Below are 947,125 nucleotides of genomic sequence, written 5' to 3' on the forward strand. Positions count from 1 at the left end.
AGAACTGCATGCAGCTTCCTCCAGAATCACGCAGTGTTGTGCAAGGCCCATCCAGAAGGGGGGTGCTACACAGCAACCTCAGGCGCTTTTTGCTTATTCCTAGGACCTACGCATGCTCCTTTCTCAGCATTCCCTGGCAGACACTGCACTGCAATTTGCAGACCCAATTATTTTCATCCCAGAGGACAAATAAAAATAGATGAGAAGTTTGTTCTCAGGCCTGAGATCAAAGCCCCACAATTCTGGGATGCAGATTCAGATCGCTGCATTGCTGCTAGACTGGATCCAGAACTGGACTTGTCCTAAAGTCTCAGACACGTGGGTTAGAGCAGATCAGGGCCGTCCCTAGTTATTCTGTAGAAGCAGCAAAGAATCCTGTGGCACCTTATAGACTAACAGACGTTTTGCAGCATGAGCTTTCGTGGGTGAATACCCACTTCTTCGGATGCAAGAATACCCACTTCTTCCTAGTTATTCTGGGACCCTACACAGCCCCCCCCCCCGCTGGGGGGGGTATGGGGCCCCAGACCTCTGCGGGGGGAGCGAGGGGGCTGGCCCCAGGCCTACACGGGGGGGCAGGGCTGGCTTAGGGGGCAGGGGGAAACACCCCCAGCACTCACCAGTGGCGCAGCTGGGGCCAGGTCGCTGCACTCCCTCTGCTGGTGAGTGCAGCCCCGGCCCTGCTGCAGAGCTCAGGGGACTTGGGGTGGGGCTGGGCAGAGGTGGGAAGAGGCAGGGCTGGGGCAGGGAAGCGGCGGGGCAGGGAAGGGGCTGGAGCAGTAGGGGGTTGCGCTGCGCAGGGCACCAGGACATTTGAGGCACCAAATGTCCTGGTGCCCTACGCAGCTGCATACTTTGCGTATGGGTAAGGACCGCCCTGGAGCAGATGCTGTGGTTAGGGCCCATCTCCAATTTATAAAGCCTTAATATTTACCAAGTACATGAATTCTAATGAGGATCTATGGTTCAAGGACATAAATCCATGGTGGAGTTTGCTAACGTTACAAGTTGAAGCCTCAATTCAGCAAAGGACTTAAGCAAGTGCTAATGTCCAATTGAAGACAACAGACTTAAGTGCCTTATTGAATAGGGATGGACTTACACTCATGCTTAAATGCTGTGCTGAACAGGGATCCAAGAGAGGCACTGCACACAATGGGAGCTTCGTAGGCCAGTTTCTCCTCCCTTGGAGAGACATATGCCAAGAACCTAAGACCCTGAAACACACACAGTTTACACACAGAACAAAGCGCATGTCTGAATCTCTGTGAAGCCTGAACTGCAGAGCTGCCCGGCTTAACGCCTGCCGTCAGTGGAGCAGCATAAACAGTTATGAAAGGCAGAACTGTGAGCTGGATGTTACCCCACCATAACACATGAGAAGCAGGGAAATCGGCAGGCACCTTTATGGACGGAAATCAATGGGAGCTTTGCCTGAGCAGAGCAGCATCAATCCCTATTGGACAGATTTTGAAAAGAGTTTAGCTCTTAGCTAGGCATCTAAATGAAGTGGCCCAAATCTACAGACATGAGCCACACCCAGCAACTCCCACTGAGAACAAAGGAGAATTCACCTGCTGTTGAGAAGCAGGAGGGGTTCCTTGAGGTGGCTAAATGGGAGCTAAGCTCTCTTGAGAATACCTGGTCCTATCTATATTCCGGCTGCTTCCACTAGTGGTGAACAAGCTTCCATCTCTCACAGGCCACTGAACGTCCCCTTGCCAGCTTCCCCCTTGCTTCACATACAGCCGCTTACTTGCTCAAGAATCTCTAAAGCTACTGATTTTAAGGTGATCGTATTTTAGTCATTAAAAACTGGGCCACACCAACTAATAAGGGAGGGACCTAGAGACTGTCCAGCCTTCCCCATTAGCTGCCAGGCGCCCATTAGCTCGGATGCCGGGAGAGATAATCAGAACATTTTTTCCCTCTCACCTCTGATGCCCTGTAAGAAATTAAACTGTGGCTTCAAAAGTTATCATTTTAAAGAGCACTCAAGAGGAGCAATTGGAGGAGGGAGGGGGGATTCCATACTTAGAGATTAAAGAGACAAATTAGTTAGCATTGCTTGGAAAAAAGCCAAGCTAGAAGAGACAGGGCAAAGGTTGCTGATAGATGAGCTGAGTGGTATGCCCAGCTGGAGGCTTCTTCCCAGCCCTTCCATAACACCAAACCAACAGGAAACAGAACTGAATCAACAGGCAGCAAATTTAAAGTGGAAAGAAGAAGAATTTATTTGTGGAGCATGTAAACTCCCTGCCACAGGATATTATTGAGACAATGAGATTGGGCTCTAATCTAGGGACTCTCTTTAGCTGTGTCTTGTGCAGCATGGAGCACACCACCAATTCTTAGCAACTGATAACAAGTCAGCAGGATTCAAAAAAAAAAGAGAGAAAATAAAAACAGCATCTGCTTGTGACACAGCTAGGATAGCAATGACTAGGGCTAACAGTCCACATGCTTCAGGGCATAAATGAGTCCCCAGCTGGGGGGTCAGGAAGATAATTCCTGACCCCACCACTATGGTATAAATTGCACATGTAGGTGTCTTAAGGCCAGGTTACTCCTCCCATTAAAGGATCCTGCACTGACCACCGTTAGCAGACAACCCTAGATGGACCACTGAGTGTATGCAATGTGGCATGGGCCATATTACTAAATGCAGTACCAGCACAGACCCTCCCTTCACCCCTGAGTCCCCACTGTTTTCTTCTATGCCTGACTTAATTATCCTTTTCCTTCCTTTGTCCTCATTCCCATGCTCCCACTTTATTGTCTGCTTCTCTGCCCCCCTCCTCTGGTTTTCATCTATTTGCTCCTTGACTGTGCTCCTAGTGCTGCCCTGGGATGTTCACAAGGCACATGTGCACTGGCTTCCCACTCTGACTCTGATGGTCACTCCTGTAACTGCAGCTCTGATACAGAGCAGTGCAGGGTGTCTCTGTAACCAGCGCTGCATGTGGTGTGCAGCTGCAAGGAGTTATCCAGCAATGCAGGAGGTGGGGACAGGCAATGGGCACAGGTGCTTTTCTGAAACAGCAAAAAAGAGATTATTTACATTACAGTAGCACTGGGAGGTCCCAGCCAAGAGTGGAGCCCCATGGTGCTGGGTGTGAACAGATACGTGGTGAGAGCCAGTCTGAACAGACAAGACAGACGAAGGGTGGGAAAAAGATTATCGCCATTTTGCAGATGGGGAACTGAAGCACCGAGAGACCTGCCCAAAGCCATATAGGCTGTCTTGGCACTGGGAATTGAACCCAGATCTCCTCATTCCCAGACCAATGTCTCTTTCAAAGTATTCCCAGAAAAAATGAGCCATATGATCAACCTGGCCAGAGTCAATCATTCTCCATGTGTCCATCACCAGCAAAGGCATCGCTGATACTCAGGGGTGAAAGTAAGGCAGTACGGGCCGGTACAGCATACCGGTAAAAAGTAGCCGCCAGTACCGGCCCATGCTGCTGACTTTAAAGCGCTGCCCCCCATCGGCGGCCCTGTTGGGTCCCTTTAAATTGCACCTGGAGGCATGGGCCAGGCAGCGCAGATGGGCTGGCTGGGGGACACTGACCCCAGCCCCACCCCTTCCACCTGAGGCCCCGCCCCGGAACGGCAAGAGCTCAATTTTACTTTCACCTCTGCTGATACTGCATGGCAAGGGCCTCAAAGAGCACAATTGTTATAGAAGACAGACAATTCTCACCGATTTCAGCCGCCTCCAAACCCAAGCTGACTTCTCAGCAGATTGACAACTGGAGGGGTAGGCTCATAGGTTTTCAGTCCAGAAAGAAGCATTATAATTATTTGTATTGCAGTAGCACCTAAGACCCCCAGTCCTGTACCGGGACCCCATTCTGCTAGGTCCTGTACAAACACAGAACAAAAACGATCATGTAGTCTGACCTCCTGCATAGCACAGGCAATAGAATTTCACCCAGTGATTCCTGCATCCTGCCCTATCACTTGCAGATGAACTGTAGCATCTCTTTTAGAGAGATATTCAGTCTTTCAGGGATTCAAGTGGCTGGGGCATGAATGCACTCAGACTTTGACATAGGTTACTTGACTTCTACAAACAAGATCTCCATTACCACACAGGTCTGACAGCGATAGGGCTTAAAGCTTTTTGCAATGCTGCCGTGAAATACAATCTGTACATGAGAGCCAATGGGAGGATTTAACACTACGGGAGATCATTGAGACAAATAGCTTGGGAAGTTTCAAAAGCTATGAATCAGGACAGTGTCTCTCAGCAGGGGCTCTCAGTATAAAGAGACAGAGCCGCTGCTCTCCATAAGGGGTCCCTCACCTTTGGAATTCACCTTCGTCCTCCCTTCCAAATCTATAGGCCAAATCTGAGTGTCAGGGCAAGCTGTGAGGCCCCTCTCTTGGGGAGGGAGGGATGATCAGGGTGTGACTTTCGTGGGGTATCATCCATTTCATATTTTGGGGGGTGGTCAATTGCTGGCTCAGGAAAGTGGCTGATATTTTTTTTTAATGTCAAAGACACCTAGGGCCCAAGATAGACGCTTTTTGCTTGTTATAAATCTAAAACCATCAGTCAATCTGCACTGGGACTCACTGGGGCAAAAATCGCAGCAGCTATGAATCATTCTGGAGCAGAAATAGAGCCAGAGGCACACCATTGGTCTGGAAGGAACACTCACACTAGCGCAGGATTGAAAAACTGGGTGCATTATGTGGGAGGAGAGAGCCTCTAGAATCAGCCACTGTCAGAGGCAGTGCACCACCAAGATGCACCATAGGTCCGTTCCAATGTGCCACTCCTGAAGTTCTGGTTACTATCCACAACCCAGTAGCTATTAAACTTCATTTAGAGAGTTCACTGATAACTGCATAGCTTCCTCAGCAGTAAAGACATCAGCATGATCCATTCCGCTTATGCCACAAGTATCTGGCACCTATTTTAAGAGTGGCATGAGTGCACGCTAGAATAATATACATTTATGGGCTCTGAGCTAGCATCACACCGTTCAGTCACAATCAATTCACACCCTCTGCAAACCAGCTGTAAGAAACTTTTATTCCAGGTGATCCACAGAGGCAAGCCACTGGTTTCTCCAACTGGAAGGCGGACCCACACTGCTTTTACAGTAATGGTTTCTTTCCTCTCCCTTGAGGCTGGTTCAAGTTATCATGTCCCTGAGTCAGCAGCTGAGACATGCACATGCCAGCTCACAGGGCACCGCACTCCCTCCAGCCAGAGACAGCAGCACCCACTATAATGTGCCCTTAGCTTTCCAGAAGCCTACGTGGATTGGGTCAGGCATGTGATGACCAGATTCAATGAATGAAGACTGAGTCCTCTGTCTCTCACCTAGATGTGTGGTTATCCTCCCTGGGATACATTATTCTACGGATTCTATCACTGTCTTCCTGTTCCTCTGCTGGTGCTCAGTTTTCGCCCTGTAGTCTATCAGCTATGAGCCCTGGTGATCATTGTTATTAAATGGCTGCTCTATGTCATTCATCTGCTTGGGCAGGCAGAAATTAAAGGTCTCAAGCCAGGTTCTCAAACACCAGCCTTCACATTAGGAACTGCAAACTCTGGATGTAAATAATTGCCAGTGCAATTCTGCACCAGCAATGACTTGCAGCCACAGTTCATGTCATCCTCAACCCCAACTGCACCCACAAACCAGGTACCTGCTGGATTTAAAGCTCTTAAACTGTGGGACAAAATTCCACCTGTGTTTATTTGTACCCACAATATTGCAAGTGCAAAAACACAGTCTTGATAAAGGCCAGACTGAAAAATATGGCCCCTGGCGTACTTTCCAGCCACCCTGGCCTTCTGACCAGCGTTCCTCCTCTCTCTCAAACTAGCACCACTCTCAAGACCCAGGGTCGGGTGGGAGCCATTTGTACCTGCTGCCAAATTTCCTAACGCACAGCCACTCTCATTGCTGGACAGTTTGAGCTCAGATGCATTGAGAGTAGGCAAAGGAGGCCTGAACCACCCAGGTCTCTCTGCCATGTGGTTTGAAATGCTTGCGTAATATCCCTGAGCCAGCTGATAAGGCTGACCACACACACGTCAGTCCCATTCTTCCCTATCAGCGATCTGATTCCTTCGCCCCCTACAGTGTTTGTTACCCAGCTTGTTCTGTTAATGATACAGTACCTTACTCAGGGAAGCAGCTACCAGATCTCTCTCCACATACACCTCTGCACCTCTACCCCAATGTAAAATCTTACTGCGTTGTAGGTGAAACCATGTTATATCGAACTTGCTTTGATCCACTGGAGTGCACAGCCCCACCCCCCGGAGCACTGCTTTACCGTGTTATATCGGGTCACGTTATATCGGGGTAGAGGTGTATCTTAGGGCTAGTCTACACTTACGAGCCGGGTCGACGTGGTGAGTTCGACTTCTCGGAGTTCGAACTATCGCATCTAATCTGGACGCGATAGTTCGAACTCCGGAAGCGATAGTTCGAACTCCGGTACTCAACCACTGCAAAAGGCGGTGGCGGAGTCGACCTTGGAGCCGCGGACTTCGATTCCGCGGCGTCTGGACGGGTGAGTAGTTCGAACTAGGGTACTTCTAATTCAGCTACGCTATTCACGTAGCTGAATTTGCGTACCCTAGTTCGACCCCGCTTCTTAGTGTGGACCAGCCCTTAGGGTGTGTATATATCTTTGTGAGGGGGTATCTGTATGTGTGTGCACTGGTGTCTCTCTCTGCCTGTAGCATATGTCTATGGATAGCATGTCTGTGTATGTGTGTTGTGTATGCTGTGTGTACTGTGCATGGATCTGTGTGTGGTAGTGTCTCTCTGCTTGTAGCATGTGTGTGTTTTGTATGCCTGTGTGTATAGCACATGGCTCTGTGTGCTATACACAGAGTGTATAGCTTGTGTGTGTGGCTCTGTGTACCTGTGGCTTGGGTGTCTCTCTTCCCGGTAGCATGCGTGCCTGTGGCTAGGATGTGCCTGTTGCCTTGCGAGATAGCACGTGCCTATGTGTTGTGGGGTGCGTCTGTGCGAGGCGGTGGGTTTTCTTACGTGGCTCTGTGTGGCTGGCCCCAGGTGTCTCTTCCTGCAGCATGTGCAGACAGGTCGCTTGTGGCCCAGGGCCTGTACAGCGTGTCCCTTGGCGTGGGCGTGTGGGCAGCGAATGTGGCCAGAGGACAGGTGTCCCCCAGTGGTTTGGGCCCCCTGGGTCAGAAGGGCTGGGGGAGCCTCACGCTGCCGCGCGGGGCAGAGGGAGCCAGCAAGAGCTGAGAATCATAGAATCTCAGGGTTGGAAGGGACCTCAGGAGATCATCTAGTCCAACCCCCTGCTCAAACCAGGACCAACCCCAACTAAATCAGAGCTGAGCGGGAAAGCTCAAACCGGCAGGGGCAGGGCGTGAGCCGGGCCACGGGGAGCCTGGGGGGCCGGCCTGAGCCGGCAGCAGCCTCAGGTACCGCGGGGAGGGCGGGCAGCGCAAGGGGCGGAGCGCTGGGAGGCCGCTGGCAGCAAACTCCCCGAGCCGTCAGCTCACCACTTCCTCTGGCTGCTGCGAAACTTCTCAGGAGCCGGCGGCGGCGCCTCGGGGAGCTGCAGGTAAGCTGCTGGCGGCCGTGCCGGGGCGTGTGGACGCAGCTGCGGGGCGCTCCCCGCTCCGAGCGCGGGGTGCTCCCGGGAAGCGACTCCCCGTGGGAGCGCTCGGTCCCCGCGCCCTGCGCACGCAGCCCGGGGGCTGGCGGAGCGAGCAGTCTGGGACCCCTTTAGCCAAGGCTGCTCCCGGGGCTGGGCGGCCATCGCCGGGAACTAGCTAAAGCATTGTCCTGCTTTAGCTAAAGGGAAACTGAGGCACGGCAGCGGCGCTCAGGGGTTTCCCTGAGCTCCCCAGCGCCGGAACTCGGCATGCAGCCTGAGCGCCCCGCCTCGGGTCAGTAAGCAGCACTGAACCTATGCAGCAGCCAGCTGTCAGCGCTGTGGTCCAGCCCCTAGGGCACTGGATTGGGAGGCAGGAGAGCTGGATCTGCGACTGGCCTTGGGCACATTACTGCCCAGCTCCATGCCTCGGTTTCCCCACCCCATTTGCTGGTCTGGTCTATTCCACTATAAAATCTTTGGGCCAGGGACTGTGTAATGGGGCCCAGAGCTCCGTTAGGCCTCTGGCTACTACTGGCTTCCAAGTAAATAATAATAATAAGGTGCTGGTGCTCTGGATTCTGCACTATTTGGCTGTGAGCTTGGAAACAGCCATGCACAGCACATTCAAAAAGTGGGAGCTGCCATTCCTCAGCACTGTACTGGGAGGGTTGGGGGTAGGTTAGCTTCATTGTTAAACTGGCACGTGCTGAACCTTTGAGCACAGTTGCCCTTGTTTATAATGAACAGCTCCAGGGTTCCTGACTTGGTATTGCCCTGGGGCTGTCTCCACTATGAGCAGTTCAGACGTAAGGGGACGCATCCTCTCCCCTCTGTGAGCTGGCCAAAAGGTCTCCTCCTAATTCGAACAGGAGGGACCCTGTGTCCCCCATATCTGCCTGGGCCCTTCTCCCATTCCAGCAGCTGGAGCTCGGAGGGGTGTGGAAACTGACATGAGCTGTGAAGTAGAGTTTCTTTCTAAATTAAATTCCTTGAGTTTTAAAAGGCGAGGGGCATCTCTCCCAAAGCTCAGATGCCTTTGCTGGGAGCTGAGCCTGGTGTACCGGGAATCTTTGACCCACAGTTGTTACAAACGTTCTTCTGCCAGTCAGAGGCCCTATCTGGCCTAGCCTAAAGGACGCCAGCCTGCTATCATTCAGGGATCCTAGTTCAAGACTCAACTCATACTCAGGTTCTTGGAACGTGTATCTTCACTTTAGTAAGGCTTTTGATACTGTCTTGCATGACCTTCTCCTAAAACAAACTAGGGGAACACAACCTAGATGGAGCTACTATGAGCTGGGTGCATAACTGGTTGGAAAACAGAGAGTAGCTGTCAGTGGTTCGCAGTGAAGCTGGAAGGGCAGTTCTTAGTCCAGTTCTGTTCAATATCTTCATCAGTAATTTAGATAGTGGCATAGACTCAGAGAGTACACTTATAAAGTTTACGGACGATACCAAGCAGGGAGGGGTTGCAAGTGCATTGGAGGATAGGATTAAAATTCAAAATGCTCTGGACAAACTGGAGAAATGGCCGGAAGTAAATAGGATGAACTTCAATAAGGACAAATGCAAAGTACTCCACCTAGGAAGGAACAATCTGTTGCACATTTCCCATTTTGGATATGACTGCCTGGGGAGGAGTACTGTGGAAAGGGATTCGGGGGTCATAGTGGATCACAAGCAAAATATGAGTCAACAGTGTAACACTGTTACCAAAAAAAAAAAAAAAAAAAAAAGCAAACATTCTGGGATGTATCAGCATGAGTGTTGTAAACCAGGGGTTCTCAACCAGCCCAGGAGGCACATTAACTCATCTAGATATTTGCCTAATTTTACAATAGGTTACATAAAAAGCACTGCCAAAGTCAGTACAAACTAAAATTTCATACAATGACTTGTTTGAACTATATACTATACACTGAAACATAAGTATAATATTTATATTCCAAATGATTTATTTTATAATTATATTGTAAAAATGAGAAAGTCAGCAATTTTTCAGTAATAGTGTGCTGTGACACTTTTCTATTTTTAGGTCTGATTTTGTAAACAAGTAGTTTAAGTGAGGTGAAACTTGGGTAGGCAAGACAAGTCAGACTCCTGAAAAGGGTACAATAGTCTGGAAAGATTGAGAGCCACTGTTGTAAGCAAGATACAAGTAGTAATTCTTCCACTTTACTCCGTGCTGATTAGGCCTCAACTGGAGTATTGTGTCCAGTTCTGAGAGCCACATTTCAGGAAAGATGTGGACAAACTGGAGAAAATCCAGAGAAGAGGCAACAAAAGTGATTTAAAGGCCTAGAATACATGACCTGTGAAGGAAGACTGAAAAAATTAGGTTTGTTTAGTCTGGAAAAGAGACGACTGGGGGACGGACACACATGATAACAGTTTTTAAGTACCTAAAAGGTTGTTTACAAGAAGGTGGGAGGTAAATTGTTCTCCTTAACCTCTGAGGCTAGGACAAGAAGCAATGGGCTTAAATTTCAGCAAGGGAGGTTTAGGTTGGACATTAGGAAAAACTTCCTGTCAGGATGGTTAAACACTGCAATAAATTGCCAAGGGAGGTTGTGGAATCTCCATCGTTGGAGATTTTTAAGAGCAGGTTAGACAAACACCTGTTAGGGATGGTCTAGATAATACTTAGTCCTGCCATGAGTGCAGGGGACTGAACTAGATGACCTCTCAAGGTCCCTTCCAGTCCTATGATTCTATGCTTCCTGGAATGATGGGGGCTGGTCACACTGTGAAGGCAAAGTGTGTCAGCCCTGCCCAAGGGGAAGAGGATGGGGATGTTTCGCTTCCATTCTGTCCCCCCGCTCAACAAAATTTCATTCCCAGTTTGCAGCACTGGTGTTCAGGGCAGAGTTTTGTGACAATGCTGGATGTGCCCAAGCCCAGGGTGCACTGGTGCTTGCATTTATGGCTAGCAGCAGTGCTGCAGAACAGATACAAAACATTGTATTGACAAGGCCTCTGGGGCTGATCTGGGAGTAGCTTGGTGCACGGGAGAGGTGCAGCCATCTCTAAGCCAGGGTATTCATCAAGCAGAGGCAGGGCACCTCAGGCTTCCAAAAGGAGGCTGGAGAGAGACTCGAGAGGTGGGAATAGCAGGAGCAGGGCTGCCCAGCCTTCAGCCAATCTGAGTGGCTAAACACATTTCAGTGCTTTAGAGTTTTGTTGATGAAAATCTGCCTTTTCCCCCAGGGTACTGGAACATGAGTCAGAACAAGAGCTTTGCTGGGTTTCAGTTCACAGGGAGTGTCAAGATCTAGAGATGGGGCTGAGCCATACATTTTAGCTCCAATGTTGGGGGGGGGGAAGGGGTGGCGGGCGGGTGCAGATCCCAAGACTGCTGGTTCCAGCCAATCTCTAGTTAGAACTTTTATTGTCAGTTTCACACAGACAATTCTCAGTAAGGAGTGATGCCCCACAGCTCCAAGCAATATTCAGCTAAAGCCTCCAAGATTCACAGGGCTACCACCTCAAACCTTCAAGTAACCCAAGGGAGTCCTCCCAAAGGGCTTGCAAGCTTTGGTAAAACTTACGGCAAATCCACCCAAGTTTCAGATTAGTCAGAAAGAAAAATGTAAGCAGAGGAGTCATGTCAGGTTGATTATATGGGTTTTGGATAGATCTAGCCAGAGCTCATGAGAGCCATCAATTAAATATAGCCTGTGTAAATACACTGCTACCTCGATATAACGCCACCCGATATAACACAAATTCGGATATAACGTGGTAAAGCAGTGTTCCGGGGGGGCTGCACACTCCGGTGGATCAAAGCAAGTTCAATATAACACGGTTTCACCTATAACGCGGTAAGATTTTTTGGCTCCCAAGGACAGTGTTATATTGAGGTAGAGGTGTACATGGAACCTATTCAAGTCACCAGAAAAGCTCTAACAGACTGTAGGAAGGGATGATTCCTGTACAGAGATCAGCTGGTATCAAATAGGATCATCAATGCTTAGTAGGGCCCCACTCCTGCAATAAGCTCCATGCAGGTGAATCTCTGCTGGATTGGAGCCTCCAGGCCATGAACAGCTCAGAACACAAGTGATAAGAGACGGGAATTTAAGGCAACAGGAATAAGTGCACTAGCCGCCCGCCAGAGGCTGGAGTAGATAGATACACCAGGGGATGGTATTTTATAGCATATTGTGAAGGATAGACCATCTACTAAATCTCATTTTAGAAGCTGTTTTGGACAAAGTTCATTAATAACATTACAAGCATACAAAGTCAGATAGAAACAGTATAATTTTGTTTGAATTTATTATAAAAAGGGTCAAATTGATCGTTGTTCTTTAATTTTATTGCACTATCGGTATCTACATCCACAGATTATATGTCTGGGCCTGTGCATGCTCCTATGGTTAAATTTTCAAAATAGTTTCACTTTTAACCTTGTGTTTTTAAACATTCATAACTTCCAAATCATTCACCTCTGGGGGAAAAAATTATCTATGCTTGGCTTCTGTCTGATTTTTTCAGGGAGGCAGGGGAGGGAAGTTTGATCAAAATCCCTTGAGCTGTTTGTGAGCTCTGGAAGGGCGAAGGGAACATACTATTCACCATTTCAAAAACACCCTAACCAGGCTCTCTTAGGTAATGTTACAAGAAAACCCACTGAATGTGAAACTTGCACTGACCATAAGCAATGAAACATTTCCTTAAGTCTGCAGGTATGCACTGAAAAATAGTCCCAGTACATAGGTGTGGCAAGTTAAGTCCATGTTGGTCCAATCAAAGAACTTGCAAGTGTAACATCGACAGACTCCTGTTGTTGGCGGGCAGGATTGAACCAGGGACCTCTGGAATTTAGTGCATGAGCCTCTTCAGCATGAGCTAAAAGCCAACAGGCTATAAAGCAGACTCATCTCATCTCTGCCTTAAGTGGTCTCGGTGCCACTAGATGGGACAGAACATACCCAGAAGGTGTGGGTGTTACACAAGTTGTTCTGGTGAAGTCAGCAGAGCCATGTACCATGTTTAGTCTTTTAGACCTGTGCAAAGGAGAAGGGGGGAACACCACCAGATAAAAATGCTAGCACTTTGCACCAGTGTAATGGTGCAGGGCTGGGTAATAGAGGTTAACCCCTAAATTAGGCCTTGTCTATGTTAAGAAAATATGCGTCAGTGCAAGTGCATTGATCTGGACTGGTTGATATAGAGACTTTGTATGCAGCAAGCCAGGGTGTAAATCTACAGCGCTCTAGCCCACTACTTACTAACTGACCACATGAAATCTGCTAGTGCACTTTGACCTTTTAATACACAGTAGTGGGGTCCACCCGGTCAATGCACAACAAGCAAGTCCACTGTAGATTTACACCCCGGCTTGCCATGCACTAAGTCTCTGAGTAGAAAAGCCCTTACACTGGTGCAAACTCCAAATGCAGGCAGGTTGTTCTGGCACAAAGTGGGATATGTAGTGTAGCTTTTTGATAAATTACCCAATTAAAGTACATAATAAGTCCCACTTTGGGGCAGTGCATCCCCCCACATCTCCATTATGGGTTGCAGTGGTGTTAACTACATCCATGCAGTTACACCAGGGCAAAAATTATCTTAAATGTAGACAGGATCTTATATGTATATATTTCATAGAGTCTCAGATTCCAAGGCCAGAAGAGACCATTGTGAATATCTAGACTGGCCTCCTGCATAGCACAGGCCAGAGAACTCCTCCCCCCCGCAATTATTTCTAGAGCAGAGCTTTTAGAAAAACAGCCCATCTTGATTTAAAAATTGTCAGTGATGGAGAAGAATCCATGATGACACTTGGTGAATTGTTCCAGTGCAGGGCAGGGAATTGCTCAAGCCATTACCGTCCAGATTTTAAATTTTCTATTTTCTTCCCATTCCACTCCCTTAAAAACAGCCACCCACCTCTAGGACATTAAATATACAAAGTGTCAGCATTGTGAGAACAAGCACTCAAAAGTCACCATATTCCACAAGTTAAAGCCCCAGTTCTGCAAAGGAATCCAGACAAGCCTTCAAGGAATCCTGGTGAAATGAGACATTAGAGCATGTCTTCATGGATCAATTTGTAGGATTGGGGCTTGAGGTTGCTGCAGTCCTATTAACTTGGCCACATTACACAGATGTAGTGCTTTCCAGTCTTTTCCCTCTTGTTCAGTGTAAATCTCAAACTTCTTTTTTAAAATATAAGTTTACTACAAAATATACAGGATGTGGCCAACTCATGTTGCCGGAACAACTTTTATAATTTTAAATTTCCTGACACTTTTAGTGCTTGACCTTGCAACCTTTACATAGTATCAATGCTAATTATTTGGGGTTTGTAGGTCCAAGTTGTCAAATGAAGATCTCTAAAATTAGATGCTTAAATCCACAGTGAAGTATCTAAATAAGTGACCCCCCCCCCCAGTGCTGAGCACCTGCAGCTCCTGTTAAAGTTAATGTCAGCAATGAGTGTCCAGAACCTTTGAAAATCAAGTTATATCCTTTATTTAGGAACCTAATTTAGACAGCTAAGTTTGACAATTTATATATGAGAGACAAAAACACAAACATATCCTATTGATACATCAAGTAGGTGCCTAAAGCTCTAGTTGCAGCAAATTCTTCAAGGCCAAGTTACAAAAACTTTTCTCTGACTCATTTCTACTCCATGCCTAGTGCTGTGAAAGGGTCATTATAATGCACTCATTTCTCTCTTCCATAACTGCTTTACAAGTGAACTAAGTGGCTCTCCTGAAATCAGGACTCTGATTGCATTTGCACAGTACCTGCTTGTACCATCCTGAGGTCTAATCAGTTCTGACATCCTCCCAAAAAAACTCTGACTATCCAAATGAATCAGTCTGTAGCTCCCGCTCCTATTCCAGCCCTGAGCACTCAAGACACAGCTCCTCATTCCCAACTTCAGCAACCCCTGCTCCTCCAGAGGTGGGCCTGGAGCATCAGAGGAAAGTCAGTTACATTAAAACTTCCCTACTGGTTTGAAAGGTACATAGGTGGGGATCTGTGCAACAAACTCCTTCTGGCTGCATGGGGGTGGAGACTAGTGAGGCACACCCTTCAGCAGCCTTACTGACAAGGCTGTTTGTGACTGATCTGAGTATTGCCAGCTCTAAACTGAAATTTCATAGCCAGGAATGCCAAAAAAAATTTCAAATGATCCCCCCCAATTATTGCACTAACAATCTTCAGCTACAGAGCAAAAGGCAACAGGGGCTCTAAATAATCATTTAAAGTCAGTTGGGTGTCAGGCTTAACGGAGGATCAGATTGGGACCCTGACAACAAGGCCTTATGGATGTGCAAAGAGCCCCCTACTTCTCTGGGCCAAGTACCTGCGTTCCTAGTAGCTGTGTAGGGAGAGAACTTCTGCAGGCTCCACCTCCCACAATGCATTGCCAGCACGGGGGGGGGGGGGGGGGAGTGATTTATACCTCACCAGATCCGATGCATGTTACTTCCCTTTTGAGTAAGGGGGAGAATGAGAACCACAGTCTGGCTTCTGGTCTGCTCCTCAGGCAGCACAGCTGCACCCTGCCCCTTACTCAGGTCTTGTGGCAAGAAATTAGGGTCCACTTGGGCTAGACACTTTACACACACATTAAGAGTCACATTCAGCTATGTTTTAAAGGGAAAAGACAGCCATGACAACATTTTAAACAGCTCTGCTTTTCTGTAACCAAGTAATCACGATTTGAAAAAGAAAATTCCAACCCCCTTAAAACTTTCAAGGCAGTAAATATAAAGTGTCTCAATGCAGGAATTAAAACATACATCCTGTTTTGTCTACAATTACTTTTCTTATGGAGTAGAGTGTTATGTGAGTCTGACTTCCCGTTTATGGGTAAATGGCAATACAGCTTCACATACAGAATATCCAGACAAAAACATGATATTCTGTTTGTTTGTTTTGCAGATTGATTACTATTTTTTTCCAGTTCCACAAGGATAAAGTCAATAGGGAAATACAATCAGTTCTAAAAATTACCTTATTTACAGGAGGCTCTGGGGGTGGGTGGCTGGGGGGAGGGATGAATGTTGGGATTCTAATATTTTAAACGAGAGGCTCTCACATTTACCCCCATGATGCCCCTGTGCAGGAGGGTGGGAATCTAGACACTCCAGTGAGACACTGTTGTCTAATAGGGCACTGGTCAGAGACAAGGGTTCTATTCCCATCTCACCCGCTGGGTGACCTTGGACAAGTCGTGTCACTTTTCCTTGCCTCAGTTTGCCTATCTGTAAAATGGGGATGTTGATACAACTCTTTTGTGAAGCACTTTGAGATCCACTGATGAAAAGTTCTATATATGAGCTAGGTATGTCATTCATTTGTTTTCCTATTTAAATAAAAAAGACTTTAAATAACAATAATCAAGGAGAGAGTCACCAAACTTGACTGAAGCAACATTTTGCTGCAAGTGTTCATTCCCTGTTGTAGCTTATTAATGTTATTTGTTGTTTCCATTACAGTAACCCTAGAGGTCCCAACTGAGATCACAGCCCCATTGTGTTGGGCTCTGTACATTCACAATACTGAGGGAGTCTCTGTCACGGAGTCCCCAGGTGATACTTTGGAACTGCTCCCCACAAAGCCAGTCAGGACTTTGGGAAGCCTCCTCTCCCTTGGAGCAGACTGTCTTCAGGGCAAGAAGCTCACACGGCTTCACCTTCCTGGGTCTGACCTTGGAGCATTCAGCATATGCTCCTCTGTCCGCTTCCCACAGCGAGTCCGCCCAGGCGGGGTCCTGGGGAAGCCAGAGGGTCCTGCACGCACCCCCACTTCGCAGTCAGACGTGACTCTTAGCCAGCCAGTAAAACAGAGGTTTATTAGATGACAGGGACATGGTCTAAAACAGAGCTTGTAGGTACAGAGAACGGGACCCCTCAGCCGGGTCCATTCTGGGGCCCAGCGAGCCAGACAATCCCGTCTGCTCTCACTTCCTGTCCCCAGCCAGCTCCAAACTCAAACCCCCTCCAGCCCCCTCTTTCTCTGCTGAGTTCCTTTCCAGGGCCAGGAGGTCACCTGACCTCTTTGTTCTCCCACACCTTTAGCATCCCCTTGCAGGGGGGAAGGGCCCGGGCCATTAGTTGCCAGGAGACAGAGTGTCAGCCAGAAACTGAGGTACCCACACAGTATTCAGAGGAAACATTAAGAACAGTCCCACTTCATCACAGTCTCTTCCTCTAGATTTTGGCCCACTGAATTAAATCCAGCTCCTGCCATTTAGGCCTTCACCCTGAAGCAATGGTTCTCAGGTGCACTCCTACAGTTAGGCCCGTAAAGGGTGCACCAGAATCCAAAAATGTACCTTGGGTCTATGCCAGACAGGTACATAAATCCAGATCTGTTTTTTCCATCACCAGGGGCTACTCCCACAGTCCATCCCCAGTAGCCCAGAAATCTAGGGGCGGGGATCTTCACCCAGTTCCAAGTGAGCGAACAGACAGAAGGCAGCTTCATTTGTAACTGCCAGAGGGAAATTCCAGGCTAGATATTTTTGCCCTCCCTTCCTCAGCACCCCATATATGGTAGTTTTCCTCTATAGTCTCCTTCTTACCTTGGGCGAGGTGTGGGCTGTGATGGAGTGTGCTGTGTACACACGTGTGCCGGTATGTATGGCACACGCACACACCAGGCCCCGCATGTGTAGGGAGGCATGCAGTATGCAGGTTTTGGCCAGATTGGTCCCCTCTACAGAACTTAGTAACTGGGGTTGCCCTGTTGCGATCCAGCTGGCTTTTGCCAATAACCCATAGGCGTTGGAAGGCAAGTGGGGACATTGCATGCCCTGCGGGGACACATGGACGGATACAGGCATCTAGTTCCTCTCAGCCTTGCCAGCCATTCCAGTTGTGACGCTCTGTCTTGGTGCTGGAGGGAAACCCTCCCCCAAGCTCTTTGGGGCTGAGGCAGCTCCACTTTACCACCACCCTGCATTGCCAGGTGGTGACACTTCCCTCCTGATGGGAGGGTCCCACAGTAAGATGCAAACATCGGGCATGACAAGTTTGTCCCAAAGACTGCCCTCGGCAGGATCGTGTCACAGTAAAAGCTCCTTCTGGCTGGAATGCAGGAAGGAGGAGGAGTGGTGGCTGTGATGGTGTAATCTGTCTGACTGTTGCTAAGGAGGCTGTAGTCACTGCACTTGGCAGCCCTCGAGGCTGGAAACCGGGGGAGTAGTTGGACACCAGCCTGGTTTGCCTTCTTTTTTTCAAATCCTGCTCTACCCACTGCATGCTGTTTAACCCCTAGTTGATGTGCCGTGATGCTGTCCACACTCTATACATTGCTGCTTGCAGCATAAAGGATCCAGCCCCACTGTGACAAGGGGCTAAGATCATTGTCTGTGGACAAATGAAGGCCATTTGTGTATTTGTTAGCTAGTCAGTCCACCAGCCACAGGTGCCCACGGACACTCGGTCTGCTTGGCTAGGGTACATGGGGTCACCTGTTGATTTGGGAAATGCTGCTCCTGAACGCTTCCAGAAGTGACATCGCTAAGCCAGCCAATCACATTGTGCAAGGCAGTGATGCACTTGCTCCTGGAGGCAATAATAGCTTTCTGTGTGCCAAGGCGTGGCACCAGGTCAGGTGGCCTCATGCGCTATAAAGCCTAAAGAGAGAGAGAGAGAGAGTTTTCAGTGTAGCCCATCTTAAAACATTAATGAATTAAACCTCATGATCCCCTTGTGGGGTAGAGAAGTAGCACTATCCCCCCATGTTACAGGTGGGGAAACTGAGGCACAGAGCAAGTGACTTGCCTAAGGTCACAGAGCACTCAGTGGCAGAGGTGGGGACAGAACCCAGATCTCCTGGCTGCCAGGCCTGTGCCACCAGATCATTCTCCCCAAAAATCTCTCCCCCCTAGTTTTTTGGCATTTCTGCTTCTGACTCCAGCCACATCGAGGCATTGCAGAGTCACGTGCAAATAAAGCCCTGTGGTTCAAACATGAATGTGCTTAGCAAAGTTATGATGTGTTCACCACATGCAGATCGGGTTTGGGTTGGCATCACATAATACACCTGCTCCCAGGGACCACTCAAAATGCAAGCAAGTAGGGTCAGGAGAGTGCAAACGCCCTTCCACCCATGTTGTTTTGTGCCATGGCACAGGTTCTCCTGCTACTGCTGCTGCCTGTGAAATACACAGACAGAGGGCACCACGTCAGAGAGCCAACTCTGCACCAGAACAGTGACATGGGGCTTGGGGCCAGGATTCAGTGTCAATGATATTCAGCCAGGGCCAAAGCATCACAGAGCATTTGTGTTTGTATGTGCATGCAGTTAAAGGGGGTAGTTTGCCTAGGCTGACATGTGTCATGAGGAGGCCAGAATCAAGGGACACTACCCAGAAGAATTAATGCCCATCACAGACGCTAGCCTGCTACGGATATAAATTATAACCAACTGCTCCAGGTGGATGCTTCCTTTCCTCTTTAGGGCCTTAGGAGTTACACTGTTTGAGCGGGACAGATTGTCAGAAGAGCAGCTTGGTTGTCCACTGGGTGCTGAGTAGAGCTGGCTGCAATTTTTCATTCAGAATTTTTTTGACATCAAACATAACACAAAAAGTTATTTTTAATAAAAAAAAATTGTGTTTTGTCAAAGCAAAAATGTTTGCCAGAATTGTCTATTTCTGATTAAATAAGGGTAGGGGATGTTGTTGAAATACTAAAACTGTTTCAGTTTTTTGGCAACCAAACTCCAAAAATATTTCTGTTTTCAGCAACCAGAACCTGAAGATGTCAGCCAAAACTGTCATTAAAAAAAAAAAAAAAAAAAGCTCTTCAAAAAGTTTTGGTTTTTGGCATGTTTCTGTTTTGGCTGCTGAAAATGGATTTAAAAAAAAACAAAACCCAACCACCACCCCAAAAAAAAAAAGTAGAAAATTTAGATTAAAAGAATAAAAAGTTTGTTTTCATCATAATCTGTTGTTTTCATTGTTAAAAAAATGAAAACCATTCCCATGCAGCTGTAATGCTGCAGTGTTTAGAAAATCCAGCTGTAAGTGTCCCAGTGGGAGCAGCTAAGTCCTGAGCACTTTGGAAAAATCTGTCCCTTGTTTTGGTGTTTAAATAAGACCTGAGCTCTTTTGAAAAATCTAGCTTCCTCAGAGGGTGCTGAGCCCTTGAGAATTTCTCTCTTGGTTTTCTGTGATTCAGCACAAGAGACATGGCCAGGGATGCATCGTGGATCTGGATTCCAGACAATGTTTAATGTCCTGGGGCAGAATTTCTAATGGCAGACGTCTTCATTCGCTTTCAGGCCACGCAACGCACCATGCTGCTGTGGTAGTGCAAAATGGCAGGTCTGACTCGGTGGAGAGTAGGATGTCACTGCAGGTGGAGGGTAGCAAAGGACTGGCCAGGGTGCACACATGGCCTAAGCTGTAGTGAACAGCCCAATTTTAGGCAGACAAAGATGCTCTGTGGCAGATTAACACCTTCTGCAAGGGTGTCACATCCTCCCTGTGGCCAGGCAGGTCAGTGAAAGACTATGAATGGAGAACATAGATGTTGAGTTACTGTTTAGAAAAAGAGACCAGGTTTGCTGTTCATTAAAACAGAGGATGTGACTGCAAATCCAGAGCCCTAGGCAAGTAGCAGCATCCATCCACTAACCAGATGTACTGGCCCACTGGCCAGATGTACTAGCCAGCACCACAGACACAAGCAAGAGGGTAAAACCTTGGGTATTTTTGCTTGTGAGAGATACAGAAAGGGTAAGACAGCAATAAATGCCACCCACAATAGGACAACAGCAATACAAACATGGGTCCTTTAATAAACTAGAGTCCCTGGTGATCCCCAAAATGAACACACCGCAGCAGACATCTCCCATAGTTTAGTAGTTGTAGAACACAAGTGGAGTCCAGATAACCGGATTCTGTCTCTGCCACACAGTGTGTGTGAGCGAGGTCTGATTGTCAGAGGAGGAGAACAAGTACAACCCCCCACTGAAGCCTCTGAAGTTAAGTGTGGGTGTGTTTAAGACATCCATGGTTGAAAGATATGGACCTTCCCCTCTCTGCCTCAGTTTCCTCTTTCTGTAAAACAGGTGTTCCAATACTCACCCTACCTCCCAGAGAGGCTGTGGGACTTGAGTTGTTAATGCAGGCCAAGCCCTTTAATAAATAACAATACTTAGCTCATATAGCAGCTCTTCAGCTAGAGATCTCAAAGCACCTTGTAATCCTTGAGTGGAAAACACTCGGTGAGCACAAGGATCAATTTATTAGCCTGTAAGTCACCTGCCAGTTCTCCTAGCAGCTATCTGACCATAATCCCAGCATCATCCTTAACCTGGTCACCTCTGTGGGGAATCAAAGCCTCCTGAGGCACTGCCTTTTTAGACAGCTCAAACCCATAAGGCAGGGGTTCTCAAACTTTTTTTGCTGGGACTCTCCTTAAAAAAAAAATATTTCAAGCTGTGACGACCCTCTCCCATACCATGCTACTCTTACTTCTGCACTGCTGCTGGTAGCAGCACTGCTACTGGAGCTGGGTGCCTTGCCACCAGATGCTGCTCTTGCTCCTCCCCCGCCCCTTCCACAATAGTCTTGTGATCCCCTTTTGGGTCAGGACCCGCAGTTTGAGAAACACTGCCATAAGGGCATTACCTTATACAGCCCCTCAAAGGGCTTTGTTAGGTCTCTGGGCAGGCTGAGTGTGAACCCAAGAAGTGGAGCCAGCCCTCTGACCTTGCCCCAGGAAAAGGTAAGCTTTCCTGAGGGAACCTGCGGGTCAGCAGAACCTTGCCCTCTCCCCCAGGGAAGGAAACCTTACACAAGGCCACAAAAATGCTGCTCTTTCTCCTCCACAACCCCACCCACTTCTTGCAACAATTGCTAGATGAGTCACAGTGGCTGCATCATCTGTCAAACTCTGCCCTGGGTCAAAGAGACGCACTCATCCCACCGCATTTTCTGCCACTCTTTGTTAAGTGACTTGAGCCCTGGCTAAAAGATGCCTCTCTGATATTCCTGGAGACTGAGGTCCTCTGTTAATGTAGCCGCAAGGGCATGCTTCTCCCACCTACTTACCTACCTCCAGACACACTCCAACGCCCACTGAGGTCCATAGAAAGACTCCCACTGATTTCAGTTGGTGTTAGATCAGGCCACATGCACCTCAGGCCATGACCTGTTGGGCTCACTTTGAATTGGGAAAAGAATTGTGTCTACAGCTCATCTCCTGACCTCTCTGCTGAGCCTGCCCACCACAGCCAGTTATAGGGGCTGTGACCCAGACACCTAACCACCGTGGCTGGGTAGATGTTACTACCCTCCCTCAGACAGCCAAACAGGCATCGGTCAGTAGCAATGTTCAGTCACCACCAATCTAGACCCGAACCAGTGACCTGGTGATTAAAGGCTTTGTATCCCATCCAAGCCCACCAGGAGCCCAGCTACTGTCTGTCAGCTCTAGTCTGAGAAGCCTTCCATAGAGCTGGCTACTTGCCAAGTTAGACCAAGTAGGACAGCACTAAACTAGCAGTGGGACAAGGGGTAATAAAAACTAAAATAAACCCCACAATTCCCTAGGCACATTGGGGGATGGGACCATATTTACCTGCCCCCACACACACACACACATTCTGAGCAAATGTACCCTTGATTGAGAACCACTGGTCTGTGTCCCCATGGGGGTACGCATTGGTCTTCCAAAAGCAGCAAAGAGTCTTGTGGCACCTTATAGACTAACAGACGTTTTGAAGCATGAGCTTTCGTGGGTGAATACCCACTTCGTCAGATGCATGCACCCACGAAAGCTCATGCTCCAAAACGTCTGTTAGTCTATAAGGTGCCACAAGACTCTTTGCTGCTTTTACAGATCCAGACTAACACGGCTACCCCTCTGATAATTGGTCTTCCAGGGGGTACATCAACTCATCTAGATATTTGCCTAGTTTTACAACAAGCTACATAAAAATCCATAGTGAAGTCAGTACAAAGTAAAATTTCATACAATGACTTGTTTGTACTGCTCTATATACTATACACTGAAATGTAAGTACAATAGTTATATTCCATTTGATATATTTTATAATTATATGGTAAAAATGAGGAAGTCGGCAACTTTTCAGTAACAATGTGCTGTGACACTTTTCTATTTTTATGTCTGATTTTGTCAGCAAGTAGTTTTTAAATGAGGTGTAACTTGGGGGTAGGGAAGACAAATCAGACTCCAGGAAGGGATACAGTCATCTGGAAAGGTTGAGAGCCACTAAAATAGATGATTTTTTGGTTTGGTGGCCAAACCAGGAAATCCACACACAAAAGTTCGGTTAGTTTTGAACCGAAATTGAATTTTTTTGGTTTCTCTCACCAAAACGAAAAACCAACATTTTGTTTGGATCAAATGAAACTATTCAAATGTTGATTCAAACTCACATTTTCAGAACAAAATGTTGAAACGCTTCATTTAAAAAAAAAATAAAAGTTGAAACTAAGGCCTGGTCTACACTACGTGTTTAAACCGGTTTAAGGAGCGTAAAACCGATTTAACGCCACACCCGTCCACACTAAGAGGCCCTTTATATCGATATAAAGGGCTCTTTAAACCGGTTTTTGTACTCCTCCCTAACGAGAGGAGTAGCGCTAGTATCGGTATTACCATATCGGATTAGGGTTAGTGTGGCCACAGATCGACGGTATTGGCCTCCGGGTGGTATCCCACAGTGCACCACTGACCGCTCTGGACAGCAATCTGAACTCGGATGCAGTGGCCAGGTAGACAGGAAAAGCCCCGCGAACTTTTGAATATTTCCTGTTTGCCCAGCATGGAGCTCCGATCAGCACGTGTGGCGAGGCAGTTAAAAATCAAAATAAAGAAAGAGCTCCAGCATGGACCATGAGGATGTGATTGCTGTAAGGGCAGGCAAATCTGTTCTATCAGCGCTCCGTTACAGAAGACGAAATTCAAAATCATTTTTAAAAAATCTCCAGGCAGATACCATAGCAGGGACTCAGCGCACTGCTGCGTGACAAGCGTAACGGAAAGCCAAAGAATCAAGTGGACGCTCATGGCCTGGAGGACTCAAGCTATCCCACAGTTCTTGCAGTCTCCGAAAAGTATTTGCATTCTTGGCTGAGCTCCAAATGCTTCTAGGGTCAAACACAGTGTCCGCGGTGGGTCAGGGCATAGCTCGGCAATTTACGCACCCTCCCCCCACCCCCAGAAGTGAAAGGGAAAACAATCCTCTCTTGACTCTTTTACATGTCACCCTATCTTTACTGAATGCTGCAGATAGACACGATGCTGCAGCACTGAACACCAACATCCTTGCTTCCCCCCTGCCATGGGTGGCTGATGGTGCAATAAGACTGATATCCATTGTCATCATCAGCCTATTGGCACATAGGGCAGTGCAAAAGGACTGGTAACCATGCTGACTAGCATCAGTGAGGTCAATCAAGGGTGCCTGCCCCTAATTTTTCCTGGTAGATGGTGCAATATGGCTGGTAACCGTCTTCATCATAGCAACAGGGGGCTGAGCTCCATCAGCCCCCACCCTTCATGTGTAAAGAAAAGATTCAGTTGCCCCTGGACTAGCAGTGGGATGCTGGGCTCCTCTCCTACACACTGCTTAATGTTCTGTCTGGACTATCATAGCAGCTGGAGGCTGCCTTCCACTCATTTCTCACTAACAAGTCACTGTGTCATCACACAAGTGGGGGGACAATGCTATGGTAGCCCAGGAAGCCTGGGGGAAGAACGGAATGAACAGGTGGGGTTGTTGCAGGAGCACCCTCTGTGAATAGCATACAGCTCATAATTTCTGCAGGATCTGACACAGAGCAGCTGTGCTCTCTGGTTCTATGATACAGTGGTTCTCTAGTACACTTGCCCATATTCTAGGCAGGACTGATTCTATTTTTAGATACCAAAAAGGAGGGATTGACTCAGGGAGTCATTCCCAATTTTGGCTTTTGCGCCCCTGGCTGATCTCAGCCAGGGACACTTATGACAGCAGCAAATAGTGCAGTGCAAAAGGACTGGTAGCCATGATCATCTTATTACCAATTTATGGTATGGTAGATGGTGCAATATGGCTGGTAACCATCTCTGCTGTTATGCAAAAGCATGCTGCTGTGTAGCGCTGCTGAATCGCCTCTGTGAGCGGTATCTAGTACACATACGGTGATAGTCACAAAAGGCAAAACAGGCTCCATGATTGCCATGCTATGGCATCTGCCAGGGCAATCCAGGGAAAAAAAAGCACGAAATGCTTGTCTGCCGTTGCTTTCCCAGAGGAAGGAGTGACTGACGACATTTACCCAGAACCACCCGCGACAATGATTTTTGCCCCATCAGGCACTGGGATCTCAACCCAGAAATTCCAAGGGGCGGGGGAGGCTGCGGGAACTATGGGATAGCTACGGAATAGCTACCCACAGTGCAACGCTCCAGAAATCGACGCTAGCCTCGGACCGTGGACGCACACCACCGATTTAATGTGTTTAGTGTGGCCGCGCGCACTCGATTTTATACAATCTGTTTTGCTAAACCGGTTTATGTAAATTCAGAATAATCCCATAGTGTAGACGTACCTTAAGTGTGTTAACATTTCCCCACCCCAAAAAAAATTCAGGTGTTTTTCCAGCCAAAGCTATTCGCTTAATTCAACTCAAATTTGTTAAGCGTTTCGGTTCCCCGGAAAATGCATTTTTCAGTGAATAGTAAATTCACCCCTCCAAAAAATTAGTCCGGCTTAACTGCTGGGACCTCAGGGACTAATCAGGGTGAAGACACAACCCCTGTGGAATCACTTGAAAGCAGGCCTTGTGGATTCATTGACAACTGGCCCATACGAAACATGAGGGTAATGACTAAAGGTAAGAGTTGGACCAGGAGAGGCAGGAGCAATTCAGCAAGCTGACAAGAAGGAAAAGTGGTCTGGGCCGCTGCCAAGAATGCAGTGCTCTGCTGGTTACATGCACAGCTAGAGGAATGCCATTGTTACGTCAACCTTTGTTGAAACTTGTGGGAGACGAACCATTATACACTGTACAAGAAACCTCGACTGCGAGAAACACTCGGTTAAAAAATAAAACTGAGGGCTGCAGGGAGTGGCTGGCTTGGGGGATGAGCAGTGGGCTACAGAGCCTTTAACTTCAGAGTCACAAGTTGAAATCTAGCGCTGGTCTGCACAGGCTGAGCAATGTTACCATCTAAATGCTGTAGGTGTGTGTACACTGCAATCCAAGCGGTAATTGCATCTCCGGGAGGCAAACCCCTGCTAGGTTTACCCACGCTAGAACGGCTAAAAAATAGCAGTATAGATGCTGTGCAAGCCCGCTGGAACCCTGGGTGTGTACTTACATTGCCAGCCTGTGCCACCACTTCTACGCTGCTGGTTTTAGCCACCTTTCTACCCAACCTGCAATCACACCTTTGACTGCAGCACAGACGAACCCTGTGTGGTAGTCTGTATGCTGGAGGGGTCAGCCCACTTTCTGGTCCTCATTACGGAAGCCACCATCACAGTCTCAGCCCAGAGGTGAACTGCCAAGTGCACCGTGTAGGCTGCACTCAAAGCTCACCAGAAGCGGCAGTCATGGAAAGACTAGAGACTCCCAGCTAAAGCCTCACCAACGTCTACCCCAAGTGCAAGGCACACTTCCTCGACCTGCCTTCTCCTGCCTCAACGCAGAGCTGCATGCACTTAAAAAAACCCTACCCAAACAAACACTGCACCGCACACACACAGTTCTCTGTTGGCAAAAGGAGGAGAAAGAGAATGACCCACACATAACAAACATGAGTCATGTCACATAATGCATGACTGGAAGATGCTCAGACACTACCGTGTTGAGGGCAACATAGGAACCTGAATAGAATAGAACTGGCACCCTGCGCTAAATTGCCTTTGCAAGAGATCATTGTAGAAGCAAGTGAAGAATCAGTTTGAAAGTGTCCCTCCCCATCTGCATTGTCTACCATCACTTCACCATTTCAGTTTGTTTTTCCAGCCGCGGACACATTTTCTTAGGGAGCAGTGGCCCATATAGACAGACGTACAGCCCAGTAGTCAAGGTAGGAATGAGCAAGCCTCAAAAGGTCTCAAGAGTCGGTCCAGATAAAGCACTCACACATTTGGATAACTATCTTATCCTCTCCAGGAGGGAAACCTCATGAGACCAGCCTCTCTCATGTATTTCACTGCTTCTGGTCTCCAGGGGAACCCAGAAGCACAGAGCTCTGTGACAAGGAAAACTGGGTGAAAAACGTTGTTCAAAGTAGTTTGAATTTATTAGATATTCTTATTAATTCTTATTAGAGCTGAGCCCATAACAAAAGCCCAGACCCAAACACTCCCCAAACTCTGGAAATTCCCATATACAAACATAGTGTCTCTAGTGCTTATTGTATTCAAAGCAATACGTCCACCTGCAGCTCAGACCCTATGCTGCCATGCCAGAGGCAGGAGTTTGATGCCTGACTCTGGTCCCATTCAGCCTGACCCAGAAGGGGTATGGGAATATGGTGCAAGAAGCACTTTCAGTCTATAGGAGGAGGGGATCCATGGGCTTACTCTGCCAAAGTCCTGTCGTTCAGCAGAAGAACAGCCTAGGCAGTGTAAGCCAGCCCCCTCAGAACTCAAGCCCTTCGGGGAACTTAGTAGTTTTAGGAAGACAGCTACAGTATTAGGTTTACACTGTTGCTGCAGCCAGTGGGGAATTCTTTGGGAACCTGGACCACAGCAGGTTTGCTGGAGGCTCCTCAGCATTGCTGGGCGGAAGGTCTGCATGATTCAGCCCACAGACCAAGCATCCTGAACCATTGCCCTTTTGGGAGCTGCAAACTCATCTCTGAAGCTGGCTGAGTGCTCACCGGGCTGGCAGGCCCCATGGAGAGCGTTCAAGCTTTGTTGATCAAACGTGGATTTCAGGGCAGCCTCCTGATTTCCTGTTGTTTCCTCTGTCTTCACAGGCACTGACCAGAGCTGCGGCTGGGTTACATTTGCCTTCCCTCAGGACTGAACGCCCAGCAAGGGGACTGCACCAGCCACAGGTGGGGAGAACGGGTGTCCAGCCAGCCAACTGCCATGGAGCGGGTCAGCTCCTTCTTCGACTCACTCTGGAATTTCATTCACGCCAAGCACCAGGAGGGCATCTTCAACACTGTCTGCCTGGTCGTGCTGTTGGGGCTGCCCTTCCTCGTCCTCCTCATCGTCCTCGTCATCTGCTGTCACTGCTGCTTCTGTAGACGGCGGGGCAAAGGCAGCAGCAGCGGCAGCAGCAGCAATGGGCAGGTCCCAGCAGAGAGGAACAAAAAGAGGAAGAAGAAGAAGAAGGGTGAAGAGGACCTGTGGATCTCGGCTCAGCCCAAGCTGCTCCTGCTGGACAAGACACCATCACTGCCCGTCTAGTCGGAGGCACGGAGCAAAGATCCTCCTCCCAGTGAGACCTTCTGGCCATGTGCCGCAAGGAGCTGCTGTGATGGCTCCATCTCCTTTGATAATGACTTTAAAACCGGGACTTTCAGGACAAGCCAAACAACTAGTGAGAGCACGAAGACATCACTAGCGGGCACGCAGTCCAGCATATCTTTATGTGCACAGCCAGCATTGCACTTGGCAGCGTCCTCCAGGACACACACATCCATGTGCACAAGGGCATACATGCGCCCACACGTACCAGCATTCATGCAACTATGAGCACATGGATCTTCACCTTCATGTGCACAACATACCTGCACTCCCATGCAAACACGCCCAATGTCACATGCACAAAGCCACGCGTGCCTAGTGACGTGCACCCTGATGTGCACATGTACACAAGAACATACACACGTGCACTTGAAAACGAACCCACCCTGGCACTCCTCTGCACAGAGATGAGCACAAGGTTACAGCACAGTGAAAAGGGTTTTCCTTCACACCCTGGCAAGCTATTGCTTCACAGCTCCTGAAGACACAGGTATCCAGCCCACTGCCAGAGCTTCCCATGGGGCTTCCTAATCCAGCCCTGCCTTACAGACCAAAAGATGCTCCCCCAAGGCAGCAAAGCAGCCGCCCCTACTGCTGGCAGCCATCCCCAGAACAGAGGATGGCAAGAACAGATCAAACATGGCACAGTAAGGGACTGAAACTTTTGCACTGGCACTACAAAGCCCGTCTAAGACTGGCCTCAGTGCAGACTGGTCCTTTGGCAGCTCATTCTGCTGCAGGGAAGGTGGCTTCATTTCTGTACTGCAGTGAGAGAGGAGACTCCAGCTGATGCCGCACAGAAGCTTGGTTCCAGCATTAGAGTTATTTATTTAATGACTACTAGAAAGGGTTCATTCGTGGACCAAAGGCCCATGTATACTATTCGGGCCCTGGAACATTGACTCCATGCAATAACTTAGGCCATGCACCCCCCAGCGCTCTAGACACACACGCAGCCAGAGCCACACTCCCCCAGACACACAGACATGCCCATGTAGCACACCCAGACAGTGGTACACACAAATGGGAACACACTGGTGGGGAGTAGCTCCTGCCATCCTGCTGTGCCACTGGTCCAGGGAGCGTTTCAAGGGCAGCTGGCTCTGGAATACAACACAAAGACATAGAAGCAGGCCTGAATCCAGATACACTTCATACCTCCTGCCCACCAAAGCTTCCCTCCCTCCCTGCCCAGCCCTGAGAGAGATTGTCCCAGACAGAACCCCCCCACACACATTTCACAGATGTGTCTTCCTCCCACTCCTGAGACCTTCCTCTTCTTCTCCTCAAGCAAGGCAGCTCATCCCATCCCTGCAGGTAGCCAGTCAGCAGGCCACAACCATCTGTGCCCCCTGCTCCATCTCTGACCCCACCCACGCCCTTTTTGACAGCAAAGTCTATTTCCCAGGGGTCCTGCCTGACTCCTCCCCCTCCATGCACTATTGCAGTTATCATCAAGGCTTATTTAAGTCTCATTTACATGGTTTGCAGATAAACAGAGTGGGTGGACACCTTGTCTCATCTGCTCTTTCCAACAAGCCAGTGCAAGAGACAAATATTTTTGCTCTAAAGGCTCTGCTGGGAACATTCTGCTTTAGTTTATTTTTAGCCTCCAGAGCAGACTGCCCAGACAGTTCAGGGAAACACACAAACCCATCCGGACCAGCCCTGGCGGAGCGTGCCAAACGGCACAGCCTCCAGCATGGCAGACTCTGGTGTGGTGACCTCATCTGCAGCAGGGTGTCTCACCCACCCCCCACTAGAAGAGCTCTTTGCCTCTAGGATACCCTTCTGCTAGAGTATGCAGGCAGCAGGGAGAGCTGGCCTGGGGCTTACAGAATTAGCCACTTCTGCTGTGCCCTCAAAGTGCAGCCCAGTTTGTCCAACTTTGTGACATCACTTCATGGGGTTTGGCCCTCACTCAGCTATGTTGTTCAGAGCCTCAACCCCAGACTCCTCCTCACCCAGGCCCTTAAGTAGATGCCATTCAGCTCCTTCATTCACTTCATCTCCATTAAAAAAACAGGGACCCCCAATTTCAAGGCTGAGAGGATAAGAGTCAGATTTAAGCTTAAACAGCCTTAAGGGAAGCCTGATCCTAGATACCAACTCTCCTTAAACATCTCTGTCTCTCCCATTGCCCCAACTTCTGTTCTGGGATATTCGATTATTTCTCTTTCCATTTATAAAATGATGTAATTTTATAATCTCTCTCTATCTCTCTCTCACACACACACACTCTCTCACACACACACACAGAGTAGGTCAAAGCTAGAGGAAAACATAACTGGAGCTGCAAGTACTTACTGGCTGGCAGAGAGGAGAATATAGCTAGTTGTGACATGGCTACCTTAGGGCTACAACTGTTTTGCTCTGCCATAGTTAAAAGACTCAGAAAAATGTTTCCTGTGAGGGCGCTCAACCCTGTCAGGACCAGAAAGTCAAAGGAAAGGAAAGGGCCATGTCTGCATATCAGCACTCTGGCACGGGCCCAAACCATTAAATCCAAACACACCCAAACTTTGGGGAAGTTCAAACCCTACCCAAACGTTACAGCCCTGAGCCATCTCTTTAATGGACTGAACCCACCAGCCCAGAACTCCAGCTCCCGATGACTTGGCCCCATCTCTACCCATCACATACAGTCAAAAGAGCAAAGCTTAGGAAGCTGCTTGTATGAGAGCCATCATCTTAGCCAATACCAGGTATTGAACCAGCACTTCCAGAACTGAAAGCAAGAGCATCTGTAGCTTGAGCTGCAGAAGAACCATGTCCTCTATGGGTCTGTGTGACACACACTAACCAGCAGGTTCCATCTGCACAGCCAGTGACAAGGCAGTGTCTGATGCATGCTCAGTACACCCTGATAAGGCCCACCTGGGCTCAGGTTCCTCCAGCTAGCTCTGCTCTGCCACTATGGAGAACAGCCTCTGCCTTGCAAGCAGTTCTTCATGTGCATGGATCTGGATTTCAGCATCGGCCTCTTCTGCACAGTTCATGCTCAAGAAAAATTTTAAAATAAAACTTTTTTTTTTCGAAACTCCTGAGAGTGGTTTTGTCTCCAGATCTCAGCCATTTCTTTGTTTGGGGAAATCTTTTTACACCATCTCACTGGCCTTGGATGAGACCTTTGTTGACATCAGTCGAGAGGAATGCTGAAGGGCACCTCTTTTCAGCCAGTCACAGATAAATTATTCTTAAAAGGGCAGTTTCCAATTAGTAATGTTCAATGTGTCTCCTTGCTAATGAGTGCAGGCAAATCTCTCTTGGCAGGAAAAAAAGTGGGAGGAGGAAGAGTTATTATGCTTCTGCTCTGTATGAGTTGGGATGCACGCAATATTTTCCTTCGTGGGGTTCAGTCGATCTTAGTTCCAGTCTGGTTTAGGTCACAAGTGAGGAAAGCTTAATGGCGCTCATCCAGTCAGTCCCTCATAGCTGTTTGTATTGTACATATCACAAACACACAGACTGAAAAGCTGAGCCGAAGTGGAGAGGCCAAAAGAGCTCAGCGTGTTGGCTGTATATGAGGTGCTAAGCATTTTTCAAAATCTGACCTTATTTACATGCAATTTATTTAGGGGTCATGAGAGGAGGGTTTGGAACCAATATAAACAGTATACAAATATAAATTAAACAGTAATAGGTCACCAGGGCCAGATGGGATTCACCCACGAGTTGTGAAGGAACTCAAATATGAAATTGCAGAACTACTAACTCTGGTATGTAACCTATTGCTTAAGTCAGCCTCTGTACCAGATCTATACTGGAGGATCATTAATGTGACACCAGTTTTTTAAAAAGTCTCCAGAGGCAATTCTGGCAATTCCAGGCCAGCCAGCCTAACTTCAGTACAATAAAGAACAAAATTATCAGACACACAGATGAACACAATTTGTTGGAGAAGAGTCAACACAGCTTTCGTAAAGGGAAATCATGCCTCACCAATCTATTAGAATTTTTTGAGGGGTCAACAAGCCTGTGGATAAGGGCAATCTAGTGGATATAGTGTGCTTGAACTTTCAGAAAGCCATTGACAAAGTCCCTCCTCAAAGACTCTTAAGCAAAGTAAGCAGTCATGGGATGAAAGGGAAAGTCCTCTCATGGGTCAGTAACAGGTTAAAAGACAGGAAACAAAGGGGACAAATAAATGGTTAGTTTTCACAGAGGAGAGAAATAAACAGCAGGGTCCCCCAAAGATCTGTACTGGGACCAGTACTGTTTAACAGACTCATAAAATGATCTGGGAAAGGGGGCAAACAGTGAGGTGACAAAATATGCAGATGATACAAAGCTACTCCAGATAGTTATGTGCAAAGTGACCAAGAAGAGTTACAAAGGGAACTCACTAAACTGGGTGACTGAGCAACAAAATTGCAGATGAAATTCAAACATTGATAAATGCAATGTAATGCACATTGGAAAACATAATCCCAACTATACATACAAAATGATAGAGTCTGAGTTATCTATTACCACTCAGGAAAGAGATCTGGGAGTCATTGTGGATAGTTCTCTGAAAATATCTGCTCAATGTGTGGCAGCAGACAAAAAAAGCTAACAACATTAGGAACCGTCAGGAATGGAATTGATAATAAAACAGAAAATATCCTAATGCTACTACATAAATCCATGGTACACCCACACCTTGAATACTGCATATAATTCCTGTGGCCCCATCTCAAAATTGATATATTAGAATTGGCAAAGATGCAGAGAAAGGCACCATATGGAAGAGCTTCTATATGGGGAGGGATTAAAAAGACACGGGCTGTTCAGCTTAGAAAAGAGACAATTAAGGGGGGATGTGATCAATGTCTATAAAATCATGACTGGAGAAAGTGAATAAAGAAATGTTATTTACCCCTTCACATAACACAAGAACCAGGGGTCACCCAATAAATTAATAGACAGCAGGTTTAAAACAAACATAAGGAAGTACTTCACACAATGCACAGTCATCTTGTAGAACTCTTTTCCATGGGATGTTGTGAAGACTAAGAAGTTTATCTGGGTTCAAAAGAGAACTAGATAAGTTCATGGCGGATAGGTCCATCAATGACTATCAGCCAAGATGGGCAGGGACGCAACCCCATGCTCTGGGTGTCCCTAAACCTCCAACTTGCAGAAGCTGGGACTGGACAACAGGGGATGGATCCCTCAATAATTGCCCTGTTCTGTTCATTCCCTCTGAAGCATCTGGCCCCTGCCACAGTCGGAAGACAGGATACTAGGCAAGATGGACCCAGTATGGCCATTCCTATGTTCTCATGCATTAATGGGTGCTGCACTCCTGAAAAATCTGTCCTGGTTGTGGGTGCTGAGCATGTCTGAATATAAGGCCCTGAACTCTTTTGAAAAAAATCTAGTCCTTAACAAAGACCGAGGACTGATCGGGCCAGGCTTGGGGTGTATTGGGAGAGCTATGTGCCTCTCAGGACTGGAACGGCAGAGGGTGCTTCACATCAGGAGTGAGGAGCATAGGCAGAGCTGGGTGAGAGTATGGAACTGAATGGCTGGGAGTGGCCATGAGTCAGGACCTAGGTATATAGGCAAAGCCAGTGAGAGGAGAGGACAGGACAGGAAGTTTTCATAGCACTTACTTATGCCAGCCCTGACTTTAAGCAAAACAACTAGCCCCTCTCTTTTATGAGCTGACTTCATTAACTCCCTAGCAACAGAGCAAAATACCTGCACTGTCTGGGCTGGGCAGCAGAGTAACATCAAGATTTCTGCATGGACAGGATTTAACACTGAAAGATCTTTTCATGGGGGTCAGATGTTTCATGGCCAGATTCCCCAAAATGAAGTGGACCTAGGGTTCCATCTTATGGCCATTTGTGAGTATTGCAGTGCCCTATTCCCATATCACATGGCTTTTCCAGGGGATTAAAACATATCCCACGTTGCAGGGCCGGCTCCAGCTTTTTTGCCGCCCCAAGCAGGATTGAGCTGCCGCTGAAATGCTGCTGAAGAAGAAGAAGGGGAGTGAAGGACCCGTTGCCGAATTGCTGCCGGAGACCCGGACGAACCGCCCCAATAATGGACGGAGTGCCGCCCTTTCTATTGGCTGCCTCAGGCACCTGCCACATTGAGTGCCACTCCTGGCATAGGCGCCTACTTCCCCTCTGCCCAGTGGGTGCTCCACCCCTCCCCCCGCCCCCATTCCACCTCCTTCCCCCAAGTCCGTGCCCCACCTCTTCTCCGCCTCCTCCCCTGAGCACACCACATCTCCACACCTCTCCCTCCCGCCTGGAAAGTCCGAAGCGCCGCCAAACAGCTGTTAGGTGGCGGGAGTGGGGGCTGGGAGGGTACGGGAGGAGCAAAGACGCAGCATGCTGGGGGCAGGAGAAGGAGCTGATAGCTTGGCTGCAGAGCACCCACTATTTTTTTCCCATGGGTGCTCCAGCTCTGGAGAACCCACAGAGACGGCATCTATGACTCCTGGTGAAAGATAGGAACCCAAAATAATCAGGCAAAAATAAACTTCCATCCAGAGCTACACATAAATATGTGGTTCTCATTTTTTGTGGAGGGCCCCATTTTGGAACGAAGCAGAAACTGTCAGATGTCATAACAAAGCCTGCCTCACCTATTGAATTCTTCTGAATTGACAGCCCTCCCTGAGGTCCAGCTTTTGGACTGGACCACTTTTGCCTTTCAGATTTGCTCAGCAAGCTGCTGGCAGCAGCTGAGCCTCCTGCTCTGTGAGAAGAGATACATGAATGTCTCTATCAGATGTATCTAAATTTAGTACAGTGACATTGTGCACCTTTACAATACATTTTACCAACTCCGTGTGTATATGCTGCCTTTTGGATTTTGCTCTAGAGTCAGCAGTGGCTGAAATTATAGCCTCGTTTGCCACACACTGTCCCTTGCCCAGCCCCAATTGCACCTACTCATATCTATACAATTCCCTGAACTGGATGAGTTAGTGGAATAGCTCATCACATACAGGCCAGTGTGGGGTTGTCATATCACCATAGTAAAGAGTCACTTACCTGAGACCCTCTGACACACCCATATGCTCACCAGATAATTCTCCTTCCTTTGGGGATCTTTGATTCAGTGGCTGGGGAAACATGCTGTGGGCTTCCAAGCCTCTCCAGGTAACTGTGATAGCACCTTGCTAAGTCCCTAGTTGCTGCCCTCTGTTCACACAGCTGTAGCCTTAGAAACATCAGACCAGTAATTGGGGAAGTGGTGAATAGAGGCCTAAGTCCCCAGCTGGTGGGAATCAACATTGAAGCCAATGGAGCTATGCTGATTTACATCAGCTGAAGAGCTGGCCAGAGTCTTTAGACCCTGGAAAGCGCCCATCTGTGTATTGTCCCAGATCCACAATGAGTGTGTTAAGCAGTTTATACAGTTTTGGCCCTTTGAGAACAGATCAGGTATGAAAAACTTTTCTCATAGTGAGGAACTGCAGCAGTTCCGTGTGCTGATTTCTCCTCTCCATGGCCTGCCTTGGCTGCACTGCGCTGAGAGGAGCAGTGGGGTGAGGGCAAGAGAGCTGTGAGCAGGGGCGGCTCTATGTCTTTTGCCGCACTAAGCGTGGCAGGCAGGCGGCGCGCCTGTGGAAGGTCTGCTGGTAACGCGGATTCAGCGGCACACCTGCGGAAGGTCTGCCGGTCCCGCGCCTTCGGCGTACCTGCCGCAGAATTGCCACCGAAACCGCGGGACTGGCAGACCTCCTGCAGGCAAGCTGCCGAAGGCAGCCTGACTGCCGCCCTCACGGTGATCGGCAGGCCGCCTCCCACGGCTTGCCGTCCCAGGCACGCGCTTGGTGTGCTGGTACCTGGAGCCGCCCCTGGCTGTGAGCTAGGGAGGAGGAAGAAGGAGCCTTGGCTGCCTGCTCAGAAGCCCTGAGAGCAGCCAGCAGGGGCAACAAAGCTGGTGCCACAGCTCATTACCTGCCTGCAGCTCTGCTTAGAAGTGACATTTCCACTGGGGCAGCTCAGAGTGACAGCAGGGGCTAATGTCTCTCTGGGTGACCCTTGTTAGGCAGAAGGGAGGGGACAGTGGGAATCCTGGAGACCACTTTTGCAGGAATAGCCCCTGGCAGGAGCTGCCTTTAACCAGCAGCCTTTCTAACTGCCTCCCCACAAAGCACTGGAAGGCATTTCACTCAGAATAAGCCACCACCCACCCACACACACTTGGGGCAGGTAATCCTTTCCAAGGCTGCACCTGTGTTGGGCCCACTGCTAGGGTGGAACTGGCAATGCTCCCTGAAGCTACAGCAGCCCTGCCTTCCATGACAGATGTTGGCCCATATGACTCACTCATGCTGCCTGTCCAGAAACTAAAGCCCTGAAGAGCTCTTGGGGTTACCCAGCTCAGCCTCCTTCCAACCCCACTCCCCAAAAGCTGCCTCTAGCAGCTCATTTGAAGGGGATGAAGGGATCATATCACCCTATGCGCTGTTAATTTCAAGCTCCAGCCTGAGAGCAGGGGCTGGGAAAGCTCACTTCATTTGTATATACAGCTTCCCCCCACCCCCTTTCTTCCCCCTGACTTTCATGCTGAACCCCAGTTCTGGAGTTAGCTGGAGCTTGTGGCTTTGGTGGGTTCCCCCAGCACAGGCCATGGCAATTACCACTCATTGCTCCATACACACCTGAAAGGCAAACTATGTGTTTCCGTGGCAATGAAACCTTTTCTGAGTTGTAGGAGAGTGAGACTGAAATGTACAGAGAGCGGTTTTGAAAGCGCTTAGTAAAGGCCTGGGGGAAACCTGTCAGTGGTAGTACAGAAAGCAGCAGATCTGGAAATGCCCAGAAGCTAAATGCAACAGCTGAGAAATGAGACTAGTGGGGTTTCTTATTTCCAGGGGTCATCTCTACAGGCCAAGACCATTCACCTGGCTCCCGTGGGGTCCTGGGGCCTCTGGAGAGCTGGCTAGGACAGGGGATCTTCAGTATTAGCACTGAGGGAGAGGAAGGGGAATTCCCACCACAGTTACAATATGTCACCATGTGGAAAAAAATGCACCTGTCTCTGGCTAGCGCTGGACCACGTAGCCTGAGTGGGACAAGGGCACTTTGAAGAGCAATACGCCTTCCTCTGGCAATTGCCACCTCTCTTCCACAAAGGGTAGATCCACAGTAGCCAGCGCTTCTGGGTGAAGTGGAGTGCCTGTCTTAGGGTATGGCTACACTTGCAAGTGCACAGCGCTCCCGCGGCAGCGCTTTGAAGTGTGAGTGTGGTCGCAGCGCCAGCGCTGGGAGAGAGCTCTCCCAGCGCTGCACGTACTCCACCTCCCCGTGGGGATTAGCTCCCAGTGCTGAGGCACTGTTTACACTGGCGCTTTACAGCGCTGTAACTTGCTGTGCTCAGGGGGGTGTTTTTAGAATGGCATCCAATCATGATTTAAAGACTCCAAGAGAATTTACCACATGCCCTGGGAAGCTGTTCCAATGACCCTCAAATAGACCCCAAGGGTATGTCTACACTGTGATAAAAAACCTGTGGCTGGCCTGGGTCAGCTGACTCAGGCTTGTGGGGCTATAAAATTGCAGTGTAGATGTTTTGGGGTTCAGGAGCTGGGATCTTGAAGCCCAGGCTCAAGCCAGAAGGTCTACACTGCAATTTTTAGCCCTGTAAGCCTGAGTCAGCTGACACAGGCCTTGAGACTCAGAGCCATGGTGGGGTTTGTCACAGTGTAGATGTACCCTAGTAGTCTTAGAATATCAGGGTTGGAAGGGACCTCGGGAGGTCATCTAGTCCAACCCCCTCCCTGCTTAAAGCAGGACTAACCCCCAGACAGACTTTTACTTGAGTTCCCTAAATGGCGCCTTCAGGGATTAAACTCACAACCCTAGATTTAACAAGTCAATGCTCAAACCACTGAGCTATCCCTCCCCACAACTTGGATTGCTTCACAGCCTTCAGACATTAAGCCAGTGATTATCCCACACACGTTCCTCATCCTCTTCTGGGAACAGACACCAGGGGCCCAAGCCAACTGCAATGGTTTAAAAATCACGACTGAGACCCCCCCAAAATTCTGTGTTTATTGTGATTATATTGTGGCTTTGGCCTGGCTTTTGATATTTGAAACCCTCCCCCTGCCCATTCGCAGTGTGTGAGACAATTCATGTTGCCCATTCTCCCTGACTCATTGAGGTGAGTTGTCCCCTGCTGCAGGAGCTCTCACCCCCACATCCGTCCCTCCCCGGCCCAGCAGCTAATTCTGCCCCCCAGCCCCAAATGAATCCCATCCCCACATTAGTTGTGGTCCCTGCCCCCAGTTCTGCCCCCCAGCCTCACCTTTGTTCCTCCTGTAGACCCTGGGCTTCTTCACCCCCCGCATTCTAAACTGGGCGTGGGGCTGCCGCAGGTCCCCCTCACCCCCTTCCCAGGCTGGGTGTTGTGGGGAGGGGCAGAAGAACTATCCCCTCTTGCTTGGCGGGGGGATGGGGGAGGAAAGAAAAGGGGCCCAAAAGTGGGTGTGTGTCAAGGCCCAAGCAACATAAAGGCACCATAGTGTAAATGAGAATCATACCCCTTGTGTTCTCATTTACACCAGAGCAAAGTAGGTGTGAAAGGCTCCCAGTAGGGCAAGATTTTTGTTTAGAAGTGTCTTTATTGGTCATGTTTAAGGAGCTCCGTGTGGTCTGTGAATGATTTATGAGTCCTAGGCATTCTTTCTATGTAAGAACCATTTCAATTCAGCATTATGAACTAGAAAGAGACACCGATACACAGGATGCTCATGTTCCAACTGGCACAGCTGATTAACCCTTTGGGATAGTGATTGAATGTGACTGGCTCCCACCAGTCTTGGTGAGCTGGTTCTTCCCCCTGTTGGCTGCATCATGTGCTCCAGGATCTGAGCTTTTCTTCACAAGCAAATGATGTCGCACCCTTAAGACTGTGAAGAAAAACTTCACCTTGTGAACTGGTTGTAAACCCACGCAGTGCTGCCTATCTTAATCTGCTGGAAACAACAGGTCAAAAAATAGCGTGAACTACCCTTGTTCATGTCAATGTGCTAATTCTGGGGCCTAATGGTGACCATTTAAATGTCACCATTGTAATTATTTCAGCGCTGATGAAAAGGATGCAAGGAAAGAGAGGGACAGTCAGGCCAGGTCTACACTACAGACCTATATTGGTATAACTATGAAGCACAGGGGTGTGAAAAATCCACAACCTTGAGCAGTACAGTTAAACTGACTTAGCGCTGTCTACACGGGAGGTTTTGTCAACAGGAGAGTTTCTCCCATCAACTCAGCTACCACCTCTCGGGAAGGAGGATTAACTACACCGACAGGAGATGCCTCCTGTCAGCACAGGAGTGTCTTCACTTAAGTGCTACAGCGATACAGCTACACTAGTGCTGTATGTGAAGACAAGCCTCATCCTGTGAAAATTTTTCAGAGTCACCTGTGAGTGGCATCTTATTTTGGCATCGTGAGCAGACAGAGCTTAGGATAGTTCAACCACCTTTTTCTGCCCCTCCACCTCTTTATGAAGCCTGTGTAGGAGCTTGTGAACATGCATATACTGTACTCCTTCCTAGGCATTTGTTTTGGTTGGAAGACACCAGCTTTCCAAAGGTTACAATTAAATTATACAGAAGGATTTTAGCATAAAGAGACATGGAGCTGGAATTAGAGGACCCAAGACAACAGAGTTTAAACCAGCGTTGATTAACTTTACCAGCAGTTTAACAGAAAGCATTTCATGATGCTCAATGCCTGTACTGGTGAGACTGTACCTTTAAGAGTAGAGAACGTTCTGCATCCAGCACTAAGAGGTGAAGGAAGAGGAGACAGGTACTGCATGGACCAAGGAGAGAGAGGGATGAGTGAAGAGATTTCTCTCCTGTGAAGAATTAACTGTTGTATTCAAAATAATATTTAGTACTTAATTATCTTCAAAACGCTTTGCCAGCATTAACTAAGTAACACGCAAAACACCCCTCTGAAGTAGGTTGGTGACTATTATTCTCCCCATCTTGCAGATCAGAACACTGAGGCAGAGGGCTTAAATGAGTTGTCCGAGGTCACCAAGAGAATCCTATTCAGAGAACTCAGGTGCTCTCAGCCATTCTGATGTTGATGCCATCTGACAACAAATCCCCTATTGGTACATATTCCTCATTCCAGTCCTCAGGGGAGTGCAACAAATAAACCTGAACTCAGGGGCCTCATAACCAGTGGCTTTAAAGTGACACTGTTAGGTTTAATTTAGATGGGAAATGTAGGTTATTATAAAAAAGCTTATACAAAAACGTAAAACTAGGTGAAATGTTCCCATGTTGTTTTTAAAATTCCAAAAGAAGCAGTGTTTGAAAACCAAATCTTTCCCCACAGCGTAGACAACCCAAGGACTGTGGCATTGTGCTAGCACATGAGGATCTGAAAGAGAAAGTGACTAGAGGCTGATTATTAATAAAAGTGAAGCGCAATGGCCTCTTTTCATCATCCAAGCTGGCAACCGGGAGAAGAAAAACACAGCAAAAACAGAAGCAAGTAAACTAGACTCTTAAAATTATCAACCCATGGGGTTATTTCCAACACAGATGAGGGTGCATTTTAACTTGATGCATTTTAACTTGACAAGATGATGCATTTTAACTTCACAATGCCCCCTTGAGGCCTGAGAAGTTACAGTAGTAGCAGCTGGTAGCAATATCTAGTAGTGAAGGGCATTTGCAAATATGGGGGTCAGCAACTTGGGTTGTGGGAAGCAGCAGCATGAGTTTAAACCTTGCTTGTAAGGTTCATAATGATCAGGGAAAATAGGTCACCTGTGTGCATTGGACCAGTCAGGTCCTTGTCGAGTTCAGCCAATCAGGAGAGCTGTAAATGTTAGTATTTGCCATCAGTCCCCTCCCACTCTGTGACTGGTGACTTTTGTCAATAGTCTCCAAATGCTTAAAGTAGGCTGGGTTGTGAACCCAGAGAGCTCTGAGCAGGGGCTGAAGCAGGCTGGGCATTGGTTACATAAGTATTGGAACAAGCTGTTCAAATCCTTATACTTTGTTACAAAACAATGGAATTCCATTGTCAGGAATTGACAAGCTCGGCCCTGCTTGGAGGCCATTTTAGGCCCTGGTTGTCTTCCTCTTCCCTGCCTGAGACCTTTTTTTCCTCCCCAGGATTGGTTCATTGTTGGATGATTGAGGACGGATCTTCATTTCAGTGTAAGGGATGGAGAACAAATGGCCTTTCCATGGCTCCCAGTTGACCCCCTGGAAAGAGAACAGGGAATTCCCTTTATTAAGCATGTAAACCCTGGGGCGGGGGACTGGGATACTAGAATACATAACTCAGATATTGTGAGGGTTGTTATTTATTTGGATTTCTACCATAATAAGAAGAGGGAGTCCCTAACAGCCTTCTGGACACCCCTAACACAAGTTAATATATATTAAGTTGGGCACCTACCAGGATTGAACCCCCTACATGCATAACACATACAGAGACCTGTGTAAATAGATATATTTTGTGTCATGCCCTGACACCAACAGACCGGGACTATTTCAGACAAGTTTCTGAGAGGGAGCCCATTTCTGAGCGGAGGTTCCCCTTGTGGAGCGTGTTATACTGCCAACCACCACCCCCTTTGTAAATTAGGAAGTTCCAATTCAAACGTTCCTGCCCATTTGCAACTGTAGCAGCATGGCATAAGAGAGAGGTGGTTTCTCAAGGTGTGTCTACACTTCAGCTGGGAGGTGTGATTCCCAGGCCCCAGACAGACTCATGCTAGCTCTGCTTGAGCTAGCAAGCTAAAAATAGCAGTGGGGGCGTTGCAGCACCGGTAGATGCTGAGGCTGGCCGCCAGAGTCCAAGCCCGCCTGCCCCAGCCCCTGCCCCCAGTCCAATCTCAGGTGCCTAGTCCAAGCCACCGCCCATGCCACAATGCCCACCCTGCTTCAGTGTAGACATACCCTCAAGTAGCAAGGTCCCATGCCATCTGTGCCTTTATAGGTTAAAAGTGCCACTTTGACTTCAATCCTGAAACCAATGAGCAGCCAGCACAGAGCATGGGGCAGCAGTGACATGTGTTGCTACCACCTAATTAGGTGGGCCCCTGGCCTGAGCATCACATATACAGCGCTTTTCATATGCAACTTGTCTGAGAAAATGCCCCAGCCTTTTACCTCTAGAGACAAGGGTTCAAATCCTGGCTTAGAACACGAGAGAGGTTCCACTACTCATGCTGTCCTTGCTGTCTGGATACACACAGGATTCCAGTCTCCCATGGCTGTCAATCCAGCACCTTTCAGCACCACTAAATTCACTGTTCAGTACTGTGATCAGCTAGCTAGTGGCAGTGTGTCTGCAGCTGTGCTTCAAAGGATGGAACTGGAATCACTCAGTGTGCATGTGTCTGTCTGTCTCATAGGCCCTATACCGATTACTATAAATGGACACTTGTTTAGTTCAAGCAGTAGGCTGTGCTGTCTGGGCTGAATGCTGCAAGTTCCATCCCTGCAGTCACTCTGAAGTTACATGTGGCCATGGTGGGTACCCTAGTAACAACTGGGAGGTTCCTGTGCTGCCATGAGTTGATTACAATACACTCTTTTTAAATGGAAGAAATATGCCTGATCTGTAACCATTGGATGAGTCTGGACAGCCCTTCCTGACTGAGGCACCATCTGAGCTGTCCAGCATCACCCATGTCCCTGAAGCTGGTGAGAAGAAGCACACATGCTGCAGAACCCTGGCACTTGCCTCACTGTGCTTGTTTTCTCCATATTTGCCATTGAGGTTAGCTAAGTGGCAGTTCTTGTACCACCAGGCGCCATGGTGCGACCTCGCACAGTTGCTCAGAGCCACATCGTTGTCCCTGTCCCAGGTGGTAAATTTCCAGCCATTGTGGTAAGTCAGCGCATCCCCTAAAAGAGAGGAGAAGGAGATGTTAGGCACAGCAATCTGGGGGTGCCACTATCAGACTGTTGCGGGGAGGGTGCTAGGAAGGTGCAGTTCCACAAAGTTGGAGATCCCCAGAGGGTGGGAGTGAGGGTTGGAAGGGATGGGGTGGGGTAGGTGGTAAATGGGACAGGTGAGAGGATTGGAAGCCAAGGGCACAGGCATCATCATGGCAAGGAATACCTGTAGTACAGATGGCAAAGGCCATTATATCATCAGGATGGGAAGTAATGCTGGGTGAACTCCCAAGGAGTCTGAATTCCAGTTCAGTTGAGGATCAGGTTGCCATTTCTCCCCACATAACCCTCCTTCTCCCCACCTCCCAATGCTGTCTTCTTTGATTGGGAATGCCCAACAGCCCCTCCAACGTCTTCACAGGCTCATCTGCTGGAACCACTCCCTACTCTGGATTCTTCAGCAGGTGGCCTGCTGGCAGGGGCGGCTCCAGGCACCAGCACAGCAAGCATGTGCCTGGGGCAGCAAGCCACAGTGGGCGGCCTGGCGGTCGCTGTGAGGGTGGCAGTGAGGCAGTCTTTGGCGGCGTTTCTGTGGAAGGTCTGCCGGTCTGCAGCTTTGGCGGCAATTCGGCAGTGGGTACGCCGAAGGCATGGGACTGGCAGATCACCCGCAGAAACGCCACCGAATCCACCTGACTGCCATGCTTGGGGCGGCAAAAAACATAGAGACGCCCCTGCCTGCTGGGCCTGCTCCCCCAATCCAGTCTGAGGACAGTTCCATGGGCCTCCTCCCTCTTCTCTGCCTCTTTATCCAGTGGCAGGTTAGCCACACCTAGTCCCCCACCTTCTCAGGAGATGGCTTGGCGGGCCCACTCCCGAGGTCCAGCCAGAAATACCAATGTATATTTCTCTCCTCAGAGAAGCACCAGGAAGCAACCTGGCTTATGGGACTTCTAATGCATCCCAGTCTATTCCAACCCACATGCTGATGGGGAAACAAGTGTCCCAGATTCCAGTGCTTGCTTCCATTATGTGAGACCGAAGAAGCAAGGATACAAAGCATTCCTTACCGGCAGTGCCTTGGTAATTCCCCACAGAGAGCCTGTACTTATCCTTGCTTGAAGCCACCTGGAAGAAGTCATAGACAGCATAGGCAGAGTCATTGGAGGTTCGCAAATCCACTCGGATCTCATATTGGATGGGAGTACTGCTAGTGAGGTTGTGCAGCTTGTCAAGACCTGGGAGAAGAATCCAAGGTAATTATTCTATAGAGCAGGGGTCGGCAACATTACAGAAGTGCTGTGCCGAGTCTTCATTTATTCACTCTAATTTAAGGTGTCACGTGCCGGTAATACATTTTAACGTTTTTAGAAGGTCTCTTTCTATAAGTCTATAATATATAACTAAACTATTTTGTATGTAAAGTAAATAAGGTTTTTAAAATGTTTAAGAAGCTTCATTTAAAATTAAATTAAAATGCAGAGCCCCCCAGAGCGGTGGCCAGGACCCAGGCAGTGTGAGTGCCACTGAAAATCAGCTCATGTGCCGCCTTCAGCACGTGTGCCATAGGTTGCCTACCCCTGCTATAGAGGGAAAACCAGTATCAAAATTCATTCACTTTCTCTGTTCCAAGGTTTCTTCTTGCCACATTTGTAGTTAAATCAGTGGTTTGCTCCTTCTCATCCCACCTTCTCCCCCTACTTGATCCCGAAGTTACATCATACTGATAAGGATGAGTTTGCACCATTGCTTGTGGCTTCATGGCAGCAGAGAGTGACATCAGAAACACAGGAATCTGATGTCACTGCTAGATCAAGGAGAATAATCCAGACTCTGAAGGAACACTTACTATCTCTAAGCAAATCTAAAGACCCCCAACCACTGTCATATCTAGGGGCTGAATTCACCAATCTAAGCACAGTCAGCTGAAACAGCAGGAAAGGAGACACAGAAAATGACTTGCCAAGTACAGTACTTTTTGTTCTTATTCTTCATGTTTCAGCAAATGCCATGTTCTCCTTTAAATCAGTGCACTAGTATCTTGTGACTCCTCTCCTGGTACAGGATCACAAAACCCTGAACTGAGCCTTTTCTGAGGTATGGAAAACATTGGTTCACGCTGAGTGAAAGCCCGATGAAGTTCAGTGGGCACTGGATTTGATTAATTTGCCTATACACTTCCAAGCAAGAGTAGAAGCAGACAAGCCCAGGGCTGTACCTATAGTATTTCCACCCTGACTGCAGTCCTGAGAAGTTTGCATATTTCAGATAAATGCCAGCCAGCCTCTACAAAGGCTGTCTTTAACTGTCCACCCTTCATCTGTCACATACAGATACAGTACCAAGCCAAAATTCCCCCAGGGGATCTCCAAAGCCTTCGACATAATTCCTCCAGCGCTTGTAGAAATCCAGCTGCCCTGTGTTCCGCCTCTGAAACACCTGCAAAACAAGCACTGCTGCATGAGTCATGAACAATTGGGTAAATTATCCTCATTTTCTGAGTGTGGAATATTCACTAGCAGATGGCAATTTCCTCCCATTTATCCATGATTCCAAACTGTCCACAGAGAAGGGGCATTAATGAGTGTTCAGACTTCAAGCTGTTGGAAAAATGGGATTGGCCAGGTGATTTCACATGCTTTTTTTTTTAACGTTCCCTGATTGGTTAAGCACACAAGCTCTTCCAATGCATACACTTGTGACTGTAAATTTAAATTTTGCTTTCCACAAATGTTTGCCCTGTTATAACTCCAATCACATTCCTGTTTGTGGATAGTGAGGCTAAAAGGAACACAAACCTCCCAAATGTGGTATAAACACCTACATAAACAGGAACTAGCTATACAACAGGACCAACAAGAACTTTTTTTTTTACATGTGAATGAATATTCATGGGAAAGTGTTTGCATTATTCAGCCTTCACTAAAATAAAAAAAAAAGAGAGAGATGAAGATAATCTCACTCTAGTGGCGAATGGGGTCACTGCACAGAGAGACACTCCCAGAATCACACAGTTTTATGCTCCTGCCCAGGGCCGGCTCCAGGCACCAGCTTAGCAAGCAGGTCCTTGGGGCGGCCACTCCGGAGAGGGGCGGCACGTCCAGGTATTCAGTGGCAATTCGGCGGAGGGTCCCTCGCTCCCACTCGGAGCCGGCCCTGCTCCTGCCCTTAGGTCATGGTTTCTGTTATGTGGCCAGCAGTCCACTAGGAACTGGACTCAGGACTGCTTGTTCATTTTACATGAGCCACCATGCAGTTATCAGGTGCTATGGAAATTCAGCCACTAACACCGTTGGCCTGACTGGAATAAAGGATCAACCAGTGAAATACTTTGTATCTCAATGAACCTGACCCAGTCCCCAACCACCACACCTGTGATTGGTGTTTGCCCCACATCAGTCCCAAAAGGGTTAAGGAAGCTGAGAAAGGGCCCGATAGTGAGATAGGTCACATGAGGGGATTAGGCTGGAGAAGCAACTCCTGATTGGAAGATGGAGCTCAGCTGAGCAGGTGTGGGGCTGGGCTGGGCTAATACAAAGCCAGGAAGCTGGCAACAGAAATGGCTGCAGTGAGGAAGTCTGCATCCACCTTCTGTGTATTAGAGAGGGAAGGAGGGAGACCAGGGAAAGAGTGGGACCCAGGCCCTTAGGGAAGGGTGTACCCGGGAGAGAAAAGGGCAGAGAAGAAAGCCTACTGGAGGCAGAGTAGGAAGCATCCCAGGGAGAAAGCAGCAAGGTTGAACACTGAGCAGACTTTGGCTGCGTGTTGCAGGGGCCCTTGACTGGGACCTGAAGTAGTGGGTGGCCCCAGGTTCCCCTACCTGGCACTGACAGAGTGGCAGTGCCTGCACAGCAGGCCTAGTGAGACTTCATACCCCAGATGGGAAAACCACATAATGATCTGGCCAGAGGGCTGTGTCCTGAAGACAAAGCTGCAGCTCCTGAGCAAGGGGTGGGCTGCAGAGTGAGGGAGAGAACAATGGAGAGAGAGACCACAAAAGGAGGAGTTGGACCTGGAAGAGAGCTAATCCCCAGAACAGCCAGGAGGAGGAGCCACCTGCAGTGAGTAGAGCATGCCATGACACCACAACTGGCATCCTCACTGTTCAGTCCTTGGCCTCTGCTGAGACTGCCAGGCATACAGGCAACTATCCCCTTGCCCCTAAAGATGGTACTTCCCAGGCAAGAGTTGAGAAACACTGATGTGGAGGGATACTTCCAGTGCTGCTGCCTATGCCATGCCTGTGCTGGCCATAAACAGAAGATTTCAGTCTCCAGGGATGTCAGTGCAGCATGAGAGTCATTTGATTTTTTTTAAAAGTAAACAGATGTACAAAGACCCCAGCACCACTCACTATCCATCCGCCTCCATCGGTGGTCATGTCACAGTACACCTGCATGGGCCTGCCAGCATCACCATTCAGGTAGATAGTGTACATGCCACTGGTGGCATTCCCATTTTGCTGGGTCTGGCTGCAGTCAGCAGGATATGGGTAGAGGAAGGCAACTGTGGGAACAAGACAGGGAAAAACTCACATCAGCAAGTCTGAAAAGGAAGCTGGAGAGGCGTTCCCAACTGCGCCTCCTAAAGAGGATGTGGTTTGAACAGGGGCACAGGAACAATGACAGCCTTAGGCTTATGGGATCATCTAGAGTCCTGCACCATATGCACAGCCACAGGCACCTTGTCTGCCAGCACAAACCTGGATGCCCTGGGTCCTGCCATGTTCCTCCACCTAAGCTGCATATTAGCTTTACCTGCTGTCTACCTGGTCCAGAAATAGGGTTACTGGAAGCTGCAAGAGGCAGCCTGGTCCTCGAGAGGGTCTCAGGGAAAGGGATTTTTCTGGGGATAGTGAAGTCATAGATGTGTAGTAAGTACTGGCTCTCAATGTAGAGGGAGCTCACTAACCTCTCCCCACTTGCACTATTTATCCACAATGGGCAATGCCTTTGTGACCTTCCCCAGTAGAACAAACTCCTGCATCACATTGGCATGAAAGGCACCTTAACAGGATGCCATTTTGATGCAAGTTTCCTGGACCCTGTTAGTGAATTTGGGCACCTTTTGAATGCCACAAGCAGTGCTTGCAAGATATGAGTTGCCCCCATGCTACTGGGATGATGCAAGCAGATCCAGAGTTGGTGATCGACTTCCCTACCTCTAATCAGCTTTTCAGAATCAGTCTATCTTCTATACTCAACTAGTAGGCTCTGTAGCAACATCATCCAGACAGATCTGAATCTCCATATAAGCCATCCCACTGTGTCACCTCATGCTCTTCCCCCATTGCCTCTCCAACCTGCCATGCAGCCTGGCCCAGGGCACTGGACTGGAAGTCAGGAGATCTGTGTTCTATTCCCAACTCACTGACTTACTGAAGGACCTTTGACAAGTCATTTAATCTCTCTGGGCCTCTGTAAAGTGGAACCATCACCACTAACCTTTAACTGTGAAATGCTACAGATGAGATGTTCTAAGTATTATTAGTGCCAAGCCCTACCTGTCAAGAAGGTGTTGGCTGCCTTTCTGCTCTGGCGGTCTCCCTTAAAGGCCACCACATAGACTGTGTACCTCACTCCTTGTCCCAGGCCTTCCAGTATGAACCTTTGCTCATTAGGACCCAGTTGCACTTCCTGCCAAAAAATGGAAAGATAGTCTAAAGATCTGCCCAGCTCCATAGTCTGCGTCATCTATTCCCAGCCATACTGCTTCCATTCTCTCCATGCTTTTGGAGATGAGCAGGGCACAGTCAGAAGAATGCAGGTAGCAGGGTGTACCCTGTAAATAGCTCAGTGGTTTGAGCATTGGCCTGCTAAACCCAGGGTTGTGAGTTCAATCCTTGAGGGGGCCACTTAGGAATCTAAGGCAAAAATTTGTCCTGCTAGTGAAGGCAGGGGGCTGGACTCAATGACCTTTCAAGGTCCCTTCCAGTTCTAGGAGATTGGTATATCTCCAATTATTACCTTTAGGGCCATCTGCATATTAGTGGGTAGGTTGAGGATTCCCTGTCCCTGGAATGAGGATTTGGGGGAAAGAGTGAACTTGCAAAGACCCTACAGACAACTGTATCCACAGGGAATAGACCATATGCACAATCGTGAATGAGATACCTCACGTGCAAGGTGCCCTCTGACATGTATAAACACATTGGAAAAGCAAAGTTAAAAACACATCCCTGCCCCCAACATCAAGGCTAGTTACAATGGAACTCTTCTATTGTGTGAAGGATCTACCCAACCCACAACACCCAGCAGCAGTCACAGTGGTATGTGCCGCCTAGTAGGGCACCAGCTCCTCCCAAGTGTAATTAAGATGGAATATTCCACTCTCCGAGGCACTTCTAAGGTTCTGCATGTATTCCTGATAATGGGATCTGATTGGCTAAACCCAACATCCCATGTGCACTTTAAACTGGGGCAGTTTGTAACAAGAAGGAATTGAAGAGCTCACAGTACCTTGCTGGTGCCATCTGGAGCCTGGTAGGTCAGAGTGTAGCCACTGATCTGTGCAGCAGGCGGTGTCCAGGTAACTACACCACTGGACTGTGTCACATCTGATACATGGAGGTTCTTGGGAGGGTCAATTTCTATTTCAAACAAAAACCAGGGAACAGAATCAAACTCTCTGATTGTACAAGTACCTCTGAGAAGAAGCAACCCATAGAGTGAATCTTCAGCATTTAATTTAATAATAATAGGAGATATATCAATCTCCTAGAACTGGAAAGGACCATGAAAGGTCATTGAGTCCAGCCCCCTGCCTTCACTAGCAGGACCAAGTACTGATTTTTGCCCCAGATCCCTAAGTGGCCTGCCTCAAGGATTGAACTCACAACCCTGGGTTTAGCAGGCCAATGCTCAAACCACTGAGCTATCCCCCTCCCCCTGTAGGGCATGGAGGCATAGAGCTTTTAGTTTCCAGTATTATTAACTGGGACTCTACAACTACAGAAACTATATTTCATGGTTAACAAGGATGAATGTGTGAAGTACATTAGCAATGTGTTGAGGCCCAGAACTGAGATGGTAAAGACTGCTGCAAATCAGGCTTCAGATGCACTGGCACAGGAGCTGAAATGGAAATAGCATGGGGTGTTGTAGGTCAAATATGAGGTGGCACTCTGGACTGAAATAGCATAGGGTAATACCGGGTGAAGACAGGATCACATTGGCAGAGTTGGGAGGGCATCCAGAGCCAGAATAGCTGATGATCTGAATTTGTGTTCACTGGCAGAACTACATGGAATAAGCTCACACAATATGTGCCTGAACCTGGAGGCAAAACCAAGCTCATCTTCAGCCAGTGTTACTTGTCCCACATGTTTATCATCACCAAAATACACCCCCCCTTTCCTTAAAAACGAGCTAACCAGCCTGAAAGCAAATATCTATTTCTCACTTCTGAAGACTGAGGAGTTAAGGGTCGGTGGAAGAGATTGGGGCGTAGGTGCTCTAGCCTAGCTGTCATGGCTGGGCGGGTGGCCACCAGTCAAGGATATCCATGAGGCAGAATCAGCAAGCAGGGATCAAAGTAATCACTAGAGCCAAGATTGATAAGGAAGGGTCAGGGTCAGAGTCAGCCCAGGGTCAGAGACCCGAGATTGAATGTAGCTATCAGGCTGAAATCAGGTGGCAAGAGTCAGGCTGGGGCTGGAGGCCCGAGCTCAGAGATTGTTACAAGACTGGAATCAGGAGACCAGAGTAAGGCTCAAAGTCAGGCTGGGGTCAGAGACTGGAGATCAGAAAGCGAGGTGAGGTCCGGAGTCACAGCAGGCCAGAGATCAGTGTGGTAGTCCAGACAACTTCCTGGGGCACCCTCTAGGATTAAATAGTCAACATGGGCCAATCAGAAGGCCGCAGGGTGCTGTTGCTCTGGATCCTTTGGGTGGTACTTCCTGCAGTGTCTAATCTCCACAGTGCCCCTTGAATGTGGCTCTGTATGGCCACCTCCTGGTGATGTGAGAATGGGCTCCACAAACCCAGATTCTAGTCCCACAGATCCTTATAGTCATAGTGCAGACATATGAATTAAGATGGGCCTTCTCTTTCTCCAGAGGTAAACACTGCAACACACTTGGGGTTCTCCTCCTCAAACCTGGGGGTTTTGCATTAACAATCTCTAACCACATAACCCATCCATGGCAAAGCGGCTCCCTTTGCAGGCACCAGAAACATTTTATTTTAATATGTTTGCTTACTTTAACAATTTACAAGTACAAAATAACCCACATCTCTATGGTTCTGGTCTCTGGTATTTTGTGTGATCCAGACCGCCTCCACTAACAGCAAAGACTAAGCCATACATTCAACTATCTGTGTGGTGGTTTCCTGAGTGTGAAGAGCAAGCTGGCTTTATTTTTAACCAATACCTTTTCACAGCGATCATAAATAGCCTCTGATATTGTTCTATACTGGACATACAAGCATAAAGGGTATGAGGCATCCTTTACGACCAGGGTGGTTTCTGACGCTTGTTCCATAGAATGATCCCCTCCTAGCTCCTGAGAGAATGTTTCAATAACAGAAGCAAAGGCAGCCGCTGAAGAATCCGTCCCAGTTTTCACATAATGCTTGGTGCATTCTGGGATAGGGCTCTTTGGAAACCTGTCATTAACTTCACAAAGACCTTCATCCATTCGGTCCCTCCCTGCTTCAATCTGAGGGTGTCAGGTGGGCAGTGCTGGTATTCAGGAAAGAGCACTAACTATTGACATGGGAGCCTATGCACACGCGTGCACACACACACACACACACACACTTGCTTACGTAAGGCAGAACTATTGACACAGGACCCTATGCACACATGCATACACACACACATACATCCTCATGTATGGCAGAATTATTGACACAGGAGCCTATGCACGCGCATATATGCACACATACACACACACGTATGGCAGAACGTCATGAAGCTTGCAGAGATACTCAGCTCAATTCCCTGCTCCACAACAGGCTTCTTGTGTAACCTGGGGCAAGTCACTTACTCTCTGTGCCTTAGTTCCCCATCCATCAATGGGGCTGCTCTCCCTCACAGGGTCTTGTGAGGCTAGATAAATCCATTAAAGACTGTGAAGCACTCAGATACTAGAGTAATGGCGGCCATATAAGTACCTAAGTTTGACAGATGGAAAGAGTGGAGCAACAGTGGCTTGAACACAGGGTTGGGAGGCAGGAACACCTTCATTTTCTTATGTTTAGAGAGTTTTTTTAATAGAAACGGAGAGAAGATATCTACACAGACAAAGATCCCTTATCAGGTGAGAGAGGAGGGAACTAGTACATCAAAGCGCACATAAGGAACTATTAACGGTGAATGAAACACCATATATTTAATTAATGGGAATAACAGCTCATTGAAGTAACTATTTACAGAACTCCCGGGGTTTTATTATGCATGGAAGCGAAATCCTCTCAGATTAGTACTATGGAAGCTTAGACAGCAGAGGGAGCTGTACGGTATTGGAATCCACTGTCCTATTCCAGTGATACTGCTGTCAGCATTACCCATGCTCTCCCAATCCACAGTGCTACTGTTAAGGGTCTGAGCTGCAGGGGGCTGTTACAACTTGGACACCAACAAAAAACTGCATCTTGGCCTAAAAACTTTCCATACAAGGTCTCTGCTACGAGCGTATTATTTTAATCATTGGGAATACACAGCTGTTGTCTTGAGTAAGATTTTAAAGGTATTAGCAGAGCAGGTCGAGAATTTTCTGGCATTGGAAAAAAAATGCCATTTTGTTGAAATTGACATGCTTTGCGAGAATGTATCAATTTCGACGAAATTTTATTTAGGAAAAAATTCAAAATGTTTTGATTTTTCATTTTGAATTTTTTAAAACAAATGTGCAGCACTGGGGGAAAGCCGAAAGCCGACACATGCGGTGCAGTATGTGGTTTGGAGAGAGACATCCCTTAGGGGAGGATCTATTAATGGAGATTCTCTATGTCCTTAAGAGTAAGGAGAAGAAGATGGAAGATGATAAAATACAGGAAGGATCGGATGAGAAACAGTCAAATGGAAAAAAGTCCCATTCAATTACATCATGTAATGACAGACAGCTAAAAAGTGACAAGTTTTTAAAGTGCTTATATATCAATGCTAGGATTCTAAATAATAAGATGGGCGAACTAGAGTGCCTCATATTAAATGAATATATTGATATAATAGGCATCACAGAAACTTGGTGGAATGAGGATAATCAATGGAACACAGTAATACCAGGATACAAAATATATCAGAAGGACAGAACAGGACATGCTGGTGGGGGAGTGGTACTATATGTGAAAGAAAGCATAAAATCAAATCAAGTAAAGATCTTAAATGAACCAAACTGTACCATAGATATGGATAGTAATTCCATGATCTAATAATAAGAATATAGCAGTAGGGATATGTCACCAACCACCTGACCAGGACGGTGATGGTGACTGTGAAATGCTCAGGGAGATTAGATAGGCTATTAAAATAAAAAACTCAGTAATAATGGGGGATTTCTACTATCCCCTGGGTATAGCTCAGGACAGAATTCATAGGTAAAGTTTCTTGACACCTTAAATGACTGCTTCTTGGAGTAGCTAGTCTTGGAACCCACAAGAGGAGAGGCAATTCTTGATTTAGACCGAAGTGGAGCACAAGATCTGGTCCAAGAGGTGAATCTAGCTGGACCGCTTGGTAATAGTGACCATAATATAATTACATTTAACATCCCTGTGGTGGGGAAAACACCACAGCAGCCCAACATTGTAGCATTTAATTTCAGAAAGGGGGACTATACAAAAATGAGGAGGTTAGTTAAACAGAAATTAAAAGCAGCAAAGAGTCCTGTGGCACCTTATAGACTAACAGACGTTTTGGAGCATGAGCTTTCGTGGGTGAATACCCACTTCGTCGGCTGCATCTTGACAGAATACCCACTTCCTCAGATGCACTTGACAGAAATTAAAAGATACAGCGCAAAAAGTGAAATCCCTGCCAGCTGCATGGAAACTTTTTAAAGACACCATAATAGAGGCTCAACTTAAATGTATACCCCCAAATTAAAAAATATAGTAAGAAAACCAAAAAAGTGCCACCGTGATTAAACAACAAAGTAAAAGATGCAATGAGAGACAAAAAGGCATCCTTTAAAAAGTGGAAGTTAAATCCTAGTGAGGAAAATAGAAAGGAGCATAAACTCTGGCAAATGAAGTGTAAAAATATAATTAGGAAGGCCAAAAAAGAATTTGAAGAACAGCTAGCCAGAGACTCAAAAAGTAATAGCAAAAAATAATTTAAGTACATCAGAAGCAGGAAGTCTGCTAACCAACCAGTGGGGCCACTGGATGATTGAGATGCTAAAGGAGCACTCAAGGACGATAAGGCCATTGCTGAGAAACTAAATGAATTCTTTGCATTGGTTTTCATGGCTGAGGATGTGAGGGAGATTCCCAAACCTGAGCCATTCTTTTTAGGTGACAAATCTGAGGAACTGTCCCAGATTGAGGTGTCATTAGAGGACGTTTTGGAACAAATTGATAAAATTAAACAGTAATAAGTCACCAGGACTAGATGGTATTCACCCAAGAATTCTGAAGGAACTCAAATGTGAAATTGCAGAACTACTAACTGTAGTCTGTAACCTATCATTTAAATCAGCTTCTGTACCAAATGACTGGAGGATAGCTAATGTGATGTCAATTTTAAAAAAGGGCTCTAGAGGTGATCCTGGCAATTACAGGCCAGTAAGCCTGACTTCAGTACCAGGCAATCTGGTGGAAACTAGGGTGGGTGGAAGAGAGATAGCTCAGTGGTTTGAGCATTGGCCTGCTAAACCCAGGGTTGTGAATTCAATCCTTGAGGGGGCCATTTAGGGATCTGGGGCAACAATCTGTCTGGAGATTAATCCTGCTTTGAGCAGGGGATTGGACTAGATGATCTCCTGAAGCCCCTTCTAACCTGGATATTCTATGATTCTATAGTAAAGAACAAAATTGTCAGACACATAGATGAACATAATTTGTTGGGGAAGAGTCAACATGGCCTTTGTAAAAGGAAATCATTTCTCATCAATCTACTAGAATTCTTTGAGGGGGTCAACAAGCATGTGGACAAGGGGGATCCAGTGGATATCATGTACTTAGATTTTCAGAAAGCCTTTGACAAGGTCCCTCATCAAAGGCTCTGAAGCAAAGTAAGCTGTCATGAGATAGATAGGAAGGTCCTCTCATGGATTGGTAACTGGTTAAAAGATAGGAAACAAAGGTAGGTGTGATGGGTTGGACATCTCCTCCCCCTATCCAGGATGCCACCTTGATGTACTGGGGTTTCACTGAGCCCTCCTGCTCCACTAGCCTGGGTTCCCTCTCCCTGTTTTGCTGAATCAGGCTTTCTGGCCTCTGACAGCACACACACACACAGTTGTAATTGTTACTTAGTCAATATTCCTAACTTTTGATACAGACATGATACTTGCATACAAATTGGATAATCACATTCAGTAAATCATAACCTTTCCAGTGATACCTTACAAGACCCATCTTGCATAAAATATATATCTTAGTTATGCCATATTTATATTATAAGCATATTTCTATAAAGAATATGGAGCATCACATAACAGTAGGAATAAATGGTCAGTTTTCAGAATGATGAGAAGTAAATAGTAGTGTCCCCCAGGGGTCTGTACTGGGACCAGTACTATTCAACATATTTATAAATTATCTGGAAAAAGGGGTAAACAGTGAGGTGGCAAAATTTGCAGATGATACAAAATTGCTCAAGATAGTTAAGTCCCAGACAGACTGTGAAGAGCTACAAAAGGATCTCTCAAAACTGGGTGACTGGGGAACAAAATGGCAGATGAAATTCAATGTTGATAAATGCAAAGTAATGCACATTGGAAAACATAATCCCAACTATACATATAAAATGATGGGGTCTAAATTAGCTGTTACCACTCAAGAAAGAGATATTGGATTCATTGTGGATACTTCTCTGAAAACATCCACCCAATGTGCAGTGGCACTCAAAAAACAAACAGAACGTTGAGTATCATTAAGAAAGAGATAGATAATAAAACAGAAAATATCAGATTGCTTCTATATAAATCCATGGCACACCCACATCTTGAATACTGTGTGCAGATGTGGTTGCCTCATCTCAGAAAAGATATATGGGAATTGGAAAAGGTTCAGAAATGGGCAACAAAAATTATTAGGGGTATGGAACAGCTTCCGTATGAGGAGAGAGAGATAAGACTGGGACTTTTCACATTTAAAGATGATTTTTCGACCATTTGGGCTCTGCCTTCTGCGAGCTCTTTTCTCCTCTGCTAAGCTCGGCGGCTTCCTCTCATAACTCCAGAGACCTTTAAGTTTTTGTTTCCAGAGGCTGCAGTCCTGAGTGTGACCTTCCCAGTTGTCCACATCCATGTCCATTTCGTTGAGGTCTCGCTTGCCCACATCTTTGAAACTCAATATTAGGAGTCCTTTAGGTCTTTTTCCAGATGCCAGTTCGTCATAGAGGATGTCCTTTAGGATGCACCCATCATTCATTCGGCACACACACCCACGCCAAAGGAGGGATCTACGTTTGAGGAGTGTTTGCATGCTGAGTATGCTGGCCCACTTGAGCACCTCCGTGTTGGTGACTATGTTCGTCCAAGAGATTCCAAAGATTTGATGAAGGCAACACATATGAAAGCTGTTGAGCCTCTTTTCCTGATGAGAGTATAAGGTCCATGTCTCGCTCCCATACAAAAGTGTGCTGATAACACACGCACGATACACACAGATCTTTGTGTGTTCTGTCAGTTTGTTGTTTTGCCGTACCCTCCTGTTCAGTCTAGACATTGTTGTGGCAGCTTTTCCAATGCGGATGTTGAGTTCTGTTTCAAGTGAAAGGTTGACTACGATAGTGGATCCCAGGCATGTGAATTTGTTCACCACTTCAAGTTCATAGTTCTTGATCTTGATGGAGGATACTTCCTCAACTCCTTCGCACATTATGTTCGTCTTTTTTAGGCTTATGGTAAGCCCGAAGTCTTGGCAGGCTTTGGAAAAACTGTCCATAAAGTTTTGAAGATGAGCTTCTGTGTGAGTTGTCACTTGTGTCATCAGCAAAGAGCAGATGTTATATAAGGGCCTCCCAAGTCTTGATTTTAGATCCGAGACTTGCAAGATTGAACAGCTTTCCATAAGATATTGTGTGCCAGTAGATTCCCTCAGTTGAGGAACCTTTCAGTAGCAAGAAGATTCCAAACAGAGTTAGGGCAAGTACATGGCCTTGCTTAACTCCACTATGAATCTGGAAAGCATCAGAGACTGAGCCGTTTTATTGAACAATCCCATACATGTTTTCATGGAAGGATCGAATCATACTTAAGAGCTTGGTGGGACGTCCAATCTTTTCTAGAAGCACAAATAGTCCGCTTCTACTGACAAGGTCAGAAGCCTTTGGGAGATTGATGAAGGCTATGTAAAGGGGCTTTTTTTGTTCTCTGCATTTCTCTTGTAGTTGTCTCAGCGAGAAGATCATATTGATAGTAGATCTTTCAGCTCTGAAGCCGCACTGTGATTCAGGATAGATTCTGTCTGCAAGGGTCTGGAGTTTATTCAGGACAACTCGGGCAAAGGCTTTTCCCATAATACTAAGAAGGGAAATGCCATGATAGTTGTTACAGTCGCTCCTGTCATCCTGGTGTTTATAGCGTGACGATGTTGACATCTCTCATTTCTTGTGGTACTTCACCTTCTTTCCAGCACAGGCAGAGCAACTCATGAAGATGTTGCAGTAGAATAGGTTTTCCATATTTTATGACCTCTGATGGTATTGCAGTCTTTTCTGGGGGGCTTTCCATTGGGGAGACCATCTATGGCAAGGCTAAGCTCCTCAACAGTTGGTTCATCATCGAGTTGGTTCATAACAGGCAGGCTTTCAATGGCATTGATGGCTGCGTCTATAACAATATTTTCACAAGAGTAAAGCTCACAGTAGTGTTCTACCCAGCGATCCAGCTGCTTGGTGCAGTCGTTGATTGTTTCCCCTGTTGTTGATTTCAATGGAGCTGTCTTCTTTGAAGTTGCACCCAAGGCTTTCTTGATCCCGTCATTCATGTTTCTGATGTTGCCTGCATCAGCTGCTACTTGGATGCTTTCGCATAAGTGCAGCCAACAGTCATTAGCACAGTGTCGAGGAGTTTGTTGTACCTTGGTTCTTGCCACTCTCAATGCTTGTAAGGTTTTTTCATTTTGGTCTCTCTTGTAGTTGGTTTGGGCTGTGCGTTTGGCCTCTATAACTAGTGTCAACTCATTGGAATATGCGTCAAACCAGTCATTGGTCTTGTTTTCCTTCTTCCCAAAGACTGACAGAGCTGCATTGTAGATTGTGTTCTTCAGTTGCTCCCACTTTAGCTGAGCGCTTGTGGCACAATCACTGGAGTCCAGGGCTTGTTGTAGTATGTTCTTGTATTGCTGTGACTTTTCTTGGTCCGCTATGGCACTGATGTTAATACGAGGACATCCTTTTACTTTAGATCTGTGTATTTTCTTTGGTTTAAGCCTGACCTTGCTGCACACCAGACAGTGGTCTGTGTCACAATCAGCACTTTGATAACTGTGATAATGAGGAAGATGTTAAGGTTGGTATGCCTTGTGATGATAAGATCCAGTTGGTGCCAGTGACCAGGTCTGGGATGTTTCCAAGACACTTTGTGATGCAGCTTTGTCTGGAAGAATGAGTTTGTTACACAGAGGTTGTAATAGGAACAAAATTCTAGCAGTCTCTGACCGTTTCCATTCATCTTACCAGTTCCATGTTGACCAAAACAGGTGGTCCATGCTTCATGATCAGCTCCCACCCTTGCACATATTCGTGTTTCGGAATCCGGCTAGTCGTAGTATTGGTCCTTGATTTCAGAAGACAAGGAGAGTGTTCGGGCATACATACTCACAAGGTTGACTGGGTCCTCAGATGTGAACAAGCATAGTGTCAAAATTCTCTCCATTTGTAGGTGGCTCAATCATCCCCAGAAGTGAGTTCTTGATGGCAAATCCCACTCCGTGCTCTCACGTTTCTTCAGCGCTTTTCCCCTGCCAGAAAAATGTGTAGTCTTTTTCCCTGAGCGATCTGTTTGATGCTAGTCGTGTTTCTTGGAGGGATGCAATATCCACATTGAGTCGCTTCAGCTCATCATTGATCACGGCAATTTTATGTGCATCACTGATCTATTGAAGGTCCTCAAATAATCTGGTTGTCATAGTGCAAACATTCCAGCACCCTATCTTTAAGGATGTTTTCTTTCTTTTACTTGATTTGCCTGGTGTGTTAGTTTCAGTCCACTTGTCAAGTTATAAAACTCTAAGCTCCAAGCACCCATTGAAGCAGGCAGACTGTGGTGGGACGACACCTTATTGTCTGGAGACTGCCCAGTTTTATGGTGAGTTGGAGTTGTCCAGTGAGATACAATGATCTCTCCCACCGTTAGAGACAGCTCCTGGTGCTCAATTCTATGCCAATCGAGGACGAGCTTAGAATATTCTGCCTCCCTTGTTGTGTCGACGCTTGAGGCAAAGCTGGAGTACCTCTCCACAGTGCAAGCCTGGGCAGATGATATGGAGGCCCTGAGTTGCCCATGCATCAGGACCCCCCCTTCTCTTGGCATCACCGGTAAAATCAAGAGGAAAGGAAGAATCAATACATCTGGTCCCTGATTGATTGCAGGAGTTTCCAAAAAGATACTAAGAAGGAGTCTTTGGGACTCCACTCCAGATTTTCTGGCTGAGTTTATTCTCATAGACTTTCATTCTCCTGAATTCACGCAGGGGGCTTTTCTGTCAGGGATTGCTCCCTTAGCCTTAGGCCCTCTCTGTCTACCCACAAGGCAGTGAGTTTGATAAGCCGCAGGTAGTACCATCTACTCTCATTACGATAGCAGGCATAGCCTGACCTGAGTAACTCTGATAAAATATATGGATCCTGGTTCTCCATTGCCTTGTGCAGTCATTTATACCGGTGCTAGGAGGGTGTAAAATGCTACCAAATTCAAAGAGTATCAGGATAAGTTAGATGTCATTTGTGACAGAAATTGCAACCATATGCAATATCTTTGGGGACCACATTGTATTAAGTTTATGAATGTTTTATGTAACATTATGGACCAGGGATTGTATGCAACTCCATTAATATAATATATGGAGATATACCTATCTCATAGAACTGGAAGGGACCCCAAAAGGTCATCAAGTCCAGCTCCCTGCCTTCACTAGCAGGACCAAGTACTGATTTTGCCCCAGATCCCTAAGTGGCCCCCTCAAGGATTGAACTCACAACCCTGGGTTTAGCAGGCCAATGCTCAAACCACTGGAAGGAGGGTTACCACAGCTCCTCCAAGAACTAAAAAAGTAGGGGAAGATCACTGCCGTCCCTGAGATTGCAAACAGCTCCAGAGAAGTATCACCTCCTGGGGTGGTTTGCATATATTCATTTAGGGCAGTACCAAAGGAGAGGCAAGAGAAAAAGGAAGAACTTGGGATTTAAAAGGCTGAGTTTACACAGACTCAGGGCATGTCTACACTACAGAGACTACAGCGGCAATAGCTACAGCACTGTAGCTATGCTAGCACAACCCCATAGTATAGGTGCAACCTATATCGGTGGCAGCGGTTTTTCCATTGCTGTGGGAACATCACCTTCCCAAGCAATTGCAGCTAAGATAATGGAAATATTCTTCCATTAGCCCAGCTGTATCTACACCGGGGCTTAGGTCAACATAGCTACCATACTCAGAGATGTGGATTTTTTACACTCCTGAGCAACGTAGCTATGTCAACCTAAATTTTAAGTGTAGGCCAAGTCTTAGGGTCTTTCTTTGGATTCAGCTATCAGACAGGACCTGTGGTCCTAAGGCGGCCACAACCCTCACTGAAGGGTTGGAAGGACTTAGGGCTACCAGGGCCCTATAGGACTGATGGGCAATTTCTGTTACATTTATTGTGCATTTAGAATCTGTTTTGTTTTACCTTTTTTCTGTGATGCTTTTGTCTTTGAATAAATGTGCTTACTTTGGATGAGTTGTGTGGTCACTGGTAAAAACAGGTTTGTTGTCCTTGGAAAGAAACTAAGGAGCAGGGGCTTGACATTTGTCAGGCCTGCCTAGGATAATCACAGTAAAGAGCAGGGGTTTGCAGCCTAAAACTCCAAGTTGGAAAGGAGTGGGACATGGTGCCCTGCCCAGAGAGAAGTGAAGGCTAGAGATCTCAAACTTCAGGGGCATTGCTGGAGAGGACCACAGAGGAAGTGCAGTTACCCTTGAAACTGCACGCTTTCAGGGTGCATATAGCTCTTGCCTCATCTAGTTCTTCTCTCTGTGCCATTGCTAACAGCTCATAGTTATCCAATTATCTTCATGATGGTTTGGCCACTGCAGAATTTCAAGTAGCTAATACATGACGGCAAAGTTACCTTTATACAGAGAGATACAAAAAGAGATCATGCAACACCAGATAAGAAAGGGATAGAGATGTCTCCATCTAACTTCCCTTCACTCTTGTCCCCCATTACCTGTCACAGCTTTCGTGTTTGCTCTCTTGCTCTGCTGACCTCCCTTCTCAGCCCAGATGTAGATGATGTACTCCATGCCTGGCTTCAGATCCATTAGAGTGGTGATGCTCTTGTCTTTCCCCACAGCTATCTCTCTGGTGTCCCCATCAGCTGAGGTGTAGCTCACCATGTATCTGTCTATGGGAGCCTGGACTCTGTTCCAGGAGATGGTGGCTGTGTCCTCTGTCACTTGGTCGGTCACCAGGTTAATTGGGCTGTCAATGTCTGAGTAAAAGTGTGGATTATCAGAACATTATTAACAGATTCTAAACTGTCTCCCTGAAGCTTGTTTATTCTGGTGTCTCCATTTTATTTTCATACTCTTAGAACTTTAGTCAGGTGAAGGATAATATGTACATAGGTTTCAGTATTCATGTCTCAATGGCTAAACATCACTCTAGCTACTGGGGTTTTAGGTCTGAAATATTGGGACAACTGAAGGTCAGAACTGAGGTGCATTGGCAGATGCCTCAGCAGTGGTATTGCAAATGATGCTGCAGGTAAAGTGCAATGGCTGAACTACCTGGGAAAGCCAGGAGTGGAATTTTTGGCTAGGGGCTGCAGGTCAGGAATGAGGCCCAACAGCAGAGCCTTTGGGAGGAGGGACAGAACTAAATTAGTAGGTGTCCTACAGATTACAGTTGGGGTAGAGTGGCAGAGGTGTGAGGGAGAAGTGCACATAGCATTTACCCATGCTACATCTCACTTCTGCCAGATCTATTTCCTCTCACAGGAGAACCAGTTTCTGAGAGCTTTGGGATGCCTACAAGCACATAGCTGTGTGGCAAAAAGTCATATGTTTTATACTGTGTGTAACAAACTAGGGGGAGGACACATTCACAGCTAATCCAGTGTGAAGCCAGTCTGCTTGTAATATCACATTCCAGAAATTCCCCTGGTTACCTGTCACAACCTTAGTGTTTGTCCTTTTGCTCTGCTGGCCTCCCTTCTCAGCCCAGATGTAGATGATGTACTCCATGCCGGGCTTCAGACCCATCAGGGTGGTGGTGCTCTGGTCTTTCCCCATGGCTCTCTCTCTGGTGTCCCCATCAACTGAGGTGTAGCTCACCATGTATCTGTCTATGGGAGCCTGGACCCTGTTCCAGGAGATGGTGGCTGTGTCCTCTGTCACTTGATTGGTCACCAGGTTAGTTGGGCTATCAATTTCTGAGAGTAAAAGTCTTGATTATTACAATGTAATTGACTGATTCTCAAGTGACTCCCCCAGGGTACCATGTCTTCCAGAGTCAAACCTTTACATACCCTTAGATATTGTGTGAGATAGAGGAAAACAGAAAGGGGCTTGTCGGCCCTATCACTCCCATCTCACTGGGTAAATACTGCTCTCACTATCAGTGCTTCAGGACTCACAACTGGAGGACTCAGAACTTGGCAGAATTTTTAGGGGGTCCCAGCCTGGAGTAATAAGCTTGTTGTGGGTCAAGATTTAGATACATTGGCAGAGCTGTGCTTACTCCAGGACTCCAAATAGCAGGAGATGCCATAGGCAAAGATTGTGGTGCACTGGCAGAGCCCTGTGGGGGAAGTTTGCATAGAACCTATGTCAGGGGTGTGCAAACTATGGCCTGCGGGCCGTGTCCAGCCCATCAGAACTTTAAATACGGTCCTCGAGCTCTTGCCAGGGAGCAGGGTCGGGGGCTTGCCCTGCTCCGGCGCTCCAGCTGGGGAGTGGGTTCGGGGGCTTTCTGCACAGCTCCCGGAAACAGCGACATGTCCCCTATCCAGCTCCAGCTCCTACGAATAGGGGCAGCCAGGGGGCTCAGTAGTAGAAGAATTTTATATTTGTATTTTATATAATTTAGAATTAAGGATAAAGAATAGTAATGTAGCATCTATTAAACGTATTGGTGTATGATTTGATCAAATCCTGCCAGCCACCCTTTTTGAACAACAGAAAGGAATGGCCTAATGGGCCAATGGGTAGAGATACATCAGCCAGAATCTGTGTCTGGACTGATTTCAAGGCAATGACAGACCTTTGAGGGTCACCAATTTGTTGTACGTTTTGCATTTTAAAATAAGTAAAGGAATGCAGTGATTGTTTTTCTTTTGCATTGCAATTTGATGTTCCTGTTCAAAATGTTCTGTGTAAATTAATTCTGTTTTGTGTGTGAATGAGGAATGTATGTGTTAAGAGATAAGTGTGAAGGCCATTGCTGAACTAGATGTACGAGGGAGGAACCGGAGACAGGCGCAAGGGCACCAGGAGGCTGTAACACGCCCCTATTGAAATGTCAGAGGAGGGCAGATTGACAACTCTAAAGATGAGACAGGCACCTATCAATGGGGACAAGATAGCTGTGATAAAGAATGAGAAGGACAATTTAAGAAAACAAGCACTTGTCAAACAACAATTGATTACAGCATGACGGAGCAAAACTCATTGGTCCCAATGAAGGAAAATCACTATATAAACAGGGTGCCTTGCTATGAAACTTTGGGTTCGTCCTGCCAAGACTTCCCCGGAGCCTCGTGTCGCAACCGACGGAACCCGGCTCCTCCCTACCAGTGATCAACCTAGGTGGCCACTAAGTTGATCTGGACTGGTAACTATAACATCGACTGGCGGGAAAGTGTATGTGTGTATGGTGCGTGATTGAATGCATATGCTAATTGTTGTATCTTCAATAAATGCGGCGTATTGCTTTTTCCCCTGAAAAAGATCCCATGTGCTTCTTATAAGCATAACAACTCCACATGCTTCCCCCACCCCAAGCGCCGCCCTCCCACAGCTCCCATTGGCTGGGAACCGTGGCCAATGGGAGCTGCAGGGGCGGGACCTGCAGATGGAGCAGTGCACAGAGCTGCCTGGCGAGTGCAATGCCTCCATGTAGGAGCTGGAGGGGGGCATGCTGCTGCTTCTGGGAGCTGCGGGGGTGGCGCCTGCGGACAGAGCAGAGCGCAGAGCCGCCTGGCTGCACCCTCCACATAGGAGCTGGAGGATGGCATGCTGCTGCTTCCAGGAGCTGCTGGAGGTAAGCGCCACCCAGAGCCTGCACCCCTGAGACACCTTCCACCACGTCCCAATCCTCTGCCCCAGCCCTGATCCCCCTCCTTCCCTCTGAACCCCTCAATCCTAGCCCAGAGCAACCTCCTGCATCCCAAACCCTCATCCCCTGCCCCACCCCAGAGCCCTCACCCCCAGCCAGAGCCCTCAACCCCCCCCATACCCCAACCCTGATTCCCCCTCCCACCCTCCGAACCCCTTGGTCCCAGCCCAGAGCACCCTCCTGCACCCCAAATCCCTCATCCCCAGCCCCACCCCAGAGCCTGCTCTCCCAGCTGGAGCCCTCACCCTCCCTCTGCACCCCAACCCCCAATTTTATGAGCATTCATGGCCTGCCATACAATTTCCATACCCAGATGTGGCCCTCAGGCCAAAAAGTTTTCCCACCCCTGACCTATATGCATTATGGTACCAGTCAAGCACCCCATTAAAGTCAATGAAATTTTGCAATTGAGCAAATAGGAGTGGGGGTAAGTCCTAAATCTCAATCTTGGAATGGCCTGCAGCATGTTTGGCCACATGACAAATTGTTCTATAATGTACACTGTGCAATAAGCTGGAAGAAAACAGAACAAAACACAGCTAATTTTCAGGGAGCAGTTTGTGATATGCAGTTAGCTAGTATCACATCCCAAAGATTCCCCTGATTACCTGTCACAGCTTTAGTGTTTGCCCTCTTGCTCTGCTGGCCTCCCTTCTCAGCCCAGATGTAGATCACGTACTCCATGCCTGGCTTCAGACCCGTCAGGGTGGTGGTGCTCTGGTCTTTCCCCATGGCTCTCTCTTTGGTGTCCCCATCAGCTGAGGTGTAGCTCACCATGTATTTGTCTATGGGAGCCTGCACCTCATTCCAGGAGATGGTGGCTGTGTCCTCTGTCACTCGGTCCGTCACCAGGTTTGTTGGGCTGTCAATTTCTTTTAGAGAAGGTTTAACAGTGGAGAGATACAGTGAGGATTCTCCCCAACACTTCATTAGGAGAGACCCATCAGTCCTTCCCCTCTTTTCACGGTCCTTCCCCCTTCCACAGCTGTGAAGATGATACTGTTTCTTAGGCCAACAGCAAAGCTCCTACATTAATTACCGTATTGTCCCGAGTATCGGCCGCACTTTTTTCCCCTAATTTAAGTCTTTAAACTAGGGGTGCGGCCTATAAGCGGGATCTTGCAAAAAAAACAAAACAATAAAAATACTTTAAATCCCAGCCGCGGCGGGGAATCAGAGGGCTCTGGGCTTCCCGCCGCGGCGGGGAGCCCAGAGCCCTTTAAATCCCAGCCGCGGTGGGGAATCAGAGCGCTCTGGGCTGCCCGCCGCGGCGGGGAGCCCAGAGCCCTTTAAATCCCAGCCGCGGCGGGGAATCAGAGGGCTCCGGGCTGCCCGCTGCGGCGGGGAGCCCAGAGCCCTTTAAATCTCAGCCGCGGCCGGGACTCAGAGGGCTCTGGGCTGCCCGCCGCGGCGGGGAGCCCAGAGCCCTTTAAATCTCAGCCGCGGCGGGGAATCAGAGTCCCAGGTTTTCTGTGGCTCCACCCAAGTCACCTACATTCAGACCCATTCCAGGGTAGCAGAAACAAGTCCAAAGAAAAGTCCAAATTAATAATTCTTCTGCCCTCTTGGGCTACCGTTCTCTTCTCTACTTAAAAATCCTGTCTCAGGGCTCCCTCCCACAGGAGCCTACATTACTCCCGCTGTGAATTTCCCTCTGTAGAAAAGTCCTGCCTTCCCCCAGTCTCTCCCTAGATCTTGCCCCCATTTTTTCCAGGGCCCACCACGGGTACCAATCCTGTCCCTCTGGCCTTCCTTAGTCTGGCTACCCCAGGCCTTTCCCGGGGAGTGAACTCCTTACCTCCTCTCTCATGGGTCTTCCCTCCACAACTGAGCTCCCTCAGTTAACTTATTAGGCCTTGCTCGGCCTCTTCTGGCCAGGAGGCAGTTAATTAATCAGCCACCCTACAGATGCAGAGCATGACTAACTGGAGTGTTTGTCCCTTATCTTGCAGGTGATGGGGATTAAGCCCCATCGCACCAATCTAATCCAGGTTTTTAAACTATAATTTGAAAATATGAATTTTTTGGTGAGTTTGCACACAGCCTAAGATTTTAGTGAGAAAAATAGGCCTTTACAAATTGCATGTGTATATTTTCTTTAAGTTAAAAAAAGTTAAAAATTTATTTTTTTTAAAATAGCACCAAACTTTAAGGGTGTGGCTTATAATCAGGAGCGGCCTATACTCGGAACAATACGGTAGCACACAGGAAAAAGCCCTCATAGGGACTGGCTGCTACCCTCCATCTACCCTGAGTGCAACTGTATCAGTTCTGTTAAAAAAAACAAAAAACAAAAAACCCACAACACGTCCCACCAGCACCAGATGTGCTAAGCCCCAGCGCAGTGAGCAGCCACCAAACCACAGGGAGAGCAGCCCTTACACCAGTTATCCCTCAATGTCTTACTCTCAGGGTAGTCCTTGGAAAGGTCAGAATGGTGACCTAGGGAAGGTTTCTGAGCTTGTTTATGGCATTCTGAAGGCAAGTCATTAACTCCATGTTTAGTCGGCTAAGAAGCCTTGATGATGGCTGTTTTACTAATTGAATTACCTCCATTGTACTGATATTCATGACTAGCATCTGTGAATAGGGATCTCTACCAGCACTTGTGATTGGAATCATAGAATAGCATAGAATCATAGAATATCAGGGTTGGAAGGGACCTCGGGAGGTCATCTAGTCCAACCCCCTGCTCAATTAAAAGGCTCCATTTTCACAACTAAAGGCCAGTTTAGCCTACCAGTGAGAATTACAATTTACAGGACAGATTCTTGTCTCATTAATACCGGTGTAGATCAGAAGTAACTTCAGTGAAGTCCATGGAGTTGACAAACTGGTATGAGGTCATAATCAAGCTCCACATTTCTTCCCTTGCCATTAGTTACCTGTCTCAATCAAGCTCCACATTTCTTCCCTTGCCATTAGTTACCTGTCTCAGCTTTAGTGGGGGCTCTCTTGCTCGGCAGGCCTCCCTTCTCAGCCCAGATGTAGATCACATACTCCGTGCCTGGCTTCAGACCCATCAGGGTAGTAGTATTCTGGTCTTTCCCTATAGCAATCTCTCTGGTGTCCCCATCAGCTGAGGTGTAGCTCACCATGTATCTGTCAATGGGAGCCTGGACCCTATTCCAGGAGATGGTAGCTGTATCCTCTGTCACTCGGTCGGTCTTCAGGTTAGTTGGGCTGTCTATTCCTTTAAAAGAGCATTTGAAAGTGCAGTGTTAAAAGACTCCCCGAGCAATATTCTACCTGATCCCAACAGTCACATTCCTTGTCATGTGTAGCATTTCTGCATTTCTTTTACTCTACAGTGCTCAGCAAACCCTTTCAAGAGTTTGAAAGTATTTTCCACCACCCAATTTTATCGTCTTCTACTTGGCAAACATTAATTCTCTTCCTGACAATGCAAGCAAACCTAGCTTTATTTGGTTTACTTTTGGTCTGGTCAGCAGGAGGGCAGATAGCTTTGAGAATACAATTAGTGAGTTAAATCCTAGTGCAAAGCCAGAGAGCAGGGATCAGAGTGTATTACTGGTGGGTCCTACAAATATGGTGGCTTTTAAAAACTTGAAATACATTATCTGTGGATGAAATGGCAGAATTATCTTTTAAATAGCTGTTTTGAATGCAGGAGGCACTCCTTACTAGGCTGATACCATTTCAAGAGAACTGAAATTTGGGGAGAATAATAATACTCAGTACATTTCATTTTCAAATTACTTTACCAGCAATAACTCATCCATCCTCACAATGGCACCCCAGAGGCAAGTATTGTTATCTGCGGATGAGGACAGCGAGAGAGAAGGGCTAAGTGACTTCCCAAAGACACAGAAGTCAATATCAGGAGTTCCTGGTTCCCAGCTTTATGCTCAGAGGAATGGACTAGTCCACTTACTAAGTGCCTGACACAGGGACCCTTTAAAGAAGATATTAGTATTCTCCATTAAAGCACCACAGTGGCCCCTTTGCCTCTCTGCCCACTACCATGGGGAAGGGAGGAGAGAGAATGATCTAGAGATGGCAGGAGAACCATATTTAAGGAAAAATGGTAGCCTTGAATATTGAATAATTCATAGATGTTCAGGTCAAAAAGGACCACTGTGATTATCTAGTTTGACCTCCTGAACCACCCAGGCCAAGAAACTTCACCCAGTAATTTCTGGTTGAGCTACAGCATCTCTTTTAGAAAAAGATATCTAGTTTTGATACAAAACATTCAAGTGATGGAGAATCCCCTAGGTGAGTTGCTCCAATGGTTAGCTTCACTTAACATTTTGCACCTTAATTCCAGTCTCCATTTGTCTAACTTCAATTTCCAGCCACTGGATCTTATTATGTGTTTTGTTAATGCTTTCGGAGACCTAGTTTAAGATCACTTTAACATCTGAGATGTCCTTTATTGGGGAACTGTACCCAGTGCTGGCAATGGAGGATGATCTCCTCCACCCCTTCTCTGGTACTAACTCTGGAGTGTTGGGAGAGGCTATGCAAACAACTCATGTACTGTGCAGCATCTGTGCAGCTAACCAACCTGGGTGGGTCTCTCCCAAAGGAGCTCTTGTTTCACAAAACCACTACACAGCTAGCACTCCAGGCAGCACACTTTATGCAGCTGTGTTGCACTTATGTTCTACAAATTCCCTTAAACTTCTATGAATTGGCTGATTTGGTCACACTGAAGAGAACCAGGGAAAAATATGAGAGGAATTAATACATTCATGAAAAGCCTTGGGGCTGTGCAGCACTAGAATGGTCCTATGCAAAGCAGAGGGCGTCCAAGTAATAACCGCTAAAAATGAGACGGAATCTACATGTTCACAATGTTCGAAAACACAGATGACAGATGGAGTCATCATGTTCCAAAGGCAGAAGTGCTTCCCAACCCTACTTCCTTCCAAGGGTAACTGGAATCAGACGTCAAGAGTAAACAAGAGCTCTGATCAAAAGAAAAGCCCAGCAGACTCCGGCCAGGCAGCAGCCAACAAAAGAGACCTCATCAGTGCCACACCCACCCACCTATGCCATTAACAGAGAAGAGATGTGGGAAGGACGGAATGATGATTCTATTTGGGGATCTGTAGGTTTCCAGTAGTTGGGGAATCCTGGATTTCCATCTCACAGATGAGAAACAAATGCAGTCAGAGTGAGAACAAGACGGAATTGCCCTGCTGTCTGCATGCAGCATTTGATTACTGGCTGTCAGAGGACCTGGCCAGCTATCTGTCCTCCACACAGTGTGGTGACCAGAGCAACATCCCCCCCTATATGCCTTCCTCACTCCTCTGAGAAGAGGACCCAGCCCTCTCTCCTCCTTCCATGCATCCCAGTTGCTTCCCCTTGCTGCTTCTCCTCACCTCCCACCTGTAACCCACACGCTCATCTGGACTGATGGTATTTTACATAGTAAGTTACAATGCAATGTTGCTGAGTCTCATGCTATTTGGTGTTTGTCTTAAAGCTCCAGCTCCTGCAGTCTGCTGATTACCTGAGAATTTCAGGTTGGGGTTTTTTTGTTTGTTTTTTGAGTTTCTAACCCTTATGTTTGTGGAGAGAAGCTTGAAAACACGAATCAACTCAAAACAAGCATCATCACCTACGGACCTTGTATCCCTTTGTGTCTGTACAGCACTGAGCACAATGGAGCTTGATCCTCCTTGGGACTTCTGGATACATACCAGTGCGACCATTCACTATAGATGGTTTTCCTTCAATCTCATCCTTCACAGATATGACAATGATCTTATACTCTGTTCCAGGCTTCAGGCCTATAAGAAAACAAAAGAAGCAGTCCCAACAATTAGGGAATAAAGTACATTAACATTTTCTTAGAGAAATTGCATCTTCTGCTCTCTGATTTTATATTACAGAGGAGTTTGAGTTGTGGGACTGGGATTTGTACTTCTTGTTTGGAGAATATGTGAATTTGATGTTTTGGTTTAGGCTCATCTCTACCGGCCATACTGGTCATAAATTGTGGGGATTTCCATTTTACCCATCCTTAGTGTCCCCAGGTCTGAAATGAATGAGTAAATTTTTATTTATATGAGGGTAGAATTAAAGTTGAATGAACGTACATTGACATTTACTATCCATACCACATAGAGAGCTTTTCCATGTGATGTCCGGTATCACCCTTCAACCCACTCACACACAGAATATCCTCATGATGGCTACCTGTGAAGATGTGAACAAGTGCTGGACTTGGTGCAAAGATGCAAGTAAAGCTGTAGAGCCAGATTCGCAGCTGGTGTAAATCACTGAATTCAGTGGAGCTATGCCAGTGTACACCAGCTGAGGATCTGCCCCATATGTTTGGCAATATTGAAAGTGAGACTCCCAGCCAGATAAAAAGTAAATAATACCTTCTCTTTTGCTACAAGAGCAAGCTAAATAAAGTGCTCTGGTCATTCAAAAAGGAGTCTCAGAATCTCTCGTGACTTGAGATCAGATTGAATGGAAATGGATCCTATCCTGGGGTTCTGCCAGTTAAATTCCAGCCCCACTCCTTCATCAGCGAACATCTGTGCTGAATGGAACTCAGTATAGTTTCAAACTAACGTGACAGTGAGATATATTGTAAGAGAAACTCTTGGCTTTCTTCCTTTTAGCTTGGCCAGTAGGTGCTAGAGGTGGTTAACCTGGCAGACTTTCATCTATGTATTACCAGGTTCATGGATGAAGACTCATCTGGGTGGGTTTTTTTTTGGGGGGGGGGGGGAGGTGCATTATAGGAGTCTCACAGCAGCAGCCTGGGCATGAAGTGAAAGAGTTCTGCTAACTGTCTGTGTCTGCTCTGAGCATCAGCCACACAGAAACAAAAGAGATGCTCTTCTCAGGTTATGGTTCAGGAGTCAACCTCTCTCTTGTGTCTGTCTCTCCCCATCTCTCCCTGGCCATGTCCCGTCTGGCTATACCCAATCACTTACCGCTGATGATGTATCTGCTCTTGGGGTCACTGCTTTTAGGCACCACCACTTCCTTCTCCTGCCCTTGCGGTGAGCTGAACCTCAGTTTAAAATAGTCCGGCTCTGTTGGGGGGTTCTCCCACTCCACTTCCAGCGAGTCTTCCATCTCCTCTGTCACCCAGGCAGCGCTAACTGCAGATAGGGCTACAGAAGACAGAGTGGGGAGGGTGATGAGCAAGCAGCACATTATCATTTCAGCAGCACCAAAGCCACCTCTCCTCCATGTGTGCACACAAGACAGGAAAGAGCCAAACTACCTCCACCAGGGGTCTCAGGCCTCAGAACCAGGTACAATTTCTCCGATGAACTGAAGGGTTGTTAACTAGGCAAAATGCAATTACTCTTTCAGCAGGCCTGACTGTACTCACTGTGAAGCTCTATCCCAGCCATAGAGGACTCCGGCTCCAATGTGTTCTGTTACAAATAAATACACACTCCCCATAATCCAACTCTTTACTGGCTTTAATAAGGGCATTGAGGTAGCACAGTGTGAAGATCTCATCACCTAAGTAGGGTCAGTCTAGTTCAGGTATGGCCCAGAGATGCCTGAGGAAAAACACAGCTACTGCAGGGAGTGGGGCTGACAATTCAAAACTGGCACTCTGCCCTTTGAGTCCATAATCATAGAATATTAGGATTGGAAGGGACCTCAGGAGGTCATCTAGTCCACCCCCCTGCTCAAAGCAGGACCAATCCCCAGACAGATTTTTGCCCTAAATGGCCCCCATAATGTTACAACACTCCAGCATGATTGTTAGGAAATGCTGTGCACCTGGCATTGCCATACGCACAAGTGAAGTCCTGACTACTTGCACTCTTTCAGGATCTTCATCACATGCTGTACAGTCTAGGTAGTACCTCTCATCCCCTAGCCAAATCCCACCTGGTAATTACATTCTCCTTCTTTGAAACCCTTCTGTGTCCATTCAAATGGATGGTTCTCAGAGAGTAAGGAGCTGCAATTTCTTAGAGAGAGGTTGGCACAAATTAAAAAGCAAAATTCCTCTACCCCCAACTGCAGAGTGGGAGCAGAGAGAAGGCTAAGATCAAAAGAGTGGCATGGGGAAGTATATATGAGGCAAGAGAGCTCAGGCAGAGATTGGTGGAGTGGAGAGAGCGGGCAGAGTTATAGGTCAATATAGGTTCAGAGGTGTCAGGTGGAAAGAGTCCATGGAGAATTCTGAAGGCCAGCAAGGCATTTGAGATTGTCAGGAAGACAATGAAGGTGACAGAAGGAGGGGGGTGAGGAGCGAGATGTGTCTGTGATGGTGGTAAACCAAGTGCCAGATCTGGCCAAGGTCATAAGTGTTAGTTAAGAGCTGACAAACTCGAAGCTGGAAACCAAATCAGCTCATCTTATGTTAATTTTGTTCAAAATAGGTAGCAGCCTTATAAGAATGTATTGAGTGTTTAGACTCTATGGAAAGCTTGTAAATTGCTGCATTAATCACACTTGTAATATCAATATTCCATGCTATCAGGAAATAATTAAGTTTCACTTTATAACTTTGAAAATGTTTGCTCTGAACTTGTGAACCCAGGCACAGGAATCCTCAAGATTAAACAGGCCATTAATGAATATCAGAGTACAAAGAATTGGTAAATGGGCCTATCACGCCTTGGAAATGCCATGTGCAATGGAGCTCTTCTCTTGGACTACAAGGCGAAATGTAAAATATAAAACAGGATCACGAGAAAATTGTTACTTCTTTGCTGTTTGAACTTTCACAGGGTCAAAGACACTAAACTAAGGCAAAAACAATGAGGAGTCCTTGTGGCACCTTAGAGACTAACAAATTTATTTCGGCATACGCTTTCATGGGCTAAAACCCACTTCATCAGATGCATGGAGTGGAAAATACAGAGGCAGGTGTAAATACACAGCACATGAAAAGATGGGAGTTGCTTTACCAAGTAGAGGGTCAGTGCTAACGAGCCAATTCAATTAAGGTGGAAGTGGGCTATTCTATAGCTATAATTGAATTGGCTCGTTAGCACTGACCCCCTACTTGGTAAGGCAACTCCCATCTTTTCATGTGCTGTGTATTTACACCTGCCTCAGTATTTTCCACTCCATGCAGCTGATGAAGTGGGTTTTAGCCCACAAAAGCTTATGCCCAAATAAATTTGTTAGTCTCTAAGGTGCCACAAGGACTCCGTTGTTTTTGCTGATACAGACTAACACGGCTACCACTCTGAAACCTAAACTAAGGCAAAAATCCCCAGGGTTTACCCCTGGGTCTGCCCTGAAAGACGCATTGAATTGACAGATTACTACATCTCTATCATCTTTAGGAACCATAGATAGTAACTCATATGCGTCTTTGCTTGCTTTCACCTGTAAATAATTCTCTCATTTCTTTTTCCTAGTTATAAAACTTTAGTTAATTTATTACAGGATTGGCTACAGGCATTGTCTTTGGCGTGAGATCTAAGATGCAAATTGATCGGGGATAAGAGACTGGTCTCTTGGGACTGGGAGCAAACTGAAGATTCCATGATTTTTGGTGTAAGTGACCATTTATCACCAAGTCCAGATTTCCTGAGTAGCAAGATAGACGGGAGAGTCAAAGGGGACTGTCTGTGACTCCCTGGTAAGACTGGTATAGTGATCCAGGAGTTCACATTTGTTACTAGGTCAATGAAATCTAATTCTAGAACATACCATCAATTTGGGGTGTCTGCCCTGAGGTAGGCACTCACGGTCATGAGGCACTCACGGTCGTGACAGTGAAACATTCCTGCTTCCTGGAGTCAGAGAGTAAACTGGTCCCAGCACTGTGAACTCCCTTGAATTCAGAAGCAGGGAACAACAGCTGGGACTTTGGGGGGGGTGGGAAATTCATCCCAAAAAACCTTTTGGGAAAAACATCTTTAAATGGGAGAAGAAAGGCTTATAGAATGGGCCTTTCCAAAAGCTCAGACAGGAAGTTGAGTGTAGTGCCATACACCCTCAAAGCCTAGCAGTTTGCTCTCCCTATAGTTTGAACCTGACTTTGAAGACCAGCAAATCCTTTTTTGGAGGAAAGGGACTTTCTAGTGCTCCCACCTGTCCTTGCTTGTAGGTGTTCTGGGTTACTGGAAATCCCCTTCTTCACATAACGAAGTGTGATCTGATACTTTGTGCTGGGGCGAAGGCCCGGGATCTCATAGCTGAGCTGTCCTTTTGGCACTCGGACTTGTACTGCAGAGGCCTCGTGCCCTGTTGGATAATAGCTGAGGAGGTAGTAATCCACATTGAGCACCTGATCCCAGCTGAAGGTCAAAGAATCTTCCGTGGTCTTCAGCAGCTGCACATTCTGAGGAGCAATCACTACAGGAAAAAAGGAGAAGAAATTATAAGACTGATATCTCATCTTGGGGCATAGTCCAAAGTCCACTGAAGTCAATGAGAGTTTTTCCATTTACTTCAATGGGTTTTGGATCAGGCCCATATTTTGCATTTGTACAATGAATGAACTGCTGGTGAACAGGCCTAGATAGACAACCCTGGAGGCTGAAGTCCTCTGCTTATTCACAAAGAGGTATAGTTGCAGTGGCCAATGGGAATTGCGAACACTCAGCACTGCAATAAACTAGGTATACTTAGCACCACGTTGTAGCAGACATGTCAATCATCAAAAGAATGCCAAGAAACAACCTCTTTAAAACTCTCAGTGTCACCCATGGTACCAGGTCTGTCGAGGAAAGACGCTCCTCCTTGCTTGGCTGGACGAGTGCAGTTGCCATTTCATCATTCTTGTTCTGTGGCATTAAATAATTCTATACTGATGTTACAACATCCAGAATAAGTGCAGGACCCTCTAATTGCCTAGTCAAAGAGGCTTGTAAGACATAGTATAGACCCAGGAAGATCAAGACTGTCCTGTAGATCTGGGATCAGGAACAGAACTCTAGGAAGGGCAGCACATCTCAGTGTTCCACACTGGAGATAGCTGGTAGCAGCTTATCCTCTAAAGCCAGTGTTCTGGTGTTGCAATCTGTGGCCTACATTTTCACTGGCACCCAAAGCAGTAACTCTGCAATAGTACTGCAAAGTTTAACTACAGCTGGGGAATGATTTCATCACAGAATTCGAGCGGCAGCAAAAACGGGCCTTAATGCTTCTCGCAACATTTGATCCTGAACCACTGTGTTACCTCTCTGCCTCACCTGCCATCTCATCCAGAAACAATACAAACAATACAAATTCTGAGATCAGCTAGAGCCATTCACCCAGGCAGATGTGACAAACAAAAGCCCTTCTGGGCCTGATCAATAAATTGCAGTCATTTGTCCAGGGAAATGGCATGATGAAAACAAGAAAGGTAAACAAATGTTGCATTTTGGACACTTACTTAGAAACCACTGAAAATCCTCCTCCTTTCCCTCCTCTTTGGTAACAAACAAACTTGCACTGTATGCAGTGCAAGGATTCTTTACATAAACAATACTAAGTGCTGAGGGAAGTATGAGGACGGATGGGGTTTGAGTGACTAGATGCCAAGAGTCCATCTTGTGTTCTAATTACTATTATAAATCTCTCTCCATTAGCCAGTTGCTTCTCAGGAAATAGATTAAGGCCCTATGGCCTAAGCAAGCAGGAAACCAGCAACATGTTTCTAAATTCACTGCTGGGTTGAAAGCTCACATATCTGCCTGTTAGGAATCCTGGCCCCATTGGAAAGTCTCATCTTCTCATTCTTTAAAGCCCCCTCCACTTTCCACCGTTCCTATTGCTTCTGCTCCAACACAATGATTTTTCAAGCAAAGGCAATAACTTGATAGAAAAATTTGGTTTTAATCAGGTGCTACATTTATTTAACGAGGAGGACTTGTGGCACCTTAGAGACTAACACATTTATTTGGGCATGCTCAAATAAATGTGTTAGTCTCTAAGGTGCCACAAGTCCTCCTCGTTCTTTTTGCTGATAACAGACTAACATGGCTACCACTCTGAGATTTATTTAAGGTATCCCAAAGTGCTCTATAGAGTGATGAGATGATGTTCAAAAAGAGCACAAGTCAGTACCTGAGGTTTACCATCTACTTCCCTCCATAGCTTCTTACTGATCATAAATGAAAAAAAAAATTAATGAGTGCAAATAATTGTACACTTTGGGGAGTAGTTACATTCTAGTTGCTCAGATATGCCAGTAATAATGACAACAAATTATTAAATATGTCTTGTTGTGTGCAAAGAGATGTAAAACTGTACCACAGCGGCACTCGGTAGTAATCCTTCAGGAACCAGAAGTCTCTTTCTCAGAATATAAAAGCCAGTTTAATGACATTGGAAGAGGAGAGCTTGACGGATGCTGCAGAAATATAAACCGTTTCACACAGGATTTAGGAAAAATATTTTTCCTTTTTGTGACCTTGCTGATCTAGTTGTAAATTACAATACAAAATGAATTGTATAGCGGTGTATTAATTTTATAACATGTCCATCCTACTACTGGAGCAACAGCAACAGCATGGGGAGGAGGAAGCCAGGTTGCATTCAGACCCTTCTCCTTGGGAGGCAGGGCCAGAACCCCCTTGGGACACCAGAGACAATTCTGGCTGCCACCTTCACAGACCTGGCTGCCCCTCTGACAGCATTCATTCCTTGCTCATTTCTGTGGACAGAACAGAATGATCATTGACAGAGAGGGAAATAGAGAACCTGGAAAGAAAGACTGGGGGTTGAATCGGGTAAGGTTAAGAGTTTTGGTATAGGGGGAGAATTTTGTCTCTAGCACTTTTTTTTTTTAAAAAGGTGAACCAATGAGCACATGTAGTTTTTGAGGAGCAAGATCAGAGCTTTAATGCTGATCCAGAGCACTTACAATAATCTGCCTCAGAAGGTTGAAGGGCTGAGTTGACATGGCTGGGATATGAGCTTGCAGTTAGAAGGATTTTAAAGATATTTCAAACTGGATGACTAGGCCACTGAGCCATTTTTATGGGCATTAAGGCTTTTCAAGGATGGGAAGTAGTAATGGTAGCAAGGCCTCAAACTGGCAACTGGGGTTGAGCTGGTTGTCCAGAGAGGGATTCACTCACTACTTGATTAGGGCTCCTATGGCACTTTTTGTGCTAAAAGACCTTGAATGAGACTGAGGCTGAGATTTCAGAGGAGACCTATTGGAATGAGGTGCCCAACTCCTACTGAAAGTCAGTGGGATTTGAGCACCTAACTACCTTAGCCCCTTTGAAAATCTCAGACTACAGATTCAACTTAATAGATACATTTGGAGAAACAACAGCAACATAAAACCTTCCCTAGTAGACACCCTCCAGTGAAGGCAGACCTGCACAAGGAAGGGGATTATGGAAACTGTTTTCAGCTTTGTCATTCTGTGTAAAACCAGACAAATGCAGGCTAAGGTTAATGACCCAAAGAGCAAGGCCATGCACTGAGCCTTGAGTACAGCTACAGAAGGACTTTAGCAGACATCCTGCAGCAAGGAGCCCCACCGATAGGGTCTTTAAACTAAGGAGGTTCTGCTTCTGGCCCAGTCCAGTTGGAATCTCTGGGCAGAGAGCAGGGTCAGCTCACTCAGGTCTAATCAGTCAACCCCCACTGCCTGGTGCAGATACAGGACAAGAAATAGCTTCTTGAATGGGAGTTTCCAACAGCAGCAGTTGGAGCAAACAACCTATCTAGATTTAAGACAGAGCTTGATCAGTTTATGAACAGGATTATATGATGACATTGCCTGAGACAGCAGCAGACTGGACTTTATGACCTACAAGGTGCCTTCCAATCCTAAATTCCTAACTGCCTCAGCCTAGAGTAGATTATTGAAGGTTTTGATATACCATTGTTCACAGCTTGTACTGAATCCTCTGGCTTACTCACAACCAATACAGACTGCAGCAGGCAGGCAGGCAGACCTGGCTGACCCCCTTGCCTTTATTCCCAGGAGCGATCTATAGGCTTGGTTAGCATTCCTCCCTGGTTATAAGCCTCCATATCCAGCCTTTGGCTATGGGCTGGGGATAGCATCCTCTCCAGCTAATGAATATTGGGTGGGGTTAGCTGCAGAAGGAACCAAACAAATGCTACAATGGGCAGGAAGGAAGGAGGATACAGGGGCCACGCCAGGATAAAAGACATAGGGAAGGAATAAAAGGAAGGTGCTTCTCACCCTGGGAGCAGTCAAGCCCAATGAAACCATCGTGGCAGTAGCACTCTCCACTGTCACAGAAACCGTTGCCACTGCAGTCGTTGGGGCATCTCTTCTCACTGCAGTCATCTCCCATGAACTCCTCATAGCACTGGCACACACCATTGTTGCAGATCCCATTGCCACTGCAGTTCTTAGGGCACAGCTCCTGACTGCAGTCTTCACCAACGTAGGGTTTGCTGCAGATGCATTTGCCATCAACGCAGCGTCCATGGCCGTTGCAATTGTTGGGGCAGCTGGGGCGGGAGCAATCGCTGCCCTCCCAGCCTTCATCGCAGTCACATCCACAGATCTCTTGGATTAAAGTTCCATGGCCACTGCAATTCGAGACACCTGTCCAGTTGGGGACCCAGAGCCGACATCAGCAAGTAGCATGAAGGAGAGAAAGAGGCAGACAAAACAGCATTAGAAATAGAGCCATAGACAGATATAGAGAAGGTCTATTCAAAACCGCTGGTAGGAAAGAGAAACTAAATGGACTGATTATAGCTGCACCCACTAGTATCATATGAGACCATCACCTGAGCATTCTTCTTTGTTTTGGATAGTTAGCTATCAAAGAAAAACAAACAAATTCTCAACATTTTCCTTTAAAATGAAAAATTCTGGGACTGGAAACAAAACAAAAAACCTAGGAATTCTACAACCACACCTCCTGCTGATGTGGAATTCCAGAATGTCTCCTCTCCCAAGCTCAAGAACTCCGGGCCCTGACTTCTCAGACACTCCAGAATTCCTCTCAAAGCTGAAAGACACGTGTTAGCACATTTTGGGAACGTCAGCTTTCCCCACCAAGTCCAGGAACCTGAGCCCCACCCCACCTTGGAGATTCCAGAGTTCCACTTCCTCAAGACCAGGAAATCAAGTTATCTTGGATCTGTAGGAGTTTAATCCAAGCCCAACCACATCCAGAAACCCCAGAATTCCACATTCCGCTGCTGAGTCTGAGCTCCTTGCCATTGTGAGGACCGTTGAAATCACCCCTACCCCTGTCCATCACCACTGGGGAGCACAGCAAACCAAGCACTTCATCACCTCATAAACACTAGAATTCCTGAGCTCCCCCCAAAGCCCAGTGAAGTCAATGGGAGTTTTTCCATTGGCTTCAATGGACTTTGGATGTCTGTGTGTCAGGAACTCCAGGATTCCCCACCTCAAACTCAGGAAACTAATTGCTCCCATTAAACCCTCTTTCCATATGCCTCAGACTTCCATGCCCCAGTGTAAAAAACCTGGGCTTCAGCCTGACCAGGACTTTTCCAGTAGGGAATAGCACAGCACAGAGAGGGACATACAATTAAAGCTACTGGAGTTAGAGAGAACACACTACAAAACAAATAAATTACAGTATGTTGCACACCTTGGACTCCCCCACAGCACCTCTGTATACTGCAGGCCTCCTTGAGTACCATCATTTCTTTCTCCATCTTTTCCATCCTTTCCAGCAGATCTTTGATGTGTCCCAAAGCTTCACAGTCACCTCTCGGTGTCTGAACTCGGATGTTGTGCCTGAATATGATATTCTGCTCCTCCTCTTCGTCCGCATCCCCAGCAGCAAGCAGCACATGACTGTCGTCTTTGAGCGGCAACGGGTCCGCCTCCACCTTGATCTGGGATGATTTGGGTAGGTCAATCTTGTATGAGTGGCTGAAGGAGATTTTCTGACCATTGCTGGTACAGTTGTGAAGTTCAGTGGGGAACTGAACAGCAGCTGTTTGAAGAGCAAGGTACAGTAACATCCCCGGAGGGAAAGTAAGCCAACTCCAGACACTCATCTGGTAGTTCTTCAGAGGGAAGGCTGATCCTATAAAAACAGTGAAGCTGGTTTCAAGGAGAAAAAAAAATGATGAAAAAAATTCTACCATAAAACCATAAGAAACCCTAGCCTGCTATGATGCTATCTGGTGCTGTAAGCTCACAAGTTCATCAGTGACAGGTTGGTCAGTATTTGGATAAGACATATACAAAGAATACCTAGGGCGATATGTTTCAGAGCGGTAGCCATGTTAGTCTGTATCAGCAAAAACAACGAGGAGTCCTTGTGGCACCTTAGAGACTACAAGGACTCCTCATTGTTTTTAAGGTGTTACAGAAAATGGTAATTGTGTTGACTCAATAGGCGACACTCTTCCTTATGAGTCAGTACTGAATTAGAGTCCTGACCCATCATTAGCAGGCACTGTGCTCTGCAAGATGACATCTTTCAGATGAGACTTAAAACCATAGTCCTGATTATCATGATTATTAACTACCTGTTGCAATTTTATTACAAATAAAGGTGTTGGCCCTACCTGACATTAGGCCTAACTAAATTCCCCTGCAGTTTAAATGGATATAGTATTTGTCTCTCACTTATTACATTAAGCTGCTGTACACTGTTGCAGTGTGCTGTTAAATATAGTTCACCCCAGATATTGCTGCATGTCAGTGGTGGATGGAGTAAACCCTATACAGTGAAACATGCTTTAAGGCAGCCATTCAAGAGACTGACAAAAATCAGCTCCTTAACAGAGGTGATTTTCCAGTAAAGTCTGTAGCAGAATTGTTCTTGGAACATTCAGGCTAATATCTTGGGGCAGCCTCTTATGAAAAGAGGTTGGCTAATACAGGTGGTGTCTTGCATAGGTTTCACTGCATATAGTTTACATAGCTGTTTGTTAATTGGAAAATATTGTGGGATCCTTTGGGACGAACTGCACCATACAAATGTACAATATTTTTATTTATCGTACAGTGAATTTGGTGCTGGTGTAAGGTACCAGGCTCACAACCTGGGAGGCTGAATAGTTCTCGCCACACAACAAGTTCAGTGCGGACAATGCCAGGGCAAGACTTTCACATAATGCCCTGTCTGTGTGCCTGCACCCTGACCTGGAAGTCCCTCTTCTAAGAGAGAGAGGAAGCACAGCCTCCATGTTGGGCATGCAGGCAAGGGCACTAACTGTGATGAGGACACTTGTACATTATGAACTGGATTCAGACATCAGCTCATTTCATATGTGTCACTGAATGACTATCAACTGCTCATGATTTTGGTTACCATCAGCCTGGGTGATATTTGAACCAGGAAACTGGGCTTGTTTAGTCTGCAGAAGAGAAGAATGAGGGGGGATTTGATAGCTGCTTTCAACTACCTGAAAGGGGGTTCCAAAGAGGATGGATCTAGACTGTTCTCAGTGGTAGCTGATGATAGAACAAGGAGTAATGGTCTCAAGTTGCAGTAGGGGAGGTTTAGGTTGGATATTAGGAAAAAACTTTTTCACTAGGAGGGTGATGAAGCACTGGAATGGGTTACCTAGGGAGGTGGTGGAATCTCCTTCCTTAAAGATTTTTAAGGTCAGGCTTGACATCCTGGCTGGGATGATTTAGTTGGAGATGAGCAGGGGGTTGGACTAAATGACCTCCTAAGGTCCCTTCCAACCCAGATAGTCTATGATTCTATGATCTAAAGGTTCAAGGCCTTGTATCACCAATTCCTTAGCCATCCAGTCTATTACTCCAAAGACTCCTTTCCAGTCTAAATCATGTTATTGGCCACTGTGAAATAAAGAATAGGACTCAATTTCTGCATGCCCTTGGAAAATTAATTCTGCTTCTTCTAAGATGTTGCACATTTTGACCCTTGCATTGTCCTAAACCTGGGAAGTCAAGGTGTTACCTCACATTATATTTTAAACTACTGTATGATGACATGGTGCCATCCTGAGTTTTGAGGTCTCGTTAAGGATTTGAAGTGCTTGATTTAACTGGATGTCAGATTTGCTTTATAGTCACTGCAAAAGTTAATCCAGGAACCATACCAGGTAACCTCATTGTTAGATTGAGTAACAACAGGTCCGACAAACTAACTGATGCCAACGGGAAAGATAGTCTCTGGCAGGTTTAATCATGGTGGCACTTGTAGTTAAGAGTGAAGATTGTTATAGAAACATACACACACGTACCAGGGACAAACCTACTTTTCATGTCCCAAATCCTGCCTAGGAAAACGGATGAGATCTCCCCATGACATTACAGATCCTCACTTTGACTATCCAGAGCCTGAAATCATGGCATATGGAGTTGTCCTTTAGAGCCTCGTTGGCTTATAACCTAAGCAGGGTTCTTGAAGAGTACCCTACTTATTCAGAAGCTTGAGGCTCTGGCTCCTAAAAACAAAAACAAAACAAAACAACACCAATAACAAATGTATGTAGGGCCAAATTCTCAACACCTTACTCAGCACATGCTCAGGCAGAACACTCACTGAAATTAATAGGAGTTTTGCCAGGGGAAAGAGTGAGTGAAATAGCATAAGGACTTCAGGATTCAGTCCATGAGCCTTTATTATGTATAAAGAAAATTTAAAAATGAGAAACAATCTGTATCTTTTTCCTTCCAGCATTTGTCAAACTCTATCTAATTTTTCATCTCTCAGCACATTATTCTGCTGACGCAGGACTTCTTCATCCTTGGTCTGAGGTTTTGCAACAACCTGTTAGCCAAGGAAGGTGTGGCTTTTAATCCCTTCTCCCATCCCCAATCATCTGCTATTCCATTTCCAAACCTCCACTTTCTTAGGCAAAGAGCCACAGAAATTAACTACCTTCATCTCTCTTTAGCCTTCTGAAACATATCAAGTAATAAGGGTTGTCCTTGTCTCAAGGCTTTGAACCAACATAGTACTTGAGATCCACAGAATCTCACCATAGGCCACAGACAGAGTGTCCAGAACCTTGTTTTACAGGGTTTATTTTCAAAGCCCTGGAAATGAAAAACCCACACACGGATACTCACACACGTACACACAGCCCTTTTTTCATCTCTGGGTATCGCATGCCATTCTGTGTTGTAACATGATGTCTCTACTAATTAGGCTCTCTTGAGCACCGCAAATTGATCTCAGATTTTCCTGGGCAAGCAGATCACTCAAGGAAAAAACTCCTGAACATAGCACTTCTGTCAAGTGTAATGAAAGAGGATAACAGTACTTCTGGCTTCAACATCATGTAATAAAGAGATTTTCCCCTGCTGTTTAAGAAAAAGTGGGTGGATGTAACCAATCCTTCATTGAGGACATTATGTCATATGTATAAGATCATGTAACTGGAACTAATAGGGTGAAACTGAGCAAAGGAAAGGTTTAGGAAAAAAATGTCCTGGTATTCAATCTAACAGTCAGATCTATTAGACTATGGAATAATCTCCTAAGGAAAGTGGTGGAAGATACATTGCTTCTGACATTTAAACCTCAACTTAGTAAAACACTAGATAATAAGACACTGTAGAGAACAGACAGTATTCTCATGGGAAGGATAAGATGATCTAATCCTGTACGTCTTTTCCATTCCTAATGTCTATGCCTGTGTATTTTAGTGTACTGAATTTTGCAATTTGCTGATCTGGACAACAGTATTTCTTCAAGTTAACTGGCTGTTGTATATATTACTTGTACTGCAGTGCCACTTAATCGCCCCAGCTCCTTCATGCTAGACACCATACAAGCATAAAACAAAATAGGTCCTTGCCCCATGGAATTGACTATCTAAGCAAACATTTAAAAGGTACCATAGTTTTAACATCTACTGTGAGTGCTTTCATAGGATTTAAACCCACAGCCTCCTATGCAAGGCTGATGTACCTAAACCACAAAGCCACTTGATAGGCTGTTAATAAGGTAGCTGTACTTTCCTAACCATTTTAGATTGAAAGCTCTTCAGGGAAGGGACTAGAATTTACAATATGTTTGTACAGTGCCTATCACAATGGGGCCCAAATAGCTTCAGGCCTGTAGGTGCTAGCACAATACAAATGTTAGATAAAAGTCACTGATCCAGCTGGATGGTTCCTAACACCAACTCAAATATCTGCATCTTCTCCAAAGGTAGCAAACTCCTCGAACTAGAACATTTTTGGTTTTTAATTAATTAATTTTTAAAAAAAAGAATTTGGCAACTTTCAGTGCCTCCGAGAGCAAGAGTTTATCAATTGATCCAGATATAGTGTCAGCAGAATCTGGACAAACTGCCTCCCCAGCTCACATCATGCTCTGCCAACCCTAATGAAATGAAAGAATAATTTAAGTCTCATTTAACTAGTTCTTAAACCATACCCATAAGGATCAGTACTCCTGGGTTCTATTCCTATTTCTGTCACTGACTCGCTTTGTGACCTGGAAGGAAATGACATAACTTCTCTGTACTCTGTAAAATATAACACACCTTATCTTGGAATAGTGCTTGACATACTAATTGTACCCCAAAACACTCCATACATTAAATTCTAGATTTTAAAATAAAATAATTGCGGTCAAAGAGAGACATTTTCAGATGAAAATAGATGCACAGTCAGGAAAGTGGAGAGATGCACGAAGGTTTTTCCAGATGGCAGGAAATGCAAAGGAGAAGGGTCTTGGACCAATAATGGTGATATTGTAATAGGAGGCAGGGAGGATGCTGGCGCTAGGGAAGTGGGATGAACAGAAAGGGGAAGGGAGAGAAAAAGAGCCAGCTGCTTGGCTGGTGTAAATTGTCATGGCCTGACTGACGTTGCTGGAACTATAATGATCTACACCAGCAGAGGATCTGGCCTAAAGTCTATGCAGCAAATGTATGAAGGGTTTTTAAAACAAAGCGGTTAATTTTCAACCAGATCCTGAAGTGGAAAGAAAACAGGGATGTTGTTTGAAGATGTAGGTGATATGGCTTCATGTCTTTTTATAGGCGAGAAGGTAGTGAGCAGCGTTCCGTACATGCATGAGTTAGTTAAAGCATGGGAACACTGCAGGGATGGAAACTACTATAATCAAGGCAGGGGATGATGTAACCACAGATGTTGATTTCAGCAGAGGTGAGACTGAGAGGGACATATGCAGGGACAATGCTGCTAAGTTGGAGATGGGGAGATTCACAGACAACATAGGAAGCCTGGGAGAAGGAGAGTCCAGAGTGAAGGGTAACTCCAACATTGCAGACAGTGAAGTCATCCAGGAGAGAAACCAAGGATATGGAGTAATTTTTGAGGATGGTCCTTTCCCTCAAAGGAAGTACATCAGTCTTTTGAGACATATAGCTAAAGGAAGTTGAGACACAGTAGTCAAGACAGGCAGTGAGGTGGTGAATATGTGCATACTGTAAAAGTTAGCAGTGTTAGCTCAAATTAAAGGCAGAGGAAAAATGTCCATGAAATAGGAGAAAGACCAGAGGGCTGAGAATTGAACCTTGTGGGACTCCATAGTGCTGTGCTATTCCCAAAGAAGAGCAGTTTCTGTGATAAGGCCAGAATGAAAGTGCCAAGGATATTGTGGTTATTGGAGAGGTGAGAGAAGGCTGCTTCTAAACTTCTTTGCTGAGAAAGGGAAGGTCACAGAGAGGTCTGAACATCAAGGTCAAGGGACATTTCTTGAGGAAGGTGGTGGGGATTGGCTCCTTGAAGAGGCTGTTTTCTGGGCTAACTAAGGGGAAGTGGCCAAACATTTTCCAAGTATGTTGCAACCAATATTGTGCAAAGTAGTAATTCCATCCCTGGCTAACTGAACCTGGGAACATCGGGGTTGGGTTCAGGAGACTCATATGCTATCAGGTATGAGTAGCCACCATTAGCTCCACCTTAGTGTCCATAACACATACATTGGCTATAAAATTATTTGCTGTATTAAGACTCTAAGAGTTCAATAGCTCTGAAGCAGGGTGATGTGCAATAGCAGCTTGCAGATAGGAAAGGGGTGCATCCTCAGTGGTACATGGCAAAATCCTGTTCCCAGTTACGCTGGAGTAGATCTGAAGTAATGCCATTGCAATCAGTTAAGTTGTTCCCAATTTATCGCTTGGCTACACTTGAGAGTTACAGCGCATTAAAGGAGCCCCGGGTGCACTACCTCACTACCCGTCCACACTGGCAAGGCACATAGAGTGCTCTGACTCCACAGCTAGAACGCTCTTGGTACTCCACCTCTGCGAGTGGAATAACACTTGATCCGCCCTCGCTGGAGCAGCCCAGCGTCAGTGTGAAAGAAGTTGTGCATTACTGGGCTCTGATCAGCCCCTGGAAACGTCCCATAATCCCCTTAAGTCAAGTGGCCACTCTTGTCATTGTTCTGGATATGCCCTTTGAAAGCTCCGTTTGACAGCCAGCATGCTTAGCTGCTCTGAGACAAAGCAATCATTACTGTGGAATACTGTGTGTGAGAGAGAGAGGCGGGGGGAGGAGGAGGTCTGCTGCTGTCTGAACTTACAAGACAGCATGCTGACATGCTCTCAGCCCCCCAAAAACCCACTCTCTCTCCCCTCACATACACACAACACACTCCCTGTCACACTCCACCCAACCCCCCATTTGAAAAGCACATTGCAGCCACTTGCATGCTGGGATCCACAATGCACTGCTCTCTGTAGCCGTTGCAAGAGCTGCTAATGTGGCCACGCTAGTGCGCTGTCAGTGTGGACAGACTACAGTGCTTTCCCTACTGCGCTATATGAAAGCTGGTTTAACGCAAAGCGCTCTACATCTGCAAGTGTAGCCATGCTCTTAGTGTAAATGAGAGCAGAATCTGGCCCATTTTGTGTTATTGATATTGCCACCAATGAAAGTGCTTAAATAGACACCAGCAGCAGTGAAAAGCAGAACTCATTCATGATGGTTTTCTATATTCACTGGCACCCCACAAAATACCCAATATCCACTGTGCCCAAGTTTCACAGAATCTAGAAATGGAAAATATCTATTCAGTTCTCTAATATTCTAGTCCATCGCCCAGCCATTTGCTTCCTATTATACATTTACTCATTTTATCCAGTCTAGTGGGGCACTCAACTTGTTTCTTCAATCCACATGGCTACTTATTTTAGAGTTTCCATAAACTTAATTTAATGTAAATGACTGAATTTCTCATCTTGACTTTCTGCACTGAGGCTGTGCTGCTATTTCCAACACCATTTCCTGTAGAGAGATGCTCCTAACAATTTTATTTTCCTGTGTGGGATGATGTTTTGAATATGAGTTGTGTGTGCGTGCGCGTTTAAGTTTAGTTCTGATCTTAGTGAAACAAAAAACACATCTTGGGCTCCAAAAGGAGTGGGTTATTGTAGCTACAATATGAGCTGACCACATTCTGCTTTGAATACAACTGAATCCAACTTGGTTACACTGTTTCTTTGAGTGAGTCTATTGCCTTTTTCAAGGACATCACTCACCAATTGACTCTTTACCTAAGTCTACAAAAGTTTGGGATGATTTCAGTTATTAGAAAACAGAATGGAAACCAGTCAGGTAAATCTTTGGGCTTATTTATCTTTCTTTTTCTTCTCATGTGTTTTCTCTTCTACAAAGTCTACATTTTTATATGTATCTGGCTTCCTAACTAGTGTGAATGAAAGATTTATTTCTGAAGCCCCTCGACTGCTTTGAAAATCTCTGCATCTTTGCTTTTTTTAAAATTTATTTTCCAACTGAGTTGTTTAATATAATAAGGTTTTTGTAGCAAGGGTGTAACACTAGCTACGAGGCTTCTTTTTATTATCTATATTAGTTACCAATCAGATATTTACATTATTCATTCAGTGTGTGGGTGGCGTTTTTACCTGTGATTAATTGTTATTTTATTAAAGTAAGCCTCTCTCTTTAAGAGAAGAGAATTTTTTAAAATGCTGTATAATTAGCAATTTTTGTAATTATTATAATTGATCACTTTGGTCTATTTTCTTTAATTTTGTTTTGCTAGTGAATGTCATCTTTTTTACATAAACAGTATAATAAATAAAATACTTATTATGGAAAATAAATAAATAGTCTATTTAATTTGACCTGATGATAAAGAGCTTCAAATAATTTGGCCCTATGGAGTCTGTGAAATGACATGTGCACTGTAAGGCATGAAAGAGACTGTTGAGCAGGTAGATAATTTATATATCAAGCATTTTGTTATTAGTTTGTGTTGCAGTCATAATTTGTAAATATGGATAAACAACCTTAGTATGATCCCATGACAAGAGGAAAAGTCTTTTAAAACCAATAAAGATCATAGAAATTAGTGTCTGAAATAGAAAGTGTAAAGAACACAACAGATCCTGAAATAACCAGTCTAGGAGTGAAATCCTGACTCCACTGAAGTCAATGGCAACTCCCATCGACTTCAATGGAGACAGCATTTCACTCTAGATATTTGTTTCTTTGAAGGAAAATACTCTGAGCAAGTTTAAACCTTTTAACTTGGAACATATATTATATACTAACTAGAACACCATTTTCTGTGAAATATGTATTCTAATAACACTTACCTGCCACACAGGTGTGTTGTGAGGCTTATTTCATTAGTGTTTGTAAAGTGCTTTGAGGTCTTTAGGTGAAAGGTGCTATAAAAGGGGAAAGAATGATTATTCATGCTTCATCGAAGTCTAAGAGTATTCCCGTTTCTTGTCCTAAAGGAAACTGTAGAAAAATGTTCCCCTTACCTCTGGGATATTCTTCAGCTGTCTGATAAGCAGGAGGGTCCTTCTGTTTTGGCTGCCACCTGCAATGGGAAACTTTGGCTGCCACCTGCAATGGGGACTGGTTAGCAACTGCTCTTCTCTGCTCAGTTTCTGATGCCTCTTTTCCCCTCTGGAAGTTTAAATCTCCTTCAGACTAGATGAAAGGAGCCAATAGAGACACTTGGGTGTTTCCCTTTTGAGCTTTTCATAAGAAATAAAGAAGGTTTGAGAGATGGTGAAAAATTCTTCACTGTGTCTCACTCTCTCATTCTATCAGACCCTATCCCTTTATGTTTAGATTTTGACTAAAAACCAGCAGATGTTTATATTTTTGCAAAAACAGGAGCAGAGATCTCAGAATTGTTGTGAAGTCCCATATATGGAGAAGCACTTTTAAAGCATTATTTTGCTGAGGCCTGGGTGTATTCAACACAGAAAAAGGAAAAGTATAGTACACTTCAAAATCAGTTAAGATTAAATCACAACATTGGGGCTCGAAAGCTTGTCTCTTTCACAAACAGAAGCTGATCCAATAAAGATATTACCTCATTCACTTTACCTATCACATCGTTTGCAAAACTCAAGTACTTAAAAGAAAGCAAATTAAAAGTTAAGAATACCACTTCTTTTTAATCACCCACATAATAAAATTATATACCTACAACAAAGCAAATCCTAAATTAGAGTAAATTGGCAAAGTAAATTGGCCATAGAACCTGAGCCATTATTCTTATGAAGTACTAGAGCTGACTGAATATAAACACCCATTTTCATGAACATTTTCAGAATGTTGAAGCTCTTTTCATTTCAGAAGATTTGAATGGACCTTTTAAAAACAGATTTTAATAAATGATAAAAAAAATTCCCAAAAACCTGATTTTTGGTATACTAAATATTTCTATTCCCATTTCAATGTTTTCTACAATTTCTAATGTATCAAGAACAGACACATTTTTCACAGGAAACATCAACAATGTTGCCATTTTTTTGCAAAAATTTAATACCTTTTTAACAAAAATCTAACTTTGTATCAACATAATTACTAAAAATGTTATTGAAATGGTTCTCAAATTAAGCCTGAAGCCCACACAGATTTTGTCAGGGGCATAACCCAGCCTCCAAGACTTTGCCATTTTCTTGGGTGGAGTTTGGCAACTGTTAGGCACTAGGGAAAACCCACAAACTAATGACAAGCTTGATAATGGCAGAGGCCTTTTGAATGTATGATACTACACCACTGAAGGAGTGGGGGTTCGTAATGGGGAGCAAGGGAAAGAGGGCTCTAACACAAGCATGACAGATTTCTGCTGTGTACATGTGGAGCCATTTTGGGGGGCCAGGGAAAGTTATACCACTTTCCTTCCAGTATTCCAGATTGAACCCTATTGTAACCAGAGGCTGCCTTGGGTACTTTTATTTTTGAGGCTTGGAACTCCGGATTTACTACTTGCCTTCTTTATTCATTATCACTTGATCTTTTGCCTACAGGGAACTGATTCAGAGGAGGCAGCAGGGTCCAATGATCTAAGCATAGGACTCCGAGCCAGGAGCAGCTGCATTCTAGCCCCTTTTTGATTCTGACATACTGCGTGGCCTTGTGCAAGTCAATTAATCTTTCTCAATATCAGTTTCCCAGTTCATGACATGGTGACAATGGCCCAGATCCTCCACTATTGTGCAGTACTTTATGCCTCCCCACTAGGGGAGCGAGGCCCAGCACAGCTGGCCATTGTCAATTCTCTACTAGCCTAGTTTGTATGCCACCATCTTTTTCTATTGCTGGCACAGGGGGCATAGTGAGGAGAAAGGAGCCATGCCCAGGTTATCTCTGGGCCCTGCTGATTCCCATCTACCACACAGGCTTCTTAGAACCAATGGCAGCTGGAGCAATTTAGAGTGCAGGCTGTCCCTAACTTACAGTAGGGGACCATCCTGGCTCAGAATGGGCTCACGATCTGACCCAATCACACTTACCTGCCTCATGGAGATGTTGAGGATTCCAGCGCTCTGCAATGCAAGGCACTATGCAAATACTAAGTATCATAGACATGTATCGATCACTTCTTCTCTCATCTGCTGGGATCTGATATAAAGTATGATGCACTTTATTACACTGAGCATATTTTTCCAAACACTCCCTATGACTGCAAGTCAAGGTATCACATCTGAGCTGTTGGCGTAAATAACTCTCACCAACAATGGACTGCTAGAAGGGGGGGAAAAACGTTCTGGAAACTTTGTCAGCTAAGGCGAACTGAATTCAAAATCATATTTTAAAGAGATTCTGGACATTGTCTGAAACCACTTGAACATAACAGTTTATGCTAAAGGACATTCTGAAGATCCATATTAAATAAACTATTGGCTCTCCTGGTTTAAGGGACTCCGATATGCCATATTTGTATTTGCTTTTTCCAAATGGTTGCTGCAACAGGAGAGCAGAAAGGACTCCAAGAGAATTTCAGGAAAAGGCAAAACTGTGCTTTTTGATAAGCACGGTGGATCTCAACTTGATCTGAGAACTCCAGCGGGCTATGCCCACATAGGCAGAGAACATCACAATCACAATCCATCAGACTGCTTCGAGAGCAGTATTTACCCCATGATATTATGCTCTATATCCATGACAAACTGTATTATTCTCAAACTATTGGAGAAAATAAAACAATAATGTTCAGGGGCAGAGTCTCTCCTGTGCTGAGATTTGCCCAGGGCAGAGGAAGAGGAGTGTGACTATCAGAGATCCAGCTACAGTTCTCAGGTTTCAGAGTAGCAGCCATGTTAGTCTGTATCCACAAGGAGTACTTGTGGCACCTTAGAGACTAACAAATTTATTTGAGCATAAGCTTTCTTGGGCTACAGCCCACTTCATTGGATGCATAGACCGGAACATACAGCAAGAAGATATTTATACATTCAGAGAACATGAAAAGGTGGAAGTAGCCATACCAACTGTAAGAGGCTACAGTTCCCTGATTCTTTCCCCTGAGCGGCTCCAGCTCTAGCATGGGGGCTTTTGTAACTTACACTAGCTGGCAATCAGGGCCGGCTTTAGGAAGTGTGGGGCCCAATTCGAACAGTTTCGACAGGGCCCTGGCAGAGATGACTTAAAAAAAAAACACACGTAAAAAAACACGTGGGGCTTGTACTCACCGGGCGGTGCTCCGAGTCTTCGGCGGCACTTCAGCAGCGGGTCCTTCACTCGCTCCAGGTCTTCGGCGGCACTGAAGGACCTGCCGCCAAAGAGCCAGAGAAAGCAAAGGACCCGCCGCCGAAGACCCGGAGTGAGCTAAGGACCCACCGCCGAAGTGCCGCTGAAGATCCGGAGCGCCGCCAGGTGAGTAAAAATTAAAAAGGCGCCTCTAGCCAGGGAAGGGATTCTCACTGGGCGCAGGGCCCTCTTAGGCACGGGGCCCGATTCGGGGGAATTGGTGGAATAGGCCTAAAGCCGGCCCTGCTGGCAATGGTCTCTAAGGAACCATGCCCAGCTAAGAACTGCTGGAGCACAGCAGTATGGCTCCAGACATGCCCCCTCCTGCCCTGGCTTGGCCCCATTGCATCTTGTGAGCGGTATAAAGGGGCTAGATTGGGGAGGAGAATTTGGATCTGAGGTTTGTGAGCAGATAACTTGCTTTTTAATAAGAAATATTTTAAAATCACTAATTTAGTAAAGTCAGAGGGCAATATACAGTACTTGGGAATTATGGAACCTTCCCCACACTGTTATAGCCAATACGTCAGGAATGCATATAGGATAGCAAATATCCTGCAGATTCCTACATGCCCTGCCAGTTGTGCAATCATCATTCTGTTAGTTCAGCAGCGTTCACAGCATGTGTGCATTAGTCTGTACACATCTGCACAGTACTTGTATTAAGTGAATTGACAAATACTATTTCTTTTGTTGTTTACAGTGCAAATATTCGTAATAAAAATAAATATAAAGTGAACACTGTACACTTTGTATTCTGTGTTGTAATTGAAATCAATATATTTGAAAATGTAGGAAACATCCCAAAATATTTAAATAAATGGTATTCTATGATTGTTTAAAAGTGTGATTAATCACAATTCATTTTTTTAAATTGCTTGACAGCCCTACTTTATACCTTTAATCTGGCATCAGTCTCCTTATATATCCCCTTCCCCAGGATCATACTCATCATACACAGCACCTCCCACACTCACCTCTGTCTATTTTCCATCTGAACTCACTAGCTCCCCGTGCAGCTTCTCAAGGATAAAAGCAGGTCAAATGCTACAAAAAACAATGCACAATTACTGATTTTTTTTTAAACAAAATCTCTTTGGCTATGTCTGTGTCCCTTTTTGCATTTGCATTTCATAAATATTCTAGCAAATGAGCTCACTGGCCAGCAGGTTTTCAGAAACAGAGAATTCAAGCAAATACTCGAGAATATCTATGAAAAGCAAATTTTTCATTCTTCCTGCAAGCACCAGAAACTTGATTTTAAACATTCCATTCAGCCAGTCAGGGACCAGAAACACACCACGTAACTTAGGTGCTCAGATGCACATAGCTTGAGTTTTTAGTATCAGAAACTCACAACAAACTGCTAATAAATGAGTTACAGACCAAGAGCCTGGCTATCCTGTATTTTCAGAGCTTTGTGCTCCTCAGGTACTGGGGGATTCCCTCAGTGCAGGGGAATCTTCATTTGATGTAAGAACAGCTGTAGTGTCTCCTATACCAAACCTCGATTACCCTCTTAGGTCAGCTTTCTCACTGCTTTACTCTGCAAGCAGTGCAAAGGGGCCAGCGCCTGGGCCAGGATTTAGCCCAGAGCCTTACATCTCTGGGTTGCTGGTCCTAAGCCATCTCAGGTGAGTAGTGACTGAAAATTGCTACCATATTATGGCACTTTGGTAGCCTATGTGATGCGAGTTAGTGGTCTCAGTCCAGTGCCTAGAGGACAGATGTCCACATGAGAGAAACCATCTACCACAAGTAGCACTGAGGTTGGCAGGGAGACCAAGGATATAATAGGCTCTGGAGACTGAACTATCCTCTCAACTATAAAATCAGTCCCTTTGGGACATGGACACGGTTGATGTTCTCTGGCAGTAGTCAGGGTTCGTTATGTTACTGATTCTACTGTGCATAAAGAGACTTCAATCCCCAGGACTCAAACTGCAAGAAACTGTACTTCCATTGTAACACATTAGAACCCCTCTGCCTCTGCTCAGACTGTCACATGGACAAAAGGCAGCACATCAGGCCTGTGAAAGGAGATAATTTCAAAGGCAAGACTTTTTGGATGCTCCAGCCAGTAGATATGAATTATTAATTTCATCAAGAGGTTGAGTTTAAAGTGAAGAACTCGACATAAGTTCCACCTGAAGTCACAACTTTGTTTACTGCAGCAAAAAGTTATTTTAATGCACCTTGACTGAGATTCCACACAGTGCAAAAGGCAGTTATTCTTTATCGTATAGGCAGAAACACACCGCACATGCAGAATTTCCCAGTCATTTTTCATTGGTGAGAGGGTCATGATTGTTCTTTTGCCTGTAAACCACATGTACTTAATCAAAATTTGTGGGCTGAGGTGGTGTGAAATCTTGCCACTGTAAATTAGCTACTAAAAACCAAGAATAAGACCTATGAATAGCCAGGCAGATGAAGAGGCAGCTTGAGAGATGGGAGAGAGATGAGAAAAACAGACTGATAGATAAACCAAATGTGTAGTAATTATGGACTTGCAGCACAGACATAGTTAAATGGAAAGTGACCACATTGTGTGGTGTATTGCTTAATCACATTACATCATATTTTCCTGTTGGAACTCCATCCCCATCATTTGTACAAGCTCTCCCCTCCCAACATCAGATCCTTGTGGTCTGTACAAAGGCTTAGCCTGAGGTTTTGCAAAGGCTACCAGTTTAACCTAATGAGGGAGGTATTTATTCAGACCGACATCAGCATGAGGATGAAGTTCCTACACAGTGTAACCATCGAAAATGATTTGGGTCCCCCTCCCCCCAACACTTTAAAGTGGAGTTTCACTATTAAAGGAAAGGCATACTAGGGCAAAAGCTCCACCCCCTTTACTCCAAGAGTGGTGGCAAGAGTTCTCATCAGTCCTGCAGTGATAGGGGGTTGCCAGCAGCCTCAGTAATGATGGACTCTGAAAGTAGTATCTTCACTCACATTGGGAAGTAGCTATAGCGAGTCTTGTAGTGAAACATGCTGTGCTGGCAAACCACACACGTGTTTATTACATTTACTCCTGGCTTAAGGTAAAGCAATGCTCAGGTTATTGATTAAGCACAGACTAGGCAATAGCGCACGTAGCCCCTCCAATAGCTCACGTAGTCCCTTCACCAATTATGATATATTGCACAAAGGGAGATGGCTATGGGTGAACCAATCAATATGTTACAAGTAACTATGATCTCATGCTCTTTGTTCTAATTACTAATAAAAACCCAGCTCAAGAGAGCTCGGGACGCCTGCTTGACAAACCTCTTGACTCCGCGTCTCCTTGATCCCAACATCTGGTGACCCCGACGTGATTCACCGGATCCCGAGGACCCCTGCTCATCCGACTGGAATAGTCTAGGTGCACCCGCTGGAAACAGCCACTCGTGAGTATGGGGAGCGATTTATCAGTGCCACAAAAGGCTCATGCTAAGGAATTATTTAAGCTCATTGAGGGGAGCGGTTGCCCAGCGGTTACGCTGCGGCATGTAGAGGATTTTGTTAAGGAAATAGAATGCCAATGCCCCTGGTATCCCGAAGAGGGGTCCCTGCAGCAAGCAGATTGGCAAAAGATAGGAACACAGCTCTTTGAGACACCGAGAGCAGCAGTACAGCACCTGCTCATGTGGCAGCGCTGTACTGAGGCAGTGGGAAAACTGGGGCCACAGGCGTCTCTCACTGCCGCCCCGCTTCTCGCGCTGACGACACCGCCTCCGTACCCGCGGGTGCTACCACCAGCACCTGCGGTGTCGGATACGGGGCAGCGGCCCTCGGATCCCTCCGTTAATAAAGGAACTGATCAGCCTTGTTTCCGGGGGAATCGTGGGGGCTGCGTCCGGGCGGCGGTTGCATTGGCGCGTGAGACGGGGGAATTGAGTTTGGAGGAAGAACATCAGTGGGAGGGAGAGTTGCCCATGTTAATGCCTATAGCGGCAGGAGTCGATGCACAGGGCAATGCCGCCAGAGAGTGGACGGCGCTACCGTATACAGTACTGAGGGAGGTGAGAAAAGCTATCACAGAGACAGGCATCAGGTCTAATTTCGTGGCAGGCATCTTAGAAGGAATTGGAAATGGCTACATTATGGCTCCACAAGATTGGAAAGACTTATTTCGTATGGTGCTGACCCCCGCCCAGTATATGGTGTGGGACAGTGAGTTTAGGTTAGCTGCTGTGGGATACTCAACCCCAGCTGCCATGCCTGACCAGATTTATGGAGCAGGCCAATTTAGCACTATAGAGGGACAGTTGGAGTTAGACCCAGATACATATATTCGTACTAAACTTAGTGTTATGAGAGCTTTCAGAAGGGTTCCCGTAAGTGGGAAACCGACTAGGTCTTTCACAGCCACCCGGCAGCAGCCTGCAGAGCCGTATCCGCAGTTCATAGATAGGCTCAAGGAAGCAGTACAGCGGCAGGTTGATAACGAGGAGGCACAGACAGAGCTTTTACGGCGACTGGCCTATGAGCAAGCTAATGCTGATTGCAAGAAGGTACTGCAATCTATAATACATCGCCCCTCGTACACTTTAGCGGACATGATTCAGGCTTGCGCGGATGTCGGTAGTCAAACCCATGCTATGGCTCTTTTGGCGGGGGCTATAAGACAAGGTAATAAACCCACAGGAAATTGTTTTAATTGCAAAAAACCGGGTCACTTTAAAAGCCAGTGTAGGGCACCCGGAGGGGGAGCACATAAAGGAAGACCCCAGGAAGGGGGTAGGCCCTCCAAAAAATGTCCTAAATGCAACAAGGGGTATCATTGGGCAAATCAATGTCGATCAGGACTGGGGCAGGGAAACCAGTGATCGGGCCCTCCCCGGGCCCCGGAAAAACAATGGGGGCGGAAGAATTGACTAGACCGCAACCGGCAACGACCGGCAGTGCTGGGATAGACTTGTATAATCAAGAAGAAAAATCCTCATTCTTACCGGGGGAAGTTCTTTTAATGCCTACTCAACTAAAAGGGCCCCTTCCTGAAGGGATGGTGGGCATTATACTCCCTCGGTCATCAGCAAGTAAACAAGGAATTATGGTAGTTCCAGGAGTGATTGATGCTGATTATCAGGGAAAAATATATGTTCAGTATTGGAGTCACCTGCCTTTTACTTTAAGACGAGGGGACTCCTGGGCACAAATGATACTGTTGCCATATGAGCTCCCTGGAGAAAATCACAGGTAACACGTACAGGAGGCTTTGGATCCACCCGTACTGAAGGCGACAGCGACTCTTCCTTTCACCCACAGGTGGCGGCGTTGGTACACCGAATATCCCTGCACAAACCTCAACGTAAGTATAACCTCCAAGGTAAGTGGCTGACCGGTTTGTTGGACACAGGGGCGGATGTTTCTGTCATAGCTGAAAAGGATTGGGAACCTAAATGGCCCTCTGAGATAGCCCCTGCAGTATTTGGGGTAGGAGGAAGCCAAGCATCTAAAAAGAGCTCTCAATGGTTACCAGTAAAATCCCAGGAACAAGGTCCCATAATAGCATATATTCAACCCTGCATATTGCCTTTACAGTTTAACATTTGGGGAAGAGATTTGTTAGAACAGATAGGGGCAAAACTGGTTTTGGAAGATGAGTAAGCCTCAGGCTCTTCCGTTACAGTGGAAAACTGATAAACCAGTCTGGGTAGAACAATGGCCATTACCTAAAGAAAAATTAGAAGCTTTGCAGCAATTAGTTGAGCAACAATTGAAAGATGAACACATTGAGCATACTACAAGCCCGTACAATACTCCTGTTTTTGTAATTAAGAAAAAATCAGGAAAATGGAGGCTCCTTCACGATTTGCGGGAAATTAATAAAATATTAGAACCAATGGGCCCCCTGCAGTGTGGCCTCCCCAATCCAAATTTAATCCCTTATGACTACCAGGTGGCAATAATTGATTTAAAGGATTGTTTCTTTACAATACCGTTACAGGAAAAGGATAGAAAGTATTTTGCATTCACAGTGCCAGTCCTGAACAACGCCCAACCCACAACACGTTATCATTGGAAAGTGTTACCTCAGGGCATGTTAAATAGCCCTACCATGTGTCAGTATTTTGTAAACACTGCTCTTCAACCTTTCAGAAATAAGTTCAAAAAGCTACTTGTATACCATTATATGGATGATATCTTAATAGCCGGTAGGCCCCTACCCACCACATGGAAAAGTGAGTTAACGGCTATCTTAAGTCAATCGGGTCTGGTAGTAGCCCCGGAAAAAATACAGGAAGCCGAACCTTTTCAATATTTAGGTCATAAAATGCTTGCAGCATACTCCATGCCCATACTTCCAAAACTTACCTTGCCAAAAAAGTTAACATATGTAGTACTACAGCAAATTCTGGGATCCATAAATTGGATAAGACCGTATTACAAGATTCCCACTTCTATGCTAACTCCACTGTTTAATGCCCTAAAATTAGGAAGGCAACCGGGAGACATAATATCACTAACAAACGAACAACGGGAGGTAGTGCATAAGGTCAACGAAGCCATGGCAGAAAGGTGGGTAGATAGAGCAGTACCTGACGTGCCCCCGTCCTTAATCATTCTTGGGGACACTAAGCAATTCATGGGGGCATTACTTCAACATACAAGTGAGAGAGAATTTATCCTCGAGTGGATGTATTTACCACACACACACAAAAACACACTCGTCCCATTGTCTGGAATGTTTGCTCAATTAATCACTAAAGGACGCAATCGAGCACTAAACTTGTTTGCCATGGATTTAGTAAACATTATTATCCCCATCCCCATCGCCACCTGGGAAGTTGCATGTATGCACTCGGAGGAGGTGCAAATAGCCCTAGCCAATTATGTTGGGTCCGTAACTTACCATACTCCCAAGGATCCTCGTCTCCAAGTTGCTCAGCATATTCCGCTGAAAGTATTTTACTTGGTATCTCCCGTTCCCATAACAGAAGCTCTTACCATTTTCACCGATGGTGGCCCCTCCAGAGGGGTGGTTGCTTGGAAGAAAAATGACCAGTGGAAATCCCAGTTTACCTTACCGCAACGCTCTCCTCAGCGTGCGGAGCTGGCTGCGTTAATTCTTGCCTTTAACACATTTTCTGATCAACCAGTTAACCTCATAACAGACAGTTTGTATGCTGCCAATGTTGTTAGTAATATTGCTTCTAGTTGTGTTACTGCATCTTTGGATAATAATTTGCTTGGTTTATTTCTTTCCCTACAACTGATCTTACGTCACCGACGACATCTATTTTTTATCGCACATGTTAGAAGTCATCAGCCTTTCCCCGGAGAAATCTCGCAAGGCAATGCCTATGCTGATAACGCCTTAAAGGCTTTCCCCTGCTCTCCTATGGAAAGTCACTCCTTACATCACCAAAATGCTAGGGCATTGGCCAAGCAATTTTCCATACCACTATCTGATGCACAAGCGATTATTCAGCAGTGCCCTGAGTGTACTGGAAACCTCGCAGGACCCGCTATCGGGGTAAATCCTCGGGGGCTAGGTGCAAACCAATTGTGGCAAATGGACGTCACTCGGTTCCCACCATTAGCTCCCTGGTCCTATTTGCATGTAGTCATAGACACTTATTCTGGCTATATATGGGCAACGCCACAAAAGGGGAAAAAGCCAAACACGTCTGTAATCACCTCATTCGTTCCTTTGCAGTGATGGGAAAGCCATCAGCTTTAAAAACTGACAACGGCCCAGCCTATTGCTCTTCAGCGATGGCAGCGTTCTGCACGCGATGGGGAATCACGCATACCTTTGGCATCCCATACAATTCCCAAGGACAAGCCATTGTAGAACGAGCTAATCGCACATTAAAAACTGCCCTCCTGCGGCAAAAACAGAAAGGGGGAATTGTCCCCCGGCAGCCTGACAGAAAAGGAAGAATGGCTGGCTCAAGTACTGTTTACACTCAATCATTTAAATCTATTACCTTTCAATTCTCAATTTTTCACCAGGGCACAACGGCATTATCAGACGACCGAAGTTCTTCCTGCTCCAAAGGTAACCTATCGTCAGCTACCTGGCCCGGAGTGGAGCGGACCTGTGCCACTAATCACCTGGGGGCGCGGTTACGCAGCTGTATCAACACCAAGCGGCCCGCTCTGGGTACCTGCACGATACGTTCGACCATACAAGGATGGCTGCCAGACCTATCCTGGCTAAAGCAAATGTTTGCATATGTTGTTATTATTATAGCTGCAGGATTAATAGTTTGTTGCTGCATATTACAGTGTATTCCTTCACTTATTAGCCTATTTGTCCACGGCTGCCCTTGGCAACGACTTAATACAAAACAGAGCATTCATTATGCCTGCAAATTGCTTAAAAACAAAAAGGGGGAGATGTAGTGAAACATGCTGTGCTGGCAAACCACACACGTGTTTATTACATTTACTCCTGGCTTAAGGTAAAGCAATGCTCAGGTTATTGATTAAGCACAGACTAGGCAATAGCGCACGTAGCCCCTCCAATAGCTCACGTAGTCCCTTCACCAATTATGATATATTGCACAAAGGGAGATGGCTATGGGTGAACCAATCAATATGTTACAAGTAACTATGATCTCATGCTCTTTGTTCTAATTACTAATAAAAACCCAGCTCAAGAGAGCTCGGGACGCCTGCTTGACAAACCTCTTGACTCCGCGTCTCCTTGATCCCAACAGAGTCTAACCCAGCTGTTCTTTGCTCCTTGTGTATAGAAGCAGCTGCAACAAGATCAGGAACTAGGGATTCCTCTTCCTTGCCCAGCACAGTGCCAACTTTCCTCCACTTTGGCCTTGTCTATATTGGGAATTTGCCCCAATTCCAGATGCACACCCTTGTGTGCATCTTTATGTTCTCTACAAAGAGCCAAGGAACATCAGCCGATCCGTGTCAAAAGCTTGTGTATGGCATACATGGTGGCAATACTGATGCCCATGGGTGTGGGGGAAGTCTCAGCACATTGAGGAGGTAAAGCAGGAGTGACCCCATAATGACGCAGTGGAGGTCTGAGCAGAGAATGGGGGAGCCTTGCATGCTATATAGCTAGCTAGATTAGCAAGAGGAGCCCAGCTGCTCACATAGGTCTAATGGTTAATTTGTCACAGACACCTCTGGGCTTCATCTCTTTAGTTGAGCCCATTGTGTGGGGCATCACCGACGGGTCAGGGCCTGTTTCCCCCTTTGTTCATAACAGCACTGAGCACGCTGGCAGAGACTGACAAACTCAAAGGGTGCCACTCGGGGCTGTGAACTCCAGGCTTCATGGGGAGTCAGGACAGGATCGCCCACTCCTGGCCAGGAGCTTTCACCTCCTGTGGATTTCATGCTGTCACACAGGTCAGCAGCTTCATCCTGTGGGCCTGAAATAGGAGCAGTGCCAGGGGTTGGGCTGCAGAAGGGAAATGAACAATGTGTCCTATCATCCAAACCCATGGCTCTGCCTGGTTCCACCAAACCTCTCCCTCCCCTCAAAAATCCCCTTAAATCCCCTTCCCCCAAGCCCATCCTCCCTCCAAACCCCCCCTTCCCTCATCCCTAAACCTCCCTTCCTCCACCAACCCTCCCAAAACCTTTCCTTCCCCAACCACCCCTCCCCCAAATCCCCCCTTCCTCCCCCAACAACCCATCCCCCCAAACTCTCCTTTGTCCCCCAAAGCCTTTCCTCCCCAAACTCCTCTGCCCCCCAACCACCCCTCCCCCTCCTACAGACCCCAGCCCCTCTGCTCCCCCAACCACCCCTCCCCCTCCTGCAAACCCCAGCCCCTCTGCCCCCCCCAACCACCCCTCCCCCTCCTGCAAACCCCAGCCCACCCCTCACTCTCCCCATGCCCTGCCCAGCCCCCCGCCCCGGCGCGTGGCTGTAAGCGCATGCGCCAGGCGGCGAAGATGACGGCCTCCATGCTGGGCTGGGCGCTGCGGGCCGCTCGGCAGGTCAGGCCCGTCGGGCGGCAGCGCCCGGCTCGGGGACTCCGCGGGGCTCGCGCTGGGGCTGGTAACTTCCCCGGGCCGGGCCCCGGTCACTGTCCCGCCACCGACTGGCCGCTGAGCCCAACCTCTGTGCCTGCCCCGGCTCCGATCCGTGCCCCTCGGTGCCCCCTGCCCGTCCGCATTGGCCCCCTCGGTCCGTACCCAGCGCCCCCGCTCCCTGCCCTCGGGAACCCCCCCCAGCGCCCCCCGCTCCCTGCCCTCGGGACCCCCCCCCCGCAGCGCCCCCGCTCCCTGCCCTCGGGACCCCCCAGCGCCCCCCGCTCCCTGCCCTCGGGACCCCCCGCAGCGCCCCCCGCCCTGGGGACCCCCCGCAGCGCCCCCCGCTCCCTGCCCTCGGGATCCCCCCCCAGCGCCCCCCGCTCCCTGCCCTCGGGACCCCCCCCCAGCGCCCCCCGCTCCCTGCCCTCGGGACCCCCCCCAGCGCCCCCCGCTCCCTGCCCTCGGGACCCCCCAGCGCCCCCGCTCCCTGCCCTCGGGACCCCCCCCAGCGCCCCCCGCCCTCGGGACCACCCGCAGCGCCCCCCGCTCCCTGCCCTCGGGACCCCCCCCCAGCGCCCCCCGCTCCCTGCCCTCGGGACCCCCCCCCCCCAGCGCCCCCCGCTCCCTGCCCTCGGGACCCCCCAGCGCCCCCCGCTCCCTGCCCTCGGGACCCCCCAGCGCCCCCCCTCCCTGCCCTCGGGATCCCCCCCCCCGCAGCGCCCCCGCTCCCTGCCCTCGGGTTCCCCCCCCCCCCGCAGCGCCCCCGCTCCCTGCCCCTCGGGATCCCCCCCCCCGCAGCGCCCCCGCTCCCCGCCTTCGGGACCCCCCCCCCGCAGCGCTCCCCGCCTTTGGGATCCCCCCCCCGCAGCGCCCCCCGCTCCCTGCCCTCGGGACCCCCCCCCCGCAGCGCCCCCCGCTCCCTGCCCCTCGGGATCCCCCCCCCGCAGCGCCCCCGCTCCCTGCCCTCGGGATTCCCCCCCGCAGCGCCCCACGCTCCCTGCCCTCGGGATTCCCCCCCGCAGCGCCCCACGCTCCCTGCCCTCGGGATTCCCCCCCGCAGCGCCCCCCGCTCCCTGCCCCTCGGGATCCCCCCCCCGCAGCGCCCCCGCTCCCTGCCCTCGGGATCCCCCCCAGCGCCCCCCGCTCCCTGCTCTCGGGATTGCTCCCCAGGCAGCCTTTGTACCTTTGCCTGGTGCCCTCTCTTTGCGGCTCTGTCTGGTGGCCCATGTCCCTCCCCGGGGTTGGGCTGCAGCTACCAGTGCAGCGCACCGGGTTCGCTCACCCCTAGGTGAATTGTAGTATTCCCGTCTTTTCAGGTTGGTTAATTTAGGCGGGAAGGATTGGTGGCTTGTCTGGAGAAGCATTTTACAGAGTGTGCCACTTGGCTTTAGAGAGAGGCAGTGTTGTCTAGGACAGTGGCTCTCAGCATTTCCAGATTACTGCAGGTGAAGAACCAGCAGCAGGAGAAGAGATTCAGCTGCAGAAAAAAATCCAGTGATAAACTCTCTTCCCTTGATTTTTTTAGCAGCTAGAAATAGAAAAGGCCCTTTAGGATGTTTGATATGTATGTCGCACTCACACGATATATCCTCTATCAAGACTGTATAGGCCATTAAAACTAGATTTTGTTCTGCGGGTTCTTGGAGGTGCTAACAGCCCTTTTATTTATGATTATGATGATTTGTATTCCTGTAATGCCTACAGGCTTTAACCAAGATCAAAGTCCCCTTGTGTTACGTGCTAGTAGGGCATTTTATTAAGACTAGGGACTGTGTATTTAAATCTTGACAATCTTAAGACTCCATTGTATGCTGTGTAAGAAACACACCTGTGCTGGGATGTATAATCCTGCAGGCCTTATCTATGATACAGAATTTTGTGTCTGAACATAGCTGTCAACAACCATGTTAACACTTGAAACTACATACAGTTTGTCCTGGTCTACGCTGACTGTTAAACATGACAGATTGCCGTTGTCAACAATTGTGTCCTTAGAGATGATAGAATTTCATGACCGAGGCCAGGCCAACAAGAGAGCTAGCTGGTGTGATTAATCCTGTAGCTCAGCAAAATTCTCTGGATGGGTGAAGAGGGTGACTGTTGCCAGTATTGACCAGAAGAGTCAGAGAAGGCAGTGATTGAATCCAAATGAGGAAGAGTCTAGAAAGAGTAAATTGGAATAAGCAATATTTGGAGTTGGGTGAGTGATAAAATACTGGAAGCTGCAGATTTAACCTTTATATTTTCCCCTTTGTCAGATATTCCCCTTGCCCTGTAGAGGGCAAGTGCGGGGTTACTATGTGGACTGGAGGATGCTGCGTGATGTAAAGAGACGGAAGATGGCTTATGAATATGCAGATGAGAGGTTGCGGATCAATGCTCTCCGAAAAAACAACATCCTGCCTAAAGAACTGCAGGTAAAGTAAAGTCCATTTGTACTTTCCTGCAGGACCATAACTCTTTAGGTAGAAGGTATGTGCATCCACATTGCTGCTGCAGCAGCATTCTCTGAGCATCACAAGCTACTTTGTATGAATCTAACTGTGCAGCCAATGCCAGGCTTCAGATTCTGGGGGGTCAGTCTAGAATACCTGCATCCATTTTTTTTTCACAAGCTCACTTCACATCATGTAGCTATCTACTTAATATTGAAACTCAGCTCCAGAGCCTTGTCCCTTTTGGGTCATTCTCAAGAGAAATAAAATCTCTTGGGTGGAACTCCTTTGCCACTGCTAAAATCAGAAGTCAGAGGGTATTAGAACAGGAAGTGGTTATGTCCTGCAGGGGTACAGTGAACAGCTTAATTGTTCCTATGGATGTTCCTACAGTCTTGTTTTTCCTTCTGTAACTGTCACTAATGGATGAGTTTGAGGGCCATTTCCCCTTTAGGTATGGGAGGTTCACTATCTACCGTATATTCCGGCGTATAAGACGACTTTCTATATTAAAAAACAACCCCCCAAAATCGGAAGTCGTCTTATATGCCGGGTATAACAGCGGGTGGCTGGGCTTTAAAAGGCTCTGAGCTCCCCGCCGCAGCGGGCAGCCCGGAGCCTTCTGATTCCCAGCCGTGGCTGGGATTTAAAAGGCTCTGCGCTGCCCGCCGCGGCGGGCAGCCCGGAGCCTTCTGACTCCTGGTCGCAGCTGGGATTTAAAAGGCTCTGTGCTGCCCGCCGCGGCGGGCAGCCCGGAGCCTTCTGACTCGCGGCTGGGATTTAAAAGGCTCTGGGCTCCCCGCCGCAGCGGGCAGCCCGGAGCCTTCTGACTCCCGGCCGCGGCTGGGATTTAAAAGGCTCTGTGCTGCCCGCCGCGGCGGGCAGCCCGGAGCCTTCTGACTCGCGGCTGGGATTTAAAAGGCTCTGGGCTCCCCCCCTCGGAAGGGGGGGTCGTCTTATAGGGCGAGTATAGGCCAAAACCTATATTTTAACTGTAAAATTAGGGGGTCGTCTTATACGCCCTATACGCCGGAAAATACGGTAATTCAGTGGTGCGCATACTTTTCCAGTCATGCCCCCACTTACCATTAATGGAATCTGTCTCTGCCTCCCTCCTCCATTACTGCACAGCCAAGGCTGCCTCAGCTGCAGGCTGCTTCTACCTTGCAGACATGCTGCACCGCTAGGGCAGGGCCAATATCTGCCCCCGCCCCTCTTGGGTTTTCAGCCAGGAGGTGGAGCCAGCACTCTGTGCAGAGGATGCCAGGAGCAGAAATTGGCATGGCACACTGACCCACAGGCTAGGTGAGCCCACTGAGGTACTTGGGGGTGGAGGTGCTCCCTCCCTGCCCCCAAGGGGGCTGGCACAAGCTGTCTGGCATTGCCACTCAGTCCTGAACATTCCTCCATGCCCCCCTGAGGGGGGGTGCCCCACAATTTTGCTCACCAGAGGTTTAGTTCCTAAAGAAACCCTGTACATCCAGGCTGATTTCTGCTCCCCCACTACTTTAAAATCTTGGGGCATGAGCCTGTAAAGACTTACCCATATGCTTAATCTCAAATATTTAAGTAGTCCCATTGATTTCAACAATGTTGTGCACTGTTAAAATTAGACTTTTACAAGTCTTTCCAGGATCAGGACCTTTAGATATAATTTCTGGATTTGTATTGTCTAGTCACCACTAGACTCAGCCAACCCATCTGAAAACCCTAATATAGCCAGCAGGTGTCACCAGAGCTATAGAAATTGCTAGAGGTGGGATGGAAGGAGAAAGGTAAGTGCTGCTGATCTGACTCTTAAGTTAAAACATTCTGCTGGAAGTAGCTTTTTCCCCTAGCTGAGCCATCAGTTTCCTTATTTCCCAGTGCCAGTATTTACAACAGGAGATGCTAACTCAAACCAATGAGGGACTGAGAGAACAAGAAGCAAGACTTCCCCTCAGAACTCTGTCTTCAGCAGTTGTTTGTCTGGAATCTTTATTTATATTCTAAAATAAAGCTAGCAATCTTCTTTATAGACTTACCAGGAAATAATGCACCCAAGCTGCTGCTGTGAGGGGTGATCATGGGAATAAGTTAGGATTCTGCTCTGGCTGGTTTGTTAAAGGGGTGCAGAAAGGGTTGATTTGTAGTAGAGAACCTTCTGACTTCTCTGGATGAGTGAGTGCTCTAGTATTTTCTGGGTGATTACTCACATAACTAGCATATAAACTCATTTCCTCATAGAAATTATTCAGACCAAAGGAACAATTGATACCTCATGGGGAACATTCTCATTGTATCCTGTTTTCAGTCTCTCTACATTTTCTGTGGAGTTTCCTTTACCTACCCTTTTGAGTGAGATATAGCATGAATTGTACTCACTGCTATGAGCTGGCCTTTACATGCCATATTCACCTACCAACATTAAGGTAGCATCAGTCTGTGGTGGACATTTTGTATAAAAAACAAGGATTGCTGTTAGTTTATTTGCTCATGCTATTCCCCAGCTGGTGGTGGTCATCTTTCAGAGTCACAGCTAGCTACTGTAGTAGTGAATGTGACTTCAGGTGGGGAAATGAACTGTTCAGTATAAAATTCCCATGTCATTCTAGTGCCCCTGCTAGTCTTCAGAAGTAGGGAAGAAGAGCATGGAAAACAAGATCTATGCTGTTGCTTTCCACAACATGGTACTTGGGCTCTAACGAAACACTTAAGCAACAGACTCTAGATATGTGCCTTTCAGAAACTCTTTGAGTGGCATCAGAAAGGCACCAGTTAATTCTGAGCAACTCCACTGTACAAATCAGACTTGTCTATCTGTTCTAGCTGTGATGTGGAAAATAACTTCTTACAGCCTCCAAAAGCTGGTGCTACAAACTCCCTATTGAAAAATGGCAGTTTACATTTAATTTGCTAATTTAAAGGACACTATTTTTTATTTATTTTTTTGCTATCTATGACAAATTGTGGCTTGAAATTTATTTCCTTAAAGATTGGTTTCCCTAACTACCTACCTTCACTCCCCAATGTGGTTGCACTGGCTTGCTCTTTTAGGGTTGTTTGAAAGTATTAGGCTTTGTACATAAAGCCCTGAAGCATCTGGTTTGAAGATAAAACATAGAGTTACACTGACTCTGCAAAGGTAAGAAACAGAAGTATGTCATCTGTGCAGTTTCTTGACCTTTTGTCCCTTTGAGATCACATGGCCTTTTTAGCAGAAGGAAGTTTTGCAAGGGTACTGCAAGCCTCAGGGAAACAGTAATTGAATGCAACACCATTTACCTGATCCAGCATTAGACCCTGCCACTGCCTGGGTTTCCCAGTGTGACTATACCCAAATTCTTCTGAATCAAATACCTCTTCTTGGAGATTGGGATATAAAAACATTACAGTTCAAATGTCAACTTACTTCAAAACAAGCCTCTCCCTGACTATCAGTTTCACAGCCCTTTGCTGGGCTCAACAGTTCTTTGTCAAAACCCAACTCCTGCTGCTTTTTTCAAGCCTCTTTTTCTTACAGCTTCTTGCCCCTCCATGCAGGTTGCTTCAGCCAGGTCCTTCCTTCTGGCTGGAGTTGAGACATCTTCCCCAATCTCTTCTGACACTGGGTCCCCTTGCAAGAATTGTCCTGCTCATAGTAGGTCTCTCTCTCACCCACTGAGCAGACTCCTTTATCTGCCTGGAAGCCTCTCAGCTGGGGAGGTAGCTAACATGAAACAGGTGGGGCTGAGCCCAACTCCCTTAAAGGGCCAGTCCACCCTCTAACAGAGACACTATTGACAAGTTGTAATTGTCCAACTGGACTGTTCAGTGACTTGTGTGAAATGCATGAGGACACTTTTCGGTTCCTAATGGAGCAGGGTCCTCATCCAGCAAGTGGAGCCATTAAATCCCATGGGAAGTCTGAAGAGAGAGAACCTAGAAGAGCCTGGAGAGCAAACTGCCCTCTCATTAGTGGAGAGGTGATGGCTCCAGGGTAGGAAGGAGGCATATGCTGGTACTTGTGCTGTGGGTAAGAGAGCCTTCAGGCCTATCCATCACTACCCCCTTCACTAAACTGCCTTAGAAAACCTAACCCTGGGCAAAATACAGCATAGCAACTTCTGTGTGTGTAACTGCCCCTTCCTTTGGCTCCAGGAAATAGCTGATAAAGAGATTGCTGCCCTGCCACGTGACAGCTGCCCTGTGAGGATCCGGAATAGATGTGTCCTGACATCCCGTCCACGAGGCGTGAAGCGGCGCTGGAGGCTTAGTCGAATTGTTTTCCGCCACCTGGCTGACCACAATCAGATGTCTGGGATACAGAGAGCTATGTGGTAAATCACCACCAGGACTTGTTTGCTCAGTCAAAAAGAGGCAGACTGGGCCTAGTTCATGCTTTCCTGTAACTGAAAAAGCAAGACTGTCCTTTTTGTTTAAAGTCCTGCATAAATGTAACAGAAACAAGGGGAGGGGATAGAGAGGATGCAAACAGCAGTCATTGCAGTTCTGTCACTGGGATACCACTGTGAGGGGACTACTGCAAATCTGATGGCGAAGAGATATGGGTAGGGGCGAGTAGGAATGCACCAAGCCAGGCTGTGCTAAAGGCAGTTTCATTTTGCCATGAAGAGTTGCTACTCTTATAAAACCAAGCTGGGATTTGTAATTAAAAGGAACATCTAAATTAAAAACACATTACAGTACAGACTTGTTCAGTGATTCCTGTTCACTCTTTACATTCAGACTGCAATGACCTCTTTTGCGCAGTTATCTGGTCAAAAGTATCACTAAAAACAAGGAATCACACAATGTAGCAGGGAAGTATGCTGCTGTGAATATGAAGACAAGCTCCAACTACTGTGGCCAAATAGCTGAATGTATGCCCACCCTCAGTTTAGGTATTTAGACACTACACCTGTTCAGTTTATCTATATGTTATGGGCAGAGCACGCATAGCAGTGGACAAACATCCCATCCAGCTGCTACCCTTATATGTCCCAGGTTCAGCATGTCCCTAGCCTCACTTCCATGTTACAATTGTTCTGGTAGTAACCCACTTGATGAGCAAACCCCACAGGATTTTTGGGCGCTGCAGGGATCTTTAGCTTAGGTACGAGGAGTGTTGCTGCAGGGCAAATGAGGAAGCCAAAAAACATCTGCGGGGGAGGGGGGAAGAGAGAAGCAAACAGCATAACCATGAAAGTTATTTATTGCCAGGTAATAACCATAGGGGAGCCAAACAAATAAGAGTTATAATATTAAATCTAACTTAAATTTGATTATAAACGTCAGGTTTAGATAGGATATACCTAGAGAGAGAGATGGGTTCTCACCACTCTGTGAAGCTTGAATCGATTGGGGGTTCCAGGTGGTGGTGGTAGCTGAGTGTCCTGCTGGAGACAGGCAGAGCCCCCAGCACATGCAGTCAAGAGAAGATGAAGTCCCAATGGAACTGATGCTGATTTTGGATCCAGGCATCAGAACACTTAGCACAGGTAGGGGTTTTTGTAGGGAAACAACACACTAGATTTGTTTATGGGTGAACTGATGTCTCAAGGGAGTACACTAAAGTTTTGTTCAGGCTAGACAATAGGACCTGATCATTCCTGGCTATGGGTGGTGGTCCTTGGAGGGAGCTCACAATGCAATTAGGGAGCTTTACTATTTTGGATACCAATGAAGGATTTATTACTAGAATTGGTCCTGATAACTACTGAGCTGGGTGTGGGCAGGCGGGTTCATTAACATCTAGAGCAGCGATTCCCCCCTCATGCAGTGCTTCTCTGCTTTTCTGGTCCCAGAGTTCCATGCAGTTCTTGCCTTGGAATCTCTCTTCTCTATTCTGTATGCTAACAGCGATGCCTCCCTATCCCATCTTTGATGCAAATGAGGCTAAGGGAGGTTCCTTACTCCTGGCACCCTTGTCCCGAGGTTTAGGTGTGTCTCCTACTGCCTTTTCATTCCTTTTTGTAAGTCCTTCTGATCAGCTTTTGTTCAAGCATAGGCTGTGGGGTGGGGAAGGTCATTTGTGAGACAGACTGGGTACTGTGCCCTGGTTCCCCAAGAACATAGAGCTGACAGGTAACACCCCCACATTCAAGGAGATGTGCACAGGATCCCTGCCCCCTTCCTATTCTGTGATACCTTCCCTATCCCTCACATTGCTGGGAGGAGCATGTGTTCAATCCTACCTTTTACCCATATTCTGCCAGTTGCCAAGCCTGCAGAGGCTCCTTTTTTATAGCAGCAATGGTTGAGCAGCTTCCTGCTGCTAATACGGGAAGCTACAATGAATTCCACATTAACCAACATGGGGGCTAAGGCTTAGTTCTGTTGACCTGTAGGCTCCTAACCATCTCAAAGTAGGGTGGGAGGAAGTCAACAGTTGTACTGTACTCTAGTAGACAGCACCACCTTTTTTAAAGAAAGGGGGTCATGCCTATAGCAACTTAGTAATTCATTAGTTTGGTACAGAACCTTCCTGTCAATGATCAAGAACTTTACAAAGGGTCGAGAGTAGTTACGCTTCTGCCTTGTGCTAGTCCAAACGTTCTTGCATCTTTCCTTTCTATGGCTACTAACTGCACTGCTGTTACTCAGCTGTGGCTCCTGCATTTTGGGGAGGTGGTTGGAAAAATGGGTGGATTGCCTGCCACAGGCAGATGCTGGGTAAGCCTGTCACATTCAGCTTTTCCTGGGTGCACTTAAGCAAGTCTCTTGACTAGCAACAGGTATCTGCTCAGCATGCTTTCTACAGGGTTCTTGCCATTGCCCTTTTGTAAAGAATGGCAGGCAAGAGCTACTTTCCAGCGCAGTAAGCTAGTAACTAGAGTCGAAGCTGCAGATTCCACACCTATAATTAAGCTGGCTTCAGCAATTTAGACATGTCTGTCCTTTTGAGGTTTGTTTGATAGTTTCTCCTGCTTCCTGCATGTAGAAAGTCGCTTGAGCTGGGTTAACCCATTAGGGCTAGGAACCAAATAGCCGAAGGCAGCCAAGTGACACGTTGACTAGCACACAATAGCTTAGGATTTTTCTTCTTTTTACGTTTGCATAATTATCAGCTTTACAGACATTTCGGATGAGCAGAACAATAAAAAGCTCTTAGGGGGAAGGGGAGGGAAGAGATACAAATATTTCCTACTCCTCAGGGAAGAGGAAACCACTTGATGGAAAGAAATGCTTTATAAGTGTATTTTATTTAAATATTTTCTCCAACCTGAAATGGAAAACAGGTAAGTGTCTTTGCTTGGAAGAAGGTTGTGTAAACAATGCACTTGTAGAACTGATCTCTGCAGCACAGCAAAAGTCCCATATGGAAGGTCCATGTCAAGGCAGCCTTTGGAGTAGTTTCAAATATCTAATGGCATATCCCCTTTGCCTTGTTTCTCTCTGCTTTCAACCCAGGCCTTGTTAATGGTTCTTTTCATTTCATCATCTCCCTCTGCATACATCTTTTTCAGAAGGTTCATCAGCCCCTCACCAGGGTCTGAGGTGTCATAAGAGGCTTTCCTGTAAGACAGGTGGATATGCATGAAACAAGCTTATCACTGTATTATCATAATGCCTAGGAGCCTCAGTCATTTGTAACAATTCTCTGCCAAACTTTAAATGTTTTGCCATTTTTTTTGTGTAAGATTTGTTAATATGTAGAATTTTGCCTTGGGTTTTGGGAAAGGGTGTTATGGAGTCTCAAGCTGAGTCCTCTGAGCTTGGCATCTTCAAAAAGAGAAAGAGGGCATTGTCTAGACTAAGTGGAAAATAAAAAAACATTATGTTGGAGCTGTCTCACCTGCCCTGCCATGTGCTGCTCCTGCCCTCTGCCTTGGAGCTGCTCCCAGGAGCCTCCTGCTTGCTGTGCAGGGAGGAAGAGGGGGGCATCCCCCTCCCCCGCTTACCCCTTCTCCATATAGAGCAGGGTGGGGACACAGATGCTGGCCGCAGCTGCTGTCTCAACTTCCTGAGAGTGGTGTCAGCGTACTTAAAGGGGCAATGCACATCTCTCTCTCACACACAGGGTGTGTGTCTTTGTCTCTGTCTGCCATGCTGCCTCCCCTCCCTCCATTCCTGCTGCCTTGTAGAGTGTGAGTCTACATTAACAACAATGTGGTAACCCTTGAGGGCTCAGCCGAGCGCTAGTTCATCATTTAGCAGTAAGGCATTCCTGGGAAATATCCCGCCCTCTGACTTCACCATCTCAACCAAGCTTCACAATCATCATTGCTATGTACAGTATTAAATTGTTTGATTAAAACTTTTACTCTGTGTGTGTGTGTGTGTGTGTGTGCGCGCGCACGCGCGTGTGTATATTATATATAGTTTGTCTGGTGAAAAAAATTTCCCTGGAACCTAACCCCCACCATTTACATTAATTCTTATGGGGAAACTGGATTCCCTTAACTTTGTTTTGCTTAAAATCACATTTTTCAGGAACATAACAAACGTTAAGTGAGGAATTACTGTAGTTTGACTTCTATTTTGGATGGGCAGGGGCCAGTGGGGCTGGAGCCACCTCTGCACGGGGCTGTCCGGGGAGGAATTGCCACCTTCACCCCTGACTCACCTCAGCAGATCACCCGCCTGTCTGGGTTGGGGGATGGGGGGGAGTGGGCACAACCAAAAATTATAACTCAAGGTGGGGGGGGAGGGGAGAGCTCAGCTCAACAAGTTTGAGAACAGCTCAACAGCAGGGGGAGGGGTAGCTAGCGGCTGTATGCGGGCAGAGACGTAGCTAGGGGCTGTGTGTGGGCAGAAGGGTAGCTAGGGCCTGTTTGCTGGGAGGGAGTAGCTCAGGGTGCAGGGAGGGGGGTAGCTAGGAGCTGTGTGCTGGGAGGGCTCCCCTGCAGCTTCAACCCACTGCACTAGCAGGAGACAAGGGAATGCTGCAGCTGCCTGCTCCATGGCACCAGCCAGAAAGCAACAGCTTTCCTGCACTGCCCAGCTGTGGCCTCCTGCCTCCAACCTGACCAGTGGGTGGTGAGAGGAGGTGAAGGAAGGGGTGTGTGTGGAGCTGCCCCGGGACTGCCCTGTTCTTGCACTGTAGCTTTGGGATTGGGGGAAGGGAACATCTCCATGTCCCTCCAACTCTGCCCATGGGCTCAGGGCTTCTGCCCCGTGCGGAGTGTTGGGGTTTGGGAATTCAGCCCAACTGCTCCTGGTTTCAGCCCCACTGGGGGTTCCAGGGATTGGGGCACTAACCCTGCAGCTCCCTGCTTCAGCCCCTCTAGAGGTGCTGGGAACCTGGCTCTGGGTTTTAGCCCCAGGGCCCCCCTGAAAGGGTTCATGGACCCCCTGTTGAGAACTGCTGCCCTAGAGTGTGACAGCAAGATTGTCCCAGGTGATCTACAAAGTGGCTGGGTCCTGCAACTTTAAATAATAATAAAATAATAATCATTAATTGGAGATATACCAATCTCCTAGAACTGGAAGGGACCTTGAAAGGTCATTGAGTCCAGCCCCCTGCCTTCACTAGCAGGACCAAGTACTGATTTTTGCCCCAGATCCTTAAGTGGCCCCCTCAAGGATTGAACTCACAACCCTGGGTGTAGCAGGCCAATTATATATTGTTACTAACACCTTGAACAGGGAGTCAGTGCAGACCTTTGTAGGGCTGGCTTAGTGGTAAAATACTGCATTGCAGGAGACATATGTTCAATGACCAGTACCCAGTCCCTTGTGCAGCATGCACCAGAAGGAAGCAACAAACTGCTAACGAATTATGAGATATGGATGCAGAAAGAAGGTAGTTTTGATCAGAATTCTAACTTTTCAGATAGCCCAATCTCTACCCATGAGCCCTCAGAAGATTTGCTGGCAAAGCTGACAGGCTCCTGTTTTATTCCTCCTTAAAAGATTGCAGAACCGAGCTACAAAGGAGGGACATAAAGAGCCTCAAGCCATCAACAGAGATGTGGAAAACACTCCATTACCCCCTGCAGGGAAAAAGCCTCTAAGAGCATTTAGTCCCAATTAGAGCAGCTATTCAGAAATACAGCCTCCAAGATAGGACCATGTGGCTTGATGAACAGTTAACTTTAAGCCTCTCATTGCTAGTCTTCACCACAGTTCTCTAAACTTCTTGTGCTGCACCATTCACCAACATCCTATTAAAATCATGTAAAGGATGTACCAGGTGTATCCCACCTGAAGCATTCAAGCAGTAGAAGGCGGAAGGATTTTAGCAACTCAGTGCAAATTCCTTCCCAGTGCACTAATCTTTAGTGCCAAAGGAATCCCCAGATCAGCTGATTACTAAGATCACGAAAACAGTTATGAAATAATTCTCAGGATGTAAAGCAGCTTAAATGTTTGGCCCTTGGACCAACAATTCTCATTTTGTAGACTAGAGACGTTAAAGTCAAGTACACATCTGCTTTCGTTGGTGACTAATGCAATTTTGTTAGGGGTGGAGTGAAAGGGGGGGACACTCACTCTTTCTCCTTGCTCTCTTTTTCCACCTGAGTCAGGCAATCCCATTTTTCCTCCCGTTTCTTCCTACATAATACGAGGATCATATCTGTCTTGATCTGTAAAGGGAGGCAAAGAAAAAAAAATCTGATGGTAAGATGTGAATTAAGGATACTTATTGTAGGCGATACTCGTTGCATCCACAATAATTAAAGTAGCAGAACAGTTTCTGGTATTATTCTATTGCTGGATGCTCATACCTTTCTCAGAGAGTTGCTGTCTGGGCTAGTTTTTTCTTATATGGGGCATATTTTTATATCTATATCAAGTATTTGGCTCTGGGGCACTAAGGGTTACTTTGTTTTGAACACTCTAAAAGGGACACAGTTATGTCTAACAGCAGTCAGTATTAAAGGGAGACAGAAAATATTCTATGAATTCCAAAACATACTCCCAATGCAGGAGCAGACTGGCCCACAATACTTGAGATCCTGAAAACATTGTGGTCTGTCTGGTCAACGGCCTTTTTACCTGGTCAGAAGGACTAGACACCAATCAACGTTAAAGATCCAATACCTAGTTTCTTTCTGTGGTGGTTCAAAAATATTACACCCCAGTGGAAAACTGGGGAAAAGGATTAGTATGAGCTTTTCTAAGGACTGTCTCAGAATCAATGATCAGATACGAACTTTCTGATCCCTGAAACTCAGGTACACCACCCACCTAACCTCTAGCACTACTCAGCACCACCTGGAATTAGCAGACATTATCTGCTGTGGTCTGTGCTAGTAGTACAGCATCCCAGCTTATGACTCCAGCCAGTCCACCTCTGCACTTTTTACTCGAACACAAGGACTCAGCTTACGTTTTCAAGAGTATGGCTTAAGGACTCAAAAGAACCTACAGAGGCACACAATGCACCTCAGTCTAGACTCTCAACAGCCTCTGCTTTTCCACTTCAGACCCACAGCCCACTTCTAATCTGATCTGCAACTCCCTTTGCTATTCCAGTATTTTGTGATGAGGATAAATGGTCTAAGAGTCCAGTAATGATAACATTGAAATCAGGGGTAACTCTATTTGTACCCATATCTCCAGGGATAAAAAGCTAATCTGAAGACATCACCAAGCCTCAGTGCAGCACCCCAGTGAATTACAAGCAAGACCCTGTGTACTCAGCTGTAACTTTGACCTAAATTCTGTAATCAGACCCCTGCATTCTGCTTCAGATCAATAAAAACCTGTTTTTTAATTCAATACAATATGAAAAATGAATATCTCTAGAGTATCCACATTATTTAAGCTGATGTTAAATTCAATTTATTTTACACTGCCCTACAGAACTGTGGACCACAACCCACATTTTTAAGTTATATATGTCTAGGACAGTGTTCTCAACCTGTGGGCTGCTTGGAGCCCAATCAGCACAGATCTGAGACCATGTGACATCCTTAGGGCCATAGAAGTAGTATTGGATACGACCCACAATGGTAAATAGATTGAGAACCTATAGGTTTAGGATGACCAGGTGTCCTGATTTTAAAGGGACGGTACCGATACTGGGGGGTTTGTCTTATATAGGTGCTTATTACCTCCCAGCCCCTGTCCCGATTTTTCACACTTGCTATCTGGTCACCCTATATATGTCATTTGGGGAAGCTGTAAATGTTAGCAGTTGAGTATGAGGCATATGTGGCTTTTGGCACATAGGAATGAGAGGTGATTTGGGTCTGCAGATAGGCACACTAGCTGGAAGTTAAGATAATTAGCGCTGGAATAGTTAACGACATTTTCTATCATTCAACTTCAAAGCCAACATCCCAATGAGATAAATGGGTAGCTCAGCTCTTGTTTCAGGCTGTGTACAGATTCAGGCATCTATTTACTTTCTGGGCTTGTCTACCTAAATATTTTGTTTGTGGCAAAGAAAGCTGGGGCGTGAACCTACTCCGCACTAGCCTGCAGTGTACTAGGTGTCCATTTGGACCCTGCTGAGGCACATTAAGAGTTTGTTCAGGAGATATCAAAGCACACTAACAAATTCTTAGTGCACCTCAGCAGGGTCCATATGGACAGGTAGTGCATAGCAGGCTAGCACGGGATAAATTCACACTCCCGCTTGCCACGAACTAAGTGTTTGTGTAGACAAGCCCTCTCTTCATGTTTAGAAAATTTTTCTTTGCAACCATAAGGGCTAGATACGGGGATATTTAGGAGCCTAAAGATGCACAGAAACACTTAACAGGATTTTCAAAAGCACCTAAGCAGGTTGGGTGCTTAACGCCTATTGATTTCAGTGGAAGTTAGGGCCCAGACCATCAAAGGTGTTTAGGCACTTTTGAAAATCCCACTAAGCATCTGTCTGCATCTTTAGGAACCTCTATACCTACAAAAATCTGTCCCTTGATGTTTTAAAATAAAAGCATGAATCAATCTGGCACACAATTCTGCAGCCACAGAATACGTGAAAGTCCCCATTACAATTCCCATTAGAGGCTGGAGAAAGCAAGAGAGAAAGTTTGAGGTTAGAGCAATCCTATAAGGCTAAATTGGAGGATTCTACTGAATCGGGCTAAGATGACTCAGATGGTGAGGGGGTCTATACAAGTACCTCCAAAGATAAGATACACAGACCTTCCTTGAGCTGCATTCCACAGAGATGGGTTTCAGAAGGTTATTGAATGTCATGGAGTAATTCTTGCCATTGAGATTCTTCACTAGCAGATCAAATGACCTAGAATGGAGAAAGAAAGGAAGTGCGTAATGAATGCACACCCTTTACTTCCCTATCATATACAATATGCAAACTGAACCTTAACAAGAGAGGGATACAGCCCCACTCCTTGGGAAACTAAACCCACAAACTTTTGTTGTTTGTCCAGCACTTTCCAATTCCCTACTTGTTGCAATATTGGAAGATTCTTTGAAAGGACTATTGTCTAAAGGTTACAAGGAACTACAAGTCAGAAGTCTTGCTCAGATTTCTTTTTATGGCTCTGCCACAGACTTACTGTGGGACCTTGGGTAAATCACTTAACGTCTCAGTGTTTCAGTTTTGTCACTCATAAAATGGGGCTAATAACACATCCCTTACGAGTGTTTTACGGCTTAATTAGCATTAGTAAAATGCTTTGAGATCCTCTGAATACAGCTACATATGCATGTGCCAAAGTATTGATGGACAATTTAAGATTTTAACCCAGAAGGGGACTCAATACAACAGGCCTCTGAATCTCAGGTACAGCTCTTCCAATATGCTCTTCCTGGTACAGCATAGCAACAGTCTGGACTCACCTCTCTGTAAAGTGGACCTGCACATTCTCAGCTGGAAGCTGCTGCACTCCATTTAAAGTGATGTAAATCTTCACAAACTTATCCGACTGATCCCAACCTGCAAGGGAGAAAATTAGATACGTTTCTTCCAGCCTTCCTCTGCCTGCTCATGACTGGTGTTCCTCTGAAACAACCATAGCAACCCCAAAAGAGAGCATGCCTTCCACTATAGGCCATACAATATTAAAACTGCCTTCAGAGGGCCAGGGCCGGCTTTACGCCGATTCCCCCAAATTGGGCCCCGCGCGTAAGTGGCCCCGCTCCAGGGGTCTTCGGCGGCATTTTGGCAGCAGGGGGTCCTTCGGTGCCGCGGAAGACCTGGAGTGGACCCCTCCCTCCCCGCCAAAGCCCCGGACCGCTGCCAAGTTTTCCAATCGGGCCCCGTGGGTCATAAAGCCAGCCCTGCAGAGGGAAGCCATTAGCTACTCAAAGAAGGGTGGAATGGAAGAGGGGAGGCCAGGCATGCCCTTTGGGGCTCTGCTCCCCTGGTCCCCATAGTGCATCAAAGAGCAACTCTACCACAGCAGGGAGAAGCAAGGCACCTCTGCCTGACTTAGCGGAAAGGGGTAGGCACGATCAGAGCCGGGTGGCAGGTTTGGCTGCATCTCTTCTGACCTCCTACTTTGATGCCCACTTTCACCCAGTACTCCATTCAATTGGGGCAGGGTACTGGATTGTGGGCACTATCTCCATAGATCAGCATGTTGGACACTCCCTGCACCTTTTGCCTGGATTGAAAGTGAAGAGCACCTGCTCTTTCCCTCATATCTGCCAAGTATTGGGAGGGGTCAGGAGTGTGCAGGACAGGGACCAGTAATCCCCTCCCCATTAATGCTGGAAGATTTTGGACTGCTTAAATCTGCCACCCTCCCCACACACTGCAGCTAAACCTGAAGAGGCTCTCAATGCCCCCCCAGTGGCAGCTGCTAGGCTACCTAGCCTGCCGGATCTCCTGCTGGTGCCAGGAAAGGGGCTCCTCCTCAGATAAAGCAGGGATGGAGGCTTATTTTTGCTCTTGGGATCTCTTAACCCTTTCTCTCCTTTAAAACACAATGCCCATATTGGGCAATTATCATCCTTGTAATTTAAACACACACACACAAGGGGAGTACGAGTGACAAACTGAGTTAACCAGTTAACCACCAGTTGGCACTAATGCTCTGTTCCATTTACATCATTAATCTTAATGTGACGTTATATGATTCACATGGTCATACTTTAATCATAGTTGCTACCACTGTTATATAATTGCAACAAATCTTGTACAAAGTATGTCATGTAAGGGGTCTATGGAAAAGTTATGATTTGCTTAATATGATTATCCTATTTGTATGCATGCATCATTTTTATATCTAAAGTTGTGAATACTGGCTCTATACCTGTATTTCAAATGTGTTTGCTTCTGGGTACTACCCACAAGGTATCTAGCCAGCACATTGTGAAGGGACTATTTAAGTTGAATGGCTCATCACAATGGCCCATGGAAGATGCCTATCCACACCTAGGGTTGCCAACTTTCTTATTGCAGAAAACAGAACATTCTTGTCCTGCCCCTCTGCCCCACCCTTGCTCACTCCACTCCCCCTCCTCTCTCCCCTGCACCCTTGCTCATTTTCACCAGGCTAGGGCAGGGGTTGGGTTGTGGGAGGGGATACAGGCTCTGGGCTGGGGGTGTGGGCCAGAAATAAGGGGTTCAGAGTGCGAGTGGGGGCTCTGGGCTAGGGCAGAGGGTTGGGGTGCAGGCTCTGGGAGGGAGTTTGGGTGCTGGAAGCGGCTCAGGGCTGGGGCAGGGGGTTGGGGAGTGGGGGCAGCCAGGGGGCTCTGGGAGCTCCAATAGGAGCTGCGGAGCCAGCGCTCAGGGCAGTGCCTGTGCCAAGGAGTTGGAGGGACATGCCGGCAGTTTCTGGGAGCCGCACGGCCCTGGCTGCTGCAGCCAACTGGACTTTTAGTGGCCTGGTCAGCTGTGCTGACCGGAGTTGCCAGGGTCCCATTTTGACCATGCATTCTGGTTGAAAACTGGATGCCTGGCAACCCTATCCACACCTGATGGACTTTCATGTGATCGTTCTAACTAGAGTATGGGTAATGGCCTCTGCTATAACTCAGCAAAGCATGCAAGGGCATGTGACTAAATCATGACCCTAAATTCCATCTTGTTACCTGTATTTTTCCACAAACTGTGCGGAGGGCTTTGTTTGAAACAATGGATTTTCCTCCATATGGCAAAAACTATCAAAGGCCCTGGAAACATCCCAATTTTGCCTCTTTCCTGCTCTGATCTCTGGACTTATATGAATGGGAGCATTCTAACCAAGGGACTGAGGACCTTCCAATGATTTGGGAGCAACCAGAGACTTAACCAGTTAGCAGTTTATGCCATCACTGTTTCAAGCCTTATCCAAGAACTCTTTGCAACACTAAAGCTCACCATGTCTACTATGGCACTGATCTTAGAACTGTACTCATGTCTGTACGTATAATGATCTTTTAACAAATACTCTCTCTTTTCTTTTTAAATAAATTTTAGTTTAGTTAATAAGAATTGGCTAAGCATGTATTTGGGTAAGATCTGAAATATTCATTAACCTGAGAGGTAATGTGTAACCTTTGAGATTGGTAGAACTTTCATATTTGACTTGGCAGTCTGGGTGAAAGACCAAGGCTGGGTTGCTTTAAGGGAACTGTGTTTTGTCTTCTGGGTGACCAGTAAGGTATTATAGAAGCTATTTTGTGGCTAGCTTGGTGGATCTAAGTATTGGAATGACCACCAGCTTTGGGGATTGTCTGCTCCCATTCTGCAGTTTGCCCTAATTAAGTAAACTCAGTATGGCTGCCTGGGACTCTGGGTCACACACAGCTCTGCAGGAAGTGGGGGTGGAAGAACAATCCTACCATAACTGTTGATTTTCACTGTGTATCCCCCAGCTGGTGGTTTCTCTTCCTCCATAGTGTCTTCTTTTAGCTTGGGTGGTGGCTGGTTCTTGATTTCCATCTCTAGCTTGTACTTTTCTGCCATCAAGACATCATGAGTTCTTTTTCTTGTGGCTTTTTTCAGGAGCTCTTTCACCTCTTCCAAATCTTTCTCTAGCTGGGTTTAAGAATTGAGATCATATATGTACATTAAACACGTGCCTCTTTATCTGAGGTTTACTGCTGAGCCCATTCACTCATCTCAGTCACAGAAACTGGAGATGGATTATATGACTGAACGGGTCTTGTCCATCCCAACCCCACACCCTGGGGCCAATGTAGGACTGCTACCTAAAGTGCTTTGTCCAGTCTAATATTAAATATTGCAAAGCAACAAGAATATTGCCACTTTCCTATTCAACAGTCTGCAAATTTCTCCCAATGTTTAGCTTGCATTTTCTCTCTAAAAACTCCAGATGTTTTTACTCATTGAGGCAGAGACTTTTTCTTCTGTGTTTGTACTAGCATAACAGGATTCTGGTCCAGGACTTGGACTCCTAGGTGCTATGATACAAATAATAAATAAGAAGAACATATGAGCTCCCACACTGAATCAGACCAATGGTTCATCAAGCCTAATATCCTGTCTCTGACAGCGGCCAATACCACGGCGTACAGGATTGGGCAATTTGGAGGGATCCACCCATGTCTTCTCGTTTAGGGTCTCCCCAAGCATGGGATTACATCCCTGACCATCTTGGCTAATAGCCATAGATGGACTATCCTCCATGAACTTATCTAATTATTTTTTGAACCCAGTTATACTTTTGGTCATCACAAAATCCCATGGCAACCAGTTCCACAGGTTAATTATTTATTACATGAAGAAGTATTTCCTCTTGTTTGTATTAAACAGGCTGCCTATTAATTTCATTGGGTGACCCCTGGTTTTTGTATTGGGTGAAAGAGTAAATAATACTCCTCTATTCACTTTTCCACACCAGTCATGATTTTATAGATCTCTATCATATCCCCGCTTAATTGTCTCTTTTTGAAGCTGAAGAGCCCTAATCCTCTTAGATCCTCTTATGGAAGATGTTCCATATCCTTGATCATTTTTGTTGTCCTTCTCTGAACCTTTTTCAGTTCTGAACTGGACACAGTATTCAAAATATGAGTGCATCATGGGTTTATATAGTGGTTTATATAGTGGCATAATGATATTTTCTATCAGTTAATAGTTCCTGACATCCTGTTAGCATTTTTTAACTGCTGCTAGGCATTGAGCGGAAGTTTTCAGAGAAATATCCACAATGACTCTTAAGATCTCTTTCTTGAGTAGTAACAACCAATTTAGACCCCATAATTTTGTATGTACAGTTCATCTGCCATTTTGTTGCCTAGTCACTCAGTTTTGTGAGATTCCCCTGTAATTCTTTGCAATCAGCTTTGGACTTTACTATCTTCAATAATTTTGTATCATTTGCAAACTTTGCCATTTCACTGTTCACTCCATTTAACATATCATTAACGAATATGTTAAACAGCACAGGTTCCAGAACAGATCTTTAGGGGGCCATGCTGTTAATCTCTATTCATTATGAAAAGTGACAGTTTATTTCTATGCTTTGTTTCCGGTCTTTTAACCAGTTACTGATCAATGAATATCCCATGACTACTTACTTTACTTAAAAGTCTTTGGTAAGGGACCTTGTCAAAGGCTTTCTGAAAATCACCCTTGTCCACACGTGCTTTCTTGACACCCTCAAAGAATTCTAATAGACTGATGAAGTCATGACTTCCTTTTACAAAAGCCATGTTGACTCTTGCCCAACAAATTGCATTAATCTATGTGACTGATAATTCTGTTCTTTACTATAGTGTCTATCAATTTGCCCAGTACTGAAGATAGCCTGACTGGCCTGTAATTGCCAGGATCACCTCTGGAGCCTTTTTTAAAAATTGGAGTTACATTAGCTACCTTCCAGTCATGTGGTACAAAGGCTTGTGTGAATGGTAGGTTACAGATGACCGTTAGTAGTTCTGCAATTTCATATTTGAGCTCCTTCAGAACTCTCGGGAGAATACCACCTGGTCCTGGTGACTTGTTACTGTTAAATTTATCAATTTGTTCTAAAACCTTTTCCATTGGCACATCAATGTGGGACACTACTCCACATTTGTCACCCAAAAAGAATAGCTTTGATGTGGGTATCTCCCCCACATCCTTTGCAGTGAAGACCCATGCAAATAATTACTTTAGCACCTTTGTCATTTCATGCCTCCACTGCCTATTTGGCAGGCTTCCTTCCTCTGATGTGCATAAAAAAATTCTTACTGTTAGTTTTTGTGTCTTTAACAAGTTGCTTTTCAAACTTTCTTGGCCTCCCTTATTATATTTAACCTGCCAGAGTTTGTGCTCCTTCCTATTATTCTCAGTAGGTTTTGACTTCCAAATTTTAAAGGATGCCTTTTTGGTGGCAATTCTTTTGGTCCTTTTATTGTTTTCTCTGATTTGGGGTATACATTTAGGATGAGCGTCTTTTATGGTGTTTTTAAAAATAGTCCCCTTGCTGCTTGCAAGCATTTATCTCTTGTGACAACACCTTTTAATTTCCAACTAACAAGAGTTCTCATTTTTGTGTAGTTTCCCTTTTAGAAGTTAAATGTTCCTATAGTGGTATTTTTGGTATTATCCCACCTACAAGGATGTTAAATGTAATTGCATTATGGTCACTATTACCAACTGCTTTAACTATAATTACCTCTTGGACCAGATCCTGTGCTTCACTTAGGACTAAATCTAGAATTGTCTCTCTCCCTGTGGGTTCCAGGAGTAGCTGCTCCTCTAGACAGTCATTTATGGTGCCTAGAAATGTTATCTCTGCATCACTCCCTGAAATGATATTTACCCAGTCAAATGAGGATAGCTGAAAACACCCACTGTTATTGATCTTTCTGCTTGTGTAGCATTTCACAGTCACTGTCACCATCCTGGTCAGGTGGTCAGTAATATAGTCCTACTATCCATGGAATTTCTATCCAGAGAGATTCTTGTGGCACAGTTTGTTTCATTTAAGATTTTTACCTTATTTAACTACTTAATTTATTAAAGAAAAAAATGAATACACACAGAGAGATGATAGTGATATCCCCATGATAAATTTCAGAAACATATGGTAACTATTTATCCTGCATTTCTGGCCATCTCACCTGCACTCTGCCCACTAAATGTTTCTTGGGACACTTATTTAACCACCTGAGCACTTTCAAACAGCAGCCTTAAAAATCAACCTACTGGAGAAGTGTTTCCTCAGTTCTAACCACTTCTTAGATGTGAAATTCCCCTGCAAAAGTTATACTGCTTTAAGATACAAGACAGACAGTATTCAGTCTTGGACCAGCAACATAGTAGTCCAATACCATACATTTCCAAGGTAGAAACTGGAACTTTGTGCCAATAGAAGGGGGAAAACTGACAGATTTTTCCAGTTGGACACACAGCAACTGTTCTATTACTGGTAGGTTCTGAAGGATCAGATCTTAAAATGCAGACAAGTAGTTTTTCTCCATGACAACTAAGATTGCAACTAATCACCCCAAAGCATATTCCAGAATTTTAGCTTCCACTTAGAACTAAAGACAATAGAAATCAATATGCCCATCCAACACATGGGACATTTGCCCGAGGACCACCAATTAAGCTGAAATACACATTCCCCTGGAAAGGAGTCTTCCAGCTACTCAAAGCAGTGACTCCTACCTCTTTTCGTAGAGCTAGGGAGAGAGACAAGAATAACTCTCTCATGTCCTGTTCAAAGTGCTCTATCTCCTCCTCCTCCTATCTGTTAACCAAGAACCATAGATGAGTATAGAAACTATATAGGAGGTAAGCTGACTAGAAATAACTTGTTAGTCAACCCCAGTAAAAACCAAAGATCAATTGTGACAAACTGCCTGCTACGTCAAGAAAGCCAAACCAACTAGCCTTCACCCGAAATTAAAAGTTGTATATTTGTCTGCTTGATGACTCAAAGGCACTCACTCTCTCTACGAGGTTAACTTATTCCTTCACAATGTTTCTTTTTCTAGTGAAATGAAAGGTATTAAATGTATGGACTGTGTCCACTAAATTTAGAGAAACTGTGATAGAGTATGTACCCCTCAGAGACTTTGAAAGAGTTAACATGGGCCTGAGAAGCCAATTTATATACCAGCCTGCACCTGGCGAGTGGGCTAGGCTTAACTGAGAATGAAGCTCAGCTGGGGAGGAGCAATTATAAAGGCAGGAAGTTGACAGCAGAAAGGAGTTGTGTGTATAAAGTGAAGAACTCTGGGAGTAGAGAGATTATGAGGGGAAAACTAAGAGAGAGAGAAAGCAAGCAAGCAAGCATGCATGCATGTGCCCTGGGATCCTTTCCTATGTGGGGAAGTCTGGCAAGAGGCCAGGAGCGGGACTAACTAAGCAGGCTCTGGGAGTGCAGCAGACTCCAGTGGTAAGCCCTGATAAAAGGACAGGATTTGGACTACCAGGGGAAAGACCAGGAAGGTGCTCAGTTCAGGAACAGAGCAATAGAGATGAGGTCAAACTCAAAGAGGGCAGAAATTGGTTTTAATTTGTAATGCGGGATTTTTTTACGGGGATTCCAAGGGAGAGACCCCTCAGAAAGAGAAACAATGGAAAGCCCAGAGAGAAGAGCATGAAAACCATGAGGCCCAGAAGTGGGGCAGATGATCCTTTTGTGAGGGCATTAGACTGTTTTCTTTTGGACTTTGTTTCCGTGGAAGGAGTGGTCTAAATCGTGACCCAGCTGGAGGGCCAAGTCACAAAAAGAGACTGACCACTACAGCAGCTGTCAGCAGAGGGTGCCAGATGCAGAGAGAGACGCAACACCATGCACTCCAGCAGTGAGTGACAGAAATTATATGGAATTTTGTTTCTCTAAGTGATAGTGACACTATAGAAGGGGTATGAATTGTATGGCACAAGAAGGAAAAAAATACTGAAAGATAACCACCTGTATATAGCCTTGACATATTAAAATACATTGCTTAATGGGAAAATTCCAAATAACAGTCTGGATAATACAGAAAATTACTGAAATATAGACCTTGAAATGAATGAAAAAAGCCTCCATTAAGAAAAGTATCAAAGAAATGTTACACTGATGCCATCTACTGGATATCAATGGCAACAACAGAGAAACTGAAATCCAAGAGCCTATCTGGCAAATGGACATTACATGAAATAAGAATTACATGTGCATAAGCCCTGCCTGGCCCCCGATGAACCCTGAAACAGCATATATAGACTGAGGTCACCATGTGGGACCCCACCATTTTGCTGAATTCACAAAAGCTGCAAAATTCAGAAGTGCTACTGACGCTTGGACTAACCCCATGAAGAGACTCCCCTATCCACGTTTTTTTTTTTTTTTTTAATTTGAGCATTTCACTTATTATAATGGAACCTTCCAAGGATTATTTGTTTTGGTTCACAGCAAAGTCAAAGCCAGAACTCCTTATCAGAACATATCTAAACATAAGAAAGCAAAATCCAAATGCTCCCAAAGGTTGGGGTGAAACTTACTCATATTCAGCCCATTATAAAAACTTATTTGAGCTGTAATCTCTAATTCAAACCTGAATTTCCTTTGGGACTGTGTAGTTAAGTTTTCAAAAGATAGGAAAACATACTTAAAATATATCCAGTGTTAATTAAAAAGTGCCAAAAAAGCTAGTTTTAAAGAATTTTTGAGAAGTGGTGAGACTCACTCCAGAGATAGTAGTTTTGCTTTGTTTTTTAATGTAAGTAACTGAAAGCTCTCATGGTGAATCTACACTTTCTAGTGAGACCTCAAATAACCATATTTTGGATTTTAACTAAGGAATGCTAGATGTATGTTTCTCCTTTGTAAGTCCAAGCACATTGGCCTAAGAGAACCTCAAACAATAACTTTTAGCAATTCCTTTTGATGTTTTCAACTTGTCCAATTCAAACCAAACATTGGAAAGAACAGGAACCATATTCATAAGAGTGCCTTAAGACAAAGGTATCCCTTTTGGAAAATTACTTAAAGTGCAATAAATGCACTAGAGAGACTAAAGAACTAATGATGCCTGGTGGGAAGTGTAATAAGAAATCTCAGTGATTCCTGTTGTTCAGTAGTATAAGTGCTTGGCCTCAATGCTGTTCTATATCAACTGCTTGCAAGACAGTATGTTGTATTCAGTACATGGCTAGAATATTATATATCCAAACTCAATAACACTGTAGATTACAAACCTATGTGGTTCTTTAGGAATAAACTTATTGACTAGTTAAGAACAACTAAGGCTATGTCTACACTGCATTTCATCATTAAAACTTTTGTCACTCTAGGTGTGGAAAAAAAAAAAACACACTCCCCCAAACGACAAAAGTTTTAATGACAAAAAGTGCCGGTGTGGACAAGAGAGGTGGTTTTATTTTGTTGTCAGGAGAGCTCTCTCCTGGCAACAAAGAATGGCTACGCTATGTACCTTACAATGGGGTAGCTCTGGCAGCACAGCCAAGCCGTTGGAACATGAGCAGTGTAGACATAGCTTAAGTATCCTGATCTGAACAGTAGCATTCAAGATAAAAATAACCTTGAAAAGAACATGGCACTGAAGTTAGTAAGCTAGCATTCCCCAGACTCAATAAAGAAGGGGTTATCCTAATTAAATTCCATTCCAATATTAACATTTATCAAATAGCAAATCTATCGTCTTAGATTGTAGCTTTTAATCCTGACATCTCAACCGACTAATTAAAAAAAAAAACTAGGGCTGTCAATTAATCGTGGATAACTCGTAATTAACTCAAATTTAAAACTGATTAATCGCAGTTTTAATCACACTGTTAATAGAATACCAATTGAAATTTATTAAATATTTTGGATGTTTTCTACATTTTCAAATATATTGATTTCCATTGCAACACAGAATACAAAGTGTACTGTGCTCACTTTATATTTTTATTACAAATATTTGCACTGTAAAAATGAAACAAAAGAAATTGTATTTGTCAATTCATCTCATACAAGTACCGTAGTACAATCTCTTTATCATTAAAGTGCAACTTACAAATGTAGATTTTTGTTCTATAACTGCACTCAAAAACAAAACAGTGTACAACTTTAGCACCTACAAGTCCACTCAGTCCTACTTCTTGTTCAGCCAATCACTAAGAGAAACAAATTTGTTTACATTTACAGGAGATAATGCTGCCAGCTTCTTATTTACAATGTCACCTGAAAGTGAGAACAGGCGTTCACATGGCACTTTTGTAGCCAGCATTGCAAGCTATTTACGTGTCAGATATGCTAAACACTCGTATGCCCCTTTCATGCTTTGGCCACTATTCCAGAGGACATGATTCCATGCTGATGATACTAGTATGAAGAAAAAAAGGTGTTAATTAAATTTTGATTGAACTCCTTGGGGGAGAATAGTATGTCTTCTGCTCTGTTTTACCTGCATTCTGCCATGTATTTCCATGTTATAGCAGTCTCAGATGATGACCCAGCACATGGTGTTCGTTTTAAGAACACTTTCACTGCACATTTGACAAAATGCAAAGAAGGTACTAATATGAGCTTTCTAAAGATAGCTACAGCACTCAACCCAAGGTTTAAGAATCTGAGGTGCCTTCCAAAATCTGATCAGGACAGCATGTGGAGCATGCTTTCAGATGTCTTAAAAAGAGCAACGCTCCAATGCAGAAATTACAGCACCCAAACCATCAAAAAAGAAAATCAACCTTCTGCTGGTGGTATCTGACTCAGATGATGAAAGTGAATATACGTCGGTCTGCACCGCTTTGGATCATTATCGAGCAGAACCCATCATCAACATGGATGCACGTCCTCTGGAATGGTGGCTGAAGATGGAAGGACATATGAAACTTTAGCGCATCTGGCACGTAAATATCTTGCAACACTGGCTACAACAGTGCCATGCGAATGTCTGTTCTCACTTTCAGGTGACATTTTAAACAAGAAGCGGGCATTATCTCCTGCAAATGTAAACAAATGTGTTTGTCTGAGCGATTGGCTGAGTGGACTTTGTTTTGGTTTTGAATGCAGTCATTTTTTGTACTTAATTCTACATTTGTAAGTTCAACTTTCATGATAGATTGCATTACAGTACTTGTATTAGGTGAACTGAAAAATACGTTCTTGTTTTTTACGGCACAAATATTTGTAATCAAAACTAAAGTGAGCACTGTAACACTTTGTATTCTGTGTTGTAACTGAAACCAATATATTTGAAAATGTAGAAAACATCAAAATAAACAATAGAATACCATTTATTTAAATAAGTGTGATTAATTGCATGGTTAATTTTTAATTGCTTGACAGCCTTAAAAAAGGATCCCATGTCACACTTGTGTGGCTCTGGCTCTTCAGCACATCCTGGCTATGACTGCTCCAGTTACTTCTCTTTGCCTTCTAATCAGATTATGTTCAGCCCTTTATATTTTGGTGGTCCCGTGACCTTTTGGCCACTACAGGCCCAGCAGTTCCAAAAGCAGGGTGGATAAAAATGAGTAGTTTGTTCTTAAAATCATTAAGTTTTTTCCTCAAAGCATTTTATTAAAAAAATCAATTTTAAATAAAAATCCATCTAAAGAGGGATTATTAATTCCATAGTATGAGACAATATATTCATGTCATGTTTAAGAAAATGTTTTGTAAATGAGTTCCAATAGTTCATGGATTAGGGACCCAATCTTATGGAGTTCCAGGGGCTTCTGTATAGATTTAGGTTAAACTTTCTATCTACCCAATGAGACTCAGTGCTCAGTCTAGAACAGTGGTCCCCAACCTTTTCGTCTGGCCTGTGGCAGCGGTCGAGCATCCGCTGAAATGCCACCGAATTTCAGCGGCAATGCCTCTTGATGATATCGCTTGCCGCTGACAAGCGATGTCATCGAGAGGCGTCGCCGCCGAATTTCGACAGCATTTCAGCAGATGCTCGACCGCTGGCCAGGACGCAGGCACATTTAGATGCCCCCGCGGGCGCACCGCGTTAGGGACCGCTGGTCTAGAAGACACCATCAGAGATGCTTAGTTCTGCAGTTCTCAAACTGTGGATTTGTGTCTCCAGAGATAACATGCTTGTTAACAGCAAACATGTTTTTAAATAATATACAGAGGTGAGAAATAATAGACCTGAAGCCTATTGTCCCTCTGCAAATTTGTGTACACAAAGTCAATTCCTTACCTCTCTCTAAAAGTGCAAAGTTTCAAAACGTTCAATGAATAGAAGATTGTTGGGGGCTGAACAGATCTGGACAAGGAGAAGAAGTCTGGAGATAAATGTGAGCAGGGAGGGACAGGTAGTAGAAACAAAAGTGAAACTGTTTGAGCAGCATATTCCAGAAGTCTTGAGGTCTTTCTGAGCATAGCCTTCATTGATTTGAGATCTACCATACCATTCTCTCACTGGAAGGGAAAACCTATAACGGCAGCAGGTTGTAAAAGAGACCCAGTTTGGGAATATTTTAATGAAGTTCCTCTACTTGTGGGTAGGACAGGCATGCATGCAAAACGCAAACAGTGTAACAAAGAAATGCAAGGCCTGGCTGCCTGAATGAAACAACATCATGAGAAGTATTCCTTCTCAGGAGGAAGCTGCATTGAAGATGATGAAAGGAACATCACTTTTAAAATGTATAGTGTGTACCTTCTAAAAATGAAACCTACATCTCTGAGTTGTGAAGAATATGTATTAAGTTTATAACCAACACAAATGCACTTTTATGTACAAATCCATGATTAAATTGAGTCTTCCTGACTAGTGATTTAAATCCTGATTAAATCAAATCCACCCTATCCAAAAGGATGCTGGGCCTTAAAGAATGTTGGTGCAATGGTCTGGCCCTTTATTTTGGGCACATGCAGAAGGCATCATACCAACCTTCAGCTCAAGGTGTTTTGAGTTCAAAGCCAAAACTATGTGCTTTCTTTCTTCATCTTCTTAGCATATTGTTCAGTCTTGCCCCCGCCTGCTCAACTGGGTAGAAAGGGGAAGACTATTCAGTGTCTTCAAGAAGTGTCTGTGCTGCAAAAAGATACTGACTATAGCTAAGCCATGGACATTGTTTTGATATCAATTCCTTACACAACCTCGTCATTAGGAGGACCATGTCTAAATGGCTGACTGCATTTCAGGTTGCCATGGCCTGGCTGGCCTAAAACTTAATCTCCAGTTTCATTCTGTTTGAGACAAAGAAAAGCAGGACTACTGGATGCTTCAAGTATGTTTCTGTTTTAGACTTATGCAAAACAGCCTTTCCTGCTTGCTCTTCACTCCATACATTTACAAAGAACTATTGCTTGGACTCTGCCTCTAGGGAGGAATCCTGCTTTGTTCTGTCTGGCAGATCCTCTTTCTAAAGTCGGGGAGCCCAGTAGGACTCTTGCCTCCTAGAGTCACCCCCATCCCATCCCATCCTTCAGTTTTGGATCATCAACAGGGTAAGTATAACTGGACCAGTATAGTTATGCCAGTAACCTGCTACAACTACCCCTATGGGCCTAGAAAAAACATCTAGGCCCAGGGAGCAGAGGCCAGAAGTGAGACGTGTGCAAGACAATACTTTCACAGAAACTGAATTACAGATAAGTAATTACACCTTTTGTTCCTCCATTCTTTTTGCGGCACTCAGAGGAGAGGAGGATGGGGTGAGGACCCTTCCCATGGGGGTGATGAGCTGCTAAGTATCTGTGGGAAGCTGGACAGGTGGAGGGTTAAAGGGCAATGGGTTAATACAACGTAGTGAAGCACTAATACAATGCCTTTTGTCTTCAGAGCAGTTACAACCATTACATTCCACTGTCTCATCCTCTGGAAAAAGCTGAAATTTCCCCCCTTCTAATGGCACAAAGTTCCATTTTCTAGCTTTGAAAGGTTGTAAGATATTGAACTTACCTTAATGCATGTAGAGCAGGGGTGGGCAAACTATGGCCCAGGGGCCACATCCAGCCTGCCAGATGTTTTAATCCAGCCCTCAAGTTCCCACCAGTGAATGGGGTCGGGGGCTTGCCCAGCTCCCGGAAGCAGGGGCATGTCCCTCCTCTGGCTCACATGCTGCCCCCCACCCCAAGTGCCACTCACACAGCTCCCATTGGTTGGGAACCATGGCCAATAGGAACTTTAGGGGTGGTACTTCTGGACAGGGCAGCGCAGAACCACCTGGCTGCCCCACCACATAGGAGCCAGAGAGAGAACATGCTGCTGCTTCTGGGAGCTGCTTGAGGTAAGCACCGTCCTGAGCCTGCATCCCTGATCCCCTCCTGCCCCAGCCCTGATCCCCCTTACCCCCTCTGAACCCCTCAGTCCCAGCCCAAAGCCCCCTCCTGCACCCCCCAGCCCAGAGCCTGCACCCGCAGCTGGAGCCTGCTATACAATTTCCATACCTGGATGTGGCCCTCAGGGCAAAAAGTTTGCTAGCCCCTGGTGTAGAGTCAGCATAGCCAGTCCTATGCTTCCTTCTTCACACCCCAGTGCAGGTGCCATGAAGGATGTTCCCCAACTCAATATGTACCATCTGGACCACAGGCAGCTAGAACAAGCTAATGTGTACCCTGGCTGGAGCAGATTCATGGAGCTTCTCCTCCATTTCCTCTGTGGGAGAGGAGAGCCAGCCTTTCCAAAGCACTCCCCTTGGAGGCAGAGCTCCTAGCTGATCTCTGTGGGGCTCCCACGGCCAGGCAGGGAAGAAGGGCAGGCACTGGGAGCAATGGCAGCCAGAGGGACTTTCTTCTCCTCCCCCTGGGATGGAGCAGGCAGCCTGAGTAGCTGCAGCAGGGAAGGACCAGCAGCTGCAGGGGCAGTAAGGGGAAGGTGGGAGGAACACTGACTCCCGTGGGGCCAGGGCCAGACCCAAACCCTTCCATTTAAAACGGCAGCTCAGAGAGCACATGGTAACGCCTAATGACACAGGAAGCAGCTCAGCCAGGCAGGCGGGAGGGCCAGCAGGGCTGAGTGCCCTACAGCTCAGAGGGCCGGGAGGGGGCCACTCATTTGCCATATTTCTTGTGCTCGCAGGAGAGAACTATGGGGTGTGGCCCTCCCAGAACTCGCGTGTGCGCGCCCGGCCGGGCGCAGGGAGCTGCCCGCGCACCTGGAGCGGGGGCAGGGCAGGCTGGGGCACAGGGGGGCCATGCTTCCAGGAAGGGGTAACGGAGCCCAACCAGCTGGCCCGAAGGCAGGAGCAAGACCTGCCCCTACTGGCCCTCCACTGGGCTCTGTGTGGCCCCACATTCCCTGCAACCCCCCCGCCCCCATGGGGCTCTGTGCACTTTGCCCCGCAGCCCCCGGGCACTACGACGTCCCCCAAGACCCACTCCCTGGCACCCCCAGGCGCCCCTCACCTCCTCCCGCGCAGACGCCATGTCAGGGATGCTGCGCCCGATCTGGGGGGAGGGACAGCCGGACACTGACACAGCCGCAGCGGAGGCTGCTCCCGCCCCGCCCCTCTGGAACTTTCCGGAGCCCCCGTCCGCCACGCCCCCTAGTAACGATCCCAGGCTTCAGCTTCGGATCAGGAGCCGGGACCACGCCCCTTAGCGACCAGCGCCACATAAACCACGCCCCTTCTCATTCCCCGCAGGAAGAGGCATAGAGTTCGCGGGAGTCCGAGTGTCCTAGAAGGTCCCACTGCGGAGCTGGTATAGGCGCTCGGCGGCCATTTTATCGCCCTGCGTGCTGCGAGCGGGAACGGAGTGGGCGGGGCCGTCAAAGGCGCGACGTTTCCAGGGAGACCGCCTAGCTGAGGCGCCGCTCGGGCTGTGTTAGGGGGTGTTCGCCGCGGGGAGGCGGGCGCCTCTGGTCAGGGGCTCCGGCTCCATCACTGCCGCCCGGCTGGTGGCCATCACCCCTGCGGTAGCGAGTCTCTCTTCGGGCCGGAGCACCGGGGGTCGCTCTTGGTTGGCCAGTGGCCGCCCAGAGGAAAGGGCCGAGGAGCCCCCCACTCGCCGCGGGGGACGCGGGAGCCGGCGCTGTGCGGCTGCGCCATGCGAGGAGAGCCGCGGAGGACGGGGCTGGTCAGGTACTAGCTCGGCTGGCAGCGTCCTTAGACCCGGGTAGGCTCCCTCGTAGTCCCGCTCGCTGGTCGCTGCCCCCTTCATGTGGGACGCTTCCTCCGCCCTCAGCAGCTGCCTGCTGGTTCGCCCGTGCACAGTGGGCGCTGGTGACTGCAGCAGTCATGGACCAGTAGCCCGAGGAAGGTACGTGAGCACCTTTAACGCTAGAGACAGTTTAGTCCTAGACAGTTTTTTGAAGTGCTTATATACAAATGCTACAGGTCTAAATAATAAGATGTGTGAACTTGAGTGCCTGGTCTTAAATGATGCAATTGGCATTGCAGAAACTTGGTGGAATGAGGATAATCAATGGGACACAGGAATACCCGGGTACAAAATATATCAGAAGGACAGAACAAGTCAGGCAGGCGGAAGGGTGGCGCTGTATGCTTAAGAAAGCATAGAGGCAAGTGAAAATCTTAGCTGAACCAAACTCTACCATAGAAATACTATCCATTGAGATTCTATGCTTGAATAATAAGAATATAGCAGTAGGGATATAGTACCAACTACCTGGCCAGGATGGTGATAGACTGCAAAGTGCTCAGAAAGATTAGCGAGGCTGTAAAAATAAACTCAATAATAATGAGGGGGATTTCAACAATCCCCATACTGACTGGGTACATAGCACCTCAGGATGAGATACAGTTTCTTGACCTCTTAAATGACTAATTCTTGGAGCAGCTAGTCCTGGAACCCGCAAGAGGAGAGGCAATGCTTGATTTATTCCAAATTTGAGCTCAGGATCTGGTCCGAGAGATGAATCGAGCTGAACCACTTGGTAATAGTGACCATAATATAATTAAATTTAACATCCCTGTGGGGGTGATGACACCACAGCAGTCCACCATGGTAGCATTTAATTTCAGAAAGGGGAACTACACAAATGAGGAAGTTAGTGAAACAGAAATTAAAAAGTACAGTGCCAAAAGTGAAATAACTGCAAGTTGCATGGAAACTTTTTGAAGACTGCATAATAGAGGCCCAGATGTGCCTACCTTTAAGATGCAATACAGGCACAGTATGGTACTTGCTTTTTTAATTTTTTTTGGTCTCTGCTCCTGCCTGATTGATTACTTCCAGTTTCACATGGTGTCCAGTTGACTGGTCAGTCTGTAACTCTGGTGTTCGTATCTTTGAGGTTCTACTGTATTTAGATTTTTCAGAAAGCCTTTGATAAGGTCCTTCATCAAAGGCTCTTAGGCAAAGTACAAAATTAGTGGGATAAGAAGGAAGGTCCTCATGGATCAGTAACTGGTTAAAAGATAGGAAACAGGGTAGGAATAATCACCAGTTTTTAGAATAGAGAGCGGTAAATAGTGGTGTGTACCCCAGGGGTCTGTACTGGGACCAGTACTGTTCAACATACTCATAACTGAATTTATTTGAGCATAAGCTTTCGTGGGCCACAGCCCACTTCATCGGATGCATAGACTGGAACATACAGCAAGAAGATATTTATACATACAGAGAACATGAAAAGGTGAAAGTAGCCATACCAACTGTAAGAGGCCAATCAACTGAGATGAGCTATCATCAGCAAGAGAAAAAAAACTTTTGAAGTGATAAGCGAGATGACCCATAGAAGGTGTGAGGATACTTAACATGGGGAAATAGATTAAATTAGTGTAAAGAGATCTTGGAGTCGTGGCTAATTTTCTGAAAACATCCACTCAATGTGCAGTGGCAGTCAAAAAAGCAAACAGAATATTGGGAATTGTTAGGAAAGGGATCGATAAGACAGAAAATATATTCCCTCTATATAAATCCAGGTACTCCCATATCTTGACTACTACATCTCAAAAAAGATATATTGGAATTGGAAAAAGTACAGAAAAGAAAAAGAAAAATGATTAGGGGTATGGAACAACTTCCCTATAAAGAGAGATTAATAAGACTGAGACTTTTCAGCTTGGAAAAAAGACTACTAAGGGGAGATATGATAGAGTTCTATGAAATCATGACTGGTGTGGAGAAAGTAAACAAGGAACTATTATTTTCTCCTCATAACACACGAACTAAGGGTCACCAAATGAAATTAATAGGCAGCAGGTTTAAAACAAACAAAAGGAAGTATTTCTTCACACAGTGCACAGTTAACCTGTGGAACTCCTTGTCTGAGGTTATTGTGAAAGCAAAGACAATAATGGGGTTCAAAAAAGAACAAGATAAATTCATGGAAGATACATCAGTGGCTATTAGCCAGGATGGGCAGGGATAGTGTCCTTGGTTTCTGTTTCCCAGAACCTGGGAATGGGTGACAGGGGATGGATCACTTGATGATTACCTGTTCTGTTTATTCCCTCTGAAGAACCTGGTATTGGCCACTGTCGGAAGACAGGATATTGGGCTAGGTGGACTTGTGGTCTGACCCAGTATAGCCACTCTTATGTTAGAGAAAGCTGTTCCTTGCTTTTTCATTTGGAAAAATGTAATCTTACTTTTATTTTGTGTCTTCCCACTCCCCTTGCGTCCCAGCTGTCTGGCCCTCTTCTTCTCTGTTCCTCTCCCCCAGCACAAGCTTCTGTCCCTTTTCTAATCTGCTCCCCTGGCCTTACTGCACAGCCACCTTCTCCTTCTCTTCTTGGGTATAGTGCTTGGCTTCCCCATTGCCCGCTTCCACTGTGTATTCTGCTAGGGAGATACAGAAGACCCTGTAGCCTCACTCCTTGTATAGCATCAGCCTCTAGGAATGGTGTATACTGTATATAGACAGACTGGCACCTTTATTTCCACCAGCTTTCGTAAGCCTGTAGGATCTGAAGACCCCAGGCATCTCTAGAAACAATTGGAAAAGAGGAGCTGTGTGATGTATCAGTTCTCCAGACTGCCAGCAATTGAGCTGTGGACCACAGGTGCAGTACTGCATTACCCCATCCAGGGGTAGTCAATTATTTTTTGTCAAGGTCCAGATTTCTTGGTCAATGTATAGTCAAGGTCTAGACTCCAGAGAAAATAATAAACAACAACAACAATAATGATGATGATAAGTAAATAAAAAGCTCTTGTGGGCCATTGAAAAGTGTCTGGTGGTCTGGATTTGGCCCACAAGTCTGCCTATTGACTACCCCTGCCCCAGATCCTTTAAATTAGTTGGTTGCTAAGTAACATCCACTGGTGGACTTTCTAAGTGTGAATTCAGTGATAGGTAAGGATACGATTTAGTTCCAGAGGTCATGGATTCTGTGATTTTTTTTTTTTTTTTTTTTTAACAAACCTCTGTGACTTCTTTGGCTTCCATCCCCCACTTCTTGGGCTGTCAGTGCCTTTCTCCCCTCTTCCCCCAGGACTTGCACTTCAGTCCCCTCTGGTGGTCAGTGCCCCGTTCCCCTCTTTCCCAGTTATTTTTAGTAAAAGTCAGGGACAGGCGTCCATGAATTTTTGTTTATTGCCTGTGACCTGTCCCTGACTTTTACTAAAAATAACTGTGACAAAATCTTAACCTTAGTGATAGTTGATACACTAATGCTGCATGCCTGAGAGTGACCAAATTCAGTTGCTATAAGCATATCAAAGGTGCCAGTGTTAATCAGATTTATTGTAAATAGAGGTCAAACCATTTCTTGAGCAGACATTGAGGGTATCCGTAATGTGAGCAGTTTATGAAAACAAGCATCTCATTCCCATCTTGTTTGCATTTCTGTTTATTTTACAACGTATCATTCACACAATGAAAACAAGATACTGATCTAAACATGTCTAACAATTAAAAAAGTAAACATTTCTTGTGGTGATGTACATTAAATTACACTTTTTAATAACAAGCCTTACATATATATTTTTATATAATACATGGATTGGTTATACAGCGACTGATTGGTAGTATAGAAATGTTCCCAAATCATACGTTTAACACAACAAAGCTCCTGTATCTCCCTAGTCCATTAGCACTGTATTTCTCTTATAATTAGGGATGGACTCAAATCAAGACTGTGCAGCTGAATAACCCCAACAGGTGGGGAACCCTCACTCTGGATCCACGCTTTGCAGCTGGTCTCTGTTTCAAGAGGCTGAATAAAACCCTTGGAACTGAACCCCCTTTAAATTTTGGAAAAATATGGATCTGGATAGGGCCCATCTCTGCTTGCACTTGACATCATTGTATTTTCTACTTAAACTATAAAGAAGATTCTCTCCAGAGTTGGGCTTTCTAAAAGGTGAATGTTCTAAGTGAAATGGCTCCCAATACTGTTCTTGAAAACATCATCCACATTAGTTTCCTCCAAGGGATTGTTGAAAGGAGAGAATCAGGCAAAGAGGCCAATAACATTTTCTCTTGTTTAGATGAATTGGTAGGATCCATGTATTATATAAAATACAAAAATAAGAGAAACTGAAAGGAAATTAGTACAGCCCAGGATTCTGGTGGTTATCAAATCACACAAGTGAAATTTGTGACACTAGACCCTTCTGATGTATTTTATATCCCAATTCAGTTTCCTATATATTATTCTATATATAATATATAGTTTCCAAAGATGCATATATGCTCCTTTACAGGTTAAATAAAAACAAGTCTCACTGAATAAGAAAATAAGGGAAGGAAGTAAAGTTCTTATTTTTGAGCCATATTTTTTCCAGGTAAAAATAGGCATGAAATACATTCAACAGCAAACCACTGGGAGTCTGGAAGAAATTGACAGCTCTGTATTCCTGAAGGGCAAACCTGTACATAGTGAGTAATGGTCGTGAAATGATGATTTGCAGGCCTCTGAACTAGGAAAGGTAGGGTTGTAAATTAGTTCTTGTGTGTAGTGCCTTTAAAAAGTCCATTTTCGAGTTCTCATTATGAATCTCTTTAAAACTGGATGCTTTCCAGTTTCAGAGGGTGCATTGGTGGGTGTTCAGAAGTTAACTTGCGACATTTTCTACATTGAGTAGTTCAAAGTGAAAGAGATGTAGTGTGTGAGCATTTAGCACTATTTGGATGGAAATCCTCTTTTTAATGGGACAGCTCTCCATGGAATGGTTAGTGTAATAACCAGAAAGGGCATTTAGAACAAGTCTATATTTTTAAGAGGAAAATGTACGGTACTGCGTTAAATCTATGGGCATATGCAATGCTATATGTCTAAAAGCTATTGAACAACCGACTACTTTACACGGCATCATCCACTGATTGCTGCTGTGGATTCAAGAGAACAGTCATTCAGCTCTTAGTTAAAACCACTGCCTAGATCTTCAAAATGTAAAACGTGTACTAAAGGCTTCTCTAGGAGATGAAAAATAACATACCATTATATGACAAAGTTCACATGTTCAGTAAAATATTACTCAGTACAGGTATGTCAGAATTCAGCCCTACACACTTCCTAGCGAGAGGTTGTAGCATTAGGAAAGCAAGATTTTTCATACTTAATTTGTAAATCATGATACTGTAGCGGCCAGTACAGGCAGTTTTTCTACTCTGTTAAAGAACACTATTGCCAAGGCTAGTTGGCATATCACAAACTCAACTCCATGGGTGAAATCCTGGCCCCACTGAAGTCAATGGGAGTTTGGCCGTTGTCTTACTGGGGCCAGGATTTCACCCCAGGTGTTTGCCACAAAACCTAAATCTGTAATGTATTTGTCTCTACTTAGACTACAAGAGTCTGCTATGACTAATATACTTTGGTATCAAGGGATAAGTGTCTGCTCTGCCTGACTCTCCTTTCTTGTTCTAGTGAACAGAGATACCTCACACCTGCTTTTTGCTTCAAAATAGCTTTTTAATGAAATAAGAGAATAAAACAAAATATGCTAGCATAAAACAGGAAATTCAATGGCTAAACAAGAAGTCCCGCCATACAACTTATAATACAAAAAGATTTTTCTGCTTATCTAAAGATAACTTAGCCATAACAAATGGGAAGATGTACAATCTAATGAGCAGGGCAGAGGCTGGGATGTGGGTGTCAGCTAGCTATACTGAGTACATGGTTCAGTGCTTTCCTTCTACTGAGGACTGAAGCATATGAACCTTGAGCAATTTACCTGAATGAAGGCAAGTTAACTTTTCAATTTTTTTTAAGAGATATGAAGTATGCACTGCTGTTTGACATAATTCAATTTTGATCCACAAAGATATTAGTAAATTGATTTACAATGTAATTAATCCAACTTGATTTATCCTATGAAGCGTTTCATCCAAATAAACTTCTGCATAAAGTGAAAAAAATGTACTTGTTCTTTCTGCATTGTGCACCTCAGTGAGGCACTAGTATCCACAAGATTAATAACTGCACCAAAATATACGGTATATTTTTACAGAGATTGGTTTCTTTGTGAAATTAAGGCCATATTTCAGAATTACTTGTTCTGAATGGAAGTAAAAATAAAAATCCCCAGTAATGCTTGCTCCTTACATATGGATGGACACAAGTTACCTTTTGTACAACTGTTGGAACTGGGCATGCATTTTGATATTGAACAAACAAAAATAATTACTTCCACGCTTTGAGTTATTTTAGCTGTTTCACTGCTGTTTGAACAGATGCATATTAGCTTCAGTGAGACTTTTAATTCAGGAAGTTTCCCATTGAAAAAAAAAATCTATGCAAACATCAGCCAACCCTGAAGGTGCACATTTCCATCACGTGCCTGGTTCTGTCTTTCACCACTGAAAGGGCCAACTAAAACCCATTTTTTTTTTATCCTTATGACAATGTTAGGTTATTTGTATATACAGCCAGGAAGTTGGATTTTACCTCCTATCTTGTAACCCTACAGTCTTGTTAGCTTTCCATGTTATTGAATATCACTGTCATTACAGTCAGGAAAGTGATTTTGAAAATGACATTGAGCTATTTTATTTGTTTTCACAGATTCCAAACAAGATTTACAGTTTTTAAAGTAAAATGTTATTCATTCTTCTAATTAGAGGTGATAGACACTCAACCTGGGATTTGGGGGGGAGAAGGGAAATCAAGCCTCTTGGATCATTACCAGGAGTGAAGAATCTGTCATCAGCACTTGACCGATAATTTTATTGCTATCATGTGAAGGCAAAATAGAATCCAATTTCCTCTCCAATAACTGTCAGGGCTCAGCATGGCTTACAGGTAGCAAACATTTTTGTGAGTGGAGACATGCCAAAAAGTGCCATTTTAAATTCACTTTTCTGTTTATACTGCACTGAAGACCTTGTTTGGAAAACAGTATAAATCAACCTGTAGGCATGATTTAAATTAAAGGATTGGCATTTAAATGAGAAATTTGGACAAAACTGGTGGTTTGATACCAGTAACAATGTTGGCTGTGAGCACAGTACTCTAGGTATTACAATAAATTAATTATCCTAATGTATTTAATTGTATATAATTGTCACCTCCAGTTTATTACATAACTTAGTTCAAGTTTAATTCACTTGCCAGTGACATCTCAATGCTGAACTTAGTAATTCCACTGGACAGGAACATTGGTCTTTATCTGAATAAATATTAATAGTACTAAGCTGATTATGGAAAGTATGCCAAAATTCGGTTTCATTTGAAGAACCCTCTTATTTTGGTTCCACTCTGTAACAACATCTAGACAAAACACTGTTCTTCCAGGTAAGTTTATAAGCCATTCTAACAAGAGGAACATCCAGCTCTGTTCTTAGGAAAAAAAAGAACCTACATCACCAAATTGCAGGCCTTTTGCTGCCTAAGGATAGTGACTACATTTGGATCTCTACTTCAAACAGCTGGCTGCTCTTCAAAATGTCTCATTTGGCACAGGGTAAATGTTAAACTTGTACTATATGTAAAAATCTTCTGAAAATATGCTTGAAAATGAAGCAGGATGTGAGTATCAAACTTTATTGTACAGAGCTGATAAGATATTACATTACTTAAAGTTAAAATCAAAACAGGGCTAATGTCCCTGGAACATTTTATAACACGGGGAAACTTAATGCACAACTAACCTCTTGTCCAGCAACAATATTTATCTGTGAGATCCTCTTATAGACATGTTAAATATAATTTAATATTTCCATCAATTTTTCATGAAATAAGTATTTCTATAAACATTTATGTTCAATCAAAAAAAGTCACAACTGCTTTTGCACTTCTACAACTTAGAGATATAAAACAAGACAATCCTGTTTCCAGACAGACTCAGGAATAATCATCAGTAAAGTTTACCTCATGAGTAAAGTCTATTATCTTGCATTTCTAATATTTTCTCCTTTAAAAAAAAAATACAGCAACTTAGGGTTCCCTAATAAAGTGTCAAAAGCAAATAGACTTTTCCATGGTGTTTGTTTCTCCTGTGCAAAGAGCTTTTTGATTTGATGCTTCCATTTTGTGCCAAGTCCAATGCTTAAACCTTGGCCCAATGTTTCATGTGAAAATATTTCCACCAACTTTACACTGAAAAAAAATAGCTTTTAGTGCACGGGGTAGTAGAATGTCAAAACTAAGCAAGGTTTCAAATCTACTTATTGCCCCTTCCCTCCCCCCACAAAAAAGTAATATAGCCTTCCCTTTGTTCTAATGGAGGGAATCATTTCTCCAGTTCTGAAAATAAAACTGAATAAGAAGGGAACTAGAAGATTTCACTTTAAATTCGTGTTCAGGTGCAATGCACAAGAATTAAACAGTGCTGCCACTCAGCACCTGGAAGACCTGCGCTCCTTGAATTTGTGCAGGAAACTAATTGCCAAAAATCAAACACAGAATATTCGCAGGGAAGATAATAAACACTTGTGCTCTCTCTGGCATAGCACAAGTCTATTTTGGCTGTGACTTAAGACTTACAGTGAATGGGAAATGCTTCTCTGCAGGATGTATTCGCCACTGTAAACTTGAGATGATCCCATGGCATGAGTATAGAGCCTAGCATTATACTGTGCTTTCTTTGACAAGATTTATGCTTCAGTACTTTATGCTGCCCTCCTTCTTTCCCAAAAAGAAAACATCTGTTTTATGCAAGATAAAAATTATTGTAGTTATAATTAGTTCACATACTGAACACTTAGTTTTGATTTATTATCCATCTTAACATCTAAGCATATAAAATAAAGTGTAAAAGGATGAAGGTTATTGGAACGTGGCTTTCAGGAAGGCAGGTGGGAAATAAGTATTCAACATAAAATTGGATTCTTTAAATAACTTCCCTTTGGAAAGGGTCACACCAGAATGAGTAAAGACACTGAAGGATTTCACTTCAATACCTGCATTCCTGTCTTTTGTCCTTTCCCCAAGAGGAGACCCCCCTGGGGAAATCCTCCAGGGTTTCAGTTGCTTTGTTCTTTGTGCTCTTGTGCCAGGGGTCTGGCTGGAACTATGTACTGCTGTCTTTGGGTGGCTGGGATGGTGGAGGCTGCTGTGCTGGCTGTGTGCTCGTGGCCGTTTTGATAGAGTTCAGGGTTTTGCTAAACCAAGAGTTTTTAGCAGCTTGGATTTCATTCATAAGGGTTCCTCTCTGGTGCTCCAGTTCCTAAGGAAGTAGAATAGTCAGAGTTGATCAGAAAAATAATTGATTACAGAGAGGCATCTTCAAATTCAATCCCTGTAACTCAGTTCTTTCCGTCTACAGTCATGGGGGTGGAATTGGAGGGGAGAGGCAGTAGAACTACAGAAGATAGTACTACAAATTAGAGCCCTTTTTCTTTGAAGAATGGAAGGGAAGAGAGAAAAGGAACATCCCAGTTTCCTGGGAATTCACAAAATCAGCAAAGTCCAATTAGATTGGCATAAAATAAACCCTCAGAGGTGATGTGTGTGTGTAGCAATGGTACAGACAAGCATATGCACACAAGATTTAATCTATATTAGGGTAATAGAACAATGGTATGGTGCCTTGATGGCTTGGCAGCTGTGTGTAGAGATGTCTAGAAGTAGAACAATGGTATGAAAGGAAGGGTGTATCTTGAGCTGCCACTGAACCAATAGAGGAATGGTAGTATCTGAGGAGTGGGGGCTGCCTTGCTTGGATGAAGCTCTTTGCCAGAGGTACTGATGGATGCCACAAGGGATACTACTATCCATGATGGAGGTTGTGACTTGTGGTGAGAGTGACTCCACAAGCTTAGCAGAAGAGGAGAAGGTACTTCACGAACAAAAGGGTAGACAACAGAAAATCATATGCCAGACAGGGCTGGGGTAAGTTAGGGGCCATAAATGAGAGCTATGTTACTAAAAGGCTGGATTGTGTTTTATAGTTTCTGCCATGGATTGGGAATGGGGTACAGTTACATTTATCCCCAGCAGATCTACAGGAGGCACTGAGTTTCATACCTTTTCCAGAGCTTCCTACCATGTAGGTTAAACGTGGCCATTGTGCCACCCTTTAAGAGGGTGCAGTATGCTTTCTCTGCAGTCTTCTTAGCCCCCTTTGGCTTGGCTAGCCTTGTAGGGAGTGCAAGGACAACTGTATTCAGCTTCAGTGCAGGAATGAAAGGAAGAGGGAGACGCCTTACAATTTGGCTATGTCTACACAATGTACTTTACAGTGGCACAACTGTGCTGCTACAGTTATGCCTCTGTAAGGTCACCTGTGTAGCCGCTCTTTGCCAGCAGGACAGAGCTCTCCTTCCAGGAAAATAAAACCACCACCAATGAGCAGCGGTAGCTTTGTCAGTGGGAGAGTGTCTCACGCTGACAAAGCGCTGTCCACACTGACACTTTTTGTTGTTAAAACTTTTGTCAGTGAGGAGGGGGAGGGGGTATTTTTTCACACCCCTGACCGACATAAGTTTTACCAACAGAAGTAGCAGTGTAGACATAGTCCTTAGTGTTGCTGCATAAAAGCACAGTAGCATTCTAGCACCATCCACACTGCAGAACCAAAGTCAAGGAGACAGTCACATTGCAACTAAATTCCCCATAGGGTAGATAGGGCTTAATACAATCAGTCTTTTCTGTAGTAGGATACCTGTACATATACCTGAATTTTGCACTTTGCTTCCACAAGCTGCAGTTTGGTCTGTGCCAGTTCCAGCTCCATCTCCCTCAGCTGCTTCTTGAGTGCATCCTTCTCATCATCTCTTTCTGTTCCCTGGGTCTCTCTGCTTATAGCAGGCAGCTTCAATGCTCCTTCCTTACTGAAAATCTCACTGCAGTGTTTGCAAGCCATCACTTTACCCTGAGAACAGCCAGAGAATCCATTTTTAGCAATGTTACAGATGTCCTGTTTCCTGGAAGAGCCGCTCTTATGTTAGATTTGCTTTTTGGTGGTAATGGTAGAGCCACTAAGTGTGTGAGATTGTCACATGCGGTCTTACCTCAAATGATTTTAGAAGTTCATGAACAACAGATATGGGTGCATGCACCAAGATAAGAATTCCTAATACTTTAAGCATTTTTTCAACACATCTAGACTTTGGAAGTCACATTTACCCTCCTGTTGTCAAGACTTGTGATATTTTTGCAGTACTGCATTAATGTTAGCATAGTTGTTAAAGTAGATTGCAGTCTTTTTTCCTCTGGCTAAACCTGCTGCTTTTAAAAAAAAACTTTGATCAAATATTAAGGTTAATATGGCTTTGGAAAAGGAAATATTACAGCCATGTGATATTGCTTAGAAACCCGCTCCCATCCAGGTTTTCCCTACTCGTCACAAGCAAGCACTCCATGTTGGATGCAATGGCTGCTACTTTGCTATTAATACTGGAATGTAATAGTGATACTATCTTACAGAATGCTCCTAGTGTCAAGAACATTTGACAACAGCAAGTTCCATATTGGGTTGGCCTGAAGAGGTGCTTACAAATTGACTAACAATTTGTTCCAGTAACTTTTCAGGTATCAAAGTTAAGATTGCTGGTCTTTAATTCCCTAAGTCCTTTTTGTTTCCCTAGTTAAAGATCAGTATTATGTTTGCCTTTCTCCAATCTTCTGGGGCCTCACCTGTCTTCCATAAGTTCTCGAAGATGGTTGCTTCAGCTATTTCCTTAACTACTCTAGAATGAATTTCATCAAGCCCTGCTGACTTGAATACATCTCATTTATCTAAATATTCTTCAAACTTTTCTTTCCCTATTTTGGCTTACATTCCTTCCCTCTTGTTGTTAATATTGGGTTGAATATCTGGTCACCATTAACAACAGCCAGTGTCTCAGACCACTTAGCCAGAGTAAACAAGCAAAAACATTTACTGAAATACTTTAAGAAACTAGATGAATGTCAATCAGTCTTTATTTTTGTGAAACTAATTTTAGAACAGTAAGTAGAGTACCTGGCAGTCTCATTTCAGAAATGTCTTTTTTTGTATAAAGAGGGAAGATATGTATGTTGCTAAACTGCCAACTACTTGTAAAGCATGTGTAAAACCCTTGGTTTAATGTTTCAGAAATAGTAAGCAGCAAAATTTATAATCATAGCAAAAGGCAGACATTTGCCACTGGATAGCAACAGATTATATATTTCAGAAAGTTTGAGAACTACAGAAACAGAGGGAGGGATTCCATGTATGTTGCTATGGCAGCATACAGGTGCTGTGAAGTCCCTTATTGGGGAAAATTACCCTAGTGTGGAGACTATGTAGGACAACCAGAGACATCTCTATGCAGACCTCACAAGGCCTTGGTGTTCAGGACAGGAGGGGGATGGTTATGGAAAGTCTGGGGCAGACCAGGCCAGCCCACCATAATTAAGAGCAGCTCCCTGGCCTGCCCAGAATCCATCAGGTCCAAAGCAACCTTTGCTCTTTCTGTCCTGGGCTGTGCCTGTGTGCACTGTGCAAAATGGAGATGCAGTTCAAAAGCTCCCACAAAGGGCTCTCTTTCTCATCGTATTAGAACGTATAAAGACTTATCCCTCCATGCTTCCTGCCAAATTCATACATTTCTGCGGGGAAAAATATAGGCACTCTGCACTCCAGTTTGGAAGCTCCAGCCTACTTGATGTCCCTTCACCATGCTGTTTTGGATATGTATTCTACAATTGTTTCCATCCTGTGAAACATCTGAGAGGGTATTTTAGACCATCTTCCTGGCTCACAAGGCTGCTACTATATGGCTGCAGTTCAGTTCCTTTCAGTATCTTACTGCCAGCATCTATGAATATTTGAGTTAATGACACTTCACATACAGAGGCCTCATTCTCACCTTCACAACCTCCAGTTCCTCCTTACTTGCTGTCTGTTGTTTCTCCAGCCTGGTACTCAGCTGGGAACAAATCTGGAAGAGAGAAAACAACCCCTTTGATAAAGTTTATAAAAAAAAAAACATTTCAGCATTATTTTATTACAGCTTCACCGAAGTCATACACAGTTATTTCCTCAGAATGAATCCATTAGTGGTAGCAAGGCTGACAAAAAAAGGTCTAAATGGTAGTATTCAAGATGCAACCTCAACACTGAGATTGATTTGACTAATTTCATGGGAAGCTGGCCTACATCCTTAGCCAGGAGCAGGGCAAAAGAGGCAGTTGCACTTAGCGGGTTGGGAATAGCTTGATAAGGAGGTATTCTTCTCTACAGAAAGTGGTAGATTCCACTTGGACAACTCCAGAAAGAATATAACTGTCTACAATTCATGCTCTCAGAAAGCCTGAAATGAGACATGCCCTGGTCAAAAGTACTGGGACTAGAATGCTGAGCAGTCAGCTTGCCTGAGATAGGGAGTAGGAAGACGTTAAAAATGGTTTACAAATAACTATATGAAACAGGAGTTTTCTTTATAAATGTTACTTGTTTATATTCCGCAATAATGGCAGTGGTTTTCTTTATTTCAGATTCCGCCTTCTCTAGTTGTTTCCTGAAGATTTCCTTCAGCTGGAAAGTTCAAGGAGAGAAATCATATTAGTGGGCGGGCTTTGAGGAATTTTCCAACATGTGAATGATGACATCACTCTTGAACATACTCTGCATCTATAACAGGGGTCAGCAACCTTTCAGAAGTGGTGTGCCGAATCTTCATTTATTCACTCTAATTTAAGGTTTTGCGTGCCAGTAATACATTTTAACATTTTTAGAAGGTCCCTTTCTAGAAGTCTATACTATATAACTAAACTATTGTTGTATGTCAAGTAAATAAGGTTTATAAAATGTTTAAGAAGCTTCATTTAAAATTAAATTAAAATGCAGAGTCCCCTGGACCGGTGGCCAGGACCCAGGCAGTGTGAGTGCCACTGAAAATCAGCTTGCGTGCTGCCTTTGGCACCCGTGCCATAGGTTGCCTACCCCGATCTATAATAACGCTATAACTCTTCATTACCAATTCCCATTACTTGATAAAGCCTGGCATTCAAAAGCTTTGTTATAGCCTCTGTTTTACTCAATGTGAAGTTATCTTAGTAGTATGATTGTATTCTCAGCAATATGAACAACCATTTAAAAACAGGGACATTTATTGCATATCTCTGGTTAGGAAATTCTGCTCTAGAGTATGGGGAACATCTTTGATTATGACTGAATACAAACAAGCCCACTAGACTGCCAAATGTTGTTTAGTGTTTGGGTTCCTCAGATCCATACTCAAATATACTTTTTTCCTGGGTGAAAAGGAAGGAGGAGCATGCCAGGATTATCACAATGACCTCTCCAGCTCAAATGGCTCAGAATCACAGTACTGACCAGTGCATTAAAATACCATTAAATCCCATCTTGCCATTCAGCACTATAAAGAACACAGACCTTTCAACAGAAGTAAAAGTCTCTCTTGCCAGATGTGGTAAAACTCTAGCGACACATGGAGAGAGCCTGGGACTCTCTAGTTTAGAGAAACAGAACTATGAAGGATAGGTGTTGTTTGTTTGTTTGTTTTTTGGGTGGGAGACTGATAACCTTTTGTTAATGCAATGAAGCAAATAAGTCTCATTGCTCCAGCTTCTGCTTACAGATAGGTAGCAAAGAAATCCTCAAGGATGATGAGAGGGGTTTTTGCTATTGAAACACACTTATATGTAGGTCACTGTTCAGGATTTAAAATAGCTAAACGTTTTAAAAAAAAATTATAAACCAGTATCAGGTGAAACCCAGTTGGGAAAAACATCATTTCCATTCTGTCCTTGGGCTTAGGGCCTGGAAGCACTTAACAGCTCATAGCTTTAACTTGCTGATCCAGTATGGCAAATTCTATGTAACAGCCATGCCTCCAGCTACTTTTGTAGGCTCTGAAGAGGGTCCTTGGGTGTGGGTGTTTTACATAGTGGCAGTAAAAATGATGTTGGAAGACAGGATTAAAATTGGAAAATGGGACCCTCAGTGCTCCAGTAGGAACACAAAAGATGCTCAGAAATAGAGAACATTAATTTTTTTTCTCTTTATATGGATCTTTTATTTTCACTCTGACTTAAAGAATGAATGTTTTGAGGGGCACTAACAAATGTTTGATACTCCCTCAAATTCTTGTGGTTTGTGTGTTTGGTTAGGTGGAAACGCTTAAACAAGGCTTACCTGGGCAGTTTCTTCTTCTTGCTTCCGCTTTTCTTCCTCAGTCTCCACTAGTTTCTGTTTAGTCAGGAGAAGCTCCTTGTTCAGAACATCTGCCTTGTCTTCAGCCTGACAATCAGAAGGGATGAGCTAAAAAAACTTTATGCAACTCTTCCTCCTATGTTCTCCCACTCTCACTTTTTGCAGGAGAAACATGTTTTTTTTTTCTAGTAACTGCTTGCTTGGTTATTGCATTATGTTTCAGCTGCTGTGCAAAGGCCACACAACTATTTGATACTCTAACAGAAAATGTGCTGGGTCACATTAAGAGCAATTAAGGAGCCTGGATCATGTGTGAGACTCCTGGCTTATATTAGATGTGTGACTGATGTAAATAAAAGGAAGACTATGAATCAGAAGGGAGGCAGTATGGTATAGTGGGCTAGGTTCTCAACCAAGCTCCTGGGGCAAGTGGCTTGATCTTTCTGTGCTTTGGTTACCATATCTGTAAAATGGGGAAGATACCTACATCACAGGAGAGTTGAGAGTTTGGGTGGCACTTTACACTTTTCAATACTTAGTGTGCAGGCCAATATAAGAAGCAGAAGAGCATTATCTACCATTGTAAAAACACTGCAAAAATATTTTCTGGAGAAGTCAGATAATACATGTTGGTCAGGATGTGTGAATTTGCTCCCCCATTTGAAGAGGTAGGCATGACAATGAGATGTTCAAGAGTACCAGAAATGTCTTGGTATGGTGAGGGTAACTTGCTGGCCTAGCTGATTACCATGAAAAAGAGGTTTTGTCAGTGTTAAGTATACTCACTGGCTAGCTAACTTCCCCATTTCTTAGATAAATATTGCATCATAGCACTCACTCTGTTCGATAAGCAGATTGATGGAAAATAACTGGCTGCAAAATCATGGGAAAAAGCACTGCAAAACGATTGATTACCTAATTCAGACATTGTGCGTGTGACCTGCACCATGTTTTCCCACCATCACTGGCACTATGGCTTGCTTCTTTGCCATGCTGCCATTGGTTATTAACAGCAGTTAAATGCAGAGGATGGGTGAAATCCTGGCTCCACTGAAGTCAATGGGAGTTTTTCCAGTGACTTCAGTGGGGCCAGGATGTTACTCAAGGTGCTTTGAGACAGGAACAATGTCCCTACCTTTAGGAGCTTACATCTACAAGAATAACCAAGATGCAGTGAGGACACCCCCAGGATTTCCCCACACCCCCGGAACACTAACTCCTCTCACTGTGTTTGGAGGAGGGGGAAATCCAGGGGGCGGGGGGGAGGGGAGATGAAGCAAGTCTTTAGCAAGGATATGAATAAGAGGAAGGTGGGAGGATCGGTAGGTTTTCCCACACATAGTGGCAGTATGGAAGAGGGCACAAAGAAGAGAATAGTGAAAGGAAGAGGATAGTGATGCTAGCATCTGATGGAGCAAAGGAGGTAAGGGGATAGTAAAGGGGACCTGCCAACTTTAAAAAGAAAAACAAACAAACCGGTTTTAGATCCTAGACCAGTAACATAATACATGGTTCAACATAACCATTAAAAACACTTGAAAGAACTATCTGAATATCAGTTCCTCTTTCTGTTTGCTCAGTCCCAGGTGCTCATCTGCCTAGCACCATAATAAGTGTTATTAATTCTTGTAGGGAAGGAAGACGTCAGTTGCACATAGAGAGGCAAAGCTATTGCCCCAGCAGGGGTGAACTGCAGGTAAAAGAGCCACTTCAATCTCCTACACAGAAGACAGCTATAACATAAGAGCAGGAATGGGAAGAAAATAAGCAGCTGTGGAGCTAGCAAGTGTTACAATTTGGCATGTATTTCAACTGCTGCTGGGGAGGATACATCTAGCATTCCACAAGGTTTGATCATCTACTCATGGCCTCCAGAGACATTGCCCTTAACCTTTGCCTCTTGTGCATCTCCCCCACCAGCATGGCTCAGGCTCTTAGTCATAACTGAGCCCAAAACAGCAGACACTGACTTTCAAGAGGCAGAGTAACTGCAGGTTTGTGGCATGGACTGTATTTCTTTATGTAAGTTGGGAATCGTAAACAGTCAAAGCACAGTCATGCACAACTGGATTCAGATACCCTTACTCATAGCGAGGAGCACCTTACCCCACTACAGCACCTACTGGCTTCAGTTTGAGTAAGATGCTACTCACTGAAATAAGAGTGCAGAATCTCCTGTTTATTATTTAATACAGTAATAATTACTAACTGTTCACCTCTAAGGAATGTAGCAGAATACACTGAAGCTCTGAAGTGCACTGCATTATTGCAAAGAGATAGACAGCACCCCAGTTGTGTGTATAACCTTCCCAAAGTCAACCTAATCATGTGAACAGTTCCCCCAGCACTTGTCCTCTGTGCCAAAGCTTAGGTTTTGTAGCAACCAGATTACTGATGGAAATACTAAACATCTTAACATTTGCTGCTAGCACCGCTCAGCTTTCTTGGGAGTGCTGTCTGCTACCTTGGTAACTGGAGCTAGAATTAGATGGTTTTGGAAGAGTAGAGGAATGTGTGAGGTAAGAGACATACTGGATGACATTATAGCAAATTAAAGTTTTGAAGAGTATGGTGTACATTTTTCAAGTTAGTAGTCATATTCTGATATTTGCATGAGAGATTAAGGCCTACATTTTCCAAAACAGAGTGCAATAGCACAGGTAATTTGGTGTCCACTGGTGCCAATATTTGGGCCTACAGCTGCATCCGTTAGATACTTAACTTCTTGACGGTAGTTAGGCATCTCAATGGGAGCAGATAAAGGCACTAATAATGCCTTCAATTTTGCACTCATTCAATTGTGAATGCAAAATGCTGCCATTGTTCCTCCTCACCACCTAACATTAGGAGTTCAGACTCAGGCCTGGCTACAAATCAGTGCCTGTGTTACCTGGTCCAAGTCATTTCGGAGGGCTATTTTGCTCGTTACAAGTTCATGGGCAAGGTCATCATTCTCCTGTTCCAGCCGCATGCTGGCTTCCTGGAGCCTGCGGTTCTCCCTCTGCAGAAAGAGAGGAACAAATAGGAGAATAAGTTAATTCTTATCAATTTTAAAATGAAAGAACAAAGAGACAAGTGAATATTTTGTGGGTGTTTATGAGAATGAGAAAAAGTGTAAAAACCAAGAAGGCATGAGTGCACAGTTAAGGCAGGATTGCTGCTGTGGGAAACAACATTGAATTAAGCCAGCAGATGCAGTAGCCCATCTGTCAGGGCCTGTTTAGAAAAACTGAAACGGTGCAATGGAAATGTAACTTGAAGGGCAGTGATTCCAATTCCATCCCTGTGGTGCTCTTTACAAGTATGAGCTTTCGTGAGTGAATACCCACTTAGTCGGAAGTGGGTATTCACTCATGAAAGCTTATGCTCCAAAACGTCTGTTAGTCTATAAGGGGCCACAAGACTCTTTGCTGCTTTTATAGATCCAGACTAACACGGCTATCCCTCTGATACTTTACAAGTATATTTATGTTCAGGCCCAAATGACACACTGATTGTAAGTTTCCCTGAATTCAAAAGCACCCTTCTTACAACAAAAATACTCTGCTTCTACATGGTGATCATTAAGGAAAATTGGTTAGATAATAAAATCCCACACAAAACACAGTGGTAATGAACAAGAGCCATTTTTTAAGAGATGCTCTTAATAGTCTATTCAGGTCCAAAATAGAATCTGTCCTGCCCCATTTTACCAAATATTGATTTCAAATCTTCCATATGAATATTATGTTCTGAAAATGATGTAGAACCAACTGTCCTTCTGCTGGATCTCAAAACAGGGCGGCCTAGTAATGAACCTTTCTACAGCTCTGTTGAATTGCTTTCTCCAAAATCTGTGCCAGTGGATTCTAGTGTGTATTCAAATTACATCTGCTAAGAAAGAGTGCAAATGGGGAGATGGCCTCTCTTTTTTAAATGTATAAGGATTCCAGAACAATGATGCAGATCAACTCAGAAATGAAAAAAATATTCAGTGTATAGAAGACTAGGGCCTGATTCTCCCCTGGCTTGCACCTTGTGTAGTCACCTATCCCTGTGCAAAGTGGTTGTAAAACACTAGCAAACCACTGTAAGTAAATTAGGGGAGAAGGGAGAGAGGAATAACTAATGCATTTTTTTATCATTGGAATGATGTTTCTTGTCCAAGGACTGTAAGGCAGAAACATTTGTTAAAGATGTCTCAGGTTGAGCAGACAGGCTACCAAACATGCTCTGAGAATCCTCATCAAGCAGTTGGCTTGAGAAGAATGGGCTAAATATGGGGATCTTAATCAAATGAATTTGCAAAGAGCCACAGATTTGCTTGCCTGAGCCCTTCCTTAATGGCCTCTAGTCTTTCATACCAAAGAAGGGATGGGGGAAATCTATGAGCTATGTAAAATAAAGACAAAATTTCAAGTTTTTATGAAGAACCTCCTTATGACTGAAGAATGGAATTCTCCACATGATAACATTTTACAAAGACCATCTTTTCACTTGAGGACAGATGTCAATTTTTTCCTTTAAACAAAAATAAAATGAAATATATTACAGCCTCTAAGATAGCAAGATACTACCTCTGTAATAAACTTTCATGAGTTACTCAATCACTACAATTGCTTCAAAACAAAGAATCCTTGAACCCACTGCATAAACATGCTACTCAGCTTTCTTAATTTTCCTCCTACTCCACAACTATGTTCCTAACAATCCTAATGGAAGATATGGGTAAGGCATTAAAATCCCAACAGAGAAGGGTTGCCAACTCTTCAGGATTGCCCTGGAGTCTCCAGGAATTACAGATTAATCTTTAATTATTGATTATGTCATGATGAAACCTACAGAAAAACCTCCAACCAAAACTGGCAACCCTACAACAGAGATACAGTCCTGTTTTTGCTCCAACATCCTCCTGCTGCAAGAATATTTCATATGCTTGCCAAAACAAACAAGGAGAACTACTGCTCAAAAAGGATGTTTTAAAAAAAAGAAAGAAAAAAACCTCTCCTGTTGTTAAACAGCTTCCTCTGTGCCAGGAAGTGGAGCCTTTGCAAATACCTAGTCTTCAGTGTGACCTTATTGTGCAACAGTGCCTGAAATATTGCACTGCACAGGAAGGTAGATTTGTTTCCTTTTGAAGACATCATACATTAAACAACTGCTACATGGTTACTGAAGCCTTAAATGAAAGAACCTTGTTATGATTTGACACAAGTCAAGTAAACATCTTTTAAAGACAAAAACCTCTGCTGAGTTTTTAGTTAAATTACACTGTACTCTGCTATAAATATAAATTTGTTAAAACTAGTTCTTCAGGTAAGGGTAATATATACTTGGATGTAAAACTAAATTACAATCTTCTATAAAAAGCTATCAAGTGTCTTTGCTTCAATACTTTGTTCACACTATCAAAGGATTGCCAATTTCATTTGCAAAGATAGCTACCTGACAAGCAGATATAGCTGAAAAAGAGACATAATTAACTTAAAACTTCTCACTAGACAGAAATTACTAAGATAGCTGCTATAATGCTGATTATAGGAATACTGTTTAAAGATAAAGAAGAAATCAGCTGGATTCCTTACAGACCTGTGTGAAATAACCCTGAAAGTTGTTTGGCTTTAACATTCTTTGCTATGCTTTTGCCAGAAGCATCAGTGTCTGCAAAGCAAGCAGCATAAGGTGAGAACTCCTGCTCTGCACTCACAGACAAGTGGGAAAGCAAGCAATGTGGTTGGAAATGCACTATTCTCCTCTTAAATAGGAATCTGCATAGCAAGTTTTAAAATGTTAGATGAGTCCTATTCATTATACCAGCCAACAGCTATTTAGTCTCTGTGATTCTACATATATTTATTTTCTAGCGGAGGATAATTTATCAAGTTGCCTTTCCTTTCCCTTAGAACAAGGATACAAAGTATGATTAGCCATGACTAGGCTTCTCCAGCCCCTTCCCACCCCCTACCAATGAAGAACTGCATGCTTTCTCAGGAGCAAGTTCCCAAATCTATTTAAATCCAAAGAAACAATTATATTAACAAAAAAGAGGAACATAGTAACTAAGCTGTGCCTCTCACAAAAGGAAGTGAGCTACTTTTGCTGCCTGTCAAATGTTTTGCAGAGTTTTACACATAGACTCATTTGCAGGAGGGAGCAATCTTCAGATTCATTTTAAATACAGTTTGTTACCTACAACCAGGCTAACATCAGAACCAGCATTTTGTAACCTCACATAAGCTGACTGGTCAGACCTGCTAGATGTTCTACAGCTGTAAACAGAGACTCCTAATCACTCCCTGCCTTGTCTCTAAATACACAGCATTTATAAAAGTTTTTACTGACTGTACTAAGTATTCCCTTCTTGTTGGTATCACTGTTTCCACAAGCAGTAAAATAAAAGATGGAGCTTTCCAAAATAGTCTCCTTTCTTTTGTCACAGGAGACAGCTGGTTACATTTGGTTAGTGTCTGTAAAAGGAGGATACTGCATTTCCAATAGAGACAAACACAATACATACACGCACAAATAAACTTACCTCCTGCAAAGTCACAGACCAACTACTGCTTTCAATCATTGGTGTCAACACAGTGAAAACAGGATATCCAGTGAATTTTAAATATCATACAAAATAATTAGGACATTAAAAAACAAAACAAAAATTCCTGATTTGCTAATCCTACACTGGGATCTTCTCACTTTGTTTTTTAAAGGTATGGTCTACTCCAGCTTCCACTTATTAAAACAAACATTTGATTTAAAGAAGAAAGCTGATTTGAAACTTGCAAGCAAGTCCCAACTCAGGAAGGCTAATAAACTCCACCCTCTGCTATCAAGCTAGCATGAAGGATGAATATACATGATTACCAATCATGATGCAAATTTTTTTCACTGCTGCTACTAAAGCTGGGTGTGACTGTGTCACAAACCTTGCTGAAATCTTAATTTTCACATTTTGTTGTTCCAAAAAGCAGATATTTAAACATGGAGAGTTTCTTATTGATGGAAATGAAATGATTGATTGGAATTCACATTCCTGGATGGCAGCAGGTTGAACGCTTCATGAGTCAATCCAAAAGAGCAGTTAATTAGGTTAATTCCAAGATGGTAAAATTGAGATATGTAAGATGGCTAAAAAGCCACAAAGCTTTAAAGGAACAATTATCCAGGACAAAAGAGGTTTTATGGAAGGCGTCACAAAGTTTTACACTGCGCTCTCTGCTACTATGATGGACTCTTGGCTATGGTTTTAAAGAAACATTCCTTCAACTGTCATAGTACAGAGTTTTGGGATTTTTTAAACGAAGAAAACCACTCTAACTTATCAAATGTTTCTTCCCCTACATTCAGGAATGCCAATGCAACAACTAGCACCAAAATAACAATTCCTGGAATATTAATTTTTTACTTATTGACACTTCAGGCATACAAAAAAGCTAATACATCTGGATTATACATTAATATAGATTTAAAATTGCTCCTGTATGGCAGTGGAGCCATACAGGTGTAACTGTTCCACTCACAGATCTTGTTGCAGGATCAAGGCTATTGTGTACAAAATTAGGACATCAAAGCAATTTTGGATGTGAACAACTTTTGTTAAGAGTCATATTCTAGCAGTAAAAACTAAAGTGAATATATTTACCTTATTGCAGCAGGATCACACTGTAGGAATAGGAAACTTTCCTAATTTATTTCATTAAGATAAATAGAGCAGTGACATTTAACATTTTTGGTCCTAATCGGCTGTGAGCTCTGTGTGAGCAGACTATTTTGCCCACTGAAGTCAATGGGATTCTGCATAGGTGCAGGGTCTACCTGTAGGATTCTAGCTTTTGTTTGCACAACTGTACATGACTTTTTTTTTACTGGACCCAAGTTTTCATAACTGATACAGCCTATAAACCCATATTATATGTGAGAAGTTCTCAGAGGCTGGAAAAATCACCCAGAATATGGGGGAAATATTTGTCTGAATTATTTTGGTACTTTCCTTGGACACACAGCTCCCATTTTTTTACTGGCTTCTACTTACAATTTGTGATGTGTTTTAACTAAGAGTCAATTTATTTACTGAAGGATGGCAACTCAGGCTGTGTTTCTGTTTTAGTCTATGAAAATGTCAGATGTTATATTTGTCTGAATGTAAAAACCCAACAGTAAAGTTATTCTGCTGCAGAAATGTGCCTGTATGAATTTAGTTTTCCTAAATGAAATATTTCTAAATTAAGAAAATAAAATAAACCCCAAAATGAATTTCAGAGCACTATTTCTGATTTGTTTGTGTGTGTGGTGAATGAAATCTGTCACAATTGACTTGCAGAAAATAAGCATGCCCAATAACTAATTCTTGCATCATACTGTACATGTAACATAGTGTACTACATTGCTTCCACTCAGTCTGTGTATGATCTGGCTAGCTGATGATTAATCAGATGATGTAAAAATCCCAGTTTTAAATGATCTCAGAATTTACAGATGGTTTGAGGTTGGACAGTTCTTAGAATGTAATAATAATAAATTTACAATTCTGTCCATACCTTATAGGGATATTGTCAGTCAGTTTGGACATACCACTCTACCATATCTGCTGAAGAATGTCATGTGGATTGTTTATATCTGTTTTAAAAAAATTCTACTGCAGAGAACTTAATCTCCATGTCCATGCTTGTTCCTCTGGAGATCTGCGTTGGGGGAGAAGGAATGCTTCCTCAGCAGTCCTTTTCCCCTCACCAGAACACCCAGATGCCCCTCTGTAGGTGTACTGCCCAGAAGGGACTCTACTGGGTGTTGAGTAGGGTGGGCAGGAGAAGGAGACTAGCCATTCTGTGCATCATCACCACTTGGTGTTCATTGGATTGCTGTGGAATGTGGTTAGGCTTAATACACCTCAGTGCTGTATAGCTCTCCCAGATCTGCTCCATGACTCCCACTGAGTAGCCACCCATGCCAACAGCAGCATGGTTTTGACTAGAGCCATGTTGCTAGCAACAGGAAGAGAAGGCCCACTGAACATACAGCTCCTGGCTCTGTCAGTTTAAGAGGCCCTTTCCTGCGGATCCACATGATCTGTAAAGTTGGGAGGCTTCAATCCCTCCTCACTCTGCAGTCCCCCAAGCCCTGCCCCCCACATGTGAGGGGAGGATAATTCACACGACAGTTTTATTCTTTAAGAACCGTAATGAGTCTGAGCAAAGTGACATACAACAAGGCTGTCGGTGTGCATCTAAATGATCACCCCAAAGTTGCACAGGTAGTGAAACAAACCAAAACACATGCTGAAAATAAGGAAGAGAATAAATATGTTCTGCATCTAAAAGATGAACATGCTGCACAGACCCCTGCTCCACAGAGCTCGGAAGAAATCATTAAACAAAAGCCATCCCCACTACTGAATGGTGAACTGAAAATTATTTTTTTCTGCTAGGAAAACTGAGTTTTTAAGCCACAACCCACATGGAGAGTATCATCCCAATGGGAGCTCCTGGAGGCATCATGCAAGGACAGCATGGGCCCTTTGACAAGGTGCAGAGTGCTATCCCCCAGTTCTAGGGAGCCTAGCACTGGCAGTGGTGTGAATATAGTCCTTGCACTCCTGAACACAAAGCTGCAATGGTGTCTTTTAAGGGATGAGAAGGGCTTTGGTTTCTCCCCCTTGCACATCCATGCAGGCCTGCAGTCATAACTGACCCCTATATGCATAGTCTTCAAATGTTGTTTCTCACCATTCTCATCAAGATACACTAATAAAATTAAACATACAAAACTGGAGTTAATACACTTATCATAACAGACATGTTCTCCCATTAAGAGAGAGAACCTCTTTCCCATGTGTGAAACCTATCAGATAAAAAGCTTGAACTAAATGTGGCTCAGCTGGTTGTGAGGGATCACTCTACTAATCACTGCATCTACAAAAGGTTGACCTGATCCAATCCAGATAAAAGTTACACAAAGAGTTGCATGACTGCAAGCCAGAATCCTGAATTCTAATCCTGCCTCTGACAGTGACTCACTGTGGGTGTGGCCAAGTAAATCACTTCACCTGTTTCACGATCTGCTAAATGGGAATAATAATCCTTGCTCATCCATCTCCCATGAGTGCTGTAAGGTTTAATTAGCTAATATGCTTGCACAGTGGTTTGAAGATGAACAGTACCCTACATTTTCTAAGTATTATTGTAGTTCTGTGTTAGTATGAACAAACTGAAGAAAGAAAACAATCCGAATTAACAAGCAGTAAATATGGTTATTTCCATATAGGGAAATTAACTAGCATTCTCTTGGCCATGAATGCAGTCCTAGTTCTGACAGAAAATCAGATCTATGCTGGATTAGAGTTATGTTAAAAAATGTTAATTTGCAGTTTAGCCTCAGAAATCAAGAAATGCCAGTTACACTTTCAAACACAGCCTTAACTCTGCCTCTTCACATGTATCATTATAACAGTCTTTCACTACATGACTCTGTACTATTCCTCAGCATCATACATTGTTTTCTATAACCTTAGATACTGTACACAATTGTAGTACACCTCTACCCCGATATAACACGAATTTGGATATAACGCAGTAAAGCAGCGCTGGGGGAGGGGGGAGCTGTGCACTCCAGCAGATCAAACCAAGTTTGATATAACGTGGTTTCACCTATAACACAGTAAGACTTTTTGGCTCCCGAGGACAGTGTTATATTGAGGTAGAGGTGTATCTTGTAGAACTGTTTACTACTCTATGTATGCCAGACAGAATTCATTTAGAAAGTACATAGAAAGTGGCACTTATATGTTATGTATAATATTGAGTAACAGTAAAAAAGTTGCTGGCATATGCTGGCCACATAAGTTCACAGCTAAGTCACCCAATAGGCAGTTCAGTGCCTCTTCCTTGAGAAATGCACCGAAGGAAAGCTGAGCTGCTGCTGGAAACAAAGAAAAAGGTGTAGTAGAAGGGTCCTCAATTTTAAATGAAATACAAACCTTAGAAAGAACTTACCCTATAAAAAAAAAGTCTAAATCAATAGAATATATCATTATGATAATGATAATGAAATTCAAATATATTACAATAAAAAATATTACACGGTGCGACATGTTTATTAGGGCTTGTAGACAAAAATTGACATATTACTATATTGTATTATCTGAGGAACATCATCTGGGCATGTAATCAAAGCTCAGAGGCTCTAGTCCAACTGAACTGTGCTAGGAGTAGGACCTGAGTGCAGAAAGGTGACTTTATGAGTACCGAGTTCATCCTCAGCAAAGTTTTTCAAGATCTGTTGTGTTGGCTTATCTGTGCATTTTCTGCAACATTCCTGACAAATTTTCCCTCAGTATGGCCAACATTGGTACAAGCAAAATAATGCTTTTCCAAACCCCATTCTGAAAGAGTGGCAAGCTACCCTACATGTGCAATAACGTTTTTCCAAGTTTTGCCATAAACAGGGCAATTACTTTTATAAAGTAAAAAGAACCAGCCCCCCAGCTTGAGCAAAATTTGCTTTCTAGGCCCAGATCCTACACTGAGAACTGCATGGACAAACCCCCTCCGACTGCACGGAGCCCCACTGAAGCCAACGGGGCCCTATGCAGGTGCAGGTGTCTGCATACCTGGTTTTCAATGCAGGATCTGGGCCATAATTTGTAAATTTATTCAGCACATTTTTGCCTTTTCCCCCTGTTCATAGCTGTGCATGAGTAGATCATGGAACTGTCAAATTTATTCATTATTTGAAATTATTCACAAATTGCTTCACTGAATGATTCCTGATCTGCCTGTGTATGCAGCATTAGAAAACAAACAAGAAAGGATAAGATCATGCATGCTTATATCTGCTTGTACATAACACAATACTGGCAAGATATTGGATAGTCACACAGTGAGGCCCCCATCCAGCAAGATGCTCTGTGTGACTGGAGCTACATGCATGTGGGGGCCTGCCTGCAGAGAGCGGCTTTCAGCACTGGGGCCCAATTACCCTGGAAGTCAGAAATTCAGATATACTGTTAAGCTAATGCTTTTTTTGTGAGCCATCAACCTATCAGACTAACAACTTGATTGCTCCACAGTAACCAAGACATTTGACTTTGAACCTGTGGCCATATGTTGTTGATCCCTTTAAGCTGTAATTGATATTCATTCAAATAAATGTAATAACTACCAACATTATTCTGCTTCACACATCATTGGGGCTTTATTTTTCTCCTGTTCATTATTATGTCTACTGCAGTAGTATCAAGGGACCCCAAGCAGGGACCAGGGCCCCCTTGTACTAACAAAAATTATTAAATCTTGCTACAAACAGAGATTAATGACAAGGACCATGTCAGTCTTGGATGAGTTCACCTTCCTAAAGTCTTTGCGGATGTGACCATGCACAGTTTTTGCTAAACAGTATGTATTATTTCCTCCTTTTTGTGTCAGTAGTTGAGAATCACCCTCAGTCTCACAGCGTCTCATGCAGATTCCCAGTAAGAGCGCAACAGCAGGAGAGTTACCTACAAACATATAAACTGAAAGAAGAAAAATATTATATGTGGCTATTTGAGGGCTTTTCGAGTGTTCAACTTTTTTGACTGAAATATTCCTGGAAAATCAGAATGTCTCCAAGTAGCCAATGTGATCATTAAAGAAATTAGATGAATTGGACCCACCACTTTAATTCCCAATATAGTTTTCTGTACTGTATTGGCATATCCCAGTATGTGTGAAATACTGACATAGGCACCTCTTGCTGACTAGTGAAATCTGATCACTAGTGCATGTGATTTACCCAATGGAGTAGGTTTCCATATAGTGTCTCCTTTACCTTGTATCTGTCCATTGGGTCTTCCTGCTGCAGCTGACTCTCTCGCATTGTCTGATACTCTCTCTCATATTTCTTCAGCTTCTTTGTGGGCACCTGTGGAATACATTCAGACAAACATGCTCTTAGAGAATCACAGGAAAAGGCTTCCAGAAGACTTTAAATGCAAACATGAAGTAGAGGAAGCTCTGGATATTCTCTACTGAATAATTAATTCCTTATCCCACTGTCACCAGAAAGATGGTGTGAAAGCTGGGGGAAAAGTAACATTTTTGCACTCTACTTTTGTTGACAGTAAAAAGAGGCACACCAAACAGTTATCAATACAGCACATGCAGAGAGGATCCTTACTAAGCTTAATGGCATTTATTTTTAAATACTTCAAAAGGAAAACAGAATTCCGAAGTAGAAACATTTTGAATAAAATCAGGAGAAGGAGAACAGGGTATCAATATGGGAAATAAAGGAAGAATGGCGAGAAGAACATGACCGAGGTGGCTCTGCTCTCATTCACCTGCCCACACCAAGTCTGGGCATCAGTGTCCCGGAGTTAAGTGATGCCCCATGACACTGATAAAGCTGCATTGCTCACTTCCAGCCACAGCAGGGATACAGTGAGTCAGCTACACAGATGCAAATCACATACAGATTTGGTAAACAACTGTGCAAACAGGTCAAGTCACAGACAGCTGGATTTACACAAAAACATCCATCAGCTTTTTTGCAAAAAAATCAGTCAAGATATAGAAACAGCATCTGTATGTTTCTAAGGTGTAGAATGGAGATACTCAGCTTTACATTTATTTTTTAATTGGCTATAATGTGGCTTTGTGTATACTCCCATTATTTTCTCCCTTGACAAGACATTTAACAGCACTCTAATGTCCCCAACAACCCAGAATAGGCAACAACAAAGCTGCTAGCTGTACGGCATACACTGGCATCAGGCAAGGACATCAGTGGAAGAATACATCACAGTGATTCCTGTGATATTTCTGCCAATCTTCTAGTCCCTGACCCCCTTGTTATTAAGCAATTGACTAAAATCAGGAGCATTTCATGCTAGTACAGAGCTTCATGTGACATCCACGTTGCAGCTACTGGCAGGACGGGGCTGCACCACAACCACCCTGTCATAGTGGTTGTTGGGAAGAGAAGGTGGCCATTGGTCCATGTGGCCACTAGAGGGTTCAGCATGTGTGTGTGCGCACACGCATGAAGGTGGGGCTTAATATAGTTTCTCTTTTCAATTTTCCATTTATCGATTTTCTTCCCCTGCCATAGGAAAGGGCCAAGGTGGTTCCCAAAGTCACAGCAGAAAGGGTCTGGGGAGTTACAGCTGGGAGATGTGGAAGCCAATCCTGCTTGCAAGGTTCAGTACACTGCCACAGGGAGTTTCTGTGTTAGACGCAGAAAAGGCTAATACAGCACAATGGAACAGTTGCAGCCTATTGTTAAACGTAAACCTACAACCCTAAAATATAGACTTTGAAGAGAATAAGAACAGGGAAGAATACAAGCAATGCAATAATTTGGGAATGTTCATGAGAATTCTACTTGGATGCCTCTTAAATAAACATCTATGAAAAGTGCTAAATGATAAGAGAAGATGGTATTATTATTATTACCTGAAAACATATTTGAATGAAAATAATTTAATAGGAGATGCTCATTTATATGTCAATTGACCCCATTAACTATATGAAAAGCAGGGCTTCCTGGGAAAGTACAAACCATTTCATCTTTCCTACCATGCTATGGCTGTTAAGGCTACCTTAACATTCAGCGCTAAATATACACTTCAAAGTAAGATTTTAAGGAAATGAACCAATCCTACACAAAACCCAATCTATTCCCACCCTGCTGTGATTCCATGATGTTTACTTGATCTTGCTTAGAGAAATAGAGCGGGTTCCCAGAATGACGTGTCGCTAGGATACCTTCCAAGCTTATGTCTCTTGTGCTGTTGTGTGATGCTTTGCATCTACCAGCTATTGGCACAAAACAGAGAGAAAAAGAAGGGAAAGACAGGCGGAGAAGCATGTACAGATATAAAAAGCATGAGTATTTATGAAGCAAAAGGAGAATTAGACTAGAAATTGCTGCACCTTGAAGTGCTGTATTGCAAGGTAAACAATTCTTTTAGACAATGTTGAAAATTTTAGATCTTTATTGGAAATTTCAGATCAATGACAGGACAAAGCCACCAGATCCCAAAGAAAGGGGCACAGTGAGGGAGAAAAATAGTAAATGAATTGTTGTACCAATCAATTTACCCGCTTCTTAATATTTTTAATTAATAGTGGATCAAATCTTTAAGCTGCACATGCAAAAGTGTGCGTGCTAAATCTCATTACACTCACAAGGTCTGGGTTTGCATATATGCATATATCCAGGGGTGAGCTGCAGCCGGTTCGCACGGGTTCACGCGAACCCATTGTTAAATTGTTAAGGGCTGCTAAATTTAACAAAAGTTCCGGCCCAAACTCACTTCCCGCTCCTCTCCTGCTCCGCCCCCTTCTCCTCCCCCTCCCCTGCTTCCCGCGAATCAGATGTTCGCGGGAAGCCTGAACAAGCAGCATGGAGGCAGGTAAGCTGGGGCGCGGAGGGGGAGGGGAGGTGCGGCTGGCTCAGCAGCTCCCAGTCCCAGACCGCGGCTCCCTCCAGCCCAGCGCCGGCCCGGGGAGTCGGGCCCCGCGGCTGCCGCCGAGCGGCTGGGCCCCGGTGCCGGCCCGGGGAGTCGGGCCGAGCGGCTGCCGCCGAGCGGTGCCTGCTCTGGTCCGGCCGGGCTCGGGGAGTTGGGCCCCGCGGCGCCGGTCATGGTCCTGGCAGAGTGGACCCGGTCCCCAGGCAGTGTGGTAAGGGGGCAGGGAGGGGGTGGGTTGTGGGGGGGTGGATAGGGGTCAGGGCAGTCAGAGGGCAGGGAACAGGGGGATTGAATGGGGGCAAGGGTCCCGGGGAGCAGTCAGGAAAGAGCAGGGTTGGATGAGGTGGTGGGAGCACTCAGGGACAGAGAGAAGGGGTAGTTGTATGGGGTACGGGTTCTGGGGGGCCATTGAGAATGAGAGGAGGGGTTGGGTGGCGGCAAGGGGCAGTCAGGGGACAGGGAAGGGGGGGATGGGTCAGGGGTCTCGGAGTGTGTGTGTCAAGGAACATGAGGGGTTGGATGGGGCACGACCCCCCCCCCGGAGGGGGGGGGAGGAGGGAACCCGTTGTTAAAATTTTGGAGGGAGGAGGGAACCGGTTGTTAAAAATTTGGAGGGAGGAGGGAACCGGTTGTTAAAAATTTGGCAGCTCATCACTGCATATATCTACAGTCATTCACTTACATACCTCCGTAATGAGCACCCATTCTATATATATAGGGTGGATACAAATATATTAGATTGGCTAGACAGGAAGATAAGCAGAAGAAGCCAGAGAAGAATTGCATGGTCACCTGTACTCCTTACTTTCAGGTATTTGTGAGTTTAAGTCAAACCTTAATGACATATGAACGTTTATTTTGTATTTAGTGTTCAACAGAACTACCAATTAAGCAGGCCCATCATCAATACTTTCTATATTATGCACACTTCTATCGCATCCACCACTGCAGTCCTCCTGGATGGTGAAAGGGACTTGCTAGAAGGCCGTGATGGTTAAAGCATGGCCTCAAAGCAGACTTACCAGTTCCTCAGAGGTCCAAACATCTAAAAGAGCTGGGGGAGTTTCTGCATAGCTTACAAAGGGCATGAGGCCCAAATTCCTGTGTTTTATATCTTGATATCTAACTAGGTACTTATATGGCCATGATAACTATAGCATCCAAGTGCCTCACAAACATTAATCACTTCTCCACCTCACAGGCGTATAGATTATTACCCCATGTTACAGATGGGAACTGAAGCTCAAAATAGCCAAAGTCACACAAGAAGTTTGTGGTAGAGCTGAGAATTGAACTCAGGTCCCCTGAGTCCCAGTTCAATGCAAGACCAACCTTATTCTCTTCTTTGTAATACCAGATAGCCAGGCAGAAGAAAGGCAGTAAAAAGATATGGGCTGGGTAAGCAATAACCTATACTAGGATATTTGGAGGAGGGCTGAGAGACATTGCCGTGAAACACACAACTACAAAGAGTACTGTATGGAGGCTTTATGGCATCATTTTAGTGTTCTGTAAGTGAAATGGATGAGGACTAGTTCTCCTTATTGGGACTGTGTTACAGGCCATTAACAGGAACCTAAACACACTAACCAGTAGTATGCAGCACTCCTTGTTAAATTTTTAAAACATAATTGGCCACCTGCTAGGAGCAGCCTTACTTGTTCGGTTTAGGGTATTGTTGTGAGCTGGCTGAAACCTTGTTATGGGATGCTAAAGCCACATTGAGATTGAGAGGTGTGAACACATCCTTCAACTAACATGAGGCTAAGACCCCACCTAGGACAAAAGTAAAATACCCCTGATCCAATGGTACATAAGGAAGCAATGTGGCCAGCATCATGTCCACCAGCCATAGCCAGCCCTAACCTGAAGGAGCAGGTACCAATTTGCAGCTGGGTAAACTGGAAGTCACCTTTCAGCATGAGATTGAGCAAGACTCAAACCCACTGTACCTGTGAATCCACCCAAGTTTTTGCTGAGTATTGTTTTAGGTAGGTGTGTGTGTGCAGAAAAACAGAACACAGGAACTGAGAACAAACAGATTAGAGAGAGAACCAAAAACAAACAGCAAGAGAGTCAAGCAGTAACCTGTGGGCATAGTGTGACCCTGGGAAAAGCTAGAGAAAGAAATTCTCTTTCTGCTGGCTGGAGAGGCTCGAGGGCTGTAAGTTAAGAAACTGCTCCTTTTTGGTCTTGATTACTCCTGCATTTGTAGAAGCAAGACTCCATACATTCCTTGTGTGACATAATGTACCTCAAAATAGCATCCTGTAACCCCCACATTCACCACTTGTAGATGGTTATGATATTTGTACAAAGAATGCTTTCTAAGGTATCCTAGGAAAAGTCATGATTTGCTGGAACTTGTTCTGTCAAAATATGTATATCATCATTGTATATGGAGTTATGAGATTTTGCTATTTTTCCACTTATGCCACATTCCTATCATCACTGGAAAAGAATACCCAAATACAGCAAAATACTGTTCTGGCAATTTGAGAAAAAGCTTCCACTAGGAAAACATTCCACTCCAGAACAATAATCCCATATATTATAAACTTTACATATGCATAACAACTGACATGCGGTCTCTACTACTATCCAGTAGTAGTATTCTCCAAGGAGTCTGACAAATTATTATAGCTCTTTCTTTTCCTGGATCCATGCTGTTTTGCACTTTAACTCCTTGATACAGTTTGCCCAACACATGATCGCAAACTGTGATCTATTAGTTTACAAACATCTGACATATCTCTAGGCCAAGGGTTCTCAAACTGGGGGTCGGGACCCCTCAGGGGGTCACAAGGTTATTACATGGGGGGTTGCGAGCTGTCACCCTCCACCCCAAACCCTGCTTTGCCTCCAGCATTTATAATGGTGTTAAATATATAAAGTGTTTTAATGCATAAGGGGGGTCGCAATCAGAGGCTTGCTGTGTGAAAGAGGTCACCAGTACAAAAGTCTGAGAACTCCTGCTCTAGGCCCTTTAATTAGCCATGTTTCACTTTTCATGGATTGTGGCTGAACTGAGTATGCTCATAAAAGTGTCCATGAAAGCTTCTGAAATATTGATTTCTTCTTTCTTTAACACCTTGAGGCATATGCTGGCTGGATGGCACTGTATCAAATTTAGGATTTATAAACCTTGCTTAACCATGTATCTCAATATCTCATATTCCATTCCTGTACATTTGATTTTTATTTTATTGTATTGTATTCTTCATAACCAGAGACACACACAGAGCCAGTCATGCAGTAGATCTCAATAAAACTCAAACACAAGGAACTGAACAAACAAAACTTCCCTCTGAAGAAGCACAAGACTCTCACTCGGGCAAAAACAATGCCATTATCAAGTCAAGTGAACATTCAATGATCATTACAATGAGCTGTCACATGGCAGGTGAGGAAAAATAATACAATGCATCTTTAGCTTGTTCTCCAGGTTTACAGGAACAAAAAGATCTACAACTGCTATAAGGTCACCCTCTTTGAGGAGGAGTCTCAGGCATGGCAGCACACTGCTCTCTACGAGCTATGGGTGGCCAGGACAAGAAGGGATCAGTGTCCACTCAACTTCTGGAGAGTTTTAATTCATCCAACAATAGTTTTAGTAATTTATGGACAATCCAGACCGATCCTGCTGTATTAATGAATTCCACATCTACATCCGCTTTTCTCCAAGGATCTCAGAATGCTTTACAAACAGTCATTAGGCCTCAGTTCTATGTGAGTTTGTTATGCTCATTTTATAGATAGGGAAACTAAGGCAAAAAGATGCTATGTGACCTGCCATGGCTTCAAAGTGAGCAAGTGGCTGAGCCAGAGATAGAATTCCCAATTCCTAATCTGCAGCTCTAACCACTAGACCACGTTAAGAAGAGTATTTTCATTCTTTACCTGTTGTTTATTAGTGGTCTTCCTTTAACCATAGACCCACCTTTCTATATACTGCTTCATATACACTAATAACTGAATAGCCAACTCAATTTGCTAACTTCTATATTCCGTTAGATTTATTTCTGCACTCTTCTACCGCTCTCTGTGGTTTCTATATGGAAAATAAACCAAACATTTAATATTTTCCTCTCACTTTCTTTGAAGTAGGCGATTAAAGTTTTCGGCTCCACTTGTTTGTCTTTTCCTTGGTATTAGGGTTGTCAAATGTCTAATCACACAAACCCAAACATCCTTGCCCCGCCCCTTCCCTGAGGCCCCACCCCACCACTTCATCCCCCCTCCCTCTGTTGCTTGCTCTCCCTCACCCTCGTTCACTTTCATGGGGTTAGGGCAGGGAGTTGGGGTGTGGACTGTAGGCTGGGGCCGAGGAGTTCGGAGTGTGGGAGGGGGCTCTGGGCTGAGCCTGGGGCAGGGGGTTGGGATGCCAGAGAGGGTGAGGGATACAAGCTCTGGGAAGGAGCTTGGGTGCTGGAGGGAGCTCAGGGCTGGGGATTAGGGTGTGGGAGAGGGTGATGGGTGCAAGCTCTGCGAGGGAGTTTGGATGTAGGAGGGGGCTCAGGGCTGGGGCAAGGGGTTGGTGCAGGAGGGGTTTGGGAAGCTCTGGGAAGGAGTTTGGGTGCTTACCTCAGGTGGCTCCCGGGCGGCAGCGCAGCAGGGCTAAGGCAGGCTCCCTGCCTGCCCTGGCCCCATGCCGCTCCTGGAAGCAGCCAGCACGGCCCTGTGGCCCCTGGATGGGAGCCAGGCAGCCCCTGCAGCTCCCATTGGCCACAGTTCCTGGCCAATGGAAGCTATGGAGTCAGCACTCTGAGCAGCATGCGGAGACACCCTGCCCCTCCCACCCCCAGGGGCCACAGGGACGTGCTGGCTGCTTCCGGAAGGGGCGTGGGACCAGGACAGGCAGGGAGCCTGCCTTAGCCCCGCTGCGCCGCCTGACTTTTAGCAGCCTAAAATCTCTCAATTTGGCTTCAGTAGCCTCTGGGAGATACAGTTCAATTCCGGGAGACTCCCAGCGAAACTGTGAGGGTTGGCAACCCTACTTGGTATTTCAAGATTAGGGGGAGAAATTAAATTACTTCAAAGTCAAGATGCCACCACAATCTAATGATTTCTTAGATGAATGAATGCTTAACTTTCTACACTTACAGTCTAACAATACCTAATAGTAAATGTTTGGCTTATTGAAGTATGTCAGCTGAGGACCAGAAGGTTTAGACTAAATTCCTAACCAATACTCAGAATACAGAGTAGTGAAAATGAATTAAGATCATATGTAGTGTTTTGGCTTGTATTACAAGTTATTGTACCAGTTTCTTCCAGTTAATATCCTGTATTAAAAAGAATGTATTCAGCCAAACTAGGGCCAAGGAAGGATAATACAGCTCCATTCAAACAGCTGATTAAACTTATTTAACGCTTGAATGTAATAGTCAAATTTACAATGAAACTGTCTTAAAGCTTCACTGCATTGTGTAATCATTGATGCAGATCACTGAATTGTCCTTTCAATAACAATAAGATTTCTAAGAGGGCTCTAACAGTACCTGAGATATTTGTCATAGTGGATTAGATTCAAAATAAGATTCATCCTTCTTGTAATCTACAAGAAATCTAATCCAGAGGACTAATATACCAGACATGATACCATACAAGGCAATTTAATCACATGCATAAAGTCCCCATGGGAGAAAAAGGGCACATTTGAACTGGCAACATTTAATTTTTATTGGGTAAAGTTAAGGTTTATAGTGAAAAACTTCTGACTCACTGTTAAAGAAGAAATATGGAGATCATAACAAGTAGCCTGTGCACATGGAAAATTCACAGGTTGGAACAACAACTGGGACAGAGGTAGAGAAATTCCGCATTTCTCCTTTTGTCACTGTCTTGAGAACAGCTCACTGGTGGCTCAGAGACCATGCTGCTTTATAGTAGTCTTGAGATCAAACTACAGACAATGCTTCCCTCAGAGAGACTGCTTCCCTCTACCAAGCGCCCTGAAACATGCATTCTAAAAAATCCAACACTGGATGCCAACAACCTAACTATTGGCTAGTCTCCTACCTCTCTTTCTCAGGCAAGATTATCAAGGAGGTGGCAGAGAGCAGTTTCCAACAGAACCTCACCTTCAGCAATACGCTTCACAGTCTGGCTTCAGGCCAGGTCATAGCACAAAAAAAGACAGTTACCTTTTCTATAACTGGTGTTCTTCGAGATGTGTAGTTTATGTCCATCCCATATTAGGTGTGTGTGTTTGCCACATGCACTGGTGCTGGAAGTCTTTCCCTCAGCAGTATCCATAGGGAACTGGCTCTGGTACCCTCTGGAGTGGCACCTACATGGTGTGATATAAGGGGTGCCAGCTCCCCCCACCCTCAGTTCCTTCTTGCCAGAAACTCCGACAGTAGGGAAGGAGGGTGGGTCATGGAATGGACATGAGCAACACATCTCAAAGAACACCAGTTACGGAAAAGGTAACTGTCTTTTCTTCTTTGAGTGCTTGCTCATGTCCATTCCATATTAGGTGACTCCAAAGCAGTACCCCTGGAGGTGGGTAGGAGTTCACAGACGTGTAGATTGCAACACAGCTCTGCTGAACCCAGCATCATCTCTGGCCTGCTGAACGATGGCATACTGAGCAGTAAACCTGTGAACAGAGGACCACGTTGTGGCTCTACAGATGTCCTGGATAGGGATGTGCACCAGGAAGGCCACCAAAGACACCTGTGCTCGTGTCAAGTGGGATCTGACAATCAGCGGTGGCGGTGGAACCTCTGCCAGGTTGAAACAGGTCCGTATGCACGAGGTAATCCAATTAGAAATCCTCTGTGAGGACACTGGGTGACCTTTCATCCTATCTGCTGTAGCGATGAAGACTTGAGTTGATTTTTTAAAAGGTTTGGTACAACACCAAGGCCCTCCGCATGGCACATATATGTTGCTGGGGGAACACTGCGCATGGAGGCTGTGGTGCTTGGTGTGGAGTTGGTCCTCTGCTCCGGTGCCGGAGTGCCGACTCGATTAGGAGCACTCTTAGATGGATATTGCGCTCCTTCTTCGTCCTAGGTTTGAAGGACTTGCAGATATGGCACTTGTCACTTATGTGCCCTTTGCGTAAGCACTTTAGACAGCTGGTATGGGGATTGCTGATGGGCATAGGCTGTTTGCAGTGATCACAGGGTTTAAAGCTTAAAGCTTGGGGACCGGGGCATGCCCCGACCCCAAGCTGGGTCCCGTTCAGGACTAACAAAGAGTTTGAGAATACGATTAAGGGTAACTAAGAAAACTACTAACTACGTATAACTATTTTACAGGATTTCAAAGTTTGCAAGATCAGAGATGGAATCAATGCTAGCCGAAACAGCAGACGTTCCAGCACTGTCAATGGCAGCAAGAAGGAACTGAGGTTAGGGGGAGCTGGTGGCACCCCTTATACCGCATGATGTGGGCACCACTCCAGAGGACACCAGAGCCAGTCCCCTACGGATACTGCTGAGGGGAAAACTTCCGGCACCGGTGCATGTGGCAAGCACACACACCTAATATGGAGTGGACATGAGCAAGCACTTGAAGAAGAACAGTGCTTGTTGCTCTGTTTAACAGCCTCCGCATAGTGAAGGATAGAGGTGAATCAATTATGCTGATACTCTAATCTAGTCTATTCAGGTTCTTGCACAGCATGCATCACTATGAAATCTGAGTGCCTCATGCTATTCTACCTTCTACACTATCAGCAGGGGGACATTCCATTAAAGCTTCCTGGCGAGATAGGTTCTGCTGCATAAGCCCAACTGTTTTGTGTAAACCTATATGAAAAGGCTCCTTTACATGTAGCATGAAGCTCCATTTAGTATTCCAGAAAGGAGGAGTTTACACAGATTCTCCTCTTATAGCAGCAAGGCAGTCTTAGCAATCACACCTACTAATATTCTTTCATTTCAGTGAGAGAACTTTTTTTTTTAAATTTTTAACAAATCACCTTATTTTTCATGTTGTATGCATAGATTTCATGAATAAGGAATCTGCAGACAAACCACCCCATTCAAATCCTAACTGGAAGCCAAGGAAAACTGGTTGGGCTGAAGTTTGGGTCAGTTTTTATTTTATGCTAACAACAGGATCATCAATTCATTATCTAAATGCATAGGTTCTAATTAGACTAGAAAGAGGAACACATGGAATTCCAGAGAGACATTTTGAAAATATTCTACTGTACAGTGATGAGTTATCCTGATTCCAGATGGCAGTCTCCAGAGCCAGTGGCATGAGATGCTTTGGACACTTCTAATGTTGGGGGTTAATCCTTACAAAACATTTCAATATACCTAAAGCCAGCGGTCAATGGCATGTGCATTTCTATAGCCCTTTCAGCTAAGGATTTTATTAATTAGGCCTCAGAATGCCCATGTGAGATAGTTAAGTAGCAGGCGAAAAGAATATTTTTATTATCTATCATTTAAGGAAGGCCAGGACCAACATTCCAAACAAGGTTCCTTTCTCCAAGATCGTATAATCTAAGTAAGTTTATCCTGGGGAACATGGCGTAAGATCAGATAATTAGGGGAAATGTCACTTTGTTTAGGCACTGGGGACAGGATCCTGTTCAGGATAAGAGAGTTGTGGATAACTGCGGTTGCACCATCATCAGGTTTGTCCATTGGTTCATATCAATCCACTGCCACGTTTTAATTTTTGTAAATGTCATGTTTACATATATTTGAATTGCTGCTGTTGCTCCCGTTTATCTTATGTGATTGTAGCATCACATTTAAACTCAGTATGAGGGATGTCTCTCACTTTTAAAGTTTAGACCATGTCTACATTAGCAAGCTTATGGTGGCATAGCTGTACCGATGCAGCTTGTGTAGCCGCTCTATGCTGATGGGAGAGAGCTCTCCTATTGACATAATTAAACCACTTCCAATGAGCGGCAGTAGCTGTGTGGGCAGGAAAGCATCTCCTACCATCATAATGCTGCCGACACCGGCACTTCTGACTCAATTTCCCCCCAGGCCCAAGTCAGTGAAAAGTCTTAGGGAATGTTACGCAGGAGCTGCGATTGCTCCCTCGGCAAGTTCACAAGGCTCACAAAGGAGTGGAATTGCTGGGGTTCTGCTACACTCTGCATGGGGAGAAAAAACACAGAGACACTGCAGAGGGAGGCTGTCACACTGTATGCCACAGAGCACTGCTGTATGGTAGCTCTACCCATGGTAATGCAGGGGTCGGTGAGGGAAGTTGTCAGTAGGTCCCACCAACACTGCAGGTCCACTGGCCAAATATCGAATACAAAAGGCATGTTACATTGTAGGCTGCAGCCACTACTCCAACTTGGAGACTGCCATAGTGGCCATATCGTGGTAACACTACTACTCTGTACCTTGGCTCCAAGTTGGTTTATGCAGGCTCTTCATGGGACTCAGAATTTGGCTCTAAACTAAAGAAATGGGTTCCAGTAAAAGGATCACTCAGGGCTAACTAGAGAACAGCACTGCTGGCTCTGCTGACAGACCCGTCAATTCTTCAGAAGAAAAGGAGGAGGGCAATATATACAGTCCAAAGGAGCTGGGACTTTCTTCTCCCAGCTTCCCCTGTTCCACTCATCCTTCTGCTAGTCAGTGCAATGAGAAGGAGGGCAGCTGGGGGCTAGGAGAGCACGGCAGAACTGTCACAGTACACAGGGAGGAGGAAGCAGTGCTGTAACATGTGAGTTAAATACAGTGCTGAACCCAGGAGAAGGAGACAGTCCCAAGGACCTCTAACTTACAACAGCTTCCCAAAGAATAGCCAGAGTTCTCCAGCCATCTCCTTTCCTCTCCAGACAGACAGACACACCCCATGCCGGGAGCTGCACAGGGCCAGCCCCACTCTGTACAGTAAACAACCCTGTGCTAGGTATTCCTAGATAACCGGTTAAACTGGCTTTCCAATCCCCTTCACAACAGCTCAGAGTCCTTGAAGGAATTGCAGGGGAATGTAAAACTGAGGCCAGTGGTGTTGCAGCTAACATATGTGATAGGAGAATTGGCCGACTCAGCAAATTCTGGATCCTATTCACTTTACTATGGCGGAGCTGGTGTGCCTGTTAATTTCTCACAGCACCAGGGCAGAAGCACTGGTTGGAAAAGAAAAAGTTGATTTTGCAATTGGTAGTCAGAGCAAACACAGAAAAGAGCAAGAATGCTAGAAAATTAGGAAAATACCCTCCACAATGTTTTTGAATCATGCTAGGAAGGGGAAAAAAATCCCTGAAGCCAAGAGACCACAACTAAACTGAGTGAGGTTTAACTTCCCAACCTCTTACTTCCAGTATGTAAAACCAATGCAAATTAATTTTGTCATCTTACAACTTGTGGGCACAGTGTGTATGCAGCCACTATCCTATTAACAATGGGCCCTTAACCAGGTTCAGTGACATCTAGATTGCAAAAGCTGTAAACACTCCACATTAAACATATTTAGCACAGCCAACAGCTTTCAGCTAACAAGCAATCAACTGAGTGCATCTTGTGAAACCTGCAATTAGATTGGTGAAAACCATCTGCCCAGCAGACTGGATAAGCAGATGCTTTTGAATGATACAAGCCATAATACATGGCTTGTGGTCTACAGATCGCACAGAAAAGGCTATTGAAAACCGCAGTTCTTGACATGAGGGAGATTTAGTGGTTACGGCATTAACCTAGGACTTGGGAAACCCAAGTTCAAGTCCTTGCTCCACCAGACTTCTTATGTGACCTTGGGCAAGTCACTTAGTCTCTCTGTACCTCAGTTCCCCCTCTGTAACATGGCAGTAATATCACTTCCCTGCCTCACAGTGGGGTTATGAGCACACAAACATTAAAGACCATGGTGTTCAGATATTCCGGTAAAGGAGGCTATAAGCACCACAGATGGACAGACAATTTGTGAACCGAGTGCCTGGGTTTGTGGATAGCAGGTGCCAGAGGAGAATTCACAGTGATGTTCTCTATGGAAGATACCAGCTGTATCCCTTCCTGCATCTTCTGGCTAGGGGAGCAGAGCAAATAGATCCAGATTGGATCAATGATGTGCAGTGAATGAGGCACAAAAGCACAAATTGAAGAGCAAGGATAAAAAAACCCTGAAGCACTGTTCAACCGCCATACTGATTAGCAACGTGATCAAACTTTTTGCAATATATGGATTCAGAATGAGTGAAAATGGTATCATAAAACTGAGGGCTAAATGAGAACGTTATTTTTAACTCAGATTTTCACCTTGATAGGTGAGCGTTTATATTTTGTTCCATCCACCAGTTAGGGAGAAGTCAGGCTTCTATAAAAAGTTTTATTGCTTTTTCCACTGGAAACTGGTTTCAGATAAGCTTGTTTTTGTCATCCTAGCTAATTCATTTTCTTATGAAAATCCCTCCAAAGTTGGTGGTTTTTAGCTAACAAACAGAGAAGTGAAGCTTGCATTTGTTATTGTCTTATTTATGCAAAACATACTTAGTGCTTACAGCAGTGAAGCATGTTTCATCTTCCAAGCACCCTGTAACGCACAGAAAGAAAAATGCTGCTCCTACAGGAGACTTTAGTTTGAGAGACATATGCTGGAGGTCTCATGTAGCCATCAGTGAAACATCATTAGCGCTTCTAAAAATTATGGATGATCATTTTCTAACATAAAAGGCATAGCACCCAACACAAAGTACTATTTTGGACTTCATTATGATACATAAGGATTAATTCATCACTGGACTGGAAGTTGGTGGTTGCCTAGGAACCAGGGATCATGACCTGATTACATTCAATATGGGCAAACAGAGGACAGTCCCAACTAGTAATATACACACACACACACACACTCTCTCTCTCACTTGGGTACTTCAAAAGGGCTAATTTCCCAAAGTTGAGGAAAATTATGAGTGAAATTGAGTGGGAGGAAATTGTAGACCGAAAAAAGTGAATGAAAACTGGAAGTTCTTTAAGAAGAGTTCATTAGATGGCCAAAAAGCCACAAATCCAGAACCAGGAAAGAGGACAGCGTTGGCTAAACGCCTATCCTGGTTAGTGGTGAAGTGAAGGCAGCATTAAGAAATAAAATATATATATATATATATATATATATATAACAAAAGGAAAAAAGGGGAAATAGATGGCTATCAATATAAATTGGAAGTTATTAAGTGTAGAAAATTGATAACGGAAGCTAACAATATCAAGGAAAAATCCAGGCTGGCAGAGCTAAGGACAATAAGAAGGATTTTTTAAAGTTTATTAGGAATAAAAGAATTCTTAGCAACAGCATAGGCCCTGTACTTGATGGAGATGGTAACATTTTTATTAATGACATAGAAAAGGCAGAAATATTCAGTAAATATTTATGTTCTGTATTTGGAAATAAGTAGGATGATGTACTCATATCACAAGAGAATGATAAAGTACTTTCCAGTCCACTAGTAATTAAAGAGTTAAACAATATCTACAAAGGGATAAACATTTTTAAATCAGAAGGCCCAGATAACTTGAACCAAGAGTCCTAAAAGACTTGGCTGAGGACATCTGTCCCACTGGTGTTCATTTTTAATAAATCTTGGACATTCCAGAAGACTAGAAGAGTACTAATCTTGTGCCAAGATTCATAAAGGGCAAGTGGGATGACCCAGGTAACTATAGGAAAGTTAGCCAGATATCACTCCTTGGCAAAATAATGCAAAAGCTGACATAGGGTTCAACGGATACAAAATTAAAGGACAGGAATATAATTAATGGCAGCCAACGCAGTATTATGGAAAATAGGTCTCATCAAACAAACCTGATTTCATTCTTTGAGGAGGTTACAATTTTTGGTTGATATAATATATTTTGATTTTGTACCACATTACATTTTGATTAAAAATTAGCACTATACAATATTAATAAAGCATAAGATACACTGATTAAGAACTGGCTAACTGACAAACCTAAAAAAGGAGTTGTTGATCAGTGAGTTGGGATGTCTAGTGGGGTTCCACCAGGATCGGTACTAGATCTGATGCTATTTAATATTTTCATCAACGATCTGGGAGTAAAGATAAAATTTGCAGATGACACGAAAATTGATGGAAAGGTAAATAATGATGAGGATAGGGCAGGCATACAGAGTGACCTGGACTACTTGGTAAGCTGGGCCAATTTAAACCAAATGCATTTTAATACAGCCAAATGCAAAGATATACCTCTGGGAACAAGGAATGCAGGCCGGCCACACCGACAGAGCAGGGGATTGTATTCTGGAAAGGATTTAGAGGTCATAGTGGACAAGAAACTCAACATGAGCTCCCAGTGTGATGCTGTGGCAAAAAGGGCTAATGCAATCCTTGGATGTATAAACAAGGGAGTAGGAAGATGAATTTACCTCTGTAAACCAGCTATTTCACTATAGAGCATTTAAAAGAAACATCAGAATCAGCAAGCTAATGTGCTTATCCATAGATACTGGAGGCAGTGGTATATATCAGGGCAGGAGGGAGTGGGGTAAGTTACTGCTGTGATGGGGAATGAGGAAGTCAAGTTCCTCCCTGTAAATTTCAGGTTTCTTCCAATGAGGAAGAAGGCAAAGGGAGATGCATTTCTACCCCACTGCCAAAAGGCTCAACTTCTTGGGTGCCCAAAAGTTAAGTAGACTCCTTTGCTTTTCCAAGTACTAAAAGTCCCAACTGTCCCGCGCCCAGCTGACAAAAGCAATTGCTTCACCTCTGACAGTTTGTACAGTGTTTTAAGAATACATAATAGCAAAAATCTGCTTTAAACATTAAAAATTTGAGGCAGCATAAAATAAATCAAATTTTATGTAAAAAAATAAAGAATGACATAATGATTATTCCCTTCCATATTTAATTCAGTAGGTTTTTTTCATTTACTTAAATATGCCTCAGAATTTCCACCCTGCTACAGAATTCAGCCTCTCAGAGCCATAAAACATAGGGCCAGAGAGAATCGAGGTCCACTTTACCACAGAGTTCACAGGTAAGTCAGTGGTGAAAGCAAAATATACACTGGCAACTGTCACACTATTTACCACCTACATGTACGTGAGTATTATGGAAAACATATGCTTATCCACTATTTCCCAGTTCCATGACTGGCATTAAATATACATGCATATGCAAACATTTCTGAAAATTTTACTAGACAGGTGTCTGCATCACAATTATTTCCTTGTTGTCAGTCCCAGGAGAGAGGCCAAGAACTGAATGGTTGCTGGAGAATTAACTCCCCCTTTGGCCCTTAGAGATCTTCACATTAGGGTTGAGGCACTGGCAGTGTACATGGGATGATCTGCACTGCCACTGTGTATGCTATACCAGTTTCTCTAGATAAATGGAAATCAGCAAAGAATCTAAATATGATTAATTTGAGAAGGGAAAGGAATTATGTTTAGACTGTTTAATCCCAGAGGCTGTCAGTACAGTACCTTTCATGAGCAACAGTTACTCAATTAAAAAAATAAATAAATAGCCAAAGAAATCATAATAAGTGAAAATATTTTCACTTTCAAAGACTCTGAAATAAAAAGGTAAGCTACTGAACAACGAAATAAGCTGAAGTCTTTCTATAGCATCCAGTGACTTTGGCCCCAATCCTTTAATTAGCTCCATACAGGCACACCCCTACACTCAGAGAACCCCACTGAAGTCAATGGGTTTGTGCGTGGTAGAGTTCATGATAGGCTTGAGGCCTCTGTACATAACAAAAGGATCTAAATTTCACAGGTTCTCTCTGTGCAGTTGACGTTCTTTGTGATGCTGTTAAGGGAAAAGTGTTGTGTCATCATGGTTACATGGTTAACACCACTGGCATCACAATGATCGTAAAATAGTATATGTAAATACAACATTAGCACCTTACTCAAACCAAATAATCTAACCAGCCTCCAGTGGATAGGTTAATTATTCCCCTGAAATCTATCCAACAAATAAATACAAGGCCTCCCTTGTCACAGGTGGATTCAGAGGGTGCAAGTAACATGTGAATATATTTGTGAATGTTTAACAGAATCTCTCAGATGAAGTATCTATCTCACACATCGCTGTGGCCTCTCCAGGAGTAGATAATTGAGAAAGAACAAATAGAGAACAAAGAAAACATGAGGCCTATGTTTGCTTCTTTCAGGCTTTGTCTATATTAGGGTATTTAAAGCCAGGTCTACACAGTTTTTGGACCAGTGTAACTATTACAGTCTTTTCATACAGGATTTATACCAGTACTGTATAACTGTGTCCACACTAGGGGGACTGTACCACTTTAAGTTAAAGGAGTGCAACTTTTGTGTGCAGACAAGGTCTTAAAATAAATAAAATCCCAGTACGAACTGTGGGAGCCCTAATGTACATCAATCAATCCTTAACTAAAAGGGAAGCCACTGGAGCCTTGTCCAAATGAGGGCTCATCCCAGAACAGCTGTCAGTACTAGTGGAATTACTAGGAAAATTCCAAAGTGTAGACATAGCCTATGTGGTATGTTGGAGACCATCACGGGAGATGGTAACAGGGAAGTATTTGGTGGATGGAAAGGTCAGATTGGGTCAAGGAGTTTGCACTCTGGAGAAGAGTCTTGGCAGTTAAAGAGATTGGGTGAAGTCTGTCATAGGGTGTGTTTAAGAAACAGAGGGATGGTGATTGGTTTATGAAATCACAGAAGTCAGAAGATTAAATTCTGAGCAATTGGGTGGCCAGGGAGTGGGGAGAAGATGGGGGGACAGAGAGAAACAGAACGTTTTTTTTTTGTTTGTTTTTTTAAAAACACCAGTTTAACACAAGCTCATGAAAAGCACCTAGGAGAGAAGCGCTCTAAAAATTTCAATAACCTTCCCCTTCAGAAAACTCCCACTCCATTTTTCTAGTCCTCCTAGAAGGCCTCAGAAAACAACCACCACCGCCACAGTGGAGATAAACCTTGACACTCTTGATACTGCTAATATTAAAAAAAAGGCTGGAAAAAAAAATTTTTTTGGTGATGGGTGCGGGGAGAAGGAATGAAAGAAGAATAAAAAGGGCACAATCAACATTTTTCCTTTGCAGAGCAACTTTACAAATGAGCTAAGGCCCACAACATAGCAGCTATCCGTATAGGAGACAGGCCAACACAGATGACTAAATATTATGGGACTTCACTAAATTCAGAATGAAAGTCCCAATTTCAACAAAACAGGTCTCAATACCAGGACACCCACCTAACTGGGATGTATATTAACCCCATCTGTAACAGGCTAACTCCCTCACTTGGTGTGGCTGTCCTCGAACTTGATCTGCAGTAGGTACCCCAAAATGTTGGCTATAACCTGATTAGTGTAAATTTTGGTTCCATGTGATTTATTCAGAAATCAGTTTTACTTAGGTTGCTGCACATACAAAATATACTGGCAGAAAAAGCTGAGCCCTATAACGCCACAGCACCATTATTCTTACACACTCTGGGTAGAAAAAGCCTGAGGGTCAAAAAGAGCATTTGCAGCATATATTTTAAAAATAGCCTTTTACGCTGCATTGTTTGCTTGGAGAGAGTGTCCATGAAAACCATTATGATGGTGTTGGCTAGTGGCTAACAACAAATGAGTTCTATGAAATGAATAAATCCTCCCAAAAGAGGCGCAAAACAATAGAACAGGCAGTCAAATGAAAATACGACTAAAGCTTTCCAATGGAATTTACCTGAACGCTGGATTACATTGGATTATACCAGTTAAACCTCTTTGATCCAAGTTTTCTGCAGCTAAACTGAGAATTAAAATTCCCTAGAGTAAAACCACTCAGTTATGGTACAACCTGCACAATGACCAACTTTGATTTGTTTCTGTCAAATTCAGAATATTAAGTGCACAATGGTTCCAAATAGTCATCGTTCCCCTTTAATGACACTGAATTAAAAGAAAGAGATGCATTCCAGCCTTATGCTTGTTGTTTGCTCAAAATATTTTGCTCTTTTCCTCATATCTTTTTATTTAGCAACCTATGCAACTGATTCTCCATTGCCTTGCACCTGCCGTAGGTATTTACACCAGTGCAAAACAGGTATAAAACACTACTACATCTTAACAATAGCATTTTACACTCACTTTGCACAAGTGTGACTACACAAGTGGAAAATGAGGCCCATAAACCTCTTTTTAATTTACTACACGGTAATAATAGCTATGTAACTGCAGTATAGTAAAATATGTTATTTACAATATATGATAAACTTTCAGCATGAAAAACAAACAGAAGTATTGCTCTCATAGTGATGGTTTTGGAATGTAATTTAAGAAGAGCTTATCTGAAATCTTCCACGTATTTGGCACTTTGTGTATTCAGTTATTTATTATTTGTATTGTGGGACTGCCCAAAGGTCCCAATTAGAAGCTGGACCCAGAGACGCTGGAATAATTTTTATAGTGGGGTGGCTGAGATCCATTGAACCAAACGTGTATATAATGGAAACCACTTCAAGCCAGGGGGTACGGCAGTACCCCCAGCGTCTCTGGTTCCAGAACCTATGGCTGGACCTCAGTGTGTTAGGTGCTGTACAAACACTAAGACATTGCCAATGCCTTAGAGAGATTTCTTTATACGATAAGTACTGTAATCCCACTTAACTCACTAGTATTTTTCTGAGGCAAAAGAAAAGTTGTTCCGTTTTCTGTGGAAACTGTGGCTGAAATGGATGTGAGCTGGGAAATAGCTGAAACTGAATGGTAGTGCGGGCGTGGTTTCCCCTCTTGCGGAGGGCTCATGCAAGATCCTTACTGTTACAGTGATTAGAACTCAACAGCACCAGAAGGTTAAGTAAAGCTGGCCTTAGACAACAGTCTGTGGCCCCATAGTCTTATGCTAATTTGGCAACTCAAAGGCTAGGCTGATTCCCTCCTGTATATCTTGGCACTGGGACCTATAGCAAAAGTCTGTGTTTGTTATTTTTACTTGGCATTAACCTTTTGTGACCCTGACCCATGTCAGATGACTGTCTTACTAGTACTCCTGCATGTCACACACTTACGGGAGGACTTATTGAACAAGAGGAATTAGAATGAAACTAGTTCTGCCAACCCTGCACATTCAAAAATCATGACTCAGGCCTCCAAAATCATGAGATTGTCTTAAAATATCATGAGATTTAAAAAAATAATGTATTTTGGAATCTTTTTATTTGCTTTCCAATGCTGGAGCTTTAAAGTTCATGTTTTCAAGCTTTTCTCCACAAGTTCTCTCTGGGAGAAAAAAAAAAAAAGAAAGCTGAAATTCTCATGTAATTGCATGAATCCTGAAGCTGGCGCTTTAAGAAAATCACCAAGTATCGCTAGTCTCGTGATAAAGTCATGCAAGATGCCAACACTAGAAACTCATAATCTGATGTACTTTACCCCAATCCAAAAGTGAGACTGGAAAGGGGAAGGAAGTCACAGAACAAACCTTTGCTGGAAGCTTTGTGAGGCACTGGAGTTCAGATAAACCACATTGGGTTAGTTTGTAACTTTGGGATTTCTCCCTCCATTGACCTTCCCCCTCCCTACATGGAATGGGGGATAAACCACCTTCACAGCAGCATTCTTCCTTTTCCCTGGAGAGGGCTCATGAGAAGTCCAGGGATCTGCACCTGGGGACAGGCTATGGGGGCGGTGGGCAAGCAGCAGTCTGAGCCAGAACACCTGGTCACTTCTGTGCAAAGGCAAAGCCTGGCATTAAAGAGGAAGAAGCAGACGAAACTGTAAGAGGAACCTTACTCCCACGGAGGGGTACAATTAACTCCACAGGTAAATTGTTATGTCTGACAGTAGAAGAATTTAATGTTGCTTTCTTTTAAATGGTAAGTTAGTTTAGAAGCAAACAAACTTGTAACCATTTCCAAAGGCAAATCCCTACAAACCACTTCTGCAGAATCTTGTTCAATGTAGCAAACCCGTCTTGTGGGGCTATCTGGTACAAGTGACCAAAGCAGACTCAACAGGATTTGCTATTTAACTTCATCCCAAAATCACGTGCTGTTCAGTCCAATATGAGACAGTTAAATGTATTTTAAGGCTGATTGAAATCACTAGCAGAAATACTCGCAATTTACTGTCTTTGCCTTATATCATCAAAATGGAGCCTGACATGACTAAAAATTAACCAACTTCAGAAGTGTCAAGTGTCTGCATTTTGCAGTCCCTCCACTAATAGCAGAGATGAAAACCTGTAGCTAAGGATTTGGCCAGTGTGCTGAAACACATGCAGCAACCTGTGCTTCAGAACCAAACCCTGTACACTTGATAAGCACATATGTTCTGTTATGTTAAAATAAATAATATAGTGATAATAATACTTTGTCCTTCTACAGTGTATTTCATCCAAAGATCGCAATATACTGCGAGGTACTATTTCCATTTCACAGATGAGCAAAAAAAAGTGACCACAGTGTTATTTTATCATACAGAGAGAGAAAGTGGTAGAATCAGTCAAGGCTGTAACTCAGAATGTCTGACATCAATTCCTCCTCTAGATCAATTCTTCACTCAGCACTAGTGACTCACATCTGGCAAGGGGAACAAATGTAGAAAATCCAGACTAAACTGTGCACAAGGTGTTGTCTCTGAACTTCTCTGAATCTGTACAAAGCATGGATGCAATTGCTAGATCCATGTTAGCGAAACTTCCCAAGTAATTAAACTGTAGGCTTGGGCTCAGATGCAGTGTTTCTTACCACAAAAATTTTATCTAAATGATTCATGCGAAATAGCCTACTAGCATGGAAGCAATTCAGCACTCAGGAAAATATTCTTGGTTCTGGGCTGGTGAAACTCAAGAGCATGACAGAGTTTGAGAACCCAAGTATAGCTATGCACATGACAACCAACTGCTCTAACGGTGCTTCTGCTAGCCAATTTACAGCAGTGCTAGTTGTCTTAGGCTTGTCTACACTAGCAATTAACAGCGCTGCAACTTTCTCGCTCAGGGGTTTGAAAAAAACAGACCCCTTAGCGCAGCAAGTTGCAGCGCTGTAAAGCGCCAGTGTAGACTGTGCCCCAGCGCTGGGAGCCGCGTCCCTCATGGAGGTGGCTGCAACCACACAAGGCACATTAAAGCGCTGCCGTGGCAGCGCTTTAGCATTGCCAGGGTAGTCTAGTCCTTAGAGAAAGATCTTATTCTGTGTTGTTGATCAGGAAGACAGTTGCTGTTATAGCAATTGCCTAAGACAGGGAGGAGGGCTTTGTCTAGACTAAGATTGAATGGTGTGCAGTTAGAACATGTTAGCTAACACATTTTAAAAGCCCAGTGTAGACAAGGCACACAGCCTGTAACGTGCTAAGCTGGTCATGTGAAAGCTTAGGAGGTGCTTTGGCTTTTACTCAACCAAGCTTAGCACATGTTAAAGAATGAAGTGTCTTGTTGACAGTAGACTTTTCAAACATGTTAGCTAGGGCAGTGGTTCTCGACCAGGGGTACACGTACCCCTCGGGGTACATAGAGGTCTTCCAGAGGGTACATCAATTCATCTAGATATATACCTAGTTTTACAACAGGCTACATAAAAACCCCTAGCGAAGTCAGTACAAACTAAAATTCCATACAGACAATGACTAGTTTATACTCTCTATACACTACACTGAAATGTTAGTACGCTATTTATATTCCAATTGATTTATTTTATAATTATATGGTAAAAATGAGAAAGTCAGCAATTTTTCAGTACTAGTGTGCTGTGACACTTTTGTATTTTTACGTCTGATTTTGTAAGCAAGTAGTTTTTAAGTGAGGTGAAACTTGGGGGTACACAAGAGAAATCAGACTCTTGAAAGGGGCACAGTAGTCTGGAAAGGTTGAGAGCTATTGAACTAGAGTGATCAGATAGCAAGTGTGAAAAATCAGGACGGGTTGGGGGGGGGGGGGGGAGAAATAAGTGCCTATATAAGACAAAGCCCTAAATATAGGAACTGTCCCTATAAAATCGGGGCATCTGGTCACCCTAACGTTAGCTAATATGTTTCAACATATCTTAAATCTTAGTCTAGACAAGACCTAATGGCAAGGAAGAAAAATGGCACCAGAATGAATGTGACTGGACAAAATCTAAGGAAACTGGCTTAGCTTTGGAGTCCTAATCAGGTGTAATGAAGAGAGGTCATTTGCACATAAATTGCAATTTCCACTGGTGGGGAGGGAAACTAAAGTAGTCGTGAATTTAATGTATTTTTAAAATACATGGATATGGCATATTTTTCCTCTTATGAAGATTATAGATCTGCCACATATGGAGGAATCCAGGCCCTGTTTCCTAAATAAATTCTCTCCCTCTGATACTTACTTACACAGATAGTATACACACAGTGACCAAAAATTGCAAACAGGGTGCCTAAACATAGGCTCCTAGATAAGAAGCCTGATGTTTAGTGATGCTTAGCATCTGCACCTGTCAATAAAAAGTTAAGCTCAACATTTCTGAAAAATCAGGTTTGTATTTTCTAAACCCTCGATCTCACCAATGACTCAATGCCGGCAGACCCTTGCATGAAGTCATTCACAGAATCTGACTCTAAAAAATGTGGAATTGGGAGCTCAACTTTGGGCATTCTTTGAAAATCCTAGAGGAGACAAGGTGCAGAGGGCTTTTACTTTGACAAAGCTAGGTGAGGTCAACCCTATACCTCCAACCAGCAGTTGAGTTCACCTAATTACAGCACAGTAAAAGCTCCCTGTATCTTGTCTGGACTAAGATTTTACAGCAGGATAGCTAATGCTTGACTTATCGCGCCTTTTATTTTTATTTTTTTTGTTGGTATTGAAGACAAAGCTGTTAACTTCAGTGGTACCCCACATATCCACAACAACAGATCCCAATGCAGGATCATGACCATACTATGCTTATAATGTACATACAGGTCTCTAATATGCTTTAGAACAGTAATTTGGTGCTGTATTTTAACTAAAAAGTTTGCATAGATGCTATATTGATTTTAAAATAGGATATATAAGAACAATTCCTATAAAATGAGTGTGAAGTCTATGAACCATCATGTGGGCCAAATTCACAGCTCAGATTCACAGGAACTATGTTGGTTTACACCAGCTGAGAATCTGGCTTTGAGTCTTTAACGGACATGCTAGAAGTGTTGAGGTTATTTAGCACTTGCTCTGTTTTTAGGAGAAAAATACTTTGGAATTAGTTCCAGTCTCATTTTTACTTCTTTCAGAGAGCTCAAAACACTTGAGAACCATAAAAGTTCAAATCAAAATTACACAAAAAACGTATATATTATACACACCACAAAACTAGCTTTTTTACTGAGCACTTCCTCCTCTCTTCACCTCAGTCTCTGAGAAAGACATTAACTCAATATGAATGTTGAAATTATTACTGCAAATTACTATTATCATTATTATTACTATGTATGCTATTTCTCAGTACATATAAACAAATCACAGAGAGATTTATATATTTTTTAAGAACTGTATTGCTTTCAATGAAAGGGCTCCTCTCCTGTAGGAATATAACCATCACATGTTACAGTAAAAGGATCAACAACCTGTGAACAAGAGTTCACAATCACAACAGCAACACCTACCACAGATTTGGGTTTGCTGATTGCCACCAGACTGGCCAGAAAATCTTCATCATGCAGCTGGCTAAAAATATGGGAATTGTAGGCCACCACTATGGAGATTTCTTCCATCATTTTGTCAGCAAGCTCCCAGCCCTTAGCAGCAGCAGCAGCAGGTTCACTATCCAACAATGAACTTTATCTCAGTTCTTTGTGGGTGATGGTCGCCCACACCCACCTGAAGAAGCTAGAGTGGGTGGAGTATCACAAGAAAAACCCCAGCCAACCAAAGCAGCTCCTGTATGTAGTTTGTTTCTTGAGGTGTGTGTGTGGGGCGGGGGTCCTCTTATCTTTACAGGAAATGTGTATTATAAACGCCTGCTCACATTGTCAGAGAAAGCAGAAAAGTAATTTACTGAAGTTATCTCAAATCCTAGGAAACTATTTAATTCTCTCTGTTCATCCCAAAGTTCTTTGTAATGATTCACTCTTTAAGTCCAATATTTATCCACAGGCAGATGATTCTTCTTGTTGGGGGAGTTTGGTTTTCTACTGAATTCTTGTTTTATGCTTATTCTGCAGATTCAAAGGAAAGGAGTGTATAAATGACCTCTTGTATGCCCTCCATGGAATTTTTCACAAGTTTATAAATCTGTCCTCGGAAATACTTGAAAAAGTAGTCACTTTCTTCTGCACAGTTTTAGGTGGTTGTTTGTGTCATTTAGGGTTTTTTGGAAAACTTGTACTAAAATTAAAGCATAAGTAGGGCTGCTACAGCAACGATATCAAATTACAAGCAAGAAAGAGTCCCAGCTATGGTGGAGATTGAACAGATGTTAGTTTCCTTTTGTAACCCAGAGAGTAAAACGGTCACCTCAAAAAGAGAAGAATATGATGAAAAAATCAAGAATCTTTTATCTAAACTATCTATACTCTAAAAAGGAAATATACATTTTCAAGCAAAAGAAAACCAATAGAAATCCACATTATTTTTCCCAGGCTTGATTGTCCTTAGCATGAAATATTCAGGACTTCTATTGCTTTTAATTACAAAAGTGATAGGGTCTCAGACAGACAGTGTACAGTAGCCCTGTTGGTTGCTTCCCGGAGAATCAGTCTTGTCAAATCATTTGTTTAAACATCCATATGACAAAGAAAAACTGCCAAAACAGAAAAAAAATAGTTTGGAAAATGATAAAGAAATTGAAAGTCATCAAACTATAAATGAAAATACAGTTCTACAGAAAAGTATGAATTGTTTTAAAGAAATAAAACACATCCTCTGAGAAAAACTCCTTTAAGCTCAGTTTTACAAGGAAAAGTAATCACTGCCAAATGAACACCCACTAAAATTATATCGGCTGTGCTTCTATTTAGCCCCATCTATTACATTTTTACCCTCTCTGGTAACATGTTGTTCCAGCAATGAAAACTCCGACCTGTGCAAGAAATGTAAATGGATTCAGTTGGGTGTTTTTCCCAAATCAGAGTGAATGCTGGATACTGCAAACCTTACAGAGATTTCCAGTCCGAATTGCCAGTAGCATATTGTCACACGCTTGCTTTCCAGAACAAACAGGATAAGATCAACATTGCTCTTCTCTTTTTCCTGTTTTTCCTGAAGTATCTTTCAAAGATTACATGCGTATTTAAATAGCACCACGTGCTATTTGCATTTGAATAGGAAACTTGAGCGACAGCTGTAGTGTTCAGGATTAAAAACCAACATCTCTTTTGCTTAAATAGGGGAGGAAAAAAATTACATGTTATTGCTAGGAAACAGAAGAGTGTTCTAATAGGCTTATGGCAAACAAAAATGAGGCGTTTGAGGTGAAATCCTTGAGATTAAGACAGTTTCTGATCATGTTTAACCCTTGCAGGAGAAAGAAAAATATTTTCACTTGAAATTTATCTGCAATGCAGCTTTTGTGCTGTAGATTTCTGCTTTGTTTAGATGAGGTTGTCTTATAATATTTCTTGTACTTGTTTCCCTCAGTAGAGGTAATTCAGATTAAAAAATTAGAGTGATATCCAGTAAACAATTCGTGTATCAAGGAGTCCAGCAGATAGCTCATACCTTGTATTCTAAAATCTTCTTATATTTTCCGAAGTGCTGTAAATTGTACTGGGAACTTCTTCACGTATGTTCTCTTCTGCTTCATGGCTTCAGGTTTTTCTTATAGCAACACTTGCTGGCACTGAAAGCAGTTCTTCCTGCATTCACATTTCTCTCAGTCATGGTGACTCAGTGTTTGCAGATAGTATCTGTATATGAGGTGTGCTGACAAAGACACCTGTTGTAGGTGGTGAAGAAAGAAACTTCCCATAATTCCATACTCCTTGCTGGCAGCTGTTCAGAGGCTGCAAACAGGGACTGAAATTACATTTGAACAGTCATGTATGTACCGAGGGAGCGAGCACACAGTACAACAACAACCATTCCTGCATTAGTGAGAGCACAACTTAATTCTACAACAAAGGTAGGGGGTAGAGAATGCAGATATGCAAAATAATACCCAGCTCAGATCATTAAATCCTTCTAGTTAACTTTTTGCTGGTCAGAGATTATGGGCCAGATTTTACTCTCATTTTACAAAAAGAACAGGAGTACTTGTGGCACCTTAGAGACTAACAAATTTATTTGAGCATAAGCTTTGGTGGGCTACAGCCCACTTCATCGGATGCATGCAGTGGAAAATACAGTAGGAAGATTATATATATATATATATATATATTATACACACAGAGAACATGAAACAATGGGTGTTACCATACACACGCTAATGAGAGTGATCAGTTAAGGTGAGCTATTACCAGCTGGAGAGAAAAAAAACTTTTTGTAGTAGTACGCAAAATGGTCCATTTGCAGCAGTTGACAAGAAGTTGTGAGGAACGTGGGGGTGGGGGGAGAATAAACATGGGGAAATAGTTTTACTTTGTATAATGACCCATACACTCCCAGTCTTTATTCAAGCCTAATTTAATGGTGTCCATTTTGCAAATTAATTCCAATTCAGCAGTCTCTCGTTGGAGTCTGGTTTTGAAGTTTTTTTGTTGTAATGTTGCGACTTTTAGGTCTGTAATCGAGTGACCAGGGAGATTGAAGTGTTCTCCAACTGGTTTTTGAATGTTATAATTCTTGACGTCTGATTTGTGTCCATTTATTCTTTTATGTAGAGACTGTCCGGTTTGGCCAATGTACATGGCAGAGGGACATTACTGGCACATGATGGCATATATCATATTGGTAGATGTGCAGATGAACGAGCCTCTGATAGTGTGGCTGATGTGATTAGGTCCTATGATGGTGTCCCCTGAATAGATATGTGGACAGAGTTTGCAACGGGCTTTGCTGCAAGGATAGGTTCCTGGGTTAGTGTTTTTGTTGTGTGGTCTGTGGTTGCTGGTATTTGCTTCAGGTTGGGAGGCTGCCTGTAAGCCCTGCAGGTGATAGCTCACCTTAACTGATCACTCTCGTTAGAGTGTGTCTGGTAACACCCATTGTTTCATGTTCTCTGTGTATATATATATCTTCCTACTGTATTTTCCACTGCATGCATCTGATGAAGTGGGCTGTAGCCCATGAAAGCTTATGCTCAAATAAATTTGTTAGTCTCTAAGGTGCCACAAGTACTCCTGTTCTTTTTTGTGGATACAGACTAACACGGCTGCTACTCTGAAACCTCTCATTTTACAGCAGAACAGTTCACTGACTTAAACGGGTATTTCTTCAACCACGTGAGCTCAGTCGAGTTAGCCTGATGTGACTGAAAAGTCCTATTAGAATGCAGGCAAGTTGTGTTGACTGGCTGGGTTGTAGCCCAGGAAGAGCCCAGGTTGAAACATGGCTAGCACCTGCACCTTAACAGGGCTTTTCAGTCATGTTAAAATAATCTGACTGAGCTAACACAATTAAAAACACAACCTGTCTGCCTATCAAGACATGGCCCAGATTATCATTTTACTGAAACTGGGAAGAGGGGATATGCCTTTTCTACAGAAACAGATCACAATCTCTTCCGGTCTGCCCACGTGTTTTCTGATCTTGAATACCGAGCCCCTTAGCAACAAAGATTTTTAAGCACTCCTTTGATGAATAACATATCAGACACATGATGTAAAAACTATGTGCAGACTAGAGCTGCCTCACGTTCTTCCCCCTCCTTTGTAACAAATGCTGCTGCTTTGCATAACATCACACAAGTATTGCAGAAGCAGTCATCAAGGAAGTGGTAAAGCAGTTTTCCTGTGTCATTTGTATTTCAACCAGGTGGTCATGGGGAGGCAGGAGGGCAATCTTAGCCAGCCAGCAGATGGCTAGGACAGCAGCACAAGACTACACTAGCTAATATAACTGACCTGAATCACATTTGCTGGGCTTTTACACATTTGGAGGAAAAGAAAATATGAATGGAATATTTCTGAATTTTGCATAACATTTGCCTTTATGCAGCAAAATTCTGCTTATTCACCGGATAAGATTCCCTCCCACCCTACCTCCAGCAACGTCTTATTGCTATATGACAAGGGACCTTTCCACTGAATGACTGAAAAGCATTATTAGAGAGACAAGGTGGGTGAGGTAACTTCTGTTGTTGAGAGACTTGAAAGACAGTGCAGCTAGAAAGCGTGTCTCTTTCATCACCCACCTCACCTCTCTAATATCCTGAGACCAACATGGCTCGACCATCACCGAAAAGAGTTATGTATGCTGAGCAAGGGCCTTCTCCAGATTTTTGCTAAGCATTCACTGCAGCCACTCCTTTTATGAAGCAGAGTTTAGAGTTTCCTTCAGTCACTCCAAGCTGGATTTCATATGAACTTCCCAGATTCATTAACATAACAGACTTCAGATAATTAAATTCAAACCTGTTTGTATAGCACTTGAAGTGCTACTTGGCCGCATTTAAGAGATTTTTGCATAGTTTTTCAACCAATACAGGATGAACAATGGTCCTATCATACCCCTTTCTTAACTTCCCACCATCTAATAAAAGGTAAGATTTGTTTCAAATGCAGCCATTAAAGTGGAAAACAGCTGATTAGAAGAGAAAGCTTGTTTATCCCACATTAAAGGTCTACCCTGCTCTTTACCCCAAGAGGATAACTGGCAATTAAGAAGCCAAAGGAGTGGACAAAAAAAAAAATCTAGCTCTTAATTTGCACAGGGAGTAATATTATTTCCCCAAAGAGCTAAATATCACAGAAAAACCACTCAGGACTATAAAATGGCTGATCATATTTGGGCAATCCCAGACAACACTGCTGCCCTCCAGAAAAAGTTGAATGACACCCTCTTCATTAGGCTGATTCCTAGAGTAAATCAAACTTTTGTAGCCTGGGGAATGCCAGACCAGCCTTGATTTAGGTGTTAACTACCTCAAGTTAAGTGATAATCAATACAGTCCTATGCAGACATACCTTTGAGAAGGAATATTAACCATTAAATAAGTAACTGTCTGGAAACGATCATAGTATGAACTAGTTCAAATTTTAAGAGAAACATAATGAATTAGGAACCTCTGGGGATTTTCTGTTTTTAAACAAACATTAAGTATAAAGTGATATTCATGGAGAGTGTCATATGTAACTTCATAGCAGTGGTGTATATTGCACCAGATGCTTATTGCTGGACAATAAGCTTTTCACGGTTTTACTTTTAAGTATCAGATAACATGGCCTAAATTTTTAAAAATGTGTGTGAGAGCACCTGAGTTGTGCCTGCAAAAATCCTGTCCGCATGTGTACAAATCAGGGTTGTACATGCAGTAAGATATGTATGCATGCAAATCCTTGACTTTTGCAAGTGTCTTGCCTTCCTTGTAATTTGGGTGCAGGCAAAATTGTGCACTCAATCTTACAGATTTAAGCCAGCAAGCCAATATACTTTAGAGAGTTACTGTTATTCTTCTGGTGGTAGCAGGTTAGCAGGATTGGAATTGCTGAGTCAGGGCCTTTTCCAGCGAGCCGGTGACTCTGGAATTCTCTCCCCCTCAATATAAATCTGTAGCAAGTTTTAGAGAAAAGGTCAAAACTTTTGCTTCTTTTTATTTTATGGCTGTTCTCTGGCTGTGTTTGAATTATTTACTGTATGCGTGGGTGAAGGGGGTGAGATGAGATTTGTTTCCCTTACTTTGTTCTACTCCTATTTTAAAGTTAAAAAAAATACAAAAAACAAAGCAAAAAAAAAAGCTTTTAAATTGTTCAGGTCTTCTCTATAGATTATAAGGAAGCAAATTCACAAAACCCAAACTCTTCCTTTCCTTCCCCCATCCTTTGCAAATCATCAGAATGCCACACAGAAAGCTAATACTGACCCAGGTTCCCACTGTAGTTATTGCTGAATAAAGATCTGTCTACTTCAGTGGTCCCCAACCTTTTTGTGGCCAGTAGCACATTCATGTTTTCAGAAGAGCGTGGCGGGCACCAACAATTTTTCAAGACTTATTTTGTATTTGTACATTAAATAATAAAAAAAATCATATTTAATATTACATAACATATGAATCAAGAGAGAAGCCGGAGAAAAGCGAACACTGGCGCCTGCAGCCCCGGAGTACTCTGTCCCCAGCAGGCATGGGGCCCCGGATTCTCTCCTCTGCTGGACACTAGGCGGGTCCCGCGCCTGCCAGGGACCGAGAACACCGGCGCCCACAGCCTGCAGCCCCGGAGTTCTCTGTCCCTGGCAGGCATGGGGCCGAGCTTCTCTCCCCTCCTGGGCGCTAGGCAGGCCTCGCACCTGCCGGGAACAGAGAACACTGCACCTGCAGCCTGAGTTCTCTGTCCCCGGCAGGCACAGGGCCGTGGGTTCTTTCCCCTGCTGGGTACTAGGCGGGCACACATAAATGCCTTGGCGGGCGCCATGGCAACCACGGGCACCACGTTGGGGACCACTGGTCTACTTTCCTCTCCCTTCTTCAGCTTTCTCAATAAATTAATGGTGAATTTCTCACTTCATGTCCTTCTGTCTCTAATAAATATATATATTTTAAAATCATCATCTATGCAAACCATTGTCCTGAACACTGTGTGTGTGTGTGTAGCAGTCCTTCCCCCCACCTTCCACTACGTTTTGGGTGGGATTTTCAAGGAAGCCTAAGGCTTAAACTGCTACAGCAGCACAACTGCAGTGCTTCAGTGTGGACACTCAGGGTATGGCTACACTTGCAAATTTGCAGCGCTGCAGCAGGGTGTGAAAAAACACCCTCTGCAGCGCTGCAAATTGCGGCGCTACAAAGCGCCAGTGTAGTCAAAGCCCCAGCGCTGGGAGCGCGGCTCCCAGCGCTGTCCGTTATTCCCCACAGGGAGCTGGAGTACGGACAGCGCTGGGAGAGCTTTCTCCCAGCGCTGGGGCTTTGACTACACTTAGCGCTTCAAAGCGCTGCCGCGGGAGCGCTGCCGCGGCAGCGCTTTGAAGCGCTAATGTAGCCATAGCCTCACTCTGGTTGGCTTAACTACATTGCTCAGGGGTTTGGATTTTATGCACCCCTGAAAGACGTAGCTGGGTCAACCTAAGTTTTTAGAGCAAACCTGGCCTAAGTAATTTAGGAGCACAAGTCTCACTGAAAGTCAATTGGACCTACGCTCCGCCGTGACTTGGGTTACATTACATCTATGCAGCAATTGAAGGTATGAGTGCAGCTCGGGCAGACATACTCACACTAGCTTTAATCTAGCTACCACAACTAAAAACAGCAGTGAAGCTGCAGTGGCATGTGCTGTACAAGCCCACCTGGCACCCCTATGTACTCACATTCCTAGCTCATGCCACTGCAGCTTCACTGCTACTTTTAGCCGTTCTTTCTAGCTAGATTAAAGCTATTTTGGGTATACCTATCCATGCTGCAATCATACATTTGACTGTAGAATAGACATATCTGCAGGCTTTTGAAAATCATACCCTTTCTCATCTGTAAGCTAGCACTACAATTTGAGGGTGGGGTGGGGCGATATTGTAGAGTACCTAGCATAATCTGTGGTATGACAGAGAACAGTCTGCCATCCACTCGTCTGATTCATTATGCGAAACCAATATGGCATTTTTGCTACTTGCAGCAGCTGAGAGGTTACCCAGTTATGCTGCATGATAAGCAAAGGCTATTCTACACATATTTCACTCTCAGTGTCAATCTTAGAGCAGAGCAAGCAGGTCCACGTGGCAGGTCCATGTGGTAAAGGCACCAAAAAATCTCTGTGCTTCACCTGTACATGTGGATAATAGTACATACCTACCTTATAGAGGATATTAATCTAAGAACTAAATAATACGTGCATAGCTCTTTGCACATTTTAAGCACTAAATAATAAACTGATCCAAAACAATAGCCTTTGAAATGAAAACTGTTTAAAACGGCAACATTTGCCAGCTGATCTAATGTTTTAAAAGAGTTTTGAGGCTCAAATATATTTTTGTAGACAAATGTAACACCACAATGGTTTGCAGTTGAAATTTTTTAATTAATTCTGGTTTAGCCCAGGTAGCTGGCTGCATAGTTTGATTTAGGGACTCACTGTGCTATCTGAATGGGGCTCCTCAGAAATCTGAATGACCAGAACACAACTGTATCAAACAGAAGTCTTGTTAGGGCAAAGTGAACCTGCAGCTGGTATGGGCTCCTCACAAACACTCATAAGCATGTATCTATGTTGTTACCTTTGTCCTTGAATTACAATGATTGTCGTCATATACTGTTTTTGAATAGCAAATGAGAACAGATATTAACATTAAACAACACATTATAAAGTTTAAATTTGCAAATATGAAGAAGCTTGAAGTTAGCATGGCACCGTGGGCCAGGAGTCCTTGGTTCTAATCCAAAGTTTGCACCTGACTTGCTGTGTGGCCTTCTGCTAGTTGGACTGCTCTGATTCTGTTTTCCCATCCACAAAATGGAGGTTAGATTACCTGCCTATTTAGTTGTGAAAATTAGTTAATATTTGCATTGAAAATATAAAATGCTAAGTATAATTATTTGGAGATTGCCTGTCAGGTTCTCGCCAAATTGCTGTCAAAACAGCTTATTACCTGGCAGACTGCCACATTGTGCAGGGTGAATAGGACACAGAAGAAGAAATATTTATTTGGATGCCTCATAGCACAACTGGTTTCAATTTTAATTTGATCATTTAGGGCAGGGGTAGGCAATCTATGGCATGCGTGCCAAAGGCGGCACGTGAGCTGATTTTCAGTGGCACTCACACTGCCCGGGTCCTGGCCACCGGTCTGGGGGGCTCTGCATTTTAATTTAATTTTAAATGAAGCTTCTTAAACATTTTAAAAACCTTATTTACTTTACATACAACAATAGTTTAGTTCTATATTATAGACTTATAGAAAGAGACCTTCTAAAAACATTAAAATGTATTACTGGCACGCAAAACCTTAAATCAGAGTGAATAAATGAAGACTCGGCACACCATTTCTGAAAGGTTGCTGACCTCTGATTTAGGGCATGTCCACAAAGCAGCTGGAAGGTGAAATTCACCGTGTGGGTAAATGTCCACATGCAGGCTCTGCTTGAGCTAGCACCTAAAACAGTGCAGTCGCCATGGCATAATCCTGCTCAACCCGCTGGGTACATATTAGGGTGGCTAGCATGAGCTGCTGCTCATGCCACTGGGGCCACACTGCTACTTTTAGGGGCTATGTCGAGCAGAGCTAGCATGCACATATACACACACACTGGGAATTACCCCTCCAAACTGCTGTGTAGTGTACTCTTAGGGTCAGATCATACCGTGCACAAGGGAAGGAGAGGGAGCAAAAGGGGAGACCTGAGGGACCAGGTGCAAAGAGAAACTCTTTCACTCACAGGGCTTGTCTCAACTGCAACAGTTAGGCCAGGTCTACACTACCACTTATGTTGGCAAAAAACACCCCCGAGTGGCATAAGTTTAGCCGGCATAGGTGGTAGTGTGAACCGGTTCATTCACTTGCATGTCCACCAATGTAATATATGCCATCATGTGCCAGCAATGCCCCTCTGCTATCTACATCGGCCAAACTGGACAATCCCTACATAAAAGGATAAATGGACACAAGTCAGACATTAGGAATGGCAATATACAAAAACCTGTAGGAGAACACTTCAACCTCCCTGGACACACAATAGCAGATTTAAAGGTGGCCATCCTGCAGCAAAAAACCGTCAGGACCAGACTCCAAAAGGGAAACTGCTGAACTTCAGTTCATTTGCAAATTTGACACCATCAGCTCAGGATTAAACAAAGACTGTGAATGGCTAGCCAACTACAAAAGCAGTTTCTCCTCCCTAGGTGTTCACACCTCAACTGCTAGAAGAGGGCCTCATCCTCCCTGATTGAACTAACCTTGTTATCTCTAGACTGATTCTTGCCTGCATATTTATACCTGCCTCTGGAAATTTCCACCACATGAGTCCGATGAAGTGGGTGTTCACCCACGAAAGCTTATGCTCCAATACTTCTGTTAGTCTATAACGTGCCACAGGACTCTGTCGCTTTTTACAGATCCAGACTAACATGGCTACCCCTCTGATACTTTCAAGGGGAAATGTTTATATTAAACTCACTTCTAAAAAATTCACAAGATTTTTGAGAGGCTTTTTTTGTTTAATTTTCAGTGACTATTTTATTCTAGTTTTAAACACTTTCCCTTGGAAACAATTTAGATGTTAAATTATATACACAATGACCAGCAACACCACACTTTAATCTAAGGCCTGGTCTACACTACGTGTTTAAACAGAATTTAGCAGCGTTAAACCGAAGTAACCCTGCACCCGTCCACACAACGAAGCCCTTTATATCGATATAAAGGGCTCTTTAAACCAATTTCTGTACTCCTCCCCGACGAGGGGAGTAGTGCTGAAATCGGTATTGCCATGTCGGATTAGGGTTAGTGTGGCCACAATTCAACGGTTTTGGCCTCCGGGCGGTATCCCACAGTGCACCATTGTGACTGCTCTGGACAGCAATCTGAACTCGGATGCACTGGCCAGGTAGACAGGAAAAGCCCCGCGAACTTTTGAATTTCATTTCCTGTTTGCCCAGCGCGGAGCTCTGATCAGCACGGGTGGCGATGCAGTCCCAAATCCAAAAAGAGCTCCATCATGGACCGTATGGGAGATACTGGATCTGATCACTGTATGGGGAAACAAATCTGTTCTATCAGAGCTCCATTACAGAAGACAAAATGACAAAGCATTTGAAAAAATCTCCAGGCTATGATAGACAGAGGCCACAGCAGGGACTCAGTACAGTGCTGCGTGACAAGCGTAATGGAAAGCCAAAGAATCAAATGGACGCTTATGGAGGGAGGGAGGGGGGACTGAGGACTCCAGCTATCCCACAGTTCCCGCAGTCTCCAAAAAGCACTTGCATTCTTGGCTGAGCTCCCAATGCCTGAAGGGTCAAAAACATTGTCCGGGGTGGTTCAGGATATATCTTGTCAATTTACCCCCCCCCGCCCCCCGTGAAAGAAAAGGGAAAAAAATCGTTTCTCGCCTTTTTTCAATGTCACTGTATGTCTACTGCATGCTGCTGGTAGACGTGGTGCTGCGGCGCTGAACAGCAGCCTCCCCTCCCCTTCCTTTCCTGATGACAGACGGTGCAAAATGATGGAAAACCGTCCTCATCATCCCGTGAGTGCTCCTGGCTGGCCTCGGTGAGGTCGGCCGGGGGCGCCTGGGTAAAAATGGGAACGACTCCTGGTCATTCCCGGCAGATGGTACAAAATGCTTGGTAACCGTCCTCATCATAGCAGCTGGAGGCTGAGCTCCATCAACCCCCGCCCCCTTTCATGTCTAAAGAAAAGATTCTGTACTCCCTGGACTATCATAGCAGCGAGAAGCTGCGCTCCTCTCCCCCCACCCTTTAATGTCCTGCCTGGACTATCATAGCAGCTGGAGGCTGCCTCCCCCTCATTTTATCTCGCTAAAAAGTCAGTGTTTCTTATTCCTGCATTCTTTATTACTTCATCACACAAATGTGGGGACACTGCCACAGTAGCCCAGGAGGGTTGGGGGAGGAGGGAAGCAATGGATGGGGTTGTTGCAGGGGCACCCTCTAGAATGGCATGCAGCTCACCATTTCTGCGGGATCTCTGGGGCTCTGACCCGGAGCAGCTGTGCTCTCTGGTTCTCTAGTACACTTGCCCCATATTCTAGGCAGGACTGACTCTATTTTTAGACAAAACATAAAGAAGGTAATGACCCGGGGAGTCATTCCCATTTTTGTCCATGCGCCCCCGGCCGACCTCATCGAGGCCAGCCAGGAGCACCCATGACAGCAGCAGACAGTACAAAATGATTGATAACCGTCATTGTCAACTTCCAGTTGCAAACGGTGCAAAATGACTGATAACCATCATCTCATCGCCAATTTACAATGGCAGATGGTGCAATAGGGATGGTAACTGTCTCTGCTATCTTGCAAAGGCAAATGAATGCTGCTGTGTAGCACTGCAGTACCGCCTCTGTCAGCAGCATCCAGTACACATACGGTGACAGTGACAAAAGGCAAAACAGGCTCCATGATTGCCATGCTATGGCGTCTGCCAGGGCAATCCAGGGGAAAAAGGGTGCGAAATGATTGTCTGCCGTTGCTTTCACAGAGGAAGGATTGAGTGATGACATTTACCCAGAATCACCCGCGACACTGTTTTTGCACCATCATACATTGGGATCTCAACCCAGAATTCCAATGGGTGGGGGAGACTGCGGGAACTATGGGATAGCTACAGGATAACTACCCACAGTGCAACACTCCGGAAATCGACGCTAGCCTCGGTACATGGATGCACACCGCCGAATTAATGTGCTTAGTGTGGCCGCGTGCACTCGACTTTATACAATCTGTTTTAAAAAACCGGTTTCTGTAAAATCGGAATAATCCCGTAGTGTAGACATATCCTAAGAGTCAAGTTTTCCTTTGCCACCAAGTCTCTGTTCATCATTGCACTCTATAGTAAAAGGAATATAGTCCACATTTGGAAGAAAAAAAGATTTCAGAAGCAAAGACAATTTCTCCTCAAAGGTTTATTTTGTCCGAGGGTCAGTATGCAAGTTGTTTCAGTCCTTAATTGTGTTGATCCAGTTTCCTAATGTGGAAACTGTATCTACTACCCGATGGTTCAATAAAACGTAATACAATTAGAAAAAGCTACGATTTTTTTCAAGATACATTTTTCTTGATTTGACACAACAGGCTTATCTTTGGACTTGGAGTGGTATGAGAGGGGGAAGGGAGCATCTTGCGCAGTTTAGTGAAGCAATTCTTTCCATGCTAATGAAATATTTCTTTACTCAGACTCGATCAAAGAGATTCCAGGCATTTTCAAACATTTGTATGTCCTGTTGGCATCTCCTCAGCTTTTCTCCTCCGACTCCATTTTGCTTTTTTATCCAAAGAAGATACGATCTGGACCATTACACCAGTATCATCACTGCTATAAAGTCTATATAGCTAATGGAAATGAGCCTAAAGAAAGACAAAGGAATATACCCAGTCCAGTGCAGGCGCCCACAGGGGAAGAGATGGGAGTGTAGGGAGTCTCTTCTCCTTGCATCCGTCTGCAAGGGCTGGACAAAGTCTACCATTTGGACTACTAAAGGCTAGTGCTTTTGCCATGTGGCAGAGCTGCCCGGCAGCAGAAAGAAGAGGACACTGCACTTCCATCAATGGTGTGGCTGTGCTCCCTCATACTCACTGGAGGCTCAATGACTCCTAGAGATCCTGCTGGTGTGGTGTCTCCCCACAGCACCCCAAACAGGGCTATGTCTCAAAGGCACAATAGAGCTATAATATCTAATCCTACTTGGCATTTTCAGCATGCCTTCTACAAGCAGAAAAACTCTTCAGGCCTAATTCTTCCCACACAGATTACAATGGGATTGTCAGATATAATGGAGGGTAGATTTTGCCTCACATAGATACCCTCAATGATTTTTCAAGGGACATCATCAACGTAACCTCTGCCTGTTACAAGTAACGCCTAGGATTATTGTAACTACATAGTAACACCTAGGGTTACTCTAACAGATGAGAGAAATAAATAAAAAAATTTCTCTCTATATATATATGTGGAGTTTGTTTACTTTCTGAATTTGACAGCACTTTGTGTATGGTCAGTGTCACTATTTTCCCGTTGTTTGTTTGGGTCTTTCACAAAACTTCAGAAAAAATTTTTAAAAGAAGAAAATTTGGTTTGTAAAACCATCAAAATGTGCAGGAGACTCTGAGGCAGGTGTGTACCTGACAACTTTTAACACATTTGCTTTAAAATTAGCTACATTTCAAGTTGACAGTATTCCCTTTAACCCTGATTTGCTCTTCTGCTCCAACCAGTCAGCTTCTAGGCTGGGTAGGAACTGTAAGAATGTGGCAGTTCCTGTCTAACATCAGTTTGTATGTGTCTGTTACAGCTCTATTTTGTTTCTTAAAGCTGTCCCCTTACTCCATTTTGTTCTTGTTTTTCTCCTGTGGCCGCCCCTCCCTGGCTGTTAAGTTGTTTACCAGGGCCTCTGCCCTTCTCAAAGGGAGGGCCCCTTAAGTTGTCTAACCAGAGCCATTGCCCTTCTCAAAGGGATGGCCACTTATGCTAAGTGGGACCACTGCCCTGTTCAAAGGGTTAGTCCTGTTATCACCTTGTTAAAACCTGGGCTTGGTGTAGGGTAGGCTCTGTCCAGAGCTGCAAGACCTATTGTGTTTTTAAGATCCTGGGCATGAGTCATACCTCTGGGCTAGTCCAAACATGCCTCTGTGGCTGCCTGCAGTTTTTCCCTGCCTGCTCTCCTCCCTGTGAGAAGGGGAACCAATCAGAGTTACTGGCGGGAAGCTGCCAGGGTTTGCCTTTAAAAACAGACATTTTTGAACAGACTTCAGAAAGGTTCCTGCATTGCTGCCTGGTCTGATCAACCAGAGGTTCTGGGGGTCCTTTCTCCACTCTCGTTTTATTTTTGAGCGTACCCCCGTTTTTGAACCCCCCCCCACGAAGAACAAATTGCTGCCTGAGAGATCTCCTGATTATCAAGACTGTACCGAGCCTTCTGATGTGCTTGCTGTTTCTGCCTCTGCTGCTGCCTTGGGGGATGGTAAGAATCCCTCTGTGAAACTTTCTATACTTTTATTTTATTATTTTAGCTGCTGGCTCTGTCTCCCCAGCACACAGACTCAAGCTAAACCTTGGTCTGTGTCCTAAAACCTCTCTTACAACCCCACCCCCCATCCTGGCTGCTGGCTCTGTCTCCCCAGCACACAGACTCAAGCTAAACCTTGGTCTGTGTTTTAAAACCTCTCTCTTAAACCCTGTGGCACTCTGCCACTGAAAATAAGTTTGTGCTGCTGCTAAGTTCTGCTCCTGTGGGCTTTGCCTTGGACTGTTTTCAGCTGTATCCACTGCTGCAGTCACCCCCCCCCCCCCTCTTTGGAGCTGTGTCCTGGACACACACCACTCAGCCCTCTGGAACTATCCTTAGCATAAGGTGCACCCATTAAGTTAAGTTTAGCATTATACTTTGTAAGTTAGGCTTAGAGAATTGTTGCATTGGGTTTTAATTTGTGTAGTCTTGCTTAAGTTAGCTCATAGATAAGATTTTGCTGTGTTCTGTATAATTGTAATTGTCTGTCTTCCGTGTGGTAATTGCTCCCCAAGATCCCATATACCTGCTGGCAGGGACAGTATGCAGAAGGTTCAAGTTTTATTAGATTCCAAGTCTGTGTTCACCACTCAAATTAAGGAGGGAAAAATCAGTCTTTATCTTCTTTTGTTTACAAAAGGCTCTGTTTGGGATCTCAAGAAAAAGCTCTGAGAATTCTGTCCCTATAACAGCACTGCTTTAAACTAACATGAAGTTGATCAGAAAATGAGGTGCTTTCAAGCAAATGTTAAAATTAATGTGAAAAAAGAGACATTATTTTGCTGTCTCCCATATGACCGACCACATATAATGTAAATCTAGTGCCGTGGATACCTATGGGGCTCTCAGAACAATTTTTTGGGGGGCCTCAGAGTGTGGCCACCAACCTTTGCTGGGGGCCGCTCTGAAAATTTGTCCAAACCCAAGCCCTGCTGCCCCAGGCTGAAGTCCAGAGCCGGAGCCCAGGTCCCAAAGCCCGCTGAGCACACACACTGACCCCAAATGTCTGCGGAGGTGCTGCCTGGAGCCCCCTGGAGGCTGCCTGGTGCAGACTGCTGATGCCCTGCTGGTGGTGCCAGCAAACACCAAGGCAGCCAGGAGCAATGGCTAGGCAATGCAGGGAGGGGCTTCCCCCCACCCCCAAATCTCCACCCAAGAGGCTGTCATAGCCTCAGAAAAATCCCCTGCTGGCCACATGCGGCCAAAGTGGCTGCATTTGAGAAACGCTGGCCTATAACATTTAGAAGACTTACAAATGTCTGTCTTCTCAAGAATTGTTCCTGCTATGTTTGTGGGACAATGTCTCAGTTTCTAATAATGCTGTGAAACAGGTGAGGGATTTGATCCACACTGCAAAACATGCCATGGCTCCTTTACAGGAATACTCCACCGGCATTGCTTCTGTTGAAGTAGCTGTCCCGGAGTGAAGTGTCTTGCTGCAGCTGGTTGTAATAGTATGGAGGACTACAAATCAACTTGGCAACTCTTCTGGCATTGAGGGAGCCCCTCTAAGGACAGGTGATTAATTCAGCAGATACATTAACTGGACTTTCCGTGGCGTTTGAGTATGAAAGTAGACATTCACACTGGTAATTCTTCTGATGCAGCCTGTTCTATTTCATACGTTTCATAATATTATGATTATTGCTATGGCTAAATTCTCTACTGATCTTGTCATGAAAGAGAAAACACCAAGCTCCTTTCTTGTCCTCAGATGCCCCAGGAACCTCTCAGACTCACTCTGTTGCGTGACAACTTTGTGTGATTTATTTATTTTCCCATCACCAATACTAATACAATCCCATGCAGCGATATTATATATAAAGCTTCTCTACCTTTAGCCCTTTCCTACAGGACCAGAGGTCTCTCTTTTTTTAGATCTCTGCACACACTCGGCTCAACTAGCCCTGGTTACTCCTTCTCTCCCCCTGGTACTTCCTTCCTGTCTTTCTTACACCCCTCAGCTGACAGACTAATTGGCTCATCCAGCCTCTGAGCCCGATCAGCCAATTAGTTTTCATATCCCCAATCAGTCATCTCCCAGGGAGTTGACTGATGCCTAAGTGATCAGAGTGCTGGCTCACCTGATAGCTCCCAGCACTCTGTCACACACGGTTTAAAGCTGCAACACACAGAAAGCACAGAAATTTCAGAGATAAGTTCATATTTGTCCCTTCCCCCATAATACCAAATAACAGCAGCAACAAAGAATCTTGGGGTGGGTTAAGGGCTGAGAGTCCTAACTTGGCATCTAAGTCCTTTTGGTCATTTATTATTTATTTATGACTTGTAGGGCTGTCGATTAATCGCAGTTAACTCATGCGATTAACTCAAAAAAATGAATTGCAATTAATTGCAGTTTTAATCGCACTGTTTAACAATGGAATACTAATTGAAATGTATTAAATATTTTGGGTGTTTTTCTACATTTTCAAATATACTGATTTCAATTATAAAACAGAATACAAAGTGTAGAGGGGTTATTTTATAGTATTTTTTTTTATTACAAATATTTTCACTGTAAATATCCAGACCTCTGAACCCACAATGCTGGAATACTGTACTGTATGATCTTACAGTGCTAAGGCCCAAATCTTGAGTGAATCACAGGCAGGCAGAAAAGCATTTATCTGCTTCTCTCTGTTCTTCTCAAGAGGGAGGCAAGTGAGAGAGACAGCATGAAAGCAGAAAAATGTTTTCCTACCAAAAAGGAGTATAAGCTCAAAACTGCCATGGACAGACAAGGAAAGAGACAGTGTCTCGCCAAAGGCAGTGTGATGCAGGGCACCAGAGAGTATGAGTCACGGGACAAGCACAGTCCAGAGATGCAATTCATGAATGCCATGTATATGTTTTTTAAAAAGTATTTGTTTTAAATAACTCTCCATAGGATTCAGCTTTCCCTTTACTAATCGGATACAGTATTATCCTACAGTTGTGGTGCAAACAACTGCAACTTATAATAGTATTCATACAGTGCTTGGAGCCTTTATAATATAGTATTTTAGTTGTTGTAAGGCAATAGGTATTGTAACCTAACAACTGTGATTCCATAATCAGGGTTCCCATGACTCTTACAGCCAGATTCTCTGTTGTGTTACAACTCTTTTTGTGCTGCTCTGTTGGTATAAGGTGACCATTAGGTCAGTGGACCTCACCACTGGGGAAATACCTCTGGCAAAAGGGGATTCTAGTGTAGGGGCTATGGCCAGGGAGAAAGACGCATGACAAACACCACTGCACTCATTGTCTGATGGAATAGCACCACATGCAGCTGAGCATAAGTTAGAGCAGCCAGAGAATAAAGGAAGCACAAATGTGGCATAAAGCCACCTTTGTTCCCATCCCCTCGTTTCCTGTATCAAGAATCGCTGGGACTGAACAGAGATTCAGGGCTGCTATTTCTTGTTGAATGAGACACTCACCCCAGCTGTGGCAGGCTATGCTCTAAAATTCACATTCAGCATCTTTGGAGAGAATCTCTTGCTCAGCAAACATGACAAGAAGTTTGTTAAGATGATGGACAGGAAGAAAAGGATAAAAAATTGACAAATAATGCGGTTAGAAAGAAGACACAATGATATCCAAATAAAGTTAACATGTTCAAACACAGAGGCTTAGAGCCTTCTATGTAAGTTAAGGACAAATCTGTTCAGCTCTGGTGGCTAAGAACTATAAACAAACAAATAAATAAAAAGCTCCAAGCAAGAAGCTAGATATTGGCCAATTTGTTATTTTGGCGGTTGCTAAGTAACAGGCTCTGCTCTGCAGGACTAAAGCAGCATGAAATTAGCAGCTTTTCAGAAAAAGACAAATTTAATATAAAATTGGGGATGTGTCATTTCAATGGCAAAAGAGAGACAAGCATCAACTTGTTAATCAGATAAGGTGGGCATCTTCTGAGTGTTCAGGGACCTTAAATGATGTGGCAAAGAGGTTTTGCTCTGGATGCGTACTGATAAATTCCAAGGCATGAGTAGTAAGTAAATAATGTAATCATTATTAAAATGATGTCCATTATAGTCACCTAATGTGCTTATTAAATTACCTTGAATAACAAACTCCATCACCATTAAATCATTAAAAAGGGGATAGAGAATAAGACTGAGAATATATTATTGCCCTTATATAAATCCATGGTACGCCCACATCTTGAATACTGTGTACAGATATGGTCTCCTCACCTCAAAAAAGATATTCTAGCACTAGAAAAGGTTCAGAAAAGGGCAACTAAAATAATTAGGGGTTTGAAGAGAGTCCCATATGAGGAAAGATTAAAGAGGCTAGGACTCTTCAGCTTGGAAAAGAGGAGACTAAGGGGGGATATGATAGAGGTATATAAAATCATGAGTGATGTGGAGAAAGTGGATAAGGAAAAGTTATTTACTTATTCCCATAATACAAGAACTAGGGGTCACCAAATGAAATTAATAGGCAGCAGGTTTAAAACAAATAAAAGGAAGTTCTTCTTCACGCAGCGCACAGTCAACTTGTGGAACTCCTTACCTGAGGAGGTTGTGAAGGCTAGGACTATGGCAGTGTTTAAAAGAGAACTGGATAAATTCATGGTGGTTAAGTCCATAAATGGCTATTAGCCAGGATGGGTAAAGAATGGTGTCCCTAGCCTCTGTTCGTCAGAGGATGGAGATGGATGGCAGAAGAGAGATCACTTGATCATTGCCTGTTAGGTTCACTCCCTCTAGGGCACCTGCCATTGGCCACTGTCAGTAGACAGATACTGTGCTAGATGGACCTTTGGTCTGACCCGGTACGGCTGTTCTTATGTTCACCTTAGACTACCCCCTGCTGGAGTGACAGCTGACTATATACCACTTGTACCAGAGATACATGGATGACATTTTCATCCTCTGGGCAAATGACCTAAACACTCTATACATTTCCACCACAACTTCAACAACTACTACCCATCCATCAAACTCTCTAGAACACACCCGCACCAACATCAACTTTCTTGACACCACGATCAGCTTCAACAATGGAACCCTATAGAAAACTATATACAGGAAACCCAAGGATCACCACACCTACCTTTGTAGATTCAGTAACCATACCAAGGAATCTGTTCTCTACAGCCAAGCACTCAGATACCACAGAATATGTTCCTAGGAGAAAGCCTGGGATACATACCCTAGCACACTTAAAATCACCCTCACCAAAAAAGAATACTACACCAGGGAAGTAGTTTACATCATGGAATGGGCCACCCAAATACCCTGAGAGAACCTGCTTCAATACAGGAAAAAAAACCTCTGACTGCATACCTCTAGTTGTCATGTGACACCCCACACTGGAACTCATACAAGGTATCATTGAATAATTAAAACCCATTTACAATGGGGACCACATCTTGAAAGAAATCTTTCCCAAACCCTCTCTTCTGGCCTTCAAACAACCCCCCAGCCTTACCAAGCTCCTCATCAGAAACAAGTTCCTCACAGACCAGGACCCACCAACTCAAAGTGGCACCAGAACCTGCCAGAACAACAGACGCAAAACCTGCAGACATATCTCCACTGCTACAATGATCAACAGCGCCCACAACACACCTTTCAAGATCCATGGTCCTACACATGCCTATCACAACGTGTGGTGTACCTCATCCAGCGCACCAAATGCCCCAATAATAATTAAGTGGATGAAACCAGACAACCACTGCACTTTCGAATGAACTCACACAGAAAAATGGATAAAAGACAAAAACACCACATCACCTCGGGGTGAACACTTTTCACAAAACGATCACTATGTATCTGACCTCTCATTCCTCGTCCTCAAAGGAAACCTGCACAACACCTTGAAAAGACAAGCATGGGAGCTTAAACTCATAACTTTGCTAGACATTAAAAATTATGGACTGAACAGAGACACTGGATTTATGGCTTATTACAACAATCTGTAACCCACTAACCCCATTTTTTTGCTTCTATGGCCACAGAGGTGACAATGGGCCACTTTACGTTGAATAGTCTGTTAGAATGTATGTTTACTTAGGCTAAACAACCTGTTCCACCTCTTAAGTCTGGTCTACACTACAGACCTATGTCGGTATAACTATGTCACTCAGGGATGTGAAAAATCCAAAACCCCGACCGATGTGGTTATACTGACTTTAACGCCCCGTGTACACAATGCTATGTCGACATAGGTACCGCCTCTCAGGGAGGTGGATTAACTATTGGCATAGGAGTGTCTTCACTTAAGAACTGCAGCTGCACCATTTTAAGTGTAGACCTGTCCTTATTTAGCTGTAGCACTCTGAGTACCTTTCCCAGACCTGAAGAAGAGCTTGTGTAGCCTGAAAGCTTGTGTCTTTCCCCAACAGAAATCCAATAAAAGATATTACCTCTCCATATCACCACATTCTTAGGCCTGGTCTACACTAGGAGTTTATGTCGAATTTAGCAGCGTTAATTCGATTTAACTGTGCAACCGTCGACACCAGGAAGCTAATTAGTTCGACCTAGAGGGCTCTTTAGTTCGAATTTGGTACTCCACCCCGACGAGGGGAGTAGCGCTAAATTCGACATGGCTATGTCGAGTTAGCCTATGTGTGGACGGAAATCGACCTTAGTAGCTCCGGGAGCTATCCCACAGTGCACCACTGCGTTGACGCTCTGGACAGCAGTCCGAGCTCAGATGTTCTGACCAGCCATACAGGAAAAGCCCCGGGAAAATTTGAATTCCTTTTCCTGTCTGGCCAGTTTGAATCTCAATTCCTGGTTGGACATCGGGGCGAGCTCAGCAGCACCGGCAACGATGCAGAGCTCTCCAGCAGAGGGGTCCATGCAATCTCAGAGTAGAAAGAGGGCCCCAGCATGGACTGACCGGGAAGTCTTGGATCTGATCGCTGTGTGGGGCGACGAGTCTGTGCTTTCGGAGCTGCGCTCCAAAAAACGGAATGCAAAGACCTACGAGAAGGTCTCCAAAGCCATGGCACTCAGAGGATACAGCCGGGATGCAACGCAGTGCCGCGTGAAAATCAAGGACCTGAGACAAGGCTACCAAAAAATCAAAGCGGCAAACGGACACTCCGGAGCCCAGCCCCAGACATGCCGCTTCTACGAGGCACTGCATGCCAGTCTCGGTGGGTCTGCCATCACTGCCCCACCAGTGACCGTGGACTCTGAGGATGGGATAGTGTCGACGGGCAGTTTCTCGGCAATGTTCGCGGATGGGGAAGATGAGGAAGGGTTTGTGGAGGATGAGGCAGGCGACAGCGCTTACAATACTGCTTTCCCCGACAGCCATGATCTCTTCATCAGCCTCACAGAGATCCCCTACCAACCCTCCCCGGCCGTTAACCCGGACTCTGAATCAGGGGAAGGATCAGTCGGTAAGTGCTATAAACATGTAAACATTTATTTTTTTAAAAACAGGAATAAAAACTATATGAAAAGAAGGTCAATGCATATGGGGATAGAACAGAAATCCTCTTGGGAGAGTTCCACGAAGCTCTCGTAGAGGTACTCGAAAAGCCGCCGCAGGAGGTTCCTGGGGAGAGGTGCCTTATTGGGTGCTCCGTGGAAGCACACTCTTCCGCGCCAGGCTATCCTCACGTACAGTGGGAGCATTGCCTCCACGAGCATGGCAGCATAGGGCCCTGGTCTGTGCAGGGTTTCACGCAGCATGCGCTCTCTGTCTCTCTTAGTGACCCGCCTCAGGGTGATCTCGCTCGGCGACTGCTGCATCTAATTAGGGGAATTAGTGTAATGTTACTATTGGGAATGCTTCACTTTTCCTTTGCATAACAATAAGCGTCGTTTAACAGCCACGTGGTGGAGGCTGCAGAGGGGAAGCATACAGGGATCTTTCCCGGGGACAGCCGCGAGGGGGTGGAACAGGGTCAGAGTTTATGCTTTCAGGATTGCCTGCAGCAGGAGAGCACTGCTATACATTAACTTTTAAGCAGCCTAAAGTTTACGGCTTACCAGGCCTGGCTGCTACACGGATTCTGCTGTCCTGCCCCGCTTGTCTGATCTCCAGTGCAAGACTCCAGGCAATGAAAGCGAATGCCGAAAATTCGAACTTGTCCTGAGAGCGCATGAGATAGGTACCGTGTATGGTCTTGTTCACAGAGACAGACTAGACTGTGTTCAGTGTTCGCAAACATGTATCTTTGCAAGGAAATCACTTCCTTTTTCCCATCACACAGCTGCGGCTCTTTCACGAACTGCCCTGGCATCCCCCTCACAGAGGCTGGCGCAGATTAGGCGGCGAAAGAAAAAGACTCGGGACGAGATGTTCGCTGAACTGATGGCCTGCTCCAGAGCCGAGGCGGCCCAGCAGAGCCAGTGGAGGGAGACCCTCTCTCAGTACGAGCGCTCACACAGCGAACGGGAGGACAGGTGGCGGCAGGAAGACCAGCAGTCGACTCAAACGCTGCTTGGCCTAATGAGGGAGCAAACGGACACGCTCTGGCGCCTTGTGGATGTTCTGCAGGACCGCAGGCAGGAGGAGAGAGCCCCCCTGCACTGTATCTGCAACCGCCCTCCCCCGCCACAAAGTCCTGTCCCCCCTCACCCAAAATAACAAGAAGGAGGGGCGCTAGGGGCCGTGAAAACTGTCACTCCACCCCAGCAGAGCGCTCATGTACCAAACAGCTCTCATTCCCTAAAGTTTGAGAATTGCTTGCCTTCCTGGCTCACCCAATCCCAAATCCCAGTTTCATCTCCCAACTGTGTAGTTGAGTATTAAAAGTAGTTTGCTGTTAATTCCTTTTTCTGTCATGTTTCTTTGCAGAAGACTGTGTGTGAAGGGGGGGAGGGGTTTGTTAATTGCATAGGACAGCCACCATTACCAGGGTACAGACATGGGGGCAGGATCAACAGCAGGTCACACACAGAGTGCAGTCACTAGGCACCCGGGTCACTCTGGGAGGTGTCTGCTGCCCCAGATCAGTCTGGGAGGTGTATGCTGCCCCAGGGTCCTAGCGCCTGGCATCCACAAATGGCAAGGCAGGCTGCCCTTACCATCCCCTTCCACCCTAGCCATGAGCCTCTCCGATGCCCTGAGCCCCAGCCAGAGCCCTCATCCCCCTACACTTACTCACCCTTCCCACACACCCCTCACCCCTTCCTGCAAACCCACCCCTTCCTGCACACCCTCCTGTAACCGTCCTCCCCCCAGAGACCGCTGTAGGAGCAGGAGCCTGTCAGTCCTCGAGTGTAGAAGCGGTCTGTACATCACTGCACACCGTACCCACCACAGTCTGCATCCCTGTTTGAACCCTTTAACGCGAATTCATTAGTAAAGAAAACTTTGTTAATTAACAATGTTCCATTAACTTTATTTTTAAACGTCTGTTGGAAGGGGGGAAACCTGGTGAACGGGGTATGTAACCGCAGAAAAAAGTCAACAGTAACTGAAACAGGGGCAGGTTCAGCTTCTCTGTAAAGAGACTGGACAGTCATAGGTTACCCTGCTCTCTGAGGAACCTAGCTTTCAAAGCCTCCCGGATGCACAGCGCTTCCCGCTGGGCTCTTCTAATCGCATGGGTGTCTGGCTGAGTGTAATCAGCAGCCAGGCGATTTGCCTCAACCTCCCATCCCGCCATAAAGGTCTCCCCCTTGCTCTCACAGAGTTTGTGCAGCACACAGCAAGCTGCAATAACAATGGGGATATTGGTTTCGCTGAGATCCGAGTGAGTCAGTAAGCTCCTCCATCTCCCCTTGAGACGTCCGAAAGCACACTCCACCACCATTCTGCACTTGCTCAGCCGGTAGTTGAAGAGTTCTTTGTCACTGTCCAGGGCGCCTGTATAGGGCTTCATGAGCCAGGGCATTAGCGGGTAGGCTGGGTCCCCGAGGATCACTGTAGGCATCTCCACATCCCCAACAGTTATTTTGTGGTCCGGGAAGAAACTACCTTCCTGCAGGCATCTAAACAGACAAGAGTTCCTGAAAACACGCGCGTCATGAACCTTGCCCGGCCACCCGACGTAGATGTTGGTAAAACGTCCCCTATGGTCCACCAGTGCTTGCAGCACCATTGAAAAGTAGCCCTTTCGGTTAATATACTGGCTGGCCTGGTGGGCCGGTCCCAGGATAGGGATGTGAGTCCCATCTATAGCCCCACCGCAGTTTGGGAATCCCATCGCGGTGAAGCCATCTATGACGACCTGGACGTTTCCCAGGGTCACTACCTTTGAGAGCAGTAGCTCAACGATTGCGTGGGCTACTTGCATCACAGCAAGCCCCACGGTAGATTTGCCCACGCCAAAGTGGTTCGCTACTGACCGGTAGCTGTCTGGCGTTGCAAGTTTCCAGAGGGCTATGGCCACTGCTTCTGCACAGTCAGGGCTGCTCGCATCCGGGTGTCCTGGCGCTTCAGGGCAGGGGACAGCAAGTCACAGAGTTCAAGGAAAGTGCCCTTACGCATCCTGAAGTTTTGCAGCCACTGTGATTCATCCCAGACCTGCAGCACTATGCGGTCCCACCAGTCCGTGCTTGTTTCCCGGGCCCAGAATCGTCGTTCCACAGCATGAACGTGACCCATTGCCACCATGATCTCCGCGGTGCGGGATCCCGTGCTTTGTGAGAGGTCTGTGCCACTCTGACACTTCATGTCCTCACCACGCTGCCGGAGCCTCCTCGCCCGATTTCTCAGCAGCTGACTGTGGAAGAGGTGGACGATAAGGTGTGAGGAGTTGACAACGGCCATAAGTGCAGCGATGATCGCAGCGGGCTCCATGCTCGCAGTGCTTTGGCGTCCGTGCTGTCACTGACCAGAAAAGTGCGCGAACAGATTTCCCGCAGGCGCTTTCAGGGAGGGAGGGAGGGCGGGAGTGACGGTTGAATGACGAGTTACCCAAAACCACCCTCGACACATTTTTCCCCCAGCAGGCATTGGGGGCTCTACCCAGCATTCCAATGGGAAGCGGGGACTGCGGGAACTGTGGGATAGCTGCCCAGAATGCACCACTTCCAATGTCGACGCTTGCCCCGTTAGTGTGGACTCACAAAGTCGAATTAGTGTCCTTAGTGTGGATACACAAATTCGACTTCATAAGGTCGAATCCACAAATTCGACCTAAGTTAAATCGAACTACTCTTGTAGTGTAGACATACCCTTAGTTACAGACCATCTCTCTTTAATGTAATTCCCCAGCACTTCAACTCAAGGTTGTCATGATGTGGTCTTTGCATTCACCCGAGGATTCCTCTCATTTTATGTCATTAAAGTAGCACAATCTCAGCCTCACAGGTCTGCCCCTTCTGCCCAAGTAATTCTTCTATACCACATTCTTTCCATGTTTGGAATTCTCTCTGGCCTTTCAGAGCATCAAAATACCTATTTATGCACACACTGAGAAATCATTACACAGAGAATAGCTAGTATTATTGACTGAAATAACTGAACAGCAAGAAGAGTAGCTTGGGTACATGTTTCCTAAAGGAATTAAAGAAGTATTTGAAAGAAAGATTGCTCTAGGGGTTCAATTATTAAGTATGGCCAGATTGTAGCAGTTAATAGCTGCCCAGAGTTATGAAGCTGTCCTGTCCCAGCAGGTCACTACAGGCAACTTACTAACTGATATAGAGTGGGTCAAGCCACAGGAGCAGAGAAAATGACAACTGTGGCTGGCCCCTGCATGAAGTTCAAGGGAGAGGAAAGGCAACTTGCTCCCTCTCCCCTTTCACACCCACAAACAGTCAGTGATAATCTAGCCCAGGGGTAGGCAACCTATGGCACATGTGCCGAAGGCAGCACGCAAGCTGATTTCCAGTGGCACTCACACTGTCCTGGCCACTGGTCTGGGGAGCTCTGCATTTTAATTTAAATGAAGCTTCTTAAACATTTAAAAAACTTTGTTTACTTTACATACAACAATAGTTTAGTTATATATTATAGACTTATAGAAAGAGACCTTCTAAAAACATTAAAATGTATTACCGGCACGCGAAACCTTAAATTAGAGTGAATAAGTGAAGACTCGGCACAGCACTTCTGAAAGGCTGCTGACTCCTGATCTAGCCCATTATTATTGTTATTATTAAGGTTCATTTACGTAGTACCTTTAAATCCAGTGGCTCTCCATAAACAGAAAAACACGCATTCCTTGCCCCAAGAGCTTATTACCTATAGGCCAAATCCTGCTCTTATGCACAGGAACAATCCCATTGACTTCATTTACATTACTTGTATAAGTAAAGCCAACAACACTCAGCACTGGGGCAGTGTTCCCTCTAATTTTTCCCACGTCTGTGCGGAATGAATTTTGTTATGTGCACCAATATGGAGGTGATGTGTGACACATCACCTTCATATACACATCACCTCCATATTGGTGCACATAACAAAATTCATGTGGTGGTGGTGGTGGGGCTGAGGTGTTCTTTGTGGGAGGGGGCTCAGGGCTGGGGCAGAGGGTTGGGGTGCAGAGGGGTGAGGGCTCCAGCTGGGATTGCAGGCTCTGGGGTGGGGCTGGAGATGAGGGATTTGGAGTGCAGGAGGGTGTTCCAGGGCTACGGCAGGGAGAGAGGCCTCGCCCCAGCACTCTCTCCCTGCAGCAGCACCTGGGTGGGGGAGGGCCGTGCCTGGGGCCGACCCATGCTGAGCCAGCCGCGCCTGGGTGGTGCTGCTCCAGCTGCACCTGGGCCCGATCTGGCCACGGCTGGGTCCCCTGTGCAGCACTAAATAGCCTGCTGCACGGCCACGCAGCTTACAGGGAACTTAGACCTGGGTGGATATGAGAGGGTGCAAAAGATGTTCAGGGCTAAATCAGGGAAATTTAGGTGAGAGATTCCCAGCCCTATTTTATGCACCAGAGCTATACCCCCATCATCCCTGTGAATGATGCTGAAATGTACACAGACCACAAGCAGCTGACCAGGCAACCAATTACTGATCCCAGAAAATTGGAACATTGACTCTTTTGAATCCTCATGATTGTAGGCAGGGTTTGTGGGTTCTTGAGAGATGAAGGCCTGAGGGGCATTACAGTAGAACCTCAGAGTTACGAACACCTCAGGAATGGAGGTTGTTTGTAACTCTGAAACCTTTGTAACGCTGAACAAAACTTTATGGCTGTTCCTTCAAAAGTTTGTAATTGAACATTCATGTAATGCAGCTTTGAAACTTTACTATGCAGAAGAAAAATGCTGCTTTAAACCATCTTAATTTAAATTAAACAATCACAGAAACAGTTTCCTTACCTTGTCAATTTTTTTAAACTTTCTCTTTATTTTTCTAGTAGTTTACGTTTAACACAGTACTGTAATTGCTTCTCCCCGGTCTCTATTGCTGTCTGATTGCCTGCTTCCAGTTCCAAATGATGTGTGTGGTTGACTGGTCAGCTCGAAACTCTGATTTTTGTAACTCTGAGGTTCTACTGTATTTCAGTTTGTCTGGGGTCTGATGGAAGGCAGCTGAGGCTCACTGGTGAGGTGAATAGTTAGGACAGGTGGCATCCACTTCCTTAATGAGCCAATTAAGAGAACCTACCAAAGGGGTCTATCTGATCTCACAGGAAAGAAACACGCGTTTAAACCGAATTTAGCAGCGTTAAACCGATTTAACCCTGCACCCGTCCACACAATGAGGCCCTTTATATCGATATAAAGGGCTCTTTAAACCGATTTCTGTACCGGGAGGAGTAGCGCTGAAATCGGTATTGCCATGTTGGATTAGGGTTAGTGTGGCTGCAAATCGACGGTATTGGCCTCCGGGCGCTATCCCACAGTGCACCATTGTTACCGCTCTGGAAAGCAATCTGAACTCGGATGCACTGGCCAGGTAGACAGGAAAAGCCCCGTGAACTTTTGAATTTCATTTCCTGTTTGGCCAGCGTGGAGAGCTCACCAGCACAGGTGACCACGCAGAGCTCATCAGCACAGGTAACAATGCAGTCTCCTGAGAATCGAAAAAGAGCTCCAGCATGGACTGCACGGGAGGTACTGGATCTGATCGCTGTATGGGGAGAGGATTCCGTGCTAACAGAACTCCGTTCCAAAAGACGAAATGAAAAGACATTTGAAAAAATTTCCAAGGCCATGATGCAGAGAGGCCACACCAGGGACTCAGTACAGTGTCATGTGAAAGTTAAGGAGCTCAGAGAAGCCTACCAGAAAACCAAAGAAGCAAACGGAAGGTCCAGGGCAGGGCCGAAAACATGCCGCTTCTACGCTGAGCTGCATGCAATTCTAGGGGGATCCGCCACCAGTACCCCACCCCTGTCCGTGGATTCCGAGGTGGGGGTGGTAATCTCAGCCATGGCTGAGGATTCTGCTGACGGGGAAGATGAGGAGGAGGAAGAGGAGGACGAGCTTGCAGAGAGCACACAGCACTCCGTTCTCCCCAACAGCCAGGAGCTTTTTCTCACCCTGATGGAATTACCCTCCCAGCCTTCCCAAGCCACTATCCCAGACAATGAAGCCATGGAAGGGACCTCTGGTGAGTGTATCTTTGTAAATATAAAACATGGTTTAAAAGCAAGCGTTTTTTAATGATTAATTTGCCCTGAGAACTTGGGATGCCTTTGCGGTCCAGTACAGTTACTGGAAAAGTCTGTTAACATGTCTGGGGATGGAGCAGAAATCCTCCCGGGACATCTCCATGAAGCTCTCCTGGAGGTACTCCAAAAGCCTTTGCAGAAGGTTTCTGGGCAGGGCAGCCTTATTCCGTCCTCCATGGTAGGACACTTGACCACGCCATGCATGTAGCAAGTAATCTTGTATCATTGCATGACAAAGCCTAGCTGCGTATGGTCCCGGTGTTTGCTGGCATTCAAGCAACATCCGTTCTTTATCTCACTGTGTTATCCTTAGAGAGAGTTCATGGTAACCTGGTTGAAATTCAGGAATTTAATTAAGGGGACAGAGATGGCTATTCCTACTGGGCTGTTTGCCTGTTGCTTAAAAGAAATCCTTCCTTGCAGGTAGCCAAGCAGAGGGAAGTGGGGGGTGATTGGCGGTGAGCTTTTTCACATTTGGCTAGCAGGGATCTTCCCTGCTACCAGCCACGTGGTGGGGGGGGGGGGAAGGGTGGTGTTTAGCAGTGATCTTCCATGATACCAGCCACGTGGTGGGGGGAGGGGTAAAGCGATCATCCCAGAGAATTGGATGGGGGGTGGTTTCTGCTGCTGCATGTTAACAGGAAAGAAGCAGCACTGAACGGGCTTAGTTTGGTATTTGGGAAAGGAGGGCACTGTGTATATGAAGGCTGCAGAAGCCGAAAGCCAATGGCTTACCATGGCCGCATGCAAACCGAATTCTGATGCCTGGACCTGCGTCTGTGAGATCTCTAACACCAGAGCCGCAGGCACTCAATATTAAGATGCAAAATGCGACCTTGTAGTGAAATCACATGTGCTATGTAAGGTGAATAGTGTTGTTCACCGTGAAAGAGTATAACCATTGTTCTCTAAAATGTATCTTTTTAAATACTTCTCTCCCTTTTTTCCCTCCCTCATGCAGCTGCAAATTTTTCAAGCCTCCCTACACCATCCCGAAGGCTATCTCAGATAAGGCAGCGGAAAAAAAAGACGCAAGACGAAATGTTCTCGGAAATCACGGAAGTGACCCACAATGAAAGAGCTCATCTGAATGAGTGGAAGGATGTGGTATCAAATTACAGGAAAGATGCCAGTGAACGTGAGGACAGGAGGGACGCTCGAGATGAGAGGTGGCGGCAGGAAGATCAGAGGTGTAGGCAGGAAGATCAGCGGTGGCGGGATGCAACTCTGGGGCTGCTGCGTGATCAAACTGACATGCTCCGGCGTCTGGTGGAGCTTCAGGAACAGCAGCAGGATCACAGAGTGCCGCTGCAGCCCCTGTAATACCACCCTCACCCCTCACCATGTTCCACATCCTCCTCACCCAGATGTGTAAGAACGCGTGGGGGGAGGCTCTGTGCACCGCCCACTCCACCCCCGTGGACAGCCCAACCAAAAGGCTGTCATTACTTTGAAATTTTTTAGTGGCCTTTTCCTTCCCTCCTATCCTCCTCCCAAACCACACCTGGGCTACCTTGTCAGTTCTCTCTCTCTTTTTATAATGAATTAATAAAGAATACATGATTTTTAAACGATAGTGACTTTATTTCCTTAAGCAAGCTGTAATCGAAGGGGGAGGGTGGTTGTTTACAGGGAATGAGTCAGTCAAGGAGGGGGGGAGTTCATCAAGGGGAAACAAACACAGCAGTCACACCGTACCCTGGCCCGTGATGAAACTCGTTTTCAAAGCTTCTCTGATGCGCACTGCTTCCTGGTGTGCTCTTCTAATCGCCCTGGTGTCTGGCTGCGCGTAATCAGCGGCCAGGTGATTTGCCTCAGCCTCCCACCCCGCCATAAAGGTCTCCCCCTTACTCTCACAGAGATTGTGGAGCACACAGCAAGCAGTAATAGCAATGGGGACACTGGTTTGGCTGAGGTCTGAGCGAGTCAGTAATGTGCGCCAGCGCGCCTTTAAACAGCCAAAGGCACATTCTACCACCATTCTGCACTTGCTCAGCCTGTAGTTGAACAGCTCCTGACCACTGTCCAGGCTGCCTGTGTATGGCTTCATGAGCCATGGCATCAAGGGGTAGGCTGGGTCCCCCAGGATAACTACAGGCATTTCAACATCCCCAACTGTTATTTTCTGGTCTGGGAAGTAATTCCCTTGCTGCAGCCGTTGAAACAGAGTAGTGTTCCTAAAGACGTGAGCGTCATGAACCCTTCCTGGCAATCCCACGTGGATGTTGGTGAAACGTCCCTTGTGATCCACCAGTGCTTGCAGCACCACTGAAAAGTACCCCTTGCGGTTTACGTACTGGGTGCCCTGGTGCTCCGGTGCCAAGATAGAGATATGGGTTCCATCTATCGCCCCCCCACAGTTAGGGAATCCCATTGCAGCAAAGCCATCCACTATGACCTGCACATTTCCCAGAGTAACAACCTTTCATAGCAGCAGCTTAATGATTGCTTTGGCTACTTACATCACAGCAGTCCCCACAGTAGATTTTCCCACTTCAAATTGATTCCCGACTGACCGGTAGCTGTCTGGTATTGCAAGCTTCCAGAGGGCTATTGCCACTCGCTTCTCAACTGTGAGGGTTGCTCTCATCTTGGTATTCTGGCGTTTCAGGGCAGGGGAAAGCAAGTCACAAAGTTCCATGAAAGTGCCCTTACGCATGCTAAAGTTTCGCAGCCACTGGGAATCGTCCCAAACCTGCAAAACTATGCGGTCCCACCAGTCTGTGCTTGTTTCCCGGGCCCAAAATCGGCGTTCAATGGCTAGAACCTGCCCCATTACCAGCAGGATCTCCAAAGCGCAGGGACGTGCAGTTTGAGAGAATTCTGTGTCAATGTCCTCATCACTCTCGTCGCCGCGCTGCCGTAGCTGCCTCCTCCTCGACTGGTTTTGCAGGTCCTGGTTCAGCATAGACTGCATGATAATGCGTGAGGTGTTTACAACGTCCATGATTGCTGTCTTGAGCTCAGCAGGGTCCATGCTTGCCGTGCTATGGCGTCTGCACAGTTCACCCAGGAAAAAAGGCGTGAAACGGTTGTCTGCTGCTTTCACGGAGGGAGGGGTGAGGCTGTACCCAGAACCACCCGCGACAATGTTTTTTGCCCCATCAAGCACTGGGATCTCAACCCAGAATTCCAAGGGCAGGGGATACTGCGGGAACTATGGGATATCTATGGGATGGCTACCCACAGTGCAACGCTCCGGAAATTGACACCAGCCTCGGTACATGGACGCACACCGCCAAATTAATGTGCTTAGTGTGGCTGCTTGCACTCGACTTTATACAATCGGTTTTAAAAAACCGGTTTCTGTAAAATCGGTATAATCCCGTAGTGTAGACATACCCAGAGATGGAGACTCCAAAAACTGTCCTGAGAGATTCACAGGGCATACAAGCCAGAGAAGTGAGTTATGCAATATAGTAGTTAATTGGTAGCAGTGTGGTCTTGCGCCTAAAGCAGCAGACTATATGTCAAGATACCTGGGGTTCTACTTGTAGCTGTGCCACTGACTGATCTGCTGTGACTTGGAACAGGTCACTTCCTTTCTCTGCTTCAGATTCCCCCTCTACGAGACGTGGATAACAATATTTCATCTTCCAGAGGTGTTGTGAGGCTCAATTCATTAATATTTGTAATGTATATTGTGATAGTTAAATGTCTGGCAAAACTGCAAAGTACTGTCAGCTCTATGTATTTGAACAATGTGAGCAACTGAACTGAGACAATTTTCTTTTGAGTCACAAGAACTGGTGAATACATTAAAACCACAGGGAGAGCTTTTCCTTTATCCAAACGGTTTGTTCAGCATATCTCTGCAGCTGTGGTACCCCTGGCCTTCCTCTGCCATGTTTCTGGGACAGCTTATGAGACTGGACCCAATTACTGTCAGCACACTGCCCCACACCTCTGCCTTTTGCACAAAAACTTTTATTCCCCAAAACTAAAAATGATTCAGTGTGGCACGTTTTCCAATGTTTTGCCAATTTTTTGTTCTTATAAACTCAACTTACATGCAGCACACTGTGCCACTAGACAGCTGATATTGTAAAGTGATACCTCAACTGCATTACACATCTTTTTCAGGGAGGCCAGCTTCCCCTCCAGAAATGCCATCTCAAATGGACACATCCCTGGGCTAGAAAGTCATCTTCTGTCTCGTCACTTCTTATACTCCTAATATTTTTAATGATGTCAAATGTACTAATGGCTTCTCAACCCACTTAACAACAAACCTAGTAAATAAAAACATACCGACTTGGATTTGTAAGGGGTCTAGGGGCTTAGATGCCCAACTCCTCTAGCCACAAGTATTACAGTATTTTAAGGAAGATTAAACAATTATTTTTACTACTCAGAGGCTTCCATGAAAGAGTCTTCCCCATTCAGTTTCATGAACCCACACCAAGTTAAAAACTCGAATTTCAAGTCACAAGGACATACAAACAATCACATCATCCTTGCCCTACACATTTTTCAACAGGTTTCCCAGCTACTTATTTTTATTTATATTGTGGTAGCACACAGCGGCTCCAGTCAGGACTGTGCTGGGCACTGAACAAAGACAGAGATAGTCCCTGCCCTGCAATCTAAGAATCATAGAATCATAGAATTGGAAGGGACCTCGAGAGGTCATCTTGTCCAGTCTCCTGCACTCGTGGCAGGACTAATTATCTAGACCATTCCTGACAGGTGTTTGTCCAACCTGCTCTTAAAAGTCTTCAATGATGGAGATTCCACAACCTAACTGGGCAATTTTTCCAGTGCTTAATCACCCAGACAGTTAGGAAATTTTTCCTTATGTCCAACCTAAACCTCCCTTGCTGCAATTTAAGACCATTGCTTCTTGTCCTATCCTCAGAAATTAAGAAAAACAATTTTTCTTCCTCCTCCTTTTACATACAGGGCTGGGGCAGAGGGTTGGGGTACAGGAGAGGGGTGAGGGCACTGGCACTTACTTGGGCGGCTCCCGGAAGCGACCGGCATGTCCCTCCAGCTTCTAGGCTCAGGGATGGCCAGGTGGCTCTGTGTGCTCTGTGGCCCAGGCACTGCCCCCGCAGCTCCCATTTGCAGGAGTTCCTGGCCAATGGAAGCTGTGGAGTCAGCCCTCTGGGCAGGGGCAGCGTGCAGAGACCCCGGTCATCCCTGCGCCTAGGAGCCAGACATGCCGGCTGCTTGCCAGGGCAGATAGGGAGCCTGCCTTAGCCCTGTTGCACTGCCGACTGGACTTTTAGTGGCCTGTTAAAATCTCCCGGATTGCTTTCAAAAGTCACTGGGAGATCGATGCCAATTCTGGTAGACTCCCGGCCAATCCAGGAGGGCTGGCAACCCTACCTACCACAGTGGAGGGAGTGGAAGTTAATGCAGGTAGGAGCCATGGGGAAGCCCCCTCCTCTGCAGGCTGGAGACAGAGGGCAGTTGCTGGAGTCCGCCAGGGAACTGTGGGGAGTGTACATGAGCCTCTGGTGGGGAGATTCTGAGCAGTGGATTGGAGTCAGGAGGCAGTCAAGGCAGGGGCACAGGGGTGCCAGGGCCTAAATCTGCACATGTGCATGTTTAGGATCTTTGAGGTGCAAAAAACCAGAACAACCCAGATGACCTTGAGCCAATAAAACTGGACCGCTGGCAGCGTGCCCTGAGCACCCTTACAGATTTCTCAGTACAAAAGGGCTGATCCTGGGAAAGCCTGGACATGTGGCAACCTTAAGTCTGTATGCATTGACAGTTGTATTTTCAACCTGTAATTGTCACACACACATTGGGGTGGTCAGGGGAGTTCAAAAACAAACTATACTAAAACATCATTTCTTCTTCATCTCTTCCCCCCACCCCCAAATCTCATGATTTCTGAACTCTTGGGAGTGGACAATACTGATAAAATTACATGTATTATCAAATTTAATTGTATTGTAAGTAACTTACTATATCAACAGGCACAAAAAGGAAAATCCAACCTTTTCCTATTGTATATCCTGTATAAATTATTTACATTTATGTAGCAGCAGCCAATCTCTCCTCTTCCAATGTCAACAAACTGGTCTTTATGTTCTCAGACTGACTTTTGGAGCTTGAAGGATTTCTAAGTCTCAGATTTTAAGTCTCTGTGTACTAGCATAAGGAACATTTAATCGTTTAGTACCCTTACTACTGGCATTTCTGAGCAGTTAGACATTATCTACCTTTATTATTTCCAAAGCACATAATTATTATAGTCTCACTAATCCTTTACTATTTGTTTTTGATCAGTAAAGGGCAATAGAGGGAAACCCAACATTAAAACCTGGATATATATGGTCTGACTCATGCTCACCTTGTTCTGAACATCACCTCATCATTCTTGAAAGTTCTTTGGGAACCCTAAAATCGGTGGCCACCAACCGGTCAATCGCGATCGACTGGTCGATCCTAGAGGATATCCCAGTTGATCGTGATCTCCGATGGTGCAGTGGGGCTGCTGCTAAAGCAGGTTCCCTGCCTGCCCCAGCCCCACACTGCTACTGGAAACATCAATGTGGACCCAAGGGCAGGGCTCTCCCTCCATGCGCTGCTCCTGCCTGAAAGCACTGCACCCGCAACTCTCATTAGCCAGGAACAGGGAGCTTGCAGTGTGCAGAGCCACGTGCCTCCCCCCCCCCACTACAGGCTGCAGGGGCACATCAGCCCTCCCGGGAGCGGTGTGGGGCCAGGGTAGGCAGGGAGCCTGCCTTTGCGGCAGCCACGCTGCACCACCAACTGGGAGCTGCCAGAGGTAAGTGCTGCCCGGCGGGAGGCCACACCCCAACCCCCAGCCCCCTCCCAGAGCCAGCACCTTATACCCCCTCCTGTACCCTGAACCCACTCCTGCACCCCAAACCCCAGCCCTGAGACCCGTCCCAGAGCCAGCCCCCCAAACCCCCAACCCTGACCCCCCTCTCAGAGCCAGCACCCCATACCCCATCCGGCACCCCAAACTCCCTCCTGCACCCCAAGCCCCAGCCCTGACCCCCCTCCCAGAACCAGCACCCTGTACCCCTCCTTCACCCCAACCCCCTGCTCATCCCACAGCCCCCTCCTGCACCCAAACTCCCTCCCAGAGCTTGCACCCCTCAGCCCCTCCTGCACCCCAACCCCCTGCCCCAGGCTCAGACCAGAGCTACCTCCCACACTGCAAATCCCTCAGCCCCAGCCCAGAGCCCGCACCCCTCCCGAACTCCAATCCCCGACCCCAGCCCAGTGAAAGTGAGTGAAGGGGGAGGAAAGCAAGCGACCGAGGGGTTGATGGAGTGAGCAGGGAGGGGCTTTCAGGAAGGCGCGGGGTAGATCCTTGGTTGCCCTTAAATTCAAAAAGTGATCTTGGGCGTAAAAAAGTTAGAGACCACTGCCTTAAATAAATAAAACACCAGCTAATACCCAAGTTATTCTATCAAATGCAGTTAAACCCCTTCAATACAGTATTATTCTCACTAAAAATTCTATACTTGGAAATCATAGCTCAGAATCAGATGCAATAGGAACCACTCAAATGTGGAGGGGGTTTTAAGGAATGAAAAGATTCTCTCCATTGGAGCCAGGATTCCCTACTGGCAGATACATGAGCTTCCAATCCAGCAATAAATCTATAAATATGATGCTCGTTTCCTGCTTGCTTAGGCCATTAGGCCTTAATCTACTTCCTGAGAAAAAAATGGCTAATGGAGAGAGATTTATAATAGTAATCAGAACAGAAGATGGACTCCTGGCATCTAGTCACTCAAACCCCATCCGTCCTCATATTTCACCTCAGCAATTAATATTGTTTCTGTAAAGAATCCTTTCACTCCATACAGTGCAAGGTTGTTTGTTACCAAAGAGCAAGGAAAGAAGGAAGATTTTCAATCGTTTCTAAGTGTCCAAAATGCGGCATCTTTCTTGTTTTCATTGTGTGATTTCCCTGGACAGATGACTTCAAGAAATGAACTGAAGAAGAGCTCTGTGTGTAGCTCAAAAGTTCTCTCTTTCACCAACAGAAGTTGGTCCAATAAATGATGTTACCTCACGCACCTTGTCTCTGCAATTTATTTATCAGGTGCGTCACATCTGTCTGGGTGGATGGTTCTGGGTAATCTAAGAATATGGCACAAAAAAGTGAATTAAAAATATTGTTTCTGGACTAGATGGCTCCTGCCTCTGCGTCCACACATCATTAAAACACGCCAGTCTCACAATGCAGAACTGAAAAGCCAGAAAGGGGAAATGACGACAGCCTGGTTGTTGTTCTCAACATCCCAGGCATTGGGCTAACAGAAAACTTTCTGTGCTGGGTCCTTCACTTTAGGGAGAACGGATACTGCCTGTTCCAAACTGCACTCATGCATAGGACAAGTTCTATCCTGTGTGTATGAGGTTTTTACTACAAGTAAACCCAAACCTCACTTTATATTATGAGGCAATGAAAGGCCATATTCTGCCTTTCTGTGTACACAGCTTCCACTAAAGGCAATGGGAACTGGGTATGTACATCTAAGGATGGAAATGAGTCCAAGTGAAGTTGAAGGGAGAAGAGGAAAATTACCCTACCTCATGGGGGCCAAGAGTAGGGTTATTAGTCCAAATTTGGAGTTATTTGGGAAAAGGGTTCCCAAGATACAGCACCTCCTAAAAACAGATTGTGTACAAAATCACCTGGTTCTTCTAACCATTTTGTGCTCATCTGGGGCTCAAACTATGGCTCACCCCTTCCCCATACTGACCTCAACCACTCAAGATTTATCTCAGCTGGTGCACGGCACCCAATATTGAAAAATTAGGAAGGGTAAGACGTAGAATTTAGGTCAGCATGACATATACTGATGACCTAAAAGAGTGAAATGTGCATGTGCAGCAAGACCAGGGCTCTGCAGGCAGTCTGTTTTCATAGTAACTGGGTGGCTCAAGGTAATATGCCCTGGTCATTGAACCTGAGCTGTACCTGGCACTGGGAAGTTAAGGTTCACCCTCTGCCAGCTTTCAGAGAATATATGTTGTGTATTTTGTTCTCTGCCTCCATTCTGCTGGGACTCCTTCTGGATGTTTTGCCCAGAGACCAAAAGTTCTGGTTTAAGAGCTATGTTTTAAAGTTCTTAAGTAAAATTTTAAAGAAGTACCAAGGAAATTCACATTAATAAAATACAGGGAAGATGAAAGACTCTAGTATACGGTTAAGTAACATATTTCTTGAACAATGGATCTGACTGTAATCAAAGGAATGCAAGTCACTGGGTCATTTGGTCAATGGATTTCTGCTATATAGCCCTCTAAATGTGAACTGCTCATACATTTTTAGAGTTGTATAGATTTTGTTGTAGCACAGCTAAGGAATATGGGGGTTGGAGCAGGGGGAGGGAACGTGAGGGTTGTTGGAGCAGTGTGGCCAGTGTGGAGGTTGAGAGAGTGCAGGATGACCACTCTGCGCCTTCAACCACCTTCACCTTTTAGGGTTGTGTTCTGGCACAGCCACTGACAGGACAGCACACCCTGAGATAATGACCCTTATGAGTGTCAGGATTCATTTCAACACTGCTTTTGAAAATCTTGTTTGATGACTTTGACAAAGAACTGGATTTCCAAAAACTGGCCATTCCGCCTGGAAAAGCTGCAGGAGTGGATGTGAAGTAGTCTTGGGGAGATAGAGAGAAATGTCCTAGTATATTGTGGTCAGAAGTTGGCATCAAAGTGGATTCTCCCTGCCCAGGTGCCGTACAGAAAAATCAAACTATAATAATATATGCTAATAACAACAAGATAAATATTTCATCTTTAAACAATGCTAGAGCCCCAGGAAAAAAGGGGGAAGGAGTGAAGTCCTACACAGGCTTCTCAATTAAAAAGAAACACCTCTGTAAAAGGTGAAAAAAAATACTGTGACTTTTCCATCTAGCTAGTTACTTAAGCAACCTCTTTTCTGAAAATTTCAGCACCTCAGCTGTTAGACACATTCTGTCTCAGTTCAAAAGCCCTGCCTCCTATCTTTGCACTTGTGTTCCAGCTATGGCACATTTTTTTTTAATACACAGGTTATAAAGAAGGCCCATTTTAACCGTATCATGTGTGTCTCATTTACTTCCCCACAGAAGCCAGGGCTGTTAGAAACTAGTATTAGTCACATAGGCCTGGAGAAAGCCACAGCAGTAATACGAGGGGAATCTGAAAATATTACTATCACTACTATGAAACTTCCAGCCAGACTTCTAGTCTGTCAGAGATGTCTTAGACAGTGTAACAAATTATTCTTAGCACTTAATTCTGAAGCCTCCCAGAACAGGTACTAATAATGACTGAAATAATATCTGAGGTATGTAAAGGAAAGTGACTTCCTGGAACTGAAATTCTCAGAGTACATTGTCAATGCAAATCCTTATAACACTTGGAATGTGCCCTCACCATTCCATGCTCAGAATTATTTGGAAAGCAGTGAACTTCAACTTCAAGTGCAGTTCCTAGCTAAACCAAACATTCACTGAAAAGGGTAGGTAATAAGGACCCTGGCCCCAACGGTCCCTCAGCATCTTTCTTAACTCCATCAGCAATGGAGCTGAAAACACAATGGACCTCTTTCTTGTTAATCTTTTTGCCTTCTATGTTTTTAAAAAAAATTAAATAAAACCATAGCATTAGGTTTCTTATCTTACCATTGAGTCAAATCAGAATACATTGGTTCATTTCATTTGTCCACACCATTGCACAGGCCTGGACACTTTCCTCCTCTGTATCGGAATGTGAGACTAAGGGCATGGCTACACTTGCAGATGTAGAGCGCTGTGAGTTAAACCCGCCTTCGTAGAGCGCAGTAGGGAAAGCGCTGCAGTCTGTCCACACTGACAGCTTCAAGCACATTGGTGTGGCCACATTTGCAGTTCTTGCAGCGGCATTGGGAGCGGTGCATTATGGGCAGCTATCCCAGCATGCAAGTGACTACAACATGCTTTTCAAATGCGGGGGGGTGGAGTGTGACAGGGAGTGTGTTGTGTGTATGTGGGGGGGAGAGGGCGTGGGATTTGGGGTGCTGAGAGTGTGTCAGCATGCTGTCTTGTAAGTTCAGACCACCCTCCTCCCCCCCGCCTCTCTCTCACTCACTCACAGCAAACAGTAAATGCTTGCTTTTTCCTCGGAGCTGATAAGCAGCCGACTTCTCCGAAACAGAACTTTGAAAGGGCATTTCCGCATTCCTGCAGCTGGTTTCACAACAATGACAAGAGTGGCCACTTGACTTAAGGGGATCATGGGAAGTTTCCGGAGGCTGATCACAGCACAGTAACGCAACACCTCATTCACAATGGTGCTGCAGCACTCCAGTGGGGGCGCAGCAACGTTTTTCTACTCGCCGAGGTGGAGTACCAGCAGTACTATAGCTGCGAAGCTGCTCTACGTGCCTTCCCAGTGTGGACAGGGAGCAAGCTAGGGTGCCCGGGGCTGCTTTATTGCGCTGTAACTCACAAGTGTAGCCAAGGCCTAATTGTTGTTCTTTTCCTGAGCTATTCTGTGGCATCGGTCATTGGTTCTGATTACTTGACGTTGTGCTTTGAGTGCTATGAGGCCTACGGCAATAAAATATCGATTACAAATGAGGATTTGGAGTGCTTAAAATATATGGATGAAGGACATTCACCGAAGGGCTGCTCAGTCTTTACAGAGCAGGAGACTTCACATTCTCATTCAAACTCAATCAGTTCCAGGCTCCACTCAATGCTGTGGTGAGCGGGAAGGGCCTGGATCAGATGAAGATCTTATGGAAACCGCTATCAAGTGCCTGTGAAGACTGAACTCCCAGGATTGCCTATGTGAGAGGGGAAGGAGCGGTGGATCTCACACTTGGAAGGGATATCAGATTCCCTGAAGCAGTAGAGGCAGATCTTGTGCACGTCGCTTACCAAGAAGACCAGAGGGGAGGCAAGGCAAGGTTTGAAGCCTGGGACTTTGGGCATAAGTAACCTGGTCATAGGGGAAATGGGGGGGGGGGAGAAACCCTTGCTTTCCACTAACTACTATTTTAAAAGCACTAACTGACAAACAAACAATGAGTAAAATAACAAAACTTAAAACTATGTACAATATTTACAGATAATGGATCAAGTAGAAGTTAGAAGACTAATGGATACAGGAGGGTTCTGTCCCAGATAGCCAGTGACAAAAAGGAACTGGAGAGATGGTCAATCCACGCCACCATTTATACACTCATATTGCAGCATACGAAATGCAAGGCATAGGTGTGGCCCAATGAGAATGTCTGGTCCCGGGCACATGAAGTGCATGCACAGCTACAGCAAATACCCATAGGGACCAGCACTCGAAAAAGGAAATGGTTTTGTAAATAGAAGACTCTTGGTAACTAATTTCAAACCACTTTTGATGTTGAGACTACTACAACAGAATTAAACACCAGATTTGATGGGGGCCAGTGATGCTTTGATCTGTGCAATCCCATCTTTTTGAAACAAAGAAATACCAAATATGTATGATAAATTATATGTTGCTAGACAAATATATTTGTTTATGCAGAAATAAATGTATGGCATCCTAATAAAAAGGATCTATCTTAGCTGAGTTAAGGGAAATTATGAATCTAGAGGCTTATGCAAGAAAAGTATTCTTCTTTTGTAGAGCTTCAATCTGACATTCAGAAGTGCCTGTTCATTGCATGATGCTATACCATGAATCAGAGACGTAGCCCAAGTAGAGAACAGAGTGCGCAGTAAAAAACATGACCCTCCTTATTATGACGACAGGATTGCAGTTCTGCAAACTGGAGATAACAGCACACGGATAATAAGTGGAATTGAAAATCAGCTTTTAATAAGAAATCCCACATGACACGGCAGCACTTTCTATAGGCCTGAAAACAATTCTCTCCAGTTTGATTTGACTACTTCTTCAGAAATCGATAAACGAGCAATTTTTTTCTGTCCCTTATGTCGGAAAATTAATTTGATGCAGCACTGGCAGAGCTCTTGCATCCTTGGAGCCTTTCTACAAGGAGCTCTTTCACTTTTTTCTGGGTTTTGGGTGGGCTTTTCCCCTCTCATGGCAAAAACAAGATTTCTAGCCCTTCCCATTGCAAAGATAGATTCCCTTACACACAAATCAATGCATGGTTACTTGTTAATCCAGCCCAGCAGGAAGCTGTTTCCAGGCCAAAGAGCAGTTTCAATAAAGGTGTGAATATTATCACTCATTCACCTCAGACAAAAAGAACAGGAGTACTTGTGGCACCTTAGAGACTAACAAATTTATTTCAGCATAAGCTTTCGTGGGCTACAGCCCACTTCTTTGGATGCATAGAATGGAACACACAGAAAGAAGATATTTATACATACAGAGAACATGAAAAGGTGGAAGTAGCCATGCCAACTGTAAGAGTCCAATCAACTGAGATGAGCTATCATCAGCAGGAGGAAAAAAAACCAAAAACCTTTGAAGTGATAATCGAGATGACCCATAGAAGGTGTGAGGAGAACTTAACATGAGGAATTAATGTAATGACCCAACCATTCCCAGTCTCTGTTTAAACCTAAGTTAATTGTATCTAATTTGCATATTAATTCGAGTTCAGCGCTCTCTCTTCGGAGTCTGTTTTTGAAGTTTTTTTGTTGCAAAATTGCCACCTTCAAGTCTGTCACTGAATGGTTAGAGAGGTTGAAGTGTTCTCCCACTGGTTTTTGAATGTTATGATTCCTGATGTCAGATTTGTGTCCATTTATTCTTTTGCGAAGAGACTGTCCGGTTTGGCCAATGTACATGGTAGAGGGGCATTGCTGGCACATGATGGCATATATCACGTTGGTAGATGTGCAGGTGAACGAGCCCCTGATGGCGTGGCTGATGTGGTTAGGTCCTATGATGGTGTCACTTGAATAGATATGTGGACAGAGCTGGCATCGGGCTTTGTTGCAAGGATAGGTTCCTGGGTTAGTGTTTATGTTGTATGGTGTGCGGTTGCTGGTGAGTATTTGCTTAGGTGTTAGCTTCAAAGGCTAGTTGGAACTATTTAAATAGCAACATTATTAATGAATGTTGTTTTAAGCTATGTAAAGAACAATTTCCAGTTGAAACAAGTTTAGCATAGTCGCTACTAGTTTAGTTTGTTCTTTTTGGCTCAACTAGTAAAACTATTAGCTATGTACCACATAGCTCAAGGCAGAGCTAAGGTTATTCGCAGGATGCACAGATCACCTTGTTAACGTACACCTGTGACAAGAGTTTGGGTAACTGTTTCATATAGAAAAAGCCACAATTTTGTTGAACTTATCAGCTGCTGTTCATGTAAGGTGGTGAGAGCAGCACTCTGTCCTCTTACACTACCAATCCAATGGGAGAACCCTACACTTGCTCTGAAGTGTGGATGGAAAAAACATAGTTACAATGTTCAATGGGGCTGCTCTCATCAGGGCCTTAATGTGCTGCTATTACCAAGTCTTTTCTCCCACTGAGAAGAGGGTGAGGAGGGATTAGAAGAGAAGCCGGCTGTCATATGTGAGCTATGCAAAGGAAGAAGAGCAGCCATTAATCAATATGTTTAGACTGCAGGAAAGCAAGCTCATAGAGTTGAAGGCCAGAAGGGACAATTATATCATCTATTCTTAACCTCCTGTATTGAGCCCAATTACTTGTGTTTGATTAAAGTATAACTTGTGTTTTGGTTAATGCATATCTTCCAGAAGGGAATTCAATTTTGTTCTGAAGACATGAAAAGACGGCTACGCCACCACTTCCCTTGGTAATTCCAATGTTCCAATGGTTACTTGCCATTAACATTTGAATAGCTTAGTAAGACTCAAAAAGAGACAAACAACATATGAATAAGAAGAGTATCTTCAATCAGACTCAGCAGTATAGCAATTAGAAAGGCTCTCATTCCTCATGCTGGAGGTTATAAATGAATGGCTAGCTGAGATCAGGAAGAAAATTCCATCCCCTCCAACTATTTTATATACTTGGCCAGATACACTATGGAAGGTGTTTCCCTTCCATATAGAACAGACTATTGCCAGAGGCAAGATATCTGACTACTGTTATCTTCTTCTGGTAAGGTAACTGTAATGGACTGGGAAAAGAGCAGGAAACAAAAGTGAAAAATCCTTCTTCTCCCGTAGTGTCTTACATCCTACTGGGAGATTGAGCATTTACCTTGTTCTGTCTGGCAAATTCAGCTGTAAACAAGACTGTGCTTTGCCCTTAGATTCTGATCTGATAACTTTACAGTGCCCAGGCCCACCGGCAGCAATTCTGGGCTCCAGAGCAGAATAGTCAATGGGCCCCCATGCATGCACAAGCTGCGCTGGTGCAGACGTGATCCACCTGACATTTGGGTGGTGCTACGCCTGCGCTGGCTGACGCCCAGCAAGCTGCCGGCTGCATTGCTGGGTGCGCTCTTCTGGCATGGCCAGGGCTTCCACATGCCTGCCCAGAAGGGTTACCAACTGTCTAATCACACAAACACAAAGACCCTTGCACCATCCCTTACCTGAGGCTCCTCCCCCTGCTTACTCCATCCCCCCTCCCTCCATCGCTCGCTCTCCCCCACCCTCACTCACTTTCAACAGGCTGGGGAGGGGGTTGGGCTGTGGGGTGCAGGCTCTGGGAGGGAGTTTTGGTGCAGGAGGGGGTGAGGGGTGCAGGATCTGGGTGGGAGTTTGGGCTCTAGGCTGGGGCAGGGGGTTGGGGTGCAGGAGGGAGTCAGAGGGTCAGCACTTACCTTGGGCGGCTCCTGAAAGCGACTGGCACACGCCTCTTGCAGCGGCTCCTAGGCGGGGGGCCCAGGAAGCCTCCGTGCACCGCTGCCCGCAGGCACTGCCCCCACAGCTCCAATTGGCCGCAGTTCCTGGCCAATGGGAGCTGTGGAGTCGGCACTCGGGGCGGGGGCAGTGCACGGAGACCTCCTCCCCAGGCTTCAGGGACACACTGTCGGCCGCTTCTGGGAGCAGCATGGAGCAAGGGTGGGCAGGAAGCCTGCCTTAGCCCTGCTGTGCTGATGCCAACCCCCAGCCCTTTTAAATCACCCAGGTCCCTCGGCAATTGCCCGCTCCCCCCCCCCCACCCAGTCTGCAGGCCTGATAGTACCTAGCCTCTTAAAGTTTGGAACAAAATAAATCACGTCTTAGGTTCTACAAATGTGGGGCAAATACATAAGCCAAATTTGCCATTGGCTGTTAAGGTGTATGCTGACTTTGGAGTTATGTAACATGTATGAGTTGTGCTAGATGCAGAATTATGTAAGAATTTCTGCAAATCTAATAACGTAGTACAAGTTACCTCCAAAGTGTCCCCCAAATGCATGGAATGCTATCCCACAATTGCCTAAAAAAACAGTAGTATTTCTTGCAAATTTCCACTGACCCTAATCATTAGTGAGCTCCTAACTAGTGAACCATTCAATTCCAGAACCGTCATACTTAGTGCCAATTAATGTGTTCCAGACTGGGTGGTAAGTCACTGCTAGGGAGACACCCTAAATGAATGAGACAGCCTCCATCACACTTTACACACAGTCTTCAATTAACATAGCTTCTCTATTTTTGCCAAACTATCCTCAAGACACAGAGTGGTGCCTGTGCTTTCAGACTTGTTTTAAAGTTATGACTGTGTTTGGTTTCACTGTGTCTAGGGCAGTCTCTATTTTAAATCCTAGAATGAAGATCGATCTCAGTCTGGGAGACTCTACCAGTGTTTAGACAAATGGTAACTTGTCATTTTCTTCCCAAGTGCAAAACTAGTACTGACAACCCAGAGCATTCAAAAACCAGGAATCAGGCTTAAAGGTAGGCTTTAAAAAAAGTGGGTTTCTTTTTATTTGTTTTCTGGTTATTGAACCTGCAGGGTTCATATTTTCAAGCTTTTCTATGAAATCATGAGGGCTAGAAACCTACTTTCAAAAATAAACAATGAAAGCTGAGATTCTCATGTATTAACATGACTCCAGGAGCTGCAATTTTAAGAAAAACATCCACTCCCAAAAACCTCGTGGTAAAATCATGAGTTGGCACAGTTGTGGCCCTGCTTTCAGGTTTGTTATTTAGTCTCAAAATAACTGGAATGCAGGAGAGGCCCCAAGTCTCAAGCAGCACATTAGACATAACATAAATGGCAAAGATGAACAACATAAAGGACTCAGCACCGAGGGAGACCTTGAATCTTTATACTTGTCAGTGATTGCTGGAGCTATTTGAATTCCTCTCCAGATAAGACCTTCCATTTACCCAGTGTCTGAATACTAGCTCCCACACCACAAGGCACCCAGATGATATTTCTATGTGACAATGTGGAAGAAAGATGAGGCCAAAACAAGGTAGCACAAAGTCATGGCCAAGTTTGACTGATGGGTCTCTGGCAGCCAAAGATTTGATCAGTTTCTGTAGCCATCTGATGGCTGTTGCTGAAACTTAGGCAACATGGCTTTTCTCCCTACAGAAAAAGACCGCGGAGCCTCCAAAATCCTCTTCAGAGGAGCTTCTATTGTTCTGCTGAAGGTGACCTCAGCTGCTGTGCCCAGATTCCAGGGATATGGTATTTCTCTTAGCTGCCCTGGAGATAGTTACATTCACTTTTGGTTTCCTCAGGACAGTTTGAGAGTCATCTCTCAAAAACTAATGAAGGGACCTTAGCAGCCTGTTATGCTACTTTCTAGCCGCGATATTGAAGATGGAGGATAAGGGGGCCAAATGATTAATTCACTGAAATGTTAAGTTATTTTCAGCAGTTATGCATTTCTCACATTTGTGCTACTAGGATGAGAAAGCACTAAGAGCAGCACTGATTAAAAACAGGAACGTAGGAAATAAAACTTTAAAAAGAGCTTGTGCCATTAACAGCAACCTCACTTTTCACATATGTTTGGGACTGGGCCATTTGGAACACTTCAAAATTTAAGACAATCAAAGAACAATAACTTTTTGCTAGAACTGGCTGTGTAAATGTAAGGTACTAGTCATGCAATCTGTCTCCAAGTAATCTTCAGTATTGTTTTATACAACACATTTTTAAGATCAAGGAATAAAAAAACTTTGCTCATGTTAGTTTCAAAGATCAGAGTATTTTCCAATTATCCTTTTGGGTACAACTACAGAGGGCATTGGGTGTATTTAGAAACAGTCCTGTTAATCACTAGTTTAGCAATTTACAGAAAACGCTCCATGGCACTTACACTCTGAGATTCATAAAGAGAACCATATTTGTTTGATTTATCGACATAGCCACTTTCCAATTCAGTATTAGTAAAACACACAGTCTCTCTCTCAGAACAGATGCATGATCTTATTTAAAAAAAACAAGTCAGTTTGCTGCTTACACTCTGTGGATCCTGAAAGGAATTTCATTCTGGGGAAAATGAACTCATTTCTTTTAGTGGACATTCCGGGCCAGATTCTCCCACCTTGCCCCTTTACAATAACTTAGACCTAGGCAAAGTGGCAGTAAAATGCTGAATAGCAGCATTTTATACCCATTTTTCAAAGGTGCAAGAAGCAAGGGAGCAGAGAATCCTTTATGTATATTTCCAAACACTCAGAAAATTGATGTTTTGGGACTAAAGGAAACCTGCAATAACAGGGTTTTTTTGGGTCTCTGTTGCTACCTGACTGTGTACTTCCAGTTCCAAATGAGGTGTGTGGTTGTTCTGTCTGTTCGTAACTCTGAGGTTCTACTCTAAGACTTTCAGTGCTTACAGTGGATGATGGCAGAGGAGCTAAAGAGCATTAAGATACATATCAGATTCTTTTACTGCTGGTCCATATTTCAGTTGTGAAATGCACGGCTCTCCCACAGCCCCTAGTGCTTGCCCAATAAAACCACAAAACACTGAAATATTTTGGGAATTTCAACAAAAGTGAACTTGCATCTCAAAGAAAATATCCAGAAACTGTTCTTTGCTACTGCTAAAAATTAAATAAATTTGATAGTGACCATCTCATATACCTCAGTGAGAGTAACAGATTTGTCATGAGTTTTAACAAAGCATTTGTCCTGCGAAGTATTTGTTGAATTAACTGCTTCCATTTTTGCACTGAGGCTGGCAACAACTGTAGCACAATCTGAGACAGACTCTGGGTGTTAACGACATACACAGCAGCAAATAAAGGGGCTGAGTTGGTAACAATTGGGCAGCTAATATAGTATTTTTCATCTCAGAAATGTCATCACTATTGCCCACAATGTCCTGTCACTCACTAGCACGTTTCTCACTGTCATAGCTCCAGGCAAGATGACAGGTTCTTAAAATAACAATGTGGTCTGAAAAACAACTATGCTTGCTCTTACTCATCTGAAGCAACCAGCTACAAAGAAAGGAAATAATTGCTTTTAAATATCATGTATAAATCTTCCAAATCAGGGGTTTCCAGTCTCATTTATACATTGTGGCATATGAAATCAAAACTATCTGGGTCTATCACACAATATCTCAGTGGATGGGTTACTTACCTCTCTCCTCAAAAGCTGAGAGAAACTTGTCCTAGCTGACAGTTAACTTCTTTGGCCAATAGCCCAGACACAATTATCAGTGATTTCTGCCGAGAAAGGCTAAAACTGATATAAACGGGAGCAGCAAAGCATGCAGTGGCTCTAAACTATTCTCCTATTTGCCCTTGATTGGCAGAAACTAAGGAAGAAGTAGCTCTGAAGTCCTCTGTAGAGTAACAATTCTATGAACAGTGTTCATTAAGTGTCTGTCTCAAAAGGAAATGGAAGATGTATCTGGCCACATCTGGGCAGAGAGACCATTTGTGGTGACTCAAACAATCTGCTCAGGTGGTCTTCTACGCTGTTCTGTATGCCTGGCAGAGAAGACGCTTCTAGATTTATCCAATAGGCAATACAGAGCTCCCACAGTAAAACGTCTTCCTGACAGAGTGGAGAAGTGTAGGTTCTCCCATGTTTGTTGAGGTAAAACATTGCTGCTGCGCTATCTGTGAGGACTAGCAGGCTGCTTCCACTGAGCTGCAATATAAATACTTGGAATGCCAGTCTCAAAGCTTTCAGTTCTCTGACACTGATGTGAAAAGCTAAGTCTTCTAAGGACCACTGACCTTGTGTCGGCATGGCAGAGAACTCAGGTTGGCTCCCCATCCCACAGCATAAGCATCTGTCACTAGTGTGAGTCGGTTGTGGGCGGGCACACAGAATGCCTACACATACATCGGCTGGGTTTGTCCACCAATCTATGTGAGGCCCTGGGAGGACACTCTTATCACTAAGTCTAACTGAGGGCAGCTTGGCGAGTAGACTGATAACAGCCAGCCCTGCAGAGTTCTGAGGCACAGTTTGGCATATTGAACCAGGTGCAAGAGTACATGTAGGTGCAATAGCCCATGTGACTTAGAAGCCTCCAACAGTTTTGTGCTGTTGTGACTGGGTGAACTGTCAAACATATAACAATTGATCAGATGGCCTGGAACTTGGAGTCTGGAAGAAAGGCACTCAGTTGAGATGAGTGCAGTACTGCCCCTATGAACCGTATATCCTCTGGACCAGGAAGAGGAAAGATTTTTCTGTGTTGATTAACAGTCCCTAAACATTGAACATTGACTGAATCAGAGCAACAATGTTATGTACTTGCAGTCTGGACTGGCCCCTGACCAGCCAATTGTCAGGGTAAACCTGAACTCCCAATCTTTGGAGGAATGTAGCTACTATTGCCATTACTTTTGTAAAGACCCGGGGAGCTGCTCCAGTGAACTGGTAATGCTTTTGACTTACCAGAAACTGGGGTACTTCTTTTGAGCTGGATTGACTGCCACATGGGAGTAGAGAGAAGTTGAGAATGGCATACCAGTCCCCAGGATCCAGGGAAGGGATAATAGAAGCTAGGGTGACCATGTGAGCCTTTATCTTTTTAAGAATCTGTTAGGTTGATGCAGGTCTATAACTGGTCTGAGACTCACCCTCCCCCACCTTCACTTTTGGGATTAGGAAATATCAGGAATAAAATCCCTTCCCTCTAAAACCACCTGGAACCTCCTCTGTGGCTCCTAAGCAAAGAACCGATTTTTCTTCATGGATAAGGAGTTTCTTGTTAAAGTGGACCTTGAAGAGGGGTGGGGAGGGAGGAGTAGAAGCAAACTGGAGAGTATATCCCACTTCCACAGTGCTCTAGATCCACTGGCCTGAAGTAACTGGGGACCAAGCACTGCGGAAGTGGGACATATGGCTTGTGAAGATGAGAGAGTTTGGGTCTAGAGAGATGGAGACTCTCATGTTGACCTTGACTGGCCCATCAAAATGACCACTTTGCACTTCCTGGGTGTCTTGAAGGGCCTGGAGCTGGTACAAAACAGCAGGACAGGGAGGCCTACACCTATCACCCCTGGACGTCTTTTTTGACAGGTCCTTGTCGAGGCGGATGAGTGGAATATTGGTGCATATGCTGGGGCTGAAAGTGCTTCCAGACAGGGCAGATGTTACTGACCTATGGACTTCAAGATGGCTTTAGTGTCCTTAAGTCCATGGAGCTTGCTGTCTGTGTGGTCTGGGAATTACAGAAGGACTCTCAGATGGCAGGTCCTGAATAGTATTCTGGACTGCCCAGGGAAGGCCCAAAGGATGATCTATGTATGGCAGCTGCAGAAGCCAGGGTTCTAGCTGCTGACTCTGCTGCGTCCAGCCACACCTACAACATAGTTCTCACAACTGATCTGCCCTCATTGACCAAAGAAGAGAACTCCTCCCTAGTGTTCTCTGGGAGAAGCTCCCTGAACTTTTTCATGGAGTCCCACAAATTAAAATCACACCGCCCCAACAGAGCCTGTTGGTTAACAATGAAGAATCCTGTGGCACCTTATAGACTAACAGATGTTTTTGCAGCATGAGCTTTCGTGGGTGAATACCCACTTCTTCGGATGCAAGTCTTGACTTGCATCCGAAGAAGTGGGTATTCACCCACAAAAGCTCATGCTGCAAAAACATCTGTTAGTCTATAAGGTGCCACAGGATTCTTTGCTGCTTCTACAGAACCAGACTAACACGGCTACCCCTCTGATACTTGGTTAACAATATGCAGCTGCAGTTGAATAAATCTTTCTGATGAATAAATCCAACCTCATAGCATGTTTTGATTTGGGGAAGTGGCCGCCTGGTGCTCCGTCACTCTGATTAGCTGCTGTGACAACTAATGAGCCCAGAGGTGGGTGAGTATAAAGGTACTCAAAACCTTGGGACAATACATAGTACTTTCTTTCTGCCCTGGTAGTGGTGGGAGGCAAAGAGGATGGAGTCTGCCATAGGCTCTGGTATTGTCTCATAAATTGGCAGAGCTACCTTGGAAAAAGACCCACAGATGATTAAAATGTCAGCCAGGCAAAGTGAGGACTCTCTAACCTCTTCAACCTGTGCACCTCAGTCTGCAGCCCCTCTCCTTAATAACTTCTGATAAACATTAAAATCATCAGGATGGGGTGGAGTTGTCCTGGATGAAACAGCCTCATCTGGAGTGGGCAAAGAGAAGGGAAAGACTGGAGGTGGTAGAATCTCTTCCACCAGCTTTTGCTCAGGTCCTGGAAACCTCTTCTTGATGCTCAATACCTGCTCGGTACCAGACTCTGGGGACTGAACCACTCAGTGAGCAGACTCTGCCCTCCTAGATGAAAGCACTGAGTATGCACTGTGTGGGAAAGATCTGGAAGCTGGGGGGAACTCTCCAGGGTCCAAAATAGCCACCGATATAGGGCAGGGCCCCACTGTCCTGGCCACATTCCCACAGTAGATCCTATTGAAGAGTCATGGTGTTAGGTTGACAAAGAGGATCTTAGAGCAGTGGGTCCTGCTTCAGGATTCTGAGATGTAAGAGCCCTCCTCAGAGTCCAAGGACAAAGATTCCCCTTCTTCTGACCATAATGGGGCTGATCCAGTCAGTCTGGGGACCAGTGCTGAGAGCCTGGTGATAGGGGGTGCGCTGCAATCCTTGCAGGCTTCCTCTTGGATTGTACCGAGGACCCGTGTGTCCCAGAAGCAGGCAACTGTGAAACCGAAAGTTGAATCAATGGCAGATGTGGCATCAGTGCCAAGGGATCGGACTCCTCAAGGAAGGAGATACCAGCACCAACAAGCAGAGCAGATTTCCTGCTGCCACAAATACCTCCGACGTAGTCAGCAGCAAGAGGATCTCTTGTTCCAGTGCTGAAGAAGTTGATGGTGCTGCTTCCGGCATCAGGTTCAACAGTGCTCCTTATGGCGTCAGAGCCGACTGAGCCAACTTAGGCACTGATTTGGAGAAAGAATGCTTAGGTTTCAGGTGCACTGTACTCAATTCATAACAGACTTAGAGGGTGGAGACCTTCCCCTAGCTGGGGTCTCACTGGAAGTTTTGTATTTCTTCCTTGGTACAGGCAAGAGAGAATGGTGCTGAGATTCTGCTAAAGCTGGAGGCAAGTTTCTCACTGAAGCTGCAGCATTTGGCATCGAATCAGATCAGGACGGCTCCAACAGTGAACTGAGCGCCACCTCCATCAGCAGGAATTTCAGCCTAGCCTCTCTGTCCTCCTTCATTGTAGGTCTGAACTCTGCAAATCTGACACCAGCCCTTTATGTGTGCGGTTGCTCACTAGCATCAGCCTTAAGCAAGAAACGCACGGCTTGAAGCTGGTGACGAAAGTTTGTTTTGTGAATAGGAAACCACCCTAATGGGGAAAACAACAAATCTGAAACATGCATCCGACCAAGTGGGTATTCACCCACGAAAGCTCATGCTCCAATACATCTGTTAGTCTATAAGGTGCCACAGGACTCTTTGCTGTTTGTTTAAACACATCTAAAACTTACTAACTATCCTAACTATACTGAAGACTAGACCAACTATATGTGTGTGTGTGTGTGTGTGTGTGTGTGTGTGTATACACACACACATATGCATACATACACACACACACACACACACTATATTTACAGAGAGAGAGGGAGAGAGCGAGCACTGTTCTGGTATTGAACAGAGTTCCAATGACTTATAGGTGCTAAAAAGGAACTGAGGGGGGTTAGAGGCGGCTCTTCCCTTTATAACTGCAAACGGTGGTGCACAGCAGCAGGGGGGAGCTCGAGCTGCCCAATGGGTACCGCTAAGAGAAAAAGTTTCTGACGGATGTAGGCTGGGCACGCCAACCCAAGAGTGGAATGCACATGTGCCATCTCTCAAAGAAGAAATTAATGATAAGTGAAGTTCAGCTGAAATCTTTTCACCAGGCTTGGCTGCTCCTAGGCTTCCTTTAACAGGATTGCTAGATCCCTGCCCACCTCTCTTATGTTTGAGTAAGCTAATGAACCACTTGCTTCAGTGAGTCAGCAGAACCCACTTAACATTCCTTCGCAGGAATAATACCTTCTAATAGGGTGGTGTGGGGTGTTTCACACACACACTGCCAGCCTGTGACACTAAATCTAAATTGACATTTTTCTTTTAATTTAATTCAGTTCCATTTCCCTCCACTGCCGATGACCTCGGCATCATTCTTAACCTTGAGTTGTCCTTCCCCTCCCTCCAACACTATCTGGATGTGCATACCTCTGCAACATAGCCTAAGAAGGACAGTGCCTTGATTCCACCTCTGCTGAACTAAGTTGTGCCTTTATCTCACCCTTCAAATTCCAGTATGTGCAGAATTCTACTTTCTGCCTTCTTATCCATATAATAAACAAGTGTGTCCACGTCACAACAACTCAAACAACTCAACAGACTTCCAATTCATTTTGGAATTTAGTTCAGAATTCCCTTCCCTGTTTTAAAAGGACCCCATGCTCTTGCTAGTGTCGACCTCACAGACTTGGTTTCCTCCTCCCTTGCTAAACTAGTATTGGGCTCCATTTCTCTGCACAACATGGCTACCTTTCATGAAAGAACATTCCTTTCTGCAGCTCTTGCTATCTGGAAGAGCATTCCTCCGCACGTCTGCTTCATTTGATCTCCCTCCCCTTTTCACAGGTCGTATCTGTTCTCCCTGGCTTATCCCTCCTAATTCCTCTTTCCCTCTGTTACTGGTCTTTTGGCAGACTGCTTTCATCTATTCACCACACACCATTGTTTCTTGTAATGTATACCATAATATTATCTTGTATTAATTAATGTTGTGACTCATTTAAAGATACAGTTTGCTATCCCAACAGATATAAAAGATGTTCTTATATACAAAATAAAATTGTACTCTATTGAAATTTATTTTTTTAAACTAGGATTAACTATTCTAAGAATAATTAATTTGAAGACATACTGCACTGTGCTTTTTTGGTAATTTCTACTAGTTTGGGGATTGCATTTATGTGTGATGCAAAACTTTGTAACAATTTTTAACTTCAAAATAGGCTAATAGCTTTGGCTGCATACCAGCAAATAGGCACTCAGCTAGAAAAGCTGCAGGAGGACAAAAACAATGAATGACAAAAGATTTTAATGCAAAATCCTTTAAAAGAATAATGAACTGACTGGAAGAAAAATTGACATGGCATGAGTATGCTGAGAAATCCATACTCTGCACAGATTTAATTTACCAAATAGAGTGAAAGCCATTCTAAGTTTGAAAAAAAAATATGACTCTTATTACGCATATCTAGCCAAAATCACAATAGTCATCAGATTGGGTGGTAATAATAACAAAACCGTATCTGACACAGTAAGTTAATAACAGCATCATTAATATACTTATACCTTCTACATTGAATGATTCCAAAATAATTCACAAAATCAATCAAATACAATCAGCTGGCATGCAATAAATTGCACAAGAGCAAAGTGAGGGAAATTTGGGCCTAAGAAAATCGCCCTCCCCTTTTCATACAAATCGCTATGATGCCAACCCAGAACTATGGCACTTCTATATTTAAGGTCTCTGAAAAATGCATACAAAGTAAACAGCATAGAAATCAATTTATTTAGCTCAGCAGAAACCAGGCCTCAAATTATTCAAACCAGGATTTGAACTGTGGTCTGACTGAATATAGGTATGTCAAACCTGAAGCTTAATCTTTTAAGCCTTTCCCTCCCATACTTTCATCTCTGAAGGGAAGGATTCAAGTCCAAGCATAGGTGACAAGTAAAAGGGATTTTAGTCTCAACCTTATGTTCACTTTACAAACCTTGTCTTTGCGCAACTAAAAATAGTCAACCAATGTGACACAGAAATGGTTACCTACCTTTCTGTAACTGTTGTTCTTCAAGATGCATTGCACATGTCCATGCCCAGCGCATGGTTGTCAAAGATTTTCTCCTCCAGCAATACCCATTGGGGTGGTTCAAGCATCCTCTGCTGCCATGTGCCACTGCATGCAGGTATAAAGGGCGGAGCTGCCCTTGACCCCCCTCAGTTTCTTTCTACTGCATAGACTCCAATAGAGAGGGGTGGGTCATGGAATGAACATGTGCAACACATCTCAAAGAACAACAGTTATGGAAAGGCAAGTAACTGTTTCTTCTTCTTTGAGTGATTGCACAGGTCCATTCCACTGTAGGTGATTTATAAGCAGATCAATCTGGAGGTGGGCCTGGTGTCTATTTGAACAGTGACTGTAGAACAACATGCCCAAATCTGGCATCGTTCCTGGACTGAAGGGCTCTAGTGTAATGAGAAGCAAGTGAGAGGACGGATGACCACGTCCAGAGTAGCAATTGTCCCAGGAAAGCCGTAGTTGTGCGTATGCCCTTGTTGAATGTGCTAGCATGCTAGCCGGTGGAATGACATGAGCCAATTGGCAACATAAACACATATACAAAGAAATCCAAGAGAAAATCCTCTGAAAGGATACCGAGTGACCTTTCATTCTGTCAACTGCTGTGACAAACAATTGTGACGATGACCTAAATGATTTAGTCTGGTCTAGGTGAAAAGCTGAAGCTCTTCTGACATCTAAAGAGTGGAGCTTTTCTTCATCTCTATGAGCATGAGGCTACTGGAAGAAAGTTGGCAAATAGATTGCCTGATTAAAGTGAAATTTGTAAACAGCTTTTGTCAGGTACTTTGGGTGAGGGCAAAGGTAAACCTTGTTCTTAAAAAAGACCTTACAGGAGGCCCTGATACCAGACCTCTCAGCTCGCCCACTCTTCTAACTGAGGTAGTTGCAATAAAAAACAACACTTTAACAGAGACGTTGAATAGAGAACAAGTCTTGAATGGTTCAAAGGGTGGTCCCATTAACTTTGCTAATAGGAGGTTCAGATCCCATGGGTGGATAAGTTCTTGTACATGTGGGATGTGACTGGAAAAAAGAGATCTGTTATTCATGGATGAGTGGAAAGCAGAGATAGTTGCCAGATGAACTTTGATAGAGATAACTGCTAGATCTTGATGTTTCAAGTACAGAAGATAGCCCAACATGTGATGGATGGGGACTCGCTTCAGAGGAACAACTTTCTGGTAGGTCTAGATGGAAAAACGCTTCCATTTAGCCAGGTAATTACTCTTAGTTGAAGATTTTCTACTATTTAGAAGTACTTCTTCCATGTTCTTTGAGCAAGTCTTTTCTAACAGTGTTAGCCATGAAGCATCCATTCTGTCATGTGGAGGGCCCACAGGTTGGGGTGGAAGAGGCGGCCATGGTCCCGTGAAATTGTGTCTGGATCAGCGGGTGAGACAATGTAGGTCTGACTGACAAGGTTACCAGGGTCGAGAACCAGTGCTGCCGATGCCACACTAGTCTCATTTGATCTTGGACAAGACTCTGGGCAGTAACAGGATCGGAGGGAAGGCATACAGTAAGGTGTTCTTCCAGGACAACAGGAATGCATCCGTCAACAAACCGGGCTGTGACCTCCTTGGGAATAGAACTGATGACACTCTCTTTTGGTCCTTGCTGCAACCAGGTCCATTTGGGGAGTGCCCCAGTCAGAAGATGGACCTGGCCATGTCTGGATGATGTGACCATTTGAGAAGGACTTGATCAATTGATCTGCTAGCATATTCTGCACCCCTGGAAGAGAAGCAGCTCTGACGTGAACAGAGTTGGCTATGCAGAACTCCATGCAAAATCAAATCGAATGTGCTCATCCTTGTCTGTTTACATAAAACATGATGGCTATGTTGTCTGTTAACACTAGCAGATTTTTTTCCCTTAATATGTGGAAGGAAGGCCCAATACACAAGATGGACAGCTTGCAATTCTCTGACATTTATATGAGCCTTTAGATCTTGGGAAGACCACTGACCTTGAGTCTTCAGTGACCCCATATATACTCCCTAACCCAGTGATGATGCATCTAAGGCCTGGTCTACACTAGGACTTTAATTCGAATTTAGCAGCGTTAATTCGAATTAACCGCGCACCCGTCCACACCAGGAAGCCATTTAATTCGACATAGAGGGCTCTTTAGTTCGAATTCTGTACTCCTCCCCGACGAGGGGAGTAGCGCTAAATTCGACATGGCTATGTCGAATTAGGCTAGGTGTGGATGCAAATCGAACTTAGTAGCTCCGGGAGCTATCCCACACTGCACCACTCTGTTGATGCTCTGGACAGCAGTCCGAGCTTGGATGCTCTGACCAGCCACACAGGAAAAGTCCCGGGAAAATTTGAATTCCTTTTCCTGTCTGGACAGTTAGAATCTCATTTCGTGGTTGGACATCGGGGCGAGCTCAGCAGCACCGGCAGCAATGCAGAGCTCTCCAGCAGAGGAGTTCATGTAATCTCTGAATAGAAAGAGGGACCCAGCATAGGCTGACCGGGAAGTCTTGGATCTGATCGGTGTGTGGGGCGAGGAGTCTGTGCTTTCGGAGCTGCGCTCCAACAAACGGAATGCAAAGACCTACGGGAATGTCTCCAAAGCCATGAGAGACAGAGGATACAGGCGGGATGCAACGCAGCGCCGCGTGAAAATCAAGGACCCCAGACAAGGCTACCAAAAAATCAAAGCGGCAAACGGACGCTACGGAGCCTGCCACCACTGCCCCACCAGTGACCGTGGACTCTGACGATGGGACAGTGTCGACGGCCAGTTCCTCAGCGATGTTCGCGGACGGGGAAGATGAGGAAGGGTTTGTGGAGGACGAGGCAGGCGACAGTGCTTACAACGCTGGTTTCCCCGACAGCCAGGATCTCTTCAGCACCCTCATGGAGATCCCCCAACAACCCTCCCCGGCCGTTAACCCGGACCCTGAATCAGGGGAAGGAGCAGTCGGTAAGTGCTTTAAACATGTAAACTTTTATTATTAATGGAACAGGAATCTGAAGTATGTGAAAAGGAGGTCTCTCTATATATGGGGATAGAACAGAAATCCTCCTGGGAGATCTCCACGAAGCTCTCCTGGAGGTAATCGAAAAGCCTCCGCAGGAGGTTCCTGGGGAGAGCTGCCTTATTGGGTGCTCCATGGTAGCACACCTTTCCGCTCCAGGCTTTCATGAGGTACTCAGGGAGCATTGCCTCCCTGAGCACGGCTGCATAGGCCCCTGGTTTGTGCTGGCTTTCACGCAGCATGCGCTCTCTATCTCCTTCAGTGACCCTCCTCAGGGCGATCTCGCTCGGCGACTCCTGCATCTAATTAGGAAAATTACCGAAATGTTACACCTGGTCCAAAGTATTTTTAAAAAATCTCCGGACAGACGGCGTAGCAGAGAGTCGGCACGCTGCTGCGTGACAAGCGTAACGGAAAGCCAAAGAATCAAATGGACGCTCATGGAGGGAGGGGGGGGGAATGAGGACGCAAGCTATCCCACAGTTCCCGCTGTGTCCGAAAATCATTTGCATTCTTGGCTGAGCTCCAAATGCTTCTAGGGTCAAACACAGTGTCCGCGGTGGTTCAGGGCATAGCTCGTCAATGTACAGCCACCCCCCACCCCCAGAAGGAAAAGGGAAAGAAATCGTCTCTTGACTCTTGTAAATGTCACCCTATGTGTACTGAATGCTGCTGGTAGACGCGATGCTGCGGCACGCTACGGTAGCATCCTCGCCCCCCCTCCCCCGCCTCATGGGTGACTGACGGTGCAAAATGACTGGTACCCATCCTCATCATCAGCTTTGCGGTAGATGGTATAGTGCAATAGGACTGCTACCTGTCCTCGTCATCAGCCCATAAGTAGACGGCCTGCTAACCGTCTTCATCATAGCAACAGGGGGCTGAGCTCCATCAGCCCCCGCCCTTCATGTGTAAAGAAAAGATTCTGTACTGCCTGGACTATCATAGCAGCTGGATGCTGCCTTACCCTCATTTCATTTCCCTAACAAGTCACTGTTTCTTATTCCTGCATTCCTTATTACTTCAGCATACAAATGGGGGGACACTACAATGGTAGCCCAGGAAGGCTGGAGGAGGAGGGAAGCAACAGGTAGGGTTGTTGCAGGGGCACCCCCTGTGAATGGCACACAGCTCGTCATTCCTGCGGGATCTGACACAGAGCGGCTGTGCTCTGTAGTTCTCTGATACACTGCAACCCTAGTACAGTTGCTCCATATTCTAGGCGGGACTGTTTCTATTTTTAGATACCATAAAGGAGGGATTGACTCGGGGACTCATTCCCAGTTTTGTCTTTTGCGCCCCCGGCTGATCTCGGCCAGGGGCACCTATGACAGCAGCAGAAGGTGTAGTGCAATAGGACAGCTACCCGTCATCACCTTGCCAATTTACATTGGCGTGGTTGATGGTGCAATATGGCTGATAACCATCTCTGCTGTCATGCAAAAGCAAATGAATGCTGCTGTGCAGCACTGCTGAATCGCCTCTGTCCGTGGCATCTAGTACACATACGGTGACAGTGACAAGAGGCAAAACAGGCTCCATGGTTGCCACGCTATGGCGTATGCCAGGGCAATCCAGGGAAAACGGGCTCGAAATGATTGTCTGGCATTGCTTTCCCGGAGGAAGGAATGACTGACTACATTTACCCAGAACCACCCGCGACAATGAAATTTGCACCATCAGGCACTGGGATCTCAACCCAGAAGTGCAAGGGTCGGGGGACACTGCGATGGGGTGGAACAGGGACAGAGTTTATGCTTTCAGGATTGCCTGCTGCAGGAGTGCGGACGAGATAGGTGCTGTGCATGGTGTTGTTCACAGACACAGACTAGACTGTGTTCATTGTTCGGAAAAATGTATCTTTGCAAGGAATTCACTACCTTTTTCCCATCACACAGCTTCGACTGTCTCCAGACCTGCCACAGCATCCCCCTCACAGAGGCTGGCAAAGATTAGGCGGTGAAAGAGAAAGACACGGGACGAGATGATCGCTGAAGTTATGGGGTGCTCCCGAGCCGAGGCGGACCAGCAGAGCCAGTGGAGGGAGACCCTCTCTCTGTACCAGCGCTCACACAGCGAACGGGAGGAGAGGTGGCGTGAGGAAGACAAGCAGGCGACTCAAACGCTGCTTGGACTAATGAGGGAGCAAACGGACACGCTCCGGCACCTTGTGGATGTTCTGCAGGACCGCAGCCAGGAGGACAGAGCCTCCCCGCAGTGTATCTGCAACCGCCCTCCCCCGCCACAAAGTCCCATACCTCCCGTCACCCAAAGTAACCAGAAGGAGTGGCGCCAGGGGCCGTGAAAACTGTCACTGCACCCCAGCAGAGTGCTCAAGTACCCAAAAGCTCTCATACCCTAATTTTTGAGAATTCCTTCCCTTCCTGACTCACCCTAGCCCCAATCCCAGTTTCATCTCCTGACTGTCTGGTTAATTATTAAAAATACTTTGCTGTTAATTACTGTTTCCGTCATGGTTTTTTACACAACGCTGCGTTTGAAGGGGTGGGTGGGTGGGGAAGGGGGTAGGGTATTGCATAGGACAGTCACCTTTAGCAGGGTACAGAGACGGGGGCAGGATCAGCAGCAGGTCACACACACAGTGCAGTCAGTAGGCACCCTGGTCGGTATAGGAGGTGGTTTGCAGGTTCTGTGTGGGTGGGGGGGTACGTGACTTTGTAGCGGGGGAGAGGGGTTACAGATCTCATGCAACGGTCCCTGTCCTGGACCACAGAGTCACGCAGCAGAGGAATCTGTATCCGTCCTCCCCCGCCACAAGGCCACATAGCCCCCGCACACAGAGTCCCAAAAAGAAAGGATGGCAGGCTCCGTTGAAACAACCAGTCCGGCACTGCAGACAGCAGGAGCCTGTCATTCCTCGAGTTTAGAGGTGGTCTTTACATCACCGCACACCCTACCCAGCACAGTCCGCGTCCCAGTTTCAACCCTTTAATGCAAAGTCATCAATAAAGAAACCTTTGTAAAGTTACAGTGGAACATGTATTTTATTTTTAAACGTGTGTTGGAAGTGGGGGAAGCGGGGTGGACGGGGTATGTAACTGCAGATGCTAGTCAACAGTAACTTGGTAAAGAAACAGGGGCAGGTTCAGCTTCTCTGTACAGAAACTGAACAGTCACAGGTCACGCTGCTCGCTGGTACTTGAAGAGTTCCTTGTCGCTGTGCAAGGCGCCTCCATAGGGCTTCACGAGCCAGGGCATTAGCGGGTAGACTGGGTCCCCGAGGATCACTGTAGGCATCTGCACATCCCCAAGAGTTATTTTGTGGTCCGGGAAGAAACTACCTTCCTACAGGCATCTAAACAGAGCAGAGTTCCTGAAAACACGCGCGTCATGAACTTTGCCTGGCCACCCGACGTTGATGTTGGTAAAATGTCCCCCATGGTCCACCAGTGCTCGCAGCACCATTGAAAAGTAGCCCTATTTCTCAGCAGCTGACTGTGGAAGAGGTGGACGATAAGGTGCGAGGAGTTGACAACGGCCATAACTGCAGCGGGCTCCGTGCTTGCCGTGCTGTGGCGCCCGCGCTGTCACTGAGCAGAAAAGTGCACGAACAGATTGCCCGCAGGCGCTTTCGGGGAGGGAGGGAGGGAGGGAGGGAGGGCGTGATTGACGGTTCAATGATGACAGTTACCCAAAACCACCCTCGACACATTTTTCCCCCCAGCATGCATTGGGAGGAAATCCCAGAATTCCAATGGGCAGCGGGGAGTGCGGGAACTGTGGGATAGCTTCCCACAGTGCACCGCTTCCAAAGTCGACGCTGGCCCCGTTACTGTGGACTCACACAGTCGAATTAGTGTATTTAGTGTGGATACACAACTTCGACTTCATAAGGTCGATTCCACAAATTCGAATTAAGTTGATTCGAAATAGTCTTGTAGTGTAGACATACCCTAAAGAGTGTGCTGGTTGCAGGGGAGCAGTGGGGATGCCCCACAAACTTTCAGAGGGTCTGTCCACTAGTCCAGAGATGACAAGATTAGCAGTGGTTCTTGCGCCACCATGTCTAGATGATGGCGGCTCAGGAAATACACTGAAGCTAGCCACCCGTATAGCTTTCTGAAATGCAGTTTTGTGTGCATCACTCTGTGCATAAGTACACACTACCATGTGCCCAAGGCAACTGCACTCTCGGTGACAGGATGTGCTTTTAGTTGCAGAACTAAACTCCGCAGCATTTCAAATCTTGATTGTGGCAGAAAAGCTTTGACTTTTGTAGAGTCCGGGACTGCTCTGATAAATGTTATTCGCTGTACTGGTTTCAGAATTGATTTGTCCAAGCTGACTAGGAGCCCCAGCACATCAAAGGTAGACCAGATAATGGCTGCACTGGCCAGTACCTGAGACCTAGACTGGCCTCTCACCAGCCAGTCATCCAGGTAAGGGAACACACATACCCCGACCTTTCAAAGGAATGCTGCTACCATTGCCATGCATTCTGTGAAAACACAAGGAGCTTCCAACAGTCTGAATGGAAGCACTGTAAATTGGTAGTGGATACCCTTTACCATGAACTTGAGAAACTTCTGGTGGTTCTGGTGGATTACCACATGGAAATAAGCATCTTTCAAGCTGAGGTCAGCATACCAGTCCCCTTGCTCCAAGGAAGGAATAATGGAAGCTAGAGTAACCAGGCAAAAGTTTATTTTCTTCAGGAACTTGTTTAACTCTCTTAGATCTAAGAGAGGCCTGAGACCAACTTTTGCTTTCAGACTAAGAAAAGAGCAGGATTAAAAAACCCTCCCCATGAAGAAGAGAGTAACTTCCTCTACTGCCCCTATTTGAAGAAGAGATTGGACCTCCTGTTGAAGAATGGTCTCGAGAGTGGTCCCTGAAGAGAGAGGGAGAGGGGGATTGGGAAGAGGGAAAAGAAACAAATTGGTGGGTGAATTCCAAATGCACCATGCTTAAGACCCATTGAACTGAAATGATGTGGGACCAAGCACTTAGGAAGTAGGGTAAACAGTGGGCAAATGGGGGCAGGGGTAGGAGCAGATGGCACTCTGGGGACAGGCAGTCTGTCCTTGACCAACACTTATTTGGACTAAGCCACTAGATGGGGGAAGCCAAGTCTGCAGAAGAGGAGGGTGGCAGTGGTCACCTCCTGTAATTTCTGGGTCTGAGATATAAAGCCTGGAAATCTGTGGGTCTGCTGTGGGCAGAACTGCTTCCTTTTCATCACCATCATGTAACTTCCAAGCAACTTCAGTGTCTTGAATCCTTTAGGCTACAGCGCGCCTATCTGATAAAAGGGAAGGACCTACAAATGGGAGGTCTTGGATGGTCTCCTGAACCTCTGGAGGGAGACCAGAAGACTGCAGCCACAAACACCTTCTGATAAGATATGGCAGACACCATGACTTCAGCTGATGAGTCAGCTGCATCCAAGCCAGCCTGAAGAGTTGTTCTGGCCACCAGCTTGCCCCTGTCCACCATCACATTTAAGTCCTGCCTCCAGCCGTCTCGTAACCTGTCCTTAAACTTCAACATGTGATTCTACAAGGTGAAATCATACCGACCTAGAAGTGCCTGTTGATATACAATCCTAAACTGCAGAAACTTACAACTAACCCTAACTAACTCATTACTATTTCTAAGAAAATGGGTATAATTTACACTGGAATGAGGTAAGAACTTGCAGTAGCAAGATTGAATCCATTCCAACAATTGTCCTGGGCAGTTAGAAGGAACTGAGAAGGGTTGGGGATGGCTCCACCTTTTATACCTGCACACAATGGCGCACAGCAGCAGAGAGCACCTGAGCCACCCTGACAGGCTCTGTTGAGCGAAAAAATCTCTGACATACATTCACTAAGTGCACATTCACCTACAGTGGAATAGACATGTGCAGTCACTTTGAAGAATAACTGTCAATCTTCGTTCAAATGCAGAAGTAAATTGGAGTTAGTGGTGTTCCAGATGAAGGCTGAGGTGCATTGGCAGCATTGTTTGGAAAAATTTGCATAGCATTGGCCTTCTATAGGCTGGACTCAACACCTAGTCTTGAGAGTCTCTCACTTACATGACATAAGTGTTTTAATATTAATACATACAAAGGACGAGCCTAATAAAGTATTAAACTCGAAAAGCAGAAAGAAACTAGTTCTCAGTAGTGCACTGTGATTAAATAAAAGCTTCATTTTCTAATTTTTTTTCCCAGTGGGAAGATCATACTTTCTGGTGATAGATTCTCAGTCCATTTTGCTGAGCATTACTTACACAATTCCAATTAATAGAAAAGCCTCAAGACTTGAGTTAAGAATACCCCTTTGTATTTAGGACCAAAATTTGCTACCAAATGGTTAAGCTCTACTTCTATAATCATTCCAAAAGAAAAATGCCAGATCGAAGAGACCACTCCCACAACATCTCATCTCTACATCCTCTTGCCATTTTACCCACTTAAAGTCATTATTTCCCCTAGCATAGACTTATGGAAGAATTGTGAGAGTTTCCCCAGGTTAACCATCCATCACTACAAAAACACAACCCTAGTGCAGAGCTCCTAAAAAGCCCATTGCTTACAGATAAGGCTTTGGCTAGGGTACCATTTGGACAGAGGACCATTGTCTCAGTAAGCATGAACTGCAAGAAAAATGGTCTTCTACTCCAAAATATTTACAATATAAAACAATACCTGGCAGACAAATAGCCCCAAAGGCAAGACACCTGGTAGCCCAAATTGACAAATGGCTGTGTGAGCCTCTGACATACCATCCAGCTTTTTAGTCTTTTGACTATTTACAAATTAACTAATTAAGTGACATCTCTACTTTTACTTTTCCAACTATAAATCAATTTCCCTATTCTACTTAGTTGCTTTATTCAAAACAGATTTTGAGGGAAAAAAGCCTGATGCAATATTTTGTTTAAATATAAAGAGTAAAAATTAGAGATAGTGAAGACTTACCTTAATGTTGCAGGCCTGTTCCATTAGTCTTCTAGCATTCTCTTCTGCTCTGTACCTCTTTGGCAGCTGAACTCTGAAGAATTTTAAAGCCCCTTCAAAATCAGCCTGTAAAAGGTCCTCCTTTGAGGTCTGCAATGAAATACAGATAAGAACTATTATAAACACACAGAACATCCATACCTGCTCTATTATTGGATTTATCATCTATTAAATGTATTCCGAACAGCCAGTGTTCACATTAGCTCAAAAAACATTCTCTAGTACAATGATTCTCTAACTTACATCTTATAAGATGAAATAAAAAGTCAAGAGCACATCCAGAAAAATCCCAGACAAAGTAGCATGATAAGAGGAGTTTAACAAGCTGATGTACTTATCTTTCTGTACCTGGAGGCTGAGAAAGTAAATCTGGCAAAGTCTGTCAAGATGGAACTCAGGGACAGAAAAACTAGGAGGAGAATTATGGTGTTTTTTAGATGGTTTGTGCGTCTTAGATTGTTGCTGATTTCAGTAACTCCCTGCTAGAAAGACAGTGTATGTGGCTGCAGACATCATCATCAGATGTAAAAGTGCTTCTGAGTTATAACAAGTATCAGCAAATCATTAATGTGAGGGAGCCTGTGATACTAAATGTCATATGTAGCACTGTGCCAGAAAAAGCATTACACCCCCCCTCTATATTTTTCAATTTAATGCTTATCACAGTGGTACTGAGCCACAAACATAGCCAGTACTGTACCTGGAAAAGGGAAGAGATTAAGATTCAACAGAAATCCAGTAGTGCTGCTGACAGGGCAATATGAACAGTATCACGGAGATTAGTATTTGTTTCTGTTACTCACATCCTACTAAAAATGTATGTAAAATTTAATAAGATTAACTTCTGCATTTGAGAGAATACAAAGGACTACAGCTAATTAATTAATTAATTGTTAATGGGCAGCAGGTTTAAAACAAATAAAAGGAAGTTCTTCACACAGCGCACAGTCAATCTGTGGAACTCCTTGCCTGAGGAGTTGTGAAGGCCAAAACTATAACAAGGTTTAAAAGAGAACTAGATAAATTAATGGAGATTAAGTCCATTAAGGGCGATTAACTAGGAAGGGTAAGGAATGGTGTCCCTAGCCTCTGTTTGTCAGAGGGTGGAGATGGATGGCAGGAGAGCAATCACTTGATCATTACCTGTTAGGTTCACTCTGTCTGGGGCACCTGGCATTGGCTACTGTTGGTAGACAGGATACTGGGCTGGATGGACCTTTGGTCTGACCCAGTATGGCCATTCTTATGTTCTTATGTACAATTTTCAAATGTGAATGCCCAACTTCCATGTGTACAATGCACTACGTTTGCACAGTGGTCAGGGTTGCACATATGCAATAGGTGCGTGTGTGACAAATCCCCAAAGTGAACTACTCAGTTTCCCAAATGTAGCCTCACCAGTCCAAAATCTCTTGAAGTCTTCAAATGAAGATTGAATGCCTTTCTGGAAGATACGCTTTAGTCATACACAAGTGATTGGGCTCAATACAGGCATAACTGGATCAAATTCTATGGCCTGTACTAGATGTTCTAATGATCCCTTCTGGTCTTAAAATCTGTGAAAATCTAACTGGAGAAAATGATCCTGATGCTTTCAGTTATGAATCAGTGCTACACACCTTGTGAACCTGGATATTCTTATTGCAAGATTGGCTCATTTACATATAAATAATTAAATCAACTATATAAACACTTTTTTTAAAAGAGCAAATATAATTTTTCCCAAATGCTTTAAATTATATTTCAACAAAAAGCTGCAGGCTTTAAAGGCATGTACCAGAAACAATCGAGCATAGGAAGTGGCCCAGCTGGCCACAAACAACAGCCCTTTGAAAGTGCAGTAGCAGCTAGGCCCAGAAAAGATGGAAGGAGGGGCCTGAAAGGAACAATCTAGTTAAGCTTAATACGATTTTTAAACAGTACTCAAGATTGTGCAGGTGTTTTCATTTCTGCTCTTATTTCTATTACAAACTATTTTTCATGGTGAGAGAATACAGTGCATAGATCAGAAAAAAGGCTTTAAAATTCCTTCAAATCTGTTAAAGTGGTAGAAAGAGCCAGGGTGAATTTTCCTGGTCACTAATCTCTTGAGTAGTTTAGCGCATGAGGATGGTACCTGAAGTATGCCACTTCAACACTGACAATGTTGCCAGTTATTGACCTGTTTTCATCTCCCTTTTTGGGAAACGTCATGGAGAAGGCTGTAGTAGGGGAGCCCTCAGATTTCCTCAGTCAGGCTCAAGGCCCATGAATGGGGGACAAACTACACTGGATGTGTTGACTAATGATCTCCTCCTAATGACAGAAGAAGATCAAATGTCCATGCTGATTTTTTGGGTGTGTTGGTAATCTTTGCCACCACTGATCACAAGATATGGTTGATAGGTTCATGACCCCTCAAGGAGTGGCTTAAGTTGCTTGAGTAGCACTGTTCCTTTGTGTGTGTGATTCCAGAGAGCAAGTGTTGTTCTGCCCCAAAAACTCTCACGTAGGGTTCCATAGGGATCTATCTGGCTACTCCTCTGTTCATAGTAGATGAGGCCGCTGGGATCATTAGTGAAGGAACATGAGAAAAGGTACCTTCAGCAGGTTGATGACATGCAGCTCTACAAACCATCATAGGTGCTGGAACTAGGGGTGCTGCTGCACCCCCTGGCTTAAAGTGGTTTCCATCACATACAGGGTCTACAGTTTGGTTCAATGGCTCTCAGCATCTCCACTACACAAATTGTTCCAGCAGCTATGCAAACAATCATATCTGGCTCTGGCTGAGGCTCGATCCAGACAGGAATATGGCAATGTTGATGGAATGCTGATGCATTTAACTGATTTGGGGCTGCTCATCAATGCTGCTGTGGCCAAAAAAATATATGGTTTAAACTGTACCTGCAACCATTTCTTTTGGATGCAGGCTTCACCTGAGCTATCTGTATTTTTATCACTCAAGACAGGGTGACTGTAGTGTATTCCACATAGGGCAACACTTTTGGGATTATTATATGGAACTTGTAGAATGTGTTGGCTTGCTTATTAAGCAGCCCCGCATACAGAGAGCATGCAGTACCAAAGATCTGCACTGGGTGCCTATCAGCTTTTGGGTACAAGTTCAAAGGGTTAGTGTTAACTGAAAAAACATAAATGATTTGGTAAATGGCTACCTGAGTGATCACCTCTCCCCATGTGTGATACTGCCACATTTGCAATCAAGGGAGGCATCTGAGCTGCAGTCACTCATTATATTGCAAAACTTTCCTCTTTGAGAAAGTATTTCCACAATGCGTGTCATTCACAATTTATTCCCAAATCCCTCCCCCCTCAAAAAACCCACACAAACAAACAAAACTTACCCCCAAGTACAGTTCTGACCCCATAAAGGGAGACGTGCCAGAGACTCTATGAAGTCCACTAAGGACTTTTCTATTGCTATTGATTTTATGTAGAAGGATCTCAGATACTACCCTGATGGAGCTCTAATGGATGGAGGGACTGCTGACAGAAAGTTTTCCATCCAGGTTCTGGACTTCAAAAGTTAATGCCAGAGCCTTGATTTCTTAGCCTTCCAGGCACACTGCAAATCCCATCTTTTTGCCAGGCTATGATAAGGAAGGGGATTGAGTGCTGGAATTAGATTATCCTAATTTTAGGTGACTTTTTAGTTTGAATTGGCCTGGGTTAGTCTGTTCACTTGTGTTGTCTGTACTGTATTCTATTTGTATTTTTTAACTAATATATTGCATCAAGAGCTCCAGATAGGTGCCCTGTAAATCAGTTAAATCAACAATTGCAACAATTGCCCCAGTATGTCTTAATATGATATAGGAGTAGCAAAGAAGAGAAAGCACTATTTGAAAACAAGCACAAAATTCAGTCTTCAAATACGCTGTGAGGCAATTTCCCCCCACCCAGTAATGGGACTTTTCAAATGTATTCCAAATACATTTGGGGGGTTCAGGACATTGCCGGGACCATTCTGAATGCAATTCTCCTAGGCAGTTAGAACATCAAGCCCTTGGAACTCCAAAAGCACCACACTCCCAAAGTAATGGTTCATTATAAAAAACACTCAAAACATTGAACCAAACTTTGATGCAAGGAACTTGCTAGGAGAACCAAATTGTGTTTTGTATAATGTACATCTATTATTTTGTTGTTCTCCCAAGCTATTCATTTACTATTATTCACTACTCATGTAAATAAGAACTATTCATACGAGTAAGAGTTTGCTGGATTGAGTCTATAACCATTGAAAAGTACAAGTTATGAAGTTTTCGAGCAGATACACAGTGTTTAGCTGAAGCCTTAATATTTGGACTTTTCTACTTCACTGTGCATTTTTAATTTTTTTTAAATGACCCTGTTAATTGAAATGTTAAAGTTTCGCAGTGAAAAATCACATGAAGTCAAAAAATACCAAAGTAAAGATTCTAAGAATAATGTTCACTGACTGCATTTGTGTATGTCTTATGCTCTAAATTGTTCAACCAACAGAAATATTTAGCTACTCATTAGAACAGGAAAGAAAAAAGCAATAGAAAATAGTGTGTGTGTGTGTGTGATGGGGTGTCCACCCCACACAAAACTGGAAAGAGTTAAGGTGGGCCAATTAACTGCCCAGATTGCACCTGGACCAGGATCAAGGGATTGATTAAATGAGGCTCAGCTGGGCAGGAACAGGAAGAGCCTGTCTGTATAAAAGTCTAGGACAGGGGTAGGCAACCTATGGCACGGGTGCTGAAGGCGGCACACAAGCTGATTTTCAGTGGCACTCACACTGCCTGGGTCCTGGCCACCGGTCCAGGAGGCTCTGCATTTTAATTTAATTTTAAATGAAGCTTCTTTAACATTTTGAAACCTTATTTATTTTACATACAACAATAGTTTAGTTATATATTGTAGACTTATAGAAAGAGACCTTCTAAATACGCACGACCTTAAATTAGAGTGAATAAATGAAGACTCGGCACACCACTTCTGAAAGGTTGCTGACCCCTGGTCTAGGAGCTGAGAACAGGAAGAGGATGCAGAAGAGCATTCTACAATCGCCTTCTGGAAGGTGTGTTTGGGGCTAGAGAGAGTAGCCTACAGATACTCCCGGGGCGGAGGGAGTTTGGGCTGGCACACCCAGACAGGTGGGAGAGCCAGCAAGGTAAGAAAGGCACAGGAGAAAACAGGAACAGGAGGGCAGACCTTGACTGTTGATTAGAGGGCCCCAGGCCAGGGGTTTCCCTACCAGCTACCCAGGAAGTGGCAACAGCTCAGGCACTCTTCCTGCTCACTGCCCAGCCGGTGCCACTCCCTCAAGTCAGGGGACTACTTAGCCACCTGATTCCCCTCAGCTGTGGCCTTTTGGGTTAATTAGCCCCCTTCTCAATCTGTATTAACCCTTTCAGGGTAAGTGTGGGGTGAACACCCATCACAATGTGTAATACAAATTATACTGGTGTTGACACCGTAAGCCTTCCATTTTTTGACTTTTTGTGATCCTTAATGATGGATCAAGGAAGAATTCTGGAGCCATTCAGCATACAAAGATCTGTAAACTCCTTGGTCTGGAGTTAATCAGCTCGTAGAGCTGACAAACAGCTCATTTTACAAAAAAAGTTTGTAAGCTTGGTGAACCATCAAGTCCAGCTTAATTACCTGCATATCCATGTTGTGTTTTTGTGCATGTGGGGACTTAAGGACACTTTCTAGTACTCAATAAACAGCTTTCAAATCGTTGTGTTTGTTAAACTGATTTTTCTTTCAAACCAAACAAAAATAGTAGATCTCAAAGATGTCCATGGCCATATCAAGTTGAAGTTTCAAACTTCAGCCTGTTTTATCATAGCCATGTCTTTAAAAGGGTGAGTAAAACATTTTAGGTTTTTTTAAATGGATAAAGTGTGTTTTTGTAGATGTGTAAATGCCCTTCAAGGAATTTTGCTGAAACTCAGAAAAAGCACTTTCCACTGCAAAAGTGCAGTTTTGGAAAACCCTAAGCATGAAGCAGGAGAAGAGAATGCACACTGTTTTGAAATTATGGGCAGTATAACATACCCACCTTGATTACCTTTTTTGGCAAGTACACAATGTCACAATGAAGCTCCCCAAAATAGTTAACAACATGCACAGTGGAAAATGTAACTGACTTGTTTTTCTTTTAATTCAATTACTCTGTTGTGCTTTGCAGAAATTTCCAGCCTGCTTCAGTAATGTCAACATCAACTCTGACTCTAATTCTCACCTAAGAAGTGATGAGGCATATGGACTTGATCCTCCACTGTCTTGCATCTTGTATAATCATTTACACCTACTTGTACAGAGGATAAAACACTACCACGTCAAAATGGTAGCATTTTACACCCTCTTTGACCAGAGATCAATGTCTACCCAGAGTGCAAGGCAGGGGAGAGTCAGACCCTGTTCTCTCTAATTCCTTACTAAATTCCCTACCATTATATCTGTTTCCTATGCCAAATACTCTTACCCTATACAGTTTCCCCATCTGTAGAATGGGGATAATGATATTTACCTCTTTTTGCAAGGTGCTTTAAGCGCTATGGATGAAAAGTGTGTAGATAGGAGCTAGGTATTACTATTATTATTGATCTCACACACTATAAAATGTACTCTTCTAAGACAAATAGGTCAGACTGTATGTCTCTTATTTAACCTCTTTCATATTCTAAATCTGGTAATCTAAAATTAAGGATTATCTGCTATTTTTTTTAAAGTTTTGAATCCATTCCTTTTCCATAGATAGGAGAAAGTATGCAATGCTATATGTTCCCCATAATACTGCCCTGTAAGTATTAGTCATGGATCCAGCATCATTAGCCAATAAGATAAAGCTGAACTACTGTACTTTCTACCACTGTAGTGAGTAAACTTTCTGAGAACCAAGGCCTTGTCTATGTTAGAAAATGATCTGCCTGTATATTCTTCTAGTGTACATGCAGTTTAAACCGGCAAAAGAGTGCATTTGCCAGTAGAGCTTACACTGTTTCCTGGAACAAAACAAGCTATACTGGCAAAAGCACTTTTTCCCAGTATAAAAATGTTGTTTAAAAAAAAAGAATCACAGTGCTAACCAACAGCACCAGCAAAAGTTTTCGTGTAGACCTGGCCTAAGTCTTATATACAATGTATTGACATCCACAAGTGCACTACTAATAACTCTGTGACTGAAGATCCATGATGGCTCTTGCCAAATCTCTCCAGTTCAGCTATGTGTACTCACGGACTTCTAAAAGGCACTGTAAGTTAAGACTTGCAAAATAATCATGAAAATGTATAGGCCCAAACACACATTCATGGACTAGACACACACAGTCTAATCATGATGATAATGAAGGGAAAAACCCAAACAAAATTAATGCTATTTCAGTTGCCTTTCAACAAGTGTACTTGACTCAGGTGAGAATTTTATAGGCTGATGTAACTGCTATAGAGCATATTTTTCACATAACTCCTTAATGGAATACATTCTGCATACAGCTCAGGATTTGGGCACATTAGGAGTGGTACGGGGGGAAGCTTGGATAATGTTTATAGTTTGATTGATTCAAACCTGTTATTAGCCTCTCTCTATGATGAGCACTAAATCCATACCCACACCAAATGATGTTATTCAAATTTGTCATCACTTTTCATTTCAAGTAATTGAAACTACTTGGTTTTTGATTGAATGTCTCACAATGCAGAAGGAAAAGAGTATTCTGGTGAACTTCTTATGCCTTACACATCCTCTAAGAAAGATTGTCACTTATCTGGGTCTACTGCAGAAAATGGAGATCAAGAATAGGTTTCTAAAGTACTTGTAAAAAACCTAGCTTAGGTCACTCTAGGAATAGTACAGGATTAGTTGAGAGTATGGCAATAAAGAAACCCCCCTATCCCTCTAGAAAATCAATTTCCCATTATAAAACTGCCTGGGTCCGGCTAAAGAACTCTCTCCAACACACAATAACCAGATTAGTTGGAATATTTATGTTCAGCTATGAAATACTGGATATTAGACAACAGAACTGCTTTAGACCAATTATACTACAGAACTGTAGCCTGGTTTAGTTACAGAGCCATGGAAGAGAACTGGGCAGAACGGGCTAGTGATTTTGTCTTTTACCTTAACTATTTTGTGTGTTTGGCTTTGTTCTTGTGCTGCTGTACAAATGATAAGCAGGTCAGACGTCTCTGTATCATAACAAGCCACACTAGCTTCAGGCCATTTCACAGACACACAGTTCAGGTGCTCCAGCAGATAAGAGCATCTTTAACCATTTCCTTCTCAGAGATAATTTAGACATTTTACACCTTGCCAGCTGGATTTTCACAGTCAAGCACAGAAACGTTAGAAGTAAGCAAATATACAGCATCACTGCTTCAAATTATGGATGAAATTGCCTGCATGTCTGAAATTAATTGGCATCAGGAGTTAGGAATTCCAAATGCTAAGCACCAATGCATTCTGCATTAGTATTTGGGAATGAGTAAGACATACTACACTAGCAATCACAATGAAATTGAGAACAAAAACATTAATGCAGCCCTATGACCCCTCAAACCAGTTAAGGAGTGGCACTGATGGATCAGAAGGGAGTATCCATCCAGTTTTCCTTGGCTAAAACAGCAGTGAGCAGGATTCAGTGCTTCTTAGGTGGGCTGTGTAAAGCAGAGGGAAAATGGGGGAATCCTCATGTATCTAACAGCTGCAGAGGATCCTTGGAGGCAGAGGGAGGGGAAAGGAGGATGGCAGATAAGCTATGAATTAATTTCAAGAAAATGTGATCTCACCGCAAGCAGCCGAGGCACAAACAGGCGATGCCCCATCCCCAGAAGTTCCAGCACACGACATGCATACTCATTCACCAGCTTGCTCCTCTCGTCATGCATGTCCTGTGACTTTTTGACGGGTGGTGTGAGCTTGGCAGCTGGGGTGGTGCAAGGTACCCCTTCTTCCATGAGCAATAAGCAGTAAGTATCCAGAGTGAGAAGCGCTGTCTCTTAGCCACAATCTGAAAAACTACAATATTATAGGAGCTAGCCTCAGGTCTCCCAAATAGGTTCACACTTCTGCCTACAGCAAGGACTGTCAGCTAATGTCTTAGAAAGAGCAAGGCATCTTGCTATGAATCAAAGAAGAATATGATCCACTGTGATGGCTTAGCAGGAGTCCAAAGTAGATTACAAAAAACAAACCAAAGAACAGATGCATCTAAATATATCTGGAAAGCAGGAAAATGGCAGAGAATGAGAGCAGGAAAGCTCTGATGGGAGAAAGGCAAAGGATAGCTAGCAGGGCCCAGTGCATCTATGAATGTGTGTGTGCGCAGACAGGAGCAGCAATAAGAGCAATAAAACCAGGGCAGTTATGAAGCTGCAAAGAGAAAAGGATGAGCTCATTGCAATCCCTGATTCGTGACAATCCTGGCTGCTGCTGCCGCTGCTGCCTCTTGCTGTGAATCAGTAATGAAGGGGTAGGAAAGGAGGGGGAGGGGAGAGAAGGAGGTAGGTGAATGAGCATGCAGAGTGTGTCTCGGGGGAGAATGCTGTAATAAGAAGCCAATAGTGAGCTGTTGAATCGATGAGCTCCCCCTCCCAGTCTACCTTAAATCAATGTTAGTCAGACAGTTTCTGCTGTTGAATCCCGAACTCACAGATACATGAACTGCATCCTCTTACCATTTGATGCTTAGAGGAAATCAACAGACTGCCAACCAATATATACACTGTATTCATATCTGCTTTCAAAAAACACAAACCTATTCAATACTTTCCACATACATGTGGGTAGGACAAGACACTCCAGTCCCTCCTAGATTACTGCATGGAACAGTGAGAGATGCCAGGGCGTACTGATGGACAGGATCGAGAGAGCACAGCACCCAGATTCTAAGAAGCTGGAATGACACGGCCTATGTCTGTCTGTATAGCACTAACTACAGTTTCAGGTAGTATGACTTCAGGAGGCATTTCTGAATGTGGAGAAGATTTGCACTGATGGAACAGAATTTCTACAATGTATAAAATATGATGGGGAAAAAAAAGAACTGAAAATTTGTCAGGGGAAATGCTGTGATGTCACATCTTCAATTGTCTTGCATTTCTCCCATGCATGGAACAGGCCAGGTACCTCTGCCATATGGCTAGATATATTGTACCATGTTCTGCTTCATCTCATTGGGAGTGAGCTTGAGAAAGCTTGCCTTTTATGAGGCTCTGCCTTTAAATCATTCAGTTAGAAAATGGACTGTACAACAGAGCGTATCTTTGGAACAATTCACACACTAGACTGAAAACTAAAATAATATCCCTGCCTAAGCAGAAAGATAATGGAATTCAACATATTTCTAATTTATAGAAAGATGGTAGATTTTGAAAATATCTAAAATGACAAAGAGATATGATCCTTGAAAATTGCACACATTTCTGCAAATACATATTAGCTTGTAAAAAGCATTTGTCCCTGGACTTCCTATATCCAGGATAACCCCCTTTAGCAGAGCTACTGGCCAAAACATTATTTGATAAAAAGTGAAATTCCACAATACAGGGTCACAACATTGAAATCACAATCAGAATGCTCTGATTGTGTATAGACTATAAGTAGTCTAAATGTGAAGAAGATTTGACTTATTAAGACATGTCTGGATAAACTCTGCAACAGCAGTGAAAAATACTAAATTGAAGTTGATACAATTCAGGCTAATGCACCATCTATACTGAACTCCATTAAAACATTTTCTTGGACTGACAAAGAACTTTACGGGAAAGGTGTTAGCAAAAATAACTCCATCCTCATAGGTCATCTTGGTTTACTGGTACAGACGAAGTGCATGGGAGAATGGCTGGAGCAGCAATGGAAGAAACTATGGGCTAATGACGGCTGACTTGGTTAAACCAAGATTCCTTAAACTCTTATGTATGGCTGTGCAGGAGGCAAAAAAGAAATTCATCATCTTACCCACAGCACCTACAGATTTGCTTTAGCAGTGTATAGCCTATTTAATCCAAGCAGTTCTCCTGGCAGTTGATTTGAGTACATCCTGCTGCAAGGAAATACCTTATTTTGCACAGCAAATCTTTCATGTTTGGACTGGACTGTCTGGAGAACAGAATTTTGAAGGAGTGGAGGCTAGATCATCTCTGACTTAGTTAAGGTTAGTGATCCCCATTGAGGCTTGGGATGTACAGGGAGTACTTTGATCCACTCCCTGCACCTGGCTGTTGAAGGCTGGTAAGGAAATAGTAGGTCCATGATTGGTAGAGATTGTCCTAGCACTCTTAAGAGAAATTGTGTATGACCTTTGCACAAGAAATCTTTACTTGTAACAGACAATATGACCAACTATAATCTTCCATTTTGGTTAAATTTATGGAGAAAGCTCTGATATTCTAGAATCCTCAGATCTTTGATCCTTGCCAATCTGGCTTTAGATCAGTTATGGAATTCAGATTGCACTGGAAGTACTGGTTCTAAAGGACTAAAGATCAGTAGTCCACATTAATAGATTTATAAGCGGACTTCAGCACTGTTCATCATGAGGTGGTCCTGACTTGCTTAAGGCCCAAGAAGGAACATATAAGGCTACCTTGTAACAGGATTCCAATGAATGCTCTTGCGTAATTGTTCAGTGCACGGAAGGTCTCATGTGTTGTTACCCAAGGTTCTACTTTATCATGTCTATACAATGTGTGGGTAGGTCCACTGTGGGGGCTAGCAAGAAAGGGATGTGTTAACTGGGTTGGGAAAAAGCTGGGGGATTCCACTCAGGAAAACAAAAACAACAACATAGTGGGATTATTTTTCCAATTTTGTTTTTGCATTTTTTAAATATTTACATGAACATAACATATGTAGAGAGTTCGAAGATACTAAAACATTAGAATCAAGTTTCAATCTGTGATTAGATTCATGGATGACAAAGCTAGAAGGGACCACTGTGATCTTCTGCTCTGCCCTCCTGTATACCACAGGCCATAGGACTTCCCCAAAATAATTCCAGTTTGAACAAGAGAAGATGTTTTAGTAAAACATCCTATCTTGGTTTAAAAATTGCCCATGATGAAGAATCCACCATGACCCTTAATAAATTGCTCCAAGGGTTAATTCCCCTCATTTTTAAAAATGTATGCCTAATTTCCAGTATGATTTTTCAGTCTTGTTAGACCTTTGTTTGCAAGGTGAGGAGCCCATGATCATAATCAAAGTTTTCAAAATGAAAACTTTACTCTCAAAACATTAAAAAGGAAACAATATGACTATGAAGGTTCTTGTTATGCCTACTGGGAAACATGAAGGAAAAAACGGTTATCTACCTTTTCGTAACTTGTTCTTCGAGATGTATTGTTCACGTCCATTACACATTAGATGTGCGCGCACCGCATGCATGGACATCGGAAACTTTATCCCTTAGTGGCTCCCGTCGGGCCGGCAGCAGGGCCCCACCAGAGCGGCGCCCCACTCTAGTGCATATATACCCCTGCAGGCCCGACCCTCCCTCAGTTCCTTCTTGCTGGAGACTCCGACAGAGGGGAAGGAGGGTGAGAAGTGTAATGGACGTGACCAACACATCTCGAAGAACAACAGTTACGAAAAGGTAGGTAACCGTTTTTTCTTCTTCAAGTGATTGTTCACGTCCATTACACATTAGGTGATTCACAAGCTTACCATAGGAGGAGGGTATGAGTCAAGGAATAATTGATTGAAGCATAGCCCTGCCAACTGCCGCATCCTCTCTGGCCTAATGATGGACTGTGGAGTGGGCTGTGAATGTGTGTACCGACGACCAGGTGGCTGCTTTACAGATCTCCTGGAGCGGAACCTGAGCCAGGAAAGCCGTCAAGGACGCTTGAGCCCTAGTCGAGTGAGCTGTGATCGCCGGGGCTGGCACTTTGGTGAGCTCATAGCAGATGCAATCCACGATCCACGATTATATCCGTTGCGCCGAGATAGGGAGGCCCTTCATTCTGTCTGCAATGGCGACCAACAACTTGTGTCGACTTGCGGAAAGGCCTGGTTTGTTCCAGGTAGAACGCCAGGGCCTTACGGACATCTAGGGTATGCAGGCTGCGGTGACTCGGATCCATGTGTGGTTTGGGAAAGAATACCGGTAAACAAATGATCTGACCCATGTGAAACTGTGAGACCACTTTAGGGAGGAATTTAGGGTGTGGCCTCAGCTGCACCTTGTCCTTATAAAAAACTGTACATGGTGGTTCCAAAGTGAAGGCCCTCAGCTCTGACACCCTCCTAGCTGACATAATGGCCACCAAAAATGCCACCTTCCATGAGAGGTGCACGAGAAAGCAAGAGGCTAGGGGTTCAAAAAGTGGTCCCATGAGCTTAGTTAAGACCAGGTTAAGGTTCCATGGGGGAACCGGTGGGCGCAAGTAGGGAAACACCCTCTCCAGCCTCTTGAGAAATCAGACTACTGTGGGGTTGGAAAACACGGAATGCCCAGACTCCCCAGGGTGGAACGCCGATATGGCGGCCAGATGTACTCTGATTGAGGAGGAGGCAAGACCCTGATTTTTGAGGTGCAGAAGGTATTCTAGTATAGATGGGACGGAGGCCTGAAGAGGCTGTATGAGCTTAGGTTCGCACCAGTAGTTGTGGGGAACCATTGCACAGAGATTACGGTTCGCTGAATGGCTAGGAACCTGGGAACCGGTAGGCTTGCTCGTGCCTGTACCAAGTCCAGGACTGCCCCTATGAAGTCCAGTCTTTGTGTAGGTATCAGTGAGGACTTGGGCACATTGACTAGAAGACCTAGCTTGTGGAACAAGTCTAGTGCCAATGTCACGTGATACACACTTTTCCTTTTTCGAAGAAATGCTGCCAACACGGACATGCATTCCGTGAACACCTGTGGGGCCGTCACCAGGCCGAAGGGTAGGACCGTAAACTGGTAATGGTGCTGGCTTATGGGGAACTGCAGGAACCGCCGGTGAGCGAGGTGAATGGTGACGTGAAAGTACGCATCTTTCATATCGAGGGCAGTGTACCAATCCCCCGGATCCAGGGAAGGGATAATAGAACCAAGGGAGACCATGCGGAAGCAGACCTTGACTAGGAATTTGTTGAGTCCGCGTAGGTCCAGAATGGGTCGAAGACACCCCTTTGCCTTGGGGATAAGGAAGTATCTGGATTAGAACCCTTTCCCTCTTAGGTCTGGAGGGACCTCCTCCACCGCCCCTGCCCTGAGAAGGGCCTGAACCTCCTGCATCAGGAGTTGCTCATGAGAGGGGTCCCTGAAGAGGGATGGGGATGGGGGGTGGGAGGGAGGGGGTGAGGAGAACTGAAGCGTGTATCCCATCTTCACCATGCGCAGGACCCAATGGTCCGATGTCATATTGGACCATGCACGGTAGAAATGGGACAAAAGGTCCATGAAACAGAGGGGAGGATCTGGTGAGAGGTTTGGTGTGCTGTCCTCGAGCGCACCTTCAAAATCCCTGCTTGTTGCCGGGTTGTGGCTTGCCCTGGCCCTGGCCCTGGCCTTGGCTAGGCATGTTGTTCCACCTATGCCTATTATCTCTGCCCCTTCTGCAGTAAGGTTCCTGCCTGGGGCGAGGATGGTACTGTCTTTGTTGTGGCGGCTGGGGTTTAAAAGGCTTCCTCTGCGGGCATAGCCAGAGCGGCCCAAGTCCACCTTGGAGTCCATGGACGGTGACCTCGGGGGCCACGGTAGTGCCGAGGAACAGTGCCGGTCAGGGACTAGGGAGCGATATCGTATTGACCGGGACTGGGATCGGGAGTGGCGCCTGCCGACCAGGACCGGGATCAGTTCCGGTACTCTGGAGACCAGGAACGATGGCCAGCGGTCGAGCCCGGCCTTGAAATGTCCCAGTGTCCGCTTGGAGAAGGAACCGGGGAACGCTAGGGTGGCGAGGCCGGTGCAAAGCGTGAACTGGGACCAGACACCTTCGAGGCCCACTGAGTCAATGGCAGCCAGGAGTCTACTGAGGCGGAGCTCGACCATGACCGACTGCCTCAAATGTGTCCGGCGTGGAGGGTTGTTCTGGGAGCTCCTCCAGCCCTTCCTCTCACTCGAGGTGCTTACCCCGGGGCTTGACGGACCTTTCGGTGCGGGAGCCACCGGTACAGGGGGTCTGTTCTGGGGGTTCCAAAGTGAAGGCCCTTTTGCGCACTTGAGGCCTTCATGGGCGCTGCTCTCTTATGTGGGGAGCGCCCTCGGGCCTTGGGTAGGCCCTTTGACCGGGTCGGTGAAGTCAACCGGTGCCAGGGCTGGTCGTGTTGTCTCAGTGCCCTAGGCTTAGGTTGTCCCACCAGTGCCGGGTCACGAACCAATGTCGGGGCACTCCACACCGAGGCCGCCGGAGCCGTGGGATGGTCCAAAGCTGAGGGCTGTAACGCAGCCTCCGTGAGCAGCTGCTTCAGTCGAAAGTCTCTTTCTTTTTTAGTTCTTGGCTTGAAAGCCTTACAGATTTTGTAGAGTTCTGTCTGATGCGATTCCCTCAGGCAACGGAGACACGAGTCGTGGGGATCACTAATCGGCATAGGATTGCGGCACGTGGCACAAGCCTTGAAGCCTTGGGCGTGTGGCCTTCCCCGCCGCCCAGGGCCGGTGCCGGAATTTATCCACACCTAGAACAAAGGAAGCTTAACTATCTACTAAGAAACCGTAACTACTAACAACCAACACTGATAACTGCTAACAATGCTAAGGGACACTCTCAGTCGAGAGATAGGAGTTGTTCCAACAAGCCACAGATGGTGGTAAGAAGGAACTGAGGGAGGGTCGGGCCGGCAGGGGTATATATGCACCAGAGCAGGGTGCCACTCTGGCGGGGCCCCCCTGCCGGCTCGACGGGAGCCGCTGAGGGAAAAAGTTTCCAACGTCCGTGCACACAGCGTGTGCACACCTAATGTGTAATGGACGTGAACAATCACTCGAAGAAGAACTTACAGAACTATCTAGAAGCACAGAGAGTGGAATGACTGGTGAGAGAGGCAGGGCTAGTGGGTGGAATCAACAGGAGGCAGAACAGTTCCATTCAGCATTTGTCAATTTTTGAAAGACCTGCACTCTGATCAACAGACCTCAAGCTAATTTTAATAGATGGGGGCCTCACCTATTGCGTTCTTTTGTTTTACTTACAGAAATGCAGACTTTTCATTTTGGATAAGGCTTGTTTCTTTTCATGTATGAAGAATGAATATGCTTGTGAAGTGAATACAAAGTTGTCTCTTTACTCTAGCAGGCAAAGAAATAATGAGATCCAATTGCTGGGAGCTGAAGCAAGATAATTTCAGATTGGAAATAAGGTGCGATTTTTAGCAGTGAGGATAATTAATCACTGGAACAGCTTCCCAAGGGAGATGGTGTATTCCTCATTCCTTGAAATCTTTAAATCAAGATTGATGGTCTTGCTACAAAGAGACATACTCTAACACTAACTCAACTAAGTTGTTATAGGTTTGATGCAAGGGGTGCAATCTATGGCCTGAGTTGTGTGGAAGGTCAGCACTGAATATCATAATGGTCCCTTTTGGCCTTAAAATGTGTGACTGACATAGTGTGTCTTTTGCATTTCATTTTACAACACCTTTAAGGGTTTTTTATTTTGTTTTTCAATGCGCGCCCCCTCCCAGTTTTTTCCTTGGGAAAATAATCTCTTTTTTTGGAGGGGTGTGTGTTTTTCTAATAAGCCAATGATATTCGAACCAGAGGGTACAGTGGAATGTTTCCCTCTGTGGACTGAGTACAGTATATGCAGCTTATTAGACAGCCAAAAGTTGCCATTAACCAGCAGTTGTCAGTAAGCAAAAGGCAGATTTGTAAGGCTGCAGCCAGGGAAGGAAGGGCTGGGGCTACAAGGTACCTCTCCCTGCACTTTCCAGGCTGTGTTCTGCCTTGGCACAGGGGGCCTGGGCTTGGCATACGTCAACTCTTTCTTTCTTGGCTGCAGCCTCACAATCCTGCCTGCAGCTGGGGCTTTCCAGGGGAGCAGGGGTGCTGGGATTTGTGGAGTCCAGGCCCTGGTGCCAGGGCACGACACAACCTGGAGAACGCAGGGAGAGGTAACTGTGCAGGCCCCTGGGCCCTCAGTGTCCTGATCCCTATGCAAAGCCCTGGCATCTGGGCATCTGCCTGGGGCATGGGCTCCACATGTCCCAGCACTTCTATCCCTGGCTGCAGCCCCCACAAAAAAGTTGTCAATAGCCAGCATGCCTGTTGCCAGTATCCAGACCAATTAACGTTGTAGCCCATTGTACGGTATCAGTTCCAGGCAGAATGGTTCTATTAACAGAAAGCTGTTATTAACTAGGTCGTTATTAAGCAGAACCTTCCGCAATTGGCACACGAACGAGAGTGAGTGGGCTGAGGCTCAACCTGGACTGAGCTGATATTAGGCTGGAAGAAACAACCAGAAGATATGGCAATGATTACCTTAACCCTTCAGACTGAGAATGGGTCTGCTGCTTGTCATTCAAATTTGCAATTTGGCGGTCTTGTTACACTCCCAGCTGCTGCAGTTTTACAGCACAAGTAAGCAGGACATCTTATTTCCATCTGTTTCTTGTCAGGAAGTTCCAGCCCTCTCTCTCTCTGATGCAGACCTTACTGCCATTCATGCAACATTAGACTATTACAATGCACTCTTCAAAGGACCACTCTTTAAATCAACTCAGAAACTGAGGCTGGTACAACCAGGAACAAAGCATGCAAGTTAAGCAGCTTGTCTTGCAGTCAGCACACAGCACTAGTACTCTGAATCTCCATATGCTGCTCATTAGCTTCTTAGTGGACTTTAAGGTATTGGTTCTGACCTATGAATCCCTAACTGGCCAAGGGCTTTCTTTTCCAAGAGACTGTCTCTCTGCCTATACGACAATGCCACAGTTGAGCTCAGCAAAGATGGGGGGAGGGATAGCTCAGTGGTTTGAGCATTGGCCTGCTTAACCTCAGGGTTGTGAGTTCAATCCTTGAAGGGGCTATTTCAGGATCTGGGGCAAAAATCTGTCAGGGGATTGGTCCTGCTTTGAGCAGGAGGGTGGACTAGATGACCTCCTGAGGTCTCTTCCAACCCTGGCATTCTATGTTTCTATAATGAGGAGCTTCCCTGCTAGAGAAGTAGCTGCTGGCAGGGCATTCTCTGTGAGGGCTCTTCAACTTGTTTTCAAAATAGGGTGACCAGAAAGCAAGTGTGAAAAATCAGGGTGGGGGTAATAGGAGCCTATACAAGAAAAAGACCCAAAAATCAGGACTGTCCCTATAAAATCAGGACATCTGGTCACCCTATTTCAAAATCACATTTGTTGACCTTTAGAGCATGGTTCAAAGCCATCTCTCTGATGTAGCTTTAATATACAATTGTATTTGAAAATGTGTCAAGGAGCCCCTAAAACAAAGGATGGGTACTTCTTTTATGGAACTAGTATATAAATCAAAACAAACATATATATGGGAAGGAATCTGTGGATGGATGAAGTTCAGGAGATTCTAAGATGAGGTTGTGGATTTCTATCTGGGAGAGATTAGGGTTCTGTGATAGTTGAGGAGGGAAATTTTAGTTTAGGACAAACTGGAGAAATGGTCTGAAGTAAATAGGATGAAATTCAATAAGGACAAAAGCAAAGTACTCCATTTAGGAAGGAACAATCAGTTGCACATATACAAAATGGGAAATGACTGTCTAGGAAGGAGTACTGCGGAAAGGGATCTGGGGTCATAATGGACCATAAGCTAAATATGAGTCTACAGTGTAATGCTGTTGCAAAAAAAGCAAACATCATTCTGGGATGTATTAGCAGGAGTGTTGTAAGCAAGACATGAGAAGTAATTCTTCTGCTTTACTCTGCACTAATTAGGCCTCAACTGGAATATTGTGTCCAGTTCTGGGCGCCACATTTCAGGAAGGATGTGGACAAATTGGAGAGAGTCCAGAGAAGAGCAACAAAAATGATTAAAGGTCTAGAAAACATGACCTATGAGGGAAGACTGAAAAAATTGGGTTTGTTTAGTCTGGAAAAGAGAAGACAGAAGAGGGGACATGATAACAGTTTTCAAGTATGTAAAAGGTTGTTACAAGGAGGAGGAAGAAAAATTGTTTTTCTTAACCTCTGAGGATATGACAAGAAGCAATGGGCTTAAATTGTAGCAAGGGAGGTTTAGATTGGACATTACAAAAAACTTCCTATCAGGGTGGTTAAGCACTGGAATAAATTAGGTATTAGGAAGTTTTGTGCAAAACAGTTGTTGGTTTGCTACTGCTGTTCTTTACTCTAAGTATTTGTCATGTGCTCAGAGCCTGGCGACAGGGGGTCTTATGTCTTACATGTTCATACTGAGTTCACACTCAGATACTACGATAATGGAAGCCATATGAGTACCTAAGTGTAAGCTAGACAGATAGGCATTGAAACAACAAAACAAGCATCACTAATAGTTCCCACATCATAAACTATTGCTTTTGTATGATAGTTTCTGAGCTATAGAGCTGTCCAAAGAAAGCATCTCTTTGGATTACCATTAGTATTTTAGTAGAAAAAAGACTGAGTCACTAAAAAGCTAATGAGAATCTAATATTGAAAAAATAGATGTTGTCTTTAATGAAAATGCCTTCCTATGAAAAGATAAAACACAGGCTGCAATGAGAATAAATTTGAAAATACCTGAAGACCATGTTTTTTTACACTGGAAGACAGGAGAATGAGCTAGACTCCTTCCTCCCTCTCATCTTACCAACCCCTTTCTTTACACATTTGGTTCTACGGTTATGCTCATGGTGGTGCGGTATCATTGGATTATTATTTACTTTATCATCCACTTACATGTCCCTACAAATAATTTTCACCAAGGGAGTCTAAAGATTTTCCTAGGATTCCTAAATCTTAAAGTGCAGGACAAGACCTGGCCCTGGAGCAGCTCGTTCCAATTTACATATGTAAATTCTGATTTGTCACCTAAGAAAGGACAGCAGAATGAGGCGGAATGAGACCAGAATGGTGGGCAGGAGTTTTCACAGAATACTTTATCAAATGATCCAGGGACTTGGAGCCACTAAAGGGCTGAATTCTGGTGAATTTTGAGTTATTTTTCCTGCTTTCATTCTCAAACCCTTTTAAAGGGGGGGAAAAAAGCTTAAAATTCACATAACCGTGTACATGACACTCTAGCACAGTGGTCCCTAGATCCCTAGCTTATTAGGACAAATTGTCCATGACAAACATTTCCACACTGGAGTTAAAGGGTTCATCTACAGACTGTCTCTATAAAGAGGCAATTTTCAATAAATACACTCAGTAGAGCTGGGCTTTGAAACCCGCAAAACCCACTGCTGTTGACCTTCCTGAGTTAGGGGAACTAGAAACGTAAAGGAGAATCTCAGCCTTGTTTTTTAAAAAAGATAAATTTCTAGACCTCTCCCTTGTGAAGACAGCTTTGAAAACACAGAACAGTAGTCACTGATCACTAATGCTGAACGGAATAATTAGCTGGAATCCACTTCTGCAGCAGGAGCCTTGGGAAAGAACCTAACAAACCCCTGTGCACCTGCTCCCTCTGCACACATTTTTTATGTAAAATGAGCAAGTTTAACTTTGTTCTGCCTCTCAAATAACCATCTCACTAGCCCTGCCTCAAATCCTTAGGCCAGCCCTGTGCACAGTAGTGTGATAATGGTGGACACGAATCGGTTACACTTTGGAGGTTGAGGGGGAAAACAAATTGTTGTCACTCTTTTGCAGGGCTACCCAAAATGTTATGGGGCTGGCTCTGCACTTAGACAGTTCTTGTAATTTGCTGAGAATTCAGAGGTATCTCTTGGATGTGTCTAAAGACACAGCCAATGTTGGGCTAAGAGGCCCCAAAACAGCATCTTTGAAAAAACTACTCATGGAAATCCTTGTGTCTCACAGTTCCTGCCAAGCAAGTTACTGAGCCTGTATAGCTCACCACAAAGAAAATCCAACATGATATCAACAGTGTCAACAAACAATCAAGAGAGGAGTGACTGTCAGACATCCTCAACAATGCTCAGAGAGAGCCTGGAGTAAACTAAAGGTAAGGAAAGGACAAATAACTCCCATCTCCCAGAACACACAGACTTCCTGGGGAAGTGGCTTGTACCAGCCTAAGCCTCAGAAATACCCCATCCATTTGCAAGAAGTGAAATTAACTCCATCTCTCACAGCCGCATGCTGAAGGCCAGTTAGGGTATGTCTGCACTGCAGCTGGGAGCCTGGGTAAATAGACACATGCTAGCTCTGCTCAAGTTAGCATGCTAAAAAGACAATGTTGTGGCATGCGTTAGCCACCCATGTATGGACCCAAGGGGCAATGTAGGGTTCTACATGGGAGGCTAGCTTGTGTTGCCACCCATGCCATAATGGCCACAGTGCTATTTTTAGTGTGCTAGCTCAAGCAGAGCTAGTGTGTGTGTCTCTACCCAGGCTGGGAGGCACACTCGTTGCTGCAAAGTACCCTAAGAAGCGTATATGCAGAGCTTAAGTGGGATTTAAGTAAGAGACACAAGTGTTGTGCTGGCCTAGTGTTGCCAACTTATACAATTTTATTGCGAGTCTCACAATATTTTTAAAGCACTTGGAGTCGTGTGATTGCATGAGAATCTTGGGTCTCATTAAAAAAAGCCTCCAACCCTCTTGGTTGCAGAGAAATCGTGAAAAGTGATATTTGTATACGCTAAAGGCTCAGAATCAAAAGACAAATAAAAAGAACACAGAACATATATTTTAAAATCTCAAGAGTTTTCAGGGCTGACTCATGATTCTTAAACATTTGGGGTTGGCAATATTGCAAATGTTATCCAGAGCGAGCAAAGAGATGCAATGCCTCCTTATCTCCTGCTTATGCTTCACTGACATACCTGTAGTCCTGCTGGTAGAATTCCAAGAAATCAATGTTTATTTTAAATAAACCATGGGAGAAACTCATTCCGACAACTTATCAGTCCAGTTCTCTCCTTTCCTCCCCACTTCACCCCACTCCCCTCTCTGTAGTAGTGATTACTAGGCCACTAATACCCCAGGCCAAACACATCAACTGGCAAGTGATGGGATCTTGCAAAAGACAACGGTAGAATCTTGAGGTTCTACCAGAAATCGTTTAAAACAACAGAAACTAAAAATACATAACTACTGTAAATGACTAGCAGATTTGATACCTAGGGCCAAAAGAGCCCTGGATCCAATCTGGAGAGATTTCCCCTTGGTGCAAGGCAATTTATGCTGTCCTGAGAGGCACCCACTGCAAACCCTGGCATAGGAGTAGTGGCTGACAATGAAAGGGGGGTTGCCATAACAGACATTAGTATGGTCATTCTGGCTTGCACTGCAGTGCTATGTTGAAGTTGGTCGCTTTCACTCAAGCGACGCTGTCCCAAATGCAGTAACTCGAGTGTACTACATCGAGCTGACCGTAGCAGTGAAGACAAGGCAGAGAACAAAATCTTATCCTTGATTTTTAAAGTCCTGGTACCTTCCAGAGGATGAGACACAAAATTTGGGACTGGGTCCACCAAAGGAGTGTCCACCAAAGGAGCTGACAAGGTACCATGAGAGCAGAATGAAAAGGGCTCCCTGCATTACTGGCAAGATGTTTGCTACAGAGGAAATTTACTCCTATGCAGAGGGCCAGTGTAACCCTTATGCTTCACTTGCCTCCCACATAAACCCTGGCTTTAAGAGGTGCACCAGTTGTGATGACCCTCTGCTTAGTGATAAATTTCACTGCATGAGACCAAGTTGTCCCTAAAAGGCTGGCTTGATGAGTGAAGGTCGCAAAGGATAGAGAAGGGAAAGGAGAGATACAGAGGAATAATGATATCAAATAATCCACCCTTTTCATTCTAGTTTTCATTTATTTTTGGAAATGAGAAGCCACCAACACCAGCTAGCTGTCTGAAATACTCCCTATCACTAACTTTTAAGACACTCTAGATAACAAAATATGTTATGGGGGAGGGATAGCTCAGTGGTTTGAGCATTGGCCTGCTAAACCCAGGGTTGTAAGTTCAATCCTTGAGGGGACTGCTTAGGGATCTGGGGAAAAAAAAAAAAATTGGTCCTGCTAGTGAAGGCAGGGGGCTGGACTCGATGACTTTTCAAGGTCCCTTCCAGTTCTAGGAGATTGGTATATCTCCGATTATTAAAAAAAATTATTAAGATTTCCAACCCCTGTACATTTGAACTTAGTATCTTTTTACAGACCAAAGGATGGGGCTTGATCTTTTAGCAACCAACCAATATTTTCTTAGTGGTTACCTACATCAATGCACTTGATCAATAGCCAGGGTTTTGGGATTTTTATGAACTGTGGATAACTTTTGTGTTTTGTCCACAGCCTGTAAGTAGCTCATTTCCATAAAGAGAGTGTGCATGTCCAAGAAGTCACGGTGTTTTGTGACACTTTTAGTTATTGCACATTATTTTCTTTGTGTTTCAGTTTCTTGTATTTTAATTTAAACTTTTACTTCTGTATGATGATGTATTTTTATACTTGCCTCATTTTGCTAGCCCCAAAACTGAATTGAAAAGTGTGCATTTAATTTTCCAGGTAACAGAGTGGGAAGATTAAAGTAAGGCACAGGAGCCGGCAAACAGAGCTGTAAACGGGAGTTTGAGTGGGAGTTTGCAGGAGCAGTTGGAGGGAAGACTAAGAGAGGCAGGCAGAGGAACAGACAGGCTACTGAAGGGAGTGTGTGGTGTTGTAGCAGTGTCTTGGTGCTTGTTGGGGGTTTGTTTTGCTGTGGGTGGTGGTGTTTTGGTTTGGTTTGTGTTTCTCAGATTTACAGGAGTGAGGTGGGAAGCCTATGACAGACACAGAGGCATCAGTTGTAGTGACCCAAGCAGTGGAAGACACAATGAAGATGACTGGATGTGGAAGCTGCAGCATGTACGTGATCCTGGAGGGGGTACCTGATAAAAGTTTCATCTGCATGAAGTGCTGCCTGATAGAGCTGATGGTAGAAAAGATCCGAGGACTGGAGATGCAGGTGGAAACTCTGGTTGAGTTTAGAAGGTTCAGCAAGGACAAGTGTAGAGTCCTGCACTTAGGACGGAAGAATCCCATTCACTGTTACAAACTAGGGACCGAATGGCTAGGAAGCAGTTCTGCAGAAAAGGACCTAGGGGTTACAGTGGACGAGAAGCTGGATATGAGTCAACAGTGTGTCCTTGTTGCCAAGAAGGCTGACGGCATTTTGGGCTGTATAAGTAGGGGCACTGCCAGCAGATCGAGGGACATGATCATTCCCCTCTATTTAACATTGGTGAGGCCTCATCTGGAGTACTGTGTCCAGTTTTGGGCCCCACACTACAAGAAGGATGTGGAAAAACTGGAAAGAGTCCAGCAGAAAGCAACAAAAATGATTAGGGGGCTGGAGCACATGACTTATGAGGAGAGGCTGAGGGAACTGGGATTGTTTAGTCTGCAGAAAAGAAGAATGAGGGGGGATTTGATAGCTGCTTTCAACTACCTGAAAGGGGGTTCCAAAGAGGATGGATCTAGCCTGTTCAGTGGTACCTGATGACAGAACAAGGAGTAATGGTCTCAAGTTGCAGTGGGAGAGGTTTAGGTTGGATATTAGGAAAAACTTTTTCACTAGGAGAGTGGTGAAGCACTGGAATGGGTTACCTAGGGAGGTGGTGGAATCTCCTTCCTTAGAGGTTTTTAAGGTCAGGCTTGACAAAGCCCTGGCTGGGATGATTTAGTTGGGAATTGGTCCTGCTTTGAGCAGGGGGTTGGACTAGATGACCTCCTGAGGTCTCTTCCAACCCTGATATTCTATGATTCTAAGTGGATTCGAGCGGATGATGGAGCAAAGACATGAGGAGACTGAATGGAAAAGCTCAGACTTGTAGATGGAAGCAGGACCAAAGAACTCTGAGGGGAGACTGCTGGGTGAGGAAACTGGACAGTGGAAGCATGTGACTAAGAGAACCAGGCAGAGAAAAAGACGGGCTAGTGAAGGAGAAATAGAGCTCAGGAACAGGTTTGCAGAGCTGGAAAATGAAGAAGGGGCATAGTAGATGGTTGCTGAAGGTGAGAGGGCAAGGAAGAAGAGAAGAGCAGCTAGTCCTATAAGAAGAGGGGAAAAGTCAATGGAGATAACACCAAATATGAGCCCCAGGAGGATAGCAAGGGCGAATAGGAATCGAGAGGACTTGCAGCCAGAGGGAACAGGGGATATACCGGAGAATCGCACCATCACCAGGAAAAGGCAGGTCTACGTGACTGGGGACTCCTTACTGAGAAGGATAGACAGGCCTGTAACCAGAGCTGATCCAGAGAACAGAAGGGTGTGCTGTCTGCCGGGTATTAAGATATGGGATGTGGACCTGAGGCTGAAGAGGATACTAATGGGAGCGGGAAAGAATCCACTGATTGTCCTTCATGTGGGAACGAATGATACAGCTAGATTCTTGCTGGAACGTATCAATGGAGACTATGCCAGGCAGGGGAAGACGCTTAAGGAAATTGAGGCTCGGGTGATCTTCAGTGGGATTCTGCCTGTTCCTAGAGAAGGGCAACAAAGGTGTGACAAGATTATGATGATCAACAGATGGCTCAGGCAGTGGTGCTATAAGGAGGACTTTGGGATGTATGGCCACTGGGAGGCATTCATGGACAGAGGATTGTTCTCTCAGGATGGACTTCACCTGAGTAGGGAGGGAAATAGACTTCTAGGATGGAGGCTGGCACAACTGATTAAGAGAACTTTAAACTAGGAGGGGAGATAGTTGGGAAATGTCCAGGTAATCTCCATGCTGGATTTTAACATTGAGAGGGAAGAAAACCAAGAAAGAAAGGATACAGCCATGGGTAGGAGAATGGACATACAGAGGAAGGGTAGTGTAGATACCATTCTAATAGGTGATACTGGTGGTAGAATGTCTGGGCCTAATCGGGTATAGAATGTGAGCGAAGCCAAACAGCAAGAATTAAGATGTTTGTACACCAATGCGAGGAGCCTAGGTAACAAAATGGAGGAACTAGAGTTACTGGTGCAGGAAGTGAAACCGGATATTATAGGGATAACAGAAACATGGTAGAATAGTAGTCATGACTGGAGTACAGGTATTGAAGGCTGTGTGCTGTTTAGGAAAGACAGAAATAAAGGCAAAGGCAGTGGAGTAGCATGTATATCAATGATGAGGTAGACTGTAAAGAAATACGAAGGGATGGAATGGATAAGACAGAGTCTGGGCAAAAATCACATTGGGAAAGAAAGCTACTAGAGCCTCCCTTGAGATAGTGCTTGGGGTGTGCTATAGACCGCCGGGATCTGATTTGGATATGGATAGAGACCTTTTTAATGTTTTTAATGAAGTAAATACTAATGGGAATTGCGTGATCATGGGAGACTTTAACTTCCCAGATATAGACTGGAGGACATAGGGCTCAGATTTTCCTAGATGCGATAGCTGATGGATTCCTTCACCAAGTAGTTGAAGAACCAACAAGAGGGGATGCCATTTTAGATTTGGTTTGGGGGAGTAGTGAGGACCTCATAGAAGAAATGGTTGTAGGGGACAACCTTGGTTCGAGTGATCATGAGCTAATTCAGTTTAAACTAAATGGAACAATAAACAAAAATAGATCTGGGACTAGGGTTTTTGATTTCAAAAGGGCTAACTTAAAAAAATTAAGGAAATTAGTTAGGGAAGTGGATTGGACTGAAGAACTTGGGGATCTAAAGGTAGAGGAGGCCTGCAATTACTTCATGTCAAAGTTGCAGAAACTATCAGAAGCCTACATCCCAAGAAAGGAGAAAAAATTCATAGGCAGGAGTTGTAGACCAAACTGGATGAGCAAGCATCTCAGAGAGGGGATTAAGAAAAAGCAGAACGCCTACAAGGAGTGGAAAATGGGAGTGATCAGCCAGGAATGCTACCTTATTGAGGTCAGAACATTTAGGGATAAAGTGAGAAAGGCCAAAAGCCATGTAGAGTTGGACCTTGCAAAGGAAATTAAAACCAATAGTAAAAGGTTCTATAGCCATATAAATAAGAAGAAAACCAAGAAAGAAGTGGGACTGCTAAACACGGAGGATGGAGTGGAGGTTAAGGATAATCTAGGCATGGCCCAATATCTAAACAAATACTTTGCCTCAGTCTTTAATGAGGAGTTTAGGGATAATGGTAGGATGGCAAATGGGAATGAGGATATGAAGGTAGATATTACCACATCCAAGGTAGAAGCCAAACTCGAACATCTTAATGGGACTAAATCAGGGGGCCCAGATAATCTTCATCCAAGAATATTAAAGGAACTTGCACATGAAATTGCAAGCCCATTAGCAAGAATTTTTAACGAATCTGTAAACTCAGGGATTGTACCGTATGACTGGGAAAAAAGTGATCTAGGCAACTACAGGCCTGTTAGTTTGACATCTGTAGTATGTAGTCTTGGAAAAAAGTTGAAAGAGAAAGTAGTTAAGGACATTGAGGTCTATGGAAATTGGGACAAAATACAACATGGTTTTACAAAAGGTAGATCATGCCAAACCAACCCGATCTCCTTCTTTGACAAGGTAACAGATTTTTTAGACAAAGGAAACGCAGTGGATCTAATTTACGATTTCAATAAGGCATTTGATACGGTTCCACATGGGGAATTATTAGTTAAATTGGAAAAGATGGGGATCAATATGAAAATTGAAAGGTGGATAAGGAACTGGTTAAAGGGGAGACTACAATGGGTTGTACTGAAACGTAAACTGTCAGGCTGGAGGAAGGTTACTAGTGGAGTTCCTCAGGGATCGGTTTTGGGACCAACCTTATTTAATCTTTTTTATTATTGACCTTGGCACAAAAAGTGGGAATGTGCTAATAAAGTTTGCGGATGACACAAAGCTGGGAGGTATTGCCAATACAGAGAAGGGCCAGGATATCATACAGGAAGATCTGGATGACCTTGTAAACTGGAGTAATAGTAATAGGATGAAATTTAATAGCAAAAAGTGCAAGGTCATGCATTTAGGGATTAACAAGAATTATTGTTATAAGATGGGGATGCATCAGTTGGAAGTAACAGAGGAGGAGAAGGACCTCGGAGTATTGGTTGATCACAGGATGACTATAAGCTGCTAATGTGATATGGCCGTGAAAAAAGCTAATGCGGTCTTGGGATGCATCAGGTGAGGTATTTCCAGTAGAGATAAGGAGGTGTTAGTACTGTTATACAAGGCACTGGTGAGACCTCATCTGGAATACTGTGTGCAGTTCTGGTCTCCCATGTTTAAGGAGGATGAATTCAAGCTGGAACAGGTACAGAGAAGGGCTACTAGGATGATCCAAGGAATGGAAAACCTGTCTTATGAAAGGAGACTCAAAGAGCTTGACTTGTTTAGCCTAACCAAAAGAAGGTTGATATGATTGCCCTCTCTAAATATATCAGAGGAATAAATACCAGGGAGGGAGAGGAATTATTTAAGCTCAGTACCAATGTGGACACAAGAACAAATGGATATAAACTGACCATCAGGAAGTTTAGAGTTGAAATTAGATGAAGGTTTCTAACCATCAGAGGAGTGAAGTTCTGGAACAGCCTTCCAAGGGGAGTAGTGGGGGCAAAAGACATATCTGGCTTCAAGACTAAGCTTGATAAGTTTATGGAGGGGATGGTATAATGGGATAGCCTAATTTTGGCAATTAATTGGTCTTTGACTAATAGCAGTAAATATGCCCAATGGCTTGTGATGGGATGTTAGATGGGGTGGAATCTGAGTTACTACAAAGAATTATTTTCTGGATGTCTGGCTGGTGAGTCTTGCCCACATGCTCAGGGTTTAGCTGATCACCATATTTGGGGTTGGGAAGGAATTTTCCTCCAGGGCAGACTGGCAGAGGCCCTGGGGGGTTTTTGCGTTCCTCTGCAGCGTGGGGCATGGGCCATTTGCTGGAAGATTCTCTGCATCTTGAAGTCTTTAAACCATGATTTGAGGACTTCAATGGCTCAGACACAGATTTGATACAGGAGTGGATGAGTGAGATTCTGTGGCCTGCGTTGTGCAGGAAGTCAGACTAGGTGATCATAATGGTCCTGTCTGACCGTAAAGTCTATGATTCTATGAATACATAATGTGTAGAACTTAAAAATCTGATTAAAAAACCTGATTTTCCTGAGTCTCCTTATGTTACTTTGATGTTTCGTAAACCATAAACAAGAGAACACTTGCTCAGAAGTCACATTTTGTGATATAGCTACATAAGTTTGGATGCAATTAATCAAAAATGTAAATTCCACTGTAAACCTTGCTTTACACTTTCAGCTCACTCAATAAGAGTTTTTGAGTAGGAATAAAAAGGCTTACCATGGCTAAAATTGCATTCCATATTTGTCTAAAATGACGTGTCAAATGACACTTTTTAATGGAACAGGTTTCCTAACGGATGCAAATATTTTAATGTTTACTTTGCAATCCACAACAAGGAAGCTGACTGTCTGGGTGATAAAAGGCATTTGAATATGTGCCATGCACTGGAATGGGAATGTATTTTCCTTTTCACCATTCTAAATCTATAATCTTAATGAGTTCCTTTTTATGAAAATGTCAAGATAGCAAATTGCTTGTGAAAGTGCTTTAAACTGTCCTTCATTAACAGTGTATCTGCCATTTAAACATGAATGTTCATTTTACGCTGCTGTGCCTTTGTCTGTCTCCCTCTTGGTAACTGGGAAGTAAGAGCAAAGAAAGTTGTTTACATCAATGAGCTCAACTTATTAACAATGCTTCAGTTACAATTACAATATTAAATATCTAAACAATAAGCAATTGTATAATACTGCCACCAACAGGACAAAATTATAATTGAGAATACTTTGTGGATGCTATATATCAGGGGTGGCCAAAACACCGCTCGTGAGCCGCTTTCCAGTTAAAGAGCAGCTCGCAGAGCCTCCCATCCCCCAACCCTCCCACTCTCCGCCTACCAGCCTTGGCAGGAGGGAGCTCTGGACTTCTGCCCTGCAGCAGGGTGGTGGCTCTCAGTGCTTCTGCCCAGTGTAGAGGGGGTTCTCAGGGCTTGAGCCCCATGGGGCACACCTGCTGGGGTTTGGGGCTTGAGCCCCACTTTTGCTGAAGCCCTGATCCCTGAGATAACCCACCTCCCCGCCAGGCAGAAGTCCCAAGACCTGGCAGGTGTGCCCGGCTCTCGAACTTCTAAAGATTATCAGATGCGGCTTGGAGGGTCAGTAAGTTTGGCCACCCCTGCTATATATTCTACATCAATATCTAAAAGGTAGTAACTGTTGGAGGAAGATGTGACTAAATGGAACACTTACAACTTGGACACTGTAGGGAAAGTTTATTTCCTTCAACACACTATTTTCCATACTGGATCAGACTAATACTCCGTCAGGTCTGGGAGTCTATGGCAGTGGCCAATGCCTGTTGTTCAGAGAAAAGCAACCAAAACACATAATGATTGTGCCTAATCAACTGTGTATTGCTGTGAATGTGTTAGATCATGGAGGTGTGGATGGGAGCAGGTTCCTCCCTGATTCCTGTAACTATCATTTTATTCCCTGAAACAGGTTAGCATGCCCAGGTTATTGGTCAGAGGAACTTCACTGCCATTTAAAACTCTAGCAAAAGCTCAGTTTTAATCTAAGCACCTGGTAGAGCAGACACACCAAATTTACTAGGCTAGTAGACAGTTCAGGACCAGAGTTATAATTCAGTTGGTAATTAGAGGACATTACTGAACATTACTCACAGATGCCAGGAAGAAATGACATTTACTGGGTAGAAGAGACTCTTTAATAGCCTGTTGATTAATGATTCCTAAAATTAGAAATCACCCAAAAGATTGTGGGGGAGAAAAAAAGAGTAAAGTTTTATAGATATAGATATATATAGATAGATAGATATATCATAGAACTGGAAGGGACCCCGAAAGGTCATCAAGGCCAGCCCCCTGTCTTCACTAGCAGGACCAAGTACTGATTTTGCCCCAGATCCCTAAGTGGCCCCCTCAAGGACTAAACTCACAACCCTGCCATTAATTATGCCTGGGGTGAGGTCTACCTATACCAAGCCCCCAGAGCTGTTGGCTACATGCAGTATCCAACTCCAGCTCTGGTAAGGAACGAGCTCCTCAGAAGCACATGGTTTCATAAAGATGTTGTTCTGAAGCACTCAGATTTGGTTACTGTTATTTGAAAGACAGAAACTAAAAGCATATTGTTTCTAAGCTATAAAAGTTGGAGACAAATATATTTAAGTGGCAAATATTTATTTCAGAACTCAGAGTACAAAAATCCTCTCCTCTCAAATAGGAGAGCAATTGCTGCTGAAAGCAAGCCATGCTCTAATTTAGATCATCATTTCCATGTTGCTGCTGCTATGGAAGTGAAGTCTTCTGTAACAAAGTGAAAGGTACATCCTTTTAAACTAATAAGTGATTTCTAATTTAGAACCTGATCTTACTTGACTATATTCTCTTTGTGGTTATTTTCTGCTTTCCAGTAGGGAAATATTTTATCAAGATAACTTCTTTATTACTGTTTAGTGCCTATTACTGCCACAACATGAGGATGGATGCAACATACTGTATTATCTTAAGAGTTGCTAAGAGCAGAATAATAAACCAAAATGCAGACAGTTACAAGCTTATAAAGTGCTTATAATAAAGTGATTCCAGAATACCTTCTTAAAAGTTTTCCCTTCTAATATTCTGGGGTAGTCAATACAGAACTGACTCAGTGGGCAAGGGAGATAATCATCAAGTAATTAGATTGAGTGCTTTATGTTACAGATAACCAGGGCTAATTTTTTAAAACAAGAAGTCTCCTTAATCGTAACAAGGCCTTTCTAAAGGTAGATGTTTAGGGGTTCAATCCTCTTGCTAACATAACACCAAGGCCCTTGCCTACGCTTGAAATTTTTTCTAGAAACATACTACTGTTGCTAACATCAGCTCAGCTGCATAAGTGTTAGCAACGTTGGAAGCACTACTGGACACAGACGACTGAGCTGATGCAGATGTTTTTAAAACCATATCACGTAACCCTGTTCAGAGCAAGTCTAATCAACAAGGTGTTAAAACACTCCCAGCAGCCTACCCATATGTCTATGATAGAAACGTCATGGAGGCATGCAGCTGAAATATCTTTGGATGTAGCAGAGTATGTTCCAATACCCCAAATAGTGAAACATCTGCCAGCTCACAGCACATGCGTACATGTAACCTAGTCCATTAGAGGGACTCTGTGCTGAGATAAATTGGCCCCTAGCTTTAACCCCTAAGAGCAATGAGAAGACTACCACGTAGGGTCGATCTAAGATATGCAACTTCAGCTTCGCGAATAGCGTAGCTGAAGTCGACGTACTTAGATCTACTTACCGTGGTGTCTTCACTGCGGTAAGTCGACAGTTGATGCTCTCCCGTCGACTCCACTTGCACTTCTAGTTCTGGTGGAGAACCGGAGTTGACGGGAGAGTGCTCAGCAGTGGATTTATCATGTCTATACTAGATGCAATAAATTGACCCCTGCTGGATCGATCACTGCTCGCTGATCCAGCAGATACTGTAGACAAGCTGTTTAAGTGTTTAATTAATTGGCTTTGTCTTGTCTAGGAAATAAGTAAAAGCTCTCTTAATATTTAAGGTGTATAATCTAATGTCTCTCAGAATCAAATGGGGTTTAGGGAAGAAGACGGGTAAATTAATGAGCTGATTAAGATGGAAATAAAAGACTACTTTAGTAAAATAAATTTTGGGTGAGGATATAGGAACCAACTATCAGGATTTGGAACTCACTGGGAAATCCATATAGAAAAGCTATTCTATTTCAGCATAAACAGCTGTCTATGAGAAGGTTTTTGCTTCCAGAAATGATCTCCTGAACTTTTGCAGAACAGTCAGAGCTGAAACCTCCTGACAGGCCAGTAGCTAACCTGTAAGACTGAGCAACTTCCATGTGAAGAACACAGCTTTGATCCTGAGACAATACACCCAGGAGATTGAGAAGTGAGACTTCAAGGTCCAATTCTAGATCCATGAGATCCAAAAACCAGAGCTGTTTGGTCCAGTTTTGAGCTATCAATAACACTTTGTCCCACTTGCTCTTTCTGATGACTCTGGAAACTAGAGATATTTGGGGAAAACATGGAAGAACTGTTGAGTTCAATTGTAAAAACAAATCCCTTGAGGATCCTGGGATTATTCTGCATGATTTTTACGTTTGAAATCTCAGGTATCACATATCTTATCTTCCTTGTTTTTGCTGGAGGTCTCCCTTGGAAAACCCAAAGAAGTGGATTGGGTGCTCTCTCAGCCCTTCATTGCTATGACGGGGCGCTGAATCTTTGAAAAAGGGAGCTTGCCTGTTAACTGTTCATTAGGCATACCACTCATTTAACAATGTGTTGTAACAAAAAAAACCAAAAAAATCATTCAATACTCTGGATAAAAATGACTTTCCCCATTGCAGGGCTTGTCTTCACTGATTCATGTTATAGCTCAAGTAATCCTGTTAATTTGACTCCCATTCACACTGAAAAACTCCTCTCTTCTGTACTGCCATACTAGTAACACAAGTTGGCCATCATGACTAAGGGCATAGGCAAAACCCTAGTGACCAACTCACATCTGCTAACATGACCATTCTGTCTCATGGATGCAAGCTAGCACTACTAAATTGCTGCTGATCCTCCAATACTCTCCCACAATCCTGCTTGACCATTTGGGACTTAATTTTCACAAGGTATGTGTCATGTCAAACTGCTAAATTTCCAGTAATCCACAGAATCTCTCAGAGAAAAAAACACACCAGGTAATCAAGTTCTCAGTTTGTAATGTAAGAAACAAGCAGCAAACACATGAGGTTTTTCTGTTGTTTTTTAAAACCTTTCAGGCCTCTCTCTCTCTCTCTCTCACACACACATACACATACATCCCAGAACAGTGCTGGGCAACCTGCGGCCCATCAGGGTAATCTGATTGTGGGCCACAAGAGATTTTGCTGATGTTGACCGTCCGCAGGCACAGCCCCCCTGCAGCTCCCAGTGGCTGCGGTTCACCGTTCCCGGCCAATGGGAGCTGGCTGCCGCTTCCCACAGCTCCCATTGCCCGGGAACGGCGAACCGCAGCCACTGGGAGCTGCGAGGGGCCATGTCTGCAGACAGTTAATGTCAGCAAAATGTCTCGTGGCCCACAATCAGATTACCCTGATGGGCCGAATGCAGCCCACGGGCCACAGATTGCCCACCACTGCCCAAGAACTATAATAGAGCACAAACATTTTTTCACCTTTTGCAGTCATTTTGAAAATTGAGAGTGGAAGCTAGTGGCATTGCAGACTGACAACTCTCTGGAAACGCATGTGAAATTAATTTCCTTGTTCCAGGCTGTTCCTTGAAGATGTGTCTATTTAACAAAGTAACCACACAATCTGGCACAAACTGGCTATCTGCTAAGGAAACTCCAGTTACTGAGGATACATCTTCACTGCAAAGCTAATTCGCGTTGTCTTCGTTTGAGTTGCATATCTCACATTAGCATAGCTCAAGTGACAATGGCCACACTGTGAAATAATCCTCATGTTGGTTTGTCCACAAAGGTGCTGTACTCACTCATGTGTCATGCTATGATTTCTGGGGGGTATATCCAAGGCTTCTTTGAGCTACAGTAAACTGAGCTGTCTATGAATTATTTCCCAGTAAATTGTGAGAGAACTTGTCTGTCCTTTCTAGACACATAGGGAATTGTGGGAAGACATTGGAGGACTAGTGATAATTGAGTGGCGCTAGCCTGTATCCACATTACAGAGTAATTATGTTAACAACTGATGAGCTGTGCTAATTTGAGCTGTAGTCTCTACCCCTTGAGGGGTCAGCCCCTTTCAGTTAAAAGCACCATCACACATAAATTAAGGGTTTGTGTGTGTGGACAGGATTTGAATCAGGATGTGAGTTATAACTTGAGTGAACTGCAGTGAAGACAAGGTCTTAAACAGCAGACTGTTGGACAATACAGAGGTTTTTTGACAGTAGCGTGTTGGGAATACTACAGAGCACTTGTCCAGTTCCAGCACCACTTCCATTTCCAAACAAAAGCAAAGATGAAGTCTTGGCCCTGATGAAGTCAATGTGAGTTCTGCAATTGACATCAACTGAGCCAGGATTTCACCCCAAATGTTCTGTCAAGTGTAATTTTTCTGTATCTAAGGTAGTCATAAGATAAAGATTATTTTCATCTACACTACAACAGACTTCTAGTTTCTCCCTTGTCATTACAGATGTGTTTCATATGCAATTATACATTTCCTGGAGGAATAACTTCATGAAATACCTCAGCAAGGAAGTATAGGACTGTGAAGTGAAGCAAAGTTGTTTTCTTCTGAGCAGGTACATTTATGAGGCATCTTAATCACCATATTACCTTTGTCTCCAGGAACTTTACTGCATGATGAAGCAGTTTAATACAAACAACAAAGCTGACATTTTTAAGGACAACCCCCCCATCCCCCAACCTCACCTGTTACAGTATTTTCATTTTCCTCCATGATAACTCTGAGACACCAACCACCATTCCCTGAGGCTTTTCAATGTGGTTTTATTACAAGGTGTGACATATTCAATTAAATAATCCCTGATTGTGAATATCTCATACTGCTTTATAATAAACAAAAGGGTTAAAATAAATGACTTACCTTTAAGAGTGCCAAGGCTACATGAAAGATTATGTTCAGACCCTGAAAAGGAGAAGAAGAAAAGAAGAGAGTTGAATCAGTCCCACTGTACCAGGTTTTAGTTCTCCCTTGGGAGATTTGCAAGATTTTTGTCAGAGTCCTGAGGCACCCCCAGTTTCCCCCACTTCACATCCCACACTTAAGGCCCCATGATGCAGCTTCCAAACTTCTAGCTGAGGGGGACCGAGACTCTTTGGACTCCAGTGATTTTGCTCTCTTATTGGTCAGACAGGTGCTTTTGGACAGCCCTCTGTCCCTTGGCTGAATATCAGTCAAATCTGGTCTCTCATGGAGCAGTACAGAATAATACCAGCAACTGACCATTGGGACAGCCTGTTTCTTCAAAGCCAACAGAACCAAATATTCTAGTTAATACAATTTTTGCCAGTCAAAGAAAGCAGCTTGTATCTAAAATCTTTTGTATTAAACACCCACAAAAATCCCAAGTCTTAAACACACAGATTTTCTGATATCAGCTCAAATGTAAGACAGTTCAGAGATCAGGCAGCTAGATGTGTAAACCAGACCTGTTGTGCTTGCCACTTTCACTACATTGCAAACATATGGCTCTATATACATGAATATATATAATAAAGGAAATAATGATAAAATAAAGATGCTCCACAGATTTCAGATCCCCTGAGAGAAGACAGTGCTGGAATTGCTAGGCTCAGTGGAGCTGAATTAAAGGTACCAGTGCTCCCTCCTAGACTTTCTAACAGACCTTAAACAGGCCAACTCTGCCTTCATCTGGTGCCATTCTGAGTCCAAAGATAAAGATCTAGAGCCTCTTTCTGACTACACATAAAAGTTGTACTGCTTAACTGGTATAGTTAAAGCGGTGCAATCACCTTCCGGTGGAGCTTGAGGGGGCCATTTAGGGATCTGGGGCAAAAATCTGTCTGGGGATTGGTCCTGCTTCGAGCAGGGGGTTGGACTAGATGACCTCCTGAGGTCCCTTCCAGCCCTGATATTCTATGATTCTATGACGCAGCTATGTCGGTATAAAGATGTTTATACCAGTAAAGATATTCCTATATGACAAGGCATCTTTATACCAGTATAACTGCATCCACATGAGGGCTTGTCCCAGTATAACTATATCAGTAAAAATATCACACCCCTCACCTATACAGTTATATCAGTACAACTTGCAAGTGTAGACCAGGCCAAAGAGCACAATACAGCTGTATTTTGCAGGATCAAACATTCCCTCTATCAATAAAACAGGGTCTACTAGCTATGACTACTTTGCCATACGTAGCTCCATTTAACTTTATACAGGGCTTTGTGATACCCTGGCTAAGGTAGATACTGTACTATATAAAACCCACATTTATTGTATTATTTTGACTTTCCTTTCTATTTATCACTATAACTTTACATTTTTTAGCAAATGTAGATAGTTCAACTGCAGGTTACCTACTACATTGCCTCACTCAGATTTAACATATGAAAGAGTTCCAACAGACTTGCTCAGAAATAATGTTGCCAGTATAATACACACTGTTATGGGATTATCACAGGATTTCCTTAGTAATCTCCCCTTGTACAATAACAAGATTTCAATGAGTTCCTTGCTAATTTCACTCTGTAATTTGTTTTAACAATATCATAATGGAGTTTCTGAGGTAATCTCACATATTTTTATTAATTAGGGTTGAGTGAATTGGTTTTTGCAAGAATAAGAGCCCTTAAACTTTTGCCAATCCCTTGAACCAAGCCTTCTTTAAGGTTCAGAAATATTGATGTAAATTCCCTCCATCACATTTCACCTCCAACAATTTGCTGTCAAGATCTTTCCTGTCGTCTAAAGCTTCCCCGTTAACGTCATATCAGATTGCCTAGCACTCCTGGGAAACTAGCTCACATGTTGTCAGGGGCTTCCAGGCATGCTGTGTCATTTATAGGAGTGGGTTCTGTTAGGAAAACCCAGGGATACAAAATTAAAGAGGCAGCATGTAACCCCTAAGGTCCAATAGCATAGGGAGGGCTGTGGAGCCATCTGCTCTGTCCTTAGAAAAATGCTGCTGGTTGGGAGAGGTAGAAGTAGCCTCCTCCTCAAGAAGCTTGCTGATTCCGTGATGAGAAGTCCTCCAAACCTCCCCCTAAACGTGATGCTCTATATCTTAGGTATAAATGTAAAATCGTGGAGTTTGTCGTGTCCTGCACAATCCAGACTTCATCAAAAGCTGCAGAACCTTTTAAAAAGAAGTTTTCTTAGAATGTAAGCTCTGTCAGGCAGGATCGGTCTTTTCTGTCATGTTTATGTAGTGCTAAGCATAATGGGGTTGTGGTACATGACTGGGGTTCCTGGGTGCTACCAAAATAAAATTAAAAAAAATTGCATTAGCTAGCAAGTTGTTTGGTAATTCTATATTTAATCACTATGGCAACAGATCACACATCTTTCACCAGAGGTCAGAATTGTAGCAGCATTGAAACCAGAGGAGCATTTATTGAACCATCACTAGTTCCATAGGCAACAACAGCAGTTTAAATATACACCAAAAGTGATTTTGTTTATTTTCACTAGAAAAGTGTTTGACTGTCAACCATGCTAACTGAAATTCATGCAACAGGTAAAGTGCTGATAGTAACAGTCGAAGCTCCCAATATTGCCATTCCAGAATCTCTCAACCTGATTCTAGACAGAACATTTTTAGAGGTAAAAAGAGTATTTCAGGCTCCATAGCCTCTCTCTGCTGAGAATGCGATCAAGACTGCCAAAAAGTATGGAATTTTCTGTAATTTGTGATATCAATCCTTTAAAAATGTAACTGAAACCAACAATTCATTTCACATAGTCATCGGTTGGTAACAACTTTCATCCACAACTGAAGTGGACTAGGTTTGAGCACATGGTCTATAAATGAAAAGCTCTGTACTCGTAACTGCCATCAGAATGAACAATGATGTGCTCAAACAAGAAACTGTCAGGACCCCAGTATCAAAGCCAGGCTTGCTAGGTCCATAGGCTGCATCCCAAGCTGCTGCACCACAGCAATGCACTGAACTACCACCTTGACCAACAGTCTTCGTGCTAAAGGCCTACAGACCCACAGCAGCCTTCCTCAGGCCCCTGATTGGATGGAGTGGCCACATTCTCACTGGGCACTTGGACTACATAAAGACCCCAACAGGAAGAGGAAGCTATCTGAGCAACAGACCATTGCCTGCTGGTTGCTGCCTAAACCACCTTGCCTTGCTGCTTTGCCTGACCCTACCTTGTTGCCTGCTGCCTCGCCTGACCTCATCTCCTTAACCCACTGACTCAACCCCTTGGATTGGATCTTCCAGCTACTGACCTCTGCAAGAACTCCGACCACTGCCCCAGAATACCTCTGATACCAATCCATCTCCCGGCTGCCTGACCACCCGCACACACTTGACTACTGCTCTGGACTGCCACCTAGCCTACCTCGGCCAATGGGCATTACAAAATCCCACAATCAGCACAGATTGACTGGCGAAGCAGATTTTGTTATCGTATGCCAACACACAGTCCTACTCCTGCAGAATTACTGACGATTACTGTCTTGTGTGCAATTTCAGGCACTATAAAAGTCCCATGAAAAAATCAAGTGTTGGTTTGTCTTCCCAAGAACTCTTCTCTGTCACTGGCAGCCTTGGCTCTAAACGTATACTGTTTCCATCTCCCCTCTACCATGTTCCTGTTATTGAGGTCAGTGTAACAGTTCTTATATCACCTCTCTTCCACTAGACAGCAAAAGGGACATGATGAGGACCTCCCTGTGCCCTGAAGATCCCCAGCTGCTTTAACAGCCCCTTGGGGCGACTGACAGCCAGTGTAATTGACAGCAGCCCTGGCTTTGCTCCAAGTTACATTGGGCAATCAGTCAAACACATAGGCAGCCCAGGATCAGGAGAGGACAAAGTAACTTAAAACCTCCTATACATACAGCCCTCCTGAGGGCATGTCTACACTTACCTCCAGAGCGATTAATCCAGCAGGGGTCCATTTATCGCATCTAGTGAAGACACAATAAATCGACCGCCGAGCACTCTTCCGTCGACTCTGGTACTCCACCGGAGCGAGAAGCGCAGGTGGAGTCGACAGGGGAGCGTCAGCAGTTGACTTACTGCAGTGAAGACACCTTGGTAAGCAGCTCTAAGTATGCTGACTTCAGCTAGCTTATTCACATAGCTGAAGTTGCGTACCTTAGATCTATCTACCCCCCTAGTGTAAACCAGGCCAGAGATACGCTCTGTGCTCCTTGACTGCAGCCAGTCAAGTAGTTGTAAGTCAACCATCTATGTCAAGAGCCCTGAAGCAGAGGGTGTGGGAATTGTTCCCCTAGGATCCATGCCTGGAACTAACCCTTTGTGCACTGACCTCCCACACTTCTTCCACAGAGACAGAAAAAGGTCAGCAGACTCCATGGCATCACATGCAACCCCTCCTTGGGGATGGCCCTCTGCATAGCATGCCCCTCCCCCCTCCAAATCTATCCTGAATTTCCTGTAGGGCAGCATATTCATACAGAGTACAACTTTAAGGTCACAGAGGTAGTGTGAGTAAAAACAGTTTTAGAAAAGAAAGCTCATTGACTCTTTGTGCACAGCTGGAGATAAGGAAATGAAACTGAAGCAAGGAGGCTGCTGAACAGGTGTATGGGCTTGTCAGGAAGTGATGTTGATAAAATATATACTAATGAATAGTATTCTTGAAACAAATGTAACATGAATTGTAAACAATATACCTGATGAAATATGGGGATTATTTTTCTAATATTTTTGGTTCTGTAGTAAAAGACTGATGTTCGGTAAAATAAAAAAAAAAAGAAAACATTTCCCTCAGCTTGATCAAAACCCAAGGTAAATGCCATCTGTGCAAGTTATTTCAAACAGAGGAGCTTGCTGACACGCGGGAGAGTGTGAAATTCCTGTTGTTGGCTGAACATAATTGTTGACTACTTCATACTCCTGCCCAGTTCATTGGGTTCAATTTAAATATTTTCTTTTCACAAGTCAAACCAATTAATCCTCACTGAGGCTCTGGGGCAGAATTTAGGCTCAAATAATTCTAAAATAAGAAAACTCATAGCAAGAAGCTTGGCCACAAGGAGCAAGAAGCTTGGCCACATTCCCTTGTGGAGCTTCCTCTGTATTGTTCTCTTAAAAAGACTAGGAGAGGGACCCTTCTGGTACAGGCAGGGAGTTCAGTCCCCAAGCCTCTGGAATTCAGGGGCTTAGCTGAAAAAGCATAGGTGTCTTTGTGAAGGTCTTGGGGCGGGGGCATGGCTTCAGTGGACCCATGATTCCACAGACTCTCTCACTGGCTACCATGCTTTGAATCTCCCCTCCCCACCTCTCAGGTGGCTTCCACAGAGTTGCACACACAAGTCAGAGGGATGCAGTATTAGTCCTGTAAAGCAATAATGGTGGGGCGATGATGCATGAAGAGAGCTCATCCCCTGTCCCTGCCCACTCCACAGCTCAGATTCTAACACCATGGAGGGACTACCGCAGTGCCCAGCTAGTACTCTATGCTACTCTGCATGTGAAGGTATGATCAGGCCCTTAGTTTAAGGTTTCAAAACCAAATCATTATTGACTTGTTTGAACTCCAAATATGCCAAAAGACTGATTTCCCAGGGAATTCTGGGTTCTAACCAGCAAATTTCATCTAAGTTGTAAAATATGTAAAGTTTCAGCTGAAAATAGTATGTGTGTGCGCACACTGAAGTTAAGACTGGAAATGAGAGAGTTTAAATGGAAACTTTTAAAAAAACTTTACAGTTCTGTTCCCCTATATGTGTGAGTGCCCTGCAGAAGGACTGTGTCTTTTTTTTGGCGGGGGGGAGGGACGGACGATAAGAGGTGGGGAGTTCAAAGGGAGGCAAGTTAAAATCACCTTCAATCAAGTTTCCCTCTGCATGGTAGTAACCCACTTCAAACTCAGCACAACACAAGGAGAATCCCAAAAGAGGATCAAGCAATCTTCAACAATCCTCAACTTTTAAATCATGAACATGGCATTAATATCACTTAATCCAACATAAGTAAGTGCATCCTTTAGTGAATCATAAACTGCTTCTGTATATAAGTTCTGAGACTATTTTCTCTATCCACTCCATAAACACCAAAACATACTCACTAAAGTGCATAAGTAAACTACAATCACATGTGATTAAAACCCCCTTTAAATACAAAGGAACTCGGGAATAATTAACCATTTCATTACAAGAGCAATCACGTTTCTTGGATTGATGAAGCTGACCTTCCAATAAGAAAAAGAACTGTATGTTTTTTTCCCTTGGGCATAAAAGTAACCTAATAGTCAGAGTTCATGGGACATCATATATTTCTCTTTCAAATATAATGAGAGGGTAAGATTAAGTGAATACTACGGATATGTTGATTTTTTGTTATGGACTAAACTGTTGCGGACTAAAGAAGTTTTAATGAAAAAAATTAATTTGTTATCACAATTTACATGTCAACACTTAGGGTAATTATGAATGAGACAAATATACAATGCAACATGTTTGCTTAGTGCATTTCAGGGTTTTAACCTTTTCACTCCAAAACTGGAAATGCAGAAGAAAGTGCAACTACTACTATGGCAGAAGCAGATATGGGATTAAAAACTGTTTGGCCTGGAATGCTGATATGCTTTCTTTTACAGAACCAATGAGCTGGATTAAGTTACTCCTTTATTTATGTTTTATTTCACTGCTTAATTTAGTATTTGAGCTCAAATTAACTTGTTATGAAGATCAACAGGCTGGTGCCAAACTGCTGGCAACCTCCAATAACCCAGTGTGCAGCTGGCTTGTGCAGCTGGGAAGTGGGTGGGGCCAGAATAATAGAATTATAGAAATATAGGGCTGGAATGGATGTCAGGAGGTCAACTAGTCCATCCCCCTGCGATGAGGCAGGACCAAGTAACCTAGAATACAGTGATGCAGCACATCTCCTGAAGAGCATTTGCCTGTGGGGCTTTTATGGAACCCATGTCTGATTTTCAATCTGTTCTCACATGGCAGAAGTCCGAAGGGAAGGTAGTGTTGGTACTGGCACCTCCTCTCCCCAGGAGGCATCACCACTCTGACACAGATGCCTCTGTGGTCACAGAGCAATGCTCTTAACACCACCACCCACCACCCCAGAGGGTGAATCTGGCCGAACAGATTTAATGGAAATTCATTCAATATATTCATCTCTGATTTGGGAGTGCACGGAGGTGAATACATGTGGTTTTACTCCTATATAAGGATGGGTTCTAGGAGGAATTAAAAAGGAGATATTGACAAAACATTCTCTACAGCTCATAGACTCATAGACTTTAAGGTCAGAAGAGAGCATTATGATCATCTAGTCTGACCTCCTGCACAATGCAGGCCACAGAATCTCACCCACTCACTCCTGTAACAAACCCCTAACCTATGTCTGAGCTACTGAAGTCCTCAAATTGTGGTTTGAAGACCTCATATTCAGATGCATCAGGTATGTGTTAGAGAAGTCTGAGTTGCTCCTAAATAACATTTGAAAAATCTCAGGCCAAAATGGATAGTATCAAGAGAACCAGTCACTGTAACTCTGTTTCAAAATTCTGATATTAAAATGTTTCTAATCTGGTTTTTAGAATTTAGCTATTCATTAGAAGCTAATTTGAAGCTGTTCTGTAATTGTGTGTTCAGTTGAACTTTTTTCAAAGGTGTCATAAAGGGTAATTGAGGTTACAGATTCTAAAAGGGAATTACAATTCTATTTAAATTTTGGATTGGGTCGAGTTGAATGTTTGTTTGGTGGCTATGATTTGTGGGGCGCAAATGATGGGGCCTGAGGAATAAGTTCTTCTTTTTGCTGACTATAACTATGTAGAGTAAAAGGTCTGTGGCATAGTCTTCAATTTGTAAGTCATGGAGGCCTGCTGAACATTTTGCAGGGATTGGTTTTGAATTAATTTAATAAACAATAATACACCTCTACCCCAATATAACGCTGTCCTTAGGAGCCAAAAAATCTTACCGCATTATAAATGAAACCACATTATATTGAACTTGCTTTGATCCGCTGGAGTGCGCAGCCCCACCCCCACCAGAGCGCTGCTTTACCGCGTTATATCCGAATTCGCGTTATATCAGGTTCGTGATATCGGGGTAGAGGTGTAATTTGCACTTACATACCACTTCTCATAGCTTGGTAATCACAGCTGTGCCTCAGTTGTCTCATCAGTAAAATAGGGATAACTGAGGTTAAATCCACTCTGAAAAGTGACTATGTAAAAATGGCATCTTCTTACTCACAAGATCTATCTGTTCCTTGTGTGTATTCAGAGTTAGAGCTGCTTGCTTTACTGACTAAAATAAGTTGTTAGTATTGTTTATTGCTGTTAGGGAGAAGTCAAGGAGAGAGAGCTGGATTCTATTTTGGCTTATCTATCATTAACAGAATTGCTAAATTTCAATTGCAAAATATTTGTTACTGTTCTGATAGCCAGAAAGAATCCTACTTGACTCTCACATTCCAGGGTGAAAAAAACATTTAACTTGTAATTCTGTAAGAGAGTAAGCCTTGGGCAGGCAACAGACACAGCTTTCTTAGTAACTATTCCTCATCTGTGGAACTCACTTCTGAAAGAAATCAAAATGACCACAAACCCCAATGTCTTCATAGTAGAAGGCATAACTTACTTCTTCAACCTAGCCTTTTTCAATAGCCTCACCAAAATCACCTATTATAAAAACAACATAATAAAAAATGGAGTCCCTATAGTAAGGAGGAAAAGAAAGGAAAACACTGAAATCTTCATGTCTATTTTTTAATATACAGTAGAACCCTGTTCATCCAACCCTCTATTAGCCAGCTCTCACAACCAGCAGACACAGGTCCAGAAGCGGGGATCTCCCCTATGGCCACTAGATGGCGCTGCAGACTCACACTTTCCCATTCCTTCAATTATCCAAATATTTGATAATCCGATTTTGCCCCAGTCCCAATTAGATCGGATAAACAGGGTTCTGCTGTATTGGTACTTCTTTCAGATACCACGGTGATGGAAATAGTATAAGAATATAAATTAGATTCAACTGACTGGATTAAATAGGCAACTAAATTGGATAACAATAGATAACTGAGATTGTAAAAACAGTATTAAGGGATTCAATATTTATTGTCACTTTTCAGAACAGAACAATGCCCTAAGGGCCAAATTTTCAACATGCATAACTGGGGATGGATTTTCAAAAGTGCTCAGCCCCCCAGCAGTCCGCATTATGGCATTTTTTGCCAAATTTAAAAAAAAAAAAAAAAAAGCTCAGCACCTAACTCCTAGTTCTTTAAAAAACGTGGCCCATTATTTTGTTGACTAACTAGGAATTGAGCTCATTTGAAAATCTTGTCCCAATTGTGAGTTCTTCCCAACATGTGATTTGCCTAAATATATATGAATCATTTGCAAGGTAAGAAAAAGAACCCATCATTCCAGATTTATGCCTAATCCACTAAACCACAGGCACCCAGTACAGGTTTTCTTTCTTCCCTGTAAGTGGAACATTACCCCAATTCGTCGTTCTGGGTTTTAATTTAACGGGTCATACTGAGGGATACATGTTTTGGTATAGTGAGTTTAAGAGGTATAGATTAATTCAGTCAGTGAATGAGTTTAACTTGCCTATATTTGATTTATATTCACTGCATGTGAAGGATCTCAGAGTGACAGTACAATGGACGCCATTCAAATCTGTATATTTCCCATTTCAAAAGTAATTGCTGTACCATAGTTTCTCTGTTTCAAAGTACAGGAAGATACTGCTGTGATTGTAAGTATGGTAAATGGAACAATGCATGTTGAGTTTTTAATTATACCAAATGCACTTGGCACACTCAAAGGACCTGCTCCTACCTCTTTAATGAAGTTTATATACCTCTCATCATAGCCTCGAGATGCATTTTACAATTACATTAAAAATACAATTATCAAATGGATTCCAAAGTTGAGAAAAGATCTTCCGATCAGCTGCCTTCAGTGTCTTTATATTATTGAGGGGTTGATATTACCAATGGTATTTTAAACCATAGTAACTTGTGCCAAAGGTTCGCAGTCCCTAAAGGCTACATTATCAGAATCAGCAGGGTGAGACCCACTATTAGAAATAACATTAGGGCAGGAGACTCTAGGAGCACATGAGGAATGATAATAGTGACCACAACAGCATTCACAAGTTATTAATATTCCCTTTATTAAAAACTTTACTACACAGATAATTAATGCCACAGTTACAGACACCTAAGTGAAGTGGAGGAATACCATAAGATGTCCAGCATCTATGTTTTCATACTCATATCCCCAAGGTTACCATAAGGACGGGAGAAATTTTCAACAAGTGGTCATCTGTGGAGGGTCTGCTGATGCATTCTTCCCCACTATTCAGTCCTTTTATTCTGTTACACTCACGCTCATAACCCATATACATATGCTTGAGGGTTCCAACTCCTTTTCCCTTAACTGGACTTCCATACCTATAAAATCTGGGATGCCCCACTTTTCAGAGGCTATCCTCTTAGGACCCCTTATTTTCATTAACATTTACAAGTCCCCATGGTAACCTGTGATTGCTGCAGTATTTCCCAAGATGTTACAATCGGGCATCATGTGGTACATTGTGGCATATTTTTCCAATCACCACCTATTAGCATATATTTTACAGTAATCTTGTAACTTCACAGGTACAGGGTTACTCTTGGGTTACGTTCTCATGGCCTAATGTGGCTAAGTTAAAACCTTACAGGCCTCAGCCTGGAGACCTTGCATTACGGCCTTACTTTGCTTTGCTTATATACTTAATCACTCATAAATGCTTGTCAGCCTTATACCCCTATAATACAATCCTACTTATTCCTATACCTCCAATTTAAATCTATTCATCACACATTGATTACATATGAATTAACCACAACAATAGTTAACACAATTAAATGATTGTATAAGGCGATTATCTACAAATATGAGGGCTGAAATGCAAGCATCCCAGTAAATCTCAAGTTTCAAGGTAAAGGATGTCGTAAACTAGGTGCCTACACTGGTATCTGAGAGGCTGGCAGTATTTCCCCATATTCAGAGTAAGAAATATAGCCTCATCCTCAAAAAAAAAAAAAAAAAAAAAGAGCAGCTGATCTTGTTGGACTGGTTAATATAACAGAGACAAGGCAGGTGAGGTAATGTGTTTTATTGGACCAATTTCTGTTGTGGAGAGAGACAAGTTTTCGAGCTTACACAGAGCTCTTTTTCAGGTCTGGGAAATTAACTCAGGGTTGAACTCGGAGTTAGTTTCCCAGACCTGAAGAAGAACTCTGTGTAAGCTCGAAAGCTCATCTCTCTCACCAATAAAATTTGGTCCAGTAAAAGATATTAACTCATCCACCTTCTCTCTCTAATATCCGGGGACCGACATGGCTACAACAACAGTGCATACAACAATGGTTAATATAATGCAGGGGTTGGCAACCTTTCAGAAGTGGTGTGCCGAGTCTTTATTTATTCACTCTAATTTAAGGTTTCATGTGCCAGTAATACATTTTAACGTTTTTAGAAGGTGTCATTCTATAAGTCTATAATATATAACTAAACTATTGTTGTATGTAAAGTAAATAAGGTTTTAAAAATGTTTATGAAGCTTCATTTAAAATTAAATTAAAATGCAGAGCCCCCCGGACCAGTGGCCAGGACCCGGGCAGTGTGAGTGCCACTGGAAATCAGCTTGCGTGCCGCCTTCGGCACGCGTGCCATAGGTTGCCTACCCCTGATATAATGTCATTTCTCCATTTGTAATATTTATTTAGGTTCTTTTTGAAATTGTGGTTTTGCTTTATGTACTGCCTGGAATGACTAGAATCTGCTCCTATCCACAAGCAGCAGATGGCAGTACATGTTAGGTAGGAATAATAGAAATGTACTGTACTCCTAGAAAAATTGTCCATAGGGAGACTAGCTAGAAAGTGGCTCAAAAGTGCTTTGAGTAAAATTATGGAGACAGAGGTCAAAAGCAGCAGTGGCTCCAGGCACCAGCGCTCCAAGCACATGTCTGGGGCAGCAAGCTGCCGGGGGAGCCCTGCCGGTCCCTGTGAGGGCAGCAATCAGGCAGCCTTCAGCAGCTTGTCTGAGGGAGGTCCGCCGGCCCCGCGGATTCGATGGCAGGTACGCCGAATCCGCGGGACCGGCAGACCTCCCACAGGCAAGCCGCCGAAGGCAGCCTGCCTGCCGTGCTTGTGTCGGCAAAAAAGCTAGAGCCGCCCCTGGTCAAAAGCATATTGTGATAATGCACTACATGGTTCACAGCTGGGTGCTGAAGAAAATAAAGGAAAACCTATATAGTGTTCTACAAAAATAAAGAGAAAATATATACAGATTATATATATATTAGTAACAATAGAGTATCCACCAAAGGACAATGAATGCTCTTCTGCTCTCAGGGCCTTATCTGGGTCTGACCACAGACGGATATATTTGAAAGGCACTACATTTTTATAATGCTATCTCTGCCTCTATAAAGGCCTGATTCTGGCAAATTAGGAATTGGTTTAAATGGAATCTGTATTAGACCCTTATTCCAAGTATTACCAGCACTCCTACGGTACATAATTCAATGGGAATTTAACAGGCATGCTCAGTAACTTAAAGACATTCTCACCAACTACTTTCTTGTACTTGGGAATTATTCGACTTCTGAATAGTTCCTTTTTGTGGAAGAATACCTGTCTAATGAATGTCAAATGATCACAGAGCAAGTAAGTTTAATACAGGGGAAACTAATAAAACTCACAGCCAGAGAAGGAAAGTGTGAGGCAAGTTAAATAGGGTGCTCACACCTCAATGGCAACTTTTTACTTAGGCCTGGGCTGGGCTACACTTAGAAGTTTTGCCAGCATACCTATCTCAATTAGGAGCGGGGGGGAGGGAGGGAGAGAAATCACTTCCCTAATCAACATAGATTTGCCCAGCAAAAGACAAGTGTAGACACAATTATACCATCAAAAATATTTTTGCTTGTATAGCTTTTTTTTTGGGGGGGGGGGGGAAGAGAGAGAACTGGTATAAAGCTAAACCAGCAAAGAACTCTTTAATCTGTCTCCCCTGTAGAAGGGCTTGCTGGTATATCTATCACGGTATAGCTGTTCTGTTAAACACTTTATAGTGTACACAAGGCCTTAAACTCTGGCCAAAGCAACAGTCTTAGAAAACATTTAGAGGATTTTTATTAATGAACTACAAAAGAAAGTTAAAAAGTAAACCAAGATCAGAAATGTGTGCTCAATGTCATTCAAACTATGGGGTGCATTCAGCACATTATAAAAAATATATATGTATACTCTTCATGTATGTTAGCAAGAGGCCCCTGAATGTGTTTTTCTTGAGCTTCACCAAATCAGGAAATTTTACTGTAGCAATGACCAGACTCTTGAGAATTAACGTAAATCCCAGTTTAATCTTTAGGTTTAAATTAATAATTAAAAAGAAAAAAGACAAAACGTAAAAATATACTACTTAAAAAAATAATAAGGGAAATGTTCTCAGTCTCCCATGAGACTGCTCAATGATACAGCAAAGATTTCCAGCAGGATAGCACTGAAGCCATAAAAAGATGAATTCTGGGACATCAACGAAGTACTGAGATCCACCCAGTTGATTTAGAATCAAAGACTTTTAAAAAAGTTACTTTTTACATGTCTCTCTCCTCTCCACCATAATTCAGGGCATTCAGCACAGGACACAGAAATGTGCTAAATTTTCAGCCACATTGTGACGGGGTGTACTTACCCCGCATTGGTTCAGGAGTGATTCATTCTGTGGGCTGAGGAAGCTGGGCATGCTCCAGCTGAAACCAGAGTATAAACGGGAGTAGCTCAGCTCAGACTGGGCTGGCCGCTGACAAGAGCAGACGTGTTGCAGGCTCCTACAGTGAGACAGCCAGCACCCGGAGGGGTAAATGGCACAGAAGGACTGCCCTACTGACCTTAGCCATTGGGCCATACTGCTCTGATCTACAGAGCTGCTATATTGACTCTGGCCGTTGGGCTGCGCTGCCCTGCACAGAAGGGCGGCTGCATTGCATTGACTCTGGCCGTTGGGCCATGCTGTCCTGGGAGCCAGGGCAGCTGTGGCAATACTGGAGGTGAAGCCACTTGGGCCGCTAAATCTCTGTTCTCATCCCCCCACAACCTGATGCCCCACACCTACCCAATGACACACATCTTCAAAAAAAGGAATATTTTTTAAAAAAAAACCAAAAGCCGCCAAAGCAATTTACTCCCAGCCCTTCTCCCTTTCATCTGCTCCACCTCATAAAATCAACAAGACCAAGAGGGCAACTTCTGCTCACATAAGTTATCCCGAGTTACAGATTGGTCTGTGACAGTTCTCACTTTGCTCACATTTTGTCATCAGCTTTGTCCTGAAACTGCACATTACTTTTGGGATAAATAAACTGCATCTATGAATTAAAGGTACCTAAATTACAGATGCACATAGGGCTAGTTGGATGGCAACAAAAGTGGTTTTATCGAATCTTGGGTCTTCTTGTGGTCACCTCATGCCCTTCTGGGTGTCCTCCATTAAGTAGTCCTTTCTTAGAACCAAGTTTTGATTTTTTTTTCTATACAGTTTTAGAGGTGGGTAATTATGGTCTGTTTTATGATGATCCAGTGGCCATGAAAGAGACTGGTACTGGGTGTGGCTAAAGTTTTATATTCATTCACTCAAGCAATTTAGTCTTCCTCTGTTTTTGTGAGCATTAGTTTGAAACTAGTTTTAAGCCTTTTATGATTCTAATCTAAAACATTTAAAACAAAAACTTTAAAGGTGCATTAAGCCATATACTACACCAATTGCTGAATTGTTTACATTTATTTCTGTTCCAGTACTGGAAAACTTCTCCCCCACCTTATGGGGCAAAGCAGTAACCATAACTACAGTTATGTTTAAAATAGGTCCAAGTGTCTGATGTAAACCCAAGAAAGCAAGAAAATTCAGAGATAGCAAACTTGACTTAACTCCACTACCTTAATTGGGGGGAAGGGGGGCACGAATGAAAGCCACTGGCTGTATAATTCTAATCTCAAAATTGACAATATAAATATGTCTATATAAATATATGTATATAAACACACACCTTTTTATGTATCAGATATGTAGTTCTGATACAAAGTCCTAGCATTTTAATATTTTAAGACACATTACACAGCTGTAGTGACTTTTTTTTTTAAAGGAATTTGTAATCTTCAATGATCTTTTAACACTGAGCAAAACTGATGGATTGACAGCCTTTTAGATGAAAGCCCTCTATTAGCCACATTACAGATACCAGGCCTATTCAATACTTTACCCTGTGAGACTGCAAAGAGCAGTGTCAATTAATGCCTGTGGTAATGGAAGGGATGTGATATGGAATCCTGCCAACTAGCAAATGGACTAACAATTCATTTCACCTGTTCTGAGAGTGAAATAACTAATTCTTTTACTCTTTTCTTTCAAACTAGTAAATAGTGGGTCTAGTGGATCTAGAGTACCATATTGGACATACAGGTTCAAATCCTACCCTTTAGTTCCCTAAGCATGAGTGCTGCTGATAACCTACCCAGCCCACCCTGGAATAAACTCTTAGGTCTATTAAGGACTAATGTTACTAGGCTCAGAAGAAAATCCCACCCAGTTATCACTAGATGCTATGAGGATGGTTGACACAAGAAAAGAAAATGCCTCCACAGGGTCTGAGAGATGTGGAAGAAGGACTGAAGAGAAAAAAAAGTGGCAAGGGCATTTAGCCTAAAGTCTGATAATCTATACCAATGGTCCCCCAACTTTTTCTGTCACGCCCGCCCCTACCCATAATGGAAACTGTCCAAGTCCTCCTCCCCCACCCCCCCAGGAGCCATGGACGACAGCAGGGCTGAAGCTGTGGTCAGGAGCCAAGGCCAGGACTGCAGCTAGGAGCAGGGCTGAGGCTGGGGCCCGAGCTGTGGCTGGGGGTGGGCCCAGAGCAAGCTGGAGGCAGAGTGGGCCTGGGTGGTGCTCCCTCCCTGCGCCCCATAGGGATGGGCCCAGGCCCCACTGCGCCCCCTGAATGTTCCTTGGCGCATCCCCCAGTTTGGGGACCACTGATCTACACCCTTTTTATTTAAAGCAAATAAAGTTGTTTTTGACTTACAGGAGTGAAGGAAAACAGAGTCCAACACATCTGTGCAACTGTTGCAATGGTATATTTTCATGCTGAAACTTTCTGCACAGAATTTTGATCTAAAGCTAGTTTTTAAGTCTAAACTGTTACAGCTCTAAAATAGGGTTTATTTTTAGAGAACCCTCTCTACCATTTAATAAGCTTTAGTAAACATGCATAATGGAAATGCTAACAGATGCTTAATTACAGTTTTGATAGACAATATAGCAAATTGTGAAAAGTTCCAGCATTTTTGTCAACAGAACCTTGCTAAGATAAAATACTGTACACTATTTCTTTAAATTCACATTTTACCCCACTGTAAATTTGGGGAGGAAGTGGATTTGTTCCAGATCCAATTCCTGAGGAAGTTTAACAGGTTAAAATATTAATCTGTTCTTTTTCAACTTGGCTTTGTTGATGGAATCACAGCAGAGTTTGACAACAACAGATAAAAAATAACAGGCTATTATGACTTCTAGTACTAGAGTCAGAACTAATGTGCCGAGTCTACCAGTCTTATAGTCTGAGCTATATCATTCTGCTTAGTGTTTCCCAGCACCTACATTCCCAGCAAGACACTGCACTGGAAAAAATCAAACCTTCCATGCCCATGTGTATAATCCCTATGAGACTTTAACTATTTCATTATGAAACCTAGCGCTTCTCAAGAACCATAGTTATACAATATAGCTCCATAATTTAACTCTGAAGTCATGCCCACTCACTAGATTTAAATAACATTTTCTAAGATTTATTTACAATCAAATATATCAGTCAATTATTTTATACAAATAATCTACCAAGGCTGATTCTGAACATTATTTTACACAAATTCTGGGCTGAATATTTATGGAAGGAGAATGGTCCAGGGTTATAATATAGGACAAGGATTCACAAGATCTGTTCTATTCCCAGCTCTACCATTATGTTGCTGTGTGACCTTGCAAAAGTTAGCTTCAACTCTCTGTGACTCAGATTTTCCAGTCTCTGAATACTATAATTACAATACACATAATTTACAAATAACAGATTGAATTCCCAGTAACTCATTTCTACTCAGTCCTCAGAAATGTTGATCCCAAAATGGCAGCTCGAAATCCAGACCATTTTTGTGACAACTGTCGCTTTCTGGTATGATTGATACTACCGAACATGCACCAAGGCCCACCAGATGTGTGCTAATATTTAATGTATACCCTTTAGAAGGAGAGAAATGTTATCCTTATGCACTTCAACATCCTCAAAGTTTTGCACAAAAATGGCCTTCTGTAATGAAAAAAATGAACATAAGATTTCAAGTTATTATTAACGTTGTGACACAAACCAACAAGCTCCTGGAAATTCAAAGTTAATAATGGAGTGACAGCTTTAGCATTGAACTTCCTGGCTTTTGACAATACTGCTTGTATCACGACTCCTTGTACTGAACATTTTCCTTTAAAAGAAAATGTCATGAAAGGTTATAAAAGGCATCTAATTTACTTGTCAGGATTTTTTTTTTTTGCTCCCTAATAAATAGGTAGGTAGACTTGTGTAAACACATTTTTTTAAAATGCATATTTATGAAAAAATATGTAAAATGTTAATTCACCTGAGATCCAATACAATTATCTAAATATCTATTATACATACATACATGGACCAAGACTTCAGTGTTGTGAAAGAACTGAGTGTGTGGCAAAAGGTACTAAGAAAGATCACTCATAAGAAAGCAACTTGTCAAATAGAAACAAAAGAGTAAGGTAAGAGATCCTTGATCTATTAAATATGATCTTTAGTATTTCTAAGCCAATTTATGTACATCACAATAAGAAAGCCCTACACAGAAAATACAACATTTTTTAAAAAGGAAAAAGTACAAGTTCTCCTGGGATCTCCACAGTGATCAAGGAGGGATGGCAAGTTTGACTTTAATATGCAAACAATAGGGAAAAAAGTGTTGGGATAAGCCAATTTGAGTAAGTGTTTAAAGAAGGCAAGCAGTGAAGAATCAGGTTACTGGAGATAAAATGAGATTGAGGAATGTGAGTCTCAAGGATTGTCAACAATAAAGGGTGAGCCTATTTTACTTACTTTTATGAGAACTGCATTGAAAGGCGAGCACTTCTCGTTTCGGGTTGGGGCAATCTACCCAAAAGTAAGCTATTTAAGAATGTTATATTGAAATCTATTAGATGAGGGAAACCTTTAGTTCTCCTAACACTCTATTCCACCAAGTAGAACTCCACACTCCTTAAATCTAGGTTTAATTTAACCTAGATTTAATTCTTTGCTGCTCACCTTTCAACTATCAATATCCTGCAGACTGGTCCAGAGAGGCCCAACTTGATGACATTCTGGTTAAGCTCAAAAGCCATTTACTTCACAGGGTTTGTGGAAAAGGTTTAGGATATGGATATGTTTCTTTATGCATGAGCGTTGTTCTTGTATGAGGATATGTTCCTGTTACTTTGTTACAGTTTCTGATTGTTTAATTCTACTGACGGGCTACATTTGCAACCCATAAGTGATTTTTTAATTCTGCTGTGATGTATGATTAATTATTCAAAATGCCTAGAGCATTTTGTATGATTTCTTACTATTGTTAAAATCTAAATAAATAAATAAATAATCAGCAACAGTGACAAGTGTACCCCAACCCAAATCCTCTCTAGCCATCAGCAACAATAGCCTCTGCTCAAGTCCCTCAAGCCGTAAAATCCTCCCCATTCCAGGCAGGGCTTTGACACCAAGGTGACAAATAATGAGGAATCCCTAGGAGGCATTAGTGCAGTGACATTGGAAATATGGAGCACCCTAGGCCTACATCACATCTTCAACAGTTGGGAGATGGGTAGAGGGGAAGCTGATGACTGGAGGTCACAGGGAGGATGTTGGGGGGGAGGGGATGCTCAAAAAAGGCAGTGGTTTGGATACACATCTGAGCCTTTGAACGCACATTCAAACCTAACCATTTGATATTCTCCCAACATTCACTGTGACCTTGCACGGCAAGTTCCAGACTGCTATGAATTTTAACAAGGAAGATATTATCTCCATCAAGCTATATATAAGGAAAAGATTAAAAGACCTTTGCTGTAGAGGCACAAACACCACTATAATGCTAGAAAAAGATATCCTGAACATCAGTTCATTATTTATCACTATATTACCGGTTTGCCATTTGGTTTCTCCTCTTTCCTATCCTCCATTACCCAAAATTCTTATTTCCCCCACATATTAAGGTTCGTTAGTGACCTCTTCCATGAGACTTTCAGTGGAAAGCAGCATACTTGCTCGTTATAAGTTGCTGCAGTCACCAAAAAATGCTTTTCCTTTCTGGAATGAGGATTTAAAATACCTCTTTGAATTATCAATGTTCTTCCCTCTCCCAGCACAGATAAAATCAAAACTGATAAACCCCATCTGAAATTATCCCTGTCTGGCACAAAGTGTTAATCAATTAGCACCATAATTAGCATCATTTTCATGGGGACCAGAGAATCTCATTGCCAATGACTGGCTCTGACCATCTATAAGCATTTTGTTACCTATTTTTCTTTCTTCAGACATTTTTTCCTGCATGAAAGAGTTACTTCGGATGTAAATATTTTGTCAACTACAGGCAGGATAGAGACACAGAGAAAGCACAGCCAGGAAGGAAGTTAAAAGCTATTCAAAATTCATCTGTATTTATGATAAAGACAAGCTAATGAAAAGGCTGGAAACCCATAAAAAAGCCACAACACAGCTCACTTCAAAAGGGTTTTTTTAGACGGACATTTTCCATTGTTAAATGCTGCACCTAGTTTTTTCCTTCCAGTTGCTGGAATTACAGATATGCTGAGAAATAAAGGAAAGAGCTATTTAATGCAGACAATGCTATGCTGCATAGCGCTTCTTGGAGGCTGCTTGGGGACATAGCTTTACAATATGACTGGAATCCTAAATTAAAGGCCTATTTCTTGTCTTTTCTTTCAAGCTCCATATGCCCTTAGGTTTTATTTTCCTTCTCTGTTGAGGGCCAGACACATTTTTGATTTAACCACAGACCAACCCTAATACTATTTTTGACCATTATCTCCTCCAACAAATTCTCAGGAGCCCAAGTATTTTTAGGCTGGATTCTTTCTGGAAGTCAGTGTTATTTTCTGGCTGTTCTGTACTGTTGCTTGGTTTTCTGCCTGAGCTCTGATCTACACTACAGGGTTAGGTCGAATTTAGCCATGTTAGGTCGATTTTATAACGAATGTGTCTACACAAGTAACCCCGTTCTGTTAACTTAAAGGGCTCTTAAAATTGACTTCTGTACTCTTCCCCGGGGAGGGGAGTAATGCTAAAATCGACCTTGCTGGGTCGAATTAGGGGTAGTGCGGACGCAAACTGACGTTATTGGTCTCCGGGAGCTCTCTCAGAGTGCTCCAATGTGACCGCTCTGGACAGCAGTTTCAACTCCGATGCACTAGCCAGGTACACAGGAAAAGCCCCAGGAACTTTTGAATTTAATTTCCTGTTTGGTCAGCATGGTGAGCTCAGCAGCACAGGTGACCATGCAGTCCCCCCAGAATCGCAAACGAGTTCCAGCATGGAGCGAACGAGAGACACTGGATCTGATCGCTGTATAGGGAGAAGAATCTGTGCAGGCAGAACTCCAATCAAAAAGAAGAAATGCTGATATATATGCCAAAATCGCAGAGGGCATGATGGGCAGAGGCTACAACAGGGACACACAGCAGTGCCGCGTGAAAGTCAAGGAGCTCAGGAAAGCCTACCAAAAGACAAAGGAGGCAAACGGTCACTCTGGGTCAGAGACTCATACATGCTGCTTCTATGATCAGTTGCATGGCATTCTGGGGAAGTGAGGGGCAGGTGTCCACTACCCCACCACTGTCCGTGGACACCTGCAACGGGGGAGTCTCACACAAGGAGGATTTTGTGGATGAGGAGGAGCAGGAGGCAAGCGTTGAATCCATTCTCCCCGGCAGTCAGGACCTTTTCATCACCCTGGAGCCAATACCCTCCCAAGGGGGGTACCCCCGACCCTGAAGGCAAAAAAGGCACCTCTGGTGAGTGCACATTTGTAATTACAGTACAGGGTTTAAAAGCAATAGTGTTCAGTGTCTGATTCGCCCTGAAGACTTGGGATGCATTCGCAGCCAGTACAGCTACTGGAAAAGTCTGTTAACATGTCTGGGGATGGAGCAGAAATCCTCCAGGGACACCTCCATGAAGCTCCCCTGGAGGTACTTTGAAAGCCTTTGCCGAAGGTTTCTGGGGAGAGCTGCCTTAATTCATCCTCCACGGTAGAACACTTTACCACACCAAGCCAGTAGCAAGTAGTTTGGGATCATTGCAGCACAAAGCATGGCAGCAAATGGTCCTGGGTTTTGGTCATATTCAAGCAACATTCGGTGTTTATCTTTCTGTGTTAGCCTCAGGAGAGTGATATCATTCATGGTCACCTGGCTGAAACAGGGGAATTTTTGTAAAGGAACAGTAAAAGGACCCCATTCATACTGGGCTGTTTGCGCTTGGCTAAAAGAGATCGTCCCTGAGAATAGCCACGGGGCGGGGGGAGGGGTGAAGGGATCATCCGAAATAGCCATGTGGAGGGGTGGGGGAAGGAGTGTGCCTCACATCCACCCAAAAACCACAGCACCTCCTTTTTAATGGCAAACCAACCAGCAATGCTTGCTATGGGAAAGGAGGGTGCTGCAGTTTGAAAACATTCCCAGATGTTATGAAGGCGTTAGAAGCCAAACCTGCATACCCTTTGGCTTACCATGGCTGCCGAGAAACTGAATTCGGTTCCCCAGCCGTGTGTGATGTGTCACCATACTGGAAGGCACTCAATATAAAAGGCAAAATGTGACCTTGTACCTAAAGCACATGCGCTGTCTGCTGCGAATTGCTTGATTCACTGTGAAAGAGTCTCCTTTTTGTTCTCAGAAATGTATCATCTTAAATTTTACTCCCCCTTTTTATCCCCTGCAGGTGCAAATGTTTCTATGCTCCCCCTACAATCTCCATCCCTGAGGTTATCGTAGATTAGAAGGTGAAAAAAAACGCACTCGCAATTACATGTTTTCCGAGCTCATGCAGTCCTCCCGCACTGATAGGGCACAGCCGAATGCAGTGGCAGAGTCCAGGAAAGCATTAAGTGAGCATAATGAGAAGAGGCAGGATGCAATGCTGAGGCTAATGGGGGAGCAAACAGACAAGCTCAAGTGTCTGGTGGAGCTGCAGGAAAGCCAACAAGAGCACAGACCGCCGCTGCATCCACTGTACAACTGACTGCCCTCCTCCCCAAGTTCCATATCCTCCTCACCCAGATGCCCAAGAACGTGGGGGAGGCTCCGGGCACCCAGCCACTCCACTCTAGAGGATGGCCCAAGCAACAGAAGGCTGTCATTCAAACAGTATTGATTTGTAGTGTGGCTACAATAAGCAATGTGGCCTTGTCCTTCCCTCCTCCTCACCCGGGCTACCTTATCAATTATCTCCCTTTTTTTCAATGAATAAAGAAAGAATGCATGGTTTCAAAACAATAGTGACTTTATTTCCTTTGCCAGCTGTGATAAAGGGGGGAGGGTGGTTGGCTTACAGGGAATTAAAATCAACAAAGGGGGCAGGTTTGCATCAAAGAGAAACAGACAACTGTCACACCCTAGGCTGGCCAGTCATGAAACTGGTTTTCAAAGCCTCTCTATGCGCAGTGCGCGTACCTGTGCTCTTCTAATCGCCCTGGTGTCTGGCTGTTCAAAACTGGCAGCCAGGCGATTTGCCTCAACCTCCCACCCCACCATAAACGTCTCCCCCTTACTCTCACAGATATTATGGAGCACACAGCAAGCAGTAATAACAATGGGAATATTGGTTGTGCTGAGGTCTAACCTAGTCAGCAAACAGCACCAGCGAGCTTTTAAATGTCTAAAGGCACATTCTACCACCATTCTGCACTTGCTCAGCCTACAGTTGAACTGCTCCTTACTACTGTCCAGGCTGCCTGTGTCTAGCTTCATGAGCCATGGGAACAAGGGGTAGGCTGGGTCTCCAAGGATAACTATTGGCATTTCAACATCTCCAACAGTAATTTTCTGGTCTGGAAAGTAAGTCCCTTCTTGCAGCTGCTCAAACAGCCCGGAGTTCCTAAAGATGCGAGCGTCATGCACCTTTCCTGGCCATCTCACGTTGATGTCGGTGAAACATCCCTTGTGATCCACCAGCGCTTGCAGCACCATTGAGAAGTACCACTGGCGGTTTATGTACTGGTTGCCAAGGTGGTCTGGTCCCAAGATAGGGATGTGAATTCCATCTATGGCCCCACCACAGTTAGGGAAACCCATTGTAGCAAAGCCATCCACGATGACCTGCACATTTCCCAGAGTCACTACCCTTAGTAGCAGAACGTCAGTGATTGAATTGGCTACTTGATTCACACTAGATTTGGCCACTCCAAATTGATTCCCGACAAACCAGTAGCCATCAGGCGTTGCAAGCTTTCACAGGCCTATCGCCACTCACTTCTCAACTTTCAGGGCAGCTCTCATCTTGGTACTCCTGCGCTTCAGGGTGTGGGAAAGCAAATCACAGAGTTCCAGGAAAGTGCCCTTATGCATGCGGAAGTTTCACAGCCACTGGGAATCATCCCATACCTGCAACACTATGCGGTCCCACTAGTCTGTGGTTGTTTGCCGGGCCCAGAATTGGCATTCCACCGTATAAACCAGGGGTCTCAAACATGCGGCCATGCGGCCCGCGGAGCTCTTCCCTGCGGCCCGCGGAGCTCCCCCACCAGGGCCAGCTCTAGAGTGGGGAGCCCAGAGCCTTTTAACTCCCAGCCGCGGCTGGGAATCAGAGGGGGCTCCGGGCTCCCAGCCGCGGCGGGGAGCCCAGAGCCTTTTAACTCCCAGCCGCGGCTGGGAATCAGAAGGCTCCGAGCTGCCCGCCGCGGCAGGGAGCCCAGAGCCTTTTAACTCCCAGCCGCGGCTGGGAATCAGAGGGCTCCGAGCTGCCCGCCGCGGCGGGGAGCCCAGAGCCTTTTAACTCCCAGCCGCGGCTGGGAATCAGAAGGCTCCGAGCTGCCCGCCGCGGCAGGGAGCCCAGAGCCTTTTAACTCCCAGCCGCGGCTGGGAATCAGAGGGCTCTGAGCTGCCCGCCGCGGCGGGGAGCCCAGAGCCGGATAACTCCCAGCCGCGGCGGGGAATCAGAGGGGGCTCCGGGCTCCCAGTCGCGGCGGGGAGCCCAGAGCCTTTTAACTCCCAGCCGCGGCTGGGAATCAGAAGGCTCCGAGCTGCCCGCCGCGGCAGGGAGCCCAGAGCCTTTTAACTCCCAGCCGTGGCTGGGAATCAGAAGGCTCCGAGCTGCCCGCCGCGGCAGGGAGCCCAGAGCCTTTTAACTCCCAGCCGCGGCTGGGAATCAGAAGGCTCCGAGCTGCCCGCCGCGGCAGGGAGCCCAGAGCCTTTTAACTCCCAGCCGCGGCTGGGAATCAGAAGGCTCCGAGCTGCCCGCCGCGGCAGGGAGCCCAGAGCCTTTTAACTCCCAGCCGCGGCTGGGAATCAGAAGGCTCCGAGCTGCCCGCCGCGGCACTGAGCCCAGAGCCTTTTAAATCCCAGCCGCGGCCGGGAATCAGAGGGGGCTCTGAGCTGCCCGCCAGGGCAGGGAGCCCAGAGCCTTTTAACTCCCAGCCGCGGCTAGGATTTGCTGGGGCGGGGGGCGGCGCTCTGGCGGTTGCGGGTCGGCGGCTCCGGTGGACCTCCCGCAGGCATGCCGGAGGGAGGTCCACCGGGGCCATCTGCCGCCCTCCCCAGGATGCCGCCCCAAGCAGGTGCTTGGCCCGCTGGTGCCTAGAGCCCGCCCTGTCCCCCACTTACTGCCTGTCGCCGCCAAACTCCCCTCACCCCGCCCCCCCTCCCCGAGTTATTTTCTGTGCCTAAGCTCCCCGCGCGCTGCTCCCCAATGTTTGGGGCCGGGTCTCTCCCCTGGCCCCACCTGCTGCCCCCACGCGCCTCCCCCCAGTGTTTCCCGGCCCCCACTTGCTGCCCCCTCACCGCCCGGGAGCCTGCCCGGGAGCTCAGGCTGACTCCACTCCTCCGCTATGCCGGCTTCCGGCATCACCTGCTGCCGCAGGGTCCTAGCGCCCCCCTGCACTAGGGCCAGGGCAGGCTGCCCTTCCCCTGCCCTTCTGCCCTAGTCCTGAGACTCTCCAATGCCCCGAGCCTCTCCAATGCCTCAAACCCCTCACCCTCAGCCCCACAGCCCTCACCCCTGCACCCCCTCCTATCCCCAAACTCCGTCCCAAAGCCTGCACCCCCACCCCCTGCCACAGCCTGGAGCCTGCACCGAGCCTGCACTCCAGACCCCCTCCCCCACCCCCACCCAAACTCCCTCCCAGAGCCTTAGGCAGTAAATTTAAGTGCGTGTTTTGTCCTTTGAGTGAGGTGCATTACTGAGTGTATATATTTATTAAAACTGTAGATTATACATTAAAGTGTCAACCAACACTGTCACAATGACATAACCAAAATTAGTACAAAATTTGACAAAACGTCAAAATTAGCACTGACTTTTCACATTACAGTTAAAGAAGTTAATAAAAAAGTTAATAAATTGACTTTTAATAGCATACTATATTTTAATACTATACTACTATATTACTCTTCTTTTTTTTTCTGCCTACCTCCAGGCGCTTCCTGCCGCCAAGCCGCCAAACAGCTGTTGGTGGCGCTTAGCACTTTCCAGGAGGGAGGGGGGAGGAGCGGGGAGCCGCGCACTTAGGGGAGGAGGTGGAGAAGAGACAGGGCAGGGGCGGGGCCTCATGGAAGGGGTGGATTGGGGGTGGGGCCAGGGGCAGCAAGGGGGCGTGTCAGTGATGCGGCCCTCGGGCCAATGCACTAGTCCTCATGCGGCCCTCGGGGTCATTTGAGTTTGAGACCCCTGGTATAAACCAACCCCACTGCTGCCATGCTGTCCCAATTGCCACATCCCATGCTTTCAGGAATGTCTGTGTCCATGTCCTCCTCACAATCGTCCTCATGCTGCTGTCTCTTACCCAGGCTCTTCACATACTGCAGTATAATGTGCGAGGTGTTTACAATGCTTGCAACAGCAGCAGTGAGCTGAGTGGGCTCCATGCTTGCCGTGCTATGGCGTCTGCATGGGTAACCCAGGAAAAAAGGCGCAAAATGATTGTTTGCAGTTGGTTTCACAGAGGGAGGAAAAGAGGGGAGACTGACGACATGTACCCAAAACCACCTGTGACAATGGTTTTGCCCCATCAGGCATTGGGAGCTTAACCCAGAATTCCAATGGGCGGCGGAGACTGTGGAAACTGTGGGATAGCTTCTCCCAGTGCACCGCTCCGTGAATTGATGCTAGCCACGGTAGTGAGGACGCACTCCGCCAACTTAATGCACTTAGTGGGGACATACACAATCAACCGTATAAAATCGATTTCTAAAAATTGACTTCTATAAAATCAATCTAATTTTGTAATGTAGACATACCCTGAGACATTTTCCTGTCGGGGATTGAGATTTCTACACGACTTCCTACTAGCCCTTCATTTCTTTAATATTTCTGATTATTGTTTAGCCATTAGGCCCCTTTCATGTTAAAGGGTTTTCCTCCCTCGAATGCTAGGTTTACTTTTTCTAGCAGATTCCAATTTTTCCTCTTACACAGCTTTACTTATACTCCCAAAAGGAAAAAAGGGTTTTCATCTTTTTTCCTGTGTGTTTTCACCAAACAAGATGAGACAGAGGCTACCAGATATGATATCTGTATTTCAATGTTTCTAGAGCTGAGTTAAAAAAAAAAAATCTACATTTTCTTCAGCATTTATACTTTCTTATTGGGGTTAATACAATAAAGGGTGAAGTGTGGTTCTACTGTCAGACGGGCAATCACTGCTCTGATAAGCTGTGGATTCTTGTCTGCACTGTTTCTTACAATAACTGTGTCTGAAAGAGACTGGAGTGAACAGACATGACTTTCTCTTCAAGAAACAGAGTGTAGGGATACATTAGATTGACAGAGACTGATCGCACTCGCAGACACAATTCTGTTTTGAAAATAAACTTGCTAACTTAATTCCAAAGAGATCAAAATGCTGAACTCAGTGTATGATTTACTCTGTAAGGAATAGGATGCATGCAAGTGAAATGGGTGGCACTGATGTTCTCTTCTCCTCTGTTTGTTTTACTAACACAACTAGAAATTGTTAGAGAAAGAAGACTAAATGGTTTGAGCCCACACTGGAACACACTGTGATCATGAAAAGTAAATAAAATAATCTTTACCCCATGTCTGCTGAAGCTGTGAAATTGACAAAAAAGCCAGCTCCCCAGCCAGCCTGCTGCCTGGTCTCTGCTCCACACTCCCACTGACCGGACACCAGGCATAGACCTCCCCACTGGGAGCTCAGCTGTCCCCGACCCTGACCCCCGGACTCTCAGCTCCCCGCTCCCCACTGGGAGCTCAGCTGCACCAGACCCTGACCCCCAGACTCTCAGCTCCCCGCTCCCCACTGGGAGCTCAGCTGTCCCTGACCCTGAGCCCCGGACTCTCAGCTCCCCGCTCCCCACTGGGAGCTCAGCTGCACCAGCGGCACCCGGCTGGGAGCTCAGCACCTGGAGTCTGGTTTGCTGCCATGCTCCCAGCAGTAAACCAAGGGCATCCGACGAAGTGGGTATTCACCCACGAAAGCTCATGCTCCAATACGTCTGTTAGTCTATAAGGTGCCACAGGACTCTTTGCTGCCTTTACAGATCCAGACTAACACGGCTACCCCTCTGATACATAGGAGCCTGGTGGGGCAGTCAGGCTCCTGGAGGGGAGCTGAGAAGCCTGGTGCAACCTCCCCATTCCCAGCGGGGAGCTGAGAAGCTGGGTATGTCTGCCTTGTTCCCAGTAGGGAGGGGCTGCCAAGCTTCTGGCGAGTAGTGGACTACCAGTGGGGAGATGCATGCGGTGCTGAGCGCCCTTGCTGTCAGCCCCCCTCGCCACTGCCCTTCTTAAGTCGGTGGAAGTGCACCTGGTGAGGATGCGTACCATCAACAGAAGAAGAACCGTGTGGACATGAACTACCGCAGTAATTACTGCAGTGGCTGTAAGCTGATCTAACATAGGTCGACTCAAGTTTATAGTGTAGACATGCCCCAAGAAACTGCAACTCTGTTCTCTGGAGAAAGGCAGTGCTTGATTATTTTCTAACCGTCAGACCTAAGAGTTTAATGTACAGAACTGTCTGGTAATTCTCCACTATCTGTGAAATACCAGGCTATCAGAAACAACAAGTAATATTCACCCTGTCTTTGGATGCTCTGATCTGGGGAAACAAAGTAAAGTTCTACCACAGCAGTCTTATCTGAGCAATTGGTTGGTTGCCAGAAGCCAGATTTATTAAACTTGGATGAACTATCCATTAAAAAAATTAAATGGCTAACTAACTGAACTTACACTTATTTAAAAGTCCATCCTGAAAAAATTAATCACTTGCAGCTAGTGCAAAACTACATTTATAAAGAGCAAGGTGCCTTGCTAGCATCTTCAGTTTAACACATTCAGCATTCATTTAGAAATTAATCTGATAGAAACTGAGCAAAAAATGACTAAATCTTCCAACAAAATGAGGTAAAAAAGGAAAATTAACAACATTTTTTGGACAAAAAGCATTTTTTCTTATTCAAAGACGGTGTCATTTTACCTCACAGAGTAGTAAATCAATGATGTGGAAGACCATGCAGAGTGGGAACTTGGCAGTAAAGAGGGTGAGAAACCACTGGGATGCATACATATGAGCTTCCAGGTTCAAGTCTGCAAAATGGCTATATAAATCAGGTAGCTGCTCCTAGAGTAAGAAAAAAAAAAGGGGGAGGGGGGAAATGCTTAAATGGCACCCAAGGATCCTCCAGCTTCAGAAACACACTGCCAGCAAGGTTATTGGAGGTTTGAGAAAAGAGGAAAGTGAAATCCTGGCTCCATTAAAGCCAATGGGCATTTTGCCACAGACTTCAGTGGGGACAGGATTTCACCTTCAATTTTTGGCGGCTTCTCTGTGTTACCCACCACAGATTCTATCATGCTAGTTATTAAAAGCAAAATCAAATCAATACTATACTATGGGATTAGAGAGAGAAATTATAGGACATTAAATATGGAAAGGTAGAGTAGTTGTACCATGTATAACGTGTGTAACTATCTATTTTAAAAAATTGTTAATGCTTTTGTTCTAAATGGTTTATTCTGGGAAAACAATGAAATTATGGACATTGGAGCAGGGAGTTTAAATCAGCCTCAGGGATCATGAAAGATCAGCAGAAAACTAAAAAACATTAACAATCAGACAACGAGGCAAGTTCCACAGGCCAGGAATGCAGTATACACCAACTACGAGGTATGTAGTAACGTCAATTGTAGATTATATAAATTGGTCATTACAAATACATTTACTTGATAAAATTCATTGTAGCTGTTTGGTACAAATATTGAAAAAAACATACTGAGGACAAATTAATGTATTTTTTTTAATGTAGCACCACATAACACTTTATTGAAAAGTATCAGTAAATTGTAAACATACACAAATTGTCATCCTGGAAAGCGAGTTCAAAGGGGTTGTGTGCCCAAGATTGTATTTTAGTTTTTAAATCTCAGAAAGGAAATTTTGCAGAACAGTTGTATTTTTACTCTGGTTAACTGAATCCAACAGCAAGCTTCCATTATTGTAACTGCACCAGAGGTCAAATCTTAATGGACTGTTAATAATGGCTTATTAGTCAGGACACCAGCGTATAAAACTTGTAATGGTTTAGTCAGAGTTAAACTGCTTTTAATATGAAAAATTAAAATGTGAGGAAAAACTAGATGCATATTGAGTCACAATAAGATGACCCATGGCCTGCAAAATGATCTGTGGTGGCCTTATTTTTCATATTCATAGAATTGTCCCAGCTTGTATAATATCTTAACTCATAATGCAAGTCATATAAACTAAGACAATCCTATACCATAATATTCTCATATTCTGTTAGAACTCAGAAGTTCTACTGTAGTCACATCAATTTAACAAATAAAAAGAGAAGGGGAGAGAAGACCATAAATATCCTCTCTTTGAATCAAAAAAGTTTGCAAGAGTAAGTATATGGAAGCCAAAAGAAAACAGACACAGACCCAACCACAATGTTTGGCTTCAGATCTTAAATGTCCTTCAATTTGGGGCTCTTAGGATTCAAGAATTTGGTCCAATACACTCCTGAAAGGAGAAAGTTGTATTTTTCTAAAGCTGTAAGAGAATAGTTTACCTCTTCCCCACTCAACATTACCACGTATGAAAGGACAAGAGTTCTTGATCCTGGTCCTACCTGCATTAGTTTCTCTAGTTGGTAAAATTTGCAGTGAAGATCTTCAAAGTTATTTTTGTAGAGGTCTCGCAAGCCATAGTCATACATGATCTTCACCAGCACACAAAAGGCCTGCTCCTCTGGCATCTGCAAGGAGAAATACACAAAGAGTCTTTGAATGACAATGCAGAGATTTGAAATATCATAGCTGTAACATTTCAAAATTCCCTTTGCCCAAGGGATGGTAAGAGATTCTGAAAAAAATCTAAATGTTTCAATTTTTTAAAATTCAAAATTACTTTTAATTTTGAAATTTTCTGAAATTTTATTATTTAAAACATTAGAAAGCTTGAAATAAAAAACAAATGTTTTTGTTTATTCAGTTCTATTAGGTACCAAAAAATCTTGGGGGAATAATTTATTCTCCTTGAGGAAAACATTAGTTAGGCCTTGTCTATACTGATTTGAAACAGTGTTAGGATCTTTCTTCAGAACCTTATTCAAACACAGTGTAAACAGTATTCTAGTCTCAATTCAATGCTTGGGGCTGTAAATGCACAACTGCCATTAGCATTCCCACTACAAAGGTAAATGAGAATATTTAGCTTAGCTGGTACATAATTCTCATCTAGAAAACCACAGTAAAAAACAAATTGTCATCAAAACAGTCTTTGTCAACTGGACATTAGAAAAACACTTCTCAAAAATTCTAGGCTATATCAGGCCCTCATGGGAAAAAATGCAGAAAGGGAAAATTACAGCCAACTTTCAGGTGCATTAAGCAGTCCCGGGTCAGGTTTTCCATGACTGAGGACGCAACAATGAGCTTGGCCCTCCAAACATGTGACCATTCTGAGACCTCTCCAAGCAGCATGACTCCCTCAGAAGCCCTGCTACACCATGTCCATACCTCCTCATCCAAATGATACTGAACGCTTTAATCCCTGCTGGGGCTCTACTCAAGACCCACTTAGGGGCTTCACTAAATCAGCCAACCTCACTTTTGGAGTTGTGCTGGCTGGCTGCATGCCCTAATGGGAGGGGAGGTTGTGAGAAGTCTTGTGTCATCATAACTTCCCTTGACAGTATCCCTGACTTCAGGGGATACCGTAACAGGGTATGTGTGAGCGGAAGCTATTGCAGACACAAATCAGGACTTTAATCACAAGAATGTCTTACTTCTGCAAATACCACATAAGTGCCAATGAGCAGAAACTACTTCTGAATATCTGAGTGACAACTCTTGACCTTTTACTATTTCCGCTTGCACGCAGAATCTCTCTCTAGACAAATGTCAGCAGTGGATAAAAGCTGAATAGTTTTCTTCAAAGAGAATTTCAGTCCCTTTTTATTGACTTCTAAGGTTTCACTTTTTAGTGCCCAGACTAAGATCACGCCTTGCCTCTAGGCCAAAACTGGTGCTGAGTCCTTTCTCTTTAGCCAGTTTACATGAAAGTAGCTGTTGAACCTCAAGAACTGCCAGCCCAGCTGCCAGGTGTCTGTGCAGACTAAGATCAGACATAATAAGCTGTTAAGAGATCTCACATCTCTTGCCACAATTTTATCTGAAAAGATGAACCCCTATGGGTTAAGAAGAGAAATTAATAGCTTTCTCCTGCATGAAGAGCTTGGGGACTTGGGTCTGTTCTTTCTAAAACATAAATGTAAACTTATTTTACTTGTTCATATGCTAACAAGGAAATTATGTTTACACACATGTGCATGTTCACCCAGACATGTGCATGCACACACACATTCATCCCCATCCAACACATATGGTGTGTCAGCACTGCAAAAAAAAAAAAAAAAAAAAGTGTGTTCTTAACTCAGGTTAAAATAGCAGGGAAAACATAGTAACTCAGGTTTTAACTTGGGTTAGCAGGTGAAGTTTAAACCTCTAAGGGAACCTGGGGTTGAACTCAAGCTGCAAACCCAGGTTAAATGCCAAATTGCTGTGTATTCACTGGTATTTTAAGCCAAGTTAAGAATAGACCTTTTTTTGCAATGAAGACATACCTACAGGGAGTAGGGAGGGATTGAGAGTTTGTTGTGAGGCCAAGTCTTTTACAGAGAAGGCCATGGAGACTTCACTCTTAGGGGATAAGGATTTCCCCAGTATTATCAATCCCAAGAGTCCAAAATCATGAATCAATCCCCAAAATTTATGTTGTTATTAAGCCAATGAAATTTAAAAAAATAAATTTTGGTTTCTTTTAATTTGCTTTGTTTTTTGAGCCCCTTTTCCAACCATGATTGCTAAAAACTTACCAATTTGTTAATAATGAGAACTAAGATTCTCACATATTCACATGAATGCAAGAGCTGGGCTTCAAGAAGCACACAAAATATTGCAAGATCTGTGGTAAAATCACAACAGCTGGAGACAAATGGTCCCCTGTGACTGGGAAATCTCTGCTCATATTTTGGTGGGGATTTCTCCAGAAGAACTATGAAGACTCAAGATGGAGGTTCAGGCTACCCAGCCACCCCTAGAAGACAACTCAGGGGAAGGAAAAAGCATCCCCTATCCCAGAAGAATACAAAAGGCCTGGGGACCATGGGACCATGTAGAGATTAACAAGGCTTAGGCCTGGTCTACACTAGGCTTTTAAACCGATTTTAGCAGCATTAAACCGATTTAATGCCGCACCCGTCCACACCACGAGGCCCTTTATATCGATATAAAGGGCTCTTTAAACCGGTTTTTGTACTCCTCCCCAACGAGAGGAGTAGCGCTAATATCGGTATTACCATATCGGATTAGGGTTAGTGTGGCCGCAAATCGACGGTATTGGCCTCCGGGCGGTATCCCACAGTGCACCACTGTGACCGCTCTGGACAGCATTCTGAACTCGGATGCACTGGCCAGGTACACAGGAAAAGCCCCGCGAACTTTTGAAATTCATTTCCTGCTTGCCCAGCGTGGAGAGCTCATCAGCACAGGTGACCACGCACAGCTCATCTGCACAGGTAACAATGCAGTCTCCTGAGAATCGAAAAAGAGCTCCAGCGTGGACTACACGGGAGGTACTGGATCTGATCGCTATATGGGGAGAGGATTCAGTGCTAACAGAACTGCGTTCCAAAAGACAAAATGAAAAAGTATTTGAAAGAATTTCCAAGGCTATGATGGAAAAAGGCCACAGCAGGGACTCAGTGCAGTGCAGAGTGAAAGTTAAGGAGCTCAGACAAGCCTATCAGAAAACAAAAGAAGCAAACGGAAGGTCCGGTGCAGGGCCAAAAACATGCCGCTTCTACGCTGAGCTGCATGCAATTTTAGGGGGCTGCGCCACAACTACCCCACCCCTGTCCGTGGATTCCGAGGTGGGGGTTGTAATCTCAGCCATGGCTGAGGATTATGCAGACGGGGAAGATTACGATGAGGAAGGTGACGAGGACGACCTTGCAGAGAGCACACAGCACTCCGTTAGCCCCAACAGCCAGGAGCTTTTTCTGACCCAGACGGAATTACCCTCCCAGCCCTCCCAAGCAACTATCCCAGACAATGAAGCCATGGAAGGGACCTCTGGTGAGTGTACCTTTGTAAATATCAAACATTGTTTTTTTAAGCAAGCGTTTTTTAATGATTGATTTGCCCTGAGGACTTGGGATGCATTCGCAGCCAGTAAAGTTACTTAGAAAAGTTTGTTAACATGTCTGGGGATTGAGCGGAAATCCTCCAGGGACATCTCCATGAAGCGCTCCTGGAGGTACTCCAAAAGCCTTTGCAGAAGGTTTCTGGGCAAGGCAGCCTTGTTCCATCCACCATGGTAGGACACTTTACCATGCCATGGATGTAGCAAGTAATCGGGTATCATTGCATGGCAAAGCATAGTTGTGTATGGTCCCGGTGATTGCTGGCATTCAAGAAACATCCGTTCTTTATCTCGCTGTGTTATCCTCAGCAGAGTGATATCGTTCAGGGGAACCTGGCTGAAAATCAGGAATTTAATTAAGGGGACAGAGATGGCCATTTTCCTACTGGGTTCGTGGACTGCAGCTTAAAAAAAATTCCTTTCCTGCACCTAGCCAAGCAGGGGGAGGGGAGGAGTGAAATAGCGATGAGCTTTTTTGCGTTTGGTTAGCAGGGATCTTCCCAGCTAACAGCCATGAGGTAGGGGGGGAAGGGGCGTGATTAGCAGTGAGCTTTCATGGTACCAGCCATGCGGTGGGGGGAGGGGTAAAGCACTGCTGAAGCCCAAAGACAGTGGCTTACCATGGCCGCATGCAAGCTGAATTCTGATGCCCGGACCTGTGTCTGTGAGATCTGTAACACCAGAGCCACAGGCACACAATATTAAGATGAAAAATGCGACCTTGTAGTGAAATCACATGTGCTATGTAAGGTGAATAGTGCTGTTCACTGTGAAAGAGTATAACCATTGTTCTGTAAAATGTATTTTTTAAATACGTATCTCCCTTTTTTCCCTCCCTCATGCAGCTGCAAATTTTTCAAGCCTCCCTACTCCATCCCAAAGGCTAGCTCAGATAAAGCGGAGGAAAAAGAAGACGCGAGATGAGATGTTCTCAGATATAATGGAAGTAACCCGCAAGGAAAGAGCTCATCTGAATGAATGGAAGGAGGTGGTATCAAATTACAGGAAAGATGCCAGTGAACGTGAGGACAGGAAGGACACCCGAGATGAGAGGTGGTGGCAGGAAGATCGGCAGGAAGATCAGAGGTGGCGGCAGGAAGATCAGTGGTGGCGGGATGCAACTCTGGGGCTGCTGCGTGATCAAACTGACATGCTCTGGCGTCTGGTGGAGCTTCAGGAACGGCAGCAGGATCACAGAGTGCCGCTGCAGCCCCTGTATAACCACCCTCATCCCTCACCATGTTCCACATCCTCCTCACCCAGACGTGTAAGAACGCGTGGCGGGAGGCTCCGTGCACCCGCCCACTCCATCCCCGTGGACAGCCCAACCAGAAGGCTGTCATTACTGTGAAATTTTTTTAGTGGGCTTTTCCATCCCTCCTGTCCTCCTCCCAAGCCACACCCAGGCTACCTTCTCAGTTCTCTCCCTCTTTTTATAATGAATTAATAAAGAATACATGATTTTTAAACTATAGTGACTTTATTTCCATAAGCAAGCTGTAATCGAAGGGGGAGGGTGGGTTGCTTGCAGGGAATGAGTCAATCAAGGGGGGTGGGTGTTCATCAACAAACACAGCAGTCACACCCTACCCTGGCCAGTGATGAAGCTCGTTTTCAAAGCTTCTCTGATGTGCACCGCTTCCTGGTGTGCTCTTCTAATCTCCCTGGTGTCTGGCTGCGTGTAATCAGCGGCCAGGTGATTTGCCTCAGCCTCCCACCCCGCCATAAAGGTCTCCCCCTTACTCTCACAGAGATTGTGGAGAACACAGCAAGCAGCAATAACATAGGGGACATTGGTTTGGCTGAGGTCTGAGCGAGTCAGTAATGTGCGCCAGCGTGCCTTTAAACAGCCAAAGGCACATTCTACCACCATTCTGCACTTGCTCAGCCTGTAGTTGAACAGCTCCTGACCACTGTCCAGGCTGCCTGTGTATGGCTTCATGAGCCATGGCATCAAGGGGTAGGCTGGGTCCCCCAGGATAATTACAGGCATTTCAACATCCCCAACTGTTATTTTCTGGTCTGGAAAGTAAGTCCCTTGCTGCAGCCGTTTAAACAGAGTAGTGCTTCTGAAGACGCGAGTATCATGAACCCTCCCTGGCCATCCCACGTGGATGTTGGTGAAACGTCCCTTGTGATCCACCAGTGCTTGCAGCACCATGGAAAAGTACCCCTTGCGGTTTACGTACTGGGTGCCCTGGTGCTCCGGTGCCAAGATAGGGATATGGGTTCCATCTATCACCCCCCCACAGTTAGGGAATCCCATTGCAGCAAAGCCATCCACTATGGCCTGCACATTTCCCAGAGTAACAACCTTTCGTAGCAGCAGCTTAATGATTGCTTTGGCTACTTGCATCACAGCAGCCCCCACAGTAGATTTTCCAACTCCAAATTGATTCCCGACTGACTGGTAGCTGTCTGGCGTTGCAAGCTTCCAGAGGGCTATTGCCACTCGCTTCTCCACTGTGAGGGCTGCTCTCATCTTGGTATTATGGCGTTTCAGGGCAGGGGAAAGCAAGTCACAAAGTTCCATGAAAGTGCCCTTACGCATGCGAAAGTTTCGCAGCCACTGCGAATTGTCCCACACCTGCAACACAATGCGGTCCCACCAGTCTGTGCTTGTTTCCCGGGCCCAAAATTGGCGTTCAATGGCTAGAACCTGCCCCATTACCAGCAGGATCTCCAAAGCGCAGGGGCCCGCGGTTTGAGAGAATTCTGTGTCCATGTCCTCATCACTCTCATCGCCGCACTGCCGTAGCCGCCTCCTCCTCGCCTGGCTTTGCAGGTCCTGGTTCACCATAGACTGCACGAGAATGCACGAGGTGTTTAAAACGTCCACGATTGCGGTATTGAGCTGAGCAGGGTCCATGCTTGCTGTGCTATGGCGTCTGCACAGTTCACCCAGGAAAAAAGGCACGAAACGGTTGTCTGCTGCTTTCACGGAGGGAGGGGTGAGGCTGTACCCAGAACCACCCGCGACAATGATTTTTGCCCCATCAGGCACTGGGATGTCAACCCAGAATTCCAAGGGGCGGGGGAGACTGCAGGAACTATGGGATAGCTTCGGGATACCTACCCACAGTGCAACACTCCAGAAATCAACGCTAGCCTCGGACCATGGACGCACACCGCCGAATTACTGTGCGTTGTGTGGCCACGTGCAATCGACTTTATACAATCTGTTTTACAAAACCGGTTTATGTAAATTCGGAATAATCCCGTAGTGTAGACGTACCCTTAGAGAGGTTCAGAACAGAGTCAGTAAGCATTCAGGACATTGGATTGGTTGGGAATGGACAATCTGGGGGAGCTAGGAGCTTGAAGGATGTGATCTTCTTCCTCTCCCCCACCGGAGCTCCTAAGCGACATCAGAGAGAATTTGCTTCCTCCCCTTCTCTGATCATTTCAGTTTCATTTCTTATTAGGAATGTATGTATTATATAGGCATATTAAAATGGGTGTAGTTGACATTTGGTGGTCCCTAGAAATACCTTTCAAATTTAATCACAAACTCTAAAAACACTCAAAGGCAATTTTACACAGTAATGCCAATGTAACATCACACATTTGGAGATAAGGGGAGACAAACGATAATTCATCATATTTGGAATTTGGCAGCTTATTCATTTTTTGAACACTTGTGTCTCTACAAATAGCTTATCTTATCTGAACCAAACTTTAAAAAAAAGTCTACTGTTGGGTAAGAAATGCCATGTAAAATATCTGATGGCATGTTTGATTCTGGAATATATGGAGGTGAGGTGGCGGGGTGTGATAATGTCGTTCTAGTTTCAATTGTGTCTATAAAGAGACTATCATCTCTCCACAATGCTCTTATTGGGTATCAGCTCCTTAGATCTTCAAGACGTCATAGTTGTATTTTAAGAAGATAATACTTATGCCTGAAACCGTCTGAATTTTTCTTTTAGACATCTTACTTAGTAACTTCTTTCCTCTTGGGCTGTCCGTGTGAGGGATAAATCTTTAGAGGTCTTCTAAAGAACCATACTCTAAATGGAAATAACTTCTGAGAGTGATTAATGTGATGTTACCAACAAAAGCCTGGCACTGAAAACAAGCAATAGCCTGCATAACTGTTTTTTTAAAAATGCTCTTCACAATATCCCATTTCTTAACTCCATAGATGTATCAATACATTTGTTTAGCAGCTTGTAAATATCTAATATTTTTCAACTATGCTAGTATCTTGGAAATTAAAGATGACAATACAAATTAACAATCAAGTATGTCTTTCAATGAATGGGTCAAATCCGTTATTCAGTTTTTGCTCATGAGGAGATTTCAAAACTGCTCAAGTGACTTGGGAGCACAAGACATATTGAAAGTCAATGGCACTTATGATCCATTTGGGTGAGAATCCCACTCTCAGACAAGCTCCCACTAACTTCAATAAGAGTTTGCCTGGTGAGAACCAGGTTAAAAATGAAATGAAAATCCATTAAAAACTTCAGGATTTGGCAAACTATTCAAAAAAGTATCCTTTACCATCAAATAAAAACTGACCACTACAAAATATATAATAGGTTTTGTTATAATAGAAGCTAATTATTCCTGACCTAATGGTTTCTTAAGAACATAAGAATGGCTATAATGGGTCAGACCAACGGTCCACCTATCTAGCCCAGTATCCTGTCTTCTGACAGTGGCTGGTGCCAGAATCTTCAGAGGGAAATGAACAGAACAGGGCAATTATCCTGTGTTCAATTCCCGTTATCCAGTCCCAGCTTCAGAGGCTAGGGACTCTCAGAGCAGGGGTTGCATCCATGACTATCTTAGCTAATAGCCATTGATGGACCTATCTAATTCTTTTTTGAGCCCACAGTCATACTTTTGGCCTTCACAACATCCCCCAGCAAAAAGTTCTCCAGGTTGACTGTGTGTTGTGTGAAGAAGTACTTCTGTTTGTTTTAAACCTGCTGCCTATTAATTCATTGGATGACCCCAGTTTGTATTGTGTGAAGGGATAACTAACACTTCCTTATTCACTTTCACCACATCATTCATGATTTTATACACCTCTATCATAGCCCCCACCCCCCACTAATTATCTCTCTCCTAAATTGAACAGTCCCAATCTTTTTAATCTGTCCTCATATAGAAGCTGTTCCATACCCCTAATCATTTCTGTTGCCCTTCTCTGCACCTTTTCCAATTCTAATATAACTTTTTTGAGATGGGATGACCTGAACTGCACAAAGTATTCAAGTGTGGAGGTACCATGGATTTATATTGTGGTATTATATCATCTTCTGTTTTATTGTCTATCCATTTCCTAATAATTCCTAACTTCATGTTAGCTTTTTTGACTGCCACTGCACATTGAGCAGATGTTTTCAGAGAACTAGCCAAGATCATTCTTGACTGGTAACAGCTAATTTAGACCCCCAACATTTTGTATGTATAGGTGGGATTATATTTGGCAATGAACATTATTGTTCATTTACTAACATTGAATTTCATCTGCTATTTTGTTGCCTAGACACCCAGCTTAGTGGGATCCTGTGACGTACCCATGTACCCTTTGTAACTCTTCACTGACAGCTTTGGACTTAATGATCTTGAGTAATTTCGTATTGTCTGCAAACTTTGCCACCTCACTTTTCACCCCTCTTTCCAGATCATTTATGATTGGGGCCCTACCAAATTCACTGCCATGAAAAAAGCATAACGACTGTGAAATCTGGTCTCTCTCCATGAAATCTGGTCTTTAGTGTGCTTTTATTCTATACTATAATGATTTCACAGGTGAGACCAGCATTTCTCAAATTGGGGGTCCTGACCCAAAAGGGAGTTGCAGGGGGGTCACAAGGTTATTTTAGGGAAGTTGCAGTATTGCCACCCTTACTTCTGCACTGCCTTCAGAGCTGGGCAGCCGGAAAGCGGAGAGCGTTGGCTGTTGGCCGGCGCCCAGCTCTGAGGGCAGCGCCCCACCAGCAGCTGTGCAGAAGTAAGGATGGCAATACCATACTATGCCACCCTTACTTCTGCACTGCTGCCTTCAGAGCTGCGTGACCAGAGTGTGACGGCTGCAGACCAAGGACCCAGTTCTGAAGGCAGCAGCGCAGAAGTAAAGGTGACAATACCATACCATGCCATCCTTACTTCTGCGCTGCTGCTGGCAGTGGCTCTGCCTTCAGAGCTGGGCTCCCAGCCAACAGCTGCCACTCTCCACCTGCCCAGCTCTGACAGCCGCACTGCTGGTAGCAGCAGTGCAGAAGTAAGGGTAGCAGTACTGCAAAGCTCCTCTACAATAATCTTGTGACAACCCCTCAACTCCTTTTTGGATCAGGACCCCTAGAGTTCCAATATCTGATTTAAATATCTGAAATCATGAAATTTATGATTTTTAAAATCCTATGACCGTGAAATTAAGCAAAATGAATTGTGAATTTGGTAGGGTCCTATTTATGAATATGTTGAACAGCACTGGTCCCAGTATAGATCCCTAGGGAACCCTGCTATTTACCGCTTTCCATTGTGAAAAATGACCATTTATTCCTTGCCATTGTTTCCTATTTTTTAACCAGTTACTGAGCCATGAGAGGGCCTTCCCTCTTATCCCATGACTGCTTACTTTGCTTCAGATCCTTTGGGGAGGGATCTTGTGAAAGGCTTTCTGAAAGTCCAGGTATACTATATCCACTGGGTCACCCTTGTCCACGTGCTTGTTGACACCACCAAAGAATTCTAATTGCTTGGCAAGGCATGATTTCCCTTTACAAAAGCTGTGTTGACTCTTCCCCAACATATCACGTTCATCTACGTGTCTGAAAAATGTGTTCTTTACTGTAGTTTCAACCAATTTGCCTCGTACTGAAGTTAGGCTGACTGGTCTGTAATTGCTGGGATCACCTCTGGAGACTTTTTTAAAAATTGGAGTTACATTAGCTATTCCCCAGTCATCTGGTACAGAGGCTGATTTAAGCAATAGGTTACCTACTACAGTTAGTAGCTCTGCAATTTCATATTTGAGTAGTTCATATTCTTATTTGTAGATGAACCACACATTTGTAGAAATAAGCCACATGTACTGTCTCTTGGCATCAGGCAAAAAGGATTCCACAGGGAAGAAAAAGATGAACAGACAGAAAAACTAGCACTGGTGAATATTTGACGGACACCAAGTTACGGTACTACATTTTAAAAAACTGCTTCAGCTTCATCATATCAGAGCTTTCACTTTGTAATTTACTCACATGCAGCAGCAATACCGCAGCAAGGAAGGACTGTCCCTGACAATAGCCAATGTCTTCATCATAAACAGAGTATGCCTAGAAAAAAATAAAGGCAAGTTTAATTTCTTTACTGAATATTTAAAATCCAAGTATCTTTTGTCGCAAAACACAGTATAACTAATGCAGTATTCAGATCATGTGATATTCTGGAGCTAGAGGCACTGAAGTGCATGGAATTGTAACCACTTTGGTGTAGGCTTAATGTGCATTAAATAAAACATGTATAGATCGCTGCTTGTCCTTTACTGACACTGTATATTTTCAAATGTGCTGAAAATGTTGGGCCTTATTCTTCTCCCACTTAAACCAGTGTGAATCAGCAGTAATTTTACTGAAATCAATAGAGTTACATCAGTGTAAAACTGATAAAAGAGGAAAATTAGAACAGTTACCTTTAAAAAAGCCAAACAAACTGTTACATGATAAAATTCTGGGCCCTGAGAGTGTTAAGAAGAAAACCACCAAGGGTAATTTGAAACGGACATTTTCTCTGTAAGACAGCGGTCCCTGCCTTATTAACATACTGAAAAGGAATAATAATACTCAACTTGCAGATAACAAGGTTGTAATTCCATGGAGGATTTTAGATGACATCATAGGAATGAGGCTTAAGACAATGTTTTCCAAAGATTTGAAAGCTTCCTTTCAGGAAATGAAACCAACTGCACCTCCGTTCAAGCCATCCTGGCATTGTTAAAAGTCTACCAATATTTTAGAATTTTAATTAAAGGTCTTTAAAATACAATTTGATCTATGTCTTTATATTTTTTATTTTGTAGATCTTAATGATACCTACTCTCCTTTCCTACATGCTTTGAAAAGCAGTGAAACAGTTACTGTAGACACGAAAAGAAAATATCATCAACATCTGAACTGGAACTCACTGAAATGAATGGTTCCGTTCACACCTCAGAGCTTTCATTTCAAGTTCTCTGAAAGCTTAGGAAGACATCACATCAGTTGCATTTTAGCTCATGTTTTGAAAAGTTAACTTCACAACTATAACAGCTAGAGACTACTAAAAAAAAAAACCAAAAAAACCCAACCCCACAAACCTGGAGAAAAACTGCTTCACCTAATCCTCCACTGGTGTAAGGTTCCTGAGAGATCGTATGCCAATCATGAGGTTAGCATTGCACCTGTGTAGCTCTAACTTGTGCTGGAGCTGGGTATTTCTGAATCAGGGAGTTGCAAACAGCTCCCTGCCTAGCCCTCACACTCTATGTGAAGAATTAAGCTCCTCAGCCATAAACTCTAAAGATATGTTATGAGCAACTGGGTACCATGAGTAACCTAGCCCTGGTCTACACTATGAGTTTAGGTCGAATTTAGCAGCGTTAGATCGATTTAACCCTGCACCCGTCCACACGACGAAGCCATTTTTGTCAACTTAAAGGGCTCTTAAAATCGATTTCTGTACTCCTCCCCCACGAGGGGATTAGCGCTGAAATCGACACCGCTGGGTTGAATTTGGGGTAGTGTGGACGCAATTCGATGGTATTGGCCTCCAGGAGCTATCCCAGAGTGCTCCATTGTGACTGCTCTGGACAGCACTTTGAACTCAGATGCACTAGCCAGGTACACAGGAAAAGCCTGGGAACTTCTGAATTTCATTTCCTGTTTTGGCCAACGTCGCAAACTCAGCAGCACTGGTGACCATGCAGTGCCCCTAGAATGTTTCTACATTCCCCCTATCATCTCTGTCCCTGAAGTTATCGCAGATTAGAAGGCGAAAAAACTGCACTCGCGATGATATGTTTTCCGAGCTCATGCAGTCCTCCCGCACTGATAGGGCACAGCGTAATGCATGGAGGCATTCAGTGGCAGAGGCCAGGAAAGAATTGCTGTGTTAGCTTTATGGCAAAAATATCATGCCTCACTAGCGATTCTGCCTGAGCCAGGTCACTGTGTCAACCTTGGGCGGGGGCATGACCGCTTTGTGAGCAGGAAGGCCATAGATATAGACATTGCATTAGGTAGCTTCTGTAGCTAGAGAAAACATTCCTGTGCATTCAGCAAAGTCTGTGGCAAAAAAGAGAAGCCCCGTAGTGTAGTGGTTATCATGTTCTCCTAACACACAAAACATCCCTGGTTCAAAAGCTGGTGGAAACAGGTGGCTGTTCCTTTTTCTGACTCCTCTCCTTAGTCAGAAGAACAGACCGCGCTGTGAAATTTTACTTTTAATTATATCAATTATGAGTCAAATAATATGGAAGCTCTCTCTAAGTTATAGTCCCGGGTTCCTTACTCTTTCAGCTACTCTGATAAATTAACATTTTTGTTGGGGGCGGGGAAAAATTTTCATGAAGCTTTTTATAGGGACTAATGCTATCTAGGACTCTGAAATAATCTTAACATGGCCCATAGAGTGCAATCCTTTGTTCTGGATTTGTCATTCCACAAGTTGAACTGCTCCTTACTACTGTCCAGGCTTTATGAGCAATGGGAGCAAGGGGCAGGCTGGGGTAGGTGCGACCGCGCGGTCCTGCCAGCTGGGAGAGCAGCCTGAGGCAGAAGCTGCATGATATTCCAGGCAGGATCAAATCACCATGAGATGAAACTTAAAGAAGAGAATGACCTGGAGTCACTCCCATTCGGTGCTCTAAGAGGAGGATAGCCATGTCTGTCCAGGCACCCCCGATCGACCTCACTGAGGTTTGCCAGCTGAGCGGGACCCCAGCTGGCAGAAGCCAGCGGACGGAGCCTTGCTCACCTTGCTGCCGGTCTGGGGCTCCATCTGCCGGCCCTGCTCAGCCCATTGCCTGCCTGCAGTTCCGATCATCCAGGCAGGCAGTGGGCTGAGCAGGTCCAGTGGATGGGACCCTGGAAAAAAGGCGCAAAACAATTGTCTGCCGTTGCTTTCACTGGGGGGAGAAGGGGAGGGGCTGACGACATGTACCCAGAACCACCCGCGACAAAGTTTTTGCCCCATCAGGCATTGGGAGCTCAACCCAGAATTTCAATGGGCGGCGGAGACTGCGGGAACTGTGGGATAGCTACCCACAATGCAATGCTCCGAAAGTCGATGCTAGCCTCGGTACTGTGGATGCACTCCACTGACTTAATGGTCTTAAGTGGGGACACACACAATCGACAGTATCAAATTGATTTCTAAAAAATCTACATATTAAATCGACCTAATTTCGTAGTGTAGACATACCCTTCGTGATATAATTCACATGGAAGTTTCATGTTGCCTGTATGCCTGAGGGTACAATTAATGACACGCAGCAATAGTTTTATTATAGCACTATTCATCCAGTTCATCCAAATATCTGACTAATGTCCCAGATGTTGCTTTGATTATGTTGTTGCATCTCCAAAACAAGTAAAACATGTATTGTAATTTTAAAACAAAACCACACCCACACAACATTCTCATTAAACCATCAATGTAAGTGATGCTTTGCCTTCTGTACACAAATGATCTGCTATAGAGATAAAGTACAGGATAAACACAAGACTAATCAAAAAGAAATTTTCAACATCTATCTCTGATTCTCTGCTAACATTTTGCACTTTGCTTCAGCTGAGAGTGGTTTTTTAGGAATTTTTTTCTTCTTTGGGAGATATAACATTTTGAACACCCAGAAACATGATAGTACCTCACAAAATAAAACAGACAGTCCTGCTCCAAATAATAAATTTAATTTTAATATGACACAAATAGCAAGAGCCATAGACATAGGCTATGTCTCCACTGCCATAAGTGCAAATCATAAAAATGTCTCCACACCCTCACAAACATCTGATCTTGTAAGATAATGGTTTGAATTGGGACCCTACATTAGTGTTTTGTTTCTAAGCCCTGGTCTACACTACGAGTTTAGGTCAAATTTAGCACCGTTACATCGATTTAACCCTGCACCCATCCACATGACGAAGCCTTTTTTCCGACTTAAAGGGCTCTTAAAATCGATTTCTAGTCCTTCCCCGATGAGGGGATTAGTGCTGAAATTGACCTTGCTGGGTCAAATTTGGGGTAGTGTGAGGGTAGTGGGGTCGCAATTCGATGGTATTGCCCTCTGGGAGCTATCCCAGAGTGCTCCATAGTGACTGCTCTGGACAGCGCTCTCAACTCAGATGCACTGGCCAGGTAGACAGGAAAAGCCCCGCAAACTTTTGAATCTCATTTCCTGTTTGGCCAGCGTGGCAAGCTGATGAGCGCAGGTGACCATGCAGAGCTCATCAGCAGAGGTGACCATGGAGTCCCAGAATCACAAAAGAGCTCCAGCATGGACTGAACGGGAGGTACTGGATCTGATCACTGTATGGAGAGATGAATCCGTGCTATCAGAACTCTGTTCCAAAAGGCGAAATGCCAAAATACTTGAAAAAATCTCCAAGGGCATGAAAGACAAAGGCTATAACAGGGACCCGCGGCAGTGCCGCATGAAACTTAAGGCGCTCAGATAAGCCTACCAAAAAACCAAAGAGGCAAACGTCTGCTCCGGGTCAGACCCCCAGACATGCTGCTTCTATCATGAGCTGCATGCCATTCTAGCGGGTGCCCCTACAACTACCCCACCCCCGTACGTGGACTCCTGCAAGGGGACAAGGAAGATGATGAGGAGGAGGAGGTTGAAGATAGGTAAGCAGAGAAACCATTCTCCCCGACAGCCAGGAACTGTTTATCACCCTGGAGATATTACCCTCCCAACCTGGGCTCCCGGACCTTAAAGGCGGAGAAGGCACCTCTGGTGAGTTTACCTTTGTAAATATAATACATGGTTTAAAAGCAAGCGTGTTTAATGATTAATTTGCCCTGAAGACTTGGGATGTATTCGTGGCTAGTAAAGCTACTGGAATGCAGTCAAGCAACATCCGTTCTTTATCTCTGTGTTATCCTCAGGAGAGTGATATCATTCATGGTCACCTGGTTGAAATAGGGGAATTTTATTAAGGGGACATTGAGAGGTGGCTGTTCCTGCTGGGCTGTGTGCCTGTGGCTAAAAAGAAACCATCCCTGCTGTTAGCCACATGGTGGGAGGAGGGGTGAAGCGATCATCCCAGAGAATTGGGTGTGAGGGGGAGTTACTAGGGTTTGTGCTGCACGTTGACCCAAAAACCGCAGCCCCTCCTTTTAAATGGCCAACCCATTTTAAATGCTCAACCCAACTCTCCCTTTTTTTCCTTCCGCAGCAGCAAATGTTTCAATGCTCCCCCTATCATCTCCGTCCCAGACGCTAGGGCAGATAAGAAGGTGAAAAAAATGCACTTGCGATGAAATGTTCTCTGAGTTCATGCAGTTGTCCCACACTGAAAGAGCCCAGCAGAATGTGTGGAGGCAGACAATGTCAGAGTACAGGAAAGCACAAAATGAATGCGAGGACAGATGGCTAGAGCAAGAGGAGTGGTGGTGGCAGCGTGATGAGAGGAGGCAGGATGCAATGCTGAGGCTACTGGAGGATCGAACTGATATGCTCCGGCGTATGGTTGAGCTGCAGAAAAGGCAGCAGGAGCACAGACCGCCGCTGCAGCCCCTGTGTAACCAACCACCCTCCTCCCGAAGTTCCATAGCCTCCTCACCTAGACGCCCAGGAACGCAGTGGGGGCGTGGGTCCCCTCTGGGCACTCAACCACTCCACCCCAGAGGACTGCCCAAGCAACAGAAGGCTGGCATTCAATAAGTTTTGAAGTGCAGTGTGGCCTTGTCCTTCCCTCCTCCCCCACCCCTCATAGAATCATAGATTATTAGGGTTGGAAGGGACCTCAAGAGATCATCTAGTCCAACCCCCTGCTCAAAGCAGGACCAATCCCCAAATGGCCCCCTCAAGGATTGAACTCACAACCCTGGGTTTAACAGGCCAATGCTCAAACCACTAAACTATCCCTCCCCCCGGCAGAAGCCAACCTCTCCATCCCGCACACGGAGTGGCCAGCATGGGGCATGAACCCATGACCTTGGCGTTATCAGCACCACGCTCTAACCAGCTGAGCTAGCCGGGCTATCTTGGCAGTTATCCCCCTACTTGTGTGATGAATTAATAAAGAATGCATGAATGTGAAGCAACAATGACTTTATTGTCTCTGCAAGCAGTGATTGAAGGGGGGAGAGGAGGGTGGTTAGCTTACAGGGAAGTAGAGTGAACCAAGGAAGGGTTTGGGGGGGTCATCAAGCAGAAACAAACAGAACTTTCACACCGTAGCCTGGCCAATCATGAAACTGGTTTTCAAAGCTTCTCTGATGCTCACCATGCCCTCCTGTACTCTGCTAACCACCCTGGTGTCTGGCTGCCATGATGTCCACATTGCCGGGGCCCATACTTTGAGAGAAGTCTATGTCCATGTCCTGATCACTCTCATCACCACACTTCCGTCGCCTGGTTTTGCTTTTGCAGGTTCTGGTTCTGCATATACTGCAGAATAATGCGCGTGGTGTTTACAGTGCTCATAACTACCACGGTGATCTGAGCAGGCTCCATGCTTGCCGTGCTATGCTTGCCGTGCTGAGCAGCGTGTCTGCGCTGAAAAAAGGCGTGAAACGATTGTCTGCCATTGCTCTGATGCAGGGAGGGGCAACTTGGTTTACGGGGAATTAAAATCAACAAAGAGGGTGGGTTTGTATCAAGGAGAAACACACACAACTGTCACACAGAATGGCCCCCTCAAAGATTGAACTCAAAACCCTGGGTTTAGCAGGTTAATGCTCAAATCACTAAGCTATCCCTCCTCTCACATTCAGGGAGGGAAGGAAGGAGTGGGGAGCAAATGAATACAAATGAATACAAAACAAATCTGGACTCTTTCTTGTTTAGATCCACTCCATCAAACTTATACATCTTAGGCTGGTAGCAGATGGTGCAGTACGACTGCTAGTCATCCTCGTCTCCTGGCTGCTCGCCAGAAGACGGTGCAGTACGACTGCTAGTCATCCTCGTCTCCTGGCTGCTCGCCAGAAGACAGTGCAGTATGACTGCAGGCAGGACTGAATCTCCATGAGACTAAACTTAAAAAGAGAATGACCTGGAGTCACTCCCATTTATGTCCAGGTGCCCCTGACAGACCTCAACGAGGTCTGCTAGGAGCACCCATGTCTGCCCAAGTGCCCCTGACCAACCTCACTGAGGTTGGCTAAAAGAGCACCCAGGAGATGACGACGATGGCTACCAGTCGTAATGTACCATCTGCTGCCAAAAGGCAATGAGTTGCTGCTGTGTAGCAATGCAGTACCACGTCTGGCAGCACCCAGGAGATGTACAGTGATGGTGAGCCGAGCGGGCTCCATGCTTGCCGTGGTATAGTGTCTGCACAGGTAACCTGGAAATAAGGCTCAAAACGATTGTCTGCCATTGCTTTCATGGGGGGGAATGGGGCTGATGACATGTCTACCAGAACCACATGTCTACCAGAACCACCCGTGAAAATGTTTTTGCACCATCAAGCATTGGGAGCTCAACCCAGGATTCCAATGGGTGGCAGAGACTGCGGGAACTGTGGGATAGCTACCACAGTGCAACGCTCCGGAAGTCGACACTAGCCTTGGTACTGTGGACACACTCCGCCAAGTTAATGGTCTTAATGGTCTTGAGTGGGGACACACACAATCAACTGTATAAAATCGATTTCTAAAAAATCGACTTCTATAAATTCAACCTAATTTCGTAGTGTAGACATACCCTAAGTCTCAGATGAGACGAGGTTGCAAATTCCACTTAGCTGGGGATAAACTGGATAGTGTGGGAATAGGATAGTGTAGGCAATATTCACACGCAGCTTTTTAAAAGGTGTGGTAACTCATGAAAGGTAGAATTATACATTGTAGTCACATCTTGGCCAGATTTTTTTGGACAACCATTCCCTTGCTTTGTATCGAAAAGGATATTCACAGCATTAGGACCACAATGTTTTCACAGAAACCAAATTCTGTATTTTCTGTTCTTCTGGAGCCCCTCTAAACTAAAAAGTACAAAAGATTCTGCGTGTGAAGTTGCCATCATCAAGCGCAGTCAGTAGCAATGAACCCTTTTCTCACTCCCGGGGAGGAAAGCCATTTCCACTTTTGTTTCAAGTTCTTTTGGCAGATTTTTATTGCAAAAAGACCCATCTAAAACTTTCATGTAGTGCATCTTCATTGGGGTCTTGTTGCAGTGCTTTCAGTGGATGGTGGCAGAGGAGCTAAAGAGCATTAAGATACATATCAGATTCTTTTACTGCTGGTCCATATTTCAATTGTGAAATGCACGGCTCTCCCACAGCCCCTAGTGCTTGCCCAATAAAACCACAAAACACTGAAATATTTTGAGAATTTCAACAAAAGTTGAACTTGCACCACAAAGAAAATACCCAGAAACTGTTCTTTGCTACTGCTAAAAATTAAATAAATTTGATAGTGACCATCTCATATACCTCAGTGAGAGTAACAGATTTGTCATGAGTTCTAACAAAGCATTTGTCCTGCGAAGTATTTGTTGAATTAACTGCTTCCATTTTTGCACTGAGGCTGGCAACAACTGTAGCACAATCTGAGACAGACTCTGGGTGTTAACGACATACACAGCAGCAAATAAAGGGGCTGAGCTGGTAACAATGGGGCAGCTAATATAGTATTTCTCATCTCAGAAATGTCATCACTATTGCCCACAATGTCCTGTCACTCACTAGCACGTTTCTCACTGTCATAGCTCCAGGCAAGATGACAGGTTCTTAAAATAACAATGTGATCTGAAAAACAACTATGCTTGCTCTTACTCATCTGAAGCAACCAGCTACAAAGAAAGGAAATAATTGCTTTTAAATATCATGTATAAATCTTCTAAATCAGGGGTTTCCAGTCTCATTTATACATTGTGGCATATGAAATCAAAACCATCTGGGTCTATCGCATAATATCTCAGTGGGTGGGTTACTTACCTCTCTCCTCAAAAGCTGAGAGAAATTTGTCCTAGCTGACAGTTAACTTCCCTGGCCAACAGCCCTAGCACAATTATCAATGATTTCTGCCAAGAAAGTCTAAAACTGATATAAACGGGAGCTGCAAAGCATGCAGTGTTTCTAAACTATCCTCCTATTTGCCCTTGATTGGCAGAAACTAAGGAAGAAGTAGCTCTGAAGTCCTCTGTAGAATAACAATTTTAGAACGTTTTTATGAACAGTGTTCATTAAATGTCTCTCTTAAAAGGAGCCCACAAGTGTCCTGTACAGGGAGTCTCATGCACTCATATTTCATACTGCATTTATAGCTACCCTTGCTGGAAACTAGCTGTGGCCCACAGATAGTATCTTTGTATCTATATAGCTTACTAATCTTTTGTTTGTATTAAACACAGAGTAACCAGAACAGAGACCACAACAGCCCAGATCCATTCTTTTTATCATCTGCTCAAATGCAAAGAGATTAACATCCTCAGTTAGATAAGGAAACAGATTCACATAAACAGCTTAATACTAAAACTGAAACCTGATTACTAATTTCGACAAATTTAGCTGCTGAGGTTACAAGGTAGGAGAACTCCATCGTGCTTAATAACTGTCAGGAGCTGTCATTCTTGTAAATGGATGCTAGTTTGGGTAAGTGTTTAATTAAAATTGGTCTCTTGCTCTACTAACCCAAGCACTGGATCAATATAAAATGTTTTTTAATTAAGAGTTAAAATGGAATGGATTCTGGACATGTCCTAACCAGTGCCAGGATTTGTTAAAAAAATAGAGTGTTAATTAAGAAAAAGCAATAAGGGAATATGTTTTTTTCATCTGAATTCCCACATGTCTACCAGTCTGTGGGTACTTAATCCCTTATTTATTTAGTACTTCCGAAAGTTGTTTCATATATGCCTTTTAAAGGGCAGTGCTGTTCAGTAGAAAATACACAAAGAAATAGCCAGTCATTTATTTTCAGCATTATAACATCATTCACTATTTTTTTTAAAGTTATCTAAACTGTAACACAAAACTACTAACAAAGGATAGACATACACAGGATTCTATCGGTGGTGGACAATAATTACATAATAGTTACTTGGTTTAAAAATAGTAACAGCTAACTAGTTCAAAGAGATTTTAAAACAAGTATCAAGTATCAGAGGGGTAGCCGTGTTAGTCTGGATCTGTCAAAGCAGCAAAGAGTCCTGTGGCACCTTATAGACTAACAGACGTATTGGAGCATGAGCTTTCGTGGGTGAATACATGCATCCGACGAAGTGGGTATTCACCCAAGAAAGCTCATGCTCCAATACGTCTGTTAGTCTATAAGGTGACACTGGACTCTTTGCTGCTAAAACAAGTATGTTCTAAGTCAATTAATTATTGTTAAAAAATCCTGGTACAGAAAACAGGAAGTATTCGTGAGATAAATGTTCCTTTTTCATCATCAGATTTTCATTTCATGGTACAGAACTTGTAGACAGAAACAGAGAAACTGTGATAACAGATCAGACTAATGTTTCCTCTATTTCAGTATCCTACCAGATGCTTCAGAGGAAGGTGCAAAAAACCACAAAATGGATAATTATGGAGTAACATGCCCATCGGGGGAGTTTCTGCCTAACCTCAGGAAGTCAGAGGTTGGCTTATACTCTGAAGCATCCCTTGTAATTTTTTTAATCTTTCCTTATATAACTGTGTATATGTTCTTATTGTTCACATTTTTGTCTAACCCCTTTTAAATTCTTAATACACTCTTGGAACTCACTGCCACAAGATATCAAAACCACAAGTAAATGACACATGTAAATAGTACGGAAAAGATGAAAAACTTCAGTAGCGGCTAGTGATCAATTAAAGAAATGACAGGCAGTCATATTTAGGCAGGATTTGGGTAATTTACCTAGCACCTGCTAGTCTGAGCACTAAGCCTTCTAGCCAGGCTAAAAGAGACTTGTGCTGCCAGGTAACCAAAGACACAATCATGAGGGCTAGAGATTTTTTTTTTAATGAAACATTTGATTCTGAAGAAATTAATAGCATTTGCCCAGGAAAGTTTCATACTCATCCCAGGTGAGTGGATTTTTCAAGCTTCATGTTTAGGATATTTCAAAATACAAGGTTTTATTTTGTTTGTTGTTGTTCTTGTTCTTTTGTTTCAGTTGTTTTTTGTTCAGTTACTTGTAAAACTTTACATTGCAGAGCATCAGTACAAGCTTTACTTCATCAATTTACCCTCAACAATAAGGGTGCTACCTACAGGGACTATCACAATATTATGCAACTAACAAGACCATCCACAGGAATTTTTCAAGGTAACATCCTTTTAGGAGCACCTAGGTTGTTTTCCAGACCTCGTGACAAAATCATGCTCCCAGTGAAGTTAATGGGACTTTTATCATTTACTTGAATAAGGACAGGATTTGTCCTTTAATGACTTGGGACAATTTAGCAAACCTTTATGCTGGTATTCTTCTCTGACTGCTACTCAGAAATCGTTGTTTACTGTCGTAAGAGAAGAGTGAGATTCCTACACCTTCCCCTCCTCCCACAATGATATAGGATTTTTTTAAATTAAAAGAACAGACTTCTGAACAGACAGGCTGTAAGTCTCTACTGGGCAATCCTGTTCAACTCATTAATAACAAACAGAAACCGAGCCACCTCTACACGATCAATAGCTTCTTTATAACAGCTATCAGTCTTCTAGAACTTGTAAGGGATTTTCAAGTTATCACAACATCTATAGCACCTTTTGGGATCAACACAGCCTCCGAAAATAGCACTACTGATATGGAGTAGTCTGCTGATCCAAACAGAAGAATGCAGAAGTCTACGGTCAACAGAAATGCTCTTTAAAAAAACTATTATAGAAAATTGATTGAGATCCGAACCCTTAATAGAATTAAGTAGATTTAAAAATTCGAAATATATCCATTTCAAAGGTGAACAGAAAGGCTTCTGGCCTGAACTTAAACCCTCAGATTTCTGTGATTCTGCTGCTACTGTGGATGATGTCACTAACATGAAAGCAGGCTAAGGAATGCATATCAAAGCTCCAAAGTGAGATGGACTTTGATCACTTTGCCTTCCCAATCAAGAAAATTGATTGAGACACGATAGCTCAACTCTCCCAAGGTTCCATCGTACTCAGAACCCATAAAACTTCAACATACTAACTAGGAAATGTGAAATTACAATCATATTGCCAATGTGCCTTTAACACAGTGAGTCAGTCACACTAAACTACAATAGATGACATTCAAATATCCTTCTATACCTTCTGCTCCGGGAAGATCTGCATTTTTTCCAGAGCTCGCATTTACTCCCCATCTTCACACCAGTGTAGGCACACAACAGAACTACCCTCTTTCTGGCAAAAGGCATGGATGGAGCTTCCTTAGAATTGGGTAATAGCATCTTTCTCTCATCTGCAAGGGTCACTGGTGAACAACACAGCAAGCTCTCTCTCCCATGAGTAAGTATCAAGCATACTGGACGCAGAGGACACCAAGAGACTGGGAGTCAAGGGCAAGTTTTCAGGACTACTGCGATCCCAGCTTGCTTTTTATTATCTATTTTTGTGTCAGTACCATATTTCTAAGCAGGGTCGGCTCCAGGCACCAGAATTCCAAGCAGGTGCTTGGGGCGGCAATTTGCAAGGGGCAGCAGTCCGTGTGTTTTTGCCCCCAAGCAGCATGCTGAATTGCCACCGCGGATGGCGGGGGCAGTCCCTGTGCTATTAGGGCGGCTTGCACATTCCCACGGCGGCGGCAATTCAGCAGCAGCTTCTATGTTCAGCTGTCCGCGGCGGCGCAGCTTCTGTTTTCCGGCTGAAGACAGAAGCTGCCGCCGAATTGCCGCCGCTGCAGAAACACGCGTGCCACCCTAACGGCACATGGACTGCCCCTGCCGTCAGCAGCGGCAATTCGGCACGCTGCTTGGGGCGGCCAAAACAGTAGAACCGGCCCTGTTTCTAAAGATGGTCTGAGGGATATACCAACAATTTGTGATGAAGGAATTAAACCTTTATATTACCACAGTTTTACTCAATAGAACTGGCTTTAGATTATACTTGTAGTAACAGAATTACACTGCACTTCAATGACACCGTACTTCCAGGGGCTGATTTTGAATTAAGTTTCTTTTTTCTGTGCAACAGTGGGTCTTATATAAGAATCTGAGCTCTTTGCCATTTCCTTATACACAGGCATGCTCCCACCTAAAGCAGTGTCAAAGTGGGAGCAGTAGAGTTTTCACCTGTCTTTGCTCTGAACTGCCTTTTCTTACCCTCATATAATTCACCTCTTTTCTTCCTTCAGCTCTGCCCACAGCAAAAATCCGTATATTGCTCTCATAACTGGGTTTCAGGAGAAAGCATATTGCACAGAAAAAGCAACACTGCTTTATCATCAACGGCTAGGACAGGGGTCGTCAACCTACGGCACACATGCCAAAGGTGGCACATGAGCTGATTATTGATGGCAAGCGGCGTGGGCTGAGCTGCTCAGCCCGCTGCCTCTCTGGGGTTTCCGCCGCCAGCTTCTGCCAGCCGGGGTCCCACTGCCGGTCTCACTCAGCACCACTGCTGGCCTGGGTGAAGGAACCCCAGTCTGGCAGCGGGCTGAGACCCCGGCTGGCAGGAGCCGGCAGCCGAAACCCCAGAGCGGGGGCGGGCTGAGCCACTCAGACCACCCCTGCTCTGGGGTTCCCACTGCTGGCCCTTTGCCAGCCAGGATCCCCCCTGCCGCAGCCCCACTCAACACCGGCTTCTGGCCTGGGTGAAGGAACCCCAGGCTGGCAGTGGGCTGAGACCCTGGCTGGCAGGAGCCAGCTGCTAATACCCCAGAGTGGGGGCGGGCTGAGCTGCTCTGGGGTTCCAGCTGCTAGCCCTTGCCAGCTGGGGTCCCCCTCTGCCGCAGCCCCACTCACCTTGCGCAGGTCCCCTGCCAGACAGGGTCCAGGCCTCCGGCCCTGCTCAGCCCTACCAGCCACCAGCTCCACTCACCTCAGCTTCTGATCTGGGCAGGGGCGGCTCTAGGGTTTTTGCCGCCCCAAGCACGGCAGGCAGGCTGCCTTCAGCGGTTTGCCTGCGGAGGGTCCGCTGGTCCCGCGGCTTCGGCAGTCCTCCAAAGCCGCGGGACCAGCGGACCCTCCACAGGCATGCCTGCGGGAGGTCCATGAAAGCCACGGGACCAGTGGACCCTCCGCAGGCAAGCCGCCGAGGGCAGCCTGCCTGCCGCCCTCGCAGCCCCGGCAGAGTGCCCCCCACAGCTTGCCACCCCAAGCACACGCTTGGCGTGCTGGGGCCTGGAGCCGCCCCTGGATCTGGGGTTTCAGCTGCTGATCTCCTGCCAGCTGGGGTCTGGATCTCCAGCCTTGCTCAGCCTGCTTTCCGGCCTGGAGTCCCAGCAGGCCACCCTGGGCTCTGCTCCTGGCCTTGGATCAGTGCTGTGCAGCCTCCCCGCTGTGGCCCACTGTCCCCAGCCTGGGACAGTGAGGGTTGCACATGAGGCAAGAGGGGGTGCAGCACAGCACCCCAATCTTAAAATTGCTTATATCAGACCACACTGCGTTTGACTTTGTGCCTGCCCTCTATCGCCATTTTTTTTCCCACTGAGAGTTGAAGGGAACATTTGACAAAATGGCAGCTCCTAAGAAAGTGAAGCTAGATGTCCGACTATTTCAGCCTGCTTGGACAGATGCATTTGGATTTATTGAAGGACCGTGCTATTTGTGCTTTCTGTTATGAAAGTGTTTGTCGCATATCAAGCGTTTGATGACATTTTGAAACGAAGCACGAGAAAACCTTTCTTGACGAAGCAGACAAGACTGAATCAATCAAAAAGGCAGTAGCAGCCTATGAGAAGCAAAGCAGTGTTTTTAAAAGCTTAAGTGTAAGTAAAAATCAAGCTACAGAAGGAAGTTACAAGATTGCACAGTGCATTGCAAAAACCAGAAAGCCGTTTACAGATGGGGAATATATAAAAGAAGTTTTTCTCAGCGGTTCGGAGGTTTTGTTAAATGATTTGCCAAAGAAAGATACAATCATATCTAGAATAAAAGAACTGCCCATCTCTGCCAGAATAGTTGAGAGACGCACAAGTGAAATGGCAGAAAACATTAAGGAAAAGCAGACGACTGCATTGAAAGACACAGCAGTGTTTAGTGTTGCAGTTGATGAGAGCGTGGATATAAACGACGTTCCACGTTTGGCAGTTATTGCAAGATATTGTGCTTCCGATGAAATCCAAGAGGAAAGAAGGCTGAAGGGAGATATGATTGCTCTCTATAAATATATCAGAGGAATAAATACCAGGGAAGGAGAGGAATTATTTAAGCTCAGTACCAATGTGGACACAAGAACAAATGGATATAAACTGGCCATCAGGAAGTTTAGACTTGACATTAGACAAAGGTTTCTAACCATCAGAGGAGTGAAGTTCTGGAACAGCCTTCCAAGGGGACTAGTGGGGGCAAAAGACATATCTGGCTTCAAGACTAAGCTTGATAAGTTTATGGAGGGGATGGTATAATGGGATAACCTAATTTTGGCAATTAATTCATCTTTGACTACTAGCGGATGTTAGATGGGGTGGGATCTGAGTTACTACAGAGAATTCTTTCCTGGGTGTCTGGCTGGTGAGTCTTGCTCACATGCTCAAGGGTTTAACTGATCGCCATATTTGGGGTCGGGAAGGAATTTTCCTCCAGGGCAGATTGGCAGAAGCCCTGGGGGGTTTCCACCTTCCTCTGCAGCGTGGGGCACGGGCCACTTGCAGGAAGGTTCTCTGCATCTTGAAGTCTTTAAACCATGATTTGAGGACTTCAATGGCTCAGACACAGGTTTGATAAAGGAGTGGGTGGGTGAGATTCTGTGGCCTGCATTGTGCAGGAGGTCAGACTAGATGATCATAATGGTCCCTTCTGACCTTAAAGTCTATGATTCTATGATTCTTACTTTGTTGCCTAAAACCCCTGCATGGCACAACAAAGGGGGAAGATATATTGGAAAGTTTTGCAAACCATTTTGAAAAACGAGGCGTTGACATCAGAAAAATATTTGTAAAGTTACTTGAAGATCAAATTGGCCATCCAACAGTCAAATTTCACTGTATCATCCATCAAGAAAACCTGTGTGCTAAAATTTCTAATTCAGAGCTTAATAATGTGATGAATACAGTGGTGCAAATTGTGAATTTCCTTGTTGCTCGATCTGCTTTGACTCACAGACAATTTCAAGCACTGCTAGAAGAGATGGACAGTGCTTATAACGACATCCCACTTCACAGCAACGTTCGGTGGCTAAGTCGTGGAAAGGTTTTGGTGCGCTTTGTAAACTGTTTTGATGCAATCAAGACCTTTTTGTCAAAAAAAGAACAAAACTACCTCGAACTGGATGATGACAAATGGCTGTGTAAGCTCATGTTTCTAACTGATATCACTGCTCACCTAAACAAACCCAACCTCTGTCTACAGGGTGCAGGGCAAACAGTTCTGGATCATTATGAAGCCTGGAAAGCATTTGTTGTGAAACTAGCAGTTTTTTCCAGGGATATTCAAACTTCTACTTTCTGCTACTTCCGACTCATAAAAGAACTATCAACACATTGCACTGTCAATGTCGATGAGATTGGAAAGTACATGCAAGAACTGGAATCAGAATTTTCTGACAGATTTCAAGATTTCCAGAGATTTGGCCCAATGCTTTCTTTTCTAATTAAACCTGAAAAGTTCAAGAAAAGTGACTTGGATTTGTCTGTATTTCAGTGGATGGGTGTTGATTTCAAAATGCAACTCATTCAGTTAAAAAGCTCAGAATTGTGGACATCAAAGTTTGTGGATCTGCGGAGCGCACTTGAAGCTATCGAGAGAGATCATGGGGCCTCTATTCTGACCTGCTGGACATCCCTGACAGTGAAATTTAACTGTTTGAAGAAAATTGCATTTGCAATGCTTTCAGCATTTGGATCCACATACCTGTGTGAACAGGTATTTTCACACATGAAATCTGTCCTCTGTCCCTCTCGGAGCCAGTTAACAAGTGATCACTCAGAAGCCTGTGTGCAGCTTAAAGTATCCAAATACGTGCCAGACATTGGAAAACTCAGCAAGGAAAAGCAAGGGCAAGGATCACACTAAACTGATAAGACCTGCATTTTAATTTAATTTTAAATAAAGCTTCTGAAACATTTTGAAAACCTTGTTTACTTTACATATAACAGTAGTTTGGTTATATATTATAGACTTATAGAGAGACCTTCTAAAAAACTTGGATCTGTGTCTCTTATTTAAGAGTTTATAGCGCTGAGAGGCTAGGAAGTTATTTACTTCATGTTTGGTCTCTTAATAATTTTGGTTGTACAGTAATTTACAACTCTGCACCCAAACCAGTCGAATAGCTAATTGTACGTCCAGGTTGCAGAATAACAGTATTCCTAATACTTTATCTAACAAGCTGGGATATCTTGGATATATCATATAATACACCCTCCCACAACACTGCGTTTACGCAGAGCTATGATTATTGAATTATTTAATCCACTTATGAAGTACCCACTGCAAGGCATTTCAGTTTCACACAATAAGCCTCATGCAGAGCCGTAACTACAATCTGAGACTGGGAGAATGAAGAAATATTTACAATCTCTTCAGGCAGGCCTCCTAGCACAATAAATCATTTATTTTCCTTCCAGCACTGTGGCTTCACAAACCTGACCTTTTAACTGGTGCAGTCTCAGCAGAAAATTCATATGTGAGACTAGCATTACTCCTTCCTTGCTGATGCACAGAGGGAGAGTCTTATTAATATGTACATTGAAGAGGACAAGATAATATTACAAAATGTTTTTGCTTAAAACATGAAAATGTTTACAAAATTGCTTTTCAACCCTGGAGTAAAAAAACAAAAATTATATTTAAAATATCCTTAAACTGATACTGTTTATGCTTTAAGCATCTCCACGGGCTGGCACAACAGGCTGTTGTAGGAGTCAGGCCTGCCCTCTGACTAGCAACAGAAAGGTAGTAGATGAAGGCAGCAACTTTTCATACTGTAACTTATGGGAAACAGTAGAGGGAGACAATTAGGAAAGTTGCAAGTGTGATGTTTTGGGGTTCACCCAGGCCACTAAGAGATTCAGTCACCCAAGGCTAGCCTTAGGGGTGGGCAGGGTGGGCGAATGGCCAGGGCACCATGGTTGGAGGGTGGGGGAGAGAAAACGCCATCCAAGTGCTGCAAACAGGCCTGGGTTGCTGGAGCTGGGGTGAGTGCAGCAGAGCCCGGGGCTGGAGCCCTGGCCAGATGGGCACGGGGTGGGCGATGCCGGCTGGGGCTGCCAGCCTGGCTGGGAGGCGCAGGCACCAGGGTTTGTCCTGCGGAGCCAGTGGGCCAGCCCCGGGTCTCCCCCAACCCCAATGAGGTAGGCAATGCCAACAGCCTGGCGAGGAGGCGCAGGCAGCTGGACTCGCCCTTCTGGAGCCAGAGGGCCAGCTTCTGGGTCCCCCCTTCCCATGGACACAGTTGTCAGGGGGCATATGGCTGGGCTCAGAAATGCCTCCTTCCGCAGCCCTTCCTGCAGGTGATGAAGGCGGGAAGCCCAAGGAGCCCCGGGGGACCAGGGGCGGTGGGGAAGGTGCGCCCACAGGCACCAGGGCTCCAAAAATAAAGTTCACCCAGGGCACCATTTTCCCTAAGGCCAGTCCTGCAGTCACCAACTGCTATAGCCCTGGGTGTTTTGTGGCTGTGCAGCTTTGGTCCAGAGCTCTGACCCCAACAGCCTGCCAGCAGGACACAAGCCTCATGCTGGCTTTGTCCAACCTCGTTACTACACCTGGCAGGCAGACCTAAGCACCCTTCTAGCCCTGAATTGGCTCCCAAATCATCCTACTGCAGGGACCAGAAAAAGTGTTAGGTTTGCTGCCTTTACAGATACAGTAAAACATTCCAACCTGTTAGCTTTCTAGAAGCACACATGGTACAGGTCTTACACACCACTGATGATTAATAATGAAAGCAAAACAAGTTTGTTAACAAAAGAGCATGGATTAAGTGATACCAAGTAAAAAGGATAAAGGTAGAGATGGTTACAAGCAAATAGTTAAAACATGCATCTAAAAGGCTAAAACTGAATCTAGAATGATAGTCTTTTTTCAAGATGGTTTCTCTAACTCAGTCTCCTTTCCACTTTTTACTGGCCAGGACCTATCACAGAGATCAAATTGCTTGGTTTCTTTGTCTCGTAAGGTGAAGGATGGAGTCTCTCCTTTATATCCCCAAAAGGATTCTCTTTGTCTTATAAGTCTGGAAGGCCTCTTGGGGATCCAGTCTCCTGTGCGTCTCTGGGATACAAGACCCATGGTAATTCTCTGTCTCTTGAGTTCAGGATCAGGATAACCCCCACCAGTTTAGCTTGACAGCTTTGTTTATGGCCAATCTACAAATCAAGATAAACCCACATTCCTTTGTCTAGGACACACCTGTTTATCACCTTTACCTAAGATAGGCTGTCTGGTCTTAAACATGTTCTAGTAACATCACAGAAAGGAAATTCATAACTTCATAAATAGCATTAAACCATGCATTTTACAGTGATATTAATAACCATTGTGTTATTAACTTTCACATGATATCTCCCAAGGCATATTTTGTCCAACCATTATTGCAGTAGTGTGTAAGTTGTGAATACAGGGATGCCTAGGGTTGCAGTAAGGATATATGCATATAAAGAAGAAGAGAGCACTGAAGGAGAGGACACTATAATAGAGTGAATCAGGAAAGAGGTTTGAAGGATAAACAAAGGAGAAATCGACTGGATAGCATTATGGAGCAGCTTTGCCACACTGAGGGATAAGCCAAAGAGCAAACAATCAAAATAGGCGAATCATGGTATAAAAGTTACATGTCATGATAGCACGAATCAATACAGCGTTTCCATTACATTATCTCCTATAGCTAAGAGAGTCCAAAGGAAAGTACATTGGGCATGATCAGTACTAGCTGCTCCAGAGAAACAGCTTGTAATTCTCTCTCTGAGGACCAAACACACAGAGATTTGGTCAATTGCTGCAGTGGGATTATGTTATTCCATTGTAAACCAAGTGCTGTGCTGAATAATTCATCCCCATTTCTACAAGCATGGGTAGGATTAAGAATAAACTATAAACTAGATGAGGAAAAAAAAGAAAGTGTCCAGCAATGAAAGGTGCCATGTCACAAATGACGCGGATCCGCCTCCAGTTCCTCAGTTTTCATTGGAAACATTGACACCCACTTTGAGCCTGTGAAATAAAACACAACCATGTTTGCAGAAACAGGTGAGTGCTGCATTTATTTTTGTTTGGTTCTTTGTACAATAAGATTATTAACCTAAACAAACTGGGATATTGATTTCTCTGCAACATATTTGATTCTTCCTATTAAAAAGTCACAGCAGTTGTTTCTCCATCAAATACAAGCTGCTTTAATCAGAAAATGAGAAAAAACAACATGCCTCAAATTAAATTGTGCACTGCAGATACTCCAAACCAAACAGCTGAGAGGACTATTTCTGCCAATTGGTTTGTATCCCTATAGCACAGAGCCTTTAACTAGATGTGTAGGCATGGAAGTAGGCCATCAGCACTATTCCATTATACCCGGTGACACAGAGAATGAACTCTCCAAAAATTGTTCTAATTTTCATAAAATTAACAAAAATGCAAGAGTGCAAGAAATGAAAACACTTGCTCTATAAAATACTAGCCAATCTGAAGCCCCCCAATGAAATTTATAGAGTCAGTCACTGCTGGTTCTTTTCTCATCACCCATTACCATCTTCAGCCTTACAAGTTCATTTCTAGAGTCTTAATTTCATCACACAAATGTGCCGCAACAGAAAAAGCATCACGCTTTCCTGATTCCTTTCTATTCTGAAGAGATTAAGAGAAGAAACAAGAACTGACAGATCCATTAAAACATGGCAGTGAGCTTTTAAGTCTTCCTTCTTATCTGACAGTTCAGATCATTTCTCATTTCACTGGGGCACAGAGAAACTCACTCCTCTCCAGCTTTCTACTCTCCTATTGAAGAAAACAGAGACCTTTCCTGGCCCTATTAAACAGCAGCATTCTTCAAATGTCTCCTGTTTTCACATTAGGAGAGCAGCAAGAGTGCACAGTATCTGTTAAAAGACTCTCTCTACTATAAAGCTGCCAAGCCATTGCTTTCAGCACTGAAGGTTTTCATGAAATCATCTCTCTTGTAAGCAACTTCATTAACTTTTAAAAACGGTTCTTCTAAAACTTGACAAGGCTCTTGTACTATGTAACAAACACAGGCAGGGCCACTCAGAGGATTCCGGGGGCCCGGGGTCTTCGGCGGCGGGGGGCCCTTCTGTTCCGGGACCCGCCGCCAAAGTGCCCCGAAGACCCGCGGCGGGAGCCCCCCGCCGCTGAATTACCGCCGAAGCGGGACCCGCCGCCGAAGTGCAGCCCGGTCTTCGGCGGTAATTCGGTGGCGGGGGGGGGTCCCCGCCGCGGGCCTTCGGGGCACTTCGGCGGCGGGTCCCGGAACAGAAGGGGCCCCCCGCCACCGAAGACCAGGCTGTGCTTCGGCGGCGGCAGTGGGTCCCGCTTCCCCACCGCCCCGGCCCCAGCCTCTTACCCGAGCGCGTCTCTGGCGGGGCCAAAGCTCCGTCCCGCTCAGAGCCGCGTGGTGAGGGGGCGGGGCTGGGAGCTCAGCCCGGAGCTCGCAGCCCCGCCCCCTCCCCACGCTGCTCTGAGCGGGGCGGGGCTCAGGCCCCGTTGGAGCTCCCAGCCCCGCCCCCTCATCACGCGGCTCGGATCGGGGCGGGGCTCAGGGGCTCGGCCGGAGACTTGGCGCTTGATGCGCTGAGGCTCCAGGAGAGGGGCGGAGGCGGGAGCCTCCGGTCTTCTCTTGGGGGCCCCTGCGGAGCCCGGGGCAAATTGCCCCCTTTGCCCCCCCCCTCTGGGCGGCCCTGAACACAGGACCAGATTAGATATAGGCACAACAGGCACATTCCCAGGGCCCTGGCTCGCGGAGACATGTGATGATGTTATACTAAGTCCTGAGGTTTGGTTTTTTTAAATTATGTTTCTAGCCCTTATAGTACTGTCGTCAGGTGGCTGTCTCCTGGGTGCCCCTTTGTGGCCTCAACAGCCCCCAGCCTCAATTTCCCTCTTCCAGGCACTGATCGCCTGCCCATATTCTCCACCATATGTGATAAAGTGGCCATGTCTGGCAGGAGTACCTGAAGCAGGCAACAGCACAACCAGTGCACTAGCCTCAGTTTTGTGTTTCTTCCAGAGTCCCCAGTAACTCCACACAAGCTTTCCAAGTATAAATAGCTATTACCAGGGTTAATTTATTACAAACGGTCCCACACAAACACAATTCAGATTTCCTCAGCACAGTCAGAAGAGCACATTCATTCTCTCAAATCCCAACACACCACGTACAGCTCTGAACATCTCTCACCACACTCCAGCATCTCTCTTTAGACTCCCAGGTACAGGCCTGGCATTTCTCACCACACCTACCCCAGGTATGGCTCTGATGTCTCACACTATGCCTTGCCCCAGCCCCATTAACTATGGTGCTTCTCTGCCCTGCTTCATTCTCAGGTCTGGCTCTAGCTCTCACACAGAGACATCAGCAAGTTCATCATTCACCAGCATTCAGCCTGGTCTGGCCCTTTGGCTTCAGCTCTCTGGCTCAGAGAGCCAACAGACATCTCCGTCCTCTGCTCGCAGCCTTCAGCCCTGGGCATAGCTTTCTGATCTGGAGACGTTTGTAGGTGACTCCCCTAATTTACTTTCTGCCTTCTGCTTTCACCAGCCTGATTTGGCTCCACTGTTCATCAGTGAACTCTCCCTCCTTCAGCGACATCTCCTTGCTAAAGCTCTCAACCTAGTCCTGCTCTTCCTTATGAGCTTTGAACTCTCTCTTGACTTTGGGCTGTTTCCAACTAGCATGCATCTGGACTAGAACAGAATAATTGAGACCGATTTCATATAAAGGGCCAGTTATTCTGTTACAAATGTGAATAAGAGCTTGAAAACATGACCTTGAGTGCAACTAATACAGTGATGTCTGCACAAGTCTGCACGGAGCCTGCAGCAGAGGTAGGAGCATCGCTCACTGGGGCCGACCAAACTATTTTAGGAGGACACTATGCCAAGGTTTAAGGGGCCCCCCTCCATTGCTCAGAGAGCCCTGCCAGTACTCTCAGCAAGGCTGGAGGGTCAGGAAGCAGCCAAAGTCAACAGTCCAGAGGAGAGGGAGCCTCCTGGTTCCTCCAGGCAGCTGGGGTAACAACAGGAGCAGCCTGGAGAAGAAGCAGGCTACTGCTGCAGGGGTCCGTATGAGCAAGAGCTCCAGTTACTGGGGGAGATGGCAAGGGTCATTGGTTCTGGCACTCTACAGGAGGTGGAAAGGGAGCCAAAGTCACTGTCACATCTCCCAGTGGTCAGAATAAGGGAAGGTCCAGCATCTGCAGTTCTTGGTTGGCCAGGAGGAGCAGGGGCCACTACTGCCTGCAATTTCCAGCTTTTTTGGGGGGGGGGCAAAGGGGGGTGTCCTCTACTACTGCTCCTGAGAGCCTGACATCTCTGCTGCTCCCAAGCTAGCTGGGTGGAAGTCTAGAGCTTCCCCTCCCGCTTGTCCCTCCCTCCCCCTTTTTTTTCTGGATGCACAATATCTGTCAGCAGTCAAGTTGAAAAACTAGAAGCAAAAGCACTGGTGAGGAGCTGATAATTAAGATGGAGCAGGAAATGGACAGGTCGGAGGAATAAGTTTATGAGAAGGTATATAGATTCATAGATTTTCAAGCCAGACTTACTGTGATCACAGAATCATAGAAATGTAGGACTGAAAGAAATATCGAAAAATCATCTAGTCCCATTCCCCAAACTGAGGCAGGACTGAGTATTATCAAGGCCATCCCTGACAGGTGTTTGTCTAACCTATTCTTAAAAACCTCCAACAACAGAGATTCCACAACCTCCCTAGGCAATTTTATTCCAGTGCTTAACTACCCTGATTGTTAGGAAGTTTTTTCTGCTGTCTAACCTAAATCTCCTCTGCAATTTAAGCTCATTACTTCTTGTCCTGTCCTCAGTAGCTAAGGAGAATAATTTATAACCCTTCTCCTTATAACAACCTTTTAAGTATTTGAAGACTTATGTCCCCCAACTCAGTCTTCTCTTCTCCAGACTAAACAAACCTATTTTCCCCCTCAATCTTTCCTCATGTCATGTTTTCTAGACCTTTAATAATTTTTGTTGCTCTCCTTGGGACTTTCTCCAGTCTGTCCACATCTTTTCCGAAGTGCAGTGCCCAGAACTGGACACAATACTCCAGTGGAGGCCTTCTCAGAGCTGAGAAGAGTAGAAAAATTACTTCTTGTGTCTTGTTCACAACACTCCCGCTAATACATCCCAGAATGATGTTTGCTTTTTCTGCAACAGTATTACAGCGTTGACTCATATTTAGTTTGTGATCCACTATAACCCCAGATCCTTTTCTGAAGTACTCCTTCCTACGCGTCATTTCCCATTTTGTATTTCTGCAATTGATTATTCCTTACTAAGTGTAGTACACTGCATTTGTCCTTACTGAATTTCATCCTATTTAATTCAGACCATTTCTCCAGTTTGTCAAGATAATTTTGAATTTTAATCCTGTCCCCCAAAGCGCTTGCAACCACTCCGAGCTTGGTATTGTCTGCACACTTTATAAGTGCACTCTCTATGCCATTATCAAAATCATTTATGAAGATATTGAATAGAACCAGACCCAAGACAGATCTCTGCAGGATCCCACTTGACATGTCCTAGCTTGATTGTGAGCCACTGATAACTACTCTCTGAGTATCATTTTTCTCTAAGGTCTAGGCTATATTTCTCTAGTTTCTTTATGAAACGCTCATGTGAGACAATATCAAAAGCCTTACTAAAAAGTCAAGATATATGACATCTATGCTTTCCCCCTATCCACAAGGCTTGTTACCCTGTCAAAGAAGAAGATTAGGTTGTTTTGACATGATTTGTTCTTGACAAATCTATGTTTACTGTTACTTATTACCTTATTTTCTTCTAGGTGCCTACAAATTGCTTATGTGATTATTTGCTCCATTATCTTTCCAGGTATCTAAGTTAAGCTGACTGGTCTACAATTCCGTGGGTTGTGCTTATTCCCCTTTTTATAGATATAATCAAAGGCCTTGGTTAGGTCGATGAATGCCATGAACAGTTCCTGGTGTTGCTCTCTGCACTTCTCCTGAATCGGTTGTGCCACAAAGATCATGTCAGTTGTGTCTTGGGATGGCCTGAAGCCATACTGTGATTTCAGGAGGTGGGAGGAGGAGGGGGAGAGGGAGGAGGCCGTTTAGTAGGATCCAGGCAAGGATCTTCCTTGCGATGGAGAGGATGGTAATACCTCTGTAGTTCCCGCACCAAGATTTGTCCCTTTTCTTGAATATTGTAACAATGGGAAAGCCGCTTCCCTGATCGTGATGCCCTATGGAACGTGCTGTGTAAGTTTGGCTGTTCACAGAAATTCATTTCCATCAGACTATTCCATGATGGGATGACTGCCACCATTCTGTGCAACAGCTCAGAGACCAAACCATTCATCATTCATGCTGTTGTCAAGCAGGGCTATGTCACTTCTCCAACACTCTTCTTCATTTACCTTGCTGTGATCCAGATTTTCATCTGCAACCGCCTTCCTGATGGAATCGGAATTGAGTATTGGATGGATGGCAACTCCTCAATCGCCAACGTCTCCAAACAAAATCTAAGATCATGAGAACTGGCATCACTGATCAGTATGCAGATGACTGCGTCATTCTCTCACACATAGAGGCCGATCTACAAAGCACCCTAAATCTTTTTGCAGATGCCTATCACAGCCTGGGTCTTCCTCTCATCATCGGGAAAATCAAGATACTCTATCAGCCCTCATCAGCACAGACTACTCTTCGTACTCCACAAATCATCATCGGCGGAGAACTCCTGGAAAATGTGGACCACTTTCCATACCTTGGTAGCCATCTCTCCCAAACAGCCAGCATTGACACAGAAACTGAATACAGGATCTGCTGTGTGGAACACTACTCAAATGAGTCTTCAATGATAGGGATCTGCTAACAGGCACCAAGATCTTGGTTTACATGGCAGTTGTCATCCCCACCCTTCTCTATGGGTGTGAGACCTGGGAAACCTACAAATGACATCTCAAGTGGCTGGAGAGGTTCCAGCACTGCTGCCTCAGGAGGATTCTCGGGATCAGCTGGGAAGACTGACGCACCAACATCAGCGTGCTCGCTGCAGCCCACATCAGCAGTACAGAAGTGTAAGTCATGAAAACCAACTCCGCTGGGCTGGCCACTCTGTACGTATGCCTGACACTCACCTCCTGAAGCAAGTACTCTTTTCTCAGTTAAGTCAAGGAAGAATGGCTCACAGAGGGCAGCAGAAGCGCTTCAAAGGCATACTGAAAGTACATCTTAAAAAGGGAGGCATCAACCCAACAAACTGGGAGGACTCAGAGCGGAACAGAACACAGTGGCATCACACCATACGCCAAGCCACAGCTCATTTTGAGGAGAACAGCTGTGCTCATGAGACAAAGAAGTGGCAAAGGAGGAAAGAAAGGGCACAATTGTCCAACCAACAACTATATCTCCTCCAAGAGTACACCTATCACGTCTGTGGGAAAATCTGCAGGGCATGTGTGATGGATTGCTCCACTTCAAGGTGCCATCTGATGTGCTGAGATACCACTGAGCCCATGTGTTCTGCCAACCTGGGCCCCCCTTACCCTGTCTTGTTGAGCCAGGCTGTTAAACCTCCTCTAGCACACACATAGGCAGGGCCACACCCAGCTGCAGAAAAACACAGACACTGAGATTAGCTCTGGGAAGACTCAGTTTCAGGGACTTGCCTCAGCACTTAGGTGCCCACTTGCCTTAGAGTGCAGACCCAAAGGTATATTGTCTTGCACTGTATAAAAGAATCTGCACAGCGCGAGCTCCTAAAAATTTACCCTCGTCCTCAATATGAAGAGAGATATGCACCCTTTCTTGCCCCCCCCAGTTAAAAATTGCACAAACTGGGTTTAATAATAAACAAAACAAATGTATTAACTATAAAAGGCTGATCTGAAGTGATTATAAGGGATAGCAAACAGAATAAAGCAGATTATTAAGCAAATAAAACAAAATATTCAAACTAAGCTTGATTCACTAAAGAAAATTGATTACAAATAGTAATTTCTCACCCTAAATGTTGTTTCAGGCAGATTACAGAGATCCTTGAAAGCCCGCTGCACTGGCCTGCAGCTTGTAACTTCAGGTATTACTATTCACAGGTTAGACACCCTTCCAGCCTGGGCTCAACTCTTCTCCCCCGCTCCCGGTTCAGTTCTTGCTTCCAGATGTTTCCCAGTGTCTCTTTGGGTGGGGAGGCAGAGGAAAACCACAATGATGTCACTCCCCTGCCTTATATAGCTTTTGTGTATGGCAGTAACCCTTTGTCTTCCAGTGGAAAAACACTGGCATTGCAAGGGCGGGGGGAGGGGAGAGTCCCAGTACCAGGTGACTCAGACCCATGTCTCTGCAGGGTGGTAGCAGCTATTACTCACAGGCTGTCTGGAGCATCCACAGGAAGACTAAGCTCTTTCACAGTCAATTGTTTTTACTAATGGGCCATCAGCCCTGTCTGGCTTTTTCATTGTTGTACCTGAAGGGCTAGTTGTGGGTGACAACCAAAGTAGCACATTTGAAATACAGATACATAGTCAATATTCCTAGATTCAGACACAGAAATAATAAAGGCATACAAATTGGATAATCACATTCAGTAAATCATAACCTTTCCAATGATATCTTACATGAACCATCTTGCATAAAGTATATCTTAGTTATGCCATATCCATATCATAAGCATATTTCCATAAAGGATATGGAGTGTAATATCACAGCATGAATTGGGCTCCTCAGCCACTTAGAAACCCACCAATGAACCCCCTTGGCAGACATCATCCTCGCATCAAGGGATATCCGAAGAGTTTATATATAGGTATTATATTTTCCCTTTTTCAGTCTTCAGGTATCTCTCCGATCCTCCACTAGTTCTCCAAGGTAATCGCTAATGGCTCAGAGATCTCTTCAGTCAGTTCCTTAAGTGTTCTAAGATGTATTTCCTCAGGCCCTGCCAACTTGAAGACATCAAACTATTCTAAGTAATTCTTAACTTGTTCTGCTATTTTAGCCTCTGATCCCACTTCATTTATACTGTTGTTCTCTATGTTAGTCATTGATCAATGCTAACTTTTTTGGTGAAAACTGAAACCAAAAAAAGGCATTTAACTCTTCAGCCACTGCTGCATTTTCTGTTATTGTCTTTTCCTCCTCATTTAGTAATGGGTGTACCCTATCTCTGGTCTGCCTCTTGCTTCCTATGTATTTGTAAAATGCTTTCTTGTTACCCTTTATATTCTAGCTAGTTCAATCTCGTTTAGTGCCTCAGCCTTTCTAATTTTGTCTCTACATACTTGTGTTTTTTAAATACTCATTCTTTTTAATTTGACCTCGTTTCCACTTCTTGTATGAATCTTATTTGAGTTTTAGGTCATTGAAGATCTCTTGGTTAAGCCAGGGTAGCTGCTTACCATACTTCCTATCTTTCATATGCATAGGTATGGTTTGCTTTTGTGCCCTTAATAATATCTCTCTGAAAAACTGCCAACTGTCCTTAACTCTTTTTTCCCTTAGACTTGCTTCCCATAGGATCTTACCTACCAATTCTCTGAGCTTGCTGAAGTCTGCCTTCTTGAAGTCCACTGTCTTTACTCTGCTGTTTTCCCTCCTGCTGTTGCTTAAAATCAAGAACTCAATCATTTCATGATCACTTTCACCCAAGCTGCCTTCCACCTTCAGATTCTCAACTAGTTCCTCCTTGTTTGTCAGAATTAAATTCAGAGTAGCCCCTGCCCTAGTGGCTTTCTCCACTTTCTGTACAAGAAGTTCTCTCCAATGCATTCCAAGAACTTGCTGAATAATCTGTACCCTGCTGCAGATGTCTGGATAGTTGAAGTCTCCCATCATCATCAAATCCTGTATTTTGAATGATTTTGTTAGTTGTTTAAAAAAAGCCTCATCCATGTCTTCTTCCTGGTTAGGTGATCTATTAAAAACCCCTACCATGATATCACCCTTGTTCTATACCACTTTTATCCTTACACAGAGACTTTCAATTGATCTGCCTTACACTTCTGTTCAACCTTGGTGCAAGTGAATACATCTTTAACATACAAGGCAACACCTCTTCTCTAATTGTCCTTCCTGAACAAGCTGTATCAGTCTATACCAATATCGTCTAGTCTGACCTCCTGCACAGCACAGGCCACAGGACTTCCCTGAATTAACTCCTGTTTGAATTACAGTAGATCTTTTAGCAAAACATCCAATCTTGATTTTAAAATAGTCAGTGATGGAGAATCCACGACAACCCTTGCTAAGTTGTTCCAGTGATTAATTACCTTCACTGTTAAAAATGTATGCCTTATTTTCAGCCTAAATTTGTCTAGCTTCAACTTCCATACATTTGATCTTGTTATACCTTCACTAAATTGAAGAGCCTTGTACTATCAAATTTCTGTTCCCCATATAGGTATTTATAGACTGATCAAGTCACCCCTTAACCTTCTCTTTGATAAGTTAAATAAATTAAGCTCCTTGACATTACTACTGGAAGGCATGTTTTCCATTCTTTTAATCATTCTTTCGACTCTTCTCTGCACCCTCTCCAATTTATCAACATCTTCCTTGAATTGTGGACACCAGAACTAGACACAGTATTCCAGTAGCGATAACACTGGTGCCAAATACAGATGTAATATATAACTTCTATACTCCTACTCAATTTTCCCAATTATACATCTAAACATCACACTAGCCCATTGACCACAGCATCACACTAGGAGCGCATGTTCAGCTGATTATCCACCAGGACCACCAAGTCTTTGTCAGAGTCTCTGGCTCCCAGGATAAAATACTGCATCCTGTAAGTACGGTCTGAATTCTTTTTTCTTAGATTTATGAATTTGGCCATACTGAAATGCATATTTGCATGCATCCAGCTTACCAAGCAATCCAGATCACTCTGAATCAGTGACCTGTCCTCTTTATTATTTACCACTCCAATCTTTGTGTCATCTGAAAACTTAGTAAGTAATGATTTTATGTTTTCTTCCAGATCATTGATAAAAACCAGGGCTGTCGATTAATCACAGTTAACTCACACGGTTAACTCAAAAAAATTAATTGCGATTAAAAAAATGAATCATGATTAATAGCAGTTTTAATCGCACTGTTAAACAATAGAATAACAATTGAAATTTATTAAATATTTTGGATGTCTTTCTACATTTTCATATATATAGTATTTTGTGATATAATTGAAATCAAAGTATTTTACTACAAATATCTGCACTGTAAAAATGATAAACAAAAGAAATTGTGTTTTTCAAATCTCCTCATACAACTACTGTAGTGCAATCTCTGTCATGAAATTGCAATATACAAATATAGATTTTTTTTGTTATATAACTGCACTCAAAAACAAAACAATGTAAAACTTCAGAGTCTACAAGTCCACTCAGTCCTACTTCTTGTTCAGCCAATCGCTAAGACAAACAAGTTCGTTTACATTTATGGGAGATAATGCTGCCCTCTTCTTATTTACAATGTCACCAGAAAGCGAAAACAGGCATTTGCATAGCACTTTTGTAGCCGGCATTGCAAGGTATTTACATGCCAGGTATGCTAAATATTCATATGCCCCTTCATGCTTCAGCCACCATTCCAGGGGACATGCTTCCATGCTGATGACACTAGTTAAAAAAAATAATGCATTAATTAAATTTGTGACTGAACTCCTTGGGGGAGAATTGTATGTCCCCTGCTGTGTTTTACCCAAACTTTGCCATATATTTCATGTTATAGCAGTCTCGGATGATGACCCAGCACATGTTGTTCATTTTAAAAAACACTTTCACTGCAGATTTCACAAAACACAAAGAAGGTACCAATGTGAGATTTCTAAAGATAGTACAGCACTCAACCCAAGGTTTAAGAATCTGAAGTGCCAAAATCTGAGAGGGACGAGGTGTGGAGCAAGCTTTCAGAAGTCTTAAAAAAGCAACACTCTGATGCGGAAACTACAGAACCCAAATGACCAAAAAAGAATATCAACCTTCTGCTGGTGGCATCTGACTCAGATAATGAAAATGAACATGTGTCGGTCCACAATGCTTTGGACTGTATCGAGCAGAACCCATCATCAGCATGGACGCATGTGCCCTGGAATGCTGGTTGAAGCATGGACGGACATAGGAATCTTTAGCGCATCTGGAATGTAAATATCTTGCGACCCGGCTACAACAGTGCCATGAGAACGCTTGTTCTCATTGTAAACAAGAAGCGGGCAGGATTATCTCCTGAAAATGTAAATAAACTTGTTTGTTTGAGCAATTGTCTGAACAAGAAGTAGGACTGTGTGGACTTGCAGGTGCTAAAATTTTCCATCGTTTAATTTTTGAATGCTTTTTTTTTTTTTTTACTTAATTCTACATTTGTAAGTTCAACTTTCATGCTAAAGAGATTGGACTACAGTGCTTGTATTACATGAATTGAAAAATACTATTTCTTTTGTTTTTTTACAGTGCAAATACTTGTATTCAAAAATAAATATAAAGTGATCACTGTACACTTTGTATTCTGTGTTGTAATTGAAATAAATATATTTGAAAATATAGAAACATCCAAAACTATTTAAATAAATGGCATTCTATTACTGGTGGCACTTAGGACTTTCCAGGAGGGACGGGAAGGGGTGGGGACACGGCACGCTCAGGGGAGAAGGCGGAGAAGAGGCAGGGCAGGGGCGGGGACTTGGGGGAAAGGGGTGGAATGGGGGCTGGAAAGGGGCAGAGAGTTTGGGGAAGGGGTTGAATGAGGGCGGTGCAGAGGCGGGGCCAGGGGTAGGTTGAGAACCCACCGGGAAGAGGGGAAGTCGGCACCTATGGGACCAAGAACTGATCACTGCAGGACTCCTCTAGAAACACTGATGATGATTCCCCATTTACAATCACATGTTGAGACCTATCACTTTAGCCATATTTAATCCATTTGAGATATGCTGGAGTTTTTTGTGCATTGTTCTAGTTTCTTCATTATAATGTTGTGTGGTACCAAGTCAAATACCTTACTGAAGTCTAATACTTTTCCCTTTTTATCAACCAAATTTATAATCTCATCCAAAAAAAGGTATCAAATTAGTTAGACAAGATCTATTTTCCACAAAACTGTGCTGATTGGCATTAATGTGTTACTCTTCTTTAATTATTAATTGAGTCCTGTATCAGTAGTTTCATCATTTTTCCCAAGATTAATTTCAGGCTGACAGACATATAATAACCCAGGTCATCCTGTTTATCAATTTTAAATAGTGGCATATTAGCTTTCTTCTAGTCCTTTAGAACTGTCCCAAGACTCACTGAAAAACAATATTAACATTTCAGTGAGCTCCTTGGCCAACACTTTTAAAACTCTTGAATGCAAATTATCTGGACTTGCTGATTTTAAAATGTCTAAATTTAGTAACTGATGTTCAACATCTTACTGAATTACTGTTGGAATAGAAAGAATTTCACCATTGTCATATAATTTGTATACATCATCCAGCTATTTCCCAAATATAGAACAGAAATATTAATTGAACACTTCTGCCTTCCTGCATTATTATAGACAATTTTACCATTTCTGTCTAGTAATGGAATGGAGGATGAGACAAGTAACAGGGAGAGGGAAGGGGAGTGGCAGAGGCAGTGCCTAGGCAGTTATTCATTCTGCACACAAAAAAAAATTAAAGGGAATACTGGATGCAACCTCCACTCCCTTGCAAAAGAGGTCCCTAGGAAAAGGTGCCAGCCCCGTTTTTAGGAGCATGGACCACTATGTCAGAGGTCCCCCAGTGATGCCACCCCAGCAAAAGTCTTTTTGGGGACATAGGTTGTCACTACTGCTCCCCACTCCATCCTTATAAAAGGAGGGAGACACAATTAACACACTTCTGGCTGCCTACCGGAATAGGTATATATGGTTTAAAGCAGAAATTTAAGATCTCTTGGGATGTAAAAATATGAAGAGTGTGTGAAATTTGTCACCTGCTCAAACTGGCTTTAGACAAGTGACTTATATAAATATATGGGGGATGGAATCCTCCTCCCCAACCCACAGAACACCTGCACAGCCACTACATTTCTCATAAACAGTGAAGTTTTAGCAAGTGGCTCCATAAAGTTTGTAAATCTACTGGTTATCCAGCCACTCCATCTAAGCCCACATACAACTCCACTCTGACCTGTCCTGGAGAGAACTGCCAAAGAATGCAGCACTCCCTGCATGACCTCTCTTTGGCCTGTTCCCCATACAGCAGAATCATAGCTCTCTTGCTCTCATTGCAAACCTGTGAAAGGGGCAGATACGAGCCCCCTGTTTTTGATAATTGGATAAAATCAAACATTGTAAAGTGTAAAGGGAAAGACCTTTGTACAGGTTACACTCGGTTACATTAAATCAGATCTCTGAAGTTTTTTTTGTGACTATGTATCATAGGGGTGGGCAAACTACAGCCCACGGGCTAAATCCAGCCCACCAGCTGTTTTAATCCGTCCCTTGAGTTCCTGCTGGGGAGTGGGGTCTCGGGCTTGCCCCGCGCCAGCTGGAGAGCAGGGTCGGGGGCTGCACCATGCAGCTCCTGGAAGCAGCGGCATGGCCCCCCCTCCAGCTCCTGGAAGCAGCGGCATGGCCCCCCCTCCAGCTCCTACACTTAGGGGCAGCCAGGGGCCTCCACTCTGCACGCTACCCCCACTCCAAGCACTGCCCCCACAACTCCCATTGGCAGGAACCGCAGCCAATGGAGCCAGAGAAGGGACATGCCGCTGCTTCTGGGAGCCACTTGAGGTAAGCGCCGCCCACAGCCTACACCCCCGAGCCTCTCCCTGTGCCCCAACCCCCTTCCCCCTCCCACCCTCCAAACCCCTTGGTCCCAGCCCAGAGCACCCTCCTGCACCCCAAACTCCTCATCCCCAGCCCCACTGCAGAGCCTGCACCCCCACTGGAGCCCTCACTCTCCTGCCCCAACCTCCACCTCCCCAATACCCTGAACTCCTCATTTCTGGCCCCACCCTGGAGCCTGTACCCCCAACCAGAGCCCTCACCCCCTCCTGCACCTTAACCCCAATTTTGTGAGCATTTATGGCCTGCCATACAATTTCTATTCCCAAATGTGGCCCTAGGGTGACCAGATGTCCCGATTTTATAGGGACAGTCCCGATTTTGGGGTCTTTTTCTTATATAGGCTCCTATTACCCCCCACCCCCATCCCGATTTTTCACATTTGCTGTCTGGTCATCCTATGTGGCCCTCAGGCCAAAAGGTTTGCACACCCCTGGTGTATCAGCTCAAATTGCATGTTGAAATTCATAGGATAGCCAGTAACTGACTCTATTTTAGGACATGTCAGTTTGCAATAGGATACCTAAACTTGCAAGAAGCAATTTGATGAGATATAACTCAGCATAACTAATAATCCCACACCTTCGCCAAAATAATTCCTGATGACAAAAATAAAATAAAATCTAATCTTATTTCCCACCCCTGGCTGAAAATTACAATGGTGGAAGAACATAACTGATCTAGCTGTGATACCCCACTTTGCGCATCTCTCCACTGTGGCAGGTCCGTTTTTTGTGCCCGGGAACAAGTTACTTCACTTAGTGCCTCAGCTTCTTCATCTATAAAATGGAGCTGATGATACCCTCCTCCATCAAGTGCTTTGAGATCTATGAGTGAAAGTGCTACGTAAGAGTTAAGTGTTATTTATGGGAGTTACTCTCTGAGTAGCTGCTTCGGAGAGGCTCTTTGCTACTGTCACTGCAGAACTGGCTCTGGAGGCTCAGACTGCCCTGGCAGCTCTCTACTGCAGACCAAGTGACAAAGCTCAATTGCCCTGTGCCTCTACAGCAACACACCTGTGAGACCGTACTGCCCATCAGCAAAGCTGACTTGAGACCGTAATATTCCCACAGTCTCACTTGAGGAGATACAGAATATGAAGTTACAAGATCTACTTTAGTAGGTCTAATCCTGAGGAACACTGAAATCACATCTCTAATTCAAAATAAGTTTTAAGATCTAACTGACCACTGATTTGAACCAGACCAGAGTTACAAGGAAGTAAAATCACAGCAAAATCTCAAACAACTTTTTTTTTTTAAAAACAGAAAAAACTGACCATACCTTACATATCTTGTACAGTGATTCCTGCCCGTCTCCTCCTGTGTCTTTGAAATAGTCATGTGCTGGAAATGTTCGATGAATGTCTCGTGTAATGACGCTCTCCTGGACAGAGTCCTAGTGAGAGAAAAAAATACTATTAGCAGTTACAGTATAATTAAATATGCAGAATGTAAAATTATATCTGCAGTCAACATGGATGTATCACATAACTGCCTTACTGACTCGTCCCCCAAAAATGCACTTAAAAAAATTCCACTCCTATAACCAGTTGACAGCTGCTTTAGTAAGAGCAACGTGGCAAGTTTTTCTTCCTCCAGGCTTAGGGTCCAAAAAGCTTAAACTCTGGTAGCACTTTAAGGAAATGGTTAGTCATTTAATTGTAGCTGCTTTTTCCCTGGAAATGTTGCGTACTATATCCCTCTGAATATTAAGAAAACAGAATCAGATTGCCTTGAGCAACCTTACAGATGCATTTCTTCAAAACATATCAAGCCAACAGCAAAACAGTGCTAATTACAAATTAAAACTAGTAGTTTGAACCTGGCTGTTTGAAAATACTTAAAATTGATCATTAATGCTCTCAAGAGAAAAAAAAATCAGAAAATGTTGTTATACTAGAATCCATAATGACCACACACAACTATTCATCCTGCCTCTCTCAAAACAGAAAAAAGGAAGGATTAAGTGATTGTCAGACAAGTCCATACTTTCCCTTGCTACCCGTACCTCTTTAATTCAGCTCAATTTTCATGCTGGCTAGTAATTAGATATGTCTGTCTGTGTGCAAAAGGAAGGAGACTGCTTGGAAAGCTATGTGTCTGTCAAAAAACATCCAAATTATTGCAAATCAATCCTGAGAAAATTCTACTAGCATACACTAAGCAGAGATGCCAACCTGGTTCTGAAACTTTTAGGGATGTTCGTGAAAATAATTAGGAAGGAATTGGGGAGCTTGCCTGGACCTCTCTCTCCCCTCTTCCTGCAGAAACTGGGAACTCTCCCTCTCCCCATAGGCACCAACTTCCCCTTAGCCAGGTGGGTGTTTGACACCCCCCCGGCCACGCCCCTTCCCTGCCTCTTCCCGCCCCTGCACTGCCATCGCCCTGCCCCCATTCCACTCCTTCCCCCAAGTCCTCACCCTGCCCTGCCTCTTCTCCACCTCCTCCCCTAAGCACGCCACATCCCGTTCCTCCCCCTCCCTCCCAGGAAGTCCAAAGCGCCACCAAACAGCTGTTAGGCAGAGGGAAGCGCGGGGCGGGGGGAGGAGTGAGGACGCAGCACGTTCGGGGGAGGAGGTGGTGAGGAGGGGATGGAGGGAGCTTGGCTGCCGGTGTGTGCTAAGCACCTGCTAATTTTTTCCCATGGGTGCTCCAGCCCCGGAGCACCCACGGAGTCGGCGCCTCTTGTTCCTGTCTATGCCCATGGGCTGTGAGATACCTGGGCCCCTTGAACCCCACCCCCAAACATGGAGAAAGGGAGGAATAGCCCTAGGTAAGCTGTCCTCCTATGCCACTAGGGCTCTTAACTACCTTGGCCAGTCCCAGGCCTAGACTGCCTTCCTGGGATGATACTCATCTTCTCATTCTTCTGTTGCGTTCCCCTCCTTCCTCTGCCATTGCAACCTCCTCCTCCCCTGGCTTCTCTCCTCTAGACTGTGCAGCAAGTGTCAAGTGATAGCAGGCAAGCCGCAGGGATTTCAGTCGGGTTTGGCATGCTGGATTCATCACTCAAACCGCAGGCTGCATGTTGTGCTCTATCTGCCCTATGTGGACCTTGCTGGCACACTCCAGGTGCCTAGAGGGTACTAACATAGTCCAGCGAGCCCACACAGTGCAAGTAAAATGCAACACATAGCCTGGGACTTGGGCAGTGAATCCAGCAGCACCCAACACATTCAAAATCACTGTGGCTTGCCTCCTATCAGAGCCACACTATGCAGTCTGTGTATTGCCAGAGAGGTGGTGGAGAAGAATGCCCTCCCCCGTGCTACAGCATTATTAGCTGTGTTTGTCAGATCCCGGTGGTGGTGAGTGAGACACACACACTTACAAAATTAGTAGATTTGCACCTGAATTAATAATTTCATAATTACATGTAAAAATCAGGAGGATTGTGGAAAATTAGGGAGGGTTGGCAACTCTGTACCAAGAAGCACTAACCAAGCATTGGTGTTATAGCTACAATAACAGGAGAACCTAAACCTCCTTCTATCCTAACAACAGCATACTGGGTCACACCAAAGGTCCATCTAGCCCAGTATCTTGTCTTTTGACAGTGGCCAATGCCAGGTGCCCAGGAGGAATGAACAGAACAGGTAATCATCAAGTGAACCATTCCCTGTCGCCCATTCCCAGATTCTGACAAACAGAATCTAGGGCCACCATCCATGCCCATCCTGGCTAATAGCCATTGATGGACCGATCCTCCATAAATTTATCTAGTTCTTTTTTTAACCCTCTTATAGTCTTGGCCTTCACAACATCCTCTGGCAAGGAGTTCCACAGGTTGACTTTGTGTTGTGTGAAGAAATACTTTTTGTTTTAAACCTGCTGCCTATTAACTTCATTTGGTGACCCCTAGTTCTTATGTTATGAGAAGGAGTAAATAACACTTCCTTATTTACGTTCTCCACACCCATCATTATTTTATAGACCTCTATTATATCCCCCCTTAGTCGTCTCTTTTCCAAGCTGAAAAGTCCCAATCTTATTAATCTCTTCTCATATGAAGCTGTTCCATACCACTAATCATTTTTGTCGCCCTTTTCCAAACCTTTTCCAATTACAATATATCTTTTTTGAGATGGGGCGACCACATCTCCATGCAGTATTCAAGATGTGGGTTTACCATGGATTTATATAGAGGGAATATGATATTTTCTGTCTTATCTATCCCTTTCCTAATGATTCCCAACATTCTGTTATCTTTTTTTGACTGCTGCTGCACATTGAGTGGATGTTGTCAGAGAAGTATCCACAATGACTCCAATATCTCTTTCTTGAGTGGTAACAGCTAATTTAGACCCCATCATTTTATATGTATATTTGGGATTATGTTTTCCAATGTGCATTACTTTGCATTTAACAACACTGAACTTCATCTGCCATTTTGTTGCCTAGTCACCCAGTTTTGTTAGATCCCTTTCTAACTCTGCGCAGTCTGCTTTGGACTTAACTATCTTGAATAGTTTTGTATCATCTGCAAATTTTGCCACCTCACTGTTTACCCCTTTTTCTGGATCATTTATGAATATGTTGAATAGTACTGGTCCCAGTACAGACCCCTGGGGGACACCACTTATTTACCTATCACCATTCTGAAAACTGACCATTTATTCCTAACATTTGTTTCTTATCTTTTAACCAGTTACCAATCCATGAGAGGACCTTCCTTCTTATCCCAGGACAGCTTACTTTTCTTAAGAGCCTTTGGTGAGGGACCTTGTCAAAGGTTTTCTGAAAATATTAGTATACTATATCTACTGGATCACCCTAGTCCACATGCTTATTGACCCTCTCAAAGAATTCTAGTAGATTGGTGAGGCATGATTTCCCTTTACAAAAAACATGTTGACACTTCCCCCAACAAATTATGTTCATCTATGTGTCTGACAATTCTGTTCTTTACTATAGTTTCAACCAGTTTGCCCGGTACTGAAGTCAGGCTTACTGGCTTGTAATTGCCGGGATCACCTCTGGAGCCCTTTTTAAAAACTGGCATCACATTATCTATCCTCCAGTTATCTGGTATAGAAGCTGATTTAAATGATAGGTTACTAATCACAGGTGTTAGTTCTGCAATTTCTCATTTGAGTTCCTTCAGAACTCTTAGGTGAATACCACCTGATCCTGGTGACTTATTACTGTTTAATTTATCAATTTGTTCCAAAACCTCCTCTAATGACACCTCAATCTGGGACAGTACCTCAGATCTGACATCTAAAAAGAATGGCTCAGGTTTGGGAATCTCCATTACATCCTCAGCCATGAAGACTGATGCAAAGAATTCATTTAGTTTCTCTACAATGGCCTTATCGTCCTTGAGTGCTCCTTCAGCATCTCGATCATCCAGTAGGCCACTCGTTGTTTAGCAGGCTTCCTGCTTCACTTACAATTTTTTTTGCTATTACTTTTTGAGTCCTTGGCTAGCTGATCTTCAAATTCTTTTTCGGCCTTTCTAATTATATTTTTACACTTCACTTGCTAGAATTCATACTCCTCATTTTCCTCACAAGGATTTAACTTCCACTTTTTAAAGGATACCTTTTTGCCTCTCACTGCTTCTTTTACATTGTTGTTTAGCCACTGTGGCACTTTTTGGTTTTCTTACTAATTTTTTTATTTTGGGGTATACATTTAAGTTGAGCCTCTATTATGGTGTCTTTAAAAAGTTTCCATGCAGCTTGCAGGAATTTCATTTTTGGCACTGTACCTTTTAATTTCTGTTTAACTAACTTCCTTATTTTTGCCAAGTATCAGAGGAGTAACCCTGTTAGTCTGTATCCACAAAAACGAGGAGTCTGGTGGCACCTTAAAGACTAACAGATTTATTTGGACAAAAATTTCATGGATAAAAAACTTCACTTCTGCATCTGAAAAAGTGGGATTTTTTTACCCAAGAAAGCTTATGCCCAAATAAATCTGTTAGTCTTTAAGGTGCCATCGGACTGCTTGTTGTTCCTCATTTTTGTGTAGTTCCCTTTTCTGAAATTAAATGCTAACATGGTAGGCTGCTGTAGTGTTTTCCCCACCACAGGGATGTTACATTTAATTAGATTATGGTCACTATTACCAAGCAGTCCAGCTACATTCACCTCTTGGACCAGACCCTGTGCTCCATTTAGGACTAAATCAAGAATTGCCTCTCCTCTTGTGGGCTCCAGGACTAGTTGCTCCAAGAAGCAGACATTTAAGGTATCAAGAAACTTTATCTTTGCATTCAGTCCTGAGGTAACATGTATCCTGTCAATATGGGGATAGTTGAAATCCCCCATTATTATTGAGTTTTTTTATTTTTTTTAGCCTCTCTAAGCTCCCTGAGCATTTTGCAGTCACTATCACCATTCTAGTCAAGTGATCAGTAGTATATCCCTACTGCTATATTCTTATTATCCAAGCATGGATTTACTATCCATAGAAATTCTATGGTACAGTTTGGTTCATTTAAGATTTTTATTTGATTTGATTCTACACTTTCTTTCACATATAGTGCCACTCCCCCTCCTCCCCCCCCCCCGCCCCGCACGACCAGTTCTTCCTTCCGATATATTTTGTACCTTGGTATTACTGTGTCCCATTGATTATTCTCATTCCACCCAGTTTCTGTGATGCCTCAATATCCTCATTTAATATGAGGCACTCTAGTTCTCCCATCTTATTATTTAGACTTCTAGCACTTGTATATAAGCACTTAAAACTTGTCACTTTTTAGCTGCCTGCCATTACATGATGTAATTGAATGGGACTCTTTTTCATTTGACTGCTTCTCATCAGATCCTACCTGTATTTTATCATCTTCCCTCCTCTCTCCTTACTAGGATATAGAGAATCTCTATTAATAGATTCTCCCCTATGGGATGTGTCTGTCTGAATCACATGCTCCTCCACATCTGTTGGCTTTCCCCCAGGCCTGAGTTTAGAAGCTGCTCTATGACTTTTTTAATTTTAAGTGCGAGCAATCTGGTTCCAATTTGGTTTAGGTGGAGCCCATCCTTCTTCTATAGGTTCCCACTTTCCCTAAAGTTTCCCCAGTTTCTAATAAATCTAAATCTCTCCTTCCTACACCATCATCTCATCCACGCATTGAGACCCTGCAGTTCTGCCTGTCTAATTGGCCCTGCGCATGGAACTGGAAGCATTTTAGAGAATGCTACCAGGGAGGTCCTGGACTTCAATCTCTTACTGAGCAGCCTAAATTTGGCCTCCAGGACCTCTCTCCTATCCTTCCCTATGTCATTGGTACCTACATATACCACGACTAATGGCTCCTCTACTGCACCACACATAAGTCTATTGAGATGTCTCGAGAGGCACGCAGCAAGCAAGTCACCATGCGGTTCTCCCTGTCATCGCAAACCCAGCTGTCTATGTTTCTAATGATCGAACCCCCCATAACTATTACTTATCTCTTTCTACTAAGTGGAGTTCCCTCCCCCGGAGAGGTATGCTCAGTGTGAGAGGATACTACTGTAACGAACTGGGAATGTTCTTAATGTTTTCTCTGAATACTGTGTGGGGGCCTCAGTTCCTGGCTGACCCTTGTCACCTAGCAACTAATGGCCAGGCCCTTCCCCACAGCAAGGGGATGCTAAAGGTGTGGGAGACAAAGAGATCAGGTGACCTCCTTCACCTCTGCTCTCATTTCCTTTTTATGACCTCCTAATCCTCACTGAATAGCGTAGCTGAAGTCGAAGTACCTTAGCTCGAATTACTTACCCGTCCTCACGGCGCGGGATCGACGTCCGCGGCTCCCCCGTCGACTCTGCTACTAGATGAGACGCGATATATCAAACTCCAAGAAATCGATTGCTACCCGCCGATCCGGCAGGTAGTGAAGACGTACCCTTACACAACCATCTCTCCCTCTCTTCTCTTTGAAATCCTTCCTTAAAACCCACTTCTTCCATGATTCCTTCCCATACTAGACTCCTCACCAATGATTCCTAACCCTCAGTTGTCTGAACAGCTGTTTTGCCTTTGTTTAACTGTAACTCTTCAATGCAGGGACTTTGATCTATTCCCTATTTTATAAAAAGCATCTTGTTTGCTAATCTATGCTAAGTATTCCTAGGGTACCTATCACTGTGTTAACTGACCACGCTACATAAATAAATAACAAAACAGCGACGAAACCATAGTTAATAAACACAGTTTCTCAACAAGGTTCTCATCCCAGTGTGAATGTCTAGCCCCCTTTTCCAAATGAGTATTTTCCTAGTTATAGCTCTCAAACCATGCAAGGGAATAAATTCTTAAGCACGACTGAGTTAGGGTGACCAGATAGCAAGTGTGAAAAATCAGAACATTTTTTTTCAGGGGTAGGTGGGGATGTAAAAGAGATATCTAAGACAAAGCTCCTAATATCAGGATGTTTGGTCACCCTACACTAGGGTGACCAAATGTCTCAATTTTATTGGGACAGTCCCGATATTTGGGGCTTTTTTCTTATATAGACACCTATTACTCACCTATTGCCCCCCACCCCATCCCAATTTTTCACACTTGCTATCGGATGTCCTGATTTTATAGAAACAGTCCCGATATTTCGGGCTTTTTCTTATATAGGTGCCTATTATGCCCCACCCCCTGTCACGATTTTTCACACTTGTTATCTGGTCACACTACCCTACCCTACCCTAGACTGAGTTAGGACAAACTCTCTAAATAAACTGCAGCCCTTCTCTTCTCCCTCACTCAGTTTGAGTCTATCAGTTTTGTTACATGGTTATGTAATTCCTTTAATGGAAGTTTAGGTCAAGAGGTAGAACATTTTCACTAAAATAGCTCATTGACAAGAGCTGCTTATCCTTTTCTGGCTAGTGAATAATCAATAGGTCCAGTATGTAGTCCTAGGATAACAGGTCAAATAGTAGTTCACTTCAACAATTACTGTAGCAATCAAACCACACTATTGCTCTATTGAGGAAGAAATTTAATTGATGCATTTCAGCATTTAAAAGCTCCCCCTGAAAAAGAACAGTTACTGTTCCGTAACTGGCGTTCTTTGAGATGTGTTGCTCAGGTGTATTCCACAGTAGGTGTGCGTGCTCGCCATGTGCACCGGTGCCAGAAGTTTTTCCCTTAGCAGTACCCATATGGGGGGGAGCACCGCTGCAACCCCTGGAGTGGTGCCTCTGTATCACGCTATAAAGGGAGCTGTGCACTCCCCCCACCCTCGGTTCCTTCTTGCCAGACAACTCCGACAGAGGGGAAGGAGGGCGGGATGTGGAATAAACCTGAGCAACACATCTCGAAGAACGCCAGTTAAGGAACAGGTAACTGTCCTTTCTTCTTCGAATGATTGCTCATGTGTATTCCACAGTAGGTGACTCCAAGCTATATCTGATGGAGGTGGGTAGGAGTTTAAGGGTTTCCGGGACGGAGTACCGCCCTACCAAACCTGGTGTCATCCCGTGTTTGGGAGACGATAGCATAATGAGAAGAAAAGGTGTGGACAGAGGACCATGTGGCAGCTCTACATATATCCTGGATAGGGATGTGAGCTACATAGGCGGTCGACGAGGCCTGAGCTCTCATAGAATGCGCCTTAACCATAGGTGACGGGGGAACCCCTGCCAGGTCATAACATATGTGTATGCATGAGGTGATCCAGCGGGAGAGGCGCTGGGTGGAAATTGGTTGCTTCCTCATACGTTCGGCCGACGCAACAAACAGCTGCGAGGATTTCCGGAATGGCCTGGTACGGTCCAAGTAAAAGCCAGCGCCCTACGCACATCTAGCGTGTAGGTGGCGTTCCTCGTTGGAGGAATGGGGCTTAGGACAGAGTACCAGTAGGAAGATGACCTGATCCACATGGAAGGCAGAGACCACCTTCGAGACAAAAGCAGGGTGTGGGCGAAGCTGGACCTTATCCTTGTGGAAGACCATATATGGGGGTTCCAAGGTCAAGACCCTAAGCTCCAAAACACGACAAGCTGATGTGATAGCAACAAGGAATGCTACCTTCCATGAGAGGTGGGACCAGGAGCACATGGCCAAAGGTTCAAAGGGAGGACCTGTGAGACGGAATAACACTAGGTTTAGATCCCATTGCGGGACAAGGGGACTGGCATACGGAAATGAACAATCTAGGCCCTTTAAAAAGTGGGAGGTCATATGGTGGGAAAAGACCAAGTGGCCCTGTACCAGGGGATGGAAGGCCAATATGGCCGCCATATACACCCTGACGGAGGCGGGCACTAGCCCTTGGGTCCTAAGGGACAGGAGCTAATCGAGAATGAGTTGGAGCAATGCGGACGATGGGGAGGTTCCCCGCTCCCCCGCCCACCTAGAGAACCTGGACCATTTGGCTAGGTATGTCTGTCGTGTGGACAGCTTTCTGCTTTCCAACAGAACTCATTTGACGTTCTCAGAACACCTCCCCTCCTCCTCATCTAACCATGGAGCAACCACGCTGTCAGGTGAAGCACGGCCAGGTTGGGGTGGAGGAGGTATCCCCCCTCCTGGGAGAGGAGATCCAGGTGAAGCGGCAGCCACCGCAGGGTGGCCGCTAAGAGTTGCAGAAGGGTCCTGTACCAGTGTTGACGGGCCCAATCCGGGGCTATGAGGATGACTCACGTCCTGTCTGCTTTTACTTTCTGCAGGACTTTGCCTAACAGGGGGAGCGGTGGGAAGGCGCAGAAAAGCCGGCCCGACCACCGAAGGAGGAAGGCGTCTGTGATCGCCCCACTTCCTGCTCCTCCCCTGGAGCAGAACTGGGGGCAGCGTCGATTCTGGTCAGTTGCAAAGAGGTCGACCCGGGGAGCTCCCCACTCTCGGAAGAGCTGCAGGACAACCTCTCAGTGGAGCAACCACTCGTGTTGGTGGGAAAAAATCCTACTGAGGTGATCGGCTCTCACATTGGGCACGCCAGATAAGTGGAAGGCTCTCAGGGAAATATCGTGGGCTATACAGAACTCCCATAGGCTCAGGGCTTCCAGGCACAGGGCAGAGAAGCACATGCCCCCCGTCTGTTGATGTAATACATCACAGCCATATTGTCCGTGAGGACTCTAATCACCTTCCTGCGAAGGTGCACACTGAAAGCTACGCACGCCAAGCGTATCGCCCTGAGCTCCCTGACGTTTATGTGTAGGGATAATTCCGAGGCTGACCATCTCCCTTGGGTTTGAATGTTCCCTATATGGGCTCCCCAGCCCAGGTCAGAGGCATCCAACACTAGGTCTAGTGAGAGGGAGACTTCTCAGAAGGGGATCCCTTGTAGCATGTTGCACAGGAGGGACCACCATTCCAGGGCAGCCACTACGTGGGGCGCTAACGAGACAACCTTGTCCAGCCCGTCCCTGACCTGGGAATACTGGGAGGCTAACCAGAGATGGAGGGGCCTCATTCTGAGCCTGGCATGGCGGACCACGGACGTGCATGCTGCCATGTGACCGAGGATCTGAAGGCACACCCTCGCCGTCGTCATGGGGAATGCCATGACTGAGGCGATGAGACCTTTGAGGGTCTCGAATCTGTCCTGGGGAAGAGAAGCTGTGGCCTCTAATGAGTCCAGTAGAGCCCCTATGAATTGTATGCATTGAACCGGAACTAATGTAGACTTGGCCTCGTTCACCACTAGGCCAAGGTCTGCGCACGTGGACAGAAGTCGTCCTGCCTGGGCCTGTACCTGGGACCGAGAGTTGTCCTTTAGGAGCCAATCGTCCAGGTAAGGGAATATTTGTACTACTAAGGCTAACTAGAGAAGCTGCAGCAAAGCTGGAGAACGAAGTTCCGACTACCTTCACTGGCAGCAAAAAGGAACGGAGGGTGGGGGGAGTGTGCAGCTCTCCTCATGGCGTGATATAGAGGCGCCACTCCAAGGGTCGCAGTGGTGCTCCCCCCGTACGGGTACTGCTAAGGGAAAAACTTCCGGCACCAGTGCACGTGGTGAGCACACACACCTACTGTGGAATACACATGAGCAATCACTCGAAGAAGAACAGCTTTATTTTCTTCTACTCAAAAGAGAATGTCTCACATTGTAAACTTACATTAAACAACAGTGAATGCTTGGTCTATTTAAAAAAACATCACAGTACAAATGTTGAAGGAAAATTCCGGGATAGCACAAGCTATTCTAATCACTATGTCCAGTTAGAAAGAAGACAGTACCTCTGTATTTAAAAAAACCCAAATCTTTAAAAGCTTATCAAATATTGGGCCAAAGTGTGGCTTTGCTAGCATGGCGGGGCAGCGGGGGTCAAAGGAGCACACGGTGCCCCCTTGCACCCAGGTGCTAGCTACTTATACCATAGGTAGCAGCGCAGGAAGGGAAGCAGGCTCTCAAAGTTGCTATGTCCCCTCCCCATGCTGGTGGGACAGCAGGGCAGAGCCGAGGCCCCACTTCCCCCAAGACACCCAGAGACACAGCTAAACCAGCACATCAGGGAGTATATACCGTACTAGGTATAGAAATGATGCAACTTATTCCCTCCTCAGAGCAGCAGGGAGGCCAGGAGGAAGACTGTGACTCAAGGAGTCATAATCTCCATCTCAGGGCTACCCTGTATTCAGGGCAGATTGTAAACTCAAGATTTATCACAGAATAAAGAGAAATTGTTCAAAATAAATTGGAAATCACCTTATTGACTATGTGCTGATGTAGGTCAACTGGGAGCCACTTACCACTAGAAGTCACGAGAAAGGAGGAGACTTTCAGAGCAGATGGAAGGTACATCATTCTCTTTCTACTTTTTTAAATATAAATTAACCAAATTTCAAATACTGTAACTTACAGCAGCAGTTTCACCCATGCTTTCCAATGCTGAACTAAAGGAAATTTTTGTGACCACTTATTTCTCAAGCAGGAAGGCCAGCAAAACGGTCTTCTCCTACATAAACACTAAGACACTAATGCTGTTACACACAGAAAAGAAGAGTGAGCAGTTCTGCATGGCCAAAGGGGGATAACATACAAACACTTTTCAGGAAAAGCTAGTACAGCATCAGGTTGTATTATCTTTCCTGCTAAGCCTCCTCCATAAGGAGCAGTCATTAGCAATTGCTGCACCCAGATAAGTCCCTAACTGTGTAGCTCCCAGTGATCTCATGCTGGTAGAGATGAGAGAGGGTGTCAAGTGCCAGTACTAGAGCAGAAGAGGCATACATAGTTCAATCTCCAATAAATCCCTTGGACCACGCAGGGTTTCTAGGCAGGCTCCACAGTTAATTCCACAGGGCAAGCTGACCCACATTCCCAATGGAACAACGTGAAGAAATCTCTGTAAGATTTTTGTGGATTTTTTGATAACTTCTGTGGCTTTACCCCACAGGTAAATCCAGCCCTCTAAAATTGAGATACAGGAAACCTGTTAGGTCAGAGTCCTCCCAACTAGAGCCAAATTGAACCCTACAATATACTTCCAGTGCCTTGTTCACTCTAGCTACAATATTTTCTAGTGCTTTTTCCAGTGGAACTACAACCCAAATTTGTCTCAAGAATGCTGTCAGGGAATATATTTTTTTTTCTTTATTGGTTCAGACATAGTGACAGTTCTAGCACATAACCAAAACATTTAAACATCATGCAAACAGTAAACAAGACTGAAAAGAAGATATTGCCTAACAATATGATAGTGTGATAAAATATCTAGAATGTGCCATAGATTGCTTTAATTTCCCTTTCAGCTACCTCTCCTACATACCAACCTAAATTAACACCCACCTACTCCCATACGCACTTCATATCAGTATCTTTCTAAAGAACAAGCTGCTTTTCCATATTAATACACTCATTTCTCCCATTCATTCTTTAGATGTACTTATACAAGAAAAGCACATGGATATTTTAAAGTAAGTTACAGGAAAGCTGCCAGACTCAGTTTTTTGTTGTTGTTCTATCTGGAAGAGTGTTCAGGTTCCGCTTCCATCTCCCCCCATCCCCACCCTTATTAAGAACAGAACATTTAATTAGGTATATAAGATTTAACAACATGGGGGGCGGGGGAGGAAGAGAGAGAGAATAAAATTTTCTGGCTGTATAAAGGCCCAAATTCAAATCTTTTTTTACTGAGGGAGACCTAACAGGATTCAAAGTGGGATCACCCAGCAGTATTGAATGGGTGTTTCTAGAATAATTACAGGGAAGCAATTAGATAGTCCTAAAATAATCTGGGCCAAATGGCACAGAAACAAATTTATTCTCAAAAGACCATATGAGTCTGAAGTGTGATAAAACCTATGTTCCAACAAAAGCCATTATAGACTCTGTGACAAAGGCCAGTGTAGGAGAACATTATAAAATGTACGAAAAGCACCTCGTTAAACTTTCCAGTTCACATGAGTTCACTTTACAATTCTGCTACTAGGAGAATCACACTAACTATACTGCAAAGATCTGGGATATAAAGCAGTTTATGATTATCGTAATTTGTATACTTAGCGGGTTTCTTTTATCGTTTTGAAAACAGTTACTTTCTTGTGAGAAAGAGAAAAGAAATTCAGGTGCCCTGGCATTAAGAACAAGAGTTCTGATGATCTTGATTATATTTCATACAATGGTTTCTGTGCTGCCCACTCAGAGAAATGATTGGGGAAGGACTATTTTCATATATCCCCTATATAGCAGATTTATGAAAGTAAGATCCCAATGAACTCTCTGGCTGTACTTTCCCAAAACAGCTAAACATCATCTACAGCGGCATTAACTGAACTGAGATACTCCCAGGCACTGCTAGTACCTTAAACTTTCAAATGCTACTTCACATTGTTAAAGTGTTGATAGCAACAGACTTGTTTTAAAATATGAATCTTAGTATATAAAACTACTTGGTTATTTTATAATTATAGTTATTTAAATTAGCTCCATATTTGGGATCCATGCGAACCTCATCTTTAGTTTTAGGTTGGAGGCAGGTCTACTCTGAAGTGCCACTGGTAAGTGCACTTGGAGTATCCTCTCATCACACTTACAATAGCAGATCCAATTTGCACAATAGACATAGAAATGTTAGAATTTTTGGTTACATTCATCTTGCTGGGGATGGAAGGAGCATTTTTCTCTGCAAGTTTAATCAATCATTTTTAAATTATGTGAATACTGAAGCAGGTAAGACAGTAAAATAAATTATGTTAGGAATAAGTTCCAAATGTTACACTACAAAATACAACCTTCATTGGAGATTGTCTAAGACAGTGGTGCCCAAACTTTTCCTGTTGCCTCCACACCCCCTCTTACCAGTAACAGAATCTGTCTGCACCCTCTCTCCATTATTGCACAGCCAAGGCTTCCTCAGCAGCAGAAATTGAGCTGAGGGTGGAGCTGAGGGTGGGAGGAAAATGGGGATGGGGGAGGAGTTGGTATTAGAGGCAGAACTGGCCTGGAGTTGAAGTGGAGCTGCAGCTGGAGCTGGGTTGATGGTAGAGCGGGGCTGGATGTGTGATGCTCCCTTCCCGCCCCCCGGGGTGGGGGGAGGCTGGCTCATGCCCCGCCACATGCCTCTCCGAACGTTTGGGGGGTACATCCCACAGTTTGGGACCACTGGTCTAAGACATAGCAAGAAGATGAATCAGAGGACTGGGGTATAATAGGCAGCATCCAGACTCCACAATATCTACCATACAAAGACTAAAGCAAAATAGACCCCAGAACATTAAAAAAAAATTGCAATACAACTATAACCAAGCATTTTTTAATGCTAGGACAGGGAAATAATTTACCGTATCAAAAAATACCATAAACACAGGCATCGAGGACAGTGGTCAAGTAACAAGTAACATGGAAGCCAGGGGTTATGTGGTTTGTTTTTTAGTTACCATACAACAAGAATGGGTCTGTGACCCAATTTACATAAAGGAAACATTAAACTAAAGAGATATTCCTAGTGCTTACACATGAGAGATCCTGGTGTGGCTTAGCACCTCAGTTCAATCAACAGCTCCTTTCGGAGGTAATGAATTATCTACCTACACATCTCAGATTTATGACTTGTTAACACTTTATATGTCAATGGTAGAGCTGGAAATAGAAACTCAAGGCTCTTTATTTACCATCTGGTATCCTAGCCAGAGGATAACTCTTCTTCCCAGGCAAGATGTATATATGAGATATAATTGCACACACTCTATACACATGGCAGTGATATCCATATGATAAACCGCAGAGCCTTATGATAAATTAAAATGAATATATACGATGGGCAAGATCCTCAACTCTGCTCTGGCCCATTTATGCCAGATAAAAGGGTTGCAGTGGTATAAAGGGGCCCTAAAAGCCTGGATTTGGCTGTCAGAGAAATACCCTGGTGCAGACACTGTGAAGCCTCTTAGACCATCTTACAAGCTTTGGCATACAGGATGTGCCAGGGTCGGAGAATGCAGCACCACAGACATTCTGAACAATGCAGCAATCCTCAGGGCAGGGCAGAAGGCTGCTGCAACTTCTGACAGGCTCTTGGGGCTTACTAAGTTAAATCAGGGGCTTCCTAGCCCCCAAAGCAGCGCAGGGTCAAGAAGGCACAATACCATATTAGTATCTTCCTCCCCTGCTCTTACTGGACTGTGAGTTCTGTGCTGTGCCTCTTAGAGGTGAGTACAAAACCTTACCAAATATTTATTTATATTATTATTATAATAGGTGGTCTGGTAGCACCACCTTTTATTAAGGTTGCCTGACATATCCCATTTTAAGTCCCTGTTTTTAGTTGCTTATAACTTTGCCAAACTAACTGTTTGGGCTGAAATTTTCCATGCTATGTGTCTGCCTCCAGCTGGATTTTTTTTAGAAAATGTCAGCCAAAACGGTTCAGCCATTTCTGAGAATGAGGCTAGAGAAAAATACATGTTTTTGCCCATGTTAAAAAATTCTGGTGACCTTTTCTTTGAAAAGCTGCAAGCCCCCAAGCTTTGGATCAGGTACTTGAAATTTGGCAGGGGTGTGTGGCTTTTACCACCCACGTGAAAATCTGTCCAAAATTGGCCAAGTTATAAGTCTTTGAAAAAATCACAGTTTACACCTGCTGAGCAGAAACTTGCTAGAGTTTTGCAGATAAAAGCACTGAAGATTCCATCTTCACTGAGCATGCTCCTACCTGGTGCAGAACAGTACTTTCCCTGCAATTGCTGCTAATGGGCTGCTGCGAGCTCGGCTGGGCCCAGGCATCGGAACTGAGAGTAGCAAGCTGCCTCTCCTATGCTCTCAGTGACCCCGCTGCTGGCAGAGCCCAACCAGTGGCAGGAGGAAGGGGCCTGACTCTAATACAGAGGGGATAAGAGGTGGACTGAAGGGGGGAATCAAATTGGCACAAGGAATTGAAGGATGGGGGGAGATACGACTGGGACTGGGAGTTGGGGGAGACAAAATGGGGTGGGTGGAGCAAGGGAAGAGAGGGACTTGCTAGGCAGGGAGATTCAAACTGGAAGCTGGGTAGGGGGAGAGGATTGATAGATTTTAAGGCAAGAAGGAACCATTATATCATTTGGTCTAACATCAAAGCACTGGGACTGGCTGGGCAAGGAGACTGGAACTGGGACTGGGAGCCAGGGAAGGAAATAGAGGGGGGGGGGAAGAGACTGGGATCAGATGAGGAGCCAGCAAGGGAGAGTGGGACTGGATGAGCAAGAAGATTGGGAACCATTAGGGGAGAGAGGAGTGAAGGGAACATAGATTTTATGAGGAGCCAGGGTGTAGGGGGAGAACTGGGACAGGCTGGGCAAAGAGACTGTGACAAAGAACCAGGGGGACAAAAGGAGGAAGAGACTGGACAAGGAGGAAGAATGGGCCTGGGAGCCAGCAGAAATAGAGAATGTTGGCCAGGGAAGGGGTGACTGGAGGCCAAATAGAAAGAAGAGACAGAATGTATGAAGAGTAGTAGTTGGGGAACTGGGACTGACCGGGCAAGGAGACTTGGGTCAAGGACCTGGGAAGGCCCTAGAACAGATGGGCATGGAGACAGAGTGGGAGCAGGGGGAAGGAGGAAGAGAGAAATAGATGGGAAGGGGGGCAGAAAGGCTCACACTTGCAGGGAACTGGCAGAAGAATCTGTGCCCACTGGAGCACATTCCTCCAGGACCTGGAATGGAACCCATGAATTCTGAGTCTCCTCATTCCTCTGCTGTCCACAAATATCTGTGAAACTCAATGGCAAAATGTCCAATACCCCTCTAATGCTGTTTCAAATAAAGAATGACAACCTGCTACTGCTATCAGTTATTCCATTAGCTCAGGTGGTAAAGGCCCGAGTGGTGGATCTAAAGGTTCTGACCCTGCTGATGACCTACGTGTCAGTAGGAAGCCACATGATGAAATTTTTGGTTTTTCAGTTTACTGGTTTAAAAACCTAGGCTATGTTAAAAACTAGGTTAAAATAACATATTACAGTTGCAAAGTCACACACCCAAAAGTTTGGAAACACAAGAATTAAGGTTGCCTGTACCTTTGACAGTCTCTAATTACATGATCATGCACTTTTTTTTTCTTTTTTTTTTTTAAACAGGACCCTCACTTCATTCAGTGCACATAATGGATGGCCTTACTTAATAAACAGATATACTTTATGAAGAAAAGTCGATGTGACAAATTGCACAGGCATGTATTTTAATCATATACCTATGCCAGCTTCACCTATCCACTAATCCATCTGCCTGGGACCTATTCTAACACTCCAGACCTCTAAGTAACTTCAAACAACTGATATTTATTTGTGAAATTATCTCAGCAATGTTTCCTTCCTTCTGGCCCTCAAAACCACAGCTTCTGGAGGCCCAGGAAAAGCAAGATTCAGTCCTGAACCAGCTACCAGATTTCTCTATACAAAAACATAATACATTTGAAGTCTGATATCTCATGCTCCTGCAGGGCTAGAAATGGAAGCTTTACATCTTTGAAAAGGGAATTCCTAGATTTTCATTGGTGCTCATTACTTGTTTCCAGTTCTGGAAGGTCCAGAGATATTGATCTTTGAAGTGGACATTTTCAGATATTAAAAGGCTACTTTAGGACACTTTCAGAAGTTTTTATGGCTCCCTCTGAGCCCCACAGAGTTGAGCGAGAGAAACTAAGGCATCTGGCTTTACAGGCTCAGGAATATGAAAAATTCTCAACATATTTTGTTAAAATTCCCTAAAATATTTGTAAAATATGACAGACACACACTATATGAAGATGTGGTGTAGTATAAAGGTTTGTCAGCATTGGTTTGGGATGACAATATGTCTTTGCCACTTGTGATTATTATGGCTTTCACAAACTCGTTCCTCAATAAAACTTTACATCACACAATCCCTTATGCACATTCTCTCAGTCCCCTTCCTCTCCTCATTCTCCACATTTTTATATAAAAATATATAAAATTGACCCAGTGTGTACATAATCCCACACAATCCCAGGTTCACTATCAACTATTTTAAAAATTCAGTAGTCTTTTTCCTTTTAAAATATCTCACATTAGAATTTGTACGTCACATGCTGGAGTTTTGTGTATTGAGTGAAAGATTTTTATAAGATTTTTTTGTGTAGTTCAGTTCAGCTCCTTTCCATAAATAGACCATCTCTCAATTATCATCATCTTTTATTCATCTGGGAGTATAAAATGCACCGATCAAACAGTACTAATTAACAGAGAGACAGGAATTGAGAAAAAGCAGAAGGGGATATTCCTGGGAGGCTTTTTAAACAGAGTTAGATATCAAGATACTTGGATGAAGAGAATGGTTAGGTTAGCCCAATAAATACATTGGTCAATTTAATTCTGTAGTATGCTACCTTAGTCTCAAACATATTAACTGCTGTCATAGCAAAAATAGCTTGTACTGGCATTAGAATACAAGTCTTGCTAGAAATGAGCACAAACCAAAACCTCAGATCTGAACAGCCCTGAACTTCGGAGAATTCAAACCTGACTATGAACTGTGTGTGGATTGGTCCGGAGTAAAACTGACAAATTCAAATTAGATTCAATTTTTTTTTTTAAAACAGTGAGGGTGATTAACCAATGGAACAAGCTACCAAGGAAAGCGGTTGATAACCGTTTCTTGATGTCTTCAGATCAACAGCAGATGCCTTTCTGGAAAATATGCTTTAACCAAACAGAAATTATGCTTTAGCTAAACACAAGTGGGCTCAATACAGGAGTGAAATGTAATGGCCTATGATATACAGGTCAGACTAGATGATCTAGATGTGGAGAAAGCTAGTGTACTCAATGCTTTTTTTGCCTCTGTCTTCACAGACAAGGTCAGCTCCCAGACAGCTGCACTCTGCAGCACGGTATGGGGAGGAGGTGATCAGCTCTCTGTGGAGAAAGAAGTAGTTCGGGGCTATTTAGGAAAGCTGGACGAGCACAAGTCCATGGGGCCGGATGCGCTGCATCCGAGGGTGCTAAAGGAGTTGGCTGATGAGATTGCAGAGCCATTGGCCATTATCTTTGAAAAATCATGGCAATCGGGGGAGGTCCCGGATGACTGGAAAAAAGCTAATGTAGTGCCCATCTTTAAAAAAGGGAAGAAGGAAGATCCAGGGATCTACAGGCCAGTCCGTCTCACCTCAGTCCCTGGAAAAATCATGGAACAGGTCCTCAAGGAATCAATCCTGAACCACTTAAAGGAGGGGAAAGTGATCAGGAACAGTCAGCATGGATTCACCAAGGGCAAGTCATGCCTGACTAACCTAATTGCCTTCTATGACGAGATAACCGGCTCTGTGGATGAGGGGAAAGCAGTGGATGTACTATTTCTGGACTTTAGCAAAGCTTTTGATACAGTCTCCCACAGTATTCTTGCCAGCAAGTTAAAGAAGTCTGGGCTGGATGAATGGACGGTAAGGTGGATAGAAAACTGGCTAGATGGTCGGGCTCAACGGGTAGTGATCAATGGTTCCATGTCTAGTTGGCAGCCGGTATCGAGTGGAGTGCCCCAAGGGTCGGTGCTGGGGCCGGTTTTATTCAATATCTTCATTAACGATCTGGAGGATGGTGTGGACTGCACCCTTAGCAAGTTTGCAGATGACACTAAACTGGGAGGAGTGGTTGATACGCTAGAGGGTAGGGATAGGATACAGAGGGACCTAGACAAATTAGAGGATTGGGCCAAAAGAAATATGATGAGGTTCAACAAGGACAAGTGCAGAGTCCTGCACTTAGGACGGAAGAATCCCATGCACTGTTACAGACTAGGGACCGAATGGCTGGGCAGCAGTTCTGCAGAAAAGGACCTAGGGGTTACGGTGGACGAAAAGCTGAATATGAGTCAACAGTGTGCCCTTGTTGCCAAGAAGGCTAATGGCATTTTGGGTTGTATAAGTAGGGGCATTTCCAGCAGATCAAGGGATGTGATCATTCCCCTCTACTCAGCACTGGTGAGGCCTCATTTGGAGTACTGTGTCCAGTTTTGGGCCCCACACTACAAGAAGGATGTGGATAAATTGGAGAGAGTCCAGCGGAGGGCAACAAAAATGATTAGGGGGCTGGAGCACATGACTTATGAGGAGAGGCTGAGGGAACTGGGATTGTTTAGTCTGCAGAAGAGAAGAATGAGGGGGGATTTGATAGCTGCTTTCAACTACCTGAAAGGGGGTTCCAAAGAGGATGGATCTAGACTGTTCTCAGTGGTAGAAGATGACAGAACAAGGAGTAATGGTCTCAAGTTGCAGAGGGGGAGGTTTAGGCTGGATATTAGGAAAAACTTTTTCACTAGTAGGGTGGTGAAGAACTGGAATGGGTTACCTAGGGAGGTAGTGGAATCTCCTTCCTTAGAGGTTTTTAAGGTCAGGCTTGACAAAGCCCTGGCTGGGATGATTTAGTTGGGTTTGGTCCTGCTTTGAGCAGGGGGTTGGACTAGATGACCTCCTGAGGTCCCTTCCAACCCTGAGATTCTATGATTCTATGATCTAATGGACCCTTCTGGCCTTAAACTTGATGACTTTATGAAAAACTACAGTATTGCCAAGGTACCATTTACAGGTACTTTTACTGCATATCTGGAAGCACATTCCTCTTCTACGGTAAATGGGATTATTTTGTAGACCAGTAGACATAGGGCCAAATTCAGAAGCTGTCTCTAAACAAGTCAGTTGAGGATGTCTGTCTAAATTGCTGTAAATTGTACCTTTCTCCAGCCCTCTCAGCCTGTACAATCTGTTCACACTCTCTCTCTAGGCTCTCTTAGAGCTACTTATACTCAGAACCATCTACCATCTTGTAACTTATATCACCCACTGCACATCATCTCTGAATTTGGCCCAGTAGAGTCTAACTAAATGTAAGTGCAATTTAAGAAATTTAGGATGGTATACACCTTCCTTGAAGAGGAATATGAGGGGGTTAGAAAAGAAAACAACAGAGGATTGAAGGGTATGCTTGTGCTCATTTTGGATAAAATTTGGTTTGCAGGGTGCTTATGCATAGGGAAGCATGCTGTGGCTCACCACCCTAGGAAATTCTAGAGAAGGCTGAGTGAGGGGGGTGAGCTCAACATGTGGAGTGCAGAATTATGGGCATGTGATGAACAAATCCATATATAGAAAGGTTAAATATGATTGGTTAGAGGTTTGTGTTATGTAACTTGTTATGTTAGTGCCATGTGCTATAATATAGCAATGGGAGGGGCTCCTTGCTGGAGGGTCTCTGCCTGATTTTTGGTACCAGGGTCTCTCCCTTTGTGCACACTGAATAAAGCCTTGTTGAATCAAATTGAATTGAATCAAATTGAAGACCCTTGATTCTGCCCAGCATCTGACTCATTGGGAACCACAAAATCCCAACAGGATGTAACAATCTATATGTGAAAGCAGGACCGCACCTTACTTTAATTCATACCATCTCACCACTGCTTCCTGCTACTCGGCTTGTACTTACACCAGCTCTTCCTTAGAGATTAGTAAACTGGTCTGAGAAAGTAACCTATACCACCCTTATACATCATGTGTGAATTTCACCTGCAGTGTACAATGCACCACAAGAATGCTGTGAAAGTAAACACTGGCACTGCAAAACATGGCCTCATCTGGAGTAATGTACAAGTACTGGTCACTCATTCTCAAAAAGGATATTGCAGGATTACAGGGGGTTCAGAGAGGAGTGACAAGAATGATCAAGAACATGTGAAAAAAGAGAAATTGTAAAGATTAGGATTAACTTCATGAAGAAGAAGAGGAGACATGGTTAAACTATATAAAACAAGAAATGGCCTAGAGAAGGTTGAATGGGAACTTCTGTTCTCCCTGTCTCATAACACAAGAGCAAAGGGACATTTAACAAAATTCAAAAGGTCAGAAATTCAAAACAGATAATTGAAAATACGTTTTCACACAATGCATAATTAGACAGTGGAATTCATTGCCACAGGAAGTCATTGAGGCAAGGAACTTAGCTCGATTCAAAGACATTTGAATATTTATATGGAAATCAAGAAAAGAACTATAATTAGAAAGAAACATTTTGGAAGGGATATTAAGACAATCTCTAACTATCAGAACTCAGAATGGGACCTAATGTGGGGGACAAATACCACCACATCTGCTTACAGTGAGGTTTCCTCAACTTTTCTCTGGCACATCTGGTGCTCACTTCTGGCAGAGAAGGATAGCAGACCAGATGGACTTTCAGTCTGATCTAGTCTGGCAATTCCTACATTCCAAAGAACTTTACAAAATACAAACTTATAATGCTAATAGTTTAAAAGAGCTAAATACATATGCAGATACTGTTTCATGCTTGTCCATTTTTTCAGAACAAAAAAAGAAGATAATATGCAGAGTTCAAAGGGGTCAGGTAACACCTGGTCAGACCCAGAGAAAGATTACCATCCAGCTACAAGGCTACGTGAATTTTTATTTTTTTCCTGTAAACATTCATTATACTATTAGATCTGATACAAAACAAGTAATAATGCAACATTTCTTCAAAATAAAAACAAACAAAAAAACCCCACAGCCCTTTACTCTGCCTGAGTTTTTCTTCATTCTTTCCCTTTTCTCTCTCTATTCTTCACTCTCTTTTTTCTGCTACATACTGATACTTTTAGTCTGTCTCAATCCATCTGCTCTTTCCAAAAAAATAAAAACAAAACAAAAAAACCACAGGTCCCTTTTGCTTCAACACATTAGGGTAAATCTTTGAGTGCTGGATGGTCAGTTTGTCCCACTGTGATGGAGTACTGTAAATTTAAAAGCTTATCAAGGAGACTCTTGAAGTTGCATGCAGAAGACAAAGACTCTGTATACCACAGAGTGTTTGCCTGTGGCATAGGCGAGTTGGAGGTGTGGTTTGCAAAAAAAAAAAAAAGAGGGAGGGGGTATCTGTCCACTGGAAGTTACCCAGACCATGGTGTGTATGCTCAGTGTCATTCAATATTTCTTATAGGCATAAAGCTGGAGCAGCCTCTAGTTCTTCTGGAAGGCTCTTTTCTACTTCTACTTTCCTTATTTTTACATGATTCTGTGGCAGCGAGATTCTGAATGGCTGGTATTGGGAACCCTAAGAAATCTAATTATAAAAAATAAACAGATGACAATCCTGCACTTATTATTATTATTTATTTGTATTACTGTAGTGCCTCTTGCTAAATATTTTATATTTTGCTCTCATGCTGCTTCCATTAGCTGGGCGTTGGGATTGCTTCATTCCATTAGAAGATATTGATTTGATTTATCAAGCTGATGATTTTACTTAGTAAAGAATCAGCAAATATTACTAAAAAGTTCAAGTGACTGCACTGGAGACAGAGTTAAGAAGCTTTGGTTTAAGACTGCAAAAGGAAAACTGAGGGCATGGAGATAAATGATTGAGAGTACCACTCTCATTCTTAATGAGAATACCAAGGCTGTAAACCACTGAGAAACTGAATGGATGATCTGAAATTTAAGACCAAATTCTGAAATAGCAAGCTGGTTTGAGGTTTTTAAAGACAAGAGGGCATGTAGTACTGATCCTTTTCATCTCCAACAGATAATCAAGATGTAGAGGGGAGGGTATCTCTTCTTAACTCCTCTACAGGCGTGACACCCCAATTAGCCATTACCTGAATGGTAACTGTAGACCAGGAAGGGCAGGTTTGGTATTCATTTCAAAACTGCCCCTCATAGTCTACAGTGAGTGTATGTGATCAATTAAAAAATCATAATAAAAACACACTTTCAAAACTATAAATAATCCTCCCCACTTCAGTGAATGCCAGAGATAATCTGAGAGAGACAAGCTGGGTGAGATAATATCTTTTATTCAACCAACTTCTGTTGGTGAAAGAGAAAAGCTTCCGAGCTCCTGAGAGCACTTCTTCATACATAATCTGTGTTGACCGAACTCAAGCCCGTTTTGGTTTCTTTTTTAATTACACACGACCTCAGTGTAATCACTGTACGTGGAGAAGAAATGACAAAAGTTTATTTTCCTTTTTGTCCTGCCCTGTGCTTTATTTGGGTCACGATGAAATTTGATAAATACATCTTTTAATCTTCTTTAATTAAAGTGAAGAGATGCTTTTGAGCAGCTCTGAATATTGAAAAAAATAACATTGTTATTAACTAGGAAGGTCTGATTCAGTATATGGAAGACATTTAAGGCCCAAGTAAAGCATGACCCAGCATGCTTGCTTACACTTTTTATACTGCTCTTAATTCCACCAGCCTTCTTAATCCCTTCCCTTCTCCAGAAACAAATCTCGGCAGTTCTTCCTGAACAAGCAATTGAAAATAATTTTTTTCCAAGTTCCTGATTTTCTTTTTGTCTCCTAATTTTTATATAATGTCTCCTTCATCAGACTAAAGAATGTAGAGGATAACCAGATTCAAGGAATTTAATTGAAGGAGGTTCTTGCGGTTAAAGCACTGGACTGAGTCAGAATACTCCTGACTATGCCACTGACTCACTGTGCCACTCTCGGCAAGTCACTTCACATCCAGTTAGCCACCTTAACTCACAACAAATAGTACTTTACTTCACTGATATCGGATTACTGCAGAGTATGGATTTCTTATTAATTGCAGAGTATGGCAATGGTGACAGATTTGGGCCCTTACTTCCTATACACCTCAATTTCTTCATCTATAAATTGGTGATGTTGCAAGGCTTACCAAGTTTTATAAGGCGCTTTAAGAGTTCCACTGGAAGACACTATACAAGGGCAAAGTATTTTTATTGCTTCAGAAGACAACTTTAGTCAAATAAAAAAAGAAGTTAAGGTCAAATGTTTATTAAAGTGAGGGTATTTTTTAAACATGTTAGTCAACACACTGAGAGGCTGTTCAACTGGTTGTGTCTCTTTCTGCATGTTTATGTGTGTTCCAAAATTAAACCTAGTTTTGGAGATGAGAAGATTAAGATTAAGATTTCAAGGAACTGCTGCTTCTCCAGAGTTGGCTGATTTTTCACTTGCAAGTTGAGCAACTCTAGCTCTGAGAAATGGCCCTAATATAATTCAAATGCATGGCAGCCAGTAACATTTGTACTGCCTGCTGCTAGCAAAATATTAATATTTGATGTTACAGCATTTTCATTTTAGAACTCTATTAAGCTTGTGTCTTCAGTGTTTCTGGGTTTTGTCATGGAACAGCATTCTTTAAGCTTTACACAGACTAAAAGAGTTGCTGATAGACTGATTTTAAAATATGTTTATCTGCACATAGTGATCCTTGTCAAAAGGAGACATGAGACTTTTTGTATTTTTTGTTTCTATCTTTCTAGGAGACAGCTCAGTTTCCCCCATAATCCAAGCAGAAACTCTACAACAGTATTTCCAGTTGACTGGGTATCTTATTTCAATCAATAAGAATACCCAGCTGATCACCTGTCAGCTCTCCAGTGCTAGGCATACAGTCCAGCAAGCATTCTGATACCCCAAATATATTCCTATCGATATTTGCCATCACAACATTGCTTTTTCAGTCCCCTAATTTGGAAACAGACAAGCTATTCTAAAACATGTTCTACTCTCTTGAATCCACCCTTTTCCCAGAATGGTTAAGGATCAACAATCTCATTATAGGTTAGAGCAGGGGTGGGGAAACTTTTTGGCCTGAGGGCCTCATCAGGTTTTGTAAATTGTATGGGGAGCCGGTTAGGGGAGGGGGTCTTGGCCCAGCCCCCACTTCCTATCTGTCCCCCCTCCCTGGGACCCCTGCTCCATCCAACCACCCCTGTTCCCTGACAGCCCTGCCCCGGGACCCCTGCCCCTTCCAACTACCCCTTATTCCTGTCCCCTGACTGCCCCCTGCCGCCCCATCCAACCCCCCTCCTTCCTGACTACCCCCCCAGGACAATCCCCTATTCCCCCCCCCGACTGTCCCAACCCCTATCCACACCCCTACCCCCAACCACCACCCTGAACTCCCCTTCCCTCTATCCAACCCCCCCGCTCCCTGCCCCCTTATTGCACTGCCTGGAGCCAGGCCATGCCACAGCACAGAGACTGAGTCAGAGCCACTCTGCAGATGCACTGCCCCAGGAGCTCACAGCCCCGCCGCCCAGAGCATTGTGCCGCCGGCGGAGCAAGCGAGCTGAGGCTGTGGGGGAGGGGGAACAGTAGAGGAGGGGCCGGGGCTAGCCTCCCGGGCTGGGAGCTTGGGGGCCAGGTAGGACAGTCCCATGAGCTGGATGTGGCCCACGGGCCATAGTTTGCCCACCTCTGGGTTAGAGTAAATAAAAAATAAATAAATATATGGAGATATACCCATCTCCTAGAACTTGAAAGGTCATTGAGTTGAGTCCAGTCCCCTGCTTTCACTAGCAGGACCAAATACTGATTTTGCCTAAATGCCTCCCTCAAGGATTGAACTCACAATGCTGGGTTTAGCGGGCCAATGCTCAAACCACTGAGCTATCCCTCCCTGACAAGAAGGTACAATGACAGGAGATCAGCTGAAAAATCTTTGGAGAAAGGGAAGAATTATTTGGTGTCAATCATCTTTGCATTTTATAGAAGAAAATCCAGTATCAGTGGTGGCCTGGTGTTTCTGTGTTGGGTTGGCAGCTTTTTGCATTACTTGCAGTGACACTGGCTTTGGAAGAAATTAAGACTCCAGCTCCTTAGGCAGGTGGAATGTTGCTGCAATGTTCAGTCATTTGTGTGGTTTTGCCTAATGCCTTCTTTTCCCTTTTTTAATAACAGTGATTGTTATACTTGGATTCGGGAGGAGGGATAGCTCAGTGTTTGAGCACTGGCCTACTAAACCCACGGTTGTGAGTTCAATCCTTGAAGGGGCTGCTTAGGGGAGGCAGGGGGAGCTGGACTCAATGAACTTTCAGGGTCCCTTCCAGTTCTAGGAAATAGATACATCTCCATATATTAAGACATGTAAAAAAATGCCCATAATTAAATAGTGAGAACCACACCCCTGAGCTGGTGGTCAGGGAAACAATTAGTAGAGCCAGCCTACCATTTCTTGTTCTTCTAAACTAAATATTTTTAGTAATTTCAAAAATAAAATTATCTGCCATCCAATAATTTAAAACTAACCCTTTTGACCCTACATTCATGATTTTTGTCAAGCTGTATTTGGATGGAAATTGGAATTCAATTAAAAATGCATAAAACAGCATTTTAAATTATTAGTTTAAAAATACTTACTTTAATTGGGTTGGATACAGTAGAAAAAAAGTTTATCAAAACAAACATTGAAAACTAATTGATTTATTAAACAAAAGAAGCATTATCTGTAGGTCGTGAAATGAATTGCTTGTTGCTAGTCACCACGTCTTTCAAGATTTTAGACCTAGATGATCAGATTCTGTCATACCCCATTTGTATTCACAGATCAGAGGATGAAAACAAGCTTTCCTGTGTTTTCAGCACCCAATTGGTTTCTCAAGTTTCAATTATCTAGTCATAGAAATGAACTGGTTCAATAAACTGAAAAAAATATCTCTGCTCCTGCACTTTATATTTATAAAAAAATATTCTCTCTGTTCCTTAGCACTTCAACAAACTGGGGACCAAGGTTCTTTACCAGTGACTTCCAACAGTTTAGAAGTCTGATTTTATTTAAAACTTCAGCAGTAAACAAGTATTAACTGAATATTGTGGGGTTTTTTATTTAAATTGAAATGATTTTATTAGATTATAGTAAATTCATCAAGATCAAGGAAAAAGAGTCCAACCCAAGAAAAGTGACAGGATGTCATAAAGGTCATAAAGTGTAAGCAGAGTCAGGATGAGCCCCACCCTGACATCTGGTGGTAAATTATGGGGAGTGCGGAAAGTGTTGCATTGGTATTTCGGTTATTTGCATGGGCACTCCCACCCCACTTAGCATACCGCAAAGCAGCATGGGATGGTTACTTTCACAGCTGTGGGAGCCCCCAATTTCGTTGTTATTGGGGCAGGAGGAATGAAATGTTGTCACCCTGATTGGGTAAATGGGGAACTACAAAATTGTCTTGTGATGGGGGGTTTCATTGTCAGCTGGATAGCGCTTGCTAGATGGGGCACATGGGTTCCAAAACCCATTGAGAGGAGAGAGGCTGGGGGCCAGTATCTGTACTTGGTGGTGCAGGCTCCTTGTGTGAGCCAGAAGCACCAGTTCCACCTGTGCCTCTCTCCACTGTGGAATGTCAGAGTTAACTTTTGATTCCCTTAAGAATCTAGATGCAGGTTACTGAGCTGAATTCACTGGGGCTCCCCTACTATGAGCTGAAATCACTGAAGAGCTGGACTTGCTGAGCTGGACTTGCTGAGCTGAGAGCACTGTGCTAATGAGTGGAGCTGAAATCACTGAAGAGCTGGCCTTGCTGAGCTGAGAGCACTGTGCTGATGAGTGGGGGAGCCTGAAGCAATACTGGCAGAGCAGAGTGGAGCAGTTTGTGCAGCCACTGGGTGAGTGGAGCTGAGCAGCTCGTGAGGATGGCTGGAGCGGATCGCAGGACAGCTGGTGGACCAGAGCAGCTGGCAGAGTGGAGCAGCCCACAGAGTAAGCGGAGCTGAGCTGTTTGCGGGGACGACTAAGGGAAGCAGAACCCCACGAAGAGGCAGGGCAGCTGGCCCCGAACCACGTAAGGTGCCCCTTTCTACCTAGGCTGGGGAGGGGGACCTCTGCAAAGAGACTCTTGAACTCTGGGCTGCCTGACCCGGGACAGAGACTTTTGAATTGTGGGACTTTTGGGACTGTGGGTGATTTAGGGGGGTTGCTGGACTCAAGGGCCCAGAGAGAAGGACATGGCCCAAGTTGCTGGGGTGGGTCTTTGCTCATGGTTTGACCTATGAACTCCAGTTGAGGTATTTTCCAAATTTCATGCTTGTTGTTGTTTATCTTATGTAATTAAACCTTTTCTGCTACACCAAGAGTCTGTGCTTGCGAGAGGGGAAGTATTGCCTCCTTGAGGCGCCCAGGGGTGTGTGTAAGATTTTCCCAGGTCACTGGGTGGGGGCTCGAGCTGGTCTGCATTACGTTGTGGGGAAGGGACCCCTAGGTATTGAACCTGGCCCTTGCTGCTATCGTTTCAGCCTGGCAGAGGGGTTACAAAGGAAAACATGTTATGGGTTTCAGAGTGGTAGCCATGTTAGTCTGTATCAGCAAAAACAACGAGGAGTCCTTGTGGCACCTTAGAGACTAACAAATGAATCTGGGCATAAGCTTTCGTGGGCTAGAACCTACGAAAGCAAATAAATTTGTTAGTTTCTAAAGTGCCACAAGGACTCCTCATTGTTTATGTTATGGGTTGTGATAGAGGATATGGCATTGAAGAGCACTTTGGAGGGAGAGGACTGGTACAGTGGACCCTATCTGATGGGATAAATACAAGGAAGAAGAGTAATTTTATGCCTTACCACAGATTGTTATAATTTAAAATTTACTTTAAAATAACTTTTTTTGAAAAGTATTTAAATTTAAATTTAAAAATCTTGTTTTAATCACTGATTTTAATCCATCTATTTCTATATCACCCATCATCATAATATCTAAGCACTTCCCACATAAACTACATGGGCATAGCGAGATTTCTAGTGGATTTCAGGAAGCCTTCTTTTCGTCTCCTTTCCTTGGTTGTAAGTACTTCTTTTCTTTTTCCTTCTCTATTTTATTTATTAACTTAATTTATTCTAATCACTCTGGTTATGTGGGGAGGCTCTCTCATTAGACAGTACTGTCATTTCACAGTTGCCTCTCATTGAGTGACATTTTCAAAATAATAATACTTAGCGCATAAACATACTCCTTGAATATATGAATGTTCTGCCATGACTAATATAACCCAGAATCTGTTTAAATATGCAAATTTATAAATTAACTGACAATACCCTTTTTCTTAGTGCCCTTGAACATTCATGTCAGTCAGCAGCAGTGATATAAAACTGCTGATCTCCTACCTCAACAGAAGCAAAGAATAACCCTAAGATGTATGAAAGCTGCTACTTTATGATCAGAAAATGCAGTGAACTACATTCAGTTTGTCCCTCAGGCATGGAGGAATGAAGAAGTTATAGTATAAAATAAAAACAAACCACGCCAAAAAAAAAAATCTAATCCCTTCACATAAAGGATATTGCTGGGAAAAGATCAGAAGACAGGCCTGCTTTGAAAGCTATAGAACCAACTTTCATAAATTTAACAACATAATATCTCCCAGTCACACATTTTCCTACATCACAGGTTAACAACTATTCAACATGTCAATGTAAAGCTACATTAATAAACAGATTAAAAACAGAGATCTGGAGTTAAACAAAGATTTCATTTTCTTTCAATATGTTTAAAGGGTCACCATCAATTAAAAACACGTTTGTCTAATTTATTTTTAACATAAATTGTTACTAGAATACTATGACTGAAAGACAATTTTTTTCCACGTTTTTATAAATTTATTTACTTTGTGTACTTGGCATTTTTCCATAGTCAGTTTAACTATTTCCTCTAGGTAGATAGATAGATCACTATTTCTGTAGGTCTTTCACACCACAACAGGGAACAGCTTGTTTTGTTTTTTAAACAGGGAAATGTGGTTATAAGTGTAGCATCTGAGACTATTTTTAACTCAATTGGTGTAACTGATCAGGTTTCAAGAAGGTGTCCCTTTAAAATACAATTTATCATCAGAATTTCACTCCTTTCCAAACCAGTCAACATAAACCAAAGGGAAACAAAACCCTTCTAGGAAGGCTGGACAACATTATGATTATTTGAGAGATACCTGGTGAGCTAAAAACAGCCCCCTGTTAATTATTATTATTATTATTATTATAAATATATCTGCATTGCCAGGGGCAGCTCTAGGTATTTTGCCGCCCCAAGCACGGCAGGTAGGCTGCCTCTAGGTGCTATGGCTTAACTTGTAAAATCAAAGGAATAAAACATCAAACAACATTTCTATATTTTTAAAACTTATAAAGGTATCAAAGAATGTTGCAAATCAAAAATAAATTAGTTTTTGCCACTGTGGAGTCTGCACTCTCTTGCATTTGTATTTGTATGTAGAGATTATTTGACTCACATAACACTTGTATTTTTCTGGTTTTTAGGATATTTAAGAACTCTCCTAGGTAGGCTTGCCTGAGGCTTTATAACTAGCTTAGCTCAGATGATATCTGTCCAAGTTTGGGATCTTTCAAGTCGAGGAGTTTACACTGGAAAGGTCAAAGGGTTTATTAGGATTCCTATTATTTACAGATGCTTAGTTCTGTTTTGAAACACAAATACTGTATAAACTATTCAGAATAGGATTCTGTGCAGACATAACTGTCAGAGATGCACAGAATATGGTGTAAGGGCCAAATGAGGCCCACAGAGTCACAAAATGCTACCCCAAGGTACACTCTCCCTGCAACTACAAGTCAGGGCAAAATTAGTTTACTGATGCTATTTTTATTGCTGATAAATTTAAGCAATTCATCTATCATAAGAACATAAGAAAGGCCGTACCAGGTCAGACCAAAGGTCCATCTAGCCCAGTATCTGTCTACCGACAGTGGCCAATGCCAGGTGCCCCCGAGGGAGTGAACCTAACAGGCAATGATCAAGTGATCTCTCTTCTGCCATCCATCTCCATCCTCTGACGAACAGAGGCTAGGGACACCATTCTTACCCATCCTGGCTAATAGCCATTTATGGACTTAGCCACCATGAATTTATCCAGTCCCCTTTTAAACATTGTTATAGTCCTAGCCTTCACAACCTCCTCAGGTAAGGAGTTCCACAAGTTGACTGTGCGCTGTGTGAAGAAGAACTTCCTTTTATTTGTTTTAAACCTGCTGCCTATTAATTTCATTTGGTGACCCCTAGTTCTTGTATTATGGGAATAAGTAAATAACTTTTCCTTATCCACTTTCTCAACATCACTCATGATTTTATATACCTCTATCATGTCCCCCCTTAGTCTTCTCTTTTCCAAACTGAAGAGTCCTAGCCTCTTTAATCTTTCCTCATATGGGATCCTCTCTAAACCCCTAATCATTTTAGTTGCTCTTTTCTGAACCTTTTCTAGTGCTAGAATATCTTTTTTGAGGTGAGGAGACCACATCTGTACACAGTATTCGAGATGTGGGCGTACCAAGGATTTATATAAGGGCAATAATATATTCTCAGTCTTATTCTCTATCCCCTTTTTAATGATTCCTAACATCCTGTTTGCTTTTTTGACCGCCTCTGCACACTGCGTGGACATCTTCAGAGAACTATCCACGATGACTCCAAGATCTTTTTCCTGACTCGTTGTAGCTAAATTAGCCCCCATCATGTTGTATGTATAGTTGGGGTTATTTTTTCCAATGTGCATTACTTTACATTTATCCACATTAAATTTCATTTGCCATTTTGTTGCCCAATCACTTAGTTTTGTGAGATCTTTTTGAAGTTCTTCACAATCTGCTTTGGTCTTAACTATCTTGAGTAGTTTAGTATCATCTGCAAACTTTGCCACCTGACTGTTTACCCCTTTCTCCAGATCATTTATGAATAAATTGAATAGGATTGGTCCTAGGACTGACCCTTGGGGAACACCACTAGTTACCCCTCTCCATTCTGAGAATTTACCATTAATTCCTACCCTTTGTTCCCTGTCCTTTAACCAGTTCTCAATCCATGAAAGGACCTTTCCTTTTATCCCATGACAGCTTAATTTACGTAAGAGCCTTTGGTGAGGGACCTTGTCAAAGGCTTTCTGGAAATCTAAGTACACTATGTCCACCGGATCCCCCTTGTCCACATGTTTGTTGACCCCTTCAAAGAACTCTAATAGATTAGTAAGACACGATTTCCCTTTACAGAAACCATGTTGACTATTGCTCAAGAGTTTATGTTTTTCTATGTGTCTGACAATTTTATTCTTTACTATTGTTTCAACTAATTTGCCCGGTACCGACGTTAGACTTACCGGTCTGTAATTGCCGGGATCACCCATAGAGCCCTTTTTAAATATTGGCGTTACATTAGCTAACTTCCAGTCATTGGGTACCGAAGCCGATTTAAAGGACAGGTTACAAACCTTAGTTAATAGTTCCGCAACTTCACATTTGAGTTCTTTCAGAACTCTTGGGTGAATGCCATCTGGTCCCGGTGACTTGTTAATGTTGAGTTTATCAATTAATTCCAAAACCTCCTCTAGTGATACTTCAATCTGTGACAGTTCCTCAGATTTGTCACCTACAAAAGCCAGCTCAGGTTTGGGAATCTCCCTAACATCCTCAGCCGTGAAGACTGAAGCAAAGAATCCATTTAGTTTCTCCGCAATGACTTTATCATCTTTAAGCGCTCCTTTTGTATTTTCATCGTCAAGGGGCCCCACTGGTTGTTTAGCAGGCTTCCTGCTTCTGATATACTTAAAAAACATTTTGTTATTACCTTTGGAGTTTTTGGCTAGCCGTTCTTCAAACTCCTCTTTGGCTTTTCTTATTACACTCTTGCACTTAAGTTGGCAGTGTTTGTGCTCCTTTCTATTTGCCTCACTAGGATTTGACTTCCACTTTTTAAAGGAAGTCTTTTTATCTCTCACTGCTTCTTTTACATGGTGGTTAAGCCACGGTGGCTCTTTTTTAGTTCTTTTACTGTTTTTCTTAATTTGGGGTATACATTGAAGTTGGGCCTCTATTATGGTGTCTTTAAAAAGGGCCCACGCAACTTGCAGGGATTTCACTTTAGTCACTGTACCTTTTAACTTTTGTCTAACTAACCCCCTCATTTTTGTATAGTTCCCCCTTTTGAAATTAAAGGCCACAGTGTTGGGCAGTTGAGATGTTCTTCCCACCACAGGGATGTTGAATGCTATTGTATTATGGTCACTATTTCCAAGCGGTCCTGCTATAGTTACCTCTTGGACCAGCTCCTGCGCTCCACTCAGGATTAAATCTAGAGTCGCCTCTCCCCTTGTGGGTTCCCGTACCAGCTGCTCCATGAAGCAGTCATTTAAAGTATCGAGAAATTTTATCTCTGCATTTCGTCCTGAAGTGAAATGTTCCCAGTCAATATGGGGATAATTGAAATCCCCCACTATTATTGGGTTCTTAATTTTGATAGCCTCTCTAATTTCCCTTAGCATTTCATCATCACTATTACTGTCCTGGTCAGGTGGTCGATAATAGATCCCTACTGTTATATTTTTACTAGAGCATGAAATTTCTATCCATAGAGACTCTATAGAACCTGTGGATTCGCTTAAGATTTTTACTTCATTTGAATCTACACTTTCTTTAACATATAGTGCCACTCCTCCCCCTGCACGGCCTGTTCTGTCCTTCCGATATATTTTGTACCCCGGAATGATTGTGTCCCATTGATTGCTCTCAGTCCACCAGGTTTCTGTGATGCCTATTATATCTATATCCTCCTTTATCACAAGGCACTCTAGTTCACCCATCTTATTATTTAGACTTCTGGCATTTGTGTACAAGCACTTTAAAAACTTGTCCCTGTTTATTAGCCTGCCTTTTTCTGATGTGCCAGATTCTTTTTTATGTGACTGTTTATCATCTGACCCGGCCCTTACATTATACTTCTCAGTCCTCTGCTCCTGACTATAACCTGGAGATTCTCTATCATCAGACTCTCCCCTAAGAGAAGTCTGTGTCCGATCCACACGCTCCTCTGCAGCAGTCGGCTTTCCCCCATCTCCTAGTTTAAAAACTGCTCTACAACCTTTTTAATGTTTAGCGCCAGCAGTCTGGTTCCACTTTGGTTTAGGTGGAGCCCATCTCTCCTGTATAGGCTCCTCCCATCCCAGAAGTTTCCCCAGTTCCTAATGAACGTGAACCCCTCCTCTCTACACCATCGTCTCATCCACGCATTGAGACTCTGAAGCTCTGCCTGCCTACCCGGCCCTGCGCGTGGAACTGGGAGCATTTCTGAAAATGCAACCATAGAGGTCCTGGATTTCAGTCTCTTCCCTAGCAGCCTAAATTTGGCTTCCAGGACATCTCTCCTACCCTTCCCTATGTCATTGGTACCTACATGTACCACGACCACCGGCTCCTCCCCAGCACTACACATAAGTCTATCTAGATGCCTCGAGAGATCCGCAACCTTCGCACCAGGCAGGCAAGTCACCATACGGTTCTCCCGGTCATCACAGACCCAGCTATCTACATTTCTAATAATCGAATCTCCCATTACTAACACCTGCCTTTTCCTAGAAACTGGAGTTCCCTCCCCCGGAGAGGCAACCTCAGTGCGAGAGGCAACCCCAGCACCATCTGGAAGGAGGGTCCCAATTACGGGAAGGTTTCCCTCTGCTCCCATCGACTGCTCTACTTCCCTGGGCCCTTCTTCCTCCTCAACAGCACAGGAGCTGTCTAAGCGGAGGTGGGACAATTCTACAGTGTCCCGGAAAGCCTCATCAACATACCTCTCTGCCTCTCTCTGCCTCTCTCAGGAAGTACTGAAACACTATGGTTTATGCAAATACTATAGCTGTGTGATTTTTTTCTTAAAAATGTGAAACACATATAAATATTTAGGGGAGCAACCTCTCCCTTCACAGCAAGTTACCAGTTCAGACCTCAGTATCAAAAAGTTTGGACTTATCTGACATACATAAAGCTTTGCCATCCCTTGTTAATCTTATATGTACCTTCCCCTGAGATTAGGTAAAGCTTTCAAAGCAGTTGCTTTACACTGTGGAGCTCATCACCTTTCAAGATTCTAAACTGGCTTATTGAAAACTGTATTTGTTGCTATTTTAGGTGTTCTTTGTATCCTGCCTTATTTCTCTTATGCATATATCTAATAAGTAATAGAAAGACAACATTCAGTTTGGGATAAGTAATCATTTATATATTTTACTTCCTAAGAACATTGTTTAACACAAATATCCTATTACAATATTATTGTACTAAAATTATTTAAGTGTTACTGTATGAGATGCAGGCAACCAGCATTTTAAATCAAAATATTTATTTCTGGGAAACAGAGCTGTGATTCAGCAAAGTACTGCCCTGCTTTGCAGAATTGGGGCCTAGGTGCCAGGGTAAGAGATTTTGTCCATAGTTCTAAAAGCCTATTGACATCTCTGTTCCCAGTACGCAGAGCAGTACCTACATAAAAGACGACACTAATACACAGAGGGCATTGAAATATATCACTCTGAGAAGTACTGAGAGGTTTTTAAAAGTGACAACTGATTTTCTAGTGGCAGCCAAACCTACAGTAACAATTTCTTTGTCTACCCATTTAATGCTGCTAGAATTAATGAAACAAACTGCAGGGCAAATAGATGGCTTCTTATAGGTTTCTGTATCGCTAATATCAGTCTATGCAGAAAATCAGGCATACTCAGTGATCGTTGCTTTGTTACACAGAAGGCATTAGTAAATTTTAATACTTGCTATAAATGTAAAACAATAGAATTAAAAGGCACTAGCACTCAAATAGTTTTGTTTTCTTATATCACTGTTGTGCTCTGAAAGTATTATTCTCCAGAGGACCACACTGATGAGTGTACACGGGGGAGGTGCAATGGCTCAAGCCTCTAGGGAATATATCACATGAAAGCTCTCAAATATCAGGTCCATTTGGACTCAATACTGGCTAGGAAGCAACTGAAACCTCCACATGGTAAAAATAGTTAGGGAGGATAGACCTACTGTTCTCAGAATAATACTTTCAGATAAGGACTCATCCTTGGAGATTGTGTAACTAGAATGATGCCTATTCCAGGTGAAGGTGAAATAAATAGACAACATATGTTTCCCTTACAATCCATAATCTCCAAAGCCACACCCCACAATTTACTATGAGAAAAATCCTGCCTCCTTCACCATGGATGGAGTGAATGCACTAGCAGTGTAACTGATGCAGTTCCAGTGCACACCATGGATGTGCAGGATTAAAGGGGGAGGGGTGGAGACTACATGGGAAATACATGGCCCTTGAGTGGAATGGAGCCCTGCTGTGCAAGGGCTCTCACACAGCATCAGGGAGGACACAGATGGAATCTGAGGCCAGAAGATCTACCACTGTGCTGATCCTCTGGTGTTCACTCCCGCAGAAGAAGGGCCATGTACTGTAGGCCACAGGGCGCCATTGGTCTGAAATAGCCTCTGCAGCCTGGGAAGAGGATTTCTTCTCAATACTCCATTACACACCTGTTCATTGACCAGGCCAGCTACTAGGGCTCAAGATGCTGTTGAGATTTTGGCCTTGGGTGACCAATGCCTTCAAAGGGGACACAGTATATACAAATAGTGCAAAGGATATTATAAAGACAAAAACAAATTCTACCTCTATTCAAGAAAATCTTACATTATGAAAACAAAATTTTAAAAATCTTTAAAAAATTCTCCATGTATACCCTTAATTTTGCTTTCTTGTCAGACTGAGCAATGAAACTATATCTGCCAGTATCACTTTTTCCAGTTCTCAAGCATGGTGCTGTCAAGCTTGGATTCCAAACAATGCAGGAGAATTTGTTACACACAATTTTGTGTAATCATTCCTATTTATACTGGGTTTTGTAAACCTTTTTTCTTACAAAATCTAAACTTTGGGTCAAAACTACTTGACAGTATTTCTTTAAAAAGGAAGTGGGAAAAGGTGAATTCTCTAGAAGAAATAGAAAGAATGAAACTTGTGACAACAGGAGCAGGACATAACTCTTTCAAAATAAGGAATGAAAATGACTTGATTTGAAATAACTCAGCTCCTTCACTGATAAACAAAGGATGGAAAGATTTTACCCAGAAATTTATCAACATGGCAAATGTAACTGTCCAACTCACAATACACACTGAAATAAATATAATCACAGTTACATGAAAGCTTGGCACTGTTCTCTAGGGATTTTGTGTTTGATCAAAAAAGCAGCGTTTAAAGTTTTCTAATACATGAATTATACATTTTTAAATTACAAAATTATAGACATTAAGTGTTGCATACAGATTAAGTCCTGCTCAGCACAGACTAAGACCATAGTTATCTAATGAAGTAAATGCTTAAAAAGTCACCCAATGAAAGAAATTAAACTCAGACTACAGTAGTTCGTGAAATTAGAGACAGAAAATGTATACCTAAAAAGGGTAGGTATAAATAGCCAGTTTTCAGAATGGAAAGAGGTAAATAGTGGTGTCCCCTAGGGGTCTGTACTGGGACCAGTCCTATTCAACATATTCATAAATGATCTGGAAAAAGGGGTAAACAGTGAGATGGCAACATTTGCAGATGACACAAAATCACTAAAGATAGTTAAGACTCAGGCAGACTACGAAAAACTACAAAAGGATCTCTCAAAACTGAGTGACTGGGAAACAAAATGGCAGATAAAATTTAATGTTGATAAATGCAAAGTAATGCACATTGGAAAGCATAATCCCAACTATACATATAAAATGATGGGGTCTAAATTAGCTGTTACCACTCAAGAAAGAGATCTTGGAGTCATTGTGGATACTCCTCTGAAAACATCCACTCAATGTGCAGTGGCAGTCAAAAAAGCAAACAGAATGCTGGGAATAATTAAGAAAGGGATAGATAATAGGACAGAAAATATCCTTTTGCCTCTATATAAATCCACAGTATGCCCATATCTTGAATAGTGTGTGCAGATGTGGTCGCCCTATCTCAAAAAAGATATGCTGGAATTGGAAAAGGTTCAGAAAAAGGCAACAAAAATGATTAGGGGTATGGAACAGCTTCGGTATAAGGAGAGATTAATAAGATTGGGATTTTTCAGCTTGGAAAAAAGACGGCTAAGGAGAGATATGATTGAGGTCTATAAAATCATGACTGGTGTAGAGAAAGTACATAAGAAACTGTTGTTTACTACTTCTCATAACACAAGAACTAGGGGTCACCAAATTAAGTTAATAGGCAGCAGGTTTAAAACAAAAAGTATTTCTTCACACAACACACAGTCAACCTGTAAAACTCCTTGCCAGAGGATGTTGTGAAGGCCAAGACCATAACAGGGTTCAAAAAAGAACTAGATAAAGTCATGGAGCATAGGTCCATCAATGGCTGTTAGCCAGGATGGGTAGGGATGGTGTCTCTAGCCTCTGTTTGCCAGAAGCTGGGAATGAGTGACAGGGGATGGATCACTTGATGATTACCTGTTCTGTTCATTCCCTGTGGGGCACCTGGCACTGGCCACTGTCGGAAGACAGGATATTGGGCTAGCTGGACCTTTGGTCTGACCCAGTAGGGCCATTCTTAGGGTACGTCCATACTACCCGCCCGGGTCGGCGGGTAGCGATCGACTTCTCGGAGTTCGATATATCGCGTCTCATCTAGACGCGATATATCGAACTCCGAACACGCTCCCGTCGACTCCGGAACTCCACCACCGCGAACGGCGGTGGCGGAGTCGACGGGGGAGCCGTGGACTTCGATCCCACGCCGTCAGGACGGGTAAGTAGTTCGAACTAAGGTAGTTCGAGTTCAGCTACGCTATTTGCGTAGCTGAACTTGCGTACCTTAGTTTGAAACCCCCCCCCCCAGTGTAGACCAGGCCTTATGTTCTTATGTTCAAATATTTGACCAAATCTGTGGCATTTTAAAGTATTATACACAATTCGAGACCTACTTTTCTGAAAAGCAACACAAATTATTTGAAATGAATGGCCTGTGATTTTCTCATGAATTATGATTTGGAGACTATAAATCAGCCAGATCCAGCTATGAATAACAGCTTTATAAAGAAAGTTTTCTACAGTAACACAAGCTCTAATGTAGAAACATTAAATTACTACTAAATTCCCTTAGGTGCCCTGTCTCCACAGCCTTACTTTTTATAATATACAGTACAAAAAGACTGTTAGAGGCAGCACTACCAGTTCCACCAATAGTTAACCTGACACATCACACTATAACACCCTAGTTTCAGTTGCTTACAACTTTGTCAAACTTCAGCTGTTCAGGCTGAAATTTCCAATGCCAGGTACTTGACTGCCTCAGGTTGAATTTTTATTTGGAAAGTGTCAGCGAAACTGGTTCAGTCATTTTGAAAACAAAATTAAGAAAAATAAATTGGCTTGCTCATGTTAAAAAAAAGTCCTTATAACCTTTTCTTTAAGAAGCTATAGCCAAACATGTGCCTTTTTCTGCTTCTGTGAAAAAATGCCCAAATTTGGCCACTCTCTCACTTGTTCAGGACAGTTTGGCAGCTAGATTCTCTCAAGAGTCCATCCGTGCTAGGAATGCTCAAACCTGGGGCTGAACAGGACATTCCCTGCAACTGTTGCTCCAGCTGCAGAGGGGCTGCAGTGGTACTGGGGACTGAGAGAAAAGAGACACTTTCCTCTGCTCTCAATGCTTCCCCTGCTGGAACCCAGCAGCATGGAGGAGGAAACAGACTGACTTGCATGAATAAAGATAAGACCCAGATCAAAGGGCGATAGTACATAGGAGCCAGGGAGGTGGAATTCTGCTCCACATCCCATGCAGGAGAGCAACACTGGTTCCACTGCCATATACTGTAGTTGAAAAGGCCTGGGCAGGATTTGCCAATAGGAACCCGAGTTTCAAGGTCATTCAAGTCTTCCACTGAAAATTTTGATTCCTTAAGCAAAAAGTTGTGGGTTTTCCTCCCCCACTCCCATTTTGGTGTGTGCAAAATTCTGTAATTTTACTGTCTTGCCAACTTTCTTTTGAAAAGGAAGATGTTTTGAGCCCTTTTTCATTCCTTCTCTTTCGGTGCTTAAAGGATCATAGTATTTTCTGAATGTTGCAAACAACTTATTTTATGTTGGTTCTTTTCTGTCAAGGTGTGAGGAAATTCTTATCCCGTTTTTATATGGCCATAGTGCAGCTGAAGGGTTTCTCTAGGAACAAAGTAGCGTTCTTTGATTTTTAAAAACTTCTTAAGAAATGTTTGCCATGTGATGAAGGACTATAATTTTCTCTTCTATTTCAGTACTGCAAAGCAATCCACAGCATTCAACATCCACCAGCTTGCTGAATGAACTGAAGTAAAACCTTTGAAGTAAATTCTGTTTTTAGTTTCTTTGTCTACAGAACTGCATAAGCTAAGCTTCATTGGTCGGGGTCTGCCCAGAGGGGGGGGCAAAGGAGGCAATTTGCCCCGGGCTCCGCAGGGGCCCCCAAGAGAAGAGCGGAGGCTCCCGCCTCCGCCCCTCTCCTGGAGCCTCAGCGTCTCCGGCGGGGCCCCTGAGCCCCGCCCCGCTCAGAGACGGTCCCGCCCCGGCCCCGGCCCCAGCCCCAGCCTCTTACCGAGCACGTCTCTTGCGGGGCCTGAGCTCCGTCCCGCTCAGAGCCGCGTGGTGAGCGGGGCGGGGCTGGGAGCTCCAACGGGGCCTGAGCCCCGCCCCGCTCAGAGCGCCGTGGGGAGGGGGCGGGGCAGCTGCCTCCGCTCGGCGTGGAGCTCACAGCCCCGCCCCCTCACCACGCGGCTCTGAGCGGGACGGAGCTCAGGCCCCGCCGGAGACGTGCTCGGTAAGAGGCTGGGGCCGGGACCGGGGCGGGGGGGAGGAGCGGGACCGTCGGGGGCGGGACCGGGACCCGCCGCCGCCGCCGAAGCGCAGCCCGGTCTTCGGCGGCGGGGGGCCCCTTCTGTTCCGGGACCCGCCGCCTAAGTGCCCGGAAGGCCCGCGGCGGGGACCGCCCCCCGCCACCGAATTACCGCCGAAGACCGGGCTGCGCTTCGGCAGTAATTCGGCGGTGGGGGGCTCCCGCCGCGGGTCTTCGGGGCACTTTGGCGGCGGGTCCCGGAACGGAAGGGCCCCCCCACCGCCGAAGACCCCGGGCCCCCGGAATCCTCTGGGCGGCCCTGGGTCTGCCAACAGCTAGTGAGCTGGGAGCTCCCAAATAATGAGTCTGCTATCATTTTAAAATAACACTCTTGGTAGAAAACACAAATTGCAGTATCAACTGTTTCCCTAGGGAGGCAATGCAGTTTTTATAGGCTTCTGTGCCTTCCTCTATGACTTTATGTAAAGTTCTCTAGTGTTACCCTAAATCTAAGTGTATATCTATACTACCCACCGGATTAGTGGGCAGCGATCGATCCAGCGGGGGTCGATTTATCGTGTCTAGTCTAGACGGGATAAATCGACCCGAGCGCTCTCCCGTCAACTTCTGTACTCCACCACCACAAGAGGCACAGGCAGAGTCAACGGGGGAGCGGCAGCAGTCGACTCATCGCAGTGAAGACACCGCGGTGAGTAGATCTAAGTACATTGACTTCAGCTATGTTATTCACGTAGCTGAAGTTGCATAACTTAGATCGATCCCCCCACCCACGGTGTAAACGAGGCCTTAGAAAGATCTCATTCAACAGTAACCAGACTATAAGTTACCTCCCCCACAGCACATTCTGGCCCCAAATCACTAAGATGTTTGTCAACCACTGTTCGGATTCCTAAAACTGTTTGGGAAGCTGGCCTTCTGCATTATCAGCATTGAACAGTTTTGCCTTAAGCATGGAATAAATATGTTTGGAGGGACAGTATTTGAGCTAGAGATGTGCAAGAGTCCCCAGAAACTGAAACAACTCATTTAGCATTTTTCTTACATTCAACAATTTGTACTTGTCGCACATGCCATGATTTCAAAATATATTCTTGAACTGTTAAAATAAACTGTGTTAATATTTACATTTTTAAAGTCTTAGAAAAGTATTCTAAGAATACTATATTATCATATTGTCTTTTGTTTATATGCTGCTAGGTACATTTCAGCATGGAGGTTAGCAATGAGGCAAGTACAGTAATTCCCAAAATTAACAATTCTTGTGCTGAAAATGTTGCCCTAAACTCAAAGCTCATCAATGGAACATCTACATATTTAAAACAAAGCACTTAAGTCATTACATTGGAATAAATAAGTAGAATGTAACCTTTGTTATTATAATGTAGTTAATGGTCGGTTGTAATTTTAATAGTTTTGTAACAAGTATTTCTCAATAGACCTGTACATTTATAGTAGCCCTGTCAACTTCATTCGGCCCAAGATCTGTCCCCTCTAAAAACCAGTCTACTTGGTGAATTCTGTAAAATAGCCCGCTAGTCTCATCTGGTCCCAAAGCATCACACCCATATCACAAAAATCCTGACATCAATGGAACTGCACTCACTTGTGTCAGGACTGAATTTGATATTTAGTAGACATTTTCTACTGAGTATTCAGGGGCACCTCTGGGGGTAGGGAGTAAAATGGGGCCCACCCAGGCACATACCTTCCCACCCCTAAGACTCAGACTTATACAGGGAAACCCCTTCCCTGAGGGCACTAGCACCCAGATACCTCCCCCCTCCCCACATCAAAGTGGTCTTGGGGGAAAAGGAACAGTCAGCCAGAGACACAAGCTGGAAGGAGTAGCTGAAGCAGCAGCTTAAGCAGGATGTTTTGGATACTGACAATGACAGAGTATTTTCTATGGTTTTTACTGCACTTTCTCAGCTCAGTGATGACTGGCTGTTTGCTCCAACCTCTACGTACCATCTCCCAAACAGCCTGTAGTCAGCCTCCTCGCCCAAGTGGCCTCGCCCCTCCTTCCAGAAGTATACCACCAGTACAGGAAGTATAAAGGGTGGGCCTCCCACTCATTTGGTGCTAGGACACCGAGGGAGGCAGACGGATCCTGCTTGCCCCCAGCCACGGACCCTGCTGCTAAGCCCAGCAACACCCTACCCGCCAGGGAACTTGCTTCTCCCATGGACCTGCTGGGACTGCTGGGGGCCACCTACCCAGAAAAGCCAGAAGACGACCTGCTGACCCAAGTACACCCCGAGGAGAGGCAAGGAAATGGCCCAGGGATAGCTGACCTTAGTCTTGCTACAGCTCTGCCTGAGGTACAGTCAGCGTGTTGTGGTTGGGATCCCCGCTGACCCAGTGGAGGACCATGCTGTCACTGCTAAGGTCCTGGGTCGGGGACCAGTGGAGTAGGGAGGGCCTGGACTCCACCCGCCACCCCACCCCTGAGGTAGCAGCCTCCCCTCACCAGGACCAGTGGTCTGCGTTCGTTGGTCGTCCACCAGAGCTAGGACGCCCAATCCCTGGGGCTGCTCTGTCTCTGAACCCAAAGTCTAGAGCTGATTGACTACTAGGTGTGCTCTGTCTGCAACTGGAGGCCAGAGCTGATTAAGTACTGGCTTTGCCCTGGCTCTGTATCAAGAGACCAGGGCTAATCGACTGCTAGGTTTGCCCTGTCTCTGCCTTGAGAGACCAGGGCTAATTGTCTCCTGGATGTGCTCTGTTTCTGAACCAAGAGAACAGAGCTAATTGTCTCCTGGGTGTGCTTGGTCTCTGAATCAAGAGACCAGGGCTAATTGTCTCCTGAGTGTGCTCTGTCCCTGAACCAAAAGACCAGAGCTAATTGACAACTGGGTGTGCTCTGTCTCTGCATCAAGAGACCAGGGGCAATTGATTCCAGTGTTTGCACAGTCCCTGCTTAAAAAGACTGAAGGCTATAGACTCTTGACTGTTCAGCCCCCACCTCAGGGCGAAGGCATATGGGCTCCTAGGAGAACCTGTTTCTGCCTACGGGCCAAAGCTAACTGCCTATCTGGGAATTCAACCCCGTTAGGCCAGTCGGGATACGAACGCCTAAATGCTAATTCCCCCCAAATACTAGGCCAAGGTCCCAATGGCATAGTGAGGCAGCATAGCCTCCCTCTGACCCAGAAGGGGAGGGACAACCACCACCAAAATACACAGCCTCTTCACCTGGCCTCACTTCACCTGCCCTTACCATCCTTTCATCCCCTGCTTTGTCACCCCACCTCCCCCCTTTAACATCTCCTCTCCCTTTCCTTGTCTTTCCATTTAGCTAACCCTCTCCCAGCTAAACCCCAACAACAGCAACAAAAATAAACCAACATGATGTTTGCTGCCATCATATTGTTCAATCTGCTTGTGTGTTATACCCCTTCGCCCATCATCTGTCTCATCCACTTAAACTGTAAGTTCTTTGAAGCAGGGACTGTCTTTTACTTCATGATTGTAAAAGTGCCTAGCATAATAGAGTCCTGATGTTCATTGGTCCCTAGGCAGTACCACAGCAAACACAGATTAATAATAAATGATAATTTAAATAAGGATACCACAAAGCAGTCATTGTCAGTTAAATCCTAGAATCATTTACAAAAAATCTGAAGATAAGATCATATACTATCTACATAGCCAACTTCTGACAACAAATGATTGGCCTGCAGAAAGCATTTGTTCAGCAAGCAATACCTAGCAATCTTCACTTTCACAGTCCAAGCACATGAACTCAGAGATACACTTGAGCCCTGACAACCTGAGATCCAAACCTCTGAACCAGGTTTCCCCACCCTGAAATGCATTGATGCTCTTCTCATCCAACTGCCAGGCTGCTTCTGAACCAGGTTTCCCCACTCTGCAGTGCATTGATGCTCTCATGCAACTACCAGCGTAGCTCAGAATAAAGGTTTGGTAAACAATTTAAAGTGTCCTTCCTTACATGGTCTGTGCTAAAACAGAGTTTATATAATCTGAGTAAAGATGTTTAAGAAACTAAAGGCTAGATGGTACTGAACGAAGTGCAGAAACATCAAGGTTGGTATAAAAAGACATGTTGCCATAGAGACCATCTTTGAGCTACTAGTTGCAATTACAATTGTGCTGTGTGACTAGATACATCATCCCAAGGCCAAACTAAATTTAACCTTGCTTAACAAAAAGCAAAACAAATGGAATACTTCCCTAGCACCACACAATAGAACTATAATGAAACATTCTGTGCTAGGTTACATACTAATGCTGAAAACATGTATCTATATTTCAAGGAATTATTCCATGCCCCAACTAGAGCACACTATTAATCTTACTCCCAAAATTTACTCAAGGTCACATCACACAGTATGAGAAACAATGGTCCCTTAGCAGTAATTATATTTTTTTCAGCAGATTGTGAATATCATTCCACAAGAACTCTAAGCATTGATGTGATGAGCCCCTCAGAGCCTTTTCTTCAAATTCTACTACCAATTTGAGAGAAGGCGGGGATTACATTCCTCTAATAGAGTCACTCTGTCTCTAGATATTGCTAAATTTTCCTTCCATAGATATCTTACAGTGGATCCATAATAAGGTACAAACATTCTGAAGAGCAACCAGGGTACACCTCTTACTGATGCGTTTAGAAAAAGCTTTGTAAGACTATGATGCCTAGGGCTTCCTTACAAGGTCTTCACCACCACCAGTTTCAAACAGCAAAATTTTACGCTGTGCTTCGATAGATTCAATATGTTCTTTCAGGAACAAAACAAATAGTATTAGCAAATTTCAGTCACATTCTTGTTTGCTAACATGGGTTATGGTTATAATTTTGTTGTTTACATGGAGGAGTCACCAACCCTCAACTCCCTCTCTCTGCAAGTATTAGAATCTCTGGGAGCTAGATACAGAAACAAAAGTCTCTGCTGGCACAATGTTACCAGCTGGCAAAACTGCCCCAGCAAATGCATCCTCAGGTTCCTGCTATAAAACATTTGGTATCTCCTGGTTTCTTTATAAATCTTAATGGCAATTAGATCTAGAGCTGGTAGAACTTACTTCATGGTACTCTTCCAAACCCTGTTTTCAACTTCTCTCTCCCCTCCTCCCGCAAACTGATCCCTGCATAAAGACCTCCTGCCTTCCTGTCTAAGTATGGTGGCATAGATAGATGACTTCTGGTGAGAAGAATAAGCACAGAAGCAGATGAACATTTTTGCACATAAATGTCCTTCAAGAGGCAAAATAAAGGAAGGAAAACATTGGAAATATTATATACAGACAGATTTGATTTTAAATAGAATGTAGTACAAAGTTTTCCACGAAGTATCAACAGCTCTATCTGGGAAAAATCAGTAAATATAAACATGGATTGCTATTTATAGGCTACTCAAAAAATTTACGTCAGGAAAACACCTGGGATCTCTCATTCTCAGATTCTGTGTCCTTCACCTCTACATGACAAATATCAGAAGGGGGAAAAATGCTTTCAGATTAAAAACATTCACAGCTCTTCTACTTGGAAACGTGAAAAATCATTTTTTTTAAATAACTGACTTTTGTGTATCCAAGAGAACTTTATAAACCACCATTTCATAATGAATACTACTAGTAGTTGTAGTTAATAGTAGGCCCTTTTATGCTACCTTCCAAGGATCTCAAAGAGCTTCATAAATAGCGATTAAACCTAACAATACCCCTGCAAGATAGGTATGCTAAGTATTATCTTCATTTTACAGGTGGGAAAACTCAGGCATACAGCATTTAAGTGACTTGCCCAAGGCCACGAAGATGGGAATAAAACATTGCTCTCTTAAAGTAGAGTTGCCTCCTTTTTTTTTCTATAAATTCCCTTTATCATAATCTTCTGACACCTTCTTTATCCTCCCCACATTGCTGCCATATGTCGAATTCTACCCCAGGATGCAAGATGTCTGATGTCACGTTATAGTCAATAAAAATGGTATTTGAAGAACAAATCAGCCAGTACTTTCCTTTCTAAATGGTTAAGAATATGACAACCTACACAGGGTGAAAGAGTATTCTCTCCTAGACTTGATCCTGGATTCCTGAACAGCACCATAGAATACTATCAAAACACCACATCTTCCAGGTTCTCTCTTTCTTAATTACACTTATTAAAAAAAAGTAAATGAGACCAAAAACTCCAACAATAAATACATCATATTCCAGGGCAGGGAGCTGGTTACTTAGGGAAGATTTTACTTAATTTATCAAATCCTGTTAAGTGACTGTGTAGTTTGGTTTTCTTAAAAATATGTACTGTGACAGCAGCTCATTCAGCAGTCACTCACATTTAGGTTTAAGATCTATTTTTAGTTCACTTTTGCTTTTTATTATAGAAAAACAGACAGACCATAAAAGTTCAGCTTGAAGGAAGGGTTTAAAATTACCTTCATAGTTTTCCTGGGACAAAATTCACAGCTTAAAAGCAAGCAGTAAAAAATCGAGATAAAAGCGTTGGCTAATCTAAGGAGCAGTGCCAACTATGGAAAAAGAAATGGGAAATTTAAAGTGGTTGGCCATTTACTTTAAGAAAAAATGCTCCTGGGTTGAAATTCCAGACAGCACTGGCAATATCAAATATGGTACAAAACTTATTTAAATTTTAAATTCTTTCAGAGTGATGCATACATGCTGCTGTTTCTTCAATTGATTCACAAGTGGAGCAGAGGAGTGAAAAAAACCCACATCTCTAGCATCAGTGATTTGTTCCCCAAGGGTGATTCATCCCCAGGAGAGGGCAAGTATTGTTTGCATTTACTACCATCCCTCAGGAGGGCAAAAGAGATGGCAATAAAACCTAAGAAGGGCCTGACTCTACCACCTTCCCCACCAATGAAGGCACTTGTTAGTTGTGGCTGACATTCCATACACGCACACAAAATTACAGGTGGACAATGTCCGGGAGACATGTTAATTCAGTACATTGCCCAGCTACCCTAGCCACACCCCTTCCCAAACCAAGCACTGCTCATTTTTTGAGCAGTGTTATCAAGAGCAGAAGCAGAATGCAGCACCACAGAGTCATGATTCGAGCCCTCTATCTGTAAAGAAAAGATAGGTAATTAGATAATCTAGTCCCTAAATCCCAGGCCTGCCATATAATTAGTCAGTGTTCCAGGTTTTAATTAAATTCTCAAGGGGACAACAATCCCCTTTGCACTGAAAGTAAATAAGCAAATCTTGATTTAAAAGGCAGAGAAGCCATGCTGTCATAAAAATTTGTTTCTGTTTACTTGATTTTCTTAGAAGTATCGTTTCTGGAAGATGATTTTTACCCCTAGAAAAATTTATATTCTTCTTGGTCCATCCTCTGCTACACACATAACATTGCTTGTTTGAATGAAAAACAATAAAAAAGTGAAAGAAATAAAGTGCTCGAGTGACATAAAGGGACAATGTTTTTTTATTTGGGAATCACACAACAATTTTTCATTCTTAGTCATTGTAGGTATAGGTCATGCATTACAGTTTTATAGAAGAAATATACAGTACACATTACATTTCAAACAAAACAAATTGCTTCTGCTTTGGAATTTTTCATTCCCAACTCAGCACTCTAAGAAAAGGCAATATAAAACATTACAAAATGACAATACGTTAAATTTGCCAAGTGGTTTTTTTCTGCCTTTGGAATTATTCATTATGAACAAATGGCCCAAGTGCAGACTTCATCAATAATTGAAAAACTGATAGAAGGAGACTTGCAACAGAAAAAAATAAACAGTAGTTGAAAGATCTGGAGTGAAGTAAGGACACAAAATGCTTACAGAAACTACAGGACTACCATTCAAGCTAATATTCCCGGATGTTATTAACACTTCAGTGGTCACGTGGTAAAGTTGTGAACCAGATGCATCCTTTCTGGATCATAAAGAATTCTATGTTCATGAAACTATGCAAAGTCTGATAACTAACAAAAAAGCACGTTACATCCTGAGTTCACTAAAAAAATGTTCACACTCAACATGTTGAAAGAATCGAAAGGTACTGACAAATTAAAGTGACAAACAATAGTCACTATATTTTTCATAATTTTAAGATATATTTTTCACGTTGCATTGTTATTATAGGGTTTCTTTCAATTGCTGGGCTCGTGGTGTGGATTTATATTTTAAATAGACAATTTATTTTGGAAAAAAATAAAAATGATTACTGGTTCTTTGCAAACAGAAGTCCCAAATATTGAGCACTGTTAGCCTTCTCACAATTAATACTTTAAGATTGACATTTCTTTACCCTTCACCTTTATGCTTAGGTGTTATATTACAGCTGGGCCCTGCATGGTTGCACAAGCGGAAAGGGGCAACCCCCCACACCATGGCAAGCCAGAGTTGCACTTCTGAGACATCTTAGCTTTGACGTTTAGAATTGCTGAGTACTCACAACCCCAACTGAAGTCAATGGCAGCTGCAGGAGCTCAGAATCTCTGAAGGTCAGCCCAAGGTGTACCAAAGTTGAGAACCAAAAACCAGCGGTACCCAAAGTCATCAGTCACTTCTGAAAATTTGGCTGCATAACTATACATAATGATCACATTCTACATCAGTGGTTCTCAACTGGGGGGCCCATGGCCCCCTGAAGGTCTGTGAGCCATTTCAGGGGTTCCACGAATCCCGAGCCCCCCACCCTGCAGCACTAAAGCCAGGAGCCCCAAGCCCCGACACGCCACATGGCTAAAGCTGAGGATGCTGAGCCCTGGCGCCCCATAAGGCTAAAACCAAGAGCCCCGAACCTCAGCTCACCGTGGAGTAGAAGCCAGGAGCCTAGAGCTCCAGCACCCCGCAGGGCTAAAGCCAAGAGCCTGAATCCCAGCACCCTGCACATCTAAAGCCAAGAACCCCCAAGCTCAGTGCCAAAACCTCTCACCTCCTCCCCCACTCCACAGGACTGAAGCCCCGAGCCCCCCACCCCAGAGGGCTGAAGCCCCAAGTCCCCTGTCTAGCAGCTGAAGCCCAGACCCCTGAGACAGGCCCCCTGCACCCTGCAGGGCAGAAGCCTTAAGACCCCTGCCTGCAGGGCTGAAGCCCTGAGCCTCAGCTATCCCCCTACTGGGCCCTGTTTTTTATAGCCTGTTAGGGAGCTCTCAGAAACAAGAACGGTGAGAACCCCTGTTCTCCATTACTACATGCAGTCAAAAGATGAAACAGACAATTGCCAGCTACATTACAAAAACTCTCTTCCAGTTGCCCCTGGAGAGAGAAATTTAGGTCATCAGACTGTACTTACCCAAACTGGAGTTTGAGTAGGACATATGGGTTTGGCATCCTGAACTCCTGTGAAAACTGCCACTGTGACACAGCCATGCTCCAACATGCCCAGGCATGTCCTGGCAGAAACAGTATATCTGTGTCTGACCACTTTCTCAAAATTAAACCAAAGGGTGTTGTGTCATTCCCAGGATATGAGAGAGAGGTGGGTGAGGTAATAGCTTTTAAAGGAGGTTGTTATTGTCATAGTTAACGTGAGATGTCTGTATGGGAAACAATTTTAGAGCTATGCAATATGTAGGATATTATGTTCCAAGTCTGCTGGGTATGAAACCTATCACATGAGGAAGGGGAGTCTGCAAAAAACAAACAAAAAAAAACCCCCACACCTTGGGACCCATTCAAGCTGACCCAATCAACATTAAAACAATGGACAGCCATGGAGACAGCCTAGGTTTATTATCTGGAGTAGAGAGACAAGGTTGGACCAACTTCTGTTGGTGAGAGAGACAGGCTTTAGAGCCACACAGAGCTCTTCTTCAGGTCTGGGAAAGATACTAAGGCCATGTCTACATTAGGAAGCTTATAGTGGCACACTTGTACCGATGCAGCTGCGCCGCTGTAGCCACCCTATGCCAATGGGAGAGCTCTACCGCTGACATAATAATAAAACAATGGCAGTAACTATGTTGGCAGGAGAACATATCACAGTGCACACTAACTGTGATAAATGAAGGGGCGGGGGGTAGCTTCCTTTTATAGACACCCAGCCAGACAGTTAGCTATAAAATTCCTCTTAGTAGCTGTTCTCTACTTGCTTTACCTGTAAAGGGTTAACAAGCCCACAGGTAAAAGGAAAGAGAGTGGACACCTGACCAAAAGAGCCAATGGGAGGGCTAGAACTTTTTAAATTGGAAAAAAAACTTCCCTTTGTCTGTGTTTTGCGGTTCTCTGGGAAAGAGGGGAACAGGGAGCAGTTATGCTGTGAGAAACTGAAGGCCAGATATGAAAATCATCAGATCATATCTAGAACTACTTATTTAACAACCCAAATATGTAAGTAACTCAGGAATGTTTAGAAAGACGTGATTAGGTTTATTTCTGTTTATTTCTTATGGGCTTGTGGACTTCTCTGTGCTAACCCCAAATGCATTTTGTTTTGCTTGTAACCTTTAGGCTGGACCTCAAGAAGGTTATTCTTAATGTTTAAGTTTTGTAAGTGATTTTTTTAAATCTAGCAAAAGCCCAAGTTCCAGATGTATTTTCTTCCTTGTTGTTTTTAATAAAATTTACCTTTTTTAAGAACAGGACTGGATTTTCTGGTGTCCTGAGAGGTTTGTGCATAAGTTGTTCAATTAGCTGGGGACAACAGCTAATTTCCTTTGTTTTCTTTGGCCTGGTCTACACTAGGACTTTAAATCGAATTTAGCAGCGTTAATTCGAATTAACCGCTCAACCGTCCACACCAGGAAGCCGTTTAATTCGACCTAGAGGGCTCTTTAGTTCGAATTCGGTACTCCACCCCGACGAGGGGAGTAGCGCTAAATTCGACATGGCTATCTCGAATTAGGCTATGTGTGGATGCAAATCGAACTTAGTAGCTCCGGGAGCTATCCCACAGTGCACCACTCTGTTGACGCTCTGGACAGCAGTCCAAGCTTGGATTCTCTGACCAGCCACACAGGAAACGACCCGGGAAAATTTGAATTCCTTTTCCTGTCTGGGCACTTTGAATCTGATGTCCTGGTTGGACATCGGGGCGAGCTCAGCAGCACCTGCAACGATGCAGAGCTCTCCAGCAGAGGAGTCCATGCAATCCCAGAATAGAAAGAGGTCCCCAGCATGGACAGACCGGGAAGTCCTGGATCTGATCGCTGTGTGGGGCGATGAGTCTGTGCTTTCGGAGCTGCGCTCCAACAAACGGAATGCAAAGACCTACGAGAAGGTCTCCAAAGCCATGGCACTCAGAGGATACAGCCGGGATACAACGCAGTGCCGCGTGAAAATCAAGGACCTGAGACAAGGCTACCAAAAAGTCAGAGCGGCAAACGGACGCTCCGGAGCCCAGCCCCAGACATGCCGCTTCTACGAGGCACTGCATGCCATTCTAGGTGGGTCTGCCACCACTGCCCCACCAGTGACCGTGGACTCTGAGGATGGCATAGTGTCGACGGGCAGTTCCTCGGCGATGTTCGCCGATGGGGAAGATGAGGAAGGGTTTGTGGAGGACGACGCAGGCGACAAGCGCTTACAATACCGCTTTCCCCGACAGCCAGGATCTCTTCATCACCCTCACAGAGATCCCCTACCAACCCTCCCTGGCCGTTAACCCGGACTCAGAATCAGGGGAAGGATCAGTCGGTAAGTGCTATAAACATGGAAACATTTATTTTTTAAAAAACAGGAATAAAAACTATATAAAAACTATATAAAAACTTTTCCATATAAAACTATATAAAAAGAAGGTCTACACATATAGGGATGGAACAGAAATCCTCCTGGGACACTTCCACGAAGCTCTCGTAGAGCAGCTCGAAAAGTCTCCACAGGAGGTTCCTGGGGAGAGGTGCCTTATTTGGTGCTCCGTGGAAGCACACTCTTCCGCGCCAGGCCATCCTAATGTACAGCAGAATCATTGCCTCCACCAGCATGGCAGCATACGGTCCTGGTCTGTGCAGGGATTCTCGCAGCATCCTCTCTCTCTCTCTCCGAGTGACCTGCCTCAGGGTAATCTCGTTCGGCGACTGCTGCATCTAATTAGGGCAATTAGTGTACTGTTACTATTGTGAATGCTTGACTTTTACTTTGCATAGCAATGACCTTCGTTTAACAGCCACGTGTTGGAGGCCGCAGAGGAAAAGCATACAGTGATCTTTCCCGGGCACAGCCGCGAGGGGCTGGAACAGGGTCAGACTTTATGCTTTCCAGATTGCCTTCAGCGGGAGGGCACAGCTATCCATTAACTGTTAAGCAGCCTATAGTGTAGTGCTTACCAGGCCTGGCTGCTACACGGATTCAGCTGTACCGCCCCGCTTGTCCGATCTCCTGTGGACGACCGCAGCCAATGAAAGCGTATTCCGAAATCTCGAACTTGTCCTGAGAGCTCGTGAGACTAGGTGCCCTGTATGGTCTTGTTCACAGAAATTGACTAGACTGTGTTCAGTGTTCGCAAACATGTATCTTTTCAAGGAAATCACTTCCTTTTTCCCATCACACAGCTGCGGCTCTTTCACGAACTGCCCCGGCTTCCCCCTCACAGAGGCTGGCGCAGATTAGGCGGCGAAAGAAAAAGACTAGGGACGACATGTTCTCGGAACTGATGGCCTGCTCCAGAGCCGAGGCGGCCGAGCAGAGACAGTGGAGGGAGACCCTATGTCAGCACCAGCGCTCACACAGCGAACGGGAGGACAGGTGGCGGCAGGAAGACCAGCAGGCGATTCAAACGCTGCTTGGGCTAATGAGGGAGCAAACGGACACGCTCCGGCGCCTTGTAGATGTTCTGCAGGACCGCAGGCAGGAGCAGAGAGCCCCCCTGAACTGTATCTGCAACCGCCCTCCCCCGCCACAAAGTCCTGTCCCCCCCTCACCCAAAATCACAAGAAGGAGGGGCGCTAGGGGCCGTGAAAACTGTCACTCCACCCCAGCAGAGCGCTCATGTACCAAACAGCTCTCATGCCATAAATTTTGAGAAATGCTTCCCTTCCTGGATCACCCAGTCCCAAATCCAAGTTTCATCCCCCCACTGTGTAGTTGAGTATTAAGAGTAGTTTGTTGTTATTCACTGTTTCTGTCACGTTTTTCTTGTCAGAAGACTTTGTGTGAAGGGGGGGAGGGGTTTTTTAATTGCATAGGACAGCCTCCATTACCAGGGTACAGACTTGGGGGCAGGATCAACAGCAGGACACACACAGACTGCAGTCACTAGGCACCAGGGTCAGTCTGTGAGGTGTATGCTGCCCCGGGTCAGTCTGTGAGGTGTATGCTGCCCCAGGGTCCTAGCGCCTGCCATCCACAAATGGCAAGGCAGGCTGCCCTTACCATGCCCTTCCACCCTAGCCACGAGCCTCTCCGATGCCCTGAGCCCCAGCAAGAGCCCTCATCCACGGACACATACTCACCCTTCCCACACACCCCTCACCTCTTCCTACGCCCCAACCCCCAGCCCAGAGCCTGCATCCAAACTCCATCCCAAAGACGGCACCCCTCACCCCTTCCTGCAAACCCATCCCTTCCTGCACACTCACCTGCAACCGTCCTCCCCCCAGAGACCGCTGTAGGAGCAGGAGCCTGTCATTCCTCTAGTGTAGAAGCGGTCTGTACATCAGTGCACACCGTACCCACCACAGTCTGCGTCCATGTTTCAACCCTTGAACAGGAATTCATAATTAAAGAAAACTTTGTTAATAATCAGTGTTCCATTAAATTTATTTTAAAACGTGTGTTGGAAGGGGGGAAACCTGGAGAACGGGGTATGTAACCGCAGATCGAAGTCAACAGTCACTGAAACAGGCTCAGGTTCAGCTTCTCTGTAAATCAACTGGAGAGTCATAGGTTACCCTGCTCTCCGAGGAACCTAGCTTTCAAAGCCTCCCGGATGCACAGCGCTTCCCGCTGGGATCTTCTATCGGCACGGCTGTCTGGCTGAGCGTAATCAGCAGCCAGGCGATTTGCCTCAACCTCCCATCCCGCCATAAAGGTCTCCCCCTTGCTCTCACAGAGATTGTGGAGCACACAGCAAGCAGCAATAACAACGGGGATATTTTTTTCGCTGAGGTCCGAGCGAGTCAGTAAGCTCCACTATCTCCCCTTGAGACGTCCGAAAGCACACTCCACCACCATTCTGCACTTGCTCAGCCGGTAGTTGAAGAGTTCCTTCTCACTGTCCAAGGCGCCTGTATAGGGCTTCATGAGCCAGGGCATTAGCGGATAGGCTGGGTCCCCGAGGATCACTGCACATCCCCAACCGTTATTTTGTGGTCTGGGAAGAAACTACCTGCCTGGAGGAGTTTAAACAGACCAGAGTTCCTGAACACACGCGCGTCATGAACCTTGCCCGGCCACCCGACGTAGATGTAGGTAAAACATCCCCTATGGTCCACCAGTGCTTGCAGCACCATAGAAAAGTAGCCCTTTCGGTTAATGTACTCGCTGGCCTGGTGGGCCGGTCCCAGGATAGGGATGTGAGTCCCATCTATAGCCCCACCGCAGTTTGGGAATCCCATCGCGCCGAAGCCATCTCTGATGACCTGGACGTTTCCCAGGGTCACTACCTTTGAGAGCAGTTGCTCAACGATTGCGTGGGCTACTTGAATCACAGCAAGCCCTACGGTAGATTTGCCCACGCCAAAGTGGTTCGCTACTGACCGGTAGCTGTCTGGCGTTGCAAGTTTCCAGAGGGCTATGGCCACTCGCTTCTGCACAGTCAGGGCTGCTCGCATCCGGGTGTCCTGGCGCTTCAGGGCAGGGGACAGCAAGTCACAGAGTTCAAGGAAAGTGCCCTTACGCATCCTGAAGTTTCGCAGCCACTGTGATTCATCCCAGACCTGCAGCACTATGCGGTCCCACCAGTCCGTGCTTGTTTCCCGGGCCCAGAATCGCTGTTCCACACCATGAACTTGACCCATTGCCACCATGATCTCCACTGCGCGGCGTACCCTGCTTTGTGAGAGGTCTGCGCCACTCTGTGACTTCCTGTCCTCACCGCGCTGACGGAGCCTCCTCGCCCGATTTCTCAGCAGCTGACTGTGGAAGAGGTGGACGATAAGGTGCGAGGAGTTGACAACGGCCATAAGTGCAGCGATGATCGCAGCGGGCTCCATGCTCGCAGTGCTGTGGCGTCCGAGCTGTAACCGACCAGAGAAGGGCGCGAACAGATTTCCCGCCGGCGCTTTCAAGGAGAGAGGGCGGGAGTGACGGTTGAATGATGACAGTTACCCAAAACCACCCTCGACACATTTTTTCCCCCAGCAGGCATTGGGGGCTCTACCCAGCATTCCAATGGGCAGCGGGGACTGCGGGAACTGTGGGATAGCTTCCCACAGTGCACCGCTTCCAAAGTCGACGCTGGCCCCGTTACTGTGGACTCAGACAGTCGAATTAGTGTATTTAGTGTGGATACACAAATTCGACTTCATAAGGTCGATTCCACAAATTCAAATTAAGTAGATTCGAAATAGTCTTGTAGTGTAGACGTACCCTTTCTCAGCTCGTCCCTGGAGGAGGAGTGAAAGGGCTTGAGGGTACCCCACAGGAAGGAATTCCCAACTGTGCTTTCCTGGGTTCCAAGGGGGTTTTTTGCACTTGGGCAGTGGCAGCATCTACCCATCCAAGGTCAGAGAGAAACTGTGACCTTGGGAGTTTAATACCAGCCTGGAGTGGCCAGTATTAATTTTTAGATCCTTGCAGGCTCCCACCTTCTGCACTTGAAGTGTCAGAGTGGGGAATCAGCCTTGACACTACCACTTATGCCAGTGAAGCTTATGTTGCTCAGGGGGATTTTTTTTTAAACCCCTGAATGATATAAATTTTGCTGACATAAGTGGTAGTGTAGACATGGCCTAAGAGTGTCACAGCTAAATACAAGATTGAACAGATAGTTTAGCATAAGTAGTCAGCAGATATTCTAAGGGACCATTCAAGGTGAAATATCTTATTAACACTCCTGCAGTCATAGGACAAAAACAGGAGTTAGTGGGTACAGATTGTTGTAAACAACCATAAATCCAGTGTCTTCATTAAGACCAGGATTTTGAGTGCTTAGCAAAATTATGAATTTAAGCTCCCAAGCTTATCTTTTGAAAGTGTTGTGCAGGTTTCCTTTGAGGATGAGGACTGAAAGGTCAGATACAGAGTGATAGTTTTGTGAAAAGTGTTCATCACAGACAATGTGGTGTTTTTGTCTTATCATTTTCCTGTGTGAGTTCATTTGAGAGTGCAGTGATTGTCTGTTTTCACCCACATAGTTGTTATTGGGGCAGTTAGTGCACTGGATGAGATATATCACACGTTGTGATAGGCATATGTAGGACCATGAATATTGCAAGGTGTGTTGTGGGGGTGTTGATCATTGTAGCATTGGAGATATGTCTGTAGGTTTTGCATCTGTTGTTCTGACAGGTCTGGTGCTGCTTTGAGTTGGTGTGTCCTGATCTGTGGGGACCTTGCTTCTGATGATCAACGAGGCTGGGAGTTTGTTCAAAGGCCAGAGAAGGGGGTTCAGGAAACAATTATTTCAGGATGGGGATCCCATCAAGTATGGGTTATAGTTGTTTCATGATACCCCGTATGGAAACCACTGTGGGGTGGTAAGTGACAACTGGGGGTGTGCAGTTGAAGGGGGTTTTATTTCTGCATTGAAACAGATTCTCTTGGGGTATTTGGCTGGCTCATTCCATGATGCAATGTACTTCTCTGGTGGAGTGTCCTTGTTTGTTCAAGGAGGCTTTGAGTGTGTCAAGGTGTATATTCCCTGGACTTTCTCCTCAGATCATGTTCTGCGGCATCTGAGTGCCTGGCTGCAGATAACAGATTTCTTGATGTGTTTGGGGTGGTTATTGGATCTATATCTGGAATAGATGCAAGCTGGAGAGCAACCGATATAAATGAACCCCAAGTAACTTCTCAAAAGAGGGGGGCCGGTGGGCTAAGAGACTCAGACCCTAATGTCAGAAGGAACCATCATGATCATCTAGTCTGACTTCCTGCATATTGCAGGCCACAGAACCTCACCCACCCACTCCTGAGACAATAGCCCTAGGATTGTATAAAAGTAGAAGATTGTCCCACGTGTTATCCATTACAGGAGGGGACCCTCTGTGAGGGGAGATGGAGGTGTCACCAACAGTGGATCCCAGCTTTAAGGGCTGGACAAGCTCTGGAAGAACTAACCATAGGATGAGAAATGCTTTATTAGTCAGGAAAGTAACTTGTTAATAAGTATAGACTATAGATTGCATTTTGTGTTGTCATTTAGTGGTAACCTCATGTTTTCAAATTCTTTTACTTGCCTTTATTTTGACTCCTTATTTCGAGCACTGTTAAATAAACTTTAATTTGGTTTTACTATAAACCTAAGTGCCTTGTGCTAAGGAGAGTGTTCAACAGATATGAAACCAGTGAACTGTGGTGCCCTGTTTCCACGGAAACAGCAGTCCAGTATACACTGCAGGTGTCCAGAAGATAGAGAAGTGGGCAAGGGTGTGTGTGTGTGTGTGCAAAGGGGTGTGTGTGTAAATTGCTAGCCTGCAGAGAGAAAGAGCAGGGCTCTCAGAGACTGGAGTAGAGCACCTGCATTGCAAAGCAGCCAGTGGCTAAGGACTGTTTCCCCTGGTGGGCACAGACAGAACTCCCTTCTGCTGTAAGCAGATGTCAAGGCTGATTTCCCACTCTGGCACTTCGAGGTGGGGCCTGTAAGGATTCTAAAAATTAATACTGGCCACTTCAGGCTGGTATTAAACTCCCACAGTTACAAGCTTCTCTCTGACCTTGGATGGATAGATGCTGCCACCACCCAAATGCAAAATAATCCCTTTGAAACCAGGAAGGTGCACTTGGGAATTCCTCCCTCTGCAGTACCCTCAATCCCTTTCATATGCACCCCTCCAGGGAAGAGCTGAGAAAGAAAACAAAGGAAATCAACTGTTGCCACCAGCTAATTAAACATATGCACAAACCTCTTAGGACACAAAAACCCAGTCCTGTTCTTAAAAAAGGTAAATTTTATTAAAAACAAAAAGAAAGAAAATACATCTGGAACTTAGGCTATTGCTAGATTTAAAAAGAGCAAATATAATAATTAAGCATCAAGAATGGTTTTCTTGAGGTCCATCTTAATGGTTACAAGCAAAACAAAAGCATTTGGGGGTTAGCACAGAGGAATCCACAAGCCATAACAACATAAAAGAAATAAATCTAACCATGCCTTCCTAGACATTTCCTGATCTACTTACATATCTGGGTTTTCAAATAAGTAGTTTCTAGGTATGATTTTATGGTTTTTCATACCTGGCTTAAAGCTTCTTACAGCATAGTCCAGCCCTCTCTGGGAGAACAACCACAGACAGACAAAGGGGAAGTTTTTTCCAATATTAAAAAGTTCTAGCCCTCCCATTGGCTCTTATGGTCAGGTGCCCACTCCCTTCCTTTTATGTATGGGCTTTTTTAACCCTTTACAGGTAAAGCAAGTAAAGAACAGCTACTAACAGGGATTTTGTAGCTAACTGGCTGGCTGGCTGTCTATAAAAGGGAGTTACCCCTCCCCCCCTTCATTTATCACAGCAGGTGTCAGCTATTCACCCCGGACACCCTTGGTAACCTCCAAAAGTATCACAGCCACTACATTTTTAAAGATCATATTACCACACATTGAAATCATATTCAAAAGATCTGAGCCTCCAGCAGCACAGTTCTCCCTTAAACCATGCAGGGGCCTTAGTGTAGTAGTAACTTTGAGTGAAGCATATACTGCTCACAATATAAATAATATTCAACAACTTTCTGCAGCATCTAGATTCTCCTCTAACATTGCTGTTTACAATTATCATTTGGTTATGTCAGTTTTCAGTCTCTGTCAGAGTGCTCATATCCATGCTACAGACCAATCTGAATATATTTTATGTAGGATTTTGAGAGAGTCTGTATTAAATATTTTATTGGAGTCCAGATATATTATATCCCTTCATCCACTAGTTTTATCACTCAGATTGCACTGTAAATGCCAACAACGTTCTACCTCTGAAGCACCATGTCAATGGACAGCACTCTATAAATAATAAATAGGCCAGGTTTGTTTAGCATAAATTATAAATTCACACAATTTATCATCATTTATAGGTCCACTACTTAGATTTTTGTATAATTCTTTTAGAGATTTTTTCCTCTCAATACTTTTTCTACTATTTTACTTCATATTTAAATTAGACATTGCTATATACTGAAAAATCAATACTACATTTGATGTTTTCCAATCCTCTTGTAGTTCTCCAGTTCTCCATGATTTCTAATAATAATTGTCAGTGGTTCACTATATTTATTAGCTAATTTATTTAGCAACTCTTGGCTCATGATCTAAAGCAGATGGTTTGTATGCTATTTTTTTCCAAATGGATTTTCATACAGTAGCTGCTATTTAAAATCAGTAAATATTTTTTGTTTTCAGCTCTTCATAATAATCTACTTCATTATTTGCTTCACTAAGAAAATATTGTTTAAAAAGTATCTCAGCCATGTTAGAATTATTTTAATCTCCATAGGGTATTGCTGTGTTCCTCAAACCAACTCTGTATTATGTTGAATCCAACAAGCCTGAGGTACTTATTTAAAAGGAAGAAAAAATGTAAATTGTAACCACTTACGCAGGAGGTCAGAATCTGCCACAAAGACTGTATTACAAGTTAACTGAAGTCAAAAATAAACTCAGAAATTGACTTAATCCAGCTGAGTTAATTTTGTGCTAAACCACCCAAAATAAAGGCCACTATATCATGAGAAAATTGCAGCTGATTTCAAATCTAGCATCTTTTATATAAGAGATGTACAGTACAGATGGCACAAACTCAGCCCTAATCAAAACTAATGAAATTGAACTTGACACACAACTGTAATGAACTCTTGCTTTCCTATCAGTTTGAAAAATATCAGAGAGCCTTGCAAACCATTACTCTAGCAAACTAAATGCACGATGGTAATAGATGCACTATTCTGAGAGATACAGTCATGACAGAATAATGAATGACATTAATTTTTTCAAATTACATTAGAGAGCGCTTTTCCTGCTTAATAATGAAGTCATGAAGAGGCATTTACAAAGCATTAACACTTAAGAAGAACAGATTAATAAAAAAGAAAAGAAAAGAAACGACAGCTTTGAAAGTTAACATACTTTCAAAATAATCAACGACAAAGAATTAAACTAGAAGCTAGTACCACGGTCACCATTCTGGCTAATTCATCTAATTTACATATATAGCCTTCAATAATAAAGTTTTTTTATTTTTTTTAAACTGAAATGTAAAATACAATACAGCAAAACAATACTAATTACAAACAAGACAGAATTAAGGGTTACAGACAAGAAAAAACCGTTACCTACCTTTCTCTAACAGTTGTTCTTCAAGAGGTGTTGCACATGTCCATTCCACTGTAGATGTGTGCGCGCCTCATGCACAGGTGTCAGACATTTTTCTCTCAGCAGTTCCCACTGGTGCCTCGCACCACTGCACGCAGGTTTAAGGGGATGTACTGCCCCAACTCCCCTTAGTTCCTTTCTACTGGAAAGACTCCAATAGGGAGCAGAAGGAGGGAGGGGTGTCGTAGAACGGACATGTGCAACACATCTCAAAGAACAACAGTTACAGAACAGTAGGTGACCATTTTTTATTTGAGTGATTGCACATGTCCATTCCATTGTAGGTGATTCACAAGCAGTTTGAACTGGAGGTGGGCTCGGAGTCTACTTGAAGAGGGATTGTAGGTCCATTCATCCATATCTGGCATTGTCTCTAGAGTGACAATGGGCGGTCTTGAATGGCTTGTTGCACCTCCAGGGGAAGACTTTATGACTGCAGCCAAGATGAATGCCGCATAGTGATGGCAGAAGCCATAGCTCAAGCCGCAGAGTCCGCCACATCCAGGCTCACATGCAGTGATGTTCTGGCAACTAATTTTTCCTCCTCCACCATAGCAGTGAACTCCTGCTTTGCCTCAGCAAGAAACTTGTCTTTAAACTTCAGGGTATCATCCCACAGGCTGCTGGTTCACGATTCTAAGCTGTAAACCTCCTATGAAATAAAGTTACCTGCTAAACAGGTCTAGCTTTTTTGCTTCTTTTCCTTTAGAGGTAGAGGTAAGGTGTCCCTGTCTTTCTTTTTCATTACCAGAGAGCTTGGAGGAGAGTGATTATAGAAGAGCTCAAATCCCTGTGAAGGGACATAATATCTCCTCTCCACCCTTTTAGCAGTGGGAGGCAGGGAAGATGGGGTTTGCCATAAATCACTGACAGGTTCCAGCATAATCTCATTAATAGGGAGAGCAGCCCTAGAGAGTTCTGCAGAGACTAAAACATCCACGAGCCTGTGTGACCTTTCTTGCACCTCTTCTGGTTGGATATCCAGAGCTGCAGCCACCTTCCTCAACAAGTCTTACTAAGCAATGAAATCATCAGGAGAAGGGGGAAGTAGATTCAGTCACTACCACCTCACTGGGTGACAAAGAGGAGGCTATGGGTTGTTGAGGAGGTGCCTCCTCCAACTCCTCCACAGGACAGTCCTGAGTATGTGGTTCCCCTTGCACGGTACTGGTTCCAGTTCCAAAGGAGGGAAGAAGATGACCTTGTTGCAGATGCTCCTGGTGCATAGCTCATGTAGAAGGGCAGGAAGGGAATGGAGTGGCTCTAGAATGTGGAGGGAAGACACAAGGGGTCCAAAAGAGGCATTGATGTGGGGGTGGAACCCAACAATGTGCAGGCCATTGGTCCTTAGAGTGCTGAGACTGCAGCTGGTACCACGGCGGGCAGACATTTCACTGGGGCTGCTGGGCATGCTTGGGTTGAGACACCTTGGATTCTGATGAGGAGTCTGCTTCCTCAGACCATGATGGAGCTGACCCTGTTGGTACCAGGGAGACCAGCTCTGAGTCTGGAGATGGGGGTATCTGCAAGATCATCGCTGGCTTCTCTCTAGATGGAATTCTACAGAAAAGGGAGGCAACTATAGAAACCACTGGTACTGAATGGTGCTCTGGCACTGGAGCCAGGACTATGACCTTCTAATCCTGGTACTGGGCGAGATTCGTGAACTGCAGGGGAAGTTGGCATCAACAGGTTAAGCAATTCTCTGGCTGCCTCAAAAGCCTTGGGTGTAGACGACTGCAGAAAGGGCTCCTGAGTCTGTGATGCTGAAAAGTGTGCCAGTCCTTCAGGGACTGGTCTTGACAGACCCTTCTTGGGCTCCGGACTCAGCAATTCCTCCTGAATTATGGTCTGTGTCTGGGGGTGCCTCTTCTTTAAGCACACTTCTGAGTCCTTGCCTCCACTTGGTGACTCACCATAAACTTCAAAGGCCCCGGTACGTCATCTATGGGAGACTTATGTTGTCTTTTCTTAGGTACCACCACCAAGGGTCTGCTGCTGGACTCAGTCAGAACAGGGAGAGCACTCCTAACCAACTCAGACATGCTCTGTACCCGTTCCAAGCAGGAAGGTTCCAACGACAGGCGAAGTGCAGACTACATAAGCTGGGAGTTCAGTCTGGCAGCCCTGTCCTTTTTTGATTGGGGTTTGAACACTCGATAAATGTGACATTTTTCAGTTTCATGCACATCTCCCAGACACTTAAGGCAGCTGTACTCTGGGTCGCTCAGTGGCATAGACTTGTTACATGAGAGACAGGCCTTGAAGCCGGGAGAATGAAGCATTAGTCTGGTACTGAGCCTGGTACCCAACTGGGAACTGATAACCCCACTCTAGAAAATTACTATCCTAAACTTATTCTTATATCTAAATATAGATTAAAAACTAATTCTGTAGGCACTTATATACACTAAAATAGGGAAGACTTGAAGATGCAAAAGATCAGAGCTTCAACAACCATTACTGGCGGTGGGAAGGATCTGACAGAGGTCAGGGGAGCACAGCCTTTTATATCTGTGTGCATATGCTGGCATATGCTGCCCAGAAAAGGAATGGTGAGGGGAAAATCTATGACAACCGTGCACACGGTAGGCACACAACTACAGTGGCACTGACATGTGCAATCACTCCAAGAAGAAAGGGAAATGTTTTAAAAGATATTCACCAGTCTTCAACTGCCAAATTAGATTAAATGAGCAAATCAGTTCATGCAAGGTCTCAGGTTAAGTCTACAGGCTCTAGATTACAGATATTACAATGTGCCACCATTCTGAGCAATTAACAGAAAACACTGTTTGTCTGATTCTGTTTCATCCTATCAAAACATGGCACAATGTACTGATGACAGGGATGGGGCAAGAGGATACTGGGAGTCACTTCTACATAGCATACTGCACAGAAGCAGATCAGGAGATGGACTGAATACTAGATGGGAAGTTTGGTAATGCACCCAGGATTGCTCCATGGTCTCAATGGGGAATGGTTGAACAGCTTAGGGAAGTGGACAGATAACTGGTCCCCTCTCATAGGGTACTGTTAACAGCAGGTATTAAGGGGGGAACATGCACGCATCCTTTCCAGAGCAGTAAGAAGTGCTGGTGAATGAGTTGCGCTTTTTTCCCTCTCCTCCCCAAGACATTCTCCCAGGTGCCCACACACAAAGGCTTGCAGACCCTCTATTTAGACATTACTGCTCCATTTCCTTCCCTAAGTAAATTTACACGCAAAAGCAGACTTTTGTTCATAGTTCAATAGGAATCTGTACTTTCAACGAGACAGATGATTATATGAAACAAAAATATGAGGAAAAAAATTGAAGGTAATGTATGTTTGCTGTTATAATACCTAGATAATTAAAATTAATGCTATCAAGTCCTCTTTTTCACACTACTTAATGGCCCCGATTTTCAAAAATGCATGCATCTGACAGCATACCCAGAATGCCAGATGTGCATATGCAACTAATTATTTACTGAGGGTGGGTCGCCTGCCCAGTGCTAATGAGCCTCCAGACAGAGCATGAGGAGGGGAGATCACATATGTATCCCAAACAAATACTGCTATCAAATATCTCTGATCAGAAGCAAAGGGATGCACATATACCTACAGTGGAGCACCCATAGGGACACTACTCAAAGAAGAACCTCAACTTGTACATAAAAGCCAGAATTTGCATACTAAGAAAAGTGTGTTCCAGATTTACATGGGTTTGAAAATCTAGGCCTATGTTTTTATATGAAAACAATGTTTAGGAAAGTGGACATATGGATGATTCCTCACAAGAGAACAATTAAAACTAGGAATGAAAAAAAGTTGTCCCTCCATTCTCTCAAAACTAACAGGAGTGAAAGACCCAAGTAGGGAAGAGAACTATACCAGTAGCACCACTGAAATCATCCCCAATATTAATTTTTGATTAGTTTTTCTCATAAACCTACATGGTGCCTTGCAATTAAAATGCAGTGTGCCTAAGTTGCTATGGCAGCCGTATTTCCAGAGAACAATAAATTCCTCTAGCTCAGTCATGAATAGTGCTACAAAGCTGAAATGATGTCTGCATTTGAAAGGTTTGTGGGGGATTGGCAGGCGGAGGAAGCAAGAGGAAAATATTTGATTTTTCCAGTTATGAAATAGGTAATAAGTACTTTGAATTACTTTCCCATCCCCAGCAAAGCTCCTGAGGCCCAGGATCTCTGGCTTTTTATCTGGTTTTCTTTTTCCTTATCCCTTTAATAGCTGAAAATATTCCTGACAACCATTTCAGCATCATTCACCTCAGGCAGATTGGCTCAAGCTATAAATAGCACATTCTGCCATCTGCCTTTCTATTCTTGTGCTGAATGCAGTGCTGGCATTGTGTTCACACTTCAGTGATGCCAGGCCTGATGCTGTATAGCCAGCAGCATTAGAAAATAATAGTGCAAGACAGAGATAATGAGGTGAGGAACAGAAATGGTACTACTATAATTAACTGTGTTTTGATATTCACCACTGTAAAGAATTCATACTGGTGCTAAGCGAACCTTAAAAGCATATTTAGCAATATTGTGTATATCCTGTCAGTAAGACATACTAAAGAACAATTCTGCAGTCTAACAGTATTCACTCAAGCAAATTTGCTTCAATCATCACATAATCAGTAACAAGTACAATAACACACCTCAATACTGACCTGTGGCCACCCCCGATACTCCAATCAGGGGAATAAATCTAACCTTGGTGCTACTCTTTTGAAATAAGAGCCAGATGCCGCATTTTTGGGTGGGTTTACAAGGTTTTGTCCCCTCCAACAAGTATCCACCATTATACACAGAGCCAAACTATGGATTTTAGGAAGGTTTCGATAAGATGATTTTCAAATCCCCAAATTTATATGGATATATTTTATATAAAGAACAATATTGCTATGTTTGACTGAGCTGAGCAAGACCCAGGACCTGAGAAACGGGGTTGGCTGGGGGGAGGTGCTCCAAGACCTAGAGGCCAACCTGGCCCCCAATGTAACTTAGAGCAGCAGTTGGTTACAGTTGTCCCCTGCTGGCTGTTCAGGGTTTGCCAATGTAGTGTGCTCCAGACACACCCCATTCCACCGCCTCATGCCCCTGGCCTTCTTTGGCATTCTCTCTCTATATGAGGAGGGAGAGGGGCAGAATGCAGGTGATGTCGAGAAAACTACGCTGGCCTTAGGTCACCCATGCGTTCTCCTATGTCAGGAGAATCCCCAGCTGCCGTGTTCAGGCAGCTTTCCACTCCTACCAGTGACCAGGATCTGGCCCAAAAATTGTGTCCAGGAACATAAGGGAAGGAGTTCTCTTTAGTCTCCCCACACTAAATCTACAAAGCAGAATTCAGCTGCTCATTCCTTTCAGCCTTAGAGATCCATTTACAACAATCTATATTTATGCTTTCAATGCCATCTTTCCAAGGAAATAGGTTAGAAATTTAAGCCCTGACTCAGCAAGGTACTAAAGCATGTGTCTGACCTCAAGGTGACTACTTACATGCATAAAGTTAGACCCCTGCCTAAGTACTTGGTGAATTGGGGCCTTTGTTTTGTTTTTTAATGAAAGCTGAGAATTTTCTTTATCTTTCCAATTCCTTCAAATCAACAGCAGCATGTTTTACAGGGCCAGTGGTTGGCTCTCTCAATTGACTTCAAGATTTGATTGCCAAACAAAGACTGATTTCAGCCAATTTTCTTTTCACATGTGGAGAAATGTCAGCCAAGAAAGATTGGTTATCTCAGCCTAACTTATTCTCATTTCTACATAATCCAGACGGTAACGCAGGACTTCAGAGGTAAAAATTTAGTGTATTAATTCACTGCAGAACTTACTACCCTCCACCCCAAGAACTTTAATAAACACTGGAGTTTACAAACAATTAAGCAATACATTTCACATGGAACTATCTTCATGCATAAAGTAACATTACTACAAAACCACAGCCTGATAAACAAGAGACCCAGTTCTAAAGTTAATAACAATGTTAATTGCAATGGTATTATCACAATTGGGTCTGTGTCTCTTCTTCAGTTGGTTTGGCTTTTAATCGCTGAAACCTATACTTACTTTAGTGGGGCTAAGTGGAAAAGAAATGTCTTTTTTTAAAAAGTGTTTGGGACTTGATCCTCCCCTCATTCTGGTTAATGGCAAAACTCTCATCGACTTCCAACAGAAGTGGGATCAGGGCACTAGCTAAGCAAGCTATCCCCCGAGACCACTTCTGAAATCGTCTGGAAATTGAGTATGGTTTATTAAATTTATTTTTTCCATTTTTAAATGTGTATGTGGAGTTTTTACCAATGCATGTAATTGGATATATGATGCCTTGATTTGCTTTTTTAAATACACTATTGCTTTTCTTTGCGTAAATGTGCCATATTTCACATATTCCCCTTCACTCTTTGTGTACCTTCGAAGCATAATAGCCTTCTGGTAGGTTGCCACCTATCTAAATTAAACTAAATTAAAATATCAGTTACCTGATATCAAATATATTTATATTATTTAAAAGGGTCCCAAAATTATCATCTGTTTTGTTCCATTGGTACTTTCTGTTTTTATCCAGAAAAATTATTTCACTGTTTTAGAACCTTTATTATAAAAATTGTTTTACTCCCAAAGCATAACTGCCTTAAGCCAATTAATTTGATATGGAAACCATGACATTATTGTATTTTCTTTATCATGATAACACGATCTTTGAAGAATGAGAAATAGTTTTAAAGACCTACCTTTTATAAATCCATGTTGGCTGTATCTACTGAAGCTATATGTTGCAAAGTACTGTAGTTAATTCACTAAATCAAGCAAACCTGTTTTTAATATTTTCCTAACAAGTGATGTTAAAATTACTGTTCTATAAGGTGTATTGTAACTTGCACCTCCTTAAATTAATCGACTTAAACTGGCATCTTTTCGGTCCTCTGGAATCTGAACAGTAAAAAAATATCTATTGCCTTTTCCATTAAAATCCCAGATAAATACAGCATGTTATCAGAACTTAGCCCTACCTCAAGTACTTTACTTAACCTATACAATCCAGGAATCTTAAATTTCCACCTACCCTGCATGTGGTAATCCACTGAAAACTTTCAACCCCTGTAAAAGACAGACACTCCCTTTATGCAGAAAAGACAGAATTTTACGACTCCATCATTATTTTTATGAAAGAAGTATTTCCCCCAGTTGTACATTCACATTAGCATGTTATTACATCTTCTTAGTGAGAAGGTAATATATCATTTCTAAAATGATCACCTGGAGTGTCTGAATATAAGTAAGAGGGTCATGTCAGCTGACTTGGTCTCCAGCCTGAGTCCAGACATCTTCACTGCAATTTTATAGCCCCACAAGCCCATATCAGCAGACACAGGCCAGGTGCAGCTGTTTTACTGCAGTGTAAACATACCCTTAGAGCTCTCTTTTTAACAACATCTGAAGTAGAGCACAGAATATACTAAGTCCATAAGATAGGGATAAAACCACAGAACATTCCACGTACACTCAATAGAACTGTAAAATGTTTTGTTCAAAAGAAAAATAATACCACCAGTTAGGTGCAATGCTGGACTAATATGACCAAAACTAATTGGGTTACAAATATTTTAAGCAGCTAAATTCTGACATTAGTATTTTACAGAAGTTCCAGAAGGCTCCTGAATAGGATCCGTTGCACTAGGCAGTGTACAGACATGAAGTAAAAAGAAAAAGAACCATACAATTCTAGTTGCTGACAAGATGCAGCAGGTGGACAAAACAAACACCAGACAAGGTAAAAGGGAAGGATGAGAAAAGAGTGAAATGGGGCTACATTTTCCATGGTAGACAGTAATCACAATTTACCATCTGCCTAGCCGTGGTCAGCCATCAGGGTTTTGTAGGCATCACAAGAGAACAAAAACTGGAACACGTGTATCAATGGCAACAATAATTAAGTTGTAGTGCAATCATTAATATAAAAAATTACATGGCAATGACAGTAGGTTAAAAGTGATCAAACTTTTCATATACCTTGGTCATGATGATACGATGTTATGTTTGTGTCATACACTGTCTCGGAAATAATTTACAATGAATTTTTAGAAGACTCAGTTCTCTAAGTGGATTGCATGTACAAAGAAGCATTAGGCCCAATTCTGTGGTCTCTTTATATGCTTAACTCTAGTTGAACACAATGGAAATTGTGTGCAAACAGCCTGTGGGATCATGCCCATAGAGTATATATTACATTATGGTTTATGGGCTTGGATTTCTTTTTTATAGCAGGAGTAATTCCAACTGAAGTCAGTAGAGTTATACTAATGTAACACTGGTGAGACAGGACAATCAGGTCCTCCATGAGATGCACAGCAAAGTGAGCAACCCAATTAGCACTAACAGATGTTATACACATCAGTCCCAGTTCTGCAAGTAACTGTGAAGATGGACTACTGCACGTGGGTGGAACCCCACTGGTTTCAATGGGACTCTGTACCAAGGCAGAGGTTGTCCTCATTAAGTCACTTGTAGGACTGGGGCTTTAATACTCTATGTTTGGCACAGTAAATTTACCATCAAGTCTGCCTTCTGTACAACACACACATTTTGGACTCCAATTACTAAATGAATTAAAAAGTTAATCTTCAGCTAAAAAGAAAATGAACGTCAACGCTTTCACAAAGCAAATGGAATACCAGCATGTGTTCTGAGCTTGTTTCTTCTCTGATTAAATTACCTGACTCTCCTAGTCCTCTGTGTAATTTCTCTCTCAAGTGGTCCAATAAACAGCATTGTACTTTTTCTCACTTCTAATAATACTGTAATGATAATGCATCCAGATTTTTCTAGTGCACAATAAGTTAACCTTAAATAGAACATGAGAGGAAAAACAAAGACCAATTTTTAAAAAAACAAATCATATAAAATTTATCTCAAGAGCACTTTTATGGAAACACAGAACTTGTCATATCAGATCATTTGTCCACCTAGTCCAGCACTATACCTGTGGCAGTGAACACCAAAGGCAACACTCAATTCAGCATACAGCCCCCGAACCCACAATATAATGCACCTATACAATTGCAACATGTTTTATTCATCTGGAGGGAAAAACAATTACTTAAGACATTCTTAAACATGATGTTCGATCACCCTTCTAATTCTTTGAGTTTGAGTAACTAGAAATATTAACAGTCATTAAATTACCTTTGGGGTTTTTGTTTATTGTTCAATGTTTTTCTGAAGTCCAGTCACTGCATTTGTCTTGACCTCCTGGAGCTTTCAGTGCTACAGGTTGACTATATGTTATCTAAAAACACATTTCCTTTTACTTATTCTAAAAGGCACTGTACTTTAATTTCACTTTTCACAGTAAGCAACATCCTGGGCAAAAAGCCACATCCTAATCCTGCAAACACTTGTGTATTTTAATAACTTTACTCAAATCAGCAATCCCAGTGAAGTCAATGCGACTACTCATGTGAAGACACTTAAGCAAGGTCATAAATATTTGCAGGGTCACAGCCTTTTTGATTACTTCTCAATTTACCGTTCATCATTTTGAAAACCTCAGCCAACTTTCTTAAGTCCTTTATGCCCTAACATTATGCTCTTAGTCTTTTGCAATCTCTTTGTATGCCATAGCTCTACGTATTTTTACCACCTCTCCTTGGGACTTCTTAATCTCTGCTGCATCTTTCTTGAGAGCGTTTTTCCAGGACTCACATGCAGGTATTAAGAGAAGACAGCCTCTCTGTAGACATTTCACTAAGCCAGAACCACTGCGTTTATCCAGATTCTTGTAATGACATGTTATTTGCTTCATCACACAAATGGATAACTGTTTTTTGGTAACACCAGTAAAGGCTATTCCTGGAAATCATGTCAACTTTTTATCTGATGACTCCAGTAGAGTGGCCTTCCCTACCTAGCCTCAACAGAAAATGTCTGCTTGTTTGGGAGAATTACATACATTTCTATTTATAACTAGTTTTAAAAGGATGGCAGGCAGGCAGGCCTGGACAGGGAGGCAGGATTTCTCTGTTGAGTCATCCTGATTGTCAGGCATTTGAACCTTACATATGAACGGCAAGTATAATTACTGCTGATTCACACTACAGATAGACTGTTAACTCCAACCAGGATGTAAGAGGCCCTGTAAGGAAAATTCTACAGCCAAGTTTGGGGAGAAAGATTATGCTTATGTTTGGTTATTATTTGAATGACCAAAAAAGCAAAATTCCAGGGAGGGACAATGTTGGGACTATATGCAGCATGTACACCACTACCTTGATATAACGCCGCTACCTCGATATAACGCCACCCGATATAACACAAATTTGGATATAACAGTAAAGCAGTGCTCCGGGGGGGGTGGGGCTGCGCACTCTGGTGGATCAAAGCAAGTTCAATATAACACGGTAAGATTTTGGCTCCCAAGGACAGCGTTATATCAACGTAGAGGTGTATATTATATATTCTGCTCACAGCGGAATTGGAATTGTATTTGCATACAATGAGACTTATGGACATTCATGGCTATAGCTACTAATAACTGATGCTTTCACAAGAAAGCAACCATCCAGAAATATATTTATGTAACCATACCACATTCCTTTTAAATATATTAGCAAACATATAAGAAAAGCTATGAAGACATGTAAGAAAAGAATAAGACGACATTTTAAAAAAATATTTTAAGAGGGCACTTTCTTTTTCACAAGGAATAAAATAATATTGACATCAATGCCTATCATATAAAACTTATGTATTATTACTTTTTGTGGAGATATATTTCATTAAAGATATGTTAGATGTGATATATCCGATAAGTTTATACCAATCTATTTCCTTTTCTGCAACAAGTTAGTTAGTTTCCATCACAGTGATGCTTCCAGGGCTTGAAGCTAGTTTTGATTGTAAAACACTAGGCCTGAAGCAGTAAAGTAGAGCAGCAGAGAAAAAAGGTACATATCATTACTCTTCATGCTTTAATTACCTTTCTCAACAACCTGGGACTGGCTATTTTTAAAAGATTGCTTCTCACCAGTGATGCTGTAATTACCTTCCCTTGAAATAGATTAGTTCAACCCTACCTATAGAGCTCACTACATATTTAAAAATTCTGAATTCATTTCTGTACAGATATTTATCCCACCTAATTTAATTCAAAACACCAATTTGTATGTTTTCTTAATTTCAGAAATCATGCTGGGAGATGGTTAGGCTCTCAGAATAACAGACACACAAAAAAAGTAAAAAGGAAATAAATATATGTTAGTAAAATGATTTAGCATTACAACAGTTTAATAGTAGGTGATTTTTGTTTATAAAGTGTACTTAGTATCATTAAAGAGATATGGTCAAGTTAAAAATCTTATTTTAAAATAACATTACATATGCTACAAATAAAACTTGATATTAAAATTAAATGTCATTAAAACTATTTCTACTGCTTGGTTTTTTCATGCCTCAGTCTGGACAATTAAAACAAAAGTCAGTTTTACTTTTGTTTACAGTCAGTTTCTAGTCAATTTCACTTTAGACTAAACTTTGGGTTGCAGAAAATCTTATTTGTCAATAACTACAGGTATGGAAATATTTATTGAGAAAACTGTTTTCCACTGGAATTTTTTCTTGAAAAAACACTAGTAACATTTTTATTAATCATAGATTTTTTTATTTGTTTTTTAAAAGGTGGGTTTGTTTTTGTTTATTTTTAAACAAAACCTAAATTTTGGAACAGATTTAATCTGGAATAGATTATATCATTTCAAGCCAACATAATAGAAATGCGTCCCGCATTTCAGTCAAGTTCACTGATGAGATGTTAGATGAATTTATACTTGTGGTGTACCTAAAAAGGAAAATCTCTCTCTATGAGGAACTATAGGTTAATAATTATAGTAGTATGACTAGTATTTCTGATAGAGGATTAACCTCTTTGTGTAAAGTTGGATGTCATTCTCCTCAGTAGAAAACATGGCCAAAATATAAAACATGTATTGGACAGGTTACACAATTGCAAATAATGTGCTAATTCACAATGTGTCATCAGATTTTAACCAATTTATCCTGGTCTGTAGGTCCCTTTAATTGCAGAGGTCAAAAACATCAAGAAAAGTAGCAGGAAGAAATGATGAGGGCTATCTTACAAGATGAAAAACTAACCAATTAGATAGAACAAAGTAATTGGCTAACTGAGACGGAAGAGTGGAAATAGGATGTCAGAAAAACACAGGATAGATAAGTAAATTCTACAAAGACAGAGCAAATACCCAACTGAGAGGCAAGTAGAGATACCACTCTGCATAGAAGATGAAAACTAAGGGCAGCAAAAACTGAGAAGGACAGTTTTAATTTACATCAAATAGTTTGCTGAATTAGATCATAATAGGCTGGGTATCTACACTTTGTGCCTCATTCTGCATACACATGCACAACCCCTACTCACTTCAGTGGGAGCTGAATATTTGTAAATGAGAGCAGGAAGGATGATTCAGTGGTTAGCGTGGGACTCTGGAAACTCAAGCTCACTCCTCTGCTCCATCACAGACTTCCTTTATGATCTCGAGCAAGTCTCTATGGGTATGTCTACACTATGAAATTAGGTGAAATTTATAGAAGTCGATTTTTTAGGAAGCAATTTTATACAGTCGATTGTGTGTGTCCCCACTAAGCGCATTAAGTCGGTGGAGTGCGTCCACAGTACCGAGGCTAGTGTCGACTTTCGAAGCGTTGCAGTGTGGGTAGCTATCCCACAGTTCCCAAACTCTCCGCCACCCATTGGAATTCTGGGTTGAGCTCCCATTGCCTGATAGGGCAAAAACATTGTCGTGGGTGGTTTTGGGTACATGTCGTCTGTCGCCACTCCCTCCGTGAGAGTAACAGCAGAAAATCGTTTCACACCTTTTTTCCACGCAGACCCCATAGCATAGCAAGCGTGCAGCCCGCTCAGCTCAGCCGCCGCTGTTGTCTCCTGGGTACTGCTGGCAGCAGATGGTGCCATAGGGCTGTAGACCATTGTCATCAAACGACCAAACAACCGCTTCCGCTGCCACTCTGCTCTCCTGCTCTGGCTACAGATGGTGCAGTAGAGCTGCAAACCATGGTCACGCTTCCGCTGCCACTCTGCTTTCCTGCTCTTCTACAGACGCCATACCACGGCAAGTATGGAGGCCGTGCAGATCACCGCCGCAGTTATGAGCACTGTAAACACCTCGCGCATTATCCTGCAGCATATGCAGCACCAGAACCTGCAAAAGCAGGCCAGGAGGCGACGGCAGTGGGGTGATGAGAGTGATGAAGACATGGACACAGACTTCTCTCAAATCACGGGCCCTGGCAATTTGGACATCATGGTGGTAATGGGGCAGGTTCATGCTGTGGAACGCCAATTCTGGGCCTGGGAAACAAGCACAGACTGGTGGGACCGCATAGTGTTGCAGGTCTGGGATGATTCCCAGTGGCTGCGAAACTTTCGCATGCATAAAGGCACTTTCATAGAATTTGGTGACTTGCTTTCCCCTGCCCTGAAGCGCAAGAATACCAAGATGAGAGCAGCCCTCTCACATCTCACAAGTGAGTAGCGATAGCCCTCTGGAAGCTTGCAACGCCAGACAGCTACCGGTCAGTCAGGAATTAATTTGGAGTGGGCAAATCTACTGTGGGGGCTGCTGTGATCCAAGTAGCCAATGCGATCCAAGTAGCCAATGAGCTGCTGCTATCAAGGGTAGTGACTCTGGGAAATGTGCAGGTCATAGTGGATGGCTTTGCTGTAATGGGATTCCCTAACTGTGGTGGGGCGATAGATGGAACGCATATCCCTATCTTGAGACCGGAGCACCAAGGCAGCCAGTACATAAACCGCAAGGGGTACTTTTCAATGGTGCTGCAAGCACTGGTGGATCACAAGGGACATTTCACCAACATCAACATGGGATGGCCGGGAAAGGTATATGACGCTCGCATCTTCAAGAACTCTGGTCTGTCAGAACAGCTGCAGCAAGGGACTTACTTTCCAGACCAGAAAATAACCGTTGGGGATGTTGAAATGCCTGTAATTATCCTTAGGAACCCAGCCTACCCCTTAATGCCATGGCTCATGAAGCCATACACAGGCACCCTGGACAGTAGTCAGGAGCTGTTCAACTATAGGCTGAGCAAATGCAGAATGGTGGTAGAATGTGCATTTTACTTACTCGGTTAGACCTCAGCAAAACCAGTATTCCCATCATTATTACTGCTTGCTGTGTGCTCCACAATATCTATAAGAGTAAGGGGGAGACATTTATGGCGTGGTGGGAGGTTGAGGCAAATTGCCCGGCTGCTGATTACGCACAGCCCGACACCAGGGCAGTTAGAAGAGCACAGCAAGGCGCACTGCACATCAGAGAAGCTTTGAAAACCAGTTTCATGACTGGCCAGGCTACGGTGTGAAAGTTCTGTTTGTTTCTCCTTGATGAAAACCCGCCTCCGTGGTTCACTCTACTTCCCTGTAAGCCAATTCCCCTCCCCCCTTTGATCACCGCTTGCAGAGGCAATAAAGTCATTGTTGTTTCAAATTCATGCATTCTTTATTAATTCGTCACACAAATAGGGAGATAACTGCCAAGGTAGCCCGGGAGGGGTGATGGAGAAGGGAAGCACCATGTGGGATGGTGGAGGAGGGGAGGAGAGAAGGACAAGGCCACACTGCACTTCAAAACTTATTGAATGCCAGCCTTCTGTTGCTTGGGCAGTACTCTGGGGTGGAGTGGTTGGGTGCCCAAAGGGGACCTGCCCCCCCACATTCTTGAGCATCTGGGTTAGGAGGTTACGGAACTTGGGGAGGAGGGTGGTTGGTTACACAGGGGCTGCAGCGGCGGTCTGTGCTCCTGCTGCCTTTCCTGCAGCTCAAACATACGCCAGAGCATATCAGTTTGATCCTCCAGTAGCCTCAGCAATGCATCCTGCCTCCTCTCATCACGCTGCCACCGCTCCTCTTGCTCCAGCCATCTGTCCTCACGTTCATTTTGTGCTTTCCTGTACTCTGACATTGTCTGCCTCCACACATTCTGCTGGGCTCTTTCAGTGTGGGACAACTGCATGAGCTCAGAGAACATTTCATCGCGAGTGTGTTTTTTTCGCCTTCTTATCTGCGCTGGCCTCTGGGACAGAGATGATAGGGGGAGCGTTGAAACATTTGCCGCTGCGGGAGGAAAAAAAGGGAGAGTTGGGTTGACCATTTAAAATGGGTTGGCCATTTAAAAGGAGGAGCTGCGGTTTTTGGGTTAACGTGCAGCACAAACCCAACTAAACCCCCGCTCACACCCAATTCTCTGGGATGATCGCTTCACCCCTCCTCCCACCATGTGGCTAACAGCAGGGATGGTTTCTTTTCAGCCACAGGCACACAGCCCAGCAGGAACGGCTACCTCAGAATGTCCCCTTAATAAAATTCCCCTATTTCAACCAGGTGACCATGAATGATATCACTCTCCTGAGGATAAGACAGAGAGATAAAGAACAGATGTTGCTTGACTGCATTCCAGTAGCCTTACTGGCCGCAAATACATCCCAAGTCTTCAGGGCAAATTAATCATTAAACACGCTTGCTTTTTTTAAACCATGTATTATATTTACAAAGGTACACTCACCAGAGGTGCCTTCTCCGTTTTCAAGGTTCGGGAGCCCAAGTTGGGAGGGTAATATCTCCAGGGTGATAAATAGTTCTTGGCTGTCAAGGAGAATGGTTTCTCCGCTTGCCTGCTGTGTGCTATCATCTTCCTCGTCCCCCAAATCCTCATCCCTGTTGCGTGAGACTCCCCTGCAGGGAGTACAGGGGTGGGGTAGTTGTAGGGGCACCCGCTAGAATGGCATGCAGCTCATGATAGAAGTGGCATGTCTGGGGGTCTGACCCGGAGCAGACGTTTGCCTCTTTGGTTTTTTGGTAGGCTTGTCTGAGATCCTTAAGTTACACACGGCACTGCTGCAGGTCCCTGTTATAGCCTTTGTCCTTCATGCCCTTGGAGATTTTTTTCAAATATTTTGGCATTTCGTCTTTTGGAATGGAGATCTGATAGCACGGATTCATTTCCCCAAACAGTGATCAGATCCAGTACCTCCCGTTCAGTCCATGCTGGAGCTCTTTTGCGATTCTGGGACTCCATGGTCACCTCTGCTGATGAGCTCTGCATGGTCACCTGTGCTCATCAGCTTGCCACGGCCAAACAGGAAATGAAATTCAAAAGTTCGCGGGGCTTTTCCTGTCTACCTGGCCAGTACATCTGAGTTAAGAGTGCTGTCCAGAGCAGTCACAATGGAGCACTCTGGGATAGCTCCCGGAGGCCAATACCGTCGAATTGCATCCACACTACCCCCAAATTTGACAAGGCAATGTCGATTTCAGCGCTAATCCCCTCGTCGGGAAGGAGTATAGAAACTGATTTGAAGACCCCTTTAAGTCAATAAAAATGGCTTCATCGTGTGGATGGGTGCAGGTTAAATCGATCTAATGCTGCTAAATTCAACCTAAACTCGTAGTGTAGACCAGGGCTTTGTATCTCCATTTCCCATCAGTAAAATGGGAAAAATCATACTTCCCTACCTAAAAGGGGTGTTGTGAGGATAAATACATTAAACAATCTAAGATGCTCAAATACTACGGTAGTGGGGAGCACATTGCCCCTGGGGGTCCGTGAGTCCAGTCCCCCCCCCGCCCCAAAGCTGGGACTGATGCAGAGCTGAAGCCAGGAGCCCCAGCACCCCCTACCCCACCCCGCTGAAGCTCAGAGCCATGCAGGACTGAAGCCCCAAGTCCTGGCGCTTCCCACGTGCAGAAGCCATAGGCCCATGGGCAGAGTTGGGGGGGAGGGCCACAAAGGTGTTACCCCCTCCAAACTGCAGTGTCTTACCCAGAGTGGGGCAGTCCAGAGGCAGCTCCCTCCCCCTCCCACATACACCCCTCCTCCTCTCCCCCAGCACCCCTCAGGCCAGGTTGTAGGTGGGAAGCCATAGCTGCTGATGGTGCCATGTAGTGGGCAGCTGTGGCATTCCCCCATCTGCTGCTGGTAACCAGGGTTGTGGCTGCTCCTTAGCTTCCTACAAGGGCTTAAGAGCCCTCAACTCTCTTTACAATTCAATGGGGCTAGGAACACTTAGCACCTTGTATGTCAGGTTCTAAGTTAAGATAAATATAAATCAATATCTCCAAATCCAATTAATAAAACCTAATAAAACACTAAATGAAGATATCTGATCTGCAAACGTGTAGATTTAATGGAAAGAAATGAAATAAAAAATAACTCTAATGAGGTTGAGTCTGCGAAACTAACATGATTTAGGATCAAATCAAGTCTGTAAGGCAATGCGTTTGCAGGCCTTTTGTCTTCCCTTCTGGGAGAGACTGCTGTAATTACTGTATTGTCCTGGTCTTGAAGATGGGGATAAGAAAGAACAGAATTAATTTCTAAGTAATCAATGTCAGAGTTGCTAATACCACAACATACATCTCCCTGACATTAACAGAGACTCACGGCCACAAATAAAGTGGAGACAGCTGATAAGCAGCTTATATTTTTAGTCAGCATCTCTAGTGAAGAATGTAGTTTGTGAAACAGAAGGATTGCTGGGATCTTTATCTGGGTGCAACCCTTCTGCAGTTTTTCAACACTAACTTAACAGTAGCAAAGAATCCTGTGGCACCTTATAGACTAACAGACGTTTTGCAGCATGAGCTTTCGTGGGTGAATACCCACTTCTTCAGATGCAAATCACTTGAAGATGCAAGTCACTTCTTCAGTCACTTGCATCTGAAGAAGTGGGTATTCACCCACGAAAGCTCATGCTGCAAAACGTCTGTTAGTCTATAAGGTGCCACAGGATTCTTTGCTGCTTCTACAGAACCAGACTAACACGGCTACCCCTCTGATACTTAACTTAACAGTGTCTGATTATTTCTCCTGTGAAAATAAGGAAAATATCTGTCCCTGTAAACAAGGATATCCAAAGTTATGCATCAAATCCCATTTATGGCATACACTTATCGGTAAAGTAGTCAAATAACTGTCACTCTTTCGAATTCCAGTAATGTGGATTTTATCAAGGCCTTGTAAATCAAAGAATTCCAAAGGCTGATCACATCCTGAGAGTGAAAGCCCTAGGCTATTTAATCTGGATTTTATTTTTTAAATTTCCAGGACTGGCCTTGCATGTACCTGTAGCAGATTAGTTAAATTTACATAGCTATCTAAGTTAATTTACCCCATTTGGGGGGGGAACCTTAAAGAAATTTCTAATTTCCTCCTTTTCTAGTGAGAAGGTTCCGATCACCTGCCAGAAGCTACCACCTACTCGTACATCATCAGCAGAGAAAGTGTCAGCAACAGCACCAGAGGCAGCTGAGGCTCTGACAAAAGCTGTCTCTGGCTGCTGTTGTGGCTCTCTAAGGCCTGGTCTACACTACGGGTTTATACCAAATTTACCAGCGTTAAACCGAATTAACCCTGCACCCGTCCACACAACAAAGCCCTTTATATGGATATAAAAGGCTCTTAATATCGATATCTGTACTCCTCCCCAACGAGGGGAGTAGCGTTGAAATCGGTATTGCCATTTCGGAATGGGGTCAGTGTGGCCGCAATTCAACGGTATTGGCCTCCGGGAGCTATCCCACAGTGCACCATTGTGACCGCTCTGGACAGCAATCTGAAGTCGGATGCACTGGCCAGGTAGACAGGAAAAGCCCCGCGAACTTTTGAATTTCATTTCCTGTTTGCCCAGCGTGGAGTGCTGATCAGCATTGACTGTACGGGAGATACTGGATCTGATCGCTGTATGGGGAGACAAATCTGTTCTATCAGAGCTCCGTTACAGAAGACGAAATGCCAAAGCATTTTAAAAAAATCTCCAGACAGAGGCCACAGCAGGGACTCAACACAGTGCTGTGTGACAAGCGTAACGGAAAGCCAAAGAATCAAATGGATGCTCATAGAGGGAGGGAGAGGGGACTGAGGACTCCAGCTATCCCACAGTCCCCACAGTCTCCGAAAAGCATTTGTATTCTTGGCTGAGCTCCCAATGCCTGAAGGGTCAAAAACATTGTCCTGGGTGGTTCAGGGTATATATCGTCAATTTACCCCTCTCCCCCCTTCCCTCCCCCGTGAAAGAAAAGGGGAAAAAAATAGTTTCTCGCCTTTTTTCAATGTCACCATATGTCTACTGCATGCTGCTGGTAGACGCGGTGCTGTGGCGCTGAACAGCAGCATCCCCTCCCCTTCCTTTCCTGATGGCAGACGGTACAAAATGGTGGAAAACCGTCATCATCCCGTTAGTGCTCCTGGCCGGCCTCGGTGAGGTCGGCCGGGGGCGCCTGGGCAACAATGGGAATGACTCCCGGTCATTCCCGGCAGACGGTGCAAAAGGATTGAAAACCGTCCTCATCATAGCAACTGGGCGGCTGAGCTCCATCAGCCCCCCCCCCCCTTCACGTCTAATGAAGGTTCTGTACTGCCTGGACTATCACAGCAGTGGGAGCCTGCCTCCCCCTCATTTTATGTCACTAAAAAGTCAGTGTTTCTTATTCCTGCATTCTTTATTACTTCATCACGCAAATGGGGGGACGCTGCCACAGTAGCCCAGGAGGGTTGGGGGAGGAGGGAAGCAACGGGTGGGGTTATTGCAGGGGCACCCCCTAGAATGGCATGCAGCTCACCATTTCTGCATTATCTCTGGGGCTCTGACCCGGAGCAGCTGTGCTCTCTGATTCTCTAGTACACTTGCCCCATATTCTAGGCAGGACTGACTCTATTTTTAGACAAAACATAAAGAAGGGAATGACCCGGGGAGTCATTCCCATTTTTCTCCATGCGCCCCCGGCCAACCTCAGCGAGGCTAGCCAGGAGCACCCATGACAGCAGCAGACGGTACAAAAGGACTAATAACCGTCATCACCAATTTCCAATTGCAGATGGTGCTATAGCTGGTAACCGTCACTTTAACATTGCAAAGGCAAATGAATGCTGCTGTGTAGCACTGCAGTACCGCCTCTGTCAGCAGCATGCAGTACACATCTGGTGACAGTGACAAAAGGCTAAACGGGCTCCATGGTTGCCATGCTATGGCGTCTGCCAGGGCAATCCAGGGAAAAAGGGCGCGAAATGATTGTCTGTCGTTGCTTCACGGAGGAAGGATTGAGTGACGACATTTACCCAGAATCACCTGCGACATGTTTTTGCATTGGGATCTCAACCCAGAATTCCAATGGGCGGGGGAGACTGCGGGAACTGCAGCACTCCGGAAATCGACGCTAGCCTCAGTACATGGACGCACACCGCCGAAATGTGCTTAGTGTGGCCGCGTGCACTCGACTTTATACAATCTGTTTTACAAAAACGGTTTATGTAAAATCGGAATAATCCCATTGTGTAGACATACCCTAAGAAAACAGCATGAAAGAAGGAACACCTCCAACAAAGGAGGGCTTCTCGTAGTGAACTGGGGTGGGGGAGAAGAAAAGCAATCTCATCCACAACCTGCACAAAATAGGGAATAGGTAAGAAGGGCAAGAGAAGCTCTCTTCAGAGAAGGAAGCTAGAGTGAACTGTATTGGAAGAACCAGAGTCAGTGAGTAGGATACAAAGGGATACTAGATGGACTGAGTAGCAGGCAGTGAAGTTGGAGTGAATTAGCTTTACCCCACACCCTTGTGAATCCAGCTACAGAACCATTACCACCCACTCAAATCCTCTCCAGATGATCTTTTTATCTGCTGTTGGGAGAAAACCTGGGCCTGGTTTCTCTCCCTCTGTGGAGTTCTGAATCCCCCCGCCCTGAGACAGGACACGAGGGAAAAGATAGGACAGAGGGTCCTATCAAGAGATCAAAGGGCTATCAGGTGGGAATAAGAGGTGGATGGACTTGGCTCAATTCTGCAATGAGCAGAACCATGAGAGCTCAGTGACCTTGCTAATCTCATTGCTTGCTGAACTCCCAGAATCAATACTCTGAGCATCCTCTCTAAAGCAGCTTCTCCCCGCTGCCCCCTTACTGCAGAGCTGTTCTCTATACAGCTCCCATCTATTGTAGGGGCAATAGTGCTTCTTGCCATACCCCCCAGAATGGGAAGTGTTCACTGTACAAATGTCTTTCTTAGAGCAAGAGCACCCGCTTGAGCTGTCCGTGGTGCTCCTGGTCCTAACCTAAGATAACAACTATTAGCAAATCCCAGCAAGAAGCATGGTTTCTCTCTAGAAATGGGGCACTGACCTTCAGGGCACCACATGCGGGTTAAATGAATTATTAAAGCGTGGCCTGTTACTTCTCCACAAACTTCACTTTTCTAAAGTGTGAAAACAGTCAAACCATCAGCCTTTCATTACTATTAAGTCCATGGAATCTTTGATCAATTTAAGTTACTCTTTCCAAGTAATTAATATTACCACAGTATTCGCAATATTCCCTGTTAATATCATGGATATATTAATTAGGAAAAAGGCAAAATTATAAAGATTTGAGTGATGAACTTTATCAGCTCTTCCCTGGACTTCCCTAGAATTCACACCTCCTTTTGCAGTTAGGGATCAAAAAATGGACACAGCAGCAGCAGGGATCTCACCGTGTCCTTGTACAATGACATATTTCCCTGCCCTTGCTCGTCATTCTCATTTTGATGCAGCTCAGAATCCTATAGGCCTTATTTGCAGCAACTGAATACTTTATGTTTCCATTATCATGTTTTTCTAATACAAATCCCTATATATTTTCAGTTACTTTTCAATATGTATATGTTTTTAATAAAAGTAATAGCAACAAAAATACATAATTACTTTTCGTTGTCTTTTAAGACTGCCCAATAAAAAAATTAGTTCTCAGAGTCCTAGAGACAACCATCTCTCTCTTATAAACCTCCTTTTTCTAACCTGATGAGGTAGTTTAGCAGCTTTAAAATTCTAAAGCTTAAGGAATTCCTAACTGTTCTTCCTGCCAGCAAGTAACAATGTAAGAAATGATAAACAGTAAATGGGAGGGCTGGAAAAGACATTCAATAATTACTATTTATTAATCATCTAGCAACAATCCAGCCTTCAATCCAGGCTTGCAGGGTGAACAGTAAATGTATAACCACCTCCTCCAAGAGTCTATCTATACAATAACTCCTGAGTACCTATTTCAATTAAACTTTCATTAAAAATAATGTTTGAGATTGTATGACAAACATCAGGACTTGAAACCTAATGCTGTGGCCCACGATGGGGATTGTAACTGAGCAGATTAATAAACAATGAAACGTTGGCTTACATGTAGTGTTCTGACAGAACTGTCCACAAATGTTCCTTCTGGAGGAGAAAGTACAATTACTGTGCCCTCCATTAACATAAAAAAACACAGTACATTGAATTTGTGTGAAAGCCTAAGGCATCCCTTATCTCAAACAGGAACAAAACAGCACTTTCTTTAAAAAACCCAAACTACAATACATCATCTGATACTATTTTGTGGTTATTTACACAGTTATTAAGAAAACCCAACCTTTTAGATCCACGCAGCATTCAATAAACCGTGTTCTGCTAAGAAGCATTCCCTATATGTATATTAAATAGGCATTTTTGAGCTTCTGCTTGTGTGTTGGTGAAAAGCGACACCTCCTATGATAGTAACTATAAGGGTCCAGTGTCAGCATGTGCCAACTAGTTCCTATATTATCTAATTACGTACACACACACACACGTCATTAAATGAACATGATTAAGATTGCAAAGTCAAGCACTCAATGGTTAGGAAATCTCCTTGTGTGTATGCATTATGATGCTCTGATCATATGCTCTTTTTCAACAGGAACCCTGCTGCATTCAACACACAGGATGGAGCTGTGGTAAGGCTGAATCAGGGTTGTGTAGTGATGGAAGGTGTCGTCCACAAGCAAAACAACATAGTTTTCCCTAGCCTTGTTCTTGGAAACAGCTGAACCTTTTTTGCTGAAGTATTGCAAAGAAGTCAGCCTCTGGCAGACACATGAGATGAAGAATTTCAGCCCAAACAGTTAAAATTTGACAAAGTTATAAGCCACTGAAAACAGGATCTTATACTGGGAACTGTCAGCAGCCATAATAAAGCCTTGATGAGGGGGCAGGGCTAACTCAGGAAGGCCAGAGGTTTAAAGAGCCAGCTCCTAAGTGCAAGCAGGGGACTTGTGCGAGGGAGTTCTCCAGGTGAAGGAGGAAGGACTACATGATCCTTAGGGTGAGTTTGTTTATTGCGTGCTTGCTTACTTGCTTGCTGATTCTAGGAGCAACAAACAGGAGTTTTGCAAGGGAGTTTAGAGAGGGCATGTGAGAGGCAGATATACCTTAAAATATACTCTAAACATAGACCAATAACACCCACCCCCAACACACAAAAAAACACACTGTAAGAATAAAATTAATGCAAGCAGCAGAGTGGGGGCTATCCCGTTAATTGCACTGAATGCAGTATGTATACTATCTGCCTTGTTGGCAGGTGTTGTAAGTGTGCATTCAGTGCAAGCAATTCATGACCCTCAGGGTATGTCTACACTACGGGATTATTCCGATTTTACATAAACTGGTTTTTTAAAACAGATTGTATAAAGTCAAGTGCACGCGGCCACACTAAGCACATTAATTTGGTGGTGTGCATCCATGTACCGAGGCTAGCGTCGATTTCCGGAGCGTTGAACTGTGGGTAGCTATCCCGTAGCTATCCCATAGTTCCCGCAGTCTCCCCCGCCCATTGGAATTCTGGGTTGAGATCTCAATGCAAAAACAGTGTCGCGGGTGATTCTGGGTAAATGTCGTCACTCAATCCTTCCTCCGTGAAAGCAACGGCAGACAATCATTTTGCGCCCTTTTTCCCTGGATTGCCCTGGCAGACGCCATAGCATGGCAACCATGGAGCCCGTTTTGCCTTGTCACTGTCACCGTATGTGTACTGGATGCTGCTGACAGAGGCGGTACTGCAGTGCTACACAGTAGCATTCATTTGCCTTTGCAAGGTAGCAGAGATGGTTACCATCCCTATTGCACCATCTGCCATTGTAAATTGGCGATGAGATGATGGTTATCAGTCATTTTGCACCATTTGCAATTTGAAATTTGCGATGATGGTTATCAATCATTTTGTACCGTCTGCTGCTGTCATGGGTGCTCCTGGCTGCCCTCGATGAGGTCGGCCGGGGGTGCATGGACAAAAATGGGAAGGACTCCCCGGGTCATTCCCTTCTTTATGTTTTGTCTAAAAATAGAGTCAGTCCTGCCTAGAATATGGGGCAAGTGTACTAGAGAATCAGAGAGCACAGCTGCTCCGGGTCAGAGCCCCAGAGATAACGCAGAAATGATGAGCTGCATGCCATTCTAGGGGGTGCCCCTGCAATAACCCCACACGTTGCTTCCCTCCTCCCCCAACTCTCCTGGGCTACTGTGGCAGTGTCCCCCCATTTGCGTGATGAAGAAATAAAGAATGCAGGAATAAGAAACACTGACTTTTAGTGAGATAAAATGAGGGGGAGGAAGCCTCCAGCTGCTATGATAGTCCAGGCAGGACATTAAAGGGGGGGGGGAGAGGAGCGCAGCCTCTCGCTGCTATGATAGTCCAGGCAGTACAGAATCTTTTCTTTAGACATGAAAGGGGGGGGGGCTGATGGAGCTCAGCCTCCAGTTGCTATGATGAGGACGGTTACCAACCGTTTTGTACCATCTGCTGGGAATGACCAGGAGTCATTCCCATTTTTACCCAGGCGCCCCCGGCCGACCTCACCAAGGCCAGCCAGGAGCACTCACGGGCTGATGATGAAGACGTATATCAGTCATATTGCACCATCTGCCACCGGGAAGGGGATGCTGGTGTTCAGCGCTGCAGCACCCCGTCTACCAGCAGCATGCAGTAGACATAAGGTGACATTGAAAAAAGGCGAGAAACGATTTTTTTCCCTTTTCTTTCGGGGGGGAGGAAGGGTGTAAATTGACGACATATACCCTGAAACACCCGGGAAAATGTTTTTGACCCTTCAGGCACTAGGAGCTCAGCCAAGAATGCAAATGCTTTTCGGAGACTGCGGGGACTGTGGGATAGCTGGAGTCCTCAGTCCCCCCTCCCTCCCTCCATGAGCGTCCATTTGATTCTTTGGCTTTCCGTTACGCTTGTCACACAGCACTGTGCTGTGGACTCTGTATCATAGCCTGGAGATTTTTTCAAATGCTTTGTCATTTCGTCTTCTGTAATGGAGCTCTGATAGAACAGATTTGTCTCCCCATACAGCGATCAGATCCAGTATCTCCCGTACGGTCCATGCTGGAGCTCTTTTTGGATTTGGGACTGCATCGCCACCCGTGCTGATCAGAACTCCACGCTGGGCAAACAGGAAATGAAATTCAAAAGTTCGCGGGGCTTTTCCTGTCTACCTGGCCAGTGCATCCGAGTTCAGATTGCTTTCCAGAGCGGTCACAATGGTGCACTGTGGGATACTGCCCGGAGGCCAATACCATCGAATTGCAGCCACACTAACCCTAATCCGACATGGCAATACCGATTTCAGCGCTACTCTCCTTGTCGGGGAGGAGTACAGAAATCGGTTTAAAGAGCCCTTTATATCGATATAAAGGGCTTCGTTGTGTGGACGGGTGCAGGGTTAATTCGGTTTAACGCTGCTAAATTTGGTATAAACCCGTAGTGTAGACCAGACCTCAGAGAGAGAGAGTGGTAGCTCCTGAGGCCAGAGTGGCTGAACTGGAGGAGCTAAGGGAGAGAGAGAGGTACATAGATAAGACACAGTAGAATGGTCCCACCCTCAATCTGATAGCCTCTGTGCTGTTAAGGAGGATGAAAATCTTGGAGAAGGAAAGCATCAAAATGGAGGAGAAGGAAACAATCCCATAGTTGGGATCCGCCTTCCAGATGATGTCATGGTATCCTCTTACCATGACTCAGGGGTAGGCAACCTCTGGCACGGGTGCCGAACGCGGCACACAAGCTGATTTTCAGTGGCACTCACACTGCCTGGGTCCTGGCCACTGGTCCGGGAGGCTCTGCATTTTATTTAATTTTAAATGAGGCTTCTTTAACTATTGTTGTATGTAAAGTAAATAAGGTTTTTTAAATGTTTGTTATATATTATAGACGTATAGAAAGAGACCTTCTAAGAACCTTAAAATGTATTACTGGCTCGCAAAACCTTAAATTAAAGTGAATGAATAAAGACTCGGCACACCACTTCTGAAAGGTTGCCAACCCCTGCCATGACTCTACCCTGCTGTGGGAGGGAGCCCCAGTTACTACGGAGAGCCAAGAAATAGTAATGGGTATTCAATTATTACAAATAGAGATAGCTGGGTTTGTGATGAGTGGGAGAATCACATGGTGAATTGCCTGCTGGGTGCAAAGGCTGCAGATCTCACACTAGACAGACTTCTGTGCAGAGCTGGGGAGGAGCTGGAAGTCATGGTACATGTAGATAGCAATGACATACAGAAAGGTAGGAAAGAGGCCCTGGAGGCCAAATTTAGGCTGCTTGAAGTCCAGAACCTCCATGGTAGCATTCTCTGAAATGCTTCCAGTTCCACATGTAGAGCCAGGAAGACAGGCAGAACTTAAAGCATGGATGAGACAATGGTGTAGGGAAGAGGAGGTTAGGTTTATTAGGAACTGGGGAACCTTTTGGGAAAGGAGGCAGCTATAGAGGAAGGATGGGCTCCACCTAAACCAAAATGGAATCAGACTGCTGCCATGTAAATAAAAAATCCTCTACAATATTTTTAGTAAGTAAGATCTGAGAGAAAGCCAACAAGTGTGGAGCACACAGTTCAGGTGGAGACATTTATTAGGAATTCATTTATTAAAGGGGGAACTCTATATCCTAAATAAAGAAGATAGGAAACAAGTTGGTAAAGTACAGGTATCGAGAAACAGTCAAATGTCAAAGTGTCTCATTTAAATATAGCACATGAAGGCACACGAGTACTGAGAAAATGTACAAATGCTTATTTACAAATGCTTGAAGTCTAAATACTAAGATTAGTGAACTAGAGTGCCAGGCATTAAATGATATAACAGGCACCATGGAAACTTGATGGAATGAGGATAATCAACAGAACATGGTAATATCAGGGTACAAAATACATAGGAATGACAGAGTAGTTTGCACATGTGGGGGAGTGGCACTATATGTGAAAACAAGCATAATGTCTTAATGAAATAAACTGTACCATAAAATCTTTATGGATAGAAATTCCATGCTTGCACAATCAGAGTATAGCAGTTGGAATATACTATTAACCACATGACCAGGATGTTGATGGTGATTGTGAAATACTCAGAGATTAACGAGGGTGTCAACAAGCATGTGGACAAGGGTGATCTGATCAACATAGTGTACTTCAACTTTCAGAAAGCCTTTGACAAAGTTCCTCACTAAAGGCTCTTAAGCAGAGTAGGAAGTCATGGTATAAGAGGGAAAGTCCTCTCCTGGATGAGTAATTGGCTAAAAGATAGGAAACAACGGGTAGGAATAAATGGTCAGTTTTCACTATGGAGAGAGGTAAAAAGCAGATCCTCCAAAGAACTGTATTGAGACCTGTGATGTTCAACATATTCATAAGTGATGTGGAAAAGTAAAGTGACAAATTTGCAAATGATACAAAATTACTCAAGATCATTAAGTCTAAAGCTGACTGCAAAGAGTTACAAAGTGATCTCACCTGACTGGGTGGCAAAATGGCGAATGAAATTCCATGTGGATAAATGCAAAGTAATGCATATTGGAAAAATAATCCCAACTATATATACATACACATGATGGGGTCTAAATTAGATGTTACCTCTCAGGAAGTCAATGTGGATAGTTCTTTGAAAACATCTGTTCAATGGGCAGCTCAGTAAAAAAAAGCTAACAGAATGTAAGGCACCATTAGGAAAGAAATAGATAAGACAGAAAATCATAGCATACCAGGGTTGGAAGGGACCTCAGGAGGTCATCTAGTCCAACCCCCTGGCTCAAAGCAGGACTCAACCCCAGACAGATTTTTGCACCAGATCCCTAAATGGTCCCCTCAGGGATTGAACTCAACCTTGGGTTTAGCAGGCCAATGCTCAAAACCATTGAGCTATCCCTCCCCCTCTATATAAATCCACAGTGCACCCAGACCTTGAATACTGCATGCAGTTCTGGTCACTCCATCTCAAAAAAATGTTATAATTGAAAAAGGTACAGAGAGGGGCAAGGAAAATGTTTAGGGGTATGGAAAAGCTTCTGTATGAGGAAAGATTAAGAAGACTGGGAATGTTCATCTTAGAAAAGAGACGACTAAGGGGGAATATGACAGCAGTCTGTAAAGTCATAAACGGTATGGAGAAAGTGAATAAGGAAGTGTTATTTACTCCTTCATATAACACAAGAACTAGGGGTCCCCAAATGAAATTAATAGGCAGCAGGTTTAAAACAAGCAAAAGGAAGTACTTCTTCACACAATGCACAGTCAGCCTGTGGAACTCATTGCCAGGGAACGTTGTGAAGGTCAAAACTATAACAGGGTTCAAAGAAGAACTAGGAAAGTTCATGGAGGATAGATCCATCAATGGCTGTTAGCCAAGATAGTCAGGGATGCAATCCCATGTTCCAGGCAGGGCCGGCTTTAGGTAGTGTGGGGCCTGATTCAAATACCCGGCGGTGGTCCGGGTCTTCGGCTGCACTTCGGCAGCGGGTCCTTCACTCGCTCTGGGTCTTCCGTGGCAATGAAGGACTTGCCACTGAAATGCCAAAGACCCAGAAAGAGTGAAGGACCCGCTGCCAAAGTGCCACTGAAGACCCAGACTATCGCCAGGTGAGTAAGAACTGAAAAGTTAGGCACTCTTCTGTAGGGCATGGGGCCCTCTGAGGCGCAGAGCCCAATTCAGGGGAATCAGCCTAAAGTCGGCCCTGGTTCCTGGTATCTTTAAACCTCCAACTACCAGAAGCTGAGACTGGATGACACGGGCTAGATCACTTGGTAATTGCCCTGTTCTGTTCACTCCCTCTCAAGTACCTGGCATTGGCCACTGTCAGATGCAGGACACTGGACTAGATGCACCATTGGTCTGATCCCGTATGGCTGTTCTTATTTTCTTACATGTTCTTATGCTAAATGTATGCACAAACAGTTGTGCGAATAAATTAGTCTACAGGCCTCCATCTAAATATTATAGTTGATTGTGAAACAATATTAGTTCCAAAAAAGCTCACTTATTCAGATATTATATTTTAATATATATTAAAATGGTTGAGCAAAGTCATTACAGTTGGCAAGTAAAAGCACTTTTGAATTTTCACTTGGTCTAAGGGAGACAGACACCTAAATCCCACTGAAATTCAATAGAAGCTGGATGCCAAGCCCCCTTTTTGCTCCTTTGAAAATCCCAGCCTTTATTACTAAATTCCATGGACAGTGGGAATGCAGCGTTTGCACTGCAGTACTTACATACAGTTAAACCCTCAAACTAAACATCTATTTTCCTAAAGGGTACTGCGGTTATCTTTTTAACATACTAACTAATATAATATACCACCGTATGCCCTCAGCCTTGTATTACTAGAAGGCCAAGAGACACACCATTCTTCTTTGATTCAACTCTGGTTAGCAAAAGCTCAGTTATGATCCTGGGATATCACAACGCAGCTTGTAAGTAGGAGGAGGAGGCAGGACAGGCAAGGGTGCTGAGAAGGGAAGGAATTGATCCTATGTGAAAAATGCAGCTTCACACCTACAAGAACATAAGAACTGCCATATTGGGTCAGACCAAAGGTCCATCTAGCCCAGTATCCTGTCTTCGGACAGTGGCCAATACCAGGTGCCCCACAGGAAATGAACAGAACAAGTAATCATCAAGTGATCCATCCTCTGTTGCCCATTCCCAGCTTCTGGCAAAGAAGCTAGGGACACCATCCCTGCCCCCAAAGCTTAGAAGGGGTAAATACGTATGGACTTTGTGGTAGTCCCAATATCAGTAACGCTGTGAACAACTTTAACAGCTTCCTTATGCATTTTGGAAACTCCTTAGATGTTTTCATAGAAACCAAACTGCAGTTATAGCAAATGCAATTCTCTGTTAAGGAGATAAATGTCAGCACTTCTTCACCTGTCTCTCTTCCTCTTCGGGATACCACCAGAACTAGTGACAGAAGAGGTAAGCAATTTTGGTAGCACAGAATGGTAGCAGCAGCTTACAGAGTCTGCATTAAAACATCAGCATTTACCAACAGTTACAACATCTTATTTCCTTATCAAATTACAGGAAACATTGCAGTTTCATAACAATAAATGCTGCCTTTTTAATAGTAAGCACTGTGCTAGTGGAGATAATAGCTGGCAGAGAACTGACAGGAGTAGCAGTGACTAGACTGCTACCCTATTTTTTTTTTATTTATATATATATATGAAGTAAAGCTGATCACATGGCGAGGAAGGCAGGTGTGAGATAAACCAATGTATTTCTTTTTCTATCGCATCTTCCATGCATGTAGTATCCCTAAATGGCTCCCAGACTGTTGATATGTCTAGAAATCAAAATAATGAGACCGCATCCTATATTACTACCTATGAAATTGAATCAGTAAATCTGACCACTACATAGCTAGGCACGCAGCGCACGTAGATTAAAGAGAACCATGTTACATGCAAATAGATAATAATACAAAGGAGATTTGGAAAAGTTCATAAAGAGATGAAAAAGAAACTGAAGATATAAAAGGTTTGATTATGATACTAAAATAAATGTGTACAGCATAAAAATAATAAAACACTTAGAAATGAAATGCCATTCATCCTGTTAGAGCAGAATGACTTTTTGGTTGTAATTATAGCAATTTACTTCAATTTATACTACACATTAGATAACGTATTCAGAATATTAGCAAGTGTTATAGGATTTTCAACATTTAAAATGAATAATCCTTCTTAATAGCAGATCAATGTCATTTCCAGTTGACTACTACTAATTCTCTCTTTGAAACAACCTGAAAACATTAATGATGATAGATGTTCCTTGGAGCATACTTTTTTTTTTTTTAAAGAGAGAGCTGCAGCTGTAGGCAAGTAACTTTCTCTATTCCATTCTTATCTGCTAGAGAACTGCACTACTGAAGACACAGTTACAGAAATTTGTCTGCAACACAACAGCATGTCAGGGAAGATGCACTTATTCCTGTGATAAAACAAACTACACTACTAAAACAGCAGTAAGCACGAGGAATTTGTGAACCAACTACTGGTGACCTTGCCAAACAAACTGCAAACAGTCCCTACTGTAGGGTATTTAAAGAGTGTGAATGTGGACCCTTGAAATTAAGTCATGGATATTCCATTTCCTTCCCCCTCTCAATCCCTACCCACCACCGACACAAGGAGGTGCCCACAAATACTCAATGGGGAAAAATTAAGTTTGAATGAAATATAAAAGATATTGTAAAAACCGAGGAAAATATTTATAACTTTATGTATTCAAGATGGCAGTTGCCATACGGCTCAAGCTCTCATATGGACTGAATATCAGCATAACCTACTGGGGAAAATTCAATCCTGCTGTAAGCTGGTACAACTCCGTTGTTTACAAGAAATCTGCACACACATTAGGGCTTAATTTGACTCACTGAATTTCAAACAGAAGCCTCAGAAGGTAACAAGTTGCAGCATATATAAAGGAAAGGAACATTTTAAAAGGAATTATAAAAATACCTTATGTAGACTGGAGTTTAAGCTTGTAGGGAAAAGCTACTGTCCTTAAGGTCAACAAGTGACCACTAGTAGGGAATAATGACCTGAGCTTGTGTCTTTACTTTTACCCACCAGGTATACATTTTTAACATCAGTTGCAGTCTATATATATTATATTTTTACTTCCATTCTGATATTTTTATTATTTTTATTTTCCTAAGTATCGTTTTCTTGAATCAGATTATAGAAAAATGTTGCTTAAATATTTTAGAAATATATTTAATTTCCATAATTTTAATATTCCTTGCTAAGTTTTAGCTCTGGTGACATTCATATATTATCTTTTCAATCAAAAAACTATATAGTTCTGTATATACTGACCACATTTTTCATTATTTTAAATCTTCATCACCATTTTAAATTGCAGCAAGAGAGATTTAGGTTAAATATTAGGAAAAACTTCCTAATGTAAGGGTTGTTAAGGACTGGAACAAATTACCTAGGGAGGTTGTGGAATCTCCATCATACAAAGTTTTTAAGAACAGGTCAGACAAACACCTATCAGGGACGGTCTAGATAATACTTGGTCCTGTCTCACTGAAGGGGATAGAACTAGATGACCTATCAAGGTCCTTTCCGTCCTACATTTCTATTATTTTCAGAACTAACCTATATATCTTGCCGTTTGTATGGTGTTTGTTATGTTCACTGATGCAGCAAGTATATCCCTTGCTTACAGTTCTCAACTGTAGGAACAATATTATTTTGTATACGTATGCAGCCTTGCACAGGCAAACTTTAAACTTACAGTCATCTTTTACATTCATCTTTATTAAAGCAATTATTTATATTTTATTAGCATTTGAACATTTAAAGGAAAATTATGGCTGAAGATAAGGCAATACCATGTTACGTAGCATAAGAATTCCTATACTACTCCAGATTTTCATCAAGCCGCTGATGTGGATTCATCTTTTTATACCGAGACTATCCAGCAGAAAGTCATTTTATATAAAATGCTTGTGATTAAATATGAACAACAGTAAAAAGATTGCAGGAGCATTTGTCCCATAAAAGGATACATTTCATCTGTCTTTTCAGCAACCATACTGAGAGCGAGTATGCCAGTTAGTTCATTCGTTCTCGGTACTTCGTATTCTGATATGCTTTATTTTTAGCTAGAAAGATTTGGGACCATTTTACAAAAACAAAAAAATCTGCTAGTCAGTATAATACTGATATTATTACTAAATCTGTTTTTTCTGGTCTCTCCAATTACCCTTCAACAATAAAAATAACAAATGCATTAATTTGTTTTACTACTGATGAAGAATTCCTTATTTTCTAATGTCTAACAGTGATGTCTGTTAGGTACTACCTCCTCATTCCTTAATGTCTAAATCCTGAGGATGAAGTTTTAAGGGGTGCAGTAGGGAGGGAGAATTTGTTCTGTTTTTATTTTTATTTTTTACTTCCTAATCCATTAACTCCTCATAAGGATTTGTCTCAAGGTGTTCAGTATGTTTGCCAAAAAGTTCTTCATCCTCATAATATAAGAGGTAATCATACAGGTCTTGTTTGAAGATTATGTGATCCTGGACAAATTGTCCTTCCACCCAATTCTTTATGCAGGTCATTTCTCGATAAAGTACAATCTTTTCTAAAATCCAGTCTAGACTGTCTAATATTTGGAGTCTCAAATCCTTCCATGAGGTGGTCCACAACTTAGGCCTTGTCTACACTTGCAGTGGTGTATAGGATACATGTAGCTACACGTGGCAATAAAAGCCTCTGGCAGATGGGAAATGTTCCAGCAATCGAGACCTGCTGAAACCTTTCCCTGCTGTCTATCCCTGCTGGAACCTTTCCCTGCTGTCTACTCCTGCCAGAATCTTTCTCCACTGCTGGAGCCTTTCACTGCAGTAGGGAAAGGCTCCAGAAGCAGTGGGACACTACACCGTTAAAAACAGCAGTGTGGATGTGAGAGGCTCTGCTTTGTTTTGTAGAGAGCCATGTATGGTATAGACCAACCTAAGGTTCTAGCATTTCTATATTCTACTTGCCTAAGCAGTACCTCACCGTCTACATTGCTACTTATGCCTGTGCTAGCTGGGCATGCAGTGTCTGTACTCTAAACACAACCATAAGTGTAGTCCTACCCTACATGGAGAACTTGTCTCATGCACATTTCCTCCCCCATTTGCACTTTCTCCTCCCTTTCCAGGGCCACCTGCCCTTCAAATGGTTATCATAACACATCTCTGTGGCAATGTGCTTAATTTTAAGAAAACATTTACTGCTTTTTGAAGTTGTCTTTTAGTGTGATTTAGCAGCCAGAGACAAGGAGAGCCAGACCTATGTGACCAGCCAGCTCTACTCAAGATCACCAGCAAATTCCCTGCAGAGCAGTTTGAGAAAAGCCACTCTAGTACATTCAGAAATTACCTATTCACAGTAATAATATCTTCTTTCTGGGTAAAATCTACAGAGAAAACGTTTGTGAGCTCCCTACAGCCTGAATGAGAGTAAGATCATTAAGGATAGTACAAACCAGATCATTTAGAGATATTCTTATTCAGGCTTAATTAAAGCAACATCTACAACCAATCTGTCCATCAGAGCGCAAGGAAATAACTGCAAGTACAGAAAATCAGGACAATGAATTTTCAGATCTTCCACACACTCCAATAACCAGGGCCGGCTCTAGGTTTTTTGGCGCCCCAAGCAAAAAAATTTTTGGCTGCCCCCCCGCCCCCAGACATGAGCCCCCCCCACCCACCAGTGCCCCCCACTCACACCCCCTGTTGCCCCAGCACTGGGCTCCCCCCCAAATGTGGGATCCACTACCAGCACACTGCAGCCGAGCCCTGGCCCAGCTGCGACTCTGTCCCCATGCGGGTAGAGCTGCTGGGCAGCACGGAGCGGGAGTCCTTCCAGGTGGCGGCGCGGCTACGAGGTGGCGCAAAGAACACGGCCCCCTCCCTGGGCTTTGCAGCACTGCTGGTGGCCAAGGTGGATCAGTTCGCGCTCACCGCCCTCACCCCCGACATGCTGGCGGCCGAGGACCTGGAGAGCCCCCCGGACCTGCTGCTCTTCAGCCTCACGGTGCCCTGGCCCAGCCCCGGCAGGAGGGAAGGCAAGGATCTCCGGCTGCGGGGCTACCTGCTCAGCACCGACGAACCCAGCCGGCCGCTCACCTCCTCATACACTCCAAGAGCCCCTCGCCGCCATCGCAGCCCGGGCTCGGCTCCAGGAGACCCCGTTTCCCTCCCTCCCCGGCTCCTCACACACACTGGGTAGGGCCGCCCAGAGGATTCAGGGGGCCTGGGGCAAAGCAATTTTGGGAGCCCCTTCCATAAAAAAAACTTGCAATACTATAGTAACATGTATTTGGAAATGTAAAAAATAACTAGTGAAAATTAATTTGTAATAATTTGAAAATACACCAAATACATTATTTAAAAATATTAAATACTTTACTGGTCTGTATACATTTGCAATTACATAATGGGCTGTTGCTGGGTGATGGTGATGGTTGGTGCCAATGGGCTGTCGCCTGGGGGTGGTGCTGCTGTTGCCCAGGGCTGGGTGGGGAGCTGGGCTCTGGGGGGTGCTCGGCTCACAGGGGCTGGGCTCAGGACTGTGGGGAGATGGGGTCGGAGGTTGTCTGGCTCAGAGGGGCTCGCCTCAGAGCTGGGGGTCTGGGGTGGGGGGGATGGGGTTGGAGGGTGCCCAGCTCAAAGGGGCTGGGCTTGGAGATGAGGGTCTGGGGTGAGGGAGATGGTGTCGGGGGGTGCCCACCTCAGAGCAGCTGGGCTCAGAGCTGGGGGTCAGGGCTGTGGGGGATGGGGTCGGGGTGCCCAGCTCAGAGGGGCTGGGCTCAGAGCTGGGGCTCAGGGCTGTGGGGGGAGGGGGTTGGGGTGCACAGCTCAGAGGGGCTGGGCACACAGGTCGGGGTCAGGGCTGTGGGGGGAATGGGGTGAGGGAGGTGTCCAGATCAGAGGGGCTGGGCTCAGAGCTGGGGGTCAGGGCTGTGGGGGGAATGGGGTCAGGGGGGTGTCCGGATCAGAGGGGCTGGGCTCGGAGCTGGGGGTCAGGGCTGTGGGGGGAATGGGGTCAGGGGGGTGTCCAGCTCAGAGGGGCTGGGCTCAGAGCTGGGGGTCAGAGCTGTGGGGGGAATGGGGTCAGGGGGGGTGCCCAGGTCCGAGGGGCTGGGCTTGGAGCTGGGGGTCAGGGCTGGGTGGGGAGGATGGGTTTGGGGGGGTGCCCACCTCAGAGGGGCTGGGCTTGGAGCTGGGGGTCAGGGCTGGGCCTGGGGGGTAATGAGGTCGGGGGGTGCCTGACAACCCCCTCCCCCGAGACCTCCGCAATCCAACCCCCCCTTCACTGGCCCCTGACCGCCCCCCCCACAGAACCTGTGCCCCCTCCCTGTCCCCTGAGTGTCCCCGGGACTCCCTGCCCCTTAGCCAACCCCCCGCCCCGGCTGCTTACCCCCGGCTCAGCGCGTGCCTCGAGAAGCGGCCCTGCCCAGCGCTGCAGCCGCGTGGCTCTGGAGGGGGCTGAGCTCTTCCCCGCTCAGAGCCGCGTGGTAAGGGGAGGAGCCGCTCGGCCCAGAGCTCGCAGCCCCGCCCCCTGACAACGCGGCTCTGAGCGGGGTGGAGCTCAGCCCCCACCCCACCCCGAGCCACGGGGGGAGGGTGGCTGTGGCGCGAACAAGCGGAGGAGGAGCGGCCCGTCCCCTGCAGCCAGGCGGGGCTGCGCTACCGGTAAGGGGCCATCCCTCTCCCCCAAGCGGAGCCGGTAGCGCGGCCCTGCCCCGGCTGCAGGGGACGGGCTGCTCCTCGGCTTTATGCCGCCCCCTACATTTTGCCGCCCTAGGCACCAGCTTGTTTAGCTGGTGCCTAGAGCCGCCCCTGCCTATAACTTATGTTTAGGGCCCTACCAAATTCACGGTCCACTTTGATCAATTTCATGGTCATAGGATTTTTAAAATCTTAAATTTCACGTCAGCTATTTAAATATGAAATTTCAGTGTTAAAATTGTAGTCTTGCAGTCCTGTAATTGTAGCAGCGCAGAAGTAAGGATGGCATAGTATGGTATTGCCGCCCTCACTTCTGTGCTGCTGTCTGCAGAGCTTGGCCCTCAGTCAGTAGTCACTACTGTCCAGCCACCCAGCTCTGAAGGCAGCAGCGCAGAAGTAAAGGTGGCATGGTATGGTATTGCCACCCTTAGTTCTGTGCTGCTGCTGGCCACCCAGCAGCCACCACTCTCCAGTCGCCCAGCTCTGAAGGCAGTGCAGAAGTAAAGGTGGCAATACCATGACCCCTCCTTAAAATAACCTTGCAATCCTCCCCGCAACTCCCTTTTGGGTCAGGATGCTCAATTTGAGAAAGGTTGGTCTCCTTGGTGAAGTCTGTATAGTATAGGGTAAAAGCACACAAAAGACCAGATTTCAGGGTCTGTGATGCGTTTTTCATGGCTGTGAATTTGGTAGGGCCCTACTTATGTTACAGCACTTCTATTTCGCTGTCCTAAGACTCCTGATCACCAAAACCAAAGTCACAACTTAAACCCATATTCAAAAGTTATTTCACTTCTCCGCTAGTCTCCAATCCCTGCCCATTCTAATCTAGGTGGCAGAATTTTTTTTTAATTGCAATCCTCAGAGATGAAAATTCATCTTATTTTGGTGTCACAATGTATATGCTGGCATGTTGTGACACAGATGGATACAGTTCTTCTAGTCAGTCAGGATCTGATGATAAGGTGTTGGAAGTGATCGAAGAGGTCCAGCTACTCTGATCCCCCATTTCACATCTTCTCTTCTATTCCTGTTGTGTATTTGGTTGTCATGGTTTTTGTTGCTATGGCAACTGAGTTAGATTATTATGGGTTAGCTCAGCCGGTTTCAACCAGCTGAGTGAGCTCTCTGTATATCTGTAAATAAAATGAAGGTTTTGGTTAGCTGCCTGCTCTCTGGCCTCAAGTGATTGCTTCCTACACCGGCTGCCCCAAGGATATAACAATTCCATACAGTGAAATGTCAAGCCAAGGCACTATAGTTCAGGGTGCACCTAGAAGAGTCTGACCAGCAGATGGGAAGATAACAGACACACCAATTAGAAGAGCTTGTATGATTAGTGAGCAAAGACTGACCATAGTATCTCAGAAACAGACAGGGGAGGAGAGAGAGAGGAAAGGAGAAAAGCAAAGTAGGAAGAATTCAGAAAATGTGAAAAGGATGGGGGAAGGGGGGCAGAAACAAGGAAGAACACAGGGAAGGTAGAGACAAGAACAGAAATCCATCCTCCCAAAACAGAACCTCTTACAAATCAAAGACAGAAAAGCACTAGCTTAAGAAAAACCATTTCAAGCATCAGGAAGTAGCATAGAGCTGTATTAAAAGCTCAAGTAACCTGACTTAAGTATAAATAATTTACAATATAAGAGGAAAGGCTAGAAGAAAAAGTCTCACATTACTATGCCACCAAGCTGTTTATAGATTGCATTTCCCCCCCAAATATATACCAGGGTGAATCCTCAGTCACTGAGTACCTACACCTCCCTCAACTTCAATAGGAAATTGGGTTGCTCAGCAACAGTGAAAAATCAGGCCACCTCTACCTATATGCCTAAATATAGAATTAGTATGTTAACTTTAGGTACCCAGGTTTGAAAATTTTGTCCTAGCTCTTTCTGCTGTGGGGACTACACCAGTTACGTGCATTGAAAATCTTTTGATATAATTTTTTCTCTAAAAATCCCTGGTTACTCACAGTCCTTTCTATCCCACCCAGCAATGACCTTCAAGGCCGAGGAAGCCTGTGGCTCTCTCTCCCCTACAACCCCTAACTTTTTTTGTGGGGTGGGAAGGGAAACTCTGACCAATTTGCAGCTGAAGGGGAGAAGTGTTATGGCTTCTGTGAGTGAGCACCCATTGCTGACCGACTACTTGCAAGCAAGCAAGCTTCTCCTGTGAACGTGAGCAGAGTCTCTGGGCTTAAAGGGCCAACTCAATTGAGGCTCTGACTCAAGGAAGAGTTTAAGTGACAAAACTAAGGTTTCAGAGGGGTAGCCATGTTAGTCTGTATCAGCAAAAACAACGAGGAATCCTAGGTGCCACAAGGATTCCTCATTGTTAAAACTAAGGTTGGAAGCTATCTATTTCCTCCCCACTAAAACTGTATTGGTTAAGTTCTTGATGTGATCTGAATAATAATAATAATAGTAATATTTCACAGAATATACAATATCTTCATAGCACAGTAAAAACAATAAATATTGACATACAATCTATTCCTGGCTGGCTGTCTAGGTAGCATGGACAGAACAGAATTAAAAGAATGCAAAATAAAGAGACTGACGATAAAAATCTTATCCAAAATAGAAGCCAGAACACATGAACATAAGCCCCAGAATGATTTCTTGGAAAGCAAAAAAAAAAAGGGCAATTATATCAATTGTCATTTTAAAGCCATGAAAGATACTACTAAGAAAGTGATTCTTGCTCTTGTGAGTAACCTTTCAGTTAACAGAGCCAAGAGAATGATTTTTTCCTAAAAATATCAAAGTATTGAGAGATTAGAGGATGGAGAGAGAGAGGAAATGCAGGGATGGTTGTGTAAATCACTCCCCTGTTTCATGTTGAGTCCTGCCTAGGGAAATCAATTAAACAGCCAAAAGCACAAAAAGAGCAATGCTGCAAGGGAACAGCTGACAACAACTCCAAAAGACATGTTCTCAAAAATAAGACACAAGCTTTTTAGCTAGCATGCTACTTAGATAATATAACTGAAACCTCCCCAAAAAACAATCCATAACTAAGAGCACTGAAGTTTAGTCTGAGAACTTGATGCTTTATGACATAATAAATGGTGGACATGGAAAAGAATCATTAGGTCATCTAGTGCGTCTTTCTGCCTGATAGTGAAGGATTTCCTATGGTACATTTCCTTGTAATTTGTCCTGTCTGCTTCAAGGATTTGTGAAGTTTACTGGATTAGTACCAAATCCCATCTGCAGCACATCCTGGCTATCCCAAAAGGTATTTCTGTTTTTGGGAGAGGAGAGGAAAGATGCTCCCCACTCCAGGTGTGGAGGTGCTGAAGTAGTCAGCCAGGTCCTGTCGTGACAGGAATATGAGGCCAGGAGGATCAACAGTGGAGTGGGGTCAGACGATTCACTCTTAACTGCCCCACGTGTCAGCAAACACGTACCCCAGCAGTGCTGAACTGGTACCCAAATAAAAAAAAACCCACTCAAAACTAGTGCACGCCCTCTGCACATTCCCCACACATAATCCAGCACCATGATACAACTTGGTAAGAGACAGACATTAACACAATAAATTAATGTTATTAATGTATGTACTGAAATACAGTATATATGCCACTTAAGATTTAAGTATGGCAATGAAAAATATAAGCTGAAATAACCCTGTAAGAAAAGCAGAAGAGTTGCTGATGAGAGATGTTTAGATCTGATATAATACCAGGCAGAATAATACTAGTTTTCTGTAAATACAGAAAATATATATTTATAGACTAATTTTAAACCTCCAAGATGAAATGGTTACATTTTTGCAACCAACACAAAGAAGGGAGCATGTGTTCTCCATATACCTTTCTTCCTCATACTTAGATAAAAGAAAATTTTACAGCCAACATTTTCAAACTTGGGTGAGGATAAAGTAACTAATGTTTCGGAAGCATTAACATTCTCTGGTGATAGTAATAAGTACTTACATAGATCTGCTGCTAGAGGAGTCTCTGAATCTATGTGGAAGCAAGATTTGCTCCTTAATACAAAAGTGTTGCATTTCAGATTGCAAGCAATATAGAAAGTCCCCAAAATTATGCCTTGTTCTACTTAATATATAACCATAACAGAATTAAAATGTTTTTGGATCAACTCCCAAGATACAGAAAGCAGAATAAACCCCAAGGAAAATACTGCTCATGCAAAACAAGAATTTCAGATCATTACCAATCCTAGAGCACTAACAAAAACATCTGCTTTGAATGTAACATATATTCAGCTTCTGCCTAATAAGTAGTTTGGCTGGGATTAACTGTGTACACTCTTCAGTCATTCTCACACAGATATTGTATAAAGAGATCTAACTTCTTTAAAGATATGATGACAAGGCTATGGTTTGGGTTTAGTTTTGTAAACCTCAGGTGGAATTTGAGTTTGCACGATCAAAACCAGGGCGATTTGCATCTGGGTTCTATGTTATCTAAACCAGAGTTCAGGAGGATAAGGCTAAAAGGCTCCAGTTTTGGCCCATCTCTAAGGATCACTTTACATTTTGCAAGCAGTCTATTAATAATACAACTGGTATAAACTTATTTTTGCCTATTGCACAATCCTATAATCACATATAGTAGTCTAGTCCTACTACAGCTTTTAATTCATTTTCCACAAAAATAAGTAGAACCATTTCTGGTAACCAAAAGGCCATGTTAACTCATCCACTTATGTGACAAAAAAGTTTCGAAATAATATTCAGTATTAAGTAACAACTTAATATTCTTTGAATATTTACAGCCTCTCATACACAAATAAACATGCTGCTTTCCTGAAATGAGGTACTCTTCTTACAAGATTGCATTAGAGATTTCATTTAAACTTTTAAGTATTCAGTATTATGTCATACAAATTATGATTTAACATGAGAGCAATTAACACAAAAATTTCAAACTGAAAAGAATATAAATTAAACTGAATATTGCTTAGTGAGCCAACAAGCCAAATTAAATTTATAATCTTTCTCTGTGACAAATCTGAAGACACCAGCTAACAAAAAAGGGCTTTTGTGAATTCCTAGATGTTTCATCTGGAAGCTACAGCTGAACATATCATTACAACAACTCAGTGATGCAGACAGGTTAAAGTAGGTGAGAATATAGCTCCTCATCTCCTGTTAACAGCTGTGGGGTGGCTCCCTCCTTTCTCTAGCTTGGGTAAGCAGCAATCCCAGCAGTTCCCCCTCCTAGTTCCACCTATTTTGCCCACTACAGAGATCTTTATGAACACTTGCAACACAAACTGTCTAGTAATGCTGGTGACCCCCAAAAATTCCACAGAAGATCTGTCCAGTTTATTTGAAAAAGATCTTGCTAATGAAATGATGGAGGATTGAGATGTTATAGGGAATGTCTCCAGCCTGTTCACTACCATTTCATAACTTAGTTTATGTGGAAAAAATATGATCACACTTCTTCGGAGAGACACAGCATTTTGAGGGAAATATATTTTCTAAGTCTTCACATGCTATTTTTGGAAGAGAGCACACTGCCCTCTTAAACCAATATACTTTATGTATTAATAAAGGCATGCACACAGCTTAGATAACAAAGTTGAGCCAGAATCTCAAGATTGTAAGATTGCAAGATTTTAAGGCTCAGAAGTGATGTTAAAATAAAGGTTGTACATCAAAGTCATTGCCATTCAGGGGCTGTTGTGTATTCTGTTGCTTCATAAAATGAGTTGGTGTTCTCAGTTCATTTACCAGAAATCACCCACCATGATTAGCATCCAGTAATGATAATCACAGCAGAAATGCCAAGGACTGAATGGACCATGGAAATTGATGATGTGGATAATTGTTTCATGTATCTGGACCAAATTCCCCTGGGTAACGTCTACCGATTCCTTGGACCACTTCAAAAAGCTGTGGGTGTAGTCCAGAGTTCTCTGCTCATTGGTTCTTTCACCTTCACTCTGGTTCCTCTTTCATTGCCCACGCAATTAACTGCTTTCTAGTCCTGTGGCCCCTCTCTCACCCAAGGAGGCAGGCCTTCTGTTCCTTGTGGACCCACTTTTCCAATTCAAATAAGCTGGCCCCTTTCACTTTCAGGTTCTCTGTTTGGTGAACTCCACTGTCACACCTCTGACCTCATCCTGTGCATTCCGTTTTTTAATTTGTCCCATGTACTTAGCTGGCTTCTGTTTCTTTGTGGCCTCCTGCACCCCCTACCCTCTCCTGAAAGGAAGTCCATTTTCCATGGAGAGGCCTGTCCAGGGTCCCCATCACTCCTACAGAAACTGGCTTCTTTTCCATCACTCTGAGGGAAAGACGGCTCCTTTCCTATCACTGTGAGGGGTTCCCCGCTCAGTGTCCCCACCCCAATAGTTTCCTCCTCTGGCACATTTTACTTTTTTCATGATCACACTCCCTTGGCCTCACTTGACCAACTCCCTTTGATCTCTCCCATCTAACTGAGGGGGGCTTTGTTGCCCCGAAGCAGGCCTATTCCAAGAGCTCTGTCTGTTTCCCCATACATGATTACATTACACTGGCCCCTTTCACCAGCACAAAGTTCTCATTACTTTAAAGAAAGAGGGGACATAAATGTCTGAATCTAAAATAAGATCACTACCCCTAAAGAGCCCCAGTTTATATAGTAAACGGATACCATTGACTAGATTGCATAAGAACAAAGTCCTCCCAGCAATTCGACTGTCAAATATAGTTATTACACAACCTTTTTTTCTGAGATATGTTCATTAACTGTGAAGTTTTATAGTTTTAAGTCATCTGAGTAATAAAAACAAATACATAATAATTAAAGTTATTAATAGATTGCTGGGGGGGAGGGATAGCTCAGTGGTTTGAGCATTGGCCTGCTAAACCCAGGGTTGTGAGTTCAATCCTTGAGAGGGCCACTTAGGGATCTGGGGCAAAAAAATTGGTCCTGCTAGTGAAGGCAGGGGGCTGGACTCGATGACCTTTCAAGGTCCCTTCCAGTTCTAGGAGATTGGTATATCTCCAATTATTACCTTTATTACCTTGTATAATATTCTAGGACCATGTAAAAGCAGCAAAGAATCCTGTGGCACCTTATAGACTAACAGACGTTTTGCAGCATGAGCTTTCGTGGGTGAATACCCACTTCTTCGGATGCAAGAAGTGGGTATTCACCCACGAAAGCTCATGCTGTAAAACGTCTGTTAGTCTATAAGGTGCCACAGGATTCTTTGCTGCTTTTACAGAACCAGACTAACACGGCTACCCCTCTGATATTCTAGGACCATGAGTTTCTTTATATGTGCTCATATTACACTTCCAAAAATGAAATTCAGAACATTCAATATACTGTTTAATTACAAATGAGAACAGTATGCTATAGTATTAATCATTGGACTATTTCTATAGAATCACAAATACAAAAGATTGTAAATATATTGATAAATCAGTGTGCTCTTTGTGTCACAGAAATATATCAGCTCTAGAACAATGTCCTGTTAGAAGAGTTATGCTCTTTTTGGTGTGTTACCCATATACTATATAGTAAACATGTACAGTAACTCCTCACTTAAAGTCATCCCGGTTAACGTTGTTACGTTGTTGATCAGTTAGGAAACATGCTCGTTTAAGCTTGTGCGTTTGGCAGCCGCCTGATTTGTCCACTGTTTGCAGGAAGAGCAGCCCGTTGCAGCTAGCTGGTGGGGGCTTGGAACCATGGTGGACCGGCAGCCCCCCATCAGCTCCCCGCTCCCCTAAGTTCCCTGTGCAGCAGCCGCCCAACAGGCTACCAATTGCCGGCAATTCAGCTGTCCCTCCCGACACTGCCATGTGCTGCTCCTGCCCTCTGCTTTGGATAGGGTGACCAGATGTCCTGATTTTATAGGGCCAGTCCCGATTTTGGGGGCTTTTTCTTATATAGGCTCCTATTACCCCCCACCCCCTGTCCTAATTTTTCACACTTGCTGTCTGGTCACCCTAGCTTTGGAGCTGCTCCCTGAGCCTCCTGCTTGCTGTGTGTGTGGGGGGGCTAATGTCAGGGTGTCTCCCTCCCCCCTGCTCCTGCACCCCACTTACCCCATCTCCATAGAGCAGGGGGGACATACGACAGGGCTCAGGACAGAGGGAGCTTCCTGGCAGCAGCTGCCTCTCAGCTTGCTGATTAGCTTGACAAGGCAGTGTACTTAAGAGTGGGGGGTCAGCGTACTTAAAGGGGAAATGTGCATCTCTCTCTCACACACACACACGGTGTGTGTCTCTGTCTGCCATGCTTTCTCCTCTCCCTCCATTCATGCTGCCTTGTAGATTGTGACGTTACATTAACAATGAGTTAACCCTTGAGGGCTCAGCCAATTGCTAGTTCATCATCTAGTAGTAAGGCATTCCACGGGAAATATCCCACCCTCTGACTTCACCACCTCAACCAAGCTTCACAATCATCATTGCTGTGTACAGTATTAAATTGTTTAAAACTTATATACAGAGAGAGAGAGAGAGAGAGAGAGTGTGTATATATATATAAATAAAAATAACTCTTTTGACTGGCAAAAAAAATATCCCTGGAACCTAACCCCCCCTATTTACATTAATTCTTATGGGGAAATTGGATTCGCTTAACATTGTTTTGCTTAAAGTCGCATTTTTCAGGAACATAACTACTATGTTAAGTGAGGAGTTACTATATTAAGGACTTTGGTAGTCCAGTAAAGCAGCACAATTTTGTTACAAGTCTCATCTCTTCTTTGAGAAGCTTACATTTATAACAAGAAAAAATAATCAAGTTATCCTAAATGTAAAGTCACGGGTAATTAATCTGCTTGCCATGAAAATGCAAAGTTTTAGATATCATGTGGCAAACTGGAGCTACAGCATACTTTCCATTTTTTCTTTATTGTACTGTGGATTTTAATACAGTCGAACCCATTTATCTCGACCTCGGTTAACTTGCCAATCCTATTAAGTCGACGTTTTAGAAGTGGAACCGCCAAACTCCCTCTTTGTCTTATCGGTTTCTCATCGGTTATGTCGATTCTTTAATCTCGCCGAACCCTAATATCTCGAGCACAGAAGAGCGCCGAATTTGCCACTAACCGAGGTCGAGATAAATGGGTTCGACTGTAACTCCGGCGGCGGCCCAGTCCCGGCTCCTGCCGCATCCCTCCCCGGCCACGCGACTCCTGCCCTGGCCCCGGCTCCCCAGCCGCGCGGTTCCCCAGCCGCCCGGCTCCCCGCGTCCCCAACCCACCGTGTCCCCAGCCGCCCGCTCTCCGGCTCCCCAGCCGCGCTGTTCCCCAGACGCCCGGCTCCCCGCGTCCCTGGCCGCCCGGCTCCCCACATCCCCGGCCGCCCGCTCCCCGGCTCCCCAGCCCCGCGTCCCCAGCCCCACGGTTCCCTGCGTACCCGCCCGCCCGGCCCCGCTTCGCCGCCCGCCCGGCCCCCGCTTCGCCTGCCGCCCGCCCGCCCGGCCCCGCTTTACCGGTCCCCGCTTCGCCGCCCGCCATCCGCCCGTCCCCGCTTCGCCGCCCGCCCGCCCGGCCCCGCTTCCCCGGTCCCCGCCCGTCCCCGCTTCCCTGGTCCCCGCTTCACCTGCCGCCCGCCCGCCCGGCCCCGCTTCCCCGGTCCCCGTTTCGCCTGCCGCCCGCCCGGCCCCGCGTCCCCGGTCCCCGCGTCGCCCGGCTGGCCCCGCTTCCCCGGGCCCCGCTTCGCCTGCCGCCCGCCCGCCCGACCCCGCTCCGCCTGCCGCCCGCATACCCGGTCCCCGCTTCGCCTGCCGCCCGCCCGCCCGGCCCCGCATACCCGGTCCCCGCTTCGCCTGCCGCCCGCCCGCCCGGCCCCGCTTACCCGGTCCCCGCTTCGCCTGCCGCCCGCACCCGGGCTTACCCGGTCCCCGCTTCGCCTGCCGCCCGCCCGGCCGGCCCCGCTTACCCGGTCCCCGCTTCGCCTGCCGCCCGGCCCCGCTTACCCGGTCCCCGCTTCGCCTGCCGCCCGGCCCCGCTTACCCGGTCCCCGCTTCGCCTGCCGCCCGGCCCCGCTTACCCGGTCCGGCTTCGCCTGCCGCCCGGCCCCGCTTACCCGGTCCCGCTTCTTTGGCTGCCCGGCTCCGGGTCCCCGTCCACGGCCGCCCGGCCCCACTTCCCCGTCCCGCTTCGCCGGATCCAGCCACGTGCAGGCACCGCGGTAAGGGGGCAGGGAGGGGGTGTTGGAGAGAGGGCAGGGGAGTTCAGGGGTGGGGGGGTGGATAGGGGTTTATCTCGATCATCGGTTATCTCGACGCTTTTTGGCAAACCCCTAGGCCGGCGACATAACAGGGTTCAACTGTAGTTTCAATCAAGAATGAAGCAGGGATTAGACATAAGATTTTGCTGAACATGTTATATATCCTCTTCAGCCCAACCATGCAAACACTTAAGCAGATGCATAATTATGCTCATGATAATCCTATACAAATAGTACAGTTATTAAAGCTTCTATGCATTCCTCTTAATTATAATGGGACTGCTCATAAGTAAGTTATGCATCAGACTAAGTGTTTTAAGGATTGGCGCTTTAGATATTACTCTGATTAAAATCTAGAACTAAAAACTGGACGTGCAAACCCACTAACCTAAGATTCCTTGCACATCTAAGACTCCCACTAAAGATAATGGGAGATTTGATGTGTAAAGAAAGCATCATTTTGTAAGTGATAAATATCTATGTTAAGAAAAGGCCACATTAAAATAATCTAAATTATTGAAAATGTTGCAGAGTTGTATTGACTTTTTAACTGATATCTCTTGAATTAATATACACATGGTTGTAAAGAAGAAAATTTTTGCTGGTGCATACATCTTCAACACTTGAAAACTGGAAGAAGAAACATCTTGCAGAGGAAAAGAGAGACAATATACAGAATATTTTAACAGGGAAAACAGTGTCAATAAAGAAAAAGTTATGGGAGATCAACTCCTTTTTATGTCAAACCATGTATACATTTCTCTAGTTTACTTGATACTTAGTGCTACAATTTTTCATGTAATCAAGTACAGTATCCACATCTTTTGCAACTGCCCTGTAAAAATACCTTTAGAGTTGGATAATGTACAGACAGATCTCTCATTTGCTGCTCTTAAATCCATATTGTAGTAGATTAATGCTTACATATGTAACATGAGCAAATGACTACAGTAAAGTAAAGGCTTACCACTGAAATTAGAAGGGGTTTAAGGCACCCTATGCTTATATTCACTATGCAAACTAATAGGTATGTGGTTTCTGCATACCTACAAACAACAATGAATAGTACCTCTATATAAAAATCTGTAATACATACTTGATTCTGATTCACAGGTCAACCATAGCATAAATCAGGAGTAGTTTACTTTCACCATTCCATATATTTTTACAAATTTTAGGGAGCAGAGTTAAGGTTGGGTGGATGGCACACATGAGACAGGGTGATCATGAGAGATAAAAGGTAATATGACATGTGTAATCTAGTGGAGAAAGAACTGGACTGGGAGCCAGGAGATCAGGATTATAGTCCCTACTTGGCCACTGATCAGCAATGTGAATTTAGGCAAGATTCGTCTACTTCTGTTTCCCTTTGTCTTGTCTATTTAGAATGCATGCTCTTTGGGGCAGGGATTGCATCACACTATGTGCTTGTACAGTGGGGCCCTGATCTCAGAGACCTTGAGATACTACAGTAATACCAAATTCCAAGATCTCTTAACTATTCATTTCCAAACTTGGTAAGGTTTCGATTGATTGCAATTGTAGGATTTCTGTAAGAAATTTGTAGTATCGGGTTTTGGATATATACAATTTTAAAACCTTTTGTTCAAGATTTTGTTTAGGAATTTCACTGTGTTTGAATAAGTGCAAAAAAAATTAATTGAGTTGACATATAATATCCATAGGAAAAGATCTGGCATTTCTCATGTATCCCTCTAAAGCATTACCCTTCCATTACCCCTGCTCTCTCTCTTGCCCCATATACACTCCCCTAGAAAATTAAAAAGCAATTTTCCACAAGGCAAACAAAACCAAAACAAAGTTTTCAAGCCAGGCCAGTGTAGAGAGATTATGAGCCAAAACAGTTAGGAAAATCTTGAAAAAGTGAAGACCAGATAAATTTTCAAGAAATCATGGGCCTGATTTCAAACTTCAACCATTTGTGCACTAGCTACATGCAGAATATGTGGTTAGAATGAAATTCCAAGCATGGAAACTGCAGCCCAAAAGGAATTTTCAGAAAGTTATGAGCATCTGAAAAGAGTTAGTGGAAACCATTTTGCAACCTTAAATATAGGTGTTCAAAAAGATGTATGAAGTGGCAAGTTTAAGATCTTTAAAAGGCTCCTGTGGCATGAGACCACAGAAATAAAGGATTGAGGGTAGCAATGAAATTGTTAACAACTACAGTTTAAACAACCTCACGAAGAGCTCAGTATGGTTCAAAAACTTGTCTCTCTCACCAACAAAAGTTGTTCCAATAAGAGGTATTACCTCACACACCTTGTTTATAATATCCTGGGACAACATGGCTACAATTACACTGCATACATGTGTATTTCCAGTCATTTTACCCTTAGTATATTTTAATCCACCATTGGGTAAGTCAACAAAAGCATGGCAAGGCCATTTTTTCTTTGGAGCATCACCGTAGATTATTTCTTTTTTTTTTTTTTAAATAAGGCTCCCAGGAAAACAGCCAAAAGAAGAGACATTATCGAAGTATACACCTGAAACTTTAAGATTCACTGTGCAAGAGTATATTTTGTCTAATATAGAATATGCTCCTTTTGGTCTCAAAAGAATTAATTTTAGAAAGAAGAATAAAAAATAGTTTTACAAGTTCCCAGGGTGTTGCTGGTATCTGTCTAGTCACATGCATCCTTCTACAAGAACATGAACAGGATGTTTTAAGTCATGAAATAATTTAAACATGGAAGCTTCACTATTTTAAGCTGTGATTTCTTTTGACATTTTCCCATTCTTTCAACATCTTGAATTCATAAACAAGAGAAAGACGACTCAGGCTAGCCTGAAGGTCCAATGGCACTCTAAACTGCAACACAGGAAACCAGAATTCAGAACAAAACAAGATCTTCATGATTTAACCATTCAGGGACTGGACACTGAGAAAGTCAGACAATCTAGAGAAAGAAGGACTGAACACGTGTCTTTTAAACTCCATCCTATCAGCAGATAAACTGCAAACAGAAAGAGACTGATATAAAGACAAAGCCCCCTCCCTCCACTACAAATGTCTAGCCATAGCTCTATTGTCGTGAAGGTATACGTTCACACCATACTAAACTCTATTTTCAGCTACACAGACCGCAATACTAACAACATGGAGGATGGGTCCCAGTCTGTGTTGTGGCCTTCTATTTGAATGGAGAGTGCACTGGTTAAGGATTTGAAAGATCCTCTGCTGTTTCTAAAATGTGGTAGCCACTGTGATGATTGAAATATGACCATGTATATCATTGATATTGCCACTGTTGGACAACTGCAACAAAAGTTGTACAAAGTATATCATGTAAGGTGTCATGGAAAAGTTATGATATAATAAAGATGATTATCCTGTTTAAATCCAGGTATCATCACTGTATCTGACGTTATGAATATTGGTTATGTATCTATATGTTAAATGTGTTGTTCCTGGGGTAACACCCATAAGGTAATTTACAGCCAGTCTAGCCAGCACATTGTGAATGGACTATTCAAGTATGATGGCCCATTAAAGGACACTTTGCTCTAACTATAGGCTATAGAAGAAACTCCTCCTGCCCTGTGAGTCTTCCCTGTGACTCCAAATGGCCAATGGCTGCCCCTGTGACTTTACAAGCTGCAGTCTATAACATCACTGCTACCAACCTGAAATAAGAACATTGGCCATTATTGTACGTATATGATCTATTGACTATTTTAACTCGCCTCTTCTTTTCTCTTTTAAATAAACCTTTAGATTTCAGTTAGTAAAAGATTGGCAGCAGTGTGATTTTTGAGTAATATCTGAGTTATATATTGACCTGGCTACAGGGCTGATCTCTTGAGATCAGAACCATCCTTTTTTTGATTAAATTGGTTTTCAATAACAACTCATCAGAAAGTCTAGCATCTGGATGGTGAAACAAGGACTGGGATGCCTAAGGAGATGGCATTTTTGACTTCTTGTTAACCAGTGTGGTAAGACAGAAGTTTACTTTTGTTACTGGCTTGGTATATCTAATGATAAAATAATGATACAATAGCATTCAACATCCCTGTGAGGGGAAGAACATCTCAACTGCCCAACACTGTGGCCTTTAATTTCAAAAGGGGGAACTATACAAAAATGAGGGGGTTAGTTAGACAAAAGTTAAAAGGTACAGTGACTAAAGTGAAATCCCTGCAAGTTGCGTGGGCCCTTTTTAAAGACACCATAATAGAGGCCCAACTTCAATGTATACCCCAAATTAAGAAAAACAGTAAGAGAACTAAAAAAGAGCCACCGTGGCTTAACAACCATGTAAAAGAAGCAATGAGAGATAAAAAGACTTCCTTTAAAAAGTGGAAGTCAAATCCTAGTGAGGCAAATAGAAAGGAGCACAAACACTGCCAACTTAAGTGCAAGAGTGTAATAAGAAAAGCCAAAGAGGAGTTTGAAGAACGGCTAGCCAAAAACTCCAAAGGTAATAACAAAATGTTTTTTAAGTACATCAGAAGCAGGAAGCCTGCTAAACAACCAGTGGGGCCCCTTGATGATCAAAATTCAAAAGGAGCGCTTAAAGATGATAAAGTCATTGCGGAGAAACTAAATGGATTCTTTGCTTCAGTCTTCACGGCTGAGGATGTTAGGGAGATTCCCAAACCTGAGCTGGCTTTTGTAGGTGACAAATCTGAGGAACTGTCACAGATTGAAGTGTCACTAGAGGAGGTTTTGGAATTAATTGATAAACTCAACATTAACAAGTCACCGGGACCAGATGGCATTCACCCAAGAGTTCTGAAAGAACTCAAATGTGAAGTTGCGGAACTATTAACTAAGGTTTGTAACCTGTCCTTTAAATCGGCTTCGGTACCCAATGACTGGAAGTTAGCTAATGTAACGCCAATATTTAAAAAGGGCTCTAGGGGTGATCCCGGCAATTACAGACCGGTAAGTCTAACGTCGGTACCGGGCAAATTAGTTGAAACAATAGTAAAGAATAAAATTGTCAGACACATAGAAAAACATAAACTCTTGAGCAATAGTCAACATGGTTTCTGTAAAGGGAAATCGTGTCTTACTAATCTATTAGAGTTCTTTGAAGGGGTCAACAAACATGTGGACAAGGGGGATCCGGTGGACATAGTGTACTTAGATTTCCAGAAAGCCTTTGACAAGGTCCCTCACCAAAGGCTCTTACGTAAATTAAGCTGTCATGGGATAAAAGGAAAGGTCCTTTCATGGATTGAGAACTGGTTAATGGACAGGGAACAAAGGGTAGGAATTAATGGTAAATTCTCAGAATGGAGAGGGGTAACTAGTGGTGTTCCCCAAGGGTCAGTCCTAGGACCAATCCTATTCAATTTATTCATAAATGATCTGGAGAAAGGGGTAAACAGTGAGGTGGCAAAGTTTGCAGATGATACTAAACTACTCAAGATAGTTAAGACCAAAGCAGATTGTGAAGAACTTCAAAAAGATCTCACAAAACTAAGTGATTGGGCAACAAAATGGCAAATGAAATTTAATGTGGATAAATGTAAAGTAATGCACATTGGAAAAAATAACCCCAACTATACATACAACATGATGGGGGCTAATTTAGCTACAACGAGTCAGGAAAAAGATCTTGGAGTTATCGTGGATAGTTCTCTGAAGATGTCCACGCAGTGTGCAGAGGCGGTCAAAAAAGCAAACAGGATGTTAGGAATCATTAAAAAGGGGATAGAGAATAAGACTGAGAATATATTATTGCCCTTATATAAATCCATGGTACGCCCACATCTCGAATACTGTGTACAGATGTGGTCTCCTCACCTCAAAAAAGATATTCTAGCACTAGAAAAGGTTCAGAAAAGAGCAACTAAAATGATTAGGGGTTTAGAGAGGGTCCCATATGAGGAAAGATTAAAGAGGCTAGGACTCTTCAGTTTGGAAAAGAGAAGACTAAGGGGGGACATGATAGAGGTATATAAAATCATGAGTGATGTTGAGAAAGTGGATAAGGAAAAGTTATTTACTTATTCCCATAATACAAGAACTAGGGGTCACCAAATGAAATTAATAGGCAGCAGGTTTAAAACAAATAAAAGGAAGTTCTTCTTCACGCAGCGCACAGTCAACTTGTGGAACTCCTTACCTGAGGAGGTTGTGAAGGCTAGGACTATAACAATGTTTAAAAGGGGACTGGATAAATTCATGGTGGCTAAGTCCATAAATGGCTATTAGCCAGGATGGGTAAGAATGGTGTCCCTAGCCTCTGTTCGTCAGAGGATGGAGATGGATGGCAGGAGAGAGATCACTTGATCGTTGCCTGTTAGGTTCACTCCCTCAAGGGCACCTGGCATTGGCCACTGTCGGTAGACAGATACTGGGCTAGATGGACCTTTGGTCTGACCTGGTACGGCCTTTCTTATGTTCTTATGTTCTTATGTTATGTTAACTACCAGTCTGAGGTGAGTCTGCCCCGTTTCTCAGCAGTTTGTCCCGAATCTGGCATCCTCAGCTGTAACCCACTAAGGCATGGTGACAGCCACTTGGCCATTTTTAGTCACACATGATCTCTCAACAGCTTTTGTTATGGATGACCAGGATTATTGCTTTGGTGATTAAGGAATTTAGTTGCTGGGATATCTCTAACTTTGGTGGTTCCAATGAGACCTGGGAAAATGAGACGCGATGCAGATGTGTATGCTGTGTGGGATGCACACCCTGCACACTGGAGCCAGAGAGTTGGGGCAGGGACTCTGGGGAAGGGGGGTGAGACAGAGGTGGAAAGAGGCAGAGCAGGGGCAGGGCCTCATTGAAGAGGTGGAGTGGGGGCAGGGAGGGGTCGAGCACCCACGTGAAAGAGGGGAAGTTGGCGCCTATGCTCACAGGAGGTGGGGGGTCAGAGTCTTTTTTAAAGGAGGACTGCCTTCCCAAGTTTGCATCTGATCTGGAGCAGCTGCAATGGCATGGTGGTTTGCAAAAAGTATGCACAGAGGACCAAGCAGCCACTCTGCAAATGTCCAATATAGGAATATCATTTAGAAAAGCCATTGATGTGACTTGAGCTCTTGTAGAATGAGGTCATACCTCCAAGGAGTTGTAGCCTGGTCTACTTTGTACTCTGTCATGAGACAGGAAGTTATCCACCTGGATACTGTTTGTGAAGAGACTGCTTGGCCCCTCATTTGAGCTTCATTTGAGCTGCATATGAAACAGACAAGGTGAGTAATGGAAAGGTTTAGTTCTCTCCAGATAAAAAGCTAAACATTGCCTGTCATCTAATGTGTGAAGACACTGCTCCTCTGGGGTTGAATGCAGCTTAGGGAAGAACACTGGCAGATATATAACTTGATTCAAGCAAAATTGGGAAACCACCTTAGATAAAAACTTAGGGTGCACCTGCAGGATTACTTTGTCTTTGAAAAAAGGCATGTAAGGAGTTTGCCACCATCAAAGCCTGAAACTTGCACACTCTCCTTGCAGATGTTACTGCAACAAGAAAGGCAGTTTTCTGACACAGAAGAGAGTAAGACGAAGTTGCCAGAGGCTCAAATGGAAATCCCATGAGAGCCGCTAAAATAATATTGAAGTCCCACAAAGGAACCAGCTCACTAACCAATAGGTGGAGATGAAAGACTCCTTTCAAGAACTTCACTGCTATGGGGTTTGAACACACTGACTTCCCCTGGATTGAAATCACCATCAGGAGCACTCTCAGTGAATTAAGTGCAAGACCAAAAGACTGAAGGTGTTAACCAATTACTCCAAGTAAGATGTCCTGGATACAAGCCAGGATTGGTTGAACTTCCCAGGCTATAATGACTATAATGAGGACCACTTCCACATGGCTGAATAGGCAGCCTTGGTGGAGGACTTTCTACTGGTAAGCAAGATCTGCCCCAGACTGCCTTTGAACATCCTTCCTCCTTATCTAACTATGTTGCATCCACGCTGTGAGATGCAGGCAGCCAAGCCTGACCATGATGTTGAGTTAGGAGGTCAGGATGAAAAAGAAGGGACAAGGGGGCCAACCAATAATGCGAGGTCTCAGACACACTGAAGCAGTGAGAATAAGCTTGGCAGGGCCCAATTTCACCTTGAGAATGACCTGCAGGATGACCGGAATCAGAGACAAGGCAAACAGGGGTGCTGATTCCCAATGCAGGTGAAAAGCATCCATCAGGGAGCCCAGACCGAGACGTCCCTGGGAGCAAAACAGCCAGTATTCCTTGTTTGCTATGAGAGGCAACAGATCGATCATTGGGATACCACAAACTGCAAATATAGACCAACTGCTGGACACTGAGCTTCAAAGACTACTTGTGATTCAGACAGAAATTCCTGCTGAGGTGATCCATCAGGTGACTGTGGATTCCAGACAAGTGATTGGCCATGGGCATAATGTTTCCCCCAGTGCAAAACTGCCAAAACCTGACTGTCTCCTGACAAAGCAGGTTGAAGTGTGCTTCCTGCTACCTGTTCACATAATATATTGTGGCGGCATTGTCAGGGAGTATGAGAACCGCTGAGCCCCAATGTGATCCTGAAAGGTCTGAGATGCACTGTAGATAGCATGAAGCTCCATGACATTGATCTGCAGAGAAGCTTCCTGTTCTGACAACAGGCCTTGAACTTTCAGCAAGTCCAGATGGACTCCCCAACCTATTAAGGAGCCATCAGCGACTATAGTCCTGGTCAGTTGAGGCCAAGTGAAAGGAACACCCTGACACTCATTGTCCTGAATCACCCACCCTGTAAGGAGATCAGCATCATTGGAGGTAGTCAGACCAGCATGTCCAAAAAACAGACCAATTTCAGTCACGTCTGAATAGGATGCAGGCGCAGCCTGGCATATTGAAGTACCTGCGTGCATATGGCCTAGCAACCACAGCCCGCATATACCTGAGCTGTAGTTGAGGAATGAGACTGCAGCTCCAACATAGGTAGCAGATTGCCTGGGATCACTTGGTCGGTAGAAACAATCTTGAACTTTTTGAGTCTATCTGGGCCACAATGAACTCGATTCACTGACCTGGAACCAATGTTGTCTTCCCGGGTTCAGAATGAGTCCTAGATGATCGAGTAGATGTAGAGTGATGTGAACAAAAGAGAGGACTTCCCCTCTGGACTTGCCACTCAATAACCAATCGTCTAGATACAGGAAGATATGAATTCCCTTTACCAAGAGGTTCTGTGGTGACAATGGGGGAGCGAGCCCCGATGAGACAAACTTACGGTCAGACTCATCTGAAGCCCAACAAGGTGGCAAATTTGGTGCCAAAGAGGAGTGGGGAATCAGCATCAAACGAGACACTGCCACATGGTACCAGGAGAGGCATCAGCACCGAGTCCAATACTGAACTCGATGATGGGATCTGCCACCAAGACAATGGTGGTGCTGGGCCTGGCCGCAACTTTCTAGTCTGCAGGCCAGATGGTAGACACACAGACCCAGTGACTTTGCGACATGGCCAAAAGGTGACACTTAATTTGTGCTTGGAATTCATTTGATTGAAACAGGGAAGAGAACCAAAACAAAAATATGGTACCCTCAACTGTATTAGCATTAACTAAGAATTTGTACAATTTTCCTGCCCCTGAGGGTTTACCCACGGGAAGCCACTATTTGGCCCATCACTATTACTCCAATGAATTCTTTCAAATATAAAAATTGTTTGCTGCAATAAATTCATGTGAGAGATTAAGAGCAGCTCAGTTGTAGACTTGTTAATTTTTTTGCCTTAATACACAAATCCTATTACTTATTCTCCTATAATAAAATAGCTAACAGGAAAATGAACAATTTAATTGGTTAATAAACATTCCAAGCCCTGTGGGTACCCTACATGCCTTTCATAGGTCAGGACAAATTTGCCTATTCACTGAAAAATATCATTTGTCCGTTTACAATTCTAAACTTAGAAGTCAAACAAGGAGAAATGCCAGAAGCAAAGTCTGGGGAAAAAACAAATTAAATATAAACACACAAATTGGATAATACTTTAAAAGGTTGCATACTCATAATAAAAAAACTCCTATAACTGGGTGCAGGTTCACATCTGAGGCGTATGAGAATTCAACATAGTTGCAGGTCCATGCCTTTTTCCATGCAATTACCAACACATGGAACACCCTACCCTACTTTTTATTTAAATGTCTCCTGAAAACTGACCACTTCCATGAGGCTCACAATAATTCATTATTTATTCATTCAATTTCAATAATATTCACTCATTTCTATCTTCCTTTTCAAATTAAATATTTATAGAAGGGAACAAGAACAAAGGGGAGAAAAGAAAAACAACAATACAATCAAAATGTGGGCATGCCTTAAGTAACCATATATATTTGTATTGCCTCAGAATGTGTCACATTCTTCTCAAGTGGATGGGGTTTGGCACTGCAGAGAGGGGCCAAGTCTGCATTTGTCCAGAGATGATAAAAATCACACTAATCTCATGGAATCCATAGGGGGCTGAGGCATTCTTTGTCCCACCTTCCCCCTACCTCCTAAGTCAGCCTGGCTGAAAAAGCTGCTTTGTCCTTGCATCCCACCGTACTACAAACTACTCCTTGAGTGGAGTTTGAAGTTCTACACCAGGAGTCCACAGGAATTAATTGTGAAATAGTAAGCATTAATTTTTGCCTGTATTTTCCCATGGGTTTGCTGGAGAACAAAGTTCTGTTGTGTACAGTGCTTTTCTCCCTTCTCCCAGACTTTGCTCCCTCAACACTCAAAAATTCAGGGAGCCTTGATCACAATTAACAGAAGGATTTCCGCAGTGTTAGAGGAAAGGAAGGGAGAATGTGATGTTATTTAAAGAGCAACTCCCTTCTAACTCTCAGACTCACTAGTGATTTGAGAGAATCTTCCACTCTTTTTTCCCCTCTGAGGCTCAAATCCTTTTCACCCTCAAAGGCATCGATTGCACCTAAGCAGAAGCCAATCTTCACATATCTTCTTTCATACTAAATGTAAAATCAGATTCAAAGTACCAATACAAATACTCAGGAGAAATGGAATAGCAAACGCCATGGCACAATATATGCAATCTATACACATTTGCACAAGGGGAATCTCATACATAAATGTAAGCAATTTTGCATTGCTTAACCTGCAGTACAGGACACGTCCTCATTTCAACCTTTTCATTCTAATTTTTTGCTTTAGCAGCTAATTTTTTATTATTGTGAGCCATTTCCTAAAATGTTTCAGAGGACTCCAGCATTCTGATGGCACAGGGAGGGGTTTTAATATTCATTTTATTAACCACGTTGATTTTATGACTTGGGTGGACATCTTGATTTATTTGGTTAATATTTGTACTGTTATTTCCTACATTTTATTTTTATCTTTATTTCAAAAGGTCTGTAGGCACATGGAAGCGAGGAGTATTCCATTAACAAGACTTTTATGTGACTTACAGTTAACAAAGAAACAGAAATTGCAACAACGGAATAAATTTAAGAAGAAAATAAATCAGAGCTTTCTCCTTAATCTGGTTTTCACATGCAAGAATGTGAGATCATCATACTGAGAGACTTTGTGGAAAATCAGGACACGAGACAAACTGGGCAGTTGCCTGACTGACATAATAAGAAATACCTACTGTACTTCCTTTTGTCCATCAAAAGGAGTTAAGCCTCCTGTAGAATCCTCCAATGCATGCTAAGGAAAAGAAAAACCTTTATGCAAACCTTACAGAAAATTCCTTTATTAGAGAACCCCTTCTTCAGAGGAGCAAACTTAAAAATAAGTAAAAATTATAGGTAGCCATGCTTGCTTTACAGGCCAGACTTTGACCAATATTCTAGCACATAGCAGTAAGGGACCTGCTGGTTGTTAATTCACAAGTTAGAAAGTTCAGCAACCAGTCTGACAGATTCCAAGACATGGTGGGTGAGGTAATATCTCCACAGCAGCCCCATCTCCAGAACCTACATAAGCAAATGAATGCCCTACTCCCATCCAGCATTCAGAATATCCACCCGTCCCGACTCCACTCCAACATAGAGGTTCCTGCAGTCTAAGGCTGCAGTAAACTCATGTAACTGTTCAAGAAAGAGAAAGCAGGGACCAGAAAGAAGGAAACAAAGTGATTTCCCATTGAGTGGGGACATGGGTGTATTCAGGAGGAGTTCTGACCTACCCCTCCTACAACTGGCCTTTAGAGAATCTTTCCCACAGCTGATCTCTCCAAAGGCTGAGAAGAGGGATGGGGAGGTAAGTATCACAGATTCTGCTCGTTGGACAAGGAGCAAAGGCAAACCACCTGATATACATTCTGCTGTAGTATCTCTATGGTGGAGCACCAGCTCAGAATTCTAACTGCTAGGTAACAGAGTTCCAGCCAGCTCTCCAAACAGAAGTTCAGTATGGCTAAGTTTTGCGCTCTTATATGACGGAAGACTGGCTTCATATGCAAAAGAACTTTCCTCTCCACTGCTATTTGCACAAAGATGGCTTGCAGCGAGGGCGCTGCTAGCAGAAGTGAATTAGTCCCTAGATCTGTAAACCATCATGCACACCTGTGGTGCTATAGTAAAAATTTGTTAAACTAAGAGCTAGTCTACACTGGCAAAGCTAAAGCGTTGCCGCTGCCTTGGGCAGTTGCAGCGCTTTAAAAAAAAAAAAAAAAACCCTCAACAAAGGGCATAGCTCCCAGTGCTGGGGCACGGTCTACACTGGCGCTTTACAGCGCTGCAACTTGCTGTGCTCAGGGGTGTGTTTTTTCACTCCCCTGAGCGAGAAAGTTGCAGCGCTGTTAATTGCCAGTGTAGACAAGCCCTAATATTATTTTTGAAAAGTACAAGATTTGTTCAACTTTAAGACATTTCTGTAACTTGCTGAATAAGTGGTAACTCTTATTACCTTATTTAAAAATACCCACAGTTAGTCATCAGTATGTACAGGGTCAATTAAACACCTTTTCCCAGTTAATATCTATGCAATATGTAATTTGCTTTTCCCCACCTTGTCATTGCTGCAGTGGAATTCCAATTGTACAACTGGAAACTGTCTTTCAAGAAAACAAGCAGACCTTCAATATGTTTCCTCTTTTTTAAACATTTCATTCTAATCTCAATAAAACAATAGCACATCTAGATCGTATGGCCCTGTTTAGAAGAGAAGTTATGCAGCTTTCTGGATTCCATAAACTTCAGTAGGTCACATATAGGGCTCGTTGACTGGGTTGACAGGAAGGTCAGAGAAAAGTATGAAGGGGAAGAGTATCCAATTGAAGAGCATGGAGTTATGAAGCTGCTATTGGTGACATAGGTGGGACAAGCCAGGGAACATAGTTAAATGAGCTTTTTATTTTATTTCTTGGCTGCCATTTCCTGCATATCTGGGATATGCTGACAAGGCTCAGGGCATCCCCTACCTTTAGTTTTACTTAGGCTGGGTGGGATCCAAGTCTGCTTCTGAGAATGGATCAGGACTAGCAGCCATAAAAAGATGAAATCAGCTAGAGGAAATTCTCTGGAATAAAAGCAGCTTAATTGTAGCTGATATACCCTAGGAGGCTCACAGAGCATGCAGGCTACTCACCCATGGAAATAATTATAAAGGGCTGGATAAGCATCATAATCAAAAACCCAAAGCCTCAAATGCAAAAGTCACATTGCTAGCACACATTTTTGCATACTCAAATGATGGTAAACAGAAGGCAAACTAATTAAAAAAGCAGTAGTATATCTGAAGAAAAACCTTTTTTTTATATCAATCCTGCAAGTCCTTATATAGTTGTCCCTTATATAGTTGTCAGGCGCTTTTTCGGTTATAATGACTCATAACAAATAGATTTAGAGAAAATCAAAAAGACGTTAAAAATAATAGAAAGCATTTTGAGCTAAAGGGGTGATTTAAGAGGTTTGTTAAGTTGCTTAATATCACCACACACAATTACAGGTAACCTACTAAGGAAAAGAGGTTAATCTGTGATTTTGTTACATTTTTATATTGTAACTAAAACTGCCAGAAAATATTTTTTTCCTGTTTATTTACATTATAGATTCAGGTTTTGTCTATCATGTTTCACTTAACAAATTTTGCAGATGACTCAAGATATAGCTTGTTTATCATGTCACAAATACCAAACAAGCAACATCTATTCAATTCCTTTGAAGTAGGTGCTGTAAAATCTCCTAAACCACATCTTCTGGTCCCCTAAGGAGGGTTGATATTTGAAGGTTAAAAACCCCAAAACATTCATTTTAGAAATCAAACCCTTTTGAACTAATACTACACTATCAGTAAATAAGAACGAAGAGGCAAAGACTCTCTTCAAGTCACCTTTAAGACTTGAACCACTGTGATGCATACCAAAACTAGTAACTTGAGACTTTGGTGATAGGTACTCTAGTTCTCTCCCTTCTTAAACTTAAAAAATTAGTTTCTTTCATTAGAGACTGACATACTGCTACTTCACCCTCCCATAGGCAGCCTTAACTACAAGCTGAATTATGAGTATGTGGGCACAGACTGGTTTTAGGCCAATAAACAGGTTACACTTCCCCAAAAAGGTGAAAGAATCACCATGTAGAGTTTAGCAAAACTAGCTGCAGCGTGAAGACCAAAGCTTGATTCCATTCACTACAGAACACTTGGGAATATCTATGAAATATCCACTGAGTAAAATTTTCAGAAGGATCTTAATCCCATTTTCAAAAATGATTCAGGCATTTACAAGGTGGATTGATTTAAATCACCAATTTTAATCATTATTTACATCAGCAAGAAATCATTGATTTTAACCCTGCTTTGCATTTATACTTTAGTCATTTTCCTAAAGAAAGGTTTGTTCTCATTGGTTGGTACAACCATTAAAACATATTGATCGCAAATAAATATAACCTTTACACTAAATGTGGTACTTTTTGCTAACAGGAGAATACCATGTATTTATACACACTTATTTAAACAATTGTATAGTTTAACATATATTTATTCATATTCTTAATTATTTCCTTATTATTAGAAAATGGTTAATGATGCATTTTTTAGTAGATTATTAATTTTTTACTCCAGATTTATGTTGATTTACATTTGGATGGCAACTGGAATTAATTTAAAAATGAACAAGAAAAACATTTAAAAATTGTTTATCAATAAAATAAAACTACTTTAAATGTGCTGAATACATAAGTTTATCAACTGGTTTTGCATTTAAGACTAACAGATGAATTTAACAAAGGAAATATAAATTGTAGTTAGTGAATTGTCAGATTGGAAATCTGGACTATGGTGACCAGGAAAAAAAAAAAAGGTATCTGGGGGCCAACAGTGCTGATAGGCATCTAACCTGGTTAGGTACTTTTCAAAATCCCACTAGGAGCCTATCTGCATATTTAGGCACCTAAATACTTTTGAAAATCTGGCCCCTTGTCCTTCAACTTTTAGACTTAATAGATCTAATTCTCTCTCACACCTGGTTTTTAATTCATAAATTGGATGAAAACATGCTTTCCTGTTTTTTCAACTCCAGGTTGGTTTCTCAGTTTTGAATGAATTAGTCCAAATGAAGAAAATATTTTCTCTTCATCTGCTAGATAAACTGAAAACAAAATTAATTAAGGCAAAAGATTTTCTGCTCAGCAGAAATTGAAACTAAATGTAAATACTAGCATTCACTCAATTGCAAAGATTAAAAATAATATAGATACTGAATGCAGTATTGTGACTTTATAAAGCTTAATTGACTGCAAAAGTTAGAGATATTTTCCACCTGATTCTCTGTATCATAAAAAAACCTGAATTCATTAACTCATTAAAATTTGAGGAGGGCTCATTAAAGCAGCATTTTTCTTTTATTTATTTAAATTATTTTAATAGATTATAGTAAATTTAGGCCTTAACATAAGCCATTTTAAAAAGGTTTTTAAAAATAAAAAATTAATTTAAATAAACTTTTATTTTGAGTTCTTTTTAAATAGATTTTTACCCACTCTGGACACTTAGGAGCCTAAATCTCACTCTCTTTCAATGAGACGTAGGCACCAAAATGCCTAAAACTCTTTTAAAAATAGAACTAAACCACTTAAGCACTTTTAAAAATTTTACCCGTTGTCTTCAGAAGGGAAGAAATAGGTTCATCTGTCTAAACAACTATGAGATATAAGGGGTAAAGACAAAGGTACCAAGGAATTCCTCTCAAATTTTATCTGGAGTATTAATCTGGGGTAATTATCAACCCCAAATAACCTTAGCTAGATTAGAGGGAAGTTCCAAGTGGCACTTAAACCTGCCTCACCAATACACAATATTAGAAACAATGACAGACACACGATGTAGGGAAAGCAAAAAAACACAAAAATTAAAGTGTTGGGTTTTTTTTAATTCTAATTCCTTAGTTGTCACCCATTTGGACTTTCGGAGAACAGAGAGCATCATCAGGGAACTAAATCCAAGTCTGGTTTTGACACACATAATACTACTTTATTCTTTTTATTTTTTCTTACTTTTCTTACAGTTTTAAAAATGTACAGGGGTTCAGAACCACCTCAATAAAACAGTGCGTACATTTTTATTTTTAAAGGGATTACTGTAGTCAAATCATTGGTGTGCAAAGAGGGTTGACTTCTGTTATGAAAAGTCATAGGCACAATTTCATTATATGCATTTTGGTAAAATAAGGAACTATAGCGCAGCTGTTAAGAGGAGCAATAGTTAGGCCTTTTTAAAAAACAAAACAAACCACCATCTGCACCTTGGGTCAAAAATAATATTTAAAATATTTCACTACTTGTCATACTATATCTGAACCCCAGGCAATTTATTACACAAGTAGTGCCCTTGCAAAGTATTTTATTTAAGCGGTGAACCTGAAAGGCAATACAAAAGGCAATACGGAGGCTCTTATCTGTATTTTATACTAAATTGTCTCTCCACCTCCTCCTCTAATAAATATCTATTTAATAACTGCACAAAAGTATTTCTCTTAGAGCAAGTAATTATTTTTTTAAATCCTGTAGACTTAAAATTGACCTACTCCATATGCTATGAAACATTAGGCACAGACCACATACTTTACATTTTCTTTTTAAAAAAAATACAATATGTGCAAGCTAGGTTCACACAAAGGATTGGCAGCTACAACAGTAAGCTATTCAGACCCCACAGAAAAGTTATTTTCCATTTAAAAAAATTTCAATTCACTGAGCAGTGATGTTACACTGCTGTGTGTGGTTATCATATTTGCATTAGGATTATTTGTGTAACCGTTAAAGGAAAAGCTTTAATACATCCTAAAGGACATCACATCAATATTGTGTGCTAATTCAGCAGGATCTAGAGAACAAAGTTTGTAAAACTTATTAGAATATGGTGAGTGCAAGCATCAATCTAGTAAAAATAGCCAGAATTTTCTGAAGAAGAAGTTATTTGAAATTATGTTTATCTGACAGGCTCCTTCATTAACTAAGTCGCTTCTGAATAATGGAACCCAGGGTGCAGGGCATGTAAAAAATGGAAATGGGGGGGTCGGGGGAAGCAGGCTTTGTGGAAGCTGCACTAGAAATGCAAAAAAATAAAACTTTAACTTTATCCAAAAAGTGTACCCATCCGTTTCTTTAATTTGTATGGGGGGTCCGGGGGGAGGGGTTTAGAGGATATTTGTACAACTGAAAATAGTACAAAACACAAGCAAAGACTATGTGCAGCTGATTGTTACATTCCAACATTTATTATGCACCCTCTGTTGATATCATTTATGAAGAGCCACCCACTGTGTTTAAAAAAGTTTATTTTAATGCGAGAGACTACTGTATATCTTGCCACATATATGACAATTTTTCTACAAGGAAAAAAAAATTAATAAGTCACTAATTTATCCTAAGGGGGGCCTGCTTTGAAGTGCCTGTTATTTCATGCCTTGCGGAAGATATGAGATATTGATTTCTTTCATCTTCTGTTAAATTTCTGTCATACCACCACACAATTTCACACGATCCATATTCAAAATAATTTGTGTACCCTTTCAGTGCCCTTTAATAACAACCTTTTCCTTTATTACGAATCACTTCCAAACCCACATCTCATGTCATAGGAGCTATTCAAGTAAATATTTCTGTTGTGGCAAATTTCCAGATGTATCAAATGCTATCCAAACTCAGTGTCAGATTGCATTTCATTAGTTGTCCCAGTTTTCTTTAAATGGAGCAGGAATTAGCCCGTTTTCTAGGTTTGGGGTCCCGTACATCCTTGTCTTTTAAACACATACAAGATGAACATATTGTCTCTGACAGTCTCCGGAGTCCCAGCCTGAAAACACTGTTGGAGAGGCTATATATCACACAGTTGCAGAAACTATTGCTTATAGCAAGCCATGTTGTTAAGAAGGAAAGTGCTGGATTATCCAGCACCCTAGAGCTCTCCAGCAGAAAGTATATGATATAGGGGAGCCAAAGCATGTAAAACACACTGGTTATCCGAAATAAAACCATGGCATAGCGGCGGTCAGGGCTGTGCCCAGTCTCTCCAGCAGCATCCACTTCATGGCTAGGAAAACGAGCTCTCCGGTCATTTATCTCTTTGGTGTGCTGCCGGCAAATTTTGAAGATGTGGAAATATGTGAAGCAGATTACCAAAGCAGCTGGAGCATATAGTAAGCACACAATAAAGCCAGTAAAATAAGCATTGGTGAGCCAGGAGATAGCACACCATTCAAAAATATCACCATGGTAACCAGGTTTTCCCCAACCAAAAAAGGAAGGTAAGAAGATCAGACAAGAGTATATCCAGATCAAAATGATACAGATTCTCAAGCGACAAGGAGTGACCAGTTGATTATAGGAGAGAGGTTTTGTAATAGCAAGATAGCGGTCAACACTGATGCAAGCAAGACATGCCATGGAGACACTCTTCAGCACAGAGATGATATATCCAAAAACCTGACAAGTCAAGGACTCATGGACACCTGTAGAGTAGTGAAGCAATGATAATGTAGGAACCAGGCAGCTAACTCCAACAAAAAGATCAGCATAGGCCATGGTCTGAATAAAATAGCTGGTGGTATAATGATGTAAAAGCGGAGCACAGTGAAAGACAAATATTACAGTTAAATTACCAGCAATAATTAAAAATGTTAGCAAAACAATAACGATTGTCTCAAGGATGCAGATGTCGACTGCATTGTAGTGGCCAAATCCTAACGGACAAGAGAGATGCTCAGATACATTCACAATGCTACTGCTCATGTTCAGAGTCCTCCATTCAGTCCATCTGGAGTGGTTCATGGTTTGGGATTAGGGAACTCTGCAATCAGAGCTATGATGAGCAGGTGACCTGCCCAACATCAGCTAAACTCTGCTTCAGAGTCTCATGATCTCTTTTTGTAGACACGGCCAGCGCTTCTCTCAGGGAGGTTACAGTCTCATCGCTGTTGATGTCTCTTCAGCATCAATGCAACACTTTGACACACCTTAGTTTGAGGAAAGAAAAAAAAAGCCAGAAAGAAGAAAAAAGGCCACTGACAGGTTTCCTCCGGTGCTCTTGATCCATCTTTATCAAACACAAGGCACTTCTAAAGAAAACAGGTTCTTTTTACTGTATTTGTGGACGATGAAAATAAAAACAAACAAACAAACAAGGCAGAGGAGGGGGAGAGACAGGAAAAAGTCAATTGCCTCAAAAGAAATTCTGTGATTGTTTTTTCCTGAGAAAGGCAGTTTCTTTGGAATTAGCTAGAAAAATACAAATAATAAAAAGAGGAAAATGTCTCAATACAACACAGGTTTCATGAATCAGCAATCTTTAGAAACGAATTAATATTTTATGTTAATTTAAATAATTAAACCACAAAATGTCTGGAAAACCAAGGAAAAGTTCACTGTATTGTGCTGTGTCTTTTGGCTCCGTTCAGGAGATCTTTGCTTCATATATTCTATTCATTAGAGAGGTAAGGAAAACATTTCTGTCCAGGGCAATTCCAATAGACTCACCACAGTTTGTGTATGAATAATGAATTTTATTTGGAGGGAGAAGGGTATGAGGAAAGCCAGGTTTGTCCTCTGACTCCCAGGAAGGAAAACATACATCTATCTGTACACTGAGGAAGATCATGTGTAATCACTTAAAAATCAGAAAAATGTAAGCACAAAATTTTGGAGCTTTAAGTCAGTATTCAAAACTCTTTTAAACAGTTACGGTCCACTACAACTATCAATGTCAGCAGCACAATCCAAGGTCCTCACAGACAAAATAAATCCTTCTTGCATTTCATTTCAGCAGTGATAATCAAAAATAATTTTCTTCAGAAATAATGCCATATCTGCTACAGTGGATCAGTACAGTGAAGTTCATGGGTATATCCATGATATTTCTCACCTCTCTAGCAACACCTGAATCCTTTCACAAGCTCCATACAACAAGAACAGAAACTTCCATCTGCATTCTGCTGTGAAGCTAATGAAATGCTGATCAGACTAGAAAAGCTGCCATTGTTTACTCCATTATTCTGTCATTCAGCTTCATCTTCTAGGCTGCCACAGACTTTCTGTTTTTATTAGACAATTAGCATGATAAATCACTGCTTTAAAAACCAGATCTTCTAATAGCTGGACATTACCTGTTAATTGTATTTGCGGTTATGGAGCAGCCATATGTTAAAGAAAGCCTCTTCTGTATTCATTTTTGAGTAACTGCTTGATTAGTGCAAGGACCATTAGCTTGGTTACTAAATGTACACAGTCTTGTTTTAAAAAAAACCCAGAAATACTAAAAATATCTTTAATCCTAGAATTCCTGAGATTAGGAAGAGGCAGACAAGAACGAATCAATCCAAATAAAAAGATTTCCAAGGTCATGTAGATATTATATTAGCATTTGTTTAATGTCCCTTTAAAAGTACTAATATCTCACTGATGCTTTTGATAGTCTTCACTGCTCCTTCTGAAGGAATTTCATTCACTAGAAAAGAAACATTTTCTCCACTTCTGATGCAGTAGTTTGATAGAAAGCATTCTTTTGAAGTTAATTTTCCAAGGTGCACCATCATGCTGTACAGAAGGTTCTTTCTGATTTTATAACATCCCCAAAACACTTGCCAGTTGTTCATTCTCTCTGTCTATAAGTAATTTAATCTGTTACAAAATTACTACTTGTTAAAAAAATTCTCTTGCTACAGCAATAAACCAATGTTTCTCACCTATGTTCATTCTTATCAGCTGCTATGGTGAACTGCTTGATACAGAAGTCCTATTTACTGTGAGGCAGTTACAAGGATGCTGTCACTATTCCTCACATTCTCTCTCAAAATTATTGCTTGCACCTGAGCCTGCTGCTCCTCTTTATCCTTAGCTGATGCAGAAGAACTCACTATCGGAAAGGTGACTCGGTCCTTCTGCCCCAATCAACAACACAGCCAATGGCTAAGGCAGCTGAAATTGTCACTAGGTAACAGTTGCCAGGCACAATGCAGGCTTACACAGCAAGAGGCAAATAAGAATGACAAATTAAGACAATGGAACTGACCATTTCCCTATAATATATTAATCGTATTTGGAAACTTCTGAAAGAGGCTTCCCTTCTAGTACTTCCCACAGGGTTATAGCCTGCAGATTAGCAAAACATGAAATTATTCATAGATGTACCTTTGCATACCACATAGAAACTACCATAATATTACTATAACAATCACCAGTTAAAGCAAGTCAGCAGTAATGTAATCCTTATTGGCAGGAAAGACCTATTAATTATTAAACAAATAAGTGCTAACCTTCATAAAGTCAAATGATTCTTTTAAAAATCAAAAACATGCTGTTCTATTTTGATCTGTAAAAGTTTAAAATCAGCTTCTACCCTCTTATCAATTAAATTACTGAACTATTTAAACAAGACAAATGTAGACACGTTAATGTAACTACAAAATCATAAAAAATACATTTAAGCAATGTTTAAGATCCAAAATAAATACCCAAATGCAAAGACATTTAAAATTAAGGCTCAAACTATCTAATTAATTTGCTCTATTATGTCTAGATATGCAGACGTCTCAGCACAGTATATTTATGGAGTATACAGCATTATCTACTGCAATACCTAAATACAATGTTGAGAAAGTTATTCTCACAGTATTTGTTAAGAATGAATATAACATTTATTGCTTCTAAAATGTTTAAGTGATTTAACATTAACCAATTATTTGTTTTAGTTTAATGTAAAAAAAATGAGGGGAGTTACCAATTGATTTTAAAGGGGTAAATTAAAATAAGTCCCTAAAATAATTCAAAATGTCTAATTGTATATTTAGCAAGTTATTAAAAAAAAATTTTGGTCAGAACAATTTTCTTCCAGTAGGTCAGTCTGAGACAATATAACAGACCATTGTAGTGTTAAAGTCTACAGATTTTTTAAACTCCATTAACTGATTTATGTAATACCAATACATATTCATGATATTATTCCTCTTCTGGTTATGGATATTAAATATGTGTTTTGTCATTCCATGATACAAAATGGGCATAAAGTAAAATGATTACATTCACACTAGACACATTTTTAACACAAAATTGAAACATTCAGTATATTGAGAAAATACCCATACACCAGTGCAGCACAGCACAATTTTGGCTAAAGGCCAGCAAAATACATTTGTCACAGGTTTTGGTTTAGAGAGTGAATACAATAGAATAAAGTATCTAATTACAAAGTCTTGCAATTCTGCTACATCAAACCACAGACCAAATTTGGCAAAAGTTGCTCCTGGGTTAACACCTTGTATTGCAAATTCAGCCTGGAGCAAATTTTCAAGGCTGAATGACAAATCTCTAGAAATCAGAACTGCATACCGAACTGAAGCAACATAACTATGAAATACACTGGTATAGCTGTACTACTGTATTCCTCCAGTTGAGGGGATTTAAGAGAAATATAAAGCAGTACATTAGTGCAATATGAAAGATATTCCAATCACTTGCTATTGTAAATTGCTTCAACAAAATGCTTTAGAACTAGATTGAGCCTTTAGGCTCAGCTCTGAGTAACACCTAGCTGCACCACAAGGGTAGCAAAGGAAAGGTATTTTGACTCTTCTCTTTTCCCACTTGCTTGCAGCCGGTGATGGGGTGAGGAGAAGGCTTGGGAGAAGAAAAGTGGATGAGACATCCCTACTCCTCCCTTCCTTCATTCTGGACTCCACACATGATCCAGGCTAAAAACGAAGGGCTTATCTACACCTTTTAAAACACTGAAAATCAGACACTTCAAATTTAGCAGCAGTTAAACCTAACATTAAGGGAATCATAAAAAGGTAAATTTAAAAAAATAAAGTTTACATGACAATAGTTTTGAAACTTACTGATTTCTAAATAATAACCGCCATACTGAGACCGACCACTGGTCCATTTAGCTCAATATTCTGACAGTGGCCGGTTGCCAGATGCTTCAGAGAGAATTAACAGAACAGGGCAATTATTAAGGTTACGTTTAATCATAGAGGTCATGGAAGTCACGGATTCTGTGACTTTACCAGACCTCCGTGATTTCTTTGGCTTCAGCTGTCAGCGGCTGTAGCTGGGGCCAGATCCATATGCTCCCCTACCAGCCCCCCACAGCTAAGCCAGAGATGCAGCTGTGTGTGCCCCCTTCCCCATCTCTGTCCCCTCCCCGTGGCTTCAGCTACGCTGTGCACCCCACTGTGGTGGAGGGGCTCAGGCTGTCAGTCCCCCCCCCACATGGGGCTCCAGCTCTCATTCCTTCCTCTTCCCCACAATTGCCCTCCTCCTAGTTATTTTTAGTAAAAGACACAGACAGGTCACAGGCTCCCTCAAATTTTTGTTTATTGCCTGTGACCTGTCTGTGACTTTTACTAAAAATAACTGTGACAAAATCTTAACCTTAGCAATTATCGAGTGATCCACCCTCTGTTGTCCAGTCCCAGCTTCTGGTAGTTAGACATTTACGAACACCCAGAGCATAGGATTGCATGCCTGGCAATACTGGTTAATAGCCATTGATGGACCTATCCTTCATGAACTTATCTAATACTTTTTTTAACCCAGTTATACTTTTGGCCCTCTCAACATTGCCCAGCAACGAGTTCACAGGTTGACTATGTGTTGTGTGAAGAAGTACGTGTTCTTATTTGTTTTAAACCTGCTGCCTATTAATTTCATTGGGTGACCCCTAGTTCCTGCGTTAAAAGACAGGGTAAATAACACTTCCCTATTCATTCTCTCCACACCATTCATGATTTTATAGATCTCTATCACATCCCCCCTTAGTTGTCTCTTTTTTAAAGCGTTCATCTTTTTAATCTCTCTTCATATGGAAGCTGTTCCATACCCTAATCCTTTTCCTTGCCGTTCTTTGCACCTTTTCCAATTCTATCTTTTTTGAGATGGGGTGACCAGAACTGCATGCAGCATTCAAGATGTGGGCATCATATGGATTTATAAGGTGGCATTATGATATTTTCTGTTTTATGATCTATCCTTTTCCCAATAGTTCCTCAGATTGTCAGCTTTTTTGACTGCCGCTGCACACTGAATTGATATTTTCAGAGAACTTTCCACAACTCCAGCATCTCTTTTTTGAGTTGTAACAGTTAATTTAGACCCCATCATTTGTATGTATAGTTGGGATTATTTTTCAATGTGCTTTACTTTACACTTAACACTGAATTTCATCTACTACCTGTCACCCAGTCACCCAGTATAGTGAGATCCCTTCTAACTCTTCACAGTCAGCTTTGGATTTAACTATTGGAGTAATTTTGTATCAGCTGCCAATTTTGACACCTCAGCATTCACCCCTTTTTCCAGATCATTTATGAATATGTTGAACAGTACTGGTCCTAGTACAGATCCTTGGGGGACACCATCCTTTACTTTTCTCCATAGTGAAAACTGATAATTTATTCCTACCCTTTGTTTTCTGTCTTTTAATCTATGAGAGGACCTTCCCTCTTATCCCATGATTGCTTAGTTTGCTTAAGAGCCTTTGGTGAGGGACTCTGTCAAAGGCTTTCTGGAAGTCCAAGTACACTATATGCACTGGATCATCCTTTTCTACATGCTTGTTGACATCCTCAAAGAATTCTAATTGATTGGCAAGGCATGATTTCCCTTTGCAAAAGCCATATTGACACTTCTCTCCCCAACATATCATATTTATCTGTGTGAGAGATAATTTTGTTCTTTAATACAGTTTCAACTAATTTGCCTGGTACTGAAATTAGGCTTAAAAGCCTGTAATTGCCGGGATTGCCCCTGGAGTCTTTTTTTTTTTTATTTTTTTTAATCAGCACTACATTAGCTATCCCCAGTTGTCTGGTAGAGAGGTTGATTTAAGTGATAGTTTCTTTCAAAACTCTTGGGTAAATACCATCTGGTCCTGATGACTTATTACTGTTTAATTAATCAGTTTGTTCCAAAATCGCCTCTGCTGACACCTCAATCTGGTGTATTCACCTTGTATTTACCTGTCACATTCTGAGTACATTTCCCAGACCTGAAGAGTTCTCTGTAGCTTGAAAGCTTGTCTCTCTCACCAACAGAAGTTGGTCCAATAAAAGATATTACCTCATCCAGCTTGCACCTCAATCTGGGACGGCTCCACATAATAATTTTGAATGTTGAAGCTCATACTTTCAAGTCCTAATGTGCATAATCAAACTAGGCTTCCTACAGAGATGCATCACTAAATAGAAGTTGTCAACTGAGAACCAACTCACTCATTACATCTGGTCCAGCAGATTTTTGAAATGTCAGGTCTTTCTACTGGCCTCAGAAAGAGTCCTACACATACCTGTAAGCAGCAACCCTGCCCTCATATTTTGGAAGTTGTAAATAGAGTCCAGGAGGATACTAACTAGCCAGTGTGTACACAGTGTGGAAACAATGTCAACATATGAGGACTCTTTTTCAGTGTGTGTAAAATGATACTGTTTCATGAATTATAATAAAAGTGATAAAGTAATTAGATTACTTTAAAGTGTTCCTTCTACCTTGTGTGAGAATTACCATACAAAAGTAGGGGAGATTTGAATTCTTCCATTCAGGGAGTGAAGTCAGACAAGAAGCCAAGTGGCAAGCTGCCAGTGGCTCCCCAGACCTCAGCTGCTCCTAGAGCCCAACTCATTATGGATTTTCTCAAACAGCTGAGAGGGAAACAGTGCAAGTTACAAACTGTCTACAGTAATTTATATGGTCTTTTTCACATGTCGAGGAGCGGGGATGCAAATTAAGCAGAAACTAGCCAACCCTGCCAAACCCATGGAGTTTGCAGGGTATGGAGAAACTGATGTTATGCCTGGGAGGCTGCACTGCCCCATTTCTGCATGGGAAGGGGGAAAGCCACACACAACAAGGGCCTCCACATGTAGATCATTAGGAGACAATATAGCCCAAAATTATTATTTTTTTAAACAAAACTTGTCCTCATTTTTTGTTCAGTTTCATTACTTCTCCTTTATATACAGTGGTATGGTGGAAGGTGTTAATAGCTGCCATCAAGCAGTTGTTTAATCTACAGACAATTGCAAACCTGGTTCTAACTATGGGGTGAGCTAAATACCCTTCTTTCATGCTTTAATGGATGGAACAATTAAATGCCCCTTATATAGTGAAATAGCTGGAAACAACAGAAGCTACCACCCACGGCAAGAGACCATTTGGCAAGGTCTGAGCAAAACCATCCTAGGGAGATTAACAGGGGTTTCCTCCACACACAGTTTCTTGGACACAAAAATCACTGGAGAAGTAGACTTGAAAATCGTGATCAAGGAAACTCCTTACTGAGCCCTGGGAAATAGTAGTTTGTGTACATTCACTGTAAATAAACAGGATTGCACCAAAGAAATATCTGACTCACATCATCAATTTCTCCTCCTAATGGAAACAACTGTGCAAGGCCCAGAATAGTGGATACTTGCTCAGGCCAAAGGGGCAAAAATATTCCATATTTTTTCTAAAAATATTTAACTTCTTTATAGTTTACTTCATTTCTATCTAATTCCAGCCTTTTCTTTATTTTCTATTCTAGATTTTTTCCTCCCCTGAATTTGTTTAACTTGGTTCCCTTTTCATCCCAGGTGTCTATTTCAGTTTCAGCTGTAAGGGAATGTCTACACTACGTGCCAGATCGGTGGGCAGCGATCGATCCAGCGGGGGGTCGATTTACCGTGTCTAGTCTAGATACGATAAATTGATTACCGAGTGCTCTCCCGTCAACTCCTGTACTCCACCGCCGCAAGAGGCACAGGCAGAGTCGATGGGGGAGCAGCAGCAGTCGACTCACCGCAGTGAAGACACCCCAGTAGGTCAATCTAAATACATCGACTTCAGCTACATTATTCATGTAGCTTAAGTTGCATAACTTAGATCGATCCCCTCCCTTCATGTAGACCAGGCCTAAATATTTTTTCCTGTACATTTATTTTCATATTTTTATTTCACATTTCTCTTCCCCCGAGCTCACTGTTCTCCATCCTGTCCATTGCTGCTGTTCCCCAATCCCTTAACGTCTTTCCCTTCTGCTCTCCTCAATTCTGCCTCCCCCCTGCAATCTTTCCTGTTCTCAGCTGCAAAAGAAGCCCTGCTGACTCCTTAGTTTTCCTCCACCTCTATATTTAAGGTAAATACAAATGGTTTGTCCACCTTCTGCCTTGTAGTCTCAAATTCAGCCCCTACTCTCTTCCCTTCTTCCAGGCTCTACCCAAGTCACCTCACAGGTCAGCTGCTAGCAGGAATTCTCTTCTCCATGTCAAATACTTCCCTCCCCACTGCTTTCCATCCTGTATTTACTCTACCCGCTGTCACTAAAAAAAGTTGTCATTAAGAAAGTTACTTCCACCATGGCTGTACACTATGCAAGGAACTATGCAGAACTGGTCATCCAAGGAAAGACATGAAACTGAATCACTTAGGCAGACAGAGCTAATCAATTGCTGGATTCTCATATCTGTGCCTGGGCACCTCTTGAGAATTTGGGAACTGACGGGAAAACAAATGGAAAAAGCTGTGCAGAACTGGATCAGCGAAGGAAATTGGCCATGAATATGTTAAAGTTCTCTGTCTGGTCCTTTTATGTCCCTGTGTATTACACAACCACCTTTCATAATGATTAAAAACTTGGTATTAATGACCAACATAGAGACTCCATTCATATATTCATATTTGTATATATTAAGCTAAGTTCTTAGAACAGATCACTGCAGCTTTCCTTTAAAAAAATGTTTGGAACCTCAGGGATTAAGTGGCTACACTTTTGAAACTACAAACTCAATTCAGAGCTGTACATACATCTGACTACCAAATTGTGGACATACATGGAATATTTTCACTCCTCAAGTCTATGAAAATTAAAAGTCCTGTGGAAAACTGGCTGGAGGATGATTTACATGAGGAGGGTGCTATGGAGAAGTGTAAAGGATACTGCTCTCTTGCATCACTTAGTAGGCAGTTCTAATATCTAGCAGCAAAAGTAGCACTACAGTGTCAAGTTAGATAAGCACACATGGGTTGAGCACATATTGAGTGGAAAGAGAATATAAAGCAAAAAACAGGTGACTAAGCATGAAGGAGACAGCCATCGAGGACTCACTTCAGTTGGGTACCCATCTCAAGGTATTGCTTTAGGAAGGGGAAAATAGCAGCAATCATGTATATGTCCTCAGCCAGGGTCACGTGGCTGTGGACACTGACATTAAAACTAACAGGCCGGTCTTTCTACTAAGAGTAAGAGGCAGGCAAAAATAATAAACTGGTAAATACACAAAGCGACATTAACTACCACTTCCCCAGACACCTGATCGAGGGCATCATTATTTTCATTGTCTTTTTCTTTAACCTCTCCTTCTGGTTATGTGACTAATGTGTATTTAATGGGTTGTGAAAGTATATTTAAGGTCTAAAAACACGTATTTCATTTAAAACTGCCCTTTTTGCATTCCAAATACCACAACATACCCATCCACTGTGCAGAAATTACACTGGAGTCATCTGAAATAAATTAGCTATTAAATACACTATACAGTACTTTCAAGTGCCAAATAAAAGTTTGAACTGCTAAGTACATTACTGGACAAATGACTAGCAATTAAAAGCTCCCAAGGTACTTAGCACCCTGCTAATACTCTTTTCACCACCTGCACATCATATATCTTTCGCACTTGTAGACAAGCTCCAAGCAGAATTGCAGAGCATGAAAGATAATGGTAACATTTGGGAGGGTGAAGGCTTTACAGATTTGAACTCACTCTCTGTGATCGTATATGAGAAAAATGGTGATATTCAACTGCACAAATTTTAGGGCACTCAAATATATGAGATGTGGGAGTTTTAATTGTCAACCTTCAAAGAGGTAACTAGCTGGGTATGTGGATCCCAGATCTGTGGCTTGCAGTTATTGACTTTCAGCATGCTATCTCAGAGGTACAGCTATCAATGGCTCCCTTTTGGCTTAGACTCTGCTCCTGGGATATTTCAGAGAGTAGTCTCTCAGCTCCTTCATAATATCCAATGCTATTCTGGACCAGGTGCCAACCCAACTCCAACAAGCTGGCATAAAGTTAAATGTAACCAGTGCAGTTTTGCAAAAGATACTGTAGAGCAGGGGTCGGCAACTTTTCAGAAGTGGTGTGTCCAGTCTTCATTTATACACACTAATTTAAGACTTCACGTACCAGTAATACATTTTAATGTTTTGTAGAAGGTCTTTCTATATTATATAACCAAACTATTGTTATATGTAAAGTAAACAAGGTTTTCAAAATGTTTCAGAAGCTTTATTTAAAATTAAATTAAAATGCAGATCTTATCAGTTTAGTGTGATCCTTCCCCCTGCTTTTCCTTGCTGAGTTTTCCAATGTCTGGCACGTATTTGGATACTTTAAGCTGCACACAGGCTTCTGAGTGATCAGTTGTTAACCAGCTGGCAGGAGGTCAGCGGCTAGAACCCCAGATCGGCAGCTGAGGTGAGGGGAGCTGGCGGCTGGTAGGGCTGAGCAGGGCCAGAGGCATGGACCCCCCTGCCTGCACTGGAACTCCAACCAGAAGTTCTGGGGACTCCTGCCAGCCAGGGTCTCAGCCCACTGCCAGCGTAGGGTTCCTTCACCTAAGCCAGCAGCAGGCACTGAGTGGGACTGGCGGAGGGACCCCAGCTGGCAGGAGCCGGTGGCGGAAACCCCAGAGTGGTGGCGGGCTGAGTGTGCCATTAAAAAAATAGGCTTGCGTGCCACAGGTTGCCAACCCCTGCTGTAGAGTTTCTAGTGTAGTATCTATCAACCAATTGAGTGTAGCCAATGCTACAAACTGTTGCTTCACTACCATTACCCTGACAACCAGGGTACTCCGGTCGTAGCAGTTTACATTCGTTCATTGGCCTACCTCAATACATAGGTGGTCGCACTCTCACCCTGACAGAAGCAAAGCATTTCCAGATTAGTTTGGAGTTCTTGCTATTGTATGCTTCCAAGTCTACTTAGTGGGAAGACATTTCACTTTAGAAACCAATTATTTGCCTGTCCTGGTCTTTATCATAAGGCCATTGACCTGCTGAATGTGACGTTGCAGTGGTGTATTATTCAGTTGTAGTAGTATGATTTCAATTTAGTACATACCAAAGGAAGACAATTTATTTGCCAATGATCTTTCGAGAAAGTCTTCTGAGTTGCCACCCTCATAGGCAGAAACAGCAGAGTAACGATACTTTTTACTGAAACATATGCAGCGGACTGCTGATGCCACTCTTCAAGACGTTGAGCTATGAAAGGTGATATGTGCTGTGGAAGTGGTTTGGATGGATCCACTCCTTAAGAAAATGTTGTGTACATTCTACAAAATTCGTTCCAAGATCACAGTGTAGACGTGTTTCTCAACATTGTGCTTAATGTGCATAAGCCTTGTCAAGTAGTGTCAGGCTAAGTACTGTTATGCCTAAAACTTCCGGAAGTTGTAAGAAGCGAGTACAGTAGAATCCTGCAAGCATAAGCATAATCTATCTAGGAAGCTTTATAGATTAAGAAGGAAACTCTGTAAAGGTTGATACAGACTTGTGGTTACTATGCTCTGCAACCAGACACTTCAAGCTGATTTAGGGTTTTTTAAGTCTAGCAAATTGACCACAACTAGCCGCAAAAAGGAAAGATGAGTTGGTCACAGGTGCACAGTTCATTTGTTCAAAACAACCGCAAATGCCACCCTGTAAAATTTGGCCACCTTGATTGGTTGACTTGTTCAAAAGCACGGCCAGCAAGTACTGTATAAATAAAATGCAGAAGCGCATATATGTGTGTGTGTTGTTGACCTAAAAGAGATCATTCTTTGTCAGGCTCACATACACCCCCTGAACCAAAGGGACTTGTGCTTCACTGACTATCTGTGCCTGGCCAGTGTAGGGAATGGTCAACTGAAAGGTAATGTATCTTTGGATGAAAACAGGGTGAGGTATTAGGTAAAACGGTTTGGTAATGCTCGAGCTGGTTAATCTTAAGTCTGTATTAATACTATAGGTTAAGTTTATCAATAAATTGTTTAAGTTGTTTAAAAGTAGTAGTAGTTAATAGTAAATCCTTATATAGCAACAGTATATGTATTTGTGCCTTGCTGGAAACGGGTACGGTGTGGGCAAGATCAACAGATTATAAATCATAGTAACTTTGCAAGTCACTGTGCCTGTCTTCAGTATAAGTTACCATAAAGTTAGCATAAAAGTTAGTAAAAGTTTATTGATTAGATATATAGATAGATAGATAGATAGATAGATAGATAGATAGATAGATAGATAGATACACACACACGTTAAGATTGGTAAAATATAGTTAATCAATGTATTAGTATCACATATAGAATTATATGCTATTGGAGGTGGATATAACGCCTGTAAGGTTGTTAGCTAATCAAAAATAGCAGCATTGCATGTTCTTATAACTGTTTCCAATATTAATTGTCTTTTATATATGTACTTATAGCAATAAGTAGTTAATGCACAATATTACTTGTACTTGTGCCTGTCTCCAGTATCATTTGTCATTTATATTAATTCTCACTCAGTGTTGGTCTTTAATTCTGTTCTTCTTATTCTGCCTGTGTTGCCTTTATAGTCGTAAGTCATTAAAAGCCTTTCTTGAGGAATAATTAGTTGTTAGTTTCTCTTTTGTGGACTCTACTCAACCTCATTACATCTGTGTTGGGTGGTGGGAAGTAGCGAACACCCAGAGCCCCGCTAAGGCCCTAATAGGAGCCCCCTTAGGGCTCTGATGTGTGCCTCCTCCTTCCATTAATCTCCACAAACATCTCTTATGAAGAAGAGCCTGGGTGGTCATCCCCGCAGTGTTGCAACACACAGTCCTGGATGTGTAACATTTATGAGTTACAAAGGAACTTCTACATAATTATGCTTGGTGGCCAGGGCTGCACTCAGACATTGAGCATCAGGAGAAGGCATGCTCAGCCCGCATAATGCATAGAACTACTGTTCCTCTGGCCCCTTTGAAACTGGTAGTCATAGACAGACCATGGCAGAGAAATATCTGACTCTCATCATCAATTTCTCCTCCTAATGGGAACAACTGTGCAAGGCTCAGAATAGTGGATACTTGCTCAGGCCAAAGGGGCAAAAATATTCCATATTTTTTCTAAAAACATTTAACTTCTTTACAGTTTACTTTAGGAAGGAATTTTCCTCCAGGGAAGATTGGCAGAGACCCTGGAGGTTTTTTGCCTTCCTCTGCAGCGTGGGGCACGGGTCACTTGCTGGAGGATTCTCTGCACCTTGAGGTCTTTAAACCACGATTTGAGGACATCAATAACTCAGACAAAGGTTAGGGGTTTGTTACAGGAGTGGGTGGGTGAGATTCTGTGGCCTGCATTGTGTAGGAGGTCAGACTAGATTACTATAATGGTCCCTTCTGACTTTAAGTCTATGAATCTATGAACTGCAGTAGATATCTTTGGCCTCTCAACTGCACTGCATGGCTACATATTGTTGATTGATTGTTATAGACAGTGGTGAGCTGCAGCCAGTTCGCGCGAACCGGTTGTTAAATTTAGAAACCCTTTTAGAACCGGTTGTAAAGGGCTTTTAAATTTAACAGAGGCTCCGCCTGCAGCAGCTCCCTGCCCTGCCCTGCCCCCGGCCCCAGCTCACCTGGCTCCAGCTCTGCCTCCTCCTCTGAAGGCTCCCCCTCCGGGCTTCCCGCCAATCAGCTGTTAGCGCGGGAAGCCTGGGAGGGCTGAGAAGGAAGCAGCAGCTTCCTGCAGGTGAGCTGGAGAGGGGAGGCACAAGGAGGGCTCTAGGCGCCGGGCATCCCCGGCCCCCTCCGGGCAGGCCCCCAACCCCGACTCCGGCCGGGCGGCGCGGCTTCGGGCCGGCCCCCGGCTCTGACCCCGGCCCCGATTCTGGCCGGGCGGGCAGCATGGCTCCGGGCCGGCTCCCGGCCCCGCCTCTGGGCGGCGCGGCTCCGGGCCGGACCCCGACGCCAACCCGGACCCCGGCTCCGGGCCGGACCCCGACGCCGACCCGGACCCCGACTGCAGCCCAGCACCCGTGGCTCCCAGCCCCGACTCTGGGTGGCACGACCCCCATCTTCAGGCAGCGCGGTAAGGGGGACAGGGAGCAGGGAGAGGGTGTTGGATAGAGGGCGGGGGTGGATTCGGGTCGAGACTGGGGACAGTCAGAGGGCAGGGAACAGGGGAATTGAACGGGGGCAAGGGTCCTGGTGGGGCAGTCAGGAAGGACCAGGGGTTGGATGGGGGCAGTGGGAGGCAGTCAGGGGCAGGGGTTCCAGGGGCAGTCGGGACAGAGAGAAGGGGTGGTAGGATGGGGCAGGGGTGCCGGGGGGCCATCAGGAATAAGAGGAGGAGTTGGATGGGGTGGCAGGGGGCAGTTAAGGGACAGGGAAGGGGGGTGGATAGGGCAGGGGTCCTGGGGGGTGGGGCAGGAGTCCCGGGGGGTGGGGGGGTCACGACCCCCTCCTGGGGTGAGGAGGAGGGAACCGGTTGTTAATATTTTGGCAGCTCATCACTGGTTATAGACTATTACTCATGTTACCTTTCCACATTCATCATTTCACAAGGCACCTCAAAGGAGTTCATTTCTTTCTTAAACACTTTGATATTTTTAGCCTACTAGAGCACCTCATGAAAGTACTGGAGAAACCCTGTTTTATCAGCTCTTCAGCCAACCTATGAGAACCAAGTTGTCTATGTTGACAGAAAAAGTTCATCCCAACGCTCACCATCCTAAAAGCCAAGTGATGTGATTAGGAAATATATGAATTTCAACAAATATTCCCATGCAAATCTCCATGGGTAGGTCTACACAACAATTAGACATTTGCAGCTGGCCTGTGTCAGCTGACTCAGTCTCGCAGGGCTTGGACTGTGGGGCTGTATAATCACAGTGTAAATGTTCAGGCTCAGGCTGGAGCCCAAGCTCTGGGACCAACAAGTGAGGAGGGTCACAGAGCCCAGGCTCCAACCTGAGTCTGAATACATACATTGCAATTTTACAGCCCCATAGCCCAAGCCAGCTGATACAGGCCAGCCTCAAGTGTTTAATTACTGTGTAGATATACCTCTAGTCTTTGATCCTGGACAAGGAGTGTAAATTAGGCAAGGGCTGGAAGTATTTTCAATATTCGTGGTATGATTTTGTGGGCTGCAGGATACGGAACGTTGATGAGTGCATTTATCACAAGAAGAATCCATTGTTAACCAACAAGTTATACTGCCTACTGAAAATTGAACAGATAGGGAAGAGGACGTTCTTTCTGCACCTGATGTCATGTGGCCAACTGGGGAAGTTGCACCACTGCAACAGCATTCATCCCCAGAACTGAATCAGAGGTATAATCTACGGCCCCAGAATCACCTGATGCCTCAATCAGGTACTACCAAACTTATGGGGAAAAGGGAAGTAAATTGTGATGACTGTGTGTTACCTTCCTGTTCCCTGCTCAGTTCCTGGTTCCTACTCCCTGAACTCAGTGGTCCTCTGCCTGTTTCTTTGCACCAGTAAGTTGGGCATGACCAGGGTCTTGGGGAAGGACCAACAGTAGCTTACTGCTGAGAAACTGAATACTGAGTTTCCCTTTTGCATATAGTACATTTCACTTTTGAAATCTTACATACTGGCACAAGGCAGAGGTGCAAATCCTGATGGGGGATTTCACTGACATTTTTGTTTTCAGGTTTTGTAAAACATTGTAAAACAGGTCAGGGTTAATCAGATAATGCGCCTTTTAAAGTAACAAATGAGAAGACAAGGTCTGCTGCAAATTTTGAAGAATATTTTGTGATTAATTTCTGTAAACAAACACCAAGTACTTATTAAGCACTTAATTTTTGTTATGTGGTGAGCTTACTTGTGTCCAAGGGGACAAGCTGAGAGTCTCTTAACTTCTAAAGCTTACATTCAGATATGACAAGTATCATGCATCTCACACAACACTCGCATAAGTTGGCAATTTTTTTAATGCATTCCTGCATCTTTGGCAATTTTTCACATTTTTGCAGAAGAACAAGTCTCCTCACAAAACACCCTGTAGCCTAAGAAAATAGACACTGAGCTGCGAGTCTGGAGACCATGAGTTCAAGCCTGATGCTTTCACCAATAATGAAACCACATTCAGTTTTTTAAAAAAGTATTTATGGTTATAAGCATACTATTTGCAAATAAGTAAATTAATTCCCTAAAATGTCTCAGGGAGCATAACAAAACTTGGCAGCTACTCATATTGGGTTATATTATGACCCCTCCACCATGTCTGGGAAGGCACAGGCAGTCCTTACCCCAATGAACTCATACACATGGGAATATGAGGTAGAGAGAATTAAGCTGAATGCCTGAGGAATTCTGGACAGGGCAGCTTGGGGAGGAGCATAAGCAGAGTAATGGAAGCACTGTCTACCTGTTACATAGTTTTAAGTAAACCCCTCTGGCCTCATTACAGGTTCCATGCACTGCTGGAATAATTTCAGTGCCCCCTCTCCCCAACATGCCTCCACTTCACATTGCAAGTATAAACAGAGCCCAGAATTTTCCACCATCCTTGTAATGAGAACAAAATGGCCAGCTATTTTGGAAATGCTGCAAGTTTAAAAGACTTACGTTGTTTAAATGGATGATCCCCAACTCGATCAAAATGTCCTCCTTTGGACATCTACTAGCAACCCAAAATTAATTTAATGTATTGGTTTTAATATGGATCAATATGGTGTCAAAAAGTATTGTGTTCTTTCAGTATGCATGTTATTTATAACCTATAGTTAAAAAAAATATGAATGTTAAATGCCAGGTCTATTCAGTCAACAACAAAGAACTTGAAAGACAAAGTCTCTAAGGCAACCTTTAGAGAATTAAAAATGCAAATGATAACATCAGAAAAAAGAGATGGGCTTTGAACAGCAAAAAAAGAAAAAAGAAAAAAAAAGCAGGCTTCTTTCTCTAGAAGATATCTGTTATTCCTTAGAAATAACCAGTCACTATAAACAAACATGTTGGAGAAGGCTAGATTTTGTTTGAATCTAGAAGAATTAAACACTTTTCAAGAACATAATGTATTGAACATGAAACAAAATTCCAGCACTAATTAATTTTCTACCCAAGTGAAGGTTCCATACAGATAGCTACACTGATTTTCCTAAGACACCTGTGCACAAACAATTCAAATTCATGGAAATAAAGGCTCAGCCTTCAAAGACCTCATGTGAAAACCCATTACATTATATGAAAACTAAAATGTTCATATTATAGGGGAAATTTTGCTATGCATTTAAACATTTTTTCCCCAGAAAAAGTTTCTCTGTAAAACAAAAGACAAAAAAAGAGAAAAAAGGTTACATTCAAAAAGCTATATTTTATTGTTATGGCAACTGATGTGCTAAAAATAAAGAATATCAAAGTTGTTATGGTAACTGGAAATTTAAAAGCAGTCAAGAGTAGAATAATCAAACCTTCAGCTGCCTTAAAATGTAACATCTATGACTCAATTTTCAGAAGAGCTTTCAGATACAATTTCTTTTGCTTTTGTGAATCTCCTTTAGAGACCAGAATTACAGTATAACTTTTTAAAAACTCTTCAGGGTAATAGAATGCGAGAAAAATAAAAGTGAATGGAAAATAATAAATTGGTCATTCAGACTTCTCATACTCAGCTTGGTGTCCTTGCAGCTTTATCTAGGCCAGCAACTACCTCCATTTATTGCAAGTAAGGGATAAATAACATTTATATAATTCGTTGTAATGGTGGGAACAAATGACATTTTAAAAATTGCATTAAGATACTATTAAAAACTGTGCAGTCAAGTCAGGCCTTCCCAAAGTTAACTCTGTGTGTATACATTAGAAAGCAGACTAATTAATGGATCACAATTTTTCTCAAATACCACAATATATTTAAATTTCTAATATACATAATACAATTTTAGGGATCCTAGCTAGAGGTGCACATTTGCTATGAAGCTAAATTACTGTGCAAGTCAGCTTAGCACAGCATGCCTTTTTCCCCAAGCACTAGCAGATGATTAAGTTACCAATTTTGTTAAAAATTAAACAGATATGCTCAATGTGCACTTTCAAAGCCTCATAACTCAGCCAAATCCTAACCCATCTTTGGCCAAAACACTCAGTCTCTTCTTAGTAAGACCTACTTTTTTAAAAAATTTCAATTTTCTAATTAGTTTGGCTATATTTCTGTTTTTAAAAAGATTAAATACAAAATTAAAAATCTTTTAAATGTGGGAACCATTTTTCCTTAAACTGAAAACCCACCTTCAAGCAGAATCAAGGAACAGAAAATTTCACCTACATGGATGAAATGCTGTAAAGTTATGACTAACTGAAAATAATTTATAAATGGAAATACTTTGGCAATCTGAACTGTATGCTATAGCTGTTGCTAGCACTCCAGCTATAACAATATTGAAGGCCACAACTGAAGACAGCATATGTCTTAGGGTATTGTGGCAAGTGTTTCCCCTAACCCACTCCCATCAATACACAAAGTCCTCTTACCCAGGTTTGGTGGTGCTTTCAACCTGGGATAGCTGGCATTGCTGAGGATATAGATTACAGCAGCATTTCTCAAATGCAGCCACCATGGCTGCATGCGACCACCACGGGCTTTTCTTGCAGCCATATCCCCCGGGCTGTGTGTGTGGGGACTAGCAGCCCCTCCTCGTCCCTATTGCTCCTTGATGCACCACCTTGGTGTTGGTTGCTGGGGCTGCCAGCAGGGATTGGGCCCTGCCCCCTTCTGGGGGCACCTGGGACACAATGCTGGAGGAACAGGCAGCCAGTGAGTTCCCCACCTTCCCAAGGGCGGTGGGGCTCAGACTTTGGGTTTCAGTCCTGAGGTGGTGAGCTGACAGGCTCTGACAGCAGAGCTTTGGGCTCCAGTCCCAGGCTCCAGCTACACAGTGGCAGGCCCTAGGCTCCAGCAGCGGGGCTTCAGGCTCTAGCCCCCCCCCACCTCCCTTAGCCCCTCATCCAGGGCTTAAATTTGTCCCCAGGCTTGGCAGAGCTGAGTAAATCTGTTGTGAAAAGTGATATCTGTATGTTAATATTACTTTTCACAATGGACTTATGAGCTAGCAATAAATAAATTACAATGATTTGGATGTGTATATTTATTTACTTTTCTTAAAACTAATTAAGTATTTTAGGGAAAAGTGTGAGAGCAGCCACCAGCAAGAGTTGGTGGCCGCACTCTGAGGCCACCAAAATATGTGGCCTGAGAACCCCTGGGTTAAAGACTCGGTTCCACTTTCACTCAGGCTGGCATCCCGCCCACTTAACCAGCATCCACACGGCAAACCCACTCCGAGCACTGGCAGTCCTCCAATGCCTTCCCAAAATTCCTCCCCGTATGCCCAGAGGGACAGACTAGGTTTTCCACAATTCACAGGGAATGGCTCAGCTTACTTCAGCACAAAGAATCATGGGATATGCCTCCAGAAGTCCTAGCAACACAAATGGTGGAGTCCAGCAACAGTCAGGATGCAGTAACTCAGTTGTAGCTTTGCAGTGTGGCTGCTCACACCTGTGCTATGCTAACCCAGGCTACCTTGCAATAAAGAGGTACCCTCTGAGGCTGGGAGAGGAGATTGGATGACAAGGAGACATAGCTCTTGTCATGAGATGCAGATATGACTTTGAGATGCTCTGACAGCTAAGCAGTCTATTCAATATCTTTGTCTTCCAGAAACTCCTATGTGGAACAATTCCTCTGGATAAATCATCATCTGAAAGGATTAAATCTGACATATCTGGATATAAAATCATGAGCCTTTACTACCTGAGCTAAGAACCCTAAGAACCAGGTTCCATAGCTCAAAGGCTATATGTGTGGCCTAGCCAACAGAGGGGACAAAGCCATTCTGATTTAACATTGGTTCTACATGGAATGAGCTCCTTCATAGCAAGTGATGCTGAATTTTAATTACAGTATGCATGTGCCAGGCTCCAGGATGGTGCCTTCCAGGGCATAACAGAAAGAGGGGAAATCCAAAAACCAGTGATCTGTATTTATTCTATATCCACTGTAAAAGATTAGCATTCTGCATTCACTAGTCTCATTTCTTTCTTACTAGTATAAGTGATCAAATAATTTTACAATGGATACAACATGTTTCTTCTGCTGCTTGCAAGGTGCACTTCATTCCTAAATAAATGTATATGCTTCTGTATTCATATTTAGCACAAAAGGACAAGTGAAGTAACTGAAGAGACTATGTCATAGAAAGAGAGAAGGAAAGATTATGAAGTTTTCAAGTGAGGACAAAATTAACTGTGCATCTGCATTTATAACATTAACAAGATTTTGCAAAGACATAAAGCTCTCATCCCAACACATACTTCTCTTTTAAAATATAAGCAGTAGTAAAGGTACTCAATTTGACAAGTCAATATTTTATTTTTAGATCCAGGTGAATACATTACCAGACCAAAAAAGGAATCAGACCAAGGAAACCACTACTTTTGAATCAAACTGATCTGTATGATTTAGAAAAACATGATGCACAACTCCATACCAATGACTTTCAGCCATCAACTTCAACATTAACTGGCTATAGCTTATCCTTGTGATCGGGTAACATTTTAAAACTAAACTCACTGGTCAATAATATCATGGCAAAATGGGTGTAGCAACATTATATGTAAAGTTAGGAACATACACTGAAATTATAGCTGAAATGTGTTTACCAGACAAGTTTAGGGAGGGAGTAAAGAACGGTTACTTACCTTCCGTAACTGTTGTTCTTCGAGATGTGTTGTTCACGTCCATTCCACATTAGGTGTGCGTGCATTGCATGCACGAGCATTGGAAACTTTTTCCCTTAGCGGCTCCCGTGGCCACTGCGCCATGCATATATACCCCCGCTGGCCCAACTTCCTCCAGTTCCTTCTTGCCGGCGACTCCGACAGAGGGGTAAGGAGGGTGGGTGGTGGAATAGACGTGAACACCACATCTCGAAGAACAGTTACGAAAGATAAGTAACCGTTCTTTCTTCTTCGAGTGCTTGTTCACGTCCATTCCACATTAGGTGAATCACAAGCTTACCTTTGGAGGAGGGTAGGAGTCACGAAACAATTGATCGGAGGACTGCCCCGCCAACTGTCACATCCTCCTGTGCCTGCTAGTTGACCGTGTAGTGGGTCGTAAAGGCGTGCACCAATGACCAGGTTGCTGCCCTGCAGATCTCCTGTACAGGGACCCGCGCCAGGAAGGCCGTGGACGCTGCCTGCTCTCTGGTCGAGTGGGCTGTGACCACCAGAGCTGGGACACCAGCAAGGTCATAACACACACAAATGCAGTCCGCAATCCACAATGAGATTCGCTGTGGCGACACCGGACTGCCCCTCATCCTCTCAGCCACGGCCACGAATACCTGTGTGGACTTACGAAAGGGTTTGGTGTGCTCCAAGTAGAATGCCAGTGCTCAGCAGACACCTAGGATGTGCAGGCTGCAGTGACTCGGGTCCAGATGGGGTTTGGGAAAAAACACCGGCAGGCAAATGTCCTGGCCCAGATGGAATTGTGAGACCACCGTTGGGAGGAACTTAGGGTGCAGGCAGAGCTGCACCTTGTCTTTGTGAAACACAGTGTATGGTGGCTCCAAGGTGAGAGCCCGCAGCTCCGATACCCTTCTGGCCGGGGTGAGCGCCACCAGGAATGCCACCTTCCAGGAAAGGTGGAGAAGGGAGCAGGTAGCCATGGGCTCAAACGGGGGCCCCCATGAGCTTAGAAAGGACTACGTTCAGATTCCACGGATTGACTCGGGGGCCAGAGTAAGGGAACACCCTTTCCAGACCTTTGAGGAATCATCCCACCGTTGGGTGGGAGAAAACGGAGCTACCTAAAAACCCTGGGTGAAAGGCGGAAATAGCCGCCAGGTGCACCTTAATCAAGGTCAGGGCCAGCCCTTGTTGCTTAAGGTGCAGAAGGTATTCTAGAGTGATTGGCACCGGGGCCTGGAGCGGTTGCACCTGTTGTGACCCGCACTAGCATGAGAACCTCTTCCACTTGGCCAAGTAAGTTGCCCTGGTAGAGGGCTTTCTACTACCAAGTAGAACCTGCTGCACAGGAAGAGAGCACTGGCTCTCCAAAGCATTTAACCACGTAGCTTCCATGCCATCTGTCATAAACAGATAGTTAAGGGTTAAAGTCTCTTTTACCTGTAAAGGGTTAACAAGCTCAGTAACCTGAGGAACACCTGACCAGAGGACCAATCAAGGGACAGGATAATTTCAAATCTCTGTGGAGGGAAGGCTTTGTCTGTGTTCCTTGTTTGCTCTGTGTGCTCTCTTTGGATCTAAGAGAGGCCAGACATGTCCCCAAGTTCTCCTGGAGTATTTCCTACTATCCAGTATAGTGAGTATTAGTTAAAAAGGCGGATTAGTCTTTTGAGTTGCTTTCTATATTTGCAATTGTGTGTTTGCTGGAAGAATTCTTTATTTCTGTTGCTGTTACTGATTATTCTGAGGAGGAGGGAGGGAGAAGTCTCTCCAGTTTTTATAAGTTAGACCCTGTATTTTTGCATCCTGGTAATACAGAGAGAGTGTACTTTCTTTCTTTTAATAAAATCTTTTCTTTTTAGAACTTGATTGATTTCTTCCCTTGTTTGGATTTTCAGGGGAAGGGGAGGGGGAAAAGTGAATCCCTCTTTGGTTGATTCAAGGAGTTTGAATCAGGTATCTCTCAAATACTAGGAGAGGGGAGGAGGGAAATGGTTTGTTTCCCTTTGTGTTGAGATTCAGGTTTGAATCTGTGTTCCCCAGGGAAAGTTTTGGGGGAACAGGGAGTGTGTCAGACACTTAAAAACTGACTGGTGGCAGCGAGAACCAGATCTAAACTAGGATTTTAGTTTAGAGGAGTCCATGCAGGTCCCCATCTTGTGAACGCTAAAGTTCAAAGTGGGGAATAAACCTATGACACCATCAGATGCAGTGATTGCAGGTCGGGGTAGAGAAGCCACCCTCCGTCCTGCATAATGAGGTCCCGGTGAAGGGGTAGGGTTATCAGGGCCTCCATGACTTGCTCCAGTAACGCGGAGAACCAATGCTGTCGGGCCCATGCCGGGGTGATGAGAATGATTGACGCCCTGTCCCTGCATACCTTGAGCAGTACCCTGTGTACTAGGGGGATGGGGGGAAAAGCATATATCTTAGTTCCCTTCCCCACCGGATCGCGAATGCGTCGGCTATAGAGCCCGGGCTGTGACCATGGAACGAGCAGAAATGTGGGTACTAGGTGTTGTCCTTGGTTGCAAACAGGTCCACCCGGGGAAACCCCCACCTTCGGAAGAGCGAAAGCATGATGTCCGTTCTGAGCATCCACTCGTGCATACAGTAGGACCTGCTGAGGTGGTCCACCAGCTCGTTTTGCTCCCTCGGGAGATACACCGCCTCGAGGTGAATGGCAGGGGCTATGCAGAAGTCCCAAAGAAGGAGAGCTTCGAGGCAAAGTAAGGAGGAACAGGCTCCGCCTTTCTTGTTTATATAAAACATGGTGGTTGTGTTGTCCGTCAGAACTGTCACGCTGTGACCACTCAGAGTGGCGTGAAAGGTCTGGTAAGCTAAACGAACTGCCCTGAGCTCCTTCCCGTTGATATGGAGCGATTGCTCCATCCCCGACCACAAGCCCTGAGTTCTGAGGTTCCCCAGGTGAGCTCCCCATCCAAGTCTGATGCATCTGTTACCAGCGTCAAGTCCGGCTGTTGTGCAGCAAAGGGGATGCCCTCGCAAATTACGGTTTGGGACTGCCACCAACTCAATGAGTCCAGTACGACCCCCAGGACTGTCACTATCAAGTCTATGGGGTCCCTGCCAGGGCGGTATACACGGGCGAGCCAAGCCTGCAGATTTCTTAATCTCAGTCTGGCATGCTTGACCACATGCATGCAAGCTGCCACGTGGCCTAGCAGTCGCAGGCAATGTCTGGCCGTCGTAGTGGGGAACTGCCACAGGGAGCTCACCGCCTGCTGGATGGCCAGGAATCATGATTCCGGGAGGCTCACCCTTGCCCATATCACGTCTAGGACCGCCCCTATGTACTCCACTCTCTGTGTTGGGACAAGAGTGGACTTGGGAACATTGACCAGGAGCCCCAGTTTGTGGAATAGACTCAATGCCGTCTGTACATGAGTCCGAACCTCTTCTTCGGACCGCTCCACCAGGAGCCAGTTGTCAAGGTAGGGGTAAACTCGAATCCTCTGTCTCCACAAGCATGCTGCCACCACCGCCATGCATTTTGTGAATACTCATGGGGCCGCAGCAAGGCCAAACGGTAAAACCGCAAACTGGTAATGTTCCTGGTTCACAGTGAAGCACAGAAATCAGCGCTGAGCGGGGTGGATGGCAATATGAAAGTACGCATCCTTCAGGTCGAGGGCAGCAAACCAGTCTCCCGGATCTAGAGACGAGATAATAGTGCCCAGACAGACCATGTGGAACCGGGCCTTGATCGGGAACTTGTTGAGCCCGCACAGGTCTAGGATGGGACGAAGGCCCACCTTGGCCTTGGGGATGAGGAAATAGCGGGAGTAGAACCCTTTCCTCCTTAGGTCTAAGGGCACTATCTGAACCGCCCCTGCCTCTAGGAGCGAGTGATCCTCCCTTTCCAGGAGATGCTCGTGAGAAGGGTCCCTGAAGAGGGACGGGGAAGGGAGGCGTGGGGTAGGCTGGGAGGAAAACTGTAGCATGTACTCACTTCGTACCGTGCGTAACACCCAACGGTCCAATGTAATGCTGGACCATGCACGGGAGAAGCAGGACAGGCGGTTGAGTAAACACGGCACTGGATCCGGTGGATGATCTGGTACACTGTCCTCGAGCGCACCTTCAAAAGCCTGGCTTAGAGCCTGACTGAGGCTTATGTTGGCCTTGGTTCTGGCCCAGCCTATTGGAATTGTTATTATTGCGCCACCTCCTATTGTCTCCGCCTCACCTGCGGTAAGGCTCCTGCTGAGGACGAGGCTGGTACTGGTGCTAGGGAGGAGGTTGTGGCTTAAAGGGCTTCCTCCGAGTTGCTGGGGTATGCATACCGAGTGACTTGCGTGTGGCCCTAGAGTCCTTAAGGCTATGTAGCTTCGAATCAGTTTGGTCCGAGAACAGTCCGGATCCTTCGAATGGGAGGTCCTGGATCAAATTCTGGACCTCAGACGGCAAACCTGACTCCTGAAGCCACGCTGAGCACCACATGACCACACTTGATGCTATTGTCCTGGCCGCCGTGTCCAGGGATGCTTGGAGGGAGGTTTTCACTACGGCCTTGCCGTACTCCACCAGGGCTGCAAACGCCTGTTGGGAGCCCTGCGGGAGGTTGTCCTTAAACTTCCCCACTGCCGCCCAGGAGTTGAAGTTATGCCTGTTGAGGATGGCCTGTTGGTTAGCAATCCTCAACTGTAGGCCCCCTGATGAATACACCTTCCTCCCGAAAAGGTCTAGGCATTTTGCTTCCTTGGCCTTGGGGGCGGGGGCTTGTTGCCCACGGCGTTCTCTCTCGTTCACCGCTAAGACTACCAGTGAACATGGGCTCGGGTGACAGAACAAGAAGTCGTAACTTTTTGACGGGGTGAAATACTTGCACTCCACACCTTTGGCCATTGGTGCGCTGGATGCCGGGGTCTGCCATATAGTCCTGTAATTAGACTGAATGGTCTTAATGAGCGGAAGCGCTATTCTGGAAGGACCTTCTGGGCTCAGAATGTCCACCATGGGGTCTTCCTGCTCAACCGTCTCCTCGGCTTGCAACCCCAACTTATGGGCCACTTTATGAAGCAGTTCTTGGTGGGCCTTGTGGTCTAATGACGGAGATCCTGACACCACTGTGCCTGCTACTGCTCCATCCGGCGATGACAAGGAAGTTAGCAGCTGCTCAGCTTCCTCCTGCTGGTCTCCCTCCCCCTAGGGGAGGGGCATCTGGCTCGAGCTGGGGCTGGTGGTTCTGGGACAGCACCAAGTACAGTGCTGGCCTCTCTGGTCTCTCGCTTGGTGAGGCTTCAGCTTGGACACTGTAGCTTCCCTTACAGGAGAGCATCAGCGCGGGGACCGAGACCGCTGTACCGAATAGCTGGCCTTGACGCTGGTGGTAGGCCCAAGGGGTCCAGAAGGGCCAGTGTCCTGGTGGTCCCCCATTGTGGTAGCCAGCCAGCCTGTTGTTCCCTGCTGTCTGGGGCCCACTGCGGGTAGTTGTATCAGCCCGAGTCGGCACCGGACTCCAGTGATGCCAAGCGTGAGGGCCATGGCGGTGCCATTGATCTGTGCCGGTGGGAGGCTGATGACCGGCTTCTAGCTGATCGAGACGAGACCAGTACCACTGCTCTCTTGACCGGGACTGGGACCGGTGCCAGTGTTCCCGAGACTGGGACCAGGACCGGTGCCTTCTGGGCGCCTTCGGCAACTCTGGCTCAACTCCTGCCAGTGCTGGTCTTGGGGGGGGGGGCACCAGGGAGCGCCATGTGTCCTGCACTGACTCCGTGCGTTGACTCGTCTCTAGTACCGAGACTTCCGTCAGAGTCAAGAGTAGCTGGGAGACCACGGACTCAGAGCTCGACCGGGACCAACGCCGGGAGCAGTGCCAAGGCGGTGACCTTGAACGGCGCACCATTGCCAGCTTTCCTCTCGACGGCACCCTGGGTCCGGGTGCCGGAGGCTTCTCCCTGGCCAGGAGGGGGCTCGCCACCAACAACCCGATGAGGTCTTTTGCAGCCTCAAAGGTGTCAGGTGTAGAGGGCTGATCCATCATGCCCTCGAGCCCTACGTCCGCACTGAGCTCACTTAAAGCTGGACTCGGTGGGATGTGTGGAGCTGGTGCCACCGGTGCCAGAGTGGGTGCTCTTCCCGGTGCAGGGAGCGTCCGCGCCCCTTCTTTGGTTTTGCCTCGGGCCGCACCGGGGAGGATAAGTGGTGCCGGGGCCTATTTTGGCGTTCCAAGGCTGACAGCTTAGGATGCTTGGCCAGTACCGGGTGTCTTGATGACTCCGGAGTGCTCTGCACTGAGGAGGCTGGGGCCAGCGTTGGGCCTTCTGGGCCTGGTGACTGCAGCATAGCCTCCATCAACAACTGCCTTAAACGAAAGTCTCTGTTTGGTGAACTTCTCCTAGGCAATGTAGAGAGGAGTCGTGGGGGTCACTAACGAGCACAGGCTTGCGGCACGTGGCGCAAGCCTTAAATCTGTGGGCCTGCGGCATGCCCTTGGTGGGTGCCTGAGTCCTCCAAGCACCTAATCCAGGGGTCTCAAACTCAAATTACCACGAGGGCCACATGAGGACTAGTACATTGGCCCGAAGGCCATATTACTGACACCTCCCCCTCGCCGCCCTCGGCCCCACCCCTCCCCCTTCCATGAGGCCCCACTCCTGCCCCACCTCTTCCCACCCCCTTTCCTGCCCCCATTCCAACCTCTTCCCAAAAATCCCCACCCCAACTCCACCCCCTCCCTATCCCCAGGTGGTGCAGGAGGGGTGTGGGGTGTAGCAGCAGCTCAGGGCAGCCTGCCCTGCCCCTGGTGCGCGCCGGGCCAGAGCCGCTCTAGGTAAACACTGTGGGAGGGCAGGGGGGCCGTGAGGACCTCGCGGGCCGCAGAAAATTACCTCGCAGGCCTCATGCAGCCCACATGTTTGAGACCCCTGACCTAATCTATTAAGTATTCAACAACAATTAAATGCTAACTGATAACAGCTATGTAACACTAATGCTAAGGGAATTGCTTCTCTTACGAGAGCAAGAGGTTATCGCAATGCCGTCACGGATGGTAAGAAGGAACTGGATGGGGTCAGGCCAGCGGGGTATATATGCACGGCGCAGTGACGCCACTCTGGCAGGGGCCCCGCCGGCCCAATGGGAGCCGCTAAGGGTAAAAGTTTCCAACGCTTGTGCTCGCGACACGGGTACATCTAATGTGGAATGGACGTGAACAAGCACTCAAAGAAGAAACCTGTTTCTCAGAGGACAAGCTAACACCTCCAGCCAGGTGTCCAAGTTGACTGGCAATCACCTGTCAAGTGGCCATTCTTTGGCAACAAAGGGGGGCAGGAACAGCTAGTATAGCAAACAACAACATGGAACCTCTTTCTCCACAAAACTCCTTGCTCCATCCTCTCAGCTGGAAGAAATTTTATCTAGGGATAGCCCTAGGGTAAATGCATTTCAAAGGGTGACTGGACTATAAATGTGAGGGGCAAAAATACCTCAGGAGTCTTCCTTTCTTTCTCTCTCTATCACTCTCTTTCACCTTAGATGAAAAAGGAACTAGCCCTTGGACTTGGGCGGGGAGGGAGAAGCGAGTTGAGGGAGGCAGATCTGAGAATTTGGTCAGCCCTGTTGCTAGGAACATGTGGTAAGGATTTTACCTTGAACCAAATCTAGTTAAGTTTTAGCTACTAGAAAGCATTTTATCTTTATTTCTCTTGTAACCATTTCTGACTAATACCTTGTATTTGCACTCACTTGAAATCTCCTCTTTGTAGTTAAATAAACTTGTTTTATTCTTTAATCAAAACTTATCCAGTGTTGTGTTTAAACTGAACAGTGTGGTTAACTCCAGTTAAAAAGCAAAGTGTTGAACATTGACCCTTTATAAGGACAATGGATCTTTAATATCTGAACTCTCCAGGAGAGGGCTGAACAGTGCATTATACATACAGTTGGGAAAATTTGGGATTGGGAGTGTGTTGGGGTCACCCTGCAAGTGGTAACCCAGGCTGGTGGAAACCAGAGTGGGCATGGAGTTTTGCTGGCAGGCTGCAACTATACACAGATACTCAGGGTGTGATCTGCATACTGTTTGACTATTAGTGAACAGCCCAAGTTGGGAGCTACAGCAGCAAGGCATTGTGAAGCTCCTAAGGTTGAAGGACAGAAGGTAACATCCCTCACTGGTCTGGATTACATCCCTGGAATGTGATACCCACTGGATGGAAGGCAAATATCCCAATCTGGCAAGGAAAAGGAAACTTCAAATAAGTCAGAGGGTGAATACTTATTGCAGCCAGTAGACTGGCAGATTCCGCTTTAAATAAAAATTTAAAAGAAAAAAGTAAAGGGGGGGGCTACACATCCCTTGCTTCATTTCTTTATTCAGCTTGTGACAAAAGGCCATCATGCCTTTATCCAAGAAAAGAAAGATAGACAAAGTGTGTGCATTTCAAGAGAAAAATAAAATTTTATATTTCTTTGTGGACATGAATGGAAAGACCACATGCGTGGATTTGTACTATTTAGTCATCAATGGGCATTTGTTCACCTGGTCACAGAGGTATCAACACTTTTTTTGTACAGCATCAAAAGTCTTTGAGAAAAGAAACTAAATGCAAAGTACACAGGTTCATGTATTTATTTCACTCGGTTTTTGATAAATAGTTTTCTAGTCTTCTTGTTTTAGTGTTTAAATCTCTTTATGCTTAAGTGCCACAGTGATAGATATTATTATATAGAAACTAGAAATAAATAGTATAGATTTTTTTAAAGGAACCATTTTAATATTAGATACAAATTGATCTGACCTTGTGTATAACATATAGCATCTGAGATACATACAAGATAAGATCCATTTGTAACAAAAAAAACAAAACTATATTTTAAAAGCTGACTTTTATACAGTACAGGACAGTACAGGAGACTGTCAGGTAAATGTTCAAAAAGTAAAAAGAACCCAATTTTTCAACATAGTAATTTTGCATGCAATCGCTGTATTTGGGCATGCAAATCTGCATGGACACATGCAAATATGGTAATTCAGCATTCAACCACCTGATCAGCATTCCCAATATGTTTGCATATTGTTTTAGAAGCCAAGTTCAGGCTGGCTGAAATTTGCCCTAATGAATAACGTTTACATTTCCTTTACAATCAGTGTGTTAAGAGCAGAAGTGAATTAGCCCTAAAACCAGAAGTAAATGTTAAATCATAATTCTCTGAATTTCAGTGATGCCAGACATTAGATTTCCAGAATGAAAAACTACCAAAATACACTATATGGGGCACTGTCTCTACTTCCCCTACAGGCACAATTCCCCCTAGTAGTTGTTCCACACACAGTAATATAGAAAGGTTAATGCTAGCTCTCTCTCTCACCTTCAAACAAATCTCATCCTTTAGTACTGCAGTGTCCTGAATGGCAATTACGCAATCCTTTGTTTGAAGATGGTGGATAGTTAGGAAGGAGTCAGCATGCAATCAATTTAAAATGAGATTGTAATGTTCACAGGAGGTTCATTTTTTTATTTTATTTTCTCAGAAATTACAGTGGTCTGTCTGTCTACATATGCAATAATTCTTTACATTTTATAGAGTTCCTTTGGCTGTGGCAGCTAGATGCTTATATACAAACTGAACACAAAATTACATACAACAGTCCACAACGGGGAAGTACTTAAGAATAATTATTCTTGCCTTCAGAAACATTAGCGCATACAATATGGTATACAAAACCCCTACTTTTAATAAGATTTTCACTCGGATTGCTGTATGAACAGCTATGTGTTCACGCTCAGGACATAAAACATACCACTAAATATCTAGGGTAAGGAAGAAATCATATGTATTATATTACTCTTCTTGCTAATTGTCCCAGTTTGGCCTGGACTACCCTGTTTTTTTAAGCATCTGACAGAACTATCATTCAAAAATGTGTATGGGAAGAGGAAGGAGAGACAGGGACCCTGACCCTCCACTACAAAATGCCATGATGCCTAGGGGATTGTGTATCAAACTGCAACCAAGAGATCATAAATTCTAATCTATTCCAATGGCTGCTGTTAATACATCTGCACATTTCCTAGCCCTTAATAGCCTAGACTTAGAATCATAGAATATCAGGGCTAGAAGGGACCTCAGGAGGTCATCTAGTCCAACCCCCTGCTCAAAGCAAGACCAATCCCCAGACAGATTTTTGCCCCAGATCCCTAAATGGCCCCGTCAAGGATTGAACCCACAACCCTGGGTTTAGCAAGCCAATGCTCAAACCACTGAGCTATCCCTCCCCACTTCATCACATTACTTTAGGGGAGAGGCAATTATCATTCACCTAGAGTTAGAATAGATTGCAGGTCTCTGATATAACAGACCGAAATCTCATTCACTAACCTTCAGAAGAAGTGTGCCAAATTATGTACTTGGATATGCTGTCTCTAGCTTGTAGGCCACACAGTGCTCCCAGAGCCAGGAATTGTATCCTAATAACCAACAATACAGTGCTGTCTTGAATTACAAATGAAAGAGCTAAATATATGGAACTACTTATATTTGTGAGTATCCTGGAATAACTGTAGTTGTTGACACGATTTTATATTGCAAAATATTATACTTAGAATGAATTTGGATGATTGTTAATATTTGTTTTATTGCTCTATTATTATTGTTTGTATTTTAGTCAATGGGAGCTGTTCCTTTAAGAAAAGCTTTAATTGTAGAATATGTTTGAAGAGGACATAGCAGCATGGGGGAAGTTTTGCCTCTGTATCCAGACAGAGAGCAGAGGCAAAGTGTCAGCTCCCAAAATGTCAGAACTTGATTTATTACACATATTTCCCCAGAAAGTTTGTCTAGCATTTATTGTGGGACTGGATGCTTCAAGGAATTATTTAAAAATTACAGGACCTTCTATCTAAAGGTCACTAGCCTGAACCCAGCCTAGATCAGTAAAGATTAAAAGCTGTTCCCATTTAACGGATGTTTGCTGGCCCCAACAGGAGATGAGTTCAGTGGGTCTCAGTTCCAGCTCCGACATCAAATTCATCACCATACTTTGCATTAATTGGTAGACTCAGCAAAGAGCCCCAAAAACTGAATGGGTCATGGAGGCTGAACTACCCGTTACCTCAAGAGAAAACTTCCTCTGCCCCTATGTCAGAGCTGATGCATATTGGATAAACAAAGCAAACGCCCTTCCCCAGCCCTAGAGCCACACCATTGTTTTAAGTTGAGGTTTGTGGCTATTTGCAATTGTTTTCAATAAATAATTTTCCTGTCACACATGGAGCTGCACGAAACTTTAACAGCTCTGTTTAAACCTTTTCCGGGGCACGTTCAATCTAAGCCAAAATCCCAGGCCACACACTGGCTCCATTTTCTAAAAGAAATCAGGTGTCTAGTCAGTAGGCCACAGCGGGGAGCTATACCCTCTCCCCAAGCCTGCAAGAGGTAGATGCTAAGCAGCAGAGCAGGAGCGCTGCCAGCTTTTTTGGCGCCCTACGCGGTGGAAGGTCCCGACCCTGAAATGGCACCCCGACAGAGGCGGCGGAAGGTCCCGCCCCTGAAATACCACCGATGACCGGGACGGCCAAAGATCCGGCCACCGCGGTCACTGTCCCCCAAATGTTAGCACTCCAGGCGACTACCTAGGTCACCTAATGGGTTGCACCGGCCCTGCAGCAGAGGCTAGTAGAGGTCAGAAAGGGACCACTGCCAACCAGCTAGCCTGGTCCCTTAATGATGGTGAGACAGCACAGTCCTTGCATATGTAGTCTGTTCTCTCCCATTCAGACTCCCACTTTAGGGCTGAAGGAGAAAGAAATGGGGAAAAAGGCTGATAGAAGACTTGCAGGAAGCTTCAAATACCATCCCACTACCAAAAGACTGTAAATGGGGAGATCCCCTGAGGGTCCCTAAAATGAGATTGAATGAAGGGAGAAGCCCTTTGGTCCTCTATTTCCCAGGGTGGTGGGAAGAGGGAAGAAAACACCAGAAATGGGTGGGCGGGGAAAGCTGTTCTCCATTAGGAATATCAGAGGTATGCAGCTATCCTGCTCACGTCCACGCATCCCCAAGACAATTGCAGATAGAGGCTGCCTGTTGCAAGAAGGGGCTTATGTGGGGATAGAGGCATATGGAGTCTAGTTTGGGTGAATAAGCATCTAAACATTGGTATGTTATTTAATCCCCAAACTTTTAAAAGCTAAATAAAATTAAAGCTCACCAAAATATACACACAACTCTCCAGAGCTAGGTGTTTTTCCAGATCCCTAGATCCCTGGAAAAATGCTTCAATTATTGGCAACTACATCTACCTCACAATTTTTCACTATGGAGAAATTTTCCTATGAAGGTCTGGTACTGCCCACTCATACAGGATAATGCACTGGATAGACCATAAGTCTGATCCAGAATTGCAATTCCTACATCCCTTACACAGCTGCTAATGGAAGAAACAGATGGCCATTTGTGACAGAGAGCATTGTTTTTGGCCACGCCTTGATTAATATCACCGGAGACAGTAGATAGGTTCCCTCCCAGACAGGAGAGAGGGCAGCTGTTTCTCCCTGTCCAGCCACATACTTCAAAGTATAATATCGTTAAGCATCCATATTTCTGTACATAGTGTTAAAATATAGATTTCCAAGTGATATTAATCACCAGTGTGCCATTAGCTTTCAGAAAAGACCTCACTCCATACACTTTATAAAACAGTAATATTTATACAGGTGGTTGATTCAATTGTTTATCACCTGAGGTTCAGTGACCCTGTCTTTACAGAGCAGTAAATCTTTGCAACATATTATTTGAAAAGTAAAACCCAGGCCAAGCTTCTCTCTCCTGAAGACACACCACTTGCTGGCTTGATACCTCTCTCTTTACCTAAAATGTAAAAATGGTCCTTCATTGTCTTTTCCTCATGACCAGGCTGGTCAAAGAATAAAATACACATTCCTTTGGCTAAGGTAGATAATGCTTATGCATTGCTTGCCAAACACATTTTAAGAATATAATTCTAGTGTGGATTCATAACTTTTTGTACACACCCTGCACACACATCATGCAAGAATATGAATGATCATGCCACGAGTTTCCCACTGCCTAACTGGTGTGACAAAGTTCCTCCTCTACCTTGGTAGGTCCTGCACTTATTGGCAGATTTACTCGCCTCAGAGATTCACCATGTGAGTCAGGAAACAGACCAGAGACCTTCCCTTCTGGTAGAAGCCACAGTCCAGGTCAATTCCTCCTTTGTCTGATCAGGAGTTGGAAGGTTTGTGGGGAACCTAGACCTGCCTTCTACTCCGGGTTCCAGCCCAGGGGACTGCAGCTGTCTAGAGTGCCTCCTGGTACAGCTGCATGACAGCTACAACTCCCTGGGCTACTTCCCCATGGCCTCCTCCCAACACCTTCTTTATTCTCACCACAGGACCTTCCTCCTGGTGTCTGATAATTCTTGTACTCCTCAGCCTTCCAGCAATGTGTCTTCTCACTCTCAGCTCCTAGTGCGTCTTGCTCCCAGCTCCTTGTATGCACACTACAAACTGAAGTGAGGTCCTTTTTAACTCAGGTGCCCTGCTTAGCCAGCCTGTACTAATTGATTCTAGCAGTTTCTTCTTAATTGGCTCCAGGTGTCCTAATTAGCCTGCTTGCTTGTTCTGGAATTGCCCCTGTTACCTTACCCAGGGAAAAGTGATCTACTTAATCTGGGACTAATATATCTGCCTTTTAACACTCTCCTGTAGACATCTGGCCTGACCCTGTCACATTGGTCAGCATTATTCTCATACTTGGGGCCAGAAACAATGAAAATTCAATCTACCCTTTGTTCTATACTGTGCTACAATGAGCAAAGCAAAGAGTTGTTTGTTTGTTTTGTGGTCTTATTAGGACTTTCCTAACATGGAAAAATTGAAGATGCCCTACCAATAAATGACCTGAAAGAACAATGTTAGATATATTTTCAGAAAGACAAACTATCTTCAAAGTAATGTGCACAAACCCAGGGGAAGAAGGAATAATTCAGACACAAATGACAACTATTTACTTCAGTATTTCAGTTTATTATGTAGTATTATAACTTTAAATACTTAAGTGGGAAAGCTATGCATTAAGACCCTAAAATCTGACAGTTTTCTAAGCACTTCCCTGCTCACAGATAAATCAAGAATTATGGGTCAGATTATCAGCTGGTGCAAATCACTGAACCTGGCCTGTTATTTGTAGTTACAAGTTTCTCCTATTGTTTTTATACAAAATATGCCTCACAGGTAAGTCTGTCCAATACATGAGACCTGGATATTCAAACCAACAGTAATGTTTGGGATGGAGGTAGCACAACCAGATAGCAATTGTGAAAACTTGGGACGGGGTGGGAGAAGGTGCCTATATAAAACAAAGGCTCAATTACCAGGACTGTCCTTATAAAATCGGGATATCTGGTCACCTTAGTTGAAGGAAAGACGAGAGACTAATGCTTCATCAAATTTTATAACCTAGGTTTGCTGTTGATTTGTCAGAATTTTTCTGCCATTGTCTATGTTCAAGCAGACAAAACAAAAGGCAGCAGCATATAAACAGTTACAATTACTAATCAAAAAAGGTAATCATATTAGAAACTCCACAATAGTGAAGTACCTGATCTTGCAATATACTGCATCTCTTCTCCAAGGTACCAAGCACCCTCAATTCTCAGTGAAGTCAATGGAAGTTGAGGGCAAGAACAAGTCACATGATCAAGCTCTAAGCGTTAAGAAAGTCTTTAAAGCTGAATAAAACTAGTAAGTGTATTTTAGGTAAAGTGTTTTAACAAATACACATCACCGATTTTAAGTATGATCTTTTGTCATAACTCCTGTTCATTATTTTCATTAAATTTCATTCAAATCTGATATCCAAGTTCCTCACTGTATTTAACAATTGTATTCCTTAATTGGATATTCATTTATGGAGATATATCTATCTCATAGAACTGGAAGGGACCTTGAAAGGTCATCGAGTCCAGCCCCCTGCCTTCACTAGCAGGACCAAGTACTGATTTTTGCCCCAGATCCCTAAGTGGCCCCCTGAAGGATTGAACTCACTACCCTGGGTTTAGCAGGCCAATGCTCAAACCACTTATTGCACAGTGTACAATAAACCGTTATTATTTATTTGTTTAGCACTAAAGTTTTTGGCACTGTGCACTATGCAAATACCATCTCAATAGGTTCAACAGATTAGAGAACACATTTTCAAACAGGTATATGTGCATTTTTCGTGTGTGCCATATAAGCTGGGGTTGTGGGCACTAATCAGCTTCATACACCAACTCAAATATGCACAAAAATGTGTACACAATTCATTGAAAATTTGGGTTTAATTACTTTACTAAAACATAATAAAATATATTTTTATGAGTTACTTCATTCCAACAACAAAGGTTATACTGAGGGAAACAGGAATGGGTTGGCTTTCCAAGTACAATAATATGCCTCAACATTTACTAATTATTTGTAGTAAATGTTTTCAGTTCATATGGCATAATAGCCCAAAATCTTCAAAGCTGAAGAAATGTAGCACTACAGAAATAAATAAAAAAGCTACTAGAAACATTTGTAAAACATGAGACCTTTCTATCTCCTAACTTTCAGCACTTATAACACTCAGAATATTATTAATTTACACCACAAAATGACATGCTGTCCTGTCAGTCTTCCTTCCTCCATGAAGAGCAAAATGTATGATACTTATAAAAGTGGGGATTCACAAAACATGGCATGAACAATCTAAGAGTGTGGAGAGAACCACCTTATCCTTTGCCTCCTAGGAAAAAGTAGATAAAATTAAAGCAGCAGAATCTGCTATGGATATTGAACAAACTGAAATTAAACAAAAATAAAACTGGGCAACAAGCTCATAGTACACCACACAATGATACTAATACACGAAGGTATGCTCCCGCAAGAAGTATTTCACCTAATACCCAAACCAATCATTAAGAAACTCATATCCAACATAGACCAAGTGTTATATGATTACAAAGAATTATTTATACGTCATTTTCACTTTTTAATAAGAAGGATAAAATCTTAACTGTCTTTAAATCATTGGATATTTTTCTCTTTTTTTCTTAGCAAACTGCAGAAAATTACCTTATATATTATCAATTACAGAAGATTTATATGAGCCTGCAGTCACACCACCCTGGGTGGTGATCTTATCTCTAAGCAGGTAAGGAGGTCATGCCTACTCAATATTTAAACAGAACACAGCCAAGGAACAAGCCAGACACTGGAAGAAAAATTCAGTAGGTAAGAGCTTTCCACAGCGTTAGTATTAAGCAAATTTCCCACTCTAAAACAGTGTCAGGAAACAATGTGCAGCTGGATGTGTTTTTTTTCCTAAGCAGGTTTGAAACCATAGTTTGGACAAGTTGTGGTCTCCAAAGATCCCAAGACAAATTTTCACAAAAGTAAAGTTATTAACCCACATCCCCTAGCCATAAATCAGTTTGTAAGGGTCTTTGCGGTAAATACGTGTCTTATTAGAAGAAGAGAAAGTAGTCTATTTAGAAATAATAATAGCAGCTCACTGCAAAACACCGTTATCGAGAAGTTGCTGGACTTGAAAATTAACAAAATCTTGCCTACCACTGGTGCTCTCATATAGGTTAATATTGGAGGTAGACCACTAAGCAGCAAATTTAATGGCAAGTGATGCTTCACACGACATTCGACAGGAGGAACAGTAGGTGCTATACTCTAAATGGAAGCATAAACTATCCCACCCTCAGTGAGGACAAACAAATGAAATGTCCCGTACAGGATAAATTTGCCAGAAAGTTGCTATGCAAATATTTTTTTCTAGTTTCTTTCTTTAAAACAGCCTGCATGGGCAGCTGGTGTGCAATCCCCTTTTTAATTAGAGTCCTTTATTCTTTAATTAGTCCCAGAACATTTAACAATGTAAGCCTGCATTGTGCATTGGGATAAAAGATGCTTCTCCCTCTTGGTTCAAACTTAATATCCTCTGTTGCTGCTAGAAATAACAAGTTCATCTATTTTCTATCCAAATCAACGGCGTCTTTCCATGTTAGAAATAATCCTCAAATCTACAAGTGAACATTTCAAGCCTACTTTTGCAGTCAGAAATTAAGATGGGGGCTTCCTAATAGAAACAGAAATTACAAAGCTTTCAAAGGACTTCAAAGTATACCGGATTTACTCACATTTATATAAACTTTGGCTCACTTCCAATTTCCTTCACCTTCTATCTTGCAGCTGCATTAGTTAACTCAGAAAAATGAAGATTAACTAGGTGTATTAAAAGCAAAGTATATTAAATATGTAGCAAAGTTTTTCCCTCTGTACAAATATCGTTATTAGAATTTGAAATGTTGAAAAAATAAATGCTTGCACATGTTTTTAACAGGTTTACATGAGTTATCTGAAGGCTGATCTTTTACTTCCAGCTTTTATACTCAACTTGTGCACAGAATTAACAGGAAAATGCATAGAAATAGCTGTATTAAAATTCTGTTAGCATAACATATGTTCAGCTCTGTGGAAGCATGCAATCCTCTAGAAGAGGAGCTCAAACTAAGCACTTTTAAAAACCCCAAGGTTGACCAGAATATGAGGAAAGATGACAAAATCGGAAAATTCTTACCCTGATTTACCCTGGGTGGTTTGGAACACAAAAATCTACTTATTAGTTCTATTTGTTCTTTAATTTTGGACCAGAGACTACTGATAAAGGGACTTGCCCATCCTAGAAAAAGGTAAGAAAACTTCATCTTTCTTTATATTCCCTCCAGTATCTGTTTGTTCCTGCTTTGAAACCATGCTCTAAGCCAGGGGTGGGCAAACATTTTGGCTTGAGGGCCACATCAGGTTTCCAAAATTCTATGGAGGGCTGGTTAGGGGAAGCTGTGCCTCCCAAACAGCCAGGCGTGGGCTGGCCCCCGTCCCCATCCAACCCTCTGCTGCTTCTCACCCCCCGACAGCCTCCCCCCTGCAGGACTCCTGCCCCATTCAACCCCCCCTGTTCCCTGACAGCCCCCCGGGACCCCTGCCCCATCCAACCCTCTTCTCCCTGTCCCCTGACTGCCCCAAGAACCCATGCCCCTGTCCGCACTGCATCGCCCCATCCAATGCCCCTCTCCTTCCTGACTGCTCCCCCCAGGACTCCTGACCCCATTCAACCCCTGTTCCCCACCCTCTGACTGCCCCGACCTCTATCCACACCTCTGCCCCTGACCACCACCTCCAAACTCCCCTGCCCTCTATCCAACCCCCCCCCCGCTCCGTACCCCCTTACCGCGCTGCCTGCAGCACAGGTGGCTAGCGGCACTAAAGCCGCACCACCGCATCAGGCTGCGGCTCTGCAGCTGCGCTACCCCAGGAGCTCGCAGCCCAGAGCATTGCACCGGTGGTGCAGTGAGCTGAGGCTGTGGGGGAGGAGGGACAGCAGGGGTGGGGTCGGGGGGCTAGCTTCCTGGGCCAGGAGCTCAGGGGCCAGGCAGAAGGGTCCCACGGGCCACCTCTGCTCTAATCTATCTTCAGACACCACTGAAAATTTCAAAGTAATTTCCCTTTTCCATACAGTATTTGTAATTTCCCTTTCTTCATGTAAAATTTCTCTTTTGTATCTTTATTCTGTCTTCTCATAAACATTGTATATATTACAAGTTAATCCCTTATTATCCCCCTGTTTGGAAACTATTGTCTCAGGGCTTGGCTACACTTACAAATTTGCAGCGCTGCAGCAGGGTGTGAAAACACACCCTCTGCAGCGCTGCAAATTGCGGCGCTACAAAGCGCCAGTGTAGTCAAAGCCCCAGCGCTGGGAGCCGCGCTCCCAGCGCTGTCCGTTATTCCCCACAGGGAGGTGAAGTACGGACAGCGCTGGGAGAGTTTTCTCCCAGCGCTGGCGCTTTGACTACACTTAGCGCTTCAAAGCGCTGCCGCGGCAGCACTTTGAAATGCAAGTGTAGCCAAAGCCTCAGACTGTGAGAGGTCTATTAATCTTTGTAGCTCTGCCTAAATTGTTAACAGTGTTGCATAGCATATACTAACAAAAGTTGAGAGGGGCATTTTATACATTGTTTTGACCTCATTGTAAGACATGAAGATTTCAGCCCTAAGCAGCTGATTCATTCACCTAATTTTGCCCATCTTCCACAAAGTCCCTCCTAACCCTTTCACAAAAACCCAACATAATTTGGGTTAAAAGCTGGGCTTTCTACAGCTGGTAAAAATTTATGTTTTTTAAAGAGATTTGTTCTCCTGATTTTGTAATTTAATCCCAGAATCAAACTTCCCATACTTTGAGACCCAGAAGAATCTCCAGAAAAGTCACTCTCCAATTGAATGGCCTGCAATTACGTTCTTGGCCCAGATACATGCATTACACAGTGAGCAAACAGAGCTAATTTTTGGCTGATTTTTTCCCCACTTCTATTCCTTTAATTAGTTGATTATATCTAATTTTCTGGGCAAACGCTTCTATTCCCATAGCCAATAATAATGACAATCATGGACAGACTTGTGTGGTTCCCCGATACAAGTCAGTTCTTCCAGAAATACAGCCATTAACTCTTGCCTGAGGTTCTTCATACAAATCTCAGTCCATTTAAGGATATTTGTATTGCATTCACATCCAAATATATCACCCCATATAACCCCAAACACATTCTATAATGACAATTTTGTTCTTTTTCTCAGCATACTAAATAAATCACTTTCAATTCTCTTTCAATATTGTCTGCTAATTGCCTGTCCTTGATCATTTGTTCCTGTGTATGCAGTTAGGAAACATATTTAATATTTTATCTAGCACCTTAGCAAACAGAGAAATGTGATTTTAAACTGACAGCATCCCATTAAGTAATCACAGAGAACTTTAAAGAACAATAATTCTCTAGCTGATTCAATTCTGGCAACACTAATAATAGTTTCCCTTGTTCTATTATAAGTTTGTTTTTTTCTTAAAAATCAAGCCACAAAATTTAAGGGAACGTGAAACATTAATGAGATGCACCTAGGATAGGAAAGATTTTGTTCATTTTCAAGTCCAGCAAGTCCTCTGCAGTGAGATGCCTTTATTATTTCTAAGTGATAGGCCATTTTTGCCTCTTTAAATAATAATTTACATTTATACAGTGTCTTTCATTTAAAAGATTTGCAAATTGATTTATGGATAGGACATCATGGGCAGGACAGGGCTTATGAACCATAAACAAAACCTTATAAACTTTAAAATGTGATTTATACCTATGTGCCAAGTGTTGTCTTTGGTGAGAGAGCTAAGGTTACAATTGACCTGGGGTAAATGACTGGTCCTTTCAGACTGGGAGTAACCTGAATATTGTTGTGATTTTTGGTGTAAGGGACCATCTATCACAAACGCAGGCTTACCTGGGTGGCAAGACAGACTGGAGTACCCAAGGGGACTGTTTGTGACTCTATGTTGAGGCTTACAGTGCTTGAAGAGTACATACTTGGATGATGAAATCTAATTACAGAACACACAACTAGTTTGGGGTTTGTGCCCTGGTTTGTAACAGTCTGCCCTAAGTTGGCACCCACATTTGTGAGCCACTCCAGACAGCCTGACACTACCACCCATTCCTTTTCTCTCTCATCAGAAATGCTTTCCTGCTTCAGTTTCCCTACCTTCCATGCCATTTGTGCATCACAGCAGGTGGCTCCATTTGGCTTTCCTGCTTCTGCAGGTTGCTTCTCTCAGTGTTGTGTCAAGAACAGCAGACATGTCTCTTGGACATAAATCATCTTTCTAATAAGGGGAAACATCTTTCTTTCCCGTGTTGAGTTTAAAAAACCCCAACCCCACCCAAAACATAGACTCTAGCACTCTCAAAAAAAGGAAAACAAAATGGTAGATTTCAACTTTGTATTTAAAATGCTATTTTGATATGGTTGCAGAGTTAAAAATGAAAATAAAATAACCATTTTATGTTGTCACTGAACTGTACGCTGAAATGTGGGAACATTAATTATGAAGTTACTTGACAATACATGGTTAGATGATTAGAAGTATTTTTGCATTACTGTTTGTCAAATGTATGACATTTTCAAAAAGTTTGTACATAATTAGAATTCCAAATTAGAATAAAATTTATTTTTAGTAACTGCCATAATTTAATTCATCTTAGGGTCCATATATGATATATTTCCTGCAGTCTGCCTACAAGCAGTAATTTTCCATAAAGCCAAGCAGATAGATCCTCACTGTGGGTTATGTCATGTCAGTAGTGGAGTATTTTCAAAGCCTCCAGACACTAACATAACTCCCTTCTCTACTTGAGATAGTCACAAGCAATGATGGCTAGATATTATACATTCAGTATTAGAGACTCCAAGTGTGAGTTCCCCATTCTTGCTTAGGGACTAAAGCCTAAGTTTTCCTACCTTGTGCCTCAAGTTAGGTCCCTAAATCCATATTTGCAAACATTCAATTAAAGATAATTGATTTACTAGTTTGCATCCAAAATCTACTGTAAAGATTCCTACTTTTAGAGACTATGCTACCAAGAGGTCAAGAAACCTAATAAGACATTGAGTTTCCAGAAATTAGCCTAAACAATGAATACTTATACAGGGTATGCAAATATTCACAAATAGGAAAAGTCAAGTGAAGAACAATGAAAATCGGAGAATGTAGGGACCTCCCATCAATGAAAGGCTAAAAAGATGATGACTAGTTCAGAAAGGAAATAAATTAGAGAAGAGGCAATAGAGGCACTGAAGGGTACAGAAAAAAAAATAAGGTGAGCATTCCTGTTTACCCTCTTTTCATGATACAAGGGCGAAATTAAGACAGAGAATTTAAATTTTGAAACAGAAAAATCTATGGAATTTATTATAAAAAAATTATTGTAGCAAAGACCTTAGGATTCAGGAGAGGAACAGACACATATATATCGATAAAATACTGTGTTTTATGATCCAAGATTAAATTAACATTTTTTTTTAAATGCCAAAGAAAATTCTTCAATATATAAATCAACCATGAACTGACAGTGTTTAGGGAGAAACTTTCCCTATTGCAGATTATTCCATAATTGTCCATTAAGAGGATATCTGATATCAGCCATCACTAGAGACAAGATACAAGAACAGATGGACCTTTTATCTGGTTCACTATAGCAATTCCTATGTTCCTAGGTTTTGTAACAGCTTAAAGAGATTTTCATGGATAGGTTGACCAGATTGCAAGTGTGAAAAATCAGGACAGGGGGTGGAGGGTAATAGGAGCCTATGTAGAAAAAGCCCCAAATATCGGAACTCTCTCTAAAATTGGGACATCTGGTCACCCTATTAATGGAAAACAGAAAAAGTATTATATGAGCAATAATTACATGCAGAGAAATAAACTACATACAATATTAGAAGGTATACGTAAGGCAAAATGACCTTAACATACAGGGTGAAGTGACATTCAACCTAGCAATTTAAAAATACGCTGTGGTGAACAGAAGAGTCAGACCTGGATTTATTGTACAACATTGCCCAAGCCAGCTGGGCATCAGAGATTTATTTCAATTTGTAATAAAAGTCCCAAGTTCTTCATGCACATACAGATTTAAAAAACAAAACAAATGTCATCATTGACCATAAAGAACCCACCCCCCAAAGTCCAGCAAAGTAAAAGCAAACATCCCTCAATGCAAACTCCAACCACTCAACCCCAAGAAAAGCATGAGAAAACAGGTAATCTTTGCAATGTGCCAGTAAAATAAAGATCCAAACCTTATGAAATTAAAGGAGTGGGGCAAGATCTATTGTCATGGGTCCCTAACTGGAAACACCATGCCACCAGCCCACTCCCATTTAAACATGAAGGCTGTTAGCTCAACTACCACAGCAGACCTTAAGTGTTGCAGTATCATCCAGGCAAACAAGTCTACAAGGCAGCCAGCATTCAGCAGGTCACATCCAGAAACAAAATGCAAGCTTGATACACAATGGCATGTGCAAAGGTTGTTCCATTGTGCAGGTACATAGAAAGGCTACCTCCATGCACCCCACTCCCTTTCCACCCATTTAAAAGCTAGTCACAATGTGGCAGACTGCACGGCAGCAATCCAATCTGGAAGTGACAAAGACATGCAGTAGTATAGCACGGTCCACATTCAAAAGGAAAAAGTCAACCTTCTAACGAAGTACATCTAGAAAAAAGTACTCTCAGTGAGCTAATTGCTCTACCTGTAAAGGGTTAAAAAGTCTCACTGCTATGCATAGGTAAAAGGAAGTGAATTGGCACCTGTCCAAAAGAGCCAATGGGAAGGCTAGAACTTTTTAAAATTGAAACAAGACTCCCCTTTTGTCGGTCTGTTGTTGTTCTCCTGGCGAGAGGTGGATAGGACAACAGTTATGCTGTAAGAAGCTAAGCCAGGTATGAAAAAATCATCAGTATTTATACCTAGTGTGACAAAGTTCCTTCTCTACCTTGGTGGGTCCTATGCTTATCGGCGGATTTGCTCGCCTCACAGATTCACCCTGTGGGTCGGGAAACAGCCCAGAGACCTTCCCCTCTGGTAGAAGCCACAGTCCAGGTCAATTCCTCCTGTGTTTGCTCAGGAGTTGGGAGGTTTGGGGGGAAACCCAGGCCCGCCCTCTACTCCAGGTTCCAGACCTGGGCACTACAGCTGTCTATAGAGTGCCTCCGGGTACAGTTGCACGACAGCTACAACTCCCTGGGCTACTTCCCCATGGCCTCCTCCCAACACCTTCTTTGTCCTCACCACCGGACCTTCCTCCTGATTACTAATAATGCTTGTACTTCTCAGTCCTCCAGCAGTATGCCTACTCACTCTCAGCTTCTTGCATGCCTCTTGCTCTCAGTTCCTCGCATGCACTTCCTCTCCTCTGGCTCCCTCACTCTCTTTGGCCTGACTGGAGTGAGCCCTTTTTTAGCATCAGAGGGCCCTTAATTAGAGTCAGGTGCTTAACAGCCTCACCTGACTCTTAGCAGATTAATTGGAGTCAGGTGTTCTCATTAGCCTGGAGCAGCCCCTGCTCTGGTCTCTCAGGGAACAGAAAACTGCTTATCCAGTGGCCAGTATATCTCCCTTCTACTACTCTGCTGTTCCCAACTGGCCTGGGTCTATCACATTAGAAACTACTCATTTAAAACCCCAGATACGTAAGTAGATCAGGAAATGTCTAGGAAGACGTGATTAGGTTTATCCCTTTTATTTTGTTATGGCTTGTGGATTCCTCTGTGCTAACCCTAGGTGCTTTTGTTTTGCTTGTAACCTTTAAGCTGGACCTCAAGAAAGCTATTCTTGATGCTTAATCCTTGTAGTTGCCCTTTTAAGATCTAGCAATAGTCTGAGTTCCCAGATGTATTTTCTTTCTTTTTCTTATTAATAAAATTTACCTTTATTTAGAACATAATTGGATTTTTTCTTCAGCTCTTCCCCAGAGGGGGAGTGAAAGGGCTTGAGGGTACCCCACAGGAAGGAATTCCCAAGTGTGCTACACAAGTGCTCTCAAAGGGGTTCTGTACTTGGGTGGTGGCAGCATCTACCAATCCAAGGTCAGAGAAAAGCTGTAACCTTGGGAGTTTAACACAAGCCTGGAGTGACCAGTATTGCTTTTAGAATCCTTGTGGGCCCCCACCTTCTGCACTCCAAGTGCTAGAGTGGGGAATCAGCCTTGACATCCAGAGATAAGCAACTGCCAAAAATGTTTGGTCCTGTCAGAGAAAAAAGAATGGGGCTGGTTCAACTATCCATGCAAGGGTCCACAAATTTCCATGTTAACAGTGTCTTGTGATCAAAGACTGATGATGGATCCAACAGAATGAGCACAGACCTTTGATCTTCAGTCACCAGAAGATGATCATCCTACAATGCAACCTCCATACCATAACAAGGCCTAAAATAAGGGTCCCCAGATGTCTTGACACTCTAGATATTATCTGAGCTGCTTTGCCACGGCCTACCCAATAAACCTCCCTTAAAGAGAAAGATTGTAGACATGACTGTAATTAAGATTCTCGGTATCAAAAGTCTAACAACTGCTTCTTTAAAAGATGCTAAAAAGGCATCATTGACAATTCCTACTAACAGCTGTATTTCTCTCCATTCACCTTTACCAGCCAAGATAATCATGAGTACAAGTTAACTTCTCAGGTTGTGCCCCAGCACATTGAGAATGGACGCAAGTGATACTTGCTGAAACACTAATGGAAAAGTCTTTGTATTTTTCTCTCCCTCCCATTCATCTACCCCAGGCACAGTTACACCACATAGGACTACCTAAAAGCCAATTTTAAACTTAAGCCTTTGAATGACAAGCCCCCCTCAGAACAATCTGAAACACAGGATGTTAAAACACAAATTGTATAGACTTTGTTAATATCTACCAGGTCGCATAAGGTTTTTAGGTTCTCACTGACAGAATAAGACCTCACTAGGACAGGCATGAGGGCCAGTGAAAGATATAAGCAGAATGATGAACATTTAAAGTGAAAACAACATCTTCACTGGAAAAAAAAATCCACTTCATCTCATTTCACTAACTATTTTATCCATCATATGCCAAATTATATAGTCGCCAGCATTTGTATATTCATAGTTGACGGGGCAAAGTTCATGCCTTCAGAGAAAAAAAGATTTCCATTCAGCAAAAGTGAGTTTGCAAAAATTTCATATCAAATGTTAGATGCAATTGTCCCTTAATAATCTCAAAAAATATAAGCCGCCTAGAAATCCTTAGATTCTACTAGTTCGTGAAAAGCCCAAATTGCAGCTACATATTTTTGTGCGGCAACAGTTTGAAGATCAGAGTCATATCGAAAAGAAATCAACTTTTTTACCCCACAATAAACAGCTTTCCCACTGTTAGAACGGAGGGGAAAAATAACAGTGAATGGATTTGATGCAGCACACAACAAAATGGTGGTCTCAAAATGGCTCCCAGAGAAAACTCTGTCCAAATCACAAAAAACATTATCAACTGACTTTCCTGCTAGCAAGGCTAAATAGGCCATGAAGACCAAACTCTTCTCTCAATTCCAGAAGCAACTTTCTCACCTTAAAATCCTAGCTGACTGGTCAGATTAAAAGGTACAAGCAGCAACACGATAAGACAGAGTTCCATCTCTCTAATGTCTCTACATAAGACTTGTGAGGGCACCAGATACTAAAATGATGGCACCCTAAATATGCTACTAATTACTACTAGTATAGTAGTCAGGATTGAGTCATAGTGGGAGGAAGTTTACATTGCCATTGCCTATGCTGTATGTTTTCTGTGGACAAAAAATTTCAGTCTCTGGGGCTATAAATCCAGTACATTTTACAAGCACTATGTAAAATTGGAGTCATTACTTGCTTCCATCACACTCATCTTTGTGGCTATTGTTTTAAAACAGATAAAACAGTGATATGTGTTTTTGAAACATAAGATAGATAAATCTTATAGAGCAAAATGACTAGTCTGAAAATGCACAGAAGCTTTGTAACTTTACGCTAATGATGCTCAAACTGTGGTCCATGTTCATCAGTAGTCTGGGAAGCCTTTCCTGATAATCTGCAAAAACTATTAGGACACCCAAGCAGCAGAGGCATTGGGATGTGGTGAGGGGAGGTGATACATGAGAGGATATTCCTGTCCATAGAATGAAAAGTTTGCAGAACCACTGCTCCAGATTACTAATGATGCTATGCACTGGAAACCATGTGATGAGAAGAGGAGCCAAGTCTCTTCATACTTAAATATACTTTTTAATATTCTTATATAAAAAAGCCTTTGCCAAGATCATATTCTTTCAATAAAGAGCAAAAATTAAAATACACATCAATTGGAGGCTGATGCTAACAAACAATAAATCTTAAATAAGACCCAACACTTTAAAAACAAGGCGATGGAGTGGTTGTTATCAAGGCAAACAAAGTTAAATGTCAAGCATTACTATGGATATAGGTCATTGGTTTCTATTATTAATTAATGCCATCCAGCAGCTACCCACAGCAGGGGGTAAAGTGTGTTCATCACCATTTCAATTACCTTTTTTTTTTATAAACAGTTCTGCACACTTGTCACTTTGCAGCCACACAAAACTGAGGTTCTATATAGTTTATTCTAGAAAACAAAAGCATACATAATTTTTACCTTTGTGATGAGAATCCTGTATTTGTCCAACATGGCCTGGTTGTCATGGCATCCTGCTAGCAACTGCCAAATCTCTGCTCTTAGTGCCTCTGGAACACCACTCTTCACCAGTGTAGACAGTCCTTTTGGCCGCACAGCAAGGTTATTGTGCCTGAGAAAACAAATTAAGTGTTTACCTCTCCTATATGAGGAGACAAAAACATCCAGTATGAGAAATACATGGAAAGTTTTCTGAGTATGTGTGTTGTTCCAAAAAGTACAGTCACTACTAATTCAAACCATAAATATTTGTTTCATTGCTCATATTTGCAAGTACTTCTCAGGTTACTAGCAAAACTGCCACAAGAATTTATATCGGGATCGGTGACAAAATTTGCTGAATACCCAAAATCAAAATGTGCTCATTACCCAAAAGGTCAAAATTAGAGAGGTTTAATCAAGACTAGAAATGTATGAACTGAAGGAACAAAGCTAGTCAATGGAGAACACATTGATAAATGAAATTCATTGCTGGCAAGTGCAACAATTTGCAGTACACAGAACAATTTGACTATTCATACACATAGGTGAGCTAAAAATTAACTATTAAAGAAAAAGGCATAGTCATTATGGAAGTTCATTTAAAACATCTGCTCAATGCACAGTTGCAGTTTAAAAAAAGCAAATAAAATACATTGGGTTTTATAAAAAGAGGCATTGAGTATATTTTAATACTATTGTTATGGAGGCACTAGTTACAGCTCCATAGTTAAAGCTGAGTTGAGTTTTGCTTGTAAAGCAGGGATTCAACCTCTTTGTTATGTAGAAATAGAATATACAGTATTTCCACCAAATTACAGCACTTCCTCTGAGTACTGAATTAATTTTCCTAAGAATTTACAAGTAAATCCATTAACTAATGAGTTAAAATTAATTAAAAATAGGAATTTTTAAAATAATTTAGCACTTCTCTATTAGACTTCTTGTCCTCTGCTTCTTCATCTAGTCCCACTCCCTTCATAGAAGATGGAAAAGATTCATGCATGGCTGGGACATATGTTTTTTTAAAATTAACACATAATTAATCTGTGGAACTCACTTCAAAAATTGAGGGAAAGGGCCTAGTAGAATTTAAAAAGGATTACATAATGATAACAACAAACTTTTTTTTTAATCAATGTTACAAATAATCATCATGGTTTTCCATAATAAACAGAAACAAGACAGACAGATTTCTGTCTCTAACTTAACTACTTTGAGATATTCTCCAAAGAAGCCTTTCCTTTCTTGTACTCAATTGGAAAACAAACTTGTTTTCAATGACTGGTCATAAACATGAACGTTTTCTGTTTTGTTGAAAATTAAAAGGCTAGGTTCAGGACAGATCATTCAAAATCCAACACTCCACTCAAGCAAACAAAAGACATAACTGTCCCTTTCCTACTTTGTATCATGTTTTATAGTGGGTCGCCTGTGACTAATGGATTTCTCATAGGAGGAGAAGCTATTATCCAACAGAAATATTGTAAATGCTAGATATTTTAAGCATCTTCAAAGTAAAGAAATTTCTATTCAGGAGCAAATAAGTGGGTGTGAATTGAATCTCAAACACAAGTTACACACACAGTGAGCATAAACTAGTTAGCGAGATATCCATATCCATGAGAAAGTAGTTCAAGATTTGTTTGGTAAATTATTTATATAGTGCCATTGCTATGTACAGACAAGTAAGAAAACAAACTCCCTGTCACCCATAGACTTTATAATTTAATTTAAATGGAAGTGAAACAACCACCAACCAGGCAAGTGGTAAGAAGGGGACAAAAGAAAAAATAATTGAATCCTACTGTATAAAACCAAACAAATAACTACGCCCCCAAAATACACAAAGTTTAAACAGTCTGAAATGGGGTGAAGAAGTTCATCAGTTCTGAAGCAATAATTCCATAAGATACATGCTGTACTTGTGAGTGTGCTTTCCACACCTGCACATTTAACTACAATTGCTTTTTATTTGTTAGGTAATTTACAGAAACCACAGCAGACAATTTTTCTTTGTAAGTAAACATAAAGGCCTACTTAATTCTGAGCCTTTTAACATGTAGATAAATCCAACAAAGAGCTAAGATGGCAAGCTTTCACATGCACATGAAAGACAGTAAGCAATTCTTCACTGCCAGCAGCAAGAGCACACAGATAATAATATACAGTGATAGCCAAGAGAGCTGAATACTGTACTCCATGTATTACCACCATCATAGATTTCCAACTTCCAAGCATGTTAGAGCACTGCATGCACAGGATCATAATGGATCTGTTACATAAATACTCAAGTACATTAACTTTACTGCACAGATAGCACTTCTCTTGGTAGTATTAGATAGTTCAGTTTATGTTATAAAATAACCATGCAGTCAAGCAAAACTCTGTACCTTTACAATTAGCAACTCTTCAGGTATCTGAGTGTCTGTCTGGGAAATAGTTTAAACTATTAATATTCCTTGCTGTCCATTTTACTGTAGAAAATAAATATGCATGCTTTTTACTTACTCTACTGCCAGATGACCCTCTGCCATCTGTTTGGTTGTGGAAACAGCGTTTTTTATTTAAACACACACACACACACACACACACACACACACACAAAGCTTTGCTTATCTTCATCACATACACAGTTTGGCATTTGGAAAGGACTAGGTCTCTCATGGCTGCTGGTGGATTCACATCTTTAATTTCTTACAAAGTAGGCATTTATTATCTTGGCTACACTTCAGCAGTTGTTATTTAATAGGTCAAAGAACAAATACAGGATATTATCAGAGATGCCAAGACCATATGATTATGGCCTGGGAGGAAATAACAGAAGAACAATAAAAAGTTACAGTTGCTATAAATATTTCTGGTTAAAGACTACTAAGTATGGCCATTATCTATGTACACATCAGAAACTATTATCCACATCTTTTTGAGAATTCAGCTGGTTATGACAGAAGTTCAGCTCAGAAAAAGAGACCTCATTCTAAGGATGCCCTACATATTGTGACTTATTAAATAAATGACAAGACAGTCCCCTATCTTCCATTTGTGTTTTTTTCCTGCTTATCTTGTTTTGATTTCTAGTTACAGAATATACATTATCTTTTAGGAAAAAATCTCTGTTACAGATTACATCTCCACAATTTTTCTGTTATATCAGTCCACTAGTTTACAGTAACATTAAATGACAGGTAGCAATTAACATGCAAGAAGTTTTTATCTCCAAAATAGTCAATGCACTAATACTCAAAACGGAAATGTTAATTTCTTACGAAGGCATGTATCTTCTTTCAGCATATGCTGTAGTGTTTGGCACGTTGGAGGAGCTTATTTTATTTGATCTATTTTTAATTTTCAAACTGTTACATTTCTGATCAACCGTTTAATGCTATACTTTTCAAAAAATCCTGGAAAGACTAAACTATTCCTCAAAAGTTTAAATACTGAACAGGCCAAATTCATCTCTGACATAACATCAGTGGAGTTGCACTAAAGCTGAATCTGGCCAAGCATGTTTTAGGTTTAATCCATTTCCTCCTACCCCTCATTAATGCAAGCCTGGATTAAGGCAATATGGGGTTCCAGGCACATCTCCAAGCAACCTCCCCATCTGACGTGGTGGTAATAGCAAAGACCATCCATCCAAGAATCATCTCCTAGGGCAGTGGACAGCCTACCCGTTCTCCTCTTTGGGAGAGCTTATACAGTATACCCAATTTATACATATACAGTATGCCCAAACCCATCTCTCTACATCTGAACATGCTGGGTGGGGTCAGCACAAGACCAGCAATGCCCCAGCCCCACCAAGGTCTCAATGTGGAGGGGTCTCTTCTACCACCCCAGTAGAAGGCCCTGTAGAGCAGTGGTTCTCAACCAGGAGTACACATACCCTGGTGGTATGCAGAGATCTTGCAGCGGGTACTCAACACATCTAGATCAGTTTCTCAACCTGGGGGTTGTGAATCACAGGGGGGTTGCAGGATGGGTTTAGAGGGGTCACAAGTGTGGCACTGATGTTAGAGGGTGGCAAGCAGGGCAATTTCCCAGGGCCCCATGCCACAGGGGACCCCACGAAGCTAAGTTAGATGCTTCAGCCTTGGGCGTCAGGGTTTTGGCTTCAGCTCTGCCACCCGAGGCTCTGGCTTCAGACAAGGCTCACAAATGAAAAACAGGCTCAAGTATCATACTGATATGTAAGTACAATATTTATATTCCAATTGATTTATTTAATAATTATATGGTAAAAATGAGAAAGTCAGCAGTTTTTCAGTAATAAGATGCTGTGACACTTTTGTATTTTTACGTCTGAATTTGTGAGTAAGTAGTTTTTAAGTGAGGTGAAACTTGAGACTTGAAACTTGACAAATCAGACTCCTGAAAGGGGTACAGTAGTCTGGAAAGGTTGAGCACCACTGCTGTAGAGGATGGTTCCTGCTGCCACCACCTACACAGAGGGCTCTGCTGGGTTAATAGTAGCAGAAAGTCCCCACAGAGAAAGTCCTCAGATAAACTAGCAGGCAGGGGCCTGCAGCTGCTGTTCTTCAAGCTGGCTGAGGTCCTTCCCCTCCTAGGCTAACCACTCATACCCTGCGTGTTTTTCAGGAGAATTTGCATATGAAAACTGAGGATGGAAAAGTGCTTTGCATTCCAATCTGATCTTATTTAAAGATTGAGTGAGTGTGGAAGCTAAATCCCACAGCAGATCCATTCCACTCCATTCCTTCAATTACGTTTTTCTAAAATTTTAAATTCTTAAATGAAAGTTGGGTATAACTCTGCAGTGGGACAATTTAGCAGAAACAACCACCGCCGTATTATTGTAACCCTATCATTATATTAGCACCCAAACAGTGCTAGGTACTTTACAGAAAAATAAAATACCCACCGCTCCTAAAGATCCTACATTTTAATAGTAGACTTGATTCAATGGGTGAAAGCAACAAACAATCGAGGCAAGATAAGGAATAGAGTCACAAATAATAAGGGAATGAGGATAATCTGGTTTGGCGCATGCATATTTTGCTAGTTCCATAATACACACACACTTTTTTGTTCTAATCTATTCTTCATTTAGCTCTGAAGTCCCAAAATTAACATTCCATCCATACTGGCACTATCCATGTAGCTTGATTCCATGTTTATGTTTATTTTCACAAGCATAGGCAGTACCCACTATAGTTATTTGCATAACCGTTTCTATTACAACCTTCAATTTGCAGATGCTCATAATTTTCAACCCCCACATTATGGCCTAAAATTTTCTATGCTTGGTCTTCATCTCAACAGGATTTTATTTTAATCTGGGCAAAACTCTTCTGGACATTTTTGAATTGTGAAAAGGTGAAATGAAGATGTTTTTATCCGTTTGAAAAAAAGTTGCAACCTGTTTTCTAGGTATTTGAGAATTTCTAAGCTATTTCACCAAATTTTAACTTTTCACATGCCTTTCATGTATCCTGGATTGCCTTCTTTTGAAAGATGTAAATATGCATTTGTTCACCTGGGAAGACTAAGTTACTCAAACATATAAGACCTCAATTTTAATTTTTCTAGCCTTGTGTGAATATGCATTTGAATGTTAACTTGAAATTGAGAATTTTGCCAAAAAATACAGTTGATCAAATTTAATTTTGTCTAAACAAGGCAATTTGAAGTCTGTTACATGATTTAAAAACAAAAACAAACAAAAAACCTCTGCTTGGCATCTGAGAAAACAGATCAGTGTCCCCTTGGGATACTATCATGTATAGGATCAACAAACAGAATCAATACCAATGAAACCATAATTCACAACATGTAACATCATAAGGAGGAAAGATTTAGGAATGGACAAATCTAGTACAAATGAATAAATCAGGCTATAAAGATAAGCATTTAAACAGGATGGGGGGAGCATGAAATGAACCATTTTTAACACCAAGATGGAGGAGAATTATTAGTCAAATAAACCTCTGAAAATGCAGTAACACAGGGACCAAGGCTTTCATGGAAGCACTGGCAGAGAGATCCCCAGAATAACCACCAATTAAAGATACAAGTGCTAATCCTTTATGCGCTGGGTTTAAATACGTTTTCATATGGAGCATCTCTATTTTTTAATCATAACTAAAATGTTTGGAGTTTTTTTTTAAATGGAGAAAGAAAAGTAAAATTTAAGCTGAAGGAATTTTAGGCCTTATACTGTTTTATGAGCCATTATCTGCTCTTCTGAAGGGTGAAAAGGTTCAGTATTTAAAAATCTAAATGAGAAAAAATAATATTTACCATCTCCCCAGTAATTCTCCCCAGGAATACAAGACCTTCTCAGGACAATCCTTAGACACATCACCAGTACCACTTGAGAGTTCGTTATCACTCTCTGCAAAGAAACAAAAACATGCACAGATTTACCAAAGAGCTAACAGATTATAGAACAACAAATTTTTCTGACAAAAAAACAGTTATATGAGACTACACAAAAAAAGATAGAAAACACAAATGAATATGGAAAGCTTGAGGATTTGTGCAGACAAGTGTGGGATGAAATTTAAGATGCAGAAGTTTAAAATTAACACATTTAGGAAAGAATACACAACAGACATAGATTAGGGAACTATTATCTAGAAAGTATGTGAAGATACTCGGTGGCAATCAGTGATACATTAAATAAGAGTACTCAGTGCTATACTACTGCCGAATACAAGCCAATTCCATTTCCAGGTTTTATATACAGAGAAATTTCCCATCAAGTAGAGCAGATTATATTAGTCCTTTACATTGCATCATACCTAGGATACCATGCACAGTTCTTGCCTCAGAAACTCTGATCACACTCCACAGTGATGAAATTGTATCTTACTGAAAGAGATCCACAGAAGAGCAGCAAAAGTGATTTTGTGACTTGGAAGCCGAAATCATATGGGAAGTTAGAAGTGAAGAGGCAATAATCTCAGAAGTGTTAAGGATAAGTGGCTTTAATGGAGAGTTAGATACAGAAGTAAAATGGGTTGGATGAGCCTGTGAATCAGAAATTATGTTGAAGGTAAAATTTTCTAAACAGCTTAAGTGAGTTAGGAGTCTAAGGGCAGGTCTACACTAAGGGCGGGGGTCGAACTAGGGTACGCAAGTTCAGCTACGTGAATAGCGTAGCTGAACTCGAAGTACCTTAGTTCGAACTACTTACCCGTCCAGACGCCGCGGGATCGAAGTACGCGGCTCCAAGGTCGACTCCGCCACCGCCGTTTGCAGTGGTGGAGTACCGGAGTCAACCGGAACACGCGGGGAGTTCGAACTATCGCGGCCAGATTAGACGCGATAGTTCGAACTCCGAGAAGTCGAACTCACCGCGTCGACCCGGCAGGTAAGTGTAGACTAGCCCTAAGTCCCATTTTCAAACATCATGGGGGAAACTGACCAGCACAACTATTTTGGTATAATTTAGCTATAACAGAATAACTCCCCCATATGGACACTATTCTGGAATTACATCACTTATCTTCTGGAATAGATCATCTATGCAGGGAGCTATTCCAAAATAGCTACTGCAAAACAGTTATTCCAGAATTGCTATTTCCCTGTGGAGACAAGCCCCAAATCTCACTGAGTTCAGGTTCCTAAATCACTTCTGAAAATGGGACTCTAAATGGTCATATGCTTTGCTAGCTGTCATATATATCTACTACCCAGAGGTTGTTTCTGAAGCTTTTCCCCCCACATCCAAACCTCAAGCGTGGGCTGTTTCACAGAGGGAAGTTTAATGATCACTCTTTCTAGAAAGGTTCATGATTAAAGACTAGATTCATCTCATAGGGTATTGGCTGACAACTGAAAAGGGAATGGGCTAGATGTCACAAAGTGTTCCCTCTCAGGTGCAAGACTTAGTGGGGTTACATGTGTTTTGTGTACTGGGAAACAATGTGACCACAACCATTATATGGAAAGACAGTAACTCATTTAGTTGGGTTGACCTAATCCTCCATTCAATCAGGATAATCTGGGGAGTCTATGAAATAATCTTGGAGGTTTTTTTGAGTCACATGAACTTGGTGAAGATTCTGCTCAAGCTGAGGAAGGACTGGCCCAAAAGCTTTTGGGGCAAGATACCTATCACAAAATTCCTTTTGTCTCGCACTGAAACATTTCACATTGCTCTCACCTGACTCCATCTAATATGCAGAGTGGTATTGACGAATTTATGGCCAGGGTGGGGCCAAACTAAACAGCCAAAAGAAGTTATGAAATCTTTGTAGTTCATATACATCAGAGGACCCATCATCACCAAAAATAAACACAGATACAAAGGAGGACCTGTCACCATCTATACAAACTTTTTCCTGGTCCCAACCACTGAAACCACAGATTTCTGATTATATGTTTACTAGTAATTTTAGGTCTTTAAAACAAAATCTTAAAAGTAAATATTGTTAAATATTCGAAACTAGTATGGTTTAGAAGATAACTGGTACTGTGATCAGGCCCAATCACAGCTCTTTTGTACCACTCTGGAAGCACAAAAGAGTCGCTGCCATGTTCCCATTATCCTTGGAGGCCCAAAGCAGCTAAGTATAGTTCAGAGCAGGCCTGAGTATGCTTTAAATTTTGCCTGGGAGCAAACTATCTCAAGAATCCAGAGAGCTCAAAAGGTGGCTTAAAGCAACTTTTGCTCCTCAAGAGTGTGACAGAGTTCAGCCACACTCATGAGTCTCTGCCAACATCTGTAATTTTCCAAGAATTTTCAACATTTCATATTAGAAACAAGTTGATTTATTGTTGGCATCAGTAGTTCATGTAGAGGAGGATCTGTCCAACATACTGGCATGATTTCTCTCCTAACTAAATCTTCATCACTGTCACTCTGACGCCAATTAATCATCTCAGCAGTTGCCAAGTACAAGTCATTAATAAAAACATATCGGTCCTTGAATTTGACAACCAAACATGAAGACAAGATAGCTCCTGTCTTGTACCTCAAAAACACTCAAAGCAATGTGAACAGAAATGCTGGTTTGGAAAAACAGAGTTCCACAATCTCCTCCCATTTCAAACCAAAACATGGTTCATGAAATTCTTTGTGTCAGAACCAGTTTGCATGGTTTCATAGGTCCTGAAATAAAGTAGATGTACCGTATTTTCCGGCGTATAAGACGACTGGGCGTATAAGACGACCCCCTAATTTTCCACGTAAAACATAGGTTTTGGCCTATACTCGCCGTATAAGACTACCCCCCGTTCCGAGGCTGAAGGACCCACCACCGAAGACCCGGTAGGGAACCGTCCAGTGAGTACACCCCCCACCCACGTCCTGCCCCCCCTCAGAAACCACAACCCATAACCCCCCCTGCCCTGCTCCTTGTCCCCTGACCACTCCTTCCCAAGACCCCCAACCCTAACTCCCCCCCAGGACCCCACCCCCTGCCAAACTTGCCCCGCTCCCTGTCCCCTGACTGCCCCGACTCCATCCACCACCATCCCAACAGACCCCAGGAATTCCCACGCGGCGCCTACCCAACCCCCCCTTCCCCATCCTCATCCCCTGTCTGCCCCCCCAGAACCTCTGCCCGATCCAACCCCTCCTCCCCCGCCCCAGTCCCAGCCCTGGCCCTGGCCTCTTACCCCTGCCGGGGGCCAGGGTCGGAGCCGCAGCCGCGGGGCCCGGCTCCCTCGGGCCCGGCCGACACCGGAGCCGGAGCCGCAGCCGCGGGGCCCGGCTCCCCGGGCCGACACCGGAGCCGGAGCCGCAGCCGCGGGGCCGGCTCCCCGGGCCGACACCTGAGCTGGAGCCGCGGGGCCCGGCTCCCCGGGCCGACCCCGGGACCGGCGCCGCTGCCGCGGGGCCCGGCTCCCCGGCCGGGCCGACACCGGGACCGGCGCCGCAGCCGCGGGGCCCGGCTCCCCGGGCCGGGCCGACACCGGGACCGGCGCCGCAGCCGCGGGGCCCGGCTCCCCGGGCCGACACCGGGACCAGCGCCGCAGCCGCGGGGCCCGGCTCCCCGGGCCCGGCCGACACCGGAGCCGGCGCCGCAGCCACGGGGCCCGGCTCCCCGGGCTGACACCGGGACCGGCGCCTCAGGTAAGTCATCCCGCCCCCTCCCCCACACGCCCGGCTTACCTGCCCACTCCTTTTTTCAGGCTTCCCGCGAACATTTGATTCGCGGGAAGCCGGGGAAGGGGAGGAGAAGGAGGGCGGAGCGTTCATGGGAGCGGTGTCATCTATTAAGCCTGCTCGGATTGGCTGAGTCAGAGAGGCAGGCTATTACAACCTTTGCCAATCCGAGCAGGCTTTGTATGCATTAATGGCATACACCAGAGAGACGCCTCCCAGGATTGGCTCAGCCGAAGCCTGTTTATACCCGGCGTATAAGACGACCCCCGATTTTTGGGGGTTGTTTTTTAGTTTCAAAAGTCGTCTTATACGCCGGAAAATACGGTAGGTTTGAATGAATCCAGTTGCCCCATTTTTTTTAATCTCCATGCAATCCTACAGGCAAAATTTTGATTTGATGGGTTCATATCCTTTTGAGCAGGTTCACTGGAACCAAAAGTAGAAACACTGAGCTCAGAAAAAGCAATTTTCCCTTATTAAGCAAAGATATGATGATAATTAAGTGTATTAAAATATACAATAGTAAAATGAGACAGCTCTCAATAACTTGAAGAATTCATTACGGCCCATGGAAATGTACTGTATTTTGAAGCCCAGATCTGCAAAGCATATTATTAAATTCTAAAGCAAATAACGGGAAATATTGTGGACCCATTCTCCTTTTCCTCACAACCTGAGCAGTTCTTAAAATTTAAATTTAAAAACAGTATTTTTTTAAAGAAATTTAATAGCATAAATTAAATTTTAAAAATTCTCCCCTCTCCTGATTTTCTCAGCTAGATCAGATAGCTTAGATACAATACTTCCCTCTTCTTTCCCTGAGACACTAAGTAAAAATGGATTCTGCTGAGCAGATCCATTACTGGTCACATGGGGTAATTCAGCCAATCAGAATAAAATATGACATGTCCCACTAATCTACCTGGTCCAAACCTGAAGCTCATAACAAATAGAAACGTCAACATCCAAAGCAGAACAAAGCAAAATTAATCAGAAAAATGTTCCAAGGTGAAAGCTGATAGATAGATAGATAGATAGATAGATAGATAGATAGATAGAGATAGATAGATAGATAGATAGATAGATAGATAGATAGATAGATAGATAGATAGATAGATAAACTTGAGAACCTGGTTGGTAACGTATGTTCACAAGTAAAAAGGTTCTACTAAACCACTGCTGAAAATAAATGCACAAGAAATATTTTTGGAGTTTGAGAAACATATGACTAAGCTCTACAAGACATATTCCAGCCTGGTCAGCAACACTAGAAAGGTTGAAGGTTACTTAGCCTATAACTGAGGTTCTTGGAGATGGACTCTGCATATTCACACTCTTGGGACACGTGCCGACCAGTGCCATTGAACAGTGCAGCCTTCTAGTAGCAGTGTCAATATGAGCACTCACACAGCCCCTCACTGGTCCTTTCAACATTTGAGCATGTTCTGATGGCAGGGCTGTAAAAGCAGGCACTGCAGCGGTTGTCACCTCAGTTCCTTCCATCGTTAATAAGAACATAAGGACAGCCATACTGGGTCACACCAAAGGTCCATCCAGCCCAGTATCCTGTCTACCGACAGTGGCCAATGCCAGGTGCCCCAGACAGAGCGAACCTAACAGGTAATGATCAAGTGATCTCTCTCCTGCCGCCCATCTCCACCCTCTGATAAACAGAGGCTAGGGACACCATTCCTTACACATCCTGGCTAATAGCCATTAACTTCCATGAATTTATCTAGTTCTATTTTAAACCCTGTTATAGTCCTAGCCTTCACAACCTCCTCAGGCAAGGAGTTCCACAGGTTGACGGTGTGCTGTGTGAAGAACTACTTCCTTTTATTTGTTTTAAACCTGCTGCCCATTAATTTCATTTGGTGGCCCCTAGTTCTTATATTATGAGACCAAGTAAATAACTTTTCCTTATTCACTTTCTCTACACCACTCATGATTTTATATACCTCTATCATATCCCCTCCTTAGTCTCCTCTTTTCCAAGCTGAAAAGTCCTAGCATGTTTAATCTTTCCTCATACAGAAGCCATTCCATACCCCTAATCATTTTAATTGCCCTTCTCTGAACCTTTTCTAATGGCAGTATATCTTTTTTGAGATGAGACCACCACATCTGTATGCAGTATTCAAGATGTGGGCATACCATGGATTTATATAAGGGCAATAAGATATTCTCTGTCTTATTCTCTATCCCTTTTTGAATGATTCCTAACATCCTGTTTGCTTCTTTGACTGACGCTGCACACTGCGTGGACGTCTTCAGAGAATTATCCATGACGACTCCAAGATTAGCCCCCATCATATCGTATGTATAGTTGGGGTTCTTTTTTCCAATGTGCATTACTTTACATTTATCCACATTAAATTTCATTTGCCATTTTGTTGCCCAATCACTTAGTTTTGTGAGATCTTTTTGAAGTTCTTCACAGTCTGCTTTGGTCTTAACTATCCTGAGCAGTTTAGTATCATCTGCAAACTTTGCCACCTCACTGTTTACCCCTTTCTCCAGTTCATTTATGAATAAGTTGAATAGGATTGGTCCTAGGACTGACCCTTGGGGAACACCACTAGTTACCCCTCTCCATTCTGAAAATTTACCATTTATTCCTATCCTTTGTTCCCTGTCTTTTAACCAGTTCTCAATCCATGAAAAGATCTTTCCTCTTATCCCATGACAACTTAATTTACGTAAGAGCCTTTGGTGAGGGACCTTGTCAAAGGCTTTCTGGAAATCTAAGTACACTATGTCCACTGCATCCCCCTGGTCCACATGTTTGCTGACCCCTTCAAAGAACTCTAATAGATTAGTAAGACATGATTTCTCTTTTCAGAAACCATGTTGACTTTTGCCCAACTATGTATGTTCTGCTATGTATCTGACAATTTTATTCTTTACTATTGTTTCAACTAATTTGCCCAGTACTGACATTAGACTTACCAGTCTGTAATTGCCGGGATCACCTTTAGAGCCCTTTATATATATTGGCGTTACATTAGCCATCTTCCAGTCATTTGGTACAGAAGCCGATTTAAAGGATAGGTTACAAACCATAGTTCATAGTTCTGCAATTTCACATTTGAGTTCTTTCCAAACTCTTGGGTGAATGCCATCTGGTCCCGGTGACTTGTTACTATTACATTTATCAATTAATTCCAAAACCTCCTCTAGTGACACTTCAATCTGTGACAATTCCTCAGATTTGTCACCTACAAAGGACAGCTCAGGTTTGGGAATCTCCCTAACATCCTCAGCCATGAAGACTAAAGCAAAGAATTTATTTAGTTTCTTCACAATGACTTTATCGTCTTTAAGTGCTCCTTTTGTATCTTGATCATCCGGGGCCCCACTGGCTGTTTAGCAGGCTTCCTGCTTCTGATGTACTTAAAAAACATATTACCACCTACGTGGAAAAGCCTTAAAAGCCGGAGGCTAAGCGACCACGAGGAGCTAGCAAACAGGGGACTGCAAACAGGGGAGTTTATGGGAGAGAGATGTAATAAAATTGCTATGGTTAGGAAGGGCCGCACTGCCAGTGCCAACACTGCTTCTGTCTCCTCCACCTGCGCCTGTATCCAGACAGAGAACCTAACCATGGATGCCTCTACCCAGATCCTGATGTGGATTTGCAGAGACTGTGGCTTGCATTTCCCACTCTCAAAAAGCCAGCTGTGGGGACCATCCAATGTGAGAGGTGCCTGCTAGTGGAATCTCTCAGGAAGCAGGTGGGAGAGCTACAGGAGAAGGTCACTAGGCTGAGGAGCATCCGTGCACACGAAGAATTCCTTGACAGTATTTATATAGAGACTTCCAAGGCTGAGGACGCTATCCAGCTAGAGAGGACTACTGTCATGCCACCGGGGGAGGAGGAGGATATAACTCTGGTACAGGGAGGACACTGGCTGCTGGTTACTTCTGGCAGCAGGCAGTGATCCACCCCTACTCCCAACCCACCCACCATGGTGCTGGAGAACCGTTATGCTGCCCTGGCAACGAGTAATAAAGAATCACCCCCAAAGGTTGAAGAGGAGAAGCCATGTACCTCCAAGGCTGGAAGGATCACAGCCACCACTCCCAGAAGGAAACATAGGGTAGTGGTGGTTGGAGACTCTCTTCTGAGGGGGACGGAGGCATCCATCTTTTGCCCCGACATGGCATCCCAGGAGGTATGCTGACTGCCAGGGGCCTGTATCCGAGACATTATGGAGGGATTGTCGAGGATCACCTGGCCCTCTGACTACCACTCCATGCTACTCATCTACATGGGCACTAATGATACTGCAAGGTATGACCCTCAACAGATCAGAAGTGACTACAGGGTTCTGGGAGTAAAGGTAAGGGAGTTGGGAGCACAGGTGGTGTTCTCTTCAGTCCTTCCAGTCAAGGGTAGGGGCCTCAGCAGAGAGAGATGCATCTTGGAGGTGAATGCCTGGCTGCGAGGACTGTGTCGCCAGAATGGCTTCGGCTTCATTGACCACGGGATGCTGTTCCAGGGGCAAGGACTGCTAAACAGAGATGGGGTCCACCTATTGAGGAAGGCGAAGAGCATATTTGGCAACAGACTGGCTAACCTAGTGAGGAGGGCTTTAAACTAGGTTCGATGGGCGCAGGTGACCAAAGCCCACAGGTAAGTCAAAAACATGGAGACCTGGGAGGAGGGTCGGAATCTGCGGGGAGCATGGGCTGTTATAGCAGAAATAAGGGAGAGACAAGACAGAACTGTGGGGGGAGCAGGGAATCAAATCAGCATCATAGATGTCTGTATACTAATGCGAGAAGTATGGGGAATAAGCAGGAAGAACTCGAAATGCTAATAAACAAACACAACTATGATGTAGTTGGCATAATGGAGACTTGGTGGGATAATATGCATGACTGGAATATTGGTATAGAAGGGTACAGCTTGCTCAGGAAGGATAGGCAGGGGGAAAAGGGAGGAGGTGTTGCATTATATATTAAAAATGTATACACTTGGACTGAGGTTGAGATAGAAATAAGAGACAGACTTGTTGAAAGTCTCTGGGTAAGGATAAAAGGGGTAAAAAACAAGGGTGATGTCATGGTAGTGGTCTACTACCAGGGCCAGCTCCAGGCACCAGCGCTGCAAGCAGGTGCTTGGGGAGGCCAACGGAAAGGGGCGGCACGTAATAAGGACGTCCGGCTCTTCAGCAGCGGGTCCCTCAGTCCCTCTCAGAGGGAAGGACCTGCCACCAAATTGCTGCCAAAGAATGAAGCAGCGATGGTAAAGCTGCCACCGAAGTGCCGCCGATCGCAGCTTCCCCCCGCCGCCGCTTGGGGCGGCAAAAACCCTAGAGCTGGCCCTGTCTATTACAGACCACCAAACCAGAAAGAAGAGGTGTATGAGGCTTTTTTTAAACAACTAACAAAATCATCCAAAGCACAGGACTTGGTGGTGATGGGGGAATTCAACTACCCAGACATCTGTTGGGAAAATAACACAGCAGGGCACAGATTATCCAACAAGTTCTTGGAATGTACTGGACACAGTATTTTATTTCAGAAGGTGGAGAAAGCTACTGGGGGGAGGCTGTTCTAGATTTGATTTTGACAAATAGGGAGGAATTGGTTGAGAATTTGAACGTGGAAGGCAACTTGGATGAAAGCGATCATGAAATGGAAGAGTTCATGATTTTAAGGAAGGGTAGGAAGGAGAACAGCACAATATAGACAATGGATTTCAAAAAGGCAGACTTTAGCAAACTCAGGGAGTTGGTAGATAAAATCCCATGGGAAGCAAGTGTAAGGGGGAAAACAATTGAAGACAATTGGCAGCTTTTCAGAGAGACACTATTAATGGCACAAGAGCAAACTATCTCACTGCGTAGGAATAATAGGAAGTATGGCAAGAGACTACCTTGGCTTAACCAAGAGATCTTCAATGATCTAAAACGCAAATAAATAAATAAATAAATTAAATAAAAAGAGTCCTACAAAAAGTGGACACTCGGTCAAATTACGAAGGATGAATATAAACAAATACAACTATGCAGGGACAATATTAGAAAAGCAAAGGCACAAAATGAGATCAAACTAGCTAGGGACATAAAGGGTAACAAGAAAGCATTCTACAAATACATTAGAAGCAAGAGGAAGACCAAGGACTGAGTAGGCCCATTACTTAATGAGGTGGGGGAAGACAACAGAAAATGTGGAAATGGCAGAGGTGCTTAATGACTTGTTTGTTTCGGTTTTCATCAAGAAGATTGGTGGTGATTGGATGTCTAACATAGTGAATGCCTGTGAAAATGAGGTAGGATCAGAGTCTAAAATAGGGAAAGAACAAGTCAAAAATTACTTAGACAAGTTAGATGTCTTCAAATCACCAGGGCCTGATAAAATGCATCCTAGGATACTCAAGGAGCTGAATGAGGAGATATCTGAGCCATTGGTAATTATCTGTGAAAAGTCATGGAAGATGGGAGACATTACAGAAGACTGGAAAAGGGCAAATATAGTGCCTATCTATAAAAAGGGAAATAAGGACAAAGCGGGGAATTACAGACCAGTCAGCTTAACTTCTGTACCCAGAAAAATAATGGGGCAAATAATTAAAAAATCAATTTGCAAACACCTAGAAGATAATGAGGTGATAAATAACAGTCAGCATGGATTTGTCAAGAACAAATCATGTCAAACCAATTTGATAGCTTTCTTTGACGGAGTAACAAGCCTTGTGGATAGGAACTAAGTGGCAGATGTGGTATATCTTGACTTTAGTGAGACTTTTGATACTGTCCCACATGACCTTCTCATAAACAAATTAGGGAAATACAACCTAGATGGAGCTACTATAAGGTGGGTGCATAACTGGTTGGAAAATCGTTCCCAGAAAGTAGTTATCAGTGGTTCACAGTCATGCTGGAAGGGCATCGCAGGGGTCCCGCAGGGATCGGTTCTGGGTCTGGTTTTGTTCAATATTTTCATCAATGATTTAGATAATGGCATAGAGAGTACACTTATAAAGTTTGATCTGGACAAAATGATCTGGACAAACTGGAGAAATGGTCTGAAGTAAACAGGATTAAATTCAATAAGAACAAATGCAAAGTACTCCACTTAGGAAGGAACAATCAGTTGCATATATACAAAATGGGAAATGACTGCCTAGGAAGGAATACTACTGAAAGGGATCTGGGGGTCATAGTGTATCGAGCTAAATATGAGTCAGTGTAACACTGTTGGGGGAAAAAAAAAAGGCAAACATGATTCTGGGATGTATTGTAAGCAAGACACGAGAAGTAATTCTCCCGCTCTACTCCACTCTGATTAGGCCTCAACTGGAGTATCGAGTCCAGTTCTGGGTGCCACGTTTCAGGAAAGATGTGGACAAATTGGAGAAAGTCCAGAGATGAGCAACAAAAATGATTAAAGGTCTAGAAAACATGACCTATAAGGGAAGATTGAAAAAACTGGGTTTGTTTAGTCTGGAAAAGAGAAGACTGAGATGAGACATGATAACAGTTTTCAAATACATAAAAAGTTGTTACAAGGAGGAGGGAGAAAAATTGTTGTTGTTAACCTCTGCGGATAGGAAAAGAAGCAATGAACTTAAATTCCAGCAAGGGCAGTTTAGGTTGGACATTAGGAAGAATTTCCTGTCAGGGTGGTTAAGCACTGGACTAAATTGCCTAGGGAGGTTGCAGAATCTCCATCGTTGGAGATTTTTAAAAGCAGGTTGGACAAACACCTGTCAGGGATGATGCAGATAATACTTAGTCCTTCTTTGAGTGCAGGGGACTCGATTAGATGACCTCTCAAGGTCCCTTTCAGTTCCATGATTCTATGACGAAACATATTTTGGTTCAGAATTGTTATCCTAACAAATGGATGTATTTCAAATTTTTTATCTGGCTGTATTTATAATGAAAAAACTAACAGCTCCATTTTGTGTGGGCCTTTTGTTGAATTCTATTTAACAAATGTTCATTTAATAGACTTATTACTCTCCCACTAGTATTTAAACCCAATTACATATATAGAGTACTTAGCACTACCTTTTCAATAACTGCAGCTGTCTTTAAACAGCCAGGCACAGTAGATCTGATTCAGTGAGTATGATATTATTAACTTATATAGTAATTTAGAAATAAGTATTCTAAGTGCCATCTATAGCACATGCAAATAAACACATCCTTGCCCCCAAAGAACTTACAGTTTGAACGCATAAATAAGTGTAGTACATACTACAAACAATGGGTAGTAGTGCAATAATATTAAAGTAGATTTGCTTAGCTAAGCAGGTGGATTTTTGGTAGTGATCTGAAGGAGGAGAAAAGGTTCATGATGAGTTTTAACTGAAAACCTGTTACAAACAAAAGAAACTTTGGAGTGGGTGAGGGTGACAAAAAAGTAGTCAGGAGAGAAGCTTGAGCAGAGCACAGGGAGTGGGAAGGGATGTACAGGAGAAGGAAATTAGGTCAGATGTAGGTGGTAATGTCACTGGAGTGTTTTGAAAGTGAGAAGTTTAAATGTAGGAAAATAGGAGAAGTCAATAGAAACACTGAAGGTGACAAGGTATGGTCAGAGTAACAATAGGAAGATGCTACTGACAGCAGCATTTTGAACATATTAAATAAAACAGAGAGACAGTGAGGAAGACAGAAGAGAAGCAGGTTACAGTAGGTAAGCTGAGATAAGAAGCACCAGAGCATGGACCAGAGAGTGTTTTGGAAGTAATGATGGAGAAAAGGGAATAAATTATCAGAGCTAGTCAGGAAACGTTATGTCATTTCCAGTGAAAACTTGAGAAAAATTTTAAAAAATTAGTTTGTGTAAAAAAAGAGGTTCTCAATTACGATGATTTTTTGTTTCAATATAAATGCAAAAAAGATTAAAAATAACCTCTCACCAAAAATTCTATTTTATTGAAATAACATTTTTTGTTAAAAAAAAATCAGCCAGTTCTACAAATGACAAACTTATTTCTCTGGACTGCCATAATCAATGTAACAGTAAATCAGAAGCATGTTATATTTACATTAAGGTAAAATAGTTCATAGGGAGATAAAATCAGTTCATAGGAAACAGCAATGGCTTTGTAGATGCAGCTACAAATTTGGACATGAATGTGAACAAAGCTAGCCATGTTGGCTCCCGCCCATTGAGAAAAAAAGGCTGGATATGTGTAAGTTACATATTGAACTGGTATGGCAAAAAATATTTCCCAATAGCTATTTGAAAGATCATCTAAACATGGGGGGTGGGGGGGACTTTAAAAAGCTACATGACAATGTGTTGCTAGCTCTGTGAACAGCTGTAGCAAATAAATGTTTCCATTCACTATCACCCTTATTTCTGTTCATGAACTGTTTGACCAGACTTCAATTTTTTACAGAATTTGTTTGCTATTCAAAATTCTTCAAGTACCATTTCATGCTGACAAATTCCAACCTGTTGATTATTTGCAAATTATTTGCTAAGTGTCTGCTATTTTTATTACCACTATGTAATTAGTCATATGGTATTGCTTCTTTTTCCTCTTTGGAAGAGCAATTAAAACAGTGGCTGGGGGAGGACTGAATCAGATTATCGTAATAGAGGCTGAGGGCAGATACAGAATTATCTCATCACATCAATATGAACTAACTGGGAAGGGCAGGTGTGGTCCCCTCTCCATCCATGAAAGGTTGGGTCATATTCTGGCTTAGTTTATATTAAAAAAAAACAAAATATACATTTTGAAACAGTTAAGGTGGTATCATGATGCATCCCACCCTCTCAACACCTTAAAAACATGGAAATAAATTAAGGGAGAAGTCTCCTGCATTGCTTGCTACTTTCACATTGCCTACAACACAGTCAATAACACACTCCCATCAGGCTTTCTCTTCTCTCTCCAACAGATACCAAAAAGCAATACATAGCCCAGCTTCAAATTCATGCTGTTCCACAAAGCCTTAATGGCGACCTCATGTGCTCATATCATTTATATGAGCAGACTGGCATACCTGACTGTCACGCAAACCATTTTTATGGGAAGTTAATCTGCCTCTACAATGCTAAAGTCGTCATCAAGGTTTTGCATAAAAACTCTGGGAGAAAGCTCTTGGGTTAGGACACTCTGACAGACAATTGCCCCCTCAAAGTAGTATGAGCAAAGGACCATTACATTGCGGCTATGTACGTTGACCCCACTTTTTAAAATATCAGATGTATTTTATGTGCGTTTCTCCCTTTCCTTCCTGAGGGGGCAACAGGCAAAGAACTGGTAGCAAAGACTAACAGATTGGCAACATGCATTCAGCAAGGGCCTGATCCAAACATCAGGGAGCATCATGCTGCTCAGAGGAGTGCAACAGTAATAACAGGAGCAGCATGATGGAGGCAATTCAGAGGTGAAAAGATCCCTGTGAAGCAACTTGGAGAACTTCAGACTTGTCAACATTTTCCCCAAGTGCCCAGTAGATTCAGCTGAAGCCAGGGCTGCACAGATGGCCACAGACTTTATTAATATTTATATCACGCTCATCCTGTCTCTCCCCTTCATTCCCCAACACAGATAGGATATATGCAAGGTCCCACTGTTGTACTGCCCAATACAGACCTTTAGTTGTATTCTCATAGTGAAAGAGATCTGCAACTGGACTGTTTCACTGGTACAGTTTCGTCCCCTGTTCTCCCTGAACTTATTTTGAGTGACTTTTTAGAAAGGTAGGTAATACACAGGTAATTTGATTAAAGTAATTCTCTTTACAACAAACATCCTCTTCCATGCTAAAAAACAAATAGAGCACTTATCTAGTAGCAGCACGGAAGAACAGAAAATGGAGATGGATGTGAATGTGGACAACATTCAAGGACTCAATGTGCTCTTTGGTGAAACTCTGCAAATGACTGTCTGATCTTCAAAGAGAATATTTACTGCCTTTTTTTGAGACCATTTGGCTTCAGTTATATAATATTTTATGGGAGTGGGCAAGGGCATGCAAGACAAAGCTAGAACAATCACCAAAATGCTACCCTTAGTACTGAAGGAGTGGCATTCAGCAGGAAGGCAGCATCAATGACAACTTAGTGCTTGTGCAAGTCAATACATCAAAACTTTCAGTCTGACCACATTTTTATTTTTGCATTTGATCACACTATGTTTGCATTCATCTGCATCTTTGTACGCAGATGAAATCTAAAAATGTGTAGGAGACAATGGCCACATCTTCCTACTTATGTCTATTCGTAGTTTAGCATTATTGTAGATTTGTATGACCCGTAAAGGCAAACGGTTGTGTATTCTCTTGAACATCTATCTGTTGTGGAAAAGGGCAGTATACTGGCCTAGCTTAACAGGCTAGGCTACACTAACACTACTGCTAAAGTAAAGTCTGCTCATAAAACCTGGGGGATTAAAGACCTGGTACATCTAAAGAGAGTGTTACTACTGCTAGAGTTCTGCAATTTAATTTTTAAGCTTGTTTAAAACAATTTTTCTATTCTATTAATACCAACACATTATGTTTGTGTGATCTTGCAGAATTCTGAAAGTTCTGTCAGTAAACCAACTGGAGAAATATAACAAATGGCCCAACTATGAGCTTTAATGCTCAAACAATTCACTGTACAGTGAAATGTTTTAGTATTCCAAACACTCAAAAATTAGAAATGCTCACCTCATGTCACCCATGAATTACTTTAACAGTAAAATAGTTCCCCCATCCTAACATATTTGTTTAAAAAAAAATTGGAATAATTTTAGCAAACATTAAGCTACAACTATTCAAGCAAAAACTTAAAATATGGGGAGTGTGAATGAAAAGTTAACACAGTAAACATATGCTCCCACTTCCTCCAGACACAATTCTCTTGCTCAGATTGAATGGGAAGCTAGAGGTGGATGGCATAAGTAGGGTAAGGACAGACATTGCCTGTAGAGGAAATGGATGTACAATGATGGAAGGAGGACATAAATCAAGAGGGGAGACACTTCACCTCTCATTCAACTAAATATTTGTTCGCCCCACTATCCAGGGCATGGCTTTGATGTGGCTGGGAACAATGGCAACAGCTTCTGGCATCTCAACTGGCAGCAGCTGAGGCAGTGTTCCATGTACCTTTGCTCTTGCAATCCCAGTTGACTTCATCATGTGGGGGCTGCTTCTTTCTCCTCTACCTCCCTTCTTCCTCATACTGGATGGGGTGGGGGAGTGAGAAGATAACATGCTGCATCTGGACCTGACCATCCACTGCCACTGCCACTGGCTGATGTGGGTGGTGCTGGGCCAAGTGGAGCATGAGGGAGGGTTGATACAGTTTTCTGCCTGGACAGGGTAACCCTTGTGGGCTCCCTGTTTCAGCCCTGCCCCTCTCTTAATCTAGTTGCTGGGTCTCCAGTGATGATGGCAGCTAGGCTAATCACCAGTTTTGGCATCTGGAAAGGATTTTTCTCATCTGGCAAAATTGGCAAACTACTGTGCGAGGTTTGGTTTGGTTTTTTTTACCTTCCACCTGGCATTCAAGCAGTCTGGTTTTGGAGTTTAATTATTTCATCTTTGGCAGATTCCAGTGCAGTTGGCGGGTTAGAAAGGGTCCTACTGAGAGCGCTGTAATCTAGTGGCCTACTTGGGCATTGACCCTGGTCACAGCATAGCGTGGTGAGGGGGCGTGCTGATGTGTCTCATGCTGCTTGCAACTCCACATCTTCTCTCTCCTTCTCCACATTGGAGGCAGGAGACTTAGGCTTCCAGTCAGGGTCCCTTAGCAGAGCTGAGGGTGGCAAGAGAGCGTGACCTTTACAACCACACAGGTTTATAGTACATCAGGGTATACCACTTAAGAGATCTGCAGTGGAACCACCTTACTGGGTAGTTTGAGGTGGTTACCCAAGTTAGGTAATATTTTAAATAAAGTTGTGGCCTCTTCATTTAAATAATATTATGGTGCATGTCACACTGTTTCCACATCCACAGCAAATAGTTTTCACAACCAGCCAGTTCTCTCCTTCCCTCCTGTTCCCCCTTTCCAATCTACAGACCCTAAAAAAGGAGAACCAGCAATCTCACTTCAGAGATGAGGGATCCTCTGGATGAATCTTTGCCAGATCTCCTCCCTGATGCTGCTCCTCTTTATGGGGTGACGTGATGGTAGATTAGAGCAATATTATTCTGGGCACATTGGCTCACCTGACTTGCAGATAGCAACAGTCCCTCTCCCTGCAGCCTCTGAAGCAAACATGGTCAACTGGACCTTTCCAGCCCCTCTCTGCCTTGATCCCTAGCTTCTTCCTCACTTTCAGATAAAATCCTATAGGGGTCCTGCCCTACTTTCACTCAAAACAAGTTTTGTTTACTCATTGAACAAATGTCAGCTATGGAGCAAAAATCTGTTTGTAAAAACATTTGTACAAAAAGAGAAGACTCCACTCTCATGTATATTCATGAATAGCAAATACAAAAGGGTGCTAATCATGGAAAATGAAAAGTTGGTATATACTTCATTTAAATCTTAATAGATAATTTTCACCCACTCTTCATTCAGCATCATTCTCTTTACAGTTCACTAGTTTTACACCCACATTGATGACAAAGCCAATTAAATGCTGCACAATAGATAAGTGTTCCTAAAAATGTAAATTCCTTCAAAATGTACTGTACCATCTGAGTTTGACATCTCTATGAAAATGCAAAAAAGAGAAGTTTAAAAAAAAAAGTGGGACGAGAGATACTTGGATATCTAGTGGGAGCAATTCATAACCCTTAGGGACCACAACAGTAAGAGTTCAAGTCAATCAACCTAAGGTACAAAGGTGAAAACCTAAAATGTGATTTGCATCAGAACCCAGACACTGACAAGAAAAAAGGTCACAGAGGTTATCAAGGGCATAGGTAACTCCATCCCCCCTTGGAGACTTGATAAACCAACAAGGATACCTTTAAAAAATCAATATGCCATTTTATAGGTAACTAAGGTAAAGAACACAGGGCAGGTGTAATGTGATCACAGTGGTTCAATCTCATGATCAGGCTCATTTCTGCGCTCTGCACAAGCTACATGAATTTACTGTAATTTATTATTTAAAAGGTTAAATATCAATTTTACAAAGCATAAATTGAAGTGACTATATTTTAGCCATTGATTAGATTAGCAGATAAAATTATCAAAATCACATTTTTAAGCATTCCAGAAAGCCAACTGAGTTGAACCAGAGTTGATAGACCAGATTTTCAGAAGTGTCAATGCAGATTCCAAAATGATTTATTTTTTAATATGTATAAGTGATAGCACATCCATGCATATAATCCATTTGTCCTCAGTTTGCACTACTGAGTGCATGAATGAGGTCTGCAATGTAAGTTTCATGATTTACACACACTCTGTGCAAATGTGTACAAAATGTTTGCCCACACAAAACTGAATGTGCAGAGATTAGGATTTTACAAATTTAGCCTAAAACAAAATTGAAGTTCCTAAAAAGAACCTCACTTAGGGTCCCAAGATATCCTATGTGGTCTATTTCCATACAGGGGACTGGAAAATCCTCTCATTTTTGCTAGCTGTTTCTACTCATCACTCTGTTGGAGGAGTGGGGCTTGCCCCAAGCAATAGTAGTGAAGGGAACTGGCCCAAAGAAATAGAGGTTACTTACCTGTATCTGGAGGTGCTTCAAGATGTGTGGTCCCTATCTGTATGCGCACACACCATTTGCTTGAGTCCAGAAATGTTTAGTAAGCAGCGTCTGTTGGTCCACATATCGCAATTGTTCTGCTTGTGCTTCAAACAGAAAGTATTAAGGGCAGTGTGGACAGACACCTCTTCAATTCTTTTTCTTATCACAGATCTGGCTATCATCTGCAGCAGAGGGGATGGAGGGTTGGGAGGGAAATAAAGGTAGGGACCATACATCTCAAAGAACCTACAGTTACAGGTAAGTAACTTCCATTTCTTTAAAAGCAGCAAAGAATCCTGTGGCACCTTATAGACTAACAGACGTTTTGCAGCATGAGCTTTCGTGGGTGAATACCCACTTCTTCAGATGCATCTGAAGAAGTGGGTATTCACCCACGAAAGCTCATGCTGCAAAACGTCTGTTAGTCTATAAGGTGCCACAGGATTCTTTGCTGCTTTTACAGATCCAGACTAACACGGCTACCCCTCTGATACTTCCATTTCTTTGAGTGACGATCCCTATGTATATTCCACACATGGGACATTAGTAAGCAGTAGTCAAACAGGAGGTGGGTGTGAGGATGCAGATGTTATGGCCTGTCTGTAATACAGCTGTCCCCTCAGCCGTCTCTGTGCCAGAACAGTAGATCAAGGCATCGTGTCCTGTGAAGGTGAGTAAGGTGCTCCAGGTATACATATTTCTAATAAAAGTACATCTTGAAAAGATGCCATTGCAGTTGCTTATGCTCTGGTGGAATGGGTTCTCACCCCATCAAGGAGAAGAATATGAAAAGGAGCTGGGAAGAGGGTTTGTGGTGGAGAGGAAAAACAAACTTGATTATGTAAAAAGCGACAGAGTCCTGTGGCACCTTATAGACTAACAGAAATATTGGAGCATAAGCTTTCGTGGGTGAATATCCACTTTGTCAGACGCATGGGGGTATTCATGCGTCTGATGAAGTGGGTATTCACCCATGAAAACTTATGCTCCAATACTTCTGTTAGTCTATAAGGTGCCACAGGACTCTTTGTCACTTTTTACAGATCCAGACTAACACGGCTACCCCTCTGATACTAAACTTGATTATGTAGCTTTGGTGGATGATGTCTAGTACCCACTTGTCTGTAGTTATTGTTGCCCAGCTGAAGGCAGAGTGTGTGGGGTTGGGTGGTGGCTGTGGAGATAGAAGTAGCCATATATCTGGATCTTTGAGCTCTTAGCTTCTTACGTGGGAGTTCATATGGGCATTGATGATAAAATGCCTGAGGAGGTGGTCTGGGCCTACAGGGTTGCTTGGGGCTGTGTGCCAGGATGGCCCACCTTGTAGTTGCTGCTCCCCGAGGGCTCTGCTGGCTCTGGAGCCAGGGGCAGGGAGGCTCTTACCAGCTGCCTGAGCAGTCAAAATGGTCTGGGAGCTGAGGAGCATTCACAATCCTGGGCAGTAGCAGCAGGACATGGGGGAGCTCTGTGGCTGCCTGCTGCATGGCACCAGCCAGAGCAGCAGCCATCCTGCAATGCCGAGCTCCAGCTTCCCACCTCCGACCTGGCCTGGGGAGAGGGGCAGGGGGAGAGAAGGAGGTGGAGGGAGGGTGTGGGGTTGCCCCCAGGACTGCCTCGCGGTGGGTAAAGAGCAGCAATTTGGGAGGGGAGCAACTCTGCTCCTGGGCTCAGGACTTCAGCCCCACAGGGGAATGCCAGGGCTCATGGTTTCACAGTCACAGAGCTCCTCAGCCCAGTTGAAACAACTCGTGGCCAGTTGAGAACAGCTGTTTTAAAGTGTATAAGACTCATTGGTCTTCTCACTAAAGAGGTTCTAGTCATCAAAAGGAAGGTTCTCGATGTTATTCTGGTCTTCCCTGAGGTACCCCTAGGATTTACAGGGAATTATAGACCAGTCAGCTTAACTTTGGTACCTGAAAAGATAATGGAGCAAATAGTCAATCAGTTTGTAAGAACCTAGAAGATAAGGTGATATGTAACAGTCAAGCTGGAAGGGCATATCCAGTGAGGTCCCACCGGGATCTGTCCTGGGCCAGTTCAATTCAATATCTTCATAAATTATTTGGATAATGGCATAGAGAGTACACGTATAAAGTTTGCTGACAATACCAAGCTGGAAGGGGTGGAAGCGCTTTGAAGGACAGGATTAGAATTCAAAATTATCTTGACAGACCAAGAAATAGTCTGAATTAAACAGCATGAAATTCAAAAAGGAGAAATGCAAAGTACTACACTCAGGACAGAATAATCAGTTGCACAAATACAAAATGGGAAATGACTGCCTAGGAAGGAGTACTGCAGAAAAGGTCCAGAGGTGACAGTGGGTCACAAACTAAATATGACTGAGTCACAGTGTAATACTGTTCTAAAAAAAGCAAATATTCTGGGATATGTTGGCAGAAGTGTTGCATACAAGACAAGAAGTAATTCTTCTACTCTACTCAGCACTGATAAGGACTCAACTGGAGAACTGTGTCCAGTTCTGGAAAGATGTGTACCGAGGAGGAGCAACAAAAATGATGAAAGGTTTGGAAAACATGACCTGTGAGGAAACATTGAAAAACTGGGTTTGTTTAGCTGGAGAAGACTAAGTAGGGGGCCTGATAATAATAGTCTTTAATTATGTAAAGCTTGTTATAAAGAGAAGTGTGATAAATTGGTCTCTTTATCCACTGAGGACAGGACAAGAAAGTAATGGGATTAAATTGCAGCAAGGGAGATTTAGGTTAGCCATTACAAAAAACTTCCTAACTATATGGATGGTTAAACTTCAGAACAAATTAACTAGGGAGGTTGTGGACTCTCCATCTTCGGAGATTTTTAAGAACAAGTCAGACAAACACCTGTGAAGGATGATCTAGATAATCCTTAGTCCTGGCCTGAGTACAGAGGGTTGGATTAGATGACCAATTAAAGTCTCTTCCAGTCCTACATTTCTATGATTCTATTCTATAATTACAATCATGACTCATGACTACAGCTGTGACAATGGCTCTAGAGGCAGTATCAGCAGCATCTACTGTCACTTGAAGTGACATCTTGGCCACCAAACTGCCTCCATTAGTAAGGGCTTGGAACTGGGCCCTGATTTCCCGGGGAAGTCTGTTTTTAAAGTCTGAAAATTTGGCATAATTCAGAAAATCATATTTCGCTAACAATGCCTCATAGTTAGCAGCTCTGAATTGGAGACTAGCCGATGAGACGTTCCTACCCAAAAGGTTGAGATGTTTGCACCCTTGTCAGTTGGTGTAGTCTTAGAATAGTCTGGTCCTTTGTGCAGCCACTTGAACCACTAAGGAGTTGGGAACTTAATGAGCAGAAGAAACTTCCGACACTTCATCTGGCACAAAATATGATTTCTCAGCTCTCTGGGGTAGGGGTACACCAATCTGGTGGGTTCCAAAATGGTTGGTTAACTGCAAGGACCACCTTCAAAGGGCCAGAGGCCTGGAGGATGTCCAATAGGCCCTGTTGTGTGTCCTGAACCTCTTCAAGGAGATATCTGGAGCTCCATTGCCACATTCTGCAACAATTCCTGTACTGCTTTTGGTCATCAGAGAGGGAGATGATGGAGCAACCGCCTCTTTCAATGAGACTGATATACCCACCAGAACAACTGGCTCCAACTTGACCTTCTCTTAAATTCTGACGGAGCCAAATGGAATGGCTAGGAGAAGACAGTTGGTGTGATTCCTGCAGAGATCCACAATGCCTACTATATGGATCCCACAGGTCCCAGTAACACCAGTATGGATCAGCCAGAAGGGGAAGAGCGTAAGACATCTGATACCAGTGGTCCCTGGGGTAGCTGCATTTGGAAGCAGGCAGAGAGTTCCAATACCTTCTTTGGTCTCGTTTCCCTTGTGAGAGAAGGTGGGAGAGGGAGCCTCATCTGGAGTGTCAGTCACTTGATAAAATGATAGGGTCATGTTCTACCAGTAGTGCCAATGATACACGGGGAAGGATGTTCCAAGTTGTGGACATAGTAGGGAAAGATATTCTTCCCCACAAGGTGGTCTCCCCAGGTGTAAGTATGTTTCTAAATAAGCCACGCATGAGAGCAAGGGAGCTTGTGGGCAGGACAGAGTGAAGACATCCTCCAGCGAGGTAAAGGCTTTGGTCTTCCTTAGTGTTTTGAGGGCTCCTGAGGAGTGGATCAGTGGATCCAGGTAATGCAAATGTCTTGCGTTTCAGAGATCTGGCATGGAGAACCAGAGGTGGATTAAGGTTTTGTGGGGCTCTGGGCCAGAGCACACCTTCTGCCTGCAGCCCCACCACCGTTCCACCCACGGCCCCACAAAGTCCTGCCCCCCTCACCTGGGCCCTGAGGCTTTAGCAGGGAGCCAGTTCTCCTCTAGTCCCGGGAACACAGCAGGGGTCAGGGCATTGGGGCTTCCTCCACTGCCCTGCATTTCTGTGGAGCCTGGGCAGGGAGCAGGCTGCTGCCCCTCCCCAGCCAGGCTCTCTCCCAGGCAGCTCTGCAGGCAGTGTTCCAGCATAGCTGGAGAGGCTCTGGCCCCACCCCTTCCTCTCCAGCTCTGAGTCTGGCCCCGTCCCTTCCTCTCTCTGCCTGGGCGGCTGCTGGGGAGCACTGGACTCTTCATGCCGTCCCAGTCATTTAGCAGGGTTGAGGCATGGGGGCTTCCCTCGCTCATGCACCCGGCGCTGCTACCAGGAAGTGGGGTCGGGGCAGTGTAGAGACTTCCCCTGCCCCACCCAGTGTTTGTCTGCTGGGGGCGGACTGCCCATTTTTCAAGGGTCTCCCAATTGGCCAGGGCCCCTGGGCACAGGTCCTGTGGGTCCAGCTGATAATCCACCACTGCGAGAACATTGGAGCCATCAGATGGGATCCCAGCATTGAACTCCTATACAGAATTGTTGGGTACCGCTCATTAGGTTTGCAGGATGGAGCTGGACCAGTATGATTGGATCCTTCTTCCTTCACGCCTGTCCTTCTAGGACAGAAGGTTTATGCAGACTTAATTCTTTAGAACCCATACATGAGGACTCACTTGACTTTGACATGATGGGGAGGAATCCTCTCTCTTAGAAGCAGATCTGGCCAGAGATCTGTTCTTATGCCTATGTCCATGTCCCCCTCTCTTGTGGGAGGGTTTCTTAGACTTAAGAGCTTTTGCCTCAACTCTGGAGGTCATGCTCAGATGTCTGCTGCTCATAGTTTGAGGCCGTTGTACAGGGAAAGTCTCTCCAGCCTGAATCTAAATAAGATTTCATGTCCTGCTCCATGAGGTGCTTCTACAGAAAAAGCTCTTGTCTCTTATGAGTTTGGAGAGAGAAGGAGCAGCAGATGTTGCACTTGGTGGCAATAAGAGTCTCCCCAAGGCAATAAAGGCAGTGCTGGTGGCAGTTGCTGATGAAAAAGGAACTGGTGCAGGAGAGAATTCTTGAACACCGGAACTCTTGGCATAGTCCCTCTTCAAAAGGAGAAGCTCCCTGGGGTAGGAAGACCTAAACTAATTGCACTAACTATAAAAACACTAAAAAGCTAAACTATGTGCAACTATTTATAAATTATATTTACGGGTTCACAATAAAGAAAGATCAAAGTGGACAAGGAGGATTCTGGCTCCATCCATGCGGTGGTAAGAAGGAACTGGAGAGGTGTCAGTTCACACTACCCTTTATAGTCTGTTTGGAGTACAAGGAGAGTAACTGCACACCCCAGAGCAATGGACACTGCTTACCAAAAAATTCTGAAGCCAGGCACATGGTACACATGCATACCCAAATGTGGAATACATATAGAGACCATCAATCGAAAAAGAACCCATAGAATCCCACCAAATACTCATGAATATCAGGATATCCACAGAGGGCCACGGTCATTCATAGAAAAGCCCTATGCTGCAAAGATTATCATACAGAACTTGCTGCAGATGGAAACTATCCCTTAGTGCTGAAGGGAAGAAGGTTTGACAAAGGGCTAGTCTACACTTACCGCGCGGGTCGACGCGGTGAGTTCGACTTTCCGGAGTTCGAACTATCGCGTCTGATCTAGACGCGATAGTTCGAACTCCGGAAGCGCTAGTTCGAACTCCGGTACTCCACCTCGGCAGCTGGAGTTAGCAGAGTCGACCTTGGAGCCGCGGAGTTCGGTTCCGCGGCGTCTGGACGGGTACGTAGTTCGAACTAGGGTAGTTCGAATTCAGCTACGCTATTCACGTAGCTGAATTTGCGTACCCTAGTTCGACCCCCATTCTTAGTGTAGACCTGCCCAGAGAGAAGGGAGAATCCACTCATATAATGCTTACCCAGTCCACCATAACTTGCACCTATTTGTCCTGTGGTTTTGGAAGAAGAAAGAATATGATGCTGCATAGAGCACCCATCCACCCCGACCTGGATCACAAATGAGTTCCCACAGACAAACTTTCATGGGGTTGGGGAGACTTGAGTGCAGGAGAGAGAAGAAAGTATGTCATGAAGCTAGGACCCCAACTCCAAACTACTGTTACAAAATAATTCTGGAAGAGAAGCAGCCATAAAATTCCAAATTTCAACATTTGACATGAAAAATTCACGTCATACAACTCTAGGTAGGTTTGCATCCTATGGAAATGCTTTGTATTTAAATATTAACTTTTTTTAAACTGAGAATTCACACTTGAATCACTAACTTTACAGTATGACCATAAATCAAATTAAACTATCGTGTGTTACATCACTCAGAGCAAGAAAAAAAATGTAATATATTGTACTCAATTTTTCACCAGTTAAAGAAGGGATTAGAAACTATCCAATAGCATAATAATATTGCTGCAGGAGTTGATTAAATGTATTTTTAATAACTGAAAGGTTAACTTGCAATGCAGTAAGAATGGTCTAATGTTAGAGAACAGAATGTACAACCTGTAAAAATGAGATATTGACTCATCTCAGATGTAATGCTTTTTTTTTAAGTAAAATGCTTTGGATTTGCACTCACTAGAAGCTGCTATATAAAAAAGTTAAATCTTGTGGGACTGCAACAAAGGTTTCAGTCTGATAGAGGGTAATCTTGTCCTATGTTCAAACAGACTGTCCTCAAGAATTTAACATTTTTTATATTTTATTTTTTATGACAACAATAGGAATTAAAAGGCAAAGCATATTTAAGTTTTGTTTGGTTGAAGGAGGACCCAACAATAGCAGTCTATTTTTGGGTTCTGATACAGTTCTTATGAATTAAATAAAATATCAGCTATTTTTAATTTGTATAAAAAAAATGCAGAATTGACTTCTCCCACCAACAGTTCTGATGTAATTTATTAGTTCTTATGTAATTTCCACAAAATAGAAATTCATTCTGAGATACTACTCTCCCCCACTAATTCTGCTTCTGTAACTCCTTGATTCTCTCATCCTCATTTCTCCTGCCCCAGAGACAGGGCTGGCACCAGGGGTTTTGCCGCCCCAAGCAGAAAAAAAAAAGAAGCCGTGATCACGATCTCTACCGCCGCCACTTCCCAAAGCATTTAAGTCCCATGAAACTTATCATAAGTTACTTAGGCACTTTTGAAAATGTTACCCATAAAAGTTGAAGATCTGCCCTCGAATTCAAAATGTCACGCTTTTAGGGTTGTTGTTTTTTCTTTCGGTGGCAATTCGGCGGCTGGTCCTTTGCTCTGAGAGGGACTGAGGGACCTGCAGCCGAATTGCCGCGGCAGCCCCAAGCACCTGCTTGCTGGGCTGGCGCCTGGTGCCAGCCTGCCCAGAGACCATGGTGATGCCACTGAGGTTCTTTCCTCTTGCTGTTTCCTGTCCCTCCCCACTCCACAACTTTTCTTCTTTCAAAGTCAACTTCATAAATTTTTGCAGTGTTGTTGGAGCCACACTGGCCCCAGAGTATGAGACACACAAGGTGGGTGAGATAATAACTTTTATTGGACCAACTTTTGTTAGTGGAAAGTACAAGCTTTCGAGCCACCCAAAGCTCTTCTTCAAGTCTGGGGAAGGAAATCAGAATGTCTGCACTAAATACCAGTTGGGACAGACTAAATGAAGTGGGCAATTGGGGGATAGACCATTATGCATAAAGGGTTTGAAGTGGGCAATTAAGGATAGAAGGCAAGTATTGAAAAAGATATGGAGTGATGGCTTTATGAAAACTGTTCATGCACAGGTGATGTGGTGTTTTTGTCTTACTGTATTTTTTGTATTTTACCATACTGTGAGATGATGATCAGATCATTTTACATTGCTCACTCTGTCCTTACCTTCTCTCTCTTTCTGGGCCCTCCAATCCATAAATCTCTCAGATTTCTCTGCAGCTTTCAGACCCCTCCATCACTTTGATCTCCCTCTCATCTTTGAATTTCATGGTGTCTACATGTAACACCAACCTCTCCTCCACGTCTCAATCCTCACGTGCTATTACTTTGTTCTTATTTCTGGAGAGTGAAGCCATCTCAAAAGAGTCCGAGGACCAGGGGACTTCTGCTACACATTTTTTCTTCCCTCCTGAAGTTCTACCTCTACCCCTCAGCTTGTGAGCAAAAAAAATTAAACTTCGCCTCCCTAGTAAGATCCACGTATGTTTAATCAGATTCCAATATGGCTCCGATAGCACAGTCCCTTCCTTCTGCACCAGCATCAGTGCAGAGACTCATGCTTTCATATCTGGGAGATGCCCAATTCAATTCCTGGTGTGTCAGCCATGGTGGAGGCCTAATCATCTTTAAGAAATCTGTTGCTATAGCAAAAGGCTGACTGTTCTTTAGTTTTCCATTCAGCATTGCATTTCAGGAAATCATGAGAATGTTCTAGAAGATGACTGTCCTTTGAGTAGATACTTCTTCCTTATCAAGCTGCTGTCTCCAGGAGTGTCACCTGACTAATAAAGTGTTACTTATTTCATTTTTTTTTTTTTTTAAAAAGGATGAATCACTTTTTGAAGACTATTCTTTGCCAATTTACAAAAATATAAAAGTTTGCTTAGGAAAACAGTGTCATTAAAACTATCTTATAGTTGGCTCTAAATAAATTTAACTTTTTGTATAATTTTGGCACATTTGTAAAGAAAACTTTATTTATCATCTATTTCCTACTTCTGAACTACTTTCTGAAAGCACTGAATATTAAGTATGACTTTATGTGGGCAACAGCAGGGAGCCCCACTTTTTGAAATCATACAAAACTATATCAAGAGAACCCAAAAGCCATCATTGCAAAAACAGTTTCATGACTGGGAGATACAAAGGTGACAAGTTAATTCACGAAATTATTTACACCTAGTTGCTGTATATCAACTTCATATCAAAAGAGCACTGAGCTGGTGGACCGATTCAGCAGAAACAAAAAACAGACCTAGTCATCAAGGATTATCTTCAAAGGGTAGCAAATATCATTAGAAATCAAAACAAATTAACTCAAAAATAATACCTTACCCCTTCCCCTAATCAATCTAGTCTTAGGACCTCAAGTGTGGAACCCTGCCTTTCCATGAGCAGTCTCCAACTATATCCTAAGCAACTAATTTATACTCTTTCCTCCAAGTATCTGTGTAGAGGAGGAGGAAACTGAGGTTAACATCTTTTACAATTCAGTGACCTTACACCAGGACCAATTTTGGCAAACTATAGAACCCACAGTGGAAGGAAAAACAGAGAGAACCAGTTCAGCTGCAACCATTGCAGCAGTAATGAGCAACAGTTTCATTTTTTGTCATAGTTCAGTGCCTACTTATTCTTCATTCCTCCATTACACACTATAAGGAGTGAATGTGAGAAACCCTGTGCTGTACTTCTTATGCCTGAAAACTGCTTCCCTCCCCAGCTACCTCCCAGCCTTCCAAAAAGCAGATCTGCTCTGTTCTAAGTAGTAGTTCTCAGGAAGTTTGGCCAGGTATGTGAGGAAACAGCAGCATAGGGGAGGTACTTGAACTTCAAGTTTGGGTCTTAGATGACCAGAAGAGGTGAGGGAGAATTGTCTTTTCCTCACTAGTTACCAGCTGCCTGACTTCATTTCATGTTGCCCCTCATGGGGGTCTTTTAAGTCTCCAGTCTCCTAGCTATTTCATATTCTCCCTTTTCTAGAGGATGCCTCCAGACCCCCACTTTCAGGTGCTTCATGCTCCCTCCATCTAGGTGCATCCTCTAGGGTTCTTTCCTGGCCACTGATGGCTCTTTGTCTGGGACTTCTGTCAGGGCAAATTTAAATGGGGGGAAGAAATGAAAAAATGATTATAAAGGAGGCCCCTATGAGTGTGCTTGAACCAGCTATGCCTTGCACCTTGTCAAAATTCAAAATTACACATTAATAATTCACTCTCCCACTACTTTACCATGCATTATGAACATGAGCACAGATACCCTAATATATTTCACTTGAGACCTCTTCCAACAACATAAGAGAAAGTTTAGTCAATATACATCTGAATCTCTTTTTAGTTATAGTCTGAATTAAGCAACCCTGTTAAGCAAGGTAAGGCAATTTAGTGTGGAGGTTCAACGCATTCTTTTGCTTTGACAAGCAAACTGTTAATATTAATTAAATAAGACTAAGCAGGGGAACATTTCTGTGCCACCTCCAGCTCCCAGGTTTGATGACTGAGCTGACAGAAATATGAGCTGCAGTGCTAGTGATAAAATGTAATGAAAATGTATGTTAGGTTGATATGAAAAATTCCTAAATGGCCACTGTATGATTTTGCAGAGATCTTTAAAAAAGACAAACTGGAAGTTAGTGTCATGAAACCAAGGCACCAGTAAGAACAAAGGTATAGTTTATTTATTAGAAAAACATGATCCCAATTTTCTATAAGGTCTTGCTCTTATAACACAATGAAATGTATTTCCCATTCACATTAAAATGCTAATGACCTTAAAACCAGGATGGGAAGAAAATCCACACATCTGTCAATATAATAGCAGCACAAAAGTCCTACTGAACCACTCTCTTCATATATGGACTGAAAGAATATTCTGTCTTATTTCTTAAAGTGACATTTCCATTCCTAATCATGGCATGAGTCATCTAGATCACAAAGGACCACAGGATGCTTAGTCCTGGGGTTGGAAGAAATTGAGATAGCTGCAAAGGGTAAGCAAGCAAGATGAGGATGCAAATAAGGCATCATACACTTTTATGGAATTATATAAATAAATAATATTGCAGGCTTCAAATGTCATACAATGAATCATGAGGAAAATGAGGGAGCTAATGGAGTGGGGAACAGCACTTCACAAAGAATAAAGAACAACCCCTCAGAACCCATACATGGATGAACTAACTGTTAGCCAATGAGGTGGGAAAGTCCCTACAACATATAATATATGCCATAGCCAGGACCAGGTTAAAAAAAAAAGGGGGGGGGAGGGGAGAGAATATGAAGCCAGGTATTTTTGGCCCCTGACCCTACACAGAAATTATACAAATAAATAAATCTTAGTTCAAGATCTAAAATACAATTATTATTATTTTTTGGAAATTTAAACTATTATATTTTTCCCTCATAATAATTAATAATCTGCAGAAGAAGGTACACAAGAATGGCAATGTATGTAGAACAACTGGCAGTGACTCATTTAATCTGCACATCTAGCAGGATGGATAACTTCTAGGCAAGTACTCTAAATGCAGTTTCCATGAGAACAGTGTTACATCGTAGTGACATTTTAAAATGAGGATTATTTCCTTTGCAAGTATTTTGAATTTAACATATGGAAACTAATATTAAGTTTAACTTACCATTTTATTTTTCCTGCTATGCAAACCTCTATACTATTATTTACTCTATTTTTAAATAAAACTGTTTTACACAACATCAAGAGGACAAGATCTAGAGAATATTTATTCTCTAATAGCACAGTGTTCATTAAATTCTGGAAAAATCACTTGTTATTCTGAATAATAGTCACTGGAAAAAAAGGAATAAATAGTGCAACAGTAATTATTGAAGCCTGCTCCATCAAACAAGCTGCTGAAAGGACACTTACTATACATTTAAAATATATTCAGGATAGATTGCTAGCATGAAGAAAAAAAAAATCCATAAAATTTTTAAGTTACATAAAAATGATCCATAGGCACTAGGGATTGAGTCAGAAATCATTACTACTGTAAACAGTGAAGAGCTTCCTGGCATCGCTGTTAATTATGAAAGCTCTTTCTAGAGAATAATGGACTCTGATTGGAAGAAAAACCCTTTAACAGAAGCTTGCTATCTTGCTAGCCTAACAGGTGAGGAGGAATGGTAAGTTTTGGTGTACAGTGCTGTATGGATGCACCCTGTCTGCTGCTACATCTGGATAAAACAGCCTAGATAGGACAGTCAAAAAGTGTTGGACACTACTGCTGGTAGTGAAGATGCACTAGTTGTGAATGACAGGTGATTTGGGGGGCGGGGAGGGCGCTATCATAATACATCCCTGATGGACACAAATAGGAAGAAAACAATATGGGAATAAAAGGCAGAAAAAATATGGAAAAAAACCAGCATATACGGGAACTGTACATGTTCATTTTACTCTTACCTTCTTCAGCCTCATCCTCCTGTGGCGATAGTGGACCCCCTCTACTTGTTGGACTGACTGATTCATCATCTCTCTCAGACTCCCGCTGCAGACTTACAACTTCATAAATTGCATCTCCAGCATTTGTGTGGCTTTTCCCTTCAGACTAAAAATAAGAAAATGAAACGAGTTTTGATGTTAGGCTCTTGCTATTCACCAACTCCATGTTTCTTCTAGTTTCTTCAAATAGGATTAAACCAAGGACTGATACAGTAATTTGTGGGCAAGACGAAGACTCCAATTTCCAATTTCAATGGAAATTACACATGTGGATTGAGATTAGTATATGACACTGCTGAACGTAATTTGAGGAAGATGAAAAACAGCAATGAAAACAGGCAGAACAATAATTATTGTTAAAGCTGCTCCCGCAACAACCTTTATGTATTTGAGGAATTATAACACAAACTTTACAATTTAAATTTAACAAACTGAGACAGGGAGGGGACTGCTCTAAGAAAAAATTGCAAAGAACAGACAGGAAAAATATTGTGATAATGAAAATAAGTACCAAACATTTTTGAGAAACCAAGTTTTTTAGGCATTTTGGAGAATGTTGAGAGTTGGCAGTAGGTAGCATGTTCCACATCATAAAGATTATAACACCCACTGCATAAGCAACGGGCTAAGAAAGGATCCTTAGAAGTAGATTGTGTACAGTGCACATATTCACCTGTGCTCCAGGGACCACAATATCTTCTGTTTAATCCCAGGAGCCCTTTAGGATTTGTAATCAGTGTATTTACATTTTACCAGTAGCTGAAATTAGTTGGAATGCCTGAGCTCAATATCCCTAGTTATAACAATTTGGGGAACAAGGCACTCTCGCTGGAGGGCACTTGACACTCAAAAGTAGCTTCATACCTGACTGTGCCAGAGTTTGATAACTTTCAAGACACACTGAAAGGAATACATTTTCTCACATACTTTATTTAGCATGGATGAGGTGTGACAAACAATCTATTAAAGTCCCATCAAATTCTTTTGTTGATCAAAACAACTTGTACTTCATATTTTTAAAAATGTAACGTACTTAAATCTTGAGCACTGGATAAATGAATTTTATAGGATTTTATAGAAGAAAAAAGATCAATAAAATAGCTCTTTAGTTTGTCCACATTAAATCTTGGAAGAGAAGAGAACCAGACAACAGGACTGTTCCTAGATGTCTCCTCTCCAACATGTGCCCCAGCTGCTTTGCTTCCCAGAAATCACAGAACAGTATATACATCTCTCCTTACTGCCCACTCCCACTTTAAAAAGATTCTTCTCTGATGTACTCATTATTCGAAAAGTACAGTGATTTATGTATTTTCATATGGTTGTACAATAATAAAGCCAAATAGCTGCTATTAAGTGAACTGGAGATAAAGTAAAGCCAAAAAGTACATTTTAAGACCAGTTGTTTTTTTCAGCCTGCTTCATTCTTTGCAAACCTTACATAATCAGAGTTAAAATAAAGTCATTTTTCAAACAGGCTAATAATGTCAAGTCAGCCTCAAAAATCAAATGAAAGTAGTCTTATGGAGGTGGTGTTAAATTTGTCTCAGAAGCATAGTGTTAACCATGTGAGAAAAAAGGAATATCCAATAAAGGATTCGTGAAAGAAAAAATTACCAAGGATTAGAATAAGATATTACTGTTTCCTCTGTCAGAAAAAAAAATAAGAGTGACATATGAGAACCTGCTCTGTAAAACCAAGGCACTGACCACTTGTCACTTATGAGCCCCTGGAACCTTTAATTAAAAAAAAAGGGGCGGGGGGAGAAGGGGGAGGAGAGCACTAACTCCAGCTTGCTGGCCAGTTTCCACCCACAATAATTAACATCTTCCACTCTAAATACCTCCTGTAGTTTCAGTTCCAGTTGGTGGAACTGTTCCATGGGGTAGTGTAAATCGGGACTGTCTGTAGTTGGACAAAATCAAGCGTTTCCCCCCTACTCTGATCAGTCCATCACACCTGTTTCTATTATAACCATTCCATGTTGGGAAAAAGCAAGGCATGGCTCTTCTTCTCTCTCTCCGAGTATCAGACAATTTTCCATACAGTTCTGGAAGTGCGGGGTGAAATCTGGGCTACAGTTTATAATTTAGATCCATTACCCTTGTGATTAGTAAAATATAGCAGGGAGAAATTTGGTCCATTATCAACACATACACGTTTCACCTCCCAGGATGTCAGTATCAAGTAATTGCAAGGCCCCTGGTCAAGCAATTATGTCAACTCTGATAATCTCATCATTTATCAAAGTCTCAGACATTCCTTTTGGAGATATAGAGAGGGGTGTTATTGAGAACATTGCAGTAGTACAGCTTTAGCATTACTCTGAGGACTTGGGATAGTATTCAGAAATCTGTTTAAATGTCCTTTTCATTTTTTAAAAATGTGTGTTTGTCTGAAACTCAAGACACATATAAACAAACATTTAAAAAATACATTAAGAACATCAGATTAGCCCACTGCCAACATTTAGGACTCTTCTAAACACCAAAAATGCCCCCTCAATCTACTTCCCACTGATACCCTTAAAATCACCTCAAAAAAAGGCAAAGATTTCATTGAAACATGCCCTGCTGACTCAAGTTTACTTGGACCAAGAAAGAAGCTGTATTTTAAGATAAGTATCAAGCAAATGTAAATAAAAAGGATTATAGTATGCGCTCTTTAAAACTGGAAAGGGCAGCAGTCTTCCACATTTTCACATACAGTAGAATTTATAAAAAAAAAAAAAAAGTATTTCACTTATCTCTATTGTAAAACTGAAGAGCAGGAGTGCCAAAGAAAACAGCTTGCATGAGACTGATTTAGTCAGGTGGGCATTTAGTGTAGTCTGTGCCTTTACTTCTTAGTAAAAACATCACTAGCTGTTCAGCATTAATTGTTTTATCCCTCAGTAAGGTGACAATTGTCATTTTAGTTTAGGATCAGCAAAATTAAGTCAGTCCTATTCATTTAAGTCAACCACAGGGGTTGTGGTTCCACTGCAGTACAACACAAATTAGAAGATCATACTCCACTTTTCAGATCTTGAGCGAATATCAATATAATGTGTAAGTCTCTAGAGAAAATGGATCAATGTTTATTGCAGGAGTATGAAACTCTACATAATTCCAGAATGAAATGAATAATAATGGGAAGCTGCAAGTAATTGGTTGTCAGCCATGAGAGAAGAACCATCGGGAGGACCTTTGGATTCTAATCTACTGAACATTATTCAATAAATCTTACACATATTTAGGCCTGGTTTACACTGAGGGGATGAAGGGGGGAGAGGGGGAGAATTGATCTAAGATACGTAACTTCAGCTACATGAATAACGTAGTTGAAGTCGACGTACTTAGATCTACTCACTGCGGTGTCTTCATTGAGGTGAGTCAACTGCTGCCGCTCCCCTGTCAACTCCGCCTGCACCTCTCATGCCAGTGGAGTACAGGAGTTGACAGGAGAGTGCTCGGGGGGTCGATTTATCACATCTAGACTAGACGTGATAATCGACCCCCATTGGATCAATCACTACCCACCAATTTGGCGGGTAGTATAGACATATCCTAAGAAGCATATGCACCCTTCCACTGCATGGCAAGGACGGATGCAAAATCATGTTAATCACACACACACAGTCCTGGGAAAGCCACACAGAGGGAATATGCAGTATGCTGCATCTTGGGTCCACCTCCCCTAGGTTGAACTACACAGTCCTTTCATACAAATAATGCCAAACAGAGTTCTGGGAGTGCTAATGAAGTGAAATATTCAGGAGGAATTATAACTTGCACAGAAATCTGTTGCATGTTATTCTGAGGAACTTAGGTGTCTTAATCAATATTATTAAAGCATTATATAACATTACAATCATCTATATTGTGATTTTAATTAATAATGATCATTTAATGCTTCAATTTATAACACTAATTCCCTCACTGCTCCTTCCACACACCAGGGGAGCAGTGTAGATGACATCACATTAAATATCACATGAAGGCGGACAATTAAATATCGTGATTGTATACAAATGCTATAAGTCCGATTACTAAGATGGGTGAACCTGAGTGCCTGGGATTGAATGAGGATATTGAAGGAAGAGGCATTACAGAAACTTGGTGGAACAATGATAATCCACATGACACTAATACTGGGGCACAAAATATGTAAGAATTCCAGTAGATTGTCACTACCTGTGAGAGAAACAGTCAAATATAGTAAAAAACTTAAATAAATCAAACTTTACTATCAAATCTCTATGGATAGAAATTCCATACATGAATAATAAGAGTACAGTAGCAGGAATATACTACCGATCACCTGACCAAGGTGGTGACAGTGATTGTGAAATACTCAGGGAATTTATAGAGGCTACAAAAACAGAAAACCCAACAATAATGAGGGATTTCAACTATCCCCGAACTGACTGGGTATGTGTCACCTCAAGACAGGGATGCAGACAGAAAAATGTCTGGATACCATAAATGACTGCTGTGACATTCTGTACCCCCGGGGAACACCCTGTATCCCCCATATTCCTCATCTGTATATAATTGTGATATTACATATAAAGCATGCCTTGTATGGTATCAAAGGAAAGGTTATGATGTGCTGAAAGTCATTTCTCTATCCATATATGTACATCATTAATGCATATGAACTAGGGCTGTCAAGCGATTAAAAAAATTAATTGTGATTAATCATGCTGTTAAACGATAGAATACCATTTATTTTAAATATTTCTGATGTTTACTACATTTTCAAATACATTAATTTCAATTACAACACAGAATGTGTACAGTGCTCGCTTTATATTTATTTTTATTACAAATATTTGCACTGTAAAAAACCAAAAACATTATTTTTCAATCCACCTCATATAAGTACTGTAGTGCAATCTCTTTATCATGAAAGTTGAACTTACAAATGTAGAATTATGTACAAAAAAAATCAGCATTCAAAAATAAAACAATGTAAAACTTTAGAGCCTACAAGTCCACTCAGGACTACTATTTGGTCAGCCAATCACTCAGACAAACAATGTTGGTTACAATTTGCAGGAGATAAAGCTGCCTGCTTCTTGTTTACAATGTCACCTGAAAGTGAGAATAGGCGTTTGCATGGCACTGTTGTAGCCGGCGTTGCAAGATATTTTCGTGCAGATGCGTTAAAGATTCATACGTCCCTTCATGCGTCAATCACCATTCTAGAGGACATGCTTCCATGCGGATGATGAGTTCTGCTTGATAACGATCAAAAGCAGTGCGAACAGACGCATGTTCATTTTCATCATCTGAGTCAGATGCCATCACCAGAAGGTTGATTTTCTTTTTTGGTGGTTTGGGTTCTGTAGTTTCCGCATCAGAGTGTTGCTCTTTTAAGACTTCTGAAAGCATGCTGCATGCCTCGTCCCTCTCAGATTTTGGACAGCACTTCAGATTCTTAAACCCTGGGTCGAGTTCTGTAGCTATTTTTAGAAATTTCACATTGGTACCTTCTTTACATTTTGTCAAATCTGCTGTGAAAGTGTTCTTAAAATGAACATGTGCTGGCTCATCGTCCAAGACTGCCATAACATAAAATATATGCAGAATGCGGGTAAAACAGAGCAGGAGACATACAATTCTCCCCCCAAGGAGTACAGTCACAAATTTAATTGAGGCATTATTTTTTTTAATGAGCATCATCCGCATGGAAGCATGTCCTCTGGAATGGTGGCTGAAGCATGGAAGGGGCATATGAATGTTTAGCGTATCTGGCATGTAAATACCTTGCAACGCCAGGTACAGAAGTGCCATGCAAATGCCTGTTCTCATTTTCAGGTGACACTGTAAATAAAAAGCAGGCAACAGTATCTCCCATCAATGTAAACACACTTGTTTATCTTAAACAACGAGGAGTCCAGTGGAACCTTAAAGACTAACAGATTTATTTGGGCATAAATGACATAAATGACACTATATAAAATAATCTGAAGAATAAATGATGCTGTAATGAACTACAGTACTAGAGTGAGCTGTTGATATTTAAATATATAAAGATGCCTGGGTTGCTTTAATGTTAGAACTACATTATTGTAAATATACATAGACATTTACCACTGCATCAGTGAACAATTTAGAACTAGATAGGAAGCTTCCAATTTAAGCATTTATAAAATGTGTACTGCCAGGGAATACAAACTCAAATGCCTAGAGATGAATAATGGTTCTTTCATTGACTAGCATGAAAAGGAATATTTGAGATTAGGCAAAGTGCATTTGTAACCAAGTTGGACCTGTGAACTCCAAAACATTTTAACAAAACAAATTAAATTCATGACTTATTTATTTTGTGTGTGTGTACATATAAATAAAACTAGATAAAAGATAACACGATAAAATTAAGACTTTCTTCATTTTTAAACGCTATTCTTTATCGCCATTACAGAGGTGGTGCTAGCCCACTGGAGGCCCTAAGCATTAATATTGTCGTCCCCTCCCACCCCCAAACACAAAAAGTGAATGGGGGCCCCCTTCAGCTGCTTGGGGCCCTAAGCAATTGCTTAGTCTGTTTATGCCTAGAGCCAGCTCTGCACCATCATCAGTGGCCTTGGAAACATCGACAGAAACAAATAATTAAAAAAGGTAGACCTAATGCTCAGAAAGTCAATTTTTCCTAAAGAAAGGCAATTTTATTGTTATTAGAAAACACTGCTGTACCTGTTTTAGCTTCATGTAGAAAGTTTCTGTGAAGGTTTTTCTGCTGAAATACCAGAAACGCTCATTAGCTGGGTACACGCGAACAACAGTCTCCAGCAAAAAGCGGACTGGCTCTACCACTTCAGTGACCACCATATCCACTGCCACAGTCATGTACACACGTTTATCTGGAACACAAAAATAAATTCACATTCACAAAAGCAGTCAGTCCCAAAAAGATTCAATTTCTCAAGGTACTGAGTAGTATAAAAAACCACCACAGAAATAGATGGCTATTTAGGTCCAAATCCATTCCTATTAAATCCATCTACTGATTCTGCAGCACATATTTCATTTCTGTTTTAGATCTTGCATATCCACATAGAATGAAATGCACAATAGCCAATGGGATATTCTCCTTTAATACCAAATAATTCTGGTAGTTCTCTCACACAGTAAGCATTTGCAAGAATGGAGGCAAAATGTCCCATATGAGGTGAGGAGGGGGAGGGAATGAAGAAACTGTGGACCAGAGCCATGGTCTGAGGTCAGATAACTGGAAAATTACACTGGATCAGGTCACAAATCTGAAGGTGTAATCTAATGCTGAAGGCATGAGCTGTATTAGAAGCCAGATACTCAAGTGTCAAGGCATCCCCTACATCATCCTCCATTTGTCCCAAGAACTTGGGTACAAAATGGATTAATGATGCCTATGCCTGGTAAGTTACAAATAAGACCCCCTAAGTAAGTTATTTTACTGTTGCAGGAAACAGCTTTTAAAATAAGAGTTAGTTTTTAGTCATAAGGGATAGGATAAAGAGCCTCAGGCAATAACAAATGCACTCAACTGGGATAGTTATGTGATCAGACTAAGTTCCCTTGGGAGTGAAAATTCTGATCCCCAGGGGAACATGCCTGTGACCTCACACACTGCTCTTCTACTGGATTCTGACCTGGCAGCAAGAATACGTGCCAGTATGAGCATTTCTTTATGTTATATGTGTTTATACAGTTCCTCGCACAGTGAGGTTGTGATACTGACTGAGGCCTTTGGGGTTACCATGATATTAATATTAAACTGAAATATACAGCATGGTGTCAGAGAGACAAAGATGGAGAACATTTATTAAATGCGGTTAAGTATTCTTTACCATGCTAAATAATTACTAAGCAAGCAAAACAGCTTGTTAAAAAAAATCATTTACCTTTAGGTGTTTCCTCATTAAGTACTAGAAAAGTAGGTGCATTGGGATTCCACATTCCAGTAATAACATATGCTCTCCCATCACAGCTCTTTCCCATGGACTCCTAAAAATAAACACATGTATTATATGCATTACAGTGGCACCTAGAACCAATATCAGGGACCCAGTTGTGCTAGGAATTGTACAGTGAGATAATCCCCTGCTTCAAAGAGCTTCAGATCTAAACAGTGAAGACAGACAAAGTAGAAAAGGGATAGAACATACAAGCGAAGTAAACACAATAGCTTACAACATTTCATTTATTTTCATTTAGTTCAATAATTTTTGTTAGTATTTTATTTTGAGGGAGGGTGTTTCTGGCTTTATGTTTTACTGTTCTGGAGTGTGGGAATAGACGAACAAATGAAGAGAGAAGAGACAATGTAGGGAGTGATGAGGGGAAAGCAGGGAAAGCAGATATGGGGGCCAGGGTCAGGAAAACTGACTGTGCAGGAATAAAAAAGCCAATCAGCAGAGGGGAGAAAGCATTCAGAGTGAAAAGAAGGAAAACTCTCTGAGGAACTAAACAACATCCAAACTTCCAGGAGAAAGGGGAGGCAGAAATCTCTCACGGTGCAGCTGTACCTATTGCACTTGCTTTGGTGTTTGCTGCTGGCTGATAGATTTTTATGTGCCACCACTGACGTAGATTTCTTTGAGAATTAAACCTTAACTTTAGGGGCAAATGTCAGAACAACAAAACAGCGCCCCTCCTCCCCCACACCGCCACCACCACACGTACGTGAATGCACTAAAATCTCTGTTAATGTCTCCATGTTTGCACTAAAAGACAATGCCATGCAGTGTCACCCATTTCTTTAAAAAAAAAATCATAATCTTGAGAGAAATAAATCTGAACACAGAGTTGTGTGTAGAGGCTATTGCCAGGTCTGTGGTCATATGCATGTGCACACCAGACTCTTGAAGGCCTCCCCGTTTCAGAACATCCCTTCATTGCTCAGATCAAGGAGGGCCTTGCAGAATGGCCTCTCCACGGATCTTGAGGAGAGATCAGTATCTTCCATCCTACCTTAAATTTGTCAGGGTGCTGGGTAATTAATCTGAGGTGCTCATTAGAGCTGAGTGAATAATTTATTCACTGAAAAAAAAAAAAAACCTTCTGGCAAACTGAAAGTATCTGCAAAGTCACTTTGAGTCTGCCAAATAATTTCAACCAAACAAAACATTTCCAAAACATTCTGATTTTTTCCAATCAAAATGGTTTGGTTTGACATTGTCAAAACCTTTCGATTTATCAGGCTAGTGGTGGTGCCTTTTTTATAACCCACTGCTGAAGAGTCTCCTGGAATGTACGAAACCTAGGTTCAATTTCTCCCTCTGCCCATTGTGGAGCAGGGACTTGAACTTGGGCCTCTCGCATCCTGGGTGGGTGCCTTAAAAAGTTGGCTATAGAGTCATTCTCACATACTTTCCCTAGCCCAATGACTATTCATTGCAATCATGGATGACTAAAAATTGCCAGTATGAACAACAATGGAGAGAGCGAGAGACTCACATGGGAATATTCCACAGCCCCATGGCTAGGGCATTCTCCTGCAATGTGGAAGACTCAAGTTGAAATTCCCTCTCCCACTTCAGGGGGAACTGAACCCTGGTCTGCTACATCCTGGGAGACTATCCTAATCAGTGGACTAAAAGTTATAAGGAGGAAATGAGCACTCCCTCACCCCCGCACCGATTTTGTGAATCTAGTCTTCCTCTGTTTGTATTAAAATATAAGAATTGAAATGAAAGACATTGAGTCGGGTTGAACAAAATGTTTGACTTGACCCAGCTTGGATTTTTTTAATTCGCTGCAAATATTTAAAAAAAATGGTTTTCACTTGCACCTGAACCAAAACATGTTTTTTTGGAATAGCCAGAGAATTGAAAAATCCATGATTCACCCAGTTCTAGTGCTGAATTCTCCAAATAAACAGTAAAAACACTCTTCAGAATATTTGTTATACTTAAGCAAAAAACTAAGATTATGTGATGCAGTAGTTTAATGCAATGGGTTTTATTTCTGGAGACCTGGATTCAAATCCTAGTTAAGATGACATATTAAACTATGTTTTATAGACCTGTTTCAGTAGACATTTGTCTACATTACAAAACAACCACAAAGTTTACTACAGTTTGTTGTTCCATTTCCTAATCAAAGGATAGAACTGGAAAAGCAGATTTGTTCATGTCACTACTAAGATGCACTAGCAGAGATATGTAGATAACTGGAGAAGACTGAGGGGGGACACTATAAGTAATCAAATATGTAAAAGGTTGTTATAAAAAGGGTGGTGGTAAATTGGGGATAGTTTAGGTATATTTAATTGTGCCTCAGCACAGGGCAATGGACTGGATGACCTCCTGAGGGCCCTTCTGGCCCTACAAATTTCTGTGATTCTGTAAGTGTGCCCACTATTTGCATACTCTGTGTTTGGCTCAAGCTAGCATCATTTAGTCCCTTGCTGTCATCAGTGTGATTTTTTTTTTAAGTCAAACAAACAAATGGTTGTATCAGGAATCTCATTAGGAAAAAAACATTCTGCAGCAGGCCAGGAAGAAAAATCCTTTAAAGTGACTGAAGGTTTTGGATGTCAGTGCAGACAACAGGTGGTAGAGATCACATCAGGGTGCATTACTCTGATCTTCACAGGGAGTAAAATATATCCTCAACATCTGAGCCAAAGCCAACCCCTTGAGATGTGCCAACATTCTGAAGTGTCTTTCACTGCACTGATGTGTCTTTTTGACTTGCTGGTATGGGACAATGTAGAATGCTTTGAAGATGTCAAAGTATCACTGGAAATTTTCAACTTGAGTCAACTCTCATTTGAGGAATATTACTTTTCCCATGAAAAAGGAAAGGAATGTCTTCCTTGCTCCTAAAAATTACTTTACCATGAAGTCTTCAGGAATTATCTTTCACACTTTGGAAAAAGAGGGATATTTAGTCAGGATCTAGGATTCTTGCTCCTTGACTGCTAGGGGAACATCCTAAAACAATGTAATGCCATCAACATTAATTGCTTGCTATGAAACACACCAGGATCAACTTGTCCTGATCAAACATTTTCTCACCTTACATAGGAAACCGGAGGGACATAAAAGGACTAGAAGTAAATCAAGGTTATTGTACTGATGCACAACACCTTACCAGTTCAAGTTAAGCACTTCTCGAAGATGTTGAGATTTCAATATTGTAGAAAACTAATCAAAACTCAAAAAATTAATATACTACAGAAACTATTAGCTTGTATTTAACTTATAAACCACTCGCTACAGAGTGTACAATAGAAAAGTTAAAAGTTGAAAAAGGTCAAATAGTAGTTAAGAGTAATGGCCAACATTTTAAGTTGTAATGAAGCAAATGAGGGGCTGAATGTTTCTAAGCATCTAGAAAAAGTCAGGTCACTTATTTAGATGTCCAAGTATGAATGTAGGTACCTGATTTTAATTACCCATACTTGAACATTTTGGCTTATATGCCTCACATAATACTAAAAGGCCAGTTACTTCTAATAGTTAGGTGTCAGCTCACCAAGCAAACTCCTCCACCGTTAAAAGCAACTGATGGCTACAGGCTGAGGCATCCTAATACACTGAAACCTGAACAAAAGGACAACCTTCAATGGGCAACTTTTTGTCTTAAGCAACTACTTTAGACAATGTACATATGGTTTCTAGTACCTTTTTCCTCAATGTTTAGTTAAAATCCAAGGGCAAAATTTAGCCTCTCTTATAAATGGATACAATTCCACTTACTTCAGTGGGACTGGGTCTGCTTATGGCAGGACTGATTTTGGCTGAGAAGCTCAGTGAATATTTTTTAGTGCTCATTTTGGCCATCAATTAAGTTAAGATATAACTAGATCTCGTGCTGTTGCTTGGACAGCCTAGACAGAGGCCACCAAATGAGTTATGTACCTCCATGATGTTCCGTCCTGAACCAAATCGGATATATTACAAGACAGTATGACAGACATGGCAATTGCCTTCCATTTCTTTGGGAGAGCTTACCGTATTAAGTTTATGTATCATTGTGGGCCAGTGATTGTATGGGGGAGGGTAATCAGAGCCATTCATGAAATAAGAACAGTGTGGGGTGATCAAGCAAATTCAATCAAGGTCTAACACCTCCAGAGATATACCACTCCCTAAGGAGGCCCACCTACACTAGTTCAAACTGGATATTTTAGAGGTCAACGGACAAAAAGGATTTTTGGATAAATAGCCTATGTTTAAACTGAGTCAAGACCTTCCTTCTGATCCAGCAAACAGACAGGATCTTCTGTCCAAAGGCAGGCCCTCAATTTTTAGGGAATGGTTGGAAGGACTGATACCGATCAGAGCTCTTGTGGAGATGGGGGAAAGTGATCTCTGATAAGCTTATTAGCATGTTTGTCGGTTCCTTTCTTCTTTTAAATATGTTTTCTTGATAATCTTTTATAAGATTATAAGAAAAAATGTGCTTGCTTAGAAAAAGCTGTGTTGCAACTTAAACTATGGGCAATTATACTGTTTATAGCCTCTGATGAGAAAAGCAAAGTGCAGACATGGGCCTGTTTAGTCAGTCTGCCTTGCTGGGGGAAACTCTGCAGCCTGGGAAAACCCCAGTCAAGAGGGAGAGAGAGAAGCAGATCTCCACTCAAAATAGGTGATGGCTGGGGAGCCAGAAGCATGAGGATGGGTGCCCTTGCTGGACCACAAGGAGGGAATACAGGTGCAGTTGCCCTGAAATGGGACAATTAGAATGACTTTAAGGGACGTGTCTGTTGACACCATCCAGCCATCATGTTTTAGGTTTCTGGGTGGTCTTTTCCATTCTGCTTTTACTAGGTCAAAAGTCAAAGATGACTTTCACAGGGAAGTTGGTAGTATTTTTGTGTGTCCTACGTGTACCTCAGTTTCCCCTCCATCGTGCACTGCTACTCAACTAGGGTAAAAGGATTAAATTTGCTCTCCAGGCAGGCTAAGATACAGGTCTGTGTTACCTCACTGTATAAGTGGAATGAAAAGTTCTTAAGGATTAAGGAATTGGTGGAAATCAACCCAGATCAACAAGAGGGCTGCAGAGACAATGCAAGCTCCAATGACTCATGGATTTCCGGCCTCTCAGCAGAAAAGTTGAGCAAAGACCCCAGCTGAAGAACAAAAGACAGACACTGGTGTTGAGGGGATGGTTTCCAGAGGTAGCTGGGAGCTCTCTCACTTGGGAACTGATTAACGAACAAACAGAGAGAGAACACAAAAGCACAAGTTTGATAATGGAGTTTGCTACAGCTAGTCAGCTGGGGCTCTGGGCTGACTAGAATGCACTATGCTTTAACCTTAATTTTTCTATGCTAACCTAAGGACTTCTTATGCTGTGGTTCACTTGACTAAAATGCCACTGTTTTGATGCCACTACAAATACTGGGTGAGGTGCAATAGTCCCTGAAGAGGACTCTACCAGGAATCTCTGTTGGACTCACTGAACAGAGCTCACAATGTGAAGCCCCAGAGTTTCAGTCTCAGAGGTAAAAAGAACAGGAGTACTTGTGGCACCTTAAAGACTAACAAATTTATTTTAGCATGAGCTTTCGTGAGCTACAGCTCACTTCTTCGGATGCATAGAATGGAACACACAGACAGGAGATATTTATACATACAGAGAACATGAAAAGGTGGAAGTATGCATAACAACAGGAAAAGTCTAATCAATTGAGATGAGCTATCATCAGCAGGAGGAAAAAAACTTTTTGAAGTGATAATTAAGATGGCCCATAGAAGGTGTGAGGAGAACTTAACATAGGGAAATAGATTCAATTAGTGTAATGACCCAACCATTCCCAGTCTCTGTTTAGGCCAGTGTTAATTGTATCTAATTTGCATATTAATTCGAGTTCAGCAGTTTCTCTTTGGAGTCTGTTTTTGAAGTTTTTTTGTTGCAAAATTGCCACCTTCAAGTCTGTCACTGAGTGGTTAGAGAGGTTGAAGTGTTCTCCCACTGGTTTTTGAATGTTATGATTCCTGATAGCTCATCTCAATTGATTAGACTTTTCCTGTTGTTATGCATACTTCCACCTTTTCATGTTCTCTGTATGTATAAATATCTCCTGTCTGTGTGTTCCATTCTATGCATCCGAAGAAGTGAGCTGTAGCTCACGAAAGCTCATGCTAAAATAAATTTGTTAGTCTTTAAGGTGCCACAAGTACTCCTGTTCTTTTTGCGGATACAGACTAACACGGTTGCTACTCTGAAACCAGTCTCAGAGGTATCTGTGGCCTACCCTGAAGGAAGAGAGAGACTCTGTGCCTGACCCCACGTTGGAGGATTTCCTTCAAGAAATTGTTCTAAAGTTGGGGGTGTAGCCCTGATCCTGTAGATCTGGGACAGTGGTGGGCCTGCGGGGATCGAAGAGTGCTATGACATTGGCAAAACTGATGTCAGTGAGGTTATCAGCATCCAGGTATATCCCTAAATATATTTACTTACTGTTTGTTCAAGTACATATTCTGACCACATTAAGAGTTCTGGAGTGGCAAGATATCCTTGCTGAACATCTGACCTAATTCAGAGGAAGGCAGTTTGCTTCTCATTTACAAGAATGCAGCTTGAAGAGTCATCATAAAAGAGACGGAACACTATACAGAACTTGTCAGAGATTAACATTTGACTTACAGATCGTATGTTCAGAATACACAATATATGTTGCTTCTAAAATAGGTTTCTAGAAATTTGAGAGTATATCCAGTGCATATGCCTAAAACCAAATAATTTGAAAATAAGAAGGAACAAAGGAGGGATTCTTTAAACAGCAGTGTCAGTCATGTATGATAGATTAATGTCATGCTTTAAATAAGTGACAACAAAACTCCTGAAGATGCAAATTATCAGACCTCTGCTAAATTTAGTAATCAAGTCAGACAAACATAGAAAGCTCTACTTTATTTGCTAATTTGAGTGACCATTTTCTCTAAGCATAGATCTTTTTTATCCCCATAAAGGGACACTGTCAAGAAAAATTTAAAAAAATTATTCAAATGTCAACCTTATCTTTGTATGGGAAGTCCATTTAATTCTTTTAGATATGCTTTCTTCCCCAGGATAACAATGTTTCATATGTTTGTATTTAATAAAACAAAATTCATGAACAGCTCTACAATAATAAACCAATATATGCATATAATGGAAGAAACATTTTGGTGAAGGACCAAATTTCAGCTTCAAGTTTCAAAGCTGGGATTTTAAAAGACTGAATCACAATGGGCACCCTGACAGTGTCCTTTTTTAAAAAAGGAACATAAAACTGCACCCCATAACACTAATTTGTTAGACAAGATTATTACCATATCAAGTAAATGCATGTCACTGTTCTTCACATTTCGACCTGGGCTTAACAGCATCCCAAAGCATCTGCAAAAGGTTTTTAAAAATTAAAGACATTAGAAAGTCATTGAACAGTACAGCAATATCTTCTTGAGTGTGCACACAACTCAGATTACCCACTATTTTCCCTTTAAGTAGAATCATTTTACAATAAATTACTGCTGGTGCTATGTTATCTCACACATTCAGAAAACGCCACCACATAAACTAGACATGGCCAAGAAACAGTCTACTGAAAAGATAAAGTCAAAATCAAGTATTAATTTCTGTTATGAACAGCCAACCTTTTTGGAATAAGTACAAAGCTTAAAATATACCGTTTAAATGTTAAAACTGTTCAGATACACAGGAAGTATTTGAGACTTAACACAGTATTCAATATTTCACCACATCAAGGAAAATATATATATATATATAAAATTTGACCTACTTCTATACAGCAGGACTAAATACTATTTCTAATGTTCCTTTCTACCATTTACAACACAGTATCAGCATTCCTTAAAAATGAAAAGGCTTTTCTGTTCATTCCCTATTTTAGTGTCATGTTCATTGCAAATCCTACATTTTAATGATAAAGGAGAAAAAACACTGAGGTTGCTTTATTCTTCTGTACTTCTTTATGGATACATCAAATGAGCTGAAGGGTTTTGTTCAAATTTGAGCAATTGATATGGGAAAGGATTAAATTATAAAATATATAAAGCTCTAAAACAGGGGTGGGCAAACTTTTTGGCTCGAGGGCCACATCTGGGTAGGGAAATTGCATGCAGGGCCATGAATGTAGGGCTGGGCCAGCAGGTTGGGGTGCGGGAGAGAGTGCGGCGTGTGGCACAGTGTGCAGGAAGGGGCGCAGGAGAGGTGCGGGTTGTACGAGGGGGCTCAGGGCAGGGGGTGCAGAAGGGGGTTGGGGTGCAGACTTTGGCCTGGTGCCACTTACCTAGAGCAGCACCAGGGTGACAATGGTGTGCACTGAGGCCAGTGTCTGCCCTGGCCCCGTGTTGGTGCCGCATCGTTCCCGGAAGCGGCTGGCACCACATCCCTGCAGCCCCTGGGAGAGGAGGGGCAGAGAGCTCTGCGCGCTGCCCTCGCCTGTGGGTACCTCCCCCGAAACTCCCATTGGCCACTGCTCCCAGTTCCCAGTCCATGGGAGCTGCAGGGAGCGGTGCCTGCAGGCGAGGGCAGCGCACAGAGCCCTCTACCTCCCCCCCGCCTTCCCCAGGGGCTGCAGGGCCAGCCACTTCTGGGAGCAGCGCGGGGCCTGCAGCGCCACGGGGGTGGCAATCCTGCAGGCCGGATCCAAAGCCCTGATGGGCCAAATCCAGCCCGCGGGCCGTAGTTTGCCCACTCCTGCTCTAAACAGTACACACATACATGCACACCCACCCCGCTGACCATTTGGAAGAAAGTATATCCTTCTTCAATGTTCAGTACTCCAGCCCCTTCAATTAAGGTACATGAGCTTACAAAACACATTTATACTAGCCTCCAGAGGTTCCAACTGAGATCAGGACCCCATTGTGTTAACTGTTTATATACACAATGAAAGACAGCATCTTGTCCTAACAAACCTGAAATCTAAACAGAGAAGACAAACAAAGGAAGTATTTACCATCCCCATTTTACAGTTGGGAAACTGAGGTACTGGAGGTATGTCTACACTGCACACTAAGCCCAGTCTCTAACTCAGGTTTCAACCCAACCTCCACTTCTGTCCACACACAAATCAATGAGACTCAGGTTAGCAAGCACACAGGACCCAGGTCCCAAGAACCTGCTATGGAGATGGGTCAAAGTTGAGTCCCACTTTAACTCAGGTCCAAGCCCTGTCATTTTGCAGATCAAGCAGCAGACCCAAGTCAGAAAGTCTGTGTAGTGCAGTATGCACATGTTAGCAGAGCTGTGAGACCCAGGTCCTGGAACTGTAAACCCAAGTTAATAATGCAGTGTGGGATTCTCAAGTGCAGGCTTGGAAACACCAAGTTCACAAGCCTGGGTGCCACAGATTCTGGCTTAGTGTGCAGTGTAGACTCCTCACTTAACAGTAACTCCTCACTTAACCCTCCTGCTTAATGTTGTTTCGAAGTTACGTCGCTGCTCCATTAGGGAACATGCTCGTTTAAAGTTGTGCAATGCTCCCTTATAACGTTGTTTGGCTGCCTGCTCTGTCCACTGCTTGTAGGATTCTGTGGAAGAGCAGTGACTTTACAAGGGAGCATTGCACAAGTTCCTCTTCTTCACCTCCTCCCCCTCCCTCCCAGCACTTCCCCTGCCACCAAACAGTTGTTTGGTGGTGCTTAGGACTTTCTGGGAGGGAGGGAAGGAGCGGGGAAGCACCATGTCTCCGCTCCTCCCCCTCCCTCACAGAAAGAAGGGAGGGAGAGGGAGGAGCAGGGACGCAGCGTGCTCAAGGGAGGAGGTGGAGTGGGGGGTGGGAAGAGACGGGCCTGGAATGGAGCGGGGACAGGAAGAGGTGGGCCTGCAGCATCCCCCAGCAAAGTTGGCACCTGTTCTTCTGGGGGGAAGTGGGCACTGCTGCTGAGCAAAGTGCTTCCTAGCGTCCTTGCCTACCTCATTGTCTGCAGCATGCCTGTGTGGGGGAAGCCAGGGGCTCCTCCCCACCACAGTACAGTATATATTACCTTTTGTCTGCCCCCCAAAAAATTTCCTTGGAACCTAACCCCCTGCATTTACATTAAATCTTATGGGAAAATTGGATTTGTTTAACAACGTTTCACTTAAAGTTGCATTTTTCAGGAACATAACTACAATGTTAAGTGAGGAGTTACTGTCCCATGACAGATTAAGTAACTTGCCCGAGATCAGAAAGGAGTCTACACTGAAATCCAGTCTGGTGCTTGAGCCACAAGGCTATCTTTCTACAAAAGAATAAATTAAAATACCTCTTCCTCTAAGATCCCAAAGAAGTCTCCAGCAAAAGCTGGAAAAAACAGACTTAATATGCCTCGGGGGTTTGTTTTTTTTATTAAAGTAGAGCACTTTTTTAAACAATCTTTTCAGGCTTCCTTTATACAGGATAAGGAAACAAAGGCACAAAGCCAGTTTTTAAAAAAACCTTTGTAAGTCACCTGTAGACCTTCCCCTTGGAATTTGCTCCATCACAAATAGAGTGGTTAGCTGTATGCATATTTATAATGGACAAATGTTATGCAATACTACACAGCATATTTTTTTAAGAAACTAGATCTCACAATCAAGAAAGTATCTGAGCAGCGTTATTAGTAACAGGTTGAATTATAAAAAGCACAGACAATATTTTATAGTCTTTTTTTGACAGTTTTCTTTTGCACAATAGCCTAATTTTCTCTAATGGAAGAAAGGTTTGACTGTTTCACAATGAATATTTAGGTTTTACAACAAATAGGGATTATAAGGAATAGACAGTTTAGACATTTAGTATTCATAGGATACCACAAAAGTAGTCTCATAGCTTTCAAATGACTGACAGCTAACTAATTAATATTGTGGTGAGCATGGTGTGTTATGAGTAGAGATGTAATAAACAATGCAATTACATTAGCAGAGTGAATATCATTATATTAAAAACTGTTACAAACACAGGTTTTTCCACATAAGTGATTACTACCCTATTAGCCAGGTTTGTTCCTGTTCATTTTATGCATGTGATTTTCTTTTTCTGCTTCATTATAGAAATAAGACATGGTAGTAACTTATATACAAAATTATATTTTCTCTCTTCACATTTTATTATTATACAGCATAAAAAGATCAATAGCAGAAACACAGACTTCAAAAGGCAAGCGAGTACATAAAAGCAATAGGGTTACCAGGGAAGAGACCAGTGAAACTGAAATACAGGCACACAATTCAGAACTGCCGGTTGCCTCTTTAGGCCCCAATCCCATAACTTGTTGCATGGGGGCCATCAACTATATCTGCACAAAGCTCCACTGAAGACAATGGGGTTACATGGAAGTGCGCCACTCTGCTTACATGCAACAAGTAGTGGCATCAGGACCACCCTGAAAATAAACTGGGATCATCTTCAAATTAATACAGATTTCCACTTATACAACATGCCTTATCCATGGGTAAACCCAGTGGCTTTAACATAATATGCAGGAGATCAGAATTAAGGTTAAGGTTGAGTCCTTCAATCATGAGCACCAGCTGATGTTCTGCAACTATGACCTAATGATACTTGTCAAGATTCTAACCTCAATTACACTGGTGTGAATCAGACTCTCTGCAGAAGTGAGTGGAATTACTCTACATTTGCAACTGAGGTCAAGTCGAGCCCACTGCCTCTAGAAATGAAAGAGTATTTCAATCTTTATACAAATTCTCTGGTTAGCCTCTCTGCTAAGAGTGTTAAAATATTTGATGTGAATATGTACAGAGAGAAAATCAACAACTCATTTCACTAAACAATAACCAGTCACTCTCCTCCAGAGCAAGACTGAAGCCAGTGGCCCCAAATATGACAAACTATATCACATTAACAAGATCTTGTAGCATCCAATTCCTTCTTACCATCCAAATTCTATCATTTAAATTTTTCCAAATCTATCAACATCTTTTATACAGTGTAGACACCAAAACTGGACATAACATTCCAGTAAAGTTCTCACTGATGCCATATACAGGGGTATTAACACTTTCCCATGTCTAAACCCACATTTGCTCTTCTAGCCACACCACTGCACTGCAAACTCATTTTCAGTTGGTTATCCACCATGACAGTCAGGCCCCTTTCTGAATCACTGCTTTCCAAAAATATAATCCCCTGTCCTAAAAATGTGACCCATATTCTAGATACCTAGATGCACAACCTTGCATTTAGCTGTATTAAAATGCATGTTTTTCACGTGAGCCCAGTTTACTATGCAATGCAGATCGCTCTACAGAGCTTACCTATCTTTATTATATACCACTCTGCCAATGTGTCTCATCTGCAAATTTTACCACCAATAATATATTTTCTTCTAGACCATTAATAAAGGTAATAACTACCACGGGCCCAAGAACAGATCCCTCTGAGACCCCACTAGAAACTCCCCTTTTGTATTATAAGTCCCCATTTACAATTACTTTGAGATCAGTTAGCCAATCTTTAATCTATTTAATGTGTACTGTACTGATTTTATAGAGTTATATTTAATCAGCTTATGCAGTGGGAAATCACATGACTTACAGAAGTCTAAGTATATTATATCAACGCAGTTACCTTTGTCAACCAAACTGGAATCACAAAACACAATATTTAGGAAGTCTATTAGAATTACTTCAAGTAAGGGGTAATACTTGGTGTTAGAAAAATCTATATTTTTTAGGAACTCCAAGGAATTTTTACTAGTGACAGCATGAGACCTCCAACATATGTCCACAGATTGAAATCTTCCACAATAGTGCAATTTTTCTTTCTACATATTATAAATAGATGCTTAAAGGAGCTCTTTATCCTGTTCTCTGGCCTGATCTGGTGGTCCATAACAGATTCCAATCAGAACCCCATCTTGTAATCTGTCAGTTAGAACATTGATCCATCCATAAGCATTTCAGGTACTGCGCTTTTGAATTGTCAATTATTCTAAAGCAGGTGAACCTTTTTATAACATTGGTTTCTTACTGCACTTCCTGAAAGTAGTTAACAAGATACTCTTAACAAATCCTTATTTAAGATTACCCAAGATCAAATGTTTTACAAATCTTGAAGTTTGCATGAAACTACAAAAAAAATTAAACAAATGCTTTGATGCCCCACAGCCTCCAGCTATAAAGAAATTAGAAATTAATTCTGTAGCCTCTCTAACTATCAAAACTTGGAAAACCCTCTGATTAACAAAAAGAAGTGTGACCCTTTATAGGCAGAGCTTAAATTAATGTTTTTGAAGTACAGAATGAAACAAGTAATTCCTAATGTTTCCCCAAGAATATGCATTTTCACTGTTTCAATAAAAAAGAAATCAGCTAGAGGCAATTTCATTTTTGTAAAAACTAAATAATTAGGCACTAATGCAACAACTATTCTTAAATTGTCACTGGTTGCTAGGAGCAGCAAGGACTCTGAGGATCACACATGAGCCAGTCATTAATTAACCTAAAATCACTTTCATCCACTACCCCCAAGAGGAAACTATTAACACATGCAGGCTTACAGAACCCAAACTGAGCTTCATTAAATTGGAATACAGGAAGACAAAAATACACACGACCATCTTGGTGTAAAGAGACTTGGCTCTTTGCTGATCAGGATAGTCTGCTATAGGAGAATTTGCTGTATGAATTTCCACAATATATTATCCGCATGTACCCTCCTCACCAGGAGTTTAAATTCTGATCTTTGCAAAAAGCTGAGTTTCCATCTCAGAAAGACAAGATGAGCACTAATTACCTTCCTTTCCAAAACATACTGCTGAAATTCATTAAAGTGAAGAACTCACCAGCTAGGGTCAGCTATGTATCTGCAAGGCCTCATACACAACACAAGGAGCATAATTCCTGTAGAACAAAACCTTTGTGTTGTACTCCAGACTCCAACTCTAGAGCTGAAATTCTCCATAGCTTGCTTCAAATCAAAAAGAGTATTTTTGTGAAGTCTGAGCAAAATCTGTTTAACCATTTTTGAGTTATGTGGTTATAAACAAAATATCGTTTAATACTAAAATTAGAAATTAGCTTTATATTTCACGATTTGGTGTTTCTACACACACAGTTTTTCAATGGAATATACATAAGTTCTTTAGGGTTGCAAATTCAAACATTCAAAAGGTAGGGAATGCCAGATTTACAGTTGCCCATAAAACCTTAATTCTACCCTCTTGTATCCCTCCTCCACCCAGTCTGCATAATGAATAAGGCAGGGGTCCTTTGGAAAAATTAGTGTGTGATTATGTAATTAGAGACTATCATAATGCCCCCAACTCCCACAGCAAAGAAAGGGTGGTATAATCTCCAACCATCTATTTTAAGGCTATATTTGAGATACCACTTATAGATCATTACTGGGTACAGAAATGAAGTTATATGATGACAGCAAGAGTGGATTTACTGGTGAAATTATTCTATATTCTGTTTTCAATCCTATTTTTAGTTGGTTTTTTTTTAAAAAGCTCCCGAAGAGTAGGAATGGAGTTTCAGGATACAGAAAAATCACACAATCGCGTTTAAAGGTAAGATTTTTTATTATATTTTAACTGTCTAAAGAGTTTAATTTTCATTTTATGACAAAATCTGGAAGAAAGTGAAAGATATGTCTTTTTCAAGTTTTTTTAATTATTATTATTATTATTATTATTATTATTATTGTGGTGAGAATCTCTTGATCACTTCAAGGTACTTTTTCCTACTAATCACTGATTAGAATATAATACTTTCCTCAACTTTTTCACTATATACGAGACTTGAAGGTATATTTGCATTCTTTTGGTAAGACTGCCACCTGGTGGATTTTTTTATTTTAATATTTTTAATGCTACTATTCAGAAGGAACTTCTCAATTATACCATAACAACCACCCCCATCACCACTGTAGTTAAGGGCAGTTAGTATTCTCTATTATGAAAGAACAGTTACTTACCTTACAGTAACTGGTTCTTTCAGATGTGTTAGCCACATTAATTCCATTTTTGGTGCATATATGCTCCACACACATGAAACTGGAATCTTTTGGCCAACAGCCCATTCCTGTGCCCCAGATGGTCTCACACACACACCTCGCCCCCAATCCTCCAGTCCAAGGATATCAAGGGCATAGCAGGTCCAAGCACCCTTCTGTTCCCTCACCAATGCAGAATCCCAAAGGAGGACGACTCCACAGTAGCAGAGAAGGAGGGTGGGTCATGGAGTCCATGCAGACAACACGTCTTGAAAACTGACTGACTGTGTGGATTTCATTCTTGTTTACTAACAAGCAGTTATCTGTGTGCTAGGAGGTAGATATCACAGACCTATCAAAAATGAGCATCTAATCAGGACACTTCTACCAAAGTACAGTGTCTTGCAAATATGTGGACCAAGCTTCATGTAGCTGCTTTACAAATTTCAGAAATAGGGACATTCTTCTAACAGGCAGCAGAGGCTCTAAAGCCTGAGCTCTAGGTGGCTGTAACTTGGCTTGCTCCCAATATGTTCTTATACATTATACAATCTTGGAGACCCATTTTTATAATCTCCGTGAGGATTAAGATCAGGCAATATCCTATCAGCAAAGGCTACCAGCAGTTTAGGTGTGTTCATGAATGATTCTGACCTGTTAAGGTAAAATGGTAATCCCCTGGGGTTGAGTAATGCTTGGGGAAGAAAACTGGGAGATGAATTAATTAGTTCATAGGCAACTGCTTGGCCCATGCTGAGGCCATCATGATCATCAATCCAGCATCTTGCCTCAGCTTCCTCTAGACCCTCTGTATCATGGAGATGGTTGGTAGAAGGTATACATGGGTCCCAGTGTCCAGGGGACAAGAAAGCCATCTGATAGAGAGCAAACGATCTAATTATGGGTATCCTCATTTGCAGAAGATGCTCTGAAACATTATGTCCTTGACTAACCACCTATGGTTGTCTGAGAACTGTCTACTGAAGTAATCTGCTAGCAAGTTCTCAATCCTTGGAAGATGTGGGGACCAGGAATGATAGAGTGATCAACATACAAAATCAAGAGCCAAATGGCTTCCTGACAAAGTGGAGAGGACCTGAATCTTCCATGTCTACTGACATAATCCATAGGCAGGATGTTGTCCCGTCAGCATCTGAACTGTGAATCCCTGGAGTAAAGGTAGAAACGCCATGCATGCCAGGCAGATGACTTTGAGTTCCAGGATGTTTACGTGCAGACAAGCTTCTTGAGGGGACCTTAAAGCTTGAGTTTTAAGGTGATCCAGCCAGCACCATCACCAATCTATCCAGTGAAGGTGATCTTGAATCAGGCCCACAGCTAAATCATTTGGGGTCCATATATGCTCTAGAGACAGCACCAATGCATCAAGTACTAAGGTGACTGTGCCACAGCAAGGTCAGTCCACGGGTTTCATGGTGTAGACGATGAGGGTAATATTTGCTTAGGCTCACTCAAAATGTGTTGAAATGCAAGTAGGGAGCAGGATTCACACTAGCTAAAGTTAAGTTGTTAACATGAGCGAATAGTGATATTAATAGAAGTGACAAGGCACAACCTTGGGTCATAAAGTAAATATGTTTTTGTTTTAATTGGATTTAGCAAGTGTTGTAGGGGAATTTTTGGATGTTTTGGAACATTGGTAGCCACAGAATTTGAAATGATGCAAATAGTAATTGGAATGATGTTTGATATTAATAGCCAATAAAGAAGAAGATATTTGAGTTTTCGGGTATGGAAGATTTGATGTGGTAGAGGAAGCACAGATATAGTACAAGGTAGGCTTAATGCTAAGGTGTTGTTATAATTTATTATAAAAGGGTATTATGCTAATTTTAGATTAGCATGCTCATCCACCATCAAGGTGTCATAAAAAAAAAAGTCTATACACCAGTTCTTCTAGTCCAGGGACTGATCACCCCAAAATGCATCATTTATTCTTGGAATGTGAATATAAATGCAGCGTATAGTTATATTTTAATTCCTGTTTGCTTTAAGTAATTTTTTTAATTAAATAATGTCTTTAATTCAATCACTCATTCTGTCAGTCACAGTCCTCCACTAAATTAAATTATCTATAACCACCCTGGAGGCTCAACCCTTAAAGAGTTCAGTATGGTTTAAGAGTTTAAACATAAGGAATAAATTGGAAACACATCAAACAAGGTTACTGTTGGCACCAGGAGACATGTGTCAGGCTGCCCTTTGATTGGTGAGCCAGAGACAAATCAGACACTGGTGCCTAGCAAGTTGAGACGTAAGAATCAGCAGGTGAGGGTGACTTAGGCCTGGTCTACAAGGTGGGAGGGAAATCGGTCTAAGTTATGCAACTTCAGCTACGTGAATAACGTAGCTGAAGTTGACATACTTAGATCAACTTACTGTGGTGTCTTCACCATTGCGAGTTGACTGCTGCCTCTCCCCCGTCGACTCTGCCTGCGCCTCTCGCCGAGCTGGAGTACAGGAGTCAACAGGAGAGCACTCGGGGGTCAATTTATTGCATCTAGATTAGACGCGATAAATCAATCCCCGCTGGATCGATAGCTGCCCGCCGATCCGGCCGGTAGTGAAGACATACCCTTACACCTTAGCTCATATCTGGAGCAGTGCTCCTTCCTTCCCTTCTCTGAGGTCATAGACAGCAAAATGAAGGCAGAGAACTGGGGCCTCTTGGTCAATGAAACACAGGAGCTCAGGTGGAATCTCAACTCACTGTGGCACTCATGAGGAGGAACTGACAGGAGGACTAAGCTCGAGCTACATCCTTCCACAGTTGCTTGTACATAGCACTCCAGGAGGAGCAATTTTAGGTGGGCCTCTAGCTTTTTTAGTCCATTTAGAGAAGGAGAAATATATTGAACAATCACTTAGGAATAAGTCCCTCTACTAAACAAAAGAGGACCAGGTACATATACACTGCAAAATACATAAATAAATAAAAACCCTGCAGCAGCGAGTCTCGAAGCCTGAGTCTAACTGACACTTCAGAGCTAAATATAGCAGTGTAGACGTTCCCACTTCGGCTGGAGCTTAGGCTCTGAAACCCAGCAAGAAGAGTGGGTCTCAGAGCCTGTGGGAACATCTACACTGCTACTTTTAGCCATGTAGCACAAGCCCCACGAGCCAGAGTCACTGAGACTTGCTGCTGTGCGGAGGAGGAGGAAGCAAGCAGACAGTGTAAGGATTCTGTCTCATTGCCACAGGTGGTAAGATGGAATGGAAGGACTGTTGGACCACTCCACTCTTTACACCTTCAGGCAAAGGAGGAGGAGTGCAAGAAAACGTAGCATGCAGGAACACCACCACCAGACATTGGTGGCCAAAAGAATCCAATCTCGCACACCAAAAGTGGACCAATCACATAAAAAACATCAGTTTCCAGGGAAGAGTCTTAGCACCTAAGAGCACTGTCAAATATTCTCATACAATACTTAGGCTTGCTTCTACATATTACTAATTATTAGGGCTGTCAATTAATTGCAGTTAACTCACGCGATTAACTAAAAAAATTAATTGTGATTAATCGCAGTTTTAATCGCACTATTAAACAATAGAATACCAATTGAAATTTATTAAATATTTTGGATGTTTTTCTACATTTTCATATATACTGTATTCTGTGTTGCAACTGAAATCAAAGTGTATATTATTTTTTATGACAAGTATTTGCACTGTAAAAATGATAAACAAAAGAAATGGTATTTTTCATTTCACCTCGTACAAGTACTGTAGTGCAATCGCTTTGTCCTGAAAGTGCAATTTACAAATGTAGATTTTTTTTTAACATAACTGAACTCAAAAACAAAACAATATAAAACTTCAGAGCCTACAACCACCATTCCAAAGGATATGCTTCCATGCTGATGACACTCATTAAAAAAATAATGCGTTAATTAAATTTGTGACTGAACTTCTTGGGGGAGAACACTATGTCCCCTGCTATGTTTTCCCTGCATTCTGCCAAATATTTCATATTATAGCAGTCTCGCATGAGGACCCAGCACGTCATTCATTTTAAGAACACTTTCACTGCAGATTTCACAAAATGCAAAGAAGGTACCAATGTGAGATTTCTAAAGATAGCTACAGCACTCGACCCAAGGTTTAAGAATCTGAAGTGCCTTCCAAAATCTGAGAGGGATGAGGTGTGGAGCATGCCTTCAGAAGCCTTAAAAGAGCAACACCGATGCGGAAACTACAGAACCCGAACCACCAAAAAAGAAAAACAACCTTCTGCTGGTGGCATCTGTGATAAATGAAGGGGGAAGTGGGGAGCATAGCTCCCTTTTATGGATACCCAGGCAGCCAGCAGCTATGAAATCCCTCTTAGTAGCGGTTCTCTAATCGCTCTAACTGTAAAGCATTAAAAAGTCTCACTGCTATGCATAGGTAAAAGGAAATGACTGGGCACCTGGCCAAAAGAGCCAATGAGAAGGCTAGAACTTTTTAAAACTGAAACAAGACTTCAGTTTTGTCAGTCTGTTGTTGCTCTCCAGGGGAGAGGCAGACGGGGCAGAGCTATGCTGTAAGATGCTTGGGCCAGGTATGAAAAATCATCAGTATGATACCTAGAAACTACTCATTTAAAGACCCAGATATGTAAGTAGATCAGGAAATGTCTAGGAAGACGCAATTAGGTTTATCCCTTTTATTTCTTTATGGCTTGTGGATTTCTCTGTGCTAACCCCAAGTGCTTTTATTTTGCTTGTAACCTTTAAGCTGGACCTCAAGGAAGCTATTTTTGGTGCTTAATCCCTGTAATTGCTCTTTTAAATATATAGCAATAGCCTGAGTTCCCAGATGTATTTTCTTCCCTTTTTTTAAAATAAAATTTACCTTTTTTAAGAACAGAATTGGATTTTTAAGAGGTTTGTGCACATGTTTAATTAGCTGGTGGCAACAGCTGATTTCCACCTCCCCACTTCTCAGCTCTTCCCCGGAGGGGGTTATCCCACAGAAAGGAATTCCCAAATGCGCCTTCCTGGGCTCTCAAAGAGGTTCTGCACTTGGGTGGTGGCAGCATCTACCAATCCAAGGTCAGAGAAAAGCGGTAACCTTGGAAGTTTAATACAAGCATGGAGTAGCTTTAGTATTCATTTTTAGAATCCTTGTGGGCCCCACCTTCTGCACTCGAAGTGCCAGAGTGGGGAATTAGCCTTGACAGCATCTGACTCAGATAATGAAAATGAACATGTGTCAGTTCGCACTACTTTGGATTGTTATTGAGCAGAACCCGCCACCCGCATGTCCCCTGGAATGGTGATTGAGGCTTGAAGGGACATATGAATCTTTAGCACATCTGGCTCGGAAATATCTTGTGAGGTCCGGCTACAACAGTGTCATGCAAATGCCTATTCTCGCTTTCAGGTAACATTGTAAATAAGAAGTGGGCAGCATTATCTCCTGCAAATTTAACCAAACTTGTTTGTCTGAGTGATTAGCTGAACAAGAAGTAGGACTGAGTGGACTTGCAGGCTGTAAAATTTCATTGTTTTATTTTTTAATGCCGTTATTTTTTGTACATAATTCTACATTTGTAAGTCCACCTGTCATGCTAAAGAGATTGCACTGAAGTACTTGTATTAGGTGAGTTGAAAAATACTATTTCTTTTGGGGTTTTTTATAGTGCAAATACTTTCAATCAAAAATATAAAGTGAGCACTGTACACTTTGTATTGTGTGTTCTAATTGAAATCAATACATTTGAAAATGCAGAAAACATCCAAAAACATTTAAATTGTATTCTATTATTGTTTAACAGTGCGATTAATCATGATTAATTTTTTTACTTGCTTGACAGCCCTACTAATTATATCATTACTTGAATACATTCAGTACATATTATTTCCTAAATAATTGTATTAAACGTTCACTAAAAATTATAAAATTAGGAGACATATCACAAATTCAAGAATCAAAAAACTTTGTATGAATGGAACAAGATCATAGGACTTTGCACAGACATCATAATTCAGACAAAACTGGAGGAAGATGGGCTTAGCCATCCAGCAGGAGACATGTTGTTGTAAAACGTCAAGCTGAAAAGAATAAAAACTTTCTAAGACTAATTTAGAATCAAACCACAAATTGGCAGGCTTCACACCTGTTACAGCTTCAGAGAAACAGGAACCAGAAGAAATGGAACAGAAAGCTCAAAAGTTCATCAGAAAGCTGGTTTTCTTTAAGACAAAAAAACAGCACCAGCATTCAAACACCAATACATACTTTGTGCACTAATCAAACCTTTAACCAAGAACAAAGCAAAACAATCCTTGGGAATAGAAAGAATCAAACAGGGGCTTTAAGAAACCTTGGCCAGATCTGAACAGTAGGACACTTCCAGGGAAGAAAACAAATGGAAAACCTACAGATTCAAGAATTTCAATTAATGGGCCACATCAGGGCATTAATGCCAACTCACAGTTTGCTGGATCTGAAATTAAGGTATTAGAAAAGGATTCATATCCCACTAGCAATCAAGTGAGACACTAACGCTCCACTGTTTCTATTTTTAAGATGTTAGTATAGCAAATGTGGCTTTAGCAGATATGGCTGCCAAAATTTCAATAGGAACATACTAGACACAAAAGGCTACAATGGATGTACTACATTTTGTCCGACATATTCGAAACATTAAGCAACATCAAAAGCAGTTAAAGTGCATAAGCAACAAAGAATTGTAGGCAAACCCAAAAATGCAACCAAGAGGTGAAGCAGAACAAAAAGCCCTGTCTGAGTATTATGAGAGAGATTTTCAGAAAATATCTGCCACCCTTCCTTAGGTACCAAAGTAAGTGGCCAAATCCTCAACCAACGTGTAGATTTAAAAAATAAAATAAAATGGGCTTCCAAGTATTTGGTCCTGTGCTGAGCCAACACTTGTTGGATTCACTCCATAGAAGTGAACGCAGGTCTTAACACTGAAATAATTCCAAAAGTGATAGATTAGCTATAAGGTATTTGGCCACTAGTAACCAATTAACCTATTTTTTCTATTCCTTTGGATATTTAAGAAGAAACACTTGGTCATACACACGAGTTAGCTCATTAGATCTCCAAGTCTGATGTTAGTACATATGTATTATTAGTACACAATGTATTCAGTTCCACTGAATCACAGGTATTTTGTGAGAGCGATGATAAGCACATTAGAGACCATTTTCTTACACTTAACCTGTTTTACTTTATATCATGCTTACCTTTCAATGGCCAATTCTTTGTTTGAGAGTTGCTGGACTGTGATCACAACTTTCTTATCAATTCCCTGTTTCAGTTTGAAATAAAATTTCTCTCTGTCCTTTGGTACAGGGCTAAAAAGAAAGAATTAGTTCCATTTGCACAGATATAGCACAATATAAGTGGATAACTATTAGAAATATGACGTGGTGATAGCTAGAGCCTCAAATTATTTTCATTTTATTTTTTGGCCATTTCATTTTATTTTATTGTGGGAGGCCCAGAGGGAGGGGTGTCTGGGCCCACCCCCAAAGGGAGTGGGAGGCCTTGGGAGGGGTGTTGTAGAGTGAGATCACCCTACACTCACCCCACAGTGGTGCCATCTCTCCCATGGAGTTGGGCTTGGCTCCCCACTCCAGGGGTTATGATCTGGTGCACAAAGTTGCAGAGCTGCTGGGGTTTGGCCTGGCTAACCCATGGAACATGAGCAGCAGGAGCCACCAACATGGAGTAAATTTTTTGTTTTATTTCATTTTATGTTGTGTTATTTCATATTTGTGAAAACCCACAGGGCTCTAGTGATAGCCACCCACTTAGTTCCTCCAGTGCCACCCATGTCTGCAATCATTTGATATCTCCTCTTCTCCTTTATTCGTCCTTTAATCAGCAAATGAATAGCTTGGTACTGAACAAAAGAAATCTTTGCCCCACCCTTAGGGGCCTAAATTTCTGTATGTTTCATTTTCATGTTTGCAGATATTATTATGTGCATTTTTATCTACTATAGTTTAAGACTGCTTCTCAATCAGTAGCTATCTTAAGTTACAGTGAATATTACGTGCCCATAGTTGGGCACCATGCAAAATATAAAAGTAGAAACAAGTATTACACAAAACAAAAATTCCCATTACTACCCCTTTCCATCCAAAATTCTCACATATCTGTATGTCTTAAATCATACTCAAAAAGGACTGTGTGTTAAGAGAAGGCAGCCCATGCTTAGTGAAATTTGCTTCCTTTCCCACCTCCACAATGCTTCAAGACATTTTTCTAAGATTTTCTTCTGTATCTTTAATATATTGATTCAAATGTATTGGCTTATGAAAACTAAATTAGAAGAGTTAAATAACTGTACTGAAAGAAACCCTAGAAAACATTGGTACAAATTTTCAGCAAGCTAGACCTCAACTATCTTTCCAAGTTCCATAGGCACAGTTGAGTATGTCCACCAAGAACTAGGATTTTAAATACTTACAAAACTTGATTAATATTGTTTTTCTATGCTGCTTTTTATTTTTTAATCAGATTAGGCTTTTCCAAAAAATGTATTTAAGACAAACAAAGCAGTAACCTCATAAAGAAAAAAATAGCATACAGCAAAAAATTAACCAAAACTAGTTTCTTCACTACATGCTGGTTAGCCACACATCCCTCAAAACAGCTGCACATGTTTTATGGAGGCTTCTAATTTTTCTCTGTTTTTCAAATTACCTAAAATTTCCTTTACCATCATCTTCTTTAACCTCTAAGGAGACACTGAAAGTGAACACATCACTATCTGGGGTAGGAAGAACAGAGTCCTTAACATGGTCTGAGGCTTGTTTGGAAGACCGTCTGAACGCTGTTGAGAAACTATATAAAATTCGGCTGACCTGAAAAAGGGAGGGAAAAAAAAAGAATAAGAGCACTAATGCCATCCATTCCTCTTCCTATGGAGAACATGCACAGTTGTGATGTATTCCCTCAAGGGATCATTTCTCAGCAAGCATATTTTTTTAAATTCTTAAAAGGAAATAATTTTACCTTTATTTTCTCCTCCTCCCTCACTCAATTCAAATGTTTAATAAGAATGTGTGTTGAGATACCATGGTTTTAGTGTAACAGAAGTGTGTTCACTTCTGATTCAATATCTCAAAAATTATTAAGTCAGCAAGTTTCGCCTACACCAGTGGTTTTCAACCTGTGGTCCGCAGACTATGTCTAAAGGGTCCATGAAAAGTGACTATGAAAATAAAGTTTCAAATCCCAGAAAGGTCATTCCATTTTTCTGATCAAAAATATGTGAATCCTCCCACCTACAGGTCAAAACCCAAAAGTGTTGTCATTACTATAAAAAACAACAGTTTAGCACCCTTTCTCATGCTGCATCAAACGCCGTGCTGAGCATGTGAGACATTTATAGTTGAATTCTATTCAGTCAGTTTTCAGCTTAAGGGCTTGGCTACACTTGAAAGTTGCAGCGCTGGGAGTTACAGCGCTGGTCGTGCAGCTGTGTAGGGACAGCGCTGGTGTGTGGCCACACTGACCGCTACCAGCGCTGCACTGTGGCCACACTTGCTGCATTTGCAGCGCTGTATTGAGAGGTGCATTGTGGGCAGCTATCCCACAGAGCACCTCGTCCCATTTTGGCGCTGTGGGTTGTGGGAAGGGGACGGAAGGGTGCGGGTCATTCCGCTTCCTGTCCCAACGCCCCGTGGTGCATCGCTTCACATCCCAGTAGTCACAGTTTTTCCGGCCACGTTTGGCGCCATTGTGAGTCTCTTGCTGTGTTTTACTGTCTGTGAATCGCGATTTCTGTGGGAAATGGAGCCCGAGCTGCTGAGGACTGTGCTGATGACTGTCGCCAGCACAACACGTTTGGCAGTTGAGCTCTTCCTTCAGCTCCAAAGTGACAGTGAGGAGTCCGACGATGATATCGATGATATCGAGTTGCCTGCCGCGTGTGACGCTACAGTGCTTGTGGCATTCACGGAAATGCTCAGCACCGTTGAACGCCGCTTTTGGGCTCGGAAAACAAGCACTGAGTGGTGGGATCACATTGTCATGGAAGTCTGGGATGACGAGCAGGGGCTGCAGAACTTTCGTATGAGAAAAGCCACTTTCATGGGACTGTGTGCTGAGCTCGCCCCCACCCTGCGGCGCAAGGACACAAGATTGAGAGCTGCCCTGACGGTGGAAAAGCGGGTGGCTATTGCAATCTGGAAGCTGGCAACTCCAGACAGCTACCGGTCGGTCGGGAACCAGTTTGGAGTGGGAAAGTCGACCGTTGGAATCGTGTTGATGCAAGTTTGCAGGGCCATTAATCGCATCCTGCTAAGAAGAACCGTGACTCTGGGGAACGTACAGGACATTGTGGATGGCTTTGCACAAATGGGTTTCCCTAACTGTGGAGGGGCGATAGATGGGACGCATATTCCTATTCTGGCACCCCCCCACCTAGTATCAGAGTACGTTAATCGGAAAGGGTATTTCTCTATGGTTCTACAGGCGCTTGTGGATCACCGTGGGCGTTTCATTGACATTTACACAGGCTGGCCTGGAAAGGTGCATGATGCACGCATCTTTCGGAACAGTGGCCTGTTCAGGAAGATGCAGGCAGGGACTTATTTCCCAGACAGGAAGATCACAGTAGGGGACGTCGAAATGCCCATTGTGATCCTTGGAGACCCCGCTTACCCGTTACTGCCTTGGCTCATGAAACCCTATACAGGGAAGCTTGACAGGAGCAAGGACCGGTTCAACTACAGGCTGAGCCGGTGCCGAATGACTGTGGAGTGTGCTTTTGGGCGTTTAAAAGCCCGCTGGCGGTCCTTGTATGGGAAGCTAGACTTGGGGGAAAGCAGCATCCCCGCGGTTATATCCGCATGCTGTACCCTCCATAATATTTGTGAAGGGAAGGGTGAAACATTCAGTCAGGCATGGACCACTGAGGTTCAGGTCCTGGAGGCTGAATTTGCACAGCCAGAGACCAGGGCTATTAGAGAAGCCCAGCACAGGGCTACAAGGATTAGGGATGCCTTGAGGGAAGAATTTGAGGCTGAAAGCCAACAGTAATATTTGCTGCCTTGCATGGGAGTGAAGTGCAGTGGTTACACTGTTAGGATTCTATTATCCCTAACATGATTTCCAGTGACTGTTTCTTTACTGGGATAAGGTATCTTTCACTATGCAATAATAAAGACTGTTTTCAAAGCCAAGATTTATTTTATTGAATAGAAAAATACTTTGTTGACAGACACACAATATTTCAGGAACCTAGGGCAGGGGGGTGGGTGGGTGAACTGTACAGTCACAAGTTTGCATATGTCCTGTCTGCAGTGCTGTGCAATGGCTGCTGCACTTCAGTGTGCATATACTGCATGGTGATGGGGGTTGAGTGCAGAGGGTAAGGGTCGTAGTTCTCAGGGCTGGTTGGTGAACGTACAGGTGTTGGAGGCAGCTGGTGGTGGTAAGAACCTGGATGCTGGGGAAGGGGGGTTGGAGCTGACATTGGGGCAGAAGGGAAAAAGCTTTGGGACGGGGGAGTGGGGGGGCAGCACGGTAGTGCTCTGCCTGCATGGCTACGAGTGACTGGATAGAGTCCGCTTGGCGCGCCAGGATGCCTAGCAGCTGCTTTGTGCTTTTCCTCTTGGCCACTGCGTTTCTCCGCCAATTTCTCTGGTGGATCCTGCTTTCACTTTCTCTCCAGTCCTGCAGGTTTTTACTTTCTCTAGCAGAGTGATCAATAACTGTTTTCAGCATGTCTTCCTTGTTTTTTCGCGGCTTCTTCCTCAGATTTTGTAGTCTTTGTGCAGTGGTGGAGCCAGGCAGTCCAGCAGTCAAGGTCGCTTTTTGAAAGGCAAAAATGGCAACAGTTAACAGGGTAGCATTGTTCATTATCTCATCCAGACAGTAATTCCCACACACTGAAGGAGTTTACAGTCTTCACTTTAGCATACTTTTCCCATACCAAAAAAGAGCACACAACACAACAGGAGCCACAAAATGATGAGTAAGGGGTACTGATTGCTTCAGGGCTGTGCAGGAGTTTCTGTGTGTTGGGGACAGCAAACAGCTACAGGGGGGATCTGCACTGAACAGTCTCCCAACATTTTCCACAGGAGTTACTCCTGGAAGATATCTCGCTGCTGCAGGTCACCAGGGAAGAGCGGGAAGGTCTTCTACAGCAATGCGGATTCCGCCCTGGCCCCTATGCAGCTTGCCTGTGTGCAGCAATGGTCCCTCCACCCCTCGCGGCACAGTGGCGCGGACGTGTTAGCCTGACTGGGACAAGGACCACAGCGGCTCTCCCTATAAACCTGCGCAGGCACATTGCCCACGCTCTGGCTGAAACTTTTGAGGAGATTACTGCAGCCGATTACCACGACGTGATAGACCACATCAATGGGCTATTCCACATCTAGGCATGCATGCATGCAGCCCTAACCCCCCCTCCTCTCCCGAAACATTTCCACCCTGAAAATAAAAGCCGCTTACCGGTAACCCGCTCCTCTGCTTGTCCTTCAGCAAGTGCTGGCTGCTGCGATTGGCTACCTTCCTCCTGGCTTGAGAAGAGCTCCTGGCTGCATGCCTCCTGGGACTCTGGGGTGTCTTCCCCCATCCCAGTAGCTTCACTCGCGGTTTCCTCCTCCCCCCCCTCCTCCTCCTCCTCCTGCTGCTCCTTTCCCCCATCCTGCTCAGAAGTGTCCATCGTGGTCGTCGGATTGGCAGTGGGGTCACCCCCAAGTATCACGTCCATCTCCCTGTAAAAACGGCAGGTCGTGGGGGCAGCACCGGAGCGGCGGTTTCCCTCACGGGCTTTGTAATAGGCACTCCGCAGCTCCTTTACTTTAACCCTGCATTGCAGCGCGTCCCGCTCATGGCCCCTATCCAGCATGGACCTTGATACCTGCCCAAAGGTATCATAATTCCTACGGCTGGAGCGCAGCTGGGACTGCACAGCTTCCTCCCCCCAAACACTAATGAGGTCCAGCAACTCGCCATTGCTCCATGCTGGGGCTCGTTTGCCGCGTGGAGGCATGGTCACCTGAAAAGATTAACTGATTGCACTCCACACCTGGCTGCAGCAAACAGGAAGGGGATTTTTAAAATTCCCGGGGCATTTAAAGGGCGGGTCACCTGAGGCCAGAGCAGTAGAGTGCAAACTGATGAGCAGAGTGGCTGAACAGGAATTCTGGGATATCTCCTAATACCCTGGAGGCCAATTACAGCGCTGGTGTGTGTCCACACCTGATGAGCAGCGCTGGATCACCAGCGCTGCACTCGCTACACCCCAAGCAGACCAGGTGTTCAGCCAGCGCTGCAGCCAGGGAGTTCCAGTGCTGGATGTGCCTTACAGGTGTGGACGGTTACTAATTGCAGCGCTGGAAAGCCTCCACCAGCGCTGCAACTCTCAAGTGTAGCCAAGCCCAAGGACTACTATGGTAGGGATCTGTGGACCACAGGTTTAATTTCCAAAGGGGTCCGCACCTTCATTCAAAAATTTTTAAGGGTCCACAAATGAAAAAAGGTTGAAAAACCACTGGCCCACACAGTTCATGAATGTGATTTTGTTGCTAAATGACCTGCAGATTTTGTTGTTGTAATTATTTTTACATTTAAAAATCTCTACAGCTTAGTGTTTGTACCTGCCAGGTCCTAAACCTACATTCGCTTTACTTTTTCCTTTTTTCTGTTTCCACCCTCAAGACCCAATATTGTGCTGATCATCATTAACTCAAGGAAAGCAGAAGTCTGCTCTTTCAAATGTCCCAATGCTCTTCTTTAACCATCTAGAGGAATCCCTACTGAAGGCTTTAAGATGTTCCTTTATAACTCCAGGGCCCTAGTACACTATCTCCTTGGTACTCTCAAACCAGACTCAAAGCAGGAGCAAAGGATTTTCTCCCAAATCTCCCCATTACATTGTAGTGCAATACATTGTAAGCTAGGACTATGTTTGGACAGGACCCACTGCAAGATATAAACTTTGGTAAAAGGTATTAAAGTAACTTCCTAAATTATTTTAATATTCAAGAACACATAGCTGCACATCTTGTGAAATCTACTGCACACACGCCAAAGTATTGAGGTTGATTTTACATGACAAAATGTGATAGTATATATTTAAAGACTGGAGACATTCATAGAAAATGCCTTTATTATATTCGGTAACAAGTCACTGTGGTAGTATTTTATACTTACTGCCTCTTTAATCTCACAGGAGAAAACATGAATCTGGAACTCCTCTGTTCCACAGTAGCTTTCAGTAAATGCGAAGCAGTCACTCTCTGCAGTTCCATTTTGTCCACGTGCACAGAACAATATCTTATAGATTGGGAAAGAGGCTATCTCCGTATTGCTGGTTTGGTCTATTATTCTGCAGGGGTGAAGTGACAAACATGAAGTTAGTCAAATAAACTAGAACCAAATAAAGATACCCACCAGCTTCTTTCTGTAACTGAATGAGCTATTATGCAAAGTATAACTACTATTCAATGTAAGCACCCAACATTAAAATACAATTAAGAAATATAAGCAATAAAAATGTTCAGTTTCAACAACATTTGTTTCAATACAATTTATATCAAAATAAAATAGGAAGCATATATTACCCTAAATTATATAGGACCAGTATTCATCATAAAAATCACTGCTCTGCAGTTCATCACTAGAGTCAAAGGGTTTTGTTAACTAGGAACCACAGAAATTGTGAAAATGCACTTTATATAGATACAGGCCCAGAAGTTCAGCAAAGGGAGATTCTGTAAACTTCCTGTCTGAGAAGTTATTAGTAGTCTGAAATGTAGGCTGTTATGCTGTAGACTGCTGAAATGTCAAATAATGGTGAAAACTGACCTTAATATCTTCTCCAAAAATATCAATAAAAGGCACATGACCCCCATTTGAGGTCAACTTCTGATCAAGATTTCCTTTACCCTGTCCTGCAAGCTATTTTAAGGGCCTGATATTTTATTTTTGTATAAAATTGGGGCGTACTACCTCCTGACAACCATCAATATGAAAAAATCCAGCCAAAAGTAATAAACCTCAAGGCAACTCCAGCTCCTGCATTTCATAAAGAAATGTTTCTGCCCAAGGAAGGTCTTGGAAGTGCCCTGAAGAAACTGGTGATAATTCCCCTGTCTTATCATACCCAAGCACCAGCTCCTTTCGAAAAGTCAGTCTAGGGCTAGAAAAAATACCCATATTCAACGGTGTTTAGAATAAAATCACTTGAAGCTAACTTTAGCTCGAATGTGTGAAAGGCTTCCTTTCTAGAATTTGGCAAAAGTTACCAACACTGCAGGTATGCTACTCCAAGTGATTTCTATACATCTTATAAATTGAATTTCTCCAAACACTAGACTATGCTGATGCCTCAAGCTTTCCAACGTTGCTAACATAATTTGCTATCTCAGTCCACATTTAAACTAATACTTTATGTAAAAGGTGACTTTTCTGATTTAGGGAATAATCTGCTATATATAATATGCATTGCATTAATACACATTTTTATTTAAACAGAAAAGTAGGTCTCTAAGTTTTTCATGAAGTGGGTCAAAGCAGCCACAGATCAGCAAAATACACAAGTACCAATGATGTGTATATTTTTTCTGTTAGAAATGAACCCTCTCTCTCTCCATTTCCCTTGATTTCTCTCTTGCATGACACCTGCAAGTCTGATGCTTTAGCAAAGTCACATCATTTCCAATTATATATTAGCCTGGAAGCATTTCCAAGGCGCCACCTTGTGGTTTCCGCCAAGAACAGTAACAAATATTTTATTGTGCAGGAAAACCAGATTACTGAAAGAACCTATTTAATGAAGGTAATTTTATTTGTTTTTGCTTTAAGAAATGGGTGCCAGGGAAACTAACTACAGTAACAATGAAAAGCAGAGTCAGTAAGGGAAAGCTAACAAAGAGGTGGGTCTTTTCCAAAGGAGGCAAACTTGTCTAATACACATAATTTCCTTATGGAAAAAACATTGAGCATCTTCACTTTATGTAACAGGACCTACAATATGCACTTATATCTTATAATGTATTTACAGAATTAAGCTCAAGCACAACATCTATAAAATCAGTATAAACCAGATAAAACTATCATTTAAATCAATGGGATCTGTGCCCACTTACTTCAGTTCTGAATTTGGGTCACAGTACCAAGATCAAACGTATGATTACCCTCTTAAAAGGTTATTGTCATAGATTGAAATTATGAACTGAAAGAATGGCACTACTAATAGCCCTACACAATGGTCAGCAATAGAATCTTCGCAGCTGCCCTTTTGCAAGTACACATTACTTTTGCAGTCTTCAAAAATACTCCATTTAGTGAGCATACAGGACTTTTTGGGACTATTACTGTAAGGCTAACTGCTTGCAAGACCTTTATAGAGTTTGCAATTACAAACACTGTATATAGGAAAATGCAAATAATTTGAGCATGCTTTTGGTTACAGAAATAAAGCACACTCAAGAACTTCTCAAAGGTGATGTTCACTGATTTCAACTTTAGGTATGTTTATTCTGTATGGACAGGCTGAATATTTCTCATTATACAGTGTGATCTGTTGAACACAATCTAGAATATTTCAAATTTGCTACAAATTAAAAGAAGGTAGCGATTTTGTCTCATACAATGCATCAGGGAAATTAAATTTATATGACCTAGTCCTACCATCATCATACAATAAAACTAGTTTAATATTAAAGGGTTCAAGATTCTAAATTCAACTTATGCATTTTTCTCACTGGATGTTTTACCTATTGGTTTAAATATCCTTGATTTTTATTCATTTTATCATATTCTTCAGCAAACGGAGTTTGTGACAAATTATGCTTCTGGACAGACCTATGCAGTTCAACTTCACTGGAAGCCCAGTGTTTGCAACCCAGGTCAGAATCTGAACCCTTTGTGTCTGCCTAAGTAGTGAAGTACCATTGTAGTTCACCTTACAGAGCCTTCTGGGATATTCGGAACATAGAGAGTCACAGGAAAAGAGGACTGGCATGAGGATTTCAAAGCTTCCATAGCACGTAGAGCTTCTGACTCACTACGAGGAGCGGAAACCTTCATAGAACCTAGATACATCAATTTGTTAAATAATACACTGTCCTCTTCTGGGAGTTCATTAGGGGAACAGGGTCTAGGTGCCGAGATTTCTGAAAATGAAGAAAATATAAGATAACAATAAAACTCTCAGCCATTGCATTAAATTAGTGCAAGTTAAAAGCTGAAAGCCTACATTTGTAAAGCTAAAAAACTATCACTGTATCTGAACAGGCTCCCTAAAGCACTACCCTAGACATTGATCACATGGACCTGAAAGTGCAGTGATACTGAATTATGGCCATTTCATATTTGTGAAGCTTTTGCAGTAATAAATGAGTGTGGGGTAGTCGGGTTAAAAACCAATCAATCAAGACATTTTAAGACCATCTCCATATTTAGTGTCAATCTCTCCATACTGATTACAGGTATAGCTTACTGAATGAGTGAGAGTAGCCTAAGGTTGATTCATCAATCTGAGCACTCTGCAAGCATCCCCACATGGGCCATAATGTGGAGATAATTGGTTAATGACTGGATGATTGAGCAATTAGCAAGGTAATTCAGCTAGTCAGCTGAGGACAGTTAAAAGACAGACAGGAGGGGGAGAGAGGAAGGCTAGAGAGGGGCCAGAGAAGCTCAAAATCTCAGGGCTTGGCTACACTGGAGAGTTGCAGCGCTGGTGGTGGGTTTACAGCGCTGCAACTTACTCACCGTCCGCACTTGCAAGGCACATACAGCGCTGCATCTCCCTGGCTGCAGCGCTGGCTGTACTCCTGCTCTGCCTCAGGTATAACTATTGCAGCGCTGGTGATGCAGCACTGCTCCATCAGTGTAGCCACCAAAAGCGCTGTAATTGGCCTCCAGAATTTTCCCATAATGCTTTTAACTAAAGAACTCTCTTTGTTTTGTTGTGAACTCCGGGCTCCCAGAGCTGCTTATCTAAAAAACAAACACAGCTCCTGTTTGCTGTGAATGAGGCAGGCAGGGGGATGAATGTCTACAGCTAGTGTTTGCTTGAGGAGAGAAACAGCACTGCGGGGGAGGGGGGGAGGAAGTCCCTCGGAGCAGCTGCTTATCTGGTCTGCAGGCTATTTGCATTTAAGAGTGAATGAGGGGTCAGGGAAATGGTCAGAATTTGTAAGGCAGGGAGCTGACACAGTGTCAGCTCCAAAAATCCACTCTCTCTCTCTCTCCCCCATGCTCCCTGTCACACTCCACCCCACCCCTCTTTTGAAAAGCACGTTGCAGCCACTTGAACGCTGGGATAGCTGCCCATAATGCACCACTCCCAGCAGCGCTGCAAATGCTGTAAATGTGGCCACACTGCAGCGCTGGTAGCTGTCAGTGTGGCCACACTCCAGCGCTTTCCCTACACAGCTGTACGAAGACAGCTGTAACTCCCAGCGCTGCACACCTGCAAGCGTAGCCAAGCCCTCAGAAACATGAGGTTTTCTCCCCACCTTCCCCCGGTCTGGGGATTCCTGAGACTAGTATCAGACCTCTGCATAGTCAGACTCATCTCAATTTTTCCTTTGCTCAGTTTCATACCATAACTTCATTACCTACCCAAAAATATCTTAACCAGTACCTGTCGTGGAAGGGTCCAGAATTAGATGTAAAGAAGGTTGGTTTGTCTGACTGGCTGACACATCCTCAGCTGACTGTCTACAAGCATCATTGGAGTCTTTACAGTCAGTAGTATAACTTATTTGGCCTTTTTCAGAATCTCTCAGTATCTCTTCCATGGCTTTCTCCAGCTGTTCATCTCCATTTGAATATATCTGTACGAAGGACAAGACACAAAAAAGACTTAAAAACTGACTGCTACTTTTACCTTAAGAGATATTACATAAATATTTGAAAAGTATTTTAAAATTTGATTTATTTTTTTAATGACATTTTGCCAAATAACACTTCAACTAATTATACCAGATACCCATGTTACTCATGTGGCTAAAGCCATGAATTCACCCAAGGCTAATCCATGTTCATTAAACCAACAAATAAAATGTGCACAATGGAAGTATATATCTGATTACCAAAGGTTCCAACATCCAGTATTACAATGCAGCATCCAGTATAACTGCTCAGGTAATGACAATTTATATTTCCTCAAATCTTTGACTATATACATTACAGATTTCACCTCTCCAAGTACTTTATATAGTATTAAAATAGCATCCATGAGTCATGAATGTGTGCTATACTCAGGTATTTTATTAAGAGGCACACACAAAAAATAAAAAGAACAGGAGTACTTGTGGCACCTTAGAGACTAACAAATTTATTTCAGCATAAGCTTTCGTGGGCTACAGCTCACTTCTTCAGATGCATAGAATGGAACACACAGACAGGAGATATTTATACATACAGAGAAAATGAAAAGTACACATACTTCACGTACTTCCACCTTTTCATGTTCTCTGTATGTATAAATATCTCCTGTCTGTGAGTTCCATTCTATGCATCCGAACAAGTGAGCTGTAGCCCACGAAAGCTTATGCTGAAATAAATTTGTTAGTCTCTAAGGTGCCACAAGTACTCCTGTTCTTTTTGCGGATACAGACTAACACAGCTGCTACTCTGAAACAAAAAATAAAGTGTAATTAGGTATATCCTTCTCCCCTCATTTTTAATATATAACTGTAATGAATGGCAAAATTAATTTGGAGGTTTTGTTCCTTATTCTATTTTCATTTATCTTTATTTTTAAAAATAACTGAGAATTAGAAATAGAGCTTTCTCCAGGTGTTCAGACAATAGTAAAACTGTTGTTCAATTCAGTTTCTATATTGAGAAAAAAGGGAAACTACCTAATCATAACAAAACACATCTAGTCAGTTGGGACAACTACCTCGGAGAGACATTTTCATATCTGCCATCTCCTCAGGACAGTTCAACTTTGAGCTCCACTGAAAGTTAATTTAAATTTAATTTCCTCAACATAATTTTCTCTATTCTTTGAGTGGGAGCACAGTGCTCTGTCAGTCAAGTATTGACAAGTTTCCTACCTTGTCACACATTTTGGATGAAGAGAATAATATTCCTACTGAGCTTTCCCTCCCCCCGCATCTGTCAGTTACTTGCCAACTAAAGTGAAGAATAATTCACATTCAAATAAGCTCTTATAAGGGAGTGGTTTCGGACAATGCACTAGAAGCTTAAAGATGATAAAATTACAGTAAGGAAACTACTTTTATGTTTCTCCCATATAAACAGCCATTGCCCCCATGAGACAAGTGCTTATAGGAAACAGCAAGCAGTAAAAAGACATCCATCAAATCGAAGGGAAAGAAAAACTGAAGTCTTCCAATATCTGATAGCTGCATTGGATGAGTTTGCATCTTATACGGGCTAGTACAGTGGTTTTCAAACTGTGGGTCGGGACCCCAAGGTGGGTCGGGACCCCAAGGTGGGTCACAACCCTGTTTTAATGGAGTCTCCAGGGCTGCCTTACACTTGCTGGGGCCCGGGACCAAAGTCTGAGGGCTTCAACCCTGGATGGCGGGGCTCAGGTTACAAGCCCCCTGCCTGGGGCTGAAGCCCTTGAGCTTCGGCTTTGCCCCCACTCACCTGAGGGGTGGGGCACGGGCTTCGGCTTTGGCCCCCACCCACCCAGGGCGGCAGGGCTCGGGCAGGCTCAGGCTTCGGTCCCTGCTCCTGGGGTCAGGTCATAATTTTTGTTGTCAGAAGGGGGTCATGGTGCAATGAAATTTAAGAACCCCTGGCTTAGTAGAACAGAGCACTGAAAACCAAGTACACTGAAACCCAACACATCTCCTCAAAGATTCTCTGCGTTGCTGAGTCCATAAAGTAGTCCTGCTAGTGTGTGCGCACACTCATGTGGGAGGAGTCTTATTGTATAACTGATAAGTCAAGATAGTCATGCAATTTTTAGGCCTAACTATTCACTTTTTTAGATCCTCCATATAAAGACAAATTTGCATCAGACTTTCCCCAGGGCTTTGTTCTATGCAAGTAAAACTTCACTTCCTTGACCACATCCAAAACATTTCAGTGCTTCTCATGTCTGAGGTGGCTTGGGGTAGAAAGAGGGCAAAGAAAAACTGACTCAGGTGGAAGGTTGTGTTTTTCCCAGGAAACAAATTCTAAATCTCATCTAAGAGCTACCTTAAAATAAATATATGTGTTTTTTTTTAATTTAAATTAAATTTTAACAAACAAATTTTTAAAAGCCTACACCCAACCACCCAGCAAACCACTGTTTAATGGACTTGGTGAGTACTTGCAAAACTAGATTTAAAGACCTTAAAAAAGACGGTTACTCACCATTGTAACTGTTGTTCTTCGAGATGTGTTGCTCCTATCCATTCCAGTTAGGGTGTGCGCACGCCGCGTGCACGCTCGTCGGAAGATTTTTACCCTAGCAACACTCGGTGGGTCGGCTGGGCGCCCCCTGGAGTGGCGCCGCTATAGCGCTAGATATATACCCCAGCCGACCCGTCCGCTCCTCAGTTCCTTCTTGCCGGCTACTCCGACAGTGGGGAAGGAGGGCAGGTCTGGAATGGATAGGAGCAACACATCTCGAAGAACAACAGTTACAATGGTGAGTAACCGTCTTTTCTTCTTCGAGTGATTGCTCCTATGTATTCCAGTTAGGTGATTCCCAAGCCTTACCTAGGCGGTGGGGTCGGAGTGAGACGTGGCAGAGTGTAAGACTGCTGAGCCGAAGGCTGCATCGTCTCTGGACTGTTGCACCAGTGCGTAGTGGGAAGCAAAGGTGTGAATTGACGACCAGGTCGCCGCTCAACAGATGTCCTGAATGGGGACATGGGCCAGGAAGGCAGCAGAAGAGGCTTGCGCTCTTGTAGAGTGAGCGGAGAGATGACCAGCTGGAACCTGAGCGAGCTCGTAGCATGTCTTGATACATGACGTCACCCAGGTCGAAATCCGCTGGGAAGAGACTGGCATGCCCTTCATGTGATCTGCTACCGCCACAAAGAGCTGAGGCGAACGGCGGAAAGGCTTCGTTCGCTCTATGTAAAAAGCGAGGGCCCTACGCATGTCGAGGCTATGAAGCTGCTGCTCCCTACGAGATGCGTGCGGCTTCGGGAAGAAGACCGGGAGGAAGATGTCCTGGTTCACATGGAAAGCCGACACCACCTTAGGTAGGAAGGCGGGGTGTGGTCGAAGCTGCACCTTATGGAAGATAGTATACGGCGGGTCAGCCGTTAGGGCACGAAGCTCAGAGACCCGTCGCGCCGAAGTAATTGCGACAAGGAAGGCCGTTTTCCAGGACAAGTAGAGAAGGGAACACGTGGCCAAGGGCTCAAAGGGGGCTCCCATAAGCTTGGCTAAGACCAAGTTCAAATCCCAGGTAGGAGTTGGGCGTCGTACCAGAGGGTATAATTGTTCTAGCCCCTTCAGAAAACGGGAAACCATGCGATTGGAGAAGATGGAACGTTCCCCTATGCTGGGCCTAAAGGCGGATATTGCCGCCAGGTGCACTTTCAAGGAGGAGATTGCGAGGCCTTGCTCCCTGAGGCTCCAAAGATAGTCCAGGATCCTGGGAATAGGTATCAGGAGAGGGTTGAGACCTTTCTGATTGCACCAGAGCGTGAAACGCTTCCACTTAGTGAGGTAGGTCGACCGAGTAGAAGGTTTTCTGCTCTCTAGCAGCACCTGCTGCACTGCAGCGGAACAGTCCCGCTCTGCTCGGGTTAGCCATGCAGGAGCCAAGCCGTCAGGTGGAGGGACTGCAGGTCCGGGTGGCGAAGCCTGCCGAAGTCCTGCGTTATGAGGTCCGGCCATAGCGGGAGGGGAATAGGATCCGCTACTGAGAGGTCAAACAGCAGGGTGTACCAGTGCTGTCTCGGCCACGCCAGAGCAATGAGAATGAGGCGGGCCCTGTCCCTCCGGAGCTTGAGCAGCACCCGGTGTACGAGGGGGAACGGAGGGAAGGCATACAGTAGGCGATCCTTCCGGGGAGGAGGAATGCATCCGAGAGGGAGCCCTGGGAGCCACCCTGGTAAGAGCAGAACAGATGGCATTTCCTGTTCTCTCTGGAGGCAAAAAGGTCTATCCGGGGAAAACCCCACCTCTGGAAAATTGTGTGCACAACATCGGGACAAAGCGACCACTCGTGGGAGAGGAAAGACCTGCTGAGGCGGTCTGCCAGTGTGTTCTGCACTCCCAGGAGAAACGATGACACTATGTGTATGGAGTGGGCTATGCAAAAGTCCCACAGTTGCATCACTTCCGTGCAAAGCCGGGAGGAACGTGCTCCGCCCTGCTTGTTGATGTAGAACATCGCTGTCGTGTTGTCGGTGAGGACAGACACGCAGCGACCTTGGAGTTGGGAGCGAAAAGTCTGGCATGCCAAGCGAACCGCGCGCAGTTCCCTGACGTTGATATGGAGGGTCAGCTCGCGGGGTGACCAAAGGCCCTGGGTGTGTAGGCTGCCGAGGTGCGCACCCCACCCCATGGCCGAGGCGTCCGTAGTTAAAGTGATGGAGGAGTGAGGGGGGCGGAACGGAACCCCGGCACACACCGCCCCTGGGTCCAACCACCAGTTGAGCGAGACGAGGACTGACGGCGGGATCATGACCACCGTGTCTATGGAGTCCCTGCGCGGGCAGTAAACGGACGCCAACCACGTTTGAAAGGTGCGAAGGTGGAGCTTCGCGTATGGGGTCACGAAAGTGCACGCTGCCATGTGGCCTAGGAGGCTGAGGCAGGTGTGCACCGTTGTCGTCGGGAAGGACTGCAGGCTTCGGGTGATGGAAGCCATGGCCTGGTGTCGAGGCAGAGGGAGGCAGGCTCTGGCTAGATTGGAGTCCAGGATCGCGCCAATGAATTCTATCCTCTGCGTTGGAGTCAAGATAGACTTCTCAGCGTTGATCATAAGGCCTAGGTGTTGAAACAGGCCTAGGATCTCGGCCATTTGCTGTGCTACGAGCTGCTGGGACGTTCCGCGGACCAGCCAATCGTCGAGATACGGGTAAACATGTATCCGGCGACAGCGAAGGGCCGCAGCGACCACCTCCATGCACTTGGTGAAGACCCTCGGTGCCGTGGAGAGGCCGAAGGGGAGCACCGTAAACTGGTAGTGCTGGTGGTTGACGACAAAGCGCAGGTAGCGTCATGAGGAGGGTAAATCGCAATATGGAAATACGCGTCCTTCATGTCGAGGGCGGCAAACCAGTCTCCCGGATCCAGGGAGGGAATAATAGTCCCCAGGGTTACCATGCGAAACTTGAGCTTGACCAGAAATCTGTTGAGCTCTCGGAGGTCGAGGATTGGTCGCAGACCTCCCTTCGCCTTGGGGATTAGGAAATAACGGGAATAAAATCCCCTGCCCCGCATGCCTTCCGACACCTCCTCTATGGCACCCAAACTCAACAGAGTCTCGACCTCTTGCAAGAGGAATTGCTCGTGAGAGGGGTCCCTGAAGAGGGACGGGTAGGGAGGGTGGGTGGGAGGGAGGGGGCGAAACAAACTGGAGGCGGTAACCAGACTCCACTGTGCGAAGTACCCAGTTGTCTGTAGTTATCTGGGACCACGCCGGTAGGAAGTGGGAAAGACGGTTGAAAAACAACAGGGAAGGATCCGGTAAAGAAACTGGTGGGCCGTCCTCGGGCGTCCCATCAAAAGTTTTGCTTGGCTCCTGAGGAAGGCTTCGAGGGCGGTTGGGACTGGTTTCCCTGATTGCCCGACTGCCTGCGCCGGTTCACTCTGCCCCTGCACCTATTATCGGGGCGCGGTCTGGGCTGGTTGAACGGGCGGTACGGCTGTGGCCGGAAGGATCTCTGCTGGGTAGCGGGCGTGTACATGCCCAGGGAGCATATTGTGATTCAACCATCCTTGAGGGTCTGCAGCCGTGAGTCTGTCTTTTCAGAAAAGAGACCCTGGCCATCAAACGGCAAGTCCTGGATGGTGTGCTGGACCTCCGGCGGCAGCGTGGAGGCCTGAAGCCACAAAATTCTCCTCATGGTCACTCCAGAGGCCAAAGTCCTGGCTCCCGAATCTGCAGAGTCCAGAGAGGCTTGGAGGGCCGACCGGGACGCCTTCTTACCCTCCTCAACAAGGGCCGTGAACTCAGGGCGGGAGTCGGATGGCACAAGCTCAGAGAACTTCGAGAGGGACACCAAGGTGTTAGAAGTGTACCTGCTGAGGAGAGCCAGCTGGTTGGTGACTCTCAACTGGAGGCCACCAGCCGAATAGACCTTACGGCCCAAAAGGTCCATATGCCTCGCTTCTTTGGATTTGGGCGCTGGCGCTGGCTGGCCATGTGGCTCACGGTCGTTAACCGACTGGACCACCAATGAGCATGGAGCTGGGTGCGTGTAGAGATACTCGTATCCCTTAGATGGGACCGAGTATTTTCTTTCCACCCCCCGAGCGGTGGGAGGGATGGAAGGAAGCTGGTGACTGCCAGACAGTGTCCGCATTCCGCTGGATTGTGCGGATGAAGGGCAGGGCCACACGAAGAGGCACATCTGCTCCAATTATGCTGACGACGGGGTCATTGTCCTCTGCCACCTCCTCAACTGGCAGGTTTATGTTTTGGGCCACCCGTGGTAACAAGTCCTGATGGGCCCGAACGTTGATTGGAGGAGGGCCCGAGGAGGATGCCCCAGCCACGGCCTCATCCGGTGAGGAAGAGGATGACAGGCCCAGGAGCAGCGTGTCCGGCGGGGGTTCATCGAGCTGCTGCGGGGCCTCAGCGACAGGGGGATGCTCTGCATCCGTGGATGCCAGCAGCTCCTCTACCACGGTTGTGGGAGAAGGTCTGCTGACCGTAGCCTCAGGCGCCCTGTGGTCGGATGTCCTGGAGCGCTGAGTGGAAAAGGGCACTCCTTGAGTCTCATGGTAGGCCCATGGAGTCCAGAAGCCCCATTGAGGAGGACCCTGGTCTTGCCCTTGAGGCTCGGTGCGCTGATCAACTGCGCTGTCTGCCTGAGAGGAGACGGACGGCTGTCTCGAAGGCCACGGCGGGGCGGAGAGACTGTGCGACTGCGCCGTCGACGCCGCCGGTCTGTCCCTGGACAGTGCCGGGGAACGGTGCCGGTCTTCGCGGTGCCGGGAATGAGACCGGGACCATCTACCGTGCCGGTGCCGGGAGGTCGACCGGGATCTCGAGTCCCGACGGTGGGAGTGGCTGCGGGAGGACCGGTACCGGGAACGGTACCGAGAGCCAGATCGGTGCCGATAACGCCGGTCAGGAGAGCGGGACTGGGATCGTCTCCGCGAGTACGACCAGTACCGCGATGGAGAGCGGTACCAGGACTGCGAGTGGTGCCGAGATCTGGAGCGGCGTGAACGTGAACGTCTCCGGGATCGGGACCGGGACCTGGAGTACCGTCTCTCCTGTCTGTCAGGGGAAGGAGGCCGCATGACAGCCGGCTTGCCCGCTGACTTAACAACCCGCACCGGCGGTGCCGGGGGTTGAGTATGCGTTGGCTCCGTCAACGCAATGAGTTCTCTCGCCGTCGAAAAGGTTTCAGGTGTCGACGGGAGAGCGAGCTCGACCGCGGTATGCACCGGGGAGCAAGGAGGTGCCGGAGTCAACGGTACAGCGCATGGTTTATGCGCTGTCGGAGTCAGTGCCGGGGGCGCCGGTGCCGGTGGTTGGGCGAGAGGTCCTGGTGCAGAGACCTTGGAGGACGTCTGTGCTGGATTACGTTTCCTCGAGGGAGAGAGGGAACGGTGCCGGGGTGCCGGTGCCAGCTGCTGCTTCTTCATGGCCTCAGTACCGGAACGGCCAGGAACCGCTGGAGCGCTCCGCACCGAAGAGGTCTGTGGAGCGGCCGGTGTCAGCACCGCAGGGCTAAGTGCCGACTCCATCAGGAGCTGCTTCAAATGAAAGCCCCGCTTCTTCTTTGTCCTTGGCTTAAAGGACTTGCAAATGCGGCACTTATCTGTAAGATGAGACTCTCCTAAGCACCGCCGGCAGGAGTCGTGAGGGTCTCCAATCGGCATGGGCCACTGGCAGGCCGAGCACGGCTTAAATCCCGGTGCCTTGGGCATGAGCCCGCACCGGGTTGGGAAAAAGAAGGGCTAGGCCCCCCGATTTCCCCTAACTAACTAACGCTAAGTACAACAAACTATTAAAACTAATCTAACTATTTTTAAAGAACTATATACAACAAGTATGAGAAGAAAAGCAGTGAGAAGCTAGGGCTGTGGAGGTCAACTAAGCACTCCACTGTCACGGGCGGTAAGAAGGAACTGAGGAGTGGACGGGTCGGCTGGGGTATGTATCTAGCGCTATAGCGGCGCCACTCCAGGGGGCGCCCAGCCGACCCACCGAGTGTTGCTAGGGTAAAAATCTTCCGACGAGCGTGCACGTGGCGCGCGCACACCCTAACTGGAATGCATAGGAGCAATCACTCGAAGAAGAACAAGGGGCTCTCCTGGCTCTGCATGGTTTCTTAAAAGCAGTGTTTCAGACTTGTTAAGAGACAGCTGCAGATGCACCAGTTCCTGTGTCTGAAATTAAGGAGTTCTTCTGGTACCTGACTGGACAGTCCTGATGGTGATTTTAAACCAGCAGCCTGCCATACATCTTCAAATATTCAGAGGCCACTATTTCTTTAGATATTCTGGAATTGGGAAGGCAGTTTTGCCCTCCCCCCATCATTTTATCTTAAGGACAGTTTTCAGTTGGGTGGCCAGGTTTGTAATATTTAAGGTGCAGTAAATGCGATCCAGCAGCAAAACCTCACCCTACAGAGCCGACAACCTAAATCATTGGATTGGAACTTGGCTAATGCAGAGCACCAGAAAACTGGTGAAAATCTTGAAATCCCAGCTCCGGCTTCCAAGGCTATTGTGTGTACAAACACATGGAGCTGAGAGCAGCTCCTTTGATTGTAGTGCTCTAACCACTTCTAGCACTGGAGAAACCCACTGAGTAAAGGAAGTCTCCAGCTTCCCTTCAACCTTTGACAAAACCCCTTTCCCTACCAAAACTACTGCTAAATTCGAGTGAAAACGTGGGGTTGAAGAGAAAAACCTGTTTGGGCAGAGAGCTTAGGAACAGAAACTAGGCTGAAAGTATAGTGTAGTTATAAGCATGTCAGCAATGGAAGCTGGGTCATTTTCTACAAATTTCCCACCTGTGCCTACAGCACTATAGCTGCATCAAAGTTCACTATGCTGAAAACCCTGATAAGACAAGGTCCCACAGCCAGAGCCCTCTGTAACACTATCAGCCAAAAACGCTTAGAGAAAGTCTGACATCACATTAAAAGTGGCTCCAGTTGCAGGAGTCTTGCCTGCATTAAGCGTTCTGTTATCAACAGTGGGAAGTGTTTAGAAAGTGTCCTTAATGGATAGCAGTGTTTCTCAACCTGAACTTTTAAAAAAAAAAAAAAAAAAAATTGGGACCCTCCCCCCAAGTAAGATTTGAAAAATTGTGACCCCCTAACTTAAATATAATGAAGTAAATTATGAATAATACTCAGGGCCAGCACCATGGGGTGGCAAGCAGGGCAATTGCCCAGGGCTCAACACTTCAGGAAGCTAAGTTACATGACCGAACCCCGCTACCAGGAACTCTAGCATGTAACTTAGCTTTATGGGGCCCCAGGCAATTGCCCTGCTTGCCACCCCCTAATGCTGGCCTTGCACTTGTGACCTCCCTAAACCCATCCCGCAACCCCTACGAGCTATGTTCCCCAGGTTAAGAAACACTGGTATAGACAATGCTAAGGAAGGCAGATCAATAGGGCAAAAGGCAGTGCAGTCTATACATCCATAGCTTAATCCTGGTCTCTTATACAAACAGCAAAACAGCATTCCGAGTCTTTGAATCATAAAGCCACATTATTTCCTATCTCTCAATTGAAGTTTTTTAATTTATAAGAATAACTGGTTTCTTTTGTTGATTGTATAAATCATAAGGATGCACAGATGGCTAATAAGTCTTGACACTTCAAGTTATTACATAAGTGACTGGACTGAAACCTTCATTAGACAACCCGATTTGCTCACTCAGGTCTGTTCATTTTGCAAATATATACAGTACAGCAAGAACAAAGGTAAAGGATTTTAAGAATCTCCCGAAACACCAAAGTCAATTAACTTAAATAAATTATAATATAAATCACAACCTTTTGGGGCGAGAGATTCTTATTATGCATTTAAAACAAAACAAAAAAAATGTACTTTTAGTTGAGGTTTCTCATCTTTTGCATGGGGATCCTCAGGTTGCTGATGAACCAAGACAAATTCTTCACTGTTTAATGTGGACACAGATTCAGATGATTGACTAAATTTATCAAATGAAGACCGGACTTCCATTTCCGGACTGCAATCCCTTCCTGCTGCACCAACCTAATAAAACAATGTAGAAACACAGTCAGCTCTGAAACCATACACAGTTATCCTTTTCTAATTGATAAATATATTTAACAGCAGTTGCAGAAGAAGAATAGTGCCTAACAAAATAACAGAATATTTTAAATTATATAAACATAACAGTTAATGGGAACTCAGAGTTTTTATTTTTGGTCTCCCAAACCATTATTTTAGATAACAAGACCCTATAAGAGACATTCATTTTCCTTCCCTTCCTGACCATTTAGAGGGAGGGTGAAAAAACAATCTAAAAATATACTAATTAAAAAGGAGAAGGGATTAAAATACTCCATTCTGAATGGTGATTTTCATTATTTCAAAGCCCCAACCACAAAATACAATTGCTTGGCATGCTCTATGGTGGCTCTAGAGCCAAAACAAGTCTTTGACTCTTCCCTAAAGAATGGTGGCTTTATTGTGCACATATCAACACATGCAACTCCAGCAAAGATCAAGAACATAAATACGACCTTGAAAATTTCACCTCCTCTGGGTTTATAGACATCATAAACAGAAATCTTGGAATCACTGCACAACTCCATTCTATCCAGGGACTGATTTATACAGATTTTATACAGTACATTCTTGTCAGAAGGCCGTGCTTCCAGCAAAGCCACTGTCCTCTGGTTGCAAGTACTGTGGTAGAGATTACCAGCTGGGGTTAAAGTTTTAGCTATACGTGTGCTCTTTCAAACACCCACATATTTAAGAAATATTTTCAGAAGAATGATGTAATGTGAGCTCCACCCAAAGACTAGTTTAGAGATTCACTGTTGCAATAAGCTTTGTTCCAGAGTTTAAAAATCTCTGCTAAAATTGTTCTCTCCCTTACTGGTAAAGGAATAATCCCTTCCAGCACCACGTTGGAAATGCATGAGAATAAAGACACAGGGAGGAAAGTGCAGTGAAGTGATTATTACACTAACTACAACAATTAATGTCAGTACAATGCTTTGAAAATTTAACATGCTGTAGAAGTGCTTGGAGCTCACTTACTATATTACTCTATTATAGAGAAATTCCTGTTAAAATGAAGTGGAGTGGAAGTGCTTCAATGCACTTCAGGGGATTTGAACTGCTCTGATTTTCACTGAAGATTCACTTTAAAATAAAATTTCATTGCCTTCTTCTTTGAATGCAGCAATTAGTCACCATGACAAATATGCTCAACCCTTGTCTACATTAGAACGCCTATTGTTGCTAGCATCCATAGTTGCACCATTGCTGCAAGACAAAATATTTTAATATAGACAAGGCTTGGCTGAAAAGCTGGGAGGAGAAATTGCCACTACACCCATGATGGTGAGGAACCATAAGTATGCCTCTCAATAGTTTTGATGCTGCTCCCTTAGGAAGTAGATAGGGCTTTTGTAAAGGGCCACATGCAAACACTGCTGATAAAGGCCCTAAAGCTACAGGGAATAAGATGAGGCCTTAACCCTACTCCAAATATATTTGGTGAGGAGGTGAGAGAATATTTTGCCAAGTAGGCCTCATTTCATTACAGTGAAGTTTTGCATACGCTTCGTGAAGGGAAATGGGGGGAAGACAGGACTACACTATAAGAGGATTGTGCTACATTGATTATTATGCTGATTATTAAGTAATCGGAATTCTACCAGCAAATCAAGTCATTCTGGAACACAAATGTCCAGTAAAAACAAACTGTCTCCTCAAGAAATTATGTTATCCTGCAAGATTGTTTTCCTTAGACAATGTTGTCTATTTGATTAACTTCAATGTTATTTGTTATATGTACTGAGGTACAATGTAGGAGCCCCAGTTCTGCTGTACAAAACACAAAACAAAGAGACATCTTCCCCACAGAACTTGCAATCTAAGTATAAGACAAGAGACAACAGGTGGATAAAGGCAGGGGAGCACAAGAAATGAGGTAATACTGATCAGAAGGGATCCTAGAAATCCATTTGCCATGGGAAAACATGGAATTTGCATTTTTGCAAAGAACTTTAGTTTTTACATTTTGTGAAAAAAATAAAAACATATTAACTGTTAACTAAATTTTACTGAAAGTACCAGTGTGCGCAACCTCCCATTCTTGTAGATTTTTGAATGCACTTTAAAATGTACGTAGCTAAACATACGCCAATAAACTGCTTCCGGCATATAGAGTTTTGTTCAATGTCATATAGGGGTTCCTGTTTTAATGCATTTCAAATTTCACTTCAGCCTCAAGACATGAGTAATTAAAGTTATGAAAAGACGCCAAAAACTTTAAACCCCTAAAACCATGTCACTGAGTTTGGCAAGGACAACATTTAATGATAATGTGCAGCTCTGTACTGTATGCAGCAAAGTTGTAGATTACATTCGAAGGCAGACAAATACAAACTGCAATTCTATTAATTTTATTATAATGATTAATGGCACTGGTAGGCTTCAAGCATGCTTAAAATGGTAAATATATCAGTAAAACACTGTGTTCAACTGACAGGGTAGATAAAAGTCAATTGGATTTTTTTGATAAAATGCTTTTTGAGGAAAAAAATTATCTAAAGATTGTATCTTAATTAAAACTTTCTAGCTCAAAGATATCTCATCATGGAATAGGGATGATAAATTCTAATTCTATAGTATGAGACAATATATTCATGTAATGGTTAAGAAAAGTTTTGTAAATGAGTTCCAATAGTTAATGGATTAGGGACCCAATTTTATGGGGTTTCAGGGGCTTCTGTATAGCTTATTTAGATTAATCTTTCTATCTACCCAATGGGACTCAGTGCTCAGTCTAGAACATACCATCAGAGATACTTAGTTTTGCAGTTTTCAAACTATGGATTTGTATCTCCAGAGATAACATGCTTGTTAACAGCAAAGAATGTTTTTTAAATAAATAAAGAGAGGTGAGAAATAACTGCCATCAAGCCTATTGTCCCTCTGCAAATTTGTGTACACAGAGTCAATCCCTTATCTCTCTCTAAAAGTGCAAAGTTTCAAAAAGTTCAATTAATAGAAGATTGTTGGGGGCGGAATAGATCTAGACAAGGAGAAGAAAAGTCTGGAGATAAATGTGAGAAGGGAGGGACAGACAATAGAAACAACAGCTAAACTGTTTGAGCAGCATATTCCAGAAGTCTTGAGGTCTTTCTGAGTCTAGCCTTCATTGATTTGAGATCTACCATACCATTCTCTCACTGGAAGGGAAAACCTATAATGGAAACAGGCCATAAAAGAGACCCAGTTTGGGAATATTTTAATGAAGTTCCTCTACCTGTGGGTAAGACAGGCACGTGTGCATAATGCAAACAGTGCAACAAAGCAATGCAAGACCTCGTTGCCCGAATGAAAAAACGTCATGAGAAGTGTTCCTTCTCAGGAGGAAGCTGCATTGAAGATGATGAAAGGAACATGTCTGAACATGCAGGATCTTCAGGTTGGTAAACTTTTTATTTCATACTTTTCTTAACGGACTGCCTGTCTTCCTTCTGGACTATTCTTGAATTCTCATGTTTGAGCAAAAAATATAGTTGTTACCCTATGGTACTATCATTTTAGATGCAGTTGTGATAAAAAATAAATAGCTGAAATAGGCAGATCCTTCCTTTTACAATTTCACCTTTAAAGTAGTACTGAGTGTCAGTGAATGCAATGAGCAATACTAAATGAGCAGTATGGTGGTAATAATTAAATAACGACACTGACTTATTTTGTTTAGGAGAATCCATCCTAAACATACAGGATTCTGAAGACTATCCATCTTCCAGATCACCATTATTTTCTATAGTTTCAGAGTTATCTGCCAAGGATAGTGTTTCAGTCACACCGTGTATGTCACATAGCCACAGTGTATCACCTGTAGCAAAAAGAAAAAAAAATCTCTATCATCCAGAAACAATCATAGATAAATTTGTGATAAGAACCAGCAGATTACAAAAAGAGGTAATTGATGAAAGAATTGCCTGATTTATTTACGCAAAAAACTCTCCTTTCCGTATGATTGAGAACCCACACTTCATTAACATGGTTCAGTCATTAAGACCAGGATACAGTCCACCCAACAGAATAGATGTCACAGGCAAATTGCTGGATAATGTGTATAAAAGAGAAATTGAGCAGTGTGCAAAAGGTCTAGAGGATAAAATTGTTAACCTACGTGTCATAGGTTTTCTCCCCCACTTGGAGCTTTTGGGTTCCAAGATGGGGACCTGCATGAGCTCCTCTAAACTAACCCTAGTCTAGATCTGGTCCTGCTGCCACCAGTTACGTTTAAAGTGGATAACACACTGCCTGTTCCCCCAAAACTCTCCCTGGGGAACACAGATTCAATCTCCCTGAATCTCAACACAAAGGGAAGCAGCCCACTTCCCCCCTCCCTCTCTCTCCTAGCCTACTCCGGAGAGATACACACCAATTCAACTCCGTGAATCAAACCCAGGAGGAACTCACTCTTCCCCCCTCCCCTTCCCCTGAATTTCCACAAGAGAAGGAATTAACCAAGTCCAAAGAAAAGAAAATAATGTATTAAAAGAACAAAAAGAAAGTACACTATCTCTGTAATACCAGGATGGAACAATACACAGAGTCTAACCTATAAACCTGGAGAGAATTCCCCCTCCCACTTTCTTTCTCAGTAAAAACAAAGTAACAGCAATAGAAATAAAGAGATTCCTTCAGCAAAACACACAATTGCAAATGTAGAAATAAACTTATAATACTAGTACGCCTTTCTAATACTCACTAGACTGAATAGATGAAAAGTACTGCAGAAACCTGGGAGGACTTGATTAAGATGTCTGGACTCCCTTAACTCCTAAGAGAGACTCACCTCAAAACAAAGAACACAGAAAAAAAAACTTCCCTCCACAGAGATTTGAAATTATCTTGTCCCTGATTGGTCCTCTGGTCAGATATTCATCAGGCACTGCTTGTTAACTCTTTACAGGTAAAAGAGACCTTAACCCTTAACTAACTGTTTATGACACTACGTCTTGATGGGTGGAGCAATGTCCACAATGATCCTGTTGTATGTGCTTGTGAGACAACAGGAGAAGGGAATAACTTCCTTACAGAAACAATTGATATATCAGGAAATGCACACACAGAAGAATACTTAAAAGAAGTAAAGCTATAACAAACTGTGAAAAAAATTCACGTCTAGTATGCAGCTTGGTCACAGACAATGCTGCAAATGTATCCACGATGAGAAGAAATTTATTTATAAGAGAGAGTCTCAAGCTAACAACATACGGTTGCGATGCTCATTTGATGCACCTCCTAGCCAAAGACATCAGTGTTCCAGAAATAAAGGCTAATGTTGTTGAAATTGCAAAATACTTCCCCAACAACCACTTTGCAGTAGCTGCTCTGAAAAAAGTGGGAGGAAACAAGGTAACTCTCCCACAAGACCTGCGATGGAACTCAGTAGTGGACTGTTTTGAGCACTATATCAAGAACTGGCCTAATCTGATGACCGTTTGTGAACAAAATCAGATGGCACTGTCACAGCCAAAGTTCTCAACAGTGGGCTTAAGAGAAATGTTGAACACATGCTGAGTACCCTGAAGCCTATTTCTGTAGCCTTCAACAAAATGCAGGGAAATAGCTCTTTTATTGCTGACGCTGTTGAAATTTGGAAGGAACTGAGTGAGATCTTAAAAAGAGCAATATGCAACAACAGAGTTAAACTACAAGCATTAAAAAAACAAATGAGACAAGCACTATTTCCAGCACATTTTCTTGCAAATATTCTCTATACTCGGTACCAAGGTTAAACCTTAACTGCTGAAGAAGAGGAGTTGGCTATGACATGGACATCCAGCAACCATCCTGTGACGTTGCACTCCATATGATTTTATGAAAATATGCTAATGAGTGTGAATATAATGTAACTGGAATACGCTTCATGCAAGGAGTCTCTTGTAAGGGTATTACAAAGCTTGTAATCTACAAAGTGTGGTCATCCTATTTGTATATATGTATCATTCTTGTATCTGAAACTAGAAATATGAAATATAACTGAGGTCCTATTGTAATTATGCAAAGTGTGGGCCATTAAGGGTGGTTTGGAATCTTGATGGCTCCCATCAACTAGGACAATTCGTTGTAAATGGCTCTGTTTATTTGCAAGCTTTCCTGTGAGTCAGGCCAGGAAGAATGAAGGCTTGAGGTCTCACAGGACATGTGACCATGTCACCTGGTATCCATCTTAAACCTGGTGCTTTTCCATTTAGGAGGAGGGGTGGTGACCCAGAGAGACAAAAGATTCCCGCCTTGTGCCAAAGCTATATCAGGAGGTGGAACAGAACAAAGTGGGTTCCAATCATGAGAAATCCCCTATTTACCACCTGAGCTGAAGCTAACAAGAACTGTATCAGGGGAAAGGAGTGGGCCCAGATTAGGAAGGAGTCCAGTTTGTGAAAGAAGCTTATTGGAATATCTCTGAGGATGAGATTTTATCTGTATTCAGTTTCTTAATGTATTAGGGTTAGACTTGCATGTTTTGTTTTATTTTGTGTGGTAACTTACTTTGTTCTGCCTGTTATTACTTGGAACCACTTAAATACTACTTTTTATATTTAATAAAATCACTTTTGCTTATTAATTAACCCAGAGTAAGTAATTAATACTTGGGGGAGTAAACAGCTGTGCATCTCTCTCTATCAGTGTTATAGAGGGTGGACAATTTATGAGTTTACCCTGTATAAGCTTTATACAGAGTAAAACGGATTCATTTGGGGTTTGGATCCCATTGGGAGCTGGGTGTCTGGATGCAGGAGACAGGAGCACTTCTTAAGCTGTTTTCAGTTAAGTCTGCAGCTTTGGGGCACATGGTTCAGACCTTGGCCCTGTGTTGGAACAGACTGGCGTGTCTGGCTCAACAAGGCAGGGTTCTGGAGGCCCAAACTGGCAGAGTAAACAGGCAACCGTCCCAAGGGGGTCTCTGTCACCGAACCCATCACACATCCCTCCATAATGCCAACTATAATAAACTTCAGAGCTAAGGGTTAACCATTCAAGAAATATATGTTTGCTGATGATGTTTTAAAGAATGTCACACCAGTGAACTGGAGGAAGTCACTTGAGCACTTGGATTCAGAGACTATTGAAGTGATAATCTCACTTAAAAGCAGTGGCTTCTTCTGCCCATGTAGAAAAGAATATTTTCTTCCTTTGGACCAATTCATTCCAAACTGAGAAATCGTTTAGGACCTGAAAAAGCAGGAAAACTTGTTTTTCTTTTCCAGATTATGAACAAACAGGAAAATGAAGGTGAAGATGACTAAGTTAGCTGCAGAAGCCAATATTTTAAGTTTCTCATGTTGACCTGGCTGACATAGTCCATTTAATTTTTTTTTTTTAATATTTCATTTAACTATTTTAGTTAAAAACAATTTTAACAAAAACAAACCTGATTTTAAAAAACCAGAATGTTTAACTAAATTCAAAAATTCATATGCTTGTTTTGTTCAAATATTTGCTGTTGAAGAAAAAAAATCCAGAATATATAACGTTGTAGTGTTAGTTAAATAAAACAAAAAACCATTTAAACATCTGTCAGGTGATGTTCTCCTCCTACTAGAGCATGGCAAGAAAATCCTCCATATATTAATGATTAACCTGTTGATTTGGAGATAGTTTACCTCCCAATGACTTCATAAATATCTGCTTCAATTACCTTTGGTAAATGAAATAACCAATCATTCGTTTTCTAATATAGCTGTAAAACTAATCTGAAAAGTTTTCAAAATAAATCACTTTAAAAATGTAGTGTGTGTATCTTCTAAAAATGAAACCTACACCTATCTCTGAGTTGTGAAGAATATGTATTAAGGTTATAACAACCAACAAGAATGCACTTTTATGTAGAAATCCATGATTAAATAGAGTCTTCCTGACTACTGATTTAAATCAAATCCACCCTATCAACTGATACACCTATATTGTGGCTAGGGAAACTAAAGTTCAGCATTTCATTTTAATCATGGAAAAACACAGATTTTTATGTATTTTTTTAGTCAGAGAATTTTGGTTTTTTATCATGGAAAACTAGGATCCTGCTGATCAGTAAGATAGGTACTGGTCTCAGCACACTTGCTGTCTAGCCATTGTCAAGGTTTTGTTTTTTTTAAAGACATCCTGGCAAAGGACAGTTTTAACAAAGTACATTTGCAAATGTTTACAGAATGCTCCTCCCAGGCATATGGGGCAGTATGGAATAAAGCACAAAAGTGCTTGTCTGAAAATTTTACCAGTGGGCAACAAAGACTGGCTTCATTGGCAGGATATGGGAGTCAACATCTCACTAGTGAAAGAGAATATAAGCAGCATGGCGTTAGGGTACAAAGGGCCTTAAAGGTGAAGACAAGTAGTTTACGTTTCATGAGACGGAGGGTATGGCTACACTTACAAATCTGCAGCGCTGGTAGTTGCAGCGCTGGTCGTCCAGCTGTGCAGGGCCAGCACTGGTGTGTGGCCACACTCACAGCTACCAGCGCTGGTGTGTGGCCACATTTGCAGCATTTGCAGTGCTGTTGGGAGTGATGCATTATGGGCAGCTATCCCAGCGTTCAAGTGGCAGCAACGTGCTTTTCAAAAGAGAGAGGTGGGGTGGGGCGTAGTGTGACAGGGAGCGGGCGAGAGAGAGAGTGAATTTTTGGAGCCAACACTGTGTGTTACCTTCCTGCCTTGAAAAATCAGAACATGTTCCCGATCCCTTACCCTTAACTCTTAACTGCAAACAGCCTGCAGCCAACGGACTCCCTCTCTCCCCTCTGCCCCGTTTCTGTCAAGCAAACACTCACTCCCTGCCTGCCTCATTATCTCATTTGATTGTTCACAGATTGATCACAGCAAACAGGAGCTGTGTTTGTAGATAAGCAGCTCCGGGATCAACGGAGCTACGGAGCTCCGAGTTCACAACAAAACAAAGAGAGGCTGCATAACAAAACAAAGAGTAATTTATAAAAGCATTCTGGGATATCTGCTAATACCCTGGAGGCCAATAACAGCGCTGGTGTGTGGCCACACTTGATGACCAGCGCTGCAATCTTTATTCCCCATGCTGAGCCAGGTGTACGGCCAGTGCTGCAACCAGGGAGTTGCAGCGCTGGATGTGCCCTGCAGGTGTGGACACTTACTAATTGCAGCGCTGGAAAGCCTCCACCAGCGCTGCAACTCGCAAGTGTAGCCATACCCTGAGAAAGGGAAGCCAATGGATGCAAAGAGAGGATGACATGGTTAAAGTGACGAGGGAAATAACCTTTGTGGCTTTTTTTTAAATAAACGTCAGTGGTGGAAGATTGCATTTACCAAGTCCAGAGGACATGTTGCAGTAATTGAAATGCAAGATGACAGCATGAACTAGCATTTTGGAACTGCATGGATAGATAAGAAAAGGTCATATCCAGGGCCATCCCTAGGCAGCTGCATGCTGCTTACGCAGCAGCACCAGCTCCTGCAGCCAGTCCTATCCCCCAGCCCCAGGCTGCGCTCACTGCAAGGGGCAGGGCCGTCCATAGCGGGGTGTGGGGCCCGGGACAACTCCCTCCGCCCTGCCTCTTAGGGTACGTCCATTCTACCCGCCCGGATCAGCGGGTAGCAATCGACTTCTCGGAGTTCGATATATCGCGTCTCATCTAGACGCGATATATCAAACTCCGAACGCGCTCCCATCGACTCCGGAACTCCACCACCGCAAACGGCGGTGGCGGAGTCGACGGGGGAGCTGCAGACGTCGATCCCGCGCCATGAGGACGGGTAAGTAGTTCGAACTAAGGTAGTTCGACTTCAGCTACGCTATTCGCGTAGCTGAAGTTGCGTACCTTAGTTCGACCCCCCCCCCTGTAGTGTAGACCAGGCCTTAGTCGTCTTCCCTGCTCCACCACCGTCCTGTCCCCATTGCTGGGGGAAGAAGTGGAATGGACACAGCCCAGAGGATTAGCAGGTGGCCTACTCCAGCAGCAGGGGTCAGGCCTGACCTTGCACTCACCATCAGGAAGCAGAGCAACCCAGCTCCAGCCCGCTCCCCTCCGCCAGCTCCCAACCACGTCGCTCCGCTTCCCGCTGCCAGTGAGTGCAGGTGGCAGTCCTTCCCCCTCCCCCAAGCAACATGCCTGGGGCCGAGATGGAGGAAGCAGAGTGGGCTGGGGCCGGATCGCTCCACTTCCTGCTACCAGTGAGCACGAGGGGAGGTCCTTTCCCCACCCTCCCCAACCCGAGTGACACAGCTAGAGCAGGGGGAGCGAAGTGGGCTGGGGCCGGGTTATTCCGCTTCCCGCTGCTGGCGCCAGGCCCCCTACTAATCCCCTGGGCACTCTGGACCTGTGGGGCCCCCCAAAGCGGTACCCCCCAGCTCCTGCCTCCCCAGCCCCGCAGGCCTTGAGTACAGCCCAGACCCTCCACGGGAGGGAGTGGTGGGGGGAGCAGGTGCTTGGGCTGCATAGGGCACCATAATTGGTAGGGACAGCCCTGGTCATATCTTAGATATGTTATGCAAAAAGACTCAAAGATTTTGACACAGCCTGATTGCAAGGGTAATTTCAGATTAAAATCTAGGCCTCATATCTTTTCAAGATACCCTCTTTTAGATGCTAAAGAGCTTTGATCTATTATCATATGGCAAACAGCAACTTTATAGCAGCATCTGTATTCTAATATAGAATTTCTGGTCTGTCACAAGAGTAACTTTAGCAGTTTCATCTCAGAGACAGATGGATAATCATTCAGCACTTTTTAGCACCACAATATAGAACAGAAATGGGTGTCAGTACTTTTGTCTTGTGCTGTGAGGACAGATGGGACTGAGGTACAACAGTAAAAATGGCTTCCCCATAGTACCAGCGGCAGAATGAACATGCTACTCAATTAGTACCTTTTCTGATGCTGAAATGCATGAATGAACCACAGAAGTGATATGATTTCTCATCTCTTTAGCCCATGTGCTATTTAGATAGCAAAGGTTTTGTACACAAAAGTTAGTATGACGACACCATCCACAAGCCAAATTAGCTTCCCATACCGTGTTTTGTGAAGAAAGTGGATAAGGAAAAGTTATTTACTTATTCCCATAATACAAGAACTAGGGGTCACCAAATGAAATTAATAGGCAGCAGGTTTAAAACAAATAAAAGGAAGTTCTTCTTCATGCAGCGCACAGTCAACTTGTGGAACTCCTTACTTGAGGAGGTTGTGAAGACTAGGACTATAACAGCATTTAAAAGGGAACTGGATAAATTCATAGTGGTTAAGTCCATAAATGGGTATTAGCTAGGATGGGTAAGGAATGGTGTCCCTAGCCTCTGTTTGTCAGAGGATGGAGATGGATGGCAGGAGAGAGATCACTTGATCACTGCCTGTTAAGTTCACTCCCTCTGGGGCACCTGGCATTGGCCACTGTCAGTAGACAGGATACTGGGCTAGATGGACCTTTGGTCTGACCCGGTACAGCCGTTCTTATGTATAAATTAGCCACCAGGTCCTAAGAATTATCAACTTGAGTCACATTCCAGAGCAAATAGCACAAGTATTAGAATGACTGCCTAAAGACATGATATACACTCCAAAAACATACACCAAATCTAAAAAATTTACCCCAATTTTTTTTTAAATGAACTGCCTATAAGAAAAAATATTCACATATACTATATAATAAATATTTGGATGTTGATACATCATACATCTGAACACTTATGAAGTGACACAATAATCTAGTAAAACCTGTCAAGTGATCCATACAGATTAAAAGATCTTTATGAGGCAACTGACTATCTTTTGGGGCAGTGGCCACACACAGACAGTAATGTAATGATGCAACATGATTTTTTATTACAGTACCAGAAGAAAACAGGCATTTCCTTACTGAATTGCTAGTCGCTTCTAGACAACAGAAGTTAGAGGACACTCTCTTTGGTAGCTAGTTTTACTCTTGTATATATTAGCACCTTCCCCTTCCCCTTTCTCTCTCTCTCTCTCTCTCTCTCTCTCTCTACCAGCAGTTTTGAATTTAAATTCTGCCACTTCTAAATCGTAGCAATTTAAAAATGTCAGAAACGTTAATGTGTTTGGTTTCATGGATCAAGGTCAAAGTTATGATGTGGCAGGCAGACAGACAGGTTTATATATTCTAAACTAAATCTAAATATCACAAATTCAAGTTTGGCAGGTTATAACCCACAATACAAACACAGTGCTGCTCTAGAAACTCTCTTCCCTGGAACATATATGGCTGCAGTAACGATGGGGAAGCAGCTTCCTAGAAGAGAGGCACTCCTAGAGCCCAGGAAGTATTGGTTTCCACTTTTGGGTAGTGGAAGATGATGGATGTCAGCAACTGGACTCAAAAATCTAAGAGAAGAATTCACTATTATTTTATGCTTTCCCCAACCTCCATTTTGTAGGTCCACTATCCATATGAATAACCCAAATTACACCTATGAATGAGGACAATTCTTGTTGATTAACATCCTCCTTACTAAATTCTGAATAAGAGCACTTACGTGGACCACAGTCTTGTTAAATTCACTGTTGTTGCTATCAAAGTTACTGACAGCAGCAGAGGCACTGGAGCAGTCTGACTGCAGACTCAGAAACACAACAGTATACCGCTTTACATTTGGAAAGTTCTCTCCACATCTGTACAGATTAGAGCTTTATATTTACTGTAAAAATTTAAATTCTACATAAGATAATGGCTCGGGCAGCCACACTCACTCCCATAGGCAGGGCCGGCTCCAGGGTTTTTGCTGCCCCAAGCAGGGAAAAAAAAAAGCCGTGATCACGATCTGCAGCTCTACCGCCGCCACTTCAGTCTTCGGCGACAATTTGGCAGCAGGTCCTTCGCTCTGAGAGGAAGTGAGGGACCCACCGCCGAATTGCCGCCGAAGAGCCGGACATGCCGCCCCTTCCCCATGGCCGTCCCAAGCACCTGCTTGCTGGGCTGGTGTCTGGAGCCGGCCCTGCCCATAGGCAAATTTATTTTATCAAGCCTTGATCAGAGATACAGTACACATGCTGGTGTAGAAACTCCTAGAAAAAAACAGTGCATTTTTTGTTTAAACTATTTAACATTACAAACTAGTAATATACTTCCCGGGAATGCAGACAACATTGCCCAAATGGATTTTTTGCCAAACAGGTCACATTTTCAACTCCAAAACTGAGTCCTATTTTTAAATTTGAAGAGGATTACATATTTTGGACTTCTCAAAAATTAAATATGTCCCATTTTATCTAGTTTTAAAAGAGAAAGACCACATGCAACAATCTACATTAGGAAAGTCTTAAGAATTGTGTTGACACTGTAGAAGATAGGATGGTTAAGGCAATGGGCAAGACTGAGGAGATCTCAATTAAATTGCTGCCTGTCTCCTCCACAGATTTCCTGTGTGATTTGGGGCCAGTCACTTAATCTCTCAAGGCCTCAGTTTCCAATTCTTGCTCATATGCAGCTTCCAATTCTCCAATCCTTTTTCTGTGTTGTGCACTTAGAGCATAAGCTCTTTGAGAAAGGGACTGTCTCTTACTATGCATTTGTACAGTGCCTAGCACAATGGGGCCCTGATGTAGACTGTATTACAATAGTGCCTTATGGCTCCAAACAGCTTTTCATGTTAGTGCTATGAACTAAAAAGAAAACCACAGCAGAATGAGAAGAAATTAACCTCATTGCTTCTTTCTTGAAATAGAAATGATTCAATATAAAACATTAACAGTTTCTAACAGGAAGTAAGTTTCCTGTGCTCTCAGAGCAACCAAAAGCAAGCTCCTAATGTGCATGTTTCTCATCAAAGCTAACAAGGGCAGGACAGGCGAACTCTTGCTTAGTAAAGCTGACCTATTTTGTATTCAAGTAGACCATGTAAACTCAATAGTTTTACTAACTGAACACAAAATGGAAGTGTAATAAAAAGAAAACGAAAAAGAAGAGTTTCTTACCAGTAACTGTGATTCTTGAAGAGTGGCCTTGTACTTATATGTATTCTTGGGAAAGGTACCCCCTGGCATCTGAATTCCAAGAACTTTCTGAAAAGCTATGTCTGTTGGGGCTACATGAGCTCCATCTTATGCTGCTGAACAATTGGCACCTGAGATCATAAGGGAGGTGCAGTCCTTAACTGCTTCAGTTTCCTCACCTAAACCTCAGAGTGCAATGTATTTAGGAATTGACAGGCAAAGGGGAGGGTGGGTGGAGAGTGTGAATACAGCAGCAACTCCCAAGGAACCACAGTTACCAGTAACCTCTTACTTGTTCAAGGGCCTCTGTGCACTTCCACTCAAAAAGGAGATTAATGAGCGGAACTGGCCAGATGAGAAGGTGGTCTGAGGAGTTCTTAGTTAAACCAGAAACGAACATTGCTCTCCTCAATCCAGCATCAGAGCAGGATATTAAGTCCAGAGGCTAATGTACAGTAAATGCACTTACTGACCACCACACAGCTATTCTGCATATTTCTATAATAGGGATATGTTTAACTCAAGCCATGAAAGCAACTGTAGCTCTAGTTAAGTGAGCTCTAAGACCTGCAGATATGAGAATTTTAGGTATGTCATAAAAGTTTCAATACAGGACCTTATCCACTTAATCCCTCTTGCACTTTTCCCCAGGAACTACAATAAATCTAGTGAGAGAAGATGGAGAACACTAATGCAGAATCAGATGACAGGCCCTTCTCACAATCTCATACCAAAAAAAATCTCTTCCATTCTGAGTAACAATTCTAAGTTGAAAACTTCTTAGATTGTAGTAGAGGACTGCTTGAACTTGAACATGCATCTGTGAAAGTCAGTATCCTATGACTCAGGTTGCCTGGTATAGAGACTCTGGATTGTGGGGGAAAACCAGACTGTCCCTTTGGGATAGAAGATGCTAATGAAACAGCTCTAGAATACCAGTAGATCATTACTACTTTGGCCAATGAGAGCAAGCCTCTGTCTTGAGTCACCTTTTGAATTACCAATTCCCCTCATTTCTATGGAGTTAAGGTTTTGTTTTTGTTTAATATATTGTTTTTGCAGCTAATTTATAGTTGAACCACCCACCTTTCGTGAAATCACTTCATGTCCTCTGTAAATAATTTCCCCATACAACAAGGTATTGTTTTCACCTACATTATACTACGGGATAATACTTGACCAGGAGTTTCAATTTCTTTAAAGATCCCTCTCCTGGAGGAGAGACGATTGGTCAATTACAATTATAACAGATCTATAAAGCACACAATCTCTAAAAAAAAGTTTTAAACTTTCTAAAAAATAGCGCCGTCCATTAATCGCAGTTAACTCACATGACTAACTCCAAAATATTTTCATGATTAAAAAAATTAAAGTGTATATTATTTTTATTACAAATATTTGCACTGTAAAAATGATAAAAGAAATAGAAACTGCACTCAAAAAACAAAACAATATAAAACTTCAAGGCCTACAACCACCATTCCAAAGGACATGCTTTCATGCTGATGAGCCTCATTAAAAAAAAGTGCTAATTAAATATGTGACTGAACTCCTTGGGGGAGACTTGTATGTCCCCTGCTCTGTTTTACCCACATTCTGCAACAAATTCATTTTATAGCAGTCTCGGATGATAAGCCAGCACATGTTGTTCATTTTAAGAACAATTTCACTGCATATTTCCCAAAACACAAAGAAGGTACCAATGTGAGATTTCTAAAGATAACTACAGCACTCTACCCAAGGTTTAAGTATCTGAAGAGCCATCTAAAATCCAAGAGGGACAAGGTGAGGAGCATACTTTCAGAAGTCTTAAAAGAGCAACATTCCGACGCAGAAACTACAGAACCTGAACCACCAAAAAAGAAAATCAGCCTTCTGCTGGTGGCATCTGACTGAGATAATAATGAAAAATGCGTCAGTCTGCACTGCTTTGGATTGTTATCGAGCAGAACCAGTCATCCGCATATCCCCTGGAATGGTGGTTGAAGCATGAAGGAACATATGAATCTTTAATACATCTGGGAGGTAAATATCTTGCGATGCCGGCTACAATAGTGCCATGTAAATGCCTGTTCTCACTTTCAGGTGACATTATAAACAAGAAGTGGGCAGCATTATCTCCTGCAAATGTAAACAAACTTGTTTGTCTGAGTGATTGGCTTCACAAGTAGTAGGACTGAGTGGACTTGCAGGCTGTAAAATTTTACATTGTTTTATTTTTCAATGCAGTTATTTTTTGTACATGATTCTATGTTTGTAAGTCCAACCGTCATGATAAAGAGATTGCACTAAAGTACTTGTATTAGGTGAACTGAAAAAATACTATTTCTTTTGGGTTTTTTACGGTGCAAATACTTGCAGTCAAAATAAATATAAAGTAAGCACTGTACGCTTTGTATTCTGTGTTCTAATTGAAATCAATGTATTTGAAAATGTAGAAAACAACCAAAAATATTTAAATAAATAGTTTTCTATTGCTTAACAGTGCAATTAATCGTTTGACAGCCCTACTAAAAATATGTATTTTCTAACAGAGGGAAAGGAGAGAAATGATTATTAAATGGTAGTAGCAGATACCTGTTTCCATTGTTACCTGACTTTGCTAAATACAGTATCATCTTTTTTCTCTTCATCCTTCCCCTGATTTAGTTCAGATCTCTGGATATCCTAAATGCTGTCATATCCTGCTCTTCCTTTCCCCTCTAGCAGCTTGTTATAGCTAAAGCTCAGCTTTCAAGAACTACATTAAAAAGAGAAAATATTGTCCATGGCAGTGGTTCACAACCAGGGGGCAATGAACAGGTTTCAGGGGGGGCCACCAAGCATCAGACTCACTGGGGCTTGGGGCTGGAGCCTCTCTGCCCTGCTGCTAGGGCTGAGGCCAAAGCCAAAGTCTGAGCAACTAAGCTTTGTGGGGCCCTCTATGGCATAGGGACTAACACTGGAGCTGGTTTTTATAGGAAGAAAAAAGGAGTTATGGCACAGGTGAGCCATTGAGTTTTTATAGCATGTTGGGGGAGGAAGGAGGGGTATGCCTTGGAAACAAAAAGGCTGAGAACCCCTGGTCTATGGGATGTACATTTAAGGCTATGTAGCAGGGTGGTTACCCTGTTCCTGACCTGAAGGGCTTAAAACAGCCCTGGGGGATGGTTGTGGCTGGGGGCTGCTAGGCTGGGCTGATTGGGAAGTGGCAGCATCTGGGCCACGCCCCAATCAGGCCACAGCTGGCCTATATAAAAAGGCTGTGAGCCAGGAGCCCAAACAGTCTCCCCCTGCATACAGAGAGAGAAGGACCTGGCTGCAGGGATCTAGAGACAGAGTACCTGAGTGGAACAGGGAAAGGCAGAGGAGCTGGGGAGCTCCAGCCTGGAAAGCCCCAGGCTGTGGCCTAGCATAAGGCCAACAGGTACTGGGGGTTGCAGAGGGCAGCCCAGGGGTAGGCCAAGGCAGCAGGTCCAAACCCAACCTTGCCAGTGATTAGTAGGCTGATACTGCAGTTTGCCCCAGGGCATGGGGCTAGACGATGACTGGCAGTAGCCTTATACTGAGGTGAGGTGGGACTAGTGGGTAGGGGTTCCCCAGGGATAGGAGACCCTAAGACTGAGAGGAGCAGCACCCCAGGTACAAGGGCACTGGGAGGGACACGGGGGCCAGAGGACAAGCGGCTCACTAGCCTGCAGAGGGTGCTCCGGAGCTGGAACGAGCTAATTCCCGGAAGTCACCAGCAGGAGGCGCTGGAGAGGTGAGTCCACTTTTCTACAGGCTACATTAATAAAAGACATATGTGTGTGGATATATAGATATCTTAATATGTTTTAAAACAAAAAAAAGTGCCACTATGTAAATCTTTTACTGTGTCCTGATTTAGCCCTTTTAAATGGGACCTGCAAAGGAGGAAAGGAAGAGTCCCCTCTTCATGATCTATAACAGAAGCCTAAAAGATCATTTTCATGTCCCTAAACTGTTTTTCTGTTTCTTGATTTTTTTATGGTTGAAATTTAAGTTGTTTGCACAGAGATATCAAAGAAACACTCCCATTCATTTAATCGTTTATTTTTACTGACTCAGTTTGAAATTCTGTTTTTGTTAACACCTATTTAAAGCAAACACCTGAAACCTACCAACTAAGTTGACAATTACCCTAAAAGTCCTCCAACAAAACCAGAAGCTGAAGTCAAACACTCCTAGTATTTCTAAAAAAGGTTAAAACACAAAAAGCTGAGAGAAAATAAAGTTCACACAAAACACACACACATCATGTTCCACACAACACGCACAGTAAAGTACCAAAATAGGGTATAACACTTAAAATCCTTTGTAGGATGTTTAATAATAACTCAGGAGTTTCTAGAGAAGCACTGTATGGCTCTGTAGAATTTTTAAGAGTGACTGGTCCTCTCTTCTTACCCCTGAAACAAGTAATATTTTCCTAGTCATCTTTTAAAGCTATAAATAGACACACATGCTGTTGCATCTGAAGCTTGTAATTATGTAGTACAAAACATCACTCAAAAAAGAATACAATATTTTTCCACACTATTTTTTCCACTATCTCCCCCCTCCCGACATACCCATATTCAACCTACATAACAGCACAACAGATACCATTTATGAAAAAAAGATACTATTTTATGGAAGAATTAAATTGACCAACAAAAAGGCTCAGCCAGCCAATTTGACTCTAGCTTTTGGCAACCTATATCTAAAACCATACCAATTTTCTGTTTAAAACAAAGAAAAGTAATGTGCTGGATAATGAAACAGAAAAGGTGACACAAAAAAACAAAACAGACTTTTCGTAATGACTAAGCTGACCCTTTTTAATGTGGTTTGATTTTTTGAGTCACCCTGCTGGTATTTATACGTGCAGTATTATTCAAATTTCTAGTTTGCTAAAGTGATGTGCGCCACATACTAATTTGCTGCTGTGAAGCTACATATTGTCAGCTTACTGTTCGGTGTACTGAGGCCATGTCTACACTATGGTGTATTTATGCAACTATAATGCCCATTGCAACTATTCCAGTGTATCACTGTAAAGATAATAATATAAAAATCAATTAGAGGCAAAAAGGCATCCTTTAAATATTGGAAGTTAAGAAGAAAATAAAAGGGAACAAACTCCGGCAAGTCAAATTAGGCAGGCCAAAAAAGAATTTGAAGAGCAATTAGCCAAAAAACACAAGAACAAAAAAAAAAAAAATTTAAGTACATCAGAAGCAGGAAGTCTGCCAAACAATCAGTGGGGCCACTGCACAATCAAGGTGCTAAAGGAGCACTCAAGGAAGATACGGCTGTTGTGGAGAAACTAGACTAATTCTTTGCATCAGTCTTCATTGCAGAAGATGTGAGGGAGATTCCCACACCTGAACCATTCTTTTTAGGTGACAAATCTGAGGAACTGTCAGATTGAGGTGTCAATAGAAGTTCTGGAAGAAAGTGATCAACTAAACAAACAGTAATAAGTCACCAGGACAAGATGGTATTCACCCAAGAGTTCTGAAGGAACTTAAATTTGAAAATGCAGAACTACTAATTGTGGTATGTAACCTATTATTTAAATCAGCTTCTATACCAGATAACTAGATGATAGTTAATATAACACCATTGTTTTAGAAAGGCTCCAAAGACCATCCTGGCAATTACACGCCAGTAAGCCTAACTTCAGTACCAAGCAAATTAGAAGAAACTATAGTAAAGAACAGAATTATCAGACACATAGATGAACATGATATGTTGGGGAACGATCCACAAGGCCTTTGTAAAGAGAAATCATGCCTCACCAATCTATTAGTATTCTCTGAGGGTGTCAACACACATGTGGACAAGGGTGATCCAGTGGATAGAGTGCATGGATTATCAGAAAGCATTTGACAAGCTCCCTCACCAAAGGCTCTTAAGCAAAGCAGGCATGGGTTAAGAGAGAGTCCTCTCCAGTGCTGGATTAAGGCATAAAATAACTAAGCTACAGCTCAGGGCGTCGCAATAGGAGGAGTCTCTAAAAAAAGAAAAAAATGACTCCATTTCAAACTTTATCAAAATCGGTTGATAAATAAAGGAGATATGGGGAAGATTCTCTACATATATACATTTTCATTAAAATGTGACAAATATACACACATGGCTACACAAATACCTTTACACCCTACCCTTATCCTTCACTAATTGTTCATTATTGACAGGTGGGAGACCAGGGTTGAGGGGTGGGGGAAATAGATAATTGCACTTGTAAAATTAGAATTTCTATTAGTAAGTCTGTTATCAGTCGCCTAAGGCAGTGTTTTGTTGGACAGCTGCTACTGGTAAAATTCTGACCGTGCCTTCATAATTTATTTAAATAAATCTCACTTCTGATAAAAATTGGGAAAAATGTAAGGCAGTGTCATGAAGCAATCCTGCCAAGCTCATACTCGTATGGGACTCATCCTAGGAGTAACATCATGGATAGCGTCCCCCTCAGCTGATAATAGCCGGAAGGCCGCCATCTCTTGTTTATGGTCCAGCATGCTCAGTTGTATAGTGTCTTTGTTCCTGTTTTTGGTTTTCTGAAGTGTTAATGTGTTCTTCTTTTGATCTGTACATATGTACAATTGTATATTTTAGTGCACATGCCGCTTTCTGCTTCATGCGCTGCCCATACTTCACATGACTGAGTTTGCAGGTGAATGTCTTATGGACTTGGATTGAGTGGATCTTGAGGACGACAAATTTGTGTTGGCTTCCCTCAGTCAGTTTCGGGAACCTTCACAGTAAATATCAGAGTTCTGACGAAAGGATAAACAGAGGGTTTTGAGAGAAGTGAAGGTAGATATATATCTCAAAATATTCTGAGTACTTTGAGTTATTTCAAACTATGTGCATATATGATTTATAAGCTATTAAAGCCTATAATATTCATTATTTGCTTGAATACAGGCAAGTTTTTCTCACTTTCTCAATGCTTGTCTAGAAATTACCAGTCTCTCTTTCTGGTAAATTTTCTCTCTCTCTCATATGCATATAGCTTGTCTCACTCTGTGTCCCCAAGGTGTTTACTCAAGATTAATTAGTGGTCCTGGGGAAGACAGGGTAGTGAAGTGAATGTGAAGAGAGATGTCTGCCTAGAAAAAAGACTGGGATTTTCTGCGAGGCAGGTTTGGAGCACACAAGATAATAATTTATTATAGGTAGTATGCTATGTAAAAATTCTTATATAGATTTATAAATCACGTATCATATGCATAATACATACTATTTTTATAGTATGGCAAAAGAAAAACCCCAACCATTCACTGTTTTGTATTGAAAATTAAATCTGAATAAACATTTGTACATTTTTATGTATAGTCTGGATAAACTTCGTATTTTCCTATCAAACTTTTTTCATTTATTCATATGAAAAGAAGGATAATTTTCCTTATTCTTGGTATAAAAAAAGTATATCCTCTCCTTGTCCTGTGAGAACATAGACAAAATAACACTAACTTTTAACAGAAATATCCTGGTATAACACTATATACGATTTTTTTTTTTTACTGGTTTCAATAAAAACTTACTATCTTTAGTACCAATATTTGGGAATTCAGCATAACCGTCTGTAAAAACAAATCAATTTATTGGAAAAATACAACCTGCATACAGTTTTCTGACAGTTTGCTTATTACCTGGATGTAATTCATACCAGTATAATTAATAGTTGAGCTTTAAGGTTGTGGATTATCTGCATCCTATATCCTCTATTGCCTCTTTTATCCTCTAAGAGTTTCACTGCATATTCAGACAAGGAATTCCACAATTTAGATGCCCCAACAGAGAAGAAAAATTTCCTGAGAACTCTTCTAGTAAAAGGGTATTATTTTTTTATATTGTATTGTTTACAATGTCCTTTCTGTGAAATTAATAAATTCTTTTACACTTGACATAGCTTGGGGCCTCTGAATGTCATAATCCATCCCTAGTCCTCTCATATAGTGTCCCCCAGGGGTCTGTCCTGGGACAAGTGCTGTTCAACATATTTACCTCCTTTCCAGATCATTTGTGAACAGTGAGGTGGCAAAATTTACAGACAATACAAAAGTCATTCAAGATAGTTAAGTCCAAAGTAGACTACGGAGATACACAAAGGGATCTCATAAAACTGGGTGACTGGGTAAGAAAATGGCAGAGGAAATTCAGTCTTGATAAATGCAATGTAATATACGTTAGAAAACATAATCCCAACTATACATACAAAATAATGGGGTCTAAACTAGCTGTTACCACTTAGAGGAGATCTTGGAGTTATTGTGGATAGTTCTCTGAAAATATCCGCTCAGTGTGCAGCACAGTCAAAAAAGCTAACAGAACGTTAAGAACAATTATAAAAAGTATAGATAAGATGACAGAAAATATGATGTCTCTATATGAATCCATGGTACGCCCACACCTTGACTACTGCATGCAGTTTGTTCCTGTCCCGCCCCAGTCTCAAAAAAGATCTAGTAGAATTGAAAAAGGTACAGAAAAGGGCAACAAAAATTATTAGGGGTATGGAACAGCTCCCGTACGAGGCACGATTAAAAATACTGGGACTTTTCATCTTGGAAAAGAGATGACTAAGAGGGGATGACAGAGGTCTATAAAATCTTGACTGGTATGGAGAAAGTCAATAAGGAAGTGTTATTTTTTCCTTCACATAACACAAACCAGGAGTCACCTGCTGAAATTAATAGGCAACAGGTTTAAAACAAACAAAAGGAAATACTTCTTCACACAATGCATAGTCAACCTGTGGAACTCATTGCCAGAGGATGTTGTGAAGGCCAAGACTATAACAGGGTTCAAAAAAGAACCAGATAAGTTCTTGGAGGGTAGATCCACCAATGGCTATTAGCCAAGATGGTCAGGGATGCAACACCATTCTCTGTGTCCCTAGCCTCAGTCTGCCAGAAGCTGGGAGTAGACAACAGAGGATGGATCACTCGATGACTGCCTGTTCTGTTCATTCCCTCTGAAGCACTGGGCACTGGCCACCATCAGAAGACAGGATATAGGGCTAGATGGACCATTGGTGTGACCCAATATGGCTGTTCTTATGTAGACACAGCCTTCAGCAATGGAAGGGGTTTTTCTGTCACTGTGGGTACACCATTCTCCCTGAGCAACGGTAGCTAGATCAATGGAAGCATTCTTCCATTATCCTACCTGCATCTACACTGTGAATTAGATCTGTAGAGGTACTGTGCTAAGAGGTGTGGATTTTTCACACCTTGAGTGCCATAGCAATGCCAACCTAAATTTTGCACACAGACCAGACCTATTCCTTAAAAGTGCGAATGTTTTCAGGCCCAACATTTGAACCCAGTTTTTTTGTTCATGAACACATCAAACAGCTTAAAATTTATAAGAGATATGTGTATGATGTACAGTCACCACTAAACACACCTTATGTCTTTAGTACATATCTGCATCTTAATTTTTAAATGCCTCTGGCAGGTTCACATGTGTTTAAGTAACATAGCTGATAGTACACTAATAGGGCTAAATCCTGGACCTTCTGAAGTCAATGAGATTGTTTCCACTGATTTCAACAGAGCCAGGATGTCATCCCTTGCCTTCATCTTCTCATTTCTGTGGAAACTTTCACTATAAAGATACAGAACAAAAATTACATCTGCTCAGTATCAGTTGATTAAGCCCCCCCACCCAGTGCCTTAAATCCAGCAATACTAGAAAATGTTAAATATCTCTGCGAAACCAGTAAACTTTTAGTATTTTCTTGATTTGCTAGTACTGTTGGGATAGAATAAAAACTTTTCATGAACAGAGAGGAGACAGATGTATATTATCAATATACTTCTACAATCATGAAATCTTGGCTCTTCATAGCTTCCAAGAAAGCAGTGTTGAGGATGAAGTCCTTATTTTTTATTTATTTAAAAGAATCACCTACCACACAAAGAAGTTACTTGACTTATTTTGGAAAAATGGACATTTCTGTGATAGTAAAACTACCCTCCATGGAAAGAGCACAGTTATGGGTCTGTTTGTGGAGAGCAAAGAACGATTGTTTTTGGTGAAGTTGTTGTATTGGGTGCCTAAATAAAAAAGTGATGGCCACATTACAAATGCCATAGACCAGCAGTTCTCAACCAAGGCCCAAGCCCCCCTGGGGGGCCACAAGCTGATTTCAGGGAGTCCGCCAAGCAAGGCCAGCATTAGACTCTCTGGGGTCCAACGAAGAAAGCCGAAGCCCAACATCTGGGGCTGAAGCTTGAGCAACTTACCTTCACTAGGTCCTGTGTGGCGTGGGGCCTCAGGCAACTGCCCTGCTTGCTACCTCCTAATGCTGGCCCTGGCTATTATATGCAGAAAAAACAGTTGTAGCACAGGTGGGCAGGGGAATTTTTACAACATGGGGGGGGGGCGCCTCAGAAAGAAAAAGCTTGAGAACCCCTGCCATAGATTAACTTTAAAAAGTCTCTGCAACTTGTAACCCAGGATCAACCACTTAAGGAAAATGGCATCACTACAAAGTCACATAAGCCAAGATTTATTCTCCTTCTGCAAGATTTTGCAACCAGTGCTTTGCACTAGATCATATTATGAATACCAATGTATTTATAAGAAAGTAGAGGAAAAAATGTTTTGCTTCCTCGGGCTTCGTGTATGTGCTGAGTCCCTGAACCACTTAGATAACACAAGAATTCATAGTCTAGAGCAGGGGTCTCAAACATGCTCTCTCCTGGAGCCTCGGCGCATAGAGCGCCGAGTCTCCGTCCGAGCGCCTGAGCCCCGCCCCGATCCGAGCCGCGTGGGGAGGGGGCGGGGCTGGGAGCTCTGGGCTGAGCGCTGCGCTCGGCGTGGAGCTCACAGCCCCGCCCCCTCACCACACGGCTCTGAGCGGGACGGAGCTCAGGCCTCGCCGGAGACGCGCTCGGGTAAGCGGGGGGGAAAGCGGGACCCGCCGGGGCCGGGCCCAGGGCGGGGGGTGGGGGAGGGAAGCGGGACCCGCCGGGGCCGGGCCGGGGGGAGGGAAGCAGGACCCGCCGGGGCCGGGCGGGGGTGGGGGGGAAGGGAAGCGAGACCTGCCGGGGCCGGGCCCGGACCCAGGCCCGGGCCGTGGGGGGGGGGGGAAGGGAAGCGAGACCCGCCGGGCCGGGGGGTGGGGGAGGGAAACGGGACCCGCCGGGGCCGGGCCGGGGGGGGGGGAAGGGAAGCGAGACCCGCCGGGGCTGGGCCGGGCCGGGGGGCATGGGCGGCAGGTTATATACTTGTGTGGGGCCCGGGCCCCAGCAATATTCAGGGCTGGGCGCCCTGCTCCAGCAATAGTTGGAGCTAGGTCTCGTCCCGCCCGCCCCCCCCCCCGGTCCTGCCTGGATCGGCCCTGGCCACCGCAGGTCTCCCCCCGCCGCCGCGACCCTGCCTGGAGCAGGTCCCAGCCCCCGCCTGCCACCCCCCCTCCGCGTGACAGATTTGCTGTCTGCTGCCGCAGGGTCCTAGTGCCTGCCCTCCGCCAGTACTGGCAAGGCAGGCTGCCCTTACCCTGTGCCTCTCCAACCCCAAACCCTCAGCCCCAGCCAGAGCCCTCATTCCCCCCGCACCCTAATCCTCAGCCCCAGCCCTGAGCACCCCCACATCATGAACCCCTCATCCCCCTGCACCCTAATCCTCAGCCCCAGCCAGAGCCCTCATCCCCCCACACCCTAATCCTCTGCCCCAGCCCTGAGCGCCCCCACATCATGAACCCCTCATCCACAGCCCTCACCCCACACTCCAAACCTCTTCCCTAGCCCTGAGCCCCCTCGCATCATGAACCCCTCATCCACAGCCCTCACCCCACAGCCCAACCCTCTTCCCTAGCCCTGAGCCCCCTCCTGCATCATGTACCCCTCACCCTCAGCCCCACAGCCCTCACCCCTGCACTCCCTCCTATCCCCAAACTCCGTCCCAAAGCCTGCACCCCCACCCCCTGCCGCAGCCTGGAGCCTGCATCGAGCACAGAGCCTGCATCCAGACCCCCTCCCCCACCCAAACTCCCTCCCAGAGCCTTAGGCAGTAAATCTAAGTGCGTGTTTTGTCCTTTGAGTGAGGTGCATTACTGAGTGTATATATTTATTAAAACTGCGCGCGCTTAGGGGAGGAGGTGGAGAAGAGACAGGGCAGGGGCGGGGCCTCATGGAAGGGGTGGATTGGGGGTGGGGCCAGGGGCAGCAAGGGGGCGTGTCAGTGATGCGGCCCTCGGGCCAATGCACTACTCCTCATGCGGCCCTCGGGGTCATTTGAGTTTGAGACCCCTGGTCTAGAGCAGGGGTCGGCAACCTTTCAGAAGTGGTGGGCCGAGTCTTCATTTATTCACTCTAAGGTTTTGCGTGCCAGTAATACATGAACCCAGAAGGTCTCTTTCTATAAGTCTATAATATATAACTAAACTATAGTTGTATGTAAAAGTAAATAAGGTTTTTAAAATGTTTAAGAAGCTTCATTTAAAATTACAGTAAAATGCAGAGCCCCCTGGACTGGTAGCCAGGACCCGGGCAGTGTGAGTGCCACTGAAAATCAGCTCACGTGCCACCGGCACACGTGCCATAGGTTGCCTACTCCGGTCTAGAGTCATTCAGGGAAAAATACTGTCCTGACTAGCCTTAACCAACTAAGCTGGGGAAAGAAGGGTCCCATAACAGCACCAGCCATGTTGCTGGCACAGAGTCAATCTGCCAGCTCAGTGCAGCATAGCTCAAAATGACAAGGAGCACACACACATGCACAACCACACAACGGAGCAACACATCCCCAGCCTCCTTTCTGCACACAGTCCATTGCAGAAGGGGAGAAAGAAGTAGTTAAGAAGTCCTAAACATACAGCCAGTGTGCCAATCAGGACCACTAACTGAAACACTAGTCTAGGTTTTTCAAATGAAATCAGTCCATAAGTAGCTCCCCACCCACCCACCCCCTTTTTTTTAAAAAAAAAACATTCAGAAAGTCAAGCTGCGTCCTTTCCTTTTCACACATCCTCAATAATAAATATTATGCAGGCCAAACTATGCCCTCTGCATTAGTTGCAAAAGTGTTGTGACAGATTTGTAACTGGAATTTAATAGACAATTCTACTGATACTGCACAAGTTATAGAATCCCAGCTCACACTCAGCTGTGTGTACAGTGCTAGGCATTAAAAACAGAGTAAAAAAATAAATGTTTACTTTTAATAGATAGAGGCCTGCATCTATTTAGAAACTGATTTAGTGTTTGTCTGTAGGGTGACACTCAAGAGAATTAATCCTAAATATAAAAGTCTGCATTTAAAGTGGATTAGTTAAAACCATATTAAATCCATATATGGATGCTCTCATTCAGAATTAAAATGACCTTCACCTGGTTTAGTTTCATTCACTTTAAAAAGGAATTAAGCTAAACACATTGAAAGCCACTTGAATTCCAAATACACCTCTACCCCGATATAACGCTGTCCTCGGGAGCCAAAAAAATCTTACGGCGTTATAGGTGAAACCGCATTATATCAAAATTTGCTTTGATCTGCCGGAGTGCGCAGCCCAGCCTTCCCCCGGAGCCCTGCTTTACAGCGTTATATCCAAATTCATGTTATATCGGGCCGCGTAATATTGGGGTAGAGGTGTACAAGAATCCTCACAGGGATTTTACTATCCCACTTTATATTTACACCTTTAGTTAATTCATATTAATTTTCCTGAGATTTCCATGTGTAAATAAGCCATTAGTTACACTGGTGCAGACCTGTGTGTGGACACACATCAGATTACAACTGGTTACAATACTTAAATTTATGCCTATACATTTATCAGTGCAAGCTAAACTGATGTAAGTTAGGTTTAAGTTGACTGAAGGATGTCCACCCATAGTTTTCCCACCAGTTTACATCTTTTTTTTTTTCATTACATATTGTGACGCTGTACCCCATAATGCTTTATGGGAATATGACTATTCATCCTATTTGTACACATATATCATTTTTGTACTTGAAGTTAATAATATTGACTGTATACTTGCTTGATTTCTAGTACGTCTATACTACCCACCGCATTGGCGGGTAGTGTTCGATGTATCGGGGATCGATTAATCGCGTCTTATCTGGATGCAATAAATCGATCCACGAATCGACGCCCGTACTCCAACTCAGCAGGAGGAGTAAGCGGAGTCGACGGGGGAGCCACGGCAGTCGACTCACCACTGTGAGGACGGCCAGGTAAGCGAACTAAGATACTTCGACTCCAGCTACGCGAGTAGCATAGCTGAAGTTACGTATCTTAGGGCTTGGCTACACTTGAGAGTTGCAGTGCTGGTGGAGGCTTTCCAGCGCTGCAATTAGTAACTGTCCACACCTGCAAGGCACATCCAGTGCTGCATCTCCCTGGCTGCAGCGCTGGCTGTACACCTGGTCTGCTTGGGGTGTAACGAGTGCAGCGCTGGTGATGCAGCACTGCTCGTCAGGTGTGGCCACACACCAGCGCTGTTATTGGCCTCCAGGGTATTAGGAGATATCCCAGAATGCTTTTAACTAAATTACTCTCTTTGTTTTGTTATGCAGCCTCTCTTTGTTTTGTTGTGAACTCGGGGCTCCGGGAGCTATCTAAAAAACAAACACAGCTCCTGTTTGCTGTGATCAATCTGTAACGGACTGTGAACAATCAAATGAGATAACCCCTGTGAATGAGGCAGGCAGGGGGATGAGTGTTTGCTTGACGAGAGAAACAGCTGCTTATCTGGTCTGCAGGCTGTTTGCAGATAAGAGTAAGGGGTCGGGAAAATTTTCTGATTTTGCAAGGCAGGGAGCTGATACACAGTGTCGGCTCCAAAAATCCACTCTCTCTCTCTCCCCCACTCCCTGTCACACTACACCCCACCCCCCTCTTTTGAAAAGCACGTTGCTGCCACTTGAACGCTGGGATAGCTGCCCATAATGCATCACTCCCAACAGCGCTGCAAATGTGGCCACACTGCAGCGCTGGTAGCTGTGAGTGTGGCCACACACCAGCGCTTTCCCTACACAGCTGTACGACCAGTGCTGTAACTCCCAGCGCTGCAACTCTCAAGTGTAGCCAAGCCCTTTGTTCGAACCTCCCTGCTAGTGTAGACCAGGCCTAAGGAAGCTTTGTAAGGCATTTGGTCAGCTTCTTTAGAAAGGAATTTGCAAAGTTAAGTGCCCAATCAAGAAGCACTTGAGGAACAATGGACCTTGGAATGCTCCAATCTACATAAGGAGTCTACTTGAGGACGCTCAAGGTAGCATATGAACCATGTCTGCTACCTGTAGTTCTGAGTCATGCATGGACATCTGACTTGCCCATGTGATTCCAAATCTCCATCTTGGAGCTGGATTTTGTATAGGAGAGAGGAGGGGGTCTCCACCCACAAGAGAAAGTCTATTTAAATGCCAGGAGACCCTTTCCATTTTATCTTCAGCTGGCTAAAGAGAGAGCCTCTTCACCCGCAAAGATACCTGAAAGTAACTGGAACAAAGGACAGTAACTACAGGGGGGTGAGTGATTGCTGGACCCAGATTAGCAGGAGACTAGTCTGTAAAAGGAAGCTTACTGGACTGGTGAGGTATTATTTGTATTAAGTTTCTTAGACATAGGACTTGCGTGTTCTATTTTATTTTACTTGGTAATTCCCTTTGTTCTGTCTGTTACTACTTGAAACCACTTAAATCCTACTTTCTGTATTTAATAAAATCACTTGTTACTTATTAATTAACCCAGAGTATGTGTTAATACCTGGGGGGGGGCAAACAGCTGTGCATATCTCTCTATCAGTGTTATAGAGGGCAAACAATTTATGAGTTTACCCTGTATAAGCTTTCTACAGGGCAAAACAGATTTATTTGGGTTTAGACACCATTGGGAGTTGGGCATCTGAGTGTTAAAGACAAGAACACTTCTGTCAGCTGCTTTCAGGTAAACCTGCAGTTTTGGGGCAAGTAATTCACACCCTGGATCTGTGATGGAGCAGACAGGCATGTCAGGTTCAGCAAGACAGGGTGCTGGGGTCCCGAGCTGGCAGAGAAAGCAGGGGCAGAAGTAGTCTTGGCACATCAGTTGGCATCTCCCAAGGGGGTTTCTATAATCCAACCCGTCACACATATTTTGCTAAACCAGTGTATGATAAGGACTAGCAGCAGAACTGTCCTCATCTCCAGGCAGTTATGACTAAATATGCAGATCTTAGTGCTAATAAAAGCACAAGGAAGAAAATGAATATTATATTTGCACGTTAAGTATTAGAAAAGTAATACTGAAAGTATTTACTATGTATGTATGCTATTCAGTCTCCTGAGATACAGTTTTTGTTGAGTAAGCAATTCTGAGTCAAGGGTACCGCAGTGCAAGTGCTACAAATTAAAGTACTTCTGCAATATTCTTTCAAGCTGCTTCCTTGTCACTAACTAAGCAAACTTATTAAAAAGTTAAATAATTTAGGGAAAAATGTGGCTATCCAACAGTTCATTTTTGACTTTGGAAAGTATGAGATAGTGCTGAAGACAGAACAGATGATTCTACTTGTGTCAAGTTCTGCTAGGCAAACAAAAAAACCCACCACATTACTGTTCCCTAGTATCTGCTGTTTTCAAGTTCTTGGTCAAGCTCAATCCTGGTGTGACTAGCAGTTTACTAAATGTTATGGCTACACAGTTTAGAGCAGGGGTCAGCAACCTTTCAGAAGTGGTGTGCTGAGTCTTCATTTATTCACTTTAATTTAAGGTTTTGCGTGCCGGTAATACATTTTAATGTTTTTAGAAGGTCTCTCTAAGTCTATATAATATAAAACTAAACTAGTGTTTGTATTGTAAAATAAACAAGGTTTTCAAAATGTTTTAGAAGCTTCATTTAAAATTAAATTAAAATGTTGATCTTACGTTGCCGGCCCGCTCAGCCACTGCTCGTCTGGGGTTCTGTTCACCTAGGCCGGCAGCGGGCTGAGTGGGGCCTGCGGCCAGGACCCCAGACCAGCACTGGGCAGAGTGGCTCAGCCCACTGCTGCTCAGCGGTTCCATCCACCGGCTCCTGCCGGCCAGAATCCCGGCTGACGGACCCGCTCAGCCCACTGCCGGTTTGGGGTCTCGGCCCTGCCCACATATAGTGGGTACCTACCTTCTCCCTGGTTCTGGCCCATTCTCTTCCTCTCTCTCTCTGCACTGAGCTGAAAGTGGGAGTGCACTGAGCACAGGGCTGGGGGTGAAGGGTCTGGCCAGGAGCTAGAATGAGGGAAGGGGCTCGGGGTTGGGGCAGGAGGTTTGGGTGTGAGGCACTTACCTGGGCAGCTCCCATTTGGTGCAAGGGGTGCAGGTGGGAATGTGGAGGGGGGTGTAGGAGCTCCCGTTTGGTGCTCAGGGTGGGGGTGGGGATCTGGAGGGTGCAAGACTCAGGATGTGGGGAGTGCAAGAGTCAGAGCAGAGGGCTGGGGGCATGTGAGGGGGATGCCGGTGTCAGGGCGGAGGGGGGCTGGGTATGTGTGGGGGTGCCAGTCAGGGCTGGGGTTGTGGGGGGGAGGGGTGAATGAGTCAAGCAGAGGACTGAGTGTGTATGAGGGTGGTACAGGGCTCAGGGCAGGGGTGTGTGCGGGGCACAAGGCACGGGGCTGGGGTGTGTGTGCAGGGCTCAGGGCTGGGGGGCGGGGTCAGGGCAGAGGGCTGGAGGGGGATGTGAGGGTGGGTTGGGTCAGGGCAAGGGGATAGAGGGGATATGCCCCTATTCCACCACCCCCCTTCCCCAAGGCCCTGCCCTCGCTTCTTCTCTGCCTCCTCCGGGAGCAGCGAGCACGCTGACTCTGCTCCTTCCCGACCCCCTCCCTCGCAAGGGCCATCAGCTGATCAGCCGGCAGGGAAGGAGGGATGGAGAGGCGGAGGAGGGGCAAGAACCCAGCACACTACAGGAAGAGGTAGGGGAGCCGACAGGACCAAGCTTCTGCCCCTTGCCCCCGCAGAGGGGGAGAGCGGAGGGCAGAGAAGAGTGGGCCAGGCTGGGCTGGGCAGGATTTTTAATGGACTCCGGCAGGCAGCAGCGTGCCATTAAAAATCAGCTTGCGTGCCCTCTTTGGCACACATGCCATAGGTTGCCGACCCCTGGTTTAGAGTGATGGATTGTATTCCAGAGTGGAAAGCAACTACTACTACTACTACTCCAGAAAATAGTACAAACAGTGGTGATGTGTTAATTTAACCACTGAAACAAGCTCACAGTTAAGTATATTGAATGTTCCCACCAGCTACCATCTCTGCAGGCTATTTCTAACAACATGAGACCATGTGAGAAACTTGTCTGAGAATAGAATAGTAATATTTTACAATAGCACAGCTCTGTTCTTCTTATATGAACAGGAGTCACTGCAACCACCACTGAAATGCATCCACCTCTGAAGAGAGAGAACAGTTGCTGGGCAAATAATAATCACACTACATAGTCAGCAGAGGTGATAATTTGGGCAAGGAATTAGAGAAGGATCTACTCTCACAAAAACTCCATAGGATCTTCGCTCTCCACACTAAGCAAATCTAACCTCAGTTTAAGGTCTCCTTTGAAAGACTACAGGAGTGGTGCCCAAACTTGTCGCCGCCGCCCCCCGTTACCAGTAATAGAATCTGTTCATCCTCCCCTTTTATTACTGCACAGCCAAGGCTTCCTCAGCAGAGTTTAGGCTGAAGGCAGAGCTGGGAACAGAACTGGGGATGGGGTAGAGAAGGAAAGAGGGCAAAGCTAGGCTGGGGGCAGAGCGGAGCTGTGGCTGGAATCAGAGCAGGGAGCAGAGTGAAGCTGTCTTTTCCCCTGTCTCTGTACTGGAAGGGTCAGGCACTGGACAAAATGCATCCTCTGTTTGCTGGGTACCGGGATTGGTACCAAGCTCGATATTGGATAAAGTACAGTGCCTTGATGGAGATTTATTGGTATGCCGTCAAGGCAATGAGGACCGTGTAGGATAAATATGAAATTAAAGAATTAGAGTTATCTTAAATTTGGTTAAGAAAAATGTGTTGTAAAGAAAGGCCCTAATTAGGAAGCAGAAGGAAGGCCTTGAAAATAATGAGTTATAAGGCCAGAAGGAATGAAGTAGGGAGGATGCATTGTTCAAAGAATAACTAATGAGATTAAAGGAAGTTTCTAAAAAGAAGGCCTCTGGCCCAATGAGGAAGATGCAGATGGTTTTAAATAAAACAAAGAGAATCTGTTTTCAAATAAGCCAACATGGTCCTTCCCACCCCACATACCAGTGTTAAAGCCTATGTGAACCCAGGTGCAACAGAAAAACTGTCGGGGGGGGGGGGAGGAAAGGCCATGGGAAGAAAGTAGGTTGTACATTTTATCTGGATTAAGACAAAATAAGATGGAACTGTCTCAGATTGTTTTTTAGCTAAAGTCAGTAATTGGCAATGACATCACTAGTTTATTAAAGGGTAAAAAAAACTGGCAGCTCTTAAAGGGTTCATTGCTAATACCTGCCTGACCACATTGGAACCAACCAATATGGGTCTAAGCACCTCTGGGTTAGCCCGCTTATAAGAATCTTGATCATATGCTTATAAATATTTTTTGTAATGTTTGGATGTAGTAAATTGCATATGATTGAGGCTTTTTAGGCATTTTTAGAGCAATATATAAATTTGGCCTTTGGATTTAATAAAGAAATTCATCGTTAAATTAGTATTTGGTAGTTTCCCATATCACTATTATTAATTTTAATTATTGATAATAATTCTAACAGACCTTAAGTCTGGAGGGACCTCCCCCTCCCAAGGCCACACTCTTCCCCTAATCACCTGTTGATCAGTTGCCTTGGGAGAGGTCTAAGGAGCAAAGGCAGTGGGTAGTAAGACTAGAGGGGGCTCAACCTCCCTAAATCTGCGCCACCATGCTGTGATCCTGGGAGCTCTTGATGCCAAATGGCAGACAACGAGGGGTGCACAACAGGGAACCCCTGGGTCAGGTATCTGTATCAGAGTTCACCAAAAGCTGCCATCTGAGATCTCAACCAAAAGTCAGTAGCCCATTTTTCATAATAACTGCAAAAGATATGTATGGATAACATTTAAGGAGTTCTGTATCCATACTCAAAATTATGCTCAGAAGATGACATTCCTTCGAGGTGTTCCCTTCAGGCAGGAGGTAACTGACACCTATCTCCCACTAATGAAGCTCTCAATTCCCTGATTTTACAAAATGGTATCCTCTGCACAGCATGACCTCACACATGAGGCCACGCCACATGGAGGATGCTATATTTCTCTAAACAACAGTGCCCTCCATGCAGCGTGACCTCGCAAACACCATGTATGTGCAAGGGCACACTGTATGGAGGATACCATTTTAGAAAGCAAAATGGCATCCTCCATGCAGCATGACCTTGCAGGTACAGTCACACTGCAGAGAGGGTGCCATTTATGCTATCTGGGGTTGTGGGAAACTATACATCTGAAAATGGGGTCATACAAGGAAAAATGTTTAGGTACTGCTAGTCTACCCTCTTTCTAGCAAGACATCAAGTAACCTCATATATTTTGAATTTTAACTAAGTAATAGTATATGCATGTTCTCCTTTGTAAGTCCAAGCAAATCAGCCTGAGAGAACCTCAAACAATACCTTTAAGCAATTGCTTGATACTTTCAATTACTCCCTCCCTCCCCCCCCCCCATACTGAACTGAAATAGAAGGACAATATTCCTAAAAGTGCTTTAAGACAAGGGCATCCTTATTTCTTGGAGAACTACTGGAAACATGAAAATGAATTAGGGGTACTAACAGTCTGGTAACTGATATGTAAGTATAATAAGAGATCTTAGGTAGTTTGCTGGGCCCCCAACACTGGTCTATACTAATTGCTTACAAAACTGAATTTGATATTGTATTCCATGTGTGCCTAGAACATTTGTTGTATCTACACTTGATCTATGGATTGTGATTGGTTGCTTATGTGGTTCTGATGAATTAACTGTTGATTAGTTAAGAATAACCAAGTATTCTGATCTGAGGAATAGTGTCCCAGGCAGGTAAAAGTAGACTTGGAAAGAATCTAGTTCTAATGTTAATAAGCTAAGACTCCTTGGACTCAATAAGGAGTAAACCCAATTAAATGCCATTCCAATATTGACTAACATTTATAAAGATGGCAAATGTTGTTTGCTAGATTTTAAAACTGAAATCTGTCACCTCAGCAAATCCAGAAAGTTGACCCCCATTCACACTCAAATCAAAAAGTCATACACTAGTGTACACAGGGCACAGGCATTTTCACTATTGCATCAATTAACCCTCTGCTTAGAGCAGGTCTAGATGACACAATAGTCAAGACACCTGCCTCTGACACTAGCACATCCACCACTGTTGCCCCCAACAAAGCTGTACTGGTTGTAGCAAATGGTGGGAAATTTCCTACAAAAAACTAGTTTGAATAAGCCTAAAGGAGTCTATATTGTCTAATACAGTGGATCTGTAATGAATTCAAATTGTTCTTTATGATTTGAGTTAAATCAGAGAGAATGGAATCACTGGAAAATAGATCCCCTGATGGATTGTAGCCCTGGAGGGGTCAAATGCCTATCCATATAAAATTGAAAGCTCTATTCACTTTTGGTCTTAATGGCCTGGAATGCAAATAGACCCCGCCAGGTGAAAATATGACAGGGTCAATTAGGTAAATAGGTCCTAATTGGAAGGCGACCCAAATATGCAGGAATGTGGCTGAACAAAGGTGAAAACCAATTACCTCGTGGAAGTGTGCAATCATCACGGGCAAGAGGGAAAGGTTAGAACTTATTTCTGACTCAGGTATGATAAGTAAAGCAGTTTCAGTTCCTGCTTGGAGTACAACCACCTGGGTGAAGGTTAACTTTTGTATAACTTATCTATTTTGTTTTTCATCTCCCCAAAACAAAAACTCTAAAACTGGACTTTCTCCTGGAAGGTTTGGTTGGCTGGCTCATATAAAGCTAGATTTCTGCCAGAGGGCCTAACTTTCCCAAAAGAGCAACCTGTTAATGTTGTTTTCAGATTTGGTAAAAGTTAACTTGTTTTACCTTAAGTATAGTTGCCCACATACAAGTGTAGCGCTCCTCTTCAGATTTTACTATCCAAGAAAGTTCACTGTATATACTATTTTCAAACAGCAGCACTCACTGGTAACAAAGAACAGCAGCTGAAAAATTTACTTTGACAATGTGTTTTGTTGGGTACTGCATACATCCAATTAAGAATACAAACCAGTTCATTTATCTACTCCAGGCCTGCACAACTCGTAAAGCGGCGAGGGCCACATTACTCCAAAGAAAACAGTCGAGGGCCGAAACCTCCCGGCCCCGCAGAAACACCCCGCCCCAGGACCGTCCAGCCCTGCAGAAACAAACCCTCCTTCCCCAGCGCCACCCCACCAAAACAGCTGGGGGCCAAAAAGGAAGGTTGGGGGTGGGGAGGTGATACTTTATTTTAAATCAACCAGGGGCTCCCAGCTGAAGAGGTGGCTGGGAGCCCTCAGGGTCAAATTAAAGGGCTCGGGGCTCCGGCGGCTGGGGGAACCCGGCAGGGCCGGCTCTAGGTTTTTTGCTGCCCCAAGCAAAAAAAAATTTGGCTGCCCCCCGTCCCAGCCCTGGGCTCCCCCATATACCCCCCTGCTGCCCCAATCCTGGGCTCTCCCCCCACTGACCCACACCCCCTGCCACCCCAGCGCTGGGCTTCCCCCTTTCCTCCCCACCAGTGCCCTCCCCCCACCCTGCTGCTGCCCCAGCCCTGAGCTTCCCCCCCCCCCCCGCCACCAGTGCCTCCCCCACACACACACCTCCTGCCTCCCCAGCCCTGGGTCACTGGTAACACTCCCAGGGCAGGTCATTCAGCAGGAATTTTGGATGTGCACAAAACACAGACAGGATTGGTTCCCATATGGTTACAGAGCTGCAGTAAAGTGGAACAATTTTCAGCTTGTGTGATTGGAAGATATCTGGATGCATATTATAAGACTGTCCTCCATAAATGAGGAAAAGTTGAGGTGCCTTTATTATTCTTTTGTTCCACTCTCTTTCTTTCTATGGGGAATTTGCCAATGTAATATCACTGTCTTCCTTTTAAACAAACAAAAAGGCAATGGCTGTTGAAAATAGCAATTCCAGTGCTAATAAGCATTTCTTGCTCGATTTTTATCCTGCTTTTTCTACAGCAAGTTACAGTGGATCAGTATATTTGATTTGGGAGAAATGAAGTAACAGCTGCCCAAACTGAGCTTGAGCACTCCTGAATTTTGAGGTGTTCAAATCTGGAAGGCGGGTGCTGGGGGGGGGGGGGCTGTGGGCTCCGCAGGGGAGCATGGCAGCAACTGTCTGGAGCTGCATGGAGCCAGACATGCTGGTCTGAGTGGCACGGTAAGGGGGCTGGGGGTTGGAGAAGGGGTAGGGGGTTCCAGGGGGCAGTCAAGGGACAGGGAGCAGGGGTGGTTGGATGGGGCAGAGGTTCAGGGGGGCAGTCAGGGGACAGGCAGCAGTAGGATAGGCATGGGAGTCCCAGGGGTTTATCAGGGGACAGGTAGGGGGTGGGGTCCCGGGGGAAAGTTGGGGGGATCTCAGGAGGGGGCAGTTGGGGACAAGGAAAAGGGAGGCTTAGATAGGGGCTGAGGTCCCAAGGGGCAGTTGGGGCAGGGGTCTTGGGAGGGGGCAATTGGGGGACAAGGAGCTGCGGCGTTTAGATAGGGGGTGGGGATCCTGGGGGGCAGTTGGGGCAGGGGTCCGGGGAGGGGGCAAACAGCGGCCGCATGCCGGGATTCAAACGGCTCTGGGCTGCCCGCAGCCGCGGGGAGCCCTGAGCCCTTTAAATCCCAGCCGCGGCTGGGAATCTCTGCTGGCAGCCCAGAGCCCTCTGACTCCCCACGGCTGGGATTTAAAGGGCTCTGGGCTCCCCTCCGCTGCGGGCAGCCCAGAGCCTTCTGACTCCTGGCCCCGGCTGAGATTTAAAGGGCTCTTCGCTCCCCGCGACTGCGGGCAACCCAGAGCCCTCTGACTCCCAGCCGCGATTTAAAGAGCTCAGGGCTCCCCGCAGCTGCGGGCAACCCAGAGCCTTTTGATTCCCGGCTGCGGCTGAGATTTAAAGGGCTCTGCGCTCCCCGCGGCTGCGGGCAGCCCAGAGCCCTCTGACTCCCAGCCGCAGCTGAGATTTAAAGGGCTCTGGGCTCCCCGCGGTTGCCGGCAGCCCAGAGCTCTTTGCTTCCCGGACGCGGCCGGGATTCAAAGGGCTCTGGGGTGCCCGCAGAGCGCCGTGTGCGGGGGATTTAGAATCCCCTCGCGGGCCGCACAGTGAGGCTCCGCGGGCCGCATGCAGCCCGCGGGCCGTATGTTGTGCAGGCCTGATCTACTCTATATACATGTAACTTCCATTATACTTACAGAGACAATATGTATTTATCCTAGAGAAAACAGGTTTCCTGGAATTTTACCTGGACTATCCATTTAAGATGATAAATATGAGTTTCCCCACAAATGTGAAATCTGTGTTAACATGACTCAAAAGTGGGGCTGTCAAGTGACTAAAAAAATTAAATGTGTGATTAATCATACTGTTAAACAATAGAATAGCATTTATTTACATATTTTGGATGTTTTCTACATTTTCAAATATATTGATTTAAATTACAACACAGAATACAAAGTGTATTTATATTTATTTTTGATCACAAGTATTTGCACTGTAAAAAGACAAGAAATAGTATTTTTCAATTCACCTAATACAAGTACTGTAATGTAATCTCTATCATGAAAGTTGAACTTACAAATATACAGTTATGTACAAAAATACTGCACTCAAAAACAAAACAATGTAAAATTTTAGAGCTTGCAAGTCCACTAAGTCCTAATTCTTGTTCAGCCAATTGCTCAAACAAGTTTGTTTACATTTGTAGGAAATAATGTTGTCCGCTTCTTGTTTACAATGTCACCTGAAAGTGAGAACAGGCATTTTCATGGCACTGTTGTTGCTGGCGTCACAAAATATTTACGTGCCAGATGCGCATGCTTCATCCACCATTCCAGGGGACATGTGTCCATGCTCGATAACAATCCAAAGTAGTGTGGGACAACCCATGTTCATTTTCATTATCTGAGTCAAATGCTATCATCAGAAGGTTGATTTTCTTTTTTGGTGGTTCGGGTTCTGTAGTTTCCGCATCGGAGCATTTCTCTTTTAACACTTCAGAAAACACGCCCTCTACCTCGTTCCTCTCAGATTTGGGAAGGCACTTCAGATTCTTAAATCTTGGGTCCAGTGCTGTAGTGATCTTTACAAATCTCACATTGGTACCTTCTTTGCATTGTGTCAAATCTGAGTGAAAGTATTCTTAAAACAAACAACGTGCTGAGTCATCATCCGAGACTTCCGTAACATGAAATATATGGCAAAATCCGGGTAAAACAAAGCAGGGGACATACAAATTTAATTAACGCTTTTTTTTTTTTTAAAACGAGCATTAACAGCATGGAAGCATGTCCTTTGGAATGGTGGCTGAAGTATGAAGGGGCATACGAATGTTTAGCATATCTGGCACATAAATACCTTGCAATGCTGGCTACGAAAGTGCCATGCAAATGCCTGTTCTCACTTTCTGGTGACATTGTAAGTAAGAAGCAGGCAGCATTACCTCCTGTAAATGTAAACAAACTTGTTTGTCTAAGCGATTGGCTGAACAAGAAGTAGGACAGTGGACTTGTAGCCACTGAAGTTTTACACTGTTTTGTTTTTGAGTACAGTTATGTAACAAAACAAAACAAAAATCTACATGTGTAAGTTCCACTTTCAGGACAAAGATTGCACTACGGTACTTGTATGAAGTGAACTGAAAAATACTATGTCTTCTGTTTATCATTTTACAGTGCAAATATTTGTAATCAAAATATACACTTTGAATTCAGATACAACACAGAATACAAGATATATACTAAAACGTAGAAAAACATCCAAAATATTTAATAAATTTCAATTGGTAGTCTCTTAACAGTGGAATTAAAACTGAGATTAATCGACAGCCCTACTCAAAATACTAAATTCATCCAAGGAGCTTGTACATGTGCATATTAAAAAGTTTAACACACAGATACTAAAAAACAAGCCAAATGGAGTATTTCAGAAACATCTATTACTGTATTTTGGTAGAACTAGGTCACATCCTAAATTACAGGCCCATTTATTCCTTGAGATTTTTGGTTGTGTCGCACCTTCATATGCAAGGTATCTCAAAATCCATTTTGCAATACAAGACACAATTACTATTAAAGAAGTGGCATGAAAGTTTACCAGCCCCAGGACCAAATTTATTTGCCCACTCTGCGGTAAAGAAATATTTTACTCCATATCAGAAAAGTTACTTACCCTGAAAGAGGAGAATTTTTCAAAGCTATGGGCATGGCTACACTTGCAGATGTAGAGCGCTTTGAGTTAAACCAGCCTTCGTAGAGCACAGTAGGGAAACCGCTGTAGTCTGTCCACAATGACAGCTGACAGAGCACTGGCATGGCCACATTAGCAGCTCTTGCAACGACCAAAGAGCAGTGCATTGTGCTAGCTATCCCAGCATGCAAGTGGCTGCAACGTGCTTTTCAAATGGGGGAGGGAGGGTGGAATGTGACAGGGAGTGTGTTGTGTGTATGTGGGGGAAGAGAGATTGGGTTTTTGGGGGACAGAGCATGTGAGCATGCTGTATTTTAAGTCCAGACAGCAGCAGCCCTCCCTCTCCCACACCCCACCCCCAGCCTCTCTCTCTCTCTCACACACACACACACACATACACACACAGCATTCCTCAGTAATGGTTGCTTTGTCTCTGAGCAGATAAGCATGCCGGCTGTCAAATGGAACTTTCAAAAGGTATATCCAAAACAATGACAAGAGTGGCTACTTGACTTAAGGGGATTATGGGTCGTTTCCGGAGGCTGATCAGAGCACAGTAATGCAACACCTTGTTACACTGATGCTGGGCCGCTCCAGCGAGGGTGAATCAAACATTATTCTACTCACCGAGGTGGAGTACCAGGAGCGTTCTACCCGTGGAGTCAGAGCGCTCTACGTGCCTTGCAAGTGTGGACAGGTAGTGAAATAGTGTGCCCGGGGCTCCTTTAATGCACTGTAACTCCCAAGAGTAGCCAAGCCCTATATGTTGTCAGGATGGATATTTTTGATAAAATGCTTTAATTACGATACATTATAGCTCAAAGATATCATCCCTATTCCATGATGAGATAAATTCTAATTATATAGTATAAACAATACATGGATATATTGTCTTAAGTTTTTAAATGAGTTCTAACACTTCATGGATTAGGGACCCAATCTTATGGAGTTCCAGGAGCTTCTGTATAGATTATTTAGGTTAATCTTTCTATCTACCCAATAGGACTCAGTGCTCAGTCTAGAACATACCATCAGAGATGCTTAGTTTTGCAGTTCTCAAACTGTGGACGTGTGTCTACAGAAATAACATGCTTGTCAACAGCAAAAATGTTTTAACTCAATAAATAAATATAGAAGAGGTGAGAAATAACTGCCATCAAGCCTATTGTCCCTCTGCAAATTTGTGTACACAGAGTCAATCCCTTACCTCTCTCTAAAAGTGCAAAGTTTCAAAAAGTTCAATGAATAGAAGATTGTTGGGGGCAGAATAGATCTGGACAAGGAGAAGAAAAGTCTGGAGATAAATGTGAGAAGGGAGGGATAGGCAGCAGAAATAAAAGCTCAACTGTTTGAGAAGCATATTCCAGAAGTCTTCAGGTCTTTCTGAGTCTAGCCTTCATTGATTTGAGATCTACCATACCATTCTCTCACTAGAAGGGAAAACTATAATGGCAGCAGGCCATAAAAGAGACCCAATTTGGGAATATTTTAACGAAGTTCCTCTACCTGTGGGTAAGACAGGCATGTGTGCATAATGCAAACAGTGCAGAAAAGAAATGCAAGGCCTGGTTGCCTCAATGAAACAACATCATGAGAAGTGTTCCTTCTCAGGAGGAAGCTGCTTTGAAGATTATGACAGGAACATCTCTGAACATGCAGGATCTTCAGGTTGGTAAACTTTTTATTTCATACTTCTTTAAGGACTGTCTTCCTTAGATGCAGTTGTGATAAAAAATAAATAGCTGAAATAGGCAGATCTTCCTTTTGCTGGATAAAGTGTATGAAAGAGAAATTGAGCAGTGTGCAAAGGGTCTAGAGGGTAAAATTGTTAACCTGAGTTTTGATGGGTGGAGCTATATCCACAATGATCCTGTTGTATGTGCTTGTGTGACAACAGAAGAAGGTTTCAGAGTGGTAGCCGTTTTAGAACGTCTTCCTTACAGAAACAATTGATACATCACCTTGGCTACACTTGCAAATTTGCAACGCTGCAGCAGGGTGTGAAAACACACCCTCTCCAGCGCTGCAAATTGCGGCGCTGCAAAGCGCCAGTGTGGTCAAAGCCCCAGCGCTGGGAGCGCGGCTCCCAGCGCTGTACGTTATTCCCCACAGGGAGGTGGAGTACAGATAGCGCTGGGAGAGCTCTCTCCCAGCGCTGGCGCTTTGACTACACTTAGCGCTTCAAAGCGCTGCCACGGCAGCGCTTTGAAGTGCAAGTGTAGCCAAAGCCTAAGAACATAAGAACGGCCGTATCAGGTCAGACCAAAGGTCCATCTAGCCCAGTATCTGTCTACCGCCAGTGGCCAATGCCAGGTGCCCCAGAGGGAGTGAACCTAACAGGCAATGATCAAGTGATCACTCTCCTGCCATCCATCTCCATCCTCTGACAAACAGAGGCTAGGGACTCCATTCCTTACCCATCCTGGCTAATAGCCATTCATGGACTTAACCACCATGAATTTATCCAGTTCTTTTTAAACGCTGTTATAGTCCTAGCCTTCACAACCTCCTCAGGTAAGAAGTTCCACAAGTTGACTGTGCGCTGCGTGAAGAACTTCCTTTTGTTTTAAACCTGCTGCCTATTAATTTCATTTGATGACCCCTAGTTCTTGTATTATGGGAATAAGTAAATAACTTTTCCTTATCCACTTTCTCAACATCACTCATGATTTTATATACCTCTATCATATCCCCCCTTAGTCTCCTCTTTTCCAAGCTGAAGAGTCCTAGCCTCTTTAATCTTTCCTCATATGGGACCCTCTCCAAACCCCTAATCATTTTAGTTGCCCTTTTCTGAACCTTTTCTAGTGCCAGTATATCTTTTTTGAGGTGAGGAGACCACATCTGTATACAGTATGAGAGATGTGGCATACCATGGATTTATATAAGGACAATAATATATTCTCAGTCTTATTCTCTATCCCCTTTTTAATGATTCCTAACATCCTGTTTGCTTTTTTGACCGCCTCTGCACACTGCGTGGACATCTTCAGAGAACTGTCCACGATGACTCCAAGATCTTTTTCCTGACTCGTTGTAGCTAAATTAGCCCCCATCATATTGTATGTATAGTTGGGGTTATTTTTTCCAATGTGCATTACTTTACATTTATCCACATTAAATTTCATTTGCCATTTTGTTGCCCAATCACTTAGTTTTGTGAGATCTTTTTGAAGTTCTTCACAGTCTGCTTTGGTCTTAACTATCCTGAGCAGTTTAGTATCATCTGCAAACTTTGCCACCTCACTGTTTACCCCTTTCTCCAGATCATTTATGAATAAATTGAATAGGATTGGTCCTAGGACTGACCCTTGGGGAACACCACTAGTTACCCCTCTCCATTCTGAGAATTTACCATTAATTCCTACCCTTTGTTCCCTATCTTTTAACCAGTTCTCAATCCATGAAAGGACCTTCCCTTTTATCCCATGACAGCTTAATTTACATAAGAGCCTTTGGTGAGGGACCTTGTCAAAGGCTTTCTGGAAATCTAAGTACACTATGTCCACTGGATCCCCCTTGTCCACATGTTTGTTGACCCCTTCAAAGACACTATTTCCCTTTACAGAAACCATGTTGACTATTGCTCAACAGTTTATGTTTTTCTATGTGTCTGACAATTTTATTCTTAACTATTGTTTCGACTAATTTGCCCGGTACCGACGTTAGACTTACCGGTCTGTAATTGCCGGCATCACCTCTAGAGCCCTTTTTAAATATTGGCATTACATTAGCTAACTTCCAGTCATTGGGTACCGAAGCCGATTTAAAGGACAGGTTACAAACCTTAGTTAATAGTTCCGTAACTTCACATTTGAGTTCTTTCAGAACTCTTGGGTCAATGCCATCTGGTCCCGGTGACTTGTTAATGTTGAGTTTATCAATTAATTCCAAAACCTCCTCTAGTGACACTTCAATCTGTGACAGTTCCTCAGATTTGTCACCTACAGAAGCCAGCTCAGGTTTGGGAATCAACTAACATCCTCAGCCGAGAAGACTGAAGCAAAGAATCCATTTAGTTTCTCCGCAATGACTTTATCGTCTTTAAGTGCTCCTTTTGTATTTCGATCGTCAAGGGGCCCCTGGTTGTTTAGCAAGTTTCCTGCTTCTGATGTACTTAAAAAACATTTTGTTATTACCTTTGGAGTTTTGGGCTAGCCGTTCTTCAAACTCCTCTTTGGCTTTTCTTATTACACTCTTGCACTTAAGTTGGCAGTGTTTGTGCTCCTTTCTATTTGCCTCACTAGGATTTGACTTCCACTTTTTAAAGGAAGTCTTTTTATCTCTCACTGCTTCTTTTACATGGTTGTTAAGCCACGGTGACTCTCTTTTAGTTCTTTTACTGTGTTTCATAATTTGGGGTATACATTGAAGTTGGGCCTCTATTATGGTGTCTTTAAAAAGCGCCCATGCAGCTTGCAGGGATTTCACTTTAGTCACTGTACCTTTTAACTTTTGTTTAACTAACCCCCTCATTTTGTATAGTTCCCCCTTTTGAAATTAAATGCCACAGTGCTGGGCTGCTGAGGTGTTCTTCCCACCACAGGGATGTTAAATATTATTATATTATGGTCACTATTTGCAAGCGGTCCTGCTATAGTTACCTCTTGGACCAGCTCCTGCGCTCCACTCAGGATTAAATCTAGAGTTCGCTCTCCCCTTGTGGGTTCCCGTACCAGCTGCTCCATGAAGCAGTCATTTAAAGTATCAAGAAATTTTATCTCTGCATTTCGTCCTGAAGTGAAATGTTCCCAGTCAATATGGGGATAACTGAAATCCCCCACTATTATTGGGTTCTTAATGTTGATGGCCTCTCTAATTTCCCTTAGAATTTCATCATCACTATTACTGTCCTGGTCAGGTGGTTGATAATAGATCCCTAATGTTATATTTTTATTAGAGCATGACATTTCTATCCATAGAGATTCTATGGAACATGTGGATTCACTTAAGATTTTTACTTCATTTGAATCTACATTTTCTTTCACATATAGTGCCACCCCTCCCCCTGCACGACCTATTCTGTCCTTCCGATATATTTTGTACCCCGGAATGACTGTGTACCATTGATTGCTCTCAGTCCACCAGGTTTCTGTGATGCCTATTATATCAATATCCTCCTTTATCACAAGGCACTCTAGTTCACCCATCTTATTATTTAGACTTCTAGCATTTGTGTACAAGCACTTTAAAAAACTTGTCCCTGTTTATTTGTCTGCCCTTTTCTGATGTGCAAGATTCTTTTTTATGTGACTGTTTATCATCTGATCTGGCCCTTACATTATCCTCTTCCGTCCTCTGCTCCTGACTATAACCTGGAGATTCTCTATTATCAGACTCTCTCCTAAGAGAAGTCTGTGTCCGATCCACATGCTCCTCTGCAGCAGTCGGCTTTCCCCCATCTCCTAGTTTAAAAACTGCTCTACAACCTTTTTAATGTTTAGTGCCAGCAGTCTGGTTCCACTTTGGTTTAGGTGGAGCCCATCTCTCCTGTATAGGCTCCCCCCATCCCAAAGGTTTCCCCAGTTCCTAATGAATGTAAACCCCTCCTCTCTACACCATCGTCTCATCCACGCATTGAGACTCTGAAGCTCTGCCTGCCTACCTGGCCCTGCGCGTGGAACTGGGATGGTTTACCTAGTGAAGTGGTGGAATCTCTTTCATTAGAGGTTTTTAAGGTCAGGCTTGATGAAGCCCTGGCTAGGATGATTTAGTTGGGGAATGGTCCTGCTTTGTGCAAGGGCTTAGACTAGATGACCTCCTGAGGTCCCTTCCAACCCTGATATTCTATTATTCTATATATTTCAAGAATAAAGACCTAAACAGGCAAAAAAGGGAATAAAAAAAGTGAAATACAGAGATTCACAAGTGATGTGTTACTAAACAAATGCCAGTGAAGCACAGGTTGAATTATACCACTACCAGAAAGGAAAGGAAACTAATGCTGTTTGGGTAGTCAATGGAATTAACATGTTCCAAATGTCAATTACATAAGACTGTTATGTTTAAGTTGTCTAACAAACATCAAACCACCAGATCAAGGGCTGATCTGTTCCACTTTGTGTATTTATGTGGCCCACACAGAATATTCAAATTCTGCAAAATCTGAGTTTTCAGTAAAAACAAAGGTTCTTGCCCTACCCGTTGCAAAGATAACCTTTCAATCATGAACTATGAGTAGCTGATGTACTCTTCTCTTCCTGAATCTGCAGACAGGCTGAAACAATGACTGAGAATTCCCCTGCCCTATTAATCTCATTAGCATCTTAACAATATAAAGCCTAGTGATAACACTTTATACGTCAACATTCACTAATTTAGGAGATGCAATGGTGGGAAGGGTGAAAGTGAAGCACAAAGAGAGGAAATGGGAATTGCTGCAGGGAACGAAATGCAGAGGGAAGAAAGACAGATGCATAACGACAGGAAAGTTGGAGCAATAGTATAGGGAAGGAGAGGAACAAGGGGCAGAACTACAGGTGACCGTAAATGCAAGTACATTTTCCCACTCAGTGATGCTGAAAGCAAAAATAAGGAACTAATAGTGATGGTAAGTAGAAGTTTGGTAGCAAAATAAAAAGCACACTATATCTTTGATCTTTATGCAAGCCTCTCATTGACGTCATTGGAAGTTTCAGTGCAGACATGGTAGTATGTGGCCCTAAATGTACACCTTAGCACATGAACCAAAATTTAAAGTTAAATTCAGCCCTCTAAACAAAATGAGGCCAGCGCATTGACATGCGAAACTTGGGAGTTTGCTTAAGACAAGTGAACACTTCAGTGGGGTAACATGGGTTTGCGGAGAACAGAATTTGTAGCTTTCAATCCTAACAGGTAGGTAGTTTGTGAAGGAGGTAGGGTAGGCTGCCCTTTACCAAAGTCGGATTTGGCATCGTGTCATCAATATCATCATGAGGCTGGCTAAAGCTTGATAATGAAAACATGAGAAATGTTTCTAGAGAGGCTTCTTTTAAACAGAAGGGTTTTTTCTGGTTATTGCTTTTATTTTTTTTAAGCAGCTGGTACTTTGTATCTTTTCTATAGCTCAAAACAGAAACACATTCAGAATCCCTTGCTAAGAAAAGTGATATATGAGATGTAATTAACATACAAGAAAATCAAATACAAAAAGACCATCCTTGAACCCTTGACAGTAAGATTAAAGTAACTGGCACACTTTAAAAACATACAGTAGAGCAGACCTGCCAAGTCTCACTCCTTCAGAGAAGGTCTCCCTCATTTGGGATTAAGTTTTAAGGAGTTTTTAAAGTATCTCCATGTGGGAATGAAGGGTTTTGCTGTGTGTCAATTAAGTGTTTGTGCTCCTCAGACACACAGACAGATGCAGGCTTGGGAAGTGACTTCATTTTTCCTACAAGAGGAGGAGAGGAACCCTTCCACCTAACTTCCCCCTTCCCAACTCAAGAGTCGAGTAACTTTAACATTACACCCCAGCTTCACAACACCTCCCTCCTCCCAACGCTGCACTAACCCAAGGACCACTGGAGTACAGGGAAGCACACGCACGCACGCACCGGACACAAAATACCTGGACACGGAGCAGGACGACACAGCAACACCCGTACCAAAACAAACACACCTCACGTCTCCTCCTCTTCCCTTCAGGGCGGGGGAGGCGCAGCCGGCGGCTCCCAGAGCACCGGCGGCTGGGGGGGGGTTAAACACCGAGGCAGCAGTAATGTCGGCAGGTCACAGCTGGTGCCGCCCCCTGCCAGGATAAACCACCCGAGGTCACGGGGACCTGTCACAGGCTCCAGACGCCCACCCAGGGCAGGGCGAGGCTCAAGGCCTGCGGACCCGAAAGAAAGCAGCTCCCTCCCCTTTCCTCCACCCCTTTACTGGCACCGGCGGACCCAAAAGGGAAGAGCTTCCCCCCCCACCCCAACAGCGGCGAGCTACCGCCCCCTCCCGTCCGCACACAGGGGGCAGCCCAGGCACAGCCCGGGACGCGAGACGTTCTCCTTCCCCTCGCTCACCAGTCGCAGAACTCTGCGTGCCTCAGCCCGGCTGCCCGGGCCCGTCCCGGCTTCGCTCCACCACCGGCGCTCCGAGAGGTGGGAGGGGGAAGGAGTGAGCGAGCGGGGGGAGGGGGGGAGTCGCGCAGGCGCGCTGAGGTTCGAGAGGACGGCCAACATTCCGACAGCGGAGCGGGCGCGCGCGAGGGACCGAGAGCCGGAGGCCAAGGGGCGGTCGAGAGCGCGCCCCTGGCGACTATTATTGCCTCCTCCTTGTGGGCACGCGCGCGGCGATCTATGGCCTTCAGACTGAGGGGCCCGCCGCGCGCGCCCAATCAGTCAGTCAGTGGCGGTTCAGGGCAGCCGCGCGCCCTGCTCCGCGGGCTGCTCGTTAGGGAGAGTCACGGCAGGCCCGGACTTTCCAGGGTGGCGGTCAGGCATCCAAAATAACTGGCCTGGGCTGAGGTTTGCAAGGGGGGTAGTCTCCTGAGGAGCGGCTCAGCCCCTTGCCCACAGGCGCCGGGGGCGGGCTGGCTGGCTGCCTGAGTGTGGCTAATTATGTTGGTGCCTGGCTTCAGGCAATTGAAAACGTTGGCGTTCGTGGCTACCCGATGACAGGCGTTGCTGCGGCCTGTCTCTGTAGCATGGCCGGAGTAATGCCAACCCCATACGTAAGGAAATCCTGAGTCAGCTCCCCTTCTCCTCCAAAAAAAAAAACCCCACCCCATTAGGTGAGATGGGCATGCAAGTCATGAGGTTCTTTGAAACAAGGCTGGTGTAGTTTTCTGTCATCACCCAGAGCTTAATATGTACTAGGGCTGAGCTCTGGCACCTATAGACTTGGCAGTTTATAGCCCTAGCATCTCTGGGCTTGCTGCATCAGTTATGAAGGCAGGGGGAGTTGAGCTCTGGCACAATTACAAATTAAGCATTGCTATCAGCTGGTTTGCAGAGTCAATCACAGTACTTCCAGCTCTTGCAAATTAAAGTGCTTCTTGCTGCAGCTGTTGTGGAAATAATGAGAACACGTGCTGTCATGCAGTTGTGGTGCAGTTGGTTGCAAGTCTCATAACCTCGCTTTCTTCCTCTCCGGCCCTGGCAGCCACTTGTTCCCATAGCTGCCAAAGCTTGTGTAGCTCCACCTGTAATGTTTCTGACAAGTGAGAAAGTCATTAACATATGTATCCTATATGGTTTCCTGTTATTGCTTGCTGTGGGGGACTGGGATCCATGTGAGGGACATTAGATAATGTCACACATGGACTGGCACAAAACAAATCTTCAGTTCTTTCCAAAAAAGTCAATTGCTACTGACTATACCATTCTCCCCACTCCCAAGTAAATTAGTACCTTTCTACTTTTGTGCTTGACCTTCTGTGACATTGCACTCTATATGTTTATGGAAATATGCTTATAAGTGTAAATATAACATAACTGGAATATGCTTTATGCTATATAACATATCTTTGAAAAGGTTATGATCTACCATTTGTAGGCATGTATCATTTTTATATCTGAAGTTATGAATGTTGGCTCTATGCTTGTATTTAAAGTGTTTGCTGGAGGAAACGCATAAGGGAGGTTTGGCCAACATATTGTGAAGGGACTATTCAAGTAATGGGGAGTACTTAACTAACTGTGGACTTTGGGAGATGCCAATCCACATCTGAGCTTTCCTGGGAACATTCAAACTAATATGTAAACAATGGCGTTGGCCTGCAAAAAGCTGAATCATTCATGGACATGTGACTTACCCAGGTGGTTACAAACTCCATCTTGTTGCTGTGATTTTGCACAGAAGAACAAAGGGATTTCTGCCCACAAGAGAGAGAATATAAAAGGCCCTGGAAGCAGGGCTGTCAAGGTTTCCTCCCCCACTCTGAACTTTAGAGTACAGATGTGGGGACCTGCATGGACCCTTCTAAGCTTAATTCCTAGCTTAGATCTGGTAACTCTGCCACCAGCCAGAAATCAGTGTCTGGCACACTTTCTGTCCCCCCCAAAACCTTCCCTGGGGAACACAGATCCAAACCCCTTGGATCTTAAAACAAGGAGAAATTAACCATTCCCCCCTCCTTTCCCCCACCAACTCCTGGTGAGTTCAGACCCAATTCCCTGGATCTTAAAACAAAGAAAACTCAATCAGGTTTTTAAAAAAAACAAAAAACTTTTAATTAAAAAAAAAAAAGGTAAAAATCAGGATGGAAAATGCTTACAGGGTACTTAGATTCATATAGCCCAGAGGAAACCCCCTCTAGCCTCAGGTTCAAAGTTACAGCAAACAGAGGTAAAAATCCTTCCAGCAAAAAGAAACATTTACAGATTGAGAAAACAAAAATAAGACTAACACGCCTTGCCTGTGCTACTTACAAGTTTGAACATGAGAGACTGATTCAGAAAGATTTGGAGAGCCTGGATTGACGTCTGGTCCCTCTCAGTCCCGAGAACGAACAACCCCCAAAACAAAGAACACAAACAAAGAACTCCCTCCACCAAGATTTGAAAGTATCTTGTCCCCCTATTGCTCCTCTGGTCAGGTGTCAGCCAGGTTTACTGAGCTTCTTAACCCTTTACAGGTAAAAGAGACATTAACCCTTAACTATCTGTTTATGACAAGGGCCGGTGCAACCATTTAGGCGACCTAGGTGGTAGCCTAGGGCCCTGGCATTTGGGGGGCGCAATTTTCTTCGGCAGCGACCGCGGTGGCCGGACCTTCGGCCACCCCGGTCACCGCCGGCATTTAGGCGGAGGGAGCTGGGGCAGGGGAGTGCGGGGAGGGCCGCCTGCAGCAAGTAAGGTCGGGGGGGGCGGCATGCAGGGGAACTCCCTGCCCCAGCTCACCCCTGCCCTACCTTCTCCCTGAGCACGCTGTGGCTGCTTCACTTCTCCCGTCTCCCAGGCTTGCGGCGCCAATCAGCTTAGGCGCCGCAAGCCTGCGAGGCGGGAGAAGTGAAGCAGCCACGGCATGCTCATGCACGGAGCAGGGGTGAGCTGGGGCGGAGGGTGGGGAGCTGCCATAAGGGCGGCACCTCAAGGCGGAGAGGGGGAGCTGCCACAAGGGGGGTGGTGCCTCAGGGCGTGGATGCGGGGGTGGGGGAGGGCACAAGGTGGAAGTTTCGCCTAGGGCGCGAAACATCCTTGCACTGGCCCTGCCTGGAAGACTCCATTTTTGTCTTCAGCTGGCTCAAAAGATGGCTTCTCCACCTCAAAGACATGCCTGAAAGAAACTGGAACAAAGGACGGTAACTACGGGGGTGTGAGTGATTGCTGATCCCAGATGAGGAAGGGGACTAGTCTGTGAAAGAAGCTTATTGGGACATCTCTGAGGGTGAGATTTACCTGCATTTAGTTTCCTACTGTATTAGGCTTAGACATGCGTGTTTTTGTTTTATTTTGCTTGGTAATTTACTTTATTCTGTCTGTTATTACTTAAATCCTACCTTTTATACTTAGTAAAATCACTTTTTACTTATGAATTAACCCAGAGCAAGTAATTAATACCTGGGGGAGCAAACAGCTGTGCATATCTCTCTATCGGTGTTATACAGGGTGGACAATTTATGAGTTTACCCTTTATAAGTTTTATACAGAGTAAAATGGATTTATTTGGGGTTTGGATCTCATTGGGAGCTGGGTGTCTGGGTGCTGGAGACAGGAGTACCTGCTGAGTGGTTTTCAGTTAAAGCTTGCAACTTTGGGGACATGGTTCAGACCCTGGGTCTGTGTTGCCTCAGGCTTGCTTGTATGGCTCAACAAGACAGGGTTCTGGAGTCCCAAGCTGATAGGGAAAACGGGCTCAGAGGTAGTTTCAGCATGCCAGATGACAGTCCCAAGGAGGTCTCTGTGACCAAACCTGTCATACCTTCTGGTCCTGCTGGATCAACATGGGGGAGGGGATTATATTGGCATATAATTCCAGCAGATGATACCAGTTTGCTTCCGATTATTGGCCTGTCAAGAATTACGTATCGATTTATGTAACTGGAGATTGTCCTGTTGGTTTCCTTTCTGTGTTTCTTTCACTCCTATTCTCCTTTTACGGTGAAACAAACCATAAAAAATAAATTGTAATTAAAATTAAATATATATATTATAGAGCTTGTCAGTGCTGCTTCTGCCTCAAAGATAGATCAAGGGTGGTCGCCTAGAACAGCAATGTGTTAAGGAGCATCACTCCAGAATGTTTAATAATGACTGTTTATTGTGTGAAAGACTATGGGCTGGGTAGGGCAGATATTTTCCAATTAACATAAGACAGCAAATTCATAGAGATGGCACATGATTTATATCATTAGGTAGGATTCAGGAAAGGTTGTGCAGGGATATCTTATTCATTCAATGTTCTAAACTAGTTTCTCTCCACAGAAGCTAGTTCTACACTGATTTCCCATGCAAGGAACCTGGATATACTGGTGGGGATCTTGGACAGGGAATCAGCAACTATGTGGATCCTATGGCCAAAATTTTATGCTTTTGGATAGGTGAATCATAGAATATCAGGGTTGGAAGGGACCTCAGGAGGTCATCTAGTCCAACCCCTGCTCAAAGCAGGACCAATTCCCAACTAAATCATCCCAGCCAGGGCTTTCTCAAGCCTGACCTTAAAAACCTCTAAGGAGATTCCATCACCTCCCTAGGTAACCCATTCCAGTACTTCACCACTCTCTGAGTGAAAAAGTTTTTTCTAATATCCAACCTAAACCTCCCCCGCTGCAACTTGAGACCATTACTCCTTGTTCTGTCATCAGGTACCACTGAGAACAATCTAGATCCATCCTCTTTGGAACCCCCTTTCAGGTGGTTGAAAACAGCTATCAAATCCCCCTTCATTCTTCTCTTTTGCAGACTAAACAATCCCAGTTCCCTCAGCCTCTCCTCATAAGTCATGTGCTCCAGCCCCCTAATCATTTTTGTTGCCCTCCGCTGGACTCTTTCCAATTTTTCCACATCCTTCTTGTAGTGTGGGGCCCAAAACTGGACACAGTACTCCAGATGAGCATGTCTAGACAACACTGTAGTAAAAATACAAGTGGCTACCAGCATCATCTCTATGTTACCACTTCTATTATTGCTACCAGATGCTCTGGGGGGGAATTTTAAGGGGAAAAGCTAGTGCAGACAAGACCTTAGGAATTACTGTAACAACAATAGATACAGCATTTACACATGGAAATGTGATTTTCAAGATCCTGGTGTTCTTTGAACGTATCCAATTCCAAAATCCAGTTAAGTCAATGGAAAGTCTCTCATTTACTTCAGTGGGTACTGGGTCAAGGATCTGGAGGTTGATATTCTAGCCTTCACTGTTCAGCCTTCTTCATTAGCCTCTGTTTAGTTCCTGTGCACTTCCATATCCCCGATTTAAACTGTGTACTCTAATAGAGCAGCACTAGATCTGTTTTGAATATAAGACCTGGATTTGGAGCAGCTGATGTTTCATTAGATAGTGTATAATTAAGGGCTGGTCCAGTGTCTAAGTCAATAGGAGTCTTTAAATTGATATCACTGAGCATTGGACTAGGCCAGAGGTGGCCAATCTGAGCCTGAGAAAGAGCCTTAACTTGCCAATGAACATTGCCAAAGAGCCATAGTAATATGTCAGCAGCCCCCCCTCTGCTACCCCCCCAGCACCTCCTGCCCACTGGCAGCCCCGCCAATCAGCGCTTCCTCCTTTGTCCCCATGCCTCCCACCTGCCACAATCAGCTGTTTTGCAGTGCGCAGGAGGCTCTGGTGGTGAGGCACGAGGGCATGGCATGCTCGGGGAAAGGGGCAAGGGCCTTGGGGGAAGGGGAGGAGTGGTGGCAGGACCTGGGGCAGAGCAGAGGGTTGAGCAGTGAGCACCTCACAGCACATTGGAAAGTTAGCATCTGTAGCTCCAGCCTCAGAGTCAGCGCCTATGCAAGGAGCCGCATATTAACTTCTGAAGAGCCGCATGTGGCTCCGGAGCCACAGGTTGGCAACCCCTGGACTAGGCCTTTTTTGGGAGACATCAGGGACTGTCTGATACAGTCAAGGCCTTGCAGGATCAGGCTTTTAATCTAGTAATGAGGTACAGTTTCTCAAAAAAATTTCAGCCAAAAAAGATGCTTGGGAATTTCCTGATCCACAGCACCTCCAGTAAAAGAAAAAGGATTTAATTAACTTTGTTATTTGGGGCTACTAATACATTTTTTCCCCTAAACAAAAGCCTTTACTGCCTTTCCTGTGTTTCCTTTTGTTGGAATGGAGCCAAATTGGTTTGCAGTTTTCTCTGAAAGCATTATGCATGCTCTTCTGAAAATGAGGTAACAGGAGTCAGCCTACATCTTTCATGTTTGTAAGAGATCAACAGCATCATTTGTACATGGTCTCCACCACCATTGAGAATAGATTTCCTGTGGTTACTTGCTTCTAAATTGCTTGACACAGCAGAGCACAGTAGCCCCCAATAGCCCAAGTGTTTCATAGATTTGTATGAAAAAAAAATTCTACTTTTGGCATTCATCACATTTGGATACCACTGTGATCTTTATCTCATGTGAGGGCACAGAATTTTATATAACATAATAAGGAGAGACTGTATGTTTCAATATCAACACTGAATATATCCCAAACTATTAGGCATTGACACTATCACCATATGGCAGTGGAAAATTAATTTTTCCTAGCTATGGAAAGTCTCAAACTTAGACTATTATTTTCATGTAAGAGTAAGATGGCTCCTCTTAATATATCCAGATCCTCAGGCAGATAACTTAATTGATAGTTCAAATAAACTTATTGTGAGATAAAAAATCCAGTAACATAAGTGAGATGTGTTTCTAAAAGCATATACATTTTTTTAAATATAGACAAAGACAACATTCCTAATTAAATTTCTTCTTTTATTCACTGGAATTATTTGTATTCTTTGTTTTACAAGTGAGCACTACAAATATCAGGTGACTAAAAGCTAGACTATTCCACACTAAGGTAATTTTTCCAAAGTTTAATCAAATTAGATCCTTTTTTGTTTAAAATGTATCTACCAAAGCTACACTGCCAATATCTTCCTATCATATCCATTAGGGGGAGCCACAGGGTAACGTTGCCAGATAGATTGTGTGAAGGAGTCAGGCTGCTTAGTTAATTTAGAGGAGGTGTATGGTGCAGTGGCCTATTCATTCCCCCACCCTGACCTCATGTGATGGTGCTCAGAAGTAGAACTTTCTCTCTGTAACAGAGCAATTGCTTTCTGTTTGAAGGACTGTGATGGGAAGTACAGGTCTTTCTGCACCTGCAGGAAGGACTCCATAGTCCAAATACATGGCAGCCCTGAGAGCAGGCCACACTGAGTCAAAAAGCAATGCATTTTTTCTGGGTTCATTGCTAGAAAGGTTTCTGAATTCAAAGAGTCACTTCTACCTAGGAGTTATTTATGTGAGCTGGTTAGGCTCAGTACTTTAAAGAAGGGCTGGGTTAAAGAGGATGGAATTATAGACCAATATCTGGGGCAGATCTGGGAAAACATGATTCTTGGGAATTTGTTTTGGCCTATAATAACTGTGAATTTGTTTATAAGGAATGCATCCAGAAACTTCTAGCAAGTTTGCATAATTTTGGTTAACCCAGAGCTCTTGTAATAAATCTGAAAACCTAGCAAGTTTAAACCTGGTGTTTAAATCTTATTCTGATGTGAACTTTTTCTCTAGCTAGTTAGAGACTGGCTTTATCCCAGGGACCTTGCCTCCAGGTGTATGAACACACCAGTCTAATTTATTGATTTTTAGTGTGACTGGAGTTAGCTTTAAAAACAAGCAAAGCAAGTAGTGTCTTTGTCCCACAACCCATGCAAAACATACAACTTGAAGGTGAGGAGTCTGATTTCCTGTTGGCCTGCACTTTGTGGTAGTTATGTATACCTGCGAAAGTGGGTGTAACCTGCTTCCATATTGTTTTAGTAGCATGTTACAACCACTTTATACTAGAATGAGCGGTCACACAAGGTGCAGGGCAATCAAGAATTGGGCTTGATATCTTTCTAGAAACACAAAGCATAGGGCCAGACCTCTTTTAACAAGACAAAGTGGTGTGGGGACAACTCATGGTATGATATTATCTTTCCAGAAACTCGGAACCTGGCAAATCTTAAGGCTGGTGCTGAACATGGGGATATATGAAGTACTGTATTCAGTTAGCAAATTCCCCTCGACCAACTGTGAAAAGACGGTTACTCACCTTTGTAACTGTTGTTCTTCGAGATGTGTTGCTCATATCCATTCCAGTTAGGTGTGCGCACCGCACGTGCACATTCGTCGGAAGATTTTTACCCTAGCAATTCCCGGTGGGTCAGCTGGGTCGCCCCCTAGAGTGGCACCACCATGGCACTGGATATATACCCCTGCCGACCTGACCGCTCCTCAGTTCCTTCTTGCCGGATACTCCAACAGTGGGGAAGGAGGGCGGGTTTGGAATGGATATGAGCAACACATCTCGAAGAACAACAGTTACAAAGGTGAGTAACCATCTTTTCTTCTTCGAGTGCTTGCTCATATCCATTCAAGTTAGGTGATTCCCAAGCCTTACCTAGGTGGTGGGGTCGGAGTGAGATGTCGCAGAGTGTAAAACTGCGGAGCCAAAGGCTGCGTCATCCCTGGACTGCTGAACTAGGGCATAGTGGGAGGCGAAGGTATGGACCGAGGACCAGGTAGCTGCGCGACAAATCTCGTGGACAGGCACGTGAGCCAAGAAAGCGGCAGATGAGGCTTGAGCCCTGGTAGAGTGCGCAGTGATGTGGCTCAATGGAACATGAGCTAAATCATAACATGTACGGATGCACGACGTCACCCAGGAGGAAATCCTCTGCAAGGAAACGGGTAAGCCCTTCATCCGCTCAGCCACCGCAACGAAGAGTTGTGGGGTTCTGCGGAAGGGTTTTGTGCGCTCGATGTAAAAAGCGAGTGCTCTACGGACGTCGAGTGAGTGCAGTTGTTGCTCCCTGCGGGATGAATGCGGCTTCGGAAAGAAGACAGGAAGGAAGATTTCCTGGTTAACGTGGAAGGCCAATACCACTTTGGGGAGAAAAGCCGGATGTGGTTGCAACTGCACCTTGTCCTTATGGAACACAGTATATGGAGGGTCTACCATAAGAGCCCGAAGCTCGGAAACTCGTCTCGCTGATGTGATGGCCACGAGGAAAGAGGTTTTCCATGAGAGGTAGAGAAGGGAGCAAGTTGCTAATGGCTCGAATGGGGACGACATAAGTCTGGTGAGAACCAGGTTAAGGTCCCAGGTCGGGGCGGGGCGGCGGACCTGTGGGTATAGACGCTCCAGGCCCTTGAGGAATCGAGATACCATAGGATGGGAAAATACCGAGCGGCCAGTTTCTCCTGGGTGGAAGGTAGAGATGGCCACCAACTGCACCCTTAAAGATGATAGTGCTAGGCCCTGTTGTTGAAGAGACCAAAGGTAGTCCAAGATGGTGGGAATGGAAACCTCGGTTGGGAGAACATGCCGCACTTCGCACCAGCACGTGAAACGCTTCCACTTGGCCAAATATGTTGCTCTAGTGGAAGGCTTCCTGCTACCCAGGAGCACTTTTTGCACTGGGGCAGAACAACGCAACTCAGACTGGGTCAACCACTCAGGAGCCATGCCGCGAGGTGGAGGGATGGTAGGTCTGGGTGATGTAGTTTGCCGTGGTCCTGAGTTATCAGGTCCAGGTGAAGAGGTAGGGGGGATAGAGTCCGCTATGGACATGTCCAGCAACATGGTGTACCAGTGCTGCCGGGGCCACGCTGGAGCGATCATGATCATGTGGGCTCTGTCCCTACGTACTTTGAGCAGGACCCTGTGGACAAGCAGAAATGGTGGAAAGGCATATAGCAGGTGCGTCATCCACGGTATAAGGAAGGCGTCCGCTATGGAACCCGGTGAGAGGCCTTGGAAGGAGCAGAACATCTGGCATTTCCTGTTCTCGCGGGACGCGAATAGGTCTACCCGGGGTAATCCCCACTTTCGGAAGATCGAAAGAATAACGTCCGGGCGAAGCGACCACTCGTGAGAGAGGAAGGATCTGCTGAGGCGATCCGCCAGTGTGTTCCGAACCCCCGGGAGAAAGGACGCTACGAGGTCTATGGAGTGGGCTATACAGAAGTCCCAGAGTCGTAAGGCCTCTTGACAAAGGGCCGAGGACCTTGTCCAGCCCTGTTTGTTTATATAGTACATGGCTGTTGTGTTGTCGGTGAATATTGACACACAACGGCCTTGCAAGGGCTGTTGGAACGCCTGGCAAGCAAGGCGGACTGCTCTCAGCTCCCGGACATTGATATGCAAGGCCAGTTCTTGAGATGACCAAAGACCTTGAGTGTGTAGATGCCCGAGGTGAGCACCCCAACCGAGAGATGATGCGTCCGTCGTCAGGGATGCAGAGGGCTGGGGTGGATGGAACGGCAGCCCTGCACAGACCAGGGAGGGGGTCAGCCACCATTTGAAGGAGCCTAGGACGCTCGGGGGAATGGTGACGATCATGTCCATGGCATCCCTGCCTGGTCGGTACACTGAGTTGAGCCACGATTGGAGGGGACGGAGGCGCAGTCTGGCGTATTTCGTCACAAACGTGCAGGCCGCCATGTGACCCAGGAGACGCAGGCAAGTGCGAACCGAAGTCAACGGAGCAGCTTGCAGACTCTGGATGATGGTCACCATTGCGTGGAACCAGGGCAGCGGTAAGCAGGCTCTGGCGAGGTTTAAGTCCAGGGTGGCGCCAATGAAGTCTATCCTCTGAGTGGGAATCAGAGTGGATTTTTCCACATTGATCATTAGGCCTAGATGTAGGAAAAGGTCCTTGACAATGCCGATGTGATGGATCACCTGCACCTCGGAGGTCCCCCGGATGAGCCAGTCATCTAGATACGGAAAAACGTGTATCTGGCGGCGGCAGAGGGCGGCGACTACAGCCATGCATTTCGTGAATACTCTTGGAGCTGTAGAGAGGCCGAATGGGAAGACTGCGAACGGAAAATGTTGGCGGTTGGCTACGAACCGGAGGAACCTCCTGTGAGATGGGTAGATGGCTATGTGGAAATAGGCATCTTTCATGTCGAGGGCGGCATACCGGTCTCCGGGATCCAGGGATGGGATGATGGTCCCTAAGGATACCATGCGGAACTTCAACTTTATCATGAATGTGTTGAGTTTCCGCAAGTCCAGGATGGGTCTGAGACCTCCCTTTGCCTTGGGGATCAGGAAGTAGCGGGAGTAAAACCCCTTGCCCCACTCGTGTTCTGGTACCTCCTCTATGTCTCCTTTGGCAAGGAGCAACTGAACCTCCTGAAGGAGGAGTTGCTCGTGAGAGGGGTCCCTGAAGAGGGATGAGGAGGGTGGGTGGAAGAGGGGGCGTGAAATAAATTGAAGGTGGTACCCAAATTCCAGCATGCGGAAGACCCAGCAATCTGACGTTAGCTGGGACCACGCAGGGAGGAAAAAGGAGAGACGGTTGGAGAAAGGCGGGAACGGATCCTCTAAAGAAACTGGTACAACGCCCTCGGGCGCACCTTCAAAAGAAAGGTTTCGGCCCTGCGGGAGGCTTGGAGGAACCTTGGTTTTGGCCCCCTTGGTTGCCCGACTGCTGTCGGCGACTGGTCCTGCCCTGCCATCTGGCAAGGTCTTGCCTCTGCCTGGGCTGAGGGTACGGGCGGTGTGGTTGAGGGCGGAAGGGCCTGCGCTGAGTCACTGGCGTGTGCATGCCTAACGAGTGCATAATGACCCTGCTGTCTTTTAGGCTTTGCGACCTAGGGTCAGTTTTGTTGGAGAAGAGGCCTTGTCCTTCAAAGGGGAGGTCCTGAATCGTATGTTGGCGCTCCGGGAGGAGGCCTGAGACCTGCAGCTATGAGAGACGTCTCATAGTAACCCCTGAGGCTAGCGTCCTGGCTGCTGAGTCTGCAGCGTCTAGGGAAGCCTGGAGGGAAGTTCTCGCCACTTTTTTCCCCTCATCTAGGATAGCCGCAAACTCCTGACGGGAGTCCTGCGGGAGCAACTCCTTAAATTTGTCCACCGCCGCCCAGGTATTATAATTATAGCGGCTAAGGAGGGCTTGTTGGTTAGCCACGCGGAGTTGGAGCGCCCCTGCGGAATAGACTTTGCGCCCCAGCAAGTCCATGCGCCTAGCGTCTTTAGATTTAGGGGCTGGAGCCTGCTGGCCATGGCGCTCCCTCTCGTTAACCGACTGGACAACGAGGGAGCAAGGCGGAGGGTGGACATACAGATAGTCATAGCCCTTGGAGGGCACCATATATTTACGTTCCATGCCTCGTGCAGCAGGTGGGACGGAGGCCGGAGACTGCCAGATCGTGTTGGCATTGGCCTGGATCGTCCAAATGAAGGGAAGAGCCACTCTCGTGGGGGCATCTGATGACAAAATGTCCACCACTGGGTCCTCCACCTCCGGGACCTCCTCGACCTGCAAGTTCATATTTTGTGCCACACGTCTGAGGAGGTCCTGGTGGGCACGTAGGTCGATTGGTGGAGGGCCGACAGACGAGGTTCCGGCTACAGCCTCGTCAGGGGAGGAAGATGAGGAGAGACCCGGGACAAGCGGGTCAGTCGAGGGCTCGTCATGGTGGGTGGGTTGTGTCTCTCTGGGGAGTTGGGAGTCCTGAGGTTGGGCCGACACTTCCTCTGAAGCAGAGGGAGGAGGGCGGCTTATCGTTGCTTCCGGCACCCGGTGTTCTGAGGTGGCAGAGCATGACGGACCTGGGGGTGCACCTTGGGCCTGATGATATGCCCACGGTGTCCAGAAACCCCACTGTTGGGGTCCCTGATCCTGAGCCAGGGGCTCATGGAATAACGCAGCAGGCACATCAGCATCGTGGGCATATGCGCTATCCGCCTGTGAAGACACGGATGGGTGTCTCGACGGCCGGGGGGGGGCTGAGAGAACCTGGTATGAGTCCCTCTCTCTCGCTGTTGGTGATCTCCTCGGTGCCGGGGATCAGTACCTGGAGCCATACCGGTGCCGAGAGCAAGACCGGGACCTGTGACCGGCCCTGTGCCGGGAGGTCGACCTGGATCTCGACGGTCTCCGGCGGGAACGACTGCGAGAGTCTCGGTGCCGGGATCAGTGCTGAGAGTTGGAGCGGTACCGAGAGTACCCGGCAGGATGAGATACTGATCTATGCCGCAAGTACGACCGGTACCGAAGTGGCGAGCGGTGCCGGGATTGTGAGCAGCCATGAGAACGCGAACGGCGCCGGGACCTGGATCGAGATCAGTGCCGGCCTGCCGAGCCAACTGAGGGAGGCGTCATGATCGCTGGTTTGCCTCTTGAATGTAGTACCCGCACCGGCGGTGCCAGGGGTTGAGGCAGGACAGACTCAGTCATGGCGATAAGGTCCTTTGCAGTCAAGAACGTCTCAGGAGTAGACGGGACCGTAAGCTCAACCACAGGCCGGGGCAGGGAGCTCTCCAGAACCGGACTCGACGGCCCTCTCAGGACCGGAGTCAACGGTACCACAGCCGTCGGTGCTGCAGCAGGTGTAGGTGCCAGGCGGTCCGAACGGGGCTGAGTCTGAGTCACTGAAGGCATCGAAGTAGTGGAGGACCTCGACCTCTTCTGTTTTGGTGAGAGGGATCGGTGTCGATCAGGGCCCTGCGCCGAAGAAGGCCGGTGCCGCGGTGTCTTTGCGGTGCTGGCGCGGTCCAGTGCCGGAGGAGCGCTGCTGGCAGTGCGCTCGGCGCTCGGTGCCGAGGACAGAGGGTTCAAAGCTGCCTCCATTAGGAGAGTCTTTAAGCGAAAGTCTCTCTCCTTCTTTGTCCTCGGCTTAAATGCCTTGCAAATACGGCACTTATCTGAGACGTGCGATTCCCCGAGGCACTTTAGACATGAGTCGTGGGGATCGCTTGTGAGCATCGGCTTTTTACAGGCCGAGCACGGTTTGAACCCCGGTGAACCAGGCATGGGCCCCGGCTCCGGGTGCGGGGAAGGGGCTAATGCCCAAACCCCGCTAACTATTTCTAAACTAACTAAGAACTATTTATACTAATTACACTATATATCTGAAACAACTATATACAAGAAGATATCAATAAACAAGGAGAAGCTAGGGAAGTGGAGGACAGCTAAGCCGCGTTCCACTGTTCCAACGACTGACACGGGCGGTAAGAAGGAACTGAGGAGCGGTCGGGTCGGCAGGGGTATATATCCGGCGCCATGGTGGCGCCACTCTAGGGGCCACCCAGCCGACCCACTGGGAGTTGCTAGGGTAAAAATCTTCCAACGAACGTGCACGCACGGCGCGCACACCTAACTGGAATGGATATGAGCAAGCACTCGAAGAAGAACTAGTCTTTGTTTCCCTGGGTGGGTATATCACATCTCAAATCTTTAAGTTTTCTAAAGCATAAGAACAACTCTGTTAGGCACTTCAGATTAACATAGTAATGCCCCAGAACATTTAAAACCTACTTTCAATCATATTATCAAATGGTTCTACAGCTCTGAATTTACAAGGCTGTAGCACAGTTAAAACACCATGTAATTCTGTGTACATGGTCAAGAACAAACTATATTTTATCCATTTTTAAATGTTGTAACTGGGTGCCCAAATTGGTAATTTTATAGCACAACAGGACCATAGAAGTTAATTCTAATAGAAAAAATCAATACTCATTTGTTTTCACCATGTCAGTATTATGCAAAACTGAATTAGTAGCTTACTTTAATTGGTAATTAAAATTAGACAGAAAACATACATTGACTATTGTTGTTGATAGCATAATTTCATCTACATTATGGACCTAGTGTATGTGTTGTCTATTGGTTATAACAGCAGATTGAGGATCAGGACACACAAGAACAAAACCCAGCTCTGTTAGTGATTCAGTGGGTGAGTTTGGGCAACTAAATATTTCTATGCCTCAATTTTACCAGTCTGTAAAATGAGGCTAATACTCTGAAGTCTAATTAACTGCTGTGAAATACTTTCAGACGTTGGGTTGGAGATGCTGAAAAAGTGCAAAGCAACATAATATAATTTAATTTTCATTTGAAATGCAGGACTTTCTCTCCGATTCTAAAAGTGTAGCAAAGGATAGAAATTTCCTTCTCTGTAGATCAAATAATTATTTGCCATTGTAATGTATTAATGTTAAAATTTTATGGGATTTTGGGGGGTGTTTCATATTGCAGTTTTATCCATTTCAGGGCTTCATTCCTTTCTCTTTAACTTGGAGTGTTACTTGTGTGTAATTCCATTAGGAATTTGATAACTTTTTTGATTTATTAGTTAGAGCTTTGAAGTTCAGCTCTCATATTAGTTTTGAAATAAAGATAAATATAATGAATTGGACTATATATCAAAATTGCCACCATTCTGCTTCTCTAGTCATAATGAGAAGGAAAAGGAGGGAAGGAGACCCTGATGAAAAGTAGTTTGATTGTTAAGTGTGTTGTTCCAACTTTGTGAATTACATACACCTCACTGTTTGAAAACTCCATTCCAAAGAACTCTTGTGGGTTTAGCTCTTTCAACAGTGTTTGGCTAGTCAGGTACAAACTTTCCTGAGATGTGATTTGCAGGTTGCAAGTGGCAGTTAAAGACAGACATGTGATACCATGAACATACCTAGATACTTGTGCTAGCAGCCAACATGATTTGTGTCTGTCCAGTGGGAAAGAGAAACTCTGGTCCAGAGCCCTGCAGCAGGACTGGGATCTCGCAGGACCTGCTGCCATAACAGCGGGAGTGGATAAAATGTACTTTGTTGCAGGTGGGATTGGTAGTGCAAAAAAAACCAGATTGCGGTTGTGATGAGTTTCCCCCTGCCCCGGGGTGCCACTTGGAACTGAGGTACTACTGAGCTTGCCTGACCCACCAGCCTGGGTTCCTTTTACACTGTACTGTTATGCAGCCTGTCAAGCCCTTCCCCAGGCTTCCGACTGCACTTTACCAGCACACATTCAGCTAGGGACACATTCAGCTGAAGCTGGACACACAGATGCTGAGATCAGCTCTGCATGGGAAGGCTCAGCTAAGGAACTGTCCAGTTACTGAAATGCACTCCCCCACACCGAAGTGTAAACCCAAAATTTCACCATCTTACACTGTACAGTTCTCTCTGTACAGCATAAGATCATGAAATTTGCCCCCTCCCCCAATGTGGAGAGGAATATATACAGCTTTCTGCCCCAAGTTATGATTTACACACACACTGGTTTTAGACCAAACAAAAGCAAGTTTCTTAACTTTTAAGTGATTATAAGGGATTGTAAACAGATCAAAGCAGATTACCTAGCAAATAAAGCAAACATGCAATCTAAGATTAATATACTAAAGAAATGGGTTATAAATAGCAAAATCTCACCCTAAATGTTGTTTTAGGTAGATTGCAGACATTCTTGAATGCAAACTGCACTTGCTTGCAGATTAAAACTCTAGATATTCCTTTCACAGGGCAGACAACCCTCTAGCCTGGGCTCATCCCTTCTCCCCTAATCCAATCTTTTTGTTCTCAGGTATTTCCAGCAGTCCTCTTTCTTGGGTGGGGAATCAATGAAGAATGAACCCTGATGATGTCACTCCCCTGCCTTAAATAGTCTTTCCATATGGCGGGAATTGTTTGTCTCCCAGTTTGATTCCCACCCCCAAGTCAGTGGAAAATCACTAGTATTATCATAGAGTCCAGTACCAGGTGACTTGGTCACATGTCCCTGCAGCCATAACTCAGAGACTGTTTGCGGCTAAGGCTTCCTGGTGGGAGATTACCATCTTCAAAGACCTATTATTCTCCCTAATGGCCCTTCCCAATTGGCCATCTAGACTGATTCCATTCTGTCTAGTGGGCATTCCTCAGGTGTAAACACATTTGTAAAAGATGCATAGACAATGTTCCTGACTTCAGATACAAAAATGATACATGCATACAAATAGGATAATCATATTCAGTAAATTATAACCTTTCCAATGATAATTCACATGCCTTGTCTTGCATAAAATACATCATAGTTATGCCATAATCATATCATATATAACAATCTCTATGAAGAATATGGGGGCATAGTGCCACAGCAGTAATTTGCAGGAAAACACCTTAAAACTTGTAATACTTAAATTCAGGGTGGATTTGATTTAAATCATGAATTTCTACATAAAAATGCATTCTTCTTGGTTGTTATAACCTTACTACATATTCTTCACAACTAAGGGCTTGGCTACACTTACAAGTTGCAGTGCTGGGAGTTACAGCGCTGGTCATGCAGCTGTGTAGGGCCAGCGCTGGAGTGTGGCCACACTGACAGCTACCAGCGCTGCAGTGTGGCCACACTTGCAGCATTTCCAGCGCTGTATTGAGAGGTGCATTGTGGGCAGCTATCCCACAGAGCACCTCGTCCCATTTTGGCGCTGAGTATTGTGGGAAGGGGAAGGAAGTGTGTGGCTCATTCCGCTTCCTGTGCCAACGCCCCGTGGTGCATCGCTTCACATCCCAGCATTCACAGTCTTTCCGGCCATGTTTGGCGCCATTGTGAGTCTCTTTCTGTTTTTTACTCTCTGTCTGTGAATCGCGATTTCTGTGGGAAATGGAGCCCGAGCTGCTGAGGACTGTGATGATGAGTGTCGTCAGCACAACACGTTTGGCAGTTGAGCTCTTCCTTCAGCTCCAAAGTGACAGTGAGGAGTCCGACGATGATATCGATGATATCGAGTTGCCTGCCGCATGTGACACTACAGTGCTTGTGGCATTCACGGAAATGCTCAGCACCGTTGAATGCCGCTTTTGGGCTCGGAAAACAAGCACTGAGTGGTGGGATCACATTGTCATGGAAGTCTGGGATGACGAGCAGTGGCTGCAGAACTTTCGTACGAGAAAAGCCACTTTCATGGGACTGTGTGCTGAGCTCGCCCCCACCCTGCGGCGCAAGGACACAAGATTGAGAGCTGCCCTGACGGTGGAAAAGCGGGTGGCTATTGCAATCTGGAAGCTGGCAACTCCAGACAGCTACCGGTCGGTCGGGAACCAGTTTGGAGTGGGAAAGTCGACCATTGGAATCGTGTTGATGCAAGTTTGCAGGGCAATTAATCGCATCCTGCTAAGAAGGACCGTGACTCTGGGGAACGTGCAGGACATTGTGGATGGCTTTGCACAAATGGGTTTCCCTAACTGTGGAGGGGCGATAGATGGGACGCATATTCCTATTCTGGCACCCCCCCTCCCACCTAGTATCAGAGTACGTTAATCGGAAGGGGTATTTCTCTATGGTTCTACAGGCGCTTGTGGATCACCGTGGGCGTTTCATTGACATTTACACAGGCTGGCCTGGAAAGGTGCATGATGCACACATCTTTCGGAACAGTGGCCTGTTCAGGAAGATGCAGGCAGGGACTTATTTCCCAGATAGGAAGATCACAGTAGGGGACGTCGAAGTGGAGTGGAGCCCATTGTGATCCTTGGAGACCCCGCTTACCCGTTACTGCCTTGGCTCATGAAACCTTATACAGGGAAGCTTGACAGGAGCAAGGACCGGTTCAACTACAGGCTGAGCCGGTGCCGAATGACTGTGGAGTGTGCTTTTGGGCGTTTAAAAGCCCGCTGGCGGTCCTTGTATGGGAAGCTAGACTTGGGGGAAAGCAGCATCCCCGCGGTTATATCCGCTTGCTGTACCCTCCATAATATTTGTGAAGGGAAGGGTGAAACATTCAGTCAGGCATGGACCACTGAGGTTCAGGTCCTGGAGGCTGAATTTGCACAGCCAAAGAGCAGGGCTATTAGAGAAGCCCAGCACAGGGCTACAAGGATTAGGGATGCCTTGAGGGAAGAATTTGAGGCTGAAAGCCAACAGTAATATTTGCTGCCTTGCATGGGAGTGAAGTGCAGTGGTTACACTGTTAGGATTCTATTATCCCTAACATGATTTCCAGTGACTGTTTCTTTACTGGGATAAGGTATCTTTCACTATGCAATAATAAAGACTGTTTTCAAAGCCAAGATTTATTTTATTGAATAGAAAAATACTTTGTTGACAGACACACAATATTTCAGGAACCTAGGGCAGGGGGGTGGGTGGGTGAACTGTACAGTCACAAGTTTGCATATGTCCTGTCTGCAGTGCTGTGCAATGGCTGCTGCACTTCAGGGTGCATATACTGCATGGTGATGGGGGTTGAGTGCAGAGGGTAAGGGTCGTAGTTCTCAGGGCTGGTTGGTGAACGTACAGGTGTTGAGGCAGCTGGTGGTGGTAAGAACCTGGATGCTGGGGAAGGGGGTTTGGAGCTAACATTTGGGCAGAAGAGAATAAAATTTGGGACGGGGGGGCTGTGGGGCAACACGGGACTGCTCTGCCTGCATAGCTACGAGTGCCTGGAGAGAGTCCGCTTGGCGCGCCAGGATGCCTAGCAGCTGGTCTGTGCTTTTCCTTTTTGCCACAGCGTTTCTCCGCCAATGTCTCTGGCGGATCCTGCTGTCCCTCTGGCGGATCCTGCTTTCCCTTTCTCTCCACTCCTGCAGCTGTTTACTCTCTCGAGCAGAGTGATCAATAACTGTTTTCAGCATGTCTTCCCTGGTTTTTCGAGGCTTTTTCCTCAGATTCTGTAGTCTCTGTGCTGTGGTAGATCTGGGCAGTCCAGCAGTCAAGGTCACTTCTTGAAGGCAAAAATGGCAACATTTAACAGGGTAGCATTGTTAATTATCTCATCCAAACAGTAATTCCCACACACTGAAGGAGTTTTCAGTGTTCACTTTAGCATTCTTTTCCCATACCAAATAAGACCACACATAACACAACAGGAGACAGGAAATGGTGAGTAAGGGGTACTGAGATTGCTTCAGGGCTGTGCAGGGGTTTCTGTGCATTGGGGACAGCAAACAGCTGCATGGGGGATCTGCACTAAACAGTCTCCCAACATTTTCCACAAGAGTTACTCCTGGAAGATATCTCCCTGCTGCGGGTCACTAGGGAAGAGCGGGAAGGTCTTCTACAGCAATGCGGATTCCGCCCTGGCCCCTATGCAGCTTGCCTGTGTGCAGCAATGGTCCCCCCACCCCTCGCAGCACAGTGGCGCGGATGCGTTAGCCTGACTGGGACAAGGACCACAGTGGTTCTCCCTATAAACCTGCGCAGGCACATTGCCCACGCTCTGGCTGAAACTTTTGAGGAGATTACTGCAGCCGATTACCGCGACGTGATAGACCACATCAATGGGCTATTCCACATCTAGGCATGCATGTATGCAGCCCTAACCCCCCCTCCTCTCCTGAAACATTTCCACCCTGAAAATAAAAGACGCTTACCGGTAACTCGCTCCTCTGTTTGTCCTTCAGCAACTGCTGGCTGCTGCGATTGGCTTCCTTCCTCCTGGCTTGAGAAGAGCTCCTGGCTGCATGCCTCCTGGGACTCTGGGGTGTCTTCCCCCATCCCAGTAGCTTCACTCGCGGTTTCCACCCCCCCGCCACCTCCTCCTCCTCCTGCTGCTCCTGTCCCCCACCCTGCTCAGAAGTGTCCATCGTGGTCCTCGGATTGGCAGTGGGGTCACCCCCAAGTATCGCATCCATCTCCCTGTAAAAACGGCAGGTCGTGGGGGCAGCGCCGGATCGGCGGTTCCCCTCGCGGGCTTTGTAATAGGCACTCCGCAGCTCCTTTACTTTAACCCTGCATTGCAGCACGTCCCGATCATGGCCCCTATCCAGCATGGAACTTGATACCTGCTCAAAGATATCATAATTCCTACGGCTGGAGCACAGCTGGGACTGCACAGCTTCCTCCCCCCAAACACTAATGAGGTCCAGCAACTCACCATTGCTCCATGCTGGGGCTCGTTTGCCGTGTGGAGGCATGGTCACCTGGAAAGATTCACTGATTGCACTCCACACCTGGCTGCAGCAAACAGGAAGGGGATTTTTAAAATTCCCGGGGCACTTAAGGGGCGGGTCACCTGAGGCCAGAGCAGTAGAGTGCATACTGATGAGCAGAGTGGCTGAACAGGAATTCTGGGATATCTCCTTATTCCCTGGAGGCCAATTAAAGCAGTGGTGTGTGTCCACACCTGATGAGCAGCGCTGGATCACCAGCACTGCATTCCTTATACCCCAACCCGAACGGGTGCACAGCCAGCACTGCAGCCAGGGAGTTGCAGCACTGGATGTGCCTTGCAAGTGTGGACGGAGAATAATTGCAGCGCTGGAAAGCCTCCACCAGCGCTGCAACTTGCAAGTGTAGCCAAGCCCTCAGAGATAGATATAGGTTTCATTTTTAGACAGTACACACTATAATTTTTAATGTGATTTATTTTGAAAACTTTTCAGATTAGTTTTACAGCTATATCGGAAAATAAATGGTTGTTCGGTTACTTCATTTACCAAAGCTAATTGAAACAGATATTTATGCAGTCATTGGGAGGTAAACTATCTCCAATTCAACAGGCTAATCATTAATATTTGGAGGATTTTCTTGCCATGCTGTATTAGGAGGAGAACATCACCAGACAGACATTTAAATTGTTTTATTTAACTAAAGCAACACTATGTATTCTGGATTTTTTTTTCTTCAACAGAAAACATATAATAGTTTAACACAACAAGCATATGAATTTTTGAGTTTAGTTAAACATTCAAGTTTTTTTAAAATCAGATTTGTTTTTGTTAATTGTTTTTAAGTAAAATAGTTAAATGAAATATTTTTAAAAAAGCAAATTAAATCGACTATGTCAGCCAGGTCAACATGAGAAACTTAAAATATTGGTTTTTGTAGCTAACCTTAGTCATCTTCCTAGAATATCAGTGTTAGAAGGGACCTTAGGAGGTTTTCTAGTTCAACCTCCTGCTCAAAGCAGGCCCAATCCCCAGACAGACTTTTGCCATAGGTCCCTAAATGACCCCTTCAAGGATTGATCTCACAATCCTGGGTTTAGTAGGCTAATACTCAAACCATTGCACTATTCCTCCTTTCACCTTCATTATCCTATTTGTTCATAAACTAGAAAAGAAAAACAAGCTTTCCTGCTTTTTTCAGGTCCCAAACCATTTCTCAATTTGGAATGAATTAGTCCAAAGGAAGAAAATATTATTTTCTACACCAGCAGAAGAAGCCACTGTTGTTAAAAGTAAGATTCACATCAACAGTCTCTGAATCCAAGTGCTTAAGTGACTTCCACCAGTTCACTGGTGTGACTTTCTTTAAAACATCATCAGCAAACATATATTTCTTGAATGGTTAACCCTTATCTCTGAAGTTTATTATAATTGGCATTATGGAGGGATGATTGCTGGATGTCCATGTCATAGCCAACTCCTCTTCTTCAGCAGTTAAGGTTCAACCCTGGTACCAAGTATTGAGAATATTTGCAAGGAAATGAGCTGGAGATAGTGCTTGTCTCATTTGTTTTTTTAATGCTTGTAATTTAACTCTGTCGTTGCATATTTCTCTTTTTGAGATCTCACTCAGTTCCTTCCAAATTTCAACACCGTCAGCAATAAAAGAGCTATTTCCCTGCATTTTGTTCAAGGCTACAGATATAGGTTTTAGGGTACTCAGCATGTGTTCAACATTTCTCTTAAGCCCAATGTTGAGAACTTTGGCTGTGACACTGCCATCTATTTTTTCACGATATTGTTCACAAACGGTCATCATATTAGGCAGTTCTTCATATAGTATTCAAAACAGTCCACTACTGAGTTCCATCACACGTCTTGTGGGAGAGGTAGCTTGATTCCTCCCACTTTTTTTCAGAGCAGCTGCTGCAAAGTGGTTGTTAGGGAAGTATTTTGCAATTTCAACAACATTAGCCTTTATTTCTGGAACACTGAAGTCTTTGGCTAGGAGGTGCATCAAAGGAGCACCACAGCCGTAGGTTATTAGTTTGGGACTCTCTTCTAAATAATTTCTTCTCATCTTGGATATGTTTGTAGCATTGTCTGTGACCAAGCTGCATACTAGACATTTGAATTTTTTTCCCCAGTTATAGCTTTTACTGCTACTTGTAAGTAATCTGCTGTGTGTGCATTTCCTTATGTATCAGTTGTTTCTGTAAGGAAGACATTCCGTTCTCCTGTTGTCACACAAGCACATACAACAGAATCATTGTGGACATTGCTCCACCCATAAAGACTCAGGTTAGCAATTTTACTCTCTAGATTTTTTGCACACTACTCAATTTCTCTTTCATACACTTTATTTAGCAATTTGCTTGTGACTTCTGCTCTGATGGATGGACTGTATCCTGGTCTTAATGACTGAATCATGTTAATGAAGTGTGGGCTCTCAATCATACGGAAAGGAGAGTTTGTTGCATAAACAAACCGGGGAATTTTTTCATCAATTACCTCTTTTTGTAATCTGCTCATTCTTATCACAAATTTATCTATGGTTGTTTCTGGATGATGGAGATTTTTTTTTCTTTTTGCTACAGGTGATATGCTGTGGCTATGTGACATACATGATGTGACTGAAACATTATCCTTGGCAGATAACTCTGAAACTATAGAAAATGATGGTGATCTTGAAGGTGGATAGTCTTCAGAATCCTGTATGTTGAGGATGGATACTCCTAAACAAAATAAGTCAATGCAATTATTTAATTATTATTACCATTGCATTCACTGACACTCAGTACTACTTTAAAGGTGAAATTATAAAAGAAAGATCTGCCTATTTCAGCTATTTATTTTTTATCACAACTGCATCTAAAATGATAGTACGATAGAATAACAACTATATTCTTGCTCAACATGAGAATTCAAGAATAGTCCAGAAGGAAGACAGGCAGTCGTTAAGAAAGAAGTATGAAATAAAAGGTTAACCAACTTGAAGATCCTGCATGTTCAGACATGTTCCTTTCATCATCTTCAACGTGGCTTCCTCCTGAGAAGGAACACTTCTCATGATGTTGTTTCATTTGGACGACCAGGACTTGCATTTCTTTGCTGCACTTTTTGCATTTTGCATGCATGCCTGTCTTACCCACAGGTAGAAGAACTTCATTAAAATATTCCCAAACTGGGTCTCTTTTACGGCCTGCTGCCATTATAGGCTTTCCCTTCTAGTGAGAGAATGGTATGGTAGATCTCAAATCAATGAAGGCTAGACTCAGAAAGACCTCAAGACTTCTGGAATATGCTGCTCAAACAGTTTTGTTTTTGTTTCTACTGCCTGTCCCTCCCTTCTCACATTTATCTCCAGACTTCTTCTTGTCTAGATCTGTTCCGCCCCCAACAATCTTCTATTCACTGAACTTTTTGAAACTTTGCACTTTTAGAGAGAGGTAAGGGATTGACTCTGTGTACACAAATCTGCAGAGGGACAATAGGCTTGATGTCTGTTATTTCTCATGTCTCTATATTTATTTATTTAAAAACATTTTTTGCTGTTAACAAGCATGTTATCTCTGGAGACACAAATCCACAGTTTGAGAACTGCAAAGCTAAGTATCTCTGATGGTATGTTCTAGACTGAGCACTGAGTCCCCATTGGGTAGGTAGAAAGATTAACCTAAATAATCTATACAGAAGCCCCTGGAACTCCATAAAATTGAGTACCTAATCCATGAACTATTGGAATTCATTTACAAAACTTTTCTTAAACATTACATGAGTATATTGTCTCATACTACAATCCCTATTCCATGATGATATATCTTTGAGCTATAATGTATCTTAATTAAAACTATCTTTGGGTAAGTTTTTTCCTCAAAAAGCATTTTATCATAAAAATCCGATTTAAATTTAAAAAATTGATTTTTTTTATTTTGTTCAAAAAATCATTGATTTTTATCCACCCTGCTTAAATTTAAGTGAGAGATAGAACGAGATTTGATGTCTATTGTAACAGGAGTTAAAGTATGTTTTACATGATTTAAATAAGATTTGTTCTATTCTTTTCATGGTAAAAATTGTGCCTGAATTCTGTTATAAACCAACCTTTGTTGTTGTTTTTTGTTTTGGGGTTGCTTTTTTTGGAGGGGGGGCATGGGAAAATATGTCTCTCTGGTGGGATCTAAGTTTTTTGTGGGTGGGAGTGGGATAAAAATGCAAGAAACAATGTGGGAGTGAGTGAGAGTGAATATTGCAGGGCTGGACAGGAGCAAGATTAAAAACATAGTCACATGCAGGGCTCTGCTCTGGTCTTCCTCTTTGGTTAAATAGGGCACTTCTCTTAGCCGTTAGTTTCTCTATCTGAGAAGAATTCCCTTCTATTTTTAAGCCTCTCATCACGAAATGAAATCTGCATTAAAGCACCAGTTCATGATACCCCTCTGTCAACACTTTGACTATAGTTGATTAAATTGCCCTTCAATATAGGGATAGCTCAGTGGTTTGCACATTAGCCTGCTAAACACAGGGTTGTAAGTTCAATCCTTGAGGGAGCTATTTAGGGAACTGGGTTTTTAAAAAAACCATCTGGGAATTTGCCCTGCTTTGAGCAGAGGGTTGGATTAGCTGATGTCCCTTCCAACTCTGATATTCTATGATTATATACCACTATCTGTGTGTAGATAATACAAAATTATCCTATCATGTATATGTTATAAAGATGTTATCAGCATGACTTTTGAATGGTTGCTTTCATCACAAGATAATTGTTAGTTATACAGATAATCCCAGTGTGAGTCAGTAGACTTTAATACCACACCATCATGTAGTCTGTATATTCTATGTATATTACAGAACTACTTTAGGGATGTTTCTGAGTTAAGAACATAAGAACATAAGAAGTTCTAAAACTTCCTATTAGGACTATTTCTTGTTTGTTTTGGGCTGTAAATCCCAGGTGTGTTAATTTCTGCAAGTCTAAATGTGTAGGGCTTGGGAGAAATAAAAACCTTTAAATATAAAACACCTCCAAAATGACTTAAAATATTGTGTTTCTAGTCCTAAATATGTCACTGACTTAGCTGGGTATCTTGGTCCCTTCCCTGTCAAGCAGCAGTTGCCAGGCTTCAAAGGCTCTCTACAAAGGCACAGAGGGTAGTTGCTATTGCATGAAGCTCAACACAGGAAAGAGAGCCCTCTGTGTTATAGCCATTTGGGCCCTACTCAACAGCTGGATCAGCTGAGTATCTGCTTCTAGGCTAACGAGCCACTGAACTTCAAAGTACCCTCACAGAGGCTTTTCCCCTGCAAAATGGAGAGCAAGCAAGAGGGGGAGAGTAACAAACAATTCTGAAGAAAGTTGCCTTCAGAGTGAGCTGCTGAGAGAACCCTGTTCTAACCCAGAGTCAGAAGACTGGGCAGCAATATGGGTGCTGCTATTCATGAGGGGCAAAGGATGCTGAAAGGCAGACTGACATGTGAGTTGAAAAGGAAACCTTTTGCCAGCCTCTGAGACTTGAAAAAGGAAGAACACCACAGCAGATCCAGATGACAGAGCAGCAGATTCTTGCAACAGAAGACTTGTGAAAATGCTGGAGAGACAATGTTCTGAAATAGATATTAGAAAAAGAGAGTCCTGTTAGGTCATCTGGCCCAGCCCTAAGGGCTGGTGCAGGATGGTTCCCTTTAATAAAATTTTGTATTCACTGATGCATGATTGACCTTTAGTATAGATCATAACTCAGTGATGATGTAGTATGGACTGAGGTGCTTGCAGTTCCTAGACTTACAGTTTCTATAACCATGGGTTTGAACCCTCGCAAAGTCAACTCAATTCTTGAAACAGATAAAAATTCCATGTTGAGTACTGAGACAAGGATGTTTGGCTGAAACCTCATAAACTGAGGTTCTGGGTAAACATTGAAGATTCTATGTTATTTTTAGTAAGGGTTTGGTCAGGTTTCTTAAACAGCCATGTCCATTCCCCCCCATCATTGTCTCACTATTTATTTGCTACTATGGCCACAAACAAAGTTTGAGTGCCTTGAACATCTTTGATGTGGTATAGTTAGTAATTGCACAATTTTAATTTGTGGTGTTTACCTAGTTCTTCTGTTGCTGGTCTCACTGAGCTGAAACAGTTGGAAGTATCATTTGATACAGCCTACGTTGTCTTAAGTGGAAGAATATAGTAGTTTCCTTAAATGTGCAAAGGAGAAAAATTATCTTGTGTTCTATTTCATCTTCTTGGTGCTTAAAGAATCTATTATTTTAATTCTGTTCGCTTTGTCTTTTTGTTTAAAAAAAAAAAGAAGAAAAATTCAAGTCTTGTCTACTTGGAAAAAGTGTGCGGCTAGCTAGAGAATTAATAGAAGTATGACATCACAAAGGCCAAGGAAGTGAGACCTGATTGGCTATGGGAAAGTGATTTTTTTAAAATTCAGATTGTTTAAAACTTTATTTGATTATTCCCTATTTAACTAAAGTATTTGGGTGCAAAAGGCCCTTCAGATTCTCCATCCATTCAATAAAGGTGTAAGAAAGCTAGTCCCATACACATTTCTGAGTCATTCAGGAAATCTTCTGCTCAAAAAGAGAAGTAAGACTTGCCATTCCTGATATTTATAAGGAAATAAGAAGGTAGGGGGTAAACAAAAATGTTGAGGCTGCTTTTTGCATTACAAAGAGAGAAAGGAAAACTTATAGTTTTAAGGTCTTTATTCAATACCCAAGTACTGCAATTGTCTTGTCTAGAGGGAGCTTCAGACAGCTTGCTCTTCAGGTACCCATCTTGGCTAGCCACTAGGAAAGCACAGACACTGTACTCTCATTCAAGTCTGATGAGAGTAAGATCTGGAGCTGTCTTCTGTGCAGTGATGGCACTTGCAGCTCAGAACTTGAATTAGCATTTGCTTAATTTGGCATGTGTGATGGGTTGGGTCACAGAGTCCACCCCCTTTGGGACTGCCACCTGATGTGCTGAGGCTACCTCTGAGCCTGTTTTCCCTGGCAGCTTGGGACTTCAGTACCCTGTCTTGTTGAGCCAGACATGCTAGGCTGCTACAAACACAGACCCAGGTCTGAACCACGCCCCCCAAAAGCTGAAGACTTAACTGAAAACAGCTTAAGAAGTGCTCCTGTCTCCAGCACCCAGATACCCAGTTCCCAATGGGGTCCAAACCCCAAATAAATCCATTTTACTCTGTATAAAGCTTATACAGGGTAAACTCATAATTGTTTGCCCTCTATAGGTAATAAGTGGAGACATACCAATCTCCTAGAACAGACCTTGAAAGGTCATCAAGGCCAGCCCCCTGCCTTCACTAGCAGAACCAATTTTTGCCCTAGATCCTTAAGTGGCCTCCTCAAGGATTGAACTCATAATGCTGGGTTTAGTAGGCCAACGCTCAAACCACTGAGCTATCCCTCCCCCTCTTGCTATAATACTGATAGAGAGATATGCACAGCTGTTTGCTCCCCCAGGTATTAATTACTTGCTCTGGGTTAATTCATAAGTAAAAAGTGGTTTTATTAAATATAAAAAGTAGGATTTAAGTAATAACAGACAGAATAAAGTAAATTACCAAGCAAAATAAATAAAAAACATGCATGTCTAAGCCTAATACAGTAGGAAACTAAATGCAGGTAACTCTCACCCTCAGAGATGTTCCAATAAGCTTCTTTCACAGACTAGACTCCTTCCTCATCTGGGTCCAGCAATCACTCACACCCCCGTAGTTACTGTCCTTTGTTCCAGTTTCTTTCAGGCATGTCTTTGGGGTGGAGAGGCCATCTTTTGAGCCAGATGAAGACAAAAATGGAATTTTTCAGGGCCTTTTATATTCTCTCTCTTGTGGGCAGAAATCCCTTTGTTCTTCTGTGCAAAATCACAGCAACAAGATGGAGTTTGTAGCCACCTGGGCAAGTCACATGTCCATGAATGATTCAGCTTTTTGCAGGCCGACACCATTGTTTACATGTTAGTTTGAATGTTCCCAGGAAAGCTCACATATGGATTGGTGTCTCCTAAAGTCCATTGCTAGTTAAGTACGCCCAATTACTATGATGACCAAATCTGCCTTATGTGTTTCCTACAGCAAACACTTTCAATACAAGCATAGAGCCAACACTCATAACTTCAGATCTAAAAATGATACATGCCTACAAATAGGATTAATATATTCAGTGGATCACAACCTTTGCAAAGATATGTTACATGGCATATCTAGCTGTCATAAACAGATAGTTAAGGGTTAAGGTCTCTTTTACCTGTAAGGGTTAACAAGCTCAGTGAACCTGGCAAACACCTGACCAGAGGACCAATCAGGGGACAAGATACTTTCAAACCTTGGTGGAGGGAAGCCTTTGTTTGGGTTCTTTGTTTTGGGGGTTGTTCTCTCTTGGGATTAAGAGAGGCCAGACGTACATCCAGGTTCTCCAAGCTTCCTGAAATATTCTCTTCTATTCAATATAGCGAGTATTAGAAAAGGCGGATTATTCTTTTGATTGATTTCTGTATTTGCAAATGTGTGTTTCCTGGAACAATATTTTACCTCTTTGCTGTACTTGTACTTATGCTAGAGTCCCTCTAGTTTTTATAAGCTGTATACCCTGTAAGCATTTCCATCCTGATTTTACAGAGATAGTCTTTACTTTTTCTTTCTTTAATTAAAAGCTTTTCTTTTTAAGAACCTGTTTGATTTTTCCCTTGTTTGAGACCCCAGGGGATTAGTCTGACTCACCAGGGATAGGTGGGGGGAAGAGAGGAGGGGGAGAAGGTGAATCCCTCTTTGTTTTAGATTCAAGGAGTTTGAATCAGTGTGGAGCCTCTGAAGGCAACCCAGGGAGGGGAAAGTCAGGGAGGGGAAAGGAGGGGGGAATGGTTAATTTCTCTTTGTGTTAAGATCCAAGGAGTTTGGATCTGTGTTCCCCAGGGAAAGTTTTTGGGGAACAGAAAGTGTATCAAAACACTATATTTTTGGTTGGTGGCAGCAGTACCAGATCTAAACTAAGATTTAAGTTTAGAAGGATCCATGCAGGTCTCCATCTTTTGGACGCTAAAGTTCAAAGTGGGGAATAAACCTATGACACTAGCATAAAACATATACCAGTTATGTTATATTTACATTCCTAAGCATATTTCTATAAAAGCATTATGGGGTGCAATGTCACAGCATGTATTTTCTGTTTTTGCTTGGTTTTGTTGTGTAACATCTAGCTTCCAACAATGGTGGAGACCCCAGGGGATTAGTCTGACTCACCAGGGATAGGTGGGGGGAAGAGAGGATGGGGGGAAGGTGAATCCCTCTTTGTTTTAGATTCAAGGAGTTTGAATCAGTGTGGAGCCTCTGAAGGCAACCCAGAGAGGGGAAAGTCAGGGAGGGGAAGTCATCTTCCCGATGTGTAGGAAGAAAAGTAAATATGGCAGGCGACCAGCTTGGCTTAACAGTGAAATCCTTGCTCGTCTTAAACACAAAAAAACAGCTTACAAGAAGTGGAAGATTGGACAAATAACCAGGGAGGAGTATAAAAGTATTGCTCAGGCATGCAGGTGTGAAATTAGGAAGGCCAAATCACACTTGGAGTTGCAGCTAGCCGGAGATATTAGGAGTAACAAGAAGGGTTTCTTTAGGTATGTTAGCAACAGGAAGAAAGTCAAGGAAAGTGTGGGCCCCTTGCTGAATGAGGGAGGGAACCTAGTGACAGAGGATGTGGAGAAAGCTAGTGTACTCAATGCTCTTTTTGCCTCTGTCTTCACAGACAAGGTCAGCTCCCAGACAGCTGCACTCTGCAGCACGGTATGGGGAGGAGGTGACCAGCTCTCTGTGGAGAAAGAAGTAGTTCGGGACTATTTAGGAAAGCTGGAGGAGCACAAGTCCATGGGGCCGGATGCGCTGCATCCGAGGGTGCTAAAGGAGTTGGCCGATGAGATTGCAGAGCCATTGGCCATTATCTTTGAAAAATCATGGCGATCAAGGGAGGTCCCGGACGACTGGAAAAAAGCTAATGTAGTGCCCATCTTTAAAAAAGGGAAGAAGGAAGATCCAGGGAACTACAGGCCAGTCAGTCTCACCTCAGTCCCTGGAAAAATCATGGACCAGGTCCTCAAGGAATCAATCCTGAACCACTTAAAGGAGGGGAAAGTGATCAGGAACAGTCAGCATGGATTCACCAAGAGCAAGTCATGCCTGACTAACCTAATTGCCTTCTATGATGAGATAACCGGCTCTGTGGATGAGGGGAAAGCAGTGGATGTGCTATTTCTGGACTTTAGCAAAGCTTTTGATACAGTCTCCCACAGTATTCTTGCCAGCAAGTTAAAGAAGTCTGGGCTGGATGAATGGATGGTAAGGTGGATAGAAAACTGGCTAGATGGTCGGGCTCAACGGGTAGTGATCAATGGTTCCATGTCTAGTTGGCAGCCGGTATCAAGTGGAGTGCCCCAAGGGTCGGTGCTGGGGCCGGTTTTATTCAATATCTTCATTAACGATCTGGAGGATGGTGTGGACTGCACCCTTAGCAAGTTTGCAGATGACACTAAACTAGGAGGAGTGGTTGATACGCTGGAGGGTAGGGCTAGGATACAGAGGGACCTAGACAAATTAGAGGATTGGGCCAAAAGAAATATGATGAGGTTCAACAAGGACAAGTGCAGAGTCCTGCACTTAGGACGGAAGAATCCCATGCACTGTTACAGACTAGGGACCGAATGGCTGGGCAGCAGTTCTGCAGAAAAGGACCTAGGGGTTACGGTGGACAAAAAGCTGAATATGAGTCAACAGTGTGCCCTTGTTGCCAAGAAGGCTAATGGCATTTTGGGTTGTATAAGTAGGGGCATTTCCAGCAGATCGAGGGATGTGATCATTCCCCTCTACTCAGCACTGGTGAGGCCTCATTTGGAGTACTGTGTCCAGTTTTGGGCCCCACACTACAAGAAGGATGTGGAAAAATTGAAAAGAATCCAGCGGAGGGCAACAAAAATGATTAGGGGGCTGGAGCACATGACTTATGAGGAGAGGCTGAGGGAATTGGGATTGTTTAGTCTGCAGAAGAGAAGAATGAGGGGGGATTTGATAGCTGCTTTCAACTATCTGAAAGGGGGTTCCAAAGAGGATGGATCTAGACTGTTCTCAGTGGTAGAAGATGACAGAACAAGGAATAATGGTCTCAAGTTGCAGAGGGGAAAGTTTAGGTTGGACATTAGGAAAAACTTTTTCACTAGTAGGGTGGTGAAGCACTGGAATGGGTTACCTAGGGAGGTAGTGGAATCTCCTTCCTTAGAGGTTTTTAAGGTCAGGCTTGACAAAGCCCTGGCTGGGATGATTTAGTTGGGTTTGGTCCTGCTTTGAGCAGGGGGTTGGACTAGATGACCTCCTGAGGTCCCTTCCAACCCTGAGATTCTATGATTCTATGGTGACAGTGATTATGCTACCCATTAGGGGTAGATTGTGTTTTTTTGTGTTTTAGGGTTATGCTAACCCTTTAGGGGTAGATTTTTGCATTCACAGAACTTTCATTGAGCCTGGTCACTTTAGTGAGTTTTGGGAGCACAAGAAATGCAGGATCAAGGATTAATAATCTTAATCTCTGCATTGTTACACTTAAATGGTATGGTTGTAATCCTGAAAAATGAGCGAATGAATACATTTGAAGTACACCTCTACCCTGATATAACGCCACCCGATGTAACACAAATTCGGATATAATGCAGTAAATCAGAGCTCAGGGGATGGGGGGTTGCGTGCTCCAGCAGATCAAATCAAGTTTGATATAACGTGGTTTCACCTATAACGTGGTAAGATTTTTTGGCTCCCGAGGACAGTGTTATATCGAGGTAGAGGTGTATCTCTTGTAATGTTTGGAAAGTTCATACATTTGGTTTGTTTAGTTTCTTGGTGGCTTTTGTTTTGATTTATGGGTACTTAAACATTTCATTTTGTTTAAGCACTTAATACAAAAGGAGAATTGGGGAAGAGGCCTTTGATGTGTGGGAATTAAACTGTTCGTTGTTTGTTGTCTTTTGCAGAAGCTGTGCGCAGCAATGAAAACATTGACAAGAGGAGCAGCTGTCTTGGAGAAGCAGTGATAAGCAACCGTATAAATAGCTTACTGATGTGACATTTTAAAATTCTGCTTCTAAAATTGATGCTGTCTTGTTAATGAGCTGAAAGACCAATGGAGAAACTAGTGAGGAAGGGGTAAGTCACACATCCAGCCCCTGATTTCTTGCGTCTGATAGATATGCTGACACATGCTACCTGCAAGTCACCAGAATAACAAAACCATTGGGGCCAAATAGTCTAGAGACTTTAAGGACTTGTATATGCAGGAAGGCTTTTTTGGTGTAATCTAAGGGCATGGCTACACTCGCAAGTTAGAGCACATTAAAGCGCCCCGGGCACCCTAACTCACGACCCTTCCACACTGGCAAGACACTTAGAGTGCCTGGACTCTGCAGCTGGAGCGCTCCTGGTAATCCACCTCCACGAGAAGCATAACGCTTGGTGCACCTCGGCTGAAACACCCCAGCGTCAGTGTGAACGAGGTGTTGCATTACTGCACTTTGATCGGCCTCTGGAAACATCCCATAATCCCCTTAAGTCAAGTGGCCGCTTTTGTCATTGTTTGGAATCGGCTGCAGGAATGTGGATATGCCCTTTCAAAGCTCCATTTCTGACAGCCAGCATGCTTATTTGCTCCGGGACAAAGCAACCATTATTGTGGAATGTTGTTTGAGGAGTGTGGCCACGCCAGGGCGCTTGAATCTGACAGTGTGGACACACTGCAGCACTTTCCCTACTGCGCTCTCCGAGGGCTGGTTTAACTCACTGTGCTCTACATCTGCAAGTGTAATCATGCCCTAAGGTGTGGATTTAAACTGATATAACCCTGTCAAGGCTGATTTCCCACTCTGGCACTTCGAGTGCAGAAGGTGGGGGCCCGCAAGGATTTTAAAAAGTAATACTGGCCACTCCAGGCTTGTATTAAACTCCCAAGGTTACAGCTTTTCTCTGACCTTGGATTGGTAGATGCTGCCACCACCCAAGCACAGAATCCATTTGAGAGTCCAGGAAGGTGCACTTAGGAATTCCTTCCTGTGGAATACCCTCAAGCCCTTTCACCCCTGACTCTGGGGAAGAGCTGAGAAAGAAAAAAGGGGAAATTAGCTTTTGCCACCAGCTAATTAAACATGTGCACAAACCTCTTAGGACACACAAATCCAATTCTGTTCTTAAAAAAGAGAGAGAAAATACACCTGGGAACTCAGGCTAAACAACTACAAGGATTAAGCACCAAGAATAGTTTTCTTGAGGTCCATCTTAAAGGTTACAAGCAAAACAAAAGCACCTGGGTTTAGCACAGAGGAATTCACAAGCCATAAAGAAATAAATGAAATAAACCTAATCATGTCTTCCTAGACATTTCCTGATCTACTTACATATCTTGGGTTTTAAATGAGTAGTCTTTAGGTATGATACTGATGATTTTTCTTACCTGGCCCAAACTTCTTACAGCATAGCTCTGCCCTGTCCCCTCTCTCTGGAAGTACAACTACAGACAGACAAAAGGGAAATCGTTTTTCAATTTTAGAAAGTTCTAGCTTTCCCATTGGCTTTTTTGGCCAGGTGTCCACTCACTTCCTTTTACCTATGCTTTAACCCTGTACAGGTAGAGCAATTAGAGAACAGCTATTAAGAGGGCTTTTATAGCTACTGGCTGGCTAGGTGTCCATAAAAGGGAGCTACCCCACCCCCTTCATTTATCACAAACCCTGTTATAAATCTTCCATGTACACAAGCCTTTGGGCAGAACTGGAGTGTATATGAGAACAGAATGGCTGCCCTTGTTTCATGTGCTTATCAGTGGCCAAAATTCTGGCTGAAAATGGTGACAATGCATTTGTGTGTAATAGGAAGATGATGGAATAGGGAGTGTGATGAGAGTTTCATTGGAAGAAGAGGAGAGAACCACATACCAGGAAGGAAAGCAATAGAAGAGGGTAGCATTCACACCGCGACACATTCTTCATCTAAAAAAATGTAAGTCCAGTACTGCACTTCAGGCAAGCTTACGCTAGGAGAATAATGACTGTATCGAGTTGTTGTTTACAGTGCTAGTCCTTCAAATGGTTCATTACATCCATGTAGCAACACTGGCTTTGTGAAGAAACCAAAATGGTCTTGCCCACACAGCTGGTCTTATGTGTGTGATAATACTAGTGTATTTTGGGACACCTGAAGCACCTGTACCCTACTGTGTAGTACTATAGCTCTGGGCTAGTGTCTTTTTAGATAATTGCCAAAATGGCTACTGACCTACTGCAGTATTCTGAGAGCAGAGGATAATTTGGAAATTTTGTACAACTATCCTAGAATATTCCAGGCCTGGTCAGCATCTCCACATTCTGGGGTGCAATCTAGACTACTGAGGGGTTGTGTCAGCACTGTCTCCTGTGTTAAGCAGTTATGACTCTGCATTTCTGATTCCAGTAGCCTGCTTGTTACACCCTAGCCATTCTCTGGTTTCACCTGGCAAGTGACCCCACCATCTCCCAGTCCCGAATTTTCCCAAAAACATGTGCTCTGCAATGCCCAGCCCTCTACTGGCCCATTCAAAGTGATATTAACATTTGTTTATTCCTTTAAAGATACAATACCCAGCAGCTTGCCACACTCACTTTAAATCAAAGACAGCACTGGGTTTAGATTAAAAGTAAGTTTATTAACAAAAGTAGATAGCATTTGAAGTGAGTTCAAGTATAAAGGATAGAGCTAAAACTGGTTACACAGAAATAAAAATTAAATACACTTTCTAGATGCTAAGACTTAAAAAAAAAAAACCTACAAGGTAGTTTCCTTCCAGAAAGATGGCTGACCATATCTCTAGTTAGCATCTTCCACAAAAGTACAAATAACTCAGTTCCTTTTTCTCCCTAAGTAAAATCTCACTTGGGGTTCTCTGCCCTTCTTGCTATAGTCCAGTGAACCTTAGGAATTGATTCTTTTGAAGGTTACCCCCAAAGTAATGTTAATTCAAACTGTGAGGAGTCTCCTGGTGAAGGAATTTTCATGCTGTTCCTGCCCCCCCCCGCTGGTGTTTGCAAAACTGCAAGTTGATCAGTTTCCTGCAACCTCCTCCCGCTGCTGTCTTGATGGTCCTTGTAGTGAGGCGGCCTGGCTCCCAGCCACCCCAGAGAGGGACGAGCCCCTCCGGATGCCAAAGTGGGCGGAGCCACTGGAGCCTGCACCCGCCCCCCAGAGGTCAAGGCGCAGGACAGGAAGTATAAAAGCCCAACCCCAGGGCCTAGAAGCAGCTTGGCTGCTGGAGAGGCTAGACGCTGGTGCCCTAGCTCCCACTGGGGAGACTCCTGCTGCCTGTGACTGCCCCGAGGACTGGCCATACCCGTTGAGGCCAGATGCCGACCAGATGCCGGAGAAGCCAGTAAGCCTACTGGTGAGAAGGGACCCAGAGAAGCTGCCCAGCTTATCGCTCGCGGAGTACCCCAAGGAGCCCATGGTGCTTGATGCCATGGAGGACGCCGACCAGACACAGATACTGCTAGAGGGGGAGGTCGGAAGTAGCCCGGGGGCAGCTGACTCTAGTCTGGCTGTGGCACACCCAGAGCTGATGTGTGTGATGTGGCCAGGATCCCCACTGACACAGCAGCAGGTCGCCTGCTGCTGTCAGGGTCCCGGGCTGGGATGCAGTGGAGTGGGCGGGCCTGCATCCCCCCTGCCACCCAACTCACGGGTGGCAGTCTCCCCCTCACCCCAATGCTCAGGACCAGGAGCCTGGGCTTTGCTCTTGAACTGTTTGTTTGCTGCCCTGCCCTGACCCAGGCCCTGGGCTTAGTACTGAACTCTCTGCTCAGCCCCTGCCAGAGGGCCTGAGCCCTTGACTGTTTCCTGCCCCATCAGGCTAATTCGCCGACTCACCAGACTTGTGTAGTGAGGCGGCCTGGCTCCCAGCCGCCCGAGAGAGGGGCGACCCCAACAGCACACGCCTACAGTCCTGTTCACTGTCTATGTAATTTGCATTCACATTGTCTCTTAATGTACCTTGGAAAGTACTTCCAAGGAACCACATTCCTTTGTCTAAGATGAGGTAACTTTAGGCTTGCCTGAGAGACGCAGATTGATAACATAATTCCCAATATGTTTATAATTTTGAATTTGTCCTCTGTACAAACACCTTGCAGTAATATTAATGATCAGTATGAAATTAGTTTTCCATTGATATCTTACATGACACCTTCTAGATACAGGTTATGACATTAGTGAGTTGAGGTACTGGTCAGACCAGCTGGAACTCACTACCAGATACCAATGAGCCTCTTACCCTCTTGCAGTGGGATGCTGTTCGGGTCACAGCAGTCTCACATTAATGTCTTCCTTACTGCTTCATTAGCATTAGCCTCACCAAAGTGGAGTGCTATTTTTGGATCAAGCTCCTGTGCTAGGCCAAAATAATTTCCAATGTCAACGGCTCTCTTTTCAGATGTTCCCTTTTTTTCTAACTTAATCCCTCAAGCAGACCACCAGCCTGGGCCCTCAGCCCCACTAATGAAATATATCCGTAAACGAGGAAGACACATGATCTCTGTGCAGAGCTTGACCTGACATTACAGCAAGAGTCCACCCAGGTGTATATGTATTTCTATTAGATAAAAAATGCAGATACAATTAGTGTCCATTTTAGCACTGAGCTAGAATTTTGTAATTGGTATATTATATTAATTTATTATGCACCAGTGAGTATGGAAAAAAATCCCAAATTTAATCTGAGGGGTTGGAATTAAGCCATTCAAGTGCCTTTAACTATTTATACTGTGGACCACATCTCCAGTCTCATTTGCAGTGATGCAGCCTACCTTCCTATCCATTCGGAACAGTGTGCAACATCCCTTAATTGCAATCTTCCCAATCCCTTCTGCTCTGTTCCTTTCTCTCTTCCTATGTACATGTTTCTCTGCTCCCTGGCCATTTCTTCCCTGTACCTGCTGGAAGCAAAGAGGAGCAGCAGCCATCATCATATGATGTGGATGCTCTTCTTAAAATACTATCAAATGAGTCACAGCCTACCATACTCACTCTTTGCTTATGGAAAAATACAATGTTCTATAATTAGTATAATCAGTTAAATTTTACTGAAAATCATTATTTCAATTATCTTAAAAAACAAAGATTATATCCGACGAAATGGGTATTCACCAACGAAAGCTCATGCTCCAATACGTCTGTTAGTCTATAAGGTGCCACAGGACTCTGATGCTTTTACAGATCCAGACTAACACGGCTACCCCTCTGATACAAAGATTATAGATTGATTAAGATTAGACAGACAGGTTGTATTTGGTTATAACAGGCTGTTTTTTATTTTATTAATTAATAGAGCCATTCTTTTATAACATAAATCTTATAAAACATGCTTTACAACTTAAAGACAAACATACCATAGGCCAGTTCAGAATTGTATATTTGTGTAAGTCCCTAAAGCTGTGTTCACAAGGCCTACGACCAGTCATTTTCTTCAATTTTGTGGTCTTGATCACATATTGTGGTTCATGATAGTCTACTCTTCATCTTATGTCTTGTCTGTTGGTAGTGTTGGTTAAAGTCTTTCATTGTCTCATGTTTAGGCCCAAACTTCTGTTTTTGGTACACGTAGGTGCACAACCTGCTTTTTTGTTGTCCTGTAAGAACACTACACAATATTAATATCTCAAATTTAGTAGGGCTTTTGATACTGTCTCACATGACATTCTCAAACAAACTAGGGAAATACAGTCTAGATGAATCTACTATAAGGTGGGTGCACAACTTGTTGGAAAACTGTACTCAGAGTAATTATCAATGGCTCACAGTCAATCTGGAAGGGCATATTGAATGGGCTCCTACAAGGATCTGTCCTGGGTGTGGTTCTATTCAGTATCTTCATAAATAATTTGGATAATGGCATACAGCAGTGGTTTTCAACCTTTTTTCATTTGAGGACCCATAAAATTTTTTGAATGGAGGTGTGGACCCCTTTGGAAATCTTAGACATAGTCTGCAGACCCCATGTTGAAAACCACTGGCATAGAGAGTACACTTATAAAGTTTGCAGATTATACTAAGCTGGGTGGCCTTGCAAGAGCTTTGGAGGGCAGGCTTAGAATTCAAAATGATCTTGATAAATAGTCTGAAATGAATAGGATGAAATTCAGTAAGGACAAATGCACAGTTCTACACTTAACAAGGAATACTCAATTGCAGAAATACAAAATGTGAAATGACTGGGTAGGAAAGAATACTGCAGAAAAGGATCTCGGGGTTATAGTGGATCAAAAACTAAATATGAGTCAACAATATAATATTGTTGCAAAAAATAATCATTCTGGTATGCATTAGCAGGAGTGTTGTAGGCAACACACGAGAAGTAGTTCATCCACTCTACTCAGCAGTGATAAGGCCTCAACAGGAATACTGTGTCCAGTTCTGGGCTCTGCACTTCAGGAAAGATGTGGACAAATTGGAGAAAGTTGAGGAGAGCAACAAAAATGACTGAACGTCTAGAAAACATTACCAGTGATGAACGATTGAAAAAATTGGGTTATTTTAGTCTGGAGAAGAGAAGATTGAGGAGGAAAACAGTCTTCAAGAATATAAAAGGTTGTTATAAAGAGGAGTGTGATAAATTGTTTTCCTTAACCATGGAGGACAGGACAAGAAGTAATGAGCATAAATTGCAGCAAGGGAGATTTAGGTTAGATATTAGGTAAAACATCCTACCAGTAAAAGTAGTTAAACACTGAAACAAATTACCAAGGGAGATTGTGGAATCTCCAACAATTTGAGGTTTTTAAGAACAGGTTAGACAAATACCTGTTAGGGATGGTCTAGATAATGCTTAGTCCTACCTCAGTGCAGGGGATTGGAGAAGGTGACCTACTGGAGAAGGTGACCTATCAAGGTCCCTTCCAGTCCTACAATTCTATGATTAAGCTTTTCTCCTTTTTCTTCCCATTTTCCTTATTTTAATATTTTAATTTTGACTGACTATTGTTGAAGGGGTTTTCCCCTACCCTAGTATTCAGAAAAAGTTCTCAAACTATAGGCTTGATGGCAGGAGATCATCCTCTTCCACCAAACTCCAAAAAGTTCCATCAGATTTCGAAGGCCTAGTGCACATTTAAAGGTTAGGTCAACATAGTTGCACTGTTTAGAGGTGTGGAAAAAAAAAAACAAACACAAAAATGAAAACACACCACTGACCAACATCGTTATGCCAACCTAGCCCCCAGCGTAGGTATAGCCGTATGGATGGAAAAATGTGTCCATTGATGAGCTACAGTCAGTGGGAGAGGTGGTGTTCCTACACCTGAAAAATCCCTTCAGCATAGGCTGCCTCTACACTACAGGGCCATGCCGGCATAGCTATGGAGATGTAGCTATTCCAATATAGTCTCCATAGTGTAGGCGTAGCCTCAGTAGTTATCTTTTTTTCCTTCTCCACTGTAGAACTTGACTTGAATTAATTTTTCAAATACCAGAATTTCCCAAATATTTTGATACCAGTCTATAGTTTTAGGGTAGTCAGTCCTCTTCTACCACCTTGGTATAATAATTCTAACCCCAACTAGGAAATGAGTAATCATTTTTATGGTTTTTATAAGATGCCTAGTTTCCAGGACAATTTAATAAAAATACTAAGGAGTTATCTGCTTATCTAATGCCCTGTTATTTCCCTTATGGAGTCTCCAGTAGCTTTCCAACGTGTCTTTAATTTTTAGGCATATCCACTAATTATGGAGAAATTCTCCCATTTAAATCCATTCTCTCCACCCTTTGCCCATCCCTCTACCATATATTTACTTTAAAGGGATTAGGTGCCTGTGACAGGTTGGATCACAGGACCCCCCTTGGGAGCTGCCACCTGATCTGCCATGAGTACTTCTACCCCTGCCTTCCCTGCCAGCTCGGGGTCCCAGCACCCTGTCTTGCTGAGCCAGACACTCTGTCTGCTCCAACAAAGACCCAGGTCTGAATTACTTGCCCCAAAGCTGCAAGTTTACCTGAAAGCAGCTTACAGAAGTGTTCTTGTCTTTAATATTCAGATGCCCAACTCCCAATGGGGTCTAAACCCAAATAAATCAGTTTTACTCTGTATAAAGCTTAAGCAGGGTAAACTCAAATTGTTTGCCCTCTATAACACTGAGAGATATGCACGGCTGTTTGCTCCCCCAGATATTAATACATACTCTGGGTCAATTAATAAGTAAAAAGTGATTTTATTAAATACAGAAAGTAGGATTTAAGTGGTTCCAAGTAGTAACAGACAGAATAAAGTAAGTCACCAAGCAAAATAAAATAAAATGCACAAATCTATGTCTAATCAAACTGAATACAGATAATCTCACCCTCAGAGATGCTTCAGTAAGTTTTTTCCTCAGGCTGGACACCTTCCAGGCCTGGCCACAATTCTTTCCCCTGGTACAGCTCTTGTTCCAGCTCAGGTGGTAGCTAGGGGATTCTTCATGATGGCTCCCTCCCACTTTGTTCTGTTCTACCCATTTATATAATCTTTTGCATAAGGCGGGAATCCTTTGTCCCTCTCTAGGTTCTCACCCCCTCCTTCTCAACGGAAAGACACCGGGTTAAAGATGGATTCCAGTTTAGGTGAAATGGATTGAGAACTGGTTAAAAGACAGGGAACAAAGGGTAGGAATTAATGGTAAATTCTCAGAATGGAGAGGGGTAACTAGTGGTGTTCCCCAAGGGTCAGTCCTAGGACCAATCCTATTCAATTTATTCATAAATGATCTGGAGAAAGGGGTAAAAAGTGAGATGGCGAAGTTTGCAGATGATACTAAACTGCTCAAGATAGTTAAGACCAAAGCAGACTGTGAAGAACTTCAAAAAGATCTCACAAAACTAAGTGATTGGGCAACAAAATGGCAAATGAAATTTAATGTGGATAAATGTAAAGTAATGCACATTGGAAAAAATAACCCCAACTATACATACAATATGATGGGGGCTAATTTAGCTACAATGAATCAGGAAAAAGATCTTGGAGTCATCGTGGATAGTTCTCTGAAGATGTCCACGCAGTGTGCAGAGGTGGTCAAAAAAGCAAACTGGATTTTAGGAATCATTAAAAAGGGGATAGAAATAAGACTGAGAATATATTATTGCCCTTATATAAATCCATGGTACGCCCACATCTCAAATACTGTATACAGATGTGGTCTCCTCACCTCAAAAAAGATATACTGGCACTAGAAAAGGTTCAGAAAAGGGCAACTAAAATGATTAGGGGTTTGGAGAGGGTCCCATATGAGGAAAGATAAAAGAGGCTATGACTCTTCAGCTTGGAAAAGAGGAGACTAAGGCCATGGCTACACTTGCAGGTGTGCAGCGCTGGGAGTTACAGCTGTCTTCGTACAGCTGTGTAGGGAAAGCGCTGCAGTGTGGCCACACTGACAGCTACCAGCGCTGCAGTGTGGCCACATTTGCAGCATTTGCAGCGCTGCTGGGAGTGGTGCATTATGGGCAGCTATCCCAGCGTTCAAGTGGCTTCAACGTGCTTGTCAAAAGAGGGAGGTGGGGTGGAGTGTGGGGGAGACAGAGAGTGGATTTTTGGAGCCGACACTGTGTGTCAGCTCCCTGCCTTGCAAGTTCTAAGGACTGGAAGATACACAGCACCAACCTTCAATCATTTTAAAACTTTTGACCCCTTCCCCCACCCCTCTCTTATTCACTAAATGCAAATAGCCTTCAGACCACATAAGCAGCTGTTTCAAAACGGACCCCCTCTCCCCCCGCTTCTCTCCTCAAGCAAATTATCTCTCTCCTCAAGCAAACACTAGCAAACACTAGCTGTGCACATTCCAAAGGAATTCCCCTGCCTGTCTCTGCTCCAGCAAACAGGAGCTGTGTTTGTTTTTTAGACAAGCAGCTCTGGGAGCCCGGAGTTCACAACAAAACAAAGAGAGGCATCACAACAAAACAAAGAATGTTTTCTGGTAGTTAAAGCATTTGGGGAAGGTTCCGGAGGTCAGTTACAGCGTAGTAAGATTAATCACTGTTTACACTTGCTCCCCAGTGCTGCACTCGTTATACCCAGGGCTGGCTCCAGACCCCAGCGCGCCAAGCGCGTGCTTGGGGCGGCGTGCCGCGGGAGTGCGGCAGGCGGCTCCGGTGGACCTCCTGCAGGCGTGCCTGCGGAGGGTCTGCTGGTCCCGCAGCTTCGGTGGAGCATCCGCAGGCGTGCCTGCGGGAGGTCCACTGGAGCCGCGGGACCAGCGGACCCTCCGCAGGCACGTCTGCAGGAGGTCCACCGGAGCCGCGGGACCGGCGACTGCCAGAGCGCCCCCCAGCGGCGTGCCACCCTGCTTGGGGCGGCGCAATTCCTAGAGCCACCCCTGATTTAAAATAAAGATAAATGAAGGGATTAAAAAGGACCTGGAGAATTATAGATCAGTCAGCCACATTTGGACTCTACACAGTAGAATTCAGGAATCGGTGGCCCAAAGTTTACTCTGGCAAGACTCAAATGCTCTTGCACTGGGACGTGCTGAAGCCTGGATTCTTCTGGTCATGTAGGAGTAGTAGCATCTGTTGTCTATTTTGATTGTACTATTTGAGAAGATAGGGGGCCAAAAGGTGGTAGGATCCAGAGGGATCTGTGTTTTTATGGTGTTTCCAACAGGGATGCATTGATGTCCTTTTTGAGTACAGTCTTTCAACCAGTTGTGCACCCACCCAATAGTAATATCTAGACCTAGACCACATTTCCCTAGTTTGCTTATGAGAATGTCATGTGGGGCTTCATCAAAAGCCTTGCTAAAATCAAGATATATCACCTCTACTCTTTCACCTCTATCCACTAAGCTAGTAACCCTGTAAAGAAAGAAATTAAGTTGGTTCGGCATGATTTGTTCTTAACAAATCTATGCTTGCTGTTCCTTAAAACTGTTATCCTCTCTTGAAGCTTACCAGTTGTTTAATAATTTGTTCCATTATCTTTCCAGCTATTGAAGTTAGGCTGACTGATCTATAATTCTCCAGGTCTTCTTTATTCCCTTCATTTATCTTTATTTTAAAGATAGGTACTATGTTTGCCCATCTCCAGTCAGCTGGGCTCTCACCCATACTCCATGAGTTCTCAAAGACAATTACTAATGGTTCTTGGATTGCTTCAGGTAGTTCCTTGAGTATGCTAGGGTGAATTCCTTTAGGCACTGCTGACTTGAGTACATCTAACTCATCTAAATATCTTTTAACCTGTTCTTTCCCTAATTTGGCTTCCAGTCCTCCCCCCTGTTCATATTCATTGTGTTTTGAGTATCAGGTCAAATGTATCTTTTTAGTGAAGGCTGAAGCAAAATAGACATTTAACATCTTAACCTTCTTGATGGCATCTGTTTTTAGCTTTCCTTCCTTGCTAAGCAGAGGACCTACACTTTCCTTTGTCTTTCTCTTGCTCCTAATATATTTATAGACCCTCTTTTTATTGTCTTTTATGTTCCTAGCTGTGTGGAACTCATTTTGTGTCTTAGCCTTTCTGATTTTTATCCCTACATGTCTGTGCTATTCTTTTGGACTCATTCTTAGTAATTTGCCCATGTTTCCACTCTTAGTAGGATTCCTTTTGGATTTTCAGTTAACTGAAGAGCTCCTGATGGAGCCCTATTGGCCACTTACTATTCTTTCTATCTTTGCGACTCATCAGGATAGTTTGCTATTGTGCCTTTAGTATTGTCTCTTTGAGAAACTGCCAGCTCTCCTGAACTCCTGTTTCCCTTAGATTTTCTTCCCATGGAACCTTATTTACCAGTTCTCTGAGTTTCTTAAAGTCTGTTTTTTTAAAAGTCCATTCTCATTAATCACTACTTCCTTTCCTTGGCCAAATAAAATGTATAATTTCATGATCACTTTCACCTAAATTGGCTTCAACCTTCAGATTCACAACCAATTCCTGCTAGTTAGAATCAAGTCTAAAATAGTTGTCCCCATGGTTACCTCCTCTAATTTCTGAAACAAAAAAGTTGTCCCCGATGTATTCCAAGAACTTATTGGAAATTGGGTTTTGCCATATTATTTTTCCAACAGATGTCTGGGTAGTTAGTCCCCTGTTAATACCATCTCTTGTGTTTTTGATATTTCTGTTATTGTTTCTGTGCTTCATGCACCAATTCCTTCTGATCAGGTAAAAGCTGCACAATGTGATCATTCACATCTACTAAACCACTTCCACTACAAAATTTCAGTGTTATGATATGAAATTTAGCTGTATTTAAAAAATTAAGACACAGATCTGGATTACTGTGGATTCCCTGAAACAGTGTATTGGTTGCAGTTTTATCTGATGTAAAAGGATCACTACATCAGGATCCACATTTTAGGTACACTAGGTGCTGCAGTACTTGTTCTGTGTTCATGCCATGGAATTTGGAGGTGGAGGCTAAACACTGTGTGGTTCCAACAGGATCCATGTAGCATTGACAACTCACAATTTTATTGTGTATCACAATATTTTAGTGTGTCTTCTTGAAGTCCCAACTCCTGGAATTATGAGATTGAAGTAATTTTTTTTAAAAAAAGAATGTTTCTAGCCCTCATAAATAAAGAGATTTTTGAAAATGTGAACTCTAAAGTCTCAAAATTCAAAATGTTTAAAAAGAACCCAACTTTTTTTTCAAATCTCATGTTTTTTAAGACAATATTATGGCGGGGGTTTTTGTTTGTTTTTTGAATGCTTGGCTTTGACAATACTGAATGTGTTGAATCCAGGGTTTTGTTGCACTCATGCATGAGGGTCCAGAATTTTTTGGTGCAGTAGGAATGGCTAGACTTGGTCTGTACTTTGGCATTAAGAAGATAGGGACTTGATCTTTCCAGAAAGATTCAGGTGCAGGATCCATGTGTTTGCAGTGCTCATGTTCTGGGGTGCATTGGGTCTTTGATGCAGTGGGAGCAGCTGGCGTTCTCTAATTAGGTGCTGGAATTTGCAGGGTTGGAATTAAATTTGGCAGGATCCAATAGTTTTTGACAAGATCCAGATTTTGTTCCCATTGCCTTCAGCACTTCATGTCCTCCTTCATTATCCCCAAGACCACCTCATGGTCTTATTCTTCTGAGCCCCTTCAGCACTCTCTCACTTCATTCCCCCAAGTCACTTCAAACAAGTCCCTCCCCTATATGTCCCTCCTGATTCTCCACATACACTCCCTGCTTCCAGTGATGACACCCAGACCCAGCGTCTCTCCTTGCCTAAATATTTCTTCAACTCCTCTCCAACATTCACTCTCACCCCACAAATCTCCCCCATAACTCCTGCCTCCGACTCTCATATCTCCCATCAACTGCATCTCTCCCTCTAAGTCCTCTTTAAGTCTCCTATTTTTTGACTTTGCATCACCGATCCTGCTCTGTATTTTAAGTTTCCCCTAATCCTGTCTTCCCTGCCTCTGAGCTTCTCCTATCACCAGCTGTACTCCTTAACCTTTCCTACACTCTTCTGCACTCAGTATCTCTCCTGTTCCTCCATCTCTCTAACTTTCTCACTCTTTCCCTTCCTTCTCTCTCTACTCTGGCTTTCCTTCTGTCCCCAAGACCCCTTCTGTAATCCCAAAGTTTGAGTCCTCCACGCTTTGACTCTTCCACAAACTGATATTATCTCCATCTGTGTCTTATTTTCCAAACATCCTCTGCTTACAAACAGTGATCATCTGTAAAACTCCTCCTTAATGCTCTCCTGAACTTCCAGTGGCATAAACATCCTGGTATACTCTCTGACACATACTTATGTCTACGCTATGAAATTAGGTCGAATTTATAGATGTCGATTTTTAGGAAGTGATTTTATGCAGTCGATTATGTGTGTCCCCACTAAGTGTATTAAGTCGGGGGAGTGCATCCACAGTACTGTGGCTAGCGTTGACTTTCGGAGCGTTGCACTGTGAGTAGCTATCCCACAGTTCCCGCAGTCTCTGCTGCCCATTGGAATTCTGGGTTGAGCTCCCAATGCCTGATAGGGCAAAAACATTGTCGCAGGTGGTTTTGGGTACAATCGTTTCGCGCCTTTTTTCCATGCAGACGCCATACCATGGCAAGTGTGCAGCCCGCTCAGCTTAGCTCACCAACACCGCTGCTGTTGTGTCCTGGGTGCTGCCGTCAGCAGACGGTGCAGTAGGACAGCTAATCTTCATCATACACCGCTTCCGCTGCAACTCTGCTCTGCTGCTCGTCTCAATAGTGAATTTCTCCATCTTGTCTGTCATGGGCTCCGGGTATGGTGTGTTCTTCCTCGGGAAATGTGCGCGGTGCTGTCATCCTCCACCGCTTCCACTGCAACTCTGCTCTCCTGGTGCCATGAATCCACCTCTCAGGTCCTCTCGTTGTTCTGTATAAATATTTATTTTCGTGCCATCCGTCGTCATCCACCACTTCCGCAGCAACTCTGCTCTCCTGCAGATGCCATACCATGGCAAGCATGGAGCCCGCTCAGCTCACCACTGCTGTCATGAGCATTGTAAACACCTCACGCATTATCCTGCAGTATGTGCAGAACCTGCAAAAGCAGGCAAGGAGGCGACGATAGTGCAATCACAATAGTGATGAGGACATAGGCACAGACTTCTCTCAAAGAAGGACTCTGGCAATTTGGACATCACAGTGGTAATGGGGCAGGTTCCTGCCATGTAACGCTGATTCTGGGCCTGGGAAACAAGCACAGACTGGTGGGACTGCATAATGTTGCAGGTCTGGGATGATTCCCAGTGGCTGCAAAACTTTCGCATGCTTAAGGGCACTTTAATGGAGCTTTGTGACTTGCTTTCCCCTGCCTGGATGTGCAAGAATACCAAGATGAGAGCAGCCCTCACAGTTGAGAAGCGAGTGACGATAGCCCTGTGGAAGCTTGCAACGCCAGACAGCTACCGGTCAGTCGGGAATCAATTTGGAGTGGGTAAATCTATTGTGAGGGCTGCTGTGATCCAAGTAGCCAGGTAGTGACTCTGGGAAATGTGCAGGTCATAGTGGATGGCTTTGTTGCAATGGGGTTCCTTAACTGTGGTGGGGAGATAGATGGAACGCATATCCCTGTCTTGGGATTGGACCATTTTGGCAGCCAGTACGTAAACTGCAAGTGGTACTCCAATGGTGCTGCAAGCACTGGTGGATCACAAGGGACATTTCACCGATATCAACATGGGATGGCCGGGAAAGGTGCATGACGCTCACATCTTCAGGAACTCTGGTCTGTTTGAACAGCTGCAGGAAGGAACTTACTTCCCAGACCAGAAAATTACCATTGGGGATGTTGAAATGCCTATAGTTATCCTTGGGGACCCAGACTATCCCTTAATGCCTTGGCTCATGAAGCCATACACAGGTACCCTGGACAGAAGTAAGGAGCAGTTCAGCTATAGGCTAAGCAAGTGCAGAATGGTGGTAGAATGTGTATTTGGACATTTAAAAGCTCACAGCGCAGTTTACTGACTAGGTTAGACCTCAGCTAAACCAATATTCCCATTGTTATTGCTGTGTGCTCCACAATATCTGTGAGAGTAAGGGGGAGACATTTATGGCAGGGTGGGAGATTGAGACAAATCATCTGGCGGCCAATTACACACAGCCAGAAACCAGGGCGATTAGAAGAGCACAGCTGGACGCCCTGTGCATCAGAGAAACTTTGAAAACCAGTTTCATGACTGGCCAGGCTATGGTGTGACAGTTCTCTTTGTTTCTCCTTGCTGAAAACTCGCCCCCATGTACTTCACTGCCTCTACTCGCCGCCTCTACTTCACTGTAAGCCAGCCGACCTCCCCCTTCTATCACTGCTTTCAGAGGCAATAAAGTCATTATGGTTTCCAAATCATGCATTCTCTATTAATTCCTCACACAAATAGGGGGAAAACTCGCAAGGTAGCCTGGTAGAAGTGGGAGAGGAGGGAAGCACCGGGTGGGGTGGTGGAGGAGGGAAGGACAAGGCCACACTACAGTTCAAAACTTATTGAATGGCAGCCTTCTGTTGCTTGGGCAATCTTCTGGGGTGGAGTGGCTGGGTGCCCATATCCTCCCCCACGTTCTTGGGCATCTGGGTGAGGAGGATATGGAGGAGGGCAGGTGGTTATATAGAGGCTGCTGCCTTTCCTGTAGCTCCAGCAGATGCCTGAGCATGTCAGTTTGCTCCCCCATTAGTCTCAGCATTGCATCCTGCCTCCTTTCAGTGTGCTCCTCCCTCCTCTCATCTCATTCATTTAACGCTTTCCTAGACTCTGCCATTATTTGCCTCCACTCATTCTGCTGAGCTCTTTCATTGTGGAAGGATTGCATGAGCTCTGAGAACATGCCATCGCAAGTGTGTTTTTTTCGCTTTCTAATCTGCGCTAGCCTCTGGGACGGAGATGATAGGGGGAGTGTAGAAACATTTGCAGCTGCAGGAGGAAAAAAAGGGAGAGTAGTATTTAAAAAGATACCTTTTAAGAACAAAGGAAAGACTATTTCACACTAAATCATGTGATTCACATTACATACCACATGTCCTTTTGGTACAAGGTTGCATTTTGCCTCTTATTTTGAGTGCCTGCCGGTTTGGTGTGAGAAATCACACACCCTCGGATGGGCAACAGAATTCGGCTTTCAGGCAGCCCTGGTAAGGCAAAGGGTTTCAGCTTCTTCAACCTTGAGAACGGTTTCAAACAGCAGCGCCCTCCCTTCCCATACCAAGCAAAGCCTGTTGGATTGGCCATTTAAAAGGAGGGGTTGTGGTTTTAGGGTGAATGTGCAGCACAATCCAGGCGTCCCCCACCCCCCAATTCTCTAGGATGATCACTTCCCCCCCACCCCCCACCGGGTGGCTAGTATCCCTGTCAGCCAAATGCGAACAGCTCAATATGAACAGGCCTCCCCGCACCGCGTGGCTAACAGTGGGGATGATTTCTTTTCAGCCAAAGGCAAACAGCCCAGCAGGAACGGGCACCTCTGAATGTCCCCTTAAACAAATTTCCCGTATTTCAGCCATGTGACCACGAATGATATCACGGTCCTGAGGCTAACGCAGAGATAAAGAACGGATGTTGCTTGAATGCCACCAAAGCCTGGGCTCATTCGCTGCAATGTTTTGTTCTGCAATGATTCCAGACTACTTGCTACTGGCTTGGCGTAGTAAAGTGTCCTACCATGGAGAACGGAATAGGGCTGCCCGCTCCAGAAACCTTCTGCAAAGGCTTTTAGAGAACCTCCAGGAGAGCATCATGGAGATGTCCCTGGAGGATTTCCGCTCCATCCCCAGACACATTAACAGACTTTTCCAGTAGCTATACTGGCTGCAAATGCATCCCAAGTCTTCAGGGCAAATTAATCATTAAACACGCTTGCTTCTAAACCTTGTATTATATTTACAAAGGTACACTCACCAGAGGTGCCTTCTCTGGCTTCATGGTCCGGGAGCCTGCCTTGGGAGGGTTGGGAGGGTATTGGTTCCAGGGTGATGAACAGTTCCTGGCTGTTGGGGAGAAAGGATTCTCCGCTTGTCTGCTGTGCGCTATCCTCAACCACCTCCTCCTCATCTTCTTCCTTATCCACAAAATCCTCATCCCTGTTGCGTGAGACTCCCCCCTTGAAGGTGTCCACGGACAGTTGTGGGGTAGTGGTAGGCCCCCACCCCCAGAATTGTATGCAGCTCATCATAGAAGCAGCATTTATGAGGCTCTGACTAGGAGCAACCGTTTGCATCCTTTGTTTTTTGGTAGGCTTGCCTCGGCTCCTGAACTTTCACATGTCACTGCTGTGTGTCCCTGTTGTAGCCTCTGTCCATCATGCCCTTGGAAATTTTGGCAAATATATTGGCATTTTGTCTTTTGGAATGGAGTTCTGCCTGCATGGATTCTTCTCCCCATACAGCAATCAGATCCAGTACCTCCTGTTTGGTCCATGCTGGAGCTCTTTTGCGATTCTGGGACTCCATGGTCACCTGTGCTGATGAGCTCTGCTTGGTCACCTGTGCTGATCAGCTTGCCACGCTGGCCAAACAGGAAATGAAATTCAAAAGTTCCCGGGGCTTTTCTTGTCTACCTGGCCAGTACATCTGAGTTGAGAGTGCTGTCCAGAGCAGTCACAATGGAACACTCTGGGATAGCTCCCAGAAGCCAATACCGTCGAATTGTGTCCACACTACCCCAAATTCAACCCAGCGAGGTCAATTTTAGTGGTAAACCCCTCGCTGGGGAGGAGTATAGAAATCAATTTTAAGAGCCCTTTAGGTCAACAAAACAGGCTTGGTCGTGTGGATGGGTGCAGGGTTAAATCGACCTAATGCTGCTAAATTTGACCTAAACTTGTAGTGTAGACCAGGGCTATGACTCTTGTATTCTTCCTTCTATTTGTCCCTCATTCACTTCCTTGACAATATAGGAGGAGTGAGAGCTCTGGAGCAGCAAAGCTCCTCTAAATCAGAGAGATGGGGGAGAATTCTTCCTCTGCTCTCATCAGAGGAGGAGGACGAGCTGTGCCCAAGTTCCCCTCTATTTTAGCCTCTGTTCCAGAAGATGTCATCTCAAATGCTGTTTTTCTATCACACAGACTGCTGCTCATCCCTCTCTTACTCCAATAGATTGCTTTGAGATTACACTATTTGATTTTTATCACATCCTAAGAACCAATTTCAAATTCTCTCATTCCTAACCTATAATTTGATTTTCTTCTCCTTTTTCTTATTCCATTAGACATCAGTTTGTCATACTCTTATTATTCGGCTTTGTCACCCTGTGAAAACACTGCTTCAAGATTCTGACTGGCACAATCACTGGTTCCATCTCCCCCTGCCAGCATCTCTCTCTCTCTCTCATACTCATTCCCTCCATTAGAGCACCATTTACTTATTCTCTCTCTCTCTCTCTCTCTCTCTCTCTCTCTCTCTCTCTCTCTCTCTCTAGCTATTATTGACTTCCTCACAATCTACTCTTGACTCATTCTTTTATTGTGTAGGTAGCCAAATCAACTACTCTCTGAACTCTATATTCTAAAGCAGGTAGCAGTGCCTGACTTGTCCGTTTGCCTTTTTCTCTCCAGTAGTTTGAGTGCTAGTAAGCAAGCTAAAATCTTTTCCTTTCCCTGGTCCCCACATGACAGCACAAAACTGATTACTGTCACTCATTGCCTTTTCATTCAGAGCTGTATGTCATCCACAGCATATTTTCCCCATAGCTTCCAGATATGAATAGGCAACAGCAAAAACATTGTTATGCCAGGATAGCTGGCTCCATCTGCATTTAACACATCAGTCTAGGACACAGTCATCATTAGGGATAATGGAAATTCATGGACATAGAAAGTATGCATATTCTGTGGATTTAGAATATCCAGTGGATTGCTTCCAGATTTTTCTGGTTTATACAATATCTAAGCTTTCATTTAAAAAAAAAAATTCTAGCCCTTCTGGTTGGAAAGATAGGCTTGATAGAGTAAGCTGCTGCAATGTTATCAGATCGAGCTGGCAAAGAAAGACTGAAACAACAGCATCAAAAGAGGTGTAAATGACCCTTTCCCGGTAGCTGCCATATCAGAAAATGTGGCAATGATTCTTGAAAGGCAGAGGGAGTAGGGCTTACATCAAGAGTTTGACTTGATACCAAAGCCTTGCCCACTCTGGGCAAAGAACTATCTTTGAAAGCTGTGCTTCAGCATGACTCCAGTTCAGTTAGACATGTCTTGTCAGGCCTATCTAGATGGGGACTAGTCCATGTTGGTCCCAATACTGGGCTGTGTTTTCAAAATGAGGTCCTTTTTGCTTGTCTTCTGAGCAGCTCTGTTACAGACCCATTTTACTAAATGAGACTACTGCAGGGTGTAATGTTCAGCACATGGTAAGTATTTGCAAGCTCGGGACCTAAAAAAGGAAGAGCTTAGACAAGTTCTTAGACAAGAGCTTAGCATTGTATTTAATAGTACCGTAAAGAGTCAAGGTTGTGCATAATGTTTCCAGAAGCAGACCTTTCTTTGTAAAATCTTTGGGTAAGGGACTATATACATAACATGCAGTGTCTAGCACAGTGAAACACCAATCCTGATCAGGGCCTTTGGCCACTACCATGATTTAAATAATAATGAATCTGTGTACACTTTTGCAGATGCAATTTTTTGCCTACATTTTGATTGTGCTATTACCATAAATGTGCATGCAAATTACTAACTTGATGCTTATCTAGCAAATTCCACACAACTGCAATAATTCAACTTCCAAATGAAATTGCAAAAAAATGCACCAAAGGGGCTATACAGATTTAAAATATAAAAGTCTGTTTAAAAAATGGACCTGAAGAAGAGCTCCATGTAGCTTGAAAGCTTGTCTCTTTCACCAACAGAAGTTGGTCCAATAAAATATATTACCTTACCCACTTAATTTTAATTAACTATTTTAATTAAATGGACAAAGTTCATCCAGGTCCATATGATAGCTTACTTGTTCAGTATTCATTAAATGTTTGATTACTGCTGCAGATATTGTAGTTTAGTGTTTGCATATGTAGTTGATTATCAGGCACAATTTATTACTTCAGATGTTTGCAGAATTTATTAATCAGGTTGTGTAATTTCCCTTTATTTAGTTGCATGCTACAGTTGTTGAACTCTGACATGCTATAGACAGATATGCATATTTTACCAATCTTTTAAGTGTATGTTACTAGTGAAGTTACACCAGGGCCTGCTCCAGCTTTTTTGCTGTCCCAAGCGACAAAAAAAAGAAAAGAAAAGGAAAAACCCGATTGAGCTGCCACTGAAGAGGAAGAGAGGGACTGAAGGACCCATTGCCAAATTTCCGCCGAAGACCCAGACATGCCCACCGCCAAATTGCCACCAAAGACCTGGATGTGCCGCCCCAATAATGGACAGACTGCCACCCCTTTCTATGGGCCACCCCAGGCACCTGCTTCCTTCGCTCGTGCCTGGAGCTGGCCCTGAGTTACACTCTGCTGGTTAACTCTTGTCCTACACAATTAACCTTAGTTTTAGTTTTGATATGTTTAGTATACTCCAGATGTAGATAGACAGACACATACACACACTGTATAATTGTGCTTATCCCATTTCATACAGTTATTGGAGTCTGATTCAAAATTCAGTTGAAATCACTGGAAGCCTTTCCTTTGACATCATTTGGTTGTGGATTTTGCCCATAGTGAATACTTCGTATATTCATGAATAGGAATTAAACTGTGCCATCAAATTCATATTACTAACGGAAGCAAGTGTTACGTAAGGCAATCCCCGTGGGAATAGACCAGTTAACCATCTAGTCTAGTATCTGGTCACTGATAGTGGCATCTTCAGGAGAAAGTGATCTGGAACAGGTGGGTAGAGTCAAAGGAGACAGATCCATATGATTTATCACATATATCTGCAATGCATCATATGGTTCCACAATTTAATACATACAGATCACTACTTTGTCCATGGTGTGTTGTCGTACATGTAGTTCTCTCTTACGCTCATCTGTGCCTATATTGACAGATATTTCAACTTCTCCTAAAATAAGATCTTCCAAGTCTCTAAGTGAATGTATAAAATTTTAATATTAAACATACAAAATTAGGCCCAATAAAAAAAATCCTCCCACACTAGTACTCTACCCTCAGCCTATCCACATTCCCCAGAAGAGGCCTGGGGGAAAAGACGAACTTTGCAGCTAGACCTTACATTTGGACTCCAGCAGACCAACCAAGCCATTTCCAGGGTTGAGGACTCTTCACTGGAAATGCTCTGCCTCACCTGCCTTCATGACTAAACAGGGGTCTGTTACATTGAGTCCCTCAGCAGATCTCAGCTGCTGTAGTATTGCATAGGGACAGAAACTTTTTAGATGGAAAGCTTTTTTGGGCAGAGACTCTCTTTTTATTCTGTATTTCTACAAGACCTGGGACAACACGGTTCTGATACATGTTTCTACAGTAATACAAATAACAATAGTATTTCTGAAGTAAACAGGAATTAAACCATTTATTAGGATCTTATAGGTCAAAAGCAACACATTAAATTGCACCTAGAATTGAACTGGAAGACAGTGTGGATCGGGGAGTGCTGGTGTAATGTGCTGCCATGCAAAAGAGCTACATTAGCTGCACATGCTGCAGTAGCTGAAATGTCTAAGGGGTCATAAGGTGCCACCCCATGTAAAGCATATGGCAATATCCAGACGGGAAGTGACAAAGGCGTGAATTTGTGGTGAGTTCTGCATCTTAAAGAAAAGATTGCAATCTCCTGGCAAAGCATATGTGATTGAAAAGCATTTTTGGCTACCGCTGTCCTCTGAGCCACCAAGCTTACAACAAATATTTGCTTGCCCTATAAGCAGAGCCAGTTTAAGCATTAGAAAAGGCAAAATTACTAGGCAAAATACATGTATGGGCCCCTACTTTCTTATGAATAATGACAAAGAGCTGTACAGTACACTCATCATGGCCATGCTATGGATCCTTCTGAACCAGCTCCTCAGGGCACTGCTCATAATCCTAAAACCTACAATTGCCAGCAGTAACAAGTTACCACAAAATCTTTCTAAGTAAGTACATTTATGCTTAAGATGAAAGCATTACAGAGAAAACATATGAAAAACAATGAAGAACATGCATGCATGATAATAAGCTTACCAAAAATTGCCCCCCAGCTCAGGCTCTGGTAGGAATTATTCCTTCAACTGGGGTTTTTCTGTGGTTATAAGTTCACAATGAGCACAACCATGAATAGTTCAGCCTTTTCTTTGTATAGTTTGTATAGTTTAGGCCTTTGATCTTGAGACTTTAAGAACAAGTAGTCAATGGAAAAAGGTCCTTTCCACAGGGTGTAGCTTCAAAAGGCTGAGGTTTTACATAACCAGAGGTGAGGAATGTAGAGATTCCCAGGAAAACCACTCAACATGGTTTGTTCCAAAAGTCCATTCATGTCTAGCCCATTGTTTAAAATAGTCCTTTGACATTCACAACACTTCTCAGGGTTCACAGTACTACATACATTTTGCATTCAATACAATGGCCTCCAAAGATAGTTAAACTTAATTCAATAAGGTTTTTCAAGGAAATTACATGAACTTGCTGTATTTCACACCTAGTTTGTCTAGGCCTTAATCCAGTCCTGTTTATGAGCAGTGAGAAGACATCACACAGGTGCTCTACATGCTCCGTTTGCCTTCTGTCTGATTCTAGGGATGTACCTGAGCTAGGTTTGATCTAGCTAGCTCAGATGATGATAGCATTGAAGCTGTGGCAGCGCAGGATCTGCAAGCCTGCCCAGGACCCTGGTTATGTACTCTAGCAGCTAGCTTGTGTTTACTGATGCTGCCAGAGCTTCACTGACATTCTTATTCAAGCTAGCTAGATAAAATCTAGCTCAGGTATGTCCATATGTGTTACAGTCACATATCTGATTGCAATGTAAATGTACCCTAGATCTAGTTCAAGGTGTGGGTCCTTATCAGTAAGGGGGTTCTGGTCTGTCTATATTAGGAAAGTTTTACCTGTAGTCTCTAATCACTTTTGAAAATGAGATTTAGGCACTTGGAATCCTAAATCTCATTGAAAAACATTGGGACTTTGGCTCTTGAGTTACTTAGCAGCACTTGCAAGTTTTATCCTTAGTCTCCATCTGTGATCCTCCAAAATAGCTGCCTTTATCAGGGATGGTAATTTTGACTGTTCTCTAGGGTGAAATGTCTAGATGCTGGAGGCAAATTTTTCTCTGTAGAAGGACTTCAATTATGAAGCTCATTAGAAGAAAAGATCAGATGGAATCCATCCACTAACACAGGGGTGGATAAACTCTTTGGCCTGAGGGCCGCATTGGGTTTCGGAAATTGTATGGAGGGCCAGTTAGGGGAGGCTGTGCCTCCCCAAACAGCTGGGCGTGGTCCATTCCCCGTCCCTTATCCCCCCACTGCTTCTTGCCCCCTGATGCCCCCCCTGGGACTCCTGCCTCATCCACCCCCCTACTTCCTGTCCCCTGACTGCCCCCAGAACCCCCCCCACCCCTTCTCTCATTCCTGAATGCCCCCCCGGGACCCCTGCCCCATCCAACCACCCCTTCTCCCTGACCACTCCTGGAACCTCTGCCCCTGACTGCCCTCCGCTGCCCCATCCAACCCCCCTTCTTCCTGACTGCCCGCCCAGAACACCTGCACCCATTCAACCCTCCTGTTCCCTGCCCTCTGACTGCCCCGATCCCTAACCACACACCCCCTCTCTGACCACCCCCCTGAACTCCCCTGTCCTTTATCCAACCCCCCATCCCCCTTGCCGTGCTGCCTGGAGCATCGGTGGCTGGCGGCACTGCTGTGGCTGGAGCCAGCCACACCACTGCACAGCACAGAGCACCAGGTCAGGCAACGGCTGTGCAGCTGCGCTGCCCAGCTGCCCAGAGGATTGCGCCGGTGGTGCAGTGCACTGAGGCTGCGAGGGAGGGGGAACAGCAGGGGAGGGGCTGGGGGCTAGGCTCCCGGGCCAGGACCTCAGGGGCCGGGCAGGAGGGTCCCACAGGTCGGATGTAGCCTGTGGGCCATAGTTTTCCCACCTAACAAGTTCAGAGCATGCATCAAAATATGTCAATTTGTGAACATTGACTGAGTTGAACAACTACCCAGCCCTCCTCATTTCTAGAACTAAGTAGAATGAAGAGAAGAGAAGGAGGAGGGAAAGAAGTAGATGAGGAAATGTAGGAACAGTGGCTATTTGAAGCGCAGAGAGGAGAGTCCAATTTGGACCATTTCTTTGCAGTCCGAAAAACGTATTCTGTGCCTTCTTAAGATGGTGATTGAGGCATTATAAATACCTAGATAGACAGAACATACTATTAAAGTTGAAAGGAAATTGCTTTAATTTTTTATAGTATTACAAGCCCATATTTAATGTTATGTGTTTATTTTCCAGGTACATTATGTGTTCATGAGTTGAGATGACTAAGGGGTTGCTAATGAAATCTGTTTGTATAATAGAATATACTGAAAGTCAACTCCTGATGTGTGAAAAGATCAGGGGCAGGAGTTACTCACATTTTTAATTCTTTTCTTGAGTGTACAATGCCTTTCAATGGAAACTACATGCTCTTTGATCTAATTTTGGACTTATCTTGCTAAACTCTCAAGGAAACAATGAAAAGCCAGCAACATGTATGAAAGTCAAAAGGGTTTAATTGCATGTGGAAACAATTACCTTTCTTGTTCTGAGTTCATCAACTCAGTAGCCGTAGGAAGGTCTTCACAAACTGGCAAGCTTTGATACATGCTTTTGGTGCTTTCTGCAGGTAAATTACAAATGAAAACCTGTGGAAATGGGGGCACAGCTGTGTGTGTGTGTGTGTGTGTGTGTGTAAAAGAGGTCCATGGATGATGGTATATACACAGGGTCGGTGCAAGGAAGTTTCGCGCCCTAGGCGAAACATCCACCTTGCGCCCCACCCCAGCCCTGCAGCAGCTCCCCCCGCCCTAAGGTGCCCCCCACCCCGACAGCAGTTCCCCCTCGGGGAGCTGTGCAGCACCTCCCCACCCCAGCTCACCTCTGCTCCACGTCCTCCCCGAGCACGCCACCCTCGCTCTAATTCTCCTCCCAGGCTTGCGGCGCCAAATAGCTGATTGGCGCCGCAAGCCTGGGAGGCGGAAGAATTAGAGCGGGGGTAGCATGCTCGGGGAGGACGCAGAGCAGAGGTGAGGAGCCCTGTGGCAGCTCCCCTCCCGTGCCCTGAGGCACCCCCGCGGCAGCTCCCCACCCCCTGGCCCGGGAAGCTGTGCGGTACCTCCCCACCCCAGCTCACTTCTGCTCTGCATCCTCCCTGAGCACGCTGTCCCTGCTCTAATTCTCCTCCCAGGCTTGCGGTGCCAAACAGCTGATTGGCACCGCAAGCCTGGGAGGCGGGAGAAGCGAAGCAGCGACTGCGCGGTGGAACCCAGGGGAACCCCTGGGCTGCCGGCGGCAGCTCAGACTCCCTCTCCCTCTCAGTGCAGCAGCTGCTGAAATGCTTTAAAAAAAAATTGGGGGCGCCGCTTTTTGGCACCCCCGAATCTTGGCGCCCTAGTCAACCGCCTAGTTGGCCTAAATGATAGCACTGGCCCTGTATATACAAAAACCTATGGAGTTTGAGAGTTGTTTCAAAATGGCTATGAAATCAGTGTCTAACACCATAGTATTTAATGGAATTGTCCTGAAATAATAAAAGCCAGTTTTTAATTGAAATATGTTTCCACCTAACAGGTACAGCCAAGCCAGGAGCCATGCAATCTTCTCTACACTGCTACCCTAATGTAGCTGAACTCTGTATCTTTTTATTGAACTTTATATCTGCTCAGGATGCCAGTAAGGTTGTCAGTTGTGAAAATTCCTTTTTGTGATGTCCATTGGAGATGGACTGAGTCCAGGAGGGAAGAAACTGAGGACAATTCATTTAATAAATCACCCAGTAGTCATCAGACAGTAAGCACTTGTGGTGCCTACCAACCCAGGCTTGGATTCAACCTACCGTCCCCCTCTTGCAACTGTTTCATATGTGGAAGTCCCAGTGATTTCAATGGGATTCCACAGCATGGAGCTCTTACAAGACTGGTCTCTAAAGATGGAAGACCATGAGACAATATCACAGTGCAAAGGTTCAGATAAATGTTTCCTAAAACTAAACTGAGCAAGGAGTTGGAAATATATTCTCCTCTCACACTTGAAGAAGGTCTTCCTTGTACATAATTCACCTGGAAAAATTCTGGGCCTGATAGACTTACTCCATGGTAGGCTCTGGCCCACAGGCCTTCTCAACAAAACAAGATGCTTTGCTTTTGAGCAACTCCATTTGGTAAAAGCCACAATGAGCTGAATTCAGTGCTTGCTTACACTCTGTTCTACTCCATTAGTTTCAGAGGAACTCATTGGGATTTTGATTCTGGAATTGGCCAAATGCTTTTCTTTTTAATACATTTTAAAGTGTTATTGTTAGATATTATGATTATTTATTTAAGCAAGGCTCCAATCCTGTAAACCCTTATTCCTGTAAGAAATCCTTAGTTCACAGGACTACTCATGCATGTAAGGGTATGTCTACACTACAAGACTATTTCGAATCAACTTAATTCAAATTTGTGGAATCGACCTTATGAAGTCAAAGTTGTGTATCCACACTAAATACACTAGTTGGACTGTGTGAGTCCACAGTAACGGGGCCAGTGTCGACTTTGGAAGCGGTGCACTGTGGGAAGCTATCCCACAGTTCCCGCACTCCCCGCTGCCCATTGGAATTCTGGGATTTCCCCCCAATGCATGCTGGGGGGGAAAATGTGTCGAGGGTGGTTTTGGGTAACTGTCATCATTGAACTGTCAATCATGCCCTCCCTCCCTCCCTCCCTGAAAGCGCCTGCGGGCAATCTGTTCGTGCACTTTTCTGCTCAGTGACAGCGCGGGCGCCACAGCACTTTGAGCACAGATCCCGCTGCAGTTATGGCCGTTGTCAACTCCTCGCACCTTATCGTCCACCTCTTCCACAGTCAGCTGCTGAGAAATAGGGCTACTTTTCAATGGTGCTGCGAGCACTGGTGGACCATGGGGGACGTTTTACCAACATCAACGTCGGGTGGCCAGGCAAAGTTCATGACGTGCGTGTTTTCAGGAACTCTGGTCTGTTTAGACGCCTGCAGGAAGACGCCTTTCTTCCCGGACCACAAAATAAGTCTTGGGGATGTGCAGATGCCTATAGTGATCGTCGGGGACCCAGCCTACCCGCTAATGCCCTGGCTCGTGAAGCTCTGTGCAGGCGCCTTGCACAGCGACAAGGAACTCTTCAAGTACCAGCGAGCAGTGAGCAGCGTGACCTGTGACTGTTCAGTTTCTTTACAGAGAAGCTGAACCTGCCCCTGTTTCTTTACCAAGTTACTGTTGACTAGCATCTGCAGTTACATACCCCGCCCACCCCGCTTCCCCAACTTCCAACACACGTTTAAAAATAAAATACATGTTCCACTGTAACTTTACAAAGGTTTCTTTATTGATGACTTTGCGTTACAGGGTTGAAACTGGGACAGGGACTGTGCTGGGTAGGGTGTGCAGTGATGTAAAGACCGCCTGTAAACTCGAGGAATGACAGGCTCCTGCTCCCAGAGCGGTCTGCAGTGCCGGACTGGATGTTTCAACGGAGCCTGCCATCCCTCCTTTTTGGGACTCTGTGTGCGGGGGCTATGTGGCCTTTTGGCGGGGGAGGATGGATACAGATTCCTCTGCTGCGTGGCTCTGTGATCCAGGACAGGGACCGTTGCATGAGATTTGTAACCCCCCTCCCCCGCTACAAAGTCACGTACCCCCCCACCCACACAGAACCTGCAAACCACCTCCCATACCGACCAGGGTGCGTACTGACTGCAGTGTGTGTGTGACCTGCTGCTGATCCTGCCCCCATGTCTGTACCCTGGTAAAGGTGATTGTCCTGTCCAATTACCAACCCCCTTCCCCCCCTTCAAACACAGTCTCCTCTAAAAGAACATGACGGAAACAGTAATTAACAGAAAAGTATTTTTTATTATCAGCTAGACAGTTAGGGGATGAAACTGGGATGGGGGCTTGGGTGAGGCGGGAAGGAAAGGACTTCTCAAAATTTAGGGTATGAGAGCTTTTGGGTACTTGAGCACTCTGCTGGGGTGCAGTGACAGTTTTCACGGCCTCTGGCGCCCCTCCTTCTGGTTATTTTGGGTGAGGGGGGTATGGGACTTTGTGGTGGGGGAGGGCGGTTGCAGATACACTGCAGGGGGGCTCTGTCCTCCTGCCTGAGGTCCTGCAGAACATGCACAAGGCGCCGGAGCATGTCCATTTGCTCCCTCATTAGTCCAAGCAGCGTTTGAGTCGCCTGCTTGTCTTCCTCACGCCACCTCTCCTCCCGTTCGCTGTGTGAGCGCTGGTACAGAGAGAGGGTCTCCCTCCACTGGCTCTGCTGGTCCGCCTCGTCTCGGGAGCACCCCATAAGTTCAGCGAACATCTCATCCCGTGTCTTTTTCTTTCGCCGCCTAATCTTTGCCAGCCTCTGTGAGGGGGATGCTGTGGCAGGTCTGGAGACAGTCGAAGCTGTGTGATGGGAAAAAGGGAGTGAATTCCTTGCAAAGATACATTTTTGCGAACAATGAACACAGTCTAGTCTGTCTCTGTGAATTCTGGGTTGAGATCCCAGTGCCTGATGGGGCAAAAACCATTTTCGCGGGTGGTTCTGGGTAAATGTTGTCAGTCATCCCTTCCTCCGGGAAAGCTACAGCAGACAATCATTTCAAGCCCGTTTTCCCTGGATTGCCCTGGCAGATGCCACAGCGTGGAAACCATGGAGCCTGTTTTGCCTTTTGTGCCTGTCACCGTATGTGTACTAGATGCCGCTGACAGAGGCGGTCCAGCAGCGCTACACAGCAGCATGCTTTTGCTTTTGCATGACAGCAGAGATGGTTACCAGCCATACTGTACCATCTACCATACCATAAATTGGTAATAAGATGGTCATGGTTACCAGTCCTTTTGCACTGCACCATTTGCTGCTGTCATAAGTGCCCCTGGCTGCTCTTAGCCAGGGGCGCAAAAGCCAAAATTGGGAATGACTCCCTGAGTCAATCCCTCCTTTTTGGTATCTAAAAATAGAATCAGTCCTGCCTAGAATATGGGCAAGTGTACTAGAGAACCACTGTATCAGAGAACCAGAGAGCACAGCTGCTCTGTGTCAGATCCTGCATAGATTATGAGCTGTACGCTATTCACAGGGGGTGCTCCTGCAACAACCCCACCTGTTCATTCCATTCTTCCCCCAGCCTTCCTGGGCTACCATAGCATTGTCCCCCCACTTGTGTGATGAAGTAATAAAGAATGCAGGAATAAGACACAGTGACTTGTTAGTGAGAAATGAGTGGAAGGCAGCCTCCAGTTGCTGTGATAGTCCAGATAGGACATTAAGGAGTGTGGAGGAGAGGAGCCCAGCATCCTGCTGCTAGTCCAGGGGCAATTGAATCTTTTCTTTACACATGAAGGGTGGGGGCTGATGAAGCTCAGCCCCCTGTTGCTATGATGAAGACGGTTATCAACCATACTGCACCATCTACCATGAAAAATTAGGTGCACCTGACATTGGGGGACCTGACAGATGCTAGTCAGCATGGTTACCAGTCCTTTTGCACTGCCCCATGTGCCAATAGGCTGATGATGACGATGGATATCAGTCATATTGTACCGTGAGCCACCCATGGCGGGGGGGAGCAAGGATATTGGTGTTGAGTGCTGCAGCATCGCATCTATCTGCAGCATTCAGTAAAGATACGGTGACATGTAAAAGAGTCAACAGAGGATTGTTTTCCCTTTCACTTCTGGGGGTGGGGGGGGGCGTAAATTGCCGAGCTATGCCCTGACCCACCGCGGACACTGTGTTTGACCCTAGAAGCATTTGGAGCTCAGCCAAGAATGCAAATGCTTTTCGGAGACAGCAGGAACTGTGGGATACCTTGCGTCCTCAGTCCCCCCTCCCTCCATGAGCGTCCATTTGATTCTTTGGCTTTCCGTTATGCTCATCACGCAGCAGCGTGCTGAGTCTCTGCTATGCCGTCTGTCCGGAGATTTTTTAAAAATACTTTGGACCAGGCGTAACATTACAGTAATTCCCCTAATTAGATACAGGAGTCTCCGAGCGAGATCACCCTGAGGACGGTCACTGAAGGAGATAGAGAGCGCATGCTGCGTGAAAGCCAGCACAAACCAGGGCCCTATGCAGCCATGCTCAGGGAGGCAATGCTCCCTGAGTACCTCATGAAAGCCTCGCGCGGAAAAGTGTGCTACCACGGAGCACCCAATAAGGCAGCTCTCCCCAGGAACCTCCTGCGGAGGCTTTTCGATTACCTCCAGGAGAGCTTCGTGGAGATCTCCCAGGAGGATTTCTGTTCTATCCCCATATATAGAGAGACCTCCTTTTCACATACTTCAGATTCCTGTTATATTAAGAATAAAAGTTTACATGGTTAAAGCACTTACCGACTGCTCCTTCCCCTGATTCAGGATCCGGGTTAATGGCCGGGGAGGGTTGGTAGGGGATCTCCGTGACGGTGAAGAAGAGATCCTGGCTGTCGGGGAAACCAGCGTTGTAAGCGCTGTCGCCTGCCTCGTCCTCCACAAACCCTTCCTCATCTTCCCCGTCCGCGAACATCGCCGAGGAACTGGCCGTCGACACTGTCCCATCGTCAGAGTCCATGGTCATTGGTGGGGCAGTGGTGGCAGGCTCCGTAGCGTCCGTTTGCCGCTTTGATTTTTTGGTAGCCTTGTCTGGGGTCCTTGATTTTCACGCGGCGCTGCGTTGCATCCCGGCTGTATCCTCTGTCTCTCATGGCTTTGGAGACCTTCTCGTAGGTCTTTGCATTCCGTTTTTTGGAGCGCAGCTCCGAAAGCACAGACTCCTCGCCCCACACACCGATCAGATCCAAGACTTCCCGGTCAGTCTATGCTGGGTCCCTCTTTCTATTCAGAGATTACATGAACTCCTCTGCTGGAGAGCTCTGCATTGCTGCCGGTGCTGCTGAGCTTGCCCCGATGTCCAACCACGAAATGAGATTCTAACTGTCCAGACAGGAAAAGGAATTCAAATTTTCCCGGGACTTTTCCTGTGTGGCTGGTCAGAGCATCCAAGCTCGGACTGCTGTCCAGAGCGTCAACAGAGTGGTGCAGTGTGGGATAGCTCCCGGAGCTACTAAATTCGATTTGCATCCACACCTAGCCTAATTCGACATAGCCATGTCGAATTTAGCGCTACTCCCCTCGTCGGGGTGGAGTACCGAATTCGAACTAAAGAGCCCTCTAGGTCGAATTAAATGGCTTCCTGGTGTGGACGGGTGCGCGGTTAATTCGAATTAACGCTGCTAAATTCGAATTAAAGTCCTAGTGTAGACCAGGCCTAAGAGTTTGAAGGATTAAGGCCATTGATATTAATATTATTACTAATTTTTCACCACCTATCTCTCTGTTGCATCATAACTGAATATACTGAAACATTCCAGTGAACAATGTGGCTACATTTATCACTAGAGAAAATCATTTTAAAAATCCAGTTTGCCATTTTTAGAACCACGCCACTCAGAACTACATACCGCATGGAGTCTAGAAAGGTGATTGTTATTGACAAAGTGCCTGATATGCTGCTATCATTGTGAGGAAGCCCTGTGAAGTGAGTTTTCACTTACACTAGTGTGAGAGGAGAATCAGTTCCAAAAATGCTCATAATGGGCTTCAGTGGATCTAGTAACCAATAGTGCTGTTATTCTATTGTAAGACTGTAATATCATCCACAATCTTAAATCAGATAGCTAGATAAATCACTGATATTTCTATTTCTGTACAAGTTAGATTTTGTTTAAGCAACTGTATTAGTTTTGTAGTTGCTGTGAATTTATTGTGTTCTTGCCCAATCAACATCATAAAAGATATTCAGTCTAAACACTTAATGAAAGTTTATAATCTGTAAAGCAAACTTAAAAACAGAGTTATGGTTTTAATAACATGACACATTTGTGAAGGTGTCAAGGGGACAAAGACAAAACAAGAGCAGAGCTGTAAGGCTCTTTTACTGATGTGAAAACAGCTTATGCATAGCATTGGAGGACCATGCAATTGTAGATTTCAGATTGTATCAATATTGGGGTTGGGAGGTTGTTTGTGTATATAGAATTTAGCGTTCACAAGATTGAGGCACTGATAACACTAGCTAATTTTCCCCATAAAATGGGACTGCTTTATAACTGTGCACTTTTTTTCAGAAATACCAAGGTAGGCGCTTCTCTTTAAAAAATACTCTGCTCTTTTATATCCCTCTTGAAATTCTAAAGCTTGGCTACTATTTTGATATGGGACTGCTAGTTGTGTCAAATGGTGATGTAGATTAATAAGAACTAAAGCTGTTGTTAGTAAACTCATTTCAAGTGGGATCTAAGGTCTGAATTGAACTGAGGTCTCCACAGGTGAAAGGCAAGTGTCCTAATCCACTGTCATCTATTCTACCTTTTTACCATTCTCCTCTTAGAATTTTCACATTGAACCGTAGCCATTCTGCGCCAAAAAAAAAAGAAGTTTTTGGAGCCTGTCTTTATATTGAGAATAGACAAAATATATCAGCAAATAAGTTCAATGTTAGCTTTTTCATGTGACTAAGAATAGTGTAAAACATGCAGTTATAAAACAAATTAATTCTTCCAAGAAACATTACAAGAGTGATAGGACATAATTAACCTACTCTCTAAAACATCACAGGAAAAGAAAGTCACTGTTCTTAACAGTAAGATCACTAAGTATAACAGTGCCAGTTTCAAAAGAATCTTATGATTATTGACACATTATTGTAATTTATAAGCTACAGCACTTGTTACTACTTTTATTTTCTTCATAGTGTGATGATCTAGTGCAGTAGTTCCCAAACTTGTTTCCTGCTTGTGCAGGGAAAGCCCCGGTGGGCTGGGCCGGTTTGTTTACCTGTCATGTCCACAGGTTTGGCTGATCGTGGCTCCCAGTGGCTGCGGTTCACTGCTTCAGGCCAATGGGGGCTGCTGGAAGTGGCGACCAGTACATCCCTTGGCCCGTGCCGCTTCCAGCAGCCTTCATTGGCCTGAAGCAGTGAACCGTGGCCACTGGGAGCTGCGATCGACCGAACCTGTGGACACAGCAGGTAAAGAAACTGGCCCGGCCCACCAGGAGCTTTCCCTGCACAAGCGACGGAACAAGTTTGGGAACCACTGATCTAGTGATTTAACTACATTGTTACACAACCATGCTATATGGTTTTTTCAAACCTGTACGACAACTGAAGGTATTTATAGTGCATTATATGCTTGGTAAGTATGAGTGGATGATTCATGCAGAAGTTCAATCCCACTTCAGCTGAGTCTGCTGAACAGAACCTAGCCTTGCAAGTTTCAATTTGGTGGGGGTCTGTACTCTTGGGGCTCATCCCCAGAGGCAGTGCTGGTGATTTGCCCATAGATGATCAAGAGAAATGTGAACTCCAGAATCTCATTCCTAAAGCAAAATGACAGGAAGGAGGATGGAATGGCTGAACTCTAGGGCACCATTCCTGGAACACAGACAAAAATAGGAGGCCAGGGCTGGACATTTCAAGTTTGTATTGGCACTTGGTATGTCACCAGAATCTATTGGGCTCAGATATGTTAAAAATGCAATTTGTCAAACAATTACAACTAATGAATGATGAAATGATGAGAGCCAAAAAGTATTCTTAATCAGCTGCACCATAATAAATGGCAGGGCAAGATCAGAAATAAGGACGGGGGCAGCTCCAGACACCAGCATGCCAAGCACGTGCCTGGGGCGGCAAGCCACGGGGGGTGCTCTGCCGGTCGCCGCAAGGGCGGCAGGCAGGCTGCCTTCGGTGGCATGCCTGCAGAGGGTCCGCTGGTCCCATGGCTTCGGTGGACCTCCCGCAGGCATGCCGCCAAATCTGCGGGACTGGGGACCTCCCGCAGGCAAGCCGCCGAAGGCAGCCTGCCTGCCATGCTTGGGGCGGCAAAATACCTAGAGCTGCCCCTGGTTATACCTGAGGCAGATCAGGTGTACGGCCAGCGCTGCAGCCAGGGAGATGCAGCGCTGGATGTGCCTTGCAGGTGTGGACAGTTACTAAGTTGCAGCGCTGCAACTCTCCAGTGTAGCCAAGCCCTAAGGGGGGATATGATAGAGGTATATAAAATCATGAGCGATGTGGAGAAAGTGGATAAGGAAAAGTTATTTACTTATTCCCATAATACAAGAACAAGTGGTCACCAAATAAAATTCATAGGCAGCAGTGTTATATCCTTGGGGGCAGCCGGTTTAGGAAGAAATCACTTGAGGCCAGACAGCAGACAGCTAACAAAACCACCATTTTATTTACAGACTCAGAGAACTCACTCAGCCGGCTGAAGCTGGCTGAGCTAACCCATAATAATCTAACTCAGTTGCCATAGCAACAAAAACCATGACAACCAAATACACAACATATTCCTCCCCCCCTAATAAGAACATCCCCTAAATAAAACACACACTAGACTAGAGAAGGAGGGTAGACTGCCTCCATTCCCGGCTAAACCCTGGGGATTATTTTGCCCCATAACCGTGGGTTCGCCCTAGCTAAAGATCCAGCCGATGAGGAGGCCTTCTGTCTCTAGGTGGATTACGGCGAACTTCTGGTGTTATTGCACCCGAAAGCACTAGGGGCTCAGGGTCCGCAGCACGAACGGGTGAGGAGGTGGTATCAGCTCGTGCTGGGCAAAGGGGTATCTCAGCCGCCGGCAGTAATGGAGGAGAACAGTCAGGAACAGGTGACTCGTGATTCGGTGCCTCACCAGAAGAGGTGAAGTCAGACCCCTCAACTGCAGATGGGTCCTGAGGACTGGCATGACCTGGCAACAGCTGATCTCCATGTTGCCGCCAGGTAAGATTCTCTGCAGTCCGGACTGTGTAGGAAACAGGTCCTGTTTGAGTGATGACTGTGGCCGGGACCCATTTAGCTCTGGAAGTATAATTCCGAGCCAAAACTGCCCGTCTGATGACTTGATATTGCTGCTGATGTTGCACAGTTTGTCGGGGTTCAGAAGGTTTCAGCAGATCAAAGCAAGTGCGCAGCTGTCGTCCCAACATTAGAAAGGCTGGGGATTAGAAAGTCAACAGCTCTTGGGACTTTTCATCGACGTGCATCTGTAAATATGCTTGACTCAGATCAATCTTACTGAACTTTTGTCCCCCAGCCAGGCCTGCGAAGAGGTCATCGATGCGGGGAAGCGGGTATTGCTCTGCACACAACACTGGGTTGACAGTGACTTTAAAATCACCGCAAATCCGGAGAGAGCCATCTTTCTTCACTATTGGAACGATAGGAGTGGCCCATGAGCTATGGGTAACTGGTATTAGGACTCCATTGGTGACCAGGCGCTCCAGGTCTGCTTCAACTTTTGGCCTGATGGCATATGGCACAGTTCGGGCTTTCAGATATTTTGGTGGACTGTCAGGTTTAATGTTCAATGTCACAGTGATTCCCTTCATACTTCCCAAATCATCTCCAAAAACAGCAGCATGTTTCCTTAGTATAGGGGTTAGACTGGTTTCTTCTTTAGTCATCCGGTGCACTTCTGCCCAGTTCAGTTGAATCTTCCCAAGCCAAGACCTACCCATTAAGGCTGGGTGGTTACCTCTCACCACAAACAGTGGCAATTTAGCCACCTGTCCATTGAGCTCCACCTTAACATCAATAGTGCCCAGCATAGGCACAGCTTCTCCCGTATACGTCTTCAGAACAGTTTTTGTTGCCTTAAGCGGAAGATGCTGTAGCTTTTCTTTATACACAGTCTCGGAGATCAGTGAGACGGCTGCACTGGTGTCCAGTTCCATGCGTATACGTTTGCCATCCAATAACGGGGTTACCCAGTATTCATGTGAGCCCACTGCCAAAGACAAAACATGCAGTGGCACTTTCTCTTGCGCTGAGGTGTCACCTTGATCATCCTGGGTCTGCTCTAGGGTATGCAAGGTTCCTCTTTTTGTCGGCCAGACCACAGGCCTCCTTTTCTTTTGTTTACAGGCACACTCAATGTGTCCCTTTTTGCCACAGTGTCGACACACCAGGTCCTTACACCAGCATTCCGATGCCTGGTGACCCGGCTTACCACAGCGGTAACATTCTTGACTCTGCACCGTTTTGTGGATCAGTTCTTGTGACACTTTTTTCACCCTAGGGGATGCACCGATGTATTGCGCCTCCCTTGTAGCCAGTTCCATGGAGACAGCAATATCAACAGCCTTCTAGGTAAGCTGAGCCTCTGTCAGTAGGCGCTTCCATATAGCTTCACTGTAGAGGCCACACACTAACCTGTCATGCAGGGCATCATTTAACATTTCTTTAAATTCACAGTGTTCTGCTAGCTTTTTTAAAATGGCTACAAATTGTACAACTGTTTCATCTTCCTTTTGTTCTCTTTTGTGGAACCTACATCTTTCAGCAATTACCAGTGGTTTTGGGGGAAAATGGGACCCCAGGATTTCCACAATGTCACTGTAAGATTTAGTCTCAGGCTTAACAGGGTGTAGTAAGCTGCGTAGCAGGGAGTAGGTTTTAGCCCCTACAACACTTAAGAATATTGGCACCTTCTTCGCTTCTGTAATGTCATTTGCAATAAAAAAAAGCTCAAAACGCTCAGTATACACATGCCATTGCTCTATATTCTCATCAAAAGGTTCCAGTGGCCTGGTCAGAGTAGCCATGATTTTAGTTTCACTTTCACAGTCAGTGCAAACAAGCAGCTTTTTTGTTTGTTTGTTCTTTACCTTGACTTCTACTTCCTTCTGTTCTTCTTCGAGTGATTGCTCATATCCATTCCATGTAGGTGTGCGCGCACCGCATGCACGTTCGTCGGAAGACTTTTACCCTAGCAACTCAGTGGGTCGGCTGGGCGCCCCCTGGAGTGGCGCCACCATGGCGCCGGATATATACACCAGCCGACCCACCCACTCCTCAGTTCCTTCTTACCGCCCGTGTCGGTCGTTGGAACAGTGGAGCGCGGCTTAGCTGACCTCCACTTCCCTAGCTACTCGTAGTTTCTCTCGTTAAGTATCGTATATAGTTCAGATTTTATAGTTGTAGTTAACTTTATTTGTTTTTAGTATTTATTTCACAGGGGCTCGGGGTTTATCCCCTTCCCCTCACCCGGTGCCGGGTCCGATGCCCGGTCCACAGGGTTTTATAATGCTCGGCCGGCCACAAGCCGATGCCGACAAGAGATCCTCTCCTAAGTGCCTCGAGGAATCTCACCTCACAGATAAGTGCCGTATTTGTGAGGCCTTTAATCCGAGAACAAAGGGGAGCGGGACTTTCGTCTCAAGCAGCTCCTGGCGGAGGCAGCTCTTGCTCCTCCGCTCTCGGCACCGAGCGCTGATCAGTCTTCAAGAAGCGCTCCCTCAGCACCGGATCACCGGTACCGCAAAGGCCTCCCGGCACCGCCCGTTGCTGGCACCGACGTCCGCTCAGCACGCATCTCTCTCCTGGAGGTTGAAGAGGCTCAGGACTCCTGCTGCGTCCGAGCCGCCTGCTCCGCAGCCCGAGCGCTATGTTAAGTCAGATCGCCCGGCACCGATGTCTGCCGCGGCACCGACAATATCCGCACCGTTAACTCCGGCCATGCAAGAGCCGTCGAGTCCGGTGCTGGAAAGCTCCCCGGTACGAACCGTGGTCGAGCCTGTTATTAAGCTGCGTCAGAGCCACCTGCTCCGCAGCCGAGCGCTCTACTAAGTCGCACTGCCCGGCACCTATACCTGCTGCGGCACCGACAGTATCGGCACCGTCCACTCCGGCCATGCAAGAGCCGTCGAGTCCGGTACCGACACACTCCCCGGTACGAGCCATGGTTGAGTTCGCTCTTCAGCTGCGTCAGAGCCGCCTGCTCCGCAGCCGAGCGCTATACTAAGTCGGTCTGCCCGGTTCTGATACCTGCCACGGCACCGACAATATCGGCACCGTCGACTCCGGCCACGCAAGAGCTGTTGAGTCCAACGCCTGAACGCTCCCCGGTACGAGCCGCGGTTGAGCTCACTATTCCCTCCACGCCGGAAACATTTCCACAGCGACGGAGTGGATGGCGATGACACAGCCTGCGCTGCTTCAACCCCGGGCACCGCCGGTGTGGGTTATATTGTCTATCGACGAGCCTGTCTTGCTCAGGCCACCCTGCGTCGGCACCACAGAGTGGCACCGTTCACGATTGCGGTCCCGCAGATCTTCTCGGTCCTGTTGCCAAGCCAGGTGCCAGCACCGCTCATGGTCCTGGCACCGTTCCCCATATCGGTACCGGTCGTACCCGTGGCACCAATCAGCGTCCCGTTCCCGACCTGGTACACTCGGTGCCGATCCAGCTCCCGGCACCGCTCCGGGCGCTGGACTCCCGTAGCCGCTCCCGGCATCGAGCCTCGAGATCTCGGTCAGCCTCCTGGCACTGCTCCGGTCGCAGGTCCCATTCTCGCTCCCGGTACCAGTAGGCCTCACGGTACCGATCCCCGGTGCCGCGTCGAGCGCCATGAGCTGGAGACGGAGACTCTGCCCAGGGCTTTAACTTCTCCATAGCCATCCATTCGGATGCGCACCAGAGTCTTCCGGGTCCCCCGGGCCAGGACCCTGACCCCCATCAGTGGCTGCCCTGTACATCTTGGGCGTGCCATCAGGCCAAAGGCCTACCTGTGATCCCATCGCGCTCTGTTCCGTCAGAGCACTGGGTACCAGGGGCGACAGTTAGCCGTCCCCCTCCGACCGGTACGGAGGACGTCCTGTTCTGCCACCGGATTCCCACATCCCACCGGATCAGGAGGTTGTCCAGGAGCGTGAGCCCACACAGGACCCACTTGTTCCCGGCCTTTCTTCTCCCTCCTCCCCAGATGAGCCAGTGGCAGAAGCGTACTCCTTGGGCCCTCCCCTAATCGGCCTGGGGGCCCATCAGGACCTCCCGAGATGGGTGGCATTCACTATGAATATACAAGTGGCCACTATCCCGACCGCGGGCGTGGGAGTCGAATGCATGTGCATGGTATCCTCCAGGGGCGACGGGCACCTATATGTACGTCTTTCCCCATGCTCCCTTGTCATCTAGTCCGTCAATGAGACGCAACGCCATGGCCTACAGGTACCAGCCCCTATGTCCAAGGGGGCTAGGCGAATGGACCTCCTGGGCCATAAGATGTACTCGGCAGGCGCCTTGCAACTTCGCGTAGCAAACCAACAAGCCCTGCTTAGCTGTTACTATGGGCGGCGGTGGGAGAATTTGTGGAGTCGGTTTCTCAAATCTCCCGTCAAGAGTTTGATGCCTTCCTAGAAAAAAGGGCCGAAGTGGCGAAAGCTTCCCTCCACACCTTGTTGGATGTAGCGGACTCCACAGCCACGACTCTGGCCTCGGGTGTTGCCACGAGGTGCATTTCATGGCTCCAGTTATCGAGCCTTCCCTAACAGCTGCTGCACACTATACAGGACTTGTCCTTCAATGACAAAGGCCTGTTCTCAAAACTGACCCTAGGCTGCAAGGCCCAAAGGACAGCGAGGTCACTATGCACTCCCTCTCGGCATGTACATGCCAATGACTCACTGCCGACTTTTCCGCCAGCCTCACCGCCCTTACCCTGCGCCTAGACAACGACAGGGCTTTGCCAGCAGGCGACGCTGAGGCAGTCATAGGCGTTGGTCAGGACCCCTAAGGGGCCAAAAATCAGGGTCCTCCCAACCACCAATCGAGTTGCAAGAGGCGCGGGCGCTCCTCACCATCGGAGCTATAGAGGAGGTTCCACAGACAATAGGGACAAAAGGTTCTAGCCCCACTAGTTCCTGATCCCCAAGGTGAAGGGAGGTCTCAGACCTATCCTAGACCTGCAGAAGCTCAACAAGTATGATATACCTGGAGTTCCGCATGGTATCCATGGGGACCGTCATCCCATCCTTGGATCCCGGAGACTGGTATGCCGCCCTCGATATGAAGGGCGCGTATATTCACGTCGCCATTTATCCTCGGCACAGAAGGTACCTCCGGTTTGTGGCCAACCGTCATTTCCAGTTTACGGTCCTCCCGGTCGGCCTCTATACAGCCCCCTGTGTATTCACGGTGTCTGGCTGTAGTCGCCGCCCTCTCCGCCACCGTCGGATACACGTTCTCCGTATCTGGACGATTGGCTCATTCCAGGGGCCACCGGGGCCCAAGTTACCACTCGTGTGGGCGTCGACGAGGTCCTATTCCTGCGTTTAGGTCTGAGGATCCATATAGCGAAATCCACCCTGATTCCCACTCAGGGAATAGACTTAACTGCGGCCACCCTGGACTTCAGTATCGCACAGCCTGCTTACCTACGCCTTGCTTTCACGCAATGGTAACCATTGTACAAGGTCTACGGACCTTCCCGGTAACTTTGGCTTGAACATGCCTAGGTTTTCTGGGCCACATGGCTTCCTGTACGTGCGTAACCGAGCATGCCAGGCTTCGCCTCCATACACTTTAATCGTGACTCACCTCAGTGTACCATCCGGCCAGAGACAGCATGGTCATGGTCGCCTCGATCCTCCCGAGCGTCCTAGGCTCCCTCGACTGGGGGTCGATGCCCTCCCTGATGTGTGCAGGAGTGCTGTTCCATCCACCTCACCCTCGGTGTTCCTCATGATGGACGCCCCCAACTCTTCGCTGGGGTGCTCACTTGGGTCAGTTTCCCACTCCAGACCTTTGGTTGGCTCAACAGCTGCCCTTGCACATCAATGTCCGGGAGTGGAGAGCAGTCTGCCTTGTGTACCAGGCGCTTCAGCAGCACCTACAAGGCTTTTGTGTCTCGGTGTTCACAGACAACACAACGGACACCCGTTGCATAAACAAGCACGGAGGAGCATGGTCATCCTCTCTTTGCAGGGAGCTATCCAGCTCCGAGACTCCTGCACAGCTCAATTGACGGACCTGGTAGCGTCCTTTCTCCTAGGGGTCCGGAACACTTGGACGGATCGCCTCAGCAGATCCTTCCTGTCTCTCAAGTGGTTGATTCCTCCGGATGTTATCCATTACATTTCCGGAACTTCACTCTCGCGGAAACGGAACGAGAGAGAAGTTCTGCTCATGCCAAGGCCTCTCCCCGGGCTCAATCTTGGCTGCTTTTCTGATGCCGTGGACGAGCCGTCTGCCGTCCACTTTCCCACCGCTCCCGCTGGTTCGCAAGGTCCTGCTAACACTCTGCAGGGACAGAGCGCATCTGATCATGATCGCTCCAGCGTGGTCCAGGCAGCACTGGTACACCATGTTGCTAGACCTGTCGGTAGCCAACCGATTCCCCTGCCTCTTTGCCCAGACCTCATAACGCTGGATCACGGCAAACTTTACCACCTAGACCTGCAATCCCTGCACATCTCCGCATGCCTGCTGTGGGCCTAAACCGAGCCGAGTTACATTGTTCTGCCTCGGTTCTACAGGATTCTCCTGGGTGGTAGGAAGCCTTCCACTTGGTTAACGTATCTGCCCAACTGGCAGTCTTTCTCTCGCTGCTACGAAACACAATGTTTCCCCCACAGAGGTTCCGATCTATTTCCTCTGGGATTGCCTATGATCTTCAAACAGCAGCGCCTGGCGCAGTTCATCATTAAGGGTGCACTTGGCAGCCGTCTCTACCTTCCTCCCAAGGGAGAGTGGCCGCTTCATATTCTCACACGCTGTGGTTTCTAGGTTCCTCAAGGGCTTGGGGCATTTATGCCCCCAGGTTCGCCGCCCCACCAACTCCTGGGTCTTCAACCTGGTTATAAGCAGACTTATGCCTGCTCCATTCGAGCCACTGACAACATGCTCGCTGAGATACCTGTCCTGAGGGACAGCTTTTTACTTGTAGCCTTTGCATCGGCTGGACAAGTCTCCGAGCTTCGGGCTCTCACAGTGGACCCACGGTGCACTATGTTGCGTAAGGACAAGGGGCTGTTGTGACCGCGTCCGGCTTTCCTCCCTGAGGTGCTGTTGACCTTTCGTATCATCCGGGATATCTTCCTTCCGGTCTTCTTTCCGAAGCCCCATTCATCGCGACGGGAGCACATTTGCCCTCCCTAGACGTCCGTAGGGCGCTCACTTTTTATGTCGAGCGGACAAGCCTTTTTGTACGCCCCCAACTCTTCGTTGTATTGGCAGCCCGGATAAGGGGCCTACCTGTCTCCTCCCAGAGTTTTCCATCTTGGGTGACGTCATGCATTTGCACCTCCTGTGACTTGGCCCATGTTCCGTCGAGCCCCCTTACTGCTCGTTTCACCAGGGCTCAGGCTTCTTCTGCTGCCTTTCCAACTCACATACCCTTCCAGGGGCTATGTCATGCTACTACCTGGTCCTCTATCCGGACCTTTGCCTCTTTGGTCTAACTGTCCAGAGACGATGCAGCCTTTGGCTCAGCAGTTTGCATTCTGCAGCATCTCACTCCGACCCCACCGCCTACGTAAGGCTTGGGAATCACCTACATGGAATGGATATGAGCAATCGCTCAAAGAAGAAAAAATGGTTACTTACCTTTGTAACTGTTGTTCTTCGAGATGTGTTGCTCATATCCATTCCAAACCCACCCTCCTTCCCCACTGTTGGAGTAGCCTGCAAGAAGGAACTGAGGAGTGGGTGGGTCGGCTGGTGTATATATCCGGCGCCATGGTGGCGCCACTCCAGGGGGTGCCCAGCCGACCCACTGAGTTGGTAGGGTAAAAGTCTTCCGACGAACGTGCACACGGCACGCGCACACCTACATGGAATGGATATGAGCAACACATCTCGAAGAACAACAGTTACAAAGGTAAGTAACCGTTTTTTATTGGAGCAGCACCAGGATCCCATCCCTCATCGCCACTTGTTATATCCTTGGGGGCAGCCGGTTTAGGAAGAAATCACTTGAGGCCAGACAGCAGACAGCTAACAAAACCACCATTTTATTTACAGACTCAGAGAACTCACTCAGACGGCTGAAGCTGGCTGAGCTAACCCATAATAATCTAACTCAGTTGCCATAGCAACAAAAACCATGACAACCAAATACACAACAAGCAGGTTTAAAACAAATAAAAGGAAGTTCTTCACGCAGCGCACAGTCAACTTGTGGAACTCCTTACCTGAGGAGGTTGTGAAGGCTAGGACTATAACAGCGTTTAAAAGAGAACTGGATAAATTCATGGTGGTTAAGTCCATAAATGGCTATTAGCCAGGATGGTTAAGGAATGGTGTCCCTAGCCTCTGTTTGTCAGAGGATGGAGATGGATGGCAGGAGAGAGATCACTTGATCATTGCTTGTTAGGTTCACTCCCTCTGGGGCACCTGGCATTGGCCACTGTCAGTAGACAGATACTGGGCTAGATGGACCTTTGGTCTGACCTGGTACGGCCGTTCTTATGTTCTATAGTGGTGTCGATGATTAAGCTAGAAAAAGAATTAGAAATAGTTAGCATTATTTAGAAATAGTTGTTTCAGTTAGTAGTTAGACAGTTTACCCTTTTTTCTCCCACCCACCCACCCTTGCGTTTTTTCATTAAAAGTTACCTTAGCAAGGGACTGTAACATGTCTGGTTTGCCAGGCTTTAAGAGATGCAACTCATGTAGAGACACTATACCTATTTGAGATGGGCATTCACTCTGTGTCCACTGCCTAGGTGAGTCGCACATACCACAAAAATGCACTCACTGCCACAATCTAAAAGCCAGAGCCAGGTGAGATAGACATCTCCGCCTGAAACTTATCCTCACAGAAAAGTCTCTCCGGCCAGCCACTGACCCCGAACAACAGAACTGCTCGACCAGGGGCTCTCCAGGCACCTCCTCATCGATAGGGCCCTACCAAATTCATGGTCCATTTTGGTCAATTTTACAGTCATAGGCTATTTTTAAAATCATAAATTGAATGATTTCAGCTATTTAAATCTGAAATTTCACCATGTTGTAACTGTAGGGGTCCTGATCCAAAAAGGAGTCATGGGGGGGTTGCAAGGTTATTGTAGAAAGGGTTGCAGTATTGCTACCCTTACTTCTGTGCTGCCATAGGTGCTGACTCAGTGGGTGCTCTGGGGCTGGAGCACCCACGGGAAAAATTAGCTGGTGCTCCACACTCACCGGCAGCCAAGCTGCCCCCCTTCTCCTTCTCTCCCTCCCCCAGTTCGCTGCTCTTCCCCCTCCCTCCCAGTGCTTCCTGCTGCCTAACAGCTGTTTGACGGTGCTTAGGACTTTCTGGGAGGGAGGGGCAGGAGCGGAGATGTGGTGCACTCAGAGGAGGAGGCAGAGAAGAGGCAGGGCAGCCAGGGACTTGTGGGAAGGGTGTGGAATGGGGGCAGGAAGGAGGCAGAGCTAGGGAGGGAAAAGGTGGGGTGGGGACTTTGGGGAAAGGGGTGGAATGTGGGTTGGCGAGGGCGATGCAAGGGCAGGAAGAGGCAGTGCATGGGCGGGACTAGGGGCAGGGTCAAGCACCCACCGGGCAGAGAGGAAGTTGGCGCCTATGTGTGCTGCTGCTGGCGATGGTGCTGCCTTCAGAGCTGGGCAGCTAGAGAGCAGTGGGTGCTGGCCAGGAATCTAGCTCTGAAGGCAGTGCCCCACCAGCAGCAACGCAGAAGTAAGGATGGCATGGTAGGGTACCGCCACCCTTACTTCTGTGCTGCTTCCTGCAGAGCTGGGCCCTCAGTCAGCAGCTGCCACTCTCCAGCCATCCAGCTCTGAAAGCAGCAGCACAGAAGTAAGGGTGGCATGGTATGGTATTGCCACTCTTACTTCTGCACTGCTGCTGGTGGGGCGCTGCCTTTAAACCTGAGCGCCTGGCCAATAGCCACTGTTCTCCAGATACTCAGCTCTGAAGGCAGCACAGAAGTGAAGGTTGCAATACCACAACCTCCCTAAAATAACCTTGTGACCTCCTCCTCCCCCCTCCAACTCACTTTTGGGCCAGGACCCCCAATTTGATAAATGATGGTCTCCCTCATTAAATCTTTATAGTATAAGATAAAAAGCACACAAAAGACCACATTTCATGAAGGGAGACCAGATTTCACAGTCCGTGACACGTTTTTCATGGCTGTGAATTTGGTAGGGCCCTACTCACAGGACATAGCAAAAACCCATTCCTCCAAGAAAATGAGGAAATGAGCCATTGTAAGGATAAGGCCTTTATCTGCAGCCATATTGTAAGGCCTGAAGGCCTTAGGCCGTCATCTGCAGCCTGATTAAAAGAGCAGCCGCCATTAGCTGAGAAGCAGGAAGTCACAGCCACACATTCCATCTAAATTACATTAAAACAATGTAATATCAGGCTGTTAAGAAGGAGACCCCATCCTAATGGCAACCACTATCACCAGATAAAGAAACAGATCTTAAGATGATTAAAGAAAACCTAGTTTGATAGCATTGTGTCTGTCAAGAAATCACTTATCAATAGTTGTGGTTGTGAAATCCTGATTTCCTTATTGTTTTGTCATTATGGTCCCCACTTCCCTATTGTTTATCTGTATGATCTTTGATTCTTTAATTGTTTCCGTCTGTTACATAATTAATTTTGCTAGGTGTTGATTAATTAAGATGGTGGGGTAGGATTGGTTAAAGAGTTTTGTTACACTATGTTAGGATTGGTTAGTAAAATGTTAGTATAGTGATTGGTTAAGGTATAGCTGAAAAGGACTCAAATTTCACTATATAAACTGGAGTCCAAAAGGAATTTCTTTGGGAACCAACTCCAGGACACAGCCCCAAAGATTGGAGCTGCCAGACCTCAACACTCTGCCAATGTCACCATGCAGAAACTGGAGTCCCCCAGATGGACCTGATCCTGACTGGCCATCAAGGAAAGTTCATCTGTCTTATTGGGAGTGGTGAGCACTGTATGTGTAATGTGTGCATTCTGTTTTTGATGATTTATCTAATAAATAGAGGTTATGTAGTATATTACTGTGTAAGGCTCTTTCACTGGTAAAATGTCCTGCACATCTGCAGAAGTAGTATACACCCGGAGCCCTACGTATTGGGAAAGGTGGGTACTTAAATTGCCTAGGTTAGTTACACCCTGAACCCTACAAACTGGGTATGGGTGGCCCTGAGCCCTACGAATTGGGTACAGGTGGGTGCTTTTTGCCTGGGGCCCTACGAATTGGGAAAAGGTGGGGGTACCTAAATTAACTGGGTTATGCCTGGATCCCTATGAACTGGGAAAAGGTGGGGTGCCCTAATTTTGTGCAGGTAACACCATGTCCACCCCACAGAGAGAATTGTTTGAAAAGAAAATGGTCTCCTGCAAGGTCACTGTCCTTGGTGCCAACCACGTTGAGAGTGAGCACCTTTGAGATGCTGGGAACCTCCAGTACCGCCCACCCCAGGACCTCTGCCGGCTAGGTTAAGGAGTTGAGAGGCAAACAAAAGCCAGCCTTCTCTTCCCTGGCACTGACAACAGCGGTGAAAGTCAGGGGTGGCTCCAGGCACCAGCTCAGCAAGTGCGTGCCTGGGGAGGCAAGCCACGGGGGGCGGCCTGCTGGTCGCTGTGAGGGTGGCAGGCAGCTTTCGTCGGCATGCCTGCAGGAGGTCCGCTGGTTTGGTGTTATCCACTACATTAAGTTTCTGGCTTGGTAATAGAACTTAACGTTTGGTAAAGAGAATACTCCCTTTTTACATGGCCTTTGTTAAGTAGATGCATAACTGGGGGTTTCTTATTTCCCCAGCTGAATTTGTTTATCAGGGATTGCTATTGATTTAAGACTTCCCAAGACTAAAATCAGGAAGTTAATTAAGAGTAAGATTAATTTTAAATGCCACAATTTTGCCTCACCATGAAATTTCAAACTTCAACCAGTTTTCTAGATCTGTTTTGATTTTCTTAATCAGAAGAGTATAATTATTATGTAAGTCTTGCCATCTTTTAGAAATGTGTATTCCCAGCTATCTTACTGAAGTAGTTACCCATTTGTATTTATCTTTTATATTTTTCTGTACATCAGAACCCACGTCTACATCCCGTAAATCTGACTTATCATAGTTTACTTTAACTCTGACCCTTTGCCACATTATAAGATTTTTTTTCTTGCAATTCTAGTAGTATGTGAGCTGGATTTGTAACAAATGCCATGACATGTTCCACATGAAAGCTAATTTGTGTTGTTTCCTATTTATATTAGATTGCTTCTGATTAATTGGGCAAATGACTCCATTACCATGGCAAAAAGAAGGTGATAATGGACATTCTTGGCATGTGCCTGTAAAAGGGGGAATTTTTCTGATAGATCTCCATATACTTTTATGGTAGCATATGGATTGGAATATAAGTTGGAAATGCAATTTTGAAACTTAGGGCCTAAACCAAATGCATCTACAGTATCTTTTAAGAACTGCCAATTCAGTCAGTCAAAAGCTTTATCTTCATCTAGTGGTAAAAAATGATGGATCTCATTAGTAGAGACTGAAGAAGATCAGGAATAAAATTCTGAATGTTGTCAGCTCTCTGTTTAATACAAACCCTGTCTGATCTTCTAATACATCTAGGTAACAATTTTCAGACTATTTGCTAGGACTGAAGCATACATTTTTACATCTTGATTTAATAGGAATATGAGCCTGTAAGACACATCGTTGGATAACTCCTTAGCACGTTTTGCGATAACTACAATTTATGCACCGTTCCCAGTATACAGGATATTTATTTCCTTTTGATATTTAATTGAAAACATCTATTAATTGTCATATTAATTGTGCCCTAAAAAAAATAGAGAATTCTGGAGGAAATACATCAGGGCCAATGGCTTGACTATTTTTAAGGGACTTAATAACACATAGGACTTCCTCTGGTTTGATATCTTTCTCCATGGCATCTAGGTCTAGGTGTTCTAGTTTTGGGACATTAGCTTTAACTAATTATTTCTTTATCAGCTTATGGTCAGCTGACTCTAAGGAGTAAAGCCTCCTATAGAAGTCTGCAAAAGCCTCACCCATTTTGGGCCAGTTGCCATTTCATTTGGAGCCTTCCAGACTGGAGATATGATTTTACTTTCTTTTAATGTTGTTAGCATATTAGCTAATTATTTATCACTTTCATTACCCTTTTCCATAGCATAATTTTGTGTATCTGATTACCTGGTCATTTTTTTCTGTTTCAAATAAATCTAACTTACTTCTAGTTTCTTCATGTTTAATATATTTTCTGTGATTGATTTGTCTGGTGTAACTTTAAATTGTTCAACCTTCTTGACCAATGTTTGCACTTCTTTTTTGAGATAGGATTATTTATTAAGCTTCCCCTAATCACTACTTGGAAGGCATCCTATAGAGGACTTCTTAAAATCTGGGCTGCAGTTTTCTTTAAATGATTGCTTAGTTTCCTGTCTGATATCTTAAATTCTTTTCTGGTCATACAGAAGTGGGATATTTTATCCCCATCTTTTCACTGTAGGTTTGTCTTCCCAGTTTCTAATAAGAAGCCAAACTGGAATGTGATCTAACCAGGAGATGCAGCCTTGCTGTGCTGATGTTCCTGTATTAAGTAAAGATCTAAAGCAGTGTTTCTCAAACTGGGGTCGCCGCTTGTGTAGGGAAAGCCCCTGGTGTGCCTGGCCGGTTTGTTTACCTGCCCTGTCTGCAGGTCTGGTCGATCAGGGCTCCCACTGGCCACGGTTCACCGCTGCAGGCCAACGGGAGCTGCTGGAAGATCTTTAGATTTTGGAGATCTAAACTCAGAAATTAGCTTAAAAAAATCTTCCTTAGTGATAGCGATCGCTGTTAGGGTGGCCAGTACTTCCAGGAATGGCGTGGCTCCATCCCCACTGGAATGACCTCGCCTGCAAGGTCACAGGGCGGAGCAGCATGCTCTTCAAAATGGCATACACCATCCGATACTGTTGGTTTTACCAGATGGGGACAAACCACCCAAAAAAGAGGACTGTCTGGTTTAAAATTGGATGAATGGCCTGCCTATCCCTCTCTTCTGCTTTTTCTTCGGAGGGATTTGGTCCTAGCAACTGCAATCTTGGATTTTTCCATCTCAGCTGTTCTGCAGTCTCACTGCCTTGTGAGTGTCAAGGTAGAGCTGTGGAAAAGGATTTCAGGGGCTGATCTCATATGCATGGACACACCCACCCTGCCTAGCATGATGGGACTGCTTGCCCAGATGGTCACTTTGGCTGCTGTGGGATCCCTAGTCTCTTTGTTATTGGGGCAGGAGTAAAAAAGTATTGTTACCCTGGTTATGTGAATCAAGGACAGTAGAACTGTACTTGGCATTTTATGACTGTGGGACTCGCCCTCAGCTAAGTAGAACTCACTAGGCAAGGGACATGGGTTCCAAAACCCAGGGAATTGAAGGAGGATGGGGGAAAATATCTGTAGGTATTAATATGTTCTTGTTTCTGAGAACTATAAGTACCATTGTGGCCTATTTTCTCTACTGTGTAATAACAGTGAATTTTGATTTTATTAGGAATTTTGTTATATGCTATAAGGCTGAAATCACTGATACTTAGGTCCAATGCTTAGACCTACTCTGGACTAGTGGTTGTGAGTGTGCCAGCACTGAGGCTCTCCTATTAACAGCTGAAATCACTGAGGCCTGGTCTACACTATGCATTTATACCGAATTTAGCAGCATTAAACCAATTTAACCCTGCACCCGTCCACACAACGAAGCCCTTTATATCGATATAAAGGGCTCTTAAAACCGATTTCTGTACTCCTCCCCGACGAGGGGAGTAGCGCTGAAATCAGTATTGCCATGTCGGATTAGGGTTAGTGTGGCCACAATTCGACGGTATTGGCCTCTGGGCGGTATCCCACAGTGCACCATTGTGACCGCTCTGGAAAGCAATCTGAACTCGGATGCACTGGCCAGGTAGACGGGAAAATCCCCACGAACTTTTGAATTTCATTTCCTGCTTGCCCAGCGTGGAGCGCTGATCAGCACGGGTGGCCATGCAGTCCCAAATCTAAAAAGAGCTCCAGCATGGACTGTACGGGAGATACTGGATCTGATCGCTGTATGGGGAGACAAATCTGTTCTATCAGAGCTCCGTTCCAGAAGACGAAATGCCAAAGCAGTTGAAAAAATCTCCAGGCTATGATAGACAGAGGCCACAGCAGGGACTCAACACAGTGCTGTGTGACAAGCGTAACAGAAAGCCAAAGAATCAAATGGACGCTCATGGAGGGAGGGAGGGGAGACTGAGGACTCGAGCTATCCCACAGTTCCTGCAGTCTCCGAAAAGCATTTGCATTCTTGGCTGAGCTCCCAGTGCCTGAAGGGTCAAAAACATTGTCGCCAGTGGTTCAGGGAATATGTCGTCAATTTACCGCCCCCCCCTTCAAAGAAAAGGGAAAAAAATCGTTTCTCGCCTCTTTTCAATGTCACCGTATGTCTACTGGATGCTGCTGGTAGATGCGGTGCTGCAGCGCTAAACAGCAGCATCCTCTCCCCTCCCCTCCCCGCTGGCAGACGGTACGGTACAAAATGACTGATAGCCGTCCTCGTCATCATCCTGTGAGTGCTCCTTGCTGGCCTGGGCAAAAATGGGAATGACTCCCGATCATTCCCTTCTTTAAGCTTTGTGTCCTGGAGATTCAGTCGTGGCAGATGATGCAATAGGGCTGGTAACTGTCCTCATAGCAGCGGGAGGCTGTGCTCCTCTCCCCCACCACCCTTTAATGAGTAATGGAGATGTCCTGCCTGGAATATCATAGCAGCTGGAGGCTGCCTCCCCCTCATTTTATCTCACTAAAAAGTCAGTGTTTCTTATTCCTGCATTCTTTATTACTTCATCACACAAATGGGGGGATAACTGCCACGGTAGCCCAGGAGGGGTGTGGGAGGAGGGAAGCAACGGGTGGGGTTGTTGCAGGGGCACCCCCAAGAATGGCATGCAGCTCATCATTTCTGCGGGATATCTGGGACTCTGACCCGGAGCGGCTGTGCTCTCTGGTTCTCTAGTAGACTTGCCCCATATTCTAGGCAGGACTGACTCTATTTTTAGACAAAACATAAAGAAGAGAATGACCTGGGAAGTCATTCCCATTTTTGTCCATGCGCCCCCGGCCGACCTCAGCGAGGCCAGCCAAGAGCACCCATGACAGCAGCAGACGGTACAATATGACTGGTAACCGTCATCGCCAATTTCCAAAGCAGCAGACGGTGCAATAGGGCTGGTAACTGTCTCTGCTACCTTGCAAAGACAAATAAATGCTGCTGTGTAGCACTGCAGTACCGCGTCTGTCAGCAGCATCCAGTACACATACGGTGACAGTGAAAAAAGGCTAAACAGGCTCCATGGTTACCATGCTATGGCATCTGCCAGGGCAATCCAGAGAAAAAGGGCGCGAAATGATTGTCTGCCGTTGCTTTCACGGAGGAAGGATTGAGTGACGACATTTACCCAGAATCACCCGCGACACTGTTTTTGCTCCATCATGCATTGTGATCTCAACCCAGAATTCCAATGGGCAGGGGAGACTGCGGGAACTATGGGATAGCTATGGGATAGCTACCCACAATGCAACGCTCTGGAAATCAACGCTAGCCTCGGTACATGGACGCACACCGCTGAATTAATGTGCTTAGTGTGGCCGCGTGCACTCGACTTTATACAATCTGTTTTTAAAAACCGGTTTATGTAAAATTGGAATAATCCCATAGTGTAAACATACCCTCTGAGAGCTGTGTGGAGGATGGGGGCTGAAGACATAGTTGTGAATGGCTAGCAGGATGGCTGGTAGAGAGGAGTGGCTTGTGGTGAAGACTGCAGCAGAACTCAATGGAGAGGTGTGGCAATGAGTCATGACCCATTTTATCCAGGCTGGGAGGTAAACTCTGCAGATCAACTCCTGAACTCTGTGGGGGGCTACACTGACCAAGGACAAAAACTGTGGGTGGGGTGACTTTTTGGTTACTGGACTCAAGAACCAAAGGGAAAGGACACTGCCCAATCTGCTTGGGGGTGAGTTTTCTGGTTCATGGTTTGTGTTTATAAACCCTAGTTGTGGGGTTTTCCCAATTTAATGCTGAGTTGTTTACCTCATGTTATTAAAGATTTTTGCTACACGGAGACTCTGTGCTTGACTCTTTGAGGCGCCCAGGGATGTGTTTGTAGTTTTCCCAGGTCACTGGGTGGGGGCTCGAGCCGATTTTGCATTGTATTGTTGAAAGGGAACCCCTATGTACTGAACCTGGCCCTTGTTGCTGTCAACCCTGCCTTGCAGAAGGGTTACACTTCTTCAGATTGTTCTCTTTACATGGAGTACCCATCTAAGAATTAGGAGAGGCTTCCTGGGAAGTCATGGGGGCTGAGGAGCAGCAATGTCCACTAATTGTGCCATCTTCAACATGGAGCTAAAGGCCGAAGCAGCCATTTAGCTCCAGTGATGTCACTTCCCTGTTCTCTTCAATTTAAAACAGAAAAGTAAATAATATTACATGTAAAAGTCAGAGCTTGCCAAAGATAAGTGAATGTATACTGCAGGAATGGGGGATAGTCAATTATAAATCAGAAATTTCTGCATTCAGAACTGAAATTAAACGTTTGTGATGTAAAGTGGGGGGAATAGCTCAGTGGTTTGAGCATTGGCCTGCTAAACCCAGCGTTGTGAACTCAGTCCTTGAGGGGGCCACTTAGGGATCTGGGGCAAAATCAGTAGTTGGTCCTGCTCTAGCGAAGGCAGGGGTCTGGACTCAATGACCCTTCAGGGTCCCTTCCAGCTCTAAGAGATAGGTATATCTCCATATATTATAATTAATTAAACATGGCAACTTTTTAACTGGACAATAACTAAAGACAGTAAGTGAATAATATTGTCAGTTATAACAGAAGGGGGAAATCTTAGGCAAGCAGAAAGCTTTTATCCATGTTGGAATCTGGCCAGGACATTGAGACTGGTAAGCAGAATCTGATAAAATAAGTAAGGAATTCACCATACAGTTGTAACCTCCACAAGTCATCTAAAAACCATATAAAGAAATTTTTGACAAAACATACTTCAGCCAAAGAGGATCTTCTTGTAAATAGCTTACCAAACACAAACTGCAGCTATACATTTATTTTGTTTCTTTTCTGGTTATAGTCTCAAAACTCTTCAAAAAATGAGACTAAGGTTGTTTTAAAACCAGGATAGGCAACCTCTGGCATGCGTGCCAAAGGCGGCACGTGAGCTGATTTTCAGTGGCACTCACACTGCCTGGGTCCTGGCCACCAGTCTGGGGGGGCTCTGCATTTTAATTTAATTTTAAATGAAGCTTCTGAAACACTTTAAAAACCTTATTTACTTTTACATACAACAATAGTTTAGTTATATATTATAGACTTCTAAAAAGAGACCTTCTAAAAACGTTAATGTATTACTGGCACGCAAAACCTTAAATTAGAGTGAATACATGAAGACTTGGCACAGCACTTCTTGAAAGGTTGCCGACCCCAGTCTAACTCTGCTGAAAACAGTAGAATTATACCAGGGATTAATTTGACCCTTTATTTTCTTAAGGGAACTGAAGACTGTTTCCTAGAAGATGTTTTTGTGGGGTTTCCTGTCTGATGCCATCACAAACTAAGCTACAGCTGCATGGAACTAAAAATTCACTGGGGATAGCATCAACTAAGAAAAACATGAGATAAGCAACTTGTCATAGCAACATTTTTACTACTGGTGTAAAAATATTTGACTTCATACAGTTAAGACAGAGAGCTACTTTTATTTGTTATCAGTAGGGCTCCATGTTTGTTATGGAGGTCACATAAGTCAAAGTTTCTGTGACTTCCTGCGACCTCCATGACTTCTGCAGGGGCCAATGTGGCTGACCCCAGGGCTGCCCAAGCAGATGGCCTTGGGGCCAGCTGCTCAGGTGACCCTGGGGACAGCCACACCGGCTGCTGCTGGAGTGGCTCTGCAGCCAGCCGCTCGGGCAGCCCCACAGGCAGCCGCACCTGCTGCTGCTTTGGCGGCCCTGGGCAGCTGGGCCCACAGACCACCTGAGCAGTGGTCATGGGGGTGGCAGGAGCAACTGCAGCTCCCAGCAGCGGTCCTAGGCAGCTGGAGCAGCAGCTGGCCCCAGGGCTCCCTCCCCTCCTGGCGGCAGCCGGACCATCTGCTGGCCCCCTGGGGCTCTCTCTCCCACCGGCAGCAGGCCCCCCATGGCTCCCCGTCCCGGCTGATGCCGCAGGCTCCTCCCCCATTAAGATTCAATCATGGGTATTTTTAATAAAAGTATAGATGGGTCACGGGCCGTAATTTTTTGTTTCTTGCCCATGACCTGTCCATGACTTTTACTAAAAATACCTGTGATTAAATCATAGCCTTAGTTATCAGCATACTCTGCACTAGCATAGAAGGTGAAGACAAATTCCATTGGGAACATTATTTAGGGAGCATTTATATTGGTGTTATAATTGCTTTCAAGTACATGTTTCGACAATGCAGCGTGTCTAGTGGTTAGAACAGGAGACTGAATTTGGAGATCTAGCTTTCATTCCTCATTTTCCCAGTACTTGCTATATGAACTTGAGCAATTCACTTATCCTCACATTATAGTTAGAATACTGAGACACAGAGAGGTTAACACCTACCTCACGTGGGGAAAGGGTGTGTGATAATTACATAATGTTATGGGACTCTGAACTCAACGCTTGACAGAAAATTTCAAATAAATAAAAGATAATTTTTTTTTAAATCTGCATTTCTAATAGTTTGGTTAAATTGTAAGTATCTAGATCTCAAATTGCCTCTTACATGGAGGTTATTTCTCCCTAAGAGAGTCCTACGATATGCTGATTAGAGAGAGTTAGTAGGTTTAAATTGGAGATTATATTTTATAATTTGTATTACAGTGGCACCTATAGACCCTAACTTTGGCTAGGCACTGTGCAAACAAAGTAAAGATAGCCCATGCCTCAGAGAGCTTGCAATCTAAATAGATAAGACAAACAAATGGTGGGAGAGAAAATAGGCAGAGTGGGGAAGTGATTTGCCCAAGGTCACACAACAGGTAAGTGTGAAAGCTTGGAATAGAACCTGTACTCTTTCTCCTAGACCAGTGGTTCTCAAACTTTTTTTTATTGTTGACCAGTTGAAAATTGCTGAGGGTCTCAGTGGACCACTTAATGATCTTTCTAAATGTTGTTTATACCGTTAGATAACTATTGTAAAGCACTTTTATCCAAAGTGCTATATTAAAAAAATCTTATTATTAACTTTTTTTGTTCTACAAATAAAAGCACACAACTCATATTTTAATATCAGTAGTCATACCTTTCTAATGCAATGGATGTGCCCCCTCTCCCCTGCTGTGGCAGTCCCCAAGTTGGGGCTGGGAAGGAGGGGGTTCTCTCCCTGACCACAGAGCTGAGTCTGTGAAGGAGGGACATCTCTCCCCACAGCCACAGCCCTTGCATGTTCCAAATTCCCCCCACCCCTTCTTCTCACCCCACTGCCCACTGCCCCCTCCCACGTACCCCCTATTCCCCCCAAGGCCACCACCTCACCGTATATGTGTGTCTTCTCCAGGGTCCAGGCACCTAATTTGTGGAGCCACACCTGCGCGGCTCCACTAATTAGGTGGGTGGCCCTTCATTCTCTCGTGTGCGGCCACCCAGGCACACTATCTGCAGACCACCTGAATGGAGTGCACCTTAGAGAGACCACAGTTTGAGAACCTCTATCCTAGACTTTACTGTCTCATGCATACAATGAGGAATCTGCTATAGAGGACTCTCTCTGAAAAATGTAACTTTTGTTAATAAAATAATAATGGATTGTTAAATTATATTTAGGCTTGGTATCATGTGTATGTGCAGAGCAGCTGCAATTAATCCTTAAAAGTTAAGACTGTCATAATCCTTTATAGTCATCATCCAATGATCCTCGTCTTGAGCTAAAGGAAATGGTGTTAATGCAAAGCATGAAGAGATAATTTTACAAGAGAGGAAGACAGAACAGACTATAACATAAGCACTACTGGATGAAGGGAAAGAAAAATAAAGGGTGCATACTTCATGCTATTAGGATATGGAGAAAAGGAAATGTTTCATAATAAACCAGAGAACCAAAGTGCAAGTACTAGCAGTTTGCAACATGAAGAGGCAGCAGCATGTAGCACTTGGCATAGGCATTCAGATTCATTGGCTAATATGTTGTAGTTACTTCAGCAGAGGGCACCAGGAGAATAATTGAGTGTGTTAAGTCAACTACGACTTACTGCTATGACCACCTAATATTAAACAAAACTTTGACATTCTGAGTGTTGCAGCCCTTCATTCTTTTATGCTATGACTTCTTGGGTGGGGTTTTTTTGTTTGTTTTGTGGTGGTTTTTTTTTTGGTCTGTCATGACTGCTGGGGAATTTTCACTGCGGAGTGACACAGGATATACCTTCATGGACCAAGAGTGCTGGAGAACAAGTTGGATCAAGAATTAAAACAGTGCACATCACTGATGTCTAGGCAACCAGACAGGCAGGACCAGCTTTAGATTTTGTGGGACTTAAGAAGAAGACATGTGGGATCCCTGAAAGATGACAATGCATAACAACTGAAGTGATAGGGTGTGGCAGTTAGATGGGTTGGGTTGCTTCTAGTTAGGAGGTGTAGGAGGATTTAGCAAATGAGGATATGGTGTATGACTGTACACTTGGTACAGCCCTAGGGCCAGCCTGGAACGGGTGGTCTAAATGAGTATTTAATAACTATAGTAATACTTCATACATCTAACACCTTCCAGCTCAGAATTACAAAATACATCATACATTTGTAATCAATCATAATACACCTGTGAAGTTGGTATTATCTTGATTTTACAGATCATGAAACTGAGGCACAGAAAGTAAATAAGAGATATATACTCTAGGCCTGACAGTAATTTACACGCCCCTGTACACTGCCTGAATGGTGAAAAGGGGCTTTAGTGTAAATGAGAAACAAACCCTATATCTAGAGATAGATTGATGAGCTAGGAAGAAGAAAAACTAGATTGGAATATTGTAAAAGGGGGACTCATCACTGAAGTACCTCCTTGTGGCTGGGTGTGGCACAGTGACTTGCTTCACATCTGGGATCCCCTGCTGATGGCCGCTCTGGTGTTCTGTAGTCCACCTCTTCCAATAACTTGGTCCTCCATGCGTGTCACGATTTAAGTCCACCCCTTCTGGGGTAACAAAGGCCAACAAACCAATGTCCAATACCTTGTATCAAGTTTTAGCACCAAACCTGCTCTCTGTGGTTCTCATTCCCTTTTGTCAAAGGTCTCTGTCACTCTTCTTTCCTCCTCCAGCCTCATGCCAACATATCAGTGGCTTGTAGGGGGAACCTAGGCCTTCTTACACCAGGGTTCCAGCCCATGGACCCTATAACCAGAAGCCAAGTTGTTCAAGAGTTGTTTCATCCAACTTTGCTGTTGCATCCCTGGACTTCTTCCTATGCAGTCTCTCTCAAGCCTTCTTCCCCACAACCTGTCTAGGTTCACCCTTCTCTCAGGGCCTTCCCCTGAAATCCCCTAACACAGTGGTTTTCAACCTGTGGTCCGCGGATCCCTGGGATAATCTCTCTCCTAATCTCCTACCAGACGTCTCTAGTCAGGATAGGATCCCTGGCTTATTCTCTCTGTTGGGCTTCCTCATTGGTATCTCTATCTCATTCCATTCACTATGGACACTCTCCCAGCAGCCCCCTTTCTTTATCTTTGTTTACTTTTGGCACAACAGTGTCATCGTAGGAGGTTACAACCACCTTGAGTGCCTGTTTAAAAAAAAAATCCTTGTACTCATTCTAGTATCCTTAAGGAAGCGCAGCAAGGCTTTTTTAGCACTATTCCATTTTCCTGACATTCTCACTAGTCCCTTAGGGGGAAAATCTTTGACTCTAAGCCAACAAATATTTTTATAAAGGAACTTTCTTACCATAGGACAATACCATAGAAGATGATCAACAGTTTCTTAGGGTTTGTACACATTACTCAGGCCATCCTTATGTATTTTTAATAAGTTTAACTTTTCATTTAACGTACAATGACCAGCTAATACTCTAAAAATTACTACTTCACTTTTTCTATCATGACTGTGGAGTATATTATTATCTGTGATTTTTGAGCATATATCATAAAACCTTCATCTTTTTGTTTCCTTAGTCTATAGTTCTCGCTATTCCTTTGCAAGTTCCTTCATGACCACACTTTTAAATTCTTGTCTATTAAGGATATACCCCTTTCTGCTTTGACCTTTCTCTGTTTATAGTCCTCTGCCAGCCCCTCATGAGCTGGGCTTCGCCTTTAGTTAAGCCTGGCTTTCATGCAGGTGCGGCCTGGTATGTTAATTGGCCTCTTAGGCACAATAACTCTTTTGATGCCTGTGTGGGATACACACCCCAACACATATACAAAGATATATACAAATCAACAGTCACCCCAAAGTGCAGGGCATTATTGCTGTCATCCTTTCCTTTTTTAAAATTGCTACAAAATATAAAGTATGCCAGTCATTTTAGAAATGATTTCTTCTTTCTTAAATGATATCATGGTTGTATGGTATTAACATACTTTCAGATGGATATTGACTTCTCTCATGTGGAGTAATGGGTACTCCATTGTGTGTAAACATGCTTCACTCTTCTGCTTTTGTCAGCTTTATTTTGTGAAAAGTACAGTTACTTAGGCCCTGATTCTGAAAACATTTACAAACATGCTTAAAGTAAAACACATGCATAACTCTTAGCAGGACTGGGGTCTTATTTTGTTATCTTTGATAACATGATATGGTTTAGAATCTTGGCTGTGCCAAATATTTGGGATTTTTGAACACTCACTCAGCCAGCTGGAACAGAGGACAGTTGATCCTTGCTTTTCATTCTGATGTAATTCTAGAACATCTTTCAGTTCTAAACCTGTCATCAGCATTGCAGGTCATTTGGATCATTTAGATGCCTGGCTACAATTTATTTTGCAGCTGAAATCTCTCTTAAGCTTTAAAAATCTGTATGCTTGTTTTTATTGAAGACCATTTATTACCAAAACGGAAGCATTTTGTTTTATGGTCAAAAAGTTATACAGTTAAAATGCTCTAGTTCAGCTCCTGCACTAACATTCTAAAAAACGTCAATATATTCTCCATATGTCAAACATGTTTGTGTAGGATCAGTTTCAAAAAGCAGAGCCTGAAGAACACTGCTAGTTGGCCCAAATAAATGAAACACTGGAAGTGTAACTGCATCAGATCTTCTGTTTACAAAGAAATAAAGAAAATAAGGGAATGGAAAAGTGAGATATCATGTTGTAGGACCAAATATCAAAATTTCCTGTGGGTCCTTGAGGACCCTGTACCTCATGGCAGAATCATAAGAGATTTGGGGTAATAAATGATCACAAATTAAAAATTAGCTTGCAATGAGATATGGCAATGGCAATAGCCAAAAGCAAATGCTATTTTGAGTTGTAAACACATCATGCCACAGAGGAGGGGGTGGATGCTTCATTTTATAATGCTCTGGAACTGGAACTCATTGCATTGAGTTTTGGATGCCTCAGTTTCAGAAAGATATTGACAAATTGGATAAAATAGAAAAAAGGCAGTAAAAATGATAGGAGTGTGACAGGATGGATCACAGAAACCCCCTTTGGGACTGCCACCTGATGTGCTGAGGCTATCTCTGAGCCCGTTTTTCCTTGCAGCTTTGGACTTCAGAACCCTGCCTGGTTGTGCCAGACTCGCTAGCCTGCTACAGACCCAGACCTAGGTCTGAATCACGTCCTTCACAAGCTGCAGGCTTAACTGAAAACGGCTTAAGAAGTACTCCTGTCTCCAGCACTCAGATGCCCAACTCCCAATGGGGTCCAAACCCCAAATAAATCCATTTTACCCCATATAAAGCCTATACAGAGTAAACTCATAAATTGTTCACCCTCTATAACATTGATAGATCTGCACAGCTGTTTGCCCCCCAAAGTATTAATTACTTGCTCTGGGTTAATTAATAAGTAAAAAGTGATTTTACTGAATACAAAAAGTAGGATTTAAGTGGCTCCAAGTAATAACAGGCAGAACAAAGTGAATTACCAAGCAAAATAAAATAAAACACGCAAGTCTAAGACTAATACATTAAGAAAGTGATTACAGATGAAATCTCACCCTCAGAGATGTTCCAGTAAGCTTCTTTTACAGACTAGCCTCTTCCTAATCTGGGTCCACTCACACCCCTGTGGTTACTGTCCTTTGTTCCAGTTTCTTTCAGGTATCCTTTGGGGGTGATAAGGCTATCTCTTGAGCCAGATGAAGATCAAATGGAGGGGTCTCCCAGAACTTTATATAGTTTCCCTCTTGTGAGTGAACACCCCTCCCTCCCCCTGTGTTGCAAGCCCGCTACAAGATGGAGTTTTGGAGTTATATGGGCAAGTCACAAATCCATGCATGACTCAGAACTTTACAGGTGGCAGCCATTACTCACATGCTACCTTGAACATCCCCAGGTAAGCTTCTTATGTGGAGGGAGGGATAGCTCAGTGGTTTGAGCATTGGCCTGCTAAACCCAGGGTTGTGAGTTCAATCCTTGAGGAGGCCACTTAAGGATCATCTGGGGCAAAAATTGGTCCTGCTAGTGAAGGCAGGGGGCTGGACTAGATGACCTTTCAAGGTCCCTTCCAGTTCTAGGAGATTGATTAGTATATCTCCAATTATTACCATTGTCCATTAAGTGTTTCTTGATTCAGCACTTGACTTGCAAATTCCTTTCTTAAGAAGTTGACCAAATGCCTTACTCTAAGGCTACTTAAAATCAAACAAGTACACAGCCAATATTCATAACTTCAAACACAAAAATGATACATGCATACAAATAGGATGAATATATTCAGTAGATCATAACCTTTGCAAAGATATGTAACATGGCATATGTAGCATAAAACATATTCCAGTTATGTCATATATACATTAATAAGCATATTTCCATAAAGCATTATGGGGTGCAACATCACAAGGAGGTTAACGGATTGATTTGTGATGAAAGAGGAGATAAGATATCCTACAAATATCTGAACATTTAAAATCCAGATGGAAGAGGAATTATTTAGAGCGTGGGTTCACAATTGATGGTGTCCTGAACAAGGGTAAATGGATCATAACTAATCTGCCTTTCCTATATTGGTGAATATGAGGTAGGGCTTCAGCTACAGCTCACCTCAATGGGAAGAGGGTCCTGGGTGGTCCTTGTATAGAAAAGAGGGTTGTTGTATGGAAAAGTTTGAGAACCACTGATTACAGGAGAAATTAAAAAAGAAAATGTAGGCTGCATAACAGGAAAATTTAACAGTACCGTCTGCTGCTTTGGAAGATGGCAATGACAGTTACCAGTCATATTGTACCATCTGCTGCTGTCATGGGTGCTCCTGGCCGGCCTCGGTGAGGTCGGTCGGGGGTGCCTGGACAAAAATGGGAATGACTCCCCAGGTCATTCTCTTCTTTAAGTTTTGTCTAATGGAGAGTCAGTCCTGCCTAGAATATCAGGCAAGCCTACCAAAGAACCAGATAGGCAAACGGCCGCTCTGGGTCACAGCCCCAGACATCCCGCAGAAATGATGAGCTGCATGCCATTCTAGGGGGTGCCCCTGCAACAACCCCATCCGTTGCTTCCCTTCTCCCCCACCCCTCCTGGGCTACCGTGGCAGTTATCCCCCCTATTTATGTGATGAAGTAATAAAGAATGCATGAATAAGAAACAACACTGACTTTATTGCAAGCAGAGATCAAAGTGGGGAGGGGAGGGCGGTTGGCTTACAGCGAAGTAGAGTGAACCACCCATTCTGCACTTGCTCAGCCTATAGCTGAAAATGGGAATCTATGACAAGCACTAGGATAGAAGCACAGGCAGGACTGAATCTCCATTTGTGTGTGGGCCTTTGGTTGACACCGGTAAAATACAAAATGTCCCAGGATATGTATGTTGAGGGACAGTTCTAAACGGCAGCTTAATTTTTTTATTTGCAGCAAAATGTAGAGGTCTAAGTATCTGATTGTGAGCCCTGGTAGCAAGAAGTAGGCTGGGGTAGGTGCCTCCAGCTGCCATGATATTCCAGGCAGGACTGAATCTTCATTAGACAAAACTTAAAGAAGAGAATGACCTGGAGTCATTCCCTTTTTTGCCCAGGTGCCCCCGGCCGACCTCACCGAGGCCAGCCAGGAGCACCCACAGGATGACGATGACGGATATCAGTGTTACTGTACTGTCTGCCATCCGCAAGGTAAGGCAAGGGGATGCTGCTGTGTAGCGCTGCAGCACCGCGTCTGCCAGCAGTATCCAGTAGACATACGGTGACATTGAAAAAAGGCGAGAAACGATTTTTTCCCTTTGCTTTCATGGGGGGGAGGGGTAACAACATATACCCTGAACCACCTGCGACAATGTTTTTGACCCTTCAGGCTTTGGGAACTCAGCCTAGAATTCAAATGGTTTTCAGAGAGTGTGGGAACTGTGGGATAGCTACAGTCGTCAGTCGCCCCTCCCTCCGTGAGCGTCCATTTGATTCTTTGGCTTTCTGGTACGCTTGTCTCAGCTCCTTAAGTTTCACGCAGTACTGTGTTGAGTCCCTGTTGTGGCCTCTGTCCATCACGGCCTTGGAGATTTTTTCAAATGTTTTGGCATTTCATCTTTTGGAACGGAGTTCCGATAGAACAAATTCATCTCCCCATACAGAGATCAGATTCAGTATCTCCCGTATGGATCCATGCTGGAGCTCTTTTTTGATTTTGGGACTGCATGGTCACCTGTGCTGATCAGCTCTCCACGCTGGGCAAACAGGAAATGAAATTCAAAAGTTCGTGGGGATTTTCCTGTCTACCTGGCCAGTGCATCCGAGTTCAGATTGCTGTCCAGAGCTGTCACAATGGTGCACTGTGGGATAGCTCCCAGAGGCCAATACTGTCGAATTGCGGCCATACTAACCCTCATTCGAAATGGCAATACCGATTTCAGCGTTACTCCTCTTGTCAGGGAGGAGTACAGATATCGATATTAAGAGCCCTTTATATCGAAGTAAAGGGCTTCGTTGTGTGGACGTAGGGATATTAAAGAAGGTACTAACAGTGATTCCCCCAAGTGACAGTGACCCCCCAGTTTCACCAAGTACAAAAATATTTTAGTTCTTCCATTAAAACTTGTAAGCTCCTGTCTGTAGAAACCATTGATCGTATCTGCCCTGTGAAAGATACTCTATTACTATGTAAAACTTACAAACAAGTTAATTGACTTTGTTCTTGAAGTGAATGCTGTGAGCCTTAAGCTGTAATTAATACAATGTAAACAAACGCTATAAGCCCCTAAGTGACTTTCACTTCATTGTAACAGCAACGGCTCCTAGAAACAGACCCCCACCCTCTGTGATTAAAGGACCGGGAGTCTCAAATGAATTAGCACACACTCCGAAAGTGGTGGAGACAGTAAATTAAAATATGGTTAAGATATGGAATGTATGTTGATGAATATGAATGGTTAGGGAGGTGCCAGCCTAGAAAGGGAGTATCCATTGGCCGAAGAACGTGTCAAGTGGACCACCAGACAACCCCTGGAGGGTAAACTGGGATCCACCCCAACACCTGGAAGGATGAGAAACACAAACTTTGGACAGTGTGGAGCCACCAGGAATGTGCCATCTGCTGATTGAGTCAGCAACAGCAGGATGAAACAGCTCCCATAGACTAACATAGGAATTAATTCCTATAAGAATGAACTCCAAAGACTGAGGACTTTGAGTCTCTGGTTCTGCTGCCAACCTCCAGGAGCATCAGATGCATCTGACACAGACTCGGCTCCATCCTCATGACCAAGATACCTGGCCAGTAACTTGGCATGAGCAACTTCTAGGCTGGTAACTATAACACCTATACAGAACTTGAATGAATGATTGTGTGAATGAATATATATATATATATATATATATATATATATATATGTGTGTGTGTGTGTGTAAGGAATAAGTAGTAATAGGAATAAGTAGTCAAACAACATTGTTTACTTTTATCTTTTGCTTTATTATTATATTTACAATAAATGTGGCATCTTTGCCTTATCCCTCTTAATAAGATCCTGCTGTTTTTTATTATATTGGTATAACATGGATGGGTGCAGGGTTAATTCGGTTTAACGCTGCTAAATTCAAGATAAAATCATAGTATAGACCAGGCCTCAGTGTAGTTAATCCATCTTTCCAAGAGGTGGTAGTTGGTTGGCAACCACATCTACAACAGGGTCTAGGTTTACCTAACTACAGTGTCCATGGCGCAACATTTTTCACAGCCCTGAGTGACGTTGCTAGGTTGAATTAATTTTTAAGTGTCTAGCAGACCTGTGAGTTCCAGTGTAACCCTTTCCCAATATCCTTTTGCCTGCAGACCACACCTGTGTATGCTCCTGCTACAGATACTACTAGCCCTGTGCCTACAATCATCTGACTTGACCCAACGCTCAGGCTACCAGCTATCTAGTCTTCTCTCTTTGACCAGCTCTCAGGTTGCTGTCTCCAGCCTTCTCCTGTTTACATGAAGCATTGTACTTCCACATGAGCCAGGTCACCACTTCTGACCTCAAGTAGCCCTTCTCTTTCCTGTACAGTACTCAGGAGGTTATGGAGTCCTGTGCTGGCTAGATATTGAACTGGGGATGAATACAGTCCCCCATAATGATTGAATAGGTTAATTATGCTATCATAGTTAATTAAGCTGTACACAACTACAACTTTTTCAGGCCCCATATCAACGTAGACTACCACAGGGGTAACATTTAGAACAGGGGTGGGCAAACTTTTTGGCCCGAGGGCCACATCGGGGTTGTGCAACTGTATGGAGGACCAGGTAGGGAAGGCTGTGCCTTCCCAAACAGCCTGGCCCCTGCCCCCTCCCGCTTCCCACCACCTGACTACTCCCCTCAGAACTCCCAACCCATCCAACCCCCCCGCTCCTTGTCCCCTGACCGCCCTCTATCCAACCCCCCTGCTCCCTGTCCCCTGACTGCCCCAACCCCTATCCATACCCCCGCCAACTGACATTCCCCCCGAGACTCCCACCCCCTATCCAACCACCCTCTGCTCCTCGTCCCCTGACCACTCCTCCCAGGACCCCCTGCCCCTAACTGCCCCCCCTGCTCACTGTCCCGACTGCCCTCCCGACCCCTATCCACATCCTCGCCCCCTGACAGGCCCTCCGGGACTCCCACTCCCAACCCTCCCTGTTCCACATCCCCTGACTACCCCCCCGAGAACCTCCACCCCCTCCAACTGCCCCCTCCTCCCTGACTGCCGCACAGAATCCCCTCACTCCCTTACCCAACCTCCCTGCCCCCTTACCAGCAGCAGGAGCTCGCAGCCTTGACACCCAGCCAGAGCCAGCTGAGCTCCCCACACTACCCAGGGGGAGCGGCAGGCCAGAGCACAGCCCACATGGGGGTGTGACTGCAGGGGAGGGGGACAGCGTGGGGGAGGGGCCAGGGACTAGGCTCCCTGGCTGGGAGCTCAGGGGCCGGGCAGGACAGTCCTGTGGGCCGGATGTGGCCCGCGGGCCGTAGTTTGCCCACATCTCCTTTAGAACCATTCAGCTCAGGGAAGCTGAATGTCCCATAAGGACTGCCCCTTTAAGAGGGAGCAGGGTCCAGTGCCCCTGGACAGATTACCTGCTACCCAATTGGACTTAAGGAAAGGCACCTAGGCCTTATAAAGAAGAAATTAGCTGTATGTGGGTGTCAGCGTATGCATGCAGGGAAATAAGAAAGCACCTACAGGGCCCTGAGTCAGCAGGGGGAAAACACCACTGGGGGAAAGGCCTAAGGAGAAGACCAAATACTCTCTTCCCTCCCTGTATCTTTCCTTACTAACTCAGGCCCCTGCAGGGGCATTCTTACTCCCTAAAGGCAACTGTCAACACTCACCTATAGCTGTCTTATAAGGTCCATTCTCCTAAGTTAGGCGGCAGGTGATCAGTCCAGGTGCATGGGACTTTTCTCTCTCTCAGAGGCCAGTCATGCTTGATACTGACCAAAAAAGTTGTACTGTTAGTAGGTTTGGCAAAATTCATTTTTTTTATAACTAAGGAATAATATTAGCTTATTTGAAAGCATTTTTTATTTTTATTTAAATTTTCAGTTGCAGAAAATTGTGGGTTTTTGTTTAGATTTATATCAATTTAAATTGTCATAATTATGGGAAATTAATAATAGGTGGATCATATAATTATTTAATGATAGTTGACAATGAAGTTACAGCTTTATAACCATTGAAAAGGCAAATTGTCAACATTACATGTCAAAATATACAAAGTAATTATCCTTAAGTGAAACTCTAAGTTCTCAAGCAACATTTTCTTACTTTACCTATCTGTAAATTCTGAATGTTACCGATGGAAATATTTGTCAGTGTGTGTGAAAATTCTATTTATTAATTAAAGAATCTAATCCTGCCAAACCTAATTCTTAGCACCTGTTGAACTGTGTCCATCTGTTGTCTCTTGTCTTATACTGAAATTGTAAGATGTTTGGCTTTTTGTTCTGTTTATAGAGTGCCTAGCACAATACCATGAGTGGTATGATATAAATAATAATATAGTTCTGAAGCACCTATGTAAGAAAGCAATTTGTAGAAGGAGAAAGATGTGTTTTAAACCCACTTTTAAAATACAGTGTGATTCAATTAGCTTTCTGAAAGGATAGAGTGAAATGAAATGATCCTGAAAATGAGTCTGAAGACCCTATTGAAGTCAATGGAACTCCATGTGGGCACTAGGGTCTGATCATACAGAGCCAATTGCAGAACTGAACTCCAGATTTGTTTAGTATTTGTAACACATGACTGGGCAGTAAGGACTGTTAGTTTCTATTGCCAGTATGTCCTTGAACAAATCACAACCTATATGTCTCAGTTTATGCATCTGTAAAACAGAGGTGTGGTTAACAATAATATTTATCTCTCACAAAGCAGTTTAAATCTTCTCAACTCTGGACATTTATTAACTAATTAATGCAGCGAGGCTTCATTAATGCTTGGAAAGTACTTTAAAATCCCCAAATAAACAGGTTTGCAGTGCCAGGTATTATGTGACAAATGAATTCTTTAGGGGGACCCTGAAATATCTTATCTTTGTTCTAAATTATTTTAACAGCTGTATAAAAAGGTGTCACAGCATTGCCCTTCTGCTAAGGGAACCAAGGACTCATCTCTCCCAAGATGGGACACTTGGCATGCACAGGCCTAACAACACTAACAGCTGAAGCCTCCACTTATGGAAGGTTCCCTTAGAGTATAAGGGGTGGGGAGCCATTAATCTTTCTCCATCCCCTGCCCAGAAGCGTGGGTGACGTTTGGGAGAGGAGGGAGAAAGAAAGCGTTGGGGGAAGGGCACCTATTAATCTCCCTCCCCCTTCGGAAATACGTGTGTGGGGGTGTTGTTGCTAGAGAAGGAGGGGGAGTAGCCGGGCGGTTTCACCTGCGTGTCTGCTTCCCAGAAAGGGCTAGGGCCTGGTTGTCGTTGGGGGAACAGGCAGGGTGGGTGTGAAAGGCTAGAGCCAAGCTTGCTCCAGAAGGGGCGGCAGAGTGAGGGGGGAAGCCACGCAGCCGGGGTGGGGGTGGTTAGCAACATTTGTCCTTAGCCGGGGAGCAGTGCAGCCCCCGCCGGGGATCGGCCTTTCCCCTCCCGCTTGGCGGTGCCCGGCCTCCCGCGGCAGGAAGGGGAGGCGGAAGAAAGGGGAAGAAGCTCCAGGCAGGCCGGGGGAGGGAGGAGCAGTCTCGGGGGGAGGCGGCAGACGCACAAGATGGCCCCTGCTGCAGAGGCAGCAGTAGCAGCCGGTCGTGGGGAGGAGGGGGCGGCGGCCAGGCGGCCTCTGCTGCCGGTGCTGGAGGCGGTGGGTGCTGCGGCCAGCCCCGTGGCCCGAAGCTGAGAAAAGCTGCGCTGGGAGCCCAGCCGTGCGGTGAGTGCGGGTGCTGGGCTTCGGTGCGGGGAACAATGGGCGGAGGTGGTGTCTCTCCGGCCTGGCCCAGTGGAGGTCGGGGGCTGGCCCCGCCTTACGCAGGGCTTTCAGGTGGCAGGGGGTCCCTGCAGCGGGCTCTAGCCTGTGTCCCTGCCTCCATCTCTAGGCCTCAGGCTTCGGCCGGTCTCCATTTCCGAGTTGTTCTGTCTTGGAGGCCAAGGAGGTTGGTTCTATAAAGCTGGGGGCCGGGAGAAAGAGATGATTTCCTTTGCCCTTGAAGGAGGAGTGGGGGTGGTAGTTCCAGGGGCTTTTGGTTTAGGGGCGCTGGGGCTGGCCTCATGTCATTCTGGGGTAGGGACAGAAGACACTATTTGGGTTGCAGGGAGAGTCTGAAGTATGAAAGAGAATATAGTCCCTAGCCCCAGTTATAAAGGTCTTTTACAGCACAGATGGGAAGTCGATTCCTGCACTCAAAGGGGTTCAGCCCCCACTCTGGATTTGTAGAGCTGATGTGACACACTGAATGCTTTGTTTAAAATATATCTACAAATGTCTGTGTCATGTGTCCCCCGTCCCCCCTGTCAGCCTGCTGCTGTTTTGGGTGCTTATTAAAGTTGTAGGGAACATTCAGGGTAAGTTGGCCAGTGATTTCTCTGTGTGTCTGGAAACTGAGAGCCTGGCATTTGGGAAATGTAAATCTAAAAAGATCCAACTAACTTGACATTGTTTTGGTCTTTGGTATTACTTTAGACACAGAGTTAAAAGATGGGGCAAGGATTTCCTGCCAGGAAACAGAGCACTGAGTAGCTACCCTTATGTGTTTGGGGGGGAGGGAGAAAAGAAGAATAACCAGAAATGATGTATTGTCTTCAGAGGCCATATTGAGTGAGATCTGTGCCATTTTAAGAGCCCACAAGTAGGGAAACTGACATTTCTTGTATAAACTGGTATTTCATTAAATTCTTTCCACATACACTTCTTTCTTCTAAACAGTTGTTTTAAAACTTGTTTTGTTTCAATCACTTATGGGGGAAAAAAAGTATTGGTGACATTTTATCAATTGGTAAGGAGCTTCCATTATTTTAATGTAATTTTGATAAATTTAAAATGGCCAAACTATTAAATTGCAAAAATGAGTTCATCTTAAAACAGCTAGTTCACCCCATCAGTAGGAATGGTACTTTTAGTGACATGTTACCCTTTGATCGCTCTGTAAGATGACAATTGGACTATTTTTACGTTTATACTATAGTGATGTCTAGTATCTGTGACACATGGAAGAAGTGTGCTACTTTTTCCACTAAACTATTTTTTCCCCATCTTCAGGGATATATAAATCTTGTTTTAAACCTTCCTGCCAATTCCTGAGCATATGGATAACTAATTGTGTATGGTCTTATTGACTTCATTGAGACTATTAACGCATGAATAAAGTTATGCACATGCTTGAGTTTTGGCAGGACTGGGGTCCACATCTTTATCAGTCAGTGAAATTATCGTAGAAATTATCAATCCAGAAATGCAGTGTTTAATTTCTCCTATTGATGTGAACATATAGTTTCCTTTGAAGTTAATAAGAGCTGGGTGCCTCAAAGGGGGATGATCTCTCTCTTTTCTCCCCCTCCCCCCTTCTGAAATTGTTTCAGCCTATTATTTCTGGCGTAGAAAAGGCTCTTCCAGAGCAGATGCTTTAGCAGGTTATTTTGAGGGACCTTTGCACTGATGCTACATGTATTCTGTTGGTTTGATGGACTCTGATTTCCGTTGCTGTCAGTAAACACCTTTGGTCAGCAATAACATTCATGGGGATGAAGAGGAAATTGCTTGTTCTTTGTACCAAAACCAACTTAACTTAAAACAAAATGTACTAGATGGTTGGTTTGAAGTTGGTCTGGGCTGGTAGTGACTGCAAGGTCTGATCTAATGTCTGAGTTGCATGAAACTAAGGGCAGATCTGCAGGTAAAATGTTGCATTGGTGCAGCTGCACTGGTGTAGTGTAAATCCACCTCCCAGAGAGATGGTAGTTATGTCAATGAGAGAAGCTCTCTCATCGACATAGTACTGTCTATAGAGGAGGCTAGGTCTGTATAACTCTGTTGGATTTTTCACGCTCCTGAGCGATGTACTTACAGGTCTGTAGTGTAGAGTGGGCCTTAATGATGGCTTCAGCCCACTTCCCAAAGCGTAAGTGTCTGCATGACACAGACCAGTACCAGTTTTGCTAACTGAAAGATTTAACAGAGTTAAGTGCTGAAGACCTAAATTATTTAAAGATGGCCCTCCAAACCAGGTTTGAACTAACGTTGATGGGACAGTTTGTAGGGACTTGAACTCCTGTTGCCTATGACCTACCAGCTATCTGGATTGAGACCTTCTGTCGCAAATGCTGTCAATCTGGTACTCTTCAGTAGTGGTGAATTAAGAGAATGTATACACCCAAGATTTTGAACTAATTGCTTTATTTTCATATATGTCTGAATATTTGGAAAGAATCTGAAAATGGTGGCAAGGATTGAAAATTTCACCGATCTGGGACTTGCTATATACACAGGCTTGGCAGAATTTGATTTTTTTTTTTAATCTGAATGTTTAATATTTATTTTTAAGTATTTTCTATTTTTAATCATTTAATTTTCACAGTTGCAGGACATTAAGGGGGGTTAGTGCTAGGGTAGCGCTGGCAGTGGGGCTTCAGGAGTCTCCCCCAATAGGCCTGACACCTGGTCACAATGTTCAGGGGAGGCTGTGGTCCAGACTCCATGAGGAGGAGGGTGAGCTCCCAGCCCTATGCGAGGCCGCCCTATTGATGAATGACTTCTGCCTGGGGATGGCCTCTGTACTCCTGGCTGTGAATGAGCAAGCAGGGAGGTGACAGTGGGGCTGTAGAGTGCTCCCTGCATGCCCACCAGGCTGGTGACACCAGGTCCCTGTAGGTGTTAGCTGTGGGAGAAGCTGCACTTGCCGACTGTTATACATATTTTTTGTTGATTTCTATGTCAGGTGAAATTGATGTTTAATGATGACTAATGATTTAAATCAAATCCTGCCAATCGGACGTATATGATGCTGGACAAGTGCCCAAGAGAAGCACTGCTAGATTAACAAACTGATAGTGTTAAGGTTCATTATCTCATGACTCATCATGGCAAAAAAAGGTGTGCTGTATGCCATTAGAAAACAGGAATTAGTTTTTTGTTTGTTAGCTATGCATGTTGTGATTACCATATTTCTTTTTCCATGTGAATTCCAACATGATTTTACTGTCTAATATCTAGAAAACAAATGACTGCAAAATAATGCTTTAAATGCCTTAAGTGTAAAATAGGGATAATGATACTTGCTACTTTTGTAAAGCTGTTTATAGGACTTTCCATCAGTAGTTAGCATAAGAACTAGGTATTTATTTATTTACACTCTCTGAAAAGCTTGCAAATCCCAGTTTTCAAATGATATGAAGAATAAGACTGAAATTTTAAAAAGAGTGCCTAAAGTTAGGCTCCCAAATATGTGGCCTGACTTTCCAAAAGTGATAAGCACCCAGAAGCTCCCATACGTGGTTTAACCAAACTTTATTTCAAATCTTGACCTTTCTCTCTCACCATCACTGAAATCAGTTGCAACATGATTTTAAGTAGCTGCAAAGTAGAAGAGGGACAAATAAAAACATAATCAGTGTGGGGTTTTTTTCCCCCTAGCCCCCCAAGGCCTGGAATACTGCATCCTGCTTGAGTTTGATTGACTAGTATTTAGAACCAGAAAATTTCTCCCCCATATTGCCATTGGACCATTGATCACACAAACATGTATGCATCTCCACTCCAGACTTGAACATCTGGAAAAAAATAGTTAAATTTTTCATGTTTACAAAAAATCTATTGTGACAGTTAGGTATGTTTAAAATAACTACCCCATATACCGAAACTCAGCAAGTGATCCAACGTCAATGAACAATAACCCTTCTATAAAAATTCTTTTGGTCTTCCACCCTTTCAAACCACTTTCAAGAAAAGCCTGAGAAAATAGATAGGCCTTGCAACCTTCCCCTCTCAATGGAGACAGATGAGGAAGGAAGCAAATTCCGTTTGTGGATGAACTCCACAGAAAATTGTCTCTATATGTACAAAGCAAGTGGTTGTTGGTCTTTTAACAGCTGAGATCAACTGGGATACTTGAGCCATCTCTTTTTTTGTGCTTTAACCTAAGATACACAGGATCCGAACCATAAAGAAACTTGTATATCAAAGCCAGTACTTTGTGGTGCACCTGACAATGAACTGGAAACTAGTATAGTCAAGGGAGCATAAACATGTGTTTCATGTGTGAAATGGCAGTCAGTAAGCAAGTGCGTTCTGCACTGTTTGAAGTTTCAGTGTGACCTTTAAGGTTAGCTATATGGAGGGCACATTGTCTGGAGATTCTTGGGTAACGGTTGTGACATCCACAAATAGCGACTGATCATGCATAATTTCTGTACAGTAAAAAAATTTAACACTTGAGTTATAAGATCTGTTCTCCTTTTGAGTTGATCCAGGTGTAGCTTCTATTAGTGTCAATGTGGTCATGAGTATGTCTTGAGAACTATGGTAGGGCAGACTATCTTTTGCACACAATCCCATTGTTTTAATTGGTGGCCTGTGTAGTAAAACTTAAGTGACCTCATACTATTGTAGTTTCAAAGGAATTAATGACTTATGTCTCCTATACTTGTGGAATGACATAACTGAGGAGAAGTCTCAATGTCTGTAAAACTGTATGGGCACTAGCCTGTTTCAGTGTGGTATTACAAATGCATAGGTTCATTGCAGTTTCATGCTGTTATTAGGGTGGCACTGCTTGTGTCCTCCTATAGTTTGAAGTTACAGAACAGCATCCATAAACCTCTCTGCTTGGTAGTTTATCCTTCAAGCTGAAATATTTCTTGCTTCATATTTGACCAAAAATTATTTTTTAAATGTTCAGCTCTTTTTGAGTGAGAGAAAATGAAGTAGATGGAAAATACCAATTATTAGAGAAGATAAATATTTTTTTATAAGTTTTGTCTGCCCTCTGCTACGTTGAAATGGAAAGCAATGTGCTGGAAAGAGAACATTCCTCTCTTCTAGCTTTACTTCCTTCCACAGAGCATATGGTAGGTGTGTGTGGGAATATAACTTGTTGAGAGAGAGCTTTTTTTTTATTATTATTTTTTATTTTTTTTATTTATTTATTTTAGAGATGGGTATTAATACTACTTTCAGCCTTCAGTGGCAGGGGTGGCTCATTGATTGAAACATGTTTGAAATGCTTATTGTACTGGAGCAGGGGTGGGCAAACTTTTTGGCCTGAGAGGCACATCTGGCTGGGGAAATTGCATGCAGGGCCATGAATGTAGGGCTGGGGCAGGGGGTTGGGGTGTGGAGGGGTTGCGTAGTGTGGGAGGGGGCTCGGCAGGGGGTTGGGGTGCAGGGAGGGGAACGAAGTGCGGGAGGGGGCTCAGGATGGGGTTGGGGTGCAGGATGGGGGTGCAGAGTGTGGGAAGGGGCTCAGGGCAAGAGGGTGGGGGCCCAGGGCAGGGGGTTGAGGTGTAGGAGAGGGTGCAGGAGAGAGCTCAGGGCAGGGGGTTGGAGTGCAGGAAGGGGTGCAGCATGCAGGAGGGGGCTCGGGGCAGGGGATAGGGGTGTGGGAGGGGTTTAGGGTGTGGGGTTTGGCCTGGCGCTGCTTACCTTGAGTGGCTCCGGGGTGGCAGCGGCACACAGCGGGGCTAAGACAGGCCCCCTGGCACCACGCCGCTCCCGGAAGCACCCGGAACCACATCCCTGGGGAAGTAGGGAGGCAGAGGGCTCCGCACACTGCCCTCACCTGCGGGTACCGTCCAAGCTATTGACTGTGGTTCCCTGTTCCTGGCCAATGGGAGCTGCGGGGGGAGGTACCCACAGGCAAGGGCAGGGCACGGAGCCCTCTGCCTCCCCCAACCCCCAGGGGCCGCAGGGACTTCCGGGAATGGCATGGGGCCCACGGTGCCACAGGGGTGGCAATCTTGCGGGCTGGATCCAAAGCCCTGATGGGCCGGATTCGGCCCACAAGCTGTAGTTTGCCCACCCCTGTCTTGGAGCCATCCATTCAAATTTAGGCAACATTGACTTCCCTGCTACTTACTGTTTGGGATTTTCAGAACCAGTGCAGTTTCGTAGCGTAGACGAGATGTATTGTGGTTGGATGTTTCTTTTAAAGTGATCATCAGTGAAATAGTTTAATGTGACTTATAGTAATTTGAAGTCAGATAACATTATGCTTGTTACTGCCATGTTGTTTGTGGTGAAGCTGAACCAGTGTTAACAGCACTGAAGCTTATTCTGGTTTAGACAAGGCCTGAGAACCCTAGAGCTGCTTCTGGACTTGCAGATCCCATGTTAGAGTTCAGAACTACTGCCAGCCTACCATGATGGCTAGTATCTCATCTTTAAATTATCTTATTTGAACTTTGCTGTATATAAAGCGGGATCAGGATTCCAATCTAGATCCTGCCTTAAATGAACTTAAAAAAACCCTGACCATCTTAATAAGTGGACTTTTAGACAAAGTGAAAATGAGGTGCTATCTGAGATTGAAGGGTTAAAAGAGGTTCAGCAAGGTCCAGATGGTGCATATCCATGACTTCCTAAGTATGAAGTGGCTGAACTTCTAGCAAAAACATGCAGTCTCATTTAAAAACCGCTACTATATAGGTGCCTTGGAAGGTAACAAATGTTGTACTCAGGGGTGATCCAGGGAATTAAAAATGGTAAAACTTACTTCTGTACCTGGTAAATTGGTTGAAATGATCATTAAAAACAGAACAGTAAAACCTCCTGAAAGATCATCATATGATATACTATCTAACCTGCATGGTTTCTGCAAAGGAAAGTTGTCTCGCGAAACTCTTAAAAAGCTTTGAAAGTGTCGTCAAAGTAGTGGATACAGCAAAACTGGTTGTCATAGTTTATTTACATTTTCAAAAGTGCTTTTGGGGGGTTGTGGAAGCTAAGAGTTTAGTTAGCATTCAGAGGGAGATTAGATGCTTATATAGACAAAAATATTCCCACTCATGCATTCAGAGTTTTGGAAGGGATAAAAAAACCCTCATGCTTCTAGTTTTCAAACTAGTGTTTAACTATTAGGGATTAGGATGAGAGCTTCATTTGGATAAATTATATCGCATCTGCCTACTGTGATTCTTGCACCTTCCTGTTAAGTACCTGTAACTGCCACTGTTAGACAGGAAACAGGATTAAGTGGACTACAGAGTCTGGTGCAGTATGATACTTCCTATATTTTCTATATAGAATACAAATTGTGATAGGATAAAATGAAAGCCAGAAAAGGAAAAGCACACTTCTCTTGTCCCAAAATATTCTGAATTTCTCCTCGGTAGTAATGAATTATGCAAACTTTGGAATAGTATCAGAGAGGTAGTCATATTAGTCTGTATCCATAAAAACAACGAGGACTCCAGTGGCACCCTGAAGACTAACATATATTTGGGCATAAGCTTTCATGGGTAAAAAACCACTTCTTCAGATGCAACTGAATTGTGTTTTTACACACGAAAGCTTATGCCCAAATAAATCTGTTAGTCTTTTAACTTTGGAATAGTTCCTTTGAAGAAAGTGGAGGGTGGAGGAAAAGAGGGAAGACAGAAAGTCATTAAAGGTTAATAGGAAAATATAATTGTCTGTTATGAATGCAACACTTGCGTGTGAATGAATGTTAGCTCTTGTACTCATCTTGTATTGTACCAGCTCTTAGGTGTTCACATGATGTTTATCTTTACATTTAATAGCATGATGTGAGCAGACAACTTTTCCAACCTGTTTTAAAACACAGCCCACATAATGTGCAATCAAAACTATCCTTTTCCTGGGGTTTGGTTTTGTCATCGTACTGTTAATGAAGGTCACCCCAGGCCTTCCCTCCATGTTTAGCTTCTCCTAGAGATGGTCACAGGACTGCTACATCTGTGCACTAAATCCTCTCTTCTTCAGATCCAACCTAGAGAGCCACTCCCATCTAACTTATCAGTGGTGGAATTTAATGAACTTCATTCGTACTAGTGAATCTGCTGTAGTCTTGATTCCAGCAGAATCAACAATAACTGCAGCTGGGGTGGGTTCACAAACTGTCAGCTAGAAAAAGATTGACAGTTACATGTTCCTATTGCATGAACAAGCTGTACTCCTTCAAGGGGTCCAGTAGGAATTTTTTTTCATCCCTGGCATGTGCAACATTGCACGGTTGTTGGATGGTCTTGTACTTTCCACTCAACCATCAGTGACTAGCTACTGCCAGAATGTGATGGACTACTGGTCTCATATAGTGTGGCAGATCCTGCAATATGTGCTTTTAAGATGTGTTGAACAGTAGTTTAGTTTGTGAAGTGGTTATCTTGATGCGTAGAGATTCATTGTCCAGGCTTCCATTTCCAAGAGTGTTGGGGGCATAATTTAGGATGCAGAAAGGGTATTTGGAGCTTAGAAGCATCAACAGAGGTACTATATGTACTCACATGAGCTAGTTCTACAAGACCAGCCAATTCCTGCACATTTGGAGACCACCTCTTGTTGGGATTTTGCATGCAGAGTATATTGTCCGGGAAAATTCATTGCAATGTTTCAAAATTGTGGATGACAATGAGTCATCTGAACCATTTCCAGTCATTAATGGGGTCAAGCAGGACTGTGTGTTGGCTCTAGCTCTCTTCAGTATGATGTTCTCTGCCATGCTTACAGACGCCTTATGTGATTGTCGCACCAAAATTTGTTGTCAGATATTGGACTGATGGCAAGCTCCTCAATTTGAGGAGACTACAGGTGATGACAAAAGTACAGGAAGTGACTTTCATGATCTTTGGTTTGCTGATGACTGTTTCCCGAATGTCAAATCTCAGTCTGACATGCATCAGAATGAGCTATTTTTCTTCAGCTGGTGACAACTTTGGTCTCTCAACATCAAGACGACAGAAATGATGTACCAGTCTGCACCAGGAAAGTCTGACGTAGAACCTAGTATCCCAGTGAATGGCCAAATCCTTCCGGCAGGTTCACCTACCTTGGAAATACTGTCTCATTCACATAAATGATTAAACCAATGCCAGAATTGCAAAAGTGAGTGTGGCCTTTAGGCTCCCACACATTTGCACATAACCTGCCAGAGGCATTAATCAACAAACAAAACTGAAGGACTACAAAGCCATCATGTTGCCACCTCTGATGTATGCATGTGAAACCTGGATGGTGTACAGATGCCATGCTATGAAACTGAATCACTTCTCCATGGGCTGTCTGAGGAAACTGATCAGGATAAGATGGCAAGACAAGTTTCCAGATACTTAAGTTGTCTTATGACCAGGCATTCCAAGCTTCCATATTCTGATATCACATATGAGATGATCAGGCCATGTCAACAGAATGTGAGAGGATCGACTGCCAAAGAAGATATTTTACAGTGATCTGAAGGAAAGCACTCTCAAAGAGGCAGAAAGAAATGTTTCAAGGGCTCCCTCAAGTTATCCCTGGGGTGTTTCAACATTGACTCAGACTGCTGGGAAGATCTCACACGTCATTGTTCTACTTGGTGAATGCTTGTGTGTGCAGCTCTCCTGCTGACGTAGCTACTGCCACTTGTTTAGATGGGTTTTTCTTTTTTATGTTGACGAGAGAGCTCTCACCTCTCAGCATAGAGCGGCTACATGAGCGATCTTTCAGTTTGCTAGTGTAGACATGGCCTGAATCTCACAACAGCAGCATGGTCACTGTTAATCAAATAACACATAGTGGCATCTCTTGTTCAGTGTGCCACAGACTGTTCAAAGCTCCAATTGGCCTGATCAGCCACTCAAGTGTTCACAGAAACTAAAGCAACCACTGATGTCATGGTCATCTTTGAACTTGAAGGACAAACAACACATGTTATATGAAAACTTCCACTGTCCTTTATGGTCACAAAAATCAATACAAGTTCTCTATTCCGGGAGAGGTAGTACCTGGGAGTGCAGCAGAAGAAGCATTGCTGTTCTTGAAGGTGAAATTTGCTTATAGTGGATAGAGTCAAGGTTGCATGGGGCTTTACCTTAAGGCTGTATTTCTTGGTTTTCACAAGTTGGAGTTTTGCTGAAATCAGTGTTCTGGAAAGGCATGAGCTGGGCTACCTTAAATCTGTATATATAAATTAGAGGATGTAATGGAGGGAGAAACAAAGTAGATGTGCAGCACTAGAAGTCAAGAATCAGTAAATTAAAGGGTCTTAGGGCAGCTGAAGCTTTCACTTCAGCCCAGTGTTTTCCAATACTTCAAAAATATAGAGAAGAAAATGTTCCTTGGTCATTTTAGATTCATTTTACTTTTTCAGTGATATTGACTGAATAATTTGAACAAGGGTAGCATAATGCCTTTCCCCTTCCCCAACAATAACAAGTAATACAGGGTATATGTAAAGGAAGAAAAGAGTTCAAGAATTTTCTAACTTAGTAAAGGCTAAATTCTGGATACCCTTATAAAACTTAAGTAGAAGTGCTTGCTTAGGAGAAAATGTGAATGTTGAGGAATAGGAAATTGCATCCTCTTTCCCAGGGGTGGCCAACATGAGCCTGAGAGAGCCAGAATTTACCAATGTACATTGTCAAAGAGCCACAGTAATATGTCAGCAGCCCCCCATAAGCTCCTCCCTGGCTCCCAGTGCCTCCTGCCCACCAGCAGCCCCGCTGATCAGTGCTTCCCCGCACCTCGGGATCAGTTGTTTCTTGGCATGCAGGAGGCTCGAAGGGGGAGTGGGAGGAGCGAGGGCATGGCAGGCTAGTGGAGGGGGTGGGAAGAGGCGGAGTAGGTTCAAAGCCTGTGGCAGAGCCAGGGGTTGAGCAGTGAGGACCCCCGGCACATTTGTAGCTCCAGCCCTGGAGCTGGTGCCTATACAAGGAGCCACATATTAACTTCTGAAGAACCGCATGTGGCTCCAGAGCCACAGGTTGGCCACCCCTGCTCTTTCCATTTCCTTACCTGGGGTAAAGTGTAGAGCAGGGGTCCCCAACCTTTTTAGGTCCAGGGACCAGTTTCGTTTGCCGGACCCTCCGCAGGCGTGCCTGCGGGAGGTCCAGCTGAGCCGCGGGACGAGCGCTCCCTCCGCAGTCGTGCCTGCGGGAGGTCCGCTGCTCCCGGGGCTCAGCTGGAGCTTCCGCAGGCACGCCTGCGGGAGGTCCACCGGCTCCAGTGGACCTCCCGCAGGCGTGCCTGCGGAAGCTCCAGCTGAGCCCCAGGAGCAGCGGACCTCCCGCAGGCACGACTGCGGAGGGAGCGCTCGTCCCGCGGCTCAGCTGGACCTCCCGCAGGCATGCCTGCGGAAGCTCCACTGGGTCGGTTCGCGGCCCGGTTTCTAAGAGGCCGCGGACCGGTACCGGGCCGCGGACCGGGGGTTGGGGACCCCTGGTGTAGAGTACTTAGTTTTTGTAGTGACCCATCCACTCCTAGTCTTTATTCAGGCCTAATTTGATGTTGCAAATTAATTCCAGTTCTGCAGTTTCTCATTGGAGTCTGTTTTTGAAGTTGTTTTTAATTGAATTGCCACTTTTAAGTCTGTTATTGATTGTCCAGGGTGATTGAAGTGTTCTCCTACTGGGTTTTGAATGTTATAATTCTTGATGTCAGATTTGTGTCCATTTATTCTTTTGCATAGAGACTGTCTGGTTTGGCCAATGCAAATGGCAGAGGGACATTGCTGGCACATGATGCATATATCACATTGGTAGATGTGCAGGTGAACGAGCCTCTGGTGTGGCTGATATGGTTAGGTCCTATGATGGTGTCCCTTGAATAGATATGTGGACAGAGTTAGCAATGGGGTTTGTTGCAGGGATTGGTTCCTGCGTTAGTGTTTTTGTTGCTGGTGAGTATTTGCTTCAGCTTGGGGGGCTGTTTGTAAGTGATTACTGGTCTGTCTCCCAAGGTCTGTGAGAGTGAGGGATCGTCCTTCAGTATAGGTTGTAAATCCTTGATGTGCTGAAGAGGAAACTGTAGGTGACAGCTAGTGGCGTTCTGTTATTTTCCTTGTTGGGCCTGCCCTGTAGTAGGTGACTTCTGGGTACCCTTCTGGCTCTGTCAGTCTGTTTCTTCAATACTCACTTGGTGAAGTGTAGTTTTAAGAATGCTTGATAGAGATCCTGTAGGTGTTTGCCTCTGTCTGAGGGATTGGAGCAATGCGGTTGTATCTTAGAGCTTGGCTGTAGACAATGGATCGTGTGATGTGTCCTGGATGAAAGCTGGAGGCATGTAGCTAAGTATAGCGGTCAGTAGGTTTCCGGTATAGGGTGGTGGTTGTGTCACCATTGCTTATTTGCACTGTAGTGTCTAGGAAGTAGATCACTGTCTCTTCTGCCTTTTTCCAATCCCTGAATTGACACTTCTGTAGATGGTGCTTTTTTTGTTTCACAACAGGCACTATTTCTAATGGGTTAACTTTTCTGACTCCATTGATCTCTACCTCTTGCAGTAGGCATGGACTGGGTAAGGGGGCAGCACGACTGAAAAAGTTTGGGGACCACTACTCCATTGCTCTGTTCCTGCTCCTCTTTCTTATCTCTCCTTTTTCCTGCTGTTTGCCAGCCTACCTGATGCTCCCTCTGCTATTTTCTGCTAGGTTTAGCCAGTAATAGATTCTAATATCTATTGCAGGCAACAGAGATGGCATGTTGCCTATTAATTGCATCACATTGGCAGTTTAAAATTACCGTATATACTTGATCATAAGCTGGTTCGTTTATAAGCTGACAAACACCCTCCACCATCATGGATGGATAAGTAAAAATGGAAAATTTTTGACCTGTTCATAAACTGATCCTCTAATTCAGGGGTCAGCAGACTTGGGCTCCCAGGCCATGAGGATAAACAGCTGGCGGGCTAAGATGGTTTGTTTACCTCAAGTGTCCGCAGGCACGGAGGTAAACCTAAGTAAACAAAGTGTCCCAGCGTGCCAGCTGCTTACCCTGACAGGCTTGGACAGCAACTGGTGGGGAAAAAAATTTGTGACCACCTCCCACATGACTCCACCCCTAGCCTGGGACCCCCACACTCTCCCCATCCCATCCCACCTTATCTGGAGAGGATGTCTCTGGCCGGGCGGTGCGGCTGCGGCCTGCTCCGGCGGGCCGGGCCAGGCGGTGCGACCGCGGCCTGCTCCCCCTTTCTCTGGTGCTTCCCTTTTTTACCAAAAAAAAAAAAAAAAAAAATTGGCTTATGAACTAGTATATACAGTACTTCAGATAGCTCTATTATTGGGGGAAAAAAGCAGAAATACATTGTGGAAGACGAATGTGGTCTTCTGAGCAACTGTGGGACACTGGCCTCTGGCTCTTGTGGCATCTTGTGTCATCTCACCCTCTCCAGAGAGGAAGCTAAGTTAGTGAGTATTGTTCATGGCATACTCCCTGGTTGCTGCTTTGGCCACAGCTGTTAATCTGAAACATGAAAGACCAATTTAGACTAGGTTTAACTGGTTTAACAGAATGGATTGGAGGGTTAAACTAGAGGCCACTACTCTGGCCGCCCTTCCTGTGTATGACTCATTCTCCTATTTGCTTACTGTAGAACTAATTAAAAAGAAAGGAACTAGTGCAGCAAAAAGTTCAGGGTACGTCTACACTGGCAAAGTTACAGCACCAGCAGTTGCAGCGCTGCTCAGAGAGTGCTGAAAGGAAACTGCTCTTGTGTGTTCACACAATCAGCTGCTTGCGCAATAGTGTGTTCACACTTGTGGCACTTGCAGCAGTATTCGGAGCGGTGCACTCTGGGTAGCTATCCCACAGAGCATCTCTTTCTCTTCTACCGCTAAGACTTGTGGGAAGGCTGAGGCATCCTGGTTCCTGTCCCAATGACACGTGATGCATTGCTTCGCATCCCAGAAATCCCTGTGCTTCTGTCTGCATTTGGTGCCATCTTTCAACGATTTGTGTACTGCGCAGCCTGCCTCTTTGGGTTGCAGGAGTGGATCCTGGACTGTTAACCTGTGTGCTGCTCACTCTGACTAACATGTCATGAGTGGCATTGGAGTTATTTCTTAAACTACAAAGGCAAGAGGAGTGTGACATCTCGCCACGTGTAGTAGCTACGACATGAGATTGCTTGTGGCATTCATGGAGGTGCTGACCACAGTGGAATGCTGCTTTTGGGCTCGGGAAACAAGCACTCGGTGGTGAGATCACATCGTCGTGCACGTCTGGGATGACGAGCAGTGGCTGCAGAACTTTTGGAGGAGGAAAGCCACATTCACGGGACTGTGTGATGAGCTTGCCCCAGCCCTGCAGCGCAAGGACATGAGAATGAGGGCTGCCCTGTCATTGAAGCTTTGTGCACTGTTGCAACTGGCTACTCCAGATTGTTACCGATCGGTTGCTAACCAGTTTGGAGTGGGAAAGTCGACGGTTAGACTTGCGTTGATGGAACTGTGCAGGGCCGTTAATCACATCATGCTTCGAAAGACCGTGACTCTGGGCAACGTGTGTGACATTGTGGATGGCTTTGCACAAATGGGCTTCCATAACTGCGGAGGGGTGATAAATGGCACGCATATTCCAATTCTGGCACCAGACCGCCTAGCCATCGAGTACATTAATCGCAAGGTGTATTTCTCAGTGATTTTCCAGGTGCTTATGGATCACTGTGGGTGTTTCACAGATATTAACACAAGCTGGTCTGGAAAGGTGCATGACACACCCATCTTTCAGAACACTGGCCTGTTCAGGAAACTGCAAGCAGGGACTTTCTTCCCAGACTAGAAGATCACCATAGGGGAAGTCAAAATGCCCATTGTGATCCTGGGAGACCCCACCTACCCCTTAATGCTGTGGCTTATGAAGCCATACAGGTGGCAACTTGACAGCAGCAAGGAGTGGTTCAACAACAGGCTGAGTAAGTGCAGAGTGACTGTGGAGTGTGCTTTTGGCTGTTTAAAAGCCTGCTGGTGTGGTTTCTGTGGGAAGCTGGACCTGGACGATGACAATACTTATGCTTATAATCGTTTGCTGTACATTCCATAATATTTGTGAAGGGAAGGGTGAAAGCTCTGAGGGCTGGACCACAGAGGCTCAGCACCTGGAGGCTGAGTTTGAACAGTCAGAGATGAGGGCTATTAGAGGGGCACAGTGCAGGGCCATAAGGATCAGGGATGCCTTGAGGCAGCAATTTGAAGCTGAAAGCCATTAATGTTTGTTACTATGCTTGGGATTGCAGTGCTTGTAATGCTAGGAGGTGGTTGGTGCACATGATGCAATAAGGGGGTTTAACATAATTGTATGTTGCTTTGGAGTGCTCTTTTTGCTTTCACTTAATAGAATAAAGATTGCTTTCAAACCAACACAATTGTATTAAAAGAAAACAACCAGAGGAGAAAGTCAAACAAAAAACAGCAGGGAGGGGAATGGGGGGAAGGGAGGTAGGAGGTGGTGGAGGGGTCCTGGGATGGCTAAAGATTTGTGTATGTCCAGGGATCCTATCCAACCTTCTCCTTTGGAATACAGTGCAGTGGGTACTGTACTTCAGCAGGGCCAAACCCCAGAGGGATGGGCAGCGGGTTATATTTTGTGGTGCCCGAGCTCCAGCAATATTCAGAGCCAGGGGCCCAGCTCCAGCAGTATTTGGAGCTGAGTCTCTCCCCCAGCCCTTCCTGGAGCGGGCCCGGGCCCCTGTGGGTCTCCCCCCTGCCCTGCCATGTCCCTGCTTGGAGCAGGTCCCGGCCTCCACCTGTCTCTCCCCCCCCCCCCCCCCAAATGTCCCTGCCCAAAAGAAAGCAGTGCGCCTCTCCCGTGCCTTCTTGTGCTGCCAGAGTAGCACATTCCTAGGTGGAGCCCTGCTCTCTGCAGCAACTGCTGTCTGCTGCCCCAGGGTCCTAGTGCCCCCAGCTGCTAATGGCAAGGCAGGCTGCCCTTCCGCCCTAGCCCTGAGCCTCTCCAATGCCCCAAACCCCTCATCCCCAGCCAGAGCTGTCATCCCCCCACACCCAATCCTCTGCCCCAGCCCTGAGCCCCCTCCTGCATCATGAACCTCTCAGCTCCAGCCCTCAGCCCCCCTGCAGCTTAAGCCTCTGCTCCAGCTCTGAGCCCCCTCCTGCATCATGAACCCCTCATCCTCAGCCCCACAGCCTGCACCCCTCCCCCTTCCCCCACACTCCCTCCTACCCCCAAACTCCATCCCGGAGTCTGCACCCCTAATCCCCAGCCCAGGACCTGCACCCCCAACCTCCTCCCCCCAGGCAGGTGGGGGGGGGGCAGAGTTGGGGGGGCAGGTTCTGGGCACCACCAAAATTTCTACAAACCTGCCACCCATGAGTGGGTAGTGGGAGTCCACAGTGCTTGACTGTAAAGGGGGAGGAGTGGAATGCTGTGGGTATAGACTGGAGACAGGAGGTTGATAAGAGTGTTGGTGGTGTCTGGGGGGAGCATGGGAAAGAGTTTTGCGACAGCAGCAGCAGGGAGGGCGGGTGTGGAGCTGCTCGGTTTGAAGAGCTAGTATTGCCTGGAGTGTGTCTGCCTGGCACTCCATAACATTTAAGAGCCACTCCATGGCTTCATTCTGGCATGCTGCATTCTCCTTTCAGTCCCTCTTCTCGCTGTCCCGCCACTCATTCAGTTCCTGTTTCTGGGTGGCGGAGTGCATCATAACATCACTCAGAAAGTCGTCCGTAATTTTTCTTGGCCACTTTCTAAGGGCTTGGCTACGCTGGAGAGTTGCAGCGCTGGTGGAGGCTTTACAGCGCTGCAACTTAGTCACCGTCCACACTTGCAAGGCACATACAGCGCTGCATCTCCCTGTCTGCAGCGCTGGCTGTACTCCTGCTCTGCCTCGGGTATAAGGATTGCAGCGCTGGTGATGCAGCGCTGCTCCACAAGTGTGGTCACCAAAAGCACTGTAATTGGCCTCCAGGGTATTCGGAGGTATCCCAGAATGCCTGTTCAGCCACTCTGCACTCCACACCTGGCTGAGCAAACAGGAAGGGGATTTTTAAAATTCCCGGGGCATCTAAAGGGCGGGTCACCTGAGGCCAGGGCAGTAGAATCTGAACTGATGAGCAATCAGTGAATCTTTCCAGGTGACCATGCCTCCACGTGCCAAACGAGCCCCAGCATGGAGCAATGGCGAGTTGCTGGACCTCATCAGTGTTTGGGGTGAGGAAGCTGTGCAGTCACAGCTGCGCTCCAGCCATAGGAATTACGATACCTATGGGCAGATATCAAGGGCCATGCTGGAAAGGGGCCATGACCGGGATGCGCTGCAGTGCAGGGTTAAAGTGAAGGAGCTGCGGAGTGCCTATTGCAAAGCCCACGAGGGAAACGCCGCTCCGGCGCTGCCCCCATGACCTGCCATTTTTACAAAGAGCTGGACACGATACTTGGGGGTGACCCCACCGCCAATCCGAGGACCACGATGGACACTTCTGAGCGGGGGGGAGGAAACCGAGAGTGAGGGTACTGGGGTGTGGGGGGACACCCTGGAGTCCCTGGAGGCATACAGCCAGGAGCTCTTCTCAATCCAGGAGGAAGGTAGCCAGTCGCAGCAGCCGGTACTTGGTGAAGGACAAGCAGAGGAGCGGGTTACCGGTAAGCGGCTTCTATTTTCAGGATGGAAATGTTTCGGGGCGGGGGGGGTGTTAAGGCTGCATGCATGCATGCCTAGATGTGGAATAGCCCATTGATGTGGTCTGTCATGTCGCGGTAATTGGCCTCAGTAATCTCTTCAAAAGTTTCAGCCAGAGCGTGGGCAATGCGCCTGCGCAAGTTTATAGGGAGAGCCACTGTGGTCCTTGTCCCAGTCAGGCTAATGCATCCGTGCCACTGTGCCGCGAGGGGTTGGGGGACCATTGCTGCACACAGGCAAGCTGCATAGGGGCCAGGGCGGAATCCGCATTGCTGTAGAAGAGCCTCCTGCTCTTCCCTGGTGACCCGCAGCAGCAAGATATCTTCCAGGATTAACTCCTGTGAAAAATGTTGGGAGACTGTTCAGTGCAGATGCCCCCTGTAGCAGTTTGCTATCCCCAACGCACAGAAACCTGTTGGGTTCTGTGTGCTCTGTTTGGTATGGGAAAAGTATGCTAAAGTGAAGACTGTAAACTCCTTCACTGTGTGGGAATTACTGTCTGGATGAGATTATGAACAATGCTACCCCTGTTAACTGTTGCTATTTTTGCCTTTCGAAAAGTGTCCTTGACTGCTGGACTGCCCGTCTCCTCGACTGCTCAGAGGCTACAAAACCTCAGGAAGAAGCCGTGAAAAACCAAGGAAGATATGCTGAAAGCAGTTATGGATCAGTCTGCCAGAGAGAGTAAAAACCTGCAGGACTGGAGGGAAAGGGAAAGCAGGAGCCGCCAGAGAAACGCAGTGGCCAGGAGGAAAAGCACAAAGCAGCTGATAAGCATCCTGGCGCGCCAAGCGGACTCTATCCAGTCACTCGTAGCCATGCAGGCAGAGCACTACTGTGCCGACCCCCCCCCCCCCCACCGTCCCAAAGCTCTTTCCCTTGTGCCCCAATGTCAGCTCCAAACCGCCTTCCCCAGCATCCAGGTTCTTACCTCCACCAGCTGCCTCCAACCCCTGTATGTTCACCAACCAGCCCTGAGAACTACGACCCTTACCCTCTGCACTCAACCCCCATCACCATGCAGTATAGGCACCCTGAAGTGCAGCAGTCACTGCACAGCACTCCAGACAGGACATATTCAAACCTGTGACTGTACAGTTCACCAACCCACCCCCCTGCCCTTTTAGGTTCCCAAAATGTTGTGTGTCTGTCAAGGAAGTTATTTTCTTTTTATTAAAAGAATTCTTGGTTTTGAAAACAGTTTTTATTATTGCAGAAAGTGAAAGATACCGTGGCCCAGTAAAGAAACAGGCACTGCAAATCATTTTAGGAAAAACAGATTCCTACTAACATTGTAACCACTGCACTTCACTCCCGTGCAAGGCAACAAACATTACTGTTGGCTTTCAGCCTCAAATTCCTCCCTCAAGGCATCCCTAATCCTTGTAGCCCTGTGCTGGGCCTCTCTCTAGTAGCCCTGCTCTCTGGCTGTGCAAATTCAGCCTCCAGGACTTGAACCTCGGTGGTCCATGCCTGACTGAATGTTTCACCCTTCCCTTCACAAATATTATGGAGGGTACAGCACGCGGATATAACCGCGGGGATGCTGCTTTCCCCCAAGTCTAGCTTCCCATACAGAGATCTCCAGCGCCCTTTTAAACGGCCAAAAGCACACTCCACAGTCATTCGGCACCAGCTCAGCCTGTAGTTGAACCGGTCCTTGCTCCTGTCAAGCTTCCCTCTATAGGGTTTCATGAGCCAAGGCAGTAACGGGTAAGCGGGGTCTCCAAGGATCACAATGGGCATTTCGACGTCCCCTACTGTGATCTTCCTGTCTGGGGAAAAAAGTCCTGGCCTGCATCTTCCTGAACAGGCCACTGTTCCGAAAGATGCGTGCGTCATGCACCTTTCCAGGCCAGCCTGTGTAAATGTCAATGAAATGCCCACGGTGATCCACAAGCGCCTGGAGAACCATAGAGAAATACCCCTTCCGATTAACATACTCAGATGCTAGGTGGGGTGGTGCCAGAATAGGAATATGCGTCCCATCTATCGCCCCTCCACAGTTAGGGAAACCCATTTGTGCAAAGCCATCCACAATGTTCTGCACGTTCCCCAGAGTCACGGTGGTTCTTAGCAGGATGCGATTAATGGCCCTGCAAACTTGCATCAAAACGATTCCAACCATTGACTTTCCCACTCCAAACTGGTTCCCGACCTTTCGGTAGCTGTCTGGAGTTGCCAACTTCCAGATTGCAATAGCCACCCGCTTCTCCGCCGTCAGAGCAGCTCTCAATCTCGTGTCCTTGTGCCACAGGGTGGATGCGAGCTCAGCACACAGTCCCATGAAAGTGGCTTTTCTCATCCGAAAGTTCTGCAGCCACTGCTGGTCATCCCAGACTTCCATGACGATGTGATCCCACCACTCAGTGCTTGTGTCCCAAGCCCAAAAGCGGTGTTCCACGGTGCTGAGCATTTCCGTGAATGCCACAAGCAATTTAGTGTCATACATGACATCATCATCATTGGACTCCTCACTGTCACTTTGGAGCTGAAGGAATAGCTCAACTGCCAAACGTGATGTGCTGGCGAGACTCAGCAGCATATTCCTCAGCAGCTCGGGCTCCATTTCCCACAGAAATCGCGCTGCACAGAAACGGTTGGGAGAGTCACAATGGCACAAAACGTGGACGGAAAAACAGTGACTGCTGGGATGTGAAGCGATGCATCACGGGGCGTTGGGACAGGAAGCGGAATGACCCGCACCCTTCCGTCCCCTTCCCACAACCCACGGCGCCAAAATGGGATGAGGTGCTCTGTGGGATAGCTGCCCATAATGCACCACTCCCAACAGCGTTGCAAATGCGGCCACACTGCAGCGCTGGTAGCGGTCAGTGTGGCCACAAACCAGCGCTTTCCCTACACAGCTGTACGAACACAGCTGTAACTCCCAGTGCTGCACATCTGCAAGTGTAGCCAAGTCCTAATTCTGCACAGCCGTTCAGCTGCCAGTAACAAAGAGGGAGGCTGGGTTCCCAAGGTCCTCTCTGTGAAGTTTAAATGCAACATTTTACAGAAGCAGTATTGTTTGCAACACAGACAACACTGATTCAGTGCTTTAAAACACAGTCAGTACTCACACACCTGTCACTAACTGGCTGACCCCAGGCAAGCACACAGGAGCCACAAGACCCCCAAAATGGTGAGTAGCTGCAGGGGTAGGGGAAATCACTCTTCCTAGACCCTGCTGTACACTGGGTACGTGGCTCTTGGGGAGAGCCAGCACTGTAGTGGGGGCCTGATAATCATTCCTGTCACCACACTTTCCAGAGGATGTGATCATTATGGAAGATCTCACTGCTGAGGGTGAGCAGGGAATCAGCGGAGGGTCTTCAAGACTGCAGCTTCCACCCTGGCCCCTGTGCAGCTTGCCTGTGTGCAGCAATGGTGGTGTCCCCCCCCCGCCCCCATGATGGCATAATGATGCAGGTAAGTTACTGTTAATGGGGCAAGAAACAAAGCAGCTCTGCTGAAGAACCTGCAGCCGCAGATTGCCCAGGATGTCCTTGAGAGTTTCCTGGAGATCTGAGGGAGATTCCTTTGAAGTGAGGGAGTCAATCAACAGCCTGTTCTGCTGCTCAGACTTGGCATAGGGTGGAAGACAAGCCTGCTTTCTGCAACCTTCCTGCCCCCAACAACTCGCTTCAGTGATTCGCAAAATTAGATTCACTTACCAGGGTCTCTTCTCCTGTTTGCGCTTCTCCAGTCTCTGACAGCTGTGGCTGGCTAGCCTCCTCCAGGGTTTAAAAAAAAAAAAGCTGACTGCATGCCTCCAAATCATCCTCTGCCTCTGAGTCCACATCCTCATCCAAGATTTCCTCCTCCTGGCTCTGTCCACTCTCGACTAGCATGTGAGCCACCAAAGTATCCACAGTAGTCTTCGCAGTGGGGGTGGGGTCGCCACCGAGTGTCTTGTCTAGCTCTTTGTAGAACTGGCAGATCATGGGCGTCGCACTGGAGCCGTGGTTTGCCTCTTGCGCCTTATGATAGGTATTCCATAGCTCCTTCACTTTGATCCTGAACTGTAATGTGTTCTGGTCATGGCCCCTTTCTGTCATGCATCGTGAAAACTGTTTGTAGGTATCATAATTCCTATGGCTGGAGCGCAGCTGGGACTGGACAGCCGCCTCTCCCCAAATGCTGATGAGATCCAGGAGCTCGGCATTGCTCTAAGTGGGGGATCGCCTGGCGTATGGAACAGGCATGGCCACCTGGAAAGATGCGCTGAGACCATTGCACGCATCACTGAGCAAACAGGAAGGGGACTTCCAAATTTCCAAAGGAATTTTACGGGTTGGGGATGACTGTTGGTCACTCTGAAGGCAGGGCAGTAGTGTTCAAACTGATGACCAGAGAGGTTAGAACAGGCATTGTGGAACATCTCCTGGAGGCCAATCGCAGCACTGTAATTGCCATGGTGTCTGCATTGGCACTGCATGCAGCGCTGTAGCCCCAGGACAGAAAGCTGTATGCCTCTTATTGGGGTGGTTTTGTTTTTTTTTAAAGCGCTACAACTGCACAGTTTCTGCGCACTAAGTGGCTTGGCAGTGTGTACACCTCAGGAGTTACAGCACAGAAAGCTGCTTTACTGCGCAGAAACTTGCCACTGTAGACAAGGCCTCAGACAGGAGGCTTTCTTGTCAGTGGGAAACTTTAATGTTGACTTAGCTTGCTAAACACTCCAGCTTTAGGATTGGCATGTGGGCACTATATCTTCAGAACAGGTTATAGACTGTAGAATAAAGTGTGTGGTTTTTTTTTAAAGCTGCATCCAGTGAAGTGCATTATTTGAACCAGCCAATTAAAGCTTAGAAAGTGATTGTGATCAATCTACTGTGCTTTAATTTCTAACCCACCACACCTTGTTGACAATCCTCTGTAGTTCTCACCATCTCCACTGTACAATAGGGTTCATTAGGAAAGTGGCTGCCAAACTTGGCTAGATGCAAAAAGATTAACATGAAAAACTTGGTTAGAGCAGCTGTCATCTGTAGTATGATTTGTTTTACGTCTTCAACATTCTGTGTAATGAAACTCCTATCTTGTCCATAAGACTGATGTATCTTTTGCACTCATATAGCATTCTTATCTGAGGGGGTACTGAGGCATTATCCTGATGGGTTTTTTTTTTTTTTTGGTAATTCTATTATTGTATAAGAGGCAATATTGACAACTGCTATCCACAGATATGGCATCACTTCTGGCTTTCACCCATCATTCAACCAATGCCTCAAATTTTATTTGAGAACCTGGTGTAGATATGACAAGAAAGTTTATTTTTCTTTTCCCTCTGAGTTGTTGCCTTCTTTTCTGAAACTGCCATTATAGGCGTCAATTTTGACAGCATATTTCTACTGGAAACTGAAGGGAGGTGAGCTATTTGGTCCACATAGGTCTTTGAACAGCCTTCTGCTCACTAATGGCATAGTCTGAATTTGAACCACTGAGCAAGAGCTGAAACGGTTCATAGTCCACCAGGAATCTTTCAGAACCACCCGGACTTTGGAATTCTTCTTTTTAATAGCATGATGTAGTGGTAATAGCATCCGAGGAGCTGGACGTCAGGACTCCTAAGTGATTTTTTTTTCCTTTCTCTGATGTATCGTGTGACTGTGGGCAAGGAACATAGCCTCTTTCACCTCCATTTCCCCTTTAGTAAAATGGTGATACTTGCCCATGTTTTGTAAATAGGTATGAGAGCAGGGATGAAAGGAGCTGTTCAGATACCAAGTATTAATATTGTTATAAAAGTTAAAAAATAAATAAAAAATTGAGAGATCCTATCCCCTAGAACTGGAAGGGACCTTGAAAGGTCATTGAGTCCAGCCCCCTGCCTTCACTAGCAGGACCAACTAGTGAGTGTGCCCCAGATCCCTAGGTGGCCCCCTCAAGGATTGAACTCTCAACCCTGGGTTTAGCAGGCCAATGCTCAAACCACTGAGCTATTCCCCTCCCCCCAAGATTGTGGGTTAAGGGGTATTGAAAGCCGCACTGCTGCTACGAGAGCAATTCAGAGCCTGAAGGCACAGTAGTTCCAATTGGTATGGCATCCTGCTGGATTAGTGTTTACATGAAACAGTGGTTACTCTTGGGTACTGTATTCAACTTTTAGTTTATGCAAAGCAAGCATATTAGCTTGTAGAGAGTAATCCACTTCTTATCTCCTGTATGAGTTTAGCGAACAGGATTTCTCTTCCAGCCTCTTCTTTAAGGTCTGAGAATGGTGAAGTATTAACTCCTGGTGTTTAAGCATTCCCCAGCTGGGTTGGATGATGACCCAGCAACCTTGTGACTGTGAATCAAAGTAAATTCTATAATTACTCTTAATTTATAAAAACCTAAATCTTGTATTAATGAAAAGTGGACAAACACACGGTCCTCCTTTCTCACTGTAAGGTAGCTTTTTGCAAAGTAAGAGATCACAGGAAATTTCATACGTCATTTACGTGATGCTCTTTCTCCTCACTGTAACTGTTGTAAAAGAAAATAACTAAAAGTAGGATTGTTTGAATTACACAAACATTGTGCACAAATCAACCTTTGAAAGCCATTTTTAGTGAACTTTAGATTTTATTTTTGATACACCTGATACAAACCACTGATCAATCTGGTTCACATTAAGGATTGCAAATCTTTGCTATGTGTTTACAGTAGGAGTTTATTTGCTTCTTCCTTGACTTTTCAAGCCTTAACAAGTTTTTACACAATTAAGGCAAGTACTGATTTGCAACCCAGTTCTTCTGGTCACTCCTCTTGCACTGGAATATTTCAGGGCTGGTTTACACTGGGAATTTACATTGGCATAAGTGCATTTTGGGGTGTGAAAAATCCACATCCTTCAGAGATGTAGCTATACCGACCTAATCCCTGGTGTAGACAGTGCTAGGTCGACGGAAGAATTTTTCTGTTGACCTAGCTACTGTTTCTCAAGGAGCGGATTACCTACACCGATGGGAGAACCCCTCCCATTGACATAGGTAGTATCTACTACACTGAAGTGCTACAGCAGTGTCCTTGCAGCAGTTTAAGTGTAGACATGCCTTCAGTATAATATTTGTAACCAAACTAAATATAGTGGAATGGGAATGTGACTGTGTTTCTGAAGAGGATTGATAGGATTGCAGCCAGTTTTGTATGTAGGTTGGTAAATAGTGTCACTGGACTAGTTTAGACTAGCGTAGTTTAATTTGTATGTTCAGATGGAATTCAGGTGTGGTAAAATGTTTCCGGACACGGGCAGAAAAGATTTCCTAGGAATGGAAGCTGTTGGTGAGATGTAAACAAATACCTGAGGAGGTAATAGTGTTGCCGATTCATGAGCAAGGGAGTGTGATAGCTATCTTACTCTCAAGCATTAGAAAGATCATATCCTGGGTTTCTCAGGAACTTCTCTCATGAAGAATCTGAAGAGTTTTGATTCCATTGTTTCTTTATGTGAGCAGTGGGTGAAGTCACGCACAAAGTAAAAATGGTGTTGCTCTCTGGGAGGGCAAAAATGTTGGATGGTTTATCTAGCCACTTAGGTAGCGATCATAGAATCCTAGAAATGTAGCACTGGAAGGGTCCTTGATAGGTCAACTAGTACAGTCCTCTTCATGAGGCAGGACTAACTATTATCTAGAGTAGACCATCCCTACCGTAATAGTAGAGGGAGCCTCTGATTCATCACCAGCAGACCTCTTGAGCGCATCTGACAGATTTTGAAACTACATTGCATGAATCACTGTAATATTTAAAAGTGGGAGTATAGTCATAGTCATGCTGGTGTGACATGCTGGCATGTGAACACTCAATTTTTGATGAAAGTTGGCAGTTAGCCTGTTATGGGACAGCGTCTGCAACATTCCACAAAGTGTCCTTCAAGAAGTTTGCTACTAACCTGTGTCCTACATAATAGACAAATTTCATCCCAGTTGAACTTTACAGGCTTCAGTGGAGTTACACTAGGAATGAAATTCATTCACATTTTGAAAAGGTCCCTCTTTAGGTGGATTGCTTTGTTTAGTTTCCCTTTCTGTCACTGTTTTTGCTGTGACAGCAGTGAATAGCTGAATATAGGAGTGTGTGGAGGGACACTGATATTGGCTGGTGTGGGCAGAATGGTGGCTTTAGTACCTAGATTTCCCCCCTTATTCCGTTTTGTCTGTTTAAACTGCTGTTTAAAATGGGGATTTGAGCAATGCAAGACAAATGGGGAATTTAACTGCTGTATTCATGCAAATAACTAAGACTGAAAGAGTTATTTATAACCTGCTCAATCTGCAGTGATGGAAATGCATTTGCAGTTAAGCACGCGCACATACACCTTCCACGTCATTTTCAAAATTTCCATCTTTTAAGATTTGAGAGCTCAGTTAATATTCTGTGTAGTTCAGTTATGGAGCAACAGTACAATCTTATACTGTTCAGTTCTGGAAATGGATGCCATAATCTCATGCATTTCTTCATTTCGATGCCTGTAACACACAAGCCCACATCAAAAAGCTTTGTGGAGATTTTTAAAGGCATAAATTGAATATGCCCTGGTGTAAATTACTTTTGGGACACAAGTTTGTGGTTTGAGGATTTCCTAATGCCACCAACATCAGAGGAGAAACAATCCAAAATTCAAGCAGGAAAGCATGTGCATTGATTCCCTCAAGATAGTGCTCTTTTATCACAGATAGGGATGGTTTTGCCTGAGGCCATGTCTACACTTAGGGTATGTCTACACTTGCAGAGTTTTTGCGCTGTAAGTTTCACTGGTGATAGGGAACCTGTGAAAGAAAAGCACTGGTTTGTGCACTCGGTTCCTCAGGTGTCAGTGTTTGTTTAGAGCGGAAGCAGCACTTCTATCCTCGATGAGAGCAGCTCCCTAGGGCTGCTATCCCACAGTGCAGCTCTCTCCATTTTGATGATGGGGCTTGTGGGAAGGGCGCTGTGTGTGTGTGAGTGATTGTGAGGCATCCTGGGTCCCTGTACAGCTTCCTCTCCCCAAACACTGATCAGCTGTAGTAGCTCAGCATTGCTCCAAGCAGGGGATCATTTGCTCCATCGAGCAGGTATTGTCACCTGACCAGATAGGTGAGCACTTGCCAAGAAAACAGGAAGGGGAGTTTGAGTTCCCAGGACTTTACAGGGGTGGCAGCAGAGCTGCTGGCCAGAGTGGTCATCTGGGCACTGTGGGATATCCTCAGGCGGCTAAAAGCTGTGTAAACAGGAAGAACGTGTCTTCATTTGCACATCACCGCAAAAGCATCACCAGTAAGAGCTGTATGCCTCTACGCCTGGTGACGGTGGTTTTCTTTTTGCGGTGAAACTTCTGAGTTTCACCGCAAAAAGTTATTGACAAGTGTAGATGCTCCCACGGTTTTTGTGCAAAAAAGGGACTCTTTCTGCTTTAAGTGGCAAGTGTAGACATGCCCTTACAAGCTTACAGCGGCACACCCCTGAGTGACAGAAGGTTTGCTGACATAAGTACTAGTGTAGAATGGCCATAACCTGAGCAACTTCTCCCACAAAGCACCTAGAGATTTTCCTCACAATGGTAGAGACTTGAATTGGCAACTAAGGGATCTGCTGAGCAATATTTTTCAGATCTAGTAGTGAAGACACAACTGCTTGGTTTTTTTCCCCCTAATAGCTATGGCATAAACCTTTTAAAAAAAAAAAAAAAAAAAAAAAGTAAATAAAAGGGAGAAAACCACACCCTTGATGCAGTCTGACTCCTTAATTCCTAATGAATCATTAGGCCAAATTTTTATTATAAATCAAAATCCCCTTGTTTAAAAGGGTTGCTTTAATTCTGCATGCTCTGTAGATCAGCCACAAACACAATTCTGCCATACAACAAATGCATTCTCCTCTGTTTCTTTTCTTAGGCCTTGTCTACACTGCCACTTACAGCGCTGAAATTTTCTTCGCTCAGGGGTGTGAAAAAACACACCCCAGAGCAGTACAAGTTTCAGCGCTGTAAAGTGGCAGTGTAGCTAGTGCTACGCCGCTGGGAGCCATTCCGTTCACAGAGGTGGTTTTATTACAGCACTGGGAAAGCTCTCTCCCAGTGCTGGACCTGCGACTACATAGCCAAGTTAAAGCGCTGCCACGGCAGTGCTTTAACATAGACTGTGTAGACATATCCTTAATGTTTTCCAGTCTTCACTTTCAGAAGTAAGGTCTAGGCAGTTGTGAATAAGGTTATATTGACTTAACATTTTTTAAGCAGATGGTAAGGTATATTTGAGCTCACTGCAGCATGGCTTGCAGAATCCTGCATTTTTAATAATAGATCTTTGTTAGTGCTCACAGTGTGAAATCCACATAACTCTTCTGAGTTCATCACTTCCCCCCACTTTATGGCTGTGAATTCTCAGTACCAACTTTCTTTTGGCAAAACTTGTTTTGGCTTACAACAATGACTTTTGGTGTAAGCAGTAAGGGGAATATTGAGCTAAGAACCAGAAAATAGGAGCCTTGTAAAGCTAATCCGCTTCCAACAGTTTTGTGTTGAGAGAACAGTATAAACCTGTTGAGAACACTTTTTTTTCCCAAACCACAAAATCTGTCATTAATGAAACTATTTTTATACAATTTAAGAACAAGCAAAATATTTCAATGTAATATGTCGCCAATATATTTTTAATAGATTATGATCACCCGTTTGCCTCGGTTGTTTTCAGGGTCTGTAATTTGAAGCCTAATAGGACTATGTATACCTTAAAACTTTTGCTGACTGTCCTTCACGCCCTCTCTTCATTCTTTTAAATCTAATTAAAAGGCCTGCATTCGGAAACCAGTAACTTCTGTCTTACTCCAAAGTACAAGTTTCAGTCTGTTTGAATCTGGTGAATCTTCTTGTACCTGTGCTAACTGATGCTTTTCCTTTAGAACAGATGATAATCTCATTTTGTTTTGCATTTAAAAAAATCTGAGGCAGCATTCTTTCTTTTGTGGTTAGATTCTAAAATGCCTGTTAAATATCAATAGGTGGGTGAGTGGAAACCCTGAAACGAAAGCCTTTTGTTTCCATTTATGAAAACTGTATGAACAGTTGTTTGCCATGTTAATAAACCCCTATGGGAGAGAGAGGATATATATATAAAATAAATCTGAAGGGTAAATGGGACTAATGCGAAAGTGGCACTCCTTTTTAAGAAGACTATATATAGTTAAATGAAAAATCTCACTCTGAATTAGTGCCCTGCCCCAAGGTTAGTTCTGGTCTCTGGAACTCTGCTCTCTAGCATTGCTACAAATTAAATCACCAGGTGCCAGTAGTATTTAAAGCTAATGATGCTCTATTACACATAGTCAGAAGTGCCTGAATTAAACTGCTTTCCAGCAAGTGTTTTGTGACCTCACTCCCACTGGGTGACTGAAGAGTTAAGCCCTGCCTGTGTGGGAATTTAACACTGCTTAAGAGCAACTAGCAAGTTTTATCTACACTATTCACTGTTTAAATTTTACTGCAAATCCATGTTAAAGGGCATGGGGACATCCTTGAGCACGGTGCTGGCTAACTTATGTTCCCTTTATGCTACAATTACACCATAGTCAGGAGAGCTGGGTACTGCATTGTTCTAGTCCAGGGGTGGCCAACCTGAGCATGAGAAGGAGCCAGAATTTACCAATGTACATTGCCAAAGAGTCACAGTAATACGTCAGCAGCTCCCCATAAGCTTCCCCACCTTGCTTCCAGTGCCTTCCGCCCACTAGCAGTGCTGCCGATCAGCACCTCCCTTCTCTCCCTCCCTCCCTCCCTGCACCTCCAAATCAGCTGTTTCTTGGCATGCAGGAGGCTCAAAGGGAGAGTGGGAGGAGCGAGGGCTTAATATGGGGGAGATCCAGGTGTGGGGTGAGAGATTTCTATGTGGGGCAATCTGGGCGTGGGCAGCTCAGTGGGAGATCTGGATGCACAGGGGCTCATTGGGGGATTCCAGGTGCAGGGGCAATGGGTCTGTGCAGGGGATCCAGGTGAAGGTGGTTGGGGCTCAGTGGCGGGGGGGGGGAGGGAGTGGGGCTTGATGAGGAGGGGGTCTGGGTGTGGGGGGGCTACTTGAGGGTCCAGGTTTAGGGGGGTAGGGCTCAGTGGGTTGTGCATTGGCCTGCTAAACCCAGGGTTGTGAGTTCCATTCTTGAGGGGGCCATTTAGGGAACTGGGATAAAAAACCTGGCTGGGGATTTGTCCCCCCTTTGAGCAGGGGGTTGGACTAGATGATCTGCTGAGGTCCCTTCCAACCCTGAGATTCTATGATTTCTTATCAGGGTGTGGGTTTGATGGGCCTGCTTACCTGGGGAGTCCTAGCTGCTGTCAAGGGGATGCTGCATGCTGGGCTCCTGCTTATCCTTGAGGAGGCCACTTAGGGATCTGGGTCAAAAATTGGTCCTGCTAGTGAAGGCAGGGGGCTGGACTTGATGACCTTTCAAGGTCCCTTCCAGTTCTAGGAGATTGGTATATCTCCAATTATTACCTTTATTACCTATTACCTTCCTCCGCCTCCCCCTACCTCTGTGCGATTCCTCTATTCCCTTTTCTTCCCTACCTTTTCCCCCCTACCTTTCCCTTCCACATTACCCCCTCACCCCCTTTCCTTCCCCACTCCCTCTTCCACCCCCTCTTTCCTTCATTCCCTCTTTTCCCCTCCCCATCCATTCCCAGCATGGGCACTCACTGTTGCACAGAAAACAGGAAGGTTCCCAGCACACAGTAGGGGAGCACAACTGGCACTAGGACCCAGGAGGCAGCATTCAGCTGCAGAGTCAGCAGAGCTGAGACACAGCTTCCTTCAGATGGGCAGCTCTGTGCTTGCAGAAATGGGGAGATGGGGGACAGTGACACGTAACCCTATGTGCCCCCATGCCTCACCTCAGTTTGAGGGGGAGACCATTCCCCCCCCCCCCCAAAAAACAAAAACAAAAAACTGCACCCATGGTCGTCCTTACTGCTCCTATGTGGCTTCCCTGCTATTTTCTGCAGGGAAGCACAGAAATTTGGGGGGAGAGTGTTTTCCGCTGGCGTGCAGTCCCTCAGAATTCTCCCAGGAGTAGATAGTCTTCTAAACAAGTCACCTAACAAGGTTGTATTTGTATGGGAGACAACAGCATTGGTTCAGAATATGCTGCAAAAAATAATTACGATAAACATCTGTGAAAATTCTATTTTTTTCCCCTCTAACAGTCTCACTGTTGTCACTGGTGTAGCTACAGTGTAAGTAGCCTTGGTAGAAGTTATAGCTTAGACTGGCCCCTGGCATTTTAACTATTGTGTAATCACAGTCAGAGCTAGTCTAGACAACAGTGATTCAAATTCTGTAAGCTGCCTGTGTCTCCTCTGTGCTAGCACTCCCACCATTGCTACTGCTTTTGGAGTGGCATTAGGGATGGTAAATGGGAAATTTTAAAGGCAAGGCCATGATGAATTGTTAGACCGTAATTTTCTTTGTTGCCACCATAGACAGAAGACTGTGCTGTAATCATGTTAGGCTAAAATACTGTTTCCAAATACAGTTATAGAATTGTCTGCTGTTCATTCTGGCAAGAAGGAGGCATGCCTCATGGTTGGTTTACTTTACAAAAATTAAGTAGGTTTAATTAACACATGTAGGGAAAAGAGAATCTCTTCTGCACTAATGCTCCCACCTGAGCTACTATTAGTTTAGTGGGATTTTTTTGTAAAATTCTCTAGTGTAGACATAGCCTTTGTCTGCATTCATAGTGGAGTTTGCCTTTACTATCATTTAAAGGTGGTGTTAGGCGGTATAGATTTTAAGGCCTTCACTGGGGCAAAAAAGTTTATTTTAACTCATTAAACGAACTGTTACAATCCTAGTGAAGACAAGGCAGTTTTAATTTCAACTAATTTTAGCTGGGGAGATAACTAACACATTAGCTATCTTGCTGTAAAATTCTAGTGGTCAGAAGTCTTTCAGTGCTCTAGTTAGGAGAGGTCAACCATAGATGTTGACATTGTCTACTTACATCAGAGTAAAAATTACCTGTGCCTCGTCTTAACTAAGATTTTACAACAAGATAGCTAATGCATGTTATCTCACCGGCTAAAATGGGTTAAAACTAAAACTGCCTCATCTTCACTAGAATTGTAACAGATAAGATTAATTAACATGGGTTAAAAATACTCTTTTACCTAATGCAGACATAGCCTAAACCCAGGTGACGAGGGTTGAGTGGAAGCCCTTGTCTGTATGAGAGTTTTAGCATGTTAGCTATCATTATGTAACAATACTCTTTTTAAAAAGCCTAGACAAACTCAGCAAGGACTCAGAGGGATAAACCTTGAGCTGCCTTTGACTCTGGAGATCCAAACTCTGCTAGCCGGACAGCTTTAAAATGGCTTTTGAAGCATAGTTCTTTTGCACTAAGTAGAATGGTGCTTTACAACAATATTGGAAAACAGTTGTCACTGGGACAGTTTGGTGTTCCAGTGTAGACAGGATTTCCAGTAGGTAATGAATTGTATAGCTCTATTACATGGTTAGCGAGGGACGAAGGCGTGGGGTGGGTAGCCTAGAGATAATAAACTAAATTTAAAAGTGTTTTTTAGTTAACACAGTTCACAAGCATGAGGGGTTTTTTACCCAGTATTGTGCATAGGATTATATCGCGTATATAGAATTGTGGTCTGTCTCAAAAAAGCATAATTTGTTGTGGCATAAGTTGAAGCTTTTGTTTGTGGTATAACCCTTGCTATGGTGAAATAAATAAATAAATATATATCAAGCAATGATGTCCCAGTGCAACTTCAAGTAGCATAATGGGAACCTGGAGGTTATTCCCTGTAAACCCCCCCCCAAAAAATTAGAGCCCAGAGATAGCCAGCTATGAACACAACACTTAAAGGTTCCTATCTGTGGTGTGTTTTTTTTTTTAATTAGTTAAAAATTATTTCGGTAGTTAGGAAATTAATCGAGTGTCTTTATTGTTTATGATGACGAACTCCTGTGCTATGTCCCAGACAAAGAATTCTAAATTCAGTGCTCAAAAGCACTCTCTTCCAAAATAATCTCCATTGCTCATCAATTAATTTTGTTAAAGTAACTTCTTTTTATAGCAGTTGTCTCTGATGGGCATATATTTGGTTTTGAGTTTTTTTACTAGTGTATATTCATCTTGGTGTTTTCTAAAAGCATGGCTTGGTTTTCAAGCCAAAGTTTTCACACTGCAGAACATTTAAAACATATTGGAAATGTTTGCTTCTATGCGTTTATGGTTTGCCTTGTTCCTCCTATTCCTTCTGTCTGAACTGCACACCAACAAAGGGTTATTGAGCTCTTGGAGTATGTCTATGCTTCAATTAAAAACTCAGAGCTCGCCCTTGGCAGCTGACTTAGGCTCGTAGGCTAAGGGGCTGTTTAACTGCAGTTGTAGAGCGTAAGGCTAAGGGGCTGTTTAACTGCAGTTGTAGAGCATTCCCTCTAAGCTGTGTGCCTGTGCAGATGCACAGCACTCTAAGTGCAAGAACACTTGATTATTACAGCCACACAAGCGTGCACAGCCTCAGTGACCGTGGAAGGGCAGCACCATGGGGCAGGGCTGGAAAACAGCAGCTCGGGGGGAATCTAGGTCCCAGCAGCTGGAGCGGAACTGGGCGGCAGGGAGCCCCAGCCACCCCGGCTCCTGGGGAAGGAGCATCAGTGGGGTACCTCTCCCCACAGCAGGTAGGCTCAGCACCAGGTGGGACCCCATCCCTGCCCCAGGACTCACAGGGCTGCTACACAGCACCCTCCCCTCTGATTTTTGCAAAACACCCTCCCCATCCTCCACCCCAGGCCGTGCTGTGTTGCCAGGATGGGGATGATCTTCTCTCCTGGGCCCCCCACCCCTTGGGAGCAGAGGCTTGTGAATGGCTGCAAAGTGGCCAAGAGTTCAGGGCAGAAACAAAGGAACCGTGAGACAAGCAGCTGAGCTGCCTGGGCTGTGCTTAGTGCAGCTGCTACCCCAAGTGAGTAGAGCCAGCAACTTCTGGCTGTGCTTCAAAGCACCAGACAGGCGTGTGATTGGTGCACACAAGGGAACCCAGATTAGGGAAACCTGGGCTCAGAGGTACTGGGGCTGGGGAGAGAGTGGGCACTTCTCTGGGCACAAAGGCATGGGTCTGATTCTGGGCTACTGATGCTATTTGTGCTCTGCAGAAGTGGAGGGAGGGTACTGAAGGAGGTAGGGCTGATTTTTATTTTATTTTTTTTTAAAGCAAAATTTTAATTGCACTTCCCTCTACCCCAGAGGTGGCCGAACTTTTTGGCCCGTGAGCCACATCTGGGTATGGAAATTGTATGGTGGGCCATGAATGCTCACAAAATTAGGGTTGGAGTGCAGGAGGGGGTTAAGGCTCTGGCTGAGGATGCAGGGTCTGGGCTGGGGATGAGGGGTTTGGGGTGCAGAAGGGTGCTCTGGGCTAGGACCTAGGGGTTCGGAGGGCTGGGGGGGGTCAGGGCTGGAGCCGGGGGTTGGGGTGTGGGGAGGGTCTTGAGTGCAAGCTTTGGGCAGCGCGTACCTCAGGCAGCTCCAGGGAAGCGGAGGCACGTCCAGGCAGCTCTGTGTGCTGCCCCACCCCAAGCACCACCCCGTCAGCTCCCATTGGCTGCATTCCTGGCCAATGGGAGCTGCGGGGGCAGTGCTTGGGGCATGGGCAGTGCATGGAGCCCTCTGGCTGCCTCTAAACATAGGAGCTGGAGCAAGGACATGCCGCTGCTTCCGGGAGCCGCGTAGAGCGGCCCCCAATCCTGCTTCCCGGCTAGAGCGTGGGAGCAGGGCAAGCTCCAGACTGCACTCCCCAGTGGGAGCTCGAGGGCTGGATTAAAGTGGCTGTTGGGCTGGATGTGGCCGGCGGGGTGTAGTTTGCTCACCCCTGCTCGACTTTCTTTGTTTTTTTTTTCTTTTTCATGCAATTCCTTTAGAGAGTCATCCTAGTTAACAAGTACTTTGATTTATAACAACATATTTTTAAATCAGTCCACTCTATCAGGAGTTCGGCTGCAACATAGTTTTAAAAAGAAATGATTGATCAACTTACTGTTGCTTCTCCAAAAAGCAGCAGCAATTTTTTGTGTAGATTTTAGTGGCACAAGTCTGTGCTCTTTTTTAAAATCATGTAATTGTTACTTTTTTCTTTTTAATTCATTTAAAAAAAATAATGGAAAAGTGGAAAGTTTACAAGAAGTCCCAGGTAATGTATAATATCAGGTGACAAGACCACCTGACTGTAGTATCAGTGTCCGTGAGTCAGTGGCAGTATGGAGGGGCCGCAGGAAGGCCAACCCTTTTCACAATCCATTGTCCTTGCTGATGGGCCATCCACCCTGTCTGGCTTTTCCATTGTTGTACCTGAAGAGTTAGCAGTGGGCGTCACCCAAAGTAGCATAGGTGAAATACAGATACATAGTCAATATTCCTAACTCAGATACAGAAATGATACAGGCATACAATTTGGATAATCACATTCAGTAAATTATAACCTTTCCAATGATATCTTACAAGGCCCATCTTGAATAAAGTACATCTCAGTTATGTCATATTCATATCATAAGCATATTTTCATAAAGAATATGGAGTGAAATGTCACATACTATATAATATGTGATGGTGATTTATATCTAGGTATTTTGTTTCTACTAGTGGCACATATCTGCACATTACCTTGATATTGGTGCGCATAACAAAATTCATCTTGCACCTGGATGGAACAAATTAGAGGGGAAGTTAAACAGCCCCCTAGCCTGAGCCCCATGAGCCTGAGTCAGCTGTTACGGATCAGCTGCAAGTTTTTACTTGCAGTGTAGATGTATCCTTAGAGTCCAAGTTTTAGTATCAGACTGGGAATTGGAAGATTTGGATTCCTGACTGATAGTAAATTGTGTGTATAATGTTGGGTAAATCACATAGTCCCTCTGTCTGTTTCCACATGTATAAGAAGAAAAAGATTACCCTTTGTGAAATTCTTTTGGGATCCTTGTTTGAAAGTTGGCAGTGTAGCGCTTAAAATTTTTTTCACATTGTAAATGCTGCTTAATTGTTTTGAGGACTAACTACATACAAGTAAAAGCATTAACTGTGGAATTACCTGATTAGATTTAAAACAATTTTCCTAGTATATGCAGTTTTGAAGGGGTTTGCTACCTTAGAAGTTTCAGTATCACTACAGGTGCATATGAAGACCCAGGCAGAGTAAAAAGGAAAACATTTTGAACGGGGCGGGGGGGGGGGCGGGGTTGGAGAAGCAGAGTTTAAAGGCCAATTAAGATATTTCTAAAACATTACTTCTTAATATGCAGGAAGATGTATCTACTTGGTGGTTTACAACTGGATGGAAAGCTAATCTTTTGTATGGTGTACAGCAGGGGTGGGCAAACTTTTTGGCCCGAGGGCCACATCTGGGTGGGGAAATTGCATGCAGGGCCATGAATGTAGGGCTGGGGCAGGGGGTTGGGGTGCAGGAGAGAGTGCAGTATGTGGGAGGGGGTGTGGTGTGCAGGAATGGGCTCAGGGCAACGGGTTGGGGCAGAGGAGGGGTGTGGGGTGTACGAGGGGGCTCAGGTCAGGGGGTTGAGGTGCACAAGGGTGCGGGGTGTGGCAGGGGGCTCAGGGCAGGAGGTTGGGGTGCAGGAGGGGTTCGGGCTCTGGCCTGACATCGCTTACCTGGAGCGGCTCCAGGGTGGCAGTGGCACACACCAGGGCTTGGCCTCACCCCTGCACCGCTCTGGGATACGGCCGGCACCACGACCTGCGGGCTGTAGTTTGCCCACCCCTGGTGTACAGGAAAAGTCACGTTCATAGTTTGTAATACTTCTGCAATACATTTCAGCACTTTATCCAAAAGCTCATTTGCTACAGCATTATCTAAAATATATGAATAAAGATTGTGGTTTTTCCGTTAGAACTATGGTTGCCTTAGGATTAACGAGATGAGGTAGGTAAAGTGACCATCTGTGAAATGCATGGCTTACTGTAGAAAACAAGCATCTCGCCCACATTTCTTCATTTTTCATGAGAAAAACAAAGCTGTGACTCAAAATCCCACTCATAGCAAATCCTGTTTGTGGGTCCATTGTTCCGAATTTACTTAATTACTTATGCTGGTGGAATGTGCACATAAGTCTTTTAATAAGGAACACTTTTTTTCCACAGGGTAGCATTCATTCAGATTATTTTTATTTCTATTACCATAGTGCCTACGAGCCTTAGTCAAGGACCAGAACCCATCGTGCTGGGTGCTGTAGAAACATAGAACAAAAAGATGGTGCCTTATCCAGAGAGCTTATAGTCTAAGCATAAGACAAATAATAGATGGCTCTAGTCAGACAGATTGGGGAGTACAAGGAAACAATGAGAGAGATTGGTTTGTTCAATAGGCAGTGTTCTCAGCACACCAGTGGCTTGACAATAATCACCCTTTTTTATAGGGACCCATGGCAAAGGAGAGTTTTAAGGAGAGCATCACTGATCTACAGGATCAGTGCTGCGCCCTGGTTTTTAAACAGTCCCTTGGAGATGCCAGGGGAAGGATTCAAAGAGAGGAGTGATATGGTCAAAGTAATGGGCTAGTAAAATGATCTTAGCAGCAGCACTTTGAATGAATGAAATGGTACAAGATTGCATTTGTCAAGCTTAGAGAAAAGGATATTCCAGCAATTGAGATGCGAGGTGATAAGTGTATAGAAGAGTTTTAGCTGCCTGAACAGATAGGGAAGGCTGTATCTTAGGGCTTGTCTGCATTTACAGTGCTGCAGTGCTTTGTGAAGACACTACCTATGCCAATAGGAGAGCTTTTCCTGTCAGTGTAGGTACTCTACCTCCTCAGGAGGCGGTAGTTATGTTGACGGGAGAAGCCCTCCCATTGACATAATGTGTACACCAGGAGTTAGGTAGTTATAACTGTGGGCTTGTCTACACTGGCAACTTTCTCACTCTGGGATGTGAAAAAACACCCCCCTGAGCGCAGCAAGTTTCAGCGCTGTAAAGTGCTAGTGTAAACAGTGGGGGAGGAATAGCTCAGTGGTTTGAGCATTGGCCTGCTAAACCCAGGGTTGTGAGTTCAATCCTTGAGGGGGCCACTTAGGGATCTGGGGCAAAATCAGTACTTGGTCCTGCTAGTGAAGGTAGGGGGCTGGACTTGATGATCTTTCAGGGTCCCTTCCAGTTCTATGAGATGACCCTGGACTTCAGAAAAGCAGACTTGGACTCCCTCAGGGAACTGATGGGCAAGGTCCCCTGGGAGAATAACATGACGGGGAAAGGAGTCCAGGAGAGCTGGCTGTATTTTAAAGAAACCTTATTGAGGTTGCAGGAACAAACCATCCCGATGTGTAGGAAGAAAAGTAAATATGGCAGGCGACCAGCTTGGCTTAACAGTGAAATTCTTGCTCATCTTAAACACAAAAAAAACAGCTTACAAGAAGTGGAAGATTGGACAAATAACCAGGGAGGAGTATAAAAGTATTGCTCAGGCATGCAGGAGTGAAATTAGGAAGGCCAAATCACACTTGGAGTTGCAGCTAGCGGAGATGTTAGGAGTAACAAGAAGGGTTTCTTCAGGTATGTTAGCAACAAGAAGAAAGTCAAGGAAAGTGTGGGCCCCTTGCTGAATGAGGGAGGGAACCTAGTGACAGAGGATGTGGAGAAAGCTAGTGTACTCAATGCTTTTTTTGCCTCTGTCTTCACAGACAAGGTCAGCTCCCAGACAGCTGCACTCTGCAGCACGGTATGGGAAGGAGGTGACCAGCTCTCTGTGGAGAAAGAAGTAGTTCGGGACTATTTAGAAAAGCTGGATGAGCACAAGTCCATGGGGCCGGATGCGCTGCATCCGAGGGTGCTAAAGGAGTTGGCCGATGAGATTGCAGAGCCATTGGCCATTATCTTTGAAAAATCATGGCGATCGGGGGAGGTCCCGGACGACTGGAAAAAAGCTAATGTAGTGCCCATCTTTAAAAAAGGGAAGAAGGAAGATCCAGGGAAGTACAGGCCAGTCAGTCTCACCTCAGTCCCTGGAAAAATCATGGACCAGGTCCTCAAGGAATCAATCCTGAACCACTTAAAGGAGGGGAAAGTGATCAGGAACAGTCAGCATGGATTCACCAAGGGCAAGTCATGCCTGACTAACCTAATTGCCTTCTATGATGAGATAACCGGCTCTGTGGATGAGGGGAAAGCAGTGGATGTGCTATTTCTGGACTTTAGCAAAGCTTTTGATACAGTCTCCCACAGTATTCTTGCCAGCAAGTTAAAGTCTGGGGTGGATGAATGGACAGTAAGGTGGATAGAAAACTGGCTAGATGGTCGGGCTCAACGGGTAGTGATCAATGGTTCCATGTCTAGTTGGCAGCCTGTATCAAGTGGAGTGCCCCAAGGGTCGGTGCTGGGGCCGGTTTTGTTCAATATCTTCATTAACGATCTGGAGGATGGTGTGGACTGCACCCTTAGCAAGTTTGCAGATGACACTAAACTGGGAGGAGTGGTTGATACGCTGGAGGGTAGGGCTAGGATACAGAGGGACCTAGACAAATTAGAGGACTGGGCCAAAAGAAATATGAGGAGGTTCAACAAGGACAAGTGCAGAGTCCTGCACTTAGGACGGAAGAATCCCATGCACTGCTACAGACTAGGGACCGAATGGCTGGGCAGCAGTTCTGCAGAAAAGGACCTAAGGGTTTCGGTGGACGAAAAGCTGAATATGAGTCAACAGTGTGCCCTTGTTGCCAAGAAGGCTAATGGCATTTTGGGTTGTATAAGTAGGGGCATTTCCAGCAGATCGAGGGATGTGATCATTCCCCTCTATTCAGCACTGGTGAGGCCTCATTTGGAGTACTGTGTCCAGTTTTGGGCCCCACATTATAAGAAGGATGTGGATAAATTGGAGAGAGTCCAGCGGAGGGCAACAAAAATGATTAGGGGGCTGGAGCACATGACTTATGAGGAGAGGCTGAGGGAATTGGGATTGTTTAGTCTGCAGAAGAGAAGAATGAGGGGGGATTTGATAGCTGCTTTCAACTACCTGAAAGGGGGTTCCAAAGCGGATGGATCTAGACTGTTCTCAGTGGTAGAAGATGACAGAACAAGGAGTAATGGTCTCAAGTTGCAGAGGGGGAGGTTTAGGTTGGACACTAGGAAAAACTTTTTCACTAGTAGGGTGGTGAAGAACTGGAAAGGGTAGGGAAGTGCTGCAGTGTGTCCACACTGTCAGCTGCAAGCGCACTGGCGTGGTCACATTTGCAGCACTTCCAGCAGCATTGGGAACGGTGCTTTGTGGGCAGCTATCCGACAGAGCACCTCTTACTATTCTGGCATTGTGGCTTGTGGGAAGAGGGCAGGGGTGAGGGGCATTCTGGGTCCTGTCCCAACGCCCCGAAATGCATCGCTTCGCATCCCAGCAATCCCTGTGCTTCCGTCCACAGGTTTTTGTACTGTGCACTCTGTCTTCCCTTTTGTTCTGCGGGAATGGATCCTGAAGTGCTGAGGAATATGCTGATGGGTCTTGCCAACACACATTTCACATTGAGTTATTCCTTAAGGTACAAACTGACAGTGAGGGACAGACAATGATATCGGCTTGTGTAACGCATAGGACACGAGATTGCTTGTGGCATTCACAGACATGCTCACCACTGTGCAATGCCGCTTTTGGGCTTGGGAAACAAGCACTGAGTGGTGGGATCACATTGACATGCACATCTGGGATGACGAGCAGTGGCTGTAGAACTTTCGGATGAGAAAAGCCATTTTCATGCGACTGTGTGATGAGCTCGCCCCCATCCTGCGGTGCAAGGACACAAGATTGAGAGCTGCCCTGCCAGTAGAGAAGCAGGTGGCTATTGCAATCTGGAAGCTGGCAACTCCAGACAGCTTCCGATTTGTCGCTAACCAGTTTGGAGTGGGAAAGTCAATGGTTGGAATTGTGTTGATGCAAGTTTGCAGGGCCATTAATCACATCCTGGTCAGAAGAACCGTGACTCTGGGTAACATGCATGACATTGTGGCTGGCTTTGCACAAATGGGTTTCCCTAACTGCAGAGAGGCAATAGATGGGACTCCTATTCCAATTCTGGCACCAGCCCACCTAGCCTCCGAGTACATTAATCGGAAGGGGTATTTCTCTATGGTTCTCCAAGCGCTTGTGGATCACGGTGGTTGTTTCATTGACATTAACGCAGGCTGGCCCGGAACGGTGCATGACGCACTCATCTTTTGGAAAACTGGCCTGTTTAGGAAGCTGCAAGCAGGGACTTTCTTCCCAGACCAAAAGATCACTGTAGGGGAAGTCGAAATGCCCTCTGTGATCCTTGGAGATCTTGCTTACCCCTTAATGCCGTGTCTCATGAAACCCTACACAGGGAGTCTTGACAGCAGCAAGGAGCGGTTCAACAACAGGCGGAGTTGGTGCAGAATGAGGGTGGAGTGTGCTTTTGGCCGTTTAAAGGGCTGCAGGACCTGGCTCGGTCCCTTCGGTTATATACGGGTACTGTACCCTCCATAACATTTGTGAAGGGAAGGGTGAAAGATTCACTCAGGCATGGGCCTCAGAGGTTCAACATATGGAGGCTGAATTTGAACAGCCAGAGAGCAGGGCTATTAGAGGGGCCCAGCGTGGGGCTGCAAGGAGTGGGATGCCTTGAGGGAGCAATTTGATGCTGAAAGCCACCAGTAATGTTTGGTTCCCTGCACGGGAGTGAAATGCAGCGGTTCCAATGTTAGTAGGAATCTGTGCTTTGCTACGCTGCCTTGCAGTGCCTGTTGCTTTCCTGGGCTAAGGTATCTTTTACTTAGTGGAGTAATAAAGAATGTTTTCAAAGCCAAAAAAGCAATTTATTTAAAAGAAAATTCATTTATTGAAAAGAGACACAACTGCTTGGGAAACAGAAAGGGCAAGGGGGTGGGGTGGGGAACGGTTCAATCACATATTTGTGTATGTCCTGTTCTCATACTCAGCCTTCCTGTCTGGAGTGCTGTGCAGTAAGTGCTGCACTTCAGGCTGGCTAAAATGCATGGTGATGGGGGTTGAGTGCAGTGGGTAAGGTTGAGTGCAGGGCTGGGTGGTGAAACTACAGGTGTGGGAAGCAGCTGGTGGCAATAGGAACCCGGATGTTGGGGAAAGTGGGTTGGCGGTGACATGGGGCACAAGGGAAAGAGTTTTGGGACAAGGGCTGCAGGGGAGGGCGAGCATGGTGGTTTTCCGCCTGCATGGCTACAAGCGCCTGGATCAAGTCTGCTTGGCGCTCCATAATGCTTATCAGCCGCTTCGTGCTTTGGTGCTGGCGCTCCACGCTTTGGTGCCGGTGCTTTGCATTCTGCTGGTGGAACCTCCTTTCACTCTCCCTCCACTCCTCCACTTTTTGATTTTCATGAAGGGACTGCTGCATTACTTCATGCAGCATGTCTTCTTTGCGTCTACGTGGCCTCTTCCTAATTCTTTGGAGTCTTTCGGCTGGTGATAAACATGGACAGCTCAGATCTCAAGGTTGCATCTGTAAAGGCAAAGTGCAATGCTTAACAGAAGCAGCATTAACACCAGACAGAACAATGATTCGCCCATACTTAAAGACAAGCACAGTCTACACCATAGCAGAATTTGCCCGTCCCAAAGTGAGCATGCACAACCCACAGGAGCCCCAAAATGGTGAGTAAGCACAGAATCGATGGGGACTGATTGTTTCACTTCTGTACTGTCCTCTGGGGTTCTGTGCCTTGGGGAGAGCCAACATCTGAAGGGGGCCCCTATGCTGAACACTGTCCCCACATTTTCCACAGGAGTTCGTCCTGGAAGATACCTCACTGCTGAGGGTGACCTGGGAAGAAAGGGAGGGTATTCTTCTACAATGCGGCTTCCGCCCTGGCCCATATGCAGCTTGCCTGTGTGCAGCATTGGTCCCTCTGCCCCTCACGGCACAGTGGTGCAGACATGTTAGCCTTACTGGGACAAAGACTACAGTGGCTCTCCCACGAAACCTGCGCAAGCGCATTGCCCAAGTTCTGGATGAGACCTTTGAAGAGATCACTGAGGCCGACTGACGTGCTCTGACATTGTGGTAATGCCCTATTCTGCACCTAGGCATGCATGCAGCTCTAAGCCTCTTTGCCCCAAGAGTCCGCATGGAATAACTTCCTTCCCAAAATAAAATCCGCTTACCAGGCACGTCCTCTGGTGTTTGTCCTTCCCCAAGCACCAGCCACTGCGACTGGCTACCTTCCTCCTGGCTTGAGAACAGCTCCTGGCTGCATGCATCTAGGGATGCCGGGGTGTCTTCTGCCTCCTTAGCACCCTCAGTCCCGCTCTCCTCCTCCTCCTCCTCCTCCTGCCTTGTTGAACTGGGCTCTGAAGTGTCCATGGTGGTCCTTGGAGTGGAGGTGGGGTTACCACCCAGTATTGCGTCCAGCTCTTTGTAGAAATGGCAGGTCGCGGGGGCAGCACCGGAGCGGTGGTTTGCCTTGCGGGCTTTGCGGTAGGCATTCCTCAGCTCCTTCGCTTTAACCCTGCATTGTACTGCGTCCCAGTCATGGCCCCTTTCCATCATGTCCCTTGATATCTGCCCGAAGGTATCATCATTCCTATGGCTGGAGCGCAGCTGGAACTGGACAGCATCCTCCCCCCAAACACTGAGGTCCAGTACCTCGCAGTTGCTCCATACTGGGGATTGCCTGGCACGTGGAGGCACGGTCACCTGGAAAGATGCGCTGAGAGCACTCCACACCTTGTTGAGCGATCAGGAAGGGGATTTTCAAAATTCCCAGAGAATTTTAAAGGGCGGGTCTGACGGTCACCTGAGGGCAGGTCAAAGTGATGACCAGAGTAGCTAGAACAGGCATTGTGGAACACTTCTGGAGGCCGATCAGAGCACATTAACAGACCAGGGCATCAACACTGGTGCCGTGGTGCTCCAGCCAAGGCGCACCAAGCATCATGACTCTTGTGGAGGTGGATTACCAGGAGCGCTCCAGCCATGGAGTCAGAGAGCTCTACGTGCCTTGCCAATGTGGACGTGTCATGAGAGTGCACGCAGCTGTTTTAATGTGCTCTAACTTGCAAGTGTAGCCATGCCCTTAGCTATGTTGACTTTGAGCTGAGAGCTAGACATCCACAAGGAGATGTCAGTGAGAGGCACAAATTTTAATTTGGAGAGAAGGGAGACAGATCTGGTGTAGAATTGTACATCTGAGAGTCATCAGCATAAAGATGGTAGTTTAATGTGTTTTGTAAATGAGATTATGAAAAGTTAAGGTGTAGAGGGAAAAGAGAGGGAGCTCTGTGGAACTCCTAGAGAAAGTTCGAGGGATTATGAGGCAGATCCTCTAAGGGAACAATTGGAGATTGTAGCATGGCCTGATTTTGTTTGCCAATGTAGCTGGGGTTTTTTTTGTCCATTTTTTTTATATTTTCAATCTCACTCCTGAAATGGGTATAAATAATGAGAATTGTGGGCAGGGGAAGACAGTACTTCACACTCATATATAGGCCTCTTGAATTTGATGTCATTGTGTAAGAAACAGATGTCAAGGTTATTTTATTGTTGACTGGTTCTGGCAGTTTGTTAGCAAAATATTTATTAGAGAAACATTTTACCATAGATTTCAAGTCCTCTAGATTATAAAAAATTGAATGTCTGTTTCTGGGATGTCGGTTCTGTTTTCTGGAGCAAGTCTGAAAAGGTGGAGTTGGTGAAAAGCAAAATGCTCCATGATCTAGCTCAGGCATTGCTTTGCAAAAAGCCACTGGAGGCTGGTAACTTAGGTTACAGGCCCAAGCGTAACAACATGTAAATCTTGTGCTCCTTGAGTACAAAGAAGTGTGATTAATTCTAGGCTTCTCTGCATTTCCACAAATAGGTAACTGATCTCTTTTAAAAGAATAGGATTAAATATACAGTGCTTCACAAATTTGTTTTATGTTTGTATGGGGGCTATGCTAATCTTTTCTTTATGTCCCATCTGAAGAATATATGCTGCCAAAGAAAGCATTACGAGGTATTGGTTGGGGTTTTTGCCAGTTTTCACAGACCTCTCCATTCAGCTACTGTCTCATTCTCTATCCTGTTGTGGTCTTGTAATGATATTCTGATAGTGTTGTGATATCTGTGGTATCTCTGTGATGTCACAAACAGGTTTATGACTTCATAGCAGGATGAAACGGATGCGGGAACTCACTGAAAAATATAAAGTTTAAAAATAAATGGGAATTCAAAAAGTTACTGACCTTAAATTGTCTTTTGTAGATAGGACTTTTTTGCATTTGTTGCGGTCTGAAATATGAAGAAGAAATTACTGTGGAAACAGGATTTTTTTTAGGATTTCTTAAATTCAAATCTTTATTGGCTGCTGTGCCAGTGTTTGTCAGAAATGGATGATTAGATTATAGTACCAAACTGGTGATGGTAATTTTTTAAGTTCTGCAGGAAAAGGGGCTCTTAATATCTATCTTTTTGTTGTTTTCATTCTCCTTTAATATTAAATAGTATTATTTCTAGAGAGTAAAGTGCAGGCTCTAGAAGTTTGGTCTCTGGGAATAATTACAATATTTATTAGTAGTCGTTTACACATAATGCTTTTTATCCATAGGTCCACAGCAGTTTTGAAAGGGTAAGAATCTCATTATCCCTATTTTACAGCTGCTTTTTTAACTTACTTTTTAAATTGTGAACCTGCTGAAGGAAGTTAGAAGTTGAAGATATGCAAACGGGACGAGCTTGTCTGTCTCTCCATAATTGCCATCATTTCCAGAGTGATCAAATAGCAAATTATGCTGGCTGAACTGTAAAAATATTCCCTATCGTGGATTAGCTGCATGTGGTCCAGGGCAGACCTTACCAATGCTATAAGTCTGCACATACACACAAACCACTTTAATTGAGCAAATTCCTCCTACCCTACTGGGATGGAGGAGAGAGGTGTCCTCCCCTTCTCCCCCCCCCCCTTTTTTTTTTAGTACCTGGGAGCCACCAGGATGTTCTGATTATGAAAACCATATAAGTATCTAGCTGAATAGGTGTATATATAAAATCAGTTTTAAATTGTTGAGGTGTCAGCATTAGTTTTCAGACCTGCATTTTCCCCCATTGGAATTCAAATTTGGTTATATGTATTTTTAGACAACAGCTCTTCAAACTCCAACATCTACTTTTGGGGAGGCCAGATGTTTTGTTTTATTGTTACTTCTGCTTTGGAAGGTTAATGGATGGAGTTTTTTTTTGTCTATTGACCCATGGATCTAATATCTTTTCTCTGAAAAGGTGACTTTTTTTTTCTTTTTTCTCTTCAGCTACTTGGCTCCTCCCCACCCTTTTCCCCAACTTCAGCCCTAGTGCATAACTGCTAGTTAGAGGCCCATATACCTAAATTGCAGTTGCTTGGTAGGAAAATGTGTGCTCAACAAGATCTGCTGTTTTAGAGGTACGTGAAGACCCTCTAGTTGCAATGAAGGGATGTAGTTCTGGACATCCCCCTCTTTTCCCTAACCTCTTCTAAACCATGTGCACTTAAGCTGGTGACATGTAGAATTTTTTTCAGGCTAAAGACCTGAGAGTCTACTGATTTTATTTATTTATTTATTTTCCTCCTCAAGGATTGCTCCTTTCTTTTAAATAGTAGAGATGCAGAGTCTCTACCATAAAATGTGAAGCTGTTATGGCCTGCTAAATTAACTCTTGTATACTTCATTGAGAATTCATTGACTGGCTTTTAAAAATGTACAGTTCTTGTTTTATATCCTATAAAGAGAACTGTAGCTATTCTATATTAAAATGTACACAACTTTCATATATACACCACAACAGATGTATAAAGGATGTAAATGTTCTTCAGTTTTAACCGTGGTGGCAAGGAATAGTCTTGTGGCTGAAGCACGGGTCTTGCAGGTTGGGAGGGGGAATGGAGTCCTAGTCCCAGCTCTTACCCAAGGTCTCTCAGTTGAGGTCATTTAACCCTTCTAAGCCTCAGGCTTCCCCACTTGTAAAAATAAATTGATTCTTGCTTCTCAGGATGTTGTGAAGCTTAATTCATTAATGTCTGTAAGGTGCTCTGATAGGAGGTGCTATGGTGGTATAAGGGATTTTTTATGTTCTTAGAAACTAGGACGTTTCAAGTGAAGGCAAATGTCTTGTCCTTAACAGGTCCTTGTTTTTGCTAAAATATTTTATTGGCTACCAAACAAGTGACTTTTTTACATAATGAGGAGGTATGTGTCAGGAAGGGGATTTCTGACTTTCCCATTCCTGCTAATGGGAGTTGGCCTATAGAGGGGACAAAGCCCTTCCTTGTATATTGCAACCTTGATATGTAATTGAAGGTAAAGAAACTTCAGCCTTAACTTTGTTTGGATTGTGTGAGTTGGAATTAGCATTCGTGTGTTGTACATGGTTTTATGATTTCTTTTTTAGCTTAAAAATGAAACACAAGTGTGCACAAACAACTCTGCATTGAATGAGAGTTTATCTACTCTGCAAATTGTATTTCATGTGATTTACTGTGCAGTATCCTTTTAAGGGTGGGAGAGAGGATTTTTTAGGCATAAACCACCTGGGTTTTGCTGCTTTTTCAGGACTTGCTTTTGTCACAGAACTCTGCTGCCTTTTAGGTGGATGGCTGTGTGTGTGTGTGTGTGTGTGTGTGTGTGTGTGTGTGTGTGTGTGTAAAGAATGAGGAAGTGAAGCACTTAGAACGTGCAGTCATTTGACGAACACTGTGTATGACTAGTCCAGCGAACTCCCCCCTTCATTGTTCTTAAAATACAGTACCCATGCAGTAATATCCCAAGCATATTTGTGATGGTTATGAAATTCCACAAATGACGGTAAGAATCTCTTCTCTTGGCATCTCCTCTTCGTACTCTTCTCCCACCTCCCCCACATACAAAAATTGTTTGTGATCAGAAGTAAGCTTTCATTTTCAGATGCTATTCTGCAGAGCTGGGTGTGGAAACATTGTGTAACATAATTTTCCCTTTTCATGAATGCTGCAGTTGGCTGCTCTGTGTGTTCTTAAAAAAGAAAATGCTGCACAGTTTTGAACTGTATCTAAATAACCATTTTCTTCTGGCTGGTGAAGGAGTCAGGTAAAATATTTTTAATTTCTCTTTACCTTTTAAAAGAAATGTAAGGTTTTTATAAGACTTTAAAAAAAAAAAAAAAAAAAAGAAATGATCTTGAGGGGAAATGAAAGAAAATATTGTAGTGCATTCATAATAATTTTTGATAGGCGAAACTCAGAACAGTTCTGTTAACAGATAACTTATTTTAATGTAAAGTGCTGGTGAAAAGTGAGTCATTGACAGGCTTGTAGAATGAAGTCCTCTCACCTTGGGTCCTACATGACAGTGGCAGTGCGAGCTCCCCTATATTGTTCTCCTACTAGGTTGCAGCCTTGTCCTGGAGGGTCCAGAGAAGATGGTTTATTCTGTAAGCTCCTTAAACCCTTCTGTGTGTGCTTGCTGGTTTTTCAGATGTGGGGTCTGGTCTCTCCCTCTCCCTCCTTCTCTGATAACTCTTGCCCGTTGGGAACTGGCCTTGGACAAGCAATTCATTTTGCCTGAGCCACCAACTTGTATTTATTTTTAATAATCCTGAGTGTAGGAGGAATATAATAATTGAGTAATCCAAAGGATGTGCTCCACCAACTAAGGGGAAGGTGCAGCAAAATTCATGTATTTTCCATCGGGTAGATTTATCAGAAGTTCCCACAACAAAGGATGAATAAAGGCAACAGGAAACATACCTGGAAAATTATTCTTCTAGTGGATAGAAAATATAGTTTGACAACCTTACCTTCCCTTACTTATGGTGCTGTTGAGGAATAGCAATTTTCAAAGTTAATGCCATGTTATTAACTACTTGCAAAATATTAAATTAGAGTAGCCAGGAGCTATGTCCATGTAAACAGATGAAATGGTAATTAAGATTTTTGTGGGGTACAGAGTTGGAGTTTGAACTGACAGTGACTAGTAGTGAATAAGAGTATTTCTCTCAGGCTGATTTGCAGGATCCTAGCTGAGTTTGGGGTTTGAGCCTTATAGATAGAACCCCTGTATTTTGCAAATGTGAAATAAACCTTAAAAAAAATATATATATAAAAAATAAAATGAAACACTGCTCCGGTTTGGCTCAGCCACCGCTCCATCATGAGGGGAGTGACTGGTTAAATTTTGAGGGAGTGGCATTGTGACTTGGCACAGGGTCTCAGTGCCCTTTGGGTTTGGCTGGCCACTTCTTCTTCATGATGGGGGGGCAGCAGGGCCAGACTTGAGTGTTGCTGCAACTTGTGCACCAGGTTGCAGTGCCCAGGGCGAGGAACCAGGCTGAGTCTCTCCAGTCTCTTCCCCGTGGGCCTCCACTTCTCACCAGGCTGGGGCAGGACCTATCTCCCCCCACCAAACTCCACACAACTATTTAAAAAAAAAAATGAATTCCATGAGTTCTAGTTGTAGGTCTCCAGTCTCACCTCATTCCTGTTGTTGGAGTGGGGAATCAAGCCATGGATTGTTGAGGCATTCCGTGGCCTCTAGCATCTGCTTGTGTTTAAGGCAGGCCCTGAGCTATGATGAATAAATAGATTGCAACATTTGTTGGTGACATGATTATTTTTGTTAGTAAAGACTAGGAAGAACTATATAAACTCTTTAGTAAAAAGTGGTAATTGGACAACTATAAAGCTGGTGAACTTCATGATAGAATTTTATGATAGGCACTGTATACCAGAAGGAATAATTTGAAACAATTCATATCTAGTTCGCTTATGAATCTGTCGTAACCTCTTGGCAAGGCGGGAAAAGATCCAAAAGTCATCTTGGATGTTATCCTTTAGCACGTCTGCTCAGTGGCCAACACTAAATAATTGAGATATTAGCTTGTACTAAGGGTTAGACAAAAATATTACATTGTTTATAGCTGCATTATGTACACTGGACAGATGGTCTCACACTCTGAATACTTCATTAGGTTTTATTTGCTTCATTTTAAGAGACTTAGCATAAGAACATAAGAAAGGCCGTACCGGGTCAGACCAGAGGTCCATCTAGCCCAGTATCTGTCTACCGACAGTGGCCAATGCCAGGTGCCCCTGAGGGAGTGAACTTAACAGGCAATGATCAAGTGATCTCTCTCCTGCCATCCATCTCCATCCTCTGAACAGAGGCTAGGGACACCATTCTTACCCATCCTGGCTAATAGCCATTTATGGACTTAGCCACCATGAATTTATCCAGTCCCCTTTTAAACATTGTTATAGTCCTAGCCTTCACAACCTCCTCAGGTAAGGAGTTCCACAAGTTGACTGTGCGCTGTGTGAAGAAGAACTTCCTTTTATTTGTTTTAAACCTGCTGCCTATTAATTTCATTTGGTGACCCCTAGTTCTTGTATTATGGGAATAAGTAAATAACTTTTCCTTATCCACTTTCTCAACATCACTCATGATTTTATATACCTCTATCATGTCCCCCCTTAGTCTTCTCTTTTCCAAACTGAAGAGTCCTAGCCTCTTTAATCTTTCCTCATATGGGACCCTCTCTAAACCCCTACTCATTTTAGTTGCTCTTTTCTGAACCTTTTCTAGTGCTAGAATATCTTTTTTGAGGTGAGGAGACCACATCTGTACACAGTATTCGAGATGTGGGCGTACCATGGATTTATAGAAGGGCAATAATATATTCTCAGTCTTATTCTCTATCCCCTTTTTAATGATTCCTAACATCCTGTTTGCTTTTTTGACCGCCTCTGCACACTGCGTGGACATCTTCAGAGAACTATCCACGATAACTCCAAGATCTTTCTCCTGACTCGTTGTAGCTAAATTAGCCCCCATCATGTTGTATGTATAGTTGGGGTTATTTTTTCCAATGTGCATTACTTTACATTTATCCACATTAAATTTCATTTGCCATTTTGTTGCCCAATCACTTAGTTTTGTGAGATCTTTTTGAAGTTTTTCACAATCTGCTTTGGTCTTAACTATTTTGAGCAGTTTAGTATCATCTGCAAACTTTGCCACCTCACTGTTTACCCCTTTCTCCAGATCATTTATGAATAAATTGAATAGGATTGGTCCTAGGACTGACCCTTGGGGAACACCACTAGTTACCCCTCTCCATTCTGAGAATTTACCATTAATTCCTACCCTTTGTTCCCTGTCCTTTAACCAGTTCTCGATCCATGAAAGGACCTTTCCTTTTATCCCATGACAGCTTAATTTACGTAAGAGCCTTTGGTGAGGGACCTTGTCAAAGGCTTTCTGGAAATCCAAGTACACTATGTCCACCGGATCCCCCTTGTCCACATGTTTGTTGACCCCTTCAAAGAACTCTAATAGATTAGTAAGACACGATTTCCCTTTACAGAAACCATGTTGACTATTGCTCAAGAGTTTGTTTTTCTATGTGTCTGACAATTTTATTCTTTACTATTGTTTCAACTAATTTGCCTGGTACCGACGTTAGACTTACCGGTCTGTAATTGCCGGGATCACCCCTAGAGCCCTTTTTAAATATTGGCGTTACATTAGCAAAAATGGAAAAGATTCAGGAGAGAGCAACAAAAATTATTGTAGAGACCATGGAGAATTCTCTATTAAAAGATCAAGATGATTATTATTATTATTATTAAGACTGAGGAAGATTATTTAGCTTGGAAAGGAAAAGATTATCAAGATGTTGGACACTATATATAAAGATTAAGCTCTTTGTAGCTGTAGATCATGAAAAAGTGAGTAGTAAGATCTGGAGGCACAGACAGGGAGCCCAGGAAGCTTGCTATAAACTCCATTTAACTTTCACTAAAGTTCTGAGTTAGTGATCAGAGTATAGAATAATATTGTTTGAGTGGAGGTACTGAATGGAAGTACTGAAATAGTCTATGATCTCTTTGTTCTGGGCTGCTGTCTTTCTTTTGTTTGAATCCAGTATCCCTAAGTAAATGTAGTTGTGGGGGTCAAAGGAATCTCCTGTCCTTACATGCACCCACTTCCTCCTCTTATGAGGATTGTATCTGTTCTACTCTTCAGTGCAATTTTACTTTTCAAACTCTGGTGTAGAAGCATGAAACTGATCAGAATTTCCTTCTATTCTGAGTTGGTTCTGCTTTTTCTGGTGCTGTACAGCAAAAGCTTTGGGCAAGAACATTAGCACAAGTATGATTCTAGTCAGGAGCCAGAGATGCAAAAAAGAAAGATGGCATAAATGAGTCCATGAAGGAGGGACAGACACACAAAGGTGGGGACCATGCTCATCAATCAAGTGACATTGCATCTGAGTTCATGAGCAAGTTTGGGGGCTGGCAGGGAAGAGGACAGTAAAACTCACTAATGTAACTTGCTAGGAATCGCCTTGCCCCAAATGAAAGACCAGCCACTAGCAGATTGCCAAGTGAACTACCTCTAGCTCTTCTCAGCTACTAAGAAGGTCACTGATGTGTGGCCTTTCAGGGAGAGTAAAGTGAGTAGTCCTGGAAACCGCATGATGATAAGAATAACTCGATGCAGCCCACACTAGCGCTCTCCAACTCTTGTATTTGGTAGAACATGATTTTCAGTCTGAAATCCATTTTGTAGTTTCTGATATGCAATGCTTAAAGTCCTTATCTCCTGCTATCACTATTCTGATCACTTGTGGTAAAGAAAGGAGAGACCAAAATAGAGCCTGAAGAGAAACTGGCAGATATAAGATGTTGAGGATGTGGGTGGTGGGTGAAGAGTATGTATGGATTTTATGTAGTGGGAAGACTGAGAAAGAAGGGACTATACTGGTTTTTAGCAGGAAATTTGTACAGTAATTCCTCGCTTAACGTCGTAGTTATGTTCCTGAAAAATGCGACTTTAAGCGAAATGATGTTAAGCAAATCCAATTTCCCATAAGAATTAATGTAAATGAGGGGGTTAGGATCCAGGGAATCTTTTTTTCGCCAGGCAAGACATACATAACATACATACATACACAGTATAAGCTTTTAAACGAACAGTTTTAGGGGGGTAGGGCTCAGTGGTTTGAGCACTGGCCTGCTAAACCCAGGGTTGTGAGTTCAATCCTTGAGGGGGCCGTTTAGGGATCTGGGGCAAAAATCTGTCTGGGGGTTGGTCCTGCTTTGAGCAGGGGGTTGGACTAGATGACCTCCTGAGGTCCCTTCCAACCCTGATATTCTATGATTCTGTGATTCTAATACTGTACACACCAATGATGATTGTGAAGCTTGGTTGAGGTGGTGAAGTCAGAGGGTGGGATATTTCCCAGGAAATGCCTTACTACTAAATGCACCTCATGAACTAGCACTTGGCTGAGCCCTCAAGGGTTAAGTACGCTGACCCCACTCTGAAGTACACTGCCTCTTTAAGTAGATCAGCAAGTTGAGACAGCAGCTGCTACCAGCAAGCTCCCTCGGTTCTGAGCTCCGTCGTGTCCCCCATCTTCTCCCCCCGCCCGCTCTGTGAAAATAAGGTAAAGTACAGGAGTGGGGGGAGGGGGACACCTGACATTAGCCTCCCTCTTATTCCCCCTGCACAGCAAGCAGGAGGCTCCCAGGAGCAGCTCCAAAGCAGAGGGCAGGAGCAGCACATGGCAGTGGGGGGCGGGGACAAAGCTGAGCTGCCTGGCAATTAATAGCCTGCTGGGCAGCTGCTGCACAGGGAACTTAAGGGTGTGGGGAGCTGATAGCAGGGCTGCTGGTCCACCCTGATTCCAAGCCCCCACCAGCTAGCTCAAATGGGCTGCTCTTTCTGCAAGCAGTGGACAAAGCAGGCGGCTGCCAAATGACGTTATAAGGGAGCATTGTGCAATTTTAAACAAGCATGTTCCCTAATTGATCAGCAACGTAACAACGTTAACTGGGATGACTTTAAGGAGTTACTGTATATGAATATTTGTCAAGGGCTTCTGTGCATTCCAGGTACAAGATTTGTTGCCTCTGGCACTGAGCCATACAATTGTGTAGAAAAGCAATATCCTTGGTGGGTGAAAGTGCTGTGCTGACATAGTTGGCTCTGTAGAAGGGAGTGTACCCCCAACCACCTTAATTCCTTTGCCACAGAGAACTTACAGAACTACCTGGTATTTGAGCTAGTTATAGTGTTGTTTAATTATACTGTATTGTAAAGAGGCCTTTCACCTTAGATTAACTCTGAGGCTGTGGTAAGTCCCAAACTCCACGTGGGGTTAAAAAGATGGGCATCTTGCTGAGCTATATATTCCAAGATTAGCTGTCTTGTGTGTCTGAGAGAAACCAACATCATATCCCAGTGCATGATCTGCTGTGCCTTCACTCCCTGACAAGGAAGAATAGACATGCCCGTGGCTTTCTTCAGCCTGCTGTTTCCATCACTCCTTTGGGAGTAAGAAGGCCAGTCTCCGTGCTGAGGTCTTCTGGAAAGAGACCTGAGACATGCCCTGTTGCTTCAGTCTTGGTGCTGCCATTGATGTTATTGGGCCCAGTAAGTCTCTCTCCAAGACAACAGTTGGCCGGGGTCAAGCTTCCCATCTGTCACCATCCAATGTTGCAAGCTCCATCCCCCCAAAAGTCTCCCATATTGCACCATTGGCACAAAAGGTTGTTCATGTCATTAGCGTTGACACTGCTCTGTGCCACGAGTGAGATCCAAGACTCTGGAGTTGCTGTTGAGCCAATTAAGCAGGGTGGATTGTTTTTGTTTTTTTTTTTAAATCAAAGCTATTTAAATCACCAATTTTTAATAATGGTTTAAATCAGCAAGCAGAAAAACTTGATCTAAAGAATCAATTTTAATCTTATTTTGCATTTGTACTTTAGTTATTTTCCGAGAAGCTGATTCTCATTGATTGTTAACCATTAAAACATGTTGATTTGCAACTAAACATAGCCTTTACCCTAAACTTGGTACTTTTTGCTATCCGGGAGGGTATGCTATATATGTACACATTTAAGCAATTATATAGCTTAACTTATTGATTCAGATTCTTAATTTTTTTTACAATATTTTGGAAATTGGTGAAGGATGTACATGATCTCTTTACTAGATACAATTTTTATTTATGATTTGTCAAGCTCTTTAGAAATTCAAATTCAACTAAATGCACAAAAATATTATTTTTAAAATAGTTTTAGTTAAACAATTTTTTACATGTGCTGGATAGATAAGAAAAAAGTTTTTTATCAAAATAATTTTTATCTGGAAAAGCATTAAACAAAGTATTCTGTGTAGTTAGTAAATGGAACTGCTTGTTTCTAGATTACCATGTCCTTCAAGATTTTAGAATTAGATCTCATCCTTACCTTGGTTTTTATTCATAGCGTGGAAGAGGACAAGCTTTTCTGCTTTTTTCACCTCCCAGTTGATTTCTTAACTTTGAATGAACTAGTCACTGAACTGAAGTAGTTGAATAAACTGAAATGAAAATAGCTTTTCTCCACCTGCAGAAAAGGCTACTGCTGTCAAAAGCTGATTTATCACTTCAAACTCTGGTTCTAGGTGCTTTGCCAGTGACTTCAGTCAATTCAGTGGTTTCACTTTCTTTAAAACTTGCCAGCATACATATACTGCTTTTTTAAAAAAAATTAATGTAAATGATTTTAATAGATTATAATTTTAGGGCTTTTCGTATAGGTTGCCATCATTTCAAATCGGTTATTTTTAAAAAATCATATTTTAAACAGAAAAAAATCTTATTTAAGTTAATTTTTAAAAAATCAGATTTAAAGAGTTTTATCCACCCTGCTACTTGGGGTAAGAGGAAAGAAAGAGAACATTCAGATCCTTAGAAGGATTCTAAGGAGAGAGAGAAAAAGGCATTGTTTTCCTTTATTACCACTGATGCACGTTATTGCCTTTGGTGCTTCCTTTCTAGTCACGGCATATCATTTGGTTGGTACCCCTCCTCAGCTCGAGGCCTTGGTGCTAATTAATTTAGATGCTTTATCAGTGCATATACCACCAGCCTCGTTGCTATCACCTTTCTTGACCAGGGGACCAGCTCTGACTGAGCCTTTTGGCTACTTATCTGCTGCTTGACTCTGCATAGCAACGTTTGTCACAGGTCTTAATCTGAAATACCCTCAAGTAAGAGGGGAATTTCAGCTGAATTTTGTAAGTGGCATTGTACCAGCCTTCCAAAACTGTGCCTCTGCTGGTACGTTTCCATACTAAAGTCTGCTTGCCCACCCTTTACCATGATGATTTACCGTCCTGTTGTTCTAGACGAGTGGAAGTTGGGAGGATTGCAGCTTTGCTTCCATGGCTATAGTTAGACAACTTTATCTTTATTTTATATTTCCTCTTTTGCCTATTGGCATATGTCAAGTCAGCACTTTCCTAGTGGGCAGTCTACCAATTCAGTGTCTTTTTGCTTAGGCTGATTAGGAGCCACCCAAATGTTTTCCTGTACAAGCATGTGTGTATTTTCTTTCTTTCAAAACTCTGCAGTCTGGCCATGGAGATGGATGATTCCATGGCTATATTCTTAGTGTGGAAAAATGAAAGTCTTGTATAAGAACCTTGTCAGGACAACTGATAAATGTTACCCATTACTCCAGTTGTCTTGGGATAGCCAAGATCTTAAAAAAAAAAAAAAAAAAAATGTACAGGAGTCTGTAAATATGAAAAAAGTAGAATACAGGATAGGAATATGAATGCAAAATGTCCTATTGTTTCAAGTGTGAATTTTAATACTGTTTGGGTTACATTATGGAATGGACTCATGGTTAAATCCCTTGGTAGAGAAACCATTGTTATAGTATTACCCATTCCATTATAAGTCTTTTAAAAAAACTTTCTCACTGTCTAAGGAACAACTCTTTTGAGCCTGAAATTTCTCATGTTTAGTTTAAGGCCATAGATTTGATTTGATTTTTTTTTTTAAAAGCTATAAAATAACTTGCCCAAACTGTTCTTGAATTATAATACATTCTTTTGGAAAATGAATTCTTCTGGCTTTTTAAATTTCACTTTTTTGATGGAAAGGAACTTCAAACAGCTGGCACTTACATGTTCAAACTTCTTCATACTACTTTATGGGAAATAGTGCATATATTAGATTTCACTTTTTGTCTTGCTTCCTGCTTCTGTTGGAATCTTAAGAAAGCATAGTGATACCCTGCAAAAGCTGGTTTGATTAACTAAGAATGACTCTACTTCAGGTGTCCGAGATAGACATACAAACGATAGGAAGCAAATTCCCTGTGATGTTTATAGTTGGTTCATATGGTTCATGTGAATCAATGATTATTTTTCATAGGTTTGTTTAATGACATCATAGTCTTGTAAGAAGTAGAACAATTTGCTTTGCATGTCTGTGTTACTAGCAGGCTTGTTTTTCAAGGACTGATGGATGAAATAGAAATGTGTTTATTCTGGGGTATGGAGGTTACTTTAAAAACAAGTTTCCAAATTCTCGTTCCATAGGCTGGTAAGGTTTTGGAGTTTGGCATAGGCAAAGCCTCCAGCTAGTGCCTTGTGGTGTTCAATAACAGCCTCATTAACAGACTGAGTTGTATTGATTCCTATCCACTCCTCCTTGGCTGATTAGATAGTGGCCACACGTTAAGGCTTCAAGTGTGGTGAAAAATGTGACACTTCTGGGATGTACCTTTTTTTTTGTCTGAGTGCTTGCTATGGTATGATACTATTGACTGAACCAGTGTTCTTCATATGTGATACTGGTAGTCTTGGCCATGGTTTAACTGGTAACTTTTTTTGATCAGGTAGGATAGTTGTGAACAACAGTTATACTAAACTCTGGGACACAAACTTAACTAGGTTTTCTAGACAAAATATTTTGATTAGTTGTGAATGTTTTCAGAGTACCTCTGACTAAAAAAGGTTCTAATTTGGAGGCCATTAGTTGTCTCCCATTTAAAACTGTGTACTTTTTAAGTAAAAATGCCCTACTTACTAACATTTGACAAATGGCTACTACTCAGTGTGCATAGTAACTTTGTTTGAATATATTATGGCAAACAAGTATGCTCCTTCCTGATTGAAGGGAAAACCAATGCAGAGAGGAAATGATTTTCAGGAAGGGGGAAAATACTCTTATAAAAATACTAGAGTTGTGTATAATAGAAATAAAAACTTCTTGTTGAAAATCCTGTTTAGAATGGAACTAAATCCATGCAGCCACACTGGCTTTTGATAACTTTTGGTAGAGGATAAATTTCAGACTGAAGACATTTGTAGTATCTCATTTACAGTGCTTTTTCCGTGATAAAGATTACTCTAATCATTTGTTCTTATTCATATTTAGTCTGTTACCTTGTTTCTCATAGCATACATGATGCAGTTTTGTTTATTTTCTTCTGTTTAATTTTCTTTTTCACAGCAAGGGGATGTTTTATCTTGTACTTCCTTACACTTATCAGCATTCATTTCCTCTTTTGGCATTCAGATCGTGATCTGATATAACAGAACCTAGTAAGAAAGATTTCCCAGGTTATATTCCCTTGAAATATTTCAGTGGAATCTGTCAGCTCAGAAGGAACTAGTCACTGTCACTCATTATGGTCCAGAGTTGGCTTCCTGAAGAATCCTCTTTTCACTGCCTCTCAGGGTTTGTTGATTTAGTTCCCAAGGCCAGGGACACACAGTGGGGATTCCCAGCACACTGTCTCCATCAGTCTGGATAACAGTTGTCACCAACCGATCCATTGGGAGCCTCTGCCAGTCGATCGCCGTTTCTGGGCCGCTAAAAGTCCAGTAGGGCTCAGGCAGGCTGCCTGCTGTGGCCCCACACCGCTCCTGGAAGCGGCTGGCTTCTGGCACGTCTCTGGCTCCTGGGGGGAGGGAGGGTGGCTCTGCATGCTGCCCCCACCCCCAGCACTGTCCCCACATCTCTCATTGAACGGTTCCTGTCCAATGGGAGCTGCGGAAGCGGTGCTTGTGGGCCTGGGCAGCGCACGGGGACGTGCTGCCTTTCCTCCCCCGCCCTGCCGCAGAGACATGCTAGCTGCTTCCGGGAGCGTCGTGGGGACATGGCAGGCAGGCAGGCAGCCTGCCTGAGCCCTGCTGCACCGCCAGCTGGGAGCTGCCTGTGGTAAGTGCCTCCCGGCTGGAGTTTGCACCTCACATCCCCTCCCATTCTCCAGCCCGGAACCCCCTCCTGCACCCAAACTCCATCCCAGAGCTTGGACCCCTCACTTTCTCCTGCACCTCAACCCCCGCCCCAAACTCAGCCTGGAGCCCCCTCCCACACTCGGAACCCCTCGGCCCCAGTCCACAGCCTGTACCCCATGCCCCAGCCCATTAAAAGTGAGTGAGGGTCGGGGAGAGCGAGCGACAGAGGGATGGGGGAATGGAGTCAGCGGGGCAGGGCCTCAGGGAAGGGGAGGGGTAGATCCTGGGTTGATTTTAAATTCAAAAAGTGATCTTGTGCATAAAAAGATTGGAGACTACTGCTGTAGAATGATGATGATGAAGTATCTTCTGGACCAGGGGTGGACTTTTGGATCCAGCCCGTGGGATTACCCCCTCTGGCCTCGCAGGCCCTACGCCGCTCTCAGAAACGGCCCTCTGGAATGGACCAGAGGGCTCCATGTGCATTGCCCTTGCCTCCAGTCACTGCCCCCGACAGCTCCCATTGGCCAGGAATGGGGAACCGTGGCCAATGGAAGCTTTGGGGGAGGTACCTGGAGGCGTGGCAAGGGCAGCGCATGTAGAGCCCTCTGCGCCCTCCCCCCCCCCCACACACGGGCCACGGCGCTTCCTGGGGTGGCGCGGGGCCAGGGCAGGTATGCAGGGAGCCTGCCCTGGCCCCGGTGCACACCGCTGCCATCCTAGTGCTGCTTTAGGTAAGCGGCGCCCGGCCAGAGCTCGAACCCCTCCTGCACTCTGCCCCCCAACTCCCTGCCTTAAGCCTCCTGCCTGCACCCAACTCCCTGCCCTGAGCCTCCTCGTACACCACACACCCCTGCTGCACCCCAACCCCCTGCCGCACCCCTGCCCTGAGCCCCCTCATACACCCCGCACCCTTCCTCTGCCCCAATCCCTTGTCCTGAGCCCCTTCCTGCACACCGCACCCACTCCCATACCCCGTATTCCCTCCTGTCACTAAACTCTACACTCTAGGACGGGGTGGCCAGCTGAGAAGGAGCCAGAATTTACCAGTGAACATTGCCAAAGAGCCACAGTAATATGTCAGCAGCCCCCCAATCTACTACCCCTCACCAGCATGTCCTGCCCATGGCAGCCCTGCCAATCAGCACCTCCCCCTCCCGCCTGCCGCAATCAGCTGTTTTGCAGTGTGCAGGAGGCTCTGGTGGTGGGGGCGGAGTGAGAACAGGACATGGCATGCTCGGGGGAAGGGACAGGGGCCTTGGGGGAAGGAGTGGCAGGACCTGGGGCAGAGCAGGGGGTTGGGCAGTGAGCACCTCACAGCACATTGGAAAGTTAGCATCTGTAGCTCCAGCCTCGGAGTCAGCGCCTATGCAAGGAGCCGCATGTGGCTCTGGAGCTACAGGTTGACCACCCCTGTTCTAGGATATCTTCAGTGAATCAGGAAGTATCAAGATGACTTGATGGTGGGAAGGGGGGAATCTTTTTTTTTTTTTTTTTAAATGTCTGAGTTGAATGCTGCTTGGAAACCTGAGATTTATCTTGGTTTTCTGCTTTTGCTCTGTAGTTCACCTTCTAGAGGAAAATTCTTTCTGAAAACATGCATAGATTGTTATGAATCTTATCTGATATTTGGGTCATGTCATTAGTGCAGGCTATGTTCTCATTTCTTAGATTGTTGAATTAGTTTGATGTTGCTAGTCCTGTTTTCCAGGTGCGCATGTTACAGTGCTATTTTTTTTTTTTTTTTTTTTGCACTTTCATTTTGTGGCTGATCCCAAGCCAGTTGAACTCAATGAGAACGTTTCCACTGATTTCACAGGGATTTGGATCAAGTCTTGTCTAAACAACTTTGTGTCAGTTTAACTGAAGGTGTTTTTTTAAATCCATAAACCAGTGGAAAACCTTATGTTGACATTTATTTGATTAAAACCTGGTTTACAGATGCTCCCGAACTTACGCAAGCGTTCCGTTCGGGACGTATACCTGACAATTATGCTGACTGCCCCCCCTCCCCCCCCCAAAAACCCCCCCAAAAAACAAAAAAATAACCACTTATGGAATTTTTCCCCTGAGTGCGGGTTTGCGTAACCTGGGGAGCATCTGTATATTGATTTGCTCAATTTGTTTTTCATGACCTTTATCTTTCTTTGCAAATATCAGTTTATCCAGCTTTATTCATAAGGTAGATAATTATTCCCATTTTTACAACTATGTAAAAACTGAGGGGTTTATGTGACTTGGCCAAGCTGTCAGTATAACAGAGGTCATGGTTCAGTTCCCTGTTCTAAATACTGAATTGCACTCCCACTTCAACTAGGCCAGTCCATCTTCAAGAATTAGATTAATAACATAAAGGATTTAAAATACCTCTTGCAGTACAGAGGGCTAACTTCATTTTTCTCTTTCCTTCCAGGTTATGTTTCACACTCTGTGCTGGCTGGCTGTACTTACAGAAGATATTTAAAAACAAACATTTTTGTCAAAGATTTTGATTCCAGTGGAATCTGTGCTTTAGATTTTGTCTTGTGAATTAACTTCTGAAACAATGCCTGTACAAGCTCCACAATGGACGGATTTTCTCTCCTGCCCAATTTGCACACAAACTTTTGACGAAACGATCCGGAAGCCCATCAGCTTGGGCTGCGGCCACACTGTCTGCAAGATGTGCCTCAACAAGCTCCACCGTAAGGCATGCCCCTTCGACCAGACCACTATCAATACAGATATTGATCTCCTCCCTGTGAACTCAGCTTTGTTGCAGCTAGTGGGTGCTCAGGTAACAACGCACGTCTTTCTTTTTTTGTTCTTACTTAGTTTTTCCTTGCTTTTTTTTTTTTTTTAAGGCAAGAACAAGTGAATGAAAATTGTGGGACTAATAATGGGTGTAGAGCAGAGAAATACCTGTGTGACTTTACCAGTTGCAGGTTTCGGGCCTGCAGTGTGCTGAGGCAGTATTGCTTATTATAGTAGTTCTTCTACCTGGGGCTTAAATCATTCATGATTTCTTTCTGTGGCCAACACAAGCCCATGGTACTTTGTGGTCATAAAGGATTGTGGGATTGGGGTCATTCCAAAAACTGTCTGGCTTCTGAATGGTGAGCCAGGATGGGGGAAGGAAGGGCCTGGATGGGTGTTGCAGGGAGAGAATACTGAGGATGGGCAGGGGATTCTTCCTTTTCACCTCTCCTATCCACCCATTTCTGTTTAGGAAGCAGCAGAAAGTTGCTCCTGACATGCCCTTTCCCACTAAGGGAAGATGAGAGGAGCTGCAGTTGTGATAGTGATTTGTGTGTGTGTATGCTGATGAGCTGCATTGTGGGTGCATAGAAGTTGGAGGCGGTGCAGCTACAGGAGGAGGGTGAAGGGAGCAGGTTGCTCCTTTTCACTGTCTCCTGCCATGTACTAGGTCTATGGGATTTTGCTACATTTTTTCTTTTTGGTTTCTCAGCTGGTGTACCTTCTTATGGGTTTCCTGTTAGTATCTGTTAATTACATCAGAAGACTAAAAATCAGGTTATCTGAATCACTGGCAAAGTCAGGAAATCTGGGATGCTGGACAGGTTGCTTACTCTGTTGCTGGCTCTGTTTCCCTTTCTGTAACATGTATGCTGCTACTTCAGAAAATCTGTCATTAGGCTTCATTAATGTTTGCAAAGCACATTAAAATCCTTTAATCTTTTTTTAGTTGTATAGGAACTAGAGCTGTCAAGCAATTAAAAAAATTAATTGTGTTTAATCGCATGATTAAACAATAATAGAATACCATTTATTTAAATATTTTTGGATGTTTTCTACTTTTTCAAATTGATTTCGATTACAAAACAGTACAAAGTGTGTACAATGCTCACTTTATATTTTTGGTTACAAGTAATTGCACTGTAAAAGAACAAAAGAAATAGTATTACAGCATTATCTCCTGTAAATGTAAACAAACTTGTTTGATTTAGCGACTGGCTGAACAAGAAGTAGGACTGAGTGGACTTTTAGGCTCCAAAGTTTTACATTGTTTTGTTTTTGAGTGCAGTTATGTAACAAAAAAATCTACATCAGGATAAAGAGATTGCACTACATTACTTGTATGAGGTGAATTGAAAAAGTACTATTTTTCTTTTATCATTTTATAATGAAAACATTTGTAATAAAAATAATCTACACTTTGATTTCAATAACACAGAATACCATATATATGAAAATGTAGAAGAACATCCAAATATTTAATACATTTCAATTGATATTCTATTGTTTAACAGTGCCATTAAAACTGCAATTAATCACGATTAATTTTTTTGAGTTAATCGTGTGAGTTAACTGTGATAAATGAATGTTCCTATTAGGGCTGTCAATTAAAGTATTGTGTATTTTCCAGGCCTGGGCATTTCCTGAAAAGGATGTATCAGTTGTGACCAAATATCTGGATTTATGATGGTGATTCTTGCAGGGAGTGCTGTTGTACCCATGGCCTTGATTTGCACAAGAGTGGAAAATATAGTGAATGCTACTTTCAAGTTTTCATCTTTCCATTGGTCTAGAAAACTAACACTTGATGATGATGATAATAGACCTTCCAAGGTAGACTTTTAACATGACTGCTGTTGCTGGGTGTTGCCGAGTGTGTTGGGAGGCTTTCAGGTGAATTGTTCGGACAGTAAAGGGACAGGTAGTGATGTGTGTGTTTTAAGAGGAAACTTTAATGACTTTTGTTTGTGCTTTATTTTATTTTAAACTCTTCACCAAAAACAAAATCCTTTTTGATGAGATGGAAAATTGCAGTGTCCTGACCACTTAAGTATTAAAAAATCCATGGCAATCTTTGCTAGGTTTAAGGATGTTAAGGAAATTATAATAATATATGGAGATACACCTATCTCATAGAACTGGAAGGGACCCCAAAAGGTCATCAAGTCCAGCCCCCTGCCTTCACTAGCAGGATCAAGTACTGATTTTGCCCCAGATCCCTAAGTGGCCCCCTCAAGGATTGAACTCACAACCCTGGTTTAGCAGGCCAATGCTCAAACCACTGAGCTAATTCTAGCTACATTCTAATTGATTATTGCACTATAGTTTCAGTTGGATGAGGTATTTTAGAAAGGAAGGATGGTCTTATGATTAAGGCACTGGATTAGGTTTCAGGAAATTGGGGTTCAATTTCTGGCTCTGTGTCAGACTTCCTGTGTGAATTTGGGCAGTTGGCTTAATTTCTCTGAGCCCCTTGGAGAGAGAGAAAACATCCTCTTTTACATCTTTTTTTTAAGATTGAGCTCTTCAGGGCAAGGACTGTCTGTCTCCATGCATATTTACAGTGCCTGGCACTATGAGGTTGTGATCTTGGTTGGGGCTTCTAACCATTGCTGTAATATAATTACTGTTCTTAACTTTTGTCTTGAACATTAAGAAGGCTACCACTTTGCCCTAGTCTTTCTCAAATGCAGGGCACATTGACTATTTAGAAAAAAGGGCATTTGAGAGAGGCTACAAACACTTTGAGCTCTTTCATACTGAAAGGGTGTGTTCTCTTTGGCACATCTCCACAAAACTGAGCTGGGATCAACAAAACATAATTATGAAGTATATGTCACTCAGGAGTATTCTTGCCAGCCTTCATAGTCTAATACTGCGCTGTTCTGGCTTCCACTTCCCTCCCCTCACTTCTTGTAAATCTTCTGCATTTCATTCCCTGTACATCTAATGGCTCTAATGTCTTAAAAAGAGAAGCATGAAATCCAGAAAGCTGAAGTTTAATTGTAGAAGGAAATGATGCAGGAGACACTTAAAACTTGTATCTGGGGAAAAGGAGCCCCTTCTTTCAGTTTAGTACTTTTGTAAGGGATTACCAATTTATAACTGTTTATTTTCTTGGGTTCGTTCCTGCATATTTTAAAAAAAAATAATTTTAAGAAGCAAAACTATTTTAAGGAGAGTAAAAGTAATGACAGGATTCACTTAAAACAAATGGGTCACATTGGCCTGTTTGTGTACCAGCATCATTGGTGAAGTAAGTAGAACAGTATGTGTCTCTGGGAATAGTGTGCTAACTGATACACATACAGCCCAGGCATTAAAAGAACACACTATTTTTTTTTGTTATACTTTATGCTTTTGTGGTGGTAGAGAGTATACGTTTTTGATTTTTTTTGTTTTTTTGTTTTTTTTGTTTTAAAAACTTAAAATAGAGAAGAAATTCTTAAGGTGGTCAGAGTGGTTTATTTAAGTATCCCTTCAGTGCTTACTCTGATAGCCATTTTAAATATCTACCAGACGGGTCTTTTGAGGTTACCGGTATATAGTCCCTGCTTTGACATACAGTCTCTCTGCCCTCTTGCCTTTTTCTGTGACACATGAAACTGCAATGTGCACATTCCAAACAGGTGACATCAAATGGCCAAAGTAAACTAGAATCCACATGTCAAATGTTAGTTTCTTATTCAGTCCAGTTCCTGACGGGCTAAGTATAGTTCCATGCACTAGATGTAGCAGGAATGAATGTGACAACATAGCAGGCGGGGTACTCATAATGGATAGCTTTCTCTTCCAGATTAATGCCCTCTTTCTCCAGAGGTAGATTTTTCTTAAGTGTCATCAGTTAAATTGGTTGTACAGCAGGCCATGTTGGAAAAATGAAATGCTGTGTGTGAATGTAAAACTTTGTTTTCACAAGGCCTGTGGAAGACAATAACTGGGTAGAGTTCTACCCTCTTTGTTCAGAATGAAGCATTATAGAAGCTTTACTGCGTGCAGTTCTTTCAGTGTTTTGTGTTTAAAAGAACGTGCAAAATTGAAGTACAGAAATGTTTAAAGAGGGAAAGATGTACAACTGGAGAGCTCATACCATCATATTTGGAGGTGTTGTATTGAAATTCATCATTAAGTTGAGCTCCTTTAAGAGGAACACTGCTGAGGAATTCTGTGCTGAGGAACACTGCCTGGCACATTTCAGGAACTTAAAGCTTTGAGTAGAGTTTCTTGCCGTGAACCAAAATGTGCATCTGTTTGAAAGGGGGGAGGAGTTAGGAGGAGAGACAGGGAGGCTGACAGCTGGAATTGGAGAAAACTGACTATTCCTTTGCTTAGTATATCTTTATTCTGTGCAATTAAACGCTTTTTTTAATATGAGTTACTGTAAAGCAGAGGTCCCCAAACTGTGGGGCATGCCCCCCTAGGGGGGTACAGAGAAACGTTCAGGGGGCTCAATGCGGCCCAGGCCATCCCCCCCACAGAAGATGGGGAGGGAGTGCTGCCCAGCTACCGGCCCCTGGGCTGCAGCTCTGTTCCTGGTCCCCACTCCAGGCCCCAGACCCACCCCTAGCCTCAGCCACCTTACCCCTTGTCCAAATCCAGTGGCACTGCAACATTTTTAATAGTGGGAATGCTGAAAGCCAGCCCCTTTCCCCCTGTTTGTGCCTCCCTCCCTCAGCTGGGGCTGGGAGTAGAGCCATGTCTCTGGGAGGGGGAGACCCGAATAGGGGTAAGCGGGGTCAAGGCTGGAGCTAGCAGCTGGGGCAGCTGCAGCACCCCCCACACCCTTAGTACCCATGCCTATGTCCACATCTCACCTCGGAAGCTGCAACCCCAGCTCCTGGTGGGCAGGGAGCATGGATGGGGTAAGTTGGGGCTTGACCCTGAAAAGTTTGGGGGCCACTGCTGTAAAGGATGAGGCTGATACCCCTCCCCCAAAACAATTTTTTTAAATTACCAATTCAGAATCTTGTAGCTGCTCTCAGGATACATTTCATAGCAGGCTTAGCATTCTTTTTCAGTCCCCACCCCATATATTTCATCATAACCAACTTCTGCCTGCAACTGCAGTTGCTTATGCCTGTGGATTACATTCCAGTGTCATTCTCAGTATTCTTCATTGTAGGGGAAGATGCATGGAAAATAAGGGCACATTTAAAGCACCAACATATTCTTGATATTTTGCCTGCCTTTCCTTAAACTAACTAGCTCTCTTGTAGGACTAGAGTATTACACAAGACTAGTTTGCACTCTGAGCCCTGGTGGGTTTGGGGAGGGGATGGGGAAATGAGGTGATAGAATGTTTTGATGAAGATGAAAATAAAGTAATGCTTCAGTGCTATATATTTTGAGGATCTAAAGTGCTTTGCAAGCACTAAGGAATATAGGGTGTCACTCACTTTGTGAATGAAGTGGGGAATTGCTAACTTTGCAGATAGGGAACTCAAGGCGCTCTGAACATAAGTGACTTAGGGCTTGTCTGCACTGGCAATTAACAGCGCTGCAACTTCCGCAACACACACTGAGGGCTTGGCTACACTTACAAGTTGCAGCGCTGGGAGTTACAGCGCTGGTCATGCAGCTGTGTAGGGCCAGCGCTGGAGTGTGGCCACACTGACAGCTACCAGCGCTGCAGTGTGGCCACACTTGCAGCACTTTCCAGCGCTGTATTGAGAGGTGCATTGTGGGCAGCTATCCCACAGAGCACCTCGTCCCATTTTGGCGCTGAGTATTGTGGGAAGGGGAAGGAAGTGTGCGGGTCATTCCGCTTCCTGTTTGCCAGCGCCCCGTGGTGCATCGCTTCACATCCCAGCATTCACTCTTTCCGGCAGCGTTTGGCGCCATTGTGAGTGTCTTTCTGTTTTACTCTCTGTGTGAATCGCGATTTCTGTGGCAAATGGAGCCCGAGCTGCTGAGGACTGTGCTGATGAGTGTTGCCAGCACAACACGTTTGGCAGTCGAGCTATTCCTTCAGCTCCAAAGTGACAGTGAGGAGTCTGACGATGATATCGATATCGATTCTCCTGCCGCGTGTGACACCAAAGTGCTTGTGGCATTCACAGAAATGCTCAGCACCGTTGAACGCCGCTTTTGGGCTCGGGAAACAAGCACTGAGTGGTGGGATCACATCGTCATGGAAGTCTGGGATGACGAGCAGTGGCTGCAGAACTTTCGTATGAGAAAAGCCACTTTCATGGGACTGTGTGCTGAGCTCGCCCCCACTCTGCGGCGCAAGGACACAAGATTGAGAGCTGCCCTGACGGTGGAAAAGCGGGTGGCTATTGCAATCTGGAAGCTGGCAACTCCAGACAGCTACCGGTCGTTCGGGAACCAGTTTGGTGTGGGAAAGTCGACCGTGGGAATCGTTTTGATGCAAGTTTGCAAGGCAATTAATCGCATCCTGCTAAGAAAGACCGTGACTCTGGGGAGCGTGCAGGACATTGTGGATGGCTTTGCACAAATGGGTTTCCCTAACTGTGGAGGGGCGATAGATGGGACGCATATTCCTATTCTGGCCCCCCCCCCACCTGGCATCAGAGTACGTTAATCGTAAGGGGTATTTCTCTATGGTTCTCCAGGCGCTTGTGGATCACCGCGGGCGTTTCATTGACATTTACACAGGCTGGCCTGGAAAGGTGCATGATGCACGCATCTTTCGGAACAGTGGCCTGTTCAGGAAGATGCAGGCAGGGACTTTTTTCCCAGACAGGAAGATCACAGTAGGGGATGTTGAAATGCCCACTGTGATCCTTGGAGACCCCGCGTACCCGTTACTGCCTTGGCTCATGAAACCCTATACAGGGAAGCTTGACAGGAGCAAGGACCGGTTCAACTACAGGCTGAGCCGGTGCAGAATGACTGTGGAGTGTGCTTTTGGGCGTTTAAAAGCCCGCTGGAGATGTCTGTATGGGAAGCTAGACTTGGGGGAAAGCAGCATCCCCGCGGTTATATGCGCTTGCTGTACCCTCCATAATACTTGTGAAGGGAAGGGTGAAACATTCAGTCAGGCATGGACCACCGAGGTTCAAGTCCTGGAGGCTGAATATGCACAGCCAGAGAGCAGGGCTAATAGAGAGGCCCAGCACAGGGCTACAAGGATTAGGGATGCCTTGAGGGAAGAATTTGAGGCTGAAAGCCAACAGTAATGTTTGCTGCCTTGCATGGGAGTGAATTGCACTGCTTACACTGTTATTCTATTATCCCTAATAATAATATGATTTGCAGTGCCTCTTTCTTTACTGGGCTAAGTTATCTTTAACTATCTGCTATAATAAAGACTGTTTTCAAAGCCAAGAATTGTTTTATTGAAAAGAAAAAAACTTCCTTGACAGACAGACAGACACACAACATTTCATGAACACAAGAGGGCAGGGGTGTGGGTTGGTGAACTGTACAGTCACAAGTTTGCATATGTCCTGTCTGGAGTGCTGTTTAATGAATCCTGCACTTCAGGGTGCATATACTGCATGGTGATGGGGGTTGAGTGCAGAGGGTAAGGGTGGTGGTAGGTATCAGGGCTGGTTGGTGAACGTACAGGTGTTGGAGGCAGCTGGTGGTGGTAAGAACCTGAAGGCTGGGGAAAGGCGGTTTGAGCTGACATTGGGGCACAAGGCAAAAAGCTTTGGGACGGGGGGGGGGGGGAGAAGCACGGTAGTGCTCTGCTTGCATGGCAACGAGTGACTCTATAGAGTCCGCTTGGCGCGACAGGATGCTTAGCAGCCGCTCCGTGCTTTTCCTCTTGGCCACTGCATTTCTCTTGCGGATCCTGCTCTCCTTCTCTCTCCACTCCTTCAATTCTTTACTCTCTCGAGCAGAGTGATGAAGAACAGTTTTCAGCATGTCCTCTTTGCTCTTTCGGGGATTTTTTTCTCAAATTTTGAAGCCTCTGTGATGTTGAACATCTGGGCAGTCCAGTAGTCAAGGTCACTGTAGAAACACAGAAATGACAACATTTAACACGGGCAGCATTGTATTCACTATCTCCAGACATGAATTGTTACACTGAGGGAGTTCTCACTTTAGCATTCTTTTCCCAAACGCATAACACAACAGAAGCCACGAAATGGTGAGTGAGGGGTGCTTATAGAGGGAGAAGTGAGGCTTGAGTGATAGAGGGGAGCTGGTTGCTTCGGGTAATCTGGAGTGCTAGAGGGGTTGAGTGAAGATGCAGCTGCAGGGGTGATCTTATCTCCCTATCTCTTCACTAAAGAGTCTCCCAACATTTTTCACAGGAGTTAATCCTGGAAGATGTCTCCTTGCTGCGAGTCACTAGGGAACAGCGGGAGGCTCTTTTAGAGCAATGTGGATTCCGCCCGGGACCCTACGCGGCTTGCCTGTGTTCAGAAATGGTCCCCCCACCACTGGCAGCACAGTGGCGCAGACGCGTCACCGTCACTGGGACAAGGGACACAGTGGCTCTGCCTATAAACCTGCGCAGGCATATTGCCCACGCTCTGGATGAAACTTTTGCTGAGATAACTGAAGCAGATTACCGCGACGTGATAGACCACATCAACGGGCTATTCCACATCTAGAGGCTGGCATGCATGCAGCCATAACCCCCCTTCCTCTCCAGAAACATTTCCACCCAGAAAATAAAAGCCGCTTACCGTTAACCCGCTCCTCTGCTTGTCCTTCTGCAACTGCTGGCTGCTGCGATTGGGTACTTTCCTCCTGGCTTGAGAAGAGCTCCTGGCTGCATGCCCACTCTGGGATGTCTTCCCCCATCCCAGTAGCTTCACTCGCGGTTTCCTCCCCGCCGCCTCCGCCTCCTCCTCCTGTCCCCCAGCCTGCTCAGAAGTGTCCATCGTTATCCTGGGATTGGCAGTGGGGTCACCCCCAAGTATCTCGTCCATCTCCCTGTAAAAACGGCAGGTCGTGGGGGCAGCTCCGGATCGGCGATTCCCCTCGCGGGCTTTGTAATAGGCACTCCGCAGCTCTTTAACTTTCACCCTGCATTGTAGTGCGTCCCGATCATGGCCCCTATCCAGCATGGCCCTTGATATCTGCTCAAAGATATCGTAATTCCTACGGCCGGAGCGCAGCTGTGCCTGCACAGATTCCTCCCCCCAAACACTGATGAGGTCCATCAGCTCGCCATTGCTCCATGCTGGGGCTCGTTTGCCATGTGGAGGCATGGTCACCTGGAAAGATTCACTGATTGCACTCCACACACACCTGGCTGCAGCAAACAGGAAGGAGATTTTTAAAATTCCCGGGGCATTTAAAGGGCGGGTCACCTGAGGCAAGAGCAGTAGAGTGCAAACTGATGAGCAGAGTGGCTGAACAGGAATTCTGGGATAACTCCTTATTCCCTGGAGGACACTTAAAGCGCTGGTGAGTGTCCACACCTGCTGAGCAGCGCTGGATCACCAGCGCTGCACTCCTTATACCCCTGCCGGGATGGGTTTTCAGCCAGCGCTGCAGCCAGGGAGTTGCAGCGCTGGTTGTGCCCTGCAAGTGTGGACGGGGTGTAATTGCAGCGCTGGAAAGCCTCCACCAGCGCTGCAACTTGTAAGTGTAGCCAAGCCCTGAGTGCAGCAAGTTGCAGCACTGTAAAGCGCCAGTGTAGACAGTGCACCAGCCCTGGTAGCTATTCCCCTCGCGCTGGGAGAGCTATGCTGCAACTACACAAGCCATGTTAAAGAGCTGCTGCGGCAGCGCTTTAACGTTGCCAGTGAAGACATGCCCTTAGACAGACAGTGCTAGGTGGACAGAAGAAGTCTTCCATTGATCTAGCTACTACCTCTCAACACTGTAGTTAAATGACCTCACTGGGAGAAACCCGCCCGTTGCTGTAGGGAATGTCAACACTGAAGCATTACCGCTGTGCTGCTGTAGCGTTTTAAGTGTAGACTTGCTCTAACTCAAGTTTCCCTTAGTATGGGGCCTTACACTGTCTGTCAGACTGCCAGGTTCTCTCTCTCACATTTAACAGTTACTTTGCAAAAAGTAAAATTAAAAGAAACTCTACATTTCAAGCTGAGCTTTCCAGTGGGAAGGGGAGAAACAGAGATTGAATGTCTAGATATCATGTTCATTGTGTAGCTTTACTTGCCTTTGGGTAGCTTTTCTTATGTTAGTTTTTTGTTTGTTTGTCTTTGTACTATTTGGGGCTGGGGAAAGCTTTCTGGTTGGTTGCCTAGGCAGTCCTGGTCTCTCACTAGACCAGTTCTGCTGTGTATAGCATTCCTAACCAACGCTGTGAATGCATGCTAAATCTACCCTGATTCAGGATATAAATCCATTGCTGACCACTGTGTTCCTGTCTCACGCCTATTCCAAACCATCTTTCTGCTAAATGTAATAATGTTGCATTTCATGTTGTGCCATAGTCCGTAGATTGAGTGAAGCAGAGTTAAAATGGAAACATGCACACAGTAATCTTACTGTAAGGATGCTGTAGAGTGGCTAGCCTCAGCACAAATGTAGATAGATGCACATGGTTAGACGAGTTCTTTTTGGGTACTTTCCCAGACAGAAGCAGATTGTTATAATGACAGAGGCTTTGTAAGGGAAACATAATAGTATTAGAATGATGGTTAATATTGAAGGTGTTGGTTAAACTGGTGTTTAGAGATTTGGGAGACAGGCAGTCTGGGGTCACTCTTATTGTAGCATTTTATGGTAGTGACCACTGACTAAAGTGGTAAAAACATTTCATCCTAAAGCACTCTTTCACTCAGATATGAAGGAAATTGTATGAGAAAGTTATAGGTAAGATTCTTGCTGGGAGGGGAGGAGGTAGACTGCAGTTCCAGTATAGTAGTAATAGTCTGAGGAAGCCTGGAGGCCAGGATTGAACTTGTCTTAAGTGTGTGCGCACGCGCATTACACTATTCTGCGTAAACTAGGTTCGGATGATAGAAGTTCAGCTCTAAAACAGCTTAAATTTTTTTTATTTTAACCAACAACAAAAAATTAATGCATTGTGAATGTTGTGTAACTACATACTTTTTTGAATGCAAATGCAAACTTAAGTTGAGAAAACACATGTTGTCAAAAATATTTGGACATCAGTATGATTATACACTAAAATCTCATTCAGGTTTAAAGATCCTCCCCAATAAAGAAACTGTATCAAAGCCAGAAAAAATTTCAGTGTCCCTTGGGTGGTTTTGATGTCTGATATATTAGCTGAAAAAAGAAATGAATGCCTCCTCCTAATGCTTTTAAAAAAACAAAACACAACAGCTAACGTATTGTGGTATTCAACTGATAACTTATGCTGAGTGTGTGTGTGTGTGTGTGTGTGCGTACGTACGTACGTACACCTAGCACAAAGTCACTAGTTGTTTACTGGGTTTATAGTCTGGCCCTTTTTCCAAGTGTGGCCTGATACATGTGCCATTATCATTATTTCCCTAAACTAAAAATGACAGTAGCCCTAAGTCAGTGGTTCTCAGCCAGGGGTACACAGAGTTCTTCCAGGGGCTACATCAACTCATCTAGATATTTGCCTAGTTTTACAAAAGGATACATAAAAAGCAATAGAGAAGTCAGTACAAACTAAAATTTCATACAGATAATGACTTGTTTATACTGCTCTATGTGAGGGGGGAGAGATAGCTCAGTGGTTTGAGCACTGACCGGCTAAACCCAGGGTTGTGAGTTCAGTTCTTAAGGGGGCCATTTAGGGATCTGGGGCAAAAATCTGTTTGTTTGGGGATTGGTCCTGCTTTGAGCAGGGGGTTGGACTAGATGACCTCCTGAGGTCCCTTCTAACCCTGGTATTCTATGATCTATACTATACACTGAAATGTAAGTACAATATTTATGTTCTAATTGATTTATTTTATAATTGTATGGTAAAATGAGAAAGTAAGCAATTTTTCAGCAAGTGTGCTGTTACACTTGTATTTTTATATCTGATTTTGTAAGCAAGTAGTTTTTAAGTGAGGTGAAACTTGGGGTACGTAAGAGAAATCAGATTCCTGTAAGGAATACAATACTTTGGAAAGATTGAGAGCCACTGCCTTAAGTGATCCAAGTTAGGGGAGGAAATAAAGCAATTACATGCATTAGTTTGTGTGTTTCATCTTAGGCACAAGTCTAACGTGCAGTGCAGCAGTTTGACCATTTGACTTTCTATAGAAAATTTTAGAGCAGCCAAGTCCTCAGTGTGGATCTGCACATACCTGCAAACCAAACCAGCTGGTAGGTCTAATTTTAGGCTTACTAGCTTTGAGTGTTCCTTTCTAAATACACCTCTACCCCGATATAACGCTGTCCTCAGGAACCAAAAGATCTTATCACATTATAGGTGAAACCGCGTTATAGCGAACTTGGTTTGATTCTCCAGAGTGCGCAGTCCCACCCCCCCGGAGCGCTGCTTTACCGCGTTATATCCAAATTCATGTTATATCGGGTCGCGTTATATCAGGGTAGAGGTGTATCTTGCTTTATCATCAAAGACTGATCATGAAACTACTGGTGTGTTGCTTTAATATCCGATATACTAGATGATGTTCCAGTAGATTATAAGTCTTCTGCTTTTATCATTTCAACCACTAAATCAAAATGTTTGTGTTGCCACACATTCCAGGTAAACTTGAAATCATTGCCAGCTTCGGCATTTCTTTTAAACTTCGTTCTAAGGCATACATTGATTTGTGCCCCAAGCTCATTGACGTGCCCTTGTGCTGCCATATAATACAACTAGCTATGTAAAGAGAAACTGTTGTATTGTATCAGAGGGGTAGCCGTGTTAGTGTGGTTCTGTAGAAGCAGCAAAGAATCCTGTGGCACCTTATAGACTAACAGACGTTTTGCAGCATGAGCTTTCGTGGGTGTTTTATTGTGTGATGATGCTAAAAAGTCTGTTTAATATCAAGCAATTTTTAAAAGCTTCAGGCTGAAAAAGCTTTTCAAGTGTTAAGAACACCATGAATGAAGTGAAATGTCAAGGGTTCTAAAACTGGAGCACGTTCCCACATTAATGTTGTGGAAAGGTTGGGTATGGGTGTGAGAATATTTGACACTGAAGAGCTTGGTATGGTGTCTTTGTGTGTCTGTGCATACTGTAGTGCAGGGGTAGGCAACCTATGACACTTGCGCCGAAGGTGGCACACGAGCTGATTTTCAGTGGCACTCACACTGCCCGGGTCCTGGCCACTGGTCCGAGGGCTCTGCATTTTAATTTAATTTTAAATGACGTTTCTTAAACATTTTAAAAACCTTATTTACTTTACGTACAACAATAGTTTAGTTATATATTATAGACTTATAGAAAGAGACCTTCTAAAAATGTTAAAATGTATTACTGGCACGCGAAACCTTAAATCACAGTGAATAAATGAAGACTCGGCACACCACTTCTGAAAGGTTGCCGACCCCTGCTGTAGTGTGTAAGTTTACCTTAATCTGTTTCCAGGTTCCTGAGCAGCAGCCAATCACTTTGTGCAGTGGAGCAGAAGACACCAAACATTATGAGGAGGCCAAGAAATGTGTGGAAGAACTAGCATTGTACCTCAAACCACTCAGCAGTGCGAGAGGTAAGTCTTGCACTGCCCTACTTCCTTGGAAGGGAGAACTGGCAACAGGTAATAGTTCATCCCTTCTTTTAAAAAGACCTTACACCATCAAAATAATTCTGGTGAAACCTGCTTGAAAAAAGGTCAAGTCCTATTAAAGAAATGGGTTTTGTAAGCACTAAAGCTATTTCTTCAGTACAAAAAGAGTAGAGGTTTTAGAGAGAGGGAGAGAGCATGATATCTTGCTGTAAAATCTTAGTGATACAAGTCTCTGGTAGGTTTTACCTTGATGTAGCGAGTCAAGGTCATCCTTATACTTTTGACCTCCACTAGCTACATTGAGGTAAGTCACCTGTGTCTTGTCTTAACTATCTCACCGTAAAAACTCCATTTGGTAGCGAAAATATAGCCTGAAATAGGTAAAGTAAAATTTTGTTTGATGTCCCATGGGTCAATCCAGGAAAGTTGGACTTGTATTGTCCAACTAGCAGATGAGAACAGGAAGTCGAACAACTTCAGTGTCATAGTATAACAGAGTGGCTTGACTCTTGAGGGCTGGAGCTAGCCAACACTGATTGCACATCTCCTTATATAGGAACTGGATCCATCTAAGTAATCCTGTTTGAACAATTGTAATAACAATAAAACTTTATTATTTAAATATCTGTATGCTGGTCTCGGTGATTGTAAATGTCTATATGTTAGACACCTGCTAGCCAGAAACAGCTATGAAGGATAAGAAAGAGAGATGAGGCCCCATCAGTGAGTCTGTGGTACAGTAGGTACTAGTAATACTTGGGTTTTTCTTTAGAGCAAACTTTTTTGCCTTTTACTGAAGATTTCGATCAGGCTACATTCTCTAGACCTGCTCAAGGGTTTAATCTTTCATATCTGCCTCTGGTTAAAAGGTTTTTGACAAATTTATCTTCACCCCCATTCTGAGTCTCCTGGCAAAGCTATGAGCAACTGAATCAGTAAAGCTGTTTAGTGAGTAGGGTTTTTTTTGTTTTGTTTTTCTTCAAGCACTGCCTGAAATGAACCTTTCAAAGTTCACAGTGCATTTTTGACAGGTTTGGATGTAGTGTTCAATGTACTAAAATGAAGTGCAGCTGGAGCTGGTTAGATGTTTAAAGTGCAAAACAAAGAAGTTGAAAGTTGGCTTGGCTAGAGGAATGTGATACCTATAGTGCACTTAGATAATCCTGCAGAAGGAGAAATGTAGCTCACTGTCTTTGTATGCGGTTTTTCCCTGAAGGTGTGGGTCTGAACAGTACCACTCAGAGTGTGCTAAGTCGCCCCATGCAGAGGAAGCTTGTAACTCTAGTTCACTGCCAGCTAGTAGAGGAAGAAGGACGGATCAGGGCCATGCGTGCAGCACGGTCACTGGGTGAAAGAACAGTCACAGAGCTCATTCTTCAACATCAAAATCCCCAGCAACTCTCTTCCAACCTCTGGGCTGCAGTGAGGGCCAGGGGCTGCCAGTTCCTGGGGCCAGGTATGTACCAGTGAGATGACGAGTTCTTATGCAGTAGCAAGTTTCAGGGATTGGAGGGGTGGGGGAAAAGATGGCTGGAAACTGCCTTGGCAGTGTTGTTGGGCGGTGGCTTCTCTTCAGATATTTTGCAGTAGGTCTTCTGATTTAATGATAACTTTGAACAATTTTTATTGCCCTTCAAATATTTTTGGGACTTATTCTGTCTTTTTGTTTTTGTAAAGCTCAAAAAAAATCTGTCTTTAGTTGTTGACATGAACAGAGAAGACTGAGTAGTTTACCTCACTGTGGAGAGGTTTAAATGAGTGATTTTAAAAATCGTTAACTTTAACCATGGTTTAAATCAGTGAGCAGGAAACCTTCATTTAAGTGATTAATTTGCATTTGTACTTTAGTAAAGAGAAGTTGATAACCATTAAAACATATTGATTTGCAACTAAATAAAGCTTCTACACTAAATTTGGTGGTACTTTTTGCTAGCCAGGAGAGTACACAATACCTATACATGGCTATATAAGCAATTATGACTAAGTTTAAGATTTTTGTCATGGTTATTTTTAGTAAAAGTCTGGGACAGGCTGTGGGCAATAAAAAAAAAAAAAAAAATTCACAGAAGCCCATGACCTGTCTGATTTTTACAAAAAATAATGGGCCAGGGGAGGGGTCTGACAGGATGACTGAAGCCTGGGATGGGGGAGAGGGGCAGCACATTGCTGCTCCTGCTGGTCCCCCACCATCCAGGGACTGAGGTGGAAAATGTCACAAAGGTCTCTGGAAGTCATGGAGTCCATGACCTCTGTGACATAACCTTATCCTTAATTGTACCTTAATGTACATATTCTTAATTTTTGTTGTGTTAGAAAATGGTGAACGGTGCATTTTTTATGTACTAAATTTAATTCTTACTTGTGATTTGTGTACACCTGCATTTGGATGGAAATTATAATAAAGTGCATAACTTTAAAAAAAAATTTTTTTTAGTTAAATATAACTACCTTAATGTGTTTGTATAGATCAGAGAAAAGGATTATCAAAACATTTTTTGCATTTAAAACTGATTTATTAAACAAAGGAAGTATCTGTAGCTAGTGACTTGAACAGATTGTTTGTAGTCATCACATCCTTCAAGATTTTAGGACTGGTAGATTTCCGTTCTCTGGAACCTCATTTTTTTCATAGATTGGAAAAGGAAAACCAGGTTTCCTGCTTTTACGTCTCCCAGTTTATTTCTCAACTTTGGGTGAGCTAGACAATGAATTGAACTAGCTGAAATAAACTGAATTAAAATACTCTGTACCTGCAGACAAGGTTCTTGCTGTCGAAAGCTTGCACTTCAACAAACTTTTGCAAGTTCAGTGATTTGACATTCTTTAAAACTTTGTCAGCAAGCATGTAGTGGTTGAATTATTTTAATTTAGCTTAAATAATTGTAATATAGGCTCTCATAATTAAAAATTTATTTTAAATAAGTTTCTTTTTAAAAGGAAACATGTATTTAAGTTTAAAAATCTATTTTTGTCCACCTTGGTTTGCCTCTTCTTTGTTCTTGTTTTGCAAGAACATAGCCCTAGTGAGGAGAACATTAGGGATGAGTAGATATGAATTCTTCTCTTACCTCAGCCCTCCTCTGGAAATGGAGGATTCCTTTTTCCTCCTAAGCTCATAAAAAGAGAGGGCCGGACACACTCCATCTGCTGCTCCGTAACATGGGACCAACAAGCTGGAGAGCTCTGACTGCAGCAGTATGGGAGGTAGTTGAGAAGTTTGGTGCTCAGGCAGCTGGCTTGCTAGTTCCTATTCCTACACCCTCCTTCCATTATTAATGCAAGAGTGTTTTGTAAGTGTCTTCCACATGCCCCACTATGTTCTGGGAGCTTTGGAGTGACTTTGCCTGCCCCTTTTGGTTACCTACTGCACTCATTTGTAGGGAAAGCATGTTATTAATGCAAGATCATTCTTGATGTGTTTCATTTTCTTTTCTTCTTTTGTTGCCTTGTATTTTTCCAGCAATGCAAGAGGAAGCACTGAAGTTGGTTCTGCTGGCTCTGGAAGATGGATCTGCTTTGTCACGAAAGGTCTTGGTTCTCTTTGTGGTGCAGAGATTGGAGCCACGATTTCCTCAAGCTTCTAAAACCAGCATTGGGCATGTTGTCCAGCTTCTTTACAGAGCCTCCTGCTTCAAGGTATGAAGTAAACCCTGCTTGGAGGTTCCACAACACAAGGAAGATTTACTTGTTATACCCCCAGAAAATGCTAAGACCTCATTGAATTTGGAACCACACACCAATCTGTCGTGCAAATAAAGAAGGCTTTTATTTGTTTGCATCTTTGAATTTGTAGTTATGCTATACATTTAGTTATCAGTGGTTATTCATTATCAATTGTTGAGTCAAGCTGGATGGACATATCGAGTGGGGTCCCGTAGGGATCATTCCTGGATCCAGTTCTGCTCAATATATTCATAAATACTGTAGATAGTGGCAGAGCGAGTACACTAATAAAGTGTGCAGACAATACCAAGCTGGGAGGGGGTTGCAAGTGCTTTGGATTAAAATTCAAAATGATCTGGACAAACTGGAGAAATGGTCTGAAGTAAATAGGATGAAATTCAATAAGGACAAATGCAGAGTACTCCACTGAGGAAGGAACAATCAATTTCCCACATACAAAATGGGAAATGACTGCCTGGGAAGGAGTACTGTGGAAAGGGATCTAGGGGTTATAGTGGATAACAAGCTAAATATGAGTCAATAGTATTGTGAATGCGCGCACACCAAAAAATAAAAAGCAAACATCATTCTGGGATGTCTTAGCAGGAGTGTTGTAAGCAAGACACAGGAAGTAATTCTTCCATTCTACTCTGCATTGGTAAGGCCTCAGTTGGAGTATTGTGTCCAGTTCTGGGTGCCACATTTTAGGAAAGATGTGGACAAATTGGAGAAAATCCAGACGAGCAGCAAAACCCATTAAAGATCTAGAAAATATGACCTATCAGGGAAGATTGGAAAAAGTTTGTTTGTTTTTTAGTCTGGAGAAGAAAAGAGTGAGGTGGGACGTAAGTTTTCAAGTACATTAAAAAGTTGTTACAAGGAGGGGGGTGAAAAATTGTTCTCTTTTTACCTCTGAGGATAAGACAAGAAGCAGTGGGCTTAAATTGCAGCAAGGGCGGTTTAGATTGGACATTAGGGAAAAGCTTCCTAACTGTCCGGATGGTTAACCATGGGAACAGATTGCCTAGGTAAATTGGGGAATCTCTCCTAGGAGATTTTTAAGAACAGGTTAGACAAAATCTTGTTAGGAATGATCTAGTTATGACATAGTCCTGCCTTGAGTGCAGAGGACTGGACTAGATTACCTATTGAGGTCTATTTCAGTTCTACGCTTCTATGATTCTATGATTAAATGTATATGACACTTGTATTTTTAGAATGGGTCTCATTTGTGAAGTCCCAAATGTTCAGACTTTTCACAGAACTGGACTTCGGCTGTAATTTGGTTTTAAGTTGCAAGTGAAATGCAAGTTTGGGCTCAGAGTAGGTCATAGTGGATAAACAGTACCAAATCTACCAAACAAATTAGCTTTATTTTCTGTCTGCTTAGGAGAGACTTGCTGGTAGAATACCCCAGGATATGTTGACTGAGTTGTACGTATGGTGGTTAGGTTGAAATAGCGTGGGGTGCTGCACATCAAGGATGAGATTCATTGGCACAGCTGCATGAGGGAATCCTATGCTTCCCTCATGCAGGGAAGTTGCTGACTCCATGTTTTTATAGTATGTCCATTCTTCTTTGCACAAAAATTCACCAAAATGAATTTACAGTGAAAAGAGACTAACCTAAAATTATATTATGTTGTTGCTGCTTGTGAGATTCCCAAGATGAAGTGAAGGAACTCCGGCACCATCATGATGGGTACCAGTGTAAAAAATCTAGAATGCAACGTTTCTCTCTCGCGCTCTCGATCTCTCTCTCTAACATCTGGAATCAGGCTTCAAGTCAATGATGTTCTATACATCTGCGTTAATGTATTCCATAGCATTTCAATATATGAATATAGGAACACTTCTCCCTTATTACAGTCAGGAGGAACCATTCTCATTTGTTGGTGTTTACTACGTAGTATTGTGATAGTAATTAATACCGTCTGGGGAGGAGGGAACTTAGTACTATGCTAAGAATTTATTTGCTCTGAGCTTGGCACTGCCATGTGATTTATCCCTGGCTCATTGTGATGGGCAACTTTCTCCCCATCAGGTGACTAAACGTGATGAGGACTCCTCCCTGATGCAGTTGAAGGAGGAGTTCCGTACCTATGAAGCTCTGCGAAGGGAACATGATTCCCAGATTGTGCAGATTGCCATGGAAGCAGGTTTACGCATTGCACCGGATCAGTGGTCCTCGCTGCTATATGGTGATCAGTCCCACAAATCCCACATGCAGTCCATCATTGACAAGGTAAAGCCACCTCAAATCAGCCCAACCATTTGTTCTCTTTCCCAGCCCTTTTGTAACCTAATACTAGTCGTGAGTCAATAAAGGGCTAGTCCACATTTGAAATGTTAGAGTGGTGCAGCTGGAGAGCTTCAGTGTAACTACTCACTTCAGTGATGGGAGGCATTCTCCGATCATCATCGTTAATCCACTTCCCACAGAGAGGGTAGCTAGGAAGAATTCTTATTACTGTTACCTTGTCGTCCACCCCCCACCTTCCTTTCTTTTCCTTATTACACTTGTGTTAAATTAAGTTGAAAACTTCTTGGTCCAGAGGCCAAAGAGAGCTTTATGCCTTTTAGTAGAGGTCTAGCACAATGGAGCTCCAATTCTTATTGGTATCACTGGATACTAGTGGAATATAAATGACTTAGACCATCCAGGGAAAACCCACGGCTCTGGTATATCTTTGCTTGAGGTGTAGTCTTGCATATTGAAGAAAGGGGAGTTCCCTTTTGGAACTAAGAAAAAGTGAACACTTGGTGAAGAAATCATCTTGGGTGAAAATGAACTGAAACAATTGGAAAGATGACTTTGACCTACTGGAGCAGCCTGCAGGAGCAGTGATGGTTGCCTTGCCTGTAGAAAGTTAATTGTTACCATTTTTTAAGTTGCAGACCCCAGCCTCATTTGCACAGAGTGTTCAAGAACTAACCATTGCTCTCCAGAGGACTGGAGACCCAGCCAACTTGAACCGACTTCGACCTCACCTAGAGCTCTTGGCAAATATTGACCCTAGTCCAGGTAAACCTGTGAGCATCCTGTAAGGTCATAGTAGTGTCTGCTTTAACAGAATGGCCTTACTGTATTAGCTGTTTAATCAAAAACTGTATGTCTTGAATATTCTCTACAGTGGTAGGTTCTCAGAATTTTGGACTTCACACTTCTTTTTTTAATCAGAAAGCATTTTCCATGAAAGAATTACTGAGGAATCTTAATCCTGATACTCTGGAACTACATAGAGTAGGAAAAGGTCAGGCTAGATAGACAAGCAGTTTGTTTATTGTGGGAAGTGTCATGCAATTTTGCTGGCTACTCAGAAATTTTGAATGACCGTTGAAGTCCGCCAAGATCAGAGTGGGAGAGGAACCATGCAGGGGGAAGGAAGTGGGGAGAAAGAAAGTAGGGACTAGGAAGGGGAATCCAAGTTGTGGGGAAGGAAGAAGAAAAGGGAGATTTGGAGAGGGAACTTGAGGGGAAGGCGGCAGGGGGGAGTAAGTATTGGAGAGGAGAAAATAGATGGTAAACGGTAGGTGGGTACCTGAGAGGGGAACCTAAGCTCATATGGCTGAAGACTGCTCTTTACCCATCTGTAAAATAAAATGTATATCCTTAAATCTACTCACCAGTGGTGAGTGGGGAGCTTTCCCTAGTGAGTGGGAAGGCCTAAGCTATCTATTACTGCAGGAAGTGATAAGGGTTTTTGGTTTGTAAAGTTGACTCTTACGGTTGCAAAACGAACTTTCCAAATATGGACCAATCAGTGCTTAGCAACCAAAAATGCAGTGCTTTCTTCCTGAATCTGCCAAAGAGCTCTGCTGCTGCTGTTTACTCCTGTGGGAAAGAAGAGTAGAGTGAATTTGACAGCATTGCTGCTATTCAATCCCTGGCAACGCTGGAACTATCAAGTACCATGGCAGTGTTCTGGGCAGTGGCAGTTGCTGCTACTTCAGAAAACTAGGACACAGAAGAGAATTGAGGAGAGAATACAAAATAACACAAGGTGACTGCAGGAGTATTGGGTCATGGAAATCCTCCCCTTTAAAGCACCCAGGTGGAGTGGGAGGGAGAATATCAGATCTTCCCCCTGCCTATTTCCTACTCTGGGGCCAGGAGAAAGGAAGAAATCTCTTTCACTTTCTGGAATTACAGGAGGGCAGAACTTCAAATGTATCAGATACCAACTAGACAGAGACTGATTATAGAAGATGGAGTCATCTGTGCCCCTCCCTTTCCCCAGCAGATGAGATGTCCAGATCCATTGAAGACTCATCTTAATGATGTGCCTGTACCCAGCTTAAATTTTTCATAAATATACTAGCTAGAAGGTGTCTGGTAAACGTCATTACACCCATTAAATCTTTAATTTAACTATGTTACAAGATTTTGAGACTCAGTGTATGTAGAGCATTTTGAGATCCACTGATTCAAGGTGGGGTGCGCGCGCGTGTGTGGGTACGCGTGCGTGCACGCCCAGTGGTATTATCTTCTGTTGGATTAGGTTTAATAACTGGAAGAGAAATCAACCAGATAAAAGAATAAATTTCTGTTCTGGCTGATGGCCCTATAGTTACTGATTCTGTCATGTATTAAATAGTGGTTGAGTTGTGGAGTTGTGTTTCACATTGTGGGGAGGGGAGGGGGGAGAGTAACTTGTGTTTTACAATGAGTGCCCCTCTAGATGGTCTAGGACAGGGTTCCCAAACTTCAGTAAGTGTATCCCAGGGGGTTCGTGAGATGTCTCGAGGGGCAGGGGGAGGAAGAAGAATAATGCAGGAAAAACTATGTAATGGTGGATTTTTTTAATTTATTAACTTATTGCATTTTCCTAATAGGCTACTCAGACGAAGCTTTAAAATTGTGGGAATTTTATATAAAATACAATATAATAGAACCTCACTTATGAACACTAGAAATGGAGGTTGGTTGTATCTGAAATGTTCATAACTCTGATAGAAAAGTTGTTCTTTCAAAAGTTTACAACAGAACATTGACTTAATACAGCTTTGAAACTTTACTATGCGGAAGAAAAATGCTGCTTTTAACCATCTTAATTTAAGTGACACAAGCAGAGTTTCCTTACCTTGTCAAATCTTCTTTAACTTTCCCTTTATTTTTTAGTAGTTTACGTTTAACACAGTACTGTACTGCATTTGCTTTTTTTCCGTCTCTGCTTCTGCCTGATTGCATACTTCCAATTCCAAATGAGGTGTGTGTTGACTGGTCAGTTCATAATTCTGGTGTTCATAACTCTGAGGTTCTGCTGTAGTTAATTTACTTCAAGATGTACCAATGAGGACACTGATACACAGATGCTGACGTACAGAGCCCTTACCTCCATTCACCGTACAGCGCGGGTTCAGTTGCCCAGCAACTGTCCAGTCTAACTGAAATCAGAACTTAATCAGGGTATTGTGTTTTGGTGTTTTCTCTGGTTGTATACATTGCACTATAACTATATTTGTATGTAACAGTGAAATATGAACAAATGGCTAAAGAGCAGTAGTGTTAAGAATACAAAATATCCATGATGAGAAGGGTAGGAGTATGCAGGTGGATCTAGAAGGGTGTACTCAATAAGAAAAGGTTGGGAACCTCTGATCTAATGTTGATGGCCTTTGTAGAGAATATTGCCTAAAATAATGTCTGTGTGATATAGGGCCTTGCAGAGGTATGATGCAGCTGGAGGACAGGGCCTGTCCTGCAGATAAGACCTTGCTTCCAAAAACAATCCACAAAACACTAATGTACGTCAGAGCTGTTCTGTCAGACTTAGATTAACCAATATGTTTTTGGTGCAGCATTGTACAAAAGAGTGATGTGAAAACAAAGAATTTGATAGTGTTTTCTGTGCAAAAGACTTGTGCTCTTCTCAAGTTTCTATAATACTGTCAAAATCAAAGTATGTGCAATGATTTTGCTTGTCAGTCTCTCAAAGCTGTGAACTAGGAACTAAAACACCAGTGTTGCCTGAATTTTTTTTCAAACATGCCAGATACTGGCTTGCTGATTTATGTAGCTTCTTGTGCAGCTCAATTCTCTGATGTTGTAAATTTTGTTCTTTAAATGATCAATACTGAGACTGTGAGGGTTTTTTTTGTTTGGTGTTTTTTTTTTTTTTTGTTGATTCCTGGTAAGGCACTCCTTGAGGCTTGCTACTTAGATTTTTGTGTGTTTGGCGTTTTTTAAATTGAAATATTCTTGATAACTAGTTGTGGAAACATCTTAATTTTAATTGTAAGAAATTTTCTGTTTCTTGTGAATGCTGCAGATGCCCCACCCCCAACATGGGAACAACTAGAAAATGGATTAGTTGCTGTGAGGACAGTGGTACATGGACTAGTTGATTACATCCAGAATCACAGCAAGAAAGGAACAGATCAGCAGCAGGTAAAGACTGGAGTATTAGGAATCTGGGAAACTATTAGCCTCTAAACTTTGTTTGGAGCAAGTGGCATGGATTTATTTGTATGTCACTTCTGGAGACCTGGCTTCAAATATACTTCAATAAAACTAGTTTGGGAGTCTCACTGTAGTGCCTAGTGAGTATTCTCCTTAGCAGGCAATCATCTCTCACATCTTGTACAGTAGATCAGGAAGAAAAGAAAATCTAATCCTTCTGAAGCTACAGGGAAATCAATAGGCAAACCCCCTTCCAAAAAAAATCTTTGTGCCAATGTTGCTTTTTTTAAAACTGGCATATTTCACACATGAGATGGCACCTTCTCAGGGACGCAATACCTGTACTTATTGCTTGTAATGGTTCTGTAAAGCTTAAACATTTGGGACTCGAGTGAAGTGCTATTATAAATCCCCAAACTGAAAATCTTTGTTTCAAGAACTAATTGAGGTAGCTAAAGAACGTTGTTACCTATCACATAACCAAACCTAGTAGTCTTTAAAGCAAGGAGCTGCAAGGAGGATCAAAATTAGCATTAGAAAGGGATTGTAACTGCAGCCTTAATGTGTGGAAGCCATCACCTATCCATAGTTTTTGTGCACAGCTGGGACAAGAAACCAAATCCTCCTACATCCCAAAAAACAGGCCTGTGCCACTTAGCTAGCAGAGCTCTGGTTGCTCATTTCTGATAGAAATTTCCTTCCTTTTTTTCTTATGTGCAACTGGCCAGTAGAGGGCAACATGCTCACATACACAATGCACTGTTCAGTTCCCATTGTTGTAAATAGTGGTGATGGGGAAATGCAAAATCCCACTGACCTGCGTGGGACCAAGATTGGCTCCCAAAATGTTCTCTCACACAAATTTAATTTTATTTATTAACTACTATGTTGTTCAGATACAGCCAGCACAGAAATTTTCAGTGAGACGTAACCAATATGTAAAGTTCAAAGGGGGTAGTAATAGGCCATTTTGAGATGGAGGGAGACTAAAGTGTTTAACTGGTAAAATTTCAAGTATGGGATAACTTGTTAATCTGTAACTCAAAAACAGCTTGATGAATTTTCTGCAGGCTTTGAAGAACCCTTTTCCTTACCCTAAAATGGCCATTTTTACTTAGCAGGCAAACTCAGATTAATGTAGATTAATGTAGATTAACATGAAAATCAGTTAGGTATTTGGGTATAGGTGTTAATTTAGCATGTTTTCTGCCCTCAGTGTGAAATTCTGGCTCGCTTCAGTGATGGTAGCTTCCACAGTATCTTATGGTGTTTTAGCCCCAACATTCAATTTGTGATTACTAAGTGTTTTTTATAATGTAGAGAGAGACACCAAGCTGCTTTCAGAACTACCAGTAATGTTTTGTCCCCACTTATTTCTTATCTGAACCCACAGGCTGTTCCAATCCAGCCTCAATAAATAGTTTTGCTTATGTAATCACTGGTATGGATGAGCCATTTAAATCTGGCACTGGATCTGCTGACATAGTACCTAATTCTGAGTACAGTGTACAGTTGTATCAAATTAACATATACACACAGCTCCTTCAATTGCTCATCTAGCCTGCGGTTGTCTCTGAATAAAGTTTGTCAATAATTATTCACTTTGAACATCCTATTTTATTGAGAGCATGGTAGTCAAAAGTACCCTCTTGGTTAATGATGTGCATTAATTTATACTCAAGTGCCTTATTTTGTTGTCTTTACTCTTCATAGCCTCCTCAACACAGCAAGTATAAGACATACATGTGCCGAGACATGAAGCAGAGAGGAGGGTGTCCCCGTGGAGCCAGCTGCACCTTCGCACACTCGCAGGAGGAATTAGAAAAGTAAGAGCGCCTTGTATAGTGAAAACCTTTCTTTGCCTTTTTCCCCCTGCCATTAGCAATGGAAGCCATTTATCACAATTCTAAGAATGAGGAAGGGGGTGCGTGGGTGTGTTCTACCAGTTAAGAAGTTTTTCCGATGCTTTCTTAAACTCTCAATCAGCAGGCTTTCTTTTAAGATTTTGAGCTTGACATATACATAGTTCTGAATGTCGAATTCAGGCTTTGCCTTGTTTGGCAGTAATAAAGCTGTGAACAGTTGAAAATCATGTAGCAAGCATACATAGTGCATTGTTTTTGTTCCTGATTTTAAACATACTTCCAAAGTGTACTGCTTTGACTGTTCCCAAGTGTTTTTCTTGTTACCTCAATTTTATAGTCAGGTGAGAGAGGTAGGTTGGAGCTGGTAATTCTTCAAATCTTCAGCACTTTCTTGGTCTTGTACCTCAAGCCACCTTGAAGAGCTTGAAACTCGGGGTTAACCCTGCTCAGAGCTCTCTTCTTGCAACAGTAACTCTTTTGAACTTGTCATTTACACAATGGCTTGTAAACCATGAAAGCCAATATTACAACATAATGAAATGCCATCTGTGCAAGTGAATCCTGGGATAAATAAAGGATAGAAGCTGTAGTTTTAGAGAGAGCTGAATGTTTGAAAGAGCAGAATTGTGTCTATCTGGCTTGTGTGTTGTGGATTTTTTTTTTAAACTTTTTAAAAGCTAAGCAGCAGTGATGCTTTTAAAGAAGAATAGAATTTCATTCTGTAGTTCAAAATGTATATTTTATATGGTTTATAATTTCTCAATTTTTGCGTTTTGGGCTGAAATTACTCATGAGTGTTCTCAGTGAACGGTTACCTTTTTTAACTTGGAAGAATACCAGTTCAGATATTCAGAAATGTTACTTCATGGTAAATGTGTTAATCTTCTCTTTTTTTTTTAAATTAAAAAAGAAAAAAACTAGTGCCACATTTTGATTGTATAAAATTAATGAACCACAATTGTGCCCTCTTTTATACGTTAGAATAAGATCTCTTTGGGAGGGGATGCTTTACAGCTTGATAGAATACCGTACTCATAGTTTGGAACATAATTATCTTTTGTCTTCAACTGTGTTCTTCTCTACTCCTAACCATGGCTCTACCTGTCATCCTCACAGGTGGTCATGGTATATAGATGAACTTTGATAGATGAAACAGGGAAGAGGCTGAAGTACCCGGATGTAGATATCTCATGTTGATTGATCAGCTATGACACACAATTAGTAAAAGTCTTATGCCATCATTGTGATGGAAACCGTTTTCTTTTCCTTCACTGTGGTGTCCATAAAGTACTGATTGGAAAAGCTGTTCTAGACAGATGGTGTTCTGGTGAATACAGGTTACCTCGGCTCTGAAAGAGTTGAGTATATGTGCTGTTTTTTCCAACTGTTTTGAAGATGAGGTCTATTGTATCCAGACTCATTTGGCAGCTTCAGTGGCAGTAGTTCTGTTTTGGGAGGGGGAAAACGTCATCTCGAGTTTCAAATTGTGTGCTCACTGAAGTTCTAAAGGTTGCTGGATAACTTTGAACTGTGTTTCTGATCTGTGCCTTTCCCTTCTGCTGAACTCCAGTGAAGAGCTGTTTGATTCATTATTGGTATTAGAGGGTCAGTGCTTTCCTAAAAGAGAGAAGCAAGGTGTCAGCATATCTTAAATGAACTCTTGCTAGAGACCTGCTCAAAGAAACTGGCTCCTGTGTAGCCTTCCTTTTTAGAGGAAAGTTGTAGTGAAGCAGCTCCGGTAATGCCTGGAGTTCTCCGGCTTCTGTGGGCCCATTCCAAATTTGGTTTCACAACTGCTTATGAGATAGTCAGCACCCTGGTTTCATTGGTGGATTATCCTCTCTGGCAATATGCAAAGACCAAGTGTCCATGTTTCACATATATTAGCTGCCTTTGAGGCTTGATATATTTGCAGACTACAACAGGGATTCATGGAACTGCCTGAACGGCTTTTTCCTCTGAGCGAAAAAAATACCACCAGAGAGTGATATTGTGCAACTGCTATTCTTCTTGAAGGCTTTCTCATATGAAGTGCCACAAGGATCCATTCTGTCACATTTTTGTTGAATATGAGTGAGACTGTTGGGAACATGTGGTGTTTCAGCCTGCAGTGCTTTGTGTGCTAATGAGACTGTTCTACAGCTCCTTTTCATCATATCCAAATGATGTGCACTCTACATTCCCTGTCTAGATGAAATTGGGGCTGTCTGGCTGAAGTTTAACCCAGATGAGACCTTCGTGATGCTGGCTGGCAGAGGGTTGAGTTACAGCCAGAGGAGATGGAAAAGTTGATGTATGTTCCCTTGATTAGAAGGGTTTGGGCCTGCTTCTGTTAGTTTGCTGTGCATTCTTTCAGTCCTGATGGATCCTCACCTGCTTTTGAATGGATTAGTAGTAACAACAAACAGTGCTTTTTTTTTTTTTTTTAATCTAAGCATGGCAAAACAATTGTTCCTCTCAATGCAAACTTCACATGCACTACCTGTGCCTTTATCACATCTAGATTGGATTACTGTTGTGCTGTGCTTGTACCTACATCTGAAGACCTCTCAGAAAACTCACTAGTGCAGAATGCAGCTGTCCACTTTTTTTTAGTGGCCTTTCTTGCAATCTTGGCTGCAGTGTTCAGTCTGCATTAGCTTCTGATTTTGCTTTTGGGTGCAATTCAAGGTGCTGGTTTTGATTTATAAAATCCTTTAAGTTTTGGAGTCTGCCTTTGTAGGAAATTCTTATTGTTCAGTCCCAATAGTAGAGACCAGTTGTTGTGTTTAAGCTAACACACCTCCAGATTTTAATAACTGAGCAGATGCCAGGACATCTTGAGTAAAGGGCATTCACCTGAAATTCGCTCTCCGGCCTGGTCCAACAGAGCTCTAGTCTGCTGTTTTTCGCAGGGCACGTTATAAAGCTCATATTTGCTCAGGCTTTTGCCAGAGGAGGTGGAGTTAGATTTATTTGAGGATGGGGAGGATTGAATTTTTATCTTTGAATCTTAAGAAAACACTCAGTTTATTTTGCAGTGCAAATTTATGTGTTGAATATTGTGCATGCGCTTAGGTCTCTCAGCATATATTGCAAATGTTCTAAAACAAAATGTGATCACGCAACACTGAGTGAAGTGACCTATTAAGCAAATAGTAGGATAGAAGAGAATGTTTTCGTCCCCTGTATTTTTTTCATTCAGTAATGCTGTGTAAATATACTAGATTGTATACTGTCTATTGTGACCCTTTTCCTAAAACCCTAACTGCACAGATATAGTATTTTGAACACCTGAATGTATGTTGTTCCCATGTAAATGAAGACCCTATTCTTGTAATGTGTATATATGCAAGGAGAGAACCAAGTTAAGTTTACTGTGGGCATCTTAACTCTGAAATTCCTGGAACACTTTGTCATTTAAAAAAAAACAAAAACCATCCTTAATATTGCATTACAACTTATTTTGCATCTTAATATAGGCACATAATCTTTTCTGAATATGTAGTATACATACTCATTCTTCTGAAAGAAAACATTTTGCTAACATTTTGTTCAAATAGCACCAAGAAACTCCAGTCCGCCAGATATTAGCAATAAATTTCTGGCAAAGCTTCAAGAAGCTTGAATTAAAAATTGAAGCTCTTTCTGTAGCACCTATATGAAAAATCTTGAAACCCAACTCCTTCTAGTTTCTTGTTTCATTTTTTGGTGTGTGATTTCTTTTTCTGAAGATTTCGTAAAATGAACAAACGCCTGGTTCCCAGAAGACCCCTGAGTGCCTCCTTGGGCCAGCTAAATGAGGTGGGCCTGCCTTCAGCAGCTATCCTCTCGGATGAAGGGGCAGTGGACTTGCCCAGTAGAAAATCCTCTGCCTTGTCGAATGGGATTGTGTCTACGGTCAGCACAGGGACGCAGCTTATCTCCCGAGGGACCGACTCCGGCTATGATTCTGCTCTGAAGCCAGGGAAGATCGACCACCTTAGCAGCAGTGCCCCTGGATCCCCTCCTGACTTGTACGGATCTTCCTAACTATTGTTCGAAGTGTCATTTGTGTAAATGTGTGATGGAGGAAATATAAGGGACAGTAAATCCATTCTAGAAATGAAACAACAATTTTCTTGCCTTGCACCTTTAGTGATTAAAAATGGCCTAGGGAAAAAAAAAGATGCTTTACTTCCTGCTTTTTATAAGGAAAAGTGGTGAGAGCCATCAAAAGATACACCTTTGAAATCATACAATGTTTAGACATGTTCAGTATTGAAAGCACATCAAGCTGTATGATGTGGCCTAATCATTATTGATGTCTTCCTTCTACTTTAGGCTGGAGTCTGTCCCCAAGAGCTCTATTTCTGCCTTACCAGTGAACCCCCACCCTGTGCCCCCGAGAGGACCTACAGACCTGCTCACAACGTCCAAGCAACTCCAAATTGTACCACGAGGGTCACAGTTGTATCCTGCTCAACAAGGAAATATGTTTTATCAGGAACCTAGAGGATCTGCCCCACCATTTGAGCCATCACCTTATCCACAAGGTAAGAGTGTTGGGGTCAGTTGTCGTCCGTCCCCCCCCCGCCCCCCCCCCAATTGATTCTGTGCCTGTGCTCCCGCACTCACCAGTGATTTATTTAACCTCCTCAATTTTGGGTTTTCCTGTGGGAGCATGAAGGATAAATGCTTGATGTGCTAACAGCATAGTAAAATGGAAGTCCAGCATGGAGAAAAGGTGTACTTTAGTGGTAGAATTTTCTTTCAGTCTAAGTAATAAATTTCTTATGTGATAGCATTCAGCCAGTCACATCCAGAGGGGATTTTGTGCCATTAAATGAGAACTCGCTCTTCTGGCTTTTTGTTAAGTTTGCACTCATCCAGCATCATAAGTCTCTTTTGTCACATTAAAAAAGTGGATGAGATGAAGTGAAGATCACAAGGTATCGTGGAAAATGGGAACAGCAGTAACTTCCCAGTCAGGATATTTATAAGACTTCATTGATGTTAAAATATTTTGAGGTACTCAGATGAAAGGTTCATGGCTGCTGCAGAAATGTTTGCACCAGAGAACGATGAATTTGGACAAGGAGTGGAAGACATAGGAATAGTTTAGAAAAGAGAACAAAAGGGCAGTTCTGGAGGAGGAAGAGAATAATGGGGATGGTAAGGATAAGAGAAGGAAGTATTCCTTTGAAGAGAGGATTCTCATGATTGAACATGAGTCAGGCCGAGGAGAAATAGAAATAAGGAAGGAGAAATTAGTGTGAGGGGAAAGAGAAGGAAGAATAAAAGCAATATACCCAGAGCAACAAATTAAAATGTATAATATTTTACTTCATGTACAAATGGGAAATCTGAGTAATCCATTTGACAATGATCCCTTTGTTTACATATGGGACACTGCTCTGTAAAGTCCAGGGTTTTTTTTTCCCCTTACCAGTTCCAGTCCTAAAAGGCTCCACCCTCCATTTTAGCCGTAGATATTCCAGCCCTTCCAGCATTGTCAATTAACACACACAATTATCCCATGATTGTGGAAAGGCTCTTTCCTGCTGGGGTGCTTTTGTCGAGTTATGGACCCTCAACTGAGTTCAAAGACACATACAGCAGAATAATCCGCACAAAAGGGCAGTCTGCCTTGGGCCCTTCCTTCAGGGTGAGGCTAGTGAGCAGCAGCCATCTGAGGAGCTCCTGCTTTCAGTCAGCCTTTCCTCCAGCGGCTGGGGACTGGAGATCTGTTCTCCTCCCTGGTCAGCCACCAACTGTGCTGCATTTCCTCCTCTTTAAGCGCCTCTCTCCAAAGCTTCTTGAAAAATATTACTCAGGCTACTTGTGTCCAGAAAAGTGCTAGTCATTGACTGGCAGGATCATTCATGTGAACTTGGAGGGACACCTAATGAGTTCCTTCTGCAAAGTTGGGGGAATTATAGTCTTTGGGCCCAGTTGTGGTCTAGGCTGAAGAGAGCAGGCTGCACCTTCTCACCTGTGCTGGACTCAATCTCCAGCTGCTGTGGCTTGTCTCCAGCCATACTGGCTGGTTTGGTTAATTTAAACTTCACTCCCTGGGCTCTAGATCAACCTGTGCATTCTCAAATGTCTTGTGGCTGATTTATGACGACTTTTTCCTATATGAAAATCTATTATTTATAGCACTAAGATGACAGGTGTGTGTGTGTGTGTGGTCAAGAAATGACCTACTGATGCCACTTTTCAAGACAGTTGTAGACTGAAATTTCTAAGAATAAATTGTGGTGAATTGATATGTCCAATCATGTACTGACTTTTTGTATCCTTGTTACATAAATTCAGGTGTGTACTATCCTACTCCGTCCTCACAGTGCGTGTCTCGTTTTGTCCGACCTCCACCATCTGCTCCTGAACCTGGTGGTCCTTACTTAGACCATTACCCACCCTACCTTCAGGATCGTCTGGTGAATTCGCAGTACAGCACACAGCCACAGCAGTATCCTCCCATGGGACAACCTATGTACCCACATTATGAGAGCCGGCGTGTGTACCCTTCTGCCCAACCATACCAGCGGGAAGAGATTGTCCGAGGAAGCCCTGTGCCCATTGACATTCCACGTGGAGCTGCACCTCCCTACGTACCTGAATCCAGAGACAGATACCAGCAAGTGGAGGGTTATTATCCTGTGGGTCCACATCTCAATCCGATCAGACCATACCACAGAGTACGGTTTTCTATATACTTATGTAGTTTTCTCAGAGAGAGAATGTTAAGGGAATTTTAATTTGGGGGAACTGGGCACTTTCTGAAGGACGGGAGATGAAGCACTTTTTAGGAGAATTAAATGCCGAACTCAGACTCCTGAGACACTAAAGCTTATTTTCCCCCCACACATGCACAGCTTGTGCCAAATTTTAAAATTCCTGATGGTGACTGATGAAAACTGAGCATTGGTGGTGGTTACTCCTGAAAGAACATAGTTCCATATAAATCATTTCAAGTAAAGAAATGTCATATGTTCACATGAAATGCTCAACCCTGACTTTTGTGGCAAAATAAAATTTGAAGATAGTGTCTTAAATCTTCTTTGATTTCAAGTGTAGTGACATGATTGTGACATGGACGGAAACTGACATCTTCTCTTTATACACAATGCAGATATAGCATGGGCACATGGTAATATGAGAAATTCCATGCACTGCCCGCTCTTGACCTGGAGAGACTGCCTCCAGAATGGGCCAGGAATTCTGCTTTCATGACCATTCTATATTTAGGCCCTTGACTGGGATTGCCAACTGGAGTATCCATATGTTATGGTTTTGTGTGGACATCAGTCCAGTGGAAACTAGAAAGACCAAATTTGCTGCCCATAAACACTTGATGAAAACAGTCACTTGCTACATAGCTAGATTCAAATGAGTGATGTGGGGATTAAGGGCTCTGTATCCCATTATCTGGTCCATGAATGAATTTTAAACTTTTCAATTTACCCAGAGTGTAGCTTCATCAAGTCTGAGATCTGATAAATCTGTTCAAGTGGTATAATTCTGTTATAAGATATACAATATCCCCAGATATCCTAATTAACTAGGTACGGTTATATCCTGCAGAGTTGTACAGCTACTGTACCCCAGGATGAATGACAGCTTTGGCATTATCCACCTTGGAGTGCACAGCCACTTGAAAGCTAACTACTCCATACCACCCACAAAGGAGTGTGGTTTGCAAGACAAATGTTTGGCCCTTTCGTGGGTTGAGGGTCAAAAAAGCTAGAACACACTGCACTAATGGGGGTCTAATCAGTGTTGGCAGCTTGTGTATGTTCTGTATTTCTAGGGAAGCTTGCATTATCACCCATGTGAACTCTCTGTGAATAAGAGGCTGCAGTCTCCAGGACAACTTTAATGAGCACTAAATTCAGGCAAATGTTTAGAGAAGTATCTTGCAAATAGAATTGTTTTGATTTTCCCCCCCCTTTCTTACAATATGAACTGTGTTCTGGTGTTAGATATTTTATTTTTTTTCACTACATTTTTCCTCTTGTAGGGTGGTGATGCTCTGCTTTGTGTGTTACGTAAGTTTACTCAACAAGTTGTTTCTATTAAAACTTTAGGAGACTTACAACCCACTTCCGCCTCCATCTCAAACCCATCCCAGCCTGGATGAGCTTCATCGCCGAAGGAAGGAAATCATGGCCCAGTTAGAAGAAAGGAAGGTGATCTCCCCACCTCCCTTTGCACCGTCACCAACTTTGACTCACCCCTTCCACCCAGAGGAGGTAAGCTTATTTTTAACCAAGCTTTTGGGTTGCCGATATGGTCATAAATTAGTTTAGGGGTGTGACAGGTTCCCCCCAGGGGTGCCTCCTGGAACTGGGATACCACTGAGCCCACCTAGGCTTTCTTTACACTGTACTGCTTTGACAGGCCCTCAAGGCCCCTCCAATGCACATACAGGTAGGGACACGCAGCTGCAGCTACACACATGCTGAGATCAGCTCTGCATAGGAAGACTCAACTAAGGCTCCTCCCAGTTCCTAAGGCATGCACCCACTCCAACTGCACAGTGTAAGCTCATGAAATTTGCACCCTCCCTCAGTGTTGAAGATATGCAATAACTTTCTGCCCCCAGTTATGATTTCCACGTACTGGTTTTAGACAAAACAAAAACAAGTTTATTAACTACAAAAGATAGATCTTAAGTGGTTTGGTAAGGGATAGCAAACAGATCAAAGCAGACTGTGTTTTTGTTTATTTGCTAGGTAATCTAAGCTTAATATATTAAAGAGATTGGATATGAGCAGCAAATTGTCACCCTAATTGTTGTTTTAGGTAGTTTGCAGAGATTCTTGAGAGCAAGCTGCACTTGCTTGCATCTTAAAACCCCAGATATTCCTTTGACAGGCTAGAAATCACTCTAGGGAGAAGGGTTCAGCCCTTCTCCCCTCGTCCAGTCTTTGTTTCTCAGGTGTTTCCAGAAATCTTCTTGGGCAGGGAGTCAGAGAAGAACCATGATGATGCCTTAAATGTCTTCTGCATATGGCGGGAACCCTTTGTCTCCCATTTTGGTTCCCATGCCCAGTCAGTGGAAAAACACTGGTATTCCAAGATGGAGTCCAGTACCAAGTGACTTGATCTCATACCTCTGTAGGGACACAGCAGCCATGACTCTAAGGATGTTTGTAGCATCCTCAGGAAGGCTCCGGGTGGGAGATTAGCCTCTTCTAAGACCTATTGTTCTCCCTAATGGTCCTTTCCAGCCATCCATCTAGAGTAAGTGTATTCTGCCTAGTGGGCATTCTCCAGTGTAAACGCATTTGTAATAGATGTATAGACAATATTCCTAACTTCAGATACCAATATGATATATGCATACAAGTAGGATAATCATATTCAGTAAATCATAACCTTTTCAATGATATCTCCTATGACCCATCTTGCATAAAATGCATCAGATATGCCATAACCATATCTCAATAATATTACTATGAATAATATGGGGCGTAATGCCACAAGGAATATGCAAGGTTAAGAAGTGAGTTTCTTTCACTGATCATGACCTTCTGAAAGGCTAAGATGAGCCTATAGGATAAGAAAGGGTAGATTAACAGGTTAGCACAGGACTGAACAATAATAAATCTCCTAGGATCTTATATTAAACGTTTTAGGGAGACCTTTGTGCTCCAGTTATGGAGGTCCATATGGTGACATCGGAGGAAGAATGTTCTTGGTTCTCCATCAGAACTCTCATCTATCAGTGCTTCTTCGTTATCTATTTATACAGCCATGAGAGCGATCTTGCTGCTTTAATGTGTGGCGGCGCTATTAGATTGTTTTGAATGTCTCTGTTAATGACCGGAATACCATTGCTAGGCTTGGCTTTATTTACACCTGATATGGATAGAATTAAGTAATAAGGCAAGTCTTCAACTAGATCAAGGTCAAAATGTCACCTCTTCTTGCTGTGCAAGAGGGGAGGGGTAGCTCAGTGGTTTGAGCATTGGCCTGCTAAACCCAGGGTTGTGAGATTAATCCTTGAGGGGGCCACTTAGGGATCTGGGGCAAAAGCAGTACTTGGTCCTGCTAGTGAAGGCAGGGGGCTGGACTCGATGACCTTTCAAGGTCCTTTCCAGTTCTATGAGATAGGTATATCTCAATTTTTTATTTATTTATTTATTTTTTTAAATACTGGGAGTCCAGCCAGGTGATTTGAATTTCACAAATAATATGAAATATAAGTTTGCAGCTTCCTGTAGTACATCTGGTTGAAGACCTGCCAGCATCTTGCTTGAAGTGAACTGTGTCACAGGAGTCAACAATGCCTGCAATACACCTCCTGCCTTTTACTTACAGAACCAGGTTTTTGTTTTTGTACAGTACTCGGATGAAGACCTGAAGTTAGCTGGGAAATACAAAGGAAATGATTATAGCCAGTACTCTCCTTGGTCGTGTGACACCATTGGCTCCTACATTGGAACCAAAGATGCAAAACCCAAAGATGTTGTGGCAGCAGGGAGTGTAGAGATGGCGGTAAGTTGGGATGCAAGAATGCAAAAAAAGTTAAATTGTGAGGGACCTCCTTTATTTATTAGCTAGACTGCAGCATGTGCCTCTTTCTCAGACCAAATGTATTTGACAGTTGGGGATAGTTTTACAGTTGCATCAAAATGCTCTGTTTTCAAAATGAGAAATTGTTCCAAAGCCACAATATCATTTCTATTTATCTGTTTGTCCTCTCGGTTCTGGGTATAAGTATAAACTAATAGCTCCTACCCGACTTGAAGCCACTTAGTGAGAGAGATACTATGATGTTATGTCATCAATTTCTCAACACTAATTTGGAGTCCAGAAATTATTTGTAGTAAGTTCTAATTAGTTGGAGCTGCTCACCTTTTGTTTCCTTCACTGAGATGGAAGAAGACCTGAGGTTTTAAAAACATTTTGGGTGCTTTTATGGTCATGGTTCAAGTTAACACTGTTTAGTTGGTTTTTTGCTTTGGGGGCTAGCTCAGTTGACAGTCTTTTTTTGGGGTCCAGGACCAAGAGAACACCTCAAATATTTCTCCGAAGTGCTGCAAATGTAACATGATACTGCAGTCTGCTACTGTCCTGAGTGCCTTTTCAGCATTTTTCTGATTCCTCTCTCTCTCTCACAATCCAGAGCTGCTATTGACTGGAATTGCTCTGCTTTAAAGGATATGAGAATTCTTAAAAATTTAATTTAAAAACACAGTACTGGTGCAGGGGAACAGGAATTAACTGGCCCAAACAGGCAAGCCTCAGTGGTGCTATATTTCTGCAGGACTGATTTCGCCAGGAAGATGCCTGCTGGGGTATCACATTTATTGGGAGCCAGTGATTGCAAGGGAAGAAGAATAGGGCATGGATCTTGCAATAACACCACATTTCCACATGACCCCTAGTTAGAAAAACATTCAGAAGGTGCTGAAATTTGCATTTAGTAAACTTGAAGCGGTCACACACAACCTTAATATTTTTGCCTTTTTGAAAAATGTGTATTTGTAACTCATCTTCATTGCGACTGTCTGTAAATGAAACAGAAGCCAGCTCTCTTTTTTTGAGAGGGGGTCGGGGAGGTGGAGGAATGTTCTTTGTGAAGAATTCCCGTTTCTCCCCTTTATTGTATATCCCACCTCATTCCTTCACTGTCCTATGTCATGGTGACCTGTCTTAGGACAAAGACAACTGGATGAGACTACTTTTCAGAACTCATCATTCTGTGATATGCTGCTACCAGTATGAACGAGTTCTCATCTGTCATCTGGCTACCACCTGTCTGACTGACAGGATTTTCTGACCAGCTCCTCCTCCTCCTCCTCTGCATGCAGGCAAGTTTCCCCAGTTGTTCTCCTGCCTTACTGAAAGCAGCTGCACCTGGTGCTTCACTGCTGAGTTGCTCTCCATCTTTCTGACCTTAATGGAGCTATGTGGATTAGGGAAAGGCAAAATTGGTTTAGTCCCAGAAAAAGAAGGGTAAGAAGCATCATAAATGCCTTTCCCCTTTGGGCAGCTGGTCCATTTTGTTTGTCCTGCACATTCTCACCATGCAGAATTGCCACTGCTAGGTCTGGGAAGTGGCAGGAGCAATTGCTTTCTACTTCAACAGCCCTCTATGGAACTTGGGAGCTGTTCTGCAGGTCTCCTAAGTTTCTCCCCTGTTTCCCTCCACCACCCAGAAAGACCAAGTCACAGATGGGGGCTGACAAGATATCCTCCACCTTCAGTGTGTCATCCAGTCTCATGGATGGGAAGGGGGGCGGGATTACTTTTCATCACCACAAAGGAAATTCCTCCATCTGAGCCATATACTGAATAAATAAATAGGGCCTTTGCTGCCTCACTACTTTCACCCTTCCACTGAAAAAGCTTGGCAAGAATCTCACCATTGGGTTCAGGTGACCTCCTGAGCCCCTTTTTCTGTTGTCCATTCAAGAGATTTCTTTCCTAGGGGCAGGAAAAGCCTCATCCTTCTCTTCTCTCATAGTCTCTCAAAGAGAGTGAACTAGAATCAGATCTGAACCATCTTCCTGTACTAAGATCCTTTTTCCTTCCTGGAAAACCATAGTAGAGTCATGCTAGAGGAGTGGGGTTACTTGGTCACTCACGTAATGAAATCTTTATCTCTTTCGAACAGAAATCCTACAGGGATGAGCAGGGGCTCATATTCTCTTTCCCCCCACCAAGGGCAGCCTTACTTCCAGGACTTGTATCTACGCCACCCAAAGGTGAACTTACAATTTCCCATTCTGAGTCCAGAGACCTGCCTGAGGACACACTGTGTGGTGTTTTGACACCTGGATAGGAAGGTTAAAAGTGCTGTTAAAACAGTTCTTTAGAGTGGGTGCTACTCAAATTACTACTGTAGTTTGTGCCTCATAAACCTCAAGGGCAGCCATCCAGCGCCTCCCAAAGATACCAGGGGACAAAGCAGTTGGCTCCAAACATCCCTCCTCAGTAGGTAGGACATCTCTAAGTGACTTCTTTTTAATTCTCTGAATGGCATGATTCAAGGTTCTGCGCATTTAGGCGCGAGCATCCTGGCTATTCCCTCCCTGGATCAGTTCCTGTAGCAGCTTACCTTTGTTTCCTTGCCACCACTTCAATGGAATTCGGAGAGGCCATTAATTGATGGAGGCTTCAGCTGCCAAGTTCCAGAAGGGTTGCTTTTGAGATTTGGAAGGAGGGCCACTCACTCCAGTAGACTGTGCCTCCTCTCCTCCTCACTCTTATCCCCCACGATTCTCCTTTTTTGTCATAGTAGCCATCCTCCATCTTAGTTTCTTTGTAGATCTTCCTTATCTAGGTGTGGTCATTGCTTGTTCTGAGTTTTTAACTGGAAAAACAGGAAGCCTGTCTGGATGCTGAGAGGAAGGAACCAGGTGCAAAAAGCCCATAATGGATAAGCTACCACCTGACAGACACCCTGAGCAAGACTTGTCCATACTGGTGTTGGCACATTCTGGAAGACAAGCAGCAAGGAAAGAGACACTTCAAATATTTTGTTACTGCTGTGGTCAATTTTATTTTTCTTTACCTCTTGTCCAGAACATAGATAGTAAAGGCATGCGTGACCAGCGGTTGGACTTACAGAGAAGGGCAGCAGAAGCTGGGGACGATGACCTCATCCCATTTGGAGACCGGCCAACTGTGTCAAGGTTTGGGGCCATCTCGCGTACTTCCAAAACGATGTACCAGAGTTCTGGCCCCATGCAGGCCATGGCGGTACAGGGAGCTTCCACCAAATCTATCAACATTTCAGGTATAATGGGTACACATGGTTATTTTTCTTTTAGCATAGTTTTGTTTTATTAGCGTGGTAGTATAGTGCAGGTAAAAGATGTCTTAGGAAATGTTTTATCAGACTCTTCAATGGTACCTGATGCTACCAGGTTCTGATTAATAAATTATGGATGGAAAGGCCAGTTGGCCTTGTGTTTCAGTGAGAGAGCCTACTCCACCTGTTTTTCCTACAAGGATTACTGTACTTGCAGGGAGCTGGGGAATGATGATGATTTTTTTACCATCTGAATGTATGCTGTATATGAGAGAGTTCAGGCATAGCATTCCTATGGAAAAAGCATTTTGGTGGTTAAACTAATCTTTCTTCCCAGCTATTACAGATATTCTTTGCAACCTATTGGATTATATATGAGAGAGTTCTGTAACTCAAAGCATTGTAACATGGCATGTGTTCTCTGGGTAACTCCTTCTGGTCTTTTTGCAGATTACAGTCCATATGGAACTCATGGCAGCTGGGGAGCTTCTGCATATTCACCCCAGCAAAACATACCTTCTCAGGGACGCTTCAGTGACAGGTGGGAATGTCTGTCTCACGCACATGCTCACCCTTTTTGTCTGTACTTATTCTGTTTATAGTAGTTTCTTCTTTACCAAACTTAGTAAAGTTATTTTCTTTCCAATCCCTTTCCTGCCCCTCAAAGGGAGAGATTGTCCATGTCAGATGTGGCCAGTCACGGGAAACCCTTGCCGTCAGCTGAGAGGGAGCAGCAGCTCAGGCTGGAACTGCAGCAACTAAATCATCAGATCAGCCAGCAGACACAATTACGAGGACTGGAGGTTGGTACCTGTGCCCTGGAAGGGGTATGAGAGAGCAAGAGAGAGATGGAGTTAGCAGATTTGCTTACTGGAAGCCAGAGACTCTTCTCTCATATTGAACATAGTACAAAAATTTAAATCCATGATACCTGACATCAGGACTTCCCAGCACTTCAGCACATAGGAAAAACCCTTGACTATTTAGCAGCAGGAACTGAGGACTTGCTCGCTCTTACTTTTTTTTTTTTTTTTAATTTAATTTGTAGTCTAAAGAGAGCATACCGTGTGTGTGTTCATGTCTGCTTGCTTTTTCTCTCTCGTGGTCTTTTCTGGGGCCCAATAATCTGTAAACAAATAAAGCTCTTGGCTTTTCAGATTTTGAGTGAATCAGACTCTACCTGTAGGAAGTTAAACCCTTTTGTGTGGTGTTTGGCTTTGTGCTGTAGCCCTGTTCTTCCTAAACAGCACAAGCCACAAAACTGAACAAAATAGATGTTAAAGTATTTTAACTTTAGACTTCAAAGTTGAGCTTTTATTTTTACTTAAAATGAGTGTAATTTCTGCACAGAGGGATGGTATGGGAAGTTTATATTTGTAAAAGGAACAATGAGCAGTAAGTATTATGTGATAAACTCAGGACAGACAGCTGCAAGGGAAGGGTAGAATTCAGTCCCAGAGGGTCAAAAGGCCCTCCTCCCTATCAACTGGGGGGTAACTACGGGTCAATGAGGTTCAGCTGAGAAAGGGTTACCAAGGAAGCAATTGGAATCAGCTGAGGGGGAGCCACCTGAGGTTAATTAGGATCAGCTGATTCTAACTTAGGGCTGCCTGAGACCTTTTTAAACCCTTCCCTGGGAGGAAGGGGGGAGGGGAGAACAGAGAGAGAAGGAGCCCTGCTGCCAGGAGTGTTGGAGCAGCAAGACAGCGAGCCTCACCAGGAGCAGAGGCAGTACTCTCTCCCACAAGGGAGAAAAAGACTCTTAAAAAGAACTGGGGAAGATACTGGGAGCAGACTTTCCCTGTGTCCCAAGGGGGACCAAATTACCCGAGCCTGTCTCACCAGGGCTAAAAGCAGCGGAGGCTGGAGAGACCGGGAAGGTGCCTTGCCACAATAGCTTTACTTCATTTTATGGGACCTTGTGGTAGGAGGGAGTTGTGAAAGAAAATTAAGGAATTCTTGCTGTAGGAAAGCTTAGTTACTGTACTGTTGACCTTTTCTGGAAGGGAAAGCCTTCTCTTCCTACAGAAAGCAATGGAGAACTACTCTAAGGCACCTCCCCTCTAGTCAGATTGAGGTTTCTCTCAGCAAGGATCATTGTTCATTAAGAAGTCTTTGCTCTAGTAAGAGCTTGGTTCCTAAAGCAGGAGTTCATTGTGCATTCATTAGGTGTTCATGGCACTCACAATGTCTGAGTGGCAATGACCGTTTCAAGAAGCACACGTTTCCCAGTTACTTGAAAAGTGACTTGTTTGTGTTCTTATTCAGGAACAAGAGGGAAATTGTACTTTAATTGTGCATGCTTGCCTTTGCTGGTACCTTAATGGAGGAGTATTGGAAAGTTTCAAAACCTGTACTTGGCTTCCCTCCCCACATACCACTATAATTGATCTTGATTGTCTTACATCCTAAATGGTTAGATGTTGAACATTAACTATAAAACCTTGAGAGCAAAGCTGCTGTTCAGGTCACAGGAGCTTTAGCTGTCATGTTTGTTTCTAGATGCAACTAGTTATTTATAATCCAGGAGGCATCTCCCATTTAAGTACTAGATGGGTAGGTCAAAGCTTTGGGTATAAACCAGCCCTGGCCACATACGTTTTAGTGTAATGGATAAGTGTCTTCGCTAACTGTAGATCAGTAATCTGTGATTACTGTAAGGAAGGATGGCCTTGCAATTAAAGTACAGAACTGGGACTCAGTCTTGTGCTCTGCTTTTTGGGTTTCCCATTTAATCACTGTGTGACCTTGAGCAAGTCACTTGATCTCTGTGCTTCCACACTTCCTCACGTGGGTTGGGAAGAACTATTCATTGTCTGTACTTACATAGAACCTCCCATCTTAGGATCTTCAAACAATTTTATAAAAGTAGTAATATTGTAACTACCTTTTAGTTGTATTGTAGGGATTTAGTGCTCTCTACTGTAGCAAAGCCCTTTGCTTCTTATTCCAAGGACATGGGTTTGCGTATACTTCAGGAATTTTTGTTGAGCAAACAGTTCACAAACGAACATTTACACATGGGAATGTATTATGGCTTCATTTGCAAATGAAAAATAAAAATCAGGGCACAACTCCTCTTACTAGGGTTAATAATTTGTCACAATATTAAAATAACTGCATGTTAAATACTGACATCTTTTTTTTTTTAAAACAATGCAAAAAAAGACCTTTAACTGGATGTAAGAGAGACCCCTTGAAATATTGTTGGAAGTGCTTTCAAAGTCATGACATAATAACCCATGTAAGGGGAGGGAAGGCTTGGGTTTGCAACTAGGCAATGCTCCTGAATTACAGCCTGGTCCAACTCTGTGCATGGTTTGTTGTGTGCTCAGTTGTGTATGTGCTTGGCTTTATGCATTTAGGCTGTTAATAACAGGCTGCTGTTGCAGAGGGAGGCGACCACCCTGGCGGGCCAGCCACAGCCACCACCTCATAAATGGCCTGCAATGATCTCAAGTGAACAGCTGAGTATGGAACTGCACCAGGTGGAAAGGGAAATCGGGAAGAGAACCCGTGAGCTGAGCATGGTGAGTGCTGTGGGTGTGGGATGTGGAAAGGTGGAATGTATAGCTGCTTGGTTGGCTACAGCACATTAACCCTTGCCAGTAAGGCTTTCTGCTGGATTACTGCTACCAGTGTTAGTCATTTCCTTTTCACCATTTTATTAGTCAAAACCTCTAGGTTCGTAGTATTTTGTGTACAGGATTTGAATTCTAATGTGCCTAAAATATTCAACTTCATTGTTGTAGCCTTTTGAAAACAAAAGTAGGATTAATTTTATAATTGGGCAGGTAACTACAAACTTAGTATCAAATTGCTGTCCAAGTCTTCCTTTGGTTATAAATGTACCCTTTCAGCTGATTACAACACATACTGTAGTGTAACATGCATAAGAATTTTGCCGTTCCATTCAGGAGAGGGCCAGTGTTCAGTACTTAGCCTGTGGTGTAAAAGTTCTTGGTCTTTGCTTCGCAGTGTACGAATCATTCCTATCTTTTGGGAAATTCGGTATCCTCCGTGGATGGACAGATCCTTCTGAATCTGTATTTTCTTGTCTCTTGGCTTTTGTGCAATGCTTTGTGCAAGATTTACAGGCATTCTCTTCTGTTCCCATTGAATGAAGCCACAGAATTTGTACAATGTGAAACAATATTTTCTGTCCTCTTCTTTCAAAGGAGACCCAGTCTTCACTGGACATGAAAAGCAACCTGGGCACCAATAAACAGACAGAAAATGGACAACTAGAACCACAAAGCAAGGTTCCAGCTGAGAAGTTCAGGTAACAGGAGTTTCCATTGGTCCTTAGAGTATAAATTAGTCAGGGCTGTCTCTTTGGAATACAAAGAGCATCAGATACCTGTTGCTTTTGTGTCATTTTTATATTGAGTATACATTAGTGAAGAATGGAATTATTCAATTTATAGTATTACCGTGAATTTGGGATGATTTCAGCCAAGTGGAGGAATGAAATGAAGGGGGAGGGGGCGTGTGGGTGTGAATTGTTAACTAGTCCCACATAAAACAAATTATTCTGGTTTTAATAGCAGGAATATTTTGGGGACATTAGATGTGAAATGGAGATGTTTATGAAGATACTGGAAAGCTGTGCAAAATTCAGCTGTTGCACCTGCACAGAGCTTCCAGTTGTGATTGATCTCTGTATGTGTCTTGAACTAGGACTGCATCTACACTATAAACAAAAAAGCGTTTACAATATGCTGTTGGCTGGAATGTTATAGGTCTGCACATCTCAGGAGTTCTACAAGCATTGGTTACAACAGTAGTAAGGTCATTACTTCAGATGTAGTTGAACTAGAAAAGACTACAGTGCTTCTCTGCACTGTGAACAGAAGGGCACAAGCTTTGCAGTTGTCAGTAAAACTAGTCTGTATAATTTCAGTTAGATAATTTAAGTATTGATATTAGCTCAGTGGTTGAAAATCAGTGAAGATTTTTAGTTAGCTTGGTGGTCAAGTTAAACACCAGCCATTACAGATTCTTGAATTTTTTTGCATATCGGGTAAGCAGAGGGACAGCGCTGAATCTGATGTAATGGTGCTGTATTTACACTTAATTTTCTTTACAGTGTAATTTAAAAGTTATTCTAATCTCTACAACTAACTGAAAAAAATAATAAATCACTAAAATATTAAAAAATTTTGCATCCCAACAGACACTCAAATGTCAAAACAGTAGGGTCCTAAATTGCTGATAATAGCACCACTTTGTTGGAGTCTAATGGAGAGAACATAGAGATAATGTAGCTGTCCAGAGAAATTAGAGACCTTCAGAGTGGTTGAGGTACCATAAATTAAATTCAATGATTAATTTAAAAGTAGCCAAACTTCTTGTAGTTTAGCCAGTTAAAATATAAAATGAAGATTTCTTCACAATTTTTTTTAGTAGAGTCCTCACTTTCCCTTTTCTCAGCCCTGCACAATCTGCCCTAGTCTATGTCATGAAATGGAAGCCACTAGAGGGAAGTATTAGTACAATGGTAGTTTATCTGCGCTGTGGAAATAATGAAACAGCGAGGGTGACTAGATGTCCCGGTTTTATAGGGACAGTCGTGATTTTTGGGTCTTTTTCTTATATGGGCACCTATTACCCCCCACCCTGTCCCGATTTTTCACATTTACCGTCTGGTCACCCTATCTGGAAATGATTTTGGGCAGAGGAGGCATATTAAATACTAAGTTTATGCAATGTATAATTTGAATGGTAGTTAATTCTATATGTATTTCATAAAATGGATACTATCGAGTGCTGTTATAGAAACTGTACAGTTTTTCCTTTATTGTGGTGTTTGTTTTCCACTATCCTTAATGTCTATTTTTTCTGATCTGGTGAGGTATTCGTGAAAAGTAAATCGGCACAAGCTTGCCTTGTACCATGAATCTATCCCGTGAAATTGTCACAGATGGTCATTGTGACACTGCAGCAACAATAGTCAGGGCCTTGTACAGTTTTTTTAAACCTGTTTATCCTCCTTTTCTCCTTCCGCATCCCCAGTGATGTTCCAAATGGATCAGTCTTGACGCAAGAGAACATCAGCCTCCTGTCAAACAAGACCACATCTCTGAACCTGTCAGAGGACCCAGAGGGGGGAGGAGACCACCAGGACTCCCAGAGAACAGGAGTTGCACCCACCTCTTCTCCCTGAAGTGAGGAAAGCATCCCCCCAGAGTTTCTATTGGGGAGGAGGAGTTGGTAGCTTCCATCACGCTTCCCTCTAAAGGTGGTCAGAGAAACGCAGAAGCAGCAGCAGCAGGAGGTCCGGAGGCAATGTGCACAAACACCACTACTAGAAACAAACCCTGCACATAGTTCACATTAATGCGTTTTTTAATTAAAAAAAAAATTAGCAGTATCTGCAAGCAATTCAGATTAAATTTGTTTTTGTTCTGTGAATGAACTTTATTTTAATAACTTCGGACGCCTTGGATACAGGGCTTTAAAAAAAAGATATTATATATATATACTCTGTTTGATTAATTGTATGATCTTAATGAAGTAGGTTTTTTCTTTTACTTTGGTATTATTACATACCCAGTGTATAATTCCTTACCACCTCCACTCCCTTTCACCTGAGAACAACGTTGGCTGCCTCCTTGTATGAATTTAAAGGTGAATGAGGGACATAGGATGGAGGGAGGCTATGAATTGCAGTGTCAGAAAACATGCAGCAAACATCAGTAGGTTTTTAAAATGAATTTCTTGTAAGTAGGAGTTCTCCAACACCTACACTACCTTTCTACTTATACCCATTGGCTTTTAGCCACAGTTGATGCAATCGTTTCAGCTCAGTGAAAGCATTCCATAATATCCATCCCACTGCAGCATGTATCCCCAAGGCTATTATTTAAGCAGTAGCAAAAAGAGTCTGGTGTATGCACATTACATTTATTTAACTAGGAACTGATATGACATTGTATTTTGTGGTTGGGATTAGAGTTCAGCAAAGGACAGAGGGCCTCAACTAGTTGAGACCTGTATGTTTCAGACTTCCAGAAGAGATTGAAGAAATTAGTTGTCCGGCCCCTGAGCTGCTTGGCCAGCCAGCAATTGTCACTGAGCAACATGACAGAGGCACCAAAAAGTTTCCATCCCTTGCAATAGGAAGGTAAAAAGAGAGCAAGAACACAGATTTTAAGGAAGGAAAATAACTGAAAACTAGCTTGCAAAGACCCTTTTTCATCAGCCTCTATTTAGAAAGATGGAAGTTTCCTTTGTTAGGGCATAGGAAGATAGTCTTTTATAAAAGACTATTTGTTTGTAGCCCAGCCTCTTCCAATCATGATAGCATCTAGGGTTGCTTCAGAAAGGGCACGGACTACCTGTTATGGACCCGATCCAAAGCCCACTGAAGTCAGTCAGTGAAGAAACTTCTGTTGACTTCTATGAGCTTTGGAACAGGCCTTCCATTTGCCCTTTTTAAAAAAACTATTTCAATTATAGCTAATTACTGAGTTTGCTTGTGTCTTCTGCTTTTATAATCTGCCACCTCTGGCCTGCAATTTATTTGTTTGTGGTGTCAGTGAAGGCTTCTCATGGGAAGAGGAAGAGAACTTTTGTTTACATGCACAAAACTTGGCAATTAGCAAAAGTAGAGGCGGGCAAGTGTAGAAGTAATAGTAATGCTTGGTAAGATCCAGGCATACCAGAATTGGACAGCAAAGACTGGAAATTCAGCTGCTGCTCTTTAGCCTTGTCTGTCATTGCTGCATGGAATCCTTTCAGAAGCCAGCATTTCTTCTCTGTAGGAGAAAAGTTGCATCCAGAAATGCCACTTCAGGTCCAACAGTGATCCTGCCAGAAGCATTTGGAATACTTGAAATCCAGGATTTTGTTGTGACCTATGTCATTTGCTCAGTCTCCCAATGGAGGTGAGTAGGTGGAGATGATACCTGAATGGAAGCGGTTTTAAGAAGTCACAAGCCTTTCAGTTCTGTGTGGTATCATTCCACTGAGAAGTTCCTCTTAACAGGCACAAAAATCAGTGAGGATTTGCTCTTGCTGCATGTATTTTGACCCTTTCTGCCTGCACTGAACTGAACCCCTCTGAATAGAAAACTCAGTGGAGAAGAGTCTGTTCAATGTTGCTCCCTCCATGCCCGTGTGGCCTGCTTTTTGTTTTTCTTTCTGGATTAGACTACTAAATCAGAAAGCACTGGTTATGTAATAAATTTATTGCATTGCTTTGGTTGGGTAAAAGCAAGAGTTAATACTTTTCTTGTTTAGTTGTTTCTTAACCCTTAACTCCTGCTGAGGTCATAGGAACCTTGGACTAAGCTTTGCATCCATTATACTGTTAATTTAAACAAAATGGGGGAGGAGGTAGATACAGTCCCACTATTGCCTACCAGTAGAGTGTCCAAACAGAAGACTCTTTTGAGTAGCGATTATTTAATTTGCCCAGTCAAGGCACCGCATTTATATACTATTTCACATTGAATTTGATTATGCCCTACAGACCTGGCTGGTCAAGGATTTGATATACATATTGGCTTGGGATTCGAGCTTTCTTTTTTATTTAAATAAAAATTTATATATATAAAAGTATATATATATACATATATACATAGTTATATCTGTATATATATTGGGTATGTTTTAAGAATTTTTTCACATGAGCGCAGCTGTTCTGATCAAATGTCTGATTGGGAGGTAGAAGCACGGAATAAAGATAAAGCATTTTCAGCTCACAGCCACACTCTTCGTGCATTCGTGCACGTTTATTTCACTCTTAGCTTAACTTTGGCCTCAGAATTGCCAAAGAGAGCAGTTTTGAGGCTTGCTTTTATTTTTTTCCTTGATTGTGGGGAAGACTCTTCTCTGCCCTGGATTCTCACCAGCTGCACTATTTCTCCCACTCACACATGTTTACACCCTGCACCCTTCCTTGCTCATGGCCTCCATCCTTTCAGCTCAAGAGGACTGGGCTGACTTTGAGAGATTATTTCTGTTCCATCCTTCTCCCTGTTAGGGTGGGCTCAGTGCGTTGTCTTGACAGCATGCTGGTGAGTGAGCTGATTCAGGTACCCATGCTGTGGTCTCTACTCCTGAAGTGAAGATCACCACCACCAGGTCAGCTTTGACTTCATTATTTTTAAGAAACCTTTTTTTCTGCTGTGTTTATATTAACACAAGCTCATTTTAGTCAAGATAATTTAGTGCAGTATTCTAATCTAGGAGGGCAAGTGCAGAATGCCAGATTTTTTTTCTTTTGACTAGAAAAATCTTTACATAAAATAATTAAAATTACCAACAAAATTTGCATGCTATGGCACATTTTCCTCCACCGTAGGAAGAAAATCTGGAGGGAGCAAAAAAATTATGGCCCATTATCTGCTGTGCCAACTAATTGCATTTCCAGTTCAGAACTGACCCTCTTTTCTCTAAGCCTAGGGAAAGAAAAATTCTACAGTAAGAACTGTTCAGATCACTACATGTAGGTCAGCAAGGGTAAATGCTCCTAAACCTATGGATTAGAAAGAGTACCGTTCATGTTGTTTTTCCCCCGTTTGTGCTGTACTTTTTGTGCATAGTGTCCTTGTTGTGATCAGTCTCTCCAGGTGAATGCCCTGTTTGCTCAACATTGTAGTTTGGCTTGTTAACTAGTCTGTTTAATATGTGCAAACCTTATTGATTTTGGCTTTGTTTCCTTTTTCTCCTGCTCTTGCACTTTCCCTATGTTTCTCTGGAGAAGTTTAGGTGATAAAACTAGTGAAATAGGGAACCAGAAAAAGGCTTTAAGTTTTCACGAAGACAGTATCTGAAATCCTGCCAGCAGAGCTGAGAACCCATCACTCTTCAGGTGCAAGGACTGATTGTTAAAACAGATAGCTGGTCCATGGGAATGTAGGTTATGTTTACTGCTTCACTCATTTGTGTCCTATCCCTGTCCCTATTACATCAGGACATTGACCATTTCGGTTAAATGAAACTGCTACAGCCTAGCTTGGTCCCATCTACTCCAGCAAGAACAGTGTTGGAATACTGTTGGGGCATTATCATGTTGTATGGCAAGTAGGGTAGATTTGCTGGTGTAGATCAAACCTTTGAGTGCTTGTTGCTAGCAGAGTTTCAACCATAATGTACACAGAGCCCTAAAAATGAGACACTTCAAACAGCAGGCTACTCTTCACAATGTCAGACACAAATAATTGACCCACTAGGAGTATAAACAATTTCATTTTTTCCTGTAGTATCATGGGTTTTTTCCTTTTTACATGTGCCCCAGTTCCCCTATCTTAATGGTAGAATTATATATGCTTATCTTCTAGCCATTTGTAGGCTGCCCTGCCCCATTTCAAAATAGAAATCCTGTGGAACTGAGCACCTTTCATACATGTAGTGCTGTTACCACTTTAACCTCAAATTCTTCAGCTGTCTCGGTTCTACTGACCCTTATTATCTTCCTCTGGTCCACCTCTCTGGCTTGCCCATCATCCTCCCTGATCATGCAACAGTGACAGCTTGCTGCCTCAAAACAGAGCATTCAAATGAATTCGCTTAGCCAATAACTTCTGTGAAGTTGCCTTTTCTAATGGTGTTATTACTCAGTGATGCACAAATGTGATATTGCCCCTACTGGTAGGCAAACAGGGGGTCTGTATAAACATGGTAAACTGCTGTTTTTCTTTAAAGGAGAGCCAAAGACTTGTGCTTTTACTTTTTTTTCCACCTTTTTCCCCCAGGATAGCCGTTTTGATAGTCAAATCTTTGTAGAATTTTATGAGTTGACTGTATTCTCCTGGTAGCAGTTTGCACAGTTAATGATTCTCAAGCCTTAAACATATGTTAAATGGTGGCATCAGTTCATCTAGTTACACAATTTGAAAAGGGTGTGTTTAAGCACCTAATATATTTCGGAGTCTTCTAACTTTCATACTTCTTTCATCCACTCCCATGCACTCTCTCAGCTAATTTTACAGGTAGCAGAGAAGGCACTTAGAAGTTTACATAGTTAAAAAAGCCATGTTTATAAACATTATTGCTGATTAACCTGTTGGATTTTGCTGATTTAAAATTAAAATTTCTAAAAACTAGTTTGCTGCAAATGTGAATCTTTGCTGACTTCTAAGGAAGTCCAGTGAGACTGACAAGACTCCTGTCCAGCTATACTGTTGCTTTAAATCAAATACAATACAAATACTTCATGCAAGGACATCATTGCCTACTGATAACAAGTATTTAATATCTGTGACAAACTCACTGAAGTGCAAAGAAGAAGAATTGGGCTTTTGAGTTTAACATACAGTAAAGCCTTTTTTAAAACTACTTTCCATGGGGTCACTTAAATCTCTTGCAGATTATGCTTTTGAAATTCAGAGGGGAACACCTAAACAGTAAAAGTAATCAGAAAATCCTCCGCTTCTTGCTGTTCCCATTCACAAAAGTGTGGAGCTTTTAAAAATATTCTGACAGCCACAGGTCAGTGATAAGTACCAACCCTCAGGGCAGCTTTTTGAAGAGGGAGCACTTTGTCAAGAAGCTATCTTCAGTCAAAGATTGACTTAACTTCAATAAAAAAGCCCAAGAAATTCAGTGCTAAAAATGAGAGCATTGAATAGCAGTGCTGCCAGCTAGCCTCCTCTGTTTAACAAATGGAAAACCAATCCATGCAAAAGCTGTTTGAGTGTGGAAACTACCTAGAGTAGTTTACATGAGCAGGCAGAATAACTGGCATGACTTCCCTTACGTAACCATCCATTATGTTGACATCCTTCTCCTCCCCTTGTCTCTAAACATGTACACTTTCTGCCCCTCCTCCTAATATTGACAGTGATTGATGCTACTGTCCACAAGTTTACACATCTCTTTAACATACTAAAACGCTTCCCCTGTCTTGTTCAGCATAGTGATTCAGACATTGACCTGGTGAAAGGCCTATTGTGCTAAATGAAATCTCAGTTTAGATTAAAAATTAATCAGCACTTCTGAGCTACCTTCTAAACACAGTCTTGGTGCTGAGAAGTGACATTTGTGTCCTATGCGGTATGTGAGTACATGGCCAAGATTGTTCATATGACATTGAAACGGATTTGCTCTCACCATAACTTTAATAAGAAATATAAAAATTAAATACTGATACCATATTGTTAAATAGTGATACCATCAACTATTTGTTTTCTCACAAAATGGCAGATCCTGGGAAGAGGCTTAAGTGCCAGTTCAGTTACATGTCAAAAGTCAACTGGTCTGGGGGACCTTATTCCAACAGAGTCTCCTGACACAGGTTCTACACTGTAGTGAAAAACAGATGTTAACTGTGTCTCTCATCATGCCTCATCCTTGGAAGCAGTTGATTGTTGTGATGTAGATGGGACCTTAATTGGAGGAGAAAGGAGCATTAATATTTAAATGTATAAGTGGTGAGAGCTGTTTCATGCCATGGTAACTCTGAACACTATAAGCGGAGAGAGTAGAGCTTTCTTTGAAATCTTCTAATGAAGGAGTGCATGAAGAACTTGGCTCTTTCTCTGTGTACACTGGACTTCCTCCTCAACAGCTTCCCAGTGCAGGTGGAACTTTATAACACTGTGGCCAAAATATCCAAACTTGGATGTTGACAGTTTAGCCACCTGAATAAGTGGTCTGACCTTCAGTGCTACTGAGCCCCTGCAGCTTCCACAGAGTTAACCTCTAAGTCCAGTAGGAGCTACAGATGCTCAGCACCTCTGAAAATCAGACATGTTCCATTCAGGCTGAGCTCCAGCCACCAGATTTTGGACACTTTTGTCCGATCGATCTGGAGTTGTGTAAGTTTCACCAGTTCCTCCTGGTTCTGGAAGTTTTGGCCGAAGGGAGAACACAGCAGTATCCATTTAAAAATAGAAAAACAGTTTTGTCTTGTGGAAAGTACAACCAAAGGGAGACGCAGTCCATGAAAAGAAAAAGTATTAGATATACTGAAATATGTATATGTATCTGTAACTAAATAACAAAATCCTGTGGTGTATTTGATGTTTATGGTATAAACTAAAAATCATTTGCTTCTCTGTAATATTAAAGTTGTTACTAATTTGTGGCAGATAATACTCACAAGTCTTTGGCATCCAAACCAGATTGTGTACTGGATAGATCCCACAACTGGACCTATGCAGTGAGCTCCTTTCTAGCTTTTATTAGAGGTGACAGAAGCTTTCTCTGCATGCAGAAAACAGCTTGAGTCAGGAGAGGAGTAATAACCCCCCTAGCAACATAGCTTCTCCATTGTTTGTAATTTTTATGCCATTCCTTTGCAGCCTCTCCTAAGTGGGCAGCTGCAATGTGGACAAAATAGCCAATAACGTGAGACTCTTAGCTTTTCTAGTGTCAGGAATTTCTGCGTTCCCTGTGGCTTCTGCTTGCCAGGTAAGCAGCCTCTGTGCTAAGAGGAGCTTTCCTTGAAGGTCAGCTTATCAGCTACACTGTAGCTTGATTTTTATTTTTATTTTTATTTTTCTGCTTTTGATAACCGGTGATAGTAATGTGAAGAGCTCTGTCCCCATTTTGTTCCACTCTATGGGGCAGTGGGTGTTAGGTGTGTGTGTGGGAGGACTGTGACAGCTAAGAGACAGAACATACACAACCACATGCATTCCCACTTTAGAAGCCACCTGTTTCCAGTTGTGGGATTTCTCTACAGAAATACTTTTATTTGTAAGCCTAGTTTTCTGTGGTTTCTTAGGCTCATACCGGTCTCCCCGAGACATTCTGCAGTCATTATCACCTTTTTGGGTGGAATTTATTTTATTTTTTCGGTTTGGTTTTTTAAAAATAACTTTTTAACATTGGTGCATATATGCTTGGGATAGAGCTTGTGTAATTTACCAATCGTATTGATTGTATGTGATTGTGCCCTGCAGAGGTATATTTAACAAAAAAAGTTAAAATAAAATTTTAAAAAAATAGGATAATAAAGGAGAACATGAGACTTGAGTTGAGTCATGAATTACTTCTTGAACTTATTTAGTGTTTTGGATAAGTAAGGATCCCTGTGTGCTGTTCCTATTGGTCTGTGCTGAACACAATGCCTTTCCTTCCTAAGAACATGAGAACGGCTGTACCGGGTCAGACCAAAGGTCCATCTAGCCCAGTGTCCTGTCTACCGACAGTGGCCAATGCCAAGTGCCCCAGAGGGAGTGAACCTAACAGGCAATGATCAAGTCATCTCTCTCCTGCCATCTCTGTCCTCTGACAAACAGAGGCTAGGGATACCATTCCTTACCCATCCTGGCTAATAACCATTTATGGACTTAACCACCATGAATTTATCCAGTTCCCTTTTAAACACTGTTATAGTCCTAGCCTTCACAACCTCCTCAGGTAAGGAGTTCCACAAGTTGACTGTGCGCTGCGTGAAGAAGAACTTCCTTTTATTTGTTTTAAACCTGCTGCCTATTAATTTCATTTGGTGACCCCTAGTCCTTTTTTATGGGAATAAGTAAATAACTTTTCCTTATCCACTTTCTCCACATCACTCATGATTTTATATACCTCTATCATATCCCCCCCCCAGTCTCCTCTTTTCCAAGCTGAAGAGTCCTAGCCTCTTTAATCTTTCCTCATATGGGACCCTCTCCAAACCCCTAATCATTTTAGTTGCCCTTTTCTGAACCTTTTCTAGTGCCAGTATATCTTTTTTGAGATGAGGAGACCACATCTGTACGCAGTATTCGAGATGTGGGCGTACCATGGATTTATAGAAGGGCAATAATATATTCTCAGTCTTATTCTCTATCCTTTTTTGAATGATTCCTAACGTCTTGTTTGCTTTTTTGACCGCCTCTGCACACTGCGTGGACATCTTCAGAGAATTGTCCACGATGACTCCAAGATCTTTTTCCTGACTCGTTGTAGCTAAATTAGCCCCCATCATATTGTATGTATAGTTGGGGTTATTTTTTCCAATGTGCATTACTTTACATTTATCCACATTAAATTTCATTTGCCATTTTGTTGCCCAATCACTTAGTTTTGTGAGATCTTTTTGAAATTCTTCACAGTCTGCTTTGGTCTTAACTATCTTGAGCAGTTTAGTATCATCTGCAAACTTTACCCCTTTCTCCAGATCATTTATGAATAAGTTGAATAGGATTGGTCTGAGGACTGACCTTCCTTCGTTCCAGGGGCTCCTAATGGCTCCACTGCTTCATGTGCAACACCCTCCTCGATGTCAGTGGGGACAACATGGTGTTCTGTGCATTGCACAAAAGTGTGGCCATATCCAAAGGTTTGTAATATTTCAAAAGGCAGTCTGCCAAGGTGAGTGACACACACTGGAGGCCTGTCTGCTCTTCCTATCTATACTAGGCGAGACCTTCTACAAAGCCTCTTATTTTCTCTATTGCGAATGGTGACTTTTCTCCCCTAGAGTTGAAGGTGGGAGACCTTAGCAGCACTATGGCTGATGCTTCTGAGCCTTAGCCATCAGGTGAGTGTGGGTGTGTCACCAGTTCCATCTCTCACTTGAGAAACCTGAGATGCTGATACCTGCCCAGTGCGACAGAGCATGGTATCAGGAGAAAAACTGCCTGCTCCACAGAACCAGACAAAAAGCAAACAATATTTGATTTAATGCATTTTCCATGTCAGACACAAGAATAGTGCCCATGCAGTCTTGACATATGTCTTCTGTCTTAGGGGCCTCCCCCTGTTGCAGTGACTATGATCCAACAAAGCACTGTAAGAGCCTAGAGCGATAAGGTGACTGAAGAGCTCTGTGTAGCTCGAAAGCTTCTATCACCAACAGAAGCTGGTCCACTAAAAAAGAGCTCCTGACCCATTTTGTGTCTCTAATATCCTGGGACTGACATGGCTACAACAACCCTGCATGCTGTAAAAACCTGTCCATTTTAAAAATCAAATCACTTTTTGGAGCAGAGAGAGGTTTTTCTCTTGGCTAAATGGCCCCAAATCTGCACTACAGTCTACCTTCTACCACTGCAAGCTCCCTGTGTACATGGATATTTATTTATATCACAATTCTGCTGCAACCATAACTTTCTAATTGGTGCCCTTCCAACACCCACTACGGTCACTGGGAATCTGTGAATTTTAGGGTGCATTGGGCCAGGCTCTTATCAACCTGTCCTGCAGCAAAGGGCTAATTCCTCAGTAATACAAATGTGCTTTTCTTACCCTGGTGGAAAATACGCATTCCCAATGACAAATGCCTTCCTTTGCTTATGGTGAAAGTTTTATTTTCAGTTACAAGGCCTACAAATGATTTTCTCTCCTCCCCTGGGCCTGTCCCCATCCAGTGGTGCTGAGAACCCCCAAACTCCCATTTAAGTTTATAGGATTTGGCCTGAGCTAAGTTTCTAAATCTACAATCATTTGAATTCTGGAAAACTTCTGTGTGTTTTATCAGCCAGAATTGGGAAGCCCTGAAGTCTGTGTGGAGAAGGTGACCAAACTTTCCCTCATCAGACTGAACTTTAAAACCTTTTTCAGATCAAACATTGCTTTGTTCAACTCTTTGCTTAACCTTCCACGATTGGTCATCAACCTTTGACCTCAACATCCCACTTCTTCCCTCCCTTTCTCCCCTGACTTGACTGAGCTTTGGTGGAGTGCAGAAATTCAGTGCAGAAGCAACTATTGACTAGCTTTGTCTCTGATCTTTCCCTGCTCTAAAGCCAGCGTGCCTGTCACTGTACGTTGCAAATCACGTCCTATAGGCGAGGAATCTGAGACACCACAAGGTAAGAGGAATTGGTTCCACAGTCCTGCTTGCTTCCAATGAGATTTTCATGTTCATTAACATGGTTTTTCATGGACTCATCCCATTTTGTAGAAATCTACACACTCCAGCCATCGCTGGACTGCTTGTCTGTGGGGGATCCCTGACTGTAGTGCTGAGGGGCTGTAATTGTAGAGTTCTGTCTAGGTTGCCTAGAGATCCTGGTTACGCCATGTGCTGCTCACTATAATGCCTGCAAACCCTTCACTTCTTAAACTGTAAAGTGGGGAGCAGTTGTTTCAAGGAGGTTTGGAAAGTCCTGGCTTTATCTCACTCGTCTCTCTAAAATGCTGTACGCCTCAGGTTGGGGACCTCAGTGGGGCACCTACTTTTCCTGGGAATTTCACACACACAAAAAAAGCTCTGGTGGGAGCAATTCCACAAAGGCTTAAGCTCCTTAATATTTGTTAAGCTTTCAAACACTCGAAGCAAATAATAGTGACTGATTTCTTAGCGCTACTTCTAGCATGGTGTGGAGGGAGCACACCTCTGGCATGTTTGTTAGAGAATTATCCATAAGTTTGTAACACTTGTGAACGCTGCCCTTTGTCAGAAGACAACGTTGTTGAGCAAAGGTACTGGAATGGAAAATTACTGGGATATGTGGACCCTGACTCTGGTGTGGGGGGAGGAGGAGGAGGTTTCTAAAGTGTGTTCTGGGTGTTGACTCTTGAACTTCCCATGATCAATGCAAGAGACTGCTTGGAGCCTTGCAATTTTGAGCTGATTAAGCAATTCTCTACCTGACCCTGCCACTCCAGCATTAGGCTAGAAGGGCGCGCAAAAATACCAACAACTTACCTATGGGAGTTTTGCCATTGACTGCAGTCAGACTAGAATTCCACCATCTGTATTTAAAACATGACCACTGGAGTAAGGCAGGACCAGCCAATCTTCTCTGCTCTATTTAGGTTTGCATCCATGCCCTTTGCAGTGGTATCTGAGCACCTTTCAGTAAGGTTTGTATTGCCAGGGCCCCACGTATGTGGAATTCACTGGCCTTATGTTCTTATGATACTGGGTCAGACCAAAGGTCCATCTAGCCCAGTATCCTGTCTTCCAACAGTGGCCAATGCCAGGTGCCCAGAGGGAATTAACAGAACAGGTAATCATCAAGTGATGCATTCCCAGCTTCTGGCAAACAGGCTAGGGACACCATCCCTGCCCATCCTGGCTAATAGCCGTTGATGGACCTATCCTCCATGAACTTATCCAGTTCTTATTTGAACTGTTAAAGTTTTGGCCTTCACACCATCCTCTGGCAAAGATTCCACAGGGTTTTTTTGTTTTAAATCTCCTGCCTATTAATTTCATTTGGTGACCCCTAGTTCTTGTGTTATGAAAAGGAGTAAATAACACTTCCTTATTTACTTTTTCCACACCTGTCAAGATTTTATAGACTTATATTCCCCCTTAGTCGTCTCTTTTTTCCAAGCTGAAAAGTCCCAGTCTTCTTAATCTCTCCTCATACGGAAGCCGTTCCATACCCCTAATCATTTTTGTTGCCCTTTTCTGAACCTTTTCCAATTCCAATACATCTTTTTTTAGATGGCTTGACCACATCTGTATGCAGTATTCAGGATGTGGGTGTACCATGGATTTATATAGAGGCAACATATTTTCTATCTTATCTATCCCTTTCTTAATGATTCCCAACATTCTATTAGCTTTTTTTGACTTCCGAAGAATGCATCTGAGCTTTAGCCTGGTTATAGAAAAAGCAATGCCTAGACACTATGATGATAGGCACTAAGGCACGTGTCTTTACAAGGACTTTTAGCTTTGAAAATTTGGACATTGGGCTATCACAGACAGCATGTCTGTGCCTGTAAATAACCCTGTCCTTGCACTTGACTGAGAGCTGAGTTGGGGCTTGCAGCTTGCTGCTGCTCTTCCCAACATCCTGAAATGGGAGATATGATGCAAAATCAGTCACTTATACAACATTGGTGGAGCAGTTCTAATACTCAGAAAAACCTTCTCCAGTGAAAATGGTAAACTAAAAGTAAGGAAAGCAATAGCAGTTCTGGCTGTCCATGTACACAGCAGAGATCCTTGGGTGCAGATCTCAATCTTGCCTTGACCCCTTGCTCATTGCTCCCAATGGGAATGAAATGTTCAGAAGCTAACGCTGGGGGTAGCTTTCCTGGCTATTCGCCTGCAGCTCTTCACTCTGTTGCTAGCTATCTCTGTAGCACTTGTCACCACTGCATTGTTAATTATGATGTAAATAATAAAAGTGGCTACCACCCTCAAGCAAGATCATTGTGCTAGCCATTCTGCAGACACCTAACAAGGCCATTTCGGCCCTGGAGAGCTTGCAATCTAAAGAGAAAAGATAGCAAAGAATGAGAGGAAGGATTATCATCTCCATTCTAGATGAGGCCTATCTTAAGTGATTTTTACACAAGGTCATGCACAGTGTTTGTGATAGAGCCAGGAATGGAACTCAGATCTGTGTCATAGACCACTGTGTTAATCACAAAGCCACCCTTCCTTCCCAATACCATTCAATTCAAATGCCTTTGAGTCAAAATTGTACTGCCAGAGGCCACACTTTCCTGCTAGTGAAACCGTATCTCTGGAATTACTCTAGATAAATGCACCTCATTTTGCACCTAGCCATAAAGTATGCCATGCTGGGTTACTGTGGTGATGGGCACTATGGGAAAACCTAAGATAGACCCATCTTTTTGCAAAGGCTCTCCATGGAGTACTGAGTCCTGGGCGAGTAGCCAAGTTTCCATTCCTTCTCTTTCAAGCTAGACAGAAGCATGGTCTGTATGCTGCAGTGCATAGGATATCTGATCAAACCCAGTGTTAAGCCATGTAACAATGCATGTAGAAACCATAGTGATGGAAGCCTTACAATCAGGTGTACTAAACACTGTGCATTCCACTGTGTCTACATGAGGCTGGGGTGCTATGCTACTGCTGATCAGAGCAACATAAGAGGTGGTGGGATTTATAATCCCTGCACAAGCAGAGGTGTGACCATCAGTCAGTGATCGTTGTTTGGCTAACCTGTGCCTTGAGAGTGACATTCTGATAGCCCCTTTTCTGCTTGGCCTGATTTCCCGATCAGTAATACTGACATAACTTGCAGGGGCACAGTGACTGTTAATGAATGTAAAAGTGCATTGAGATCTTCATACAGCAGTTGGCACTGGACAGGCACCTCGTAGGACTGTCATTTTAAAAGACCATTTTACTGTCCTCTCACTCTTCTGACTTAGTATATCCCCAATTTTTTTTTTTTTTTTAAACATGGGAAATACCATCTCCTAGAACTGGAAGGGACCTCAAAAGGTCATCGAGTCCAGCCCCCTGCCTTCACTAGCAGGACCAAGTACTGATTTTTGCCCCAGATCCCTAAGTGGCCCCCTCCAAGGATTGAACTCTCAACTCTGGGTTTAGCAGGCCAATGCTCAAACTACTGAGCTATCCCTTTCAATAACATAATGTAGAGCTGGGACTGAGCATGGAGCTCATCTCCTGCTAAGGACTAGGAAAATGTTTAGAATAGAGCTGTCAAGGGATTAAAAAAATTAATCATGATTAATTGCACTGTTAATAATAGAATACCATTTATTTAAATATTTTTGGATGTTTTCTTTTTTCAAATATTTTGATTTCAATTACAACATAGAATACAAGTTTACAGTGCTCACTTTATATTTTTATTACAAATATTTGCACTGTAAAAAACAAAAGAAATATTATTTTTCAGTTCACCTAATACAAGTACTGTAGTTTAGTCTCTTTATCATGAGTTGAACTTAAGAATGTAGAATTCTGTACAAAAAATAACTTCAAAATAAAACAATCTAAAATTTTAGAGCCTATAAAGTCCCCTCAGTCCTACTTCTTGTACAGGCAATCGCTCAGACAAACAGTTTTGTTTACATTTGCAGGAGATAATGCTGCCCACTACTCGTTTACAATGTCACCTGAAAGTGAGAACAGGCATTCGCATGACACTGTTATAGCTAGTGTCGCAAGATATTTATGTGCCAAATATGCTAAAGATTCATGTGTCCCTTCATGCTTCAACCACCCTTCCAGATAGCGGTGACGGGTTCTGCTTGTTAGTGATCCAAAGCAGTGAGGACCGATGCATGTTCACTTTAATCAGAGTTAGATGCCACCAGCAGAAGGTTGATTTTCCTTTTTGGTGGTTTGGATTCTGTAGTTGCCACATCAGTGTATTGTGCTTTTAAGACTTCTGAAAGCATGCTCCACACCTCGTCCCTCTCAGATTTTGGAAGGCACTTCAGATTCTTAAACCTTGGGTCGAATGCTGTAGCTATCTTTAAAATTTTCACATTGGTACCGTCTTTGCATTTTGTCAAATCTGCAGTGAAATTGTTCTTAAAATGAACATCATCTGCTGGGTCACTTGAGACTGCTACAACATGAAATGTATTGCAGAATGTGTGTAAAACAGCAGGAAACATACAATTCTCCCCCAAGGAGTTAAGTCATAAATTTAATAATGCATTATTTTTTTAATGAGCGTCATCAGCGTAGAAGCATGTCCTCTAGAATGGTGGCCGAAGCATGAAGAGGCATATAAATGTTTAGCATATCTGGCATGTAAATACCTTGCAATGCCAGCTACAAAAGTGCCACGTGAATGCCTGTTCTCACTTTCAGGTGACATTGTAAATAAAAAGGGGACAGTGATTATCTCCCATAAATGTAAACAAACTTGTTTGTCTTAGCAATTGGCTGAACAAGAAGTAGGACTGAGTGGACTTGTAGGCTCTAAAGTTTCACGTTCTTTTGTTTTTGAATGCAGTTATGTAACAAAAAAAAAATCTACATTTGTAAGTTGCACTTTCATGATAGAGATTGCACTACAGTAACTGAATGAGGTGAATTGAACAATACTGTCTTGTTCAGGGCTGGCTCTAGGTTTTTTGCCGCCCCAAGCAAAAAAAAATTTGGCTGCCCCTGACCCCAACCCTGGGCTCCTCGCCACACCCCACTGCCACCCCAGCTCTGGGCTCTCCCCCCCCCCGCACCTCCTGCCGCCCCAGCCCTGGGCTCTCCTGCTTCCCACCTGCACCCTCCTTCTGCCCCAGCCCTGGGTCACTGGTAACTTGCTCCCAGGACGGGTCATTCAGCAGGAATTTTGAATGTGCACAGAACAGACAGGATTGGTTCCCATATGGTTACAGAACTGCAGTAAAGTGGAACAATTTTCAGCTTGTGTGATTGGAGGATATCTGGATGCATATTATAAGACTGTCCTACATAAATGAGGAAAAGTTGAGGTGCCTTTACTATTCTTTTGTTCCACTCTGTTTCTATGGGGAATTTGGCAATGCAATATCACTGTCTTCCTTTTAAACAACTAAAACTTAAAAAAAAAAAAAAAAAAAAAAAAGGGAATGGCTGTTGAAAATAGCAATTCCAGTCCTAATAACCACTGGGAAGCATTTCTTGATCAACTTTATCCTACTTTTTCTACAGCAAGTTACAGTGGATCAGTGTATTTGATTTGGGAGAAATGAAGTAACAGCTGCCCAAGTTGAGCTCCTGAATTTTGCGGTGTTCAAATCTGGAAGGCAGGTGCTAGATTCCCTTTCTGAATATTAGCTAAATCTGGAAAGGAAAAGTCAATTTCTGCTTCCACGGCTCAGAAGTGGAAATCCTCCTACATGCCTGGTACCGTATCTAAAGCTGCCCAGGTCCAGAGCCTCCCCTCCCTTACTTATCATTTTAACTTCTGGTGGGATCCACGTACCTCCCTTGCTAGGCTTCAGATAGAGAGGTGCACTGTCCATTTAGTCCACCCAATTCCTTCTTTGGGGGCTGCAATGTGAGGTCACACCAGTATCCCTAATCTAGTCTGGGGAAGCCTTCTGAAGGGGATATCTGGGCCAAAGCCTACTCCTTAGGCATACTACTAGGGTTATCGTACGTCCATATTTTCACGGACTTGTCTGCGTTTTTAGGTTTTAAATAGCCGTCCGGGAATTTGTAAAACTCTCAAAAGGTCCGGGATTTCTCACAATACAAAGTGCGGTGCGGCTGACAGGGCGGCTCAGCCAGATTGAGCAGCTCACATGGGGCCTCCAGCAGCCAGAGCCCCTCCCCTGCTCCCCCCCACCCCTGCAGCCTCAGCGCGCCACGCCGGCAGCGTTCGGGGGGGGGGCTGTGTGCTCCACAGGGGAACACAGCAGCATGTATGCAGCAGCGTGTCTAGCGCCACGCAGAGCCAGACACGCTGGTCTGAGTGGCACGGTAAGGGGGCTGGGGGGTTGGAGAAGGGGTAGAGGGTTCGGGGAGGGCAGTCAAAGGACAGGGAGCGGGGGGGGGTTTGGATGGGGCGGAGGTTCGGAGGATTAGTCAAGGGAAGGGAGAAGGGGGGGTTAGATGGGTCAGGGGTTCTGGGGGGGCAGTCAGGGGACAGGCAGCGGTTGGATAGGCATGGGAGTCCCGGGGGTTTGTCAGGGGACAGGTAGGGGGTGGGGTCCTAGGAGGGAAGTTGGAGTAGTCTCAGGAGGGGGCAGTCGGGGACAAGGAGAAGGGAGGTTTAGATGGGGGTGAGGTTCCAACGGGCAGTTAGGGGCAGGGATCCCGGGATGGGGTGATCAGGGGACAGGGAGCAGGGGTGGTTGAATGGGTTGGCGTTTCTGTGGGGGGCAGTCAGGGGGTTGGAATTGGAAGGCAGTGGATGGCGGCAGAGCAGGGCTAACCTCCCTCCCCGTGGAGTGTCCTATTTTTTGAATGTTAAAATATGGTATCCCTACCCTTCACAGTGCAGCTCTCCATTCACAGCAGGCTGCAGCATGAGGTCTCAGCTCCCTCCCTCCCTTTCCTGTTGATAGTGGCCAAGGGAATGCTGGGAAATGTAGTTCTTTCCCTGCTCCAGGGCTGGCTCTCTAGGCAGGGAGCTAACCAAGGAACTACAGCTCCCAGGGCCCCCTGTTGGTTCTCAGCTCCCATGCTGGATCCCTGCTGCCCCTGCAAATGGGCTGCCCCAAGCACCTGCTTGCTTTGCTGGTGCCTAGAGCTGCCCCTGGTCTTGTTTATTTTTTATTACAAATATTTGCACTGTAAAAATGATAAAGTGAGCACTGTACACTTTGATTTCAATTACAACACAAAATACAATATATTTGAAAATGTAGAAAAACATCCAAAAATATTTAATACATTTCAATTGGTATTCTATTGTTTAACAGTGCTGTTAAAACTCCAATTTATTGCAATTAATTTTTTAATCACGATTGTTTTGAGTTAATCATGTGAATTTAACTGCAATTAATCGACAGCCCTGAGGCATAGAATGATTTCCATATGAAGTTTACAATCAGGGGCGGCTCTATGTATTTTGCTGCCCCAAGCATGGCAGGCAGGCGGCTTTCAGCGGCATGCCTGCGGGAGGTCCGCTGGTCACGCGGATTCGGTGGCATGCCTGCAAGAGGTCCGCCGGTTCCACGCCTTCGGCATACTCACCGCCAAAGCTGCAGGACCGGCGGACCTCCTGCAGGCATGCCACCGAAGGCAGCCTGACTGCTGCCCTCACGGCGACTGGCAGGCCGCCCCAAGGACGCACTTGGTGTGCTGGTGCCTGGAGCCGCCCTTGTTTACAATGGGACTAGTGAGTTTGGAGAGGAGACGGATACAGTGGCTGTTATGTCCATGAGTCCATTTGGAGGGATGGCTCATGCAAAGCTTGCAGCTGGATTGTAACTTCTCTTTCTGGTTTCAGGAGGATGCATCTATTCATGTGGTTGATCATCAGCCTCTGGGGTGCAGTAGCTCCTCAGTACCACCCTGTGGAAGATATCTGCACTGCAAAGCCAAGGGATATCCCAGTGAATCCCATGTGCATTTACCGTAACCCTGAGAAGAAGGAGAGTGAGGGGCTAGGGTTGGAGCAAGTGAAGGAGAAGATTCCAGAATCTACTAATCCCCGTGTCTGGGAGTTATCAAAGGCCAACACTCGCTTCGCCACAGAATTCTACAAATACCTGGCAGACTCCAAAAATGACAATGAAAACATCTTCATGTCACCCCTCAGCATTTCCACAGCCTTTGCGATGACCAAACTCGGTGCTTGCGGTAACACCCTCCAGCAGCTCATGGAGGTGAGTGGCACCATCTCAGCTTCTTCAAGTTGCTGTCCTAACAACTGAGGTTAGAGCTGCCAGCTGTTTGTCGGTGATAAATCTCTCTTGGGCTCCTCCACTCAGGACATTTCCTTGCTTAGAGAGAGAGAGACCTCTCGGCTAAACAAGCCCCTTGTCAGGACACCTTTCCTGTTGGAGAGCACTGCAGGAAGCTCCAGGCTGGTTTTCCCCTGGTCTGTTCGGAATCCCAACTCCTAGATCCAGTGGTTGGAGTAAATTCTTCTGATGCATGCTGGGTTCGGGCCTATTGACTCCATATGGAGGAGCGGGAAACTTTTCAAGGGGCACAGAGGAGAAGTCAAATACTTGGCTTCTAGTGGACCTGACAATATGTAGCTAGGCAATGTTAGACATGCAGGGATAGATCATTCTAACCTGGGCATGGGGTTAGTGTTAGCTCCTCCCTGTTCCTACAGCAGCCCAAACTCAGGATGCCCCTACCCCAGGAAAATAATTCTCCTGTCGCTCCATGGAAATGCTGCCGGACAAAGGCTACCTCCTGGAATGAATAAGGGATGAGGTGGAGACCATGGGCGCCAACTTATATGGGCTCCTGGGGCTTTAGCCCCAGGAATATTCACAGACAGGGGCTCTGCTCCAGCAATATTTGGAGCTAGGTTTCTCCCCTGCTCTGCGCTGCCGGCAGCCCAGAGCCCTCTGATTCCCGGCCGCGGCTGGGATTTAAAAGGCTCTGGGCTCCCCCCCGGTTGCAGGCAGCCCAGAGCCCTTTGAATCCCAGCCCCTGGCCGCTGATTGCCCCCTCCCCAGACCCCTGCCCCAACTGCCCCCCAGGACCTCCACCCCCTATCTAAGCACCACTGGTCCTTGTTCCCCGATTACCCCCTCCCGAGACCCCTGCCCCTAACTGCCCCTTGGGACCTCAGCCCCTATCTAAGCCTCCCTTCTCCTTGTCCCCAACTGCCCCCTCCTGAGACCCCACCCAACTTCCCCCCAGGACCCCACCCCCTACCTGTCCCCTGATAAACCTCCTGGACTCCCATGCCTATCCAATTGCTGCCTGTCCTGTGACTGCCCCTTCGAACCTCTGCCCCATCCAACACCCCCTGCTCCTTGTCCCTTGACTGCCCCCCGGAACTCCCTACCTCATCTCCAACCCCCCAAACCGCTTACTGTGCCACTCAGACCAGCGTGTCTGGCTCCCTGCAGCTCCAGACAGTTGCTGCCATGCTCCCCCATGGAGCCCACAGCCCTCTCCCACCCCCAGCACCTGCCTTCCAGATTTGAACACCTCAAAATTCAGGAGTGCTCAAGCTCGGTTTGGGCAGCTTTTACTTCATTTCTCCCAAATCAGTTTCCCCTGCAAGGTGCCAACTGAAGGTGTTGGAGAACAGAGAGATCGGGTGGCCTCCTAATGCCTGGAAAAGAGACAAAGGCCGGAGGAGGGAGTGTCAGTGCCTGTGCGGACTTCTGGGAAGTGCATGGTGTGGAAGGGGATGCTGTGATGCTTTGGAACAACTCCATACAAAGCCAGTCAGGACTCTGGGGGAGCCTCCTCTCTCGGAGCATACTGTCTCCAGGGCAAGAAGCTTACACCTTCCTGGGTCTGACCTCGGAGCATTCAGCATGCCCTTCCACGTCATGCACTTTCCACAGCGAGTCTGCCCAGGCTGGTCCTGGGGCAACCAGAGGTCCCTGCACCCCAACTCCGCAGTCAGATGTGACTCTCAGCCAGACAGTAAAACAGAAGGTTTATTAGATGACGGGAACACAGTTTAAACAGAGCTTGTTGGTACAGAAAACAGAACCCCTCTGTCAGGTCCATCTTGGGGGGTGGGGAGCCCAGAACCAAGTTCTGGGTCTCTCCCCATTTCCCCAGCCAGCTCCAAACTGACACTCCCTCCTCTGGCCTCTGTGTCTCTTCTGGACAAGGAGGCCACCTGATCTTTGTCCCCAACACCTTCAGTTGGCATCTTGCAGGGGAAACTGAGGCACCCACACAGATTTCAGAGAAAATATTAAGAACATTCCCACTTCATCACAACAGGTGCAACAAAATATAATACTGTATATTGAAGTAGGCAAGTGCTGCTTCTGACTTTCCACTTTTAACTGACCCTTGTAATCTTGTGGCACTGACGCGTTGTAGCTTCATTTTATATCGGCTTACAGGGCGGGAGCCGGGGGGCACCACCATTTTGGGCCCCACCAAAAATTATACAAACCTGCCGCCTATGGTGGAGACCACACACTGACTTCTGTGTTCATATAAAACAAATTCACAGCATCACCCAATATCCAGGAAACTGAGTGCCTTACTGATCTCAAGGCACTTAACTGCACTGAGGGTCTTCTATCACAGTCTGTGCCTGCCCTAGGGAAATCTATGGTGCTAACCACTGAGTGGTCCCACCAGAGTGCTTCTAATGAACCTCAGGCTGATCCCGCTCCCATTGAAGTCAATGGCATAAGTCCCATTGATGCTAATGCGGCTGGATGCAGCCCCTTGTGAGCTCACATGTGCAACTGCTTCCAACGGTGCACGGCTAAGCTAGCACCATTCGCAATAGATTTGGAAGACAGGCTCAGTGTCTTCACTTTGCTAGGGATCCCATTAGCAAAAATATGAATCAATGAAAAGGTGCCTGAGGCATCTCCCTGGAGCCAGCTCAAGGGCATTCTCCAGATCCACATCCAGTTGTTCCTGGGTGGTGACTCTCGGGTGGCCTGAGTGAAACGAGCTTCCACTGGCATGAGCGTCTCTTTGGAAAAACTGAAAATAAAGCTGACACAGAGCAGTTGAAGAGAGGAGCAGGGGTTTCTGGTTCTCACAATAGCCAGCAAAGGGCACTTCAGGCATGTGTCACTAGCTGTAACTCTTGTGACTTTCAGGGTCTCTAGTTCCTACTGGGGCCATGGCAGTGTTAGTTTTCAGAGGGCTCCTCCATAGCGTGTATGAAAACTCCATGGGACAGAAGCCAATAGAGGGGAGTACAGCTGAGAATATAAATGGCTTGTGCCCATTTGTATTTGGCATTAGATCTCAAAGCAGAAGTTACTGCAGCAAGGTAAGTGCTCCTGCCTCATGAGTAAATGATTGCATGGGCCGTAGCAAAGCGGCAGTTCCAGAAACAAGATCCACCCATTACCCGAATGGCAGATTGTTTGAGCCCGCAATTATATTAGGATTCTAACTCTGTTCATTTGGCTTGTACTGCTCCGCTTTGACTAACCCAGTGAGAGGTGTGCTCTGGGAGGCACAGGACTGTGAGCCAGATGTGCTAGTTCTTTGGCTGACACCAGTTTCCTCTGTAGCGGAGTCATTTGTCTAAGGTACCTAGATGCACCCCCATTACTGTCCTATCTGAGCACCTCACCATCTTTAATGTATTTATCCTCCCAATGCCCCTGTGAGGTATGGAAGTTTCAGAAGGGGCACTGAGGCCCAGGGAGGCTAGGGCTTTGTCTGCCTGGGAAAGTTATACTAGTGTAAATAAGGAATTTAAACCACTGTCATTACACTGGTGTAACACCCCAGGTGGACTCTTATTCCTGAATAAGCATGTCCACATGGATAGTTACTGGTATGATTGCAGTGGTGTGACTATACTGGTGGTATAACTAGAAACATTTCCTGGGTAGACAAACCCTTAGTGGCCTGCCCAAAGTCGTGCAGAAATCCTGCAGCAGAGATGTTTCCCAGGCTAGTGCCCAGGATTTAAAAGAATCCAGGTCTCCTGATTCCACGTGCAGCAGCCATAAGGGCTCCACTCGCTTCCTGAAAGGAGAGAGGGAGGACTGTTGGTGAATGAGAATTGTGAGGCTGTTCTTGGTGTAAGGTAGAGGCTTAAAAGAAGCGATCAGACAAAAGGGGCAATTGGGGAGGGGCATGGGCAGGGTGTAGTCTGAGCATGGGAGAGGAGACATCTGTGCTTTGAAGGGGATGAGAAGAAAGAGGAGCAGCCGTATGATTTTTATATAGACTTTCTTTGTTAAATGGTGTTTGTATTCTGGACAGTTCAAAGCCTTGTTTCTGCACAGCTGCACCCAGCTTTCATGCAGTGAGATGGGCTCAGCTGAAAAGTTTGTGGATGTGTCTAAACTCCACAAATCTCCAGACCCTATCCAGGGGGTTGGATCAGGCCTATCTCTGCTTCCATGTGAATAAAACCAAACAAACCAAGAGCTCTCACCAAGTCCAGAGTGAGTGGTCCAGTGTGCCTGTGTCTGTGGAGTTATTGAGTAGTTATCAGCCTGTCCCCTCTGCCTGTGGCTACAGGAAATGGGGAGCCATGTCTGTGATTCCGTCTCTCTCCTTTGGTTCCCTAGGTTTTCCGGTTTGACACCATTTCAGAGAAGACATCTGATCAGATCCACTTCTTCTTTGCCAAGCTGAATTGCCGGCTTTATAAGAAGGCCAACAAATCCTCAGAGCTGGTGTCGGCCAATCGTCTCTTTGGGGAGAAATCTCTGACCTTCAACGAGACCTACCAGAACATCAGTGAGGTGGTTTATGGAGCCAAACTCTGGCCCTTGAACTTCAAAGTGAGTCTGAAGGACTTTGGTTTCTATCCCTTTCCAAATCCTTGTGCTGTTGCTGATAAATTCTCTCCCTTACCTCACTTGAGCGACCTAGTGGGTGCTGTGAACCAGGGGCTGCGTATGACTTGAGTGTGCTTGAATGCAGCACAGTTTTGCTACTGACCGAACCTGCTTTAAGCTCAGAATCTGGTTCATCCATTTACAAGCTTCTCACTTCTGAGTATTGTAGCATGGTGCTCAGAACACACTGTCTGCATGGGGAACATGCCCCCCCACTTCTTGGTGGCTGCCTCCTACAGAGAGAGACAATGGGGTGTTGAAAATCCCCATGTAACTTATTGTTTTGGGTCTATTCCTCCAGGAAAAGCCGGAGCAGTCCAGGACTCTAATTAATGAGTGGATCGCTAATAAAACTGAGAAGCGCATTACTGACGTGATCCCTGAGGGAGCCATTGATGACCTCACTGTCCTGGTGCTGGTCAACACCATTTACTTTAAGGTACGGGAAACAACCCTAGGGAAATCTGCTCCCCTGGGGAGAGGGGAAGTCTATAGCCAGGCTTTGGGTGGGGTGATGAGAAGTCAGTAGATGACACTCTTAGCCCAGACACACTGAAGCTTTAAGAAACGAAGATGCTGGCTCAGACCTGTCAGCTGTGATGACTCAGGGGACAGCAGTGAAAACCCAGACACACCAACATTGGGACAGAGAACTTAAAAGTGAAGCTCACTATAAGGGAGAGAGGGGTGCAAACCAAACCAAAAACCTGGACCTTCTCATCCCTGATCTTTGTGTTGTGGGGAGAGGTCTGGAATCCAGACCAGAATTCCTTGCCTGGCCCCTATTTGGGTTGTGCCAAAATCTCAGATCCAAACACCCCTAAGATATGGCAAGGGTCTGAAATTTGAATCTAGCTCCAAATTCTACAGCCCTGAAAGTACATCTGACCACTCTGATTTCATTTCCCAAGCTGTGGTGAGATGCACAGTCAACAATCAGCACAACTGGGGACAAGCCAGTGAGTTCTGTACATCAATTCCATTTCAGGGAGGTGGGGGGGGGGGGGCTGAAGAGCATCCTTCCGGGATAGGGGAGTTGTCTGTTCCGTAACCAGCTCTGCCACTGAGCTATGTGGTGTCAGCTAAGTCACTTAGCCTCTCTGTGTCCATTTCCCTATCCGTAGCCGCCTCCTCACTGTGGGTGTGGGGGGAGGTTGTGAGGCTAACCTCATTTGTTCACTACAGAAATGCAAAGCACTATTCACCACAACAGTGGTGAGCCAGCTCCTTCTCTTACAAAACTTTGGGGGATTCAGGTTCAATGGGATCTTGATCTCAGTTTGCTTCTGAAAAACGGAATCCTTGTTGAAGTTTTGCAACAGCCAAAACTGCCCCTAGTCCTTCCTATCACTAGCATGGACAATGGGAGGTGCTGCTAGTAACAAATGGGAAGCCAATGATGATCTGGAGAACGTCCCTTTTTGAAGAGGTGAGAGCAATGCACTGATTCCCCCATGGCTCAGCGTGCACTGGGCCATGGGGCTGGGATTCTTGGATCTGTGGCTGATAACTGTCTGTCTTTATGGTCCCCCAGGGGCACTGGAAATCTAAGTTCCCTGCTCAGAACACAAAAAGGGATAAGTTCTATAGAAGCGACGGCCAGATCTGTGCCACCCCCATGATGTACCAGGAGAACAAGTTCCGTCACGTCTCTGTCCCCAGCGACCACGTGCAGGTGGTGGAGCTACCGTACAAAGGGGATGACATCACCATGGTTCTCATCCTGCCAACCATGGGCACATCTCTTGGAGAAGTGGAGCGGGACCTGACACCAGAACGGCTGCAGGGCTGGCTGGGCTCTATGGAGGAGATCTTACTCTCTGTCTACCTCCCCCACTTCCGCATCGAAGACAACTTCAGCTTGAAGGAGAAGCTGCAGCACATGGGGCTGGTGGATCTTTTCAGCCCTGAAAGTGCCAAGCTGCCAGGTCAGTCCTGGCAGGTTCCCACACTGAGAGCAGAGGGAGGGAAATGAAATGAAGCAGCACTGTGTGGAGGGGGGCCAGATACTTGAAAGCAGTGCTAGAACTGTAGTGGCTTTTCCACTGAGCTGTGCACAAGTGTCCTGATCACAAAATCCAGAGACACCACTGGGGAAAAGTCCCCTCTGATCCTAGGGTTGGCCTGTGTGGGTCAGGGTTGAATCTACAGAGAAAGGATTGCCAGATTGGCATCTTCCACCAGCACTAAACTTGCCTGCAAATTGTTCAGTGCTAAGGGCCCAAATCTACCCTTAGATACGAACACTTGGGCCCACAGTGACGTCAGGGGAAATCCTAATACAGTGGCAGCAGGGCGGAATTTGGATCTTTAGCTTGACCCTTGTCCTCATTTCATTTGCCCTTTCCCCATAAGTGTCATCGTCTGCCTCAAACTCCTTCTGTGTGAGAGCAAAATGCTTTGGTGCTCAGAGTGTTGTCTTCTCAAAAAGCTGTTCTTGAATTTCCCTGTCTGTTTATGGCTTGTTGGGTTTTTTTAGGTATAGTTGCAGAGGGCCGTACAGACCTGTATGTGTCTGATGCTTTCCACAAAGCCTTCCTTGAGGTAAGCCTTGCTTTCCGGTGCTCTCCTGTAGTTTGTTTCTTTTAATGTAACTTTTTGTTTAGTCTTTTTAACAGCAAAAACCTTTCCCTTCCTTCCTCTCGCCTCCGATAAACTTAAAATTGTGCCACTCATCTCCGATCGAAGCCTGTGACTCTTCTGGGTTCCAGTCTGTGGCAGGGGAAGATATGGCAATGAAACCACCAACAATTGAATTCCAAAGCCAACAGCACAAAGTAGAACATGTGGTTTGGAGTTTGTAAAGAACCTAGGGGCTGAACCAAACCTTGTTGAAGTCAAGTCTTCCCATTGACTTCAGAGGGCTTTGGATCAGACCCCTACAGCATTGTTGGGCCTATACAAGAAATACCCTGTAAGGCTGGCTGCCAAAGAATGGGGGTGCGGGTGCGGTGAATCCAGGGTTTCGGCAGGGCAACAAATGCAATGTCGTCATTTTAGTTAGACAGTTCTGATCCGGTGCTTTAATATTAAAGTTGTTTGTCCTGGGAAGTTATGAGACAATAAATATCCTTTTACTTAACAATAAAACTTGCTTTAAAACATTTCAATAGCCAGTGATTGTAATTATAGAATATCAGGGGTTGGAAGGGACCACAGGAGGTCATCTAGTCCAACCCCTTGCTCAAAGTAGGACCAGTCCGCAACTAAATCATCTCAGCCAGGGCTTCGTCAAGCCTGACATTAAAAACCTCTAAGGAAGGAGATTCCACCGCCTCCCTAGGTAACCCAGTCCAGTGCTTCACCACCCTCCTAGTGAAAAAGTTTTTCCTAATATCTAACCTAAACCTCCCCCACTGTAACTTGAGACCCTTACTCCTTGTTCTGTTACCTCAGTGGTCTCCAACCTTTTCATCTGGCGGGCGCCAGATGAAGGACCGTGGCGGCGGTGGAGCATCCGCCGAAATGCCGCCTCTCGATGATGTCGCTTGTCAGCGGCAAGCAGCGTCATTGAGAGGTGTTGCTGCCGAAATGCCGCAGAAATTCACAGCATTTCGGCAGATGCTTGACCGCCAGCCAGGACGCGGGTGCATTTAGATGCCCCTGCGGGCACGATGGCACCCACAGGCACCGCATTGGGGACCCCTGTGTCATCTGGTACCACTGAGAACAGTCTAGATCCATCCTCTTTGGAACCCCCTTTCAGGTAGTTGAAAGCAGCTATCAAATCCCCCCTCACTCTTCTCTTCTGCAGACTAAACAATCCTAGTTCCCTCAGCTTCTCCTCATAAATCATGTGCTCTAGCCCCCTAATCATTTTTGTTGCCCTCCGCTGGATTCTTTTCAATTTTTCCACATCCTTCTTGTAGTGTGGGGCCCAAAACTGGACACAGTACTCCAAATGAGGCCTCACCAATGTCAAATAGAGTCGAATAATCACTCCCCTCGATCTGCTGGCAACACTCCTCCTAATGCAGCCCAAAATGCCGTAACCTTCTTGGCAACAAGGGCACACTGTTGACTCATATCTAGCTTCTCATCCACTGTAACCCGTAGGTCCTTTTCTGCAGAACTGCTGCCTAGCCCCTCGGTCCCTAGTCTGTAGCAGTGCATGGGATTCTTCCATCCTAAGTGCAGGACTCTGCACTTGTCCTTGTTGAACCTCATCAGATTTCTCTTGGCCCAATCTTCTAATTTATCTAGGTCCCTCTGTATCCTATCCCTACCCTCCAGTGTATCTGCCACTCCTCCCAGTTTAGCGTCATCTGCAAACTTGCTGATCATGCAGTCCTAGGCATCCTTCAGATCATTAATTAAGATATTGAACAAAACTGGCCCCAGGACCGACCCTTGGGGCACTCCACTTGATACCGGCTGCTAACTAGACATGGAGTCATTGATCACTACCCGTTGAGCCCGATGATCTAGCCAGCTTTCTGTCCATCTTATAGTCCATTCATCCAGCTCATACTTTAACTTGCTGGCAAGAATACTGTGGGAGGCCGTATCAAAAGCTTTGCTAAAGTCAAGGAATAACACGTCCACTGCTTTCCCCTCATCCACAGAGCCAGTTATCTCATCATAGAAGGCAATCCGGTTGGTCAGGCATGACTTGCCCTTGGTGAATCCATGCTGACTGTTCCTGATCACTTTCCTCTCCTCTAAATGCTTGAGGACCTGCTCCATGATTTTTCCAGGGACTGAGGTGAAGCTGACTGGCCTGTAGTTCCCTGGATCCTCCTCCTTCCCTTTTTTAAAGATGAGCACTACATTAGCCTTTTTCTAGTCATCCAGGACCTCCCTCGATTACTATGAGTTTTCAAAGATAATGGCCAATGGCTCTGCAATCACATCCGCTAACTCCTTTAGCACCCTCAGATGCAGCGCATCCGGCCCCGTGGACTTGTGCTTGTCCAGCTTTTCTAAATAGTCCTGAACCACTACTTTCTCCACAGAGGGCTGGTCACTTCCTCCCCATGCTGTGCTGCCCAGTGCAGTAGTCTGGGAGCTGACCTAGTTTGTGAAGACAGAGGCAAAAAAAGCATTGAGTACATTAGCTTTTTCCACCTCCTCTGTCACTAGGTTGCCTCAGTCATTCAGTAAGGGGCCCACACTTCCCTTGACTTGATTCTTCTTGCTAACATACCTGAAGAAACCCTTCTTGTTACTCTTAACATCTCTTGCTAGCTGCAATTCCAAGTGTGATTTGGCCTTCCTGATTTCACTCCTGCATGCCTGAGCAATATTTTTATACTCCTCCCTGGTCATTTGTCCAATTTTCCACTTCTTGTAAGCTTCTTTTTTGTGTTTAAGATCAGCAAGGATTTCACTGTTAAGCCAAGCTGGTCGCCTGCCATATTTACTATTCTTTCTACACATCAAGACAGTTTGTTCCTGCAACCTCAATAAGGATTCTTTAAAATGATGCTGGTCTTGCTTCCGCAGCTAATGTTGCAGATTTAGAATTTTAGATTAATCTTTCTCCATCTCTAGATTCTCCTAAATCAGCTAGGCCCAGGTCTTCAAAAGTACCTAGGCGCTGAACTCCCACTGAAACCAGTAGGAGTCGGGCGCCCAAGAACCTTTGAGAGTCAGGGCACTAGTCCCTTCTCCCCCTGTTGATGCAAGATTGTCAGTGTATTGATCAGAATAGCACAGGTGGTTTGTGGGCCTGTTTTTCACAGGACCATACTCTGATTTGCACAGGACCATACTTACACATGTGCTGGAAATCATGGGGTTACACATTGTGACAAAGTTCCTCCTCTACCTTGGTTGGTCCTGTGCTTATTGGCTGATTTGCTCGCCTCACAGATTCACCCTGTGGGTTGGGAAACAGCCCAGAGACCTTCCCCTCTGGTAGAAGCCACAGTCCAGGTCAACTCCTCCTGTGTCTGATCAGGAGTTGGGAGGTTTGGGGGGAACCTGGGCCCGCCCTCTACTCCAGGTTCCAGCCCAGGGCCCTGTGGACTGCAGCTGTCTAGAGTGCCTCCTGGTACACTTGCGTGACAGCTACAACTCCCTGGGCTACTTCCCCATGTCCTCCTCCCAACACCTTCTTTGTCCTCACCACCAGACCTTCCTCCTGATGTCTGATAACGCTTGTACTTCTCAGTCATCCAGCAGTATGCCTACTCACTCTCAGCTTCTTGCACACCTCTTGCTCCCAGTTCCTCACACGCACTTCCTCTCCTCTGGCCTGACTGGAGTGAGCCCTTTTATAGCATCAGAGGTACTTAATTAGAGTCAGGTACTTAACAGCCTCACCTGACTCTTAGCAGGTTAATTGGAGTCAGGTGTTCTCATTAGCCTGGAGCAGCCCCTGCTCTGGTCACTCAGGGAACAGAAAACTGCTTATCCAGTGGCCAATATATCTCCCTTCTTCTACTCTGCTGTTCCCAACTGGCCTGGGTCTATCACAACATACACATCAGAGTTTGGAAGCAGATGAGTTTGAAAATCTGGCCTCTTAGGTCCAGATGCATCGAATGTTAACCAGGTGTAAAGGACTGTTTCGTGACTTTATCACATAAGATGATGCTTGTGTATTCTCCTGTGTGCTTCAGATCCATAAAACAATGGGGAAAACCTTTTAAAACCGCTCCTTGAAAATCCTCTGTTAGCTGTAGCAGAGGAGGGTGCTCTGTGGTACCATGTGGAGAAGCCTGGTGTACCACCTGCAGCCAGCAGGGCCTGGGAGCTCTGCACAGAGGAAGTGAGCATTTCACAGCCAGGTGACCGTGACTTTTCTCTCATGCACTCCCAGCCAACCTGGAAGTAAAGGGGGGTGGGGGCTGCAGCATGCACATCTGTCCTATGTACATGGGGATTGTATGTTAATCTCATCTTCCATCTGATTGGCAGGTGAATGAGGAAGGCAGTGAGGCAGCAGCTTCTACCGTAGTCATGATCTCGGGGCGTTCGTTTCCCATGAACAAAATGATCTTCAATGCTAACAGGCCCTTCCTGCTACTCATCCGGGAAGTTGCCATCAACACCATCATCTTCATGGGCCGAATATCCAATCCCTGCCATTAAGGAGCCGTGGCCAGGTCCCAGCTTCTCCATCCACATGGGTATCCAGTCAATAAAATATCATCTCCCCATGTCTGTCTCCTATGCAGCATTTTCTGCAGTATTGTTGGTCAGCAGTTTTGAAGGCCTCCTGGGAAGGCCCAGCTTTCTCTCAGGGTGTCTGTCCTGTTATTTGACACAACCCTTACTTAGGGACTGTAACCTACTAAACTGTTTACCCCCTTGCTGTCACAGTCAGGCGAGGGAGTGTGATGCATCTCAGGTGATGTGCTTTCATCACCAGAGGAAGTCCCATCCTGCATTCTCTCTATTAAAAGGATGCTGGATTCTCCCAGTATTTTGCACCAAGATGTATGTTGTGTATTGTTGTCCTCATTCAGGCCTCAACTGTAACTCTGATCACATCTTCCATTAAAAAAAAATATCCAGCAAGCTAAAACATGAATGGCCAGTGTCCTCTTTGTTATAAACCTTTCAGTACATGAGAGAGGAGCAGGTTGGGCCTGTAGAGCTCTCAATCTTTAATAAATAAGTGTTTCTCCCCAGCCCACTCTTATCCTAGTGGACAGGCACGTCAAACTTCCTGCGGGAGTGTGGTGAATCTTCCCACTCACTCATGGAGTCAGAATGCCACTTCTTGAAATTTGGTCTGCCTTGCCCCTCTGTTATGAGACGGGAGGCTGGGCCATATTTGAGTGAGTGGTGTTGCAATGCCCACTAACGCTGAGGCTCAAATTGAGAAATACTGCCCTGAAAGGTTTGGCTACTAAGGTATGTGCTTTTAAAAAGTTTCCTAGGCTATGCAAAATTAGACAGCAGGATCAAAAGACTGATTTACTTAAAGTAGAATCCGTTTATTCGAATCAATGTATTGATGGTCCCAGTTCCATCCAGATTACATTGGACAGTCCCATTTTGTAAGGGAGAGGGCTCAAAATTAAATAAATTCTTGCATTAGAACAATGCTAAATTAAGGCCTAACCCTGCTCCATGGAAGTCAATGGCAAAACTGTCAGGGTATATCTACACTGCAATGTAAACCCAGGGTTCAAACTCTGGCTGAAGCCTAACTCCCCTTCTTATCTACATACACATCATGCTAACCCAAGGCTTGGAGTGAGGATCCTAGGACCCCACAAGGGTGGAGGGTTCAAACCGGGACTCAAATTCTACTAACCCTGGGCTTACAGTGCAGAGTAGATGTACCCTCAGAGAGCAGTTGCCCATTACACCTTTCTGTTGGCCTTCAGAAACGTCTAGTGTCTAGGCAGGACCCCAATACACATGAATTAATTGCAGTAATTTAACTGGGAAATTTTGGCCCAGTAGCTGTGGCAGAAACACCTCTGGGGGGTGGTACATGAAGCACCTGACAGCCAAAAGAGTTGCATGACCCCACTATATTGCCTTGAAATGGTATTGACTTGTCAGACATGCCTGACTGAAATCTGTTTATTCACCAGTAAAAGGACCTGCCCGTCAAAGTTGTAAATACCTGTCAGTTACTGAAAGGGTTTTCCCCATAAGCAAATGGGTTTTTTTCATCAGCTCTGCAAATGAGTCCTGAAAGCTCCATGTTAGTTACACTTCCATTCAGAACTACAGAAATCCACAATTAAGGTAAACACACCAGCCACCACTCTGCCTCTAGCTCCTGCTAATCAGCCACCCATATTAAGGACTTAAAGAATTCCTTTATCTACTTCATTTGCACAGTTAGTTTGTGGTGCTGAGGAACTATAGTTTCTTCTTCGAGTGATTGCTCCTATGCATTCCAGTTAGGTGTGCGCGCGCCGCGTGCACGCTCGTCGGAAGATTTTTACCCTAGCAACACTCGGTGGGTCGGCTGGGCGCCCCCTGGAGTGGCGCCGCTCTAGCGCTAGATATATACCCCAGCCGACCCGTCCGCTCCTCAGTTCCTTCTTACCGCCTGTGACGGTCGTTGGAACAGTGGAGTGCTTAGTTGACCTCCACAGCCCTAGCTTCTCACTGCTTTTCTTCTCATACTTGTTGTATATAGTTAGTTAGATTAGTTTTAATAGTTTGTTGTACTTAGTGTTAGTTAGGGGAAATTGGGGGGCCTAGCCCTTCTTTTTCCCAACCCGGTGCGGGCTCATGCCCAAGGCACCGGGATTTAAGCCGTGCTCGGCCTGCCAGCGGCCCATGCCGATTGGAGACCCTCACGACTCCTGCCTGCGGTGCTTAGGAGAGTCTCATCTTACAGATAAGTGCCGCATTTGCAAGTCCTTTAAGCCAAGGACAAAGAAGGAGCGGGACTTTCACTTGAAGCAGCTCCTGATGGAATCGGCACTTAGCCCTGCGGTGCAGACACCAGCCGCTTCACAGACCTCTTCGGTGCGGAGCGCTCCAGCGGTCTCTGGCCGTTCCGGTACCGAGGCCATGAAGAAGCAGCAGCCGGCACCGGCACCCCGACACCGTTCCCTCTCTCCCTTGAGGAAACGTAAGCCAGCACAGACGTCCTCCAAGGTCTCTGCACCAGGACCTCTCGCCCAACCACCGGCGCCGACAGCGCATAAACCGTGCGCTGTGCCATTGACTCCGGCACCGCAAGGGCCGTCGAGTCCGGTACCTCCTTGCTCCCCGGTGCATACCGCGGTCGAGCTCGCTCTCCCGTCGACACCTGAAACCTTTTCGAAGGCGAGAGAACTCAATGCGTTGACGGAGCCAACGCATACTCAACCCCCGGCACCGCCAGTGCGGGTTGTTAAGTCAGCGGGCAAGCCGGCTATCATGTGGCCTCCTTCCCCTGACAGACAGGAGAGACGGTACTCCAGGTCCCGGTCCCGATCCCAGAGACGTTCACATTCACGCCGCTCCAGATCTCGGCACCGCTCGCAGTCCCGGTACTGCTTTCCATCGCAGTACCGGTCGTACTCGCGGAGACGATCCGGTCCTGCTCTCCTGACCGGCACTATCGGCACCGATCTGGCTCTCGGTACCGTTCCCGGTCCTCCTGCAGCCGCTCCCACCGTCGGGACTCGAGATCCCGGTCGACCTCCCGGCACCGGCACGGTAGATGGTCCAGGTCTCATTCCCGGCACCACGAAGACCGGCACCGTTCCCCGGCACTGTCCAGGGACAGACCGGCGGCATCGACGGCGCAGTCGCACAGTCTCTCCGCCCCGCCGTGGCCTTCGAGACAGCCGTCCGTCTCCTCTCAGGCAGACAGTGCAGTTGATCAGCGCACCGAGCCTCAAGGGCAAGACCAGGGTCCTCCTCAATGGGACTTCTGGACTCCATGGGCCTACCATGAGACTCAAGGAGTGCCCTTTTCCACCCAGCGCTCCAGGACATCCGACCACAGGGCGCCTGAGGCTACGGTCAGCAGACCTCCTCCCACAGCCGTGGTAGAGGAGCCGCTGGCATCCACGGATGCGGAGCATCCCCCTGTCGCTGAGGCCCCGCAGCAGCTCGATGAACCCCCGCCGGACACGCTGCTCCCGGGCCTGTCATCCTCTTCCTCACCGGATGAGGCCGTGGCTGGGGCGTCCTCCTCGGGCCCTCCTCCGATCTACCTTCGGGCCCGTTACGACGGGTGGCCCAAAACATAAACCTGCCAGTTGAAGAGGTGGCAGAGGACAATGACCCCGTCGTCAGCATAATTGGAGCAGATGCGCCTCTTCGTGTGGCCCTGCCCTTCATCCGCACAATCCAGCGGAATGCGGACACTGTCTGGCAGTCACCAGCTTCCTTCCATCCCTCCCACCGCTCGGGGGGTGGAAAGAAAATACTCGGTCCCATCTAAGGGATACGAGTATCTCTACACGCACCCAGCTCCATGCTCATTGGTGGTCCAGTCGGTTAATGACCGTGAGCCACATGGCCAGCCAGCGCCAGCACCCAAATCCAAAGAAGCGAGGCATATGGACCTTTTGGGCCGTAAGGTCTATTCGGCCGGTGGCCTCCAGTTGAGAGTCGCCAACTAGCTGGCTCTCCTCAGCAGGTACACCTCTAACACCTTGGTGTCCCTCTCGAAGTTCTCTGAGCTTGTGCCATCCGACTCCCGCCCTGAGTTCACGGCCCTTGTTGAGGAGGGTAAGAAGGCGTCCCGGTCGGCCCTCCAAGCCTCTCTGGACTCTGCAGATTCGGGAGCCAGGACTTTGGCCTCTGGAGTGACCATGAGGAGAATTTTGTGGCTTCAGGCCTCCACGCTGCCGCCGGAGGTCCAGCACACCATCCAGGACTTGCCGTTTGATGGCCAGGGTCTCTTTTCTGAAAAGACAGACTCATGGCTGCAGACCCTCAAGGATGGTTGAATCACAATACGCTCCCTGGGCATGCACACGCCTGCTACCCAGCGGAGATCCTTCCGGCCACAGCCGTACCGCCCGTTCAACCAGCCCAGACCGCGCCCCGATAATAGGCGCAGGGGCAGAGTGAACCGGCGCAGGCAGTCGGGCAATCAGGGAAACCAGTCCCAGCTGCCCTCGAAGCCTTCCTCAGGACCCAAGCAAAACTTTTGATATGACGCCCGAGGATGGCCCACCAGTTTCTTTACCGGATCCTTCCCCATTGTTTTTCAACCGTCTTTCCCACTTCCTACCGGCGTGGTCCCAGATAACAGACAACTGGGTACTTCGCACGGTGGAGTCTGGTTACCGCCTCCAGTTTGTTTTGCCCCCTCCCTCCCACCCACCCTCCCTACCCGTCCCTCTTCAGGGACCCCTCTCACGAGCAATTCCTCTTGCAAGAGGTCGAGACTCTCTGTTGAGTTTGGGTGCCATAGAGGAGGTGCCGGAAGGCATGCGGGGCAGGGGATATTATTCCCGATATTTCCTAATCCCCAAGGCGAAGGGAGGTCTGCGACCAATCCTCGACCTCCGAGAGCTCAACAGATTTCTGGTCAAGCTCAAGTTTCACATGGTAACCCTGGGGACCATTATTCCCTCCCTGGATCCGGGAGACTGGTTTGCCACCCTCGACATGAAGGATGCGTATTTCCATATTACGATTTACCCTCCTCATCGACACTACCTGCGCTTTGTCGTCAACCACCAGCACTACCAGTTTACGGTGCTCCCCTTCGGCCTCTCCACGGCACCGAGGGTCTTCACCAAGTGCATGGCGGTGGTCGCCGCGGCCCTTCGCCGTCGCCGGATACATGTTTACCCGTATCTCGACGACTGGCTGGTCCGCGGAACGTCCCAGCAGCTCGTAGCACAGCAAATGGCCGAGATCCTAGGCCTGTTTCAACACCTAGGCCTGATGATCAACGCCGAGAAGTCTACCTTGACTCCAACGCAGAGGATAGAATTCATCGGCGCGGTCCTGGACTCCAGTCTACCCAGAGCCTGCCTCCCTCTGCCTCGACACCAGGCCATGGCTTCCATCACCCGAAGCCTGCAGTCCTTCCTGACGACAACAGTGTGCACCTGCCTCAGCCTCCTAGGCCACATGGCAGCATGCACTTTCGTGACCCCATACGCGAAGCTCCACCTTCGCACCTTTCAAACGTGGTTGGCGTCTGTTTACCGCCCGCACAGGGACTCCATAGACACGGTGGTCACGATCCCGCCGTCAGTCCTCGTCTCGCTCAACTGGTGGTTGGACCCAGGGGCGGTGTGTGCCAGGGTTCCGTTCTGCCCCCCTCACCCCTCCATCACTTTAACTACGGACGCCTCGGCCATGGGGTGGGGTGAGCACCTTGGCAGCCTACATACCCAGGGCCTTTGGTCACCCCGCGAGCTGACCCTCCATATCAACGTCAGGGAACTGCGTGCGGTTCGCTTGGCATGCCAGACTTTTCGCTCTCAACTCCAAGGTCGCTGCGTGTCTGTCCTCACCGACAACACGACAGCGATGTTCTACATCAACAAGCAGGGCGGAGCACATTCCTCCCGGCTTTGCACGGAAGCGATGCAACTGTGGGACTTTTGCATAGCCCACTCCATACACATAGTGGCGTCATTTCTCCCGGGAGTGCAGAACACAATGGCAGACCGCCTCAGCAGGTCTTTCCTCTCCCATGAGTGGTCGCTTCGTCCCGATGTGGTGCACACAATTTTCCAGAGGTGGGGTTTTCCCCGGATAGACCTTTTTGCCTCCAGAAAGAACAGGAAATGCCATCTGTTCTGCTCTTACCAGGGCGGCTCCCAGGGCTCCCTCTCGGATGCATTCCTCCTCCCCGGAAGGATCGCCTACTGTATGCCTTCCCTCCGTTCCCCCTCGTACACCGGGTGCTGCTCAAGCTCCGGAGGGACAGGGCCCGCCTCATTCTCATTGCTCCGGCGTGGCCGAGACAGCACTGGTACACCCTGCTGTTCGACCTCTCAGTAGCGGATCCTATTCCCCTCCCGCTATGGCCGGACCTCATAACGCAGGACTTCGGCAGGCTTCGCCACCCGGACCTGCAGTCCCTCCACCTGACGGCTTGGCTCCTGCATGGCTAACCCAAGCAGAGCGGGACTGTTCCGCTGCAGTGCAGCAGGTGCTGCTAGAGAGCAGAAAGCCTTCCACTCGGTCGACCTACCTTGCTAAGTGGAAGCGTTTCGCGTCTGGTGCAATCAGAAAGGTCTCAACCCTCTCCTGATACCTATTCCCAGGATCCTGGACTATCTTTGGTCCCTCAAGGAGCAAGGCCTCACAATCTCCTCCTTGAAAGTGCACCTGGCGGCAATATCCGCCTTTAGGCCCAGCATAGGGGAACGTTCCATCTTCTCCAATCACATGGTTTCCCGTTTTCTAAAGGGGCTAGAACGATTATATCCTCCGGTACGACGCCCAACTCCTACCTGGGATTTGAACTTGGTCTTAGCCAAGCTTATGGGAGCCCCCTTTGAGCCCTTGGCCACGTGTTCCCTTCTCTACTTGTCCTGGAAAATGGCCTTCCTTGTCACAATTACTTCAGCGCGACGGGTCTCTGAGCTTCGTGCCCTAACGGCTGACCCCCCGTATACTATCTTCCATAAGGACAAGGTGCAGCTTCGGCCACACCCCGCCTTCCTAAGGTGGTGTCGGCTTTCCATGTGAACCAGGACATCTTCCTCCCGGTCTTCTTCCCGAAGCCGCACGCATCTCGTAGGGAGCAGCAGCTTCATAGCCTCGACGTGCGTAGGGCCCTCGCTTTTTACATAGAGCGAACGAAGCCTTTCCGCCGTTCGCCTCAGCTCTTTGTGGCGGTAGCAGATTGCATGAAGGGCATGCCAGTCTCTTCCCAGCGGATTTCGGCCTGGGTGACGTCATGTATCAAGACATGCTACGAGCTCGCTCAGGTTCCAGCTGGTCATCTTTCCGCTCACGCTACAAGAGCGCAAGCCTCTGCTGCTGCCTTCCTGGCCCATGTCCCCATTCAGGACATCTGTTGAGCGGCGACCTGGTCGTCAATTCACACCTTTGCTTCCCACTACGCACTGGTGCAACAGTCTAGAGACGATGCAGCCTTTGGCTCAGTAGTCTTACACTCTGCCACGTCTCACTCCGACCCCACCACCTAGGTAAGGCTTGGGAATCACCTAACTGGAATGCATAGGAGCAATCACTCCAAGAAGAAAAGACGGTTACTCACCGTTGTAACTGTTGTTCTTTGAGATGTGTTGCTCCTATCCATTCCAGACCCGCCCTCCTTCTCCACTGTCGGAGTAGCCGGCAAGAAGGAACTGAGGAGCGGACGGGTCGGCTGGGGTATATATCTAGCGCTATAGCGGCGCCACTCCAGGGGGTGCCCAGCCAACCCACCGAGTGTTGCTAGGGTAAAAATCTTCCGACGAGCGTGCACGCGGCGCGCGCACACCTAACTGGAATGGATAGGAGCAACACATCTCGAAGAACAACAGTTACAACGGTGAGTAACCGTCTTTTGTGTGGCTTTGGTTTTGTGCATCTGTCTCCTGTACAAGTGTAGTCTCCAATCCTCAACTTTTGCTCCACCAATGAATAGGTTTGTAGCTATACGTCTGTGCTATACTTCACAGTGCTCTTATCCTGTCCGTTTCTGAATCCTGAATAGTTGTCTTGAACGTGGCCCCGTTGAGGCTTTTATAGCTCTTCCTCTTATCAGTGACAAGGGCGTGGCCTTGAGGCAGAGGTATTATAAGGTATTAATGTAGAGGCAGGGAGGTGCACTTCAGTCTAAAGCAGGGGTCTCAAACACATGGCCTGTGGAGTTATTTCCTGCGGCCCACCATAGCTGCCGACTCCACCTGCCCCCTATCCTCCCACCTCCCCCCAAAGCGCGCTGCGTCCCCACTCCTCTGCCTACCTCCCAGCACTTCCTGCTGCCGAACAGCTGTTTGGTGGCATTTAGGACTTTCCAGAAGGGAAGGGGGAGGAGCAGGGACACAGCGCGCTCAGGCGAAGAGGAAGGGCTGGGGCCGGGATTTGGAAAAGGAGTTGGAATAGGGCAGTGGCTCTCAAACATTTTTTTACTGGTGACCCCTTTCTCACAGCAAGCCTCTGAGTGCGACCTCTCTTATACATTAAAAACACTTTTTAAAATCTATTTAACACCATTATAAATGCTGGAGGCAAAGCTGGGTTTGGGGTGAAGGCTGACAGCTTGCGACCCTCCATGTAATAACTTTGCGACCCCCCCTGAGGGGTCCCGACCCCCAGTTTTAGAACCCTTGGAATAGGGGCAGGGAGGGGGCAGAGTTGGGGCAGCGAAGGGGGGGCAGGAGCAGGGCCTCATGGACTAGATGAGCAGTCTGAGGTATGAAGTTCAGCATGTATGATTCTTTGCTGTGAGTAGCTGGGAAGAATGTTTGTTAAAAGTGGCAACATATTTTGTATGAATAGTTACTTTAAAAAGTTCCTGCCATTACAGCTGTGTTGATAGACTGTTAGTGTAGATCATCATCAGTGTTACTGACCACATAAGGAATAGTTACAGGTTTTAATATTTTATTAAAATCCCTCTTCGCATTACAGTTTTAAAAAAGTTAATACATTGACTTTTAATAGCATACTATATTACGCTTCATTTTTTACTATACTTTTGTATTGTTGTTTGAGTGATGCAGCCCTTGGGCCAATGTACCAGTCCTCATGTGGCCCTTGTGGTGATTTGAGTTTGAGATCCCTGGTCTAAATGCTACAATAACATGTTAGCATATATACATACACAATAACTCTGTGTATGTATATATGTAAATAGTTTATAGATAAGGTGCCAGTGGATGGCACTCAAGGTTATGTAGCATAATTCCTGGGTTTTGTTGGACCGATAAAACATGCACTGTAAATGGCTTCCTCTATGCAAGTCATTAAGTCAGCTCTTGACACTATAGGCCTATCAATGACTGACTGTAAGGTACTTAAGTTAGATGATCTGCCAGTTTCTGGAATCACCAATGCAGAGAGGTGTGTTGGTTGCATGTGAGATTGCATCCTAGTTATCAGTGGGTCTGGGGCAGAATTAAGGGTGTTCTATATGGAGTCTCTAAACCAGGATCTGAAAGGCCTGTGCCTTTCCATACTGTCTAATATTCAGTATCTTTCCCTGAAGTGGAGTTTCCACAGGGAAAGACCACGTGGCTGACGATGGTTTTGCTTTTGTATTATGAACATGTTGTAATTTTGAGTCTCCTCGCCACCCCCCAACCCCGCAAAATGTGATGAGATCTTAACTCTATAACCCCATGTTCAGGCAGCTTCATGTTACTGAAACTCTTAGGCTACTGAATGATTTTATTTCTCTGGGGTGCTGGGCTCTTGTCTTTATGGTGTAAAACTTGCATAGAGTGTAGGTGAGAAAAGGCTAGCAGACCCCTTGGTTCATCCCTGGCTGCTACTCTTCCATGGGAGTTGGGGTCTGAAAGAGCACCCCTCTCTGAGAGGAGATGGCCTGGCTGCAGCACTGTCTGTAGGTGGAAAGGCTGGGATCCAGTGTCCTCAAGCAGGCTCCACAGGTGGCCCAGTAGTCCAGGGAGAAAAAGCTGCCAAACTACTATTTCCCTTCCCTGCTGCTGCTTTTCCAGGGCAGCCTCTTCCTCTTGCTCACTGGACCTCAGCTCCAATCCCTACCCCCTAAAATCCATCTCCTTCTGCAGCCTCTGGCTTCCTTCATCTCATCTCCTTGACCTTGAGGTGAGGGGAGGGATAGCTCAGTGGTTTGAGCATTGGCCAGCTAAACCCAGGGTTGTGAGTTCAATCCTTGAGGGGGCCACTTAGGGATCTGGGGCAAAAATCAGTACTTGGTCCTGCTAGTGAAGGCAGGGGGCTGGACTCTATGACCTTTCGAGGTCCCTTCCAGTTCTAGGAGATTGGTATATCTCCAATTATTAGGTGCTGATGCTGCTAGTGGCCAAGAGGAAGGCTGAGAGAGGTGAGGAGCAAGCAGGAGCCAGCTCTCCTGCCTGCTGCTTGCGCTCTGCCCCTGAAGCACAGAGGTAAGTCTGGAAAGAGCTGCTCAGAGGAAGAACAAAGGCACAGACGAGCTGCCTGGAAACAGGTGAGAGTTGTTCTAGGAGCATATTGGACCTAGGCTTTGGCTACACTTGCATTTCAAAGCGCTGCCACGGCAGCGCTTTGAAGCGCTAAGTGTAATCAAAGCACCAGCGTTGGGAGAAAACTCTCCCAGCGCTGTCCGTACTCCACTTCCCTGTGGGCAATAACGGACAGCGCTGGGAGCGCGGCTCCCAGCGCTGGGGCTTTGACTACACTGGCGCTTTGTAGCGCCGCAATTTGCAGCGCTGCAGAGGGTGTGTTTTCACACCCTGCTGCAGCGCTGCAAATTTGTAAGTGTAGCCAAGCCCCTAGAGAAAACAAAATCTGCAGCCAGAAGCTGGGAGAACCCTGCTCCCAGGAGGGTCTTGTGGCTTGCGCAGAGGAGCTATGCGCACTCTGCAGCTAGGAAAATCCTGCTGGTGTGGATTTGAGGAAAGGTAGCAAAGAGATCAGGTGTCTTAGTGCTTGGCCGAGACTCACATGCCCAACAGAATACACTGCATCCTTGGTCCAGTCAGTGGCCGAGTTCACCTCTCACACTTGGAATGTTAAGTGCTTTAGCCTGGTAGAAAAAAAACAGGAGTACTTGTGGCACCTTAAAGACTAACAAATTTATTTTAGCATGAGCTTTCGTGAGCTAAAGCTCACTTCTTCGGATGCATAGAATGGAACACACAGACAGGAGATATTTATACATACAGAGAACATGAAAAGGTGGAAGTATGCATACCAACAGGCAGAGTCTAATCAATTGAGATGAGCTATTGTTAGCAGGAGGAAAAAAAACTTTTTGAAGTGATAATTAAGATGGCCCATAGAAGGTGTGAGGAGAACTTAACATAGGGAAATAGATTCAATTGCTGTAATGACCCAACCATTCCCAGTCTTTGTTTAGACCACAGTTAATAGTATCTAGTTTGCATATTAATTCAAGTTCAGCAGTCTCTCTTTGGAGTCTGTTTTTGAAGTTTTTTTGTTGCAAAATTGCCACCTTCAAGTCTGTCACTGAGTGGTTAGAAAGGTTGAAGTGTTCTCCCACTGGTTTTTGAATGTTATGATTCCTGATGTCAGATTTGTGTCCATTTATTCTTTTGCGTAGAGACTGTCCGGTTTGGCCAATGTACATGGCAGAGGGGCATTGCTGGCACATGATGGCATATATCACGTTGGTAGATGTGCAGGTGTACGAGCCCCTGATGGTGTGTCTGATGTGATTAGGACCAGTCCCCCAGCTGAAGGAGCAGATTCCAAAGGCATTGCTGGAATTCCCTGGGGTAATGAGACTTATGTTGTAGTGCAGCTGCAGCAGTGTTGTCCCAATGTGCCTTGTATTACTGGCAGACTGTGCTATACATGGATATAAACACACACTGGAGTGAAAACAACTGAACTTTGTCAAAAGCTGATCACCTGAGAACTCTATAGAAGGGGAACAGAAGCTTGCAAAGATGGATACAGAGTGTCGCAAGCTGTTGTACCACCACAGCCAGAAGCCATTTACTTGCACAAGTATCTTTTGGCTCAGTCTATTCACAGACTTTCCAATAGGTAGAGTCCAGAATCACTGCAATTTGCCACCTAGGCCCACAGGGAGTTACAGGAGTAAGTCGGGGGATACTGTTTGCCAGAATCATGGAAAAGACAATAGGTGGAGGATGGAGGGTTACGTAATAGAGGCTCTGGATTATATAATGGGTATATATGTGTTTGCATAGTAGCTCTCCATCTCTTTAATCATCCATTCTCCACTGTCTGTCTCTTCCATGACTGTGACAAACCAACTTCTGATCCTTCACTTCCATAACCTGGTCCCTGGCTTGACTTGCCCTCTAAGGGCAGGTTACAAGTGGTGAACTCCACCAAATGGGGTTAGCAAAACAGCATTATAAGTCACTATGGTGAGGATATTAAAGCACTTAAGTCTCAGCTTCCTATGAGACACGTGTACCCATTTTACAGCAGGGAAGGCTCAAGACTACATTCAACATTTTCACACTGGCCACTGATTTTTGGGTGCCCAGCCTGAGAACTTTGTAGGCCTGATTTTTAGAAGTGCTGGGCACTCAAACTCCAGGGTGAGGTGAGGATGTGCAGCTCCTTTGAAAATCAGCCCCAATCTCAAGCTGAGCACCCAAAATCAGCGGCCATTGTTCAAAGTGTTGACTGTAACTTATCTAACAGCAGTGGCTGAGCTAGGATTAGAAGCCAGATCTCCTGAGTCCCATTCCTAGGCCTTATTCTTTCATTGGTTAAGGAGGGTATAAGAACAAGCAAGTACTGGGCCTGGTTTTCAGGGTGGAGCCTCCCTATCACTTGCATGTGCAAACAGTGGTGCTTCAGGGACAGCAGCTAGGTTCCTGGAGTTCAAATAGATGCAGGTGGAGGCCCTAGTTTTGTAGGGGTGGCCTTTGGGTGAGGAAGAGTTGACTTCCATTTCACTTGTGGGCTGCAGAGAAGAATGGAGCCTAGGAGTGTGGGCACCAGATGAGGAGACTGTATATTAGGAAAAATTCCTCAAGTGCAGGCCAAAGGCTATTTTCCCTCTGAATCAGTGTTTTCTGGGAGGCTCTCTGCAACTGAGCACTTTCCCGCTTGCTGTGGGAGACTGGGCTTGATAGAACCACAGGCTATGTGGCCCTATCACTTCAGCAAGCCATTTGCTGCTGCTGCTCCTCCCAGCTGTGGGAGTAAAGTGCTGCCTCAGCAAGACTGCTGCTGTGTTCTCTGCAGAGGCCGTCAGGCTGCACAAGGAACAGAGGAATCCTGCTTCAGAACGGCCTTTTCAGGTTTGATGCCTATAAGAAGGGGCTCAAAATGGCCATCAAAAGGTCACCTCTCCTGCCTCTGAATCCCTAGAAGGGAGAAATCAAACGGGAATTTGGGGAGACCAAAGATGTTACCATCTGAGTAGTTATCAGTTCTGCTCTGTGACTGAGGGTGGCAGGGAGAAACCAAGTGGGTCCTGAGCTTAGATGGGAGGAGGCGCGGGGGGAGGACCGATAAATGAAAGACTAGGGACAAGATGGCCCAGGGCCAGCTCCAGCCACAGGAGAGCTTGTGTTTGAATGGCATGTTACTAGTGTGTATAAAGCAGGGCCACCCAGAGGATTCCGGGGGCCCGGGGTCTTCGGCGGTGGGGGGCCCCGCTTCGGCGGTAAGTCGGCAGCGGGGGGTCCTTCCGTTCCGGGACTCGCCGCCAAAGTGCCCCAAAGACCCACAGCGGGGACCCCCCCGCCGCCGAAGTGCAGCCCCCACTGCGGGTCTTCGGGGCACTTCGGCAGCGGGTCCCGGAACGGAAGGACCCCCTGCTGCCGAAGACCTGGCTGCACTCCGGCGGCGGGTCCTGCTTCGGCGGTAATTCGGCAGCGGAGGGTCCTTCTATCCCGGAGAGGAAGGACCTCCTGCCAGCGAAGACCGGGAGCGAAGAAGCTCCGGGGGCCTGGGCCCTGCGAGAGTTTTCTGGAGCCCCCGGAGCGAGTGAAGGACCCCGCTCCAGGGCCCCCGAAAAACTCTCGTGGGGGCCCCTGCTGGGCCCGGGGTAAATTGCCCCACTTTGCCCCCCCCCGGCCGGCCCTGGTATAAAGAACAGATGGAATTACTATAACAGACTAGTTGGCTCCAAAAAAAAAGACAACAGTGAGTATTAAACCATTTAATTTTCAAACCACTCACATGCATAATGTTCTTTTACAGTGTTAAAAGAAAGAAGAAAATGCAATTTGTTTTTAATACAAACAGAATTTCAAGTATACATTTATAGAATTTTCAAAGGTTCCTAACCAAGTTGCTACGTTTTCATTCACATTGTTCTTAAAGCTGTTTGCTGAGAGCTTTTTCTAAACTGATTTAAATGTTTTGTACAATTGTTTCTTCCTCCTTGTCTTAAACCCTGGTCCTCTTGCTTCCTTTCCCTGTCAGCACCATCAACAATCAGTGTAGGCTACCAGCCAGCCACCAGCTAGCCCTCACTAAGTGCTGGTGTGTGCCTGAGTCACAGAGAGGAAAGGAAGGTTAGAGGACCAGCTTGGGAGAAGCTTGTAAAATCATTTAAGACCAGTTCTGATCTTCACAAATTATATATAGCAGGGCCCCACTTCAACCTACTGCAGATTCAGTGTGAACATCGCCTTTTTAAAATAAGGACTCTAACAGTGCCCCATGCCAAAAAAAAAAAAAAAAAGTAGAGAAGTTAGTACAGCATGAAACTTCTTACCTGTGAAAATAGTCTCAAGTGTTAGGATAGGTGTTATCCACCAGCTTCAGATTCATAGGTCAGCATTTTAAAGAGATGTCCCAATTATTATATTTTTGGTTACTTGAAACACCAGGCAAAAGCAGGGTCCATGTGAGACAAGAATAACATTTGGACTTTAAAACCATAGAACTGAGTAGGGCCCTATTTACACTAAAAAAAAAACCAAAACAACCAGTAACAGCTCTGTTGTGGCTCAGTCCTGTTATAACAGAGTTAAGCCTGGGGTGTGTTGATGGTCTATCTGCTGTACTTAGGGTGACCAGATGTCCCGATTTTGGGTTTTTTTTCCTTATATAGGCTCCTATTACCCCCTCCACCCACCCTGATTTTTCACGTTTTCTGTCTGGTCACCCTAGCTGTACTATAACTGGTGTATCTTCTGACCTATTATAAATGGATGTTAAACAAACTCTACAGCTGAGGGCACTTTTTTTAGGCCCACTTATAAAAGCATTCACACAGATCAATTTGTGCCTGTTCAGAGAACACTATCGCCATGCTGAGCTACAGCCACGGTTGCCGTGGCGGGTAATCCCCTGGCTTTTTTTTTTTTAGTGTAGCCTGGGCCACAGTCTTGCACAAGGAGGGGATGCTGAGGTAGGAGGTAGAGCTGCATTTGCTTATGAGGCTGCAGCAGGCAATGGCAGCAGCCAAAGGTTTAGCAACATCACTTCCTCCAAAACTCTCTTGCTAAAACAATCCAGCTGCATGTACAAGCAGCTACAAAGCCAGCAACAGCTACACCCATCTTAAGATTTAAAGTGCATTTCTTCAGGCATGGGGTTTTTCTTCCTTAACGTAACCTAGGTAAAGTGCTGTTCTTATTTGAAAAGGGACTTTTTAAAAATGGCACCTTTTTACTTAGAGGGTCTGTTTCTCCCCGGTGTATTCAGAGTCAAATCTGCTGCCTAGTGACTAAAATAAGGTATTTATTGCTTTTCACACCTGTCAGTGCTGCAGTCAAGGGAAGGAGCTAGATTCTTCCCCTAGGGTAATAGGATTAACTCAGTTCCAACTGCAGGAAGTTAAGCCCATAGTGTTACAGGTTTAACACTGGCCTTTGGCAGAGCATGACCAAGCCAGAAAGCACCCAGCTCTACTTTCAGAACTGAAAGGCAGTTTGTAGGGCCGGCTGTTTGATTTAAAAGCAAGATCTTTTTTCTAAGCTGGAGTTGGTGAGCATGAACACACAACCCTAGATGCCATTTTCACAGAGTCACTTAACAGAGCAGACCTGCATTTTAAAAACACAGCTGGGGCAAAATTGAATGTGTTTTACATCAGTGGTTCTCAACGTGTGGACCCCTAGGGGAGGAGAGGGTACAGACTATGTCTAAGCGGGCTACAAGAGACTTTGAATAGCATTAAACAACATGTATTGATAACAGATTCCCAAAGGCGGTCCATGTCTCCAGTTGGAATTTTTTAGGGGTCTACAAATGAAAAAAGGTTGAGAACCACTGTTCTACATAAGTCTTCTAAATAGCAACACGTGTAGGCAGGGCAACCTCAGCACTCCGCCAGAGGGAGGTAGTTACTGTCCTGTACATCTTCTGCAGCGTGATGCAACATGGTAGATGGAGTGATTGCTCTAGAAAACAACCACCACAGAAACCTTTTCCTCTGTTGTTTTTCTAAGGACAAAGTTACCCCAGTTCTTTTCTATTGAAAACATATTCAACCCTCTCCCTCTAAGGGGTTTCTGTATTTTAGAAATTGATTGTCAGTTTAGTATATTATGAATCAAATTTGATTAGCAAATAGCAATAAAAAGCCACTTATAGTAAGTTTAAATTACTTTAGTAACTAAATGCTCCATTCTCCTTGGGACCACACCCATTCATCACTATGCATGGGTGGAGATTTCTCAGTCAGAGCTGTTCTTCCTCAGTGTTACCATGCGACTGCATAAGACAACATTTGATGCAAGAGGCAATTTTCCTGGACACTTTTACAAAGGAAAAAAAGAGCCTGTAGCCCCCCCCAGCCCAAGGCTAAGGCTCATATTCACAGCCTTGTGTAGAAAAGATGGAGGCGAGGTTGGGAAATGGGAGGTTTGGTCAGGAAGAGGGGGGCGAGAGAGCCCTCCATGGGGACAATTCTAGATCAAATATAGGCTGAGATGCCAAAGCGAGGAGGAGGAACCTGGGCCTTGCTTTCACCCTTCCCCCACAAAGCGCTGTTGAGAATAGCTTGCTTTCCATTTCAAGAACAAAAATCGCTACTACCTTGTTTCCTTCTCTTGTCACTCATCTACCCTGGGGGCAAGTCCATAGGTCTCCATGTTTTCCTCCACGAGAGAGGTTGATTCTCACACTGCCTTGCCAGGCTAAAAATCAATCAGCAACTTTACACACAGAAGCATAAAAGAAACAAATTATAATTGAGGAGAAAAAACTTCCCCATTCAATTTAAAAACACTTCCCTGATTCAGTTGTTCTGCTGAAGCTGTAGCCCCAGAATCCTTTGCAAGTCATGTGGTGTCAAGGGAGGTTACTCAGTAAAGCCGAAGGGAATGCTTCTTTGGTAAGTGGCATTATATGATTAATGCAAAACTCCACTCTCTATGCCATACAGCTGATCTCAGCTCAGACATGCTGCTTTCCTTATAGGCAGAGAACCCACCTGTGGATGTTCCTAATGCTTAGGAAGAACAGAAGCATATCACACCAAAAATCTAAATCCCCTGTGGCAGATATGAGACAAATTGTGCCCTAAGCCTGTATTTTGAGTGTAACCAGGCAGCACACTAAATTAACTGAATTCTACCACTGCATTTTAACAGAGTAAGCCTCTGATGTAAGTCACCATTAACTTGAGGGTGTTTCAAATTTATATTGCAACAAACTTGAAAGGATTCTGGGAGGGGGGAGGAGAAAATTCCTCAGCAGAAAGAGAGTAGTGGAATGTTTCAAACCTTTCTATAAAATCAGAGCTCAATGAGCATTTCATTGTCAACACTTCGTTAATGTGAAGCTTACATAATATCTGGCTTCAAACACAAACTGGACCTGGCTCTTGCTGACCACTCCCAACCCCGCGTAAGTCAGTGTGGCAGGTGTGCTCACATACTGATTTGCATGATATAAAGCTATTAAATAAATGCTTCACAGTAACCCAGAGAGCTTCCATATATGTGAAAACCCTAAGGGATATAGCATCATGGGAGGCAAAAATTCCCATTTGTACTGAATGCCCTAGACATCGGGATAAAACCTGGCTCCCCCTCTGCTGGCTTTATGCACCTCACAATGTACAAAGCAGAACAAAAACTTTGAAACTGCTGAAGTGACATGATCAGGTTAAAAAAATCACTATCAAAAATGGTCTTTGTCCAAGGTAGGTTTTTTTAAGCTTTTTCAGATTTAATAATTTAAAATTTACTTTCCCCCACTTAGACCAGTCTAGTTTCAGGCAATCACAGTGAAATACAGAAAATAATGGTATGTTTCAAACTCCCCCCACCCCAATCCATTTCACAGTTTCTCATGCCCTATCCAGTGGTGGTGTATTTGAAATCCAAACCCAGCAGGGACGGTTTAAATAAATACATTTCCCTGCAATACAAAAATAATGAAAATACTTATTCATGGGGGGGGGGGGGGTCTGAGTTATACAAACCAAGCTAAATATGGGGCTTGATAAACATACAGTGCCCATGGAAAAATAATGTAGAGGTGTTTTTTTTATTACTGCCTTAGATTAATCAGAATATGTAAAATTGAACAAGGAAGTTGCACAGCAGTGTTTAAAGATACCTGAATATGTTTCAAAAGTGTCACTGCTATGAACGGGACATCCTCTTGGGAGAGCTCAGTTAAATGATCATGGTAAACACAGGCTGGTTTATTTGTAAACTAAGGGAAATCAGAGCTGCAGTCTGACACAGGAAACAGCAGGTTTCTATGGCATGTTTTAGGTCAGAAATGTAATTTTATGGATGTACACATCCATCACTGATTATTCAAAAGCGAGAGAGCTAAGGCAAGATTTTCAAAGGCCCATATGCCACTTGCCCCTAGGGAATTAGTCACATTTTAAAGTGGTGCATGTGCCTGGAAACACGTTGCTAGTCCACTACACTTCACTTTGTCTTCACTTCAGTGCTGACACAATCCTCTCGGTCATTCTCCCATTTAAACTCAGATTATCAACTGCTTATAAATAGAGCCTGTAGCATTTAAATTTCAGAGAAAGGGATTTTTAGTCACTTAGGGGAATCTGGATGCTTAACTGCCATTAATTCTAATGCCTCAGGCAGCACTGACAATTTCAGCCAGTGATTGAAACATCTCTGAGGACAAACCCTGCTGCAGCTGATGCAGCCACACAGCACACATTTTAAAAAGCTAGCCATCACTTCCTGACCTTGGCTAGAAAAATTAAGTGGAGTATTACAGCAACTCCCTGCAGCTGCATTGGTGGCAGCAATGATATCAGCACTAGTATAGCCAGCGTTCAGGCATCTTGCCCATCATGCATGACACAGTGGCCAAGAGGCCAGAAGTGCCTGTGCCAGTGGCTTAACATTGCTGCAGCTGCACATTGCTGGTTGTTGCTGAAAATCAGTACATGTATTATTAGGCTAGAGGCCCCACTGGGTGCTCCTAAATGAACCTAGGTTTTTAATTTGCTCCCTCCCTATGCACAACATCTGAAACATGCTAGAGACAAACAATTCTTGCTCATCAAGCTTTGCAGGTGCATTTAATTTCCATTCTCCCCAATGCTTCTTGCTGGCTACCACCAGAAACAGGCAAAGCAACACTTACACTGAAACAACTGTGGAACTACATGATCTAACTCCTTGTCTTGGCCCAGCTGGCTTCTCCCCCCACATTTTGTCATTATCATGCTAATGCCACCAAACCAACCTTACTTTCCACTTTATTTCTGCTTACACTTCGCAGACATCCTCTCACTGCTTACCCAATGGCCCAGGGTGGGAAGAATTCCGGCACGAGAGCTAGGTGGACCCGTCAGTCAGACAGTTCCATTACTTTCGCAGCAAAGTGCTAATGTCTCCAATCAGCTCGTGTAAATGCTCAGTGTTTAAATACTATACACGTTGGTCTGCAACACTCTCCTCCCCAGGCGCCAAAACAGGCTCTGCATGCTAAGCAGAACATGAGCCTATTTTTCCCTTTGAAGGCCATAAGAGTACACATCCCAGTCACCTACCCACCAACTACACAGAACACAAAGCTTTAAAACTGGGACTCAAATACGCTCTGCTCACGTTAATAACAGCATGACTGTGTTTGGGATCCGGCACCAGTGAAAGGCCACTTCCCATTTGCACAAGGCAACAGGCCTTTGCCAGGTGGGAATTTGTGCCTGCCTGTAGGATTTGTGGACTGCTTAGCAACAGAGACATACTGCAAGAAAAAAAGCGGGCTCATGCGCACCAGCAGCAAACAGAGCCATGCACTGCATACGCTAAATGAGTCAGTTTATTATCAGATGACTTTTTTTGCTACTGCTGCTCTAGCAACACACTTTTCCCTCCCTAGCGAGGACTGGACTAGCTTGGCAAAGCCTGACATTCCAGTAGGGGGTGCTGGTCTGAGTCCAATAACTTCTCTTCCCTCTCATCTCTGTCCCCACCCCGGCCTGACTTGCTATTTCACCACCACTTAACACACAGTCAAGCGGCCTGCACCCTGTTTAGTGTATTATTGCTTTATCAAAGCAGGAGTAGGTGCCCATCCCAAATGCTGGGCTCCCTGGCCTAATTTAATTTCATAAAGTTTAAAAGCTCCTTTTCCCAATGTGAAATAATTACCTACCAGTGGATAAAACACAACAAACCACAAAACAGCTCCAGCCTGAACTCCCCTGCAGCTGGAGTTGGGGGATGGAGTGGAGGGGGGAAAGGCAGACCTTGTACTGTGCCCTGAAGGTTAACAGATCTGGACTCTGGCAGGCTGGGGGAGCGTGAATTTCAAATTTGGCCTCCTCCCAGAGAGCACCATACTAGCAAGTCCCTGCCCAGCTAGAGCAGTGGTTCTCAAACTTCTGTACTGGTGACCCCTCTCACATAGCAAACCTCTGAGTGTGAGCTCCCTAATAAATTAAAAACACTTTTTTATATATTTAACACCATTAAAAATGCTGGAGGCAAAGTGAGGTTTGAGGTGGAGGCTGACAGCTCGCGACCCCCCCCATGTAATAACCTCACGACCCCCTGAGGAGGTCACGACCCCCAGTTTGAGAACCCCTGATCCAGAGGAAGGGGGTTTGGCTCACTGTGCTCTCAGCTGTGGCCCTATAGCATGAAAAGAGGTGGTCTCTCAGACAGGACTTCACTGTGCCATCTTCACAATTTAGGCTGGGACAATCAGCCTTAGTGAATGGCTGGCCAGCTGTGCCCTGAGCTTTTTACAATGAGAGTCACCAACACCAGCAGCTCTGCCTTAATGACTTTTCTTGTCTGGGGGTGGGTGAGTTCAATATTTATTCCTGCTTCAGCTGCCTTGAAAGGGGACATATATGAGCTGTGATACGTGGATTCAAGGATGCTACCTAGATTCTTGGTTACTGTAGTGGCTGCCATAAGTGCTTGTAGTGCGTTGTCCCCTGAAATGCTACTGTATCATATCCTACATATCTGATTTGCTGTGAATATCACCACAAATATCCATAGGCATCTGATAGCAAGAGGACCTAGGGAGAAATTATTGTTCATCTCTCCTTAGTGGCAGAAACATACAAATTGCTGAGCTACGACAGGGCTTTAGCCCTCTCTACAGAGAGACCAATAAGCCCTGCACTGAAAGTGCATACATAGGGCTGTATTTTCACACACACACACGGCTCTAAAGTTACACCAACAATGTATGTGGATGTGCAAATAGGTAAAGGCTGAGGCAAACATACAAGGGAACATATGGTTAACTGTGCAGTTACTTGTGTGTGCAAAAGCATATTTTACTGGCATACCATAAGGGCTTTTTAGAAACATTTAGACTTAAAAATTGATTTGGACACTTGAAATGGAAGCCCTGGAACAATGAGACCACCGGGCCCATTAATGATTTGTAAATGGAACTCTCCAGCCATTTTCTCCTTCACAGATGTCTAAAGAGCAGCCCATTTCACCATGTGGAAACAACCATTTGACTTTTCTACTCTGAAGCTTTCAAATAACTGGGCTGGGTCCAGTTCTCTTTGAAAAATAGCAGTTTTCTGATCAGTCTGGGACTCTGTGGTAGAGAAACCAACACAGACGGCTTCACCAAGCTCCATGAAATCCATGCTGGTGGCTAGACAATTCATCCAACACGCTTGGCTGCAGAACCAACCATCAAGACATGTTCGCTCCTGATGTCTAAGGTAGCAGAATCTGTAGTCAGCCATCTACACTGGAGAGAGACGCTAAAGCCAAAGCACTCATGCAACAGTGGCCAGTCACAATGAAAACTTTAGAGGAAAAGCTAATTGCCATGTTAAATGTTAGGCCATAGTCAGCAAGCTTCAGTACTTGATGTCTCCACTCTGTCTCTGGTCTATGCTGGCTCTCCTCACACACAGCTGCAGTCCCTTAACCTCTCTCTCCCCCATTTTATAACATTCCCCTTATTTGTAACACTGATATCAGCCTGCTCTAGAGACCCACTTAGAGAAGGGCACTAAACAATATTAACCAGGGCCGCCCAGAGGATTCCGGGGGCCTGGGGTCTTCGGCGGCGGGGGGCCCCCACTTCGGCGGTAATTCGGCGGCGGGGGGGCCTCTTCCATTCCGGGACCCGCTGCCGAAGTGCCCCAAAGACCCGCGGCGGGGGCCCCCTGCCGCTGAAGCGGGACCCACCGCCGAAGTGCAGCCGGGTCTTCAGCGGTAATTCAGCGGCGGGGGGTCCCCGCCGCAGGTCTTCGGGGCACTTCGGCGGCGGGTCCCGGAACGGAAGGGCTCCCCCCGCCGCCGAATTACCGCTGAAGACCCAGCTGCATTTCGGCGGTGGGTCCCACTTCGGTGGTAATTCGCCGGCGGGGGGTCCTTCCGCCCCGGAGCGGAAGGACCCCCCCGCCGGCGAAGACCGGGAGCGGAAGAAGCTCCGGGGGCCCGGGCCCCGCAAGAATTTTCTGGGCCCCCCAGAGCGAGTGAAGGACCCCGCTCCAGAGTCCCGAAAAACTCTCGTGAGGGCCCCAGCGGGACCCAGGGCCTGGGGCAAATTGCCCCTCTTGCCCCCCCCTCTAGGCGGCCCTGATATTAACTATAAACAGAAAGTGCAAAAAAGTCATTGTACTGGAAAAAAGTATGTAGTTTTTGCAGCCAAATTTCCAGGACAAGCATTAAAGCTGTAAAACAATGTGGCACATTCACACTAAATGATTTTATAAAATCAAGATGGTCACAGCTGACTTGAACGCAGTGCCATAAACATGCATTTACAAACATTAAATCGCCAGACCACCACCAAAACCTTTGCCTGGAGTATCTTTACTAAGCCCCTGTGCAGTCAGAGTGGGGGTTTATAGCTGATTTAGATTCGTGTAATTTTAAATTTATTCTGCCCATTTCCAAGAAAAAAGGGCTATTTTCTTGTTAATAAAAGTGACATGATTTAAAACTATTTTAGCACAAACACAAATAGAAGTACCATGTACACCCTAAATATTTGTCCATTTGTTCAACGATTCTTTTCTGCCCCACTGGGATATCTGTTCTTCGGTGTGTGTCCTCCCAGGATTCTATATTATTTCTCTTTAACTGGTTTATTACAGTGGCTCCTGCTATAGACAACTGCACTTAGGGGTTTCACTACTGCAGTGGTTCTTAACCTGTGGTCCGTGAACTAGGTCCAAGGGCTCTGCTAAAGACTTGGCCTGAAATCTGACTGAACAGAATTCAACATACATTCAGACAATACATTTCCAAGGGGCTTTGCACCTCCATTTGAAATTTTGTAGGGGTCTGCAAATGAAAAAAGGTTGAGAACCACTGCACTAGTATGTCCATTATAACCTTAGAAGAGACGCAGGCTGACTGCAAGCTGAGGTTTACTAGGGGAAGCCTTGGCCTAATGGAATTTTTTCTTCACAAAACTGACGTATGACAAAGCTCCTTCGGGCAGGGACTATGTCTTCCTATGTGTTTGTACAGTGTCTAGCACAATGGAACAACCGGTCCTCACAGAATAGTACCCAGTGGTCACAGTCAGAAACTGGTTAACTTAAATATTTTTGTATTTGCCAGATATGAACATGAGAGCCTTCCCCTACTCTTCACTGTCTATTAGGAGTCTCTGGAATCAGTAAATGCAAACTGGCCTGTACCTAGCTGGCAGAGATTGCCTGAAACACCCCATCCTGCTAACAGGCATTGATTATACTGGGGAATGCACAGTGAGTTCTGCTAACTCACAGAGGCAGGTGGCTCATTATCCCACTGGATACAAGGGAAGAGGGAGTAGCTTTCTAGAAGGAGGCGATCTAGGATATGGGTTGAGTAATGCAGCGGGAGGAACACTATGAGCAGCCAAGCCTGGAGAGAAGTTTTGAGCTATGTATGTTATAGTTAATTTCTGTGGTAATAAAACAGAACCCTGTGAGGGGAGTGAGTATGGACTCTATACCGTGTGTGCGGACTGTTTTTGTGAGCAGACTGGGAAAGATACCTGCTCACGTAGACCAAACACCATTCCATATTCATTCCCCCTGCCCCCCATTTCCATTGAAGTGGTACAAGTATAGTGAGATCAGAGGGCTCTCTCTCCAGTGAGTGACACAATAACTATCAGTTGGGAGCCTTAATTCCCAGTCCTACCAAGTAAAAACATGTCTAAATTACAGTGATGAATGACCTACTATTGCAAAAAGAGTACACATTTCAGAATATGCTCCATAACCATCTGAATACAACAAAAACTTAGTGCTAACAGAAAAGCCATCCAGCACCATGCAGTTTCTTGGATCAATGTATTCTTAACAATTAACCCTCTGATTCACCAACTAGAGACTTAGGGCTTTGTCTACACACTGCCACAATGTGCACTAGAGGGGTGTGAATTCTAAAGCACACCAAAGGTGTTGTACGCTAAGTGGCCTGCATGGGCCCTGCTGGCATGCACTCAAAGTACCCTACTCCATCTTAACATAGTACTGCTTGTAATTATAAATAATTATTCCTTTCCATGGTGCTGCACTTTAGAATTCACTCTCCTCTACTGTGCATGGCCGCACCATGTAAACCAGCACTTAGCTTTAGCAAGGAACTTCTCATAGGACCCATCTGCATTACAGATTAAATAGTCAGAGGAATAGTCACATTATACTGCACACAATGCTTTACCTCTGTTCCATACCAGGCTAAAGCCCTGACTCAGCTGTACTGGTGGCATAGGTGGTCTCTAAAGGACTGTTACAGGCTGAGAATGCACACGTATGCGACTGCTGTTTTATACTCAAGTTAGGTTAATAACCACTTCTCTGACATCTAATAGTCATTTCATTATTGGCCAATCACAGTGGCAGTAACTAATGTTCTACTGTGGCTACAAGAGAGTCAAAATGATTCGACAGATGCAATTTGCTTTGCTAATGTCATTGCTTGTCAGCTCTCCCTTTCCCATCACCCAAAGCAGGGATTTGTCAATAGCCAGTAGACCTAATGGGTGCTGCTGTCAGATGCAAAAGAAAAGCAGCTCATTCCAATGCACAAAAGAACTAGCAAATAGGCGAAGCCATAATACCGAGAGCCATCAGTCCCAATGCCACCGCTCTGATCTCATCTTGAGAACTCTCAGGTCAGCCACCACAATAAGATACATGCCTCTTCTGAAGCAGCTGTGAAACCCTCTTTAGGGACTGTTAGCTGCCAGGGGTGTGGATTGTAATGGGGTAATCTGTCCCATCTACTTAGATACTAATCGTACAAGCCACACTTTGAAAAACTCTGAGACACTAGGGCAGATACCAGAGAAACCAGTAAGAGATTCAAAAGGAGAAAGCTTGTTTCTCCAAAAATATAAATATTTAAACTATTTTGGAAGAGAAAAATACAATTTAGAAATTTCTTTTTTTAATCCAAAATCCATTCTCTTCCCCACCCAGTCTCAAAGGTTTCAAGGTTAAAATTCCTAAGAGATTCACCAATGCTGGGTCTCAAGTCAGAAATATGGATGTAAATAAGACATCTAAGAACTGCTCAGAATCATCCCCTACAAGTGTCCTTCTGCTGCCAAGATGTGTCATCTAGCAATCTGTAGTTCGTGACCAGATTAAAATTAAAATTCGATTAGAGTCCAGTGGTCCCCAACCTTTTTCAACGAGCCACAGAGGACCGTGGCAGCGGATGAGCATCCGCCGAAATGCCACCGACAAGTGGCGTCATCCAGAGGCATCACCGCTGAATTTTGGCGGCATTTTGGTGGATGCTGGTCCGCTGGCCAGTACGTGGGTGCACTTAGACACCCCAGCGGGTGCCGCATTGGGGACCCCTGGATTAGACTACTGCAGTCCAACTTAATATTGAAAGGTTTATACATCCCTAATGATAGCTGGAGAAAGAAAAATTCTGCTTTCTTCACCCAAGGCTTCTTTTCTCCCTACCATAACATATATTATCCACTGCAACCATTCCCAGGGCATACAAGATACCAAAGCGCTGGATGATGACATTGATGATACAGCCGAATCACAGACTGACTGACTTTTATGAACAAGAACAAAATAAATTAAAGAAAACAGTAGTAACTTCTTCACAGTTTGGAGGAGGAGAACACAGCAAGAAACCTGAAATCTTAGACTCCCCAGGAATAGGAAGTAAAATAAAGCAATGAAGATTCTGGCTAGGAATATTTTGAGTTTACATCAGAAGTTAAGACTGAAGATTCGCACCAGAAGCAGAGAACTTACCTGCCATGGAGAAAAGTACAAAGCACATCAGACTCTTTGCTGTCAACGGGCCAAATTCTGGTCCCATCAAAGTCAATGGCAAGATTTCCAGTGACTTCAATGGGACCAGATTCAGCACAATGACACTAAAATAATAGGTCCCAGCCATTCTCCCTCAGTAATATTCAGGGATAAGAAGATTCTTGTGAAGCTAATTCAACCCTTGGTATGGAAGACATACATTCTCAGTCTGACTCCCACTCAACCATGCAAATTTCACTGCCTAGTTCTCTAGATCAGAGATTGCCAAATATTTTGCAGAGTCCCCCTTAATAGATTCATGTCCCATGCTCACCCCTCCATAACTGTGAGGAGGGAAAGAATCAGGGAAGAGGGGGGGCTCAGTAGTCACAGGGGAACTGGGGCGGCTGGCTCCCATTGGGGGGGCCGGAGGAGGCCCTGCTGGGTGGAGCAGCATATCATTATTGCCAGGGTGCAGCCTTTTGCTCCCTGCTCGCAGAATCCCTGCCGGCCTCCACAGCAGAGGAGGGTAAATGCTGGCTGCTGCAGTGGAGGAGTGAGATGGGCAGGGAGCCTGGTCTTGGCTGCACAAAGCCCCAAATGCTTCCCCTGCTGAACAGACCCCCCCCACCCTTGACCCTGGCCTTTGAGCATGGCCCTATCGTGTCCTCGCACCCCCATTAATCGTATGGTGCCCCTCCCCTGGGGACATGCCTCACAGTTTGGGAACCTTTGCTCTAGACCAGTGGTCCCCAACCTTTTTCGTCTGGAGCCACGGAGGACCATGGTGGCAGATGAGCATCTGCCGAAATGCCACCGACAAGTGGCGTCATCCAGAGGCGTCGCCGCCGAATTTCGGCAGATGCTTGTCTGCCGGCCAGTACGCGGGCACACTTAGATGCCCCAGCGGGCGCCATGGCGCCCGTGGGCACTGCGTTGGGGACCTCTTCTCTAGACCTTCTGTCCTTTTCTAGCTAGCATCTGTAATGCTTCAGATCCACCTTCCCAAACTCCAGGCTCTGTATCTCCCATTATGCTTGTAAAAAAGCTACATTTTCAAAGACAGCCTTTTTAGTATGCACTTCGTTGCTCATTCATGTGCAACAATGCACTAAGGTAACTAGAGATGGGAGGACTCTTCTGGCCAAAATCTATCACCCACTTGAAATGGGTTGTTCCCCCCCGCAGATTTACAACAATTTGAGGTTCCAGTTCCCCTGGCTGTAGCACAACAGGAGCTCTGGACTGCTGCCTTTTTAAAACCAACTTATTCTATTCCCCAAACAGCCCTAAAAGGCCTGACACGGATTGTGTTCAAACAACAGCCTGTAGTGTTTGCATAGTACTAGCTTCCATTTGGTTACAAATATATATTTTTTTATATAAAAATTTCCCTTGAATGACAATGGCTTAAATCAAACATTTTTTGCCAGCTCTAGAGTCTTCCCTTGAGGATCTTAAAGCGCTTTACAACCATCAGTAAGTTATGCCTCACAGCATGTATTCCACCCCAATGAGTATCATCTCCATTTCAATGAAGGGAAACTCAGGCATAGAGACCTGCCCAATGACACATAGCCCATCAGTAGCAGAGCTGTTCAAAGAGCCCAGATTTTCTGACTTCAGATCCCAAGCATTAGCCACTACAGATCATCCTCTCATGAAAGAGAGAATTAAGGGAATTATTTTTCTCTGACAAACTTGAATTACACAAAACCCCAAACTAAAAGCACAAATAATTTGAGATTCCACAAAGCAGCATTCCTTTGGCTTCTCCTATCCCCAAAATATTTCCACAAGAGCAAGCAAAGCAGTTAGCAGCCCTGAAAATGGAAATAATCTGCGTGCTCTAATCGTACCTCTAAATTAGTCCGGCACCATTGTGTGCAAAACAGCAGATTTTTATAAAGTTTAACTAATAGGTTTTCTGGGTGCTAATTTTTGCTGTTAATTAAAATGCACGTCTCAAAGTATCCATCTTATGAGCTAATTTGCACTAAGTAAACTGCATCTTCCAGATCATTTTTCATTTGTTCATCAGCTTCTGCAGTAGCACATAAAAGTTAAGGCCCAAATCCTCCAAATGGATTTGTATGGACAAATCTCCATTAAAGTCGAAGGGGTTCCACACAAGTGCAAGGGTCTGTGCTCTTAGTTCATTTGGAGGATTGGGGCCACATTTTTAAATTAATTTATTACTGGTGAAAGTTGTGGCACTGACAGCACTGGAAAGTGAGGTCATGTGGGTGTCACAGGATAGATACAGAACAGGCAGTAGGAGAGAGAGCTTTTCCCAGTCAGTTTGTTTCAACCTTGGTCTGGAAGGACCATATGTGGGGTTACACATGTCCTGGCTCTATGCTCATTCAATCCACAGTCTCTCTGCTAAGACTTTCGGAAAGACTGCCAATTAGTTCCAAAAGGAATTTCCTGCACTGAATAACTGTCAGATGGTAACAAAGGTTAGTCACTACCTGTCTCAGTGGGATTTAAACCAGTGATCTAGAAGTGAAATTATCCATATTCCATTTCTATTTCATCATCCAGGCCTTTGAAAACTGAATTCTACAGAAGGTGGCTTGAAAAATTTACCAACGACCCAACTAGCCAGAGGACTAAACATACTGACCAGAGTATGGAAAATGATCAGTGGGTGCCCACCAGGGAACTCCATGGGCAATAACCTGATGAGAAGCCCAGAGACTGATACGAAAGATAAGTAGGGGCTGCCCCTCTAGCTCAACTGCTTGGATTCTTATCAGGTTGCTATCCCTGGGTCCTGGTAGGAGGCTCTATCTTTTGTATCAGCCTCTGGCTAGAGATACAAATAAATGTTGTACAGCCATCCACCCTTCTCTAGCAGTCTGTGGGAAAAAGGAAGCAGCTCTCTTTTCCCTTCCTGCAACCCCAGAGCCTCATGGCTACTGCAAGAGTGTGGGGAAGAGTTTGCCCTTCCCCCAGCCTTCTGGCAAGGAAGACCAAAAGGAGGAGCTTTAGCTTTCCTGAAGAGCAGCAGAACAATATTGACATGATTCTTGTTTTTTCCACAGCTATTCACAGAAAACCCAGCGCGCAAAACTGCCAAGAGTGGCATTAATTTCATGCTGCTAGTACTTGGCAAAGCTATGGCCAGCAGTGAAGGGACCAGAGCTTTCTGCAGACTCAGGAAAACGCCTGCATCGGTTCACATTTGGAAGGTTATCTGTGCAACCATCAAGAACTAGAAACTTATTTTTTTTCCATTACAGAAAAACAATATTCTGCAGAAATTGATGATTCATGTTCCTCTCTTGCCAGGGGCATGTCGGCAAGTGGGCTTTTAAGCCCTAGTTCTGAAGCTCTAACAGAAATGTTAATTACAGAAGAGTTAATACACTGTACGACAGAGCTCTTCTCTACACATCCCCCTTTAAATCACGATTGAAATCACAGTTTGGCAAAAGTGAAAAGTTGCAGTTACACACTGAAATGCAAAGCCAGGCCCTCAGCCAATCCAGGATATGTCTATACTAGAAAAATATTTCCCTTTTCCACATCAGTGGAGGTGCAACA

General features: G+C 44.3%; 8 protein-coding genes, 2 long non-coding RNA genes and 1 other non-coding gene across 31 annotated transcripts; 6 read left to right on the top strand and 5 right to left on the bottom strand.

Moving 5' to 3' along the window:
- Positions 1–7,476: 7,476 nt before the first annotated feature.
- KIAA0040 (KIAA0040 ortholog) lies at positions 7,477–31,045 on the top strand. The gene is made up of 2 exons (XM_045027170.1): positions 7,477–7,575; positions 27,543–31,045. Exon 2 carries the CDS (start codon positions 27,658–27,660, stop codon positions 27,979–27,981), a length of 324 nt encoding a protein of 107 aa, XP_044883105.1. The 5' UTR covers positions 7,477–7,575; positions 27,543–27,657; the 3' UTR covers positions 27,982–31,045.
- Positions 31,046–38,680: 7,635 nt separating this feature from the next.
- Positions 38,681–93,367, bottom strand: TNN (tenascin N). 4 transcript variants are annotated; one of them, XM_045026497.1, is made up of 21 exons: positions 93,298–93,367; positions 91,084–91,192; positions 89,092–89,150; positions 88,918–88,992; positions 82,624–82,812; positions 80,025–80,468; positions 78,626–78,997; positions 74,560–74,823; positions 71,472–71,654; positions 70,221–70,310; positions 67,475–67,738; positions 65,154–65,417; positions 62,378–62,641; positions 61,436–61,699; positions 49,348–49,478; positions 48,393–48,525; positions 47,244–47,395; positions 45,232–45,328; positions 43,960–44,127; positions 42,735–42,898; positions 38,681–41,245 (listed from the first exon to the last, which is right to left on the bottom strand). In XM_045026497.1, the coding sequence occupies exons 5-21, from the start codon at positions 82,628–82,630 to the stop codon at positions 41,099–41,101; spliced, it is 3,408 nt and encodes a 1,135-aa protein (XP_044882432.1). In that variant the 5' UTR covers positions 82,631–82,812; positions 88,918–88,992; positions 89,092–89,150; positions 91,084–91,192; positions 93,298–93,367; the 3' UTR covers positions 38,681–41,098. The 4 variants fall into 4 exon arrangements, with proteins under 4 accessions (XP_044882432.1, XP_044882433.1, XP_044882434.1 ...); XM_045026498.1 differs by having other exon boundaries at positions 89,092–89,263; XM_045026499.1 differs by having other exon boundaries at positions 89,092–89,310.
- Positions 93,368–95,702: 2,335 nt separating this feature from the next.
- On the top strand, positions 95,703–100,752 carry LOC123375536. Its single transcript, XR_006581501.1, has 3 exons — positions 95,703–95,718; positions 97,580–97,622; positions 100,274–100,752. It is a non-coding gene; the product is annotated as an uncharacterized LOC123375536 (long non-coding RNA).
- A 1,369-nt stretch (positions 100,753–102,121) lies between these two features.
- On the top strand, positions 102,122–110,101 carry MRPS14 (mitochondrial ribosomal protein S14). The gene is made up of 3 exons (XM_045026506.1): positions 102,122–102,235; positions 104,530–104,688; positions 108,826–110,101. Exons 1-3 carry the CDS (start codon positions 102,173–102,175, stop codon positions 109,006–109,008), a joined length of 405 nt encoding a protein of 134 aa, XP_044882441.1. The 5' UTR covers positions 102,122–102,172; the 3' UTR covers positions 109,009–110,101.
- Positions 110,102–110,634: 533 nt separating this feature from the next.
- LOC123375534 (calcyclin binding protein) lies at positions 110,635–133,929 on the bottom strand. 4 transcript variants are annotated; one of them, XM_045026504.1, is made up of 7 exons: positions 133,725–133,927; positions 124,086–124,216; positions 121,303–121,498; positions 118,372–118,468; positions 117,712–117,811; positions 115,102–115,196; positions 110,635–112,182 (listed from the first exon to the last, which is right to left on the bottom strand). In XM_045026504.1, exons 3-7 carry the CDS (start codon positions 121,424–121,426, stop codon positions 112,023–112,025), a joined length of 576 nt encoding a protein of 191 aa, XP_044882439.1. In that variant the 5' UTR covers positions 121,427–121,498; positions 124,086–124,216; positions 133,725–133,927; the 3' UTR covers positions 110,635–112,022. The 4 variants fall into 4 exon arrangements, with proteins under 4 accessions (XP_044882439.1, XP_044882438.1, XP_044882440.1 ...); XM_045026503.1 differs by lacking the exon at positions 124,086–124,216 and having other exon boundaries at positions 133,725–133,929; XM_045026505.1 differs by lacking the exons at positions 124,086–124,216; positions 133,725–133,927 and adding an exon at positions 132,768–132,909.
- Positions 133,930–138,005: 4,076 nt separating this feature from the next.
- On the bottom strand, positions 138,006–679,078 carry RABGAP1L (RAB GTPase activating protein 1 like). 9 transcript variants are annotated; one of them, XR_006581397.1, is made up of 27 exons: positions 678,954–679,069; positions 630,506–630,673; positions 619,962–620,154; positions 618,273–618,483; positions 615,518–615,692; positions 610,046–610,206; positions 608,578–608,688; positions 593,742–593,808; positions 586,371–586,473; positions 585,184–585,350; positions 578,461–578,605; positions 547,545–547,638; positions 541,263–541,413; positions 365,579–365,692; positions 330,309–330,383; positions 319,517–319,642; positions 317,860–318,003; positions 288,952–288,993; positions 253,283–253,411; positions 162,546–162,638; positions 152,653–152,763; positions 149,745–149,849; positions 148,038–148,121; positions 147,454–147,525; positions 145,293–145,490; positions 139,988–143,843; positions 138,006–139,907 (listed from the first exon to the last, which is right to left on the bottom strand). XR_006581397.1 is itself a non-coding variant. In XM_045026098.1 (26 exons), the coding sequence occupies exons 2-26, from the start codon at positions 630,638–630,640 to the stop codon at positions 143,688–143,690; spliced, it is 3,162 nt and encodes a 1,053-aa protein (XP_044882033.1). In that variant the 5' UTR covers positions 630,641–630,673; positions 678,954–679,069; the 3' UTR covers positions 138,006–143,687. The 9 variants fall into 9 exon arrangements, 7 of the variants coding, with proteins under 7 accessions (XP_044882033.1, XP_044882036.1, XP_044882037.1 ...); XM_045026098.1 differs by having other exon boundaries at positions 138,006–143,843; XM_045026099.1 differs by lacking the exons at positions 138,006–139,907; positions 139,988–143,843; positions 145,293–145,490; ... (2 more) ...; positions 149,745–149,849; positions 152,653–152,763 and adding an exon at positions 160,825–162,249 and having other exon boundaries at positions 678,954–679,076.
- Positions 145,036–156,561, top strand: LOC123375326. Its single transcript, XR_006581399.1, has 3 exons — positions 145,036–148,228; positions 151,395–151,458; positions 156,452–156,561. It is a non-coding gene; the product is annotated as an uncharacterized LOC123375326 (long non-coding RNA).
- Positions 336,223–336,296, bottom strand: TRNAI-GAU. Its single transcript has one exon. It is a non-coding gene; the product is annotated as a tRNA-Ile (tRNA).
- Positions 491,454–493,341, bottom strand: GPR52 (G protein-coupled receptor 52). The gene has a single exon (XM_045026106.1). The coding sequence runs from the start codon at positions 493,230–493,232 to the stop codon at positions 492,147–492,149; it is 1,086 nt and encodes a 361-aa protein (XP_044882041.1). The 5' UTR covers positions 493,233–493,341; the 3' UTR covers positions 491,454–492,146.
- A 100,837-nt stretch (positions 679,079–779,915) lies between the features above and the next one.
- RC3H1 (ring finger and CCCH-type domains 1) lies at positions 779,916–894,510 on the top strand. Of its 7 annotated transcripts, none has more exons than XM_045027045.1 (20): positions 779,916–780,080; positions 841,088–841,450; positions 854,780–854,900; positions 856,135–856,374; positions 858,379–858,554; positions 860,626–860,826; positions 861,474–861,606; positions 864,854–864,972; positions 866,698–866,810; positions 870,563–870,844; positions 871,152–871,363; positions 873,129–873,511; positions 874,901–875,065; positions 877,140–877,316; positions 880,353–880,566; positions 881,032–881,122; positions 881,249–881,384; positions 883,947–884,111; positions 884,760–884,863; positions 886,597–894,510. In XM_045027045.1, exons 2-20 carry the CDS (start codon positions 841,220–841,222, stop codon positions 886,745–886,747), a joined length of 3,414 nt encoding a protein of 1,137 aa, XP_044882980.1. In that variant the 5' UTR covers positions 779,916–780,080; positions 841,088–841,219; the 3' UTR covers positions 886,748–894,510. The 7 variants fall into 7 exon arrangements, with proteins under 7 accessions (XP_044882980.1, XP_044882985.1, XP_044882982.1 ...); XM_045027050.1 differs by having other exon boundaries at positions 883,974–884,111; XM_045027047.1 differs by having other exon boundaries at positions 877,146–877,316.
- Positions 894,511–897,122: 2,612 nt separating this feature from the next.
- Positions 897,123–917,497, top strand: SERPINC1 (serpin family C member 1). The gene is made up of 7 exons (XM_045028465.1): positions 897,123–897,278; positions 905,043–905,421; positions 909,751–909,966; positions 910,325–910,462; positions 911,558–911,951; positions 912,503–912,567; positions 916,888–917,497. The coding sequence occupies exons 2-7, from the start codon at positions 905,047–905,049 to the stop codon at positions 917,059–917,061; spliced, it is 1,362 nt and encodes a 453-aa protein (XP_044884400.1). The 5' UTR covers positions 897,123–897,278; positions 905,043–905,046; the 3' UTR covers positions 917,062–917,497.
- Positions 917,498–947,125: the final 29,628 nt, after the last annotated feature.

The sequence above is a fragment of the Mauremys mutica genome, chromosome 8, assembly GCF_020497125.1.
Source record: "Mauremys mutica isolate MM-2020 ecotype Southern chromosome 8, ASM2049712v1, whole genome shotgun sequence".
In the NCBI taxonomy this organism is placed as follows: Eukaryota; Metazoa; Chordata; order Testudines; family Geoemydidae; genus Mauremys; species Mauremys mutica.

Excerpts from the sequence above, each read along its gene's own strand:
- KIAA0040 (XM_045027170.1), top strand. The coding sequence starts at position 27,658 with ATGGAGCGGGTCAGCTCCTTCTTCGACTCACTCTGGAATTTCATTCAC.
- RC3H1 (XM_045027045.1), top strand. The coding sequence starts at position 841,220 with ATGCCTGTACAAGCTCCACAATGGACGGATTTTCTCTCCTGCCCAATT. Across the intron at positions 873,512-874,900 it reads CGATCAGACCATACCACAGA|GAGACTTACAACCCACTTCC; the intron begins GTACGGTTTTCT and ends TTAAAACTTTAG. Across the intron at positions 875,066-877,139 it reads ACCCCTTCCACCCAGAGGAG|AACCAGGTTTTTGTTTTTGT; the intron begins GTAAGCTTATTT and ends TTTTACTTACAG.
- MRPS14 (XM_045026506.1), top strand. The coding sequence starts at position 102,173 with ATGCGCCAGGCGGCGAAGATGACGGCCTCCATGCTGGGCTGGGCGCTG. Across the intron at positions 102,236-104,529 it reads CGCTGCGGGCCGCTCGGCAG|ATATTCCCCTTGCCCTGTAG; the intron begins GTCAGGCCCGTC and ends CCCCTTTGTCAG. Across the intron at positions 104,689-108,825 it reads TCCTGCCTAAAGAACTGCAG|GAAATAGCTGATAAAGAGAT; the intron begins GTAAAGTAAAGT and ends CTTTGGCTCCAG.
- LOC123375534 (XM_045026501.1), bottom strand. The coding sequence starts at position 132,049 with ATGGGAAGGGTCCTCACCCCATCCTCCTCTCCTCTGAGTGCCGCAAAA. Across the intron at positions 115,197-117,711 it reads TGGAATGCAGCTCAAGGAAG|ATCAAGACAGATATGATCCT; the intron begins GTCTGTGTATCT and ends CTCCCTTTACAG. Across the intron at positions 112,183-115,101 it reads AAAGAGAGCAAGGAGAAAGA|GAAAGCCTCTTATGACACCT; the intron begins GTGAGTGTCCCC and ends CCTGTCTTACAG.
- TNN (XM_045026497.1), bottom strand. Across the intron at positions 65,418-67,474 it reads CCCCACTAAAGCTGAGACAG|AAATTGACAGCCCAACAAAC; the intron begins GTAACTAATGGC and ends CTTCTCTAAAAG. Across the intron at positions 61,700-62,377 it reads AAACACTAAGGTTGTGACAG|ACATTGACAGCCCAATTAAC; the intron begins GTAACCAGGGGA and ends ACTTTTACTCAG.
- RABGAP1L (XM_045026098.1), bottom strand. The coding sequence starts at position 630,640 with ATGGAAGTCCGGTCTTCATTTGATAAATTTAGTCAATCATCTGAATCT. Across the intron at positions 330,384-365,578 it reads CACTGTACAAGATATGTAAG|GCATACTCTGTTTATGATGA; the intron begins GTATGGTCAGTT and ends ATTTTTTTCTAG. Across the intron at positions 145,491-147,453 it reads AGGAACTGGAGGTTGTGAAG|GGTAAAGTGATGGCTTGCAA; the intron begins GTGAGAATGAGG and ends GGCTGTTCTCAG.
- SERPINC1 (XM_045028465.1), top strand. The coding sequence starts at position 905,047 with ATGCATCTATTCATGTGGTTGATCATCAGCCTCTGGGGTGCAGTAGCT. Across the intron at positions 911,952-912,502 it reads TGAAAGTGCCAAGCTGCCAG|GTATAGTTGCAGAGGGCCGT; the intron begins GTCAGTCCTGGC and ends GGGTTTTTTTAG. Across the intron at positions 912,568-916,887 it reads TCCACAAAGCCTTCCTTGAG|GTGAATGAGGAAGGCAGTGA; the intron begins GTAAGCCTTGCT and ends TCTGATTGGCAG.
- GPR52 (XM_045026106.1), bottom strand. The coding sequence starts at position 493,232 with ATGAACCACTCCAGATGGACTGAATGGAGGACTCTGAACATGAGCAGT.